The following is a 1,108,412-nucleotide window of genomic DNA, read 5'->3' as shown; positions in this document are numbered from 1 at the left end:
TACTGGGTCCAAGCATGGAGGAGAAGGGCTTGGACCCAGAAATCCAGGGGGCCGCAGCCAGCATAGCTTCGGTAGTCTACTGTGGGAGCTGTAGTCCAAAACATCTGGAGAGAACCAGGTTATGGAAGCCTGGCATAAGCTTTCATGGATTAGAGTCCACAAAAAGGGCACAAACATGGGGGAGGGTACAATTTACTTGGGCCCAGAGATCCAGCAGGGGGACCAGCCCAGGCTGCATCCCCATTACAGTGACAGGTAGGGTGGTGTAGTGGTGAGAGTGTTGGACAGGAGCCAGGAGATCCAGGTTCTAGTCCCCATTTGGCCATGAAGCTCACTGGGTGACTTTGGGCCAGTCACTGACTCTCAGCCTAGCCTACCTCACAGCGTTGTTGTGAGGATAAAATGGAGAGGAGTATTATGTAAGCTGCCTTGGGTTCCTTGCAAGAGGGGAAAAGGCAGAATATAAATGTAATAATAAATATAAATGTAATAATAAAATAAGAATTACAGTATGGAAAAAATAGGCTAAATTGTAGATCATGCTTGAGGGTATTTATGGAAACTTATTTCCTTCTTACCTATATACCTGTTGTCCAGATCTTATGAGATTTGCTGGAGCCAATCAGAAGCCATGTTCGAGCAAAACTCTGAACAGCGAGTTGTTGGCCCAGGCCCTTCTCTAGAAAAGACAGAGACTGGGTTCACACATCATGATAAGCCATGCTGCTTTATAAGCAGTAGCTTATAAACCACCATGGTTTACTGTGTTGTCTGCAAGCAGTTTTCCCCCAACGCGATGGCTTATTAAGCCAATATAAGCCACTCTGATAAGCCATGGTATGCAGTAAGGTTTATTTCAATCATCGTGGCTTATCGTGTCATCTGGCGCTCCACAATGGCTTAAAAAAGTGGTTTAAAGATCGCCTACAAAGTCGATTGGCAAGAGCGGTCAAAACTGCTGCTGTCACTCTGCTCCACCCAGCAGATCTCTGTTTCTGAGATCGGCCTAGTAGCACAGGGAATGAAATACTAGCAAGTGTTTGGTTTCTGGTCACTTTTCCATGGAAGTTACACAGCGGCAGACTTCCTTTATCATGCTACTCGGAAGTTACACAAGCACAGCCTTCCCTAATTGCGCTATCCCGCTACTGCAAAACAGCACAACTGCACAATAGTGCGAAGGAGAAATAAAAAGTGAAGAGGAAATGCAATTGCAGACTAGTGACTGGGGGGAGGGGAGGACAGCTTACTTTTCCTGAAATAGCCAAGTGGCACAATTATCGAGTACAGCATTTGATGGCACCCCATGAGGAGACACCGCACATAAATTTTTGCCCCATTCAGCAAACTGTCACAGAGTTACAGCCGCCACCTCCTTTTGGTTGCAAAGTGGGCTTCACTTATACCTGCTTGAGGATGTGCAGAGTTTGGCTTGTGCCTTGGGTGCATCACTTCAAGAGGAACCTGTGTATGAAACTTCATCCCATTCATAGAAACTTCCAAGGCTTTACAGCTGCCACCACCCCTTTTCAATGCAAAGTGGGCTTTCTTTGTGCCTGCTTGAGGTCACACAGGGTTTCGCTTGTGCCCTGAGTGCATCATTTCAAGAGGAAATACAAGCTCTTAAAATCAAGCCATGCCAAGTTGCCACGAAGCCAGTTTTCCACCAACCTCATAGTAGCAGTAGCGTGGTGGCAGGATAGCATGATAAGGAAGACTGTGCTTGTGTAACACTGCAGTAATGCAATAATGTGACTAGGCAAGGAGGGCAGGCCTTGGAAAACCAGCTGGGAAGCGGGCGGCCAGAGGAGGGGGCAGGAGTACGAAAAGCAGCTAACAACACACCAATAATGACAGGGGTCTGACAGAGACAGGAGATTAAAGAATACGCCCCTAGCATGAGACAGGCCAATCAGAGATGCAGGTGATGTAGCAGCAGTGCAGGATTTGGTTTCCAATGCAAAGGAAACTGGGATACCAGGGGACTGTAGAGGGAAGAGGCCTGTAGAGGGAGGAGGGGTGAGGGCAGGGAAAATAAGCTACACACAGTAGCTTATTTGTCCCATCATGTGGGGAACACAGTAGCTTATAAACTACTGTGAGTAGCTAATAAACCACCATGGCTTAAAGTGATGTGCGAACCTATGCGGAGACTGCAGTTCTTGTGCAGTGAAACCAGGACTTTTTTTTTTCATGATTCTTGAGATTGTATCTCAGTGGAATCCCAGTATGTGTGGGTGGACGGGGGACCCATGTTACAACTTTGTAATGGACCCCCCAAAATGATGCTTGGGCCTTAACTGTGGAAAAGGTAAGCCTACTACCTCAGCTCTGCAAATGCAGAGCCTTAAAACATACAGTCAGGGCCAGAAATACTGGAACAAGGATAACTGTTTTGGCAGTTGGCCTCTGTACACCGCCACATTGAAGATGAAAGGAAACACACCCAGATGGGAGCAAAGTCAGGACTTTCAGCTGTAGTCCAAACTGAGGCCCTAGCAGACACACAGTTAGAAAATGGAGTGCTTTGTAAGCTTTTCTCATGCTAACATGGGTCAGGACAGGAGAAATAATTTCCCAAGTTCTGAGAAATCTTAAAATGGCAGTCATGGTAACACCCCCTCCCCCAATACAGAGAAAGAGAGAGAGATTTGGACCAGACAAGTCAGGCTGTACTTGTACTCTGTATTCAAGATCTGAGGAGCCAGCCCTTTCATTGGTAATTGTGGAAATTCAGCATTTCCAAACTCAGATTGATATAAGTAGCTTTGGCGGCTAGGTGAACTGACCTGGGCCTGGAACACAAGAAGCGCTCTGCTGAATCAGGCCAAAGGCCTGTCTAGTCTACTCCCAGCATTATGTTCCCATGGTAGACGACCAGATGCCGGCAAGCAGGACATGAGTGCAGGGGCACTCTCCCACTCATGTTCCCACAGCAACTGGCGTTCAGAGGCATACTGGCTCTGATACTGGAGGGTAATATATAGTCATCTTGACTAGTAGCTGTTGATAGCTGTATTCTGCTCGGTCTAATCCCCCTTTAGAGCCATCTAGGTTTGGGGGGTGGTTCCTTTTTCCTTAAAGCTGTGTACTGCAGGGTGAACTTATGCCACATTCCACTGAAGCTGCACTTCCTGACTCACACAGCAACGCCTTTGGTTTCTGAGATTTTATTTCCCAAACATACCCCCACAACCATACAGGCTAGAAAGGGCTCTCAGGTTGGTTAAGGATAGGGCACAGATTCCTTACCCATCGCTATTTAGTGCGCAAGGAAGAGCCCCACCCATCTGCATACCTTGTAGCCATGCACATGCCTTGCTGGAGCAACTGTGATTTTCAAGAGCACAAGAGGCCTTTTTGCATATCCAGTTCCCTGCTCCAGACTTAGCTTCAGTTATGGATGGCAAAGTTGATCTGTGAGGTTAATTTAGCAAAAACAACAAAGCGTCCTCAAAAGCTTATGCCATAATAAATTTGTTTGTTCTTATAGTGCCACAAGAGCTTTTGTTGTTTTTGCTGCAACAAGCTAACACAGCCACCACTCTAGGAAATACTTTATTTAGGTTCTTCTTGCCTGGCTGGCCTCTTTTTAGGACTGTTTGAATTATTGGGAACAAGTTGCTGATGAAAGAAAGAATTCTCCTGCCTTGTTGCCATTGTGCCATAAACATCTACCTAGCCCATATTTGGGACTGCACAGCACACATAAAGAAGGAACACTTGCCTATCTGTTCTTCAGACAGGTGCTCTGTGCAATTACACATCCTGTCCAAGGGAACCTGAGTTTGGTTATCATGGTTTATGCTTTCGGTGACAGTGGATGGAAGGTATGAACTCCATCCCCTCATGCCATGCAGATCATGCTATTGCAGAGGTATGAGGCAACAGCAAGCAGCACTCTTAGGCCTTCAGAGCTTTCTAAAAGGTCCTGCCTATGCAGGCACATTTCATGTGGGATCACACAGAATCCACGAAGAATGGCATCTTGCCCAGTGAGCCTTCTCTTCTATTTCCTTCCATGATTATCCATTGCCAATTCTGTGAGCATTTCCAGTTTGGGCCACCAGGCGGCAGACATTTCAAAATCCCGTAGAAACTATATTTTCCTGCACAGAACATCACTTGAAGATCAAAGTTAATGCCCAAGAGCTAGATTTCCTTTTATGCAATTCCTGCTTTTGCATCCCTATGATTTCACTTATTTTAAATAGTCTCTTTATGAATACAGACCTTGTAGTCTACATATCTATTTTATGTATTTGTTTATTTATAATTTTATTAAACTTATTTTATATACTGACCTTCACCTTATGATATCAGAGCGGAATATAAAATGTAATAAAAATCCTAATACAATATGGAATAAAATCAATAAAGCAACATCAACTACAACTACAAGAAGGCAGGAAATAAATAAAATGGACAACTCATTGAAGTGCTATTCTCTCCTGGTTGAAATAATCAGCCTTCTAAGCAGAACTCTTGTTTGCCATGATTCCACAACAAGCCCAGAAAAAGTGCACTGTGCTTAATGTAGCTTCTTAAGAATCTCAGATCAATTTCAGAACACGTTTCTAGCTCTTGTGGTTATGAAGGTGTGCTTGGGAAATGTGTGATGAAATCTCAGAAGCCAAGGGGTTTGCAATGTGAGATTATTTTTCTTTTTTTCTAGAATATTTTCTTAAATTTACAGACAAAAGAGCAAAAAAAAAAGAAAGGAAAGGAAAGAAGACAGAAATACATATGCCAAAATATAGACATTGTAAATATATACTGACAATATAATCTAAATTAATAAAAATACAAAACTAATATCTAATGTATTGTTGTTGTTGTTCAGTCGTGTCCAACTCTTCATGACCCCATGGACCATAGCACGCCAGGCCTTCCTGTCCTGTGCTCTCTCCCAGAGCGTGCTCAATCTAATGTATACTGTATACTATTTTAAGAAAAAGGAAAAAAGAAAAAGAAACTATTTCTGGAAATATATTCTCAAAAAGCAAACAACTAAATGAAACTACACCTTTTTGAGCACTTGTCACTCAAGGGCAGAAAGGTAAAGAGCTATCATTCAGTGGGAGAGCCCCTGCTTTGCATGCAGAAGTTCTTTGTGGTCTCTGTGCATCACACATATGGGCTCTGCACCTGCGCGGAGACTTGTTCGGGAAACTTCCAAGCTGAACAAGTTTTTGGTGGGCACCCCTCCCCCACCGTTCCTGGTATATACAGTCAGGGCCAGAAATATTGGAATAAGGACACTGCTTCATATTGCAGATGGATAATGACCCAAAACATACAGCAAACGCTACCCAAGAGTTTCTGAAGGCAAAGAAGTGGGATGTTCTTCAATGGCCAAGTCAGTCACCTGATCCCAACCCAATAGAGCATGCTTCTCACTTACTGAAGACAAGACTGAAGGCAGAAAGACCCACAAACAAGCAGCAGCTGAAGGCAGCTGCAGTAAAGGCCTGGCAAAGCATCTCGAGGGAGGAAACTCAGCATTTGGTCGTGTCCATGGGTTCCAGACTTCAGGCAGTCATTGACTGCAAAGGATTTTCATCCAGGTATTAAAGGCGATCCTTAAGTTTGAAGTGATGTTGGTTTGTTCCATTACTTATGAGCCACCAACGATGGGGGGGTGTATGCCACTGGCTGTCCTTCCTGAATGGTTAGTGCCCCACTTTTGTCAAACCCCTTGAATTACAGCTGAAAGTCCTGACTTCGCTCCAATCTGGGTGTGTTTCCTTTCAACTTCAATGTGGTGGTGTACAGAGGCCAACTGCCAAAACAGCTATCCTTGTTCCAATATTTCTGGCCCTGACTGTATAGCATGGGTTCCTGCCTTCCCTTCAGTTCCTTTTTGACTGCCTTAGCGTTACTTCATTGGGAACTTCTTCAACATTCTGTCAAGCTTCTTCTATATTTTTCTTGTCTCCTTGCCATTTTCTTCCTTTATCTTTTTCTTCTTTATCTAAACCAGAGAGAGAGAGAGAGAGAGGAGGAGGAGAGTGCTTGGAGAGCATCGTTTGCCTCAGTGGCGACTCATTTTTTCCTCCGGCTTATGGCCCCAAAGCCTCCGTTCAGAAAGTGCACGGCATGTGGCAGCAAGGTGCCTTCTTTGGACGGTCACTCTTTATGCCTAATCTGCTTGGGAGAATCCCATAAAGTTGAATCTTGCCACCACTGCCAATCGCTACTGAAGCAGGCTCGCAAGAATAGAGCAGGTTGGCTAAAGGCGATCCTTTGGCAACGGGCCCTTCAAGCGGTTGATATGCCTGAGGCCCAAACGCCTCAAGAGCAGCTCGCAGTTGCTCCTTCCACAAGTGCAAAAGGAGCAGCTTCTGCAGCTCATTCTTCCCCTCTGTTAACCACAGAGCCAATTCGAGTAGACTCACCTACACTGGGAACAAACCTAACTATTTTGTCGGCTAAAAAACTTCAAAAAAGGCTAAATGCCCTGAAATGGCAGCGGATGCACTGGAGAAAAAGAGGAGAAAGGAACTCTCTAAACAGCAGGAGAAAGAGTGGGACGTCCCGCCCCCCCCTCTACTTGATTCTCCCATCCATGTTGTGATCCCTTTCACACAGGTTGTGACTTTGGATCCAGCCTCCATGGTCTTGGAGGGTGAGTTGTGGGACACGCCAACCCCACCACCCCGCCCACCTCAGACAGCTCCAGAACAGAGATGCAGGTCTCCAACACCACGCCATTACGATACACAATCACCTCGGTATTGGCCGACACTCTGTCCTCGGCAGCTTCCTTGATACTGATCTTCCTCGATACAGATCAATACCGTACGGATCATTGGCAGAGTCAATACAACCATGATCGCTCCTGCTCTCCATCCCGTGATTAGGATCGTTTTTCTATTTCATTGTCTCCTCATCATAGACCGCAACGTGATGCAGACTGGAGACTTAGGAGGGATCGCGACCTTTTCCTGGATCGCTCTTGTTACTTGGGAGCTACTTCTTCTTCATATATTCCATTTCAACCAGAACAATGACCACAGTTCGAAATGCATGAGACTTTCTGTCCCCCTCCGCCGCTACCAAGTCATTCTACGTCTCTAACGCTTCACCAATCCTGCCAAGACCGTCAAGCCCCGCTGCCTCCAATTCCACCTCATGGCGCAACTCATGTGGCACAGCGACCTGCCCCCTCACCGGAATCCGGTGAGGACTATCACGCCGACTCTTCCTCCTATTCCTCGGTCCACCCATCGATCTCATCCCCAGATGACGTCATTGGGACATGAGATAGAACCTTGCCTTCCGAGGATATGGGACACTTTTCTGAGCAAGTGCTTAGAATGGCACAGTCATTGGGCATTGAGGTGCAACAACCTCCACAACAACTCCACAGTGCCATCACGGCAGACATGTCCACCCCGATGGTCATTCCCTTTCTCCCAGCTCTGCTAAGTACAGTGCAACAGACATGGAAAATGCCTTCATCCTTGACCTCCATGTCCAAGAGGCTGGAATTGATGTACAGGGTTCAAGAGACAGATGCTTCTTTCCTCTTTGCACATCCAAAACTGTAGACGGGTGCTCCATCTTCAGCCACCCCTTATGCAAACAATTCTTACAGGGACTTAGAAATTTGTCTCCCACCATGAGAGACCTCATCCCTCAATGGGACTTGTAGCTAGTGCTCAACAGCCTGATGTCTGCGCCCTTTGAACCTCTTGCTGCCGTGGACTTGAGGCTGCTTTCTCGGAAGGTCGCCTTCTTGGTAGCGATTACAACCTCGAGAAGGGTGAGCGAGCTCTCTGCTTTACGAATAGACTTGCCTTACACCATTTTTCACAAGGAAAAGGTCATATTCAGGCCAAACCTAGCTTTCCTCCCTAAAGTGGTGACGGACTTCCATGTGAATCAGACAGCTGTCCTCCCTGCTTTTTTTCCCTCTCCAAGTTCTGATTTGGAGAAGAGACTGCACACTTTAGATGTCCGGAGAGCCCTTTCCTTTTCTAAATCATGGACTGAGTCTTTCTGTAAGTTGCAACGATTGTTCCTGTGCTACGGAGGGCATAAAGGCTCGCCAGTTTCCTCTCAGAGGCTAGCCTCCTGGATAGTACAGACTATTAGTCTGGCGTACCGCCTCCCTGGGAAAGAGTTACCACCTTGAATCCAAGCACTTTCGACAAGGGGAGTGTCGACTTCCATGGCCTTTACAAGAAGTGTGCCTCTGGTGGACTTGTGTAAAGTGGCTACTTGGTCTAAGCCTTCTACTTTCCTAAGGCACTATAGACTAGATGTTTGGGCCTGAGCAGACTGTGCCTTTGGCAGGGCTGTGCTCTCATCGGTACTACCGTGAGACACCGACCCATCTCCGGTAAGTCAGCTTGTTATTCGCCCATATGTGTGATGCACAGAGACCACGAAGAAGAAAGTCAGGTTGCTTACCTGTAACTGTAGTTCTTCGGGTGGTCATCTGTGCATTCACACAACCCTCCCACCATCCCCACTTTGGTGTCAATATGATTATTGGTACTGAGGTGTCTTTTTTTCTTGGCCCCGGACTGATTTGCAGTCTTAAGGAACTGAGGGGAAGGGGGGAACCCATGCTATATATACCAGGGACGGTGGGGGAGGGGTTCCCGCCAAAAACTTGTTCAGCTTGGAAGTTTCCCAAACGAGTCTCCACACAGGCGCAGAGCCCATATGTGTGAATGCACAGATGACCACTCGAAGAACTACAGTTACAGGTAAGCAACTGTCCCTGGCTCAATCAGCATCTCCAGGTAGGGCTGGAAAAAACACCTGCCTGAAACCCTGGAGAGCCATTGCTGCCAGTCAGTGTCAACAACACTGGTCTAGATGGACCAAGGGTCTTGCTCAGCATAAGGCAGCTCCTTATGTTCCTATGAGATGCCCTACATGGTGTCTGAGGGGCCACAGGATGCTGGAAATTTTCCCATCCGAGGCTGTGGACAATGCTACAGCCTCGGAGGGGAAATCCTCCGCCCCTCCTAGCCACTGTGGAAAACTCCGTAGCAGCTGCTTCTCCCGAGGTCTGAGCTCTGATCCACCAGCTCTGAAGGCCTCCGAACCACCATTCCTGCCCTCACCAGTACATGTTAGGTCACTGGGCTCAGAGGCCCATCTGTTTGCTTATTATTACTTATTAATTTGATTTGTACTCCACCTTTCTACCAAGAAAAAGGCACTCAAGGCAGCTTGCAATCATAGGAACTATAAAAAATGGATTAAAATAATAAGACAAAGACATTAAAAAAACACAAGACACAACAATAACAGAATTAAAACAGCACTCAACCCAACAGACCAGCTTACACACCAAAGGCCCGCTTGAATAAAAATGTCTTTGCCTACCAGCGGAAGGACAACAGAGAGGGAGCCAACCTAGCCTCCCTCAGCAGGGAGTCCCACAGCCAGGAACAAGCCACTGAGAAGGCCCTCTTTTGCATTGCCACCAAATGCGCCTCTGAAGGTGGTGGGATGGACAGAACAGCCTCCCTGAAGATCTTAAAACCTAGGCTGGCTCATATGGGAGACAGCAGTCTTTCAGGTAGCCTGGTCTGAAGCCACATAGGAGTTTATAGAGCAAAACCAGCTCTTTGAGTTGTGTTCACAAACAGACCAGTAGCCAGTAAAGCTGTTGCAACAAGGGAGTCACGCGCTTCCTGTAACTGGCCAGATAAACAGTCGGGCCTCAGCATTCTGGACCAGCTGAAGTTTCCAAACAGTTTTCAAAGGCAGCCCCATGTAGGGCATGTTGCAGTGGTCCAAACAGAATGTAACTAAGGTATGTGTGACCATGGCCAGACCAGACATCTCTAGAAACGGGTGCAGTTGGTGCACTAGCCTCAGCTATGTAAACACCCTCCTGGTCACCACCAAAAAACCTGGGCATCCAAGTTCAGGGTCGAGTCAAGGAGTACACCCAAACTGCGAGCCTGAGTCTTTAGGGGGAGTATAACCTAATCTGGCACAGGCTAAATTTGAAGACTGAATTTGACGCCGACTACTGGGATGTGGTGAAATTGGGGAGGGGGTGGAGCTCTGGAGGACCAGGTTCACAAAGAAGTCTTCAAATTCGGATTTCAGCTTGCCCATTTTGGAAGAGATTCTCCGTCCTCCTCCTCCTCCTTAAATGTTCCTCTTTTTGTTTCTCAGAATTCCTCTGGAAGATGTTGGCTGCAATTCTAAACCCACTTACAGAGACGGAAACCTTGTTGAACCCAATGGGGCTTACTTCTGAGTAGAGATGCATAGGATTGCAATGTTCTCCATTTCTAGCCCACCCACCCACCCCAATTATGCCGTATCCCAGCAATCTCCTGCAGAGTTACTTATCCCCACCCCATTTTTCCCCATGTTTGCACTTTTGCCTACTGCTTCCACATCCCCCTTTCTCTCTTTCTCCTTCCCCCTGCTTGCAATGAGAAGGCAAGATCATTACTACAATAAAGTGATAAAGCAGAAGAGTGATTTTACATAACAGAGAAACTACAGAACATCAAAGAAGCACAATCTCACAAAAGCAATCTAGGAAAGCAACACAGAAGTGAAAGAGCGCTTTAGGGTGAATTGCTACAGTTAGCCTTTAACCCTTTCACTGCAGGGGAGCAAGATGTATTTCTTACTTCTGAGTAAACATGCACAGAAGCAGGGGGGAATGTTAAAGATTGAAAGCCGGCTACCTTGAGTGATTGAGTGACCCCACTAATGCGGTAATGTGAGGGGTCACTGCTGCAAATTTAGTCCTGTCGCTATTGCGGTTTTAGACAGAAAATACATTTTAAAAATTGGGTGGGGAGGATTGGACATAGGTTGGGGAGGGTGGGGGTGCTAACACACACACTAGCCAGAGAAAGCAGAAGGGGCAGAACAAGGTGAGAGTGGAAGGGTGGGAACAGGCTTTCTAAATGACGATGTGGATGAGACCCACCCAGTAGCCACCCAAACAATTTGTGGTAAAGTGCTGTGTGACCTGCTGAGAACCCCAGGCTAGCTATGGGATAATTCAGGCTTTCGACCCCCATGTGTCCCCAGACAGAGCAGATTCTATTCCAGTAAAAAATGCAACCAAGTGGAGAGTGAACGAAACCCATCACTGTGGAGATTCCCCCCCAGGCAGTCTCTGACCCATAACCAGGTCTGAAGCCAGATTGAAATGGAATTAGATAATCTGCCCCAGCCAGAAATCCCTGGAGCTGAGAGAAGCCACCACACAGCCTAGCACCTTGCCCGAGAAGGCAATATTGGAGACCAGTCGGAAATGATAAAATACAGTGGAGTTCAGGCAGGGTTTTTTAAAACAAAGGTCTTACCATCTCCTCTTTTAGGCAAGATGGAATCACACTTTGCCTTGAAGAGGCACTCACCACTACCCTTAACTACTTGGCCAGTCCTGTCTGACTGCTGTTATAAGCTGAGAAGAGCAAGGGTGCGGCACATGAGTGGTAGGCCTCACCTCTCCAAGCATCCTATCCGCATCCTCAGGCTGTACAAATTGAAAAGTGTCTATTATAACGAGACAAGCAGGGGCCAATGTTGCATCCAGCAGACCTGTAGTAACTACAGCATCCAAGATGTCATGGATACAGTCGATTTTATCTGCAAAGTGTCATGCAAATTGGTCACAACAGCCAGCCTGTTGAGTGGTCGCCTCTTCTTCTCATGGGCCAGAGTGCAATAGAGCTTTGACCACCTGAACAAGCTCTGTTGGGTGACTATGTGCAGATGCAATGATGACGAAGTACAGTTTCTTCGCCATCCTCATTACCTTGGAGTAGGTGTTCAAATGAGCTCTAGCCTGTGCTCAATCGGACTTGTTCCAGGGTTTCCCCTAATGTAGCTCTAGTTGACATCCCGCTTGTTTCATTGCCTGCAGCACCTGGAAAAGCAAGGAGTTTGTTTGGCTCCACTCCATGGGAAAGGATGCTCAGGAGCAATTCTGTCAACTGCCAGGGCCAGTTCTCCATTCCAGCGGTCAACCTGAGATTTGACAGAATAGCCTGCTGAGGTGACAGGAAAACTCTAGAGAGCTCCAGAAAACCATCTGGATCCATCAGTCTCTTAGAACAGACCATCTTAATTGGCTCCCTGCCCCTGCTCCAAGTCCCAGCAAGTCTGAACCCCACCAAATAGTGACCCATCCATGGCAATGGAGTTATAGAAATCCCTATTCTGTCCCGAACACCCACCTTCATATATGCTCACTCGAAACTGGAAGACTACAGGATGGGGCACCTGGACAGGGGGATAGAATCACAATAGACCGGTGTGACCTCGCCCCCCTGCCCGTCTCGCCTGCTGCAACACGGAGAACCCAAGTGGGCAACTGGGAGAGATTTAGTCCCCAGTCTCATCCTACCAGGTCTCTGTGATACGGGCCAGGGTGGCACGCTCATCCAGGATCAAGTCCTGCTGGCTATCGTTTCCCATTCACTGACCTGCCATTCAGCAGCAGCACCTTCAACCCAGGGGTAATGTCACCAGTTCTACTCAGGCTCTCTGATATGGGAGTCTAGTGAAAAATACAGCACAGGAGGACAGAGAGGCAGAGAAGCCTCTGTTCCTCCTCCTGCAATGCCAGCAAGAGCCGAGTAGGGAATAGGATACTTGGAAGCTTCCAGTCTCTGTGACTTCTGTCATCTGGTCAGCGATCCCATGGGACTGTGCCCTTCTTTACCTTTACCTTTTCTAGCTGGGATTTCTAGTGGTCAGAAAGTGAGGCTGCAGTGTCCTGTGTAACTCCTTGTTTCTCTTCATGAGCAGCAGAAGTACAATAACCTGTTCAAAATGACAGAAACCACTCAAATTTGCTTAATTGGATCAATTCATACTAGTTACAGAATTCAGATTCTTTCTCCTTTTTTTGGTACATATTTGCCATTATTTTATTTTTTTTGTCCAGACAACACATCTCTCTGATTTAAGGTTAATCATTATATACAAATCTTGGAGTGCTACACCCAATCTAGGGTAAGAAATAATGCCTGAGAATTTCAGTGTAAACCCTTCCCCAACCCTGACACCCCCACTGAAGACATCCTCTCCAACACATATTAGAACTGGCCTGTGCTAATGTCATATTGAGGCTATGATTTCAGTACTGCCAGAATAATTTACAAATTGCATATAAGCCTGTGATTTTTAACAATAACAAAATGCCAGTGTCTGAAGCGGAGTTCTACAGATACAGTGTTATGCCTGTAAGCCATACATACTGCACAATAGATCAACCAGTGACCTTTGTTTTTGTTGTTGAAGATCACCATGTTTCCAGAAATCTAGTTGCACTCCCCTCAGAAAAGAGCCTGTTGGACATACGAATGGCCCCTTTTCTGTGCAGTTTTGCTATATCTGTGCTCTTTATTGTTGACTCTCTCTAAACTTTCTGCAGTTCACTCCACGTCTCCAGGGAGTTCTACTTGCCTTCAAGCCAATGGGAGTAGAACATCCCTTCAGACCCCCCTGTACAACACAGGGAGGTTGGGGACTGACCGGGTGGCAACTGCTGCACATGTGGGCCTTGGGGGTGGGGCCAGTCAGAGTGTGCCACCCATGCCTGTCCTTAGTTTTAGTCCTCACATGTTCATTTTATTCCATTCATTTCATTTCACATGTTCCAGAGATCTCATGAAGAGGGCTCATGGCATGCTAGTTTTCTTCATGCAGAGAACATTTTGTAGGGAGTCCCCCATTTCATCCCCAGTCTGCAGTGTAAAATGGTACAGCCTCAGCACAGTTTTACCAGAAGCAGGCCTAACAGGTCACTCTCCATCTACATGACAACGGAAGGGGAATCGCTTCAGGATGTTATCTGCATTTTTTCACAGGATTGGCTTTGGTCCATCAGGGACACATGAAGCAAGAAAAGCAGAGTGTACCATACCTAAAACCCCACTTTTCACAGGTCACATAGCACTTGAAATCAACATACTTCTGGGTTGGGTGGGCAGAGTAGAGCTGAACCTCATCAACCTGGCAGCTGCTGCTCAACCAATGAGAGAGGCCTGTGTCCTGCCCCTGTCCAGACTCCCTGCTGCTACTACATTATTATGAATAGAAAAGTAACTACTTCACAATTCTGAAGTGTTATGCACACTTTGCACTGAAGAAACTAAAATCTCTAGTTATGATTTATCCAGTACAGCACCTGGAGTCTCCCCCTGAGAGCACCCCACCAGCGTAATTTCACCCTATTCCAGCAAGCAGGGAGTTGCAGCTCCCACTCCCTTTTCCCCTTTATGCCCACTTCCCAATGAAGAAACTAAATCCCACTGTAATCCACTAGAGCATTTAGAGGGGCACCCTGAGGGCACCCCACCTGTGCAATTTTGACCCATTTCAGCAAACTGTCAGGGAGTTATAGCTCCCACCCCCCTTTCTCCTTTATGCACACTTTTCAAGCTGAGAAGTAGCACAAGCCTCATAGAAGCTCTGAAGTAACACATGCATCAGAAAAGGATTGTGATTCCCTGATTGCACAGCCCCGATACAGTGAAATTAAACAAGCATCAGAGAAGCTGTGAAGTTACACAAGGATCAGGGAAGCGCATAATCACAACTCTGAATAGGGCTGGGCTGGGAAATGGAGGCTAGTTACTCCCATTGGCGAAAAGGAAGTACGTGATTCTGAAGGCTTGAAAGGGTGCTCTAGCGCTTTGATGAGTTGGAAAGGCAGGCTAGTTACTCTCCCTGGGGACAGTAGTGCCAATGGGGAAAAAGAGTGAATGGAGGGGGAAGGATGGAACCACCCCTTGACCATGTCACAGCCCGGTCGTTCAATGCAGAGGAACAGGGCACATTGCAGCAGAACCTCCTGGAAGCCACTTCAGCTAAAAAAAAACAGAGTAAAAGGACTTTCCTATAATGCAGCTTTTCATGTCGGAAGCTGCTGGTTGGCAGTGGATTGGCAACAATGTCTTGTGTTGCAAAGGATCTCAAACTGTTCTCATTCTGAACTAAATCACTTGTGTAGACAGCCCCACTGTTATTAACAAAGATGGGCTTTAAAAAAATTACGGGGACATCTCCACTGGAAACTTAAACCAGTCTGAAAACATTTTAATGGTTTAATTCTCTCAATTACTCTGGGAAGTGGACAATTGTGAGGCAGCTGAGAATTCTTCCTCCTGGATCCCTAGCCCTTTTTGGGACCACAGGATCTGGAATTCCTTGGTTAGGAGCCACTACAGGCTTGACAGAGTTTCAAATATGTTGTGTAAACATGTTGGTGATCTTTAAATGGTCATTCTAAGCCAGTCCCATCCTCTATGCTGAAAAAGCAGTATCTTTTGACAGAGGATATAGCTAAGTGGCAGAGCAGGCTGAACAACCTGGGTTCATGCCAGGAGCGCCCTGGCAGCCTCTTTCAGCCTCCAGTAGCCAACTCAAGACACAGACGAAAGGATTCTTTTCAAGGCTTTAATCCTTTTACAACTTAATTACTCTTTCAGATGGTAATCACCAGCGACTAAAGCAAGGAACAGCAGAGTGGCCAAAGCTTCAAATAGGCAGTTGATCCCCATTTGAAAGAGAGTCACTGGAAGACCCTGAACTTATGGGCTAGGGAGAGATCCTCCTTCTTTCCTTTGGGTCCATGGGAGGCGGCCGTTGCTTGCGCGCCAAGCGGGCGCTACGCCTCCTTTCCGCGCTCTCCATCACTCGTCGCTCCCTGTGTCTGCGTCGAGCATCTAGCAAGCTCCGTTCCCACACTTTCTCACTGCTAGGATCACTATCTATCTCAGGAATGCCAGCAGGAGGAACCTCTGCCAGCTGCTGTGCCTGTGCGGGATGAGCTGGCTCCTCTCCCACGGATTGCTGATCCTCCTCAGAATCAGAACTGCTCTGAGGTTCTATCGGCTCATTTTCCACCCTGACAGTTCAATCACCATGTCCAGTTGAAGAAGATTGTAGATAAGGCTGGAAAAGATCTTTTACTGAGACTTTTGAGAATTGTTGCCAGTCAGAATTGGCAGTACTGGGTAAGGTTACCAGGCCTCAGGTCTGAGATGACGTTTCAAGGTTTTAGCCTTCCTCTCAAGTTCTGGAGAGTAAGGAATAAAATCTCAGGTTGAGGGGTCAGCATCAAGGGGACAGGCTATGTTCTGCTTAGCTTGAGAGCTAGGGCTGGCTCTACCATTAGGTAGTTGTTAGATATTTAATGTATTATGATTGTATTTTTACTGCCAGGGGGGGGGAGAAGTGTTTGTGGGATTTTCTGCGTGAGGTGCCAAAATAACGTGGCTGGCCTTGAGTACTGTGCACTTTTGACTTGGGTGTTGGGTACTTTTTGCTGCTCGGCCTCAGGCAGCATATGTCTTGGGCTAGCACTGTTGAGAGTTCCTGCTCTTCACTCTGCCCAACTGGGCTCATTCCATGACAGACCAGACATGGTACTCTGCCCCTACCAGGCATAGAATCATAGAAAAGTAGGGTTGGAAGGGGCCTACAAGGCCATCGAGTCCAACCCCCTGCTCAGTGCAGGAATCCAAGTCAGAGCATCCCTGACAGATGGCTGTCCAGCCTCGTCTTGAATGCCTCCAGTGTAGGAGAGCCCACCACCTCCCTAGGTAATTGGTTCCATTGTCGTATTGCTCTCACAGTCAGGAGGTTTTCCCTGATGTTCAGCCGGAATCTGGCTTCCTGTAACTTAAGCCCATTATTCCGTGTCCTGCACGCTGGGATGATCGAGAAGAGATCCTGGCCTTCCTCTCTGTGACAGCCTTTCAAGTACTTGAAGAGCGCTATCATATCTCCCCTCAGTCTTCTCTTCTCAAGGCGAAACATGCCCAATTCCTTCAGTCTCTCTTCATAGGGCTTTGTTTCCAGTCCCCTGATCATCTTTGTTGCCCTCCTCTGAACCCTCTCCAACTTGTCCAGTGCTGAGTAGAGGGGAGCTAGTACTTCCTGGGATTTGGAAGCTATGCTTCTATTAATGCAGCCCAAAAGAGCATTGGCCTTTTTTTGCAGCCACATCACATTGTTGGCTCATATTCAGCTTGTGATCTACAACAATTCCAAGGTCCTTCTCCCTTGTAGTGTTGTTGAGCCACATATTCCCCATCTTGTAACTGTGCATTTGGTTTATTTTTCCTAGGTGCAGAACTTGGCATTTATCCCTATTACATTTCATTCTGTTGTTTTCTGCCTAGTGCTCCATTCTATCAAGATCACTTTGAATTTTGTTTCTGTCTTCCAAAGTATTAGCTATCCTGCCCAATTTTGTGTCATCTGCAAATCTGATCAGCATTCCCTGCACCTCCTCCTCCAAGTCATTAATACAAATGTTGAAGAGCACTGGGCCCAGGACTGAGCCCTGCGGTACCCCACTCATTACCTCTCCCCAGTTTGAGAAGATCCCATTGATAAGCACTGTTTGAGTCCAATTCTGTAGCCAACTGTGGATCCACCGGATCATTGTTTCATCTAGCCCACTTTGAGCTAGTTTGCTCATCAGGATATCATAGGGCACTTTATCAAAAGCTTAGCTGAAGTCGAGGTATATTATGTCTACAGCATTCCCACATAACTAGTTTCCACCGCATTCCACTAAGATTTATCCTTGATGTGCCAGATGGCTCTTCTTATCTCCCAGGCCCTTCCCAATCTCAGGGTTTGTGCCTCAAGAGATTTGGCAACCACAGTACTTGCTAGATAGATCAATGGGCTGACTCTGTATAAGGCAGCTTTGTCGTTTCATATGCATTATAGGTTGGCCAACCTGAGCACCATTTTTTTGGTGGAGAGGCAAGGTACAAATAAAATAAATATATAGTCATTCAACAACCATTCTGATAATTTTACAACATCCTCAGCCATCAGGGTCAAGCAAGGCATAAGTATTAAATATCTGAAACACAGCAAGGAAATATAATCTTTCTTTTTCTCTGCCTCTAGCCAAATTAAAATCTGTTATAACAATATGTGAGTGTTTGCTGCAGAATTTATTAGAGAATACCTCCCCGCCCCCCAATCACCAGAGGCTCTTCTGGCAAATTAAAAATCTTGTAGCAAATTCTTTATTGCCCTCTCTTGGGATAGCAAAATTGCAATTTCCACCCTCTACTAGTATGTACAATGCAAAGCTGCCATCTTGGGGCTCATCCACACAATTTGGTGTGCCTGTGTGTGGTTGGGGACTGGGGTTGAGAGATGCCATACTCCTTGTGTGTGAAGACACAAAGAGCTTTAGAGTGCAATCCTATTCATGTTTAGACAGAAAAAAGTCCTACAACTCCCAGCATTCCTCAACCAGCATGGCATTATGAGAAGGTGGATGTCCAGTCTGGCCCCCTTACTCTCCACCAATCAGGCATAAGTGCCACAGATAGGGCAGGAAGAGACATTTCTCCCCTGCTGTATTTTAGACCACATGTAGTTATTCCTCAAGGACATCCACATTTCTGGCCAACTCGTTTATTTTACATACTGGGTACTATTGTCTTAGACCAGAGGTGGGCAACTTGTGGCTCTCCAGCTGTTTTGGCCTACAACTCCCATCATCCCTCACCATTGGCTATGCTGGCTAGGGCTGATGGAAGCTGTAGGCCAAAACATCTGGGGGGCCACCAGTTGCCCACCTCTGTCTGAGACAATCAAATGTGCCTATATACTAGACATGCCTGCCAAAACCACAAATTCCTTTTCTTTAAAAAAAATGGAGAGTTTGATATGTATTGATAACTTCGCTATAGTTATGAAATATTAAAAATAACCACAAGAAATGCCTTTAAACTGGGCTTTGCAGATTAAGTTTGAATATTTCTGAGAGCCAGCTTTTAAACGTTGGTGAAATCCCCACCCCACTACTGAAATGGTGTCCCTGGAATCAAGGAGGGACTCCCTCCTTGATTCTTAGTTGTTGCAGCCTTCCCCAACCTGGTGCCCTCCAGATGGCTTTGGACTACAAACTGCATCAGCCTCCATGCTGGCTGGGGCTGATGGGAACTGTGGTCCAAAACCTCTGGAGGATGCCAGTTTGTGGGGAGGCTGAGCTATAGGGCAGCTAATAAATCTTATAAAAGATAAATAAAGAATGTGAGATGACAGATCTTGCCCTGGGATTCAACCAGCTCTGAATGCATCAAGTATTTGATACTATGGTATTTATTGAGGGACCACATGTTCCTGGAGGCTGTGTCCTCTAAATAAAGAATAGGAAGGAAATAATGTTTCTACCTAATATACTGAATCAGCATATCTGAATAGCCCTTCCAGCAGCCACCTTGACCACCACTTTTTTACCTGCTCCTCTTTAACTCTCGTTACCTAAGTGAGCACATAGTTGCAAACATGCAAATGTATGTACTTCCACCACCTCAAAAGGCATAGAGCCTCTGCTAAATTTTTCTTCCATTCAATATATTTATATCCAGCCAATGTACTGGAATAAATGCTTCCATGTGTGGTGGAAAGTTTCCAGAGGTTGCTGGAGTTGTTCAGGGCTTGCAAATGCCTACCTCTGTATCTCAAGGCCATTCCACATGCCAGTTTATTTATTTATTTTATTTATTATTAACATTTACATACTGCTTCATTTGCTAAAAATCCATCAGGGCAGCGTACAACAATTTAAGGGAGCAATCCTATGCATGTTTAGACAGAAAATAGTCCTACAACTCCCAGTATGCCCTAGCTAGCCATGCTAAACATGCATAGGATTGCACCCTAAGGGTGCAATCCTATGGCCGCTAGACAGTGGCTAGACAGCCATAGGATTTTCGGGAACCAACCTTGGAGCCAGCGCTCTGAGGTTGGTTCCCAGAAAACTGCCTTCGCTCCCCTGCTGCCTCGTAGGAGGCGCTGTTCATCTCTGGCTCCACACTTGGAAGAGCAGCACAGAGTGGGGGAAATGCGGGCATTCCTGGGGGTGGGGAGGGGCGGGGACAGTGGAAGCGCCATTACAATGCTTCCTATTTGCTCTCTGGCCTCCCCTTCCCCGCCCCGAGCCACTCTGGCTAGACAGCTGAAATGGGCTGTCTAGCCGCAAATGCAGGGTGGCCAGAGCAAGGAGGATAAGATCCCCTCCACACTCCGCCCACCCTGCATTAGATAGCTGGCCGCCTCCTAGTTTGGAGGCAGCCAACTATCCCCATAGGATCGCACCCTAAACAATGCAATTGCCAGTTGGAAGGCTGGCTGGGTTGTGTTTTTGCCAAAGCTCTGAGATGGTTGTTTTAGGCTAGTGGAAGAAGGTTGGAAGCCAAACCCACATCTATGAAAAACTGGATCAAATTCCATTTCCATACAGCTTAGGCCCAATGAGAGACACCTTTCATATTTCGTGCTTGGAAATTTTGAAATAGGCCACAGTGGGGTGCCTTACTCAATTATTTTCCACAGAGAGACTGGAAAAAAAGGCAAATGGGACTCAGCCTTCCTCTCCTTAACTAGGAATGACCTCTGCCATGTCACCTTCAGCCTTTGGCTGGCAACGTTGTCTATTATGCCTCCCTTGACAAAGGATTTTCTTTAATGGTTGCAATTACAGGTTGAGCTAGTAAGAATTGTTCTGACTTGATAAGCCCTTCAAATATTTATACACCATCTATCTGAACAGCGATGGTACCTCATATTCTCCCTTACTGACACAGCAGTAATGTCGTGCAGTTAAAAACTATTCTGTAGGATTAGTCTTTTATTTTCACATTGTAATGATCAGCACCCTTCTGCTCTGGGTTTAGGAAATTCCATTAGAATCCAACTCCCTTTCTTGCCCTGCTCTCATTTTCCCACCTGATCCTCCAGATTTCCCCATGCCTCCTTTTCCATTGTTTCTCCATTTTATCTCCATTGTTTAGTGCCCTCTAATCCAATATTTTGCAGGCCAAAAACCTGTCTGTTCCACAGCGGCTAATCTGCTTACCATAGCCACCCCATGTTGAAGAATGTTGGAGAATTCAAGGCATGAGAAAACCCACAGAAGTCTACTCAGAGATCTCCAGCCAAGAACAACTCTGTTGGAGCTGTATTCACTCATCAGCCTTCCATCTAGCCATAGTATGGCTAGGGGGCAGGACCATGCCTCCTTGCCCCATTCCCAGTGTCACCCCCCGCACCATGCCAACCTCTACCCTCCTGACCAGCAGTGAAGGTCAGAAAGCGATGACAGCTGTATTTGCATAGGCTCCTTCAGGTGATCAGGAACCCCAATCACACAGGGCTCTCTATCAGGTGGAGGAGCTATGGGAGTGCAGCTGTTTCCCTTTTTGGACCTTTGCTGAATGCACAGAGCTCAGGGGTGCAACACGGGGAGCATTGCTAGGAGACAGTTCTTGTGTTCCCTCCAAGCATTAGCCCCAGTGAACAGGGATTGGGTTCCTTCTTGTTCCTGGTCAATCTCTTGGAGAAAGAAGGGGAAGTCCACAACCCCCTGACAAGTGAACAAAGTTAATTCCTTTCTTAGAAGTTTTGTTTAAGGCCCTATATCGAATAACTGCTTTCAGAGACTTAGATAGGGTGACCACACAATTTTTAAAATGAGAAAAACTAAGGACAAACGAGAAAAACATCAATGCAGCATACTACTCGTGTCAAAGGGTGTTTGGTGTGTATTTGTGTGCAGGCTTATTCAAGATTAAATTATAAAAGAACAGAGCATTTTATGAGCATTTGCTGTGGTTACTTTTTTACATACCTCATAATAACTTTAGCAATGCTATCACTAGTGGTCAAAAAACAAATTTGCTTTAATTGTTTATATAAATAGTTTATATAAATAAATCAGTGAGGTGACCAGAAATAATCTGTTCCTGAGGAATCATCTCAGAGTGAAACTTGGAGCGGTTTAGGAGCTAAGCCATAGGAGAGTGAGGTTAGAAGAGACTGAGGGGAATTTGCAAGAGGTGAAATGGAAAAGGAACAAATAATTGGCCTGAGAGGAAAGAGAAAAATCCAGTTAGAGATCTGTGAGAAGAGACAAAGAAGTAGACAGTTTTGTCCTTTCTCTCCACCTTTTTCTGCTTCAACTCTCAGTTTGTCTCTCCTCAGTCTCCTACTACCGCTCCAGTTTTCTCCAGGGACAAAAAGGTTCTTTTATAATATGAGACCACTGGGGACTATGCTTACATGCCAGAGTAGGTGGATTCACAGTTCTGGTATCAAGCATAGGATCATTAATATATAAAGCCTTGCTTTTACGATAGCAGACCTTGGCCTAGTCTTGACATAAGTTGTCAATCTTTAAGACTGAATGTGTAGTTCCATGCAGGTTGCCCCAGATGAAAGTAGCACAGGGCAACCTGAGTTCCCGTTGGGTTGGAATCTTGGCCTGTAAACCTTTATAAGGGTTTGAAAATTGGACATAATGACGCAGAATGCAAAAGACCCAGCAGTTGAGGGGGATTATTTATTTTATTTATTATGTATTTGTGACACTTATAAATCCCTCAGCAGTTCAGAACAAATATTAAAAATCACATTTAAAATACAGTATTTAAAACATTAAAAACACTTCCAATTACAACAAAAGCAATAGAAGGAACAGTGAGATGGAGCGGCATGATTAATTACAGCCCAAAGAAAGACTGGGTGAACAAGTGTGTTTTCAGGAGGCGTTTAATAGATGCCACATTTTCTGCCTCCCAAACTACACGAGGGTGTCGCTACTGAGAAGGCCCGCCATTGGGGTATTGCATGGAGACATTCTGTTAGTTTAGGAATGACCAGCAAGGCCTCCTCTGATCATCTTAAAGGTAAATGCTTCACTGACAAAAGTATAATAAGAAGTGTTGTGTTGAAAACTAATACTGTGTTCCAGCACAACAAACAAATGCCACAGTCAACAACAACTGAGAACCCAGAAGCTAATCATACTGGTAAAGACTCTGCACAGGAGGTACTTTGAAAGGGAACAGATTCTCCCAGTGAGAACACCAATGAAATTGGAATAGAGCAACTTCAGAGAAAGAAACCTTCCTGAAGCACGTCTCTTTCTGCTACAAATGGCAGCACTCCTTGGGCCGTGATGCACTGAGTGATTAAACCATTATTAGACACGCAAGAACTTATGAGAAACAAAGATGCTTACGTGTGCCTGGGGGCGGGGCAAGGTTGACAAAGCAATCTCCAACTGAAAGGAAATGGCAGTGGCTGCTGTATGTTGTGGTGCAGTAAGCTTTTCTAATGATAGCAATTAGGTACAGAGGCTGTGAAGCATTGCTAAATGCATTCAGGAAGTGAACACATCACATTTGGGTGGAAAATTAATGAGCTGCTATTCATGTACAAGGGGAAAGGCATTAGGGGGCTGAATTAAAAGATAAAGCGGTGAGCAGCTTTGGCTGGGTTCTGGTTGTGCTCACATCTTCTTTAATTAGAAGCAGGCAGCCGTATGAAAAATGCAGCAGCACCTTATAAGACTGAACTTTAATAACTGGAGTGTAGCCAAAAAGAAGTCGAATGGGATGTGGTTGCAGGCAGCCAGGCTCCAAATTACAGCTGCTTACCATTTCATAGCCTTCAGATATCATCAAGTTCTGCTTTAGTGTTATGGATATCCTTGCACTGAAGCCAATAATGACTTAAAAAATTAATAAGAATTTTTAAAAAGTATAACGATTTCATCATGAAGGTTCAGCGGGGCATGAATTGCCACTAAATGGAAGAGGAATCAACAGGATGCCAGCCTCGAGTTGGCTTTCTTATGTTTGAAGAGTGGGCCCTGTGGCTGCTGAAGCCTCATCTTCCCCTCTTGAACAGCAGTGGCACTAACCACCCTCCAGCTGGCAGCAGGCCCCAAGCTGAAACTGGAAAGGAAATTGCAATCTGTCAGCTTAGGGCTGGGGTATCCAGTGCGGTGCCATGGGCACCAATGTGCCTGCAGATACCTCTCTTTGTGTCTGCAAGGCTCCCTGCCCCTCCTCATATCTATTTTATTCTTCAAGAATATTTAAAATTCATTTTGTTTTTAACAGGGAGGGTGGCATGCTGCAAACCAAAGTGCTGCCCTCCAGGACCAGGTTTATTTAGGTCTGAAAGAGTGGTTTTGTGTTTTGGAGCTCAGGCCCCACCTCTGCCTTGTACTTAGGTTCTCAGGCAGGTTACTTTCCTTAGCAATTTGACTTCTGGAAAATTAGTGTTTTGTGACTGGTCATGCGTATCACTGCAGCCATGACACTTCCTCAAAATTCCAGATGTGCCCACTGACCCAAAAGGGGTTGGGGACCCCTGTCTTAGGGCTTTCAGAGACCAATAGTGCTGCAATGTGGGATGGAGATCAGCAGAAATCATTGCTCCTTCCCATTTAGTGCTGTGGACTCTTGGTCCAAAGGGGCTGCAGCAGGATTGAGCTAGGAACAAATATGGTGCTTGACAAAGTGCTCAACCCATCTGGCTCTGCTTATTTAATTGCATCACCTATTATTCCTTGACTAGCCTAGTTGGCTATTGAGGCTATTTTCAAAGGTGTCTCTACATTAAGCAAAAAACCCGCATTCTTACCGTAGTTTTCTGCTTTCAGTTTCTTTGAAAGATAAAGATCGGTTCTTCACACTGTCGGGTTTCCTTAAATGCGTAACACTACCTGCCATTTACCCTGGTGGCTGGAGCCTGACAGGATGTATTCAGGTGCCAGCAGCGTCGTGCACCCACAGCCCACCCCCTCTGGTAGCTCCTCCCCCTTCTTGGCATGAACTTTTCCATTTCAAATTCCTGGCCACCTCTTTTCACTTCCGCTGCCCCCAATCTCGATCTCAGCCTCTTTTACATAGAATCCACAGTACTTTTGCAACTTCGGAAGTCTGCTCCCCTGCCCACTACTCCCAAAGCAAGCAATCCCCCTTTTCTCCTGCTCCTATTGAAAATCACTGAAAGGAGGAGCAGGGAGTTGAAAGGGGTTGCGCGTAAAGAATCCGCAGTGCTTTTGCAACGTTGCCATTCTGTTCTCTCCACCTCCCCACAAAGGAAGCAGTTTCCCTTTTCTCATTTGTGTGTACATATGGACTGAGTAGAAAGGGTTAAAACTTTTCTGTGCAGCAACTGCAGAGCAATCACCAGATCCCATTGAAAATTACTGAAAGGAATCTCACCACCCCCATGCGTGCAAGCCAGTGTTGTCCCCGTTAAAGCCAGCACTAACACTTTGTTCTGTTGTGTATACACTGGGGGAGGGGACTGAGTGGAAAGGGGCCATTGCAACACACAGACCCCTGCTGCCCATCTGCTCAGGCACCCCAGAGACGTGGAGCTGAGCATGAGTTGGCTCCGCTTGGCTCCTGTCCCTCACTCAGCACCATGCTGTAGTGATGAAACACCGGGGTAGTCACCTCCAGAATGGTGGAGGAGCAGGAGGTCAAATGAGGCATGGAGCTTGAGCTTGGCTCCATTTTGGTCCTGCCCCTCACTCGCTTTTTGTCTCCCCCCAAATGTTGAACTGGTCAAGGATTTCTTGGTGCCGTCAAGAAACCCCATGGACACTGTGGCCAGGCAGAGCAGAAGCTGTATTAGTGCAATGTTGCTGTGCCGGGAAACAGTGAGGAATGACAAGGAGGAGGAAGGGCACAGGCATGGCGGGGTGATGCTCCAACCCCACCATCATCGCTGCTGTCACCGTTATAACTGTAGCCCCCGCAAATGCCCACACACAGTGCCTAACCTTGCCATCGCACAAATGCATGGGCTAGTGCTGGTGCTTTCATGGTGCGACAAGAGAAGATACTGCATTTTCCACATTGTGAAATAGTATAGGAAGAGCAGGGGGAAACTGCAGAACAGCCACTGGAGGAGAATGACATCATGTAAAGGATCCAGAAAATTCCATGGTTGAGGAATGATGAACGCACAACAAAACACTGGTGTAGAGACACCCCAAGTCTCCTGGGAAGGTCTGTGCAGCACCAGCAGCCTGGATTCTTTCTGGAGTGGGAAGGTACCGTAACTCAATGGTACAGCACAGTTGTGGGGATGGGAGTTCTTCTCCTTCTCCTCCTCCAGTTCTTCCTCCTCCACAAATTCGTCATTACCCATTATCAAGCTAAACGGTGGGAGAACTTGCACTTATGTGACTTCCTCCTTCCCTTTCTGTAACTATTAAACAGCTACCCTGTCCTGTATTTCATCTGGCAATTGTTTTGGAGTTCTGGGAGCAGAAGCAAACTAAACCTACTGCGTGGAATATTCAAGCCTTTTAATGGAGAACTATAATTTGTAAAAATGATAGCTAAATGCAACCTCCATGTTCAGGAGCAGTTCAGGCCTTTGAATACCAGCTGTTAGGGACAAACAAGAGGGGAGGACGTTGTTGCCTTCATGCCCTGACTAGTGAACTTTCCACAAGTAACTAGTTGGCCACTGTTTGAAACAAAATGATGGATTAGAATGTAGCCATTAGATGTGTCATCCAATCCAGTAGGGTTCCTCTTGTGTCATTTATCCTCCTCCACCCAATTTTCTCGGTTACAAAACCCTGCCCTCTCTTGGTCAGGAGGAATACAGAGGTTGTGAGGACCCACAACCTCACTGACAGATATCCAGTATGAATACCAGGCTTATATAACTGAGCCAAGCATTTGGGGCTAGCTTGACTGATTTAACCATTCAGTGCCAGTTTAACAAGCTGCTGCTACCTGGTTCTTTGTACTGTTATTAATTTCCCATAAAGTAATAGCTGGGGAAATAAAACACATGGACAGGATTTGCAGTTGGCCAAAATTCAGGCAACAGCAGGCTAATCATCATAGCACTAACGGACTTCCACGATAGAGTTTGTCTCTGGTGCATTTGTGATGGAGTAGACATTGTCACCAAATTCTTTCCTTTTACAGTCATACCTTTATGAGGATAAAGTTGACACCCAGCCAGTTGATGTTGTGATCTTATGAGCTTTCTGCATACTTTTTCTCTGCTGCGGTCTTTTGCCATATAAGGATTAACATATCTTAGCTCCCTCCCCTCTCTCTGTCTCTCATTCTCTCTCTCTCTCTCTCTCTCTTTTTTTCTTTTAGAAACCTCAGCTTCAAAACAGCCCATATCTGGCCTTGTGTTGACCTGTGGCATTTGAAATAACGGACATCCACATAAACAATGTACTGGGTTTTATGTGCACATTAACAACTTGTTTGAATTTTCTTGGACCTCAAACTTTCAACCTCAGTCCTATTTTTTTATTTTTAAACAGGGAATTCAACAAGCCCCACTCCCTCCCATTTAAACACTTGGTTCTCTAATTTTCTCAGCAAGAACTTTACTAGTCAAGTAGTAGGCAAGATTTACTATGAATCATAGAATCATAGAAGAGTAGGGTTGGAAGGGGCCTATAAGACAGTCGAGTCCAACCCCCTGCTCAATGCAGGAATCCAAGTCAGAGCATCCCTGACAGATGGCTGTACAGCCTTGTCTTGAATGCCTCCTGTGTGGGAGAGCCCACCACCTTCCTAGGTCATTGGTTCCATTGTCGTGTTGCTCTAACAGTCAGGACGTTTTGCAGGGCAAGTAACTGAGATTCTTTGCTGACAGTTCTACCCCAGGTTGCCAGCTCCTGACCTGAAAGGGACACTTGTGCACCATTATCATTTACTGTTGTAAGCCTCCTTGGGAGGTCTTCTGCCCTGAAAGGCAGCCAAGAAATATTTTAAATAAATATATAAATATCAACAGCTATGTGGCAAATGCAGTTTCTCTGAGAAGACAGGCAGAGTTGGATTCACCAAAGGAACCATCCTGCTGAACGCTCAAGCTGGAGTTGGCTTAGTTTTAAAAGGGGGGCTGGGGGCTGGAGTCTACCCAGTCTGCAGATCTACTCATGATTAAGAAGCCAGGTCTGGGATGCATACTTATGTCTGATGCAAGTGTGAACTCCATCCATATCCACAGTGAGCAGCAGAATATTCCAGGATGAAGAAGGACAAAGGAGGGTTAGCTGGTTGTGTAGGAGCATAGATCAGGATTTATAGTTATATTTTATAGTTCTATAAACATATACAATATTTTTAGTTGTGTTGTATAGTTGTATTTTTATATCATGGTTTTAATCTTGCACACTGCATGGATATGTTTTACATGACAGAAGTACAGAAATATTTTTAAAATAAAATAAATAAAAAGAAATGTATATAATTTTGTCGTATCTTCACATCGCATCAGTTCAATTAAAAACATGACATCCATCTCTGAGCTGAAGCTACAGAAACAGCTTGCTAGTAAGAAAGCATAACTTGCTAAATACAGTGGCCAGGGCATGTGCAAAGTAAAAACAACAGTATTTGTCATCCAGCATTTGTTTGTGGAAGGATTCCTCCAGCTCTCCAGTTAAGAGTTGTGAATTTCCAGCCCTGGTGAAAAAGCTTGTTATCTGACTACTCCGTTTCCCTAAACCCAAGAAGAAAGAGTCTGCTAAAGGATGTTTGGATTAGGTTTATGGTTACCTCACTTTTAGGCATCCAAATACTGGTACAGGGCCATGCTTTGTACATTAAGTAATGATTTGTATTCTGCTGTGAGGGAGTTTGGTGTCAGCTGCTCCTGAACCTGGCTGAGTCTGGGAATAGGATTTTCCAGCTTGGAGAAAAATGCATGTGTAATTTGTAATATGCAACCGAAGTTCTGACTCCTGTATTCCAAACCAAGATATATCGGAAAGATGTGAAAGTGTGCATTGTCTTTCTCTGCAATGTAACCCCCCCTGAATAAAGCTGGCCATGTTTTATCTATAATATGGGTCCCCAACCCTTTGGGGTTGGTGGGCATATTTGGAATTCTGAGACAGTGTCATGGGTGTCCTCACAAAATGGCTGCCATGGGGTGCTTGCCCCCTTACAAAGTGGCTGCCACAGGGGGCAGGGCTGGTCACAAACATTCATTTTGCAGAAGCCAAATGGCTAACAGTAAAAGAAAAGTAACTTTTCCAAGAACCTAAGTACAAGGCAGAGGATGAGGTTGAACTCGAAAACACAAAGCTACACTTTTGAACCCAAATAAAGTTGACACTGGAGGGTAGCACTTCTTGCAGCATGCATGTCCCTCAGTTAATTTTTTCACCCACAAAAATCCTAAGCAATAAAATTAAAAAACAGGAGGGGCAGGGACCCTGACAGGTGCCCATGGGCACCATGTTGGAAACTCCAGATATATAGCATAGATTCTATACCGACTGAAGTCAGATGTAGGCCTGTCTGTATCTGCCTCCAGAGGAAGGCATCTCTGCTGTTAGTTGAGTAGCCTAGATCATGTCATAAGAGAAATGTCCCTATCTATTTCTAACAGTTTGTACCTCCTCTTTCCTTCTACCAGAAATGACTGGTGTGCTGTACTCACATCTTCAAGACCAGGGTCCTTTCAAGATCCAAAAAAAGTGCACCCAGGTCATTATCCCTGTTTGTAAATCCCAAATTCTTCTTGAAGGATTTGGTTAATTTAGATTGGAACTAAAAGGAGAAGCTGACATATGAGACATGTTACATAAACAAGATGCACCCTAGGAAGAGACCCCTGACTGCAACTTTTGCTATATTTAAACTTGAGAAAGTGCAACTTAATTTATATATGCAATCCTTCCTTCTTTTCAGGGTGCAGGGGAGAGGGGAGTTCCACTAGATCTATTACAAATGTCATAGCACAGTCAGCCAAGGGTGTCTTTTCGAAATCCCACCATTATGGTATTTTTAGCTGTGCTTACATTAAACAGCTCACCTTGCAGCTTCTTGTGTTGCATATAATTATCACTGCAGTTATTAGGAGTGTGTTGTGGGGAAGAAGCTAGAAACTTCTATTTTGAGAAGGGTTTTAAGCATATGGATACTTCTGAGGGACTCCTTATAACTTCCCTAGCCGTCATGTTTTCTTCTCAGGCAAAGGAGGTCTTTCTTGCTTCCCTGCTACCTGATTTCCTTCTAACTGGAGATGCTAGGAATTGATGTATTCTACTGCTGAACTGGAGCCTCTTCAATCCAGCATTAGCCCTCTGTTCAGTGATCGAGTGTGGAGATTCTTATCCACAGCTAAGGGCCAGACTAGATGTGATATTGTGTGAATGCTACCAAGAACATAAGAAGAGCCATGCTGAATCAGTCCATCTAGTCCAGCATTCTGTTCACACAGTGGCCAACCAGCTCCCTGTGGGAAGCCCACAAGTAGGACACGAGTGTAATGGTTCTCCAGCAACTGCTGTACAGAGGCATGAAATTTTGCAGAGAGTCCAGACAAAATTGTCTGAAGCCCTCCTGTGTTTTCCCGCTGCTGCTTCCAGCTTTTTCCTACCAGAAAAAAATACGTTAAGGAAGAAAAGACAGAAGAGCTGCACAATGGCTTTTGATCTTTAGCACTAGGGGTCCTCCATTGAGAAGCACCCTTTCACGCCTTTTGCCTGAGAAATTCACACTGAAAGCTTGAATTGTAGGATGGCAACCCAAAGTGTTGGCATTGGTGATACTGCTGGTTAATAGAGTTTATTTGTGCCTGCTTAATATCAGTAACTGACATATCAGTGACTTCTAATGTAGTACTTGATGCGGGCATTTAAAAAAAGTTAATAAACCCCCTACCCCGCTGCCCATGCTTTTGGAAGTGAAAAAGAATTCCAAATACATTTCCCAAACAAGGGAACCAAAGTTTTGGAAGACTGAACTACAGGAAATTGGCTAATTAAATAAACCTAAAGTGTTTAGTGAGAATTTTCTAGCACTAAAAACAATTACTTAACGATCTTTCTCTTTTTTCTCTCTCCCTACTTGTAAAAAGAAATTTATATTGATGGCATAAAAATTGCTGATACATTCCCCCTCCCTTCTGATCAAACAAATAGCATTTTCTCTCCAGGGAAAAATGGTTAATCAGGAATAAAAGACTAATGCTGCCCACCTTGTGCTGCAATCACTTCAGATTCAATAAATTAAGTGCTACTTGGACAGATCAATATTTGCACGGGAGCCTCTGCAGAAGAGACTCCATGGAGCGTTTTAATCAGAACACGATCCTCCTTTCAAGAGAGAATTGGTGTACTGAGTGGCAGACCTGTGTTTAGCCGGTGCAGGAGCTCAGCTCCTGGCAGCCTTGGCCTTTTGGGGTGTTGGGAGAGCATGTGGTTGCACACAGATGTGTACGTACCTACTGTAAAGTCGTGCAATTGCCACAGACAGAGTGCCTGCATTTGGCTGAGAAAGCAAACCCAGTTTGTTCTTCTCCCTGAAGTCCTGGAGAAATGTGTCACCGGAATTCTCAAACTGTGACCTTGTGAGTGACAGCGCAAACCCCTGCCCACTTATGCAAAGTGATCTGACTGACAAAGCAAGAGCAAAGACAGGCGTATTATGAAAAGAGAGCTTGCAGCACATCCTTCATCAGGGTGAGCCTGGCTTTACAACTGAAATGCCAGATACGCACATCAGTGAACAGATTACTGGCTCAGATGTCACCCTTACCCTTCTCCCATGTACCAGGTGGACTGCCTGCCTTTAAAAGACAAACAAACCCTGTTTTTGTGTAGTCCATAAATAAAAATAAAATACCTGTTTTATTCATTTATTCATTGCTTTAATAATAAAAGGAAGTGTTATTCAAAAGTGTGAAACTCCTTGAGGGATGGAGGTGGAAGTTCTTGGGTGACTTTGTGGATGCTAGCCAGTTAGTGCTATACAGAGCTAGCTTCTATTGCAAACATGCAGAACTCTGGAAAGAAAAGGGAAATTTGGACTGAACACAGTGAGAACACCTCCAAAGCTGCTTTACTACTCTAAGGAAGCAATCCTATGGCCTGCTAGACACAGTCTAGCAGGCCATAGGATATGCTGTATTCCAGGAACCATCTTCGGAGCGTGGGCTCCGAGGTCGGTTCCTGGAAATTTGAGCTCCCCCCTTGTCCGCACGTCCTTGGAGGCAGTGCAGAGAAGCCCCGTCCTCCGTGCTTGGAAGACAAGTGCGGAGCGCCTGAAAAGGGGTGGGGCTGGGGGAGTTCCGTGGCAGGGAGAGTGGAACTGCGTGTATGACACATCCTATGTGTCATATGGCAGGTTTCTCTTCTGGTCGCCCCCCCCCCCACCGCTAGACAGCCATTTTCGGCTAGCGAGAAAGAGCAAAGCAGAAGAGGTGCAGAGGGAACGATCCCCCCTGTGCTTCTCCTGCCTTGCTTTGGATAGGCAGTTGCCTCCGAGGTCGGAGGCGGCTGCCTATCTACTTAGGATTGTGCCCTAAAAGACATCTGTCTTTAAGCCAACTTTAATTTAGTGGCAAAAGTTCAGCTCTTCGACACTGGGAGATCTTCGCATAAGTGAGGATCACCCTATGTGAACCTTGAAAATAGCTGGCGCTGTCAGCATTGACAATACAGGGGAAGCAAGGAAGAAGGAAGGTCATGGATTCATTCCCTCCCTCCCTCCCACCCACCTCCTCACAGTTACTTGGTGCCAGACATGACTGTGCCAAACACCTGTTCGGTGATATGTGCACAGATCCACTTCTATCAAGCTTGACTCGTCACACAGTTGAAGGCCTTACTGTGCTAGCAAGGGTGCTGGCCTGGCAGAAGTGAAGCCATTGCTCCTGCAAATCTGTGTGAAATATCATGCCATTTGTATAAAAATGGCGTTGGTGATGATGCACTCTGGGTCCATGTCTGGCAACTAAGAGGTGCTGCCCTGATTCTAATTGGATGCTGCGTGACTGAAATTAAGTTGAACTTAAAGGGCCATGAAAGGAACCGTAAGAAAAGAAAATATGTGCTGCATGTGGGAAAGGCCTGAAGGGCCATTCAGGGAACACTTGCCCTGGTTGACTAGGGATTCCAGTAAAGCAATAATTTTCCAGTACATAGTAACCGAAATTCATACAAGGAGTTTTGTTCCATGTCATCAGGTGGACTCCACTTTTCACACTGTCACTGACAAAGTCATTTATGCATGTATCTTCTGTACCATGTAACTAATGTAGTATTTGCCCAACATGTAGCATAAAGTTGGAATGATGTCATTAGTCATTTTCATTTTTCTTCCCTTGGTAAGAGAAGGAGGGCAACATAGTTACACAAAGGACAGAGGGGGTATAAAAGTGAGAAGAGCCAAAGGGGAAGCTACGAGAGAACAATCCAATCCAATCCAATCAGCTCTAGTTCTGTTGATTTAAGGCCAGATGTCCCTCAGCTTCAAAAAGGACCTGTTGGTCAGTGGCTTCCAGGATCGGTCTGCCTAGTCCATCACTGGAGCCTTGCCTCAGTCTGACCAGAGAAGACCTGCCTTTCATTTCTACCTGAGGACTAGTGGATTGGCCATTCCCTTTGTTGAAGGTGTAACTAGGTTGCCATGGAGTCTTTGTTGTTCAGTAATTATTTCCAGCGGTGGTTGGCAGACTTTGGGGCAAATGCTATTGTATTAAGATGGAGTGATTGTACTGAGCAGTATCCTTCCCCATTTGTAGCCTTATGAAGCCCTCATTGCTGGATGTGGGATTTTGCCCTGTGACATACCTATTTGCATGCATGCACTGCAACCAGCAGAAGTCTCCTGCCATACACAGCCACCCTTCCTGGACTGAAGTAACAACCTAGTCCCCCTCAGGAGCTCAATGTGGGTAGCAATACTTTCAAAAAATGCATACAGCTATACCCATAGTAGAAAACCTATTAAAATCCTGGACCAGGTGCAGTTATGCCGCTCACCACCAAAACCAGACCCAGTAAAAAAGATGTGCTGGGAGGCAGCCAAATTTCTTTATTCACACATCTGTCCTGTTCTTCATTTATAAAGCATGGGTTTGACTGGGATAATTTTAACATCAAATGTGGCATGTGGTTGATGGGCAGTTGAGCCCTTCCCCCTCCCATGCCTTACCTTTCCCCATTCCGTCACTACAGGTAGTTTTCTCTCAGCCAGGCCCTAGTAGGGAGGGGGAGAGGTTCAGCTCCCCTCACCTGTGTACCTCTTTGGATGTAAAAATTGCATGCGCACACACACACCCTATTATATGTGAACAGGGCAGACAAGTGGTGGCTGGTGGCTCTTGTGGCTGGTGGGCAAAGGCAGGGCCAAAGGGTATGAGAGGCAGAGCCAAGCAATTGCAAGTGGCAAAGGACTGTGTGGTGTCTCTGACCCATGGCACTCCACCAGAAAACATTCCTTTGACCCCACATTATCCTGCTGTACCAGCAGCAAGTCATTGTACAGCATCCAAAATCCACCTCTTTACATGAGTATCCCCACCACTTTAAGAACACGAGTGCAAGGGGGTGGGGTTCACACAGCCACACAAAAGCACTGATTTATGTTAATCTGGTACTAAAAGGATTAAGTAACATTGCTCACAAAGAATGAAGATGGCTAATTTGAACTGGAATGGTAGAAGGACTTGAGTGAGGGTTTTGGGGAGACCTACAAGAAGGGCCCCTAAAAGACCCCAGACTCATATTTAAGAATCAGTTTTATATTCCAGACTCTTGGCCCCTTGAAGTCAATTCTATGCTGACTGATGTAATTTCACTAACTGAGACTCTAAGATTTTGCAGGACCGTCTTTGAAGAAAGGGGAAAAAATGCAGCTGTCTTTAAAAGCGGCTTCACAGAGCTTATTGAAGGCCATGGTGTGCTGGCAGAGTGTATGTGCGAGATGAACAGAAGAACTGAGCATGCTCAGATGCCTACTGAGAGGAGGAAAAGTACTGTTTTGACATCTCGTGGAGTACACCTGCTGATAAGATAATGTTCTTACTCAACGCTAGTTGGGCGGGGAAAGCTGTAGCCCTGAGTATGAGCAACAACTGGGAGGAGGTGTTCTGGCAGATATGACCAAAAATGGCCAAAGATGACAGTGAGTTCAAAGAAGGTATACTAGGGAGAAATGTGTCAATCAAGATACCATGACCAGATGGCAGACTTTGGGCCAAATTTTGGGACATTTCAAAGTAATCCACTTCAACCTCCCAACCTGGATTGGGGACTGAAAGACCCAGGAAAAGTGTGGGTGCATGGAGGGTAAGCAAGCACAATTTGTGGCATTGCACAACATCATGACCAATCACAGGGCACGTCAGATAAGGCATCAGCCTTAGCTTCCAATTATAAAGAAAATTAAATGTAGAAGAACATCATATACAGAAGTAAAATGTGAAACATACAATGATTACAAAGAAAATACATGTGTACACTATGCAAAATACATTACACTTTAACTCTTGCAAAGGTCTTTTCTTTCTTTTTTTAAACAATGTTAGTAGGCCCACTGTTAGTAGGCCCAAGTAAGCCCAGCAGCAGTTTCAATTGTACTTAGCTGTACTTAATCTTCCACCAATCCAAACTAGTTAAATGCGGTGTTTGAAGCTTTCAGCTATATAGCACTATGGTCTAAACTTTTAGAGAAAAGGAAGGGGGGGGAGGAAGGTATAGCTACCTCTGCAGATCCCAAGTAGAGATCTTTCTGGCTTTTGTGGCTCCAGATGAAAGTTGAAAGAGACCTCTCCTAGAATCCAGAGTGTAGAACTCAGCAAAGTCCAGGTACAGATAATTAATCCAGGTAGAGAGTGAAGACAATATTTTAAACTGAAAAGTGTTGTTCACCAGCGAGCAAAATGAAATAGTGGGCAAAGCTGCTCAGGTGCCAGGTGCCTGGCTCAGAGAAACTGGCTTGGAGAAAGATAGCCGAAAAGAGTCTCAAAGCCAAGAGAAAACATGTTAAAAAAGAGAAAAGAGGATTCTCCTTCTCCCAAAAGAGAGGCAAGAACCAAAAAAGCTCTCTAAACAAATCAAAATCTGCTAACAAAGTTCAGAGTTAAGCAAAAGGCAATCAATCAAAAAAATCAAGCAAGTCAGGTTGGAACAAATGTGGTTCTTGTCTTTTTCACAGGGCGCTGTTGTTTTCTTTAATCCCCTGACAGCCCTCAATTTTCTGCTTTTTGATTGGCTCTTCTCTGTAGTTGCTAACTGGAAAATGTGGTTCTGAATGACATATGCAGGGGTGGGGGGCAGAAACCTGCAGGGACAGCTTCTCATTGTTTTAGGCAGCTGATGTTACTCTAGGCCTGATCTGGGTACATGGGAACACTCTGGACTCATGGAGCTGCTAGCTGCAGGGACTAACAAATGTAACCTTTTCTCATACTGCTCCGTTGTTCCACGGCTTGGCCACAGCTTTGTCAGCATGATTGCCTGCTTCTCCAACTCCAGGCTGCAAAATTTTCTGCCCTCAAGGAAAGACAGGCCTGCTTATGAAGCAAAGTTTCACTCCCATTCCATGCCATAGCTTCCTTCTCAGGCCTCTCTTCCCAGCGCGTGAATCCAGAAAGGGACCTTAGTAACACAAACGATTAAGGGCAAAGAGGGGAGCCAAGGAAGAACCAGGAACAGCTGGGAGTGCAGACCAGTGAACAGAAGCAGTGGGGTCTGGTCATGCTGAGGGAATTTCTTGTCTGTGTACAGACACCCAAAGGACCCAGAAACTTAGCTGCTGCAGCAGCTGCTGCTTTTTCTCTACACGGCAGTTATCACCCCCTCCCCAACCCTCAACATTCCAGGTGCTGGCTTATGGAATCTCATAGGGATCCATTATACTAATTAAAAAAAAAAAATAAGTAAATTGAATTTTTTAACAAAGAAATTCCATTCCACCCATGACAATACAAAGGGAATAGGAAAACATATATGTGTTTCATAAATCGCCCCCAGCCCCTTGGCAAATGATGGGCACAAAAGGTTGCCAACACATGTTTCAGTGCCATAACTGCGTGACCAAGTATTTATTTTATTTTTTCTGTTAACTGCCCTTTCTCCCTCAGTCTTTAACCAATCCTCCTGAAATTTCAGGTTAAGTAAAATAGACATTTCTGTCTGACATGTGTGATTTTCAGGAAGATTGGTGAAACCCTTTTGATTGTATTAAGGTTAGAATAACCCTCCCCCCGATTTTCATTTAACATGGCAGAGTCCTTTTTTGACTGCTCACCTTATCTATTGGAGGCGCTACTGTGCCTCCAGTAATAATAATAATATAATAATAATAATAGCCCCAGAGCACACATAGAAGCATCTAAAATGCTAGTAAGCATAGCAAGCAAGAAAGCAAGTTCTGAGCATCCAAGGATACATCTCAGGCACACCCTAAAACAGCAGCAGAAAGCAGTACACGCAGTATAAAAAAATAAGTGGCAAAAGCTATGGTGGTTCATGAGTTATAGTTGAACTGAACACACAAAAGCTGGGAAATCATTTTTCCAACCATAACGCCAGCCCCCTTTCAAACCACAATACGCCTTGGGCAAAGGGACCAGCACAGATGTCGCAAGTGACAAAGGGCAGGAGCCCAGTGGGATGCACACGTGACTGTTGAACCACAGGGCTCCGGGACCTATCAGTCAACAGCCTGAGTGTTCGGACCTGTGAGATATTATGCATGCCAATTTGGAGTTGCCCACTCATTTCATGTTGATTAAGCATCTCTGGGTGTCTGCTTCTGTGGCCTTCTTTGTACCCGAAAATCAAGCTGCCTATAGTCCTGTAGCAGTGAAGAGATTATCAGCCTGAGTGCTGGCTAGCAGAGAGGAAGTTGGGATAGAGAGAGAAAGCCAGCAACCAGCAGCACAAGGGTTAACAGTTTGCCCCCCCCCCCATCGGGCGGCACCACCACTGCAGGGGTTAACAGTCCCTATAGCCTATACCTCTTGTCCCTCTCCATTTCCCCAGCTCTCCCAATCTTGTGCCATCAGCAGAAGCTGCTAGCAGCATACAGTATTGCAGGGGCAGGACTCATTGCAGTAGCTAAGAGGCTTCGGCTGGATCTACACTTACCGCCTTTTATCGCTTCCAATGAGGTTTCACTGCCCGCCTTTCACACTAAGCAGTACCCGCCTTGAATTGGAACCTGAATTTCCCACTTCCTTGCTCCTGCTTTCAATACCCTAATATCCCAGTATTTCCCTTTAATGTGCTCTGATTTTCTGCCTTCACTGCCGTATCTGGTCATAGCCCCTCCCCCACTTGTCCATATATGGTGGTGTTTGTATTTCCCTCCTGTCCAATCACAGCTCTCGATGGCCCCATGTCTTCTTCCGGCTACTGATTGCATAGCTTCCTCAGCAGCCCCTGTTTCCTCAGCAACAAGCAAAGGGCTGGATGTGTGCGCACTTGTCCGATCTTGGAAGCTAAGCAGGGTCGGCCCCGGTCAGTAGTTGGATGAATGACCGCCTGGGAATCAGGCTTCCTGCATTGAGCAGGGGGATGTTCTATCCCTTCAAATTAGACTAAGTTTTACCCCCTCCTATCCCCTGCTCCGGATGTGTTTTTTTTACATTAAGGCATTATCCTCGCAGAATCGGGGCTTCTCCGCTATGTTTTTTTTCCCTAATTCAGGCATGATCTTTGAAGATTCAAAGCTGTGAAGCTTCACAGCTTCGAATCTTCGAAGATCATGCCTGAATTAGAAAAAAAAACATGCGGGGAAGCCCCGATTCTGCAAGGATAACGCCTTAATTTAAAAAAAACACACATCCTGAGCGGGGGATAAGAGGGGGTAAAACTTAGTCTAATTTGAAGGGATAGAACAACCCCCTGCTCAGTGCAGGAAGCCTGATTCCCAGGCGGTCGCCCATCCAAGTACTGACCGGGGCCGACCCCGCTTAGCATCCAAGATTGTACAAGCGCGCACAGGAAAACAGCAGGAAAACAGCACAGCGCTTGAGTGTGAACCGAGTCGAGCTTGCGCATTCGATGAAGCACTGCAACGGGGAAAATGGGTGAGTGTGAATAATCACGTTTTAATGTGAGAGCATTTAACCCGACGGGACACCAAATTCATTGCGATGGCGGGTGCAATGTAGATCGGCCCTTCAAGAATTGGTTGATACATTGTAGCTGAAAATGCATCACAAGCTAGTTACAAGCCACTACAAATGTATCCTCAGCCACTGATAGCCTATTAACTAGGGATGTCAGAGAATTCCTCGACGAATCTCAGTGACGCCGAATGCCAGTGCATTCGGCCCCCCGAAATCCATCGCGGAACGAAGCTCCTGCCCCCCCACCCCACGAAAGGCGTGCGGGACGAAGTCCCTGCCGCACCCACCCCACGAAAGTCGCGTGAAAAGGAGCACTTACCTGCTCCCGTCCATGCTGCTTTGCGAATGGCAGCCGTCCTGCCTACCATTCGCTTCCTCCTCTTCCTAGCCGTGATAGGCTACATAAATACTTATGTAGCCTATCATGGCTAATGCAGTGACACCATTTGTGTCCCTGCGGAGGCCGTGATAGGCTACGTAAGTATTTACATAGCCTAGCACGGCGGGGGGGGGGGGGAAACCCCAGCGTACACAAATGGCGGTAGCCGCTGCCATTTGTGTATGCTGGGGTTTTTCCCCCTGCCATGATAGGCTACATAAATACTTACGTAGCCTATCACGGCTCAATACAGGGATGCAAATGGTGGTGGCTACGACAGCCACCATTTGCATCCCTGCAGGGCTGCCCAGCGACCGGATGTCTGGCTGCAGGTGGCCGGAGCTGGCCGGTGGCTCCGCAGCTTGGCCGCGGAGCGGAGCTGGCCGGGCAGGATTCTGGCGGGAGGGATGGAGCACCTCCCCCCCTGTTGAGGATTCCGGGGGGAGGGACGGAGTGCATCCCCCCCCCACCGATTACCCGGTGCGGAACCAGGTAGGGGTTTCATACATCCCTACTATTAACATCAACAATGAATTAATACCATGTATAGCTACTGACTGGAGCTGCCTGAAATTAACTCCTGCACTTCTATGGGCAGGTAGAAATGGGGTGGAGGCTATGCGGGGTGGGGCTGTTTGCCCTTGCTGGGCTGCTGCAGCCCAATGGGGGCCAAACTGTTAACTTTTTGTTGTGCTGGGCACTGGCTTTCCTCTCTCTATCCGCTAGGACATCTCAGCTTCCTCTCTGCCAACCAGCATTCCATCTGTTATCCCCTTCACTGTTGACAGTGGCAGAGGGTAGGGGGTGGTAGAACAAATGGCAAGTGGGATATGGGGTGGAGGTTATAGGTGCCAAACTGTTAACCCTTGTACTGCTGGCTTTCCCTCAACTGTTTTCACTGAGGCACAAGGGGGCAACTCTGACTTGGCATGCATAATATCTCACAGGTCCGAGCACTCAGGCTGTTGACCGATAGGTCCCAGAGCCCTGTGGTTCAGCAGTCACATGTACATCCCACTGGGCTCCTGCCCTTTGTCACTTGCGACATCTGTGCTGGTCCCTTTGCCCAAGGCGTATTGTGGTTTGAAAGGGGGCTGGCGTTATGGTTGGAAAAATGATTTCCCAGCTTTTGTGTGTTCAGTTCAACTATAACTCATGAACCACCATAGGTTTTGCCACTGATATCACAGGTTTTGTTAGGAAGGGTGTGGCAACTGTGGAGTTTATCGACAGTGAAATTATAAAACAAGATTTCCTCACATTTAGAGCATGGGAATACCCCCCCCCCCACACACACACACAATAGGTTTGCTCAGTAGAATACCGTAACCACAATAGATTCCCCCTCCTAAGGCAGCAAGCAATTAAAGTCAATGGCTCCAAGACACACAGAGAGTTTGGGTTACATAATCGCAGCATACTAAGTTCACAGAACCAACAGACAGCAGGCTTTTTAAAAAAGTCATCTTAAATTGCAGCACCATAAATGGAAAAGATTTATAATAAGGATAGAATCCACCCACACCCAGAACTATATGCAAACACACACACATAAGCATTTATCAGTTTACAAATCACTCCCCTTACACGCACAGACCAAGCCCAAATACATTTTTACACGATGTGGCAGCACAGACTCAAATGCATCCCTCTTACTCCTATTTATTCTGTCACAACCCCATGGAAACAAAAAATGTGGATCAGCTACTCTTCTGCAAGGGCAGGGAACAGCCCCTTTAATTCCTTCTCCCTGCCTTGGTTGATTGACCCGGACCAAGCTGCTGTGCCATAGGCTACAGGGGGCCCTTTTAAATGCCCCCATCCCCGGGCTGCATGCCACAGCCCAGCACAAACTTCGGAAGCCATCAATGGACTTCCCTCAATACAAACAAATGGGGGTTTGGGGCGGGGAGGGAAACTCATACCTCCCCCAGTCGTTGGCTGATCTTGCTGGATTTCAACCACACTGCTCATTAGCCCAGTCTCTCCCAGCCTGGCAAATTTGGTGGCTTTCCATCCATATTTCACATGACAGGCAGTTGGTCACACCTTTTCACTCTTTTTTCTCAAATTTTCATACTCAATTTTTTTTTCTACTACAGCCTATGCACTAGAAGAATTTCCCATGAACTTATATCTCAGAGGGCAACGCTAACTTCCAACCATGAGGCCCCACATGAGGAGTGTATCCTTTTTCCCCTATAACACCCCATAATAAACTTTGTTATGCACAAAATCTAATCCACTAGAAAACTATGTAGCTATCAAAGTGCAAAATTTGGGGCAGATCGGACAAGGGGGAGCATAACTGTGCCCTCAAAACTGACTTTTTGCCCCTGTGGGAAAAGTGCACAAAATGTTGTTCCCAACCATAACATTCCCGACCAGGCCACCCACAATAAATCCACCTTATAAATGCCTACTCTGAAGCCAAAAAGACTGGATTGCTCAGGATTAAGCACGATCAGAAAATTCTGAGCAACCAAACACACATTTCTTTACATTAGTATCCCCACAGTCACCCCTCTCCAAAACTCCTCAGAAGTAAGCAGCACTGTAAAAAATCCAAAACAAACTTACTGGTCTGTCAAGTACAAAGGGCTAGATTACACAGGAGCAAACATCACTAGCAAGTTCTAAGCATCTGAAACAGCCCAAGGATAGGCACAGATGAATTAAAATGAAATTAATTTTCCACCACCAGCCATTGTTTTAAAATTGTTTTTTTAAATAAGTAATGCAACAGCAGCCATCTGCCAGAAAAAAATCATGTAAAAATCCATCTTTAAAAAAATAGCAACAGAACCACAAGAAAACCCACTCACATATTCAAGCAAGCAAATGGTTTGAAAAAAAGTAAGGCTGCAATCCTATACACACCTACTTGGGAGTAAGACCCATTGCACTCTATGGAACTTACTTCTGAGCAGACGTGCATAGGATTGCACTGTAAGTCAAGCAGCAGCAATAATCAGAGAGAAATAATGCTTTAAATTTTAAAATCCCTATTTAAATAAGTAATAAGAAAGCCACATGGACCTCCCCCCATCCCCCACCCCCACAAAGAAGTGTGGGAAGAGGAGTCCACAGGTACTCAAGGTGGGCTGTGCCCAGCAGCTCTGGTTACAGGAGGCTCCTGCTGCCCCAGGGTATGCTGGGAAGAAGGAGCAGGGAATGAATGATCCTCCATTTTGTTGAAATATTTTAAATGCTTCCACCCCAAAGTATTGGTAATAATAATAATAATAATAATAATAGCAGCAATTCCTCCAGCTGCAGGAAATTGGTTAATTTTTTTAATGCCCCCAGCCCCAAGATATTAGCCATTCCCCAGTACCAGGAAATTATTTGTTTTAAATGCCCCCATCCAACCCAAGCTCCAGAAATGGGCTTTGAGGAATAATTACTTCTAGAAACCAGGACGTGCAGGCAACCTCAATTGAAATGGCACACGTTAAAGCCCAGTTCTTAAATGCGATTAAGAGACCAAGTTGGATTACGAGGTTCGATGAATTGCCTTAGGAAGAAAGTGCTTCACAGCTTCGTTATAAAGATCCTGCTGGTTACAACAGGGGCTGGTTTCTGTCTTTGTGTTTACTGCTCTCTTTCCCCCAACAAACCCATTACTGTCTCGTCAGAAGTAACTCCCATTGTGGTCAATGAGGTCCTCTGGGTTAAAATGGGGGCTGGTTTCCCTCTTTGTGTTCTCCCCCCCTTCCCCAGCACAAGCATATGTGTGTCTACTCAGAAGTAACTCCTGTTGTGCTCAATGAGGCTTGCTCCTGAAATGCAGGTTCATCTGGACTTTCAGGGGAAAGGAGAACGTGGGGGAGAGGGGGGAGCCTCTCTTCACAGTAAAGCTGATTCCTTTTTAAAAATCTGGTACTCCTCCGTTAGCTTCTCCTTCCATTGTCCTGGAAACACGGCCGAGGAAGCAGGAACACTGACAAGGTAATCAGACTGACTCCACACAGACTCCACCCAGCCATCAAGAAAATAATTCAATTATAGCTCAGTGGAAACAGCGTAGACCCCAGGCTACAGTGATGATAAGCCAGTTCTTTAAGCACTGTGGAAACAGGAAAAGGAGAAGATGTGACTGGAGAAACATTGCAACAAAGTTGCAAACAAAGTGAAGCTGATAGCATGGAAACACGCCCCAAGATAAGTGAAAAGGAGGCTGTCTTCCTTTATGTGGGAGGCTGCACCTCCTGCCTCCTGGGAAGAACATCACTACAAGGGGGAGACCAACCTGGTCCTATACACTGGCCAGAGAGGGAGGAGCTGCAGGGAGCTCGCTCTGCCCCTCCCTGCTAGAAAGATAACACAGCTTTCGGTCGACCCCGAAAGGCTTATAACTTGGGTAAACCACTCAGGGGAGCCTCAAGGAAGCAGAGGGACTGAGTTGTAGCTTTTAAAACTTGTTGGTGGGTGGTGGGCTTTGGGGTTGTGTTTGTGACTTTAGGGGTGGGGTGCCCACCTGATAGGCAGAAGTGAGGGAGGCAAGTGTCCACCTGGCGGAGGCAGTGGAGGGACTTCTGTGGGCCAGAACATACCAAGACTGGGCAGTAGATGCTGGCGGAGCACTAGGGGCAGGCCATGCCGGGTAAGGGGAACAGGGGAGAGATGCGTAATATCAGTCCCCTGTTCCAGGCCTGTCCAGAGCCGAAGGATGGCTGGGGGATGCGTGATTCCATCCTCTGGCCTTCATCTGCTGCTCTGTAACGCCAGGTCCATTGCCCATAAAACATCTCTCATCCATGACATGATCCTGGATGAGTGTGCGGAACTGGCATGTGTTACAGAGACCTGGCTAGATGAGGCCTCTGCTCCCACTCCTGCGGCCATTTGCCCAGCTGGATTTTCATATGCACAGTAGCCAAGGGCTGGGGGTGAAGGAGCGGGAGTGGCTGTTGGTCCTCACCAGACTCCCTTTCCAGGAGACCAGGTTGCTGAGTGCACGTACTGGAGGCTGGGCCCGAAGGGCAGTCTGGGGATTCTGCTTGTGTACCGTCCACCCTGCTGCAAGACAGACTCCCTGGCTGAGGTGCTTGAGGTGGTCTCTGATGTGTGTGTTGTTGATGTTGGGGGACTTCAATATACATTTGGAGGCCATCCTCGTGGGGGCACCTCGGGACTTCATGGAGACCATGACTTCCTGGGAGCTGCACCCTATTCCAACTGGGCCCACCCATGTAGCCGGTCCTGCGTTAGACCTTGTGTTTGTTTCCGGAGAGGTGGGGAGTGATCTGGAAACTGGGGGTATATCCACCCCCCCTTGTCATCGCCAGATCACTACCTGGTGGGGTTGGACTTCTTGGTTCCACAACACCTCCGCAGGGGTGGAGGACCCATTAAGATGGTATGGTCCAAGTGCCTTATGGATCCAAATGGATTCCTGACTGCGCTTGGGGATTTTTTGGAGCATGCAAATGGCTGCTTGGTCCAGACCCTGGTGGATGGCTGGAATGCTGCAATCACCGGGGCATTAGACTGTTTGTCTCCAAAATGCCCTCTCCCCCACAACACAGCTCAGACTGCACCATGGTTCACCCCACGGTTGCGAGCTCTGAAGCGGGAGGTGAGATGGCTAGAGCACTGGTGGAGGAAATCTCGCTCTGAAGACAATGGGACACGGGTTAGAGCCGTAGCTTCAGCCTACCACGTGGCGATAGAGCAGCAAAGAAGAATTTTTCTGCTGCCTCTATCACGTCTGCAGAGTGCTGTCCCGGGACGCTGTTCCAAGTGGTCCAGAACCTGGTCAGTCCAGTTGTTCCAGAACCAATGGAGCATTCTAAGGCCTCCTGTGATGAGTTTGCAAAGCACTTTGCGAATAAAATCGATCGAATCAGGAGTGCTATTCCATGCGCTGTGGATACAGTTAGTGAACGAGGGGCGGCCAGTGGCAGACTGGTTGCATGGGATTGGTTCCAGCTTCTTCTTTCTGAGGAACTGGACAAGGTGCTTTCATCTTTAAGGCTGACCCCTGCTTACTCGATCCTTGCCCATCTTGGCTCATTATGAGCAGCAGGGAGAGACTTAGGGAGGGGATCAAGGCGGTGGTGGAGGGAGTGATGCCATCAGCACTCATGGAAGCTGTGATAAGACCACTGTTAAAGGAGCCCTCCTTGGATCCCCAAGACTTGAACAACTTTCACACAGTCTCGAATCTGGTGTTTTGGGGCAACATGATTGAGCGGGTGGTGGCTTTGCACTTGCAGGCACACCTGGAAGAAGCCACTTATCTGGATCCATTTCAATCAGGCTTCAGGCCTGGGGACGGGACAGAAATGGCCTTGGTCACCTTGGTGGATGATATGGGGAGGGCTCTGGATTGGTGTGAATGCTCCTTCCTTGTTCTCCTCCATCTCTCAGCAGCTTTTGATACTGTCGACCATGGTATCCTCCTGGACTGCCTGGAGGGGCTGGGCATAGGGGACACCTTATTACAGTGGTTCCATTCCTTCCTCTCTGGCAGGTACCAGAGCATCAGACCCTTGGCTGCTCACTTGCGGGTGACACAGGGTTCTATTCTCTCCCCAATGTTATTTAACATCTATATGAAGCCACTGGGGGCTATCATCAGGAGGCTTGGGGTGCAATGTCACCAATATGCGGATGACATGCAGCTCTACCTCTCATTTAAATCCTTGCCGAGGTTGGCTGTAGAAACCCTGCCCAAGTGTCTGGAGTCGGTGAGTGCCTGGATGGAAAGGACTAAGCTGAAACTGAACCCCGACAAAACCGAAGTACTTTTTGTGGGAGACAAAGAGAGGGTAGGGGATATTGGCCTGGTGTTTAATGGGGTGTGGCTACCCCTGAAGGACCAGGTCCGCAGTCTGGAGGTCATTTTAGGCTCCCAGCTGTCCATGGAGGCTCAGGTGTCAGCCGTGAGCCGGATAGCACTGTACCAACTCCATCTGATATGGCGGCTGCGCCCCTATCTCCCTAACTATCTGCTCCCATCAGTAGTTCATGCCCTGGTCTCCTCTTGGCTAGACTACTGTAATGCACTCTATGAGGGGTTACCCTTGAAGATGGTTCAGAAGTTGCAGAAAGCAGCTGCAGAAAGATTAAAAGCAGCCATTGGCGAGACCACATCACTCCAGTGCTGAAGGAGTTGCAGTGGTTACCAGTTGTTTTCCAGGCCCATTTCAAGGTGTTGGCATTGACCTTTAAAATCCTATATGGCCCAGTCTATCTTAAGGAGCACCTCCAACACCAGGGATGCCACTCAACAAGACTGGCCTTGGTAGGCCTTCTGTTCGTCCCATCAGCCAGGAGAGTTGGGCTGGTGAGGACTAGGGAGAGGGCCTTTTCTGTGGTGGCTCCCAGTCCGTGGAATTCCCTCCCTAGTGACCTCCGCCATGCCCCCTCTTTGATGAGCTTCTGCTGGGCTTTAAAAATCTGGCTGTTCAGGCAGGCATTTGGGGTGGGTTAGGGTTTTTTAGAGCAGTGTTGTTTTGTTATGTTGTTTGTTCAGTTGATTATGTAGATCTGTTGTATTTCGTGTTGTTTTTAGTATTGTACGCCACCTAGAGTGGCCAGATAGCTGGCCAGATGGGTGGCTTATTTATTATTTATTTATTTATTGCATTTATACCCCGACTTTTTTCCTCTTGCAAGGAACCCAAGGCGGCTTACATTATCCTCCTCCTCTCCATTTCATCCTCACAACAACAACCCTGTGAGGTGGGTTGGGCTGAGAGTCTGTGACTGGCCCAAAGTCACCCGGTGAGCTTCCATGGCCGAGTGGGGACTAGAACCCGGATCTCCCAGCTCCTAGTCCAACACTCTTGCCACTACACCACACTGGCTTCTAAATCTAATTAAATAAATAAAAAGGATCTGACCATCCATAATCAGACTACATCAGAGAAACAGAGCACTGTCTCAGGACTGATCCACACATGCATGTTTATCACCGTATAACTGCAACATTATGGAAGCATTGGTAGTATTATGGTAGCATAATGGCAAGAATAAGTAATGGCAATGTACTACCAATCAAAAGACATTGTGTAGCTATTCTGTCTTTCTGTCCTTAACAGATTATCTGAGATAAGAAAAAGGTCAGAAGAAGCATTAAGAAAACATAGGAGGGTTACAAATGGCAGATGATGTCTGGACCCCTGTAATATTCCATGAATGAGGCAGGGCAATTGCACAATAATAGCCCTTTCTGGAAGCACCCTTTGTCTATGTCATAATTCTTGGGTGTATTATGGATTGAGCATCATTCATAAAAGTTCACACAAGTTCTAATTCAGAAGGTAAAATGAGATTCTGCAGGTCTGTAGTCAGTGTTCAGGCTGACTATGGGCTTCTTCACATGGAGCTTTTATCCTGCTGTTGAGATTGGTTACTCATGGAAGTTTGCAGGTCCTTTAGATGACATCAGCAACCTCCAGGGCAACCCCCACACCACTAAATGACCTTTATTCCATGTTTTGAAAGATCGGAGATAATGAGCTATCAAATTACTGTGCTTGTGTTCTGCTTGAGTTCCCTCCTGGAAAAGGAAAAGTCACAATAAGAGGAGCTAGACCACAGCGCCATCTAGTGGCTGTATAATGAAACATATTGAAGACTCAGATAAGGGGGGAAAGGAGGGGGAAGCAAGTGCATGTAAAGGGAGTCCATCGTGATCCTGCATTTAAAATGGAAGCAGAAAGCCCCGTTTTAAATGTAGGATTATAGGCTGATGCTCTATGCAGTTTTCTAGGCACATGTGCAAAAGTTCTTTTACATGAGCCCCTTACTTTCAATTAAACTCTCACTGACCATTGTGAACTCCATGACCAGGCCACCCAACCAAACATCCTTTTGTTTGCTGAGTAGTTTCTTTATCTGGGTCAGTTTTCCCAGTTGCTTGCAAAGTCTCTCTCTCTCTGTGTGTGTGTGTGTATTTGCTTTCTCCTATTGCGATATAAAAGTGGCTATGTTTTGTTTGGGGAGTCTGAATTTTCGGAGGTTCTCAGCCATGCCTGGTGCAGGAACTATAGTTCCCAAGGCACAATATGGGGAGGTTAATGCATGCAGCATCAGTGTTATGCACAACGCATGCATCAGCTGAGAGAAAACTTTCAGAAACAGATGAGCTTTTTTCAAATGCTTGCTGAGAAAGCTCACAAATCCCAAGGCAATTTTGAACTGAGCTGAGGAGAGTATCATCCATCGCTACTTTTAAATTGTATGACCAGACCTAGGCTGTAGTTTAGTTGATTTGTGTTGGGTTGTCTAAACACAAAATGACTGTGTACAGCTTCCCTTGCATCTGCACTCCCCGCTGCCATAACACCCTGTCCAGATAATAGTTATAGCTGAATGTGTTTGAGTTATAGCTGTTCTGTGCCAAGCTACATTGGGGGATTAAACATTCTGTTGAACATTCCTAACTTTTGTTTTAAGAAAACTGTTCTTTCTTAACACACCATCCTTCATCGTAAGTGAGTGTAGGGCAGATTACTTCAGAGTAAATTCATACAGTATTTGTCAGGCAGAGAAAAGGGTTAAGCAAAGTGCAATAGCAGGGGAAGGCAGGTGCTGAAAGTGAATCTCCATAACTGAAGAGTGCCCCTATTTTCTCCTGCAACAGGAGGATGATTGCTAAATTCTAGTGCATATTCATGAGAGTGTTATTCCAAGTAATGCTGCTTCCCCATCTCCAAATATGTGCACCTTCAAGCCAAAAGATGTTAACTAGTGTAATGCCCGTTATTACTGTTGGGAATAACTAAATTACCCACCACTGTCCTAGTCAAGAGTGTTGGAATACTCAGGCCCGGCCCGAGGCAGGTTGCTGCCTGAAGTGCGTGCCTGCCGCCTCTGTCCTGCCTCTTTTCCTTCTTCTTCTGGCGGCTGTGTCACTGCTGCTCACCTTCCCAACCGATCTGCCTCTCCTGCACACCCACACACCGGCTTATGGTTTTTGGCGCGCATGTGCACGGCCACCTCGCCACCGCTCCTGCCTGACATCTCACGACACTTCCAGCGACCTCTCGCACATGCATTGCAGCTGCTGCAGCAGATGCAAGCAGCTGACAGGCGGGAGCGGTGGTGGGGCGGGTGTGTCTATGCGTGCAAAAAAAGTAAGCCATAGCGAGGCCAGGCAGATCGGTTGGGAGGTGGAAGCAGCTGATGGGAAGCAGTGAGGCGGGCATGCACACGCACGCCAAGAAAGGAAGCCAGCAGGGGAGCGGATGCATCCAGACGGATCAGTTGGGAGGGCAAGTGGCGGTGGCGGCCAGCAGAACCAAGCAGCTGGCAGGACCATGCAGGTGACTGGCAGGACCAAGGAGCGGGCGGCCCTTTGGCAGGGGAGAGTGGTGCAATTCGCTGCTCTTCCCATATTCCGCAGCCTGCTGCACCCGCATCAGGCTGCTTCATGGTAGGGCTGGCCCTAGATGACAACAAATAATATCTTTCATACCAGTCCAACTTTTTGCATGTGGGAACAGGCTTTCCATGTGCATATTCACATTTTTTTTAATAAGCTGCTTTGTGGACTGGCTTGGTCAAAAAGTCCAGATATAAATATCTTAAAGAAAGAAAAAAAATATGTTAACTGACTGGGGGAGCTAGGGTTGTATCCAGTGGTGTCATTCTGCTAGTGCAGGGGTGCAGAACCCATCCCCTTTCGGCTACATGTGGCTCCCAAGCCTTGTTGTGCGGACCCTATAATCCCTCCTCATGGCAGCAGGGAAGCAGCAGTCCCGACTGGGGACACAGGAAAGGGGGTAGGCTTCAACCTCTCTTCCTTCCTCACTGATCGACACAGCCAACAAGCTATCTTGTGCAGGATTGCAGGGATGAGGGAGGGGTTAACGCCTCCCCCACCCCAGTGAGGTTGAGCCTTCCTCGTCCTTGTGTGTGTGCACCCCTTGTCCACCAGATGTGGCCCCTCAAGGTTGAAATGGCTGTGCACCTCTAGCGCAAAACTTCAGCTGCTTGCAGAAACCCAGGGTCGAATCCAGGATTTTGATTCCACTTGTGCAATCCATTGCACAAGCCCTTACACTAGTTATTGCACTAGTTAAATTTAACTAAAGTTAAATTGTTGCTTATAATATCATCAGTATATACATCTTGCTTCTTGTTTCTTCGGTTGCAATGCCACCTTTTTGTATATGCTGAATAAGAAACCTAACCTTTCTGTTAACGGGACCTGTGGAGCTGGCTAAGGAGGAAGCATCTACATATGCACCCTACAGTTTCTCACACAGCTATTTATGAACGGGTGTGCTGCAGCTGAGCTCCACAACCTGGCTCCTTAGAGCACATGTATGGGTTAGGCAGTTCAAGCATGGACATTAAGTGTGAATGATGATGCCTATTTCTACTAAAAAATGCTAGCATCCAGCCTCAAACCTTATCTCAACCATTCTGGCTATTGGCCCAAGACAGAAGAAGAAAGCAACAAATGGCCAGGCCAATATTTTTCAGATCATTTGGCAATCCTGTCTGGCTCCTTAATCAATGTTTTTGCCCCACTCTTCGCTTAGATGGTTTGAAATCCCTGCAGTGCCCCACAATATCAGGAAATAAGTTAAGATGTACTAAAGAGCTTTTTTCCCTATTGTTTTGACAGATTAGGCAAGTGAAAGGACTTTTTTTTATTTAGACAGCAACAATGGAATGCAAATGCCTCCCAGAGGTGAATTTGTATTTCATTAGTGATCATTATGTATGCTTATGAGACCTCTTGAAATAAGTATCTGCACAATTAATTGGGGGAAATGGCTCTTAGAGCAATATATTAAAACTTGATAACCCAGCGCTTTGAAGCAAATTCAGCATTATCTCTGTGGATCATACCAATGTAATGTGATTAAGGTAACATTTGAAGTTTCAGTAATAATTCTGCTTTGAGTTATTTTGCTTTCTTTAGTTATGTATGTGTAAAATGGGGAACAACAAATTTGAAACACTATGGCTGTATGGGAGTATTTTACCGAGCGATGGATAGGTCTACACCACCAAGTGGGCACGTTATTTCATGTGACCTCCCACATTACTGTGGCACATTTACTATATTTTTTGGATTTAGTATATAGCTTCTAACTTAACGAGGAAGATTTGCCTCTGGAGACTTGCAAATGTATTAAAAACAAATTCAGTGCTGTCAATGTCCCTGTGTTCACAGATGAGGCAAAGTTTAATGAAAGGATGTTTTAAATTCCATTTTCCCCCTCAGGGGAAAGGCACAGCCAGGGAGATAATATTAAAAAAAAAATACTTACCATTTTGATCAGGGTGGGCAACATTTGGCCCTCCAGATGTTTTGACCTACCAATCCTAGCCAACATAGCAAATGGTGAGGGATGCTGGGAATTGTGCGCCAAAATATCTGGAAGGCCACAAGTTGGCCACTCCTGGTTTAGACTGTGCTTTTAAAGAGCGTTCAAAGTGCTTCACATACATAATCTTTCAGCAACCCTGTAAGATAAGCCAGTATTATTACCCCCATATTGTAGATGGGAGGGCTGAGAGAATGGTGACTGGCCTAAGGCCACTCACCTGAGTTCGTGGCAAAGGCTACCTTCAAACCAAGGACTTCCTCCTCATTTGTAGCTCAAGGCTTCATCCAATGTCATGGGAGCAGACATCCGCTCATGCAACTCCCTCACTCAAGCCACTTCTTCCTGTTCTCCCGCTTGAACTCTCTGTGTTCCCAATCTGCTCCAGCAAATTCCCAATCCTCAAACTTGGGGGGCTGCAGGGGGGAATTGTGTGGAGGGGGACTGCAGTCGGAGAGAGGGAATCCTAGCAGTGGTGTCCTTCGTGAGGTGGATAGAAATACTTTGACACAACACTTAGGGTGCAATCCTATGCATGTTTAGACACCAAAAAAGGCCTACAACTCCAAGCATGCTCCTGCCAGCCTGGCTGGGGGATTCTGGGCATTGCAGGGCTTTTTTTCTGTCCAAGTATGCATATAGGACTGCTCCCTTAGTCTCTTAGCCTTAAGACTACACCAGCTCTCTGATATTTTATACACTAAAATATTGATTAAAGTTTCCATATTTACAGCCACTGGGGATCCAGATGCTCATCCTAACACACATCCACACTACAATGCTCACCAGATCCGAGTGAAGTGGCTTGGTGTACTTTCTGATACAGATGAGGATGTGCAAAATCCATACTCAGGTTGTTGTGCATACTAGCACAACAGAACTGCATTCAAGACTTGGTGTGCACAACTGCTCCATGGAAAACATTGGCACTTAGACTTTGCTTTTATTTCTATATTTTTTTCACAATCACAACTTATTTAAGCCACAATACCTCTTGAACATTTTGAATTTAAATTCAAAGTATTATAGACTGACTTGACATGTCCTTCCATATTTCCTCAAATTCATTGTTCTTTTATTTCAAGAGATGATGAGTTTTATACAGGAGAACATGGTAAAGTAAGACAGCAATCATAAAAAGGTGTGGAGAAGCTTCCTGGGGTGCAATTAGGGAGATGTCTGATATGCAAAAAGACCCACCAGTGACACAGTTATCGCAGCTCACCGTAGCTTATTTAAGCCACGGTGGGCTGCAGCATGTGCCAGTGGCCATTTTGAATATTCAAGCCACAGTAGGTGGTCATTGTGGCTTATTGTGTCATCCAAACCTAATGAGAGTGGGTTGTTGGCATGGTCGACAAAACACCCACAGCCCTAAAACAGCCCATGGGTTGTGGCTGGTTTGTTAACCATGCCAGCAACCCACCCTTGCTGGGTTCAGATGACATGATAAGCCACAACAACCGCCCGCCATGGCTTGAATATTCAAAATGGCCACTGGCATGTGCCACAGCCCACTGTGGCTTATTTAAGCCATCGTGAGCTGTGGCAATCATGTGAACCGAGTTTTGGTATAAGGAATTTATTTGTTGCAGTTATTTTGTTGCTAAGCAATATTGTAAATAAGGCTGACTTGCCTGTTCTGCTCTCAGTGTCGAGCCACTTTGTTCCGGGCTGCCCCAGCTTTTTATGTGTACCTGTGCAAGTACCTGCTCTATCCTGGCTTCAACTGACTGCAGATCCCACAAGATCCTATGAGACAAGCATGACCTGGAGCACCAGCAACTGAGTCTTTAAGATTAAAGGTCATTATAGAGGGTCATTGCAGGGATGGCATCAGGAAGGCTAAAGCTGAGAACGAGCTGAGGTTAGCGAGGCAATAAAAGCAACAAAAAGGCTTTCTTCAGCTACGTGCATAGTAAAAGAGGAAAGAAATGGTTCAGCTAATAAATAAGGATGGCAAAATGATAACAGATGACAAGGAAAAGGCAGAGGTGCTCAATTCCTACTTTGGCTCAGTCTTCTCCCAAAAGAGGGTCTATGACCGCCCTCCCCCGGCAAAGGCGAAGTACAGGTTGAAGGGGCAGGATTGCAGCTTGAGATCGATAGGCATATGGTCAAGGAACACCTAATTACTTTGAATGAGTTCAAATCTCCAGGGCCAGATGAACTGCACCCTAGTGTAATAAAAGAACTGGCAGAAGAACTCTCAGAACCACTGTCTATTCCCTTTGAGAAATCATGGAGGATGGGTGAAATGCCAGATGACTGGAGGAGGACTAATGTTGTCCCTATCTTCAGAAAGGGTAAAAAGGAGGAACCTGGGAATCACAGACCAGTCAGTCTGACATCAGTCCCTGGGAAAATCCTGGAGCAGATGATCAAGCAATCCATCTGTAAGCACCTTGAAAACAATGCAGTGATTACTTGAAGCCAACATGGATTTGTCAAGAACAAATCCTGCCAGACTAATCTGATCTCATTTTTTGATCAGGTAACCTCCCTTGTGGACTGTGGGAATGCTGTGGATATAATATACCTTGACTTCAGCAAAACATTCGACAAAGTGCCCCATGATATCCTGATGAGCAAACTAGCTCAAAGTGGGCTAGATGAAACAACGATCCGGTGGATCCACAGTTGGCTACAGAATTGGACTCAAAGAGTACTTATCAATGGGATCTTCTCAAACTGGGGAGAGGTATCAAGCAGGGTAGAGCAGGGCTCAGTCCTGGGCCCAGTGCTCTTCAATATTTTTATTAATGACTTGGAGGAAGAGGTGCAGGGAATGGTGATCAAATTTGCAGAAGACACAAAATTGGGCAGGATAGCTAATACCCTGGAAGACAGAAAGAGAATTCAAAGTGATCTTGATAGACTGGAGCGCTGGGCAGAAAACAACAGAATGACATTTAATAGGGATAAATGCCAAGTTCTTCACCTAGGAAAAATAAACCAAATGCACAGTTACAAGATGGGGGATACATGGCTCAACAACACTACAAGCGAGAAGGATCTTGGAACTGTTGTAGATCACAAGCTGAATATGAGCCAACAATGGGATGTGGCTGCAAAAAAGACAAATGCTATTTTGGGCTGCATTCATAGAAGCATAGCTTCCAAATCCCATGAAGTACTAGTTCCCCTCTACTCAGCACTCATTAGGCCTCATCTGGAGTACTGTGTCCAGTTCTGGACACCACATTTTAAGAAGGATGCAGACAAACTGGAGAGGGTTCAGAGGAGGGCAACAAAGATAATCAGGGGACTGGAAACAAAGCCCCATGAAAAGAAACTGAAAGAACTGGGCATGTTTAGCCTTGAGAAGAGAAGACTGAGGGGAGATATGATAGCATTCTTTTCACGTACTTGAAAGGTTGTCACAGAGAGGAAGGCCAGGATCTCTTCTCGATCATCCCAGAGTGCAGGACACGGAATAATGGGCTCAAGTTACAGGAAGCCAGATTCTGGCTGAACATCAGGAAAAACCTCCTGACTGTTAATACGACAATGGAACCAGTTACCTAGGGAGGTGGTGGGCTCTCCCACACTGGAGGCATTCAAGATGAGGCTGGACAGCCATCTGTCAGGGATGCTCTGACTTGGATTTCTGCATTGAGCAGGGGGTCGGACTCAAGGGCCTTGTAGGCCCCTTCCAACCCTACTATTCTATGAATCTATGGACATGAACATCCGATGTGTCGTACAAGCAGTTCCGCCCTCCCCACCCCGGAACACCCCCAGCCATGCCCCTTTTCGGCTGCTCTGCGTTCCTCTTGCGAGCACGGAGGACGGGGCTGTTCTGCGCTGCCTCTGAGGCAACGTGGAAGTTGGGGGAGGTCAGTTCTCCAGGTTCTGACCTCGGAGGTTCTGACCTCGAAGCGTGGGCTTGGAGGTCGGTTCCCGGTAAACAACATATCCTATGGCTGTCTGACCACTGTCTACAGGCCATAGGATTGCTCTCTAAGGTGTTCATAGATTCATAGAATAGTAGGGTTGGAAGGGGCCTACAAGGCTATCGAGTCCAACCCCCTGCTCAATGCAGGAATCCAAGTCAGAGCATCCCTGACAGATGGCTGTCCAGCCTCATCTTGAACGCCTCCAGTGTGGGATAGCCCACTACCTCCCTAGGTAACAGGTTCCATTGTCGTCTTGCTCTAACAGTCAGGAAGTTTTTCCTGATGTTCAGCCGGAATCTGGCTTCCTGTAATGTGAGCCCATTATTCCGTGTCCTGCACTCTGGGATGATCGAGAAGAGACATCCTATGTGTCGTATAGCAGCCTCCTTCCCCACTCTGTGCTCCTGCGGCTACACAGCTGCAATCAGCCGTCTAGCCAAAAATGCAGGGCAGGAGGAGCGCGGAGGGAACGATCTTCTCCATGCTTCTCCTGCCCTGCTTTGGATAGGCAGTCTCCTCCGAGTTCGGAGGTGGCCACTTATCTCGATAGGATTGCACCCTTAGAAACACAAATTGTAGTTCGTGGCAAGTGTGTCACCAATTAGACTTCATGTTTTAGAAATGGAACCATCTATTCTCACACTCTCCCAGTTTCTGCCTTTGCTAGGAGAGTCAAGAGGCCAGGCCAGATAGATAGGTTGTCTGAGAGAGACCATTCCAAATCAACTTGGGCATTGGTTGTTTTTGACTGACTCTGATCCTGCTCTTGGGCTCTTCTTGGCCAGGAGCAGCTGCCTCTGCCTGTGAGTTTAGCTTGAGAGGGGCTGAAGACAAGCAACTGAGGCAGCCTACTCATCAGGCTGCACCAGCCTGGATCTGGGAGCTGGGGTTGGTCTTCTGAAAGAGGCCTCTCCAAATTATCCTTTATTAAAAAATAAATTACATTCAACAGTGCAGCAGTCAAGACTGTCATCATTATCCGTTCTCTCTACAGAATGGGATCTTCTGAAATAAATTACTTTTGATAATCTCATATCCAAATTTGCCGCAAAGATAGGAGAGCTTTTACAGTAACCAGAATCTAATTTGTCATGATGTATAAACATTTTCTTTAACTTTATTGATATTTGTATTAGTTGGTGAAACATAAAAAAGAGTGTGCTGTAGGGATGTACGAAAGTTCCGCCACGGATCTCGGGGAGGCCGAATGCCAGCGCATTTGGCCCCTCGAAATCGGTGGCGGAACGGCCCGCCCCCCGCCCCCCCTGGGACGGGACTTACCTTGGGCAGATCTTCCTGGAGGCGGCGGCAGCTCTGGTGGTGGTTCGGCAGCGGTTCGGCGGCGGTTCGGCGGCGGTAGCCGGTCTTCCGACCGGCCACCGCCACCACCATTTCCAGGTTAAAAAAACAAAAAAACGTGATAGGCTACGTAAAGATTTACGTAGCCTATCACGGCTGACTGCAGGGATGCAAACGGCGGCAGCTATGGCCGCCGCCATTTGCGTCCCTGCTAGCCAGCGACTGGATGTCCGGCTGCTGGCGGAGCCGGCCGGCGGCTGGCGGAGCCGGCCGGCGGCTCCGCAGAATCACTGTGGAGCACAGCCAGCCGGCCAGGATTCCGGGGGGGGGGAGGAACGGAGCGCCTCCCCCCCCGGCGAGGATTCCAGGGGGAGGGACGGAACGCCTCCCCCCCCCATCAGCATAATCCCCGAAAGGTAAGTGATTTTCGTACATCCCTAGACTGTGCTGGGGCTGATGGAACTGGAGTTCAACACACCTGGAAGGCACCCAGCTTGTGGAAGGCAGCCATATGCTGAAAGAGTGCTGTACATTACAAGTAAGTCCAATGCAGGTTTTTGTTTGTCTTTCAGTTTTGGAAACATAAAAACTTAACATACTGCTTCTGATGGCAAATACAGCTGACGTTGAAAAGGATTATACGCATTTCTTGTTTTTACATGTGAGGGGACAAAAAGACATTGACAGCTGGTGCAGTGAGAAGGAAGGAGGGCTCAAATAAGCATCCTGTCCCTGGGTCTTAAAAACAGCCTGGTTAAAATGAAGTGGGGGAGACTCTGCCACCCTGATCATCTTAGAGGAAGGGTGGGATAAAGTATAATAAATAAAAATACATATATTTTAAGATGTACTTCAGAGAGATATTGTTGCAAATATACCATGCTAAATGCTATAGACATTCTATATCTTTGCATGTTTACTGTCTTGGTGCTCTAAAGGCAGAAATGAGATGCTGGTGCAGTACCAACAGCCGCATCGGAAATATATTGTGGAACAACTAATGTGCATATCAGTTTAGTATATTAGAATATAAATATTGTTGAATTAAGGCAAAATGTCTACTCACTGTAGCTATAATTAATTAAGAAGATTTGCATGTTTTCCATTAACCTGGCAGGTGCCAAACTATAGCTGATAGACATTTTGCCTTCATACTGCAATAATGTTTATTCTGAACTGATTTGCTTTAAATAGACTTTATAAGGAGAGCTGATCACAAGGCATTTTGGTTTTTTAAAAAAAATATGCCTCTTGGTTTCAACCCTTTAACAATTATTGCCATTATATTGTTTCATGTTTCCCAATTCCTGGAGCTGTAAGACACAAGATCCGTAGAAAGAGACCACCAAGAATCCTTCAACCTGCAGTGCACTCTCCCCTCCCCCCTTCTGTCTCTTCCAAACAGCAGTACTGTTTCTTTGCACATACAAATATGCACCCTCCTCTGAGGTGTAGGGGTGTGTGTGTGTGTGTGTGTGACACACACACACACGCACAGACTGACTGCACTCTTTCCCAAGATCTGATGTGTACCTCATTCAAACTCATGGAGAGATTCCCATCTATTTTTATTCTTTAGAAACAGTTTAAAAAGGAAAAACTAGGACTCAGGATAGTCACACGATCTTGTGAGATGCACAAAAAAAAGGCTTGGGGGATGTCTGTTCCACAGACAAGCAGATCAATGGGAAATTGACATTCCCCCCTCCTCCAGTAATCATTCCTGTAATGCTTGTCAGTCCCCCCTCCCCCATAATCATTGCAATCAAAATAGAATATTTTGTTCCTCCTTATTTACAAGGAAATGGATAGGAAGTCTAAAGTTATGCTGATTTTCCTACAGCCACCGGTAGCTTAGATACAGCAATCACTTTCATTTAGCAGTTCAATCTTTTCTCCTCACCCTGTGACTTTTTTCATAGAAGGCATCATCATCTAGGCTTGCCTACCTGGCAACAGCTCCCCTTTCTCCTCTTTAAATGTGAAGTTTTAAAAACAAATGTCCCCTGCCTGACTTCTAAATTACAGCTCCAACACAGCCCTTGTTGCTAAGGCAACTTGGTCAATGCTCACGCTTAGAAACATCCACCAAAAACAAACTGATTTCCTGGAATACTGAATTTCTTCACACTTTCCCATACATTGTCAGTTTGGTTGATTAGGGGGAATTACTTATCTGGCCCAAATCCCTGCAGCTCTGTAACAGCCATCTTTTTGCTCTGATCTTCATTGTTATTTGCATAATACCTGAGGAAAGACTTAGAATAGTGAAGCCCTTTATATTTTGCAAATTAACTGTTTATGTAGTTCACTCATCTCATCAGCAGCTCAGAGCAACATAAGAAGTCTTCTAAGGCAGGAGTGGACAGAAGGTAGATCTCCAGGTATTTTGGATTTAAACTCCCAGAAGCCCCTGCTGGCATGGCCAATAGTAGGAATGCTGGGAACTGAAAGCCAAAACATCTGGAGATCTACTTTCTGCCCACCCTTGTTATAAAGTGCATCCTCTGTTCAAGCATGGCACTGGAGATCACTGTAGCCCCACATCAGATGTATTGGGCTCCAGCTCCCATCATGGGCATGCTGGCTGGGAATGATGGGAATTGCAGTCTAAGACATCTGGAGGACACCAGGTTGGGGAATGCTGCCCTCCATCAGGGTTGGGCAACTGGTGGCCCTCCAGATATTTTCACTTACAACTTCCATCAGCCTTAGCCAGCATAGTCAATGGTGAGGGATGATGGGAGTTGGGGGCCAAGAATCTGGAGGGCCACAAGTTGCCCACCCCTGCCCTACATGAACCAAGAATGCAACCTAGGACACACATGCATGACTCATGGTGGACTCCCAGGTTCCACTGCTGGGGAGGGTCCTGTACTGGAGAAAATCCGGAGGTGACCACAGGAGCACCAAGGCTGCTATTTCAGCAACAAGCAAGTGCAAGACTGTGGAGCAGATAGCAATGCCTGGGGCAGGTCATGACCGGGCTTCTGCTGCCACTTTCTCACTCCCCCTGGTCAGTATGCTAGCTATCCCTCTCCTATTCAGTAGAGCTCAGAGGCAGAAGGAGGTAATCCACCAGTGAATTGCTGCTCAACCTGCCACTAGCTGCACGCATTAAAGAGAATATTGCAGTGATCCGTACGCTGCTTTCCAGGGATGCTTGGCTGCCATTGCTGAACTTCTCAGTGACAATCCTCTGATGTGCCCCAGGGAGTCCACAGGGAGCAGTGCAGCACCATATGAAAATCCTTGCAGGAGAGCAATCAGAGGGCTGATTCAGTGGGCACTGTGCATTGTGCGACTCATATTACAGCCCCTGGAAAGCTTTACACATGTTGGCCTTGACCGCCAATTCTCACAGCATGGTGTGAATGTCAGTTGTATATATCTGAATACTCCCCTTCCCTTCCCTCCCAGGGCAAAGTGAGATACCTTACTTTTTGTGGGGGCGGAGGGAGAGATTTGTTCTCATAAGTCCAAATATCGCCACAGTTTTTACTTCTTTATCTCATTTTCCAACAGTTTATTTATTTCGTACCTTCATATTCCACCCCCAACTTTCTTCCCTCCCAGAACTCAAGGCAGTGCACTGCGCATGGGATTCCTGACAGTCTCCCATCAAGGCACTGAGCAGACCCAGGGGTGCATGATGTGCTCCCAGACCCACTCATTGTGCTAGCCAAAGGTATGTAGCGGGGGAACCAAACGCGTTCTGATAACGACTATTTGGATGGGCTGGGTAGAACAAAAGGACTCTTGACATGACACCTAACTGATGCTTGTGCTTCCCTTGGACTCCCATGAACATAGCTGAATGCTAATCACAGATGGCGCTGACATTTTTATTCGCAGAGAGCAATCTGCATTTAAGGAAGATAATACAATGCTCTTGGCAACGGAGAGCTCTCCAGTGTTTCAAGAATATGCTGCTTTTGTGGAGTCCTGTCATGCTGTTCACATTCCTTCCCAGAATAAAGTCTTCAGAATTAGCACATAGTATTTATAAGCCATTCCCAGAGATAGGAGGCCTTTTCCTGTAGCATACAGCTCTACACAATATTTGCTGCCTGGACGTCTTAGGCCTTTCTCTTAGGTTAGAGAATTTGTGGTACAGTTCTCCAAAGTACCGCATCAGGGAGATGTAGGAAGTAGGGGTGGAGTCAGGATGAACTCCTCTCTTATGACTGGTAATGTATGGTGGAAAGGGTTCCAAGCTAGACCCATTTTCACTATTATATTTTGCCATGTACATTTTCTCATCTTTAGAAATGCATCGTTTCATGAAATTAATAAACACAATACACGTCAGATTGGACAATTGGAGTGGATATTAGTCAAGTTAAAATCAAAGTGTCAATTAACTGTTTCCTATCCCTAGGAAGCCCCTTCATGGATCACTGCCTTGTTGTGGCGAAGGGGCTTGCGTAACTCAGTGAAGCCATAAGCTATGCCGTGCAGGACCACCCAAGACGGACAGGTCATGGCAGAGAGTTCTGACAAAATGTGGTCCACTGGAGAAGGAAATGGCAACCCACTCCAGTATTCTTGCCAAGAAAACCCCATGGAACATATCACAAGGCTAAAAGAGATGACGCCGGAAGATGAGCCCCTCAGGTCGGAAGGTGTCCAATATGCTACTGGGGAAGAGCAGAGGGTATTTCCAAGTAGCGCCAGAAAGAGTGAAGTGGCTGGGCCAAAGCCGAAAGGACACTCAGCTGTGGATGTGTCTGGTGGTGAAAAGAAAATCCGATGCTGTAAAGAACAATATTGTTTAGGAACCTGGAATGTCAGATCAATGAATCAAGGTAAGCTGGAGGTGGTCAAACATGAGATGGCAAGATTGAACATCGACATCTTGGGAATCAGCGAACTAAAATGGACAGGCATGGGCGAATTTAATTCAGGTGACCATCATATCTACTATTGTGGGCAAGAATCCCTTAGAAGAAATGGAGTAGCACTCATAGTCAACAAAAGGGTGGGAAAAGCAGTACTGGGGTACAATCTTAAAAATGATAGAATGATCTCAGTACGAATCCAAGGCAAACCATTCAACATCACAGTAATTCAAGTCTATGCCCCAACCACTGAGGCCGAAGAAGCTGAGGTTGATCGGTTCTATGAAGACCTACAACACCTTCTAGAAGTAACACCAAAAAAAGATGTCCTCTTCATCATAGGGGATTGGAATGCTAAAGTAGGAAGTCAAGAAATCACCGGGATAACAGGCAGGCATGGCCTTGGTGTACAAAATGAAGCAGGACAAAAGCTAATAGAGTTTTGCCAAGAGAACATGCTGATCATAGCAAACACTCTTTTCCAACAGCACAAGAGGCGACTCTACACATGGACGTCACCAGATGGTCAATATCGAAATCAGATTGATTATGTCCTTTGAAGCCAAAGATGGAGAAGCTCCATACAGTCAGTAAAAACAAGACCTGGAGCTGACTGTGGCTCAGATCATGAGCTGCTTCTTGCAAAATTTCGGCTTAAATTGAAGAACGTCGGGAAAACCACTAAACCGTTCAGGTATGACCTAAATCATATCCCTGAGGAATATACAGTGGAGGTGGGGAATAGATTTCAGGGATTAGACCTGATAGACAGAGTGCCTGAGGAACTATGGACGGAGGTCCGTAACATTGTTCAGCAGGCAGCAACGAAATCCATCCCAAAGAAAAAGAAATGCAAGAAAGCAAAGTGGCTGTCTGATGAGGCTTTACAAGTAGCTGAGGAAAGAAGGGAAGCGAAAAGCAAGGGAGAAAGGGGAAGATATACCCAACTGAATGCAGAGTTCCAGAGAATAGCAAGGAGAGACAAGAAGGCCTTCTTAAATGAACAATGCAAAGAAATCGAGGAAAACAACAGAATGGGAAAGACTAGAGATCTCTTCAAGAAAATTGGAGATCTCAAGGGAACGTTTTGTGCAAAGACGGGCATGATAAAGGACAAAGAAGGCAGGGACCTAACAGAAGCAGATGAGATTAAGAAGAGGTGGCAAGAATACACAGAAGAACTATACAGGAAAGATCTGAATGTCCCTGATAGCCATGAGAGTGCGGTCACTGAACTTGAGCCGGACATCCTAGAGAGTGAAGTCAAGTGGGCCTTAGGAAGCATTAGTAACAACAAAGCTAGTGGAGATGACAGTATTCCAGCCGAGCTATTTAAAATCCTAAAAGATGATGCTGTTAAAGTGCTGCATTCAATATGCCAACAAATCTGGAACACTCAACAGTGGCCACAAGACTGGAAAAGGTCAGTTGACATTCCAATTCCAAAGAAGGGCAATGCCAAAGAGTGTTCAAACTACCGCACAATTGCGCTCATTTCACATGCCAGCAAGGTGATGCTCAAAATCCTACAAGCTAGGCTTCAGCAGTATGCGAACCAAGAACTACCAGAAGTACAAGCTGGGTTTAGAAGAGGCAGAGGAACTAGAGATCAAATCGCCAACATTCGCTGCATCATGGAGAAAGCAAGAGAATTCCAGAAAAACGTCTATTTCTGCTTCATTGACTACGCTAAAGCCTTTGATTGTGTGGATCACAACAAACTGTGGCAAATTCTGAAAGAGATGGGAGTACCAGACCACCTTACCTGTCTCCTGAGAAACCTGTACGAGGGTCAAGAAGCAACAGTAAGAACCAGACATGGAACAACCGATTGGTTCAAAATTGGGAAAGGAGTACGACAAGGCTGCATATTGTCACCCTGCTTATTTAACTTATATGCAGAGTACATCATGAGAAATGCCGGGTTGGATGAATCAGAGGTCGGAATTAAGATTGCTGGGAGAATTATCAACAACCTCAGATAGGCAGATACCACCCTAATGGCAGAAAGCGAAGAGGATCTCAAGAGCCTCTTGTTGAGGGTGAAAGAGGAGAGTGCAAAAGCTTGTTTGAAACTCAACATTAAAAAAACGAAGATCATGGCATCTGGCCCCATCACTTCCTGGCATATGGAAGGGGAAGAAATGGAAGCAGTGACAGATTTTACTTTCTTGGGCTCCAAGATCACCGCAGACGGTGACTGTAGCCATGAAATTAAAAGACGCTTGCTCCTTGGGAGGAAAGCTATGGCCAACCTAGACAGCATAGTAAGAAGCAGAAACATCACCTTGCCGACAAAGGTCCACATAATCAAAGCTATGGTTTTCCCAGTAGTAATGTATGGCTGTGAGAGCTGGACTATAAGGAAGGCTGAGCGCCGAAGAATTGATGCTTTTGAACTGTGGTGCTGGAGAAGACTCTTATGAGTCCCCTGGACTGCAAGGAGGTCAAATCAGTCCATCCTAAAGGAAATCAACCCTGAGTGCTCATTGGAAGGACAGATAATGAAGCTGAAGCTCCAATATTTTGGCCACCTAATGCGAAGAGAAAACTCCCTGGAAAAGACCCTGATGCTGGGAAAGACTGAAGGCAAAAGGAGAAGGGGACGGCAGAGGATGAGATGGCTAGATAGCATCACGGATGCAATGAATATGAACTTGAGCACGCTCCGGGAGAGAGCGCAGGACAGGAAGGCCTGGCGTGCTATGGTCCATGGGGTCACGAAGAGTCGGACACGACTGAACGACTGAACAACAACAATCCCTAGGAAGACTATATACTTATGTGCACAGCTCTTAAGGCATGCCAAAATGAGTATATTAACAGTTTTCAGTGCATTCATTTTTCTCCATTAAAATCTAAATAATGTAAGTGAACTGTATGTTCTTGAGTTACCATGTCTTGAAATATTTATAAGTATTCCAATAAAAATAATTTCCAAATAAAGCTTTGAATTTGTTGAATACAGCCACATGGAAGTGTACTTTATTCAATTTCTTCCATATTAATTCACTCCACCCAATCAAATATTTCTGTTCAGCTAGTTTTTGCTATTGGAAAAACTTTGCAGGTAGTTATTCAGCAAATAAAATTAATGACATACTTAAAAAAAAGTTTAATAAATGGAAGACAAGTAAACTTGCCAAATCAAATCTCCAGCAGTTTAAGGCAGCAGAAAATTTTCTGATTCAAAATTTTCCAGAAAAAAACACATTACAGGGTATGGCCTTCTGAATGGGCTGCAAACCTACCTTTTTCATGTGACTTTTGGAGGCTATTGGTGGTGGTATTCCCTGAATTACAATGTTTTCTCTGCTGAACGTGCTGCATTTGTTGTTTTGCTGTAGTATTTTTGTATGGATGGGGGACTGTTTTCATTCAGATGGCCATGTTCTCTTCTGGAATCCCACATGCCAGCAGTGGCCAGGGCCAAAGCCATATACACAGTTCTTTTCACACATATCCACCCACACACTCCCATAGCCCTCTCTCTCACTCACATACACCCGTCCCATGCTGCAATTAAGCTTGAAAAAAGCCCTCCCATTGGAATCAGGCTGAAATGTTCTCCCTGTCAATGAGAGTCTGTCATTGCAGAGCAAAGAAACATCAAAGCAAGGTAAAATTCATCAACGGTTTTAATTCTATTGTCAGAGGCTTGAATCAGGATAAAGGGTTTTTACCACACTATATGTGTTAATTGGCTTACCTAGTGCCAGGATGTTTGTGTTATCAGTAGCTACTCCATTGTGAATGACCACTTGCTCTTTCTTCATTGACAGGGTGCCCTTGTTTCCAAGCATATCCACAATTTTGCCAACATACTTCCCATTATCTCTGCCCTGCAAATAGTATGGAATATTCTAGGCTTTCTACACAATTTTGACCTCTGTGTCCACACAAAACAACAATTTGACATAATTCAAAACTCCGAAATGTTGGTCACATGGTTTTGTGGAATACATGGCAGATAGTCAAATTTTCAATTTAGTGGACAAGAAAAGTTATTTTTGTCCTCCTTTTTTACCTTCAAGAAACATATGAACTACCTGATACAACCCAGGGGCAATGTAACTACAACATGTCTTAGGCCACATTCCTATGCATGTTTAGACAGAAAAAAGGCTGGCTGGGGAAAGCTGGGAGTGGTAGGCCTTTTCTCTGTCTAAACATGCGTCGGATTGCACCCTTAGTTTCTAAATTTGGTTCTTCTGCCCTCAGTGGTCCTTCTGAACTGGCCCCCATATTAAAGGTTCTCCTTTGTTTACCCAGCCTACAAACCATCTATCATTTTCTAATAATTGTTTTATGGCTAAAACAAAATTTGATACAACACCCGTGTGTGCAGAATGGAACAAAGAACTGGATGATCAAATGCTTCCACCCAAATGGAAGGCTGTGTTCTCTTCAATTAAAACCTCAGTTTTAGATTTGAAACTATACCTCATACAGCAGAAATTGTTGTATAGGACATATTGGTCCCCTTTATGATTATTTAAAGAAAAATACTCCAGCCTTCATCAACTGCTGGTGGTGCAAGGATACAGAAAGCCCCTTAACACCCATTATGTGGTACTATCTTGTTGCTTCTCAGTTCTGGACAGAAGTTGTCCATATCAGCATGGTTCTGGAAAAAGATCTTCAATTCACAGACAAAATAGCATTGATAGGATACCTGCCAACTGTATGGAGCCTCAGCCCAGGACAGAAGAACAACAGTCATCTGTTGGTCACCAAACACATCATTTATAACACTGGAAAAGTAAACACAAGGCACCAATCCCCCAATGAACGGATGACCCACCCTTGGTTCCCATACCTGAACTAGCTACATATCATAGATTACAGAAAGTAGATGCTTATCAAACTATATGGCAAGGTATACAATGCTTATCAAGCTATACTGGACTCTGTGCTTAGTTGAAGATAAAGATATTTTGTTTATACCTAGGGGAATAAGCAAAACACCACGAACACTGACCCAATCCCCTCCCCTTCCACGTCCTCTACCAGCCTATTTGTTCTACTTTAGTTCGCCCCTTTCTTAAGGCTGTGTTTGTTGTGTTGATATAAATTTAAAACAAAACTCAATAAAATTATTTTTTTTAATGGATGGAGATATTTTTATCCTAAAAAACTGTTTTAAAGTGGTTGTATTTCAAACTATTAGTTGTGTAGTTCATTACAATTATTGGAGAACTATTTTATGGAGAATATGGCAAAGATTTAAATCAAAATCTAGGCCTTTATTTTTAAGGAAATAGTTTGTACATTTTATAAAGTCTATTTACAGTGGAATCCTATGCATATCTACTCTGAAGTCCCAATGAGTTAAATGGGGCTGAATCCCAGGTAAGTGCGTATAGGATTGCAGCCTTAGACTGCAATCCTATATCTGCTTCCCTGGGAGTAAGTTCCATTGAACTCAATGTAGCTTATTTCTGAATAAGCGTTTGTAAGCTTTCACTGCAGATGATGCACAGGGCTCTTTTTTAATGCCACAAAGGCCATCTACGGAGCAACAAACCATGGTACAAACCCCTTACGCTCAATAGATGGTGCCGAACCTCTAAAGGACAAAGAGTCTATTGCACTGTGCTGGAAAGAGCATTACCACAACTTCTTTAACCGTAACTCTATTGTGGCTGATGAGGTTTTCTCTCAAATCCCACAAAAACAAACCAGAGATGAGCTTGCAATATCCCCTAGTTTGGAGGAAGTCAGTAAAGCCATTAACCAAGTGAAAAATAATAAAGCTAATGGACCCGATGGGATCCCTGTTGAAGTCTTTAAAGAAGGTGGGCCTGAAGCTACACAACAGCTTCACAAGCTCATTGAAAAAATCTGGATGAGGGAGGAGATCCCAGGAAACTTCAGGGATGCTATAATTATCACTCTCTTTAAAAAGGGTGATAGAACAGATTGTGGAAACTATCGAGGCATCTCCCTTCTAGCTATGGCAGGCAAAATCCTGGCAAGGATCCTCGCAAACCGCCTTCTACCTATCTCAGAAGACATCCTCCCTGAATCCCAAAATGGCTTCCGCCCTTCCAGGGGGACAGTGGATATGATCTTCACCACACGACAGCTCCAAGAAAAATGCAGGGAGCAAAACCAACCCCTGTACATGGCGTTTATTGATCTGACTAAGGCCTTCAACACTGTAAATCGTACTGCTCTCTGGACCATCCTTCTGAAAACCAGAAGCCCTAATAAATTTGTGAACATCTTGCAGCTCCTCCATGACGACAACTATCTTGGATAACAATGGTTCTCAAAGCGATCCATTCAAAGTGGGATCAGGCGTTAAACAGGGATGCATCATTGCTCCAACCTTATTCGCCATCTTCATCGCTATGATTCTACACCTTGTTGAAGGGAAATTTCCCACTGGTGTAGAAATCATATATCAAGCAGATGGAAAACTTTTAAATCTCAGTAGGCTGAAAGCAAAACGTAAGGTAATTACATCCTCTGTCATAGAATTTCAATATGCTGATGATAACGTAATCTGCGCACATTCAGAGGAAAATCTCCAAACTATCCTAAACATCTTCACAGAAGCATATGAAAAGCTCAGCCTCTCGCTTAACATCAAAAAAACCAAAGTGCTTTACCAGCAAGCACAAACCAATCCCTCTGTAGCACCATCAATCCAGCTTAACGGTGTGATGCTGGAAAATGTCGATCACTTTTCTTATCTTGGCAGCCATCTCTCCACAAAAGCCGACATCGACGCTGAAATTCAGCTTTGACTGTGGCATTCTCCCGAATGAAGCATAGAGTGTTCGAGGATCGGGACATTCGCAGGGAGACCAAAATGCTTGTTTACAAAGCCATTGTACTATCAACCTTACTGTACGCCTGTGAAACATGGACCATCTATAAACGCCACTCCCAACTTCTCAAAAAATTCCACCAACGCTGCCTCCGAAAAATTCTGAAAATTACTTGGGAAGACAGATGGACTAATGTGAGCGTACTGGTAGAAGCAAAGACCACCAGCGTTGAAACAATGATTCTCCATCATCAACTTCGCTGGATCGGCCATGTTGTTCGACTGCCTGCTTATCGTCTTCCAAAGCAGTTACTCTGTTCCCAACTTATGAATGGAAAATGGAATATTAGTGGACAGCAAAAGAGATTTAAAGACATTCTTAAAGCTAATCTAAAAAAATGTAACATAAGCATTGAGAATTGGGAAGCTCTAACTCATGAGCGTTCCAACTGGAGTTCAGCCTATATTAAAGGCGCTATGGACTTTGAAGAAGCACGAGTACACAGCGAAAAGGAGAAACAAGCTCAGCGGAAGGCACGTCAAGCAAACCCTCACCGTGACCACCTTCCACCTGGAAACCTGTGTCCTCACTGTGGGAGGCTGTGTAGATCCAGAATCGGCCTTTACAGCCACCTGCAGACCCACTGCTAGAGATTAATGTGTTGACTGACCTATCTTCTATGAATCTGTCTAATCCTTTTAAAGAGTTATCTATATAGACTCTATCTTTGGAAGACAATCTTACTCGATCATGAGTGATCGCCATGATGATGATGATGAGACCAATTCTCAGTTGTCTGTTTCTGTAAAAATTTGTTGTTCAGTCATTCAGTCGTGTCCGATTCTTCGTGACCCCATGGACCATAGCACACCAGGCCTTCCTGTCCTGCGCTCTCTCCCGGAGTGTGCTCAAGTCCATATTCATTGCATCGGTGATGCTATCTAGCCATCTCATCCTCTGCCATCCCCTTCTCCGTTTGCCTTCAATCTTTCCCAGCATCAGGGTCTTTTCCAGTGACTTTTCTCTTCGCATTAGGTGGCCAAAATATTTCAGCTTCAGCTTCAGTATCTGTCCTTCCAATGACCCACTCAGGGTTGATTTCCTTTAGGATTGACTGATTTGACCTCCTTGCAGTCCAGAGGACTCGTAAGAGTCTTCTCCAGCACCACAGTTCGAAAGCATCGATTCTTCGGTGCTCAGCCTTCCTTATAGTCCAGCTCTCACAGCCATACGTTGCTACTGGGAAAGCCATAACTTTGATTATACGAACCTTTGTCATCAAGGTGATGTCTCTGCTTCTTACTATGCTGTCTAGGTTTGCCATAGCTTTCCTCCCAAGGAGCAAGCGTCATTTAATTTCATGACTACAGTCACCGTCTGCAGTGATCTTGGAGCCCAAGAAAATAAAATCTGTCACTGCTTCCATTTCTTCCCCTTCTATATGCCAGGAAGTGATGGGGCCAGATGCCAAGATCTTAGTTTTTTTAATGTTGAGTTTCAAACCAGCTTTTGCACTCTCCACTTTCACCCTCAACAAGAGGCTCTTTAGATCCTCTTCGCTTTCTGCCACTAGGGTGGTATTGTCTGCGTATCTGAGGTTGTTGATAATTCTCCCAGCAATCTTAATTCCGACCTGTGATTCATCCAACCTGGCGTTTCTCATGATGTACTCTGCATATAAGTTAAATAAGCAGGGTGACAATATAGAATATACAGCCTTGTCATACTCCTTTCCCAATTTTGAACCAATCTGTTGTTCCATGTCTGGTTCTTACTGTTGCTTCTTGACCCTTGTACAGGTTTCTCAGGAGACAGGTAAGGTGGTCTGGTACTCCCATCTCTTTCAGAATTTGCCACAGTTTGTTGTGATCCACACAATCAAAGGCTTTAGCGTAGTCAATGAAGCAGAAATAGACGTTTTCCTGGAATTCTCTTGCTTTCTCCATGATGCAGCGAATGTTGGCGATTGGATCTCTAGTTCCTCTGCCTCTTCGAAACCCAGCTTGTACTTCTGGTAGTTCTCGGTTCACATACTGCTGAAGCCTAGCTTGTAGAATTTTGAGCATCACCTTGCAGGCATGTGAAATGAGCGCAATTGTACAGTAGTTTGAACACTCTTTGGCATTGCCCTTCTTTGGAATTGGAATGTAAACTGACCTTTTCCAGTCTTATGGCCATTGCTGAATGTTCCAAATTTGTTGGCATATTGAGTGCAGCACTTTAACAGCATCATCTTTTAGAATCTCAAATAGCTCAGCTGGAATACTGTCATCTCCGCTAGCTTTGTTGTTAGTAATGCTTCCTAAGGCCCACTTGACTTCACTCTCTAGGATGTCCGGCTCAAGTTCAGTGACCGTATTATCATGGCTATCAGGGACATTAAGATCTATCCTGTATAGTTCTTCTGTGTACTCTTTCCACCTCTTCTTAATCTTATCTGCTTCTGTTAGGTCCCTGCCTTCTTTGTCCTTTATCATGCCCGTCTTTGCACAAAATGTTTCCTTGAGATCTCCGATTTTCTTGAAGCGATCTCTAGTCTTTCCCATTCTATTGTTTTCTTCGATTTCTTTGCATTGTTCATTTAAGAAGGCCTTCTTGTCTCTCCTTGCCATTCTCTGGAAATCTGCATTCAGTTGGGTATATCTTCCCCTTTCTCCCTTGCTTTTCGCTTCCCTTCTTTCCTCAGCTACTTGTAAAGCCTCATCAGACAGCCACTTTGCTTTCTTGCATTTCTTTTCCTTTGGGATGGATTGAGTTGCTGCCTCCTGAACAATGTTACGGACCTCCGTCCATAGTTCCTCAGGCACTCTGTCTATCAGGTCTAATCCCTTAAATCTATTTGTCACCTCCACTGTATATTCCTCAGGGATATGATTTAGGTCACACCTGAATGGTTTAGTGGTTTTCCCTACGTTCTTCAGTTTAAGCCGAAATTTTGCAACAAGCAGCTCATGATCTGAGCCACAGTTAGCTCCAGGTCTTGTTTTTACTGACTGTATAGAGCTTCTCCATCTTTGGCTTCAAAGGACATAATCAATCTGATTTCGATATTGACCATCTGGTGATGTCCATGTGTAGAGTCGCCTCTTGTGCTGTTGGAAAAGAGTGTTTGCTATGATCAGCGTGTTCTCTTGGCAAAACTCTATTAGCCTTTGTACTGCTTCATTTTGTACACCAAGGCCATGCTTGCCTGTTATCCCAGTGATTTCTTGACTTCCTACTTTAGCATTCCAATCCCCTATGATGAAGAGGACATCTTTTTTTGGTGTTAGTTCTAGAAGGTGTTGTAGGTCTTCATAGAACCGATCAACCTCAGCTTCTTCGGCCTCAGTGGTTGGGGCATAGACTTGAATTACTGTGATGTTGAATGGTTTGCCTTGGATTCGTACTGAGATCATTCTATCGCTTTTGAGATTGTACCCCAGTACTGCTTTTCCCACCCTTTTGTTGACTATGAGTGCTACTCCATTTCTTCTAAGGGATTCTTGCCCACAGTAGTAGATATAATGGTCACCTGAATTAAATTTGCCCATGCTTGTCCATTTTAGTTCGCTGATTCCCAAGATGTCGATGTTCAATCTTGCCATCTCATGTTTGACCACCTCCAGTTTACCTTGATACAGTAGAATTCTGGAGTGGAAACATCTTCAGTGCATATTTTTAGCAATCCTACACATGTCTACTCAGAGGTCATTCTCACTGAATTGAATGGGGCTTACTTCTAGGTAATTGGGTATCGGATTGCAGCCATGGTGACATTAAAGTTGCTGATGCTGTAATAATAATAACGTACATTATTGTGCATTAGTGTATGGAATATTGTACAGAAATATGCTTTTCTTTCTCTTTACTTATGGAGCAGCCAAAGTATATAAAAACAGTGAAGCAGAACATGTAATTAGTTGTTCTATCATGTATGATGCTACAGTTTGTCTAATGCTATGTTTATTCATGGTGAGACAGAAGCAGGCAGGACCTGGGAGTGACCAAGGATTGTGATGGGCATCACTTCATGTTGGCCTTCTGGCTCTCTTATGTGGCAGTGATGTCACTGGCCCAGCCTTGCCACAGTGGAAGCAGTGCTTAATTCATTTTTATCCAAAAAATGTATGTTGGGGCTCAAATTTTCTGGAAGCCAATTCACCTAATCCCTGATATATAGGATCTCTCTGTCATTACTCAACAGCAAGGAAAATGCACTCCGCATGTGCTCAGTGACACTTTTATGTAGTCCTACTCTATATGTTCTGGGATTGAGTCCTGGCACTGAAAACAGTGCCAGGACTCAGCCTTGGTGATGGCTCTGGCATGAATTGAGCCCTGGCCGGAGGTCCTGGAGCATGTGTAGAGAGCCCTAGCCAGTCTTAGACATCTCTGTGTACAGGCAGAGTGGCTTGCTGGAATTCATTCCAGATTCCACAATTGCCCCTGGAATTTTGGTGGAGCTAAAGAAATCCACTCCTGGATCTGTCCGAACTTTCTAAAGAATAAGCAAGAGGCTCAACTCATCCCTACATATGAACTGAATACAAATATTCTTTTATTACTAAGTGCATATTTGAGCTGGGTGGATTGGAACAAAACATTAGCTGATGACAGAGCCACATTGTAAAGTCTGCTTGTTCTCTGGTGAAATCTGCCCTTGTCAGCTCATGCCTGTGACTTGCTTGGAAGAAAATGAGCTTATATCTTAGCAGATATGTTCAGCAAACTAACGGACTGGGTATTTTATCAGTTTTTGCCATTGATTGGTCTCCTATGTGATAAATGAAATTGGTAATGGCTCTTAGTAATGGGTAACAAAAAATAAATGGGGCAATAGATTAAATTTATAGGCATGAACAAATGAAGTCAGTGTCATAACAGAAAAAAGCCCATGAGGAAAGAGGCACATCATCAGGGCCAAACTTATTATCAAGTTGACATTTTTTACTTAGGCTTTAAAGAAATGATTTCATGCAGCTACAGGGGGCACAGAATTTTATTGCTGTCCTCAAGCTACTTTTTTTCCACTGCAGGGGGTGAAAATGTATGATCTTGGCAACTCCTAATGCTCACCTTCAAAGCGAGGCAAGCATTATGGCCTCTGGTTCTTCTCTGGGTCATATTTTAATCCAAGTCAGAGAAGAACTCTTTCAATTTACGCATTTACCTTGCAGTGGCAGCTGCTGGACAGCAGTGGCAGGAAAAGAGGCTCCTCTCTCCCCCCGCCCCCGGACACATATCTCAGGGTAGCTGATGGGGAACCCCACATTTACCATGGTCCTTGAAATCTCAGGCACCAGCAATCATTTGAGAGGAAGGAGGAGGGGAAGAGATAGACAGTCCCGCCTAGTGCTGCCAGGTAGGAGGCTCAAGGGAGCATGGCTATTAGAAGAAAAATTAGAACTGGGGGGGGGCTCTAGCTTCCTCCGTTGTCTTTCCTTGAAGCGAGAGCTTTAAGCTACAATATTCTGGGTGGTTTTTTTGTATTTTTGCCCCACCTCTTTTGCTTTGGCCCTGCCCACCACTGGGATGCAGCCCCCGAGAGCTTCTCCAAAACTGAATTCTGCCTTTGGGCTGAGAGAGGTTCCCCACCTAATATAGCACATACATTTGGGAAAACAAATACTGGAGACAGAAATACACATAGAAAATAAGCATAAATGCACACTGGCGAAAGCCTACACTTTGGATTAGTAATTATTAAGGGCTCAGTATTGTGATCCATCCCCATTTCCCACCTGCAACAGAAAAGATAGAGGTCCCAGTGAGAAAACCAGCTGGGAGAGGGGCAGACAAATAGCTATCTAGGAAAGGATTAGACAGCACGGATCCATTCTCCACTCAACCTGAACCCAGTCATGGCTGCTTTGTTTTCCCCAACAGGTGTTTTGTGTGTGTTTAATGCAATCACAGAACTACATGTAACATGTAGTTTTGGAGCCAAATGTCAACAGATTCTGCTTGTGCAGTTCATGATAATGATATATGAAACAAAAGGTCGCAGTCATTCAGTGTCGAAGATCAGGTTTCAAGTGACTTCTGAAAATCCTTTCCCTGTTCATGGAAAGTAGTAAAGGTCTTGTTCAGCTCCATCCACCAACAGCAGTTCTGCAATAACTCACAGGTTTACAAATAATAACTGTGAGCTGAGATAGCTAACAGCAAGCCATATGTTAAGCTTTGAGGAAAGCAGAATTTTTTATTTACTGCTGCCTTGTGGGAATCTATAGCTTTGCAAGTCTGAATTCCTGCCGTTGTGCAGGGCAGAAGACATAATTCATTTATTGGCAAAGTTGCTGAGAATGTGCATTAAAATAACACAGATTCTTAATCTTGCAACTCCAGGCAAGGGAATTAATCCTTATTCTAGGGAGGCAGGAAGAAGCATTAGGATGTCCTGGCACCTTTACAAGTGCGTTACTGTAAAAATGGTTCATCCCTATTGGCTAAACCCAGAAGATCTAACGACACTGAAAGAGATAACAAAGAAAGAGAAAATTAGCCTGTAGCTAACCCTATAATGATTTTGCACAACACTGTCCTCAAAATAGCAGCAGCGATGGAAATAAGCAATGGCTTTATTCACATAAAGTCTCTTCTGTTTACAAGTCAAGGAAGGATTTCTTTATCAGGCCCTGCAGACTTAGCCAGAGGGCTTGGAAACAGGTTGAGGCCAGAGATACTGCTAGAAGTGGGAATCAGCAAGCGTTGTGCTAAATGCATGTTTCTTTCCAATGCAGAATGGCACATGTGTGTGTAGGATGCCAATATTACAATATATCAGAAAAGAATACATAACAAGGTCGTACTGGTTTACTCTGGACTAACTCATCCAAAATAAATGCGCTGGTGTTTCCTTCATTGAAATCCAGCCTTTTAAAGTGACAGTTCCTGTGCTGGTGATATTGGCTGGGTGTCCCAAAGCCAGCCTCCTCAGTGCAATTTAGGTATGGGCGAATCTGCCCATTTTGGTTTCACTCAGTTCCTCACTTTCTCTTTCAGCCCATTACCACATCAGTTTGTGATTTCAATAAGAAAAGAAAGTTGACAGGAAAATTTTTACACCTTTTCTTGCACATTTCTTCAAATATACACATTTATGTACACACTTCTCCTGCTATGCACACTTTGTGCAAGCAACTTTTTCCTAATATAATGCATCTTTTGTATACCTTTCCTCAGTATATACATTTTTGTGCACACTTTCCCTTAATATGCACATTTTGTATGCATTTTTTCAGTTGTGAACTTCATAGCAAAATTCTGTGAAGTGTGAATTTTAGCACACAAATCTGGTCCAGTTTACATATAGGTTTGGGAGGAGTCAGTTGGGGACGTTTATATAAATTTCCAGGTGAATCATGCTTCTCCTCCATTCCTAGAGTATTTACACTACAAAGGACAATAAAGCAAACAATTCCTTTTGAATTTAGCAGTGTGGCAAAAATAAGTATATATCCCAGATGTGGCCTTATTCCTACATAAGATGGGGTCACAGGGACCCAGAGGTGCTATGGGCAAACTACAGGAGATAGCCAGCACCTTCTTAAAACTCTTTTGAGCTTCCAGAGGCATGGAGGTAGCAACTGTTGGAGACAGACCACTAAACAAGATGGTCCCTTGGTTGTCTCCAAGAAGGCAATTCTTATTCTCCATTGTGCCATAGTCTTAAGATGGTAGAATCATGTTGGTTGTAACAAAGTGGGGGACTAAGCTGTTGGTGCTTCAGTAATACTGTATTTTGCTCAGGCAGCTCTGAACTGCTGGCTGCCTCACCTCCATGTTATGCGGATTTGGCTTGAATTGTTTAGAGTCATAGAATCATAGAATCATAGAATCATACAGTAGTAGGGTTGGAAGGGGCCTATAGGACCATCGAGTCCAACCCCCTGCTCAGTGCAGGAATCCAAGTCAAAGCATCCCTGACAAGTGGCTGTCCAGCTTCATCTTGAATGCCTCCAGTGTGGGAGAGCCCACCACCTCCCTAGGTTATTGGTTCCATTGTCGTATTGCTCTAACAGTCAGGAAGTTTTTCCTGATGTTCAGCTGGAATCTGGCTTCCAGTAACTTGAGCCCATTATTCTGTGTCCTGCACTCTGGGATGACCAAGAAGAGACCCTGGCCTTCCTCTCTGTGACAACCTTTCTACTACTTGAAGAGAGCTACCATATCTCCCCTCAGTCTTCTCTTCTCAAGGCTAAACATGCCCAGTTCTTTCAGTCTGTCCTCAGAGCGCTTTGTTTCCAGTCCCCTGATCATCTTCGTTGCCCTCCTCTGAACCCTCTCCAGTTTGTCTGCATCCTTCTTAAAGTGTGGTGCCCAGAACTGGACACAGTACTCAAGATGAGCCCTAACCAGTGCTGAGTAGAGGGGAACTAGTACTTCATGGGATTTGGAAGCTATGCTTCTATTAATGCAGCCCAAAAGAGCATTTGCTTTTTTTTGCAGCCACATCCCATTGTTGGCTCATATTCAGCTTGTGATCTACCACAGTTCCAAGATCCTTCTCTCTTGTAGTATTGTTGACCCAAGTATCGCCCATCTTGTAACTGTGCATTTGGTTTCTTTTTCCTGGGTGCAGAACTTGGCATTTATCCCTATTAAATGTCATTCTGTTGTTTTCTGCCCAGTGCTCCAGCCTATCAAGATTTGAATTATCTTTGAATTCTCTTTCTGTCTTCCAGGGTATTAGCTATCCTGCCCAATTTTGTGTCATCTGCAAATTTGATCAGCATTCCCTGCACCGCCTCATCCACGTCATTAATAAAAATGTTGAAGAGCACTGGGCCCAGGACTGAGCCCTGCGGTACCCCGCCCGTTGCCTCTCCCCAGTTTGAGAAGATCCCATTGATAAGCACTCTTTGAATCCGATCCTGTAGCCAACTCTGGATCCGCCTGATAGCTGTTTCATCTAGCCCACTTTGAGCTAGTTTGCCCATCAGGATATCATGGGGTACTTTGTCGAATGTTTTGCTGAAGTTGAGGTATATGATGTCCACGGCATTCCCACAGTCCACAAGGGAGGTTACCTGATCAAAAATGAGATCAGATTAGTCTGGCAGGATTTGTTCTTGACAAATCCATGTTGGCTTCGAGTAATCACTGCATTGTTTTCAAGATGCTTACAGATGGATTGCTTTATCATCTGCTCCAGAATTTTCCCAGGGATTGATGTCAGACTGACTGGTCTGTGGTTCCCAGGTTCCTCCTTTTTGCCCTTTTTGAAGGTAGTGACATCATTAGCCCTCCTCCAATCATCTGGCACTTCACCCGTCCTCCATGATTTCTCAAAGAGAATAGACAGTGGTTCTGAGAGCTCTTCTGCCAGCTCCTTTATTACTCCAGGATGCAGTTCATCTGGCCCTGGAGATTTGAACTCATTCAAAGTACTTATTTAATAATAAATAAATTTAATAATAATTTAATAATAAATAAATACTTAGGTGTTCCTTGACCATATGCCTATCGATCTCAAGCTGCAATCCTGCCCCTTCATCCTGTACTTTGCCTTTGCCAGGGGGCTCATTGACCCTCTTTCGGGAGAAGACTGAGCCAAAGTAGGAATTGAGCACCTCTGCCTTTTCTTTGTCATCTGTTATCATTTTGCCATCCTTATTTAATAGTTGAACCTCCATTTCTTTCCTCTGTCTTTTACTATGCATGCATGTGAAGAAAGCCTTTTTGTTGCTTTTGCATCCCTTGTTAACCTCAGCTCGTTCTCAACTTTAGCCTTCCTGACGCCATCCCTGCAATTCTGTGCTACCTGCCTGTACTCTTCCTTTGTAGCTTGGCCTCCCTTGCACTTTCTATATGTGCCTTTTTTTGTTTTCAGGTCATCTCTAAGGTTTTTATGAAGCCACATTGGCTTCTTCTGTTGTCTTCCACCTTTTTTTCTTCTTCTTGGTATTGTTTGTAATTGTGCCTTTAGAATTTCCTTTTTTAAAAACTCCCACCCATCTTGGACTCCTTTTCTCATTAGAGTCACTTGCCATGGGACCTTACTGATCATTGTTCTGTGTTTATTAAAATTGGCTTTCCTAAAAGCTAGGGTATGTGTTTGGCTACACTCGGCTTTTGCTTCCTTTAGAACCAAGAACTCAAGTATAACATGGTTGCTTTTCCACAGAGTTCCCGTAACTGCTACTTTATCCACTACGTTATCACTGTTGGTTAGGATGAAGTCAAGGACAGCCAATCCTCTAGTTCTTTCCTCCACTTTCTGTAGGAGGAAGTTATCTGCAACACAACTCAGGAATTTCCTGGAGGGGCCATGTTTTGCAGAATTTGTTTCCCAACAAATATCAGGAAAACTGAAGGCCCCTGTTACTACTACATTGAAACACTGGCAATTTGCTTTTCAAAAGTTTCATCCTCATCTTCTCCTTGATTGGGTGGCTGGTAGTAGTCTCCAACCACCATGTTCCTTTTATTCTTTGCTCCATGTATTTTAACCCAGATGGTCTCAATGGGGCTACCAAGCTCATCCTCCTGTATTTCTGTGCAGAAATATGTATTTTTAACATATAGTGCAACACCAGCTCCCTTTCTGTTCCTTCTGTTCTTTCTGAACAAGTTATATCCTTCAGTTGCTGTATTCCAGTCATGGGAGTCATCCCACTGAGTTTCAGTGATACCTATCAAGTCATAATTTCCCTCCTGTATTAAGAGTTCAAGTTCATTCTGTTTGTTTCCCATACTCTGGGCATTAGTATATAAACAGCGAAGATCATGAGCTTTATAGTCTGGCTTTCTTCCTACATGGTTTTGAAGACTATTATTGGGTGCTATTAGAGCTCTCCGTTGTGATGCATGAGCCTTCATCCATTGTTACCCCCAACTTTGCATCTCCCTCCCCCATAGGATTCAGTTTAAAGCCCTCCTGATGAAGTTCTTCATGCTGTGGCCAAACACGTTCTTCCCAGCCTTTGTGAGGTGCAACCCATCCCTTGCCAACAATCCATCTTCCAGGAAGTACAGCCCATGGTCCCAGAATCCAAATCGCTCGTGTTGGCGCCACCTTCGTAGCCAGTCATTCGTAGCCAGTATTTTTCTTTCCCTTTCTATCCCTCTTCTAACTACTGGAAGGATGGATGAGAAAACTATCCGGGCCCTAAAGTTCTTGAGTTTCCTTCCCAAAGTTTCAAAGTCTGACGTGATTTCTTCGTAGCTCTGCTTGGCAGTATCATTTGTTCCCACATGGATGAGAAGAAAGGGATACCTGTCAGTGGGCTTTATGAATGTGGGCAACCCTTCAGTCACATTTCTAATCCATCCTCCTGGGAGACAGCATACCTGGTGAGTCCATGGGTCTTTGTGACATACTTGGCTTTCAATCCCATGCAGCAAGGAGTCTCCCACAACTACTACTCTTCTCTTCTTGTTGTTGTAAGCCTTGGTTTCATTGCCTCTGCTTGACTAACCTTCAGCCTCTTTCTCGTTCTCATGCAGGGTCCCCTGTAATTCTTCCTCTGCAGGTTGTCCTCCAGTCTCATCCTCAAGTACCTCAAACCAGTTCCATAGTTCCACTACTTCCACTGGTGCAGAGTGACTTCTAGTTCTTGTGCTCCTAAATGTCAAACTTTCACAAGGAGTATGCTCTACTGCATTTTTCCTCCCTCTGCATTTTCCTTTTCTGCCTCAGCTTGCTGTTGCTCTTCTAGCTTCTGTACTTCACTTTGCTGCTGTAGTTCCACCATTCTGTCCAAGAACTCTTCGTGTTCTCTCATTCCCTGGTGGGTCGACACTTGCCGCTCCAGTCCTCTTACTTTTTTTCCCAACAGCGTGATCAACTTGCGCTTGTTGCACATGTAGGCCATGTTGATCTCAGGCAAGAAAACAAACATTGCACAGACATTGCAGGTGACAACCACTGAAGAGTCTTTTCCTTCCATCGCTTCTATTCACTTTATGTTTCTAGCTTTCTGACTGTACTGGGATAGCCTGTGCTTTGTGCTCTATTCACTGGAGGTTAAAAACAGAGTCCCACTGGTATGGAAGTGTGTGTTACAAGAAAAAGAAATTTTAAAAATTGTTAGGCACCTCCCCTGCCAAGCTTCCCTGCCAAATTCCTGTTTGCTCTCCCTGTTTGCTCACTCTGTTCACTCGCTCTCTGGGAGCTTGCTTGCTTGTATAGCCCCTAGACCAGCTGCAGCAGCTTCCTCTGCTTTGCTCAGCTAGGAGGCGGGAAACAGACTGAAACTCTCCACCCACACAGCTGCTGGGAGTCCTCAAGCCACACCCCTTCAATTCAATTGGAACTCTCAGGAGCACATGGTGAGTACACGGTGACTCAGAACGGAAAGTCCCTGGGCTTACTCCAGCCCACTCACCACTTTGCCTTTGTCCATTTGCATCTGGTTGCCTGCTCTTTCCACTGCTTCCTTATTAGAAGCAAATCTTATGCCTGTTCACTCCATATATCTCAAAGATCCATTACCTTGTCATAGGAGCAAGGCGAGCCACTGTTGTTTCTTGGCAGATTTATGGGTTTTAAGTAAGAATTATATTGCCAGATTTAATTTTCTTAAAGTGCTGCCTATGTAGGTGAGTGATTCATACTTGCAGAATTTTTCAGGGAACATTTGTAGGGTTATCTATCTTAGAATGGTCTGAAAATTGAACTAAAATATCATATACTGCCAAGCGACTCATTCCTGACAATATATCCACAGGCATTTTTTAGTTTTGCCTGCTGAAGAAATGGAGCAGAACAGATGACACTGCAGGTGTAGGCTTGCTCTGAGCAATTGGGGCCCTGGTAACATCATTCTATGTTGCCATCACTTGAACTGGGCCCGATAGCTGTTCCTCTAACAGTAGCATGATCATATTTAGCTCCATGCAATGAAAAGCTTCACCGGATCTTTTCTGCATAATTAAAGATGCAGAATCAGGTCCTGTTACAGATGCAGAATATGCCAGGCCAGTTTTTTTCTGATCTATTAGCATCCCTACATTCTTTGTAGTTGTTGCTGTTTTGCATAATTCGGGTTCTGATAGCCAAACAAGGAGGAATGCATGATACTGACATCCCACCTTTGACCACTGAAAATCTCACTCAGCCACTCCGCTGTCTTCTGAGACTTCAGCACTTATTGCCCACCCCATTTTAAAGGTGTACCTTCATAGTCATAAGGACTGAAAACTTGGCGGATGTTCCAGTCCCTCCCCATTTCCTTCTCTCACCCTCTCAGGCTTTTTATTCCACACACAGGATTCCGGCTGCCAGTGACTCCCTCCCCTTTCAGTCCCTCTCTTGTGCACGGAAAGGGTGATATGTGAGTACCATTGCATGCAGAGCATAAACTGGATCATGCCCTAGCTTTCTAAAAAGCAAAAAATATATAGGTTGTAGCAGCCATATCGGGGGTCAGACTAAGTAGCCTCATGCAGTCTCATGCTTCATGTTCTTGCTGAGCTCTTTCTCCCTTGAATATATTGTTGTAAGCTGACGAGACACAGGAATTCCTTATCTTGTCAAAGGTCATACAATTGTATATCTTGTTCTCTGCTGTTCTCTTCTGTTCTCTCCTTATCATGGCTACCCTATAACCCAGTTCTTGTATTATAAACAATAGTGCTAGGAGAAGAAATGTTGAGGACTGCAACCCCACGCGGGAGGGGGAGGAGGAGCCGTTTCATATGTGTCACAATGTCTATAAAACCAATGTGCTGATGTATTTTGGGGCTTCTGGCTCTTTGGAAATGATTCCAGCCTTAAGCCCGCGCGTTAAATAAAGAATCTCTTTTTCCTTCACTCCGTGGTCTCTCTGACTCTGGGTTCTGCAACATAAATGGTGCCGTGACTCGGATGTGGCAGGCTCTGAGCCAGACAGGTGGCAGTTGCCTGCTCTTGATCGCCACACCGGGAAGACGAGCTCGGCGCATGCCTCCCTTTCATGGCACCACCGACCTTTTTGTCGAGTGAATGGGAGAAAGCCTGCACTGGGATCGCCCAAACGGCAGCGAGCAGCAAGAGAACCTTGGGAAGCGGAGGAAGGAACTTGAGCCCTGCCTGTATCGCAGCTGCAATTGAGTTGAAACCCACATTGGAAGCCTTCAGGAGAAAGGCAAGTATATGGGAAAAAGAGGGCCCCGCCTTTAGGGAGAAAGGCCACTGGGCAGAAAAAAAGAGGGCCCCGCCTTATGAAGAAGGACAGTGTTGGTGGTATACGTATACAAAAAGAACCTACTCCTTGCGGGTAGAAGGGGGGCCTGATCAAACCCCCGAGTGGGCGCCAGTACCCAGCACGCCAGTACTCAGTAGGAAGCTGAGGAAGCTGGGGAAGCCGCTTTCTGCTCTGGTAAAAAGTGGGAAAAGTGGGTGGCAGGGACATATGGATGCAGTGGAGAGATTGATGATTGTGTGAGTGGCTACTGCGGTTTCTGACACATACCGTTTACCGTCCGGGTGCCCAGGCCAGTAGCAAAGTGCGTGGTGTGTAAAATCCTCTTGTGTCGGCCAGTGAGACCCCTTACTCACTGACCAATTCCCATTCCCTAATTGTGTCTTTCTTCAATTTAGGAGGGAGGCTATGGGTGGTGGGGGAAGCAAACCTTGCACCCCCTTGAGATGTATGTCAAACAAAGAAGGAAAAGGGTTTTTTTTTTAAAAAAAAAAGATTCAGAATAGAGAGAGAAAACAGCAAAAAGCTCAAGGTCGAGCTGAGAGGAAAAAAAGAACAAGATCTGAGGATGTTAATTAGAAAAATGTTGCAGGACAGTCTGGCTTTTAACAAAGCGTGGGAGCGTGGGAGTGTAAGGCCGAAGAAGTAGCTGTTAGCCTAGCGCGCCGAGAGAGGGGGGGGCAGGAAAATTGCCCACAACGTTCTGAGTTGTGCAACATCATCACCTCGCCTAATTGAGATGAAATCCCTAAGAAATGGAAACTGAAAATGAAGACCCAGAAGATGAAGGCAAAATAGAAAATAAAGGTGAAGAACCAGCCCCCAGAGCACAAGCTAGACCCCTCTTCGAGTGAAAAGTGTGCCATAAGACTGGCCCAAAGAAGAATGAAGCGGAAAGACCATGTTGAAGATCTCTGTCAAGGTAACCGTGTTTAGCTTTGAACTGTGTTAGAATTGCATAGAGCCTGTAGCTACTGACCATCGGCTATATGATTTCTGAAGAGCGTAACCATTAAGCTTTTGCCGTGGGATTCCCTGCAATGAAGAAATCTCACTGATTTGAGTGTCCAGTGTTACACTGCCTAAGTGTGTGTGCTGAAGAGACCGAGAAACCAGACAGCATGTTCCTGGCCAAGCCAAAATCACACTACTACCATGCTCCTGAAAGCTGCAATAAACTGTGTAAGCTGGGAGACCCAACCTGATTGAGAAGAAAAGAAGATATTGGAGCAACTGTCTTAAAAAACAATGAGATCTGTGTAGCTGGCTGGCTGACGCTGTCAGAGATGTTACAACTTTAAATTAAGACTGTTTTCCTGTTTGAGACCCCAGCGAAGAAAGCTGACCCGAGTTATTTGTTGCCCGTGCCAAAGCAAAGAGTTATTTGTTGCCCTGTACCTCATCATGTCCTGTTTTAAGCTTGGGATTTACAAATACAAACAAACTGAGAAGCTTGCCTTTGAAGTCCTGCAAATCACCCCACCGCATGGCTGCCTGAAAAATGCAAGTATAAGGCGATGCCCATCACCCCCCAGCATCCTGAGTTTCGGCACTCAGTGTTTCAGTGCTTTCGTGTACCAGGTTAGAAGAGAAAAAAAAAAAGAGTAAGTTTTTTAAATGTCTGTGAGAGAACCTGACAGAAGTAAAATAAAATTTACAGAGGAGTTGCCCAAGTTAAAGTGTCACGGCTAGAGAGCTGAGCTGCGCCGCTCTGTTTAGACAGAGGCCTTGCTAAAAAGTTAAAGGCTGTCAGAAGGGGTGTAGGGCCACACTTTCCCTTTTTAAACTGATGCAAAAGTGGAGAGCCTTTGCTGGAAACATCGCATCTTCATTGCCCAGAGCATTCTCTGTTTGCCTCCATCATTGTCTGGGCTTTTTAGAGACACTCTGCACATGAACTAAAATTTTAAATTGTCAAAGACTTGCCATGGACAGTGCTGTGAAGCTTTTGATAAACTTGAACTCTCATCGCTGTGGACCGTGTGTCTGTGTTTGTAGTCAGCTCAGTGTACAGCAGGCTGAGTTTGATCTATGACTTTTAGATTTCCTTCTGCCAGAACTCATGCAGCATAGAGTTGCCGATGCAAAAATGGTGACCTAGAACTCTTTGCGTGTGTGGGGATGCCCGTCCCTTGATTTTAATGGGCCCTGAGCTTTCAGCCAGAAGAGCAGTATGATTGCTGGATCTGCTCCATCATGCCTTACCATGCAAAAAGTGTTTTCCATTCATTGTGTTAAATTGCAGAAAAAGTTTGTTGTGTATATTTTATGATTTCTTAGATATCATAAAATATATGTGATATTTGCAGATTAGTGTTAGTTGCAACTCCAAATGATACTAAGTGTGGTTCGCAATGGATGACAAGGAGAGAAAAACAGAAGCAAGTAAAAAAGAAGGAATAGAGAAAGTAGAAGACAGATAGAGAAGGGAGGAAAAAAAGAAGAAAGAAAAGGCAAGAGGCAAAGAAAAAAAAACATTTTTAGAAAAGAAGCGTGGCCATAGTTGCCCCCAGGGTAAATTAAAAGCAGCTGATTGTGCCTGGAGCTTATTACCTGGGGTAAAGTAGCCACAATAATGTAATAGTTCTTTAAAATGAAGAAAATGTAACTAGAAGGAGAAGAAGAGCCTATCCCAAATGTGTGTCATTGGGACTAGTGTAAGGCAGAAAGGTTTAAGTAAGTGAGTTTAACTTGAAAAAGACAAATAAAGAGACAAGGCTGGTGCATGGAGCAGAAAGTTTTATATAAAAAGTTTGAAACGTGATCTGCAATACAGGCAGATCAGCAAAAAAAAAAAAGAAAAAGAAAGAGAAAAAATTTGTCTTCCCATACTAATGAATAAAAGTGTTATCAAGCACTTTGGGAAGCGAAGTTGTTTACAGGAAGCTGTGCCTTAGAACCAAACACTTCTAGCCTATGCTGAAAATGCTTGCTAGTGTTGTGTTGCCTCATGGGTAACATGTATGGTATAAAACCCATTTAGCCCAATAGCTCGTGGTTCAGAGAAGCTGTCTGATCCAACCATTAAGTACGCCTGTGTGCTGTAAGTTACCCATTAAAGTCTCCTTGTAAGTGACCCCCCCCCCCCGCTGGAATCCCAAAACACAAGTGGGGCTAGAGAGCTTCACCCAGTATCAAACCCTGCTGTTAAAAGCCATGAAAGCAGGTATAAAGAAGTCAGTTAATATGACCAAAGTGTCTAAAGTGCTGCAAGGTGCCACCGAGGCCCCAGAGCATACTTGGAGCGTCTTTCAGATGCCTATCGCCAGTACACCCCCCTCGACCCAGAGGCCCAAGAAGACGTAAACGAAAAAAGAAAAAAGAAGAAGACCCGGCAGAGGCAGAAGATTCTTAAAAAAGAACCAGTGTGCCCAGTGTGGACAAGATGGACATTAGTGGCATGAATGCCCAAATAAAATAAATCAAATACACAAAGGAGAAAACCAAAGGGGCCAGAATGGGCGAAGAGGGAGACAGCTTGAGAGGGGCCGTGACATTGACTTCATAATTGACGCTGGAGCAGCATCAAAAGCAAGCAAACGTTAGCCTTAAACAAGAAGTCCAAACACTGAACAAAGTTCTTCAAGCCCAGCGTCGCTTTGTCTTAGAAAATAAGCCCCCAATTCCCATCACAGAAGTTCATCCTTTCCAACCAAGAGTTAAAGTATGAGTTAAAGAGGGAAAAATAACCCTTTGACTCCCAGATGGAGAGGACTGAAAACTGTCATACTTTCCACCCACGCAGCTATGAAAGCAGCTAGAATTAAACCCTGGATACATTGGACACGAGTCAAGAGAGCGAGAGGGGGAGAGTAGACTATGAACAAAAATCCTAAAAATCCTTTGAAAGGATTTCTTTCCTTTTCAAAAATCCTTTAAAAATCATTCTGAAAAAGCAGTAAGAAGACTCAGGCTAGACCTTACTGTGGACACACCGGGAGACTGTCCCCCTGTGTACGGTTAGACCTGCAACTGAAGAATTGAAGAAGGGGACTAGACCCTACTGCAGCTTGCCAGGTGAATAGCTGCCCGGCGTACGGTCAGATCCCAAAGAAGATCAAACACGCGTGTTGTAGTGTTAGTAGTGTTGCATTGTGTTTCCTTAATAAGGTGCAAAAAGGGGGGTCTGCCCCTGGAAAGAAAAGTTTGTCCCAGTGATTTGCTGATAATTACTGGCTTCACCTGGCTAACATCACGAGAGTAAAACATTTTTGTTTGCCAAGAGGTATACCTGCAAACAGGCTTATTAGCTCTTGCCTAATACCTGTCTGTAGACATCCTGAGAAAATTCAAAAAGATACCATGTTAAGAGTTTATGGTGTAAGTTTAACTTATTCCCAAAATGCTAATTGGGGCGTAGTTGCAAAGATCCTACCCCCTACAGAGTTCACTCTACGCACCCCCATCATTGCTGAAACAAATGCTACTTGTGCACGAATGCTTAATTGTCAAAATTTTTTCCAGAAAATATAAAGCTATCCCTGGCCCCCTTCCACTGTAATAAAGTTCAAAACATATCTTTTAATGATGCCCACATACTTTTGCCTCATGGATGGTTTTAGACATGTAGTTCCCGCACTTGGTCATTCATTCCTGCCAACTTGTCTAATAACCACCCATGTGGCCTCAGCCGCCAATTGAACTAGTGCCAATTCTTCCCCTGTGGCCCGAGAAAATCCGTCGACGGCAGCCTCGAGCACTCCAACTAACTAAAAATTGTAATAGTCATGTGCAGTTATATTCTGACTCAGAAAAATTGGCCTTAGCAATGTCACTGGTTGGGGTTCCAGGTTTAGCCTTGGCTGATGGTCTGGAGATCAACTGGTTAGCTTGCAGCTTAGCCAAAAGCATAAATGCCACCTCACGAGCATTGTCATTGTTAAATAAAGAGTTGCGTGATCTAAGAGGTGCAGTTCTAGAAAATAGAGCTGGTATAGATTACCTCTTCCTTCTTCATCATTTAAGTTGTGAGACACACCAAAAGCTCTATTGTTTTAACTTAACTGATAATGGCAATGCTGTAGATGAACAGATCAACAAGCTGCACAATATAGTAGCTAACAAAACAATAAGACAAAACAATTAGCTAAATTAGTTAACCCCTTGGCTTCCAGATCTTAGCTGGCTTGAAGCATTGTTCATCCTAATTCTACCAGTGTTGTTCATAAAAGTTCTGTTATGTCTCTGCGTTCCTTGTCTTATGCGCTGTTTAACCAATCTGTTTTATGTCTCAGCTAGTAAAACTGCTGCCCTCTACGCTCTAGTAGCCCAACAAGAGGCTAAGTAATATGTATGTCACAAAAAGCTTTGTATAGTTATCAGAAATGCTATAATTGTAATGAAATTATGCATTTAAGGGGGGAATGTAGCAGCCATATCGGGGGTCAGACTAAGTAGCCTCATGCAGTCTCATGCTTCATGTTCTTGCTGAGCTCTTTCTCCCTTGAATATATTGTTGTAAGCTGACGAGACACAGGAATTCCTTATCTTGTCAAAGGTCATACAATTGTATATCTTGTTCTCTGCTGTTCTCTTCTGTTCTCTCCTTATCATGGCTACCCTATAACCCAGTTCTTGTATTATAAACAATAGTGCTAGGAGAAGAAATGTTGAGGACTGCAACCCCACGCGGGAGGGGGAGGAGGAGCCATTTCATATGTGTCACAATGTCTATAAAACCAATGTGCTGATGTATTTCGGGGCTTCTGGCTCTTTGGAAATGATTCCAGCCTTAAGCCCGCGTTAAATAAATAATCTCTTTTTCCTTCACTCCGTGGTCTCTCTGACTCTGGGTTCTGCAACAAGGTGAGGTTCTCAGCAAACTGAATTCCTGCTTCCACACGAACCAGCTGGACCTTTGAGTTCTTCTCTGGAGGCCCTGCTCTGGTTTCCCTTTCCTTAGGAGGCTAGGCAGGTGGTGATTGGGGCTAGGGCCATTTGGTGGTGGCCCCCAGCTTTGACATTCCCTCCCCAGAGATATTAAATTAGGGCTCATTAAGATATTTTGTATTCTTCCAGGCATTTTATTTAATTAATTAATTATTGCATTTCTATACTGCCCAATAGCTCAAATATTTTGGCCACCTAATGCGAAGAGAAAACTCATTGGAAAAGACCCTGATGCTGGGAAAGATTGAAGGCAAACGGAGAAGGGGACGGCAGAGGATGAGATGGCTAGATAGCATCACCGATGCAATGAATATGGACTTGAGCACGCTCCGGGAGAGAGTGCAGGACAGGAAGGCCTGGCGTGCTATGGTCCATGGGGTCACGAAGAGTCGGACACGACTGAACGACTGAACAACAAATACTGCCCAATAGCTGAAGCTCTCTGGGTGGTTCACAAAAATGCATGATCTGGGTTTCGGTTTTATTTTTTCTCCCTGTTTTAAGCTGTTTAATGTTAGTTGTTGCTTGTTGGGAGCTGCCTATAAGGCTTTGGAACCACAAGGTAGACATGCCTTAAATAAATATATATAAAAAAACACATACACACACATTCCTACTAGTCTGATTATCCCACAACAGTATTATACTGGAATGACATGGGAAACCCATGAGCCAGCACTGCTCCTGGCAGTGTGCAGACACTGGCACTATCTATGATCATACGCATCATCTGTACTCCAGATCCTGTGGGTCAATTGTGCATCAAAATAAGTACAACTGTACTTCTGGTTGGAGATGGTGCCATGATCAGATCTTCACTGCGTCTCTCCTGAGTTTCAGCTTTAAAAATACCTCTTTGAGACTGTTGTATTATCTGGGTATTTGCTATTAACCTTGCTTGTGCTTTTGTTTTTCGTTTTCTACATTTATATCTGCTTGTTGTGCTTTTGGAGGTGAGAGGGGGCATGGCAACATCAAAAGGAAAGAAAAGCTTGGGAACGCCACCTACGCCACCAGTGGGCCCCCCAGCAAGAGTTTCTGAAGAAGCAACTGAGGGAGGGGAGCTGCTTGTTTGATTTAAAAAATAGTCTTCGCAGTTATCTTTTCAGTCAAAGCAACTTGATTCAGGATTCCATCACTACTCTTCAAGGGTCTGTAGGTTCAATAAATATTTTTCTTCAAAAGATGGAGTCAAAAGTTAATACACTTGAAGACCAGATCACTGCTCATGAAACTGCAATGGGTGCCTCTCAGAATGTATTATCTGCTCGAATTTCTCAATTAGAAGCCCTCACTTGGAGAGCTAATCTGTGCATTCTCAGCCTCAGAGGGTTGGCTACAGATCTCTGTCTTGCTGAGTTTATAGATAAATTTCTGCATGAGTCATTGGCTTTGCCTTCTGATTTTTCACTTGATATTGAGTGTGCTTATCGTGTTCCTGGTTCTACGTGAGGTTCTAGAGTGGGGCCAGTTATCGTTCAGTTTCTACAGGCTTCCACTAAAGAATATCTGCTGCGTACAGTGAGACAGAGAGGAGAGCTTCGGTGGGGGCCAGCCAATGATAAGATTATGCTCTTTCCTGATTATACTAAAGAAATTGCTGGTAGAAGAAGACAATTTACCAAGATGAGAAACCTGGCAAAACAACTTAATTTGCAATACCACATCAAATATCCTGCCAGTTTTTGGAAGGCCAGATGAAGAAGTTTTTAAGTTCTGATGCTGCAGAATCATTTCTTATTGGCATTAAAATTAAAACTATGGATCTGTCTTCAGCTCCCTGAATTTGGACTTCAGCTCCTTGGGGGGGTGGGGGGTTGCTAGTCAGTATTTTCATGTCCTGTTTTGGTTTTGCACTGGCATTTTCTGATATCACGTCTGGGCGACATGCCAGACCTAATTGGATAGCATTCTATTGCTGCTGCTGCTGCTGCTGCTGCTGCTTCCCCTCCTCCTCTTCCTCCTCCCCCCGTTTTCTTTTTCTATTCTCCCTCCTCCTTTTTATCCTTTTAGCATATGTATAACCATGTATATATAATTTGTGTTCCTGAGTGTGTCTATTTACACATTTTGATTAAACATAGGTTATATGTAACTATCACATTAAACTTAGTTTAATAAGTTTATGTATGTATATTTGTGTGTGTGTGTGTGTGTGTGTGTACTCTCCAGATCAAATATTACTTAAAATACCCATTTGTTTTTATTCTTTATTATCATTATTATTTCTTGCTGGTTAAATTTGCTTGTTTATATTTTGTTCTGTGTATATATTCAATATGTGGGAGGGGCCTAGCTGAGTATTGCAGTTGCACATGGGTCCAAATGGAAGGCAAATGTTTTTACCTTTTGTTTTTATTTTTGTCAAGGTTTTTTGTTTTGGTTTATTGGGGGGTGGCGCTTTTGGGGGGTATTAGATAAAAGATGTCGACACAAATTGTATTATTTGATTTTATTTTGGGGTTTAAAATTTTTAATTATTGTTTATATTTTTGAATAATTTTAATTTTTTTCTCAGTTTCTATGCAACAAGAACTATTCTGATGATGTTTGAAATAGTTAGTTCTAAATGTAGACTAAGGATGTATTTGTTATAGCACTTATGTTATACAAATTTAGTTATTTGTTGTATATCTGGAAAGATGTGTTTCAGTGGAGGGGCAAATAATTTGCTTTTGCTTTTTCAGTGCCTAACCGTATCGTGACTTCATGGAATGGCAAGGGGCTGCAAAATGTAAACAAACAGAAAAGAGTTCTTTCTAAGTTAAAGGAGCTTAATGTTGACATGGCTTTTTTTTTTTTTTTTACAAGAAAACCATTTGATGGCTGCAGATGGACAGATGTTGAGAAAGGACTGGGTTGGTGAGGCTTATGTCACAGATACTTCAACACAGTGTAAAGGGGTTGTGATTTTAATTCATAAGCAACTTTTGATTTCAGTCCTACAGGTGATTCTTGATACTGAGGGGTGTTTTTTGATTCTGGTAAGGAAATATATGAGTAAATTAATTGCTATGATCAATGTATATGGGCCAAACATTGATTCTCCGGCTGTGTTTCATGATTGCTTTGCTAAACTAATTGATATTGCTCATGATTATTTGATTGTGGGTGAGGGCTTTAATGACGTCTTAGATCCTTTTTTATATTGGAGCACACCTTCTCCTACGACCCGATCTGCTGTCAGACTGGCACTCCAGGCTTACATGACGGAATATGGTTTAACTGATGCTTGGAGAATTTTACATCCTGCCAACAGAGAGTATACTTCTATTTCACCAGTTCACCATAATTGCTTTGGAGTAGACTATTGTTTGATCTCTACATCTTTAGCATGTCAGATTAAAGGTTGCGAGATTGACACATTGGTAGTGTCAGATCATGCTCCAGTATGTTTGGTGCTGCAATTTCCTGACACCCCGAGGGCCCCCAGTCTTTGGCACTTTACTGTTTCTCTTCTCACTGATGAGAAGTTTAAAACTCCGATGTCAGCTGAACTAACAGAGTATTTCAATGGTACAACGGGTTCGTGTGCCATTGAGTGGGAGGCCAGTAAAACTTTTATAGGGGGCTGAATTATTTCATTCTCTCCGTGCCTCTCCTGCCTTGCTCTTTTTCACTAGACAGCCATTTTCAGCTGCCTAGTGGCGGGGGGGAGGGCAACCAGGAGAGGACGCAGCCATACAACACATAGGGTGTGTCGTACACGCAGCTCCGCTCTCCCTGCCCCAGAATGCCCCCCAGCCCCACCCCTTTTCAGTGGCTCCTCACTCCTCTTGTGAGCGCGGAGGATGGTGCTTCTCCACGCTGCCTTGGAAGCAGCATGGATGAGAGGGGCAGTCGGTTTTCCAGGAACAGACCTTGGAGTGCAGGCTCCGAGGTCGGTTCCTTGAAATGAGCATATCCTATGGCCCGCTAGACAATGTCTAGCAGCCATAGGATTGCTCTCTAAGAAGCTGAAATCTCTTACAACTCAGTTTGCCACTAACCCCACAATTTTATCAAGAGCTACAGAACACTTAGCATGAGTTGAATAATATTCTTTCACAGCATGCGGAATTTGCTCTGACTTGTTTATGACAGAAATATTGGGAAAATGGTGAATATCCTAATAAGATCTTTGCACATCATCTTAAAAAGCATCAACATCAAAATGTCATTTCAGCTGTTAAAGTGAGAGCGGCAAAGTATATACTTCTCCTATAGACATAAATTCACAATTTTTAAAGTTTTATTCTGATCTTTACAGTATCAGTAGCAAGATATCAGAGCAAGATATGGATGCTTTTTTCTCTCTCTCAGATCAATCTTCCATGTTTAGATTCTTCACAACAACAGCTCCTTTTAGCTCCTCTGCGGTTAGAGGAAATTATGAATGTAATAATGAAAATGAACACTGGGAAATTACCTGGTCCGGATGGATTCCCAACTGAGTGGTATAAAACATTCTCCAGTTCTGCCCCAAAGTTGTACTGCCTCTATAACCATATTTCTGACTCGGGCTCCCTTTCTTCATCGTTAATTGATGCTTATATTACCGTGATTCCTAAGCCTGGCAAGGATCATACCTATTGTGCTAACTATCGACCTTTACGATTGATTAATTAATTAATTAATCAAAATATTAACAGCAATTTGGGTCAATAGATTGCAACAAGTTATGGCTGCATTGGTTAGACTGCACCAGGTGAGATTCAGTAAAAATAGACAGGGGTCTGATAATCTTAGATTAGTTGTTGATCTAGTTGCTTTAAACTCTGAAAGAACTGACCAGGCAGCCATCATTTCCTTGGATGCAGAAAAGGCCTTTGACAAAATTCACTGGAAATTTATTTTTACCACATTGACTAATTTTGGTTTTCCTATAGAATTTTTGAAATGGGTTAAAATTTTATACTCAGCTCCAGGAGCAAGAGTAACAACTAATGGTTCTTGTTTGTTTTTTTTTTACTTGGGCGGGGCACTAGGCAAGGTTGTCCACTTTCCCCATTGATATTCAACTTATGTTTGGAACCCCTGGCAGGTGCTATTAAACAAAATAGTAGTATTCATGGATTTGTCCATTTTGGCTTGGAATTTAGAATTAGCCTTTATGCTGATGAATTTTGTTGTTTATCTTGAAACTCCAGTCGTCGGTTTCGGCTTTGATGAAATTGATGCATATTTTAATGGATTGTCTGGCTATTTAACTACTTGGCCAAAGTCGGAAATAATTCCAATTGGAGATAGGTTATACTCTAGTGTATTAGCCAAATGGCAATTTTTATGGTGCCCAGAGTCTATTACTTATTTGGGAATAATTATCCCTAGAGATATATCTCAAATCAGTAGGTTAAATTCAAATAAGTTGATTAATGATATTTCACAAGTTATAGATGGGTATCTTTAAAGTTGAGTTTATGGAGTAAGGTTAATAGACTTAAGATAAATACTATACCTTGAATAATTTATGTTATACATGGGATCCCCTTACTTATATCTTGTAAATATTTCCAAAAATGTAATCTTTGTTTCGTCAATTCTTTTGGGGTTCCTTTCCACCAAGAATATATTTGAAAAGGATGCAACTTCCAATTAAGGAAGGTGGGTTTGGTTTTCTGGATCTTGCTACATACCATAGGGCTTATTTGCTGGCCTGTACTAAATTTTGGTCTTTTCTGCTCAGATTTGATTTTCCACCTTGGTCAGTGTTGGAATCTTCTTGTCTGGAGCCTCTCTCTAAATGGATGGCATTAGGTTCTCAGCATATTAAGGCGGATAGAGCTCCTCCCACAATCTTGGCAGTTAGAGATGTGTGGCATATAATGTCACGCAAATTACATTTTGACCCATTTTCCCATGCCAAATTGACTTTATGGGGAAATCCAGATTTAAGAACTGGAAAGAAAATGTTTTTGTGGCGGACCTGGACAGGTCAAATGATCATTACCCTGGATCAATTATTGGGTGCTGATGATGAGTTTTTGCTATTTTCAACTTTGCGAGATACATTTGATTTGCCTGCTACAGTGGAATGGCAGTATTTGCAACTGAAACATTTATTAGTATCTAGATTTGGTCCTGCTTCTTTTACTGCTATGAAGTCTCCTTTGCTGTTGGAAACACTTATTGAAGCTGACCAGATATATTGACCCATGATTCATGTTTACAAATACTTATTATCAATGAATAAATATGATACATGTGGTCTACAGCAGGAATGGAACAAGGAATTGGAATGTCCTATTTTGTCTGATCAATGGACTGCCGTTTTGGTGTCTGTATCTAACTCTATGGATCTTCAGTTACACCTTATTCAGCAAAAACTTTTGTTTGGGGTCTATTAGATGCCACAACATCTCTAATAAAGGGTTGTCAAACTCAGCTAATTGTTGGAGGTGTAATGCAGTTAACTCTTCTCTTATTCATATGTTTTGGAATGCCCAATAGTGGCCTCCTTTGAGGAGGAAGTTATTATATGGATAAATTTTGTATTGGAAATCTTTTTAATATTTACTAATGTAAATGTTCCCTTAGATTACTTACCTGCTTTTTGAAATGTAACACATGGCAGCATACATGGACCCTACATGCGCTTTTGGTTGCTTAGGCAGCAATCCTATCGAGATAGGCGGCCGCCTCCAAACTCGGAGGTGACCACCTATCCAAAGCAGGGCAGGAGAAGCACGGAGGGGATCGTTCCCTCCATGCGTCTCCTGCCCTGCTTTTTCAGCTAGACAGCCGATTGCAGTTGTCTAGCCACAGGAGCATGGAAAGGGGAAAGAGGCTGCTATGATCTCCCTGCCCCGGAACACCCACAGGCATGCCCCTTTCTGGCCCCTTTGCGCTCCTCTTGTGAGCACGGACAACAGGGCTGTTCCGCGCTGCCTCCGAGGCAGCACAGAAGTGGGGGGAGATCAGTCCCCGGAAAGCAGCATATCCTATGGCCATCTAGCCACTGTCTAGCGGCCACAGGATTGCTCCCTCCAAGACTGATACTATGATGCTGGAAGGATAAAAGCTCACCACCTATAATGCAATGCATTGAAGACTTAACAATGCCAGCAACATTTGAAAGAGTGGCATATAGACGTAACTTGCAAATGGACTTATATTTGGATATCTGGTCTGCTTTTACTGAAGTTCACGTGTAACCTATTCTTTCTCTCTTTTTTCCCCCCTCCCTAGAATGCTGTAAGATTTGAAACTGAGGGTTTTAGAATATGTTGTTATATTTTTATTTTTAGGTTTTGTTAAACTCACAATAAAAACTGATAAAAAAAGAAGGACAACTGACCTGACAGATTTGGTGTGGAGAGAATGGCTCCCTTTAAAAATTTTTGCAAATGGAAATAGCGCAACTTGCCAAGAAGCGCAGCTCAAGGCAACGCTATAATGGGCTGTGTGAATTTCATCTTCTCAAAACATCTGTGCCAAGAAAAGCTAAATTCTACAACCATATAAGTCAGGCACATTGGACATATCTAACATATTTTATCTTAGTTTGCATAATTCTGCATTCCATTCCATTGCATAATATATTTTGATTTGGCTCATCAGGGAGAGGGGCAAGGGTTTTTGCAAGACACTGAAACCCCACCTCAAGCCACTCTCAGAGTCATAATATACCTTTATTGTCCTCTGATGGAACATTCAGAGTTAAGCAACAAATTTAGATCTCAGTTTCCTAGCCACCAGTGCAAATAAGGGAACATGCTAATTTGATAATTTTCATTATTAAAACAGACCTTGTGTAACAAAATTCTTCCTGAGTCTAAACTTAGACAAATATGTTTTCACATTGATACTGGGTAACATAATGGACAATATCCTTAGTGAGATTTTTCCGAAACACACAAGAACGCTGTTCCAATGGTAATTTTGTATAATGGCCTTCAAAGAAAGCAGGGGGCATAACATTAACGCTTAATTCTGTAACAGCATTCCTGTGCGGAGCTAAAGTAATAAGACCCAAATAACTGGCTTTCTGATGATCTAACTTGATACATGGATACAATCTAGAAAATCTAGAAGAATGAATAGCACATCAGTCAGAAAGTCTTTTCCATACATGAAAAGCCTTAACTGAGATTTGTACATTGGCTGGGTCTTATTTGACAATGAAGCTCGCTAGTAAGTGTCTGTATGTACTGTAGTTACTCTCCTTTGAGAATTTAGGGGTGGGGGTAGGGGACATAAACTTTACAGAAAAAAATGGCAGCATGAACATTCTATTATGAAAATGTAGAAGCCAGACTTGTCTTCCAGCCCAAACAGAAAGCCAACCTGCTTCTGCATAGAAATGAGTGGAAGAAGGGACCACAAGCCACATAAAATTGTACTCAGCAGGAAATAGGGTACACAGGTCAAGGCATTTCTTTGCTGCCATAAGGGCTAGAAATGTGCTTTTCAAAATGAAAAGCTCAGATCCTCTGGAAGTCGCATTCTGGGCCCCAGTATCAGTTTCTATACTTTTTCCTGTGCTTCTGCAGAATCATGACATAAATACAGCCCATGGTTCAGGCCAATAAACCAATACAAGAGTTCCTAGCTATTTGACTGAAGGAAGCATTGCAAGAGATTTCAGAAATACACTTCTTGTTATACAAAGGAGAGCAGAACAGTGTAACAGGAGTTTGGGGCTAGGCTGGGGGAAATGGAAGCAACTATCACTGTATACGTTCCTGCACACTTCCTACTATGCATCCAGTGTTCCCTCTGCACCCCAGGAGAGATGTAAAGAACAGCTCCTTGTGTGGGTGAGCTTTTTAAAGATTCTTAAGAAATTTCAGTATGCAAATCGCACTGAAAGTAAAAGAGAGGTTTCTTCCCCTGGTTCATTTCTTTGTACTCCCTGAGTGGTGCTGGAGGAGGCCCAGCTGGGAAAATGGCAGCAAAAACCCATGTTGTAATTTCACCTCTGTGGGTATCGCAGCATTTGACACAGCAGGAGAGTTCAGCAGAGTCTTGAAGGTGATTTGCAGAGTGTTCCAATATTAATTATTGCACATCTATTCGTTGCATATGGTTAGACTCTTGACAGCAGAGACAATTTGCTTTCTGAAGTTCATACACCTAAATAAACCTTTCCTTCTTTTCAGAGTGAAAACAAACATTCATTTATTACGCCAATCAACAATGACAAACAACCATTATTACCTGCTAGCTTTTAGTTCTGCTGCAGTAGACATGTTGGGGAATTGTTTCCTTCTCTCGAATCGCTTTTTAATTCCTTCAAAAGAGAATAAGGATTTGATACCATATACATCCCTCTCAGTGCTATCTTTCGGGGGCTGGTTGAAAAAATCCAGTGCACCAGAGCAGAGTATTCCTCCTCAAGACTGGAGAAAAAGTGGTAGACTGTGCAAATTCTTTAGCAGACCTGATAGAATATTCTAAATTAATTGGAAACCTAGGCCATTAAAGGGAATATATAAAGAGCTACTCAGGAACATTCATGTATCCAGTGGAAATCTTGAACCATTCAGACACTTAAATCAGACAGTGATATAATTCATGTGCTGGAGAAGTAAATGTGAGATTGCCTTCCCTCCCCTAGAGAGCCTACCACTTCTTGAGGCAGTCTGTTCCACTGTCGAACAGCTCTTACCATTAGGATGTTTCTCCCAAGGTTTAGCCAAAATCTGCTTCCCTGCAATGTCTGCCCAGTGGCCCTAGTCCTGCCCTCTGAAGCAACAGAGAACAACTCAGCTCCATCTTCTGTGTAATGCAGGCATTTAACAAGGAGGCCTGTATGTAAGATGGCCTAATTCAAATTATTTCCTGCCCTTCTGCCTGAAAGAGGCATCATGTATACAGGCCACTGGATATGCCTCTGCATCACACGTTCTGTTAGATGTCTGGCCCAAGGCGATTATGCGTGTCTGCTCATCCATCGTGGGAGCTGTATCACTGGATCAATAATCATATGCACCTAGCCTTTCACTTTCTTCCTTAGAACAACATACTGCTGCCTTCTCCCCTTCCATGTCACATCACAAAGCATCCTTGAAAATCTACTCAGTTTCACAAATGGCTGGCTATTTGGATTGGGAAACAACTGTTTAAGAAAAATAGAAGTTCAGACTTATCTTGGTCCCACAGAACTAACTGTCCATCCCTATAGATCTTGGTTAGAGGGCTTGTCCTTGAAACAAACAACCAAGTAGGTGAGAGGTGAACAATCTTGGCAATGGGCTAGTTCACATGTAAAATGAGGGCGTACTAATGGGAAATGACAGGTTTAAATTTCAAGTCTTCAGTATATTCAGCAAAGTCTTTCTGAAAATCTTTTCCCAGGATTTTTTTCTGTAGGTCTTTACAGGAACCCCGTGTTATCCTGTTCTGCATATATATAGCTTCTTCAGATTGAAAAAACGCCTCAAATTCAACAAAAACACCATGGCAATGTTGCTAAATGAAAACTTTTTTTTAATGAGCTAGGCTGCTTTATCTGTTGGCACTGATTGCATTTTGTCTTGTACAGCTTCACCACGCTCAAACCACAGGCTGATAATTTTGCATGCTCTCCTGGCGGTAAGTTGAGTCGGCAGCTAAAGGGTCCACCCTCAAATTGTTCTTGAAGTTACTTTCAGTTTCCTGTTCAGTTCTGTGTTTGTTTGCTCATCAATAAGCTGCCTATGATTTGAGGCCTACAAAAAGTTAATAAACTCTGCCTCCTTCTAAAACAGGCAACGCAACACATGTTTTAGTGCTGCTACATGGATGACCCTGAGCAAGCTAAAGCTCACACAGTCTCCCACCCCTCTCTTCGTTTGAGGAGTTCAGCATTCAGCAGAGTTTAGTTTCCCCTTTGAACAATCCAGGCTTAGCAAGAAACTAACCAGAGTATGTTTTAATTCAGGATCCCTAATGTAATGCTAAGCTGGAATTCTTTAAAAGTGAGACGAAGTCTGCCAAAGTGCTCCTCCCAGCTGTGTACGAAGGGAGGGGAAGCACATGAGTCCAACACTTCTCTAGGGATAGCTCAGGCTCATCCATGTAGCTGTGAACCATGATTTAGAATTATGGATGAACCAGCCCATTGCTAAGAAGTACTTAGGCCACAGGTGGAAGATGTCCAAGGAAGAAATCCATTTTACAGATATTAGTCCTTCATAGAATTTACTGTCCCTTACTGCCTGGGATTATCCATTAATGTGTTTATTTAGAACAGTCATGTATGATATACAAATGAGAGTGTAAAGGGCACACCATGAGTTCCTTCTCTAGATCCTATTTCAGGGTCCATGTTTAGTTGGTCTTTCCCATTAACTTGTTCTGTCAGAAGGAAGTCATAGTCATTCATTCCACACTCAAAATTTGATGAAAGATGTTTTAAAAAACTGTTTTTTTTGTTTTGTTTTGCTTCTTAAACCAAAACCTTTCATTGAGGAGGAAGATGCCAACTTCTGTAGGACTGGTCCTGCCAAGAGACAGAGGCAGCCTTCTCAAGCAGTAAGGACTGGTTAGTTATTTGATTACATTTTTTTTTTTTTTTACCACAGTGAGATGCCATTTAGGTTTGTTCACCAACAAGTCTTGGGATAGCCCTGCATTTCCCTTTATTGTTTTGGAAGGGAAGGTTAACATCTAACAGTCAGTGCACACATACCTGTTCACACATGCACGCGCACACACACACACACGCACACACACATTTGATCCAAAAGAAATAGGTTGAACTTTTTGCCTAGGTCATAAATCAGCTGGACAGAAAACCAGCAGAGCTGATCTACTAGTGAAAGAGTTTGCCAGGGTCGTACTAAACGCCAGGGGTAAAGGAAGCAAATTCCCCCACTTTGCCAGTGCTTTGGAGTGTCATCTCAACCTTAGTACCAGTTAGTACCAGCTCTTGTCCTGTTCATGGAAGTAATAAGTATCACCGGGCTGAGTACCATACTGCTTTCCTTTACCTAGAATGTGACAAGAGCTAGATCTTCAGGTTCAGGGAGTATTTTGGCCTAGCCCTTGTGGGTCTCAGCTCCCTCCCTAATTTTAATCCTTGCTCATTATTGCATTCTGCACCTGCCCTGCTTGGCTTGTACAGAAATATTATGTTTCCCCATTTTTGGTTTCCCCTTACTGGCTCCCTTTGCCTTTTCACATGCAGTTTAAGGTCCTGTTATTTACCTTCGAAATACATGAGACGTAACTCATTGTTAGAGCACAATGCATGAGACCTAACTCATTGTTAGAGCACAATGCAGATGGTCCAAAGTTCAATCACCTGCATTTCCATTTAAAAGGATCAGGTAGCAGGTCAGCGTGGAGGCCTCTCTCTGCCTTAGAGGGTTGCAGCCAGCAAGAGAAAACACTCCTGGGCTAGTAGACCAATGGCCTGGCCTGGTAGAAGGCAACTTCATATCATTCTTCCTTATCTTTCCTCTCTGATCTCTTTATATTCTCCTCCTTAGTCTTTGTGTTCTTTTGGTTCTTTGTTGCTTGTTAAACCACATATTAGAACATAAGACGAGCCATGCTGGATCAGAGCAAGGTCCATCTAGTCCAGCATTCTGTTCACACAGTGGCCAACCAGCTGTCGACCAGGAACCCACAAGCAGGGCATGAGCACAACAGCACCCTCCCACCCATGTTGTTTCCTTGGTTTCATGTCTTCATGCTTTTTTCTCCATATTTATGGATTTCTTTACCTTCTAAAATTGTTCAACTGATTCTCCATCTTTTTTTCTAACCTATCTGTGGAGTCATCTTTTTCATCTAGCCTATGCCTAATCATTTTGAATGATTCATAGAATCATAGAATCATAGGGTTGGAAGGGGCCTACAAGACCATCGAGTCCAACCCCCTGCTCAGTGCAGGAAGCCTGATTCCTAGGCAGTCTCTCATCCAAGCACTAAGCAGGGCTGACCCTGCTTAGCTTCTGAGATCAGAGGAAACTGGGCACATCCAGCCCTTCTTGCCCTTCAGTTTATTTTTTTATTCCCCCTTTCATTTCTAGCACTCTGTTGCCAAAATGAGTTTACAAAAGCTTTGGGCAAGGCCAGATCCGACAAAGTGCCCATCTAGCCCAATATTGTCAACTCTGATTTGCAGCAGCTTTCCAGTGCCAAAGGCAAAGAAAGGTCCCTCATCCCTTGCTACCTGATCCTTTTTTAACTGGAGATGTGGTTAAATGAAATCTGGGGATGAAATCTGTGGCCGAATGCAACAGCACAGCTCTGCTATTGAATGATGCCTCCCTCCACTACAGACCCTAGTTTTTTAGGTGCGCTTATCCTCCTCCTATTAGAGTGGCCACTTACACATAGTCAAAAAAGAGGAAATGCATCATGAAAAAGGAGGACAAAAGAGGAGACTTGCATATGCTAGATGTACAGGGGCAAATCTGGAAATAATGACTATAATGTAAAGGGAAATGTAATACATCTTACTGTAATAGGGAAGAAGAGTGTGAATAGCTGATCTGTGAGCCTCTTTATTCTGCTGTCCAGTTGCTGTTGATAGGCAATTTTAAGGCCCCTCCCTGCACACCCTTCATACATTTTTAATCCTTAAACCGGACTTGGACTGAACAGCTCTTCAAACAGAGGATGCCTTCAAACAGAGGATTGTCCACTGATAGCCCTCCAAATAGAGGAGGACACATGACCACCCTAATTACTGTGATTAGTGATTTAACACATTCTGTCTCGAGGAATATTTATTTTGGATACGCTGTCTCAATATAGGAAAACATATTTTTTTTTTAGGAATCTATAAAATAACTACATGTTTTCAAACCCCACATGATACATTTCAGGAACAAATTAAGTTTTTTATTGCAATTCCATCTTGTGGTTTTAATAGAAAGGATGATACTAAACAACATGTCTAAGTTTTATTCTTGTGGTAATATTGATATTAGTGCTGTTGCTTTGGCCTTTATGGTGGGGGATAATAGAAACAAAGCTATATTACTGTGAAATGCTTGGGGATGACCAAGGCTTTTAAAGTCCTCCCTGCAGGCTTGGATGCTTTCATTGCATATTTTTGGTTTATTTGATGTAGTCCTTTTCTGGCAGGTATTCCTGAGATTTCACTTTTTAAGGCTTTGTGAGCAGTGTCTGGAGAATCAAAATGACTTTGGCTCCTTCCACTGAAAGGAAATCTACGGATGGCAATGACTCTTTTGAAGGCTCTCAGTGTATTACGAGAGATGTTAGAGTCTAAAGGACAGGAAATACAAAACTAAGAAAAAGTTGATCTCCCCAGACTTATGTATGCAACTTTCACAGAATGCTTCACCAGGCAGAACAGAAAGGGTGCAGAATTTGATATATGGCTGGGATCCAACAAGCTACTTCAGTTGAGTATTTTAGGATACACTTATTTTAAATGTTAAATAAATTTGAATGATAAATCCCTAGAAATGAGGCTATTCAGTTTGAACAATGTGTTTTTCGGTTCTGTGAGGAAAGGCAATCTTAAAGATGCACAGGCAAGATACTCAAGTGAGTGGTCGCTGTAGATTCTGCAGTGTAGAACTTCAGACACCCTTGGATGATTGCAATTATCTGGATTAATTTCAATCTGGTTTCCAGCCAGTTTTGGCACCAAAACAGCTGTGATGCTGCTGAAGAAAGGCCTATGCTGAGAGAAGGACAAGGGGAGTGCAATCATACTAATTCTCCTGAACGTCTCCATGGCTTTCAATACCATCAACCTGGAGCAGCTATCTGAAGTGGAGATTGGGGGCACAGTGGTTCCATTCCTACATGGATGGCTGTTTCCACAAGGGAGTGCTGGGGCTCTATTCTGCCTCATGGCAGTTGTGTTATGATGTATCTCAGGGCTCTATCTTGTCTCCCATGCTGTTAAACACCTGCCTGAAATTGCTGAGTGAAGTCATCCAGATATCTGGGGGGAATCTCCACAGCAATGGATTTAGTTCACTCTCCACTTTGTTGCAGTTTTTACCGGAGTTGAATCTGTTCCATCTGGGAACACACGAGGGTTGAAAACCCTGATTATCCCACAGCTAGCCTGAGGCTCTCGGCAGTTTACTGCAAACTGTTTGGGTGGCTACTGGGTGGAGTCTTGTCCATGTCATCATTTAGAGAGCCTGTTCCCACCCTCCCACTCTCACCTTGTTCTGCCACTTCGGCTTTCTCTGGCCAGTGTGTGTTAGCACCCTCCCCCCCCCCTATATCCAACCCTCCCCACCAAATTGTTTTTTTTTAAAAATTCCCTCTAAAACCGCAATAGCAGCAGGACTAAATGTGCAGCAGCAAACCCTCACATTACCACATTCGTGGGGACATTCAATCCCTTCTGAGTAAACATGCACAGAAGGGAGTGGGTGGGAAATGTTAAAGATTGAAAGCAGGCTAAGTAAAGTGTTTGACTATCCCCACTACTGCAGTAATATGAGGGGTTCTTTGATATTCTGTAGTTTCTCAGCTATTATTGCAGTAACATTCTTTCCGGTTTATGAGAGCATTCATAATGTAGTAACAGCTGGGAGCCTGGGCAGAGGCAGGAAATAAACCTCACTCATTGGTCTTCTCACTTTTTTTTTTTTACTCTTTGTCCACCCACCCCATACATACCCCACTTGGAAATAACTCCACTCCCGCCCAGGCGGCTGTGGTTGGTGAAACTGGAGCGCTTAGTTCAGGTTCACGATGGAGTGGCAATGTGCTATTTCGATGTTGCATTTTTTAAAAAGGTAGAGGCTGTGGAGCACAGCACACCTATACTTTTGGGGGGATGGCTGCCAGAGGTTAGTGGTGGGCGAGGCAAAGTACCATGAGGTAACTCAGAACTCCTGAATGGTCAGATGCAAAATGGCAGAAACATCGAGGAAATACAGGGAGGGGAAACACTGGGGTCAATGAGGTCACAGCCAAGTGAAAGACACACCCCTGGGCAGGGCTATCATGCCAAAGTAAATGTGGAGGGTTGGTACACATCGCAACAGAAGTTTAGACAAGCCGAATTAAGGAGAACAATCAGACTAAAAGTAGTCTCAGAAAAACTGTTTTTTCCAAGACAATCTCCAGGAAAGGGCATGAGATGGCCACGATGTCACGTGCCCTGAACAACCTCCAAATGCAGCAAACTCCAGGAAATCGCTCGAGAAGACACCCCCCTGGAGTGTAGTCCCATTTGCAAGCTGAGGACACCCAACTCTATTTGTCCTTTTTATTGAATTCAGATGAAACTATGGCAGTGCTAAACTGTTGTCTGAGATGGATAATGCACTAGATTAGGGCCAATATGCTGAAACTCCATTCTAATAAGATGAAGGTGCTGTTGGTAAGTAATTAGGGAAATTATGCTTGGCCTGTTTTGGATGGGATTACATTCCCCCATGAAGGGCCAAATTCATAATCTAGAGGTGCTATTAGATCCAGCCCAATCTTTGGAGGTCCATGTGGCTTTGGTGGCATGAAGTGCCTTTCACCAGCTATTGCCTCTCCTGGACAGAGGTAACCTGGCCACAGCTCGCCCAGGACTGAGGGAGTGAAACATGGCCATTAAAGGGACCTGATAATGATTCCCTTGATCCAGAGCAGCCTTTCCCAAACTAGTACCCTCCAGATGTGTTGGACTACATCACCCATAATCCCCCCACCAGTATAGCAGGAAGGTACTATTGCACTCATGTCCTACTTATGAGTTTCCCACAGGCAGCCAGATGGCCACTGTGTAAACAGAATGATGGACTAGATAGGCCCTTGGTCTGTTCCAGCAGGGCACTTCTTATCTCCTTAATTCTTTTTCAAACCATATAAGGTAGTAACCACTACAACATCTTGAGGCAGTGACTTCTACAAGTTAATTACATTGCCTTAGAAGAAGTACATACTTCTATCAGTCCTAAACCTACCGCCAATCAGCTTTACAAGGTGACCTTGCATTCTGGTCTTCTGTGAGAGGGAGGAAAATGGCCCTCTGATCATATTAAAACATTTTACGGCCCTTTTGAATTTCAGTCAACTCAGGAAAATAAAGGCAGCCACCTCAGTTGGAAAACAAATGGCCCCTAGGAACTGAATTGTCTTAGGCATATACATTTCAAATCTTTTTGAAAAGTGCACCAGCTGGCTATGGGATATCGCTGCTGGCATACAGCCTTCCTTTTTCTGCTTTTGCCTTCTGTAGGATCTTGAAAAGGCAGTAGCTTTAATTTGACGAGAGATTCACCATTCACAGACAGTTACTGCTAGGTTAGGAGTTGTCTTGGTTATGATTGCAGCAGTTTTGGAAAGACAGGAAGTTTCTGAAACAGATGGCATGGCTCCCAGCATGAGCCTGGCCTAGGCAGCCTAGGGAATTTGGTAATGGGATATGCAACCTGCCTTTTCCCTGTGTCATTAGTTCACAACAAGTCCAGGTATTTATCTTCTGAAAGTCATTAACATCGTAACATTTTGTAAAGTCAATGCAACTGGAAAGATGTTTGGCAGCTATAAAGATGATATGGTGGTCCGTATACAGCAGGGTGGGCAACCTGTGCCAACCAATTTCAAAAGACCTCTGCCTGCAATCGGTTCAGACCTCTAGCTAGAGCCAACTTTCTCTTCCCTGGCAGCCTGCTGTGTGGGAAGGAAAAGGAAAAGAGAAAATGGAGCAGCAGAAAGAGAAAAGGGGTGGCCACTCCCTTTTGGCTTTGGCCCTGCCCACTACTGCCATGCGTCCCCTGACAGATTACCCACGAGGGAATGCAGCCCTCAACAGAAAAAAAAGGTTGCCTAGCTCCCATTGGCATGTAACAGCAGATGTAACATTTTCTGGAGGATCGAGGCAACATGGCCACTGTTGAACATTTTCTGGAAAACCCGGGGGTAACAGCTTGCTCACATCTTCTATCATCTTTTGTGTTTTTTCTGAACTAAAAAACCCCAAATGTTTTAGTCTTCTGCACCACTCCCTTGACGAACTGGTTGCCCATTACCACAATATCCTTTTCCAAATGGGATGACCAGAAGCATACGCAGCGCTCCAAATGCAGCTGCACCATAGATTTGCTGGTCCCCCCTGGAAGCTGCATTTTTCACTCACCAAAATTTCCAAAGAGTTTTCAGGGGCATCCACCCTCAACGGATTTCAGACTTTGAGCGAGGTGAGAGGGGCAAGATTTACAGCAAAAGTCTTGGTTATATTCAAGATTGACATCACCCAAAGCAGCATATTTTAAAAACATTTTAAAATATTACGTTTTGAAATACTAGAGATATTAGTGCTCCTGAGGAACAACAGCATGTGGTCTAAAACACAAAGCCTTTTCAGAAAGGTTGAATTTTGGAGTTTTGTTGATCAGCTGTTGGGGGGCAGGGCCCATATTCAATGGGACTTTTACCTTGATTCACCGCTTCAGTTCCCTCCATGAAAAGAGGAAAAGCAGCAAGAAGAGGAGCGAGACCAATGAAAGATAATGGAAGATTCAGATATGGGGAGAAGGAGGGGGGAAGGGGAGGGGACGAAGAAAGTGGGTGAAAAAGGGAGTCATGATCCTGCATTTAAAACAGAAGCAGAAAGCCCTGTTTCAAATGCAGGATTTTAGGCTGGTGCAGAGATGCCCACTGTCATGGAAGCTGGAGACTTGTGGAACTGTGTTGGCACAATAGGTGAGGATAGTTTTTTTTTTTCTCCTGTTATATCATAGTCCAATTCTTGGGATCAGAGACCTGACAAGCAGAGGTTACATTCTATATGCCCATATGAATGCTTTCTTCTGTATTAATCTGTATTATTGATTGTGAATGTTATACTAGAAAATCCAGATGCTCATCCTATGTTTCAGGCCTGCACATGGGACTCTCCAAGCTGAACACAGCCCAACACCCATGTATCATGAACTGCCACATTCTTAATGGTCCCTTTGTTTTTGCAGTCCCAGGCAGGCAGCAAAATCAGGAGGTCCATCAAAGCTGCTGGTAGGCAGCCAGTCCTGGTGGTGGAGTTTGGCAGTTTGGGAAACTGTAAATCTGACATGCACACGGTCATCAGTCTTGTCTACCATCTATGTGTTACCTTTGGATATGGTGGAGCAGCATGCCTGATCTCATTTTCATACCTAAGAGTCCAGCAGCAAAGAAAGAATCCAGGCACAGGACGCAGAATCCATGACACAGCCTGAAAGGGAGAAAAAGCAAGAGGGAGAAAGAAAGGGGAAGAGAACTACAAAAAATAGCTTCAGGATAGATGTAAGTACTAGGAGGAATAACCTCTGTATTGGCAAAATCTCATTACCTGGGTGATCAGAAAATAGGCTAGTGCCCAGCAAAAAGTGACAAGGTCACTTTACAAGATTTTTAAGATCAAGCATTAGGAGTGGGAGGAAGGCTGTCTTAAGCACTCTGCTCAGCAGCATACAGTCAGCAGAATCAAGTGGTACTCCTCCTCTTCCTGGACTGTACCACAATAGGCTGCAGATCGGGTGTCTGTGAAGTAGCTGGGAAATTGCATGCTTGAATGCTCTTCTGCAGGGAAAGCTCTCTTTGCGTGCAGAGAAAGGGCATGTCAGGAAGAAAGGTTCAATTTAGCTGTCTTCTTGGCATTGTCAGGATTCCCTTGGCCCCCTATTCCTCAAGCACTCACAAACACACAGTGAGTGCTCGGGTGCTTGAGGAAGGAAGGGGCCAAGGGAACCCCTGACAGCTTGCCTGCAGTTTGAAAGGGCGGCTATCTGACTAGGCGAACTTAGGGAAGGAGGTCCCCCCGTTGCCTGCTGCTCCCCAGCGTAGCCTCTCACACATCGCTAAATAGTTCGAATGTCTAAGCTCCACCCCTGATGTTTTCCTCTTAGCTCTGCGTCTCCACTTGGCATCTCTTAGGTCACACACCTCAAGCCCCGCCTCCTCCTCCCCACTGCTTCTCACAGAGCGGGGTAAGGATGAAGCTTAATGCCCAGCCATCTGGGAGTTGGTAACCTGAGAAGCACGCCTATCCATATCTGAACTGGCCTGTGAAAAAACCTCCCCCAGTTCTGGCTGCTCCTCTTCTGAATCTGAGCTGCTACCTATCTCCCTGCGCTCAGAATCAATCCGGACATCCATGCTATTTTTCATTCAGGAACATTGAAACACGCCGTTACCCCATCATTCCATAGACATATGACCTGTAGCCAAGAAAAGGACTGTACCACTTGATTTTGCTCATTGTATAAGTCTGATCTTACCTCATGATATGGCTTGGGACTTTGAATAACCTGGAAAAGCTTTAAGGAACCTTATTGCCTGTACACACAGACTGATCTTGCCCACTGGGTATTGTTTTTACATGAGGAAATCCTTTCCCCTTTCAGACAATAATTTGATTAGTTTGTATAGATTTTCAGCTCCTGGATGCAGTCTTGAGTTTTAATGGTCTCAGAGACTGATTGCTTTACAAGAATGGGAGGCTGACACTATTATTTTTCTGTTTGTTTTTTTTTAATTTTCACTTGAGTTAATATATTTTTGAAAAATAATATGATTGCTACAATTTATCAGCCAGCATCATTCCACATACACATTAAGCCATTAATGATGAACAAATCCTGGTTTAAATTTAAATGTTCAGAATATTTATAAAAGAACTTAATAAGAGTTACACTATATCAGAACAAGTCCAACCTTCTGTTTCCCACAGTGACCAGCCAGATACCTTCATAGACCCTAAAAGCAGGGCTACTGTTTGTCCCCAGCATTTGGTATTCAGAGGTATACATAGGGTGGCCACTTACGCATTGCCAAAAAAAGACAACACAGATTTACATAATTTGCATTTTCTAATTTATATGTATAGATGCAAATTTAGCTATGATAACTACAATTTAAGTAGAAATACAATACATCTTGCCATAGTGTGGAAGAATGTGGCCAGGTACGGATGGATGAGAAATTCATTCAGTCTACATTTTTATACAAACATACCCAGTTAGCATCTCCTGAACCTATATGTGAACTGGAATGCAGTTGTGCAGCAGAATCTGCATTTTAAAGAATTTTTTTATGTGATTTGCAACTCAAAAAATGCTCAGAAAAAATGTGTGTGAAGGAAAACTGCACAGAGAAATGTGTATATTAGGGGAAAGTATGCACAAAAGTGCATTATATTACAGGCAAAATCACTTACAAAAGGAGAGCACATAGGAAAAGTGCATACAAAAATGCATGTATTAAAAGAAGTTCACACAGACATCCTAAGATTTTTTTTAAATACTTTTTATTCTATTTTTTATCTTTATAAATGAAATAAACAGTACCAACAACCTAGTCATTATCTACAGTTTCCAACAATACAGTATTCTTAGGAGGAATAACGAAAAAGGGGGGGAAAAAAACAGAAGAAGGAAAAGGAAGGAGAAAGCAAGAAAGAAAAAGAAAAAATATTAAAAAGTTACTTAAAAGGATTAAATTGAAACTCCATTACACACAAACTTCAAATAACATTCTACTTAAAAGTTATACCTATAACATCGCCAACATTACAATTCAGTACAGCATAAATAATCAACCTTACATTTCAATATCATATCATCAGTCTTATAGCAAAGGAGCAAGCCTACAATTCATTTCCAATAACCATATATTGCCCTTCAGTTAACATATAATAATAAAGCTTAACAATTCAACCAGCCAAAAATATTACTAATCAAAATCTCATAAAAACATGCATAAGATTTTTTGTGTAGACATTTATTTTTCTGAATTCACAAACTTATGAGAATCAGGCCAAAATGGACGAGAAAATGACAAATTGAGCAAAACCAAAATGACACATTCACCCATCCGTATAACCAGGGGACTGTCCTCACAGGGAATATGCTGCAAATTTGGAGCATTTCGAGGTCACTGGCAGCAGATGATGTTGTGGCCAATCCACGGCCACCCCAGAGATTTCCAATGGAAAAGCAGGATTTTCTGAGACTACTTTTGTTGCTTTAATTTGGGTTCTCAGTGCTTCTGGTGCTGAGTGCCCCTATCCTCCACATTTACTTCAGCATGATAGCCCTGCCCAGGGTGTCTTTCACCTGGCCGTCACCTCACTGCACCTTTCCAGCCTTCAGAATCACCCTGCACTCCCATTTCACCAGTCATTAGCTTCCATGATGATGCACATATCTGATTTTACATTACTTTGCTTCTCCATTGTTGTGTTAAATCTCATCTCCAATATTGTGTAAAGTAACTTCTCTGATCTGGCAAGGTCTCAGGAGTCTATCATTGCAAGCAAGGAGAAAGTGCCCAGAGACTGAGAAAGGTGGTGTGCGTATGTGTGGAAGCAATAACTCTGCAGCAGATTGCTGGAATGCAGTGAAAGGGGGGGGAGATACTCTCAGGGGAAGCCTTCAGATGCTGCATTTGAGAACAGGAGATTTTGACTTCTCAAGGCACAAATGTGCACATTGGGGAACAGGTAGGGGTGCACGAAAGTCACTTACCTGGTCTTGCAGCTTGCTTCACGGTGGGGGGGAGGCGCTTTGCTGCTCCCCCCAAAGTTCAGGCCGGGGGGGGGGAGGCTTCCCGCCTCGCCCGGCCGAAATTCAGGCCGGGGAGAAGCGCCCCGTCTCCCTGGCCACAAACTTCAAAAGAAAAAGAAAAACGCCCCTGTGATAGGCTACGTAACGATTAACGTAGCCTATCACGGCTAGATCTGCAAAGTCAGCCGTGATAGGCTACGTTAATCGTCACATAGCCTATCACGGGTGACTTTGAAAAAAAAAAAAAAGCGCGTACGCAAATGGCGGCCCCCATAGGGAGCTGTCATTCGCGTTCCTTATTTGGTCCCTGTAGTCTACGTAAAGATGTACGTAGACTACGGCGAAAATAAGGGCAACGCTATTTGCGTTGTCCTTATTTTCGCTGTAGTCTACGTACATCTTTACGTAGACTACAGGGACCAAATAAGGAACGCGAATGGCGGCTCCCTATGGGGGCCGCCATTAGCCGTACGCGCTTTTTTTTTTTTTTAAGTCACCCGTGATAGGCTACGTGACGATTAACGTAGCCTATCACGGCTGACTTTGCAAATCTAGCCGTGATAGGCTACGTTAATTGTTACGTAGCCTATCACAGGGGCGTTTTTTTTTTTTAACTTTGCTTGTAATGGCGGCGGCGGCGGCAGCCGGTCGAAAGACCGGCTGCCGCCCCCGCCCGTGACGAAGACCTGCCGAACCGCCGCCGGGACCCGCCGCCGGGAGGGACATTTGTGAAAGGTAAGTCCCATCCGGGGGGGGCGGGGGGGCGGAGAATTTCTCCCCGAACAACCTTCGGAGGACCGAATGCGTTGGTGCTCGGCCCCCCGAAGTTTCGGGGAGAAATTCTCCCCCATCCCTAGAACAGGAAGAGAGGAATAACTCTGTGGCAGTTTGCTGGAATGGGGCCAAAATGGGGGAGGGATGTTCTCATAGGGAGCCTATTAGTTGCTGTCCATTCACAATAATGTAGTAGCAGGGGGAAGTAGGGATGTACGAATCCCTTCTCTGCCAGCCGGGGGGGTCCGCAGGGGGGGGGAGGCGATCCATTCCTCCCCCTGGAATCCTCTTCAGCTGGCTCCCCGGCGATTCCGCAGAGCCGCCGGCTGGCTCCGAAGTGCCAGTGATACAGCCACCATGCCGTATCACTGGCTGAAGGGGACTACTGACTGTGGACGCAAATGGTGTCCGTGACGCCATTTGTGGCCATAAAGGTCTTAGTTTAAGGTAAATGCAGCCATTTACGGATGCATTTACCTTAAACTAAGGCTTTTAGGACCGCAAATGGCGTCAGTCAGTCCCGTTCAGCCAGCGATAAGGCATGGCGGCCGTATCGCTGGCAATCTGGATCTGGAGGATCTGGCTGAAGAGGATTCTGTGCGGAGGCGGGGGTTAAGCCTTCTGTTCCACCATGGACTCCGGGGGGCCGGATTCTAGAATCCGGCCTCATTGGAGTCCATGGCGGAATTCTCTGCCATTCCTAGGGGGGAGCCTGGACATGGGCTGGGAAACAAGCCTCTCTCCTTAGGTGAGCAGCCCCTGCCAGTTGGATGACATTCAGTTCTACTTCCCCCACCCCACATGGAAGTATGCGCCTTTCAAGAGCTGTGTGACCCACTGAAAACCAGATTTTAAAGGTACGGTACACTCGGCTTATCTTGCTTCATGTGTCCCTGATGGACCAAAGCCAATGCCATGAAAATCCGGATAGTATTCCAACGCGCTTCTCATTCCATTGTCGTGAAGATCCCCCCCAGGTGAGCTGGATGCCTACTGAGTCTCTATCGAAGTGCTAACTCTTGCTGGGCAACTTCAAGGCCCCTGTTGCTCTCCCTTATGGTTCTTTATCTTTAAATTGACTTGGACTGGATAGCCCTTCAAACAGAGGACAGTTTTCCTCTGTAAAGTAGGACACATCATTACCCCAGGTTTACAACCTTTGAATGTGGAGTTTGCATGGCTAAGTTTAATTTAGGGGAGTTTGGGTGTCCCTTACCAGCATTTATACGTCATCCTGATGCATCCAGCAGGACCACTGACAATACCCCTGTGTTACATTTCACCAGTTGCTAAACACTTGCTCACAGGAAAAATGAACACCTACCAACACGTTACATGCAAACACGTGTAACAAAAGACTGGTGGCTGCTTTTTCTAAGGAAAAGCACCATTGGGAGGGAACTTTGGGGCAGAAAAGCCGCAGGAGTGGAGAAGGGCTGCTTAGCCGTTTTTCCTGGTTACTCCATCTGCTTTCCTCCCAATTGTCTCTGGATGCTTCACACCACCAGGTCTCAAATTATGCTTGCCTCTCTGATGTGGGGTGGGGTAGTGGGAGGTGGCTGTGGAACGGAGAAGCACCTGCTCTCCCCTTCTGCTACTTCTCTGCTCACACTTCCATGCTCTCTAGGAAAAGCAGCCTTGGGCTTTCTGTTACATGTACATACATGCAATGTGTAATCAGGCTGTTGGACTTCTGTTAGACATGTCAGCGTGCAACATGCAGTTAAGTCCTAGGTCTGCAAGATTTGTAAAAGGCTGCCCATTTCCTGGGAGGAGGGATAAGTTAACTTTAGCATTCATGTGTTACTTTGCATTAGCAAGACATTTAGAATTCTGTATAACTGTGAGAGAAATGGCGCATATTGGCTAAGTCGTGGTTTTGTTGTTGTTTTACAGCTCATGAGAATGTTGCAGAATGGGGAATTTTGTGTGCAAGTCTTATTGTGAGATTAGAAAATATTTTTAGGGCTGCCTATAGTGGGCTGGATTTTGGGCTTCTGGCCATAGATTGCAAGGAGACAGAACAGATTCCATGAGTGGGTTCCCCATGGTTTTGAAAGTCCGTAACATCCCTCCCAGGGTAGATGGATTTAAATCAAGGCATTTTAAATAATGATTTAAAACAGCAAGAAAAAAGGTTTATTTAAATCACTGATTTAAATCATGATTCCCTCTGAAACTTTTTCATATATTTCCTAAATAATGGTGCAAATCTGACCACTAAACCCTGTTAATTTACAACTAAATAGAGTATTTTCACACTATTTCATTCTTACAAGCAGACTTTGCATTTCTTTATCTTACTGTTTATATTTTGCGTGCTTTCCTTTTTACCTATAGAAGGAAAGTCTTTAAAATATTCCCATGTAAGGTCTTTCTTATGACCAGCAGCCATGATAGTTTGAGGCTAACAGCATGATCCTATACATGTCTACTCAAAAATAAATTCCATTGAGTTCACTGGGGCTTACTCCCAGGTAAATGGGTATAGGATTGCAGGCTTAGTATGGGAATACGGGAAGATGCACACTGGACAATTTTGTCATTTCTTTTCCTGTCCGGTGTTTCTCCTTTCTGCTTCACTCTGTTTTGGCCCACCCTTGCCCTCACAAAAAATGAAGTAGCAAATAAAAACAACAAGCTCATGACTGATAGGTCAAAGCAAGCTTTGAAAGTTACTGGGTTGAAAAAATCCAGTGTAAACACTTTAAAATCCAATTTTTAAAGCATCCATTTTTAGCCACTCTGCTATATTATCTTTCAGTCTTAACTAACTCCTCTGTCTTGTTTGGCCCAACTCCACCACCACATAAGCACAGAACAACAATCCTATCTAGCCTGTGTCTTTGCACATGTGACTTTAGTCAGAGAAACGGAACACCCGGAACTTTCAAGAGGCAAGTGCTGGTAGTTAGGCTGGACAGAGCCATTTTCATGAGATGAAAAACTGAAATTGTTGCCCATGTTTGATTGGTAGGTAACTTCATTTTTATGAGACTGTAAGTGCAGGTTTAGCATGTTTATGATGAGATTTAACTATGTTATTATTTAAAAATCTGATTTAAATTTTTAAAATTCTGATTTTTAAAAATCATCATTTTTTTATCTGTCCACAGTAGAGGTCTCCACATCTGCTTCTAGTGCTCACTGGGGATTTCCCTCTACTGTCTCTGCCACCACTGCCTGAAGGCAGAAGGGAAGGCCCAGTACATACCAGGTTGGATCCAGGAGCTGCCTTCTACGAGAGGGAGGGCTCTGTTTGTGGAGGGTCCCTCTGCCTGATTTTGGGGGATCCCGCCTGCCCTGCACACTACAGTTCATCCCGTTCAGCAGGGTCTCCTGACTCTTTGGCTAACATTTTCAGAGGGCTGGAGGGGCTGCCATGGGAAGGAGGGGACAGGGAAGTTATAGTGAGTTGACACCAGAAGGAATGGCGAGGAGTCAGCTATTTCACCTGACAGTGTCCTATATGCTGTTCGAATGTATAGAGACTGTGTAGCTTAATGTGGTGAGTAGATTTTAGCAGGCTTTAGCTACCCAAAGTGGGCCTCTCATGTAAGCTAACAGATATCAAGCAAGTACAGCTCCATACGTCAACAACCCTCACAGCTGCAAGGCCTATGCCAAGCTACCTCATCGTTAAGATAAGGGTGCCGTGCCTTGATTCTCACGGAAGAGCTGAGAAACTCCCCCTCCCATGGTGAAACACTGGGGACTTGTTCTCAGGGAAAGAGTGACTGATTTCCCAGCCTGCAATGCTTTGAGCATCTTCAGGAAGGAGGGAGAGAACCACATAAGCTTAGCATAAAGCTAACAAATTTGGTCTCACCCCAAGGGAGAACAGTGTGCTGCCAGCCTGGAGAACTTTTGCTGGTCCTGCGGGCAGCATCTCATATATTGTGGGGACCCAGGTGTATTTACCAGCTGCAGCAAAGGTGCCAGCTTTGTCAACTGGAGAGACATGAGCTTTCTTTGTGTATTTTTTCTGCCTCCATATATCATCTTTTTGTAATCAATAAACTGTTAAACTGATCTTGTGATTTGTTGCACTTTGGCAGATATATGAATCTGGATTAATTGGGACCTAATCAATCAGGATCCCATAAATCAACACAGAAGTCCATTTCCACCAGCACAGTTGATCCAGTGTACATTACATCTGGATTCCATCCATTGTGCAGACATAGGGTACCAGCTACCAATGATACTCTAACAATTCCCAGAGGGAAAACCATGCTAGTCTGTTGCAGCAAAAGCAACAAAGAGTCTTGTGGAAACTTGAAGACTAGCACGTTTATTCTGGCATAAGTTTTGTGGAGTAGAGTCCACTTCATAAAATCCATAAAGTGTTACTTTAACCTGGCGCACACACGCACACACACACACACGCACACACATATACACATACACATATACATGTTTGTGGGGGATTGTAAGTATTTTTTTGAATATATTTGTATTTATTTTATCTTTATTAATGAAATAAACAATACCAAAATTACCAGCAACCTAATCAATACTACATTTTCCCAACAACACAATATTCTGATGAGGACACCACAATAACAAAGAGAGAAGGAAAAAGAAAAAAAAAAAGGAAAAGGGAGGAGAAGAGGAAGTGAAGAAAAAAGATTCTTTCCCCTTCCCTCCCCCTCTCCCTCTCCTTTAAAGAATTAAGTTTAAACTCCAATACCCTGGCTTCCGATGCCATTCTATTTTAAAAACTATATCTATAACCTTAATAATCTTACAGTTTAATAAACAACCTTACATTTCTATATCATATCATCAATCTTATATCAAAGAAACAGGTCTACAATTCATTCCCAGAAGCCTATATTATTAATAATAAAACATATAAAGTGTTATATAATAATAAAACTTAATATAAACCTTCAACAGTCAGTAATATATTTTATACTAGATATATTATCTATTTTGAAATAAAAAATATAAAGAAAAGTAAGAAAAAATGAAAGAGAGTAAACGAATATATGTATAATCATTTATCTTGTGAGCTAGCCTGGATCATGTAGACTAAACACAAACAGTTAACAAAGTTTGTTTAAAGATTCCAGTTCATGGAGTTGTAACAGAATTCTCACACATTTTTACGTTCAGCCATGCCTCCGCCATTTCATGATTTTGAAACTTTTTCATCTGACCTTCAGACACAATACAAAGTGTAGGAGGATATTTTAAGTAATATTGTTAGTTCATTTGTTTTGCCATATTTTTTGCTTTGATAAATTGCCTTCTTTTATTCGCCACCTCTTTGATGTAGTCTGGAAATAACATAACTTTATCTTGTTTCCAGGAAAGGCTTCTACCCTCTCTTGCCAAATGCAGGATATAATTCTTTGTGGAGACTTTTGCAGATTCAACTATGATTGTGTAATCAGTCCCTTTAGCATTTGGCACACGAAATGCCTGCTCAATATCAAGTAAATAATCAGATGGGATAGGGAGTATCTCATGCAAAAGTTTATCCACAAAAATAGGCAATTTTACATCATTAGACAGATTTTTAATCCCAATAATACATACATTGGATCTCCTCGTGAACGCCTCCAGTTAAGAAATTCTATCAGAGGCATTTTTAAAACAAATTTGTGTCATAGTTTCATTTCCTGCCACGTTGGTCTTCTAGCTCATTAATTTTTGTCTCCATTTTTTGCCATGACACATTAATTAAATCTACAGCTCCTTGCAAGGCGGTGATGGAATTTTGGATTAAATTCAACCTTTTGGCCTGCTCTGTAAATTGTGAAGATAAAGTCTTTATCAGAGTAAATAATTCCCCTGTATCTTCTGTTCTCGAAACTTGACACATGGGGTGCGAGGGGAGTTGATGCCAGCTCCTTTCTTCTCCTCAGCGCAGACATGTTTTTCTCAAACAGATCTTATAGGTCCTCAGATGTTCTCAAATATCGTTAACATTTCTTAAATCATCCCTCAGAAGTTGTTGATATTTCTTAAAGCATATATTATTATGGAACATGTCAGCCCCGTTTTCTCCTATGAAATAGGAGTCTCAGTACAGCTTTCTGCGTTGGTAAAGCTCTGGGGAGATAATCCTGGAATCCAGCCCCCCCACTATCTCGTGGGGGATACTCTTCTCCAAGATGTTATTCAGAGTTGCTTTGCCCCCCTTTTAATTCCAGTGGGGAGATGAAAAGGTTTTTTCAACCTTTTAAAAAGCTGTTTGAGAAAGCTCCCATGGAGAACCTGTGGGGAAGCTGCCAGAGCGACATCGGTTCCAACCGGAAGTCGGGGATTGTAAGTATTGAGATTAGAGAGGAAATGAAATGCAGAAAGTTCAGATTATGAGAATCATATAATGTTTAAATGTATGTAAAATCATTATCATGACCATTCACAAAGCAGTGTTGATGATAACACAAACATTGGTAATGCCTCTGGGCAGCCTTGCTAGGACTTCACAAATGACAGGAATCCTGGCAGCTTCTAGCAAGGCTTTGACATAATTCTTGATCCCCTGAAATTCCACACAAATCTTTTCCCCACATTTGGCAATGGCGTGTAGATTGCAAGGAATTTGTGTGCGGGGGGGGGCAGTTTTGGTCATCCTTGGAGAGGATGAATGGAAACGTGCAAAGATATGGATAATAGATCTTTATTTTCAGAAATGCATCTTATGAGAACCATGGAGAATGGCTGATAGCTATGTTAATTGCTGGTCCCACCCTTGAGTATGTAGAAATAGTTTTTTTTTTTTTAGCAACACTGTTTTAGGGATGTCTCTGCACTTATAAGGGCTAGAAACTTTAAAAATGAAAGCTGAGATTTTGCAGATCGTTCAGAATATACAATATTGTATATACTGCAGCATAAAGGTAGTTATGCAGATTTTTACAGTTCCCATATATAAATAATCCATATAAGAGGAAAAGCAATTCCATTTACAGCAGCCTTCCCCAACATCGCCTTGGGGAGATGTTTTGGACTACATCTCCCATCAGCCCCAGTCAGCAGCACCCATAGGTGGGGATGATGGGAGCTGTAGTCTAAATATCTGGAAGGCACCAGGTTGAGGAAAGCTAATTTTACAGCCTCAAGATACTTTGGTTCCCTGAACCAGGTCTAATCACATGCAACTACTTACAGTCCTAGATAGGGTTGTGCAGATCCATCTGACCGTTCAAATGAAGCTGGAATGTGCTTTGCAATGTGGGTGTAGATACGCATCCAGGTGTGCATCCATAGCAACATTAGCCTGCTTTATGCACGTGGATCTTGATGGCTTTTTAGTAAATAAGGCAGGACAAATGTTAATAAATAATAAATAAATAAATCTAGGCTGGATTGGGTATTAGTCTTCAATATCCTTTCCTCTCTTTCCTTTTCAAAGTGCCTCCTCTTTTCGAAGAAAGATGACTCCTCCTATTTTCCCTGCTTGGCAATGCAAGACCCGTGCCATCAGCCCTGTGGCTTCGACCCAGATATCGACTTTATCCCCTTCAAGATATGAGAGCGTCAGAAAATTTATGTACCAGTTTTAGTTTTGGTTTCCAACACACACCATAAATTATAGCAACTGCAGGATAATGTGTGCCTCAAGTTAATGACAAGAGACACCACGCCACTCTGAAAGTTTGGAGCAAAGACACCCTCTTACTTGCTGGTTCTGACATGTTATTGAAGTCACTGACAAGAAGAGCAGTCTCTCTCAAAGAAACCATGTAGAAGCGTTTCCTCGGTATTTTAAGGCTGCAATCCTAAAAACATACTTATTCAGGAGTAAGGCTGGGTGAGCACAGCAGGATTTAGTTTTGAATAAACATGCATAGGATTGCACTGCATGAGAATATGTGAACAAATCTATTTCTTTTACCTTCATTTCTCCTGTAATAAAAGCCAGAAAAAAGGTTTGAGGCAGGGATTGTCTTTTAGGATTGTCTGGAAAAGTTATTCCATGTCAGTAAGGTAAATAAAACAGTGGCTCAACATACAAGATGCAGTATGGGAGCCAGTGTGGCGTAGTGGCAAGTGTGTTGGACTGGGAGCTGGGAGATCCAGGTTCTAGTCCCCACTCGGCCATGGAAGCTCACTGGGTGACTTGGGCCAGTCACAGACTCTCAGTCCAACCTACCTCACAGGGTTGTTGTTGTGAGGATAAAATAGAGAGGAGGAGGATCATGTAAGCCACCTTGGGTTCCTTGCAAGAGGAAAAAAAGGCAGGATATAAATGCAATAAATAAATAAAATAGACAGGAAAGGGAAAGGTGTCACTTTTACAAAGCACAGTTTTTGAGGTTTTGTTTTTTTTTCCTTTGGGGCTTTTGTAAGTTTCTGGCTGCAAGTCATATAGCTGTTATCTGAAAGAGGTGAGTTTGTTTCTTTGTTCCTATAGCATAGGCCAGCCTTTCCCAACCTGTACTGAACTACAATCCACACCATCCCAGGTCAATATGGGCATTGGCAAAGCTGGCTGGGGATTATAGGAGTTGTAGTCCAACACATCTGGAGGGCACCAGGTTCAGGAAGACGGGCCTAGAAGCAACATATGGAGCTGCCCTGCTGGAAAAGCCAATTTCCCTCAAATATTTTGGTATTACTATAGTGAACGTCCAGAAAACACACACACAGAATACAAGACATGCCTGTCTATTATATTCCTTTAGACCCAACTGTAATAGTTTTAGAAAACATGAAGGACTGAGTTGAAGTAATGAATTTTGAATATATGCATGCTAACTCTCAAATACGTATAGTTTCTCACTGGAAGAAGGTATCTCCGCTTACTGTTTTTGACAGGTTTTCAAGAATTTTAGATATATAACAGCAATTACGACACTTACCCCATACGTAAGGATGCAGGAAAGGAAAAAAAACCTCAGGAAACATTTGCAGAGAAATACAATTTATTTTTAGGCTATTGGAATGAATAGCACAAAAAATCCAAATTCTTTTTTTATTCTTTGAGTCTGTGTAATTCTTTTAGAATGTTTATAAAAATCAAGGTGAGCAACAAAATGCCTGCTGTTAGGGTGGATGAAGGCATGTGGAGGGAGGGTCTTTCTCAGGGGTGGGGAACCTCTTTCAGCCCAAGGGCCAAATTCAATTTCAGAGAAGCTCTTGGGGATGGATTCCAGTGGTGGGCAGGGCTGAAGGCAGAAGGGGCAAGGCCAAAATGTCAGCATATTGTAGCTGAAAGCTTTCTGCCAGTAAGCGAGCCTTGGGAGAGGCATCTTTACCTTTCAGAATGGGAAAGAATATGCAAAAGCTGAGAAAAACCCCAACCATCAGTGGTCTGGGGAAACGGAGTGGGGCCAGGGAAGGAGGCATAGCCATCTGGAGAACCCCTGAGGGCTGGATTAGGCCTGTGGGCCTCAGGTTCAACCCCTCTGGTCTATATATACTCCTTCCCCATAGGGCACCTAATAATAACACTTAGCACTTACGTGTTATTTCACAGGGATCAAAGCACTTTTCATCTATTATCTTTTTATCCTTTCAAAAGCCCTGCAAAGTAGGTCAGATGGGAAGGCTGAGCTTGAGAGAGAGTGGCTTGCTAAAGGCCACATAGCCGGGCCACCTCCAGTTGCATCATAAATCTCCCATTCATTAATTAAATCTCCCTTCCCCAACCTGGCACCCTCCCAATGTGTTGGACTACAACTGCCATCATCCCCAGCCAGCATAGTGTGCCTTCGCCCATCAATATCCCTCTCATGATATTAAGGTAAGCCAACAAGTCCTCTCAACAAGTCCAAAAATATATCTCCTCTTTTTCTGTTGTGAGATCTTTGGGCGGAGAGGGGGAAGAGCAAGGCCCTTTCTGTAGTGGTGGGAACACTGGCTCACTTTCCTTATAGATATCTCTTGTGAAAGGTGTGTGTGTGTGTGTGTGTGTGTGTGTGTGTGATCTGTTTAGCATTTCTCTAAGTCCCTTGTCTTCCATGACTGTCCAGCCCTTTAGGAAACATTTGCTGTGGTTATAGAGGTTTTTAACTTCCATTTTTCCTTCCCTTCTCTTACTGCTCACCACCCTCTTCCTCGTCTAAAGCTAGATTGTGATCCTCCATGTGGCAGGGGTTCAGCTTACATTTTAGGTTTGCTTAGGCTTTAAGAGTTCACTCATGAGCTAGAGCAGGAGGGGGGAATTATGAACCCTGACCACGTGGTGTGCCCTGAGTTTGGCTTACCATGGTCTCAGAAGAGACAGGAAGTGCCCCATCTCAGGCATTTGATTTGGTTAATCTTCCCCAGGAAGTGGTAGCAGCAATGAAGGGAGTGGGTGAAAAAGAGCAAGCCTGACAGCTGAACTTGAACCAGTGCTCAGTTTGACGGTGTGCTTATCTGTCAGTTCAGCTGTGAAGACAGACAGGGTATCTGAAGAACGCACTTTTCAGCTTCTTTTTCATATTACATCTGCCTGTGCCTTTTACTCCAGGGCATGAGGCTGTGCTACCGGTACCCTTGACCTCCTCTAAATGGTGGTCCAGTTCAAGAACTTGGACATCATCCACAGGAACTCTCTCGCTCTCTCTGTCACTGTGAAGCAATGCGAGAATTCTCTGGCATTTCAGAGAGGAAACAGTTGCACATATCAAAGTCAATGCTGGTCCCGCAGTTTTGTCATCCACTTTAGTCATATGGTAGGTAACAGCTGTTTCTTGGGTGGGATGGAAAGGATCTGGAGGCAAAACCTTCAGTATCCTGAATTCTCCTTGCGGGGGGGAAATCTTGCTCTGGAGGCAATTAACAGCTCATATGCTCTGAGCAGGGCAAACCAGGAATTTCACAGCAAGGGGAAGCCAAGGAAGTCTTAACAGAGGAAGCTGGCTTGCTGGAGCACTCTCCAGAAGCAAAATGTCAATCACTTGTACTGCAGTTAGAAAATGCATGAAACTGAAACTGCACAGTTGAGCTGCAGGAGGGTATTAAAAGGTGTTTGTGTGCAGAGCCCAGTAATAGTACAAGGCAACTGGGGTGGCCATTTACACATTGCCAAGAAAGAGGACAAAAGAGGACACAGGTTTGCATACAGTTTGCACATGCCACTGTAGATATAGAGATGCAGATTTGGAAATAATTACCATACTTTAAATAAAAATACAATACTTTGTAACACAGTAAGGAAAATTGATGAGGTGACCTGCTGTCCAGGTACTGGTCATACTGCTGTCCAGGTACTGTTGATGGGCAGCTTCAAGGCCACTCCCTTCCCTCCCTTCTTATAGTTTTTATCTTTAAGCCAGTATTGGGCTGGACAACCCTTCAGATAGACCAGCCTTCAAACAGAGGGCTGTCCTCTGTAAAACAGGGAACATGGCCACCCCCAAGGCAATACTGTAATGAAATACAGTGTTGTTTTGTGCATGTGGGAAGCCCCCACCTCACCTAACAGTAAGAAATTGTAAGTAATTCCAGAGGCTGCCACTACAGCCTGTTTCCTTATGAAGGCAGAGTACTAGACCCTTGCAGCATTTTTGTGAAAACTGTCTATTTACAAATGTATAGACTGAGCACCCCCTTCATGGATCACTGCCTTGTTGTGACGAAGGGGCTTGCGTAACTCAGTGAAGCCATAAGCTATGCCGTGCAGGGCCACCCAAGATGGACAGGTCATGGTGGAGAGTTCTGACAAAATGTGGTCCACTGGAGAAGGAAATGGCAACCCACTCCAGTATTCTTGCCAAGAAAACCCCATGGAATGTATCACAAGGCTAAAAGATATGACGCCGGAAGATGAACCCCTCAGGTCGGAAGGTGTCCAATATACTACTGGGGAAGAGCAGAGGGAATTTCCAAGTAGCGCCAGAAAGAGTGAAGCAGCTGGGCCAAAGCCGAAAGGACACTCAGCTGTGGATGTGTCTGGTGGTGAAAAGAAAGTCCGATGCTGTAAAGAACAATATTGTTTAGGAACCTGGAATGTCAGATCAATGAATCAAGGTAAGCTGGAGGTGGTCAAACATGAGATGGCAAGATTGAACATCGACATCTTGGGAATCAGCGAACTCAAATGGACAAGCATGGGCGAATTTAATTCAGGTGACCATTATATCTACTACTGTGGGCAAGAATCCCTTAGAAGAAATGGAGTAGCACTCATAGTCAACAAAGGGGTGGGAAAAACAGTATTGGGGTATAATCTCAAAAACGATAGAATGATCTCAGTACGAATCCAAGGCAAACCATTCAACATCACAGTAATTCAAGTCTATGCCCCAGCCACTGAGGCCGAAGAAGCTGAGGTTGATCGGTTCTATGAAGACCTACAACACCTTCTAGAACTAACACCAAAAAAAGATGACCTCTTCATCATAGGGGATTGGAATGCTAAAGTAGGAAGTCAAGAAATCACCGGGATAACAGGCAAGCATGGCCTTGGTGTACAAAATGAAGCAGGGTAAAGGCTAATAGAGTTTTGCCAAGAGAACATGCTGATCATAGCAAACACTCTTTTCCAACAGCACAAGAGGCGATTCTACACATGGACATCACCAGATGGTCAATACTGAAATCAGATTGATTATGTCCTTTGCTAGATAGATGCATCACTGATGCAATGAATATGAACTTGAGCACACTCTGAGAGAGAGCAGAGGACAGGAAGGCCTGGCATGCTATGGTCCATGGGGTCACGAAGAGTCGGACACGACTTTACGACTGAACAACAACAAGAATGAGCACAGGGGAGCAGGGAGGCATCCAAGCAGGCAGTGAGAGGCAAGCACCTTCAGTTCCACCAAAAGCAAAGAGCAGTACCTTGATACTGACCCTTTTAAGCCCTTTTTATTTATCCAGGCTTTTAAACTGTTGCTGCTGATGTCTTATCTGCTGTTTTAGTGTACTGTTTATTGCTTATTGTTTTTATGTCATTGTAAATGGCCCTGGAATGAAGGGTGGTATATAAATATTTAAAATAACACAATAAATAAATAAATAAATGGCACAACTCCTTCTCTCTGCCAACTTGCAAATCTCTCTCACCTTATCTGGCCACATTTTACCACCCAGCTGCTTCTCCACACTCCACCCCATACAAGCATATGGGGCATTCTAGCCACCAACCCTCAATGCTCTTTGAGGAACGCTCTCCTATGCATCTGAAGCCATTAAGCAAGCATCTTCAGTTAGCTCTAGAGACATCAGCTGACCATGAATGTTCATTAGTAAGCGCTCAGGTTTGAGCAAAAAGATAGCAATTACAACACAAATGCTGTTATGAACTCTGTGTTTCTTGCTTTGTGTTCCATCTCCCCAACTCTGAATAATCTCTGCAAGAACTTCAAGGGTCATAAATTTTACCCCTATCGTCTACACACCAGCAGAGAGATGGCAAGCTTAAACTGACTCGCTTACAAGGGAGCTTGTCCAGCAGAGGCCAAGTGGTAATACCTCTATAGCAGGGGGAGGCAACCGGGTGCTCTCCACATGTTGTGGATTGCATCTCCTATAGCCCCTCACCATTGACCATGCTAGCTGGACTCACGGGAATTGTAGTCAAAAACATCTGGAGGGTACCAGGTTGCCTATCCTTGCTCTATAGCACAGGTTGTAAAAACAAAAGTGTTCTCTTCTATTAACCGTTTCAGTCCCTAGTTGCAGTAACGTATGATTGGTGTTCAGTCATTATCAAAGTTTGAGAAAAGTGGCCTTAGTTGCAGCAATCTAACAACTATGTGTTTCATGGGAAACAATCTTTATTAGAGAGGAAACTTTACAGGTGCATAGGAAAGATGTTTTCTTTAGCCCAGTGCTAAATAAACTCTTCTTCTGACACAGTACAGAATGGTATTTTGCTTGACTACAAAAACATGCCATTGGCTCTGGACCAAGTAAGATTCAGGCCTCCCCCCCACCTCCCTTAACTGTCATCATTGCTCTCTTCCTTCTACTGGGTGTTGCTGCATTCATGCCTGGCCAGGGCTTTTGCTCTTCTAGAAAAGGAAGGGAACACTTTCCAGTTGCCTAGCGACTGCCTACTATTTCTGCATGATTCTAGAAGTTTGCTACGTTGTGTTATTCTATGTTAGGAGTGGGAGGGAAAAGATCTTTCTGTGTGTGGCTGCTCCCCCATTGTGGGATTGCTCAGTGCTGAGTTTTGCCATATTCCAGCCAGGCTGTGGGTTTAAAGGGTGCTTGTATAGGCTTAGCAGGTAGTCGCCTTCAGCTGGAGTCACTCAGAAGTCTCCCAGGCCACTGGCTCCAAATTCCAGACAACAGCTTCAGAGTACAAATTCTAGAGAAGCAGGCTCAAGCTCCCAGGGAAGGCAGATGTTGATCTAACAGAGTCCAGGATTTACCCAAGCCCTTATATCCTCAAGCAAGGCCTGAGGACTGTTCGTCTAGCAACATTACAGGGAATTTAAAGGGATGATGCTTTGACTTGATGCCTCCCAGTTGAAGTGGCACTCTTGAATGGGCTCAAGTTGTGCTCCCTGGCTTGGGAAACCTGAAAGAGGGAACTGGCTTGGCTGGTGGGTGGTCCAGTTCAGAAACCATGGGGTCCAGCATACCGTTTCCTGGTTGTAGAGCTTGGCAACTCATCCTCCTCTTCAGGGAATTCTACTATAGATTCTAGGTCCTGAAGATTTGGGGCCATGAGACCTCTTGGGCAGATGGTCCTAGTTTAGGATTAGAGTCTGATGAAGTGCTATCAGGTCCCAGGGCATAGTCTGAAGGCACATGAGGCAGCCACCTTGCTGAAGCTAAGCAGGTCTGGGTCTGGTTGGTGCTTGGAGGGGAGACCACCTGGGAATTGCATGTAGCTACCTTGAGTTCCATGATGGAAGAAAGGTGGGATATAAATTAAATAAATAATAAAATATTTGCAGCTTTCTAAGCCTATTGAGTAGATTCTCTCAAGTACATATTTTCTTACAGCAGATTTGAAATCTGTTGGTATTTGTTTCTTATTCATTATATGTATTTATCATATTTATTTGTTGTATTTTAATACACCTAATATCAAATGTTCTTTTGTTGTGTTGGGGATAACTGTAATTCATGTAGCCACTAGGTGGTGTATGATGTGTTCTGTACGAAGCGTACATGATGCAGAAATCACAGGGAGTTTCATTAAGAACACCAGTGAAGTATTCTTGGCAAGCTGATTGTCATCCCATTAGCGGAGGGCTGGCTTCTAAGAGAGGCTGAGTTGTCCCTGGGAAGGATGTAACTGGAGAGCTGGAGTGAAAGCTCCACTTGGATTTACCTTTCCTATTTTTAGGTTGTAAGGCTGGAAAGGAAATGGTTGGAGCCAGAAGATGTCTACAACCATTGGGCCAAAGATCGGATCTATCTTCTATCTACAAAAAAAAAAAAAGTAAACAGTGGAGGCTGTCAAATCTATTGCTGCCTTTTGGGTTTTCTATGGTTTTTTTGGCCCAGTTGTTTGTTTAAAAATATTCTCTGCACTCGTGTGTACATGCGCGCACACGTATATCTTGATATAATCTGTCAAATGAGGATGACTGTACACATCTAATGAATTCAGCTCCCGTCTAGCTTATGCCATGATAAATCTGTAAGGCTTTAAGGTGCCACAAGACTGTTGTCTGAGCTCAGAGAATAACTGCTGAGCAACTCTGTGGAATTTCCTAGCACTGACCCACTTATTCAGTTGGGTGCTTGGAAGAAATTGCCCTATTTGCTCATGGTTAATCTTATACAGGGCTTAATTAGAGCTTAAAGCAAGGAAGAGCAAAATAAACATTACTCTTATTCACAGTAGAGGGCATTTCCTCTTGTTTTTGCAAAGTCAGTTGCTGTCACTTAAGCAGATAATCTTGTTATCCACTTGAATGCCTATAGCATGGCAATGTCAATAGGGGTATGTGGTGGCTTCTGGTAATTTTGATGTTTTGGCTGGATCACCTTTTGCCCTCTCTGATTCCACGCCTTTTAGGAATGTGACCTACCTGTATTAATTCATGCCTGTTGAATCTGTGTTATGCTAGTAGCTGCTCTCGCTTATCAGATTCAACTAAAATTGGTTGAAATATTGTTTTCCAGCCATAGCATGCAATCAAATGTAATGACAACAGCAGCAATGACAACAGGAGCAGCAAGAAAGCTGATATCCTACATCTGGGGTAGGCAACCATTTTGGGCCATAGGCACATTTGGCAATTTGAGAGGCTGTCCTTGGGCACCACCACAAAATGGCTGCCATGAGAGGCATGGACAAGTAACCTGCTCAAAGAACTGTGAACAAGGTAGAAGTGGAATCTGAGCCCCAACACACTAAACAACTCCTTTGAACCTACAATTTTCAGCACCAACAGCAATATCACCTGCCGGTAAGAAAATGTTTTGGTTTTTTAAAGCAGGGGGAGTAGTGCACCTTGGTGTGTCCCAAGAACGGGGTCTGGGGATGCACTGATGCCCTCAGGCACCACAGTACCTACCCCTGTTCGGCATAGTCTGTGTATACTTGTCAAGTATGTTCTGCACTGAAGAAGAATATTCTGGCCTGACTCTAAGTACACAATGGAAAATAACCACAAACTGTGTTACCAAACATTGAAATGCAGATCTGAATCTATGACTGACTGATTGACTGAGACCTTTATTAGCTGCTCTTCAGCCCTGGCTCTCAGAGCGTAATAAATCAATGGGGGCTAAACACTTTATTTTCTTTTAAACAAAACAATTATCAGAATGCTGACAAGATCCAGTTATCAGCACTTAAAAGTGTATTTATTTATTTATTACATTTTTGTACTGCCCAATAGCTGAGGCTCTCTGGGCAGTTCACAATTAAGCTGTGGTGGCTCCATGCAGGGCTGACCAAAGATGGCGCCCCCTCCCACTCCATGTATAAAAGCCAACTGGACCGGCAGTCAAATCTTTCTTCAACACTGATCGTGGTACAGCTTCCTCTGCCGCACATAAGGAGCAAGCTAGCTTAGCGGGCACAAGGCAGCACACAGCTCCAATAGCTTGCTGTTATCTCCCAGCATCTGCTTCCTGAGGTGACTGTTTCACTTTGCCTAACATAGGGCCAGCCCAGGCTGCATATGACCCAGAAGACCCAAATGGTAGGGATAACTGCTAAGTGAAAAAACAACAACAAGCCAAACAATGTTCATATCTCATATCCAGCCTAGAACTCCATTCCTGTTCCTTGTCTTCTTTTTGACTTTAATATTTTTTGCAATTCATCCCTCAGCTAATTCACTACCAATTATTAGCAGTATTGGAGTGAACCAGCTTTTAAAATGGGGGCAAGAACCCTTACAGGGAAAGCTCTCCCCGAAAGATGGCTTCACAGTTAACAAGTGATGGATACATGACGCCAAGCTAACAAGTGATTGATGAACAAAGCCAAATCACATAAAAATGATTTGACATGACACCACCTGTTGAGGTAAGCAGCTGAGGGACATGATTTAGTGCACACTTCTTTCTCTCTCCCATTTTCTGTTTATTTAGGCCTGACGCAGAACAAGTAGTTCAAAGATGAGATGCTGCTCTTGGGTATTTTTCCTTTAGACAGATTTACTAGAGTATGTGCTGGAAAGCTTGTTTTCCTGCTAGCTTAAAAACCCTATAGATTAAGATACTGTCAAACAAGAAGAGGAAAAACATCCAAATATATTTAAATCTATACAGAAAAAGCACCACTGGATTTCAACAACTTAAGCTACATTATATTTCTGGCTCTGCTGTAAATATCCTATGCACCTTTGGGGCAAGCTATTTAACTGAAACATGATAGCAAAAAAGGTAACATTGTAAACGTATTTCACAAATATCAGAGTATTTTTAACCTGTAGATCCCCAACATGCAAATCAGCAACTGATCCTTTTCATTTGGAAAGCCAGAAGTTATTGGCTTTGATACATTTGTAGTTACAGACACCCCAGTTAGTAGAAAATTTCAAAAACACAGCATCTATACATCTCTTCCTCAAAATGTGGAAGTATAACCCCAAATGGTTCAGCTACTCCCATACTATTCAGGAAGATGAAAGTTGCTACTATATACATAGCCCCAAACTCCCTAATTACAACAAAAGCCTGAAATTAAGTCTCTCCTTGAAGTGAGTGCCAATGTGTTCCCCAAAATGATTAAAGTACTTCCAAGCTATCTAGAAACTTGACACACATACAGACCCCAAATCACTAGGAAATCCTGAATATGGGACATTTTAACACCAAAGGGCGAACGTTTGGGGCATAACATTTACCTCACAATGAAGGCCAGTACGCCAGTACAAAGTGTACCAAAACCTATGTGAGAAATAAAGTTAGAGTGTGGAAGTGCAAATGCCCCTTCAGACTTGGATTTAAGCGAGGGATCGGTTCCAGTGGCTGCTAGAAACTTATATCTTTTCTTGCACAAGGCAAGCTACGTTTATGAGCACAGTGCACAGATACAGTTTGATGTACAGTTTGGTTATTACATTAATATCCTGCTCTTATTCCATCATGGATCTCAAGGTTGGCTGAGTTCAGTCTGATCCTGGCTTATTATCCTGGTTTGTTAACTGGCATTAAACCAGAGTTCTCCAGTTTGAATGTAGCAGGAAACTGTGGCTTAATGCAAGCCAAGTTCTCCATGCCAAAGCTGCCACACAGTGGGAAAAAGGTATGAGTGAGGGAGGACTGTGGAGCCATGGTGCTCATCCACAGCTTCATAAACCATTATTTTATGAAATATGGATGACCATCCAAACCCAGCCATTGGGTCCGTCACAGTCTCCCATCCAAGCACTGACAGGTGCACAGCTGCTTAGCTTCAACAAGGTTGCTGCATCTTGCAGACAGGGTTGTGTTTTTAGAGCACAGCGGTTTGGGTGCTGACATTCAGAAGATGATGGGCATGGGGAGATATGATGGTGGAAGCTGGACAGCCCATTACAGGGGGAAAAGACTGAGCTATTTTATGGCTGTCCCATCTTCCGGTCCTTCTTCCCATTCTGGGGAGCTTAGCAGTGACGCTCTCTAACCCTTCAGCTTGAAGGTGCTGCTGGTTAATGCCAGCTTGGTTAATAATAAGACCACAGCCATCCAGGACTTGATCCTGGATGAGCAGTCTGATCTGACATGTATTACAGAGACAAAAGTGAATCTTCTGCTTTTTGCTGGGCAGATGGATGGCAATCCAGTGGTAGAGGAGATTAAGATCACTCCACTGTCATGGACGGATCACCATGTGATATAATAGGTATAGACCTATTAAAATGGTCCACCCTTAGAGGCTGGTGGGCCCAGATGGATGCCTGATGGCTCCAGGGAATTTTCCTCTCTGCATGGCTGGTGGTTCCGGTGAGGCCTTGGTTGACCCCTGGAATGGGGAAATGACTCAGATGATTAACACAATTGCTCCTGAGTGTCCTCTCTCCACACATAGAGCTAAAGCAGCTCCTTAATTTTCTCTCTTGTTTTCTGGGGACTTGGGTGGGGAGACAACTAGAGTGACAATGGAAAAGGGTTTGTGATGAATTCAATCAAATACTGGCTAGAGCCCATTTTGGGGATTACTCCATGGCAGTGATGATGGTGAAGAAAGCTTACTTCTTCTGCCACCATTGCATCCACTCCATTGGAACTGCACTGTTGCTTCCCCACTTGGTGCTCTTCACATGTTATGGATTTCAAATCCCATCAGTCCCACATAGCATGCCTCATGGTAAGGAATGCTGGGTGCTATAGTTCAAAACATCTGGAGGGCACCAGAGTGGGGAAGGTTGGGGATGAAAAAACGCTGCCATGTCTCTCCAGAAGGGGAAATAAGAGGAAATAGCTTATCTCGGTGAATATAGTCCTCTCCAAAAGCACAGTAAGTCACACTTCACAGGTGATTTTTATATGTGACCCAGATATTGGCTGCTTCTGGTGAGAGTGGTTTTAGTGATCTCTGAATGTTCTGTGAGCTGCATTAGCATGAAGAAAATTACCTCCAGCTTCTTTTCAGTCTGTTCCTGTGAATCCATTGGGGGATAGTTAGCAGCCCACACTTCCAAATAGTTTGAAGAATTAACGCCCTCTCTCTTGCCTGGTTGTGTATTCTTTGCTGCATATTTCTCAGCCTGGGAGTTGACATATTGTATTTCACTGTGTGTCATAAAATATAAACCCTGTTCCAATGCGGGCCAATTAATTATCACTTCAGAAATTCCAATTCAACTCAAGGGTATAACTGGAATGGTACCTAGGCAGTTTATGGAGACTGAAACAGGACACTCCTTGCCAACAGGTTTACAATCTAAGGTTCAAGACACGAAAGACATTCAAAGTGTAGTTGAAGTGATGAATACCCTTTGGCTGCCCTGAAAACAAATTTCATGGAATGCAGCAAATGGAAAGCTGGACTTAATGTGAAAGTCCATTCTGGTATATAGGCAGGAAAGGATTAACCTATCCTGTGGCTGAAGGCAGGCCAGCAAGTTTGATGTCCCCCCTATATTCAGGACATGACTTCAGCCATACAAAGAAAGAAAGAAAGAAAGAAAGAAAGAAAGAAAGACACCAAACAACTCATAGACTATCCTAGAGTATAACATGCAACAGTTAAGTCATTGCCCAAGGACGGCTAATGAACAAACATCGAAGAAGAGAAAACGTGGTCATAGAGGGATTCCTGAGACATCCCCAGCCATCCAGCACCAGGGGAGAACCATGCAGCACACCATTTTTCCCCAACCTGTCTTCCACCATCCCAAAAAATGCCATTGGGTTTTGACCTATTAAAATGGCCCACCCTTGGAAATATAGAAATAAGCATGACTAAGGATGCCACTTCCAGGTAATTTCTCAAGGAGGATGATCCTCAAAGGTTCAGAAGAAAGACCCATGAGAACTTTCAGGATGAAGGCAAGGTCCCAAGTGCAGAGTCTGTGGACAGGTGGAGGACAGATATGGGATGTGCTAATAAAATGTTTGATGTGAGGGTGAGGTGATGGGTCAAGATTGGTTTGAGATATTTGCCCAAAATATTATTAAGGATAGCAACTTGTCTCTTAAGTGTATTGGGTGCTGAGCCTTTGGCCAGACTATCTTGGAGAAAGGTTAAAGTGTATGGGGAGGGGGTTTAGGCAGCAATACTGCACACAGTCAGACTGTTTAAATCTCATTGAACTTTGCCATGCACAGGATTGTAGCCATAGTGTAAAGATTGCATTGATTAAGTTTTTCCAGATAAGTAAATATTTGATTCCTTTAAAAAATATTCAGATCATAAGATAGTTCAGCTTTGTTTAATTAGTTAATTTTTACTCAAAGAAACATTTTAGTTAATTTAGAAAGGTGTGACGTTGCAAGAGATGATTTGTGAACAGCTTGTGAAATCCTACAGGGATGTGTATTTAACAATGTGTATTGTTAAAAACCAAAACTCACTTTTATGTTAGATGTATAATTTATAGAAAACCAAAGCCACTTTGGCATGTGCAGCCTGATCCAATGCACAGAAATGTCAGAAACATTGCAGTCCTAAGCACAATTATCTTGATGTTCCAATAACATCAACTGTATTTGCGTACGAATAAATATGCGAATGATAGGGGTGTTGGAGTGCTATTGTTAGAGAGGAACTCCAGATGTACTGGCTCTCCGGCACATGTAGTGTGCATTATGGACCTAACTGGCATTACTCTGACATCTTGGCTCAGGAATCCATTTTGTTCCAGACCGGAAGGCATAGCCTGCCAGGAACAATATTAAGGCTCTAGAACCACCACAGATGCAAAGGAGCCACACAGTGTACATGCTTCCTCCTTGACTAAATTAAAGAAGGTTGTTCCCTACGCCCAGGAAAGACATGCAAATGATTGCTACGCCACCACCCAGAGGACTAACCCAGGAGTTACCTTTGAATTGGCCAGTCAAAAGCCTGGACGAGAAAAATGGTCCAGTCCAGAAGTATCCCCACCTCCCAGCCAGGTCAGCCAAGTCAAGTGCTACCTGAGTACCCTTAATGACAAATTGGGTTAGATCTAGACTTAGTCATACTGAGAGTAGATCCACTGAAAACAATGGGACTTAAGCTAGTCATGACACACACCAATGGTTGTGTGTCCCTTTACTTTCTTCTGTGGTTGGCAATTATACGTCTGAGAAAAAGTAAAGCAAAACACTTGGGGACACAATTACAATGAGAGCTGAGCTTGCCTTTCACCCCTGTCACTGGGAAGGTCTCAGCTTACAGGGATCCAAGAGCGGGTGCACTGTGTCTGTGCAGAGAGCATATAAATATGCACTGTGTTGTCCCAGGAGTCTTTGCTTTATACAAGCTTTCCATTCACAACAGCCCCCCGGCCCCATAATGACAGGTATTTTGCCAGTAGATAATAATGTTGATAGAGGAGAAGAATGAAGAATCTGGAGACAAGATAGGATGACTCACAGGTTGTGCCATTTGTTGCTTCTGTGCCCTTTCGTGGTTGTTTTATTGCTGTTTCTGTTTTCCTGTAATATCATGGATCTGAACATCACTAGTTTCATCGTAAAAAGAAGTGGGTTGGATAAGTCCTCTAGTGGGAGATGTTAAAGGAAATAACCTGTATGCCTGGCAGATCACTAAAATGGTTCAGAAGTTGTACACACACACACACACACACACACACAGGTACAGAGTGAGAGTGCGTGCCTCTGTACCACTGCCAATGTCACCAAGACCTTGAATGCATCTGTCAGTCAAATGACCAGAAGACCTGTTAAGCTTCTCTGGAACGTTCTCTAAAAGTTCGCCTTTGTGATTTGGTGCCCCTTCCTTTTTTCTTTTCTTTTTTTTACTATTGCACAGACAAGACTTTATATCCTGATATAGGCCCCAAACTCACATGGTACAACATTAATCATATATTACTGGAGGCACAGTAGCGCCTCCAATAGATAAGGTGAGCAGTCAAAAAAGGACTCTGCCATGTTAAATGAAAATAAGGGGGGTGGGTTATTCTAACCTTAATACAATCAAAAGGGTTTCACCAATCTTCCTGAAAATCACACATGTCAGACAGAAATGTCTATTTTACTTAACCTGAAATTTCAGGAGGATTGGTTAAAGACTGAGGAAGAAAGGGCAGTTAACAGAAAAAATAAAATAAATACTCGGTCACGCATTTATGGCACTGAAACATGTGTTGGCAACCTTTTGTGCCCATCATTTGCCAAGGGGCTGGGGGCTATTTATGAAAAACATATATGTTTTCCTATTCCCTTTGTATTGTCATAGGTGGAATGGAATTTCTTTGTCAAAAAATTCAATTTACTTATTTTTAAAATATTTTTTATTAGTATAATGGATCCCTATGAGATTCCATAAGCCAGCACCTGGAATGTTGAGGGTTGGGGAGGGGGGGATAACTGCCGTGTAGAGAAAAAGCAGCAGCTGCTGCAGCAGCTAACTGAGTTTCTGGGTCTTCTGTGTGTTTGTACGCAGACAAGAAATTCCCTCAGCATGACCAGACCCCGCTGCTTCTGTTCACTGGTCTGCACTCCCAGCCGTTCCTGGGTTCTTCCTTGACTCCCCCTTTGCCCTTAATCGTTTGTGTTACTAAGGTCCCTTTCTGGATTCACGTGCTGGGAAGAGAGGCCTGAGAAGGAAGTTATGGCATGGAATGGGAGTGAAACTTTGCTTCATAACCAGGCCTGTCTTTCCTTGAAGGCAGGAAGTTTTGCTGCCTGGAGTCAGAGAAGCAGGCAATCATGCTGACAAAGCTGTGGCCAAGCCATGGAATAACAGAGCAGTATGAGAAAAGGTTACGTTTGTTACTCCCTACAGCTAGCTGCTCCACGAGTCCAGAGTGTTCCCATGTACCCAGATCAGGCCTAGAGTAACATCAGCTGCCTAAAACAATGAGAAGCTGTCCCTGCAGGTTTCTGCCCCCTACCCCTGCATGTCATTCAGAACCAAATTTTCCAGTTAGCAACTACAGAAAAGAGCCAATCAAAAAGCAGAAAATTGAGGTCAGTCAGGGGATTAAAGAAAGCAACAGCGCCCTGAGAAAAAGACAAGAACCATGTTTGTTCCAACCTGGCTTGCTTGATTTTAACCTTTTGCTTAACTCCAAACTTTGTTAGCAGATTTTGATTTGTTCTGAGAGCTTTTTTTGGTTCTTGCCTCTCTTTTGGGAGAAGGAGAGTCCTCTTTTCTCTTTTTTAACATGTTTTCTCTTGGCTTTGAGACTGTTCTGGGCTATCTTTCCCCAAGCCAGTTTCTCTGAGTCAGGCAGCTGATGCCTGAGCAGCTAGCTTAGTGTAGCTTTTGCCCACTATTTTATTTCACTCATTGGTGAAGCATGGGCTTCACAACACTTTTCAATTTAAAATGCTGTCTTCACTCTCTACCTGGATTAATTTTTCCAACCTGGACTTTGCTGAGTTCTACACTCTGGATTCTAGGAGCGGTCTCTTTCAACTTTCATCTGGAGCCACAAAAGCCAGAAAGATCTCTGCTTGGGATCTGTGGAGGTAGCTATACCTTTCTTCCCCCCCCCCTTCCTTCCTTTTCTCTAAAAGTTTAGACCATACTGCTATATAGCTGAAAGCTTCAAACACCGCATTTAACTAGTTTGGATTGGTGGAAGTTTAAGTGCAGCTAAGTACAACTGAAACAGCTGCTGGGCTTACTTGGGGCTACTAACAGTGTTTTGGGCCTACTAACATTGGGCCTACTGGGCCTACTAATATTGGGTGTTTTTTTAAAAAAAAATAGGCCTTAGCAAGAGTTAAACTGTAGTGCACATATTTGTATAGTGTACACATGTATTTTCTTTGTAATCATTGCATGTTCCACATTTTAGTTCTGTATATGATGTTCTATTTATAGCTTAAAACTTCTCATATGGCATGATTTTATTTAACAACTTAGAAAGGTATTCACTGTTTTCCTGCTTAAGTTTTAAAATATATTTTCAAACATATTTAACTTTTACATAGCTTTTTGGATAGCAGGAATCTGTATTGGGAACAATGCTTTTCAACTTGTTCATAAAGACAGTGTGGTGTAGTGGTTAGAATGTTGGACTGGAACCTGGGAGATCTGGGTTCTAGTCTCCACTTGGCCATGAAGCTCACTGGGTGGCTTTGGGCCACTCACTGACTCTGAGCCTAACCTACCTCACATAGTTGTTGTGAGGATGAAATGGAGGGAGAGGATGCCCATGGAAGCTGCCTTGGGTTACTTGCAAGAGAAAAAAGGTCAGGATATAAATGTAATAACAAATGTAGTAGTAGTAGTAGTAGTAATAAAATTATCTGGAACTAGGACTAAGCAGCAAGGTGGCCAAGTTTGCTAATTACAACAAATTATTTAGGGCAGTGAAAACAAAGAGGGATTGCGAAGAGCTCCAAAAGGATCAGTCCATAGTGGAAAAATGGTAAATGCAGTTCTATGTAAGCAAGTGTAAAGTCATGCACATTGGGGGGGAAATCCCAACTTTACCTGTATGCTCGTGACTGACCAAGATGGAGATCTTCAGCTTATGGTTGACAGTTTGATGACAATGTCAACCCAGTGTGCAGCTGCTATGAAAAAGGGCACATTCCATGTATTCCAAGGCATCATTAGGAAAGAAATCGACTTGACTGTGGGGATGGGAAAATGCTGCAAGGCACGGATGTTTCAACACACTCTTAAAGTCTCCTCCCACCCCCATCCCCGGTCCATGACTTTCTGGTTCAAGTCAGGTTGTATAAGGACAGTAATTTCACATCTTGTCAGAGCAATTTCTGTGGATTCAAACAAAAAAAGTGCAAACTTCCCAGTTACACAGGATTCTTTGTACAACAGAATCAGAGGTATGCCGTATCATGCAGTCAGAAATTTTCATTAATTTTTATCACAGAAGCTTTCACACTGCCAGTCACTTTTTCAAAGCCACTTTTGAGTGGGAATTTTTGACTGAAATTGTACACAAGCCTATTTATTTACTGCATTTTATTCTGCCTTTTAGCTCAAAAGTCTCCCAAGGTGACTTACAAACACAGGAAATAAGACAGCGCCTGTCCACAGGCTTACATTCTAAAAGACATAACACAAATAGAAAGGGGATTGGGAGGGAGGAGGAAACACAGAGCCAAGATGTAGAAGCCATGTGGCACTGCTGTTCTCAGTACACATTGCACGGTACATACAAAAACACAATGCAAAAGGAGGATCATCAAATTAAACATGCTGCAAAGGCTTTGGACAAGTCAAGTTTACAACCCAACAACCCTCATGCATGTTGAACTCAAATAAACAATAAGTGAAGACAATTCCTGCCTGCAGGCTTACAGTCTAAAAAGACATGACACACAAGGAAAAAAGAATAGGGTTTTCTAAAGAATAGAAAACACACACACCCTTGGGGAGACATTTGCTTTTCAAAAACCAAGGAAAGTCAATCATCAAAAAACTGCTGGTTTAAAAGACCACACGATAAGGCTATCTCACATTGGGTCAAACTCCACAAAGCCAGGAAACGGGAAGCTAAGGCTGATGCCTTATTAGATGTGCCCTGTGATCAGTCATGATGTTGTGCAATGCCACAAATTGTGCTTGCTTACAACCTACCCTCCATGCACCCCCACTTTCCTGGGTCATTCAGTCCCAAATCCAGATTAGGAGGATGGAGTACCTGGAACCAGCAAAGATGTTCCACATTGTCCTGGTCCAGTATTGCCTTATGAAGCATCTGAGCCTTACTGTATTGCTAAAGGAATCTGACTGTGAGGTGACTCATACCTTTATTCTGTGAGTCGACCAATGTCTTTACTGGGTGAGTTGATAGTGAGAGATGGGTGTCTCCTTTAATGTAGCTGGGCTGAGAGCGGTACTACTGCTAATAATGGTGTGTGGTACACGTAGCTGTATTTCCTAGCAACTTTATGACTGATGATGTTGCCAGTAACGGTGAGAAATGTCAAAGCACCTTGGGATGGAGGGTAGGGGAAATTGTTTCAAAGATTATTAGGAGGTGCCAAGAAAAAGTGGAACTTGGTAGTGTGGGGGTGGGGAACATAATGATTTTGAGCAGAAATTGGTTGCTACATTTATTAAATTGAAGTATGTTTGTAGAGCAGTGCCTTCTCCCTACTAAAAGGTACTCACAGAGACTTACGTACAATATGAAATTATGCAATTGAAGTCACAAACCTGAACCCATACATCTTTTCTGCGGTGAAGTGATATTGGGAAGATGCTGTCTGAAACCAATAAGTAGTGTGCTGGAAGAGGGTGTTTAAGCCTTCCACTAATCACTTGTTTTAATCTACAACACCATACCACCACATTGTTTTATCTTCACCAAGCATCTCAAGATCCAAAGCAACCATGGATAGGTCCTGCAGTATGCATGCTAGTGGAAATCTCAATACGGTATAGAATGAATATTTTCTTTTCAGACTCCAAACCTATCCTGTTGCAACCAAACAGCTTGTATTATAAAACAACCCTAAAAATCTTGCAGCATGCCTGCTGCTGGAAATCTCAGTGTGGCGTTGAATCATTTTTTTTGTCTCATTCCTGTTGGAGAAATAGAAAAACCACAATAAAAACTTGAATTACAATGTAATACAGATTCACCTTGTAGTGATACACAAAAATAATATAAGGATGGTGAAGGGTGCAAGAAGAGGGCTGCCTCTCACTGTTCAACCCATCCTGCAAGCTACTGTGTAAGCAACAAACATGCATGGGTCACCTCATAGTAGGATTCCTCTAGCAATACAGTAATGCTCAGATGCTTCATAAGGCAATACAGGACCAGGACAACATGGAGCATCTTTGCTGGTCCCAGGCACACCATCCTCCCAATCCAGATTTGGGACTGAAAGACCCAGGAAAAGTGTGGATGCACGGAGAATAAGTTGCACGGGTGTTGCTAGGTTCTTAAAAGATCTGGGGCACAGGCCCATAACACAAATTTGCATCTCTCTCTCTCTCTCTCCAAGTCTAAGCGCACGTCTAATATTTGTGTGTGTGGTGTGTGTGCTTGCGTGTGTGTATAGATTACATACATACATAAGAAGTGTGAACTGATTCCCCCCCCCCTTCAACTCAGACCGCAATTCAGCATTTTGGAAAACATCCCGCTTCTGCTCTGGCCAATTTGTAGTCAGACCACTTCAGCTCAGCACCAAACCTGAGTCAAAGTTTGGAAAAATGAGACTTTATGCTCCCTGTTGACTACCATGGGGAATTAGAAAAAAAAACCTGTAACTTTTTTCTCTTGGTCAGAACTGGATGATAATTTCAGGCATAGTAGCCCCCTAGAAGGGAATTACCCCTGGCCAATGTCAGTAGAATAGGTGCACGGTTTATATTTTGGTTTTCTTTTAAAGGGAACTGCCAATAACATTTTTATTCCTTGGAAGAACTGGATAAAAATTTCAGGATTCATTGCACCATCAGAGGAGATCATGTCTGCCAAATTTCAGAATGATAGCCACAAGGGTTTTTGTGTAAGGGTGGCCTTGACATTTTGAGGTCTCCAAAAGAGGACGTACTTATCTCCCTATGTTCCTTGTGGACCATTGTTCTGAAAATTACAGACAGCCTAGAGGTGTCCCTAAGTAAGAAACCAATAAAGTTTCAGAAGGATAGGTATAGCAGTTCATGTGGAAGGGGAGTTCTCCAATTTGGGGGAGGGAGTGATTTGCTTTCCCTTCCCTTCACCCCTTCCCCAATAGTTGTTGGGTAAATTTGTATGAAAATGCACAGGTCATTAGAGGTATCCCCCAGGCACGAAACCTGCAAAGTTTCTGAAAGATATACATGCATGCATATTTAGAATGACTAGAATTGATTTACATTTCACCAATGTTAGCAACAGGGGGACATGGGTGGAAAGGTGCTATTGCATTCATGTCCTGCTTGTGGGTTTCCTATGGACACCTGGTTGGCCACTGTGTGAACAGAATGATGGACTAGATGGACCTTGGTCTGATGCAGCACAGCTCTTCTTATGTTCTTAAATATAGAGTGCCTCTGAGCATGTGCAGAATGTTTTTCTTTCATCACTGGGCACTTACATTCTACCCCTACCAATTCTATTCCCCTCCATGCAATCATCCCTCCTCATCCTACCATCCTGCAGCAACTCTTCACAAAAACAGATGTCTTGTTTTGAGCAGCTCTCCTCTACCTCCTCCTTGTTATGCACAAGCTCTCGTATCTTCCTCCTCATAACTTTATTTGTGCCAAGACTTCACCAGGATTCAGCCAATGAGTCTGTTTTCAAAACTAGGGCTAAGTTATGGAGGAACTCTGAGCATGTACTAAGTGCCTTTCCCTCACCACTGAAGCTAGAGTTCATGCAAAAAACAACCCACAGATGACAAAACATGCATAGGACTGAGCTGAAAGGGTAGTCAATTCATTAGACGGAATTGGGAAGGCACTGTATTAAGCTTGCAGTACCATGCTCACAACTCAGGACCTATTTCTGAGTAAACATGCAGAACATCAAAGTGCAAACCTCCTTGCCAAAGTAACTTTATGCACACTTTCCTGAGGGTAAGCCTCATTGAACATAATGGGACTTCTCAGTAGGCATACATCGGGTTGTATAAATTAGCAATATTTATCTCTCCTCCACTTTAAAAAACAAACCCAAAACTCCTTTTTTTTTTTTTTAATTAATGCTTTCTGTTCATAGGAAACTGCCTTATACCGAATCAGACCCTGGGTCCATCTAGTGCAGAATTGTTGACAGTGACTGGCAGCAGTGGCTCTCCAGAGTTTCAGGGCGGACTCTTTCCTAGCCCTACCTGGAGATGCTGCGGATTGAGCCTGGGACCTTCTGCATGCCAAGCATGTACGCTACCACTGAGCTACAGCCCTTCCCATTGCTGCATAATGACAACTGACAAACAAACCAGCCCCAGATTTGTTTCTCTGCAACCATGTGAACCTACTTTTCTCAAAGGCTTGAGTGAGGAGAAGGAGGAAGACCAACCCTCTTGTCTGTTTGTATAAAGTCAAATACAGTTCAGAACTTCTCTTGCCCACCGAAGAGAAGTCTCTTTAAGAATTCTGCAAGATATTCTCTGGGTGGAATAAAGAAGAGAAAGAAAGAACAGGATAGGGGAGGGAAGAAGAAAAGAAGAATGGTGACTGGAAATGCGGGGTGGGGTGGGGGTAGAGAGAATTCCCTAAGCCAAGTGGCTCCTTTCAGAGAGGTGGAACTTCAGAGGAATTTTGGAGGCTGTGGAGGGTTTGTAAGGATTGCATGTACTTAAATAAACTTTGTGAGGTGAGGTGGCTGAGGGCTTTTTCTAGCTTTTTTAAAACTGTAGAACCTATTTAAAATCCTAAGCAGTTCCTCTATCATGATGCCACATAGTCCTAACCCTCCCTTTGGAATTATTAAAGTCCTATAGCTATTTATGAGAAATTAAAGTGCAGGGGGAGAAGGAAGTTTGTGGAGGCTGATTGGATCCTTTGCTGTACTGAAGCTAGTAAACTTCTGCAGAAGCCAAAGGTTCCAGTTTGGGGCAGTAAAACCGGATGCTATGTGAAATACCAGTATTTCTTCCCTTCCTTCTCCCTCCTCAAAATGTCATTGCAAGCAAGCTCCCAACAGTGGGCATGTAAGAGCAGAAAAGTAGAGGGAGAGAGGGGTTTTGCACCTCAGAAAAAACCTACCCCAGAGATTAGGGATAGTGACCTCCTAATGGTCACCTTAAACACCTTCTGATTAGGATCTCTAATCCCCTGGGTGACTTGGCAGTTTTTACTTTTTGTTTTAGACTTTGAGAAAAGGAAAATTTACCCACGGATAGTGCAAAAGCCACTGGACCTGTCTGAAATTTGGCAGGTTCAGTCAGCTCCATAGGGCCTGCCAGGTCCCCAAATTCCATGCACTTATGCGGAAGAACAAAAAGAGTATAGCTCTTTGCTTTGACACATTTTCTTGAAAATAGCAAATTGTACCTGTGGCTAGCACAAAAGCCACTGGGTCTAACTGCCTGATATTGAGCGGATGCAATTAGCTCTATGGGGGCTACCAAGTTTCCAAATGTAATGTATTTATCATACAAACTAAAAAAGTTATGGCTATTTCTGAATTCCGATGCAAGGCAATGAGAAAATGTAAAAAAAAAAGGCAATTTGGACAGCTCCAAAGATCCAGGGCCAAGTAGCTTGCCCCTAACAACGCCCCTGGTAAGTTGTAAGCAAGGACAATTTGTGACATTCCACAACTTCATGACTGATTATGGGGCACATCAGATAAGGCCTCAGCCTTAGCTTCCGATTTTCTGGCTTTGTGGAGTTTGGACCAACATGAGATAATCTTATCGTCTGGTCTTTTAAACTGGCAGTTTTTTTTGATGATTTCCAAGTTCTCCAAGTTCACCTAGGAAAAAGAAACCAAATGCACAGTTACAAGATGGGGGATACGTGGCTCAACCACACTACAAGCGAGAAGGACCTTAGAATTGTTGTAGATCACAAGCTGAATATGAGCCAACAATGGGATGTGGCTGCAAAAAAGGTAAATGCTATTTTGGGCTGCATGAATAGAAACATGAATAGAAGCATGGTGGAGTACTAAGGGCAGGCCATGCCAGGTAAGGGGAACAAGGGAGAGATGTGTAGTATCTGTCCCCTGCTCCGGGCCTGTCCAGAGCCAAAGGATGGCTGGGGGAGGTGTGACTCCATCTTCTGGCCTTTGTTTGCTGCTCTGCAATACCAGGTTTGTTACCAAGAAAACCTCCTTCATCCATGACATGATCCTGGATGAGGGTGCAGACCTGGCATGTATTACGGACACCTGGCTGGCCGAGGCTGCTGCTCCAACTCTTGCAGCCATATGTCCAGCTGGATTTTCATATGCACAGCAGCCGAGGGCTGAGGATCGGGGAGGGGGAGTGGCTGCTATCTACTGAGAGTCCTTGGTCTTCACCAGACCCCCTCTCCGGGAGACCAAGGTTGCTGAGTGCATGTACTAGAGGTTGGGCCTGAAGGGCAGTCTGGGGATTCTGCTCGTGTATCATCCACCCTGCTGCACGACTGACTCCCTGGCCGAGGTGCTTGAGGTGGTCTCTGATGTGCGTGTACAGTCCCCTAAATTATTGGTGTTGCGGGACCTCAACGTACATTCAGAGGCCATCCTCACAGGAGCACCTCGGGACTTCATGGAGACCATGGCTTCCTGGGAGCTGCACCATATTCTAACTGGGCCCACCCATGTAGCCGGTCATGCACTAGACCTTGTGTTTGTTTCTGGAGAAGTGGGGAGTGATCTGGAAGTCGGGGGTATATCTACCCCCCCCTTGTCATGGTCAGATCACTATCTGGTGACGTTAGACTTCTTGGTTCCACAACCCCTCCACAGGGGTGGAGGACCCATTAAAATGGTCCACCCCAGGCGTCTTATGGATCTGAATGGATTCCTGCATGTGCTTGGGGATTCTCTGGAGCACGCCAACGGCCACTCGGTCGAGACCCTGGTGGGTGTCTGGAATGCCACAATCACTGGGGCATTAGATCGGGTGGCTCCGAAACGCCCTCTCCCCTGAACAGGGCTCGGACTGCACCATGGTTCAATCCGCAGTTACGAGCTCTGAAACAGGAGGTGAGATGGCTAGAGCGCCGGTGGTAGAAGTCTCGCTCCACAGACAATCAGACACGGGCTAGAGCTGTATCTTCAGCCTATCACGTGGCGGTGAAGGCAGCAAAAAAGGAATATTATGCTGCCTCTATCGCGTCTGCAGAGTGCTGTCCTAGGAGGCTGTTCCAAGTGGTCTGGAGTCTGGTCGGTCCTGTGGCTCCAGAACCACTGGAGCATTCTAAGGCCTCCTTTGAGGCCTTGGCAAGACACTTTGCAGATAAAATTGATCAGATTAGGACTGTTACTCCGTGCGCTGTGGATACAGTTAGTGAGCAAGAGGCGGCCTGTGGCAAACCGGTTTTGTGGGATCGGTTCCTGCTTCTTCCTTCTGATGAAGTGGACAAGGTGCTTTCATCTGTAAGGCCGACCACCTGCTTACTTGATCCTTGCCCATCTTGGCTCATTATGGGCTGCAGAGAGAGACTGGGTGAGGGGATCAGGGAGGTGGTGAATGCCTCCCTTGAGGACGGAGTGATGCCATCAGCCCTCAAGGAGGCAGTGATAAGACCGCTCTTAAAGAAGCCCTCCTTGGATCCCCAAGTTCTGAACAACTTTCGCCCAGTCTCGAATCTGCCACTTTTGTGCAAGGTGATTGAGCGGGTGGTGGCGATGCAGTTGAAGGCACACTTGGAAGAAACTGATTATCTAGACCCATTTCAGTCGGGCTTCAGGCTTGGGCATGGGACAGAAACGGCCTTGGTGGATGATATGAGGAGGGCTCTGGATAGGGGTGAATGCTCCTTCCTTGTTCTCCTCGACCTCTCAACGGCTTTTGATACCATTGACCACGGTATCCTTCTGGACCACCTGGAGGGGTTGGGCATTGGAGACACCGTTAGGGATGTACGAAATGTACTTACCTTTCCGTGGATTGTTTATGGGGGGGAGAGGCGTTCCGTCCCTCCCCCCGGAATCCTCGACGGGGGGGGGAGACGATCCATTCCTCCCCCCCGAAATCCTCGAATGGCCGGCTGTGCACCGCGGCAGCTCCGCGGAGCAGCTGGCCAGGCCCAGGCCAGAGCCGTCCACAGCCGGATTTCTGGCTGTGGAGGGCTCTGGGTAAAACAAAAAACAAAAAAAAAACCTGTGTACACAAATGGCGGCGGCTATGGCTGCCGCCATTTGCGTTCCTTATTTTTGGCCATCTTAGTCTATGTAAATATTTATGTAGACTATTACGGCGAAAATAAATGGGAACGCAAATAGCACCCGCTACGCTATTTGCGTTCACCTTTATTTTCGCCGTAATAGTCTACGTAAATATTTACATAGACTAAGACGGCCAAAAAAAAGGAACGCAAATGGCGGCGGCCGTAGCCGCCGCTATTTGCATTTCGTTTTTTTTTTTTAACCCACCCAGCCTTGATAGGCTACGTAAATCTTTACGTAGCCTATCACGTCTCTGTAAAAAAACAAAAACAAACAAACCTCCAGACTGCAAATGGCGGCGGCGGCAGCCGGTCGCAAGACCAGCTGCCGCTGCCGCCGCCCGGAACATCCGCCGCAGGGAAGTCTTGTCCCGGGGGGATCCGTGGGGGGGCGCAGGGGGGCAGGCCGTTCTGCCACAGATTTCAGGGGGCACTGGCACTGGCATTCGGCCTCACCGAGATCCGTGGCGGAATTCTCTGACATCCCTAGACACCGTATTGCGGTGGTTCCAGTCCTTCCTCTCTGACAAGTACCAGAGGGTAGCACTGGGAGTGGAGGTTTCGGACCTGTGGCCACTCAGTTGTGGGGTGCCACAGGGTTCCACCCTCTCCCCGATGCTATTTAACATCTATGTGAAGCCGCTGGGGGCTATCATCAGGAGGTTTGGGGTGCAGTGTCATCAATATGCGGATGACACGCAGCTCTACCTCTCGTTCAAATATTCACCAAGGTTGGCCGTATAATCCCAGCTCTCCATGGAGGCTCAGGTGTCAGCTGTGAGCCGGACAGCTCTGTATCAACTCCATCTGATACGGTGGCTGCACCCCTTCCTTCCCGACCATCTGCTCCCATCGGTAGTACATGCACTGGTCTCCTCTCGTTTAGACTACTGTAATGCGCTCTACGTGGGGTTACCCTTGAAGACGGTTCAGAAGCTGCAGCTGGTACAGAACGTGGCGGCTCGCCTGATTAAAGGCAGCCGCCGGCAAGATCACATCACTCCAGTGCTGAAGGAGTTGCACTGGTTACCAGTTGTTTTCCAGGCCAAATTCAAGGTGTTGGTTTTGACCTTTAAAACCCTATATGGTTTTATCTTAAGGAGCGCCTCCAGCAACACCAGACAGGCTGCTTAACATGATCAGCCTCGGATGGCCTTCTCTCTGTCCCATCAGCCAGGACAGCTAGACTGGTGGGGACGAGGGAGAGGGCCTTTCCTGTGGTGGCCCCCACTCTGTGGAACTCCCTCCCTAGGGAACTCCACCATGCCCCCTCTTTAATGAGCTTCCACCATGCATTAAAAATGTGGTTGTTCAGGCAGGCATTTGGGGTGGGTTAGGGTATTTTAGAAAATGTTTTATTGTAGAATTTTATTGTTTTAAACTGTTTTATTATATGTTTGTACATTGCCCAGAGTGGCTGGGTGACCAGCCAGATGGGCGATTAATAAATTAAATAAATAAATGTGTCACGTGGGCTTCTTGTCAAGATCAAGACAAGACACCAAGATCTGATCCTGCCCCGTCGGCATAGCTCCTGTGGGGTGCTGCTGAGGAAGGGAGGGCCCTGAACTGAGGCTCCCAACAGTCAGGCTCCGGTGCCTTACCTCTGCTCCTACTACAAGCCTGGTGAACTAAGCACTGGCTTCAGGGATGCCATCTAGGCTGCAGGAGCAGCCTGTCTGAACATCCAGTCACCTGACCCTGAGGATCAACCCTGGCATAACAGGCTTTGTACAGCCCTGGTCTTAGAGTTAGCTCCCCAGCCCAAGCAAATCGTTGCCGAAGTTCCGTGTGACTGTGCTCTCTTGTGTTCTTTTGCTGCCTTGGATCCTGAGCCCTGCTTGGTTTTGACTATGCACTTGCCTCTCTGGAACTTGACCTCTGCCTATTCTGGACCATGCATCTGCTTCTGGCCCACATGGGCTAATATGTAGAGGCTGACCTGTACACTTGGAGGCTGACCATCCCATCCCTTCACTACATAACCCCTTCCATGTCTTGGTGAGATGCTAGTGTGTGACTCCAGAAAGCAATGGAATTAACTGACATTAATAAATATGGATGTATTAATCTGCTCAATAAATGATAATGGCCCCAAATGCAAGAAGCTTTCCCCCAGATTTGCTTCCTATACATGGTGAGGGAGTGAGAGCATATCTTCCTGTCCCACCAAGCATCCGCACATGGGCACAATGTTTGAATAGGCTGTACATTCATAAAAATCCAATGTACGTAGTCTTGAAAAGCATGATCAAGTTCCCCCATGCAACACAGAAACCCACTGCACAATTGGGGTCTATGGGTATCAGAGGTTTGCACATATGCCACCGTGTGAAAATGTTCTTCTTCATACCTGCATGTATTAGGATAGATCCGCTGCAGCTATCTGTTTTCCTAAGCGAATAATAAATAAGGCTTTTGCAAGTGTGGACTGGCCTGTGTGGTAAGAATTCTTTCATTCCCACTACTACTCAACCTCGACAATACAAAACAATCAGATTAAACTATACATTTTAAGACAGATGATTCCCAGAGCACTGAACCCGAATTTGTATAATACCTTTGTACCTAATCTATTGGGCTGCATGGGCAAACACAGAGACCATATATGTAATATATTTGTCCCTGTCACCAAATAGGTAACACATTCTCCTTGCTGTTCAGATAAGGAACTCTCTCATGACTCTCTTTCAGAACATATCCTTAGGGCAGGGGTGGGCTACGTGTGACCCTCCAAATGCTTTGCCCTACAGCTCTCATCAGCCCTAGCCAGCATAGCCAATGGTGAGGGATGATGGGAGTTATAGGCCACTACCTTGCTGTGTGTAGTGGACCTCTACAATGCATTGCCTTGCCTTCCCGACTGAATAACCTCAACAACCCCCTACATATCTGGGGTTGGGCCAGGGGTTCCCAAATAGCGGGGCAGAGGGGAACAGGAACCTACAGCAGGCAATGCTGGAACCTCCTTCCTCCCAGGGGCAAAGATTTGGTGTTCCAGCTCTTCTCACCACAGCAACAGTAGAGAGGCAGAGTACATTTATTTATTTTTATTTATTGTATTTTTATCCCACTCCTCAGCCAAAAAAGGCTCCTGGAGTGGCTTACGATCAATGAACAGAGAAGACAGTCCCTGTCCGCAGGCTTACAATCTAAAAAAGACACGACACACAAGGAAAAGCAATGGTAAGGGAAGAGGGAGAAAAAAGAATTAGACTGTCATCAGGGCTGGTGGGATCGCCCTGTTCCCCCTGCTTATCTCCCAAAGGAGGGGCAGTCCAACTGGAGCAGGCCCTGATCTTCCCTTTGCCTGCTCCCTCGCTCCTTCTTCCAGGGCCTAACATTACCTAGCTGCACACTGATTTTAAAGTTTTTATTATGTTGCAAGCCACCTTGAGCATTTTAATGGAAAGGCGGGACAAAAGTATTTAAAATAAATAATAAACAACACATCAGGGGTGGGAGGCAGGTTTGCCCATTTATTAGATCTATTCATGTAGGCTCTATACCAGCTCAGTCTATGGAGCTGAAAGAGTGGGACCAGTGGGTGCAATCCTGCTCCACTCTCCATGAATTGATTATGACCCCCAGATTTCTTGCCATCTGCACAAGGCATATACTATTTCAATGTTCTGTGCATTTCCACTTCTGACCATAGTGGTAGTGATAATAAAAGTTATTCATTGTTTATAGCATCTATTAATCAGACTTGAGAGTTTCATGCAGCAAACCTTGCAAAAAGTTTTGTAAGAGAATAAAGCTACTGGTGTTCTCAGTCAGTGCCAATGGAGACCCTTGCGCTGAAATATCCCAAGTTATTATTGCTTCCTGTATCTTTCGCCTGCTTTTCAACCATAAATTGATTTCAAAAGCAGCTTACAACAACCCAGATCCAGGATCTTTCTTCCATCCAGGAAAGAAGGGCTTCATCCATGGAACATGCCTCTGTCCAATTTGGGGGGCTCCTCCCTCCACCACGCACCACAGCTCACCCTATTCACCAGGGTTCCCCAATCCTCTGTGTAGCATTTTCAGGGGGCTGGAGGGGATGCTGCGGGCAGAAGGGGCATGGAAGTCCTAAATCTGGATCCAACCCATAATAAATAACAATTTATATGTAATAAATATGCGGCTGGGGAATGGGGGTTCTCAGCTGGGCAGGATCACATCTGTTTTGGCCCTGTGCCCTCACCTTGGCCACTATTTCTCATCTGGTTTGCACCTCATGTTAAGCTGTGGTGGGTTGTCATCATGGGTGGTTGCAGGGTAGCTTAGCATGATGTCTGAACCTGGCGCACCTTTTCCATCATAGGTTGTTTTCTGCAAACAAGCCACCTTGAGAACCCATTGCTTGTAGTAGGGTTGTTTCAGGTGGCTTGTCGTGAACTCCAAACCTGGCAGAGTCGCTTCAGCATGGGTTGTTTAAAACAGCGAGAGAGCCACCTGGCGAGAGTGGCAAAGAGTCATGCCAACTGCTCTTTGCGATCTCACTAACACTATCCCCTCTCTGTCACATCTTCAAATGACACTAGTGAATTTACTCCTCCATTTTGTCACCTCCCTAGACAGTGAAACCTCCCCCCCCTTTGAAGATTTGTACAAATTTAACGTGTTTTTTTCCACCTTCGAGGAGATTTGCTCGTATTTAACTTGGTTTTTTCCACCTTTGGAGAGATTTGCACAAATTTAACTATTAATTTTAACTTTCAGGGAGATTTGTGCAAATCCACTAAAGCACAGTAACTACTCCCTGAAGGTAGCCACTTGGAACTCGTCCCAGGCCAACGACAATTTTCACACAAGCATTTCCCCCTTTTATAAACCCTCTCTAGCCCTACCATCTGACCACACCTGAAGCCTAGCTATAGGATTTGTCTGAAAGCTAGCTGACACATCAGCTGACCACCTGATTTGCAGGATACCCCGGAGGCCAACTACTCACATGACTATGGCACAAGGAAACTGACCGCGACCCAGGGATGCCCCCTGATTTCAGGAAAGTGAAAAAAGTTAGGATTCCTGTTCAGACTTCAGCAGGCCTCTAGATATCTAGTTCAAATGATTAGCTCCTTACTGCAACTAGCTTAAGTGAAATTTGTATGTTTATGTAACATTAAATAAATTTACTTTACCTCTGTGGTGTGGAAGGAACCCTTCTGTTCACAGAAGACAAAATCTGTATCCAAGCCATTGGTGTGTGGTTTTTTTTTAAGGTATCGACTGTAAGCTGCCTTGGTAAAACTTCTGTTTTGAAAGGTGACATATAAATCCTTAAATAAATAACATGTTAAATTAATAACATGTTCAATTTAGAACCAGATGTTAGCATAGATTAATGGGACATCGATGGTTCTTATGTGCTCATTCAGTTTGAAAGTCTTAATGACCAGCCTTCCCCAACCTGGTATGCTCCAGACGTGTTGTATTGGACTACAACTCCTCTCATCCTCAGCCAATATGCCCATTTGCTGGGGGTGATGGCAGTTGTAAACCAGGTCGGGGAAGGATGCTCCATTCTATCAAATCTTGTATCATAAAATTGAGCGATTTCCCACTCAAACCACATTTTTGTGCAAAACTGAAACTAGCTCTTCTTTCTTTTCTTCTTCTTTGGGGTTCTATCCCCTAAGATTTGTATTCCAACTGGCATTCCTGTCTGCTATCTGTCAGTTAAAAACCTCATCTTCTCTTGTAAATTTTTCTCTTCTTGCTCATTTCACCTTAACACCTCACTGAACGATCTCACGTCTTCATACCAATTTTACATAAATGCCCACTAAAGCCTCCAGGTTCTTAATCTGTGTATTAGGATCTTCAAGATAAAGGCAAACTGCAAAAACAGGTAGCATTCTTTAGTCAATTTTTTTGACACATAGAAATTGTGTCACATACCTAAATAACTTAGAGTGGGTGGTAGTATCTTTGACCATCCCAGACAAATTGAAGGGATGGTGTAAAAGCCGGAGCAGAACAGGCCGGAACGGCCCATTTATATTAAAAAAGCATGCCAAAAATAGTGGCATGTGTTAGAAACACTTGAGAATATTTTAGGACTAAAATCCTTGCAATGTTGTATTGTTATTAACCCCATAATGCCCAGAACACATCTGGAACAGAATGGAATGGCCCGGAACAAACACATCGGAACGAGCAAAATCAACCAAACTCACTGGTCACGCATAACTCCATGGGAGGGATGCAACAAGCACAAAGTGTCCACAGAAACCATGTTCCAATACCCATTCTGGACCATAGTCTGTATTGCGCAAAACAGGCCGGACCGGCAACTTCCGAGTGAGGCAAACCAACCAAACTCACCAGCCTCACATCACTGGATGGGACTGCTGTAATAAGCTCCATAACATCCACGGAAAACACATTTCAATACCCGTTCCGTGCCACAGTTCACATTCCCAAACAAATTAACTTTCCACTATCCGACTTACATACACAGGGAAAGATTAAGGTGACATGCTGCAATTGTTTTCAGTGGTAAATTAGGCAAATATGATGTTGGTTGGTTTGTTGTTGTTTATTCACTCAGTCGCTTCTGACTCTTCATGACTTCATGGACCAGCCCATGCCAGAGATTCCTGTCGGCTGTCGCCACCCCCAGCTCCCCCAAGGTCGAGTCCGTCACCTCCAGAATATCATCCATCCACCTTGCCCTTGGTCGGACCCTCTTCCTTTTGCCTTCCACTTTCCCTAGCATCAGCATCTTCTCCAGGGTATCCTGTCTTCCCGTGATGTGGCCAAAGTACTTCAGTTTTGCCTTTAATATCATTCCCTCAAGTGAGCAGTGGACCGGTTTGATCTTCTTGCAGTCCAAGGCACTCTCAGAATTTTCCTCCAACACCACAGTTCAAAAGCATCTATCTTCCTTCGCTCAGCCTTCCTTATGGTCCATCTCTCGCAGCCATCGGTTACTACGGGGAATACCATTGCTTTAACTATGCGGACCTTTGTTGTCAGTGTGATGTCTCTGCTCTTAACTATTTTATCAAGATTTGTCATTGCTCTCCTCCCAAGAAGTAAACGTCTTCTGATTTGTTGGTTGGTAAGCACCAGACAAATGTAATTTGATTATGACTGCATAATTTTGGACTAATCTAAGTTGCTTCCCCTTCATGGATCATTGCCTTGTTGTGGCGAAGGGGCTTGCGTAACTCAGTGAAGCCATAAGCTATGCCGTGCAGGGCCACCCAAGACGGACAGGTCATGGCAGAGAGTTCTGACAAAATGTGGTCCACTGGAGAAGGAAATGGCAACCCACTCCAGTATTCTTGCCAAGAAAACCCCATGGAACGTATCACAAGGCTAAAAGATATGATGCCGGAAGATGAGCCCCTCAGGTCGGAAGAGCTGAGGGAATTTCCAAGTAGCGCCAGAAAGAGTGAAGCGGCTGGGCCAAAGCCGAAAGGACACTCAGCTGTGGATGGGTCTGGTGGTGCAAAGAAAGTCCTTTGCTGTAAAGAACAATATTGTTTAGGAACCTGGAATATAAGATCAATGAATCAAGGTAAGCTGGAGGTGGTCAAACATGAGATGGCAAGATTGAACATCGACATCTTGGGAATCAGCAAACTCAAATGGACAAGCATGGGCGAATTTAATTCAGGTGACCATCATATCTACTACTGTGGGCAAGAAAAGCAGTACTGGGGTACAATCTCAAAAACGATAGAATGATCTCAGCATGAAACCAAGGCAAACCATTCAACATCACAGTAATTTAAGTCTATGCCCCAACCACTGAGGCCGAAGAAGCTGAGGTTGATCGGTTCTATGAAGACCTACAACACCTTCTAGAACTAACACCAACAAAAGATGTCCTCTTCATCATAGGGGATTTGAATGCTAAAGTAGGAAGTCAAGAAATCACCGGGATAACAGGCAAGCATGGCCTTGGTGTACAAAATGAAGCAGGACAAAGGCTAATACAGTTTTGCCAAGAGAACACGCTGATCATAGCAAACACTCTTTTCCAACAGCACAAGAGGCAACTCTACACATGGACATCACCAGATGGTCAATATCAAAATCAGATTGATTATGTACTTTGCAGCCAAAGATGGAGAAGCTCTATACAGTCAGTAAAAACAAGACCTGGAGCTGACTGTGGCTCAGATCATGAGCTTCTTATTGCAAAATTTTGGCTTAAATTGATGAACATAGGGAAAACCACTAAACCATTCAGGTATGACCTAAATCATATCCCTTATGAATATACAGTGGAGGTGAGGAATAGATTTAAGGGATTAGACCTGATAGAGGCAAACCTAGACAGCATAGTGAGAAGCAGAGACATCACCTTGCTGACAAAGATTCGTATAATCAAAGCTAGGGTTTTCCCAGTAGCAACGTATGGCTGTGAGAGCTGGACTATAAGGAAGGCTGAGCGCCGAAGAATCGATGCTTTCGAACTGTGGTGCTGGAGAAGACTCTTACCAGTCCCCTGGACTACAAGGAGGTCAAACCAGTCCATCCTAAAGGAAATCAACCCTGACTGCCCATTGGAAGGACAGATACTGAAGCTGAAGCTCAAATATTTTGGCCACCTAATGCAAAGAGAAAACTCACTGGAAAAGACCCTGATGCTGGGAAAGATTGAAGGCAAAAGGAGAAGGGGACGGCAGAGGATGAGATGGCTAGATAGCATCACCAATGCAATGAATATGGACTTGAGCACACTCTGGGAGAGAGCACAGGACAGGAGGGCCTGGCGTGCTATGGTCCATGGGGTCACGAAGAGTCGGACACGACTTAACGACTGAACAACAACAACAAAGGTTGCTTCTTTTCCCATGTTGGATTATATTATGTGTCTTGTTCATTTGCTTGTAAGAGACACCCCTAGAAACTCAATACCCATTCATTACATTACAGCAGGGGCAATAAGGAGCGGAATCCCGGTGTGCACCAAAAAGGGAGTGGCACAAATAAACTCTTGGACGCTTGCAGGATTGGGACCACACTTCACACACAGCCTCTTCTAGTCAGGAGGCACCTGATGCACCATCAAAACCCTACACCATTACCCCAGAGGAGAGAAAATCCCAGGTGCAATAAATAGGGGATGCCTGTGAGGAGCAGAGCAGGAGCAATCTCAAACGCTCTCACGGAACAACTCTGTAGGTGACCAGAATAGTCCACGGTGACGACCAGATGACACGATAACCCACAGTGGGCTAAGTAACCCCTAATGCAGGCTGTGGGTTAACAGAGTAAGTTATTTCAGCCAAATAAGCCATTGTGGGTTAAAAAATTCCCAACAGATGGCATAATAACCTACAATGGGTTAAGTAAGCCATTGTGACTTCTTTAACTCATTGTGGGTTATCGTGATGTCTGAACACAGTCTTTACCTCATACCTTTGGCAACATATTTATTTAATTTCTACATTTATATCCCACCTATCTTCAAGAGCGCACGGTGAAATATAATGGTCTCCCCCAATTTTGTCCTTGCAACAGCCCTGTGTTGTTGGTTAGGCCAAAGGTCATTATAAGCATCAGGAGCAAGTGGGACTCCCCCATCTTAGTCTGCTATTTTAAGCATAAACCAAGCCACACCACACCTGTGGGCTTCTGTTGGAAATGGTCTCTGCAGATCTTCCCTCTGGATTCTGTAGAAGCTTCATGATTAATTGCCTCAGTTCCATCTAGTAAAATGAACAATGGTGCATTTGGTTAATTTCACTCACTCAGAAGTTGCCATTCTGGGTTATTTCCCGACAACAGCTTGTGGCTCATTTTGCTCACCAATATGGACTATGGCCTGGAACGGCTATTGAAACATGGTTTCTGTGGAAGTTTTGGAGCTTATTATATCAATCCCATCTAGTACTGTGTGAATGGCAGGTTTAGTTGATTTGGCTCGTTCTGGCCTGTTTTGCGTAATACAGACTGTGGCCGAGAACGGCTAATGAAACGTGGTTTCCATGGATGTTTTGGAGCTTATTTCATCAGCCCATCTAGTCCGGTGTGACTGGTGAGTTTGGTTGATTTGGCTCACTTGGAAGTTGCCATTCTGGGCCATTCTGTTCTGGATGTGTTCTGGGCATTATGGGGTTAATGATAATACAATATTGCAAGCGTGTTAGTCTTAAAATATTGTTCTCAAGTGTTTCTAACACATGCACCTATTTTTGGCATGCGTTTTAAACATTAATGGGCCATTCCAGCCCGTTCCGTGAAATTCTACATGCGCTCACATTGGAATAGGCCTCACTGAACTCAGTGATACTTACCTCTAGCTAAACATACATAGGATTGGCCTGCAGATATATATTTGTGTTTCCACTACTGTATATAAGAGCATATTTACACTGTAACATCATATTGGTTTTGAACCATTTTAACTATCATAGTCCCCCTCCTCCCCCCACGTTTGGCCAAATCCTCACCCTGGCAAGGGTGCTAAGAATTCTCCATTGGAGATCCCTAGCTCTGCTCACAAAGCTACAGTTCCCAGGTGTTAAGTTCTCACTTATGTAATATAAATGAAACAGAGTACCCACTTGTAGGCCCAGACAACAAGAAGCTGCTTATTGAGGAACAGGCTAACACTGAACTAAATAGGAAAACGAAAGTAATCACAAGCACAAGCTAAAGGGGTGGAGTCTAAACTCCAACCCATAACAACTGGAGACAGTATTTAACTCTATAGTTTTCAATTACTACACCAGGCATCCCTGTGGGGAAGGACTTATGAAACTGGTTTTGGCCTGTGGGACAGATACACCCTAAATTGTAACCGACACTACCAACCCTGGAAAAGTCTAAAGCAGGGGTCCCCAGTGTGGCACCCATGGGCACCTGCAAAAAGTTTATTTTATTTTTCCCCATTTTTTAAATATACGTACATGGATTTGCATATATCCATAGCAATGAATACATATGAAATGCATACAACTTTCTAGCAATTATACATAAGCTTCAATAAAAGGAGACCAAATATCCGAATAGGTATCCAGTTGAAGGTGGCATCTATATGGCACCTGTTCAAACATTGAAAGTGTTGTATGGTCCTCAATACATTGCATTATAGGAGGTGAGTGTTTATCCTTTCAGTGTTGCAATATCAGTCCTTTAGCTGTCAAAAGGGCACAGGGAATCCATTTGCGCTGACCATTTGTTAATTTCCACGAAGCAGGTAATTTGAAAGAGCATGTATATCAGTGAATATTAAAGACTGTTCCAGTACAAAGTGTATCGGTGTAGTAACCCACTCCCCCAAAGAAGCAACTACTGGACATTGCCAAAAAATGTGTAAAAGAAGCATTAGCTGTATTGCACCACCAGCCATTAGCCAAATTAGACAATCCCTTATTAAAGAGACGTTGTGGTATCCAATAGACATGAAACAACGGTTTTGATAAATTAGACGCAGTCTAAGATTCATAGACGGCAATCCACTGATGAAGCATTTTGTGGTGGCGCCCACAGCAGTTTCTCAAATTCCCAAATGTGCCCATGGGTCCAAAAAGGTTGGGCACCCCTGGTGTAAAGATTAGGTACAAAATCCAGGAGAACAAAGGGGACCTGCGCAAGAGCACTACCATGCTCCTGTGTAGCCCCATTGATTTCAGTGGGGCTCACGCAGGAGAACTTCCCAGTGTTCCCTTGCTATATTTCCCCCTCCATTATGGTGTATTGGGTTCATATTAAAACCTGTGTGGCTTTTATAGACGTTTCCACCTTCCTTTAAAAGAGTCGTTGTTAATATGGGCCACTGCAACTCTTGCTGATTGTCTCTTTCCATTATCAAAGTGGAAAATCTTCAAGAGTTATTTTCCATGGTATCAACTCTATCGGCTGTTTGTAGCTTATTAAAATGCAATCCAATCTCTTGCTGAATGTCACTTAGCTTATGGTTTCAGTGTAACAGAATATAGCTGCTTCCACCATTTCTTAATCTTATGTTGGTATTCAGGCTATACTGGAAAGGTGACCTAATATCAGCCTTGCAAACATTTAGATGTTCCTGTAGCAAAGGAACTGTCACTGAAGCAGCTGTTTTTGCTTGGGTGATGAGAGAATTTCAGTATTCCACAAATGGATTTGACATTTGTATTTGGTGGGCGACCGCATGGTTTTGAAACAAATATAACATATACAGCTATTTGTTTTTTACACACACAACTTATATCACCAAGGCCACTAAATGCCCTCTCAAATGAACATCTTGAGGTCCTTCAAGAACAGTGGTGGAGAATGTGTAGACCTCTAGATGTTGTTGGACTGCAACTCCAATCATCTCTAGCCAGCATGCCCTGATTAACTGAGCAGAGATAGATAGATAGATAGATAGATAGACAGACAGACAGACAGACAGATAGATAGATGAAAGATATATGTGTGTGCGTGCACGCGCGTGTATCTCACTTCGTGGAGAAAGTTGCTCGTACTCGCTCAGAACATGATGCCACAGTTATTGCAGAGTCTGGGGAGGTGTCCAATGCTCTGTCTGCTTGTGTTTCCTGGGGTCAGTTTCAGTTGTTGCAGCCTGATGATGTTGACATCACACTTGAATCAGCCCGTCCCACCACATGTAAGCTTGACCCTTGCCCATCTTGGCTTATACGAACTAGCGGGGGTGGATTGGCTGGGTGGGTCCAGGGTGTGGTAAATGCTTTGCTCTGTCAGGGGGTGGTTCCTGTCACCTTGAAAGAGGCTGTAGTGTGCCATCTCCTGAAGAGGCCCTCCCTGGACCTAGAGGTGTGTGAGAATTATCGCTCCATCGCTAATATCCCCTTTTGGGGCAAGGTGTTTGAGCATGTGGTGGCTGGGCAGCTTCAGACATTCTTGGAGGAAACTCTGGAGCAATTATCGGGACCCATTTCAGTCTGGATTCGGGCCAGGGTACGGCACTAAAACAGCCTTGGTTGCTCTGACTGATGACCTACTCTGGATGAAAGACAAGGAGTGCTACTCTGTTGATCTTCCCGGATCTCTCAGTGGCTTTTGATACCATTGATCAAGGTATCTTACTGGATCAGCTGTGCAGGATGGGAGTTGGGGGCACTGTGCTACAGTGGTTCTGCTCCTACATTTGGGGCCGATTCCAGAGAGTGGTATTAGGGGATTCCTGTTCTACCTCATGGCTACTAAGCTGTGGGGTGCCACAGGGTTCTATTGTATCCCCCATGCTGTTCAACATCTATATGAAGCCATTGGGTGAAGTCATTAGGAGTTTTGGGTTGGGGTGTCACCAGTATGCTGATGATGCTCAGCTCTACTTCTCCTTGTCATTGGAGTCAGCTGGGACAGTGAAGGTGCTGGACCAGTGCCTGGAGGCTGTAATGAGCTGGATGAGGGCCAATAAACTGAAGTTGAATTCTGACAAGATGGAAGCTCTGTGGATTGGTGGTTCCTGAGTCCAGGAATTGAGTAAGCAACCTGTCCTGGATGGGGTTGCACTCCCTCTTAAGGAGCAGGTGCGTAGCTTGGGAGTACTCCTAGATCCATCCCTGTCACTGGAGCTGCAGGTGGACTCTGTGGCCCGGCGTACTTGGGGCCAGGTTCGGCTGATCCGCCAGCTACGGCCTTTTTTGGACAGGGATAACCTAGCCACAGTAGTGCATGCACTGGTAACTTCCCAATTAGACTACTGCAATGCACTTTACATGGGGTGCCCTTGAAGACGACTCGGAAGTTGCAGCTAGTGCAAAATGCAGCAGCTAGACTGTTGACTGGAGCATCACCTAAAGATCACATAACATCGGTCTTAAAGGAATTGCACTGGCTGCCAATACATTTCCAGTTAGAATTCAAGGTGCTAATGATGACATTTAAAGTCCTAAGTGGCTTGGGACCTCGATATTTGAGGGAGCACCTCCCCCTATATATGCCTGCCCAAGGATTGAGATCTGTTGGAGGAGCTCTCCTCTGAGTGCCACCAGTATGAGACGTACACTACGGTGAGGGCTTTTTCTGCTGTGGCACCCTGCTTGTGGAATGCACTCCCCTTGGAGGACCGATTGGCGCAGACACTGGTTTCATTTTGGCGTCAAGTTAAAACATGGCTTTTTACCAAAGGCTTTGAGCACTAATTGAATTCCCTGAGTTTGCACAGTGTTTTAACTGTTTTATTGTTTTAGATTTTAAATTGGTATTAGCTACCTTAATTATTTAATATATTTTTAGCTATTTAAATTATTTGTTATACACCATTTAATTTTTTTTAAATCTGTACGCCGCCCTGAGATCTTAAGGATATAGGGCAGGATACAAATGTTTTAAATAAAGTGTGTGTGTGTGTGTGTGTGTGTATATATGTATATATATATATATATAGCGCAAGACTAATACAAATGTTAGGTGGCAAGTGCCATCTTAAAAGAGGCATCCTCCTCCTCTCCCATGGAAGAGGGGATGCCCTTATAAGATAATGCCTGCTACGACACACACATACATGCACTTCATCTAAAACAAAGGATGCTTTTTGCTTCAAAACTATTTTACTATATGCAAATCCAATTGATTAATTAATTGACTAAGAGAGCAATCCTATGGCCATTAGATAGCATCTAGGGTGCCATATGATACTGTGGATCTCCTCTGTCCCTGTAGACACAGCTATGAGTACGGAGGAAGAGATCCAGGGCCATGACGTGAGGTGCCTGCAACAGGTGGTAGAGAAGGAGGAGTAGCAAATTGTGCCTCTCCCCCCTGCCCCCACCAAGAGGGCCAGCCACCACTTCCCTCCTGCCTCTAGTGGGTGCTCTGAATTGCCCCACCAGCCACTCTCCAACTGTGGCATTTCTACAGTGAAAAACCAACTGGCAGGGCTCTCTGGAGCCGCGGCCTGCCCTCTGTTTCCCTTGTTGTGTGCTTTCACCTTTGCCACTGGGTGGCCAGTAGAAGCAGCTGTGGCGCTCTTGGGAGACCCGGGCGAAATCTCATGGGACCTGGCTGCCTGAGCTCTTGCAAAAGCCTTGCGCTCAGAAGAGTTGCCACGGCGACAGCAAAGGTAAGGGGCTGGGGCACAAAGGGGGAAGGAGGGGCATGATGCAGCAGGGGCAGCAGGGGGAAAGAGCACGATGCAGTGGTGGCATGTGTTCTCTCCCACCTCAGGCAGTGAGAGACCTTGGGCTGGGGTTGAGGAGATCTGACTGTGAATATTCCCTTCCCATTCCCAGATGCTGAGGAAAGCTTCTCTTACAAGGTTGTAAGTGCGACCTCATAAAAGAAGTTGGAGAGGGAGAAAAGGGGACATGCTGGTGGGTGGGGACGGGACAGAAGAGACCGGGATATGCAGTATCCTTTGGCCTCTCCAGGCCCATCCCTGCCCACTGAAAAGTAAGTCAGCAAGACTGGCTTAGAGGCCTGTCTAGCTGCTTTCTGTATTTTAAATGGAGGAACGGAGGTGAAATTGCCTCCTCCACTAGCCCTGCCTGGCTCTCCGCAGCAGGGCATAGGATAGGCTGAAGCATCCAAACACAGAGCCCTCTGTCTATCAGGAGTGCAGCTAATAGGATCGCACCCTAACAATGGAAATACATGCATGTTTTCTCAGCGCTAAGTACCACAGAGGTCAAGGTAGCTTACTCCCAACAAAGTGTGTACGACTGTAAAACTCATACTATTAATTGCATGATTTCTTTTATCAAGTGACAGCTCTCAATATTTGTAATTTATTTTTACATTGGCTCATTGATAGGAGGAGGAATAGAATGAGACCAGGCTCAGAAGAATAATGAACACCCTAGTTAGAAATGGGCTGGTGATGTTTTCAGAGTTCAGTTAGTAGGGGAGCCTCTGACAGTAGAGGAGAACCCAGAGCACAAAGGCAGAATGTCTTTCCATGCATAAAGTCCTAGGCTCAGTCCCCAGCATCTCCAGTTAATGAATCTCAGGAAGCAGACCTGAGAAATTGTCTCTAAGAAGAAAGCAGACAAGCAAGCGTCAGGATTTGTGCTTCAGACTTTGGTGAGCCAAAGTTTGGTCAATCAGGCCAAACAATACGACTGGATTGTTATACAGACCAATGGCTGGACAGTTTTGGCTATTGGGCGGTATAGAAATGTAATAAATAAAGAAATATGTCCACATATAACTTTTCTGCGCTGCAATCATATAAATAGTGGAGGCTGGTGGCTCCATTTTGGTGGGGCTGTGAATCCATTCTGGGTTTCAGTCAGAACCAGCTGGAACTCCAAAGGAGTTATCCAAGGTGCTGAACCCATTTTGGGGGTATGGTTTAGCACTTTGGACAACTCCTTTAGAGTTCTGGCTGGTTCTGATGGAAACCCAGAGTGGCTGCATAGCCCCACCAAAATCGGACCCACAACCTCCATGGCGTATAAATGTCTACTCAAAAGTCTCCTTGAGCTTAATGGGGCTTACTCCTCTAGGATTGCAGCCCTGGTCAGAAATAAAGTCAACACCAGAATACTTCCCTAGAGATCAATAAAGAGTTACAATTAAAATACACCAGACAGAAACATACTATGCTAAATTAAAGTGAACAATTGAGGGACTATAATATACCAGCAAAAGAAGAGCTCAAAGAGGTCAATTTCTCTGATTCCAGTTTAGTCAGAAATCAACTTGAGCATTCAAACAACTTGAGGTGGAACAAATCTTTGGGATAAAATTTGATCTTGCTGCCACCTCCACCCTTCTCCCTCAAAACTGATTTTGGTGCAAGCAGCTGCGAATACTTAAAAAAACACCTAGATGGAGAAATTAATCTCTCCTGTGGAGCATATTATTACATTAAGCCCGTGATATAGCTTTATATAGATAATGAAGCACAGTAAGGTTGAGACTCTATATAATTACACTCTGCCCCTTTGTAGAAGCACTCCCGTGCCATGCTTTATAAGAAACATTTTTATGAATGGTTTGGCAGAGCAGAGAGCTCATGATATATGTTTTCACCTTGCACCCTGCAACCAATATGACTCTTAGATGTAGGGCTGTACTGGAAAAAATCAGAAAGCAGCTCACCAGAAAAGCTTAAAGAAATTGAAACTTGAATATCTTGCTTTTTGCATAGAGCAGGCATAGGCAACCTTCTGGGCCTGTGGGCACATTTGGAAATTTGAGAAACTGTCCTGGGCACAACCATAAAATGGCTGCCATGGGTGGGCATGGCTAGTCACAAAGGACAAGTAACCTGTCCAGAGGCATTCATGGGAAATTAAGGTGGTAGCAGTTAGAGCCTTCTCTTTAAAGCAATCCCAGCTGCCAGTAAGAAAATACAATATTTTTAAAATAAAAATTGGGAGGAATAGGGTGTCTTGGTGGGCACCAAGGAAGGTGTCTAGGGCACATTGGTGCCCATGGGCGCCATGTTGCCTACCCCTGGCTTAGAGTATTGAGGTGATGAATACTTTCCTTCAGTCTTGAATAACACTTAAAAGGAGAATGAGAAATGTCCCCACATCACCCCCGCCCCCAAGCACAGAAGCCTTGAGGTAAAGCAGTGTGGACTGATGAGTGAACATGCTGGAAATTCCATTGCTTTACCCACCCATCCCAACAAACAAACAGAAGGGCACAGAGGACAAGCAGCAGGGGGAAAGCTCTGCACTTCCCAACACACACAGAAAGGGGAGACCAAGCACCATCCCTCTCACCCCCCCAAATGCAGATAGGAGGGTGAGCAAGCAGGCAGGAAATTCCCTCCCTTTCCCTGTGCTCCCCTCTCAGATGGAAAAGACCCCAGCCCACTTGGTCCCATCCCCATACTGCCAGTTTGCATTCAAGGAGAACACTTACCTTTCCCTTCCAATGCAGTCACCCACTGCTCACGTGTATTCCTAGCAAACACAGAATGGAGGTAAGGACACTGGTTTATAACCTATTACTTTGGCCAATCAGAGAAGGGTGTGTGTGTCAAAATGGCAAGTTGAGATTAGGGATGTACGAAAGTTCCGCCACGGATCTTGGGGAGGCCGAATGCCAGCGCATTCGGCCCCCCAAAATCGGTGGCGGAATGGCCCCCCGCCACTCGCCCCCCCCGGGACGGGACTTACCTGGGGCGGATCTTCCTGGCGGCGGTGGCTCCAGCGGTGGCTCCGGCGGCGGCTCCGGCAGCAGTTCAGCGGCGGCAGTGGCTGGTCTTCCGACCAGCTGCTGCTGCCGCCATTTCCAAGTTAAAAAAAAAACAAAAAACAAAAAAAGTGATAGGCTACGTAAAGATTTACGTAGCCTATCATGGCTAAATTTTAAAAAACGCCGTGATAGGCTACGTAAATGTTTACGTAGCCTATCACGGCTGAGTAAAAAAAACAAAAACGCACGTACGCAAATGGCGGCGCCCATGGGCGCCACCATTTGCATTCCTTATTTTGGCACGTCTTAGTCTACGTAAACATTTACGTAGACTATGGTGAAAATAAGGGGAACGCAAATAGCGTAGCGTCTACACGTAAATGTTTAAATGTACAAAATGTTTACGTAGACTAAGATGTGCCAAAATAAGGAACGCAAATGGCGGCGCCCATGGGTGCTGCCATTTGCATACGCGCGTTTTTTGTTTTTGTTTTTACTCAGCCGTGATAGGCTACGTAAACGTGATAGGCTACAGCCGCCACCATTTGCGTCCCTGGTAGCCAGTGGCCAGATGTCCAGCCGCTGGCAGAGCCGGCCGGCGGCTCCGCAGAATCCCTGCGGAGCAGAGCTGGCCGGCCAGGATTCGGGGGGGGGGAGGGACGGAGCGCCTCCCCCCCCGGCCAGAATTTTGGGCGGAGGGACGGAGCGCCTCCCCCCCAGCATCAGCATAATCCGCGAACAGGTAAGTGACTTTCGTACATCCCTAGCTGAGATACATACACTTAAAATTATAGAGAATTCAGGTCTATAGACTTAAAAATATAGAGCAACCATGAAATTAGCAGATATGTCTTGTATACACAGAAATCACCACAAGGGTGCAATTAAAGATAACTCCTTACAAAGATCATTATCTGCAGTGCTAAAATACCAACAATTTCATTGTATTATGTTCATGCGCTCTACAATGTAGTGAATTAGGCAACAATTAATAATATTGCTAAAATGAAATTTGCTCACTTACTGTGTGTGTTTGGAATCTCTGCAGGTTGAAGGTAGATAAACAGTAGTTAGCACCATCTGTATAGCAATGTAGCTTCCTGCTTGACAAAGTGGCATAGGGAAAACGTAGTGGGAGAGTTAAGGTACCAGAAAATACACCAGACTTTGCATGACACTCCCCTAAGCAAATGAGAATGCTTGGTTTGCTCTGGGAGGTCTATCCTTCTCTTGTAATGCAGCTTAATCTGGTTTCTTGCCATGATTCTAGAGTATAAAATACAACCACAAGATGTCTGCATTGATGCTGAGACCTAGGTGCCACTGCAATGGCTGTGAGGACCTGAGGCCTTTTTGACCACCTCACAATCCTACTTCTAGTCACCAGGTCAGGTGCTTTGGCCAGTGTCTGTCCTCCCACTGCCACTTTTAGACTCTCGCCCACAACCCTCTGTGTATTGTGATGCTTCACCACTCTCTTAATTGCTGCCACCAATAACCCCTTTAGAGCTGCTTTTTTTCTTTTTGGTAGCTGTCAAGGTTTGAGTAGTAGATGGGAATGAAAGAATTCTCACCACCCAGGCCAGTCCACACTTGCAAAAGCCTTGTTTATTATTCGGTTAGGAAAACAGATAGCTGCAGTGGATCTATCCTCATATACGCAGGTATGAAGAAGAACACTTTCACATGGTGCTTTGCACTCTTTATACCTGACATTTGTCACACGCTGCTCCTTCCATGGCTCCCCCTCCCATTTTCCTGTGACCTTTAGACAATGCAATGCAACTCTATGAGGATCAACAATATGGTGCTTTCCAGTTGCATAGGAAATAGCTTAACAACAAACTTGCAGTAAGAATTAGCATGGACACAGTTTTTCTAGCACAGCCTTTTACTAAAATACAAAGCTGAGAAATAGGCTCACTCGAGATGGAGGTCCGAACATAAAATAACTGATGTCCTCCACCTTCCATCACAGCAGCACCAGCGGTGTAGTGGTGGTGGGTCGCACTGGAGCTTTGCTCCGGCACTGTTTTTAAAGCCAGCCCCCAGCTGGGTCGCAGTCCGCTAGGGAAGGAGGAGGGAGCGCGGGCGGCTGCCTCTTGGCTGCCTCTGGTCTACTACGCAGAGCCAGCCAGAAAATGGAGCGAGCGAGCAAGAGAGGGAGCCTGTGGGAGCTGTGCAACATCCTCTCATCCCCCACTTCTCCTTCTCTGCTCTTGGCTTCTCCTCCCATCCCTGCTCCATGCCCACTGCACTGCCCTCGTCTCCTTCAACACCGGCCACCCGTTCAGGGCTGCTGCTGGCCACGGCAGCAACAGGAGGGGGCGGGGCGCTGCCACCATTATTTACTCATGGGGCAGGGCAGGTGGCTGGTTTGGGCCAGTTTTTAGGATTTATCACACAATCCTATGCATGTCTCCTCAGAAGTCAGTCCCACTATGTTCAATTGCCAATTGGGCTTTCTCCCAGGTAAGTGTGCGTAGGACTGCAGCCGTAGCTGCCTTTCCAAGATCTCTGTAAATTTAATTTGAAATAAAGACCCATCGGATTGCACTGTTAATTCTTGAACATTAATTTCTACAGTAAGCAGAACTGCCAAATGCAACCTGCTCTGTCAGCTACACTTTTTGGTACAAGGTTGGTATGGATGTGAGCAAACAAACCCTGGTGGAGGGAAGGGAAACAGAACAAAATCAGTTGGGGGAGAGGAGAAAGAAGGTGCATGTGTTTCAATCCAGCTGGGTGTGTGGACGTTTCTGTTGCGGGATGGAAGAGATATAATGAGGGAGCTTAGGAAAGGCTAATCAGTAATGTTGGGGCGCTAAGGGAGTGTCCAAGGGGGCTGTTTAAATGAGATGGGATCTGTCCGTGAGGGCTGAGTTGAGAGGGTGAAGCTTCCATACAGTGTCATATTCTGAAAACCTAAAATGTTTGAGTTTGCATAAGTGAGTGGGTGAGTGAGTGAAAAAGATTAGCACCCCTGCATTTTTTCTCAGACGTCCAGTTGAAATACCCCTGCCTCACTCTCAGCTGCACTGTTTTTGGATCCCGGTTGAAGGCTGCAGCATATCTTACAAGGCTGTGCAATCTTAGAAGGGGCGTGGCTGTGAGGGGGCGTGGCTGTGACTGTCACGAAGGGACCCTGCGCTTCTGGATTTGCTGCTACACTACTGGGTAACACAGGCCAAGCAGCCAGCATGTGGGGGTTATTCCACGAAACTTTTCGTAATAACTAAAAAAGGGAACTGTCTTTTAAAATTGAAAACAAATGTTTATTTGGTACAACAGGACTGGAAATAGGAACTGGGTTGGGATGAGGGAAGGATATCAAGAATGATGATTAAAATAAGTCAACACTATAAACTACACAGTGTAACTTTTGCTTTTAGTTCTGTGTTCAAAAACCTCTCACACCCTCTCTCACACTATCTGACACTCTATCCCACTAGATGTTCTCACTCTTATCTCCCAGTCTCATCTCAGACTTCTCTAGCTGTACCCAATCTACCTTCCTTCCAGGCTGATCTGACTATATAGAAGCAATCACCCCACCTTTTTCTGCACAAGCTCTCATCCAATCACACTGCACCCCATCCTCACTCAGCCACTCCCCCTTTCTTCCACTTGCCAAACTGTCCTTCTTGCCCACACTCTGCCAAACCCCGCCTCACACTCACCTGTCAGTCATTCCAGATACATACCAGCCACCAGCCATATATACAAACCTTTACTGTTTACACGTTGTGCATGTGGAATCGCCACAATGGCCTTCAGAGTAAATACATCGTAATAATTCACCATGGAGAAGCATTAATGTAGGAGAATCCAAAGCTACCTTCAGATATGCATATATCTTTTCTGCGGAGATCACTAACCTCATTTTGATACAGAACTAATAATATTAATTCAGCAGCATCATTACATAGGCATTTCACTGAGTTTCGTAAGCAAAAAAGGGCAGATGTTCTTCCCCCACCCCTGCCTAGGATAAGTAGACGTGCATAGGATTGCACTGACTGGTGACCTTAATGGGATATCAGTAACATTTCACTGTTACTATCTTCCTTTGCTCAAAAATTGCTCCTGAATCGATGATGTCAGTACTGAAAATTCGTAGCCACAATTTCAGAAGAATTTCAGGCTTTAAACCACAACTACTTTGGGTTTTCTGATCATCTCTAACTGCTGTTTCTTTCAGGGCCCCATCTACACGAGCCTTTTACTCTTGGGCGGCTGAGAGTTGAGGTCCCTTGGGACAGATGACACAATCACCACTTCACAGCCATCCATGGTTTTCTCCTGGAAAATGCAGATTTCCAGGAAGTGTTTTGTTGCGATGTTTGTCATTTGCTGCAGGTTTCCCCATGCTTGTGAGCTGTCTATCCCTTCCCCAAACCGACTTTGCATTTTGCAGTGGGTGTGTTATAGGCGTGCATAGTGCTTGCATCCCTCTGTGATGCCCCTTTACTCCCCGCATCCCTTTGCAGCTACGCAGTTACAGAGGTACAGAGAGGCGTTTTCATTTACTTAATCACACTTTCGCACATTTTTGCAGCTTCGTATCTTTGCAATGGTTGCTTTTGGACTCAGTGTCCAAGGGCCGGGGAGGCCTTGGGGGAGGACCACCTTTGCTCTGGCCACTATTTTGGAGTGATGGTGTAGAGGAAAACCAGCGGAAGACTATTGTATATCGAGGAGATAGGGATGGTGTGCCACAGTTGTTCCTTCTATTCCCATGTCTCCTGGAAGACCTTAAAACTTAGGCCTCCTTAAGGCCTTTAGTGTGAAATTCAGTTTTCAGAGTTGGTGCAGGTGGGGATGGCACGAATGTGGGAGGATGACATGAATGATGGTATGGCCTTGGAATGCGGGAGGGTACCATCTGGCTATTGTCCACTCGCTTCACGTAATCTTTTGAGCGGTACAGATATGACATACATCATCAGGTGGCTTAAGCACAACAGGGGAGATTAATTAAGGTGCTGTCCTAAGCTGCACGTAGCACTCAAGAGATTAAGGTATAAAAAAGCCCCGCAGTTTGCTCAGAATGAGCTTCGATGCAGACCTGACTGGGAAGGTGCTGCTGGCCTAGACTGAGGTCTCCTCGTTGTCGTTCTGCTGGGGCTCCCGACAACTGATTGAGGACTGCTTGCTTGGTATTGTATATTCGTCTTTGATATCCTTTTACCTGCTTTAAATAAAATCCTTTGACTTCAACTCACTTGTGTGCTTATTGCTCCTGAATCCAAAAAGAACCCTTGCCTTTGCCAAGACAGATGGGTAGGCACATACCGCTCACACTTGTGAGTGTGAACCATCGTGAGAGTCTCAGGCTGGGGAACTGACAAACAGGTGGCATGGAAATGAAGAAGCACAGAACACCCACTTTTTAACTAACGAGGGATGGAGAGTCACAGCAGAACCCCTAAAATACAAAACAGCCACTGATATGTCACACCCCCATGCTCATGGGACTGCACAGCTGCGCATTAAAGTATAATGGCAAAAAAAAGAGGGTACGGTGGAGTCTGTTAGGGAAGCCTGCAGTAAATAGCGAATGTATCCTAGCAGAAGCTAATTTGAAGCTGAAATGCTGCGTAATTGCAACAGAGTGAAGGGTGAAAGCAGTGCCATGTAGACGGGGCCCACGTCTTCCAATGATTACTCTTTCTCTGTCTGCCTTTCTCTGTTGTACTTTTGTTAGCTAATGGAATTTCCTGGACAATTAAATCTGCATAAGCTTTTGTTTCACTTTCTAAGGCCTTTTCCAATTTCCAATTGCAAATTAGCGCTCTAGACTATGGTAATGCCACTGCAGTATACATACATTTACTTAGGGTGCAATCCTGTGGGGATAGGCAGCTGCCTCCGAACTCTGAAGCGACCACCTTTCCAATGCAGGGCAGGAGAAGCATGGAGGGGATCACCCCCTCCGCGCTTCAGCCGCCCTGCATTTCCAGCTAGACAGCTGATTTTGACATAGGATGTGTCGTATCGGCATTTCCGCCTTCCCCGCCCTGGAACACCCCCCCGGAATGTCCCATTTTTGCTGCTCTGCGCTCCTCTTCTGAGCGCAGAGCATGGGGCCATTCCAAGCTGCCTGCAAGGGGAAGGTCAGTTCCCGGAAACTGACATATCCTATGGCCATCTAGCCGCTGACTAGCGGCCATAGGATTGCTCCCTTAGTGTGAGTTACAACCAAATCCTACATTTGCAGCCTATCTGAATCCTTAGGTTGCAGTTAATTATTGTCTTCATAAATAATGGTTTGTGGTCTATTTCCACAATTACTATGTAGCCTTATAGTTTAAATACAGAATATATATTTGCAATTGCTATGTTAGGGCACCGGTCTTCACTGTGATGACATTTGCTTTAAAATGTTTATGGTCCCACCTGAGGCATATAATTTTTTATGCTGGCTCCTACATTACCTGCCATTTCTGAGCATTTCTTTTTTGTTTTTTTTTAATCTATTTTAATTTTATTTTTATAACATTTCTGAGCATTTCTGACTCTTTGAGCTCTCTGTTTTAAGTTCTGTCCTTTTTTTTTAAATGAGGTTTCTTGAGCAGTACAATTTATGGTAGATATAAGTTATATTTGTTCATATAATAGACCACTTCTAGAAACCACTGGAAACCTTTCTTTGACTGGGATTTGGCATCATCTGGATGGTTCTTCTGTTATCCTTTCTCACTGCTCTGGATGAGATGGTTTCTCCCACAAAAGTCTGTTAAGTAACTCCTCCAAGCATAAGGAGTGTATGAAGCCATAATGATTCATTAAAAAAAATTCCGGAAGATGCAATACAATAACACCTTTATTAGGACCAATGGAAATGTCACAAAGTAGTGAACTATGGGTTGTATCCAATATTAATCCCACATACAGTAGACTCACTGAAATGAATGGGACTTAAGTTAGACTAACATTGAATACCAGCCATTGGATACAACCCAAGGTTTCGACCTTTTCTTGCTTGCTTTCTTTCTTTCTTTCTTTCTTTCTTTCTTTCTTTCTTTCTTAATAGCACAATCCTTTGCATGCTTTATTATGTAAAGCCAGCTCTACACCTTGTGTCATATCATTATGATCCCATCATGGTTACGCTATATCCCTCTTGTGCATTTATACCTCGTAGGACACACAATGTTGCAGTATTTTGGATAATGTGGAATAAAAAGCAGGAAATAACACTATGGTAGCAGTATATAGAATGTATAATGTGCACCAGCAGTTATCAGTGTACTTGAAAACCACTGTAAAGCAGTAGATCTAGCCATCTCATTAAATTCAATGGGCTTCCTTCCCGGTAAGTGGGTATGGAATTTCAACCTAAGGCTTTTTAATATAAACTCTTTCAGTGTGTTTCTTCTCAGGACTGCACATCATTTATATATACACATTAGGCTTTTTCTTACTCATAAAAACATAAATTCACTTAAGATAGGACTTTAGATAAATGTAAACATCAGTAGTAGTAACCCTAACTCTGCCGATTATTTTATTTCTTCAGGCGAAACACAACAAGGTGGGGAGCGGATGGGAGAGAAAAGGCAGGGCATAATGTCTATGGACTTCAGGGCTTCACTATTGTGCCCAGGTTCTTCTTTCCCCAAACCTGTTGTATTTTTGCTTAACATCCAGCCTGAAGAAGAGTTCTGGAGAACTTGAAACCTTGCTCGCTACCTTACGACACTTTAGTAGGTCCTAAAAGAGGTATTAGCCTACTGTAGCTTTTGGGTTTTCTCCAAAGGTGTTTCTCTCTGTTTAATGTACCTGTCACTGTTCCTGGCTGAGGGCCTGGCAAATAGGGGTGATCAATACTGCCCTGGTGGCAGGTTGTGGGTGGGAGGAATGGACTTTGTGCATTTAGTTATTTACTGCATTTGTATTCCACCTTTCCTCCAAGGAGTTCAAGCCCATGTAAATGGTTCCCCTACTTCCATCCTCAGAACAGCCCTGGGGGAGGTTAGGCTGAGGGACAGTTGCTGGCCCAAGGTCACTGAGCTTCAGTGCTGAGTGGGGTGTTGAAACCTCATCATGCTAGTCCTAGCCTGACACTCCAATCACTTCCCCACAGTGGCTCTCATGAGAGCGGAAAGTTCAGGGAAGGAGCTGGAATATTCCAGCGGGGTATTATGACCCTGGTTATGCCATTATGAGATTAATAAATAAATGCCAGACTGAATAAAGAATAAATTGATCATATGTTTCTGCATGAGTTGGATGCAGACTTGGTCATGCTTAGAGTAGACTCATTGAAATCAATGGGATGAGTTACTCATGACTAATTTAAGGCCCAATGATTTCAATAGGTCACCTTTAAGCATGACTAAGTCTGCATCCAACCCAGTGCCTATATTTTATAAGAATTGTGATAGGAGAGTGCATTTTAAAACAAACATTCAGGTTCAGGTGGGCTGGACTGGGTTGTTACTCCCCCCGCCCCCCCCCCCATGCTCAAGCTTTCTTATTCTAAGAAGCATTCTTTGCATATTTGAACTTGACAGCATATAGAATTATCCTTTGCGCAATATTTTTCAAATCCACTATGGTATTTTTCTGTACACAGACTATCCACAAGAGGGAACCCCAAAGACTACTTGTTTCCTTGCCCTTAAAATGGTGCTCAACATGCTTACCAACATGACTACAGATCTGGCAGAATAAAAATGCAAAACTCCTCAAAATTTTGTAAACACATAAAGTAGTACTATGTTTTTTAAAAAGAAGCTTTCCAGATCTTTCCTATCCTAACATTAAATAGGAGAATTAAGGTATGTAGATTTGCAAGAACCTAAGAAACCAACTTATTTGCTCTTACTGCAGAAAATTAAGATTGTAGGCAGAATTGCACAGCATTTGGCAACGTTTGCCTCCTCACTGTGTTGATCAGGATAACAACACACTAAGGGTGCAATCCTATGCATGTTTAGACCGAAAAGTCCTACAATTCGTAGCATGCTATGGCTGGCTGAGAGATGCTGGGAATTGTAGGACATTTTTCTGTCTAAACATGCATAGGATTGCACCTTAAATAGCCTTGCATCTGGGCACATCAATGCTGTTCTGACTGCTACCTTATGAAAAAAAAAAGGAGCAGCCCTAAATAGCAGAGATTTTGAAAGAGGTTGAGGCCATGGCATGAGGAAAGCCAACAAACTCACATTAGGAAACTCCAGACTAATTATAGCAGCCTTCCCCAATCTGGTGCCCTCCAGATGTGTTGGACTACAACTCCCATCATTCCCAGCCAACATATCTGGAGGGCACTAGGTTGGGGAAGGCTGAATTATATAATTTCAGACCCCCGTCCCGACACATTGCACTTAGCACAGGGGTCTGCAGCCACAGGAGCTCCTCCCTTCTTTAGACGGTGGTTTTGGGCCCAGAAGCATAGCTTACCACACAGCCCCACTCCCCCACAGCTAGTCAAACTCTGTAATGAAGGTGTTGCTATTTAAGAGCAAGGGCTTCACAGCTACAGAGCAAACGTGTTGGGACATTGCATATGAAATCCAGAGAGTCATAGGGTTGGATGCAGGATCTGCCTTCTGCGAGAGGAAGGGATCTACTTGTGGAATGTCCTTCCACCTGATTTTGCAGGATCTCCCCTCCCCTTCACCATAGCTCACTCCATTTAGCAAGGGCCATGTCTCCACGACAATGGAAGGAGAAGTGAATGGAGGAGTACCGGATTTTTTAAAAAGGAATCAGCTTTGCTGTGCTTTGGTCCATGCCAGGCTCCATGAGGAGGTTCTCGGCACCAGTAAAAATAGCTTCACAGAACATACTTCCAGGTAGGGGGTGGGGGTTGGAGTGAACATCATCTGACTGGCAGGGGCTGCTCAACCAATAAGAGAGGCTTCCCCCCTCTCCCCTCCCTTTTCCTTTCCCCTGAAGGTCAAGATATACCTGCATTTCAGGAGCAAGCCTCATTGAGCACAATGGGAGTTACTTCTGAGTAGACACTCATATGCTTGTGCTGGGAAAGGAGGGGGGGACACAGGGCTGGGAAACCAGCCCCTTTTCTAACTGCAGGATCTCTATAATGAAGGTGTGAAGTAGCTACTTCCTAAGGCAATAAACCAAGCCACGAGAATTGCAGGTTCGGTAAAGTGCTTTACAGGCTTCAGGGAATCTGTGCTTTAAACTCTGTATTCAATTCAGGGGGATCTCTGTAAATTCTGATGTGGGCATTCAGGGGACAAGCCTCATTGAGCACAATGAGAGTTACTTCTGAGGAGATACTAATGGGTTTGTTGTGGAAAAGAGCAGTAAACACAAAGACAGGAAACCAGCCCCCATTGGAACATGATGCTGCGCAGGATCTCTATAAGGAAGGGTCGAAGTAGTTACTTCCTAAGGCAATAAACCAAACAATGGAGAATCAGAGCCTCAAGATCATGCTTTACTGCACTTAGGGAATTGGGCTTTAAACCCTCAATTGAGAGGCATCTCTGTACATTATGATGTGGGCATTAAGGGGACAAGTCTCATTAAGCACAATGGGAGTTACTTCCGAGTAGACACACACATGCTTATGCTGGGAAAGGGGAAGAGGGGAGAACACAGGGATGGGAAACCAGCCCCTTTTCTAACCTGATGCTGCCCAGGATGTCTATAACAGAGTTGAAGTAATTAGCAATATTTCCATAACATCATGAACCATGAGTTTCCGCAGGCATAGCAGTCTGGATACTGTACCCAAATGCACTTAATTGCCAGAACAGCAATTATTCAGTTACATTCAGAGCTTATTCTAAGTGGAAACTTGGCTATTTCCAGTAGTTTTATAGGTTCCACAGTCCACTTTATTTGAATGTTTCTGCACCTAGTTAACATTACTGTTATAAAAAAACAGCCATGTATCACATTTGTACACCTTTAGATAGGCAGTTTTGAACATAAATCACATTAGGGTATAAAATGATATTTTTGTTATATTAATGCTGAGGCTCATATGAGAATAGTTATATTCTTCAACTGCTGGGGAAAAGGTGTGCAACATTTAGGCAAATCTCCATGGGAATATAAAAGAATTATTGAAAAATAGTTTTACTGTGTTCACTGGTTTATGGAAACTTCATATAGGAAAACTGTTTTACCAGTTACCAACTATATATGCCTCTTGTGCATTTTCATGACAGATTTAATAGGATCTTTCATCTGTAATATCTGAAGCACTCAGATTGTATTTTAATTGGCCAAGAGTAATTACTTGGGTAGGATATAATCCTGCCAAAGTTAAGCACTTCTAAAGCTGCAGTCTTATGCACTCTTTCCTGGGAGTAAGCCCCACTGATCAGTGTGGGATGTACTTCTGAGTGAACAGCATGTGCCATTGATTTTGATGGGAGAGATTTAAGCACATGCTTAACTCTCCCACTGAAATTAAAGAGACATAGGCTGCAGCCCTGAAAGTAAGCCCCATTAGACTCAGAGAGACTTACTTCTGGGTAAAAGTGTATAGGATTGTATGGTTAAAATTTAACTGGATCATGTCAGTAATTTGCTTTACATGTTGATTATTATTAAATGCTTAAAATGTTAACAAGAATTATGAATGTGGAAGTAGCATTTGCCTGGAAATAAAATATCACATGAATTCTGTTGAAATATGTCTGTGGGTTTCCTTTTATCACATTTTGTATATCACTCTTGCTTGAAGGAATTGGGGGCGGGCAGGTTATATATAGGGGGAATTATCCATCACAACAATCCTGTAAGGTAGTCAGAGTCAGCAACAGTAACTAACCTATGAAAACCCACTGAGTTTCATGGGTGAGCAAGGATTTCAGTGGTAGTCTCCTCTGCCTGTCAGATATTCTATCTGCTATAATAAACTGCCTTTCAATGTGTCAGTCAGAACTTGCTAAAATCTCTGTGTTGGATCCAGATTTAGTCATACTTAGAGTAGATCTATTGAAATCAATGGGAGTTAAGTTTGTTCCTCTGTCAGAAAGAGTCCTCATCCGGAAAAAACACACAAAAAGATGGATGAATTCTTGGCAGACTTATGCCAAGCAACATGGCAAAAATTAATCCTTGCTTTCAGCATGGAATTCATTCTTAAGAAAACTGAGCGTTTGAACACAAGATCCTTGGGGGCAAGAAACTGCACTTTTTTTTTTTGCTTGTGTTGTTGGTGTTATAAAAACAGACAACAATAATATGTACCATTGTCCTTGCTCTTTCATTAGAGCAGGGGTCCCCAACGTGGTGCCTGCAGGCACCCGAAAATATTATTTTTTCCCATTTTTAATATACATAAATGGATTTATATGAAATACATACAACTTTCTAGCAATTATACATGGACTGCAACAAACGTGGACCAAACATCCAAATAAGTAACTATTTGAAGGTGATGTCTATATGTCACGCTTTCAAATATTGAAAATGTTGTAAGGTTCTCAATCCATTGCATTATATGAAGTGAATATTTATCTTTCCAGTGTTGTAATATTAGTCTTTTAGGGTGCAGTCCTATGTGTGTTTAGACAGAGAAAAAGCCTACAATTCCCAGTATGTCCCAGCCAGCATGCTGGGAGTTGTAGGCCTTTTCTCTGTCTAAACATACATAGGATTGTGCCCTTAGTGTCAAAAGGATGCAGAGAATCCATTTCCGCTGACCATTTGTTAATTTCCATGAAGCAGGTAATTTAAAAGGTAATTTAATATCACTGGATATTAAAGACTGTTCCAGTACAGATTTTTTCTGTGTAATAACTTCCCTGCAAAAAGAAGCAACTACAGGACATTACCATTTAAACATATCTTTAAAAGAAGCATTGGCTGTGTTACACTGCCAGCAAATAGCTGAATTAGACAATCCCTTATTAAAGAGACATTGTGGTGTCCAGTAGACACAAAGCAAAAGGTTTTGCTGAATTAGACGCAGTCTAAGATCTGTAGATGGGACAGGTAGACGCCAAAGCAGTGATCCACTGATGAGGCATTTTGTGGTGGTGCCCACAGTATTATCTCAAATTCCCAAATGCACCCACGGGTCCAAAAAGGTTGGGGACCCCCGCATTAGAGGTAAAGAAATGTGTGCATGTGTGTGTGTATTGGGAGGGGGCTCTTTTTGCATATCACACAGGGGCAAACCTAGGTCTGCGACCAAGTAATTTAATCCTGGCTCTCTGGTGTGTGTCTGAGATACATGTTTGGGGACACACATTTCTCACAATGAGAGGAAAGGGCCATAGCTCAGTGGCAGAGCACAGTGCTTTGCATGCCAAAGGTCCCAAGTTCAGTACCTGGCATTGCCAGGTAGGGCTGGGGGAAAGACTCTTTGAGACCCTGGAGAGCCACTGTGAGTCAGTGCAGACAATACTGAGCTAAATGGACCAACAGTCCGACTTGGTATAAAACTACTTTCTGGGTTGTTCCTACATTTAAGCATGGGCTTAAAGTATCCACAGACCCACATGACTGCTTCTATGCTCTACCATTGGAATAATCCCCCCAAGACAAGAAGGCAACCCCAATCAAATCTCAAGTGTCTGCAGGGCAAGGTGAGTTAGGGCCAGCTTTTTATCAGATTTCCCATTTATAGAATCATACCCACAAGGGATTTTTGGGCCTGGATCCCTGGGAATATGGGATGTGTGCATATGAGATGTGTAACAGGCCTGATGGTTTCTTTTGAGCAAAACAAGTTTTTATTTTATTAATGAATAGAAATAAATTAACAACGACAACAAAACAGTTATTCTAAGTAACAGTTCATGCCTTTCAGGTGCTTCCAAACAGACAGCTCCTAGAGCTACCAATGAGAAGGCACTGTGGAACTATTTTCTTCCTTAATGGATTTTCTGCGGTTAAAAAAGAACCTGGAAGAACTGGTGGGAAAAGTTGGGGTTGGGTGGGGGTTACAAGTGGAAGATGTCATAGTCTGCACTCCTCACAAAATTATGTGAATGAGGCAGGGTGATGGCGAGATAAAAGCCTTGTCTAGAAGCACCTTGAATCACCTCAAATTATCAGCTCTAAGGCTGTACTCCTCCTGGGTAATACAGTACATCAGCCACACTCTACAATCAGCCTTTCCCAACATGGCACCCTACAGATGTGTTGGCTTGCAATTCCCATCATTCCCAGCCAGCATGGTCATGGGAGTGATAGGAATTGCAGTCCACAGCTGCTCTACAATACCAGACTGGCAAAATTAAATGTTCCAACATTTCCACCAGTAACTATTAGCACTGTAATGTTTCATCTATGAAATTAAAAACCTTTTAATTGCCTATATATATATATATATATATATGTATATGAAAAAACTCAAATTGGCAAGCACCCTCATTAAAAGAGGCATTCTTCCTTCTGTCTCTCCAGGAGAAATTTCTCTAAGATGATGCTGCCTTCTACAAAGGTGCGCATTATTTTAAAACAAAGAAAATATGCTTCTTGCTTCAGAAGGATTGCTTTTACTCCTATTCACGTTTATGCCAATTTAATCAATCAGTTAATTGATAGAACTGATATGATTAATCAATCAACACTTCTGTAATCAGGTTGCAGGCGTAGTAACTTGATATGCTAAAGTAAGAATACAACTTCTGCTTAAAATATAACCTATTCTTCAAAAACAACAAAACTGCTACGAATGCAAACACGTGAAATGAAACAACCCAATATTTTAATTGAGTTGAGAGTCCCTATGCTAATGATTGAGAATCCTGAGGTGGTCATAAGTTAATACTTTTGGACCACCTTTCATTGTCACATTTGCCTTTGTCTTGGTGTAAGCAGAGATGGAAACAGTGGAAACACATTTTCCTCAGTCTCTGTTGGTTTAAGAAGAGATTCTTGTGGACAAGGCACACAAATGTTAGTCCTGACATGTTTCCCATTTCAGGGAAGCACTAACACTCAGCGTTAGTGAGCTAGCTCCATCACTAACGTCTCTGAATAACTCCTGTTCTCTCTTTCCCAGGCCATAGCAATGCTGAGCCTCTCCAGTAGAACTCCTCCTGGGAGAGAACTATTCTGCAAGTAAGGCAACACCAACATGCAAATGTTGTTACTCTGTCACCCTCTAAAGGGAAGTGTTTGGAACTAAAGAAGGGATCATATTTTAGAATGGAACCATCTTCCAGAGAAGCAAGCATCCCTTTTTTCTTTTCTTTTTTTCTCAAGCTGATGGCCCACATCATGAAATCCTGAGCAGTTCCTTTTGACTCAGAGAAGCATTTACCAAAAAGACACGCAACTCTGCCCACTCTTCTCTTGCTAATAAACTCTTAAGATCCTCCTTAATTTAGACAAGATCATGGCATGACTTTCTTCCATATAGCTTCTCAAACCAGTTTGAGGGACAGCTGTTTTAAATACTGCCTCCATCATGTTAATCTTTGAATAACTCCGCTGAAGTCCTGGCATCAAGCTGAGTCACTAGATCAGAAGAATCCAGTCCTTCCTTTGTATTTGGACACCTTCCAAATTTCCCAGCCCCTTAAAATTCTGTCCTAAGCATGGGCTCACCAAGTAGGGCATCTTTAGCAGTGACTGCTGTTGCTTTATCTTTCTTTTAAATTATGTGTTACTTATCTAAGATGGTCCCTGATCTTCTCTAGGCCAACACCCCTTTTGCTATCAGGGTGCTGGGTAACATGTCTTAACAATGCCAGTTACCGCTTGCATTTTCTTTTCCAGAGATTCCTAGATAATCACACAAATGCAAGCATGCCATTCTCTGGAGCTGACACAGTTGCCCCTCTAATTCCATACAGAGATTTCTCATGCACTGGTGTGTGTCATCTTCCCCCCCCCCCGCCCCCCATTATGACCTGAAGAATTCAAACACAACGTGGCAGGGGTTCTCTAACAGCCCACTTGAACCCTTTCAGGCAGGCTGCTTAGTTGCCCTTTGCAGTGGCACCTAGCAACATTCAACTATTCTCTGCCAACCAAAAGTGTAACAAACCAGACCTGATAACTTCTTCAGAGCCAAACAGGGTTTTCTTATATTGATGCAGAGAGAGAATTAACAACAAAAATGGTTACTGTAACAGTTCAGCCACCTCCAGCTTGTCTCCCCAGTGTCCCAGACTGCATCATCTTACAGCTCTACCCTACAGATGTGCATAAATCACTTCCCTATCAACGCAAGAGATCTCAGAAGTTAAAACATTCACACACCTCAGTCCTGAATAATTCAATTTAATTGGCCTTTAGCTGATTCTAATCAAATCTAATAAAACTGACCCAACTGGAGGCGCCTCCACACTAGTTCTTTTCTCTGGTATTGACACCAGTTGCTCAATTCTGAGAATTCAGACGATGTTCATCCCTAATGGTTGTATTCCCATTTTGTTCCATTGTTCCCTTTTCTTTTCAAGTGCTGATTTACTGTGATTTTTTAAAGCTTCCAATTGCAGCAGAATCCTTTCAGGTATGAACTGATTGTAGTACTATTGTCTCAAGTGTGGAAGAGTAGTAGTCAGTACCCTCTTCGGTGACTAGGCCTGTTTGCTCGTAAGCCATGGTGAGTTAATTAACCCCTGGGGATTAGCAACACATGCAGGTGGCTATTTTGCATAGCAAGCTGTGACGAGTTAACAAGCCACCCACAACCCTAAAATAGCCCATGGGTTGTGGGTGGTTTGTTAACCATGCAGACAACCCCCTCCTCCCCAGATTCACAGAACCCAACAAGCCACAGTTGTGGTTTGAATAGGCAAAAATCACCTCGCACTCATCGGCACATGTCACAACCCACCATGGCTCAACTATTAAGTGGCTTATTAATAAGGGGCTGCACTGATCATGCAGACTGGGCCTGTGTGTACTCCCACTTATTGAACTCCAGCAATGCTAGCCTGTCAGCTGCTAAAAAGCAACTGTAAAATTGACAATCTCCCCCACCTCAGCAAGAAATTGAGCTTTTCTCAATTTTACCATGTTTCTCTGGAATCACTACAGAGGTGGGCTTGTCAGTTTTGCCATATGTATCATCACAGGGTTAGCTGGTTATTTATTTAAAGAGCACAAAAGCCTCGAAAAGATTGCCAAGGCTATCCTTCCGCCTCTGCAGCCAGCCTAGAGAAGCCTAATGAAAATGACAAAACTTGTCTGGTTTACCAGTCTTTTGAGACCAGCTGTTGAGGGGTTTGTTGTCAGTTTTGAAGTCCGAATCGCTCCCCCCGTCAATAGCCACAGATGTAGACAAAACACACTCGAGGGTGAGTTAAGAATAGACTTTACTTGAGATATAACAGGCTTAAGTTGGCTGAAGTCAGCATCCCTTGTAGGAGGAAGTAGGAAGTGTTTCCTTTCCCTTTGTAGTGACTTTCTCTTTGCATGGAGACTAGATGATGCACAATTGCATGAGGACTTGATAGTGGTCAGTCACCTCTGAACAGGGCTAGCACTAATGTGATGTCAGCCAAAATACGGGTGGGGGGATAATAGACTATAAAATCATGTCCTCTAGTTAAGTTGCTAAAATGCCTCTAAGTTACAAATGAGGTAGCCAAAATAGGGGGACATAGTTTCACCACCCCCTTCATGGATCACTGCCTTGTTGTGGTGAAGGGGCTTGCGTAACTCAGTGAAGCCATAAGCTATGCCGTGCAGGGCCACCCAAGACAGAGAGATCATGGTGGAGAGTTCTGACAAAATGTGGTCCACTGGAGAAGGAAATGGCAACCCACTCCAGTATTCTTGCCAAGAAAACCCCATGGAACATATCACAAGGCTAAAAGATATGTCGCCAGAAGATGAGCCCCTCAGGTCAGAAGGTGCCCAATATACTACTGGGGAAGAGCAGAGGGAATTTCCAAGTAGCACCAGAAAGAGTGAAGCGGCTGGGCCAAAGCCGAAAGGACACTCAGCTGTGGATGGGTCTGGTGGTGAAAAGAAAATCCGATGCTGTAAAGAACAATATTGTTTAGGAACCTGGAATGTCAGATCAATGAATCAAGGTAAGCTGGAGGTGGTCAAACATGAGATGGCAAGATTGAACATCGACATCTTGGGAATCAGCAAACTAAAATGGACAGGCATGGGCGAATTTAATTCAGGTGACCATTATATCTACTACTGTGGGCAAGAATCCCTTAGAAGAAATGGAGTAGCATTCATAGTCAATAAAAGGGTGGGAAAAGCAGTACTGGGATACAATCTCAAAAACAATAGAATTATCTCAGTATGAATCCAAGGCAAACCATTCAACATCACAGTAATTCAAGTCTATGCCCCAATCACTGAGGCCGAAGAAGCTGAGGTTGATTGGTTCTATGAAGACCAACAACACCTTCTAGAACTAACACCAAAAAAATATGTCCTTTTCATCATAGAGGATTGGAATGCTAAAGTAGGAAGTCAAGAAATCACCGGGATAACAGGCAGGCATGGCCTTGGTGTACAAAATGAAGCAGGACAAAGGCTAATAGAGTTCTGTGAAGAGAACAAGCTGATCATAGCAAACACTCTTTTCCAACAGCACAAGAGGTGACTCTACACATGGATATCACCAGATGGTCAATATCGAACTCAGATTGATTATGTCCTTTGCAGTCAAAGATGGAGAAGCTCTATACAGTCAGTAAAAACAAGTCCTGGAGCTGACTGTGGCTCAGATCATGAGCTTCTTATTGCAAAATTTCAGCTTCAATTGAAGAACGTAGGGAAAACCACTAAACCATTCAGGTATGACCTAAATCATATCCCTGATGAATATACAGTGGAGGTTTGGAATAGATTTAAGGGATTAGACCTGATGGACAGATTGCCTGAGGAACTATGGATGGAAGTCCATAACACTGTTCAGGAGGCAGCAACTAAACCCATCCCAAAGAAAAAGAAATGCAAGAAAGTAAAGTGGCTGATGAGGCTTTACAAGTAACTGAGGAAAGAAGGGAAGCGAAAAGCAAAAGAGAAAGGGGAAGATATATCCAACTGAATGCAGAGTTCCAGAGAATGGCAAGGAGAGACAAGAAGGCCTTCTTAAATGAACAATGCAAAGAAATCGAGGAAAACAATAGAATGGGAAAGACTAGAGATCTCTTCAAGAAAATTGGAGATCTCAAGGGAACATTTTGTGCAAAGACAGGCATGATAAAGGACAAAGAAGGCAGGGACCTAACAGAAGCAGATGAGATTAAGAAGAGGTGGAAAGAATACACAGAAGAACTATACAGGAAAGATCTTAATGTCCCTGATAGTCATGGTAGTGTGGTCACTGAACTTGAGCTGGACATCCTCGAGAGTGAAGTCAAGTGGGCCTTAGGAAGCATTACTAACAACAAAGCTAGCGGAGATGACAGTATTCCAGCTGAGCTATTTAAAATCCTAAAAGGTGATGCTGTTGAAGTGCTGCACTCAATATGCCAACAAATTTGGAACACTCAACAGTGGCCACAAGACTGGAAAAGGTCAGTTTACATTCCAATTCCAAAGAAGGGCAATGCCAAAGAGTGTTCAAACTACTGTACAATTGCGCTCATTTCACATGCCTGCAAGGTGATGCTCAAAATTCTACAAGCTAGGCTTCAGCAGTATGTGAACCGAGAACTACCAGAAGTACAAGCTGGGTTTCGAAGAGGCAGAGGAACTAGAGATCCAATCGCCAACATTCGCTGCATCATGGAGAAAGCAAGAGAATTCCAGGAAAACGTCTATTTCTGCTTCATTGACTACGCTAAAGCCTTTGATTGTGTGGATCACAACAAACTGTGGCAAATTCTGAAAGAGATGGGAGTACCAGACCACCTTACCTATCTCCTGAGAAACCTGTACGAGGGTCAAGAAGTAACAGTAAGAACTGGACATGGAACAACCGATTGGTTCCAAATTGGGAAAGGAGTACGACAAGGCTGCATATTGTCACCCTGCTTATTTAACTTACATGCAGAGTACATCATGAGAAACGCCGGGTTGGATGAATCACAGGTCGGAATTAAGATTGCTGGGAGAATTATCAACAACCTCAGATACGCAGACGATACCACCCTAATGGCAGAAAGTGAAGAGGATCTAAAGAGCCTCTTGTTGAGGGTGAAAGTGGAGAGTGCAAAAGCTGGTTTGAAACTCAACATTAAAAAAACGAAGATCATGGCATCTGGCCCCATCACTTCCTGGCATATAGAAGGGGAAGAAATGGAAGCAGTGACAGATTTTATTTTCTTGGGCTCCAAGATCACCGCAGACGGTGACTGTAGCCATGAAATTAAAAGACGCTTGCTCCTTGGGAGGAAAGCTATGGCAAACCTAGACAGCATAGTAAGAAGCAGAGACATCACCTTGCCGACAAAGGTCCACATAATCAAAGCTATGATTTTCCCAGTAGTAATGTATGGCTGTGAGAGCTGGACTATAAGGAAGGCTGAGCGCCGAAGAACTGATGCTTTCGAACTGTGGTGCTTGAGAAGACTCTTACGAGTCCCCTGGACTGCAAGGAGGTCAAATCAGTCCATCCTAAAGGAAATCAACCCTAAGTGCTCATTGGAAGGACAGATACTGAAGCTGAAGCTCAAATATTTTGGCCACCAAATGCGAAGAGAAAAGTCACTGGAAAAGTCACTGTTGCTGAGAAAGATTGAAGGCAAAAGGAGAAGGGGACAGCAGAGGATGAGATGGCTAGATAGCATCACCGATGCAATGAATATGGACTTGAGCACACTCCGGGAGAGAACGCAGGACAGGAAGGCCTGGCGTGCTATGGTCCATGGGGTCATGAAGAGTCGGACACGACTTAACGACTGAACAACAAGTTTCACCGCTCGGTTATTAACTCACAGTTTATTTATTTGAATTCCTCTCTTATTGATTCTCAGTTCAAATTGGGTGGTCATTAACTGGTGCAAAGAATGGAGAATGCTTCAGAAATCTTATATGGTTTGGCTGGCTTTCTAGTTAGAATTTCAGCTTTACTGGGATTTGGGTGTTTTAAAAATCTTTACACATTTATAACTTCATTTACGAACTCTAAGGCTGTAATTGTACACACTGGGAGTAAGCCTGATGAAAAACAGTAGGACTTACTTCTGAGTAAACAGTCCTCTGCATGTTTACTCAGAAGTGAGACCTACTGTGTTTAATCAGGCTTACTCCCAGGTAGGTTTGTGTAGGATTGTAGCCTTACAGTTTTAAAATGATGTAACCTAGAGCAAGTAACTTGCCGTGCTCCAGATGTTTTAGACTACAGTCCCCATAATCCCTTTCCATTGGCCATGCTGGCTGCAGCTCATGGGCATTATAGTCCAAACCATCTGGAGGGCATGAGGTTGCCTCCCCACAGGAGGGCATAAACATCTAATTAATCATTAATTTGTTTCCGGGAAGTCTTCTCTACCTGCCCTCCTTAGTCCTTTACACTTAAGGGGGTTGGGGGTATGATCACAGTGCTTCTCCCTGCCAGCCACTACAGTCCTGTGGGTGTGTCACACTGTCCAAGTTACAGCTAAATTAATATTTGTCAAAATTTAACATTTGGCAAAAATTCCATTTCAAATGTGTGTCTTGAATTTCGCATTTTAAATTTTGCTTCAAAATGTGGATGTCGGGCATTTTAGACTTGTGGATATTATTTTGATTTTGGCAGCTGTCAATTATTGTCAGACACTTAATGCCAAGGGTATTATCCACCCTCCCTGCACACTTCCATCTGTTCTGTTCTCTGTGAGACTGCCGCTGATCCCCTTTCCCCATCAGCAATCCTCCTGCAAGTAGTGAGCTGCATATGCTTGTGGGACACATGAGGGCTGACTGAATCAAGCCCCAAATACCATTGTGTGTCATCTGTCAAACTTTGTCAGGCATGAATGCTCTAATCAGCCCTCAAGGTCAAACATTAATTCTGAGATTATGATGATTAATGAAACACTTTTCTATTCAAAATATACCAAGGGCTGTACATTTAAAAAGCAATACAAGGCTAATAATAATAATACCGAGAAATTAAATATAACAGGAGAAATGCATCATAAGTCAGTAGCACTAGCAGCAATAATTAAAAATAAATAAAGAAAAGCAGCTAATTAACTTCAAGAAGCACTCCCTCAAATAGCTAAGATTAATTATGTGGTGACAACAATTTGAAGATGTAAGAATGCCTTCCCCAAGCAGAGAGTTCTAAAGACTTGGGGCACCTACCACAAAGGCCCTGCTCCAAAGCCCCATCAATATCACCTCCAAAAAGAATAACAGAATAGTAGGGTTGAAAGGGGCTTATAAGACCATCGAATCCAAACTGCTGCTCAGTGCAGGAATCTAAGTCAAAGCATCCCTGACAGATGGCTGTCCAGCCTCAACTTGAATGCCTCCAGTGTGGGAGAGCCCACTAGCTCCCTAGGTCATTGGTTCCATTGTCGTATTGTCTGACAGAAAGTTTTTCCTGATGTTCAGCTGGAATCTGGCTTCCTGTAACTTGAGCCCGTTATTCCGTGTCCTGCACTCTGGGATGATCGAGAAGAGATCCTGGCCTTCCTTTCTGTGACAACTTTTCAAGTACTTGAAGAGCGCTATCATATCTTCCCTCACTCTTCTCTTCTCAAGGCTAAACATGCCCAGTTCTTTGAGTCTCTCCTCATAGGTCTTTCAGTCTCTCCTCAAGATGAGGCCTAACCAGAGCTGAGTAGAGGGGAACTAGTACTTCACATGATTTGGAAGCTACACTTCTATTAATGCAGCCCAAAATAGCATTTGCCTTTTTTGCAGCCACATCCCATTGTTGGCTCATATTCAGCTTGTGATCTACATAGGGATGGACGAAAGGGACTTACCTGGTCCCACAGCTTGCTTCGTGGTGGGGGGGAGGGGCCTCGGTTCTCCCCCCGAAGTTCAGGCGAGGGGGGGAGGCGTCCCGCCTTGCCTGGCCGAAATTCAGGCCGGGGGGGAGGCGCCCCATCCCTCGCCGCTGAAATTCAGGCCGGGGAGGAGCGCCCCGTCTACCCGGCCGCGGAAAAAAAAGGAAAGTAAAAAAAAAAACACCACACACCCGTGATAGGCTATGTAACAATTTACGTAGCCTATCACGGCTAGATTTCCAAAGTCAGCCGTGATAGGCTACGTAAATCGTCACGTAGCCTATCACGGGTGACTTTGAAAAAAAAAAAAAGCACGTACGCAAATGGCGGCGCCCATGGGGCGCCGCCATTTACGTTCCTTAGTTTGGCACGTCTAGTCTACGTGAAGATTTAAAGATAGTGTTCTATGTAAAGAACGCTATTTGCGTAAACGCTACGCAAATAGCGTTCCCTTATTTTCGCCATAGTCTACGTAAATCTTTACGTAGACTAGATGTGCCAAACTAAGGAACGTAAATGGCGGCGCCCCATGGGCGCCATGGGCGCCATTTGCGTACGTGCGTGTGTTTTTTTATCAAAGTCACCCGTGATAGGCTACGTGACGATTTACGTAGCCTATCACGGCTGACTTTGGAAATCTAGCCGTGATAGGCTACGTAAATCGTTATGTAGCCTATCACGGGTGTGTGGTTTTTTTTTTTTACTTTTTAATTTTGCAATGGCGGCGGCGGCGGCTGGTCTTCTGACCGGCTGCCACCGCTGCCCCCACCGAACCGCTGCCGAACCGCCGCCGGGACCCGCCACCGAGAGGGACATTCGCACGAGGTAAGTCCCAGCCCCGGGGGGGGGGGCGGGGGGCCGGCGGAGAATTTCACCACCAATTTCAGGGGTTCGAATGCATTGGCATTCGGCCTCCCGGAGATTCGTGAAGGAATTCTCCGCCATCCCTAGATCTACAACAATTCCAAGATCCTTCTCGCTTGTAGAGTTGCTGAGCCAAGTATCACCCATCTTGGAACTGTGCATTTGGTTTCTTTTTCCTGGGTGAGGAACTTGGAATTTATCCCTATGAAATTTCATTCTGTTGTTTTCTGCCCAGCACCCCAGTCTATCAAGATCACTTTGAATTTTGTTTCTGTCTTCCAGGGTATTAGCTATCCTGCCCAATTTTGTGTCATCTGCAAATTTGATCAGCATTCCTTGTACCACCTCCTCAAAGTCATTAATAAAAATGTTAAAGAGCAATGGTCCTAACCAGTGCTGAGTAGAGGGGAACTGGTCCCTGCAGGACCCCGCTTGTTACCTCTCCCCAGTTTGAGACGATCCCATTGATAAGCACTCTTTGAGTCCAATTCTGTAGCCAACTCTGGATCCACTTGATAGTTGTTTCATCTAGCCCACTTTGAGCTAGTTTGCTAATCAGGATATCATGGGGCACTTTGTTGAAAGCTTTGCTGAAGTCAAGGTAAATGATGTCCACAGCATTCCACAGTCCACAAGTGAGGTTTCCTGATCAAAAAATGAGATCAGATTCGTCTGGCAGGATTTGTTCTTGACAAATACATGTTGGCTTCGAGTAATCACTGCATTATTTTCAAGGTGCTTACAGATGGATTGCTTTATGATCTGCTCCAGAATGTTCCCAGGGATTGATGTCAGACTGACTGGTCTGTAGTTCCCAGGTTCCTCCTTTTTGCCCTTTTTGAAGATAGGGACAACATTAGGCGTCCTCCGGTCATCTGGCACTTCACCTGTCCTCCATGATTTCTCAACGATAATACACAGCGGTTCTGTCAGCTCTTTTATTACTCTAGGATGCAGTTCATCTGGCCCTGGTGATCTGAACTCATTCAAAGTAATTAGGTGTTCCTTGTTGTTGTTCAGTCGTTCAGTCGTGTCCGACTCTTCGTGACCCCATGGACCATAGCACGCCAGGCCTTCCTGTCCTGCGCTCTCTCCCGGAGTGTGCTCAAGTTCATATTCATTGCATCGGTGATGCTATCTAGCCATCTCATCCTCTGTCGTCCCCTTCTCCTTTTGCCTTCAGTCTTTCCCAGCATCAGGGTCTTTTCCAGAGAGTTTTCTCTTCACGTTAGGTGGCCAAAATATTTGAGCTTCAGCTTTAGTATCTGTCCTTCCAATGAGCACTCAGGGTTGATTTCCTTTAGGATTGACTGATTTGACCTCCTTGCAGTCCAGGGGACTTGTAAGAGTCTTCTCCAGCACCACAGTTCGAAAGCATCAATTCTTCGGCGCTCAGCCTTCCTTATAGTCCAGCTCTCACAGCCATACATTACTACTGGGAAAACCATAGCTTTGATTACGCGGACCTTTGTCGGCAAGGTGATGTCTCTGCTTCTTACTATGCTGTCTAGGTTGGCCATAGCTTTCCTCCCAAGGAGCAAGCATCTTTTAATTTCATGGCTACAGTCACTGTCTGCGGTGATCTTGGAGCCCAAGAAAGTAAAATCTGTCACTGCTTCCATTTCTTCCCCTTCTATATGCCAGGAAGTGATGGGGCCAGATGCCATGATCTTCGTTTTTTGAATGTTGAGTTTCAAACCAGCTTTTGCATTCTCCACTTTCACCCTCAACAAGAGGCTCTTTAGATCCTCTTCGCTTTCTGCCATTAGGGTGGTATCGTCTGCGTATCGGAAGTTGTTGATAATTCTCCCGGCAATCTTAATTCCGACCTGTGATTCATCCAACCTGGCGTTTCTCATGATGTACTCTGCAAATAAGTTAAATAAGCAGGGTGACAATATGCAGCCTTGTCGTACTCCTTTCCCAATTTTGAACCACTCGGTTGTTCCAAATCTGGTTCTTACTGTTGCTTCTTGACCCTCGTACAGGTTTCTCAGGAGACAGGTAAGGTGGTCTGGTACTCCCATCACTTTAAGAATTTGCCAGAGTTTGTTGTGATCCACACAATCAAAGGCTTTAGCGTAGTCAATGAAGCAGAAATAGACGTTTTTCTGGAATTCTCTTGCTTTCTCCATGATCCAGCGAACGTTGGCGATTTGATCTCTAGTTCCTCTGCCTCTTCGAAACCCAGCTTGTACTTCCGGTAGTTCTTGGTTCGCATACTGCTAAAGCCTAGCTTGTAGGTTTTTGAGCATCACCTTGCTGGCATGTGAAATGAGCGCAATTGTGCAGTAGTTTGAACACTCTTTGGTGTTGCCCTTCTTTGGAATTGGAATGTTAACTGACCTTTTCCAGTCTTGCGGCCTCTGTTGAGCGTTTCAGATTTGTTGGCATATTGAATGCAGCACTTTAACAGCATCATCTTTTAGGATTTTACATAGCTCAGCTGGAATACTGTCATCTCCGCTAGCTTTGTTGTTACTAATACTTCCTAAGGCCCACTTGACTTCACTCTCAAGGATGTCCGGCTCAAGTTCAGTGACCACACTATCATGGCTATCAGGGACATTCAGATCTTTCCTGCATAGTTCTTCTGTGTATTCTTTCCACCTCTTCTTAATCTCATCTGCTTCTGTTAGGTCCCTGCCTTCTTTGTCCTTTATCATGCCTGTCTTTGCACAAAACGTTCCCTTGAGATCTCCAATTTTCTTGAAGAGATCTCTAGTCTTTCCCATTCTGTTGTTTTCCTCGATTTCTTTGCATTGTTCATTTAAGAAGGCCTTCTTGTCTCTCCTTGCTATTCTCTGGAACTCTGCATTCAGTTGGATATATCTTCCCCTTTCTCCCTTGCTTTTCGCTTCCCTTCTTTCTTCAGCTACTTGTAAAGCCTCATCAGACAGCCACTTTGCTTTCTTGCATTTCTTTTTCTTTGGGATGGATTTCGTTGCTGCCTCCTGAATAACGTTATGGACTTCCATCCATAGTTCCTCAGGCACTCTGTCTATCAGGTCCAATCCCTGAAATCTATTCCTCACCTCCACTGTATATTCAGAAGGGATATGATTTAGGTCATACCTGAATGGTTTAGTGGTTTTCTCTACGTTCTTCAATTGAAGCTGAAATTTTGCAATAAGAAGCTCATGATCTGAGCCACAGTCAGCTCCAGGACTTGTTTTTACTGACTGTATAGAGCTTCTCCATCTTTGGCTGCAAAGGACATAATCAATCTGAGTTTGATATTGACCATCTGGTGATGTCCATGTGTAGAGTCGTCTCTTGTGCTGTTGGAAAAGAGTGTTTCCTATGATCAGCGTGTTCTCTTGGCAAAACTCTATTAGCTTTTGTCCTGCTTCATTTTGTACACCAAGGCCATGCCTGCCTGTTATCCTGGTGATTTCTTGACTTCCTACTTTAGCATTCCAATCCCCTATGATGAAGAGGACATCTTTTTTTGGTGTTACTTCTAGAAGGTGTTGTTGGTCTTCATAGAACCGATCAACCTCAGCTTCTTCGGCCTCAGTGGTTGGGGCATAGACCTGAATTACCGTGATGTTGAATGGTTTGCCTTGGATTCGTACTGAGATCATTCCATCTTTTTTAAGATTGTACCCCAGTACTGCTTTTCCCACCCTTTTGTTGACTATGAGTGCTACTCCATTTCTTCTAAGGGATTCTTGCCCACAGTAGTAGATATAATGGTCACCTGAATTAAATTCGCCCATGCCTGTCCATTTTAGTTTGCTGATTCCCAAGATGTCGATGTTCAATCTTGCCATCTCATGTTTGACCACCTCCAGCTTACCTTGATTCATTGATCTGACATTCCAGGTTCCTAAACAATATTGTTCTTTACAGCATCGGATTTTCTTTTCACCACCAGACCCATCCACAGCTGAGTGTCCTTTTGGCTTTGGCCCAGCCGCTTCACTCTTTCTGGCGCTACTTGGAAATACCCTCTGCTCTTCCCCAGTAGTATATTGGACACCTTCCGACCTGAGGGTCTCATCTTCCGGCGTCATATCTTTTAGCCTTGTGATACGTTCCATGGGGTTTTCTTGGCAAGAATACTGGAGTGGGTTGCCATTTCCTTCTCCAGTGGACCACATTTTGTCAGAACTCTCTGCCATGACCTGTCCGTCTTGGGTGGCCCTGCACGGCATAGCTTATGGCTTCACTGAGTTATGCAAACCCCTTCGCCACAACAAGGCAGTGATTAATGAAGGGATCAGGTGTTCCTTGACCATATGCCTATCAGTCTCAAGCTGCAATCCTGCCCCTTCATCCTGTACTTTGCCTTTGCCAGCTGGGTCATATACCCTCTTTCCAGAGAAGACTGAGCCACAGTAGGCATTGAGCACTTCTGCCTTTTCTTTGTCATCTGTTATCATTTTGCCATCCTCACTGAATACTTGAATCACCATTTCTTTCCTCTGTCTTTTACTGTGCACGTATGTGAAGAAAGCCTTTTTGTTGCTTTTAGCATCCCTTGCTAACCTCAGCTCGTTCTCAGCTTTAGCCTTCCTGATGCCATCCCTGCAATTCTGTGCTACCTGCCTGTAGTCTTCCTTTGTTGCTTGGCCTTCCTTCTACTTCCTATATGTTTTTTAGTTGTCAGGTCATCTCTAAGCTTTTTGTGAAGCCACATTGGCTTCATTTGTTGTCTTCCACCTTTTTCTTATTCTTGGTATTGTTTGTAATTGTGCCTTTAGAATTTCTTTTTTAAAAAACTCCCACCCATCTTGGACTCCTTTTCTCATTAGAGTTGCTTGCCATGGGACCTTACTTATCATTGTTCTGAGTTTATTAAAAGTGGCTTTCCTAAAATCCAGGGTACGCGTTTGGCTACACTCAGCTTTTGCTTCCTTTAGAACCAAGAACTCAAGTGTAACATGGTCACTTTCCCCCAGAGTTCCTGTAACTGCTACTTTATCCACTAAGTCATCTCTGTTGGCTAGGATCAAGTCAAGGATAGCCAATCCTCTAGTTCCTTCCTCCACTTTCTGTAGGAGGAAATTATCTGCAACACAAGTCAGGAATTTCTTGGAGGGGCCCTGTTTTGCAGAATTTGTCTTCCAACAAATATCGGGGAAATTGAAGTCCCCCATTACATCATGCTTCCTTGAAACACTGGCAATTTGCTTTTTTAAAAGTTTCATCCTCATCTTCTCCTTGATTGGGTTGCTGGTAGTAGACTCCGACCACCATGTTCCTTTTATTCTTTGCTCCATGTATTTTAACCCAGATGCTCTTTACCAAGCTCATCCTTCTGTATTTCTGTGCAGAGACATGTATTTTTAACATATAGTGCAACCCCACTTCCCTTTCTGTTCCTCCTGTTCTTTTTGAACAAGTTATATCCTTCAACTGCTGTATTCCAGTCATGGGAGTCATCCCAAATTTCAGTGACACCTATCAAGTCATAATTTCCCTCCCATATTAAGAGTTCAAGTTTGTTCTGTTTGTTTCCCATACTCTGGGCATTAGTATATAAACACCGAAGACCATGTGCTTTATAGTCTGGCTTTCTTCCCACATGGTTTTGAAGAGTATTATCGGGTGCTGTTAGAGCTGTTCTCTCTGTTGTAGTGCATGAGCCTTCATCCATTGTTACCCCCAACTTTGCGTCTCCCTCCCCCGTAGGATTCAGTTTAAAGCTCTCCTGATGAAATTCTTCATGCTGTGGCCAAACACATTCTTCCCAGCCCTTGTGAGGTGCAACCCATCCCTTGCCAACAGCTCATCTTCCAGGAAGTATAGCCCGTGGTCCCAGAATCCAAATCCCTCATGTCGGTGCCAGCTTTGTAGCCAGTCATTCACCCAGAGTATTTTTCTTTCCCTTTCTATCCCTCTTCTAACTACTGGAAGGATAGATGAGGAAACTATCTGGGCCCTAAAGTTGTTTTCTTCCCAAAGCTTCAAAGTCTGATGTGATTTCTTCATAGCTCTGCTTGGCAGTATCATTTGTTCCCACATGGATGAGAAGAAAAAGATACCTATCAGTGGGCTTTATGAGTGCAGGCAACCCTTCAGTCAAGTCTCTAATCCATCCTCTTGGGAGATAGCATACCTGGTGAGTCCATGGGTCTTTATGACTTGGCTTTATACTTGGGTTTCAATCCCATGCAGCAGGGAGTCTCCCACAACTACTAATCTTCTCTACTTGTTGTTGTAGGCCTTGGTTTCATTGCCTCTGCTTGACTGACCTTCAACCTCTTGCTTGCTTTCCTGGGGACCCAGAGCAAAGCTTCCAACTGCAAAAGATAAACTGGGCTATGTGAGCAAAAATTATCCTTCAAGAATACAGAAAGGGTCCAAGCCATTCAGGCAGCAAAAGTTGTAGGAGTTTTTTTTTATCTAAATATACCTAGGATTTGTGTCCTTTTCCCCATTAATTCCCTAATGGGAATAAGTAACATCTTGAATTGGACCCAGAAGCTAACTGGCAGTTAATGTAGATGAACAAGAAGAGGTATAATGTGTTCCTTGTTGCCTGATGTAGGTCAAAAGCAGACCACAGAGTTCTGTACTATCCGGACTGTCTTCAAGGGCAGCCCCACATCAGATGCACTGCATACTTAAAGGAGAGGTGCAAAGTGTCATATATACTTTAAATGTGATGTGTCAGTGCTAAGTCTTCTGCTTAAATCTTGAAGTGAAATATCGTCAGCTGTCTGATATCAATAGTAAGTACTCAAAGAACATCCAGTGAATATCCAACCTCAAAATTCACAATGGAGAAGAATTTGTCTGTGTGAAACTCATGTTGGCTCAAGTTCATGCATTAAAGTTTGTACATTCATATTCAACTACCTGGCGTCTTCTTGTTTGTGGTCCAGTTGTTGTTGTTGTTGTTGTGGTAGTGTGTGTGTGTGTTTTAAAGATACAGATGAGTTGTTGCTAGGGAGCATCTGGTATGCTGCCGATCCTCCCCTTCCGCTTACAATTATGAGGAATCTAGTTACTCAGTAATACTTTGGGTACTACTATCCACTTTTCTTTCTTAAGAGTGACTGAAATGTCATTTAAGTGGCTAAGAAACTGCTCTAAATCAGGAACACAGATAGGAGGTGCAATCCAATGGGAGGTTGTCATGTGCAGGCCACACTGAAATTAATGGGATTTAAATAGGGCTGGTGCAGGAGGACCTACCCCTGGACTTCATTGCATATCTGCATTGGCAATTAAATATTATTTTTGTTGCTGTCCTTTGCCACAATATTTTGAAAGCAAACATTTAAAGAATCTTAAGTAGCTGGTAGCTTAGATTAAAAAAAAGAAAAAAGGAAAGAGTGACATGCCAAAATGGGATCCACTTGTGTCATAAGTTAAGTAATGGTTATCGTATAGTGGTGCCTTTATGCAAGAGCAATAAACAGATATGAACAGGAGCAGATGTCCATCAGTGCACAGCCAGGCGGTGTGGTGTTTACTGCTGGAGAGAGTGGGAGAGAGGTTGGATATGCATAGAATTCTGTGGGTTGTTGAATGTGGGTACAAATATCTACACACGCACATGCGCTGATTTTGTGCGCTGGGAATTCCATATGAGAAACTCACCAGATCAGTGTGATATTGACATGACGCTTTAATTCCCCCCCCCCCCCTCGTGTAATGTAGGTTTCATTCTCAGGCTGCTTCTGGTGCATTTGGGATTAAGGCTTTTCCTTTCTGTGCCAATGTTAAAACCACGAGAAACACTCACATTAATGGTTTCCTGTTGGGTTGTGCAGCTTTAAAAGAAAAAACAAACAAACAAACCAAAACACCGCCCCGCCCCCCCCCCCCCCTCATATCACAAAGCACCTGTTTCTGCAACTCAACCCTGCCGAGGTCTGGCTGGTTGCTTTCGTCCTTTTCCCCTGAAACCACAGTCTCCTCCCCGGGCCCTCCCCAATCAAATCCTGCTTTCAGAATCAGCTCTGAATAACAACAATAATAACAGCAATCATAGTCCCCAGCCAAATGCTTTATTAATGGCAGCCATTAATCAGCGTGTAATATTTCCCCGTGTTTGTTAATATATCAACCGTGCCGCGGCTCCTCCAAAGGAGGGGGGGGGGAGGGAGAGAACGTGCGTGGCAAACAAAAGAGGAGCGCGGATGCGCGCGAGATCTCTGCTCTTCTTCTTGTCCTGGTGTTTTTGGCCCCCTCTCTCCGGCCCTACCATTAGGTATGCAAGTCACTGAGATCTGCTGAGAAAAAGAGGGGCTGGAAAAACATCGGTATACCGGGACTCAAATCGTATTAGCTAGCCGGGGAGGGGAGAGCGGAGACTGACAGCCAGGCGTCACGCCATTCACCAACCGCCAGGATCGCGCTGGGCTTTGAACCCTCCCTCCTCTGCTGCACGCGCGCGTGTGCGAGTCCCCCGCGCGCACCTCGACCCGCTCGTCTCCGCGCCCGCCTCCCTCCAGTCCTCGAAGGGCTCCGCGTTCAGGAGGGGAGGTGCAGCAGGCAGCGCGGGGCGCCCCAGTTCCCCGCCTCAGTGGAGGGGCGAGGAGGACTTGTTGGAGTGGCAGGTCACACGGGCCGCGCTTTGGCTCCTCCCGCCGTCGCCGCCACCGCTACCTGTAAAGCGCGTGTGCCTCTCGCTCGCCTCCATCCGTTCTAGGCAGGAGCCCCCCGAAGCCGCGCAAGGCCGCTTGGAGAGAGGCTTGACGGCGCCGGCGGAGAGAAGAGGCAGCCCGCTGGCCGAGGAGCCAGTCGCGCGCGGCGGCCTCCAGCGCCAAGGGGGACCCCTCGAGGAGGAGAAGCCGCCGCCGCCGCCACTCCCGTGCGCCCTGCCGCCGCCGCCGCCTGCCCCTCTGGGGCGGCCAGAGCCGGGGAGCCAGCGCGGCTGTCCCCGAGAAGCCTCGGCGCCGAGACGCGCAGCAGCGGCGGCGGGCTGGATGGGCTGCTAAGCGGCGGCGGCAGCGAAGGATGGGAGGCGCGGCGGCGGCGGCGGCGGCAGCAGCAGCTACGACGCAAGCCCAGCTGGGCGAGTGGAGGCGGCTGAATTAGGAGAGGCAGGGCGGGCTGCGCAGGCTCCCTTTTTGGCTTAGCGGGGAGGGCAGAAGAACCTCGAGGATTCGCATTATTAGTATTTATTAATTTGAAATCATCTTCCTCGTCTTCCTGCTCCGCCGCCGCCTCCTCCTTCGTGAGTGACTAATCTGACTCGCCCCAGTTCTTAGCCCGGATCTGCCCGCGCCTGCCCGCTTTCCTGGTGGGCGCCGGCAAGAGTCGGACCCGGGGGCGGCTCGCTGGATTTCGGGGAGGGCGTGGGTGGGATGGGGGGCCGCTGACTTGGCAGCCGGGCGGCGGCGGCGGCGGGTCGCTCCGCGTCCCTTCGGCTTCTTCGGCGCTCGGCAGCATCTTGGAAGGCGGGCGGGCGGGCGGGGAGGGAAGGACGGCGAGAGCGCCCGAGCGGCCGCCTGCCTGGACGTGCGCGGAGGCTCGGCTTGCGCGTCTCCCCCCTCGGAAGAGCAGCCGCAGCCGCCGCGCGATGGCTGGGCATGGGCTTGGTGGAGGGGGCTGGCGGCGGCAGCAGCAGCAGCAGCTCTCCGGAGCCCCGGCGGCGCGCCCTGCCCGGTGTTAGCCATGGCCAATGGCAGCGGCGGCGGAGGAGGCGGCGGCGGCGGCGGCTCCAGCAGCAACTACTACTCGGGAGGCGGCGGCGGCGGCGGCAGCGGCGGCAACATTAGGATGAGCAGCCCCGTCAGCAGCAGCCTGAACACGGATTCGTCCTCGGCGCCGGCCAGGGCGTCCAACGCGCTCATCATCCCCATAACCATGGAGGTGCCCTGCGACAGCGGGCAGCGCATGTGGTGGGCCTTCCTGGCCTCGTCCATGGTCACCTTTTTCGGGGGACTCTTTATTATCCTGCTGTGGAGGACCCTCAAGTACCTGTGGACCGTCTGCTGTCACTGCGGGGGCAAGGAGAAGGTAATGTTCCTCGAATTCCCCACAACTTCTCGCTGGGTCCCTCCTTAGGAGCGCTTCACACATTGTTTGACTGGCACATAAGTAATGATGTATGAATCCTGCAAACATGTGTATCTTAGAGGTACATTCACCAGGGAGCTGTGTTTGGCCTTTTGTTCCCTTTCCTGTACTGGGTGGCAAGCCCAGGTCAGGTTCAAAGCCACAGAATGTGTGGAACGGCCCTTTTCATCCCAATTGTTACTTAGAACCAATAATTCAATGAAACGTACAAAGAAAACGTGCACAAGTGCAGCTGATCCTATGTATGTTTACCCAGAAATAAAGTCTCATGGAGTTCAGAGGTGCCAATCACACAGATACTTAGGAGCAAGTCCATTTCAATGTCACACGCAGCACAATCCTAAGCATGTTTACTCAGAAGCCCCTCTGAGTTCAATGGGACTTGTTAGGAACTGTATTAGGATCACATCCTTAAACATATATAGGACCAGGGTGGGCTACTCTTCTTTCTATCTCTTAATTGGCTCCTTTCAAAGCCACTGTTTCCTTGTTCTCAATTTCTTTCCGTCTTCCACCCCCTTTTGTTTCCTCCCAGTTCTCATCTGTTCCTCCCCTTCTTCCCCCCTCCCTCTGATACTGTTCTTCATATAATGAAAGAAGTCCAGCATTCATAGGGGCTAGACTAATGATGAAGAAGGTCTATTGTTCTTAATACAGTTGGCTGTGGGTCGGCCTCCTGGGCTGGCTGTGCCTCTTAACCATCCTATTCAACAAGACATTCAACAAGAGTTGTGCGTCTGCTGCCTCAGGTTGTCTCAGGCTTCTTTGGTACTAGGATATGAGAGCAGCAGGTTTTGTTTGTTGATGCCCTATATAAGCCTTAAGGAAAGCCTGGTCCTCAAAAGGCAGTGACCTCTGCAAAAATCAGGTTCTCATGAAAGTTGTGGTAGAGCTGTGGTTCATTTGTGGGCATGGATGGGTTGAGGTTCAAAGATTGAGACTTCTGTTGGGAGAAATGTCTGAAGTGAAGAGCAAGGTGGTTAGGGTTAATTTTTACCTTGTTGAGGGAGTGCTTTCCCCAGCACCGCAGGCTGAGAAGGAAATGCAGCTTGGTAATAATAAACTCCCTAAATCAATTTGTTCTCATCGTTCTTGCTGCCAGGTCTCTTTTGAATATTGGTGCGTTCAGCGCTTTGACAGAAATTGTCATCAGTTTTGATATGTCCAAATTCAAATTTGATTTGATTTATCCATAGGCTGTAACAAAGTAACAAATAGATTAGAAATTCATAAACAAAATGGATGAATTCAGCAGCCAAAAAAGAACAAATGGTAAGAGAATCAAAATACACATCTTCTAATTCAACCACATCAGTGCCCAAGCATCTTGGAATTAATAAAACTGAATGCATTTTGGTGAGAAAAAGGGGAAGGTGAGTTCTGCCATTTGCAACAGACTCCATTAGTCATGAAACACTGCGGGTACTTCCAGAGAGAAAGCTCCTAGTGCCTACAGTTAAAAGGCATTGAGCAGCTATTCTGTCTTTTCTTCCTTAATTTTTTTTTTCCTGGTAAGAAAAATAAATGGAAGTGGGGGGAAACACAGGAGGGCTACAAATTGAAGACTATGTCAACTGGACCCCTGTAAAATGCTGTGAATGAGGCAGTGCAATTGTACAATAAAAGCCTTGCTTGGAAGCTCCCTGGGAGGGCATACAAACAGAACATAAAATTTTAAAAATGAGTATCCTTAAAACAATCTGCCCATGTAAATGTGCCTATCGTTCGGGTGCAAAAGTGAGAGGCTGCTTTGCAGTAATTAATTAGTCTCCTTCGACTGATATATAACTCTCTCTTGCTCTGATTCCACTCTGTTTTTCCCCAGACAGCTATTTAAGCAAAATCTTGCTTCCACTTAAGTCAGAATTCACTGTGAGCCGGTCTGAATTGCTCTCTTCCCTTCTCTGTATGCATAAGCCACGTGGAATGGTCATCTGAAGGGCCCCATTGCGAGAGGATTCCATGATCACTGCAGAGGCAAACAAATTTTAGCTTGCCAAAAGTATTGCAGTTGGTGAGACCTGAACACATTGACCCCATTTAGATGCCCATCAGATGACTTCTGAAGAATAGCGAGTAAAATAACTGAGCAATGGGGCGGAGGGCAAATAGGTTCTCTAGACCCACTGACAGACATTCACTGAAGCCAGCAATGATTCAGACATCATTGAATAAAATTTCCTGCTTGCATTCAATTCACCTAAGGCCTTTATCTGGGATTCTAGCTTTCTGAAAATACATCTTAGGCACCATCCATTGAGAAGCTACTCCTGTGTAAGCCCTGTTGAAACAAACAGGAACAAGCATAATTTCATCGGGACTTGCATATTCCGCTGGACTGTGCCCTTTTTCTTCAATGGATCAGAGATTCTGAAGTCTTAAGTTTCACTTACTTTGAATGGAAGTCCCCCATTGATTGCAGTGGAATTTACTTCCATATTAATATGATTAGGTTCTGAGACTTGGGCCACAGTCCACCTGGTGCTGATCTTGGCAACTTCATGCCTTCTTCAAAGAAAGTTAGTCATTCTTGTGTGCCATTGAAATGAATGATCTTAGCTAACATTTCCCATTAATTTCAGTGGAGCTGAAGCGTAGCTAAGGCTGCAATCCTGAACACACTTACTAGGGAGTAAGCCCCATTGAATTCAGTGGGACTTACTTCTGATATGCACAGGATTGCTTTGTACGTGTCTTTGGATTGGGGACTTTGGCTGCAGTCCTGTGCACAGCCAAGCTGCTTAAATCCCATATACTTTGATAAGGTTTAAGCAGCCTCACTGTGTGCAGGATTGTAGCCTTAGCCTCATGATGCACAGACAGAGCCCCCAGAGCTCTCCAGCCTCTGTTTGAGCAAAGCAAGCCACATGCCGTTCTTGCAGTATTCTTGAGTGGTAGTGAGCCAGCCAGCCAGCCAGTGATTGCATTTTGCTGCCCCACCCTGTGTCCCACTCACTAGAAGAACATAACATAAGAAGAGACCTGCTGGATCAGACCAAGGTTCCATCTAGTCCAGCATTCTGTTCACACAGCGGTTGACCAAATGCCTATGGGAAGCCCACATGAATGTAATAATACCCTCCCTCTCATGTTCCTTTCCTAGTTGTAGGTTTCTACTACTGTGAGCGTGAAAGCAAAAAGCTAACAGCTGCATAAAGCTGCATAAAATCAGTAATCTTACAAATATTTCATGTATATCAAATCCAGTTTATTATGGAAAATTATAAAAATAGGCTCTTTGTTCATGCTTCTTATTTTGACTGGATAGGGGAGACCACCACTGAGAAGAGGGGACATGATAACAAAATTGTCTCTTGGGATTTTAATTTTTTGTATATCTCTCTTTGTGCACCAATCTGTTGGCTTTGCTGATTGTTTTCCTAGTGAGTTGGTGGCACCTGCTTGATTATCCCTGAGCCTGTTGACACACGTGTGCACATCACTTAAAGATGTGTGGTTGAATATGTCAGCAGACTCCAGTGCTTTTGGGGGTGATATGAAACTCCTGCCTGTGATGGCTCATTCATCATCAAGTGATGAGCACATCAAGTGTTGAGCACTGTGTGAACCAGTGAGTGTGAGTGGTACTTCATAGCACAGGATGAGTCAGGTCTGAGAACCATCAGCCTTTATTGTCCCACCAAATTCTGGAACAGGTTGGCTTAAACAAAATACAAAATAGATTGAAAGGGGCATGTTGATGGAAGCAAAATGTTGCTCTTGGTTGGGTACCAAGTTCAAGGGAAGTGACAACTCAAGTCTTGCTAAGGACATTGTGGCTTTAATGTTATGCCGGCTTTCCCTCCCCCTACTTTTTGCTTAACATCTAGCCCAGCCTGTGGCTTCCAGATATTTTGGACTTCAACTCCCTTCAAACCTAGGTGGCATAGTCAATAGTAGCCTGATGAAGAGTTCTGGAGAACTCAAAACCATGCTCAATATTTTGTGACATGTTGGTTGATCCTAATAGGTGGATTTTGGATTCTTGATACAGTTGCCACTGAGGCCACCAACCTTTTCCTCCAGCATAAATGCCACTTGACTGCTCAATGAGATTACTCCAAAGTATGTGGTCTGCTGCTTACAGCTGCTGCGTCCCTTCTGATTTTACATATAGTTAGTCAGAAGGTAGACAAATACGCTAAAAATGCCATTGCGTTTTGCAAGCTAGGAAACCGGTACCACAGGGAAGTTTTTTTAATTTGCAAGAATGCTTTTGGCTAAAAAAGTGTTAATGCTTTATATTTGCTAACGTGGCATCTGACAGGCAATTTGGACCCTCCAAAATAGACCAGCAGCTGGAGTTTCTCCCTTCCCCTTTTCACATTTTTTGGATTACGAATGGAAGAATAGATCTTCTTCAGCTATTCCTGGCGCACAGATACACATAAAACACACAAACCTTTTAAATATATATGGTTGCTAGGTTGCTGTTGTGATTTGACATTCAGCTATCGGCTTGCCCTGCTTCCCACAAGTTATGGCATAACCTGGCTGTACAGTGTAGATTCATTGTGCATTTCAGTTTGTAAGCAAAGAGGGGAAAGAAGATGATGATAGAAATTACACTGCAGTGAAACTTTATGGTAAGAATTATGAATGCAACCTTGAGAAAGTTAAGAGGCACACTTAAGTCCCATTGAAATAGGTGGGTGCCCATTGATTTTTAAGCATGCTTAAACTCTGTGGGATGCACCCTGTGCCATCTCCCTCTTTGAAAATTTTGCAAAGGTCACAGTATAGCCAGAGTTTCCTAAAAGGTCCCCTAATCTTCCATTAGATGGATTATCATTTTTTAAAACCAGGTTTTTTTCCTGGAAAGGATGACTGGCATAAGATGTGGGGCAAATGGATGCTCTAAAATCCAGTTTGACTTGCTAAGTAAATAACAGGAACAACCTTTCCCTCCTGAAGAGATTCATTGTGTGTGTGTGTGTGTGTGTGTGTGTGTGTATTGGGGGGGTGCGGAAATGTGAGCTTGTAGAAAGCAAGATGTGTTGTGGCTATAACACTCAGTTCTATTTTTACGATGACAAATGTATATATTTGAGGAGAACTGGTTCCTCAGATGGGAAAGCCAAATAGCTAGATAGGTCTGGAGGAGTTTCCTCTCTGTGCATGTATGTATATGTGTGTGCGCGCCTCTATATATGCATATATTCAGTGTTCTCCTCTGCTGGTAATAAGAAATAAAGTCATGGTGTCGAGAATGTGGCAAAGATCTGCAAAATCTTGCGAGGTGATTAGCAGCGTTGCCTACTTTTTCTTTGACCATAAGATCTTGAGTTACAGAATTAAGCAATTTCTGTATCTTTTGCAGCCTCCTTCAGAGATTACCATTTATAGCACCAACCTTGCATCCCTCGAAGGATGCTGGGCAGTGTTGTAATTGGTCATTTCTATACACAAGGCAGGGCTCCAGTTGTCTGGCTTCCCTGCGTCTGAGGAGTTACCCCTGGATAGACCCTTTGAGGAGTCCTTGATAAAACCTGGGGAGATTTTCACATCTCTGTTTTTTCTCTTTTTTTCACTAGCAATAATATAGAGTGCCTGAATTGTGCTTTACTGTGTTAGGCTAACATTGCAAGAGATATTGCAATGGTGGCACTATTCCTACTAGCCTGTTGCCCTCACTAAGCCCCTGAGTGAGCTAATATCTAGCTTTTCATAAACTAGTTTGAAAAGAAGCCTGCCTATTCCAAACTGAAATCACACATTGAACAATTGAACATGGTTTTTAATATAGCAACATATTACATGTGCTTGATACTTCTTGTCCAGACTGTATGTTGATTAGGTATTGCTATTGCCACTCTCTAGTTAACATTAGTGACATTGGGGGAATCATACCCAAACTGTGTGTGCTTTTGTTTGTGTGGTTTAAATATGCAATTCATGCAATTAAAATGTGCCACTTGGTTGAGTAATTGTCTATGTTTAGGAAATATATAGCCATCAGGCTGTCTTCATCTGGTGGAACCTTATTTGTTTTGTTTTGTTTTAACTCCCACCTTCTCACTGCCCAGCCATGTTGGCTTCAGACCTGCATTATGTGGAGATTGCCCACCTTGATTTCATGGATCTCTCTTTTGAGAGCATTTCTTCATAATGCCCTGAATGCCCCATCTACTCATGCCTGGAAGCCCCAGCTCTTTCCAATGCCATGATGTCATGGTAGAAAAAACACACACCAGGTTTATTCTCAAGAGTAGATGGCACAAAGCAAAGATTATAGTGGATTTATAAACAGTCCTGCAAGGTGTGAAAGGAAATAGAAAGTAGCTGAAACAGAGGAAGAGGTCACTCAGCCCTGGCTGACACCCCTTGCGTTTAATCCCATATGTCTATTTGAAGGCTGGTTTCTGTGTGGTGAAATGATTTTGTGCTGGAGAGCTCTGTGAATGTCTGCCTAGCAGAGGACAGGGCAAACAAGTGGAGGATATTCAGGTAGGTGTGGATTTTTCTAAACATAGTTGCTTTTTGGGTGGGTGTATTTGGGAAGTATATTCAGCACTATAAATGGTTGTCAGTTTTAATTGTCATGGTTTTCCCCCAATGAATCATGGGAGTTTTATCCCGGAGTGACACTAAGAGTTCTCTGTGACAGATCCCAAGGGCCTCACCCTCTTCGCAGAGCTACAGTTGCCACGGCTCTCTGGGAGGAGAGAGTGACTGCTGGGGAAGTGTGGCTATGTAAAGGGTGTCAGTCTTTGGATGCCTAGTGTACCCACTGATCTCAGTGGATTGTGGCCACCACAGATTGCAACAGTGCCCCTATTTCAGTCTGCTGAAGAACTGTAGGAGCAGTAGGCAGAGGACTGGGATAAAAGAGAGGCAGAGTCCCGCCCCAAGTGCAGAAGATGTCAGGGTTAGGGTAAGAGACCCAGCATCAGCACCTGGCAACCTAGGGCTGCCGCCGGCGGGGCAGTACCTCAGCAGGGCTCACCAATGCTAACACCTTTCCCCAGGGCCTCCACCTCTGACAGCTGGGTCTCTGAGCCTCCATTTTAATTTCCCCAGTGCCCTGGAGTGACACTATTTTTGGCGCTCTGGGACATTGTGGAAAATTACAACGGCAGCTCCTAGCACCTGAAGTGCTGCTGCCACTGCCAGGTAAGCCTAGGGGGGGGGGTGTTGCCCAGGGCCCTTTCAGACCTATCTTCCACGACAAGACTGGAAGAAATGGTGTATACATACTTAGATGCGAGGCAGTGCTTCCGTACAGGAGGTGAAACAAACACAGATGTGTCTGTTGTTGGGCTTGACCATTTCAGTGTGCAGTTGTGTATGTGGGAAGAGCTTCTGCCTTGAAATGCAGCCTAGAAATATTTTAAATAACAGTAACAACCACAAGTTATCAAATCACTGAATGCTCCCCCAAATAAAATACCCCCTATCAGTGGAGGCTGGTGGCTCCAATGTCAGAGGGGCAGTGAATTCATTATTTTTCCTCCATGGAGCAACAGCAGCTTGGGGCATATGATTTAGATTGGCCAAATAGCACTTCCGTGCTCATATTAGCTGCCCCCACTTCCTTGTGGCTGCATTTAGTTTAAAATAAAAGTGTGGGTGGGTGGGGGATAGCCAGGAGATTATTTGTGGATCAGGCATAATGTGTAGTTTGGCCCAGGCTGAGGTGGTAAACCTGTCTCTGCATTGTACTATCTCAGACTACAGGTGGGGACTCACATAACTGAATGCTCCTCCCTACAAAAAACCTTTGTGCATAGTAAAAACAAACAAACAAACAAACAAACCCTAGCAAGTCAGGGAGAAGGATTTGAGTCCTCTCTGACATCTAGTTTTCTGTGTGCAGGGATTTTGCCCCCTTCTACAGGAGAAGCAGCATTCAGTCCTGTGACTCCCCACCTGCAGTCTAGAGTGGAACAGCCTAGCTGAAGAGACATCACATGGGATTTTTGCTCATCTGTTTCGCTCCAAGGAAGATGTTGGGTCATAGAACATGGGTTTGCATAAGTCCCTCATGTTCTGGCCCTTTTAACACTGCATGCACATACTTGTTGTATCATTTTTCTGGAGACCAATATTTACCAAATTGAAAGGGGGTGGAAACATCCCATTAAAACACTTTCTAGCTGCAGAGTCAATTTATGCTACTGTAGGCTGGAAATAATAATTTTCATCATTTTACTGATGATGTTTCAGTACCTTCTTCTCCATTGTGTTTGTAGTGGGAGAAGGCAATATTCTTAAGATGCCAAGGCATATGGATGGAATTCTGTGACTGTAAAATCAGTAGAAATGCTGTCTTCGCTTCAGCACAGTCAAGATTTCATGCGATGTGATTATGAACCATTTTCTTTTTTTGGCTAGTGATTTCTCAATTTAAAATATCATCATCATCATCTCTTCTGTTTGTACCCCGCCAAGAAGATAGCACTCAAGGCGGCTAACAGTCATAGGAGCTTTAAACACAGATAGATAGAAGCTTGATTATAAACAATAATAATATATCTACAACACATTAAAAAAACCCACACCAAAAATTAAGTAATAGAAACAGCATCCAACCCAACAGACCAGCTTATATGGTGAAGGGAATGACCTGCTTGAATGGGAAACACTTTTGCCTGCCAACAGAAGGACAACAGAGAGGGAGTCAGCTTAGCCTTCCTTGGCCGGGAGTTCCATAACCAGGGAATAGCCACCAGGAACGCCCTCTCTCGTGTCACCACCAAGCATACCTCTGAAGGTGGTGGTACCAAGAGAAGGGCCTCCCCCAAACTCTTAAAACCTGGGCAGGCTCTTATAGAAGGTGGTCTTTCAGGTAGCCCAGTCCCAAGCCATTAGGACTTTATGGTCATAACCAGCACTTTGAATTGTGCCCAGAAACAGACCAGTAGCCAGCGAAGCTCTTGTAACAAGGGAGTCACATACTCCCTGTAACCGACCCTGGTCAGCAGTCTGGCCACAGCATTCTGGACCAGCTGACATTTCCAAACAGTTTTCAAAGGCAGCCCCATGTAGGGCATTTTACAGTAGTCCAAATGGGATATAACTAAGGGCTCCTTCACATGGAGCTTTTATCCTGCAACTGAGATCGCTCCTTCATGGAAGTTTGCAGGCTCTTTACATGATGCTGTGATCATTCAAGGCATCTCCTGCATTAAGGATGCAATCCTATGGGGATAGGCGGCCGCCTTCGAACTCGGAGGTGACCGCCTATCCAATGCAGGGCAGGAGGAGCATGGAGGGGATCGTTCCCTCCATGCTCCTGCCCTGCATTTGCGGCTAGACCGCTGATTTCGGCTGTAGCTGTGGGAAGGCAGAGTGGGGGAGGAGGCTGCCGGAGCACATATAGGATGTGTTGTACCAGCATTTCCCCGCCCCAGAATGCCCTGTTTTGGCCGCTCTGCACTCCTCTTCTGAGCGTGGGGCTGTTGCGTGCTGCCTACGAGGCAGCGTGGAATGGGGGGAAGGTTGGTTCTCCAGGAACCAACCTCGGAGTGCAGGCTCTGAGATTGGTTCCCCTGGAAAACCACATATCCTACGGCTATCTAGCTGCTGACTAGCAGCCATAGGATTGCTCCCTAAATGCCCATTGTTCTGTTTTTAAATAGAGCTATCAAATTACCCCCTTGTGTTCCGATTCACTTACCTCTGTGAAAAGAGTAAAAGTGGCAAGAAGAGGAGCGAGATCAGTGAGAGATAATGGAAGAATTAGATATGGGGAGAAGGAGGGGGAAGGGGGTGGGGGGAAAGGAAGCACGGGAAAAAGGAAGTTGTTGTGATCCTGCATTTCAAACAGAAGCAGAAAGCCCCATTTTAAATGCAGGATTTTAGGCTGGTGTAGAAATGCTCTAAGGCATGCATGGCCATGGCCAGCTCAGACATCTCTAGGAAAACACATTTATATTCACCAGTACATTAAGGGAGAAATCCTATGTCCACTAGACACTGTCTAGAGGGCCATAGGATATGCTCATTTCCAGGAACTGACCTCGGAGCCTGCGCTCTGAGGTTGGTTCCTGAAAAACTGACATCCCCCCTCGTCCGCACTGCCTCGGAGGCAGTGCGGAGAAGCCCTGTCCTCCCTGCTCGCAAGAGGAGCACGGAGTGACTGCAAAGGGGCAGGGCTGGGGGGCATTCCGGGGCAGGGAGTCGTATGGCATCCAATGTGTCGTATGGCAGTTTCCTCTCCCGGGCGGCCCCCCCACCGCTAGATAGCCAAAAATGGCCGTCTATCAAAAAACAGCAAGGCAGGAGAGGCGCGGAGGGAATTATCCCCCTGTGCCTCTCCTGTCTCGCTTGGGATAGGCGGTCTTCTCTGAGTTCAGAGTTCTAGTTAGGATTGCACCCTTAATTCTGAATACTCCCTTTTATAAGTGAAACTGTGTGGTTTAAGAAGTAGTCTGTTTTATTACTTGCATGAACTATAGAAAAATATGGATTTTGTTCAATATTCTCTTCTTATCTTGGTCCCATTTAACATTAAAATATGGAAAATATATTAGAAAATTAGTTGAATTTTGATTGTATGGGCTATTGCTTATGGCATCTTGGTAACAAGAGCTATCATGTATAAATACAAGGAATAACAACAGGCACAGCAGATGGCACATCATAATTCCTTCTAATAGTGAACCTGGGTAGTCGAGTGCATATCACTTTGGAAATGAAACAGGGCCACCCCAAAACAAGGCAGTGGTTTTTACATATTCAGGGGTTCCCTAAGTATGTACACATACACACACACACACACACACACACACTTTTGTAAATTGAAAGAAAAATAAATTTTACTCAAAACAGCACAACCAGGACCTGTGAGCTATGAGAATGTGTTGGCAGTTGATAATAGAGACGTAAGAAAATTCCAGAAACTCACCCTGTTGTTTCACCTCCATTGTCTGGAGATGGAACTTCCAGGTTTGTACTGCCTGCCAAAGACAGGTAACTTTTGTTGGAGGTGGGTGGAATGTGGCTGCCCGGTCACAGAAAAGCCCTGTTCAGATTTTCCCCTGAACGTGCAAGAGAGCTGAATGTGTGTAGGGATAGAGTGTGCAAGCAATCCCTGTCCCCAACGTCCACACACATGGAAGCTCCTTTCCAGGTCCTTTCACATTCAGCTGTGTTTCTAAGGTTGCAACCCTATGCATGTTTAGACAGAACAAAAGTTCTATAACTCCTGGCATCCCTCCAGCCAGCCATGCTGGCCAGAGCATGCTGGGAACTGTAGGACTATTTTCTGTCTAAACAGATTGCGCCTGTGGGGAGCAATCCTATGGCTGCTAGTCATCGGGTAGATGGCCATAGGATATCTGGTTTTCCCGGAACTGACCTTGGAGCCCACGCTCTGAGGTTGGTTCCCTGAAAACCAACCTCCTCCCACTTCTGTGCTGCCCAGAACAGCCCCACACTCTGCGCTCAGAAGAGGCGCATGGGGTGGCCAAAACGGGGCTTTTCAGGGGACGTTGCAGGGTGGGGAAGGCGGAAATGCTGGTACGACACATCCCATGTGTGCTCCGGCAGCCTCCTCTCCTGCTTGCGTTCCCGCAGCTAGACAGCCAAAATCGGCTGTCTAGCCACAAATGCAGAGCAGGATAAGAGTGGAGGGAATGATCCCCACTGTGCTTCTCCTTCCCCGCATTGGATAGGTGGTCGCCTCTGAGTTAGGAGGCGGCCGCCTATCCCCATAGGATTGCACCCTAAGTGTGTTTGGCTAATAAGGCTGGCTTCCCAGTCACATGGAATTAGATTCTAAGTGCCAGGTGCCTGAGTGTAGATTTAGGCCCTAGGGTAGGGGTAGGCAACCTGGTCCCCTCTAGATACTTTGGACTACAACTCCCATAATTCCCTGCCACTGGCCATGCTGGCTGGGGCTTATGGAAGTAATGGTTCAAAATGTAGAAGCTGCCAGGTTGCCAACCCCTGCCCTAGGGGTGAGACAGGGCAATCTTTTTTCTCCTTCTGTTCCTTCTCATGCCCGCCCATGGCCCCTTCTTTCTGTCTACCAGCAGACATACAATACGTTGATATTGATCTAGCTTCAAACTTTCTTGCCTGCCACTCTCATTTTGTTGCTGCTGACATTAAGGGGGAAAAGAAGCAAACAAGAAAAAGGGGAAAAGGCCAGTTTTACTTAAACAAGGGAGAGAAGTTTATGAAAGGGATATCTGAACATGAGCGCAGTCAATGAACGGTGAATTGATTCAGGGCTGGAATCAGCTCCAGTGCAGCTCCTTGCAGCTTCCCTTCCCCATCACTTGAGGGGCCATTGGGTATTTGCACATTTTCTCTTATGTCACTGGAAGTAAAAATGCTGGTGATTGGCTTTTGTTATAAAAAGAGAGAGAAAGAGAGCTAGGTATGCAGAGAGAGGGCCTAGTATATCCCCAAGGGAGCTTGTTCGGATGGCCAATGGGCCTGTGGTACCCCCCATGTGTATGTAACATAGGACCTCTCTAAGTGCCAGTTTGCATCCTGCACCTTTGCCAAAACCCAGCTCTTAACCACGCTGCAGTTGCTTCTGCGAAAACAGATGTTTTGGGGAGTTGGCGTGACCTGCCTATGATTCAGATTTCAGGCTGAAATACCCAAACCCAGAAACCTATTCCCATCTCAGTTGGGTAAAATGAACTAACCCACTAATTTTAGTGGAAATGTGTAATAAAGCACTACCAGGGTATTTTTAAAACATGTTCTCTATATTTCTCAGGGGCCTTGGCTCAGTGGCAGAGCTGAGAGAGGGTCCCAGGACCAACTCTTGGCATCTCCACTTCAAGGATCGTGGGTGACAGGGCTGGGAAGGGCTCTTGCCATAGATCTTTGGTCGCTGCTGCATAGCAGAACAGACAAGGGTGGGCTAGAATGTACGTATGTCTGCCTCTGTAAGAGACAGCTTCATGTGTAATTATGTAGGGCTCCCCCCCCCCCCGCCCAATATGGCAAGATGTCCCAGTGTGTAAGGTATTTTGCATTAGCTGAAGGGAATTCACAATGCTTTGGAAATTGTTGTTGTTTTTGTTGGGCAGCTGTGCATTTCAGAATGGTTAGCTGAGCTGATTCACACATGCAGGAACATTGCTCCATGTTTCATCTGTTGATGAGCCACAGTGTGAACAGCCTCCACTGGAAACAAAAAAAAGTGTTATGATACCTGATAACTCTTTTCAACTGCAACATCCGTTGCTTGATATTGTTTCCATCCAGTGATGATTATGTGTGTGTGAACTTGCCCTCAAGCATTGACATATTCATCTGCCTTAGTGAGCTCGCCAAGTGTACGTTAGTGTATGGCCACAGCATTTGCTAGCTCACATGTCTTCAGCCAGTGGCTCACGAGGCCTCATAAGATATGTCCCTGGCTCTGCTTTCTGGCTGCCTGCATCGAACTCTGCCCAGACACAATAAAATTGAACTTTTTTGTTTTTACTGGGGTCATCTCTACACCAGCCTAAAATCCTGCATTTAAAATGTGGCTTTCTGCTTCCATTTTAAATGCAGGAGCACAACTGACTCCCTTTACATGTGCTTCCTCCCCCCCTTCCCCCCCTTCTCCCCGTATCTGAGTCTTCCATTATCTTTCATTGATCTCACTCCTCTTCTTGCCCCTTTAACTCTTTTCACGGAGGAAACTGAAGTGGAACACAACGGGGTAATTTGATAGCTCATTATCTGCAGTCTATTTAAAAACGGAACAAATGGCATATTTCTAAAAAAATATTTCTTTGGGAAGTTGTGGGGCTATTTACTTTCTGTTCGTTGCTTGGGCAATTACTCCTGATTAATCCAGTCTTTCTTACTTGTTAGTAGAGATGCATAAGCTGGATTTTTGTACTGAGCTGCTTCTCGCTGGTACTTCTGAGAAGTTTTGGAGAGGGGAGGCTGTAGGGACATCCATGAAAGAGATGGATTTTGGATCCTTTTCTGTGTGGCTCTGAGGATATCATCATTATAATCATATCTGAATGTCTCTTTTTGTAATGAGTTGCTACTGGTTTCCAAAGACTGGTTTTCTGTGTAATTCTTCTGAGATAATGATGATAATCATCATCGTCACTAGTACTGCTACAACATGCAAAGGGCTGGATTTTGGGTGCTCCCCGAACTTGCCATGAGTTCCAAAGACTGCTTTTCTGTGTGGCTCAGAGGATACTACCACCACCACCACTTTGTGTAGCTGTGTGGATTCTCCCCTCCCATTGTTTTGCACTCATGACCTTAAAGTCCCTTGATTCTCTGTGCAATGGGAGTTGTTGGTGGAACAGGAGAATGTGAGTATAAATAATTGCTTTTGTGTGGCTGTGTGGATTCACCCCTCTCCCCATATAAACAAAAAGTGAACGTGTAAAAATGGGTCCCATGTTGCAAGTTGGGAATCAGAGGAGGTCTCAGGTGAAGTCCATGGATCTTAGAAATCGTCACACTTTACAAAAGGTATTTTTAGCAGACCAGTATGTCTACTCTGCACTAAAAAATAAACCAAAATCAAAATTCTGCTCCAAGAGGACTGTAGTTATGCACCAAGAAAAGCTTAGTGGTGCAGTCTGTACAAATTCATGCAGATCTGCAGAACTTGCCATTACTTACTGTAGTTATGTCAGCTATAGAGGAGGGCAAGGACTTACATGGAGCATTATCATCCTGATCTAGCTCAACTACTGTCAATTCTACTGAGCCCCAACCTGGCTTTTGACATTGCTGTCATCTGTTTGCAATTAACTTTGCTACTTTATAAGGACTAGAAACTTGAAAGCTGAAATTTTCAAGTTGCTGAAGTTTGCACCCAATATTGAATTCCATTCTCTTTCTGGAATATATACACAGCCCCATTTCATAAGCCTGATGACTAGATTTTGAAAAACATAAAAAAGTAGACTGAAAGTGTGCATGCTTTCCTAAGCAAATCATTCCAGCAAAAATGACCACACAGCACTTCTTTGGCTAGAATACAGATCTCATTCACAGACAGCAGTTTCTGTTCCCAGTCTGGCTGGTAAGGGTGGGGGAAGAGATCTAATTCATTTTCCTGTGACTGGAGATGCAGCAAGGTAGTGACTGCCTGCAACAGGTGAGTAACAACAGGCAGGTATTCAGATCTGACCCCAGATCTGTGCTGGTTTCATGAAGGGGGAAGGGGCATTAAAAGGTAGGAAGTGGGATAAAGGGGGACGAAAAGAATGGTGGAGCAGTGTAATGGGTTTGTGGTTAACTGGGTAGGAGGTAGGGTATATGTGGGCCTAAACCTTCAGCTAGTTCGTTCATTCATACATACACACACACACACCACACACACACACACACACCTCCCTCCGGATTATTATGCATTTGTGACTTTCAATTGAAAATGAGGCCTGACTTCACTAGGAAAAAAAACATTGCATATGAGATCATGAGGGTTGGTAGGAAATTTCTCACTGTGGTATTAGCTTTTACCATTCAGGACTGTGTGTGAGTGCACTGTCATTCCACAAACATTCCAAAACCTGACAGGATATGGCAATAAATTCATGGAATTCAGCTTCCTTTGACTATCTGCTTTAATTTAAGAGAAAGGGCAAGTTTCTAGTGCTTATGGCTGCGAGATTTTATTTTATTTAAGGTATTTATTTACCACCTTTAATAATATTTATCCCAGGGTGGTTTACTATGTAATTTAAAACAAAACAATGAAACATACAGTAAACCAGTCTTCTCCAACCTGATGCCCTCCAGATGTGTTGGATTACAACTCCCAGTATCCCCCAGCCAGTATAGCACTTTTTAAAACACTGGAGTTTAAGCACTGATGTTGGTGTTTTAGGGCGCAGTTGTTTCGAGATAGGCGGCCACCTCCAAATTTGGAGGTGACTGCCTATCCAAAGCAGGGCAGGAGAAGCACAGAGGGGATCGTTCCCTCCACACTTCTCCTGCCCTGCTTTTTCAGCTAGACAGCCAATTGTGGCTGTCTAGCCGTGGGAACACAGAGCGGGGAAGGAGGCTGCTGTACGGCACATAGGATGTGTTGTACAGTCAGCTACGCTCTCCTTGTCCCGGAACACCCCCCAGCCACACCCCTTTCCGGCTGCTTTGCGCTCCTCTTGTGGAGCCTCCTCTGAGGCAGCGCGGAAATGGGGGAGGTTGGTTCTCCAGAAACCGACCTCGGAGCGCAGGCTCTGAGGCCATTTCCTGGAAAACGGCATATCCTATGGCCGTCTAGCCGCTGTCTTAGCAGCCACAGGATTGCTCCCTTAATTGCTGTTTCACAGTACAATGCCTACTCAGAAGTAAATCCCATTGAATTTAGTGGGACTTGCTCCCAGTTATGAGGGCCTAGGATTGCAGCCTTAATTGTACATTATGTTAATTATATTATTTATTGCTTTCAGTGGTTTAGCTGGCTGGGGGATTCTGGGATCTGTAGTCAAACACATCTGATGGGCACCTGGTTGGGGCAGGCTGCAATAAATCAATTAAAAGTAATAAATATAATTAACATGATGACACAAAGCTGCAATCCTAGACCCTCTTACCTGGGAGTAAGCCCCACTGAACACAGTGGGAGTTACTTCTGAGTAGACATGTGTAGGACTGTGCTGTGAAGTAACAATTAAATCAGAAAGGCAATACTTCAATTCCAGTGCCTTAAAATATAGCATCCTCCCAATACTATTTTAAAGTACAAACCATTAAAATACCCAAGAGAATAAAAATGTCTTCACTGACACCTAGAAGATAGTAAAGTGGGCACCAGGTGGGCCTCTTTGGGGAGAGAGTTTCACAACTGGGGTGCCACAGGTGAGGAAAGGTTTCTCTTGCCACCTGCTTAATCTCTAGTGTTGGTACTCTGAGAAGGGCTTCAGTGGACAATCTTCATGTTCAGGTAGGAGGTCGACATGCTTGTAAGTATGTGTACAAGACCTGCTGAGATCTCAGATGCTTCAGGGGTTGCTGAATGAGGTTGAAGTGGCTGGCAGTGGGGCTTCAGTGCTCTGTGTTGCTCCTTGCCACTTTGTCATCACCAGCAAAACTTGAATATATTATGCAAAATAATAAGTTATGTAGATATGCTTAATTTGTATAACATTAAAAACAGGTTTTAAAAGCACAAAATTTGAATTGCTCCAGTACAGAAGTTTTAACTTTTAAAAAAATATGAACAGAGTACATGCAGTCCTGCCACTATGACTGTAGCTCTGAACAGGTAAACAGCTAGAAGTGCTAGGCTCTACCACCCGTGTTGATCCTGCCAGCTTGTTTGGAGTAGTACCATCAGCAGGAGAATTGGCACAGTCCCTCTGTGGTTTGCAGGGATCAGCTGCAGCAATGCAAATCTTAGCAGGAAACCTGAACAGCATCAGAGCAACAGAGGGGATGGCTGGCTCATGGGACTGATTTAGTAGGAGATAGTAGAAATGTCCAGTTTCTCTGTCTTATATCTGCTTGCTGTCTGGTATCAAATAAATAGAGCATTAGCACCAGTTATTATAAGTACACCAGAAGCAGTAGTATTGGTATTACTATTTTTCTATCTCTATTTGTAAAATTTAATAGCAGTTTACAAAATAAAACAATACAAACAGCACCCAATAAAACAGACACATCTAACCAATAAACAAGCTCAATAAACAGCAACAGAACCAGCACATCAAACAGATCAAAGGCAGGTGATATAAAAAATCAAAGGCCCTCTGAAAAGACTGCAGTGAGGAAGCTAAATTAACCTCTCTTAGGAGAGCATTGGGCTGCCACAGAGTAGGCCCCACTCGTAGTAGAAGACAATCTATCCTCTGTGTGATTCAGAATCTGGAGCAGGACCGCCTCATGGGAAGGTCTCTCCATTATATTCATTTATTAAATTTTTATAATCCTCAATAACTAAAGCTCTCTGGGCATTTCACAAAAATTAAGACCCTAAAATACAAGATCATAACACCTAAAATAAAACAGCTTTAAAAGTTCAAACCAGACCCTTGAATTGCTCTGACAACTTCAAGTTGCGAGGACCAAACGCTAGGGGAAATGGATGGAAATAAAGCACTGAAGTGGAGATCTTCTAATGTTCCAGCTCTGGAAAAACCAAAGCATGCCATACATCCTAGTTAGTTTATGTTACTCTGGCTAAGAAGTGACCTGTAGAACAGGTAGGTTGTACTATTTTCCTGCCTCTTCCCTGCATTTCTTGGGAATGGGCTGAACAGGATGGTTTGGTACACAGAGCTCTCTGCCTCCCAAACCAGCAGGAAGCTTCAGGGACAACTGCTTACAGGGTCTTTTAGGAGAGAGCACAGGCAATTTACAGCACTCTTGTAATTATTTCTAAATGTAAGCATTGGGAATAGAGGGCTAAGAAAGTACCCAGACACAGTACTAGTCTGTAAAACAGCCTCAGTTTTCAAAGCATTGACTTGGAGCTCCCCCACTCCCAAGGCTCTTTCTTCCATCCAGCTCCAAGACTCTCTGATTTCTGTCTCCTACATTAGCTGCATTGCACCTCCAACTGCTCATCCAGCTGCCACCTGAGCATGAGGGGTGTATCCTTAGCTCAGTACCCACAACCACCAGTGCTCTTTGCAGAAATCTTTTCCTTATTTGCCCAAAAGCCACTGAGCAAGCATCTTCAGCCAGCTCTGGAAACATTGGCCATCACTGCTCATTAGCAAGCAAATCAGCAAAACAAAACAAAAAAACATGGCAATCTCTTTACTTGATAAGCCACAATAGCATTTGCATTACACTGTATAGCTACTGCTGGCCAGTCTTTGCTCAGAGATTACACCTATGTCCTTAAATGCTCCAGGAACCAAGAGATTCCTACATTGGTTCTCTGGTCCACTCTTTTCCGGGGCCTGCTGTAGCTACTTTGCCCTACAGTAGTCTAGGCAGAAGGATGTGCAAGATGATTCATGGACAATGCCTGCATCCTGTCTCTAGGTGAGAATCTGGTAGCCAGTACACACACACAAATGAATTTTAATAATTATAGGGGCTGGGAATTAATTCATTGACCACAGATAATGTTTCTCTAACCTGTCATATGAAGTGTTTTTTGTTGTTTTTTTAAAGCTTGAAATAAATATATACGAAAATGGTTGTTGCCTCTCCTCTCTTCCCAGAACTGTTAAAAGTCCTGTCCCATAATAGCTGTTCAGCAGGCAGAAATGTGATAGGTGAAGCATGGTGATGGGGGAAAGCTTCACCTCGTGTTGTCTCTCTGTTGCACAGCTGTCAAAGGCATAAGAAGCTTGTATAAGAAGGAAGCAGCCCAATCTAAGTACATGGCAGGCAGAAATTAAAAAGGTGAGATTTTCTCCATTATTGCAACTCCACGCCAGGAAAAGATGCAACTCTTGAATTTGTGATTGTCTTGGAACTGTTGATGACATAGGTGCTGTTAAAAAAGAGGGGGTGGGGTGGGGAGGACAACCCTAAGTTATACTGCTTTCTGTCAACTAAAAAGACAAAATTAGAATACAGTCTAATAAAGTAAAATCTGAAATGCTGTATACAAGCCACAGGTATGTATGCATATGAGTCTGCAGCTATAAATTCCAATTGTAGTCATCACAAAAGACATAGAGGTTGCTCCAAGTGTCTTCTCCTCTTTTCCTCATAACATCTGGTTTAACACAATGCATGATGTAATGGTGTTGTGGTGTGCTTTGCCCTGCCAACACCTCATATCTTTGAGTGCCAGCAGACAGCAGTAGGGCAGTGCACAATGAAGGGATGTCATGTCATATGTTGTGTTAAACTAGACATTATGGGGATGAGGGAAGGAAAAAATGGGAAGTGACAGGGGCCTCATGTCTCTTATAACATCTTGTTCTGCCCTTACAATGAGAACTAGATACATGAGGGTTTTGTCATTAGAAGAACACGATAGATTTTCATAATAATTATTTTATTTCTCTTCTGGATAGAGTTGCATGCAGTGGCATCTAGATTATATAAAAATCATCTACTGAAAAGTAAGCTGCATTGCACACAGTGGGACTTGCAGCCAGGTAAAAGCCTATAGGATTGCAACCTTAAGGGCACAATCCTATGCCTGTTTAGACAGAAAAAAGTCCTACAACTCCCAGCATTCCCCAGCCAGCCATTCTGTCTAAACAGGCATAGGATTGCACCCTAAGTGGTTAAACTAGGTCTGTAGGTGGCCTAAATGGCTATTTCTCTTTGGAGTTTTTTTTTCCAGCTTAGATGTCCTTCTTCTGTGCTTTAAGGGCCAAGCAAAGTCAGCCACACTCAGTCGCTTGTGACATAATGCTGAGTCATGCTGCGAAAGATGAGATTCTCTTTAGTTGGGATGCAAATTGCTTTATATAAATGTTGGGGTTGGGGGAACAGAGGAGTTTTCACAGGGTATCTAGAAAGTTAGCACTGATTACACTGAAATAGTTAAGCTAAATCCAGGGATATTAAGGATAAGGCATGATATTTGGGTCTTATCCATGTCTAAATAGTAGAGTGTATGTTTTGTATGCAGGAAGCCCTAGATCAACCCCTGGTATCTCCAGTTAAAAGGATCTAAGAGAGCTAGCTCTGCCCAAGAGTCTGGAGACCACAGCGATTCTGTCAACAGAATAGACAATACCAATTCAGTCAGTAGATAGTCCAGCTCAGTAGAAGGCAGTACCTTCTATTCATACATCCATTCACAACTTGATGCCAATGGCCCTCAAGACCAAATCCCAGGCACTGTTGGTTTGTGGGAGCCTTTGTTGAATTAAGAAAAGGCTTGTACATTACATGGAATGCTGACGAGGTTGGCATCATTTCCTGGAAAGTTGCCCTTTGCAACTGCCTGGAAGCATGTTCACTGCCCTCTGTGGATGGAAACTTAGAACCAACTGTTTGGTAGAGGATGGCAAGCCTGGTGATTCTGGATGGGAGTCCAGTGCGCTACAGCGCAGAAGATGATGAGACCTCTGGCTGCAATGCGATTTGGCAATTGTTATACTGCAGTTGCCCTTTTCCTTTGGTCCCTGGTGATTTGGAAGCCTGGGGAAACTGTGTAGAGTGAGACAAAAGATGCACTGGGAGGGGTTAAGGATGGATATGATAACAGACCAAACAGATGGTGGCAGGTATAGCAACTCTGGATTTGACTGAATTGTTGCAGTTGGGTTTCTTCTGAGGCTAGATGACTTTGTCAGGAGAGACTATGGGCATATCTGCTCTACAGACTTGAGCTGATTCAAATCATTCCCTTTTTGCAGGGAGACCCAAGCCAATCTGGGAAAAGACTGGGAATCTTTAACAGAGGATTCTCAGCACCCTTGCCAAACCAGAATGCCCAGGATTCTTTGGGGGAAACCCTGATAGTGAATCAGCTATAAAACTAATATAGTAGTACCTTACAAGAACTCCTCTGACCAAGATGTAGAGACTGAACACTATGTACGTATGTATGTATTTATTTTAATAACATTTAGGTACCACTTAATATAATAAAATCTCGAATCATTCCTTTTTTTCTGTCTAAGCATGCATAGGTTTACTCCCTAAATGTCTGACGCGGCCTTAGGAGTCAGACAACGTGCAATGGGCATAAAGGTTAGAACAGATGGTTTCAGTGAAATATGATGGAATGCTTACAAGAATGGACTGTGGAATGCATCAGCAAGGGAGGCTGTTGATTCCCATAATACCTCCCATTCATATAGTGCATTTCAAGTGTCACTTTGGTGTAGTGGACAGGCTGTTCGATTTGAAACAGGAAGACGGGTTCAGACCCCTGCCCAGCCATGAAGTTCATTGAGTGACCTGACCAGTAACTGAACCGGTTCACACAATTGCAGGGCGGTTAATAAGCCACCGTGGCTTAACCACCCTGCACATGCTGGTCACATGCTGGGGGGGATTAGCACAATTACCCTTGGCAGCACAGCTTCCTGTGTCATGCAAACCTGGCCAGGGTGGCTTGTTGCCGTGGTTAACAAGCCACCCAAACCCATGGGCTTTTGTAGGGTTCTGGGGTAGCTTGTTAACTATGACAACAAGCCACCCTGGCCAGGTTTGCATGACACAGGAAGCTGCACTGCTAAGGGTAATTATGCTAATCCCCCTGGCACATGACCAGCATGTGACCAGTACACAACCGGCACACAGAGCAAGGAAACTAAGCCACCGTGGGTTATTTCCCCTGCTGTGATGGTGCGAACAAGCTCACTGTCTTTCTATTTCAGAGGTGAGGATAAAATGGGAGGGGACCCCCCCCCCACATAGCATTGCAAGGTCATTTGTGGATGGACAGCATACAAATGCAATAACTAAATACATTATGCAAGTAAACCTTACAACGACTTTGCATGGTAGATCAGTTTTTATCCCCGTATTGTAGATGAGGGTCCAAGGGTGAGAGAGTAGTGGATTGCCTAAAGCCACCAGGTGAATTCAATGCTGACATGAGATATGAACCAGAAACTCCCAGCTGACGGTTCACACTCTTAGCCACTATGCTGCATCAATTCCACAGTTTTAAAAATAGACGCATTACCATTAATCTGAACTAATTCTGCTTCTGTGACCTCTCAGCATTCCCTGAAACCCTGCAGTTCCATTACCCACAGCCATGTGACATTTTTTTCTTTTTTAATGAAGAAATATTCCCAGAGCCCTTCGTCTATCTTTTTATTTGTAATGCCCCTCAGCAGTGAGGCATGCCTCCTGTGCATACAAAAGGGGTTAATCTTCTAAAAAGTTAAAATTTTAAATTACACGGAAGAAAGCCAAACAACAAAATAAGCTGGCTTTCAGCTTTCAGAAGGGTTTCGATTTAAACACAGGTCTTGTTGGCTGGGCTATTCTTAGCTTGTTTAAGCAACACATGCTCTTTCTAGCCATCATTTGTGAATGTAGTGCTCTGTTCTTAAAAGGAAAATCTCTTTGAGTATCAACTAGGTTCTCTTATAACCAAGAAAGGAAATCAGCAGGAGGGCTGTCTGTGGGAGACTGGACTTGAATCAATAGCAATTAATCAGAATGAATAATTTGTAAAATGTATCTTTTATTTGGGCTTTGATGCCTAGTGATGCTTCAGGAGGGGGTCGGTGAGAGAGAACAGGTGAGGTGTTGCAAGCCAAAATAAACATTAAATCCGTTTGTTTTCCTTAAATGTCCTTGTGCGACAGATGGCAAACTGATTATGTTTAACACGTCAAGGCAGCATCTATAAAAGTAAACGAGGTTTCTTTAATAGTCCATCTGAAGGCACTTGACATTGCTGCTACTGGTGTTTTCTTAAAGCTTGGGCTTATAAATGAAATAGGGGTCTAGATCAGATGATGCTTTCTCCCTGCTCTTCTCCCTACAAGTGATGGGTGAGCAAGAGCAGGCATTCCCACCTTACCCACTGGACATGCATGAGCATCCTATTTAAGCAGGGCAGGGGTAAGTCCAGATGTTTTGGCCTACAGCTCCCATAACCCCTGACTATTGGCCATGCTGACTTGGGCTGATGGGAGTTGTAGTCTGGAGGTCAATGAGTTTCCTGTCCCTGGAGTAGGGCATATGTGCAAACCTCTGATACCCCTAGGCCCCAATTGTGCTGTGGATTTCTGTGTTGCATGCGGGAACCTGATCATGCTTTTCAAGTTTACGTACATTGGATTTTTATGAATGTAAAGCCTATTCAAACATTGTGCCCATGTGTGGATGCTTGGTGGGACAGGAAGGTATGCTCTCACTCCCTCACCATGTATAGGAAGCAAATCTGGGGGAAAGCTTCTTGCATTTGGGGCCATTATCATTTGTTGAGCAGATTAATACATCCATATTTATTAATGTCAGTTAATTCCATTACTTTCTGGAGTCACACACTAGCATCTCACCAAGACATGGAAGGGGTTATGTAGTGAAAGGATGGGATGGTCAGCCTCCAAGTGTACAGGTCAGCCTCCACGTATTAGCCCATGTGGGCCAGAAGCAGATGCATGGTCCAGAATAGGCAGAGGTCAAGTTCCAAAGAGGCAAGTGCGTAGTCAAAACCAAGCAGGGCTCAGGATCCAAGGCAGCAAAAGAACACAAGAGAGCACAGTCACAAGGAACTTCGGCAACGATTTGCTTGGGCTGGGGAGCTAACTCTAAGACCAGGGCTGTACAAAGCCTGTTATGCCAGGGTTGATCCTCAGGGTCAGGTGACTGGATGTTCAGACAGGCTGCTCCTGCAGCCTAGATGGCATCCCTGAAGCCAGTGCTTAGTTCACCAGGCTTGTAGTAGGAGCAGAGGTAAGGCACCGGAGCCTGACTGTTGGGAGCCTCAGTTCAGGGCCCTCCCTTCCCCAGCAGCACCCCACAGGAGCTATGCCGACAGGGCAGGATCAGATCTTGGTGTCTTGTCTTGATCTTGACAAGAAGCCCACGTGACACAATGCAGTAAGAAAGACCAGTAGTTGCAGCACCATGGAAAGCTCCAAAGAAGCAACTTACTCCAACAAAGCATGGGTTTAGCCCCTGAACAACCCAGTGGTCCGGGTTCGAACAACTTGCTAAGCAACCTATGAAGGAGCTGATCGTGGGTTGCCAAGCAAAAGCAGAAATGGTGGAAATGCATTGTTTAACCCATGGGCTGTCCTGTTATGTGAACCAGGACGGGTCTAAGGTCACCCAGTGAGCTTTGTGGCTGAGTGCAGGATTTGAACCTGGGTCTTCCAAGTCCTAGTCAGACACACTAACCACTAAACCACACTGGGCTCTCATGGCTTATGGAATTCTTTTGTGCAATTGTAAGTTCAGTATTCCATTTGAGTCTAATGAACTTTTTTTAAAATAAATCCACCAGCTCACCATTTTCCCCTCTTTGGAGTTTTCTATGGTTTGTATGTTGAAGTAGCTGTTACAGCGTATGCACATGCCTAAATTGTAACATAATTGTTATCCTTACTGAATTAGGAGCCCTAGGGACTTTCGCTGCTGCTTTTCAGCATTGAAATGCAAGCAAGATAACAGCAAGATGAGAGCAATGTAGGGCAGAGAATTAGCTGGTATGGAACGCAAGAAAGCTGATGTTGAATTTAATGTAATCAGACCTGGATTAGGAAATGACTATCTCAAGTAGTGATGCTTTTCTAGGTCATTCTTGATGTACCTACCTACCAAAACCCTGTCTTGCATCTTCTGATCTGCAAGTGCCTGTTGGCTTTCGATTTAGCCCTTGGATTTCTTTCTCCTCCACCCACCTTTAGCTTCTGACTTGCTGCAAACATGGGAAGATTGCTCTTTAAGCTGAAAATTCCTGTTCTGCAAATCTGTGGAATGAGTTAGAGACAAAAAGATAAAGTTTTCCTTTCTTTAGCATGAATGCCCAGCTTCAGTCGGAAAGGAATGGAAATTATTTTTATCACTGATACTAGCCGGAACTGCAAAAATATTGCAGTATATCCCAATGTCCTAGCAGGAGCGCTCCTGTTCAGAGTTCCTGCCAGCCAGCCTTGCTACCCCTATCCCCACGAATTTTATGTTTTTTGGATTGGGACCATGGCGCTCTGGGAAAGGGGGGTTAAACCTTCCCCCAACCCATTTCCACCCCTAAATTCTTCCACCTCCCACCCACTCTCCAACTGCCTAACTATTGTGTGTCTAGGTGATCAGGAGTGCCCTGTGGGTGCCTCTCCCCGCCCATTTAAAATTTGTAATTATGTATAACACATACACATAAAATATTACAATCAGTGATACAAACCATAAACTAAATCCAAAACCTCACAGCAACAGACATGTTGTTAATGGCCATTTAAAAAAAAATCAGTAACGTTTCTCTAGCTTCTGTTAAAAGTATTGATATTCCCATATCTTTATCTGGTCTCTCTAATACAACTTATTTTTTTCATTCTTCAGTTTACAACATTATATACATATGTTAGTTTTGATCTCTGCAGGCTTGTGAGCTTCTGCCTCCTCCCCCCATGTGGACATTCCCCCCCACACTTTCCATTTCAGTTCTGTGCTTAATATTGTACCTGCACCAGCCTTTTAGGTAACCATCGTTAACCCAAACTACAATTTCTGAACCTACTCCCCATCCATATTAGCTAACTGCGGCTTGACATTAACAGTGCAATCCTATACATGTTTACTCAGGAGCAAGGCCCACTGTGTTCATTGAGGCTTACTCTCAGCCAAGTGTGCATAGGATTGCAGCCTAAATGTGGTTAGCCAAAGCACTGGTGCAGATCTGTGTAAGCCATAGTTGGCTCTGAAACCTAAAGGAAGGGCATAATGCCTGTGCAAGAGGTGAGACAGGATGAGAATGCAAGCTTGGGGGGTGCTCTCAATTGCCTAACCATAGTTAGGCAATTGGGCAGCATAACATATGTACCAGGCCACTGGTATGTGAGATATGTGTACAAGATAGTAGGTTACCCAAGGGTGGAGAAAGTGTGTAGGGAAGCCTGCACATATCTGATCTTGCACATCTAGGCTTTGTGCAAATGGGATGCTGAAACACATGGAGGTTGGGTATACAGCCAGAAGATGCAACCTTGATTTTACCCTCCCTTGAATTAATTTCTGTCTATATAACTGCCTGGTTATTGACCTGGTCCACACATAACGCTAGCCCATGGTTTATGTTAACCCATGGTTTGTTGCTTTACCCAGGCAGATAATTGAACAACTTGTGGTTTATTTTTCTCAGTTCCTGGGTTGTTTGTTTCCTTCTTCCTTTGCCCTATCCCTCCCTGTCTCCCAAATGCCTTTGCAGTTCAGTAGAGCAGCTCAGCATGTAGAGCAGCTTGGTGTTTTTTTTTTTTTACCACTCTTGCATGCCACCTCTGTATCCTGCCAAACAACCCATGAACAATCCACAGTTCTGGGTTCACACATAATGAAAATCCATGGTTTAACGCAGAGTTCACAACCCAACAACAAACCATGGGTTCTCTTTCTGGGTTGTTTGTGGTTAACAAACAATAGTTTGTTAGCATGGCTGGGCTAGCACATCATGACAACCCAGAATTCAACAACCCATGGGTTAAATAAACTATGGGTTAGTGTTCTGTGTGAACCAGGTCAATGTCTAACTGCTTCGAGAATGTAATGAAAGCTGCAGCATAAGGTTTTGTGTAATAGAGCCCATGTTGCCACAACATGCATACAGTGGTAGATATATGACTCAGAACTTATATACCTAATTCACTCAGGTGACTACTTCATGCATCTGATGAAGAAGGCTCCGGCCGTTGAAAGTTTATGCCACAATAAATTGTTGCACCTTTAAGGTGCCACAGGACCCTTGATTATTTTATGGCAGGCAGGGCACCAGTTCTAACTTACTGCACCCTTCTGAAAGAGCGTCATGCTGTTAACCTTACTGCTTATAGGTGCAAGGTGGCATGAGTCACAGACTTGTGAGCCAGTCAAACTGATGTTAGGGTGGTGCTCCTAAATACTGGGCTCCTGTCCTGCCAGTGCACTTTTCCTTGCAGGGCACTTACATGGCACTGGTGGAGAGGCTGGAAGTGTATCTTGGTATTGGCAGCGGGGTGCAGGTTTTCGCCCTTTATTGCACAATGGCAGTCTGCAGAGGTGAGTCAATTGTTTGTCCTTTTAATATTTAATTGTTGGTAGAAATGGGCTTAGGAAATGAACAACATGAAAGGTGTATTAAGTTTTTTATTTTTTTTAAGCAATTCAACCAGTTTAAAATATTTCTAACTGTGGGACTCACTAAAGTGGACTTTTTTTAATCCCCCATCAAACCAGGTTTTTCCCCCAGAGTGCAGTGTCAAAGACAGGTAATCAAAGACAGATGGGGGACATATAACTCACCGTGCAATCCTATCCATGCTTACTTAGAAGTAAGCCCTATTTAATTAGGTGGAACTTCCTTCTTGATGTATATAGGATTGTACCCTAAGATACTAATGCATGTAATAAGCTCAGGGCCAGCCAAACAATAAAGTAGAATGAGACATCTGCCTTGGATAGCAGATTTTGACACCGTTGAAGGGTGGCAAATTGTCAGTTATTTAAAGGTGCAATCCTATGTTGGCTAGGGATGCTGGGAGCTGTAGGACTTTTTTCTGTCTAAACATACATAGGATTGTGCCTTAAGATATTATTACTGCTAGAAGGGTAGCCTTCTCCCAACCCCCACAAAGGCTTCTGTGTTTGTCAACTCTGCCAGGTACATAGAAATTCAGTAGATGACTTTTCTAATCATTCTACCTCCATGGGTGAAAACTTGCATTTCTGCCTGTTTGGCACAGGAATCTGGCCAGGAAAAATGAAAAAGTGGCAACCCTATGGGAAGGGGTGCCATTTACATTTTCTTTCTCAGGTGCCCAAATGTTTTGTGCTGGCCTTGATAAGCAGCATTGATTCAATTGTGTCCATTAGGAACTGGGAAGACTGCAGGAGCTAGAGTAATTCAGAAGCATTCTTTGATATATGGCTCAATAGAGTAATGTGATATACCCAATCTAAGTTGCCTTATTTAAAAAAAACCCCAAGCATATTACCTCTGCATATCACTTAACTAACTGCTTTAACTTTCCCCATCTTAATGGCACAACAATTATTTTTTTAATGATTGATTCTGTTTGCAATGAAATATCGAGGTTGTCAGAGCCTTGAAACTAAAAGCCCTGTAATTTGTGTAGCCAAATGGCAATTAAGTTACACATCCATTTCCTCTCCTTGTTTTTGCTCCTTCTTCTTGCCTAGAAATGCCATTCTCTTGATTTCACAAGGCCCAGCAGCTGAATGGCTTGCAGCTGAGTTGTGCTCAGTGGCCAGGCATTAGCAGGGCAGTCTGCTCGTTGTACTTAAAGGGTGACATTTCCCATGATGCTCTGTGGGATCCCACTAATGGTGTTAAACCCATGTGCACCACTCCAGTTGTGTGTGCATCACAGCACACACAAGCCATGTTCAAGCATTCATTCAGGCAGAAATGAAAACATAGGATATGGAAGGGCCAGGATCTGGCCTGGTGCCCCCACTCCTGCTCCCTGTGCATTCGGGGGTTGCATGTGCACTGAGCCATGCACGGTCCATACTTTGAAAGATGAAGGCTATGGATTGTGCATACAGTAGCCTAAAGTGTAGAGGCTGTGCGCTCCAGACACTTGCATACTTGGAGGCAGGAAGCAAAGCTATCAGGCAAGACACTGGTCCACACTTCCCTGTGTTAATTTCTATCCAAATGAAAACCTGAACGGGGCTATTGAACATTTACTTCCAGTATAAAAGGCAGTTCCTCATGTGCCTCTATTTGCTGATACAGACCTGCTCTCTTTCAGAAATGAATGGGCCCACTTTTGCTGTCGGCGGCGCTCCGTGTGTGCACTGGAACCCCTATGCTTAGAGCAGATTATTGAATCAAGGCACTGGGAGCTGGACATCAAGCATCAGTAACACAAAACATCTTCTCTTTTTGTGAGGTGACAGGAAATAAAAGGTGCTTATCTATCTTGTTCAGCAGCCAGAAAAAGGCTCAAGGTGAATTTCTACTTCTTCCACCCAGAATGTTCTTAGGGCAGAGCCGTCAGTACATTTGCAATGAGTCATACGCAGACCCCAGCACTAACCCATAAGCTGCTTGGTCCTGAATAGAAGGACCCAGCAGCAGCCGTCCAACTGCAGTGCCTGTCTTCTAGCTGTTCCTGTTCTCCTCTCTAGTTAACTGTCCATGCCAGACATAAGAGATTTCTGCTTAGGAAGCTTTGTTATACTGGGTCAGATCGGTCACTTGTCCACCTAGCCCAGTGCCATCTACTCTGAGTGGCAGGAGCTCTCCAGGATCTCAGGCAGAGGTATTTCCCAGCCCTGCCTCATTACATCCCCTTTTAACCAAGAATGCCAGGGATTGATCCTGGCACCTATAGGCAATGCATGTGGGCTGTCACTGAGCTAAGCCCCTTCTCATTGTTCAGCACATATGCAGTCTCTCATGAATATACCTCAATCTTTCAAGCTGATAGAAAGTGAATGGTGGACCCTATATAAAAGCCAGTTCCTAAGAATGTATTTTATTTATTTATTTCATTTCTATACTACCCAGTAGCCGAAGCGGTTCACAAAAATTAAAATGACAAACATAAAAGCTTAAAACCATAATATAACAATACAACCAGAATAAAACTTAGCAGTAATTCAGAGCTTTAAAATACAGATTTAAAACACCAGAGCTAAAAGATTAAGAAGCTAAAATACTGGGAGAATAAAAAGGTCTTCACAAGGTGCCGGAAGAAGAACAACGTAGGTGTCCGGCAAACCTCTCTAGGGAGCTCATTCCACAGCTGGGGGGTCACAGCAGAAAGGGCCCATCTCCTGGTAGCCATCCGCCTCACTTCCTTTGGTGGGGGCTCCCGGAGAAGGACCCCTGAGGATGATCTTAGGGTCTGGGCAGGCACATATAGGAGGAGGCTATCCTTCAGATAACCTGGCCCTAAGCCGTTTAGGGCTTTGAATGTTAATACCAGCATGCTGAAGCGGGCCTGGAAATGGACTGGCAGCCAGTGCAGCTGGAAAATACTGGCGTAATGTGATCTCGTTGGCCAGTCCCCGTTAACAATCTTATCAGAGCATGGATAACTGTAGCTAGGCTATCTCTGTCCAGGTAAGGGTGTAGTTGGTATACCAGCCTAAGCTGATAAAAGGTGCTCCGTGCCACTGAGTTCACCTGTGCCTCAAGAGACAGTTCTGGATCCAAGGGCACCCCCAAACTATGAACCTGATCCTTTACAGGGAGCGCAACCCCCTCCAGAACAGGTTGAACCTCACCTAGCTGGGCAGACAAACCACCCATCTTGTCTGGATTGAGTTTCAGTTTATTGGCCCTCATCCAGTCCATTACCATGCTCAGGCATTGATTCCCAACAGCCTCTGCCTCACCTGAGTTTGATGAAAAAGAGAGCTGGGCATCATCCGAGTATTGATGGCATCTCAGCCCACACCTACAGATAAACTCCCCAGTGGTTTCATGTAGATGTTGAACAGCATGGGGGATAAAATAGAGCCCTGTGGAACCCTTGGCATAATTGCCATGGCACAGAGCAATAATCCCCCAGCACCACCTTCTGGAATTGGCTATCCAAGTAGGAGTGGAAACACTGCAGTGCAATGCCTCTAACTCCCAATCCAGACAACCTTTCCAGAAAAATACCATGGTCGATGGTATCAAAAGCTGCTGAGAGGTCCAGGAGAATCAACAGGGTCACACTCCCCCATCCCTCTCCAGGCAAAGGTCATCCCACAGGGTGACCAAGGCAGCTTCTGTTCCAAAACCAGGCCTGAAGCCTGACTGAAATGGATCAAGATTTCATTCAAGAGTGCCTGGAGTTGGCCTGCAACCACCCGCTCAAGCACCTTGCCCAGGAAGGGGATGTTGGCCACCAGCCTATAGTTGTTAACGTCCTTTGGATCCAGGTTAGGCTTTTTCAGGAGTGGCCTGATTACCGCCTCTTTAAAAGAGACTGACACCACTCCCTCTCTCAAGGGAGAATTTACAACCTCCTGGACCCAGTCAGACATCCCCTCCTTGTTTGATGTAATAAGCCATGAAGGGCAAGGGTCGAGCATACACATGGTCGCTTGAGAGGCTCCTGTAAGAAGAGCCCTCCTGAATCAGACTATCTATTTCAGCAATCATGTAGTTCTCTCTAGGCCAGTGATGGGGAAGGTGTGATCCTCCAAATGTTGTTGGACTGCAACTTCTATCAGCCCCCTAGCCAGCATATCCAAAGTTGAGGGATGATGGCAGTTGCAGTCCAACAACATCTGGAGGACCACATATTTCCCATCCCGGCTCTAGGCCAACCAGATGTCTTGCGTATAGGCAGGGCCTTAAATACCAACAGTGCTATCTTTACATTCTAAGGCCGCCTCTGCTTTCATTCTGGCAAAAACATTGAAGGTCTTTTTGGGTCAGAAATGAAATCTCATCAGCCTATGCTTCTCCAAGTGTGATGCAGATCAGGAGAGCGTGCTCAGGTCCTTCTCTCCCCAACTCTTCTCTTAGCCTGTACTTTTCTGTAGTAGGACTAAGAGATGGCACACTGAACTCGTGCCATTAGTGTATCACAAACAGTTTATAGATTCTTTCCTGTCTGTAGTATTTGCTGTGCAGACTCTATAAAATTATGCCACAGGAAAAATGTGGAAGGAACAAACAAGCTGTACTTCACACTTTGATTGCACAATCAAGAGAAGCCACTGTGGCTTAAATCACCACCTGGTTATGGTTTATTATGTTGTTCGAACCCAGGCAGCATTGATTGTTGGAGGGTTAAACAACCCTCAAATAACCCTACAACAGCTCATGGCTCTGATAGCTTGCTCTGATCATGCAAATCAGGTCTATTGTTCCAGTCCCCCAAGACCTGTAGCTGGGCAGTGCTGGCTCCCAGCTAACTGAGAGCACGTGAACACTGGTGGAGGGAAAAAACAAGATTGCTGTTGTGGAGATTGGAATGCCAAAACCTGGAAAGAGCTGAAAGCATTGTTAAGCAAAACGAACCAAGGTCAAAAGACAAAGAAGATACTAGTATCAGAAGCAGCAGGGAGCAGGCAGTAAACAGGGTCATCAACAGTCCAGGTTGTAAATGAGGAGTTTAGTCCAAAACGAGGAGTCTGGCAGACAAAGACTTTAGCTAGAACAGGTTTTGTTTCTAGTGAGGAAGCAGAGGTACTGAAAGGCTTATCAAGCCTGTACCCACCCAGCTCCCAGCTGCAACCAATCAAGGCCTTTGCTTGCAACCAAGAGCTGCATCTGAGCGGAAGCTGCTGAGTGCGCCTTTTCAAATGATGCCTCTCCCTGGGGTGTGTTGGATGATCTTCCTCCTGTTTTGACTCTGGATCTTCTGGTGAAACATGAGAGGGCCCTGCCTATTCCCCCTGCTTCATCATGGTCAAAACATAATGTTTGTCAGACAAATCTTCTGTCTTTTCTGTGAGGCAAAATGGTTTTGTTGTGTGTGAGGCAAGAAGAGAAAGAAAGAGCGAGATTAAGCATTTGGGGAGAAAGTTAGTATAAGAATCCCTGTTCTCCCGTGATTAAACCACTTGCCATTTTAATAGATAATTGTGCCCTGGTCTCTACATTCAGCACAGTGCGGTGGAAGTATCCTGAGGTAGTAAGAAAGGACTTGTAATTTTAGACTTCAGGTGGGGGATGCAGTCTTTTAATATTTTCTTGTGTAAAAAATAATCTGCATGCAAAAAAAAACACATTGGGGAGAAAGGTTCTTGTTCCATTGCTGTGCTAATTTTCTACTTGCATGGAATAGTTTTTGATGCAAGGGAGTATTTAAAAAAAATATGATCCCCTTCTTACAATCTGAAGTAGTACAGTCATTTGATCCCGTCATACTGTTATCTGTGTAGACCATGGGCCTGTCTTTGTGGGCGATTTGCTGTGGATTGGGACCGTTTGGAGGTCCTTTGTGGCACATGATATTGTGGTTAGTCTGCAGCTACCTTGGAGTTTACCTATGGGGAAGCCATACTTTTATTCTGTTGTTTTTCTTTAATTTGGCTCCCCTGTGGTTCAGCTCCTGTGTGCCCATTCCTCCACTTTAAATTTGGTAAGATCCAGCATTCCTAGGGGTGTGTCTTTCACTGGGCTGTGACCTTGGTAACTAGAGTAACTAGCCTGCCTTTCCAACTTATCAAAGCACTAAGGTGCTCTTCCGTGCCTTCAGAATCACGCTGTACTTCCTTTTCCCCAGTGGGAGTAACTAGCCTCCATTTCCCAGCCTGTCCCCCTTGAGAGCCTTCTTTGATGCTTGTGTAACTTTACTGTTTCTCTGCACGGAGGGAAAGGGCTGGCTGGAGTTGCCTCCCTCTGCTAGTGCTGCAGCTGCTGCTGCCTCTGCTAGCCACCGCCTCTCCTCCCTCTCCTGCATTCTTTAGTTTTCACTGTATTGCCGTATCGATATGGCGAAATACTGGGGCTGCAGGCTTCTGCTCCTGGCAGCCTCCTCTCGCTAGACAGCTAGGACCTCAAAAAGAGTGGCTCTGATTTTCTCAATGGGAAAAAGATGCTACAGATTCTCATTGGGGAGAAAGCAAGCAACAGAGGCTGCAGACTGAGAATGCGTGAAGCAGCTAGATCGCTGTATTTACTCCCTGGAAAAGGAGAAAGGGGGTGGGAGGTCTAACTCCCTGACTGTTGGCTGGAATGGGGTGAAATTGCACTGGTGGGGTGCTCTCATGCAGACCCTTCAGATGCTGTCGGGGATAATAATGTGGAAGCCGGGGGGGGGGGGAGCCTGGACAGGGGTGGGAAACAAGCCTCTCTCATTGGTTGAGTAGCACCTGCCGGGTTGATGACGTTCAGTTCTACTGCCCCCACCCAACCTGGAAGCGTATTGCTGTGTGACCTGTGAAAAGTAGATTTTAAGGTACGGTACACTCGGCTTTTCTTACTTCATGTGTCCCTGACGGACCAAAGACGGTTCAATGAAAATCTGGATATACTCCAACATGCTTCTCACTCTGTTGTCCTGAAGATCTTCCCCATGTCTATCCAACCCCAGTATTTCTGCTTTTTGACTAGATACCTTATTTGGGTAGTTAGGTAGCCAGGTGCTTTCAAAAGTTTCTTTCAGGAAAAAGAGGATTTAAAAATATTTTTCCTGAGAAAAGAAATCATAGTTTATACTGTGACAGGACTGGCTCTGTTTTGCTTGGGGCCTTCATGCTACTCCAGAGTTCCAGACAGAGGGACCATTGAGGAGTAGGGGGTAGGCCTAGGAGAAGGCCTAGGAAAAAAATGGGGCACCCCCCCCACACACACACTCTTCCTTGGAAAAATCCAGGAAAAAATAATTTTTTTCCGAGGACAACAGTATCCCTGGACATTCCCCTCCTGCTCCCAAGGTCAATTTTCTTGTCATGTACTTCTTGCAAAAATCAGCTTATTCTGCCACAGAAATTGAGTTACCTTGGTCCAGAAGACTGTGTTATATTTTAGTGCAGAATGCACATAGCCCTGGCTTTGATAAAGCAAAATATCTGATCTGTCTTATTCTATGATTTTCTCGCTTTGCAATCTTAACTCCTTTGGTTGCTGTGCATCACTGTGAAAACAGTTGCTATTTCTGTTGCTCTGGGTGCTCCCATTTTATGTGACTCCTCCCTGCTTCTCTTTCTTTTAAAGTAAAGTGCTACCATTAGGGAGCATATGGCAGTCATTGGGCTCTCTGAGTTCTTATGAGCAGAGGATATGCCATTTCCTCCCTACCTAGGTTCACATGGTGTTCTAAACTGCATGACTCCAATTAAAAAGCAGTGGGAGCCAGGCAGATAAAAACCCAACTCCATTTTCAGAGGTCAGGAGGCATATGATGGCTGCTGTTTCAGCCAAGATTGCACATACAATTTAAGGGAATGGATTGCTTGTTAAGACTGCAATCCTAAATATTCTGACTTGGAAGTAAGTCCCACTGAAATGGGTGCAGTTTACTTCTGAGTAAATGTGGGTGGGACTGGGCTCTTAAGTGTAACGTTAGTTTTTGGTGCAGCTTAGCACTGGTTCTTCCATTACAGTAGTTTTCAAGCTTTCTGCCTTTTAGGAGCCTTTCCCATATTGACCTGACTGTTGAGGAATCCCTGCATATCTGCCATGGAACCCCAGTATTGGCAGAGAATTCTGCTGTGCCATGTTCTGAGTTACATGCAAGTTCACATTGGCCAGGTCTGTTGGATCTCATTGTTGCTCTGAGTGAATGTGCCCTAGAACACACCCAAAGCGGCTATGCAATGCAGAGGAAGATCAGTGGTGGGCAAACTGTCTTTCAGGGAAATTTGGCCACCACTGTTGAGCTGATCTTTGAAGAACCCCTGATAAGCTTCTAAGGAACCCCATAGTTCTCCAGAACATAGTTTGAGAACTGCTCTTTATATTGTTATATACTAAGCACTATTCTCTAGTCTACTGAGACTCTCCCCAAACATTTTCCTAGAAAGATTCAGCAATAGACTTTCATTATTATTGGAGACTAGGGATTATGGAAATAGATCTGCTTTCCTGAGATTCTCAAACAAGATACTTCTGACACAGTTGGCTAAATCTATGGAAGTGTGTAGCATAACAAAACTGTCAAGTTTTTAAGGTGCCAGAAGTTGTATGAAATTGCCCATGCATATGTATGTTTGCTGCAGCATCCATTCATGTTGTGCTTTTTCAACTTAACTACCAATTTGAAATGGGCTCAACCACCTTAAATTTTAATTCGTACTGCAAGCAGCATGTATGCCCAAGATGATTTCACAAAGATCATGCCATCCAGACAAAAGATAGGTGTGTGTGTTTGTGGGCTGGGGTGAGATGGGGTGTGGGGATCTATTTGTGTGCGTTATCTAGAGGAAGATAATATCTTTTTCACAATGTGTCTGACTTAGGTTGGCAACTTGTGACACTGAATGCTCAAGGCATTCCTATTTGGGAGTCACCTGCTGGCCTTATCCTTGATCTAGGAGTCATTGTGCGTAAGCTCCAGCCTGGCAACCAAAAAAACACTTCTGATGGCTATGGCCATCCATTTGTGAAGCAGTGGTCTATGGGGCTGTCAGAAATAGGGCAAAGATACTGTGCCAGCTATAAATGTCTTCAGATTTGGATCGACATCAGGAACATACTTTGCATCTAAGGTCCATCTCTTATTGGTATAGACTACAAAACATCCTGATGCATTCCGGCATGCAGCCATTATTCTAGGGCCAAATTCTCTCCCTTTGTTCTTTCCCTCATTGTAAGTCTTGTGTTACAGTTAGTTTCCAGTACTGGATTAAGTACTCCAAGCCTAGTAACAGTTGGGGAAAGAGGTTTAAAAATGAAGTAAGGATTTTTTGATTCAATCCCTCCTTCAGACCACACATATAGATAAAAGATACTCAGTGGTACAGAGGAAAATTGAGGAATCTTGTCCTTCCCCCAAATGCAACAGGCATTGAAATATGCCTTGAAAGGGCTAGCATGTTCCACAGCAGTACATACATTGTAACATTTTATTTTTAGCCACATAAGAAGTCTGGAGGCCAGCAAAGGGATTATATGATGTTAGAATCCTGTTTTTTGCCCCAGTAATTCAAAGTTAACCTTTTTATTCTTTTCCCACTGAAGCATACCTGTTGCTGAAACAATAAAATATTGTCCTATGTTCTAAAAAGAGGTACAATAAAGCTCTTTTGGCCAAAAATATTTTGGGAAACGTGTTGAAAATAACCAGTGACATAATTTTTGCTTTCCAGATAAGGGGGCTTATTTGAATGTATGATTAACCTTCTGGGGCTTCGACCCTAGAGAAAGGTAATTGAATTTACATCAGTTATTATTGTGTTGGTGGTATTGTAGAGTTGATTGGAACAGTTAAGTCTCTTCTTAGTTGAACCTAATTTAAAGGCACAAATAGAATCCCATACCCTCCACTCTGTAATACAGTAACCAAATCAGTTGGACTAGCTAAATAGTGAAGTGCTTGCTCATTTTAGTTCCATCTGTTGAATGACGTTGTAATTTAATAAATAAGGAACCAAAAGTCTTATACCAAATTACTATAAATGTGCCAATTGGCACATAGCAATGCTTCAGCTCTACATCAACACACACATTTAAAGTTCTTAATCTTTTACTGTGTGCAGTTTTCTGTGATATAGAGCCGATTTAAGCTCACAATGTGTTGCATGCTTGTTGCGTTCATTTTTAACCATTACATCTTTCTTGGGTTTGTATCCAGTGTTAGTCCTACTTAAAGCCGACACACTGAAATTAATGGGACAGAAGCTGGACTAACTTTGGATATAACCTTGGACCTCCTAAAACATTTATGACAATAGAATGGGGACTTATCCTTTGCCTTAGGGTCAACTCCTTTTTTTACTTGTCTCATGACGTTTTGAAAGCACGTGGTGTAGAGTGATACCAATGGCAGAATTTCCTTTATTGACAAATACTTGTAATTTAACACTAACTGCTCCACTCCCTCCTCCATGAAGTTCAGGCAATACACTTAGTGTACACTAAGCGGAAAGTATTATTGTGTACCCTTTTATACTGTCTTACTTTTTACAAGAAAATGGAAGAAATTTCACAACAAATATAATTACACACATTTCAGAACAAAAACATAACAACTGTTATATACGTTGTCCAGAACATGGCTTCAAAATTCTGTTTAAAGACATCTTTTACATATCTCAGGAAAACACCCTCATCTTGAAGGTTCCTTAAATGACCTTACATCCCTGCCTCTCAACAGAGATGGAAAAGACAGTTGGACTGCCTAAATCCACAGAAGCCAGTAGTTCCCCCAGATGAGTAGACCCATTATTGGGGGGGGGGAGATGGGTACTAACTACTAGCCTCAGGGCTACACATGGTTGCATTAGGGGAGTCAGTTTCCCTAATGTTATGTTTCAAAGGTGGGGCATCTGTATGGCATTGTAATTATTGTTGCCTTGAAAATTATTTTGACAAAGAATGGTGAGATCATTTGGCCCTTTCTGTGTGCCAGTGACTAATGTTCATTGCAGGAAAATTCCACTCCAGAAGAACTGGCTGCCTATAGTGAGCAGCACTGTGAGGAGAAACGTTTTGGTTGAATGCTGCACTTTGAACCTGAGTACACTCCAGTGATGATGGCAGTATTTTGTCCAGCAAACCAGAACTGCATTCAGTGTCATGTATTTAGTCGTGTCAAATTAGGGACCATTCTGATGGACCCCTTTTTACCTTTGACTTTTACTAGCAAATAGAGCTTGCATTCTGCAAGCATAAATGCAAGTGCTTGGCTTTGACCTGGATGTTCCCCCTCCCTATTCACTCAAGTCTAAGTGTGTGAAGAGACAACGGAACCCATACAGCCCAGCATTCCAGTCCATTTGCAGCTTGGCTTGTGACATATTGGAATTCTGGCCTCGGTTTTGAGATAAGCATCATGTCCCCAGTTTTGTTCCTGAGATGTAAAAAAAAATCCAATTTTTAGATTTTTGTAGTAATTGGGTTGTCTTGGGCTATATGTGCATCACATTTTACCTTTCTGGATGGTGTGGAAATACCTTAAATATCTTTAAAAAAAACCCTTTAAAATTTGTGAAACAAAATGTCCCCCATTTTGAGAAAGAGCTGTACAGTTGTCCTGTTTTACCTATTTTTAACATTTGAGGTGTCCTGCACTATATCAGTCCCAAATTTCATGGTTTTAGGTCATGTGGTATACCGTAGCAATTGTGATACCTGTGTACTTGAGTGAGCCAGCCCCAAACACTTATGTGATGCATACTGTAAAGACCAATATTGCATTCATGATGGAGTTTGGATGCTAGAATTGCAGTGTCAGCATCCAGATGTGCGTTCAGATGTCCAGTCACTCTGCGTTACTTTCAGTGGGATTCACATTCAAATGAACATTGCAGTGCACACGCCCATTCACATTCTGCCCCAGCTCGTCATGAGTAACTGTCAACTGGAGCTGCATGGTGGCAAAAGTCCCCCGGTGGGTGATGAAACTGCCAGCATAGCAAGACAGGGAGCATCATCCTATTGCTTGGGCAACAGGGATGTGTTCCCTCTTCACATTCAGAATGCAGGCAATGAGATGTCATAACATAGCCAAATCTGATTGGTTATATGTTGCCCCTTGCTGTCATCATAGTAACTGTGTGATCCTTGGTTGGCTGGGATCACACAGTGAAGAAAAAAGAAGCCTTGAAAATGGGAGTGCAAATGGATGGAGCCCGCACCCTATGAAAGACCACTAAGGTAGGGTTGTTGTTTTTAAAGGGGCTTTTCACACTCTTCTAAAGCTCACTTTTAGTGTAAAAAAATAAAACTTCATGAAAAATCAGTGCAGCACTGTAAAAGATTGTGCTGGTTAGTATGAGATCCTGTCCAGACATTGAGAAGATTTTTGGAGCTTTTATGGGTTGTATAGAGAGGGAACTTCTACCAACTGCAGCATCTCACATCACTATACCACCTTGATGGGAAAAGCTACATGTAGTGAAATTCTGCCCTCTGTGCAAAAGTGCAGGAATTTGCTCTAGGTCTGTGGACCCAGCAACTCTAGTTTGTATGTTTGTTGAAATTAGATATTGTTCAGTTCTTGCACTTGAGGGGTAAACTCAATAAAACTAAAAGTTTTTCGCTCATTCTTGCTGCCTTAAGGGTTCTTTGCTATCATTTCATTGTTCAGGGGTAGGCCACGTCTGGTCCTTCAGATGTTTTGGCCAGCAACTCCCAACAGCCCTAGCCAGCATAGCCAATGATGAGAGATCGTGGTAGTCATAGGCTATAGTTTTTATTCTGTACACTGCCTTAAGGGCGCAATCCTATGGCCGCTAGTCAGCAGCTAGATGGCCATAGAATAGGTTGGTTCCCTGAGAACTGACCTCTAACCCGTCCTGCGCTGCCTCGTAGGCAGTGCTGATTGGCCCCATGCTCCGTGCTCATAAAAGGAGTGCAGAGCAGTGAAAATGGGGCATTTGCGGGGCCAGGCCAGGGCTGGGAGGGCGGAAGTGCCTTTCCAACGCTTCCTATGCACCATCCGGTGTCTGCCCCCTCCCCTGCTCCAACTGCCCATGGCTAGACAGCTGAAATCAGCTGTCTAGCCATGAATGCAGGGTGACTGAAGCGCGGAGGGGACGATCCCCTCTGCACTGCTCCTGCCCTGCATTGGATAGGCAGTCACCTCCGTGTTTGGAAGCGGCCACCTATCCCAATAGGATTGTGCCCTCTGAGGGTTTTAGCCTTAAAAGCAGCCTAAAAATAATTTTAAAAGAATAAAAACAAAACAAAACACATATGGATAGCCACACATTGTCCACCCCTGCTGTAGTTGTTTTGCTGACATCTGTTCAGCTATGTTCCAATTGTAGCAAACCAGCATGAGCCTTTGGTCATTTGAACTTAATTGCTACTCGATAATCACTTGTAGTCGCCTTGGATGAAGGCAGAGGAGGGATTCAAGTGATTATAAAGCAGCAGCATATTGCCCAAATTGCAAAGTCAAGGCTTATCTTTAAAGACAAATAGGACCAATACAAAAGTTGGGAACTCCATGACTATGAATTGCTGTTATCATCATCATCATTATTATCACATTTGTGTTCTATCCTTCCAATCCTCCAGACTGCTCGGGGTTGGCAGCATATCCAGAGGCTATCACGTTTTATCCTCACAACTATCTGTGAGGAAGGAGAGGCTGAGAGTGTGTGGCTGATCCACGTTCACCGAGTGAGCGTCATGCATAAACATGGATTTGAACCCAAGTTCCTCCAATTCCAGTTCAGTATTCAATTCTCTGCACTGCACTGGATCTCCAGTATAAGTTTTGTTTAGTGTGGCCACCTTTTTTTTTCTTGGACAGTGGCTGTCATGCAATAGCACAATAGGCAGGAATCCAGTAGGTGCAGCTGTCTCCATCACTTGGTGGTGAGGAAGGGGAAGCGATACTGATTGAATTTCTGCCTATGGTGCCAGTATTAAAGATACACAACCTCTGTCAAGAAGGAAAAAGCAACCCTTATGCGATGCAAGGAGTCTCTTTGTGGTATATAGTCCCTTAAAGGGGCATGTAGACTTTGATGGCAGATGCATAAGCTTCAGTGCTATAGCTTGAAAACCCATTTTGGGTGATAATTGCAACATATTTAACTTTAACTTATTTTAAAAGGCAAAGGTTGGGGAATGCTTAGTTTAAATACACACACACACACCTGAGCATCCACTGGAATTTTTCCAGGGGTGGCGGCAAAACTGCACAGCAGTTTGTGGTTGTAATTTGTGCACATAGCATGCGCCACTACAACATACCTGTGCTCTTTCTACAACATTGTTGTAGTTCAGAAGTCAAGCTATGCAAATATTGTATTGTTAGCTGATGTAAAAAGTGCCTGATAACAATGTGAAAAGTAAAGTGAGTAGTCCAGGCTCCTCTAGAACCTTAAAACCTGATCAAGCATACTCATTTCTCCTTCCACTGCTAAAGACACTCCCCACAAACTCCACTGCTACTCTCCAGAGTTGCCTTCCCCAACCTGGTGCCCTTCAGATGCTTTGGACTTCAATTCCAATCAGCCCCAGCCAGCATGGCCAGTGGTCCGGAATGCTGGGGTTGCGGTCCAAAGCATTTGGAGGGTACTTGGTTGAGGAAGGCTGTTCTAGAAACTATTCACCAGTGTTTCCAAGATGAAGGACATCATTCTAGGACGAGTCGTGTGAAGTTGTCAATGTTGGGATAAGGGCAGTGATATAAAATAGACAATATAATATTCTTAAGACAGCTGTACTATGTTGTGCATTTGGGTTTCTTTTGCTCTTGTTCCTAGGTGTGTATTTTTTTATTCTTCACTCCAAATAAACTTTTGTTGGGAGTTCACGATGCTTCTTGAATATAACATCCTTCTGCACTGGTGCTGTTCAATTCCCAGGACTTTCTGCTACTCTGTGTAGGCTTCTAAATGTCATAGAATGTGATGCTAAACAACAAAGAGCACACACAAGGAAAGAGAACAGGTGTGTTGTAGTGGTGCACTCTGTGTGCGCAAATTACAACCACAAACTGCTGTGCAGTTTTGCCCCCACCCCAGGAAAAATTCCAATGGATGCCCGTGGCTCTCAGAATGATGTCATGACTGGAATCTGTGTGTGTGGGGGGGGAGTTTCACCCCCTTGCCCCTATGTGCGGATGCCCATGTATCTATTCCTCCAGCTTCAAGCTTATGAAGGGGAGAGGAAGGTTAATAAAGTCTGTCGGCAGATTCAGGCATTTTCTATTTTCTGTTGAAAACAAGTTGCATATTTAGGTATCTCAGGATTAGATGAGGCTTTGGCTTGTAAAGTTGCTTTTTGCTTTTAAAATGAGAGCCATTTGAACTGAAAAGTCAATGTGGCTTCACGGTTTTTGTGTTACTTGTTTATATGAACAGTGAATCCATAGTCTGAAAAAAATGTTGATGCTTTTGCTTTTGGTGTTAATGATGCTTGTGGCTTTGGAAGTCACCCTAGTGATAAACATTTGGTAAAAGAAGGTAGTTAATGCACTGCATCCTTTCAAGTTGGAGGTGAGGTGGTGAGAACCTTATATCAAAGGATGAAATATCCTTTTTTGTCTAAAGTAATTGCTGTGAGAACATTGTATGCTGATGCATTTCAGAATTCATGGAGCAGAGAATGGCAGTACTCCTTCCTTTTTAGTGTACCCAAGGTGAGACTGAAGACTCATTTGGATTAACTAAGTCTGAGTAGCTATCAACAGAGGCAACAAAGCTAGCTAGGCCTGGCAGCCAAATGATGGGCAGGATTAGCACAGCTGCATCTCTACCAGCCAGATTGAAGCTCATTGGGCACCAGCTGGCAAGCAGCAACTCAAGTTTAATCTGACCTAGGCTCACCAGGGAGGAGGCCTATATGTTGCCCTCACTGCCAAGACTCAGCCCAGGCATATTATGTATTTAAGAAAATAGTATTTTATTTTATTATTTATTTATTATTGCATTTATATCCCGCCTTTATTCCTCTTGCAAGGAACCCAAGGCGGCTTACATTATCCTCCTCCTCTCCATTTTATCCTCACAACAACAACCCTGTGAGGTAGGTTGGGCTGAGAGTGTGTGACTGGCCCAAAGTCACCCAGTGAGCTTCCATGGCCGAGTGGGGACTAGAACCCGGAACTCCCAGCTCCCAGTCCAACGCTCTTGCCACTACACCATACTGGCTCTCTTTTGAATTTGAATTTTGAATACTGGTATCTTTTGAATTTTGCAATGACCTTTGGTTTCACCAAATAAATGTACAGGTTGATTGACTTATGCCTTTTGAGCATATACAGAATGCCCTTTCCTTTATACTGAAAAACTACAGTGGCCCCACACATCTGTGATTAAGGGGAAGGCTTTCCCCATTGGGACATTTTTCCTGGGTGCCTGCCCTAGGCAAATCCAGAGTTTTGTCTTTTTAAATCCACTGTCCAAATTTAAAATCACCATTTAAAATCCCCAGTCCCAATTTACCATTTTGCCCATTAGAATGTACTGAATTTGAGTCAGAGCTGGTACATGTAAAGAGAAGGAAGGAGGTAGAGGTGGCATATTTCTTGGGAGTGAGAAGAGAGGGGAGACCCCATTCAGCCGGTTTCGAGGATGCATGTAGACCTGGGGGCAAGGTTGACAGGTTGTACTTAGCTATTCCTGCCTAGTGCAGCCAGTTGCCTACAGCTAGGCCTAAACTCACCTTGTGAAAGAATGAGACACATGTACTTTGATTCTGGATGCATGCCTGAATAATGATTTTCTCTCACATTGAAACTAGAAGTTAAGAAATGAACAATTCCATCTCTTATTTATATATTCATAGAAAAATGTCACATTGGAACAGTGCAGTGCTGAGTGATTATCATAAGCATCATTTGTCATATAACTGTCTTGACTATTAGCAGATGAAAATAACATTGATTTTATCTTCCTTTAATATCTAGCCTTGTGCCAATAATCTTATTTTGTTAATCAGAACCTACCTTCCTTTTCTTTTTTCCCCGCAGTCTTTTAAGGAGTATGCATTCTTTGCTTACCAGCTCTAATTTCAGCAAATTAAGCAAATGAAAGAAAGTCATTTTAAAATAGGGTAGCTACTGATGCACTGCCAGAAAGAAGACGGAAGAGGACACAGATCTGCATAAAACTTGAACATGCTAATGTATTTCTATAGATGTATACTTATAAATAATTACTATAGTTTATATAGAAATCCAAAACGTCTCACCATATTGGGGAAAACTATAACCAGGCAAACTGTGTGCCTTGCTTAGTCTGCTATCTAGGTGATAAGTGTTAATGGCCCTTCCCCCTTCTTATGCTTCTTTATCTTTATAAACCAAATAAGCCATAAAACAGAGGACACCTTCAAATAGAGGACTGTCCTCTTTAAAGTAGGACACATCCCCCCATCTTTGCTAAGGGATCATTTTACAGGAACCATAGGGCCTGGTTTACATATTACAGACGAGCATGTAGAAGCCAGTAGGCTTCTATCTGTATAGGGATTATAAAGTATAAAGATGCTGATGAAGTGGATCTTCCAGATCGCAGGGAGAGTCTTTCTGCCAATGGTAGAGAGAAACATGCATGCTGGTATAATATCTATACCAAATCTAAGACTCCTATAATAAAGGTACGAATGTCATTTTTTCTGTGTATTTTCCTGTACGTCTTTGGAATATTATAGCCAGTCAGGTGGCAAACCCCTTTCTGCCAACGGTAGAGAGAAACATGCATGCTGGTATAATATCTATACCAAATCTAAGACTCCTATAATAAAGGTACCAATGTCATTTTTTCTGTGTATTTTCCTGTACGTCTTTGGAATATTATAGCCAGTCAGGTGGCAAACCCCTTTCCATAGGAACATAGGAAGCTACCTTATACAACTGGTCCATCACCCTAGAACTGTCTTCACGGACAGGCAGTGGATCTCAGATAAGGGTCTTTCCCATGCCCTACCTCAAGATGCCAGAGATTGACCTTTGGACATTTTGCATGCAAAAAACGTGCTCTGCCACTAAACTAGGGTCCTTCCCCTTAATCTACAGTTAGTCCTGTAGAAAACGAGCTCAAATTCATGGGCTTCCTCCTACAGTTTGGTGCCTGAGTAGTACAGTCGGCCAGTGTTCCCTGCTTGCTACATAAACAACCTCGGTGGTCAGTAGAATTCCATCATTATAATGCAGAAGTTTGATGCAGAAGTTTAATTTACCCTAATGGAAAAAACTAGTCACTTGGCAACATGATGAAGTTAAAAATGAGTGGGCATTCACTGGTGAGTCACCAAGGGATCCACCAGCAGACTATATATTGTCATGGAAGCCTTAGAAGACACACGGCTCAGGAAGCTAGACAAGAACTTTATTGTCTCTCTCCAGCAAGAACGGAACAGACACAGGAAACTCCTGATTCCACCTAGATACAACTAAGTCCAGTGCCATCTAGTGAATAAACCATATAATGACTGGGTTAAATCCAACATTATGCTAGTGGACATCCAGTAATTCAGTGGAATTTTCTCCCTGTCTCCTCCCCCCCTTCAGCCCTCCACACCACTCAAAAATCTGCTCTGGAGGGTTTCCCTCCCCCCCCCCAATTGTGTGTGTGTGTGTATAGAATCACTTCCCTCCTAGTTCCACTGATGGAAGCAGTTCTGTCAGGGGAATGACACCGTTGGATATAACCCACTATCCATACAGTATTATCCTGTTTTTACCTTTTTGGAGTAAAGTGACTTGGCTAATAAGAACCAGATCCATGACTGGGATGTATAATGTGCTTTTGGAATTCCTGTTTACATCAAACTATGACTTCTTATGCTGCATTAAGCTGAATCATTCCTTGCCCCTCCCCCCATGCCTTTTCCACCCACAAAGAAAATATATCCTTGTATGTTTTTCTCCTGTGGAGAGAAAAGCAATTGGAGACAATTTTGAGTGAAAAAACAGCCAGAAAAATGGCAAGCTGCCCCTCTGCTCAAGATTTCAATCTCTCATGGCTGTTTTAGCTGCTTTTTTTTTTTTTTTTAAGTCAGGGAAATATACATGTAAAAGCATGTCCTTTCCTGAGTGGTTTAAAACAGCATGTTTGTTTTTTGCCATAAAATCCCTTTGGAGCTTCAGATATTTGGAGCACATTGTGAACTGGAGTAGAAATTTGAGAAATACATACATTAGGGAATTGAGGACCTTCATCTGAAATCATTGTGTGTTATTACAAAATTATCCATGAAAAGGTTCCCAGTCTGTCTTCAAGATTCCTTTAAAGCAGTGTTCCTGAGACTTTCAATATATTTTTCTTGATCATCCTTGCAACTTCAAGGTAGCAGAGTGAATATTGCCTCCTCTGCCCTCTTCTTTACTGAGTCAGGGTAGGCTGGGCTCAGAGATAGCATTGTGTTTTCTGCGCTTTGTGGACCCCCCCATACGTGTCAGCTGCAACATAGGCTACATCAAGGACTCTTATGCCACTTCCTTGAGAAGTTGTCTTTCTATACATATATTGGCAGAAAAGGGGAGATCAGTGCTGGGCAGAGTCTCCCTACTCCAACAGGCATAGTGATGGACCCTCCTCACATGTTGCCTTAATTTTTCAAAGAACAATGAGAGAGGGAACATCAAAAATTCACTGAAGATGTCTTTCATCTAGCCCATTGTGTTTAGAGAAGCGCCTCTTCTTTAGGGACTCTTCTTATATCAGATTTAATTTTATCTCATTAAGCAAAAAAAAGGCTTCTATACTGTCTCCAAGTCAAACTTAGTTTTTCAGGGCAGATTTCAATCTCTCTATACCAGTGTGTTTTGTCATGCCATTTAGAAATCATTGTTACACGGTAGCTTGTAACCTTTGCTGGATGGAGATTTCTGAAATGTTGGCACTGTAAGGCTCTCAGCGTTACTTCCAGACTGGCAGATCCAGTCTGGCAGACTGACATTGCTCTTCTACTGAAAGTTACATGTGGAATTTCAGCTGGCTTTCTGCCATTTGGGGGGTATGGAGTTCTGTGTTTGTGTGTGTACATCCTGCCACTAGTGTGTGTGACATAGCCATGTGGGCTGAGAAGGGTCAGTTCTGAGCACACCATTATTGAAATATATTTTATTATATTTCATTATTGAAATATTTTTAAAATCAGTTCTTTAATTTGGGGTAAAGCGATTCTTAATTTAGGTGCTATTCCTTGATTACTTTTAACAACTTTTTTTTTCAAAGGAAGGCTAAAAAGTGTTTTATTGCTAATAAAGACTGGAAAAAAATCTAAAATTAACATGATATGAAGATAGTCCCAACTATAACGGCAGTGTGGCTTTTAAAATAATGCTTAAATTTGTTAATCTACACTAAAATATTTTTAATCTAAGTGCTATTGCATATTCCCATACCAAAAAAGGGAAGCACCAAAGAATGTTCAAACTATCAAACAGTGGCACTTATTTCACATGCCAGTAAGGTAATGCTGAAGATCTTGCAAGGTAGACTCCAGCAATTCATGGAATGAGAATTGCCAGATGTACAAGCTGGGTTTAGAAAAGGCAGAGGAACTAGAGACCAAATTGCCAATATCCTCTGGATAATGGAGAAAGCCAGGGAGTTTCAGAAAAACATCTATTTCTGTTCTATTGACTATTCTAAAGCCTTTGACTGTGTGGATCATCACAAATTGTGGCAAGTTCTTGGTGGTATGGGTATACCAAGTCATCTTGTCTGCCTCCTGAGGAATCTGTATAATGACCAAGTAGCAACGGTAAGAACAGACCATGGAACAACGGACTGGGTTGTATACTCTCACCCTACCTATTCAACCTGTACACAGAACACATCATGCGACGTGCTGGGCTTGATGAAGCCAAGGCTGGAGTTAAAATCGCTGGAAGAAACATTTAACAGTCTCCGATATGCAGATGATACCACTCTGATGGCTGAAAGCGAGGAGGAGCTGAGGAACCTCATGATGAAGGTGGAAGAAGAAAGTGCAAAAGCTGGGTTGCGGTTAAACCTCAAATAACCAAGATTATGGCAACCAGCTTGATTGATAACTGGCAAATAGAGGGAGAAAACGTGGAGGCAGTGACAGACTTTGTCTTTCTAGGTGCAAAGATTACTGCAGATGCTGACTGCAGCCAGGAAATCAGAAGACGTTTACTTCTTGGGAGGAAGCAATGACAAATCTTGATAAAATAGTTAAGAGCAGAGACATCACACTGACAACAAAGGTCCGCATAGTTAAAGCCATGGTATTCCCCACAGTAACCTATGGCTGCGAGAGCTGGACCGTAAGGAAGGCTGAGTGAAGGAAGATAGATGCTTTTGAACTGTGGTGCTGGAAATTCTGAGAGTGCCTTGGACTGCAAGAAGATCAACCAGTCCATACTCCAGGAAATAAAGCCAGACTGCTCACTTGAGGGAATGATATTAAAGGCAAAACTGAAGTACTTTGGCCACATCATGAGAAGACAGGATACCCTGGAGAAGATGCTGATGCTAGGGAAAGTGGAAGGCAAAAGGAAGAGGGGCTGACCAAGGGCAAGTTGGATGGATGATATTCTGGAGGTGACGGACTCGACCTTGGGGGAGCTGGGGGTGGCGACGGCCGAGGAAGCTCTGGCGTGGGCTGGTCCATGAAGTTACGAAGAGTCGGAAGCGACTGACTGAATCAACAACAACAACAACAACAACATTGCATAAATACCTCAAATTTAAAAATAATATAGGCAAAAGGTATATTAGCACAAGTTAAAAGATTGATTTAAAATGCACTGAAAAATGGTACTTACGGAAAAGCTTATAGTGGAGGTGTGCATATTCTTGCAATCTATAAGCTCTCAATAGACACCTGAGCACCCCAGATTTGAGTAAGTTATTAACCCATGTCATATAGACACATTTGAAAAAGGAATGGGAAAAATTACTAAAGGTTTGGAAGCAAGGAAGCCACTAAAACCAAAAAAAAGGCCAGGTTCACTTATTTTTCTAGCTCCTGTGATTTTAAAATCCATATAATTTCCCCCACCTTTTGAGGGTAAAACATTGAAAAGTTCCAAGAAAATACGACCTGCTCTTATTTGGTATTTTTCATGCTCATTAAAATTACATGTAAGTAGGATTAATTGCATGCAGTCAAATATATAAATTTGGTGTGATTGTTAAGAAATCATTCTGATATGGAGTGTAGTGCTGATTGTTTAGGCATCTTTATAGGAAAGACCTCAAGGAACTGGAAGGCTGCAAAAACCATCTGATTCCGCTTTTGCTTCTCCTTTGCCAGCATATAAAATGGGCCACAGTCAATTCTTCTCCATTTATTTTGTTCTGCCCAATCCTCCCAATCATCTTCACTTAGGTGAGATTAGGGATGGACGAAAGTCCCTTACCTGTCCTCGAAGCTTGCTTCGCGGTGGGGGGGAGGCGCTTCGCTTCTCCCCCCGAAGTTCATGCGAGGGGGGGGAGGTGCCCCGCCTCGCCCGGCCGAAATTCAGGCTGGGTGGGAGGCGCCCCATCCCTCGCCGGCAAAATTCAGGCCGGGTAGAAGCGCCCCGTCTACCCGGCCGTGAAAAAACAAAAACAAAAAAAACCCACCCCCGTGATAGGCTACATAACGATTAACGTAGCCTATCATGGCTGACTTTGGAGATCTAGCCGTGATAGGCTATGTTAATCGTTACGTAGCCTATCACGGTTTGTTTTTTGTTTTTTACTGCACTTGTAATGGCGGCGGCGGCAGCCGGTCGAAAGACTGGCTGCTGCCCCCGCCCCTGACGAAGACCCGACGAACCGCCGCTGGGAGGGACATTTGTGAAAGGTAAGTCCCATCGGGGGGGGGGGGAGAATTTCACCGCCGATTTTGGGGGGCCGAATGCATTGGCACTCGGCCCCCCGAAGTTTCAGGGAGAAATTCTCCCCCATCCCTAGGTGAGATGACTAGGAGGATATTGTGTGTGTGTGTGTGCGTGCGGGGTAGAGCCAGGCATGGAGTCAGGGCCCAGCCTGACAAAAAAGTGGCGGGGTTTCTTCTTCATAGCAATCTTCCTCTGCAATACGCAACAACAAGAGAATATTGGGTGTATTCTGAGATCGTTCACAAAGGGTCCGTTCACCTTGACAGCATGTGCCATGTGAGCTTGGTGAAAGGTTACCAGGTCCCCTAGGAGGTGGAGGCTGGGAATCAAGGGATAGTGATTTGTAGTTTAGGGGCTGGAACAAAAGCTCTGAAACCAAGCAGAAAATAGCCCGTCCTTTTTATTCTGGCCCCTCACTCCTTCCCCTGGAGACCCCGAGAAGGAGGCTAAACCCTTGAAACTTCAACGTTTCAAACCATGAGAGCTGGAAGCCCTAATGTGCCTTAGAACATGCCCCAAGATTCCTTTAATGCACCCTGGGGCTTCCATGGCAAATTGCACTTCTCAACAGATGGGGCGATGTGGAAAGAGTTCTGAAACTGCGGGTGTAGTTTGATACATCACAAGCCCTATTAATACCTTCTCCCCTCATGTGAGAAGAACAGGGTTTTGCTTGCCTTGCCCCCTTCTTAGTGCCCCCATTGCTGGCCCTGCCACCTTCCATGTATTTTGTGTGGGGGGGTCTGAATTGGGGAGTTTGCTCTATACTGGTAGGCTCCCTGCATGATTTAGAATCCTGACTGCGGAGGGCAGAGCCAGCCGCATAGGGGACAGGGGCAGGGCCAGCGAACTGTGAAACTGTGAATGTGTGTTTTTAGAACAGATGTAGCCCATGTGATATTAAAAAAACATAGAGATGACAGCATTAGTAGTCATGAGCCCCCAAACAGCTTTGTAACTGGTACTTCTTAACCCCTTCGTTGGTAGTCTCAGCAAGTAGACCAGATGGTTATATCAGGGCTAGATTGCATCTTCTTGAAGAGGCTGTCTATTCCAGAGCAGTGTGTACAACTGAATATATGAGATTGTTGCACTGACTGGACTTTCCCTGACTAGTTTTAACTTCGGTGTGGACAGTGGTGTTGATTGCCACAGATTCAGGTGTTGCTGAGTGTGTGTATTTTGAGAAAAAAAAAAAAAGTGGCCCTTATAACATTGCAGTCTATAAATTGTGTTCCGTTTCAAAGCTGAAATGGATATTGTAAGAAATGTTTCAAGGCAATTAACTTAATTACCTGGTGAAGACAGACTGTACAGCCAAAATCTGATAGTAAGTAAATACATTTAAAAGTTGTGCTTTGAAAATATAAGCAAGCAGTCTTCCAATAAGCCTGTTCATCATGTTGCTCCTAAGAACAGGATCATCAGCAGCAGCTGGAAAGCCCTCGTTAACTTCGTTTGTTTGTTTGATCTCAGCCTATGCAAATCGAGGGAGGAATTTATGGAGAAAAAAGTTAGGGCCCCTGGTAATCTGTGAAGGGAAGGAGCAGGCAGCAGGGCACCATCACCCTCCCAACCTAAAATGGTTTCAGTGCTCTGCATGAGATACGTCAGGACAGCATTGCTGAGTACTGGTTAACTGTTTTGAAAGTCCCCAGTTTTGGGGACTACAGTCAACTACAGCCTCCCATAGCCCCTAAATAGATCACAAAGGGGTTGGTTGGAATGTGGGGGTGGGGGAGAGTGATGTTCCGTTTCTTCCCTCTGTCATAGCCCTACCTTCTGTTCTCTCCAAATTGCCCCACTTGCTGCTGGGAGAGTCTGAGTGACTGTGCTGATGTGGTATTTTATCTGCTACCTTCCCACTGTGCTTGAATACAAATAGAGGGCGGCTGCTGTACCTCCCCACTATCCCACTCGCTAATCTGTGCAGATTGTGTTATATTCAGGCATAGTGAGTTACCTGTGCTTTTATGTACGATATACAAGAAAAGAGCATGTTAGATTACAAGCAGTAGGCTATAATTGCCTATTATTTATAATGGAGAAAAGTGTCATATATAGTCAGGGCCAGAAATATTGGAACAAGGATAACTGTTTTGGCAGTTGGCCTCTGTTCACCACCACATTGAAGCTGAAAGGAAACACACCCAGATGGGACCAAAGTCAGGACTTTCAGCTGTAATTCAAGGGGTTTGACAAAAGTGGGGCACTAACCAGGAAGTACAGCCAGTGGCATACACACACACCTATTGTTGGTGGCTCATAAGTAATGAAACGAATGGCTGACAAGCAGCTGCATGGACAGGTGTGGCCTGTTTCCTGGGTACCCCATGACCAATCAAGCAGATGAAAGGCCTGGAGGTGGTTCTGAGTGTTACATTTGCATTTGGTAGCTGTTTACTGGAACTCCCAACATGAGGTCCAAAGAGGTGTCCATGCGAGTGAAGGAGGCCGTCATTAGGCTGAGGCAACAAAATAAACCCATCAGAGAGATAGCAAAAACAGTGGGAGTGTCCAACACAACAGTTTGGAACATCCTGAAAAGAAGGAATTAACTGGCAAGCTCAGCAACAGCAAAAGGCCTGTGGAAGACCATGGAAGACAACTAAAGTGGATGACCGGAGACTTCTGCTCACGGTGAAGAGGAACCCTTTCACAACATCTAGCCAGGTCAAGAACGCTCTTGCGGAGGTAGGCAAGTCATTGTCAACATCTACAATCAAGAGTCGGCTTTATGAATGCCGAGGCTTCATAACAAGGCTTCATAACAGAGGCTTCATAACAAGGTGCAAACCACTGGTAACGCTCAAGAACAGAAAGGCCAGATTAGCCTTTGCCAGCAAACACCTAAAAAAGCCTGCCCAGTTCTGGAATAAGATTCTTTGGACTGATGAAACCAAGATTAACTTGTACCAGAATGATGGGAAGAGAAAAGTATGGAGAAGGAAAGGAACAGCTCATGATTCAAAGCATACCACATCGTCTGTCAAACATGGTGGAGGCAGTGTTATGGCATGGGCATGTATGGCTGCCAATGGAACCGGGTCACTGGTGTTTATTGATGACCTGACTGCTGATAAAAGCAGCGGGATGAATTCTGAAGTGTACAGGGCTATACTTTCTGCTCAGATTCATCTGAATGCTGCCAAACTCATAGGACGCTGCTTCATATTGCAGATGGATAATGACCCAAAACATACAGCAAAAGCCACCGGAGAGTTTCTCAAGGCAAAGAAGTGGGATGTTCTTCAATGACCAAGTCACCTGATCTCAACCCAATAGAGCATGCTTTTTACTTACTGAAGACAAGACTGAAGGCAGAAAGACCCACAAACAAGCAGCAGCTGAAGGCAGCTGCAGTAAAGGCCTGGCAAAGCATCTTGAGGGAGGAAACTCAGCATTTGGTCATGTCCATGGGTTCCAGAGTTCAGGCAGTCCTTGACTGCAAAGGATTTTCATCGAAGTATTAAAGGCAATCCTTAAGTTTGAAATGATGTTGGTTTGTTCCATTACTTATGAGCCACCAACAATGGGGTGTGTGTGTGTGTATGCCACTGGCTATCCTTCCTGAATGGTTAGTGCCCCACTTTTGTCAAATCCCTTGAATTACAGCTGAAAGTCCTGACTTCGCTCCCATCTGGGTGTGTTTCCTTTCAACTTCAATGTGGTGGTGTACAGAGGCCAACTGCCAAAACAGTTATCCTTGTTCCAATATTTCTGGCCCTGACTGTATATTCTGTTTGGTCTTAGATACAGAGCAGGTTTTTTCAAAGAGGAATAAGGCTCTACTTTATAACAACAAATTTGTTTGCTTCACATTTTAATACAAGCCAACCTAATTTGCGCTTCATGAACTAATACATGATCTGGAATGCAGTTATTCTTCGGCTTTAACACTGCTCTGAATTTTGTGATGCAGTTTTCCAAATGTGTGTACAAAATGTGTACATTAGGAAAATTGAACACAACAGTGTGTACATTAGGGGAAATACATACAAAAAGCATAGAGTTGGAGAAAATGCTTGCAAAAATATATGTATTGGGGAAAATTGCATACAAAAATGCATATGATTTTTTGTGCACATTAAAATGCATCAGGTCCTATTTTTTGGAGCAAAGAAAACTAATTTGCAAACAGTGCAAACTCCAGGGACTTGAACCCCCACTGCATATGCAACAGAGCAGTTTTGTAACACTCAGCCCCAGACCAGTTGACATTTTTCTGGACTGTCTTCCAAAGCAGCCCCATGTGCAGCACCTTGTTGTAGACTAATCTTCGTGTAACTAAGGTGGGAATGAATGAGGTCATACCTGGTTTTGTATGAATCACATTGAATATGTTGATTTTTAACAGACATGCCAGTATTTTAAAGATATGGCTGTATTTATAATTGTGTTTATATGATAAATTAAGTAATTATACATTTCTGTTCCAGCTGCCCATGAGGAAGTGTATTTGGCATGAAATGCACAAGGTTCTGTGCACTTTTGAGGTTTCCTCGCTTCATTTCCTGCCTCCCCCCACCTATTTTGTACCCTAGAACAGGGGTACATAATCCCTGATCATTGGCCACACTGGTTGGAGTTTATGAGAATTGTACTCCAAATCATCTGGAGGGCACCAGGTTGCCTATCCCTGCCCTAGGGGAAGTGAAAGGTCTTAACGCTGGAATTACCAACCTGCTACTACCTCTTGAAGTATTTCTCTTCCGTTACCTGGTACCCTCAAGAATACCAGGGCAACTATGTTGCTCCTGTATAAACGACCAGCTCCAGGTCATATGGGTATTGACCTCCAGTAAGCCACACTGGATATATAACAATGTTTTATTTTCTTATAAAGTTCCAGTACCAGTTCATGTTCTTTCAAAGCCAAGTAATATAATAAAACCAGCCCATACAAAGATATTGAACTCTCTCAGCTTTTAACTCAGCTTTCAGGTCCCCTCCCGTCTGTTCTTGAAACCCCAATCGTCCTAACTTCCTCTCTCCCCTTCAGTTCAGATCCTGCAGAACCCCATGAACCAGTCCTAGCCCAGGAATAAAGCTCAGTTACCATAACGTTTCACCATCAGTACAGCTAACCCCAGCAATAAATAACATCTGCTGAACTACAATAAAACAAGTTAAACAACAGCTTCTATTTTCTACATGGTATCATCTTCCATTGGCTTTAAAATGTCTTCATTCCGCCTTCTTCATTCCGCTCCGCCTTTGTTGTTTACTCTGTCTCCAAGCTGTTTCTCACTCTCTCACTCTTTCTTTGGATACCCTTGTATTCAAATCCTATCCCTGCCCTAGGGGAAGTGAAAGGTCTTAACCTTACCCTAGATTTCATTCTTCTTCCCACAAGAGTACCCTTTCTCACTTGCTGGCCCCACCATTGGAACTCTTAACCTGCTGCCTCCTTCCATTCATGTGTTAGTTTAAAGGGCTCTTAAAAACTCATATCCACTGTAGCATTCCCATCCTGATCTCCATTCTCTACCTCCCTCCCCTTTCCCTTGACTCTCTAGTCTCTTAGAATAGGGGTGGGCAGAAAGTAGATTCTATATGTCAGAGTGGGTGGCCTCCATTAAGGGAAATCCAAACAAGCATTTTGGAAAGTGTGTGAAGTTTAAGCTATTTACAGATGCTGCTTAATTTGTAAGCCGTACTTTTTCATGTCATTGGGTGGTGTGTGCATGCATGTGGGTGTGTTTTAAAATAATGTTTTATTTCCTCCATTTAACTCTTGTAGTTTAATATAGCACTATTCAGATTGTGGCCTTACTAATTATATCCCTACTATGAGCGGATATAAATAGGTTGACTGGCACTGGAGCAGTTGCCATCCTTGTTCTTTTCTACTCCACTAATTTGGTTCATAGGAAGAATTCACAATGCTACAGTTTTAACTAGGAAAGCTGAATAAATAGGTTTATTATCCCCAGTCTATTTTCAGTTTCCACCTAACAGTTTCCAAGTTTTGGGGGAAGACCTCTTTGTAAGGAGATTCAGGATGGAACTAGATGTGATGCTTGTCATGTTGCCAAAAATGTCACCTGTTCTGAGCTCTCCCCTTAGCACAGGGGTGGAGAACCTTTCTTTTCTGTTCAGGGCCACAATCCCTCTGGGGTAATCTGTCGGGGACCACATACTGGTGGTGGGGCCAGAGAGAAAAGTGGGTGGGACCACCTTTTTTTCTTTTTCTCCTCTTCCCGCCACCCGCTTTTTCTGTCTCCCTCTCCATCCATGGGCTGCCAAGGCAGGGACAGATTGTTCTTGCCAAAGTTCTGAACTGATTGCTTGCAGAGGGCTTTTGAAATAGGCCAAGGGCAGCATGTAATTAGGATAATGTCTACAGGTTGTACAACCCTCCCTTAGCATTGAGTCAGCCTTACCTGCTTCATCTCTCTGCATTCTCCTGCCCCTGCTCCACATCACTGCCTGACTTGTGGGGAAACAGAAGGAACTGACATGGGTCAATCTGGCTAAATGTGACAGGGGTAGTGGTGAGTGGGATTTGACATGGTGCTGCTGTTTTCAGTGGTAGCGCCGTGACAAAAGTCACATGTAGGTATATCCCAATTTGCTACAGAATCCTGCCACCAAAACTTGAATATGTTTCCTTGGGTCAGTGGGGGAGGTAATTTTCTCTCTCTTATGTGCCTTTCAAAAAGATGGACTATGTTCTTCATTGTACCTGTATCTGTCATCACACATCTTCCTGTGGCAGTTTAATTACTCCTTGAAAGTCTTAGTATAACTTTGTGTGATCCTAGTGGCGTGCATATTTTAATGGAAAAAAACAAAGATCTACGCTACCTCATATATCCTAAGATGCAAATTTTGAATTTGCATCAGTCTCTGATTTGTTTGGATCTTCAAGAAGTAAAAGTCAGACAGAACTCAGCTGAAAGTGAAGAAACACATCCCTTGGATAGTTAGAGGCTCTTGATTAGGGATGGCGGAGAATTTCTCCCTGAAACTTCGGGGGGCCGAGTGCCAACGTGTTCGGCCCCCCGAACAAGTTTCGGGGAGAAATCCTTCGCACCCCCCCGCCCCCCGCACCCCCCCCGGGACGGGACTTACCTTCACCGAATGTCCCTCCCGGTGGCTGGTCCGGCTGGCGGTTCGGCAGGTGTTCGAGTGAGGCAGGAGCGGCAGCCGGTCTTTCGACCGGCTGCCGCCGCCGCCATTGCAATCAAAGAAAAAAAAAAAAAAGCCCCCTGATAGGCTACGTGACGATTCACGTAGCCTATCACGGCTAGATTTGCAAAGTCAGCCGTGATAGGCTACGTGAATCATCACGTAGCCTATCACGGGTGACTTTAAAAAAAGAAAAGAAAAAGAGTGTACGGATAATGGCGGCCCCCATAGGGAGCCGCCATTCCCATTCCTTATTTGGTCGCTGTAGTCTACGTAAACATTTACGTAGACTACAGCGACTAAATAAGGAACGCGAATGGCGGCTCCCTATGGGGGCCGCCATTCGCGTACGTGCTTTTTTTTTTTTAAAGTCACCCGTGATAGGCTACGTGGCGATTCACGTAGCCTATCACGGCTGACTTTGCAGATCTAGCCATGATAGGCTACGTGAATCGTCACGTAGCCTATCAGGGGGCGTTTTTTTGTTTTGTTTTTTACTTTCACGTTCGTGGCCGGGTGAGGCGAGGCGCCTCCTCCCCGGCCTGAATTTCGGCCGGGCGAGGCGGGAAGTCTCCCCCCTGGCCTGAACTTTGTGGGGGGAGCAGCGAAGCGCCTCCCCCCCACCGCGAACGGCCTTCGACGACAGGTAAGTGACTTTCGTCCACCCCTACTCTTGATTCTCCTCTGTGTCAGAATGAACATGGCTCTTATGGGTTCACACAGAAATGGTTTCTTCAGAATATGTCTGGGTAGGATTTGAACAGGTTAGGAAATTACAGTGGACACAAGCCCTGTACAATCTCTGTATGATCTCAACAACTCCCATTCTTTTGATTAGGATTTATACAGAAGATATTCCTAGTGAGTTGTGCCCAGTGTTTACATGCAGTCATTAAAACACTCTCTTTTTCTCTTTCCTGGGACAATTTGTATGGCAATGGTGCTGAAATCAGCATGTTCTATGTGCTTGGAGGACAGCTGCTTATCTGCTTGAGCAATGTGGTCCCAAGATGTCTTCCTTTAATTTGCTATTTAATAATACTTGAAACTCTGCAGAGCTTTTCGGAGACTATGGGAATTAAATCATGATAAGACAGAGCTGGAACTGCTTTCAGATAGATTCCTACATTTTCCCCAAACACCAGAAGCATGCATATAAAGAGTTCTTAATCTTCCTAAAAGCATATCTAAAAGCAAAGAGGAGGACACATGTATTTAAGAGACAGTTCTTAAAAACCGATTGATACATACATTTAACTGCTCATACAAGGGCTTTACAAATGTGAACAGTGCAGTGTTGGAGAAGGGGACTCATATCTCCCATGAGCAGTGGGTGCTCTAAAACTGGAAATTGCTATCTGCAGAAGATGATGTGGGTCTTCTCTGGCCATGGAGACCAATGTTGTGAATAATTAGATTCTCAGGCAAGACATCAACGATGGGCCTCCCTAAACTGGAAGAGGCAAAGCATACAAACAAACCAAGAATTCTCTCAAGATGCCCCTGGCCTTTAAGGTGCTCTTGAAAAGTGATCATGATGGCGCTGTTATTGGAGAGAGTGGGAGAGAGACCATTTGCAAATCTTGGGGTCCTGGCAAATGCCCAACCATGCTGCCTTGTGCGTCACAAGTTGGCCTTGTGCATCGGAAGGGTTTTTCTGAATCAGGCTTTTAGATGGAAGTTCGCATGGCTAGAATCCAAAGAACCACTTTGGGTGTGCCTAGTGCAATCGTTGACTTTTTCTTTTTCTTTTTTAAAGTTATATCACAAGCAGCTTTTGAACCTCCCCTTGTGTTTCAAAAGTGACTTGCCATGTGTCATGGGAGGAGGCCCCGCTGTTTGAGAAACAGAAGAGCAAAGTCTCCTTGGACATGTGAGACTAGTTGCACAGTTCTTTGGGTTCCGTATTGTACATTCTGAATATCCCACCATGTTGGCGAAACAGCCTTGTTTAGACAGGGAGATCTTTTTGATTGGGGGCAGCTATTGCCATTTGGTATGCTCATAGAAAACAGTGATTGCCACATTGGCATGTTTAACATTCAGAGTACAACAGAACAGGATGGACCTGACAGTTCATTAAAAGACAAGCAGTTCTGATCTGTCTTGAGTGTGAAAAAGCTGCCTGTGCCACAGAAATGCCAGTTTTTACCATGACGCAAGGTGAAAGGATTGATTTAATCTCAAGGTTTGGGTGCTATTAAGGGTGGCAAAGTGAGAGACTGACCTTGCAATTCACTGGGGAAACTCTCCCATGCAAGCCCTAGAAGTCAAATGAGTGGGAGCTGAGCAAGAGCTCTATTTCTATGGGGCATGCATATAAGAACTTTCCTGGTGGATACAGTCCCATGTTAATGAGGCAGGAAGCTGGGATGTCACTTGTTTTTTCTGCCTCGTCACCAAAATATCTTAGGTGAATGCCAAGTTCATACACAGCTGCCGCAAAATGAGCTGAAAGCAACTGCATGCGCCCAATCTTTGAATAGGCTCCTGAACTATAGACAACTTGGTTCTCTCTTGCCAGTCCTTAATGTGTATAAGGCAAAAGTCTTGCCAATGCTAACATATGGTGCAGAAATTTGAGGATTGTTCAATGGCAACAAAATAGAAAGGGTCCAAAGTGGCTTCCTTCACGTGATCTTAGGGATGTCATCAGCCTGCCCAGCATATGCACTCAGAACTGGACTCGGAATCATGGCAGTTCTAGATCAAATACATCGCAGGCTATTTAATTGGTTCAAATTGGGCATGATGAGTGTAGCCAGCTTCCAAAGAAATGTCTTCAAGAGCAGATGGCTAAAACCTTGGAAACACCATGACTTTATAATTTCACAAAGATGTTACCAAGCTGTGGTTTCAGCTTGAATGCTTGCCTAGCAATATCCCTAGCAATAATTTAAGAAATATAGTCAAATCAAGGATTTTAGACATTACAGCCCAGTTGGCTATAGCTGCCCTGTCAAACTCAAGGGCAATGAAATGGTTAGCCAAAGCCAAATCTCAATTTAATGAAGAGAAATATCTGTTTTTTGATCTGAAAAGGGATCATCATGTAGCTTTTACACATTTACGATTTGAGATGATGGATACAATGATGCTACAGGGAAGATTCAGAGGCATCCCACTGAACGACAAGACTAAGCATATGTGGTAGTTCTGTAAGTGAAGATCTGGCACATTATTTACTTGAATGACATCTACACTCAAGCTGTAGGGAACACTGTTTAGCTTTATTCCTGACCTACATGAGAAATCGGTCAGTGAAGAATCAATTGTTATTTCTTTTACAAGATCTAATTTTTTCTGTCCCAGGGGGTTGCCCTTTTTGCAATCAAGGTGGACAGTATAAGGAAAAAGGAATTGGAAAAATGGTCTTGCTTATAGATGCAAACAAATGTGTGCTTTATGTATTGCTGTTTTAATGTTAACATAATGTTCTAATTTTTAATGCAATGTTTTTAATCCTAATGCAATTTAAAGTCTTTAAACTTTTTTTTAAATGTTTGAAATGGTCAGAAGACTTATTCAAGAAAGATATTCATTTATAACCAGGCCAGATTAGAAAGAGCCAGTGGGCTGTGTGGTGGAAGGGCCTTTCTGAAGATAATAGTATTGTTTCCCTTTCCTTCTTTGCTGTATGGCACAGAATGGCTCACTATTGAAGGTGCACATGCAGGCAGACCAGGAGGCTGCTGGGTGATTCTAACACACATGAAGCCTTCCTGGCAGTACCACACTAAAAGAGGCAAAATCGTCCAAGGCCAGCTAATAGAATCAATCTTAACATCATCCCTGCTCATTAGTACCTGTTACTTTTCAGTACATATTTATTATCCATAAATTGCTAAGGGATTCTGCAGTCTTTAACATGCCTCTCACAGAAAGCAGACAAAAGCAACACAAAGCTTTTAAGCTACATCTAAGGGGTTGTCTTTCTATTGCAATGTCCACAGAGACCAGAAATGTTGTTTTCTGTTTCTTCCCCATTTGGGAAATTGAGCCTCCCATTATTCATTTAACTGAATTAGTTTCTATAAATTAATCAGTGTTAATTGTGTTTGTGTATGCCATTAATTCCTTTAGGGGCCATTACATGATGAACAGTTAAATATATATTTATTTAGAAATCAATGACAGAAATTACAAGTTGCACACAGAGATGGATGCTGATGGCCATAGTGCAGCAGTTTATGTCAAATTAATTGCAGAGAATTACAATAAACCAATGGTTATTTGCATTGAATGGTGGGGAACACACATGTTGCTGGTAAACTGCCATGTTCATGATGCATTTAGATGTTCCAATTCCAATAGTATCCAGAGAAGGCTTTAGAGTCATATCGCATCTCTCAAGAAAGTGGGCCAGGGAGCAGGAAGTTGCCCAAATGCAGTGAAAATAATTTGATAGACTACAAGATGCACGCACTGTGTGCTGTGATATAGAAAAACTCTCTCCCCCAAACATTATTACTTATAAAGGACACGGTCCAGTACAAAGTTCTGCTGCACAGCCCCCATTGAAATAAATGGTCACAGTAAGGTCAAGAAGTTGACAAGCATTTGAGTATGTTGGGAGTCAGGAGCAAATTTACTTCCTACTACTGATCATCTGGATAGGTACTGCCTGCATATTTTTACTGATCAAAGAAAGCTGCTAGAAATTTACTCTATAAAAACAACAAGAAAACAAGCTGGAGAGCTAGTAAAGGAGCTTGAAATACCCTAAGGAGATCACCCCCACCCCCAGAACCTATAGCTGTAACTTTACCAATAAAAGGTGATCCACTAATAGGAATCAATTTTCCTATGTTTTTCTTAATGTGTATTTTAATGACAACATTCCACACTCCCAGTGAGGCACGATAGTTCTAAACTGGGAGTTTGAGATGTTCCCACGCAGAGATCTTTTTATCCTGCTCAAAGGAGCCTCATTGAGTTCTAGAATCGCCCTTTCCTGATATCCCTGTTTCCACATTAAGAGTGTCTCTCCTTCCCAACCCCCATTGAGATAATCAGGAAGGGTTTTGCTATGAATTCCAGCTGTCAGAGATTAAATTTCCACTGACAGAAGTAGCCCCATAGCTGTGGAACAAGAGCTCTGAAGAGGTGTGGCAATGCTCTTGGTTTCTCTAGGTATTCCCTCACTTGCCTACCTTCTTTCACAGGTCTTTGGCAACTGAGGGTGGAGCTAGATTCGCTGTTTGTTCTCCTGTGGCTATTTTGCAGGATTTTAGTGTATCTGGATTTTATTAATGTTTCAAATCATTTTATTTATGTCACTTTGTTTTTGTAAGATGCCTTATATGAAAAGGGAGGTGGCATTACATAGATGAAATAAAATAAGGCTGCATGAGTTGTAGGGCCCTGTGATGGTCCCTGATTTTGGTGCAGACAATTGGGGTAAGCTTAGTCTTGAGTATGGCTTGTGAGGATTAGATACAAATTAAAAAACAATTTCAGACCCTGCTAAGAGGACTCCACAGATGCATCTTTAATTTCATGAGACCAAACACAACAAGAGTAGCCTAATGTGTTTTTTAAGTTTCCTTAGGCATTCCTAATCATCCCAGTATCATCATTTGATAAGTCGCCTTTATCTCCTCCTCATCCTGCTGCATTTGATAACGGAAGCAAAATTCTAAGTATATAACTGAATAATTTGTACTGCTTGCAGCTTTTCAAAGGTGTCAGAGGTTAAAACATGGGAATCTGGATTACAGACTTGATTGCAATGGGTTTTATAGCGGTAGCTGTGGTGACTCCAGTAAAGACAACTCTTAATTTATTTCAGTGTAACTGATACTTGCCTTAGGCACCTTGTATTGGAAAATTCTGCCTTCACTTGCCTGCTTGTATTATTGATGCCCTCTTTTAGAAATACAAAAGAAAGGACCCAAGTTAGCCCTGCTTCTAAAAACAGCTCCTAATAATTTCATTATTGCTGTTACATTAGGCATTAAAAACATAAAGGCCAACTGCATCTTGGGGGTAAGTGCATAAGAAGCACATCGAGCTTATTAGCAGCAGTCACATGCATGTACCTGAAGACTGAACTTGGCTCTCTGCCCAGGATTACAGTAGATCATCGTGTAGCCAGGGCTGTGAGCTAATAGAGCCATTCTTTATTTACCGCAGGCAGACACAATGAGAGTAACGTTTCACTGAAGCTTTGTTACGTAAAGCTTTTTCAACAATGGTGTACAAAGATAACTGTATCGTAGGCTAGAAAGAAATCATGTCAGAGAGATGAAGTCAAGGTCCATTTTATAATGGATTAGCAGCTTTAAAAGGTAGCACCTTTGAAAAGGTGATGAGTAAGAGTATGACAGCACATTTCCAAGAGAATTTAGATTCACCCCCTAGCCTTCATGTCATTGCCCCCTCCTGCCACCCCAACCCAAGCTGGAACTAAAACTAGTAAAACAAAACGAGGTGTATGAATATTTTCATCCATCCAGATTATATTCCTAAATCTGTGTAAAAGGAATCTATGTAAAAGGCATAGTGCATGATCAAGGAAGTACTTTTCAGCTGAGCTAGCACAGGAGAACGCCCTGTTAGATTTGGGCCAGAAAATCTTTATTTTGCTGCTGATTGAGCAATTGACTTAATAAAGCCACCTCCAGTTCTGTATGAGAAATTTAATCTTGTATGATTATATACATTTTGAAGACAATATTGATTCGAGAAAACAATTGTTAAAACAGTTTTTAAAAATCAAGTGTTAAAATCAAAAGTGTATAAGTAGGAAAAAATTTAAAAAGATCCTGCTGCACCATGGCTAGTTAGTGCTTAATGGGAATTCGTTCTGATTGTTTCAGAAATAATTATCTGTAAATAACTTAAGGAGCTGTTCAGATTCTTCTCCTCTCAGCCCTGGGATTGTGCCTGGAGAGGGATCAGGAATGGGATATTCCCAGAATACAGGTTTGGAGTGGTCTTTGGGATCATGTGCTTCCCCTTACTCCTTTTCTGCTCCCACCCTCTTTTTTCACCAGTAAAGAAGTAAACAACTAAATGGGAGATCTCATGGTTATTTCCCTTACCCTTGGAAAGTCAGCTCTTTAAATGGATTTAATTTCCCAGGATTAGGAGAGATCTTCTGATCAAGGAATATCCTATTCAGTTGTTCATCTCCATATGCAGTAGAATGAAGCATGAATAAGGAAACATTGTATAGAGATGGCCTGTTAATAAATTTGGTGTAATCCGATCTCCAAGTCACCTACTGGCTATTTACCGAACATAATCCAATCTCGAAAGAGCAGATGTAAGAGAAAAGCAAACTTTAGTGTCACCATTACCTTCCGGGTACCTCAGTCGTTTCTCATTTTGAGGGATGTCACTCATTCCCTCTTGACAGGCCAAAGAAATTCAAGATCCCATCACTCTTATTGCTGACAATAGTTTGCTTCAGAAATGAAGATGCCTGAAGTTGAGGTAATGGAAAGAGCTGTTTACACCAAGTGGAAGAGTCCCATGAGATTTAACATTACCTGCAGGAAGAAATATATGTCTGATTCTAGATGTATGCCACAGTTTATACAATCTATGTATACGTGGCAGCAATTGGGGATTATTATGTGCTGCATAGAATAGGGTGCGTTTATTCACGAACACACACACACACACAGATTTTTATGTGTTAGCTATGCACATATACCTATATATGTTGTTGCTGTTCAGTTGTTAAGTTGTGTCCGACTCTTTGTGACCCCATGGACCATAGCACGCCAGGCCTTCCTGTCCTCTGCTCTCTCCCGGAGTGTGCTCAAGTTCATATATACCTATATATGCATATATCATACATCTCAAAAGCACAATTCGGACCTGTGGCACAGAATACTCAGAACCATGTATCAGGGGTTCTTCAATGAGAAGATCAGTAATGGCAGATGAACCTCCCTGAGTTTTGGGTCTTGGTTCACATGGAGCAATAGGGAGGGCCTAGACGTGTGGCTGTTAGCCTGCATGAAGTAAGTGTGTGACCTAGAATATTTCCCAGAATCCAGGACCAGTTCCAGGTTTGAGGGGACTCTCAGCAGTGTTCTTTCTGGGGTGGGGGGCTTCCTTTGCCCATGGGCCCAAGCAGGCATACCATTTTAATTTCCCATAACGCCCCAGAGCAAAACTCTGACAGGGGCCATTGTGGAAAACTAAAACGGCAGCTCAGAGCCAGTCAGCCATCTGGCATGGGGGCCCCAGGCAGCACAGCAGTGGGCCCTGCCTGGTTGCTGGGGCCTGAGCAGCTGAGGGTGGTGTATGCTGATGCTGGGCCTGCCAGAAGCCTCTGCAACAGACACTGATACTTGGCAGATGTCCAGGGATTCCTCAGCAGGCAAGCTGATATGGAAAGCTTTCCTTGAAGCTAGAAGGTTTAAACAGCATTGATTTGAAGGATCAAGACAGTTGGCAAACTTTGCTGCTGTTTTTGACTCTTTTTTGAAGGAGATAACCACACCCAAATTCCTGCCAAGATACTTTTTAGCTTCTCAATTACTTGCTGAGGCAATGAGGAGCTGGAGAATGCCAAAGATTTCTTTATTGTTCCAAACCAACTACACATGCACCTCTGTTTATGTATAGTAGCTGTACTGTGTGTGCGCACGTGCACATCCAAGGTGGAGGTATCTTTGAATGGCCCTATTACTTTGAATACATCGCAGTTTGTTGCGCACTTAAGCATATCTAGGATGATGGCACCATCATCTGATAAGAGAACTTCAGCCAATAAATGTGTTTCAAAGTAGAATTAATTGTGGAAACAATTATAAAAACATTTGGTGTGGGGGTGGGCAACTTTGGGCGGTCCGGGTGGCCATTCCCCCCCTGGACCTGCCACGGGCCACACATCTATCATCATGCCTCAAAAAAAGAGTAGAGTTTTGGTTTTCCACCGAATTTGGCAGCAAACCACTACAGGGGGTTAGATGGAACAAATTTAGTTTGAAAACAAGTTAAATTTGTCTATTCTAAGTCTCTGTAGCAGTTTCCCCAAATTGCAGCAGCAAACTGTGACTCCCCCCCCCCCACTTTTCAGGTTAAAAAAAAAGAAGCATGGTGGGGGCAACAGGGAGCATATGCGGCCCACAGGCTGCCTGTTGCCAATCCTGATACAGTGCTTTAATGCATTGCAGAGTGCTTAACATCCTGTATCTTACTCCTATCCATATAACAACCCTATAAGTATATGGGATCAGTATTATTATCCCCAAATTCCCGATGCGGGGCTGAGGAAGAGTAATTTATCTAAGGTCTCTTAAATCCTATGCATGTTTAGACAGAAAAAAATCCTCCAACTCCCAGCATTTCTCCATTCAGCCATGATAGCTGGGGCATGCTGAGAACTGTAGGACTTTGTTCTGTCTAAACCTGCATAGGATTGCATCATGCATTTCAGAGGTAACATTTGAACTATGAGCTCTCTGATTTGTAGCTCAGTCTTTGTAGTTTAGAGTTGGTGTAGTGCAGCCTTCCCCAACCTGGTGTCCTCCAAATGTTTTGGACTTACCCAATGGTCAGGAATACTGGGAGTTGTACAAAATATCTGGAGGGCACCAGGTTGGGGAAGGCAGCACTACACCAACTCTGCACTTTATGGTTCCAGTGTCTCACTGGTAGGATTTCTGATGCATGAACTAAGTGTGCATGAACGAAGAATGCTTATGTTTTTTACTCGAGACCATCTAATGCAGCCTCCCTAACATGGTTCCCTGAAGAACTTTTGGACTGCAACTCCCAGTGTTCCTGACCACTGGTGATGTTGGTTGGGGCTGTTGGGAGTTGAAGTCCAAAATATCTGGAGGACACCAGGCTGTGGAAGGCTGATCTAATGGAATTATGTTCCCTCATAGAATGTTCTTATGTACAAATTACATGCCTGGTCATTTATGCTACCACAGTGAACATTTTAAATTCAAAATAGAATGTGTTTGGGGTTGGCTCCTAGGTCTGTCTATGCTAAATGTTTGAAAAAATACATCAGCTGCGCAGAGCACATTTTTTTTCATCTTGGAGACAAGAGAGAGAGAGAGAGAGATGAATTTGTAAGCTGAGGTTCTTGCCTGTGTGGTGGGTTTGATAGACTTTCAATTCCATTTCTATTCCATCTCTTTCCTATTCAGCTAGCTGTAGAAATCTAGAAAAGGAGACACAAGACCCTGTCAAAATGAACTAGAGCCTCTTCGCCTTGAGTGGCAAGTGATGGGTAGGGACAGGATGGGGAAAGGAAGATCTTGGAGAATGGGGTGCGGGGTGGGGGTGGCAAATCAAATTGCGCTTTGGTTTTGCCAGTTAACTGATAATGAGAATGAAATTAAAGAAACAACAGCTTGGATGGGAAAACAAGAATGAAGTCAAGACTTCCATTTTCAGATGACAAAAAAAAGCCTGAATTAAGGACCACTCGCATAGCCTAGTGAACTTAGACCTTCATATTCCACATCAGTCATGGACTGCTATGTGGCTTTAAGCAGGTTTCTGTCTCTTATCCTCAGATTCCTATCTTCAAAATGGGAATAATACTGGTGTTCACTCATAGTGTCATTATGAAAATTATTATTGTCACAATGATGCTGTGAGATGAAGAGATGCTGTTACTTGCCCTGTTGGGGATGTCCTTTAAATTTGTTTCCAGCCTTGCGGGGACTGCTTATCCTCGAGTAGCTCCTGTGTGGCTGGGAGAACCTTTAAATAACCCAACTGTGTGGGTCTTTCCCATGTAGGTCTACCCCTGGAATCAGGAACACCCTGTCTGGAATGGGGCTGACTCCATGGGAAAGACCCATACAATCAGGCCCTACCCATGCCCATTTACACAATCCAACCCTGCTTTATGTGCAATTCCCACCAATGGAAAAGACGTGGTGTGTTTTACATCAGCGGGAACATTGCCCCCAGTGTAACTTTCCCTACATTCAGGAGGATGCCTGGACTTAGAGTCCCAGTCCCCTCCATGGAGGGAAAGTGGTGCTGGGAGTGCCTGCTCTTGCCTCCTTTTCTCCTGCCTCACGTAAGTGTGGTGGAAGGGCTTTTGGGAGCGGGGAGGGAGAGTCGGATGTAATGGCCGCAGGCGCTTGAAGTGCAGGTCCTGCTCCGTGCCACTCCTAACAGCTTGCCCCATTCATCCTCGGGAGGAAATAAACAGGAACACTCCTTTTATGAGATTCAGTTCCTTATATCTTCCCTGCCAGAGTCCTATATCAACTGAGTGTGCTCCACAGTTCTCCACAATGTGCTGAGGTTTCTCAGTAGATGAGTCACTTTGAAAAGGTAGAAAGTTTGAAAACCCATTCAGTACAATTATTGCCTTTATATAATTGCATAAGCCATATGTTTTCAAGCTACTGTGGATTTGCCCAGCAATGGCAGACATTCATGGCAAGAAATTATACATCAATAATTCCAAACTGACAGTGATTCAATTATCCATATAGATAGTTGCCCCTGCCCAGAGACAAGCTATTTTTCTTCTCTTTTGTTGATTCATTTGGCAACTCCCTCTATATTACTTGCTTAAATAAAAATGCCCTGAACTAATTTGAAATTTAATATAGGTAAAGGCCTGGGATCTTGCCTTGAAGAAATGCAGTGGCTACAGCTAGCTGGCAGCAAGCTTGAAGCTTAGTGCCAGTTTTATGGGTTATTGATTGGCTTTGACATGCAGTGCAGTTCCTGTTCTCAAAGTAGACTGGCAGTCAGACACGCAGCCAGCCTTACACTTTGTTCTTAATTAACGTTGACAACCTCGTGTGTGTGTATGTGTATGCATTGGTGGTGGAGGTATCTTCTTAGGTCATGGAAGTTTGAGATGGCTCTTTGCATCATCTGGCTGAATGAGGTTGGCAGAACATAGTATACAGGAATTGTTTTCTTAGTTCTCTTAAGTTGCAATCCTATGCATGTTTAGACAGAAAAAAGGCTTACAGCTCCAAGCATGCCCCAGCCGGCATAGGCTAGGGCATGCTGGGAATTGTAGGCCTTTTTTTCTGTGTAGACATGCATAGGATTGCATCTTAAGAGGACTAAGAAAACAATTCCTGAATGCTATGTTCTCCTCACCTCATTCAAACAAGTTATTTAAGACAAACTCTGTTCAGGTGTTCCTGATCAGTGTAGGGTAAACATGCTAGGAGCCAGAGTACGCTAGCTCTGCCTCCCTCCTCACACGTTTCTGTTGCCCTCTAAATTTGAAGGGCTGTGTCTTGAAAAGGAGAGTGTCCTCTATCCATGGGGTCTATGCACTTGATCTGGAATGCTAATTTTCCAGGCTTCAGATCTCCTGGAGAATCTCCACAGATAGAGGAAGCTCTCCTTTTCAGAACATCACCCTCCATTTGTAGATGGTGACAAAAATGTAGGAGGGTGGGGGTGGGATTAGTGTGAGTTTACCCTCCCCACATGTTTACCCTATATGGATAAGGAATGTCTGAATAGGGCTAGAACAAAGGTTCTCAGACTTTCTACCTCCAGGACCTGCTTGAGAGAGCTGAAAATGACTGAGGCCCACCAATCACAAAATGGTGACAGATGGAGGTGGAGTTTGGCATAATCAGCTAGGAATTGCTGTTATCATTTTATATTTATATCAAATCCCTCTTTGTAAATTGTTAAATTCTTTGCCATGGCTCTTTCCTTGTAGCAGGGAGTTCCATAAGTCAGTTTTCCTCACGTTAGGTACAGACATTGACTCTGGAGGTATCATTACTCAGCCTCCTCATTTTGGGAAGAATTTGCTGGTCAACAGGCTCTAAGTCTGCATTTCCAACATGGTGCCCATGGACCCCAGTGTGCTCACAGACACCTCTCTTGGTTCCCTGTCTCTCCTAATTTTAGTTTTACTTCTTAAGATTATTGTCAATTATTTTTTTAACTGGGAGAATGGCATGCTGTAAAGCAAAGTATTGCCCTTTATTGGGGATCAAAAAAGTGGTTTTGTATTTTGGAGCTCAGACCCTCACCTCGGCCTTGTACTTAGGTTTTTGGGCTAGTTACTTTTTTAGTAGTCCAACCAGTTTGTCTTCTGGTAAATGAGTGTTTTGTGACTGGCCATGTCCACCATGCCAGCCACTTTATGAATGAGCAAACCTCTCCATGACAGCCATTTTTTGAGAGCGGTGATGACATTCTCTCAAAATTCCAAACATTCCCACTCACACAAAAAGGTTAGGGAACCTTGCTCTTAGTGGAAAAAACTTGATTTTATATTGTTTTTCTCCTCCCTGCACATCTCTAAAATTTTTCTTACCCATCTCCTCTCATTTCTTCTCCCCTTCTCCTTTCATACTTAAGTCGTACCCTATTCCCAACTGCCAGTTTCTTTCATCCCTCCCTCCTACTGCTTTTATATTCACTTCCTCATGTAACAGCTTCCTTTTCTTTTCCCCTTCCTCTTTATTCCCAGTTTTAAAAAAATATTATTATTAATTGGAATTTATTTTCTTTTATAATTTGGTGTAATATACCTTTTCATGGGTAGCTAAGGTCAATAGATCCCGTGCGGCTAAATTGAAATAAACTCAGGTATACCACCCTGATCTCCCTGGAAAAGAGAGAGTGCTTTCAAAAAAAGAGTCATTTAGAACAAATTTTACAGAGGCCTTGTAAAATAATACTTTTATTTGGACCAACCAATACTTTTATTTGGACCAGCCAATAGCCACAAGTTGGGACCAACCAATGGGATCCAGATTTTTGAATTAAGCAGAACTGTTCATCAGGCTAACGGTTCAAAAAGAAATTAGGAAGAGGAGTGAGGAAGAAATTTCTGGGTGAGAGTGTGGAAATAAAGCTTAATATCATACTCTCACCCAGAAATAATTAAGCACTGCCTGGAGCTCCTTTCAGTCCTAAGATGGTAATAAAGGATGCTCTTGCAGACTATTTAGGCTTAAAAAGCACAGTATGTGTGGATTTGCAAAAGAAAAAAAAAGTAATGGGAACCTATTCATAGGCATAGATGATATGCTACTGCAAGTACATGCCTTCTAAGACATTAGCTGAGCTGCTGTGGTGCAAGAGGAGTTGGGAGGGGAATGGAAAGGAAAGGATTGGAGTAGGCTGACCATATTTCCTTGAGACAAAAACGAGATATTGGGATGACAAAAACGGGTTGGGGTTATGTAATATTCCGCTGTAATAAAAAAAATAGCTAACAGCCTGTTGAACCGAAATATGAGCCTGAAAAGTCCGAATCAAACTCAATGTAGGGCAGAAAGAATCTCTATGGGTGGAATGATGGTAGAAATAACAGTAAGACTCACCCTCCTGGCTCCCACACGCTGAATGGGGCTTAGCGACTGCCTCTTGAATTCTCCGCCACTGCAGACAAGCAAGGGGGCGGCGTCTGATCATCGCTAGCTCAAGAAGCCTGGCCCTGACTGGATAAAGTAAATGGAACTTCCTCTTTCGTCACACTAGTAGTTTTACAGCATGCATTGATTAGCATAGAGCCTTCTGATAAACGTGTTCAGTTTTTTACAAAAAATTAAAAACGGGACAAAATTGACATTTATATTAAAATGACGGGACGGTTGGGAAATATGAAAAAAAAAACGGTACTGTCCCGTTAAAAACAGTACGTATGATCAGCCTCCCCTTCATGGATCACTGCCTTGTTGTGGCAAAGGGGCTTGCATAACTCAGTGAAGCCATAAGCTATGCTGTGCAGGGCCACCCAAGACGGACAGGTCATGGCGGAGACTTCTGACAAAATGTGGTCCACTGGAGAAGGAAATGGCAACCCACTCCAGTATTCCTGCCAAGAAAACCCCATGGAATGTATCACAATGCTAAAAGATATGACGCCAGAAGATGAGCCCCTCAGGTCGGAAGGTGTCCAATATACTACAGGGGAAGAGCAGAGGGAATTTCCCAGTAGCGCCAGAAAGAGTGAAGTGGCTGGGCCAAAGCCGAAAGGACACTCAGCTGTGGATGGGTCTGGTGGTGAAAAGAAAATGCGATGCTGTAAAGAACAATATTGTTTAGGAACCTGGAATGAAAGATCAATGAATGAAGGTAAGCTGGAGGTGGTCAAATAGGAGATGGCAAGATTGAACATCGACATCTTGGGAATCAGCGAACTAAAATGGACAAGCGTGGGTGAATTTAATTCAGGTGAATATCTACTACTGTGGGCAAGAATCCCTTAGAAGAAATGGAGTAGCACTCATAGTCAACAAAAGGGTGGGAAAAGCAGTACTGGGGTATAATCTCAAAAACGATAGAATGATCTCAGTACAAATCCAAGGCAAACCATTCAACATCACAGTAATTCAAGTCTATGCCCCAACCACTGAGGCCGAAGAAGCTGAGGTTGATCGGTTCTATGAAGACCTACAACACCTTCTAGAACTAACACCAAAACAGGCAAGCATGGCCTTGGTGTACAAAATGAAGCAGGACAAAGGCTAATAGAGTTTTGCCAAGAGAACACGCTGATCATAGCAAACACTCTTTTCCAACAGCACAAGAGGCGACTCTACACATGGACATCACCAGATGGTCAATATCGAAATCAGAATGATTATGTCCTTTGCAGCCAAAGATGGAGAAGCTCTATACAGTCAGTAAAAACAAGACCTGGAGCTGACTGTGGCTCAGATCATGAGCTTCTTATTGCAAAATTTCAGCTTCAATTGAAGAACGTAGGGAAAACCACTAAACCATTCAGGTATGACCTAAATCATATCCCTTATGAATATACAGTGGAGGTGATGAATAGATTTAAGGGATTAGACCTAATAGACAGAGTGCCTGAGGAACTATGGATGGAGGTCCGTAACATTGTTACGCCAACATTCGCTGGATCATGGAGAAAGCAAGAGAATTCCAGAAAAGCGTCTATTTCTGCTTCATTGACTATGCTAAAGCCTTTGATTGTGTGGATCACAACAAACTGTGGCAAATCCTTAAAGAGATGGGAGTACCAGACCACCTTACCTGTCTCCTGAGAAACCTGTACGAGGGTCAAGAAGCAACAGTAAGAAGCAGACATAGAACAACCATTTGGTTCAAAATTGGGAAAGGAGTACGACAAGGCTGGAATACAGCAATTGAAGGATATAACTTGTTCAAAAAGAACAGGAGGAACAGAAAGGGAGGTGGGGTTGCACTGTATGTGAAAAATACATATCTCTGCACGGAAATACAGGAGGAGGAGCTTGGTAGCCCCATCGAGAGCATCTGGGTTGAAATAAATGGAGCAGAGAATAAAAGGAACCTGGTGGTCGGAGTCTACTACCAGCCACCCAATCAAGGAGAAGACAAGGATGAAACTTTTGAAAAGCAAATAGCCAATGTTTTAAGGAAGCATGATGTAGTAGTAATGGGGGACTTCAATTTCCCCGATATTTGTTGGGAGACAAATTCTGCAAAACATGGCCCCTCCAGGAAATTCCTGACTTGTGTGGCGGATAACTTCCTCCTACAGAAAGTAGAGGAAGGAACTAGAGGATCGGCTATCCTTGACTTGATCCTAACTAACAGAGATGACTTAGTGGATAAAGTAGCAGTTACAGGAACTCTGGGGGAAAGCGACTATGTTGTACTTGAGTTCTTGGTTCTAAGGGAAGCAAAAGCTGAGTGTAGTCAAATGCGTACCCTGGATTTTAGGAAAGCTGATTTTAATAAACTCAGAACAATGATCAGTAAGGTCCCATAGTAAGCAACTCTAATGAGAAAAGGAGTCCAAGATGGGTGGGAGCTTTTAAAAAAGGAAATTCTCAAGGCACAATCACAAACAATTCCAACAAGAAGAAAAGGTGGAAGACAACAGAAGAAGCCAGTGTGGCTTCACAAAAAGCTTAGGGACGACATGAAAACAAAAAAGGACACATATAGGAAGTGGAAAGAAGGCCAAGCAGCAAAGGAAGAGTACAGGCAGGTAGCACAGAATTGCAGGGATGGCGTCAGGAAGGCTAAAGCTGAGAATGAGCTGAGGTTAGCAAGGGATGCTAAAAACAACAAAAAGGCTTTCTTCAGCTACGTGCATAGTAAAATGCAGAGGAAAGAAATGGTGGTTCAGCTATTAAATAAGGATGGCAAAATGATAACAGATGACAAAGAAAAGGCAGAGGTGCTTAATTCTACTTTGGCTTAGTCTTCTCCCAAAAGAGGGTCTATGACCCCCCTGGCAAAGGTGAAGTACAGGCTGAAGGGGCAGGATTGCAGCTTGAGATCGACAGGCATATGGTCAAGGAACACCTCATTACTTTGAATGAGTTCAAATCTCCAGGGCCAGATGAACTGCATCCTAGAGTAATAAAGGAACTGGCAGAAGGACTCTCAGAACTGCTGTCTATTCTCTTTGAGAAATCATGGAGGACGGGGGAAGTGCCAGGTGACTGGAGGAGGGCTAACGTTGTCCCTATCTTCAAAAAGGGTAAAAATTAGGAACCTGGGAACTACAGACCAGTCAGTCTGGCATCAATCCCTGGGAAAATTCTGGAGCAGATGATAAAGGAATCCATCTGGAAGCACCTTGACAACAATGCAGTGATTACTTGAAGCCAACATGGATTTGTCAAAAACAAGTCCTGCCAGACAAACCTGATCTCATTTTTTGATGAAGTAACCTCCCTTGTAGACTGTGGGAATGCTGTAGACATCATATACCTCAACTTCAGCAAAGCTTTCGACAAAGTGCCCCATGATATCCTGATGAGCAAACTAGCTCAAAGTGGGCTAGATGAAACAACGATCCGGTGGATCCACAGTTGGCTACAGAATCAGACTCAAAGAGTGCTTATCAATGGGACCGTCTCAAACTGGGGAGAGGTAACGAGTGGGGTACCGCAGGGCTCAGTCCTGGACCCAGTGCTCTTCAACATTTTTATTAATGACTTGGAGGAGGAGGTGCAGGGAATGCTGATCAGATTTGCAGATGACACAAAATTGGGCGGGATACCTAATACTTTGGCAGACAGAAACAAAATTGAAAGTGATCTGGATAGACTGGAGCGCTGAGCAGAAAACAACAGAATGACATTTCATAGGGGTAAATGCCAAATTCTGCACCTAGGAAAAAGAAACCGAATGCACACTTACAAGATGGGGGATACGTGGCTCAACCACACTACAAGCAAGAAGGATCTTGGAATTGTTGTCGATCACAAGCTGAATATGAGCCAACCATGTGATGTGGCTGCAAAAAGGGCAAATGCTATTTTGGGCTGCATTAAGAGAAGCATAGCTTCCAAATCCCAGGAAGTACTAGTTTCCCTCTACTCAGCACTGGTTAGGCCTCATCTGGAGTACTGTGTCCAGTTCTGGACACCACACTTTAAGAAGGATGCAGACAAACTGGAGAGGGTTCAGAGGAGGGCAACAAAGATGATCAGGAGACTGGAAACAAAGCCCTATGAAGAGAGACTGAAAGAACTGGGCATGTTTAGCCTTGAGAAGAGAAGACTGAGGGGAGATATGATAGCACTCTTCAAGTACTTGAAAGGTTGTCACAGAGAAGAAGGCCAGGATCTCTTCTTGATCATCCTAGAGTGCAGGACACGGAATAATGGGCTCAAGTTACAGGAAGCCAGATTCCGGCTGAACATCAGGAAAAACTACCTGACTGTAAGAGCAATACGACAATGGAACCAATTACCTGGGGAGGTGGTGGGCTCTCCCACACTGGAGGCCTTCAAGACGAGGCTGGACAGCCATTTGTCAGGGATGCTCTGACTTGGATTCCTGCATTGGACAGGGGGTTGGACTCGATGGCCTTGTAGGCCCCTTCCAACCCTACTATTCTATGATTCTATAAGGCTGTATATTGTCGCCCTGCTTATTTAACTTATATGCAGTGTACATCATGAAAAACGCCGGGTTGGATGAATCACAGGCCGGAATTAAGATTGCCGGGAGAATTATCAACAACCTCAGATATGCAGACGATACCACCCTAATGGCAGAAAGCGAAGAGGATCTAAAGAGCCTCTTGTTGAGGGTGAAAGTGGAAAGTACAAAAGCTGGTTTGAAACTCAACATTAAAAAAAACTAAGATCCTGGCATCTGGCCCCATCACTTCCTGACATATAGAAGGGGAAGAAATGGAAGCAGTGACAGATTTTATTTTCATGGGCTCCAAGATCACCGCAGACGGTGACTGTAGCCATGAAATTAAAAGACACTTGCTCCTTGGGAGGAAAGCTATGGCAAACCTAGACAGCATAGTAAGAAGCAGAGACATCACCTTGCCGACAAAGATTCGTATAATCAAAGCTATGGTTTTACTTTTCCCAGTAGCAACGTATGGCTGTGAGAGCTGGACTATAAGGAAGGCCGAGCGCCGAAGAATTGATGCCTTCGAACTGTGGTGCTGGAGAAGACTCTTACGAGTCCCCTGGACTGCAAGGAGGTCAAATCAGTCCATCCTAAAGGAAATCAACCCTGAGTGCTCATTGGAAGGACAGATACTGAAGCTGAAATATTTTGGCCACCTAATGTGAAGGGAAAACTCTCTGGAAAAGACCCTGATGCTGGGAAGGATTGAAGGCAAAAGGAGAAGGGGATGGCAGAGGATGAGATGGCTAGATAGCATCACCGATGCAATGAATATGAACTTGAGCACACTTCGGGAAAGAGCGGAGGACAGGAAGGCCTGGTGTGCTATGGTCCATGGGGTCACGAAGAGTCGGACACGACTTAACAACTGAACAACAACATGGTCAGCCTAGATTGAAGTTGCTGGAAGCTGGATGGGTTGCTTCCTATGTGTAGCCATGACTGGAGGAATATGATCTAAAAAGAAAAGACACTTTCCATAGCAATAACTTTTCATCGCTCTCACAGCAACCTGCCAGCACATGACCTTTGGGTTCTGTAAGTTTGATTGCATAGCAAATATTTACTTTTTACACTGTCAGGCTGGTGCAACTGTTGTATCCATGATACTGGGGCAGTATGGTATGATGCTAGTACTGATTGTCAGAAACCCTGGTAAAAATCCCCACTCAGCTGTGTAGCTGTTGGGTTTCCTTGAACAAGTAGCTATCTGTTAGCCTAAATGATCTGAGGATTACTGTGAGACTAAAATGAAATAACAGAAGAACGATGGAGTGCAAATATGTCACATAATTACAGACAAATCTCCCTTTTTACAAATAGGAGAACAAAAAGAAGTGGCTACAGTTAATTCCAGAAGAAGAACTGGTGGGTGAGGGGTGTGTGTGTGTGTGTGTGTGTGTGTGTGCATGCATGGGGGGGGGGGATTTTTCACCAGTAACATGCATGTACGTTATATAACACAATCTTAAGATTTTCTGCTGAGGTAGGTGTTCCTTTTATCAGTGGTAAATTCAATCTCAAGGGAGAGGGCTCTTTCAACAAAGGCACCCCCACTAATTATAGAATACCTTCCCTAAAGAGGCTCATCTGGCACCTGTGTTGAAATATTTTTGGCACCAGGCAAAAACATCTTCATTTACTCAGGCATTTTAAATTGTTGTCATTTTAACTACGCTTTTAAATAATGTATTTGCTATTGTATTATTGTATTTTATATTGTGATAAACAGTTGGATGACACACTACCCTGAAATCCAAATAGGATGAAGGGTATTATATAGCCAACACATAGCGTTGGTTGTTTTCCCTGCCGCTGCGCATGCGCAGGCTGGTTACACAATGGGGATTACCCTAATTACCCACGCCACATCACAGGTTGCTGTGTCATTTGAACCTGGGGCACAGTGCGGTCATGGTGACTTTTCACCCACCCTACAACCCACAGCTTGCAGTAGTGATTGTAGGGTGGGTGAAGTTAGTACGGTCGTGCTATGCACTGGGTTCAGATGACATGTCAACCCATGACATGGCACAAGGTCACCAAGTAAGTGCTTTTCAGAAGTAATATGTTTCTTTTTCTCTGTCTCCAGATAAATTTAATTCTTAGTGCAAAAGTTGGTTAATTTCTACTACTACCACTTTTGGTTGCATAACACCCATGAATTTGAAGACAATGATTGACATCATTCTACGCATCACTTTGCAACTGATGTTCTTTGGGGTGATGTTGGGCTATATCTTTAGAAATTGGAATTATGAATATTTGGAGTTGTGAATATTTGGTAATGTGGTCTCTTGCATCACCTGAAATGAGTTGTGTAGATTTAGTATTTGTAGTTTTAACTCAAGCAGTAGTGGTGATGTTATTCCATGTTTGCAAGGTAAATTGAATTCCTCAACCATTTCCATCATAGGGTGAACATCAGTGTGAATACACCTCATAGGTAGGCTATCCATTTTTAACATATGCCAGGTTTCTTAGGTTGTCTTCAACAAAGAATAGTATAAACAAATGGGTACTATGGTGTGTGTGTGTGTGTGTGTGTGTGTGTGTGTGTGGTGGTAATGGTGGTGATGGTGGTGGTGGGGACAGGAATCCCCAACCTTATATAATCTGATATAATGTCATGAAGCATAGTTAATTATGAAAGTAACATTTTGTAAATGTTCCAGGAAGTGCTTTCTCAGTTCTGATCCACTAAGTCTGTGATCATTGGCGAGGGGCCTAGTGATAGGCTATAGCCAGCAGTTTGGGATCAGTGGGAACAAAACAACAAACTTAAGCAGAGTCAGTCTAATATATTCATAAAATAGGTTTTTAATTTATTAAATATTTTTAAAATATTTTGATACAGTCACACATCTTCCACATACTTGTCAACATCAGTGCCTCATTCAGTGCATTTGTTGGCTAAAACCCTGGAAGCTTGGAGCAGGTTAAGGGCACAATCCTATACAAGCATAGACAAAAAAACCATCCTTCAGTCTCAGCATGGCTGGCTGGGGAATGTTGGTAGTTGTAGGATTTTTTCTGTCTAAACATGCATAGGATTGCTCCATTAGTGACTTTATTGTAATTGGGTAGAAAGAAATAGAGCCTGCGTATTTTTATTTATTTATCTGCAAGTAAAAGAGCTAGGCTAGGGTGCAATCCTATGCTTGTTTAGACAGAAAAAAGTCCTACAACTTTTTTGCCTGGGAAATGCTGGGAGTTGTCAGCCTTTTTTCTGTCTAAACATGCATAGGATTGCACCCTTACTTTCTTTTAGTGAAAGCTGAACATTCAGGGAAGAAGCCTGGAATATCCCTGATGCAACCTGGCCCATACAAGTGCCCCATGTTATGGCCATGGATTCATTGGGAACTAACTGAGAGCCAGTGTGGTGTAGTGGTGAGAGTGTTGGACTGAGAGCCGGGAGAGCTGGGTTCTAGTCCCCACTAGGCCATGGAAGCTCACTGGGTGACTTGGGCCAGTCGCAGACTCTCAGCCCAGCCTACCTCACAGGGTTGTTGTTGCAAGGATTAAATGGAGAGGAGGAGGATCATGTAAGCCGCCTTGGGTTCCTTGCAAGAGGAAAAAAGGTGGGATATAAATGCAATAAATACATAACATTAAAAAAAAGAATGCTTGCACACTTCCTTTCAGTCACCATATATGCTTCAAAAACAATAAGGAGTCTTGTTGATACCTTGAAGGCTAACAGATTAACACCACAATCCTATAATGTCTACTCAAGAGTAAATCCTGGTAAAGTGGGTATAGGATTACAGCCTTATTGTGACACAACTTTTCGGAAATTGGCATCCACTTCACCAGATGCCTAGAACTGTATTTCCTCGGTTAGCAGGTATATGCAGACATAGGCATAGAGAAAGAAATGAGATCAGTTGTAAAGCTTTACATAAAATTGTTATGTACACTTGTTGTACATTTTAAAAGAGGTGGACATTCTCTAGAAATAGAAGAATTTTAAGCAACTATTAATTTTTGGTTAACTTTGCAACACATGTGTAACTGTATTAGCAGATAACACTGGAAAGTGAAGCACAGGCCGCGATTACTTATGATTCACATTTATGTATTTCTGATAAATACCCTTCGGCTGCAATTCTGTGGACCCTGGGAGTGCACCAGGGGCTGCAGGTCTTTTCCTATCGCCCTCTCCAAAGGCGTGCTGAGAGATCCAGTCTCGGAGAGGAAGGTCTGATCTCGGCTGCCCCCTCCCAACTTCTGCAGCCCTCACCTCTCCAGTGTTAGTGGGGGCGGGGTGGGGGAATGCAAGGGGCGAGCCAGCTGGCATGCTGGGAGTGGCTGTCGCTATGCAGGAGCCAGAGCTCTTCTGGCCCTATGACCAGTTCTCGTCTACTCTACACCAGCCCTGGAGCTGACATAGATGAATCCCTCCCCCCTGCACACATTGGTCTCAATGAGAGGGAATTTTTTTTAATGGCCTGGGGAGGGTGGGGAGGAAAGTGGCATTACTGCTCCTCCCTGTCTTCCACCCCCTTTGAATTCCTCAGAGGCTCTGACATCAGAGTTCTTCACAGGATTACTCTGTAAGCAATGTAGAAGATGAGACATACTCATTTTCTTGTTTAATTTTTCTGTCTTTGAAAGGAGAGACATGGGCTAGGTCTAGCATTCTTGCACGTGGAGGACCAATTGATGTGTTGCTTTTGATCCCCCCCCCCAGTAGACCTTTACAAAGGCCATCCTTCATACCACATATGGTTTGCTGGTAACTGTGGAGTGTGTTAGTCATGCCATCATCGCTGCTGTTTGTCCACACCCAGCAATTTCTTTCCTCATACATTATAGATGTGGCTATCGGTTTTGGCTTTGTATTTGGTGAGGATGGGGTGGGGAGAGCTATTCATTCTGCTTAAGTCAACTGTCTGGCAACCAAGCCCTTGATATTTAGTGCATGTTGCATGTGGGACGGAAGCTGCAGCATTTGAACATGATAAATGGGTGTGCCTGTCCTGTTCACAGAATTATTCGTGCATAGGACCAAGTTGTTCATTGCAGTACTATTCATAGTTTAGCAGTACCTTCTTTTTTCTTGTATGTGGGGCTTGTACTACCATTCATTCATGCTATTATTATTATTATTATTATTACCACTACTACTACTACTATAATAATTATTAAAACCACTCTCTGTTAAATAGATAGCTTTTATGATTATTTTTAAAAAGACAGCAGAATCGCAGAAGCCCAGCCCAAAATATTAATGGTGCTTTGCTAAATTCCTTTCTGGCCAAGGCAATGGTCAGTTGTAGCAGATCTGGACCTGCAGTAGGTGGGGTGGGCTGAGCTCAGATGAGAAGTGGCCAGGAGGCAGAGTGCAAGTGTGGTCTGTAAACACAGATCATCTAATGAGCAGGGAGATGTGCAAAGAGAGGACAGGTAAGATCAGGAAGCAAGGACCGACAGAGTCAAGGTCAGGAACTGCAGAGTCAAGGATAGCTCTCAGGTAGCAGACAACTTACTCTAACAGGTTTGGAGCCAGACCTATCTCCTGTAGCTCCATACCAGCCCTATTGTCTGTGTCAGGGCCCAGCTTCAGTACTGCAGTAGGCCTCGTAGGTTATAGCCAGGATTTGATTAGAAGTAGCCTGGAAGGGCTTGAGCCTATTCAGTTTCTGGAATGTCAGAGTCTGTGTGAGCTTATCTCTGTCAGTGTTCTCAGAGCAGAGCTAGGGGGAGTCACCCAACTCCCTGTTCACCTGCTGGTCTGGCCTTGGCAGGCAGGGAGGCTGGAAGCTGTCCGTGAAAACCTGACAGAGGTGGGGTGGGGTTTGCACTTTGCAGAAGGGTTGCCCAGGTTGAAGCGTCACTGCTGGAGGGCTGAGCAGTGCCTCCCTGCTTGGACAGGGGCCTTGCTGAAAGGCTAAAGGCCCTTGTCTGTCAAGGGATCTGGAGGGGGTGTCCTACAGTTATGCCTTCCCTTTTAAGCTGATTCAAAGGTGAAGAGACTTTGCTAGGAACATCTTGTCTTCATTGCCCAAAGCCTTCTCTGTTTGGATCCATCATCATCTGGGCTTTTGGAGGCACTCTGCACATGGACTGGAACTTTGGATTGTTAAGGACTTGCCATGAAAAGTACTGTGAGGCTTTTCATAGACTTGAACTCCTGCTGCTGTGGATAGTGTGTCTGTGTTTGTAGTCAGCTCAGTGTATGGCAGTCTGGGTTTGATCTACAACTTTTGGACTTCCCTCTGCCAGAACTCATGCAGCGTGGAGTTGCCACTGCGAAAGCGGTGACCTGGAACTCCTTGTGTGTGTGGGTATGCCCTTCCCTTTATCTTGATGGGCCTTGACCATGTAGCCTAGAGTTATCAACAAAAGATTCGAAGTTGGACTCTATGGGTGTGGGTTGTTTAGGCCTTTTAAGAAGTTATCCCCTGATTGCCTGATGGGTTCATTCCAGGAATCATTCCCTTTCCATATCTGGGGTTGGAGCACCATGAAAGGCTTGTCTGGGTAAGGTACCCAGGAATCCAGAGTCCCATCCCTTGTGTTCAGAACCGTGGAGATGGCAACAGAGAAACCATGTTAAGGATCTCAGTCACATTAGTAGTGTTTAGCTTTGGACTGTTCCGGAATTACATAGAGTCTATAGCTACCGACCATCAGCTATATGATTTCTGAAGAGTGTAACCATTAAGCTTTTGCCATGGGACTCCCTGCATAAAGAAATCTCACTGATTTGGGTGTCCAGTGTCAGATTGCCTGAGCGTGTGGACTGGAGGGATTGGGAAACCTGACAGTCTGTCCCACTCAACTTCCTTTCTGAGGAGGGGAGGAAATCTTAAAGCCTGGAGCCTTGGAGTTAATCATTGGCTGGTTGTTTTCTGATGGATCTGTTGGTGTCTTTGGCAAGCTGGGCTTGAGGGATCATGGACCTCTGGATAGGTGGTATGGCAGTTGGTTGGGGAGTTCAGAAGACTTGCATATGGGAACAGCGGCATGATCCTGGTATGGTACCAGATTAGGGGGTCTCTGGTATTGGGAAAAGAGTATAGGGCTCTTCTGCAGAAACTGAGTTGCATTACAGGACCCCCATGAACTCTGACATGCTCTTCTCAAGAGTCAGTGTCCACATCACTGTCTCCCTAGCAATGGAAGAATGTAAACAGTGGGGGTGGTGGGGAGGATCTGTATTGGGACCAGTGCTTTTTAACTTGTTTGTAAACGATCTGGAGTTAAGGGTGAGCAGTGAGGTAGCCAGATTTTCTGATGCCACCAGATTATTTAGGGTGGTTAAAACAAAAAGAGATAGCTAAGAGTTCCAAAAGAATCTCCCTAAATTGGTGGAATGGGCATTAAAATGGCAGATACTGTTCAATGTAAATAGCTGTAAAATGATGGACATTGGGGCAAAAAATCCTAGCCACATATATGCTGATGGGGTATATGAGTTGGTGGAGACTGACCAGGAAAGAGATCTTGGGGTTGTGGTGGACATCTTGATGAAAATGTTGACCTAATGTGCACCTGCTATGGCAAAGGCAAATTCTATGTTGGGGATCATTAGGAAAGAAATAGAAAATAAAACTGACAATATCATAATGCCGTTATAAAAATCCATGGTCTAACCACACTTGGAATACTGTGAACAGTTCTGGTTACTGCACCTCAAAAGGATGTACGGTTGGAAAGTTGTAGAAAAGGTCAGCCAAAATTATCAAGAGGCTGGAGTAACTCCCCTATGAAGAAAAGCTAGAGTATCTAAGGGTTTTTTAGCTTAGAAAAAAGGTGAGTAAGGGGGGACATGATAGGGAAGTATAAAAGTATGCATGGTGTTGAGAATGTGTATAGGGAGAAATTCTGCTCCCCTTCTTACAATACTAGAACCCGGGGTCATCCCATGAAGCTGATTGGTGGGTCATTCAGGACAGATAAAAAGTAGTACTTCTTCACACAGTGCATAGTTAAGCTATTGAATTCACTTCCACCAGATGTAGAGATGAACTCAAACTTGGAAGGCTTTGAAAGGGCATTAGATAAATTCATGGAGAATAAGGTTATCAAGGGCTACTGGTCTTGATGGCTATGTGTTAACCTCCAGTATCAGAGTCAGTATGCCTCTGCATGCCAGTTACTTGGGAACACAAGTGGAAGGGTGATCATTGTGTTTATGTCCTGTCATCTAGTGATCTCATTAAAGTGGTGGTAAGGAGCAGGGTCTTTTCTACAGATGCCCTGGGGCTCTGGAATTAATTCCCAGAAGAGGTGAGGCAAATTGCTTCTTTTATTATAATTCAGAAGTACATGTAAGGCATGTTTATTTAGGCAAGTTTTATTATGTGATTTGTAGCTATAAAGTGACGGTTTTCATTGTTGCTGGTGCTCTTAAACCCCCAGTTATTGTAGCAGGGCATCTTGAGAGAGCAAAAAGACATTTGTTGCTATTTATTTATTTATTATATTTATATAGCACCGTCAATAAACATGGCATTTTAACAGAGAAACACAGCTGCAAAAAAGGGACCAAGAATTTGAAACATCTGCTTCCATTTTGTGTCAAATCCTGCTGAAGATAGCAAAAATGAAGTCATTTGTTGGTAAGGCCGAATGCATGCAAACATTGAGTTGGCAGACCACAAAAGAGCAAAACATACTTCTGTGCCACCAGCTATGGAATGATTACAGTTCCCAGTACAATGGTACTTTTTCTTCCTAGGTCAGGGAATTACAGCTCTAGGTTTGAGGGTACTAATTCTTCCTAACTCAGTGTTGTAAAACCCAAATGAGGTGGAGGGTCAGCTTTCACACTGAGCGCATGCCTGGGGGTATGCATCCACAATCCCCCCCCCCACTTACTTCGATTCCCCCTCAATTTGGTAAACCACAGTTCCGCAAACTCTTGTTCCTGCTGCCTGTCTCCCAGTGTAAGTGTTTCATGTCCTAAAGTATATCCCAGCCAGGGTAAGAGGGAAAGTAGCTTTGAAAAAAGATCCACTGTCAGTTTGCTATCTAATATTTGTCTGCCTCATCCACCTAGAATGCAAGGAAGAGCGACTTGCTGAAAGCTCGTGTTAAACACATAAAGGTAATGGTAAAGGTGTCCCCAACCAGTCGTGTCCAACTCTAGGGTGCGGTGCTCATCCCCGTTTCTAAGCCGAAGAGCCAGCGCTGTCCAAAGACGCTTCCGTGGTCATGTGGCCGGCATGACTGAACACCGAGGTGCACAGAACGCTGTTACCTTTCCCACCGAGGCGGTACCTATTTATCTATTGCAATTTCTTGCTTTCGAACTGCTAGGTTGGCAGAAGCTGGGACTGAAGACGGGAGCTCACTCCGTCACGCAGCACTCGGGTCTCGAACTGCTGACCTGCCAACCTTCCAGTCTGCAGTTCAGCGTCTTAACCACTAAGCCACCGCGGCCCTGTTAAACACATAAGGTGATTTAAATAGCAAGCTAAAGCCATGTTAACAGACAGTCTACTTAGGAGTAAACACACAAGCTTGCCATTTGTGGCTTTTAAGCCCTGGAAATAGCTGAATGGTGTGGAGCGCAGTAGGGGTGCTAAGGACCCCAACAGGCTTGATAAGGTACCGGAGCTTTATGTTTGACTCCCCTGTTGCCCCAGGCCTTTGGGTGATTTCATGACCTGTACTGGCTAGGGAGAACCAGTGCAGTGCAGTGGCTAGACTAAGCAGTTGGCATGTGACTGGGTGACCTGGGCTTGTATTCTGTCCCAGCTTTGAAGCTCACTGAGGGGCCCTGGGACAGTCACCCTCTCTGAGCTGAATATAACCTGACAGGGCTGTTATGAACACAAAAAGGTAGGACTAAGTGCATCAGCCAGAGCTCCTTGGAGAAAGGGGCCAGATAGAAATGTAATAAACAGGGTAAGTGGAAAGCATTTTTTGAGGTTAGCAAAAACAATACCCAAACATCACCACCTTTTGTGTGAACTGATGAAGTGGGGTGGGTATTTTGGCTCTGTAGGCAAGAGTCTCCATCCTGCATATACAGAGCAGATGGCTCTAAAGAAAACACTTCACTGCATTACAGCAGGCATCAGAGAGGAATAATTTCATAGAATCATCCAACAGTAGGGTTGGAAGGGGCCTATAAGACCAGCGGGTCCAACCCCCTGCTCAATTCAGGTATCCAGCATCCCTGACAGATGTCTGTCCAGCCTTGTCTTGAATGCCTCCAGTGTGGGAGAGCCCACCACCTCCCTAGGGAATTGGTTCCATTGTCGTATTGCTCTAACAGTTGGTTTCATTGTCGTATTGCTCTAACAGTCAGGAAGTTTTCCCAGGGGCATGTTTCCACACTATTGGTTTCACTTTGCAAAGTGAAACCAATTGGTTTCATTTGAATTGGTATTGGTTTCACCCCTTCCCCAATAGTTTTTTGGGTAAATTTGTATGAAAATGCATAGGTCATTAGAGGTGTCTCCCAGGCAAGAAATCTGCAAAGTTTCTGAAGGATATACATGCATGCAAATTTAGAATGACTAGAATTTATTTACATTTCACCACTATTAGCAGCAGGGGAACTTGGGTAGGAAGGTGCTATTGCACTCATGTCCTGCTTTTGGGTTTCCCATGGGCATCTGACTGGCCACTGTGTGAACAGAATGCTGGACTAGATGGACCTTGGTCTGATGCAGCATAGCTCTTCCTATGTTCTTAAATACAGAGAGCCTCTGAGCAGATGCAGAATGTTTTTCTTTCACCACTGAGCACTTATGTACATTCTCCCCCTACCAATTCCTGTTGACTACCATGGGAAATTAGAAAAAAAAACTTCACTGAGCTCTTACATTCTCCCCCTACCAATTCTATTCCCCTCCATGCAACCATCCCTCCTCATCTTCCAGCAACTCTTCATAAAAACAGATGTCTTGTTTTGTGCAACTCCTCTCTACCTCCTTCTTATGCACAAGCTCTCATTGTATCTTCCACCACATAACCATTTGTGCCAAGATTTCACTAGGATTCAGCCAATGAGTCTGCTTTCAAAACTACCACTAAGTTATGGAGAAACACTGAGCATGTACTAAGTGCCTTTCCCACACCACTGAAGCTAGAGTTTATGCAAAAAAACAACCAACTCGTGACTTATTTCTGAGTAAACGTTCAGAACATCAAAGTGCAAATGTCCCTGCAAAAGTAACTTGTGCTGGAATCCTATGCACACTTTCCTGAGGGTAAGCCTCATTGAACATAATGGGACTTCTCAGTAGGCACACATCGGGTTGTATAAATTAGCAATATTTATCTCTCCTCCACTTTAAAAAACAAACCCCAAACTCCTATTTTTTTTTTTTAATTAATGCTTTCTGTTCATAGGAAACTGCCTTATGCCAAGTCAGACCCTGGGTCCATCTAGTGCAGAATTGTTGACACTGACTGGCATCAGCGGCTCTCCGGTGTTTCAGGCAGGATTCTTTCCTAGCCATACCTGGAGATGTTGGGGATTGTAATCTGGATTGTGTGCGGTGATCAGTGTGGGGTGGAGGGGTGAAATGTGGAAGGCCCCAGTGGGGCATTGGACTGAGTGGGTTAGATTTCTAGGTCCATCCAGCCCTGCAGATTTTGTGAGTCACTGAAATCAAGCACTGGGTTTAACCTTCCTGTTCCATGTAGTACTGGGAAGGCAATGTCTGTTAAATTAAGGCAGCATTTCTATTTGCCAGTGTGATGCTTCTTCCTGACATTCATTTGAGTGCTAGATTCATTGCAATAACATGTCACCAAGGAAAGCCAAATGGAACTCACCAGCCTACAAATGGTTATTAGGTGCAATTATAGCTGCTGCTTGTAAGCTAAGAATTATATGCATAATTAAGCTTTATGCATCAGGGTCTGTGGAGGAGTCCAGCAAAAGACCTCTTTCTTCGCTTGCCATTTCATTGCGGGTAGAGATGCTCAGGGATTTTCCTCTGCTGTGGTTCCATGATTCACTTTTGGAAGCAAAGTACTATTCAGGGAAAATGGAGTATTATGGACTTTATGTGGGGGGTTTCTCCACAACAGTGGAAGGAGAAGTGAGTGGAGGACTACCTGGATTTTTTCAAGGGATTAGCTTTGGTGTACTTTGGTCTATGCAGGCCTCCACGAGTGAGTGCACTGCACTAGTATAAGTCGCTTCACGGAACATACTTCCAGGTGGGGTGGGGTGGGGTGGGGTGGGGGTTGGAGTGAATGTCATCCGACTGGCAGGGGCTGCTTAACCAGTAAGAGAGGCTTCACCCCCCCCATCTTGGCTCTCCTCCTTTGATAAAATCACTGTCCTTTTCTCTCCCCACCCCACATTACTTACTCCCTTAAGCAGCAATCATTACAACAACAGAGTGTTCTCTCTGCCTTGAACCTGCCAAAGCTTGAACAATCTCCTCCTTTCTCTCCCCACCCCCCATTACTTCCTTCCTTAAAGCAACAAAGAACACGGTGTTCTCCCTGCCGTGTTGCGATCAATCGAAGTTTCGAAGCTTTGACATTAAGGCTCCTAAATGAGTTATTTCGATTCATGGGAACCTCAGTCACTTGAGGACTGCACATTTCAGAAACAAGCCTCATTGACCACAATGGGGGTTACTTCTGAGTAGACACACTTATGTTTGTGCTGGGAAAGGCAGGGTCTAGAAACAAAGGGATGGGAAACCAGCCCCCTTTCTAATCTGATGCTGTGCAGGATCGAATGATCGAAGGTGGAGGTAGTTACTTCCAAATGGCAATAAACCAAACAGTGGAGAATTGCAGCTTTGAGAAAGCACTTTACAGCCTTCAGGGAATTAGTGCTTTAAAATCTGCTATTTCAATTGAGGGGGATCTCTGTAATTGCTGGTGTGTGCATTCAGGGGACAAGCCTCATTGCCCACAATGGGAGTTACTTCTGAGTAGACACTAATTGGTTTGTGCTGGGAAATACAGGGACAGGAAACACCCCTTGACCCGGGTCATGGTGAAAGGCACACCCCTGGGCAGGGCTAGCATACCTGAGGTAAATGCTGGGGTTGGGGCTAGGGATGTACGAAAGTTCCGCCACGGATCTTGGGGAGGCCGAATGCCAGTTCATTCGGCCCCCCGAAATCGGTGGCGGAACAGCCCCCCACCCCCCCGCCAGCCCCCGGGACGGGACTTACCTTGAGTGGATCTTCGTGGCGACGGCAGCTCCGGCGGCGGTTCGGCGGCGGCTGGTCTTCCAACCAGCTGCCGCCGCCGCCATTTCCAAGTTTAAAAAAACAAAAAAACAAAAAAAGTGATAGGCTACGTAAAGATTTACGTAGCCTATCACAGCTAAATTGAAAAAAAAAAACCGTGATAGGCTACGTAAATGTTAACGTAGCCTATCACGGCTGATTAAAAACACACACACATGTGCGCGTATGCAAATGGCGGCGCCCATGGGCGCCGCCATTTGCGTTCCTTATTTTGGCATGTCTTAGTCTACGTAAACATTTATGTAGACTAAGACGGCGAAAATAAGGGGAAAGCAAATAGCACAGCGTCTACGCTATTTGCGTTCCCCTTATTTTCGCCGTCTTAGTCTACATAAATGTTTACGTAGACTAAGACGTGCCAAAATAAAGAACGCAAATGGCAGCGCCCATGGGCGCTGCCATTTGAGTATGAGCGTTTTTGTTTTAAATCAGCCGTGATAGGCTACGTAAACATTTACGTAGCCTATCACAGCTGACGCCGCCATTTGTGTCCCTGCTAGCCAGCGGCCGGATGTCCGGCTGCTGGCGGAGCCGGCCGGCGGCTCTGCAGAATCGCTGTGGAGCAGAGCCAGCCAACCAGGATTCCGGGGGGGAGGCACAGAGTGCCTCCCCCCCCGGCCAGGATTCCGGGGGGAGGGACAGAATGCCTCCCCCCCAACATCAACATAATCCGCAGAAAGGTAAGTCACTTTCGTACATCCCTAGTTGGGGCACACAGCAACTATACCGGGGAGAACCTGACTTAAGGAAAAGAATCGGACTTTAAGCAGTCTCAAGAATTCTGTTTTTTCCGTGATAAGCTCCAGGGTGGCTGCTAGGTGGCCATGACATCCTGTATCCCTAATGACATCCAAATGCAGCCAGCTCAGAGTAAATTGCTCATGGAGACACCCACCTGATTTAATATTTTCCTTTATACAGGGAATGCTGGCAACTAGTTCTTTGAGGGAGGTTAGGGCTCCTTAAGAAAGAACACTCAGCACCCACAATAAAAAAAAATCACAGAACTCTTTTGGGGAAGCCACAACAGTTAAACTGGTATACAAGTTGAAAGTGTAGATCAGCCGAGTGAACAGACTGTTGACACTGAGAAACAACAGTCTACTGCCTCCCCAGGAGACATAGCATGCAGTCCAGAATAGGATTATCAAGTTTACCTTTACAAGTGCAAGTAGGAGTGGTTGCTTCCCCTCTTTTTCTCCCTTTCTGTATTCCATTGCTTACCTTCCACCCCAAGCTGTTGTGGGGGCAAAATGAAAGTCCTGCCTGCTTTAGCAGATGGGGAAGAGGCTCAGCAATAGAGCCCAGGAATGGGAGATGCAACAGCTACAGTCTTTCTTGCTGTACTAGTATAGCAAAAGCAGCCTTGCAATAGTAAGTCCACAAAAGATACTAGCCCACAAAATATTTTCTCCCCTGTCCTGCTTTCCCACACATACCTATGTAAGTAATTTGTGGCAGATTGATGGCTTGCAAGCAAAAGAATCAAATATAAAAATGGTTAGCTGTTTACGAGCCCATGCTAAAGGGGTGAAGGCAGATCCTCTGAGTTTTCAACTATGCAACCTTAGTCCATATCTATTATGTTACCGAGAGTTTCAGTGTGGTTTGCAGCCAGTCATTAGAGATGGGGAACAAGAAGATGAGTACAGCACACAAGGAATTGCAAGGTTAATAATGAATAATAATCCTTTTTTGTATTTTTAAAACACAGGATAGTAAATCTTGTTTCTCAATTTCATTGCAATAACTCGAAACATTTGAACAGGGCTGTGGAGCCTCAAGCCTGGCAGCTGAATCTGGCCCTCCAAAGGTCCCAGTCCAGGCTTCCCCAAGAGGCCATGCCCCCTGGCCCCAGTCCCCAATTTAAGGATTGCGTGGCTTTTGTGCAGTTTTTCCCCATACTAAAAGGCTTAAATTTGTTTATTAATTAAATTTATTAATTAAATTTATTAATCGCCCATCTGGCTGGTCACCCAGCCACTCTGGGCGATGTACAATAATAAAAACAGCTTAAAACAATAAAATTCTACAATAAAAACATATTTCTAAAAATACCCTAACCCACCCTAAATGTTTGCCTGAACAACCACGTTTTTAATGCATGGCGGAAGCTCATTAAAGAGGGGGCATGGTGGAGTTCCCTAGGGAGGGAGTTCGACAGAGTGGGGGCCACCACAGAGAAGGCCCTCTCCCTCGTCCTCACCAGCCTAGCTGTCCTAGCTGATGGGACAGAGAGAAGGCCATCCGAGGCTGATCTTGTTAAGCGGCCTGTCTGGTGTTGCTGGAGGCACTCCTTGAGATAGGCTGGGCCGGAACTATATAGGGTTTTAAAGGTCAAAACCAACACCTTGAATTTGGCCCAGAAAACAACTAGTAACCAGTGCAACTCCTTCAGCACTGGAGTGATGTGATCACACCAGCGGCTGCCTTTAATCAGGCAAGCTGCCGCGTTCTGTACCAGCTGCAGTTTCCGAACCGTCTTCAAGGGTAACCCCACGTAGAGCGCATTACAGTAGTCTAAACGAGAGGAGACCAGGGCATGTACTACCGATGGGAGCAGATGGTCGGGAAGGAAGGGGCGCAGCCGCTGTATCAGATGGAGTTGATACAGCGCTGTCCGGCTCACAGCTGACACCTGAGCCTCCATGGACAGCTGGGAGTCCAAAATGACCCCCAGGCTGCAGACCTGGTCTTTCCAGGGTAGCTGTACCCCACTCAACACCAGGTCAACATCCCCCAGCCTCTCCTCTTGTCTCCCACCAAAAGTACCTCGGTCTTGTCAGGGTTCAGCTTCAGCCTATTCCTCCCCATCCAGCCACTCACCGTCTCCAGACATTTGGACAGGGATTCTATGGCCAACCTTGGTGAAGATTTGAATGAGAGGTAAATGCCTCTTCTGAGACTTAGTTACAAGCAGTAAGAGCTCTGAGGTAAGATTTGCTGGTATTTTTGATATTTTGTCCTCACCCCTTTTGTCTTCAGTCCTACCTACCACTGGAATGGGGCACCCCAAGAGCTTCTCCGAAGTGTCATTGGGCCATCAGTCTGAAAGAGGTTCTGCATTCCTGCATTAAAACAAAGCTTCCAGAGGGGTAATCATGTTATTCTGTTGCATCAAAAACAGCAGTTTAAAGACTAACAGATTTAGCATGACATAACCAGTAGCAACTATGGCTGTGAGAGCTGGACTATAAGGAAGGCTGAGCGCCGAAGAATGGATGCTTTCGAACTGTGGTGCTGGAGAAGACTCTTACGAGTCCCCTGGACTGCAAGGAGGTCAATTCAGTCAATCCTAAAGGAAATCAACCCTGAGTGCTCATTGGAAAGACGGATACTGAAGCTGAAGCTCAAATATTTTGGCCACCTAATGCGAAGAGAAAACTCCCTGGAAAAGACCCTGATGCTGGGAAAGACTGAAGGCAAAAGGAGAAGGGGACGGCAGAGGATGAGATGGCTAGATAGCATCACCGATGCAATGAATATGAACTTGAGCACGCTCCGGGAGAGAGCGCAGGACAGGAAGGCCTGGCATGGCGTGCTCTGCTCCATGGGGTCACGAAGAGTCGGACACGACTGAACTACTGAACCACCACCACCACCTTTTGTGGACAGGGCCAAAGCATGATTTTTTTGGTACTGTTTCGCAATGTAAATTGCAGGCTTGGGGGCTTAGGCCCCGCGATCCAGATTGACACTACAACAGGGAGCAAAAGGTTAAAGACTCCTACCCTATCACACTCAGTGTGGACTGGGTCCACTGCGCTTTTGAGTAAAGAAAAAAGGCATGGCTAGAAGCAGCCTTCCCCAACCTGGTCCTTTCCATGTTTTGGACTACAACTCCCATCTTCCCTGACTATTGGGGATGATGGGAGTTCCAGTCCAAAACATCAGGAGGGCATCAGGTTGGGGAAGGCTGCTTTAGTTTTTCACTTCACCCTCTGTTGGTCCAAGAAAATGGCCTGGGCAAACAATTCACTGATCACAGTGTCGCTTGTTCTGTTCCCTAACAGTGCTACTGATTTGCTCCAGCAAATCTCACGAAATCTGGACAGTTAATATGTAGATATGGGGAAATAAGAATCTATAAGTATCCCCAAGCATTATCTACAACTTGTTGTTGTTCAGTTGTTCAGTCGTGTCCGACTCTTCGTAACCCCATGGACCATAACACGCCAGGCCTTCCTGTCCTGCGCTCTCTCCCGGAGCGTGCTCAAGTTCATATTCATTGCATCAGTGATACTATCTAGCCATCTCATCCTCTGCCGTCCCCTTCTCCTTTTGCCTTCAATCTTTCCCAGCATCAGGGTCTTTTCCGGAGAGTTTTCTCTTTGCATTAGGTGGCCAAAATATTTGAGCTTCAGTATCTGTCCTTCCAAAGACCACTCAGGGTTGATTTCCTTTAGGATGAACTGATTTGACCTCCTTGCAGTCCAGGGGACTCGTAAGAGTCTTCTCCAGCACCACAGTTCGAAAGCATCAATTCTTCGGCGCTCAGCCTTCCTTATGGTCCAGCTCTCACAGCCATACGTTACTACTGGGAAAACCATAGCTTTGATTAGACGAACCTTTGTCGGCAAGGTGATGTCTCTGCTTCTTACTATGCTGTCTAGCTTTGCCATAGCTTTCCTCCCAAGGAGCAAGCGTCTTTTAATTTCATGGCTACAGTCACCGTCTGCGGTGATCTTGGAGCCCAAGAAAATAAAATCTGTCCCTTCTTCCATTTCTTCCCCTTCTATATGCCAGGAAGTGATGGGGCCAGATGCCATGATCTTCGTTTTTTTAATGTTGAGTTTCAAACCAGCTTTTGCACTCTCCACTTTCACCCTCAACAAGAGGCTCTTTAGATCCTCTTCGCTTTCTGCCATTAGGGTGGTATCATCTGCGTATCTGAGGTTGTTGCTAATTCTCCCGGCAATCTTAATTCCGACCTGTGATTCATCCAACCCGGCGTTTCTCATGATGTACTCTGCATATAAGTTAAATAAGCAGGGTGACAGTATGCAGCCTTGTCGTACTCCTTTCCCCATTTTGAACCAATCGGTTGTTCCATGTCTGCTGCTGTCCCAAGAAGGGTTGCTTCTTGACCCTCGTACAGGTTTCTCAGGAGACAGATAAGGTGGTCTGGTACCCCCATCTCTTTCAGAATTTGCCACAGTTTGTTGTGGTCCACACAATCAAAGGCTTTAGCGTAGTCAATGAAGCAGAAATAGATGTTTTTCTGGAATTCTCTTGCTTTCTGCATGATCCAGCGAGTTTTGGCGATTTCATCTCTAGTTTCTCTGCCTCTTCGAAACCCAGCTTGTACTTCTGGTAGTTCTCGGTTCGCATACTGATGAAGCCTAGCTTGTAGGATTTTGAGCATCACCTTGCTGGCATGTGAAATGAGCGCAATTGTACGGTAGTTTGAACACTCTTTGGCGTTGCCCTTCTTTGGAATTGGAATGTAAACTGACCTTTTCTAGACTTGTGGCCACTGTTGAGTGTTCCAAATTTGTTGGCATATTGAGTGCAGCACTTTAACAGCATCATCTTTTAGGATTTTAAATAGCTCAGCTGGAATATTGTCATCTCCGCTAGCGTTGTTGTTAGTAATGCTTCCTAAGGCCCACTTGACTTCACTCTAGGATGTCTGGCTCAAGTTCAGTGACTGCACTATCATGGCTATCAGGGACATTAAGATCTTTCCTGTATAGTTCTTCTGTGTATTCTTGCCACCTCTTCTTAATCTCATCTGCTTCTGTTAGGTCCCTGCCTTCTTTGTCCTTTATCATGCCCATCTTTGCACAAAACATTCCCTTGAGATCTCTGATTTTCTTGAAGAGATCTCTAGTCTTTCCCATTCTGTTGTTATCCTCGATTTCTTTGCATTGTTCATTTAAGAAGGCCTTCTTGTCTCTCCTTGCTATTCTCTGGAACTCTGCATTCAGTTGGGTTTATCTTCCCCTTTCTCCCTTGCTTTTTGCTTCCCTTCTTTCCTCAGCTACTTGTAAAGCCTCATCATACAGCCACTTTGCTTTCTTGCATTTCTTTTTCTTTGGGATGGATTGAGTTGCTGCCTCCTGAACAATGTTACGGACCTCCATCCATAGTTCCTCAGGCACTCTGTCTATCAGGTCTAATCCCTTAAATCTATTCGTCACCTCCACTATATATTCATAAGGGATATGATTTAGGTCATACCTGAATGGTTTAGCGGTTTTCCCTACGTTCTTCAATTTAAGCTGAAATTTTGCAATAAGAAGCTCATGATCTGAGCCACAGTCAGCTCCAGGTCTTGTTTTTACTGACTGTATAGAGCTTCTCCATCTTTGGCTGCAAAGGACATAATCACTCTGATTTCGATATTGACCATCTGGTGATGTCCATGTGTAGAGTCGCCTCTTGTGCTGTTGGAAAAGAGTGTTTGCCATGATCAGCATGTTCTCTTGGCAAAACTCTATTAGCCTTTGTCCTGCTTCATTTTGTACACCAAGGCCATGCTTGCCTGTTATCCCAGTGATTTCTTGACTTCCTACTTTAGCATTCCAATCCCCTATGATGAAAAGGACATTTTTTTTGGTGTTAGTTCTAGAAGGTGTTGTAGGTCTTCATAGAACTGATCAACCTCAGCTTCTTCGGCCTCAGTGGTTGGGGCATAGACTTGAATTACTGTGATGTTGAATGGTTTGCCTTGGATTCGTACTGAGATCATTCTATCGTTTTTGAGATTGTACCCCAGTACTGCTTTTCCCACCCTTTTGTTGACTATGAGTGCTACTCCATTTCTTCTAAAGGATTCTTGCCCACAGTAGTAGATATGATGGTGAATTAAATTCACCCAAGGCCTGTCCATTTGAGTTCGCTGATTCCCAAGATGTCGATGTTCAATCTTGCCATTTCATGTTTGACCACCTCCAGCTTACCTTGATTCATTGACCTTACATTCCAGGTTCCTAAACAATATTGTTCTTTACAGCATTGGATTTTCTTTTCACCACCAGACACATCCACAGCTGAGTGTCCTTTCGGCTTTGGCCCAGCCACTTCACTCTTTCTGGCGCTACTTGGAAATTCCCTCTGCTTTTCCGCAGTAGTATATTGGACACCTTCCGACCTGAGGGGCTCATCTTCCGGCGTCATATCTTTTAGCCTTGTGATACGTTCCATGGGGTTTTCTTGGCAAGAATACTGGAGTGGGTTGCCATTTCCTTCTCCAGTGGACCACATTTTGTCAGAACTCTCCGCCATGACCTGTCCGTCTTGGGTGGCCCTGCACGGCATAGCTTATGGCTTTACTGAGTTACACAAGCCCCTTTGCCACAACAAGGCAGTGATCCATTAAGGGGATCTACAACTTAGCCTCAATTATTTTCCATATTGTAATGGGGTTGCAGCCTGGGCTGGGCCCCCTTGGGTCTCTGGGTCCTAGGTAAATGTTTCCTCCCTCTTATGTTTGTGCCCCATCCATGGACACTCATCCATGAAACTTATGGCAGCCCCACGAACCTGGTGCCCTCCAGATGTGATGGACTACAACTCAATAGACTACAATGAATACAATGGCTATGCTGGCTGAGGATTATGGGGATTGTAGTCCAACACATTTGGAGGGCCCCAGGCTGGTCAAGACTGGCTTATACCATAATAAATGTGTTAGAATTTAGGGTGCTCTTTGTTGTTTTTATTAGAAGAAAAAATAATGTTGTAGTTTGGGATTGTCTGTGTACCATTCTAGGGGTGTCTCTACGTTAAGCAACCCCCCCCCCACAAAAACTCACATCCTTTCCGGAGTTTCCTGCTTTTGGTTTCTTTGTGGGATTAGGAAGGGCTTCTTTACACAGCAGCCATGAGGTTTGAACTGAGGGAGTGCCTTCCTCCCTCCCTCCCTGGCATGCGTGCAAGGGGGGGGGGAGTCTTGTTTTCTTAGCTTAACTTCTGCTGTACTGTTTTCTAACAGCCCCCAGGAAACCTTTGACTTACTTCTGAGTAGACATAAACTGTAAGATTGTGCCGTAAGTCTGCAACCCTTGGCACACTGGTGTGGGAGTAAGCCCCATTGAACTCAGTGGGACTTTCTTCTGAGCAGAGATAAGATCACCCTGTAAACCCGCAGCCCTCAGCACACTTACTTGGGAGTAAACCCCTTTGAACTTAATAGGGTGCTCTGAAAGAACAGAGGATGTTGCTTCTGGGCTTGGTGGGGTGGGGTATCAGATGTGTCTCCCTTCATTGCAGAGGCATTTTACCCTCTTCTCCCTCCAGTTGAGAAATGCAGAGGCAGGAGTCGCAATCAGCAGACAATTCTTGCCCTCATGCCTGTCAAATCTGCTCGGGTCTCCTTCTGTGGAACCCCGCTCCCATCCTCAATGCTTTCATCATCTTGACGGCACCCCCAACAACTGATAACAAATGCCCACAGCAGGCAGACACAGTGGTTTCTTCCGCTATTGGAGAATTTCACAGGGAAGTTATGGCGCTCCTGTTCTGTGGGCTGGAAAAAATACCACTTTTTTTGCATTTGGGGAAAACACGAGATAGGCTGGGGGAAATTGCAGGAGGCACTTTGGACATTAACAGCGTCATGTAAAGAGCCCGCAAACTTCCATCTCAATAGCAGGATAAAAGCTCCATGTGATGAACCCGTAGAAACAGGTGTCTGTTGATTTTTCATGACAAATGCTAATGTATTTGTTGGACTTGCGCCCATGTAAATGTGAGGATTGCTGAGGTATTTTCTTTGTGATACGCACCTGCCTTCTTCCGCTTGAGAATGAGGAGTTGAAGGCCTGAATGCTGTCAGCAGCTCTCAAATTCAGCAAAGGTTAGTAAGCAGGTCAGTAGTGCCAATACGGAACTCTAAACAGGAAGCAAAATGTTAAAATGGAGGTATTCCAAAGGGATTATATGACACACCTGTTGCATACGAATGTACTTTCATGTTGAGAATTAATTTGTCTGCTCTGAAGGCTTTATTATAAACTTCAGGAAAAGCAATTTGGAGTTAGATATGCATAATGGGGAACAAGAAACGTCTCATTTTAAAAAGATTGCTACAATCTAACTACAAGATGGAGGGAGCAGGGCTTTTCCTTTCCTTTTGATGTGGCTCAAAATTGTCCTCCCATCTTCACCATTGCAAGGGGATTGCTCCCAGGATGCTTCCAAATGGATTGGTCCTATGGCACTAAGAAAAAAGATGGAAGTGGTGGAGAAACATGGAAGAGCTACAAGTGAGAGTCCTCGATGAATGGGGCAGAGTGATGGTGTGATAGAAGCCTCATCTGGAAGCACTTCCAGTCAGCTTCCTGAGACTCCAGCAGCTGGTATCCAGAAGGATACACCTTCTGTATATTTTAGAGTTGCCTTCCATAAATTTGCCCAAGGCTGCTTTAAAGCCATCTTAGCCATCATCCCCCACATCTCGTGGCACTGAATTCTACAGAAAAGAGCTGGCCACTTCCAACTAACTCTGTCATTCTGTGGCATTACATTTTAAAAGGTGCTTTTGCCTTCCTTTGTACAGTGAAGCAGTTAAACTGCATCTGATCAATTTGGTATCGTTTAGCCTTGAAACACCTGGGTGTTTCCAAAGAAATGCTCTGGAAATAAATTTTATGTGCTTCAGAATGTTTTTGGAAGGTGCTCACACTGTTCTGCAGAGATCAATCAATGTATATTATTCAAAGAGGTTTGATTTTGAAATGTAATGGCTTCTTAAATTCAACGGAATGCTTCAAGTGGAAAAACGTGTAAAATAATTAAGTGAGAGACAGCTTAGTTGAGCATATTGAGCATCCCAGCACCTTTCTGCCATTCCCAAATGGCAAATCTGGGTGATGTGAGGGAAATAGTGTTCAACAAGCAAGGAGCAGCAGTATTCACTTGCTAACAATATGCAAGTGAAAATGTAGACAGGTGGATTTCCCTTGGCACAGCATTTGAGAGCATATGTGCTTCCACTGAGAAGGCCTTATCATGTGACCTAGCCAATCTCAGGGCTAAACTAAATGTTCGTCCATTTGAATTATTTGCTTGAATGTAAGCATGCGTGGCCACCAGGGGCATCGTTAGAAGCAGGTCCACCTGGGCACAGGCCCTGGATCTTTCGAGCTGTGCCCTGAATAATTTGAGCTGTCCTAATTGCCATTTTTTAACATGTTCCCATTGACTTGCATTGGAAAACAAAAATGGCCATAACCTTTTTAGTTATAGTTTGTATGATAAATACATGAGATTTGGAGGTAGCCTCTGTGGAGCTAATTGAATATGCCAAATTTCAGGCAGTTAGGTCCAGTGGCTTTTCGCTAGCCATGCGTAAAGTTTCCTTTTCTCAAAGTCTAAAACAAAAAGTAAAAACTGTCAAGTCACCCAGGGGATTAGAGATCCTAATCAGCAGGTGTTTAAAGTGACCATTAGGAGTTCATTATCCCTGATGTCTGGTGTGGGCTTTTTTGAGGTGCAAAAAACCTCTCTCCCCCTACTTTTCTTTTCTGCTCTTACATGCTCACTGTTGTGAGCTTGCCTGCAATGAAATTTTGAAGAGGGAGAAGGAAGGGAAGAAAGAGCTTCATGTGAAATACTGATATTTCACACAGCATCTGATTTTACTGCCCCAAACTGGAACCTTTGGCTTCTGCAGAAGTTTACTAGCTTCAGTACAGCAAAGGATCCAGTCAGCCTCCACAAACTTCCTTCTCCCCCTGCACTTTAATTTCTCCTTAATAGATGTAGGACTCAAATAATCCGAAAGGGAGGGTTAGGACTATGTTATGTCATGATCGATAAACTGCTGGGGCTTTTAAATAGGTTCTACAGTTTTAAAATAGCTAGAAAACCCCCTCAGCCACTTCACCTCATAAAGTTAATTTAAGTACATGCAATCCTTACAAACCCTCCACAGCCTCCTAAATTTCTCTGAAGTACCACCTCTCTGAAAGGAGCCACTTGGCTTAGGGAATTCTCCCTGCCCCCCCCCCCCCAGTGCACATTTCTAATCACCATCCTTATTTTCTTCTTCTCTGCCCTATCCTGTTCTTTCTTCCTTTCTCATCTTTATTCCACCCAGAGCATATCTTGCAGAATTCTTAAAGAGACTTCTCTTCGGTGGGCAAGAGAAGTTCTGAACTGTATTTGACTTTATACAAACAGACAAGAGGGTTGGGTTTTCTCCTTCTCTTCACTCAAGCCTTTGAGAAAAGTAGGTTCACATGGTTGCAGAGAAACAAATCTGGGGCTGTTTTGTTTGTCAGTTGCCATTATCCAGCAATAGGAAGGGCCGTAGCTCAGTGGCAGAGCACATGCTTGGCATGCAGAAGGTCCTGGGTTCAATCCCCAGCATCTCCAGGTAGGGCTAGGAAACAATCCTGCCTGAAACTCTAGAGAGCCGCTGCTGCTAGTCAGTGTCAACAATTCTGGGGAAATGGACCCAGGGTCTGACTTAGTATAAGGCAGCTTCCAATGTTCCTATGAACAGAAAGCTTTAATAAAAATAGGAGGTTTTGGTTTGTTTTTTAAGTGGAGGGGAGATAAATATCGCTCATTTATGCAATCCTACGTATGCCTACTCAGAAGCCCCGTTATGTTCAATGAGACTTACTCTCAGGAAAGTGTGCATAGGATTCCAGCACAAGTTACTTTTGCAGGGAGGTTTGCGTCTTGATGTTCTGCATGTTTACTCAGAAATAGGTCCTGAGTTGTGAGCATGGTACTGCAAGCGTAATACAGTGCCTTCCCAATTCCGTCTAATGAATTGACTACCCTTTCACCTCAGTCCTATGCATGTTTTGTCATTTGTGTGTGTGTTTCATTTTCCATGAACTCTAGCTTCAGTGGTGCAGGAAAGGCACTTAGGACATTCTCAGAGTTCCTCCATAACTTAGCCCTAGTTTTGAAAACAGACTCATTGGCTGAATCCTGGTGAAGTCTTGGCACAAATGAAGTTACGGGGAGGAAGATGCAATGAGAGCTTGTGCATAACGAGGAGGAGGTAGAGGAGAGCTGCACAAAACAAGACATCTGTTTTTATGAAGAGTTGCTGGAGGATGGTAGGATGAGGAGGGATGGTTGCGTGGAGGGGAATCGAATTGGTAGGGGGAGAACGTAAGAGCTCAGTGAAGTTTTTTTTCCTAATTTTCCATGGTAGTCAACAGGAAGCATAAAGATTCATTTTTCCAAACATTGACTCAGGTTTGGTGCTGAGCTGAAGTGGTCCAACTACAAATTGGCCAGAGCAGGAGCAGAATGTTTTCCAAAATGCTGAATCAGGGTCTGAGTTGAAGTGGGGCGGAGGGTCAGTGCACATTTCTTATGTGCGTATGTATGCATATACACCCCCCCACACACACACATATATTAAACATGCGCTTAGACGTGTGTGTGTGTGTGTGTGTGTGTGTGTATGCAAATTTGTGTTATGGGCCTGTGCCCCTGATATTTTAAGAACCTAGCAATGCCCCTGGTGGCCGCAATTCGGATCCCGACTGTGGCACGCCGGGGGTGGGTGGGGGAGAATTAAGCTTTCCCCCTCCCATTTTCTTCCTGAATTTCCACCCTCCCTGGGGGTGGGGTAAAAAAAAAAAGAAGAGAAAAGTCCCCATTAGAATCAATTGGGATGTCTGTCCGTCTGTCTGTCCCTGGAGGTTATGTGGAATTTTGGGATGAAAAAGGGAGCAAGGAAGCTTTAATCCCTCCTTCCAAATCACGGTGGTACCAATCTGAGTCAGAGCCATGTACACTTACACTCAAGCCAGTCATGTCTAGCAGAACAGAACATTCAAGTTAGCAGGACTTTTTGTTTGGCAAAACAAAAAAAAAAAGAAAAAAGTGGGAATATGCAAACCACCAAGCATTGGTGTAATATGATTGTATCAGCCAGTCCCCATTAGCACTGTTCCAGGAGGCATTCCTTAACTGACCAGCCATGGCTCTTAATGGCATTGTTTTTTTAAAAAAAGCATAATTTTAATATGGTGTTTTAATCTTTTTATCCTTTTATGTTCACTGTTCTGAAACCTGTTTTAGATACGGAGTGGTGTACAAATATTGTAAATAAATACATCTCACTGTCCTGTTTGTTTTTAAGTCTTGTTTTGTGAACCACCCAGAGAGCTTCAGTTATCCAGCAGTATTGAAATGTAATAAATAAATAAATAAATCCATAGGGATCAATTTTCAGATGGTTCCCATGTTGGTCTCTCATAGCAAAACATACACAGAGTACTGTGGTATCTTAAAGATATATGCTGCAAGAGACTAAGCCTAGCTACCTTTTTGGAATTAGTCCTTATGGAAGAAACCAGATTTATGCTTATGAAGTGAGAATCTATTAGTCTCCTGAAGAAACATGCCCAGGTACAGGTTTTATGGTGCAATACATACATATTAGTCTTCAAGGTGCCACAGAATTCTTTTGTTTTTATTCCGAGAGGGTAAAACCATTTGGGATTTGGATAAATAGTTGTGTGAGAAGCTGCCCTTAGCCATCAACACAGCCAAGTGTGCTGGTGATAAACTGCATGACTAAGTCATTTGAGGCAGGTAGGTGTGATAGCCTAGACAATCTCAGAAAGGGGAGGGCAGAGGGGATTAAAATGTCCATTCCATTCCAGCTGCATAAACAGTCTCCATCACTTAACATGCTTCTTTGTTAAATTGCAGCATTGGCGTGTGCCTGGCATCATGTGAACTTGACTTCTCCTTTCAGAAATCCCTGAATGATAATACATTATCTTAAAATAACTTCTGAGACACATACAGAAGATTTAAAAATGGGGTATATCTGTGTGGTAGAATAGAAGAGATGCAATACCAGTTATTTGAATTTATAGTGTCCAGCTGAAGTAGCAGGCCATAAATAATCTTGAATTCATCTTCTCTTGCAAGACTTACACAGCCATCTTAACAAATAAAATACATCAATTTTATTTGGTACACAAACAAGTCATAAATACTGACTGTCAAAGTGGCTTTAAATTCCATTCCACCTTTTTAATGCCTTGTTTCTTTTATGTTTTACCTTCATAGTCAGCCTGGTGGGCTAGATGAGCTGCACATTTCCTGAGTAGTTATAACAGTCTTGCACTTAAGATAAATGATTAGAAGACAAATGCTTCATCTAACTAATGGGAACATTAGCAAACATTTATTGGAAATGGCATACAATGTGTAGAACAATCCCTTCATAAAGGATGCAGAGTCTGGCAGCGTTTTGAACGACTGCAAGCACATCTGTTGGAAGTGAGCTAGCCCGTCTGCGTGCCTCCCTCCTCGATTCAGTGATTACCTGCCAGAGTGTCCCAAGCTGCCTCTCAATTAGAGCAATGGCTATGGTGCAGGCAGAGAGGTAAAAACAGAGCTGGTGTGAGGAAGCAGGCTGGTTTGTTGATGTTGATCAACAAAGCTGCCTGCATTTTTTGGACTCTCCTTGGGGGTGTGGCTGTGGACCGTCATGATGAGTGCCTCCACTTCAAAGCTTACCATTGCACCACTGCTTAGGTCCATAGACACTGGTTAACACAGTACTTTCTCCATGTGATCACAGGCACATGCAGACCCAGAGGTGAACTGTAGAAAAGAGGCAGTAGAAATCACCAACAATGGGCACGTTGAATAGTTATCATATATTAATTTTGAGCTGATGATTTTGAGTCTCCCCTGCAAACAGTTAACATTTATATTGTCCATCCCTTGTGGCAGGGACCAATCTTCCTTACATTATCTGGTAAAACACCATAGGTACTGAGGCTCTATGAATGAAAGTATACTATTCTGATTTTGCATTTGTACTGCAGAATCACGGGTTTGGAGTTCATTGATTCCCCATTTTCTAAAGACTCTGGTTACTGTAGCAAATATTGCTGGTTAACCCTGTGTACAATACCATACTGATGCTCTATAAAACAGGTTATCCTAAAAAAAATAATTTTAATAATATTTAGCATTATAGAGTGCTCAAAGCAATTTGTGTTTATTATCTCAATCTTACAACAGCCCTGTAAAGGAAGTTAGTATTATCTCAGTTCAGCATATGGGGACCAGAGGATGAGAGAGATCGGATTGCTTTACTGAGGTCATGGCTGAGGCAGGATTTGACCCAGCAACTTTCTTGTTCATGCTCATGTCCCTTAGGCACTCCACCAACTCTCAAGTGCCATTTAACAGAAGAATCAATATTAAACATTCAGTTCACAGAACAGAATCTCATTGTCTTATGTAAAAGGGAATTGTTATGTTTAAAAAACAATATATTTATCATCTATTGCACTGGATACCCATCTCGATTATATTTTTAAAAAATGAATATTACTTTTTCTTTCATTATAAAAAATCCACACAATTCTGCAGGTACAAATTATAGAGCTATAGATCACAATGTATTTGAGAGATATAGGATTTTGTTTAAACTTTAAGATGTCATACTGGAGAATTTAACTATCAGCATTCCCCCTTCTCTTAATGTTTACTTCCCATCTTTGGAGTAAATGTTTTCCAGTGCAGCCACCTCCCCCCAAAAAAGATAATGAGAGCTTTTATGAGAGAACAAAGGAATGATGAAGCATGTATTTATAAAAGCAAATGGTAAGAATGAATAGATAGCAACCAGTGCAACAGATAAGGAATATATTGAGCAATCCAGCCAAATATATTAAAGTTTAAAATAGAGATAATGCAGCCATGATAAAAAAATAAAATGTTTTTAAATAAAATAACATCAACACATGGCTGCTTTGAAGACTGGGGAAAGGCCTCCTGTTCCATTTCCCTGATCTAGATCCCCCCCCCCTTGCTACTAGCTCCATGGGGATAAACATACAGCAGGGGAACCTGTGACCCTTGGACAACATGTGGCCTTTGGCCTAATTTTATGTGGGTGGCAAGGAGGGAGAAAATGGGAGGGAAGGGGCTGGCAAAAAGGAGTGGCAGAAAGAGAGATGTGGTGGCTCACTTTGGACACTGGCCCCTCCCACTGCTGGCATGACCCCCCTAATTACACAAAAGGAAATGCACCCCTCTGTAAGAAAAAGGTTCCCTCTCATTGATATACAGCACACCACTGTTTCTATGCTGAATTGAACCTATTTATCAGAACAGCTCCCAAAGGTTAACTGAAATAGAAAATGTGATGTTTGCTAAGCAGCTCAACCTCCCCACGGTTGGTCAGGCTAAATAATAAATTAGGTATCTTGTAGCATTAAAAGCTTCAACTAGGGCACAGCTGGGGCATATTATCCCAAAGAGAGATGCAACACTAAAGTGTGGGATATTTCCATGTTTTGTAAGTTTTCAAAATCATCCGCCAGCAGAGCTTCTGCAAACAGAGGCAGGAATGAAGGAAGTGATTTTTGCTGCCTCCCCCTGCAGCCCCCATGCCACCTCCTACACCATTCTGGAAGCCCCATTCTGTGAGTGATACTCTGCCCACAGAAAGTTGGAAACAACCCTTTAACTCCCCTTACAATTAAAACAGTTGTGAAAAATATTTTTGCCACACCTTGATCAGGATTGAGTAAAGTGGCTGAGGGCTGCCATTTGGCCATTCTCTGGGAGGGTCTACATACTGGACTAATAAGCAGAAATCTAATATTCAAGCTACAGATATTTTCCTCCTAAATAACTAATTTCTGTCCTGCTTTGACTGTAGCAAACTCTGACTGCAGTGAAGTCAGGAAACCTTCAAGCCTGTAGCTGGTAATCCAGTGGGGTTCAGACTACAATAGAGGTGATCTGACTTCATCTGGATTCAGAACACAGTCAGTCAGTCAAGAGGATCGGGCAACAGCAGAGTGGTTACGATAACAAGCAAGAGGTCGAACACAGTAAATCAGTCAGGTACATTACACAGTTCAGAAGCAGGGTCACAGGCAGTCCCAAAGGCCAGGAAACAGCACATCAATCACAGGACACAGTTCAAGAGGTATGGCAGAAGCAAGATGGACAAACTTGTTCCAACACTAGCTGTGTTTCTAGTGAAGGCCTTTAAGCCCAAAGCCAGCTGGACCCCACCCAGAGCTCAGCTGCAGCAATTAGAGCTCCCTTTCCAGAGCCTACTCTTGGGTCCTTTTCACCTGAGGAGACCTTTTCTGGAGGTGAACGCTCCTTCACACAGGAGCCTTACTAGCCTGTCGCTTGAGGCGACAATGCTCCTGGGGATCAGGGGATAGCTCAGTCCCTGCCTTAGAGATGCAGAGTCCCTTTCTCCTGACAGGGATGGCCCTGCAGCCACCTCCCCCTAGGGCTCAGGCTCTTGTGGGTCTGGTGGCAGTCCCTGGTCTAGGGCGCCCTGGGCTTCTGGGGCCTCTAGCTCTTCCTCTGAGGAGGACTCCTAGCGAGTGCCTGACACTTTCTTTGTTCTAACTTTTGGCTTTTCATAAACTCTTGATCTCAGATATATGTTGTAACATATGAATCAGTAAAGGAAATCTTGTATGAAATGAGAAAGCAAATATTTAGTTTCCCAAGGACTTCTTGGATAAAGAAGGCTTTTCTGTGTGAGTAATTCAGCAAGATCAAGATTTATCTAGAAGGGGAGGATGACTCATTCCTTTTAGGTTTGGGCTTAAGTACTTTTCTTCCTTTCTCTACAGCCTTGTCTTGCCCATCATACTGCACCTAGTGTGGGTTTGCCACCTGTGTCCTTCAAGGACCTAAATGTGCTTGAGTCTAGGGCAGATGTCAAACCTGGTACAAATTTGCCACCCCCAACAGAATTCCTTGTTCCCTCTGAGCTTACCCTCACAGTAAGCTGTCCCCTCACAGTAGCTGGGGGAAAAAGCATTTTCCCAGCAAAAGTATATTGTTCCCTGCTGTAATGCAAGGTATTTGGGGGTGGATTGGGCTTGAATGGACAATTGGCCCATTAGGTTTATAAAAGACCTGCTCCTGGTGGAGATAAAACTGCCAGAACTGTTTTGTTGATATGGCTCAACAAAGCTGCCTGGATTTGTTGTCCCTGGGGCGGGGGCTACGAGGACTGTCATGATGAATGCTTGCACTTCAGAATTTGCCACTGGCAAAAACCAAGGCGCAGAGCATTTTATGCTTGGCCTGAGAGATGTCGCCAATCTCTCTCTCCTTCCCTCTCTTTACTCCCTACGTGTTTTTCAGGCTCTACCCCAAGGCAAAAGAGAGCCACACCTAGGCTCTTCCTCTGACTCTCTAGGTGCCCAGTTTGGATTGGCTCAGAAATGAGTCTGTACCTTGTTTTCTCCATGCAAGGGGGATGGAACAAGAGAGCCCAAGTCTTGTACCAGGTTGAGATGTCTTTCCCCAAATCAGTGAGTGAACAACAGCCAGGCTGGATATGTGAAAAGAATGCCATGGGGAAAGAAACATGCAGAAGTCCAATATGATGGATTTGTTGTGAGGTTGTGCTATTTCGGACTCCAGGGTGAGGGATCTAATGCTTCAAAAATGCTCATAAAATATTCCCCAGTATCCCTACGCATACAAATTTCGCATGTTAAGAAAAAGGATCTTGGCTAGCCTTTCTCCCTACATGCTAATGTTGTATGTGTAAAGAGTTTCTTATGTGGGAGAACATTCAGACATTCAACCCTGCCTGCCATCTAAATGGTACACCTTAGGAACAGATGCATTATTCTGCTTACCCAACTAGAGTCTTGTAGCCCTTAAAAGATTAACAGATTTATTGTGACATAAGCTTTTAAAGAACTAGAACCCACTTCAACAGATGCATCAGATTTGTAGGAACCACAAGGCTCCATTTTGTGATTGCTGCAAGAGACTAACAAGGCTACCCTTCTGGAATTTGTCATCCTACTGTTTGCCTGTTTTAGCTCCAACTGTTTAGCTCCAACAGTGTGGTCCTACCTTGGTGTGCAGTTACCTCCTTGCTGTTCCTGTATAAAATTCAGCCTCACTACCCCATGTGCCCTGTAGGCCCTGTAGTGTAGGGGATGAAGAAGAGTATCTGTCTTGGTGCTCGGTAGAGGATGTAGCATCTGTTCCTGGTGCCCTTTAGAGCATCCTTCCCTGCCCGAGCACCTTCCAGATTTATTTATTTTAAACCTTTATATCCCACCCTATATCATTAGGATCTCAGGGCAGTGTACAGCACCATGCTGACTGGGGGATGCTGAGAGTTGTAGTCCAACACATCTGAAGGGGTACCAGATTGGGGAAAGCTCCACTATAGGGGATAAAGAAGCGCATCTGTTCCTGAATCGTGAGGCGGCTATGTGGGATTGGGGCAATAGGCAATCCTTCTTCTGTGGCATGTTTGGCAGTTTCTTTGGCAGATTTGTTCTGGTACATCCTATCTACAGTAATTCCTAAAATGTATGTTTTACATGAAGAGATTCCATTCTTAATACATTATACTCCACCACCACAATAGGCAGGATTCTCCTTCAGTTTATCTAGTACATCTAGGCACTTGGGCAGCTAAGCTTCTTGGCCGACCATTCCCCCTATCCTACCAAAAGAAGAAATCGTGTTATAATTACTTCACTAATTTGTGGCTGTGGATGCAATAAATGTTTGTGATGGTGCAATATCCCAGAAGGGCGATCCAGCAGATTAAAAGATTTCTCTGCATATAATAGGAACAGGGCCAACATAAGCTTGCCTGAGAATCTTAACCAGTTATTTTATCCCTGTCATCCACCATCCTGCCACGTTGCCACCTGGAGTGCATTCTCTAGCTTATTTCCTATTTAATTGTTTGGAACTGTTACATCTGCTGTATTCTGGACATACTGATATTGGAGGGGGTGGATTCATTGGGTCATGATTTTTATGTGATGGCTGTGGGTATCGTGGCAGCTGAGCCTCCTGAAGTTGCCATCCAATGGAGTGTTTGAATCCTGGGCTATGTTTCCACCAGCAGTTTACTCCAACCTGCCTGTGCCGTGGGATCTCTGTGGCAAGATTCTCAGGCAAGCTTATGTTGGCCCTGTTCCTATTATATGCAGAGAAATCCTTTAATCTGCTGGATCGCCCTTCTGGGATATTACACCATCACAAACATTTATTACATCCACAGCCACAAATCAGTGAAGTAATTATAACACAATTCCATGGCATCATGGCCATTCCGCCCCAGTGTCGCATTTTATCGCTGACAAACCACTTCTTCTGAGACTGCTTATAGTCTGACTTTTCCCGGTTATGGCGGCTCCATTACTGACCTGTTTCCACAATTTCACTGGGTCTTAGCCCTGCCCATGGGGCGTGTAGCCCGGCCTTTGTGGGTGTGTCGCTGTGACCTCAGTGACCCAACCCTTTCCCTCCCTGTTTTCCAGAAGTGTTTTGGATAGGGATGTCAGAGAATTTCGCCACGAATCTCAGGGAGGCCGAATGCCAGCGCATTCGGCCCCCTGAAATTGGTGGTGAAACGGTCTGCCCCCCCGCCCCCCCCCCTGGGGACGGGACTTACCATCGGCGAATCTTCCTGGCGGCAGCGGCTCCGGCGGCGGTTCGGCGGCGGCTGGTCTTCTGACCAGCTGCCGCAGCCGCCATTTCCAAGTTAAAAAAACAAACAAAAAAACGTAAATGTTTATGTAGACTAAGATGTGCCAAAATAAGAAAGGCAAATGGTGGCGCCCATGGGCGCCGCCATTTGCGTACGCGCTTTTTTTTTTTTTTTACTCAGCCATGATAGGCTATGTAAACATTTACGTAGCCTATCACGGTGTTTTTTAAAATTTAGCCGTGATAGGCTACGTAAATCTTTACGTAGCCTATCATGGCTGACTGCAGGGACGCAAACGGCGGCGGCTATGGCTGCCGCCATTTGCGTGCCCGGCCGGCCAGGATTCGGGGGTGGAGGGACAGAGCGCCTCCCCCCCACTGTGAATCAAATTTCGTTAAAGGTAAGTGACTTTCGTACATCCCTAGTTTTGGAGCAGGATGCTGAGGGACCAACTTTTAAAACATCATTGAAAATAAGCACTAGAACACAGACCATGACCCCAGTCAAGGGGTGTTTTCTCCCATTGTGCGGAATGAGGCTTGCCCTCTCAGTGACCACAGAAATGACAGAGAAGTCCCTCAATTGACATTGATTGATTGCATTTATACTCCCGCCTTTTTTCCACTTGCAAGGAACCCAAGGTGGCTTACATTATCCTCCTCCTCCTCCATTTTATCCTCACAACAACAACCCTGTGAGGTGGGTTGGGCTGAGAGTCTGTGACTGACCCAAAGTCACCCAGTGAGTTTCCGTGGCCGAGTGCGGACTAGAACCCGGATCTCCCAGATCCTAGTCCAACACTCTTGCCACTACACCACACTGGCTCTCATGGCACATATCAAACATAGCAGACATGGCACATATCAAAGCCCTCAGTTCTTGAAATGCGACGAAGTGTGATTTCAAGGCCAAGGCCCATTGCCTTAGAACGTAACTCCTTCGCAGCTTCCAAATAGAGATCCTGTGTGTTAAAATGGGGGCTGGTTCCAGTCTTTTTCCCTCAACTAACCCATTAGTGTCCCCTCAGAAGTAACTCCCATTGCTGTGGATGAGGCTGAGATTCCCCCTCAATTGAAATGGCATACATTTAAAGCCCAATTGATTAAATGTGTTTAAGTGACCAAGGGAGGCTCCAATGAGCTATCCTGCAGGGTACAATGGGGGCTGGATTCTGTCTTTGTCTTTACTACTCTCCCACAACAAACCCATTAGTGTCTCCTCAGAAGTAACTCCCATTGTGCTGAATGAGGCTTGCCTTTGAATGCCTACATCAGAACTTAAAGAGATTCCCCATCAATTGAAATGGCACACTTTTAAGCCAAATTCCTTAAATGCGATTGAGGCATCATCCATTGCCTTAGGATGTAACTCCTTCACAGCTTCCAAATAGAGATCCTGTGTGTTAAAATGGGGGCTGGTTTTGCTCTCTTTCCCACAACAAACCCATTACTGTCTTGTCAGAAGTAACTCCCATTGTGGTAAGTGAGGTCCTCTGGGTTAAAATGGGGGCTAGTTTCCCTCTTTGTGTTCTCCCCCCTTTCCCAGCACAAGCATATGTGTGTCTACTCAGAAGTAACTCCCATTGTGCTCACTGAGGCTTGCTCCTGAAATGCAGGTGCATCTGGACTTTCAGGGGAAAGGACAAAGGGGGAGGGGGAGAAGGGGAAAGCCTTTTAAAAATCCTGTACTCCTCCATTAGCTTCTCCTTCAGTTGTCCTGGAAACACGGCTGAGGAGGAGGGAACACTGAAGTTGTTTGAAGGAGAGGGGGAGAAGATCCTGGAGGGAGCAGTCAGGCAGAGATGAAAAGATGCACACATAAGCACCTGTTTTAGGGGCAAGAAAGGAAGTTTAAAGGGGTGCAGTATGCTGCAGTCACAGTGCTTTGATTTTTCGCCACTTCATTAGTGCACAATTGCACTTTAATCCCTGTTTCAGGGGCAACAAGGAAGATTTGGGGGTGGGATGCTCCAGACACAGTGCTTTGATTTTTTGCTCCTTCTCTAAAGCAAAACAAAAGGGCTGGGAAGGCAAGGAGGAGACTGGCCAGAGCAGGAAACCTCAGCCGGGCAGAGGGGGCGAGGGAGGGGGGAATCGGAAACAGGAGGAGGTGGGAAAACAGACGGGGTAAGCAGACCCAACCCACTCCAAAAAGGCTCCACCCAGCCATCGAGAATAATGCGATTAGGGCTCTGTGGAAACAGTGCAGCCCACCAGGGTACAACGATGATAGACTGGGTCCTTTTGGGACATGGAAACACATGCGAGAGAAAATGTGCTTGGGGAAACAATGCAACAAAGTTGGAAAAGAAGTGAAGGCGATAGTGTGGAAACACACCCCTGGTACAATTGCACCATCCCCAATGTTGCATATTCCAAATGGGGTATTTCAGACAAGTGTGGGAAAAGTTATTTAGGTTTTCATGTGCTGGCTCAGTTGTCTTTTTTAAAAGCATATAACAGTCAACATGAAAACAAATTAGAAAACAAAAATTTTAAAGAGAAAAGAAGAAATACACTTTCCTCTGAATAGATGCGGGCCTTGTTTTAAACTTTCATGTGTTATTTTGTTATAACGCATTAAGTGCTGTTCGTGTGAGAATAATGGGAGAAACTGGCAGGTAGAGCAATCCTAAGGCAGTGTGGGGAGTTACACAGCAGGAGATCTGCCGCTTCCCAAGCCTTGATGGGTCTGCTGCAGCCGCTGCAGGAGACGGGGAAGCAACTTTTCCCCAATATTTTAACCAACGGTGGTTCTTTAAAAAAATAAATCTCTCACTGAAAGCAATGGGAGGAATTAATTATACCAGCTTCAGGCTGGTGTGGTTAAGGGGTCAACTGGGGTGTGTGTGTCAGGGGATCAAGGGGGCTTTGGGCGCAGTGGCCCCTAAAACACCCTGTTGGCCAGCTTGTTGCCATCTAGACATCTTGTTGCCAGCTAGACTCTTCTAGACTGTTGAGCTTTCTGCGGATATACTGTGGGCCAATGGCTGTTCCACCCCATCCTAATCCCCTTCAGACAGCCTTTGGCAGGTGGTTAAGATTGTACTGTTAATTGTTTTCAAAGGTTTGTTCATATATGCCCTGGTAGTCTCTCTACAAGGGGCAGTCCCAATTTTCTGGAACTTATGCCTCCCTCTCTTTTTTGATCCCTCTATTGCTTTTCAGGGATATTTTTTTGGGTACACATTTGTTGGTGTGAGTTGCCATAGAGTTGTCATAGAGTTGCCATTCTCGAGATTCCAGCCTTTTTCTTTGGGTGGAGATTAATGCCTGAAGGTGGGCAGGGGAGAGGTGGATGCATCATGCCTATTGTGCTGTGCAGTGCATGGAATGCCGTTTCACACACATTGCAGCAGGGCGGCTTGTTGATCATATATTATGGGACAATTATGCTTTGTGTACCTTTTCACACACACCCCGCCCCAAGCATCCTCGTTGCTTTTAAATCCATGCAAGACTGCCTGTTGCACAGTAAATGAATGCAGCACACAAGAAGTCAGCATTGTCTAATGGGGGTGGGGGATCCTGAGGGAGTGATCCTAGGTGTGAGAATAGAGGTGTGACAAATAGAGAAGTGTGAAATGTTGATGGGTGGGTGATTGTGGGGTTGCTGCTATTGGAGAGACAGAATGTATTGCAGGTTTGGCCGCTCTTGCAGAGGGTATGATTATTGCAGTATGAATACTTGGTGCAGTTCTAAATAGTATCCAGAATATTATGATCCAGCACTGATGACGAAACCCAGGAATAAGCTGGATGATTCTGAATGCCTCCAAAAGCAGCCATGTGTCTGGCAGCAGCAAGGATGTTAACCATACTGAAGGGGCTACTTAACCTAGATAGTAATCCAGACAGCTATTTCTGTTACACCCAGCCTGATGGCGGTAGTTTTCAATGAAGCCCATGCCATTCAGAGAGCCCAGTCTGGTTGGAAGGAAATTTGTCTGTCAATTGATCAGAAATTCAGAATCTGATTGAGGAAAGTGGGGTAAGAGTGTGGGGAGATGATGGTTGGAAAACTGGAAGCACTACAACGATCATTCAGTATAGCCTCTATTACCTGGATCCTTCTAGTATGACCCTCCTTTATTCCAGAAATGTCTTACATCTCTTGGCACACTGAACACTGCGTTACCTACACGAAGACTGAGATCTCAGGATGAAATTTGATGTGTACCTTCTGGACAGAATTGTTTATGAACACCAGCTCAAGCCTTACACCCCCCCTTTCCCCCAAAAAAATAGAAAAGATGGGAAATATATTGTAATGTGACATGTGTCTTGGAAGACTGAGGTGTCAGAATGAAATCTGGTTTTCAGTTAGGGTTGAGCCAAAACAGGCTCCCTCGCACAGAAACTAGAAATAGCATTAAAAGCGACAGCATCAACACAATCCCACAATACAAACAAATACAGCTCCAGTTAAAATACATCTGAGAAAGTATATTAAAAAGCTTGGACAAAGATTTATTGTTCATCGCAGCATGCATGATTCCCCCCCCCCCTTTATCCTCGCAGTAGCTCTATGAGGTAGGTTGGGCTGACCGATGGTGAGTGTCCCAAGGAGTGAGCTTCATGTCCGAGTGGGGATTTGGGATCAGGTCTCTCCAGTTGTCGTCCAACACTTCACTTTGGTCTTCACCAGGTGTTGAAAAAATAATGGGGTTGGCACCAGGCTAGCCTCCAATGGAAGCATTCCATAATCTGGATGCCACTACAGAGAAGGCTCTTTCCCCAGTCACCACCTGCCTTACTTCAGAAGGTGAGGCAACTCAGAGCAGGGCCTCTGAAAGGGATCTTAATGTTTGGGTAGGTTATTTCAGAGGAAGGCAGTCCTTGAGGTACTTGGGTTCTAGGTTGTTTAGGGCTTTAAAGGGAAGAGCTGGCACTTTGTATTATATTTAGGAAGAGACTAGAAGCCTTTGTACTTGTTTCAGAACTGGTGTGATGTGATCTATATGACCAGTAGCACTTAATAATTTAGATTCTGCATTTTGTACTAACTGAAGTTTCTGAATAGTTTTCAAGGGCAACCCCATGTGAAACACATTATAGTAGTTGAAGTGGGATTTTTTCAAAATGGCAGTCATTTGTCATGCTTCACAATAGTTACTGAAGCCACCACATATTTGTATAGTCAGAATTGCCTAAAATCTTTTTCTGCTGTAAGGAAACACACTAAGCTGAAGCACATTAATCTCCCTAAAGTTATGCTAATCCTTATATATAACCTAATGCTGCTCCCTGAACACACATCACATTGCACACATTAATTTATATACATACCCACATTAAGTATTCCCTCCTTTGGTGTTATACTATGAGAGATTAATGTCTTCTCAAGATACAGCGTCTTCATATCAGTGGAATGGAGAATGACATAAAGTGGGCATTAAGGCACCTCTCAAAGGGATCTTATCTTTTTAAAATGCATGCTAGATTTGTTGAGGAGAAATCAGTGTTTGATTTATACATTGGAGTGATGACTACAGCTTTTTCAGATCAATAGGGAAGATTTACTCTCATGGGTCCATAACATAAAGTAAAGTATGTTAGAAGTTTCAAGTTAAAATAAATATTTTCCTTGCCATATTTTGTGCCTCCTACTTCTGTGTATTAATGACAGACCCACCTGTTATGCAAGCACTAGCCACACTGAAACATGGAGGGCACAATCCTGTGGGGATAGTCAGCCGCCTCTCAACTCAGAGGCAGCTGACTATCCAATGGAGGGTGGGCAGAGTGCAGACGGGATCTTCTTCGCTGCGCTCCAGCTGCCCTGCATTTGCGGCCAGACAGCCGATTTCAGCTGTCTAGCCAGGGCGCAGGGAGGGGGATGCCAGGCAGTGCATAGGAAGTGTCATAATGGTGCTTCCTCCCCTTCCCGCCCCCAGGAACGCCCCATTTTTGCCAGCTCCGCACTGCTCTTACAAGTACGGAGCCAGGGACGCACTGCACCGCCTACAAGGTGGCGAGGGAGGTGGCAGGGAGTCACGTTTCTGGGAACCAAGCTCAGAGTGCTGGTTTTGAGCTCAGTACCCAGAAACCAAAAAATCCTATGGCCATCTAGACGCTGCCTAGCGGCCACAGGATTGCACCCTAAGGAATGAAAATATGTACGGAGACTCAAACACACACACACACACACACACACACACACACCCCGAGGGTCCTGTGGATGTTGCATACATTGTATCCCCTATATGTAATCCTCACAACAACCTTGTGATGTGAGTTGAGCAGGGATTTGAATCTGGGTCTTCTTCAATGAGTATCCTGGCTGAGTATGAATTTCAACCACACCAACTCTCAGTTGAGTTACCATGGGGAAACTAGCATTGAATCCTGCAATACAGCAGTGGATTTGACTGTGCTATTTGGTCACATGGAGACACAGCCAGAAGATTGCGAATGCTTGCCCACTAATCCACACCTTGTCATGCTAAAATTGTCATACGGATCAGTGCTACTTTTCATTAGGTTTTTCATTTTAATGTTCAGGTACAGATATTTAAATAAAAGATGCAAACATATACAGCTCCCCTAGTGCAAAGACTGTCATGTGTTGTATCCAGTCTTCCGAATCAAGAGTTATCTGCAGTTAGATGCTTTGAGACGGTTGTAATCTCAGATGTTTTGCACAATAATACCTGTGCATTTTTTCTCTTCCCTCCTCTTTTTCTTGGGTCTGTGTCAGGACCAAGCTGGGGCCATGGGTAACCAGACCCAAATTTAAACCTGGTTTGAAGCTCTGGGTCCCTGAGATTAGTGGCTTGAACTGGAAAGTGGAGCCTGAAACGCAAGAAGCAGAAAGTATCATTCTGTTAACCAGAAAAAGGCAGAAGGTCATACTCTTAGTATTCATCCCAGTTCAGCCAATCCAGAAGATTCCTCTTGCCTGACAATTGCAAAGGGAGATGTTAGAGACCCCTATTTCCTTCAGTGCTTTAATACGGCATTGCAACCCACAGTCCCAGTCACCTTAGTCGGCAAAAGACCTAAGCCTCCAAGTCCTGGGATTTCCCATTCAGATCCTGGAGTCCCTGAAAAACAGCATGGCAGCTGTCAGTATCAAACCTGCCATTAGTTTTAAGGACAGAGCACTTGAGTACAAGGACTGATTTTCTTTCTTGCTTCTTTGAAGGTGGCTTTGGTGGTGGCTTCAGATGCACAGAAACATTTAATTGTGATGTGAGTGTTTTGGATAGACTCCCTGCCCCCCGTGCGCTTCTCTCACTTAACTTTATATTACTTTATATGCATAAGCGGGCTGCCTGAAGTGGGACTGATGTTGTATTTCCTAGCTTGCTCGTGCTCAACCGTTGCTAAGAGATGTTCACACGTATTTGTTGTGAGAGTGGAGTGCATCTCAGTTCCTGTGCAGATTTTTTTATGGCAGTCTTCTGTGAATACATTGGCAATGAGAGGGAATGCAGGGCCAAGGAATCCTTGGATTGTTTTCTCCCTCACCCCACTGTCAGTACAAATGGTAGGAAATCTAATTGTGAGTAGAAGTCTGGTTTTGTTTAATCCAGTCTTGCAAGTAAGTCCATGAAAGTTTTATATCTATAGCTAGGGATGTACGAAAGTCACTTACCTTTTCGCAGCTTGGCTTTGCGGTGGGGGGGAGGCGCTTCGCTTCTCCCCCCGAAGTTCAGATGAGGGGGGGGAGGCTTCCCGCCTCACCCAGCCGAAATTCAGGCCGGGGGGGAGGCTTCCCGCCTCGCCCGGCCGAAATTCAGGCCGGGGAGAAGCGCCCCGTCTCCCCGGCCGCGAAACAAAAAGTAAAAAAAAAAAAAATATCCCGTGATAGGCTACGTGACGATTTACATAGCCTATCACGGCTAGATTTCCAAAGTCAGCCGTGATAGGCTACGTAAATCGTCACGTAGCCTATCACGGGTGACTTCGAAAAAAAACAAAAAAAGCGCGTACGCAAATGGCAGCTCTCATGGCGACCGCCATTTGCGTTCCTTATTTTGGCACGTCTAGTCTTCGTAAAGATTTACGGAGACTATGGCAAAAATAAGGACACGCTATTTGCGTTGCCCTTATTTTCGCCGTAGTTTATGTAAATCTTTACGTAGACTAGACGTGCCAAAATAAGGAGCGCAAATGGCGCATGGGAGCCGCCATTTGCGTATGCGCTTTTTTTTTTTTTCCAAAGTCACCCGTGATAGGCTATGTGACGATTTACATAGCCTATCACGGCTGACTTTGGAAATCTAGCCGTGATAGGCTACGTAAATCGTTACGTAGCCTATGCATGGGTGTGTTGTTGTTTTTTTTACTTTAGTTTTTTTTTTTTTTTGCAATGGCGGCGGCGGCAGCTGGTCGGGAGACTGGCCGCCGCCCCCGCCCGCGACGAACCGCCGCCCAACCGCCGCCGGGACCCGCTGCCAGGAGGGACATTCGCCAAAGGTAAGTCCCGTCCCGGGGGGGCAGGGGGGTGGCGGAGAATTTCACCGCCGATTTCGGGGGGCCGAATGCGTTGGCGCTCGGCCCCCCGAAGATTCGGGGAGAAATTCTCCGCCATCCCTATCTATAGCCCACCTGCTGATATACAGTCATTTGTAATAGTTTCCAGAGGGCTGGTAGAGTTAGTCTGTTGCAGCAAAAACAACAGTATTGCGGCACCTTAAAGAGTAACAAATTCTGATGAAGTGGACTGTAGTCTATGAAAGCTTATGCCATAGCAGATGTGTTGGTTGCGAGTCTGTAAAATGCCACAAGACTCCTTGTTGTTTTTACAGTTCACTGCAACAGATTGACAGCCTGAAAGAAACACAGAATCAATTAACTCCCAAGCCTGGAGTTATTTTCTAAATGTTCCTAGGAGAGTGGTTGTTTCCAAGCCTGATGTAACCCTTCTGAATTAATTGTTTATACAGAGAGGGTGTGTCAAGTGTGGTGATATGTGGTTTGTTTGCCATGAAGACCAGTAGCCTGATTTTCTTTTATACTCACAGGTAATACAGGAAATGTTGAATGTAGTTTGCCCAGGCATTATAGTCTAGTAATAATAACCTGCTCACTGCAACTTTTAGCGTGCTGTTTCTTATGCAAGTCTGATCATCATCTCAAAAAATAATTTCTTTTGTAATTATTTTAAAGTACGTATTTTTCACAGTCTTTACTGGACTGATAAGGCAGATGTGATTAGTATGTTGCCTGAATAATAATAATAATAATTATTATTATTATTATTTATACCCCGCCTTTCCCCCCCCCCCCCCCCCGTACTGGGACACAAGGCAGCTTACAAACATTAAAACATATACAATTAGAACATATGAAAATATACAAAAGTTAAAATATAATTAAACAGCATACAATTAAAATTATATTAAAACATTTATGAAGGGCTCATAGTAACCAAGGATAAAATGAGACAACCCCATATATGCTTCCCAAAGCTTCTTGGAAGAAGGGTAGGATACAAATTTGATGAATAAATAATCTATAAAAGTGAAAAATATTATTAAAGAATGAAAATGTAAGGATATATCAAGGAACATGTGAAAAGCCTCATCTTGCATTCACTCCCAGTCTTCTGTTCTGGGGAGCCTTCTGCCCTCCCCACACAACCTCTCCAGCTTTGCCACAATTTCACCTAAAGAGGAATAACAAAGTGAAACTGGAGGTTTCGGCTTAGGCAAACCAGACATTGAATTTCAAGGGAAGCTACATTATTGAAAAGACTAATAAAATTTCTCAGCAGGGGATCCCACGTATTTCTCAGCTGCCCCCAAGTTTTGCCTAAAGCAAAAATTTGATGCAAGTGTGGAGGTTCTTGCTTTCAGCAAGACGTCTGAGGAATTTTAAGGGAAACAAAAATATTTTCAATAGGAGTAATGACATTTTTCAGGATGGTTCCACACTTCCAAGATATGCCCAAGATTTAGAGCTGGTGAAATGGCCAGTTGAGCATAGTAATATGATTAGATAAGGGAAATGGGGTGGGGCTGGGGAGGCAGCAGAGGGGTTTGCATCAACTTGGGCCATGGAAAGAGGAAGCAGACAGGATAATGGAACTGCTAAGCACCCACCAAGGTGTGAAAAGGCCCTCATAATACATGGTTTTGCAGAGCGAAGGAAAGGGAGAACTGGGTAAAAAACCGGCATATGTAAAAGCATATGTAATATGTATTAATCACTCTACATATCGATAAACCATCATTTCACCCTTTTCTCTCTTACCTTTTCATGTCTAATTGGCTTACTAGTCTTTTGGAGGGTCATACTAAGACAAAAAGATGAGAGGCCAATACACTATGATTGTTTCTGAATATCAGTGAGATACAGAAAAATCACTTTGATTCCCATCTGTTTCAAATAAAATGCAAGCATCCAGTGGATGTTGAGTGCCTGAAAGGGAGTCATGTTGAAAAATGCTTGTTCACCTCTGAACTTGTAACCTTGTCAGTGTGATCACTAGAGCTTATTAAGGTTGCTGGGGGATAGTTAAAAAGTAATATTGTGGATTAAAAATATCATGGGGAGCCCCTGCATCCACTATAATACGTCAGACATTAAAAAACCCTGGGTAAGACATTTTAAAAACTGCTGTAGCAAATAATAGTATGGAAGTGTGCTTATTGGAAAGCTTTGATTTTTGATATTGGGAGAGAAAGCTGAATAAATTGGGGAGAGTAGAGAGAGGGTGAGAATGGGGCCTGTCAGCAATCAGAAATCAAACCTAAGTGTGGTCCAGATGGCAGGTGGCTATTGTATGTGCTGCAAACTCTGCTGACAGATCCCCTTGGTTTGCTTTATCATTTGCAAGGGATTCAGACACCAAGCCTTTTGTCTAAAAGAGGTCTCCAAGTGGACATTGTCAACACCACCAGGTGATAATGTGATCCCTTCCCTGTGTAACTTCTCTACGGCATTTCCTGTCAGACAGTCGAACCACTCTGATTAATGAAAGTGATGGAGCTGCTATTGATTGATGGTGTCCATTACTTGATAAGCGGCAAGGCAGCCACTTATCAAGTAATGTCTACCAAACCCTTTCATGTAGTACTTATGCCTAGAAAATTAAACACTGTAATGTCATCAAATGTCAGTTGCAGCTGTTGGGTCATTGCTTTCTGCTTGGAAACTTTTTGTGGGGAAGCAACATCCTGGGTCAGTTTGCAGTGTCACCACCAACACCACAACTGGTGATATTCAGCCAGCATTGTTTTCCATGTACCCCATATTGCAATGATTTGCTGATATGGCTCTTCATAAAAGCAAGCTGGCAGGTTTAGGTGGCTCAGGTGTTGTATGCACATGTGACCTGAATGGGATTAACATCACAAACATCTTCACATAATGTATTGATCACTTCAGACAACAGGGGCAGGGTTGGAAAGTTTGAATGCTCCCCTATCGAAAATATTCCCTGCAAATGGACAATTTGCCTTGTCAAGGGAAATACTTAATCTTAGTTTTCTCCTTTTAGATTTTGCTTTTAAGGATGCAGGATATATATTAGGGATGTCACAGAATTCTGCCACGGATCTCGGTGAGGCCGAATGCCAGTGCATTTGGCCCCCCGAAATCTGTGGTGGAACGGCCTGCCACCCCCTGCCCCCCCGCGGATCCCCCCCGGGACGAGACTTACCTGGGGCGGATCTTCCGGGCGGCTGCCGCTGCCGCCATTTCCAGGCTTGTGGGGGAAAAAAAAAAGACGTGATAGGCTACTTAAATCTTTACGTAGCCTATCATGGTTGGGGGTGGGTTAAAAAAAAATGTGTACACAAATGGCGGCGGCTATGGCCGCCGCCATTTGCGTTCCTTCTTTTTACCGTCTTAAATCTACGTAAATATTTATGTAGACTATGACGGCGAAAATCAAGGGGAACGCAAATAGCATAGCGGGTGCTATTTGCGTCCCCTTTTGATTTGCCATTTTAGCCTACGTAAAGATTTATGCCGCCATTTGCGTATGCATTTGTTGTTGTTTTTACCCAGAGCCCTCCGCGGCCGGAAAAATAGCCGCCACCATTTGTGTATGCGGTTGTTGTTGTTGTTTTTACCCAGAGCCCTCCGCGGCTGGAAATCTGGCTGCGGACGGCTCTGGCCTGGCCGGGCTGGAGCTGCCGCGGAGCGCAACCGGCCGTTCGAAGATTCCGGGGGGAGGAACAGAGCGCCTCCCCCCCGGCCAGGATTCCGGGGGGAGGGACGGAACGCCTCCCCCCCCACCATCAACATAATCCGCGAAAGGTAAGTCACTTTCGTACATCCCTAATATATATAGAATTCAAGCACACAATCTCCCACCTGCAATAATTTGAAGTGGCAAACCCAATAAATTGGGGCACATGAGGAGCTCTTGTAACATATGTTACCTTCTGTGTGTAATGTGCGGGATGCACACTCCCACTCCACCATCATCTAAATAGTGATTGAGTTTGTAAACATGTATGCAAACAGTATGTAAACAGGGATTGATAGCCAGGAGAGTGTATGAACAAGCCCTGTGAACTATTGAATCTGCAGATAGTTGTGCAAAATGGGGTACAAGGACTACTTGTTGTGACTGACAAACACAAAGGTCAGTGTTGATGCAGAAATGCTGTTGGCTACAGCAGCAGAGTACAAAACCTATATATGTATATCTGTATAAATTATATGTATATCTCAGAAATGAATAGAGTGTGGAAGGATGGGGAAAGACTGAAGAAGAAGCATGTGGTTTTTGGCCACCTCGTTACATGAGTCATGCTACACAATCCATGGTTAATATAAACCAGGTTTCCTCATAACCATGCTATACAATAAACCCACTTCAAACCGTGGTTTCAATCTCCAATTTACAAGTTTTATAATGGCCGAGCTAGAAGTGCATATATAAGACTGGTTCTATAAAAATACTCAAGTCTTCTTTAAACCATGTCCATAACAAAGTCATTGTTCTAACTAAGAAAAAGGGAAAGCTTATGGTGATAACATTAAGAGCTGCATCAAGGATGTCTTGCTGTTTCTGTATAATGATCTTACTGTGAACAGCCAAGATAACAATTCAAGTCTTTTTTATTTCTTCAGCACCGGTTACTACTGGTTGGGATGAAAGCTACTTCAAGCAGCCTATTAGACAGGCTTTGCCATTGTTTTATCCAGACCATATGAGGCCTTTGTGAATAAGCAGGGGATATATACTGATAACTAACTAATACATAAAAAAGCAAAACTCACAGCCTAACTATCATATGCCACAAAGGGTGATTTTGGTTTAATATATTTGATCTTTTAGTAGAGGTTTTTTTTTAATCCTTAAAAAATTAGATCTCAGGAGAACTTAAAAACTAGAACAAAACCACACATATGATGAGGTTCTTTCTGCCACTTTTCTCAATGCTTCCTTATAGAGGGCCTAAAGTTCTTCTAAAATAATAATTCTTTCACAATATATGCACAATATTTATTGAAATAGCATAGATAGGGTGGCAGATGATAAACTGTTATGAAATCCAGAAAGATACTCATTTGAAAACATATCAGTTGTACACAACAAAAATTCCTATGCCTTACATTCCTTCTAAGAGTCTGAGAATCAATGGACAAAAAAAGAAACAAATGAAGGAAAGGAGCATGATTATGCATGCTCATAGGGAGGAATAACAAGTGACCTTTCTATCACTTTAATATCAATTACAAATGGAAGACTTTTCTTAAAACCCTAGAGGAACTAATTTTAGAAGAGAAATTATTTGTTCAGTGATTAGAATCTGGGGAACATGCAGGCAACTGGTAACCACACATTTCTCCAAAACACTAGAACTTAATGGGGTTGTTAGATAATAGACTTCAGGTGAGGTGAGAGTGTGGTTGGATAAAGCAATTTCCTTTTAATATGTTTTTGGTGAGTGAGAATCCCTTGGTACCATCCATAGCAATTATATTATCAAGGACACTTTAACGGACATATTTAAAAACTGGGTGGTGCTGGATTACAAATATTGCTCAATCCCCAGTTTCAGAGCAAGTAGACACTCTGAGGATATTATCTCCCTGGTTTGGCATCCTGGGAAACTTTGGCACGCAATAGACATTTTATGGGATGCAAAGCACACATATTCTAATAGCAGATCCTGGAGAAGCACTTGGCTGTCAAGAGCAGATTGCGCTGGCATAGCTCTAAGGGGGCTATCCCCATGCATGGCAAATCAGCCAGCCTCATTTTATGGTATCATAGATGGTGATATATAGTCAGTAGTTGATGCTACAGAGGAATGGGGAAATTGCCCTGGGGAGGGCATGAAGGGGAGGGAACATGTGCATGTACTTTACATTAGTGCAGGGGTAGGCAAACTTTTTGGGTCCACAGGGACATGTTACTTCTTGAAATGTGTCTGTGGGCACCACTGAAAATTGCTGTCAGGGTGAATAGGTGCACCCTCCTCCTCCTCCTCCTCTCCCCCCTACTATTTCCTTCCTCCTCTCTCCCCCGCATGACCCTCCTTTACTCCCCCCGCCATGCTCACCTTATCTCCCAATCTGTGGTAGAGTGCTGGGAGGGAAGGAAAGGCTACAGGGGCATGCCGCAGCACCAACAGTGGTACAGGGAGAAAGGGCGGTGGCGGCTGTGCAGGGAGCAGGGGAGAAGGAAAGACCCCGGTGGTGGCAGCATCAACAGTAGGGAGGGTGGGAAAGGCAGCACATGTGCAGTGCCAGTAACAGAGTGGGAGGAAGGGAGGAAAGGCCGTGGCAGCTGCATTGGGGCGGGAAGAGAGGATCTGGGTGTGGGTGTGGGTGGAGGAAAGGATGCTGTGGCCGTGGGGGGAAGAAAAGGCAGCGGCGGGAAGGAAGGGTCCCGTGGCCGTACTGGAGGGTATTGAGGGTGCCAGTGTGCCTGCAGGTGCTGCATTGCTAACTCCTGCATCAGTGGGACGTAATGTGCTCAAGCCTATTCTCAGTTGTATTCTGAAAGTGATGAAAAACAATGCATTGGCTCATTTTTGTTTCCTGCCCTATCCTAATGTTAATGGCAGCATGCAAATGCTTAACTAGTTGAATACAGCATGGTAGTTGACGTGAGATACATAATGATCTATGATCTCTTTCACACAAAATGTGCCAGTTTATAGCAATGGGAGGGAGCAATAAAAGTTGATATATTGTCAAATAAAAGTTGATCCATAGGGCTGCGGCTTGCTACTTATGTGCTTCACTCTTGCCCATTGTAGCTTATTGTATCCAGCTGGGTAGGGGTGATTTATTAAGTCTGGAAGACAATTAATGCTTTGTTGAGAGAGGGAGGTGGTCATGAGATCACTACTGAACAAACCATCTGGACCCAGTAGTCCTTGGCAATTATTGGTGGGGAGTGAGACCCTATTAATTCTCCTGGATCTTTCAGTGATCATAGCACATCCTTCTGAACAAACTACCTAGGGTGGAAATTGAAGAAACCACTCTTCGATGATTCCATTCTTACTGGAATGATTGGTTCGAGATGGTGATTCTGAGAGATAGTTGCTCTGCCCTGTGGCATTTTTGCTATGAGGATCCATAAGGTGCAGTCATGAACTGGGTGAAGGCCAATAAACAGAAGATCAATCTAGACAAGACTGAGGTACTGTTGGTAATGAAGTTGACCAGGTAGTGGGGGGTTGGCTTGTTTTGGATGGGGCAGAATTCTCCCTAAAGGATAAGATCAGGGTTACAACTGGAGAAATGGGTGAGTTCTCCAAAGCTGTCCTCAGGTTAAGCTGGATCTGTGTTTTCCCGAGTCAGTCTGAAGGCTTGGGGAAATGCCCCTGTCTGGGCCAGCACTTGACATTCCCAACTCTTTTCCCCACAGCTTCCTAGCCCCCCAAAGACATGTTCCCCTGACCCTTCACTTACCTGGCAAGTGGCATTAGGAGCAGCAACAGCAGATGCATGGGGAGAGGAGAGGAAAGAGGCTGATCCCTTTCTTCCCTCCCTCCCCGTCTGTGCCAGACTGCAAAGCCCAGAAGACAATGGAAGATGCCACTTTCCTGAGGACTGCTGCTCCTCTTGCTGCTACCACTTAATCAATAAGTAAAGGGGAATGCATTTGGTGGCTGGTGGGGAGGGCTTCTGGGGACAGCAAGAGCTGGTGGGGATGAGCCGGAGGGAAGCTGTGAATTTACCAGAGAAGAATTCAGGGGCTTTAAAAGCTCACCTCTTATTTGAGGTGGGCTTTTATGAATCCCCAAATTTAGTATCTGAGCCTGGCTTGGGAGAACAAAGCTAGCATCTTCAACTTCATCTAGCTCTGAAGATGGACATGCAAGTGTCAACAGAAGCTCATAGTGCCTTTAACCTCATAGTGTCTTTAATGAGTATGCCAGCTGTGACCGTTCTTGGAAAAGTCTGATGTTGTGATAGTTATCCATATAGTGGTGACATCCAGGTTAGCTTACTGCCATTGGTCCTGTATTTGGAGCCAGACTTGAGCAGCTGAATAAGTTGTCAACTGGGACATCTAGATATGCTCATATCTTGCCACTTCTTAAATATATTCACCACCAGTTTGTTTCAAGGTGCAATTGAAAGTGCTAGTTCTAACCTTTTAAATCACTAAGGGTGCAATCCTATCTAGATAGGCAGCCACCTCTGAACTTGGAGGCGACCGCCTATCCAATGCAGGGCAGGAGAAGCATGGAGGGGATCATTCGCTCCGCATTTCTCCTGCCCTGCATTTTTGGCTAGACAGCCGATTGTGACTGTCTAGCTGCAGGAGGACGGAGCGGGGGAGGAGGCTGCTGTACAACACAGTGGATGTGTCGTACAGGCATTTCCACCCACCCCGGAACACCCCCAGACACACCCCTTTTCAGCCACTCTGCGCTCCTCTTGTGAGCACAGAGGCAGCGCGGAAGTGGGGGGAGGTCAGTTCTCCAGGAACTCAGAGTGCAGACTTCGAGGTCGGTTCCCAGATAACAAGATATCCTATGGCCACCTAGCCACTGTCTAGCAGCCATAGGATTGCTCCCTAAACAGCTTAAAACCAAGGCCTTTGAAGGACCAGTTGTCCCCGAACAAACCTGGCCTACTGTTAAGGTCAGCATGAGATGCCCTGCTCTGGATGTCCCCACCTTGTGAGTTGAGGTGGGTGTCTATCACAGAGAGGGCCTTCATAGTAGTGGCACCTCCATTATGCTACTATTTCCCCTTATCTCTTGGCCTGAGTGAATTTGATTACCTTCAGGTAAAAATACTGTTGTTTCCCCAGGCTTTTAATAGCTGTTGATAGCTCTTAAATGTTGTTGGTTTTGTGCTTAAATTGGTGTGTGTGTGTGTGTGTGTGTGTGTATGTGAGAGAGAGAGAGAGAGAGAGACTATTTTTTAAATTATGTTTGCAGGTAGGGTAGAATATTTTACTTAATTCATTGCTTTTGGGGTGTTTCTAGAGGTGCCCTTTAAAATCAGGAGAGCTAATTCAGTTAGCTGGCCATCCTGATTCATGACCCAGTTTGAGAATCCATGCTAGGCTTAGAATGCAGGAACAAGGTATAAAATAAATCTGGATATAATTTGTGTGTGACAGTAGCAATCCCAAGTTAGTTATTTCTATCTATATTTCATAAAGGATTTACCTAGTACTCTATCTGCACATTTTTCTTAATGCTTACTTCAATTATATAGTGCTGTGTGCTCCAGCATGTTATTATTTTCCTCCAGTTTACTCAGGGAAGCATATATGAAGATGATCCCATTTTATCCTCATTACAAGCCTGTGAGGTAGGTTAGGCTGAGAGTGGGTGACTGGTAGAAGGTCATACCACATACTGAGTAGTGGGAGATTCAGGACAAATTAAAGGAAGTGCTTCTTCACACAGCACATAGTCAAACTATGGAATTCACTACCATAAAATGTGATGGTCACCACCATGGATGGCCTTAAAAGGGGATTTGTATACATTCATGGAGGATAATGCTGTCAATGGCTACTAGTCATGATGGTTATATATATTACCCCCAGTATCAGAGGCAGTATACTTCTGTATGACAGTTGGTAGGGATCACAAGTGGGCAGGTTCTATTCCATTCACACCCTGTTGTGTGCTTCCCATAGGCACGTGGTAGAAACAGAATAACTAGGCTATTGAATGAATTGAATTGTTTATTATGGTCACAGAGCAATACAAGTTTTTGTACAACAGAAAGATACAACTTAAGAGTGATTAGATAAAAACAATAAATTTTAAAATGGGCCCAACATAATTTCCCCCTAATTTGCATTGAAATAAGGAAGCAACTTGCCCCCTTCTCGGTGATATAGGATGAGTCATCCTTCAAACAGAACATCACCAGCTCTTCAGAAGGTCATCCTGGGAATAACTAGACTAGATAGGCCTTTAGTCTGATCCAGCATGGCTCTGATTATTTTGTTTCATTTATTTAATTTCTATACCACTCTCTGGGCAGTTCACAAAAATAGACACCACAATACAAGATCATAAAAACATGAAATCTCTGATATACAATCTCTAATATACAAGATTTAAAATAATTCCAACAGCTAAAAACAATTACAATAAGACACTGGACCTGATAAAAACAACTGACGTAAATGCCCCATTATATGCCATCAAATGCCTGGGAGTAGAGGACTGTCTTAACCTGGCATCAAAAAGATGACAATGTTGGGACCAGGTGGACTTCAGTGGGGAGTTGTTCAGTCGTTAAGTCGTGTCCGACTCTTCGTGACCCCATGGACCATAGCACGCCAGGCCTTCCTGTCCTGCGCTCTCCTGAAGTGTGCTCAAGTTCATATTCATTGCATCAGTGATGCTATCTAGCCATCTCATCCTCTGCCGTCCCCTTCTCCTTTTGCCTTCAATCCTTCCCAGCATCAGGGTCTTTTCCAGGGAGTTTTCTCTTCGCATTTGAGCTTCAGCTTCACTATCTGTTCTTCCAATGAGCAGTCAGGGTTGATTTCCTTTAGGATGGACTGATTTGACCTCCTTGCAGTCCAGGGGACTTGTCTTCTCCAGCACCACAGTTCGAAGGCATCAATTCTTTGGCGCTCAGCCTTCCTTATGGTCCAGCTCTCACAGCCATATGTTGCTACTGGGAAAACCATAGCTTTGATTATATGAATCTTTGTCGGCAAGGTGATGTCTCTGCTTCTTACTATGCTGTCTAGGTTTGCCATAGCTTTCCTCCCAAGGAACAAGCGTCTTTTAATTTCATGGCTACAGTCACTGTCCGCGGTGATCTTGGAGCCCAAGAAAATAAAACCTGTCACTGCTTCCATTTCTTCCCCTTCTAAATGCCAGGAAGTGATGGGGCCAGATGCCATGATCTTCGTTTTTTTAATGTTGAGTTTTAAACCAGCTTTTGCGCTCTCCACTTTCACCCTCAACAACAGGCTCTTTAGATCCTCTTCGCTTCCTGCCATTAGGGTGGTATCGTCTGTGTATCTGAGGTTGTTGATAATTCTCCTGGCAATCTTAATTCCGACCTGTGATTCATCCAACCCAGCATTTCTCATGATGTACTCTGCATATAAGTTAAATAAGCAGGGCGACAATATACAGCCTTGTCGTACTCCTTTCCCAATTTTGAATCAGTCGGTTGTTCCATGTCCGGTTCTTACTGTTGCTTCTTGACCCTCGTACAGGTTTCTCAGGAGACAGGTAAGGTGGTCTGGTACTCCCATCTCTTTAAGGATTTGCCTAGGGATGGGGGAGAATTTCTCCCCGAAACTTCAGGGGGCCGAGTGCCAACGTATTCGGCCCCCCGAAGTAGTTTCGGGGAGAAATTCTCCGCCCCCCCCCCCCCGGGATGGGACTTACCTTTCCCGAATGTCGCTCCCGGTGGCAGGTCACAGTGGCGGTTCGGCAGGGCTTCGACAGGGGCAGGGGCGGCAGCCGGTCTTTTGACCGGCTGCCGCCGCAGCCATTCCAAGAAAAGTAAAAAAAAAAAACGCCCCCGTCATAGGCTACGTGACGATTAACGTAGCCTATCACGGCTAGATCTGCAAAGTCGGCCGTGATAGGCTACGTAAATCGTCACGTAGCCTATCACGGGTGACTTAAAAAAAAAAAAAGCGCGTACGGCTAATGGCGGCCCCCATAGGGAGCCGCCATTCGCGTTCCTTACTTGGTCGCTGTAGTCTACGTAAAGATTGCGTAGACTACGGCGAAAATAAGGGCAACGCTATTTGCGTTGCCCTTATTTTCGCCGTAGTCTACGTAAAGATTTACGTAGACTACAGCGACCAAATAAGGAACGCGAATGGCAGCTCCCTATGGGGGCCGCCATTTGCGTACGCGCTTTTTTTTTTTTTTTTAAGTCACCCGTGATAGGCTACGTGACGATTTACGTAGCCTGTCACGGCTGTCTTTGCAGATCTAGCCGTGATAGGCTACGTAAATCGTCACGTAGCCTATCACGGGGGCGTTTTTTTTTTTTACTTTTTATTTCGTGGCCGGGCGAGGCGAGGCGCCTCCTCCCCAGCCTGAATTTCGGCCGGGCGAGGCGGGAAGCCTCCCCCCCCAGCCTGAACTTCGGGGGGAGCAGCGAAGCGCCTCCCCCCCACTGCGAAGCAAGCTGCGAGACCAGGTAAGTGACTTTCGTGCACCCCTAGATTTGCCACAGTTTGTTGTGATCCACACAATCAAAGGCTTTAGCTTAGTCAATGAAGCAGAAATAGATGTTTTTCTGGAATTCTCTTGCTTTCTCCATGATCCAGCGAATGTTGGCGATTTGATCTCTAGTTCCTCTGCCTCTTCGAAACCCAGCTTGTACTTCTGGTAGTTCTCGGTTCACATGCTGCTGAAGCCTAACGTGTAGGATTTTGAGCATAACCTTGCTGGCATGTGAAATGAGCGCAATTGTATGGTAGTTTGAATACTCTTTGGCATTGCCCTTCTTTGGGATTAGAATGTAAACTGACCTTTTCCAGTCTTGTGGCCACTGTTGAGTGTTCCAAATTTGTTGGCATATTGAGTGCATTACTTTAACAGCATCATCTTTTAGGATTTTAAATAGCTCAGCTGGAATACTGTCATCTCCACTAGCTTTGTTGTTAATAATGCTTCCTAAGGCCCACTTGACTTCACTCTCTAGGATGCCTGGCTCAAGTTCAGTGACTGCGCTATCATGGCTATCAGGGACATTAAGATCTTTCCTGTATAGTTTTTCTGTGTATTCTTTCCACCTCTTCTTAATCTCATCTGCTTCTGTTAGGTCCCTGCCTTCTTTGTCCTTTATCATGCCCATCTTTGCACAAAACGTTCCCTTGAGATCTCCAATTTTCTTGAAGAGATCTCTAGTCTTTCACATTCTATTGTTTTCCTCGATTTCTTTGCATTGTTCATTTAAGAAGGCCTTCTTGTCTCTCCTTGCTATTCTCTGGAACTCTGCATTCAGTTGGATATATCTTCCCCTTTCTCACTTGCGTTTCACTTCCCTTCTTTCCTCAGCTACTTGTAAAGCCTCATCAGACAGCCACTTTGCTTTCTTGCATTTCTTTTTCTTTGGGATGGATTGAGTAGCTGCCTCCTGAACAATGTTACGGACCTCCGTCCATAGTTCCTCAGGCACTCTGTCTATCAGGTCTAATCCCTGAAATCTATTCCAAACCTCCACTGTATATTCATAAGGGATATGATTTAGGTCACACCCGAATGGTTTAGTGGTTTTCCCTACGTTCTTCAATTTAAGCCGAAATTTTACAAGAAGCAGCTCATGATCTGAGCCACAGTCAGCTCCATGTCTTGTTTTTACTGACTGTATAGAGCTTCTCCATCTTTGGCTGCAAAGGACATAATCAATCTGATTTCGATATTGACCATCTGGTGATGTCCATGTGTAGAGTCGCCTCTTGTGCTGTTGGAAAAGAGTGTTTGCTATGATCAGCGTGTTCTCTTGGCAAAACTCTATTAGCTTTTGTCCTGCTTCATTTTGTACACCAAGGTCATGCTTGCCTGTTATCCCGGTGATTTCTTGACTTCCTACTTTAGCATTCCAATCCCCTATGATGAAGAGGACATCTTTTTTTGGTGTTAGTTCTAGAAGATGTTGTAGGTCTTCATAGAACCGATCAACCTCAGCTTCTTTGGCCTCAGTGGTTGGGGCATAGACTTGAATAACTGTGATGTTGAATGGTTTGCCATTATATCTGCCGTTAGCAGATATAATGGTCACCTGAATTAAATTTGCCCATGCTTGTCCATTTTAGTTCGCTGATTCCCAAGATGTCGATGTTCAATCTTGCCATCTTATGTTTGACTACCACCAGCTTACCTTGATTCATTGATCTTACATTCCAGGTTCCTAAACAATATTGTTCTTTACAGCATCGGATTTTCTTTTCACCACCAGACACATCCACAGCTGAGTGTCCTTTCAGCTTTGGCCCAGCCGCTTCACTCTTTCTGGCGCTACTGGGAAATTCCCTCTGCTCTTCCCCAGTAGTATATTGGACACCTTCCGACCTGAGGGGCTCATCTTCCGGTGTCATATCTTTTAGCCTTGTGATACGTTCCATGGGGTTTTCTTGGCAAGAATACTGGAGTGGGTTGCCATTTCCTTCTCCAGTGGACCACATTTTGTCAGAACTCTCCACCATGACCTGTCCCTCTTGGGTGGCTCTGCATGGCATAGCTTATGGCTTCACTGAGTTATGCAAGCCCCTTCACCATAACAAGGCAGTGAGGGAGAGCATTCCATAATTGGGGAGCCACCACTGAGAAAGCCCCCTCCTTTCTTGCCACCTTTCAAATCTACCTCAGAGGAAGCACTCGGAGGAAGGCCTCTGATGCTGATCATGATGTCAGGATAGGTTCAGTTCAGGAGAGGAACTCCATCAGGTATTGCAGTCCCAAGCCTTCTTAGGCTTTATAGGTTAAAACTAGCACCTTGAATCGGGCATGGAAACATATAGGCAGACAGTGCAAGTATTCTTCTGGTCCCTTTTATTAATCTGGCTCCCTGGCTGCCACATTTTGCACAAGCTGCAGCTTCTGAACAGTCTTCAAGGGCAGCTCCACATAGAGTGCATTGCAGTAATCTAACTAAGAGGTTACCAAAGCACAGACTACCGAAGCCAGGTTATCCTTGTCCAGCTAGGGGCATAGCTGGGCCACCAGCTGAAGCTGGTAGAAGGCACTCAAGTGACAGAGATTTCTCCAGGCAAACGCCTGAGCTACTAAACCTGCTCCTTCAGGGGGAGAGAACCTCATCCAGAACAGGATGAACACCCTCCATCCATTCAGAAGAACCACCCAATAACAGCATTTTCTGGATTGAGCTTCAATTTATTAGCTCTCATATACTCCATTGTCACAAGCAGGCACTGATCTAGCACATCCACAGCCTCACCTGATGAAGATGAAAAGGAAAAGTAGAGTTGTGTGTCATCAGCATACTGATGGCACCACACCCCAAAATTCCAGATGAGTCTGCTCAACAGTTTCATGTAGATGTTAAATAGCATGGGGGACAGAACTGACCCCTGAGCTCCTCATGCTGGAGAGTCCATGGGGCTGAGCAATATTCCGCAAGCACCACCTTCTGGAACCGACCATCTAAGTAGGAGTGGAACCACTGCAATGCAGTGCCCACCACCCACTCCCAGCTCAGACAATCTTTGCCTGACAATCTTTGCCACCCACTCCCAGCTCAGACAATCTCCCAGCTGTCTCAATCTTTGAGACAGCTCAGAATCTTTGCCACTGGCCTAAAGTTGCTAAGATCTTCTGGGTCCAAGGAGGATTTCTTTAGGAGTGTCTCACTTCGCCCTCTTTCAGGTGGTTTGGGACTACTCCCTCTTGCAAGGAGGCATTAATCACCTCCCTGGCTCATCTGGCTATTCCCTCCCTGCCATTTTTTATCAGCCGTGGAACTCATCCTACAAAACTGGATACGACTGTGCTCTGGATAGCTCACCTTATAACACTGGAAACTAAGTCCTGGAAGATGCAAGAGATTTTATTTTTTTTTGGAGAGAGCGCAGGACAGGAAGGCCTGGCGTGCTCTGGTCCGTGGGGTCACGAAGAGTCGGACACGACTGAACGACTCAACAACAACAACAACAGAGCAAACATATCACAGCGGGCCTTTGATGGGTCCACAGTGTCCTCGGGGCCACTGTGGACTCATCATTATGTTCTTATGTGGGCCATGGCTGAGCTGGGATCTGAACTTGGGTCTCCCCAGTCCAAGTCTTGCAGTCTAGCTGCAATACCACTCTTTCTCTCAATTGTCTGAAACAAAATGAAGACACACTAAGTGTTTCCATGCATATCTAGGAAAAGACATGGCTCTGAGGCAAAGCTGATCTGAGCCGTAGTTTGATAAACAGTAAAATAATAATTCATAAAACTCTTTCTGAGAACTGCGTATCCCCTAACTTAGTAGACTATGCTACTAAACATTGTTCTCTAAGGTCCTAAAACTCATTTTTGAACATATCTATTTTCCATGCTGGTACAAGTATTTGGCAAATTAAAGTGTATACACTGACTGAAAGGTATATATGCTATTGCTAGCATTATACAACTGAATAGGAATACGAAGGCTTTGAAGGCACAAATTCAAATTAATGTGTAGGCAGCATGAAGTTCTTAATTGGCACGTGTAAGTACAGGCACTTGTTCATTGTAAGCACAAATTTGTGCGCACACAGTTTTTTGTCTTTTCTCTCCTTTTTTTTTTTGCTGTCTTACAAAGGACCTTCTTGGAAACATTGAGCAAGGTTCAATTACATGTTCCTCCTGACAATTACTTGTGACTTCTGAATAGTGATCCTGGTACTTTGAAGAGGCACTTTGTTTGGATAACCCAACATTTGTAATGGATTTGAGTGTGTTTTTACAAAATGTTATGTATATTCAAATTGAGTTCCATTAATTTTGTAGAGGGGAATAAACTACAGTATGAATCAAGTAAAACAGGAACATTTCCTCCTTTCATTTCCTTTTGAATGAAGAGCATTTCAATTTTACACCTCTAGTTTCACTAGAACCAAAAGCAAAGGGAAGCTGAAGGAGGGAAGAATCTTGCTCTTTTAAGCTGGCATCTGTCATTGTATGCCACAGTCCAATGGCATTTTGCTGTCTGTTAGCTTCCCTAATGAACTCACAAGTTTAAGCAGTGAGAAACCAAGTCGCATTTTAAACTTCTTATTAATTAAATGATGGATTGAATTCAGAGGATAAGACTGAGTTAAACTGTAATTTCCTTAGAGCACAATACTATGCATGCTTAGGCAGAAATAAGTCCTACAACTCCCAACATTCCTCAGCTAGCTATAATTTTAAGGGATCAGATTTGTGGACTGGCTCAAATTTAGTTATGATACCATTATTTCCCTCCCCCCAGAATATCCATCCCTTGGATGCCATGATAATATTGTTAAATGACATTTGTAAGGGACATGAAGGGTATTCCCAAACCTTTTTGGACTTGTGGGCACATTTGGAAATTTGAGAAACTGCTGTGAGCGCCACTACAAAATGGCTCCCACAGAGGATGTGGCTAGTCACATAATGGCTGCTGTGGAGGCCTGGCTAGTCAAAGGACAAGTAATTCACCAAAGAAATTGAGTACAAGAAGAGAAAGGTCCGAACTCTTAAGGCCAATCCACACATTTGACCTCACAGAAGCACAACAAAATACCCATTTAAGGTTGCAATCCTGTGCATGCGTACGTGGCACCCAGTGGAAATTACTTTTGAATAGACTTACATAGGATTGCTCTGCTCATCCTGTTTACACACACATACACCCCCACTTCCCCCAACCTGAAAGTAAAGGGAAATGTCCCCAGTCCCAAAGGGAAAGAAGTTTTCCCTATTTTGACTGCAGGCTCATACACTCCATTTCCTACTGTGTGTGTGAAGAATGAGAGAAGGGGCTGAGAAGGGAGAGAAAAAGAGCAAGGCTAGGGCCTGGGAGGAAGAAGAAATAGCAAGATAAAGGGATGATAGGCAGAGAAAGAGTGAGGCTAGAGACCAGGATGGGGAGAGAAACAGCAAGGTAAAGAGGTAGGGGAAAGTAGTGATGGTAGAGGCTGGGGGTGAGGGGGCAATAACAAGGCAAAGGGGTAGGGAAAGCACGAGGAAAGGGGTTGGGGTGAGAGAAATGGTGAAGCTAGAGGCTGGGAATGGAGAGAGAGAAAGAGAGAGCAAGGGAAAAATGTGTGGCTGGAACATAATTGGGCGCGTCAGAGAGCAACTCTTTCCTTTTCTTCCTGCCTGTCAAAAAACTGATTAGCATCAGGTTCAGGAACAGGAAGGAGAACCTGGTGCCTGGTGCTGTAACATTTTTCAAGTTTTTTGATGCAGATGATGCCTTGAGGATGTGAAAATAGGAGCAAGCTTGATTCTCAGTGGCTCCAGACATCAAAGGAAAGGAAAAGGTTTAGTATCACACCAAAGTATCCCTTAATGACTTCTTTGATTTCTCCTATATAACTAATGGATGCTATTCGCTTTTATGTGGAAGACTGTTGCATTTGGAGACACTGTTTTGGTGAGAGCAAAATCTCCGCATCATAATGTTGGGCTTTTTGCTAGTTTTGAGTATATGAAAGCCAGTTCTCCACTGGAATTGTGCTCAAGCACTTCTGTTATGATTTAATTTGAACATTATGGGAATAGAGAACATGGTGGGGCAATATGTCTTTCTGCTCAGAGACCACAGTGCTGCAACACTTCCCTTTCCTCAGTGGAAATTGATCCCATTTGTGTGCACACAGCCCTGGCAAGTCTGTATCGGATGCCCTGCCATTTCATGAACCTTTTGCTCTTACTTTATGCATACTTCCCTAGTTTTTGTTTATAGAAATGGTACACTGTAGTACATCTGCACTGTGGGGCACATCTACCATGGTGCTTTTTTTAGAGGGATGAACAGTAAAGGAACACCTGTACCCTGCAGCCACGCTGTGTCTCAACCAGTCCATTGCCTGTGGAATGGATATTGCAGCATTGTCTTTGGATGGAGACTGACATATAAAGACTATAATTCAGGTGGGACATGTATTTATCAGTGACTGACTGGTCAAAATGTTAGCTTTAACTCATCCAAAGTGGCAAATGAATTTAATAAATCATTTCCCCAGGTTGTTTAAGAGTACTGCACTATGCTGAATGAATTGCTGACTTGTTAGTACATTACCGTGTAGTGCAGAGGAAGGTGCATTTCTTCAGTGAATCCCCTTAGCTAGCCAAGAAGAAATGGAAGGGCAAAGGGAGAGGGGAAGCTTTAGAAACAACTGCAAAACTTAAGAGAAAAAGCCCTCATGCAGGGTATGGTGATGTCTGGGGAGTGACATAGGAGTATAAAGATAAGTTGGACAGTCTGGAGCGCTTCCAAGGCACTGGGCCAGAGAAGATTGTGGGGCAGATCTAATGAGAAAAAATGTGGCCAGAGATGCATAGATGTCAACAGTTGAGTTTAAAAATATCTGGGAAGCACTTTTGCTTCAGAATGTGTCATTTTTGCTCTCAAAATTCCATCCTCAAAGCATTCCCTGGGAAGAGGTGTATACTTATCAGAGGGCCTCTTAAAACAAGCCTACAAAAGTCATAAACCCACATATATATTTTTACTAGTCCACCTGCCAACACATGTTAGTCATTTGTGGCACATCAGTAGCTAGAAAAAGCAACAGCCCTTCCACTGAATTCTAAAAAGGCTCTGGCTATTTGGATGCTGAACTTAATGTTGTGAATAGGCTTCCCAGCAAATGGCTAGAGATGCTTCTTGTGGAAAACCAAGCATGTTGTATCTTTCATGACTGAAGTCATAAGTCATTTATGTGCTATGAAATATTAATAGCTTGCATAAAAAGAAAATTTAGACCAGATTGCCTTGTCTTTTTAGAATACAGGTATGCCCAATGGGCATAATGCAGCATAAGTTACTTGTGACAAGATTCCTTGAAATCAGTGAGACCTTAGTTGTGACTAAATCCCATTCCGTTGCTTTCAAACGTCATGAATAACTTTTGCTAGATTATGCCCCTTTGGATTGCGCAACCCAATTGACTTGGAAATGGTGTTCAGCATGGTGTGCAACCCATCACTATGTGAACAGTTTTCAAAACAATTTAGCTAGACAGAAAGATATAGGTCAGCACAGCCTTATTTAAGTGACCTGCCAAGCATACTGAAGTGTACTCATCCCTCCCCCTGTTTGCTGTTTTTCTCCTGCAGTCCCACCCAGCTTGCCTCTTTTGGGCCATGGAGTCCCATTTTTGGCTGTTGGCCATAGATCGTGGATTTGTTAATGTCGTGTGCATTGCCCTGGGCACTTTCAGGCAGAAAGTGACAGATAAATCAATTAAAATGTTGGTGTGGGAGGAGTTGCAGCTTGGGGCATCCCATGTTCACTGGGCTTGTAATCTTACAGAATTTTTTTAAAAAGCAAATGAAAGATGTCCTGTGATGTTTATTTTATTTTATTTATTTATTACATTTATATCCCGCCTTTTTTCCTCCAAGGAACTCAAGGTGGCGTACATAATCCTCCTCCTCCATTTTATCCTCACAACAACAACCCTGTGAGGTGGGTTGGGCTGAGAGTCTGCGACTGGCCCAAAGTCACCCAGTGAGCTTCCATGGCCGAGTGGGGACTAGAACCCAGATCTCCCGGCTCCCAGTCCAGCACTCCAGCCACTACACCATGCTGGCTCTCATGTGAAGCCTGTTATCATGAAAGGAGACAAGCAGTTGAATTTTTATGGCTCAGGATTTCATTCAGGGATCCTGATCTATATTGGATGCTTAATAACCTGTCACACTTTCTATAAATCTCTTTGTCTTTCCAATGACCAGTTAACATAATTACACTAATGAGGGAAGAAGTTTAAGTATAGTCACAGTCTTTCATTTTATTAATTGTTCATAGCTAATACAAAGTGCTTTGGTTCATCTTAATTTCAGGCAACCCCCCCCCCTACTGTCACTGCCTGAATAATTTACATAGTAGGGCATTGCACCATCATGGTGTCTCATTCCTTTGGCATGGAGGAGCCTGAGTGATTCCCGTTGCTCTCCAAAACAGACTTCAATATGCCTCCCATTTGGGATCCACAGATTCTAAAACAGAAAGACATTGGCAGAGGATGCATTGCTTCAGGCTGCTGAGTTATTCACTGGTTCATTCCATTCTGCCATTTATTTTTTACGCTGCTTTCCCATGGGGAAAAAGCTTTTATTATTCCTCTTCCCACTTTTGATGGAGTTCTGTTCTTTACCTGCAATCCAGTGCCTAATGGAAACTGGAGAGGCTGACTGAAAGCAGGCAATCAAGTGGTAAAGCGTGTAGAAGGCCCAGGCATCCCCAGTGAAAGGCTCTCAGGAAGCAGGGCTGGGAAATTCTTTCATTCATTCATTCATTCCTATTACTTTGGCCCCCTGAGACTTTGAAGAACTGCTGCCAGTTAGAGTAGTAGAAGGTCCTGGGGTAGATGGATCTGCTTCAGTATAAGGCAGCTTCATCTATTTAAACATATTACAACTGTGTATGCAAAACCTAAAACCTGTGCATATGTCAGAGTAATAGAACAGTATTAATTGGTATTTGTAGGGTGCAGCTCCTAAGGTTCAGGGACAAGAGGGAAGATATTATTTGATGTAAGTATTATGTCCACTGAATGGCACTGAGGCACAGATGAAAAGCAAACTCTGGGAGGCAGCATACCCCAGAGTCTGGTTTCCTATGGACATATGGTGGAACAAGACTTCTAATAAATAAAGAGCTGCTGCTGAAATAGCAGCCCCATGACAAGTTCATCCCATCCAAAATATGTAGTGAAATTTACCCATGGCCTGACGTCATTACACTGCGCCATCACTGGCTGTTGCTATCAAGGGCAAGGAAGAGGCCAGCATTATTATTACAACATAAGAATCAGTTTTAACTATTTGATGGAAGGGGAGGCGGAGAAGTCAACATAGGTCTGCTGTTTTCATGTTTATTGTCATCTTAGTTCCACCTTAGTGATAAGAGGTAGACGTCTCTGTGGTAAGTTACACAGAGTCGAGGTTAAAATTGTTATTTATAAAGATATTATGATCACTTGTGATTATGTTCTGCTTTTTATATCTCATAATACTAGCCAATAGTCATACAATTAGTAAAAATACTCTTCACTATGAACCATATTGATTTTATACTAGTTTAACTTTCATGGCTTCCCCCAAAGGATGCTGGGAATTGTAGTTTGGTGATGGTGCTGAGAATTCTGTCTTAGCGAGCCCTCACCCACCCACCTTCTCACATAACCACATGTCCCAGAAGACAGTGTAATGATAGTTAAACCAGTTTAAATCTATCATGTTGATACACCCTAAATGTGCCTTGACTCAATGACACCCATGGTCAGTAACATTGTGATGGATTGTCACAGTGTAATCTACTTTGGGTTAGGAATTCATGAGTAATGCCATTAATTTGTATCTAGGATAACAAATCGTAGTTGTGGAAAGGTCAAGATTTGAAGCTGCTTATTTGTTGAAATTTACGCTCTGTGCCTTTTCAAGAAATGGCATCAGTTTGGTTTAATAGTGGAGAATGCTGTATTTAAAACAACATTCTCTTGACTGAAAGATGAACATGCATTCTCTCATTATTTCCCAGCGGTGTTCAATGTAGTACTGAGCAGTTTCATGTTCTAGATCTGATCTGATCTAAAAGTATTCTAAATGGAGGAAAATCTGCTCTATTATTAAAAGGAGAGAGATGCCAGCATGGCCTAGTTCTTTCATGGGGAGAATTTGAAAATGGCTAAATGGCTTTGGCAGGAGGTAGGGAGGCCAGATAGAGGGAGTCTTATCACAATGGAGGCTTTTGAAAAATCATCCAAAAGTTTATAGTGGCTTAAATTCTTCAGTTGAAGACAATATAACCATATGGGCAAGAACAATCACCTTCTCTCTCCAGCAGCTCCTACAGCTGTGCCTTGTTTGAACTCCAAATCCCCATGACCCCAGAGTAAAGTTCCCCGTTACTGGGAAAACCCTGAAGTTGATTCAAATGTGCATAGAAGCAATAGAACTAAATAGTCTAACATTCTGTCCCGTTTTACTTACGCTCTGCTAGAGTATTCTCTACAACTGTGAGATAAACTCCACATCTTGAATATTTATTGTTTGAGTAAATATAAATGCTGTGTTTTCAGAGTCTTTGCATATTCAGAGCATCTTAGACAATTGCTGGATTTGCATGGAATAAGCTATGTCTTCCCCTTCATGGATCACTGCCTTGTTGTGGCGAAGGGGCTTGCGTAACTCAGTGAAGCCATAAGCTATGCCGTGCAGGGCCACCCAAGACGGACAGGTCATGGCAGAGAGTTCTGACAAAATGTGGTCCACTGGAGAAGGAAATGGCAACCCACTCCAGTATTCTTGCCAAGAAAACCCCATGGAACGTATCACAAGTCTAAAAGATATGACGCCGGAAGATGAGCCCCTCAGGTCGGAAGGTGTCCAATATGCTACTGGGGAAGAGCAGAGGGTATTTCCAAGTAGCGCCAGAAAGAGTGAAGCGGCTGGGCCAAACCCGAAAGGACACTCAGCTGTGGATGTGTCTGGTGGTGAAAAGAAAATCCGATGCTGTAAAGAACAATATTGTTTAGGAACCTGGAATGTCAGATCAATGAATCAAGGTAAGCTGGAGGTGGTCAAACATGAGATGGCAAGATTGAACATCGACATCTTGGGAATCAGCGAACTCAAATGGACAGGCATGGGCGAATTTAATTCAGGTGACCATCATATCTACTATTGTGGGCAAGAATCCCTTAGAAGAAATGGAGTAGCACTCATAGTCAACAAAAGGGTGGGAAAAGCAGTACTGGGGTACAATCTTAAAAATGATAGAATGATCTCAGTACGAATCCAAGGCAAACCATTCAACATCACAGTAATTCAAGTCTATGCCCCAACCACTGAGGCCGAAGAAGCTGAGGTTGATAGGTTCTATGAAGACCTACAACACCTTCTAGAACTAACACCAAAAAAAGATGTCCTCTTCATCATAGGGGATTGGAATGCTAAAGTAGGAAGTCAAGAAATCACCGGGATAACAGGCAGGCATGGCCTTGGTGTACAAAATGAAGCAGGACAAAAGCTAATAGAGTTTTGCCAAGAGAACACGCTGATCATAGCAAACACTCTTTTCCAACAGCACAAAAGGCGACTCTACACATGGACGTCACCAGATGGTCAATATCGAAATCAGATTGATTATGTCCTTTGCAGCCAAAGATGGAGAAGCTCCATACAGTCAGTAAAAACAAGACCTGGAGCTGACTGTGGCTCAGATCATGAGCTGCTTCTTGCAAAATTTCGGCTTAAATTGAAGAACGTCGGGAAAACCACTAAACCGTTCAGGTATGACCTAAATCATATCCCTGATGAATATACAGTGGAGGTGAGGAATAGATTTCAGGGATTAGACCTGATAGACAGAGTGCCTGAGGAACTATGGACAGAGGTCCGTAACATTGTTCAGGAGGCAGCAACTCAATCCATCCCAAAGAAAAATCAATGCAAGAAAGCCAAGTGGCTGTCTGATGAGGCTTTACAAGTAGCTAAGGAAAGAAGGGAAGCGAAAAGCAAGGGAGAAAGGGGAAGATATACCCAACTGAACGCAGAGTTCCAGAGAATAGCAAGGAGAGACAAGAAGGCCTTCTTAAATGAACAATGCAAAGAAATCGAGGAAAACAACAGAATGGGAAAGACTAGAGATCTCTTCAAGAAAATTGGAGATCTCAAGGGAACGTTTTGTGCAAAGACGGGGATGATAAAGGACAAAGAAGGCAGGGACCTAACAGAAGCAGATGAGATTAAGAAGAGGTGGCAAGAATACACAGAAGAACTATACAGGAAAGATCTGAATGTCCCTGATAGCCATGATAGTGCGCTCACTGAACTTGAGCCGGACATCCTCGAGAGTGAAGTCAAGTGGGCCTTAGGAAGCATTAGTAACAACAAAGCTAGCGGAGATGACAGTATTCCAGCCGAGCTATTTAAAATCCTAAAAGATGATGCTGTTAAAGTGCTGCATTCAATATGCCAACAAATCTGGAACACTCAACAGTGGCCACAAGACTGGAAAAGGTCAGTTTACATTCCAATTCCAAAGAAGGGCAACGCCAAAGAGTGTTCAAACTACCGCACCATTGCGCTCATTTCACATGCCAGCAAGGTGATGCTCAAAATCCTACAAGCTAGGCTTCAGCAGTATGCGAACCGAGAACTACCGGAGGTACAAGCTGGATTTAGAAGAGGCAGAGGAACTAGAGATCAAATCGCCAACATTCGCTGCATCATGGAGAAAGCAAGAGAATTCCAGAAAAACGTCTATTTCTGCTTCATTGACTACGCTAAAGCCTTTGATTGTGTGGATCACAACAAACTGTGGCAAATTCTTAAAGTGATGGGAGTACCAGACCACCTTACCTGTCTCCTGAGAAACCTGTACGAGGGTCAAGAAGCAACAGTAAGAACCAGACATGGAACAACCGAGTGGTTCAAAATTGGGAAAGGAGTACGACAAGGCTGCATATTGTCACCCTGCTTATTTAACTTATATGCAGAGTACATCATGAGAAATGCTGGGTTGGATGAATCAGAGGTCGGAATTAAGATTGCTGGGAGAATTATCAACAACTTCCGATATGCAGACGATACCACCCTAATGGCAGAAAGCGAAGAGGATCTAAAGAGCCTCTTGTTGAGGGTGAAAGAGGAGAGTGCAAAAGCTGGTTTGAAACTCAACATTAAAAAAACTAAGATCATGGCATCTGGCCCCATCAGTTCCTGGCATATAGAAGGGGAAGAAATGGAAGCAGTGACAGATTTTACTTTCTTGGGCTCCAAGATCACCGCAGACGGTGACTGTAGCCATGAAATTAAAAGACGCTTGCTCCTTGGGAGGAAAGCTATGGCCAACCTAGACAGCATAGTAAGAAGCAGAGACATCACCTTGCCGACAAAGGTCCGTCTAATCAAAGCTATGGTTTTCCCAGTAGTAATGTATGGCTGTGAGAGCTGGACTATAAGGAAGGCTGAGCGCCGAAGAATGGATGCTTTCGAACTGTGGTGCTGGAGAAGACTCTTACGAGTCCCCTGGACTGCAAGGAGGTCAAATCAGTCCATCCTAAAGGAAATCAACCCTGAGTGCTCATTGGAAGGACAGATAATGAAGCTGAAGCTCCAATATTTTGGCCACCTAATGCGAAGAGAAAACTCCCTGGAAAAGACCCTGATGCTGGGAAAGACTGAAGGCCAAAGGAGAAGGGGACGGCAGAGGATGAGATGGCTAGATAGCATCACGGATGCAATGAATATGAACTTGAGCACGCTCCGGGAGAGAGCGCAGGACAGGAAGGCCTGGCGTGCTATGGTCCATGGGGTCACGAAGAGTCGGACACGACTGAACGACTGAACAACAAACAAGCTATGTCTTAGTGCACAAAGCCCATTTGCAGCTTGCTTTGCTTCTCCCCGCTAATGCGACTACTAAACAAAGCAGGAATTATTTGTTTAATATGTCATTTGAACTGGGAATGCCAGCTTGTTGCTCCTAAACAAGCCAGGATTTGTAAACCAAGAACAAACCCTGGTTTGAGATCTTTGTTGTTCAAGGGAACAACAAGCCAGGATCCCTAGTTCAGATGATACACTAAGGGCAAAAAGGCCAGCATAGCTGACTGGGGCATGCTGTGAGTTGTAGGCCCTTTTTCTTGTCTAAACATGCATAGGATTGTTCCTTAAATGATGTTTAGTTTTTGTAATTACAGTTACGAGGAGGAGCATGTGGGAGTGAATGGGCTGTGTGTATACTAGTATACAGCTCATTCGTGATAAACCAGGATACTCCAGAATCCTGGCTTATTATTCCATGTGAACAGAGCTGATATCTGAATAAATTTTATTTATTTATTCCTTCTATGAATTGCCCTAAAACTATAACTGTGTGCTATCTAGTTAGTGCTGAAGTGCCTTAACCATTTTGGAGTATAATTATTAATTAATGAGAAGCAATTTGAAGGAATCCACTGTTACTATGGCTTTTCCCCACTGCAGAGATAATGTGTAGTTTCAGATCAGGCTTACAAGTTTCCTAGATATATTTCCAAAAAGACTTAGAATAAGGCTGCTTCAGTCTATCCCTGTTACTGTTAAATTAATTGCCTGCGTATTGCAAAGTTTTCTCATTTGGATATTATCTCTGATGCATTATGGCACATGCTCTTTTTTTTTTCTGAGATCAGAGATGTATGCACTGAGTTAATTCCATAAAGAGCTGTCATAACTGAGTAAAAGAATGTCCGTTAATGATATGCTTCCAAGAGGTCTTCTTGTCTAGTTGTATTAACACGCTAATCAGAATGTTGTGCATTTTGTTTCACGCATGAGCATTTGCATGTGCTTTTGATTTTGATTTTAAAGTTTAAAACTGGTAAATATATTAGAAATAAAACTTCTTTTATAATGTTCTAAGGTGTTTTAGGGCAAAATTAGACATTACTCTCAGATGAGGGTAATATTCCCTCTGTGGTTTTTAATCCTTTTACCACCAGCGATTTTTATACTCAAAATCCCCTCCTTGCCACCAGCTGTTTTTCTCCTTATGGAGGAAAATATACTCTTTTCTATCTCCACCCACCCCTGCTGCTCTTTTCTCTCATTTGCAACCCCTCAAGGCTGCTTTAAAAAAAATCATCGGAATGTTACATGTATCTGCATATAATGTCCAATTTGATTTTTGGAAGCATTAATTACAATGAGAGGGCAAAATTCTAATCTTGACATGTGGAGACAGTAAAGCAACATAGAGTGATCCCAGTTTACTGGTACATGACAAGATCTGGTGAGTGGGTCATTTTAATATACATGAGAGCCAGAATGAAAATTCAAATAATCCATATTAAGCCCTCACATCAGATTTTCATTTGTAACATTTTTCCCCAAGAAAACCCTGCAGCAAGATATTATTTTTTGAAAGACATCCAGAGAGGGATTGTCTTCATTCACTTGCTCATTTTAAAAAGTTTTTTTTTTTAACCAAGTGGATCTGTCCTCCCCCATCCTCCACCCCAATCTCTTTTACCTGAGAGGCTATTAAAGATAAGATTGATGGGGAAGATAAACTTCATACTGAAGGTTCAAACAGTGTGATCGCTAGGACTTTCAGAAACCAGATTGTAACAAGGACTGTCATGTTTTGCTGAATTTGCTCAATAAGTGCAGATAATGGCTGAAAGGGCTTTTCTAATTAACTTGTTAGTGATGCACTGTGAGAAATGTATTGATTGGCCTAATTTACTCACCCTGTGAATTTGAATTTAGGTGTAAGAGTCATTATGAAGTATATTGGATGGATCTTCAAAAACAGAAAGCTTTCAAAGGTCAAATGGTTGCCAGTAGCAAGACATTGGACACCCTGCCATGTTCTGTCATGCCACTCCCATTCACTGTTACCCTGTCAGAGAAAAACAGTTCCCTGGAGAGAGGGAATGGACAGTAAATTACGTTAGATATAATAAATGCTTCTTTAGCTGCTTTCTCGCCAACTGAGTTTTGGGGTACAGTCCATTGCTAAATAAAGCCTCTAGGTTTGAAGGCAGGATGTCTCTAAATGGCAGGTGCTGGGGGAAAACAACAGAGGGGGGTCACCATTGCCTTCATGTCCTGCTTCTGAACTTTCTGGAAGCATCTGACTGTGCACTATTGGAAGCAGGTTGCTGGGCTAGATAGATCTTTAGTCTCATTCAGCAAGGCTCCTTTTATGTTCCTGAGGAAGCCGCTTCTTTACAAAGGAAAGAGGAAACAGCAGTTGACTAACTGCACATTGGTCTACTCTGTTCCATAAGCAAAAACATTCATTTTGCTGTAAATCTTAGAAAGATGCATCACTGCAATCTAGGAAGAAACCTGTATATTATTGTTAGTGTACAGTTCTGTCAATCAGCTTTAATCCATGGGAAATCAGCTGTCAAGGTGAAGCAAAAATGTGACTCTTTTATAAAGCCCTTTCCTATCAAATCATGGCATTGTAACTCCAGAGTATCATTCCACAGCAACAGCAACAATTGCATTTTGGCATGTAATCATAGGTGGGACCAGTTCAGATAGCAATGCTGGGTATCATCAGTAGCTGCTGGGGAAACTGCCAAGAGGAATGCTTATTCAGAGGTTTCCAGCTGCCATTAAAAATAACCAGTACATAGAAAGTCTTCCTAGGGGCATCGCCAAGAGCTTGATTCCTGTGTCTGTTCACTACAGATGGATAACAAGTGTCCCCTTTTCCATTTTCTAATTGGTCTGTGGGTCGGATTTGCCTCATGTTCTGACTACCTTTCAGTTTAATTGCTAAAATTAATTTCAGAACTGGCTGATGTGCAGTTCAGCTGCAGTTTGTAGTTCACGTGTGTGTTTTCTACTAGTTACCAATGCATCCGTGCACCGAAGTGCATTGATTAAATGCTGCACGACGAGAAATGTTGACTATGATTGATCATGTCAAAATTCCTTTTTGTGCATAGTTTTAATGGTGTGAATTACTAACCTGTAAATGGATGAGGTGGAGATGTGAACTGAGAGCTACAGCAAACTGAGCAGTCAGAATCAAGTTGGGAATTTTTTTAAAAAGGAAGGAATGGCAGATTACTAACTCATTGGTGCTGCTCCACAAACCAGATAGGTGATTCAGAATCTTAAAATCCAGGTAGAAATTCAGGTGGGGAGAATTTTTTAAGCTCTCTGTTGTTCAGTTTGTCTCATCACCTAGAATGGCTGCAGGAAATTATAACAGCCAGTATGGTCTATTTGGCCATCAGGCCATCTTCTCATTCTCAGAGAACCTTTTCCACAGCGATCAGTCTGCCAAAGAACCCTGAATATTGACTACTGAAACCATGTGCATTGCAGAAGGTTATGGGTAGCATTCCAGGATGCACTGTCAATTCACTTGGGGTGCTGGCCCAAATGGGCCTCACTGACTTGTTGGCCTCACTGTTGCCCATATACTTAAACAGTGCTCTAGAAGGCATCCAACTCCCTCCTACAGCTATATATTTTGGAAGAAGATTAGTAACAATTAACAAGCTTGTCCATTATTACTGAAGAACTGTTGATGCACGTCTAAAGAACTACAGGTTTCCTATAAACACAGTTTGAAAAGCACTGTTTTTAGGTTATTTAGGCTTGGAAGAGCTTTATCCATGTGTCAAGAGTTTTATTTAGGGGTGGATTATATAAGTTATTTCCTAGAAAGACCCCGGACTTCCTGTGGAACATCGAAACAGTAGAAGAAAAGCTGGATATATTTTTTGATCCTCCTCAAAGTGTTTTGGGAAAAGAGTTAGAATCTTGTGTGACCTTCTTTTGTCCAGTTTTGTAAACTCATTTTGTAAATTGAAAAGTGTGCATTTGAGGGCAACAGGTCCCCTGTGAAGAGTAGGCTTTTGCTCACCCATCACCAGTTTTTCCAGAGGATGCTTTGAAAACCTGCCCCCAGAAAAAAACAGGCTTTGGACAAAAGTCTGCCCCTTGCTGAGGACTTTTGGACTTTCCTGAGGTTCAGGGAAGGGTAATTTTTGATAGACAAGCATTGTTTTTCTGAGCCTCAGATTGGCTTGGAAAGTGACTTGAGTTCTTTTCAACTTTTCTTCTCTAAGGTGAATGGGCGAGAGCCCACCGATCTCTATTTCTCTCTGGTTTAACGTAAGAACATAACAAGAGCTGTGCTGGATTAGACCAAAGTCCAGCATTCTCTTTGCACAGTGGTCAATCAGATACCTGTGAGAAACCCACAGCAGGACACTGATACAATAGCATCCTCCCACTTGTGTCCTCCAGCAGCTGGCACACAGAAGCATACCGTCCTTGATACTGGAGGTAATATATAACCATCATAACTGGTAGCCATTGATAGCCTTATTCTCCGTGAATTTGTCTAATCTTTTAAAGCTGTTCAAATTGTTGGCCATCATAACATCTTGTGTTAATGAATTCCATAAGATGTAGTGATGGCCACCAACTTGGAGTGATGGTTTGAAACCCAGCTTGCTTGTAGGCCCAGGATTCATATACAGCTTCAGTAATATGCCCAAAGGACCCCTAAGGGCATGTAGTTGCTGGACAAGTGTTCTGCAGTTTGTGTTTGTGATGCAGTCTGTGATGGCTTTATATTTAATTAGGAGGAAATTTGTGAGATACCTGCAAAGCGGAAAGATATTTGATCATGCCTCCCTTCAAATATTTATGTAAAAGGAAAGACCTTTTTAATTTTGAAGTTGTGAATCACTGAATCCAAGATCTCAGCAGTTCGCCAATTAAACCTCTCCTGAGTTGCTTTCCTGTCTGCCATTTGGCCTTGTTTATATGGGCAAGGAAGACACACATGCTACCTGGTGAATAAGCTCTCTTATTTTATTTATGATTGTGCAGTCAAGAATAAGCTGTTCTGTGCATTGAAAGTTGTTGCGGGGGAGGGAGTACTAGCAAATGAAATGATTTATTACGATTTGGACACATTAATTATTTTGGAGCTTTGTTGCTGCTAATTCTGATGGCAGTGTATTATGGAGGACAGTGAGATAATCTCTATTTCTGTGATTTTTAAAATTATATTTAAAGTAGTTGCTCCCAGCCTTCCCAGTCCTTGAGACAGCTTCCAACAGAAAATCCCCGTAAACAATAAATTTCAATAAAAGGAATTTAAAAACAATAGTCAATACAATGCAGTCAATGGCAGCAGCAATATAAATGTATGTATATATTTATTTGTCGTATTTTTATCCCATTCCTTACCCAAAAAGGTTCCTGAGTGGCTTACACGCAGTCACTAAAATGAGACATTCCCTGTCCGTAGGCTTACAATGTAAACAAAAAAAATGCAACTCAAACAAGGAAAAAGGGATGGGAAGGGAACAGGGAAAAATCAAGTAGTATTTCAGCAGCGCTGGTGGGACAGCCCCACTTCCCCTCTCATATCCTGCTGTACAGCCTGCTGGAAGGGCTGCTGGACATAAAGCCACAGTGTCCATTCAGCAGCTATAGGCCTTGCAATAGAGGTAGGATTTTCCATTCTCTGCAAAAAGCAGCAAGAACAGAGCAGCTATGTAATGCATTGGGAGGTGATCCACAGACTCTGAGCAATTGCAGTAAAGGTCCTGTGCCTTTTCACAGCCGTGATTAGCTGTACATGATGCAAGCACACAGAACAGGTACCACCCTGCTGAACATATAAAGCAGCTGGATTCATTATGGGAGATGCAGTCTCTGTGGTTTATGTGTCCCAGGCAATGAAGGGCTTCAGAGGTAAGAATCAGCACCTTGAATTGGTCCGGGAGCTAATTGGTAAGCCATGCCTTTGTTTGCCTATTGGTTGGACCCAGACTTAGTCAAACTTAGAGTAGACCCATTGAAATTAGTGGGACAAGTTAGTTGTGAGTAATAAGTCTAATTGATTTTGATGAGTTTACTTGTAAGTATGACTAAGCTTGGATCCAACCCTATGTCTCCACTTTCCAAGACCTACCAAGAAGTGGGCTGTAAAATTCTGGATTAGTTGAAGTGTCCAAGTCATATTCAAGGCTAGGCCCTCATAGAGCATATCACAGTAGATAACCCTAGAGGTTAAAAAAGCATGGGTCAGTGTGGCAAGATCCTTCTTTCAGTGGAGGCTGGTGGCTCCAAAGTCAGTGGGGCACTGAATCCTCTTCAGGTTTCAGGCAGAACTCTAAAGGAGCTATCGAAGGTGTTCACATCTTGGACAACTCCTTTAGAGTTCTGACTGGTTCTGACAGAAAACTAGAGCAGATTCACCACCCCACTGACATTGGAACCCCCTTTTGTCAGAAAGGGACATAGCTAAAATAACAGATAAAGCTGGTAAAAGCTGCCCTTGGCCACTACCAAACATCTGCCTAGTGAGCAGGTGGATTCATCTATCTCTATCTATCTCTACCACTGGTTTTAAAAACTAAAGAGGGCTGATTTATATCAAAGATTCAAATCAAGTTTTCAGCTTTCTAATCCTCATTTTCCCTGAACAAGCTTGCAAACTGATTGGCTGCTTTAATAACAGTTGAAACATAAGAGTCTGCAGCTAAATAAATCCTATGTATTACCCATGAGCATAATCCAAATGTTTTAGGAATTAAGTCAACACACTTGCCCTAGGCAGAATTTATATTTGTTTAGGGGAACCATTGTGAAATGAATTTCTCCATGGCTATCTCTTTACACAAGTGAGGATATAAAGTCAGATCACTTACTTCAAGACTACAGGCCCAGGACTTTCCAGAATCATGGATTGTTAGTAGATGGGCAGAATGGTCTTTCTCTGTGGACATTTGCACAATAATAAATAGAATTCATAACACGTTTATAATGCTTGTCCACAAAAGTGACATTTTTTTGTTCCTGGTCCTTTCTTTTATATGGAAAAGCAAACTTTTAACTCAATTTGACAGCTTCTAAATGTGCATAATTCACACCTTCCCACTTGCTCAGGGAGGGGACTATGTTTTCTGGACAATGGACATGCGTCAGGTATTTCCTCATGCCTGCCAACTGTACCAGGAGCTGCTGCTAGGAAATCCCAGTGCTTTTTTACTCCCTCCCTAGAGCTGAAGTTCCTGCCCCTGTACTGGCACAGAGGGGGCCAATAATTGCTACAAAGGGACTCCTATTCCTTGAAGGAGCACGTTCGTAGCTTGTGGGTTCTCTTGGAGCCATCTCTGTCGCTTGAGGCTCAGATGGCCTCAGTGGCATGGAGTACCTTCTACCAGCTTTGGCTGGTAGCCCAATTACACCCCTATCTGGACAGGGATAACTTGGTTTCAGTAATCTGTGCTCTAGTAATCTCCAAGTAGATTACTGCAATGCCCTCTACGTGGGGCTGCCCTTCAGAAACTCCAGCTTGTGCAACATGCAGCTGCCAGATTAATAACTGGAACCAGAAGGTTTGAGCATATAAGACCAATTTTGGCCTGCTTGCATTGGCTGCCTGTATGTCAAGGTGCTGGGTTTAACCTATAAATCTGGTTTTAACCTATATACATGGCTCGGGACTGCAGTACCTGACAGAACACCTCTCCTGACCTGGACATACCTGGACACTACAATCAACTTCTGGAGCCTCCCTCTGAGTGCCACCTCCAAGGGAGGCCCGGAAGGTGTCAACAAGGGAGAAGGCCTTCTTAGTGGTGGCCTTTTGGAATGAGCTCCCCACTGAGACCTGCCTGGCGCTGACACTGTTATCTTTTCAGTGCCAGGTAAAGACCACCCTCTACTCCCAGGCATTGAATGGTATATGATGGGGCATCTATGTCTGCTGTTTTTGAACAGGTCTGTTAGGGAATGTATTGCTTACTTAAATTGCTTTTAGCTGTTTACATTGTTTTAATTTTTCTGTGTTAAAATTTGAGATGGTTTTTATTATGTTGTATTTTGTAACGCGGATGTACTTTTATGAATTGTTGTAAACCATCCAGACACCTTTGGCTCTGGGGCGGTATAGAGAATGAATGAATGAATGAATGAATAAATAAAAATAGAGCAATGGATACAATCAATATGGTGGCCCAGTTTTTAAAGGCATGCTTACATCCCTCTCACAGCACACTAGTTTGTTTATTTATTAATTAGTTTTACATCCCTCTGTATCCCATGGACTCCAAGTGGGTTACAGCAGTGCCTTGGCACAGTTTCAGAATCATTGATCTAAAGGTTGCAAAATCTGGCTCCTGAACTTTACTGTTTGCTTCCTCAAATGCAGTTTTTCAGCTGAAGTCTCTCAATTAATTGAAAATGCAGCAGTTTTATAACTCTTTTGCTGCAGTACCTGTGAGGCAGACTTTGATGCTTCCCCCCCCCCTTCAGATTATTGATCTTGTAGGCTGACTTGGTACTACTAGGGGAGCTGTGATATTTCCTCATTTCATCATATATACTGTAACATCTCAAACTGCACCTTTCTAATTTGTTTTTCTGAAGCCAAATGTCACTAAAGAATAAAGGCTGAGTGTATGGATAAAGAAAAATGGAGAGGGATGAGTGGAAATGTATGGCTTGACCTAGTTTTTTGTAGACCGAGCAGGACTGAATGGCTGAAGTAAACGTCTTTGTACACTGGAAAATGAAAGAAACACTAACATATGTTGAGATACCATATTTGAAGCTGCCTGTCCATCTTGCCCAGTATTGCCTGGTCCAGCTGGCCACAGATGTCCAGGCTCTTAAGCAGAGGCCTTCTTCCCAAGTACCTGCTGCCTAGGGTTGGCAGAGAATTTCTCCCTGAAACTTCGGGGGGCCGAGTGCCAACGTGTTCGGCCCCCCGAACAAGTTTCGGGGAGAAATTCTCCGCACCCCCCCCCGGGACGGGACTTACATTTGGCGAATGTCCCTCCCGGCGGCGGGTCCGGCCGGCGGTTCGGCGGGTCTTCGTCCGGGGTGGGAGCGGCACCCGGTCTTTCGACCGGCTGCCACCACCGCCATTCCAATAAAAGAAAAAGAAAAAAAACCCCCCATGATAGGCTACGTGACAATTAACGTAGCCTATCACGGCTAGATTTGCAAAGTCAGCCGTGATAGGCTACGTAAATCATCACGTAGCCTATCACGGGTGACTTTAAAAAAAAAAAAGCGCGTACGGATAATGGCGGCCCCCATAGGGAGCCACCATTCCCGTTCCTTATTTGGTCGCTGTAGTCTACGTAAATCTTTACGTAGACTACAGCGACCAAATAAGGAACACGAATGGCGGCTCCCTATGGGGGCCGCCATTTGCGTATGCGCTTTTTTTTTTAAGTCACCCGTGATAGGCTACGTGAGAATTTACGTAGCCTATCACGGCTGACTTTGCAGATCTAGCCGTGATAGGCTACATTAATCGTCACGTAGCCTATCACAGGGGCGTTTTTTTTTTAACTTTTTAGTTCTCGGCCGGGCGAGGCGAGGCGCCTCCTCCCCGGCCTGAATTTTGGCTGGGCGAGGCGGGAAGCCTCCCCCCCGGCCTGAATTTCGCGGGAGGAGCAGCGAAGCGCCTCCCCCCCACTGCGAAAAGCTTCGAGGACAGGTAAGGGACTTTCGTGCACCCCTACTGCTGCCACCTGAGAGCCTTTCTCACTTGGGATGCCAGGGTTCAGTGGAGGCTGGTAGCTTCAATTTTGGTGGGGCAATGAAACCATTCTGTGTTTCAGTCAGAACCAGCCAGCACTCTAAAGGAGCTATCCAAGGTGCTGAACCTTAGCCCCCAAAATTGGACCTTGTACAGGATGAGATATTGTCATTGGAAGTTGAGTCTGCAATCTTATTAAACTGCAAGTGTCCCTTTAAAAACTGACTTTGGAAAGGTATCCTCAGTCCATATAAGACTTGGGGACTTTTATACAATATTTATATTTTGAAAGAAAAGAACTTCTCCAGGTTCATAGGTAACATCTAAGATTCTACCTCATGCCACAATTGAAATCAAGCCATAGCTGTGGTGAAGAATTACGGTAACTCTTCATCTTTCTAAGTCACAAATGATGGAGTAAGGAAAAAGCAGTAAAAAAGCTAGTTCTTACAATACAACTTTAATGCCCTTGCAGGTTTCTAGCAATGCTTTTATCTGGGGACTTCAAAGCAATCCGTCTGAGCTATACATCACTGGGAAAGGCCTGAAACCAGCAGCCCTAAGAAATAACTTATCCCTGTGTTTCAGAAGAAACTTTTAAACATTGAATGTATGCATTTGCCTTATATACTGAATCAGGCTATTCTATTGGTCCATCTAGTCTAGTACTGCAGCCAGGGATCATAGACAGAGGTCTTTTGTCACCTGGCTATATAAGACCCTTTAAGTGGAGATGTCAGAGATTCTGCCAGTGGCCTTCTGCATGCAAATAATGTGTTCTACCACTGAGCTATCGGTGCTTTCTTCATATTCAGTTTACCTGTCTTCAGGTGTCTCTCATGAAACTCTAGTCTCACACTTTTCATAAGCAAGAAGAGAAGCTATATTTGTCCCTTGTCATTCCAGATCGTACTTTCACATCTTTGGTTGTCAAAAGCTTGTTAGAAATCCAAGTATACAATGTCTGCCAGTTCATCCCTGTCTCCAGGCTTGTTGACACTCTCGAAAGTTGTGTCAGTTCTAATTCTTGGGGGGGGGGGTCTTTTAAATTTTTTTATTCAAGACGGTTCATTCTCAATAATAACATCATCCTGAGAGATGAATTTTATGGAAGAATCAAATCCTTCTTTCCTTTGAATCTGGAAGCTGACCTGTAACAAGGATGTAAGCAAGGGCACTGGGCCATATTTGCTCTTTATCTCCAGCATTCTTCCATTGCTGAGCTGAGATGGTTCTCTCCAAGAACAGCTCAACTCCTTTCAACCAGTTTTGAACCCTCTGCTGTAAAGCATTTGTTGTGGTTGTCAGCTTGACAACATTTTGTCACCAGTCCAGTGAAAGCTATGATCACAGATCCAAGTTGTTCACCTGTAATGGTGGGCTGGTGTTGAAGCAAGTTGACAAGCAGCCTTTGCTTCTTTCCTTGCTGATCACCTACATTAGCTGAGCACAAGATTGCATGGGAAGTGAATAATTCAGGATTGAATGGGACAGGAGCATATTCTTCATCTACTCCTAAGCCACTGAAGCATTCCAGACCTAAAGCATAGGAGCCACCACGGCATTGGAAAATTTGTTTGTTTATGTGATGCTCTTCATGCCGTAGACATATACCTCCTAGCACTAGATCCATCTGCTGAGATCTTCAGGGGAGTTTCCACTCTTATGTCCAACCATTGTCTGAGGTTAGGTTGGTGAATACATGGGACAGGGCTTTCTCAGTGGTGGCATCTGGGCTTTGGAGTGCTAATTGTTGTTGAAGCCTCGCTGTTTCTTCCTCAGCAAGCTTGTTCTTCTGTGTTTTAGCACTTCAAGTTTTGATAATGCTTCCTATCAATATAGCCATCACAGAAGTTAGACTGAAAGAGTTGTAATTTCCCGTAGCCACCCTAGATCCTCCTTTTAAAATGGCATTTAAGATCTTTGCTTCTGGTCCTCTGATAAAGAGACTGATTTTAACGATGTTCTATATTTTTGTTAAAAGATCAGCAGTCCCATGTTTAAGATCTCTCAAGTTAATCTCAGCCTGATGACTTGTTAATTTGTAATGTTTACAAATTAAACAATTAAAGCAGGGGTGGGCAACTTGTGGCCCTCCAGCTGTTTTGGCCTACAGCTTCCATCAGCCCTAGCCAACATAGCCAATGGTGAGGGATGATGGGAGTTGTAGGCCAAAACATCTCGAAGACCACAGGTTGCCCACCCCTGCCTTAAAGCATTGTCCAATGTCTCCTTTATTTGACATATCCCCTCAGATGCCTTTCTCCAAAACATTGATTCAGATGTGATGTGAGTATGTCTCTAATTCCTTCCGCAGTTGAGGCCGATATAAAGAATTACTTTACCCTCTCAGCAATCTCCATATCTTTTCAAACCTTTGTTGCCTAAATGTTGTACTGTGTTCCAGGCCAATGTCCTTCTTCTGATGTATTTAAAGAAAAATTTTCAGGGTTGTCCTTATGCCATTAGCAATGTACCACTCACACATTACTTCTTTGCTTGCCTTATCATTTATATGTTATAAAGAATAACTACTTATAAACAGCAAATTGCAAATGCTGTCTTAAAAGAGTAATTCTCTCCTGTCTGAAAGAAGGGGGGAATATGCCTCTTCTAAGATGATGCCTGCTGCAACAGAAACATGTATCATCTAAAACAGCTTTCCCTAATGTGGTGCCCTTGAGATGTATTGGACTGCAGCTTCCATCATCTCCAGCCAGCATGGGCAGTTTTAGCATATTAATATATTTATGAACTAAAACTCATACATGGAGGGAGCAATTCTGTGGCCACTAGTCAGCAGCTAGATGGCCATAGGATATGTGGTTTTCCAGGAACTGACCTCAGAGCCTGCGCTTCAAGGTTGGTTCCCACAGAACCGACCTTCCCCCCCTTCTGCCCTGCCTTGCCAAAATCGGCTTTCTAGCTGCAAATGCAGGGCAGGAGAAGTGCAGAGGGAATGATCCCCCCCCCCCGTGCTTCTCCTGCCCTGCATTGGATAGGCAGTCACATCCGAGTTCGGAGGCGGCTGCCTATCCCCATAGGACTACACCCTTAATTTATTAAAATTTGTTTAATTTGGAGAGAGTCCCATTTTCGTTTCCCATGGAATTTATTTTATTTTGAAATAAAGTTAAAAATACAGACCAAAAAAGGGCACACATAAAAATACAAGAAGATTGTTAAAACTCTTAAAGGGGTAGCCATGTAAGTCTGTTGTTGCAGCACAGCAATAAAGAGTCTTGGGGTAGCTTAAGACTAACACATTTATTATGGAATAAGATTTTGGGGACTATAGTCCACTTCGTTAGATGCAGCTAATGAAGCAGACTGTAGTTCATGAAACCTTACGCCATAATAAATGTATTAGTCTTTAAGATGCCACAAAGATCCTTGTAGTTTTTAAAGAAATGAAGACAGTAGTCACTGATTATAGTCTTTAGTTTATCATGTGGAACAACTAGTATAAAACAGCTATCTAAGGAATTATAAATTATATAGCATAAAGTGTGTGTGTGTGCATGTGTATCGTAGTCAGAAAAAAATATAGTACTTTATTGGAATTTGATCAGAAGCTTGAAGGGCTTTCACATAGGAAATAGACTGAAATCATGATACCATAATAAATTTCTGAAATTAGGATTCCTTGCTTGTTGCACTTGTTGAGTAAGTTTGCACATCATCATAGTCTCCCAAAGTTTATCAACCCACTGCCTGAGTTTTAAGTAACTTCAGAGCTTTTTGGAGGTATTAGGCCTTGCTCTTCCTTTCATTTTCCTGTTTACTAATTCTCAGTTCCCCAGATCTTTTTTTTTAACACATTATTTCTTGTGAAATTAAATGTGTTGGACTTCCATTATTTTTCACTCACATAGATATGTCAAATGGTATTATGGTCATTCTTCCCAAGTTGTTGGGCAACCACTACATCGCTAACCTGATCTTGGCACTGCTGAATATTAAACCAAAGGTTGTCTCCACTCCTGTCCGCTCTGTGGCTATTATAAGACACAGTCATTTATCGTATATAAAAATTTTGTCTGTTTGACATGACCTGAATGCCCCTTTACCCAGTCAATGTGAGAGTAATTGAAGCCATCCATTATCACCACATTTTCTCTTCTGGCTGCCTTCTTGATTTTGTTCTCTGATCTCACCATCAGAGCTTTCATCTAGGGAATAATATTTTATTCCCAGTACTTTATTATTTTTTCAGCCTGGTATTTTGACCACAGTGATTGAATTTGTTCCTCCTAAGTTTTCTGATTTATGGCACTTCATGTCCCCAGTGCGCTCAACCTGTACCACATCTTATGTTATGACTAATTAAACAGTTCTCACTCTAGGACTCTATCCTGCCGCAACAAATGCAAAACAGGGGCTTTCCTTTTAAAGGTCTGGTTCACACATATAGGCACATAACCTGATATGATATCTCATGAATACTGATCATGTGAGTCGCAGCTAAATGTGTGAACTGATCCCCATGAAAAGCTTGCATTTGAAGTGATGTGAGATGATGTGAAAGGTCTATCTAACTTTTGATCTGTGATAGCTCAGTCATGCGTGTTGCAGATCTACAGGGGCTGGTCTAGACATGTAGCAGACAGAGGTGGTAGACTATTTCAGACTGCATGTGAGGGGCAATACATTTTTTTCATTGTTGTATGATTTCTTTATTTGTTTGTGATATTTATATACTGCTAAATATAATAAAATTCCTCAGCAGTTCACATATAAATATTCAAATCACATTTAAAATACAATATTAAAAACACAACATTAAAAAAAATTCCAATTACAATAAAAGCAGTACAAGGAGCAGTAAGATGGACAAGCATGATTAATTTAATTAATCATGCATTATTAATTTAGGCTGCAATCCTATGGCTACTAGTCAGCAGCTAGACAGCCATAGGATAGGTCAGTTCCCTGAGAACCGACCTCCACCCCCTCCCGCGCCGCCTTGTAGGCAGTGAGGAATGCCCCCACACTCTGCAGTCGGAAGAGGAACACGAAGTGGTGAAAATGGGGTGTTCCTGGGGGCGTGCCAGGGTGGGGAGGGTGGAAGTGCCATTCCGACGCTTCCTATGGTTGCCCCCCCCAACTTCCCACAGCTAGACAGCTGAAATCAGCTGACTAGCTGCGAATGTAGGGTGGCTGAAGCGTGGAGGGGACAATCCCCTGCATGCTTCCCCTGCCTTGCATTGGATAGGCAGTTGCCTCTGAGTTTGGAGGTGGCCGCCTAGGATTGCGCCCTTAATAAATTTTGTATTATTTATGCAAAAACAACCACACAGCGGCCATACATACTTATGTAAAAATATGTACAAATCCAAACTTCTTTTATATTAGTATAGATTAGTACTGAAATTCGACAGCAGCAGAGTGAAGTAACAAGGAGAGAGAAAAATCACATAAAAATATAGACAGTTTAAAGTTACAACAGAGAAAATGGACGTATATTATCTTGATAATTATTGGTCTAAAGGTAAAGGTGTCCCCAACCAGTCGTGTCCAACTCTAGGGGGTGGTGCTTATCTCCATTTCTAAGCTGAAGAGCCAGCGCTGTCCGAAGACATTTCCGTGGTCATGTGGCCGGCATGACTGAACACCAAGGTGCACGGAATGCTGTTACCTTTCCCGCCAAAGTGGTACCTATTTATCTACTTGCAATTTCTTGCTTTCGAACTGCTAGGTTGGCAGGAGCTGGGACTGAAGACAGGAGCTCACTCCGTCATGCGGCACTCGGGTCTCGAACAGCTGTCCTGCCGACCTTTCGGTCTGCAGTTCAGCGTCTTAACCACTAAGACACCGTTGCCCCAATCATTGGTCTAATAACTGATAAATAAAATCAGTTTTCTGACAAATGTATATGTCGTAAATCTTTCTCTCATTTTTTTCATCATATGTATATCCATTTTCACACAAATGTATCTACTGTAATTTTTTCTCTCATTTTTTTAAATTATATGTTAATTTGCAGAGCCAGGTGATTGATCAGATTTTACTAATCCATTCAAACATAGATGATGGGTCCTGATTTTTCTATTTAGACACTATTAGGGATGGACAAATATGTAAATTTCAGTTTCTCTCAGTTTCTCATTTTTTCAGTCCTAAACATGAAAATTCATATGCATTTTGTATGCAATTTTGCCTAATATGAACATTTTTGGTAAGCAATTTTCCTGATATATTGCATTTTGGATCATTATTTTCACTAATATATGCATTTTTGTATGCATTATTGATTGGAGAGCTCCATTGCAAAATTTGGAAAAGTGTGAATTTTGAAGGATAACTGAATTTCAGTTTGTGTATTAGTTCGAAATCGTGAAATTAAAATGTGAACCAAACAAATTTATCTCCCTTCCCCAGACTCCATACATGCCCTAGCAGCTATTGGAGGTAACCATTTATACATATTCTGATAGAATCAAACCTTTAATATAATCAAACAGTACTACTTTGGGGCTACACTGTATCTTGTATTCTGTAATATCCTTTTGGAAGAACATCCTTCCAAAGATATATAATCCTCAGACATCCCCACCACCAAATGTGATAAATATCGGGTGCCCCTGCCCCTGCCTGATACCTCCAGCATGAATCATCCTGAAGGTTATAGTCTTTCAGTTGTCTTGGCGATAGATACCATCTGAAGTGTAATTTATATAAACATCCAATTAAATTTCTGATATCTCTTTTATGTTAAAAAATAACCACGAATAGAAAACCAGCACAGCAGGCAAACAATTGAGCTAGAATATTTCTCTCTGATAGGCTAGCTTTCTGTTTGCAGTGAAGCTTTTTTAAATTATTATTTTTACTTGGAGCATTCAGGAGTGGTATCTCCTGCCTGCAGTCTGAAGTCAGTCTAGTACAGGAGTGGCCAACTTGTGGCCCTTCAGATGTTTAGACCTACAATCCCCATCAGCACTAACCAGGATAGCTAATAGTGACGGTAGTTGTATAGATGACGAATAGATGATGGAAGTTGTATGCCAAAACATCTGAAAGGCCACAAGTTGCCCACCCCTCATCTAGCACCTCAACAGTTCACCAGCTCAGCTCCACCTATCCTGCTGCTTGTGTAGATCTATCTATAGTCTGTGTTCATCAAGTGATGAACATGTATGTGTGAAGGAGTTGTTAGAATCTGTATGATGACAGCTGCAGCATGAGACTTGTTAGAATGTCTTTTTCTCTGGCAAGGGATTCATTCCCTGAGTGTTTATAAGAAGCTAACTTGCTAGGTGGAGATTGTCCTTGACCTTTTCACAACATTCAGTTCAGTTCAGATTTCAAGACCTCAGATTTTCCATTTGGGTTCTGACTGACACCATCTTTGAACTAGTGCCCTGACCATGGGGCAAAATGAACACACGCTATTGTCCTCTGTCAGGAATAACTCCAAAGCTACTAAATGTACACTTTGGATTTTTCCTATCCTTTTGTCCATTGGACTTAACACATGAAAGGTCTGTTTAAAAGGGAAGAACTTTAATGTTTGTGCTTTCAGAAATTCTGTTGCATTTCCTCTTAAGAGACTTGAAAGTGGTTAGGATCACAGATGCATGTTCCAAATGTTTGCATGGTTATATGAATAAATAGTTCTGTATTAAATTGCTTCATATGAGCCTTGAATAAATGTGATCACCACCCATGGCTTTTCTATCCAGGTGAAAGAAGCATATCCCTTTGTTCAGCTCCCTCATCCAAGAGGAAAGTTGATATTCTGGGAAGTTAGTAAGCTAGATGGAGATTTCTCCATCTAGATCTTTTTTAATTGGTAAAAATGGCATGTGGAAGAAAATTCAGTTCCCCAGTGATTAGGATCATTACAGAAATTGTTCTATCCTAGAGATACTGAATTCTAGGTTAATAGAAGAATCTCTGAAGACTGAAGGCAAAAGGAGAAGGGGACGGCAGAGGATGAGATGGCTAGATAGCATCACGGATGCAATGAATATGAACTTGAGCACGCTCCGGGAGAGAGCGCAGGACAGGAAGGCCTGGCGTGCTATGGTCCATGGGGTCACGAAGAGTCGGACACGACTGAACGACTGAACAACAACAACAACTGAAATCTTGGAATATATATGATGGAATGTTAGGAAGTCAGATCCCAACTTAATGTCTTTTGTCTCATTTTCATGAGATTTGTATTCAAGAGATTTAGTTAAGAACATAAGAGCAATGTTGGATCAGACCAAAAGCCATTCTTGTCCAGCTTTCTGTTTGCAGAGTGGCCCCATCCACTGTGGAAGCGCTAAGAAGGATGTGAGAAAGCGTAAGGGTAGGCTAGTGAATTGATACTGTGAAGCCCTCAATAGCCATTAACAGCCCCATTAGTTCTACAGACTGAGGACGCAATCCTTTGGCGATAGTCGGCTACCTCCAAACTTGGAGGTGGCCAACTATCCAGTGCAGGGAGGGCAGAGCATGGAGGGGATCTTTTCCTCCGTGCTCCAGCCACCCTGCATTTGTGGCTAGACAGCCAATTTCGGTTGTCTAACTGAGGTGCCTCGGAGCTGTGAGGGAAGGCTGGATGGTGCATAGGAAGCATCGTACTGGTGTGCTTCTGCGGCCCCCTCCCTCCCCCAGGAATGCCCCCTTTTCAGCCATTCCACGCTGCTCTTCAGAGCACAGAGCTGGGGAGGAATTTTGCCTCCTATGTGGCGGGGGAGGGGAGTCGGATTTCTGGGAACCGAGCTCAGAGTGCCAGCTCCAAGCTCGGTTCACATAAACTGAAAAATCCTATGGCTATCTAGATGCTGTCTAGCAGCCATAAGATTGTGTCCTGACTGTTATAAACTGTTACATGACCCTCTGTAGTAAATGTCCTTTGCTTCAGAAGAAAAGGAAAGATTGACCTGTGTTGATAACATTGCAGTAGGGGCAGGCTGCAGATGACTAATGAGTGAAAAGTAGTACTTTGCATATACTCGGAGGCATCCTATTTAAGAAGAACATAAGAACATAAAAGCCATGCTGGATCACACCAAGGGTCCATCTAGTCCAGCATTCTGTTCACACAGTGGCCGACCAGCTGTCAACAGGAAACCCACAAGCAGGACATGAGTATAACAGTACCCTCCCGCCCATGTTCCCCAGAAACTGGTGTACATAGGCTTACTGCCTCTGATACTGGAGGTAGCATAGAGGCATCAGGACTAGTAGCCGTTTTTAGTCTTCTCTTCCAGGAATTTGTCTAATTAAAGTCATCCAAATTGGTGGTCATCACTAATTCTAGTGGTAGTGAATTCCAAAGTCCAGCTATGTGCTGTGTGAAGAAGTACTTCCTTTTATCTGTACGGAATCCCCCCCCCAATCAGCTTCATGGGATGACCCCGGGTTCTAGTATTATGAGAGAGGGAAGAAAATGTCTCCCTATCCACACTCTCCACACCATGCATAATTTTGTACACCTCTAGAATGTCTCCCCTTACCCTTCTTTTTTCCAAGCTAAACAAGCCCAGCTGTTGTAACTTTCTCTAGTAGGGGAGATGCTCCAGCCTCTTGATTATTTTAGTTGCCCTTTTCTGCACTTTTTCCAGTTCTACAATATCTTTTTTTAGGTGCAGCAACCAGAACTGTACGCAGTATTCCAAGTATGGTCACACCAGAGGGCAGAATGATATTGGCAGTTTTATTCTCAGTTCCTTTCCTAATTATGCCTAAAACGGAGTTTGCCTTTTTTTTTACAGCAGCCACACATTGAGTTGACATCTTCACCGAGCTGTCCACCACATCCCCAAGATCTCGTTCTTGGTTGCTCACCACTAGCTCAGATCCCCTCAGGATATACTTGAAGTTGGGATTTTTTTTGCCACAGCGTGCATCACTTTACTGTCATCTTTAAAATGGGATCAGTGCTCTCTAAATAGTATAAATGCTGTATAATACAGACATGCTTGACTTGCTTTGTGGCTGGCCTCACTGCTTTTGTCATCTGGAGCCATCCACCTGCAGATACTTTTAAATTCCTGCACTCTGCTTGTGGCACGTTTGAATCTGGATTGTCTTAGCCCTGTCATTGTTTGCCAGACCAAGCTCCTGAGCTGCCAGACTCTCCCCCCAGGCCCATGACATTCACGGGTGGGAGCATCATTGTTTTCTTCTGTCAAATGTTGGGAGATAGGCAAGCCAAAGACATCGGCCACCCACCATGCACTGTGACCTACCAGGTGCTTTACTGGCCCCTGATTTTACAGTCCTAGCCAGCAACAAAACAGGATGCTTATTGAGGTCTTGGGGGGCTCATTCAACTTGGTGGGACAACAAGCAGGGATAGATGAATCTGTCAAGTTTGATTCTGCTCAGTTTCTTGTTTTTCCTACATTAAGTTTGTTCTGTCCTGTTTCCACATCGTTTGTTTTTTTAATTACATTTCTATACTGCCCAATAGCCAAAGCATCAGTTTGCGTGTTTGGTTTTTGAAGTCCACACAAGGATTTGTATGTATTTTGTGTGCATTTATCGATGGTCTTGTAGGCCCCTTCCAACCCTACTATTCTATGATTCTATAATATATATAATGTACTCACTATACTGCAGTTTTGTGTGCACTTTCCTCTTACGCATTTTGTGCAGATTTCCCATTGTATGCATTTTTGTGTGCATTTTTTAAATTTGTGAACTGCATCACAAACTTTGGGAGAGTGCAAATATTGTATCGCTGCACTCTGGTTTGTGTGTAGGTTTGAGAAGTATGAATTTGGTAAGTTCGCATTAAAATGCAAACCCAACACATTTTTCACCCATCCCTAGTCACAAGAAGAGCAGATCTAATTTTCACCATTACCAAATGTGGGTATATCATCTAAAAGGGTACATAGGAGTTCAGAATATAGATCTGGAGAGTTTAAAACAACGCACTTTTAATTTCACAGTATCTGGTAAATTCTAAATGCTATCAATTTTCTCCCCTCCGACCCAAATGAGTGCCCAGACTCTGCAGAGGTTGATGCAGGTTCAGCCTCTGCAGCAGGCCTGCACAATTTGTAGCTTATCAAACCAAATGCAGCCAGCTCAGTGGGACTTTTATTTTTGTTCCTTACCTAGGATTGCAAAAAGTGGGAAGGAAGGGTCAATCACCCATCAGGCTGCCATGCATGGCTGAGGGATATGTTCACTTGGTAGTTCCACAAGTTGTGCAGAGGCTGGTTTCTCTAGAGGTCGAAACTCTTTGCCAGTGGCACAAACTGAACTGAAACCTTTCATATTGATATCTTCTTTACTAAATAAACCTGTTCTCCAAGGCAGCATTAGGGCAGAGGAGGAAATTGTTTCCAGTCTCCCCTTTGTGTTTGGTTATGAGTGAGTGACAGTTAGCATTTTATTTATCTAGTGTTAGTTTGTTTGGCCTGTAAGGCTCAAACTGCATTTCAGCAGAAGTTTCACATTCTTTTTGTTCATTTGTTTTTATTTAGTCTAAGGATGCCAGAGTAGGAGCAAAGGAAAGGCACAGAGAGAGGCTGTTTAACCCTTTTCTCTCTGGTCCCTTTTCTGCTCACCCTCCTCAAGCTTTTTGGGAGAGCTGTTTTGACCTGAGAGAAGACTGGATGAAAAAACAGTTAAGCACAGTCTCTACATCCATTCTTTCCCCACTAAGGGCCAAAACAGAGGATATACAGTTTGGGACTTTGGCATGAAGGGAGAGGGATTAACCCTTTCCCTCACCATGTAATTTTCCAGATGAAGCTGTTATGTGCTCCAGGAGATAAACTGCTATACGTTAAAATAACAGCTTTCCTTTGGGGGCAAATAACAGCTTAATCTGCCCCCCCCCGCCCGCCATGGTTCTAATCTGAATTGGGAACCCTTACAACTGCTGTTTTTTTTGAGTGGGGGGAAACCTTTATTTTAATCTATTTATTTTAAGCATTTTATGCTACCTTTCCACATAAAGGCCTCTCAGGGTGCCATACAACATTATATAAACCACAAAACTGAAACAATATATCATTATTAAAACTTTTAAAATCACAAAAATGCACAAATGTGATCATGCTTTTAATCAGGGGTGAGCAGCTTTGGGTGGTCCAGGGGCCAGTTTTCACCTCTGGATTCGCCCAGGATCACACTCTTGCTGTGGCACTGTGGCAAAAAAACCAGTGGTTTGCCACTGAAATTTGGTGGTGAACTGCTATGGAGACACAGAAGGGCCACATTTAGCTTGGAAACAAGCTAAATTTGGCACTTTTGAGTCCCTGTAGCAGTTTGCTACTGTTGCAGAATGCTTTCTCCCTTAGAAATAAACAGGATTCAAGCGGATGTCTGTTTATTGTTGCGCAACCCCCACAGGACAGGACAGAACAGCAAGGTGTGGTACAGTCAAAATGGCACTAAACTGGATGTGGAACAATGGGTATACTCATCTTTTATACTCACATGTAAATATGACTTTAAAAGGAGAGGTTTGATTTGTAACAACCTGATTGGTTAAACTCTGCTAAATGCAAGCATGTATAGAAGCTTTTACAGCCAGTGCCCTTTGGCATCTTTACGATTACATTCCCTGATAAAGCAGAAGCAGCAGTATGGGAAAATACTGAAAAGCCTGACTCAGCATAGAAAGTCTGACCCAGGAGGATTCAAGTCACTTGTCACATAGGCACTTGTGTGTGTGTGTGTATGGGAAAATTCCTTTACAATCCCTCCTTTTGTCCCAGCATTTCTTACTGAAAATGCTCAGGACAATCACTAATCTCTACCATTGTATACCAACATTAACTCTTTCAGCTCTTTCTCTCTTTCTTCTTGCCTTTCTAGCTCGTTCAGGATCATCATTCCGGTCTGGGTGGGTGTCAAGGTTCCGTTCATCATGACAGCAGCACTCCATTCCCCATTTGAGGAGTATGACTGCTACCACCAGTATTACAATGACAATAACCATCATTATGAGTCCCTTCAAGAGTACTCTCCTCCACCCACCTATATCTGGAAGCCATCCCCACCAGTCCTAGTCTTCAGTATTAAAGCCATCTGGATTGGTGGCCATGACATGCAATCTTTGGATAGTTTGCTTCTTACCGTTTTCTTCCACCAAGAAACTTCTTCCGTGCCTAAAATGGTGTCATGGACCCCGACTTCCCTTTTTGCTCTGTGTAGCAACCCTAGATTTCTAACATATGTATCTGTAAGGTTCTTTACAGCCTGTAATGCGGGCATCCAGAAACCTACCGAACACACCCCTTTCCAATTTCTTGATAGAGTTTTGTAAGCACGGTTTCCACAAAGGAAATACAGTTCATCTAGAGTGAGGTGAGGGCTCCCAAAACCTTTGGACCAATCTCCATGTCTCTAGAGGATGTTCCTTTTGCCAGGTTGTACAATACTGTTGGCAGTGTTTCTCCCATTGTTCGGTAATCAGACCATGGGGAAACACTGTCTTTCCATCTACTAATATCTCTACAAATCAAATTTACATTTATTGCTGATAATATTCCTTCTTGTTGCAGGGATTGGCCAGCAGAGTTATCGTAAGTGACCTGACAACCCCTACTTGGGTTGGTGAAATAGCCTGTAGTATTTTCAGTTAGTACTTGTCCCGTAGTAGCCCACAGATAGAGGGTCTGATTCATTAATCCAGTTTTTGCAAATGCACAGCTTTCCTTTCCCCGCCAATCATGGGAATCATTGCAAACGTCAGTGAATGTTTCCCCCCATTCCTCCTCCATTTCCATCAGCAAACATACCTGTGGTACTACCTAAGGAAAGGATGTGCAATGACTGAGCATCTGGGATTTGACCGACTTTGTCTGTTCCCTCTTCAGACTTTACACATAGAGGGAACCACCTTTCAGGGTGAATGATTACGGGCCTTCCCCATGAAGGTGTGAACTTGTCCCTTGCTTCTCTCCAGAGTTGGCCACTTCCCTGCAACAAAGTGGTTATTTACATCAGTGACTAGAATATCTGTTTTATTTCTGAACAAGACCCAAGCTGTGGCTGGTATCCCCATACCATGTTAGCACATTGTCTGGGTGATTTTCCCACTGAGGCCGCCATGGGGCTGTTTCTACGTGGTCCAGGTGGCTGAGATACAAGAGAACCAAGACAATGATCTATACAGGTCTCATTGTTCCAAATATTATTTGGCTTGCCTCTTACAGGCACTCTTCAAGATTTCGTTGTCTATATCCTCTCTTTACTTTTGCCTCTTGGCATGTCTGGACTCTTCCCACTCTTGTCACCTCTAATCTAGCACTCCACCAGGCTCTGTGATTTCTTCTGTCGTGAAGCCGTCAGGTATGGCTTCTGAGAGTTCAAGGAACTCGTCCCACTCGTCTTCAGAGGAGCTGCCTTCGTCGGTCTTGGGTTGAGCTGTCTGCTTCTCGCTGTTGTCTGCTTCTGGACCTGGGGTTCTGGTGCCAGGCCAGTGAATCCTCAACTTCAAATCTCCAGCAGACTCAACTGACTTGGAACTCATCTGTTTCTGGGTCAGGGTTTCCGGTCCCTGACCTGCGGTGCTCCTTATTGAGTGCGGTGCTGGGGCAATGTTGTCTTGTGCGACCGACCGGCCTTGGTGCGGGTGCACGTTTACACTGGGAAGCATGTATCTAGCCAGGTAATCCTTCCGGCTTTACTGCCGTATGAGCAGTGAGCAGTACCTGGTGAGGGCCCCTCTACCTGGGCTCTAGGCAATTCCTTCTTTGATGTCTTTTCACAGAGACCCAATCTCCAACTTCCAGGCTGTGACACTGCTCATGACGGGGGTGCAGTGGATGTGCTTCTTCAACCTGTGAATGAAAGTTCTTAACACATTTCATTAATTTCTTACAATAGTCTAAGGTCAGTGAACAAGTGTAGGTAGAGTCCTCATATTTGGGAGGTGAGGACAACAATCTCATTGGGCTTCTGGTGATAATTTCATATGGAGAAAAGTGGTGTTTTCTGTTTGGGGTGGCCCTCGTAGACATCGGGGCTAATGGCAAAATTGTTACCCAGTCAGAGTTCAGTTCAGTACATAACTCTGACATTTTGCTCTTCAGTATCCCATTTGTTCTCTCTACATTTCAGCCAAGAGAAAATGGAATTATCTAGGTGCTACCAAGCAGCCATCTGGGGAGCGCCAAAGAGAGTCAGGGTGTAAAGTACAACCTGCATGACACCACTTGGATTTTTCATGTTTTGGGGCTGAATTTTGGGCTATGCTGAGGTCCCGAAGATCAAACACTAGGGTGGGAAGAGGTTTGGCAGGTAAAACGTTGGGGCAAGATGTTTGTCCAGCAGCCTTTGCGGCCGCATCAACATGGGAATTTGAGCAGGACACAACATCTTGCCCTTTTATGTGAGCCACATTTAATAATAGCAACGGAATATGGCAGGAGAACTGCGTCTTACAAATCTGAAGCATATTTCCCATTTTTAATGGGGGTTCCTGCAGAAGTCATGAACCCTCTCTGTTTCCTTAATTGACCAAAATCATGAACTACTCCAAAAGCATATCGTGAATCAGTGAAAATATTTACAGCTAACCTTTCAGATAATTGACATGCTCTAGTCAGGGCTATGAGTCCTGCTATTTGAGCTGAAGCAACCGTGGTTAGTGGGCTGCTTTCAATGAGCTCAAAAGGTGTCACAACATCGTACCCAGCAACAAGATTACCAGTTTGGTCACGCATACAGGATCCATCAACAAAGGGTTCCCAGTCAGGGTTTTGAAGTGGAATGTCAGATAAGTCGGGACAGGACAAGGTTTCAAGTTAAATAGCTTGCAAGCATTGGTGAGAAATTCCTTCCTCAGACGAGAGTCAGTATAGAGATCAACAGTTTTACTTTAGAGCAATGAGCTCAGCTACTTGAGTGGAAAGGCTAGCTGATTCAAAGCACTCATAACGAGTTGCAACGGCATAGTCAGAAATACATCTGCATATGCTCAGAGATTAAACTATACAGCAACACATAAATAAAAGAAGCAATTCAGTATATACTTCTTGTAGACAAGCTTATCAGTGGAACAAAAGCACATATGCTTAAGCAACTTGCTAAACTGAAACTTCCCAGTTTAGGGTACATCCTGACCCATAAATGATTTGTGGTTATCAGTTCTACATAGGGATGTACGAAATTACTTACCTGTTTCATTTCGTGACATCCGCAGTGGGGGGGAGGCGCTCCGTCCCTCCCCCCAAAATCCTCGCTGGCCAGCTCTGCTCCACGGCAACCTTGCAGAGCCGCCAGCGGGGGCCACCCGTAGCGACATCCGGCCGCTGCTGGGCTGCGCAGGAACGCAAATGGCGGCCACTGTAGCCACCGCCATTTGCGTCCCTTTTTTCCGCCATGATAGGCTACGTAAATGTTTACGTAGCCTATCATGGCGAAAAAAAGGGAACGCAAATGGTGGCGGCTATGGCAGCTGCCATTTGCGTTCCCTTTTTTCCCCGGTGATAGGCTACATAAATATTTACGTAGCCCATCACAGCCTCCACAGGGATGCAAATGGTGTCCCTGCGTTAGCTGTGATAGGCTATGTAGCCTATCAAGGGAAAAATCATGAAGTGAATGGCGGCTGCAGATGCCGCATTCGCAAAGCAGCGCGAATGGCACCAGGTAGGTGCTCCGTTTCACACGCCTTTCATGGGGGGGGGGGCTTTGTTCCGCCATGGATTTTGGGGGGGCCTCACTGAGATCCGTGGCGGAATTCTCCACCATCCCTAGTTCTACACACAAAGCAATTCCTCTTTCACTCCCTGTGCAACTCTCACTTGACCTTCATTAGTTCACTATGCTTTGCAACATTTCTATCACACTCTGGTTTCCACAAGCCTCTACTCCAGCTTTCCCTAACCTGGTGCCCCTTGAGTCTTTCTGTCTGCAACTCCACATGAATCTGTCTACTTGCTTCTCACTGGTGACTTTCAGCAAAAGTTTACACTTACTTTGACCATATAAAAATCCCATTTTTATCATAAACATTTCAGCACATATTCTGTCTCTCCTCAAACATTCAGTTTTACTTGCATTCATTTGCTCAAAAACATCTTCCTTTCTGGTAAACATACAAGTTGAGCCTTAGCTACAATTTTGCCTTCCTCATACTATATGGTATGTGCCAACCTGTAACACCTTTTCACAATAGCACAAAATTCAGTACATGCTCTTGGCGAAGCCTGTGCTTGGGCTTGTTTCTTCTTTTAAGCCTGACAAGACTGAAACAACAAGAGGTTTTCTTCATCTCTAAAATTCGAAAGGACCTTATTTTCTCCATTAAGTTCATTTTCTTTCTTTTGGAGGCCTCCTTTAACCGGTTAAACATGCCAATCACTAGGCATCAGGTGTTCTGCTTCCCCAGGCTCCTCTGAGATGGACAATTTTGTCCTTATCAAAGGTTATTTCAGTTGGAAACTATTTACTGGGATCGTCTCTTGCAAGTTCGCTTCTGATACTGCATGCACATAAAACATGCTGAGGTACCTTTTGGGAGGGACAGAAACAGGGCGCACCTTTGACCTAACAGACCCCATGGGAATTTGAACAGAGAGACATATGATCCTCCAGCTTTTTCTTTCTAGCCTTGGGGCTTTTGAAGGGCAGCAGGCAGAATGCCCGTCTGAGACCGCAGGCTCACCAGGACATACCCAGTTTTGCCACCAGACACAATCGCACAATCATACAGCAGTGGACAATGTAGGTAACACAAGACTAGTCTCTTGTAGTCTGGTAGCGCCAACGCTGGGGCTTGTAACAGTGTGCGTTTTAATTCTTCAAAGGCATACTAATGCCTTTCTTCTCAAGGGAGGGGATGCGATAACGACAAAGTCTAAGACTCACTGCTGACAGTATCTTACTAGGCTTAAAAACCTTCTACAAGGCAACGTTAATAACACGTTCAGGAATGCAGTAAACGTGATATGTAACAGCCCAGAAGTGGGCTATTACTATCTTTTTCTTTGGGAAGAGAAATCTCTTTCTGACCTGGCTGTCTTGCAGATCATGTTTCAAACTTTTTACATAAAACTTTCTTTTCTAGACACCAAGCTTTAACCCTTCACCTGTCTTTTCTGCAAGTCAGGCTGTGAAGTCATTTAGCCCTCTTGCTCTACTTTTAGCTCTCAACAGAAACTGAATTACTTAAACCTTTCTACTTTTCACCAGTCTCAATGACATCTATAAAGGATTGCACATTTGGGATAGGCAATCTTTTGACTTTTAGTCACATCTTTGTACTTTTAGGAGCTCTTCAGCTGGACTCTAAAATCCAGGTACCTATATTCTTGCTTGCACTTCGCCATCTTTTTTAAGCTGCTCTCTAACAGCTAGATTGGCAGGCATCCCTGTTTCTAGATGCTTAGCCTGCACCCCTTCATCTTAAGACACACACTTAGGGATTGAACATTCACTCTTCTCAAACTCTTAATCATTCACACACCACAGCACTGATTTGATTTCCACACATTCTGGAATTTTGTTTTGAACTGTCTATCTCAATATATCTAGCACAATTCTTTGCTTTGCCTGCTTCTGACATGTTATTTCAGCAAAGCTGTCTCAATTTTGCTTTAGAATAGAAGGTGATCAGCCAAAGGGGCTGCTTTGTCTATTTTAAATGGATCAGTGATGTGATATTCCACTGGGCCCAGAGGAATCTCACTAGTGACTTAGGGCACCATCCTATGGGGATAGGTGGCCACCTCCAAACTTGGAGGCGACCACCTATCCATTGCAGGGCAGGAGAAGCATGGAGGGGATTGTTTGTTCCCTCTGTGCTTCTCCTGCCCTGCATTTGTGGCTAGACAGCCAATTTCGGCTGTCTGGCCGTGGGAAGGCACCGTGGAGGAGGAGGCTGCTGGACAACACATAGGATATGTCATACCAGCATTTCCGCCTCCCCCGCCCCAGAACGCCCCGTTTTGGCTACTCCATGCTCTTCTTCTGAGTGTGGACCATGGGGCTGTTCCATGCTGCCTGCAAGGCAACGGGGAAGGCTGGTCCTCTGGGAACCGACCTTGGAGCGTGGGCTCTGAGGTCTTTTCCTGGAAAACTACATATCCTATGGCTGTCTAGCTGCTGACTAGCAGCCATAGGATTGCTCTCCCCATGTGTTAAATTCAGACCCATTGTACTTTTTTTCTTTTTTCTAATTTTTTCAGTTGTACAATGCTTGATTTTTACAAAAACTGCTAGCAGATGATAACATGACTTTTAATATACTAATGATCATTGCATAGGGGCATGTCAGACCTCAAGAAAGGATCCTTTTCTTTTTCCTCTCTCTTCTAGGAGAGGAGGACAATTCTCTGCTTAGTGAAAGATTGGCCATTTGAACTGCAGCTTCTGTATACCAATCAAAAATACATCCCATTGGTTCTGGTGCGTCTTGGATCCTCTGGATTCCAAGGCGCTATGCAAATGGACAATTTTGTCTAAATCAAAAGTTCTTTCTGCAGGGAATTGTTTTGCGGGATCCTCTCTAGTATAATAATGCCATTTATCCAGAAACCTACATGTACCAGGACTGTAATATAGCCAGTTAACACAATGGGAGGAAAAAGCAGACCGCTGTAGGTAAGTCCGCATGGCAGAGACACAACCAGGGCACTTTCACACCACATCTTTTTCCCTTCTGGTCTGGGAACCCTTGGGAGGGTGGCAGGCAAAATTGCCTGGACAAAACCACTGAGAGACTAAGCCGGACTCAGTCACCTCTACCAGCACATTCACACAACAACGGGTGACAGATTTCAGACGAGACACTGGCTTCAAACAGACAGTCCTAACCTCCCACCAGATCAGATACCCGTGAACCCAAACGGTTCAATCGGCGACCCACATAGCGTATACTCACCATCTGCAGTCAGCTCCTGGGGAAATACTGGCAGGGAACAATGGTCCCGTGATGTGCACACTCACCAGGTCCCTGTGGAATCAGCAACAGCCGACAGCTCATCCTGTGGTGTTGTGATCTTGGTGGAACCTCCAATATTGTTGCAGAATGCTTTCTCCCTTAGAAGCAAACAGAATTCAAGTGGATGTCTGTTTATTGTTGAACAACTCCCACAGAACAGAACACCAAGGTGTGGTACAGTCAAAATGGCACTAGACTGGACATGGAACAATGTGCATACTCATCTTTTATACTCACATGTAAATATGACTTAACAAGGAGGAGAGGTTTGATTCATAACAACCTGATTGGTTAAACTCTGCTAAATGCGAGCATGCATAGAAGCTTTTACAGCCAGTGCCCTTTGGCACCTTTACGATAACATTCCCTGATAAAGCAGAAGCAGCAGTATGGGAAAATACTGAAAAGCCTGACTCAGCATAGAAAGTCTGACCCAGGAGAATTCAAGTCACTTGTCACGTAGGCGTGTGTGTGTGTGTGTATGGGAAAATTCCCTAACGCTACCTAATCATAGAATCATAGAATAGTAGGGTTGGAAGGGGCCTACAAGACCATCGAGTCCAACCCCTGAGTCCAACCCCTGAGTCCATCCTCAATGCAGGAATCCAAGTCAGAGCATCCCCGACAGATGGCTGTCCAGCCTCATCTTGAATGCCTCCAGTGTGGGAGAGCCCACTACCTCCCTAGGTCACTGGTTCCATTGTCGTATTGCTCTAACAGTCAGGATGTTTTTCCTAATGTTCAGCCGGAATATGGCTTCCTGGAACTTGAGCCCATTATTCCATGTCCTGCATTCTGGGATGATCGAGAAGAGATCCTGGCCTTCCTCTCTGTGACAACCTTTCAAGTACTTGGAGAGCGCTATCCTATCTTCCCTCAGTCTTCTCAAGGCTAAACATGCCCAGTTCTTTCAGTCTCTCTTCACAGGGCTTTGTTTCCAGTCCCCTGAACATCTTGTCTGCATCCTTCAGCTTGTCTGCATCCTTCTTAAAGTGCGGCGCCCAAAACTGGACACAGTACTCCAGATGAGGCCTAACCAGTGCTGAGTAGAGGGGAACTAGTACTTCCTGGCATTTGGAAGCTATGCTTCTATTAATGCAGCTCAAAATAGCATTTGCCTTTTTTGCAGCCACATCACATTGTTGGCTCATATTCAGCTTGTGTTCTACAACAATTCCAAGATCCTTCTCGCTTGTAGTGTGGTTGAGCCACGTATCCTCCGTCTTGTAGCTGTGCATTTGGTTTCTTTTTCCTAGGTGAAGAACTTGGCATTTATCCCTATTACATTTCATTCTGTTGTTTTCTACCCAGTGCTCCAGTCTATCAAGATCACTTTGAATTTTGTTTCTGTCTTCCAAAGTATTAGCTATCCCGCCCAATTTTGTGTCATCTGCAGATGTGATCAGCATTCCCTGCACCTCCTCCTCCAAGTCATTCATAAAAATGTTGAACAGCACTGGGCCCAGGACTGAACCCTGCAGTACCCCACTCGTTACCTCTCCCACTCGTTATCTCTCCCCAGTTTGAGAAGATTCCATTGGATCTCTTTGAGTCCTATTCTGTAGCCAACTGTGGATCCACCTGATCATTGTTTCATCTAGCCCACTTTGAGCTAGTTTGCTCATCAGGATATCATGGGGCACTTTGTCGAAAGCTTTGCTGAAGTTGAGGTATATTATGTCCACAGCATTCCCACAATCCACAAGGGAGGTTACATGATCAAAAACTGAGATCAGATTCGTCTGGCAGGATTTGTTCTTGTCAAATCCATGTTGGCTTTGAGTAATCACTGCATTGTTTTCAAGGTGCTTCCAGATGGATTGCTTTATAATCTGCTCCAGAATTTTCCAAGGGATTGATGTCAGATTGACTGGTCTGTAGTTCCCAGGTTCCTCCTTTTCACCCTGTTTGAAAATAGGGACAACATTAGCCCTCCTCCAGTCATCTGGTACACCCATCCTCCATGATTTCTGAAAGATAATAGACAGTGGTTCTGAGAGCTCTTCTGCCAGTTCCTTTATTACTCTAGGGTGCAGTTCATCTGGCCCTGGAGATTTGAACTCATTCAAAGTAATTAGATGTTCCTTGACCATATGCCTATCGATCTCAAGCTGCAGTCCTGCCCCTTCAGCCTGTACTTCACCTTTGCCAGGGGGGTCATAGCACTTCTGCCTTTTCCTTGTCATCTGTTATCATTTTGCCATCCTTATTTAATAGCTGAACCACCATTTCTTTCCTCTGTCTTTTACTATGCATGTATCTGAAGAAAGCTTTTTTGTCGCTTTTAGTGCCCCTCGCTAACCTCAGCTCGTTCTCAGCTTTAGCCTTCCTGACGCCATCCCTGGCAAATTTCAGTGGCAAATGGGCAGTTTTTTGCTGCAGCCCTGCTGAATTTCAGCAGTGTAGGGGCAGCAACAGGGGCAGCAGCAGGAGTGACAGAGGTCACACCGAAGGCCATGAAGGGCTACTCGTGGTTGCCTGCCCCTGATTTGAATGTAACATCGAGTTTGACCCTCATATGCAGCCTGCCTGTGGCTGCTTTGGGTTTAAAAATAAGTGCAGAGGAAAGAATCACAGAACTCTGTGTAACCTGTAGTATGATTTTTATATCTGTCTCAATGAGCAACGTAAGGAATGTGTAGACATTAATAAGGGGGGCACTCTGAAGATTGTGTGTGCACACACACTTGGGGTCGTGGTATGATATATATGATATGCGTGTGTTTGTCCTTCTGTAAAATGGATATTTTCTTGTGCTTTGTGGGGGCAAATGTGTGGTTTTACATTTGGGGCTCAGGCTCAACCCCTCTGTCTTGTACTCATTTTGTTCAGCAAGTTCTTTGTCATTTGTGACTAACCAGCCCCCTGTGCATGGCCAGCGACAAAGGTAGGCATGGTCAGGCACCTGCTGAGGTCCTGCACCTTAGTATGGGCCCACTGACGAGAACCCCCTGGATCTGTTCCTCCTCTTCACCATTGCAACCTGCTTGTTCACCTGCCTCTCACTCTGGTTCAGACAAAAGCGGTGGCGAGAAGGAGGAGCAGAGCAAATGCCACTGCCTACTTGTTCACTGCCTGTCTGCCTATCAAGCAAGCAAGTGGTAGCAATAATGAAAGAGGAGGAGCAATAGCGGTTGGTGACAATGGTAGTGAGTAGGTAGACTCACTGAGGGAGGAGGTGCCCTGCCAAGAGCCCTCAAAAACCTTGAGCCAGCACTGTCCCAAGGCAGCCATTTTGTGACTAATCATGACCCCTGATGGTGTCTATGATGGTTTCTCATATTCCAAAATGTGTCCATGGGCCCAAAAAGTGTTGGAAACCGATTGTGCTACCCATTGTTCTGAGGTAAACATCATGTCCTGAAGTCTTAGCGTTCAGTGTATAATTGTCCTCTTTCAGACTTCACTAGTATTGGGCTACCTTTGTACCAATTTCACCTTCCTAAATTATGTAGAACTGTCATAACAATTTTGACATCCCAGTGAGTGAGTGAGTGAGTGGATGAATGAGGCAGTCAGTTAGTGAGGCATATGTATTTTGTACATATGAGTACAAAATTATATGACTTATAAAAAATATGTGTTTGCGTGTACTAGCTATAGATTTCACAGGCAACTACATTTTCACTTCCTTAAAATATGTTGACAAATTTTTGTGTAGGGTTAATCTGTCTTTAAAAATTTTTGATGAATGGTGCTTTCCAATCAGAAGGCCTTTCTATTTATAGATACTTAGCTTAACCTATCACCCTCTCGAGACTCATGTATAATACTGAGGTGCAGGGGCATCGTTAGGGGAGGGCTCACCTGGGCACAGGCCCTGGATCTTTCAAGCTGGGCCTAGGGGTGTGCAGATTTCCCACCATCCGTTCCGGGGGGGAATCCGTGGCAGGGAGGGGAGGCAATCCATTCCTCCCCTCCCCCGGAATCCTCCAGAGCGGCTCTGCTCCACAAGGACTCTGCAGAGCCGCACTGGCTATAGGGACACTTACCTTCTTGGCCAGAGCCGTTCGCCATTTCTTAAAAAAAAAAAGCAAATGGCAATCGGCAGGATGTGCCCATAGACTTATACGCAAAATAGAGCCGTGAATCTTGCATATAAGCGTATGGACACATAGACTTATACGCAAGATTCACGGCTGTATTTTGCATATAACTCTATGGGCACATCCTTTCCATTAAAAAAAAAGGAAAAAGAAATGGCGATCGGCGTGGAGACGGCAAACGGCTCCAGTGGAAGTAGCAGCTGAGTGCCATTCCACCTCCATTCCTCCTGGAGTGGAGGTCTTCCTTTGTGAATGGCTTCTTCATTTTGGCACCTCAGATTTACTGCGTCATTATGTTGAATGGAATGGGGGTGGGGTAGTTGCTGCTATCTTGATACTATCCAGTAAAGGTGAGACAGCTATTGAACTAGGATGATGCTAAACCTTCAAAATTGAATCTCCCTCAATACTTGCAGAAATGGCCACTTAAGGTGTAATCCTGCCTTTACTGAAGTAAATGGAAAAGCTCTTATGGATTGCAGCCTTACTTTGTGAACTTTCAGCTTTGTTGTGCAGAAAAAGTTTCAACAGATTCTATATGTGATCAAGCCATAATCATTTGGAAGTTAGTTCTCACTCATGGACATAAATGTGTTTCATATTATTGAATTTTACCACATTATATAGATAGTGATAGTGATACATCATTTGGTTCATTGGACGTTATACAGGCCTGTACAGCTTGTGACCCACAGGATCAAGTACAGTCCACCATTTATTCATTTATTTGGTTATGTAGGTCTAGCTTTATAGACCACATCTTGTTTTCATTATTTTCTGTGGATTATTGATGCATAAAATATTTCAGATGCTCACCTCCTTTGTTCTCACAACAACAGTGTGAAATAGGTCATGATAAGTTTGGTTTTATGTTTGGGGAGCTGAAGTGGAGAGATGGCAACTTCCCTTGGTTCACCCAGTGACAGAGGATGAGTGCTACTTCAAACTCCGCTCTCTAAGGCAGGGATGGAGAATGCATGGCCCTCCAGATATTGTTGGACTGCAACTCCCATGAGCACTTGCCAGCATAGCCAGTGGTGAGGGATGATGAGAATTGTAGTCCAGCACCATCTGGAGAGCCACACATTCCCCATCCTTTCTCTAATGTGAAAGGCCAGCATTACAATCATAGGGATAATTTAATTTGGTCCATATCTTTAAGTGAACCATCCTATTTCATATTTCCCAGACTAATACGTGGATTGGAATGTAGTTATCCTTTGGACTGTGCATTTCTCTGAATTTTGCAAAGCTGTTCTTTGCTCAAGAACTGTGTGCAAAGAGGTGCACTTTAGGGGGAAATGTACACTATTTAAATGCACATTTTTGGGCAACGTTTAAAAATAAACAGAAAACAGGACAGAATGCATTTATAATTGAACATGTGTGAAACTGACACTGTACAACTGAAATAGATGAAACTCATGCAAAACTGAAATAGATATGACCATCCTTATATAATCACAGCACTATGTAGAATGTTTAAGGACTGTAATATCTGAACTACAGATGGCGGCCAAATTTGTTTGGTTCACGTTTTAATACAAACTGACCTACTTCACACTTCTTGAACTAATATGCAAACTGGAATGCAATTATCGTTTGGTTTTTGCACTTCTCCCAACTTTGTGATGCAGGTCTCCAATTAAAAAATGCATAGAAAAAAGCATACACTAGGGAAAATTGTGTACAAAAAAGGCCTACATTAGGGGAAAGTGCCTGTGAAAAAATGTGTGTAATAGGGGAAATTACATACAAAATTTGTATGCATTTTTGTGTGCATGAAAATGGATATGAATTTTCATACTTACTTTATGAGGAAATGGGACAGAACAAACTTATGCTTCAAAAAATGTGAATGTTATAGAAAGTGAAACGGTCAGTTCGCCTGACGCCTACATTGTACTCTTTTCGGCGCCAGGTGAAGACCTTTTTATTTTCCCAGGCATTTTAGCTTTCTAAATTTTTATCTTTGCTGTTTTAAATCTGTATTTTAAACTCCTGTACTGCTGCTAGGTTTTATTGTGGTTGTATTGTTATATTGTGGTTTTAATGTTCTATATATTTTAAATTGTTTTATTGTGTGTTGTTTGGTTTTAGTTTTTGTGAACCGCCCAGAGAGCTTCGGCTATTGGGCGGTATAGAAATAAATAAATAAATAAATAAATAAATAAAATAAATTTGTCCATCCCTAATCTGAAGCACATTTCCAGGTGGTGTGGTATAGTGGTTAAGAGTGTCAGACTAGGCCCAGGGAAACCCAGGTTCAGATCACCACTTAGCCATGAAACTCATTGGGTGACCTTGGGCTGGTCCCCATCACTTAACCTAACCTGTCTCACAGGGTTGTTTTGAGGGTAGGGAAAGACCATGCAAACCCCTTTGAGGATGGGAGGGATAGATAGATAGATAGATAGATAGATAGATAGATAGATACACACACACACACTAAAGACTGGTTTCCGGATCTTGAATGCTAAGGGTGTTGTAGACATGACACAGGAGATATGTGAACAGGATCTGTGGCGGGTATTTTTTAAAGGCCCTGGGTACCATCAAATTGGATTTGTCTATGGTGCTGGGGAAGGCAGGGCTTAACACTTCCCTCTGCCACACACACTGTTTTCCTAATTGAAATTATCAGCAGGTATTTGGTCTGCTGGAGTTCCAGATGCTTAGTGTTAAGTGAAAGGCCTTCTGTGTATGCTCAGATGCACAGTACTCTTTAATTCTGTGGGGAGAGGGGAAACTGCAGTTGCTCAGTGGTGAAGGAAGGTGCTTTGCATATGATCGCTTTACTGTTATGCAGGACAGATAGAAATTTGGGGGATTATTTAAACTGGGGAATAGACGTGGAGGGCAAGGGATTAAACACTCCTTCCCCAGTGTTGTGGACTTGAGCTGCATGATTGCTTTAATTTTTTAAAAGACAGGAGGTCTTGTGTGTGTATCTTTCTTCTTGTGTCTAGTTATCCCTAAAGGAGCCAGATGCAAAAGGAGAACAAGGCTCCTGTACCTTTAATAAGGTAGTTGTGCAAATAGGGGATTTTAGCAGGGGTGGAGGAAGCTGTGCCTGCTGAAATCCCATCCAACACAACTCTGTAAGCTGTTAGAGCCCTGTATGCTCCTTGACATATAGTCACCCTGTTGAACTCTGCAGTGTACTACATGCTTTCCATTTGCTGAATACTGAAGACATAACCGGTACATTTCTGTAGGAAATGGCTGGATTACAAAATAATTATACTTAGCATTTAATTTTGCTTGTTTCAATCTATTTGTGCCCCATTTTTCTATCTAAAAATACTCAAAAGTGGTTAACAAATTCCATTGACCAAAATAGAAAACTATTAAAATAACCAAAGTCAGTACATTAAAAGAACATGCAAAACAAATATTATCAGCAAATCAAAATGTATGTAACAAGAGATAAATAGAAATAGAAATAAATAAATTGTAACTGCCCTTTGAAAGGCAAGCCAAGATTTAGCTGTGCTAATTTCCTGGCAGATCTTTCCATAATCAATATAGCACTTTACAGGGTTCAAAGCACTTGACATACATTATCTCAGTAATCCCTATCAGAACCCTGTAAGGTAAGCCAGTGCTATTATTACCATATTGTTGGGGTGGTGGTGGTGAGGCTTGCATAAGGTCACCCAGTTAATCCATGGCAAAGGCAAGATTAGAACCAGGAGCTTCCTAGTTCATGGCTTGCCTACAACACTAGCCTGTGTATGTTTACTCAGAAGTAAGTACCACTGTGTTAAATGGGGGTTACTCCCAAGGAAGCATGCATAGGATTGCAGCCTTTGCTGCTATGCAAAACTAAGTTAGTTCTATCAAATCCATGAGAAAAGGTATAGCTTAATTTGAATAGGCCTGTGCAACATATATGCTGATAAAAGAAAGAGGACTTCCTTATTCTTTAGGAGCAAAATGGAATTATAAAAAATGGAATTGTTTTAAGAAATGCAAATCAACACTGGGTATTATTTTTGCATACAGTTAAGAAGCTAGAAACTTCAATCTGTATTCCCACATTAATGGATGTGTCTTTGATAAAAATGGCACTTCTACAGTTGCATGGAAAAGAGACTGGATAATATATTTTCTGTAAGTTTCAGTTGCTTTACTCAAAAGGGAGAAAAGGTGCCTTTGTATTTCAAGGCATAGCAGTGGCCAATTAGCTATTTGTCTGCCTTCTGGCTAATCCTACTTGCTTTTCAGTAAGATTAAGTACATATATGCAGAATGACAGCTAAAAGAGCAACCCTCCTGGAGACAATGTAGGGCTGTGCAACACTCTGCTCCAAAACGATGTCCTGCCTATCTGTCTTCATTTTATTAATATTCTGAATTGAGACTGCTGGTGGCAGGAAGAAGTAATTACCTTTTAAAAAGGAAAAGTATGATCGGTTAAATAAACAAATTTTGGCAGTAGCTGACAAAGAAAAGGCTGCTCAACAGCTGCTACCTCATCCTAAACATTTCAGTGTTGGGGTATGGTTACGTTTCTGTGGTATAGGCCCCTGCTTATCCTCACCCTGGGAGACTGCAGGATTTCATTGCACCAGCCCATAGCCACAGATCTTGCCAGACCACAAGGCCTAATCCACTGAACCACATTTTCTTTAAGGTATAGGCTCCCAGCATAGAAGAGAAAGGAGTCTGACCATCCTGCAACTAAACTATTTAGACACATAAATTATGGTGCCGCACCATGCACCCTCTCCGTTTGGCAAGGTTCGACCAGGATTTGAAAAATGCTGGTTGGAACATTCTGGTATAAGCGTTAGTTTGATGGTGTAACTTCAGGCACAGAATTGCATAGCATTATTTCCATAATCGCCTATTTAGTTACATTCTTGTTCATGAAGGCACAGAATCATCTTAAAGCATAAGATTTGTTCACTCTATAATGTTACAAATTTTTGTTACTATGTGCCTCAACAGGCTTCATCCTGCTGGATTTACTCATGTCAGCATATGGGCAGCTATCTGCACAGAAGTCCTCCCTTCTTCATTCATTCAGATCATTCCACTCTCCCTGAGTTATCCTATTTGCTCATTTATGAACTGATGAAGATTAAATTATCATAGGTTGAAAGATAATATAAAACACAGAGCAGTAGAGAGTCATAAAGTACTGCAAATTAACATTGCCATAGAAGCATCCCACTGCTTATGCTGCTATTCTTGACACAGACTGTAATCTGGATAATATGGGCACATTCGGTGAAGTGAAGGGTTTGGAGAACCTTTATGGGTGCAGATGGTTAGAATTAGGTGACTTCTATATCTCTATCATCAGTAGTAGTAGTTTATATGATCCAAAGCTTGTTTTCCCTGCATATCGTCCATCCATTCCCAGAGGTGCAAATGCATGTGGGACATAACATATGGTCTGATGCATTCCTAACAGTGTTGACAGCATCTTGAAAAAGTGCCATTACAATTGTAGAAATCTTAACTGGGAAGCTGCATCTGCATCTGGGATATGAAAGGTCATATGTCCTCCAGACCTGATTGCACCAAACATGGCAGCAATCAGGTTGTTGGGCTATTGTCACACGGAGGAGGTTTAGACCTTATCAACAGGCTTATACATAAAAGAGTCCTGCCAAGATTCAGCACCCCACTAACCCAGAGATCTACCGAGGTGAAACATGGGACTCCCAACATTGAATAGAGAAGCATGTATTCATAACACTGCTTTGGTAGCCGAAAGGAACATCTTCCAATATTGCATGATGTCTCCTTTGACCACTAGAGCAGATCTATGACTCTAAAGCACCTGTTATTTAGTGAGTGCCCAAAGAATAATTCCAGAATTAAAGTATTAAAATTAAGATTTTGTGAAAAAAAAAATTAATCTTAGTGCTGATATTCTGCCAAACTTTCACAGTTTTAGGGTACCCCCAAAACATTTGAACCAAATTGACATTATGTTCATGGCAACGGCAACAGACAACATTATCAGTTAAGTCCAAGATCATATTACTTAGCAGGACCTAGTCATAGAACCGTGTCAGTTCCTTGGTATTCTGAGGAGCTGAAGGTGATGAAATGACTGTGTCGATGATTAGAGTACAAATGGCAGAAGACTCGAAACGAATATAATCAAACAGAGGTAAGAATCCACTTGTGATCTTATTCTGTGGCAATGATGGCGGCGAAGAAATCCTACTTCTCCGCCACCATTGCATCTGCTCAGTGTCGTCCAGCAGAGCTCTTTCATGTAGCTAAAGGCTTCTTGGGTGTAGGCCTTGGAACACAAGAACCTGAACCCTCAAAGGCCCGCTGTGAACAATTTGCCAGATACTTTGCAGATAAAACTGCTCGTATTTGTGCTGACTTGGATGCCATTGTTTTGATAGAGTCTGATATGGATGGGGCTAGTGCACCATCTAATCATGTTATGGATACCTTTCAGCTTGTGCAACCTGAGGATGTGGACAAATTACTTGGAGGACTGACTAAATCGAGGATGTTTGGGAGCGATCATATTGATAGCCTGGGTTATCTCCTCATTCCAAGCAGTGACCAGGACCTTGGGAGGACTGCTGGCTAAGCCTGCAGGAAAATCCCCAAGAGACCTAAAAAATCCATCCAGATTCATCAGTCTCTGGGGCGGACCATCAAATTTGGTCCCCCACCCCTGCGGAGGTTACAGGTAGGGATGGCGGAGAATTTCTCCCCGAAACTTCAGGGGGCCGAGCGTGTTCGGCCCCCCGAAGAAGTTTCGGGGAGAAATTCTCCACCCCCCGCCCCCGCACCCCCACGGGACGGGACTTACCTTTCCCGAATGTCCCTCCCGGCGGCGGGTCCGGCCGGCGGTTCGTCGGGTCTTCATCAGGGGCGGGAGCGGCAGCCGGTCTTTCGACCGGCTGCCGCCGCCGCCATTCCAATAAAAGAAAAGAAAAAAAAATGCCCCTGTGATAGGCTACGTGACGATTAACGTAGCCTATCATGGCTAGATTTGCAAAGTCAGCCGTGATAGGCTACGTAAATCGTCACGTAGCCTATCACGGGTGACTTAAAAAAAAAAACAACACGTACGGCTAATGGCGGCCCCCATAGGGAGCCGCCATTCACGTTCCTTATTTGGTCGCTGTAGTCTACGTAAAGATTACGTAGACTACAGCGACCAAATAAGGAACGCGAATGGCGGCTCCCTATGGGGGCCGCCATTTGCGTACGCGCTTTTTTTTTTAAAGTCACCCGTGATAGGCTACGTGACGATTAACGTAGCCTATCACGGCTAGATTTGCAAAGTCAGCCATGATAGGCTACGTAAATCGTCACGTAGCCTATCACGGGTGACTTTAAAAAAAAAAAAGCGCGTACGGCTAATGGCGCCCCCCATAGGGAGCCGCCATTCACGTTCCTTATTTGGTCGCTGTAGTCTACGTAAAGATTACGTAGACTACAGCGACCAAATAAGGAACGCGAATGGCGGCTCCCTATGGGGGCCGCCATTTGCGTATGCGCTTTTTTTTTTAAAGTCACCCGTGATAGGCTACGTGATGATTAACGTAGCCTATCACGGCTGACTTTGCAGATCTAGCCGTGATAGGCTACGTTAATCGTCACGTAGCCTATCATGGGGGCGTGTTTTGTTTTGTTTTTAACTTTTTAGTTCGCGGCCGGGCGAGGCGCCTCCTCCCCGGCTTGAATTTCGGCCGGGCGAGGCGGGAAGTGTCCCCCCCGGCCTGAATTTCGGCCGGGCGAGGCGGGAAGCCTCCCCCCCCCGGCCTGAACTTCGCAGGGAGAGCAGCGAAGCGCCTCCCCCCCACCGCGAAAAGCTGCGAGACTAGGTAAGTGACTTTCGTGCACCCCTAGTTACAGGTGTCCTGAAGGTCAAAACTGATCAGATAATGATCTGTCCATGCCAAATGAGCCACTATTGGCTCCCCCACAACAGATCATTTTCTCCCAATCCACCACAGAAAACCAGGTCCAAAGTGTGTCCTGCCATATAAGGATTAAAACCTAGATAGAACTTACTTAAATTGAAAGCCAGTGCTTTCTTCTGAGTATCCACTATATATATACTGAAGGGACAGGCTACTTTCCAGTGTAAATGTTAAAACTTAACCTGAAAGGAACTTGCCTCTTCAGCAAGTTTGATGCAGTGGAAACTTCAAAGAATGGAAAGATGCTAAATGGAATGAAGTAGAGAGAATAGCTCTCTTCAGGTGTTCTTCCTCCCAAGTTGAATGACTGTATGAGAAAAGGAGCACTCCAGCTGCCCCCCCCCATCATCACATCCATTGCCCTGTACATGTGGCTGGCGATGGTCTGAACAGGAGAGCCTCTTGTATCTGTGGAGACTTTCCACATGATTAAGAACTCTGGAAAATGCGTAAAAGTACACACATGGCTTAATTCGCTCTTTTGCAAATACGGCATGTTCTTAGGAAAGCATTACAAAGTTTTGCACATATGACGAGCCTGTCTGATATAGTATTATGGCACTGTTATTTATTCTCTATATTAAGCACAGCAGAGCTGCAATAATAGTAGTGATAAGCAATTAAAGGTCTTCCCATGAAATGCTGCCTGCAAGATTTAATTGATTAATCAATGTGATAAACCAGCCAGAACTTTATTTGTAGCCTGGGATTAAAAGAACTACTTCAGGCATTCCCCTAAGGGATTGGACATGCCCAGTGGTCCCTGCAATGTCAAAACGTGGTTCCTGTTTGAGAAACACAGGCCAAAATCCTCCTTAGGCGCTGGGAACTAGTTAACTCATTGCAGGGTTCATTGGATCCCAGCTATTGATTAAAAACACACACGCGCGCGCGCACACACACACGCACACACACACACATTTAATTAGACAAATCACTAGCTTGCTGGAAGATTTTTGCTGTTTTTGCTTCCAACATAGCTTTACTTGAGCAAAGGAACTTGAAGCAAGGAAAATTCTATGTTAGTCTAAAGTTGTTCGAACCCTGGCAATTAATTAATTAAAAGACTTAAAAGCAATGACAGCCCTGTTCCTAATAAGTTACCAAGAAAAGAAAACATGCACAGGGTAGTTCAACATTTTGGACATTGCCTATCTATCTTTGAAGTCAAAATCTTTTGTGGTCTGTATGATTGTAGGATGCAAATGTGGTATTTTATCCAAGGTCAGCATACAAGGGGCTTTCCTTTCCCATTTTATCTTGTGAGGTTTGCTAGGCTGAAACATAGTACCCACCAGTGATCTTTGTAACTTTGTAGATATTTGAACTCAGATCTTCCTGGTCCAGGACCAACATTCTGTCCACTGCACCACTCTAGAGTGGACCAGATGCACTGGTAGAAGATCCTTTCCTTAGCTTAATGAGAGATTGACAATAAATCAACATTTTGGTGGGGTATATCTGTGTGCATGGATGTACCTGTCAAAAGGACCAAGCAAGTCCTGTGAAAATTGGAATGCGGCATCAAGTAGATTGCAGAGGGCTTAGTATTTATTTGGATTCTTTCTACCAGTCGATTGCACTCTACAATTAGTATATGTAAATAAGGGAAGCCAGGACTGACCTTTAAAATAAAGTGTGTGTGTGTGTGGGTGTGTGTGGTGGAGGTGGAAATGGGGTGATGGTATTGAACACAGCCTGTGAATGAAGAGTAATTTTGGCTAAGTTTAAACATCTAATTATTTAAGAATTTATTTGAAGACCAACGCAGGTTGCTATTGAATAAGGTGATTTTTCTTGGTAGTACTCTAGAAAAGTACTGAATTCATGTCCTTAGAGAAGGATGTCCTGACTTTTACAGGTTTGTTTTAGGTACAGGTAGTCCTATCTCTTCACACGTCTCTTATATCTTTCTGAGGCTTGCCTAGTGAAATAACTTCACAGGGGTGTCAACCTGGAAAGGCCTTTCCCTGTTTATTCACTGGCCTTTCTGCAGATTATTCACATCAAAGATATCATGTAATAGAGTAATTAGGGTACATTTTAACCCAATTTCATAAATATCTCGTGACATCTTATAGCAGAGATTTCCAATGGTCAAAGAACAATGTGTGAAAAATGCAATTCCTTTTGTTATATTTAGACTTGTTGCAAGTCTTAGGGCACAATCCTATGCATGTTTAGACAGAAAAAAGGCCTACAACTTCCAGCATGCCCCAGCCAGAAAAAAGGCCTACAACTCCTAGCATGTTCATGCTGACTGGTGCATGCTGGGAGTTGTAGGCCATTTTTTTGCCTAAACATGCATAGGATTGCACCTTTAGTATTGTTTCATAGGGTGGCCTTGTATTAAATCATAAGGGCAGGACAAACCTGACATATTTTGGTGTCTGAGGAAGGGAATGCGGCACAATTCACTGGACAAACCTCAGTCAAATGAATGGGAATCCTAATGCTCTTGCGCAGCCCCCATCCAATTAATGGGGGCTTTTGCATGGGGAATGTTCCACTGTGCCCCATAAGTTACACTGATCCATCTACTTTTATGCCCTTAATAGCACCCATATTTTGCTGCCTAAGACAGCTGTCTGACTTTGCTTCTTGGTAGGCTGCTTCATGCTTTCCTTTCTACCCAATAATTCCTTTTATTTTCATAATGGTTTTTCTCTCAGCCACCTCATAATTGTCCTTGCTAAATGAGCTGTCCTCTAAGGGGGGCTGATGCTCATGTTACTGATGTGGAGAGAAATTGCTGTGCTTGGACTCCCAACAGAAGCTGCGGGTTTCAGTAGAGCACAATGGAAAATTGTACACTGAGTAATTCACAGTCTTTCTGACTAAAAATCTGTGATGGTTCTGAGTCAGAAAGCTTCCTTTACTGAACAAAAGCTTATAAATCACAGAAGTGAGCCCAAAGTGCAGAACTCACGCTACCTAATTTGGAAAATGTTGCCTTGAAAAAAGTGCCCTTGTTTCATATGTTGCATTAAGGACTTGTGGGGGTCCCTCTGCTAAGTAGGGTTCTGAAGTCCCCCTTGTAACTGTTGCCTAGCCCAGTATTTCTCTTCTGCCAGGCCAGCTTTCACATACAAAAAGTGGATGCAGTGTACTTGGTTACATGTGCCCAACCTCCCTGTCGCAATCCAATCAATGGGATTGTCAATGTTTTTACTCAGCCTATTTCTGTGCCTTTTGGTGCAGGTTGACATGTGGAAATGTAGCAGATGAAGCTTTTCTTGGCATGGAAATTTAAGGTTTGGAAAAAGCTTCATCTATGAACTTTCTGTACATCAATTTGCCGCTATGGGCACAAAACCAGGGCCAGTAGGGGTGTGGTAAACCCACCGCCCAGTCCCTCCCTCTCCATTCTGCTCAGAATGTTGCTTGTCTTCTTGGCTAGGCTATAAATATAATAGATCTTTCTCCAGGTAGGCATATGGCCAGAGAGCAAATTGGAATATTCTCGTTGGTGAGATTCTCATATAATTACGCCTTAGCTGTGACCCCTGTTAGACTGTGGCCCTATTACATAGCAAAATGGCTTATCTAGTCCTTCTTTCAGTGAGCGGAGAGTGAAACTTTGGAACCATCTATAGTCTGCCTCCAGAAAATTGGCACTTAATTTTATTTGGGATTTAATTGAGTTGGCCTATGTACAAACTGTTTCAGGGGAGGAATCTTGAGTTCTGATTCTGCTTTTTATACAGGACACTTTGTGCTGCCTTAATGTTTGTCTTTCAGCATTTCCATCTCAAAACGTGAGGTTAATGATGCTGTACAGTTGTGCTGCATAGTTTAGTCAGTTCCTATTCTCCAGCGCCTTATATGGTTTCTATTTTGTACTGACTGAATCCCTGGTTAATGTTTGCAAACTGCTTTGGACGGAGGATTTGTGATACAACACAGCAAAAGCAAATCTTTGCTAGTTAAAATATCATTTCAAAGACAATGCCTCCATGATCTAAGAATTCAAAATGTCCATCCAATTTAGGAAACAAATATTTAACTATTAAAATCTTCTATCCAATTTATGTCTGTGCTGTAGAGCCTGTTGTATTATAATCTTTTGAGATTATTTCTTCATCTTTCTTATTATATATCTCCAAGTTCATTTTATTCTAAGATGGTTGCATCAGATGTAAAGCCTGGGAAACTATTCAGGCAGAATCCTCAGTCTGAAATTATTTTAGTGTCAATTATTAGCATGGTGGCATACCAGGAATGTTGTCACTTTAGGCCATGGGTGGGCAACTTGCAGCCCTCCAGATGTTTTTGCCGACTACTCCCATCAACCCTAGCCAGCATAGCCAATGGTGAGGGATCATGGGAGCCATAAGCCAAAACATCTGGAAGGCCACAGGTTGCCCACCCATCCTTTAAGCAAAACTGAATTTTGCCCATAGTCAACTTCAGGCAAAGCAGAGCAGATTGTATTTACAAAAGAAATATTGCTTACAGTCCTAATGAAAATGGATTACGGATGGATCAAAGGCATAAAACCCACAGCCCAGTCTAATGCCTAGTACAGTCCACTGAAAACTGTATAGAATATGTGGATTGTCAACTCAGAAGATTGAATGATCTCCATGTAGCTTAACTGTACTAGCCTGTACTTTAAAATGTCACAATATCTTATTGTTACATCCCTGAGTCTAACTGGAGGTGTGGTTTTTTTAAAGATGACATTTTAGCTTCTGCCCAGTTAAAAACAACATAAATATAAAAATTTCTCTGTTCAGGAATGCCAAATTTACCTACTTCTGTGAGACTTTGAGTTCTCCTTCCTTCCCTGTTGAGAAAGAGAAATATGTTTATATTTGGGGATGGGGGGTGACTCATTAGCTAGGTACTGCTTCTAAATAGAGTTGAAGTTGCTGTGCATCTTGTGAACAGGGAAGGATCCTTAGTCACATTTCAAATTTGCATATAGAAATTGGGGTTTCAGAACTAGATTTTCCCCGTATATGGATTATTTTTTTGCTTCTGTACAGTCAGATCCTTAGCTTCCTTGCCACATCTGCCTATGCCAGCCTCCACCTCCACAACTTGGGGTCCTCCAAATGTGTTGGACTATAACTTCCATCATCCCCAGCCAACATGGCCATTGGGAATGATGACCTGATTGCAGTCCAATACATCTGGAGAGCACCAAGGTGGGGAAGATTGTTATATGCAACTGTGGCAAGCAAATAAAGAACTGGCTTGTCCCAGTGTCATGTCTAGTCTGGCCCTTAGTAGACTAGCATGAGAGGAATAGTCTTATTTTGTCTTGCTTGTCTCTCACTTACAGAACTAATATTTAAATTGATGGGCTGGGCAATTATCTGTTTTGTAGTAAAAACCTGTCAGTTACTAATAATGTAGAATTTTAAAGGCCAAACATATAACTTTTCTGCCTTGCAAACATGCATGCCGGACAGGCTTGTGGTGCATATCATTGCTTCTCAGTAATTAATTTCCTCTTTGTTACTGAAAGGCTCCAGCTCTGTAGTCTCATTTTTTAAATTCACAAATAAATGTGCTCTGTGCTGAGTAATTTGCAGTGACTGGAAGATAGTTTGCTTATTTTTCAGGCAAACGTTAATTTCCTCACAACAGATTTGTTATCTTTCTTATTCCCTCCATATTGTTTAGCAAGGTAGCTACATTTCTTTTGGACTTTATGGTCCCAGTTTAGACTGACAAATGGCTGAGTTTTAACACAGACGGGATTTAAATTAATGTATAGGCCTGGTATACTAGAAGCGATATGAAGATTCAGTGGAGGATTTCACCAGTGGAAAGGGTGGGAGAGGCCATTTTTGCTGGTTCCCCCACAAGGGGTTGTGGGGAAAGGCAGAACCAGTAACATTTGTGTATCCCCACCCCCGACCCCGCCTTCAGCTGGCGAGACCATTCTGTAAGTGAAACTCTGCTCAGGGGATGTTCCAACCAGCATAAGCAAAATCAGGATCCTCGCCAGGGATTGCAAGGCATAGCTGGGAACTGGGATGATGTGGGGTGCCTTTGGGATTATCAGCTGTTCAACTGAGCAGTGCACACATGATGGAGATGAAGCTTAGGGCAGGTATGAAACCCTAGACAAATGTTTGATCTTCCTTAGGCGTATCTGTACTATCTACTGAACACACATTTGATAGCCTTGGTAGCCAGACTAAATTCGTGGTTGCCACCAATCCTGCTCCTTCTCTTACTTGGGTGAAGGACAAAGTCTTGCCTTGCCATTGCACCAAGCTTTGACGCTACCTTGAAGCAGTGGGAAGTCTGCTTTTTAAAAACAAGCTCCTGCCTTTGGCCAGGCTCAGGAGAAATATGGGGAGGCTCATCTTTGCATTTAAGCCTTAAGAGATGCTCAGGTGTCCCTACCTCAGAGGAGCTTTGAAATCCAGCATGACTGCAGGGACAAGCTTCCCTTTTCTTCTCATAAGAGAAGGAAGTGGACCAGTGCTGGCTCCAGAGTTTGGGGGGCCTTGGGTACAGCACCCCAGTGGGACCTTCTAACCTGTAAGACGCATACATGCAACCTGAAAATTCCCTTAAGCTGCATCTCATCTTCTTGAATACTCTGTGCAAAGTGAAATTATAGGACTGTTAGGGCAGTGGGTCCTCAACTGGTCTTGGAGCCCTGGCAAACACCCAACCCTGGCAGGGCCTTGTACTTCCAAAGCCCAGCAAGGTCCCTTGTCTTGTCTCTCACTTTTAACTTGCCATAGACCACCTAAGCAAATATATTTGTGGAGCCCTAATTATCTATCTTCTACAAACGTCCTTCAGGATGATTTGGACAGTGAGTAATTATTTTCATTTATTTTGCCAGGTTTGCTAGTCACAATCTGAAAGACTGTGCATCTGCAGTTCACCTACCTAAACCATGTCCTGACATGCAGCACGAATGTGTTCTGCAAACTTGCAACTGTTTCTTTGACTGTATTATTGCAGTAATTAGCATAATAAATAGTGCAAGCATGTGACTTTTTTGTAATACACCTTTTCTAATAATTTTCTCATGATTTCATAATAATGTTTTTGGAGCAGACTTTACAAGAGAAGCCATATGGAAGGAATTTTTGATTTCCTTCTTCTAGATTTACTAACGCTCTCCTACATTAATCTACACTTGCTTATAATCATTATTTTCCCATGAATCAGGTGTAAAAATCTAAATTTCAGATCAAGATCTCCGTTGTGGTGGGACTCTTCAAACTCTTTATATGAGAGAGTTCCTGTTGGGAGTCAAACCTGTAGGCACCTTGGAGGGATATGAGGACTGTCTTTGCCCATGTGCTAGCTTAATGCCTCAATTGCAGATGCAGGATAAACCTTCTGGATTGCAGCTGCTTGTGAGCCATCCACCTCACTGTCTCCTAAAGCTGGGTCTGTCGTGACAGAGTGGAAAAGGGAATGTGTGAACTCTAAGCTGCCCATTTAAGGATAAGTTGCCAATTAGGAGAAGACATACTTTATGAAAATGGAATCATAGCCTTTGGCTTTTGATATGTTGCCCATGCAGTGCATAATCATGCTAGGGCCTTGCTCTGATGGATGCAGAAGAGGAGAGGTGACACTTTCCACTCTGCTAAATCCAGAGTAAGCTGCTAATGTGGAGTCTAATAATTGGATCCCAAAATCTCTAGTTGAAAAGATCTAAGGCAGCAGGGCTGGGAAAGACCTTTGCTTGCAACCTTGGAATCACAATAGTCATTACAGAGCTAGATGGACCAGAGGTAGATGACTCTGCATAAGGCAGCTTTTTGTAATTTATTATCTGGATGTGCAATCTATCAAATGAAAAATAAGAACATCACTTTATGGGCAACTTCATGTTGGGACTGTGACTCAATAGGCTTCCTCTGCTTCCTGAGAAAGTTGTCTGTCACCTTTCTCAAGGATACAAAAATGACTAAAATATCATTATTAATTATGTATCATTATCTGTGGGAGTTTAAGTATTGTCAAGGCAAGTGACAATAGATATCTGAAAGAAGAATTCCTGACATTTTAAGATAAGTTTCACTTTATTTGACAGTGCAGCCATTTTGGTTTAGATTAGGATGGTTAATCCCTTTGTGTTCATGTCATGCTAATGATCAGGATGCCCTTTCTCTCATGGGCCTGTGTGATTCCTCTGTACATTTGTATCTGTGCTCAGGGAAAATACCACCAACTATTTTGGATCAAATATGACTTAGCCAATTTGCACCACTTTTACTTGCACATATTTCTTTGGGCACCCATATAAAATCGTCCTCTCCTTGAATCAGTCTTTCTTCTTCTCATCATTTAATTATCCTCCCAAAGCCTACCTGCTCCCCTTGTATCTTCTCCTGTCCAAAAGTGTCTCTAGCATGAGGCAAGACGAAGTAGCCATTTTAGGTGACCAATTTTGACTCCTGTTAAGGTTGGTGAAGGGGGACATTGCCAGTGCTGACCTATGCAACACAATCCACCAGGAAGTTCTCCAGCATAAACCTCACTGAAATTAATGGTGCCCAAGTTGGTACCCTTTTATACTTTTATACCGAATAAATTATTCTGGAACAACTACCACCATTTGGTTTATTAATTACAACATCCATTAATTAATTTCCATAATTTATATCCTGCCCATCTGCCAAGCGATTTTGGAGAATATAACATCAAATAATATGCAATAATCATCAGACTGCGAATAAAAGAGCTGTTAATAAAACTACATTGCATAAAAGCAACCTCGTTACAGTAAGTATAGCATTTAATAGGGGTAAGAGAAATTTTAAATATATACTGATTAAAAGCTCATGTCAATAAAACAATTCTTTTTTCTAAACAATATGCAGGAAACAGTTGAGGATGAGTATCTCTGGGCAACTAATTCCAGAGTAACTGAGCCACAACTGAGAGAACCCTGTTCCAGGTGCCCTCCAACTTCACTTGTAGGAAGGAGGACCCAAGAAGGCCACCTGTACAATCTAGTCCATAAAGAAATGTGCACAGAAATCATGGGAAGAAATCTACCCTTTCCACTTTCCACAATCATGCGAGTATAAAAGTTGTCAATAGAATTCAAATTGGCTTCCATACTGTATAAGCAGGAAAATGTAGGCATAATTTTTAGGCATAGATTGTAAATACACACAATACAGCTCTAATGTTCTTGGGGAAACTCTTTGTGAAGAGTAAACCATTGTTTTATATAATACATTTCTAGTCTAACTCTCTCTGCTCATAGCCATAGTAACTGTCCCAAAAATACTGATGGTGCCACTTTGATGTTGGCAGTGTCCTGAGTTTGATGTAATGAAATGCTTGTGATGACCTTTTTTTCAAGTGCAACTTCATAATTGAATAGGGGCTTTGGGGGACTATTTTAAGTAATAAGCGTTCTGACCCTCCTAATAAACTGGTTTAGAAAGTAATGTTCTGATTTACAACACAGGGAGAGGAGAGGAGAGGAGAGGAGTATATAACTGGATCCTACTTCATAAGGATTTTATGTGACTTGAGATATTTGGCCCCATAGTAATGTCCTTTTGCTCAATGGAGACAATAAGCATTGAGCCTCGGGAGCATCTCCTGGCACCTTGCAATTGGTGTCATGTGTGAGCGAGAGGTGTGCACTCCCAGCACCCACTAGTCTCCACTGTGCAAAGGACATTGTGACTCAGGCTTTAGAGATAGTCCATCTCATCAGTTCAGATAAATAAATAAATGCCACCACAGATTTAGTTTGACATCAGCCAAATTTAATTCACAGTTAACTTGGGAGAATGGAAAATTGTTGCAGTTGGATGCATTTTCATATCTCAAAGGATTGACAGAGAAGCACACAGTAACAATCTCTGAGGGCCTGTTTAGATGTGCGTGTACATTTTTTATTTCTGATTGTTTGATAGCTGAACAGCTGAATGTATGAACCAACTTTCTGTTGAAAAAGCATAGTGGTGGAGAAGAGGAGACTGATGCTTTACTCAGACATTCGAGTCACCACTTGATACTGCAGCTGTCCAACAATGAACATGCAATTTTTTGTGCACTGCTCAGAGAGCTTTGGCTTTTGGGCGGTATAGAAATGCAATAAAGAAACAAACCAATAAATTCCATGCTAGATTTCATTAGGAAAGGGTTTGAAAATAAAACTCCCAATATGATAATGCCCTTATAGAAGTCTATGGAGCAACCCACACTTAGGGTGCAATCCTATACATGTTTAGACAGAGAAAAGGCCTACAGCCAGGCTGGATGGGGAATGCTGGGAGTTGTAGGCCTTTTCTCTGTCTAAACATGCATAGGATTGTGCTCTTAGAGTACTGTCTACAATTTTGGTTATCACACCTCAAAAACAATATTGTATAGCTGGAGAAAGTGAAGAACAGGGCAAACAAAATGTTCAGGGGACTGGAGCATTGTTTTTGAGGTGTGGGGACCAAAACTGCATACAGTATTCCAAGTGTAGGTTGCACCATAGAATTGGATGAAAGCATTATGATATTGGCAGATTTATTTTCAATTCCTTTCCTAATGATCCCCAATGTAGAATCTGTCTTTTTCATAGTAGCTACATACAGGGTCAATACTTTCATTGAGCTATTCGCCACAACCCCAAGATCCCTTTTCTAGCCAGTCACTGCCAACCCAGATGCCATGAACATATATGTGAAGTTGGTATTGCCAAGTAAATTGCATAGGATCAAGCTACATAAGTGAAAATCCATTTTGGGTGCAAGTTTGCTGCCAAATTTGCAACCAGCACATTACACAACTTATGAATATTTTATAGGCAGAAAACGTTTGGTTGTTTCATCAGATATGTTTTCCACTTGACTCGCTGTTTCCCTTTCGTCACTGAAAAGTAGAATGTTTTCTTCTTCTTCTTCTGGGTATCAATAATTAATCCTTTAAAAGCGGGGGTACAGTATGATATCTGACGTCAATGCAACCTAATGCTCAACACATTCAAAGGGAGGATGGTGGTAACCCAGTTTGTCAGCCAGTAGCCATAACTGTTAGGTGATATTCATTCACTTTTAGCTTTACTGCCTTTTATCTCCATGCTAAGATGCTTTGTAAATTCCTCCTTCCCCTGTCTCCTTGTACTTTCTGTGATGTCTTTGGCCATGAATATTCCATCATCAGACACACGTAGATTTTGTTTTGATCAGGTGAGCTCAGCAGACATCCCACCTGGACCAATCTCATATAGCATCTTCCTCCCCCCCTCCCCCTCCCCCCCCCCTCTTTAGTGACCCTGGGTATGTTCAGTGACAGGTTTATTCCTACATACCTGGTACCCTGAGTGGCATCTTGAAAGCAAATAGTGGTGGTGCTATTCAACCCTGAGACCTTATTTCTTCGCTTTAGTTTAACTGGAGCTTTCAGTTTCAGGATGAAGTCATACCTGTGCCAAAAGATGCAATCGCACTTGGACGCTGAATTATTTAGAGTTCCGTTTAACTGTTTGCATGTGCTCATTGCTCAAGCAAGAGTAAACATAGCCTGTTACCCTGTAGGCAACTGCAGCTGCTATACGAAAAGCAAATGCTCTCTCACCTCAAAGCCTGAGACATTTTGAAAAGGAGGGATGAAGTTTCAAACCAGTTGTGGAGAGGCATTCCTTAGGCTCGAACCTGCCCATTTTTAAAATGTGGGAAAACTGTTTCATAGGCAGTATAGTGTAGAGGCTGAAATGAACTACGAGGGCCCCCGTTCAAATCTTATCTCAGCTATAGATTGACCAGGGTGCCTTAGGTAAACCACCATACTTGCAGCTCTAGCTGCCAACCTGGATAATATAAATATTGGCCTACCTTATAGGATGGTTCTAAGGATTCTTGAAATAATGTATATGAAGTGCTTTGAGATTTTGAAAATATATTATAAATGCTTTATTATTATTATGCAGTAATATAACCAGCCAAAATCAGACACTGTTTAAGCATGTGCTCCAGTATTATGGGAGAAGGAGAAAAAATATCTCTATTCTCTTTCTCCACAGCAGATCTCCTGTTCCCTCTCATTTGAAATGTCATAAGGTCAGTTTATAAATTCTACAAAATCAGGCAATATAGCTCTTCCTTGACTTTATCACTTCAGGCAGCAAGTGGAGAAAGTGGTTGCATGTTTTAATGCTACTGTGCAGATGCTGTACCTAGTACAGAATGCTTTCCACTGGGAGAAGAAGGACATTAATTTCCATGTTAGATGTAACCTATAGAACCCCAAATGGAATCAGTCCTGCATAGTGGCCTCCTTTGTTGGTATCAATTGTTAAAATTGGTGGAGACCTCCACCTTGACTACGCTATCTGTGTGACATGTGTGACATAAACTCTCTTGGCAAACTGCTTCCAACTGTGGAACCACTGTCCTTTGGACATTCCTCAAAGCTCACGAAGTGCTCCTTTTATTTGTATTGTTATTAATAACCACAACAAAACCAGCATTACACCAGCAGTATGCATAGTGCTTTACAGAGAACAAGAGGACTCACAAGCTCAGAGGGCTTATCATTTATACTTTAAAAAGTATTAACACTTTGTCATATAAAGTACATGGCAAAGGAAAATACAACTAACATTAACGTTTCAAAACAAGCCACAATTTCCTTCTTCGCCCACCCTCTACCACCAAATCCCCCTTTTTATTCCCTCCCTATAAACCTATCCATCCTATTCTCTGCCAAAGGGTACATCATATTTGATACAGAGGAGGACAGAACAGAGGAAGGGGATCAGAGGGGAGTCAGAAGTCAACAGGGAAAGGATATGCCATTTTGGAGAAAAGGGAAGGTAGAGATACCATAAATAAATGCACTGGTGATGGTCAGTTAATTAAAATTTTAATTCCTTTGGATCTGGGTTTTTTCTAAGGTTTTATACGTATATATTTCTTGTATACTAGTTTCTGTTATCTTGTAAATGACTTAGAGCCTTGGGGACAAAATGAGAATACAAAACCTGGCAACTAAAGAAAGATACATACCCTGAGCATTTTTCCCTATTAATAGTAACTCTTTGGGTCTGGCACAGCCTCAAAATGGATCTCAAGCCACGAAACTCTTAAGTCTTCTCTCCTGATAAATATGCTGTGTCTCTCCGCCATTTATAAATGTAAGAGAGACAACATCACACCAAGCGGTAGATACACCCTCCCACTTCACTCTATTTATATGTTCCTGTCATCAAGCAATTAAAATAATGAATACTTTACAAAACAACAGGTAAGCAGCCTGCTTGCATAAAGATAGTATTAGCTTAAAATGTACCTGCCGTGCCTCTAAATAAGGCACCAATTAAACCTAGAAACATTCTACGTTTCTTGAAATATTCATTTTTCTGGCTCACGGATGGCTGCAACATTATTTAGTTAATTCTCTGGGGTGATGAGAAGTAACAGCAGGGCAGACCTGCACCACTGATAAGGATAGAATTCAATTTCTCATGAAAGCTTAGGGCACATTCGCAGGCAGGCCACAGGGAAGGAGCCCAGAGTTTCAATTTTATAAGGGTATATTTCCCTTGAGTGTCTTGTATTTTCATCCCTGCTGAGGCTCCTGTGCATCCAGAATGGAACGCTTGCACATTGCAGAGGAGTCTAGGGTACATTCTGGGGCACATACTAATTTTACGTAAGTCTTGTTGGCTGAGAAGGCATATATATTCTCATTAAGGAAACTCTGATAAGTTACCAAGAAATGCTAAGGTTCCCTAGAAGTCTTTTTGAAAACTACTGCTTTAGAGCCATCTACAAATAGCAAGCCTAATGGGAATGTGTTGGGTTCAGAGGAATTGTGTTTGAATAACACAATTATTGGGGAGATCTTTGTGTTTTTTTGCTATATGTTCAGAACATAGGTCAGCCTTCCCCAATCTGGTGCCATCCAGATGTTTTGGACCTCAACTCCCATCAGCCCCAGCCAGCATCCCCAATGGTAAGGAATGCTGGGAGTTGTAATCCAAAACATCTGGAGGGCACCCAGTTGGGGAAGGTAGTTGTTTGAGGCCAAGTACATATTTTGCCTTGCAAGAGGTTGCCTGGTGAGGATGTCTTCCCCTGCCTTGTAGCATCTGGCTGGGATGCAGCTTTAGCTCAGTCATTTGCATTCAGAAGGTCCTAGGTTCAATCCCTGGTATGTCAAGATAGGGCTTGGAAAGACCCTGCCTGAAACCCTGGAGCACTGCTGCCAGGCAACGTAGGCAAGAGTGAGCAAGATAGACTAATCATCTGACTGGTATAAGGCAACATCCTATGTTCCGACCTTCTTCCTGTTCCTACACTCTGCTTCTGGCACCCATGAGTATAGAGTATAGGAGTTTGGGAAGTGAATGCTTTTTAAAGACTAGTATTTTAAGAAATGTGCTCTGCAGCATAATCCTGTGTATGTTTACTTAGATGTAAACACGTGCCATGTAGGACAATCTATATATGCTTATTCATTGAGTTCAATGGGGCTTACTCCCAAGTAAGCAAACGAGCATAGGACTTCAGCCTTTGGGCAGGCTATTGGGCTAGATTAGTGATTCTCAGAATTTTGTTATACTGGGCAAACACTTTTCTGGTGTGCTTGTTTGTGGACCGCCATGTTTTCTTACATTATGGCTCCACATGGAAGGCTTTCTGAAAGGCATTTGAAGTTACAGCTTAATTCCTTCTGCATTCTCATAACAACTGTTCTGAATACACATGATGAAGGGAAGCAAGATGTACTGCTAGGGATAGGTAGGCTTTGCTAGGTTAGTGCATGATCCTCCTGGTGCAGATAACCAACAGAGTGACCGAGTTGTTTTCAGTGCTGAACCTAAATTGGAAGCCAGATTGAAATTATGGATGTGCACCAACCACAATATTCAGTTTGGAGCTTGATTTGGTGATTTGGAAAAGAGCCATATTTGGCTTGGGCACTTTAGACGTTACTTGATTTGACTCAGGAATGAGTCAGAATCTTACTTCGGAAATCCAAAGTGTTCTGCCTCCACATTGTCCATCAGCAAATCAACAAACAGCTATAATTTTTATGGTTTTTATCAGCATTGGATGAAATGTGCAGCCCCTTCTGAGGGGATGAATCATGCAAAATGTCAGACAAATAGGGGCATGGATTTTTGTGCAAGAGCAGCCTTTTCAGTTTGAGGGTTTTCATAAAGGGATTTGGTTTGGGTGCACAGGTATCTGTATGAAAACAATACACACCATAGAGGTGTCCCTGAAGAGACCTGTAAAATTTCAGAAGGACAAGTGCATTGTTTAGGATGTTATGATGAATGAAAAACAGTTTTAGAATTTTGTTTGTTTTGAGCTCAACTGACAGCACCAGAGTCACAGAATCTCTAAGTGCTTCACCTTTGATGGAGTGGATAGATGGATGACACCTTATTCAGCATATATATGGAAGTTTGCACACTACACAGCTTGTGCACACTATAAAATGAAAGGGGAGTCTTTGAAGCGTGGAGTGTTTTTAAAAGGGATTCCCTTATCCCCGCCACCCCAATTTGTGGGTGATTTTCTGTGTTCTTTGTTGTGTTACTGTGTTACACACACTCACACACAGTTCTCTCGCTCACCCTCAGCTACACTCCATGGCTGCCTGGAATTTGTATGTGGTTCCCTAATAGAGGTTTCTGGTAGGAATAACGCCTTTAGCAGGAAGGTGGTACCTTGCCCTTTCTGCATTGGTATCAAGAGAGAAAGCACTGGGGGAACTTGACCCAGGTTGTGGGAACTCAGTGGAACGCCACATGCTGCTTGGGGAGTTAGTGATAGCAGTAGCCACCCACTGAACAGATACCACAGGCATCTCCCAGCTAGTGCTGGATCTCAAGTAAAACCATTCTTGGAAGCCCTGAGCACTGCTGCTGCCTCTGTTGCCACAGACACACTGTCATAAAATGCAGTGAAAGCACAGAAGCCGTCTCCGTTAAGTTCCTTGTACATCCCACCTAGAAGCACTGTGACTAGAAGTAAAACAGAGAGCCCTGGTAAAGACATTCCCTGATTGGAAGCTAGAGTGGTCAGTCACAAAACTACACTCTCCTACTCTCTCTCCCCTTCTTCCCACCCAGGCATTTTCCTTCTATGGAGAGCTTGGGAGGAAATGTGTCATTTGGAGACACACTTGTCTGCATCTTTATGTCTCTCCGAGTCTCCAAATGGCTTACAAATCGAAAGAAAGGTGCAGATGCAGTTTGGAGTGCTTCAGAGGAGCTCTGCTTTGCTTGAGACAGATCCAAAATCTCTTCAAATCTGCCCAATTCAGCTCAGGTGTAGTCAGAATTAAGGCTGTGTACCGCTTTGGTTCCGGATCTGAATTCCAAACTGAAGCAGGGTGATTCAGACCGAATCAGTCCGGATCGCGGATCCAAAGTGGATCCAAATTGATCCGAAGTGGTCCAAAGCAGGTCAGATCAATCTGGATCACTTTGGACCGATACAGACGATTCTGAAGCCCAGGCTGCCTGGGAAATGTAACAATTTGTTTAAGATTAGGGAGGGGGAGAGGAGGAGTTGGGAGGGGAGATCTGAGCCTTGGCATCTCTAGGTGCCAGTAGGGCTGAACGTTTAACCCAGCAGTCTCCAATCGCAGGGGTGGAGGAGGGGTTGTATATAACAGGAGATTCTGCTTTCATTTCCCAGGGTGAGAGAGAGTTGGTAGAATGAGGAGAGTTCTTAATTATGGGGTTGTGCTAGTGCAGGAGCTCCCAGCACCTACCAGCCCTTCTCAATTCCATTTCTTAGTCTTACCTTTCCCTTAAATCCTTCTTCTAGATTCTTTAAATACCCTTACATTTCTTAGTCTTCCTTTTCCCTTAAATTCTCTCTCTCTCTCTCTCTCTCTCTCTCTCTCTCTCTCTCACACACACACACACACACACACACACACTCTGTTCTAGTTATTAGGCTTCAGTTTGTTTCCTGCTTGTTCTTTGGCTCCCCCCCCCCTTCTCAATTACTATTCCTTCCCTTCCATTTTCCGGTTCTTCATCTATATTCTTATAACAAACAAACAAACAAAACCTTTTCTCTTCTGTTAGGCTTCAGTTAGTTAGTGTTAATGTTATTTCCCTTCCCCCACCCTTTAGTTTTTGTAGGTAGCTTTTTCCAATGTATACACAGTCCAATATATACTGTGGGGCAAAGCACTACACACAATACATATATGAAGCCTGCCTGCCCCATGCGCAGTACCCACATGTTGCCCTCCTTGCTGCTGCCCTCCTCCTCCACCAGTCTCTGCCACCCATGCCTGCACACCACGCTGCCCTTGGCGCAGTAAATCAGCTCTGAATAGGTGAACTCTGAACAACTCTGAATCTCCATAGGGGCTGCCAGGTCTCCAAATCTCATGCACTTATTTGGAAGCACTGAACAGTTATAGCTCTTTGCTTTGACATATTTTCTTGAAAAAATAATTTTTTACCTGTGGCTAGCACATAAGTCACTGGACCTAACCGTCTGAAATATGGCATGTTCAGTCACCTCCACTGGGGCTGCCAGGTCTCCAAATTCTGTGTATCATAAAAACTAAAAGAAGTTATGGCCATTTCCATTTTCCAATGCAAGTCAATAGGAAAATGTAAAATCTGAATAATTCAGGTTTCTGAATCTTGCTTTGGATCCAGAGTCTGACACTCTGAAGTGGCCTCCAAAGCTGATGGGGGGGGTGTCCATACACAGCCCTAATCAGAATCCAGTGTATACCCCTAATTGAAATTGATCTAGATTCAAGAGAGGCAAAATAAAACTCCTTAACACAATTTATAATGATAGAATCTGCTGCCACAAGATGTGCTAATGGCTGTTGCCTTGTTGTTCAGTCGTTCAGTCGTGTCCGAGTCTTCGTGACGCCATGGACCATAGCACGCCAGGCCTTCCTGTCCTCCGCTCTCTCCTGGAGTGTGCTCACGTTCATATTCATTGCATCGGTGATGCTAGGCTGTTGCCTTAGATAGCTTCAAAAAAGGGGATTATAAAAATTTTTTGGAATGGAACCTCCAAGCTCAAAGGCAGTGTACCTTTGAATCTGTGTCGATGGGGAGCAAATGGGGGGGTTGTTCCCCTCATGCTCTGCTTCTAGGCTTTCTGCAAGCATATGGCCACCTTCTGTAGAAAACATGATTTTTGGCCATATGGACACTTGGTCTGATCCAGACAGGATAGTCTTATATTTTATATTCGCAACCATTTTTCAAGACAGAAGTTAATCTCTACAGAAGTGCTCTTATTTCAAAAACAGCACTTATCCAAAATCAGTGGGCTAATTTTTGTGAGATGTGTCATTCATGAATGTTGAATGAGAAATGTCTGATTCATCATATCTATAGTTATCAGATAATGAAGACTATACATAATTGAAGAGGGAAAATTACTTTTCTCCTCGCAACAAATGTTGATTCGGGGGCGGCAGAGTTACAGAGTTGTGATCTGAACTGTAATACATTTATACGGTAGGGCTGAAACCTTTCATAGCCATATTGTAGGTGATGGTATAATTCAATTTGTTTTGAGATGGAGCATGAACATGGACAGTCATCCTAAAGTGCAGTGGAAGGCTGTTTGTATACATATTTTCTGCATCCTGAGCCATTGTTTTCAAGGCAGAGTGTGTGTTCAGATTAGCCCCAAATGACTCCTGTCCCCTGTGAAGGGGTGGGGAGAATTTCTGTGACTTTAGGGGCAGCTGTGAAACCTGCAGGACGTTTGAGTGGTAGTTACTATCAGATGAGGTCATCCTGGCAGTGATGGTATGTGATGACATAGCATCATCCCAGGGTCATTGTACAGAAGAAGAAAATTGCTGCCTCCATGGTGTGATCCATGGACTATTTATAAACATTTAATCTCAGAGAAAGAAAATATTTGCAGTCCGGTTTCTGTAAGAGAATGGAAATTTATCAATTTGTTGTTGTTCAGTCATGTCCGACTCTTCGTGACCCCATGGACCATAGCACGCCAGGCCTTCCTGTCCTGCGCTCTCTCCTGGAGTGTGCTCAAGTCCATATTCATTGCAATTTATCAATTAGGCTGAGACAAAAATCTTGCACAGCCTCTAGAGACATGAGTAGCTTTTTGTGGGACAGGGTAAGGACTAGTTGAGATTCTGTAAGATAAGAAAATTAATTGGTTTGGCGTCCAGAGGAAAAATGAGTAAAGAAAGTGTGCAGGATAGGCAATGGGTAGAAAAACAGGAACTTGATGAAGGGGAGAAGGAGGCTTGATGTAAAGGGCAGAGGAGACAAAATACTGAACTCCCTGCTGAGGGAGGCCAGGTTAGCTCCCTCCCTGTTGTCCTTCTACCAGCAGGCAAAGATGTTTTTATTCAGATTTATTGGTCTGTTACTGAAGGGGTTTTTAACTGGTTGATGCTGTTTATTTCTTTTCTTGTTGTGTTTTTAATTTTGTTTTTAATTTATTTGTTATGTCTTAATTAAGATGCTGTTTATCTGGATTTTATTGTTAGTCGCCTTGAGTTCCATTTTTTGGGGGAAGGCGAGAAGGCAGGATAGAAATTAATTAATTAAATAATAAATAAATTGAAACAAGAAAGGGCTAATGAGAAAAGGGGCTCACAGTCACAGCACTTGGAATGGCATGCATGTTAAATTGGCGGGGTGTGTGTGTGTGTGGACAGATTACTAGGGAGGCTGGTCAAGGGACTGGGTGAATAAAGAACATTTGATGGAGTAGGCAGTGGGCTGAAAAGCATGGAACTGAGGAAACTCTGGATGGGGAGTCATGGAATGGAAGAAAAGAAGAGTCAAAGAAGAAGTAGGACTGAGGCAAAAATTCACATAGAACCTCGGGACTGGAGGGGACATGTGCCCTAATGGCAAGAAAGAAGAGGACACACAAGGGAGGTCTGCAGGCTGGTAACCCTTTTTGCCATTTGTGGCTTCTACTGCAGCATTGTATTCCGGCAACCTTAAGGATATAATGAAGAATACAAAAGGAATGGGAGGAACTGGGAGCTGAATTTCACTTTTGATCTGAATTAACCAATCATATCTTTGGCTACAGCATTCCGGTATTTCTCCAAATCTTCTGTGCCATCCATGATTGAAGCACATTGAACTTGGGTGTAGGAACACAGGATTTTTTATTAGCAGTACCCATGAGTGCTGAATGTGAATGTCTGTGGCCAGTAGTGACTCACCCAGCATAGCACTGCTAAAATCCTCTTCTTTGGTTTGTTTCTTCCTCCCTCCCTCTGGCGACTCAGTAAGGGCTGGTGCTTGCAGACAGAGAGGAGTTCCTCAGATTAATCACACAGCTCTCTTTGAAACAGTGGCTCTTTGACATCCCAGCAGCTTGCTGGAAGATTGGCAGCTCTGCATTTCATTTTTGTTTGGTGTTTTAGACTTCACACACCTCCCTGGTGTGAGCTTCTTTGGAAAACTAATTCTAGAAACCATAATTTAAAATGATACATGACTAATATTCACATTCACCGAGTGTTACTTTTAGGCTAATTTTGTCCATGCGTATATTTTGCATTGAGGTTTGCATACAAGACCATACAAATACGTGTCTGTGTTCGTTGCAAACATTCCAGGTGCCAGCTATGTTGCACATGTGAATTGAGAAAGGAACCTGGCATCCATGGTGTTAAAAATACCTACGGGGTCTCTCTAGGAACCTTGGAAAAATATCACTCACCGTATGTGCATTAGGCATAGAACGTGAAAAGAAAAATGTCAGTCTGTTTTGAAAGCTATTCAACCTAGGGAATTTCTTAGCTGGGGATCACCACATGTTGCCCATTAACTCCATCCTTATTTCCCTCAAGCCCCATCCATGGGTTCACCTTTACACTGCACATTATATGTGGAACCTGTGGACAGTCCAAGACATTTTGCTGCCTGAAGCAGAATGGTGCCCACCTGCCCTACTAGGGCCAACACGTTAATACTGGGATGGGGAACCATTTTTGGACCCTGAGAGATCAGGGTCCATATGACAGCAGTGGGTGGGGCTACTGCCAAATACGGGTAGAACCACCCCTGGCATGCCCTACCCCAATTTTCATACATGCACACCATTCACACCCACCCACCATTCACGTACACCCTCTCCCCATACACACACACACACACACACTCACACTCACACACACACACACACACTTCCCAGCCCCTCCCCCCAGTTGGTCCATGCAGATCAGCTGAGAGCGGCATTTTTCCTGCCCCAGTGCTGAGAGAGGAGCCTGCCCCACCTGCTGCAGATCCCTTTCCCCACTATCTGCCCTGGGGCAGGGGTAAGGGGTGGGCCTGGAGAAGTAGCTTGGCAGGCCAGATGGGGAACCCCTGCAGGCTGTATTTGGCTCATGTGCTGGAGGTTCCCCATGCCTGCTTTAAAAAGTTTGCTGCACCATTCAGACACCAATTTCTTCCTTCATCTCCTTACCCTAATTGTGCTGCCTTAAGCAAGTCACTTCACCCTGCTGCATGGCAGGGCCAGCCCTGGTGGAAAGTGCACTGTACCAGTGCACTGCACAACAATTTGCATTGTGCAATGTGGTGACTTGGCTTGGAAGGGTGGGCGTCTTTTCTTTTTTTGGCAAAGTGAATAGAGTTATGGAGAACATAAAGAGTTCCAATTTGAGGGAGCATAAGTGGCTCATTGCAGAATTTCTTGAAACTTGCTGCCTAATGATTGTCATTAACAGGAAGATTCTTCTATGAGTATCCACTAGAAGGTAGGCCGTTTTTCCATTTGGCAGAGGAACATGATTTTCCCACTCACCGTATGTTGTGACAATAAGTGTTGTATTTATCTGGTTCTCTGTTGCTGATAACTGATGCCATTCTAACTGTTTCTCTCTTTCCATTGTATAGGAGGCCCAGAAGATAAATGGCAATGCGGAGACCCAGGCAGATGGGGACTTGAAACCCACAGATGAGAAAGAGGAAGTTGTGGCAGCAGAAGTGGGCTGGATGACCTCTGTTAAAGACTGGGCAGGGGTGATGATTTCAGCCCAGACCTTAACTGGCAGAGTCCTTGTGAGTTTTCCCATGCTTGCTTCAGTTTTTCATCACTTCTTCCTAAGGGTGGATTCAAATGGCTAGCTGATTCCCCTCACCCTTAAAAGTGTGCTAAGCCCCACATAGGCAATAATTTCCCTCTTTGATGGCAACTTGCTACCACATGCAGAAAATGGCTTCAAGGGGACAAGGATAACCAATAAAAGATGGAATCTTCGGAAAACCAGGCTACTGATTGATATTTACAGTCATTGGGTGAGAAAATGCCGTCATATGAATCCACTGTTACTTTGTAGCCCTGAGTATATGTAATTGGGAGTAAGTTCAAATAAAAGAATGGGACGTATCGTCCAGGTAAACACAGTTAGGATCAAAGTGCCATGGTACGTGACTCTGACAAACACTTATGTGATTATCTTCAGAGAACTTGCCCCTTTACACTGGACCCTACTAAACTAATTTCATTATGACGCTTCCTATGTGGTGTACGGCTCCCCCCCCCCACTCTGACCTGCTCCGGCTAGACAGCTGAAATCAGCCGTCTAGTCACCAATGCAGGGTGGCCAGAGTGAGGAGGAGACAATCCCCTCTGTGCTCCCCCCTCTTGCATTGGATAGGCAGTCACCTCCAAGTATGGAGGCGGCCATCTATCTACAGAGGATTGCTCCCTCCGCCTCTGGTTCTCAATGACTTAACACAGCGTATTCCTGAAAGATCTTATCATTCGCTCCACCACTACCACCCCCTGCAAACCAACTGCAGAAATTTCTCCTTTATTGAGTAAAAGATTATGGCTTTTCGTAGGTCACTTGCAGATCAAAATCAGATCAGCTAGAGTGGCAGATGAAGAAATTATAGTACCTTTTCATACTGCAGGCCACAGTTTAAATCAAAATCAATCTTCCACATTCACTATTAAATAACCTTTAGGAAGTGGTTCACTGAACACTTGTGTTGAGGGGGAAGAAAAAGTAGCCATTGATTTTTGGTTTGGCGTGCTCACACAAAGAAAGCAGTTGTATAACTGCTGCCTAGATTTATCTGCTAAACAAAGAAGTGAAAGTTAGCAAAGGTGTGGTGTGAACAATGATCTAGAATAGGGCTTCATGAATGCTTCTTTCTTCTCCTCTAACCCTCCCTTTTCTATTCTTATATGATCAGTCATTTCCTTGGAAGGGGCTCCAATGAGAGTGCCCATAGCTCAATAATAGAGCGTAGAGCTTTGCATGCGCAAGACCCAGGTTCAGTCCCTGGCAGTTCCCTTTTACTGGAGGAGGGCTGGGAGTCCCTGGCCTGAGATGTTGTAGACCGGCTGCCAGTCGCAGTACTTGTACTTGGCAGCACGAACCAGTGGTCTGACCCATGTAAGACAGTGCCATATGTTCATACGACTCATGGCAGAAGAGCAGGTGCTGATAAGCTGAATATTATCAGGATCTTTCATTGTGTTGTAAGTTTCTGTACTCTGCTGCACAATCCTGGGGGCCACACATGAGCCATGGAAGTCCATAGCATGATGGCCAAACCACACAGTAAGGGCTTCTTAATGTCATGAGCTGAGCAGGGACTAGCCCCCAAGGCATCCCCTTTTCAGTTCTAACATGTGGTCTTTCCCTGTCACATATACTGGAAATGTATGATGGTGGCACACTCTTCTTTCCCCAGGGGACTGCTTTTGTGGAATATTTAAATTAAATTAATTTAATTAAATAATTTAAATTATTTTAAATTTAAATAATTAAAATAATTAATAATTAAACCATGCTCATAAACATGGTTACAAATGTGATTATATAATAATGAATTGTCCCAATGGACTAAGACCGTCTATCATTTGTTGTTGTTGTTCAGTCGTTCAGTCGTGTCCGAGTCTTCGTGACCCCATGGACCAGAGCACGCCAGGCCTTCCTGTCCTGCGCTCTCTCCTGGAGCGTGCTCAAGCTTCTGTCATTAGGCAATGTATAAACACAAGCAGTGATAAAAGAGACTGCTACTAGCACTACTAAGAGATGGAATTGTAAACATAAGATAGGAGCCAAATGTGAGGTGACAAAAATGGGGAGCTAGAAAACATTAAAACAACCTTGATAGATTGATTTGTTCTACCGGCCGCTAACTCCTGACACAGTTGCCATTTTGACTTAACTTCGTATTTCTAAGGCACTGAAGAGTTAAACATCCTTAATGAATAAGAAGCTAATCTCTATCCCAGCAAGCATGCTGTAACTCCTCACAGATTTATATGACTATTTCATGATATCATAGCTTCTACTCCAAAAATTGACCCCATTCACAGATAGGATCTTCTTTAGGAATGCTTATGAATGTTCTCCCCATCTGAATTTCCCCCTGGATTTTGAGTGTCCAAATTACCCAGTTTTGTTTATGGAAATGTTCTAATGCATTACTGATCCACCATTCTTCAGTTTTGATTTCCAGATTTAGTTCCAACTGCTGCCCATGCACAATTCAGCATAATGTTCACTTTACATATTTTTTTCCTTACAGGTTACTAGAGCATATGAACACATGTGCACATTCATTAAAACACTGTGCAAAAAGGAATCTTGATGTGATTGCAGTTTTTGTGTGTGCCGTGTTTTAATCAATGCAGTTTTGTGCTTGTATGTGTCAATAACCTGTAAGGAGAAAAAAAGATACAAACCAAAAACTGGCAAACTGCAGATGTACCAATTCAAAAAGTGTTTCCAAGTTAAGCCAGAAGGCCGGCAGAGTAGGGCATTGGGCAAAAGCAACTATGGAACAAAATGAGAGATATCCGTTCATCCCTGATCTCTTTCATTTTCACATTATAACAATTAGAAAATTCGTTAGCAAGTAAGCGTGTGAAAATTATATAAGATATGACATTCTTTGCCTGGGCAGCTGTCAAAACCAGGAACAGTTTGTGAAAGCTAAATTAATCCTGAGCATTTCCCAAATAAAGCTGTTGAAAGAAAACAACATTCAAGATGCTTTTATAATTTGATGGCTAGAACAGATACATTTTCATATTTTGTGCATATATTTTATACAGTATAACTTCATGAATTATTGGCATTGACTTATATTTTGTGGCCTGTGTGATGGATTTGCAACACCCTATGTTTAAAGCAAATTATTAAACTTTGCTTTACTGAAACTGCAGAAGAAGAAAAACTTTAAAATGTATTACGTAGGATTGTTGCTGTATTCTGCTCTATTGACTGATTAGGAGGTCTGTTTGGGTGGATGGCACTGAGGGGCCGGGGGGAGGATACCGAGGGCGCAGTCCTATCAAGATAGGTGGCCACCTCTGAACTTGGAGGCGACTGACTATCCAAAGCAAGGCAGGAGAGGCACGGGGGGATTGTTCCCTCTGTGCCTTTCCTGCCCTGCTATTTTCCGCTAGACAGCCATTTTCTGAGGGGCCGGCCAGGAGAGGAGGCTGCTGTACAACGCATTGGATGTGTTGTACACACAGCTCCACTCTCCCCACCCTGGAACGCCCCCAGCTCCGCCCTTTTCCGGCCCCTCCGCGCTCCTCTTCCTTTTTTTTTGTTGAAAATACTTTTTATTCTATTTTTATCTTTTTAAATGAAATAAACAGTACCAACAAGCTAATCAATAACTACAGTTTCTCAACAATATAATATTCTTAGGAGGACACAGCAATAACAAAAAGGAGAAAAAGAAAGAAAGAAAGAAAGAAAGAAAGAGAAAATCCATTACACACCAAGTTCAAATCCCATTCTACTTAAGAATTATACCTATAACATTGGCAATATTAATCAATCTTATAACAAGGAAGCAGGCCTACAGTTCATTTTCAGTAACCATATATTGCCCTTCAGTTAACATATAAATTATAAAGCTTAACAATTTAACCAGCCAAAAATCTTATTAACCATTTTCATAATAATGGTAATAATAGTAATAAAAAGAGAGAAATAATAATAACAAATCACTAATATAATATTATATAATAAAAACAACCTTACAGCAATCACTAATGTACTTTGTACTAGGTATATAAATGAGTTTGCACATTTCTATATGCCCTCAAACAGTAGATTTAAGTACAATGTATCATATCCATTTTAGAGAGAAGGGATTTAAAAAAAGAGGAGAAAAAAATAAGAAATAAGAGAAAAAAGATGGATCTATATATGAGCAATTATCTCTGACCTAGCTTAAATCTTACAGACTAAACATGGCCAGTTAACAAAACATGTTTGTAAATTCCAGTTCATGGGGCTGAGACAGAAATCTCATGCATTTTTCCGTTTAGCCACGCCTCCGCCATTTTGTGATTTAGAAACTTCTTCATCTGACCTTCAGAAATAATACAAAATGTAGCAGGATATTTTAAATTATATTTTAAGTTCATTTGTTTTGCCAGATTTTTCGCCTTGATAAATTGCCTTCTTTTATCAGCAACTTCTTTGGTGTAATGCAGAAATAACGTAACTTTATCTTGTTTCCAAAAAAGATTTCCGCCCCCTCTTGCCAAACTCAGGATATAATTTTTTGTTGAGATTCTTGCAAATTGGACTATAATTGTATAACCAAGTGCGGAGGACGGGGCTTCTCCGCGCTGTCTTGGAGGCAGCGTGGACTTGCGGGGTGGTTGGTTTTCCGGGAACCAACCTCAGCTCTGAGGTTGGTTCCCGGAAAACAGCATTTCCTATGGCCCGCTAGACAGTGTCTAGTGGCCATAGGATTGTTCCCTCAGGGAATTTGATATCCTGCCTTCTGATCCACCTAAGCTAGGCCACAGAAAGTTACACCTATCAGGCATCCTCCTGCACACAAAGTATTCAAGTTGCTTTGTACACCAGTGGAACGTCCAAGGAGCAACTTGAATACTCATTGTGGTCTGATCACAGTGTCACTGTCTGTCACTTTCACTATCATTGGCACTATCACTGGAATAGGACAATTGAATATAAACATTTCCCCAATGCAGCAGGAACAGCAGCAGAGACAGTAACAGAAAGAAGGGTGTGGGCGGTGGAAGAATGCAGATTGCCCCCTAGAACAGGGATCCCCAACCTTTTTGGACCCTTAACTACATTTGGGAATTTGAGAAACTGCTGTGGGCACCACCACAAAATGACTCCCATGAAAGATATGGCTAATCACATAATGGCTGCTGTCGGTGCCTGGCTGGTAAAAAGAGAGGTGTGTGTGTGAGAGAGAGAAAGAAAGAGAGAGAGAGAGAGAGAGAGACAAGAGGCTAGGAGCAGGGAGAAATACTGAGGTAAAGGGGTGAGAAATAGCAAGGCTAGAGGCTGGGAAGGGAGAGAGAAACAGCAAGATCAAGGAGTGAGTGGAAGAGAAAGAGCAAGGCTAGGGGCTAGGAGGGGAGAGAAAGAAGAAGGCTAGGGCAGGGAAGGGAGAGAAATAGTGAGGTAAGGGGTTGGGTGGAGAGAAATAGCAAAGCTAGAGGCATGGGAGTGGAGAGATGGAGAGCAAAGGGGAAAGGTCTGTGTGGATGGAAGAAGGTTGGGTGGGGTCAGGAAGGAACTCTTTCTTTCTCTTGCTGCTCACTGAACAGGGGATTGTTCAGGAACAGGAAGGAGACTCTGGCACCCTAACATCTTTCAAGTTTTAAAAATTAAAAATAAATGTTTGAAGAGGGTAGGGAGAGCTTCGCGCGCACTGTTGGAGGTCTCCGCAACTGCCATGATGCCTATGAGCACCGCCTTGGGAACCACTGCCTTAGAAGGTCTCTTGGTATGAGAAGTACCACCTTGAGTCACCTGGACAGACCCTCCTGGAGAATTCCTGTGGCAGGCTTTTCACATCCTTAAGGGCACAGCTCACTTTTCCAATCCTGCCTACATGGAACTCATACATGGAACCATAGCCATGTGTGAGTCAAGCTCTGACTGTTGAGAATTCTTAAGGCTGCCCTGGAGTCAGGCAGAGAAGCTGGAAGGTATGGTAGAGCTAATAGTGCAACTAGCATGGCAGCTTTACTCCATCTATGCTTATCTAATCTCCTCTTCACTGGCTAATTTTCCTCAGGGGTTGGGAAGAGGAGGACGGACAATTAGTTGCCTAGGTGAGATATGATCAGCAGACAGGGAAAGGCAACAAATGGCTCTATGATCTTCATCGGTTTCTCTGCCTGGCCCTGGGAGAGACTTCAGAATTCTTAACAGCCAGAGCCTGACTTCCATGTGATATGTGTAACATGTTGCCAGGACCTGAAAAGTGAATTTAACCCTGCAGAGCCTCCCATTTTTCCCATGCTGGCTGTGATGAGTAGCCAAACTCTTAACTGAGCCTAGTAATGAAACTGCTATTGTTTGCAGTGCATCAGTTTTGCAACCCTTTTTCTACTTGGGGACAAAGCTGTGTAACACATCATAATTTTTCCACTATAGAGAATACATCAGCAGTTTAAGAATTATTATGTAGTAAACACAAAACTACAGCTGTGCACCTGACTCCCTTAGAAAATCCAAGCCTGCGGTTACTCATTTTGTCAACCTGCCGAAATATGCGCATGTTTTGAAGTGTATAGATATCCCTCCTGCCCAAGCAAGCAAGCAGACTAGTTCCGCTCCCTGTCCTGAGCCAAGGTGTTGCATCACTCACAAAACAAATCTTAGACAGATCTATTAAAAAATAATATCAAGTAAAATTCACCCAGGAGTTAATCCCCCTGCTGTTTGTTAGAGCCCGGCCCCTCAAATAAAGTTGCTAGGAATTTAAGGGGCATGCGCAAAAGTTGTCAATGAGCTTTGCCTAAAGGAACATTTGGGGGCACGTCTGAAGGCACTTGGAGGTTGCTACTTGGGCAAGTCAGAAAATTTTGAAGGAAATGAACAAATGAAAGGATTTCCTAATGCACATCCCTAGGAAGTATTCTGACAACACTGGACATGCACTATGCCTATTTTGTCTCAGGATTTGACCTGAAGTTTCAGGGCTTGACTATCCTTCTCAGGGTCTCCATGGGAAGAAATTAAATCTGAGGGTCAGAAGCCACTAACTACTGGGGTCCATTTTAGTTTTTTGAGCACAGAGTCCAGGCAGGCCTGGATAGGATTCCTAATTTGCCATCATACTACTCCCTGTCTCTTACCAAGATCTTCACTCCTGCAAGATAGGCTCTGTTATTGCAATGGGGTACGGTTATTTTCCACAAGGCCTGCCACCCAGCCTTCTCTTCCCTTCTAAAGTTTAAGCCATATGTTTTTTCCCCCAGCACATTTCCCCAGTTTCTCTTTTTCTCTCTTTCTGTGGGATCGGGAGAGAAGGATTGAAAGATATATTTATTTTGGAAACATGGGAAAGAGGGCAATATTTCTGCACTGAATATCAGTTAGTAAGAGAACCAAGAGGGTTTAAAAACAATTACCGTCTGGCTGCACCATCTTCTCCAATAGGCATCACCACCCTTGAGCTCACAGACTTCACCCCTCATGTTTAGGATCTGAGCCTCAGGATATCTGGCTTCCTGAACTGTAGTGCTTTTTCATGGTCTCCAGATATCATTTGTGCTATCTCTGGCATGGGCCTTTAGGAGAACAAGTAGGTTTGGGTGGGTTCTTGCTATAATTGCTGATGTACGAACCCCCACTCAACCCCCTTGAAAAGGCAGGTCATTTTGTAAATTTCCCTCTGGCAACCCTCCCCGCCAAATCCTTACCTTTGTGAAGGTGGAGAGGAAATTGGTGGCAAAGAGGGCTTGAGCAATTCAAGCTCAAGATAGAACTGGGCAGACCTATCTAGCGAGCTCACCATACCACTGGTTTTCCCTCCCCAATTGCAAAGGTAAGGTGTTCATTTTACTTGCAATGGTGAGAAGACTATTGGCAGAAGTGAGGGGGGAATCCCCATTTCAGGCTGGAGCTAGACTCAAATACATCTCATCCTGACTGAAAATGAAGCACCCCCTTTCGAATGGAGTGAGTTTGTATTTCAGCTCCCCACCCCCACAGCTCAAAAGTTTTCAGCATCAATAGGCACAATTGCAAACTCATCAGCAATGCTAGGCTTACTTTTTAATCTTTGCATTAATATACATGCACATTGTAATTCCTGGGATGGTATCTTTTTTTTTTTATCATGTAGAAGGACTGACATTATATATTGCATAGAGGTGGGTAGAGGTTTACTATAACACAGAGCAACCTCTGTGCTGTAGCAACCCACTGAACTAGTGATTTCAGCTAACACTTACTTTAGAAGTTTTTATCCCATCCACAACTGTAATGCTTGAAGCAATTCAGGACTCATTCCTTTCCTGCTTCCCCATATCTATTCCTGTTCCTCTCACGCTCAAAGCTCTACCCTTGAATCCAGGAAAGTATTCAGGAGGGCATAGTCCCTGGTGGGCATACTAGTATTAAGTCTCCGAGAACTGGTATAATAATTTGCTGTGGAGCTCCTATTTACAAGGTAAAATAACCCAGGGGGGGGGGGGAAATTGAGATTAGATATCCTTAACAGTAGTGGTGTATATTAGAAAAATGAAAATGATGAACAGTTATTTTGTGCGTGTTAAAACTTGTAGTGTGTTGCCATGGGGATTAGGTGCAATCACTTCCTAGGAGGTGTTTGCATGTGTTAATCTGCTTGCAAACACTTCCTCTTTCTTTTCATTTAATTCGTAGGCTGAGCACCTTTGCTGGCCCTTGGGGCTGTTAGTGATGTATAAGGGTAATGTCCTTTTCTCTCTTTGTGTAAATCTCTGGTAGTTCTCAATATGAAAGATGGTTCATTACTGAATTGAAGATGTGTGCTCGAGTTTGCTTTAATCTCCAGTGACTACAGTGTGGGCTATTTCCTAGGTTTCCATAGGGACAGGAACAATGCTTCCCGTTGGGGTTCATCAGCCACAGAATGATGATGCGAGGAAGTACACAGTGTTGAGTTGGTCTCATTGGTTTCTATGGTAACTGCAGCTTCCTTTAATCTACCCTCTCTCTCTATATGTGTTTTTCCTTCTTCTTTTGCTTCTGCACTGATATTATTGCCAAACCTATAGTGCATTTGTGGAAATTCCTTTATTGTTTGTATGCAGTTTATGCAAGCATAATTCTGGGGATGATGCATCAGAAATGTATTTTTGGCACATTTCCTCTTGTGTGTGTGGGGGGGTACCTTGTTCCTTCATTTTTGATATCAAAACTAAAGTGCTGTTCGACCTTTAGTGTTGCCGTCTGTCCCACATTTTAATGGGACCATCAGAAATTTTATGTGCCAGGATTTGAACATCTCCAAACTGTGTCATGAATTTTTTTTAATGCCCGACAACGTTAAAAAAGAGAAACCATGTAAGTAAATAAAACAGAACAATTCATAAAATGATTTGCTGTTGTCATTTCATGGTGTTATGTTGTGAAATGGAGATATGAAACTAGAAAGATGCAATGACAGACTGTTCTGTCAATCCCCTCTATTACCTGTACATGTGTACATCTGCATGATGTCATTTCTGGATATCATTACTGATGATTTATGCCAGAGGTGAGCAACTTGGTGGTCTTCCAGATGCTGTTGGACTGCAACTCCCATCAGCCCTAGTCAGCATAGTCAAGGGTGAGGGATGACAAGAGTTGCAGTCCAAAAACACATTCCCCACAATTTAGGACCCAAACCATGGTTTGAGCTCCTAGAAGCTCTACAGGCAAATTCTGTTTAGTTGCCCACCCCTGATTTATATAAATGCTCTTACCAGGGTCCCTTCATTTTGGCTGGCCTTGGTAGTGAGGGGAAATTTGTTCTTGTCACTAATCCTGACCCTTCCTTGAAGGATAGTGGGGCAGATTCCTGTCTGTGACATCCTAATGGCTTTGGAGGTGCTTCAAGTTCTTGAGAAGCCCAACAAGATTATGAGGGAAAGCCCCCATTCTCCTCCATGAAGAAGATCAGAAAGACTATAACAGAACTGCTATCATGGTTCTGGTTCCAGATATGGGAGGTGGGGCTCTTGCTAGAATAGTGGTGAGTGTATTTGTGGACTCTTCTCTCTCACAGAGTCATTTTTTAAATAATGATCTGGTCCTTACATTCAGTGAGTAGGTTACCTGCCCCAACACGTTGCTGTAAAAAAAAAATGGGAAGGACTATATTTCTTTTTGCCTTTCCCCAATTACAAAATTATCTTGGTAGTATAATTTAACATTTAAGACTGTTTTATAGGAACACACTAAAAAAATTATTCACATGATGCATAATTGACTTATGGGATTCACTTCCATCATGGCAAATAGCTGCCTTAGATGGTTTTAAAAGTGGATTAGTCACATTCCTGGAGGATAGGTCTACCAACAGTGATTAGCTATGACAGCTGACTGGCACCTCTAGATTTAGAGGCAGTTTAACTCTGAATATCAGATTCTGAGGGCAAAGAGTGAGGGAAGGCTCTTGTCATCATGCCTTGCTTGTAGGTTTCCAGGAAGAATCTGGCTGGCCACTGTTGGGAACAGGATGCTGGGCCAGATGAAAACTTGATCTAATCCAGCTAGGCCATTTTTATGTTCTTACATTTTGCCAGAAAACCGGAGCATGCAATATACTAACCTCACTACTCCCAGCATTCCTGACCATTGATCATGCTGGCCAGGATTGATGGGAATTGAAGTTCCAAACATCTGGGGGGCACCAGCTTGGGGAAGGCTGCAGTATGCGATAATCTTTAATTGATTTCAGTGTCATGTCCTTTCCAAAAATGTATTTTAAAGCAGGGCCACAGTGTGTAGGATCCAGCATTAATCTCACCTTACCCTCACTATTGGATAAGTGTTGTCATGTGGAAGAAGGTTAGCTGTGCTTGCAATAACTGTACTTCGCTAAATCAAGGAAGTAAATCATGGTTGCAATAAGGCCAAGTTATATCTCAAACAAGCGAAGAGAAAACTCCCTGGAAAAGACCCTGATGCTGGGAAAGACGGAAGGCAAAAGGAGAAGGGGACGGCAGAGGATGAGATGGCTAGATAGCATCACGGATGCAATGAATATGAACTTGAGCACGCTCCGGGAGAGAGCGCAGGACAGGAAGGCCTGGCGTGCTGTGGTCCATGGGGTCACGAAGAGTCGGACACGACTAAACGACTGAACAACAACAACAATATCTCAAACAAATAAGAATGCTACCTAAGAAAGCAGCAGCAGCAGGAATAGTTGAAAGTGGGATGAGGGCAGAAGCAAAAGCTTTTAACGCAATTTTAAAAGGAGAAAACAAAATACAACACCTTTCTCTAGCAAGTCTGCAACCAGTGCAATATCTATAGCAAATGACTCCCTCTAGAGTCCAAAAGAAAACCATTCATTAAAAATGATTTTGTTTCAAAGGCAGTTTTTGTTGCTGATGAAGTGTGAAGCCTTACATTCCAAGGTGATCTGATTTCTCCTTTGAAGACTATGGCTGTGTCACAGATATGATCATATACTACACGCGCACACACATGTCTGTAGGCCTTCATGTCCTGCCTGGCGGCTTCCCAGAAAGCATCTGGTTGGCCAGTGGTGGAAGCAGGATTCTGGGCCTAGTAGACCAGCCTTCTCCAACCTGCTGCTCTCCAGGTGCGTTGGATGGCAACTCCTGTAATTCCCAGCCAGCATGGCCAAAGGGCGCTGTAGTCCAACATATCTGGAACGTTTAGGAAGGCTGAGGTAGACCCTGCTGATTCAGCAGGGCTATTCTTAGGTCAGCCACCTTTTGACTTGCAGCCATCCACTGTCACAGTCCCACCAATACCAGACGTAGAGCAGAAAATAAATAACCACAGGAATGTCCATGTAGGTACAACGTCCTAATTATAGAACAGTTTGACAATGAATGAGCTGCCCAGGCAGGCTGTGAAATCCCCTTTCTTGAAGATGCTGAATAGGGATGTGCAAAAGGAAAAGGAAAAGCCTTGGAATCTGCCTTGCTGGTTTGGATCACAGGATGCTTCAACTTGGGGGCTCTGGTTGACATCACGCTTTGCCTCACCTCATTTTCTGAAGCCGTAGATGTCATTCCTATCAACAAAAAACATCAACAAATACCTATAACGTCTTTACCTTTTGGCAAAGCATAATGAAATTAGTAGTCATAGTAGTCGTTTCCACAGGAATGAAGCCCCCTGGCCCACCATTTCAGACAGACAGGGGCAGAGATTTTTGTGCTAAGCACCATTCACATGTGAGATTATTTTTAAAAGGCGTGTCCCCACTTTCTATATTTTCATGGGCAATTTGTATAAACAGGATAAAAAAAGGTAGAGGTGCCTGTGACTAGGGGGGTATCCACCAGTGATTTACTCCAAGCTGGCTGTGTGTTGAGGTCGTTAGGGATATGTGACGTCATGCACATCCAGCAGCCACCCCGGAGCTTATCACGGAAAAACCAGATTTCCTGAGATTGCTTAACGTCTGATTATTTTCCTCAAGTCGGGTTCTCCCCAGTATAGTTGCTGTATGCCCCAACCCCCGCATTTAGCTCAGGTGTGCTAGCCCTGCCCAGGAGTGTGCCTTTCACCATGACCCCAGTCACGCGGTGTTCCCTGTGTGTTTCCCGTCCCTGCACGAACCAGTTAGTGTCGACTCCGAAGTAACTCCCATTGTGCTCAATGAGGCTTGTCCCCTGAATGCCCACATCAGAATTTACAGAGATCTCCTCAATTGAAATGGCACAGTTTAAAGCACATTCCCTAAATGCTCTAAAGTGCAATCTCGAGGCTCCAATTCTCCGTTGTTTAGTTTATTGCCTTAGGAAGTAACTACTTCACAGCTTTGTTATAGAGATCCTGCACAGTTTTGGTTTGGTTAGAAAGGGAGCTGGTTTCCATCCCTGTGTTCTCCCCCACCCCTTTCCCAGCACAAGCATATGTGTGTCTACTCAGAAGTGACTCCCATTGTGCTCAATGAGGCTTACTCCTGAAATGCAGGTGCATCTGGACCTTCAGGGGAAAGGACAAAGGGGGGGGGAAGCCTCTCTTATTGGTTGAGCAGCCCCTGCCAGTCAGATAACATTCACTCCAACCCCCAACCCCTACCTGGAAATATGTGATGCGAGTTGGAATGATGCGATGCACACCCATGTGGAACCCTGCCCGAACCAAGAACAGTTGTAAACAGAAGAGGTTCCCAACTATAGTTGGCAGACATGATAAACTATTTTGACAATATTGTTGCTTGCAAAAATTTGAAAAGTTTTGATATGTAAGTATGTAGAAATGTTTGCTACAAAGTTTGGGTCTCTTTATTATGGTTCCCAGGTTTCAGGGACCTCAGTTCCCCCGATGTGGGAAGAGGCTGGGAAATAAAGGTGGGGGGCTGACAGATTGGGGAAGGGGAGCTTAGTGGGGTAAGCATGGAGCTTAGTAGCACTTGCTGGGACACAGAGCACCAGACCTTGCCTGGTGAGTCACAAGTAGAGCCTGATAGACATGCGAGTGGAGCTAATCGAAAAGCTGCTCAAGCCAAGCTGAAAATAACCTGTCCCCATGGCACTGCTCCCTCACTCTATGTTCTTCTGGAGGGCCCCTGAGGAGGCAAAACCCTGATGTGTCAGTTCAGACACTGAGACTTGGCAACCCTATTATTTATTATTATTTTATATATATTTATTCATTGCCATGATATTTGCAGACATGATTTATGCAATCCAAAAAAGCCTCAAGGTTATATTTGTAGCTGAAATTAGGCCTTCAGCATTCCCACAGAAACCTGCAGGTTGCACAAATGTTGTCTTATTGTGAACATATGCATAGCCTGTGAGTGGTGTTTTGCTTCTCATGGTATAAATAACTGGAGGAAAAACTGGTTCTGGCCAGCAGGGGTGGGGAATACCCCTCTCCTGATAGTTATGATAAAATATTAAAATATAGTTAATTGTTTTGTTGTTGTTTTACAAATTCAGACATTTTCATTTGAATTAGGTTTACAGTGGAAGGCTTTGCTAGCGATTCTTATTTTCACCCTGGCAGTAATAATTAGGCTCTGTATGAAGTGGATGGAACTGTTGATTCCCATTGTACAAATAATCATGTTTGCGGAACCTCACAGATAGCTCCCCTCTAGGCACTGTGGCCTCCTAATGGAGAGAAAGCAGAGCTCTGACCTGGCAGTTAGCAACACTTTGTTTAATTGTTACATACTGTATTTACTCCACTGAGCAACAGTGTGCCTGCATTTTCTAACATAAAAGTGGTATTGTAGGAGAATGAGCAATCTCAGGTGTGGTTCTCATGGTCATTCTGTTAATGCTTCTGTACCATTAGTTGTAGTGGGAGATGTGAGTTCAAGTATTTAACAGCTTGAAGCGGGGAGTTCTTGGCTTTTCGTAACTGTAAGTTCATTATGGAGCAGATCAGGGATGAACAGTTTAAGCCCATGCAAATTGTATTTATCTCCCTGTATGGGCCTTGTCAGGGTCTAGTTCTGGGCAATAAAGCTGGACTGATCCCAAGTAACATGGTTAAAATCTGTAGAGAGCCTAGAGTTCGTTTGTTTTTGAATATATACCCCGCTTTACAGCTTAAACCTTCAAAGTGCTTAGAGTTCCAACAGGATCCAAAGGATGTATTTATGGGGATCATTGTAGTCTTGGGGCCAGAAGTGTTATTTTCTAGGACAAATTAATCCCCCTTGTATGTAGTCAATCTACACCACTGGTAAGCACTCTGGCACCCTCCAGAGGTTTTGGACTGTAATGTCCATTATCTCTAACCATTGGCCACACTACCCCTGATCTACATAATAAACTCCTAGTACCTTTCAGCTCCATAGGAAGAACCAAAGAGGGGTGTAACATTAAGATAATGGCATTTGTGCACATTCTTCCCCAGTTACTCTTGCCTTTGGCTTCTTTCCCTTCTATTATCCTCCCTTCTGTCAAAGGGCCCTATTAAAGTGTTTCATGGGCTAGACCTGGCCTTGCATCCCTGAATTAAGCAAGGCAGACCTAGGAGGAATTCTGCCTTGCTTAATTAACTAGAGAGTTCATCAAAGATAACATCTCCAGGAGGTAGCACAGACCAAGTTGGCTGGGAAAGCAGCAGACTGCAGGGCAAGGTAAGATTTGCAAATCGGAGAGCCAGCTGCCAATCGCCAGACAAGTGTTCAGCACAGTGCTTAATTCTGAAAAGTAGAGGAGTTGGCATTCAAAAGTGTTGGAAAGCATTCCGTCTATTCCAGAAAACCTTACCCCAAATCCCAGGTGTATGTCTGGTGGCTGTGGATATTCAGTGGGGTGGTGGAAACCACACAATACATGTTTTTAGAGGCTGTCTCATCTTCTATTATTACATCAGGTATTCTGTAGTCCTCTGCAGCCTGCCAGTGGAGGCAGGTTCTTAAGATGACCTGAATAAGCAAAACATATTCTGAGAGGTCTGCAATCCTCCCCTGCAGACGATCCAGTAAACTGCTAGAGCCTTTCTGAATTCTGCAGCTTGCCAAAAGCTTGGAGTTGATGCAAGTAAGAGCCACATCTAAAGGACCTTCCCATAGCAATGAAGATCCTGAGCAGAGCCTGGATCCTGAGAGTCTGGGCACACTGCCGTTTGTCCAGGTCTTGTTTTTCCTTTGACAGTTCCTTGTAGTGCTGAGCCAAATGTTCTACAGATAACCTTTGCCTTGAAAGGGAGGCGGGGGGGGGGAGGGCTTCACAGATGCCTCCTTTGCTTATTTCCACCCCTTTCTTTGCTGCCTGTTCATGGTGCTGGTGGAAGCTGTCTCCTCAGTATGATTTGGCTCTGGATGCCATCATGTAGTCAGATCAGCTGTGTGGCTATTGTCATGAAGTTAAAGTTCAGCGAGGGCTTTGCTTCCTGGCTTTTGGGGTAGGGGAGGAAAAATTGGTGCTGAGCAGCAGCAGGGAGTGCAATTTCTGCCAATGGCAAGTTAGGCAAACACTTTGTCACTGTTTGCAGGGGCCCCTGAAAATTTACTGAAAGGGCCCTCTATTCACAGCCTGCATTATGGTTCAATTCTAGTTTCTTGTGCTGCACCAGAGGTTCTTCCAAGAATTAGGAGCAGCTTATCAAGTAGACAAGGGGCTTAGAAGCCCTGTGTGGCTGTTTGGATCCTGGTCATGAAAACTTGTTGACTGGCTCATAACACTCCAAAAATCCGCATGGCATGCTATGGAATAGAGTTGCTACCTTTTCCTTTTTCTTTTTCCCCAGGCCTTTAACGTCAGCCTGACATACACCCAAATTTGTAGTTGATGCTTTTCTTATCACTTTATTTCTGTGCTAGCAAAAGCATCTTCTGCTGTGTTTTGGTGTGTCCAGCTGCCGTTAAAGCCACAGAAGGAGGGCCAGTAACAACAACAACAACAACAAAGTGGCAACGTTACTATAAAATGTTTAGTAGCATTTCTTTCCAGGCAGAGGTGAATGAGATGTAGTCCGGATTTTTCAGGATTAAAATAAAGGCAGGAATAAAATTAGAATCAACCAAATAATGCAAAATATAATGTAGTAATAAAAAATAGAACAGAGAAGATTGAAAGAATGTGGAACACCAATGATCAAAAACACTGTATGCGAAATGTAAGTTGTAATAAGAGTAGTACATGAATGACAGCAGGCACGATGGGGTGGTGTTCAGCTATAAATCATTTAGGAAATATAAGGCACGCTTCAGGCTCCACACAGGATGTGAGAGGAGTAGATGTGATCTACAGCATGTACAAACACTCAGAAGCAAGGACACCTGTTCACTCCAGAGTAAGAAAACAAAACGGCTTCCTAGGCCCGTGTTTGTTCAAGAGACTAAAACTGATGAAACTTTTCTTGTGTTTGTTAAGAAGTCATGCAGCCATGGGAGGGTTGATGTTAACGTAATCTCTTGAGTTAAAAGGTATTATGTGGAGAGTTTTCTGTATTGTGTTTAAATGGTAATCGCTGTTTTGTTGAGTGGCCTTAGATGGAGGAATTTTAACATTTTCACATAAAGAGGTTTTATGAAATTTTAAGACATAGGAACAGGGTGTTATCTGCAACACAGCATTTCTAGTGTAAATGTTTGGCTTAATTTATAGCTCCTGACGAAAGAAGGAAACCTTCCGAAACGCGTTGAGCATAATAAATATTGTTTTTGTGAGCACAGCACCAGAGCTCGTCTTCCCCCTTTTTCCACCTCTGTGTGTAATTGCCCGTCTAAAGTTATTTCTGGAGTGTCTGTGACAGATGCGAGTGCTTCAGAAAGCAGAATAATTCAGCCTAATGAATAAGTCTGTAATCAGCACACTACATATAATATGGCATTATGCTTACAGAACAGCTAATTCCATTCCCACTTCAGCTATGCATGAGGTGAGATAACGGATGAAAGTGACTGATAGATAGTGGAGGTGGTAATATATTCAGGCATGACCTAGGATTTTCCATTACTATTGGTGCTTCCACACGAGGTATTACTGTGGAATAGCCACACTTTGTTCACGCACCTTTTTACAGGGCATGTACATGATATCATCACTAAAATATTGTCTTCCCTATGTCTTCCCCATGTTCCCTTTTTCAGGCTGCAGAAAATATGACTTTTTTTAAAAAAGAAGGGAATAGTAGCATGATCTCCACAGGTGTGGTAGATCATTGTTCATGCCACTCTTCCATCTTTTTAAAAGAGGCATGGTTTTGACTTATTGGACAGGTGAACCTATTACCATGCATCTATGCCTCAGCACATCTTCATTTTTACCTGCGCAGTTGGGACCATTTAAGCCACGTATTTTAATCAGTCTTTAACTCTGTCTCTTTCTCGCTTATATGTTTAAACAATATTTGCACAATGGCATTTTAAGAAGCATTTTAGTGCAAATATTAAAATTGATTTAAATATTATATTAAATATTAAAATTGATTTAAATATTAAAATTGATTTAAAAACAACCTGGCCTTTTGGTAAGCATCATTTTATCAATGTGTTTATTTTATTCTTCTGCTATTTAACATCAAGATAATTTTGTTGTTCTGAAATTTTAAAAGTGCTTTAGCACAATTTTTTAAAAAAAGATTACAAAATTATTTTTAAAACGGAGTGCTCAGGTGAATTGTCCCTTCCCTATCCACATGGCTAAGTGATGCCCACTAGTGTAGATGGTACATAGCAGGATGTATACACAGTAAAAGGCATTATACCCCCAAAGTGTGGAAAGTCAGTTGCAATTCCAGATGTAGCTTACAGCAGAAGAGCAATGATTGGGTAGTGCTAGGAACAGCCAGCCTGGAAGCAGTCTAGGCAAGTGAAACAATGTATGAAGAGTCATTGGGAGGGAACCACATGTAAACATCACGCCACACAGAAAAGCTGTTGCATGTACAGAGAGGCACATGCATAGGAGTCCAGAAATATAACCTTTATTTACTATCTAGCCCCTATTTCTCCTTGCTACAGCACTGCCCACCCTGAGTCCTCCAGTATGAGTAGAGGCAGCAATTTCTCTCATTTGTGCTGTGCTATGGAAAAGAGAATAAACAACAGGAGGCTCTCTTGCCAATTTTTCCCTTCTCCAAACTGCTGTACAAGTGAGAGGAAATTCCACCTTTCCCTCCAAACCCTCCAGCAAACACGAGGGGCTTGAAAGAGAGACAGAGAACCAATCTACATGGAAATGGGTTTTGAGGCGGTTCTATTTAAATATGAATTTTCATGAAATCGGGTTAGCTCCAGGGCAAACGGTAGCCAGTAATGTGTATACATTAAAAAAAATTGTTTGCATGGGGCAAATGAGTAGAACTAAACATCATCAGACGGGTAGGTGTGGGAAAGCTAGGAGGCTTGCTCCCCCCATCCCCAGTGAAGCTTTTAAAATCAGTAAGGCTCTGCATACCTTTGCACTTCCATACATAACAACCTCGTTATGCTCCCCTCCCCAGTCCTGCCAGAGAATATTTAAAGGACAGGAAGCGACTGAGCGCAGGTTCGAAACAGCATCCTTTCAAAGCAATTTCCCACTCCTGTGCTTAGGACATTTAAAATATTTATTTAATATTTAAAATATTTAAAAGGGCAGGTTGATTGGGCACAGGGTTGAAACAGTGTCCAACAGATGGGCTGACTCCCATCCCCAAGGCAATGAGTTACTTCTGGGTAAACATAAGCCCCTGCCCCATGCAACTCCTCCCTTCCACAAATCAGTGCCTCTTCCACCAGCCTGTGCTGAAGCCAGCTGAGGTCACATGGACTCTCAAACCACACTGAAGCTGCTGTGACTGGAAAACCCACCACAAATAGTTTTTTTTTTTTTAAGGAATTTAGGGCAAGAAATGCCTCATTAGCTACAGGGAGGGGCATGCATCATCTGACATGGTTGACTTGGGGATGCAGCAAAAGCTGAGCTCCAGAGTCTTGTCTTACTCGCATGTAGGTTTGGATAAGAAACAGCAGAAGAGACTGCTTTTTATCCAAATCTCTGTTTCTTCCATATTAGACTCCCTCCATTATAGATCACAATAGCAACAATTCATTTCCTGACATGCTTCAGCATTAACAGACTTCTAAAATATGAGAATTTTGTTAAACTGTAATCTGGAGAGAATGGAATGGTCAAAGTAAGGATCAATCAAGAATAGGGATGGACGGATTCACCTGAGTCCACGGTGGGTGGGTGCTTGAGGAGCTGGCACTTCTGCTCACCCGCCTGAGCTGGGCCATGTGAACTCCAGGAGGGCTTGCGAGAGGTCCAGGAACACTCCACAGTCACCCATCCCCCATGCGAGATGCCATTTTAACGCAAGATGAAGGCTCTAGTTTTTCGTATATCTAATATTTCACACAGTGGTGGCTGTAAAGGGCCATTTTCACAACCTTAGAGGCCCTATACAGCAACATGAATGTACTTTGCATTTCACAGAGTAAAAAACAAAAAGGGTTCCCTGCCTCAAGGAGCTTACACTTGACATTTTGCCAGGGTGGGGAAACAAAACTGAGGGAAAGAAGGGAGAACTGAAAAAAAAATATGACAGGATGGAGAAAGGGGAGAAACAGGAGAGGGGAGGGTAACAAGACATAACCATGGGTAAATGCAGCTACACTTATTTAGATGTTGTTTCAATTGAGCAATGGGATAAAGCTTCCTTGTTGTTATCTGGGCTGATAACACAGGTCACTGAGCTGACCCTGAATGTATTCATTGGTAGGGGTGGCAGTAAAGGCACTGGGCTCAGTTTTCTCTGTTGGGCTCTCACCCTGGATAAATGTCCCATTTTCTCATTGAACTGGTCATCCTTGTATGCATATATGAAGCCACGTGAATTACGGAAACAGTTTAGTCTTTGAATTTTCTGAAAGACTGGGGGCTGTTTTGTTAATACAGGGTTTCCGCCACAAGTCATTCTGGTGTCTTGTATAATTGTGTGGAACTGTTAACATTTTGTCTGACATTGACACCAATTACGAAGTTGTTCTGTGAGTAAGCCTATAAAAAGCTCCCTTTTTTTAATAAGGAAAAAAAAGCTTCTTTTTCCTGGTCACCTTTAAATGTTCTATGTATCCTTCAGTTTGCAAAGATAATATAATTTTGGCCTTCTAAATGTAGGTTGGCTTGCTCCCATTTGCCTTTCAAGGCGATGTTTTAAAAGTTCATGCTATAAATTGTGCGCTCAAGGGAAGAAGTGATTCTCTCCCCATGAAACTCGACTGAGTCACGAATCCCATCAAGAGTTCTGAACATCTCTTTCTCTGTCTTTATTTTCCTTGGTCTTTGTTTTTGATAAACAAATTTTTTCCTCAAAAATACATGAGGAAAAGCCTCTCCTGATTCAGGTTAGATTTTTTTTAAAAGTCAGTATCTAAGGGCACAATCCTATGGCATCAACCCTGGGCACACAAAAGCCTCCAAACTCCAATGCAGAGAGCCTACTGCTCTGCATTTAAGCTAGATGATTTCACCTGTCTAGCGGAGGCTTCAGGGAGGGGGAGGGAAAGAGGCTGGGGACGGCAGGAGATAGCTCATATTCCCATGTCCCCAATCTCCTCCCCTCCCTGCCCCCGGGAACACACCCTTCCCCTCCTATGAACTCGCATTCATGAGCCCATAAGGGCAGTCAGCAATGGTTCTCTCTGTGCTGGCTGTGAGGAGGCAGAGGAGGGGGTGGGGAGGGCAGTTTCCTGGCTCCGAGCCCTGTGTGATCCAGGAAATCAAACAATCCTATGTCCCCCAGGTGCTGTCTAGGAGACATAGGATTGCTCCCCAAAGAACTAAGTAGTTGGCCTTAGGATGGCCACCATCCCTCAGCCTTAGCCTTGATCTTCAGTATAACTGACTTACTGTACAAGTTTGCAAGGATGCCTGGGACAATTACGCGAAGCTCTCACATTTCTTTGGACTACATCTCAAGGCTAAAAGTTATACCCATGTCGAGATGATTTACAACGTTGTACAATAATTAAGAGTGAAATCCTATGCATATTTAGAAAGGAAAAAGCCCTACAACTCCCAGCATGGAGTTGTGGGACTTTTTTCTGTCTAAATATGCATAGGATTGCAGCCTAATTACATTCTTTTTAACTTATGCAATCAACTCCAGTGATTGTCCTCTGCCATGGGACTCGTGTGTGTGTGTGTGTGTGTGTGTGTGTTTGCGTTTGGGGATGAGGGATTTGTTCTTGGCACTACGGTGACACGCCCCTTTTGAATCCCCTAATAGTTTGCCTTATTTAAATCTTCTTGCTAAATACGTTTCCTTTAAAAAGTAGCTCGCATGATTTCCAGAAAACGTTCAGGTCCCAGGATTAGGTGGACAGCACAAGGGATGGAACTTAGCTCCGAGGGGCAGTCACTGAAGATCTCTCTCAGCCTGCCACTGCCTTTTCTTGCCAGATAGATATGGAAGACCCTATCAAGAGGCTGCTCTGGAACCTCTGAAAGGGGAATACCAGAGTCATCCCAGTCTGTGCTGAACGGGATCATTCCATCCCACTTTGATTACGTGCATTCTGAAGTCTTTTGTAGATCAAGCGCTCAGTATGCCAAATAAAGTGAAAAAACAGCAATACTTCGTAGCACAGACCCGTACTTATATGTGTGCTTTAATCTTGTCCAGTATGAATGGATCTTCAGAGAAAGAGGCTGGGAATACATTTTGAGACACTCCTTCTTCAGTAAACTTAATTGCAGAGCTTTTCTTCAGCAAGGGTAATATTAACCACACTTGGGGTGTGTTTCCACACTATCGGCTTCACGTCTGCAACTTTGTTGTGATGTTTCCCCAATCGCATCTTCTCCATTTTCAGTTTCCATAGGGCTTAGAGTGCTGGCTTATCACTGCTGTAGCCTGGGGCTCTGTGCTGTTTCCACTGAGCTCTAATTGAATTATTTTCTTGATGGCTGTGTGTAGTCTGAGTGGAGTCTGGGTTGAGTCTCATTACCTCGTCCGTGTTCCCGTTTCCTTGGCCGTGTTTCCAGGACAATGGAAGGAGAAGCTAATGGAGGAGTATGGGATTTTAAAAAAGGAATCAGCTTTGCTGTGAAGAGAGGCTTTCCCCCTCTTCCCCCCTTTCTCCTTTCCCCTGAAAGTCCAGTTGCACCTGCATTTCAGGAGCAAGCCTCATTGAGCACAATGGAAGTTACTTCTGAGTAGACACACATATGCATGTGCTGGGAAAGAGGGAGGGGAGAACAAAAGAGGGAACCTAGCCCCCATTTTAACCCAGAGGACCTCATTGAACACAATGGGAGTTACTTCTGAAGAGACAGTAATGGGTTTGTTGTGGGAAAGACAGTGAAACCAGCCCCCATTTTAACGCACAGGATCTCTGTATGGAAGCTGTGAATGAGTTACATCCTAAGGCAATGGACCAAAGCCTCGAGATCGCAGAAACTGCGCTTAATCGCTTTTAAGGAACTGAGGGCTTTGATATGTGCTGTGTCAATTGAGGGGCTTCTCTGTCATTTCTGTGGTCATTGAGAGGACAAGCCTCATTCAGCACAGTGGGAGAAAACACCCCTTGACTAGGGTCATGGTCTGTGTTCTAGTGCTTATTTTCAATGATGTTTTAAAAGTTGGTCCCTCAGTATCCTGCTCCAAAACACTTCTGGAAAACAGGGAGGGGAAGGGTTGGGTCACTGAGGTCAGAGCGACACACCCACAAAGACTAGGCTACACGCACCATGGGCAGGACTATGATACCGGACCCAGTGCGGTCGTGGAAACAGGTCAGTAATTGAGCGGGGTAAGCTGGAAAAGTCGGACTATAAGCAGTCTCAGAAGAAGTGTTTTTTCAGCAATAAAATGCAGGCTGGTACTGAATGGCCACGACATCATGGAGACCTCGCCACGCAGCCAGGTTGGAGTAAATCGCTGGTGGGAACACAGCCCCAGTCTCTATTCAGCGCGTTTGTTCAAAAGTGCTTCTCCTACCTTGTTTCAGAAATGACAACATTCCAATAAGATGGGCCAGCCTTATTAGCCCCATATTGCAGAGGGGCTGTGGCATCCTGATTCACAGCTTAGTTCAGGGGTAGACAATTTGCTATCCTCCAGATATTTTGGACAACAGTTGCCAGAATCCCTGACCATAGCCATGCTGGCTGGGGCTGATGGGAGCTGTAGTCCAAAACATCACCAGGTTGCATACCCCTAGCTTAGTTATTAAATCTCAAGAGCTTTCACATGGTCTTACTTAATATAGATATTTAGAAGACCATATGCTAGATCCTTGGGAAATGTTTGCAATCTCTTCTCACCAGGACAAGAGATTTATGAGGCTCAAAAAAGCTTGTCTCATCCACTGACAGAAATTAAGGATACTACCTGGCTGGATGCAAAAGGGGAAATTCCCTTTTCTGAACAACTGTTAAAGAGACAGTGCCAACTTTGTATCTGGACACCCCAAATGTATCTAACCCACCTTTTGTCTCAATCAATTTCAAGGGGGCGGCAGCAGTAATCATAATAAGAAGTTAAGTATATTGAAGGAAATGATAATTTAACTGAGAAATTACTAGGATTCTCAATTGATTAAATAATAATCTGCCTTTCAAGTGATTAATTAAGTTCATTTAAATAAACCTGTTTAAGGCTCCAGGGGCCTCAAATCAGCAACTCTGGCAGCAGGACTAGGCAACTTTCTCCTTGAAAACACCATGGCAGCTTACTGGCCAGCTCTCTGTATGCTGTAGTACCACTACTCCAAATGGCCAAAGGGAATATAGTAGGCAGTTACAACTGCAGGGATTGGGTTACACATGCCAGTAGGCTTCCTCCTTCTCCTTTATAGGTACTAACTCTCGCCTGACCTGTTAGTTTGGGGAACATATTGCTCAGGCACTGACTGAACTGTTCTTGGATTGGCCATTCCTGCTTGTGCCCTCTTGACCACCTACGTGTCTCCAGCCCACAAGTCCCAGTAATATTCATATTACCAAAATGAGAAGCTGTTGCTCCTTGTTAAAGGGGAAATCACATGTTCTTTTTCACTCTGTATTACAGTAACACACCAGAAGCAAAATAGCCCAAATTAATAAGGACATCTTTTAACGCACAGCCTCTCCTATTAAAATTTCCTTTCTACAGTTAACCAGTGAAAGCTTTAGTTGACAGATCTACTTATTTAAACCTATTAAAGTTTGCTGCCCTAATAAAAAAGTAATAGTTTGATTAAACTGGAACATTTGGGGGTTGGGGTGAGCAGATGTCACGTATCCATATTTTTCCTTTGAAATACAATGAAATGATTTTCAACATGCCTTTGAAATAAGTCTGTTTCTTTCCCTGAAAGTTGGAGAAAGATATCTAAGGCTCTGGAAACACTGGATTCCATGTTTTGTTTTCCAGTTTTCTAAAGAGCAGAATGATCAGGCAGAAAAGAAAAGAAAAGCTTTTGCCTTCCTTGTATGAATAACTTTTTCCTACACATTTCCTTCATTCTGTGAGTAGTTGTGCTCAAAATACAATTGCAGCTTCTGTGAAATATCCTTATTGATATCAAGCTGAACTGAATTGCTTTTGGGTGCATGAAGGGCAATGGCTTGAACTGTTTGGAAAGGATATAAAAAATGTCACAATCTTGTTGCTTAATGTACTTTCCTGCAGAGGAAATGAGTCTTTTAAAAATAGTTTCAGAAAAAGAAAAGGGAGCATAACGTCTTGTTGAGAGTATTATAAAATCTTAAGCTGCATTCAGTGAATACAGCTGTAGCAGTTTTTCATGAGCGGGGATGGGGATTACTTACTTAATGTACTTTTCACATGTTTTAAGAACAAGGGAGTATATAACACATCTAGGGCCAAACTAGGTATGATGTTAAACTAGGCATTTTCTCTCTTCTTTGTTTGTTTTCTTTTTTTCGTAATAGCAACCTTGCTTGGGGTGGGTGGGGAGAATCCAGATTCACTGACCAGTTGCACACATCACACAAAGCCACCATTTATGGGCTCTGAGACATGAGCCAGCCATTGTTTTGAATATGTAGGGGTGCATTGCAGCTTCTCACGTTGTGCAAACCTGGGTGTCATGGGTTATTTGAGGGTTAAACAACCAACAGATAACCCTAGAACAACCCATGCATGGGTGTATATGTAAAAGGTGCATAGGGGAACAGAAAGGTGCAGCATACCCCAAGAAATATGCACATGCTCCAAGTCTGGAATTAATTTCAATTGTCCTCGCTTAACAGGAATTCAGGAGCAGTGGAATGTAGGGTTCAAGGAATCTATGGAGCAGTAAAGGAATGAATGGGAAATCCACTCATCCCTAATTACAAGCTTGCATCACAGACTAAGGTTTCATTTGTTCATGGTGCAAGATTTTGTCAGGCTTTTCACCTAGCCAATTCAAAGCTGGCTTAGTTGATCCTTTTACTTCCTAGCCAGAGTCTCCCCCACCCCCAACTTATCTAGACTGTAAGGCTATGAGCAGTGTTTGCATTCATTTAAATTAATATGTGAAAATTAGTGGTGCCTGGGCCATTTTCACTGGCTCTTGACCTGTATGAAGCACTACTGACTTCAGACTGGGAACTCTGATCACAGAGCTTGAGTACCCTCCTCCCTGTACCACCATGGCAGTTTGTTAGTCTGATTTCTGCTGCACTGTCACTCTACCACCAGAGTTGGCTGGAGGGTGGTCTCCATCTTCCAGTCCACCAGAGATCAGGTGACAGAAGGGTGATAATATAGTTGCACCCAGTCTTGCTCTAAAAAGCTGCTGATCCTGGTGTGGCTCCTCAGGCTGAACAACCCATTCCTCTAATGGTCTCTGCTTGACTGTCTCCAGGCCACCAGCCCTGACAATTGACCCCATATCAGATTGTCCTGAGAGTTCTGGTTGTCATGGCAAATTATCATATAATTCAAGTGAATGCTTTTTTTATTGGAGCACAACATTGATAGAATATGATAGCAAGCCTTGAGGTTTTGCAGAACATCTTTTCAGGTTGGTGGGCATGATTTATTTCTCAGCTTTACTACATTTAGGGTGTAAACCTCTGTATGTTTAGGCAGGAAACAGTTCTACAACTTCCAGCATTCCCCAGCCAGCATAGCTGGCTGGGGAATTCTGGGAGTTGTAGGGCGTTTTCTGTCTAAAAATGTATAGGATTATCTCCTTACTGTATTAGCTGTTGTTCATTCCATCTACAGTAAGGAAAAAATAAGGTGTTTCCCCTCCTGAAATGAACATGCAGTTTATTAAGCTAGTATTTAGATACCTTGAATAATATTGCTAATAGTAAAATCCTGCTCTAACCTTTAGATCATCTGTGAAAGGTATACGTGGTTGAGACAATAGGGTAGAACATGCTCCAGAGCCATGACCTTTCTGCTGCTCTGTTTCTCTTTGTGCTTTGAAGATCTTCATAAGTTTCCATTTTCATGCTGTGCTCACAGACTGGACAGCTTGGAGAGGCATTAGAACTGCATGTAAATAACGTAGCTATGCGGTGGGGATTTTAAACACTTCCCATAATAACCTTCAAGGAGAGAGAGTGCAAGGTTATTTTGAAGCTGCTCTGAGCAACCATCTCTGAATTAAATAGTTAGCACAACTGCACAAAAATCCAATTACATAACACGCAGGAGTGCTATACACTGATTCTGAATTCACTGAGTATGTAGAACAACAGTGATTGGGGGATATCTCACACTGATTACAGAGCAGTCACCTTCCTGTCTGTCTCCGGAGCTTTCCTTGTGCAGAGGAGAAAGTGGGGTGGTGAGGGGTAGCAGAGTAGTTACACCTCCAGAGTTATGCTGACATTCTGACATTTGTGAGAATTACTGTGGCTTCTTACAGAATTATCTAATTAGTGGGTTAAACATCACTGCACTATCTGGGTGTCCTTTGCAGACCTCCACATTCTCTTATCTTACAGCCACCCTATGGGAGGCTGCTTGAAAGGCTGCTTTCCTGCTGCTGATGAGGGAAGCTGCTTTTCAGTATGCATTTTAACTTTTGTTTTGATAAGTGGGTTCCTCATCACCATGCGGTGGGAAATTAAAAACAAAACAAAACAGGCTCTTCAAACACTTTGTTTTCTTTGTGGTCTTGGAGACTACCTGAAAGTGCGTAAGACCAGTGGTGGTCCTAAGATCCAGATTACTGATTTAAACAATGTAAGATCCCCTGAGTAACATAGTATTTGCTACTGTCATGAAAAACTAGCAGGAGTACCAGACACGAAACAGTAAATACTGCTAAATCTGATCTAACGTAAAAATTTTGGGTTTTATACCTAAGATGATTTTGTACACCTAAAATATAATGTGTGAATCATACAAGTACACAGGCATCGACGAGCCAGGATTGGCTGTAGCTTTCTGTCAGCTGTACACTTGCTCACAAGCCTAGGTTTTCTGCTACATAATGTGTGGAAAGGCCTCCAATGTGGGTGAGGCTGCTAGGGTGCTAAAACTTAAGAAAGGCACAATGGGGGATTTACTGCTTGGGACAAACAGATTAGAAACACGGTCTAAAATTGTAGGAGAATTACAGATAAAATCTAGTAATCAGTAGTGTAGTGGCAAATTCAGAAGTACAGGGTCTCTTCATGATAGTCACAGCCATGCCCCCTCACAGCCATGCCCCCTTGTAAGATTATAAGGTACAAATGAGCTTTCAGTCACTTACTTTGTTTGGAGTATCTGGTCACCCTAATTCAGAATTATTAAAAGGTCCATTTGAAAAGAAAACATACATACAAAAAGTCATGTCCAGGAACTTACTAGAAAATATTATTTTGTTAGTTCTTTTTAATTCAAGAAACATGTAATATTAATAATAATATAATCCCAGTATATTTATTATTAATTATTATTATGAAGAGCCATTGCAACCAGGTGTGAAGCAATGCCCCATTAAAATAAATGGAACTTAGTCTGAGGTGACCCACAACTCCTTTTAGGCTGCAATGCTATGCACATTTATTTGGGAGTAAATCCCATTGAACATCATGGTACTTAATTCTGAATAGACAAGTAGAATTGCCCTGCAAGGCTACAAGCATAACTACACTTGCTAGGGGAGTAAACTGAAGTCCAAATCAGCCCCCCCCCCCCCGTCAGTAGCCACGGATGTAGACAAAACACACTCGAGTGGTGGGTTAGGAACAGATATAATGAACTTACATCTCAAGGTAAGCTGGTTGAGGTCAGCATCACTTGCAGGAGGAAGAAGGAAGAAGATAGAAAAGTAGAGGGAGGAGATAAGGAAAAGGCAGAGATCCCCTCCCATCAGGTACATACTAAGCCTTCAAGTTCAAGTTAAGTGACTCATAGCCCTAGTCCCTCCAATATAAACTCCATTGAACTCAGTGGGACTTACTTCTGAGTAAACAAGCCTAGGATCCTACTGTCAACAAGAAGGGTTGGATCCAACCCCAGACCCCCTCCTGCACCTTGAAGAACAAACTTGATGTGCAAACAAACAGCAGGTGAAAACTTTTCACTACATGGTAATAAAACATGATCCCCTGCTAATGTCTGCACCTCAAGCCCACTAGAATCCCTCTCCCACACACAGCAAACCCCACGCATGAGCACGAGCGACAGACAATGGCTGCAGCACCCACCCACCCCCCGCTCTTGCTGTGGCCAGCAGCAGCACTGAATGAGTGGCCGGTGCTGCAGGACAACGAGGGCAGCGGAGGAGAAGAGAATTGCGAGGCGTGGTGGCTGCTCAGGGGGTGGAAGGCGAAGAAGCCGAGGGCTGAGGAGGAATATAGGGGGCGCCTCCTGCATGCCTCTTTTCTCCCTCCTCCCCTGCTGAGGAGGGGAGCAGCTTGTCAGGAGTGATTCTGAGTGTATGGAGATAGTTAGCAGTTCAGATTCTGAAGGAGAACAACCAGAACCGGGGGAGGCATCTTCCCGAGTGAGTTCAGATATGGATAGGCATGCTTCTCAGGATGCTAGCACCCAGATGGCTGGGCCTGAAGCACCCCCCCCTCCGTGAGAATCCAGGAGGAGGAGGAGAGCGCGGGGCGTGACCTGAGGGATGCTAGACTGCGGCACAGAGCGAAGCGGGAAAAGTTAGAGGTGGAGCGCAGATGGTCGACTCAGCTGGCGATGTGTGAGGGTCGACATAGGGGAGCATCACTGGAAGGGAGGGGTTTCCCTCCCTAAGTTATTCTAGCCAGCAAGTCCCTGTTCAAACTGCTGGCAACATCGTAGCTCCCATTTGGATTCCCTGCTGCTATTCCTTTGTAGCCTGAGAGTTTTCCAGGGATTTGCATCTGTAATGAATCTGTTGATAGTGAATTAAAGGCGTGAGACTGAAGCCTCTCTTCTTGTGTGTGTGCCTGTGGAAGGTGGGGGCCAAGGGAACATGACACAGCTGACCTTGGGGCTGCAGAGCTCCCTCAGGCTCCCTCTCCTGCCCCCTTTATCTGGCCAGCTCTGCGTGGTAGGCAGAAGGCACTCCCTTCCTCTGCTCCTTCCTCCGCCGCATCCCCCTTCCCCCCACAGCAGCAGAAGACTGGGACCCGACTGGGAGCCAGCTTCAATAGAAGTGCAGAAGTGAAGCCCCAGTGCAACCCGCCAGCACTACACCTATGCTAGCAATAGTTATATGATGAACCTTTGGAGTTAAACCCAGATTGCTGCACTTTCTTGTTGCAGTTTCTTGAATGTCACTCCCGTACTTCCAGTAAATATTATAATCTACAAGTTGTTACTTGTTCACATTTGAAAATATAGCCACATATAAGAAGGGGCTTTAAAAATGTGTACAAAATTTTGGTAGGTTTTTACAGGATCTTTATATTTGCTAAACTGCTTTCTTAGGGCGCAATTTCCTACAACTGCCAGCATTCCCCAGCTAGCATGACTGGCTGGGGAATGCTGGCAGTTGTAGGATTTCTCTCTCTCAACATATATAGGATTGTGCTGTTAATGTCTTTGACAAAACCTAGAAGCAAGAACAGCCTCATGTGTCAGAGGACTGTGAATGTGTTATGAAAACACACACAATGGCTTAATCATTTGTCCTGGAAGCAAATAGGGATTCCTTAGAAGAGTTCTGTGACACTTAAACCATCTGGTTAGTAAATGCCTTCAATTAACATTGTCTTGCTATAGAGGGAACCTTTTGTCTTTCATTCCTTGTTACACAGAAGCATTCTTGTTCTGAAGATTTTATTGCAGCAGGAGCAGGACTGCTTAATTTGTATCTTGCCACTTGACCCCATTTAGGCTGCCAGTGCCTTGGTGCTTTTCAGAGATGCTCGCTGTATATTGTCTTCATACCTGGAAAATATAATTGTGGTCCTGGATTATGAAGCTACTGTTGCCAGGTGTAAAAAGCCCACTGTTTCACTGCTATTGTTTTTTAGTTCTACAGAACATATATTAAAGCGATTGGTTCAGATATAGAGAAGCGCAAATTAAGCTTAAACTGCAGATGATAGAAATGACCAAAAAAAAGCCCCTTAGATCGGTGGCTCTTAAAGAGTGAAGCACCATGTCCCTCCATGATCCAGATTGCTTCTTGATTTAGTCAGAATGCCCATGCATTCCCTCTCAGGGCACAGCAAGGTTATAAGAAGCATGAGACTGCCACCCCAAATGGCAGGCCTACGTTTTGTTCCAGCCTTTCTCATTGTAATGTAATGTGCTTTATATCCTTATGCTGGGTATTTCCCAGTATAACTGGCATGGACTGGGACGTGCTCAGCATAATATATGGAGGTCACCAGGCAGGTTGTGCTACACGTTATGGGGTGAGGTTGCCAGTTTGGGGTAGCAACTCCGTTTCTTATTAATTTGTATTTCTATCCTCTGTGTACTGCAGAAAACTGTGTGCCACGTGTGCCAACCCTTGTGTTGGAACCTGAAGGGCAAAAGGTTACATAGAGTTCTGGGGTGATTACAGCAGGCTGCACTTTGGTTCAGACTATGAGCTATATTTGAAAAATTGTTTAAATGTAATGCTTTGGGCTGCAGTTTATCAGGAGTAATTGCAAATGTGCACCTCTTTCTGGGGTATCGAGCAGCACCATCCCATATGCCTCCACCCCGAGGCCTTAAGAAGAAGCTCTGCTCTGGGGGCCACTGCCGTTACCTCTGACAATGTAGTCAGGCAGTTGTTGGTGAAGAACATGGCCTTCTGGGTGCTGCCACCATACTCTGTGGTCCAATTCAGCTGTGATAGCCAAACTACGATTTGGCACTGGGCATGCCCCATGGGTTCATACATTCCATCCTTGTGACAATTCCTGCCTTCCCCTGCCCCTTCTGCAACATGTCCCTGACCAACAGACATGCCTAAGCTTGCCCAGATGTGTCCCAGTCACTGTAGGCACCAAAATCTGTATAAATCCCAGCCACTGTAAGCACCCAAATTACTATACTTCTGAAGTCTGCTTCCCCCCACCCCCATGACTCAGCCATATGTTAACTAAGGTACAAGCAAGAATCACAGGGAGGATGCACAGTTGCCTCAGGCTTGAATTTCCTTCTCTGGAAGTTGTCCACCCCCAATGAAATACCCCAGACTGTGAAATCTTCCTTTCTCTTCAAGCATCTCACTAAGTCTCAAGTCTGGGCTCTTCCACCCAGCAGAGTCCAAGACCCCCCCCCCCCCGCAAGCTGCTTTGGTTAATTATCTTTAGGATGCCAGTTCTTGATAATTCAGCTTTAGTTAGCAAATTCTGTGTTTCACTTTATTTTAAAAAGCATCATTTTTGAAATACTCTCTGCTTATTTCTTAAATACATATACTCAATTTTTGCATAGCCTATGGTGGGTCTTACTCATGTGCTGGACCACTTGGCATACATACCAACTAGTTTTCATGGAGATTAAGGGAATCTCTGAAAAAGAGATTTATCCTTCTCCATACGTACATGCTTGGATGACTCGTGTTCAGGCTAAGGGCTATTCATCATGGGGGTAGTGGCAACCTCCGAAATATACAACAAAGGATGTCTTGCATCCTGTTCTACCCTGCAGGGTTTGAAGTGCAGACTCCAGTTTGTCAAACTCCTCCACTTCCTGGTTTTAGTTAAACATACTTTGCCATTATATTTAATCACCAAACTATGGTTAGTGCCTTGCCTCCAAACCGAAATTTGAAAGCAAACCATAATTTTAACTAAAAATGCAATTAAAAGTCAGAAAGTTTAGTAAAAAGGTTTTAAAATGTCTGTGTAAATAAACAATTGTTTGCCTGTTGCCTAAAATGCAGCAAAGTTGGCACAAGATGTAGCTTTCTGGGGAAGGCATTCCATAGCTGGGAAGCCACTACCCCTCAAAATCCTTTCTCTTATCACAAGTAGCCTTGCCTCCGATGGAGGTGGTATTTGGAGAAGGGTATCGGCTGATGACATTACCGTGTGGGCAGCTTGGGGTGAGAGGAGGCACTCCCTCAAGTACTTGCTTCCCAAGCTACTTTGGGCTCTAAAGGTGAGCACCTGCACTTTGAATCAGGCTTAAAAGTGAATAGGCAACCAGATACGTTCTTTTAAGCCGGGAGAGATGTGATACAGGGAAGCAATGCCAGTCAAACCTGTGGCCATTGCATCCTTCACTTATTGAAGCTTCTGAATTTTTTTTCAGAGGCAGCCTTATGTTGCAATAATCCAAATGGGATGTTACGAAAACATCGATAACAGTGGCCAGACTGTATCTGCCAAGGAGGCGCTCCTAGTGAAAGCACTCTGCTACAGAGGTCACGGGGGTCTCTAAAGACATGGTTGGATCAAAGAGCACTCCCATACTGCAGAAACTGTTCCTTCAGGGGAGAGTGCCACTCTGTCCAGAACTGGCTGAATATCATCTCCCTGAATTAGAAAGGCATCTACTCACAGGATCTCTTGTCTCATCAAGATTAAGCCTCAGTTTATTGGCCCTCATCAAGCCCATTTCCAAATCCAGACTCAGCACTCAGTCCAGCACTTCCACGGCCTCAGCTGGCTCAGATACCAAACAAAGAGAGGTAGAGTTTTAACTCAAAAGTGTCACACCAACAAAAATATACCTTGTTCTTTGAAACTTTTATTTTGTGAGACTAACAAGGCAGCAACTGCTTATACCAAACTGCTTATATGGAAAAATTAGTAAGTGGCACTTCCTAACACTTAACTGCTGTAACAAGGAAAGATTCAACTGCTGGCTGATGTTAAAGTCACAGGAGAGAGACAATAAAGAGTTGGCATCTGGTGTTTAGGACTGTATGTATACTGAAGTTCTGTGGAAGCACTGAAAAACAACAGAAATACCAGATGGGTTGCAGAAAAGGAGGTTTCTATACCTTAAAGTTGTGAAAATGCTCTAAAGAGTGTGGGCAATGACTAGTAAAGGAATTACTGAATAATTTTGCAGGGGTGAGAGGGTTGTCCACTGTAGCTCCTTTCTTCTTCTTTCTGAATAGCAGAAGCAGAACAAACCATGCACAGTAAGAAAAATTATGCAAATTTGCATAATATATGAAGGTCACAGAACCCACCATTTCTTGTAGCAGCAACTGGTCTCCGTTGGCACAGTTGCAAAATGTTGACTGTTTTTCTTTTAGCACAGGTCTACTATTGAATAAGTTCCCCATATTGAGAAGGGACCTTGTAAATAAAACGCCAGAGTTAATTCGTACAAATATTATATAATTATGAATGACAATGTTATGGCTAATATGTCCTCTCTGTTATTCTCTTTTTTCTTCTTTTTTTGATAAGCAAGTGCTTAATAAGTTTGTCAGCTTTAAATACGTCAGAGGAGCCCTAAAAACCAGCCAAGCTGTCATTCTTTTCTTGCTCCTGACTTCTTGACAAGTCTAATGTGATCTCAAAGGGAAGCCTGACAGGCCCAGTCAGAATATCTGAAGAAGGCAGTTAGAAGAAACTCTGTTTAGGTGGAAAGCAGAAAACACCCCTAAGGAATTTTACTCATCCTACCAAAACCCTCTTGATTTTTCAGATATTTCACCTGAGGAACTTCCAGATTTGTTTCAGATTTTCCTATAGACAAAATCTGATGACAATTGGATGGACGTCGTAATCTGCCAGGTTCAATTTCTGATGCAAACATTGTTGTCCCACTGGTGTGGACAATTATGCCAACCTTCCTTATCCAGTTCAGTCTGACTTATTTTCCAATTGAGAAAAAGGAGGGGGCTGGATGTGCAAACTCTTGCACAAGCCAGGTAGAGATTGGGAAAACCTAAGGCTGAACACACATCTGCGTGTGGGTGTCCGTGAGGATTGCTATTCTCTTAATCCAATGCACATTCTACACATAGTTGGACATTCCCATCCACAACAAATGCGGCTAGTCAAACAGATGTGTTGCTGACTGCTGTAATGTGGATCAGTTTGTGCAACTGCTTTTTCAGGGATGGGGGGAATTTCAAGAACCCCCCATGCACATAATTTTTAAAGAGAAGCAAGAATATCTGAGATACTCCACAGACATTCCATGGGTACCTGAGATCATGTGGAAGCAAAGTAACAACAAGAACAAGGGCTGTGGACGTAAACACACAGGTTTCGCACATTGATAGATGACAGCCTAGAGCCTGGCATTATGTGGGACTGTCCCCTCCTCTGAGGACACTCTGCTAGCCTTGTGAAAACGTTTTTGGCTCCCTTTGAAATACTTCAGATGCTCTGCTTGCAAAGGAGATTCCAGAATTGGCTTTAAATTCACTTTAGGTGAAATTTTGGTGGCAACCCTACTGTTTAGCAAAAGAGCAGGATATTAATTGGTGCCCATCTTTTCAATTGTAAGAGCAACTCTAGCCCTATTCAGGAGTTCAAAGAAGACTTACCTGTAGATGCGAGCAGGGAGTGGGGCTGAGCCTTGTAGCTCTACCCCTGATGTTGCTGTATATGACTAGGCCTCCCTTCTGCAGACATTTGCCCTATATGGGCAAAAGACTGGGGATGGGGGTGGGGTGGGGTGTAATGGGGGTGACCCTTCTCTCCGCTTGTGTGTAGAAGTAAGACACTTTCTGAATGCCTGACTAGGTCTTCTGTAGATCAAGGTCCCAGTCAGTATTGAATCAGAATTGATGCAAAAGTGAAATATCTGCCCAGATCCTGGACTATGGTTATTAACGTGTCTTAGTTTCTATTGCCCAGAGGCTGAACAGTATAATGTCCTATATTCAACAGTCTTTGATTTTCTCAACCCAACTATATTTGACTCAAATAAGGGTACCACCTTAATGATACGATTTGTGTGCCAGTTTTGGAAAGCACCACCATCAAAAAAGGCATTATCAGTGACTGCCCCTACCAATCGTGGGACTTCCTGCCCCTTCCAATCAGCCAAAGTCAGATCATTTTTGAAAACATAGCACAGGGTGGGAGGTCACCTATATATTAGCTCCACAAGAACTAATAGGGTTGTGCTCCCCCATCCAGTTCCTGGTGTAGGTCACTCATCAAGGTAAGCAAAGCAGTTTTAGGCCCATATCCCAGCCAGAAACATGGTTGAGATGGCTCCAGATAATCATTACCATCCAGATGCATCTGGAGTTGCAATGCCATCACTTTCTCGATCTCCTTAACCAAGAATGGCACATTTGACTGGCCTATAGTTAGACAAATCTCCTGAGTCAAGGGAAGGGTTTTTAGTACAAGTCTTATTATTGCCTCTTTTAAGTCAGAGGCAACATGGCCCTCTTGTAAAGAGGCATCAATCACTTCCCTTAGCCACAGCATCAGTCCCACATTGACTGATTTAATCAGCCAAGAAGGGCAAGTGGAGACCCAAGCCGTTTACAATACTCTGCCCACATCCTTGAGATCTACAAGCTCAAAAGAATCCAACACAACTGGACAAATGGTTGCTGAGGTTCTATCACTATGACCTGGCCTAATATTGGAGACTCGTGTTAAGGAAAAATCCAAGGGTGGGATCTTCACGACAATGGAATGAGGAGCACGTTGGAGTATTATCCGGATTTTCATGGAATCGGCTTTGGTCCATCAGGGACACATGAAGCAAGAAAAGCTGAGAGAACCATACCTTTAAAATCTACTTTTCACAGGTCACACAACAACACACTTCCAGGTTGGGTAGGGGGAGTAGAACTGAACGTCATCAACCCGGCAGGTGGTGCTCAACCAATGAGAGAGGCTTGTTTCCCACCGCTGTCCAGGCTCCCCCCCCCCCGGGCTTCCACATTATTATCCCCGACAGCATCTGAAGGGTCTGCATGAGAGCACCCCACCAGTGCAATTTCACCCCATTCCAGCCAACAGTCAGGGAGTTAGACCTCCCACCCCCTTTCTCCTTTTCCAGGGAGTAAATACAGTGATCTAGCTGCTTCACGCATTCTCAGTCTGCAGCCTCTGTTGCTTTGTTTCTCCCCAATGAGAATCTGTAGCATCTTTTTCCCATTGAGAAAATCAGAGCCACTCTTTTTGAGGTCCTAGCTGTCTAGCGAGAGGAGGCTGCCAGGAGCAGAAGCCTGCAGCCCCAGTATTTCGCCTTATCGATATGGCAATACAGTGAAAACTAAAGAATGCAGGAGAGGGAGGAGAGGCGGTGGCTAGCAGAGGCAGCAGCAGCTGCAGCACTAGCAGAGGGAGGCAACTCCAGCCAGCCCTTTCCCTCTGTGCAGAGAAGCAGCAAAGTTACACAAGCATCAAAGAAGGCTCTCAAGGGGGACGGGCTGGGAAATGGAGGCTAGTTACTCCCACTGGTGAAAAGGAAGTACAGCGTGATTCTGAAGGCAAAGAAGAGCGCTCTAGTGCTTTGATGAGTTGGAAAGGCAGGCTAGTTACATAGGTTACCAAGGTCATGGCCCAGTGAAAGACACACCCCCAGTGTTAGAAAAAGTTCTTGCTTCTGGTCAAATGAGAGGCCAGGCAGGCGACAGTGGAGCCAACACAGTTTTATTGATCGTTTTGCAAAATGGGTACAGAGCAGTCTGGACCCAGGGTGTGGCGCGGCCAACCTTTTTATACCCACCCATAATGGCTCAGTACTTTTCCATCAGCTCTCTACGCATACTCTCGGCTTAAGCTGACTCATTGGTCACGTGGCATGCCTACGTATCCGAGTCGCTAGCGACTTATGGCATCCTTTTTATCTAACACCAGGAACACCCGATCATACCAAATTTAAAACGGAAGGATGGGCACATAGGAGCTGAACCACAGGGGAGCCAAACTAAAGGAAAACAACAGAGTAAATTACAGCTTCCCCATAGGTAAAGTCCAAGGTGGCTGCAGACTGGCCACAATGTCATGTGCCGCAAAGGACCTCCAAACTGTCTCAATCAGCAGCAAATCACCCACGAAGACAGGCCCCAAGTGACTTTATCTGCAAAAACAGAGCAAATAGTTCACAGTGCTCTGGTTCCTCCTTTCCAGCTTCCTGGCAAAGGAGGCCTTGCACAGTATGGAAAAGCATAGCTGTTATTTTCTGTGGAGATATAGTGGTGACAGAGAAGTAAGCGTTCTTTGCTGCCCTCTTTCTTTAAATGGTCTTTCACCTGTGTTTGGTCAGATTCATCCTAAATCTTTTCCCTATGGTGCTCTAGCCAATCAAATGATAGTTTTATGTATTGGTTGTCTCTGTATTTCATATGGATATTATATATGGGAAACCCATATGGGTGAAAATGTCTTCAACCACAGTTTAAATAGTCTCTTTGGTCTGAAGCCCTTTCATCACTTGCTTGATTTCTGCAGTGCTTGTTTAGACATATTGTGCTTAGCAGGCTGATTTCGTGCAAGCCCCTTTACCTTAAAATATTTTGGAAGGAGCTGCTGTTACTCCTAAGAGTCTTCTAGTATGTAAAAGTGGGTGCCATTTGTGGCTGTAAAGCTGGTAGATTAGCCTAAATGGAGCTGTAAATGGCTGCATTTAGGGTAATCTACCAGCTTTACGGCCACAAATGGTGCCCACCAAGCCATTTGCGTCTGGAGCCTGACAGCGATACGGCACGGCAATGGCTGCTGGCCATATCGACATTTGCCAGGGACGCGGCCAGCTCCGCAGGATCAAGGCAGTGACGGATCCGACCCGGAAGGATTCCGCGTGGAGGTGGAGGTGAGTGCTCCGTTCCGCCACAGGCCCCAATGGGGCCGGATTCTTGGAATCTGGCCTCATTGGGGTCCGTGGCGGATTTCTCCCCCATCCCTAAGGACAATACCGTATTCTGTCACTCGGTGATGCTGCTTGAGTCTTTTGCCTATAAGGGCTGATGGTGTGCCTGAAACGATAAAACTAAACAATACATAAACTCCACTCGTATATTTCAGTGCAGAGACTGAATCGTTGCTTCTGCTTAGCGACTTCATACCTTTTTTCTTTTTGTATGTACCTGGAGTTTAAATGTTAATAGAAAAATGTTTTGTCTTCCAAAAAAACATATTTTCAAATTCCTATATTTGACATTACCTGCTGACCAACACGTGCGCAAAATACAAAATTTCCATGTAGTCATGGAGCATCAAGTATGAAAAATCTGTTTCATAGAAAAGTTAGTTTTAAGTATATAAAGATGGTGTCATTTGGTTCATATTCTTTTGTAGTTGAAGAATATCCATGGTGCCATGTTCTCATGTGTGACACATAGCTGAGATTATATAATCAAGATGGTTGCCATAATAAAAAGAACAAACTTCATTAACTCAGTATCTATTCAACCAATATTAATGTGTAAGATTTTGTTGGAAAGGTATCTACGTAAGCGACAAAACAGATCCTTATGATTTGTAGTGGTAATCTTTTGTGTTGTTTTCTAGAGAAAAAAATGGAAAATTTGTTGAATATCTTTTTTTGGAGGCATTGTGAATAGTGCAAGAAAAATGTTTTCATTTAGTTACTGCTTTCATTTTAGTTATTAAATGTTCACTTATTTACTCGTTTTTTATAATTACATTAATTTTGGTAGTGATTTGGAACAAGTTCATTCATTTTTGTAACTTCCATTTTTGTTTGCCACTGATTTGTATGGGAGACTCTGCCTGTAATCTGGAACGTGCAGATAATTTATGGGAAGAGCTGGGTTGCTACTTCACTTTGCATCATGTTTTGGAAGCATTCAACAACACTAAGAGGGCTTGGTTGCTGCTCCTGAATGCCTAAAGCCCGTGTGACGTGAGACTGACCCCTCCCATGAATTCTTAGTGAATTTCAGAAAATTCTGGAGAGGGGAGTCTGTTCAACCTGGCATAAAGCCAAAAACCCCTTTCCCCAAGTTCTTTACAACGCATGAAGAACTTGTGGGTGTGTCTATGCTTGGGCTTGCAGGGGCAGCTGGCCACCAGAGAGAGATTTATTGCTGGCTGCCTGAATACCTGTTTACCACTTCACCACAATGTTCACCACATTGCAAATGTGATCATGGTGGCTGTGAAACCACCCTGTCCTTCATTAATCTCAGGTGCATATATAGAGGTTGTGTGGTTGTGCGATAATGTGGTTGCCTAGGACAGGGCTTTGTGGTCTTTCAAAACATCACGCTGCTCCCCCTGTGCTAGAAGAATCAGATAAGGTCACCCAGTACACTTCCTTCCTTGCGGCACCTCCTTCCTTTCAACACCCTTGAATTATGTTTCACTGTTTTCTGTGGAAACTGGGGGGTGGGGGGCGGCATTGGAAGTTGTGAGCTTTCCAATTTGTGTTTACCTTGAGAATAACACCTATTTCTAAGGTAAACAGTCTTCTTGGTTGCTCTGACTTTTAGATCCCCCTCAGCCTCCATAATACACACACATAATGTGAGGATTAGATCCTTTAAGAACGATGCTGGAAATCAGTTTGGCAGGTCAAGTCAAAGACACTGTCTCAGCTAACTCTAAATGCTGATTGCCCTCTGCACGCCTGAGAGATACGAATAGACAAAATGAACACAACACAGTGCTATTTCTGGCTCTCTCTGAACTCATAATTATCCTACAGGGTTACCATTGATATTTTGATTAGATTCCATTGCAGCCCAATATATAATGAGAAAAAGTATTGAGCAGATATTATCAGTGAGTAAAAGAACAGCAGTGGGAAACTGTATTCTCAATAATCCACAGAGAATAAAGCACTCCAAAGCGGCAAAATACATCAGTTTAGCTCACTTTGCAAGAAAATGCTTGATGCTAATAGAGCACATGGATTCAAATTGTGGTCTCTTATTTATCTCTCGTTGAGCCTGATATAAGCCTTGCAGGATTGCATCTTACATTAATTGTAAAGTTATTGGGGGTGGGGGATGTGTAGTACTTCATTATGTATTTAGGTATACAATTCATCATTGCCCTCCTACTAATCTCCTTTTTAATTTCTAACAAATTTCTCGCTTGCTGATCTGGTATAGTGGCTAGAATGATGGAGTTCAAATCCTAACTGTCACTGTCTCTCAGCCTAACTTAGCCAGGGGGGAAAGGTCCTATATATGGCATCCTGACCTCCTTAAAAGAAGGGTGGAATACAAATACATGCAAATACTGTAAAAAGAATAAAATGGGACAAAGGTTAAAAACTTCAACCTTATTTCAAAGGACAGAGAGCAAGGTCATCAAAATATCTTGGAAGGTTTCTAAACAGTGCTTGAGCTCCAGATGAAGACAGATTCACTATATCAGGGGAATTCTGTGAATGCTTTTCATTGATGCAGAATTCCTCATCACAAACATTAAGCATGTTATAAATAAATTCAAAATAATTTGTCATCTCTTGTACTGATGCAAATAGGAAAATATATTGAGAATTGCAAGCCAGTATGTCAACTCCTGCGAGCATCTGCTTTGTGTGCACAAGGCCCCACGTTTGATTCCTGGCACCTCCAGTTTAAAAAGAAGGATGAGGAACCAGGTGATGGGAGAGAACATTTTTGCCTGGGACCCTGGAGAGCCACTGCCAGCCATTGTAGGTAATACTGGGCAGAGTAGACAAATAGTCTGACCTGGTATAAGGCCGCTCCTTATGCTGGGCAGTCTGTTTTCAGAAGTTCCAAGATGTAGGCTCTGCTGAAATTAAGTCCTGGATGCAAAACTTACCATACCATCTTACCTGCCCTTTGGACAGTCCCACCTCTGTCTGTGTTTGCCTTCTAGTCTGTCTCTTTCTCAAATGTACATGGACCTACGTTTTGTTTTGTTCTGTGAGAGGAGATGGCTGTTCTTGCATGCCAGCCACATGTCTGAATAGCCATTAATCAATTTCTTCAGTTGGTTGCTGAAAGATGATTGCCCAGCCTATGGTTTCATTTTTCAGGCAATCCCTGGAGATGACATTTCATGCTGATTGCAAGTGATAGTATATGCACAGGCAGAGACAGAGATGCCTGGGCTAAGAGGAAAAAGAGCTGCTGGAAAGAGACAAGGAAAAAGAGATGCTGCAATGCCTTGTTTTTGAAAACTAAGAAGCCTAACTGTGAAATACTAAGGTGTTACACACTTTTCATGTTTTAATCAACATTTAGTTGCAAGAGATGTAGATAGAATGGAACATTAGTGAAATATTGATCTCTGTGTGCAAGATAATTGGAATGCTTTTGTTCCTAGGACAGACAAACATGACTAGTTTTGCATGACCGCACCTAAAAAATTGCTCAAAACTGTACAAGCCCCACTGAGCTTTTTCGCTAAGTCTTTTATGTCAGAAAGAACAAGTATCTGTGATCTCAAAATCTGGGTTTCTTTAGTTCACAGTAAACAGCAATGATATTTTTTCTTCTTCCCATTTTACCCCCAGACTATCTATGGCTTGCACTATGGGAGGAAATAATTCATTATTGGAGGGAGGGAGGGAGGGAGGGAGGGAGGGAGGGAGGGAGGGAGGGAGATAGATAGATAGATAGATAGATAGATAGATAGATAGATAGATAGATGAAAACAAAGGTGATGAACTATGTTCGGTGAATTTGTGGGTAGAATGTGTGCTGTGAGGCTGTGCCTCTAGCCATGCCCCTACTGAAGTGTTGCTCTCCCTGGCTCTGCCCCCTTTGTCCACATGTTAGGAGGAGTTCAGGACCTGGGGAAGCCCTACTTGTGTAGATTATGACTTTTTCCCTTTTGCATGAGCCCATGGCTAAGACAGACTGAGAAATAGTGACAGTGAAAGGATTTGAACCCACCTCTCTCCAGTCTGTCCATCTATCACTCTAGCTGCTACACCACATCCATGGCTAGAAATTAAAAAAAGGAAATTAGTAGGAGGCCAATATTGTAAGTAGTCAGGGAATGGCATAAGAAAACAATAAAAAACCTACAAAACAATATAAATGGTTTTGGAATGCATAAGAATGGTATTGAAATGTCATAAATTGAAAAGCAATCAAAGCAATTTTAATACTAATTTTAGGCCTACATCCCCCTGCAACTCATGTTGTAAGTTTCCTGGCACTTTTAAACTATTCCACCATGATAGACAAAATCCACACCTACCAACCCAGTGCAGTGGGTTACTGATCCTTCCATCTTCATCAGAGCAGGAACAAGACAGAGAGAGAGAGAGAGAGAGAGCAAGCAAGGGAGAGGGAAAAGGGAGGAGGAATGGAGAGTTAAACAACAGAGGGAAGTGGAATGAGGTGAATTGTGTAGTCCTTTTTATATTGATCAGAGATGGTATCATATCATATTTCAAGATGTCAGTTTGATAATGAAGTATGTGGGCGGACATGTAGATGCAGCAAAATTTCCAAGCAGCTTGCACAGAACTGAATCTTTCCACAGTTGTCATTCATTTTAGTAACATGGCTGCTGTAGAGTTTGCAGAATCTAGTGGTTCTTTGGGCCTAACCAGGAACAGACTAACACCCTGGACTGTGGAAAGTGGGGTATCATGGACCAGGACCCTGAATACTTGGCCTCAGAAGAAGAGGCTCCAGACTTAATGGTTCCGGGAAAGGAGTTGGTCATGGAAAGGCATCATGAGGCTTCAACCACTCCAGGACACAGCTCCACAGAAAGATTCTGGGGGTTTGCTCCGCTGCATCCAGGGAAGGCTGCATTGTTGTCTTCATTGTTGGCCATGATGAGACTGGTATGCCCCAACCACTCCCACTTTGTCACAGCTAGAGGCTGCTAAAACAGACCAGGCCTCTAAGAGACAAAGCCTCAGTCAGTGTAGAGGTGGAGCCAACAAGCCTAACAGAAGCCAAACTCTTATTTAAGGCTCAGTTTTGATCTGCTCCATGTTGGAGCAACATATAGACAACCCTGTCTGGCTTCCAGCCCCAGCACCACTGGGAGTTTTCTGTGGCACTGATCTATTCTCGTCTGGCTTCCTTGTGAAACCTAATCTACTCAGACTCCTGCTAAAGATGTGACCCCTAGTACAGCCTTGCAATCCAAGCCTATAGCAGCGCCCAGTGATATGAAGCTGTCACACAACTGAGACAACACAGGGCATTGACAGGGCCCACAGCCTGAAACAATACAGTGATATAGCATGTTGCAGAGTTGAGTGTCACACTGTGAGGGACATTAGTACAGGGTTCATTATCCTTCCTTTTGGGAGATAAGTGAGATTTTGTTTAGGGTTGCTATCCCAATGAGTAACGTGGTCAGGGATCCAAGGTCAGGAGACAGATGCAAGCAGCATAGTTAAAGCAGGCAAAATCTCAGGTTCCTGATGTGGTGGCTACTGAGCAGAGCACATTGCTGGCCAGAGACAAGCAGTATTGGCTGTGTAGTCAAAGGTTGGGAAAAGGTAAGAGTTCTAGAGCCAGAGTATGTGTCAAGGGCTCCTTGGAGGGCTCTCTCAGTCTAATCCAGTAGCCAAGTCCAGACGCAGACAAAGGGATTCTTTTCAAAGCTTTATTTTTCTTTTATAACTTAACAACTCTACAGGTAGCAACTAGATCTGAGCAGCAGCATCCCTATGCCCTAAGTTGGAACAGTTGGTCCCCATTTGAAAGGCAATTACTGGCAGACCCCTGAATATAAGGACTAGGGAGAATCCCTCCCCTTTTCCCTTGGATCCTCTGGGCGCAACCGTTCTTTGAGCGCCAACCAGGCGCTACGCATCCTTTTCGCGCTCTCCATTTGGCGCCGCTCTCTGCGTCTGCGCCGCGCATCCAACTAGTCTGCTATTGGTGCTGGGTCACTCCCTGGACTGCTTTCTAATCTAGGAATGTTGGTGGGAGGAATCTCTGTCAGCTGCGGGCCCAGGGAAAAAGGGGCGCGCTCCTCTCCCAGAAGCGACTGCTCTTCCTCCGAATCAGAACTACTCTGGGATTCTATGGGCTCAGTGTCCACCCTGACAGTATGTAGGAGGCACATGGTTTGGCAGGATCTTCTCACTAGGAGACAAATTGCTCAAACTGAAGAGCAGACTCTGGAGCCAAGGTGTTATAGGGCTTCGTCACATGGAGCTTTTATCCTGCTATTGAGATTGCTCACTCACGGAAGTTTGCAGGCCCTTTACATGATGTTGTGAACTCCAGGGCATCTCCTGTGCTAAATGACCCTTATTCCATTTTTAAATAGATCAGAGATAATGAGGTATCAAATTACCCCACTTGTGTTCTGCTTGAGTTCCCTCCGTGAAAAAGGAAAAGCTGCAAGAGGAGGAGCTAGATCAAGGGAACAGGTGGAAGGAGGGGGAAAGGGGAGGGGGGAAAGGAAGGACGTGTAAAAGGAGTCCATTGTGATCCTGCATTTAAAATGGGAGCAGAATTTCAATGTTTTCAATGCAGGATTTTAGACTGGTGTAGAGATGCTCATAGAGCCAGGCAGAGCTGCATTAGCTCCTTTGACTGGACTGGATGCTGAATCAGCTGGTAGGTCTTCTGATGTTGCCTAAGTGGTCCCTCTGGGTGGCACAACTTGGCCTTCACCTCCTTCAGCAGACATGCTGTCTTGCTGATACAGGAGGTTAAAGTGCTGGAGCCTGGCTGATGGGAGCCACAGTTTAAGACTCCAGGCTCCTTGCAGGAAACTTGTCCCATGCTTCTGAGTTAGTGTTGACATGCTGAACTTGGAATGGAGGCATGTCCTTGTACAGATCCTTCCACTGTGGAAATGGAAGAGACCAAAAGAAGCAAAATAAATATAATTAATTACATTGAGAAGGAATATATGGAAATTACAACTGCACTATTCAGCATAAATATAATAGATGTTTTTATTCCACATGTTCACATTATTATTATTATTATTATTATTATTATTATTAAATTTTGTATCTATGTATTTTGCTTTACTTTCTCATGACACAGACACATCAGAAATTTGCCATTGAGTAAGATGGAACACTGTGATCACATGGATGATGGTTTTGATATGGTTTATATTTCTGATACTCTGATAGGTTATAAACCGAGAAAACAGATTATGGTATTTGTGTGAAAAGCTGAATGTTCACAATATTATTATAGTTAAAGACTATATATTTAATGTCAGGGAAGTTCTAACTAATGAGGGAACTGACTAGTTTGTATGGAATCAAAAACACTCATCTTAGAGGAAAGTAACAGTCCTTCTGAGTAGAGAAGGTCGTTGTTCTATTAACGGAACTAATAGGGTGTTCGAAATGAATGGGTCTTATATTCAGTTTGATGAAAGGTGAGGGTGCCAGGTGAAGCAGTGGAGATTGAAAAGAGGTTTAATCTGTGTATCAAGAACCTTTGTCATGGCAAACACTGTGAATAGATTAATTCATATATGAGCTACAATGAGGAATAATTGCTTTGAAACTTTGGTCCTGTCAGTATTACCTCTTGATTTAAGAATCAAGCTCCTTTTCACACAATTGCTCCAAAACCAAATTCTGTTTTTAAATTAGACACACCAAACTGGAGACTCAGTTTTATGATCAGGAGTGTAATGATTGCCACAGACGTAGTGGCAAGCAACCTTATTGTTCTTGAAATCTATTCATTGAGTAGAACTGTAAATGTGGGGAACAGTTTGAATGCTCTTGAAAAGTTCGTTCATATATTCAGTGAATGCACGTATAGATTTCGAGAGGGTTACGGTTGCTTGCCACTAGGGAGGTATCTACCCAGGGCTTTTACTCGGGTTCTACTCCACCCCAAGTCAGTCGTGTCAGATGGTGCATGTAGCCAGCACAGCATTTCTTGCCCTAAATCTGGTTCCCCCCCCCCCAACTCATTTTGTGACAGTTTTTTCCGTCACAGCAGCTTTGGTGCAATGCGGCTGTCCATGTGACCTCAGCTGGCTTTGGTGTGGGCTGGTGGTAGGGGTGCTTATTGGCGGAAGGGGAAGTTGCATGGGGCGGGGCATGGGGAGAGCAGAGGGCTAAATGTCAGTTGCGCTTTGCCACAGAAGCAGAGGGGTTGGGAGGAGCACAGGGGTCAGGAGAATTCCTTTGCCAGCCCTTTTTCTTAAATCTGCTCTGTTGCGAATGCGGGTTCAATTGCTGCCTCTCCCTTTAAAGATTCATTGAGCTCTCAGCCCTGCTGTTGTGAAACCATGTCGTTGCAAACCTGGGTTCAGTCACTGCCTCTCCCTTTAAATATTCATTCAGTGAGTGCTGGGTAATCATGCTTACTTGGAAGTAGGGATGGGTGAACTGAGCATCCAAATGTACTGCTGCTCCCGCTCCCAGTCATTCACTGCCAGGACCAGAACAGCACTTGCTTTATTATTAGTAGTACCAAGGATCCGGTGCTTTGTAAACATCTCTCTCTCCCTCTTTCTTCCTTCCTACCCCCAGCCCCCAGACAGGCAGCTGTGGGTCTGCTATTATTAGTAGTAGTATGGCTGCTGCTTAGTCATTCACAATATCACTTTTCCGTCAGGGAGGAGGGGAGGGGGAGCAAGCCCACACTCATTGGCTGCCCGTTCATTTCTACTTGTAGGACTCTGCACACCCTACCCTGAGCTAGTGCCGCTTCAGTTCCTGTTTGGTCTGCAAAAGCAGAGGAATACAGTGCTTTACTGGGTTGCATGTGCCATAAAAGAAGCTGATTCGTTTCTGTGAAAATGTGGATTTTGCCCAATTTGCTTCACAAAGAGCTTTTCTACACAAGCGATTTATTGCATGCTCATGTTGGTCACTCACGGAAATTAGTGGGTCCTTTGCATGACGTTGTCAACCTCCAAGACATCTCCCACACTTTCCCCATTTATTCTACTTTCAAAAAGATCAGAGATAACGTGAAAAGGAATGTTACTCCAATCTATCAGCTGTATGAAATACGCACTATAATGTGCTGTAATGACAATGCCATCTAGTGGCTGAAAATTGAAACACACAGAAACGTATAGAACGTGCCGAGGAAGGACTTTGCTCAATTCAAAACATGCGTCCGCCATGTAAAGGAGCCTATTGTAACCCTGCAAAGAAACTGAAAACAAGAAGCCCCAGTAAGGATATGGGGTTTTTGCTTAATGTAGAGAAGCTCAAAGAGCATTTCTACACGAGCAATTTATTGCATGCTTGTGATTGGCCACTCATGGAAGTTTGCGGGTCCTTTACATGATGTCATCAACCTCCAGGATGTCTCCCATGCTTTCCCCCCTTTATCCTGCTTTCAGAAAGATCAGAGATAAAGCGACAAGGGATGTTAATCTGTTCTATTGGCTGTGTATAATGAGTAATGACAGCAAAGTGCTATTATCACAGTGCCATCTAGTGGCTGTAAAATGAAACATATAGAAATGGATAGAACTTGCCAAGGCAGGACTTTCCTCGATTCAAGCCACATGTCAGCCCGTGTAAAGGAGCCAGTCGTAACCCTGCAAAGAACCCAGAAGCAGAAGCCCCGTAACGCTGCAGGATAAAAAGCCCTGTGTGGAGAAGCCCAAAGGCGTTTCCATTTAGATTGGCCCTAGGTCTGCAGCTATATAACCTTTTTCCACTGTAAAGGAGCTTGCACAGAAGAGCCACTGTGGTATGGTGAACAGCGCTGGACTTGCATGAGGGAGACCTACAAATTTCCACTCAACCATTGGGTTCCCTGAGTAGTCTTGAATCAATCACTCTTTCTTAGTCTATCCTACTTGTCTAGTCCGTCCTCCTCTAGTGAGGAGAAACTAGAATAACCTCAGTTCTGAGGTCTTTGCAGGATGGGTAGGCTATAGATCATGCGTGGAAACTGCTAAGCAGCACTGTTCGGTGTACTGTCTTCCATCCCTTGTCACATTTTTTTTTACATGATTCACTTGCCAGACTTCAGAGTGGGGTCCAGGTTGTTTTTTTTTTTTTAACCTAAAGCAGTGTTTGAGGCAAACCTGAGCCCTCTTCACATATTACTCGCATGAAGGCGTAAAGTGTGTTCAAAGGAGCAGTGGGGCCACATCTTTAGCCACATTTGTGTGCATGTTTGAGGCAGAGAAGGCTTTGTGTGAGATCTCTACATGTACAGGTTTCCCAAGGTTGTGAGTTTTCAGTAAGATTTCTATGTAATTTCATGTACACCCAGTGATCAAATTGTTATGACGTTGGTGTGGATCACTCAAATAATATATGAGGAAACTGAGGCTCATAAATAGTGACTTGACCAGCATCACTCAGTGAGACAGTGGCTGAACAATGATTTCAACCCAGAGAGCCCTATGGGGCCCATGTGGGTGTGTGAGTAAGAAAAAGAAGATCTGTTGGTGTGCACGTGGAGTGTGTGAGCGAGAATGCATGTGTATGAATCTGTGGAGTGTGATGCAGAAGGAGCAGAGAAATGTTCTACTGTTGCTGCCCGACTGCTCCCGGCTGCAAATTCTGTGCAGGCCCTAGCTTCTCTCATTAAATCTGGAGATGAGATGTGGAAGTAGTGCCTGTTTGCTTTCAGAGTTCTGTTGAGTGAGGACTTGGTTAGACTAGCCTCCCTTGAAAGTAATAGAGTGAAGACGCATATGCTGTAGAAATGCTTTGCAGTCTATGCTTGTGATGTCTGAATTGTTCATCAAACGCAGGATCCTCAGGTTTTATTGGCATCACTTAATCGGCACCTTGATCCTTGCAGCAGATGGCAGTACCACTGATGCTGCCGCTCATGTGGCAAGGTGGCGGGGAGAGGGCTTTCGCTTTATATGGACCTAGTTTTCATATTTAGTTTTATCACATTTACACAAACAAGAATAGCCCACCCCAAGTTTAGTGTACTCTGTTTCAAAGCTACTGTAACATTCATCAGCTGCATCCATCTTGTTTGAAACATGCACACTGAAATCCCACTGTTGCATTTGCAGGATGCACATTTCAGGAGCCACCTTCATCTTTTGACAATCAGTTGTGAATAGATGGTGGCAAAAGACACATTCATATTTGAATACCAAAGTTGTCTTCGTCCTAGGAGAACTGCAAAATACAGCTTGTTTAAGCCTTGTGCATAATCTCTTTCTGGATAACCCATACATTAGATATTGGAATGGCAGCATTTTAGGGATGTCAGAATAAAACTTGGAGTTATCTTAACATCTGCAAAGCTTGTTGGAAAGGTGACTAGTCTGTTTATCATATGTGACAAGGCAGTTGGTTACAAATATGGTCCTCGAAGGCTTGTTTGACATCTCAGGAATATTGTGGTGGTGGTGGTGTTCTGAGGTGTGTGTGTGTTTTAAAGAAGATAATCTTCTTAAAGTATCTGGCATTCTCTTTGCATACTCCTTTCTGTATCATTTTCTGCACAGATTAATAATAAGGCAATATATAAATGGTAATTTTTCACATAAACTCTTTAACTTTTGGTTGAGGTAGTTATGTGTATCTGCTTACAGCACATGCATGGTGATAACTTGATTACTGAAACATCAAGTGAGGAGTTATTTGCATGCGGGAATGGGCCTTCACATGAAAATAACTCATAGATATAGAGCGCAGTTTTATATGCAGTGCTTTTCAGTGGAGACAGTTCACATTCTCAACTGCCAGTCAAGTGTAGAGAAGTCAAATCTAAAGGCAGCTATGAACCATCCCATAGTCTCCACAGGATTGTCACTGTGATTTATTCTCTACTCAAAAGGACTTCCTACTCAGACTGATATTTGCAAAGTAAACAATTGTCCCACTTTTTGGTCTGATCTTCAGTCATGGTCCATAGTTTCGGGTTGATGTGATTATTCACTTTACCCAACCTTACTTCTAGGAGATGATCATTGCAATTGCCATACTGGTTGCATATGAGAACTGTTCCCTCACTTCTTACATAGGATGAGGTTATAACTCGGAGGCAATACACTTTCTGGACATAGTCCAGCGCCAGGTAGTTGTAACGGATTCCTAATAAAATCAAAGAGACTTACATTTGTCTTGATGAAGTCCCATTCCATTGTTTTAAAATGGGACTGACTTATACTGAATTTCTTTTGCCAGATTCTGCCTACTGTGTCTATCTACAGTTAAAGGATATGAATGTCAGGGTGGAGACATAGAGCCCCAGAGCAGTTCTGATTCTGAGGAAGAACAGCAATCCGTGGGAGAGGAGCTCGCTCATCTCTCACAGGCACAGCAGCTGGCAGAGATTCCTCCTGCCAGCATTCCTGGGATAGATAGTGACCCTGGCAGTGAGAGAGTGCTGGAGGGGGGCGTGCTGGATGCTTGATGCCGACACAGGGAGCGACGACAGATGGAGGGTGCGGAAAGGAGGCGTAGCGCTCGTTTGGCATGCAAACAACGGTCGCGTGCTGAGGACCCAAGGGAAAGAGGGAGGATCTCTCCCTAGCCCATAAGTTCAGGGTCTTCCCATGGATCTCCTTCAAACGGGGACCAACTGCCTTACCTGGAGCTTAGGCTACTCTGCTATCTTTCCCCAGAGCTGTTCCTTGCTTAGTCGCTAGTGATTAGTATCTGAAAGAGTCATAAAGGAATAAAGCCTTGGAAAGAATCCTCATTGTCTGTGTCCTGAGTTGGTTATTGGAGGGGACTGCAAGAGGCAGCTAGGGCGCTCCTGACAATGAATAGCAGCCCTGGGAAAGGTCTCTGTTCAGAAACAACAAAGAAGTGGGTTTCAGACTGTTCTGGATCATTATGATCACAGTGGCCTTGATCAGTTGGGAAAAGTCCATGTGTGCATTCAGGGCTTTCTCAGCAGCAGCTTCCAGTTGGCTTGATCATGTGATCTGACAAATAGCCAAATCTGGAGTGAGTCTTCTGATAGCTGCCACTGGAGAAGACTCTAGGGGAAGTCCAGTCTTCAGTAAGAGAAGCCAATAGTGATGGGATGCCTATACAGACAGGTACATTAGTATTTTTTTCATTCTGCGTGATAATTACATTTGAGTTCACTGTTGCAATCATTTCTATGACTTCTGCTGTGCCTTGCGTTTATTTCCATGTTGTAGTTATTCTGAGTATAATTACTTTCCATTTGCACCAGCCACTGTGGTTCATACTCTGAATGGCTACCCCACATTTCAGTGAATTCTGAAAATGGAGAAGGTTGTGGTTGACTTTGCTGAGTTTCCTCGGAATGCCAAGTTTCATTACAACCAATTAATCCATTATTTCAGACCAAGAAGGCCAAAGCACTTATTCTGAATAAGCAACCTGTCCATACATTAATACTTGGCATGCATGACTACATTAGATTAAATAACAGCAATAATAAAACTACCAACTGGGGAACTACAAACTCTAAAGAGTTGAAGGTGTTTCTGTTGGTAGTTGCAAGGATATAGTGAACTCAACTATCTTACAGCAAGTTGTAGAGCTGAAAAAAGTGCAAAAAAAGGAGACCAAAGCGATCAAGGGGCTGTAGCATCTCTCCTATGAGGGAAGGTTACAACAGCTGGGATTGTTTAGCTTGGAAAAAAATGAGGGTAAGGGGAGACATGATAGAGGTGTACAAAATTATGCATGGTATGGAGAATGTGGATATGGAGACATTTCTCTCCCTCTCTCAAAATACTAGAACCTGGGGTCATCCCATGAAGCTGATTGGCTGGAGGTTCAGGACAGATAAAAGGAAGTACTTCTTCACACAGCGCATAGTTAAACTATGGAATTTGCTACCACAGGAAGTAGTGATGGCCACCAATTTGGCTGGCTTTAAAAAGGGGTTGGACAAATTCCTGGAGGAGAAGTCTATCAATGGCTACTAGTCTTGATAGCTACATGCTACCTCCAGTACCAGAGGCAGTATGCCTATGTACACCAGTTGATGGGGAACATGGATGGGAGGGTGGTGTTGCACTTGTGTCCTGCTTGTGGTTCGCTGCTCGACAGCTGGTTGGCCGCTGTGTGAACAGAATGCTGGACTAAATGGACACTTGATCTGATCCAGCATGGCTCTTATGTTCTTGTACCCTGTTGGAGACCTGATTTCAAAAAGCAGTAACGTTGGCATAGTTTGGGAGGTGAGCTTATGACTGGAGGTAGATTGTGCCCTCTCTCTACCTGAAAGACCTTATTCAGAAGAACAGGGGAATGAAAGAGATGCCCTCCTATTCAGAAATCTCACCATATCTGGCCACCCCAAACAAGCCTTTCTAGCTTGGATCCCTCCCAAGTGGATTTGTGGAAAGTCCACAACCTTGATTTGTGAAAGAGCCATGTCTTTCACAAAGCCAGTGAAAAGGGAAAAAGGAACCAACTAAATATAATTGAAGGTTTTCCCCAGATAGTATTGTGAAGGTCTACAGAGCCATAATTGGCATAAATACTTGTGGCAAAACATGGAATCTCTTGTCAGTTTTAAGCTGTGGCTTTCCTCTTCCCTAGCCCCATGTGGTTAGTTTCCCTTGTGAGGTGGCAACTGTTGTCTTGTGCTCCTTGAGCAGAAGATGCTATAGATATATGTGTTAAGGGGACTTGATATCCAAATAGAAGAAAATCGCTCAACTCTAGGCAAGAAAGAGCAACTCAGCAACAGCTTCATTTTTTTCTTGAGAAAAAAATGTCTGTCTGATCAAGAGACGAGGTCTACAGAGAAAACTAAAATAGAATTAAATGAGACCATCCAATAACACTGACTTTTTGATCAAATCATGCCTGAAAAATGGGAAATTATGTTCTTGAAGCAAGGCTGGAGGCCACTAACTTGACTTTTTGAGTGTTATCAGATGACATACTCTAGTCTAGAGCCTTGAGGATTTCTTCTACTTATATAGCAACCTTAAGCAGGACAGGAATATATCAGTGTTCTGTCTCTATATAAACAAATAAATGTTATAAATACTAGTGTGTTGTTTCCTGTCACCATGGCTGGTTCTTGAAACAAACATTGGTAGGATGTGTCAAATTGCCCTTTGGCACATTATACAGTTGTGCTGAATGGATCAGTGTAAGATAAAGATAGCTGAATTTCATTAAAGGCAGCTTTTTCATATGTAATCACAGATTGTATTCAAATTTAATAAGCCAGGAATCCTGACTTAATGACCACAATATAAACCACAATGCCAGTTTTGAGCCAATACCAATTTGCTCTTCTTTTTGTTCAGGCTGGTAAGTGAACCAGGAATGGGTTAGCATCGCATGACACTTGGACCCGGGTTTATGGTTATGTGCACCCAAACAAGCCAGTCTCATAAATCCTCTTTAAACCAGGGTTTGTTGTTGATTTGTTGTCTTGTTTTAGTGCATTTAGCCATAATCGCAGGTTTGGCTGTCACACAAAGCTATCTATCCCTTTCTTGATTTGTTTACCCACTTGCATGAAAGGAGGAATGAACAGGCTGTGTGCAGCAGCAAGCAGTTCATTCACATCATGGTTAGCTTACCATAATGTGCGAATACTCCCATTGACTTGGGCTGCTGTGGCATTATGTTTCTTGGATTTATCTTATCAAATACCAGAATATTAAATCTGATAGGAAAGACATTCATTGTAGAAGTTCTACAGGTCTTGTAGAATCTCAAGATGTTCAAGTATATTCCAGTGAAACAGCCTTACCCAAACTGGTGCCATCCAGATGTGTTGGACTACAACTGCCATCATCCCCAATCAGTATGGCCAGTTATCATGAATGATTGGAATTGTAGTTCAAGACATCAGGGGGGAGCAGGTTGGGGAAGGCTGCACTAGAGGGAGTTTACCCAGCATCCCATTTTCCTTTTCCCGTTGTTGGGAGATTATCTTTGCTGAGAAAGACATGAGGGGAGTGCGATCCTGTTGGTTCTTCAGTGGCTTTCAGTAGCATCATCCATGGTATCCTTCAGGACTGGTATCTTGGTTGGGAACTGGGAGCACTGTTTTACAATGGTTCCATTCCTGCTTTTTCCAGAAGGTGATCCTGGGGGATTATTGCCCTGTTCTGTGGCAATTATGTTACGCAGTTGCCTCAGGTCTCAGTTTTAGCCCCCATGCTATTCAACATCTACCTGAAATTTGCTGGGGGAGGTTATCCAGGCATTTGGCTGAGATATCATCAATATGCAGATGACACCCAGCATTACCTCTCCTTTTCCTCCAACCCAAGTGAGACAGTGGATGCCCCAAACTGCGGCCTGAACAAGGTAGTGGACTGCATGAGGGCTAATAAACTGAGCTGTCAAGTTCCTTGGTCCTCTCCGTTCGCAATCACACACTCCAAGGCACAGGCTTCCTTCAGGCTCGCTACTTTATTAGTTAGCTACCAGGTTCCTTACAAATGCAAATCCTCAGAGACTCTCAGGCTACAAAGGAAAACAGCTACTCCACACAATTGCAAATATCAAGGAGCCAAGTGGGAATCAGAGACATTACTGGCAGTATGAACAAGAACTTGCCGGCCAGAATAACTTAGGGGGGGATGCCACTCCTTTACAGTTGTGCCCTCCTACGTAGGCTATCACGCATAGCCAACTGGGTGGAACGTCTGAGCTCCACCTCTAACTTTTCCCGCTTTGCTCTGCACCAGACTCTAGCATCCTTCAGGTCACACCCTGCACTCTCCTCCTCCTCCAAGATCTGGGTTCTCATGGGGGAGGAAAGAGGGGGGCTTCAGATCGAGCCATCTGTGAGCCCAGTTCCTGAGAAGAACACCTATCCATATCTGAGCTCACTAGGGAGGAAACCTCCCCCAGTTCTGGCTGTTCCCATTCTGAGGCTGAGCTGCTAACTATTTCCACATGCTCAGAATCATTCTTGACATGAACCTCATTCCAGACAAAATGGAGGTACTGTTAATGGTTGGACCTGTTCTGGAGCAGGTTGCTCTCACCCTGAAAGATCAGGTGTGCAGCTTGGGGATGCTCCTGGATTCATCTTTGTCACTTGAGGCCCAGGTGGCCTCAGTGACTAAGAGCACCTTGTATCAACTTAGCTTGATATACCAGTTGCAATCCTGTCTGGATAGAATTAGCTTGGCAATAGTTATCCTCCTGGTTGGATTACTGCAACGTGTTGTATGTGGGGCTGCCTTTGAAGACCACTTGGAAACTTCAGTTAGTTCAAAATAGAGCTGCTAGGATACTAATGGGGACTGGTTGATATGATGAGGTGAAGCCGATGCTTTGTCAGCTGCATTGGCTTCCAGTCAAACCCAATTCAAATTGTTGATGTTGACCTTTAAAGCCCTATACAGTTTGAGACAAGAGTATCTAAAGGAGCATCTCATCTTGTATGTACCTGCTTGGACCATTAGGCCATCTTTGGCAGCCCTTCTCTAAGTGCCCCCACTGAGAAAGCTAGAGAGGTGGCTGCAATACAGAAGCCCTCCTTAGTTATGGCACCCCATCTATGGAATGCTCTCCCCAAGGAGGTTTGCCTGGCAGCTACATTGTTACCTTTTTGATACCAGGCAAAGACGTTTCTTTTCTCTCAAGCATTTTAGAGTTTAGTTGTTTGGATTTTATGGCTGTTTTTATATATTTTATTTCTGGGATATTCATTGTTTTGTTTTGTATTGTATTGTATTCTTTTCACTGATTCATACTCTGATTAAATATATAATAACTAGTATTTTTTCCATTGACAACTGAAGATGATATTATGGAAAATCTATAGTATGCCATCTCACTAATTAATCACAAAGCATAATTCTGTTCAGTGCTTCTGTATATTACAAAATGGATGTACAGTACAGAAATGTGGATTTTTCCCCATCTCTTTATTGCCAAGCCAATGAAAATGCATAATTTGATTCTATGTGGTATGCTGAAAAAAATTCAAATTAGAGCTATTAGGTGAAGTTCCTTCTACAACCTGCCAAAATATTATTTTATTCAGTTTTACTCCTGAACCCATGTTCATTCTTATTGTGCAGGCCAATCATGATAGATTATCATGTCAGAAGAACCCATTAGTTTGTTATTGCTTCATTGTTCCAAAAGTTCAGAGTATTCCTTCTGGAATTGCACACAGTGCCAACATTTATTTTAAAGTTTCAAATTAATTTCAATATCACTCTTTGATTTACTTCTTGCAATAACTTCCAAAGGCTAGCTTGCGTCCCTTCAAGCCCTTGTGAGAGTAATTGAGTCTGAGAGTAATTTCAAATTGAGAGTAATTTAGAGGTGGCTGGTCCAACAGCAACAGCTTGTGGGGAAGCTGGCAGCAATGCCAGGTGGATGGGAAGATGGCAACTTTGACGGGGCGGCAAGCAGGCGGGGTTGTGCGTCCCCAATCTGCCACCTTTCCTGAGCCTCCCTCTCAGACAAAGGTTTCACCATGGCTCATAGGAGAGCTGGCCCTGGTTTTTGTGTGACTGAATTGTTTTCTTTAGGCGCCGATTAATCTCCACCTTACACAATATCTTTCTTCTGTCAGAACTAAAAAGTGGTGAAATTATAGTTGCAATTCCTCTGAATTCTATATATTATCTGTCAAATGCTTTAAAACTGGTTGAGCATAGAAATGACAGCTCTGTGAATATGTAGTAGAATTATATATTATTAAAACAGCATTCTAAATTTTAATCTTGGCCGCAGTCTTTTTAATAGCCTCAACTTTCACTGCAAATTGTGGATAGTGCTCACAGAGATTCAATTTAAATAGTGTCAGGCAAGACTGATTTCCAGTACTGCTTGCAAGCCTTCTTCACCCTCCTCCCAAATACAGAGATAAGTTTTTATTTCAATAACTTGCATTTTAAAATGATTTTACTGGTGGAGACAGAGACAAATGTCTTTCCCGGTTCTCGTTTGTCAGTGGGGTTTCCCCCCGCTTACAAACAGGTGAAAGCTCTATTGATGATTCTTACTGGATTAGATTCTAAAAGTACTGTGTCAGTGGCTGCCTCTTCCGGCAGTTTCACACGTGAAGCATAAAGTGGTTCTTGCTTCAATTGATTTGTAAGGTGAATGTAAAACTTATACTGGCCAGAATGCCCATTGATTTCCCAATGCCGCTGTTCAACATTTAAGATTATCAAAAGTTCACATAAATATTGTGAGAGGCTCAGAGGAATTTTTGCACAAGTGGGTTTAAAAGAAGCTCTAGCTTCATTCCCGTTGCAATGCAAATGTAAAAACTGCATTCGATAGAATTTTCATTCACTTTACAAATGCCTCTCTGCTGCTTTCTCTTCCGCATCAGCAATAATCACAAGTTCTCATAAACAATGTGAGAGAGGCTCAAAGGCAATTTAAGCTTCACACATGAAAATGTTCTCAAATGTATGTATTCCATCCAGACTTGCTCTTTCGAAATCATGCTCAGCATAGACAATTAAGACATCTGAATTGACAAAAATGAGCTGTCTAATCACCTTTGAACTTAATGTCTTGAGCAATATCAAGCGGTTGATTGTTATGCACAGTAATCACACTGGATTGCTTTACTGGGCAGACAGGTACTATTTCCAAATATTTATTTCTTGCCTGTCGACAATGAGTGTCCTGAGTCCCTTAGGATGTAAAGCCAGGTAGGGAACATAAGGTCTGTGGAAAACATCTGGCTAACTGGCTTCCCAAAGCTTTTCTTGGCTATGCTGCCACCGTGTGGCAACTCACCCGTAGGAGGAGCTTCCAGGGGAACATGAGGGAGTCCTGCTGGATCAGAACAAAGGCATACCTATTCCAGCATTCTGTTGGCCTGTGGGAAGGCCAAAACTAGGGCTGAGCACAATAGCATCCTCCCACTTGTGTTCCCCAGCAAGGATTTTCAGAGGCATGCTGCGTCTGATACTGGCGGTAATATATAGACATCATGACCAGTAGCCATTGAAAACTTTGGATGCCTGGATATGATCCTTAGGTTGCATCCAGAACCAGGGATTGGCATGGGCAGGCAGCTGCCAAAGGCCCAGAGAATCAAAAGGGCCTAGCCCTGCCCCTGCCCAGGTCAGGCTGTTAGTGCTGCTATGGCAGCGCCTCCTCCTCCTAGGCCAGCCAGCAATGCTGGCAAAAGGAAACAGTGCAGCTGGCTGGGCAAGCCTGTAGGGCCCACGCCACTCCATTTCAAAGCAAAACTCCACCCTTACGTCTTGAGTAGCAGCGATCTGAACCAATCAGAGGGCACAAAGGGGCCAATGAGGGCACAGGAGTGGTGAAGGGGAGGAAAGGAGAGAGGGCCATCAGCAGCACTCAGGGTGTGTGTGTGTGTGTGTGTCTTGGGTGGTGTGTAAGTGGGGCCATTGGCAACACTATGGTGAGGACTCACTGGAGGCTGGTGCTGGCCCTGGCTACATGTATAATACCTGCCTCTGACTTAAGCAGCACAGAGATGTCAATGGGAAACTAAGAGGACAGAGAAAGGAGTAGGAGAAGCAGACAATACTAAAAGTGGAGACACTTTGGCCTATCTCTCTCTGAGGTGCTAACCTATGCATAATCTGTACCATTTCAGACTGCAGGGTTTTTTTGTATTGTGTGTGGGGGAGAGGGAGAGATGGGAACTCGATTGATTGCTGCTCCATAGAACAAAAACCTTGTGTGTAGAAATCTAGCATGTCAGGGAGAAGCCCTATTTTCCATGTGGAAAATGTGGAGGAGCATTCAATTGTGTTTGCACCCACCCTCAATATGAAGTGGTACAACTCAGACAGAGGATTCCTACCTTAGAGACAACTAGGCCTTGGTAAAGGTAGCAAGAAGGGGGAAAGTTCAGAGAAAATATAGTTTCAGAGATTACTGCTGAAATGGTTTGTTGGGATTAGATGCATAAATTTATGTCAGTTTAGCACTGCCCCACAGTAAAGTCCCACTGCTGACATGTTCTGCAAAATTTGGGCAAGACATCTGAAGTAGTGGAAGCAGAAGAAGCAAAACAAGCAAACAGAATAACAAAATACTTCTAGAAAAAGACAGATTGCCTATGTTATGTGGTGAAACTCAGGGCAAACCCTATCTATCCAGGAGAGGACTGGTACGCTGACAAACGCTGAAAGCTTTTACAAGGAAAACAGTGACATCTTTCAGAATGTAGCAAACACCTCGCCCCTCAGCTCCCCAAGTTTGGCTTGCTTCCTTCTGTTTTCTGAGCCTAATAATGATAAAGCATTTCTCAAATACATTTCAGTGTAAAATGTGATTTTACCATTTTTGCTTAAGATGCGCCATGCTGGATCAGACAAAGGGTCCGTCTAGTCCAGCATTCCATTCACACAGTGGCCAACCAGTTGTTGACCAGGAACCCACAAGCAAGGCATGAGTGCAACAGCACCCTCCCACCCATGTCCCCCAGCAACTGGTGCACATAGAATTGGTGGCCATCACTACTTCCTGTGGTAGTGAATTCCATAGTTTAACTATGCGCTGTGTGAAGAAGTACTTCCTTTTATCTGTCCTGAACCTCCAACTAATCAGCTTCATGGGATGATCCTGGGGTCTAGTATTTTGAGAAAGGGAGAAAAATGTCTCCCTATCCACTTTCTCCACACCATGCATAATTTTTTACACCTCTATCATGTCTCCCCTCAGCCTACTTTTTTTCAAGCTAAACAATCCCACCTGTTGTAACCTTCTCTATTAGGGGAGTTGCTCCAGCCCTTTGATCATTTTAGTTGCCCTTTTCTACTCGTTTTCTAGCTCTACAATATCTTTTTTTAGGTGTGGTGACCAGAACTGCACACAGTATTCCATGTGTTGTCGCACCATAGATTTGTATAGGGGCAGTATGATATTGGCAGTTTTATTCTCAATTCCTTTTCTAATTATGCTTAACATGGAGTTTGCTTTTTTTATAGCGGCCGCACAGAACTGTCCACCACAACCCCAAGATCTCTTTCCTGGTTAGTCATCACTAGCTCAGATCACATCAGGCTATACTTGAAGTTGGGATTTTTTTGTCCCAACATGCATCACTTTACACTTGCTTTCGTTGAACCGCATTTGCGATTTAGATGCCCATTCTCCCAGTTTGAATCCTTTGTTTAACCACCCTAAATAATTTGGTGTCATCTGCAGACTTGGCCACTTTGCTGCTCACTCCGAATTCCAGATGATTTATGAACAGGTTGAAAAGCATTGGTCTTAATACAGATCCCTGTGGGACCCCACTATTTACTTCCTCCATTGGGAGAATTTACCATTTATCCCTACTCTCAGCTTTCTGTCCTTTAACCAGGTACTGATCCATAAGAGGACCTCTCCTCTTATTCCATGGCTTCTAAGTTTGCCCAGGAGTCTTTGGTGAGGGACTTTGTCAAAAGCCTTTTGGATGTCCAAGTAAACAATGTCTACTAGATCACCCCTATCTACATATGTATTGACACTCTCAAAGAACTCTAAAAGGTTAGTGAGACAGGACTTACCTTTGCAGAAGCCATGTTGATTCTTTTTCAGCAGGGCTTGTCCTCCTATATGCTTACTAATTTTATCTTTAATAATGCCTTCGAACAATTTACCCAGAACAGATGTTAAGCTAACCGGCCTGTAATTGCCTGGATCCTCCCTGGATCCCTTTTTGAAAATTGGTATTACATTGGCCATCTTATAGTCCTCTGGTATAGAGGCTGATCTTAGGGACATGTTGCATATTTTGGTTAGAAGATCAGCAATTTCATATTTGAGTTCTTTGAGAACTCTAGGATGGGTACCATTGGGCCTGGTGAGCTATTTGCTTTCAATTTATCAATAAGGTTGAGAACTTGATATTTTGTCACCCCTGTTTGCCTCAGTTCCTCAGACTCCCTTCCTGAAATCATGAGTTCAGGCACAGGTGTCTGTCCTGTATCTTCTGCAGTGAAGACAGATGAAAAGAATTCATCCAGTTTCTCTGCAGTCTCCTTGTCCTCCTTCAGTACTCCTTTACTTCATCTGTTTCAGGCAGCTGACCTAAGCCTGGTGCCCTCTAGAAGTGTTAGACTGCAACACACATCATCCCCAGCAAAGCTGGCCCCCAACCATGGTGGCTGGGATGATGGGAGTTGTAGTCTAACACATCTGGAGGGCATTGGGTGGAGAAGATTGCCTTAGTAGTATTATTGCAACTACACACTGTTTTGCTGTGGTTAGATTTCATGGTGTTCCAGTAAGCTGTAACTACTTCCGGTGGTTTGGCAGTATTGTGTACTCATATCCATGCTAGCCATGCATGCACCTCCCAAATGATGTAACCACATAATATTGCTGACTTACATGGGTTTTGCACATTACTGGACTGGTGTAGAAGCTGACCATAGTGAAGAGATATAGTTATACCACTAAGGGAATGGCACTTAGTCTCATTGCTTCCATTGGTGATTAAGTTAGTTGAGGACGAGTTCTATTCCATGCCTTTCAAAGGGATATTGTCATGTAACGAACTTGCTTGGATGGTGCCCAAAGGCTTCAGCGTGGCTCCATCTGCATGAATGTGCAATTTGATTAAGGTGCCATCTGGTTAATGTGCCATTTAGCCCAGCTACTAGATATGGGAATCCAGGCCAAGGGGAAAGGACTGCAAAAGCAGCCTGGCTCTGCCAACATCCACATTGCTAATATTTATCATCAGTGACACTTCTTCATCCCTTGGTTACCCTCTGTGTAGCTCAGTCTCAGCCACATTCGTTCTTCCTCTCCCTTTCACATGTGCGCGGGCACAATCCCTCTCTCTCCTTTGAATAAAGTTTCCAGTAAATACAGCCCTTTCCATTGCAAGCTTTAAAATATAAACACAATAGTTAGAGAAAGCAGGGCAGGACTGTCAGACAGTGTTTTTCCAAGCAGAGCGTTTCTAAGCAATACATCAGTTATTACATAATCATTGAAGGGAATTCTAAGGATCTGACCCCAAGGGAGTATTTTGAAAAGTCACAAACTGCTGCAGTCTACTGTGGTGGTAATCATATTTACTCTTTAGGAGTCAAAGAGGAAATACATACAGACTTTAATTTGGATTTTGTACTGATTTCAGTTGTCTACATGAGTTACTTCTTCCCTTTAGTGTTATGGTTTCATTTTCTAAGAAAGGTGATGTCCCAACTATTTTATCTGTCCCACTATAGAGATGTGAAGGCCCAGAAAAAAATTTTTTTTTTTCTCCAAGGACTGTTTTTGTTCCCCCCAGCCCCAAAATTGGAAAAATTGAAAAGCTTTGGATTATGATTTTTTCTTTAGAATTTATTCAATTTAAGACTTTTTAATATATATATATATATATAGTTACCCAGCCTTTTCTCCCCCCCCCACTAAAAAAAGATTTCTAAAAACTATGTAATAATGACACTTTTATAGCAAGACTGGAGATGTGAAATAATGAAGCCATGGGGGGAAATATGTTTTAATCCTCTCTCTGTAAGATTCTCAACATATTTCTTTCATTCCTTATTAAAATTATTGACCTAAAGTATATTTTATTGATAGACATTTATGCTCAATTTTCCAACATGTGAGTACAGTCACCAGTTGTGTATTCTTGACAGCTTGGGTTTTGTTCTACAGAGTCCTGTTTCTGATGCTATAGCAGTCATTTAATGTAGATCTAATCTATTCAGACAATTACAGTTTTAGTAACTGAGTTTACTTTTAAAAGTTTTAAAATATAATGATAATTTTATGAGCAAACTAAGTCATACATAACTTTAGGAGCAGAAAGGCTGCTTTATGTTCCTAAAGCAGCCCTCCCCAACCTGGTGCCCTCCGGATGTTTTAGACTACAGTGCCCAGCATTCCTGACCATTAGCCATGCTGCCTGGGACTGATGGGAGCTGAAGTCCAAAATATCTGGAGGGCATCAAGTTGGGGAAGGCTGTCTTAAAGCAACAAAGTGACTTTAGATCTGTAAAGTATGCTAAAAAAAATTGGTATTGCTTATTTTTCATTTTTTCCAAAATATCCAATTTTCCGGGGGGGGGGGTCCCCATGGCCTCAAAAATGTCTGTACTCCCACTATGTGGTAGAAAATCCTTTATTCAGCCTTCCCCAGCCAGGTGCCCTCCAGATGTTTTAGACTACAACTCTCAAAATTCCTGACCATTGGCCATGCTGGCTGAGGCTAATGGGGGTTAAATTCCAAAACATCTGGTGAGTACCAAGTTAGGAAAGGCTGGTTTATATGTTCAAGAATGCATGAAACAGTTTTTGCTCACCTCTATCTTGCCCCTGCCCCACTGAATTTTCTATTTATCAGAAAACAATGACAGATGTGAACTAGGACATCTTCTGGTTCAAATCTTCTGTCATGAACTCACTGCTTTAATTTTCCCTGCAGAAATCTGATCTGGCAGCACCTGATTAGGCCTTATTATCTGCTATCATGCTTTAATTTGTTCTTTCTAAGGAGATGTTTTAGTCCTACTCAAACCAATTTATTATTCAGTGGGAATAAAACTGTCTGGCCTAGTTCTTGGCTACTGCCCTGAGGTACAGCCTGGAAGGTCTGGCCTTACATTGACATGGTTCGGATGACACAACAGCCCACCGTGGGTTAATTAACCCTTGGGGCACTATAGCCCATGCTGTCCATGATATGGGAGCCCTCGCCAAGGGTTTCCATGGCTTGTGTCATCTGAACCCAGGCAATGGGGGTTATTTGAGGGTTAAGCAATCCTCACATAATTCCCACCACCCAGGTTCACAGGATTAGCTGCAGCTAAGCGGTGAACCCTGGTTTGTTTTGATCAGCTGAACTGGGTTGGGGTGTTGAGGCCAGAACACTGACTGCACCTGTAGGTTAACTGAATAACTGAGTTTTAGTCAATTAGATTACAATCCTGTACCTATTTACCTTGGAGTAAGCCCCATTTAACTTGATGGATGTAATGGAATTCACTTCTGCTGTGTTAATCATTGAAGTAACTGATCAAATTTGCATGTGAGTTAAACAATAGTTCTGAGGCAAAAAACAGGATACTTTCTTTGTTGCCCATATTCATCATCTTAGAAGAGCCATTCCTCTGTGTGAACAAGGGAGAAATTCTTCTAAAATGGTGGCTGCCAGCCACAGTTTTTTGAGAAGTATTTGTATTAAAAAATCCTGCAAGGCTGTTGTTCTTTTTCTTTTTTTTAACCTTCTGCTTGATTAGTTGGGGTACCTGGTGCCCTCCAGATGTGTTGGACTACAACTACCATTGGCCATACTTGCTGGTGCTGATGGGAGTTGTAGTCCAACCCTTCTTTCTCCTCTCCCGCTCAACTGATTTTTTGTTCTGTTTCCCTTCCCTCCACCAGGGTTTGTTTGCCCAGACATATGCCAACCTTGTACCAAAAAGTGTAGCTGACAGGAGGTTGCATTTGGCAGTTCTGCTTACTGTAGAAATTAATGTTCAAGAATTAACAGTGCAATCCAATGGGTGTTTATTTCGAATTAAATTTACAGAGATCTTGGGAAGGCAGCTAAGGCTGCAGTCCTATGCACACTTACCTGGGAGAAAGCCCAATTGGCAATTGAACACAGTGGGACTGACTTCTGAGTAGACATGCATAGGATTGTGTGATAAATCCTAAAAACTGGCCCAAACCAGCCACCTGCCCTGCCCCATGAGTAAATAATGGTGGCAGCGCCCCGCCCCCTCCCCGAACGGGTGGCCGGTGTTGCAGGAGTTGAGGGCAGCACCAGGAGTGCAGGAACGGCACAGGGACGGGTAGACAAGCCAAGAGCTGAGGAGGAGAATGGGGGGCCAGAGGAGGCTGCAAAGCTCCCTCAAGCTCCCTTTCTCACTCGCTCCTTTTGTCTGGCCAGCTCTGCATAGTAGACCAGAGGCAGCCAACAGGCAGCCGCCTGCACTTCCTCTGCTCCCTCCTCCTTCCCTAGCAGACTGCGACCCGGCTGGGGGCTGGCTTCAAAAAAAGTGCTGGAGTAAAGTCCCAACACGACCAGCCACCACTACACTGCTGCTCCACACACACAAAAGAAACCATTAAAAATGACCATTCCAAGCTCTGCAAGATGAATTTATTCAGGGGAGGAGAAAAGGCACTTTTAATACCCATTGAAATCCTGACTGTCAAGCCTTTCTCCTGTGTGGCTGAGAAGGGAGACTGCCCCATCCACCCTGGGAGGAAAAAAGCCCATCAATCTGGTGAGCAAAAGGGAGAAGAAGCAGTCAGTGAAGTCAATGGGAGGGGGAGGTTCCAAGTAAATGCATTGAAGGGGATGGGGGACCTTAAGACTGCTACTCTAAGTAGACTTACAGTGCGCTCCTATGCATGCCTACTCAGAAGCAAGCCATACAGATTTCAATGGTACTTACTTCCAGGAAAGGAAAGCCTTACAGCCAATGAGTTTACTCAGAAGCAAGCAATACTGTGCTCAGGGGGATCTTGGAGAAGCATTTACAGTTCAAGCGCCCATAGTGGAATGGGAGAGAGGCAGAAACTGTCACTGGAAGCGTGGTGACCTGCCCTCACCCTGCCATCGATTTGTTGTCATGACAGTGTTATTCACCATTGCCCAGCAACACCCCCTAGCTCACGCTCACACAAAGTGGGACAAAGCACCAAAGGGGAAATACACAGGGGCGAAATGGCGATTTCAGTCACAAGCACGGAAAATGCCAGGTTTTCCCTGTTCTCAGATAATATGGAAAGAGGGAGGGGAAGTTGTAAGATAGCAACAGGAAAGGAACAGCATCATTTAAAGCTCCCATGAAAACCAGTGATTAAAGAAGACTGATCCTGCTAAAAAACCAAGGTGTGAAGAGAGCCTACATGTAACTGAAATATTTATCTGTTACACCTGCCTGCATTTCCCTCCCTTTCCTCCTTCTCCCCTGTGTTGAATATTTGATTATAAGCCTCTTGGGACATGGACCTGTCCTCTAGTACTTTGTAAATAATACCTGTGGTGTTCCATGCCCTAGCTCAAGCCCCAGTAACGAGTAGAAAAGATCTTGGGTTGAGAAAAAACAGTTCCTGGTCTGGATTCAGCTACCCATGTCCTGTATATTTGGCAAATCTTGATAGGTCTGAAATAGATGAAAACTGCAAACTTGGTTTGCGTTGCAACTGGAAGCCTGTTCGTTGTTCTGAGGCCCTTCCACCCCATGGTTCTGTGCCCTTAGTGTTTCACACGACTCTTTTGCTTATAAACAGCTCAGCCTGTGGTCTGTTGTTGCCTGGCTCCCTGCAATTTGATTCTACATCTGCCAGCCAAACATCAGCATTTGATTGTGGGTAGAGGAAGTTGGAGGATGTGAGCAATGGAGCAGTAAATTGTCTGCTGCTGTTCTGTGCAGTTTAATAAGCACCTAGAACAGACATTGCTGTATGGAATCAACATCTGTTGTAAGCCATGTCTGCTTTTAGAGAGTGCAGGATGGCAACTGTTGTGCACTTGCAGGGAAATGAATTCTCAAAAAAAGTTGGGGGTGGGGGGAATAACAGCTTTATTGGCTTTCCAGTGTCTCAAATAGTACAGCTGCATCATGTGTGAATTTGGTACAAATACTGGGAAAGACTGAAGGCAAAAGGAGAAGGGGACGGCAGAGGATGAGATGGCTAGATAGCATCACTGATGCAATGAATATGGACTTGAGCATGCTCCGGGAGAGAGCGCAGGACAGGAAGGCCTGGCATGCTATGGTCCATGGGGTCACGAAGAGTTGGACATGACTGAACGACTGAACAACAACAAAACCACTGGATGAAGATCTCTTTCCATATGTAGCAATAAGGGCAATATGCTGAACATATGCTAGTGCTCTCCTCTTTCATTCTATAACAGTCCTGCTGTTGACACGTTTCACCTGGTTAGGAAATTACTATACAAAAGAACTCACTGAAATGGATCATGCCTTTGGTCCATCTAATCCAGCCTCTCTCCAGCAGTAACTGATGTCTAGTAGTTGGGGCAATGCTTTCCAGGATTTTTTGCTGCTTTCCAAAAGATAGTTATAGGGCTGTTGTGCTAGCAGCTAGGGTGTTCTGAGAGTTCATGACTAGTGCTGGGTTTTTCAGTTTCTCATCTAAACCAGGCCTGCGCTACTTATAATTCACCAAACTAAATGCATTCTCAAGCCTTATTTGGCCACTTATAAACCTGTTTGGATGACTTGGAATGAGAAAAGAACAAGGCTGTCAAGCACTTGGCCAGCCACATAATACATAGCTGGTGGGCAGCATGTAGTTTTGTGGGTTACAAGTAGTGCAAGTCTGGTCTAAAGTGTGGGGAAAAGCCCTGCACTATAATTCACACTCTGTTGTGCTAAATAAAAAATTGATATCAGCTGCCAACTACTTTCTCAAGAGTTATCTTGGTGTGCAAATTAATCACTAATATAGAACTTCTGTGTTTATTTTAATAATGAATTAGTCTGTTTTGAGTCTGCTGAGCCATCCGGCTTTGTTAGGCAGCTCAATAACCTCTTTTAGAGAATGCACATTCCATTTGTCAAACAAGAGCAGAGATAGATTTGTTTGAGTGTTCATTGACTACTTCACTTAATCTCTAATTGATCTCTGTATCAACTAATTAAAAACACATTGTTGTTGGAACATGATTGGCCCATCCTCTTAAATAAACCATATTCCTATAGTCCAAGTAGGCAATTGTCTTGGATCTTCCCCTTTTCCCTCCCAAAGCTGGTGCCAAGGAATAAACCTTGCACAAAATTTCAGCCTGGCTGCTAAATGTAGAGTAATACCATTGGCTGTAAGCAGGGCATTTTTAAGGAATTGTTACTGGGTGTCCATTTTTTTCATTCAGAAGGCTTGCACATGAAAGCCTCTCTATCACGCACAAGCCCTGACTTTTGGATTGAGGCAAAAGTGGTTCAAACTAAAACAACAACAACAACAGGGAGTGAATACAGCTTTGCAAATGCATTTACCCAAGTTACTAGCCTAGCAAAATTCTTACTATTGGTGCCCACCCACCAGTAAATACATGAATTAAAAAGCGTAATAATTTCTAAACTGCTCATTTCAGACCTTAGAAAAATTGGTTCAAAACACAACGGTTATAGTATTACAAATATATATATTTGGGGATTATTTTTATTTTGCAGTAATGTAAAGAAGCTTTAAAAAAAACCTCATTGGCAACAATAAAAACTAAACACTGAATCCTCTAACCCCAGAATTTTAAGATCACAAAAGAATTGTTCTGGGATTAGACAGGCCTGAAAAGAAAATGTGTTATTTCATTTTTATATTTTGTAAAAGAGCAAAGCTTTACCTTTCTGCAAAGAAGCTCCCCCCCGCTCCAGCCCCGAACATCTATTTAGAAGAGCAAGCCTTTGCAGTTGAAGCTGGACATCCACACACAGACTATATATCATTTTTCTCAGAACAGTAATGGGCTTAATTCGTGCCAGATTCAGTTCTGGAGCAACGCGATTTCAATACCAAACTGCGTCACTAATAATAAAATCCCCCTAGACCCTCATAAGCATATTTGGAGGGCACCCCCCCACACACACACCTCAGTAAATAGCAATAGACCTATACATTAGATCAAATTAAGCAGCAGGGGCTCCAGAGCAGATGGTATGGTCTTCAAGCAGCTTTCAGCTTTTGAGCCCTAACACTTTTCTTAGGCATGAAGGCCTGGCCTCTGAGCACATACAGAATTCCCTTCCTATATTATAGAAAGTAATCCTAACCAAAAAGGAAAAAGCAACAATGCAGGGGGTGGGGTGGAATACTTTTTTTCTGGCCCACTTTCACAGATCAGATAGTCACTCATTAGTCAAACAAACAATGCTTTACAACTTGGGAGGGTGAGCATCCAAGGGACATCTGACCGAGAGAACTACTGCCTGCTGTAAGAGAGCTATAGGCCTCCTCTGCTGCTGCTGCTCAACCAGCAAGTTAAGTCTCCTGTCCCCTGAATGGCCCCCTAGTGGCTGAAATATTGCCCTAGTAGCTCTGTTGTGCTGTACAAAGGGGGATGTTTGCCTCTAGTCTGCCCCGGTGGATGAAAGGGCATGGACTCTTCACTTCTGGCTCCTCTGGCTCCCTCTCTGGGACAAACATCCCCTTTCTCCCAAGAATACACTAGGCTTGTAAGGTTACAAGTGCATTCTGCGTGGTGTAGTGGCAAGAGTGTTGGACTAGGAGCTGGGAGATCCGGGTTCTAGTCCCCACTCGGCCATGGAAGCTCACTGGGTGACTTTGGGCCAGTCACAGATTCTCAGCCCAACCCACCTCACAGGGTTGTTGTTGTGAGGATAAAATGGAGAGGAGGAGGATAATGTAAGCCGCCTTGGGTTCCTTGCAAGAGGAAAAAAGGCGGGAGTATAAATGCAATAAATAATAAATAAATAAATATTGGCAATATGAAACATTAAAATCTGAGTGAGTTGGACAAGAGGAAGAAGGAAGAAAACAAAACAAAAATGGCAGAAAGAAGCTCAACAAACAATTCAGCAGGAAAAAACACCTTATTCACCTGTACTGCTGCCGCCTCTGCAGCACCTAAGCCAAAATAAGACCCCAAATCTGCAGTACCACCTCATATTTCTCCAGAAAACCATCAGTGCTACATTTTCTTAGGATCTACAGCCACAGGCTAAACATCGTCTGCAGCAGTTCAATGTAAGGAGTTGATCTGTTCAGAATCTACAGAAATCAATCCCAAATCTCAGTCGACTGTCTCTGCAGTGCACACGCTAACCCTGTCACCCACACTGAAAATGAGGAAAAGAGTCATAGCCCATAACCACGACAAAGTTAGATCATTTCAGTAATCTTGCTCTCAAACTCATGCACATCATCATGTTGGTATAAAGGTCATAAAATGGATCTAGACCTGCTATTGAAGAAATACTGTTTTCTAAATAAGTCAGTTGAAGTTGATGGAAAGCGTGGAATGCCTTGCATCTGCTGCATTACCTGTAAAACATGTGAAACAGAAGTTGCTACATTTTCTAAAAATGGGATTGTTCCACTGGCCAATGGGATCCAGGTTGAAAGCAAGCAGAAACTTGATCACCTTGAATCCAAAGCTGCTTCAGAAGCAAGTGCAGCTGCACGAGTGTGGAAACAACAGTAAACAAGCATCCTTGGGTGAAAAGTCTGAAGCAGTATAGAGCAGATGTAGTAAATCACCTGAGTGCCCTATGTATTGATGTGTATAATGATTTGCTGTTGGAAACACCTACTGCTCATTCATGGCCAGCACATTCATTGGCAACTTTGCAAGCACAGTCAGTACAAGCACAGCTGGCTGCCAACGAGAGGGATGTTCAGCTTGATAATTTTCAGTCCCATGGTTCAGCTTTACATGGTTCAGAGATGCAGTTGTATATAGTGAGATGCTAAAGGTAATTGGTGAACTAGAAATTAAGAAAGTTGCACAGCACCTGACAAGAGCTAACAGAATGACCATAAAACATTTGTTGTTGCTAGGTGCATCCTGCAAGATAGCCCAGCTGAGATTCATTGTGCCTTCATCGGAATGATTCATCCTGAAAAAACAGGAGCAGAAGGCTTGCTAGAAGCTGTGGTAAAGCGTACTGGTGTCTCCTTTGAAATACTAGTGGGAATTACAGCAGATGGTGAAGCTGCTAATATAGCTCAAAAGGTTGGACTGTGGAAACTTCTTGAAGATCATGTTGGTCATGGATTACTGACAGTATGGTGCTATTGTCATCGATCAGAACTAGCAATGGAACCAGCCCTTGAAACAGTGCCTGAACTGAAAATACCCTAAGTAAGCTTACTGGCCTAGCCACATACTTTCGAACAGCTCCTTCCAAATTAAAACTCCTACACTGACTTTTCCCTGAATGTCATACATTTCCTCCATACTTCGAAGTACATTTTGCAGAGCATGTAAGAAATCTCATTGTTGCTGTTTTATACAACCTTCCAGGATGCAGAAGTGCCTGGGAACAGCTGTCTGACTCTAAAAAGCAAAAGGAAAAATATTCTGCTACTGGACTGCTGATGATACGGACCTCAAAGTCACAGCAAATTATGTTAATAGGACTGATGGCAGACAAGACCATCAAGTCCAACCCCCTGCTCCATGCTGGGAATCAGGCTGTTTTGCATTGAGCAGGGGGTTGGACTCGGTCTTGTAGGCCCCTTCCAACCCTATGATTCTATAACACTTGCATTACAAGAACTGCAAAAAGCATTGCAGAGGACCAACTTGATATACTACCCAATATAGTGACCGCAAGAGTTGATGCCCTTCAAAACCTTAACATCATTAGTACCTGTGCCAGGTGGTGAGGAACAGAAGTTAATTTCCTCAAAAAGCAGTAATGAGACAGACACATCTGCAAATGAAGAAGAGGAAGAGCAGTGGTGTAGTAGGAAGCATAGTGCACTGCATCAGTATGTTACAACTGGAATATGGTTGTGGTCTGCTGTTAGAGTAGAGGTGGTGTCATTATTCATCAACTTTGTCAGCATTAGACTACAAGTAGATACTCTCTCAAAGATGTCTTCCCTTTCAACAGCATTGACCCCTAAAGAAATGATTGATGCAGGCTGTCCACTGGTTGAGTCCATTTTTGGTAAGGAGGCTGTGGCAGAATTTTTCTCAAGTGTTTGTGATAACTGCCCAGTAATTCAGGAAATACCAGAAACAGATAGTCCGGACTGTGGCACAAAATATTCTAATAAATTGCAGAAGTTTGTTGTTTGTACTTCAAGTTTCCTACAAAAATTGTTTGCTTCTATTTTGATACTGTCTCCCCGCTCTGTGACAACAGAGAGAGTAGTTTCTCATTACAATCAAATGAAGTCTCCTGACTGTATGTCCTTGGTAGAAGAATCTATGAATGGAAGACTGTTTCACTGAATGGCATAGGGACTGCTGCTTATGATCCATGTCCTGCTGTAGCAGAATTCTTACCAAAAAAAGAATGAAGATACAGAGAACCAGACATCACAGTGTGCAGGGAGAGAGATTTTGTTTTCAGAAAGACTGGTGGTTTGTAAGAACCCTAAGAATTATTGTGTTATCTGCCCCTACATTTTACTGTTTCTATATTCAGTTTCACTAGAATTTCATACCTGTAGTCAGTGGCTTCCAATCTGAATTTGTGTTCTTGATTCATTGATTAAATTTTGTGTCCATTTGTGCCAACCGAGTGTCCAAAAGCTAGGACTGGGTATCCATTTGGACACACAGCTATTACGTAAAAAATGCCTTGGCTGTAAGTTAAATTCATCCTGGTCTTCAAAAGAAGACTAGAGGTTTGATGCTATGGCCAATGCAAAGTGAAAATGTAACATTAGATCCCAGACGTCTCTCCATTGTATCTTCCCCTCAGCGGTTGAGGGCATGGGCATCCACAGGAAGAGGCATGGGGGGGGGGGGCAGTTGCACATCCTGGAAGAGCTATGATGCCCAGATTCCCAGCTTTCATAAAAAAACACACACACAACCAAATCTCTAGCCCTTATAGAACTTGAGGTATGAGGCAAAATGCACAACCACTATTCTACCCATTAGTTTGTAAGCAAAAATAGCCTGCTCCCACCTTTCAGGATTTTAGCCAGTGAATAAAGTAATAGCAATGTTTGACACCCCCACTGTCTGAGGTAGGAACTTCCTGGTTCATTTTAAAGCCTGGGATGGGGGCAGTATTCCCTAGTGGGAAGGGACTGGTGCCTCAAAAACCCAATTCAGAAATCCAGGATTTCAGTGCAGCTCAGATTGAACAGTTGTAGGAACAAAGGCAGGAATTCATAATCTTTCTAACTCAGTTCTTATTAATAATTTTTTTCTGAGTTTGTAAACATTTTAAAAATGACCCTGACAATGCATGCGGATAAAGTTTATCATTATTTACATTACAGGAGTCAGGGCTGTGGCTGAGAGTGTGTGGGTTATGCTGGCACAGCAAAGTAGCCCAGTGTTGTTATTCCCATTTTACTGGTGTGTGTGTGTGTGTGTGTGTGTTAGAGTAGTGTATGACAACTCTGCAGTGTAGTCCAGTGTTGTTATACAGTCTCCTTGTGTACTGCTGTTTTAGGGAAATGGGAGGGGGCTATGAAGTTGATTGTAGCCGTAGTGCGATTTATTACGGTCTAGAGGGGGTTGCTTGGATCCATGTATGTGTGTATATATCTTTCAGGGAACATGCAAAATTTAATTCTTGCAGGAGGCCTGAGTGGGACCTCTCCCTCTCTCTTTTAGTGCAGGCCTTGTTGGAGCTGAGACAGTGTGCCTTGGAGCTCCTCTGAAGTTAGTGTTTTCTCCTGTATTGTACTAACAAAGAACCCTGCTGTGAAGGTACCTAAATCTCTACAAAGCAGAGCCTGGAGAGGACTGCAAGCTGAGCAATCACCCCCAATTCCTCCCAAATTGTTAACCAGGGTGGATAAATATTAATCCTTTTTTAAAAAAAATCAAAATATCAGATTTTTAAAGCTTTAATTGATTTTTTTTAAAATTACAATTAGAATGCTAAGTTTCTCTGTCACTTAAAAATAACATAGCTACAATTAAATCTCATGATAAATATGCTAGTACACTTACAGTCTCATAAAACTGAAGTTGCCTACCAAAGATGTGCAAAGCTACAGGCTAGGTAGGATTGTTGTTGTGTGCTTATATGGTGGTGGAGTTGGACCAAGCGAGGCAAAGTTAAAACAGAAAGACAATATAGCAGGGTCGATAAAAACTGATACTTTAAAGAATGTTTAAAAATAGACTTTTTAACATTTAAACTGTTTTTTTCTGCCCAGTAATTATCAAACCTTGCTTTGACCTACCAGCCATGGTCATTCATTTTTGTGTGCTACTTTTTTGTGAGGGCAAGGCTGGGCCAAGAGACACTATGAAGCAGACTGGAAAGAAAAAGAGAAGACAGAGCAACACTGGAAAGAAAAAGAGAAGCCAGAATTGTCTAGTGTACATCTTCCTGTATTCCCATACTAAGGCTGCAATCCTATATTCACTTACCTGGGAATAAGCCAGTATGAGTTATATGAAATAACTCATTTTATTTCTTCCTAGATATGTATAGGATTGTGCTCTTATCCTCAACCTGTCATAGTTGCTGGTCATAAGAAAGACCTTGTATGAGAATATTTTAAATACATTCCCTCTGTAGGTAAACACGGGAAAGCATGCACAATATATACAGTGAAATAAAGAGATGCACATCCTCCTTGTAAGAATGAAGCAGTGTAAAATTTACTCTTTAATATTCTATTTAGTTGTAAATAACATGATTTATTGGTCAGATTTGCACCGTTGTTCAGGAAATATATGAAAATGTTTCAATGGGAAAACTGATTTAAATCATTGATTTAAATCTACCTGTTTTCTTGCTGATTTAAATAATTTAAAACCTTGTTTTAAATCAATCCACCCTGATTAATTATGCCCTTCATGCAAAAGAAGCCAGGGAAAGAATTGAGGGTTTCAGTTTTAGGTAGAAAGCTATCTGGACACCCGATCTACCTATTGAGAAACAACAGAGAGGTAGATCTGGTATACAAATTTCTAAGAGGTTACGTCTACTTATCTCGGTAGACCTGCTGCCCATGCTTTCTCACTGCTCGGTCACTAGATCTCCCAGACATGGCAGACCTGTTCTTTGATGCTATCAGGCCTTTTCTTTTTTTAACATGCAACAATACACAAAATCCGTATTTGGGCAATATCTTCAGTAGGACCAACCAAGTTTCTACAAAATTGTGAAAACTTCCGAGTTCTCCAGAACAGGAGTGGGCAGAAGGTAGATCTGAATCTGCTGGTAGATCTTTGGAGTAGATCAGTTTGCAGTAGATCAGCAAGGTTTTCTGACAACCAGTTGTTTAGCAATTATACCACCACACTGAATTCTCATGTGAAGTTGTCAATGTTATGATACGGACAGTGATGACATAAAATATCCTATATGATGTTCTGTGTTTGTGCATCTACTTTTTTCCTCTTGTTCTTAGGTTTTTTTATATCCCTCACTCCAAAGAAAGTTTAATTGGAGTTCATAATGTTTCTTGTGTGAAACTTGACTAGAATACTCTTCTACATAAGTGCTGTCAATTTCCCAGGATTTTCTGCCACTCTGTGGAGTCTTCTAAATGTCATGGAATATGACTCTAAGAAAAAATCCTGTGCAGACACACAAGGAAAATGCACAGCTGTGTTGTAGCAGCATGTGCTACATATGTGAATTGCAATCATACACTACTATGCAGCTTCCCCGCCCCCCCGAAAAATTCCTGTGGATGCCCATAGTTGAGGGTCTCGCGTTCTTCCCACCCCACCACAGAAGTCACTTGCCCTTATCTTACTTTGCACAGACCCCCAGGGAAAACAATGCTATCATAGTTTATGATATAGTTTGAGCAGGGACCCCAGGAAGGACTGAGGCAGCCTGAGTCACTCAGTCTCTTGCTGTTCCAGTCTTCCAGGAAGCCCTACACAAAGTAAGATTTTGTGTTGCCACTCTCCACTCGTTTGAGATGCATATAGATTCATTGTTACCTGAAACATTGAAGCAGTGTGCATTGCTATAATCCTTCGTGGTAATCCTGCTCAAAGTGCAGATGCTCCTGCGAGGGGCCTTCTATGATGCAGAGGCTGGAGTTTACACCTGATAGCTGGGAAGCATCTTAACAGAGACTGGCTCTGGCTCCAACTTTTCCAGAGACCCATGTTGTTTGCCAAATATGGCTGATCTCTGCTGCTGGCCATGTAGGGTCCCACTGCTTGTTATCTAGAGATTCACAGGGAGCTCGTAGCTCATGGATTGGATCAAGCCCACACAATGTGTGATCCACCAAGCCACATGCAACCCAACATCCATGTATAGTGGCCCACCAGTGGCTCAATAATTTTTGTTACCTGCTTGGCACTCTAAAAACCTGGGATATCAAACACCTGGCAGGTAATAGTATTTATCTGGTGGCCCAGTGTTTGGCTTGGTGGTTCACAAATTTTGCAGGAGTGGATTAGACTAAGTTGAACTCTCTTGAACTCTCTCTCTCAGTTTGAACAGTGATTCATTTCATCCTCTGGTTGTGTCTGTCTATATATGCCTCCTTGCTTGGAGCTATATTGATAGATGCCAGCTGAGGACCTGACCCAACGTTCTTGCCCTAAAACATCTATACATATATAATCACACTCCGTTATGTAAAGATGAAAATGTTCAAAATATTTAACCACCTGCTTACTTGCCTAGTAAGGGGTCATTGATGTGTTCCTTCTTACTAATCATTTGAATAAAAAGAGTTGCTTTGTACTTTGGCTTCATTCTGGATTCCTACTAGTAATGAAATACTATAATGGCCACTTGATTTCTTATCTTAATAGATATGATTAAGATGCTCTACTCAGTAGTGAAGTGTCTATGAATTTTCTTGTATATAAAAGTGAAAGAAAACCCATTCCTTCCATCTCCCCCTCAAGAATGTATGTATTTTGAGTGGCAGAAGTTAGGTAGTCAAAATAAGTAATAGGATTTGGGCTGTGGGAACATTTAGGGCACAATTCTATGTGTGTTTAGACAGAAAAAGTCCTAAAATTCCCAGTATTTCCCAGTCAGCACGGCTGGATGGGAAATGTTGGGAGTCGTAGGACTTTTTTCTGTCTCAACATGCATAGGACTGCATCCTTAATAAGGCAGAGGTAAATAATTTTGGGGTTTGACACAGCTCATCCCAGTTACAGAAAGCTACGTCTTTAGAATTAGTGGTCGAACCATTTTCCAGATATTTACTCTGTTGGGTTTTGAGAGGCAACTGATCACAGCTCCCACTTTTAAAGGGTTTTGTGATTTGTTTAACTGGATATGTGATTTTAATTGAGAATCACAATATGTTATGTACATCAGAGATTTAAAAAAGAATTCTCTGATGAACAAACTTCAAAAGCCGCATAGAATATAGCATAATATGTTTGTTGTTTACTGCACTGAGCCCTTGAAATGCAGGGGGCTCGAAATCAAACAAACAAATACATCTTCCTAATTGGAAAAAGAAGTGTATTGTTTGCTACCTGGTGTATCTTACTTTGTGCCTGATTTTGTACAAGAACATAATAAATGTACATGCTGAGCTAGACCATGTCCATGTATTGTCTGCTTTGGCAGGAAGCAGCTGTCCAGGGTTTCAGGCAGAAGCCTTTCCCAGCCCTGCTGCTGCTTCAGATCCTTAAACCTGGAGATGCCAAGACCTGAGCCTTGTACTTTATGTATGTATTGTACTTTATGTATTCATGTATTCACTGAGCTACAATGATCTCACCACAAAGAAGATGAGGACAATACTGCGAAAGTATTATTAAAATACACTCTTCGTTCTTTTTCATTTTTTCACCCATGCAAAGGAGTAATGGCAGTTCTCTCTAAATACACATTTGCTTGACTGTAACATTAATATGTGATACAGTTTTTGAAGAAAGCTGTTATTTAGCGCAAGGGTGGAGAATGTCAGGCCCTCCAGATGGTGATGGACTGCAACTCCCATCAACCCTATTTATTTATGAGTATTTAGAAACCTACATCTAAAGATTTTGAAGTGGTCTATACAAATCAGATTGTGAAGGTTTGAGGCCTTTAGAGGCAAAGGGGAAAAAGATCAGGCGTAGAGGCTTGGAGTTTTCTGTTGGGAGGGTGTAACCCTGAGAGGAGTAGTTTCATTTCTCTGGTTAAGTGTCAGTTTCATTTCTCCATGTAAGTTTCATTTCTTCAGGTTGGAAGTAGTACTTTTGGTTTTGAGGGAGGAGGGTATATAAAGAGTGGGAAAGAGCCAGTAAGCATCAGAAAAATCAGGCTGCAGCCCGAGCAAGAGCAGGAGAGACAGCCAGAGCATGAAGTGAGAGCAGAGTCTGAAGAGTGAGCAGGAAGAAGCAGCCTAGAAAAGTCTAAGGACAGCTAGGGTAAAGGAACTTGCGTTTTGTAACTTTTATTTTCTTTTAAAACCTATAACTCTATTGTGTAAATACCTTTAGTTATAATTTGTTTGCTTTAAATCTACTAGTAAACTGTTGTGGTTAAACCCTGTGTCTGGAGTGTCAGTCACTCCACGTCTACAGCCTAAATTCCAAGTTACCAGGAAGGAGAAGTTTAAAAGAAGGAAGGTGGGACTCTTAGAGAAGCAAGAGATCCTTAAGGGATTGCTCAGGGAGTCCAGGTCATAAGGGGAACCTTGACACAGAAAAACATAAAAATAAAGAAGGTGGTAGGCTACATTACACAGGGAAGGCTGGCATAAACAGATGTCTAATCTCAGGGGGAAGATTATTCTACATAGTTAGGGGCCTCAACGCTAAATGCCATTCTCTGAAAGACTGTGGAGTAGACCTTAGAAGAATCATGTGGCACCCCCAGAAGGGCCCCACTAGATGATCTCCAGGATCAAATGGGTCTATAGGGGAGGAGATCTCTAGGATAACCAGGTCCCAAGTTGTTTAGGGATTTATGTACGAACAGCAGAACCTTAAATCTGGCCCTAGCGAGCATAACCAATGGTGAGAGAGGATGGGAGTTGCAGTCCAACAACCTTGGGAGGGCCACCCATCCCCCATCCCTGATTTAGAGGATATTTTTAAGGGGAAGGTCTGGGATGGTCAGAATGATTCAGCAATAGAGTAATGGATTTGAAGAAGATAGATCCATGTTAAAAATGTCTGCTCACCCATGAAACTCACAGACTGGTTTTAGGTGGGTTACCATCTCTAACCTACCTTATTCACCGAGTGGCCAAAAAACAAAAATTGTCCATTTTTTGGTCCATGAAATGAGTGCAGGTCAAATTTTCAAAGCAAACACAGAAAGGATGAAGGCAGCGGTGGCGGTGGTGGTGGGGGATTTATTTTACTCTTCAAGGTATTATGGACCTAAATAAAGGCCTCCAAGGCAAAAGTTCATCAAAGCAGCCAAGAGCTGACAAGTCATTGGTTAGAGGGCACACTCAGGGCAGCAGTGCTAAAGCTTCTGCATTTTAAATGTGCGGTTATTTATTGTAGTTTGGTAAGGTTGTCAGCATTCTGTCATAGTGATTCCCGACCCACTGACAGATCTTGCCGTTTTCTGAGGAGAGGGAATGGCAAACACGTTAAAGTCTGTAGTGTGGGTGTGACTACTTCAATGTTGAGTTTCATCTCAAACCATATCGCTCCTTAATGTTGTCCCCTATTGATTTATTGTAGTTTGCCCTCAGTGGTATTTAGGATTAAGTCTGTAACTGTGGGCCTAAAATTGGTAAATGGAGCAGTGTTCTAGAAGGAGAATTCTGGCTGTGTAATTGAAAGCTGCATGAATGATGCAGGGGTGTGTGTGTGTGATGGCTTTGTTAGTGTATTATCAGTTTAATAACTGTATTCAAATTGCTTGTGTCTGAAGTTTCCCCTTGAAACACTCCTGCACGGTTCCCAGGATATTCTTGCTCAGCAAGAGAATGGAGTGAAACTCAGGCTGTGTTTGTTTCCTAGGTATTAGGGTTTGAGACCAACAGCTAAAACTGGGAGCTGGAAGAAAACAAGCAAACAAGCAGTTAAAGTACCCGCCTACTTTTGCATTTCTGTAAAGCAAAAGTGGAAGGAGGGCAGCACCAGAAATGGCCAAAAAGAGAAGCAAACATCAAGGAGAAGGAGAATATATTGATATTGTTAATTGCCCAATCCCTTTCAGCAGGTGTCTACCGAGTTTGGGGCGGGGGAGGGGCAACAATTATGCATTACCTCTCTTATAGGAAAATTTCTCTAACAGCAATCATGCGAAAGGATATTTGTTTTCAAAATTGTCAATAACATGGATTTTGAAGTCTTTTTATTTTTTTTATTTTTGGTCATATTGTCATCTCTTGGGCTTAGGTAGTTGGGCTTACAGAATTACTAGCCAAGAAAATATTTTTTTTTGTGATAAATGTACGGTTGATTGTCAGCATCTTTTCCAACTTTGTATTAGTGCTCTGGTGTTTCAGAAATTCTGTTCAGAAGTTTATACCTGTACTGCTAAAAAAAAATGATGATGGTGGTATAAGTCTTACCATTCAGTAATTTAATTTCTTTGCAGAATATACATCAGCCCTGCAAATAAGTCCACAAAAGTTAGTAGCTTACAAAATAGTTTTACCAGCCCACCTTCCCCCTCTTCCCCTTCAAATATCTACGCTAGTGATTTATGGTGCATCACAAAGAAGAAGCCACTGTTTTCCAATGTATAAAAGGTTCCATGTCTGGTCACTTACAGTAGATGCAATTTTTGCTCGCCACAGCAATCCAGCTGAGCAGCTATTTACAAGCCTGGTAGATATTGTATGTCTCATGCCTCCTTTTGAGTCTAGTCTGAAGACAGCAAGGAAAGTTTTGAACAAATACTTTAAGCTGACATCTAGGCATGGAAGGATTCTTAGGGCCATTTTATAAACAACAAATCAATCCTAGGAGTTACCTCATATACTTGTTAGCGCTTAGGAAGGGATGTACCAACAACTACTCCAGTACAAATGCTGAAGACTGGACTGTAGGGTACCTAACTGTGCCAAGGGCACAGGAATTAATTTAAATTTTTAAAGGTCATGGTGAGCAAATATGCATTGAGAAGCCAAGGATCACAATGAGTAATATATTTCTCAAAGTTGAATGTTGTCCTTTAAAGAACTGGAAAGCACCATTATATGCAAAACTCAGTCTCATTTTGGTTAACAACTCCAGTTTTTTAACATAACTTCAAATTGGAATATACATTCATTTTTATTTTATTTTTTTAAAATTATGTTGTGAGACACTTTCAGTTTCATAGAAGCTTCTTCAGCTCCAATTGCTTTATTTCTCTTTGGGCATAAACAATACTTGAATGTGTGATGGTTTTCTCTCTTAGTTGAGTCAGGATTCCCCCCGCTCTCCCAGTTGTTTACACTGAAGAGTAAAGTTAAATAGCTGGTAGGAGACAAACACTGCATTAGCATTTTGTTGAAAATTATATAAATAACGATTTAAACATTTAATGCAACAAATTACATTTAACAACACCTTGTTTTTTATGCAGATGTATTTTGCCAGGATATTTAACTTGCTATGTAATTAGAGTGAGAGCGTGAGCTTGTTCGGAGGACACAGCAGCCCTTCATGAGTTAATTAACCTTCAAGGAGCTGTGGTGCATGCTGGCTGTGATTATGAATATGCAACTCCTGATTAGGGATGTACGGACTGCGTAAAATCCTCTCTGTCTGTGTTTCGCGGATTGTCAGGTGCCTTTTGTTCTGTCGTCTGCTCACAGATGGATGCGAATTTTTTTTCATCATGCAGAAAAATATGCAAATAGTTTTGTAAATATTTATGTAAGTATTTACATCATTTGCCTTAGTATGTAACATTTAGCATATTGTCCCCCATTCCATTCAATGTTTCCTTGGTAGAAACTTGTGTATTTTCCTACGAATTTATATGTGTAAATTTTGGGAAAGTAAAAAAAAAAATCATCTGAAAGTCCAAGGACTCTGCACGGCATGAAGGGGTCACTCCACAGTGGATTCCGCAGGTCGGATTCTTAGAAATCGCAGCTCATTTTAGTTGGTCTCGAATTACTCCAGCATCCCTACTCCTGAGTGGGGGTTGTTGGGGATTATCATGTCATGTGAACCCCACCGGCAGGGGTTATTTGAGGGCTAAACAACCCTCACATAATGCTACTATTCCAGATTCCAGATTCAGGCATAATGCTTCAACAGACTATTGGTTATTCAAAGGTTGTTTAGGCCTCAATTAACTCCTGCCGGCTGGGTTTGCACAATGCAACAGCCGAACAGGGGTTGCATATTCATAATGGCATCTGGCATGTGCTGCAGCTCCTCGAGTGTTAATTGACCCACGATGGGCTGCCAATGTCATCTGAACCAGGTCAGTGTCAAGCATTGCTTTTGTTTTTTCAGTCTGGAGAATTTAATTTGGTGATGATAATGGTACAGAAATGGCCAATTCCCTCTCTTCCACAATGCAGTATGAACTTAACCACTAGTAACTAATGTTCTCATCATGTACTTACAAAGAAATGTGGAGGGCAGCAGGGTGTGGAAGACAGAGAGAAGAGACCTTTTTTTTTCTGGGCTAGACATCTCAAGGGTATTGTTCAGTCGTTCAGTCGTGTATTACCCTGGTACAAATGATCTGTTCAAGAAATCTTTAAGTTACCTATGACAACAGTTTATCAGTGGGTTGCTGGTCAGTTGCTGGTGCTGGTCAGTTTTTGTTGACTATCTAGTCATGCTGGAATTTTTCTAATGAATGCTGGATTAGGTGGGCCTCGATCTTATAAGGCTCTTTTTAATCAAGAGTGCATTCTCAGGATTGCTCAGAACAGATTTGTTATGCCTTTATTGTCATTCTAAGTATGCACTCTTGCTTTCTACATTTAAAACATGTTGGTAGACTCTAGGGATTCCAGTGCTTGTTTTTTAGTAGGCCATGTAGGATTGCCATGCCAACAGTAGGCTGCACCTGATCTGTGGAGCATGTTTGGAGTGCTTCTGGGTCTCCAAATGAACCATTTCAATTTGAATTTAGCTACAGGATGAAAATGTCAACTTAAGAGCTCTATTCAAGTTTGGCATCAACATTTCTTACAATGAACTCACTTTATTTTAATTCTGAAGCAGCTACTGCTAAGCTAGGAAACAATGTCAGGTGTCGAAGCTTCACTCAGGTTTCTTCTTGACGCATGTCTTGTTGAACAGAGATACCCTGGGATTCTCCCACTTGCCAGCATTTGGATATTCTGAAAGGGTTCATATTGGAAAGGTTTTACCCATTAAACTAGGGCCAATCCTTTCATTACGCTGGCAAAGTGCTTGCCGTGGAGAACCGGAAACCACACAGAGCCTTAACCTTTTGGGAAACTAAAAAGCAAATAAGCAAAACATGTCCCTACCTAAGGAGCATATAATCAAATGTTGACAGAGATAGATACAAGATAGAGACAAGAGTTATGGGGAAAATACACACAAATGCTGTAACTAAACACGTAACAGGTTTAGTTTCAGTGGGGGATGATATCTAGGGAATTGATTCAAAGGCTTCACAGGAGAGGTGGGTTTTGAGTAGGGATTTGAAGGAAGAGGGAGAGGCAGCATCACTGTGGTTTGGGAGGAAAACTGAGGTGTAGAAGGCAGCAGTGGAAAAGAGGCAGGTGGTCTAAGGACAAGAGTCTTTTGGACAGCGGAGGGTGCTGGAACTGAGGGCAGAGAGATAAGTGGGAGAAGGTCACAGAGTTTTAGAGGTAAGGGCACATGTAGTTTGTGTTCTCAGGAGCAACCATGACAGCATTAATAATTTACAAATGTGTCCCCTAGTTATACCCATCCTGAAATTAGATTTCCACCCCCTTCATTCTCACCAGCTCTGATCCATAGGCTAGAATCTCTTGAAACCATACTGGAAGTTCAAATATTTCTCTCTCTCTCTCTCTCCCTCTCTCATTCTGTGTGTGTGTGTGTGCGCGTGTGCACACGCGCATGTGTTTAAAAAATCAGTTCAGTACCAATGTTTATAGATTTAGAAATGTGGTCTTTCTAAGTCCATACACATTTGCCATGCACAATCCTGCACTGTAGTCCCTGATACCTTGTTTCTTAATTAAGAGATGAAAATATGTCTTAGATGAATAATGTCATACTGCCTAGGAACTTAATCCAACAAGGAGGAAGAGCCCAAGAAAAGGAAAGTTTCCTATTGAAAAAATGAAAGAGGTTGACAGAGTTCACTTTGCAGGACATTCCTGGCTTCTTGGTTTGACAGCTGTATCCCCAGGCTCCCAGTGAGACAGCAAAAAAATCCCAATATAGTAACCCTTGTCAATTTAAATCCTGCACCAGGATGTTTTTTATTCCTCCTCAGCATCCGGACACAGCAGCTGACACCATGCATTTGGCTGTATAGATCTGATGTTCTATGCCTTGCAAATACAGGGCATTTAATGAGAAGCTGGATATTCAACACTCATGAATAAATCTGAGCTCTTTTTCCTCTTTCCTGGACTTGTACACATGGTGAATGAGCATTTGATTATAATGAGAGCAGTATTTTTTTTCAGGGGCTCACTTTAACTAAATCAACATGGGTGCTTACAAATGAATGGCTAGTACATAGTGGCAACATGGAGCTTTCTGTCAGGGCTTGAGGTCTGGTGGCAAAGCAAGCACTGAGTGGGCAACTAAGCTATTTAGGGTGCAATCCTATGCATGTTAGACAGAAACAAGGCCTATAACTGGGGCATGCTGGAAGTTGTAGGCCTTTTTTCTGTCTAAACATGCATAGGATTGCACCATTAATTAATTAATCTTGCATGGGCAGCCTGAGATCAGCAGACTGATCTTTTCTCTTTCAACAGGTTGCTGAGACTGTGGAGCCAGGCCAGAATCAGCTAGGGATGGGTGAGGACTGATTTCATTTGGTTCATTTTTTGAACCAAATTTCCCTCATAAATGGGATGGAAAGAACTTCAGATTTTAAAAAAATGAATGTGGGAGAAACTAAAGCTTATAGTTTTGCCTATCCAGGCCCAACACTTTGAATGCTTAGCTCCTAGAAGTCTGGATTTCAATCATGTCTGTAGTGCCAAGTTAGGGTTACCACCTCTTTTTCTGACAGGCTCCTCATCTTTGGCCGCTATATGGCAGACAGGTACATCGTGGTCCTCTCCATGCTGGGAATAGCTGTACCTATAGGTTTTGGCTCATGTAGATGGGTGAAAATTTCGTTTTGGATTGTTTTTGTAAGAATTTATCAAAATTCACAAATTTCTTCCTCAACGAGATAGAAATAAGTTGGGATCTTAAAAATCTGAGTGTGGGAGAAAGCTAAAGTGGCAGATTCATCCATCCCTAGGATCAGCAGAATCAGCAGGACCAAGTGGAACCCTGCTGGCCCTTAGGTTTCACCTGGTCCTTGCTGAGCTGGTCGCTATATCTGTGGCTGAAGTGCAGTAGACAGTAGGGAAGCCATTCCCTCTTCTGATCAACTATCATAGTGACACAGAGAGTCAGATGTCTGTTCCACTGCTAGAGTCCATGGTGCAAGATTCCTGATGCGTTTGGCCACAGCATGAAGAACTTCATCAGGAGGGCTTTAAACTGAATCCTACGGGGAGGGAGACGTAAAGTTGGGGTTAACAGTGGACGAAGGCTCATGCACCGCAACGGAGAGAACAGCTTTAATGGCGCCCAATAATAATCTTCAAAAAATGTGGGAAGAAGGTCAGACTATAAAGCACGTGGTCCTCAGTGTCTATATACTAATGCCCAGAGTATGGGAAACAAACAGAATGCACTTGAACTCTTAATACAGGAGGGAAATGACGACTTGATAGATGTAACTGAAACTTGGTGGGATGGTTCCCATGACTGGAATACAGCAATTGAAGGATATAACTTGTTCAAGAAGAACAGGAGGAACAGAAAGGGAGGTGGAGTTGCACTATATGTTAAAAATACATATCTCTGCACAGAATTACAGGAGGATGAGCTTGGTAGCTCCATCGAGAGCATCTGGGTTAAAATAAATGGAGCAAAGAATAAAAGGAACGTGGTGGTCGGAGTCTACTACCAGCCATCAAATTAAGGAGAAGACGAAGATGAAACTTTTGAAAAGCAAATTGCCAGTGTTTCAAGGAAGCATAATGTAGTAGTAATGGGGGACTTCAATTTCCCCAATATTTGTTGGGAGACAAATTCTGGAAAACGTGGCCCCTCCAAGAAATTTCTGACTTGTGTTGCTGATAACTTTCTCCTACAGAAAGTGGCGGAAGGAACTAGAGGATCAGCTGTCCTTGACTTGATCCTAACCAACAGAGATGACTTAGTGGATAAAGTAGCACTTACGGGAACTCTGTGGGAAAGTGACCATGCTATACTTGAGTTCTTGGTTCTAAAGGAAGCAAAAGCCGAGTGTAGCCAAACGCATACCCTGGATTTTAGGAAAGCCCATTTTAATAAACTCAGAACAATGATCAGTAAGGTCCCATGGCAAGCGACTCTAATGAGAAAAGGAGTCCAAGATGGGTGGGAGTTTTTAAGAAAGGAAATTCTAAAGGCACAATTACAAACCATTCCAACAAGAAAAAAAGGTGGAAGACAACAGAAGAGGCCAACGAGGCTTCACAAAAAGCTCAGAGAGGACCTGAAAACGAAAAAGGACACATATAGAAAGTGGAAGGAAGGCCAAGCAACAAAGGAAGAGTACAGGCAGGTAGCACAGAATTGCAGGGATGGCATCAGGAAGGCTAAAGCTGAGAACGAGCTGAGGTTAGCAAGGGATGCTAAAAGCATCAAAAAGGCTTTCTTCACATACATGCATAGTAAAAGACAGAGGAAAGAAATGGATGTTCAACTATTAAATAAGGATGGCAAAATGATAACAGATGACAAAGAAGCAGAGGTGCTCAATTCCTACTTTGGCTCAGTCTTCTCCCGAAAGAGGGTCTGTGACCCCCCCCCCCCCCAGCAAAGGCGAAGTACAGGATGAAGGCGCAGGATTGCAGCAGCTTGAGATCAATAGGCATATGGTCAAGGAACACCTAATTACTTTGAATGAGTTCAAATCTCCAGGGCCAGATGAACTGCACCCTAGAGTAATAAAGGAACTGGCAGAAGAACTCTCAGAACCACTGTCCGCTCTCTTTGAGAAATCATGTCACAGAGAGGAAGGCCAGGATCTCTTCTCAATCATCCCAGAGTGCAGAACAAGGAATAATGGGCTCAAGTTACAGGAAGGCAGATTCTAGCTGAACATCAGGAAAAACTTCCTGACTGTTAGAGCAATATGACAATGGAACCAATGACCTAGGGAGGTGGTGGGCTCTCCCACACTGGAGGCATTCAAGACGAGGCTGGACAGCCATCTGTCAGGGATGCTTTGACTTGGATTCCTACATTGAGCAGGGAGTTGGACTCAGTGGTCTTATAGGCCCCTTCCAACCCTACTGTTCTATGATTCTGTGCCTTATACAAACCTTTATTCCGCAATAGAATATGACGGAGTAATGGTAGTAGTGCAACAGCTGAAGGTGTGTGCTTTTTCCTATTACTGGAGAATTTCACATGGTGACATTTATATTTTCCATTTATGTAGTCATTCCTTTAATCTTGAATTGCGGTCAGGTCTAGCCTTTAGTTTATGGGTTAGGGAGAAGGTTTCTCAGGTTCTGTTTTGTTTTTCTTGAAGGTTTCCAGCCTTCATGGGTCCAAAATCCTGAGGGTGAGGAGATCAGACTTCTTATCTCCCACTTGTGGGAGATCTTCTCCTTCAGAAAACCATGAGTTCAAATGCAGCTAATGGCTACAGGGAAAGCTAAAAGAGGAAGAGGGGGTGGGACCAGAATACATGTAGTTGTAGGTTTTTAATTTCACCCATTTTATTTGTAATTCATAACGAATATCCATCCCAGCAAATAGAGATAGGGCTTTTCTTTTCTAACAACAAAACAGTCTTCCCTTTGGCAAATTAGGGGGAAAAGTTAGGTCCAACTATACTGTAATTGATCCCCATGGGAAATGTATCATTAAGCTGTATTCCTGCTCAAAACATTTCATCTACTGCTAAATGTTTAATTCTAGGAGAAAGCAGTAGACCGCATGAAAACACACTAGAAACTCTTAGATGCTTTTAAATCACAGTTAATGGCAACATCTTAAAAACAGTTTACACTTTAAAACATGAGAAAGCAGCCAGTGGGTACTGGAGATCTGAATAAATCAGGAGCAATTAAAATGGAGTTTGAGGAAGCCTGTGGAGTACTCTTCACTTCAGGCACCATGAAAGCTCAGCTTTGATCCTTCGTGCCCATCACCATGTTCTGAAAAGTAAAAAAGCAAAGCTAAGCTAAAATAGACTAGACTAGGATGCAAGGCAGGAAGTGTGACACCATGAGGAAAAGAAACACGGTCCAGGGAGGAGCTGCCATAATTAGAGCTAAGAAGGCCTGGCCTCCTTAAAACACTGGCTCATTTCAGACATCATGGTAAATCAAGGTGTATGCTGGGGATGGGGAATGTATGGCCTTCCAGATGTTGTTACACTACAACTTTCACCAGCCCTAGCCAGCATAGCCAGTGGTGAAGGATGATGGGAGTTGCAGTCCAATAGGATCTGGAGGGCCACACTTTCCCCATCCCAGGTTTCTGCTCACCACAGTTTAGAACAAAAGCCATGGTTTGAGGTCCCAGAAGTTCCACAGGCAAAGCCTGATTTAGAGCTGCTTTCAGTTTTTTTCTCTCAGCACTTAGATTTATAAGTTCATTCCCCCCTCTTTGGTGCAGCAGGGTCTGGAGGCTGAGCAATAAATATAATTATGATTTGTCAGTTCAGGCATCATACCAAACCATAATAAGCACAAACCAAGGACACAAACCCTCTTTAAGCTGTGGCTTCTAATTCTGGTTTATTGGCAGATTGCAAGTCATGGTTTGTCAATTCAGACATTACACAAGGCTATAGTACAAATCATGGTTTGTAAACCCATTTTAAACCATGCTGTCTGACTTTTGCCACACAGTCACAAACCATGGTTTGTCAATTCAGACAACACTATAAGCAGACAGCAGTATGCTTCCCTAACTATAGTTTGGCACGATGTCTGAATTGAGCCATGGTTTTGTTACTGTGATGACAGTGTTTAATCATCATACCTTTATGTATGCTTTAGCAGGGCCATCATAAAAATGGGGACCTTCTGTTAATTGTTCAAATAAATACCCCAATATTCCTACTGCATAACAGAACAAAATCCTCCAGCTTGCCATAAACTTCAGACTGACAGATTTTTCTCAGACTGGTAAAGGTACTACCGGGGGGCGGGGGGGGGGGAGGCATGCCATTACTGGTATATTTAGTTTCTTGTTTGCAAGAAATTACTTTCAAAAATAAATACACTTTTTGAAAGTGAAGGTGAAGGCCCACCAAATTGGGATGCTAATCTTGCATTCAAAATCAATTTACAGCATGCTGTCCAGCAAACAGTGCTGCTACGCAATCTCTAGTCAGTTTAATGGGTTTATGCCAGGCACCAGTGTTTAATGGAGTGTGCCCATAGACTGCAGTGTCAAAGTCAAAGCTAAAGAGTGTTGTCCTTACTTGGCCCGAGGAATGCCAAGCAGGTGCATTCTAAGTGGGTAGGCTGTTACTATGTGGTTTGAAAAATGATTGAAAATGCTTTATTGCCAGTAACAGGGTTTTGCAGTGAAGTGGATTTTGATGTCTTACAAATTTAATGTGACACTTATCCCCCCCGCCCCAGTGCAGTATTTTCCGTCTAGGTAGATAGTGATTTCTGGAATATTAGCTGAAGTTTATCTGTAGTTATAAGATTGCTATTGCTTAACCTGGAAAATGATGGATAGATGATCTGTGCTCTTGTTGCTATTCATTCAGTTGCAAGGCTGAAGGTTCTCCCTACTACTGATCTTCCCAGTTACATCTTCCACTGCCTGCCTCAGCTCTGCCACTGCCTAATTTCATTTGTAGGCTCCAAACAAAGAGAAGAAAGCAATTAGTTGCTTGCAGCCTCAGGTGCTGCTGCCCAAGTGCTTACAGCTGAAGAAGTTAGAGCCCAGAAGAAGTCAGGAACTGTGCCTGTTGAGTGCCAATGCTAGTCAGTGTGAAAATGCATCCATCCTAGCCAGTCCCAGTCAGGGGAAAGAAGTGCTGAGTCTTGAAAATGAGTGACGAGACAGTAGGGATGGCGGAGAATTTCTCCCCGAAACTTCGGGGGGCCGAGCGCCAACGTGTTCAGCCCCCCGAACAAGTTTCGAGGAGAAATCCTCTGCACCCCCCCGGGACGGGACTTACCTTCGTCGAATGTCCCTCCCGGCGGCAGGTCTGGCCGGCGGTTCGGCGGCTGTTTGTGTGGGGCGGGAGCGGCAGCCAGTCTTTCGACCGGCTGCCGCCGCCACCGCCATTCCAAGAAAAGAAAAAAAAAACAAATGCCCCCGTGATAGGCTACGTGACGATTAACGTAGCCTATCACGGCTAGATTTGCAAAGTCAGCCGTGATAGGCTATGTAAATCGTCACGTAGCCTATCACGGGTGACTTAAAAAAAAAAAAAAAGCGCGTACAGATAATGGCAGTCCCCATAGGAAGCCGCCATTCCCGTTCCTTATTTGGTCGCTGTAGTCTACGTAAAGATTTACGTAGACTACGGCGAAAAGAAGGGCAACGCATAGCATCTAATGTTGGTGCATAGGCACTTAGAATAGTTGCCTGCTGGTTTTTGGCGAGTTTTATTTGGAGGGTTGAGAGTCGTTCATTAATGCCAGTAGGAACTTCTGACAAGTGCTTCATAAGATCATTTTTAATAGCAAAGCCTACTCCATGTTCGTCGTTCTTGTTCAGGCAGTCCTTTCCAGAAGAAGGTGTAACCTCCTTTTTCTTACTTCAGTTGTCCCTCTCCTGCTCTTCGAGTTTCTTGGAGTGCTGCTATGTCAATGTTAAAATGTCTCAGCTCCCTTGCAATGATGGCAGTCCTGCATTCAGGGCATTCACTATCTGTATTGTCCAGCAGTGTCCGTATATTCCATGTTCCAAAGTTCATTTGTCTTTTGCAACCACTAAATGGTGACCCCACTGGACACGGTAATCCAGTCAGGGAGAAGATGAGGCAGACTATGTTTAGGGCACCTTTGCTAGCCCCCTCCCCATATGGGGTGAGCAGAGTGGATCCTGAATAGGACTGCTCAGTCGTGGATACAGCTGCCGAACTACTCAACTGCCTTGGTTCTTGAGTCAGGATGACTGAATCTGTATCCCCCACCCATGTGCTGGTCCATGACTAGGGGCTTCCGGATTTCACAGTCCTGCCCCTGTTGCCATTCGCTGATTGTCATGGGACTTTTGGTTGGCTAGGTTTAGATTGGAAGACGCCTGTGCATGAATTTGTTTTATGTGTGGAGATCAGTGCACAATGATCAACACACAGTCTTCACAGAAAAGGCTCTAATCCAATGGCATGAATATGATGACAGTTGGTGGTCCTTTATCTGCTGCAGCCTTCATCCATCTTCTCAGCCGTTGTAACATACATCTTGTTAACTTCCACCTGTTCTGCCATTGAGGACTTTCTTGGATCGTTCTTTGTCTGGTTCCTCCCCCTTGACCTTGCCGCCATGGGTAACCCTGCTGGGGGTACATAACTCCTGATGGCTTCACTCACAGGGTTCATTGGAACACACAAGCCCACTCACCACAGCAAGGTGATGATCCAGCAGAGTAGGATCATCAACATAAGGGTTATAAAAGGCAAAGGTTTGATATGATTGCCCAGAGAGATCCTGGGGGAATGAGAAGCCTACTAAACATTATTATCTAAGCTCTGCAAACCATGCTTGCCAGGTAGGTATCTATAAGATCTTAATGATGACTGCTTTGTTGGTTGAGAGGAATAGAACTTTAATTTTACTAAAGAATATGTTAGCTAAGATCTCCCAAGTTTCGCTTGGATTAACCTGACAATAAGTTGATTTCTTCCAGAAAAAAATGAAGAACTTGGATCATTTTTATGATCTAATGTGAGGCTTGGAAAAATGACCCTCCTCAGCCTGCAACACCTGCTGAGGAAGATATAAAGAGGCTGCAGGGACAACAATTGGGGGGGACCCACTCCCTACATAGGACCCTCAGACTAAGATTTTCAGTGGTGAGTGGGCTTTCCTCCTTGGATTTTGCCCTTAAAGTGCTGCCAAAGCAGGTGGTCCAATCTCAGAGACCCCTGGAGGGAGTTTTTGAGGCTGGGGTGGACTTGCTGCTTGGCAGTCAGAGAGTTGATAGAGCTGTCTTCATGCCTGATCTTCTGCCAAAGCCACCAGAATCCCTGGCAAAGACTCTGCTCGGTCAGAAAGGAGCTTTCCCTGACAAAGTAAAGCATTTGTCAGCCAAGGAAGTCAGGAGTTAGAAACCTTTAAAGTTTGCCTCTCCTTTGAAATGGGCTTTTCCCAGCTTATGTTGGTCTTCCAAGTCCAGCTCAGGAGAATTTTACCAGCATGAGTGAGAATCTCAACCCACTGCTTCAGAAGGCAGGCTGAGGTGCTTATCCAACAAAAAACCAATGTTCCACACAGTGTCTCTTCAGACATCACATGGAATGCTCTGGGGCAGTAAGTTCCTCTTTAACAAGAAGTTCCTCTTCTGTTCTAGAAGTGGAGCACTGACCAGCAATTCTTTCTACTATAGAGGAAACTTGAAAAGCTATTCCCAGAACATATCCAGGAAGGAGGTGTGTGTGTGTGTGTGTGTGAGAGAGAGAGAGAGAGGGGGGGGGGAATCATATTCTAAACAAACGGTGATAGAATCCCAAACAAGTTGTGACAGAAGGGGCATGTTATTTCTCCCCTTTTCTTTTTTAACTTGATGAGGCTATACATTTTATTGGATAAGCTGCAGGAGTGAGGCCATTTCCCCATCAGAATCATTCTCAGCTGCTTTCCTACCACTGGGGAAAATGTTAGGGGTCCAGTATCCAGCCCCATTGTTATGTTGAATTATCTAGGCTTATAATGACAACATTTCAGATCCCCTGAAATAAAGCCCTTCGGTGCTCCAAGATAAAGCAGTGTGACATTTGATCTTCTTAAGCCTTTTGCTCTGAACCAAGTGTGCAAGGCAGTATCCAAGAATTTAGCTGTCCTGTCCCTTCCTTACAATTAATGTTTCCTTTCCTTTCCTTGCTCATATTTGTATACAAGAATGGCACACTTTTGATGCTGTCTTGGTTTCTGATATGTGATTTTTGTAGAGAATGAAAAGCAAAATAGTAATGATTGACATTACTGGTAGCAATGAGTAGCATTTTGTGTTTATTAAATTGTAAGCTATCTTACTCTGCCTTCAATATCCCAAAGAGACCTTTTTGAGGTTTTGAAAATAATATGCACATTTATTTAAATTAAGTTGATTAATCATTAATCTTTTAACCAAAGACAACTGAAATCTATTTAATTGGTTGACAGCCGTATTAGTAGTATAGGAGGGTCTGAGTAAAATGCACTGAATTGGGTTCCAAAATGAAGATAAACCTTATTGGAAGTGACAAGACCTGGGCTCCATCTATATGGAAACAGAATGAGAATCGCTTTCCAGTTATATTTGGATTTTCATGAAATCGCTTTGGTCCATCAGGGGCACATGAAGCAAGAAAAGTGGAGTATACACCACCTAAAAACCTGCTTTCATGGGTCACACAGCACTTGAAACCTGCATACTTTGGGGTTGGGCCATGAAATTAAAAGACGCTTGCTCCTTGGGAGGAAAGCTATGGCCAACCTAGACAGCATAGTAAGAAGCAGAGACATCACCTTGCTGACAAAGGTCCGTCTAATCAAAGCTATGGTTTTCCCAGTAGTAATGTATGGCTGTGAGAGCTGGACTATGAGGAAGGCTGAGCGCCGAAGAATTGATGCTTTCGAACTCTGGTGCTGGAGAAGACTCTTACGAGTCCCCTGGACTGCAAGGAGGTCAAATCAGTCCATCCTAAAGGAAATCAACCCTGAGTGCTCATTGGAAGGACAGATAATGAAGCCGAAGCTCCAATATTTTGGCCACCTAATGCGAAGAGAAAACTCCCTGGAAAAGACCCTGATGCTGGGAAAGACTGAAGGCAAAAGGAGAAGGGGACGGCAGAGGATGAGATGGCTAGATAGCATCACGGATGCAATGAATATGAACTTGAGCACGCTCCGGGAGAGAGCGCAGGACAGGAAGGCCTGGCGTGCTATGGTCCATGGGGTCACGAAGAGTCGGACACGACTGAACGACTGAACAACAACAACAACAAGGCTTAGTAGAACTGAATGTCATCAACCCCATAGGCGCTGCTCAGCAAATGAGAGAGACTTGTTCCCTGCCCCTGTCCACCCTCCCCTGCTCAGGGAAGTTTACTGGAAATGCTGAATTAAGCCCCTGTAGTTTGCCTCCACACCTTTCTCCCTCATCCACCATTTGGATATTGTGAAAGATTAAAAGATACTGTGCTATTGTGAATGGTAAAAACAGGCTACATAATCTGAATGGGTGAAGCAGCTACTGCGCTATAGTGAAAGCTTGAAATGGTGCTACTGCACTGTTCTGAATGGGAAATATAGGCTACATACTGTGAATAGGGAAAGCAGCTACTGCGCTGTTCTGAATGCCTGAAACCACGCTACTGCAGTTTTCTGAATGGGAAATACAGGCTGCGGACTGTGAATGGGGAAAGCAGCTACTGCATTATTGTGAATGCCTGAAACAATACTGTTTCAATACTTGGATACTGTGAATGGGAAAAAGAGGTTAGTTATTGTGAATGGGAAAGCAGCCCTACTATGAATGGGGAAAAAGAGGGAGGGGGGGAAGCCCCACCCCTTGACCACATCATTGCCAGGTCACAGAGGGATGCCCAGGATTTGATGCAAGGAGCTGTGTGGGAGCCATGTTTAAGGGAAAAAAGATGCACTAAAAGGACTTTCAGAAAACGCGCCTTTTCCAGAGGGAAGCTGTGGGGTTGTTGTGGATTGGCGACAGCATCATCTGTGGATTGGCGACAGCATCATCTGTTGTTACAACCCTAATGTGCTGTCACTCTGGACCAAATTGGCCGTGTAGACTGGGCCCTGCAATCATTCCCATCCACCTTCCTAAGAGCTGAAGAGGAGTGATGTAAATATGGCTTTAGTAGAAGGAGGCTCCTGAATCTGCTGAGCTTTGTATTTTAGATCAAATGTGTTGTACTAGCACTGTTTATCTTGTTCAGATTCTTTCTTAAGTGAAGGTGGCATTTGCATAGATGGAGGTCATTGCTGGGTATAAAAGTGATTACTTGTCTGCTCTAATCCACAGGCAGGTAATGCTTTTAACTCTGGCCCTTTAAAGGGCTTTCCTGCTCTCGAGATATCTAGGTCACGATCTATTTATAAATGCTGCCACAAAGACATTGGGGATTTCCAGCTGAAAAGGGTACTTGTGACAAGCCGGGCTCTTTGTTTATTTGCCATGCCATGAATTTGATTTTGAGGGAACACTGCTGATGACATTTCTTTTAAAACCTTTGCCTTTTAAAGGAATAATTCCTTAGAGTTCCTTGTTTTGGTTTTCTAAAACTAAATAGGAGAGACAGGATAAAATCTAAGCTCTAAAACACACACAATGTGTAATATAGCTCCCCACGCCCAAGTACTGCTTTGCAGGGCCATAATAACAGCAGGCCCTTTGCTCATTTACTTTATTACTAGGGAAAGGCCCATGGAATTTCCTGGGGTGGTGATTCCTGGGGAGGGGGAGCTCTAGTCCTTTCTTGCCCTCCCACTCATCATCATGCTGAGGTAGGGGGAAGATTCAAGAGGGAGCCCCCAGCCCAGCTTACAGTTGTCAGCATGCTTCTTCGATATGATTGTGGTTTGCAGCATGACAGCTCTGAGCCAGACAATCGGCTATTATATATACAAACTGTCTTTTTCTGCAGTAGTTCAACATGATACAGGACCTTGTGTAAAAGTGTGCCAACAAACATATGCTTGTTCATCTGGGGCTCATCATCCTTATTCCAGTGCAATCTCGGCCCTTATAATCTTCCAGAAGGAGCTGCCATGGAAAGGAGGCATTATGATCACAACTGCCAGGTTGTGGAAGCAGAACCTTTAAATAAACCAGAAAAGAAGGCAGTAGTGAGGGTAACAGCATAAAAGGTTCATTGTTGGATGTGCCACTTTTGTTGTGTTGTTGTTTAGAGTTTTGTGTTGTAGGAGTGACATTTAAAAACTAATTAAGTACCTCCCCCCCCCCCGCCCCAGCATTCAGAATGCTCTTTTAGCCATATGTGGCCATGTTTTTTTAATCAAGTCAGCAGAATGTTCCTATAATTAAGCTAGCTTGATTGGTACAACATTGGTAGAGGTTTTGATGTGTAGGTAATAACCTGGTTTCCTTCCAATCAAATATGCAGATGGAAACATAGGAAGCCTACACTATCTGTATGATAAGGAATCTAGCCAATTCATGGTTTGTTCTAAAATAAAATAATTTGTGTAATATTTGCTGCTGCAGGCTTTGTAAACAATGCTAAAGGAGTCATGAAGTATGGAACTAACAAACTTTATTTACCAGTGTGTAACCTTTTTCTTTTTTCTTTTTTCCGACTAATCTCAAAATCAAAGTAATATAATTATGGAACAAAAAGAACCTTGGCCTTAATCTGTTCCAAACCTCTATCTTGAGTAAAGATCCCCTGCATGTTAGTTTCCCAACGGCGCGCGGGATTGCTGTGCCAGAAGTCGAACAAACAAGGAGTCATATATCCTAATGGTGAACTCAGTTCTCTGAGTGCCAGTCCTTATGTAGCCAAAACAGCACCACCCATGCACAAGAGGGAAGTATCCATAGGCTTGGGGGAGCCCAAAGATTTGCAGAACTACAAAAAAATGTCTTTAGGGAAAAAACATTATGGGTGGAAAAATTCCAAAATAGTCCAGCGTGGACTGGGCATGCTCAGTAGGCAGGGAATGCTGGCTGGCTGTTGAGGGGGAAATGGAAACTCACCGGTGGGGGCGGGGGGAGGGATAGAATGGAGTATCCTGGAAGAAGGCATGGGTGGTTGGCTATAACCCTGAGGAGGAGTACTGCACACTGCAACATTTTGCTGCAGGTCTCATATGTAATGTAATAAAACAAATCCAGATAGCTCAAGCAGTTTAGTTGAGACATGCAATGTATAGAACGATGAAAACACTTCAGAATTGCTGGCCACTCTGCCCACAGAGCAACTTCTTACTTGATACTGAATATGGAGAACAGTTAGACTGACTCTGTTGAAAGACATATTTGATGGGATATAGAACCATCGTCTATGGATTTAGATTTGTGATAGCCCATTTAAATATCATATAATGTTACAGTCACACTGAACATGCATGTGTGAGCCTGCTCTTATTTTACTGGGAGCAGTCAGGGATGGAGCCATGGGGGAGTGGCACCATGTAAGAGTTGGATCTAATCCTGTTGGATCTTAGCCTGAACCTTAAGTAAACGTAACCTGCCAAGCCTTTGCGTGGCAGAGGGTGGCAGTCTTTGAGGCGGCAGAAGTTGGGGAAACAGTGCTTCTTGAGAACTTGTGGAGGAGGCTTCTTTGTACCGCTGTGGGCTAAAGTGGATGTGTCACAATAGTCATAAAATATGGTGGAGAAATTCCACAATCCAAGCCACAATTCAGTGGCCCAGTCATTCAGCTTGTTAACATTGTTCTTAATGTTATTAAGAGTTATTAATGGCAACTCTGCCTGTTTTTGAACCACATGAACAAATATAGTGCCTCCTTCTCCCATTTGCTAGTGTCATAATTCTTTCGTCCAAGTTTAGTAAGGATGCTGCCATGTAACAGAAGTATGTGGAGAGCTAAGCCAACTGAAGGTGGATGTGTATCTGTTATACAGGTAGAGGGAATGACTGTAAGAATCAGCAGGCTTCAAACACAACTGTTCTTTATTTATCACACACAGAAGTGAAGAATTTAGCAGAAGCTCCACTCGCTGTTGCTACTCCCAACTCTACAGGAGCTGCCAAGGTTGAAAACAGTAACTAAGCCACAGTCCCCCCCCCCCCACGATACATAACATTCTTTCCCCCTTAGCTATCACAGTCTTCCAACCAATGTGGAGGTACCCTTTCACGGCACAACCTCTTCACTTGACTAGTAGGTGTAGATTGCTCAGACGACTTTCCTTCAGTAACTGCTGTAGGTAAGGAAGGAGTATTGCTCCCATCACTTAGTGGTTCTGGCACATCAACCAGTGGTGAGAGAAACACACCAGTTCCAGATAGATCTTCAGCAGCTACCTTTGCTGATGACAGCCCTCTCTGGCCATGAACACCTTCTCAGCTGGCCAAAATGGTGATGCCACACTGATCCATCTGCACACTGGACCTTGTATGACACAGGTCCTGTGACCTCTAGTGAGAGAGGAGAGTAGGAAGTTAGAAGGTAGCATCCAGAGCTTGCTTCCGTTTGCTTTGTAAATCTTCAGCTAAATCTGGGTGGAGACACTCAAAGCAAGTTTTTAGATGCTGCCCCATAAGATGCTGCAGGACTGACTCCTGCTGTTGCACGAGGAGTAACATGTTGAGCGATGAGAAACCTGGCAAGGCGTGTTGGCCAGTCTCCTCCCGCAATGCGCTTCAGGGCATCTTTTGTTGTCTGCATCATCATTCAGCATGGCCATTTGCTCAGGGATGATGAGGTGCAATGGTGACAGCCCGAATAAGGTTCTTGTCCACAAGTGATTTAAATTCAGCAGATGTAAAAGCAGTCCCATTGTCTGAGACTATAGTATCAGGCAACCCATGGACTGCAGATAAGTGGCTCAGTGCTGTGATTGTTGCAGTGGCTGTTTGTGATGGTACTAAGACTGCTTCAAGCCACTTCAAGTAAGAATCTACCACAACCAAGAGGTTTTTTCCTTGAAATGGTCCTGCAAAATCAATATAGATTATTGACCAAGGCTTCTTGGTCACTTCCCATAGAAAGATAAGTGTCCTTGGTGGATTGTACCTTGTGGCTTGACAAGTACTGCACTCATTTACAGTTTTTTTCAATATCTGAGTCAATAGGCCACCAGACATAGCTCTTGGCCAGTGCTTTCATGCAAATGATCCCTGGATGAGCTGCATGCAGCGTGGTCATGATGGTTTGATGACTCTTATCTGGAATAACAACATGGTTTCCCCACAGCAGACATTCCTTACGGGCAGACATCTCAATGTGCTGGTGTTTGAATGGCTTAAATTCCACTGGCAGTTCTTCGTCTGGCCATCCACTCCATACCCAGTTTAAAACACAAGCCAGTACAGGATCTTGAGCAGTCAGCCTAGCAATTTGGTCAGCCTGAAGAGGTGGGTCAGGAAGGGCTTCTAGCATCAAGACTTCCAGTGGAGGAGGTACAACAAAATCTGGAATTTGAAGTGGTATCTGACCCAGTCCATCAGCATTAGCTATTGCCTTTCCTGGTCTGTAGAGAATGGAGCACGCCATGCTCCATAAGCAGAATGCTCCAACGCTGCATGCAGGGTGATCGTATGCGGAGAGTAGGCTTACCAGGAGAGAAGATTCCTAGAAGAGGCCTGTGGTACGTGTGTATTTCAAAAGCATGGCCATAGAGATAGTTGTGGAACTTTTTGACTCCTGCAATAACAGCAAAGGCTTCACTGTCAATTTGTGCAAAGTTCCTTTCAGTAGATGACATAGTCCTTGAATTATAAGCAGGTGGTGCCTCTGCACCATCTGGAAATTTGTGGCTTAGCACAGCACCAACCCTGTAAGAAGAAGCATCAGTAGTAAGGATTAGTGGGGGGTTTTCCCATCATAATGTACAAGCACAGAATTTAAACTCAACAAATGTTTGACATTCTGGAAAGCATTCTCATGCTGGCTGGTCCATTTCTGTGGAACTCCTTTTCCCAGCAAGCAATGCAGTGACTCAGCAATAGTAGCCTTTTGTGGAAGAAGCACATGGTAGAAACTGAGAAATCCCAAGAAGGCTTGAAGTTCCTGCTTTGTGTTTGGAGCAGGTGCATTATGAAGTGCATGTATTTTTTCGTCAGTGGGGTGAATGCCAGAAGCATCAATACGATAGCCCAAAAATGTTACGCTGGAGGTTCCAATTTCACATTTCTCCTTTTCTACATGAATGCTGGATCTGTCAAAATGATGTAGGACTTTTTGAACTCGTTCAGCAAGTTCTTCCTCTGTTGATCCCATAAGCAGGACAATGTCAAAGTATGGTACAACACCTGGAATTCCAGAAAGTAGAGTTTCCATTAATTGTTGGAACAGTCCAGAGGCCACAGAAATTCCGAATTGCAGACACTTTACTTGGAATGCTCCTTGATGAGTGATTATTGTTTGGGCATCTGCTGTAGAATCATCGATGACCAACTGTTGATATGCTTGGGCCAGATCAAGTTTTGCAAAAACCTTCCCTCCACCAAGAACAGCAAGAAGTTGATTGACAGCAGGCACTGGGTATGGATGCAGCTTAAGTGCCTTATTCACAGTGCACTTGTAATCCCCACACAGTCTCACCTTCCCATTAGGCTTTAATACTGGCACAATGGGCGTAGCCCACTGGGTTTGTGTAACTGGTTCTAGCACACTTTGCTTGATGAGATGCTCAAGCTCGTCAATTTTTTCATGCAATGCAAAAGGCACATTTCTGGCTTTCCTGCAAATTGGTGCAATAGATGGATCCAGATGGAGTGACACTGGCTTCCCTTTGTAACCTCCCAGTTCTTCAGAAAGTACCCTTGGAAATTTATTAACAATTGCCACGAGCCGACCTGTAGTAAGGGTGTGAATTCCTTGAACGCTAATCCCTATTGATGAGAACTAGTTTCTCCCCAAGAGGTTTTTCCTCTGCCCCTCCACAATTATAAGTGGAAGTTTCCCTTAGAAGGAGCCATACTGTATATCTACAGTGCAGCATCCAGCGATATCAACCTTCTTTGCATTGTAATCATGCAGAATGCATGATGGACTTGACGACTTTGGGGCAAGGGTCCCAGAAAATATGTGCTTAAAGGTGTCTCTGTTAATTATGGATACCAGACCCCAAATCCACTTCTATTTTGCACTTCTGGCCATTGACTAATACTGTTGCATGCAACACAGAATCATGAGGTTCCTTGCCACAGACCTTCTGAATGTGATATAGCTGTTGAGTTTCATCACCCTGTGGATAATCAACCTTATGAGACGCTAGGTGGAGTGACTCTTTGTTATAGTTCCTTGGCTTTGTGCTGACAGATTTAGAATGGCAGACTTGCTCAAGATGACCCTTCTTGTAAAACCTGCGCTCAACATCCTTGAATCTGCACAGAGAGCACTGATGTGGTCCTCCACAGCCTGAGCAGGAATAGGTAAGCCAGAGCCTATCTGCAGATTTTATGAAGGATGCATTTCTTGTGTTCTGTTGACCTTGCTGCCCAGAATTCTCAGCCTGCTTGCTCCGGATGGCATTTACATCATCTCTCTTGAGTTCTGTGACATATAGTGATGCAGTCTGACTGCCTTTTCTTGAGCCATTGCAAATGTTAAGTTTGGCTCGGACAGGAGGTGTCATTGTAGTGCTTCATCATAAACCCCACAGACAAGATGATCCCTCAACATATCCTCTAGAAAATCCCCAAAGTTGCAGTGTTGAGAAAGATGACACAGTTCTGCATATAAGTGGGAATGCCCTCTCCAGGTTGCTGCATTTGTTTGTGACATTTAAATCTCTGCACAATAACTGCAGGATTTGGTTAGAAATGTATTTTCAGTAATCCTAAAAGTTCATCAAATGTCTGAGTTTTGGGTGAGGCAGGAGCACTGAGGGATCTTATTATGGCAAATGTCTGTGGCCCACAAACAGTTAAGAGCACAGCTTTCTTTTGTTCAGTATTATCTACCTTATTTGCTTCAAGACAGAATGAAAGCCATTCTGCGTAAGAATCCCAGGAAGCAGGTTGACTAACATCAAACTCTTCGATATGTCCCAAAGCAACCATTTTGATTTTAATTCTCTTTAAAAAACAGAAGCACAGGAGTTGCTCAGGTTCTTAAGTGGGTCTAGCTGACTCCTTACCAGTTAGCTGTGTAAATGGATTCACAGTCCTTGCTGCCTGTATAGCTCTCGGCATCCCACCTTCGTCGCCACAAAACGTTGTATAGGTAGGAGGAATGACTGTAAGAATCAGCAGGCTCTGTTTATCACACACAGGGGTGCAGAACTTAGCAGAAGCTCCACCCAACGCTACAGGAGCTGCCAAGGTTCAAAACAATGAATAACCAAGTCACAGTACCACCACCACCTCCCATACATAACCAGTCTCTATTTAAACTGGCAGGGGATGCCTGGTTTCACATCTGCCTTGGAGTCATTTTAGCTTCCTAATAAAATCAGCTAATAAACCATTTTGGCAATAAAGGCTTTTGAGACCAACTGTACAAAATAAGCTTTGGTGGAATATTCAAAGTATTAGGCGGGCATCTTTTATGAGTCAGCCTATTTTTTTCTCTACAGCAAAAGTTCATAGTCCTGTTTTAAAAAATGGACAGTTCTATGGTTATTCCTGAAGGAATACATTGTTTATAGTAGAACGTTTAGTTAGAGAATAAATTAACTGTGGTTTGTTTCAAGAATTGGCTGCCACATACTGGAATACCAATATTTGTCTGCCTAAATCCTTGCTGCTTCTGTTTTCTTTTCCACTCTGACAGGAAATACTGAACATTAATCCAGTTTGCTTTATAATTTGACAGTCTTTCATCTTCAAATAAACTAATTTAGTCCCCTCCCCCCGGATTATTTGGTTCATTAAATCATTGTAATTACTGTGAAACAGGCTTTTGTTCTCATTCTCATCTACCAATACTATTATTACTTAACTTTCTGTAACTGTGGCAGATGCCAATCCTGTCACATTGTGATTGAGAACAGATTTTTAATGTTACAGATCACTCAGTCGATGGAAACTAACAGAATTACTTCTATTGGTGTTTGTAGAGTTTGGAAGAAAGCCTTTAGAATGTAGACAAATCTGTGGCAGCTGGTAACTGTGTTCAGCTAAAGGAGAACATCACCTGCAGTGACAGTTACACACCTTGAAGTTTAAACCCGAAGATACCTAATATCACAAGTCACACTTCATCAGACTTGTAGAATAACCTACACTAGAACAGAAGACCTGTGGGCTGAGAGCCATATGTAAACCTCAGCCTAGCTTCATATGGACCTCGGCCTAGTTGCAAACCCCACCCATTTTGGCTCCAGCCTCATGTACTTCTTGCCATGCTCCGCCCTCTTTGGCTCTGACCCTGTGCACTGCTGAAGTGTGGACTTTGGCAGTGCCTGCCCACCCCTTGCTAAAGTTTTTGGTACAGTACAGCTTTTTGCTTCTCCCCCAAAGTCTTGTCAGTTGGCTCATAGAATTCAATGGGAGCTATTCAAAATTGAGCCAGTATCAAAATTGTTGCTGTATGTCAGGGATCCCCAACCTTTTTGGACTCATGGGCGCATTGGGGAATTTGAAAAACTATTGTGGGCACCACCACAAAATGGCTGCCATGGAGGATGTGGCTTATCACATTATGACTGCCGTCAGGGCCTGGCTGGTCAAAAGGGGTGTGTGTGTGTGTGTTGTGGGGGGAGAAATAGCAAGACTGGAGGCTGGGAATGGAGCGAAATAGTAAGATCAAGGGAGTAAAAGAGCAAGCTAGGGGCAAGGAAGGGAGAGAAAGAAGACTAGGGACAAGAAAGGGCGAGGAAAGGGTTTGGGTGGAGAGAAATAGCAAGGCTAGAGGCTTGGGAGTGGAGAGACAGAGCAAAGGGAAAAGGTCTGTGTGGATGGAAGAAGGTTGGGTGGGGTCAGGAGGAACTCTTTCTCTTGCCTACTGAACAGGTGATCGGCAGTAGGTTCAGGAACAGGAAGGAGAACCTGGCACTCTAAATTTCTCCAAGTTTTTTCAAATTAAAAATAATTTTTTGAAGGGGGCAGGGAGTGGAGGGTTTGTGGGTGCTGTCTCTCCTTGGCAGTTAATTATCCAAGCTCCCAGTGTTGTTGGGCAGCACCACTGGAATGGATGTTCCCTAATTGCAGCAATGGGCCCTTCACAGGGCTGAAGCTCTATCTGGGTAAGACAGCTCAAGCAAAAGAGGAAAACTCGGGTCCTGGAAATGTGTGTTTGCTCCCAGAGGGAGGAATAATGCTAGGAGCTGATCATGAGGGATGGGCAAATCCCTGGAGGAGCTTAGAGCAATGCAGCAGAGTGTCTGAGTGTGTTGGGTTCTGAGACAATATCTTCTCAAAGGAGGACTGAAGGGCAGTAGTAGGGTACAGGCAAGGAGCACAAAGGAGATGCCAACTCTGGCTGTACTCAGGATGGCATTATACAGAGGATTCAGTAGTTTGGCTCCTAGAATGAATAGTTGTCTTCCCTTAGACTCCAGGCTGCTTGACCTGGATTTGAACTGGCTGTTTAAGCATAACAAAAACAGAATTCCATGGGAAAAAAACAGGTAAGAGGTTTTCAGAACAAAACAGACCATGAGGGATATGTGCTGGTGCTTTCCATCTGGAAGTGAGGACACTTCAGGATTGGACCTTATTTCCTGCCAAGCCTTTAGACTGGCCAGTTTGTAGGTTATTTCATGGGTTAGTTGACTGGGGTGTTGCCATGGAGGTCAAGAAGACATTTGCATTTATCCAGAATTCCTATTGTGTTTCTGCTTGTATGAGGGCAACTCCTATGGACTGAGTTGCAGTTGAGGACATGCAGGCCATGAGCTTTAATTGCAATGAAGGCAGGTAGCTAGCATACTATGATCAGGATCCTTTTGATCCTAGCTGCCACGAGACTCTTGCCCATGCAGACTTTTTGAGAACAAAAGACATATTAGACTTATTAGATGAGGTGCTAGGGAAGGGATGGGGAATCTTCAGTCCTACCCAGCAGGGTCCCTTTCTTGGTGGTTAGCAAGGGAACACACTTATCTCCAATAAGCTGCTAATCAGGAAGAAGAGCTTTCCCCTCTGTGGGAGAGGGGTCGGGGCCATGATAGGAAAGTGTTGAGTGTTTCAGTCCTGAGACTTGTCCTGCTTACTTCTGAGCAGTCATGTGGAGGATTGAATGTCTGAGTAGACATGATGCTCATGCTTACTTCTGAGTAGACATTTTTCCTACTATACATTCATAACAATAGAATTGATGTGTGTGGATTTTTCAGCCTCACCCAGTTTTGCCTGTGACCCTGTCCACCACTGGAATGCACCCCCAAGAGTTTCTCCAAACTGGAATCCAGCCCTCCAGCTAAAAAACGTTTCCCACCCCTGTGCTCGGGTGATGCCAGGAAAATATATGTGTAAAAACCATCAAGGCTGAGCTTCTCAGTAACACTGTTCTTTCTGCAGTGTTAGGTGTGCAATGGCTGTTGTCATTTGATGGAGCAGCAATCAAAAGATTAGCATGTATGCCTAAATGAGTCCTGAGAAAATATTTCTGGTGTATACACAGTTTTTTAAAAAATAGTTTTTGCATTTTTGTTTGTTCCTACCCCTCTTTTCAGGGCAAGCCCTCACAATGGAATTAATAACATGTCATAAAAACTGCATCAGGTACAATTTATATGGGATCCAGCAATAAAATAAATAAAATCTTTGGTGAAATTAAAAAAAGTATTTAGGGCCCATTAAAGGTTGCAAAAGAGGGGGCAAAGCAAAGTTCTCCAGGAAGGGGATTCTACAAGTGTGGGGCTACCAGTGAAAAGGCCTTGTTCTGGGAACCCAGATCAACCAACCAAAACTCAGTTTTGTAGAGTGTGTAGAGCTCATAAATTAACCAGGATATACTGTGTATACAAGCCTCTGGATCATGCCCTCTGTATGCATGGCAATAAATCAGTCACTATATTGAAAGCTTTATGTTCAAGGGAAGTTTGACTGCACCACCTTGCAGTAACATGCAATTGTCTTGATGCCGTGCATTATTCATCAGCTGCCTCACTGTGCTTTAATAGTCCACTGCACCTTGGGACAAGAAGTACAACTAGCTAATGTGTTCCCTGGTGTGTTACCTTTCTGACACAACACTCCAAGCAAACCCTCACTGTTTCTTTTTTCCTTCTCTCTCTACACACCTCACCCAGATTATTTCCTTTCTCTGTTTTGGAACAACGAACCCAACATTTCAGAAAGCAAATTATAATGAGTCCCTGTGCAAAATGGAAACTCACACAGGAAGGAGAAGTTGTAATTTTATTTTATTTTTTGCTAGTTGATAAGCTTGCCTGCCCTTTGGGAGGAAGATTCTTCTGGGTGGCTAATGAAGTTGGTTATATAAGCAGATACATTTTGAAACATTCTAGCATCTGTAACAGAGAGTAGCAGCAAGAGAGGGCTTTCTTTTTTCTTTATGACATCTGATGTCAATCAGGCTTGGAAACTAAAATGTCAGTGTCAGACTCAGAGCTGCAGAATGCAATCTTTATAAGGGCTTATGAACCCCATTATATTTCATTATTTGCTGTGCTAAAAAGGTAAAAATGCTTACCTAGAGGCAGCTAAATGGCTACTTTTAAGCATTAGATGCAGGCAATTAACTAGAAGTGAATGCACAGAGAAGAGAAGAGAACTTGCTTTGCTGGATCAGACCAGAGTCCATCTAGTCCAGGTGCTTCCAGCAGCAGCCAACCTAGTCACCTCTGGAAGTCCACAAAACAGGCATCAGTGGGATAGTCTTCTTCTGTCCCTAGCATCTGGTGTTCAGAGGAATACTGCCTCTGCTTCAGTATGTAGAGATTCCAGTTAGTTATCACAGCTAATAGTTTTTGATAGCTCTGTCTAGTGGTTGGGGAACTCAAGCCCCTCCAGATGTTGGACTACAGCTCCCATCATCCCTGACCATTGGCCAGGGTGTTGCTAGGTTCTTAAAAAATCCAGGGCACAGGTCCATAACACAAATTTGCATACACACACATACATATAAGTCTAAGCACACCTCTAAAATAAATACATGTGTGTGTGTGTGTGTGTGTGTGTGTGTGGTGTGCATGTAGTTTGCTTGTGTGTGTGTACAGATTACATACATACATAAGTGTGCACTGACACCCCACCCCACTTCAACTCAGACCTCGATTCACCATTTTGGAAAACATCCCGCTTCTGCTCGGGCCAATTTGTAGTCGGTCCATTTCAGCTCAGCACCATACCTGAGTCAAGGTTTGGAAAAATGCATCTTTATGGTTCCTGTCGGCTACCATGGGAAATTAGAAAAAAACCTGTAACTTTTTTTTCTTGGTCAGAACTGGATGATAATTTCAGGCATAGTAGCCCTCTAGAAGGGGATTACACCTGCCCAATGTCAGAAAAATAGGTGCAGGGTTCATATTTTGATTTTCTTTTAAAGGGAACTGCCAATAACATTTTAATTCCTTGGAAGAATTGGATAAAAATTTCAGGATTCATTGTCCCATTAGAAGAGATCAGGTCTGCCAAATTTCAGAATGATAGCCACAAAGGTTTTTGTGCAGGGGTGGCCTTGACATTTTGAGGTCTCCAAAATAGGACATACTTATCCCCCTATTTTCCTTGTGGACCATTGCTCTGAAAATTACATGTTGCTAAGTAAGAAACCGGCAAAGTTTCAGAAGGATAGGTGCAGCAGTTCATGTGGAAGGGGAGTTCTCTAATTTGGGGGAGGGAGGGATTTGCTTCCCCCCCCCCAATAGTTTTGGATAAGTTTGTATGAAAATACTCAGGTCATTAGAGGTGTCCCCCAGGCAAGAAACCTGCAAAATTCCTGAAGGATATACATGCATGCATTTAGAATGACTAGAATTGATTTACATTTCACCAGTGTTAGCAGCACGGGAGCATGGGTGGGAAGGTGCTATAGCACTCATGTTCTGCTTGTGAGTTTTCCCATGTGCATCTGGTTGGCCACTGTGTGAACAGAATGCTGGACTAGATGAACCTTGGTCTGATGTAGCATGGCTCTTCTTATGTTGTTAAATAGAGAGTCCCTCTGAGCGTATGCAGAATGCTTTTCTTTCACCACTGACCATTTACATTCTCCCGCTACCAATTCTATTCCCCTCCATGCAACCATCCCTCCTCATCCTACCATCCTCCAGCAACTCTTCATAAAAACAGATGTCTTGTTTTGTGCAGCTCTCCTTTACCTCCTCCTTGTTATGCACAAGCTCTCATTGTATTTTCCTCCCCATAACTTCATTTGTGCTAAGACTTCATCAGGATCCAGCCAATGAATCTGTTTTCAAAACTAGGGCTAAGTTATGGAAAAACTCTGAGCATGTACTAGGTGCCTTTCCCTCACCACTGAAGCTAGAGTTCATGCAAAACACACACACACACACACACACACACACAACGAAGTATGCATAGGACTGAGCTGAAAGGGCAGTCAATTCATTAGATGGAATTGGGTAGGCACTGTATTAAGCCTGTAATACCATGCTCACAACTCAGGACTTATTTCTGAGTAAACCAGCAGAAAATCAGGGTGCAAACCTCCTTGCAAAAGTAACTTGTGTTGGAATCCTATGCACACTTTCCTGAGGGGAAGCCTCATTAAACTTAACGGGGCTTCTGAGTAGGCATACATAGGCTTGTATAAATGAGCAGTATTTATCTTCCCTCCACTTAAAAAACAACCCCCAAACTCCTATTTTTATTAAAGCTTTCTGTTCATAGGAACATAGGAAGCTGCCTTATACCAAGTCAGATCCTGGGTCCATCTAGCCCGACACTGACTGACTGCTAGGGATGTACGAAAATCACTTACCTTTTCGCGGATTCTGTTCATGGGGGGGGGAGTCATCCCGTCCCTCCCCCCGGAATCCTCAACGGGGGGGAGGCGATCCAGTCCCCCCCCCCCCGGAATCCTCGACAGCCAGCTGTGCTCCACGGCGGCTCTGTGGAGCAGCTGGCCAGGCCCAGTCCAGGGCTGTCCGCAGCCAGATTTCCAGCTGCGGAGGGCTCTGGGTAAAAAAAAAAAAAAGGAATGCGTACGCAAATGGTGGTGGCTACAGCCGCTGCCATTTGCATTCCTTATTTTTTGCCGTCTTAGTCTATGTCAATATTTACATCTGGGGGGGGGGGGGACCAGACTGCAAATGGCGGCGGCGGCAGCCGGTCGGAAGCCGGTGGTGCCGCCACCACCGAAGCCGCCGCCAGAGCCGCCACCATCCGGAACATTCGCCCCAGGTAAGTCTCGTCCCGGGGGGGATCCGTGGGGGGTGGGGTGGCAGGCCGTTCCACGATGGATTTCGGGAGGCCGAATGCACTGGCATTCGGCCTCACTGAGATCCGTTGCGGAATTCTCTGACATCCCTACTGTCAGCAGTGGCTTTCCAGGGTTTTAGGCAGGATCCTTTCCTAGCCCTACCTGGAGATGCTGGGGATTGAGCCTGGGACCTTCTGCAGGCCAAGCATGTCCTCTTCCACTGAGCTACAGCCTTTCCTATTGCTGGATAATGGGAACTGACAAACAAAACAGCCCCAGATGTGTTTCTTTGCAACCATGTGAACCCACTTTTCTCAAAGACTTAAGTGAGAAGGAGAAAACCCAACCCTCTTGTCTGTTTGTATAAAGTCAAATACAGTTCAGAACTTCACTTGCCCACCGAAGAGAATTCTCTTTAAGAATTCCCCAAGATATGCTCTGGGTGGAATAAAGAAGAGAAAGAAAGAAAACAGGATAGGGGAGGGAAGAAGAAAAGAAGAATGGTGATTGGAAATGTGCGGGCGGGGGGTTAGAGACAATTCCCTAAGCCAAGTGGCTTCTTTCAGAGAGGTAGTACTTCAGAGGAATTTCGGAGTCTGTGGAGGGTTTGTAAGGATTGCACGTACTTAAATTAACTTTATAAAGTGAGGTGGCTGAGGGCTTTTTCTAGCTTTTTTAAAACTGTAGAACCTATTTAAAACCATAAGCAGTTCCTTGATCATGATGCCACATAGTCCTAGCCCTCCTTCTGGAATAATTTGAGTCCTATATCTATTTAGGAGAAATTAAAGTAGAGGGGGAGAAAGAAGTCTGTGGAGTCTGACTGGATCTTTTGCTGTACTGAAGCTAGTAAACTTCTGCAGAAGCCAAAGGTTCCAGTTTGGGGCAGTAAAATCAGATGCTGTGTGAAATACCAGTATTTCACATGGAGCTCTTTCTTCCCTTTCTTCTCCCTCTTCAGAATGTCATTGCAAGCAAGCTTCCAACAGTGGGCATGTAAGAGCAGAAAAGAAAAGCAGAGGGAGAGAGGGTTTTTGCACCTCAAAAAACAAAACAAAAACCTACACCAGAGATTAGGGACAGTGACCCTGAATGCTCACCTTAAACACCTTCTGATTAGGATCTCTAATGTCACATCTTCAGGGTGGCTGGCTTATGCCAGGTGCCATACAAGTCATCCAACTTGCGGAAAGCGCTTTCAGTCCAAATGCAAAAACGTTCAACATGGCCACCAGGAGCAAGTCTCAAAAAGGTTCAACTTGTTGACATTGAGAAGAGTAATTCCTGGGGAAATTCCTTTGTAGCCAGAGAGTCTTCGAGGATTTGCATCTGTAATAAACCTGTGAATAATGAATTAAAGGCGTGAGACTGAAGCCTCTCTATTTGTGTGTGTGAGAGTGCTTAGGGATAGAGGGGACCAAGGGATTTGTGACATCTAATCCCGTGTGGCTTAACAGTTTTTTACATTTTGTTTTAGTCTTTCAGAAAAGGAAACTTTATGCATGGCTAGCAGAAAAGCCCCTGGACCTAACTGTCTGAAATTTGCAAGGTTCAGTCAGCTCCATAGGGACTGCCAGGTCTCCAAATTCCATGAACTTAAGTGGAAGCACAAAAAAATTACACAGATTTTCTTGAAAAAAGTAATTTTTACCTATGGCTAGCACAAAAGCCACCAGATCTAACTGTCTGAAATTTGTCATGTTCAATCAGCTCCATGGGGGCTGCCAGATCCCCAAATTCCATGCACTTGTGTGGAAGGGCAAAAAAATTACACAGATTTTCTTGAAAATAGCAAATTTTACCTTTGACTAGCACCAAAGCCACCAGAAGCTGGAATGAGCAAGGGAGCGTCCTGGCACTTGCCCACCCATCTGCTCCTGCTCAGTTAACCATGGCACCTGAATGAAGATTTGTGGGTTGTTGGAGGAGGAACAACCCTGATTTGTAACCCATGGTTTGTTCTTGGATTACAAATCTAGGTTGTTCCTCCCCCACAACAACCCACAATTTTGCATTTGGATATTATGTACAACAACTTAGCGGGCAGGTGGCCAGGAGCCAACACACTTGCTCCTGCTCATTCACGGCTACCCAGGGTTTGTTTAAACGTGCAAACCAGGTCTGTCTGTTATAGCAGTGACTTCGAGGTAAATTTCATTTTAATTATTTTTGCTAGCTCTGCATTGACTGCCAATCAGCTTCATTTGTTGAACGCTGTTTTCCAGTATTATGTGAGAAGAAAAAAGGTCTGTCAGTCCTCACACAGTCATGTCCCATGTAGCCCTTTTTTCTTTCTTCCCTGAATTAAAAAGCCCCAAATCTTTAGTCTTTCTTTGTAGGGAAGGTACTCTAACTCGATCATTTTGGTTGACCTTATATCTATTTTTTCCTCCTTAATTATATCTATTTTGAAATGGACAAATATTCCAAATGTAGCTACACCATTGTTTTGTATTTAGACATGAGAAACTGCTTGTTCTTAGTTTTGAGCCTGGAAGGCAGTATGATACAGCTGTAATTGTTGAAAGGCATTCCCCGCACCCTGGTCCCATGATGGTCTGTGCTTGGCATCTACAGGGTTTTGTAGTTCCTTCCAAAAACCTATTTGAACAGAGATCTTACTGAGATGGAAAGAATGAATTGCCCTACCGTACTGCCTTCAGATACCCCGCCCCCCCGCCCAGCAAACTGTACATAGAGGCATCTGAACCACACCCCTACCTGAACTGGGATATCAACTCCAAGTACAGTTAAGAAACCTGTTGAGAAGCTTTTGAAGCATACATTTGTAGGTCTTAGGTTATTTCCTACGTTTTGCTGTCTAGTACACAGCATAAGTTCAACAAAGATTTTAAGGCTGTTTGATTTGGGGGAACAGCAAGCCTGAATAAGGGACCATGGCAATAGCCTTTTTGATGGATGAGAGAGTGGGGAATTGTGGGTGGTGATGAAGAAGTAATAGATTGGGGATAGGAAAAGGACTGGGACCTTCCATCCCCACATGTCAAATTTGACTTCTGGGGGGGGAAATAAATTTGCTGAGTATGTCGTCTCAGGGTCAAAAGCCACTCCCTTCCCCCGACAGTGGGTGGAGCAGCCTCTGTCAACAGGGACGCTATGGACCATTTTGCAGAACATGACAGCTCATCATGCATTAATTTACGTGAGAGGAGATGTGGTGTATGCCAGCTGCCATTATGAATATGCAAGACCCACCTAGGGGTTCTTGTGGCTTGTCATGTTGTCCAAACCGGGCATGGTCCCTAAAAGAGACCATGGGTTATATAAGGGTTATTGAACTCCCACCGCCCAGGTTCAGACAACATGACAAACCATGGCAAACCCCAGCCATGGGCTGTTGTGTTGTCCGAACCAGGTCTATGTGTGTGGCATGTGTCTCTCTGCACAAAGCACACATAAAAAAACATCATATCTCATGGGCCCTGCACTCACATCCCCCCGAATGGGATGAGGATCATTTTACTAGTAAACGTCACAAATAGGCAGGCATTATGGGAGGTGCCAATGCCAGTGCAGATGGTATGGCCTTCTGTGCAGTGATTTCTTCTTTACGTGGCTCTTGGAGTGGTTTGGGTTGCCAGAAGCATTATAACCTGTCTCCCTGTGAAAGTTATAGAACTGCTTTGGCCATCCTTGCTGCAGCCAATCAAACAGGCAGCACAGCATACCTGCAGGACAGTTGATGAGGTTTCATTAATGAAAATATGAAGAAGCAGATTGAAATTGTTGGTTGCATGCCTAAAAAAATATAAGGGACAGGATCGTTCCAAAGTTTAGGACTTTTAAGTCCTATTGTTGCCAGTGGAGACGTTTAAGCACATGCTTTCTCTTGCTGAAATCACTGGGACTTATGCAAGAGTGTAGCTGTGCAATCCTGTACATATCTACTCAGATATAAGTCCCACTGGGTTCAGTGGGGCTTACTCGCAGGTAAATGGGTATAGGATTGCTGCCTAAAATGACTTAAAAGTACTTAACTTTTGCTACATCATTCTCAAAGGTGTTAGCTCTTTGGGGGGCATTATTTTGGCAAAAAATGGTTTTTTCCTTTTTGATACTGCAAAATATAAGTAACAGCATAACAAGAAGATATTATTAAATGCTGATTCTGATAAGAAGCTCTCCCTCCCTCTCAAAAAATCCATCTGTCATTTCCTTATAAAATTGCATTTATGTAAAACACATGGGGGAGGGAATTCAAAGGCAACAGCTGTCTAGCTAATGGGATTCCCACAATTTCTCTGAGGTATGAAAGACATAATAAGTGTCTCATGACAAAACTTTGGGCTTTCTTTTTTGTTGTTGTTGCACAGGAAGTGAGGTTGGGGCTAACGAGCTTGTTCTGCTTTGTTTTTTGACCTGGAATGCAGATTGCACTTGTCTCCCTGGCAGCTCTACAAGCCCATTTGCGTTGATGAAAAAGAATCCTGTCTAATGTGCTTCCCTCAGCAGGCTGACAGTGCTTATGTTTTATTTGGCAATAAATTAATATCACTCATTGCCAACCCCCCCCCCCGATAAATAAATAGACAAACTTGACAGCTCTGGACAAAGAAAATGGCACTTTCTTGCCTGCAGTTTTTATTTAAATGTACTTGGGCCAGTGCTGCATTAACCCTTGCTCTATGCTGAGTGGTAGGGCTCCAACCCAACTGGAACACTTCCTGTGGTTGTCAAGGAGGTTCCCTATATGGCCAATGAACTGACTTAAAAATTCTCCAGAGTGCCTAGAGTAGTGGCCATTCCCATGATAAGGGAGCCTTGGATATGTTAGCTTAAACAAAAATCAGCGTTATCAGGCCTATATGCACACTATGGTCAGGAGTGACCAGGGGTTTAACTGGGAACTTTTGGACTTGTAGTGAGGTGGTAATGTGCCCTATTTTACAGAGGATGGTCCCTCTATTTGAAGGGCTGTCGGATTGCCCGCTCTTGAAGATGCTCTCTATTTGAAGGGCTGTCCAGTCCAGTTTTTTTAAAAACCCAACTTATTAAGAGGGTTGAGCAGAAGTTGTAAATTTGCCCATCAACCTAGATAGCAGATTGAGTGGGAAAACAAGCTACGATCTTCCCCATGGTGGTATGTATTTCTGTTTAAATGACAGTAATTATTTCTAAATTGGATTCTACACTCGTATAGTAGCATATGCAAATGTTATATAAATCACTGTCCTCTTTCATCCTCTTTTTTGGTGCTGTGTTTTTCATTTTTTGGCGATGCTACATCCTAGTTTGCATGCAGTTGGGCCAACTTGACGGACCACTGAACTGCACTCTCCCACATACGTTTAGGCAGCTTGGTATCCTCATACCTGGACTGACCTCAACCAGCTAGGCTAGTTATTGGATCCTCCTGGACAGGAAGGACTTGTCAGTGTGGGGCCATGGACAGCAGTTTGTGTTGAGCTGGGAATGAAGCCTGTAGTCAGAAGTGAAGAGTAAGTCAGAACCAAAGGGCAAACCAGGAGGCAGAATCAGTGAGCAAGCCAGAAATCAAGACTGAAGAGCTAGTCAGGATTGAACAACAAGCCAGGAGGCAGGATTGAGGAGCAATCCAGAAGTAAGAACGGAAAGACAACCAAAGGATACAGGAACATGCCAAAACTCAAGAAGACTGTGTTGCGCAAGCAAGGCTCAGCTGGAAGAGGAAGCCCACTTCTTCTCCAGGAGTATCCAGTGGCCAGCCTGGGTGAGCAGAGTCAGTCCAGGGCCTGAAATGACTTCACTGAGAATGTGCCACCCACAATTCAATGGCTCACCTCACTGGCCAGCTGCACACAAATCCCTAACCAGATAGTAAATATTGTTGAATGTGATTATGTGACTGAGGTGTGGCTGTTGTATAGCAACTAAAAGTCAGTCTATTGTGAGATCAAACATTCTATGTAAGATTCAGAAGTGTTTTAAACAGGAAAGTGTTACATGCATAAAGCAGTGGAGATGACCCTTCAGCAGTGTGTAATTTTGTGTGTACATGAGGGAGGACTTAGACAGTGATCTTTGGTGTGAAAATAGGAGTGCCCATATTTGAATAAATGAAGTGTTGTGGAGTATGAATTAGCTACACGAAGAAAGCCATGATCAAAGGCCAGAAAGCAGGTGGAGACCTAAGATTCCATTTAGAGTGGCCTCTTCTGGACTGCCTAAAAAGGAGAAATACATCACCACAAAAGAGGACATACATCTGCAAAAACTTTGAATGACATTTGCATATATTAATATCTCTATCTATCTATCTATCTATCTCAATGCAAGTTTAGAAATAATTATTATGATGTGAATCGAAATACAGTAAATCTCACCATAGCATGGAAGACTGTGACCAGGTGATGTGTGGGCCTGCCTGTTCAGTCTGCTGTCCAGGTGTTAACTGTTGATGGGCAACAGTTCTTATGGTTCTTTATCTTTAAACTAGAATTGGACAAGGCGGTCCTTTGAATAGAGCACACTTACTCAGAGCAGCTTACCTAATAAGAGCTAAAGCAACAATAAGCACATAAAAACAGCATGAAACAGTAGCAGGAAATAAAAAGAGGAGCCAGATTAAAACATGACATTGAAACAACAACAGCAACTAAAAGGCCTGGACAAATAAAAAGCTCTTCACTTGGAACAAGGGATGTTAGAGAATTCCGCCAGACTCCAGTGAGGCTGGAGTCCGTGGTGGAATAGAGCAATCCCCCTTGCCACCCTGCAAAACTTCCCCGGGACGGATCTTACTTGGTGTCGGCCGTCCGGTCCACCCGCTGCCCCTGGTCTGCGGCCGTGAATGGCTGCCCCGGTCTGCAGCCACCATTTCCTTCCCTACTATAGCTGTGATAGGCTACGTATGTTTTTATGTAGCCTATCATGGCAAAGAGCAGGGATGCAAATAGAGTCCGCTATGCCATTTGCGTCCCTGCTCTCCCTGCGTTAGCCATGATAGGTTACGTATATATTTACGTAGCCTATCATGAAAAGCGCAGGGATGCAAATGGCATAGCGGCCACCATTTGAGTCCCTGCTCTTTGCCGTGATAGGCTACGTAAATATTTACGTAGCCTATCATGACTAACGCAGGGACGCAAATGGCAGCCACTACGGCAGCCGCCATTTGCGTCCGCAGCCCGGCAGCGGAGGGAGGGCTGGCTGCGCGCGGCCCTGGCCAGCGGCTCCGTGGACTCACCACGGAGCGGAGCCGGCCGGGGAGGATTCTGGGGGGGGGACGGATCGCCTCCCCCCCACCGCGGACAGCCCCACCCGGAACAAGGTAAGGGATTCGTACATCCCTACTTGGAACCAAAAGGACATGAGACTTGGCACCAGGCAATCATCTCCAGAGAGAGAATTCCTGGGTAGCACCCATAGTTAAGTATGATTATATGAAAATAAGTTCCATTGATTTCAATGGGAATAACATACTTGGAAGTATGCTACTACTCTCTTACCCAGAGGTCAGCCCTATCGAAATCAGTGGAACCTCATCTGTATGCACATGGTTAGGACCATTTTGATGTTAACAGGTATGATATGTGGAATTTTTAATTTTCCTTTAAATCCCATCATTTTTGTAAATACTTCAATGATTGTGCCTGCTCAGTTCAGCTTTAATGCTGCTTTAGTGCTTATTCAGTATTCTGATCTTATCATCTCGAATCCAAGTGTTATGCTCCAAGGTGAGCTATGTGTTGCCCAAAGATTTTGGGGCATATGTGTATATATTATATGTGACACTAGGAAACATAATCAATTTCTTACCAGGTTTGGCTTAGTCCTTATTCTGTTTCCATCAACAGAATTAGGAAAAGGATTTCTCATGGGGGCTTCAACCTCCTAGGAAGCTGCCTTATACAAGTCGCACCATCGATCCAACTTGCACAGTATTTTCTACACTGATTGGCAGTGGCTCTCTAGCAGGGGCATTGTGAGATACTTAAAAGACTTGGGCTACAGGCCCATAGGACAAAACATTTGTATAAAGTTTGCATATACTATATGCAACTTTAAAAATAATTTATAGAATTTATATTTTTATCACGGGCAGCATCCAATGCAACACTACCACTAATGTAAATTGTGTTGTGCTAGTGTAAATTAACTCAAGAGTTTCTTGCAGCCCTACCCAGAGATGCCAGGGATTGAGCTGGGGCCTTTTGAATGCAGAACTTACGTTCCACCACTGAGCTACAACCCTGCTTTTAACACAGGTTTTACTCTGCTGTGAAGAGTATAGTACCCCAAAACTACAAGACACTTTTTGGAGTTGATTTCCTAAAATTTCCACCAACTTCGTTGTAAATCTGATTGTATTTCTTTTGTTCCTAATGTGAATATTATAGGGTGTTTTTTTTTAGGAGAAGTTAAAATAACTCCTAATTTTCTGCCAGCCATATATTTTACTGGAAATACTAAATTCTAGTAGAGCTACATTTATGGGGGCAAATGTCAGGGTACCACACAAGGCACTGGACACCTGACAGTGGGATCTGAACATCTCAGAGCTTTTGCTTTTCTTTTGGAGGCTCTGCCATAGAATTAAAGATAAAATTGACTGAATTATTTACTCATTTTTGACACCTTCATACTCAGTGTATTGGCTGTGACCCAGAGCTCTGCGTGAGTATGGATTTCCCCCGTTTGACAGCTTTGAACTGGACAAAAGCTCACGCAGTGCTTTTCCCCTGCCCTAGGCAACAGTGGGAGAGCCTAGCTTGTGCGCATGGGGCTGAACACAACCATTTGCTGGGGAATCAGTTCACTGGTGTCAGTGGAACTTGCTTATTGTATTTATAACCTGCCTTTCTACCAAAAGGATCAGTAAAAGTGTAATCTTCATGTCAGCTAGTGTAGCATAGTATCTAAGAGAATGAGTTGAGTTCAAAGCCTGCCTCTGTTGTGAACTTGCTGGCCAAGCTATGATCTGTCATCCTCAACTCCCCCCTCCTCACAAACTACAATATGAAAGATATAATGCCTTGCATAAGTATACACACGCACCCTTTTACTTTTCCACATTTTGTTGTGTTGCAACCTTGGAATTAAAATGGATTTAATTAGAAGTTCTTATCACTGATCTACATGAAATAGTCCATAATGTCAAAGTGGGGGGAAATCTACATATTTTACAAAATGATTTACAAGTAAAAAACTGAAAAGTCTGGATTGCATAAGTATTCAACCCCTTTGCTGTGACACCCCTAAATAAGCTCTGGTGCAACTGCCTTCAGAAGTCACATAATTAGTTCAATGGAGTCCACCTGTGTGCAGTTCCAGTGTTGCATGATCTCAGATTAAATACACCTGTTTCTGGAAGTCCCCAGAGTTTGCAGGAGAGCATATCTAAACAAACAGCATCATGAAGACCAAGGAGCTATCAAAACAAGTCCAGGATAAAGTTCTAGCGAAGCACCAAGCAGGGTTGGGTTATAAAAAAAATATCCCAAACTATGAACATCCCCTGGAGCACTGTTAAATCCACTGTTAAATCCCTGGAGCACTGTTAAATCCATGATTACAAAATGGAAAGAATATGGCACAACCGCAATTCTGCCTAGAGAAGGCCATCCACCAAAACTCAGTGACTGGGTAAGGAGGGCATTAGTCAGAGAAGCAACCAAGAGGCCAGTGCTAACTCTGAAGAAGCTGGAGAGATCCACAGTTGAGATGAGAGAAACTGTCCATGGGACAACTATCACCTGGATGCTCCACAAAGCTAGGCTTTATGGAAGAGTGGTGAGAAGAACGACATTGCTGGAAAAAAAAATCAAATCCCATTTTGATTTTGCCAAAAGGCATGTGGGAGACACAGCAAACATGGAAAAGGTTCTCTGGTCTGATTGAACTTTTTGGCTTTTCCGCAAAACACTGTGTGGCACAAAGCCAACAGTGCTTATCACCCTGAGAATATCATGCCCACAGTGAAGCATCACATTGTGGGGATGCATTTCATTGGCAGGGACTGGGAAACTTGTCAGGATTGAAAGCAAGATGGATGGAGACAAATACAGGGCAATTCTAGAGGAACACCAGTTTCAGTCTGCAAGGGACCTAGGACTGGGGCAGAAGTTCACCTTCCAGCAGGACAATGACCCCAAACACACAGCCAAAGTTACATTGGAGTGGTTTAAAAACATCATGAACCAGAATGTCTGTGGCAAGACTTGAAAACTGCTGTTCACCAACAGTCCCCATCCAACCTGAAAGAGCTTGAGCAATTTTGCCAGGAAGAACGGGCAAAAATTGCAGGATCCAGATGTGCAAAGATGGTAGAGACTTACCCCCAAAGATTCATTGCTGTTATTGCTGCCAAAAGTGCTTCTACCAAGTATTGACTCAGGGGGGTGAATAGTTATGCAACCAACAAATGCCAGTTTGTTCTTATTTAATTAACATTTGTGCCACAATAACAATTTTGCACCTTCAAAGTCCCCTTCATGGATCACTGCCTTGTTGTGGCGAAGGGGCTTGCGTAACTCAGTGAAGCCATAAGCTATGCCGTGCAGGGCCACCCAAGACGGACAGGTCATGGCAGAGAGTTCTGACAAAATGTGGTCCACTGGAGAAGGAAATGGCAACCCACTCCAGTATTCTTGCCAAGAAAACCCCATGGAACGTATCACAAGGCTAAAAGATATGACGCCAGAAGATGAGCCCCTAAGGTCGGAAGGTGTCCAATATGCTACTGGGGAAGAGCAGAGGGTATTTCCAAGTAGCGCCAGAAAGAGTGAAGCGGCTGGGCCAAACCCGAAAGGACACTCAGCTGTGGATGTGTCTGGCGGTGAAAAGAAAATCCGATGCTGTAAAGAACAATATTGTTTAGGAACCTGGAATGTCAGCTCAATGAATCAAGGTAAGCTGGAGGTGGTCAAACATGAGATGGCAAGATTGAACATCGACATCTTGGGAATCAGCGAACTAAAATGGACAGGCATGGGCGAATTTAATTCAGGTGACCATCATATCTACTATTGTGGGCAAGAATCCCTTAGAAGAAATGGAGTAGCACTCATAGTCAACAAAAGGGTGGGAAAAGCAGTACTGGGGTACAATCTTAAAAATGATAGAATGATCTCAGTACGAATCCAAGGCAAACCATTCAACATCACAGTAATTCAAGTCTATGCCCCAACCACTGAGGCCGAAGAAGCTGAGGTTGATCGGTTCTATGAAGACCTACAACATCTTCTAGAACTAACACCAAAAAAAGATGTCCTCTTCATCATAGGGGATTGGAATGCTAAAGTAGGAAGTCAAGAAATCACCGGGATAACAGGCAGGCATGGCCTTGGTGTACAAAATGAAGCAGGACAAAAGCTAATAGAGTTTTGCCAAGAGAACATGCTGATCATAGCAAACACTCTTTTCCAACAGCACAAGAGGCGACTCTACACATGGACGTCACCAGATGGTCAATATCGAAATCAGATTGATTATGTCCTTTGCAGCCAAAGATGGAGAAGCTCCATACAGTCACTAAAAACAAGACCTGGAGCTGACTGTGGCTCAGATCATGAGCTGCTTCTTGCAAAATTTCAGCTTAAATTGAAGAACGTCGGGAAAACCACTAAACCGTTCAGGTATGACCTAAATCATATCCCTGATGAATATACAGTGGAGGTGAGGAATAGATTTCAGGGATTAGACCTGATAGACAGAGTGCCTGAGGAACTATGGACGGAGGTCCGTAACATTGTTCAGGAGGCAGCAACGAAATCCGTCCCAAAGAAAAAGAAATGCAAGAAAGCCAAGTGGCTGTCTGATGAGGCTTTACAAGTAGCTCACGAAAGAAGGGAAGCAAAAAGCAAGGGAGAAAGGGGAAGATATACCCAACTGAATGCAGAGTTCCAGAGAATAGCAAGGAGAGACAAGAAGGCCTTCTTAAATGAACAATGTAAAGAAATCGAGGAAAACAACAGAATGGGAAAGACTAGAGATCTCTTCAAGAAAATTGGAGATCTCAAGGGAACGTTTTGTGCAAAGACGGGCATGATAAAGGACAAAGAAGGCAGGGACCTAACAGAAGCAGATGAGATTAAGAAGAGGTGGCAAGAATACACAGAAGAACTATACAGGAAAGATCTGAATGTCCCTGATAGCCATGATAGTGCAGTCACTGAACTTGAGCCGGACATCCTAGAGAGTGAAGTCAAGTGGGCCTTAGGAAGCATTACTAACAACAAAGCTAGCGGAGATGACAGTATTCCAGCTGAGCTATTTAAAATCCTAAAAGATGATGCTGTTAAAGTGCTGCATTCAATATGCCAACAAATCTGGAACACTCAACAGTGGCCACAAGACTGGAAAAGGTCAGTTTACATTCCAATTCCAAAGAAGGGCAATGCCAAAGAGTGTTCAAACTACCGCACAATTGCGCTCATTTCACATGCCAGCAAGGTTATGCTCAAAATCCTACAAGCTAGGCTTCATCAGTATGCGAACCGAGAACTACCGGAAGTACAAGCTGGGTTTCGAAGAGGCAGAGGAACTAGAGATCAAATCGCCAACATTCGCTGCATCATGGAGAATGCAAGAGAATTCAAGAAAAACGTCTATCTCTGCTTCATTGACTACGCTAAAGCCTTTGATTGTGTGGATCACAACAAACTGTGGCAAATTCTTAAAGTGATGGGAGTACCAGACCACCTTACCTGTCTCCTGAGAAACCTGTACGAGGGTCAAGAAGCAACAGTAAGAACCAGACATGGAACAACCGAGTGGTTCAAAATTGGGAAAGGAGTACGACAAGGCTGCATATTGTCACCCTGCTTATTTAACTTATATGCAGAGTACATCATGAGAAATGCCGGGTTGGATGAATCAGAGGTCGGAATTAAGATTGCCGGGAGAATTATCAACAACCTCCGATATGCAGACGATACCACCCTAATGGCAGAAAGCGAAGAGGATCTAAAGAGCCTCTTGTTGAGGGTGAAAGAGGAGAGTGCAAAAGCTGGTTTGAAACTCAACATTAAAAAAACTAAGATCATGGCATCTGGCCCTATCACTTCCTGGCATATAGAAGGGGAAGAAATGGAAGCAGTGACAGATTTTACTTTCTTGGGCTCCAAGATCACCGCAGATGGTGACTGTAGCCATGAAATTAAAAGACGCTTGCTCCTTGGGAGGAAAGCTATGGCCAACCTAGACAGCATAGTAAGAAGCAGAGACATCACCTTGCCGACAAAGGTCCGTCTAATCAAAGCTATGGTTTTCCCAGTAGTAACGTATGGCTGTGAGAGCTGGACTATAAGGAAGGCTGAGCGCCGAAGAATTGATGCTTTCGAACTCTGGTGCTGGAGAAGACTCTTACGAGTGCCCTGGACTGCAAGGAGGTCAAATCAGTCCATCCTAAAGGAAATCAACCCTGAGTGCTCATTGGAAGGACAGATAATGAAGCTGAAGCTCCAATATTTTGGCCACCTAATGCGAAGAGAAAACTCCCTGGAAAAGACCCTGATGCTGGGAAAGACTGAAGGCAAAAGGAGAAGGGGACGGCAGAGGATGAGATGGCTAGATAGCATCACGGATGCAATGAATATGAACTTGAGCACGCTCCGGGAGAGAGCGCAGGACAGGAAGGCCTGGCGTGCTATGGTCCATGGGGTCACGAAGAGTCGGACACGACTGAACGACTGAACAACAACAACAACCTTCAAAGTGTTAAGTATGTTGTGTAAATCAAATAGTAAAAATGCCAATTAAATCCATTTTAATTCCAGGTTGTAACACAACAAAATGTGGAAAATTCAAAGGGGGGTGAACACTTATGCAAGGCACTGTAATAATACTGTCTTATCGTTATGGGGTTGTTTTAAAACAGACGTGATGAGTTGTTGTTGTTGTCATGGTTGTCATAGTATGCTTTATTACTTTCAATTGGATTTCATTTGGTTCTCTGTTGGGTAAATGCTAAAGATGTGAAGGCCCTGGAAGAAACCCAGAAAAAATGGGGTGAAATTGATTCAAAACAGAACAAAACATTTCACGCACACCCCGAGAACATTTTTTGTCCTTGGAGCAGAAAAAGGGTGTGTGTTTTTCCAAATTTGTCTGCCCCTCCCCATTTTCCGCACTAGATCTTCACATCTCTAGTAAATGTTCAAAGTGTTCAAATGACTTGTCCACCAAGTTATTGCCAAGCAATAGCAGATAGTACTCATTTTTATCTGGCACAACCAGTTGTCCAGGACATGCTATGAAAGTGATAGCCCAAGTGTGCCATAGGTCTTGTCCACAGGTTTCCAAGTGGAGACCATTACTTTGATCCTAGTTTTTCTTGTTTAATATCAGTTTTGCCATTCTTTTTTTTTTGTTAGCTGACATAAATAAGAAATGTTGCCATTACCCAAGATGACTTATCTATGTTTCTGAGCAAAAATTTATTTGGATCTTCTTTTTTAGCTGATGCCTACATTACATAATTACAAGAGCTGATGTTTTCTAAACTCCAGATTACATTTACAAACTGGGATGTATATGCCATATTTGATCTATATTTTCTACATGAATGTTACACATCGACTCTACTGACGATGCAGTCCAAGAAGGAGGATTTTCCCCCAACTGTCCCTTTGCTATTAATTCTTCATCTTCCAGGAATTCAGACTTAGGGGTACCCCGCACATTACAGTTTTTTATTCAGGAAGAAAATAACCTGCCTTTGGTGTTATTTAGGAGAACTGCTCACATATAAGAAATTATATAAAATACTTGTGAGTGAGGGCCTGATCTTTTCCTAGTTATCACTTAAATATGTATTTTGTGGGCAAAATACACATATGGGGAGCATTCAGAAATTATGCTGTGTACAAGCATTTTGTGCTTCAGAAAAGTGGTCCAGCAGAAGTCAGATATTTTCACGTTTCCTGTCATGAAAATAATATTGATGGTGATATGCACAAACTGGTAGTGTGTTAAGAATTCACATCCCATTTAAAGCAATGGAAAGTATCTGCGTTTGGATATGCGTTCCAAGTTATTTTATCTGTGTCACTCCATGGACTTTGTATAGATATTTGAAACCATGAGATGAATAAGTGAAAAACATCACGGAAATAAAGGGACAGGTTTTCTTCACTGCTAGTGGCAACCCTAATATTTTCATTTTAATTTGCAGAACTCTACATTTGCAGTTGATACACACACCCCATTGTTTACAGTGGAAGGCATGTCATGCCTCAACCACAGACCCCCTTTTTTAAAGTCAGAACTATAACTTGCATTATAATATTTTTATTTTATTGATTGATTATTATAAATAATGTGTAAATAAGGTTGACAAGGTTAAGGACTGTTCTTTGTAGGTACTGAAAAGTTTCTCATGAACTCCACTGTGTTCAAAAAAAAGTTTGTGAGCAGGTCCTGAAAAGTTTCTCATGAACTCCACTGTGACCTGCTCCATCATGGATTCCACTGCCACAATTGCTAACTATGGTTCTGAAACCTAGCCACTGCTTTCTGGTTCAGCACCCTCCTTCTTGTCTGTGGTCTTGACCATGTGCCTGCTTCAGCTTGGCTCCAACTCACACCTTTGCCTTCGCCTCCCCACCGTAGCTGAGTTATCTTAGTGGTAGCCTGAAACAACTGCCAGACTTTATGGTCTAGCCAAGAGAGCCAGGCTGAAAGCTCTGACCCAGGAATGCTGTATCTTACCAGCTTAAAGGGCCAGTGTCTTTTTATGCTGTTTTTGGCTTCTTCTAAGGGGTGAGGATTAGAATGTTGGCGACTTTGGTGGGGTTTGCTCCTGAGAGTCTTCCTACTCTTTGGAGGAGTCTGAGGTCCACACTTTGGCAGTGTTATCTTCCAGAGTTCAGGGGACAACAAGATTTAGGGCAGGGGGCCCTGCTCAGAAAGGACAAAGGAGCGGGTCTCTGCGTCAGAGCTGCTGCTGCTGCTCAAGGATTCCGTTTCTGAAGGCTCTTGGTCCAGTGGCATGACACATTGCAGTCTAATCTGCTACACATTAATAAGCATTTCTGTGATGTTCAGACTTCTATGCTTGGTTAAACAGTCACATTACACGTTAACATTTGAATCACATTGATTAGGCAAGGTTGGTAGTTATACAGTTATTAGGGTTGCCAGCTTGCAGCCTAGAGATTTTGCTCTCCCCTTTTAGAATTCCAGATTAAATAACCACGATTCCTTCCCTGATGCTTTTGTCCACCTCTTCGTCCACTTGCTGTGTTGGGGTACTTGATATCCTGTGTGCTGTACTACAACATGTTGAAGATGAATGGCCTGGGGAAGGAAGAGGAAGGAAATACTGCAGCTGCTTCATATCTTTTTTGGTAGTTGTAAAGCTACAATAGAAACTGTGTTGCATTATGTTAACCCTGTAGTTTCTGAGAAATCATTTTAAGGGCATAATTGTCAGTATAAATATAGGAAACGTTTTGTGTTGCATTTGTAAACTGCAAAATCTGAGTAGAGTAACAGATCTACTTTGTAACAAATAAATAGAATATCCTTTGAACAGAGCAGTTCCGATGGGGATGAGCAAATGTTGTAATCTCATTGAGCTCAACAGCCTTGGAAGTCTTGCAACCAAGGAATGAGGACTTGATTTAGTTTAGGTAATGATTTAGTTTAGGTGTGCCTTACCATTCCTAGGTTCTCATAGTCATCACTTCATGAGTACAAGATTGAATGATTTGTCTATGTGAGGGCTTCTCCACATGAGCCTTTTATCCTGCGATTGAGATTGGTTACTCACAGAAGTTTGTGGGTCCTTTACATGACATCATCAACCTCCAACGCCTCTCCCATGCAGATAATTTCTGTGACTTTATCTGAAATGGAGATAATGAGGTAATAAAAAGAAGCGGTTTGAATTTGCCTGTGTAAAGAGGAAGTAGCACTATAGCAACAACACCATCTAGTGGCTGTATAATGTAACTTTTAGAACTTACAGATCCTCCTGGGGGGGGGGTGGAACCAGGAAGTGTGTGTGAAGGAGCCCATCTTAATCCCGCAAAGAATCCAGAAATAGAAGCCCCGGTAAAGTTGCAGGATACAAAACCTGGAGAAGCCCTGATTTGCCCATCACAGATGTAATACCACAGATGGAACTTCCAACTGCAACGCTTTTCAGTGCAGTGGGCTCACTTATGCTGAAAGCTTTCGGGCAAGGCCTTCTTTAAAAAAACTAATTGCTGTATAGTGCCTAGTTGAGGTAGCTGCATAATAATCAATATTATTATCTTACTGTAATGCCAGTTGTCAAGTGCAAAGTGTCCCCAAACCAAATGAAGTACCTGGTATGTGAATTGGCCCTAGGGCCTTACTTTTGCAAGCAAAGGGAGGGTCATCTTGACATCTTATCTTGGTTACATTTTTGTTTCCAGACTACAAAAAGTGATAACTAAGCAGAATAATGATTTTGCAAAGGATTTATTTTCTGCTGGGGAAAAAGCACAATACTGAAATGCAGCAAATACTAGCTACTAACTCTGGGAAATCAAAGGGTGTTTATGAATTCTGCTGACCTGGAGAAAGAGCCCTGCCCTGAGGAGGAGTACAAATTGGCTGGAGGGACAGCAGAGCTGAAGTAACTGCCAGATATTCTGAGCATGCTGCTTAGTTTCTGTCATCCCAGCAACAAAGGAGAGTTAAAGATAAGCTGGCTCAGCAGTTGTGCTATGGACAAGTAAGCATCCGGATTTCTCTGCTAGCCTTCTTCATGCTAGTAATGAATTTACTCATACAAAAAGCTGGTGGTTTCCAGCAGCACATCTGGCTCATCATCTCTGCCCATTTATTGCTGTTACTTTTTGTTTTTAATGGAAATGAAACTGCACAGAGATGTGTGAAAAAGGCCTGATATATTTTAATAGTTTTACTGAAACTCTTTTGGCTTTCCCCAGAATTCTTCAGATGATTTAACAGAAGAATAACCCTCACATTTGCTTCCAATTTTGCTTGCTTACTTGCTTTATGTATTTAATTGATTGATTGATTGATTAATTAATTAATTTCTATACTGCCCAATAGCTGAAGCTTTAGGCAAAACCCATTGACAAACTAGGGATAGACAGCTTCCCTCTCCCCCCAACCCAACACCTTTTAAGAAATTTCACTATTTTATCAGTCTTCAAATCTTCCCTTGACATTTCTCATCTAGAATTTTCTTCAGATTTTGCTTTAGGCACAATCTTGGTGGCAGCCGTAGGTAAATATACTCACACACACATCCATATATACAAATGTAGCTCTGTTTAACTCGTTTGGGCAGCCATATGTCTCAAATTTTGTTGCAGTCAGCCTACCAATGTCAAGAAGCAAATAGTTTGTGCCTCCCCGATATAACTACAACTGAACAAATACTCTGTACCTCCACAGACTGGGCATATATACACATTTGAATTGGTTTGCTACTTTCTCTTCTAAAGGATACCTGGGAAGTGTAAATTTGTGAGGGGGGCTCATCAGCTCACCAAACTGCAGTTCCCAGATTCATTGGGAAAAACTACGTCTGATAAAGTGATGCAAAATTGATAACATTTCTTATCTGAAAGACCGTATTCTCCCCTATGAGCCTACTCGTGCCCTGAGATCTTTAGGGGAAACCCTTCTTGCCATCCCACCACCATCACAGGCACGCCTGGTGGGAATGCGGGAGAGGGCCTTCTCGGTGGCTGCCCCAAGGCCCTGGAACTCCCTTCCCAGGGAGGTGAGAGTGGCACCCTCCTTGATATGCTTTCATAGGCATGTAAAAACTTTTTTGTTCCAGCAGGCCTTTTGGGATAACTGGTCTGGACCTGTGAAACTATGATGGATGGATACTATTTTTCTTGTTGTCTTTTAACGTTTTGATATTTTTACAATTTTAATATTGATGATTTAATTATATTTTTAACTTTTGTACACTTGTACTTATATTTCTATTTATAGGTTTTAATTGTACAAGTTTTAATGTTGTAAAACCTCCTTGAGTCCCAGTACTGGGAAAAAGGCAGGATATAAATAAATACAACAACAACATTTATGGTTCAGATAGGGCAACTCTCATCATGGGGAGCAGGAAGATGAATGGAAAAATTGTGGGAATAAATCAGAGCCATACAGATCTGTGCTTTGCTTTAATTTCACTAGCTGAGAGATTCCAATTAGGCAAAGCCATGCAACCTTTTCAAAACCCCAAATAATTTGCAGAAAAAAAATAAGAATGGCTTCAGTCATCCTAGCATGTAGGAAGATACCTATATTAACACTGATTTAGATATGCGGGTGAGCACTGTGGAAAAGTTTGTACGCCTGGCCCAATCGGACAGCAGTTTTGGCCTGTTGAAAGAGTACAGTTACCTCTGACTTGTAGTTGGGGTGAGATCTGGGAGTGATGTGTTCAAATGTTCTGTAAAGGACTAACGAAAGTATAAGAACCAGTGAAGACATGGACAATTTTATAGCAGCCTTCTGCAAACCGATGCCCTCCAGATGTGCTGGACTACAAAGACTATGCTGGATGGGGGTAATGGGAGTTGCAGTCCAACACATGGAGGTCACCAGGGTGGGAAGGCTTCTTTACAACATTAGGGAGTACCATCTAGCCTGCTCTGGAGACCTCTGTGGCTAATCTCCTGCAGTTCCCAACTTTGGCCAGAGTTGGGTGTGGTGCACAGGCTGAATCCATAAATGCCATCCATCCAGTCACTAGCTCAAGGCCCACTGCAGGCCTGAGTCTTGAGAGGTGCTCACACATTAGTGAAAGGATATTCAGGGAGCCAATGACAACAAAGGGAACAACAAAAGCACACAAACAGAAGGATACTTGACTAACCTAACTCACTCCATTGGCTCTTCCTAAAGGGAAAAAAGCCTTCTCATCAACTCAGAGAAGCATTTTTATAGTAAGGGAAGCCCTTTGAACATAAACCCTAAAGAATATACATTTACTACACCCTGGTTAAATTGGCTGTGAATAATTACAGTGTACTAGTGATCACATAACTGAAATAGCAAACACTGAATTGCTGCATTGCTAAATTACTCAAGGAACAATGGGCTAATTAAAAATAGGAAATCTGCTGGTAAGGCAGTTAAATAAAATGTGTCTGAAGGTCAAATTTAGAAGGTCTTTTCTCTAAGCAGCTTTCTTTTTTCAGTGTTGTATTCATTATATAAAAAAAAACCCCTTTGCCTAATAGAATAATAAAGCCATATGTTCTGTAAGGCCTGTTAACAGATTTGGCAAACTGGAAATGGATTGTGCAGGCATTGTGCACCCACCCTACCCTTAGAGGAGGGGAGGGCAAACTTTTTTCCTATGAAGGACTGTTCACAGGAAAATTCAGTTGGGGGCATGCAGTGTGGGTGGACCCAGAGCCAAATGTAGGTGGAGCCAAAGCCAAAAATGGGTGGTGTTCTCAGCACTGAAGAATTGCATAGTTGTGTGTGTGTATTTGTGTGTATCTGTGCCACACCATCCTTCCCCTCTTTGTGTGTGCCACCCCATCTCAGTGCCACTATGCATAACATTTGGCCAAGGGCTGCATGAGGCCCATAAGCTACAGGTTTCCCACCCCAGCCCTAGAGGTCAAAGCATAGTTGTCTCCGCCATAGGTGGTCCAGACTGAATGCTTCCTGATTTTTGACAGTAAGTTGGGAGTAGGATCTCCTGATTGACCTTGAGACTACATATGGGAGGGATGTTCTGTAAGCTTTCCTCCTGCTGAAGGCCATAGTAATGTGAACTATTTGATGGGATGAGAAGAATGGGTATTGTTCTGGCAAGCTAACCTCCTGCGAGTTACACTGATCTCAGTGGGAGAACGTTATGCACATCCTTTATTCTCCTGTTGCTGTCATTGGGTCTGAAAAGTGGTGACATTTAGCTGAATTCTCCCTATTCTCAATGGCTCCCACAGTGCTGACCATATAATATAACAATTGGGTCACTATAGTGAAAGCTTCATATTCAGTGTTGTAGATAAGTACCCCAAACAGGGAGATTAGCAGGAGCATGGGGACAAGCCTCACCTCTAACTTACATGTGTTCATTCTACTGTCTATGCATGTAGGCTCTGTATGTGTGACTGTGGGCCATGGGAAAAGTACAGTCCCCAACCGCATGTGCCTACCTACATGCCAAGGGGCCATACAGACTGTTGAGTGAACACTCATAAGTTGGAGGGCGAGTCTTGCCACTGTGCTTCTCCTCTCCACTATGTTGAGTCATTCTCTTGCATCATCATGTGAACAGGCTCTTTGTGTAAGCTAGCGCAGCCTTCCCCAACCTGGCACCCTTCAGATGTGTTGGACTACAACTCCCCAACCAGCTGGTGGAGTCCAACCCATTTGGAGGGCGTCAGATTGGGGAAGGCTGGCCTAGAGGTTCTTTCATTGGGGAACATAGCAGCATTTCATCAGTCAAGCTCAGGCTTGCACAGTTCCTTTCCCCTCACAGTTCCAGAGTTTCCCTGAGTTTGTCCACGCTTCCTTAGATCCTCAAACATCGCTCTACAGAGTGTTTGCTTAGTAGTTGTCTGAGCTGTGATTTATGGCTAAGTATTGGACAAAAAGTAGGCTTAAACTAAAAGCACATTCTGTATGTTGCTTTATTTTCTGAGCTGTAAAAGTTCTGAGGGAAATGACATTTAATTCATAATACATGTGAGTATGACAAGCTAGGTAAATCTGTATTTTAAATGAGGCAGTTATGGAGTTCTGCACTAATGCTAGCATGTGGGAAAGTGGGAAAATCCAGGCAAATAAAGAGGCACATTTTGCATATCCTTATGCAATTATGATCTCGAATTTTGTCTGCTTCTCAGTATTTCTGTTCATGTCTGTATCGGGGAAATCAAAATTTTGGAAGGTCTGTATTGGCCCCAGGAACGTAGCCAAGTCATTTATAGTGTTAGAGGGGCCTAGAGATCCATAATGCTTGCTTAAGTTCATTATTGGTGCAATCCCCATGCTAGTAGGCCTCTGAGCATGTTGAGTTGAGTCAGAAGGCTGATATCAAGAAGTGTGTGGGAAGCAAAGTTTGTTTATCTTAGGTAGCTGTGCTGAGAACCAAACACTTCTAGTCTATGCTGGGAATGAACGCTAGCGGTGCTTGCTGCTGTTATGCTGCCTTATTGCTAACATGTATTGTATAAAACCCATTGTACCCCATGGCTCGTGGTTCAGAGAAGCTGTCTGATCCAACCACTGGGTACGCCTGTGTGCTGGAAGTTACTCAATAAAGTTACTCCTTGTAAGGAAACCTGGATCTGATTTATCCCTATCTTAGCACCTCTAAATTGAGAGGTCGACGCCCACTGCAGGGGCAACACAAGGTCATGCTTGCACATCTTTTGTTCTGGTCATTTTCTCTCTCTTATATCTTCTTGTTTCTTAGTCCTTCCACCCAAATTGTTTTCTTTAATTGATAGTTGCAGAGGGCCATCTTTCCTTCCTAGTGATTTTGCTCTTTGAAGTCTTAAAATGTGTCTCTTTGATGGTTAGAACTAAATCTAAATATGCTTAATCACTCAGTATTACAAAGGAACCCAACACAGCTATACTCAGCAATCAGCTTTCCTGCAGTTAAATTTCTCCAGTTTTCATTCCTATAAAATGTGCCCTTCACATATCACTTAGCTAACAAATGATAATAATTGGAGGGGTGGGGGGAGAGAACAGCTGTTAGAGAGCTGGGAGAAGTGTAACTGAGAGCAGAAAGATGCTAATCAGCTTTTGTAGGGTCTTTACAAAGAAGCAAAGACATGAATTCTCTTTGAAAATGTAACAGTAGCTGCCAGTATATATATATAATGATGGTAGCCAGTATATTTCACATGTGTTCCCCCCTCCCCCAGGCATTTCCATCTTTAAATTGAATGTTCACTTCAGGTTAAACTTTGTGATCACTTTTGACAAAGAATGATTTTATAGCAACCAGCACATTTACAGCCTGGTCCTCTCCATGTACTTGCAAACAAGGCCTACTGAACTCATGGACTTATTCCCCAGTAACTATGCATAAGATTATCCGTAGGGTAGTCATGTACACCTAGTCAAAAAAATAAAAATAAAAAAGGAAAGGAAAGGAAAAGTATCACCAAAAGAGGACACTGATATGCATAAAATTTGCATGTGCTGATTTATACATATAGATGCACAGTTAGACATAATTGCTACAATTTAAATAGAAATACAATACATTTCACAATAGCAGGGACGATTGTGACCATATGGCTATTGCACCTCTGCTCAACCTACTGCTTAGGTGCTAACTGTGCATGAGCAACTTCAAGGCTCCTGCTCTCCCTTCTTATGTCTCTGTATCTTTAAAGTGGACTTGATAAAGTGGGACATATGGCCACCCTAAACACACACAGGACTAAATTGAGTGTTGCATGAGCAGACTTCCACTCAGAGCAATGGGACATTCCCATCCTCTCCTCCCTCTGCAGCCCCTTACGTACCTCCCAAACTACTCTATGTGGTTCCCCAGCCTTCCAGAGCAGATTTGGGGGACTCCCAAGGGGAGGGAGGGGAAATCTGTTCTGTCAGCGGTTTCCTTTCTGCAGACAGAACAACATAATTGGATCCAAGCCACAGAGTCAAGTTTGAACCTGAATTCTCAAGCTAAGGCTAAACAGTGCTATTTATAACTTGTTTCTTGAACATATTAATTCTAGAAGTTATTTTGCTTGTTTAGGTGACTGCAGTAGCACTAAAGTGGCTACCTAAGTTGATAGATGATATTTGTATAAGAATGACTGATTCAAACTTTTCTCTCTTCCTAGTCTTGATTATTAGCTGCTTTTTTTTTTTTCAAAAGGTCTTCCTGCTTTATTTGTCTCTATATTGCCTTGGATTGCCTGAAAATTTCTTGTGGGGTGGGCCACATTTTCTCTATAACAGAAACAATATCTATATTATGCCAGTATATTTCCATTAACTGTTAGTTCAGTTTAACAAAAGTTTACTACTCCAGGACTGTAATAGCCACTCATCTACAGTTCCCAGTTTCCTTGGTGGGAGGGAATTGCTGTTACAGCAGTTTAGATCTATAGTGTAGAACTGTAATTCTGTGAGGGAGGCTAGAAAAGTCTAAGAGAAAAGTTTTAGATTATCACCAAACTACAAATCCCAGGATCCTCTGGAAGAAGTGATGTCAATTACTCTGGTGTACCTGATATACATTTTGTAGTCAACTTGGAAGATGGATACAACAAGTATTTCCAGCTTAAATTTGATTGGTAATTCAACATCTAGCAGAAACATACTTGTAGCAGGAGCAAACTATTCCAGAAAGGTTTCTTTTGTTACTAATTACATTAAAAACTGCATTGGCAAAGCTGACTGTATGTCTGTTGGTCTTCTTGCCAGGCATTCTCACAACAAATCTAGTTAAATTCAAATGCACAATCACATTAACAGATGGGGCTCTTTCTTGTGGATTTTACACTTACTAGAAAGCTTCAAAAATTAGTAAAGCGAACAGAGGACTCACTCTCATTTGCCATTTCTTCTACATAATAGCTGTGTCCATGGGAAGAGATAGGGCAAGAACATATGATCCTTGCATATTTCACTGGATGTAGGGCCCAGTGAGTGCACCTACAACCACGTAAGTGTGCATAGGTTTGCAGATGTGTGGTGGAATCCTATGCATGTCAGCTTAGAAGTAAATCCCATGTTGTTAAATGGGACTTACTCCCAGGTAAGTGTGCATAGGATTATACCCTTAGAACACCAATTAAGTATCAGTATCTATATATAGATACTAATACAGATTTGAAATAGAACTTCACAATGTACAGTACTGTGCAAAAGTCTTAGGCCACCACCAGCTTTGTTGTTTTTGTTGTTGTTCAGTCGTTCAGTTGTGTCCGACTCTTCGTGACCCCATGGACCATACCACGCCAGGCCTTCCTGTCCTCCGCTCTCTCCCGGAGTGTGCTCTAGTTCATATTCATTGCATCAGTGATGCTATCTAGCCATCTCATCCTCTGCCGTCCCCTTCTCCTTTTGCCTTCAATCTTTCCCAGCATCAGGATCTTTTCCAGTGACTTTTCTCTTCGCACTAGGTGGCCGAAATATTTGAGCTTCAGCTTCATTATCTGTCCTTCCAATGAGCACTCAGGGTTGATTTCCTTTAGGATTGACTGATTTGACCTCCTTGCAGTCCAGGGGACTCGTAAGAGTCTTCTCCAGCAACACAGTTTGAAAGCATCAATTCTTCGGCGCTCAGCCTTCCTTATAGTCCAGCTCTCACAGCCATACGTTACTACTGGGAAAACCATAGCTTTGATTAGACGGACCTTTGTCGGCAAGGTGATGTCTCTGCTTCTTACTATGCTGTCTAGGTTTGCCATAGCTTTCCTCCCAAGGAGCAAGCGTCTTTTAATTTCATGGCTACAGTCACCATCTGCGGTGATCTTGGAGCCCAAGAAAATAAGATCTGTCCCTGCTTCCATTTCGTCCCCTTCTATATGCCAGGAAGTGATGGGGCCAGATGCCATGATCTTAGTTTTTTTAATGTTGAGTTTCAAACCAGCTTTTGCACTCTCCACTTTCACCCTCAACAAGAGGCTCTTTAGATCCTCTTCGCTTTCTGCCATTAGGGTGGTATCATCTGCGTATCTGAGGTTGTTGATAATTCTCCCGGCAATCTTAATTCCGACCTGTGATTCATCCAACCCGGCGTTTCTCATGATGTACTCTGCAAATAAGTTAAATAAGCAGGGTGACAATATGCAGCCTTGTCGTACTCCTTTCCAAATTTGGAACCAATCGGTTGTTCCATGTCTGGTTCTTACTGTTGCTTCTTGACCCTCGTACAGGTTTCTCAGGAGACAGGTAAGGTGGTCTGGTACTCCCTTCTCTTTCAGAATTTGCCACAGTTTGTTGTGATCCACACAATCAAAGCCTTTAGCATAGTCAATGAAGCAGAAATAGACACTGTTCTGGAATTCTCTTGCTTTCTCCATGATCCAGAGAAAGTTGGCAATTTGATCTCTAGTTCCTCTGCCTCTTCGAAACCCAGTTTGTACTTCCGATAGTTCTTGGTTCACATACTGCTGAAGCCTAGCTTGTAGGATTTTGAGCATAACCTTGCTGGCATGTGAAATGAGCGCAATTGTACGGTAGTTTGAACACTCTTTGGCATTGCCCTTCTTTGGAATTGGAATGTAAACTGACCTTTTCCAGTCTTGTGGCCACTGTTGAGTGTTCCAAATTTGTTGGCATATTGAGTGCAGCACTTTAACAGCATCATCTTTTAGGATTTTAAATAGCTCAGCTGGAATACTGTCATCTCCGCTAGCTTTGTTGTTAGTAATGCTTCCTAAGGCCCACTTGACTTCACTCTCTAGGATGTCCGGCTCAAGTTCAGTGACCGCACTATCATGGCTATCAGGGACATTAAGATCTTTCCTTTATAGTTCTTCTGTGTATTCTTTCCACCTCTTCTTAATCTCATCTGCTTCTGTTAGGTCCCTGCCTTCTTTGTCCTTTATCATGCCCATCTTTGCACAAAATATTCCCTTGAGATCTCCGATTTTCTTGAAAAGATCTCTAGTCTTTCCCATTCTATTGTTTTCCTCGATTTCTTTGCATTGTTCATTTAAGAAGGCCTTCTTGTCTCTCCTTGCTTTTCTCTGGAATTCTGCATTCATTTGGATATATCTTCCCCTTTCTCCTTTGCTTTTTGTTTCCCTTCTTTCCTCAGCTACTTGTAAAGCCTCATCAGACAGCCACTTGGCTTTCTTGCATTTCTTTTTCTTTGGGGTGAATTGAGTTGCTGCCTCCTGAACAATGTTACGGACCTCCGTTCATAGTTCCTGAGGCACTCTGTCTATCAGGTCTAATCCCTTAAATCTATTCCTCACCTCCATTGTATATTCATAAGGGATATGATTTAGGTGATACCCGAATGGTTTAGTGGTTTTCCCGATGTTCTTCAATTTAAGCTGAAATTTTGCAAGAAGCAGCTCATGATCTGAGCCACAGTCAGCTCCAGGTCTTGTTTTTACTGACTGTATAGAGCTTCTCCATCTTTGGCTGCAAAGTACATAATCAATCTGATTTCGATACTGACCATCTGGTGATGTCCATGTGTAGAGTCGCCTCTTGTGCTGTTGGAAAAGAGTGTTTGCTATGATCAGCTTGTTCTCTTCACAGAACTCTATTAGCCTTTGTCCTGCTTCATTTTGTACACCAAGGCCATGCCTGCCTGTTATCCCGGTGATTTCTTGACTTCCTACTTTAGCATTCCAATCCCCTATGATGAAGAGGACATCTTTTTTTGGTGTTAGTTCTAGAAGGTGTTGTAGGTCTTCATAGAACCGATCAACCTCAGCTTCTTCGGGCTCTGTGGTTGGGACATAGACCTGAATTACTGTGATGCTGAATGGTTTGCCTTGGATTCGTACTGAGATCATTCTGTCGTTTTTGAGATTGTACCCCAGTACTGCTTTTCCCACCCTTTTGTTGACTATGAGTGCTACTCCATTTCTTCTAAGGGATTCTTGCCCACAGTAGTAGATATAATGGTCACCTGAATTAAATTTGCCCATGCTTGTCCATTTGAGTTCGCTGATTCCCAAGAAGTCGATGTTCAATCTTGCCATCTCCTGTTTGACCACCTCCAGCTTACCTTGATTCATTGACCTTACATTCCAGGTTCCTAAACAATATTGTTCTTTACAGCATTGGATTTTCTTTTCAACACCAGACACATCCACAGCTGAGTGTCCTTTCGGCTTTGGCCCAGCCGCTTCAGTCTTTCTGGCTCTACTTGGGAATTCCCTCTGCTCTTCCCCAGTAGTATACTGGACACCTTCTGACCTGAGGGGCTCATCTTCCGGCGTCATATCTTTTAGCCTTGTGATAGGTTCCATGGGGTTTTCTTGGCAAGAGTACTGGAGTGGGTTGCCATTTCCTTCTCCAGTGGACCACATTTTGCCAGAACTCTCCGCCATGACTTGTCCGTCTTGGGTGGCCCTGCACAGCATAGCTTATGGATTCACTGAGTTACGCAAGCCCCTTCGCCTCAACAAGGCAGTGGTCCATGAAGGGGTTTCTGTTTTAGGAAAGTTTTAATAACCATCCATAATTATTTTTCGGTCTGTTTGTATTAAGGCACAAACAGAAAATACAGGGAATATGTACAGGCAACAGTCAGTATTTAGTGTGACCTCCCTTGGCTCTAAGCACATCTTGAACTTTTTTGGGGAGACTGTCCTGAAGTTTTCTGAAGTAATCTTCTCGCATATTATACCAGGCTTCTTTCAGCACTTCCCAGAGTTCTTCTTTAGATGTAGGTTGTCTTTTATTTCTTTCTCTGTCCAGGTGATCCCATACTGTCTCTATAATATTCAGGTCTGGACTCTGTGGAGGCCAGTCCATGACTGTGTTTTATCAGCTGTTTTCCTCACTAAATATGATTTCACTGTATTAGCAGTGTGCTTGGAATCGTTATCATGCTGAAAAATGAAACCATTCCCAATCAGGCGCTTTCCAGAAGGAATGGCATGATGAATTAAAAACCTGTCTGTACTTTTCAGCATTCATGATCCCATCAATACGGACAAGATCGCCAATACCACTAGCAGAAATGCAGCCCCAAACCAGGACAGACCCTCCATCATGTTTTACTGAAGGCCGCAAGCGCTCATTCTTCCATCTCTCTCCAACTCTTCTTCTCACATAATGTTGACGATTGGGCCTCAAAATTTCAAACTTGGATTCATCACTCCATAATACTATTTTCCACTGATCCTCATTCCAATCTCCGTGAGCTTTAGCATATCTTAGCCTTTTCACCCTGTTCCCCTTCCACAAAAGTGGTTTCTTGGCTGCTACCCTTCCACGAAGACCATTCCTGGCCAGGCGCCTGCTGTTACTCTAGTGTAAGGGGAGGTCAACCTAAATACTTGCCACTTAAGCCTATGGAAGCTGTTTTTTCTAATTTTTTTTCTATTGTTGAATACTGCATACAAATTTCCTATATTTTCTGGTTGTATTCTAATGAAGAGACTGAGAAATAATTATATATGGTCATTATACCATTGCTAAAACAACAAATCTAATGGTGGCCTAAGACTTTTGCACAGTACTGTATATTGTGTTTTCTTTTTGCAAATTCTATGTCCAGGCTTTTCTTTACACATTAACACATCAGTTACACATGTCAGTATTCTAGCTCGTGATCGGCGACTTGCTTTGTACTAAGAATGACACTGAAATCGTATTATCCTATATTTCTGTTCATTTTATTACCTTATAGTGTTGTCAATGTATGGTGCTTTGCTGAGTAAAATAAGCAAAAGTCAGGATCAGAGCCAGCTCCAGGTTTGAGGGGGGCCTGGGCAAAGAGCCCCCTGGTGGGGCCCCTCTTATTTTGACAGGCCCCCTCAGGCTTACTTTTCAGTGGCAGAGACAGCAGCATTCCAAAGGGAGCTAGGAGCTGCCATTTCAATTTCCCACAGTGCCCTGGAGCATCTGATGTAGTGTCACTCTGTGATATTGTGGGAAATAAAATGGAGACTCCAACCTGCCCAATGTGGCACCACCTGGGGCTGGCGTCAAGTGCTGCTACGCTTGGGCAGCTGCAGTAGGATGCCAGGCCCTGATGGCTCGGCCTGAGAAGTTTGCTATGTAACTTTAGTGTAGGGATGGACGAAAGTCCCTTACCTGGTCCCGCAGCTTTTTTCGGGTGGGGGGAGGCGCTCCATTTCTCCCCCCGAAATTCTTGGCGGGTGGGGAGGCGCCCCGCCCCGCTCCTCCCCGCCGAAATTCTGGCCAGGGGGGAGGCGCCCCATCCCTCCCCGCCGGAATTCTGGCCGGGGGGGGAGCGCCCCGTCTCCCCGGCCGCGAAAGAAAAAAGTAAAGTAAAAAAAAAAAACGTGATAGGCTACTAGGGATGTACGAAAGTCACTTACCTTTTCGCAGCTTGGCTTCATGGTGGGGGGGAGGCGCTTCGCTTTCCCCCCCAAAGTTCAGGCGAAGGGGGGGAGGCTTCCCACCTCGCCCGGCCGAAATTCAGGCCGGGGAGAAGCGCCCCGTCTCCCCAGCCGCGAAACAAAAAGTAAAAAAAGAAAAAAGACCCTGTGATAGGCTACGTGACGATTTACGTAGCCTATCACAGCTGACTTTGGAAATCTAGCCGTGATAGACTATGTAAATCGTTATATAGCCTATCACGGGTGTGGTTCTTTTTTTTTTACTTTAGTTTTTTTTTTGTAATGGCGGCGGCAGCCGGTCGGGAGACCGGCCACCGCCCCCGCCCGTGCCGAACTGCCGCCGGACCCGCCGCCAGGAGGGACATTCGCCAAAGGTAAGTCCCGTCCTGGGGGAGGTGGCAGAGAATTTCACAGCCGATTTCGGGGGGCCGAGTGCGTTGGTGCTCGGCCCCCCGAAGATTCGGGGAGAAATTCTCCGCCATCCCTATAGGCTACGTAAAGATTTACGTAGCCTATCACGGCTTGATTTTCAAAGTCAGCCGTGATAGGCTACGTAAATCTTTACGTAGCCTATCACGGCTGACTTTGAAAAAAAAAAAAAAGTGCGTACGCAAATGGCGGCGCCCATGGGTGCCGCCATTTGCGTTCCTTATTTGGGCACGGGTAGTCTATGTAAAGATTATAAATAAGGCGAAAATAAGGGCAACGCAAATAGCGTTGCCCTTATTTTCGCCGTAGTCTACATAAATCTTTACGTAGACTACCCGTGCCCAAATAACGCAAATGGCGGCGCCCATGGGCGCCACCATTTGCGTACGCGCTTTTTTTTTTTTCCAAAGTCAGCCGTGATAGGCTATGTAAAGATTTACGTAGCCTCTCACGGCTGACTTTGAAAATCTAGCCGTGATAGGCTACGTAAATCTTTACGTAGCCTATCATGTGTGTGTGTGTGTTTTTTTACTTTACTTGGAAATGGCGGCGGCAGCAGCTGGTCGGAAGACCGGCCACTGCCGAACCGCCACCGAACCACCGCCGAACCGCCGCCGGGACCCGCCGCTGCCAGGGACATTCGCACGAGGTAAGTCCCATCCGGGGGGGGGGCGGGGGGGTGTCGGAGAATTTCCCCACCAATTTCGGGGGGCCGAATGCGTTGGCATTCGGCCTCCCGGAGATTCGTGGAGAAATTCTCCAACATCCCTACTTTAGTGCGTAGAAAAGGGATGGGGAGGAAATCATAGAATCATACTATAGTAGGGTTGGAAGGGGCCTATAAGACCATCGAGTACAACCCCCTGCTCGGTGTAGGAGAGATAGAAGTAACAGCACAGCAGAGAATAAATAAGGCAAAGAGAACAAAATATTATGAATAACAGCATATACAGTTGCATATTGGGAAATGTTCAGCTGCAGATTAAGTCTAAAGAGTGAAGGCATAGGCATCATTAAAGATTTTCCACTGAAAAATTGGAGCTTCTATTGCATCTTGAAGGAAGAAAGAGAAGCACTTTCACAGAGGTGTTCTGAGAGGGGAATGAGTAGAGGAGGTGCTGAGGAGGTACAGTGGGTGGAGGGAAGGTCAGACACGAGGCCTATAAGGAAAGCCAATGTATGGTTTTGTGGAGGGTGTTGCATGGTCTGAGTAACAGAAGAGGTAAATGATTTTGGAAGTAGAATTCTGGAGAGAGGTGAGAGGACTGAAGTATAATTGCTGTTACAGGAAATGGAAGAATGAGTTAGGGGGAGGAAGTCTGCTTTTATTCGGTTGTTGGTTCTGCAGTTGCATATTTTTGGGGCTTGGTGCATAATAAATTTCAGCACTGCCATTGCTTCGTGGAGTGATGAAAACAAAATAATCTGCTGTTTAAAGGTGGACTTCTTACTCGCATGACTGGCAGAACTCTTCGCTCCATCTCAAAAACTATTGGCCAGTTTGGGTGATTTAGCTTGGTCAGGTTTTATCAGTGATAGCATTTTTACCCCATTTTACACACCCTATACTGTTGTCGTGATGGAGCGTGAGCATTGCTGCCATGTCATTTAGAGAATGACTCTTTGGAGCCCTTAGTCCATAAAGTCCTTATTAGCTGTAACAAAAAGGTAGCATCTCTCTCTAGCCAATTTGCACCCTGGGTAGTTTTATTAAAGTAAGTGGAGTGTATATTGCAGCAAATGTCACTAAGTTAGTATGGTTAATTGGTTTAGTTCATGTCAGTTCCTATAACTGAGAAGTAAAGGCTATTTCTGAATGGGAAAAATCATCAAAGGGATCACTAAAGTTACTTTTTGCAGAACATCCACTAAGACTGCAGTCTAAATCTCACTGAACTCAGACGGTCTTGCTTTTGAATACATAGGATCAGGCTGATTTACATGTGCTCAGTCAGAACTGCTCATATCGTTACATAGAAGCCACTGAAATAGGGCCAGGTAGCGTGGTTATTCAGATGACTTTGTATGAAATTTAAACCCAATCTTTCTTGAGATTAGAGAATTCTTTGCTGAGTTTATAATTACATTGTCACATTGGAATCCCACTGTTCAGGTCAGATCTCCCAATACTGGGAGCAGTAGCACTATGTGCACGTACGTAAGTTTTCTTCCTTGCCGATCAAAATCGGGAAACAAATACCTGTATTGTGATATTGTTATCTGTATTGTGTCTCTTTTCCCCCCATTAGGGGCTAATTTGCACTTCTGAAGTGGGGAGATCAATTTAGAAAATGGCATGGGGAAAAGGTTTTCAATTTCCCCTGCAACAGTACTGCTGCCTTGATCCAAATCTGGGGCTGCTTTTAATTTTAATTTTTAAGTCAGGAGATCTGATTATGGACCTCTCTATATCATGCTTGTTTCCCCCCAAATAGGCATTTGAACCCAGGTCCTTTTGCTCAAGTCCAACACTCTGTCCTGTACTCTGTACTGACTCTCAAACAGGTAATTAAAAATTTACTTGCCTGTACATATACATCCCAGTTTTACTGATGTTCAGAGCTGGACATACCAACCCATGGCTGTGATAGCTTTAACTTTGGGAAACCCACAGAGGTAGACAGTGTGTTAGGTGCTGGAATAAGGACAGCCATAGCCAATAAGTCCAGGTAATCAATCTCTTCCAGTAAAATATTCCAAGTGAATATCCATTTCTATAACTGTTTAAAGATACAAAAGTTATTCAGTCCTACCTCATTCAACCTTACTACGACCCTTTGAGGGTGTTTCCTTATTTTGCACATGGGAAACTGAGACTGAGACATAATAACGTCCTGAAGGCCACCCTCTGAATCTTGGTCTGAGCTGCCATGGGATCCCAGGTCTTCCTGGTCCATATGCAAGCCCCAATTTAAATGACAGCTTTGCACTGGGGTAGGCAACTTGATGCCCTCCAGGTGTTTTTGATTACAACTCCCATAATCCTTGACCATGCACCTCACACACTTTCCATGGCTGCGTGTTCCCACACTACTATAGGTAGTTTACAAAACCTCCACTAATGTGGTCTGGCCAGCTTCTGTAGCCCTGAACCATAGAAGCCATCTTGTTCATGTTGGCGGATGTTTTATATGTGACCTTAGTGATGTAGGAACAGCCATGTGAGTAGCACTAAGGTCCAGGTGGGCAACATGCAACCTATGAGCTGCATGCACCTCCCCTGGTCTTTTGTGCAGCCCCAGCTGCCTCCACCACCACCACCACCACCACATTTGCCGCTGTGATGGTGACAGCAAAAAAAGTGTCGGTTTTGTCACTGCTGCTGGGATGCTGGCATCATGCTGCTGAATTTTGGGGTCAGTGGTGGGAGACAGTGGTGTGGCCTCCTGGAGGTTCTGGGGGGCAATGTCATCCCTTGACCCCCAAAGATTGCCCACCCATGTATTAAGGTATCAGTTAAATCGGGCCAGCACTCTACCTACTGAGGCACACTATGACTGGCCAAAGAGGGCACTATTTCAACCAGATGGATTGTTTATTCTTCTGTTTTATTTAACTATTTCTTTTGGATGGAATGACTGTATCAAATTCTGCAAGAACGGTCTGCCCTATCAAAATGATTAATAAAACATTATTCAAATGGTGTCATAAAATTAAAATGAAAAGGCACTAATAAGGATTCACACCTGAATATGAAGACAACTGAATCTGTTGGTGATTTGGATTTTATAAGTGTCATTGTAAATAATTTCAACCCAGCTGACATGCACAGTGCAGATAAGTTGCACACCAAAGAATTAACATTTTTCTTTCGTTAGACAAAAACAAAATAGTGCAAGGCTTTGTTAGCTTTTCTGTGCCTCCACAGAGCTTCAGCGCACCATATATAACAACTGTTATCCCCACTTCAGGAAGTGTTATTACACAGCTGAATGATGGTTTGAAGAACAGAGACTCTGTCTTTTTTGTTTTTTCATCTCTTTCTGGATTTACCTGCTAATTATTTCCAGTTTGGCCTTGCAGTAAGACTGCCCTATGATAAAATATTGAGAAATTATGCAGTCCACAATCCCTAAACACATGTATCTGTGAAGTAAGTTCCACAAAAATCAAGTATTCCAAGGATTCTAATGGCAATTTTGTGAAGTTTTAGGCTGATATCCACTCCTGGAGATTGTGAAAGCTATAGAGACTTTGCAGGTTGAGACCCATGAGGGTCTGGGGGGATGGGAGGAGAGAAAGAAAGCGCACACGTGGGGATAAAAAGCCTGTGTGTGGAGCAGTGGTTTTCTCAGCCTACTTCATTGTATTCCTGGGATTCATCACCAGCATGAGATAACCTGAGACAGGCATTTCATTGGCCCAAGAAGACCAAAACAGAGTTTAACACTATATAAAATCCTCCTCACTCCCCACAACATGCATTCAGAAGGATTATCCATAAATATGTCACTCACACTTCTTAAACACCTTTGTCAATTTAACTAATACTAATTTCCTCTTATGTCCCAACTTTGTTATCCCTGCCCAACTGCATAGCAGACTTTATAGATAGTTCCAGATCCCATCCCACAACCCTCTGGGGCTGCTGATCCCACCTTCTGAAGCCTTGGAACGACTGGATGTCAGCAACAACTCTGAGCAGGGCAGGGCCCCACTGAGCTAAAGGCTAGACTCTGGTCAGGGCATCCGCAGAAGATTGGTCTGAGCGTAGCCAGGGAGAAGCAAACCTCTCCTCTTGCTACTTTGGGCCTAGAGCAGTTTAGACTGCTATTGCCAGGGAAGCTGGCTTTTTTGTGTGGCAAATTCTAGGTTCTTCCAAAACTGGAATCGATCCTAAGCACTTTTCTTACACATACTGTTTCCCTGAACTATTTTTTTTTAATTCCTTTTTTGTAAGGGGAAGCAAAATGGAAAAATCACTTATCATGGAATGCAAAGGAAACATTACTGAAAGGGCCCTGAGTGGGGCTGTTCATTTCCTCCCTGCCAGATGATAGGTACAGGGGTCACCAGTCCTCAAGAAACCAATACTGCTCTGTCATATCTCCTATTTGCACTGGGTTTCCCCCTCAAGCCCAAGTCTGAGATTCTTTAACATTTGGCGGGGGGGGGGGGGGGGCATTTTCTTTGTTCAGTCAGTTAAGCAAAATAGAAAATGCACATCTGACTGAGTAACTTTCCTAAGTGGTTGATTTGGCTAAACAATTATCTAAATCCAAATAATGTATTTAGTCAATGGAGTGGAAACTTTTGTTTTATATAGGATTCTTCTAATTTTTTGGAATCTCACTACTGGAAGCACTATCTTAGGGTATCCTGGGTTAAAGGGGTTTGTCAAAATGAGGGTTCTTGCAAAGATTCATAACATGCTTGCAGTTTTAATAATCCTAAACAGTATTTCCTTTTAGATTGGATTTCCATTATTTCTTTCTGTACATACAATATTGATTTTCATCAGTTGTGAGAGGTTCTCAGCTTCAGCAAGCTAGGAGGAAACAAATGGCAGAGAAGTACACAGCTGTCAGATTTTGTTCAGATGCCGGTGAGATATACAAGCTATAAGGAGCTGCCTTAAAACATGCTTTGTTAAGTCTAGTACTAGCTACTTTGATTGGCAGCCTTGCTTCAAGGTTTCAGTCAGGGATCTTACCCAGCCCTGCTTCTTCCTGAGATATTTTATCTGTAGTAGCAGGTTACTGAAGCTGGGACCTTTGGCATCTAAAGCTTTTACTTTCCCACCGAGCTTTGAGCCCTTTCCAAAGAGCAGGTTTTGGGAAGAGAGGGATGTGCAATTGGCTTGTGATCTTGGCGATCCTGAATTATAATTCCTCTATGCTATTTGTACAGCTGGAAATTTTAAAGGAGCAGGCAAGATCAGTGTTGGCTCCAGGTTTTGCAGTGCCTTTGGTCAAGACACCCTCAGTGAGTCTAGCTTCTCATCCCTATTGTCAACTGCTACTCCACTTCCTCTTTCTCATCATTGCCTGCCAAGCAAAAAAGTGGTAGCAGAGAGCCGGGGAGCAAGCAGGCCATGGCATCTACTGCTCCTTCTCCCCACCACCACTGTTGTCTGGGCCAGAGTGACAGACAGGTGAACAGGCAGGTTGCAGTGGTGAAGAGGAGGAGCAACGCCAGGTGGTTCTAGTCAGTTGGCTCCTGCCCAACCATGCCTCGACCATGCCTACCTCTGATGCCAGCCTTGGGCAGATAACAGCCTCCCTACCTTCCACAAAAGGCAATAACTGGCAATCTTTGGCAAAATTGTTATCCATAAGAATATAAAAGGAGCCACACTGGATCAGACCAAGGGTCCATTCTGTTCATACGGTGGTCAATCAGCTGCCCATGGGAAACCCACTGTCAAGGGCTCCTTGGAGGCCTCTCTCAGTCTAATTTAGTAGCTAAGTCCAGACACAGACAAAGGGATTCCTTTCAAAGCTTTATTCTTCTTTTACAACTTAACAACTCTACAGGTAGCAACTAGATCTGAGCAGCAGAGTACCTATGCCCTAAGTTGAAACAGTTGGTCCCCGTTTGAAAGGGAATTACTGGCAGACCCCTGAACTTAAGGACTAGGGAGAGTCCCTCCCCTTTTTCTTTGGATCCTCTGGGCGCAGCCTTTGTTTGCGCGCCAACCGGGCACTACGCTTCCTTTCTGTGCCCTCCATCTGGTGCTGCTCTCTGCGTCTGCGTCACGCAACCACCAAGTCTGCTATCTGTGCTCAGTCACTCTCTGGACTGCTTTCTAATCTAGGAATGCTGGTGGGAGGAATCTCCGTCAGCTGTGGGCCCTGGGAAAGAAGAGTGCGCTCCTCTCCCAGGAGCGACTGCTCTTCCTCAGAATCAGAACTACTCTGGGATTCTATGGGCTCTGTGTCCACCCTGACACCCACAAGCAGGACATGAGTGCAACAGCATCCTCCCGTCCATGTTCCCCAATACCTGTTGTACATAAGGCATACTGCCTCCGATACCAGGAGTAGCATATAGCCGTCAGGACTACTAGCCATTGATAGCCTTCTCCTCCATGAATTTGTCTAACCCCCTGTGAAAGCCATCCAAATTGGTGGCCATCACTACTTCCCGTGGTAGTGAATTCCATAGTTTAACTATGCGCTGTGTGAAGAAGTACTTCCTTTTATTTGTCCTGAATCCCCATCCAATCAGCTTCATAGGATGACCCTAGGTTCTAGTATTATGAGAGAGGGAGAAAAATGTCTCCCTATCCACTTTCTCTACACCTTGCATAATTTTGTACACTTGTTCCTCATAGGGAAGTTGCTGCAGCCCCTTGATCATTTTAGTTACCCTTTTTTGCACTTTTTCCAACTCTACAATACCATTTTTAAGGTGTGGTGACCAGAACTATACACAGTATTCCAAGTGTGGTTGCACCATAGATATGTATGAAGGCAGTATGAGATTGGCAGTTTTATTCTTAATTCCTTTTCTAATTATGCCTAAAATGGAATTTCCCTTTTTCACAGTATGCTGGGTTGACATTTTCATCGAGCTGTCCATTGCAACTCCAAGATCTCTTTCTTGGTTGGTCACTGCTAGCTCAGATCCCATCAGCTTATACTTGGGATTTTTTGTTCCAATATGCATCACTTTACACTTGTTTACATTGAACCTCATTTGTCATTTTGATGCCCATTCTCCCAGTTTGGAGAGTTCCTTTTGGAGCTCTTCGCAATCCTTTTTTGTTTTAACCAGCCTAAATAACTTGGTGTCATTGGTAAACTTGGCCACTTCACTGCTCACTCCTAATTCCAGATCATTTATGAATAAATTGAAAAGCATTGGTCCTAATACAGATCCCTGTGGGACCCTACTGTTTACATCCCTCCATTGGGAGAATTTTCCATTTATTCCTACTCTCTGCTTTCTACTGATACTGATTTATATCACATTCAATCTAGATATAGGCATGTGAAACTGGCTGGCAGACATAGGCTTCCTCTTCGTCATGGCAGCCTCTCCAGCCCCCTGAAAATTCTACACAGAAGGTTGGGGGGACCCTGCTGAATGGGGGGACCTGTGGTGCAGGCGGGAGGGGAGATCCCAAAAAATTGGTTGGAGATACCTTCCATGAATGGATCCCTTCTGTCCATGGAAGGCAGATCCTGGATTCAACCTATACTTGTTTTTGAATCAACCAATTGTGCTTATGCAAACCAAATACTACGTGTTACAACATTAGTATCTGGACACGTGTATTTTCAGAGGGGTTATTTTGATTCTAATATTATGTATTCCCCCCTGCCATCATTTACAACTGTAATCATAACTCTGTTATTGCCAAGCTGTGTCTTAATAACTGCTACTCGTTTCCCCATTATCATCATATTCTATGCTATTCTACTCCATTCATCTATAGATGGTCTTTTATCCCACTTCTACTTTTGTCTAATAATATCTTAGGGTGCAATTCTATACATACTTAGCTGGGCATAATTCCAGTGGGGCTTACTTCTGAGTAGCCATATTAGGATTGTGCTGTTAGTTATAATTATTGTGCATCCTGTATGAGATTACCAGTCAATAATCTATGTGGCCTTTTAACTCAATTGTGCAAATAATTTAGCAGCTCTGCCTGCGGTGTATTAACTAATGCAAAATATATTTAATGTTTTGTAAAATATATTTCCTTATGTAGTTTTATAACAGCAGCAGATATTTATAAAATCAGCATTCGTAGCAACAACTTTTTCTAGAAGTAGGAGCAAATGAAGTACAGTGTGTTGTCATACATATTTGGTACAAAAGTATCAAACCCACGGCTGATCATGCATCTGTTTCACCTGTAGTAAAATCTGTCACCAGTAGCAAATATGTCTACAGCACTGTACCATGATAACATGATTGAAATCATTTTTTATAAAACCTTCTCTGTGCAATTGCCTTTTATGCTGTAGTAATGCAAAAAACCAGAACCTTCTACCTCCCCACTCAGTGGCAACCAGCCACTCCAGGAAGGACCATACTGCATTAGAAACAGTATACTCCTGTCCATTTGTGTTCAGGGTGAAACATATCCTGCATGCTTCAGATCTTTACTGTATTAGATGAAGTTTAAGAGAAAAACCCTACAGATTTGTGATGGGTCACTGAGAAGATTACCTGGCTACAAAGTTGTTTTGTTGTTTGCTATTGGCCACACTAGGCTCTGCCCATAACCTGCCAGATTCTGCTGTGCTCTGTCAGTGATCCAGTAGGTAACAAAATTGCATATTACTGGCAATAGCTGGGTATCCAAGAATCTACCACAGCAATATTTTAAAGTTCTCTTGTCAACAAAAAAAGTTTTCACAAGCCCAAAGCTGAGCAGTGGGGTGCTTTGGCAAGCCTTTTCATAGAGTATATTCCACAGTTGTGATTGCATACTGAAAGAGCAATCTGATTTCCTGAAAGTCTAATTTCCTGACAGGATGCAGCTTGGAGAAGAGGCTCTGCTGAAGATCTCAGGGCCTATGGACATTTGTATGGGAAATAACTATATGATATGAATTGGGTCAAACAAGGTGAGGCATTCTGCCTCAGGTGACAGATTTGGGATACCATTAAAATGTAGCAAATTGTCAATTATCTTATTATTATATTATCAACATTGGACACCATCTGGATTTTCTGACTCAAGCACCATAATGCATTTGGCTATCTCTGGGTGTATATATTTCCAACAGGATCTTTAGTTTTCTCAAACCTTGCAAGCACAATTCTTGTTTTGGGTAAAGCAGAAGGCAATTAAAATGGAACTGTAACATTTCATGTACTATTTCCCCATTCCTTTTTGTTGGTTTGTTTGCTTGTTTGAATAATAAATGCTTCAATTGTGCCATGTAAAGTGATTGCCTTTTTTTCTTCACTTTTGCAGGTTGTTTTAGTCTTCGCTCTTAGTATTGGTGCTCTTGTAATATACTTCATAGATTCGTCAAAGTGAGTATTCTAATATACTTCCTGTTCCTTCCCACCCCCCAAAGCAATTATGAGACTTTAAATTGCTCCATTCATCTACTTCAGCTGAAAGCTTTGTACTTATCACCTGCATACAATAAGAAAAGGGGGGAGGGGATTAAAATACTGCAGCCTTTCAGACTTACTTGAAAGATAATTGGGAAATTTACTTTGTTTTTTGGGATAGTACTTCTATTTTCATGTTTTGAAGTGGGAGCAGATTAATTGCAGTTTTCAGAGTATGAACAGTATAGACAGATTCTGTTCTTGCCGTCAGTATGTTAAGTATTAGTTCATATAAAAAAACAGCACTACAATGGCATAATACAGGAAAGCTGATCCATGAAAATTCAGATCTGTAAGAATCATAATATATGCCTAAATAGTGAGGACCCAATTAGACTTTATAGGTAATGCATGGCTACCCCTGAATAAAGCCAAAATGCATCTAGTCCCTCCCCCTTTTAGAGCCTCATGTGGCGCAGAGTAGTAGGTGGCAGTATTGCAACCGAAACTCTCCCCACGACCTGAGTTCGATCCCAGCAGAAGCCGGGTCCCAGGTAGCTGGCTCAGGTCGACTTAGCCTTCCATCCTTCCAAGGTCGGTAAAATGAGTACCCAGCTTGCTGGAGGAAAGGTAGTCACGACTGGGGAAGGCAATGGCAAACCACCCCACTATAGTCTGCCATGAAAACGCCAGCGTAAGCAGTGTCCCTCTAGGGGTCAGTAATGACTCGGTGCTTGCACAGGAGGAACCTTTCCTTTCCCTCCCCCTTTTCTTGTGTAGTATCTAGTAGAACTTCCATCATGTTGTGATGCCACGACGTTCCATATTTCCCCACCATTAGCAGCTAAGGATGTGGAATGGGAGCAGAGAACACAGAATGTTAGGACATCACAACACGAGTTCAGCTGGACATTTCTGGGAGGGAAGCAGCCATTTGCAGTGGCAGCTGCACACTGCTGGCATTATGAGAACCAAACTAGATACTATATGCATTATTAGGCCATACTAGATATCCTAATACAAAGGTGGGCAGCTTGTGGCCCTCCAGATGTTTGGACTACTACTTCCATCAGCCCCAGCCAGGATAGCCAGTGGTTAGGGATGATGGAAGTTGCAGTCCAAAAACTGAGGGTCACAAGTTGCCCACTCCTGCCCTAATATCTAGTTTGGCCCTGATAATGCCAGCAGTGTTTTAAAAAATTCAGTCGATAAATTCTTCCATGGTGTCATTCAGTCTATTGGAGAATTTAGGGTCCTACAAATAATCTAGAATTTTATGTTGTGGTTAACAATGGCTGTTGATGGATGGTAGGCTAATACAGTTTTATGTACATATGGTCAAAAGATGCCACAGTTTCATCATAATGTATTTCTGTAGTTCAGTAATATAAATAAGGATCATCATGTTTTGTTGCAGTTATATGATTATAATGTATCTTTAGTCTAGTTAATAAACACATCTATAGTTCCATCTACACAATGATCAAAATAGCTATGGTTTTTATATAAGAAAGGACCATCACTTTAGCAGCCCAGATGATTCCATGTAGTAAATATTGCTTGTTCGGCTTGTTTCAGACATTGGGTGGATTGTATCTATAACGTAAAGCAGTTTCAAGTTCTGTTCATTTCAATGGAGAGATTTAAACAGGTGGTTATGAGACGAGTAAACTATTCCCACTCCATTCAACTAGTTTGTTTCTCTTACTTGAACAGGTGTGTGTGACTCACCTGACCAAGAGAGAAAACTGCAGCTATATGGATAGACCCCACTTAGCAACAGATTTATACATTCCAGCTGAGTGTTCTGGGCTTCAAGAATTAATATATGGGTTGTGGTCCCTGAAGTGCCCTCAAGCCAAATTACACAAAGTGGTACTACAAAATATATATTATTGCTTAAACAATGTTAGAGAATAAGAAAACGTTGCAATGATAAAACAAGCAAGACTCATCATTACTACAAACAATACAACTGGATGATTAGAAGCATATTAGAAGCTTGTTGTTGTTGTTCAGTCGTTCAGTCGTGTCCGACTCTTCGTGATCCCATGGACCATAGCACGCCAGGCCTTCCTGTCCTGCGCTTTCTCCCGGAGTGTGCTCAAGTTCATATTCATTGCATCGGTGATACTATCTAGCCATCTCATCCTCTGCCGTCCCCTTCTCCTATTGCCTTCAGTCTTTCCCAGCATCAGGGTCTTTTCCAGAGAGTTTTCTCTTCGCATTAGGTGGCCAGAATATCTGAGCTTCAGCTTCATTATCTGTCCTTCCAATGAGCAGTCAGGGTTGATTTCCTTTAGGATTGACTGATTTGACCTCCTTGCACTCCAGGGGACTCGTAAGAGTCTTCTCCAGCACCACAGTTCGAAAGCATCAATGCTTCGGCGCTCAGCCTTCCTTATAGTCCAGCTGTCACAACCGTACATTACTACTGGGAAAACCATAGCTTTGATTAGATGGACCTTTGTCGGCAAGGTGATGTCTCTGCTTCTTACTATGCTGTCTAGGTTTGCCATAGCTTTCCTCCCAAGGAGCAAGCGTCTTTTAATTTCATGGCTACAGTCACCATCTGTGGTGATCTTGGAGCCCAAGAAAGTAAAATCTGTCCCTGCTTCCATTTCTTCCCCTTCTATATGCCAGGAAGTGATGGGGCCAGATGCCATGATCTTAGTTTTTTTAATGTTGAGTTTCAAACCAGCTTTTGCACTTTCCTCTTTCACCCTCAACTTGAGGCTCTTTAGATCCTCTTCGCTTTCTGCCATTAGGGTGGTATCGTCTGCATATCTGAGGTTGTTGATAATTCTCCCAGCAATCTTAATTCCGACCTGTGATTCATCCAACCTGGCGTTTCTCATGATGTACTCTGCATATATGTTAAATAAGCAGGGTGACAATATGCAGCCTTGTCGTACTCCTTTCCCAATTTTGAACCACTCGGTTGTTCCATGTCTGGTTCTTACTGTTGCTTCTTGACCCTTGTACAGGTTTCTCAGGAGACAGGTAAGGTGGTCTGGTATTCCCATCACTTTAAGAATTTGCCACAGTTTGTTGTGATCCACACCGTAGTCAATGAAGCAGAAATAGACGTTTTTCTGGAATTCTCTTGCTTTCTCCATGATCCAGCGAAAGTTGGCGATTTGTTCTCTAGTTCCTCTGCCTCTTCGAAACCCTGCTTGTACCCCGCTTGTACTTCTGGTAGAACTATACAGGAAAGATCTTAATGTCCCTGATAGCCATGATAGTGCGGTCACTGAACTTGAGCCGGACATCCTAGAGAGTGAAGTCAAGTGGGCCTTAGGAAGCATTACTCACAACAAAGCTAGCGGAGATGACAGTATTCCAGCTGAGCTATTTAAGATCCTAAAAGATGATGCTGTTAAAGTGCTGCATTCAATATGCCAACAAATTTGGAACACTCAATAATGGCCGCAAGTCTGGAAAAGGTCAGTTTACATTCCAATTCCAAAGAAGGGCAATGCCAAAGAGTGTTCAAACTACCGTACAATTGCACTCATTTCACATGCAAGCAAGGTGATGCTCAAAATATTAGAAGCTAGCATTTTCCTATTAACATTAAATTTCTATTCCTCTCAACCAGCAAAACAATCATTATAGAGCTCTTATATTTATGTAACTGGCAAACATGGCTGGCAGAGCTTAAGTAACGATGTGTGATAGGCTTCATGTTTTCCAAAGAACTCTGCTCAACCAGGTCAAAATCCTATCTTTTGTAACATCCCACCTAACATTATCTTCATTTCCTTATCTTAACATACAGTGCGTAGGTGACTCAAGCAGCAGCTTCAGACCTAGTCACAGCTCCTGCACGTAGCTCTGGCATCTAACCCAAAGAGGGCATCTTCCTAACACAGCCAGGCTCACAGCTAACTTTAGAGGCAGCCTTGTGAAGGTCCCTTTTCTCCTTAATCAAGAAGCTTTTTGCTTCTAATGATTAACCAGCCCAAGCTTCTTTGCCCCAGTTCCAAAACACATGTACTGATCACTCTATACTTAACAGTTATCACACAGAGATTATAATGAATAACACTAATAGAAAATACTATGATTTTTTAAAATCATCAATAGATGATAGTTTGTTTGTTTGTTTATTTATTGCATTTATATCCCGCCTTTTTTTCCTCTAGCAAGGAACCCAAGGTGGCTTACATTCTCCTCCTCCTCCTCTCCATTTTATCCTCACAACAACAACCCTGTGAGGTAGGTTGGGCTGAGAGTCTGTGACTGGCCCAAAGTCACCCAGTGAGCTTCCATGACTGAGCGGGGACTAGAATCCATATCTCCCGGCTCCCAGTCCAGTACTCTCACCACTACACCACGCTGGCTCTCAGTTTGTGACAGTTAGCTCTCCCACTGAAATCAAAGGGACTTATAAATGTTTGAGTTTGGCTTGCTCATTCTGGGTGGAATCAAGTGCAAAGGTAGTGGCACCACTGCAGCATCATGCCTTGTAGTCTTGCACCAGTGTATCGAAACAGAGCCAGTGTGGTATAGTGGTGAGAGCGTTGGACTGGGAGCCGGGAGATCCGGGTTCTAGTCCCCGCTTGGCCATGGAAGCTCACTGGGTGACTTTGGGCCAGTCACAGACTCTCAGTCCAACCTACCTCACAGGGTTGTTGTTGTGAGGAGAGGAGGATAATGTAAGCTGCTTTGGGGTTCCTTGCAAGAGGAAAAAAGGCAGGATATAAATGCAATAAATAATAAATAAATAAACGTCTGGTATCTGGTGCTAGGATTGCACCAAATCTAATTTGATACTGGCTTTGAAAGTAGCATATTCAGTGCAATTGAACAAATTACCAGAAAAATACTCATCTCGCTGAAAATGTATGGGGCTTTGATGCTTGCTGATCAGTGCCCTTGTATCACCTTTGTTGCTGCTATTTCTTTGTACCTTTTCATTTTCTTTCTTTGCCCTCAATGAGCTCTGGAAAGAAAAGTAGGAAGGTACCAGTTGCTGGGAAAGGGAAGGGGACATCTGTGTACACAAGGAAAACATTTTTTTTAAACCATGTTTTTTACAACAGAGATCTTCCTCTGGGCTATTTGCAGGCAGTTGCAATTTACGTTAGAACAGTGTGCAGATGCCAGGTTGAAATTGGTTATTCAAGAGTGCTCTAAGGAAGAATTCAGTTAGAAAGAACTCTGTTCTTGTGCACTTGGAAATCCCTTTCTTTACTCCCTCTCTTTGTGTTCAGCCTCATTTGTCCTCACTGTGATTTTATCCTATTGCCTGTGGCAATCCACTTGATTATGTCTGAGTATCTGGCCGTTATGTCATCCAGATTTATAGTGACATAATTAACAAAATCATAGGAGTCACCACAACCAATAGGATGAAACAGCAGTGTGGACAAATGAAGCCAAGGACAGTGAGGAAAGAGAAAGAGAATTGCACCAAGGGAAAACAATATCAAAACAATGTAAACATGTCTACTACATGTGCAGAAAACAAAGAGGAGGCACACGTTAATGTTCACAAAAATGAACATGAAGCTAAGTAAATAATTTCGGCACAGCTCTGTATGGCACTACTGTAGAATACAAGGCCAACTGTTGGTGCAGCTGTGTCATGAAAGATCTTGCTTTAGGGAAAGAGAAGGGTTGTGATGGAGGTGCTATGTACAATCCTATCCACATTGGCAAGACAAGGAATCTCCCTTCCACCATTGTAATGCTAACCATACAAAATGCAGGTTTACCCAGAAACAAGCATTCCAGGTATGAAGGCCAAAGAATACCAAATACCCCTTACTGATTATGGGCAGATGTAGAAGTGCCACACAATGATGAGAAATATTAAAGATTCCATCCCACTGATGCATATGGGAAGGGGCAAGGAGGGAGAGGGAGGGAGAGCAATAACAAGGTGGAAACCTGTTGAATGCAGGACCTGCACAGGAAGTGGTGGTATTTAGTAGATAATTGTTTTTAGCTGTTTTAAATTTTGTATGTTTTCATTTTGTTTAGGACACCTTGAGTCTTTGTTGAGAAAGGAGTCTAAGAAACCCATAAATAAATGAATAAATAAAGATAGATCATTGGATACTAATTTGTACCTTGAGGTAGTCACCATTTAAAGTTCAAGGTCTTGAGCTTCCTTGGAATTTAGTTTACCAGTAATTCAATAAGTTGCTAGTGATGCCACCAAATATCATAAAACGAACCCTTGATCCCAGCACCTCTTGGAAGAGTTTCATGGATTTACACCTTTGTTATGAGTGGTTGACATGTTCTACCCACCTGAAACCTAGAAGAATACAAGCAACACTCTTGCAGTTGGATATTGAAGGGCAAGTTCAATAGTGGTGGTGGGCAAGCTGTCTTTCAGAGAAACTAGTCCACTGTTACTGATACAAGCTTCCAAGGAACTTCAGGGTTTCCCAGAACACAGTTTGAAAACTACTGATATAAACCCATGAGGCAAACAAAGTCCTCCAGCCATTTTTGGTGGTCTTGTAAGAGCTTAGTAAACCTCTTGTTTCTGCTCCCTCTTTGGGATTGATAAAATGGGAGATGATACCATGCATAGCCAGTTGGCTGTTCACCTTGGTGGATCACATGTACAGGCCTGGTTTAGACAATATTTTGCAAAGGGTGTGATGCTCCTGTGTGGGCAGCATGCCTGACTCAATTTTAAACAAACCACTTGTGTAAATTATTTGGATTCAGTTCTTGTTTTGATTCTGGCCAAATCCAATGTTAATTGCATTAAAACCAGCAACTTCCCCCGATGTTCCTTTGTAATAAAGCTGAGCCATTACTAATAGCTGAACTATTTGAGGAGCATTGGGAGTCCTAGTCAGTGGGCTTCCAGAAACCATTTGATTAACGCAGGAGTGGGCAACTAAAATTGGGTGAGGGCCAGATGACCCCCACTTAGCCTTCAGCAGAATGAATGACATCAAAAAGGGTGTAGCCATGGCCCTAACATCAGGGGACATAGTCATGCCCCCTGATGTCAAAGGGGGCATGGCCACAGCCATGACATCATTTGGTTCCCCACAGGCACATCAAGAGGATGATCCTCCCAGTGTGTCCACTGGGAACCAGCTTTGTTGCACATGGGCCTTCTCCCAATGGATTTCTTGGGTGATGTCTTGGACCATTAATGGACAGTTCTCACAGTAGAGGGATGTAATTAGTGGTGGCCCCCAAGGATCTGTACTGGAACCAGTGCTTTTTAAATTATTCATAAATGATCTGGAGTTATCATGGAGCGGTGAGGTGACACACATTTGCTGATGACACCAAATTATTTAGGGTGATTATAACAAAAAGAGATTCTTTTGGCGCTTGTAACTATATCTCCAAATTAGGGGAAAGGGCATTAAAATGGCAAATGCGGTTCAGTTTAAGCAAACTGATGCACAGTGGGGCAGAAATTCTAACTTCATATATATGCTGAGGGGGTCTGAGCTAGTGATGACTGGCCAGGAAAATGATCTTAGGGTTGTGGGGAATAGCTAATTTAATTGAAACTGACAATTCAGTGTGCATCTTCTGTGAAAAAGGCAAATTTCATGTTGGAGATCATGGAGTTTAAGGCCATTAATGGATAGTAGTCATGATGGTTATATATTCTCTCTGGCATCAGAAGTAGTATGCCTCTGAACACCAGTTGCTGTAGAGCATAACTTCTCAGCTTACTTTTCACGTTCTGAAAATAGAACAATGAATGAAAGCTCATTCTATGAAAAAATGCCATCCTGAAGAATTTCAAATTGCTATTAGTACACCTCTCCTTTCTTTGGGGTAAATTGCCGTTGCTTGTCTATTGGTTACACAGAAATGCTGCACTCAGCTCTCTAGAGCAAGATATTCTGATTCAGTTTCTCACATTAACGGCTGAACAGAGGTCTCTTAAGCCCATGTACAATCAAATGAACTGAAATATTATCCTGTTAAAATTTCTAGTCACGTCTTATGTTCAGCAGACTTCATGGCAAAGTTGGTCTACATTTGGGATGACTGAAAAACAGGGAATGAAAAAAAAACGAGAGGGGAAGGAAGGAATATTTCCACACTGATAGAAAAAGCCAGTAGGAAGGAGCACTCTCTGACGGACCATGAAAACATTAATGGCCAATAAAATTTTGTGTGAAAGAAAGATGTGATAATAATTAATAAATATATTACAAATGCAAAGTCAGGTTCAATAAACATTAGCAAAAGCAGAAATATATAATCATACTTGGTACAAAAATCTCATCTGCTTGATATGAAGAGTATCACTAAATGTTGCAAAGGATCCACATGTAGCAGTTCAGTTGTCTAACTACTGCAAAGGTTGTTGTCACCGGGAGGCAGTCCAGCTAGCCCATTCCCTAAGATTGTGATCATGAACATGGAAAACAATTGGTAGTGGGATCTTGGGTATATTCCTGTTGGTCTCTGTGACCGATACCTAGTACTGTGAACCGCCCAGAGAGCTTCGGCTATTGGGCGGTATAGAAATGAAATAAATAAATAAATAAATAAATAAATAAATAAATACTGAAATAATATAAAATGCCTCTGGCTGGACATTATACAGCTAGTCAAGTCAAGAGGTATTTGAGACATTTTAAAATCCCAACAAAGCTGGTGACCAATTTTCAAAGTATCACGATTGCAGCAATCGTTCGTAGACTTACTTCTCCTATTGAAAACGGTTTTCAGCAGAAAAAACAGAAATCTTACCACAAAATAACTATCAGTCGTGGGCACAGAACGGTGCCCTAAAACAAGGGAGTTGAACCTCAGGCCTGCAGACCAAATCTGGACCACCTGCACTCCCAATCCAGCCTTCTGGGGTTCACCAGATGTCCACATCCCCTTCCCCCCAACCACCAATTGATTTCTAGTTTCCTGGCTTTTGCACAGGTTTTTTTTTTCTCATTCTAAAAAAGTTGAAATGCTTCCCCTAAGGCTTTAAGCTAAAATATACTGGCATTTTTGGCACCATCCCTTTTGCTTTCAGCCACACCCAGCACTGAAATGTGGCCCCCAAGAGCTTCTCCAAAATTGAATTAGGCCCTTGAGCTGGAAGAGGTTCAACACCCCTACCCTAAAAGGTATATCCACAATGGAGCAAGCTTATTACTTTGCATTCGTTGGCACCACCGCAAAATGGAAGTAAACCTACTGCTATCCTAGCTTAGTTGCTGTTCGTTCATTGGGGAGAGCAATCCTATGGCCACTAGACAGTGTCTAGAGGGCCATAGGATTTCTCGGTTCCTGGGAACCGAGGTTGGAGCCAGTGCTCCAACTGCAGTCGCTAGGAAGTGCGCTCCCCTCCCCCTCCCCTGTTGCCTCATAGGCGCCCGTTTCTCGCCGGTCTCTGCGCTTGGAAATGAAGTGTGGGGCGGGCGGATAAGGGGTGTTCCCAGGGGTGGGGAGGGGACTGCAGAAGCCACTTATGCTGCACAGCCTCCCCCCGCCCCGGACGCTCCCCAGCCAGCCACCAAAACCAGCCATCTAGTCACACAAGCAGGGCGGGTAGAGCGCAGAGGAGATAATCCCCTCCATGCCCCTTCCACCCTGCATAAGGGAGTTGGCTGCTTCTGAGTTCAGAGGTGGCCGACTATCCCGATAGGACTGTGACCTAAAGAGATGCCCAAATGAGCTGCAGTGAAACCTGACCTTTTCCATGACTATACCTGTGTCTGATACAGTAACAACATAGGGTTCGACACACCAGTAAGTTCTCTTCCTGAAATTCTATTGAAATGAACAGAAACTGCCCAAGAGCCCTTGATTGGCCCCATCCTGAATTTCAGAAAGGGCTGTATTAATGTTAATTTGTAACCTCAGTCAATGAGAATAAGCTTCCTGCATTACAAAGTGTGCATTTTAAATACTGAATGGCCAGTGCTGGCTTGTGTTACTGGGAAAAGGGAATGGCTATAGCTTAAACCTGCTATGATGCAAAGGACATTGATAAAATTGCTCACATCTGTTTCAACATAGATGACACCATTATCTCCCCCAGAGGTGTCCAATGCCTCTTGTCCAATTTGTGTGGAATTCAGTTTCAGTTATTGTCACCTGATGAAATGGACACCACTTGCCTGTTCAATCCTTGATTTGTGGTTGGTAAAAGCTAGTCAGGAGGGCCATCTATGCTGATGATCATAAAGAAAATCCTGGGTCAGGGAGAGATGCCAGCTTCCTTGAAGCAGGCTGTGATATGCCCTATTATTAAAAAGCAATCACTCGGTCTATCTGACCTTAATAATGCTGGACTTATTTCAAAACTCTCATATTTGGGTAATGTGATCAAGTGGGCCATGGCAAGCCAAGCAGGCCCAGGGTTCAAGACCCATATCAATTGGGGTTTAGGCCATGGCCTGTAACAGAGACTGCTTTGATAGCCCTGATGGGCAATCTTTGTCTATTGATCTGCAGTGGGAGTGAGACCCTCTTCGGGCTTTGAGCATTCTCATTGGCTTTGACACAAGGTAGGCCATCAACTCCTCCTGGCCTAGCTCAAGTGACTGGTGGGTGGAGGCACCACCCTTTAATGGTTCTACTTCTACTTGGCTGACGGGTGCGAGATGGGGATACTCCATTCCTCAAATTAGTGCCTGAATGTTGTTATGATTCGATGAGAACCGAAAAGTTGAAGCTGAACCTTGACAAGATAGAGGTCCAGTAAACAATAGCAAATGTTTAAGCCAGCCGAGACCCCTCCTCTTGGATCTTGCTTATATTCTTCTTGTGTTGAATCCTGCTTGGATTATTGCAGTTCACTTTATATGGGGCTGCCTCTCAAGAGGGTTCAGAAGCTTCGGTTGGCGTAGAATGTGGCTGCTAATTTCTGACTGGAGTGTGAAAACAAGCTACTATCTCTCTTCTGTTGCCATGATTGCATTGGCTGCCTAGTGGCTTCCAAGCCTGATACATTGTGTGGGTATTGTGTTGTTTATTTTATTGCTATTTATTTTTAATTTGCTTTGTTTTTATCCTGAAAACTGCCCTGAGAACTTTTTAATAGGGAGCCTAAAACTATTGTAAATAGAATGCATAAACAAACAAACAAACAAACAAACCAAGTGGCAGAACAACAAGAGCAGGTTAAAAGGCAAGTGGCAGGTAGCATATGGGGCAAGGATCAGGGAGCAAGTAGCAAAGTCAGGGCAGCCAGAAACAAGGTCCACAGGACCATCGGCAGTTTATAGGCAGCAGACAAGTCCTTCATATATATCTGTGGCCAGCCTGATAACTGCAGAAGCCCTTCCCTTGGTGTGAAGGTCTGGAGGCCTCAAACTGATTCTTGACTTTTCACCCAAGAGGTCTGGACTAAAAATTGCAGGTTCAAAGTCACAGATGTGTCCTCTTACTCCTCAGGGAAGTCCATGGGGTGTTTCCCCCTTGAGACTCTGTCTGACAGATTTAGGAGTGGTGAGACCTTTGGGACAAGTGATTCTGGGTCATGACAGGACATAGGATGGTGAAATATAGGCATGCATTTGAAAAATATGGATCTAGGTGGGCAGGGTGAAGCAATCACATGTTTTCTTTGCTGTGCACAAAGATATACGTTCACTTCATATGACAGAGTGAGCACAGCTTTGGGTTTATCAGAGCAAAAATGTGTTTTATTCTCTCTTATTATGTTTCTGTTTCCTGAATGGCACATGAACTAAACATTATTTTGGACACTGAAGTTATTTTAAAAGAGAGAGAGAAACACACAATTAGCATGTGTAGGCATCTGTTCACTTTGGGACAATATTTTCTGATGGGATATTAAAAAGTACAGATTAACCACAGATTAGCATAGTTATTTTGGTCATCTTCTGTCATTGTAATAAATACTGCATGTAGACTTTGCTTTAAAAGATGTGGCCCCAGTTTTAATTAACCCCTCCTCACCACCCACACCCCTGCTTTAACCAAGGAAAAAGACATAGTTCACATCTATAGTGGTGAGAAAAAGTTTGTGAACCCCTTAGGATTGTCACATATTTCCAACCTAAAATTTTATTAGATTTTAATCTAACCCTATAATCCTAGATGTAGAACAATAATTAACCTGATTAAACGAATGACACAGAAATATTATGCTTTTTGAACATTTATTTATCCACAACTGATTCAACATTCAATATCCATGTGTGAAAAAAGTATGTGAACCTTTAGAAGATTCAGTACCTGGTGGCACCCCTTGAGCAGCAATGACTTCAAGTAAGCATTTCCTGTAATGTTGGTCTGTCTCTCACATCACATTTGAGGAATTTTGGCCCATTCCACCTTACAGAACTGCTTCAACTCAGTGACATTTGAAAGCTTCCTTGCATGAACAGCTCACTTCAGATCCTGCAACATTTCATTGGGATTTAGGTCCAGACTTTGACTAGGCCATTCTAAAACATAGAATTTCTTCTTCCACTGCCATTCTTTTGTAGATCCGCTTGCATGCTTAGGATCATTGTCTTGTTGCGTGACCCATTTTCAGTTCAACTTCCGCTTACAGACAGATGGCCTGACATTCTCCTCTAGACCCTTCTGATACACTGCAGAACTCATGGTTGTTCTTTGTGGTCTCTGTGCATCACACATATGGGCTTTGCACATGCGCGGAGCCTCGATTTGGGACACTTCTATAGCTGAGGAATTTTGGTGGGAACCCCTCCTCCTCCATCCCACTGCGCACACTCCACTGCTCAATCCCTCAGTTCTTCATCGACCGCCATTGTGGTAGCACTCGATAGAGGGACTTCTTCATCTCTGGACTGCACTGAGGAGAATTTCTCATTTTTTTCTTGCTTTCTCTTCATTCTTCTAGTATTTCTGTTTTTAACAATTTGTTCATATTTGGTTTTTTTATCTTGGTTTTCTGCGATCATTTTGATCGTGTGGCGCCTTCACATGTATGGCTGTTAAGGTCCCTTTTTGGAAGTGCATTCGTTGTAGGGGTAAACTGCCACCCACTGATGGTCACTTCTTGTGCCTTCTCTGTTTGGGTGAAGGCGATATCATGGAGGCTTGTCACCTGCATGTTGTTTAGTAAGCAGGTGAGGAAAAACCATGCTGACAGACTCAAGGCGACTCTTTGGGAGAAGGCTTTGAAGGCGGCAGATGCCCCCCCCCCCCCAGTTTATGGCGTTTGGGTTGGATCAGCCAACAAGTAAGGCTAAAGACACAGATAAGCCTCCTCAGAAGGAGGTTTTGGAGAAGTCAGTGGTTTCACCTTCCCAGTCAGCTCTGGCTCTAACCATAGGTCATTCTGATCCTCCAACCCCTGGGCGCCCTTTGGCAATCTGTCTTGCAAAGAAATAATCAAAAAAGGCAGGGTTTCCCCATTCTTCTGCGGCTCAGAAGAAAAAGAAAAGGAGGGAGGAGTAGAAAAATCTTGCCTCTCTGGTTAAAATGCCTGTTCGTTTGTCGACTCCCCCTCCAATGCCAGACTCGCCAAATCCAATGGTTTCTGCACCTTCGGTATTGACATCAGTACCGGTGCCAATAGCATCTATTTTGGAGGGGGAGATAAGAGACTCGATACCGAGTTGGGATCAAAGGGATGTCGGGATGGCTCCAATGCAAGCACATCACTGTGAATTGTCCCTGCAATCAGTCTGCTCTGCCTACTCTTGTAGGGGCAAGGGGGCACCTGATTTTTGGCAAACGTATTATTGGGAGAGGTCTCGCTCTCGCCATTCTGACTGGGAGCAAGGATCAGACTGGTCCTTTCCCCTGAGTAGGGATGTCAGAGAATTCCACCACGGATCTCGGTGAGGCCGAATGCCAGTGAATTCAGCCCCCCGAAATCCGTGGTGGAACGGCCTGCCACCCCCCCACCTCCTGCGGATCCCCCCGGGACGAGACTTACCTGGGGCGGATGTTCTGGACAGTGGCGGCTCCAGTAGCGGCTGCGGCGGCAGTGGCAGCTGGTCTTCTGACCGGCTGCTGCCGCCGCCATTTGCAGTCTGTGTGTGTGCTTTTTTTTTTACAGAGACGTGATAGGCTACGTAAAGACTTATATAGCCTATCACGTCTGGGTTAAAAAAAACACGCATACGCAAATGGCGGCGGCTACGGCTGCTGCCATTGGCGTTCCTTATTTTTTGCCGTCTTAATCTATGTCAATATTTATGTAGACTAAGACAGTGAAAATAAAGGTGAATGCAAATAGCGTAGTGGGCGCTATTTGCGTTCCTTTTTGATTCGCCGTTTTACCCTACGTAAATATTTACGTAGGCTAAAACAGCGAATCAAAAAGGGACACAAATAATGCCCGCTACGCTATTTGCGTTCCCCTTTCTTTTCTTCGTCTTGGTCTACGTAAATATTGACGTAGACTAAGATGGCGAAAAATAAGGAACGCCAATGGCGGCGGCTGTAGCCACCACCATTTGTGTATGCTGGGTTTTTTCCCCCCCTGCCGTGATAGGCTACGTAAATACTTATGTAGCCTATCATGGCTAAATACAGGGACACAAATGGCGGCGGCTACAGCAGCAGCCATTTGCGTCCCTGCAGGCTGCCCAGCAGCAGGATGTCCAGCTGAGGGCGGCCGGAGCCGGCCGGCGGCTCTGCGGCTTGGCCGCGGAGCGGAGCCAGCCGGGCAGGATTCTGGGGGGGAGGACGGAGCGCTTCCCCCCCCCAGTGGAAACAGAATGGAACGGAAGGTAAGTGTTCCATCCATCCCTACCCCTGAGACATTTCCATGATTGGGATGACTGGAATTATTATCAACCTCATCCCTATCCTTATGGACATTATGCCTATCCAGGAGCTCAATGACACCACCAAGAATTCTCTCCATCAGCTTCTCTATCTCGACCACCAGTTACGGAGAGTTTTATATCTCTTCCTCCTCCACCAGTTGTGGGTGTGTCACCTTCTGTATTGCCAGTGCCTGCTCCACAGCTTTCTCCACCTCCTTTTCAACCGTTGGTCCCAAAGACTTCTGAGATGCAGAAAGTTGATGAGAGCAGAGTATCTTCTCCACTTCCTCAGGCTGAGTCTCCTAAGCATGATGACCGAGATGTTCAGCAGGGCTCTTCTTGCTCCCCAAGGGGAGGGCAACCAATCCGAATCTGCTTCACTTTTGTCACCTGATGACACAGTAGGCTCTCAGGACCCATTCTCACTTTTGGAAGATATGGGACATTTTTCTGAACAGGTTTCTAGAATGGCCCAGTCACTTGACCTTGAGACTCAAGAACTTGTGGAGAGAGTTAAAGATCCAGTGTTTGACGTTCTCCAGATTGACTCAAGCACTCCAGTGGCCATCCCATTTATTCCAACCTTACTGGAGACAATACAACTTTCCTGGAAGGCACCTTCTTCCATGACCCCGACCTCTCAAAGACTGGAGACCATGTATAGGGTCCAGGAGAAAGATGCAAGATTTTTGTTCACCCATTCTCCGACCAACTTATTGTGGAATCGTCGCAGGGCAGGTCTCAGTGGGTTCATTCTTCTCTAGTAGACGAGGGGGAGGAGACTGGATTTGATGGGCAGGCGTATCTGTTCCTTTGCGTCCCTTGAATTATGGGTCACAAGTTATCAAGCAACTGTGCCTCGTTACCAGCTCTTTTTGTGGGAGTAGGGATGTACGAAAGTCACTTACCTTTTCGAAGGGTGACATTCGCGGTGGGGGGGAGGCGCTCCATCCCTGCCCCCGAAATTCTGGCCGGGGGGGAGGCGCTCCGTCCCTCCCCCCTGAAATTCTGGCCGGGAGGGAGGTGCTCCGTCCCTCCCCCCTGAAATTCTGGCCGGGAGGGAGGCGCTCCGTTCCTCCCCCCCCCCGAATCCTGGCTGGCCAGCTCTGCAAATGGCGGCGGCCGTAGCCGCTGCCATTTGCATCCCTGCAGTCAGCCGTGATAGGCTACGTAAATGTTTACGTAGCCTATCACGGCTGATTTAAAAGAAAAAAAAAACCACGCGTATGCAAATGGCGGCGCCCATGGGCGCCGCCATTTGCGTTCTTTATTTTGGCACGTCAGTCTACGTAAACATTTACGTAGACTAAGACGGCGAAAATAAGGGGAACGCAAATAGCGTAGCGTCTACTCTATTTGCGTTCCCCTTATTTTCGCTGTCTTAGTCTATGTAAATGTTTCCGTAGACTGATGTGCCAAAATAAGGAACGCAAATGGCGGCGCCCATGGGTGCCGCCATTTGCGTACGCGCAGGTTTTTTTTCTTTTAAATCAGCCGTGATAGGCTACGTAAACATTTACGTAGCCTATCGTGGTGTTTTTTAAAAATCTAGCCGTGATAGGCTATGTAAATCTTTATGTAGCCTATCACTTTTTTTTTTTAGTGTAAATGGCAGCGGTGGCAGCTGGTCAGAAGACCGGCCGCCGCCGCCCCGCTGCTGGAGCTGCCGCCGCCAGGAAGATTCAGCCAAGGTAAGTCCTGTCCGGGGGGGGGCAGGGGGGCAGACCGTTCTGCCACCGATTTCGGGGGGCCAAATGCACTGGCATTCGGCCTCCCCGAGATTCGTGGCGAAATTCTCTGACATCCCTATGTGGGAGAAGGTTGGCTCACTGTGTGACTACCTTACAGATGATCAGCGTTAGCTGGTGCACGTGTTTCAATCTGAGGCGACTAAAGTAGTGAGGCAACAGATTAACACTGCTTGGCCCCAAGCCAACTGTGATGCCAAAGCAATGGTGGGGGCTATTGTGCTCCCACGACATGCTTGCTTAAGATCAGCTGGAGTTACACAGGAGGCACACTCCTGAACTGAGGACCTTCCATTCGACAGTGAGGGCTTATTTAATTCCAAGACCAAGGAGGCCATGGAAACTGTACAGAAGGCGAAGACCATGGCACGGAAAATGGGATGATCGCAGGCTCAACCAGTTTTTAGACAGTGCTGCTGGTACTGTCAGTCAACTTTTCACCAGTCTTGACCTCAGCTGGATTGGCTGGTGTGCCAGCAACCAGTCCCTCAACAGAAACATCAATTTGCTTCGACATCATGCTTCCAGTCATCTCGTAGGAGAACAGACTATGCAAAGAAACAATGTCTTTGTCCTCTTCTGCCGCCTCTTCTCTTAGACCACTCTCTTCTCTTTGGCTCCCATCTCACAGCCTTTTTTCCAGCATGGCAGCGAATAAGAATGGACTCCTGGGTCCTCGCTATTATTTGGTGAGGTTACAGAATCGAGTTCAACACTCTCTCTCCCTTTTCGGGTATTGCAACCATGACTTTATCTCTAGATCTCTAGAAGTGCTTCTAGAGGAGGTAGACAAGCTTCTTTTGAAGGATGCAATCAAACTGGTCCCTTCATTGGAGATGCATGAGGGTTTCTATTCCAGGTATTTTATGGTGCCCAAAAAGGATGGTAGGCTTTGCCCAGTTTTGGATCTCAGGGATCAATGTGTTCATCTCACCCAGAAAGTTCAGAATGGTTACTTTGACTTCAATCCTACACTTGTTGCAGAGAGGAGATTGGTTTGTGACCATCAATCTGAAAGATGTATATTTTCTTACTGCAATAGAGGAGTTCAGCCAGTGTTTTCTCCAATTTGCAGTTCAAGATGCTGCCTTTCGAGCTTGCTACAGCCCCAAGAGTCTTTATGAAGTGCATGGCTGTGGTGTGTGCCCATCTCAGACTTTGAGGGGTACAAATTTATTCTTACATCGATGATTGGCTTCTAGTTGCTTAGTCGAAGCACCACTTGCAGACTGCCATTCTATGTATGATGGATCTGTTGGAAGACCTAGGTTTATTCTTGAACATAGAGAAGTTGGTTTTAGTGCCATCTCAAGTTATTCAGTTCATTGGAGCCTCCATAGATTCTGTAGATGGATCGGGCACAAGTGCTGGTGCAGCTAGAGACGGATGTTCTAGCTCTCCATACTGTAAGGGCTTACACAGTGCAGAAGCTACTTGGGCTGATGGCGACTACAACAGCTGTGGTTCCGTATGCCCATCTCTGCATGAGAACGATGCAGAATTGGTTCATCAGGTCATTTGACCTTCAACAAGATGCACGGAGAGTCAGGCTACAACTCCCTTCTATTGTCAGGGTTTTGCTTCGCTGGTGGACGGTGTTATCCAACTTTTTACAGGGAATGCCTTTCCAGCTTCTCACTCCGACATTGACAGTCACGATGGACGCTTCTCTGTGGGGTTGGGGTGCTCACTATGGGCACCTCAAGGGGCAGGGACTATGGTCAGAGACAGAGGCAAGCAATCACATCAGTGGTCTGGAGCTTCTCGCTGTTGACAAGGCTTTGAAGGCCTTCAAGATGGTCCTTTGTGGTTGTTGAATCCAAATCGCTTCTGACAACGTGACATTGGTGTTCCACCTCAACAAACAAGGAGGGACTCATTGTGTACCATTGATTCCTGTCACGATACAGATCTTCGAATGGTGCATTGCCCAGGGGATCGACTTTTCTGCAATTCACATGGTGGGTGAAGACAACAGCTTGGCCAACCATCTCAGTTGCTCCTTTCCAGTCTCCCACGAATGGGAGCTCAAACCAAGCATGCGTAACTGCCTGTTCCATCAGTGGGGTCATCCCTCCTTGGACTTGTTTGCGTTGGAGGAGTACGCGATGTTGGAGTTTCTGCAGCCAAGCAGACAGAGGTACATGGTTTCTTGGGGACCCGTTTGCCAGAGACTGGAGTGGATGGTTCCTCTACATGTTTCCGCCATTTTCCCTTCTTATCCGAGTGGTAGCAAAGGTGGAGAAGGATGGGGCGGAGGGCATCCTGGTTGCACTGTGGTGGCCAAGGCAGCCTTGGTTTGCTAAACTCCTGCGTTGGTGCAGAGGGGACTGTCTTCGGCTCCCATCAACACCAGCCCTGTTGTCAATGGACAGAGGCAGAGTGAGACATCTGGACCTACTTACCTTGTGGCTCACAGCATGGAGGATCTGGCCTTAGGTCGAGTGAACTTCCCTTCAGTCTGTTCTTGAGGCAGCTAGGAAACCTGCCACCAGAAAATCTATGCAAATAAGTGGACACGTTTTATGCTTTTTGCTAGGGACAATAATTTTGACCCTGTCTGCTGTACCATACAGGACATTCCGAAATTTTTATTGTCACTCCATGAGCAAGGACTTAAGTGTTCTTCTCTTCAGGTTTACATAGCAGCCATTTCAGCCTTCCATCTTGTTGCTGATGGTTCTTCTATCCTTTTTCTTCTGTTTTCTCACATCCTCTGATTCATCAGTCTTTGAGGGGAGTTAAAAATCTTGCTCCTCCTGTAAAACTTCTGGTGCCAGCATGGAGCATGTCTGTAGTACTGCATGCGCTTATCAAAAAGCCATTTGAGCTTCTTGCGACAGCAGATCTTTCTCTCCCTATAAGTGGTATTTCTAGTGGCCATTACCTCGGCCCAATGTTCAGGGGAGTTATATGCCCTTTGCATGGATGCTCCATACTTACACTTCCATAGGGACAAAGTAGTACTTCGTCCTGATATTGCTTTCCTGCCTAAATGTGTTTCAAGTTTCATTTGGGTCAGGATATACTGTAGTTCTTCCTGCTTTTTTCACCTCACCTTCAACTGCAGTTGAGAAGATGCTGTACACCTTAGATGTTTGTAAGGCTTGTGCACTTTATAAAGCTAGAACAGAGTAGTTTCTTCGATCCCAGTGTTTGTTCATCTGCTGTGGGGGATCTAGGAAAGGACTCCCTGTCTTGTCCCAGCACCTGGCGTCTTGGGTGGTGCAGACCATTAAACTATCTTATTAACTGGAATGCTTGGACTTCTCTGCTCTGGTGACAGTGCACACAACTAGAGCAGTGACAACATCAGTGGCATTTGAAAGAGGGTTGTCGATACCAGATGTCTGTCAGGCTGCAACCTGGTCAACCCCTTCCACCCTCGTCAAGCATTATCATCTTGACATACAAGCCAGGAGAGACTGCTCACTTGGCTGGATGATGCTGTCAGAGGTTTGTAGATGAGGACACTGACTCGCCTCCTGGTATGTAAGCTTATTTTTCACTCATATGTGTGCACAGAGACCATGAAGAAGAAAGTCAGGTTGCTTACCTCTAACTGGAGTTCTTTGAGTGGTCATCTGAGCATTCATACAACCCACCCACCATCCCCACTTCAGTGTCAATGCCATGTTTGGTGTTGGTACTAGGGTTCCTTGGTCTTTAAGGGGGCCACAATTAGCATTCTCCTTGGAACTGAGGGATTGAGTGGGAACCTGCTGGAGCATGCTCAGTGGGATGGTGGGGGAGGGGTTCCCGCAAAATTCCTCAGCTATAGATGTTTTCCAAATCGAGGCTCCACTCAGGCACAGAGCCCATATGTGTGAATGCACACATGACCACTTGAAGAACTCCAGTTACAGGTAAGCAACCTGACTTTGTGTCAATGATGGCAAGCTGCCCAGGTCCTGAGGCAGCAAAGCAGGCCCAAACTATCATATTCCTACTACCATGCTTGACGGTTGAGATGAGGTTCTTCTGTTCAAACTCAGTGTTTGTTTTTTGCCAAACGTAACATTTCTCATTGAGGCCAAGAAGTTCTAAATTGTTTCAGAAGTCTTGGGGATCATCTATGTGATCTTCAGCAAACTTCAGATGGGCAGCAGTGTTCTTTTTAGAGAGCAGTGGTTTCCTCCTGGCTATCCTCCCATGAACACCATTCTTGTTCAGTCTTTTTCTCATTGTTGAGTCATGAACACTCACATTAGCCAAGGTAAGAATGGGCTGCAGATCCTTGGATGTTACTCTGGGGTTCTTTTTTACTCCCTGGATGATGTGCCAGTTTGTTCGTGGAGAAATTTTGGTAGGATGACTGCTCCTGGCTAGAGTGACCATGGTCTTAAACTTTCTCCATTTGTAAACTATCTGTCTGACAGTGGATTGCTGAAGCCTCAAATTCTTCAAAATGGTTTTGCAACCCTTTCTAGACAGATGAGCAGCAGTAATTGCTTTTCTGAGGTCCTCGGACATGTATTTTGATCGTGGCAAAACATGTTTCCATACAAACGTATGGTGAAGACCAAACTTACAATGTTCCTGATCCTTTTATAGTGCCTCCCAAACTCACCCCTGAAGATCTATCTAATTACTTAAACACCTGATTCTAATTATTCCCTTCAATTGAGCTGATGCAACCAGAGGTCCACTTATATACCCTGACTCTTTAGTAGTCATTGCTTGCCTAAGTTATACATCTTTTTATTTCACAAGACACAGTATTAGTTAATATAAGCCCTACTGGATATTTAGAAAAGGACTAGTTTTGATTCACGGAAGCTATCATGATACAACTATGCGATTTCCATAAATATCATTAGGGTTCACAAACTTTTTCTCACCACTGTAGTTTGGGCCTCAGTAGCCAGCTGATTGGTTGATTAGAAGAATCTGCTTTACTATAAATCACTTCATATGTTCATATGGCTTTAAAAGTATTAACAACTCCCTGATGTCATTGGTGTCGTTGTCCCCACCGTCCGCCCCCAAGTGCTGGGAAATGTTATTGCTTATTTGCACATGTTAATTTGGCCAGGTAGAAGTCTCCTCTCCCCAACTGTAAAAGGGTTCCTCTGAATTATTTCTAATGTGCTGAGGTGTGTCAACAAATGAAAGATTTTTGGGTCAGTTCATTGCCTAGATTTTAACTTGATTAGTTGGTCAAAAGAATAGTTAAACTTAGACATGTTTACCTTTTGCAACTTCTCAGTGAAGGTTCCTTTTTCAGGCTCTCAACTGCATGTTGTTATTATGCTGAAGAAGGGGAACCCTGTATCCCAGAGCTTCCCCATTTTCTTTATTGAGAAGCAGTTGCTAAGGCAATAGCTGCTCTTATGAAGCACATGGTCTTCGATGTCTATATACTAATAATGCCCAGAGTATGGGAAACAAACAGAACGAACTTGAACTCTTAATACAAGAGGGAAATTATGACTTGCTAGGTATAACTGAGACTTGGTGGGATGACTCTCATGACTGGAATATAGCAATTGAACTTGTTCAAAAAGAACAGGAGGAACAGAAAGGGAGGTGGGGTAGCACTGTAAGTTGAAAATACATATCTCTGCACAGAAATACAGGAGGATGAACTTGGTAGCCCCATCGAGAGCATCTGGATCAAAATAAATGGAGTAAAAAATAAAAGGAACCTGGTGGTCGGAGTCTACTACTGGCCACCCAATCAAGGAGAAGACAAGGACGAAACTTTTGAAAAGCAAATAGCCAATGTTTCAAGGAAGCATGATGTGGTAGTAATGGGGGACTTCAATTTCCCCAATATTTGTTGGGAGACAAATTCTGCAAAACATGGCCCCTCCAGGAAATTCCTGACTTGTGTGGCGGATAACTTCCTCCTACAGAAAGTAGAGGAAGGAACTAGAGGATCGGCTATCCTTGACTTGATCCTAACCAACAGAGATGACTTAGTGGATAAAGTAGCATTTACTGGAACTCTGGGGGAAAGCGACCATGTTGTACTTGAGTTCTTGGTTCTAAGGGAAGCAAAAGCTGAGTGTAGTCAAACGCGTACCCTGGATTTTAGGAAAGCTGATTTTAATAAACTCAGAACAATGATCAGAAAGGTCCCATGGCAAGCAATTCTAATGAGAAAAGGATTCTAAGATGGGTGGGAGCTTTTAAAAAACGAAATTCTCAAGGCACAATTACAAACAATTCCAACGAGAAGAAAAGGTGGAAGCCAACAGAAGACGCCAACGTGGCTTCACAAAAAGCTTAGAGATGACCTGAAAACAAAAAAGGACACATCTAGGAAGTGGAAAGAAGGCCAAGTAACAAAGGAAGAGTACAGGCAGATAGCACAGAATTGCAGGGAAGGCTAAAGCTGAGAACGAGCTGAGGTTAGCGAGGGATGCTAAAAGCAACAAAAAGGCTTTCTTCAGCTACGTGCATAGTAAAAGGCAGAGGAAAGAAATGGTGGTTCAGCTATTAAATAAGGATAGCAAAATGATAACAGATAACAAAGAAAAGGCAGAGGTTCCTACTTTGGCTCAGTCTTCTCCCAAAAGAGGGTCTATGACCCCCCTGGCAAAGGCGAAGTATAGGCTGAAGGGGCAGGATTGCAGCTTGAGATTGATAGGCATATGGTCAAGGAACACCTAATTACTTTGAGTGAGTTCAGATCTCCAGGGCCAGATGCATCCTAGAGTAATAAAGGAACTGGCAGAAGAGCTCTCAGAACCGCTGCCTATTCTCTTTGAGAAATCAAGGAGGATGGGTGACGTGCCAGATGACTGAAGGAGGGCTAATGTTGTCCCTATCTTCAAAAAGGGCAAAAAGGAGGAACCTGGGAATTACAGACCAGTCAGTCTGACATCAATCCCTGGCGAAATTCTGGAGCAGATGATCAAGCAATCCATTTGTAAGCACCTTGAAAACAATGCAGTGATTACTCGAAGCCAACATGGATTTGTCAACAACAAATTCTGCCAGACGAATCTGATCTCATTTTTTGATCAAGTAACCTCCCTTGTGGACCATGGGAATGCTGTAAACATAATATACCTCAACTTCAGCAAGGCTTTCGACAAAGTGCCTCATGATATCCTGATGAGCAAACTAGCTTAAAGTGGGCTAGATGAAACAATGATCTGGTGGATCCACAGTTGGCTACAGAATCGGACTCAAAGAGTGCTTATCAATGGGACCTTCTCAAACTGGGGAGAGGTAATGAGTGGGGTACCGCAGGGCTCAGTCCTGGGCCCAGTGCTCTTCAACATTTTTATGAATGACTTGGAGGAGGAGGTGCAGGGCATGCTGATCAAATTTGCAGCTGACACAAAATTGGGCGGGATAGCTAATACATTGGAAGACAGAAACAAAATTCAAAGTGATCTTGATAGACTGGAGCACTAGGCAGAAAACAACATACTGACATTTAATAGGGAGAAATGCCAAGTTCTGCCCCTAGGAAAAAGAAACCAAATGCACAGTTACAAGATGGGGGATACGTGGCTCAACAACACTACAAGCGAGAAGGACCTTGGAATTGTTGTCCATCACAAGCTGAATATGAGCCAACAATGTGATGTGGCTGCAAAAAAGGCCAAAGCTCTTTTGGGCTGCATTAATAGAAGCATAGCTTCCAAATCCCGGGAAGTACTAGTTCCCCTCTACTCAGCACTGGTTAGGCCTCACCTGGAGTACTATGTCCAGTTCTGGGCACCACACTTTAAGAAGGATGCAGACAAACTGGAGAGGGTTCAGAGGAGGGCAACAAAGATGATCAGGGAACTGGAAACAAAGCCCTATGAAGAGAGACTGAAAGAACTGGGCATGTTTAGCCTTGAGAAGAGAAGACTGAGGGGAGATCAGATAGCTCTCTTCAAGTACTTGAAAGTAGGGATGTCAGAGAATCCCGCAACGGATCTTGGTGAGGCCGAATGCCAGTGCATTCGGCCCCCTGAAAACTGTTGTGGAACAAAGCCCCTGACCCCCAACCCACGAAAGGTGTGCGGGACGAAGTGCCCGCTGCCCCCACCCCATGAAAGGCGCGTGAAACGGAGCACTGACCTGCTCCCGTCTGCGCTGCTGTGCGAATGGCGGCCGTCCTGCGGCCGCCATTTGCTTACACGCGTTGTGTGTGTGTGTGTTTTTTAAGTCAGCCATGATAGGCTATGTAAACATTTACGTAGCCTATCACGGCTGACTGCAGGGACGCAAATGGCGGCGGCTACAGCCGCTGCCATTTGCGTCCCTGCTAGCCAGCGGCTGGGTGTCCGGCTGCTGGCGGAGCCGGCCGGCGGCTCCGCAGAATCGCTGCGGAGGACAGCCGGCCAGCCAGGATTCCGGGGAGAGGAGGAACGGAGCGCCCCCCCCGGTGAGGATTCCGGCGGGAGGGACGGAATGCCTCCCCCCCAACCATAAACATAATTCGCGAAAGGTAAGTACCTTTTGTACATCCCTAATCTCTTCCCATATGACCCCACATTCCAACTCAGGTTCAATCAGCAGGCTTTACTTCTTTGTGACAGTTTAGGATGCTAATGGCCAGAGGTCAGATTGTAATTTCACAAAAGTGGCGCTTCCTTAGAGGGCCAAGGCAACTATCTCTTCTGTGACTTTTTGGAAGGGTTGTGAGCTGCACCTGTCCCACCAGGCATTTGGTTGAGTGCATTGTTTTCTGCTGCTGTTGCTTTAATCTTATGATGGTTGGGTTTAAATGATATTTTTCTTTTTGTGCTGTAAATTTATTTGAACCTTTGGAAAACATTATGAGGTTTCTCCAGTGGAATCTACCTCTTTTTGTGGTGCTTCTCTCCACCAGAAGCCAGGCCAAACAATTTGTGCTTGGAGATGCTGACATCCTATCCCCTCTCCAAATAGCGCCTTTTGATTTCATTTCTCTGATGGGCAGGGGAGGGAGTGGGATTGAGTGACTGACAGGCCAACCTTCTAATTTTAAAACCTTCATGTTTTACCGGAGGCTCAAATCACTGTGCTTTGGGGGAGGGCAAGAATGAGACTTAGGGGCTGCGGTGGCTTAGTGGTTAAGACGCTGAACTGCAGACCGGAAGGTCGGCAGAACAGCAGTTTGAGACCCGAATGCCGCGTGACAGAGTGAGCGCCCGTCTTCAGTCCCAGCTCCTGCCAACCTAGCAGTTCGAAAGCAAGAAATTGCAAGTAGATAAATAGGTACCGCTTCGGCGGGAAAGGTAACAGCGTTCCGTGCACCTCGGTGTTCAGTCATGCCGGCCACATGACCACGGAAGCGTCTTCGGACAGCACTGGCTCTTCGGCTTAGAAATGGAGATGAGCACCACACCCTAGAGTTGGACACGACTGGTTGGGGACACATTTACCTTTTACCTTTTTAAGAATGAGACTGTGAGCTGGCCATCCTTCCAATGCTACCAGGTGTCAGTATGAAAAAAGCCTTAAACTGAGTTTCAATTAATATAACTCCCTAGCCCCTACACCTGTCCTTCTGAAACTTCACAGCTTTCTTGCCTGGGGAAAACTCTATGATGTGTGCCACGTTCATAAAAATTGTCCAAGGAACTGGGACGGTGTGGGAAGGGGAACCGAATCACTTCCCCTTCAAAAAGATTGAAGAGCCCTTTCCACATGAACCACTGCACCTGTCCTTCTGAATCTTGCAGGCTTCTTACTTAGGGACATCTCTAAGCTGTCTGTCATTTTCAGAACAATGGTCCACAAGAACCTAGGGGGATAAGTGGATCCTCTTTTGGATACCCTCAAAATATCGAGGCTGCTCTTGCTGTGCCTATTCATCTTAAACTTGGCAGGCTTGATCCCATCACAAGGGGCAACTATCCTTGCAAGTTTCATTCATTCTGCCTAGCAATAAAAAAAAAGTTATTGCCAATTTCCTTTAAAAAACGATTCAAAATGTAAAGGCATGTGACACAAAACGTCCGGCACCTATATTTATGACATTTGGCAGGCATAATTCCCTCCTAAGGGGCTACTATGCCAGCAAATATCGCCTAGTTCTGACAAAGAAACAAAATGTTATAGCTATTTTTTGGTTTCCCACAACAGTCCATGGTAGGCAAGAAGCCTTGGATTTCCTAATCCCTGCTCAGGTTCAGTACCTGAGTTGATGCAGGCAATCTCTGAATCAGTCTGAGCAGAGTCAGGACATCTTCCAAAATGCAGAATCAGAGTCTGAGTTGAACTGGGGGCTCGGTGCACACCTCTAGTTAAAACCTGCTTCAGCAGACAAAGCAGCTTAACAGGCAAAAGCCTGCCTGAATAAAACTGCCTTTGTCTGCTGGTGGGAGGATCCTAAAGATGGAGCCAACCTCGCCTCACTTGGCAGGATGTTCCAGAGCCACCAAAAACGTTTTGCATTGATTCCCACCAAATTGGTAGTGGGGCAAAGAGAAAAGTCTCTCTTAAAGATCTTAAAACTTGGGCAGGCTCATAAGAGAGAATGCAGTCTTTCTAATAGGAATCTATTTGGTCTTCCAACATGGAGCCATTCCGATCAGGGGTGCCATTCCAGGCTGATGTGTGTGGCCTGTCCAGGCTTTATGGATGGTAGTGCCTTCCTGTTCTGTAATGCAGTTTTCCTATCCAGTCCCCACTTTTGCCATGCCAAGTATAATTTTTGACAATTTGAAAGATTCTGGAGCCAACATACCAATAGCCACTGCAGAGCCTATACCACCCTTTTGGATTTTGGCAGCCATATTGCTAATTTTTCTTGCACCAGTGAAATTAGCGGCTCCAAAGCTGTATAAACCTACACAGTAAAAACAAATATTAGATGGTCAGTTGCATTCTCCTAAGATGCAGGGCTGCAAAGGGGGCTGGATGGTTATGGCCACTGAGAAACTTCAGAAGTGTGAAAGAGGATACCCTTCACCACAAGGAAAACATGAAGTACTATGCCAGCAAAATCGAAAAGATAGCAGTACGGACCTATCTAATACTGCCCTTTTTTTTGCACGCCAGTGTTCCCTCAGTTTCTGGGAGGGACAGTTTAGTGGAAGTGTCATTTATTTCACTGGGAATAAATCAGCTTTTCTCTCTTCAACTTTTGAAGTGCTACCCTATCAAGGTGGAAAGAATGAGCTATCTACCTAAGCAGCGAGTAAAACCTAAGCAGTTCTTTCAGAATATAATCATACAGAAGTGTAACATACTCTGTAACGTTTCATTTTATTAGGAAAAGAACATCTTAAAAGAAATGGCTTTTGCCTAAGATCTTTCTCCCTCTCGCATGTTTTGAAAGGTCCTTTTTATCAGTGGTTGCCCCAAGGAGCCTTAAAAAAATTAATTCAGATATAATTATCCTTTCTTTTTAGTGCCTGTCATTGAATCCTACTCTTTTCAGTGTCCTCTCTTTCTTTTGTTTGCATTCGTATTGTGCTGCTCAGGTCAAAGTCAGGTTAGCTAGAGTTCAGAATCTGATCCTTTACAGTGTAGTGGATTGGAAGTACTGTATGTCTTTAACCCAGAGGATATATGCTTCAGTAGATTTTTGTAGGTTATTCTAAAAAGTTATAGCCCCAAACCTGAAGTTACTTGTAGGAATATAGTCTGCTATTGCTACATATTGATAACACTAGATTCAGATTCATGTATGTCCAGTGGACCCAGCCACTAAGAATCAATCCAATTTCCCATTTTTTGTCATTTATATTTTTGTTGTGAACTTACAAAGTTTTCTATTACATTGTTATATTAAACCAACATGCAACATTTGGTTTCAACTGATTCATACTACACAAATCAATGAAAGATACCCAGTGTTTTGAAATAAGTATTTTATTATTGTCTGTTTACCACTATATAATTAATTAATTTTGACATAAAGGCATATCTCCACACTTTATTCTTTAATAGAGACTTTTGCCTGTTTCCAATAAATAACCATAAATCATTCTTGCCACTGTCACCATGTATATTAGTTTTCTGACTTTAGGAAGTATAGGAGTTTTATATATGTCCGAATGTATAACAAAAGACCTATCTGCACATTATATTGTAGGATTTCTTTCTCATTACAATGTTTACCTTTTTCTAGGAGCTTTTAAAAAACAAAACAAAACTAGTGGGCATTTCCACCATAGGGGAGACACTTCTGTTGGAAGTACAGAGATTTGGAGGAACTGTTGGTCACTTTCTGGTTTCCATGAGGCCTCCAACAGTAGAAAGTAGTCATTTGTTTGCTTGTTTATTTACAGATTCATAACCTGACTTTTCAAAAAGAAAATGTTCTCAAGGCAGCTTATAGATAATTGTCATAGAACAGTAAAATGAACAATAAGATCAAAGCAGTAAAAAAGCAATAAAACAGCACAGGTTAAAATGAATAAGCATGTCAGCATACACAGAATTCAATCATATAAAGCCTTCCAGAATAAAAAGAAAAGGTGTTCAAGGCATGCTTAAAAGTGTGCAGTGAGGGGGCTTGACAGATTTCATCGAGGAAGGAATTACACAGTCTTGGTGCTGCTGCATAAAAGGCCCTGTCTTTCATATTCCCCAAATGGGTCTGCTTTAAAGGGAGAGCAGAGCCTGAAACAATGACCTTCAAGCCTGGGTAGGTTCATAGGGGTGAAGGTGGGAATCAAGTTTTAGACCATTTATGACTTTAAAAGTCAATCCCAATCACTGCCCCGCCTGAGCCTTATTCATGCACTTGGAATTCAGAATATGGGAATTTGGAATATGAACTTCCCCAGTTCAGAACTTCCAGGCTAATTATATACTAAGTCCAGACCTAAGACCATAAGAAGAGCCTTGCTGGATCAGACCAACGCCCTATTTAGTCCAGCTATCCTATCTCCTACCATGGCCAGCCAGATGCCTATGGCAAGCCCACAGCACAGCATGACAATAGCCCTCTCCCACTGTTGTTCCCTAGCGACTGGTTTGCTGCCTCTGATCCTGGAGTTATTACTTTGCCATTATGACTAGTAGCTACTGATAGCTTTATCCTCCAAAAAAGGGAATTTGTCTAATCCCTTTTAAAGCCATTTAAATTGGTGGCCATCACCACATCTTCTGGTAGCTTAATTCCATAGCTACCTTGGTGGTAAATGTCCTTGGCGGTACCGGGCAGCAGTAGTAGGAGGAGCTGCTGTTTCTGCCTTCATGAGGCTCTGAAACAGCAATGTTGGCATCAAGTACCCTGAGAAAATATAGTATCTAGGTCCATAATAAGGGCTGAGGAATCTTGGAAATTACATTTTCCAGCAATCCTTGTACCCGTGAGCATGCTCAGCATTGACCTAGGCACCAGGATCCATGGGAAATGTAGTTTCTCTGGGCTCCTGGATTCTTACTGCTTCATAAGGCCTCAGTATCAGCCCTTCTAATCACTATTACCAGGTAGGTTCTAGGGCGAAAAGAAGGGTGTAGTGGTGGTGGTGGGCACTCAAGGGGGCTGGGATTGAGGAGGAATCCAGCCCTTGACATGTTCCTCAGTAGTAGGAGTTGTGGGGAAGTAGGTCTTATTGTGTTCCCAGTTATGCCATTGGGAGACTGATGCGACTTTGAGCTCAGAAAGAGCCTGCGGTTAAAATGAACAAATTTGGGCCAAATCTGACTCAAGAGCATTTTACCTTGTTTCAGGTGAGCTCACTGAGAATCAAGTTTGGGGAAGCCTGCCCATTACTTAGAGAGGAGGGGTTGGCAAGCTGCCTTTGTCCTCCTGCTCTTCCTCTTTCCTGACACTCCCTTCATTTCAGGGCAGAGCTGCAGGGAATTCCTCCTCATCCCCCCCCCCAGCTTTACCCACTGACTCTGAAACTACATCTATTTCCCGTTTTTCTGCGTCTGTTTCGGGTTTACTTATTGACAAGTAGTTAGGTGTAGCCCCTCAGGGAAACATATAGGTGTTCCCATTGCCTGTGCAACAAGACTGTCTTCTGTGGTCCACTTCTGTGCATGCATGACTGTGGCATAAATTCCTGCCTTCCACAAGCCAGCCAGCTTCTGCCCTTCTTCCATCAAGTCCACTGCATTATTGTCTACAAAGGCAGCACTTCTACTTTTTCCTCATAGGAATTAATGTTAACTATAGGGGAAAGTAAAGGGATGTACCTTTGAGGTGGGAGCTAAACCAGATTCCTGGCCCAGGTGATCCCACTCATTAAAAAATCAAGTCTGTTCCTATTTGTGTATTGTCAAACTGGATTCTGTTTCTCAGTCACAAAGTATGACCGAATGTTGAGAGTGTCAAATGGAATGTTGGGAAATGGCTTCTAGATCGGTACAACTGAGACTGGCCACATAATGTTGTAGTGTGCAGTGCTCCTGTTCAGGTTTCCAGTCACTCCATCTCACTAGTGCCCTAACTGTATGTTTCCTCCCCCTCTACAGTTAGTCAGCACTCTGTGCCCACTGAGTATGCCCAGTCCTCACTGGGCTGTTTGGGGGTTTCACCCTCCCTTAGGGTTATATATGATATGCCATTTTGTTTGGTTTTCAGTATTCTGGGGAATGCACATTCATTAGCAATAAACACCCTGTTTTGAGCTTACCATAGGTCTATCAAGTCAGATGCTCTTTGCAACCCCCACCTCCTCAGGAGTTTCTTATTTCGAATTTGAGCTTGCGTCTTGATTCTGAAGTATCTAAGAGTACCTTTGCGAGCCCTCCTCTTTCATTTCCCTTGTGGCCTGATTAGTTATGCCCACTGAATTAATGGTATTCGTCTTTACCAACAGACAAGACCATATAAAATCTCTGCAAATGCGAATTGTAGAATAAGCTGAGCTGGTTTTGGAAGGCTGGGGTAGCATTTTCAAAGGAAACTTCCTATGACAAACTATTTGTCAAAACAGGAGGATTTGCAGGGATCACTGCTTTTCAATGCGATATAGCAAAAAATAATCACATCCCTATTATCAGCTTTCATCAAATATGACCTTGCTTATTTTTCCCCTGACAGCTTGACAAATGCTTTTGGGAGACCCCAGTAGTTAATGAATCATTCATAGTTAAAAATACACTTCCCCATGGCAAGGACACCCATTCCATTTTTGATGCATATGTCACACTGACAGAGTCATAGGGCCAAGTATGCCACATTACGTTAGCTGGGAAGGGGGCAGTGAGGGGAGCCTCTTTGTTCAAGGATCGAGGCAGTTCTGTAACAAAGAGCTGCTTTGGAATTGTGGCAGAAACTATATAAATATTAGGGATGTACGAAAGTGACTTACCTTTTCGCGGATTCTGTTCATGGTGGGGAGGGAGGCGTTCCGTCCCTCCCCCCAGAATCCTCGACGGGGGGGAGGCGATCCGGTCCTCCCCCCCGGAATCCTCGACAGCCAGCTATGCTCTGCGGCGGCTCTGCGGAGCAGCTGGCCAGGCCAGGGCCGTCCGCAGCCGGATTTCCGGTTGCGGTGGCTGCTGGGTAAAAAAAAAAAAGGTGTATGCAAATGGAGGTGGCTACGGCCGCCACCATTTGCGTTCCCCTTTATTTTCGCCATCTTAGTCTACGTAAATATTTACGTAGACTAAGATGACTATTACGGCGAAAATAAAGGGGAACGCAAATGCGCAGTGGGCGCTATTTGCATCCCTTTTTGATTCCTCGTAATAGTCTACGTAAATATTTATGTAGACTAAGATGGCGAAAAATAAGGAATGCAAATGGCGGCGCCATAGCCGCCACCATTTGTATACACCGTTGTTTTTGTTTTTTTAACCGGGATGTGATAGGCTACGTAAGTCTTTACGTAGCCTATAACGTCTCTGTAAAAAAAAAAACCAAACTACCAGACTGCAAATGGCGGCGGCGGCAGCCGGTCAGAAGACCAGCTGCCGAAGCCACCGCCGAAGCCACCACCGCCCGGAACTTCCGCCCCAGGTAAGTCTCGTCCTGGGGGGGATCTGCAGGGGGGCGGGTCGTTCTGCCACAGATTTTGGGGGGCCGAATGCACTGGCATTCGGCCTCACCGAGATCCATCGCGGAATTCTCTGACATCCCTAATAAATATATATGCCAGCAACTAAAGCTGGAAACAGATAGTGAGCGTGATACAGCCAAATTTAGGCTATAATCCTATATACTCTTACCTGGGAGTAAGCCCCATTTAACTCAGTGGGGCTTACTTTTCAGCAGACATGCATCGGATTGCAATGTTAAGCACTTAAGGGTGCAATCCTATGCATGTTTAGATAGAAATGTCCCACAACTCCCAGCATTCCCCGGCCAGCATGGCTAACTGGGGTATGTTGGGAGTTGTAGCACTTGTCTCAGTCTAAACATGCACAGGATTTCACCCTTCAAATACTATTTAATGCAACAGCACAAAGTTAAGCACATGCATTGAACCTCATTGAGGCTCACTATTAGACTATTACATTATATGGACTGTGACTGTCATTGTATTCTCAATTACTGTGCATGTCATTTATAAAACTTTTTTTAAATTAGAGTTATCATTTCCCACCATGTACTAATATTTATTTTGCCCCATTGTCACCTCTCCTCAGATAGGAAACAAAAACCTGCTAACCTTTTTACCAGAGGTAAAAGTGGGATGAGGCTTCTTCATACCATGAGCAATGCTCCCTCCTTCAGTCCTTCTTCAGCTCTCAGAGAAAAATGATCATCCATCCCAGCTTAAACAGGGTTAATAACAATGGAGGCAATGGAACAATAGGAGGTGAAGCAAAAACATCTGAGACTTTGGCATATGACTTTTAATTTAGAAATCTTCAACCCATTAAAGAGTAATATTGCAGCATTAAATTTGACCATATGGTAAGAGAGAGGTGTTCTTCTAGCCAAGCCTTCTCCCTTAAATTATAGTTTTTCAGTGCATAGGGGAATGGGAGGTTGTTCCCCTGTTGAAAATTTCAAAGATGCATCTTGCCTCCCCCCCACCCTTCAGTTGAAGTGGGAGAATCAGTTACAGTGGACTATTTGAGTTGATCAGGCTTGAGTTGTGGCTTCTAAATGCAAAGTGGGTCATTCTTCAAATGCTATTGAGAAGACCTGCCCCCTACTACCTAGCAAACTAACTTATCTTAAAGGTGATCTTAAAGACACTGATCTCCAAGAAGCTCGTGGAAAAGGTGACTACCCAACAATCAGGACTGAAATGTTGGGAGAATATATATACCTCCTATCTCCCATAGAATTGATTAGGTTCCACTTCTCTTAGGGCATAATTTAAGGTGCTAGTAATTATTTTTAAATCCCTAAATGTCCTTGAGCCAGCATACCTTGGCCTTCTCCCATATGAACCCCACCCACACCCATATTTTCATTACAAGTGGAGATGCTCACCTACCCATAAGATCAAAGCTATGAGGGTACAGAGCTCCTCAGGTAGTCTTCCAGAGCTTATCTCTTTTTATTTTTAGGAGTAGGTGAAAATGGAGTTGTTTAGGAGGGCTTTTAAAATATATCTTATTTTATTTACAGATAATTTATCTAATGAGAACTTGATTGATAGGCGATGAATTGAGATTGTTGTTGGGTTGTTTCATTTTGGTAATTATTACTGTTGGTTTGGTTTTATGGCCTGAAGTAGTGGTGAGTTGAAGTGTGTGTGTGTGTGTGTAGGGGGAGGATAAAAATATTCATCAAAATGGAAAGGAAACCCATTTTTGCAATTCCCCTCACTCTAATTATTTTTCTGATTTACTTATACAGTGTTTTTTTGGCCCCCAAGGCCCACAAAGTAGTGATACAATAAGTGGAGGTTACACCATTTATTAATGATAGCTTGACTATTGAAACTGTAGCCCAGGAAACACAGAAACTTCCATTCTATCAAACTAATCATTTATGTTTGCACGACATGGAAATGACAAGAAAAAATACAGAATATAATAAATACCTTCTTGTGATCGTTTTTGTTTTCAGCTGCTGCTTGTTAACTGGTAGTTCTTGTGATTTTTAGAAACTGCAAGAAAGGAAATGGTCACATATTAAATATGTCAGGCAGCCTGATTGTGAACTTTGTGTGACACCTACACCAAGAATGCACAAGGCAGCACAAGCTGCTCTTGAATCCTGATTATTAGGTAACAGTCATTAACAAATTGCTACAAGTGTTACACAAGCTTCCTTAGTGATCTCTGTTGATAAAAGGGGGTGAATTACTAGAGCTCTGTGCTGCATTAATCCCCTCCTTAGCAACTATGAGTTTAGTCCCTGAACGAAAAGCCGTCTTGAAGGCAGGGGATTGGTTATCAGCTTTAATAAAGTGATTCCAGCTCCACAGGTGCAGGGAGATCCTGACTTAGAAAAAGGGAGGATTAATGGTATTTGAAAATTCTGAATTGAGGAAAAGAGCCAAGCATTGGTACCAAACGAGCAAACATAAATATGTACCCTATATTCTTTACACTGCACTTTAGTGTGCATTTAGAACAAGCTGTTGACACAGTATGCTGATAGGTTTGTTTATGATATCCATAAAATGACAGAACCTTGTACAAACTATTCTGAGAGATACTCCTGAGCCTGAATTCCTAAATTACGGCAAATTCCATGTCTTTTAAGTAAAAGGGGGCGGGGCGAGATTGGGAAACAATAATTATGTTCTGCTAGGAGCAGTAGGCTGTTCCTGGAACCCTGGGGCTATCTTATAAGAATACTGTAGTGTAAGGCTTATTACTAAAATCTACTGGACTGATTTTGCTCATTTTTTAAAAAAAAACTGAAGCTTGAGCAGTGCACTGCAGAAGATTTTGAAACTTCGAAAAAGTGCAATGCTTGAACTTTGGGCAGCTTGGGAAGGGAGAGGGAATGAGGCAAAGGGGAGATTAATGCATATGCCCCACACTGTGTATGCACTGTAACGTGACACAGTGTGTGTGTGTGTGTGTGTGTGTGTGTGTGCACGTGTAATAATGCTTCCTCCTGAGAGGTCTTAGAGTGCCGGGCCAATGAAAGGATAGGCACAGAATGTTGGGAAAGGGGCTGAAGAAAAGTCAGCTGGATATATAGGAGGAGGAAGAGAAGCTGAAGAGAAAGAGCTGAAAGGACACCAGAGGGAGAAAAAAAATGCATCATGTGTTTGACCTCATGGTAAATAATCTTTTTAAACGTAACATTTTTTTTTGTTTTCACCTGTTGTCAGTTTATTTGTAGTACACTTATTTTAAAAGTGTAAAGACTTCTAGCCCCTGTGGTGACATGGGATTTGCACTAGTAAGACAAGATAGCTCCAGCTCCCTGGCCCCCAAACACAAGATTCTTGGTCCTAGGAGAAAGGCAATGGTCACATACCAGGTGGGGCAAGACCCTACAAGCAGAGGACAGGACATTGAATGGTCAATCATAGTGGCAGAGCAGACAAAAGAAACAGGTGCAGAACAAGACTGGCCAAGTTCACACAGCAAGATCAGCAGCATGCTGGCAAAGGTTCCAAGTTGTAGGGCAGTAGGTACTGGGGTCAGTAGCAAGGTCAGCAGTGCCAAAACTAGCTCCAGAAGCAGAAATTTTGCTTATACAAAGGCAAGATTGCCCATGAACAGGACGTGACTATGAAAACTCCACTCCCTGACCTGAAGATACAGAGGAATTAAAGGGGCAGTCCTCTGTTTTTTGGTTGTGCACTGCGGCACCATTTGATGGCCCCAAGATGTTGTCTTCTCATTCCAGGATCCCTAAGGGAGCTGATAGGATTAAGCTGATTGATGGTCTGATGTGACAAGGTTCTTGGACTCCCTGCCTCTAGGATCTCAAGTCCCAGGTTTGGCAGCTGACAATCTTTCCTTCTCCTCTAAGAGGTCTTCAGGGGGTGCCTTCTCAGCATCTGTCAGATAGATTTGGGTGCTGGGGACTTACAGGTTGGCTTCCTCCTGATCAAGATTATTCTTGGAGGAATCCAGGAGCAGGGTCCTGAGGGCAACCAACCAATTTTTCTTTATGGTCTCTGCCTAGTCTCACATATGGGTTCTGCACTGTGCAAGGCTCCATTCAACAGGCTTCAGTGGAGAAACTAGAGTTTGAGCAAGAGCCTGCCCCTACCCTTCAATCACATGCTCAAGCAGCAGGACTCCTGCCTTACTGCTTAGTTCTCTTTCAACTGACACAGCACATTGGTAGCTCCAGGGAACTTTCACTCTAGGTTAAGGAAAAAAACTCATAAAGAACTAGTTTGATTTTTTTTTTACTACGTTTTTCTTTGTTTATTTGGTCTTCCTACCTTCTCAGGTCTTCCTACCTTCTCAGTTTTTCTACACCGTCTTATTTCGGTTTAAATTTATTATTGGCACTTTGGACATTTTTTGTGGCAGCCCTCTTGGGCCTCTGGAAAGGCTGCCCATTCCCCAGAAGTGCTCTTCTTGTGGCAGCAAGTTATTGCCTTCAGACGGTCACAATTATCCTGCTTGTGAGGGTATGGGGATAGAGCTCCAGGGAATTCGTTAGCGGCAATACCAAAGGTCAGTAGGCAGCCCAAGTCCAAACACACACAGTTCCAGAGAAGAAATAGGTTATCAGGGAAATACAGAGCAGGCGCTGGGGCACAGACATTGTCCTGCACTGAAGACTTCTAAGCCTGAGCCTTCAGAGCCCCACCCCATCAGTGCCACCTGAGGAATCGTCTACTCATGAGCAGTGCCTTGCTCATGTATACCTTTCCTCGTGAGGAGTCCTTATTCCTCAGGCAGGCACTTCTGCATCTGGCAGCCGATTGAGCCTGAACCTTAAGATACCTCTGCTCCTTGGGGCTAGGTTGCCACTTGGCATCTGCCTCTGAGTCCAAGAGGTGGCTAACCTGGGGAAGTGTTGATGACTGTCTCTCCTGAGGGCCCAGGATCCCCCTGATCTGCCTCAAGGTCCCTCGGCACAGATAGCTCCTCTGCGATATTTAGTTTGGGGGTTGTGGGGGGCAAGTCATCCTCCAAAAAGGAATCCTTCAGAGGGGCATGGCAATGATCTCTGTCTCCATTTCTTGGGGAGAGAGTCACCTGGTCCAAGTCTTGTAAGCATTGTCTTGCCTACCAGACAAGCTGGATGGAACAGGGTAGGGGTAGGCAACCTTTTGGGGCTTGCAGACACATTTGACATTTTGGAACAGTGTCCTGGGCACCACCATAAAGTGCTGTGGGATGTAAATGTTGGGAGTACACCCTTCTCTGGATTTTCACTTTTCTTGCCACCCCCCTCATGATGTTTATCTGCAGGGCACCCTTGATTTTCACTCACCTTTGATCTCACTCCTTGACTTTAATAAATGTAGGGAAATGCATAGTCATCGCAGGCGCATTTGGAATCTTGGCAGGCTCCGTGTTTCTGACTTCTGGAATAGGGTGTCATGGCTTCATACATGGCTTCTTCCCCCTGTGGGAGAAACAGCTCCAAGCATCAGACTCCAGTAAATTTTCTCAGAGTTGCCTATCAACATACTACTTCACCACAGCTCCGTCAAACAGCATCCTAATAGAGCAACAGGTCATCCCACCTTTGAGCTTAGCCAATTCTTCAACTTCTGGGGGGAATGTGCACTGGCTCCTTGGAGGCTGCCAGGTCTCTGACAGCACTTTTGGTGATGGGACCATCTCACTCTGTTTTGGACTCAGTACCAACAGATATACCCAGCACCCTAGTTGTGCCCCAACTCCTGGCCCCAAGCTGGTGGTAAAGCTTTCAGCTGAACTGGCATCAAAATGTCATGATCAGGTTCTTCCAAGAGCTCTAAGGAGAAAAAAGAAGAAAAATGATAAGTCTCCAGTGTCGCCTTTGGTTTCTAAACAAACCATAAAGCACCACCAGCTCACTTATATCAACCAACAGATTGGGTCTGAACTTGTCTAAGAAGCCCCTGGTGTAAAAGCAACTTGCATATCAGAAGGTGCTGGGACAAACACTCCTTTTCCTGCCAGTAACAGTCCTAGAAAAATTCACTATCACTTCTCCGCAGATCCCAGCATTATCTTTGATTTGATTGGTCCAATTCAACCAACCCATGAGCAGACAGCCTGCATCAGAGGAGGAAATTATTGACCAGAGGACTCAGATACACTTCACTTGGATCATGATCCTCCTAACTCTTGGTGTCATACTCTGAGTCACACCTGAAGCTATTACATATGCTAGAAGAGAATATGTAATAGAATGAACCACCATTCTAACTCATGCATAAAGATAAAGCAGTCCTCAAACCAGACATTTTGTTCCTCCCAAAGGTGATATCCTCCTTCCACCTTAGTCAAGACTTTAATCTCCCCATTTTCTCCCCTAATCCATAAATGCCCTTAGAGTATACCTTGGACTAACATCAGAAGCTGGTGGCAAATCAGTCAGAACCAGCCAGAACTCTAAAGGAGCTATCTAAGGTGCTCATTTTGGGGATAGGGTTCACCACCTTGGTTAGCTTTTTCAGAGTTCTGACTGGTTTTGACTGAAACCCAGAGTGGATTCACAGCCTCACGGACATTGGAGACAGCAGCCTCCACTGCCTTGGGCATTCCTGGGCACTAACTTTCTACCTGGGCCAGGACTGGGAACTTCAGGCACAGCACAATTCTCTGCTATGGGGGTCACAAAAAGGGATGGGCAGCCTCCACTCAATGGTCCTTGCACTGGGTCTCCTCAGCTGTCCACCTGTGCTACCAGTAGGCAAAACTCCTAGTTTCAGAGACAGTGTGGGCTTATTCCACCTTACCCATTGCAGCATCTAAAGCCTTCCTTCGGGGAATGGCCGTGGCAGACTTCTGCCAAGCAGCGTTGTAGTGCCAGCCCATAACCACTCATCCACCACTGTCGGCTAGATATCTGGACTAGGGTCAGTGCTTCCTTTGGAATGGCTATGCTCAGCTATCTGGTTTCTCAGCACTGCCCTGCCTCCGATAAGTAAGCTTGCTACACTCCCCATATGTGGGACTTGCACAGAGACCATGAAGGAGGACAAGATGCTTCTCTGTAACTGTAGTTCTTCAACTGGCCATCTGTGCAGTTCATACAGCCCACCCTCCTACCCCACTGCAGGTGCTCTTATGCCTGTGCTTCCCCTCTGCTTCTGTTTTTATAACTGCTGTGTCATTCAAAAATTAAATGGAGTGTGCAATCGGAGGGTGGGGCAGGGCTCCCACCAAAACTCCAGCCTAGCTATAGGAGTTATCTGAATGGAGCTCTGTGCAGGAGCAGAACCCATATATGCAACTGCACAGGTGACCACTCAAAGAACTACAGTTGCAGGTAAGCAACCTGCCTTTCTTCCCTCTTGTCCATTAGGTGCCAATAGCTGAGTTCAGTGCTAGCCCAAGGCATTTGGCTGTCTGAAGAACAGCCCAAATCACACTCCCTTCTATTGGGGCCAGTATTTTAGTCACTTGTTGGCATTTCCTCTTCTGTACAACTACTAATGTTACAAAAGCTCTGTTCCCTTTAGATCTTGTCCTCCTGCTGAAGGAGTGCTTGATGGCTTACAGGGGTGGTCTGCTTCTCTCTCTCTCTCTAAGCCTCACTTGCCAACTCAGAGACAGGATTCGAGGTTAGAAGTTCATAGATTTAATGAGACATTCACTGACTGAAGCATTATAGGTTTCAGAAATTTATGTTTCTAATTCTCCTTAATGGTTTCACTGCTGTGGCTTTAATTTAGATATGTCTAGTGAGACTCCCAGACATACCATAACAAGGGAAGGGGACAATCAGAGAACAAAATAGTAAGGCAAAATAGTCCTCAGATTCTCAGTTAGAAACCAAAGGATCCTGTCTCACATGTATAGATTTTTCTTTTTCTGAATGCATTTATTTGACTGTACCCAGGCAATTCAGCTTCTGCACAAAGAAAAGATGCATAGCACAGAATTACAAATGAGGCATATTTTTCCTGCTTAATTCATTCTGCAATATTTACTATTTGGTGTACATTATTAGGGCTTGTTTAGTCAAATGGAGGACAAAGAACTGGCCTCCAGGCTGCCAGGTGGCCATCCCTGCTTTGAGCAATTGACCACCCACCCTTTGGCAACATACAGCAGGGTTGTGACATTAGGGTAAAAAAATGTAAAAACGGTGAATCAAGTAAAAACTGTCGAACCACACCGGATTAGAGATCCTAATCAGAAGGTGTTTAAGGTGACCGTTAGGAGGTCACTATCCCTAATCTCGGGTGTAGGTTTGTTCTGAGGTGCAAAACCCCTCTCTCCCCCTACTTTTCTGCTCTTACTGCCCACTGCTGGGAGCTTGCCTGAAATGAAATTCTGAAGAGGGAGAAGGAAGGGAAGAAAGAGCTCCATGTGAAATACTGGTATTTCACACAGCATCTGATTTTACTGCCCCAAACTGGAACCTTTGGCTTCTGCAGATGTTTAGTAGCTTCAGTACAGCAATGGGTCCAATCAGCCTCCACAAACTTCTTTCTCCCTCTTCACTTTAATTTCTCCTAAATAGCTGTAGGACTCAAATTATTCAAAAGGAGGGTTAGGACTATGTGGCATCATGATCGAGGAACTGCTTGCGGTTTTATATAGGTTCTACAGTTTTTAAAAAAAAAAGCTAGAAAAAGCCCTCCGCCACCTCACCTCATAAAGTTCATTTAAGTACATGCAATCCTTACAAACCCTCCACAGCCTCCTAAATCCTCCCTGAAAGAAGCCACTTGGCTTAGGAAATTCTCTCTGCCCCCCCCCCGCATTTCCAGTCACCATTCTTCTTTTCGTCTTCCCTCCCCAATCCTGTTCTTTCTCTTCTTTATTCCACCCAGAGTATATGTTGAGAAATTCTTAAAGAGAATTCTCTTTGGCGGCAAGAGAAGTTCTGAACTGTATTTGACTTTATACCAACAGACAAGAGGGTTGGTTTTTCTCCTCCTCACTCAAGTCTTTGAGAAGAGTGGGTTCACATGGTTGCAGAGAAACAAATCTGGGGCTGTTTTGTTTGTCAGTTGCCATTATCCAGCAGTAGGAAGGGCTGTAGCTCAGTGGTTGAGCACATGCTTGGTATGCAGAAGGTCCCGGGTTCAATCCCCAGCATCTCCAGGTAGGGCTAGGAAAGAGTCCTGCCTGAAACTCTGGAGAGCCGCTGCTGCCAGTCAGTGTCAACAATACTGCGCTAGATGGACCCAGGGTCTGACTCGATATAGGGCAGCTTCCTATATTCCTATGAACAGAAAGCTTTAATAAAAATAGAAGTTGGGGGTTTGTTTTTTAAGTGGAGGGGAGATAAATATTGCAAATTTATGCAATTCTATGTATTCCTACTTAGAAGTCCCATTATGTTTAATGAGGCTTCCCCTCAGGAAAGTGTGCATAGGATTCCAGTACAAGTTACTTTTTGAGGGGGGGGGGTTGCACCTTGATTAGGGATGTACGAAAATCACTTACCTTTTCGAAGGGTGACATTCGCGGCGAGGGGGAGGCGCTCCGTCCCTCCCCCCGAAATTCTCCTCAGCCGGCTCCACTCCGCAGCGACTCTGCGAAGCCGCTGGCCGGGACCGCCTGCAGCCGGACATCTGGCCACTGGGCAGCCTGCACAGGGACGCAAATGGTGGCCGCCGTAGCCACCACCATTTGCGTCCCTGAGGATAAGTTCAACTAGCCCCAGATGTGATGACGCAGCTAGCTCAAAGCCGAAAGGAAGGCTAGCAGCCGATGGTGCTGGTGGTGAACGACGAATCCGATGTTCTAAAGATCAACACACCATAGGAACCTGGAATGTAAGATCTATGAGCCAGGGCAAATTGTATATGGTTATTGGGGAGATGTCAAGATTAAATATAGACATTTTGGGTGTCAGTGAACTGAAATGGACTGGAATGGGCCACTTCACATCAAATGACCACCAGACAAGAGGACCACAGAAGAAATGGAGTAGCCTTCATAATTAATAATAAAGTGGCTAAAGCAGTGCTTGGATACAATCCAAAAAATGACAGAATGATCTCAATTCGAATTCAGGGTAAGCCCTTTAACAACACAGTGATCCAAATATACGCCCCAACCACAGATGCTGAAGAAGCAGAAGTAGATCAGTTCTGTGAGGATCTGCAGCACCTACTGGATAAGTACGCCAAACAAAGATGTTATTTTCATTACAGGAGACTGGAATGCAGGTGGGTAGTCAAACGACACCTGGAATTACAAGCAAGCATGGTCTGGGAGAACAAAATGAAGCAGGACATAGGCTGATAGAATTTTGCCAAGACAACTCACTGTGCATAACAAACACTCTCTTCCAACAACCAAAGAGATGACTTTATACATGGACTTCACCAGACGGTCGACACCGAAATCAGATTGACTACATCCTTTGTAGCCAAAGGTGGCGGACATCTATGCAGTCGGTAAAAATAAGACCTGGAGCTGATTGTAGTTCAGATAGGGGTGCACGAAAGTCACTTACCTGGTCTCGCAACTTTTCGCGGTGGGGGGGAGATGCTTCGCTGCTCTCCCCCTGAAGTTCAGGCCAGGGGGGGAGGCTTCCCGCCTCGCCCGGCCGAAATTCAGGCCGGGGGGGAGGCTTCCCGCCTCGCCCGGCCGAAATTCAGGCCGGGGAGGAGGCGCCTCGCCTTGCCCGGCCGCAAAATTAAAAGTTAAAAAAAAAAATGACCCCGTGATAGGCTACGTGACGATTAACATAGCCTATCACAGCTAGATCTGCAAAGTCAGCCGTGATAGGCTACGTAAATCGTCACGTAGCCTATCACGGGTGACTTAAAAAAAAAAAAAGCGCGTACGCAAATGGCGGCCCCCATAGGGAGCCGCCATTCGCGTTCCTTATTTGGTCGCTGTAGTCTACGTAAATCTTTACGTAATCTAATTTCTCTAATCTAATTCCTCCACGAATCTCCGACACCCCCCCCGCCCCCCCCGGGGATGGGACTTACCTCATGCGAATGTCCCGGCGGCAGGTCCCGGTGGCGTTTCGGCGGGGGCAGCGGCTGGTCTTCCGACCGGCTGCCGCCGCCGCCATTTCCCCGTAAAGTAAAAAAAAAACAAAACGTGATAGGCTACGTAACGATTTACGTAGCCTATCATGGCTAGATTTTCAAAGTCAGCCGTGATAGGCTACGTAAATCTTTACGTAGCCTATCACGGCTGACTTTGAAAAAAAAAAAAAGCATACGCAAATGGCAGCGCCCATGGGCATCGCCATTTGTGTTCCTTATTTGGGCACGGGTAGTCTACGTAAAGATTTACATAGACTACGGCGAAAATAAGGGCAATGCAAATAGCCACATAGTCAGCATAGCCACATAGTCAGCATAGCCACATAGTCAGCAAAAAACACATAGTCAGCATAAATGGATTTTTCGCGCATTTTTGGTTGTTAAAAGACATACTACGATATTGGAAGGATAAATGCTCACCACCTATAACGCAATGGACTGAAGACTTAACACTAGCAACATTTGAATGAGTGGTATATAGGCATAACTTGCAGATGGACTTATATGTGGATATTTGGTTTGCTTTTACTGAAGTTTATGTGTAACCTTCCTCCTCACTTTTTTCTTTTTCCCCTTCAAATATTGTAATGTTAGAAACGGGGGATTTTTGAACATGTTGTTATATTTTTATTTCATTCTTTTTTTCTTAGGTTTTGTAATGTTTTCAGCATGTTTTGTTTTGTAAAAATTCACAAAAGATTACTTAAAAAAAAGAAGACCCATGCTGCATCATACCAAGGTTCATCTGGTCCAGCATTCTGTTCACACAGTGGCCAACCAGATGCCCATAGGAAACCCACAAGCAGGACATGAGTGCAATAGCACCATTCCACCCATGTTCCCCTGCTGCTAACATAGGTGAAATGTAAATAAATTCTAGTCATTCTAAATTTGTATTTTTGTAAATTTGTAAATATACAGGCAAATTTGTAAATTTGCCTGTATATCCTTCAGAAAGTTTGCAGGTTTCTTGCCTGGGGGACACCTCTAATGACCTGTGCATTTTCATACAAATTTACCCAAAAACTATTGTGGAAGGGGTGAAGGGAAGGGAAAGCAAATCACTCCCTCCTCCAAACTGGAGAACTCTCCTTCCACATGAACTGCTACACCTATCCTTCTGAAACTTTGCTGGTTTCTTACTTAGGGTCAGCTCTAGGTTGTCAGTAATTTTCAAAACAATGGTCCACAAGGAAAGTAGGGAGATAAGTATGTCCTCTTTTGGAGACCTCAAAATGTCAAGGCCACCCTTGCACAAAAACCCTTGTGGCTATCATTCTGAAATTTGGCAGACATAATCTCCTCTGATGGGGCAATGAATCCTGAAATGTTTATCCAATTCTCCCAAGTAATAAAAATGTTATTGGCAGTTCCCTTTAAAAGAAAATCAAATATAAACCTTGCACCTATTTTAGAGGTGCGCTTAGACTCAGATATATATTATATATATATATATGCAAATTTGTGTTATGGGCCTGGCCTCGGATCTTTTAAGAACCTAGCAACACCCCTGGTTTACAGTTAGGATCTAAAAAGGCTCTGTGTCATCTGCTTACGGGGGGATGCTTCCAGTAAGGAAAGGTGAGTCCAAATACCCGGATCAGGAGAGCAGGTGGAGAGTTATGAGCCAAGCATGGAGTTCCTACCCTTGTGTAACTTGAGAGTATTTGCAGAGGAGGATCAGTGAGCAGGAGGGGGAGGAGCGTAACCCTTTTCCAGCTCACTGAATCTCCCCTGCAACCTCTTCCCTTGTCCATTGTCCCCTCCCCACCAGTTTTGAGACTGGAAATAAGCCCAGCTGGCAAGAGAATGGACCACTGACCTGCTGATTCTTCCCTGCAGATGCCCAGTGTGCCCCATTACCGTTAAGAGGCAAATGCATGTGATTTGACCATCTAGCAACACAATTGGGCCAACAAAAAGTGAGGTTGAGTGAGGCATTTGTGATCTGTGCTACCTATCTTTCAATATAGGATAACTTTTAGTAGGGAACTTCAGACTACCTTTAATCTAACATGGGGACAGATGGCAATGACCCCGGGTGAAGAGCTATAAAAATACAATGTGTGCATGAGCCTTTAGGTGCACCATATGTTAGAACTGCTTTTCAATAGCATAGTGAAAGCTGTTAGTTTTAACACGGTTCTTGTGTGTTCAGCAGGGAAACTGAATGTGGTTACTACTATATACAGGCTATGTTTTCTTGTATAATTCAATAATATATTTATAAGCAAATGATAGCATTTTGAATAAATTTGTGGAGCTGGACATCGACCACACTGGAAGTTATTAAAATAATGTTAAATTATGTAATGTTTTCAGTATGGAATGATCACACATGTTTTCAAGATGGTAGATGAAAAGCTTGCTCAGGGGCTTATTGAGAACAACAGGCCAGGTAGAGTGGCAGTGTTGCACCTTCTGTTCCCTTGCGTCTGTGGCTGAACAGAGTACAGCATGCTCATTTATTTAATACCGTCGTTTGGGGAAGTGAAAATCAGGGACACATCCCTTTGGATAGTAGTAGTCAGTTATTTTTGCACAACTACTTCTGCTAAGGAGCAGTCTATCTGTGTAGTATGAAAGCCCCACAACAATTCTTAAATCATCCCAGTGCCTGTAGGGAGGAGCACGGTAGAATGTGGAGCCCACTCTGGACATTGAAATAGCGTGTGACACAGCACTGCTTCCATTTGAATCAGGGCACCTTCAACATGTGTAGGTTTGGCTGGACAATGCCCATTGTTTTGCTATGTAAATATCCTTGTTACAGTATATTCTACAACTAAATAATGTTTTATGTAACTCTTGGCATGTTTATATAGCTCTCTGTTACTTGTCACCAGACCATATGGGAAACATGAACTAATGAATATAAACAGTTTATTTGAAGAAAACCTGTTTAAATACTATTGCTAAACTGCAGGTCATCTATTTCCAGGATGTGAATGGGAATGCATCTCTGCCCCAGTTAACACTGTTTAAATCTTTAATGAGAAAATAAGTTTGCATATGCCTTTTTCTAGCCTGATGTGTTAACGCTAAAGGCCACATTGCAGGGAGTGCTGTGTTCGTTACAGTGTGGTACCAAGTTGTGCAAAGGTGCTATTTTTATTTATTTATTTATTTATTATTAAATTTATTAATCGCCCATCTGGCTGGTCACCCAGCCACTCTGGGTGATGTACAACATACAATAAAAACAGTTTAAAACAATAAAATTCTACAATAAAAACATTTTCTAAAATACCCTAACCCACCCCAAATGCCTGCCTGAACAACAATGTTTTTAATGCACGACGGAAGCTCATTAAAGAGGGGGCATGACGGAGTTCCCTAGGGAGGGAGTTCCACAGAGTGGGGGCCACCACAGAAAAGGCCCTCTCCCTTGTCCCCACCAGCCTAGCTGTCCTGGCTGATGGGACAGAGAGAAGGCCATCCGAGGCTGATCTTGTTAAGCGGCCTGTCTGGTGCTGCTGGAGGCACTCCTTGAGATAGGCTTGGCCGGAACCATATAGGATTTTAAAGGTCAAAACCAACACCTTGAATTTGGCCTGGAAAACAACTGGTAACCAGTGCAACTCCTTCAGCACTGGAGGGTTGTGATCTCGCCGGCGGCTGCCTTTAATCAGGCGAGCCGCCGCATTCTGTACCAGCTGCAGTTTCCAAACCGTCTTCAAGGGTAACCCCACGTAGAGCTCATTACAGTAGTCTAAATGAGAGGAGACCAGGGCATGTACTACCGATGGGAGCAGATGGTCGGGAAGGAAGGGGCGCAGCCGCCGTATCAGATGGAGTTGATACAGCGCTGTCCGGCTCACAGCTGACACCTGAGCCTCCATGGACAGCTGGGAGTCCAAAATGACCCCCAGGCTGCGGACCTGGTCTTTCCAGGGTAGCCGTACCCCATTCAACACCAGGTCAACATCCCCCAGCCTCCTCTTGTCTCCCACCAAAAGTACCTCGGTCTTGTCAGGGTTCAGCTTCAGCCTATTCCTCCCCATCCAGCCACTCACCGTCTCCAGACATTTGGACAGGGATTCTACAGCCAACCTTGGTGAAGATTTAAACAAGAGGTAGAGCTGCGTGTCATCCACATATTGATGACACTGCACCCCAAACCTCCTGATGATAGCCCCCAGCGGCTTCACATAGATGTTAAATAGCATCGGGGAGGGGATGGAACCCTGTGGCACCCCACAAGTAAGTGGCCACGGGTCCGAAACCTCCTCTCCCAATGCTACCCTCTGGTACCTGCCGGAGAGGAAGGACCGGAACCACCGCAGTACGGTGTCCCCAATGCCCCACCCCTCCAGGCGGTCCAGGAGGATACCGTGGTCAACGGTATCGAAAGCCGCTGAGAGGTTGAGGAGAATAAGGAAGGAGCATTCACCCCTATCCAGAGCCCTCCTCATATCCTCATATTTTGCATTGTACAGTACAAGTGAGGCAGATCCTGATGACCTTCCTGTGTTTTCTATTCAGGCATTCAGGTGTGTCATTAAAATCTGGGCAAGAAAGCTTGAATAGTACCTTTAGGAGTGAGTCTCCAGTTACTTCTATTTAAAATTTATTTCCTCTTCTAACTTGATGCGTCCCCTGGTTTGGAGAGTCATATGAATGCCTACTTAATTAGATGCCTATCTTAATTTCTTGATAAAATACGCCTCTCTCAACAGAGGGGAAAGAGGTAATAACTCCTCACCTAAACATTAGAAATGTAGAATAAAGCAATAATATCATGAGTATCTGACTTCGCCTTTTAACTTTATGTGTATGCTGATGAGATACATAATGAGAAAATTTCTGTCACGTTCACATTTAGATATTGAGGATGCTGTCATTTTGCGGGGTTCTTTTCATAATTTATGATCTCATATTTCTGGCTTTTCTATCATCTTTATTGTGGATCATTTTAAGTTGAACTGGATTCTGCTGATCACATGGGAAAAGTTTCAGCCTGATCCTTACTTTCTTCTGTGTAATGGCTCCAATATATAAGCTCTACCAGCCCACACCACCCACCCAATGTAATGATGGGCATTTCAGTAGTATATCGAAAAAAAAGAAAGAATGAAACTTCGCAATTGAACAAGTACAGGCCTGATCATTTTCATTTCAAGATTAAGGGAGGAGCTACACATTATATACAACACAGATAGTACTGCTGCTGAAAACAGCATCCCCACGTTGAGTTCTTCCCATCTCATCTGTAACGTGTAATTAGTTACCTCATATTGTATATTTCCCTGCATCCAATCCACATCTGGTGGAGGCAAAGAAAAGCACACTGTGATGATATCACAATATTAGGTAAAGAATCCTACACAATACAAGGGAGCAGCAGAAAAGTTGACACAGGCATGCTCTTTTTGCAGGCAGCCCTGTGTGTAGCATAATGTGTAGCCCTAAAAGCTTGCTTAAACAAGAGTGTTTTAGCTTGTCAATAAAAGGAAGGTAAGATGTCTATTAAGAAAAAGAAAGAATTCGCGATTGTGAGAATTAGGGATGCTGCAGTAATCCAGCAGATTTAGTTTCTTATGCAAATATTGTACTTCTGGGTGCAGACAATTCTGAATCCATTTTCTATCTGAATCTATCCTATTTACTTGTCATTGGAGGAAAATACCATAGATTAGTGCAAATTCTTAAGTGTGCTGGGCTTGGACTTAAGATTGATGGGATGCATCTAATGTGCATCCCATTAAGAAATGGACAGCATCCACATTTGGAATGAATTAACATCTGCATGTGCATCTGATTTATGCCTGCAGTTTCTAAATGGAAGGACAATGTGCAAAGATTCTGTGGATATCCAAGACCATAGGACAGAAAACTCCATGGAAATTAAGGGACAGGTTTCACACATCCTTAGTGGGGGGTGACTATCATGTTTGTGTATCACATTTATCTGTGACTCTTCCGAAGACAAGTAGTCTGTAGCTGTACAAACAGACTACACCCTGGTTAAAAAGGGAAATACCAAGTAAATTGATAGGAGGGAAGAGCACACTTCCACAGGGGGAACTAATAATATTCAGTGCTTGGGTAAGTATTCCTCCACTTCCTGCTTGTTTGGCAAAGAAAAACAGACTTCCTTGTCAAGCTGTGGCTGTTTTGCAGCTTTCAGATATATTGCATGGTGTGAACTTAGTTCAGTCAGTGGGATTTTATTAGCCATGCTTTACAGTTTATTTGACTAAAAGGACAATAAATCTGTTGGTAGAACCCACAGGTCCAGTTACACTACTGATGTAAAAAAAATATTGAGCTTATTATTCACTTCCTAATGAACGTGCAGTGGTCCAATTTAATTATAATGGGCTTTTTGCATCTGCAGTAATGGGAGGGCAGTGCGTGCGTGCGTGTGTGTGTGTGGCAGTAGGAGGAGAAGAAACATTACTGGAGGAAATCTGATCTTCACTTTTAGAATAAACTATTTGGTTTTTCCTCATTTCCCATAGTTAAGATGCAGGTTTGGACATGACAGTTATGAATGCATTCATCAGTGATATAGGAGCTGGCCTGTGAGACAGAGACAGAGCCATGGGCTCCTGTGCTCAAGTCTGGGCTGGGAGGGTGTGTTCTTGACTGTGTAGGCTTGGAATTGATACGGAGAGCTTGAGGTGTAGCTGGGAGCTGGCAAAGTGGGGAAACTGGGTTCCAGCAAGGAGAAGGCACTGCCCGGTTGACTAGGCCAAATGGCAGGCTCTTTGCATTTAGTTACAGTCCTGGCTAATCTTGAGGCTTCATACTGATGGTTAACTGCAGGAGCCCAATGTGGCACAGATTCCTTCTGTGGCCCTCATGCTGCAGTTGTTCAGCTTTGCTCAGACAATGAGATTCCCACTTCAGAACCTGAAGCCACAAATATATATTTTTGCAGCCTGCAACATGATGAATACTTAAGTTTTCTAAAGTAGTATGTCTCCTACCACCACCTATTTTCTTAAACATTCAACAACAGTCCCTGATCATACCTTACAGGCAGAAAATGTTTTCTCCCTGTCCCTTAAAAGTCCTTGAAACCATGTAGCCAAGTCACACCCAGGAGACGTTATTTGAGATCTTGTGGCACATAGGTAGTACTTAAGTGGTTTCCATTTTACAGAGGTTGCTTGCTGTTGAATTTCAGGAAGTTAGCTATCTGGCCCAATGATTAAAAGTCCCTTTGTGACATCAGCTGAGATGGTGGCCTTCAATTATTTAATATACTTTTACTCCTATGTGGGGTCTCAAGCTACTAGGTGCTGACTAGGTTGACAGCTGCATTGGTTTAATAATGTAACTGTTATGAACCCTCAGGCCATTCTCTTGTCTGACATCACAGGAACTACTGAGCCAGTGGCAGCCAGAGGGGCTGGACTGCTTATAAACTTTGCAAGTCTTTAAAAAGGAAATTCCCAAGGCACAACTACAAACAATTCCAACAAGGAAAAAAGGTGGAAGACAACAGAAGAAGCCAATGTGGCTTCACAAAAAGCTTAGAGATGACCTGAAAACAAAAAAGGACACATCTAGGAAGTGAAAGCAAGGCCAAGCAACAAAGGAAGAGTACAGGCAGATAGCACAGAATTGCAGGGATGGCGTCAGGAAGGCTAAAGCTGAGAACGAGCTGAGGTTAGCAAGGGAGGCTAAAAGCAACAAAAAAGCTTTCTTCAGCAATGTGCATAGTAAAAGACAGGAAAGAAATGGTGGTTCAAATAAGGATAGCAAAATGATAACAGATGACAAGGAAAAGGAGAAGTGCTGAATTCCTACTTTAGCTCAGTCTTCTCCCAAAAGAGGGTCTATGACCCCCCCCCCCCCCATGGCAAAGGTGAAGTACAGGCTGAAGGAGCAGGATTGCAGCTTGAGATCGATAAGCATATGGTCAAGGAACACACAATTACTTTGAATGAGTTCAAATCTCCAGTGCCAGATGAACTGCACCCTAAAGGAACTGGCAGAAGAACTCTTAGAACCACTGTCTATTATCTTTGAGAAATCATGGAGGACGAGTGAAGTGCCAGATGACTGGAGAAGGGCTAATGTTGTCCCTATCTTCAAAAAGGGTAAAAAAATCTGGAAATTACAGACCCGTCAGTCTGACATCAATCCCTGGGAAAATTCTGGAGCAGATGAACAAGCAATCCATCTGTAAGCACCTTGAAAACAATGCAGTGATTACTCGAAGCCAACATGGATTTGTCAAGAACAAATTCTGCCAAACGAATCTGATCTCATTTTTTGATCAAGTAACCTCCCTTGTGGACTGTGGGAATGCTGTAGACATCGTATACCTCGACTTCAGCAAAGCTAAGTGCCCCATGATATCTTGATGAGCAAACTAGCTCAAAGTGGGCTAGATGAAACAATGATCAGGTGCATCCACAGTTGGCTACAGAATTGGACTCAAAGAGTGCTTATCAATGGGATCTTCTCAAACTGGGGAGAGGTAATGAGCGGGGTACCACAGGGCTCAGTCCTGGGCCCAGTGCTCTTCAACATTTGTATTAATGACTTTGAGGAGTTGCAGGGAGTGCTGATCAAATTTGCAGATGACACAAAATTGGGTGGGATAGCTAATACTTTGAAAGACAGAAAAAAAATTCAAAGTGATCTTGATAGACTGGAGCGTTGGGCAGAAAACAACAGAATGACATTTAATAGGGATAAATGCCAAGTTCTGCACCTAGGAAAAAGAAACCAAATGCACAGTTACAAGATGGGGAATACTTGGCTCAACAACACTACAAGCAACAAGGATCTTGGAATTGTTGTCGATCACAAGCTGAATATGAGCCAACAATGTGATGTGGCTGCAAAAAAGGCCAATGCTCTTTTGGGCTGCATTAACAGAAGCATAGCTTCCAAATCCCGGGATGTACTAGTTCCTCTCTACTCAGCACTGGTTAGGCCTCATCTGGAGTACTGTGTCCAGTTCTGGGCACTGCACTTTAAGAAGGATGCAAACAAGTTGGAGAGGGTTCAGAGGGGGGCAACAAAGATGATCAGGGGACTGGAAACAAAGCCCTATGAAGAGAGATTGAAAGAACTGAGCATGTTTAGCCTTGAGAAGAGAAGACTGAGGGTAGACATGATAGCGCTCTTCAAGTACTTGAAAGGGTGTCACAGAGAGGAAGGCCACGATCTCATCTTGATTATTCCAGAGTGCAGGACACGGAATAATGGGCTCAAGTTACAGGAAGCCAGATTTCAGCTGAACATCAGGAGAAACGTCCTGACTGTTAGAGCAATACGACAATGGAACCAATGACCTAGGGAGGTGGTGGGCTCTCCCACACTGGAGGCATTCAAGATGAAGCTGGACAGCCATCTTCAGGGATGCTCTGACTTGGATTCCTGCACTGAGCAAGGGGTTGGACTCTATGGTCTTGTAGGCTCCTTCCAACCATACTATTCTATGATTCTGTGGTCACTGTAACATCACAGCAGGTTATCTCTGGGGAAGCTCTCAAACTGCAAGCATGTAGGGGAGAGTCAATGTGTATTGCCCCTGCAGTAGGCTTCAAACTCTTAATTTAGAGGTGCCAAGATAGTGATAAATCAGATCCAGGTTTACTTACAGGGAGATACTTTTTTGAGTACAATCGTCACACAGGCATACCCAATGATTGGATCAGACAGCTTCTCTGAACACAGAGCCATGGGGTAAAATGGGTTTTATACTATACATGTTAGCAGTGAGGCAGCATGACAACAGCAAGTATTAATTAGCATTCATCTATAACTTTCCCATCATAGACTAGCAGTGCTTGTTTCCCAGCACAGACACCTGTAGCTTTAAGGCAAAACAAGCTTCACTTCCCAGTAGGGATGTACAAAAGTCACTTACCTGGTCTCGCAGCTTGCTTCGCGGTGGGGGGGAGGCGCTTCGCTGCTCCCCCCGAAGTTCAGGCCGGGGGGGGAGGCTTCCCACCTCGCCCGGCCGAAATTCAGGCCGGGGAGAAGTGCCCCGTCTCCCCGGCCGCGAACTTCAAAAGAAAAGTTTTTTTAAAAAAAAGCCCCTGTGATAGGCTACGTAACGATTTACGTAGCCTTTCACGGCTAGATCTGCAAAGTCAGCCGTGATAGGCTACGTTAATCGCCACGTAGCCTATCACGGGTGACTTTGAAAAAAAAAAAAAGCCCCTGTGATAGGCTACGTGACGATTAACGTAGCCTATCACGGCTGACTTTGCAAATCTAGCCGTGATAGGCTACGTTAATCGTTACGTACTTTTCTTGTAATGGCGGGGGCAGCAGCCAGTCGAAAGACCGGCTGCTGCCCCCGCCCCTGCCCCTGCCGAAGACCTGCCGAACTGCTGCCGGGACCTGCCGCCGGGAGGGACATTCGTGAAAGATAAGTCCCATCCCGGGGGGGGGGCGGGCGGGCAGAGAATTTCTCCCCAAACAACCTTCAGAGGACAGAATGCGTTGGCACTCGCCCCCCGAAGTTTCAGGGAGAAATTCTCCCCCATCCCTACCCCAGGTGCATCCTGATAAGAGCCTCTAGCTCATTTGTATGGAATGTGCCTGAGGCTGCACTATCGGCCTTTGACTCATCCTGGTAAATCAAGAGGCTGTTATGGAAAACAGCAGCCTTCTGAACCAAAGTCAGAGAGAATTATGGGGCATCTAACCCCCTCTAAAACTACTAATAGCCTTGGTTCAGACCTGGGGCCTTACACAATGACCTTCAGGGACCATCATACAGACAGGCCTTTAGCTAATCTGAAAGAACTGAAAAATGTACATTCTCTTTCTTTTATATTTATATATGTAAAATCTTAATTTTAAATCTGATTCTTTATAACACCCCCAGTAACTCTGGTAATACATAGTTTCCTCATATATATCAGAATTCCCAATAAATGTATTGACGTTCTCACATTACTTTAGCATATCTTTCTATTAACCTCACATCTTAAACACACACCACAATAATAGTGTTATTCACTTCCAAAAGTCATCCTCATTGATGTACTATTTTAAAAAGTGGCCTTTATGAGTACTCTTCTGTTTCCACCTATGGAATATGAAAATATTTTCATGATCTAATAGTTAATCTGAGAATTTATTTTTACTTCTAATCCAAGAAGAAACTATTACTGTCAGTCCTCATCCATATTATATTTGGGGCTGTCAGTAAGGATAATTTCTTCATTCAGGTTTACCATGTCTGAGGCCCAAACGAGATGCTATGAAGAAGCAGTGGGTTTCCCCCTCATTATGCTAATGACGGGATTGGGGGGGCATTTGCAGGGGAGAATTAGGGGACAAAATGGAGGCTACTTGATCCTTTCCCCACCATGTGATTCTGCCCTGTCCCTCTCCCCCAGCAGTTTTTAATTTCCCTTCTCCCCAGCTGGCTTCCAAAACCAGAAGTGAGCCTGGCTGAGGACCTGGCCTGACAGGGGTATGACTTTTCCCCTGTGTAAGAGATACTTCTATTTGCTGGGACTACCAGCCTGCTGTCACCACATGAAGAATTTTTCCTCAAGTACACTAGGGTAAACTCAATAGTTTCAGAGAACAATGACATAGGAACTGAATTCATTTGGCAACACTGGATAATCAACAGCGCTTTTAATACTTTATATAACAGTAACCATTTTGCACAAAGTCAACTGCTCCAAGTAATCAAAACAGAGAGACAAAATTGTGTCCTCTGTTGCAAATAACTTCCTTATGTTATCTTTTCCTTAAACTACAAAACAAACCTGTCCCCCCCCCCCATATTACTGAAGTTCCATAATCTCCCTAGCAAATATGTTTTAATTCCTTCATTTTCCCAATAAGAAACATATCACTTTTTCTATTTCCAGGGTTCAGCCATGAGTGCTGATGCTTATGTAATCATAAGGGCACCATCTGCACACAAGATGAAGGGTATCAGCAGGCCTGTGAATGCCCCAAGGTTTGCAGAAGTACATTTTTAAATTAGAAAACAAATCCTAAAGCAGGGGAAAAACTCAAAACAATCCAATGAGGACTGAACATGCTTAGTGGTGATAGAACACTGATGACTGTTGGGAGCAGGGGGGAATGGAAAACCAGGACAGAGGGAGAATAATGGAATGGAATATGACGAAGGAAGGCTGGGAGACTCACTGGAACAGTGAACAGGAGCACTCTGCACTGCAGCATTTTGTTGTAGGTCCCACTTGTAACTTCTCATACATTCTATCTTACATTATACTTTATCTTACAGACTTATACTTTTTATTCCCTACACAGTTCAGATATCTTGACTTGTTTTATAGCCCAAGAATCCCCCTTTTTTGACACACAAAATATTTTCAGGGAAACACAATCCAGAAAACAGCAGAAATAGTTCCAACAGAGCAAAGTTGGATGTGGATTTCTTGAACAGTAGTCCCCATGCTGCACTGCAAGTCGTGTTAGAAATTTTTTAACTTTTGAAACACAGGAGGAAAGGCACTTTAAGTAACTCTCTAGATTGTGGCCCATCAGCCCAATTATTAGTTTAATTTTAAACATGAACAACAGTCATTTTTGGGAGACAGAGAAAAAAAAACACCATGAAGTCTTAGGTCTGGAGGGAACATGAAGGCCAGCTAGTCTAAGTCTTTCCTTAAGGTAGGATTCTTCCACATTAACACACATCTACATTGTACATTTGCCATTTAACATGGTTCCAGGCGACTTCCATCCTGAAATACCTTGAATGGCAAGACACGATTTTATGTTTGGTTTGATTTTCTTTCTCATGGATTTATGATAACAATTCAGGAGCCCCCAATTAAATTCAGGATATGTAACTGCTGTTGCACATATACAGCCTCATTTCTGGAAATAAAAACTGTGGATCTTAATTGTATGCAAAGTTGCTTTGCACCCCACCCAGTAATTAATTGGTGTCCCAGGAGTTGTTAATACAGGTGCAGCCTTGGACCAGGCAGGCTTAGTGAGGCTTTTCTGATTTAGCAGCACATGGAGCTAGGCTTTCCTGTTGTGCCCCACTTCCGCTGCTGCTGCTGTTTAGCGTTAGCTGAGGCTTGCTCTGCAAGAGCTGCAGCCAAGGGCGCCTATGGAGGAAAGCTCTTCCTTGTCTGGAAGTGTCACTATTCTGAGCCAAACTGGATGTTGATGTTTGTTCATGTGCGTGTCCCATTCACACATACAGTGGGGTTGTGTATGTGTCGAATATCCAAAGGGATGCTTGGGTGAGGAAAACTGAACACTCCGTAGGCTTATCTCCCTGTGGTCCATCACCCACCACTTCTGATATGAGAGCCAGGCTGTGGGGAAAAGAGTCCAGGGAGACCACCCCATCCTGTTACCCCAACATCCCTTTTGATGTGAAAAGTAGGATCACATTTATGCTTTATATGTGAGTGGGGAAGACATGTGAACAAGTGATGTGACTGCCACCAGTATGTCTAATTTGGCCCAGAGACATTTAGAATGCTGGAAAACCTTCCACTCTCCTCCACCATAATCCTCACTCATGTTTCATTTATGGCTGCAAACCAATGAGCGGGGCATGTTGGTTAGTAAAAACTGGAGCAGGAAAAGACTTCAAGCTGTGATGCTTCATTCTTTTATCAGCTTAAGTGAGAAACTGCACTTGGTTAAAACTTTCACCTTGTTAGAAAGGGATGACTTCCATTAGTGAAAACTGTGATTTATTGTTTCTTCCATCACGATGTCCCAAGCCCTTGGTGCTGTGCTCAAGTCTTTGTGTAAGATGAATGACCCCCAGTCGTCACATTGTGGATTTCCTCCCATCAGGTGTCACCTTTTCCCCTGATAAAGCAATAGAAATGGAATTATTTGAGACAGGCTGCCTTTGTAAATGATTTTTATACTAAGAAACTGCTTTTCAGTCTCAGTCTCAACAGATCTGATCTGACAGGTAGCTTTCGCTGGCTAAGGTGTTCTCATCACTGTTACATATTGAAGGCAGTGAGAAGTCTTTGCAAAATAGCTCATGAGCAGAACTGCTGAAGTTGTTATTCACCTGGATCATGACAGGACTTGCAATTGGGTTTCATCAATGGACCTCTTTTCTGTTTCATGAAAAGCAAGGATGTGTGAACTCATCTGAGAAATTTCAGTAGACTTCTTGAAATTCCTTACATTTCATCTGAGGTGAAACTAGGGATGTCAGAGAATTCCGCCACGGATCTCAGTAAGGCTGAACACCAGTGCATTCGGCCCCCTGAAATCCGTGGCAGAACAAAGCCCTCTGCCCCACCACCCCGCGAAAGGTGCACGAAATGGAGCACTTACCTGGTGCCGTTCGTGCTGCTTTGCGAATGGCGGCCGCGTCTGCGTCCACCATTCACTTCCCTATTTAGGCTGTGATAGGCTACGTAAATACTTACGTAGCCTATCACGGCTAACGCAGGGATGCCGTTTGCATCCCTGAGGAGGCCTTGATAGGCTACGTAAATATTTACGTAGCCTATCATGGCAAAAAAAGGGAATGCAAATGGCGGCCGCCGTCATTTGCGTTCCTGTTTTTTTGCCATGATAGGCTACGTAAATATTTACGTAGCCTATCACAGCCAAAAACATGAATGCAAATGGCGGCCGCCATAGCTGCCACCATTTGCATCCGCAGGCTCCACACGCCTGCGAATGCACCCGGCTGGCGGCTCTGCGGAGTTGCCGTGGAGCGGAGCTGGCCAGGTTACGATTTCGGGGGGAGGTGCGGAGCATCTCCCCCCACCACCGTGAATCACCCCTGCGAAAAGGTAAGTGACTTTAGTACATCCCTAGGTGAAACTACCAAATTCTCTTTGAGTTTCACTTTAGGCATAGCTGGCCACAATGAAGGGATGCATGGACACCCCCCCCCCCGGCATGTTGCTAGTCTTATGAAGAATACCCCCCCTTCGATTCTTTCACCTCTCATACTTGTTCCAACTTCACTTTAGCCAAAGTTTCAGTGGCAGCTATAACCAGGGGGGTGTCTCCACAGTTGATCTGCTACGAGCTGGATGCATTTCAAGGTTGTTTGGGGTGCATGATGTCGTAGCCATCCTGCAGCTACCCTGGAGCTTTTTGCAGATTTCCGTGAAAACCGGATTTCCTGAGACTGCTTTAAGTCTGATTCTTTTCCTTAAGTTGGGTTCTCCACGGTATAGTTGTGTGTGCCCCAACCCCCACATTTACCTCAGGTATGCTAGCCCTGCCCAGGGGTGTGCCTTTCACTGTGACCCCAGTCAAGGGGTATTTCCTGTCCCTGTGTTTCCCAGCACAAACCAATTAGTGTCTACTCAGAAGTAACTCCCATTGTGGTCAATGAGGCTTGTCCCCTGAATGCGCACTTCAGAATATACAGAGATCCCCCCCCCTCAAACAAAATAGCACATTTTAAAGCACTAATTCCCTAAAGGCTGTAAAGCACTACCTCGAAGCTGCAATTCTCCGTTTGGTTTATTGCCGTTTAGAAGTAACTACTTCACACCTTCGACCCTGCACTGCATCGGGTTAGAAAGGGGACTGGTTTCCCATCCCTGTGTTTCCAGTCCCTGTCTTTCCTAGCATAACAAATGTGTGTCTACTCAGAAGTAACTGCCATTGTGGTCAATGAGGCTTGTTCCCGAAATGTGCACTCCAGAAATTACTGAGATTCCCATGCATTGAAATAACGTATTTAGGAGCCCTAATGTTGAAGCTGCATGTCTTTGATGTTTGCTTCCTTGCTTTTTGGAAGTAATTAATTTGCAGCTTCAATCCTTCGTAGCATCGGGAGCTTCAGCCGAAAGGAGAAACGGGATTAGAAAGGGGGCTGGTTGGAGCCACAGAGCTTCAAGTATTCAGAGGGTTAACTCTCCTAAAGGCTGTGAAGCGCTATGTTGAAGCTGCTCTCTCAGCTGTAAAGGAGTAACTAATGAGAAACTTTGAGGCTTCGATCGTTCACAGTTTGTCAGCTGTAAGGAAGGGCAGAGGAAGCCTCTCGCATTGTAGGTGGCAGCGGGGCGGGGAGCTTCTTGCATTGGTTGATCAGTCCCTGCCAGTCTGATGACGTTCATTCCAATCCCTCCACCCCATCTGGAAGTTTATTCCTGTGAAGGGATTTAGAATGGTGCAGTGCACTCCTTCGAGGAGCCCTGCGTAAACCAAAGCCAGCTCCTTGAAATATTCAGGTAAGCCACCATTGGCTTCTCCTTCCATTCTCATGGAGACACCCCCTGGAAGCTACATCAAGGGAAATTTCTAATAAGAGGTTTCCCTGCATGGGACAAACAAGAAAGCAGGCACCTCTTCTTCCCAAATTATGCTCTATCTTTTTGTAATGTTTTCCCTTACCCAACAGTGATAATTGTGTAGTGGAAAAAACCCTCTGAGAAGCAGGGTGTGCTCTTTCACAGAGATATTTAAGAGCAAAGCAAGCTTCTTCACAGCTTGAAAGGAGGGAGGGGAGACACAGAACAAGAAACTTCCATGGGCAGTTGTCTACTACAAGCAAATGTTTCCCACATTGTTTTAGAAAATGTTAGCTCATTATTTTGAATGATAGATATTGGTTCACACACACAATTCAGTATCAAAAGCTCCAAAGAAATGCCATATCTGATGAACTACACAGAAGTCTTTAGTGTATTTTGATCCTACTGAAGCTGGAATGTGTATTGATCTTGCAGCATCTCACCATAGCAGACCCTGCTAAGCCATTTAGGGACACAATCCTATTGGGGTAGGTGGCCGCCTCTGAACTCAGAGGCGACCGCCTATCCAATGCAGGGCAGGAGAGGCGTGGAAGGGATCGTCCCCTCCACGCTTCAGCCACTCTGCATTTATGGCTAGACAGCCGATTTCGGCTGTCTAGCCATGGGACCTCAAGAGTGCAGGAAGCAGCAGCTGGACAACACATAAGATGTGTTGAGCCGGCATTTCCAACTTCCCCACCCTGACACACCCCCGGGAATGCCCCATTTTTACCGCTCCGCACTCTTCTTCTGACTGCGAAGCACGAGGCCATTCTGTGCTTCCTACGAGGCAGGAGGGGTTGGAGGTCTGTTCTCAGGGAACTGACCTATCCTATTGCTGTCTAGACACTGACTAGCAGCCATAGGATTCCTCCCTTAATAACTGTCATCTTTTAATATGTAGATTTCCACTGCATACATATCATTAACATACACTGCATGGGCTGATATGATTTATAGATTACAAAAGCTGTTAGGTTAAAAAAAATCAGCTAGTAGGTTTAGGGTGCAGTGCTTTCTGTGATTTTTTTCAGCATACAGAGTACTTTGCCATTTTTATATTATTTGGCCTGATATCAACCCTGACAACTAGTTACCCTGTGAGATTCCTGGTTAGGTTTTTGAAACTAGGTCTCCATCAGGACATGACCCCACAGTAGATCCTGAACCAGAATCACTAGAGATACCAGGAGGGAGTTGGTCTGTGTGCCACTATGGACCTTTGGTCAGAGGAGGAAGTTGCAAGGAGATCAGCCAGGCCTGAAAGAGCTACTCAAACACTCAATTGGCCAAGGTAAGGCTTGGCCCTTATGAAAGCTTCCAGACCATGCATCCTTCTTTGGTTTGAGTGGACTGGTTCTCTGCTGCCCCCTGCCACAGAGTGCTATCACACTGCCTTTCCTAGTGCCTTGCCTTTTCTGCCTTTTCCAGTGCCACGTCATTGCATCCAGCTTTGCCTCGCTCCTTAGACCTCACTAACCCACATAATCCCCGCGGACTCTACAGGAGTCATGCCTCACAGTCTCATATACCCAGACCTACCCATTCTTCTTCAAATGGGTCTTGGATTGTAGCCAAAGGGGGTGTCTCGCTATGATCAATAACTTAGTCTAATAGCTGTGTCCTCCAGAAGAACCCTGGGCATTGTAATTGTGTGGAGACTTGGGACCTTTCAGAGAAAATTTGCAGCACTCACCTTGGGGAAGCCCTGTCAGGTATACAAGGGTGTAGTGAAACAATTTTCATTGGGTGGGCAGAGACAAAAATTGGGGGGGAGCAAAAGGGTTAGGGCACTTGTCACTAGGTTTCTGGAGAAAAACATTTTCAGACGTAAAGACAAAAATAACCCCCAATTTCATGCATTTTAATTAGGAACTTGTGAAGTTTACAAAAAAGCAAATAATTTAAAATACATTTTTTCCACATGCAAAATAGTAGTGTAAACTAAATAATGATGTCTAGGAAGTAAATGTATATTGTGCAAGTCATCCTGCCATAATGATCTGAACTGTTAATAAAGTCTAATGCACCATGATTTCTCTGCAAACTTGTGGAGGAACTATTCACTTGGAATTCCTTCAAATATGTTACTTTTAAAAGCCAAAATTATGAAGTTTGCTTTTCTCTGATGAAGCATTGAATGCCTCTATGGTGTCAGCACATGTGTCAAAGTCAAGAATGAATTTTCACAGCCAGCTGTGGTTGCACCAAAGGTGAGTCCTGCGGCATACAAAGTGTACATGCGTGGAAAGCTTCCTTGTACAGGTGCAATGTTTTAATAAGCTTGTGAAGTGTTGGGGTTTTGCAGGATTCTGCCATATCCTTGTACTTCCTCAGTAGATATGTTTGAAGTTCCTCGATTTCTGGAGTGTATCTGGAAAGTTCACACAGTGGTGTAAGCTTGCTTGGGTCAAGAAAGTTATCTGTGTCTAGTTCCACTTCAGTCAGGGTTCAGGCCAGGTTTTGGCACAGAAACAGCCTCGGTCGCCCCGTATGATGACCTATGTCGGGAGAGTGTGACCTTGTTGATTCTCTTTGATCTCTTGGCAGCTCAGTACCATTGACCATGGTATCCTTCTGGGGCGATTCTCTGAGCTGAGAGTGGGAGGCACTGCATTGCAGTGGTTTTGCCCCTACTTGGATGGTCAGCTCCAGAAGGTGGTGCTTGGGGAGTATTGCTGAGCCCCGTAGATTCTCCAGTATGGGGTTCCACAGAGGTCAGTTTTGTCCCCCATGCTATTTAACATCTATATGAAGATGTTGAGTGCAGTCATCCAGAGTTTTGGAGCGTGTTGTCATCAGTATGCTGATGATGCACAGCTCTGTTTCTCCTGTTCGTCTTCTTCAGGTGAGGCTGTGGATGTGCTAAATGACCTGGGTGAGGGCTAATAAACTGAAACTCAATCCAGACAAGACTGAGATGCTGTTGGTGGGTGGTTCTTCTGACCGGATGGAGGGTGCTCAACCTGTTCTGGATGGGGTTGCACTCCCCCTGAAGGAGCAGGTTCATAGCTTGGGGGGGCTCTTTGAACCATCTTTGTCGCTTGAGGCTCAGGTGGCCTCAGTGGCACAGAGTGCCTTCTACCAACTTTGGTTGGTGTCCCAGGTACGCCCCTATCTGGACAGGGATAACCTGGCTTCAGTTGTCTATGCTCTGTTAATCTCCAAGTTAGATTACTGCAATGCACTCTACATGGGGCTGCCTTTGAAGATGGTTCAGAAGCTGCAGCTCGTGCAAAATGTGGTGGCCAGATTGATAACAGGGACCAGAAAGTCCAAACATATAAGACTGACTCTGGCTCACTTGCACTGGCTGCCGGAATGTGTCCGAGTCCAATTCAAGGTGCTGGTTTTAACTTTAAAAGCCTTACATGGCTTGGGACCACAATACCTGAAGGAGCACCTCTCCCAACATGCACCTACTCATATACTATGCTTGTCATCTAAGGTCCTTCTCCGACTGCCTACTCTGAGGGAAACTTAGAAGACAGCAACAAGGGAGAGGGCCTTCTCGGTGGTGGCCCCCCAATTTTGGAATGATCTCCCTGATGAAGCCTGCCTGGCGCCAACATTGCTATCTTTTTGGTGCCAGGTTTCTCTTTCTCTTCTCCTAGGCATTTGGCAGCATAATCGATCCTGGATATGGTTGTTTGCTTGAGATTGCTTGTTTGAAGTCATTTTAGATACGTATATGTTCTCGTGCATGTATTGTCTATTTATGGGTTTTTTATGTAAATGGCTTTTAATCTCTGTATACTGTATTTTTAAAAATGTTTTTAATCTTTCTAAACTGCCCAGAGAGTTTTGGCTATTGGGTGGTATAGAAATGTAAATAATAATAATAATAATAATAATAATAATAATAATAATAATATTCTTTAGAGCTTGTATGACAGCTGAAATGTGCATATTACTTTCACAAAACTGAGCTGCCGTTTCACTGTTCACTGTATCCATTGCACTGAAATATATTCTCTTAAAAGTCTCATCATCTGTGGAGTGGTTCTCGCTCACAGCCTGGACAACGCTGCCTTTGTGCATCAGCATATTTTGTAGATGACAGCTAGATTTACAAACCCGCTTTGGCACTGGTCTTATTTCATTTGCATGATCTGATTGGTCTCCTTCATCTATAGTCTTCAGTCTTGCTTCTTCAAGAATGTTTTGAAAACTGCCATCATTTTGCAGTGTTGTAATTTCGTCTGAAATTGCTGCTGTGACATCAAGGGCTTGGGAAATATCCACTGAAAATGACTGCGGAATAGCATTTGCTGGCTGAATCAATTTTAACAGTTTAACCATTTTAATTAAATTAAATTTTTAGTTTTAAAAAGCAAAAGCCCACAGGATCATTCCATATAATCCTGTATTCTGTTGCCACCAGTGTAAATACAACACATGCAGCAATCTGCCTCTACGGAAAGACTCGGTAAGGTGGAATTTGTGAGCAATGCACATTCTAGCTGTTTTCCGCTAGGCCTCAACTGCCCCACAACTGTGAGTTCAGTTCTCCTGAGGCAGCTGCTTCCCAGAACTAACTACCTTGGTCTCCTTTGCCATGCCAGGAAAGTAGTTAAGAAGTTTCACTTTAAACAATAACTTAATACCCATAAACATCACTTTTCATAAGGAAATGCTTCACAGCATGTCACCTGGAACTATACGTCCCTCTGAACTACAGGTGCTAGAATCAACTGTACAAGCACACCATCTCTGTTCTACAGAAAGGCCCTGGCCAGCGAGCTAATACTGCTTCTGAGGGCTCAACCAGCAAATTTCACACATCCTATTTTGGTAGTACAAAAGTTCACATGAGAAGTTAAATAATGTGAATTATAATGATCATTTGCACAGTTGGGTGGAGGTCTAAAACTTGCAACTAAGGCTCTAGCCGCATTTTACTCTTCAAAACCATTTTGAAATGGAACCAGCTTGAAAGGATATATTTTTCAACTTTTCTAACTAACTAGGGAAGAACCCCCCCCCCCCCCCACACACACACAGTATTCCAGCTCCCCATTGCCTGGTCTAAGTTAGTCAGGTTCTCATTAGGCTGCCTTGGCACTGGAGAACCAGCTCACTCACCTCTCTGCTTCTTCTCAGGTCTTGCCCTGGTCTAGGCTAGGCTGCTGCTGCACAGCATAGGCCCAAAAGCCTAGGCTCACCCACGAGATGCACTAATAACACCCACCTCCTACAGAGGCTGGCTGAGCACTACAGGGGAGGGGGAGATGCTCTGTAGTGCATAACAACACTGTCCTTCCCACCTTTCCTTCCTCCAGTTGCAAACTCCCATCCATCAAGATTTGTGATCACTTCACACCTGTTCATCTGAATGGGCCAAATTAATTTCAATCTCATCTCTTCATTTTCTGCTGTCTTTCGGTAGTAATGTTCCAATTTGTTTTTCTGCCCCAACTTTGGGTGCATGGATTAATCTTATTTCTCTGAACATACATATTCCTACTTCATTTTACAGTAACTTACATATAATTCTCATTGTACTGTGTTGTAACTAAAGGCCATCTGATACTGATAGACACCAATATTTGCTGTGTTTGCATTCCCTTGGTAACTTTGCCCTGCCACCTCTCTTTGGATCCCTAAACTGTAAAAACTCAACTGAAATTTTAAGTTACTGCAATGCTGGAAATTTGGGGACTGAAGGAAAATTTCATGGGGGCGGGTGCAGAATTATCATGGGGGGGGCAATGCCACTGCAGGTATACTGTTTAAAGGGCTGCATATGTTTGAAACAGCTAGTTTCTAAACAGTTTCTAAAGAGTGTCAGTGCATAGAAACTAACTGCGTGATGTGTTTCCTTTTTGGATAAATTGGTCTTACTCTGGAGCAACTGCTATATACCCCATTCTTTATGCTGCAGGTTGTGGTTACACTTGTAGTACATTCTCATTTGCTTCTAGCAATTGGTTAGAAATAAGCTTATGGCCCCCTACAAAGTTTACTGTGTGCACATAAGTCTCAAAAATTTAATCCCTAGGCCAGGAGCTGGGGATTTACTGACTGATAGCACCCATTCCTAGCCACTATACTAACTGTAAAATCAAAATCTAAGTTTTAATATTGTAGAAATAGAAACACACATCCAATTATTCCTAATGATTGTTTTAAGTCCCAGTATGTTTTAGTGGAGATGCCTCACCTTGCTTTTAAATGAGCCATTTGCACTGAATCTCAATTTACTTCAGTAACAGAATGGGAAAAAGTACTCCCAAATGTATACAGGTCAGAAAACCTAGTGTCATGGCAACAGGACAGGTTGTGCAGCCATAGCTTCCTGAGGCTTAGCTTCTGATAAAAATGGAAGTGTCATTCCATGCTGCATTTTGCACACTGTCCTTAAGGCTGCTTACTCCCACTCACGCCAGCTGCCAGATCTTCTTTTCTCCCTTCCCACCCCATCTGATGTCAGTGCTTACATGCAATGCTGAGAGAACTGAGAATGGCCTGATGCAGAGGGGATCTCTGTGGCTTCTTCCCATAATACATAAGGAGACCTTAGTGCCACTGGTTTTGGGGGTCACACTGACATACATTTCATTGGATGTAAGGGGAGAGGTGAGGCCAGCTCAAACTGACATGAAGAGTTGCTGGGGGAAAAGTGATTTAGCAAATCTCTCTTATAAACAATTGCAAGTTCTTCTTTAAATTCTGTAGTGTGGGGATAGGCAGCTGAAGGCCGTGGGGCCAAATCTAGATTGCAAAGGCTTCCAAACTCCTTTTAGCATGACTCCTGATGCAAAGCCTCCCCTGCATACATATGCATCTCAGTGCTTTCTTCCAAGCTGAAATATGGGTAAAGCACCTCTGCTCCACGTGAGGCTCTGGAAGGACATACGGTCTTCTGTACATACCTGGGCTCCTCACTCCCATGTGCAAGACACAACTAACTGAGCAGTTGAGGTGTCCAAAGGAAGATCTTTGCCAGAGCCTCTGCTGCTGTTCACACTTGGAGACTGGGAGTTAAAGAGCCCTTTGTCTCTGCCTCAGCTTCTGTGGTTCAGTGAGCAGAAGGAATGTTGCTGTCTCCTGCTAAAAGTTGCCAAAGAGGGCTCTACAGTTAAGGTGAAGGGGTGTGCAATGCACACAGATGGGCCTGTTTCTTTAGCCACAAAGGGTGGAAATATGCAACTGATTTGTCCCCAAACAGTGTTTTTCCCTCAATAATCCCAATGATGGACTAAATTCTAAGTAAACATATTTGAGATCAGACCATATGCAGGCTCACTCCATTTTTTTCTTTTTCCTTTGCTTTATTTTCTTCAAAGTTTTATAGACAAAGAAAATAACTGCAGAAATGAAAAGCTATGCAGAATAATACTGCTGTTAGCAAAAGCAGCAGAAGATAAACAACCCATTCTCCAGAGATTCTGCCACTTCCTTAAGTACTGGTGGGCATTGTTACAGATGTTTTCCTCTTCATTTTTTAAAATGGCTACTACCTTTTAAGTGTTCTGTCCCTTTGGAACAAATCACATGTCACAATCTAGCATTGTTCACAGGTCAAAAGATATTGGAAGTGGGGGGAACACATGAAAAACTGTAATAGTATTGAGGGTATTGGAAGACAAACATAAATTGCATGTATTGTAGCACACAGTGGGTATTGTGGAATAGGTTGGTGGTAGTAATGGGAAGAATCTGGGCGGTGGATAGTGGATTTCTGAAGTCTGTTCTCCAGATCCATCTCACATTGGACCGAAGCCCCTCTAGAATCTGAGCCAATTAGAAATGGAACCCATTTGAATGCAGCGGGTTTAATCCTTTCCCCCATTGTAACAAGGGGGGCTTACTGAGGCCGATCCTCAGTGGGCCCTTGGCAGGGCCTCCTTCAGGTTCTGGATTATGCTGGGTTCAGCACTTCCAGGGTCTCAGAGAAGGTCTACTGCAGCACCCTACTGAGAGCCATCTTCACCATTCCCATTGTGTTAAGTTATGGAAAAGGATGTGTGTGTGTATGTGTGTATGTGTGTGTGTGTCGGGAGCGGGGGCAGGGAGGTCTAAGCAGGGTACTGTGATATGGGACCCCAGGCTCACTGGTAAGTGCAAGGGCCTAACTTACCCCAGACCCAATCCAAAGTTTAGATGATTTCCAGAGCAGAAATCAAGCAGCTCCATCAATCACTAGTTGGTAGCAATAACCTTCCTCGCTCAATACATTCCATAAATGAAGTATTGCCACTTTTATACTTTTTGATGGCTCTGGGATAGGAACAGAGGAATCTCAGTTTTCTTTGGCTTCTATAGGCAGCCAAGATCTGGATCAAAGTAGGCATTATATGTGTATAACATTACTGAGGGACTGTTTTTATACAGGAAAAGCTGCTTCTGGAGGGGTAATTGAGATAGGAGAAGTGATGGAGAAAAGGTGCTTCACCTTTCCTCATCTAACTTTTCCCTGCTTCGGATCACTGCCTAAGTGACCAGTCCCCCCACAGAGATCTAAATATGAGCAAACAACACAATTAAATTCATTGACGTCCCCAAGACCATAACCCCCGCTCCCCCCAGATTTACAATAGTTGGGCCTGAAGGTTTGTTCCCAGTATTCACTGTATTTAGATTGGTACCAATCCTTCTAGACCCATCTTACTCTCTCAGCTCTTCTTTGTGCCTAAAATAGGTTGGTATGCCTTAATACCAAAATTATCAGTGGGTATTATAATTTATTTAAGGCCTTAATTATACTTTAAACTGTATCAATAGATATTTCTTTCCCTCCTCTCAGCATATTGCATTATGAAACTTGTCAGGTCCACTGATCACCCAGATTGGCTATTAGAACACTTGCCTATAAGAAGAGCTGACCTTGGTTTTGTGCCTTCTCTTACAAACTCTCTTTGTCCCTCCCCTGCCCTCCCCTGCAGCTTGTTTGTTGCATGAATGATATGTTCTGTTATTACACAAGTGCACAGATATTCAGAGAAATCATTTCCTGGTTGCACTAGGCAGGAGACAGATAAGGAACACGCACCCATCCTGAACGATAGCCCATGGTATGTAACCCCATGCATATGAAAGGAACAGATTATTGCAAGTCAACATAAGAGCAATATGCCCCAAAATTGCATAAAATATAACAGGAATATTGTGCAATGCAAATAGCTAAGCTGGAGTGAATGGAGTTCTGTTAATTTACACCTTTCTGACTTGCTGTATAAACTCTTAATTCCTTGGTTTCTTTCATGGTAGAATGTTTAGCAGAACTGGCATAAATAAGAGTCCTTTGAGCCATACCTTAATGCCTGTGAATCATTGCTGAACATAGTTACCATTCCAATCTGTTCCATTATTTGTGTATAAATTCCATGCATAGAAATAGCACCACGCCACAATGCTAATAATGTTAACAATAATACACTGGATCAGCAATATGGGAAGAATTTTCATCTTTGCCAAAAAGCTGGTGTTTTGCCCTTTTCAAAGTGTGCAGCATGATTCGATTTTCTCTGCTTTGGTGAAGCAAATGTAAATCTTAGACTCATGTGTAATATAAACAAAATTCATCCTATGCTGTGGTTTGTGGATATTTAATTTTTATGGGGTACTGTTAATTATCCCCAGGTGATACACGTTTCCTTCTTCTGATTCGCACCCTGCATGCTACATCCTAATCTTCCCTGCTAGAGCAGGGGTGGGCAATTTCAGGTCCTCCAGATGTTTTGGCCCACCCTTCCCATCATCCCTTGCCATTGGTTATGCTGGCTAGGACTGTTGGGAATTGTAGTCCAAAACATCCAGAGGGCCACAAGTTGCCCATCTCTGTGCAGGAGTGTTGCTAGGTTCTCCTTTAAGAGAGAGGGAAAAGATGCTTTTCTTCAACATCTTGCTTGATGTGGGTTTCACTTTCAGCTTAAGTATAAGTTGGAGTCATTATGATTGCTGCAGATGTTCTGCTCTGGTCATGATCATCACTAAGATTAGCTGGGGTCCTTAAAACTTTTGAAACAATACCCCACATGGGTACTCTTCCATACAGGGACATCAAGAGTAGGCATGGTTGGATACCTTCCGAGGGGTCACACCTCAGCAGAGGCCCACTAACAAGAACCCCCTGGATTTGCTCCTCCTTTTCACCATTGCAGCCTGCTTGTTCGCCTGCCTCTTGCTCTGATCCAGGCAATGGTGGTGGTGAGCAGGAGGAGCAGGAGATGCCTCTATGCAGCAGGAGAGGCGTGACTTGAAAAACTCTAGGGCACGTTGCAAAGCAAAGAGGAAAAAGTTAGGGGCAGGGCTCAGACGCTCAGCCAGGATAGCCACTCTTGGAAGCCAATGTAGGAGGGAGCCCCGCTAAGGGAGGGACATAACTGCAAAGCAAGTCTGGCCATGAGGTTCATGTCCAAACTGTTGGCAACTTCGCTACCCTCCAGTTCATCTCTAATTAGGGATCACAGATTAGTTGTTTAGGGGCCTGAGGCAGTCTGAGAGTTTCCTGGAATCTGCATTTGTAAAGAGGCTAGTTTCTAGCAAAATTAAGTAATATTAGCTTGAAGCTTTCTCGTGGTGCTGATTGCGAAGGGGGAAGGATGTCCATTTCTGATAATAGCTTGGCCATGGTGGTACAGACATTGGTAACCCCAAGACTAGATTACTGCAATGCGTTCCATGTGCTGCCCTTAAGGCTGCTGCAGAAGCTGGAGCTAGTGCAGAATGGAGCAGCTCAGCTGTTGTCAGGAGCTGCCCCTTTTCAACATGCAACTCCTTTGCTGAGGGAACTGCACTGGCTGCCTATTTGCTACCATGCCAGGTTTAAGGTATCAGTACTAGTGTACAAATCCCTAAACAACTTGAGATCAGGGTACCTGAGAGAACACCTTCTTCTTTACCATCCTGCTTGGTAAAGTGAGGTCATCAGAGGGCATGTCCCTGCTGGTTCCACATGGACCCATGGCCTGGCTGGAATCCACCAGGAAAAGAGCCTTCTGTGTGGTGGCCCCCTTCCTGAGGAACTACCTGCATTTGGAGGTCAGGCAGGCACCAACATTGTGTTGCTTTCGTCATCTCCTGAAAACATTGTAATTTTGAGAGGTCATCTTTGAGTGACCAGCCATGGTTTATTAAATTCAGAATCTGTTTCTTTTAAAATGTTTGAATTGTTTTAACATGGTGTTTTATTCTTTTATCTATGTAGTTCACCACTCCAAAATCTTTTGATGTGGAGTGCTATATAAATATTGTAAATAAATAAGCAAGCAAGCTAGCTAGCTAGCTAGCTCGCTCACCAAATGATGTGAATATGACTTTCATAGCTGAACAAAATTTTGTACCCTTGGTCCAAATCCAATGCTTTATCCACTGCATACCACACTGACTTTCCTTACAGAACATAAAAAGAGTCCTGCTGCGTCAGATTGTCTAGGTCAGCATCCTGTTTGACCACCATTTCTAACAGTGGTCCAACTGAATGTTTCTGGGAAGCCCACAAACAGTTGCTCCCCCACAGCTGGTATTGCGAGGTATACTTCCTTTAAACACGGTGGTTCCATTTAGCTATTATGTCTAATAGCTGTTGATACGTCTGTCTTCTACAAATTTGTTTACTCCCCTTTTAAAGCAATCTAAGCCAGTAATATCACCACATCGTGTGGCAGTGGATTCCATAAATTACTTACACGTTGTGAAGAAGTACTTTCTTTTGTCTGTCCTGTATCTACTGCCCATAAATTTAATTGGATGACTGTGTGTTACAAATAGGGGGGAAGTTATCTCTATAAACTTTTTCTACACCATGCATAATTTGTAGTCCTCTCCATTGCTTCCCCATAGTCGTTTCTTTTCTAAACTAAAATAAACCTGAAGTGCTTTAAACTTTCCTCACTGGTAGGTAAGGTGCTCTAAAACCCTGATAATTTTGGTTGCCCTTTCTGCATCTATTCCAGTTCTATAAAATGTTTTTGGGATGGGTCAATCAGAATTACACACAATAATCCAAATGTGCTGCATCATCAATTTATATGAGGGCATTATGATCTGTCCATTTTATTTTCAGTCCCTTTCCTAGTGATCACTGGTGTGGCATTCATCTTCTTCACTGCTCTTGCACACTGAGTTAACATTTTCATTGAGCCATCTACAACACTCTCTTATCTGGTTAGTCACCATCAATTCAGGTCCGTCAGTGGATAGCTGGGATTATTTACCCAAACATCTAGAGATTTCGATCAGAATTCAGATAGGTAGCACCATACAGAGTAGGTTACTATTTAATCCTGACAAAAAATTCTGTTTTACGGGCAGAAATTAACAGGTGCAATGTTTCCTCAGGAAGATACGGTGATGGAAAAACAAGTACCTGCTTAATTTCTGATTATCTTTCAGAGCAGAACTAGATGAAACAATAAACATGGGCCTCCTGTCCCAAAAGGCAGCTTCGTGCGTGTTGGGGTCATGCTTTCCTCTTTGCAGTATGTTGTGTACCTTACCCATGTCCATATTTTTCCCAGCCACGTGAAAGCCTCTTCCACTGAACATAATATTATGCTGAGCACTTCCCCACTCTGAGAGCATTCGGCAACAATGTAGAATGAGAGTGGGGAAACACAGGCTGATGACCCTAGGAGATAGATATTTGACCACATATTAGGGAGAGGTGACCTCTTCAGTTCGGAGCTATGGTCATGGTGGCAGCTCCAGTTTTATTGTAAAGTTAAGTTCCACACTCTGTTAACTGTGTGATTTTTGGCAATCTTAAAGTCCTTTTGATACAACTTTAACGAAGGAGGGAATGGGCAGATATGAAGACTCTCTCTCTCTCTCTCTCTCTCTCACACACACACACACACACACACACGTTTGAATCATGAGTATATGCTGTGCTTCCTCATCCTAGTTTTGTATCTTCATTTGTCCCACACCCCAAGTCATTCTGTTCTGTTCCGTTCTGTTCCGTTCCGTTCCATTCTTCCCTCTAATACAGAGCTTAGGGCTGGTCTGTTCCTATTAGTTTGTAAACAAAACAAGGCCATCCAAAACTAAGCTAGTGGTTTCTATATACTCTGAATATTCCCCAGGCACATAGAAGTGTGTGTGTGTGTGTGTGTGTGTGTATTTAGTATATATTACCAATGGTATATATTACCATTTCAAGTTTTAAAAATTGAAATTCAATAAAAACACATAAAAAACAGGAAATGACGCATAAAGGATCAATGCTTAGTAACTATGGATTTTTATCAGTTGAAGAAAGAAACCAAAGGAAAGTGAGGGAGGAGGAATTGGGCTGGTTAAGCCCATGCAGTTTATAGTATAATGGAGGGTTAGGGTTAAGGGGAGGCTTCAGAAAGGAGGAAAGGAAAAAGGAAACATTTCCCACTCTCTAGAAACATACAACCCCTTCCACTATAGAGCAGGAAAATGCTCAAGTTTGGGGCCTGTGGCTAGCCCTGAGCCTGAACCCTTTCGTGCTATATAGCATGGAAGAAGGTTTCAGGAAGGTGGAAAAAGAAAAAAAAGGCCCATTTGATCATGAGTCAACAGTGTGACGTGGCTGCAGAGAGAGGGGGGGGGCTAATGCTATTTTAGACTGCATCAATAGTTTCCAAATTATGAGAAGTAGCAGTTCTGCTTTATTTGCACTAGTCCAACTTCATCTGGAGTTCTGTGTCCATTTCTTCTCACTGCACTTTAAAAAGGAATAAAGTGGTATGCATTTATAGGAAGGCAACAAAGATGGCCAGGGGTATGGAAAACAAATTCTACAAGGGAAGCTCGAAGAAACTCTGTATATTTAGCCTGCATAAGAGAAGACTGAGAGGGGACATGAGCACCTGTTAGTGCCTGAGGATACACTGCAACATTTTGATGCAAGTCCCCATTCAAGATTCTTCCCTGGAGTTGGACCATGGGATTCAGGACAGTAAAGTAATTGTTGTCATAGTTGTTTTTGGGCTTGGCCGTGAAATATTTTGGGAGGAGTACAGTGTGGTTAGAATGGAAATATGACACATTTGACAGCAGATCTGGTCAGCAATTTTGCTCTCAGCCTTGCGAAAAACCTCCCCCACAGAACATAAAATTGGTACTGTGTGTGCAATTTTAACACACACTACCAGGATATTTAAAGAAAATTACAGACTTGACTTGGCAAAATACATTCAAACTCATAAACATTATACCTGCCTTGTAACCGTGGCGAAACCACTATGGACAACAATACAAGAGTAATTTTGTCAGTTTATTTAGCCCAGTTTGTTTTTATCCCCCCCCCCAAAAAAAAACAGTTACATTAAAGAATAAGTGAAGAGGTAGGAGCTGAATTGCCAGATACAACAGTACATAGACTGTTTCTTTTAATAAGGGTGCTTTTAATCTGTTTTACTTCGTTATTCTCTACTAGCAAATGAAGCCTGCATTCTGCACGCGTAGATATACATGTTCCTTTCTGCAAGTGGAAATGCCCCCTCCCTGGAATCAGAGTTTGCAGAGGAACTGGGACTCCTCTGTCCCAACATTCAGCTCCACGTGCAGCTTGGTTTGCTCTGGGCTGGAATGCTAGCCAGGTAAACCTCATGCCACTGGTCCTGGCAGGCGTTAAACATCCCCTTTGCGGGCCTTTCTGCTATGATCAGGCTGGGCTGTCTTGGCAACCTGGAAGTGCCTTAACCATTTCAGGGAGTGCCTGAATGGGTGAAACTTCAGATTTCTCCTTTTTAGACTTTTCTAGTAATCTTGGGCTATTTATGTGCCAAGTTAATCTTTCTCAATATTCTGGAATTGCTTTGACTTTTCAGGGGTGTACTTTGAATCCCATGTTTTAAAGGACAACTGTAACAGTATTCCATTTTCAATTTTTTTCCAGTAATCAAGGTGTCTTGTACTAATTGTTTACTGAATTTCAGAGCCCTAGCTCATTCAAAAGTACCCTAGCATTTTGCATACTCATATAAGTGAGTGGATGAGGCTCAAGCATCTTGTGTGTGTTTGTATATATATATTAGGTATGTTGGAGAAATCTGCAGTGGATTCAAGTGAATTCAGATTTTTCTGAATCTGACCTGCGGATTCCGCAATAGACTGGCTTTTGCCGAGTCACATAGACCTGCGAACCTGGGGGGGGGGGGGTTGCATTAATTCACATGTGCACATTAGCACAAATGCATTAATGTGCATTAACTAAGGTGGATTAGTGCATTTGTGAAAGAGTACATTAGTGCTAATGCAAATTAGTTGTAGAATGAAATTCTGGTAAAAAAAATCCAAATCCGTCAATGAGCAGATGACAGAACAATTCCAGGAAACGCAGATGGAATGGATTTAACAGAATCTGTACATCCCTAATGTGTGTGTGTGTATCTATATATAAATCTATATACAGTGAAAATATTGGCAGAAGGCATCAGTAATTAACCAATGTGTGCTTATGACTGTCTTTTGGGGAGTTCTTCATCTTCGCTTATACACTTTTATGTGTGGGATCCATATTCATTTACAAAAAAGATTTTTTGGACATAATTGATGACTCAGTAGGGGAAATATCTGAAATGTAGAGCCTAATCCTACATTACTGAAGAAATGGTAATCTTGCTGTTTATTGCAACGTTTGGCTTATGGAATTCAACAGGTTCTATCTTGTCCCCATGTTGTTTAACATCTGTAGAGGAGGTCTTCTGAGGATTTGTAGTTGGGTGTCATTAGTATGCAGATGATGCCTTTTCTCTCCTTCTAATGCCAAGGAAGTCTTGGAGGTCCTGAACCATTGTCTGGGTGCAATGATGGATTGCATATAGGGTAATAGGATGAGGTTTAATCCAGACAAGACACAAATACTTTTGGTTAATAGGAAAGCTGGTCCAGGCTTGGAGTTATGGCTTGTCCTCCATGGGGACGCACTCTTCTTCAAGGTTCAAGTTCACAGTATGGGAATGCTTCTGGACCCAACCTTGTTCCTGGAGGCCAAGTTGGTGGTGTGGCCAGGAATGCCTTTGCTGAATTTCGGCTTGTGCACCAGCTGCACACTTCTCTAGATTCTGCAGATCTGGCCACAGTCACTCATGCCCTGGTCACATGCAGATTGGACTACTACAATACACTCTATGTGGGTTTACCCTTGAAGAGTGTTCACAAACTTCAGTTGGTGCAAAATGCAAGTGGTTTCTGGGTTTTATTTCTCAGGACATAAAACTTCTCAGAACCAGTTTCTTTATGTAATCCATCCAAATAACTTTTCTTATTGGGGGTATTAAATATATAATAAATAATAAAATAAATAAAATTTCATTTACATTGACTTCAGATTCATTTTCAGGAGCAATTCAAATTTTAGCTTAAGAAGCTAAAAGCCCTTAAGGCTTGGGACCAGATCACCTGCAGGACCACCTCCTTCTACATGAACTTTTTCACTTCGTGTTCAACATCTGAGCCCATGCTCTATGTTCTGCCACCTTTGGAGGTGGGTTTGATGAGGACATGAGAGCAGGGCTTTTCAGCAGCAGTACCCAGATTGTGGAACTACCCTCTGAAAGTGGTTCAGTTAGCCCACCTCTCTCTCGAGTTTTAGGAAGGCAGCAAAGACTTTTATATTCTGCTGTACACCTTTCCTCTAGTTCAGGGATGGGAAACGTGTGGCCTTCCAGATGTTGTTGGACTGCAACTCCCATCATCCCTCTCCATTGGCTATGCTGGGTGGGGCTGATGGGAGTTGCAGTCCAACAACTTCTGGGGGGCCACACTTTCCTCACTTCTGCTCCATTTTACTCTCCTGTTATGGTAATACTTATTTTAAACTGACCCAGTTATTTTATGCCCCCCTTACTGCTTTAATGATTTAATTAATGCATTGTGTTTGTTTTACCTTTAAAAAATTGTATTCTAGCATTTTTGATCTGGAAGCTGCCTTAGGGCCCCTTTTGGGTGTAGATATTTTCTAAAAAGCAAAACAAACAATGGGAGAGCAGGATCCAGCCTTTGCATCTGCTGAAAACTGGAATTATCCTAAATATACATAACTATGCACACATTCTTTGGAATAAGCCCCATTTAACTCAGTTTACTTCCTAGCAAACACACACAGGATTAGACTGTAAGGTTTCAATTGTAAATATATTTACTAAAGAGTAAGTCTTACATTACTCAGTGGAATTTAATTATGAGCAAGCATGCTTAGAATTGTCACGCACAAATGCAGCCCAGTTGCAGTCCTATGTATGCATGCTTACTTGGAAGTATGTCCCATTAAAATGAATGGGCATTACTCCTAAACACATACTTCTTAGAATCAAGATATTCTTTTCAAATCAGTGTATAAAAGTATTTTGAGACATTATTTCAGTTTGGTTTTTAAAAAAGAACCTGGGGATCATCTCTAATATCTTTCATGTAAATCAATAGTCCATCCAGTAATTTACTTCTGAAGGACAATAGTGCTTAGAAAAATATTAGCTGATTATGGCTGTTAGTGCTCAGAATGTGGATTGAACTGTGTGTGAGTAATATTAATGAGCTTTTGCAGTGCACAAATCAGTGGTCGGTTTATCAACATGCTAATCTATTCTCAAACTCTGAAAGATCCAGGTGAACATAAAATATTGCCATCTTGTGGCCTTGTGTGTTAAATAAATTACCCCCGCCCCCCAGTTGACAGTATTGTCTCAGGACTATGCCAAATGTTCACTGGTTTGGTTTTTCAAAGCAAATGATCTGACCATATGCCCTTCTTTGTCATGAACAGGATTTGTATCAATTTTAATTTGACTATTAGGTTGCAATCTTATATACACACAACTGGGGGTAACTCCATAGCACATACCTCTGAGTAGACATGCATAGGGTTGTACTGTTATTCCACCAATACTTCATTTAGCCAGTGATTATTTGTTGTGAAATAAATCTGTCAGCATGACAGAACTCTATCCATTATTTTAGATGAAGAAGGTTTATCCTGTCTAGACATACTGCCTATGAACAATATTGCTCAAAATTGACATTTGAGACACGGAATGTTTGTTTCAGTGTCAACATTCTGCAAAGCAATCTTCAGTGTTGTTGTTTGCTTTGGACGGTGAGAACATGACATGATGTCAGCAATATCAAAACCTTAAAAGCCCAATTATATCATAATATAGCTCTTGGAAGGAAAAACAAGAAAGTCAGCTTTCATTCTCAAGGAGAAAATATCAGATAAGGAAGTATTTGTGTTTTCCAAAATGATGCCTTGTGATGAAGAAGTGGTTGTAGAAGAGACAATGACCCAGGAATTTCAGAACTGGAGGAAGAGTTTGGGAACACAGAAGACAAAAGATTGGAGGCCCTCTCCCTGGACCATCTTAGAAAGCAGCCACTAGGGACCTTCTGTGGCAGAGACCTACACAAATGTGGAGTGAGAGGAGCTACGCTCTGCTTCTATTCCAAGAATGTCTCCCTGCCAGTACTCTTGGCTAATGATTTGTCCTAAGGAATTTCCTCCTTTGAGCTCCTGGCATTCTGCCTTCAAGGAGACATTATTGGGGGCAGGTGATGGAACAAGCATGGTCCCTGGAGGTAACTTTCCCTCATAATTTGTGGAGGTTTCTGCAGGAGAAGGTTCCCAGTCCCAGAAGTGGCAGTAGGTACATCAGATGATCTACCATTGTTGTTGGAGGAGCACACAGCTTAGAAACGAGGCACTTGCACTTTAACTAGGAGTTGATCTCCATGGAAGCAGAGCCAAAAACACACAGTTCCTTGCCTCTGTATTTAACTGTAGGCTTGTGACCAATGTTAGAACAGCATTCTAGGTTGCTTTCTTTCTGGCTTGGGCCTTGCCTGTTAGCATTAGCTTTGACTCCAGTTCCCAGTGTGTTCTGTCCAGGGTCCTGATACTGCATGTGCTCTCTTCGCATACTTGACTTGCACAGTGCTCACTGTTGCTACCTGCCTGCTTGCTGACTGCCGAACCCACCCAGTGATGGGTGGATTTCCACAAATCTTGTTTCTTCTATTGCTTCAGTGACGGTCGAGAGACAATAATCTGCTGCACAAAGCCTTTTTCCTCACACATTTTCACTGCCTGAATTGTGCAGTCTATTCACCATTATTCTAGGAATGCTTTGTTCATTTTTGCATTGAAATGTCATGCTCATGATGTGTGATGCAGAGTTTCATGCCAGAAATAGGAGATGCTTCCTTATAATAGCAACAGGTGTAGCATTTGTAACTCTGCAAGCCACATGTGTGGTTCTGTACAACCACTGAAGGACTTCTCCTAAATGCAAGTTTCTTATGAGTATCCAGAAATGATATTCAGTGAAGGGTAGGGTAGGTAGTAATGCATATACTACCTACCCTATAATGCATATATGGGCCAGACAGAATTGGTAGGGATGGGCAAATTCCCCAAAGCTTTGTTCAGATTTAAGTGGAAGCAAACCAAGTTACTTCAGGGAAAAATAAGAAAACTGTCAAGCACTCAACATATTTTCGAAGTCATTCCAACTTGAATCCAAAGTTGCTGCTATTTGGCACAGATGTGTTTTTGCACCACATAATGGGATTTGTAGTATGGGGAAACAAAAGCTGAAAGAGGTGCCATTTTGTGCATATGTATCTTTGCAGTGCATCTTGGGAACTGTAGTATCTGAGATGCTAAATCTTGGATTTTAAGCTCTCTTTTAAGCTACATTCTGAAACTCTATATCAGATTGGGATGTCTGGAGAACATTAAACTTGACTGGTGGTTAGTTCACTAGACTTTTTCCCCCTTACAATGGTTGAGATTTGAAGTTCCTCTGGCAACACACAGTCAAGAATTGACAATTCAGGCCAGGCCAAGCCAAGCAGCATGTGCTCCTGAGCAGGATGATACATATTTTGCATGTGCACGATTGGAATACATGCATAAATGCAGAAAGTCGGAGAATACATTGTGTGGGGCCAAAGCTCATAATGGCCCAGTTTGGTCCTGTCAGGTGAGCTTTTCGCAGGCAAGAGCCCTGCTGGATCAGACCATAAAGTTAATTTCCGAGTATGGTTCGGGAAAATTTTCACACCATCCCATCTAATTTAGGCATATTTTCTGCATACATCCTTTTAACAAACCATACGTGTAAAGTATAAGTTGTAAAGACAAGAATGTATAATAGTTGCCTAAAGTCCTATTCACTACTGCAGTCCAGCCTTCTTCACATAGGTGGTTTAATCCATCAAGCACACATGAAGGCATTTTGAAGAATTTTCATTCTTGGTGAGCTACACTGACAATGTATATGCCTGAGATGTTTCCTAAAGAGAAAGAATAGTTTGTTAATCATAAAACACATTACAGACCTCCTGCAGTTCAGTGTAGATAACAACTAATGTAACATTTTTATTGCACATCTCACCAAAGATTCCATTGCAGAAACTAGTAACGGAAGTATCTTTTATTAGTCATTTATTTTGTAATTTTTTATCACTAAGTCATTTATTACTATATTGTAGTGCAGAACAAAATTAAACTACAGTTATCAAATTAATAGGGTCCATCTTCCTTAATCACCCTTAAGTTTTCTAGGATTTTTATTATCTGATTTAAACAGCTAGAGTTGTATCACTCATATAATGTGAGGTAAGCCTCTCTCATAACATCTGGAATAGATTATTTCGTACAGCTTGTGAACTTTCTAAACAGTTCTGGCTTAAATATTTTCAGCAGTGGGGGAGGAGAGTCATGCTGTAAAGATTAACTCCCTGCTGTTTCCCACCTCCTAGCTGAGCAGAGCAGAGGAAGGGGCTTCAGCTGGTCTAGGGACTATAGAAGCAAGCAAGCTCCCAGAGAGTGAGCGATCAGAGCGAGTGAACAGGGAGAGCAAACAGGAGTTGGCCAGGGGAGTTCAGCAGGGAGGTCAAGGGGGAGGCCCCCAAAAATTTTTTAAAACATTTTTTTCCATTAAAAAAAAAACTATTTGTCTTGTAACACACACTTCCATACCAGTGGGACTCTGTTTTTAACCTCCAGTGAGTAAGGGCCAGACACAGGCTACTCTAGAACAATCAGAAAGCTAGACACAAGAAGGAAAAGAGACTACGGAAGGACAAGACTCTCCAGTGGTGGTGACCTGCAAGGTCTGTGCCATGTTTGTTTTCTCGCCTGAGAACAACATGGCCTACACCTGCAACAAGTGCGAGTTGATCACACTGCTTGAAGAAAAAGTAAAAGTAATGGAGTGGCGAGTGTTGACCCTCCAGGGAATAAGAGAATACGAAGAGTTCTTGGAGAGAACGGTGGAACTACAGCAGCAAAGTAAAGTACAGGAGCTAGAAGAGCAACAACAAGCTGAGGCAGAAGAAGAAACTGCTGAGGTGATGAAAAATGAAATAGAGGATACTCCTTGGAAAAGGGTGACAGGAGCAGAAGAACTAGAAGCCACTCTGCACTAGTGGAGGCAGTGAAACTAGGGAACTGTTTCCAGGTACTTGAGGATGAGCCTGGAGGACAGCCTGCAGAGGAAGAATTACAAGGGAACCTGCATGAGAGTGAGCAAGAGGCTGAAGGTCAGTCAAACAGAGGTGATGAAACCAAGGCCTACAACAACAAGAAGAGAAGAGTAGTAGCAGTGGGAGATTCCTTTCTGTGGGGGATTGAAACCCAAGTATGTCACGAAGACCCATGGACTTGCCAGGTATGCTGTCTCCCGGGAGGATGGATTGGAGACGTGACTGAAGGGTAGGGATGTACGAAAGCCACTTACCTGGTCTCGCAGCTTGCTTCGCGGTGGGGGGGAGGCGCTTCGCTTCTCCCCCCGAAGTTCAGGCCAGGGGGGGAGGCTTCCCGCCTCACCTGGCCAAAATTCAGGCCGGGGGGGAGGCTTTCCGCCTCGCCCGGCCGAAATTCAGGCCGGGGAGAAGCGCCCCGTCTCCCCAGCCGCGAACTTCAAAAGAAAAGTAAACAAAAAACAAAAACGCCCTGTGATAGGCTACGTAACGATTTACGTAGCCTATCACGGCTAGATCTGCAAAGTCAGCCGAGATAGGCTACGTTAATCGTTACGTAGCCTATCACAGGGGCGTTTGTTTTTTTTTACTTTTATTGTAATGGCGGCGGTGGCAGCCGGTCGAAAGACCAGCTGCCGCCCCCGCCCCTGACGAAGATCTGCTGAACCGCCGTCGGGACCCGCCACCGGGAGCGACATTTGTGAAAGGTAAGTCCCATCCCGGGGGGGGGGGGCGGGGGGGCGGAGAATTTCTCCCCAAACAACCTTCGGAGGACTGAATGCGTTGGCACAAGGCTCCCCGAAGTTTCGGGGAGAAATTCTCCCCCATCCCTACTGAAGGGTTGCCTGCACTCATAAAGCCCACTGATAGGTATCCCTTTCTTCTCATCCATGTGGGAACAAATGATACTACCAAGCGGAGCTACGAAGAAATCACGTCAGACTTTGAAGCTTTGGGAAGGAAACTCAAGAACTTTGGGCCCAGATAGTTTTCTCATCCATCCTTCCAGTAGTTAGAAGAGGGATAGAAAGGGAAAGAAAAATACTCCAGGTGAATGACTGGCTACGAAGGTAGTGCCCACAAGAGAGATTTGGATTCTGGGACCACGAGATACTTCCTAGAAGATGGACTGTTGGCAAGGGACAGGTTGCACCTCACAAAGGCTGGGAAGAATGTGTTTGGCCACAGCATGAAGAACTTTATCAGGAGGGCTTTAAACTGAATCCTACATGAAAGAGAGATGGAAAATTGGGGGGAACAATGCATTAAGGCTCATGCACTGCAACGGAGAGAACAGCTCTAATAGCACCCAATAATACTCTTCACAAACATGTAGGAAGAAAGCCAGACCATGAAGCACATGGTCTTCCATGTCTATATACTAATGCCCAGAGTATGGGAAACAAACAGAACAAACTTGAACTCTTAATACAGGAGGGAAATTATGACTTGACAAGTGTAACTGAGACTTGGTGGGATGACTCTCGTGACTGGAATACAGCAATTGAAGGATATAACTTGTTCAAAAAGAACAGGAGGAACAGAAAGGGAGGTGGGGTTGCACTATATGTTAAAAATACATATCTCTGCACAGAAATACAGGAGGATGAGCTTGGTAGCCCCATCAAGAGCATCTGGATTAAAATACATGGAGCAAAGAATAAAAGGAACATGGTGGTCAGAGTCTACTACTGGCCACCCAATCAAGGAGAAGACGAGGATGAAACTTTTGAAAAGCAAATTGTCAATGTTTCAAAGAAGCATGATGTGGTAGTAATTGTTGTTTATTCGGTCAGTCACTTCCGACTCTTCGTGACTTCATGGACCAGCCCACGCCAGAGCTTCCTGTCAGCCGTCGCCACCCCCAGCTCCCCCAAGGTCGAGTCTGTCACCTCCAGAATATCATCCATCCATCTTGCCCTTGGTTGGCCCCTCTTCCTTTTGCCTTCCACTTCCCCTAGCATCAGCATCTTCTCCAGGGTATCCTGTCTTCTCATGATGTGGCCAAAGTACTTCAGTTTTGCCTATAATATCATTCCCTCAAGTGAGCAGTCTGGCTTTCTTTCCTGGAGTATGGACTGGTTGGATCTTCTTGCAGTCCAAGGCACTCTCAGAATTTTCCTCCAGCACCACAGTTCAAAAGCATCTATCTTCCTTTGCTCAGCCTTCCTTATGGTCCAGCTCTTGCAGCTATAGGTTACTACGGGGAATACCATTGCTTTAACTATGCAGACCTTTGTTGTCAGTGTGATGTCTCTGCTCTTAACTATTTTATCAAGATTTGTCAATGCTGTCCTCCCAAGAAGTAAACGTCTTATGATTTCCTGGCTGCAGTCAGCATCTGCAGTAATCTTTGCACCTAGAAAGACAAAGTCTGTCACTGCCTCCACGTTTTCTCCCTCTATTTGCCAATTATCAATCAAGCTGGTTGCCATAATCTTGGTTTTTTTGAGGTTTAACTGCAACCCAGCTTTTGCACTTTCTTCTTCCACCTTCATCATGAGGTACCTCAGCTTCTCCTCGCTTTCAGCCATCAAAGTGGTATCATCTGCATATCTGAGATTGTTAATGTTTCTTCCAGCGATTTTAACTCCAGCCTTGGCTTCATCAAGCCCAGCACATCGCATGATGTGTTCTGCATATAGGTTGAATAGGTAGGGGGAGAGTATACAACCCTGCCATACTCCTTTCCCAGTCTTAAACCAGTCCATTGTTCCGTGGTCTGTTCTTACTGTTGCTACTTGGTCGTTATACAGATACCTCAGGAGGCAGACAAGATGATTTGGTATCCCCATCCCACCAAGAACTTGCCACTATTTGTTATGATCCATACAGTCAAAGGCTTTAGAATAGTCAATAAAACAGAAATAGATGTTTTTCTGAAACTCCCTGGCTTTCTCCATTATCCAGGGGATATTGGCAATTTGGTCTCTAGTTCCTCTGCCTTTTCTAAACCCAGCTTGTACATCTGGCAATTCTCGTTCCATGAATTGCTGGAGTCTACCTTGCAAGATCTTGAGCATTACCTTACTGACATGTGAAATAAGTGCCACTGTTCGATAGTTTGAACATTCTTTGGTGCTTCCCTTTTTTGGTATGGGGATATAGGTTGATTTTTTCCAATCTGTTGCCCATTCTTGTGTTTTCCAAATTTGCTGGCATATGGCATGCATCACCTTGACAGCATCATCTTGCAAGATTTTAAACAGTTCAGCTGGGATACCGTCATCTCCTGCTGCCTTGTTATTAGCAATGCTTCTTAAGGCCCATTCAACCTCACTCTTCAGGATGTCTGGCTCTAGCTCACTGACCACACCGTCAAATCTATCCCCGATATTATTATCCTTCCTATACAGATCTTCCGTATATTCTTGCCACCTTTTCTCAATCTCTTCTGCTTCTGTTAGGTCCTTGCCATCTTTGTTTTTGATCATACCCATTTTTGCCTGGAATTTACCTCCGATGTTTCTAATTTTCTGGAAGAGGTCTCTTGTCCTTCCTATTCTATTATCTTCTTCCGCTTCCGCGCATTGCTTGTTTAAAAAAAAAACTTATCTCTTCTGGCTAACCTCTGGAATTTTGCATTTAATTGGGCATATCTCCCCCTATCACTGTTGCCTTTTCTTTCCTTCTTTCTTGGGCTGCTTTCAGTGTCTCAGCAGACAGCCATCTTGCCTTCGTGCTAGTAGTAGTAGTGGTAGTAATGGGGGTCTTCAATTTCCTCGATATTTGTTGGGAGACAAATCCTGCAAAACATTTTGCTAGGAATGTACAAAAGTCTTACCTGGCTCCGCACCGGGCAATCCGCGGTGGGGGGGAGGCGCTCTCTCCCTCCCCCCGGAATCTTCCCTGGCCGTCTCCGCTCTGGAGCGGCTCCACGGAGCTGCTGGCCGGGGCCGGCCACAGCTGGAGTTCCGGCTGCAGCCAGGCTACTGCGGCCGCAAATGGTGGCCATCGTAGCGGCCACCATTTGCGTCCTTGCAGTTAGCTGTGATAGGCTACATAAGTATTTACATAGCCTATCACGGTAAAGGCAGCCACGTAAATGACATAGCGGCCGCCATTTGCGTGGCTGCCTTTACCATGATAGGCTGTGTAAATACTTACATAGCCTATCACGGCTGACTGCAAGGACACAAATGGTGGCTGCTACGATGGCCGCCATTTGCGGCCGCAGCAGCCCGGCAGCAGCCAGCCGGGAGACCAGCCAGAGCCTCTGCCACCGCTGAAGCCACCACCAGCGCCACATCCGCTGCCAGGTAATCTCCGTCCCGGGGGGATTCCATGGGGTGGGGTGGCCGTTCCGCCACGGATTCCGGAACTCACTGGAGTTCGTTGCGGAATTCTCCGACATCCCTACATTTTGCAGAACTCCAGGAAATTCCTGACTTGTGTGGTGGATAACTTCCTCCTAGAGAAAGTAGAGGCAGGAACCAAAGGATTGGCTATCCTCAACTTGATCCTAACCAACAGAGATGACTTAGTGGATAAAGTAGCAGTTAAAGGAACTCTGGGGGAAAGCGACCATGTTATACTTGGGTTCTTGGTTCTAAAGGAAGCAAAAGCTGAGTGTAGCCAAATGCGTACCCTGGATTTTAAGAAAGTTGATTTTAATAAACTCAGAACAATGATAAGTAAGGCCACATGGCAAGTGACTCTAATGAGAAAAAGAGTCCAAGATGGGTGGGAGTTTTTAAAAAAGAAAATTCTCTTCTCTTTTTTTTAAAAATATATTTTTATTTATTTTCTCTTTATAAATGAAATAAACAATACCAAAAATACCGACAATCTGATCAATACTACAATTTCCCAGCAATACAATATTCTGATGAGGACACCACAATAACAAAAAGAAAAGGGAAAAGGAAAAAAAAGGAAAAGAGAGGAAGAAAGGAAGTAAAGAAAAAGAAAAGAAGATTCTTTCCCCCTCCCTCCCCCTCTCCCTCCCCTTTAAAGAATTACGTTTAAACTCCAATACCCCCGGCCTCCGATGCCATTCTATTTTAAAAACTATATCTATAACCTTAACAATCTTACAGTTTAATAAACTACCTTACATTTCAATATCATATCATTAATCTTATATCAAAGAAACACGTCTACAGTTCATTCCCAGTAGCCTATATTAATATTATTATTTTAATAATAATTAAAAGAAATATAGTGTTATATAATAATAACATTTAAAATAAAAATTCAACAATCAGTAATATATTTTGTATATAAATGCATGTGCACAATTACCCTCAAACAATAAATTTAAATGCAGCATACCATATCTATTTTGAAATAAAAAATATAAAGAAAAGCAAGAACAAAAGAAAGATGAAAGAGAATAAACGAATATATGTATAATCATTTATCTTCTGACCTAGCCTGGATCATGTAGACTAAACACAAGCAGTTAACAAAGCTTGTTTAAATATTCCAGTTCATGGAGCTGTGACAGAAATCTCACGTATTTTTACATTCAGCTATGCCTCCGCCATTTCATGTTTTAGAAACTTCTTCATCTGACCTTCTGACACAATACAAAGTGTAGCAGGATATTTTAAATAAAATTGTAAGTTCATTTGTCTTGCCATATTTTTTACTTTGATAAATTGCCTTCTTTTATTTGCCACCTCTTTGATGTAATCTGGAAAAAAAAAAGGAAATTCTCAAGGCACAATTACAAACAATTCCAACAAGAAAAAAAAGGTGAAAGACAACAGAAGAAGCCAATGTGGCTTCACAAAACACTTAGAGATGACGTGAAAACAAAAAAGGACACATATAGGAAGTGGAAAGAAGGCCAAGCAACAAAGGAAGAGTACAAGCAGGTAGCCCAGAATTGCAGGGATGGCAGCAGGAAGGCTAAAGCTGAGAACGAGCTGAGGTTAGCAAGGGATGCTAAAAACAACAAAAAGGCTTTCTTCAGCTACATGCATAGTAAAAGGCAGAGGAAAGAAATGGTAGTTCAGCTATTAAATGAGGATAGCAAAATGATAACAGATGACAAAGAAAAGGAGAAGTGTGCAACTCCTACTTTGGCTCAGTCTTCTTCCAAAAGAGGGTCTATGACCCCCTGGCAAAAGCGTAGTACAGGCTGAAGGGGCAGGATTGCAGCTTGAGATCGATAAGCATATGGTCAAGGAACACCTAATTACTTTGAATGAGTTCAAATCTCCAGGGCCAGATGAACTGCACCCTAGAGTCATAAAGGAACTGGCAGAAGAGCTCTCAGAACCACTGTCTATTCTCTTTGAGAAATCATGGAGGACAGGGGAAGTGCCAGATGACTGGAGAAGGGTTAATGTTGTCCCTATCTTCAAAAAGGGTAAAAAGGAGGAACCTGGGAACTACAGACCAGTCAGTCTGACATCAATCCCTGGGAACATTCTGGAGCAGATGATAAAGCAATCCATCTGTAAGCACCTTGAAAACAATGCAGTGATTACTCGAAGCCAACATGGATTTGACAAGAACAAATCCTGCCAGATGAACCTGATCTCATTTTTTGATCAAGTAACCTCCCTTGTGGACTGTGGGAATGCTGTGGACATAATATACCTCGACTTCAGCAAAGCTTTCGACAAAGTGCCCCATGATATCCTAACTAGCTCAAAGTGGGCTAAATGAAACAACGATTCAGTGGGTCCTCAGTTGGCTACAGAATCGGACTCAAAGAGTGCGTCTCAATGGGATCTTCTCAAACTGGGTTGAGGTAACGAGCAGGGCTCAGTCCTGGGCCCAGTGCTCTTCAACATTTTTATGAATGACTTGGAGGAGGAGGAGCAAGGAATGCTGATCAGTTTTGCAGATGACACAAAATTGGGCAGGATAGCTAATACTTTGGAAGACAGAAACAAAATTCAAAGTGATCTGGATAGACTGGAGCGCTGGGCAGAAAACAACAGAATGAAATTTAATAGGGATAAATGCCAAATTCTGCACCTAGGAAAAAGAAACCAAATGTACAGTTACAAGATGGGGGATACATGGCTCAACAACACTACAAGCGAGAAGGATCTTGGAATTGTTGTAGATCACAAGCTGAACAAGAGCCAACAATGTGATGTGGCTGCAAAAAAGGCAAATGCTATTTTGGGCTGCATTAATAGAAGCATACCTTCCAAATCCCAGGAAGTACTAGTTCCCCTCTACTCAGCACTGGTTAGGCCTCATCTGGAGTACTGTGTCCAGTTCTGGGCACCGCACTTTAAGAAGGATGCAGACAAGCTGGAGAGGGTTCAGAGGAGGGTTCAGAGGAAGGCAACAAAGATGATCAGGGGACTGGAAACAAAGCTCTATGAAGAGAGACTGAAAGAACTGGGCATGTTTAGCCTTGAGAAGAGAAGACTGAGGGGAGATAGGATAGTGCTGTTCAAGTACTTGAGGTTATCACAGATAGGAAGGCCAGCATCTCTTCTCGATCATCCCAGAGTGCAGGACACGGAATAATGGGCTCAAGTTACAGGAAGCCAGATTCCGGCTGAACATCAGGAAAAACTCCCTGACTGTTAGAGCAATATGACAATGGAACCAATGACCTAGGGAGGTGGTGGGCTCTCCCACACTGGAGGTGTTCAAGACGAGGCTGGACAGCCATCTGTCAGGGATACTCTGACTTGGATTCCTGCATTGAGCAGGGGGTTGGACTCAATGGCCTTGTAGGCCCCTTCCAACCCTACTATTCTATGATCCCTCTGATTACCTGAGGCTTGTTTGGCATAGTCAAATCTCCATGAAGGTGATTTAGAGTTTGTCTCCTTCGAAAAGGAATCCTACTAACCTAGGATAATGATGGGTATCCTCTCTTCATGTACCCTATTTATTTCTAATTACCTGATAACAAGGGTATTGTATATATGGTCACTTACTATGAGATGACAAAAATTTCAGCCAAGTGTCATGTTTAGGGCATCTCTAATTCAATTTATGACTGACTCTGATTAACCTTGTGATCATGAATTAACTGAAAAGGAAGGTGCTGGCTTGTGGAAGGGGCAGAAAGGAGATTGAAAGTGGTGGTCTATTCATCATTTCCCTGCCCCTCCACACCACTTAGTGTTGTTTTGCCCGTCTTGAAGTCCAGTGTCCCACTATAGCATGTTTTACACCTTTCTTGCTTCCCTGCCCTCTTCCATAGGGATCAAGCTAAGGTTCAAACATGAAACGTAGTGTGGTGTCAAGCATGAAACATAGCATGGTGTCAGACATCTCAAACTCTAATGTATGATATATTTTGTATTTTTCTCCCCTCTTTGAAAATAGGTGTGGGTTGAGCTTGTATTTGGACTTCTAATATAGAATTGTGTCCTGATTCTGTATACTAAATTTAATTCCAATATCACATTGTTCAACAGAGTTGGATTACAACCAAACTTATAAACAAACAGAAAGCCAAACAGGTGAGTGAAACCAAAGGCTTCACTTCACTCAACCAGTAAATCTAACTGATTTTTAGACCAGAGGATTACATAAACTGCTGTCTGCCAAGCCTTGGTCAGATCATAAGAATAAACAGCTCCCATTTCTATGACTTCCATATAGAAAATAGTTGTCTGTTTTAATGCTGACCTCTCAAAAAGCAATGTGAAAATCTTACATATAGACATACATACACACAAACTTTTCCCAGTGTACAGATGAGAAAGAATTAAAAGGTTAATGGCTTGATCAAGGCGACATTGTGAAATGAGGATTAAAATTCATGCTTGCCCTTAGCTATTATGAGACCAAACTGTTCCAGATGCATTTCTTGGTTCCAATTCTTTAAAATTTTAATTAAAAATAAAAGAAAAAACACTTCCTTTTGTCTGGAGTCCAGAAGGCTGAGAAAACAAAAGTAATAATCTATTTTTGATTGAGTACATTATTACTGGATTCATTCAACATAATTCATCATTACCTGCCACTTACTTAAATAGCAACAGAACAGATGTGAAAAATGCAAGGACAATTTTTATATCCTTTATGTGCAGCATGTACTGTGATAGATTATTCACAACCCACTGAGAACTGCTTCAACAGTCTTTTGCAGCTTGTCAAATGTACTGACATTCTATTCTTACAAGCAAAATAGGCTTAATTTTTTTTTTAAGTGATGCTCCGAGGCTTCTATTGCAGACTCTGTATAGTCCCATTAGTGAAGGCAGTGAAATCCCAAAAGGGGAAAATCAGGCTTTGGATTTTAGGTCTCCCCCTGCCACCCCTGCACCTGAAATATTTCCAATCAGCCCTTGACTGTTTGGAAGCTGGTCTATGTTCAACATGAACCCAGATCATCAGGCTGAGGATCCCTAGCATTCCTTCTTTTTGTTACTTTCTGGAAATAGGTCAAGGGAGTTTCACTGGCCCTCAGCGCTCCAATGCATGCATAAGTATCTCAATAAGTAATGCCTCCGATGTCCGTTGGATGAATTGCCTTGATGGCACGGAAAGCTCATGATCATGAGCTTTCAAGCTGCTCAGGGAGTAAATTCATATCAGAATGATCTGACCACAGTAATTTATGCCTTATTGCACATTCTTATACACGTCTACTCAGAAGCATGTATCACTGAGTTTAATGGGACTTATTCCCAGGTAAGTGTATACAGGATTGCAGCCTCACCCATAGCGTGTAGTACATCCTGTATAGAGCTGCCTTTAAAAAGTGATTGGAAACTACAACTGGTACAGAATGCAGTTGGCAGGTAATTAACTGGAGTTGGTTACCTGGAGCATATTATGCCAATTTTACAGGAGTTATAGACACTCAACTCAGTTATATTGACACCCATCTGGTTCCTGTTGTTGATTTTTAAATCCTTAAGGGCGCAATCCTAACTAGATAGGTAGCTGCCTCTGATCTCGGAGGCAACCGCCTATCCAAAGCAAGGCAGGAGAGGCACGGGGGGATCGTTCTCTCTGCACTTCTCCTGCCTTGCTATTTTTCGCTAGACAGCTGTTTTTGGCTGTCTAGCGGCGGGGGGCCCAACTGGGAGAGGAAGCTGTGGTACGATACATAGGATGTGTTGTACAGGCAGCTCCACTCTCCCTGCCCCGGAACGCCCCCAGCCCTGCCCCTTTCAGTTGCTCCACTCTCCTCTTGTGAGCACGGAGGATGGGGCTTCTCAATGCTGCCTCCAAGGCAGCATGGACAAGAGGGGTGGTCGGTTTTCTGGGAGCTGACCTCAGAGTGTGGGCTCCGAGGTCGGTTCCCGGAAATGAGCATATCCTATGGCCCGCTAGACACTGTCTACACAGTGACAGCTGCACTGTTTAGACAGAAAAAGGTTCTACAACTGTGCTGGCTATGGGATGCTAGGAGTAGTAGGACTTTTTTTGTCTAAACATGTATAGGATTGCACCCTAAATTGTCTTATAATAATTTGAGCCGCAAGGGCATTCTTAAAGCCCCTCCTTTATGTACCCTCTGTATCTGGCTACATAGGGCAGAGGCTTTTCAGTAGAGATGGGAAAATTGTGGAAATCACTTCCTAGTGATGCATACCTCACTTCCTCCATGTTGATTTTCAGGCAGTTGGTCAAGCATATTGTTCTAATTAGCTCTGGGGTGGGGCTGTGACGACTGCCTTCATTTCTTTTGTATTTATTTGCTGATATGAATGTTGTTGGTTTGCTACACTTATTATTTTGGTTTTTTTATTGTTATTGTTGTTATTGTTTTTTGTATTTGTATTGAATTTTAGTAATTTTTGTTACATGACAGATTTTTGAATGGAAAGGTACCGTATAAATACTTCAGTAAATAAACAATAATGTTTATAGTCCAGCTTCTGTGGACTATACTATACTGACCACAATTGTCAGTTTGGTTGTAAAGTTTTCAGACAGAGAAACAGGAATCCAAGGAAAGAGTAAATAAAGAAGGAGCAGATTTGAGGGAAAGAGCCAATGAGAGAAGGGCCGAATAGGTTGGATCCATACTTAATCATACTTAGAGTAGACCCATTGAAATCAATGAGAAAACACAACTAACTTAAGTTCCATTGTTTTTGGTAGGTCTACTCTAAGTATGACTAAATCGGGATCCAACTGAACATCACTATCTGTACTAGTCCTGGCAAAGTACTATAATTTAATATGAAGATGATGCCAACTTTGTTGTGAAACTTTAGAAAAAGTCATTGTTAAGACAATTACTTGTATCTGAGAAGACAAAGCAAAACGTGACATGGTGTATGATTGATTGCTTGTGCTTGCATAGTCTATTGATCATTGAAATGAGTTAATATCTTCATTTCTAAAAAAATTGACTTGTCAGTTTTTCATCTTAGCTTTTTTTGTTGCTTCTCTTCCCCAAGATATTAATTTGCACATTGTTCAATACAGCTGTCATAATGCAAAAGAGAAAGTGGTGGTAGAGCGTTGAGGGGGGAGTGAACTAGACCTTCTGATATCTACAGAATGTAATTCATTAAGGAAATTATTTTAACTACTGGGAAGATTTCCAGGCTACTTACCAACCCAGACTAATTCTGTTACAGAAAACATGCAGTGTAAAGTGATGCACATTGGGACAAAAAATCCCAACTTCAAATATAACCTGATGGGATCTGAGCTAGCAGTGACCATCTAAGAAAGAGATCTTGGGGTTGTGGTGGACAGCTCGATGAAAATGTCAACCCAGTATGCAGCTGCTGTAAAATAGATAAACTCCATGTTAAGCATAATTAGAAAAGGAATTGAGACTGCCAATATCATTCTGCCTCTATACAAATCTATGGTGCGACCACACTTGGAATACTGTGTACAGTTCTGGTCGCCACACCTAAGAAAAGATATTGTAGAGCTGGAAAAAGAGCAGAAGAGGGCAACTAAAATGATCAAGGGGCTGGAGCATCTCCTCTATGAAAGAAGGTTACAACAGCTGGGATTGTTTAGCTTGGAAAAAAGGAGGGTGAGGGGAGACATGATAGAGGTCTACAAAAGTATGCATTGTGTGGAGAATGTAGATAGGGAGACATTTTTCTTCCTCTCTGAAAATGCTAGAACCCAGGGTCATCCTATGAAGCTGATTGGTGGGAATCATAGAATAGTAGGGTTGGAAGGGGCCTCTAAGACCATTGAGCCCAACCCATGTCCTGAATCTCCTGCTGTGGAGATTTGGGACAGATAAAAGGAATTCACACAGTGCATAGTTAAACTATGGAATTAACTACCACAGGATGTAGTGATGGCCACCAATTTGGATGGCTTTACAAGGAGGTTGGACAAATTCCTGGAGGAAAAGGCTATCAATGGCTACTAGTCTTGACAGCTATGTGCTGCCTCCACATAGCCAGAGGCGGTGAGCCTATGTATGCCAGTTGCCGGGGAACATGGGTGGGAGGGTGCTATTGCACTCATGTCCTGCTTGTGGGTTCCTGATTGACAGCTGGTTGGCCACTGTGTGAACAGAATACTGGACTAGATGGACCCTTGGTCTGATCTAGCATGGCTCTTAACATTCTTATGCCATCTAAATTTCCTAGGATATTAAAACATTTGATATTAGTCTTGCAGACTTATGCTTTTCTATGAGACATAACATATTTTAGTGGCAAAGTGTTAAGGACTTGCATACTATTTTTGAAAATCAAAACGTAATATTATAGTTTGACTCTTCCAGTTCAGAACCTTTCAAACCATGATTTTTAACACTTGAACTGCTGACTAATTTGAAGAGGAGGACATTTTGGAGACTGAAATAATAGAATGAGAAGAGGATAAACTTCACATGCAACATAAACAGTATAGAGGAACTGCAGACCGTGAAATTGTGTAAAACCTAGAGACCAGTTCATGCATTCACTCAAGATTGTCAGTGTCATTCTGTGGTGGAGGGAGCAGATGTGAGCACTCTTGCCTGCTTGTGTAAGGCATTCTTTAAGCTGGGCATTCCACACATGGGCCCCTATGTATAGATGTCTGATTCTTGTCCCTCATTAAAGGCCCCTCATATCTGCTAAGAATTCACTAGGTGACCCAGGTCTGCACCACGACCCGCAATATGAGGATTAAAAGTCCAATTTACTTTACAGAATGTACTTTGTAGAGTGTACTTTGATCGCTCTAAACTGCTATACAATCCACTGCTATACAAGTGGTCATTACTAATTACCATTTACCTAGTCATTTTAATGGGGCTTGTGCATTACCCATAATAATTATTAATATTAATTACTAATAACTATTAATAACTAAAATAATAAAAATAATTAGTAAGTATTAATGATGATTAATAATTAAATTGATAAGTAACCACCACAATAATAATAATAATAAAGTGTCAATTATGTCAATTATGTACATGGTACATTTACAAAGTATGGAAGGACAGTTATCTCTCTCAAGGAGCTTACAATCGAAAAATAGACGCAAGAAAAACAACAGAAGAAGAGGGGGAGGGAAATGGAGATAGGATAAACAGGGGAAGAATATGTGATTATATGGAGTTCTGGACTTATGTCAGCTTACTGCAGACCTCCTGATGTGTTAATAAAATACTAAAGCCCCCCCCCTCCTTTAATAAATGAGTGGAAATTCTTTAATGTCATCATCAACAAAGATGGTATCTTTCAATTGACTTGTGTGCCCTGACTCCTGAGGCCATAATTTCCAACAGACTGTGTGTGTGTGTGTGTGTGTGTGTGTGTATCTTGTAGAAAACCATGGCTGTGGGTGAATCTGCAATAATTTATAACCTTCAATTTGTTACTGATGGTCTGAGAGATAAATGCTTCCAATTTCAAAGCCTCAGGGAAATGTGCAAGTCTGCCAGAAGACACTGCATGAATAACAGAAAATTGCCCAATGCATATGTATTTCATCTAAACAAGTAGCAAAATAGAAAGATATTTATAATGCCTCTCCATTGAGGTGACAGCCCTTTTTCATGATATGGCGGTCGTATGAAGGCTGCTTGAAACCATCTTCATAGTATCTGCTTCATGTGGTAAAATGTTCCTATGTCCAGGCTTGATACAAGGGATGTTGTACATGAATGTCTTTGTCCTGCCACACGTTGGTATCAGTAATTTTTGGTGGAAATGCATGTGGTGGGGGCGGACTGAATGGAGCAGCTGCCATACATAGGCCCTTTAACTGCTCCTCAGTGGAATGGCTGTATCCTGAGAAGCAGCTATTAATTTGCATAAATCCACATGTGTTGGGTTAGAGGTAGTTTGCTGTCCTCAAACCCCTTGTTCTGGGGTAGCTCCTCTGAAGTGCTTTGGACTAACCCAGAAGTAGCAGATTTGTGGACCACTGCTTATTGAACTTACTGTAGTGCCTTTATGATTGTGCACATATATAACATGCGTCAAGGGAGTGTTAAGTAAAGGTTTCCCAGTTTAAATTTTCTATTGTTGGGTTGTCCCCACTCAAAAAGACTATCGCAGAGTTGGAGAAGGCACAGAAAAGAACAACTAAAGTGGCGAAAGGGTTGGCATATCTTCCTTATACCGAAGGCTAAAGAGGTTGGGGCTTTTTAGTTTAGACATGTGAAAACACACCTAGAAGATCAGGAATGCAGATTATCTAATAAAGCTGAATGGCAATGGGTAGGGGCTATGGCTTAGTGGTAGAGCACCCGCCTTGTATGCAGAAGGTCCCAAGGTCAATCCCTGGCTTCTCCAGGTAGGACAGGAAAAATTCCTGCCTGAAACCTTGGATAGCCACTGCTGCCAGCCAGCGTCGACTATACTGGGCTAGATGGACCAATGGTGTGACTCATGTAAGGCAACATCCTCTGTTCTTCTGCAGGAGGGTACTGGCAAGAAAAAGTACTTCTTCACACAATGCAGAATTAAGTTATGGAACTCATTATCACAGGATTTGTGGATGCCCTTTAGCTTTAAAAACCATGGAAGACCAGTCAATCAACTCTGAACAGTTATTAGCTAATCATAGTTATAATTGAATTGCCACATCCAGTTGCAGTTTAACTCTGAATACCAGATGCTGCTAGGGACAAATAACAAGTGAATGGCCATTTCCTTCATGCCCTGCTTGTGAGCTTCTCAGAAGCAGAATGTTGGAGTAGAAGATGGAGCTCTAGTCTGATCTTGCAAGCCACTTATCAGGTTCTCACATTCATCTAGAAGTAGACCTTCCAACAGTTAATATAGCAAGGTCACATCCTTTCTTGATTTAACCTCTGTTGGAATTCTGTGGGAGTCCCCTTCTACAGTGACAGCAGTAAACCCCTAAGGGTGCAGTCCTACGCATGTTTACACAGAAAAAAGGCCTACAACTCCCAGCATGCCCCAGCCAGCCATGCATAGGTTTGCGCCTTAATTGTTGCACCTTATTGTTATAACTCAGCTCTTGGATCTCAGAGGCCCAGAATCCTTCCCAGCAGCAAGACACATAGACTCAGAGTAGTGAGAGAAGGGATCAATGTATGTCAGTTTCAGTTCCTCCTGCATCTGAATTTATACAATCTCAAATTCTTTCTCTCTCAAAGATGAAACATTTTATGAATTTTGGTAAATTCTAATAAAAAACAAATCAAAATGAAATTCTCACCCAACTACACCAGCTAAATTGAGTAGGTACAGCTATTCCCAGCATGGAGAGGACCACGATGTGCCTGCCTACTACATAGCTGATAAAGAGGAGGAGCCTACCAGAAAAAAACGAGGAGGCAGCCCCAGTTAAGCACTAGCATGTCTGAATACATAGGGATCCAAACCTAGACATTTAAGAGCTAAATACCCAAAGCCCTGGGCTGGCTGGATGAATATGCCACTTTTGATTTCTCCCACATTTGAATTTTTTAAAGCTTTTAAATTATTTTTGTACTGAATATGGAGAACTTTGCAAATTTTAGTAAATTCTTATCAAAATCAGACTGAAATGAAATTCTCACCCATCCCTAAGAGAGAGCAGCATAAAAGGTTAACTGTGCTCCTGTAACACCACCTTGCAGGTGAGGCCATATTCACAGAGGAGAAACAGAGGATCCCAGTTTTCCAGGGATTCAGAGTTCTCTAAGGATCGGCAGAAGTCTGTAGAACTGGCCACTCACCTGACCAATCAGCATAGAGGAATAATACCCTTCATATATCATCCAAGACCTTATTTCATATTTTGTTTTCTTTGTTGGCATAAGTATGGGGTGTTGTTTTCTACTCAGCTTTCACTCTGAACTGGAGCTTTCTGATGAGGCTAGAACCTAGCAAGGAACAAATATTCCACAGTAAGAACATTTAGGTTAAAGCTGGTTTTTACACAGTTTTAGATGCTACCACCTTTTGTTGTTCTTTCTATTATTATTATTATTATTATTATTTCCTATATTATTTTTGGATATTTTGTTTTAAAATAGTTGTAACCTGCTCTGGGTGTAAACAGTTTTCACTGGAAGTCACCTGTTGCCTGACATATTTAACTCATGTTTCTGGCCTAACATAAACGTCAGCATAGCATTCACAAAACTGAATACGTGGCCATCCCAACATCATCTGAACTGCACATGTTTCATCTTGAATTCTGATATATATTTTGTTTGTGACATTTTCTAATCAGATTGCACATTAATATACTGCAAATATTAGAATGCCAGAATGGTGTAGTACAGGGCAAGCCAGAAAGTAGAAATTCCCTTTGCTGAGTTTTTTTAAATGGATTTACCTGATTTGTATCTCCAGGAGCCAAATTCAGACCCAAATGCAATTTGCAGTTGGAAATCCATACATTTCCGAATTTGTGATGTGGTCTGCAAAACAAAAAAAATGTGTCCATTACCATGCACACATTTGAAAAATGCTCAAAGAAAACTGCATGTTTCTAAAATGCACAGAAACATGTTTTAGTCAATACATGTTTTTTGCATGTATACAAAAATGGTCACAAAAAAACTACTTTTGAAAAATGCACACAGAACTCTGACGGAACAAGCTTGGCAGTGAAAAAAAAGAACATTGGTGGGATTGAGCTTGGCAGTTCCACGCTTCTCTATCCTTCAGAAGAATAAAGTGTGGCAAAATAAATAAAACAGAAACTGTCAGGTTTTCCTATAAGCTTCTGCCCCGCGAAGTTCAGGCCGGGGGGGAGGCTTCCCGCCTCGCCCGGCCGAAATTCAGGCCGGGGGGGAGGCTTCCCGCCTCGCCCGGCCGAAATTCAGGCCGGGGAGGAGGCGCCTCGCCTCGCCCGCGAACTAAAAAGTAAAACAAAAAACAAAAAACACGCCCCTGTGATAGGCTACGTGACGATTAATGTAGCCTATCACGGCTAGATCTGCAAAGTCAGCCGTGATAGGCTACGTAAATCGTCACGTAGCCTATCACGGGTGACTTAAAAAAAAAAAAGTGCGTACGCAAATGGCGGCCCCCATAGGGAGCCGCCATTCGCATTCCTTATTTGTTTGCTTTAGTCTACGTAAATCTTTATGTAGACTACGGCGAAAATAAGGGCAACGCAAATAGCATTGCCCCTATTTTCGCCGTAGTCTACGTAATCTTTACGTAGACTACAGTGACCAAATAAGGAACGGGAATGGCGGCTCCCTATGGGGGCCGCCATTATCCGTACGCGCTTTTTTTTTTTTTTTAAGTCACCTGTGATAGGCTACGTGACGATTTACGTAGCCTATCACGGCTGACTTTGCAAATCTAGCTGTGATAGGCTACGTTAATCGTCACGTAGCCTATCACGGGGGCGTTGTTTTTTTTTTCTTTTATTGGAAAGCCGGCGGCAGCAGCTGGTCGAAAGACCGGCTGCCGCTCCCGCCCCGGACGAAGACCCGACGAACCGACGACCAGACCCGCCGCCGGGAGGGACATTCGCCAAAGGTAAGTCCTGTCCCGGGGGGGGTGTGGGGGGTGGAGAATTTCTCCCCGAAACTTGTTTGGGGGGCCGAACACGTTGGTGCTCGGCCCCCCGAAGTTTCTGGGAGAAATTCTCCGCCAACCCTAACTTGAAGTCACTTGTGAACATGTTCATTTTAAAAAACACACAACTAAGTAATCCTCCAACAGCACTTTAGTATAATGGATACATAAGAACCATGTAATTAGTTCTGTGCATTCAAGGTGACTTGTTTCTCTTCTTGAAAACAGTAATCCCTCATGCCACAAGGCAAATCTGTTTTAAATGGAGGGGAATTTTGCAAAACAGTTAGTGGTATGGCATTGGGTGCACAGGGGTCTGCTCTTCAAAGGAAAAAAAGTGAAAAATTCCAATGGGCATGTTCAAGTCCTTGCTTGCATGCATATGTACACATACCTAGAGTAGCTCTTTGGATTCTGGCCTGGCCTTCTCCTTTACCTTTAACAGAGGTTTGATTGGCAGTAAACCAGCAGGTGAACCTTTTTGGAGTGGTGATAAGCATAATCACTTGCTCATTGCTGCAGATCAGATTGCTGTTAAAGGGACAGCTACAGGGGACAGCCCAAAAGTTAGCAACCTAGATTCCAGTTGTGTGTTTTATTATGCTGTGTTCCGGTACAATCTGTGGGGCTTGAATATGCTACAGCTTTGATGGATTGTGCCCGCTGGCTTACCATTAGTATAAGAGAACTACAATGTGCATTCAACAATTATTATGACAAATTGATGTTTTGTACTTTTGAGTGAAGATTTCTCATTTAGCATCATGGCAAAGCTTTATTTTCCCTGTCAGCCTGGTGCATTTTAACCAGGGAGAGAAGTTATTAATAAGCTAGACGTTTGTGTTAGTATCATTTATCAGTATATGTAACAGGAAAGGAAATCCATTTCTCCTCACCCCATTCATTTAAATCTCTGTTAATGGCTTATCAGACTTGAATCTCTGTTAATGACTTTGTTAATAAAAGGGATCATTTTTTTGTTGTTAGATCACCTAAGCTTATCTGTCTGGCATCCATATTTCAGAAAATATTTGTCACCCAAGGATTATCAGTAAGTACAATTAATTGCAGCTCCTGCTCCTCCCTTAGATGGTCTTACAGTGCAATCCTATGCAAAATAGACCTTGTTTTTTTATCATGCAATTATATATATGCTCATCCGTACAACTTCCACAATATGATACATAGGGAAGTTTGATTGTGATCTGAGTTTATGTTTGAAATGTTTTCCTGTAGATGAAGGGTGCATTTCAAAGGTAAGACAGACATTGCATTTTAAGTGTGGTATAAGTGGTTTGATCATTCATTCCGGAAAAAAGGAGGGTAAGGGAAGACACAATAGAGGTGTACAAAATTATGAACGGTATGGAGAATGTGGATAGGGAGACATTTTTCTCCCTCTCTCAAAATACTAGTACCCGGGGGTTATCCTATGAAACTGATTGGTGAGAGATTCAGGACAGATAAAAGGAAGTACTTCACACAGCACATAGTTAATCTATGGAATTCGCTACCACAGGATGTAGTGATGGCCACCAATTTGGATGGCTTGAAAGGGGGTTAGATAAATACCTGGAGGAGAAGGCTATCAATAGCTACCAGTTCGGATGGCTACGTGCTACTTCCAGTACCAGAAACAGTAAGCTTATGTACACTAGTTGCTTGGGAACATGGGCAGAAGGGTGCTGTTGCACTTGTGTCCTACTTGTGGGTTCCAGTAGATGGACCCTTGTTCTGATCCTGCATGGCTCTTGTTATGTTCTTATGAATAGGTTTTCAATTTCTCCTATGTGTTTTCAGGGCAGTGAATACGTGCTCAAACCCCTTTCAAAAAAGTAAAGACTTGCTTCTTCCTTGTTTTTTTTCTCCCCTGCCTCCATGTATCAGATTTGCAGTCTGCCCCATTTCATGGCCATAAAAAAAGAGTAGCAATTTAGAATAAGCATCTAGGAAATACTCCAACTTTGCATTTTACAAATTTTTAGAGAAAGGAAATTCTAGATCAACTACTGAGAGCATTTCTACACCAGTGATTTATTGCATGCTCGTGATTGGCCAGCCACAGAAGTTTGCGGGTCCTTTACACAAAGTTGTCAACCTTCCGGTTTCACCCCTTTATCCCCCTTTCAAAAGGATCAGCGATAAAGGGACATTAATATGATATATCGGCAGCACCATCTACTGGCTGCATAATGAAACATATAGAATTTACCGAGAGAGGAAGTCTTTGATTCAAAGCACATGTCCGCGTCTGTAAAAGAGCTGATTTATCCCGCAAAGAATCCGGAAGCAGAAGCCCCGGTAAATTGCAGAATAAAAAGCCTGGTGTGGTGAACTCATGAGAACACCACCCTTTATGCATTTTACAGGTCTAGGCTGTGGCACTGCCCCATTAAAATCAATTAGACCTTTGATACTGATTTGCAGAGGAACAGGATTACACACATCACTTATTGCAAAGATAGCAAATGTAATGCTAACTCCATCGAGACAGAAAAAGGTTAGAGTGACTTTGGTACAGGTGGTACAGAATCTGAATTTTTGGCAAAAATTGAAAGCTGCCTGTCAGGGTGGAAACTGAGCCCATAGAGCCCCAGAGCAGTTCTGATTCTGAGGAAGAACAGCAATCCGTGAGAGAGGAGCTTGCTCCTCTCTCACAAGCACAGCAGCTGGCAGAGGTTCCTCCTGCCAGAATTCCTGGGAGAGATAGTGACCCTGGCAGTGAGAGAGCGCTGGAGGGGGGCTTGCTGAACGCTCGGCACAGATGCAGGGAGCGGCAACAGATGGAGGGCGCCGAAAGGAGGCACTCCGCTCATTTGGCGCTAAAACAGCGGTCGCGTCCCGAGGAACCAAGGGTAAGAGGGAGGATCTCTCCATAGCCCATAAGTTCAGAGTCTTCCCGCGGTTCTCCTTCAAACGGCGACCAAATGCCTTACCTGGAGCTTAGGCTATCTATTCCCAGTCCTGTTCCTTGCTTACTCGCTAGTTATTAGTATCTGAAAGAGTCATAAAGAGTCATAAACTATGGAATTCCTGTGGTAGCGAATTCCATAGTTTAACTTTGTGCCATGTGAAGAAGCACTTCTGTTTAACTGTCCTGAATCTCCCACCACTCAGCTTCATGGGATGACCCTGGGTTCTATCATGTCTCCCCTCACCCTCCTTTTTTCCAAGCTAAACAATCCCAGCAGTTGTAACCTTCTGTCATAGAGGAGATGGTCCAACCCCTTGATTATTTTAGTTGCCCTTTTCTACACTTTTTCCAGATCTACAATATCCTTTTTTAGGTGTGGTGACCAGAACTGTACACAGTATTCTAAGTGTGGGCACACCACAGATTTGTATAAAGGCAGTATGATATTGTTAGTTTTATTTTCAATTCCTTTTCTAATTGTGCCTAACATGGAGTTTGCCTTTTTTTTGCAGCAGCAGCAGCAGCTGCACACTGGGTTAACATTTTCATTGAGCTGTCCATCACAACCCCATGATCTCTTTCTTGGTCAGTCACTGCTAGCTCAGATCCCATCAGGTTATACTTGAGGTTGGGATTCTTTGCCCCAACGTGCATCACTTTACACTTGCTTACATTGAATTGCATTTGCCATTAGATGCCCGTTCTCCCAGTTTGGAGAGATCCTTTTGGAGCTCTTCACAATCTTTTTTGTTTTAACCACCCTTAATAATTTGGTGTCATCGGCAAACTTGGCCCCTTCAGTGCTCTCTCCTAATTCCAGATCATTTATGAACAGATTGGAAAGCATTGGTCCCAATACAAATCCTTGTGGGACCCCACTATTTACTTTCCTCCATTAGGAGAATTTACCATTTATTCCTACTCTCTGCTTTCTGTTCTTTAACCAGTTACTGATCCGTAAATTTTATATTTCCATATCTAAAATCTAAATAAAGAATTCCATGGTCGCTGGCATTGACAGTTTCCCAATAGCATGCTTATACAATTTGTACATCAACCAGAAACTTTTGCAATAATAATAATTTAATAAGAACTTGATATTCATCAAAACAATAGTAATTTTATTTTTGTTTCACATGAACCTCCATGAGCACCAACTTGTAAGTGACTTCTATATGAGTATTGTTATTAATATTATTTTCTTTGGATCCAATTCAGAAGCTTAAAGATCCAAAAATTTCTGTAGATTTTTGTATTGTGTAAGTCCTCACTGCTTCTCAGAATGAAGGTAATTATACTTAAATTTTATTTTTATATTTCCTTAATGAAACTGTAGACCATGGAAAGTTCTCCTGCACAAGTACAACTGAAATTAATTGTACCTGCATGGATACGACCTATTGAAATGAATAGGACCTTGCATCTGTTCTATTAATTTCAGTGAGGTTTGCACAGGGCAGCTCCCTGCTAAATGGAGCTCCATGACAAGGCAAGAAATTCCTGCGTCTAGTCCAAGGTTTGTGCAGTGTATGTGTTTATGCACGCCAGGCTGAGCTTACCCAACAGGAGGCCAGGCTGCAAGTATGTCTGTAAACAGGATCTCATTGAGCAGTAAGATGTTCTATGAGAGGGCTGCCACCAAAGCAAGATTGGGACACAGGGACAGATAGCTTCAGGGTCAGAGGCAGGATTTGCAGAACCAAGTACAGCTGCCAGGTAATGGATAACTTGCTCCAACATATTCCAAAGCCAGACTGAGCCCTTATAGTTCCATATCAGCCCCATTGTCTGTCCCAGGCTCTGCATGCTTTCTGAGGAGAAATGGACAAATTAAAGAGTACCCTAACCTAGAGTCTTACACTGCATTGTGATTTGTAGTTTTGTGGTGGACCACTGACATCTCTGGTGAAACAGGATAGGACATCGCTTGGGTATACAGCATGGCCATTCCTGGTGAGTTAAGGCTCAGGGGCATTTGGCAGCCTTCACATGCAGTCTTGGCTACTGGATCATTGTTTAGTATTGGTCAAATGGGTGTCCTCAATATTGGAGTAAGTACGCAGTTCCTCTGCAAATGTGAGTGAATAACCATAGGACCCTCAAGCTCTCTGGCACCCCCTCCTTTCTGTTGCTTCCAGGTCACTGCTTGAGGACAAATTCATAACATCCTATGTGATAGAATAAACCTTTCTCCAATAGCAAGCCAACAAAGTTATTTGTTTTTTTTAATGTGCATGAACCCCCCCCCCCATAAACAAAACCTGTTTACTTTCTCAGCTTGATCACAGAATTGGAAAGCAGAGAATCCTAGGACTGTCCCCCCATGTATAAAATAGTATTGTAAGCAATGTGTTGTTACAAATATAATACATACACATAGTTTATTTTATATATATGACACTCATATTATGTATATACTGAATGCACTTCACTTATTTGGCTTGCACATCTTAGAAGTTCGCCAGCATGACTTCTAAGTTACTTTGCCCCATAGCTCCTTGCACTAGCTTCAACCAAATTTGCTAGTTTTGTCAGCAGAGCTTACCATTTTCTTGAACCAAATAGGGATCACCTGGCTAACTATGTATGCATATATAGGACTGCTTTATGTATCTGTTCATGTTTGAAACAGGGGGAGAGACTTGATACATAAAATTATAGAAGTTGTTTTCTGGTTACATGGAAATACTTTAAGGGCGCAATCCTATCGGGATAGGCGGTTGCTTCCAAACTCGGGAGAAGTTCGTCCCCTCCGTGCTTCAGCTTCCTGCATTCGCAGCTAGATGGCCAATTTCGGCTGTCTAGCCGCGGGAAGTCGGAGCTGGGCGGGCGGATGCTGGACGACGCATAGGAAGCATCGGAACAGCACTTCCGCCCTCCCCGCCCAGGAATGCCCCATTTTTGCCGCTCCGCCTTTTCTGAGCGTGGAGTGGGGGCTGTTCCGTGCTGCCTATGAGGCAGCATGGGAGGGGGCGGAGGTCGGTTCTCAGGGAACCGACCTCAGAGCACGGGCTCCGAGGCCAGTTCTCAAGGAACCAACCTATCCTCTGGCCATCTAGCCGCTGACTAGAGGCCACAGGATTGCACCCTAAAAGACTAAGTAGAACCCCAAGTTCTCATTGCAGACCCTCTGTGTTATAGGGGAAGTATTTCAGGCGATAGGATCCCATTGCACTGGCTTTGTCTAAAAATTTAGCTGGTTTTTGAACTGCTTTCCTACTGGGCAAATGCAACTCGTAGACAGTTGTCTAGGAATTGCTGAATTATGAGCTAAAAGGCTGAGAGAGAGTGACTTGTCCAAAAACATCTAATGAACCTAAGAGCTAAGTGGGGATTTGAGCCAGATTTCCCTAACATGCTACCCCTGGCCTACACAGCTTCTGACACATACAGGCATACCCAAGCCAAATATAGCCAACCAGCCAAGGACTGTGGCATCCCAGGCTCAGAACCACCCCTTGTTTCTGAAGTCCTAGGCAGGCAGCATAAAGCAGGAAGTTGATTGCATCCCTAGTTAGCCTCCAGATGTGACTAGTGCATTGCTTAGTAGGTCACATGTTGTGCAAGTGTGTTGCAAGACTACCCACTTCTCAGCATTTAGCTCTGCTCCTGTCAACATGTGGGCAGGGCATTGTGAACAAAGAAGAAAAGGGGAGTTTCTGCTGGAAAGTGAGAATAACAAAAACAAAGTGGGAAGAGGCTGACAGTGTGCGTGTGTGTGTGGGGGGGGTGTTTCCACCAGCAACTTACTCCAAGTCAGCTGTGTGTTGAGGTCGTTAGGGATACATGACATCATGGCCCTCCAGCAGCCACCCTGGAGCTTATCAGGGAAAAACCAGATTTCCTGAGACTGCTTGAAGTCCGATTCTTTTCCTTAAGTCAGGTTCTCCCCGGTATAGTCGTTGTATGCCCCAACCCCTGCATTTAGCTTGGCTGTGCTAGCCCTGCCCAGGGGTGTGCCTTTCACCATGACCCCAGTCAAGGGGTGTTTCCTCTCATTGTGCTGAATGAGGCTTGCCCTCTGAATGTCCTCAGAAATAACACAGAAGCCCCACAATTGTCACGGCACGTTTTAATGCCCAATTCCTTAAGTGTGATAAGCGTGATCTCGAGGCTTCGATTAATTGCCTTAGGAAGAAAGTACTTCACAGCTTCGTTATAGATATCCTGCGGGTTACAATGGGGCCTGGTTTCTGTCTTTGGGTTTACTGCTCTCTTTCCCACAACAAACCCATTACTGTCTCCTCAGAAGTAACTCCCATTGTGGTCATGGAGGTCTTGTGGGTTAAAACTGAGGCTAGTATCTGTCTTTGTGTTCTCCCCCCACTTTCCCAGCACAAGCATATGTGTGTCCACTCGGAAGTAACTCCCATTGTGCTCAGTGAGGCTTGTTCCTGAAATGCAGGTGCATCTGGACTTTCAAGGGAAAGGAGAAAGGGGGGAGAGGGGGGAAGTCCCTCTTATTTGTTGAGCAGCCCCTGCCGGTCAGATGCCGTTCACTCCACCCGCCCACCTCCCCACCAGGAAGTATGTTCAGTGAAGCGATTTTTACTGCTCCAGAGAATCTGCTCATGGAACCCTGCTCGCAACAAACCCGATTCCTTTAAAAAAATCCGGTACTCCTCCATTCGTTTCTCCTCCTGTTGTTGTGGAAACATGCCCCCCCCCCTCTCTCACACACACACACAGGAATGCCACAAGCCTATTTAAACAAACGTTAAGTGAAGGGAATGTATTGTTCAGTTGTTCATGTAGGGATTTCTTCTTTTAGTTAAGGAAAAAAATATTCTGTTCACACAGCCTCAAGACAAGTTTAAGGATCTCTATTACTCAAGATGTGTTGTCTTTGGCTTTTATTCTCATGCCCTTGTAGAAAAACAAGAAACTGTTCAAGGGATTTCCACAAACATTTTGAAAGCAGTTGTGAAAAATCCAGGAGATTTCACACATACAGGAATATAGAAGGTTCAGAATTCAGTTCTACGTTGGACATAGGAAAATTTTGACTGAGATATGTAAATGTGAAAACGAAGCATGTGAAATGAGGTTATTTTTAAGGCAGTTGTTCAGTCATGTGGGTTTAACAGTCCTGTTTAGTACCAGAAACCTTCTACAGAAAGTGCTGCTTTCATGATGTCTGGCTAGGCAGCACAGGGCCATGACTGTCCGTACCAGGAACCAAATACGTGGTCCATGTTTTCCAGCTAGGGTCCCTATAATTGGAGACCTGATGCCTGCAATACAACAGTCAGGCGGTCCTTCTCTGTTGACAAGAAAGGCCAGAAGGCCTGGCTGCCATGCCTGGCCAATCCAGAGGCTTCAGTCTGCTTGCCAGGCATAGGGGGCAATGTTGACATTCCTGTTCCCACCTGTCCATGAAGAAGATTCTGGAACCTGTGCACATAACACTCCTGAGTAGCACACTAGTTTAGTGCCTAGCCTGAGACTATGAGGTTCTTCCTGGTGCAACCCCCAGATTCTCGACCATGTTAATCCTGTGTGACTCTAGAGGGGTTCCTTTGCATTGCTCCTGTCTCTGACATTGGGAGTGGGAAATTAATACCATATTTCCTTGAAGTTCCATAGGTATTTCAAGAATCTAGGAGCAAAATTGTTCTTCCCGTCTTTGTCTTGCTGAGGAGCATGCACCAGCAAACTTTTCTATATGATGTTTTCTACACAGGGGCACTTCCATATCATAACAATGCACCATGAGAAGTGATTCCTCCTATGAATAACATTGGATTCTAGATGACTTTATCACTGAAATCTTCTTTGTCATCACATTTAATGCTATTAGTCCATTTCACCTCAGGAGAACTTCTCTAGGTGGTGGGTGCGGGTTGTGCTCTTACATAATTGGATGATGAATTACACTTTTGTTTTTACAAAAGGAGCTTGCTTTGAGGTAAGTTGGGAAGGACTGGATGACACTGCTGTTATTTATTCAGATAAATGACTTGTGATTTGGGCTTGCCCTTACCCAAGTGCCCAGTTTAAACTGAAGTATAAATTCCTGCTGAGACATGGACACTGAAATAATCTCTTCCTGTGAACAGGTTCTAATGTATACAGTGTGACCATCTTTTATAGACTCCACCCATTTATAACATTATTTATAATAGGAAAACACGATTCAATACCTCAGTGTGCCCAACTTCCATTATCTTCAGCCTCGTGTGGTATTTTTGTTGCTGGGCTGTTCCTATTCAGTTGGTGGAATCAAGTGTTTGAATATTTTACTTATATAATAAAAACTCACTCAAAACTAGTATTCAGAGGGAAAGCTAGTATTGTAGCCTAGCCTACTCCTTGTGATGCTAGTTTTCTGTAATCAAGGACGTGTTTGTTTGCTTGTTTTTTAAAAATATGGCTGATCATTCAAACGCCCCCTCCCTTCAGTGTGAATGGTACAGCCTTGCAAAAGTTGCACAGCACAATTGTTTGGATAATGAGTTTCTATACTAAGTTGTGGGATACTGTAGTGGTACAGATGAGATGGTCAAGCAGGTAATAGCATCAGTGGCTTGTTGGAGTTGGTGTTGATTCTTCCAGCATTCATTTGTTAAGGAGCAAGGGAGCACTGAGCACCCTCTAGTTTACCTTTCATTTGATTCAATCCATCATGCAATGATGCCTGTGGATATTACATGCTTTCAAATTTGGTAGGTCCTGCATTGGAAAACCACCTTGAAATGTTCATTTGTTTTAACAGTTGGAATATTCCCCAGTTACTGAGTAAGGTCTCCATTTTGACAATGGGTGTATGTTCTTACTTAATCTATGCCTTGTTTGTTTTTTCCTGGATTTTGAAAATGTTCTAAAAATTAAGGCCTGCTTTTGTGCTATATACAGTATATTATTGCATTGGTATAAACTTTACAGTCTGTGTCTTCATTGCTGAAATAACCCCCCTCTTTCATATCAACTCTTACCTAGGAGCCGCTCTGCAGACTCATTGATGTAGGTTTTTCCCCCAGTGCATGGCAGCTAAGACCAAACTGTTGGTTTCACTGCATGATGCAACCTCACATTTTTGGGGTCTCCTGGGACCAATGTAAATTCTGTTCTCATAGTGCTTGGTGCATGCTAATGTGCTTATTCTAACAGCCAGTACACTGAATGCGGTTTAAGCATTAAGTGCATGAACCAGAATTATGATCATGGATCTGTGATACCTTGAGTACATGACAGCAATGATGTCTAATGTCTTGCTCAGACTAAAGAGGCAATTTATACCAAGGTTTCGAAGTTAGAACCTTCTCTGGTTCCACTCTTGCTTGATACCTTCTTATACCATTGGCTACATAGTCAATGAATAAGGGCATACCACTATCCAAGAATGGGGAGCGGGGAGTGATAGAGATAACAGCCCTGACCACACTATGGGCTCCGTCACAGTGAGCTTTTATCCTACGATTGAGCTTGCTCGCGGGCTGTTTACATGACGCAATGATATTTCAGTCGTCTCCGTCACTAAATGTCCTTTGTTCCATTTTTCAATATATCGCAGATAATGAGCTATCAAATTACCCTGTTGTATTCTGCTTCAGTTTCCTCCATGAAAAGAGTAAAAGCGGCAAAAAGAGGAGTGAGATCAATGAAAGATAATGGAAGACTCAGATATGGGGAGAAGGAAGGGGAAGGGGTTGGGGGAAAAGGAAGCACATGAAAAAGGGAGTCGTGATCCTGCATTTAAAACGGAAGCAGAAAACCCCATTTGAAATGCAGGATTTTAAGCTGGTGTAGAGATGCCCTATAACAACCCTATACCTGCACTCAAGGTTTTATTCCTTTATCCCCTATCCTAAATCCAGATTTCATTTGTCTAGTTAGAGTTCTTTCCCGCACATCTCTGTTGCACTGAAAGCACAACGTAAGATGGACAAAGGGAACAACACATGTAAGTTCTTTGGGGTCAAGGCCTGTCTTTTTTCTCTGTTTTCTCTTACATTACTTTGTAAAGGCATTCTGTACGTCGATGGCACTGTATAAATAGTATTAATACTAACCATCTGTAACATGACCAATGTCAGATGGGATATTTCTGCCAGGTGCCAAGCCTGCTGTAGGCACCATGTATTCAGCTGCTGGAACTGGAAGGAGTGGTTGCATGGAGTTTGGAGGGCAGTGATACAGAAGAGAGAGAGTGGGGGAAAGCAGCATCAGTCCTTGGATGAAGTAAAAGGAGGGAGAGATAATATCGGCCCTGAAGTAATAGAGAAAGGGCTGAAGAGTATGCATGATCATGTCCCTTGAGAAAAATGTTGAGTCCCAGGGAAGATGACATCCATGGCTCATTATTTCTCCTTCCCACCCAGTCATTGGCTTGTCTGAATTGTAGTTCGTTCGTTCGTTCGTTCGTTTTCTTTCTTTCTTTCTTTCTTTCTTTCTTTCTCTTTCTCTCTCTCTCTCTCTCTCTCTCTCTTCCCCGTCCTCCATCCTAGAGTTGCGAGTCTTTTACTGGCCCTGCTCCCATACTTTTAGCAGCAGCCTGACATATAGAATATAGCAGTACAGATTTCCCCACTACTTATCTAGATGCTAAGGAAAGCTTCACCTGCGACATATATGTGTATCAGAGGGCAGTTAAAAAAAGAGGGGAGTAATGCCCGTAAAACATTAGCAGCTGTACCCTGTTATTTAGTGTGTTAATCAAGGGAGAAGGCAACTATATTTCTTGTCTGCTTATTCCAGGTTGTCAACCCCTTTAAGATTGGCCTCGAAGATTTCCTTTGCCTTCCTACAGGCCTTGTCCAGATGCTCAAATATTTCAGGATGGCCAGTATATTGATGTCGTATGGGACATGCATAGGCAGCTACTGGCAATGGCTGGCTTGAAAGATTAAGTTGTACAGTCTTTTTAGTTTGCCTGTTATAAATATTGGGACATTCCTAACAGTTTATTCAGAAGTAAGTCTGACTCATTTCAGTGGCTATTTCCAAGTAAGTGCATTTAGGACTGTAGCCTTAATCAGTGTAACAGTGTATGGAGTTTGAAATTAAGTATTAACCACATAATCTTATACATCTTTACGTAGAAGGCCCACTATAGTCAGTGAGGCTTTCTGCTGAGTCACTGTGTTAGGATTGTAGCCTTCATCTCCCAATCAATCTGAAGAGCAGTACATTAATTTTCTGTTTTGAAAAGCATTTGTGAAAATACATTTTAAAAATCAGGAGAAGATGTCAAATTTAGGAGCACTTTAGCAAAATGGTTCTTGATTGACTACTGTCACTGGTTACTTTCAGCACATTTTTAACCTCCATTTGATACTAGAGATTGGTCACAGAGCTTTTGTCTGCATTCCCTGTTGCAATGTAATAATCTGCCTGTTTTCATTTCAAGATTGATTGCTATTCTGTAGAAATCCATGACAAATTGAGGGGTGGGGGGAAGCAGAGGAGAGTGCATATTTTTAACTCCTGAAAAGAGCTTTGAATGATGCCAGTATTTTATTGCTATCTTGAGCATGAAAATGAAAATTATGTAGATGAATAAGACCGCAAAGGTACAAAGGAAAACATCTTAGTCATTTTTGTCTTTTACAGAGGTTAGCAGAAATATTTGTTCATTTATTTACACATTTATACACCTCATTCTCTGCCACCAAGGCAGTGTATAATCAACTGTAAAACAATCTAAAGACCATAAAATATAAACAACAACCACTCAATAAAAGAAACACAAAAAGGCAAAGGGAAAAAGAAAAAAGCAAGCAGAGAAAAAGTCAAGTAAAATGTAATCAGAGCAGCAGCATCTAATAGAAAAGTCAATCAGCCAGCTGGAAATACCTTTTGGAACAGCCTGATTCTGACCTGATGGTGGAATGCCAACAATGAAAAGGCTAATGTGCTTAGGTAGACCATTCCAAAGCATGGGTGCCACCATGGCGAATACATAGTCCTGTCCTCACATGGTCCAAACATGGGGCAGGGAGTAAAGCCCCCTCCCATCTGCCACAGCAGATCTCAGGGAATGGGGAGGTATGTCTATCTCCCAGCAGTTGGAAATAGATGTTGAAAAGTATGAGGACAAGTTGTAACTTGGCATTACACCACAAGACAAGTCCCTTGGAGGAGAACAAGAGTCACACAGTACTGCTCTCTGGTATTGACCTGTCAGGGAGGAGTAGAACCACCGTGAAGCTGCATTTAAACTGGAAGCTAAAAGATGGCAATGACTGTCAGCACACTCCTAGAAAAATAGTAATTTCTTTCTTTACCTTCTTTTCTGCCCTGAATGACATTTTGAAAGTTGAGTCTCATGTTTTTATTTTACTTTATTTTAAACTTTTAGGTGGCCCTCGACAGTGGAGATCTCACTACAGTTACATTTCTGTGCAGACAGACTTGGCTACATTAACATAGATTGCCAAGCCAGGATTTGTGAGAACAAGCTGCGTGCTAGTGCACGCAACCTGTTCGCTCCCACTTGTTTGTTTAATGTATTTTGACTCTTTTGTCCACTCATGAGTGCTCAAAGCAATTCACAATACAACTATAAAGAGATAAAATACAAAAAGCTAAAACAGGGCAGATGAAATACAGACATTATAATAAAACAGGAAATCCCTCTTAAATCAAGGATCAAGCACCATTCATCACTGAACGCTCAACAAAAGAATATCATTTTTACTAGCCACCTCTCTTCACAACCTTGCTTGTCTAATCAGGTTCCTCAACCAGAATGTTGCTACATAAAGCACCCTGTCTTAAGTCTCCACCAACTTCACCTCTCTAGGTGGTGGAACATGTAACTGTGCCTCAGAAGATGAAACAATGCTTCAGGCAGGTTCATATGGGAGGAGGCAGTCTTCAGATTCTCCTGCTAGCACAATTAGCTAAACAAACCAAAATGGCCTGTTTAGTGTGTCTGAATCTGACACTGAATCTGATATCCTCGCTTGTTGCTCCCGAAAAAGCCAGGATTCATAAGGCAAGAAAAAGCTCTGGTTTATGAACTTGGCTTGAAAAGGGAGTAGGATGACATGATCCCTAACATGATTAGGGTGTTTTAGAAAATGTTTTTATTGTAGAATTTTATTGTTTTAAACTGTTTTATTGTACGCTATACATCGCCCAGAGTGGCTGGGTGACCAGCCAGATGGGCGAGTAATAAATTTAATAATTAATTTAATTAATTAATTAATAATTAAATTACTTAATCCCAGGTTTGGACAACACACTACACAAACCATCTCTGATTTGTGCAACTGCCTGTGCTAGCAGGAGGGACCGCAGGGAGGAAGCGGGCACCAGCATACAGCTCGTTCATGGTATGCCAGAATCCTGGCTTAGTGTTCCATGTGAATGCAGCTAAAGTGTCTCTCCCCCACCCCCACCCCCCGTATTAAAAATGTGTGCTGAGTAAAAAACAACAACTGCCAAAGTAATGGGAACTAACAGGTGGAGTAGGGATGTACAGTATTTCTTAATTTGCTGGTGACCCATGGAACAGCACTTGAGCAATTAGCAAACATGACTGCTTCTGCTTTCCCACCTATGATGCCTTTGTGTCAGGAGTGCCCTAGCTGCCTCTTAAAGTCCCATCCAACAGCCAACTCAGGACACAGATGATGAACATTCTTTCCAAGGCTTTATTCCTTTATGACTCTTAGAGATACTAATCACTAGCGACTAAGCAAGGCATTGCACTGGGGATAGATAGCAGAGTAGCCTAAGCTCCAGGTGAGGCAGTTGGTCCCCGTTTGAAGGAGAACCGCGGGAAGACTCTGAACTTATGGGCTATGGAAAGATCCTCCCTCTTACCCTTGGTTCCTCAGGACGCGACCGTTGTTTTAGCGCCAAATGAGCAGAGTGCCTCCTTTCAGTGCCCTCCATCTGTCGCCGCTCTCTGCGTCTGCACCGAGCGTCCAGCAAGGCCCCTTCCAGCACTGTCTCACTGCTAGGGTTACTATCTCTCTCAGGAATGCTGGTAGGAGGAATCTCTGCCAGCTGCTGTGCTTGTGAGAGACGAGTAGGGATGGCGGAGAATTCCACCACGGATTTCAGTGAGGCCGAATTCACTGGCATTTGGCCCCCTGAAACCTGTGGCGGAACGGCCTCCCACCCCCCACCACCCTGCGGAATGCCCCTGGAACAAAACTTACCTGTGGTGGCAGCAGCGGCTGGTCTACAGCTTGTCCACCGTAGCGGCCATCATTTGCGTCCTGCCAGGCTGCCGTGATAGGCTACATAAGTATTTACGTAGGCTATCATGGCAAAGAGCAGGGACGCAAACGGCGTAGCAGCCACCGTTTGCGTGCCTGCTCTTTGCCGTGATAGGCTACGCAAATACTTATTTAGCCTATCATGGCAGCCTGGCAGGATGCAAATGGTGGCTGCTACGGTGGCTGCCATTTGTGTCCACAGCAGCATGGCCGCAGCCTGGCCGCGGCCGGAACTGCAGCTGCGGACAGCCCTGGCTGGCAGCTCCGCGGAGCCGGCCAGGGAGGATTCCGGGGGGAGGGACAGAGCGCCTCCCCCCCCACTGCGAATCACACCTGCGAAAAGGTAAGTGACTTTCGTACATCCCTAGAGATGAGCGAGCTCCTCTCCCACGGATTGTTCTTCTTCCTCAGAATCAGAACTGCTCTGGGGATCTATGGGCTCAGTTTCCACCCTGACACATTGGTTAACTTAGGCTGGATCTACACTTACCGCCTTTTTTCGCTTCCAAGGAAATTTCACCACCCGCCTTTCACACTACGCAGTAGCTGCCTCGAATTGGAACCAGAATTTCCCACTTCTGTGCTCCGGCTTTCAATACCGTAATATCCCGGTATTTCCCATTAATGTGCTCTGATTTTCCGCCTTCGTTACCATATCCAGTCGTAGTCCCTTCCCCCGCCTGTCCATATACGGCGCTGTTTGTATTTCCCTCCTGTCCAATCACAGCTCTCGATGGCCCCATGTCTTCTTCCGGCTACTGATCACATAGCTTCCTCAGCAGCCCCTGTTTCCTCAGCAACAAGCAAAGGGCTGGATGTGCGCATGCTTGTCTGATCTCAGAAGCTAAGCGGGGTCGACCCTGGTCAGTAGTTGCATGGGTGACTGCCTGGGAATCAGGCTTCCTGCACTGAGCAGGGGGTTGTTCTATCCCTTCAAATGAGATTAAGTTTTACCCCCTCCTATCCCCCACTCTGGATGTTTTTTTTTTTAAATTCAGGTGTTATCCTCGCAGAATCGGGGCTTCTCCACGATGGTTTTTTTTCTAATTCAGGCATGATCTTCAAAGATTCGAACTTTGAGTCTTCGAAGATCATGCCCTGAATTAGAAAAAAAAACCATCGCGGAGAAGCCCCGATTCTGCGAGGATAACGCCTGAATTTTAAAAAACACACATCCTGAGCGGGGGATAGGAGGGGGTAAAACTTAGTCTCATTTGAAGGGATAGAACAACCCCCTGCTCAATGCAGAGAGCCTGATTCCCAGGCGGTCGCCCATCCAACTACTGACCGGGGCCAACCCCACTTAGCATCTGAGATCAGACAAGGGCGAGCAGGAAAACAGTGGGAAAACAGCACAGCACTTGAGTGTGAACCGAGCTCATGCATTCAATGAAGCACTGCAATGGGGAAAATGGGTGAGTGTGAATAATCGTGTTTTAATGCAAGAGTGTTTAACCCGACGGAACACTGAATTCATTGCGATGGCGGGCGCACTGTAGATCGGCCCTTAAAAAACATTTAAAGAATATTGTCTAGTGGATTATCTGTCCATCATCTTTCCTCTCACCCATATCTCTTCTCCTGTCATTGTTTCTTGGCTAATCATAGTCATTTCGGTGCTTTAGGCAAAATTTTAAGAGGTTACAGACACACATACACACACATCTGACCCTTGACTGGCATAAAAATGCCTCTTTCTCTCCTGCATCTTCAGTTCCTTTATTTCTTCAGTTCACTTCCCTTTGTTTATTTATTTTTATTTATTATTACTTTTATATCCCACCTTTTTCCTCTTGCAATGAACCCAAGGTTGCTTACAAGGTCCTCCTCCTCTCCATTTTATCCTCACAACAACCCTGTGAGGTAGGTTAGGCTGAGAGTCAGTGACTGGCCCAAAGTCAGCTTCCTATGTTCCTCAGTCTCCCACAAGCAGAACTATTTACTAAGCAGGGATGCACATTCTAGTGGTCCCAATGAATATGGTCAGCATAAGAGTAGCTTTGTCTTGGGCCAGTCTATTTTCTCCCTTCCAGAATAATGTTCACTTTAATGACTGTTGAAAAATCCCTGTGTGGTTCAGATTAGTTGAGGCATTGTTCTAGATTACACTCTTAGTTCACCTGGAGTAGTGGCCAAGATTGCTTGTGATCTGAAAGCATGGCCTGGAATGTACCCACTACCCTCCTGCATCTGTGTGTTGAAGGAGACGGGTAGTGGTGGACAGACTCAGTTATATGCCATTAGTGTTCTTTTCCCTGAAGAGCCCCTGCTACTCCTTCAAAACCCTCTCTTGCTTTCTAGTCAGCAGCTTGGTGGGCAGATCCAGCCGATGACCTTTAGAGTATATTACCAGTAACTCAGCATATATAGTCTGGCAGTGGATAGAGAGACAGGAGAGGCAAAGGGTAACAAGAGATGAATCTGAGCAAATGTAGTTACAAATCTTTAGACTGCATAAAATCTTGTGGATGGGTCACATTCCAGGATCTGCACTAAATTCAAACCTAAACTTTTGGTTAGGTTACTATCTACTATCCTTGAAGAATAAGAGGGTTGACAAATGTAGGTTAATTGCCTTTAGGATTGCACTATTAAGGGTGCAATCCTATGGATGCTAGTCAGCAGCTAGATGGCCATAGGATAGGTCAGTTCCTGGGAACCGACCTCAGAACCCGCGCTCTGAGTTCGGTACCCTGAGAACCAACCTCCTCCCCATCCTGTGCTGCCTGAAAGGCAGCGTGGATCAGCTCTGCGCCCAGAAGAGCAGAACAGAGCAGCAAAAACGAGGTGTTCCTGGGGACGAGCCAGAGTGGGGAAGGCAGAAATGCCTTTCTGACACTTCCTATGCATCGTCCGGTGGCGTCCCCCCGCCCCCCGCTCTGGCTTCCCGAGGCTAGACAGATGAAATCAGCTGTCTAGCTGTGAATGCAGGGAGGCTGAAGCGCGGAGGGGAAGCTCCCCTCTGCGCTGCTCCTGCCCTGCATTGGATAGGTGGTCGCCTCCAAGTTCGGAGGCAGCTGCCTGTCCCAATAGGATTGACTCTTAAGTGTCCTACACTCTTTATCAACCAGAGTAAAAATGTGATAGCAGATACAGCAGAACAGCTACATTTACATGCAAGGCTGTGAACAGTGCAGGGTCTGTGAAACACTGTCCTGCTCTCAAGAATGACATACTGTTCTGAACACACAGATGAGATGGAACCCCATATTCAGTTACCTGTTTTGTTATAGCCTGAATCCTTATGGCCTGGTAAGAATAATACACTGACAAGAAGAGAAAATATAAATGATTATTAATCTAGTTTGACAGACTCACCTTTTCGCACTCAATCTATAACAGGTCACCAAGACTTGCAAGTCACTTATCTTTACAGAATTCATTATATGCTCTGCAATATAATGCTGCCAACACAGGCTGGGGTCCAAAGACCCAGGTAACTTGTTCTGTGTGCCCAAGTGGGAAGCTGAGTTTCTTGAAAAGCAGCTCCACATAGAAATTTTAGATGATTTTCTATGGTATGGGGTAGGGTGGGGTTCAAGTCTGCTATTCAAAGAAAAAAGTCAAGCTTTTTATTGGGCATGCCCACACCCATAGCCATGTCTAAAGTAGCTCATTCGATTACCCACACAGATCAGTTTCCTTTGCCCTTAATAGTGTTGTGATTGATTTTTCATGGTGCTTCAGTGATAGAAAGAGCTGAACTTCTCCCTACTGTGCAGCTATTAACGGCGTGGGAATATTCTAGAACTTCAGGCAATCCTACTATCCAGTGAATAGTCATATTAATGTTGCATAGTAATGGTTAATTTACTAAACCAAGTTTCTCCTGGACACCCTATCCCCTTTTCTCTTTTACAAGCAATGCATAGAGATGGAGGTTCAGATATGATACTAGTAGTAACCTCACTGTTATCTGGAGTGATTCTATAAATATCATTGGATGCAAGATGGTTAAGAATCTTCTGTGTTATTTATTCTCTTGCCTTGTTTGAGACAGCGATAGATTTAAACATTTATACTGAATACAAAAATAAGATGCTAAACAGAAACACACATACCTTGCATTTTAATGGCAACAAAATGAATAAATATCCATGGAAGCCACTTTAAGAGTTCACAATTAGTTAGAAAATTTCCAGTGAAATAAATGGTACGTGCTTTCAAATTGTATTTAGAATGGAGGTCAAATGGACTTCAGTGATAATTGTGATTTAAACTCAATCCCACCAGAGGTCCCTGTGAAAATGTTTGAAAATGCCACCTCAATAAAAAAGACAAGAAATTAAGACGGTTCTCCCAAAAGATTATTACAGTTTGTTGACATGAATTAAGAAAGGGTGACACCCACTTTTGTTTGAAGTTTTACAAACAGAAATATGCTAGGTTATTTGTCACATTTCTAATCTTAAACTGAAGAGCCAATTTAATTCCTTTCATTTTAATATGTTTTGAAGTGTAAGAACTAATTTATCTATTCAGAATAAAGTAAAAGCCATAGAAATATAAAGCCAAAGAAATGAATTTATTTTCATTCTGACTGTCATAATATGGAGCATGATCCAGTTAAAAAAAGCAAATTTCAGTTCCACTTCTCAGAGGTGGTAGGGGAGCATTTGCCCACCTTTCCTACACTGAAATCAATAGTGCAAATCTGTGCTTAACTGTGATTGGATTGTTACCTAGCTAATTTTTAAAGAATTTTTTTCCACACAGGATTTGTGTGTGTGTGTGTGCGTGCACACGCACGCTTTAGCTTAATCATAGCATTGCCAATGAGAAACTTTGACTGTACATAGTTCATACAAACGGGCATAAAACATATTCTCAATTGTTAAATATGTTAACTGAAAGAAATATCCACTGTAACATATGTTACCCCAATGGTAAATAAAACTTCAACATAAATTTAACTGGCCAAAATGGACAGAATTCTAGAAATCAAAATGTTTTTATATTATAGATGTTTGTACTGTAGCTCATGAATTTTCTGAGCAATTTGAAATCTTGAATACTCTGTTGTTTCAATCTCTCAGAATCTGATGAGCAAGGTAATAGCCCTGTTGTCCCCAAAGGCTTTTTGGTAGATGTCTCTGGAGGAGGTGGGAAAGTGGGCAGTATTTTACAAGGAGAAATTATTGGCTCCAACGCCCAAATAGAAGTAATGCCTCTGTATCTCTGCATCAGAAAATAATGTTTACTGTTTGCTCAATCTGCAAGTCATATTTAAATAAATAAAAGCCTTAATAAAAGCACATACCTGTGAATTGTGTAAGGCAAGACAAGCACTGCATTCTTGAGGCTAATTTGTAATTGTGTTGATTAGTGCATTTGTTTTTCTAGTCTGCTTATACTGAATCTGTGCTTGGTGGATTATGACCAGAGGGGAATTGTGTAAGCAGAGATATTAATAATGACTATACTGAGGAGATAAGCAAGGTTTTGAAGAGAATCACCTTCTTGGTGATTGCCCTCTCCCCAGTTGTGGGACTTCCTCCTGCTATAGACGTGACAAAATCCAGGCCTGAGCATTGGACAAGTTGTTTCTTTTGGTGAGCCTTTGAGGACCTAACTCGACATTACATGGCAGACGCATCTTAACTGCAGACAGCAGCAAGTTTGCATGGAGATATATCAGAAGGAGGGGCGGTTTGACTCCTTTCCTTCTGGATTTTCATCTCAAAATCATTCCCTTGAGCTGATTTTTCCACCTGCAGGGGGAAAGATACAGGTACCCATATCAAGCTAAAGGTTATGTTGGAGAAATTTCAGTGAATTTGATGAAATCATATTTTATTTTCCTGGGGTGGGTTTTGCTATGTTGCTTTGTCCCAAGATAGAATAGGTTATATATCTATTGAAATAAAGAGAACTATTCTTCGTTTTAATTGTGGGATTATTATTTTTTTACATATTCTTCAGCCAGCAGCTATAATGGTGGTTTCTTTCCACTGGCCAGCTGGATGGGTGGCATAGTTTAGGTGACATCATAACTTCATCATTAAATCAAACAGGGAAGTGTGAGAAATCTGCTCCATCAAATTCTCTTTTTTTGCAGATTTCTCCAATCTGCATCAGATGGAAATAAATGCAGACCAAACATACTTTGTGTTTGGAAATCTGTTCCTTTCAGGACTTGCAATGCATTCCATGGAACAGAAAAATATGTCCAATGGAATGTGCACAATTGAGAAGTGTGCAAAGAAAAATGTGTACATTTCAAAAATGCATACACAAACACTTTAGTGGATGTGTAACAAAAAATCACATTTAGAAAATGACAAAAACCCATATGGATTTCTCTCCATTAAAAAAAGTCTGCATGGAACTGGCACAGAATGGATTTGGACATGGGAAATGGAGTAAGTCTGCAGAAACAGATCTATAAAATCCACCCATCCCTCTTACGAATGACTCCATAAGAAACAGATCTAGTTCCCAAGAGTGTCTTTTTCTGCCCCAGTAGAGTTGGAACAGAGATAGAACTGCTCGGTTCTTCAGCAGCTAATGCTGAGTTCTAATCCTTTGTGCTATATCAGAAGGAGAGATAAGGAAAGAAGGAAGTGTTCTCTGGAGTTCAGACATAAGACCTTCTTGAACCCAAAGGTGCCCCAGCCATGAGGAGAAGGGAAGTGACAGATTTTGGGCATCATTGAATGGGTGTTTTAAATTTGCATATTTGGCTGCCTTTGGGGTCTCCATTAAGAACCTGAAAGTTGGGACAGAAATGCTTTTCTAAATTAAGCATGGTAAAATGAGACACCAATAGATCTGGCCTATGGGAGATGATTTACTGACAAAGTTCTCCTGCTACAGCCCTATTGAAATGAACAGGAGTTGTGCAAGAGTATGATTAGTTTCAATGGGGCTTGCAAAGGAAGACTTCCCAGTAGATTGTGCCCCTTGAGTGCCATATGGATTTTCTGCCTTGGGTACCAAAATGTATTAAGTAAGACCCGGTTACATCTGAGGTGCATTTCAAACTGTGATGTTAACTGATATTTCAGGGCATGTATATTTACATTTCAGGGTTTCAGGCAGCTGTGTGGGCAAAAACATTTGTGACTTCATAGGTAATTAATCCTTCCCCTTGATTATGTATTAATTTGCTATCAATATATTGGTTTTAATGGCTTCACTTTGCTTTACCTTAATGTTTATCAATGCCACCTTCTGCAGTCACTACAGCTTGTGTTTCATTTAAACCGTAACGACAACCTGCCCAGTCAACATTTCTGATTGTTAATTCGAATGCTATAGAACCTCACCAATGCAATGTTAATTACTTCCCAGCAACTCTGAAGGATGGGAGGAACAAATTACAGACAAGCAACCTATGGGCCTTCTGTCTGTACAATTAGATGATATGAGGCCACTTGTCTGGGACATTGGGGTAAAGGAATGATTTATTTTGACTTTGTTCATACTTGTAAACCATGAAGCTGGAGGGAAGGAGGGAAAATGGAGAGAGGTGTGTAGGAAGACAGGTGCCTACTGGCCAGAAGTTTTTTTGTTTTGTTTTTATGATGTCTAGATAGGATGAAGTCCAGGATTTTCAAAGTAACATTTCAGAAATGCTGCCTGTTCTATGTGCAAAGGCTAGCTAAATAGGCAGAGCCTGTCTCAATGTGCGAGTGAAATGGTGGTGTCAGGAGGAAGGATTTGGATTGATTGGGCACTGAGAAATGTAGCCTACAGTAATTCACAATTATAACATTCATAAAATACTGCAGGCTGATCAAAGATTTCAGAAATCAAACCTGTGGCAATGGGTGGGGTTGCAAAAAGTATTGAGTGGTTTTAGTGGGGTAAGGTACTTACTATGGTGGCAAGTGGTAGCAGCTTCCTCTCCCCACCCCTACTGGAAAAAAATAGTGTTGATGATGACTCTCAGCAGCCACTAGCCAGAGAGTACCATTTTTCTTCTCCCCAAAATGTCCCTGGAATGACACCTTGCAGGGGTGAGTGAGTGGCAGCCATCAGGTGATGGCATTGAAAACAGCTCTGCTGCTGCTGCCACTAACAGCATTTAAAGATATATATATATATAGTTAAAAAACAGAAAAAAATGTTTGCCCTCCTCCAAAGACCTAACAATATAATCATTAAAAACCTATCTACAGTAAAAGATGTAATGGGAAACTAGCGTTGGCTAGTGCAACCCAGGAAACTTGCCCAAACAACCATTTCTGGTATGGGACAGATCAGCAGAGCTCCCTTCCGCCAGCTCTGCTGACTTGGCCCATTCTGGAAGTGGTAGTTTCATCTACTTTTTGGTTGCAGTGAACACTGCCCATGGAGAAGAGCTATCATTACTAAGAGCAATTGATAGGAATATGTGGAACTTCCAAATTCACCAGTCATATATCACTGAATACCGGTTGCTGGGGGCAAATCACTAGGAAGACTGCTGTTTTGATGCCCTGCTTCCAAGTTTTCCAGAGGTATCTGCCTAGCCATTGTTAGAAACAGGATGCTAAACTACATGGGATCCTTGATATGATGATGTTCTTTTTAAAAAAAATCTTAAGAAAAACAAGTTTGTTTTCAAGAGTTATAAATACAATTTATTGCTACATCTTCCTTCGAGTTGTACAGTCAGGCAGTAGATATTTGGAAACTTTTTTGAAAGAGCCTAACAACTGAAGACAAGATTGCTTGGTACAACCACATATATCTTGGCCCTTGTGCTGCTGGTGACTAGACTAGCCTGCATGTCTGCACATAGGGATGCTGGAGGAATTCAAACTTGTGAATTCTGATATGAACTAACCTTATCCAGACTTCCTGGACTAATGTGTGGATCGAAAAATAGCCATCATTCAGATTTTGGACTTCTTCAAATTTTGCAATGTAATTCTCAGCTCAAAAACATATCAAAATGTATATTTTGGGATAAAATACATTTAGAAATGTGTATTTTGTAAGAAAAAATGTTCAAAAATCCAACTGGTATTCCCAGGAAGATAATCTTGTACACTTTGTACCGCTTAGGATTTTGTTTTAATATAAGCAATTCATAAATATCTTTAAATAAATATTTATGTATTTAAATTCATTTTTGTGAGTAATTAAAAAAATGCAGATTAATGCAGAAATAGGGTAAAACAGACTTATGGATGAACACACAAATGTCAAATGCACAAGGTGGGCGATACTTGGCTCAACAATACTACAAGCGAGAAGGATCTTGGAATTGTTGTCGATCACAAGCTGAATATGAGCCAACAATGTGATGTGGCTGCAAAAAAGGCAAATGCTCTTTTGGGCTGCATTCATAGAAGCATAGCTTCCAAATCCCGTGAAGTACTAGTTCCCCTCTACTCAGCACTAGTTAGGCCTCATCTGGAGTACTGTGTCCAGTTCTGGGTACCGCAATTTAGGTATGATACAGACAAGCTGGAGAGGGTTCAGAGGAGGGCAACAAAGATGATCAGGGGACTGGAAACAAAGCCCTATGAAGAGAGACTGAAAGAACTGGGCATGTTTAGCCTTGAGAAGAGAAGACTGAGGGGAGATATGATAGCGCTCTTCAAGTACTTGAAAGGCCACGATCTCTTCTTGATAATCCCAGAGTGCAGGGCACGGAATAATGGGCTCAAGTTACAGGAAGCCAGATTCCGGCTGAACATCAGGAGAAACGTCCTGACTGTTAGAGCAATACGACAATGGAACCAATTCCCTGGGGAGGCAGTGGGCTCTCCCACACTGGAGGCGTTCAAGACGAGGCTGGACAGCCATCTCTCAGGGATGCTCTGACTTGGATTCCTGCACTGAGCAGGGGGTTGGACTTGATGGCCTTGTAGGCCCCTTCCAACCCTTCTATTCTATGATTCTATGACCAGAAATGGACCAATATGTCCATCTTGAACAGTGGAATATAAAATTTGGCCATCCCTAACCTATACAATCTCTGTTTGTATCTAAGCGATTACATTTGGTATGTGATATTGCATTTACACAGGTTGTCTGTTTGTAAGGGCAATGATACATATGGTAACCTGACAAAGGTGAATTTGCACAATGCATTTGTGTGATAGGAAACCTATGGTAGACTTATTACCCCCCCACACCCATTGTCAAGTAATTGTATCAAGTGAAAAACAAGTATGATGCTCCGTGACAAGCAGTTTCACTCTATGTACCTGCCATATGATAGCTACAACCATCACTTAATAATCTGGGAACCTCACTATTGTTACTTCCACTGCAAGTCGTCATTCAGAGGATGGGACTATACAACCATGATTTTATGTGGTTACTGACTGCGATCAGTATAGAAGCCTTTGCAGCCCAGGGACTGGTTGATTGGTTCAGATCAGTATGTGAAATTCAGCTCATACCCAACTTACTCTTGGATTATTACCGTGTCAGGAACCCTTCTCCTTACTAGTTTTTGTATGTGAAGGAGATATATATACACACGCGCGTGCATGCGCACACATGCACCAGGTCTCACACTCAACAGGGGCCCACTGACAAGAGGCCCCTGGAGTTGCTCCTCCTCTTCACCACTGCAACCTGCTTGCTCACCTGCCTCTCTCACCCTGGCCCAAACAATGGTGGTGGTGAGAAGGAGGAGCAGAGCAAATGCCACTGCCTGCTTGCTCACTATCTCTCTGCCTGTGAAGCAGGTGATAGCAATGATGAGAAAGGGGTTGAGAAGAAATGGTAGCTGATGACAATGGCAGCGAGAAGGCCTACTCACTAAAGGAGGGGGCCCATTGAGGGTGTCTTGTCCAAGGATCCTCAAAATACCTGGAGCTGGCACTTGAATGCAGGATCATTCAAAATATGTGATTGCCCACACCAGAAATAATACAGTCCAGCAATAACTGTACCACTTAAGTCTCCTGATTGTATGTTTCTGCTCTAAGGGCTGCTTCATACACTACAGAGACTCTTGGAAAGCAGATGCATGAATGACTTCTACTTCTGCTTTCCCCATTTCTGCTATGATATCAATGTGGGGACTTTTCACCCCTTGTCAGATCCATTACTTCTACATAACCTAGAGGATCTGACCACATGAGATGCACAAATCCCATTTTGCATACTCCAGCAGAAGTTGAAGGAAACAGCAAGCAGAAGCCAGAATCACTTTCCTGATTTCCATGCTTTTCAATACTGTATAAAGCAGCCTTTATTTTACGTTGCTTTACTATCAGTAACACAAATGTACTATTTGTTCCCTCACTTTTTCTTGTTGTAATTCAGCATTCTCTGATAAGAGCAGTGTGTTAAATATTTGGAAACAAAATTTGCAAATAGTGTGTTGAGTATCTTTCTTTCAAGATCCTTTGAATCAAGTTTTGTGCAGTATGGCTTCTTCGAACCCTCCTTCATTATTCTTCAGGGAAATGTTTGCAACTATCCAGTGCCTGAGGATAAGAAAGGGCATGCTCTTGTCGGACTTGTTTGAGCTGTGATGTTAACAAGTAAATAGAAACCTGGCTGCATGTGTAATGCCCTCATAGTCCAGCTAATTTCCTTTGGTGCCTTCAATTAATTACTGACATTCAGAATGCATCGAGCCTTGCTTGTTCAGCAATTTAGCCTTGTGTTTGCAGAAGTGCAGCTATACTAACTGGTATGATACTCAGTGATTTATTTGTACCACTAAAGTCATGAAATTTCTTGTTGTCTCAACTGCATTTTCCTGTTGTTATCTCAACTGCATATTTCCCCTGCTCCTGGTATTAAGCCTGAGGAAGCATCATTCCTGACCTCTGAATGGCTATGATGACTGGATGATGATTTGCTACAGATATCAGGACATGCTGCTTAACCTGGGGGCTGTAATCTGCAGTCTTCCCAGCCATCTCACAGGAATATCACAAATAAATCACAACATATTTTTTTCCAAATTAGTTATGAGCTGGTATATTGAACTATACCACAGTACCAGTTTGTATAGAGGATGCTACTGAATTGGACATGGCCCACTTCTTTAAACAGAACTAGAATTTGCAATGGCTGCCTGAGAGAGAGAATGAGAGAGAGAGAGAGAGAAGAAATTTTATTTAATTAAATTGTATTTAGTCTGCATGTGAAAATTAACCCTTAGAGTCCTGCTTCTAGTTCTATCATTTTTGTTCCACATTAATTATAACAGCGGATTATACTCTTCTTTCTACTGAAGTTACGGTGCTGTACTTACAAAATAGCAAGCAAAACTTTCCTAAGTAGCTATTGTGGAAATATCTATAAGCAACCATTTTATGTTATTAACTAAAAGGGGGAGTATGGAATACGATAAGGTGACATTAATTTGGCATTTGTTTTAGAAAGATGTCCTGATGTTATTTATTTCTAAGTTGTTGTTTTATTCAAAATACACAATGGTAGATATAGTAGAGTTGCCAACTGAGCAGAAAAATAATAACCTGACATGCTGTTGTACCTTTAACAACAGCTTGATCTGCAGGAATTTGCAGGTGAAGCTTTTCACAGCATGGAGATTAGCATTGCCACCTGTTGTCTGCAGATCAAGCTGCAGTTAAAAGGCATAGGAATAGGGGCTACTAAAATGTTGGCAGTCCTAATTAGATTGTTGAACTGTTACATCTTTCAATACTCTGTAGAAAGAAGCCAGTTCTTTAAGGGTTAATGTGGGATTAAGGAATTCTAAGAGATTTTTCTGCTTGTTCTTCCTTAAAAGTGCCTGCATGTTTCTGTTTCAGCTGTTAACAGGTGAACAGTAAGAATAGCTGACAATATAAAATGTTCCTTTTTTAATAAAAAGAGGAAGATAAGAAAAATAAATGCCTGCTTGCTGTTGAGAGACTGAGAGGGCCAGAAACAAGATCATAATTATTGAATTAAGTTCATTGAATTATAACAATGGGCAGCACTTTATGTTTGCCATATTTCTTGTATGCAGACTCTGTTCTCTCTAACTTATGCTATCTTTTCTTTTCTCAAATAGCCCAATAGAATCTTGCCAGAATTTCTACAAAGATTTCACGTTACAGATAGACATGGCTTTCAACGTGTTCTTCCTACTCTACTTTGGCTTGCGTGTAAGTACCTGCTGCTATATGCCCTGGTTTGTGGGGTGGGTGAGGTGCTGCAGTGTCTTTCCCAGAAGCACTTTTAGGAATGTAGTAACAAACAATTCTGAATGTACAAAGGTCTGTTGAAGCCATTCCAATTGCCAGTCAGTTTTGAGCAAATTGCTGTTTGTTCGTTCATTCATTCATTCATTTTGGCTAGCCAAGATTGTCAAAGCAACTTGCCATGTTCATAAAGATTGTTTTTATTAGTGGTTTCTCCTGAAGAAGAAAAGTTTACTTGAACAGTGTCGAGAACAGGAAGTCCTTCAATAACCCATTGTATACCAGCCTTGTGCTTAAACCAGCCTTTCCCAAACTGGTGCTGTCCAGAGGTGTCAGACCACAGCTCCCATCACCCTCAGACAGAAATTGCCATGCTGGCTGGGGATGGTGGGGGTTGTAGTTCAACACAACTGGAGAGTGACTTAAGTACCCTTCTGGTAGCCACAGTTGACAAGGATTTGCATGCAGGCAAGTGAAAAAGCTGACAGAGAAGGGACACAGTGCTCTGTCCCCCCTCTGTGCCCAGCATAGAAAACAAGGCGATTGCCAGAGGAGAGAAGCCGTTTCCTCTGTGTACTGTATAGGCTGCTAGGGGCGGGGTGGGGAGTAGAGTTCCCTGTTTCTTCTCTGCTAGTCCAGCACCCAACAGGTGGTTGACCCCCTGTTAGTTTAGAAGCAAAACATGAACATCCCAAAATAAAATAGTGGTTTCTTCATACTTAGGTTATTCCCTAGGTATGCAGAAGTACATACATTTGTAAATCAGAACAATTTTTTTTTTTAGCCCCTACGGCCTGACAAGCACATGTGAGCTTTGACCTTTTACACAATGTTGATATTAAATTAGACTATAAAGATAAGAAATATAGTAATTCACCCCGTTGTCTGGAAATGGAACTTCCTGGTTCCTTTAGAACCCTCTTTTCATAGGGCAGAAGTGAGAGGCCTCCGTAGAAAACAGTAGAGAAAAACAGGATTTTGGTGTAGCTGTGTGACTGGGCAGAGAAGGAACAAAGAAAGTAGCAATAAAGATAGTTCGTGCTCTTTCTAACTTGTGATTTGTTTCATGTGAAAAATATGATTTCATATTTGCAATTGTTTTGTTTTTAAACATTTAAGAAACACGATGTAGCTGCATGCAAGTCAGTGGAGCACATGGCTTTTCTATGCAATTGGACACACACACACACACACACACACACACACACCGCGTACTACTCACACACACCACCTCACTCACTCACTAATACTGTGCTTGTAACTATTCTAATATTTGAAAAAAACCTGCACTTTAAGACAGTAGAACTACTCGCACTCATATCCACTCACTTCTCCCCTCACTGACACACACCTACTTAGTCACAGCTTTAACATTATCCTTTCCTCCACCCCCACCACCCCCACCCCCAAAAAAGGGGGGAAAGGAAAACATGATCCAGCAACAGACTCTGTGCTTCCTGCCATAGAAGCCTTGTTCCTAGAGTGTTCCCAGAGCATTCTAGGAAGCAGGCAGGGACCTTTGAGAACTGCTTCCTGAAAGCTCTAGGAAGGAGGCTTCTGTGGCAGGAACTATAGAGCCCATTCCTAGAGCATTTTCCGGGGGGGGGGGCATCAGCCGATGCTGGGAGTCTGCCAGACAAGGCTTGCGGGGGCTGCCTCCAGCCTGTCCATTTTGCATTCCTGGGCAAAAGTAACCAGAATTCGGGCAGCCGAATCTATCAGTTTATGGTTGAAGGAGTTGAAACATGGAATGTTAGAGTGTCAGCCAGGGTTGGGGATACGCTGCAACGTTTTGCTGTGGGGCTTCCACTTGTGTCTTCCTGTGTATGCTTTGTAACCACCTCATATTTTCCCCCATCCGTACAGATAACTGCATGACATCAGTCAACTCATCTGAAACCTCAGGTGCCATTATGCAGTGGCTTCGGCCCCCAAAATCCCACCACCTGATTCTGTCACTTTTGTGCAGCTGCTGTGTCCCCCAGGCCCTAGCCAGACTAGTCAGTGGAGTTTCCCAGACAGGTCTACCTGCTTCTCCTTCCTTTGCCTGTATGGTCCCAGATGCCTGAAAGAACACTGATTTAATTTACTAGCTGCATATTTATACTACAAACCTATGTCTGTTTATACCCATTTCAACAGCCATGGGTTCTCCCAAGGAATCCTGGGAAATACAATGGAGGGAGTTGGCGGTCTGAGAGTTCTGTGATAGAGATCCCTGGCGCCCCACCCCTTCACAGAACTACAGTTCACAGGGAATTCTTATTAGGCTATGTTAAATCTGTAGTATAAATATCTCCTAGAAGCTTTTCAGTCTCTCCTCTTCTCATACCAGCTCCTACAAATACTAACCCTGTTTGTGAACTGTCCTCAGGGAAGGTGCTTAATGGTCCCCTTGCCTTCCTTTATAAATATTACAGTAGATGTGAATCTGTATCATGGTATGAACTGTACAGCATTGGGCTCAGACCACTTTAATCAGGGGCCAAGAAATTATGCATCAGTTATTTCTCAGGCAGGAAAACAAAGTCTTCAGTTGTAGCTCTCATAATAGAAGAATGATAACACTCTCCCCAGGAATAGTATCCTCACTGTTTTCATTCCCCACCCCCTTTCTGTTTTACCAGTTCATAGCGGCCAATGACAAGTTATGGTTTTGGCTGGAAGTAAACTCAGTGGTAGATTTCTTCACAGTCCCTCCAGTGTTCGTTTCAGTGTACTTAAACAGAAGTTGGCTGGGTAAGTAAATGACATTTCTTATTTTAACTGTGGGTGTAAGAAGAAGAAGAAAAGAAATGATGAAGCCAGTGACTTAAACCGGGCACACATAAAGTGGGAGTTGCAGTTATCTGGGGCTACAGCAAAAAGATGGGTGACTGTGTCCACTGGCAAGTTTTTTTTTCTTGAAAGATTTGTTGTTACCCTAATGAAGGGGTGGGCAACTTAGGGCTCTCCAGCTGTTGTTTGCTGGAGAGCCCTAAGAGCCCTATGGAGAGCTGTTGCAACTCCCATCAGCATAACCAGCATAGCCAATGGTGAGGGATGAAAGGAGTTGCAGTCCAACAACATCTGGAGGGCCACAAGTTGCCCACCCCAGTCCGAACTTCAATTGCTAGATGCATGGCATTAGTGACTGCACTGCAATGGACTCAAACTGTGGTGGAAGTAGAGTGAGAGTTGTAGTGTCTTTTGCAGGCAGCCCCTGGTGACTCTACCATAAATCTCTTGCTGTTTGTAGGGAGACCTCTTCCTTCCATTTTGCAAGTTTTTCCAAAGCCAAGAAAAATAGCTTAGCTTATTTGGGGCAAAACTATAAATTATGCACAAATTCACCTAACACAGCCCCAAATGGTCACTTTTGTAAAGGAAAGCAGCACGGAGATGAAGAGGGGGGCTATACTTAACTCTTTGACCCACTACAGGGTTGGTGGAGCAATTTGGAATGGAAAAATGGTTGGCAAGCTAAGTGTTAAATACCCCTCCCATCACTGTTCCTCCCCTCATATGATGTCCCCCTCCCAAAGCTTCATGAAAAACAGTGGTTGTCAGGTTTTTATTATAACCATTTAGATGCAGTTTGGCTCTTTAAACACAATGTAGAAAAACATGCTGTGACATCCCCTTGAATTATATTGTGCATATATCTGCTCACACTCACACTTCCTGGCTTGTTTAGATTACAAGTCGAAGACCTTATCCTGATCTCTATGTGTTTAACAAGGAGTGGGTTATTATCTGAATAGGCCCAGAGTTGTTTACTCATCCAAAACAAATGGGAACTGGGGAAAGGATCTTGGCCCAAGTTTTTTTTCTATTTTTCCAAGTGCATTTGCTAACTGCTTGTTTCTCACCACTACTTGTAAGCGCCTTCTCCATTTTCTCCCCAATATGTTCCTCAGTATGTATGTAGTCATTGTGTCTTGAATGGATGCATCCATACCGCTTCTGGATTCACAGGCCATTGCTGTTACTTGCTGCAATTTTTGTGCCCAAGATTTGTGCAGAAGGGCAGCCTGTGTAAAGGTTGACCTAGACTGGCTGCACTGTTAGTTTTGAAATCCATGGAGTATCCTGATGATTCCCTATTCAGGAAATGGCCAGGCCCATTAGCTCCATAGGTGGAACATTATAGTGTAAGCACATCGATTGATTAAGGTTTCTGCCAAGGGGGGTGTGTGTGTTTACATTTTATATAATTAGTACCGTTTTATAACAACTGATTTCATGGATCGTTTCATTATTCTGCAGCTTTTCCATAGATGAAATTTTATGCCTCATACTTAATTGCTGATAGACTTGCCTTTTCAAAAGAACGCTGGTCCCATTCTTTTGCTTTAACAGAAACCTGGCATATTTTGAAGTTTACTAGGTGAAGTCTTCCTCCCCCACTTTAACTCTGCTTCATATATTAAATTTCTGTGTGTCCAGTTGCTATTAAAGGGACAAGAGCACGGTCAGGAAAAAATTGCAACTCTACTCACTGGCAAAACACATTTATATATTTGAGTAGCTAAAACAGTTGTTATATTTTTAAACATAGTTGAGCAGTGACAGTGAAATATGATAATAATTACAAGCTTCATAATTTTAATTTTGAAACTTGCTAGCCTGAGGATTCAGCTAATTTTGTTCTGTTGATTTGTAGTCACAGATGTTAAGAATGTCACAATAGTCTTCCATCTTAAAAAAAATGTAGTTTAAATAATTATGTGCTTCTGCCATCTAGTGGTCGACATGAGGCATGACTTCCCTTCTGAAACCAAGCTGGCTTATTCATGCCCAAGGTGTCTTTATTAAGTTGTGCAAAGTAGTTCCATTGACATTTAGCATAGCTGATGGTGTGAGGCAAAATGAATAGCACTACCACTTCATATTGCCAGCCAGTTGCAATACCATTTTGGAAAAGAAAACCTTCAGTGTACAAGGTTCATCATAGGTTGATACCAGGCCTGAAAAATTTGTGACCTGCCAAGTTGAGCTCCACTGACCAGTGATATTTGTCAGCTTGCCAGGTGTTTGATAAACCTGTTTCTTGCTGCCTGCCTGGGACTGCAAAAACAGTTATTAAGTACCTGGGCTGGCTGGCCACAAAACAAAGCTGGTGGGCTGTTTCTGGGCTGGTGAAAAAGTTGCAAGGAAATGCATCTCCGAGAAAGAAGATAGTGATTTGCATAGCATTTGTATATGCTAATACCTATGTGTAGATGCAAATTTAGAAATAATTACTATCATTTAAATAGAAAATACTAGACCACGACCTGTGTGCTGCTCAGTCTGCTACCCAGGTCGAGGGCGCACTTTCAAGATCCCTGCTCGACCTTCTTAATATGGTTCTATACCTGTAAACTGGACTTGGACTGGACAGCCCTTCAAATAAGTATTCATTTATTTCCAAGATTTATAAGTTGCCTTTTAGAGAAAATGCTCCCAAGGCGGCATATACAATTTAAACCCACATTACACAATAAAACAATGATAAAAACAACAATAGAACAACAATAAAATAAAAACCATCAGTTTAAACAAGATGTTGTTGTTGTTGTTCAGTTGTTCAGTCGTGTCCGACTCTTCGTGACCCCATGGACCATAGCACGCCAGGCCTTCCTGTCCTCCGCTCTCTCCCGGAGCGTGCTTAAGTTCATATTCATTGCGTCGGTGATGCTATCTAGCCATCTCATCCTCTGCCGTCCCCTTCTCCTTTTGCCTTCAGTCTTTCCCAGCATCAGGGTCTTTTCCAGAGAGTTTTCTCTTCGCATTAGGTGGCCAAAATATTTGAGCTTCAGCTTGAGTATCTGTCCTTCCAATGAGCACTCAGGGTTGATTTCCTTTAGGATTGACTGATTTGACCTCCTTGCAGTCCAGGGGACTCGTAAGAGTCTTCTCCAGCACCACAGTTCGAAGGCATCAATTCTTCAGTGCTCAGCCTTCCTTATAGTCCAGCTCTCACAGCCATACATTACTACCGGGAAAACCATAGCTTTGATTAGATGGACCTTTGTCGGCAAGGTGATGTCTCTGCTTCTTACTATGCTGTCTAGGTTTGCCATAGCTTTCCTCCCAAGGAGCAAGCGTCTTTTAATTTCATGGCTACAGTCACCGTCTGCGGTGATCTTGGAGCCCAAGAAAGTAAAATCTGCCACAGCTTCCATTTCTTCCCCTTCTATATGCCAGGAAGTGATGGGGCCAGATGCCAGGATCTTAGTTTTTTTAATGTTGAGTTTCAAACCAGCTTTTGCTGCTTTCACCCTCAACAAGAGGCTCTTGAGATCCTCTTCGCTTTCTGCCATTAGGGTGGTATTGTCTGCATATCTGAGGTTGTTGATAATTCTCCCGGCAATCTTAATTCCAACCTGTGATTCATCCAACCCAGCGTTTCTCATGATGTACTCTGCATATAAGTTAAATAAGCAGGATGACAATATACAGCCTTGTCGTATTCCTTTCCCAATTTTGAACCACTCGGTTGTTCCATGTCTGGTTCTTACTGTTGCTTCTTGACCCTCGTACAGGTTTCTCAGGAGACAGGTAAGGTGGTCTGGTACTCCCATCTCTTTAAGGGTTTGCCACAGTTTGTTGTGCTCCACACAATCAAAGGCTTTAGCATAGTCAATGAAGCAGAAATAGACATTTTTCTGGAATTCTCTTGCTTTCTCCATGATCCATCGAACGTTGGCGATTTGATCTCTAGTTCCTCTGCCTCTTCGAAACCCAGCTTGTACTTCCGGTAGTTCTCGGTTCACATATTGCTGAAGCCTAGCTTGTAGGACTTTGAGCATAACCTTGCTGGCATGTGAAATGAGCGCAATTGTACGGGAGTTTGAACACTCTTTGGCATTGCCCTTCTTTTGAATTGGAATGTAAACTGACCTTTTCCAGTCTTGTGGCCACTGTTGAGTGTTCCAAATTTGTTGGCATATTGACCTCAGCACTTTAACAGCATCATCTTTTAGGATTTTAAATAGCTCAGCTGGAATACTGTCATCTCCGCTAGCTTTGTTGTTAATAATGCTTCCTAAGGCCCACTTGATTTCACTCTCTAGGATGCCCGGCTCAAGTTCAGTGACCGCACTATCATGGCTATCAGGGACATTAAGATCTTTCCTGTATAGTTCTTCTGTGTATTCTTTCCACCTCTCCTTAATCTCATCTGCTTCTGTTAGGTCCCTGCCTTCTTTGTCCTTTATCATGCCTATCTTTGCACAAAACGTTCCCTTGAGATCTCCGATTTTCTTGAAGAGATCTCTAGTCTTTCCCATTCTATTGTTTTCCTCCATTTCTTTGCATTGTTCATTTAAGAAGGCTTTCTCGTCTTTCCTTGCCATTCTCTGGAACTCTGCATTCAGTTGGATATATGTTCCCCTTTCTCCCTTGCTTTTCGCTTCCCTTCTTTCCTCAGCTACTTGTAAAGCCTCATCAGACAGCCACTTGGCTTTCTTGCATTTCTTTTTCTTTGGGATGGATTTCGTTGCTGCCTGCTGAACAATGTTACGGACCTCCGTCCATAGTTCCTCAGGCACTCTGTCTATCAGGTCTAATCCCTTAAATCTATTCCTCACCTCCACTGTATATTCATCAGGGATATGATTGAGGTCATACCTGAACGGTTTAGTGGTTTTCCCTATGTTCTTCAATTTCAGCCGAAATTTTGCAAGAAGCAGCTCATGATCTGAGCCACAGTCAGCTCCAGGTCTTGTTTTTAGTGACTGTATAGAGCTTCTCCATCTTTGGCTGCAAAGGACATTTCGATATTGACCATCTGGTGATGTCCATGTGTAGAGTCGCCTCTGGTGCTGTTGGAAAAGAGTGTTTGCTATGATCAGTGTGTTCTCTTGGCAAAACTCTATTAGCCTTTGTCCTGCTTCATTTTGTACACCAAGGCCATGCCTGCCTGTTATCCCGGTGATTTCTTGACTTCCTACTTTAGCATTCCAATCCCCTATGATGAAGAGGACATCTTTTTTTGGTGTTAGTTCTAGAAGTTGTTGTAGGTCTTCATAGAACCGATCAACCTCAGCTTCTTTGGCCTCAGTGGTTGGGGCATAGACTTGAATTACTGTGATGTTGAATGGTTTGCCTTGGATTCGTACTGAGATCATTCTATCATTTTTAAGATTGTACCCCAGTACTGCTTTTCCCACCCTTTTGTTGACTATGAGTGCTACTCCATTTCTTCTAAGGGATTCTTGCCCACAGTAGTAGATATGGTCACCTGAATTAAATTCGCCCATGCCTGTCCATTTTAGTTCGCTGATTCCCAAGATGTCAATGTTCAGTCTTGCCATCTCATGTTTGACCACCTCCAGCTTACCTTGATTCATTGATCTTACATTCCAGGTTCCTAGACAATATTGTTCTTTACAGCATCGGATTTTCTTTTCACCACCAGACACATCCACAGCTGAGTGTCCTTTCGGCTTTGTCCCAGCCACTTCACTCTTTCTGGTGCTACTTGGAAATACCCTCTGCTCTTCCCCAGTAGTATATTGGACAGCTTCCGACCTGAGGGGCTCATCTTCCGGCGTCATATCTTTTAGCCTTGTGATATGTTCCATGGGGTTTTCTTGGATACCACCATACAAAGTCCTGACTCAATTATAGGCCAGTGTACGTAAACAAATAAATCTTTTGGGCTTAGCTGGTGGCCTTCAGTGATGGGACCTGATAGCCATCAATTAGAACAGAGTTCTACAAGCAGGGGCCTGTTACTGAGAAGGCCCTGTCCCTCATTCCCACCAGCCTTATGTTTTGACAGGTGGGCACACAAGCAGGGACTCCAATGTTGATCTCAGAGCATGGGCAGGTTGGAATAGGTGAAGGCACTCAAGCAGCTGCATTTTGTATCAGTTGAAGTTTGTGAACCATCTTTAAAGGCAGCCCCATGCAGAATGCATTGTAGTAATCCAGCCTGGATGTCACTAGAGCATGGATGACTGAAGCAAGGTCTGTTCTCTCCAGATTGGGCCACAGTTGGTGTACTAACCTAAGCTGTTAAAAAGCACTCCCAGTAGTCCTCACTGCCACCTGAGCTTCCCCAGATAGTGCCAAGTCCAGGAGAACTCCCAAGCTGCACACTTGGGCCTTTAGAAGGACCAGCTTCAAGCCTCCATCCAGAGTAGCCCGTTTCCAGACCCCCAGTACCTTCGTTTCAGCTTGTTTGCCTTCAAGCTGCTGTGAATGTTTTTCAAAGCTGGAATGCAGTTTATACTATTTTTTCTTATGTTATATTTTCTTACATTTTCAACCTCTTAAACTAGAAGGAATTTTGCCCAAACTAAGGTACATACCAGCTTATAGCCTACTGTAAAATCAAGTGAAGTATGAGTTCGAAATAGATAATGCATGATTCAGTTAGGAGTCTAGAACAGACAGTCTCTGATTTAATTAGGTTGTTTATATACAAGACACTTGCTGGGCCCAACTGACTGGGGTATTGAAATTGTTGAGACACTTCCTAATGAGTTAGAGCCGGTAAACATGTAGTCTAAGACATCCTGCTTAGTAGAAAAATGTGAAATTGAGTCATAGTTATATCTCTACTTCAAAACAGCGTATTCAGAATGTACCCCCAAATGGTTAAAATACTTCTTTAGCATCCAGAAAGCTGATATTTGGTACATATGCAGCCCTAGATACAGTGGGCCAGTTCTGACATCATATTTCTGATTGGAAATGTACTGTGTGCCTGCGTGCTCCTTTCTTCTCTATCCTCTTCTTTCCTCCTCTTGGGCACCTAGCATAATTGAACGCTTCCTGGTTTAGTTGTGACCCCAGAATTGGGACCTGTGGTTTGAGTGCTCCTTTCAAACCAGAATTGCAAACCACAGCTTGATCCTGGTTTGTAGGAAGCACTCAAACCACAGCTTCCTATGCTGTGTTGGACATGGACTATAGCATCTAAATCAACCCACTGATTATTAGAAGGGTCTGAAAATGCGAGCATTTTGGTTTTAAACACCTAACAGACAACAACATTGAAAAATCAAATATTCTGTTGTCTTTTTAGACTTGGATGTGTGGGACGGGGCCCTTCCATTACAGCCAGAAGTACAGAACTATGCATTCAGAATACAGCCTCCCTTTTCTAATGTGTATATAAAAAAAAAGTTAGGCCTCACAGCCGCTGATGGAGTGTCGGAATTGTTTGGGTAGGTCGTGATGAACTTTGGTATGTTCTGCAAGATACCATGGGGCACCTGTACACCTGTCCCTCAAAATCAGTTCAGGTTTGTTTCTTTAGCCATAGACCAAGGCAAAAATATGCAAGAAAAGCAACCACTACATAAGGTTGTTGTTGTTGTTCAGTCGTTCAGTCGTGTCCGACTCTTCGTGACCCCATGGACCATAGCACGCCAGGCCTTCCTGTCCTGCGCTCTCTCCCGGAGCGTGCTCAAGTTCATATTCATTGCATCCGTGATGCTATCTAGCCATCTCATCCTCTGCCGTCCCCTTCTCCTTTTGCCTTCAGTCTTTCCCAGCATCAGGGTCTTTTCCAGGGAGTTTTCTCTTCGCATTAGGTGGCCAAAATATTGGAGCTTCAGCTTCATTATCTGTCCTTCCAATGAGCACTCAGGGTTGATTTCCTTTAGGATGGACTGATTTGACCTCCTTGCAGTCCAGGGGACTCGTAAGAGTCTTCTCCAGCACCACAGTTCGAAAGCATCAATTCTTCGGCGCTCAGCCTTCCTTATAGTCCAGCTCTCACAGCCATACATTACTACATAAGGTACATAAGTATTACTTCTGATACTACAAATGCTACTAAACATACTCAGGGATAAGCTAAATGACACTCAGGCGTATTAATGTTAATAAAAATTGATATATTTTAACCAGAAAGCAGGAACTGATTTTTCTGCATATAGACAGAGGTTTCTTGTGGATTTAATAGACCAGTATCATTTATTTTTACACACAGTGCAACTTTCCTTTGAGAACAGAAACTCCTAAAGAAAGCTTTTGGGTGCTAGGATGGAAACTTCAGAGACCTTCAGTTTTAAAAAAGAGTATCAGCTTGCGGTGTAGCTGGTTCTCCTTTCCCAGTTGTGTGGTGCTGCAAGCCAGAGTATGATGGACTGTCTGAATTCTACACATTGGTGACGTAAGTTTTACTGTGGTACATCCAACTAGAGCATATCCATACCTCTGATTAAAATCCAAGTTCCCTGTTCTCCTCTGGCCTTTCCTCTGTATTTTTTTGAGTACACGCATGTCCCCCCTTTCTTACGCCTATGCCCTTGAAGGACCAGCTGGTGACAGACCTGTGCAACTCTCTGGTTACCTGTGGAATTATCAAGTGTGCCCTCTCATGTTAAGGCTTTAAAGGGAGTTGCATCAGGCCGCTGACTCTAATAGGAAGGACTTGTGAGTTTTTGTAAACATGAGTGTATCATAAAAGAAGTACAGGCCTCACACGCAGCGATGCTGTGGGAATCAGCTGGAAGGACAATAAAACATGTGTAAAATTATTCCTGTAGGCAAAGTAGCCATTGCCCCACCTTGCTGAAACTCTTTACTTAGTTAGGAAATAAACATGACAAACATTCAAAGTGACCCTCCAACTGGGTTCATCTGTCAGCAATGAGCCATAGGCAGCAGGAACACCTGCCAGACCAGGGGACCCTGAAAGGTACTGTCTGACAGCAAGTGATTCACTGGATGGTGGTAAAGCTGAAATATAAATCCAAAGGGAATGGTATGTGCAGAGGCGATAGACAAGTTGGGGAAACAAATGAGCTGGAGGCTGACCAATACCTCCTCTCTCCTCAATGGTTTTGTTGAACTGACACTCAGTTGCCTTCAAATAAGGATGTGCGTACAAGCCGAGCTCATCAAAGCTCTCCAAATTCTGCCTTGAAGCTCATTCTGTCTCATGTTTGTATCAGACAGAGAGCTTTTTTTTCTTTCTTTTCACATGAAATGTTTTGCATATTTTCCCAAACCTGTGCATAAACTGGCTTGCATCTTTGAAATGTACACATTCTTCTCCCATTAAATGTCTGTGCACATTTTTCAGAAGTATGCATTTTTATGCACATTTTTCAAGTGTATGCATGCTGTCAAACACATTTTTAACTCTTTTTTTTCCAATTATAAATTAATATTTGCATATGTGAAGAGTCCCCCAAATATGCCGAAACCACTTCCTTCATTTGTGATAGCCCAAAGCAGAATATACGGAGAGTCAAACTGAACAGAAGGGTATTAAGCCAAAATGAAAAGCATAAAAGGAATGAATTTCAGTGCTGCATTTCTAGCAGTTCTTATGGGGTATTATAGTGGAGTATATATTACATAGCTCTAATCAGAACAGACAGCGCAAGCAGAGTCGTATACGTGAAGTGGGATTGACACCCACTTATTTCAGTGCAGCATTGTTTTGGCCTGGATCTAGAAAGCACTTGCAAATGTGCACTGCATGTTTGCATGCACAGCAGGGCATTTTTGAACTGCAAACACCTCTCCATCCCCCATTCCTGGTGTTTCATCATAGTTCTTTCTGAACTTGGGGGATACTTAATAGCCTCTTGCACTATGTTGTAGAGGGAGGCATAGCCAGAAATAGAATTCAGCAACTTCTCTGGTTGAGCATTTGTGTGGAAAATGGAACATCAGAACAGGTTTCTGCAGTTGTAGTTTCAAAGTAGTTTAATCTTGAAAGTTTCTGTAAAAACCTCAGTATATCTTCTGTCCTTTCTAGCTTGCTTTGGTGTTTGGTGCATGCAGAAATAGTCTGTTAGAAAGAAGAACAATTTAGGGCGCAATCCTATCCAGATAGGTGTCTGCCTCCAAATTCAGAGACTGCCTATCCAATGCAGGGCAGGAGAAGCACGGAGGGGATTGTGCCCTCCGCACTTCTCCTGCCCTGCATTTGCTGTCTAGCCGCGGGAGGGCAGAGCGGGGGAGGAGGCTGCTGTGTGACACATTGGATGTGTCGTACAAGCATTTCTGCCTGCCCCGGAACACCCCCAGCCATGCCCCTTTGCTGCTCCGTGCTCCTCTTGTGAGCGCGGAGGGCAGGGCTGTTCCGCATTGCCTCGGAGGCAGCGCGGAAGTGTGGGGAGGTCAGTTCTCCTGGAACCGACCTCAGTGCATGGGCTTTGAGGTCGGTTCCTGGAAAACCAGATATCCTATGGCTGTCTAGCCGCTGTCTAGCGGCCATAGGATTGCTCCCTCCATGTTCTTTCTGAGTGCCGTTTCATAACTTTCCCCCAAGAGAGCATTAGTGGGAATAAATGCAAAGCAAGATTAGAGAGCAGTTAGGTAAATTCTTTTAAAAATATTATGCAATGCTATAATCTATGAAAGTACAGATCACAGATATACGTTGTCACCAAACAGCTGGACAACCTACATGAATCTTTTGGGTGATTTCACGGGAGGGGGGGAGCGAGAGCCAATGACATGTACTCTTGAAGACATCATGTATGATGCGGACCTCAGAACAGGGCACAAAGAGAGGAAAAGTCATTGAGAGGAAAAGGGACAATTCTGATAGAAACAAGTAAGAAGCATTTGCCATAAAAATGCACTGTGTTATCAGAGAGACATAATTTTTGTCATCAGTATTGTCTATACCATAATACCGAACAGGATTTCTGTGTAGTTGCCATTTTAAGGACAGAAAGCTGTAAATGAGGGTTCAAGTGAAAGTGTAGATTTGCTGAAAAATTGTAATCTGGCCAATTTGCAAAGGGAAAAGAAACAACAGCTTGTAGAAAGGACAAAAACTGAGGGGGAAAGAGGCTGTCTGTTTCCACTCTTCAGGTCATTTCATGTTATTGTCTGAGTTGCTGTGAATTGAGCAGGACTGACTTTCTGATGTGCCCTCTACGACCTCAGGGTTATTTGAACCACATTCCCACCAACATTTTATGGGTGAAAACAGCAACACTTCTGTGCATGAGTAAGTGGGGCCAGAGGTGGAGTCGGGCATCCCAGCAGCACAATCTGCTGGAGAATGTTGGGGCCAACCCTATTGAGGGTCAAAATGTGCCATATGTAGGAAGCAGAAGTGGAATGTGCATGCAAGGAGGTGGCTGTAGGTGGCAAAAATTAGTGAGGGACATTACACACTACGTGGCAAGAAAATAAACATAATCTATGCAGAAATGGCATTTATTTTATTAACTTAAATTATTTCTATCTCACCTTTCTGCATTATCTCTAAAGCATCCAAGGTGGCATACAACATAAAACCAAAAAAATACAAATCATAACCATGATCTGGTGTGTATTACTGAGACCTGGGTGGGTGAGTGGGTGGGGTTGACCTGACTCAGCTCTGCCTACCTGGGTACTCTGTGCAGAACCAGCATAGGTTGGAGGGCTTGGGGGGGGGGGGCACTGTGGTTCATAGAACCTCCATCTCTGTCACCAGGAAACCACTGCACCTTGGAGCAGGCTATAGAGTCCTGGTGTTGGGCCATAGAGACAGATTGGGGATGCTGCTAGTGTACTGCCCACCCTGCTACCAGCAGCCTCCCTGACAGAGCTGGCAGAGGTGGTCTCAAGTGTGGTGTTGGAGGAACCCAGGATGGTAGTTTTGGATGACTCCCACTTCCATGCTAAGGCTGACTCTGGAGCTCCAGCTCAGGATGTCGTGGTCTCCATGGGGCTGCCTCAGTTTGTCATCAGCCCAACACATGAAGCAGGGCACACCCTTGATTTGTTTTTTGCTCCAAGCTGTGAGATGAATAATCTGAAAATTGGAAGGGGGGGGGCAATCCAAATAACCCCATTGTCATGGTCAGATCATTCCCTGGTGATATTTGAACTCACAGCATTACTTCCCTCCGCCAGGGGTGGGGGACCCATTCAGATGGTCACCCCAGGAGACTGATGGAATCCAATGGATTTCTGAATGCTCTTGGGGATTTCCCAGTGGAGAGAGCTAATGATCCAGCTGAGGCCCTAGCCTCACTGTGGAACAGTGAGATGCAGAGGGCCATCAACTTGATTGCACCTGAACGCCCTCTCCGGCACTGTGGAGCCCATTCTGCTCCCTGGTATACTAGGGAGCTGTGGTCAATGAAACAGGCTGGACGTCGGCTAGAGTGCAAATGGCACAAGTCTTGAAGCAAAGATGACTGAGCATGCTCTAGAACATGTAATCATGCCTATTGTGTGGTGGTGTGGTCAGCAAAGAAGGCTTCCTTTGCTGCCTCCATTGTGTCCTCAAGTAGCCATCCAGCAGAGCTCTTTTGGGTGGTTTGAGGACTGTTAACATTCTCCCCAGAGAATGGGGCCCTGGTCGCCTCAAGGACCTGCTGTGACCTTTTTGCATTGTACTTTGAGGACCAAATTGCCTGTTTCTGTGGCAAACTTGATGCTGTTGTTAGCGCAGTTCCGGTTGAAGTGTCTGACACCATCATCTGCCTGAATCTGTGGGATCAGTTTCAGTTGTTGTGGCCTGATGATGTGGACAAGGTGCTTGCAGCAATGTGACTGACCACATGCCATCTCAATCCTTGCCCCTCCTGGATAATAAAAGCTAGCTGAGGGGGTATGACTTGGTGGGTCCAGGGTGTAGTGAATGCTTCTCTTCAGGAAGGGGTGGTCCCTGCTGTCCTTAACAAGGCAGTAGTCTGACCTCTCCTGAAGAAGCCCACTCTGGACCCAGTGATATTAGACAACTACCGCCCAGTTGCAAATACCCCTTTCTTAGGGAAGGTTCTGGAGTGGCGGAACAACTGCAGGCACTTTTAGAGGATACTGATTATCTAGACTCATTCCAATGTGGATTTCGTCCTGGTCATGGGACTGAATCAGACTTGGTTGCCCTGATGGATGACCTTTATTGAGAGAGGGACAGGGGGAGTGCAACCTGTTAATTCTGCTTGATCTCTCATCGGCTTTTGATGCTATTGACCAGGCATATTGACTTCATGAGATGGGTATCGGATACACTGTCTTACAATGGTTTCAGTCCTATCTGCAGGTCCGATTTCAGGGAGTATCATTGAGTGACCATTCCTTGGTCCCTTGGCAATTGAGCTATGGGGTTCCACAGGATACCATCTTGTCCCTAATGTTATTTAACATCTATATGAAGCCGCTGGGAGCAGTCATGAGGGTATTTGGAGCCAAGTGCTGATGACATACAGCTCTGTCTACCTGTAACATCTTAATCAGGAGAGGCTGTGCAAGTACTGGACCAGTGCCTGGATGAGGGCCAATGAACTGAAATGGAATCCTGACAAGACAGAAGCCCTGTGGGTGAGTGGTTCCCGGGTCCAGGAGATAGGCTCATTGCCTGTTCTGGATGTTGTTGCACTCCATCCAAAACATCAGGTCCGTAATTTAGGGGTACTCATAGATCCATCACTGCTGCTGGAGGCCCAAGTGGCCATGGCAGTTCAGAATGCCTTTTACCAGCTTCAGCTGGTTTGCAAACTACAGCCTGTCCTGGGCAGGGATAGCTTGACCACAGTGGTACAGGTGCTAGTAACCTCAAGACTGGATTGCTGCAATGTGCTCTATGTGGGGCTGCCCTTAAGGCTGCTCTGGAAGCTGGAGCTAGTGCAGAACACTGCAGCTCAGCTGCTGTTGGGAGCTGCTGCTTTTCAGCATGCAATTCCTTTGCTGAGGGAACTGCGCTGACTGCCTATTCGCTACCGGGCCAGGTTTAAGGTTCTAGTATTGGTGTACAAAGTCCTAAACAACTTGAGACCAGGAGACCTGAGAGAGCGCCTTTCCTCTTACCAACCTGCCTGGCCGCTGAGGTCATTGGAGGGCTTGCTGCTGGTGTTTACACATGGACCTATGGCCCAATTGGAGTCCACCAGGAGAAGAGCCTTCAGCATGGTGGCCCCCTTTCTTTGGAATTCCCTGCCCCTGGAGGTCAGGCAGGCACCAACACTGTGTTGTTTCCGGCGCCTCCTGAAAGTACTCTTCCAGGAGGCATTCCTTAATTGACTAACGGTTTTTATTGGCATTGTGTTTTTAAACAAGTGTAATTTTAATGTGTTGTTTTAATCTTTTTATGCTCTTACGATTTATCCTTTGTGTTCACTGCTCTGAAATCTGTTCTAGATATGGAGAGGTATATAAATATTGTAAATAAATAAATGTTAATTAGCTTGCTGATGTCAGGATGTCTGTGTTACCATCAACACTGCTTTGTAAATGATCACTGTAATAATTTTACATACATTTAAACTTCAACGTAATTGACACAGTCTATACTTTTTGCATTTCGTTTTTCTCTGACCTCACTGATTACAATTTCTCTCAAAAAAGCATAATTTTAATATGGTGTTTTAATCTTTTTATTCTTTTACTGTTTTATCTTTTGTGTTCACTGCTCCAAAATCTGCCTTAGAGATGGAGCAGTATACAAACAAACAAAATAATGATACTACTTCAATGACGTTGGTCCCATTTTACAGCTGAGGAACATTGATACACAGCAAATGACTAGCCCGAGATCAGTAAGTGAATTCATTGCCAGAATAATTAAGCAGAAATCACAGTTAAGCAACAACGAAGAGAGTGCCTTTGAAAATGTGCAGAATACTTTCACCTCACCACTGAGCAAAAGCTGCCTCCGCCTACACTTAAGAGCTAAGAAACAAGATTTATAGAGTGAAGGCATATTTCTCGCATATGTTAAGTGTCAGCACCTCTCCTTAGTAGTTCAGTGCTGAATCCACTTCTGTTGCTGGAAAACTACAAACTACAATGAAAGAACATACAATGCTGTTACCCTCTACACAGTAATCTACTTCTTCCAGCAGCAGTTCACAAAAACCATTTCTTCTTTTTCGCCAAAAATCTACCCCACCCTTCTGTTATATATGTGTCAATTCTCTCACAGGTAATTAGCATCAAAATCTCATCGGGATAGCTCAGGAGGCTTTTTCAATACTCTGAGGATGTGCAAAGTGCTTTTCCTTCACCAATGTTCAAAGGAATCTCAAAAATAGACAGCAGCCTGAAATTGCTGCTAGAATTAGAATTTATCCAGAAGATTGGTTCTATTTGGTTTCTCCTCCCACTACAGGGATCAATTAACATTTGAAAGCTAGAGTGTTATCACCAGTGCTGTTGTGAATGCTTACTTAGCTTATTTTAAGCTATACATAGAATTGTACTGATAAAGTGGTCTCATCCACGAAAACGTCTGCCACAATTCATTTTGTTAGTCTTTACAGTTCCATAAGATCTATTGTTGTTTTTGCTGCAACAGACTAATATGGCTTCTCAGGAAGTAAGAATTAATGGGATGTCAAGGCTACAAAGCTATATATACTAATTTGTCTGGCAATTTATGTATGATATCTATGCTGGACTTCAGCTTTAGCTGCTATTAGCATGTGTATGGTGCAAAGGGGAAAAAAAGGGGGTGGGGAGAGATGTGATCAGATTAAGACTGCAAACTTGTACACACTTAACCTAGGAGTAAGTCCCAGTGAGCTCAATGGGGCTTATTTCTGAGTAGACATGTATAGAATTGCACTGTAAATTGGTGTTATGATCAAATTATGCCACGGCTATGCCAGGTGCACTGGCTCCCTGTCTGTTTCCAAGCCCAGTTCAAGGTGCTGTTTTTGACTTTTAAAGGAGATGGATACTGTCTTTGTATGTGCCCACCCCTGTGTTAAGATCTTCAGTAGAGAGCCTTCTGCAGGTGTCCCCAGTGCCGGAAGTGAGGAGGCTGGATGTTAGGGAGAGAGCCTCCCCAGCATGGAATGCTCTCCCCAGAGGCCTACCTGGCACCTACTTTGTTGTTGTTTCGTTACCAAACAAAGACCTTTCTATTTTCCCAGGCCTTTTAGACAGAATGTTAGTCCTGCTGATTGTTTTTATCTGTCTTTTAAGCTTGTGCTGCCATTTTCTTCTTATATTTGTTATATTCTGATTTGTAATATTTGTATTTTAATTGTTTTTGCATTTTCTTTCATGTGAACTGCCCTGGGAATTTTTATTGCAAGCCAGCATAAAAATAGTTATACTAAATAAATAAGTAGTTTGACAATCAGGATGTTTTGAAGGGTGGAATTTTCTAAGAGAAGCCTCTGAAAATTCATGATAGTGTTGGCTGAAATTGAACAGTTGGAGGGTAAAGAGTCCCACTGTGTTATCCAACATCATTAGAGGAAAAACAGAACTTAATTTGGGGGTTGTTGCTAATTCAGAGTGAAGAAACCAAGTGTAGAATAAACTTTTCTACTCATTTTCATATGGTAATATGAAACTCCAAATTTGTATGTAGGTATGTGGTTAGCTCATTGGTCTGGTCTGAAAGATACTGTTTTAGGTGTTGAATTCAAATACAAAGTATGTAAATTGCAGAAACATAAATGTTCAGTCAAAAGTAGCCTCCAGGCTCCAAGAAATAAGCCTCCCAAAGAATTCCACATAATATAGAGACAAATCTGGCTCTAGCTTCGTGAAATACGAAAGCTGTATATATTCTATGTCCATTGAATGCTGATGAGCTTGACAGTGGGAGGAAGAACTATGACATTGTTGTCAGTGGTACAACCTTTCCAGTTTCCAGCATAGTTCCACCTACCCAGGGAGCCCATTGGTTTCCTCTTCTGGATCAGGCCTGGGTCTTTTCTGTGCAAAAGCCAAATTTTGTCTTGATCAAAATCTGGGCGTCTAGATGCATAGGCATCTTCAAACTACTTGTAGTCTTCAGAATTCATATTTCCCAGACTCTTTGTTGGCCTACCTTCCCCATCATGCCTGATTCTTCTGGAGTTTTGAGTTCTAGTCCCCATCTTCTGGGACTCTTGCCTGGGACTCTTTATACCCTGCACGTGCATGTGTGAAAGCAGCCTGCTGTCTGGCTTAAGATCATGCCAATGTCTGTGACATCAGAACAACAAAGTTTGTGATATCAAAGGAGCCCAAAGAACTGTGTCACCTGGTGCTCTCTGATATCACAGAGGGCTTTGCAGGCCTCAAAGTAAGGAGCTGCCACACAAAACACATTTCTCTTACTGTGATACTGGAACAAAGTAACTAATAGCATTGAGAAGCAGGGTGAGCAGAGATATCAGACGTCCAGGAGGAGTTAATCAGATAGTGTAATTAACTCCTCCTGGATCTCTGCACTGAGGCAGACAGCCTTAGCAATAGTGTAGTTCCAAATGTTCAAGATCATGAGATTTGATTTTTTCAGTGTGAAAGTTGCGGGTGGGTGGGCGGGTGGGGGTTGTTGTTGCAAAACATTTATGAAAACACCAATCTTCCATTCTTTTGCATGATTCCTTGATTTTGCCATTGTTTCCCTAATCTGTTCCTGCTTGGGACAGGTAGACAGAGAATGCATCCTCATTGCTCAGGCAACTGGACCAATCCTCCCTGCCATACTGCACTGGCAATGTCATTACCAGCATTCCACAGAAAGGCTTTCCCCCTGATTCAGTTCTAGTCACATGTAGTTAAGCATGGCTAGTTGGGACAGAATGTGGGTGGACGTATGCAGTCAGATACACCTCTGAATGTGTATCACACTGAAATTGATGCAGTGCTGATAGACAATATCTGCATTTTCAAAAACAAAACAAAAAACCCAATCTCTCTCTCTCTCTCTCTCTCTCTCTCTCTCTCTCTCTCACTGACTTTTTCAGCAGCCAATTTCTTTCATTAAAGACTCCCTACATTGATTATAACCAGGTCCCAGGTCCTCCCATCACTCTCTCTCTCTCTCTCTCTCTCTCTCACACACACACACACACACACACACACACTTACTTTTCATTGTCATCTGTAGGCACATGTTAAGCGCTGAGGCCTACCCCTAGGGCCAAACTAGATGTGATGTGGTAGCCATATATTTATTCAAAAATATTTTAGGCCACCTGTAAGGGTAGAAGGGTAAAACATTTGTATACTCCCTTTCATCAGTGATTTCAAAGCAGTTTACAAAAATAAAAACAAGTTAAACAGCAATAAATACATACAAGACAAACAGCAGCTGGGGAAGAGCTTTTTTGTTTGTTTTTTAACACTAATAGGCATGTACAGGTGAGAAGCTAAATCCTCACTTCTTACCCCATCTTACCTTGCTGTGGTTTGTTGCTTGAAACATTTTTCTCCCAGCCCATTTCTGATACTGCCCGTGACCTGAACTGGGTAGATCAAATTCTTGAAGCAACTAGGTGCATAGCAGTATGGTAGAGGAAAGAGGAGGGGTCAGGTCCCCTCACCCACACTTCCCTTTTTATGAAAAGATAGACACGCACACACACTCCACTTTAATTATGAATAGGGTAGACACATGGATAAATACATCAGGCTGCTCCCATCATGTCTAGTTTGGTCCTTAAATGATTTTGACATAGAGTAGTTAATTTTGCAGGCATTAATCTAAAATGATTGAGAATGACAGCTAGTGAACCTTTGAGTCGTCTTGTATGATGGTACTGAGGAAACAGGAGCTGAATAACTGGCACCATTTCCACCTCTTGTTGATTCTTTCCTGCAAACAATTAATTTTGACTGCTGCATACTGTCATCTCTTGCTAATTGTGGGGACGGGTCTCTGGATATATTTCATTACTTTTATACTGCAGGAGTGGGCAGCCTCACAGATCCATGGAGATCTATGGGTCAAGGTACACTCTTTGTTTATTTATTTCTGTCCTGTTTAATTTTTCTATATAGTCCTTATATAGACTTATATACCTGCCTCCAGACTCAAGTCAGATATTATCCAGGGTGGGGGTTTCTATGAAACATGATTAGAAACAGGGCTGAAGGGGTTTTCCAGAAGGAAAGCACTTGGGTGGGAGATGCTTGGCTTTGGGAGCACATTAATGTTGTCCTGTGCCACTCGTTCCAAGTCAATCAGTTGCTGCTGGTGAATGGTTGTATTTGGAGATGAGCGGGGGGATTTCTTATTTTCCATGCTGTTTTTTTATATCTGTTAGGTCAGGTATGGGGAACTTTGGGGCCTCCAAGGTTCCTCCCTGCCCAAGCCCTGCCCCCTCTCCACCAGAAACCCATAGGCTACTTCTTTGTTCCATGTGCTCCAATCAGCCCTATCTATTGGGAACATTTCTAGTTTTCTGGTACATGAGATCACTGTCTCTGTTTTCTCCCTATTTTGCCTTTTGGAGAGATTTTTGGGATGCTTTTTAAAAAAATGATATTTTATTTTTTCCAACCAGAACAAAAACACCCCAAACAATATAATATAACAAAAATTAAGGCTAAGACCTTAAAATCAAAAGGAACAGGGTTAAAACCTTCAATTATATTTTAAAAACTATTAAAAGCCAAGCACAATAAGAATGTTTTCACTGCCTGTCTAAACACCATCAGGGGTGGAGCTAGTCTGCCCTCCTTTGGGAGGGAATTCCATAACGAAGTGCTCTCACAGAAAGGCCCTGTCTCACATTCTCATTGACGGAGCCTCTTTTAGTGATAACTGGGCCTCTGAAGATGGTCAGTAAGAGACATGATACGCTAGAAGATAAGCTTCTGAGTGGGGAGCGGAATTTACATTCATGTGGACTGCAGCACTACTAGGTTGTAGTGCACATGAATGTAAATCCATGTGCAAGAACACTAAGGCACAATGCATTGTAAAGCCTGCCATTTTATAAGATGCACCGGCAGGTTGATTCTAAACTTTTTATCAATCCTTACAGGACAATGTATGTTTTACTACTATATCTTTCTCTGTGCAGATGGCCAAACGTGCGTATAATCAAAGCAAAGAGTGTGTGTTTATGCTCACTGGCCCAACTCCTGACCTCTACTCATTAATTGCCTCTGATGTGCAGTCTACTCATAAAGACTCTGGGTTCGGTTTTGCAGATCCAACTATGTACCATTGGGCCAATTTGCTGACCTCAACTAAATTTTGATCTTTTCCACTCAGATCAGATTTTCCACCTTGGTCAGTGTTGGAATCTTCTTGTCTGGAACCTCTCTTTAAATGGATGGCATTATCAAGGTAGACAGAGCTCCTCCCACAGTTTTGGCAGTTAGAGAAGTTTGGTGTATAATGTCATGTCAATCCATTTTCCCATGCTAAACTGACTTTATGGGGAAATCCAGATGTAAGAATTGGTAAGAAAATGTTTTTATGGAGGACCTGGACAGATAAAATGATCTTTACCCTGGATCAATTAGTGGGGGTCGATGATGAGTTTTTGTTATTTTTGAACTTTGCAAGATCAGTTTGATTTGTCTGCTACAGCAGAATGGCAGTACTTACAATTGAAACATTTGTTGGTATCTAGATTCGGTCCTGCTGCTTTTACTGCTTCGGAGTCTCCTTCACTTTTGGAAATACTTATTGAAGCTGATCAGATATATCGACCTACGATTCATGTTTACAAATACTTATTATCAATGAATAAATATGATACAAGTGGATTACAGCAGGAATGGAACAGGGAATTGGAACGTCCTATTTTGCTTAATCAATGGACTGCTGCCTTGGCGTCTGTATTGGACATTTCAGTGGAGCTTTGGTTACGCCTTATTCAGCAAAAACATTTGTTTCGGCTTTATTGGATGCCACAATGTCTTTTTAGTAAGGGCTTGTCAAATTCAGCTAATTGTTGGAGGTGTAATGCAGTCAACTCTTATTCATATGTTTTAGAAATGCCCAATGGTTGCCTCCTTTTGGGAGGAAGTTATTATACAGATAAATTTTGTATTAGAAAGCTCTTTAATATTTACTGATGTAAATGTTCTTTTAAATTACTTACCTGCTTCTTGGAATGTAACACATGGTCAGCGTAAATAGATTTTTTGTGTCATTTTGGTTGCTAAAAGACTGATGATATTGGAAGGATAAAAGCTCACTGCCTGTAATGCAATGGACTGAAGACTTAACAACATTTGCAACATGTGAAAGAGTGGTATGTAGGCGTAACTTGCAGATGGACTTATATGTGGATATTTGGTCTGCTTTTCCTCAAGTTTATGTGTAACCTATTTTTTTCCTTTTTTTCTTTCTCGAATATTGTAATATTTGAAACAGGATTTTAGAGTATGTTTTATTTTTTCTATTTTTTCTTTTTGCTTTGTTCTTTTTTGCAGTTTTGTTATGTTTTGGGGTAGTTTTGTTTTGTTAAAATTTACAGTAAAAAAATAAATAAAAAATAAAGACTCTGTGTAGATGAGCCAGTCAATACTTTCGGATGGGAGACAGGGACAGTGCAGAATTTCTGTCTGTCCATCCCCTGTCTTATGCTTTGATTAACCCCACATTTGGTTGTCTTCACCAGTATTTTCTGCTTTTGGTTTAGAATTGGTAAGGAGCAGTCTGTTGTAGAGTAAGCAAATATAGCATGCAGCAGACAGAAAAATAGCATTCAGGAATGTATAATACTGAGGCAGTGATTCAGGGTGTAAGAACAGCTTTGTTACAGGTATTGCAGACTGTCCTTATTTTTATCCATGAAATGATATGAGGGTATACTAGTCCAGTCTGCTCTTTGCCTTAGAAGTACATGCAGCCCCAGTGTAATCTGGGCTGGCAGCACAGTGTTTGAAGAGAGAGTTGTGTGCCACACAGATGCCTGTTGCCCCCTAAGCTAGCCTGCTGCCTTAAGTGCAGTGGAAGATGCCATCCCATCGTCAGTGCTGAAGAAAGATCCAACTGCCAGTCCAGTTGGCTTTTGTACATGGAAGGGGAATGAGTGACACATTTATTTCAGTTTGGTTTTGACTAGAATTTATCCAGTTTGCACCTCCTGGAACTGACCACAGATTCGAACACAATCTGTGGTCTGAAGTTGGTGCATTTCCAAGCTTGCGATGCAATTCGTGCAACAATAAAAATACATTAAGATGCACATGAACAAGTGCTTACATCTGAAAAATGCACACAGACGTGCTTTAGTTAGTGAGAGAAAATGCATATATTTAAAAAATGTGCATAATTGGTATGCACATTTGGAAAAAAGCTCACAGTCTGATACAGACATGAGTTGAAATGAGCTTTGAGGTGGAAATTGGAGAGCTTTGCCATGCTTGAGTTTTGCTGAGTCATACATCTCTAACATGGGAAGAGGTGCCATCTCATTCTTTGTTTCACACTGCAAACTAACTTGGGCCAGCTCTGCATATAATACAGGTGGAAGAGGTGGAATGTGAGTGTTTCATGAGAAAAGGAGAGAGAATGTATTTTTAAAGCATGTGGTCTCTCAGTTATACATCTGTGGAAAGGCAGACTGGAAGTTACTTTGGACACACTGTTACGTTAATGTTAAGTCAGTAAATGTAGAACAACAAGGTATTTGAGCTGTCACTGCAGAGTTGGGAGTGTGGATGATGAGGAGCAATAAATGCATGCTCAGACAGGACTGGATTAAAAACTGGCCACAACTTTATTTGGTTACATCATCAACTTTATTTGGTTACTGGGGGGGTGGGGGGAGATAGGTCTCAGATCCTTGTCATTAGCAACCTGGCCCCTGGCTTCTGGCCAATCACACCATATCAGCCCGCCTGCTGAGGAGATGCAATGGGAGAGCAGGAATACTTGGGGTCCTCCCAAGCATACACCGATGCAAGACCCCTTCTTATACTTGGGTGTGTGGCAGGCATGCCAGACCCCTGCCAGGCTGGACCTTAGAGCCATACCCCCAAGATCCCTTATGGCAGGGTCGGGCAACATGTGGCCTGTTCACCGCATGTGGTCCCCGGGCCTTTTTGAAGCTGCCCCTCTGCTGCCACACTGCCAAAATATGATGGTCTGGCAGCAGGGCGGGGGGAAGCTCCCTTTGAGAGAAAAATTGGTGTTTTGCTGCTGAATTTTGGTGTTGCGCCTGCAGCAGCAAGAAGGTGCCTTTTAAAGCAAGTGGGAGCAGGGGTGTGGCCCCCACTGGGGTCTGGGAACCAATGTGACCCCCTGTCACCAGGAAGTTGCTCACCCCTGCCTTATGTGGATCCCCTTGTGGGAAGGGGGGAACGCATTCCCTGCATACCCCTACTATTCAAACTAGCCCAGTGCCTTCCAACGCCCTGCAAGGTGTGACATAAGATGAGCATTCACACACCTCTTAAGAATTGCACCCAAAAGATGCTAAACCCTTGATATTAGGAAGGTGAAAACCCTGCACTGCAGTGCCAATCATGCCCACAGGTAAAATTCCTTGCTAGTCCAGGCAGCTGGCAGCTAACAACTGTCCATAGCAATGGGAAACATACTATTACAAAGGTGGGGATAGTTGGGGATATCAGCAACAGGAATACCCCAATAAGGTCACAGGCCTCAATTTATGACCCAGAGGTAGGCCTGAAGGATAAGGTTCCCCTTCAGTTCTGCCCCCCAAACCTAGCCTCAGTAATACCTGTCCCTGCTTTCTTATCTTCCCCTGCTCTCTCTTCAGCTATTTCGCCATGACAGTAACCAGCTGACTCCCACCTCACTTCAACTTTTCTTCTGCATCCTGTGTCCTTTACTAGCTATCTGAATATCGATAGTGTGTCCTTCAGGGCACAAAATGATGCCACCACTTTTACAGTCTCAAAAGTCCTTTAACAGGAGATTTATAGCATGGAGATCATATAATTCACAGATATGGCAGGAGCATTTTCTCAGTTGGAGATAAAGATAGGCTTGCAGGGGTGTGGGGTAATGAATGTTCTTACAGGGCTGAACATTCTCGAAGTGCCAACCCAGTTCGTTGAAAGAAAAAGATGAGCAAATTCACATAACAATTGGGCATATAGCTAGTGACTTTTCTTTTGGGCCCAGATAGAACTGTGCTTTTGGTGAATTAGGGCACAATCCTATCGGGATAGGTGGTCGCCTCCAAACTTGGAGGCGACCGCCTATCCAATGCAGGGCAGGAGCAGTGTGGAGGGGATCATCCCCTCTGCGCTTCAGCCACCCTGCCTTCACAGCTAGACAACTGATTTCGGCTGTCTAGCCATGGGAAGTTAGAGCAGGGGGTGGGCGGATGCCGGACAATGCATAGGAAGCATCGGAATGGCACTTCTGCCCATCCTGGCCCGCCCCTAAGAACGCCCCATTTTCGCCACTCTGTGCTCCTCTTAGGAGTGTGGAGCACGGGGCCAATCCGCTCTGCCTACAAGGCAGTGCGAGAGGGGGCAGAGGTCACTTAGATCAGTTCCTGGGAACTGACCTATCCTATGGCCATCTAGCCGCTGACTAGTGGCCATAGGATTACGCCCTTAGTCATTTTATATAAGCTGGAGAAATTGCTAGTTCACTATGAGCACACTTCTACCCAAAAAAGATTTATTTGGAGCCCTGTCAAAGCAAACCTTTAAAAATAATGGTTAAACAATGATAAGTGTTCCTTTCCAAGGAATGTCTTAGAAAAACATGACAGATTTACTTGATCTGAAGAGAGTTCAGAATGTGCTGCTACAAATCTTTCTAAAACTGAGTTAAGTGTTGCTATGCCAATAAATAATTCAGACAATAATTTAGGGCAAGTCCTGTGCAAGTTTAGATAGAAAAAAGCCATACAACTCCCAGTGTTCCCCAGCATGGCTGGCTGGGGAATGCTGGGAATCGTAGGAACTCTTCTGTCTAAACTTGCATAAAAAGTAAAGGTAAAGGTGTCCCCAACCAGTCGTGTCCGACTGTAGGGTGCGGTGCTCATCCCCGTTTCTAAACCGAAGAGCCAGCGCTGTCCGAAGACGCTTCCGTGGTCATGTGGCCGGCATGACTGAACACCGAGGTGCACGGAACGCTGTTACCTTTCCCGCCGAGGCGGTACCTATTTATCTACTTGCAATTTATTGCATTCGAACTGCTAGGTTGGCAGAAGCTGGGACTGAAGACGGGAGCTCACTCCGTCACGCAGCACTCGGGTCTCGAACTGCTGACCTGCCGACCTTCCAGTCTGCAGTTCAGCGTCTTGATTGTGCTATTAGCTGATTTTTTAATTTTTTTTTTAACAGATCTCACCTACCTCAGTTTTACATAAAAGGTAGAAACCACTGGTTAAGTCCTGTTTTATTCTAATGAATAGCCTCTAGCCAATGTTTAGAGGCAGGCTTTCTTCAGCAATATTCAAATAAGAGATCCACTGCAAGGTGTTGTGAAAGTGTGGTAAGCCAAGACATACTCTGCATTCTGAAATTCGGTATCCTGTGCATACTTAACTTGGGATAAGTCCCATTGAACTCAGTGAGAATTAACTTCAGAGTAAATAAGATTGGGAAGATTTAAGATGTGGAAAAGAAACAGTAATCCCTTAGACAAATAGTAGTCTACCTTTTCAGACCCAGCACCTGCCTTTAACTCCAACCCATAATATGGGATCCATTTTAATTTGTTTGTATAATACCTTTGTCTATCTTTGTCTGTTCTTCCAGTCTTTCTGTGCTTAAAAAAATCCTAAGCAACACCAAAAGGAAATGGCAGTAATGCCACTAGTGTGGCCCACCATAGGCTGGGATATGACCTACTTGTCTCTCTTGGCCCTCTAATTGAAGAGCCACCTCTTTGGCCATCTAAATGAGTCCTTTGCAGAGGTAGGAGTGAAGCCCAGTTCAAGGTATAAATCTAACACCTCATCCTCCAGACCACATTGCTCCAGTTGGCATTCTGATTGACATCTGCCATGTGGTATTCCTGTTTGCTTCTCATTTCAAATTATATATCCATCTTCTTGGTACCCACGACTAGTGCTCTGTGAGATATAGGAGATGCCATCGATGATCTTCATCAGAACAGTGCCTTGCAGCGTAAGTCAGGCTTTACAGCTAACCTTTGTCCTCCCTTACCTTTCTCCCTGTCATTCTGTCCTGTCCATTGGCTAAAGCCTTTCTGAAGGGTATAGTCCTGGTTTAGGGTGATCTGTTCCTGGCGATGGCCAGATAAAATTGAAAAGTCATGCTGGCTTAGATCTTTCTGTGAAGCAAAGGGTTTTCCAGCAAGTTGTAATGAGTGAGTATATTTTTTAAAAGAGCCAATGCACTATTGCAAGGTTAACTCACTGAGAAGGAACATTTTCCAAGTGCCAACCTTCTTCAGGCAAGTGAGACAGGACAGAAGAACCACCAGAAAATGAATAGGGGAATTTTATATTTCCTTTATGTCTATTGGGGCTGAGCAGATTTCCCCAGTTCAGTTTTGCTGTTCCATTCGACCTTGCCATCCTTCCGATTTAACACAGATAATTTCTAAAATTAATTCCCTAACTAGTGCATATGTCATTTGACACAGCTTTCATTTACTTACATTTGTTTTTATCGTTCTTTCCCTATACCTTACTGATACACAGAAGCAGTCCTTGATCAAATTCATTACATACAACCACACAATTGACAGAGCACAGAAGTGCATTAAGGGTACAATCCTATGCATGTTTAGAAAGAAAAAAAGCCCTGTAACTCCCAGCATGCTGGCTGGGGAATGCTGGGAGTTGTAGGGCTTTTGTCTGTCTAGACATGCATAAGTTTGTGCTCGTAAGTTTCATTTCTGTGCTGTCTTTTATCAGTTCATACAAGTGCTAGACTCTACCCCGCATCTGTCAGTCTCATTTGTAGTCAGAGGGGTGGTCATTTTTTTTCCCAACTTTGCCCTCATGGGTTAACTGCTCTGCTTCTGTGGAGAGGAGATCCCATGAGGGAAAGCATTTTTGTTTGATGGTTTGTTTCTTTTTTTATATATGTATAATGCCTCCAAATTTGGGAGGGGTAGGCAAAAACACTCTTTCCTGGCTTCCCTGTATTTCTGAATTTGTGGAATGCACTGGATGACAGTGGGCCCTGCATTCATTCCAGAAATGCCTCTCTCCCCACCAGAAGCTGTGAGGCTAGTCCAGATTTCTGTGTGGATGGCTTCTCCTACATCCCTAGCAGTGTAGGTTAGGTTACACCACAGTGTGTGTGTGTGTGTGTGTGTGTATGGGGGGGGGGGGGGTTCAGCTTTCAAGGCAAGAATTTGCTGGTGTTGATTTTCCTGCCTGTTTTTGAAAGGTGGAATTTGGAAATAAGATTTTTTACATTCCCGGAGTCCTTGAGCCCTTCTCTTACATATTCTACAGGTCTTCATGGTTTAATGTGAGTTAGGACATGTCTGGGCTCAGCACCAGAACCTATTTACAATGTTAGGCAGAGTCAATTGATTTAAATCAGTGATTTAAAACATTAAGAAAAAAAATTAATAGAGCAGTACTAGGGGAGGAGAGTCTGGTGAAGCTACTACCACTTCCTAAGCCCTGCCAGCATGCTGCGGTCAAGGCAGGGAGGCTCAGCTTTTCAATACATTCATTTATTTATTTGCTGTTCTTTTGCTTTCTTTTTCCCCATCACTTGGTGGTCAGTGGTAGAAGATTAACTATGCCAGCTCCATGATTCCATTTGGGGGCATATTGGGGAACAATGAAGCTTAGGATCCTGTGGATACTCTGCCTCCAAAATGCCCCCCCCTCAGTTGAGCATTGCTGGTGGGGTCTACACCCACAGAGTGTTCTGTGGGTGTATCAGGGGGCCTCTGGCAGTATAAGTGCCATCACATCTGTGCTGGCAGAGTGGCACTTATGCCACTTCCAACAGCCCCTTAGCCAGCCTTTGGCCAACTTTACAGTCAGACCCTAAATCATTGATTTAAATACATTGATTTAAATACTGTTACATAATCTAGGACCCTTGGTCATACAGCCCACATGTTTGTGTGCTTATTAGAATTAGAAATAAATAGAATTATTTCTATTTTGAGATACAGAGAAAGCCAGAGAGAAATCCAATAATCTAATAATTTGCCTCCCTCATTGGATTTCTCTTTGCCTTTCTCTGTATACCTACAAGGACACTAAGCAAGATCACTTATTTTTTATTTAAGACTAAGTGCCCAGAATGTTCCAGAAGCAATAGCTGGTAGTGACTGGGCAGATCAGTGTTTCACAAGGAAGTGGAAAGTCAATGTCCATGCTATTTGGTTAGAATAATAAATATACATAATATAAGAACTGAACATATTGTGGAGCTCAGGTAACTAGAGGACATAAAGTAGAACAAAGAAGACTACCCAGTTGGATTTAGTTATGATTCTGTTGAGCTACAGGACAGAATCTCCTAGAATTTTGTCCCTGTTATGACCTCCTAATTCTGGGTCCAGTAAGAGCTTGGGTTAATATAGACAGTGCCTGATCTATTGTATCTTATTTATACTGTTCAATCTTAAAACTCAGATAATTTCCCCAGTGGTTTTTTTTCTTTTACACAGAATAGCAGCCTTTAACAGAAATTGTTTGTGAGAGGGTGGCAGATGTGAGTTTAAGGTACTCTTAGTGTGGTCTTTAACATATTTTTTGTATTAAACTTAATTATTTGTTGTTGTTCAGTCATTAAGCTGTGTCCGACTCTTCGTGACCCCATGGACCATAGCACGCCAGGCCTTCCTGTCCTCCGCTCTCTCCTGGAGTGTGCTGAAGTTCATTTTCATTGCATCGGTGATGCTATCTAGCCATCTCATCCTCTGCCGTCCCCTTCTCCTTTTGCCATCAATCTTTCCCAGCATCAGGGTCTTTTCCAGTGAGTTTTCTCTTCGCATTAGGTGGCCAAGATATTTGAGCTTCTGCTTCAGTATCTGTCCTTCCAATGAGCACTCAGGGTTGATTTCCTTTAGGATGGACTGATTTGACCTCCTTGCAGTCCAGGGGACTCGTAAGAGTCTTCTCCAGCACCACAGTTCGAATGCATCGATTCTTCGGCGCTCAGCCTTATAGTCCAGCTCTCACAGCCATACGTTGCTACTGGGAAAACCATAGCTTTGATTATACGAACCATTGTCAGCAAGGTGATGTCTCTGCTTCTTACTATGCTGTCTAGGTTTGCCATAGCTTTCCTCCCAAGGAGCAAGCGTCTTTTAATTTCATGGCCACAGTCACTGTCTGCAGTGATCTTGGAGCCCAAGAAAATAAAATCTGTCACTGCTTCCATTTCTTCCCCTTCCATATGCCAGGAAGTGATGGGGCCAGATGCCATGATCTTAGTGGTTTTAATGTTGAGTTTCAAACCAGCTTTTGCTGCTTTCACCCTCAACAAGAGGCTCTTGAGATCCTCTTCGCTTTCTGCCATTAGGGTGGTATTGTCTGCGTATCTGAGGTTGTTGATAATTCTCCCGGCAATCTTAATTCCGACCTGTGATTCATCCAACCCAGCGTTTCTCATGATGTACTCTGCATATAAGTTAAATAAGCAGGATGACAATATACAGCCTTGTCATATTCCTTTCCCAATTTTGAACCACTCGGTTGTTCCATGTCCGGTTCTTACTGTTGCTTCTTGACCCTCGTACAGGTTTCTCAGGAGACAGGTAAGGTGGTCTGGTACTCCCATCTCTTTAAGGGTTTGCCACAGTTTGTTGTGCTCCACACAATCAAAGGCTTTAGCGTAGTCAATGAAGCAGAAATAGACATTTTTCTGGAATTCTCTTGCTTTCTCCATGATCCATCGAACGTTGGCGATTTGATCTCTAGTTCCTCTGCCTCTTCGAAACCCAGCTTGTGCTTCTGGTAGTTCTCGGTTCACATACTGCTGAAGCCTAGCTTGTAGGACTTTGAGCATAACCTTGCTGGCATGTGAAATGAGCGCAATTGTACGGGAGTTTGAACACTCTTTGGCATTGCCCTTCTTTTGAATTGGAATGTAAACTGACCGTTTCCAGTCTTGTGGCCACTGTTGAGTGTTCCAAATTTGTTGGCATATTGACTGCAGCACTTTAACAGCATCATCTTTTAGGATTTTAAATAGCTCAGCTGGAATACTGTCATCTCCGCTAGCTTTGTTGTTAATAATGCTTCCTAAGGCCCACTTGATTTCACTCTCTAGGATGCCCGGCTCAAGTTCAGTGACCGCACTGTCATGGCTATCAGGGACATTCAGATCTTTCCTGTATAGTTCTTCTGTGTATTCTTTCCACCTCTCCTTAATCTCATCTGCTTCTGTTAGGTCCCTGCCTTCTTTGTCCTTTATCATGCCCATCTTTGCACAAAACGTTCCCTTGAGATCTCCGATTTTCTTGAAGAGATCTCTAGTCTTTCCCATTCTATTGTTTTCCTCCATTTCTTTGCATTGTTCATTTAAGAAGGCTTTCTCGTCTTTCCTTGCCATTCTCTGGAACTCTGCATTCAGTTGGATATATGTTCCCCTTTCTCCCTTGCTTTTCGCTTCCCTTCTTTCCTCAGCTACTTGTAAAGCCTCATCATACAGCCACTTGGCTTTCTTGCATTTCTTTTTCTTTGGGATGGATTTCGTTGCTGCCTCCTGAACAATGTTACGGACCTCCGTCCATAGTTCCTCAGGCACTGTGTCTATCAGGTCTAATCCCTTAAATCTATTCCTCACCTCCCTGTATATTCATAAGGGATATGATTTAGGTCATACCCGAATGGTTTAGTGGTTTTCCCTACGTTCTTCAATTTAAGCCGAAATTTTGCAAGAGGAAGCTCATGATCTGAGCCACAGTCAGCTCCAGGTCTTGTTTTTACTGACTGTATAGAGCTTCTGACTGCAAAGTACATAATCAATCTGATTTCGATAGTGACCATCTGGTGATGTCCATATGTAGAGTCGCCTCTTGTGCTGTTAGAAAAGAGTGTTTGCTATGATCAGTGTGTTCTCTTGGCAAAACTCTATTAGCCTTTGTCCTGCTTCATTTTGTACACCAAGGCCATGCTTGCCTGTTATCCCGGTGATTTCTTGACTTCCTACTTTAGCATTCCAATCCCCTATGATGAAGAGGACATCTTTTTTTGGTGTTAGTTCTAGAAGTTGTTGTAGGTCTTCATAGAACCGATCAACCTCAGCTTCTTCGGCCTCAGTGGTTGGGGCATAGACTTGAATTACTGTGATGTTGAATGGTTTGCCTCGGTTTCGTACTGAGATCATTCTATCGTTTTTGAGATTGTACCCCAGTACTGCTCCCCCCCTTCGGTTGACTATGAGTGCTACTCCATTTCTTCTAAGGGATTCTTTCCCACAGTAGTAGATATGATGGTCACTTGAATTAAATTCACCCATGCTTGTCCATTTTAGTTCGCTGATTCCCAAGATGTTGATGTTAAATCTTGCCATCTCATGTTTGACCACCTCCAGCTTACCTTGATTCATTGATCTGACATTCCAGGTTCCTAAACAATATTGTTGTTTACAGCATCGGACTTTCTTTTCACCACCAGACACATCCACAGCTGAGTGTCCTTTCGACTTTGGCCCAGCCACTTCACTCTTTTTGGCGCTACTTGGAAATTCCCTCTGCTCTTCCCCAGTAGTATTTTGGACACCTTCCGACCTGAGGGGCTCATTTTGATCAAATTCATTATGTACAACCACACAACTGACAGAGCGCAGAAGTGCATAAGGGTACAATCCTATGCATGTTTAGACAGAAAAAAAGCCATATAACTCCCAGCATGCTGGCTGGGGAATGCTGGGAGTTGTAGGGCTTTTGTATGTCTAAACATGCATAAGTTTGTGCATGTTTAGATGCACAAACTTTTGCATCTAAGATGACTCATCAGACTTATGCATCTAAGATGATTCATCTTCCGGCGTCATATCTTTTAGTCTTGTGATACGTTCCATGGGGTTTTCTTGGCAAGAATACTGGAGTGGGTTGCCATTTCCTTCTCCAGTGGACCACATTTTGTCAGAACTCTCCGCCATGACCTGTCCATCTTGGGTGGCCCTGCATGGCATAGCTTATGGCTTCAATGAGTTACGCAAGCCCCTTCGCCACAACAAGGCAGTGATTCATGAAGGGGAAACTTAATTATAAACCAATATTTTTTAAAGAACATAGTTTTCTACAAAACAATTATTTTTTCTCTACCCTGATGCCAGGATAATATCTTGAAACATACAGTATTTGAACATATGCAGAATGTCTTATTCCCCAGCTGTTGTTTTACTCATCATCATGGCGATCATTCGTGACCGAGTAAGATTGTCTTCCAAGAGTAGAGTCTTAACAGTGGGTCTGCAAGTGGCTGTAAAGGCCAATTCTGCATCTTCACAGCCTCCCACAGTGAGGACATAGGTTTCCAGGTGGAAGGCGGTCACAGTGAGGGTTTGCTTGATGTGCCTTCCGTTGAGTTCGTTTCTCCATTTCTCCCTGTACTCGTGCTTCTTCAAAGTCCGTAGCGCCTTTAATATAGGGTGACCTCCAGTTGGAATGCTCATGGGTTAGAGCTTCTCAGTTCTCAATGCTTATGTTACATTTTCTTAGATTAGCTTTGAGAACATCTTTAAATTTTTTTTGCTGTCCACCAATATTCCATTTTCCATTCATAAGCTGAAAATAAAGTAGCTGCTTTGGGAGACGATGATTAGGCATTTGAACAACATGGCCAGTCCAGCTAAGTTGCTGTTGGAGAATCATTGTTTCAACGCTGGTGATCTTTGCTTCTTGCAGTTCGCTGACATTAGTCCATCTGTCTTCCCAAGTAATTTGCAGAATTTTTCAGAGGCAGCGTTAATGGAATCTTTTGAGAAGTTGGAAGTGGCGTTTATAGATGGTCCATGTTTCACAGGCGTACAGCAAGGTCGGTAGTACAATGGCTTTGTAGTTGTTTTACTACAGCCAGGAGGCACTCGTTTCAAATTAGAAAGACGGGTTTCCAGATCAGATGTAGTAACTCTTGTAGAAATTTTAAACCACATTGTGGGTCCTTGTCATTCTCCCTCTCTCTTTTGTCCCTTCCTGAGTTTCCAGTCTTCATCTTCATTTATCAGTGGCAGAATCCAATGCTGCCCTTGTGCGCACAGCCAGCCCTGCCAATTCCAGACTGCAAGCAGCCCCTACAGTTTGTGGAACGGCAATTTAGCACTTCCGGAGGCAAGCTGAAATGAGCGGAAATGCTCATTTCTGGGGCAGGTCAGCGGAGCTTGCATAAGGGAGCTCCGCTGACCTTCCCCCTTCCGGAAACGAGAGTATTAGCTCATTTGGGGGCTTGCCTTTGGAAGCGCTAAATCGTTCTGCAAGTGGTAGGGGTCACTTGCAGACTGGAATTGGCCATGTGCAGACCAGAATCAGCAGCCAGCTCTGCGAGTGGATGGACAGCATTGGATTCTTCCCCAAGCTAGGAAGTTAAGCTTCACTGACATATTTTTAAAAGAAACTTCTTTTTTTTAAGAAAAATTCAGGAAACTTGGATTTTACTGAGTTACATACATAGAATAAAAATCCAAAATCCACTGTTGGGCAATACCAAAAGTCCACAAAATCGTGCAAGCTTTTGAGTTCTCCAGAACCCTTCATCTGGCCAAGTGGTACAAATAACAGGATGGGGGAAGAAACAAAGTCCAAAAATTTGGCCAAATGTTATTATGGCCATGGGGTCTGCAATTTAGATACATCCACTCTCAAAATGAAGATTTGCTGTCTGAATGTATTAGTCAGTGGTAGGTGTTGCAGATAACAGCGTGCACCTAGCAATTTATTTTGGGAAGTAGGAGAAATGGCTGATCTCCATTTCTGAAAATGCAAGGGCCGGTTGTAACTCTGATCTGCCCCTTTCCTTGGGTGAAACATACAGGTTCCTGAGGTGACATAGAGCAGGAGTGCAGAGAAACATGACAATCCCTATTTCAAGGATTCCGTCAAAGATGGAAATTTATTTTAGATTGTGCATTAAGTAAAAAGGCCAGTTGAGGCCAAATTGTATTACCTAGTGGCTGGAGGAGATGGAACCCTCAGTGCAACGTCCCTCTTCATGTGGTAAAAAATTTTCTTCCTTTGGTGTGGCCTTTTTCAGGGCTGCCCTTGCCTCCCTCCCTCCAGAGCAGTTTGTGCAATTCATTTCCCCTCCTTATTGCTTGCTATATGATCCCCGTGTCTGGTATTCAAGAGAGTCTGCCTCTGAAAAAGGAGGTTTTACTTAGCTAGGATGGCAAATAGCCACTGATAGATATCTCTTACCTTTGCAGAGGGAAACAGATGTACTGCATAAACAATCACCTGAATTAGACCAGCTTTGGGGGGCTGGAATGACAGTTTTTATGTGAAAGCAGAGCTTAAGACCCCTTCATGGATCACTGCCTTGTTGTGGCGAAGGGGCTTGCGTAACTCAGTGAAGCCATAAGCTATGCCGTGCAGGGCCACCCAAGACGGACAGGTCATGGCAGAGAGTTCTGACAAAATGTGGTCCACTGGAGAAGGAAATGGCAACCCACTCCAGTATTCTTGCCAAGAAAACCCCATGGAACGTATCACAAGGCTAAAAGAGATGACGCCGGAAGATGAGCCCCTCAGGTCGGAAGGTGTCCAATATGCTACTGGGGAAGAGCAGAGGGTATTTCCAAGTAGCGCCAGAAAGAGTGAAGCGGCTGGGCCAAACCCGAAAGGACACTCAGCTGTGGATGTGTCTGGCGGTGAAAAGAAAATCCGATGCTGTAAAGAACAATATTGTTTAGGAACCTGGAATGTCAGATCAATGAATCAAGGTAAGCTGGAGGTGGTCAAACATGAGATGGCAAGATTGAACATCGACATCTTGGGAATCAGCGAACTCAAATGGACAGGCATGGGCGAATTTAATTCAGGTGACCATCATATCTACTATTGTGGGCAAGAATCCCTTAGAAGAAATGGAGTAGCACTCATAGTCAACAAAAGGGTGGGAAAAGCAGTACTGGGGTACAATCTTAAAAATGATAGAATGATCTCAGTACGAATCCAAGGCAAACCATTCAACATCACAGTAATTCAAGTCTATGCCCCAACCACTGAGGCCGAAGAAGCTGAGGTTGATCGGTTCTATGAAGATCTACAACACCTTCTAGAACTAACACCAAAAAAAGATGTCCTCTTCATCATAGGGGATTGGAATGCTAAAGTAGGAAGTCAAGAAATCACCGGGATAACAGGCAGGCATGGCCTTGGTGTACAAAATGAAGCAGGACAAAAGCTAATAGAGTTTTGCCAAGAGAACACGCTGATCATAGCAAACACTCTTTTCCAACAGCACAAGAGGCGACTCTACACATGGACGTCACCAGATGGTCAATATCGAAATCAGATTGATTATGTCCTTTGCAGCCAAAGATGGAGAAGCTCCATACAGTCAGTAAAAACAAGACCTGGAGCTGACTGTGGCTCAGATCATGAGCTGCTTCTTGCAAAATTTCGGCTTAAATTGAAGAACGTCGGGAAAACCACTAAACCGTTCAGGTATGACCTCAATCATATCCCTGATGAATATACAGTGGAGGTGAGGAATAGATTTCAGGGATTAGACCTGATAGACAGAGTGCCTGAGGAACTATGGACGGAGGTCCGTAACATTGTTCAGGAGGCAGCAACGAAATCCGTCCCAAAGAAAAAGAAATGCAAGAAAGCCAAGTGGCTGTCTGATGAGGCTTTACAAGTAGCTCACGAAAGAAGGGAAGCGAAAAGCAAGGGAGAAAGGGGAAGATATACCCAACTGAATGCAGAGTTCCAGAGAATAGCAAGGAGAGACAAGAAGGCCTTCTTAAATGAACAATGCAAAGAAATTGAGGAAAACAACAGAATGGGAAAGACTAGAGATCTCTTCAAGAAAATTGGAGATGTCAAGGGAACGTTTTGTGCAAAGACGGGCATGATAAAGGACAAAGAAGGCAGGGACCTAACAGAAGCAGATGAGATTAAGAAGAGGTGGCAAGAATACACAGAAGAACTATACAGGAAAGATCTGAATGTCCCTGATAGCCATGATAGTGCGGTCACTGAACTTGAGCCGGACATCCTCGAGAGTGAAGTGGGCCTTAGGAAGCATTAGTAACAACAAAGCTAGCGGAGATGACAGTATTCCAGCTGAGCTATTTAAAATCCTAAAAGATGATGCTGTTAAAGTGCTGCATTCAATATGCCAACAAATCTGGAACACTCAACAGTGGCCACAAGACTGGAAAAGGTCAGTTTACATTCCAATTCCAAAGAAGGGCAACGCCAAAGAGTGTTCAAACTACCGCACAATTGCGCTCATTTCACATGCCAGCAAGGTGATGCTCAAAATCCTACAAGCTAGGCTTCAGCAGTATGCGAACCGAGAACTACCGGAAGTACAAGCTGGGTTTCGAAGAGGCAGAGGAACTAGAGATCAAATCGCCAACATTCGCTGCATCATGGAGAAAGCAAGAGAATTCCAGAAAAACGTCTATTTCTGCTTCATTGACTATGCTAAAGCCTTTGATTGTGTGGATCACAACAAACTGTGGCAAATTCTTAAAGTGATGGGAGTACCAGACCACCTTACCTGTCTCCTGAGAAACCTGTACGAGGGTCAAGAAGCAACAGTAAGAACCAGACATGGAACAACCGATTGGTTCAAAATTGGGAAAGGAGTACGACAAGGCTGCATATTGTCACCCTGCTTATTTAACTTATATGCAGAGTACATCATGAGAAATGCCGGGTTGGATGAATCAGAGGTCGGAATTAAGATTGCTGGGAGAATTATCAACAACCTCCGATATGCAGACGATACCACCCTAATGGCAGAAAGCGAAGAGGATCTCAAGAGCCTCTTGTTGAGGGTGAAAGAGGAGAGTGCAAAAGCTGGTTTGAAACTCAACATTAAAAAAACTAAGATCATGTCATCTGGCCCTATCACTTCCTGGCATATAGAAGGGGAAGAAATGGAAGCAGTGACAGATTTTACTTTCTTGGGCTCCAAGATCACCACAGATGGTGACTGTAGCCATGAAATTAAAAGACGCTTGCTCCTTGGGAGGAAAGCTATGGCCAACCTAGACAGCATAGTAAGAAGCAGAGACATCACCTTGCCGACAAAGGTCCGTCTAATCAAAGCTATGGTTTTCCCAGTAGTAATGTATGGCTGTGAGAGCTGGACTATAAGGAAGGCTGAGCGCCGAAGAATTGATGCTTTCGAACTGTGGTGCTGGAGAAGACTCTTACGAGTCCCCTGGACTGCAAGGAGGTCAAATCAGTCCATCCTAAAGGAAATCAACCCTGACTGCTCATTGGAAGGACAGATACTGAAGCTGAAGCTCCAATATTTTGGCCACCTAATGCGAAGAGAAAACTCCCTGGAAAAGACCCTGATGCTGGGAAAGACTGAAGGCAAAAGGAGAAGGGGACGGCAGAGGATGAGATGGCTAGATAGCATCACGGATGCAATGAATATGAACTTGAGCACGCTCCGGGAGAGAGCGCAGGACAGGAAGGCCTGGCGTGCTATGGTCCATGGGGTCACGAAGAGTCGGACACGACTGAACGACTGAACAACAACAGAGCTTAAGAACGAACGCTGCATTTGAATTCATAATGGTTGTATAAGTCACAGCATCTGACAGCTGAGCTCTTTCTTCATGAAAGAGTAGGGGCCATTTAAAAATATTTTAATGATCATTTTCTTAACCTGAGCACACTAGGAGAGGCCTTCGCTGGAAGAAATACATTTGGGAATGTTGACTATCACAACCTACTGAATACTGCTTGTATGTAGCTACGGCTTGTTAAAGCTTAAAATATTTGATACTACAGTTGTCATTAACAGAGGATTAGAAAGTGCCCCCTCCCAATTCATAAGGACTAAATCCCTTAAGAGTTGGCTGATTATGTGACCTCTCTGCAGTACACAAGCTTTTATCTAACGCAGGACATGTAATGCTGCCAAAGGAACCATTTCCGTGACAACCAGATACATTTTGTGGCATTGTGGGTCTGTGGATCAATGCATCTCCTTTCTGTAGGAATGATAATCTGTTCTGTTTTCTCCAGCTGGGGAGGAAGTAGGTTGGAGGGGGTACAAAAGGAGCTTATATGGCAATATCCGGATAGGAGATGCCTTTTAAGCCTTGGTACGGCACAGATCAGAAGAGCATCTGTACAGCCAGTCCTTCCGTCTCTGCAATTTGGTCCCCATTTTGATGGTATTCTCTGTTTTTTAGAGAGTAGAAGTGATTATGGAATAGACATTTTAGATTTTTCTTCTTCTTCTGGTCACTTGTGTTTTTCTCCCCCACCCACCCCATGTCATTTCAAAATATTTTTCATATGATCTTAAATGCATGATCTGTCATTTTCCCAGTCCCTTCACAAGTTAGAAATTCCGAGCAAGAGAGACAGATTCTCAGCAGCCTCTCTCATTTTATGCAGATTCTGTTTTGGAGCTGGGAAATGCCTTACACTCAGGCAAACTTTGTCTAGACTTTGGGGGAACGCTTTTGTCAAAATTTGTTCCTTTTAAACTGTGAGGCTCTATTGTGATGATTCCCAGCAAGATTTTGGTTTATCACAACCCCACAGGGGGCACTCGTACAGAGACATATAAAACTACTCAGCGTCATAAGAAGTCTCATGGAGATTTATTCAAAAATGGGTACAGAGTCAAATCTGGGCATAGTATCCCTGAAAAGGAAGAGCAACGTACTTTTCGCCAGACCTTGGTGTCTTGTTACAGGGTTGGCTCCTACTGGGGTAAGGAACATCCAAAGAGTTCTTTGCTTCCTTGTCCTGTGTCATTTCATCTGTGGTTGAATGCATGGTGCTAAAGTTGTTGTTTTCCAAACTAGTTTTTTTTTAATAGTTGCAATTGCAGTGCTTTCGTATATATAGCTAGAGAAGTTTCCTTAAGCAAAGTTCTTTTTTTAGTAATGCTTCCCTAGATAGTTCTTATGTTTTTTGTAAAATAGAAGATAAGGTTTTATTGGGAGATTGGTTTTAATGGCAGAAGGAAAGGGGGCTTGATTAATATGTTTTAACAAGTGTAGGCCCACAAGAAAAAGACAATTCATTTGTTATACTGTTACATCCCTGTTCTTTGGTTTTTGGTTTACCATGAATTAAATACAGCATTCTTTTGATTTTAAATATTGTTTTTTTCACTTTAATGTTCTTTTGGGTCACTTTGTAAAACTTAAAACACAACATGACTGCATTTGCAAAATATTTTCATCCTTTTTCTTTGGTTGTATTACCTTTTTTTCCCCTGTTTGTTCCTTACGCTTTTGTTGTTATCGCATGTTTTAAAGCCCTCTTTTACACTTGTGTAAATGTTACATTAGCTACCTTTGGGGTCCTTGATGGACAGAAAGGCAAAGTAGATATACTTTTAATTAACTTATCGACTAAAAACTATTTAAAGCCTTTTAAATATTAACATCAGTGATCGTTGTTCTTCTTTTAAGACATCCAACAGACATTTGCAGATATTGTTCAGTTCTTCTAATACCTCCACTTGTCTTTTTATTAGTTCAGGCAATGCAGCCTTAAATCTAGGTGAGGAATTTTCAGTTTTGGTTCCCTACCCTGTCATCTCATTCTTTGCCTTCATCCACGCCCTCAAAATGATCAGCTTGCGTGGCATCCTTTTTTTTCCTTTAAAAAAAAATATAATACTGTCATTAATATATATTTCTTAATTTTTTTGTGATTCCTACCAGAAATATTTTTGAACACTCTTTTTGGAATACTCAATCAATCAATCAAAGTATTCTGATGTGCTTCTTCTGAACTGCCTCCCGTCCAGTTTGATCTATATTATACAATGGATATGATTACATCCCATTTTCATTTTATACACATGTCTGTATAGCCGACTTATTTAGATTGTTGTATTCTCTCTGGTCTTCTCTTTCTTTTGTGTTTTGTTTTTGAACCTTTTTGCTTTCCTTTTCCATCATTCCAAGCAAGTTTAGTTTTGTTCTTATAGATAGATAGATAGATGATATTTGATTTTAATATCTTCTTCTAAAGGGAGGACTGAGACTAAACCTTTTACTTTCTATTTAATAAAACTTCTGAGTTTTTTCAAATATCTCTAAAAATTGTTGCTAAATATCATTTGTCAACTTTTTGAATTCGCTTAATTTTCTGATAGTCCTGTTCTTTCAGATTTCCCCCAATAAATGGAATATGTCTACTAATTTTCCCAAGTATTGTGGAATGCAAACACTTTCATGCCCATAGAACGATAGATCTCTGATCTGTAACAGTTAGGGTAGCAATCCTAAGCATGCTTATTTGAGACCAAGTCCCATTGGATATTGGGATTCACTTCTAAGTCAACATGGAATCAGGCTACATGGCTGTTTTTAGATGAAACAATTAATTCCACATCTGAACCCAATCTGTGTTTGTTCTTTGGCTTATCAAACATTCTTGTTACCTCTCTCGTGCACCCTCCCTCCCTCCCTCATTCTCTCCTTCTTTCAACATTTTACTATTTCTCCCTCCTTCCTGTTTTTATCCATCCCACACTCTGGGTGCTTCCAGATGGATAGCTGTCAGCACTGTCAGTCAAAAGTCATTGTGCAGTTATTCCAACTTTTCCTCCTTAACAGATGTTTTGCGGAAAGAAAGAAGATAGAATAAGCAGTGGGAAAACACTGGAGGGTCACAAGTGGAAGATGATGTCAACACCTCACCCTCTAAAATTCTATGAATAGGGCAGGGGATAAATGTCTGGTCTGAAAGCACTGTGTCTCTCCTGTGTGTTTCTTGCTATTGTTTTTTCCCCATGTGAGCTGGAAGTCCAGAAATATGGTATGCTATATATGCTGTTCCTTTTCCTGCCATAGTGGACCCATTATACCCCTCTTTTTAACTTGTATGTCTGAGGGTCAAACCACATGTTAAAGAGGTAGCTAGCAGTTATGTCTCCCCTCCCCCCCCTTTTTTTACTCAAAACTAAGCATAGGCGACCAGATTGGGAGCCTAATGTGGGGCCAGGGGGCTTTAATCATGCCCCCCCCCACTGCAGCTCTGATCTGGATTGGTCTGTCACACCTGTAATTTTCATTGCCCCAAAGTGATCCATGTAAACATGTGGATCACTTTCAGGCAATGTAAATTACAAGTGAAGGGCGGCACCCCCCGTCTGGATCAAAAATGCAGTGGAGGGAATGGGTGAAAAAGCCCTGCCCTCTCTCCTCTTGCCAGGGTCCCAATACAGATCAGGTCCCCTACACTTACTTTTGCATAAAACAGAAAAAAGCTACATCTTTAACATGTAATTTTGCCATGAGTCCTTTTTTCTGTGCAGTGGGCTTGTTTCTAACTGCTTGGAACCATGCAACAAAGCTATGCATGGTTACTTGAGAATAAGTGTCAATGAACTCATCGACACTTACTTCCAAATAAATATGTATATTGTTTCCACATTTCTCCCAACACACTTTTATTACTTATCTTTCCAAGGTCTGTAGAGTTTGTAGTAGAGGAGCCTTGTTGTACACTGAATTGATGCTCTTTTTTATTCACAGAACTGTTCTTAACTTTTTATATTGTACCATACACGATTCTTAAATCAGCTTTTTTTTTCTTCATAGTTCATTGGTGTCTTTTCTTGGTCTTCCACTTCCTGGGGACCAGACATTTGCCTTGGTTCAAAAGGAGAGGCTGGAATAGTTTTTGACTGCAGGATTGGACCCCCATCTGGCAGGCAGAAACCTTGGTGTATTTCCCCTCCGCTCTTAAGTGGGAAGTGGGGGCTCTAGTAAAAGCTTGCCGGGGTGTGTGTGTTCCAGAGCTGTGTGGTATGGGGGGGGCATGAGCCTGTGTTCTCAGGTTCCTCATTCCTCTCAAAGGACCTGTACAGGTGAATGTAATAAGTTAAGATTCAAAATAAATTTTCTCACTGCGCTTCCCAGCATTCAGAGATATCTTACCATTAGTCTCAGATTGGATAGAATGAAGATACTCTTTTCTGCTTTGGAGATAAGTAACAATGTTTAAAAATAATGGAATTATTTAATTCTTAATATTCAATGCTAGTTAATAAGTATTGGCCTTTTGTAGAGTGCTTTAGCTTGCTTAAGCTGCTTCTGACATGCTGCGTTTGTAATCAGGGAAATGTGAGAAGGAAAAGGGTTAACCCCCCTACCCTGTTGCACACACCTGCTTTATTTAATAATGTGGGACAACAGATCATGGATCTCCTGCCATGTTGTTCCATTGCACCTTCTGCTTGGAGTTCTTGATTTTTTTTTAAAGCCCTTTAAAACATTGAGCCACAAAACAGTTTCATCTCTGGGAATTTTCTCTTTCATATTTTGATTATTCTATCCAGGAATTGCCTTGCTTTGAGATTTAAAGATTTAGGCTGCGTTGCCTCCTGTTGTGTTGACTAATCCTGTCAGAAACATGAATCTAGCAGAATGGATTGTACTGTAACAGGCTACAATCATCACATTTGTTGTCTCCTTCTTTATCTTCTTCATTATCTTCTTCAGGATATTTCAGACTGTCCATGACCTAAGTTATGGTGCTGGCTTTTCACAAAGTTCAAGAAAAAGAAAAAAAAAAGAAAAGAAATTGTTTTTTGATACCTCAAGCACTAACCATATTTGGCTGCACCTCAAATGCTTTGGCATCCATTCACAGAGGCATTTCCCAATGTACATGCCAAACCTTCCCTTTCTATATAAGAGAATAAGTATGAAACAGGCAAGTTCAAGCTGTGTACAAATGTAACATTAAAACACGTCTCTACAGGGTTCCCCCTTCCCCCATGGGTTTTCTCCCACCTTTGCTGTGTAAAGGAAAGGCATACGCACCAGCAATTACAATACTGATTTGGTCGTAAATGTTGACCCTCCCTGATTCCTGGGTGGGCTGTGTGCTCTGCAGTTCATGATATCTGAAAGGGATAGTGAATTGGAGGCAACTAGGGATGGATGAATCTGTCCATTTTGGTTTCTCTCAACTTTACAGTTTTCCATTCTTAACTTTGTTTTGTCTCATTTCCAAATCAGACTGGGTTATTAAAAAAGACATTTGCATGAAAATTGACACGCTTTTTTTGTGCATTTTCCTAATGCACACATTTTTGTATGCAGTTTTGCCTAATGAACACATTGTTGCAAGCAATTTCCCCTAATATAATGCATTTTTCAACACTAATGAATATATGCAGTAGGTATGCATGTTTCCGTAATATACAAATTTTTTGATTCAAGAACTCCATTGCAAAATTCAGAGAAGTGTGACTTTGAAAGGATAACTGAATTTCTGGTGCATATAAGTTTGGAATTGTGAAAAGAGGTATATTCACATTAAAATGTGAATTGAACAGATTTCTCCTGCATCCCTCGGGCCAGCCACTTCAGTTCTGTCCAAATCCATATTTAGAATGTTGTAAATAGTTTCAATTGCTCTATCTAAAAGAGGAAGTTATAGAGCAAGAAGATATACATGAAAGAGCAGCTAAGGACACAATCATATCCATGTTTAGATGGGAAAAAAATCCTACAGTTCCCAGGATGCTGGCTCGGGAATGCTGGGAGTTATCAGGCCTTTTTCTGTCTGATGTTTTCCATTTTTATTGTTTCTATCTAGTATGTTAAAAATGGTAAATTCTATATTACTTTTATTACAATAAAATTTACCTTCTTTTCATAAGGCATATTCATTTAGATGGCAGTAATTGGAACTGGTATAAACAAGCACAACAGCAATAAAGTGTATTTAAAAAAAATCAAACAGCCAATTTGAATGTTCTGAGCACATTCAGTTTTTAATCAAGCCAATTTTCGTGTAAGATTATTTCTTACCAGAATCCCTTTCATCCATACAATTAAAAGAGACATTCATTGCAGTGAAATAAATTATTCAGTGTTAAAAAAAGAAGTTAAGCAACCCTACTGAGAACATCCAGCAAACCATGAGCATGCCTAGTGTAATTCTTTAGATCCCACCCATTATTTCCTAGATGCATTTAAGTGTTATCTAAAAAAAGGTTGCAGTATGTTCCTTTTCCCTAATGGGAGTACTCTGTTCAGGGCTCCAGACAGCCTTGAACACAAGGCTTTTAGTGTAGTGCTGTTCAGGCCTCTTATTGGGGGATGTTTGAGGATGGCGGTGGGGGTGGGGGGTGGTACCTTCTTTTCTTATCTCCATACCCTCCTTCCTAAAGCCTTCCGATGCTGTGATATGTAGTGCTAGAGGGCAAATATGGCAGGTTGACAGGTGGGAACCTGAACATTTCTTTGCTATATAGTGGGAGGGATGTCTTGAAACAACCCTGTATAGTGAAGGGATGGAAGGTTTTTTACCTCATGGCACTCATCCCCCAACCCTAATCCTCCCCCTCTCCAGGATACTTAATATAAACTATTAGAGTCTTGAGCAGGCCAGTTCCTTCTTCCCCCACCCTGCTCTGCCACCTTTGCAACAGACACCTCAATATTCCATATGTTCTGGAAGTTCACAGGTCCATGTATTGAGTACCTAGTGAATCCCCAAGTATGTAGGAACTAATACTTTATTTTTGTATTCGGCCTGTTTTGTTTCCAAACACATACTGAACTTTTACTACAATGAATTATGATAATATTAAAATAATAATAATAATAATGTGTTATGAGTTTACCCAAAAGGTACATTGAGTACATAACTATGTAGTGTTCTGTATATACTGCACAAAGACAAATTTGTCCTCTAAAATTTCCTTCTTTTATAAGCTGTATGTTTATAATACCCTATGTACCTTTACTCCCATGAGAGAGATTTGCAGCAGAATTGTTTCCTATCACCATAAGTCTCCCTTAATAATTTAAGCCTTTAATCTTTTACAGTATTTCTCTGTCTATAGGGCTGCTATCCATGCAATCTGAATTCAATAACAACAACAACAACATTAAAAGAAATGTAATTTCTTAGACAAATAGCATTGGTGTTAAAAAATGGTATTATACCTGAACCTTTACTGAATTAGCCCACAGTTTATTAGTAACCCATCAGAATTTAAAGAGTTTGTTGTGTTAATGCAGAGCATTTCAATAAAATATTTTACGTCATATAGAATTATCATCTTAATCACACATATGTACTGTCTGGTTCTCTTTAAAATCAGGTTATCTGATCTCTTGCACACAATCACTCATTTTTCAGGAAGCTTTGAGAAGGAGTTGTGAGCTTTTAGGAATATATCTCAGAAGTATAGCTCTCCTGTCCGTGCATTTTATAATTAACGTAATATATTAAAACTAAGTGTTTGAATGGTGCATAGTTACTTCTCTGGAAAGAAATTATATTTCTCTGAAAAGAACTGGCTAAGGTTTGGGGATGATCAATATGGAGCAACATTTCAAAGGTATTTGTTATTCACCACGTTAATCACTTTTGATTTCACAGCTGACTTTGGAAGTTATATAGGGATAAAAATCGAATTCCCTCCTCTCTTTTGAATTACAGGTTTAAGATTTTTACGAGCTCTTAGGCTGATACAGTTCTCGGAAATTTTGCAGTTTCTGAATATCCTTAAAACAAGGTAAGGCATTAATGCATGTTTTTGACCTTTTTGCATAGTAGCTAATTTCACAGTTTCTTGGGATATTGAAAGGACAAGATTTAGACTTCTGTTTGATTACGTCCGATTTGCAAACGTGAGCAAAGGTTCTACTTGAATTTCCTCTGCTGCTGTTGCTATTCAGGAAATGACTAATTAATGACCTTATCCAGTACAGCACTTCTGGGAATCAACCTCAGCTTTAGAAATTGTCTTTTTCCCACCTGATAGAAAATCTAGGGATTTGCAGTGCAGTCCTATTCATGTTTTCTCAGAAGGGGCTTACTCTCAGTTAAGTGTGCATAGGACCACATTCTTAATAAATGTGACAGTTAATTGCACTTGGAGAGCTCCTATGTGCTCAGCTCTGTGTATACCATTATTTATCACACAGCTTGACTACTAGTTCTCCCTTGCTAAACTCAGCCCATGTGTCCTGTTGATGGTAATCATTGATTGGTTAATTGCTTGATACACTTTTGAAATTGAAAAGCAAATAACAGCAAGTATAGGTTGAAAACTATGTGACATCACCCATATTTCCACATTTACAAGGCACATTTTGTTCATTCCGTAAACCAATAATGCAGTATAACTCCAAAGTCCTAAAGGTTTGCTCAGTGTGTGTTTGTTGCAATTGTTTAAAAATCTTTGCCACTGAATTCTTTCAAATAAGCTTTGACAAACATGTTTTACTTTGCATTCTTCAGTAGACAGTTTCTCAGAGCTCTGACTGAAATATATACCTTAGAGTGCAATCCTGTGGCTGCTAGACAGCAGCTAGATGGCCATAGGTTTGTTCGGTTTCTGGAAACTGACGTCAGAACCTGAGCTCCAAGGTCGGTTCCTGGAGAACCGCCTCCCCGCTCCCTCTCCTGCCGCCTCATAGGCAGCATGGATCATCCTCAGGCTCTGGGCTTATAAGAGCAGCACAGAGCAGGGCAAAAGGGGGCGTTCCCAGGGGCAGGGTGTGCAGACGTGCCAGTATGGCGCTTCCTATGTGTCGTCTGGCCTCCCATCCCACACTTTGACGTCCTGCGACTAGACAGCCGAAATCGGCCATCCAGCTTCTAATGCAAGGCAGATGGAATGCAGAGGAGAGGAATCCCCTCTGCGCGCCGCTCATCCCACTGTGCATTGTATAGGCAGTCACCTCTGAGTCCAGAGGTGGCTGCCTATTCCAATAGGATTGCGCCCTCAGTTTCTCCTATGTTTGTCTTAACCTCCCTTACCGTAGGTAAGGTTGCCAGGTTACAATCTGAAGATTGTTGTTATACCTTTAAATTCCTTGTGGGAGAGTCAGAAGCCACCCATTTCCTCTTGTCTTTTAATCTCCCCCTCCAATGCCTACCTGCAGCACACCTAGAGTCCTGCTTGGGGAGGGGGGAGACAAAAGGACCATGATCAGGGACAGCAGGTAGGAGGAGCTATGATTGTTAAGTTTACCAGTTCATCAGAAATTTAAAATTATAGTAACAATTTTCAGATTGCAACCTATGGTAAAAAATTGTGAATTATATGAGTTATGCACATAGTTGAACATTTGTTTTCTAACACTGATCTAATTGGATTTATTAGGCACAAACGCCATTCAGAAGCCTCCAACGTGTTGCTGGATAAACAAAGAGCTTATCTGAAAGATTGTCACTTATTTCCTCATTCAAAGTAGAGCTGTAGAAAGGGATATGTGATAATGGTGCCTAGCAGACAAGAGCAAGGAGAAGGCCAGGACATTTTAATAGATCCTTCCTTTTGTTTTATAGATCATCTTCTCAAGAATGAGTGCTAAAAACTGGTGTGGAACTCAACTACCGCCAAAATGTTGGTGGAATAAGCTCCATCAACTCTGAACCTTACCTTGATAGTTCTGGCAGCCCCCTTATCAAAACACACAGAGTTTTCATTGAATCTGCTTCATGTCAATCCGGAATGTTCTCACTGTTTTCTTTCTACAGCAATGAGCTTTCCATGTAGCCTTGTAATATATGTATTCCTACAATATTTTAGAATACAGGTCACATGAAAAATATGTGCACCTATTTAGTGGTCTGCAAAACAGCCACAAGTCCAAACAGACTGAGAGACCACAAGAATTATTCATTTCAATGGGAAGCATGTGTCTCTAATGTATGCCTGTTGGTTTCTTTCTTCTTCTTCTTTTTAAATAGTAAGGGGACACAAAGTTTAGGATGTAGCCATTTGAATAGCCCTGCTACCCCTGGTTTTGACAGCAGTATGATCTGATGTGTAGAGGTTGTTGGAACTTACACATACATCTGCCAGTGGCAAACCAGCATTGTAGAGATGGGGCAGGGAAATGCAGAGCATAATGACATCCATACACAAGGAAAAGTGTGCTATACATTATGGAGGGGGAAAGGGAACTGTACATGGGGCTGCCGTTTTCAGCATCAGCTATGTGTTTCTTATCCTGAGTAGTTCCGCTCATAAGGAACTACTGCAAGGTGGCACATTCAAAACTTGGTGACATTAAAGTGTGTGATCCCCACCACCGCATTTCGATACTCTTAAAGTGAGTGAATGATTGAGTGTTAAATAACCATGGACTTCCTTTCACAGAGAAAGACAGTGCACATAATGGAAAGCATAACAGGGGTGGGGGAAAGCTTCTTTCTCCTCTTCCTGCATTTCACTTTAGATAACTGCCTACATGTTGCTGTTTTGTAGCATGTTAAGTCAAAGTGAGGGAGAAGCTGATGAAGCTTGATGAAGGGCTTGGACCGTTGGGACAAATGTTTCTCATTCATGCAATCTGTGCAAGAGCCATTCATAATGCTATGATGTTCAGAAAATCAGCTATAATATTCTGCACATTGAAAGAGCATATTAATAACTGGTAGATGGACTTTATGTAATTATCTGAACATTGGAAGAAATGTTTAATATTTCTTTAGCAGATCCTTCAGAGATAAAAGAGCCTCAATATAACTATTCATGGTCAGATAATTGATGTACATATGGGAAGCCTGCTTCAGTGCCCATATGTCCCCTAACTGGAACTGGGCAAGGAACTGTTGACAACATCCTAATAATGCACCAGTTGCTAGAAAAAATGTATTACTTAGTTGAAGTTAATACAGGTACCTTTGAAATAATATATATACACATATGGAATTATATATATTTACACAGATGTTCTTCAGGGGCAGTCATTTCCTTCATATCTTAACTTACGAAGCTGAATCAAGTGAACCAACTTAAACTGATTATTTCCCCCTCTCCGCTGATTTAAATGAGGTTTCAGTAAAATTTCAGGGGCTTAGACTGGGCTCAGTCAGAACTGGGTATTGCACAGATGTCTCAAAGAGCAGGAAAATGTTGATGACTAATCCATCTATATTTAGAACCCTGGCTGAAAAGACAAAGGCATCTCATATATGGACAGGAAACAGTTCTGCATAAACATGCAAGACATCAATTATAGCAAAAAGAGCCATTGAAATGTTTTCTGAATGCCAGTCAACTATTGCCCATTCAAAAGCTCTTTCCATGAATCAGAAATACTTCTGCAATGGGGAAGTGCACGAATGTCTGAAACACAGGGTTGGTTCACAAATTAATGTTCATAATTTTAGTAACTGCAATATCAAGTAGTGATTTTTGCATGTGTGAATCAGGCATTCCAGAACTTTCATATTGCTTTACATCACAGAGACCATGGTTTTCAATGGAGTCTGTGATTTACATAGGTGCTTAAACTGGCCCCAGTAATATTGAGCTCAAGGTTATTGAGCTCAAACATACAGAAAGGATTATTGTCCAAAGTGTATGTGTATGATAGTAGAGCAGAGGTAACTAAACAAAAGTGGGAAAGAGAATTTAACATAACAGTCTTGAAGGAGCAATGGAATTATTTCTGTTCAAAAATTTCTAGGAGTGTACTAAATGTGACTTCTAGAGAAAACCTATAAAATAATGTATATGTGGTATTCTACACCAGCCAGGATCTGTAGGATATTCCCAGGGATAACAAAAGGGTGTTGGAGATGTAATTGTAGAGGAACCTTTGCCCATATATGATGGCATTGTAATCCTGTTAAAGAATATTGGAAGAAGATAATAAACAGCATCAGATAATTTTACAGGCTATGAGTTGCAATTAACCCCAACAGCTATAATCTTGGGTGATTAAAGTTCAGATCCCTAGGGATCCAGTGCTGATGGTGAGTTATATGTTAATAGCTGTAAGAATCCTCCTAGCAAAGCTTGGTGATCAACAGCCACACTGTCTCTGGTACAATGGAAAAGGAAGTTTTGGACTGCTATGATGATGAATAAAATAAGTTATAAGTTGCTATGGGAGGGATGAATGCACTCCATTTAGACTGTCTAAAAAAGTTGGATACCATTTTTCAATTATTAGAATAGGTTCCAGCCAGGTGATTTAGCAACTATAGATATACTCTACAGGTGTTAAGTTGAAGTAGTGTAATTGTCTTGAATTATTGTATTGGAAAACAAAATAAAAATTTTATATAATGTAAAAAAAACCACACACACAAGGCTATATAGGGCTAAATCCAATGTTACATAAGTGGACTTCTGCTCTCACAATAGACATTTCTTTTCCCCCCACAGACCCTCACACATCCCCTAAATCTGCTCCAGAGGGTTCCCCAATCCAGGGGGCTACAGGGGGGAGCAGAAATTCATTCCACAAGTGGTGAAGGACACCATTGGATACAACCCATAATAGGGAGTGCTCATAGCATCCAATTTAAACTAAATATGCTGTGTCTTTGTTTAGAGTAGGGATGGACAACTGCTAGCCAGAAGGCCACATCCTCCCCACCCCTAAGCCATTTTATCTGGCCCCAGATTTTAATCAAAGTTTGGTAGAAGGTTTCCTGCAGTTTCTCTTGCAAGGATAACATAGAAAAGTTTTCAAGCTGTTAAAGATGGAGATTATCCGATGTTTTATCTCTCTTTGGATTTTGTATGTATGATGATGTTTGTTCCAGAACTGTGAAGACCTCATAGCACTAAATTTATTTTGGAACCTGGCCACTCTGTGGCAAAATGCAGTTCCAGCCCCTCTGGACCACAGTCTGGAAGAAAACACATACAGAGAGCGCAAGGGGGGGTCATGCCGCAGTAAAGCTTAAAGGACTAACAGCGATGCCAGCTTTTATGAACTGAAGCCTGCTTTATGCACCTGATGAAGTGTTAGCCTTAGTTGGCAGATGCATACACACCCAGATGTGGGGTCAGGGCGGGGTGGGGGGTGGCAAGGCATTCAGTTGGAACCAATGTAGATTTTCTCAGACATTTGAGCTATTTCCTGTTTGGGGCACATGGTTTGTTCAGTCACTGGGGCATCAGCCCTGTGAAATGGTGGATCTGTTTTTACAAACATGATTCTTCAACACAGAGAAGTAAGCTAGCAGTTCTAGGGTCAAGTGATCTCCAAGAGAGGAGAGTGAGGCTTGTATTGGAGTCAGATCTTGAAAGGGCTAGACAACGCTGAACTAAAAGGAAGCTCTGAGAATGTCTTGTTTGTTTCTCCCCCACCTTGCTTTATTTTAAACCAGTAATTCCATCAAGTTGGTGAATCTGTGCTCAATATTTATTAGCACATGGCTGACAGCGGCTGGATTTATACATTTGGTAAGTATACTTTGAAAACGCTTATTTGGGGGTGTTCAGAGATCAGCTACTGCTGATGCCATTTACCTGAACCTTGGCTTTTCCAGGCTAATGCAATGACACAGCTATAGAATGAGGTCTTTTAAAAAGCATCATGGAGCCGTTTGACCATTTCTGTGGCACCAAGGGCATGCTACTGGTTGTCCAGCACAATGTAAAGGAGAGCCATGTTTCTCCAGGCATGTGGTGGCCAGATGCCAAGGAGCCACAGCCACCTGCAGATTCTGAATGCATCTCCACTGCATTCCTCCAAATATTTTCAGGAATATTTGGCCTCTGTATCTTTTCCCTCTCAGGGATAAAAGCTGCTTCAAGGGGCAATTGAGCAAACAGCATGAAAGGATAGAGTTGAGCAGTCCCTCACACCCTGCAGGTCCTGAACTTGAAGCCTCCCACAGTCCAAGCTACTTTTTAGTTTGGTGCTAACATAACCGTTAGGTAATTCTGGAATTACTGAGGTCTTTTACTCAGTTTGTCAATAACAATACATAACCACTAGGTGGCAGTATTTCCTTAGTAACATCAGGTAAAATTTTTTCATCTCCAAAGCCAAATGTGATGTCTACTACCTTACAGCAAGCAGCTTATACATTACTAATATTTAAGAGAAAAATTCTTCAAAGCGTACTTTAATTATTATATATAAAATAGTGTTTTCATTTCCTCTGCAAATCAGTGTTCAGCGTATAAATATTTTAGGCCATTGCACAAACCATTTGAGGCAAAGTACTTGAACAAATTTCATCCATCTGTAGGGAGAAATAATCTTAAATCCCAATACTGTTTTGAGTTGTTCTTGTGGGATATATGGCTGAAACTAACATATGCTGAATCCCTTTCCAGCATGACTGAAGTTCCTGAGATTGATTCACATGACCATTTCAGTGTGGTGAAGTGTGGCCTTCAGTGGTGATGACTGAATCTTAGTGTATTTCCACATCCTCTAAGACCTCTCCCCATGCTCTCTGCCTCCAAAGCCCCAGAAAATCAGCCACTGCTGCTGTGGCTGGTCAGAGCAGTTGTAAGAGCTCCTGGTCAAGAGATGCAAGTTGTTGCCACCCTGTTCTTGGTCAGGAATTCATGTGATGGCTCTGATCAGTTGTAAGCAAAGCCATTGCTGGTTGTTTTTATTAGACAGACCGTGGCCTGTGGAGTCTCTGGAGCAGGTGTGCTGGGGCTTGCCTGGGAGTGACTGCCTGCACTGGTGCTAGAGGGGGCCACATCAGAGTAAGACAGGTGAATTGTGGGCCAAACTAATTACGACATGGGAGCTCTGCAATTGGATCTCCCAGCACCCTTTTCTCCTGTTAAAAGCCTCCCAAACCTGTTATTAGCCATGAATGGTAAAAAGGACAGGTACAAATATGGGAACCGGTTTGTCTTCCTTCCCGTGGCTAATAGCAGGATGAGGGTGGTGGTGGATATCTATAAGGAGAAATGGCACGTAGGGAAAAGTTTTTACCCCCTCTCCCTCCTCCAGTGTTGTAACCCCAATCTAAATCACACACATATACTCTTCCACAGGTGCTTCTTTAACCAAAGGAAAATACATTCTTTGAGAATGATCCATACATGGCTGAGGGACACAATGTGATTTATATAATTTTTGGAGACATAGCTGTGTTACTCTGCTCCAGCAAAAACAAGAGAGAATCTAGTCACAGCTTAAAAAGACTAACAAATATTATGGCATAAGCTTCTTTGGACTAGAATCTACTTCTAGTCCACAAAAATCCATAAATTTTAGTCCATTAAATGCATGAAGTGTTGTCCTCAGATGGCAGGTACCATGGTTGTAGAGAGAAAAATGTCATTTATATTGTTTTCATAGTTTCCAAGACAATTATACTTTTATCTTGTCTTCCTCTTATCCACCCAAGCACCCTGTGAGGTAGGTTAGGCTTAGTAATGGTGACTAGCCCAGTGTCCTTATAAGCTTTGTGGCTCAGTAGGGATTTGAGCCTGCAACTCCCCAGTCTTAAGTCCAACATTCTAAACTCTACATCTTTTCTTTAAGAGTATAACAATCCTGCCAGAAGTTACTATTATTCCCTAGCTACAGTGAAAAGAATTTGCCCACGCCCAGCCATTGAATTAATGTCTGAGCAAGGATTTGAACTTGTGTCTTCCAAGGCTATGCTATTCACCTCCATACACTTAATATAAATGACTATTATCCTTCTGCTTTGCAGGATCTGAAGCATTTATCCATTGTTATTCTTTCTTTGTAGGTGGAGAACTCAGGGGATCCATGGGAAAACTTCCAAAATAACCAAGCGCTCACATATTGGGAATGTGTTTATTTACTAATGGTTACTATGTCCACTGTTGGTTATGGAGATGTTTATGCAAAAACAACCCTTGGTCGCCTTTTCATGGTCTTCTTCATCCTCGGGGGATTGGTAAAATTCTTGTTATTTTCTGCTGGATTTTTTTCTTGAGTGTAGCAACCTTAATTGTAGCAAATTAATGAGTAACTTAAAATATTTAAAAATACTTATATAAAATTTGAATTTGGAGAGCTGTTAAAATATGAATACAATGGCATACTTAAGAAAGTAATGCATGCAGATACAGAAAGTGCTGTAGGAATTTACAGCATTAATTTTCAATTAGCATTTACTGGCAGTGTATTAATTTGGTGATTATGATAGTGATAATTTAAAGTTAACTGTGGTTTCAAAAACCCTCCCTACCCTTCTGTGTTCCTTCCCAATATTCCAACAAACACTGTGGCTTAGGAACACCTTTAAAGAGCAGCTTGCCCGTTCCAGACGATGGCAAAACCATGTTCTCTTTCATATCAACACCTGGCAACCATGCAAGGTAACATGGTGCTAACACATGCAGTCATTACAAATCTCTAAACAGGTCAGCAAGTTATGTATCTGCTGTGGTTGAAGAGCTGAGTAAGTACATTGAACATAAGATATACACGTATTGCCTCTAATCAAATTGCCTTTCTATTTTTCTGTCAATATCAAAGACACTATGGCAACTATTACAATTGTTTTTTTCTTAAACATCAGCAACCCTAGTGCTAAGATTTTCATTCTACAAGGTAAGTAACTTATGAAATTCAACCGTGTGTGTGTGTGTATACACACACACACACACACACAGAGTCACAGAAGTAATTTAAGTATTCTCACATATTTTTGTGTATCTTGTAAACATCTGTTCTTAGGGATGTTCTGTCTGCTAGGTGCATTATAAATACAGTATGTATACTTGCATTTGTTTCTAAAAGAGGTGCATATTTGTGTACCAAAAATGAGGCCAAGTTCACTGGCAGCAGCTCTTAGAAGTATCCAGCCACAAGTAAAATGTTTGTTGGACAAAACATGGCAGATTACATTTTTCCCTCCTCATCACCTTTTTTCTTTTACATCCTTACATGTCCTTATCAACTTTTTAAAAAGGTGAACTTTTAAAAATATATATTATTTTAGTTACACCATGTTCATTCTCATGTGTGTGAAGGAAAGTCTTGTTTTCTTTGATAATGGGGGGGACACCCTCATCTATCTTTTATAGTAATATTATATGGTTTTCATTTACTTTGTCTTTACCCGGGTGTTTTGGCGGTGTATAATCTTTGGATATTTCCGCTCACCCCCTTTTAGAAAGTGTTAACCATGGCAGTGCTTTATCAATTGGATGCCACTTTGACCTCATTTTGTTCTTGGTTTTTTTGTTTTGTTTTGTGTGCCTTTCTCCCTCTTTTGACCATTTTCTTTAGTTGATCAGGTGTACATCTCTTTCAAGACCAACTTTTATGTCAAACTTTCTTGTTTGGATTTTATAGAAACTTTTTTTTTACCTTTTTGAGAAAAAAACCTTTATAGATCTAAGTCTTTTGCATTTTCAGATCTTAAAGATGATATATCTTCTTAAAATATTCATCATCCCCCTTTCTTTGGCCTCTCTTTTTAGTCTTTTCTTCTGTCTCCTATCTTCTTCCTTAGGCCATGTTTGCCAGCTACGTCCCTGAAATCATAGAGTTAATAGGAAACCGCAAGAAATATGGTGGTTCCTATAGTGCGGTTAGTGGAAGAAAGTAAGTATTCCAAGAGGCTCTGCTGCCTCTGGTGCAGTAGAACACTCTCTGCATGCCATTTTCTTTTTTTGCTTTTGTTTCATGCATGTAGGCAATGTTTGCGCGCTACGTGCCAGAAATTGCTGCTCTCATCCTTAATCGGAAGAAATACGGCGGGACTTATAACTCAACCCGAGGCAGAAAGTAAGTCTTTTTTAAAAAGAAAGAAAAAAGACCAGGTGTGGTTGTGTGACATTAAAGGGCCCGCCGTGGTGGTGACATCTGACTCATGGACACACCCTGATGCACTCTGTGTATGAGTGTGTGCCTTGTTGACATCAAATGTCGTCCCCTCCCCAACTTGTCACACTGCGTATTAGAGACCTGGGCCGTGCTAAAGTACAAGCCACAGTGGGTTTTCCTGTTCTACAAGGGAACTGCCAACAATGTCATGACTCAGTTTGCACTATCTGGAAGACAACCCTGCTATTATCAGTTTGCAGTCAGCTTATGGCACTGGATTATTTATTGTGTCAAAGTTCTTCCTATCATTGAAGGTCTAGTTCTCTTCTCTGCTTGCTTTTACCAACACTGATCTTATGGCCCAGACCTACCCTGAAAGCCCCTTCCATGTGAGCACCTTGGCCATTTGCAGCAGCCGTCACTGGGCCACGGCTGTTCGTGAGAACTTCCGCTTCTACAGAAGAGCTGCATGCACGGCTGTCAGGATTTGCTGTCAGGATTCCAGTGTCATGAATTCAGTGGCCCGAAAAGAAGTTGTCACATACAAATCAAGATATCTGTATGTAAAGCTTCCACATACAGGCACCGGTTCTTACAAATGACACTGCCACAGGATCTCTGCCTGGCTCTGAGCTTGCAGTGGCCCCTGCACATACCCCCATGGCACTTACATGGGCAGTACCGTGAGTGTGAACCAGTCCTATGGTAGCATCACTGGGGATGCAGGTCAGTCCGAGGCATTCCACCACTCGGCTTCCTTTCTTCCTGAGCATGCATCTCCTTAGTGATATTGCCACATATCCAGATATGACTGTGACACTGATACTGACATAATCCATGTTAAAAGTACTGTCAAATGCAGACCTTCACTGATTTGCTTTTCTCTTGAGAATTCATACTTCTTATTTTAACTACGGTTTTATATGAACCTTATTGACATCATCTGGATTTACTGAATATTTGTCAAGAGGTAGGCCCATTATTTTTAAACTAAGCTACACCCTGCTTCCCGCCCCAAACAGAATTTATGCTAACTAGAAATAGTGAAAAACGCACATAGAATGTCAGCACTACCATCCTTTTTTAGGTTGGTAGCAACAGCTAACCTATACTGATATGGGCTGTACTAGTTTTCAGAAATTAATTGCACTAAATTTCCATTATTAGTTACTTTGACTATACTATTTCCAAGACCAGGTTACCTGACACAAAATTGCATAGTACACCAGCTAAGGAATTGCCTCAGGAAGTTTGTAGAGGTTCTGACCCCATTCCCAGTTGTCCCCCTTTGTAACTTCACTCAGTCTTGTCTCCTTTTGTGTTCAGTTCAGTAGGTGTACTAGCATTCCACAGAAAAAAGATGGGAAGAGCGTGACAGCTAACCCCAAATTCCATTTGCTGGTCAATATTAATATGTTAAATTACCATTTGCCATTTCATAACCATAGAAAAGTGGATGTTCTAGCCACCTCTTTTTATTCAGCTCTGTTGCCTCTTGCCTCACACCATGAGACACTTTTTCAGTTTTGTGTTTTTTTAAACCATCAGCACCATGTCACCTTTTGATATGACGTGATTGTGATGGCATTAGATCCATTTGTCTTTGCCTCCACAACTGACAAGTTCCAAAAGACCTATTATCTTATCCTAGCTAATTCCAAACTAGTATTTCTTTCCATTGGGGTTCCAGGATTTTTAAATGCACTTCTTCAGATACCTAACATTTCATTTAAATATTACTACTGTTATTCTTTCCTCTTGCTGCTGAAACCAAAGTGATGAAACCCAAACCATTTAAAAATGGTCAGATCCTAATGCCATAGAGGGAGTTCTCACAAAAATTAATCCTCTTAATCATTCTTTTTAAAAAACAAACACTGGATTTGAAGGTTTGGTGCAGTTTCAGACAGTTCTTGAGCACCGAAGCTCATGCTCTGCTGCTCTAGACCTGAATTCCAGTTTTGGAATTGAAAATGTCCTCGACAGCATTTAAAGCTAATAGTCACAATCCTGCAGGTCGAATGCATCTAAGAGCCAATCTACACGTTGTGCAGAATGTGGTGGTAGAGAGCGAGATAACAACATCCAACTTTAGACTGCTGATCAGAGAGTGCATTTTTAAATGCTCCCTCACATTAAAACAAAAAACAAAAACCTCCCTGCCGGGGGCGGGATGGGGACGGGGGACATTTTCTATTACTACATCGGTTTTTTTACTACATTACTACGTACATGTTGGGAACTATTGTACATGGGGGATAGTAAAAGAATGACATCCCTTACTTTAAATCTAAAATAGCACTGTCTAGAATTATATCACCTTATTCTGCATAATGTGAAGAATTATGCCAAGTCCCACTGAACACAATGGAAGGAGGCTTTCATTAGTTACGTCTAACTCCAAAGGATTTCAACAGGACTTAATCGCAATGAATTTTTGCTAGAATATGCCTTTCAGTATTATTTCACATCTGGTTTTTACAGGTCTGAGTACTAGATTAATTGAAGTGCTTCCATGCTTTATTTAGTTTCCCTCAATATTCAGGAGGACAGTTCCAAGTCTTCAGAGGAGGCCCAGTCATGCAGCACAGTCCTATGCATGTCTACTTAGATGTAAGCCCCATTGAGTTCAGTGGGGCTTACTGTCAGGAAAATATGCATAGGATTGCAGCCTAAGTTGTCTAAACATTGAATAAATTACTTTGATGTAATGGGATTATACAGCTATGCCATCCATAGACTTTTTGCCCCAATAAATAACATTTTCAAGAAGCTAGTCTATAAGATAAAATGTTTTGTCACTGGTACCCAGCATTGCTCTATTGTCTTAGGCCTGATTTTCAAATTTCTACATCCTGGTGACTTCAACAGCTAGCAAACAGGCTTCCCTGCTAGGTTTGGGGCTTGCTTACTTTTATTTTATCTCTGGGGGCTTTTGCTTTCTTTTTAAAATACGCTCTTTGTTTGTCTCTGTCCATCTGTCTCTATTTGCCTGTATATCTTGTTGACTGAAGCTGAACTCTGTCATCAGTGCACAGACGGTTCGATTTAACTTTATGCATTGTTTCCTGGTTCAAAAAGCTAATTTCTAAGTACTTTGGAGAGGGACTTTGCTCACGTACATCTTTCATCAGAGCACATAAGCTTGGGAACGGCACAGTAAAAAGCCATTAGCAATCCTATGTTTGATATTGGTTTTGCAGTCAGCAGAACAAGATTGATGAAATGTTATGTTTGGCCAAAAATTTGAGTTTTCCTTTGGAATTCAGCATTGAGAGAATGGGCTGTCAGAATCAATAAGTTTTCCATTGCTTGGGATAGGAGGCATGTGGTAATAATTAGCAATATATGGTTTTTAGCTGAGCAACTCGGCACAGATTCTGGCAGCAAACATAATGAGAAGCTACAGTTCTGAGATTTCTAATGTCAAAAAGTTTCCAGATAAAATTAAATGCATTTGAAAAAAGTGCAGCCGCTCAACTTTGTTGAAAGATGTTATTCAGAATCTTAAAATAGCATATGTATTTCCTTCTCCCAGGAAGAAACATACATTAAGCTCCTTTGTTTATACATATTATTTAAATAATGGGTTGTTTAAAATTATCATTCAGAGTAGGGAGCTCAAAACAAAGGCTAATATGCCAGGAGGCCTTTGGTCTGAAAACAGTATAGTTTTGAACCATAAGGATGTGTAAGACTGTGCACACTTAGCAGAGAATCTTCCGTGGTCTTTTCTTCTGAATAGACCATTCATAGGATCATGCTGTTTATTGGCATAAAGCTTTGGAGCAAGTCTGCACAACTTGTTAGTAAGGTGGTCAAGTGCAAAAGAGGACTGAGATCCTGCACCTTTAATCATTATGCAGAAGAAGAAATTTCAGCATGAAGTAGCTAGCATGACTAGCTACACCTGCTGAAATTATCTTTTCTATGCAACAATTAAAGTTCCAGGAGCCCTGTCCACATTTGCATCAGACCATCAAGCCAAATGCAGCTGACAAGCCTTGCCTTCTGAACTGCCACATGTTTGACAATCTCCCTATTTTTTTTCAGTCTGAGGCAAGCAATAAAACTGGAGATTTATTGAACTGTCTGAGAGGGAGACATTTGGTCAACTGGGTATTGATATCGGAATGTTCTCTGTGTATTGAGAGAAAGCCTGTCCTTACTGCTATTCCTAGGGGGACTGGCCATTTGTGAATCTCTGTCCCAGGTGAGAGGTTCTCAAAAGACAATGGGCCAGTTTGCATGATCAGATACAGTGAGTCACCATGGGTTGTTTAAATTGGTAGCACTTACTGGGTGCCATTAGCCTAATTACCCACCTGGGTGCGGCTTGTTGTGTTGTCAGAACCCAGGTGGCATGGCTTGTTTGAGGGAGCAACAACCCTCAAATAACCCAACAATAGGTCATGTGTTATTTGAGGGTAGTTCCCCCCCTCAAACAAGCCATGCTGCCTGGGTTTGGCTGATGCTACAAGCCATGCCCAGATGGGTAATTAGGCTAATGGTGCCTGGCATGGGCCACCGATTTAAACAAGCCACAGTGGCTTGTTTTGATTGTGTGAACCAGGTCAATCTATTACCTTTCTATTCCTCTCAGCTTTCTGATTGTACTTCTCATACCATGGTGGTATAGCTGTTTAGAGGAGGAGATGGACAGGTTTGACTCACCTGATCACAGATAACTGGAACATTATTAGAGAATATACCAATTGAGTATGAATAGTGGAGGCACATGAAGAGGCTATTCCAGACTTATGGAGCTTCCTCTCCTTGGACATTGCCAAAAGCTAGGTAACTTCTTGGAGCATTTGGGCTGAATTGTGTTTATTTTGATAGGGGGTTATTTTAGTTTATTCTTCTCTATATTTTATATCCTTATACCTTTATCAGTCTTGTGTTTCCTGCTGTAAATGTTCATGATAGGACACAATACAATTTTATTATTCATTTGTAAAACTTGTAGGTTGCTTCTGTATTAAAATAAAATATCTGAGGCAAAGTGCAGTTGGGAATACAGTACATTTGCTCATAAATGGCATTGCTTGAATACCAGAGGTAGATTTGGCAAGCTTTTGCGTTGCAGCTCCTGATAAAGGTATCTGGAATTTGCGGCCCTTTCCACCAGTATTTTCACTGACCTGTGAAGAGAGGTGCGAGACAATTCAAGTTCTTTGTTTATGCAGATTCTTTCAGGCTCTAAATGCATTACAGATTGTATAGGAATCATGAATCCCACCACATCCCTAGCTTGAAGCCTAGGATGCCAGTTTGAGTGGAGCCACCACAACTGCAAATGCTTATCATAGTAGCAAAAAGATCTCAGGTACCAGGCAAAGAGAATTGCCAACTACCTCATGGATTGTCTTACATAGTGGACTGTGTGTGGTTTGGGAGACCACAAACTTGCAGGCCAGAGAGAGAGAGGGGGAGAGAAGTTGGGTTTGGTATTAAGCAACCCAGACTGAAAGGCCCAGCTGTGAAGCTTAGCAGATGATGTTGGGGACAAATTACTATCTTTCAACTTGGCTTACTTCACAGTGTTGTTACGACAATAAAGTAGAATAAATCCAAGCACCTGCCCCCCCCCCCCCCCCGGTATCATGAATGAAATAATAGTCCCAATCACTGTAAAATAGCTCCAAAAATATCGAGGTGACCTCTGTGGCTGTTCATCTGAGCGAACATGCACCAGTAGTTTTGAAACCAGGAATCATACCTAGGCAGAATGTAACTGCCTTTAGGAACATTTACCCAAAGAGTAGCAGCCAAAAGGAGGAAAAACACACTTGTTAGAAGATTTAAGTTAAAGTCTGCACAATAACCCAGGCCACCAACCATAGGAAGAGAAAGCCACATAAGATGATAATGTAAACTCACCCTGAGGCTTGTTCTCTGTCTCTGAAGTGTAAATAAGAACAGCACATCTTAGAGGAGGAATAAGGGATACAAAGCACTTCTGCACTCTAAGGGCACTTCAAGTCACTGGTTTCACTAGTGCTACATGGCAACAGTGCCTCTCATTTCAGTTCTTGTTTGAGTAAGGATTTGAGTATTATGACTATCTTTTCCCTTGTCAGTACAATACAAGTGAGCTTTCTCTTGAAAAATGGAGCATGTTTTGCACCACTTTGTACCCTCCATCAATTGATTCTTCCAACAATACTTATCCTGATATGGAAGATAAACCTTTGACGACACAACAGTTAAGAAGCTACACAAGAACTTTATTGTCTGTCCCCAACAAGAACAGAACAGCAATAGGAAACTTCTGATTCCAACCAGATCCAGCCAAGTCCAGTGCCACCTAGTGACTAAACTGTGTAATGATACTATCCACACATATCCCTTGCATGACCACCCTTGCAAGCGTAGCAGAAGGAAGAATCCAATGCCAAAGCACATGCATGAGATCAGGTATGTATCTCTGAGCCAGTTCAGTGTCATTTCATCACCACACCACTGTGAATGGTGAGTTATTGTAGCTAGTCTGTCAAAAGAAGACATACTAAGAGCCCTTTCCCCTGAAGAACACAGCATTGGTTAAAACACATTGGCGATCTTCTCATCATAAAATTAATTCTTTCAAGCGTTAGCTTGCAGACTGTCTCCTCCTTTGCTCATTTGTTGTTGTTGTTGTTTTGCTGGTGTCCCACTCCTAATTGTAACTTACATCAGGCATAATTAAAGTAGCACTAGGACAATACAAGGAGTGGTTATAACTACAGATCATGTGTGTTTTTAGTGAAAATCAACCAGTAAATAAAAGTGACAAAATGGATTGTCTGGAAGTGCTCTGAAAGCACTATATATTATTAACATTTATCCTGAGATGTCCAAGTTCAGGCATATGTCTAAAAGCCTGTTATTTTAAGCAAGCCTCAGTTCTGCTCTATGTAAAACTTTAAAGACCTCTTGTTTTTCTTCTTTCATAATCTGCTCTGCTTCTTGGAGATTTCTTCAGATTTCTTTAATTTATAAGCCATGATAAGTTACCAAATCATCAACATATCATGAACAACAATCTGTTAGAGATTCCTTCCAGAAGGAAACATAGGACTTGATAGCTGCATTTCCCAGACATAAAAAAGAACCATAGAGAGACAGACTGAGTAAACAGACGGACAAACAGATAATTTAAGTTGACAGGACACCTTGGATTGATTAGACATCATGATTTGATTCCAAAATGTAGAATGGCTTAATTTTTCTTTTCTTTTACCTCTTTGGCAAATTGTCTCTAGATTTCTCATAGCTGAGAGGCAGAACTCCCACAAAAGATATGTAATATCAGTCCCTAATACAATGACTTCATCGAATAGGAAAATCAGTACATTTTTCATTGGGATGAGAATGTGTCCTGCTACTACTGTCCTGTTCTGTGATCTTTTTAAAATTTTCTAACAATTCCTCTGATGCTTCTAAACTCGAAATGAAGTTCCACTTGGAGATGCTGGTGTATTGTAGTGGTTACAGCATGAGCTGTGAGCTGAAAGCCATTAGCTATGAACTCGCTGTGTAGCTTTAAATAAGCCACTTTCTCAGCCTAACATGGGGACAGTAAAACTGGCCTACTCTACAGGGTTGTTGGAAGCACTTCAAGGATAATGTGTGAAAAAAGCTTGGAGCACTTGGAGAAGTGCTGTATAAATACTGCTGTTATTATTACGTTCAGCTGTTACGTATGCATTAGTTGCTTTTCTGTAAAACTGCACTCAGAGCAATGTACGAAAAGTAGAATTAATATAAAAACTAAATGACTAAAACAGAATACCAACGAAACCAAGACTTTAAACGGCAGCAGCATAAGCAAAATTAAATAAATAACAGCTTGGTCATGGTCACAGCACAAGGGAATGCCTTCAGATAAAAATGCTTTCACCTGTTGGTAGAAGGTATCTTCAGAGAGGTTGTCAGCTGGACATTTTGGGGCAAAGAGTTGCAGCGTGGACAGGCTACCACAGGGGGGGAAGCCTTTTCCATGCTATACCTCCTTTTTCTTTATTGAAACTATGGACACAGACCTGGGAGAAACATCTTATACTGGAAATCTCCCCAAGGACAACACACACACACACACACACACACACAGACACACGTACAGTTAACATCCCAGAGTGTTCAGTTGAGTAATCTTGGGTAGTTTCTAAACACAAAAATAGTAAAACTGATAGCATGCTGAGCTGCAGTTTGGCCACCCTGGTATAGTTCCTGTAAATGTGCAGCCAGTAACATGGAGGTACAACTTAACAAAAGGAACTAATGTTCAGGGGAACAAATTCTCTAGGGATTTGACCTCATGAGGAGGAGGGACATTTATAAAAGTAATTGATAAAAATTAGTAACCATAGAAAAGTTACTGCAGTTTTGTACCATGTAGCAATCCTCTCCCACTCTTAAAATAATTTGCTGTCAGCCATACTCTGCATAAAAGAAAGAAGAACCATTCTGGTGTAATATGTATATTGCTATTTTTATATGATGGAAAGCTAAATTCAGATTGCTGTTTAGCTACGAAGCTCACTGGGTTGCCATGGGTAAATAAATTGATCTGTTAGTCTAACCACTCAGTAGTTGTAAGAGTAAAATGGGATAGTCCTGTGTCTACAATCTTGAACTGCTAGAGAAGAAGTTGGATATAAATATATGAGACATACTTAAAGTGTACTTTGGCTCCCCTTTCTTCTCCACTAGCTTATAGTACTTGATAATGCAGCAGAATAATAACAGCCACTTACACCACCTCCTGGTGGTGGTTTAACAGCTCAGTGTAGTCTATTTTCCTCTGAGCATTTCGAGAGAAAGTTTAGAAAAGATGGGAAAGCTATGGTTTCCTCCACTCCATGGTTTCAACTAAAACGCTCCAGCAGTCAGCAAACATTAAGGTACTTTGCACAGTTATTCCTCAGTTGTGAGCAGGTGAAAATGTTGCTCTACTCAACTCTGGATAAAAAGAATTTTGGTTTATTATTTCATTTCTACACCAATAGCCGAAGCTCTCTGGGCGGTTCACAAAAAAGGAAGTCAATCCTTTTAATGGAAGTCTGTGAAATTAATTAATGAATTAATTAAGTACCAGTATTCCTGTGTCACTGGTAGGATTATAAAACTAAAGCAGCAATCGAATATGATATGTTAGGAAGGAAGGCTCCTGGCTTGAAGGGGAAAGAGGTTGGACAGATTAAGCCCCCAGCATTTTTTCTTTTATCCCTGTACAAGTTTCAGTAATGTGTAGATAACTTCATCAAAATGTCATGCTGTGATCTTCCACTCTGCTTTCTTTTATAATTACAAGTCTTGCCAATGTGAATTCTCCCTTTCTTTTATAGTCTTCTCTACCCCACTACAACACAGAATAGCAGGTCTTCTGTCAGAGATCCAGGGCCAATATAATGGACCTGTTGCATTGATTTCACCCATCACACAAAATATTTCACACACTCAGCTATCCGATATTCACAGAAATATACTAAGAGGTGAATTCACACACCTGTTTTCTCATACTGTTAGGGGCCTTCCCCCCCCCCCCGTTACTTTACCATGAGATACATTGGAACTGGGCTTTCAGAATGTTCTAGCATCTGTTGAGATAAAGAGGTTCAGTAAGCGCAAAGGCACCATTTCATATTTTCATATGTGTGCGAGTGCATATGTACCTGAAGGGAGGAAGATTCTCAGCAAGGTTGAAAGGCCTGCTCTTAGACATTACATTGCAAGAACATGGTATATTTTAAGAGCACCTGTAATGGTTACCCTTTATATTTCGTAACTAAAGAAGTACTATCAGCAGAGCTCAGTCACAGTTCTTAAAGCAAAACGAAATGTGTCTTTGGCATGTATACCTAGTTTACTGGCCCATTTAATTATTTATAAGAATAGTCCTTTGGTGGCTCTGATCCCGTAGAGTGCACACAGACAGCTTGGCCAAAGTAACCGGAATCAAGACCCCCTCCTTCCTCTCTCAAGTGGCTGAATGGTGGAATTCTGGATTATAATTTTTTAAAAGGGCTAAGCATTACACATATAGCCTTGGTTGATGGATCAGAGTGGGGGAATCATGCACACAGCACCCATTTGCATGCACAATTCCCCAGCCATGTAGGGATTTGCATGTATGCAGAACCCTTATCTAGAATGGGTTGTTCATGTACAGCTAGTGAGTTAGCCGGAGTTATGGGTCTCTAGAGAAGTAAATGAGATACAAAACACAGCGGAAGGAAACACTGCCCTGCTTGTCTTAAAATTGCCCCCAAATAAATCCCTTGCATTGGGCTTTTTGTTGTTGTTTTTAAAAACACATTTCATGTATGTATTAGCTTACAACTTGGGCTGGTGAGGCAAGAGGCAGGAAAAGATTCCTCCTAAATGCCCTGGGCCCATTTATGTTCATTAGGGATGAGTGAGAAATTAGTTTCAATTAGGGATGTTGGAGAATTCCACCACGGACCTCAATGAGGTTGGATTCCAAGAATCCGGCCCCTTTGGGGCCCGTGGCGGAACGCAGCACTCACCTCCACCTTCCCCCCGCAGACCCCCCCGGACCGGAAAGGTAGGGGATCCGTACACCCCTAGTTTCAATTCATCTTTGAACAGAATTTATCCATTTCTCACCTCCAGCCCCATACTCACAATACAATAGGGATGTGAGTCAAACAAGCTTTGAGATGGAAACCAGAGAACCTTGATGAGCTTGGGTTTTGCTGAATTGCCCATTCTTCATGTTTATCACATGGCAGCTTTTATTGCCATGCAAGAAGACTACGGCTGTCCACTGATAGAATAATTTTAATTGATTAACCTGGTACTTTTAAATAACTTTGAACGTTACTGAAACTTCAGTAGACTTCTCTTTTTGAGAAATTGAAGAACGTGTAAGTAACTTACAATTTCATAAATGAAAGATGTTGCTCATTGCTAGAAGGAAATGCCATGTGTAATATTTCTTATTCCTTCCCCTATTAACTAACTCACCAGAACAAAAATGCTGTTAAAAAAAAATGCCTTAGTTCTCAATCCAGATGATTAAAATTGACCCTCTACTAATTAATCAATGAATGATTTAGTTCATTAATGTACAGTTAAACTGATTAACTCCTGCAGCCCTAGCAAAGAGTACTCATCAGTGGTGGGAAGCTTAATTATAACTTCAGACCTAAACTGCAAATTGGTCCTCAGGTTACCAAGCAAATTATGCTAAGATAACTTTTAACTTGTGGAATGTCTGAAATTATTATTTAAGGCTATTTGAACTGAAAAAAATACTGTGAAATGGGGAGGATGAACACAAATGTTGATTGCCTAATAATAGCAGGGTGTCTCCTTTGTGTCCTAACTGTTGCTTCTAGAAGCACAAGGAATACTGGGATTGTCAAAGGATTAGAGCAGTAGACAGAAGTCTGGTTGGTGCTGAATTGCTGGTGCTAGAAGTGTGGTTTCCTCCTCTGGTGTTCTGTAAATCTGCTGGCTATCACTCCCTCCTAACTGCATGTTTGCAGCTGTTAACATTTTCCTTTCTGGGTTACAGTCTGAGTTCTTAATAGCTAAAGATCTGGGTTCTGTGTCCGCACCATTATAGTCTGTTATAACAAAAGCAAGAATTCTCACAGTACAGACAATCTTATTATGCCTGAGAGGAAATGCAAGAGTATTTATCCTGGACAGTGTTTGAGTTACATTGTTAAGATTTATCGATATTGCCTTGGTTGCAGTGGCAACTCTAGAAAACTAGTTTGAGGGAACAAAGGGTGGCAATGGAATTAATCCATGCTATATAGGATCTTCTGATTGAAAGCTGTGGGAGCAAATGGAGTAATGGAAAATATTTGGGGGGAGCCTCTACTATCCCTCGCTATCCCTTGGAGTCATCCCTGCTTGGTTAGTGCAAAAACACATGACATAGAATTGCCACCAGTATTTTGCCTAAAGTGAAATTTAAAATGAATTTTAGGACTTTTCTCAGGCAAAATATCTGAAGAATTTTGAAGGAACTCAGTAAGAACTTTGATAAGATTGGGTAGGGGAAGGGAAGGGAAGGGAAGGGAAGGGAAGGGAAGGGAAGGGAAGGGAAGGGAAGGGAATGACTTCTCAGATGTGGTCTTACCTAGAGCAAAATTTTGAAGTGAATCTACAGGTTCTTACTCAAGCAAAACAACTGGGAAATTTTAGGGAAGAAAAAGAAAGACACCTTGCAATTACACTAATGAAATTTCTCAGCAATATTGATTTCACTGTATGATAGCAGATGTTGTTGCACTACTTGCTTCCCACTTCATTAAGGCTGTTTTTATGAGTCTTGGTAAGTGGTTCCCACATTGCTTGAATGATGAAGATCCTTGGTGAAGTAACTTTCCCAGAACTCTCCAGATCCCATAAAGGGTACTTGGTGATTCCCTCATACTCTTGGGGACAGAACAAAAAGTTTCTAGTTATCTGCAGTCTGTGAACTTCCCCCGTCATAATGTTTAGTATATCATGGTAGGTGGAGTTCAAATTAATAGAGACACTGGGAATTATTTCACCGTGCTGACCTTCTAAGAGTTCCATACCTCTCTCCGTATAGATTACATTTTTTTCCAACAACATCAAGCCTGCACAAATTTTGATCCACCAAAAAGTATGCAGCCCACCAGTCACGTACTGTGGCCCATCTAGTGCTTGTCAGCTTCCCCTCTTGCCCTGGTTTTGCAGTTTCTGACAGGTGGTCAGGGCAGCTAATTTATGAAGCCCTTAATGGCTTGAGCACATTGCTGGTGGGTCATGATTTTCTTAGTGGGTCATATATTGTGTAGAATGGTTTAATTCATACATTATTTTCTTCCACTCAGTCCAAACTCTACAGTGGATTTTTGTATCCTAAATGTATTCCACAGTCCACCAGGGACATGCCCAGAAGCATGTAGCACAGCAGCACAGCCCTGGGGTGTCCTCGGAGCATGCTAAGCCTCTTGGCTCATGCCCTGAGGCTTCCAGTGAATCATGACATTGGCCTCTTGCCCAACTGGCAACCTTTGGGCATGCAGAGTGAGGTCTAGCACAGCCTGAGGTCATCCTTAGATCATCCTAGGCATTGTTTGGCATACTATTTCCAGGACAGACCCAGGACCCACCATTCCACTGCAGCTGGAACCTGAGCTTGTACCTCAGATTACAGTTGGGGTGGAATCCACACTTATCCCCAGTAATGTGTAGTGCAATTCACCACATGGATTAGCCTCAGCACACGGCAGCATTTTCATACCACTGTCAGCTTTTGCCATTTTCTCATATCTCAGTTTTGACATGGAGCATTCACTCACATATAGAAACAATCCATACATGTACAACCATACAAAGTTGTTAAAGGCTGACAATGAAGTACCAATACCTAAGCAACTTTTTTAATATAATAATAGCATTTTATATAGCTTTCTAAATGTTCTAAACACTTTACATGCGTTGTCTCAGTCATTCTTACAACAACCCTGTAGAAGTAGGTCAGTTGAGGGGGATGAGGCTGAGAAAGAGTAGGCTTGCCTAAGGCTACCCTTGTGAGTACATGGCACAGGTGAGAGTTAAACTGAGGGTATCCTTGTATTTAAACTGGGGATATCTTCACTGTATTAATGGCTTTGCTAAGCCACCTCCTAGTTTTGCAGCTTTTGCAAACACCAAGCAGGGAGATGGTTGAGCTAAAATCTGAAACTTGTAGTTAAAAATCCTTTCAGGATCTGACCCTCAGAAGCTGACTGAGGTTCATAACAAAGTATAGTGCCAGAACTTGTATAGGCTCAAGGTGCTGGGCTGGAAGGGAAATTTGAGACCAAAATCTCAAATCTGGAATAAAAGCAATAGCAGGAGCAGAGCTCAGATTCAGTTTTAGAGTGTATGATTATGACCAAGTAAGAGATTAAGAGTAGACACATGAGGAGGACTCTTTGAGGGCCACAGTGTTCTCCACTGCAGATGGCTTGCAGGTAAGCTAGTTCACCTCACTAGTGGGCCACTGCTGTTATGCTGAGTGTGGTGCATCGCATGTCATGCAGGTCTTGGATGGGTAGATACTATTTGGTAATCCTGAATATCCCCATGGAACAAGCTTGCACAACTTGTGACCTCCTAAATTGAAAGTTGCCTACCAACCATGTGTCGTAGCCCACAAGGGTTCAGTAAACTGTCTGGTTATCAGCCCTGGACTGCAAACCTGGACATTGTTAAACCACCATACATGGCTGGTGGACTGTATTCAGGTTGGTAAGTAATAAATTACACAGGCCTGCTGTAAAAGAATAGGATTAACCATGTCTGGAAGAAGTTGTAAAAAGGAGTTGGGCAATCACCCTTCTTTAGCACGAGATCCCAACTCAAAAACATTAGCAACGTCTAGCTCCAGGTGTTTGAGTGCTAGACCTAGGCTTAAATGAATCCCTGTATATAAAAACCCAGTGTTACCTCCTTTGGCCCCCTCTGAGGCAGGTAAACCATTTACAGAATTATATCTTCAGTACTGGTCTCTGCTATGTTTTCTTTTGTGCATTACCTTCTGTGACTTTTAACATGAGATGTGGGTTATTTTTCTCCCAATTAAGCAGTGCTCTGACCTAACTTTGGGAAATCAGAAGTGCCTGGTTAATGTTGCTTTTAAGATCTTCCTTGAACCAGGCCTGGACCCCCACCCCCACCCAACTGATTACAATCTAAACCAAAAATGATTAATGTGCTTAATTTGCATGATGAATCATAGACAGGTCTTATTTACATAAAAGAGTGTCCCTTTATAGTTTTAATAGGGAAAACAGTTATTAGGACTATTGTTCCACACACGTTTTTTTATGATAATGATATATGTGTGACTTTGGATTTGCCTGTGCTACATTATACCTTGAGTTTTCTTCAAGCTTGCCAGCTAGTAGAGTGCAGACAGACAGAGAAGGAGAATACCAGAGAGGGGGAACGGAGATGGTGGGCGGCCAGTAGATGAATGCATGATTAGAAAGCTAAGAAGGAAGGCAGGAAAAAAAGAGACGCAGACATATGTATTTGATATAAATATTATAGTTATACAAAGACATCTAGATCAATATATGTCACATTTCATTTACTTGCTTGACAAAATGAACACAATGTAGTCAGTGGATGTTGAACAGAATTTGCAATCTACTGTCTGTGATTTACTGTGATGGTATGGCAAGGGTGACTTTTTAAGAGGTTCTTTATATTTGTTCCAATAGAATGGATGCAATTTTCTTTGAAAATAAACAGCCAAGAGAGCTTTGCATTTTATATTGTTTGCCTTTGAATGTACAGAAAAGAAAGGTCCCACCTCAAGGATTATACTGAGGTTGCCATTGTTTTGATTTGGAATGTAGTTTACATGGGGCTAACTGGTCTTCCTTGTACTTCCCTGAGGGCCCCCTTAGCCTTGTCATACATCTTGTTAGGGATGGAAATGATTTGGTAATTGTTTTTGGCAAAAATACTTCTATTGGAAAAAAAAATCCCCATCGTATTTTGTTCACATGAACTCATGCTTACGTAGGCTAAACCAGTAATTCCCAAAGTAGGCACTGGGTTACACTAGCGTGCAATGAAAGAAATATGAGCAGCATGCCACAAGAAATAATTTTAAAAATGAAAGGCTCCTGTGAGCCTTTCTCTCTAGGTGGATAAAAAATATCCACCTAGCGAAGAGGTGGCCCACCCACTCCATATCTGCATGATGCATTGACCTGGTCTTCCATCATACCAGTATGCTGGGGATATGTAATTCTGCCTCATCTCTGCATCAAGTGTGATTGGAGTGTTCATTTGCTCTCCATAAAGAGAATTTATGAAGCAGAATTATCTGCCAGTCACTGCTCTGGCATAGCCTCCTTGAAATCAGGAGGCATGTCTGGAAAAGTAAATCAAGCAAAACACAAAGGGTGGACTCCTCTGAGGACTGGCTGGGGAGATCCAGGTTCAAATCCCCACTCAGCCATGAAGCTGATTGGGTGACCTTGGGCCACACACTCTTTGAGACTAAACTACCTCACTAGGTTGTTGTGAGGATGAAAAGGGTGGGGAGAACAATGCATGCTGCCTTGAGCTCTGTGGGGGAAAGGCAGAATTTAAATATAATAAATAAATACTCTTATTTTATTTATTTATTTATTTATTTCATTTCTATACTGCCCAATAGCCGAAGCTCTCTGGGCGGTTCACAAAAATTAAAACCAAACCACACACAATAAAACAATTTAAAATATATAGAACATTAAAACCACAATATAACAATACAACCACAATAAAACGTAGCAGCAGTGCAGGAGTTCAAAATACAGATTTAAAACAAAGACAAAAATTTAGAAAGCTAAAATGCTAAAATGCCTGGGAAAATACAAAGGTCTTCACCTGGCGCCGAAAGGAATACAATGTAGGCGCCAGGCGAACCTCACTAGGGAGCTCATTCCAGAGCCGGGGTGCCACAACAGAAAAAGCCCTCCTCCTAGTAGCCACCCACCTTACTTCCTTTGGCAGGGGCTCACGGAGAAGGGCCGCTGATGATGATCTTAAGGTCCGGGCAGGCACATATGGGAGGAGGCGATCCTTCAGGTAACCTGGCCCCAAGCCATTAAGGGCTTTGAATGTTAACACCAGCACTTTGAATCGGGCCCGGAAATGGACTGGCAGCCAGTGCAGCTGGAAAAGTACTGGCGTGATATGAGCTCGCAGGCCAGTCCCTGTTAACAATCTTGCTGCCCTATTTTGGACCAGCTGAAGTTCCTGGACCGTTTTCAAAGGCAGCCCCACGTATAACGCATTGCAGTAATCCAGACGAGATGTTATCAGAGCATGGATAACTGTAGCTAGGCTATCTCTGTCCAGATAAGGGCGTAGTTGGTATACCAGCCTAAGCTGATAAAAAGTGCTCCGTGCCACTGAGTTCACCTGTGCCTCAAGTGACAGTTCTGGATCCAAGAGCACCCCCAAACTACGAACCTGACCCTTTAGGGGGAGTGCAACCCCCTCCAGAACAGGTTGAATATCACCTAGCCGGGCAGACGAACCACCCACTAACAGTACCTCCGTCTTGTCTGGATTGAGTTTCAGTTTATTGGCCCTCATCCAGTCCATTACCGTGCCCAGGCCGTGATTCAGAACAGCCACTGCCTCACCTGGTTTTGATGAGAAAGAGAGGTAGAGCTGGGTGTCATCTGCATATTGATGGCACCTCAGCCCACACCTCTGGATAACCTCCCCCAGCGGTTTCATGTAGATGTTAAACAGCATGGGGGATAAAATAGAGCCCTGTGGAACCCATGGCACAATTGCTATGGCACAGAGCAATAATCCCCCAGCACCACCTTCTGGAATCGGCCATCCAAGTAGGAGCAGAACCACTGTAGTGCAGTGCCTCCAACTCCTAACCCAGACAACCTGTCCAGAAGGATACCATGGTTGATGGTATCGAAAGCCGCTGACAGGTCCAGGAGAATCAACAGGGTCGTACTCCCCCTGTCCCTCTCCCGGCAGAGGTCATCCCACAGGGCGACCAAGGCAGTTTCTGTTCCAAAACCAGGCCTGAAGCCTGACTGAAATGGATCTAGATAATCCGTTTCATTCAAGAGTGCCTGGAGCTGTCCTACAACCACCTGCTCAAGCACCTTGCCCAGGAAGGGGACGTTGGCCACTGGCTTATAATTGTTAACATCCTCTGGGTCCAGGTTAGGCTTTTTCAGGAGTGGTCTAATTACTGCCTCTTTTAAAGCAGCAGGCACCACTCCCTCTCTCAAGGAGGAATTTACAACCACCTGGACCCAGCCGGACATCCCTTCCTTGTTTGATTTAATAAGCCATGAAGGGCAAGGGTCAAGCACACAAGTGGTCGATCGGACTTGGCCAAGCACCTTGTCCGCATCCTCAGGCCTCAGTAACTGAAACTCATCCAATAAAACTGGACCAGACGTTGCTCTGAACGCCTCTACCAATGGAACTGCATTAATGGTGGTGTCCAATTCATGACGAATCTGAGCGACTTTATCCTCAAAGTGCCGTGCAAACTCGTCACAGCGTGCTACCGAGGGTTCCACCGTCTCCCTGGCCCAGAATGTAACAGGCCGCGAACCACTCGGAAAAGCTCCGCCGGACGACACTGAGAAGATGCAATGCTGGTGGAAAAGAACTGTCTCTTTGCCACCCTCACCGCCACAGAGTAGGCTCGATAGTGGGCTCTTACCTGTGTTCGGTCAGACTTAGAACGAGTTTTCCTCCACCTGCGTTCTAGCCGTCTCTCCTCTTGCTTCATTGCCCTCAGCTCAGGTGTATACCAAGGAGTTGGCCGGGCTCTGCTCAGAGGGAGAGGGCGCTTGGGCGCGATCGTGTCAACCGCCCGAGTCATCTCTGCATTCCACAGAGCGACCTGGGCTTCGACAGGAGCACCAGCCATACCAGCAGGAAAATCCCCCAGAGCCCTCTGGAATCCGTCGGAATCCATTAATCTCCGGGGGTGGACCATTTTAATAGGTCCCCCACCCTTGCAGAGGGGAAAGGCCGCCAGAAGTCTAAACCTCAGCAGGAAGTGATCTGACCATGACAAAGGGACAGATGTTAAGTCCTCCACTTTCAGATCACCATCCTCCTGCCCAGTCGAGAAAACCAGATCAAGCGTGTGTCCTTTTATATGCGTTGGGCCGATGACATGTTGGGACAGCCCCATGGTTGTCATGGCGGCCATGAAGTCCTGAGCCGCCCCGGATACAGCAGCCTCAGCATGGAAGTTGAGATCCCCCAGGACCATCATCCTGGGGGTCCTCAACACCAAGTCCGAGACCACCTCCGTCAGCTCAGGCAGGGAGTCTGATGGGCAGCGGGGTGGGCGGTACACCAACAGAATCCATAATCTGTCCCGGGTACCCAACACAAGGTACAAACACTCAAGATCTGCACTCGAATGAGCAGGAAGCCTGGAGAGGGAGATTGAATTCCTATAGACCACGGCAACCCCCCCTCCCCGACCCTCAAGTCGGTGTTGGTGCTGCACCAAGTACCCAGGAGGGCACAACTGGGAGAGAGTGACCCCTCCCAGTTCCCCCACCCAGGTCTCAGTAATACATGCCAGGTCAGCCCCCCCATCCACAATCAAATCATGGATGAGGGAGATTTTATTTTGGGCCGACCTGGCATTCAGCAACAGCACCACCAGACCCGAGGGCAGACTGGTAAGGCTGCCAGGAACCATCAGGTTGGGGGAAGAACCAGAAGAGGGGACAGCTGAAAGGTGTCTAGCCCCTCTTCTCGTCAGCTGGCCTGTTAATCCCCCAACGCCATACCTCCCCCTGCCCGTGACCACAGTTATGGTGGCACCTCCCCGACCCCCTGAGTTGCCCAATAGTCCTCCCAGGCACATATTAAAATGTTAGGATATAAAATGTACAACAGTTTAAAAGAAGATAAAAGATAAAAGAGATAAAAGAGAACAGCAGCTAAGAAGGAGCAGATAGTCCACGTTTGCCCCTTTCCCCTTGTCTTTAAAGCTGCTGCCCTCTGCTGCTGCTATTTGCTGCTGGTATTGTGGCTGCTGGTGTCTCTGGAGAGGCAGGTGGGTGAGTCTTCAGGTCCTACGCGACTCCAAGTGCGACGCTAAGTGCGCACTTAGCGTTGCACTTGGCGCGACGCCGAGGCGCTGCCTCTGGCAGCCCCGCCTTAAGTACCTGTGGGCGGGGGCAGAAGCAGGCTCAGGCTCAGGATCCACCTGGTGCAGCTGCTGGCTGGTCCTCCCTCCCCAGGCTCCTTCCTGAGCAGCCTCTGGCAGCCCTGCCTTAAGTACCTGTGGGCGGGGGCAGAAGCAGGCTCAGGCTCAGGATCACCCGGTGCAGCTGCTGGCTGGTCCTCCTTCCCCAGGCTCTTACATATTCTAAAGCAAACTTTTGGGTTCAATATCAAAGTGTGCCTCTCATTTTAGCTCAGAACAATGTATGGCTCAGCTTTCAGAAGCTTGGGAAATGTTCATGTGCTTAAATATGAAACCCAGTGGTGGTGGGTCTGTAGTGTTAACAGTTTTTATTTAATTTGGAGCCTGGGAAGCATACATGGTCAGTAGACTGCATTTAGCTTGGTGGATCACATGTACAGGCCTGATGTAGAAGCAACAATGACACCACTCCTGCAACATAAGAAGTGGCCCAAAAAGAGTGCAAGTAAGGAAAGAGCTTAAAGGAGTAACCAAGCAATTTCCTGCCCCTAGCTACACTGCTGGTCCTGGGCTAGGAGTAACTGTAGATATTCCATTATGGGCTAAACTCTAACTAAATAATTGCCAGTTTCCCGTGCACCACAAACTGAAGTAGGGGAAGTGGCTATAGATGAATCTGACAGATCTCATTTCTATGCTGGGCTTGGGATCTGACGGTATGGTATTCTAGAAAAGCAGTAGAGTTGGCAGCTTTGCCTTACTTAGCTGTAATTACCAGTGGGAAAGTGGAAGCCCTGCAGTATTTAGTGGTCAGTTCTAGAGGTGATCAGCCCTTTGACTAAAATTGCAGTAGAGATGTAATGAGAATTTGGAACAAGGTTGAAAAATAAAATAATTATCTGGAGGGCTCTCAGTTACCCCTCCCACCGCTACCACTCCACATATAATAAAAACACACAAAACCCAAGAAAGAAGAATATATAAAAATCATTAAAAATTGCAGCAAGACAGTTGAGAATTAAGAAAACTCATTATTCAGTGTTAAGGAGATTCCATGAGATGTAGTGTTAAAGTCCAGTATGAAACGTTGATTTTGGCTCCATAATTGCACATGACTGATAATTTAACAAATATATTTAGGCTGTGATCATATTCATTTTTTCCTGGGAATAAGTTCCAGGTAACTCAGTATGGCTTACTTCTGAGGAGACATGTGTTGGATTGCACTCTTCGTTTATTTTGCTCAAGCAGCCCCTTGTGTCTGTCTAGGGGGCTTCTTTCAAACACTGCAAAATAGTAGATTCAAATGTTACATTTATTTTTAGTATTATTAATTAATTAATTAATTAATTAATTTCATTTCTATACCGCCCAATAGCCGAAGCTCTCTGGGCGGTTCACAAAAACTAAAACCAAACAACACACAATAAAACAATTTAAAATATATAGAACATTAAAACCACAATATAACAATACAACCACAATAAAACCTAGCAGCAGTACAGGAGTTTAAAATACAGATTTAAAACAGCAAAGATAAAAATTTAGAAAGCTAAAATGCCTGGGAAAATAAAAAGGTCTTCACCTGGCGCCGAAAGGAGTACAATGTAGGCGCCAGGCGAACCTCACTAGGGAGCTCATTCCAGAGCCGGGGTGCCACAACAGAAAAAGCCCTCCTCCTAGTAGCCACCCGCCTTACTTCCTTCGGCAGGGGCTCACGGAGATGGGCCGCTGTTGATGATCTTAAGGTCCGGGCAGGCACATATGGGAGGAGGCGATCCTTCAGGTAACCTGGCCCCAAGCCGTTAAGGGCTTTGAATGTTAACACCAGCACTTTGAATCGGGCCCGGAAATGGACTGGCAGCCAGTGCAGCTGGAAAAGTACTGGCGTAATATGAGCTCGCAGGCCAGTCCCTGTTAACAATCTTGCAGCCCTATTTTGGACCAGCTGAAGTTTCCGGACCGTTTTCAAAGGCAGCCCCACGTATAACGCATTGCAGTAATCCAGACGAGAAGTTATCAGAGCATGGATAACTGTAGCCAGGCTATCTCTGTCCAGATAAAGGCGTAGTTGGTATACCAGCCTAAGCTGATAAAAAGTGCTCCGTGCCACTGAGTTCACCTGTGCTTCAAGTGACAGTTCTGGATCCAAGAGCACCCCCAAACTACGAACCTGATCCTTTAGGGGGAGTGCAACCCCCTCCAGAACAGGTTGAATATCACCTAGCCGGGCAGACGAACCACCCACTAACAGTACCTCCGTCTTGTCTGGATTGAGTTTCAGTTTATTAGCCCTCATCCAGTCCATTACCGTGCCCAGGCACTGGTTCAGAACAGCCACTGCCTGAATGACAATTTATATCTGATCTAATTTAATGACATAATTTAAATTGAATGACAATTTATATCTAATTTAATTTAATGACATAATTTAAATTGAATGACAATTTATATCTAATTTAATGACAATTTATATCTGATCTCTCTACCCAAGCTGTAATCAAAGTAGCTCATAATTTAAACATAAAACAACAAAATTATAAATAAAACCAACACTAAATAATTCACAGTATAAAATTTAATACAGTCTTGGGGTCCTGCTAGAACAGGACGTTGTATAGATTAAAAATTGAAGATTAGGAATCCCTCAGATATTTTTTTATTGAAATGAGGGGATATACACCAAAATCCTTTTAAAAAATCCTTCACTGGACATGGAAGATTACATTCACACCTAGAATATTATCTTATTTTTAAACATGCTTCTATGGAAGCACATCATCCAAGGTACGTTCCAAATCAATGCTGACAATATTATTATTGATTTCAAGCATTTTTGTTAGTTATGGGTAACCCACCCATGTCAGATTGGCTTGGAAACAATCCAAACCATTTCCCCCGAAGTCTGAAAATTAATTTCTAAGCCAAAATGGATGTAGCCTGGTGTACTCCCCATAACCCCTTTCCAGCGGCCTTCCCGGTCCCCTGGTCCCCCAAACCCCTCCCTGCTTCCCTTTAAACCATAATTACCGGCTAGGACAGTGGCAGCAGTGCTCCAGCTGCACTGAGAGAGAAAGAGGAGCTTCTCCCTCCCTTTTGCTAGCATCTGGTGGCTTTTCGGAAATGTCATTTTCTCAAGGGCTATGAGCCCCTGAATCTGAAATATGGGCCCAAGCCTGGCAAGCTTTGCCAGCATCTCTAATTTTCTGTTGGCTTATATGATGTTTTTTCCTTTCTTTTTTTCATTTTAAGAAGCTGAAGTAAGAAACGCTTAGACATGAATTTTGGCAGAAGACAGGGGAATCTGTAAATCCAGATCTGATGATTGGAACAATATGGGTTTTCCAGGGTTTCTAAAATGGTGTACCTAATAACATTCTTTAGGCATGCAGACAATGTGGTTTTGATCTTATCTGTAGCATAAGTTTCACTTATCCTAACAGGAGGAAAGTAATTCTTTTCAATCCAAGATGACAATCTAGAACCAGCTGATTTTGTCTTACAATTCTACTGAGCAGCTAAAGCTTAAGAAAAAAAAGTGAAGATATTACACACTAACCCTACTTTGGTGGTAAAATCAGCCATAGAGGACAGGATCTGTCTGTCCTCAAGTTCAGATGTTGCAAAATTCTCTCTTGTATTATTACTTCTTTACTTTATGACAATTATAAAAACAATATTGCAGTAAAATCTAGATAAAAAGATAAGGTAAAACAGTGGAAAAAGGAAAACAAATCAAACAATAAAATTCAAGCAGTAAAAACCAGCAGAATAAGGAAAAGAGTGTCAGAAATATTAAAACTTAGGTAACATGCTGAGAAAAGCCTGGGTGAATTTTTTTTTTAAAAGGTCTTCACCTGACTTGAAAAGAACATCAGATTTATTAGTACTGGATAAGCCTTTCTAGGGAGGGCCTTCTACGTGTGGGGAGCTACAACTCCCTTACCAGTTACCACCTGCCTAACTTCAGAAGGTGGGGGAATCTGGAGAAGGGCTTCTGTGATGGTTTTGGGCAGGCTTGTGTAGAAGAAGGTGGTACTCTAGATACCTGAGTCCCAAACTGTTTAGGGTTTTAAAGACAAGCACCAGTGCTTCAAAATGAACTGGGAGCTAGTAGGGATGGATGAATATGTCAGTTTCAGGTTTTCCTGTGTTAAACGTTTTCATATCTGAAGTTCTTTCTCTCCTGAATTTGAAGAACTTTGCAAATTTTGGTAAATTCATATAAAAAACGAACTGAAACAAAATTCTCACAAAACAAATTCTCACAAACAAAAAGCCACCAGCAGGGACAGAGAGAGCATCATGCCGCAGCAGTGGAGGTGGTTCTGCATGGGGGTAGAGGGGTGCTGTGATGTCTTCTTCTCCCTTCAAGGACCCAGGAGGGAGAAGGAGACATTTGCGCACAGTGGGTTCGCTGTGGCAGGGACAGAGAGAGCGTTGTGCTGCAACGACGACAGTGGTGCGGGGGGGGGGCACAGTGCCACTGCAGCAGCATAGTAGCAGAAGGGTGGGTGGGGTGCGTTCCCATCACTCCACTGCCATGCCACCAAGTTCCCAGATTTCGGGGGTGGACCTCTGGCTTGTCTCGCAAGGGCAAGCTGAGCTGGGGGCAGTGCTGAAATCCAACAGGCCCTAAACAGGCCGGATTCTTGCATGGCAGACATCCCTAGTCAGCATGCAAGCAGTAGTCAGTTTACTGGCATCACACCTTGTGCAAACCTTATCCTAGCTATTCTTTATAAACAGTTTCTTGCTGCATAGAACAGCTTGTATCAAAAAGCAGCTCTGGGCTTTTCTAAAGTCTTCCTCACCACTCAACTCCCGAAGTGGCCTAGGTAAACAGGCTTAAGCAGCAATCCTATTCAGCAGTCACCAAAGTTGTCTGGTGGAGCTTCCCTGAGTGGTGCAGGGACTTTTGGATCATCCCCCTCAACATTATAACGTTGTAAGTTTGGAAGCTTATTTGTAAATCACTCACTTCTGTTCCAAACTCAAATACATGAAATGGTATATATATTTAATGTTTTATTTTAAAAAATAACAGCCTGGGGGATCAGGATTGGGACTATTATGTGTGGTGACGTGAGCTAACTCTTTCCCTCTGTGTGACAGTCCCACTGAAAATCAGCCTCCCATCTGCCATCCCACCCGTGAAGATGCCATTGGCTCCAATGGTGGCTTCCCTCTCCGGGCAAATACAAGACAATGTGAAACGCATGCATACATTTAACGTGTTGTCTAGACTAGTTTGACTCTTTGACACAGTACCAGTACAAGATGTGTTCAGAGAATGGACTCATTGCTATGGCTTGGATAACTTTCACTTGTTGTAACCAGAGAACATGGATAGGGTAATCGGAGCTGTTCCATCCATGAACTGCTTGCTTGACCCTTGTCTATCATGACTGATTACATCTAGCTGAAAAGGGATGGCTCCTTGGGTCTTCGGGGTGATTGTGAGAGCACTCCTGAAGAAAACTTCATTGGACCTGGACAATCTTAAGAATTATTATCCAGTGATCAATACGCCATTTTTGGCCAAGGTGCTCAAGAGGGTTGTGGTAGGTTTGCTGCAGGCATTCCTATTTCAATTTCCTCATCTCTAGACCCATTTCAATCCAGCTTCCAGGCTGGCTTTGGTTCCTGGACCACTCAGAAGTTTTCAGTAACTTCAGGCATTGGTATCTTTCTGGGCTTCTTGGCCATGATTGAAAATGGGGGAACCATGCTCTGTGGCTTGGTTCCTATCTGGCTGGCCGGAGCTGATACTGTGCTGCCTGGTTCCTTGGCATTTTTGCTATGGAGTCCTGCAGGGTTCCATCCCCATGCTATTCAACATCTACATGAAAATGGTGGGAGACATTGTCTGGGTATTTGGGGTAAAGTGTTATCAGTATGCTGATGACACACAGCTCTATCTCTCCTTTCTATTGACTCTATGTACTACTATGGAGGTCCTGAACAAATAATTGATAATGGGATGGACAAGAACTATTAAACTCAGTCCAGATAAGACAGAAGTATTGGTTTTTTATGAATTTATTTAGTGAATCAGTATGATTAAGAGGCAGGAAATAAATATTTTAAATAAATAATCTGTTTTTGTGAAGGAAATGCTTAATATTTGAAGGGTTCAACATCGGCTTGATTACTACATGGTCTACAGTTTACTGATTAAATGCTGAACACTGAATTGGAAATAAATGCAGTGCTTGAGAGGTCATTGGGAAGTCAACAAGTAAAGGTAGAGTATGTGATGCCTGACATTGAGTGAGAAGGACATCATGGATTGTGCAAAGGAAACCAGTTTTGGACTGAAGCATATGATACAGACGGATGGCAGTGGATTGTGGGAGAAGTAAAACAAGCCAAGGATAGGATGATAACAGAAGCCATCCACCACGGACAACAGGTTGTGTTGATTATAGACAAGAAAAGGTAGAATACTGATATTGGAGATGGGACGACAGCTGGAGAATGGAGGCAGGCACGGAAACAAGTTTCTGCTTAATAGCAAGATTTGCCTGCTGTGTATACCTCTGAATTGTGCCAAGTGGCATGTGGAGACCAATAGATGCTTGCTGTGAAAAGTGCAGTCATCTCTTCATTTCCTTTCAGCAGTAAAGCAGCACATGGCAAAAGGGTAGTCTGCATGACGATGGCATAGCCATGTGGAGAGATTATTGTAGATTTGGTTGCATGCATAGAAGCTCTGTTAAGAGAAAATTGTGATGCTTGTTGTGCAAGAGAGAGTTTGGGGAAAAAAAGCAGAAACTCCCCCCTCCCTCTCTCTGTTTATGTGATTGTATGACAGAGAGGACAGAGGAGGGGGAGAAGATGGAGTAGAAGTAGTTGCAGCCAACTGGCCAGGTTTTGAGTTTCATGTTCCCACAGGTATTTAGTTAAGGTTGTGTGGATTTTGTTTTGTGGTGTGGCCACTGAAGGAAGAATTCTGTCAGAGAATCGCATGGGAATAAGCCTGAGAGAGAAGAGAGGGACTGTTGGATGATATAAACTGAACATTTGTTTCATGAGTTTTCTTCTGCCATCTCTGTGCATGCCTTTCATATTCAACATTGGATGATAGACCAATTACCCTCTGCTGATGAGTAAGTTTTAACTGAGGCCATGTTTTTAGCTGGGCAATGGATGGATGAAGGGCTAAAAACCGTGACTGTGCCCATTGACTCACTCCTGAAATGAGCAAAGAACAGCCACTTTAATACTCTCCTCATGGTGAACACAGAGTCCTCCCGACATGTACTTTAGCTGCTCAGCTTGAAACACAGGCAAATGGCTCTTTAAGCCTCGCCACCTCCCAGTGTCAGCAGCGGTATAGGCTCTGTCATAGTGCACCCCGTATGCACCTCAGCAACTCATCCTGTTGTCCTGTGTCTTGGATAATGCTTTCCACATGGTGATTGTAACAACTTTGTAAGCTGTTCATTTGTACTGGGAGTTAGCCACCATTAACTATGTTGCAGACACTGCTTGCACTATGGAGACATTTAAATGGTGCCTGTATCAGAAAATCTAGCCACTTGGACCCAGCGTTTGTGTTAGCACCAGGCCAAAAAATGAATAAATGATAATGAAAGGAGGCCCCAGAGGCCTGATGTCAACAGACCCCAAATCTCCAATTTTTGCCCGTGTTTTCTATGCTGGATCTGTGTGTCCTATCCTGATTATGGGGAGGGGGGCTGTCACAGAGCACAGTGGGGTTCTCAGGCTGCAGATGCAGTTGTATGGAATTGTCAAGGCAGTCAGTCCAGGGAGCAGGTTGGGTAAAGCCGGGGGACCTTGGATAGCTACAAGGCTAACAACTTGCTCCAACAATGGTTAGAACCAATCTGAGCTATTATAGATGTGCACAAGCCTTGGAATTATTAAGGCAGGTCATCAGCTCTATGTATATTTAGGGCCTTTGCCTATTTTTCATCTGTACAGTAAATCATCTGGATATTCGTTTTCACCTTGTGTTGGATGACTGTACATGGTACGTGGTCTATGTACTATAATGTGCCTTACCTAAAGCCAAATACCAGGCAGTTGAAGAGAGGCCACAGTGCTAGAGCACCTACTCTGCATGCAGAAGTGCATAGGCTCAATCCCTGACATATCCAGCTAAAAGTGAGAAAGATGGTGAGAAAGACCTCTCCTGGAGACCCTGGAGAACCCCTGGCTGGATTGACAAATAGTCTGACCTGGTATAAGGTAGCACCCTATGTTAATGTGCTTTCAGCTAGTCCTTTGATATGGTTCTTATGTAATATAGTTTCATTACCCAGTTTGGAATTTTCTTGAGATATGTAATGATGCATTTTCATTAATGTGATCTGGCAGGGCAATTGCAATTTTTAAAATACTCAAAATATTAAAAATATTCTTAAAACAGATATAATCTTATGTGCTGCACCTCTTAATTCCCAGGATGAACATGGTAACAACTTTAATGATGTTGTTTCAGGGGCTATTGTGAAAAACCTGTATGGAAAGAGTTAGATATGATCATACTGGGATGTATCCAGAGCCACACCTATTCATAGCTGGGGAGGAACAAACTCCCCCAGCATCGGTGGTGGAGGAGGGACCCCACTGGAGAGTAAGGGATTTTCCCCAGAAGGAAAGCAGAAGTGGCCTTGGACTAAGGTGGCAGTACAGCACCCCTTTCCTCCACTTGACATCCACTGCTCTGCAAAGGAGACATTGGTTCAACTCATCCTGTGCCACTTTGCTCACTAATTCTGGCATCTCCCTTTGCCTCTTATATACCATTTGTTGTTTCTCCCCTACTTCTTCCTACTTCAGCCAAATTTCTGCCACATCTCCATCTCCTGGCATTTCTTTAAGGTCCTAAGACCCTACTTGTTTCTCTCTGTGCCCTTTAGCATATCCCCTGTAGTCAGTAGACCACACACATTCTGAGTTAATAATAAAAACCCTGGATATAAACATATAGATTGAATCATTACAATGATTTTAAAAAAGATCTACTTACTTAACATGCTCTTTCTGGCCCATTGAAGAAAGCAATGTTATAGAAGATGTGCTGTATTTATATAATGGTGCAATTTCATAGCCACTAATGATACCACTGCAAATATAACTACATTGGATGGTGATTTTAATAATGTCTTTGTGCTTGTTATTGATTTATCCATTGTTCTGCACCATTATCCTTCCACCAACAAGACCCCCACGATTATTTTTCACATTCTTAGTCAAGCACCAAATTATGAAACAAGGGCAGACACTCATAACGTCCTCAATGGTAAATTACATGGATGGTGATTGCTTGCTCCTTGTCTGTCATTGCTTGCAGCCAATGATTTCCCCCCACACACATTTATTGGAATGTGTTCAAAACAATTACAAAATAGGAGTGACCTGGATGGTCTAAATGTTACCTCTGAAAGTGCTTTGCTTATTATCTACCACCTGCTGTCATCTCAGATGCCAGCTAAAGAATGCAGCATTGCACAGCAAAGGCTCAGTGACCCTCTATGAGATCAGAATACTAAACAGCTTGGTGCCGTTGTCTTTACACAATGAACTTCAGCCTTCTGTTTCTGCCACCATGGGTGAATACAGATGACCATTTAGGAAGTGGTAGCTTTCCACATTATGAACCTTATAACTTTGTAAGATGTTCACTTGCACTGTTCTGCCAAGTCATGTGGTGAATTTCTCCATACTTTGCACTTGAAAAGAAATCTGGAGAAGTGTGGGAGTAGCAACATTCCCCACACCAAGTGTCAGGATGGTGGCCTACCAATTGGTTATATGTGCACTGTAGTAGGATACCAGTAAGTGATCATCTCTGGCCAACCCATTTTTCACCAAAGGATATCAGGAATGGCAAGCAAGTATGGGAAATAAATGGCAGGAATGGCACTGAAGTATAATACTGCATTTGCAGCCAACTGTTATATACTTATGAGCAATGAAACTGTAGACTCATAGAGTTGGAAGCCATCTCAAACATCATGTAGTCCAGTCCCTGCCGATGCAGGAAATTCAGTATCACAGCACCCTCATAGGTGGCCATCCAGCCTCTACTTAAAAATGTCTGAGACCACCAGTTTCTGAGGCAGCGTGTCAAACAGCTTGTACCATCCGAAAGGGATCCTAATGTTTAGTCTAAATGCTTTTTCTTGTAATTTGAACCCATTGGTTCAGGTCCTACCCTCTGACTGAACCGAAAACCAATTTGCTCCATCATCTATTTGACACTCCTTCAAGTATTTGAATGGCCATCATATCACCTCTTAATCATCTCTTCTCCAAGGTAAACATACCCACCTTCTTCAGCCGTTTCCTCATTAGACTATTATGGAGGACCTTGTCAAAAGCCTTACAGAAATCAAGACTTGAGGGGGTGGTCACACAACATGCTAACCCACTGCATTCAGACAACATGATAACCCACCCTGTGGAAAACGTGCTGCATTCAGATAACATGCTAACCCATGGTTCAACAAACAACCCACAGTTCAAAACAAGCCATACTCAGCAACTGAGTGTAGGTTCGCGTGTTGTGTGAACTACCTCGCTATGTCCACAGCATTCCCCTGACCTAACAGTCTAGTAATTCTATCAAAAAAGGATATAACATTAGTCTGGCATGACTTATTCTTGAAAAACCTATGCTTGCTCTTTGTGATCTCTGCATTTTTCTCCTAAATGCCCACAGACTGACCGTTTAATTGTCTGTCCAGAACGTTGCCAGCTATTGACATCAAACGGACTGGTGGGTAGTTGCCTGGATCCTCTCCCCCACCCCTTTTGAAGATAGGGACAACATTTACTTGCTTCTAGTCTCACAGCACATCTCTTGTTCTACAAAAATTTCCAAAAACTATGGACAGAGGCTCTTGAGATTGCATCTGCAAGTTCCTTTAGTACCCTAGGGTGCAATTTGGCCTTGAAGGCTCAAATTCATTTATGTATTTTCTGGATGAGTCATTTATTGTGTGCTCATGATTCCTCAATCATGGCAGTTTGTGGGTGCTTTATGTGATGTTGTCATCCTCCAAGGCCTCTGCCATTCTTTGCAACCATTATAGCATTTTTTTTTCTAATGAGGAAAGTCTGGTATTTCTGTGAACAGCGGCATGAAACCCAGATGTATTTGTGCATTTCTGCTATACCGCAGTACCACATAGTGTTTGTGTAGTGGAACATATAGAAAGGCAGAGAAACAAAAGCTCCGGGGGGGAAAAAGTCATCGAGCTTAATCCCACAAAGAATCCTGAAGCAGAAACCTCAGTAAAGTGGAGGGTTAAAATGCTCATGTAGAAAAGCCCTTAGAATGGCTAAATGCTGGACTACCTCTTCACCTATCTTTGGCTACAACTCCTTCCCTTCATCATTTGACCTATTTTTGGCTTGTCATGTACACTTTCCTCTTTTCCTCTTGGTCAGAACATAGCAAAACAAAGCAAAATCCCATAAGCCCCTTTTTGTTATTCTAAATAAGTTTTTATTAGTGCTGTGCCAAAAATTTCTCCCACATTTTTTTCAACCATTCTCATTTAATTTGATAGAAAAGAAATCGCTTTCGAAAAGAAATTCAAAGGAGGAGAAATTTTGGAGAAATTCTCATGGGTTGAGTTTGGGGTTCTTGTGCTTACCTTATGAGGTGGCTGAGGAGTGTGCATGAGTGTCCTGTCATTGTACAGTCATCTCTGTGGCAGCCTGTAGCTGCTTCTCAGCTTCAGTTAAAGCTGAAGACATCGTGAGTCTATTCCTCCCATGGGGCTTGTTCAGTTCAGAAAGGGCAGGTGACCTGGGAAGTTGTAGAGTAATGGAAAGATGTGTGATACAGACACACACAGCACCCTCAGCCACCTCACAATGATTAGGTAAACTCAAAAATACTACTAAAAGAAGTTAAAAATTCTGCCTCAAAAAAGTGGAAGCCTCAACACAGTTGATGCTGTTGCCACCTACAGAAGCAGTGCAGTAAATCAAAAACCCTTAGGAAAAAAGAAAGGACTTGTGCTACAACCCCTGCCAATAGTGAGCCCTATTGTGAGAAACTGTTGGAGAATTTCTCCTCCCGTAGGATTAATTTGGTGAAATTGTCCCCCCAGTTTCTCTGCCCACAAATAGGATGGAGAATTTTGAGAGGCCATTTGTGCACAGCTCTAGTTTTTATCCTCCTGACACTCTCTCTACAAGCCTTGGCTAGTCTTTTGTACTCACCCTTGGTGGTTCCCCCGGCCCCTTTCATTTGCTATGCATGTCTCTCTTAAATCTGAACTCATCAGCAAGCTACTTATCTAGCTACCCCAGTTTCTTTAGATGCCTCCAGTTTTTCTTGCTCACTGGAATGGTTTGCAGTTGTGCCGTCAATATCTTGCTTTTAAGAAACTCCTGCCCATCTTGAACTCCCTTCTCCTCAAGTATTTCTACCCATGAGACTGCATTTTTTTAAAGTTGTTGAAATCAGCTTTTGTAAGGTCCAGGGTGCATGTCTGACAATGCTCGGCTTTCCTTTCCCTCGTGAATTCCAAGGTCACTTACACCCAAAGTCTCCACTACTTTCCACTCATGAACCAGTTCTTCCCTGTTGGTGAGGATCAGGACACAGTTAGCTAATTCCTGTGTATCTTCTTCTACCTGCTGCAAGATGAAATCGTCAGCAAGGCAAGTCAGGTCAGCAAAGAATTAGACCTTTCATTCTTAGCAGAGTTTGACTTCCAACCGGGTAATTAAAGGGTAGTTGAAGTCTCCCATTACTATGTCTCTCCTCTTTGAAAATGTGGTAACCCCATCTAGGAAGACCTCATCCAAGTCTTCTGCCTACCGATATGTGAACCCATCCCTGTCTCGGTTCTCCAGATGCCCGCCCAGCCCCTGGTCCCACTTGCCTTTCCCCAGACCACACTCAAGCCCCTCCCGTGCTCAGTGAGCAGCCCACACTCACTCTGGCGGCCTCGTTGAGCTCCGCAGTCACCATTTTTTGAAAAAATAAAATGGTGATCACAAAGTGTGCAAATTTGTGTATGCACAAAAATGTCCATTTTATGAATGCGCATATGATATATATAATACTTGCATATGCAAAATGCTTATTTTGCGAATGTGCATATTTGTGTATGTGAAAATGCGCATATTTGCACATGCATGAAATGCAATTTTTTCACAAAACGCACATTTTCGTGCATACGCAACTATGCACATTTTTACGATCACCATTTTATTTTTCAAAAAATGGCAACTGCAGAGCTCAACAAGGCCACCAAGGTGAGTGCGGGCTGTTCACTGAGCATGGACAGGGGGCGAGTGGGGGCAAGGTCTCAGCGAACGGGGCTCGGATGCAGGCACGGGTGGCTCCACCAGATTCTCGGATAGAATTGGGTGCCCACACCATCCCTACTTCTGCCTGTCTTGGTGGTTTGTAGCAGACTGCCACAGTGATATTACTATTGTTTCCCTCTCCTTTTCTTTGTATCCAAACATTCTCAGCTGACCTTCCATGCTTAGATTCATGGATTTAATCTCATGTGTATTCATCTCTTACATATAATGTCACCAGTCCTCCCTTCTTATTTGGTCTGCTACTTTTGACTAAATTATCCCCTGCAATTCCTATGAGCCTCAACCTACCAGGTTTCAGTTATGCCTACTCAATCATATTTGCTTTCCTGTATTAAGATTTCAAGTTTATTTCCCATACTCTGTGCATTGGTATAGAGAGGCATCTTAAACCATGGGTTGTATACAATAATCACTCTGTTACTGTTTTTTTTCTTGTGTATTAGTGGGTACTTGTACCATTCATGCTTCTGTCCCCAGTACTTGTTGTAATTCTGTCTTCTGGGATTTCATCAGCATCCTCTGCAGGTTTTAGTTTAAAGCCTTCCTAATGTGAGACTCCTTCCATCTCTCACTACAAGTCCTTCAATATGGAAGTATAGACCACAGTTCAAGTATCCAAATCTTTCCTGATGACACAATCAGCATAGCCAATTATTCATGTTCAGTATTCCCTGCCTTCCTAGGACACAACCTTTAACAGGAAAGAGTGATGAAAACACTACCTGTGTCCTTCATCTTCCTATCTAGGGCCTCATAGTCACTTGTAATACATTAAAAGCTGTGTCTAGTAGTAACATTTGTTCCCAGATAGATTAGTGGGAAGGGATAATGGTCAAAGGGCTTGATGAGTCTTGGGAAGCTTTCTGTCACATCTTGGATATGCGCACCAGTGAGACAACACTCCTCCCAGGGTGACTTGTCAGGATGGCACACTGCTGCCTCTGTCCCTCTCAGCAGAGAGTCACCATGTCTCCTCCTTGGGGCAGCAGCAGGATTCCTTCCATCCACAGAGGCCTTTGTGTCCTCCTATGTGCTTTGTGGAGCCTGGGGCAGTTGTTCTTGTTCCAGTGTCCTGAATCATTGCCCATGGGGAGGCCCTGGAATCGATTGCACAGCTGCAAAGACAGACACATAATGCTTCCTGCTTATCCACTCCTTTGTGAGACATTCATCTGTATGTCTGCCTCCTGCATCTAGTTTTGTTCCTCTTTCTTAGAAAGTGCCCCTTCCTGTGGTCCTTCCAGAAGCACTTCCTGGAACTCTTCAGCTTCCCTGATAAGCCGAAGCATAGATAGGCACATCAGAAGCCCTTGTACCTTCTCTTCTAATAGGGATATCAGCTTGCACTTGCTGCAGGTGTAGTTCTGTACATCCTCAGGCAAGAAAACACAGCACAGACCTTGAAAGTCACCACAGCAGCTGTGTTGTAACAGAAAACCTGAGCCCTCAGTTGGTTATTCCCATCCATTTTTAAAGACTAGTTTATGCATGAAAGAGTTAGCAAAAACAGTACAATTGTCAACATTCTATAGAAATCATAAGCTATTCTATCACTTGGAAATACAGTTCACTGAAGTCAGTTGGGGTTACCAGCCCCCTGTGATCTGCAGTAGACTTGCTTGGAAAGAACTTCAAGTGAAATCAAAGACACTTACTTCTCAGTAAATGTAATTAGGATTGAGATATCACTGGAGGCTGTGTCACAGAACATTAAATGAAATGCTGCCATATACCCTGCTGTCAGATCTGATCCTTTGGTTGCTCATTTGCAATGGTATGTTAAGGCTGCAACTCTAATAATAGTTTCTAGGAAATTAGTCCCATAGTGGGACTCACCCCTGTGTAAGCATGTTGAAGGACTGAGCTGTAAATTATGTAGTTAATGCTTCCACTGCATTTTGGAGCCACTTTTTATTTTACTTGTTTCCATTAAATACACCTATAAAAAACAAAACAAAAAAGAAACTTCAAGCCCTTAGTTAGTCATTCCAGTCCAGTCCAGCATACTGAGAGCTCGACTCACTGCCTTCTTTTGGCACAAATATTTGGGTCTAACTAACATGTAAATATAGTGTATTACTGTATTGTATTAGGTTTTTAATAATTTATTATATACATTGTGTGAGGAGGCATCAGGGGTCACTGTACAGTCCCCTAGGTATTCCTGGTTGCCTAGCAGCAGTAGCCAGCCACAGTTAGGGCTTGTTGAATGGAAGAAAAGGGAATGCAGGCAGGGGCTCTTTAAATGGGTCCAGGACTCTGAGGGAGGAGGAAGAGGTGGGCAGAAGCACAGGATAGAAGCCTGGAGGCTAGAAGCTCAGGGGAAGGGGAAAGGAGTTAGAGTAAAGAGGTTCAGGAAGAGTAGTTGAAAGGAGCAACTAGCAGTAGCACAGACTGGAAGATAAAGAAGGGGCAAGGGGAGAAGAGCAGCTGGGCTTCCTTGAAGGCCAGGGACCTAAAGCAGAGGAGGGTCTGCTAGCAAACCTAAAAGAGACTTACCTGTGCAGTCAGCAGCAGTCAGACACCTACAAGAATTGGTGGATGAGAAAAGACTTTGCTTAATTCCCCAGCAAGCTCAGGAACAGCTCATCCTAATTCTGCAACTACTCATCAACCTCAAGTAGCAGTATGAAAGCAGTCCCTCAGATTCTACAGCTATTGCTCTAGGGTTATGCACTCCAACCCACAGCTACCTGCACTGTAGACCTTCAGCCTGCTCCAGCAGATACTTAACCAGTATTGCCCTGAGAGCCTCCATCCCAGTCCTACAGCTACTTACCTCATGCTGGGACCTTGTATCCAGGATCCTGCACATACTTACTGTTATTGATTGAGAGACTCTGTGCCTTATCCTGGAACTACTTACAACAGGTACCAAGAGGAGATCCTGATCCTGCAGCTACTGATTTGACTGATCCTGTGCTGTAACAAGAATTAATAAAATCTACAATTGCTGCATTTATGTGGTCCCCGTAGTCATTTGGGATGGAAAGAGGACAGAGGGACATGTTCCCCTTGGCAGAGGGGGCACACTTTGTGACACATTGTTATAAACAATCCTGGAATGTGATGTGAAGGGTAGTATACAAATGTTTTAAGTAAGTAAAATAAATTGTAAAACACAATCTTTTCAAGGAGAGTTGTAATCTCATTATATGATAAAAGGCTACAGCATAATTAACAATGTAAATACTTTATCTGAATGTAGAAAAGGGGAAGGTATCGCCCTAAAAGGGGCATATTAATAGATTTGCATGTCTGTGAAGCACAGTGGCTAAAGGTGTGATATGCAATCTGGAAGGTCTCCAGAGCATACCTCTGCCATTTACTCAGCAAATGGCCTGAGGCAAACAGCTATGCCCTCAGCTCTTGAGCTGGATTATGGGAATACTTACACTGGCCTGCCTTGTTGTGAAGTTTTGAAGGGGAGAATGGGAGTGGTAATTCTGACCCACACATTTTGGACTCTGTCCTACCCTGGCCATCCCCTCATTTAGGCCCTCAGTCTTTTCAGTACTATGCGGCAGATTGACAAAGGGAGCTCCTTTGTCACTGTGCAGCAGGGGAAGGCAGCAAACTGCATGTCTGGAGAGATCACTGTCTCCCTCCATAGGCAGTACACTGCCTTTCCGGGGATGGGGGGGGGGAGTGCATGTGAGAATGGGGCATGCATGTGGAAATGGTGTGTGTGTGAGTGTGAGAGAGACAGACAGACAAGGGTAAACAGTATGTGGATGTGTGTGCCTATCTTGGCAAGGCTGCTGGGGGCCATGTGACAGCAGTTGGGGGTGGCCCAGTGCACTTTGGGCTCTAGCCTTGCCAACTGCTGGCATGTGGCTCCTGATGTACTTGTCTGGAGTCAGTGCAGCTGTCTAGCTAAAACATGTTCCCTATATATCGTTATGAGTATTCATTTGATTCTAAATCACACAAGACACATTGCAAGTTACATAGTAAAATTATGTGTGTGAATTTATGGGAAACAACAGTCAAATAGCAAAAGGAAGAATGTTTTAAGCAACAAGGTTGAACAGTGTTTTCTGCTGGTAAGTATCCTGACATATTAACTTGAGGATATGGTGAAAGAGTCCTCACTTCTTTAACTAACTAAAGAAAGACTAGTTTTAGGAAAATAGGTCTGTTTCATGTTGTCTCATGTTTCATGCACCCCAAATATACCTTTTAATCAGTGCATGATTTCAGGAAATATTTTGGTTCCTTTACAAAACTTCTGCAGGGAGAATAATTTAGAATAATTTCTCTTTAGATTAATATCCTTAACTAAAGTAAGCTTTCACTATAACAGACAATAAATGTGGTATGTTTGGCTGAAACCTCCCACCCGCTCTAAGTCTTTCAGCAAGCAAGACAACTGGTTTTAAGTCAGGCTTAGTCCAGCAAGGTCAGAAGATCACAGACCTTTGATATTAAATATAACATGACTATATGGCAACAGGATATAAATACGGATCCATACTCCTACACATCCTGCTTCATAAGCCTTTATGGTGCTAGTTTGAACAAAACAATCTCAGCTTGCTAAACTATGGTTTAGCAAGCCAGGAGTAATTGTCAGGCCCGCCCTCCCATAATCTCTTCACAGGTTGGCTTTGGCACTTCAATCCTGGTTTGTTTAAACCGTAGTTTCTTCTTGATTTAAGACCATGGTTAGTATACTGAAATTTCAGATGTAATGGAGAAACTCTAGTTTAAACAGACCAGAATCGAAGCTGGCATGCGAAAGCCAGAGGCAATGGACAGCCCGAGGGCCCAAGTCTCATTATTATATGCATAATAATTTGGCCATTTGCTTGTAATAGTTCTTTGCTAAATTAAATGGCAGGAGTAGTTTGGTCTCTCAGGATTTTGTGGTGTTATTCTTTCTCTTTTTCAGGGTTGAACTGGAGACACATTAGTAGATTAGTACTTCTTTTTTTACATGTTTCTTTTTTCTGCAAGAAAATAGATTCTCCTGTTTTCGTGAGCTTGCTTGTGTTCCTTCTTGGTTGTTTTTTCAGCAAATTTAACTGTGCCCCTTTTTTTCTGTCCCAGGCACATTGTTGTCTGTGGCCACATAACATTGGAAAGTGTGTCCAACTTCTTGAAGGACTTCCTGCACAAGGACAGGGATGATGTGAACGTAGAAATCGTCTTTCTGCATAAGTAAGTAAACAATCAGACCATGATGCTATTTTTTTTTAGAGAGAGAAACAAAGGGCAGATGAGCCAAGGTATGTGTATGTTCTGCACGTGGACTGAGAAACATTGGCAACAGAAACCTTGGGAAAATACCACATGCAAGATCAGTAACAGTTTCCTTTTAATATGCTGTTGTGCCAGACCACTTCATTGGCTATGGGATAGTTTAGATAGTAGCCGGGGGGGGGGGGGGGGGCTGCTTTTGAACAAGAAATTCTACAAATAATTCAAGTGAGCACACAGAATGTACAAATGCCCTTCTTTGACTCACTGCCAATCTTAAAGGCACCTTGAAAAAAACATTGTTTTGAGAACATGGCAGGGATGCACTATGGGACTGAGGCTTCAATCCCAAGCCTACTTAAAGAACAGTCCAGCCTTGCTTCTGTGCCTCCATGTTTGGTGGTCTGCATTTGGCTTTTTACATGCTGGTCTCAGTATTTTCTAAAGCACACCCAGTGCCTTGCTCTGTGGTTTGCAGTCTCTGTTCTGAGGAATCCTGGGGTTCCTTGTAGGCTTAGTGGTTCCTTAATGTGAAGATCATTGACTCTGAGCAGGGTTTCTTGAAGCAAGCTTACCCACAACTACCAGCTTCCCCTTGCTGTGCATGCCACAGGATGTGTTCTTGGTTGCATTCAATCCTGGGACATAAATTCTATGTCACAACGAACATGCTTTTTAGAAAGCATGCTTGAACTTGGCATTTTTATTTTGATGAAAAAGTGGATACAGGGACCTCACTCTGAACATGCTCCCAACCTGGATCCAGGCTGCATGCCATTTTCTGCTGAAAATCTTCTCCTGTCTGCTATTTGCCCTGAAAGTACTGTTTGCTGCAGATGACACCTTTGGGACAAATAAGTGCAGGGCAGAGGGGGGATGATAGGCAGGACACTAGCAAGGACCTCTGATCCAGCTTGGGAGCTCATTCTAGATCAAGGCCCTGCAGCTGCTTTTTCTTCCAAAATAAAAGTGACCCATTTAAGCACAGATTTAAATAAATGTGTTACCATAAAGTGGAGTTTTGCCCTCCATTCATGCAGGGCAAGGCTGAGGCCCAGCTGTCATGGCAAGCACCCCCAGGAACATGCTGTGTAGAAGATGCCCAAAATTTTCTGCAACAAGCCTGAGTTTCAGTGGTTGCAATTGTGCAGGAGCTCCTCAGCAGACAATTGAAGGTGGGAAGGATTGTGGGAAGGCAAGAAGTTTGAAAGGCACTGCCATAAGTAATACAGTTTTTTCGTGCTACTTTAGGATTGGCTATAGGCGTTTTATTGCTAATTAAAGGGAAAATCATCCAAATAATTTAACAAAACTGATTACGGATCCAAATTTTCTTTATAGCCTGTCATCCTGTAACTCCCAGGACTTGGAACTAAAAGGCTTCACTCTGTACACTTTCAGATATTCGGGTCAGGATCACGCCCTAAGTCATAATCAATTCTGGCCATTAACAAGGAGATAACCATGACAAGCGTTATATATTCTGTCTGTGTATGCTGGAGAAATGTCAAAATCCAACTTGCGGGGGGAGGGGACTGGCTGAAATTAGTGATCCTGCTGAAGTTGGTCATTCACTAATTCAGAATATGAATTTGCCCATGTAGTAATGCTTGGATGTGTTATGGATCAAACATACATATCCCTGATAAGTTATTCTGTAGGTCAGAATTAAAATAAGAATTTGCACCTGCACAGAATGTGTTTCTAGCATAAGTGTACTTTTTCCCCACATCCTGAAAACTAATCACAGTTCAGGCATGCTAAACAAACAGCCCTAAGGACTGATTTTTTTTTTTTAAGGCTCCAGGAAACTTTGAGGAAGCCCAGGGAGTTTCTCAAGCCTTGGACACAAGAAGCTGTGTAATCCCTGTGCTTGTCTGGCCAAGTGCAAGGCAGCTTTGCAACTCAAGTAACCTAATAAAATGTCAGCAGTGAGGTTAAGAAGTTCAGTTCTATTACCTGTGGCCTGAATCAAGTTTATGGTTTTTTATCCCATTACGTGTGTTAATTAGCTTATCAATACCAGGATGTTTGTGTTATCATTAACTCTGCCTTGTGAATGTTGACTGTAATTATTTTACATACATTTAAGCTTTAACATAATTATCATAGTCTGTATTTTTTCATTTTATTTCCCTCTGACCTCATTGCTTACATTTTTTTCTACACTGCCAACTTGGGATAACACTTCATGCATCTGATGAAGTGGACTCTAGTCCATGAAAATCCTCATGTTATAATTGTTAGTCTTTAAAATGCCACCAGACTCTTTGTTGTTTACAAGCTTGGTGTTTTCTGTAATGGCTCATTCACACATGCAAGCCATCACAATGTTGCAGATATTGAGTGATGAACGTTATTGTGTGAACTAGCCCCAAATAAGGACTTAATCTTTCTCACTTCTAGGATTTCACAGCTCACAATCTCACCCTATACCACAGAACAGAAACAAGGAAACAAAAAGAAACATAAGCAATTATACTTTTGGTTATGAATACATGCATGCTTTGTTTTAAATAATTGGGCCTCAGCTTCTCCAGACAAGCATTAATTCCCTGGAAATGCCCTTGCCAACAATCATGAATGCTTTAGTCGCTGTTTGTCATGAGCATGCCATTACAGTAAAATCCAACATAAGAACTGGCATGTTTTACAGAGCAGGCAGTTAAAAAAAGAAGCTGTTTTCAAGGCAGAGATACAGTTTTGACTTATCTGTATCAGTTGAGTGCTGTAAGCACAACTCTGAAATGACTTACATTAATGCCCTTATCATCAAGCTATGTGGCTTCTTATCCTGCCAGTCAGAAATGATTAAATAAGTTATAAATGTGTGAGAATTGTGGGATAAAGCACAATGCATATGATAGAGTCTTGTGTTGTTGTTGTTTTAAGTCCTATTGTGTTTATTAAAGCGAGAAACAATTATAGGAAAGATCATCTGCAAAACTCCTAGTATTTAGGGGTTGTTCCTGTCTAGCTAATTACCAGTGACTATGTTTCCAAAGGACACTGGAATAGCAAAATGGAAGTGATAGCTGGAGGGGATTAGAATTCCCAACTTTTGTATAAAACAATCCTGGCATCTTGAACTGTGGCCTCGGGATGTGTAGAATCCCTCCCACTGTGAAACAAAGTTGTGTTTTTATGAAGGATCTACATGAAAAGTATGTAGTGCCTTTCTAGATTATTTGAATCAGCCTTTGAATGAAATCAGAGTGGGTCCTCTTCTTAAAGATACTGTCTTTAACGCTTCTTATACAAAGGAGGGAAGTGAAACCATTGTTTTATCTTTCTGATCTGGCAACTGGCTAGGAAGATAAAATTTTGGTTGGACCAGTAAAAATCTGGATTGCTAACAACCTTGAAGGAGATAGAAAGAGAAAAATTAGAACTGAAAAAATAAATGGTTCCTACAAATAGGTTCCATAACTATTTGTAAACTTTTTTTAAAAAAGAAAAAATAACAGCTGATGTTCATAAACTGTCTTTATTCTGTTTGTTTTGTCTTTTTCTCAATTTAGTATCTCCCCTAACCTTGAGTTGGAAGCTCTTTTTAAACGACACTTCACTCAGGTGGAATTTTTTCAGGGTTCAGTTCTCAATCCGCATGACCTGGCTAGAGTAAAGGTAATGGCTCCCTTCCATTTTCTACCCCACTATTTGGAGTCTACATTTAACTAAGGATATAACTACACTACACATTTAAACTGGTATTAATAGTCATTTTATTTCCCCAGTGAAAACTGGAAAGTGTAGTTCTATGAGGAAGGCTACAGATATCCAATGGAAAACATTCAGTGTCCTCACCAAACTACAATTCCCATGTTGCTTTGGGGGAAGCCATGACAGTTAAACTAGTATAAAACTGATATTGGTTTCTAGTATAGATACAAGCCTGACCAATCCACTGGTCACTCCAGCCTCAGAGTGGGCCAAAAGAAGCTCTTTTTTTTTTTTTACTGATTATCAGCAGAACCAACATGCTAATATTCTGGACTATAAAAAGCTCCCTCTATGTATCACATCAGGGATAAAGCTATGCAAGCATTTGCTATTTTTACTATGTCCTGTAAGTACTTTTTTTTACAGAGGAGAATATTAAAATATACCCCATCCCCACTCTTTGAAGTGATACAGTCCAGAATTCTGCTACTTCAGTCTACAGAATGACTTGGTCTCCTATGTGCGAGCCAGTATGGTGCAACGGGCAGAGTGGTGGATTTGGAGGACAAGGCAGACCTCCTTGGTGATCCAGGAAACTCACTGCATGGCACCACACGCGCGCGTGCACGCACACGCACACACACACCCTTAGTTCAGGGATGACAATGTTCCATGAAAGCTAATAAGGTGAGAAAAAGTTCTCTTAAAAAAACAGGTGCTCTTTATGTTTGTTTTCTCCTTTGGTGTCCAGATAGAGTCAGCAGATGCGTGCCTAATCCTTGCCAACAAATACTGCGCTGACCCAGATGCTGAAGATGCCTCTAACATTATGAGGTAATTTAGAAGAGGGTATTTGTATTTAATTTTGATTTATGAAGTAGAGAAATATCATTGTAAGGGTTCCACTGAACAGTAGTAGAGACATAATGACCATTTAGCCACACATTTTACTGCATATCTTGATAAGTGACCTCTGATGCAGCATACCAGGACAGGAAGGCCTGGCGTGCTATGGTCCATGGGGTCACGAAGAGTCGGACACGACTGAACGACTGAACAACAACAACAACAACAACAATGCAGCATACAAAGAGCTTCAGTAGCTAGCAACAGGAAACAGCCCTATTACCACACATGGCAAAGTGTTTGGCCGTGCACATGAGGCTCATTGGATCCCAGGCTAGGTTTCCTTTTATGTTTCTAATCCTCTTTGAGCCTTTAAAATATGATGGGTTATAGGTGGTGATGATAATATCATTAATATCTTCCTCTTCCTTGCTCTGCTTTTCAGGAAGAATGAAATGCTTCCTAAGAAGAGAAATGGGAATCAGGCAAAACAGGAAGTGCTCGGATTTGGGACCCAATATGATAGAGAGAAGTTGTTGAGGCTTTTTCTTACTCGCTCATTTAGGGGTTATATTCCCCAGGGACAAATGTTCCTATCTTTGAGGATGAATGCTCCCAAATATAGCAGTTGTGTTAGGATCAGACCGCTAGACTCTTCCCCCACCCCTACACTTAACTGGTGTGGTTGCAGTCACCTTTGTGGTTGTGGCCATGCCAGTGAGGGTCAGTGTAAAGCTTCCACCCATGTGGTTCCTTTAAAAGACTGCTAGGTATTCCACACAAACAGCACCTAGCTTCTTGGCAGGTGCATCAGATGTAGTTTGAAAAGCACTGTTACAGGAGCCATGTGAAGAGGAGCCTTTACACCAGCCTTCCCCAACCTGGTTCCCTCCAGATGTTTTGGCCTCCAATTCCTATCAGCCCCAGTCAGCATGGCCAGTGGGCAAGGATTATGGGAATTACTAGTTCAGAACATGTGGAGGAACCCAAGTTGAGGAAGGCTGCTTCACACAGATCCCAGTTAGCACAGGAGCAACCACAGGGGCTGTGTCAACCGTAATGAGGGAGGCAACTAAAGCAGGGCCCCATCTACATGAGCCTTTTACTCCAGGGTGGCTGCGAGTCGAGGTACTTCAGGTCAGACCCAATTTGCAGCCATCCGTGGGTTTCTCTCGGAAAATGCGGATTTCCAAGGAGGCGTTTTGCTATGATGTTTTTGGTTTGCTGCAGGTTTCCCACAGTTGCGAGCTGTCTGTCCCTTCCCCAAACCGACTTCGCATTTTGCGGTGGGTGTGTTGTAGGCGTGCATAGTACTTGCATCCCCCTGTGATGCCCCTTTACTCCCCCTGTCCCTTCGCAGTTGCGCAGTTACAGAGACACAGAGAGGCGTTTTAATTTATTTAATCACACTTTTGCACATTTTTGCAGCTTCGTATCTTCGCAATGGTTGCTTTTGGACTCAGTGCCCAAGGGCTGGGGAGTCTTGGGGGAGGACCAACTTCGCTCTGGCCACAATTTCAGAGTGATGGGTAGGCATGTACCGCTCACGCCTTGTTGCTAACCATCGCAAGAGACTCAGGCTGGGGAACTGACAAACGGCATGGAAATGAAGGAGCACAGAACACCCACTTTTTACCTAACGAGGGACAGAAAGACACAACAGAACCCCTAAAATACAAAACAGCCATTGGAGTGTCTTACCCCCATGCTCATGGGCCTGCACAGCTGAGCACTGAAATATAATGGCAAAAAAAGGGCATGGCAGAGTCTGTTAGGGAAGCCTGCAGTAAATCGCTAGTGTATCACTGCAGAAGCTAATTTGAAGCTGAAATGCTGTGCAGTTGCAATGGAGTAAAGGGTGAAAACGGTACCATGTAGATGGGGCCCAGGTCTTCTGTTCAAAGGCAGTTAGTCCCTATCTTGTCTCTGAACTACTGGATTTAAGCCTTACCCAGCATTCTTGGTGATCAAAAGATCCAGTTCCCAATCTGGGTGGTTTTACTTTTTTGTTTTAAAAAAGAAGAATGTTATGGCTCATCTCAATGGCAGAAAGGTAGCAAAGAAATTGCAAATGTAAGGTTATAATAAGACAGGTTTTCCTATTACTTGCATTGTGCTCATAGATCTAATTTAATGGGACCAATTTGCCCTTTTAAAAAACTAAAATGTCAGCTAACACAGTGAATTGGCTCGTATTCTGAACAGTTTTATTGGGCTGTCAAATATGTGCATCTCACAAAATGAAGGCAGAGCTAGGAGAAGCCATTTAAATTAAAGGAACACTGCATGGCAGAGGGGAGGGGGGAAATGCCCATTATATCCACTCTTCTGTAATTGTATTGAGCGCCATTTTGAGGGGAAGTTCTTAAGCGAGTAGTACAATAAGTAAGCACAGCTGCTGCACAGCCTCTGTTCATTAATGTGGGGCTTGCAAAGGGCCCTTGCATGAACCCAATGGAAAAACATAGCAGGGGTGTTTTGTTCACTATGGCAGTGATTCTTGGGTGCTTCCAGACACAGGATCCATAGTGATCCCAATCAAAAGACAATGTGCAGCTATTCTGCTTTTCCTTATTTGTGGGATTTTCCACGGTATGAAAAAGGATGGAAGAAGCAAGGGGAAACACAAGAGGGCTATGAGCAGAAGATGTAAATGTCTAGATCACTTGTAAAGTTCCATTCATGAGGCAGGATGATGGTGCCGTAAAAGCCTCGTTGGGAAGCACCCTTGGGCTTGAGCCAAGAATCTCATGGCCTGAAGCTGGATTTTTGCCTAATGAGCTACCCTGGGACTGTTTGCTCAGGAGCCAGAGCCCCATTTAGGCACAAGGGGCAAGTTCAGTCCCTGAAACTGACAGGCAGAATGAAGCCTTTGGAGGGACTGGACCAGCCTCGTGTACATTTAATAGGGATAAGTGCCAAGTTCTGCACCTAGGAAAAAGAAATCAAATGCACAGTTACAAGAAAACAATGCAGTGATTACTCGAAGCCAACATGGATTTGTCAAGAACAAATCCTGCTAGACGAATCTGATCTCATTTTTTGATCAAGTAACCTCCCTTGTGGACCATGGGAATGCTGTAGACATAATATACCTCGACTTCAGCAAAACTTTCGACAAAGTGCCCCATGATATCCTGATGAGCAAACTAGCTTCAAGTGGGCTAGATGAAACAACGATCTGGTGGATCCACAGTTTGGTACAGAATCGGACTCAAAGAGTGCTTATCAATGGGACCTTCTCAAACTGGGGAGAGGTAACGAGTGAGGTACCGCAAGGCTCAGTCCTGGGCCCAGTGCTCTTCAACATTTTTATTAAAGACTTGGAGGAGGAGGTGCAGAGAATGCTGATCAGATTTGCAGATGACACAAAATTGGGCAGGATAGCTAATACTTTGGAAGACAGAAACAAAATTCAAAGTGATCTGGATAGACTGGAGCACTGGGCAGAAAACAACAGAATGACATTTAATAGGGATAAATGCCAAGTTCTGCATCTAGGAAAAAGAAACCAAATGCACAGTTACAAGATGGGGGATACGTGGCTCAACAACACGACAAGAGAGAAGGATCTTGGAATTGTTGTCGATCAGAAGCTGAATATGAGCCAACAATGTGATGTGGCTGCAAAAACGGCAAATGCTATTTTGGGCTGCATTAATAGAAGCGTAGCTTCCAAATCCCAGGAAGTACTAGTTCCCCACTACTTAGCACTGGTTAGGCCTCATCTGGAGTACTGTGTCCACTTCTGGGTACCGCAATTTAGGAAGGATACAGACAAACTGGAGATGGTTCAGAGGAGGGCAACGAAGATGATCAGGGGACTGGAAACAAAGCCCTCTGAAGAGAGATTGAAAGAACTGGGCATGTTTAGCCTTGAGAAGAGAAGACTGAGGGGAGATAGGATAGCACTCTTCAAGTACTTGAAAGGCTGTCACAGAGAGGAAGGCCAAGATCTCAGGACACGGAATAATGGGCTGAAGTTACTGGAAGCCAGATTCCGGCTGAACATTAGGAGAAACCTCCTGACTGTTAGAGCAATACGACAATGGAACCACTTACCTAGGGAGGTGGTGGGCTCTCCCACACTGGAGGCATTCAAGACGAGGCTGGACAGCCATCTGTCAGGGATGCTTTAACTTAAATTCCTTCATTGAGCAGGGGGTTGGACTCAATGGTCTTATAGGCCCCTTCCAACTGTACTATTCTATGATTCTACATACTAGATGCCTGGCCTTCTTCCCTTGCCTGGTCAATGAAAAGTATATTCTGCCTACAGTACTTCAGGCTCAAATCTCATGGACTTTGGATTTGGGTGTGTTCACATACAGCCCTGGTGTGGTATGATTGATAACTTCACTACTTGTCTGTCCCTTACCCCTAGCCAGTGTGGGTAGATAAGCCCCAAGGCAGAGACTTTGGCCAAAGAACATCCAGCAGTACTTTCCTGTTTCTAGTTGGGCTGTTTTGCAGATTTGACCAATTGTAGCAGTCCCAGCTAGGGAATAGGTCATCAAAAACCCAGAGGCACCAGCAGGAGCCATTTGAAAGTGTTCCTCTTAGTCACAGTAATATTGCCAGAAAGGGCAACAGGGCCATGTGGGCTCTGGAGCCTGGGTATGGCTGGGTTTGGGGAGTTGGGGAGAGTTCTGGAAACCGGAGTACATCAATACAGCAACCTCTGTTGCTATGTGCTAGAACAAAGTTGTGGAATATGCCCCCAAATTGCTTTATTCATTTTCCAAAGCCACATTTTAATCTGCTGGAAGACCTCTTGCTTTGATTTTAAATTATATACATAGGTTAAAGGGAAATCCAGATATAGATTGGTGAACTTTTAAATAGATTCCATGTGCTTATTTTGTTTAAATGGAGGGAGCAGGGAAACCATTATTGGGTGAACACAATTCTGTTCTGTTTTTGCAGAACAAATGAGATTGATTCAATAAAATTGAATGCTTAATTAAATGGTTCAGTTAAAAAAGTTTTAAAAGGCAGGTTAGAGTGGTGTTTCACCAAAGGCAGAGAGGTTCTTTCTTGGATTCAGAGCAATGACTACACAAGGGAGTAAGAGTCAAAAAGCTTTATTAACTATAGCAGGCAGAGTATTACAGTTAAGCATATGATGTTACAAAGCAAGCTGAGCAAAATATTTTACTCCCCTGTTCTGCTGTTGGGCGCCCAGACAACAACAGTGGAGAGACTCTAGTCGGCCGACACGCAGCACCTCCGTGGTCCTGGTCTGCACTGAAGCTCAAATTGAGTGATGCTCTGGAGGGACTTATATGCCCCAAATCCACAATGTCTGCGTGCTGTCTTTCACAGCTCCCTAATCACACCTGTTGTGATGGTCTCATGATGTCTGGGCATGTTTTCATCTTACCCAAAAGATAAGCTAAATAAACAGCCAAAGAGATCCTCCCTGCCTTCCAAGGCCATACCACCCTAACTTGTTTGAAGAACAAGGAATCAGGCCAAGAAGCTAGAAGCTCTTAAAGAGGCCTAAAAGACCTGGTTTTTAATGTCGCACAGGAGTTTCAGGCATAAAAGAAGCAGTTGTAGCATGTCACAGTATCTCCTCGATATACAAAGGTCTTCCAGGGAATTTCATCTACACTCCACCCCTTGACATGCACAACTCCTCGTTCATGCCGTATCACTTTTCCCTATCTCGCTTTGCCAGATAATGGTTTGAAATTTACATACAGCTGCTTAACCTTAACATATAAGATACATATGGGTGGAAGCAATACAGTAATAGCAATAAAAAGATTATGACAGAGTGCCATGCCAATTTCAAAATGCTATTCATGGTTGGACTTCAATCATACAGTTGCCTCAGGTACTCGGCAGCCATTGTCGTTGTGCCGAGATTGATTGCTCACATAAAGATAAAGTGGCTACAGTTCTTCCATCGGTTGCAATTCATATGGCGTTGAATCAAAGCCCTTGGTGAAATCATTGGCTGGCAGAACACAGCAGGCACCCATACTAGCCTCAGATACTAGCATCCATATATTTTTAAAATTCCGGATTCTATATACATAAAAGACAAAAGGTAGTGTTAACAAGATGGACAATACAATGTAGATACTGTATGCATAACATCATAAAGATATCTTGGACCAAAGAAATACCAAAGGTTCTAGTAGGGTGTCACATGGAAGATTTTCTTGGTCTGTTTCACCACTGGCTGGCAACGGTACAGAAGATGCCACCCACAATCCTTTCCATCCAGGTGTATGCTCTAACTGGAGAGAGACCAAGAAAGATATTCTGAACCTGGCCCCTGCACCGATGCCACTATTCCCTTATGGCACTTCCATCTTGTGATCATTAGTGGGGTTTCATGCTGGCATCCAATCCAAGTCCAAAATTGCCTTTCCTGCTTTCTTGTCATATGAGTGCATAGTCTAACAAAATGCAGCCAACTGGGTTTTTTTTTCAGTTTCCTGGCAGTGTACCCCAGCTTAATAGCACCATTGTTTCTCCAACGAGAATCATGCAGTTTTCATTATTCCTGGTACCTTAATTTAGCAACATCAAGACAAATAGGGGAAAAGGCATTAGTTAGCAAAACCCAATAGGTGGCTCCTGGTCCTTTACTAAGGATTTTTCCTGTCTGATCAGGCTGATTTGGGTAAAGAACCCATACTAAATTCCTATCAGTGCATCCAAACCCTTTATCCCCCCAGCCTGTTGGTAGGCCAGGGCCTGCCACTTCCTGAATAGGGATGTCGGAGAATTTCTCCACGAATCTCCAGGAGGCCGAATGCCAACGCATTCGGCCCCCCGAAATTGGTGGGGAAATTCTCCGCCACCCCCCCCCGGGATGGGACTTACTTCTGTCGAATGTCCCTCTCGGCGGCGGGTCCTGGCGGCGGGGGCGGCGGCGGCGGCGGCCGGTCTTCCAACCGGCCGCCGCCGCCACCATTTCCCAGTAAAGTAAAAAAGAAAACCGTGATAGGCTACGTAACGATTTACGTAGCCTATCACGGCTAGATTTTCAAAATCAGCCATAATAGGTAGGGGTGCACGAAAGCCACTTACCTGGTCTCGCAGCTTGCTTCGCGGTGGAGGGGAGGCGCTTCGCTGCTCCCCCCGAAGTTCAGGCCGGGGGGGGAGGCTTCCCGCCTCACCCGGCCGAAATTCAGGCCGGCGAGGAGGCGCCTCACCTCGCCCGGCTGCGAAATAAAAAGTTAAAAAAAAAAAACGCATCTGTGATAGGCTACGTGACGATTTACGTAGCCTATCACGGCTAGATCTGCAAAGTCAGCCGTGATAGGCTACGTTAATCGTCACGTAACCTATCACGGGTGCGTTTGTTTTTTTTTACTTTTATTGGAATGGCGGCGGCGGCAGCCGGTCAAAAGACCGGCTGCCGCCTCTGCCCCTGTCGAAGACCTGACGAACCGCCGCCGGGAGGGACATTCGGGAAAGGTAAGTCCCATCCCGGGGGGGGGGGTGCGGGGTGCGGGGGGGGTGCGGAGAATTTCTCCCCGAAACTACTTCGGGGGGCCGAATACGTTGGCACTCGGCCCCCCAAAGTTACGGGGAGAAATTCTCCCCCATCCCTAGTGATAGGCTACGTAAATCTTTACGTAGCCTATCATGGCTGACTTTGAAAATCTAGCCGTGATAGGCTACGTAAATCGTTACGTAGCCTATCACGTTTTTTTTTTTTCAATTTACTTTTTTATTTCAGGCCGGGGAGACGGGGCACTCCCCCCCGGCCAGAATTTCGGCGGGGAGGGGTGGGGCGCCTCCCCCCCGGCCTGAATTTCGGCCGGGAGGGGCGGGGCGCCTCCCCCCCCGCCAAGAATTTTGGGGGGAGAAACGGAGCACCTCCCCCCCACCACCGAAAACAGCTGCGGGACCAGGTAAGGGACTTTCGTCCATCCTTACCTGAATAGCATGTATGCTAATCCTTTCACAAATTGGCTGTGCTATATGCTGACCAGTTTGAAGGATATCTTCTGTATCAGCATTGTGCAGTAGCACCTTTACTTCACCTTGAAAATCAACATCCACCACCCCTCCTAACACCTGTATTCCTTTAAGGGCCAGACCAGATAATGGTGCAATCCACCCATATGTTTCATGACACAGTGTGATCCCTATGCCAAGGGGTGCAGTGACCCGCCCTCCAGCAGGTATCACCACCTTCTCTGGCATGGTGAGATCAGCTCCTGCACAGAAGGCAGTACTCTCTATGGCTGGATCTTCCATACCTTAAGGTGCTCCACTGGTGTAGGTGCTACCAGCTCCAACATTTGTTGCAAGTAGGGGTGTACGAAACCCCACTTACCTGCGTCGGTGGGGGGTCCACCAGGGCGGGGAGGCGATCCGTTCCTCCCCCCCTGGAATCCTCCCTGGCTGGCTCCACTCCACAGCAAGTCCGCGGAGCCGCTGGCCGGGGCCACCCGCCGCAGCCTGACTTCTGGCCGGGCTGCGGCCGCAAATGGCGTCCCACGTAGGGGACTCCATTTGCATCCCTGCTTTGCCCTGATAGGCTACATAAGGATTTACATAGCCTATCATGGCAAAAAGGGAGGCATGCAAATGGCGTAGCGGACGCCATTTGCATCCTTCCCTTTGGCTGTGATAGGCTACGTAAATCTTTACGTAGCCTATCACAGCCAAAGGGAGGCACGCCAATGGCGTCCGCTACGCAGGACACCATTCACGGCCGCAGCCTGGACAGCAGCGGCCGGATCTGGACCTTCTGGAGGCAGGTAGGATCCAGTCCACGCAGACTTCGCGGGGTGGCGGGTGGGATTGCTCCGTTCTGCCACGGACTTCTGGGGGCCAGATTCCAAAGATTCCGGCCTCACCTGAATGCATTTTAGCACTGCATTAGGAGTAAAGGTAGAGGTGTCCCCAGCCAGTCGTGTCCGACTCTAGGGTGCGGTGCTCATCCCCGTTTTTGAAGATCCAGCGCTGTCCGAAGACGCTTCCGTGGTCATGTGGCCGGCATGACTGAACACCGAGGTGCACGGAACGCTGTTACCTTTCCCGCTGAAGCGGTACCTATTTATCTACTTGCAATTTCTTGCTTTCGAACTGCTAGCTTGGCAGGAGCTGGGACTGAAGATGGGAGCTCACTCCATCACGCGGCACTCAGGTCTCGAACTGCTGTCCTGCTGACTCTCCGGTCTGCAGTTCAGCGTCTTAACCACTAAGTCACCACGGTCCTTTGTATTAGGAGTAGGACCCCCAAACTCAGCCATCTCAGAATCCTGTGACACTGGTGGAGTCAACCCTTTCAATATTTGAGCCACGGGTGCCCAAGCACTTGTGCATGGCCACCCGGGGATGCAGCCCTAGCCAATATCTTGCTCAGTGGACTTCTTTCCCCACAAGGGCATTGCTGAATCCTGTTCATGAAACTAATTGTTTTGCCAAAAGCGGAGAGGTTCTTTTTTGGATTCAGAGCAATGACTACACAAGGGAGTAAGAGTCAAAAAGCTTTATTAACTATAGCAGGCAGTGTATTACAGTTAAGCATATGATGTTACAAAGCAAACTGAGCAAAATATCTTACTCTTCATTCTGCTGTCGGGAGCCCCAGATAACAACAGCGGAGAGGCTCCAGTTGGCTGATGCACAGCACTTCCATGGTCCCGGTCTGCACTGAAGCCCAAACTGAGTGATGCTCTGGAGGGACTTATATACTTGAAGTTCCCTGTGTCTACGTGCTGTTTTTCACAGCTCCCTCAATCAATCACACCTGTTGATGGTCAAAACTTTCAGTCTCATGATGGTTATGCATTTTTTTATTCTACCCAAGAGGTAAGCGCTAAGGCAGGTGGACCATGGCCAAAGAGATCTTCCCGCATTCCAAGGTCGTACCAGCCTGATCATACTCTGGAGAACCAGGAGTCAGGCCAAGAGGCAAGAAGGCTGTTAAAGAGGCCTAAGAGGCTTGATTTTTAAGGTCTCACAGGAGTTTCAGGCATAAAAGAAGCAGCTGAAGCATGTTACACTATCCCCTCCATATACAAAAGTCTTCCATGGCATTTCCACTGCAAGTGGGATAAATATCTTTCCAAATGACATTTTGCTTGCCAGATCAAGCCATACAACCAATTTTGTCAAGTTCCTGCTTGACTGTGGAATATAGCAACAATACATTTCCCTCTACCCCAAGTAGCTGTCTGGAAATCTTCATTTGTAGTACTGTTATTGTAAGGTTCGTTTCTTCCAGGGAAGCTTTGGGGATATATTATGTGGGGGCAGGGAGAAGAGGCAAAAGGAACCTTCTTCACTGCACCCCTTGGGTGCTGAATGGCATTGTGAAACACTCTTGTTTTGCCATAAGTCTGGGATCTTGTTATCTGCATTGTCACAAAGACATCATTTCAAGGATAGGTCACAATGGCCCATTTTGACAGGGGCTGGGGTTTTAAAAAAATTCCTAAAAATTCAGGATGGTGTTGAGTACTTTTGCTTTCGGTTCAAGATGATACACCATCATCTTGATTCTTAGCCAGAATCAAAGGTTTTTGCCTCTCTTTCAACCTGCAATACAAGTAATCATGTAAAGAATAGCAGGATTATTATGGCTGGTGCATATGTGTTCATAGTTCTGTAGAGGAACAGTGACCTATGAATGACCCAGGATTGTCTGCAAGGCAATGTGGGTGATACCTCTTGGAATTATTTAACAGTGTAAACAAATCCAAAAAGAGCTATAAGGGGCACAGTTGTTCCAATTCAGAGATGTTTGGGTACAATGTTTGGGTTGGCACATATTAGCAAGTTTTATATAGAATGGCAGAGTAGATTTTTAACCCCTTGATCTATAGAGCCTTCCAAGTGGGAAATATTGGGCATGATCCAGCCCAGTGTTAACACTTATAAGTAAGCTGCACAGTGTGTTTACCCATTTTGATCAGATCCTGGTTTCATGTAGTTTGTATGGAAACTATGGGCAGTATCCTATACCGCCCCCATATCAATGGAACCCACTCGTAGTGCAACAGGGAGCTAGTGGTTCTTCACGCAACTGGAATTGAGGAGAAACCCTTGTTTCTGGAATGGGGCAGGTCAGCAGAGTTCACAGAAGGGACCTTCTCTGACCTTTCCTGATCTGGAAATGAGCGTTTCTGCTCGTTTTCAGGGTTCCTTTATGAAACGCTAACTCCCCTTTGCACTACTGGTTGGTATTCTTTGCCCAACAGAATGAGTGGGAACACAGTGGCAGGATAACATACTGCCCAATAGTTCCCTAGTTTGGGTGTCATAGGAACTCTGTTAAAGAAACCAGGATGGCTTCACTGAAACCAGGCATGTGTGGGGTTTATTGGACTGAGATTATAACATCTGAACTAGGCCATAGCATCAAATTAGTGAAATTGCTGTTGAATGAAAATGACAAATGTTGGTTTCTTGTCTTTCTTTTTAGAGTAATTTCCATAAAGAATTATCATCCCAAAATAAGAATAATCACCCAGATGCTGCAGTATCACAACAAGGTAATAAAAAGCTTCAGGGACACTCATCTGCAAGCTTTCTGTTGTAACACTTCTCTCTTAATTTGTCTTAATTTACACTGATGCACAGGACTGTATGAATAAGGTTAACATCTAATACAATTATTTTCTAACCGTAACCTTATAGGGATAGTTACAGGTAATAAGCATTTCCTGCACATATTACTAGGGATGTATGAAAATCACTTACCTTTCGGGGATTATGCTGATGGTGGGGGGGAGGCGCTCTGTCCCTCCCCCCGGAATCCTGGATGGGGGGGGAGGCGCTCCGTTCCTCCTCCCCTGGAATCCTGGCCGGCCGGCTATGCTCTGCAGCGATTCTGCGGAGCCTCCGGACATCCGGCTGCTGGCTAGCAGGGATGCAAACGGAGGCAGCCATAGCCGCCGCCGTTTGCATCCTTGCAGTCAGCCGTGATAGGCTACGTAAACATTTACGTAGCCTATCATGGTGTTTTTTTAAAACCTAGCCGTGATAGGCTACGTAAATCTTTATGTAGCCTATCACGTTTCTTTTTTTTAACTGGAAATGGCAGCAGTGGCAGCCAGTCAGAAGACCGGCTGCAGCCGCCGCCGGAGCTGCCACCCAGGAAGATCCGCCCAAGGTAAGTCCCGTCCCGGGGGGGGGGGGGGGCAGACTGTTCCACCACCGATTTCGGGGGGCCGAATGCGCTGGCATTCAGCCTCCCCGAGATCCGTGGTGGAAATTTCATACATTCCTACATATTACCACCATCTACACTTGATTAGTGGTAAAATTTTCCTTACCATGTCCTGTGCTGGCCAGAGCCGAAGCCCATGGGGTTCCGAACCAGGCAGCAAGAGGCAGGGCACCCAGGAGAGCTCCTAGTGAGCAACGCACTCTAGCAAAGTCTGAGGCCATACTGAAGCCTTTTATGCTACAGTCCCAGGCTCCACCCTTTCCTTCAGAATGGAAGCCTTAAAGGGACAGGCCCCTGGCGTGCAGCCTAGCGCTCCTCTGTCTCTCCAAGGGTTCGTTCCTGACATGCTGCTGTGGCTGGTTCACTGGCTCCCTGGAATGTGGGGCTCTCGCAGATGAGGGTGCTGGTCTGGTGCTGAGGCTAGGCTCTGGGGTCTCTGGAGGCTCTGGGGTCTCTGGCAGTTCTGCAGCAGTGCTCAAACCCAGAGCCTCCCCTGTTGGTGCCACTGGATCCTTGGCTTCAGAGTCCATGTCACTGCTGGACTCCTGGGTCATGATAACCATTTGTCACATTGGTACAGATTGCAGAGCTACGCCAGGGTGAGAGAGTTCACCCCAAGGTAGTTTGGTCATCTGTATGGGCTCTCTGGCCAGAGGCTTTAGCCTCCAGTTGTTTTGGCCTACAACTCCCATCAGCCCTAGCCAGCAGAGTCAATGCTGAGGGAGCATGGGAGTTTTAGCCTGAAACATCTGGAGGGCCACAAGTTGTCTGCCCCTGGTCTGAGCAGTTACGACTTCAATCTTATACCAGATAACCAGGTTGATCTCTCTTTTCCCAGGGTAGCTTGGTTGTCTGTCTTAACCCTCACATGTAGTGTGGAGAGTTTTACCACACATCAGATGTGAATATGTGGTAAAATCCTAACCACCTTTTGCTGTGATGAACCATAAAGCTGCATTTCTACTTTTGATTTTTCAAATGGAATGCAGTTGTTCCCGTCTTCTGCAAATAGGATTTCGTATTAACATACTAGTTGCTCCCAGTATATACAGTGCATACAGTTCACACACATTTTCCAGCAACCAGGTTGCCCCAGTTGACTACAGGGTGTGGCCCATCTAGGCTTCAATGGCTGATAACAAATCACAATCATCTGACATTCTATCAGAGACAAGTGGTGGACATACACTTCTATAGGGAAAAGGTGATGAGTTGTTCCTCTCTTAATGTGAGAAATTAGTGTTCGCACTATTGTTCAGCCACCTCTTGGTGCAGATTTACATGTAATTCAATATGGTAAATGTGTTCACCACAACATAAATGTGTTTCCTTGCTTAGTACACACCCAAAGCTTGGCAAAGAGCTTGTCTTGCATTTATTGGTGGAGCAGCTATGTGCTTGTGATCCCCTTCATGGATCACTGCCTTGTTGTGGCGAAGGGGCTTGCGTAACTCAGTGAAGCCATAAGCTATGCCGTGCAGGGCCACCCAAGACGGACAGGTCATGGCAGAGAGTTCTGACAAAATGTGGTCCACTGGAGAAGGAAATGGCAACCCACTCCAGTATTCTTGCCAAGAAAACCCCATGGAACGTATCACAAGGCTAAAAGAGATGACGCCGGAAGATGAGCCCCTCAGGTCAGAAGGTGTCCAGTATACTACTGGGGAAGAGCAGAGGGTATTTCCAAGTAGCGCCAGAAAGAGTGAAGTGGTTGGGCCAAAGCCAAAAGGACACTCAGCTGTGGATGTGTCTGGTGGTGAAAAGAAAATCCGATGCTGTAAAGAACAATATTGTTTGGGAACCTGGAATGTCAGATCAGTGAATCAAGGTAAGCTGGAGGTGGTCAAACATGAGATGGCAAGATTTAACATCGACATCTTGGGAATCAGCGAACTCAAATGGACAGTCATGGGCGAATTTAATTCAGGTGACCATCATATCTACTACTGTGGGCAAGAATCCCTTAGAAGAAATGGAGTAGCACTCATAGTCAACAAAAGGGTGGGAAAAGCAGTACTGGGGTACAATCTTAAAAACGATAGAATGATCTCAGTACGAAACCGAGGCAAACCATTTAACATCACAGTAATTCAAGTCTATGCCCCAACCACTGAGGCCGAAGAAGCTGAGGTTGATCGGTTCTATGAAGACCTACAACACCTTCTAGAACTAACACCAAAAAAAGATGTCCTCTTCATCATAGGGGATTGGAATGCTAAAGTAGGAAGTCAAGAAATCACCGGGATAACAGGCAGGCATGGCCTTGGTGTACAAAATGAAGCAGGACAAAAGCTAATAGAGTTTTGCCAAGAGAACACGCTGATCATAGCAAACACTCTTTTCCAACAGCACAAGAGACGACTCTACACATGGACATCACCAGATGGTCAATATCGAAATCGGATTGATTATGTCCTTTGCAGCCAAAGATGGAGAAGCTCTATACAGTCAGTTAAAACAAGACCTGGAGCTGACTGTGGCTCAGATCATGAGCTTCTTATTGCAAAATTTCGGCTTAAATTGAAGAACGTAGGGAAAACCACTAAACCATTCAGGTATGACCTAAATCATATCCCTTCTGAATATACAGTGGAGGTGAGGAATAGATTTAAGGGATTAGACCTGATAGACAGAGTGCCTCAGGAACTATGGACGGAGGTCCGTACCGTAACATTGTTCAGGAGGCAGCAACGAAATCCATCCCAAAGAAAAAGAAATGCAAGAAAGCCAAGTGGCTGTCTGATGAGGCTTTACAAGTAGCTGAGGAAAGAAGGGAAGCGAAAAGCAAGGGAGAAAGGGGAAGATATATCCAACTGAATGCAGAGTTCCAGAGAATAGCAAGGAGAGACAAGAAGGCCTTCTTAAATGAACAATGCAAAGAAATCGAGGAAAACAACAGAATGGGAAAGAATAGAGATCTCTTCAAGAAAATTGGAGATCTCAAGGGAACGTTTTGTGCAAAGACGGGCATGATAAAGGACAAAGAAGGCAGGGACCTAACAGAAGCAGATGAGATTAAGAAGAGGTGGCAAGAATACACAGAAGAACTATACAGGAAAGATCTGAATGTCCCTGATAGCCATGAGAGTACAGTCACTGAACTTGAGCCAGACATCCTTGAGAGTGAAGTCAAGTGGGCCTTAGGAAGCATTATTAACAACAAAGCTAGCGGAGATGACAGTATTCCAGCTGAGCTATTTAAAATCCTAAAAGATGATGCTGTTAAAGTGCTGCAGTCAATATGCCAACAAATTTGGAACACTCAACAATGGCCGCAAGACTGGAAAAGGTCAGTTTACATTCCAATTCCAAAGAAGGGCAACGCCGAAGAGTGTTCAAACTACCGCACCATTGCGCTCATTTCACATGCCAGCAAGGTGATGCTCAAAATCCTACAAGCTAGGCTTCAGCAGTATGTGAACCGAGAACTACCGGCAGTACAAGCTGGGTTTCGAAGAGGCAGAGGAACTAGAGATCAAATCTCCAACTTTCGCTGGATCATGGAGAAAGCAAGAGAATTCCAGAAAAACGTCTATTTCTGCTTCATTGACTACGCTAAAGCCTTTGATTGTGTGGATCACAACAAACTGTGGCAAATTCTTAAAGAGATGGGAATACCAGACCACCTTACCTGTCTCCTGAGAAACCTGTACGAGGGTCAAGAAGCACCAGTAAGAACCAGACATGGAACAACCGATTGGTTCAAAACTGGGAAAGGCGTACGACAAGGCTGCATATTGTCGCCTTGCTTATTTAACTTATATGCAGAGTACATCATGAGAAACGCCGGGTTGGATGAATCACAGGTCGGAATTAAGATTGCTGGGAGAATTATCAACAACCTCCAATATGCAGACAATACCACCCTAATGGCAGAAAGCGAAGAGGATCTCAAGAGCCTCTTGTTGAGGGTGAAAGAGGAGAGTGCAAAAGCTGGTTTGAAACTCAACATTAAAAAAACTAAGATCATGGCATCTGGCCCCATCACTTCCTGGCATATAGAAGGGGAAGAAATGGAAGCAGTGACAGATTTTACTTTCTTGGGCTCCAAGATCACCGCAGACGGTGACTGTAGCCATGAAATTAAAAGACGCTTGCTCCTTGGGAGGAAAGCTATGGCCAACCTAGACAGCATAGTAAGAAGCAGAGACATCACCTTGCCGACAAAGGTCCGTCTAATCAGAGCTATGGTTTTCCCAGTAGTAATGTATGGCTGTGAGAGCTGGACTATAAGGAAGGCTGAGCGCCGAAGAATTGATGCTTTCGGACTGTGGTGCTGGAGAAGACTGTTACGAGTCCCCTGGACTGCAAGGAGGTCAAATCAGTCCATCCTAAAGGAAATTAACCCTGAGTGCTCATTGGAAGGACAGATACTGAAGCTGAAGCTCAAATATTTTGGCCACCTAATGCGAAGAGAAAACTCTCTGGAAAAGACCCTGATGCTGGGAAAGACTGAAGGCAAAAGGAGAAGGGGACGGCAGAGGATGAGATGGCTAGATAGTATCACCGATGCAATGAATATGAACTTGAGCACACTCCGGGAGAGAGCGCAGGACAGGAAGGCCTGGCGTGCTATGGTCCATGGGGTCACGAAGAGTCGGACACGACTGAACGACTGAACAACAACAACAAGCTATGTGCTTGAACATGCGCTTCAGACATTCACAAGAACTTTCATGTTCACAAATGCACGTTGCAAAGATATATCCACCAAAAGCTGACTTCATGGTGAGAAAGCCATCACCTCAGTTTTCCTTGACAGTGCTAGTGAAGGTCTCCCAAATTCCTTGGTGGTACCAGGCTCAGATAGAAACTTGGGGATTTGTAAAAGCTTGCCTCAGAGGAGAGGTAAGATTTTTAAAGCCCACAAATTCTTCTCCAGCTCAGAACAAAATTGAAGTTGGAGAAGAATTCCCCACCCCACTCATCTCTGCCACCTCTTGCCATCCCCAGAAGCCCTCGCTGCAAACTCCCCTACTCCCCAAACATCTCCCTGTGATGTGCCGGGATGCAGCGTACTGGGGCACCAAGCCCATTGGATCATGGCAGAGGTAGTTCTCCTAAGGGCTACTGCCATTGCAGAGTGGAAATGTGATATAGAAAAGTGGGACTTCTGTGTACACATGCTTAAAATTGTACTGTGAATCTTTGATTTTTAAGCGATAACACACATAAGTGGAAACTGATTTAATTTCACTAAGTGTAAAATGATCTCAATGGAAAAATCACAGCCCCACTTTACTTACATCTGATTGGATTGGGTTTTACAGCTCCCATTCATCTGGTTTATTTCTTTTTCTTTGAAACGTAGCATTGTACATCATCTAGAAATACCTATCTTATTATGTATTTATTAAATTATTTCATTTTATAGGTAAATTAAATAAACAAAAAAATAAACCAAACTAACCTGGGGAACTTTGGGAGGTTGAGGGGGGGCATTTTCGCCCCACTAGTGGCACACACCCGTAGGTGCCAAAAATGGGGATGGGAAGATAAAAAATAAAACAAAATGGTGTTCGGAGCTGCTACGGAGTGCTCAAAGGGTCAACATTAGCTTGTTGGCTAATTTCAGCAGCTCTGGACACCATTTTGTTTGAATTATTTTTAAAATATTGGGGAAGGGGCTCCCTCCGAATTTCAGAGCAGTGGCAGGGGCCACACGGGGGGGGCTGGGGGGGTTGCATGTGGCCTACAGACCACATGTTGCCCATCCCTCCTCTAGACCAGTGGCCTGTTATCATGTAGTTCCTAGGTGGGCAGCAAGCAGCCCTCCAAATGTTTTGACCTATATCTACCATTAGCCCTACCCAGCATAGCCAATGGTGAGGGATGAAGGGGGTTGTACTCCAAAACATCTGGAGGGCCACAAGTTGCCCACCCATGATGTACGCTATCCTGGTGCTATTGTTTTCCTTTGGAATTGGCTGATGCAGGAATTGTTAGATGGAAGGGTTCCTTTCTGAAGATCAGGATTTAACCATTTGGGTTAGGTGTGTAATTTAGAAAGGGTCAAGGCTTAACAGGACAGCTCCAAGAGTAGGTTAATTATCCACAAGTGTCTCTCTTTGAGGTGTTGCTCCCTAAACTGAACTTGTTTAAAATCCTCTAAGCTCAGAATGGGGTCAGTTTAGTCATTTAGTGTGTACACAATCTTCACCTGCTAGAGGAAAGCCATGCCCTTCCCATTCATCAGTCACATTCTATAATATGTGAGACAGGCACCTTTTTTAGGGGAAAGGATCTTGCAAATTGACTCTCTGTCCATAAGAGCCTCGGTGTGGAGTACATGTCATCTTACATGAAGGTTTGCGGGGCAGGATGGTGGCTTCCTTATGCCACAAGAGTGGAACAGTCTATTTCCACAACTGTGATCATTCATGCATCCACTCTGTGGCTTTGCTGTGGCTGGCTTCCAATGTTGCACTTGTAAAATGCAGATGTTCTGATCATGGGTTAGCCTGGATTGCATCAGTATGTCAGACCTAGTGTGCTCCTTTATTGGAGCTGCTGTTGCATTGGAAGTGCCCAATGATTCAAGCCACCGACTAATGTTGTGTGTGAGCCAGCCATGGGACAGCCATTTTGCAGTGGCCACCAGGGAGGTAATGTATGAATTGTACCATCATCAGCTCAGTGTGGAGAGCAGAATGTCCATGCTCTTTGTATTGCAAGAGGCTTCAGGATGAGAATGGCAAGACGTCTTTCCTGTTCGTGTGTGTGCGTGCGCAAGCATACTGGTAGCCTGTTCATGTTGGGCAGAAGGGCAGAGACACACCTGAGTCCCAGAATCTAGTTTGGTTTATAGCTTCTATAACTTTTAAATTGACACTAGATTTTCAGGTGGACATTCCATGGAAAGCTATATATATAAAATGTCCACTTGTGCTTTCTTTTCACAAGGAGCAGCAGATTAATTTGAGGGGGAAAGTTTCATTTTAATTGATTCCTGTCCTGTTCATGCCCTGCTTATGGGCTTCCTGGAAGAATATGGCTAGCCACTGTTGGAAACAGGATGCTGGAGCAGATGGATCCTTGGTGTGGCCCACCTGGATTCTTCCTATGTAAGAGAGGATGTGGGAGGCAGGAAGGATTCTTGGTGTTTCTCTCAGGAGGAGGGCTCAGTTACGTGTATATATTGTTGGCTATCCTTTCCTTCCATCAACAGTTTCCTTGCTAACAAGTTTCTAAGGAAACTGAGGTGAGACAAATAAGTCCTAAGGAGATTCAGTTTGGCAACTCAGAATTATGTATTCCCTGCCCACTCCCCCACATCTATTGCAGCAGGAAGGAGAGCTAGCAGGAGGTGTGGGACAATTGTGTTGGCTTGTCTGTGTCCACTGACTGTGTACAGATTAGCTAAACTGTGTTGTGGGCATAATTAGATGAAAAGTGCTGTTTGGTGCAGGTTGTAGCATTTGTATTATGGGAGGAACAATTTAAAAGTGGTGTACTTCCTCAACCTAGAAGGAGAAAAGTCAGAGACTGGAGGAAGCTGTATAAAACCTGCATTTTGGTTTATAAGAGACAGACTCTGATCCTTTTGGAGGAGGCTTCTTAATCAACCCAGCTATCAGAAAAGAGAGGGTGGGAGTTAAAGGGGCTGAAGTGTTATCTTTCTGGGACCCAACTTTTCTCTTGGGGCCAGCTAGGTGTATTAACCAGCCAGAATTTCATACTTCTGGCCAGTTCCTAGAAAAAAAATTGTGTTGCATGTTTTCAGTTCTATTACCCTCTTTTCAATAAAATGCGTTTCTTAAAAGAAAAAAGATTACATCCTTTCAAGTGGGCAGAAGACTCTTAGGCCAACATTTTAAATAGTAGTTGGTTCACTTCACAGAGGAAAGGCAGTCTGCACATGCTCTGAGACTCAGTTGGAGGTTGCGGGGGCGGTAAATGAAAAACTGGCAACCCTACTGCAGTTTCCTCCCCCACTCCCCACCCCATGTTAGCAAAATGCAGATGCAAGTGTTTGGGGGAAAGTTTTCTTACCTGTGTTTTTCCCTTGCAGGCCCATCTGCTAAATATCCCAAGCTGGAATTGGAAAGAAGGAGATGATGCAATATGCCTTGCAGAGCTCAAGCTGGGCTTCATCGCCCAGAGCTGCCTGGCACCAGGCCTATCGACAATGCTGGCCAACCTCTTTTCCATGAGGTCATTTATAAAGGTAATGTCTCATCTTATTAGAGAACATTAGCATGGGATTCAATTTGTCATGGGGCTGAGTAGAGTGCATGCCCTAAACTCAAAACAGAGAGAGATACATCAACTCTGATAGTTAAAACATGAAACAACATATTCCAAAGGAAAATAAAACCCATAGCCTATTACAAATTGGGCAGTGGGCCAAGATCCTTCAAAATTATGTTTTTGTTTTTATTTGGCACATCCATGGCCATTAGAGATTGTTCAAAGTGCAATCTTTTTTATTCTTTATTTCTTTCAGATAAACCACATGTTTATCAATGTAGAAAGCCTCTGCACTGAAAATATGATCTCTATCCAATCCATATGGCAACAAAGTGCCGAGAGAAAAAGACATAGTAGTTTTTTTCTTTCTTGGCTCCCCCCCCCCCCAATCAAGTGGCCAGTGGATCCCTCACTGCGAGAATAAATGCAGAACATGTGTTTTACCAAAGCCCAAGCCTCCAACAACAATTCATTTATTTATTTCTCTTCAATCAGCGAGGCCCTCAAGGTTTACAGGGAAATAATAATAAATAATAAAGCTCAGTAATTCTCAAACATTTGGGGGCAACTGTAGCAGTTTGCTAGACCAAATTCTCACTTGTTCCCTTAGTGTTAATTTGCTCTCATTTAGTTTTTGGCCAGTCTCTCCAGACGGGAAATTTGGGCTGATTCTTTTGGACAAATGGAATGCAAGGAAATGGACCACAGTCATAGGAGAAAGGCGGATGGAAGACTTCAGTAAATGTTTTGTACAGCAAACATGGAACAGTTGTCCTTACTTTATACACCAGTCATGTGTAGGAACATAATAAATATCTGTTCCCAAGACAAAGAAGCAGCATATCCAGTTCTGCAAACAAGAATGCTATTAAATGGAAGACATTTTCCCTGGTTTTGCCCTAGAATTGCTTTAAATTGTATGAGGAAAGGAAGGGATGCAATCCCAGAAGACCCTCAATGTGTTGTGCACATTTATCCCCTGCTGAAGAGCGTTTTATCGCTCCTCTGCCATCTTCTTTTCTTTTAAACATTTTTTTTTCTTTTAACACTTTTTAAGACCTCTGCCCCCCTGTTGGAATTGTAAGCTCCCCTCCCCTCCAAAACAGTTTTATGGGCTGAATCATGACCCCTGAATGGCCACCCCAATTCACCATCTGCAAGTGGGGTGGCAAATTGGGGGTGGCCATTTTGGCCAATGCCATGCACCTCTTGAAAGAAAGGCAGGAACTATCTCCTGAAATAAAGGGATAGGTTTTGCATACTCCTGCTCATGCAGCACAAGGCTGCAGGGTTTTCTACTGACATTAGAACTTGGTGTCACCCAATTAAGTTTACTGGCAGGCGGTTCAGGAGAGACAAAAGAAAGTACTTCTTCACACGATGCATAATTAATTTACAGAAATTGTTGTGGTGGTGTTAAATAGATCTACTAACAGACCATCTAAATGGAACATCCACATTCAGAGGCAGGCTTCTCTGAATTCCATGTGCCGGCAGCAAAAGCAAGGGAGGTCTGTTGCCTTCATGCCCCGTTTGGGGGTTTCCTGGAAGTAACTGGCTTGCGCAGATACGTTTGTAGACAAGATGGTGAACTAGATAGACTCTTGGTCTGATCCAGCAGGGTTCTTCTCAGTGGAGGCTAGTGGCTGCAATGTCAGTGGGGTGGTGAATCCGCTCCGGGTTTCAGGCAGAACCAGTCGGAACTTTAACGGAGCGAGCCAAGGTGTGGCTCACTCCATTAAAGTTCTGACTGGTTCTGCCTGAAACCCGGAGCAGATTCACCACCCCACTGACATCACAGCCACCAGTCTCCATAGTTCTTCTTCGGTTCTTACATGATGTTCTTATTATGTGTGTGATCTTCTCCTTCCCCCACCCTCGCCCCACATTTCATTTGCATTGATTTTCTCCTGAATCTTCTATGGTCAGGGTTCTGCACAGGTAATTGTATTTGTCTTGTTACATTACCCTTGAAAATAAGCCCACAAAATGTACTAGCCCACATTTTTGTTAGCTTGCTTCTCTTCATCAGTCTGTGCTAGTTAATTATGGCATCTGGAAAATCTGAAAGACCAAAATAACCAGTTTACAATAAGTTTTCTGTTTGGACACCTGAAGATGGGCCACACACCACAGGCAAGTAGGTGAGTGGCTGCTTGCAGGTTTGTGTTGTATGGCTTAATGAACTACTTTTTAAAATCTCCTGGGAGAACTGTAGCATTGTGGATAGGGCTGCACCAAATATTTTGGAGTGAATATTTTTGGACCCCCAAGGTAATGGAGGAGTGTCAAAATCTTTTCCACAGCTTACTTTTCTGCTCTAAATTGCTGCTGTTTGCTGTCCGAATTATCTGCAGCTTTGGTGCCATTACAAACAAACACTGCCTCCTCCTGCCTACTAACACTGATGTAGTCACACTCATGCAGAGATCGGATTTGGCTGTGTGACAATATAACTGATAGCAACTATAGTTAATTATGTGTGAAGGCATCCCACAGAGGTTGGGAGGTGCAGGAACTAGAATGCGTCCCAGAAAGACAACTTGAGTCCAGCTGGAATTACCAACCAGTCAAAATGTCATCTCCTGACCAGATGCCAGAAAAGGAGAATTAAAACTTTGTTGGTTCAGTGACATCATCACAAAGCCAAATCTAATTGGCTATAAGATGACAGTAGCAGAAGAAAGCCATTTTGAACAAAGCTGAAATCGTAGCCAATTGTGGCTGCAAAAAGGTTCAGGCTCAGGAGAGAGAAATGCAGGTGTACTGAGGGAGTACTCAGGTGCATACCTGCTGTGTGAACACTTTCACCTCTTCTGCCCTCTTCCTTCTCAAATGCATGAAAAGGGTTGGGTGTTTTGCACAGGGGAGACATTTTTAATGCAATGAACACCCCTCCATTTAACTTGTGAGGTTTGTGATCATGCAAGAGAGGAGAAAATGTCTCAAACGATATGGAATAAATCTTCCCATCCCAATTTCATCACTCTGTTCTCAGGCTGCCCAGTCTCTTTTCAGCAGTCTGCAGGTGTTTGTACAAACAGGGGCAAAATGTGGGGCATAGCTACTACTGATTGTGATTGCATTCCCAACGTCTGCATGGGTGCCATTTTTTAAACCCACAAAACTCTAAAATGCGGGGAGGAAGCATTGCCTTCAGATATTGTGGCTCAAGTCAAATCAGAGTGAACACAGTGCTTTCAGGACTTACTCTGGCATCTTAGATGTTTTTTAATAAGTCCTGTGGGTAAAAACAACAACAACAATGGCACCCAGCTGCAGCTGGGGATGTGATCACAGTCACCAACAGGACCACAAAAACAGGCAGTGAAAAATTTAGTGTTGAGAAGCCTGCATGCCTTGCCTCTTCATCCTCTCCAGTGCCCCCCACCCACCACCTGCCATAGTTCTGTGGGGACAAGGGAAAAGAGCAGTCTTCTAAATTTCTCACTTGCTTCCAGTTTATATAGAAAATACTTCAGGCAAATAATATTAGTGAAAATATACATGTTAGAAAATTGCCAGAAAAATCTTAGCAGAAGTACTGTCATTTTTGGAAGATAAATTGAAGTGGAGGGTTTTCTCCCCTTATTCTCCCCAGCTTGATTACAAAGCAGTATAATACATCATAAATAGTAGATCAATCAAGGACAAATGTACATGATCAGTGGTGACATTGCACACATTTAACTGATTATAACTTAACTTTGCAGCCAAATTATTTGTGTAACCTCTCTGCCCAACATTAGCAGTAAAACAAACTTAGAAAACTCAAAATGTTATGTTGCAGTTGAACATTTTTCTTTTGCTTTCATAATGACATTCTTCATATGGAAACTCTTATTTTGTATCAAACCCGACTAAAGGAAAATAAATTCAAGATAACCAAAGTACATAAGATTCTATTGTGCATGATCAAAGCAATTTCGGAAAATACTTAAAAGCATTAAAAAAGTAATAAGGCATTTAATCGCATAAGAAGAAAAATCTTTGAAGCAGAAGTCCAAGGAGTCCATTATATTTACTTGTTGCATTTAATATCATCATAGTTACACTACAGGTAAAATAGTAACGTGTATATAGACACTCAGAACTAGGTAGAATTACTGATGCCACCAAATTCCCTAATCAGCCAGCTCGTTGGTCAAAAGTTGTCCATTCATAATGCTCACCTCTGTAGCGAGCCTGGATCAATGGATTGCAAATGCACTATTACCTTCGGAATTCACTCATATGTTCACCCATCACTAGATAGAATTGTTGCTCTATGCAGGAACTGCCTGTATTGATTAGCATGATAGATTAAATGGCAGGTGACAGTGGCTGAAATCCTGCAACTGGGAATTACATGTGTACCACCTCTGCATAGCCAGTGCCCCTCTGAGTCCCCAAGTAACCATGGAACAAGAGCAGGCAGGAAGAGGGTGTGTGTTACCTATTTGTGTGTTCATCTGTGGGACCCTGTAACTCCTCCCCTGCCTTTTCTAGCTCCATGCTTCATAGCAACTGTGCAGGCAGGCGGGGACAGTGTCAGGGGTCAGCATCATTGGGCAACTACCAGGGCCTGTTCCTCAGCAGGGGGCCCATTGCCAACCTCTGAGGTCCCCTGTCCTTTCTGGTGCTGCTCCACCTTGCTTCCTGTTCACCTGCCCATTCTGAGTGAGAAAGCAATGCCAGGAGTGAGAAGGAAGAGGAGCAGTCTCCACATGCCACAACCCTGGGCAGCCAGGTGGATGTTGCTAAAATAAAGAGGGCAAGCACATGGGCAGTGGTGACCATTGCAAGAAGGAGATGGACTGATACAGAGAGAAGACCCACTGAGGGCATTTTGCACTGGAGGCTGGCTCCTGAAATTGGAAGCCCCAGTACGAGCCCACAAGAATTTGCAGCCAAATCAAGCAGCTGCACTCACAAGGAGTAGCAGCAGCCAAACCATTGGATTGCAAATTTTACCCCAGAAATACCTGCTCTGTCTGTACATAAATTTATTGCAAGTGCCTTCTTCTCTTCCCTTCAAAGGAAATTTACCATCAGAACTTCTTACTGCTTAGAAAAGGGCCTGGGGCCCCAAAACACTGGACTTTCCTCTGTGTCTCAAAGGGGCCAGCCAAAAACATTTAATGTCCACAAGCCAGAGTTCTGCCTTTTTTGTCCTTCTCCATCCTTTCCCTCTGATTCTCCTTCTCTTACTTTTTTGCCCTGGGTTGTCTTCTTACTGTTTTTCTAAGGTCCTGGGTCTCTTTTATACCACCAGCCTATCTTATACCACCCCCTCCCTCCACATTACATGTAAGAATGGGTTCTTGGGCCTTCTTTTCCACAAAGTTTAATGTTTTTATTGGTCTCCTGGTTTTCAGTGCCATATTTTTCTGGTTGAATCTTTTAGATTTGCTCCTTGAAGCTTGTTGTGAATAGTGGGAAGGGGAGATCATAATCATTCTTTGAATGTCAAGTTGCATGAATGTGCTTACATAAATACATGAATGTGCTTACTTAATCCCCCTGGACTCCCTGTCAAAAATAAATAACAAAATAAAACACGCAATTCACAGATTTCCAGGCCAATTTCCCCATCCACCTTTCAGACTAAGATTCTTTGGATCATGCATTGGGGGTGGCGTGGGAGTAAGAAAGAGTTTTATTTCTCTACCAAAAACTGAACTGGCCCAACTTTTCTTCAGAGGATAGTCAGTCAATAAAAGTGAACAAGCTCTGAATTGCACTGGCATTGCTAGATGTAAGTCAGATCACTGCAAATGTGAAGCCATGCCAGATAGACAGTGTGTTAAGAAACAGAGGTCCGATGATATGAGTGGTGGAGAGATCACTTTGAAGAAAGGAGGAGTGAAGAAGAAGATAAACTGGGGCAAAGCCTCATTTGGGGTGCAAGAACAGGAAGAGGTTGTGCACTATTTGCAGGGAGGAACAGGGCATGCATACAAGGGAGGTTTGAAGGGCTGAGGACTGTGGAGCAGGATGGAAGAGGGGCATGGGATTGTTAAGTCCAGAATCTAGACCAGTTTTTCCCAAACAGGGGTCCCCAGGTGTTATTTATTTATTTATTTATTTATCTATCTATTTAACCAATTTATAGACCACTTAAGTATATCTAAAAAGACATCTCAAAGTGGTTTACAACAGAAAAATTTAAAATACAAAGCATCCACAGTTAAAACATTTATATACAGAAACTACAAAACATCTCAGTTAAAAACATTTAAAATCAGAGGATAAAATCCTCAATTAAAATATTTAAAATAAGGGAACTAACAAACACCAAACTGGGTAACTCAATCAGTCAGGGAAGGCCTGGATGAGAAGACAGATCTATTTGGGGCTTAAAACATGCCACAGTTGGTGCCTCCTGCATCCCAAGGAGCAGGGCATTCCACAAAGTAGGTACCACCATGGAGAAGCCCTGTTCCCAGGTTGCTTCCAGATGGCAATCTTCAAGTTGTGGTACCACCAATCAGGCTGCCTCTGATTATTTTAGTGATTAAAGAGATCTGTATTAGGAAAGGCAATCCACCAGTTATTCTTGTGCAAAATTGTTCAGATATTTATACGCCAGGAACAAAAACTTGAACTAGACTTGGTAATTAATAGGCAGCCAACGAAGAATCCAGGAGCACCCACAAAACTACATACCTGTTCTTTCTGAGGGAGTGCAACCTCATCTAGAAGAGGGAAGCTCCCCAATTCCCATACCCAGGAACCACCTGCCCATAGACTTTGTGTCTTATTCAGATTCAGTCTCACTTTGTTGACCTTTATGCAACCCATCATTGCAACCAGACACTGGTTCAGAACTTGCACAGGCCCTCCTGATTCCAATGTCACAGAAAAATAGATCTGGGTGTCATCAACAACATCCCAGATTTTCTAACGACTGCCCCCAGTGGCTTCATATAGATGCTAAAGAGCTGTGGCACCCCCTCCCCCACATAATTGCCAGGGTGCTAAAGCACACTCACCCAATGTTACTTTTTGGAACTGTCCCCACAAATAGGAGCAGAACCACTAGCGCCTCCAACTCATGAAGACAATTCAGAAGAAGACCATATTCAGTGGTATCAAAAGTTCAAGTAAGAACAGAGTTGCACTCCTTGTGTCTCTGTCCCGTGGAAGGTCATCCTCTATCAGAGTGACCAAAGCCGATTCCAACCCAAAATCAGGCCTGAACCCAGACTGAAATGGGTTGAGGTAAACTGTGCTCTCCGAGAAGCTCTGCAACTGCATAGCCACCACCCTCAGGACTGGCCCTCCCATGAAGCAGGGTAAATCCTCCACCTCAGGTGGCAGAGTGGGAGGAGCAGTACTCGCCCCCCCCCCCCGAGGTTTCCCGGCTCCTGTGTCACTGGAGCAAGGCAGTGTCACTGGAGCAAGGCACTGGAGCAAGGCAAGTCCTGCCAGCCCTGCTCACCTGCTGCAGCAGGTGAGCAGATGGCGGGGCTCTCTGGAGCACCCACCTGCCCTTGGTTTGCTCTCAGGGTAAGCCAGAGGGCAGGAAGGCTGCGGCTCTTCAGTGAGTCACCCTGTCTGAAAAGCCTAGCTGTGGGGGGGGCCCTTCTTCAGAGCCAGGCATTGCCTGGCTGGAGAGATGTCCAAGGAGATTGTCCCTCCTCCAAAGCAGCTACCTGGTCCTCTGTTTAGCCAGAGCTAACAGAGGACAGGAAGCCGCTCTGAAGGAGAAGTGTCCCAGGAGAACGTGTGCAGCACAAGCAATCTTCTTGGCCACTTCTCCAGTCATTGCCTGGCTCTGATGAAGGACCTCCTCAGAGCCAGGCATTTCACACTCTGCGGCTTTCTGAAGGACTGTGCTGGCTCCTTTCGCTGGCTAACTCAGCTCTTCAGAGAGAGAGAGAGAGAGAGAGGGTGAGTATGCAAGCCAGTGTTGCGGAGGCTGGGGGTGTGAGGCAGCGGCTCTTCTCCTGCCTCAGGCAGCGTGAGAGCTTGCACCACTGCTGACCACCCTCTCAAGCACTTTGCCCCCAAAGGGGTTATTAGTGACCGGGCAGTAGTTGGTATAAACCTCCAAGGAGAGCTTTTTCAGGAGTGGACACAGCACTGCCTACTTCAAGGCGGTAGACACCACTCCATTGTGCAGATGTATTCACTATTCCCTGGATCCACCAGACGACCCCCCCGCCTTCCCCTCCAGGCTAGCTCAAATAAGCTAGGATGGATAGGGCTTGAGTTTGCGTATTGTAGGCTGTGCAGCTAGAAGCATCTTGCCCACATTCTCACAACTCAAAAACTGGGACTGATTCCATATAACTAGATGTTGCTGAGCAGAATTGTTGGACTACAACTCCTGTTATCCTTGACTATTGCCCATGCTGGCTGTTGATGACAGGAGTTGTAGTCCAACATTTGGGGAGCCAAAGTTGGGGAAAGCTGGTCTAAGCCCTGTCAGGGCTGCTGTTCTTTTAAGAATTGAATTGAGCCAATTGTTGTCCTGACCTGACAAGCCCAATGGGGCAATAAAGGGTAAGAAACAGCAAGAAAGTTGACTTGAATTCACCAACCAATTGACTTGCTCACCAGTCAATTTACTTGAACTCAGCAGCCAATTCTTTGGCTGCAGGCTTCTAGTCACAATGTCTTTAGGGCTGACTTGTTAAGCACAGAATGCAAAATCCAATGGTCATATGAAAAGTAACCATGAAGCTTAACTGAGCTCAAAAATGTTTTAATCAAATCATATGTGACTTCTAAAAAGTACCTGGAGTAACATGAGAAGCAGCTGTTCTTTTTATGAGGATATTATCCTGTCATTGAAAACAGTATTCCAGCCCGCATTACTCCAGCCCTGTGACAGCTGATTTTCTGTACCTTAGATCACCTATCTCTGTACAATATGGACTAATAAAGTTGAATCAGCAGCATGGATTTCATTTTGGAGCAAAGGTTTTAGCTGTAAAATCCTTTGTTTGCTTTGCTGAAGAAATTCAGTCAGGAACTGGGTATATATCTCTCTTTATTAAGTACAGGAGAGTCGAAGAAGATAGATGTGCTAGTTTCTTTCAGATATCATGGGCTGGAGAACTAGGCTTTATCGCCACTTCATTTTTGTTTTTGTGGATGTGCTAGCAGTTTTAGGGGTTGAGACTTGATATATTCCTCAAAGCTTCCATATACTTTGGGAGATAAATCTCTTCTGCTTGTGAAATGACAAAAGCTACAAAAGCACATCAGAGTAAGATTCAGCTTTGAAAAACAAACTTTTGAGAGTATAGGGACATTTTTCTTAGGGGTGTACTTCAGATTTGGCCAAATCCCCAATCCTGAACCGAATTTGGGGAATATCCAAAATGGAGCTCCTCCAAAATGGACTGAATCTGAATCTTCACCCTCCCAAACCTTCACTATTCGGATTTGGAGGGACACTGAGACTCAGACAGCATGGCCAGGTTCGCACCATCGGTGGAGGAAACAACACAGTATGGGTTGCTTCCCCTGACCTTGTGCATACTGTTCACATGACAAGTATTTACCTAATTACCTGTTGCCGTGTTGTCGAAGCGCAGCACAGAGGGGGTGGATTCTAGCCCACCCCACAATCCCTACAAGCCATGGGTTGTGGAGTGGGTTAGAAGCTATCCTCAACACAGCAACCCACAATGCGGCGCAAGTAATTCGGTAAATGCTGGTCACGTGAGCGGCATGTGTCGGGGTGGGGAAAGCAATCCATACTGCATTGTTTCTCCCTGCAATTGTGTGAACCCAGCCAAAGTTTGCGAAAATTTATACATTTCTCCCCAAGCTCTCTATACAAGGAGTGGCAGGGGCGAGGGGGAGGAATATAGCTTTGTGACTGACAACTAATCACAGTGTATGGTTCTTTCATGCTTTTCCAGTCTCAGTGCTTTAGGGCAGAGATGTTGAAGTAATATACTGCAGGACTGTTTCAGTGTTCAGTACTAGTGCTAGTTCTCTGTCCTAGTAGCAGGAACGTTAAAAGAGTTTTTATTGAGTCTTGGGGCCTGGGAAGGAGTAGCATTGGGTGCTTGCCTAGAAAATGGTGGATGTTCATGTCCTTCTGCCTCTGCCACTGTCCTTCTACAGCCATCATCTGCTCCTGTCATATTTCACTTTCTGTGACTTTGAGCAGAAAACTTAAAAGCCAGAGGAAGCAATCTTATGGGGATAGTCGGCCGCCTCCAAACTTGGAGGGGACCACCTATCCAATGCACAGTGGGAGGAACTTGGAGGGGATCGTGTTCTCCGTGCTCCAGCCACCCTGCATTCGTGGCTAGATGGCCAATTTTGGCTGTCTAGCCACGGGACATGGGAGCATGGGGTAGGGCGGGGTGGCTGGATGACACATAGGAAGTGTCGTACTGGCATTTCCGCACTCCCCGCCTTGCCCCTGGGAACGCCCCCACACTGCTCTTATGAGCACAGAGCATGGGGACAATCTGTGCTGCCTATGAGGTGGTGGGGGAGGGGGTGGGGTGGCAATTCTCTGGTAACTGACCTTGGGGTGCAGGCTCCGAGGTCAGTTGCCAAGAACCAACCAATCCTATGGCCATCTAGCCGCTGTCTAGCAGCCATAGGAATGCATCCTTAAACTGTTTTTATTCATCATAAATCCCTAGCCTCTGCATCCATCCTTCTGAAATTTTGCAGGTAGGTTTCCTACCTAGGGATTCATCTGTGCCATTTTCATACAAATTAACCCCCCCCCCCAAAAAAAAACCCCACAGAGGGGAGGGGATACCTGTCACTCCCCCCTTCATATTAGAAGACTTACACAAAAACTTTTGCAAATATTCTTGACATTTTGCAGGGTTTTTAAAGCTAGGGCTACCTCTATGCTGTATGCCTTTTCCCTAACAATTGCCCACAAAGAACATAAGGGGATAAGCACATCCTTTTTTGGAAACCCCCAAACTACAAAGGCTCTCTTGCACAAAAACTCCTGAATCTATGAATCTGAAACTTGGTAAACTTAATCCCCTCAAAACAGACAACTATGCTTACAATTTTCATCCAGTTCTGCCAAGAAATAGTTACTGACAATTTGCTTTAAAAAATAAAGAAATAAAACCCCTTGCACTTATTTGTCTGAAATTCGACGAGTTTCACCCCCTCACAAGAGGCTAGTACACTTGTGAATTGCATCCAATTCTGTTGATCAGTTAAAAAGATCTAGTCAGTTGTTGATTTCCAATGATAGTCAGTGGGAGGCAGGACATTTTGGATTTCCAAACCGAGATTCAGATTCAGCTTTGAGTTGAATCAGGCAGCTTCTGAATCAGTCCGAGGCAAATTGGATTGTTTTCTGAATTGCCAAATTGGGGTCTGAACCAAATCTTATGGTCGGTGCACACTTGCAGTTTTTATGTTTCTGTTGGTGGTTTCAGTTCTGAAAGTGAATTACAGTTCTATAGAATTTTCTGTAATGTTACCCTGTCCCATTCTTGGCAGGACAAATCCTTTGCTGGAGTCCTGGGAGCACCCACAGCAGCCACCACTTCCCCAAAGACAAGTTCTTAGGCTTTGGGGAATGGGGAGGCAGTGGTGGCAAAGGCAGCCCACAAGCCTGAGGTGAGCAGGACAATGCTCACTTTGGTCCTGCCCACAAGCATTCGAGTCTGAATGGTTGCAACATTCCTAAGAAGGAGTTCTCCAAATCATACATCTCCTCTCTGAAATCAATAGAGCCCAGCCCATATGTTATCCTCGTAGAATGGGTTGCTGTGGTTGCATTCCACGCTACTGTGGCAACTTATGCAATGATGAAATAATGTAGTAATGCCACTGGCATTATTTCTCATGTGATCCATTCCTCCCCCATGATTTCTACTTAGCATGGGTGCACTTGCTATTTCTTTTAGGAAAGGCGGGAAGGTGGCTTGAGGTCTTGCTCCAGCTGCAAAGGCATCTGTTGTCTTGTAATCTACAGCAAATCATATGTTCAAGGGTATCAAGATGTGAGGTCAATGGCAAGGCCTGTATTGCTTTAGTGATCTCACCGCAGTAAATAGGTACATCAGTGACTAGGCACACCAAGTGGGTGTGTGGACCTGATCATTACCTTATTGGGCATCTACTGGGAACCCTGTGTAGGCTGTTTTAAGATGCCTAAAGGAAGGGTGGGATATTCGTGATAATCTTAGCAGCAGCAGCAGCAATAATAATGAAAACAACAAGCACCCATCTCACTGCTGAATGCTTAATTAAATATTTAGGAGTAGGGATTTAACACAGAAAAATAATTGTTTGTCTATCATTGACGTGAATATTCCTCAAGAAGTACTAAAAAGATTGGGCTGTGTTCCAAAGAGAACCGTGAAACTAGTTTTGTGAGCCCATGAGGCTTTAAAGCCCTATTCTATAGTCCCATTGATGTCACTGAGATTTCTCAAGTCTTGGACTACATAAGATTGCAGACTGATATATATGCCATCATGTTATATATGTTGTCATGAGGCAGCAGTGCCCTTCCACCATTAACGTAGTCCAAACCAGGCTGTCTTCATCCAAGGGGGTGCAATGGACACAAATCAGCTCATTATAAGAATTAATTGTCCCTGTGTAGGTGTTGATGTACATTTTTCATTTTGCATTGCTAATTCATTACCAGTTTGGAGGGGTTGCGTACACTGATTTAACTTTTTTGACTGGATCTCATTTTCATTTGTGCTCTGCATAGTAAAGTAGCATAGCTGTTACTTGCATTACTGGCCTTCTGGCCTTCTTTATAATCACACACACACACACACACTTGTCGGTTTTCTATAGATCATGGGGAGAATCAGCTTTTCAGAAGAAAAATGAATCAAGTATTCTACAGGGCTAATGCAGCCCTTTGTGTGAGCCTAAGCCATGCTTTGGATCCTACCCATGGTTAACACAAAAACACAGCAAGGTTTGTCCATGTGTAAGGCAGGGATGGGCATCTTGTGGCCTTCCATATGTTTTGGCCTACAACTTCCATAACTCGTAGCCAACATGGCCAATGGTGAGGGATAATGGGAGATGTAGGCCAAAATATGTTGAGGGCCAGAAGTTGCCCTCCCCAAATTTAAGATAAAACAAAATGGTGGTTTTATTTGGAACATCTCATACTTTTAGCTAGGGCTGAGCTGAAAGTTCTCGTATGAATGTTTGGTTAAAACGTTAATGGGAGGAGAAAAGGGAGGATGAGTTTAGAGTGAATGAAATTGGCTGAGACATTTGTGGGGGGCTACCAGTGAGTGGTAGATGGCAGTGGCAGCATTCTCTTTTTTTCTTTTCTTCCCTTTTGCTGCTGCTGCTGCTTAGCTTAGCAGCATTCCACCAGTGTGGGCCATCCCCGCCCCCCATGCCATGGAATGATGCTACTTCTGGGCCATTTGGGGGGAAACCACTTAGAGGACTCCACGCTCATTGGAGAGTACATTTGTCCTCTATCCCACTCTGAAAAATCACTAATATCTCCCCTAACCATTTTGCCACACATGAATGTGTTGTAGAAATGCACAGGGGGGATTTCAGCTTGGTTCTACTTTTTAGCACAAAGGAAGTATGTCTTTCTCAAAATGAAATCTTATTTGATTCTTTGAGGCCCACTGTTTTGAGGAAGTTAGTCTTGGACTACTTCCTCTTTTCAGTTGTTCTGTTTCTTTGACACTGGAAAAATAAATAAGTTACTTGGCAACCCAGCAGCAGTACTACGACTTGTTTGGATGGTTATCTCTCTAGCATTCTTAATGGACGGGGTTTGAGATCTTATTTTCCTAGACTTTCAAGGAGTGAAAATGAGGAAGGGTTTGTCAGTCCCTTCCTTAATTAGTACTGAATTGCAGAGATTACAATGAAGTTAAAAGGGGGTAGAGAGGCACACACACCAGAATCTAGCTGTAAATATGAGTAGGGAAAATCCATTTTTGCAGGTAAGTGTTCCAAACATGTGATATTGGCAAGATGAACATAAATGTGAAAATAAATGGGAGGGAATTGCTATGGGAAGGCAAAATAGATCTAAATATCATGGGCTCCTGAGGATGAATGTGAGGGGCACAGAACCAGAGAATGGCATGAATCTTAAGGCCTTCTGCAGAGTGCTGAAAATGCTTGGCACCACTGGCCATGCCAAAACATGGAACTCTTTGATGGGAAAGAAAAGCTTTCTGCAGCAAACTGTGTTCACCTGACAAGTGGTTAGGGTAAATGACCTGAAAGATATATGATTCTGTAGTGAGAAGCCTTGTGTTTTGTGCAAACGCCAACTTTCATTGACACTTTTCTGAAACAGCTGTCCTTGGACAGGACAGGCAGAGACAAGTCATTGTCTTGGGATGTTTTCAATTGATTACTGAATGGCCACAAAATTAATCTGTGCACCCTTTCCCTGAGTCACTACAGTTCAGTATTTTAATTTTTTTTTGCTTGAGTACTGCTGGAGATAGGCATTCATATATCATTGTCAGCAATGTAGATATCACATACATATATACAAATCTTTCTTTTTTTTAAAGCCTAATATGCTGCAGAGCGTTGTCCTTAAATATATACATATACAATCACACACCGCCTACTAGGGTTAGCCCAGTAGAGTAATTCAAGGGAGGGGGAGAGCAGATGGCCCTGTTTCTTAGGGAATTGGAACTGATGGACTTTTGATTTTTTATAAGTGGAAGCCCAATGTATGTTTATTCAGAAATAAGTGCTTCTGACTTTAATAGAACTTTCTCTCAAGTTGGTGTACATAGTATTGCAGTTTTTCTGTAGGATATACCTCTTAAACTTCTTTTCTCACTAAACATTGCCTTTGATCCAAAAATACACTTTTCTCCAAATGTTGTATATATAACCTACACCCCCCTCCCCCCCACGCCTGGAATGGTGCTTATAGAGACAACATCCCCATGAAAACTTAGCAGGCATTATTAACTGGTAAACCAGTTATCTGTATACCAAGTTTAATTACCTAAACATTGATTTGTTTTTAATCACTTCCATTTATTTTTGTAGAAAGTGGTTGCAAACTCTGAAATTGTTTCTTGTTTTTCTTCTTTCTAGATTGAGGAGGATACATGGCAGAAATACTACCTGGAAGGAGTTGCTAATGAAATGTATACAGAGTATCTTTCTAGTGCCTTTGCTGGTCTGTCATTCCCTGCTGTTTGTGAGTAAGTAGTTATACAGTGATTGACATATAAGCTTTCTTCCTCCTCTCAAATAACAACAGAAGTGCTTGTTTCAAATCCCAATATGATTGTTAGTGGAGATCCAGAAAACGTAAGTGTTGAAGCAGCAGCCTTATAGAACGTTTCCTCAAATGCAAAGATTTTCCATGTGATTAGAATCAGAATGTAAAGTATGTCTACAACAGATTACTAGTAACCCATTTCTTGTAGTTATTTACTGCAAGTGTTCATTCTTTGGTCACACCATATGTGGAGGATCACCCTTCACTATGGCAGTCCCACTGCTACTAACATCCAAAATGTGGAAGACACCCCACGTAGGTTTCCCACCATGCACTTCCTCTGCCAGCATAAATCTACACTTCATTGTTTAATATCCCTCTTTTACCTAAGGTAGCTGGTCATTAGATATGAGACAAACATTAACATGAAGTAGAGCAAGAAAGCTAATGAACGTATGGTTACTGGAACTGTAAAACAAGGTTTTTATGTTGTTACTGTTACCACCAATCAGAGCTACAGTTCCTGACCCTAACCAAACCTAAGCTAATTCCCCTATCAGGCTCCGCTCCAGTTAAATCACAGGCCTGATACTGAGGGCTGGAAATGTAGTTCTTCTTCTGGGAAGGTGTGACTTATACCAGGGACCTTTAATGCAGTTTGCCAGACACCCCTTGAAGTCTTCAATCTGGTCCAGCGGCTGCTCTGACTAAGCACCTCCACCATCAGTTGAGACTGAGATACATTTAGGACTCTGACATTTTCCAGCCTGGAATTACATGTATTTTTGCACCTATCATAGATCCAAAGAATCATCAGCAAAATGAAACAGCCACTAAGGCTGTTCTGCAAACTCTAGCACAAGGAAAAGATCTCCGGTGGGGGGGGGGGGGCGAGCTAGTTAGTTGCAGCAAAAACAACAAAGAGTTTTGTGACACCTTAAAGGCTAATAATTTATTCTGACAATCTTTCATGGGCATTGCTCATCAGATGCATCAAGTAGAATTTGAGGTTAACAAGTTCATGCATCTGATGAAGTGGACATTGTCTATGAAAGCTTAGGCCAAAATAGATTTGTTAGTCTTTAAGGTGCCACAAGACTCTTTGTTATTATTTTTTTAGGAAAAGAGTCTGTGCAATAGTATTATAAGTAATTTTTAGTATATCTATGCTTGTGCAATGTCTTGTGCAAGCAGAATAGCATATTTGGCTGTAGTTTCACTTTTCTTATGCAACTATGTGTAAATGGTTCTTCTTTGAATGGAAATTATATGGACCTTTGTTTTTCAGGCAAACATTAGCTGTGGTTAGCTTTAGTCTGGGTCTGTTGCCAGATTAGTAGGCTGAGTTATATACATAGTAGTATACACATAGTAAAGATAAAGGGTTATGAAGGCAGAAAACTATAAATTTGAGTTATAACAATTATTTCAATACTCTTACTGCATGCACGACAATTTATTACTATGTATCACTCACAAGGCATTCAATAAAATTGACAAATAACCTCTGTCATCCCCATCATATAACAACTCCAATGAAAAATTCCAGGCTTGTCCAAAACAATAACAGAGCAATTCTATGGTCCCTAGACAGCATCGGGGTGGGGGACTAGAAAAACCCCTTGGAGGTCTTATTTGTTTATTTATTGATATTGATATCTCACCCTTCCTCACAAGTTGCCCAGGACAGCTCATATAAAAACAACAACACACAAACACTGTTAAAATCATTCTAAAATTTCAAATACACAATAAAATACAATAAAACCATCACTACAATAACAGAAAACAGATAAAACACTTGCCTATACTCCAGAAGTTTCTACAAATAATGTTCATAGCCAGAGCTCTTTCCTCGGAGGGGTTTTTCCAAAGTTTTTCCAAAGTTCCAAAAGTTTCCCCTTCCTGGCTCCTTCCAGCTGGGGTGGCTTCCTCTGCAAGGTTGTAACTCCTAGATCAGGAGAAATGGGAATATCAAGGGCATTATGGTGGGTGGGAAGGGAGTGGCTGAGGATCCAATGGATCCTAAGCCCTCCAGCCCCCAACCACACCTCTGGCACAGAGGGAAGTTAGGTGAGCTCTGAGGCCTGTTTAACAGAAATTCCCTTTTTTGAGGACAAAGGGGCAAAAAAATGCCCCTTCTTCCCGCCCTGCCAGCAAGAGCCCAGCAGGACTTAAGTTGGGACAGAGCCATTGAAATGGGAGGGCTTCATCTATAGGGCTCCTCGCCCTTAGGATTTCTCTTTAAATCAGCTTAACATGATTAGAAGTGAACTTCATAAGACGTCCCAAATGCATTTCAATCCATGCCTTCCTCAGTGGCTGTTCTAAAAATCAATCTATAATCTCTTCATTCACCATAAGATATATATTATCAAGATTTACAATAAAATACACATAATCAAGGAATTATAGTTTGACTTTCAAAACAGTTGCTGAGGAAGACCTTAGTCAAAATGCATTTGGTACATTTAATTACATTCAGTTTGAGAAGTTTTAAAACTTTAATAAAAAAAAGAAACAGTACAAAACCAAAAAAGGAACATCACAATATTAAGCTGATTTTCTTTATTGGATACATCTGGAATTTGCAGATGTTAAATGTAAGATATAACAGATTTTTTCAAGGTACCCGGCTCAGGTCTTTCATCCCAGCAGGACAGCAGATTTGGTAGACAAATGCTATCATTACGTGATGCTCAGATCCAGGGGGACAAGAATTGTGTATGACGTGTCATAATCAGAAAGTGTCATAGTCAGGTTACCATAGAGGCAGATAGGACATCAGGCTACATGTATGCGTTGAGATTGGGAGCAGAGAGACATATGGTCAAGAGCTAAATAAGAGTGCTCTGGATCAATCTGAAAGGTACTGCCAGATCTAGACTGCTGGGAAGGGAAAACCCTGCAGGGCTGAAGTACAGAGCTGAAACTGTATTGGATTTAGGGCTGGAATCCAAGCAAACAAGGAGTTGAAAACTATTGGTAATGGTATGTCTTTATTGGACTTACTGGCCAGGTGAAAAGCGCTTTTGTAGCTTGGGCAGATTCCTGTTTCCTTTCACCCTCTTGACAAGAAATTGAGTAATCAGGAGCAGTCAGGATTTGCTCAGCCTGCATAGACTAGAGCAGTATTTCAAAGTTCCACAAAGGTTCTAAGCTTGAGTAGTTGGACTGAAGCATGATAGTTGGGATAAGTGCTCCATATCCTTAGTGCAGAGCTTTCCAAACTGTGTGTCGCGACACATTAGTGTGTCGCTGGCAGTGTGTAGGCGTGTCGTGCGAAATTCAGAAAGTTCTGCGGAAGGGCACCATGGAGCTCCTTTACTCGCGTTTGCTTCCCTTGGCCCCTCCCCCGGAACTTCCTAAAGCAGCTAATGTTAAAGCAGCTTAGCTGCTAAGGCTTAGCAGCTAAGGCTTAGGTGCTTTAACATTAGCTGCTTTAGGATCATGTGGCGTCTTGACGTAGGGCGCACGTGATTGGCGGTGTTGGAGCGGTACGGCAAGGAGTGTGGTAATGCTGGCTGCATGAGGAATGTGGAGAATTCGAAGTTAGCGGAGCAATTAGTTGAGCAATTTGCAATCAGCTCGGGCGAGAGGCTTCCCCGCATGACGCATCCTCAGTGCGGCTGCAAGGCAGCGGGGGAGAACAACGGCCCGCTGGACGCCCCCAGAGCAGGGAGGGCTGCTCCGGGCAGGCGAGGAGCTTCGAGCCTGCGCTCCCTGGAAAGGTAGAGGCGCGGGGCGAAGAGAGGTGCTGCTTTGGGAGCAGAGCTTGGCCGACGCCAGCACGGAGAAGTGGCAGCAGCCACCAGCCCTGCGTGGTTTCGGGTGTGCCCTTCGCAGACTTCTGCACCACGCTGCCACGCAGCCAGGCCAAAGTAACACGCAGGTGGAAACGCCGCCTGGGACTGGGACAGCACTGAGTGGGCTGTCCACCATCTTGGCCAGTCGGAACAGAGCTCAGTGGAGGCCAGAAGCCTCAGAATCAGCGTGCTCCCAATCAGCAGCCCTGCTGCTGGCTGAAGGGAGGCCACCCTCCCAAACCCAATGTGGCAAACAGCAAGCCACCCACCACGTGGCACTTATGATTTGATTTCTGCCATTTATTTTCAACAATGGCAAAATTAAAGACACTGAAACGTGGAAGCTTAAAGATGCTTGATGACGAAATGCGAGTGTCTTTATCTAATATTCCACCAAATATTGAAAAGCTGTGTTCATCCCATCAACCTCATACATCCCATTAAAATGGTAAGTAGTTATTGGTGTTATTCAACTTTTTAAAATTCTTGCACATATTTACATACTGTTACTCATGAATGACAACAATGTATGTTATTATGTTACAAATCATACATTAAAAAAATATAAATGAGAGGTTATCATGAGATATGTTGTATCACCATACATTTCATTATTACAATTTATGTATGTGTCTGTATAACAGATTAGTTTAACCTCCAGTTTGCTAGTAAAACTGAATTACCATGTCATGAAATGATGCATGTCTAAAAAGTGTGTCACCAACATGAAAAGTTTGGAAAGTTCTGCCTTAGTGTTTGACTCCTGGCTTTTTATTATTTAAACAGATTGGTAATAAGGAACTTTTAGAAAAGAGAAAGGGCAGTACCTTATGTGCTCCTGCTTCTTCTATTGGGACCCACCGACAGTTGTGGTGCAGGAAGCTGGAACTTCCGAAAGCAACCCCAGAAACAAGCAACGTGCTAGTTTCTTGAATGGGACAAAGCAGTGGAGCTCCCTTTTATGAGCTCCACTGACGTGCCCTGTTCCAGAAATGAGTATTTGGCTCATTTCCATTTGCTTAAGGATCTCCTAGCTTCCTGTTGCACTAATGATTGGTCCTGCTAGCATGTGGGCTGTGTTAGATACTGCCCAATGTGCCAAAGAGCATCAGCTGTATCACACTACAAGTCTCTATTCCATTTAGCCGTAAATCATTTGCATGTCTGCATAAGAATGGAATAACATATGGGACATTTTGGATAACACATGTTTATTTTCATATATAACCATCTCCACGCCCCAAATTAATAAGACGACCCTAATATCCATTTCTGAGTAGCAGGAACAATCTGATTTGAAGGTATCGATAGAATGGCAATCTTCTTCTATTATTAAATATTTTGGCCCAAGATATAACATTATCTTATACATATCACTATAACAACCCAATTTATATATTTTCTATACCTCTGAATTCCCATCCCGTAGTCAGATGTATTTCTGCAATTATGAGAACTAGAAACGCACCCTCTAAAAATAAATGGAAGCTGGAAGAATTGGGAACTCTTTGAGTAGCACGTTGCTCAGCCTTGCTTACTTTATTTCCACATAACATTCTGCCTTTCAAAGGCCTGATCCTTGCATCTTTATAAGGATGCAGGAAGATCTAGCAAATATAAATTCAGAAGCTATGGGTTGAATCCAGCCATGCCAGTGAATAAAATTTGCAGATTAAGTGCTCACCATTAGAAGGGTATGAAGTAGTTTTCAAATGTTTGCGATTGGCTTATTAACAGTCTTAGCATTCCCTATGGCTTCATATGAATCTTAGCAGAAAATGTCATCCGCTAAGCATAAAATCTCAAATGATTCTTGCAACATTTTGCATTGTAGCTAATCGTACCCCATTGGGCATGGTCCCTGTGAAGCAAACCCCCTGGGAGCTGAAGCTCTAAGCATTTTTCATTGTTAAGACAGCTGTGTTTCCATATGGTTCTTGAAAACATGTTCTGGTATGGCTGTGTGCAGTGCACAACTATCATTTGTATCACATACTGTGGTAGAATAATCAATAAAGATGGGGCCCTTAATGAGTTTTAGGAGCCCCTCCCCAACATTGGCATATTCCTGAAGTATTTGATTATCTGGAAGCTTAATTATCTGTTTCCTGGTTTAAATTAAAGAGACACTGTAACTAAAATGTATCCAACATTTTAATTAGAATGTGATTACGTACCTCAGATTAATTAGAGCTCAGAGGCAATTAGAGTGTGGTGTTTACATCACCAAGCTTAGAGCATGAATATGTTCAATACGGTGAGGAATTTATATTCCTTTTCATGATGGCACAGAAGACTTCAAAATGTGCTTGTGTTCGGTCGTCGAAAAGGAAGATGAATTTGTTCTGCCATTCCAATAATCAGCTCTGGTGGTACACATATAATCAGCTGTTTTAAAAAAATATACAGAGTTGGAGCCTTTTAAAACAGCAAGTAGCCTGTCATGCTTTAAAACACGTTATAGTGACTACTGCTGTTGATTACCTCCAAATGTTGCCTAAAGGGAATACAAAACCTTTGAGGAATGTCGAGGGAAGAATTCTGAAAATACTTGTTAGTATTTTGTTAAATTATCTCACAGCACAATAAAACAACAACAACACCAAGATCAGAGGCCATGTGTAAGTTGCTATTCAGAAAATTCTGAAAATACTAACAAAATTATCTCACAGCACAATAAAATAAAATAAAAAAGATCAGAGGCCACATGTAAGTTGCTATTCAGAATTACTCAAAATGAGCACAAAGAAGTGAGCAATTTGAGCTGACAGAACTGATGAAAGCATTTCCCCTCTCTATAAAAACCTTCAGGGGAAGGGGTGCATAAATGCACGCATGCATGCCAGATGCATCATTTAATTTGGAAACAGCGCACATCTAGGATTTGGCACTGAAAAAGAACAGTTCTTCAGATCGGTTCTCTCAAACCCCCATACTTATACTTCCCATTGGAAATGGGACAGTGGATGGGAGGTGAATAGCGACTTGCCTCTCAAACAAGATTCCAAGACTGAAGGTGCTTTTGTGTTGTATAACAACTGAAGCTTTGGGGGAAAAGCAAATGGAGCTGCGGGTGGGGTATTGATGTCTTTGGGTTGTTGTTTATTCGTTCAGTCGCTTCCGACTCTTTGTGACTTCATGGACCAGCCCACGCCAGAGCTTCCTGTCGGCCGTCGCCACCCCCAGCTCCCCCAAGGTCGAGTCCGTCACCTCCAGAATATCATCCATCCATCTCGCTCTTGGTCGGCCCCTCTTCCTTTTGCCTTCCACTTTCCCTAGCATCAGCATCTTCTCCAGGGTATCCTGTCTTCTCATGATGTGGCCAAAGTACTTCAGTTTTGCCTTTAATATCATTCCCTCAAGTGAGCAGTCTGGCTTTATTTCCTGGAGTATGGACTGGTTGGATCTTCTTGCAGTCCAAGGCACTCTCAGAATTTTCCTCCAGCACCACAGTTCAAAAGCATCTATCTACCTTCGCTCAGCCTTCCTTATGGTCCAGCTCTCGCAGCCATAGATTACCGCGGGGAATACCATTGCTTGAACTATGTGGACCTTTGTTGTCAGTGTGATGTCTCTGCTCTTAACTATTTTATCAGGATTTGTCATTGCTCTCCTCCCAAGAAGTAAACGTCTTCTGATTTCCTGGCTGCAGGTAAAATAATTTAAAAAGTGCCTACTCTCTTCAAAGCTGTCTTGGGTTGAGGATATCACATTCTACACTTTAGTACTTTAGTGCGCAATCCTATGCATGTTTAGACAGAAAAAAGTCCTAGAACTCTTGTACCTCCCACTGTAGGACTTCTTTTCTATCTAAACATGCATAGGATTGTGCCTTAAAAGGTTCAGTAGTTTCTTTTCTCCAAGTCTGTTCCCTCCTGCCCACTTCAAGCAGTAATTAATCACTTTGAAAACATAAAAGTTAATTATGTTTCATTGGGATAACAAAAGAAGATCTAGCTGTGAAAACATGGCATCTCTATCTTCTCAGAACTGAGAGAGCTGTTAAAGTCCTAATTTGACACTGGATTGTGAGCACAGCCCAACAAAGGGATGTATAATACTTATACTGAGTATATAAGGAGCTAGAATAATAATTCTCATTCTCCATTAAAGTAATGCATGCCACTTCACCCTACATGCATGCATAGTTTTAACAGCCCACCACACAGGTTGGTGTTCATTATAAAGGCATTTATTATATTTTTGCCCCCCTGCAGGAGTTAAATTTTAAGATGGCCAAGTGAGAAGTATGGAGACAATCTCTTTACAAAATGTGCCGAATATTGAATGGGTTGATGCAAAGTTAACCCTATGAGTCTTATATAGTAGACCTTACATTATCGTTTCCCAGTAGTCTTGCATAACAAGGCATTGGGAAGCAGAGTTAATACATATTGAAAATTCTGTCTGGCTAACCTGTTTCATCTAACGCTGAGGGAAAGCAGTTGAAGAGGTAAGTAACTAGATAATATGGGAGTTACTTTTAGGGAGAGGTAAATATGTTTGCCTGATAAATACTCTTTCTTGACTTCCCTGTTCTAGGTGGAGATACTCACTAGTTTAAGAATGGGAGGCAAAGTGTTGTATTGCAAGAATCCCAAGACACCAGAGACAGCTACTTAAATGTTCTTTTGTCTAGGCCTTCACTAGGCCTTTTCTCAAAACTGAAACTCGAGCAAACAGTCTCCCTCTCCAATCCTCCTGACTCCTCCCTTTCACTTCCTCTTCCTCCTCACTTCTTCCCATGCCTCTACTACAACTCCCAACATGCCATTCACCTAGCACAATACCACATATCCCCCTTAATTAAAAACAGAACCTTTTCCCCAAACAACCAACTAATACGTAAAAGACTAGCACATCTCTGTAAACAATGTAAGACAAGTTATCCTCAAATCAACCACCTTGTTAATTGCGGCTGATGTAAGAAAATTACAGAACATAGTCTTTAGCCCATGCAGGCTCTTGCCTGGTGCGCTGAGAATGTTGATCAGGCAAGGGTCCTGGTTGGCTATTCTGTGCAAGGGGTAATACATTGGAGTCATGAGTGCCAAGTAGGTGACCAGTAGTGTCGATAACAGGATCATACTGAGTAGGAGCCAAGTGGCTGGCATCCCATATCTGGCGATTTGTAGCAGAGTCAGAATGAGCAGGAGCCAGGTACCGGGCATTCCATATCTGGCCATCAGACAGTTTATAGGTGTATTGTCCTATCCTGTCAAGTACCTTGAGGGGTAAAGTGAATTTTGGTTCGCCTTTCCGGATGATTCCCCATTTCTTCACCCATACAAATAAACCACATTGTATTCCTGGTTCCTTGGCTCCATAATGGTGATCTGTATGCCTCTTATACTTTTGTTGTTTCTTTTGTACTGTTTGCCTCACATCTGACTGTAGAGACATTTCTGACTTAAGCGTTTGTAGTCCAGCAACACTAAGCTTTGTGTGCATCTCCTTCCCATGTAATATTCAGACGATGACTTCTGTGTTGTGGCATGTCTTGGCTCTATAAACTTGTAAAAACTCTGTAATGAAGGGTTTTCCATGCCTTACCTTCCAAGTCAGCTGTTTGTAGACCTTCTTTCAAACTTCTATTAAAACGCTCTATCTCTCCATTCACCTGTGGATAATAAACTGATGGGTGTTTGATATTCCTTTCTGACAGGAAAGTTTCAAACTCTACCAAAGTAAATTGGGTGCCATTATCTGAGATCAATTCCTTGGGATCTCCTTCTCTACTGAAAACTGAAGTGAGGAGCTTGATAACAGTAGCAGAAGTAGCCTTTGGAGTAAAAGCCACTCCGGGCCATTTACTAAAGCAGTCCATAAGGGCAATGGCATAACGACAGTCAGCAGGCCCCTCATCAAACGGCCCCACGGTGTCAATGGCCAGCTTCTCCCAGGCTGAATCAGGCAGTGGGACAGGCTGCAGTGGAGGCACACGTGTGGTTCCTGTCTTTGTCATGAAGCTGGCAAGTCACACAAGATTTGATAGTAGCCTCAACTTGCATATCCATTCCAGGCCACCAGTATAAATCATGCAGTTGTTGTTTGGTTCGTACAATCCCTTGATGTATATCATGGGTCAACCGTATCAGTTTTGCTTGTACTTCTGGTGGAACAATGAGATGATGAGTACCCTGGATCACTAAACCATCATATAAGGACAATTCCTCACGAATCTTAAAGAAGGGTGAACCAGGTGAGGCAGTGGCTGTTCTGAATCAGTGCCTGGGCACGGTAATGGACTGGATGAGGGCTAATAAACTGAAACTCAATCCAGACAAGACGGAGGTACTGTTAGTGGGTGGTTCGTCTGCCCGGCTAGGTGATATTCAACCTGTTCTGGAGGGGGTTGCACTCCCGCTAAAGGATCAGGTTCGTAGTTTGGGGGTGCTCTTGGATCCAGAAGTGTCACTTGAGTAGGGATGGCGGAGAATTTCTCCCTGAAACTTCGGGGGGCCGAGCGCCAACATTTACGTAGACTACGGCGAAAATAAGGGCAACGCAAATAGCGTTGCCCTTATTTTTGCCGTAGTCTATGTAAACATTTACGTAGACTACAGCGACTAAATAAGGAATGCGAATGGCTGCTCCCTATGGGGGCCTCCATTAGCGTACGCGCTTTTTTTTTTTTTTAAAGTCACCCGTGATAGGCTACGTGACGATTGACGTAGCCTATCACGGCTGACTTTGCAGATCTAGCCGTGATAGGCTACGTGAATCGTCACGTAGCCTATCAGGGGGCGTTTTGTTTTTTTTTTAAACTTTCGCGTTCGCGGCCGGGCAAGGCGGGAAGCCTCCTCCCCGGCCTGAATTTCGGCCGGGCCGAGGCGGGAAGCCTCCCCCCCCAGCCTGAATTTTGGCCGGGGCGAGGCGGGAAGCCTCCCCCCCGGCCTGAACTTCGCGGGGGGAGCAGCGAAGTGCCTCCCCCCCACCACGAACGTCCTTCGACGACAGGTAAGGGACTTTCGTCCACCCCTACACTTGAGGCACAGGTGAACTCAGTGGCACGGAGCACTTTTTATCAACTTAGGCTGGTATACCAACTACGCCCTTATCTGGACAGAGATAGCCTAGCTACAGTTATCCATGCTCTGATAACTTCTCATCTGGATTACTGCAATGCGTTATACGTGGGGCTGCCTTTGTAAACGGTCTGGAAACTTCAGCTGGTCCAAAATAGGGCAGCAAGATTGTTAACAGGGACTGGCCTGCGAGCTCATATTACGCCAGTACTTTTCCAGCTGCACTGGCTGCCAGTCCATTTCCGGGCCCGATTCAAAGTGCTGGTGTTAACATTCAAAGCCCTAAACGGCTTGGGGCCAGGTTACCTGAAGGATCACCTCCTCCCATATGTGCCTGCCCGGACCTTAAGATCATCATCAGCGGCCCTTCTCCGTGAGCCCCTGCCAAAGGAAGTGAGGCGGGTGGCTACTAGGAGGAGGGCTTTTTCTGTTGTGGCACCCCGGCTCTGGAATGAGCTCCCTAGTGAGGTTCGCCTGGCGCCTACATTGTATTCCTTTCGGCGCCAGGTGAAGACCTTTGTATTTTCCCAGGCATTTTAGCATTTTAGCTTTCTAAATTTTTATCTTTGCTGTTTTAAATCTGTATTTTGAACTCCTGCACTGCTGCTAGGTTTTATTGTGGTTGTATTGTTATATTGTGGTTTTAATGTTCTATATATTTTAAATTGTTTTATTGTGTGTGGTTTGGTTTTAATTTTTGTGAACCGCCCAGAGAGCTTCGGCTATTGGGCAGTATAGAAATGAAATAAATAAAAATAAATAAATAAATAAATAAATAAATGGCAATAGGGAGTGATCCACATTACACACGTTGTGTGGCCGTTTCACTATGAGGTAATCCTGTAGTTTGCGTTGTCCTGGACTGCTGGACAGGACAAGCAAGCAGCTCTAAACTGCTCCTTGGAAATAGCTGTCAGAGCAGATGTGATGGAAGTAATCACCTCCGTGTCCTCATCTTGTTCAGTTTCTGAGGATGGCAAAGGTAGCCAGGATAAACAGTCTGCAGTAACATTCTCAGTGCCAGGTCTGTACTCCATCTTGTATGTAAAAGCCAACAGTTTAACAGACCATCTGGTAATCCTCATTCCTGCCCTCCCCAAACCTTTAGTTGTAAGCAAGGTTGTCAGTGGACTGTGATCAGTACACAGTGTGAATGCATGACCCCACAAATAGGTCCTCCATTTCTCTGTAGTCCATACACATGCCAGTGCCTCCTTTTCAACTGTAGAGTAAGATCTTTCTGACCTTTGTAAAGTTCTGAATGCAAAAGCAACTGTCTTTTCACTCTTGTCTCCATGAACTTGGGTAAGTACAGCCCCAAGACCATAGTCAGAGGCTTCTGTAGTCACAATGGTAGGTAGTGCTGGGTAAAATAAGGACAATGCTGGGCTATGTACAATCAGTGATTTCACTGTCTCAAAGCTGGTTTGTGCAGCTGATGTCCACATCCAGGGTGTAGATCCACGAACCAACGGATGTAGGGGTTCTACTACAGATTCATAATCTGGCACAAATTTTGCATACCAAGATGTAAGGCCTAAGAAGGAGTGCAGTGTTTGGACATCTTTAGGTGGTAGAGCATCTGTAACTGCCTTGACATGGTCGGGATCAGGTTTCTATCCATTTTGTGATATAATATGCCCAAGGAAGGTAACTCCTTCTGTCTGAACACACATTTGGAAAGGTTCAACTTTAGTCCTGCATCTGTTATGCATTGCAAGACAGTTTGCAGAAGTTTTTCATGTTGTGCTGGGGTCTGTCCAAATACGATGATGTCATCCAGATAGCACTGAACTCCTGGCGGATTCGTAAGAATCGGAGACATCATCTTTTGAAAGGCACTGGAGGCTGATGTGAAACCATATGGGACACGTTTAAAACGAAACAAGCCATCATGGGTGATGAATGCAGTGAGGTCTCTCCTGTACTCATGTAATAAGACTTGATGATAAGCACTTGGTAGGTCAAAGGTAGAAAATCATGTGGCTCCCCGTCGTTCAGTAAATATTTCTTCCGTGTGAGGGAGCAGGTGGCTGTCAACTACCACAGCCTTGTTTGGCTCCCTCAAGTCCACACAAGGATGGATATTTCCTGTCTTCTTTGTAATCACAACAATTGGGGAAATCCAGTTAGAAGAATCAATAGTCTCAATGATGTCATTCTGCACTAATTTTTTAAATTCCTGTGATACAGCATCTCTCACAGCAAATGGTAACCAGCGTAGTTTCTGTTGTCCTGGCCTCACGTTGTGTCTAATTTTAACTTTGTGAATGAAGCCCTTTGCCCAGCCTAATTCTCCTTCTGTGTTGTGAGCTATTACAGTTGCAAGTGAAGTATGAGCTGTAGTATTGTCGGGTGGTATTGAGGTGATAGTCCCATTAAGTACTTGCATGCACAGTGCAACAAAAAGATCTCTGCCTGGGATGGGAGTTCCCTCTGGTACGATGTAGAACTCAGCTGCCACACATTTTGTCTCAAATGCTACTTTTGCTGGTAGACAACCAAGAACTGAAATTGGATTCCTTAAGTAACTTATGAGACGCAATTTAGGTACTGTAAGTAGTGAGCTACTGAAGTACTGTATATAAATAGACTTGGGCAGTGTGGAGACTGCAGAGCCTCTATCTAACATCAACTCAATGTCCTGGGACTTCCTTACTGTACTGTACACACTGTAACAACGCATGTCATTCTATCCACTGTAGTAGCTTCAGCAATTCCTCTTCCAGACTTAAAGCAGTAACTTCTGGTACAGCATCTTCACTTATAGATTGTTGAGACTGGGCACTCCGGCATACCCTAGCAAAATGTCCTTTCCTTTTGCACTGTCTGCACTGAGCCTCCCTTGCAGGGCAGTTAGCATAATTTGCTGTATGTTATGTTGATCCACAATGATAGCATACTGTCTGTGCACATTTTGAGGGCTCTGGGCACTTATTTGTACCATCTTTAAACTTGTCCATAGACCTCAAGATTTATTTTTATTGTTTTGAAAGGCTGAACAGCCTGTACTGGTTCTATCTTGCCTTGATCCATTAGCTTTGCCTCTGTCTGGCTGGCTGGCAATTGTCATGGCTTTCTGCAAGGTAAGGTAAGATAAGTTTCTAGCAAGAGGCGTTCCCTGATGCGGAGCATCACTGTCTTCTCTACCAACTGATCCTGAATCATTTCCTCTGCCGTATCTCCAAAATACAAGTAACAGCCATTTCCCTCAAAGCAGCAATATATTGATCTGTAGTTTCTCCTTGTTTCTGTCCTCGCTGGTGAAATTGATAGTGTTCCACCACAATATTAACTTTAGGCACAAAAAAGTTTCTTAAAGCAGCCAAAGTTGTCTCATATTTATCAAATTATAGAAGATTCTCTGAGCTTCTGCTCCCAAGCAATGGATGAGTAATGCACGCTTCCTTGCATCCGGAAGTTCCTTATCATTAATAGCCAGCACACAGGTCTCAAACATTCTAGTCCAAGAAGTAAATGGCATCACTGCTCACCCGGGGTTTGGAGGAAAGGTGGTGGTGGCGTCAAAGGTAGAAGAGCTACCCCACCTTTGTTGCCAAGTTGTTGTATTGCAAGAATCCCAAGACACCAGAGATGGCTACTTAAATGCTTCTTTATTCTAGGCCTTTTCTCAAAATGGAAACTCAAGCAAACAGGCTCCCTCTCCAATCCTCCTGACTCCTCCTTTTCACTTCCTCTTCTTCCCCACTTCTTCCCATGCCTCTACTACAACTCCCAACATGCAATTCACCTACCACAATACCACACAAAGTTATTTCTGTCATGCCCCAACTGGAGGAGTCCTCCTCAGAGGAGGAGCTAGAGGCAGAAGCTCAGGGTACCCCAGACCAGGGACTGCCATCAGACCCACAGGAGCCTGAGCCCTCAGGGGGGGTCTCTTGGCCGGCTGCTGCAGGTCTGATTTGCGTCCTTCCAGGCTGCCGTGATAGGCTACATAAGTATTCATGTAGCCTATCACGGCAAAGAGCAGGGGCGCAAACGGCGTAGCTGCCGTTTGCGCCCCTGCTGTTTGCCGTGATAGGCTATGTAAATACTTACGTAGCCTATCATGGCAGCCTGGAAGGGTGCAAATGGCGGCCGCTATGACGGCCACCATTTGCGGCCACAGCAGCCCAGCCGCAGCCGGAACTCCGGCTGCGGCTGGCCCTGGCCGGTGGCTCTGTGGACCTGCCACGGAGCGGAGCTGGCCAGGGGGGATTCCTGGGGGAGGGACGGAGTGCCTCCCCTTCACCGCGGATGCCCCAGCGCGGAACCAGGTAGGTGTTTCGTACATCCCTATTTGTGCATGAAGCTAAACCAGACTAGCCTACATTTACTGATCTGTACTGTATTAAATCTTATTGCTAGTTTTCTTTCCTGTACAGAGACAATTTGCATGACTAAAAATTAGCCCTGGTCATGCAAAATATTCATGGCCTGGAAAGAAATCTAGTTGTGCAATGGAGCAATTACATTACTATAAGGAAACAGACATTCATCCAGTTGAACATCAAGTCTGGAGTACCCAAATGGATTCACCTCAATTGAATCACAATGCATGTGGCCTTGTAAATCAGAAACCTAAATAATCAAAATCACTGAGGCTCAAGGATGGTTCTGTGAAGAAGAGCTGATAAGCAAAAGAGTCTCGGTACAGACAAAGCTTTTATCTGTATTCTTCTACCTTGTAAGTGGCCCTCAGAGTGACCTCTCTGAGGCTGCAATCCTATACCCACTTACCTGGGAGTAAGCCCCACTGAACTCAGTGGGACTTACCTCTGTGTAGACACATAGGATTGGGCTGTAACTTCATGGGGTGTCACCCACCTTTATCAAATGGGTCAAAGAAGCAACTCAAACTCTGAAATGTCCTGCTCTAGATCGAGTCTTGGCTGTTTGCAAGCATGTAAAAGGAGCGAGGTAACAGAGCAGTCAGGCTGGCAAGCAATTGGTCAAGCACACAGGTTTCAGTCCAAGGAGGTTTAAGCTAAGGCAAGAGTGGTCAAAATCCAGGCAGAGATCAGAACACAGGCAGTCAGGCAGGCAACGAATTCAGGAGAATTCCGCCACGGATTTCAGTGAGGCCGAATGCACATGGGTTGTTGTGTTGTGTGAACCGGGTCACATAATCCTTACATTATACCAGCCTTGAGGTTGCCACGGCTGTCTGCGTTCACAGCTGAAAAACCAGTTTATGCTTATAAAAGGCCCTTTAGGCCAAAGACACTACCTGCAAATCCAGGAGCAGTGCTGGGTCCAACAGCATACCCAGACTGCACACTTAATCTTTTGGAGGGGGTGTGATTTCCAGATCAGGAGAATTGCCAATTCGCAGATCAGTTGTATTCCCAACATTAACTTCTGCATCACATCTGGGTTGAGCTTTAATGTATTCACCCATAACCAGTCTATATCACCGTTCAAAACTTCCATTGCTTCATCTAACACGGCTGAGGAGCAGAGTGTCTTCAGCATATGATGACACTTGACCCCAAATCTCCAGACAATGTTCATGTAGATCAGGGGCAGGCAACCAATGCCCCCTGGAAACCTTTCCTTGGTCCTCCCAAGGTGCCCTACCCCTCCCACTTAAAAAAAATGAACTAATTTTCTTACTGGCAACTATGATTGATAGGAAAAAGGGTTTTGTTGGTGCTGAAAACTGTGGGTTCAAAGTAGTTGTTGGGGCTTAGACCCCACCTCTGCCTTGTACTCAGTCTTTTGGGCAGATTACTTGTCCTTTGCCACGCCTCTCATGGCAGCCATTTTGTGGTGGTGCTCAGACCCCGATGCAGATGTTAAAAAGAAACTCAAAAAGAGGTGTGTAACACTATCATTGGAGCACTCAACAGTGGCCACAAGACAGGAAAAGGTCAGTTTACATTCCAATTCCAAAGAAGGGCAACGCCTAAGAGTATTCGAACTACCGTACAATTGCGCTCATTTCACATGCCAGCAAGGTGATGCTCAAAATCCTACAAGCTAGGCTTCAGCAGTATGCGAACCGAGAACTACCGGAAGTACAAGCTGGGTTTCGAAGAGGCAGAGGAACTAGAGATGAAATCGCCAACTTTCGCCGGATCATGGAGAAAGCAAGAGAATTCCAGAAAAACGTCTATTTCTGCTTCATTGACTACGCTAAAGCCTTTGATTGTGTGGATCACAACAAACTCTGGCAAATTCTTAAAGAAGTGGGAGTACCAGACCACCTTACCTGTCTCCTGAGAAACCTGTACGAGGGACAAGAAGCAACAGTAAGAACCGGACATGGAACAACCGATTGGTTCCAAATTGGGAAAGGAGTACGACAAGGCTGCATATTGTCGCCTTGCTTATTTAACTTATATGCAGAGTACATCATGAGAAACGCCGGGTTGGATGAATCAGAGGTCGGAATTAAGATTGCCGGGAGAATTATCAACAACCTCAGATACGCAGATGATACCACCCTAATGGCAGAAAGCGAAGAGGATCTCAAGAGCCTCTTGTTGAGGGTGAAAGAGGAGAGTGCAAAAGCTGGTTTGAAGCTCAACATTAAAAAAAATGAAGATCATGGCATCTGGCCCCATCACTTCCTGGCATATAGAAGGGGAAGAAATGGAAGCAGTGAGAAATTTTATTTTCTTGGGCTCCAAGATCACCGCAGACAGTGACTGTAGCCATGAAATTAAAGACGCTTGCTCCTTGGGAGGAAAGCTATGGCACACCTAGACAGCATAGTAAGAAGCAGAGACATCACCTTGCCGACAAAGGTCCGCCTAATCAAAGCTATGGTTTTCCCAGTAGTAATGTATGGCTGTGAGAGCTGGACTATAAGGAAGGCTGAGCGCCGAAGAATTGATGCGTTCGAACTGTGGTGCTGGAGAAGACCCTTACGAGTCCCCTGGACTGCAAGGAGGTCAAATCAGTCCATCCTAAAGGAATTCAACCCTGAGTGCTCCTTGGAAGGACAGATACTGAAGCGGAAGCTCAAATATTTTGGCCACCTAATGCGAAGAGAAAACTCTCTGGAAAAGACCCTGATGCTGGGAAAGACTGAAGGCAAAAGGAGAAGGGGACGGCAGAGGATGAGATGGCTAGATAGCATCACTGATGCAATGAATATGGACTTGAGCACGCTCCGGGAGAGAGCGCAGGACAGGAAGGCCTGGCGTACTATGGTCCATGGGGTCACGAAGAGTCGGACACGACTGAACGACTGAACAACAACAACAACAACAGTACCACAAGAAATATCTTTCTTTCCTGCAACTGGGAAAGATTGTTTTGTTTTCCTTATTAAAAGTGAGAGTGGGGCAAGCATTCCTTGATGAAAACTTTAGTAGGGCCACTTTGGGCCAGAAAAAGTTGTCATAGGGCCCAGATTTTTTAGCTCATGTGCCACCAATTCATAATCCCCGTTCTCATCTATAGTCTGGAGTCACTTGTTCCAGTGCCCCCTCCGCTGGAGTCTGAAAGGGTTTGATACCTTTATAGACAGGGTTCTGCCCTCAGTTCTAACAACCAGGTGAACAAACAAGGCATGTTTACTTAATTGAGCTAATATCCATGTATTATACATTTAATCTTTTGTAGGGAGAAAACTACAAATACTACATTTTCTTAAACTGTGGCTTTATTTCATCACTGGAATTTTCCATGTGTCCAGTTAATGAGGGTTTTTATGGAACTGACTGTGGGAACTTCTGTTTTCTTTGCTACCTCATGCTGGAGTGTATATTTAATGCCACTGTGAAGGCAAGAATGGTTTGGTTTTATATATCCTTGCCTTTTGATGATTACATCCTAACCATAGCCTTTGTTGTGCACTGTGGGTTGAATGCAGAATGCTGACCAAGCCTTTCCTTTATACATTAATGCTCCCAAAATACAACAAGCCAAGTTTGTATCTGTAGGTTCCATGAGACAATACTTCTCTGGATGTTTTAGTGAACTAAAATGTAGCAGGTTTCACATCTAATTTATGCAAGTGATGAGTGCAGCTCCTCAGAAATACTGAAGTTAATTAGAAGAAGAATTTATTTCCCTCTAGGTAGGTAGACAGTTGGTCCTAGCTTCTTTAGAGCCTTTGTTCATGAACATCTGTGTTCAAACTGCTGCCGTTAATAAATGGTGTTGGTAGTTAAAAAGAAAAGAGGGAAATAGATTAAGGCTCCCTATACTATTTCCATTTTTTGTGATTGTTAACATAGAACTCATATGCAGGAAAGTAATCCTGGTGTTTATTAAAGCAGTACTGTTAGGGGTTAAGGTTACCTAACCTTTCTCTAAGACCCTAAGCTACAAATGTATATAGATTTTATAGTGGTTCATCTGCTCTAGCTTATCCAAAGAATCCAGGCAATTGTAATTGGGCAGTGTGCTAAGAATTCTCTTTGAGAGACCCTTTCCCCCATACTACCCATTCCAAGGGTCCCTGGGAAAAAGGAATAACTCTTAAACCAGTTTAAGCCTGTTGCCCCTGGACTCAGGAATTAAGACACATGAGGCATGGCTGGGTTAAAAAAGGCCAGAGATTTGAGCTGCTAAGGTGCAGTGAATGCCCTGGTTCCCGAACCAGCCCTGTCTCCAAGGTAGGTACCTGTAGTCCAGGAGTGCTGAACCTCTTTCAGCCTGAGGGCCATGATCAATTCCAGAGAAGCTCTTGGGGGCTCCATTCCAGTAAAAGGTGGGGCTGAAGGCAAAATAGGAGTGGCCAAAGTAAAAACAGGCAGGCTAAAATGCCAGCATATTTTAGTTTACAGCTCTTACTGCCAGCAACTAAGCCTAAGGAGAAGCTTTTCAACCTTTTAGAATAGGGAAAATGTGCAAACGCTGGGAAACCAAATCAGGTCAGGGGAATGGGAGTGGGTACAGGAAGGGGGTACAGCCATTTGGGGGAACCCCAGAGGACCATACTGGGACTCCAGGCAGGACACCCCTGCTATACTGCTATAAAGTGAGCCAGTTGAGACCCTGCTGTGTCCTGTAGGCTCTCATGCTTGGGAGACCCCACCCTAGCTCTGAGTCTTGAGCAGTCATATATACTGCTTTTGACCAGTCACAGCTCATGCACCCATCACTCCATCTCTCCCCAAACGAATGGGTGTGGTGACTCCCAAGAAGGTTCTTGCTCCAGTTGCCCTCAGGCCAATATTGTTTATTTATTTTATTTATTGCACTTATATCCCGCCATTTTTCCTCCAAGGAACTCAAGGTGGCATACATAATCCTCCTCCTCCTCTATTTTATCCTCACGACAACAACCCTGTGAGGTAGCTTGGGCTGAGAGTCTGTGACTGGCCCAAAGTCACCTAGTGGGCTTCCATGGCCAAGTGGGGACTAGTACCCGGATCTCCCAACTCCCAGTCCAGCACTCTAATCACTACAACAAACTGGCTGTGAGTGATAGTTTAAGAAGCTGCCTAGTCCCAACCCTTCATCATGTTGTCCTGACTTTCTTTTCTAACCCCACACTGGGGCCACTTTGGGGGACTTAAAATTTATCATGTTCAACAAGATTTGAACAAAAAAACCCAGAATTGCTTAAAATTAGACCTTCTATGAGCAGTCTCATAGGCTGTCCCAGCTTGATAGAGGGAAAACCACCAACTTTTACCATTGGCCATTCAGTCAAGGGAGATGGGGGGGGATTGCTATTTAGCCCTGGGGCAACTGGCCAATCCCATGCTTCTGTAGTCTTGGAATGGCATGATTACAGGAGACTGGCAGTGGGAGGACGGTCAGTTGCTCTAAGGATAGCCTCAGGCCTTCTTCAGAACTGGCCATGCTGCATGAAGGAGTTTACCCATAGTCACAATGTGAGCCCTTTATCTCACCTTACATGCTCCATGCTCCAAAGGTCTGGGGCAAAACAGAGGAGATGCGAGCGGGATAATGTGGCTGTACCTTTACAAGAGGATTTTATAATTCTTGGGAACAATCCTCCTGTGGGAATTGTTCGGTGTAGAAGTGTATTGAGAAACAGAAATTGTCCAATGCAGACGTGTATTGGCAAAACAGAAATAAAAACAGTTCTCTGGTTGTTAAAATTTCTGTTGTAAAATTGGCTACACAGAAGATTTGAAGCTAGTAGAATTGTAACAATATAATGCAGAGAAGAATAGGATTCTTGCTAATGCACCGATACACGGGTCAATTCTCATGTTATTTTGTTTTCGGATATATAATCTTTTAGCAGTCACTCTCTTCTTGTTAGCATATGATTTTAAGAATTAGTTTTTTTACATCTTAATTTTCGATAAAACAGAGATATGTTAACAATACCTATAATGAAAAAAAAATCACAGTTGAGAATTACAATGATAACAACAATAACAAAAACAGGACTACAATGCAAAATCGAAAGCAAGATTGGTAAATCCTTGAGTTTAAGATTGGCGATTTATTCATAATTTAGATTATCACTCATATTGAAGAGCTTGTAGTTTTAAACAGTGTAACTGCCCCACCCCACAATCTTATTAAACCATTCTGCCTTTCTTGGTTTTCTTTTTGATGTCCAGTGCATACAGCTTGTTAGCATGAGTAATACAACAGGCTCCCTGATAGACCTGTGAAGACAACACCAGAATCTGCAATTCACGGTGCTGTTAGGGAGCTAGTCATGTGTATTACTCCTTCATATAAAACGTGTTCATATGTATTTATTTATGGGAGTGACATACGGCACATGTATTATGACAGAATAACACAACATGGAAATTAGCTCTTGAGTTTACAATTACAACCATTTTTTTTACAGAAAAAGAACATTTTTCATACCAAAGTATGCAGCCTATACTAATAATTCTCAAGTATTTCAATGTCTTTGCCAGCTACATGTGAAAGTTGTATGAGGTCACAAAAGTGGAGAATAGAAGGGAAAATGTTATGTATCTCAGGCTACATCCAGATGTAAGAGTCTTGACTGATGAGCCTGGTATGCATCCAGCCTTACCCCTTTTTGGACAGATGTGCAAACTTCCAAACAGAATTTTGCTCAGGAGCATCTGATTCTTCCCATTTCTAGTTAAAGATGGCTGTACAGAGTCCTGATTTACTGTCCCTTGTGACAATCACAAAAAAACCCTGCCTCCCTGGCCAGATGTGCAGAGTGATGATTGGCTGGCCATGCCAGCAATAATTAAGCCATGCCCTTCTTGCTCATAGTAATCTTTCAAGTAAGAAAAATGGCTGGCTTAAAAAAAGGAAAAGAAAGGCCAACAATAAATGTTTAACTATAGAAAGATGCTGCGTACGTGAAAAAATATGTTTAAAAATACCAAACGCCTGCTTGAAATATGGGGAGGTGGGCTATATATCCACCCTAGAATTAAAGCCAGGTATGAATGTCAAAGATTAGCAAATGCTGGGTAAACAGAGCTCATCCTACAGAAGGAAAACCCAGACACCCATTCCTGGAGGGTGGTTTGCCTCTACTCTATGCAGCCTAAGCCTGCAGTCCTATATGCACGTACTTGGGAGTAAATCTCACTGAACTCAGTAGGACTTATTTCTGAGTTGAGATGTATAGGATTGTACTGTAAGTAATTTTTGAAGAAGCTTTCTTTGACACTTCTCAGTTTTACAGTAGAATTGATGTCATCACCTTTTTTCCAACTGAATTATGTCTTGACTGTATTTTTTAATGAAAAAGTGTTCATTTTTAACCATGATGCATTGACCCTTTTCTTTTTTCTTTTGGCAGACTGGTCTTCGCAAAGCTAAAGCTCTTAATGATAGCCATAGAATACAAGTCGGAAAAACGGGAAAGCAGGTATGTGATTTCCTCCAAAAACATTTTCATAATGCACCTTTGATAATTTGGCCTGCTTAGATTTCTTTCTTTTTTTTCTGAACGGGTGTTAATACCAATGAGAGCATTTTACACCCCCCTCATTGTGGCATCACTCCACCAGCTCACATAACTCAACCAAATGGCTGCATCATCCCTCCTCTGAACCAGATTGTCATAACGTTGGTTAAAAGGAACCATATTCTAATTTCTACAGTTTTTAAGGTGTGGAGGTTTTTTGGATTTTGGTCCTCCACTCCCCCTATGCACCTTGATAAGGAATCCAAACCCCAAATTAAAATTACAACCAGGCTGGTGGGTGGAAGATAACCACAACCTCTGTATAGCTCAATGCCATATAACTACCATAAGTACTTCCAAATGACAGATTTACATCTATACATAGGAATGTTGCACCTTGAATCATGTGCAAAGCTTGGCTTGAAGCACCATATGCATTGCTAGTGCTACATAATGCTAATACTGTTTTTCTACTGGTCCAAATAAATGGACAGATGAATATTAAACTACAATGTAGTTCTGCACCCAACTACAGTGGGTTCTGCACTGGCCCATGATGAGGCTGCTCCAAGTCCTGTTTTGCTCTGTGACCACAAGCTAGAGAATTCCCCACAAAAGGAAAAGAAAAACAGTGCCTAGTTCCAAAAACCAAAGTATGAAAGAAAAGTTAGAGTGTAAAATGTGTAGGAATTATTTATAATAAATTCACATTTAGATACTGTAAGTGATGATAGTACACATATTTATTTATCAGTCCTCATTAGCTATACAATCCTTTTTTATTTGTTTCAGCATTCCCAGCTGCTCTAATGAATTTACAGAACTCCCTGTGTTGTTTTAAAGAAATGTAACCGTTAAGTAAATACAAGCCACTGAGGAAGACCACACAGGCAAAACACTTTTTCACATCAGAGAATTTTATGGCTAATGAGGATTGATTTTATTTATAATTGTTGTCAATTAATGTTTTGTAATTATTGAATGTGAACAAATCTTAATCTATAGGTTTTATACCACAATCTAGAGAAGCCATTGCATGCACAAAAATAGCTTAACATGTGGAAAAGTATATGTGCAATGTTCCACACACATTAATATTTACAGTAAATCAGTGTGGTGTGATCCACCATTCCATCTATCAGAGAGAAGGCATTGTCATGAGGCATGTGGCTTCTGGAACTCTGTGCTCCTTTCAGCAAAAGAGGCAAGTGCCACAGGCAGGAGAAAGACAGCTGGGCAAATGCAGGGGAAGGAGACTGAGTCTCTTGGCCTGCTCAGGAGGGCACAAGAGCTCCTTTAAAAGGAGCAATGAGCAAGGAAATACAAATAGCCATTGGTAGTGCAATGTAATTTACATTAGCACTAGTGCCGAATTGGGTACTTCCCATGTGAAGTAACTCCTGACCTTTTTATTTTCGCTGTGCAGCTGCTGCATTCCAAGCACCTTGACTGGAGCAGAGGTATAAGGGGAGGGGAAAATGTTTAACCCTTTCCCCAAATCCCATTTTCCCAATTAAAATTGCTTCTGCCAAGCTGGTTTACCACTTGTAGGGGGAGGGAGAAAGATACTAGGTCCCTGCACCATTTCCTCTGTGGGTGGAAAACCAGATTGTTGGAGATTTTATCAGGAAAACATTGTTGGGGGAAAAGGGCAAACCTTCCCCCCACACAACTGCACCACTAAATTTGCACATGCACACTCAGTTACATCTCAGTAAAAAGCTTCACTTGTCTGTTGTGCCAGCCATGCTTACAAGTCCAGCATGCTGTAAATCCAACAACAAGTCCACGCCCTTAGTCCAACACTCTTACCTATTTAGGGAGAACAGTATTTCCCATTTCCATTCCTTTATTGTTTCATTAATTTGCTCTGTCCTGCATTTAGAATTCTGGTTAAATTAGGCAAATTTCTAAAATTAATTCTGGAATCAGAGCATGCACAGTTTGCTGCAGCTTTCATTCCTTCATTTCATTTACATCTCCCCTCCCACCCTATGTTACCAATGCACATTTGTGCATTGATAAAACACTGCAAAAAAATAACCACAACCCATCAGTCTTGATACAACCATACCTCCATTCATATCAACCTTGCTTTTTGTGATGTTTTATCAATATTGCAAAAGATTATTTACTTTGAATACTTATCAGTGAAGAGAATTTGTTATAAACGTTACATGTAGCTCTGTGGCAAATACTGTATAATTTCAATACTCACTTTGAAATTAACTAATTTGACAGAGCTAAACAGAATATTGAGGGGGGAGGGGAGCAACCATGCCAAACATTTGTGTTTTAATATTGTTTGGTGTCCTTTTGTCCCCTTGGTTTGGCACCATTTTCTCCATCTTCATCTTTGCAGTCCTCTGCCTCATTTGCCCATACTGCCTTTTAATCTGATAGTCTGTGGTGAGTCAAGGCTCAGCAGAGAACATCAGGGGTTTGTGAAAGTGTGGCTCAGAGGAGAGGCCAGCTTTTAAGAACCCCAAATTCTTCTCCCACTCAGGTTGAAATCCAAGCAGGAAAAGAATTTCTGGTTTCACTAGCTGAGGCATGCTGTGCATAGCTTGAGCAAAGGCAGGCTGGGCTTGTATCTCGGGGTGGGGGCATCCAAAGCCAACATCACTTCAGCTAGGGCCAATTTTAAGAGGTGTAGGGGTGAATTTGGAATGGGTGCCAAAAGCCACTGTCCATAGATTATGTGCACCCCCCCCCCCATTTGTTTGTTTCCAATCTCCATAAAAACTAATGGAGTTGTTTTTCCAGTGAGGGAGGGAAAGACAAGCTACAGAGAGAAAATTGGGGTGGGGGTTGGAGAATAAAAGCTACCCCCCCACAGGTCATCCATAGAGGTGTTGCTTGTGTCCTATCTCTGATTTGGTCCCTCCAGCATCTTTTCTCCACCCACATAGTGGGTTGAGGACTGGAAAAAGGCTTCCAAGATTGGCTGAGCCCTTGGATTAGATTGGTAAAACTGCCCAAGTTTTTTTCTAGGAGAATTAAGGTAGTTTTCGAGATAATCTGAGGGGAAGTTCACCCAGCCCAAGTGGTGACCCATACTATTTTGTGTACAAAAGTCCATGATATCATCATGTCATAGCATTGTAATGGAATTGAGAGAATCATGTGGCTTGCCACAGCCAATAGCATTAAACAGCTGTATGAGCAAATGAGGATGAGGGCAACACAGAAGAAAGAAAATAGAAGCAGAAGAATAGTACTGAAACTGTGAAAATATATTGAAAGTTGATGTGAATGGGAGGTACTTTTCAACATTCATAAAAGCAAAGATGAACACAGATGAGAAAAGGTGTGTTGGTACAGCCTTAATTAGACCTGAATAAGACACCTTGCCATATGAAATTAGCTTTTCCCGCAAAGAGCTTTTACAGCTTGAGATGCATTTGTTTATTTGATTTGTACCCTGCCTTTCTACCAAAAATGGCACTCAAGGCAGCTTACAATTGCTAGTAAAACTTGATAAAAACAGTAATAAACAAATACTTAAAACACAATTAAGACTATTAAAAACACAGCAGCAACAGAGTAAAAACAGCATCTAGCTCAACAGACCCTCTTACACACCAAAGACCCATTAAAGCGATCTTTGCCTGCTAGCAGGAGGACAACAGAGAGGGAGCAAATCTAGCTTCCCTCAGCAGGGAGCTCCACAGCCAGGGAGAAACCATCAAGATGGCCCTCTTTGGCATTGCTACCAAATGTATTGGACTCCCTCCTACTTCACCTGTGTACAAACCTTTCCTAGCCATCAGGTGGGTCTTAAAGGCGGCCCTGTTCTTAAACAATTACCTCAGTGAACAACTACCTCAGCTAGGCCAGTCATTCATTCATAAGGAAGTATTCCAAATCTGTCACACTTCCCAGACATTTTGAAGAGGATAGTCCCCCTTACTGAATTATTGATCTTCTACGTGGGACCCTTCCACTTTCCTCCTCAGTGACAAAGGTAGCTTATGAAAACAGAGATTCAGCACTCTTTCTTATGCCAGGGTTTGGAACAAAGCCATACACGTTTGGTCCTACATATCTCCTGTAACACTCTGCTGACAAGTGATATGTAAAAAGGGTGTATGTGATCCCAGATGTTTGTTTTATGTTGTCAAATACTAATGTCTATTTCTTTCAAAGGTGTTCCATTTTCAAAAAGTCACAAGCTTGAAAGTGTTTTCAGTTTCATTCAAGGGCACACCCAAAATAAATGTTGCCATTGAGCAGCTTCATGATGCAGTAGCAAATGTAAAGCCAATACTTGATTTTGATTAATGTTGCTTATTATGAGAATGGACAATACAAAGCAATACCTTAAGAGCAATTGCTTACATAAGATTCGTTTGCACTTCTGTCCAAGAATTCCTGCTCTGATTCTTTGCAGTAATTTATTTTATTGCCATTTACTAATATGCATTAGAAATGTAGGTTCCCCCATTCTCCCTTCAGTAGTACACTGGACAATTTATCTTCCTTTTAAGTTAATGGGAGTGATTTTATGAACTTCAAAGGGAACTGGAATAAATCTTTCATCATAAAGTGACATTTAAAATATATCACTTGAAACTGCAGACTAGAGCATCCTCTTAGAAATTTAAGGCTTGGATTCAAAAAGCTATGATAGGACGTAGTATGCCCAGTGAGATTCTTTTTTCTTGCTTTTGCAGGGGTTGCTGGAATTCAAACAGAGGTGCTCACATAGGTGAGCGCCCCTGTTCAAATTCTGATGAGCAGAGCTGAGACAGGCTCTGCCTCCTTTTCCCTCTGTCCCAAGGGCCCCAAAACATACCTTTATACCAGCAGGAGGTGCCTGAGGTGGAGGCAGGTGCTCCCACCCCATGGTGAAGCTTCTTCTCCCATTCTAGAAAATGTCAGCAATAACTTCTAGTCTGATTCTGTGAACCATCAACCCCAAATTCCAGTGGGTATTACCTTGGCAGACACTGAGTTATCCAAACAAAACATGAAATGTATCTGAGCCCTGAACTGAAAAGTGATAGACCAAGTGGGGTGGGCAAACTGGTGATGATAGGAAATATATGAAATTGTCTGATAATATTTATCTGTGCAGGCTAAAAACAAAGCATATGTTAAAAAAAAACAATGGAGGGAAATACAATACTGTTGTGCTGTAATATCCAACAATACCAGGAGTAAGTATTACCAAGCAAAACCAAATGCGTTTCGACTAAACATCTTTGTCAGTGGTCTAGTACATAAAAATGGTCTAATATATAAAAGGGATATAAGAAGATAACAAGGCATTTATATATACACACACATTTTACAGCCCAGGTTCCTCACTTTTTTGTACTAATTTGTTTTCAGGACTACTGCAGTTCCTTGCCTTCCCCAGAACTAGATAACTGTAGTGGAGCTCAAGGCCCCTTTTCAGTTTTCTATTATTCGGATGTACACATGCCCTGGCATGTGCATATACCAGTTCAAGGTTGGCAAGGTCCATGAATTGGTGAGTTTTTAACACATGATATATTTCTGTGTCTTAATATATATTTAGGAAGCAGCTTCTAAAAATTAAACTTTTTAAAAATGAAATTGTTTTTATATTCACAGGTGGAGACACTGCAGTGTCATATATTTTTTATAGTTGTGAGGAACTTGGACTGTAAAATGTGTGTGCCTATATAAGCCCTGTTATCTTCTTATATACTTTTTATACTAGACCATTTTTATGTACTAGACCACTGACAAAGACTTAAGTCAAAACACATTTGGTTTTGCTTGGTACTGGTTACTCCTGGTACTGCTGGATATTACAGCACAACAGTATTGTATTTCTCTCCATATGCTGTGTTTTTAGCCTGCATAGATAAAATAATATCAGACATTTTTGTATGTTTTCTATCATCACCAGTTTGCCCACCCCACCTCACCATACACTGAGTTGTGCCAACAAGTATCAGCTGAGTCACTGGTTTGCTGCTGTTAACAGTCTGACTATGCTATTCAGAAATAGCCACATTAGTCACAGCTATGTTAGGTGTGTTAACAGTGGTTTGTCATTATTACTTTCAGTGACAGTAATAATGGTTGAACCATCACCCATGGTATATGTTTTGATTTCTTTTCCCTGTCTCACAGTGGTCTCTGGTCAAACAGGTATTGAGGTTTCTGAAACAGGGTAGTGAAAATAAATGTGTGTTCTGTGAACAATGATGGTGCTGGCATACCACCTCCAAGTCTCTCACAAGCTTTTGTCTGGACACAGGCTTGGAAATATATCCTGCTGAAATCAATGGAACTTGATTACAAGAACACGTGTTGAGGGAAAAGTTAGAATTTCATTGAAAAGGAGCTTCTAGATGCTTTCCCCCAGTGTGTACTGTGGCATTTTGCAATTTGGGTCAGCTGGACCCACCTTCCTGAGCTTGTCAAAGGGATGCATTCAGTTTGATTCTTGATGTCCTTTATCCTCAAGGAAGACATCATTTTTAGCCAAGAGCAGAACTGAAGCATCCCATCCAAGAGCACTCCAGAAGGAAAGTGAATAAAATAACTTGCTATTCCATCAACAGGATGCAAAGTCACCTACAAAGGCCACATCCTTTTTCCTCAAATACAAGTTTTACTGTGAAGCTCTTTCTCTCTTTTTTGCCAGAGAAAGTAAAAATGGAAAGACAACCAATATTCTTCTCTCATGTACCCTGTGTTTATTCCTCCGTTAAACTTTCTCCCTGTCTCTCCATTTTATTTGTCCTCATTCTCAGCAGAAAAACCTTTTTTAAAAAAATGTTGCAGCCTTTGGAGGACTTGAAATAAAAGGTTTTTTTGCCTTTGTTTTAGTGTCAGTTGATTTCTTATCAAAGTGTTTGATTTGCAATTTTTTTCTTGTCGTTTGCAGAAGCCGAAAGCGGTATGCCCTCTTCGTTACCTTTCCTTCCAACCTCAACCCTACCTTCACTCCTTCTAACTTCAGGACTAATCCTTTGCCAAGAATACAGGAAGATAACATCTTTGTCTATCTTTCTCTTGATATATATATCTATATATAAATATAGATATATAGATATAGATATATGAACCCCCCACAGTTTCAAAGAGGAGAGAGAACTCTATAGCAACCGTTGGTTTCTTTGTTGTTTTTTGTGACTTACGCACTAACTTCTTTGCAGGGATACACACATACACACACACACACACACACACACACAAATAAAATTTGGATACAAGGCTTTTGTCTTAAGATACCATAGGTGCATAAGATTATTACAATAGGAGAACTGTCTCTCCTGTCCAGTACTCTTTTTTCCCTGTTTTGATGTACTTTCCTTATGTTGCAACAGTGTCTGCTCCCCGTCTATTAACCTTTGTGCCTCATTGTCTTTGTATTCACACCTTCGCTGAGATATAGAGTCCTCCTTCAGCATATATGTTATACACAGTAGTTCATGTCCTTTAATTTTACTTTCCATTAAAAGAGTATGAATGCCTTGATTTTCTTTTCTTTTAAGTTTCAAATATAATAATGAAGCAGATTAATTGAAATACAGTACCACACAGAAGCTACTGTATTGTTTTATCAATGCACACTGTGTAGCTCTTTGCACTACACATTCATATTCATTCCAACATAGGAGGCCATTGACTGGAACCTTTGAATGAGTTGGCTTCTTTCCCTCACCTTGTGCTGGCATGTTTTGCATATTATTTTAATGTGCTGATATTCAGTGCCCCATCTCGCGCTTACACACCATCCTGCTGTTGTGGATTTGAAATTAGTAAGGCATGAATTACCAAATCCTTTTTATTTCTCTATTATTTTTACTAGTGTGAACTGTTTGGGGTGCCCACTGGGACCTTTTCATTCTTGACATATTTTCATTTCCCCTTGAGCTGTGTACCCCAACCTTAGTTTCTCTCCCACATGCGCTTCTGGTTCTGTCTTACCATTCTGTGTAGTGTGTAACATTCTTTCTTTTTAGTTCTTATATCCTGTGGATTTGGAGTAGATATGTGAAAAAGAGAGGTGGCTTCCTGTCAGTTTGGCATTATTCATATGATCCAACTGCAGAGAAGTTACTGCAACACTTGGCATCTTCAAGGATCTGCAGTTGTTGCACCTCTTGTTTGGCTTCTTGTTTACAGTAATTTTAACCTTGTGGTAATGGCATGCTTAGCAGTGTGAGAAATGTGTGTGGTTTAAAAAAAGCACCGACTTGCTCCCAGAATAAAATGGCACATTATGTTGCAATTCCAATTCATGACCATGAGCAAAAGACAATTTGGATGCTTGAGAATATGTTGTATTCGGTACCATCTAAGTTAAAACAAGTTTTGACATGGAAAAGGAATAGATAATGCAATCCGTTTGCAGTTGACATTATTACCAAGGGTCCTGGGAGCAACTCTTGTGATTGTCTGCTTTGGTGATAATGTAGCTTCAGTATTCTATAGCTTTATGGAGCTGCCTCGTCTGCATTCTCTTCAGTGACTATAGTGGATTTTTTCTGTGTATGTAAAGATGTGGAATCTGTATTAACATTAGTCAGAGAAGCCCAGAAGAAATAAGTCAGAGAAGCCAGAAGAATAATTGCTCTAATGACCAAAGTTCATTTTAAGGAGCTATTTGCCACATCGCAAGAGGCGTTATAATGGATCACCGGGCACAGCCCATGGACCAACAAATCTTTATAAAGAAAATCTATGATAATCAGGACTATCCCATGTCTATTATATTAAATACAGCTATTGCAGTATGATGGTGAAGAATATATTTTGTTGTGATCTTAGTTGCATGGGGAATGGTACAGCACATCTACTATATCGTGGAAGTTACTTGTAGGGGGGTTTTTTGGTCACTCATCCCATCAAAAGTTCAATATTTGTCCTATATACGAGCTCATAACATATGCACATAGGTATTATGTGTGTCTTGGTGTTCATCATATCCCTAGACATGCAACACATGCATTTGGGCTAACACAATGGCATAGTAATGCTAATTTTTTAAAAATGATACTTAGGTTCCTGCTTTTCCTTTAAAAACTCAGAGTAGCTTATATGAGGCTCCTGTCCAGGCAGTGATCAGGTATACATGTCCTTAGCTTCTGTGCTATTAAAGACCAGATAGATATTGGTGATTTTAAGTTTTGTAGAAAGCTGAACCTACAATGTCATAGTTGGATGGTTGACATACAGTTTGAACAGATGTGTCCATATTTACAGTTTGCCTAAATTTGGATATATCTTTTGACATAGTAGTACTGAAGACTGAAAACTGTAGTATCTAGTCTATGGTACACTTAGTCTGAAATCCTATACTCTCTTATCTGGGAATAAATTCAATTGAACTAAGAGAAGCTTGCTTCTAAGTTGACATACATAGGATTGCACTGTAATGCTGCAGTCCTATACATGTTCTAGGAAATAAGTCTCATTGGACTAAATGGGAGTTACTCCTGAGTAAAAATTCATAGCATTGCTTTTAGACCCATTTTGTTCTTGCAGATATAGATGGGTTTCTGCCCCCTATTTCAGTTATCCTGTGGTGAGAGCCTTATGTAGAATTCAACACAGGTTCAGCTTTCTGATCACCATGTATTCAGTTTGCCATTAACCATGGATCCAAGCATATATTTCCAATCCCTTTTCCAAGTGGATTTCAACACGGTGATTGAAAATACCACCTCAGGTTGGGAGAAAAAATGACATGGAAACCTGCCCATGGTTTAGTTAAATTTAACCCTGAATTCTCCCCTAATATTATTCCTTTCTTCCCAAGTAGAAAAAAAGGTGGTCACCACTATTCCATTTAGAAACAAAAAGCAGGCAACAGAACTGAAATGTGGATTGCATTGTAAATTAAATTATAATTTAATTGAAAAATAGCAGGTTACAGGAATAGATTATGGAACAGGCTAACCTGCACAATAAAGCATAGGTTTATCTAAGAATTCCTTCACACAATGCATTTTATAGCTGAACATATTTTATAGCTGCCCACATCTCCTCCCTGCTATTACCCCCCATATGAACAGGCTGATCACCTGCACAGGGATACTGTGTGGAGCGGCCATAATAAATAGGAGTGGTTCACAGGCAAAATGCCCTGGAGCTCATAGACTCGATCATCTTAGCCCCACTGAAGTAAATTTATTTTTAAAATTTCTAAACCGCCCTTCATCCACAGGATCCCAGGGCAGTGTAAACAACATAAAAACACACAAAACATCCAATATAAAAGCCATACAATTACACACTACAAATCAAATCAAACAACAACTTTTTACTTACAATATGTTCTATCTACAAAAGCATTTATATCTTGCTTTTCTGTCTTTAAAAAAGACTTCCAAGGCTGCCAAAAGTATTACAACAAACCAAAATATGTTAAGATGAGATGTTAAAACAACAGGACGACAGATAAAATCAGCCAGGATACAAGGATTTCATTATCCTACAGACCTCATGCTGAATGCTCTATGGAAGAGCCACATCTTAACAATCTAATGAAAAACCAGTGCTGATGGAGACAAAAAGGGCTCTTTCAGGAAGACATTCTGCAACTGCTGCAGTAAAAACAATAAAGCATCTTGTGGTACCTTCAGGACTAACAAATGTTATCATGTCATAAGCTTTTGTGGACTAGAGCACACTTCATCAGATGCTGAAAAGGCCCTCTCCAGCTTGCCATATCTCAGATGGTGAGGAGATGCAGGGAAGAGCCTCTGATGCTGACCTAAGTGTTGAACACATGAGTGGACAGCACATAAAATATCTGGTAACAAACCATTTAGAGCCTTAAATATTAATGCCAGCAATTGGGCTCAGAAAAAAAATTGGTAACCACTGTAGATGATATAGCACCAAAGTCGCATGCTCTGGATGCTTTGCCTTGATCAAAAAACTGGTGACTACATTCTGGACCAGATGACATTTCAGAGCACTTTTCAAAATAGAGGACGTTATAGTAGTCCAACCTGGATGTTACTACTAGAACATGAATGAGTGTGGCCAGGTCTGCCTTAGCAGGACTCATTTCTCCAAGAATCCTCAGGCTTTGCAACTGAAAAGAATCCATACAAACATAATACTAAGATGACTCAAGTAAATTTGTGGGTTATAGCAAGAGTCCTTCGAGGGCTTTATTATCCACCTGACATTATCTGATTCGATATGTTAGTTTTGGCACATGACCTGTCGGTGTATGGTGATAATATCGGAGATTGATAGCCTTCTTGTTTCAATCCCAGATGTTACCATTCTGCATGTGGTTTTGCTTTCATGGTGGTAATACTAAGTGTCAGCGCGCCTTATAAGTGACTTTAGGGCCCTTTTGAATTCAACATGGCCACCTCACGTTTTCCAGTTTTTATTAGTAGTAGTAGTAGTAATGATATAATCTTTTATGAATGCTTAGTCAAATGTAGTTGAAATTATGTTAAGCTGTGGTATACCAGAGCATAGCCTAGTGGAGCAGAGAGGAGCATGCCTAGATATTCCAGCTCCTTTCCCTCAATTTCCCACTTTCATTTTTAAAACAGTCTCTAACCCTTTTATTTATGAGGCTAGAAGGGAGAACATGGAGGCAATATTCTACCCAAGAGATGTGCAAACTGAACCCCCTTCCCCCCCCCCAAATGTGCTAGTCATTAATGTTCTTTTTTGCCTCCTTTGAAATTCCTTAGGTGTTTCCCCTGAGCAGGAACCTCCAAAATTTGCCCTGAAGTTTCATTTTTGGCGAAGTGGCAGCTCTAGTTCTGAGTGCTACTATCTTTGCCCACTGAAAACTGAGGGTTCCCTCCCACCCACCCCCTCCAAATTCCTAATAGGATATCCAGTGCTGGTGAGAAGCAGATGATTCCCCTAGCAAAGCTTAAATAACAACCTGAATTCAGGTTTTCTGCATGGTTCCAGGCAGGGATATGGAAAACCCATCTGAGAAATTTTGCTAGTCTTATACAAACGTCTTTGCTTCTGAAAAATATTTTGCCTAAGGAGGAACCTCCAAGTTTGAAATTTGCTTCAGTTGAAATTCAGGCCACTCTGATACTCCTCAGTAAGAAGTAACCCTCTTTGTACATTCCGGGGTTCTGGCCAATTAATGCAAAGCTACTGATATGAGTGACAAGTAACTGAAGCAATGTTGTCATACTTCATTATTCTCTATTGCATGTATTGATCTATGAAGGAGAAGGGGGAAGATTTCTTTACCCTTGCCAATTACAGCAGTCATTTTGCTCCTGCTGGATATGGCAGTGCAGATGCTACATACTTCAGGTGTTACAATACATCTGAAACCAGTCTCTGCTTTACCAGTATTGTTTCTAGACACACTATTTGCTATGAAATCTCTTGCATGTATTTCAAATGAATAATTTAGCAGTAGATTTGAAAAAGAAGGCTAGGCTTTTCTTACTCTGAAAGGATAATGCCAGGAAGCTGTACCATGTGTAACCTGCACTATTTGTGCCATGTGTTCATACGTATGTGCTTTAACTGTTTCATCCCTGAAAAACATGTTTTCTGCAAAGTCCAAATCAATTCAGTCACTGGCACTCTTTCTTTGTTCCCTACAAGTATTGTATGGATGTTAACTCTCCTCTGACTTAACAAAGATGAAGCAACAGAATAACATTTTTCTTAGAAACTATATTAAACAACTTTGAAAATTCTGAGATTTTGCCACAAAAGGAAGTAGGGTCCAACATAGTTTAGATGAACCATTATTGTACTGGACAATCAAAGTTGATAGGATAGCATCTGTTAAGTTTCACAAAATTCCCTAAAAGAGGGGGGCAAGTTATTGGAGAAAAGGGGCTACTCCAGACACACAAAAGTACTATCTTGATAAATAGCAAGCAATATCTGAACTATTGGCTCCTGTTGGGAGTTAAGGGAGGGTGTTCATGAAATGCCTACGCACATCAGAGATTAGCATGCAACACCAGGGTAAGGGTGCAATGCTATGCATGTTTAGACAAAAGAAAGTACAACAACTCCCAGTATCCCTCCAGCCAGCCTTGGTGGCTGGGGCCTGCTGGGAATTGTAGGGCTTTTTTCTGTTTAAACATGCATAGCATTGCACCCTAAGTCACCCAATCTTTATAATTACTAACATGCTAACACCCTCCTCGCTGATACTCATCCTACATATGCTAGCATAATAAGCCAGCAAGGTATTTCATATAAGAAATACAGATAATCTTTTATCAAGCAGTAACTTCTCATGGTATGTGTGTATTCAACAGAGTTGGTTGTGTGTATCCTCCGGCCGTGGTATAGAACTTTATTCCTTCTCCAGATGTCTAATTAAGTGTTGAACTTTAGATAAAATTCAAAATTTGCTAGATGAGACATATAACTGGTTTGCCAAATGTTTATATTCCCACACATCATGATAAGTTAGCCACTTAGCAAAAGGCTGTATGTATTCACCCTACATCCCCCAAGCCTTGTGTAGTTGCAACACTGGGTCCAATGCTCCTGGGCTAGTACTGTTAAACTTTGTGTTGATGACTGTCTGAAGTCCCAGATAGTAAATGTGGATTGCTATACATCATATTCGCAGAGTTCAGCTCATACAATGGGATTAGTTATAATTCCCCTCCTTCAAATATAGCTGATTTCATTTTCCTGGAAGGATGAGTAACTTATTTTTATCTATTGGCAACATGTTGAAAAGGGGCTGTGGGATGGAGGAATTATTAACCATTATACTCATTTTATGTTTTCCTTAGTAATAGTAACCGGTTGTCTTGTACCATTCCCCTTGAGTATAAATGTGTACTGTATTGTAAATAATGTGATATATTGAGATAGGGAGCCCATTAATAATATCCTATTTCAACAGAAATTGACATGAAGGGGTAAAATTCCTGAGAAGGGAGCCTTTTCTAAGCAACTCTTTTCCTTGGGAATCACCGCCCTTTACATCAATCATGGTGATATTGCCAGACTTTAATGCAGAGCAAAAAAAAATCAAAGCATTTCTGAGCAGCATTGCAGATGTGATTTTCTACTTTAAGTTGTGCAGCCCATAACATACGGATTGGGAGTTAGTGCTAGATATTTGCCATAGTTTCTGCTTTAATTTTTAAATATATCTAATATTCTTTATATTGAAGCTCTGGTCAGATTTGGCATATTGAATAAAATTGACTTCTAGCTTTTTTGATTTTCCAAACTAATGGGCCCCCTATAACAGAACAAAGATAAATAATTTGTTTCACAACTGAAAAGCAGCATGACCTCATAGCATTTCTTGGTTTTTGTTTGTTGTTTTGTTTCATTTCACTGGACAGTATATTAATCAATCCTGGAAACCACGTGAAGATTCAAGAGGGTACTTTAGGATTCTTCATTGCAAGTGATGCCAAAGAAGTAAAAAGGTAATGCTTTGTCACATTTTATTTTGTACTGTAGAAATGCCTTATTTTCTATAATAATAATAATAATAATAATAATAATGTGCATGTTGCAAGCTAAAGTGGTCAAAGATTATTAAAATAACTTTATTAACCATTTTCCAAGGTAAAATTTAGAATCTGGCCCCACAGAATCTAGCTCCATTTGCTTAAGTTGGGACACACACTTTTCACCAACCCTCCCTACCTACTGCAGCCTTCCATGCCATTTCCCATTCTGTTCCAGAGGGTCTCTCAACCCAAAGAAGCAGCTGGGGGGCGAGGGGGACACCTAAGTACTCGAGCAGAAGTGCTTTCCCATAAGATAAAGCCACCATTTGGTACAATCCTTTGAGTGGTGAGAAATGGGACAAAGCCTCAGGAGTGCACATAACACATAAAGGAGGCCTTGCTGGATCAGACCAAAGGCCCATCTTGGCCAGTTTGATGTTTCCAGCAGTAGCCAGCCAGATGCCTCTAAGAAGCCAACAAGCGAGACATGAAGTCAGCAGCCTCCTTTTCCTGTGTATGTCCCCAACATGTAGTGTGCAGCAGTATAGTGTCTGAACATGGGGTTTAGATTTACCAATCAAAGCTAGTAACCCTTGATCAAGTTACGCACATTAATTTGCCTAACGCATATACAAAGCTGTCTACACTAGTGGCTGAATGTTGTAGTAGTAAATTCCATACATTCATTCTATACTGTGTGACATGGTAGTACCTCCTTTTGTCTGTGCCGAACTTTACCTTCCTATTATAAAAGAGGGAGAAAGATCTCTATATACTCTCTCCATGCCATCTATAATTTTATATGCTTCTATCCTGTGCCCCCCTTGGCCAGCGCATACCATAGTAATCTTCTTTCTAAACTAAAGGGTCCTGCATGCTTTCAGCTCCTTTTAGGGGTGACGCTCCAACCCCCTGATCACGTTACCTGTACTTTTCTATACTGTTGCCAGACTTAATTATATCCTTTTAGAGACTGGGTGATCAGAAATGTACACACATCCCAAATGTAACTACTTCATCAATTTATAGAAAGACATTATGATACTGAGCACTTTATTTTCCATTTGAGTTCTTAATTTCCAATATCAAATTTCCCTTTTTCATTGCCACTGACATTTTTGCCAGTGAAATGCCATTGACATTTTTGGTGAGTTGTACATCACAACTCCAAGATTACTTTCCATGCTAGTCATAGCCCATTCAAACCCCATCAGTGTATAGATGAAATCGGGATTGGGGGGCAACTTTTTGCATCGCTTTGCACTTACTTACGTTGAATCTTATTTCTACATGTCTGGCATCATGAGTCTACATCTGAGCCCAGGAATCATTTGCCCACGCATGTCACTCAGCCTTCTGGGGAGGGAAGGATTGAATCAGGCCTTAGTATCCATTGGATATCGCTTGCAAGCCAAATGGCTCCTGCACGTTTCCCCAATTCTTCTTTGATACTCATTTATAAACATTCAGCATTGTTACAGGAAATTCTAATTTAGTCTATTAAATAATGCATACTTTTGTACGCACAATCTCCATGGTTCACACATGACATTATTAGTGTGGTATTTGGCAGTCGCACTTCTGCAATAGCCGCGACCCCTCAGGTAAATATCTGAATAGGACTTCAGATTTTAGGCAAAAAGATTTTGGACTTGCTTGGCTATATAAAGAGCTAATTTTTGATACTCTGGACAAGTAGGCACTAGAAGAAATTTCACATTGACAACACACCATTGTTTTCTCTGCAAATTCTTTGCCCATGGACACGCTATTTTGGTCCTTCCACTCTCGGTTAGGTCCAAAACAGGCATTACTTTAAACCCATATCTAGCAGCTATGTCTTTCTTCATTTTTACTCTAGAAGAGGCACAGGGGGTCTAATCAAGAACTTCCCCCCCATTCCCCCCTCCCACATTAGGGACCTGATATGCATCACGTATTTTTTTAAAAAGATATAGCCGCTAGATACAGATTTAAAGTAATGTCTGTTTTGACCCTTAGATACTGCATGTGTGATCCATGAGAACTGTGAATTTACCACAACAATATCACCAATCTTAAGTCTACTTTTGTAGCTACCTCTAGTTCATTTCAATAGGGCTGCCTCTGGCCAATCTTCTTGATGGATGTCTTTGACTGCCATAAAGATCCAGTCTTGGGTACAGGGCTAGAGTGTTGATCTAGCACCCAGGAGACCCACGTTCAAATCCTGACTCAGACATAAAGCTCACTGGCTGGCCTTGGGCCAATCACCCTCTCACAGCCTAACCTACCTTACAGGTTTGTGGTGGGGATAAAATTGGGGGTGTGAGTAGAACCATGTATAATGTCTTCACCTCCTGGGAGGAAAGGCAGGATAGAAATGTAATAAAGAAAGAAGAAGAGAGATAAGGTAGCAAAGGCTTGGGCTGGGCTGGGGGGGATGAAGAACCTTATACAAATCCACAAATGGCCTGGGTCTTAATAAACAACAATAAAGAATACAAATGCAAGACAACATTAATTCTTGCAAACATTTACTGATTTGAGAATCTGACTTCAAGGTACTGTAGTTTCACCCATAACTATTATTATCATTATTTCTAATTTTTCACCCTCCTTTAAGCCCAAGAGGGCCCTCAAAGCAGCTTACGCTCATTAGCATAAAAGAATTTAAAGAATTTAAAACAGCATTTAAAACACCACCAACACTGCATCACATCATTCACTTATGATGTTCAACGATATCAGATAACATGGGTCACATCAGCCCCTGCCTGAAAGGCTTTTCAGAAGAATATCTTTTGTCAGTCTTCTGAAGGACAGATGTGAGCAGGCCTGGTGGGTCATTCTGGGGAGGGAATTCCAAAAAGAGGGTGCTGCTACCACAAAGGCCCTGGTCCTTGTTGTCATATGCTTAACCTCAGAAGTCAAAGGCACCCAGAACACCATCTCTGCACATGATCTAAGCATATTGGGGGGGGGGGGAGTCATTAAAATGCATGTATATGGAAGAAAACAATTTAGCTCAAGACCAAGGTGTCATAATAACATTATTTATACGTGTTGTTAACAGATAATAATGGCTTGGATCAAAAAATCCTGCTGTGCAAGCAGGAGGTCTCCAGTCCTCCCCATCCTCCTTCATTTCTCTAATCCCCATGGCCTCTGAAAAGCTGGTCTCATGGGTCTGCTCACCCCCTAGAGCCAGCATATGAGGAAAGGGGGAAATGGGTCACACCCCACCCATGCAAACAGAAGTACCTTTCACTCACGTAGAGAGATCTTTTCAAGCCAGTATTCAGGAGAATTCAAGCCAGTATTTGTATGGACCCAGAGGTGTCTAGGCACTGTAACTGCAAGAATAATTGCTATTGTCCTGCATTTGTTTCATGACAGTATCGGAATTCCTCCAAAACATTAAGCTATGTGAAACTATGTGAAGTGGAACAAATAGCCTTATATATCTTCCACTGTCTGTTTAAAAAAAAAATCAGAGGGCTTTGAGCCAGCAATTCTCCTGCCAAGAATAGTGTTTTCATCTCTTGTGTGTTTGGATAATACGGTCACTTTGGATGCTACTTTCCAAGATGAAAGCTGGATGATCTGATCCACCATGTCATATTTATTAACCGTTCCCCCAATTATTTTCAAGTTAAATTTATTAAAAGAAGCACGAACTTGAATCACCCAGCCTTGTGTTTGAAATTAATTGTCTTGTAGCAAACATTTCCTTCTTTAAATGTCTAAACCTTTCAAAAGATTAAAGGAAATTAGTGCTGGCATGTTTCATTAATTTGGCACTTGTAGTGAGGAGGAAATGTGGGACTAATTTCATTTGTATGGATTAAGAAATGTGTCAGTTTTTCCATTCTCCCTCCCTCTCTAGGGCATTTTTTTACTGCAAGGCCTGTCACGATGACATCACAGATCCCAAAAGGATAAAAAAATGTGGATGCAAACGACGTAAGTAATATTCCCTCCCCTCTCCCCGCTTCCTGCCCTCCTACTCTACAGGAACTGTTAACCCTTAAGGAATTTTTCTAAATATATTTCTTTGTTTTGCACAGTGGTGGAGGTAGGCTAGGAAATCTGTACATACCAACACAGTTAATAATGGTCTCTGGTAATCCCAATGCACACATATTATTAAAATTAAAATTCACACCATTTGCTCATGTTTACATCACCATTAGAACTTCTTTGGGCCCCAAGTTAACAAAGTTTAGGAAATTATCACATTATGTTTAGGTGTCAAAATTATTATGTATATGTGCTTAATAGGCTAAATCCAACGTTGTGTGAGTAGACTTCCACTCATGCAATGAGTGTCTCCCTTCCCCTCTTTCCCCTTGCAGCCCCCCACATGCCCCACAGATCTGCTCAAGAGGGTCCCACATTCCTCAGGAGCAGATTTATGGCACATGTCAAGGGAAGGGGGAATTTGATCTGCCACAGTGTCCGTTCCACTGATAGAGGGACATTGTTGGATTCAATTCAATGTTTTCCCCTCCTCCGTCCCCCCTCCACCGCCAAATCTTAAATTAGTTCTGGAAATCCACTTATTTGCCTTTGTCTGCTATGCCAAAAACAAAATGTGGGCTCCATTTCATAATTTAAAAGTAGCTTTCAGTCCTTAATCATGATAAAATAAAGTTCTGAGATATTGAGGTGACACCCAGGCTTAGTCCCATTCCTTCTCTTCTACAGATGAACACTTTACAGATACATTTTGGTTCCACTGTTTTACTATAGCAGAAATGTCCTTCAAACATGTATGTAAATGGTATGAAAACCACAAGTTCTGGACATTAAGCACTGCTCAGAGGGAGCTGTGCAGGAAGCTTCAAAGAGTTGTTTGTCTTCATTAAAAAAGAAGCTCCGGGTAAATGTACAGTCCCTGAGCACACAGGCTGCAGCTCAGAGAAGCTTCCAAGCCTTGGGAGGCAAAGAAGATGTGCTGTCTCTGACCTGGTCCACAAGAACAGCTTTGGGAAGTTCGCTGCTTCAGCTGAGCAAACACTCAGTGGTCAATGCAACTCAGTCGAAGTTTATTTGCCTCTCCCAGCCCCTATGACTGGGTCCCCATCTTATGCTGGTTACTGGCCAAAATGACACTGACTGAACTGGGTTATCAGAAGGATCTAATGTGGACAATAGCCAGTTGAGGGCTGATTCTCATAGTCATTCTCAGTGCGACTCGAGGTTGTCATATGCAAGCATGCACAGAGGATTTCACACTCTCTTTCAGAACGCTGTCAGGAGCCCCCATGAAGTGCTGCTCTTAGTGATGTGTTAGAAGTCAATGTATGCCAAGTTCTGTGCATACCGTATAGCTTACATTCTGCCACTTCCACATGTGGCAGTGGTGGCCTGAACTCAGCATAAGCAACATCTGCCATGCTGAAAAGAATTATGAGAGTCGGCCCTGTGTTTTGAGTGAGGCTTGCTGATCAAATCTTGGACTCCTCTGGCAATTGAGGTCCATTTTTAATTTACTGAAAGAAAGAAAAAAATGATCTCCCCTTGTGTCAAATGTGCAAGGGCACTCTTAGGGTGACTTCCTGTGATAATTTTTTTATAGAGAAATTTTACTTTAAGGCAAAAAAATCCCTATAATTTGTCCACAGTTACTTGCTTACAAATACACATGCACATACACACATATACCCATCCATAATGAAATACACACTGCTGATTAAACCAATTCCCATTTAAGCAGGCTTCAAGGTGTTCTGTTAAATTTGGGATTTTATCATATAAAGGAATTAGTATTAGGACAAGTGAATATAATAACCAGAATCAAGTGCTAATACTCTTCCTGAACTAATCAACTTTGGTTTACATTTGAGAGCTGAGGGTTGCATGTTTGAATGCTCCTCCACACTAACAAAATTTCATACATATAGGAAACTAACATTTCAGCCTATCCTTCTCCTTTTCGTACTATTTTCCAGGCACAGGTAGAGGGGATTATTTGGGGTGGTAGTGGGGAGAATGCAAACATGCAGCCCCTCCCACAGCTGCAAGCTGACTTTGTATAATCCAGGGGAAGCTTTACCATTTGATTTTGCTGATAATATAATCTGTTCCTGAAAATGAATATCACAGGCAAGGTATTTGTGTTACTGGCTATTCAGAAATATTATAAGTTCTGTATATATATACACAGTGCAGAAGGACAACAGTGAGTGAGCATTTGGGATGTCAAAAAGAGGAAATTAAAGAACTAGAAATTAATCCTCTGAAACGCCTTCAAGCAAAAGGTAAATCTAAAACCACTGAAGAGCTTTTGGAGGACTAAACTGACAGCCCTCTGTGTATTAGAGATAGTCTAGTGATTGCAAGCATCAATAGTTCCAGTGAGTGAAAAAGTGTTAGACAGGGGTGAAATAAAATGAAGGAGGGCAAAAAAAGGAAGTTGTCAGAAGCATTGTGTTAAGCATGGAATGTTGGGAGGGTCAAAGGGTGGAAAGGGATTGATAGCAGAATGTTAAAAAATTCTTTGAATATTTTCTCTATCTCCCTTTTTTATGAGAGCCTATGCGCACACACAGGCCAGAATTACTCTTTATGCATCCAAGTTGGCTATTGCAATGGAAATGTAGGCCTGGAATCCAGGGGGGTGGGGGAGTTGCAGGGGGAAACCAGCGCATTCCTTCTCCCACTTGCTGCATCTGCCCTGCAAATTTCCCCTGCCAGAAACCACTTTGCGGCAGGAAAGTGGCAGCCAAGCTTTGGAAAGGCACCCTGGCCATATACTGTATAATTCCAGCCACAAGCCTGGTATGCAGTTGGCACCCCAAAGCATATGTGATAAGTGATTCCCCATTAGTGAGCAACCTGTGCCTAATTATGCATGCTTAAATCCCATTGATTGCAATGGATGCAACTCAAAGCCCAGATGTCACTGGGCTGTTACCTGTAATTTGATTAAGGTACTGCCAATGAAGCATAACATTTTAGACTTTTTAGAGTCACTTGCGATTTTTGTGTGAGTCCAGCAGTGATGCATGATTATCACTCAGACAGCAGCAGCTCTAGCATGAAGTTAACCAAGATCCCTCAAGGTAGACCATATGTAAGACACCAAAATAATGAAATTATTTCAACATTACTTTTTTTGCTACCCTTAAATCAAATGAAAAAACAACCCAAATATGAACAGAACTTGCATGCATACACTCCAAGAAACTGCCTAATGCTCTCTCAGAGTTCTAAAGCATTGTCTTCAGGGTACCCTTTCCACATTGATGGGTCTTTCTGAGGATGTCCTTGCACACTATAAAGCAACCTTCCATAGCTGGGTACCCTCCAGATGTTTTGCACTACAACTCCTATTTACCCCAGCCAACACCAACATGGCCAATTGTCAAGAATGCTGGGAGTTGTAGTACAAAACATCTGGAAGATACCAGATTGGGGGAGGCTGCTGGAGAGGATGTGGGGAAGAATTCCAGGGGCACACTCATTTCATATAATGGAATATGGACCCAGTGTAAGTGCTGCTCTACTTAAATGGAGAGTGTCCCTTACCTAGAATACAGCAAGAATTTCCCTGTGGCTGTGAATCACAGGGGAAGTTCAGTATTGGTGAGCAAATTGGTGATTTCCTGATTGAAAGTCCCTTAGCAACTGTCCAAGAGAAATCCCAGTGTTTCCTGAAAGCCACTGATCTAGCTCAGTCTTGCTGATAACAGCTTTCTAATCCAGCCCTCTAAAAGCTAGGTGTGGCATTCCTGCCCAGAGTTCCACCTTTTCCCCAGCCTCCACCTCTGAAACTGAGAAACAAACCCCTCAGGAAATGCCTGCTTCCACTTTGGGACAGCTGTAGCTACTATCCCACAAGCTTCAGGCCTTTGACCTTCTCTGGGTTCTAGAGAAACTCAATATGCTCAATTGGTTCTCTCAACCCAGTACAGGAGAAGTAACCAGGAAATAGATATAATAAAGATAGCGTAAAATCAAACAACACATGGGAATTTGGATCTTTAAAAACAAAGATTTATTTAAAACATTAAAAGTTGTTATTATTCATTAATACTCGGTCCTAACTTCCCTACCTACTTTGCCCCTTCTAAAATCCTGTACACAAACCTCACTAACTAGATGTTGCTTCCATGATCTCCGAGGTCCTAACTGACTAACTAACTGTCAGCTCATCCTTTATATGACTTCAGGCCTCTCCCATCTTTCACTTACTCTATGGCATACTATTAACCCTATCTTACCTGGGTTAAATTTAACAATATAAACACAATCAATATAATAGGCATATGTTACACTAGGCAGCAGTGTTTTCAGACTTGCTACCCCAAATCCCCCTAAATCAGTGATGCTAGGACTGAACCTGGGCACCATCTGTTCTGTCTTTGAGCTGTCTTCTCTAAATTGGCAGGCACCACAGGAAGCAAGTACAGGGACTCCCGGCGCTTTGGTTTTCTTAGCAGGCACTGAACAGAACCCAGCTGGAGCCCTCCTTCTGCCACCCAACTAGCCAGGAGGATCAGTGATGCTAGGACTGAACCTGGGCACCATCTATTCTGCCTCTGAGTTGTCTTCTCTAAATTGGTAGGGGCACTGAGAATGCAAGCAGCATCTGCTAAAAGCTAAATGAATGCTGCACATGAGGAGAGTCAGAAAGGAAAAGATCTGATTCATTTCAGTGGGGTTTAAGGAATCTAATAGTGCATAGGGTTGCAGGCTACATGCAAAGGGAAGCATGTCAACCTGGGACAGGAAGAAGCATGTCTACCTCTCTTTACCACCCCACTTTTTTGTGTTTGGCAGAATTTGAGTAATCTGCTATAAAATGCCAAACAAGTAAATTAATACTGACAAGAGACTCCGTAAAGCTGCTAAATTTGGTCTTCTGCTACATTCCCTACTCAGTTTGTCAGCTTCATTTATGCCGGAACAAGAATGACCCTTCTCTCTCCCCCCACCCCACTTTTGCTTTATTTCATTTTCATTTCATTTTTATATTTCTATATTGCCCCATAGCCAAAGCTCTCTGGGCGGTTCACAAAAATTTTAAACTATTAAAATATATTACATAAATATAAAAACCATTAACGTAAGGACATAAAACAGATATCACACACAACAACATATATCTAAAACCATCATCCAGATGCAATCCAGGACCCGATCAACAAAAATTGTTATATGCTGCCAAATGCCTGAGGGAAGAGGGCAGTTTTAACCTGGTGCCAAAAAGATGACAATATTGGCACCAGATGGGCCTTGTTGGGAAGATCATTCCATAAATGGGGGGCCACCACCAAGAAGGCCCTCTCCCTTGTTGCCACCCTCCGAGCCTCCCTTGGAGGAGGCACCCAGAGGAGGGCCTTGGATGCAGAGCATAGTGTATGGGTTGGCTCATGCCAGGAGAGGCACTTTATGAGGTACTGTGGTCCTAAGCCATGTAAAGCTTTATAGGTCAAAACCAGCACCTTGAATTGGGCTCGGAAACATACAGGCAGCCAGTGCAAGCAGGCCAGAATTGGTGTTATATGGTCGGACTATCTTGTCCGTGTTATCAGTCTGGCCGCCCCATTTTGCACAAACTGCAGCTTCTGACCCATCTTCAAAGGCAGCCCCATGTAGAGTGCATTGCAGTAATCTAACTTGGAGGTTACCGGAGCATAGACAACTGAAGTCAGGTTGTCCCTGTCCAGATAGGGGCATAGCTGGGCCACCAAAGTTGGTAGAAGGCACTCTGTGCCACTGAGGCTGTTGAGCCTCAAGTGACAAAGGTGGCTCCAGGAGGACCCTCAACTACAAACCTGCTCCTTCAGGGGGAGTGCAACCCCAACCAGGACCTGCTTGTGCTAATGAACACCTCAATAAATATTAGAAACGCTGAATAGAAATTATATATAAGATGAAACCAAGGCATGAGAATAAACCTGTGTGCATAGGTGAATGAAAAGTGAAAGAATATCTTCTTTACATGGAAATCTTAATTACTGTGACCTTAATTACATGCAGCTTCCTGGGATAGTTGAAAGCCATGTTCTTTAATAATGCATCTGAGGTTTCACGTCCCTTCAGATGCTGTCTGAAGATTAGCTTCAGTATTGTCAGGGTCTAAAAGTGAGCCTGACCTACATAGCTATTTGTCCAAACCTGTTAGGCCTAGTATTAATAATTCAGCATAGAGCTCTGCAGCTCCACAAAGCCAGAGATAATTAAAATAACTGTGCTTTCCTTTGACAGATCTGTCCTCACCCCCCTTCCATCCCTCCTCTACAAATTCCTTGAATAATCTGTAGATTTTCATGTTACATTGTCCAAAAAGAAATTCTGGTGTGAAAATTCTGTCAAAATCCGATGCTCCAGATGATTGTGGTAGCCTTGTGATTTATTAAGCTTTAAATTGTATTCTTATTCTAATTTAATTGCAGCTTTCCAGCAAAGAACCAGTATTAATAAGTGTGTATATACTGCAGTTAAATAAATATATTTTTATTAGGGCTGCAACATTTATTCTAACTGATTAATCTATCTGAGGTCTTTTGAACGATTTAAACAGGTGCCCCAGATCAATACTGTATTCATTTGTAATGCAAGCAGTTATCAAAAATGTGGGTAGCAGGCACTCTTTGTAAGACATAGCCCCCCTTCTCTCACACACAGGAGGGAACGCCTCTTCTAAGATGGTGCCTGCTGTGAAATGTGCACGCATCACCCAAACCAGCCTTCCCCAACCTGGTGGTCTCCAGATGTGTTGGAGTGCAACCGTCATTGGAAATGATGGAAATTGCAGTCCAACACATCTGGAGGGCTCCAGGTTAGCTCCAGGTTTTGGAAGGCTGATCTAAACACAACAGAAGTATTTTTTTCCCCTTGCAAAGCTATTGCTTTATTCATATGTAAATGTATGCTCATTGACTATATTAATTAACAGATTCATCAATAAACATGTACATTATTTAGTGACTAAGATTTATGTAATTGGATGACAGCCCTAAAGTTTATATTTGTCACAGCCTCCCTGGGATGAAAGTTCAACACTGGATGGTGTAAACGTACTCTTTTCTTTTTTTCCTCTGTTGTATTAACCAGTCCCCCCCACCCCGGCCACCATGTTTCCTCCTTCCAAAAGGGAGTTGTTGAACCCACGAGGTACAGATCATGTGTACACTGATATGTTTGAAGGAAATTGCATTAACCTTTGATAATTGACAATGTTTTGATTTATTTTTCCTCTTGCTGCCTTGGAACACGGCCCCTACTATATTTTAACTACACACTGATAGTGATCTATTGTGAGTAAAAACGGGTTCACCGTAGCCCAGAGTGCAATCCAACCTGTCTTTCTTCCAGTGGAGAGTATTCATTTGTTCAGTATTCTGATTCTTTTATGTTGCATGTAGCAGTGGCGTCTCATACCCACACCTTTCTCATTCTTTCTGCCCACATGGGTGAGGGCGACATTGAAGAAAATACAGCAGTCTTTCAACTTGTTTTTCCCTGGCCTCTCCTCTCTTTTTCCCATTCTCTGCCCCCCATTGTATTTTTTCCTAGTTGAAAATCAAGCATTTCTTTCATATAAAAAATCTCAAACTTTTCTAATTTCTTATATTCTATTCGGCTGAAGGAATTTACCATCTCTATTTGTGACCCTGCTGCTTTAAGCAGAATTAATTGCTGGATATGTGCTTGAAATGTGATCCTTAGGGCATATCTACATCACAAACTAGTTTAATCGTCATGCCATCTCTCCAGGGAGCCCTGGGAACTGCAGCCCTAAGCAGGGCTAGGGGATCTCTAACAGAAAATCCTCCAACTTGCAGTTCCCAGAATTCTTTTTTAGGGTTTTGGGGAAAGCCATGCCTGATATAAAACCAGTATAAATTTGTATTGCTGATATGCCCTTAGTTTCTTCTGTTGTTCAGCTCCAGTTCTCAACCAAACGTGCACAGAGCATTCAGTACAAAATATCCAGACAGTGAACAACTTGGGCCATCATCTTCTGATGTTCAACCTCAATAAATAAAAACCCAAGTTTAAGCCCCAGTGATATATTGATCCTATAGTAACACTTGTACCATGAACCACTTGGAAAGTCAGAACTAGAAATAAGTGATTCTAAAGAATGAATTATTTTCCTTAGTCCATAGATACTTCCTTTGCTGTAAAAGTGATGCTCACATGATGTGTGTGGCCCAAATACATTTTCACTGGCATCAATGCCTGCTTTTTTCTTTCTTATCACATAGACTGAGCTGTTCTTTATATGTTTCCCAAGCCATGGGGAGAATGCTGAAATTATCCATTCACATGGGCAGGTTCTGATCATACAACTCTTCCCCATGGAATCATTACTCTGCTCCCAGCAGGGCACCAATTCCATGGCTAGGAACCTCACTCTAAGGCAGCGGTCCCCAACCTTTTTGGCACCAGGGACTGGTTTTGTGGAAGACAATTTTTCCACGGACCAGGGTGGGGTGGTTTTGCTGGCGGACTTCCGGCCGCTGGGACACAAATGGCGTCCGCGTAGCGGACACCATTTGCATCCCTGTTCTTTGCAGTAATAGGCTACGTAAAGATTTACGTAACCTATTACTTGAAGAACAGGGACGCAAATGGCGTCAGCTATGCGGACGCCAATTGCCTCCCAGTGGCTGGAGCCAGCCAGCAGCTCTGCGGACTCGCTGCAGAGCAGAGCCGGCCGGGGCTGGCAAGGATTCTGGGGGGGAGGGATGGATTGCTTCCCCCCCTGCAGACCCCTGCGGACCCAAGGTAAGGGGGTTTCGCACACCCCTACGGCCCAGTTCCTAACAGGCCATGGACCAGTACCAGTCCGCAGCCTGGGGATTGGGGACCCCTTCTCTAAGGCACTGCCCTTGTGGCTGGGTCATTTCAATGTTCCTCTGGCTGCAGGGGAGCCACTCATGGACAAATAGCTCTCGTACAAATAGCTCTCAATTGTGACAGTGTGTAAAGTGCACCACAGTATGAACTTTATGTGCATAATTATGTGCTTTCAAATGTTACAAAAGTGACCCAGATCAGTCCAGAATGGAACACAGTACTCATAATGAGTAGCCCTAAGTTGTGGTGAGGTGTGCACGTTTGTGATAGAATTTTTGCTGAGTGGATTTCGTCTTCTCCCTCCTGCCCATTTACTATCTTGCAATTTTTTTAACAAAATATCTTAAACAATGAGCACCAGGACTGTGCCAATTCTAAGAAGTACATTTCCCACAATGTACGAAAACATGGCTTAGGGTTTTTCATTAGCCCCAGTTTGTAAACAATCATATGTTTAAGGAAGAGTTGCAGCTGATCCTGGATCGCTGATTAATGAACCCATATGGAATAGATTTTGAAAAACATGTCTTTGTCTCATTCACACAGTTAGGGGTGCACGAAAGCCACTTACCTGGTCTCGCAGCTTGCTTCACGGTGGGGGGGAGGCACTTCGCTGCTCCCCCCGAAGTTCAGGCCGGGGGGGGAGGCTTCCCGCCTCGCCCGGCCAAAATTCAGGCCGGGGAGGAGGCGCCTCGCCCGGCCGTGAAATAAAAAGTTAAAAAAAAACACGCCCCCGTGATAGGCTACGTGACGATTAACGTAGCCTATCACGGCTAGATCTGCAAAGTCAGCCGTGATAGGCTACGTTAATAGTCACGTAGCCTATCACGGGGGCGTGTTTTTTTTTTTTTAACTTGTATTGGAATGGCGGCGGCGGCAGCCGGTCGAAAGACCGGCTGCCGCCTCTGCCCCTGTCGAAGATCTGACGAACCGCCGCCGGGACCCGCCGCCGGGAGGGACATTCGGGAAAGGTAAGTCCCGTCCCGGGGGGGGGTGCGGGGGGCGGGGGGGTGCGGAGAATTTCTCCCCGAAACTACTTCGGGGGGCCGAACACGTTGGCACTCGGCCCCCCGAAGTTTCGGGGAGAAATTCTCCCCCATCCCTACACACAATATATTTTTTTAGGTGTACACCTAAAAATATGATTTGAGAATCATCCTTCAGCATTGCTATTCCTACACCTGGAATGTAAAGTTCAGTGTATCTTCTATTACAAAAGAAGTTTAGTTTAAAACATTCTTCGATCGGAAAGACAATAACTTAGGTCCAAAGTACAAATTACTTTAAATCCATCTCTGTGTATATGTGTTTAATATATCAGCCACAGCAGGGGGAGAGGGGAGGTTGACCCTTTCCCCTGGTACTGCAGTCCTGATGAAAAACACCACCAAACACTATAAGCTGTTGTTTGTCCCTGGAGGGGAATTGCTCTCGGCACAAATAGCAATTTCGATCCTGTGGCAAATAGCAACTAAGGTGTATGCTTTTCTTCAGGTCTGTAGTGCAAGGGCAAAACGGTAAACCCCTCTCCACCTACACCATGATCCGAATCCAGATCAGGGCCCCTCCTGGGGCTTCCATTTAAAAACACACACACGGAAATGCAAAGATGCACATAATGTAACATTTAGGTTGGCAATGTAACATTTACCTTAGAGTCTAAAGCATCTGCACTGGATGCTTCCAGGCTAGATCAGAATGTCTTGTTAATCCCTGCAAACTTGAGGGAAAAGTTAAGTAGCAGCCACCACGGCTTTAAGAACTGACAAAGCCATCTGCCACTTTCTTGCAAAGTTGTAGGACTAACTATAAATCTGATGGGTGTAATCTGAGTTCTAGAACTTTTTGTCCGTACTGAGTGTGTGAGAGAAAAATAAGTGGCACCTCTTAGTTCAAGAGTTGCATGATGGATGACCAACCCAAACAGCGGGTTTATTCTAATGGCTTTCCTGAAATAAACAACCCTGCCCAACCCCTGTGTGGCCCATTGCAGGAGGCTTGATAAGCCTCCTGGGGTTTAAAATTCCACTTTAAGTAGGGCAAGGGAGCTGTTGTTTAGGAAGATGAAAATGTGTGTGCACAAGTCCCATTGATGGGGCTCCATGCATGGTGTGGCCTGTCCTCCCAGTTGAGCTACATCTGTGGCATTTCTTGAAATGACATAATCACGTGTAGTCAATTTGTGTATTCCTGTACTGTATAATAGTATTTTGTGGTAGTAATTATTATGATACCCATTGTGGGGCAAGGAGGAGCACATAATCTCATGGTGACTGTGGGCTTCTTCAGATGGAGCTTTTATCCTGTTATTGAGATTGGTTACTCATGGAATTTTGTGGCTCCTTTAGATGATGTCGTCAACCTCCAGGGAGTCTCCCCCACTAAAGGACCTTTATTCCATTTTTTGAAAGATTGGAGATAACAAGCTATCAAATTACAGCATTTGAGTTCTGCTTGAGTTCATTTGTGAAAAAGGAAGTCATAATAAGAGAAGCTAGACCACAGTGCCATCTAGTGGCTATATAATGAAACATATGGAAGACTCAGATGAGGGGGGGAAAGGAGGGGGAAATGGCTGGGAGGAAGTGCATGTAAAGGGAGATGGTGGTGATTCTGCATTTAAAACAGAAGCAGAAAGCCCCATTTTAAATGCGGGATTTTAGGTTGGTGTAGAGATGCTCTGTATTCATGGCTTGGCAACCATGAACAACTCAGGGATAATGCTGTTCAGCCAGCTTCTCCAAGGTGACCAATGATGGCTGGGTAGAGGTGTGATTATTGTCTTGCACAGACTGCACAAAGGATTAGCTAGTATAGTATTGGCTAGTCTCCCTCCCACCCCCGCCAAAGATTGAATAATCAGTCAGTGATTGGGCAATTTGCAGACCAAATTTCAGTAAAGCCAAATATTGTTCTGGATAATTAAATTTTGTTTCCCAAGTCAGTGGAGAAGTCAAGTTTAAGGAGTTAAAATTCGATGACCTCTGTCAAGTCATGTGGTTACAAAACCTCCCCCGCAATTGTTAATGTAACTTTAAAGAAATCTTGGATTATTTATCATTTAGTCCACAACGATAGATGCAGCCATGTGTTCATTTTCATTTTACAGCTTAGCAATACATTTTCTTTCTCCTTGGAAGAAGAAAGTATCTTCATGCTTGCTTTCTTTTCCATGAAGCATTTGCCAAACATTCGCTCTCTGGACTTCAGTATAAACATTAAGGGAGCAATCCTGTGCATGTTTAGACAGAAAAAAGGCCTATAACTCTCAGCATTCCCCAGCCAGCACAGCTGCATAGGGTTGCGCACTAAGTTAATCAAGTACTAAGCTTCTACCATCCAGATATTTTTCTAGCATCATATAGAAGCAGTGAGCAAACAGGTGTACTTTCTGCATCCTTTTAGAACTCTCTTCCACTCTTAAAGACATGAGGAGATACATATTTTATTTGAAGTGCTGGGGAAAAATATAACCAGGGAAACTAATGTATTAAATGATGAAATGGATGGCTCCTTATTTGCACAGTCACTTTTCCATCAACTTTTTCGTTGTAAACCCTATACAGCTGCAATGCTTTATATATCCATATCTACCTGGGAGTAAGCCCCATTGAATTTGGTGGAGCTTACTTCCAAGGAGATATGTATAGGATTGCACTGCATGAGTCAGATTTTATTTGTTCTGACTTGCACATCCCCCCTCTTACTGTGATTCTCAGCTAGCGCTATGAATGCTATTGAAGGAAAGTACAATTTTGGACCCAGCTTTCCTTTAGTGGCTATGCACACAGTTAATGATGCAATCCAGAACAGCTCTGTGGTACAAAACTAAATGCAGAACTAGCTCCTTCCTCCCTTCTTTTCCCCCCATTACCCACCCTCACGTCCTCCCTTCTGGAGCACATTCTGGACTTGCGTTTTGTCCCAGAGGAAGTGAGGGAGATGGGGATGGGAGTGGGATGGAAGAAACGACAACTATGTTTTCTTTCACTGCTGCAAAGATGTTAAGAAGTCAGAGATGGTTTCCAGGTTGTGGTGCAGCATCCCTAATCAGGCCTAAATCTTGTGACAGGGTTGTGGCCATTGTATTGTATCACTTCATTCTTGTACAGAGAGGTAACTGTTGTGTCTAGATCATTGAAAGTCCACTTCTAAAAACAGCTGGGTTAAGTTATAAAGCACCAGGGACTACCATAGCCTACTTCTAAAGTAATATGGAGAAATATAGCAACCCTCACTTGGTAAAAATGAGTCTGAAACTAGCAAAATTAGGTGCATCAAAAACACAACGCTTGTGTTGATTTTAAAGGATGATTTTTACTATAGTTTGTTGCTTCTTTTTGAATTGCAACAAGGGTCACAATTCAGCAAAATAGACATGTGCTTTCATAAATAAATTGGTAACACACGAGCAAATATTGATTCTGTAATTGCATTACTTGATCATTTGGGGCTGGGCTTTTTTTTAAATTATGGTGCACAAAGACCCAGTTCTGACACCTTATCCAGGCAGTTATCCATTGCGCTGCACACCTAAAGTAATATGCAGTGTGAGCCATGGCATGTACTGGCTTCACATGGACAGGCTCCCATATGGAGCACTTGTTTTACATCTTGCTTTGGGTGCACAGCAAAGAGGAGTGCCTGATTCACCACCATGAGAATGGATTGATGTCCAGGTATGTTTCTGAACTAGGCAAAAGTGCACACCCAACTGAATTTGTATAAATAAAAGCAGTCTGTGGAGGCCCAATATGTTAAATAAGACCTATTCATTTTTACATAGCACTTTTCTGATAGCAAATGCATGTGGAGTGGGCACAGGATTCTCATCAGTATTTAGATCTATAGTCTAAAATATAAGCTTGGTACAGATATTTGTTTCTAAGGAAATATTCTACTATCCCTCAACGTAGAGTGAAGGAAGGGGAAGGAATATAAAAACTTAATCATGTTATTAAAGACCATTAATCAAAACTTATGATACATCACGGAAGCTACTGCACAGTAGAATGTTCACATGGTTTTTTGTAATCCTTGGACAGTTAAGCAATCTTAACTGCGGAACCCTGGAAACTGGCAAATGATGGGAAACAACTAGTACATTCCCTTAACTGGAATTATTTAAAAGTCAGAACTTTTCAAAAATGGCAAAAGGAGCATGAAGGCTGTGGTCAGCAGCCTTAGGAATTCCATGGCATACTGTGAAATAAGGGAGGGGGGGGACCCTCCTCCTGTTGAGTACAGAGAAAATCAATTGTCACAACCAGTTCTAAGACACACTGCTGTATTTTTTTTTAAAGGCTGAAACTGTGCCGTGGGGAACCCTTCGGTATTCCTTAGGCCAGTGATCTTAACCAGCGTCGCCACAGGGCAAATTAAATCAATCTAGCAGTTCCTATAACACCGCAGTTCCTTTGTGACCATAATTTCTTTGTGAAGTTTCCCTTTGTTGTCATTTACCTCTTGCTGTGGATCATAAGAGAAATTGAATTGAAATGACACTGTATCCATTTCAGTTCTTAATGGTGGTCCAGTTCCATCATCATCATCATCATTATTCACCCCAATTGACTGACATTGAGCCCAGGTTTTCTTTAGCCAGCCGCTGTTTGGCAGATATCCACTAGATGTCCTCATAGATCTATTTTTTGTTACCATTTTGAATTGATACCAGCGAGGCAGAGGAATGGTGGCATTAGAGAGACAATGGGAGCAAAAAAAGGGGTAATCAGCAGAGTAGAAGGAGGCTTTATTCCTGTTTGCTTTACTCATAAAATTAACAATATTGTTTAGTGCCCAGATGACTTCTTCTGTGATTGAGAATGGTTGGCTTTTGTAGAAATTTTAGAGGTGATGTGAGTACCATGGCATCAGGTATAATAGAGTCTCCTGTCTTTCTGCTGATTGCCACATTTAATTAACATTTGTGGTGGTTTAATGGGAAACAGTATGTGTCTGGCTGCACAGTCTTTAATCATTCCATCATGTATTTAATCTGCTCAGCAACCATTATTTCTAATACTCCATCTTGTTATATGTGCGGGTACATTTAAAAATATTTATTTTCCTCTTCTATTTGGTATGAATGCAAAATGATTGTGTAACAGGACTGAAGAGTAATAAGTATGTTGCCTTACAAACTGTGTTTCTCTGATATGTGATTGCTCATGTAATGATTGATTAAAACCTGCATAGCAAGTCCTTTTGATAAGTTTGTTATCAGATTCGAGACTTCCCTGCATGTTAACAAAGTGAATTACAAAATGATGCATGGTCTCCAGAATTACTGATATTAATAATTAAAAACAGTCCCTGAAATGCATTGGGTCTTAAAATGTGCCTTGCACCAGTTCTATTACTGAAGAGAAGAATACAAATTCTTGTTGAAGAAAATGTTTCTTAAATGTTTTCCTCTCCTGTCTCTCCCCCCGCACTCCCTGGTGTCTTATTCTGTGATTGCCTTTTGACAAAATACAACCTAGATAGAAATGAAAACCAGGGACTGTTACTCACCAATATCAAAACACTGTAGAACTGGCAGTTACTTGGGTTTTGCTACAGCATTTGATTAGCAGAAGGTTCTTCAAAACTGCTTATATTATTCATTGAAAAGCTTTCATTTTTCTCTCACCAAATCAGAGTCCATTTCAAACCAAAAGTATTAATTTTTCCTTACACAAGAAGCCAAAGAGCAAACTTTTTTTTTAAAAAAAAGTAGAAACATTTTGACAAAATGTTTGTGATCTGTTTTCTCCATAAACCTTAAATGGGCTGAGGAGAAAAAGAGAGTGGGGGGACTGGTGGACAAATTGTTATCCTGAATAATGTTTAGTAGCCTAAACAGCTACCTATCAAAAGCTGTAGTGGAACCCTGGCTTTATTCTAAAAATCAAGCTCTGGAGAATGATGTATAGTGTGCTGACCAAGCCTGATGTTGCGTGTTGACATATCTGAACAGCTGCAAGATAATTCAGAGAGAATGCTAAGAGCGCATGCCACAAGAAATACAAGCAAAGTTTTAGAGGAACAGAGTCACTGCTGAAGAGATCACTCATCCATTTCCTTCGACGCCTGTTTTCCCACAACTATGACGTTCCCCTTGCTTGTCAAATATACTACGTATGGCAAGTCATAGAGGCCTTAGAACAGGGCTTGACCAATTTTGGGAGCTTTATATCCTCCTTTCTTGTGTCCCCCCCCCCCAAGTCAATGGAAAATGTTTTAAATTAACATGGAATTGTGACTGTTTCTCTGTAAGGCTACAAGCCAATATTTATTTGTTTGTTTGTTTATTTATTTATTTATTTATTTTACCTTTTGGCCACATCTGCTCTAAAGGTTTGTGTTTTTGGCTGCCAGCAATCTGTTTCAATGTCACTAAAATTAAATTAGTTCATGCTAAGCCATTACCGATAAATATGGTCCAGTGTAGCATGGGGAACAATTATAACATGTCCTTTGGTTTCACCTTCATGTGTTATTTATGAATGAAATCATTTTAGAAGAATTGAACAAATTAGGCCTTTACAAAGACAGCATATTGGAAATGCATACACTTGAAACCATTTCAAGTTGAAGAACTGTCAATTTACATTGAAAAGGGGGGAATCAATGGCCTTATGGCATTTGATGGCTTTTGAAATTGATTTCTTATGGTAGTTGCAATACTGAAATCCATTGATATGTACTGAAGAGAAAATACAGTGATTGGTTCATCATGTTCCAATGGATCCATATTTGGTGCACTCTGGTTAACTGCCTTCATGTTGAACATACTTGCTGTTAGTAGCAGCATCTCTTACATGGACAGAATTTGGTATTCTATATCAAATCCGTTTTATTTCCTCAAAGGCAATATTTTATTTCCCTCATTAAATGGGGTTATAATCTTCTCAGATTTTGAGCAGAATCCAGCAGGGGCACTTACCCACCCACTGGTTCTCTTACACCCCGCTAACTGCATTGTGCAAGCGGCCCCCACCACTTGCTTAACGGCGATTTAGTACTTCCAGGGCAACCTGGAACGAGTGGAAAATGTATGGAAGGAGGCAGGTCAGCGGAACTTGTATAAGGGAGCTCTGCTGACCTGCCTCCTTTCAGAAGCGAGCTCTTCCGCTCATTTGGGGGCTTCATTTAGGAAGCGCCTGATCTCCCTTGCATAAGCAGTAGGTCCGCTTGTGCAATGGAATTCGCAGGGCCACTGCTTGTGGAAGGGAATCGGCAGGTTGGAAAAGAATCGGTGGGGGCATAAGTGCCCTGTTGGATTCCGCCCAGTTTAATTCATAGAAAAATTTGTCAAGGCAAAATGTAGCTAAAGAAGCAACTGAACCTAAATGATTTCATTTATTGGCACTATTCCCACCTCCACATTTTTTTTTCTTTAATGGTTATAGTGCCAAAAAGAAAAAGTCTTTACAATTTTCTACCTTTCCTTGGTTCTTCCAACTTTTCCTAGAGCCAAAAAATTAGAATTGTAACAGTTTGTCCCAGATCATCCCTAGATTGAACATAAAGGACAATTATCCTTTCCCCTACATTTGATGTACAGCCAAAGTGTTATTAGTAATCAGAATGATCTTTTTTTCTGGGTCAAGACTGTCATAAACTAAGGCCTGTATCTTAAATCCCTTAAATGACCTTCCAGCTGCATTGTTATATCTAACTTTTCCATTAACCTGCTACTCTTCCTCTCCTCCCATCCAACCCATGGTTATAGCCAAGATGTCCATCTACAAGAGAATCAAACTGGCATGTTGTTTTGATTGCGGACACTCTGAGCGTGACTGCTCTTGCATGTCAGGCAGTGTGCATAGTAACATGGATACCCTTGAGAGAGCCTTCCCACTTTCTTCTGTCTCTGTTAATGATTGCTCCACCAGTTTACGTGCCTGTAAGTTTTAACACCAGCACACGCTGTTCCATGTCTGTAGTGTCTGTGGTATCATCCCTGTCTTGTGTTGTACATTGTGGATATGTTGTTTTGATTTTTCGGTTTTGATAAAAAAAAACTAAGTTGGGTTGGCACTCCCCTCCCCCATTATAACTACTTTAATTTATACAGTTCTGTATCTATCTATTCTGCAGTGTACTTCATTTTTAAAAATATGTCTATCAATATTTTGTTTAATCATTGCTCTCCTTTCCCCTTGTGAGTTTTTCAGAGAGAAAACAAATACATCTTGGCATTAGTGGAGTTTCATGACATTTTGTTTCTAATTAATATGCACGGTACAATGGTTGTTAAATGCTTTAACAAATGGCTGTGGTGGGGAAACTATGTTCCTAGACCAATGGACAACAGGCAGATTTAGAACAGTTTGAATGGTACATAGCGCACGACTTGTTTAGCCTTGAGGCCTACTTTTGTAGGTCTACAGATGATCCACCTTTTATCTCAACCAAGTAACAACTGTTATTATTTAGCATTGCCAATATCAGTCTGTGGTTGGTTGCATGCAGTAAACATTGTCTGCATTGTGTAATTTTCTCTTAAAAGATACAAGTGCACTAGTTCTGTCTCTTGCCCTGTTGATCAACAAGTAAGAGGCCACCTAGCTACTTTAACTAGTTATATGTTTTGTACTGGTTGCCCATGTCTGCATTAGAGGGTAGTGCTAGGGTGGCTAGCAAGCTATTATTTCACTGGTGCAACTAGTAAAATTTGACTGTGAGAGGTAACAGTTTCTAGAATCTGAAAAGTTAGTAGTCAACTTCAGAAGTAACAAACCAAAGAACTGTCAGACTCCATGCATGGCTCACTAACTTCTACCATGTTACTACCATGAATTATTAAGTTCTGCCTTAAGCACCTGAGCAAACATTAAAGCAGGGATGGGGAACTGCTAGGCTCTTGGACAGATCTAATCTATAGAGCCTTCTCGTCCAGCTTGTTGGGTCTACTAGGCCCTTCCCCTTCTGGCCAGCCATACCCCTGCTGTGTCTGCAATTGCTTCTTCTGCCACTCATGCTAGATCTGATGTTTTGGTACTCGACTTGCCTCTTCCTCCTCGGCCATAGTTTTCCTTTCTGCCATTTGCACTGCTCTACTTACCTCCTTCTTTGCCTTGCTGTGGCTTTCTTTTGTCCCTCACTTCCTGGAGGACAGGATTTTTGCAAACCTTTTGAGCCTACCTGCGCCTGCTCAGTCTGATCTCCTTTCCTCAGCATTCCACTGCTGAGGAGGCAGAGAAGGCTACAGTGAGTACTTGTAGGGGCCATGGGGGATGATGGAAGAAAAGAGTGTGGGGTGACTCTGGCACCGCCCACAGCCAGAATATGCCCCTGGCATATTACCACTGAGGGAATGTGATCCCTTGCATTAAGGACAGAAACTGAAGCAGGCCAAACAAGTTCTTCCTTCTCTCATATAGCATTATACTAGTTCTCTGCCACATTTCAGATTCCTAATGGCTTTGTTTGACAGCTGCCCAAGAGGCAGTACTGTAACTCAGGACAGATATTTAGTCCAAATATTGAAAACGTACCCCCTGCTCAACAGAGATGGCTGCTGACCTTGGCATCAGTAGGTTGGATCCAGGCTAAGGATGCAGTCCTATCTGGATACATGTGGGAGTAAGCGTCATTGAACAATGTGGGACATACTTCTGAAAAACATGTGAGAACAGCATGGGCTGTAGCCTGCACCATGAGAAGGAGGAGAGACAAACAAACTAGCTCACTTAACCCCTCCTGTGGTCCTCACCACTGTTGTCAAGTGTACATCTTTTATTTCCTGGTTGCCTGCACAAAGCAGCCCTTTAGGTTCTGTAACCTACATACTGTCCCAGCCAACTCACTGAAGGAAGGCAACTAGGTTGGGGTGAAAACCAAGGCATCAGACAACGTTACACTAGCAATAAATTTGGAGATTTCTTAAGGTTTTGAATAGCATTTTATTTATTTTATTTATTTCATTTATTTCATTTCTATACCGCCCAATAACCGAAGCTCTCTGGGCAGTTCACAAAAATTAAAACCAAACAGCACACAATAAAACAATATAGAATATATAAAACATTAAAACCACAGTATAACAATACAACCAGAATAAAACCTAGCAGCAATGCAGGGATTTAAAATACAGATTTAAAACAGCAAAGCTAAAAGTCTAGAAAGCTAAATTGCTAAAATGCCCGGGAAAATAAAAAGGTCTTCACCTGGCGCCGGAAAGAATACAGTGTGGGTGCCAGGCGAACCTCACTTGGGAGCTCATTCCACAGCCGGGGTGCCACAGCAGAAAAAGCTCTCCTTCCAGTAGCCACCCACCTCACTTCCTTTGGCAAGGGATCATGGAGAAGGGCCGCTGAGGATGATCTTAAGGTCCGGGCAGGCACATATGGGAGGAGGCGATCCTTCAGATAACCTGGCCCCAAGCCGTTTAGGGCTTTGAATGTTAATACCAGCACTTTGAATCAGGCCCGGAAATGGACTGGCAGCTAGTGCAGCTGGAAAAGTACTGGCATAATATGAGCTCGCTGGCCAGTCTCTGTTAACAATCTTGCTGCCCTATTTTGGACCAGATGAAGTTTCCGGACCATTTTCAAAGGCAGTCTCACGTATAACGCATTGCAGTAATCCAGACGAGAAGTTATCAGAGCACAGATAACTGTAGCTAGGCTATCTCTGTCCAGATAAGGGCATAGTTGGTATACCAGCCTAAGCTGATAGGAAGTGCTCTGTGCCACTGAGTTCACCTGTGCCTCAAGTGACAGTTCTGGATCCAAGAGCACCCCCAAACTATGAACGTGATCCTGTAGGGGGAGTGCAACCCCCTCCAGAACAGGTTGAATACCACCTAGCTGGGCAGATGAACCACCCACTAACAGTACCTCCATCTTGTCTGGATTGAGTTTCGGTTTATTGGCCCTCATCCAGACCATTACTGCACCCAGGCCCTGATTCAGAACAGCCACTGCCTCACCTGGGTTTGATGAGAAAGAGTGGTAGAGCTGGGTGTCATCCGCATATTGATGGCACCTCAGCCTACACCTCCGGGTAACCTCCTCCAGCAATTTCATTTAACAATGTAGATGTTAAACAGCATGGGGGATAAAATAGAGCCTGTGGAACCCCATGGCATAATTGCCATGGCATAGAGCAATAATCCCCCAGCACCACCTTCTGGACTCGGCCATCCAAGTAGGAGCGGAACCACTGCAGTGCAGTGCCTCCATCTCCCAACCCAGACAACCTATCCAGAAGGATACCATGGTTGATGGTATCAAAAGCCGCTGAGAAGTCCAGGAGAATCAACAGGGTCGTACTCCCCCTGTCCCTCTCCCAGCAGAGGTCATCCCACAGGGTGACCAAGGCAGTTTCCATTCCAGAACCAGGCCTGAAGCCCGATTGAAATGGATCTAGATAATCCATTTCATTCAAGAGTGCCTGGAGCTGTCCTGCAACCACCCGCTCAAGCACCTTGCCCAGGAGGGGGATGTTGGCCACTGGCCTATAATTGTTAACATCCTCTGGGTCCAGGTTAGGCTTTTTCAGGAGTGGTCTGATTACTGCCTCTTTTAAAGCAGCCAGCACCACTTCCTCTCTCAAGGAGGAATTTACAACCTCCTGGACTCAGCTGGACATCTCCTCCTTGTTTGATTTAATAAGCCATGAAGGGCAAGGTTCAAGCACACAAGTGGTCAATGGGACTTGGCCAAACACCTTGTCTTCATTCTCAGACCTCAATAACTGAAACTCATCCAATAAAACTGAACGCCTCTACCAATGGAATTGCATTAATCGTGGTGTGCAATTCATGACAAATCTGAGCGACTTTATCTTCAAAGTGCTGTGCAAACTCGTCACAGCGTGCAACCGAGGGTTCCACAGTATCTCTCCCTGGCCCAGAATGTAACAGGCCACGAACCACTTGGAAAAGCTCCGCTGGACGACACTGAGAAGATGCAATGCTGGTGGAAAAGAACTGTCGCTTTGTCACCCTCACCACCACAGAGTAGCCTCGATAGTGAGCTCTTACCTGTGTTCAGTCAGACTCAGCACGAGTTTTCCTCCACCTGCGTTCTAGCCATCTCCCTTCTTGCTTCTTTGCCCTCAGCTCAGGTGTATACCAAGGAGTTGGCCGGGCTCTGCTCAGAGGGAGAGGGTGCTTGGGTGCGATCATGTCAACTGCCTGAGTCATCTCTGCATTCCATAGAGTGACCTGGGCTTTGACAGGAGCACCAGCCATGCCAGCAGGAAAATCCCCTGGAGCCCTCTGGAATCCATCGGAATCCATTAGCCTCTGGGGGTGGACCATTTTAATAGGTCCCCCACCCTTGCAGAGGGGGAAGGCTGCCAGGAGTCTAAACCTCAACAGGAAGTGATCTGACCATGACAAAGGGACAGATGTTAAGTCCTCCACTTTCAGATCACCATCCTCCTGCCCAGTCATGAAAACCAGATCAATCGTGTGTCCTTTTATATGTGTTGGGCTGATGACATGTTGGGATAGCTCCATGGTTGTCATGGCAGCCATGAAGTCCTGAGCCACCCTGGATTCAGTGACCTGGAAGTTGAGATCCCCCAGGACCATCATCCCAGGGGTCCTCAACACCAAGGCCAAGACCACATCCGTCAGCTCAGGCAGAGAGTCTGATGGGCAACGGGGTGGGCAGTACACCAACAGAATCCTTAATCTGTCCCAGGTACCCAAAACAAGGTACAAGCACTCAAGATCTGCACTTGAATGAGCAGGAAGCCTGGAGAGAGGAATTGAATTCCTGTAGAGCACAGCAACACCCCCCCCCCGACCCTCGAGTCGGTGTTGGTGCTGCACTGAGTACCAAGGAGGGCACAGCTGGGAGACAGTAACCCCTCCCAGTTCCCCCACCCAGGTCTCAGTAGTACCAGGTCAGCCCCCCTCCCCCCATTCCACAATCAAATCATGGATGAGGGAGATTTTATTTTGGACCAACCTGGCATTCAGCAGCAGCACCAGGCCCAAGGGCAGATTGGTAAGGCTGGCAGGAACCATCAGGTTGGGGGAGGAACCAGAAGAGGGGACAGCTGTAAGGTGCCTAGCCCCTCTTCTCCTCAGCTGGCCTGTTAATCCCCCAACGCCATACCTCCACCTGCCCATGACCACAGTTATGGTGGCACCTCCCCGACCCCCTGAATTGCTCAATGGTCCTCCCAGGCACATATTAAAATGTTAAGATATAAAATATAAAACAGTATAAAAGAATATAAAGGAGAGCAGAAGCAAAGAAGGAGCAGATAACATCTGTGTTTGCCCCTTTCTTCCAGGTCTTTAAAGCTGCTGCCCCCTGCTGCTGCTATGTGCTGCTAGTATATTTGGCTGCTGGTGTCTCTGGAGAGGCGGCGGGTGGGTCTTCATGTGCTCCTCCTTGCATCTCCAAGTGCGACGCTAAGTGTACCTCTGGCAGCCCCGCCTTAAGTAACTGTTTGGCAGGGGCAGAAACAGGCTCAGGGTCCACCTGGTGCAGCTTGTCCACCTTCCCACAAGCTCCTTTAACAATTAGTGTGATGATATTTCCCTATAAACAGATTTTAAAACAGTTTTACCAGTTAACCATAAGAACAATTAGGATATGAAAAAATAACATGGGTATATGTATCCATCCAAACCTAGTCTAGACTGTTCCCCTTACTTGATAAGATCTAGCAATAAAGCAATTTCAGCTCATTCTGGTCCATTGGCAGCATACCTTCCGGTCTTCCTGCTTTCAGTTCAGCTTTTATCTCTTACTCCCTTATTTGTCTCTTATTTTTGTACAACACTTTCTTCTTTCTCCAACAGCACATCCTGCCTGCTTGGCAGCTCCATCTATTCCCCCTCTTTAGCTCCACTCCAATTAGAAGGGCAATAAAGTTTCCCTAAATTTCTGCTTCCCATAGTATCTAGGTTTCTTTTCCCACTTTAGTTTCAGTTTCAGTTTCCTGGGCTGATCTTTTGAATCTTCTCTGACCTTTTGAACCATTTGGCAAGAACAGCCTTTAAACAGAAAGCCACCATTTTATAGCCAAGAATAAAATGCAAAATGGATGAACAGCTTCATTCTTTCACATATGCATAGAATCGCGCTGTAAGTTAGTTGAAGTTAGGCACTACTGAAATATATGGGACAAGTTAGTCATAATCTATGCTGCATTCATTTAAGTGAGAACTAGGTTCCAACTAAATTAGTCTGGATCCAACCCCTTGTCTCTGTGTGTATGTACCTGTAGAGTGTCTTTGTGGGACTGTCTGACTCTAGGAAGAGAACAGAATGGCAATCTAATGGTGAAGGGTCTAGGACTGGTATTTAATTAAAAAAATGTATGTCCCACTTTTAATTTTTTGAATGAAGTGGCAATGAACAATAGCATATTTAACATGTAACAATGTCTAAAAATCATACGGGCAGCACCCACGATATAAGTAATAAAAGACTTGTTAAAGCAGGAAATAAATTTCTTCATGCAAAAGTTCTTAGTAGATATAATCAAACCCCCTGTTCACTGAAAGCTAGTGCCTGGACCTGTTAATAAAGACGGGGCCAGGTGGAATTCTTTGGGAAGAATATTACAGAAGTGGGTGCCACCACTGAAATAGCCCTTTCCCCAATCTCCACCCACCACCTGTCTATGGTTTGGCAGAGATGCTGTACCTAGTACGCCTTGTATTCATTGTACTTAACTGTTTTTACTGAAATGTGACTACCGCAACATTAGGGTCTTCATTAAAACAGATAGTTCACTAAATACATTAATTGCTCATAATTCTCCACCCATTGCAGCATCTGCCAAGCAAAGACAGATGATAACAGGAAAAGTTGGTGCAACTTTCCATTTTTACTGCTGGCTGTGGAAGAACGGAAGGAACATTTAGGTTTGGATTGCATTACCTATTCAGCCAAAAACAAGCATTGCTCCCCCTCTGCCAGAGCACTGCTTTTGAAAAACGCATTAGCCTCATGCTGAATTCAGATACAAAAAGTGATATTGATGGCTTGGAAGGTCTTTAGTGTCAGCTGCTTCCTTCTTGCCTTACATCTGTCATCATGCCATCCCACAAAAACACGATTTCATTCTTGTCTGTGTGAGATCACTCACCTTTGATGATTAATAAGAAACAATTCAAACATCAGTATGAATCCATGCCCTTGATAAACCAAGGCTAGCTCATTAATGCTGGTGGTGGCCCCAACTGTAATATCTGCATCTCCATAGTCACACACACCCTTGAAATCCCATTGGCAGGGCTTCAATAGAAATCACTGTTTTCCTTCCAGTGAGAAGAGGTCAGATAATGCCCATCTTGACAAGAGCTGGTTAGCTCAAAGAACAGTGGTGAGAGTTGGTTTTTCATTAAATATGAGCATATGTGAAATGTAGAGTGCTTGACAATTAGGCAAAAGTAAGGCCCTGGAATCAAAGTGAGGTCAGACTGGTGGATCAGATTACCTCTCTTACATCCTTCAGTTGTTCTGAAAATCATTTTGAATTAGTGTCAGCAGAACTTTATCGATTTTGCCCGTTGTCTTTCATGCTAGGATTGTATTGTTTCCCAAGACACTCATTAAAGGTCATTATACTATTACAGGGCTAGCTTTGGTCACAGCCTCCCCACCCCAATCCCCTGCCCTGCTGAGTCACTGTGTTTCTAAGATTGCTTATGGTGCTTTTCATTTCTCTCTCTTTAGACTTTTTTCATTTTAACAGGAAAGCAAAACCATCATGTAATAACAACAACAGCAGCAGCAGCGGCACAGGAAAAACTGCTGAAAGAAGTGAACTCTTGTTTTTAAGTCATGATTACTACCACATTATTTTGTTTACAATCCTGTGGGAAATTCTCCTGTGCACCCCCATTGTAATGAATGGGAACTACATAAGAGCACTACCTGAACTCTTCTTCAGCTCCTGTCCATTTTAATGGGCCTGTCAAAGGAGAACAACTTGCTTTGAATACATCTATTTTACATGTTTGTTTAAAATTTAAACTGACAGCAGTTACTTGCCTACCCTCTTGTAGGCATGGGGTTTACGTGATCTTTGAACAGAGAACAAAGAAATAGCTTAATAGTTCCACCCTTAAAGATAGCCTAGAAATAGTTGTAGATAGATAGATAGATAGATAGATAGATAGATAGATAGATAGATAGATAGATGATATAGCAAGTTCACTTTGTGACACGCTGCACCGTTCACATGTTGTTACTCTTTTCTCAGGAAAAATAACAGGATTCAAAGAACTACTTTAGCTAGAATTTTTAGGTGTGCCTGATGGGATTCTTTTCCTGTCCCTCCCCTTCGAACAGAAGGTCCTCATGCCAGATCACAAACTGCTTTTGAAAATCTGTTCAGCTGCAAAAGATATTTTCCATGTAGCATGGGAGGCTGCTGTTTGAGAAATACAAGTCCAAAGCTCCCTTAAATGAACAGAATTAGGTGCACTATTATTTGGATTCAGAAAATTATGGTTATATAGGGAGAATTAAAGCAGCTTTGGAAAAAAAAACTAGGGAGCAGCCCCTCTATTCTGCTTGCCCAGGGTAGGCAGCCTTTTTGGTCCATGGGCACATCTGGCAATTTGAGAAACTGTCCTGAGCACCATCACAAAATGTCTGCCATGGGAGGCATGACAAAGGACAAGTAACCTGCCCAAAAGCAGAGGTGGGGTCTGAGCCCCAACACACTCAGCATTTTTTTGGAACCCACAGGTTTCAGCACCAACAGAAACCTATTTCATAGCAATCCCAGCTGCCTGTAAGAAAATGTGTCAATTAAAAAAAAGTGAGAGGGGTAGGGCACTATGGTGGGCACCAAGAAAGGTGTCCAGTGCCCATGGACACCATGTTACCTACCCCTGGTGTTCCCCATCCACCACACACACACACGCATGCACACATGCTGCTGCTGGTGGTGCTTCTCCCTGTAATACATACAGCCATACTCAGAAAAATCAATGTAATATTCATGTAATGTTAGAACATCCCTAATGCCCTCCTTACCTAGTCTTTCAGAGCAGGGGCACATATAATGATGAGGCAGCTGAAAATAATGTCAGTGTGACAATTTATATCCAGTGATGTCATACTACATATGGTTACATATGATATCATCCTTGTGGCTGGCACAGGGAGTTTTCATGTCAGCATCAGTTCCCTCCTGGGATTCTTAGTGATGGGCATATGTCATCACAGAGGCCATTGCTAGTGGGTTCCACATGAGGTATGTCAACACATCTTCTGGTTATAGGAGCGGGTGAGAGACAGTGACATCCTATGCTGTTGCAACTGCCCAAAGCAACCAGTTCTGCCACCATTGGAGAAAGGATATTGGGCTAGTATGGATGACCTTTTTCAAATAGCTATTGGGGAAATGGGATAAATTGGATAGAAAAATGGTTTTGTCAAGAGTAGAGAGGCACATCGTTGTTTTGGTAGAATGATATAGCTTATGAATCCCTACCTTGTGGGATTGTTGAATGATTTCTGAGATGATGTAAGTAAGCTTATTTGAACACTGAAATGCACTATATGAAAGCTATGAACCTTTCACTTTTGAGCATAGGATGGATGAGTTGGCTAGAAAAACTATTTTCCAGAACAGTTTCCTCTACTGCACATGTTTTTATATGCCCAGAGCAGAGAGAAATATGAAAGAAGCAAGGACCTCAGCATGGTGCTTTGAAAAGTTGGGAATGAAGAAACACTAGCACAGTTCTGACAGTAAATAAATACACAGTAGACATCGTAGTTGAAGAGGCTGATGGGGAAATGTTGTGGAGAAGAAAACTGAGATGATTTCAAACTGTTCAGGAAAATCTTATTAGAGGTTATGCAAGAGATTGCAATCAGACAGCTGTGTTTTCCTAACCCAAATTTTATGAAATAACCCAACCCCAACTGGTCTCTGTTGGAGAACATTAGCGTTATTTTGGCCAGCATTCTCTTAATGAGACTAATATAAAAAGACAAATCAAGGGCAGAGTGACACAATAAAATCATATTAATTCAAACCTACAAAGATGACAAATTGTATAGTTCAGGTGTCACACATATCTGACCATTGTAAAGAAAGCCAGTGCCTTGTCCAACGAGGGGGTCTTATGGCCGCACCCTCAGACTTGCTGCATTAGAATAAAGCAGCTTAGAGAGAAGCATGCCAACTGTTGTTTGAGGTGGCACAACACAGGTATTGCAAGCAGGTTAAACAGTATAGTAAACAGGTAAGCAATGCAAAGACCTGGCATCTTTCAAAAACAATGATTCCTTCTTCCACTATAACGTTTTCCCTATTCTGTTAGCCCTCCGTGGTTGCATCTGCCTTGTAGCACTATGTATGTTTACCTGAAAGTGAATCCTGCGGAGTTCAGTGGACTTAGTCTGAAGTTAATATGCATTGGACACCTAGTCTTCAGGATTTTGTGTGTCTCTTCCAAGGTACTGGAAATCTACCTCTTCCTTCTGGTTTCACAAGCACGGGCAGGGGAGAAGCAATCAGAAAGCTGAGAAGGAGGCAGGTAACAGACTGTATTTGAAAAACCTGTGACATGTATATGGGAGATTGCTCCCTGATTTCTCAATCCTCTTAGGAACAATAATAATGAACACAATTCCAATGAATTAAAGGCTATCTCAGTGGAGAAATAAGGGCAACAGCCAGGAGACTAGCCCTTTATTTCTTTCCCCTATTTGCATGTTTGATGATAATTCTGAGCCCTAAATGAGAAACTGAGATAGTTCTTAAGCATAACGGATATCTTGCTTGTAATTCTATAATTTACAATTCTTATAAGCCCTGTGTGTTAAAAAAGGGGACTTTCAGTATCTTTTACTTTAATGTTGTATAAAAAAGGAGACATCTGGTATAAGGAAGGAAGGTGTGTGTATAACCCTTGTAATAGTCCAGTGGTTTTGACTGGGGTAGACGCACCAAAGGGATTTTGCTTTTGTTTGAGACCCACATGTTGCTTTATTAGTTAACCCCCTGACCTGAATGTCATCCCTCCTCAAATACTTGTACTATTACGATCCCATTACAAACTGCTGGCAGCATTGTGGGCCACCTACAAGGCTCCAGAAACCCACTGGTTGATGTGTATCCACCATTTAGGAATTACTTCCGTCGCTATAACCTAAACATCATGCTGTAGAATAAGGAACAAAAAGCCCTGACTTCAGAATAGATTACTGCCAATTCTTTATTGTAAGTCAGTGGTGCAGTCACCTAACTCAGTTCTGCAGTATGAAAAACCTGTTGTTGTTGTTGATTTGTTCTTGTCAGAAAAGTAGGTGAAGTATCATGAGCAACAGAGAAGTCCTTGCCCTGAAGAATTTACTTTCTGACAAATGGTAGTGCCTGTAGTCATAATAAGAATTTTCCTTGTGATGGCTGTGGTTGTTGTAGCAGCAGTAGCAGTGTGTTTTGGGAAAGAAAATTTATATTGTATTTATTTATTTATATTAAAATCAATCATTTGTCTTTCTAAAAATAAATTCAAGGTAGCTCACAAAATATGTTTCAGAAACATAGAATCATAGAATAGTAGGGTTGGAAGGGGCCCACAAGGCCATCATCGAGTCCAACCCCCTGCTCAATGCAGGAATCCAAGTCAGAGCATCCCTGACAGATGGCTGCCCAGCCTCGTCTTGAATGCCTCCAGTGTGGGAGAGCCCACCACCTCCCTAGGTCATTGGTTCCATTCTCATATTGCTCTAACAGTCAGGAAGTTTTTCCTGATGTTCAGCCAGAATCTGGCTTCCTGTAACTTGAGCCCATTATTCCGTGTCCTGCACTCTGGGATGATCAAGAAGTGATCCTGGCCTTCCTCTCTGTGACAACTTTTCATCATCAGGATTCAAAATTAGTTAGCTATTTTAAACAGCCACAGTTGATCTACTTGGGAAGAGTAACCATACGTATATTCTCTTGCCACAGTGAGTTTTCATCTAATTTATTTCTGAATTCTGTTAGTTAAAAATTTGTTATGATGTGTAGTTTCCAGACCGTTTTATCTTTAATTATTGTGTGTGTGTTTCAGAGGATGATTTGGGCATGTGTTCTTTTGAGGATAATATAGATTTGAAGGAGAGATGGAGAAATGCAAGAAGTGGGAGGGGGGAGTCCCCCAGCCAAATCCAGCTGCTCCTTGTTGTGTAATAGAAGAGCAACACAAGAGAGTATGACAGATTATCACAAATTACTAGAATGTATCAGCAATGAAATATGTAAGTTTCCTTGTGGAGCAAGGTGATGCTCACTCTTAAGTTTGGCATGGAGGAATTTGCGTGATTTGTGATGTCTGCAAATCTAAGATTATTTTGTACAAGATGCAGCACTCTTACATTTGGTAGCAAATATTTCTGAAGAGTTGGAAGAGGCAGAGAGAAGTCTTTTTGAGAAATCCCTTCGGGCCTTTACTTTGGGTAGTGTTTCTTACCAGGGTCACAGGAAAGTGACTAGTGAGTGGATTGCCTTGATGGGGACAGGCTAGGGAAAAAAAGCTGTCTCCAGCCTGTGGAATGGGTTTCCGAGAGGCCCTTATGCAAGGTGACATGGAAATTATGTTTGCATTTTTATTTCCTGAGTGTGGCTGGTTGTCATGAAACTCAGCCTGACAGTTTCTTACCACCAGGCAGCAGATTCTCCCTGTTACCTCTTCGGTGTAGGACAGATGCTAGCCAGTAAGTTCTCTGTCTCTCCTTCTCCTGAGCTATCTCAAGCGACAGATGCCAGGACTAACTTGGTTTCCTCTTGAATGTTTTTGTCATAGCCCTGCCTTGAGCCCAAATTCTGACCTTTACTTATATGAAATAAAGTATTTATGAACAAGCAGAGCCTTGATCCAGAGCAGGCTTAGAGCAAATGTCAAGCCAGACTTCTGCCTCTTTCTTCCACCTGCATAAGGGAACCTAGATTAGACCTTAGAGTAGAGCGTTAGGCTGCCTTAGGCTTTACAGGTCTGGAGAGATATCACTTATTAACAAAGAGTTATTAAATTTTTATCCATTTTTACAACACAATATAAATGCTTCCTGTTCATCTACATTGTGTTCATTATCATTTAAAACGTTAATTAAGTCAAAGTTACATTTAATTTAGTCTTAAATGTGCCTTTGGGAGGAAGCTTTTAGAAACAGCTGCAGGATTGAGAAATGTACATCAAATGTTCTGGGAAGCGCCTCACACCAGTTTCAGGATAGATTCCCCCCACTCCCTTCTCCCCCAATGCTAAATTGAATAATGTTTGCTGTCTGAAACTAATTTGTAGTGACATGAATGGTACTGACTTCAAATTAGCAGACCAATAACTCCAAGGTTATTAACCGCCCAGGTATCCATGAGAATGAAGGGCGGTTTATAGATTATTTTAATAAATAAGGTATATTAACTCTTTGAAGAATGCTAAAATAATAATATACACAAAAAGAGCTCAAATGTTCATTTGAATTTGGCAATTATTTGAAACTGATGTGGTCAAATACTAAAATGGCACCAATGAGCCACATTGCATTTACAGAAGACCTTCCAGGCTGCATTCAGTCATTCACTATTTTCCTGGTGTGCCATCCTGGCCTTTACAGGTACATTGTCCTAAGGTGCTCATAGCACTAGATTTCTAGATGGGGGCTCAGTGCATGAGGGGGCTGCATGGTCACCAGTGTTTTAGCAATATGGATGACTCATTCAATGCTCACGGAACCACAGTACCCATCAGGAACTGGATTTATGGATCAGTCTTGGGAAGCTTTACATTAAAAGGAGTGTTTTCATAGAAACACTTCTCTGAGTGTTCTTTCCCTTGTCTAAATGCTTTATTCCACATTGTCTTAAGTGGGGGAAATGGCAGAATACATTTTCCAGATGTTTTCGTTCTGAAAGAAAGTCTTCTTCTTTGGTTATTGCTGAGAAAACCCAGTTTAAGGAAAAGAGACTACCAATCCTATGTAATTTTCAACAACTTTAAATCTCAAGTTTTAACAGGGCGCAGATACAGGGAAAAGGGGGCAGTCCTGGGGGCAGGGGGGGAGGAGACAGTGGAAGCCGTGTTAGGCAGCTTCCTATGCACCGCGTGGCCTCCTTCCCTCTCCCTCCCCCTCCCCGAAGCCACGGCTAGATAGACAAAATTGGCTGTCTAGCCCAAAATGCAGGGTAGCTGGAGCACGGAGACGAGGCTCGCCTCTGTGCCATGGGGGCCCCGCACTGGATACTCGGCAACCTCCGATGTCAGAGGCTGCTGACTATCTCAATAGGGCTGCGCCTGAAGACAGCTTGAGTGACACCCACCAGCTTTGATGGCTTTTAAAAGAGATTTATAAAGGGTAGTTCTGTCTATAGCTGTTAGCAGTGATAGCTGAATAGAATTTAGGGTGGACAAATCTGTCAGTATCACTTTCTCCCAATCTGAATTTTTTTAATCTCAAGTTCTTTCCATCCCGAATATGAAGAAATTTCTGAATTATGGTAAATTCTTATAAACACCCAACTGAAGTACAATTCTCACCCATCTGTAATAGAATTATATATGTTTAGAGGTCTAAATACTAGGTGCCGGTGGCGCACAGAGGGACAGGGCTGTTGCTTACATGATCTGCTTGTGGGTTTCCTGAAGGCATCTGGCTGGTCACTGTTGGGAACAGAACATTGGACTACATGATCCTTTGTTCCTGTTCAGCACTGCTAATAAGGCTTGTTTTCTATTTTTAAAATTCACACCATGTATCAGTTCCTAAATATTCATGTGACACCAAGGGATACTTTCAGGTTAGGAACAGCATACAAGCTTGACTTTAAGTAGGGTGGGGATGGGTGGGAGTCAATCTGCTGCACGGTGATACTGGTAGCATTAACTAAGTCTCTCCAGCAGTCATCCCAAACCCTTTGTCTGGCAATGGGGCAAAGGCTTCTTTCCTATGGATCTTCTGCATTTCTCTGCACAGGCTCTGAATTTTGACTGATTCTTTTAGAAATTTTTGCTTCCACTGTTGTTCAGAGAACTCTCTTTTTGAAATGGGCCAATAAAAAGCATCAGAAGTTTTGTAGAGCTACGCTTGAGGAAATGCCTAAGAACCCTTTCAGGCTTTTAGTCAGCCCCAAAGCTTAGGTCTCATACATCCCTCCAGAGAATGTCCATAGCCATAACATCTTGTCCAGGAGGAATTCAGAAGTCTCTTAGTATATTACACAGTAGCGTTTTATCTGTCTTCAATATATGAGACAGTTGCTTTTTCTGTCATTGCTCTCTTATGCCTCCAACTCAAAGACCAAATAAATTAGCTGAAGCTAAATGGGTAGAATTCTAAAAGAATTTAGAATTCTGTTGTCAATATAATTTCGTAGTAGGATTTCATTATCATCCCATAATCAGTTTCTTCTAAGGGACAAACTACAGGAGATGTGGGAGATCCGTGATTTCCCCCCAGCATTTAATAACAGCAGGGTGGGGGGCGGGGAGGGATGCTTAATCCACAGTCTGTTCTTGTGATCAAAATGTAGCCACAAAATGGCCCATAGGACAATCATTAAGTACCCTCTTCCCCAGCCTTCTGCTGCAATCAGATTCTCTCTCTCTCTCTCTCCCCCCACTTGTGCATACACACACATGCACAGGCTCAGAGAATAGTAATTTGCCCAAGATCACCTAGTGAGTTCATGGCAAAGGCAACATTTGAACCAGGAAGTTCTTTATTTGCAGCTTGGTCTCTTACTTTCTACATTACAGTAATTCTACTTCATAGGTGGGGAACCCCAGGGGCTGCTTTCCCTTTGGTGAAAGCTATTGGGGCAACAAGCCAGCAGTGGGCGGGGCTGGAGCCAAAAGAGAATGGAGCCAGTGCCACCCCTTACTCTCTTATACATACCCAAAGACCCATTCATTCATACATATATTCATTCACACCCCACCCATTCCCTCTCTTCCCCAATCTATATCTCTTCCCCCGCCTTCCCGCCTTCTTTCTTCTTACCTTCCCAGCCGCCTCCATTCTTCCACCCTGCAACATCCATCACACATCAATAAGGTTTTGAAAAGAAGCTCTCATTGCCATCAATGGAAGCTTTTTTTAAAAAAAGACTAATTCCTGCAGGGGGACAGGAGAAGAAGGCTTGGGCCGGATGGGGAGGCCATGTGGATCACCAGTTCCCCACCCTTGATCTACTTGATGAAATCAAGCAAATAGCCAGTAGAAACACAAATCAAATTGTTCACATGGCAGCCACAAAGACGATAGGACTGCAGTACCTGTAATAGTTGTTTAGAAAAAAGAATTTGGGGAGGTGCTGCTTTTCTCATGCCTCCATGATAAGTTCTGCCTGCCAATATTCTCTGTCCTACACAGCTCTTCAAAGTAAAGGAGCTCTGACCTCCTTTGGATCGGGTTGCACAACATGCATATGTTTGAACCACAACAGACATTTGATTTCATATATGTCAAAGTTTAGGCAAAACTTCTGCTAATGTTGTTTCATCATTCTTCCTCCTAACAATAGGTTCCCCACTGCTCCTTTCTTTCCCTTTTTACATATCCCTGCTTATTAAACAGTTGTGATCTGTGGTCTGTTATCCTGGTACCACAAACCAACATAAGAACTTATGTCAATGTAACTGGTTGAATTGGTCTGTTAAGCTGCATAGAAACCCCTGTTGCCTGAAGTAATGTAGCCATGCTACCTGTTATAAACACCATAGAAGTAGGCAGAAACTGGGTGGAGTAGAGCAAGAAAAGACTCACCTAACCCACCATTTTAGCTGGCCTCGAGGCATCTGTTTGATAGCGTAGATGTATTCATCCCTTGTAACCTATTGTCATAGCGTTGAGGCTGACATGCAGCATAGCTGGAGAGACCTGCCCCTTTGGATGTCACGGGGGCTATTTTAAATGCAAGTCATCTTATGTATTGTTGCAGCTGTGCATAACTTCAGGAGCAGCGGCAGTTAGAAGATATACAAAATTTACAAAATGAAGCATACGCAAAAACTGAAATAACATAGATTACCCCAAATGTGATTACATAAAATACTATATCTCAGAAAATAGCACAAGCTTCTACATCCTTCAGGATAAATCATAGTTCATTAACAAGCCTTTCAAACTAGTCAAATGCAACAAAATCTAATACTGCCTTGTAGCTTCTACTGTTGTAACATTCAGTGCACGGCCATAATAACCAGACTTTGTAATTTAACTCTTTTTAAGAATGAAGTTTTGATTATTGTTCTGATACAGGGGTTTTTAAGGTGGGGAAATCATTTCCATAACTTTTAAAGCACATCATCACATTTCACAGATATATGTGAAATGACACTCCCCTTCCTTCATGTCACAATCATAAGTAGTCTGCCTCTACCCTCTGGAGCCATTTGAGTGTTATCGGTGTAATATTTTTGTTAGCGATCAAATCAGTGGAAACATATAGCAGCCATTTGTTATTTTGCAGAGGCGTCTTGATCCTATTTTGTTTTTATATGAAAAAATGACCTGAGCTGCATGCATCCATCCTTTAGAGTACTTTTTCTGTTAGAGATCAAATCGCCGTTGTAAGTATCACTGTCATTAGTTATCGCTGCTAGATTTCTTAGCTTACAGTTTATTTTCCACTCATGGAATTGCCAGTCTGGGCTCCCACATAACAATCAATTGTAGCCAAAGTACTATATACTTTGGTGGATGTTTTAGTATATATTCTTTATGGAAGAGCACTCTCTGTCTCTGTCTCTTTTACAAATATAATCAGATTTAACTATCACACATCCATTGCTCCATTTTATTGTGTTATTTTGCCTTTTCTCTCTTGCTGTCATTTACCAAAAATGATAGGCCACACTTGTTCTTCTACTACATATTGCTGAAATATGCTTCAGCTTTGTCTTCCTCTATTGCCACTTTTTAACTTTTATTTTACAGATTTAATCTTTTATATTCATAACTGGGATTATTTGTTGCATTAGTACACTCACTAAGTGACAAATCTATTTTTGGTAAAAACTGTGCAACACTGAAGCCTATAGGTGCCTAGGGTTGGATCCAGATTTAGGTGCCTGCAACTGGGCTGGCAGGAGTGAGGTCTTGGGAACTAGCTTCTGTATATAATGGGTTGGATCTAGATTTAGGCATGTGCAACTGGGCTGGTGGAAACAGACTTCCCTCCACTCCATGACAGCCCCTCCAGCCCCTGAAAGTGCTACACAGAGGAGAGCAAAGTGGAAGTTGCATCTGAACAATTTTGAGGGATCCACTCTTTCGCCTAAACCACAGTCTACCCCATTTAGCAGTGTCCCCCAACCCTCTGTGTAGCACTTTTGGAGTGTTGGAGGGGCTAATGTGGGGAGCAGGGGATGGGGAGGTCTGCTTCTGCCAGCTCAGTTGCACACACCTAAATCTGGATCCAACCCATTAGGTACAGAAGCTGGATCCCAAGGGCCAAAATAAACATTACTTTAGATTCATTTCTAGCAGCAAAGTCTTTTTTCTGCATTTTTACTCTAGACTAGGCAAAATGGCCCCCAATTTGGATCAGGACACTAGCGTGGGAGGCTTTTGAGCCCCACTGCCTACTCTAGAGTAGGGATGTACAGACTGTGTAAAATCCACTCCGTCTGTGTTTTTCGGATTGTCAGGCGCCTTTTGTTTCATCGTCCCCTCACAGATGGATACAAAAAAAAAAGTTATGCGGAAAAATATGCAAATAATTACGTAACAGGTTTCATAACTATTTACATTAGTACATAACATTTAGCATATTGTCCCTCATTCCATTCAACTTTTCCTCAGAAACGTGTGTATTTTCCTACGAATAAATATACGTATATTTCAGGAAAATAAATTAAAAAACATCTGAAAGTCCATGGACTCCGCACGGCCTGGGGGGGTCACTCTGCAGCGGATTCCGCAGGTCAGATTCTTAGAAATCCAAGCTCATTTTAGTCCATCTTGAATTTCTCCAGCATCCATACTCTAGAGTAAACAAGGAAAAAAGGCATAGTTAGATACAGATTTAAAGTCATATTTGTTTTGCCGCCACATTTCCACCACACTGTAGTGTTATTCTAAGAAATGGAATCCAGGATAAATGGCTAAAAGGCATAAAGAGGTGAAGGGGTGAGGCTATTCAGAGTGTAGGTGGCTGCGTTCTCAGTGGTTCCCATTGAATTCCATGAAACAAAGCAAAAGCCTGCATTCTGGGGCACAGTTGAATGTGGACACAATCCACCTCCCATCCACCCACCAACCAAGGCCCTGAGTTGACCTGGGGAAACATGCAGGTTTAATTTCCCATCCTAGGTATGTCTCAGAATGCAGCCCTTTCTCACATATAAACAAATGATGGCCGTTCATTCGTATAAAAAAAAAAAAGTAAGGCTGTGTTCTTGATAAAAACGTCGTTCAGTACCAGCCCAACCCCACTGTTATTAACTCAGTTTTGGAGACGCAGTATGTGTACAAAATGCAGGTGGTCCCTTACAACATCCCCACCCCTGCCCTACTTCATAAACACGAACAATAAATGTTTGTATTTGTATGTTTTGGTGTTTCATTGGTGACTTAAAGTATTTATATATTAGAATTAGGTTTCTGAGAAATTAAGATTTTCTTGTTTTTGTGTGTGTAAGACATAAATGAGGTAATGGAGTATTAGTAAACCATGGCTTGTTTATTAGAAAACTGTCAATGAGATTCTTATTGGTAACAGTGGCCTAGAAATATGGCAACCTGTTTAAGGGTACATTTCATGAAAGATGGTGAGAGGAAAAAATATAAAATTGGAGAAGTAGATTCAGGTTCATTACAACCAGCAGATGGTGCTGCCACCTTAGAAATCAGATAACTGTAGACTCCCATAACTTGTTTCATTGAAAGCACTTTAAAAAATGTTAGACACATGTTGATCATCTTTTGTATAAATGTACATATAAGCATATACGTATTTCTGTTATGTTATATATGTATTAAATTCTGTGGCTGAGCCAAAGCAGAATGTTTTTCACTGAAACTGTTTTCAGTGCCACTCCATCTGTGAATTTTTCATGGCAGGGTTGCGGATGAATTCATTGGTTCAGAGTGAGGGCTAGAAGCATTGCTCTCTCTCTGAATTGCCTCCACAATGTCATTGCGTAGCTGAACCAGTCACTTTAATTATATGATCTCTGATTGGCTGGGATCACATGGGTAAGCAAAGGGCTGGGGGAAGAATGGAGCCGAAGCAGAGGGGAAACAGCTGTAACAAGCAACAAAAAAGTTACACTTATGGGGCTTTGCAGTAGCATTTGGGGGCCACTGAGTTTGTTCTTTTCACCCTAAAAATGTTTGTGGGTGAAAATGTTACATTAATATAAAATATTCCATTAATATAAAAATCTACCATGCACCAAACAGCTCATTAGGCTGTTCTGGTATGAAACAAACCTGTATGCTTTCAGTAATGTCACACCTGGTCTGGAATATATGTATAAACCAGGGATGGTGAACCTCTGGCCTGCGAGAGGCCCCCATCTGGCTTGCCAACTTCTCTCCCTACCCCAGCTCCTATCCCCCCTCTTTTATCTCACACCAGCTGCTGATAAGAGATAAGAGATTTTCCCTGCTGAAAATCCCCTACCTCTGATCACTGATCATTTCCTAAACTTCCCACTCACATGTTGCATTTAGGCCAGAGGCAGGCAAACTTTTGGGGTCATGGGTGCATTTGACGATTTAAGAAACTGTTCTGGGCACCACCACAAAATGGTTGCCATGAGATGTCTGGCAAAAGAGAAATAACCTGCCTAAAAGACTTGAGTCCAAGGCAAGGCAGAGGTGGGGTCTGATCCCCAGCACACTAGACCACAGCTTCAACCCCACAGTTTTTCTCATCAACAGGAACCTATTTCACTGTTCACAACAATCCCAGCTGCCGGTATGAAAATGTGTTAATTTTTTTAAAAAGTGGGATGGATAGGGCACCATGGTGGGTACCAGGAAAGGTATCCAGGGGGTGCATTGGTGCCCGTGAGCACCATGTTGCCTAATTGCAGCATGGGGCATTTTTGAGGGGGTTGCTCCTGGGAAGGGAAGGGCTAAGCCTCCCCTCCCAAAGCTGTGACCCCACTCGAAAAATATCACCCTTCCACCTAGTTGCATTGTGAGGGGACACTGCTAGAGAGGGAAGTGATATTCCCCACCCCAGTGCTGCAACCTCCCTCAGTGCTTCCCCGCCCCTGCTGCAGTCAGGCTTAAGCTGCCATCCAGTGGAGGTCTTTAAAAGCCTCATTGCAGCATGGGGGGGTGTGTGAGTGAATGCAATCTGGGCAATCAGATCAGGGGTCACATGCTAGTACTGGTGTGGCCCTGTCCACAGCAAATTGAGCCTTCAGCCTGAAAAAGATTCCCCACCCCTGTATAAACCATGGGTGTGAAGGGTGTGCGTGTACCCTAACTCCTGGCATTGTAGGCAGGGACAAAAGGTTGCTCAGATTGAACACCAACCCAATATGGTAGGCTGCCACCACCCCTTATGTCCAACTCAGCTTGAGCCAGGGAACTCTGAGACCTTACAGGACACCCCTAAGGCATATGAAACAAGGGCCGAAGCCAGCGCCCTATGTTTCAAAGCCCTAGGCCCAAAACCTTAAACAGTAGCAATAACCAAGAGGAAAGCTCTGGACTTAGCACCAAGGCCAATTGGAATAAAGCATGCACATTCAAATATGAGAGGAGATAAGTTTATTTACGAAAAGGGAAAGGGAATAACATCCAAAAGAACCAGAGCAACATTTGGAAACAATAGTTCTAGGGCATACCAACAAAACGTGACTAAACCTGCCTCGACGTACTAGTGCACAGGTTTTCAGTAGAACAGGACCTCAAAAAGTGATCCTTCCAAAACAAACACTGAACAGGGCAAAACGAAAGCAAACAAAGACCCAGGCTTCTCCCCCCCCTTTTTTTTTTTACCCCAAAGCCTTCATCAAATATGAGGTGATCCCTGTTAGCCGATCACAATCTGTCCAGGCTTTCTGGGGGCAGAAAATTCCTGCCAACACTCAACTGAACTGAAGTCTCTGTGGACTTCTGCCTGGCAGATCACCATTCCGTGCAGGACCAGCTACCCCGCCCCCCGAGCCAGCTGCTGCTGACTACCTCCACCTGTCCCTTCTTGGAAGGAATATATAAGCTGGCTGGCTGAGGTGGCCTGGGAGAGCGCATGCGGTGTTTTTAGGGGTGGGTAGCTTGTTTGATAGGTGGAAGCAAGGGGGCATGTGTCCACCTGATGGAGGCAGTGGGAGGAGCGCTGGTGGAGTGCTAGGGACAGGCCATGCCAGTTATGGGGAACGAGGGAGAGATGTGTAATATCTGTTCCCTGTTCTGGGCCTGTCCAGAGCCAAAGGATGGCTGGGGGAGGTGTGACTCCACCTTCTAGCCCTTGTTTGCTGCTCTGCAATGCCAGGTCTGTTACCCAGAAAACATCTGTCATCCATGACATGATCTGGGATGAAGGTGCAGACCTGGCATGTATTACAGAGACCTTTGCTGGCTGAGGCAGCTGCCCCAACTCTTGTGGCCATGTGCCCAACCGGATTTCCATATGCACAGCAACTGAGGGCTGGGAATCGGGGAGGAGGAGTGGCTGTGGCTGTTATCTACTGGGAGTCCTTGGTCTTCACCAGACCCCCTCTCTGGGATGCCAAGGTTGCTGAGTGCATGTACTGGAGGCTGGGCCCAAAGGGCAGTCTGGGGATTCTGCTCATGTACTGCCCTCCCTGCTGCATGACTGACTCCCTGGCTGAGGTGCTTGAGGTGGTCTCTGATGTGCGTGTGCCATCCCCTAACTTATTGGTGTTGGGGGACTTCAATGTACATTCAGAGGCTGTCCTCATGGGGGCACCTTGGGACTTCATGGAGACTGTGGCATTTCTGGGAGCTGTACCCTATTCCAACTGCCCCCCCCCCCCAGGTCATGCATTAGATCTTGTGTTTGTTTCTGGAGAAGCGGGGAATGATCTGGAAGTCGGGGGTATATCCACCGCCTCCCCCTTGTCATGGTCAGATCACTATCTGGTGACATTGGACTTCTCGGTTCCACAACCCCTCTGCAGGGGTGGAGGACCCATTAAAATGGTCTGCCCCAGGCATCTTATGGATCCGAATGGATTCCTGAACGCGCTTGGGGATTCTTTGGAGCACGCAAATGGCCACTCAATCGAGACCCTGGTGGGTGGGTGGAATGCTGCAATCACTGGGGCAGTAGATCAGGTGGCTCGGAAACGTCCTCTCCCCCTGAACAGGGCTTGAACTGCACCATGGTTTAATCCGCGGTTACGAGCTCTGAAACAGGAGGTGAGACAGCTAGAGTGCCGGTGGTGGTAGTCTCGCTCTGAAGACGATCGGACACAGGCTAGAGCTGTATTTTCAGCCTATCACGTGGCGATGAAGGCAGCAAAAAAGGAAATGCTGCCTCTATTGTGTCCAGAGAGAGCTGTCCCAGGAGGCTGTTCCACATCACTCCGGTGCTGAAGGAGTTGCACTGGCTACCAGTTGTTTTCCAGGCCAAATTCAAGGTGTTCGTTTTGACCTTTAAAACCCTATACAGTTCTAGCCCAGCCTATCTCAAGGAGCGCCTCCAGCAACGCCGGACAGGCCACTCAAGATCAGCCTCAGAAGGCCTTCTGTCTGTCCCATCAGCCAGGACAGCTAAGCTGGTGAGGACAAGGGAGACTGCCTTTTCTCTGGTGGCCCCCAACTCTTTGGAACTCCCTCCCTAGGGAACTCCGCCATGCCCCCTCTTTAGTGAGCTTCCGCCACGCATTGAAAACTTGGTTATTCAGGCAGGCATTTGGGGTGGGTTAGGGTATTTTTAGATAATGTTTTAATGTATGATTTTACTGTTTTAAATTGCATTGTTGTACATCGACCAGAGTGGCCAGGTGACCGGCCAGATGGGGGATTAAGAAATTTAAATAAATAAATAAATACAATGAATGCATTTAGCCCAATTAGGCAGGGCTCTGCTTTGACCTTGAAAGCAGGGTTGGCATGAGATAATGCACCCAGATGGCCTAACTGATACGTGCAGGCTCAGTCTTACAGAATGAAACTGTACAGGCTGCTAAAAAACAGAATAAAAATGGTTTTCTTGACAGTGGGTATTCCGTGCTGCAGATGCATCCTACTGTAATTGTCATTCCTCTTCAAGGAACTCTGGGTATTATAAGTCTGTGAGGGAGTGCTAATGATCTCTAATAGAGAATATCTTGATCTTCACTACAGTTCCGAGGATTGTTGGGGTGGGGAGAAGAATCACATGTTAGATTGGTATAAAATTGAGATACATTTTTAGTGTATGCATGCCCTTCAGTTAATATGTCTTTATAAAGCAAAACTTATCATAATGAAAACATGTATATGATGACATAAATTGTATGAAGCTGAAAATGAAAATTCGCCTTGGCTAAAGTGAGAAAGCTAGTAGCATAGTGTGGTATGAGTTGAATTAGATAAAATGAGATGAAATCTCCAGGCTTTCTACTTAGAGATTTGTGAGAATTGTTTTGAGACATAACCAATCATGTGCCCTTCACAAAGCATCACGCAGTGTAATGTTAGCCTCTTGAAATGGAACTGCTCCATGTGGCAAGCTGTTCATATGCAGTGGCTTGCCTAGAGTTGCTACTGAAATATCAAACATTTAGGGATTAATCCTCTGGCAAAACATTGAGGAATATGGAAGAAAGGCAAAAAATTTCCAACAAGAGAAAATTTCAGTAGCAGGGTTAGGTGGATTGTAAACCTCAACCTTGCAGTTTTTACCATATCCTCACAAAATCTACACTGCTGTTTGCTTTGCACTGTGGAAATAACCCAAGCCTTCCAGTTTAATCTACAAAGCATCAAAAACCACTCACTAGGTTAAGATTATTGCTAGGCCGGTGCGCTGATACAGGTTGATATTATCCTCTGGGGCAGACTTTAGCCTCCATTGCCAGAATCCATTTTGTGCATAGGGGGTGGCAGAGAGGATTTTGGTAGGTAACCTATCTAATTTGCTTGTGTAAATCAGCCCTTAGATTGACAAGCTGTAGAATTTAGTTCATTTTGTTCGCCTCCTCTGTGTTCTGTATATTTGATCTTGTAGTATTGTTACTCCAAGCCAGCAGTACAATCTTGCGTTATTTGTTTTTAGATTTTACTCCTCACCCCATCCCATAATCCTGTGTTTTGAAAATAAAGAAACATAACACATTAGTAATGTGACATGGGGTGGATTAAACTAATTTTGACCCTATCTGCTTAATTTTAGTCTCCAGATGCCATTATATATGGAGAATTACATTGCATATAGAAAGTGCTGAGGCAGACATCAATGTTACTTTACAAGAAGCTGCTTCAAACAAAGTTCTTTAACAACACTTTTCAGAAGATGCTCAGACTTTGAAGCATGTTTGTGGGAAGGAATTCCCAGAGCCACAGAGAAGACATCATGAATGCTGGTTCTTATGGCACACAGATGACATATAGTTAAGAAATTGCTCTTAAACATCATAAAAGGATACTGTGAATAGGGCTAAATGAATGTTAGTGGAAGTGAACAAGCATTTCAAAAGCCTACCTCTTCCACTTGGAAGAGGTACTTGGCATTAATGGCCATTTCACACATTATCCAATAAACTCGGGTTTTCAACAGTGTATTCTTGGCAGCCACAGTCAGTTCCCTGATGAGTGTAGCTGTCTGATACACAAGTTTGCAAATACATGTTCACTGTATTCATTCTTTACAGTTTTAGGTGTGTAAGGTTTAGGTGTACACCTAAAAAATGTAACATATAAAATGTCCCTTATCTTTTTCTAAATAATAATGCTATTTAAAACTACACTAAATAAAAAAATAATTATAGGGAATGATGATGTACTAGCAGTGGGTACAATCTAGCTAGAAAGAAATCAGTGGGAACTTTGTCATTCGCTTCAGTAGGATATGGATTGTGCCCAGTAGCACCAATACTATGATATAATTGAATTCACAGCTTTTGATAACGATGAATCCTTCAGCCTGGTTTTCCCACCAGAATGTTCCAAGCATTATTCTACCACTTGTTTGAAAGGAAAGCTCAGTGGAGTAGAAGAAGGGTTATTGCTTAAAGCATTGGTCTTCAACTGGTGTATTGAGACCCATAAGAGGATCACACCCGAGTCTAAGGTGGAACACACCAGTAGCGCCCTCATCATTTTCTTGTCATTTGTTGTTGTTTAGGAAGTAAAAGAGAGAGGGAGAGAAAGACATGGGGAAATAAAGAGAGAGATAGCATGGAGGAGAGAATAAGGAAATAGAGAAGAAAGAGAAATTCAGGCATATATACCAAAAATCAACTAAAGGCAAAAGTATGTCCCATGTTTCAGGTAGGGATTAAAAGTGGTTCCTGGTCTTAAAGGGTTGAAAGCTTCTGGCTGGAAATATACAGCTAAATTCTTCTGAGCCTGTAATCTCAATGCCTACTAGTAGCTTCTCGACACAAGCTACTTGTAGTCTCTGATAGCAGAAAAGAAAGTTTGAGCTGGAATCCAGATTTATAGCTAATGCTATAGAGAAATATCCATGTGTGCATTGCCAGACCCTTTCCCTCTATACTAAATAACTTCAGTTTCCTGACAGATGCATTGTACACAACAAACAGGAGGCGTCTAAATCCAGGCGAACAGAACAATCACCAAGGGCCCTGTTCTCAGTTTTTTTGCAGCATGGTGCTTGTATATATCTTAGGTTATGCTCTCCGGCACATACTTACTGAGGCTGGGTGAGCATTAATAGTTAACTACACCACAGTCACAAGTATGGGCAGAGTTTTGGTGACTCTTTTTAAAATATGGGCCGCCTATACACTCTGCTTTTTTACCATGTTGGGAGCTTCACTGACCTTAACAGTGACTGATCGTTGTACAGTCTATTTGGCCACAAATGGGCAACCTCCATTAGCATCTTAGCAGATAGCAACAGCGGGAAGATTGCAAGTACAGCTTGACAGAACTACATAATCGCAGCCCATTCCTACTAATGCTTCTGACACTGCTGCTCCTTGCCTCTGCATCTCTTGCAGCTGGTGTCAAAACCTTCTCTCAGGCAACAGGACAGAGGGTAAGAAGATGTCTGTCTTAGCAATATATTCAAAGGAGGACCCCCTGTATATCTGAGTGTACAAATCTAAACCTATAGGTGCAAATAATCTTAACACTCCAGTTTAACCCAAGACTATGGACTTGAAGATTACTATAAGAAGAAGACTTTGAGAAAAGCCATGGTGCATTCACTTTAAAATCTGCAATATTATTTTTAGATTGAGAAAGGATTATATGGGGAGTTTTTTCCCTGACTTTAAGTAGATGGAGAGAGAGAGAGAGAGAGAGAACTGTTGCTAGTCTTATTGAAATGCTTTTGGCTTCCTTGGAAAGTCCAGCTACTTTGCTTGAGAGGGAATCTTCAAATTTGCATTGCAGTTTGATTTCTGCAAAAACTGGTTATAGCCTAAGGGTGTATGGAATGCTGTAAGAAAAGTTGCTAGCCTTATTGAAACTCCTCTTGCTTTTGTGAAATTCTAGTGGCCATGCTATTTGGGAATGATGGGTGTGGAGGGCAGCAGGTTAAGGAAGGCTGCCTCAGATGCTTTGGCTGAAGAGGCAAACCCCCAAAATTCACTTCACACTTCACATTAATCAAATTTGGTTGCAACTCAAGGGTATTCCCATATAATTCATGTTAGGGATGTACAGTTTTTGTTAAATCCCTCCATCTGTGTTTTGCAGATTGTCAGATGTAGGGATGTTGGAGGAATCCAGTTGGTGGTGAAGCTTGATGACTTTTTGTCAGCTCGGCCCTCCAGACTCAGTTCTGTCTTCCACCAGCTGGCCCAGCTCAACACACAAGTCGGGCCAGATGGCAAAATTTCCGTACTTTTTGTGTGTAAAAGAACATTTCTACAAATTTCAGCTGTAATTTGTGCAAATTTTCATAGTCTGTGTGAATTGCAACCATAATTTGCACAAATTATGCAAATTTGTGGAATTTGCCACTGAAATTTGCACTTATGTGAAATTTGCCCAAATTGTGCAAAATTTGCTCAATTTGCACAAATCTCTGCTCAAATTATGGCCTAGACAAAAAGAATGCATTGAAAGTCCCCAGAACTTGCGGAATCTATGTGGCTCGGCTCACAAAAGCAAGCCAAGTCAGGCATACCACGGAAGTCTAATGAGCCCCGAAAGGACCAGATTTCCTGGCAACAGACATCCTTAGTCAGATGTCTTTCATTCTGTCATCCACTCATTGACAGAACTGGAATTTTTTTTAGAGATGTACAAGAATTTTGTTCTACTTCCACAAGTGTGCATTAGCACAAGTGTGCATTAGCACAAATCCCTGCAAAATGTAAAAAACCAGTCCACAAGTCTGCACGATTGGGAAAAAGCTGGTCCACTGTAGAAGCCACAGGTCAGATTCATACAAACTGGAACTCATCTGAATCCACCGCAGATTTCTCCAGCATCCCTAATACATACAGGAAAGGAAATTGTCCTGGCAATAAGAACATAAGAAGAGCCATGCTGGATCAGACCAAGAGTCCATCCAGTCCAGCATTCTGCCCCCACAGTAGCCAACCAGCTATCAACCAGGAACCCACAAGGAGGACATGAGCGCAACAGCACACGCCCACCCATGCTCCCCAGCAACTGGTGTACATAGGCTTACCACCTCTAGTACTGGATGTAGCACACAGCCATCAAGACTAGTAGCGATTAGGGATGTTAGAGAATTCTGCCACGGACCCCAGGGGGGCCGAATTCCAGTGAATTCGGGCCCCCGGAATCCATGGCAGAACGGAGCAACCCACCACCCCACCCCACGAAAGCCCCGCGAAACGGAGCCTACCTGGCTACCATAGGGACGCAAATGGCGTCCCCTACTCAGGACACCATTTGCGTCCGCAGTAGCCTGGCAGCGGCTGGAGGCCCTGCTGCGGGTTGGCCCAGCCAGCGGCTCCGCGGCCTGGCCATGGAGCGGAGCCGGCCAGGCAGGATTCCGGGGGGGAGGAACGCCTCCCCCCTGTCAAGGATTTCAGGGGGAGGGGCGGAGTGTCTCCCCCCCACCGCGGATGTCCGTGGACGAAACCAGGTGTTTCGTACATCCCTAGTAGCCATTGATAGCCTTTTTCTCCAGGAATTTGTCTAACCCCCGTTTAAAGCCAGCCTAACTGTTGGCCATCACTACATGTTGTGGTAGCGAATTCCATAGTTTAACTATGTGCTGTGTGAAGAAGTACTTCCTTTTATCTGTCCTAATTCTCCCACCAATTAGCTTCATAGGATGACCCGGGTTCTAGTAGTTTGAGAGAGGGAGAAAATTGTCTCCCTATCCACATTCTGCACACCATGCATAATGTTGTACACCTCTATCATGTCTCCCCTTAGCCGCCTTTTTTCCAAGCTAAAGAATCCCAGCTGTTGTAACCTTCTCTCATAGGGGAGATGCTCCAGCTCCTTGATCATTTTCGTTGCCCTTTTCTGCACTTTTTCCAGCTCTACAGTACCTTTTTTTAGGTGTGGTGACCAGAACTGTACAGAGTATTCCAAGTGTGGTTGCACCATAAATTTGTATAAGGGCAGTATGATATTGACGGTTTATTCTCAATTCCTTTTCTAACTATGTCTAACATGGAGTTTGCCTTTTTTACAGTGGCTGCACACTGAGGTGACATTTTCATCGAGCTGTCCACCATAACCCCAAGATCTCTTTCTAGATGGGTCACCGCTAGCTCAGATCCCATCAAGTTATACTTGAAGTTTGGATTTTTTGCCCCAACGTTCATCACTTTACACTTGCTTACATTGAATCACATTAGCCATTTTGATGCCCATTCTCCCAGTTTGGAGAGATCCTTTTGGAGCTCTTCACGAGCCCTTTTTGTTTTAACCATCCTAAATAATTTGGTGTCATTGGCAAACTTGGCCACTTCACTGCTCACTCCTAATTCCAGATCATTTATGAACAGGATCAAAAGCATTGGTCCTAATACAGTTCCCTGTGGGACCCCACTATTTACTTCCCTCCAATGGGAGAATTTACCATCTGTTCTTACTCTCTGCTTTCTGTTCTTTGTTCTTACCACAAATATTAAAGCTAGAAAATTGGGTGTGATTATCAATAATCCACTGGGGGGAGGGGGGCAGAATAAAGGCAAGGTTTGATATTATTATCCATGGTTGCTGCTGAGCTTTTTCAAGTCTGACAAAATAATTGTTTCAGCTTGGCTCAATAGCCAAAACTCTCAGTGTTTCAGACAATAGAGCTTAAAACTATAACATGTAAGAACATAAGAAGACATACATGACATCTTTTTTTCTGAAGTTAGTTAAAATTGGTACTGAATAAAGCCAAAGTAAAACCAACAGCAGTATAAAGATCTAAAAGGTATAAACACCATTTTAAAAAACTGACAAACTAAAAAGCCTTGGAAAAATCTTTACCTGGTGCTACAGAGTCCACAACGTAGGCACCAGGCAAGCCTCCCTGAAGAGGGCATTCAGTTTTGGGGAGCAAGGAGCTTGATTTAGTCCCTCTACTCCTGACTGATCAGGACAATTGTCAATAGGCCCAGCTGTTGTGCCTGACCATAGTTGAATCAGGGCCTTTATATTCAATTGGTTGTACAGCTTGAACATTGTTTATTTCTACAAATGTACTGAAAGATCACCATCTGTCTAAAAATCACCAGAACCATATTTGATGGAATAGTGTAATTGTTGTAGTTTTTTTTTTAATTAGATATTTCTTTCTAACAAGCTTCTTTCTACAGGCAGGATTGAGTTTTTCCCAGTTTTCTTTAGAGGTATACATTGAGCTGACCATTCCCTAAAATCTGGGAAGTTCTGATCTGAAGATCACAACTTGTAGCCATCTTCAAAATAACCTTCTTTCTACTCTAATAGCTAATAGTTGTTGGGGTGGGAGAAATTTGTTTCCAAATAATTAAATCATACCTTCTTGTACGACAGCAGCATGGACATGTATGGATTGTCAAACTGACGGAGAAAAATGTCCACTAATGTCTTTGAAAGCTTTCATTGGACAGTTTGCCAATAGCACTTTAATAACTTGAATAAACTGACAATGATCCATAAAGTGGGAAATGTAGAGAGGCCTGAAAAGCCAAGATGAAGGAATCAGATGACAAAAATCCCAAAATATGCATGGTTCAATATAGGCATAAATATGCCTGAATGGAAATTGTATTTGATTCCAACTTATCACAAATTAGCACTTAATGTTTAGTGTGAGCACATGTCAGGCAGAAAGCAACACTGCATTACTGAGCATTCATTTTTGTAGCAGTACCTTTAGGTGCAAAATATTTTAGGCCAGTCGAACTGTGAGGCAAACAAATGACATTTGTCCAGGGTGCTAACTCCTATGAAGTTGGTGCTCTGTCACAGCTACCATTTCGTATTTCCCATCATGCCCCAGAGTGCCTGTAGTAGCATCACTCCAGAGCGCCTAGAGCAAGCACCAGTGAGCTCCTTATGCAGTGCTCTATGTAGATTCTGGAACCTGTTGCCTAGGTGTTAATACAACATCTTCTGTATTGATTCCTGAAGATCCTGCCAGGAGGTCTAGCATCTGAGTGATGGTCTGAGATTATAGCAGAAACTATACATGTGCTTTTGGGGGAAGTAAGGGGACAGGGTTGTGAGGCATATGACAATTTATATGCATAACTTCCAATAATTTTTAAAATTACGTTAGAAATAACTGAAAGCTGAAAGTAATATACAGAAATTAACTTTACTGAGCAACAGGACTTTCATTAGTTCAAAACAGAAATTAGTTCATAACAGAGAGAAGTAACCAGCTGCAAGGCCCACCCTAGTATTAAAAGGAAAAACCTGTCTTCTGTGTTCCCCCCCTCATCCCCCTCATGGGCATGCAGATGGAGTAAGGGTAGGCCAGTGCTATGGTATGATGGTAGGCCAGCACAACTTGTGACCCACCAATCTCACTGCAGCTTTTTATGGACCTCTTCATAGACCTCTTCTGTGTTTTACGTTTTTCAAGTACAGAGAGGTTGTCAAGCAGAACATACTGCTGGGGTGTATGTTCAGAATAGTGAGTCACAAGGTGTGCAGGGCTGTACTTGGAATAGAGTTTGGAATAGTACTGGCTTTGGAAAAAGCAGTTTGAGAATGCACAAACTGATGCTTGCCAACAAGTTTCAACTTCCTTCATACTGGTCAGAATGTACACAGTGCCTGTATTCAGACAGTGCTGTATGAGTGAACCTCATACTCATGTACTCCCCTCTTCTCTGCTGCAACCCTGAGGAGGACATCAGAAAGATTTGCTTCCATTTTTATCTTAACCACAGTTTGTCATTATGTCCAAATGGGGACAAACTGCAGTTAGTTTTAACTAGGGTTTATCCAAAAAAAGCCTATTTCAAACAATAGTTTACGATCCTGGCTTGGCTCAGATAAAACTAACCACAGTTTGTCCCAAACAACAAACTGCAGTTAGTTGAAAACAGAAGCAAATACTTCCAATCTCCTCCTCACAGCCAAGCCAGAGGAGGAGAAGAGGGAAGGGGAAGTACACGAGCCCGAAGCTCGTTCACATGGTGCCAAACAATAATTTATTGCTATGTCAGCTGAGAACAGCCACTATCTGTTCCCATCTGTGCAGGCAAAATGAAATGCTCCTCGCTGAATTTGAAACATACAAAAGGACAATGTACCATAAGCTGATAACAGACGTGCTACTGCAATGTGAGGTGCTTGTTGGTGGTGGTTTGTGCCCTCATATAAAAATGTATAGGAATGTCCACTTTCCTACACACAGGTTCGGAACATTTGTCTTCAAAAATTTATCTCCTGGTTTTGCAATTCAGATCTGCATCGTTGTTGTACATCCCATGCATATTATTATCTGCATTGGGCCTAACTGAACATTACAGTCTCCATTTAGAAGCATTCACATCTCTTTGGGTAATAGAATGCATATCTGGATCCTTGTTGCACAACTGGTCTGCATCATCTTGTCCATCAGCTTGCATTTTCTTTCGCAGATCTGATACTAATATTTTCAAACCTTAAGTCTGTTTGGGACAGTTATCTGAAACAGCAAGTACTCCCAGTTTTTCTCACTGGAAAAAGAGATCCACAAATATTTACATCATCCCTAAACAGGTCTGCAATCCTTCCCTTTCACTGAGACTTATTGTTTTAAAGAATGAATGCTTTACACTGTTACCTTGTAGTTCTAATCAATTATTTCACTACATGCTCTGCTAGGGCAAAGAAGAGAAAATAAAGTATTAATGCTGATGCATGAATAATTAACTGGAATAGTTTTTTAAGGAGCTCTTATGTGTTTTTCTCTCTCGCTAGACAAAAATGCAGATGTTTGATTTAACTCTATTTGAGTGTATGATAAACTCCAACCCAAACTGACTGAGTGTATTTTTCTTGTAACTACCTTTGATAAGAAATGTATTACAAACTCATCAGTTCAACTTCCTGTTAACAAAGAGACAGCGGCCGTCTGGATTATTCTAGATCCGCCATACCACATATCCTCAAAGTAAGGCTGTGTGAGTTTGACAAGGGGCAGATGAATCCAGGAATTATTGTGCAGGGGTTTAACTCTATGTGGCAGCTGACGGTAGAAATAATCATCTATACATCGCTCTGAGCTAGCTGGGGAAAGGTTGAAGCTGTATATTTTCAACATATCTAGTCTAATGGTTAATCTGTTGTCTTGTACAGAGGGTGCTGGGTAGAATCGCAGCAATAGTTGACAGTTTGGAGGAAATGTGGGTATTTTCAGTTGCCTGATTCACAGTCATAAGTAGGTAAGTCTAAAGATGCATCATCATTGAAAAATGGGAAGTCACGCATTTTTTACTGACGGATGTATCAAAGAGTGCTTTGGTCACCAGAAGGTTGATCACCTACTGATTATTTGCATTTGATGATGTGCAGCTCATGATGACCTTGCCAGGAACAGCACTTTATGTAAAGCTGCCACAATACTGAAAAATGGTGCTTGGTTTTGTTGGTAATAAGCCGACTGGTTACTAAGGATGATGTGGCAAATTTGGAAAACACAACCATAGTATTTTGCAGTCACAATTTATAATGCTTAAGGAGATCTGAGCATGACAAAAATATGAATGTGAGGTTTCCATCATTAATACAGATCAATACTACATTACCATCTGAAGACATGGTGATTATTGGATGTTGAACAATTCCAAAATATAGTGGCATTGGCAGTGGGAGAGTTTCTTTTTAAAAAGTCATTTTATTTTAAATGCATTCTTGGCACTGCTTCCAGGCAAATCACATAGGAGGTCATTTCAGCCATTTGTTTTAAAATGCTGCACTGGTATTCTGCCTTGTTATATTTAAATTAAAGCTACATAAAGCCCCTTTAAAAAGTTATGGCAAGTACACATTCAAAGGGAATATAGCAGAGACTGCTATGGGCATTGAAATACCCAATTATCCAAATTGGTTGCTTTAAAAAGAATACTTCAGGACTTGATTATCTTTAAAATTATCTTGGATATAGCAAATAAATATCAAGGAAAAAACATGGGTGAAAATCTGATCTTATTTTTACAAAACTGAAACTTTAAACATGACATTCTATGCCAGGGTGCCCCTGGAAAGAAAGCCCTGCTGGGTTCATGTGTCTCTCATAAAAATAATGTTCCTCAGTATACATAGGTTCAGTTCCCTAGGCTGGCACTAGATGTTTTTGTAGATGTGGGGCTTTTGCCTAAAACAGCAGTCCTGGATGTTGTTCTCCCCATTCTTCTTGGTGCTGTCTAGTGATCTCATCATGCTATGTGTTTCCTCGCCGAGTGGCAGCCAGTAAAATGGAGTGGGGGTGGAGGAATTCACAGGGTGATGATGACACATCATGCACCTTGTATCACTAGGCATTACTGAGAGAGAAGTAGAAGATACACGGTACTGCTGTTTTCAGCACTCGCCACTTGTCTGCCATAATCTCTAGTTCACTTCTGGCCATTGTCAGAAATGTTGGGTGGTTGTCCAGTCACCTGTAAGACAGTGTGAAACAACAAAAGCCTAAATAGAAGTAACTTAATATATTGTTAAAATAATGTTAATAACATCCATCTTAACTGTCTTAGGTTTTAAATACCAAAGTGCCAAGTGTTTGTCTTTTATCCCCACACCATTGAACAAATTGGCCAGGACATGCTACAAAATATTGCAGCATATCCTCGCTTCCTAAGCGGGCTCGCCAGGGCTCCAGCCACCCTGGAATAGGAGCTCCTCCAGCCTCTCAGGGTGGGTGGGCACGTGGGTGGGGAGTTTCAGAAGGGTAAAATGAGGCCTAAGGTTTAGGCTTTCCTGTGCCATGTTATATAGCACTAGCAGCTGCCAACCCTGAACTGGGGTGGGGTTGGGGGTTGGAATTTGAAACATCCCTGTATAGAGCAGGGAGGGGAGCAATTTAAGCTTATGGCAAGCAACCCTTCCAACGCAATCTGCCTCTCCAGGATACTCAACTATAAACCGTTAGAGGCTTAACTAGACTAATTCCCCCCCCCCTTCATTTTATCCCCCACCCCAATCTGTTCTCAGTGACAGTCTTAAATTACAGACTCACACAGTCTGCCTGATTTCTGGTATCTTTAGACCCCCCTTTTCCCCTCTCCTGGGGTGGAAAGGAGAGGTGCCCACTGAAAACAAAAGAAACATCCAGGATTTAAGTGAAGCTGTGATTAGGCAGCAATATGTGTCTCTCCGCACACCCCAATAAACAGCTGCAAAGTGTTCTTGCCTTTGGCATTCTTTCTGAAGCTGTCTCCCTCTCTGTTCCTGATAACATATATTCAGAGGTATACTACCCCTGAACATGGAGGTGCTATATAGCCATCAGGTATAATAGCTATTGATACACTTTTGAATTTCCTTTTTAAAACCATCTAGGCTAATGGTTTTTACCATAAGCCCTACTTGTGGGCTTCCCAATGACATCCAGTTTGCCACTGTAGCAAAAGGAATATTGAATCAAATTGACCTGTGGTCTGATCCAGTAGAGCTCTTCTTATATTCTTTTGTCCTTACTGAGGACAAATGAGCAGAGCCATATCCACTGGAGGCATGCTCATTCTGCCCCTGCCTGTTGCTGATGCAGGACCTTGACTTTGCAGTCCTTTTCTTGCTTCCACAGCCCCATCAGTACCTCTTCCTCTCTTCACAACAGATTTGCTTGTCCATTTGGGAGTTAGCCTTCATTTCTCTCCCTGTCCATCAATTTAGTCTCTGGCTCTGCTTTACTTTACTCTGTTGGGAGGGTACAAAACCCCTCTGCTGCATAACATGAGAGGAAGCATCATTTTCATTTTCACAGAAGTTTAGGCCTTGCACCAGTTGTGAGTGACTCAGCACCACGACATCTTTATTCCCATGGTAGCTCCTCGAGTGATGCCTGTGGGGATGCCTATGAGAAACCAAGATGCCATCCATGTTACTTGCTCATATGGGCGCTCATGGCTGAAATCTGTGATATTGCCATTTGTAAGATCGTGTGCAAGAAAGTCTCTTGGATGGGCTTTCGATGAACATTTCACATATAGACATTGGTAGGAATTACTCCTGGAGCCAGGTTCTAGATGCAAAATGTTTTGCTGAAGACTTCATTTTATCGCCTGCTTTGGGCACAGGATTAAGCCCTTCATCTGGAATTTGTTAAAAAGCAAACCAGAATAACTCTTTCAAGCTTTAATATATCTGGTGTAGATTGCAAGTGATAAGCTTTCTGTGATAGAGACATGTTTCCTGTTTCTAGAAAGCAACTGGTTCACATCTGGGTTCTGTGTATACTTCCCAGTTAGTAATTTACATATGAATAAAGATGTGTTGGGTTTTTTTTTTTAAAAAGGTATTCCATGTCTATTTAATTGACTGAAGAACTCTGTATACTTTCTGAAATATATAAGATTGTATCCTCATCAATACATTGATACTGATGATCACAGTATTGTGGTTTTAAGCTTTTATATTTATATTTATATTATGCTGTGCTTTGTGGTTTAATTTTTGTGAACCGCCCAGAGAGCTTTGGCTATTGGGCAGCATAGAAACAGAAGAGGGATGGTGTGGGTGCCCGATTCAGTCCAGGAATCTGGCGGACCCGCTCCTGCCTGCACCCCCGAGCCCCACTCACTGAGCCCCTGCCCCTGCTCGGAGAATTGCCTGCACTGACCCTGGCAGTCTTGTTGAGCTTCACGGTCGCCATTTTTGGAGAAATAAAAAGGCGATCACAACAATGCTCATTTTGCAGATGCGCATATTTGCATATGCAAAAATGCACATTTTGCAGATGTGCATATTTGTGTGTGTGTGAAAATGCACATTTTCTGAAAGAATGCACATTTTTGCACGCACACTAATGTGTGCCTTCACAAAAATGTGCATTTCTCACATGAGAATATGCGCATTCACAAAAATGCACATTTTCGTGCACACAAAAACATGTGCATTCTTGAGGTCACCATTTCATTATTTTTTAAAATGGTGACCGTGGAGCTCAATGAGGCCACTGGGATGAGTGTGGGCTGCTCGCCAAGCCTGGGAGGGGCTCGAGTGCAGTCCGGGGACTGGCGCATGGGGCTAGGGACCAGGTGGGCATCTGGAGAACCCAAATGGGGATGAGTTCGCACTTCCCTAAAATGGAATACATGCATACATATATACATTTCACTTCTCTTAACCAATATAATAATATAAGCCAGAATTTAAAAGTCTGCTTTAATTGCTGTATAGTTTATTCACATACTTTCCCAATGATGGAGTTCAACATGAAAACATTAAAAAAGGATAAACAGTCTACCATGACTTTATTTTAGGGACAAGTGTGTGTGTGTGTGTGTGTGTGTGTGTGTGTGTGTAACAGAGCAATCCTAAGCACATTTTGTATTACAGAGAAATCCTATGCTTGTTTACTGGAAATAAGTTCCACAGAGTTCAGTGGATACAGTGGGGTTTATTTCTGAATAAGTATGCCTAGGATTACACTATATATTTCTCTTCTATAAAAACTATATTCAAAGCAATGTACAGGATTATAAAGAACAATAAGTCCAAATAAAACAGCTAAAGTTTAAAATTACAATCTGGTAGTACTGTTGTTCAGGTGTTCCTTTTCCTTCAAAAGGAAAAATGTCTCTCAATATTAAACTATATTCACATTTTGGCTGCCATCCTCATATCACATACTCTGGTGTAATCCAAAGATAATAATATTTTTAAGTGACTTGATGATCACAACTGCAGAGTCTACAATTCACTTAACTCAGAATATCCAGATTTAATGCCATTTAGTCCTGGGATCTCCAACACAGGACCCATGGGGCCCAATGTGCCTGCTGGATTCCCTACCCCTCCTGATTTTTATTTTTATTTTTTTAGATTAAAAAAAAAATCATGTTGCAAAGTGAAGTGCTTCCTTCCAGCACCATCTTTATTTCCAAGAACACCTGTAGACCCCATGTGGGCCCTAGCAGCATTCTTTGAAAATATAAATGGTGGGTGGGCGTAGCCACCTAGAAAAAAAGGAAAAAGTAAGCTGGGGAATGGTAGGGAACATCCTGGGAGAGCTAGAAAGGGTGGCAGGAAGCATTCTGGGGGATGGCTAGAGGGAATGGGTGTGAGGGGTGTTTTGCTTGTGCGTATGTCTGTGTTAAGGGGCCGCGGTGGCTTAGTGGTTAAGACACTGAACGGCAGACCAGAAGGTCGGCAGGACAGCAGTTCGAGACCTGAGTGCTGCGTGACGGAGTAGGTTCCCATCTTCAGTGCCAGCTTCTGCCAACCTAGCAGTTGGAAAGCAAGAAATTGCAAGTAGATAAATAGGTACTGCTTCGGTGGGAAAGGTAACAGTGTTCCGTGCACCTCGGTGTTCAGTCATGCCGGCCACATGACCACGGAAGCATCTTCGGACAGCGCTGGCTCTTCGGCTTAGAAATGGAGATGAGCACCACCCCCTAGAGTCGGACACGACGACTGGTTGGGGACACCTTTACCTTTTACTTTACCTTTATGTCTGTGTTAGCTCGTTTGTTTTGGTGTGGGTGTGTGGTATGGGTGGTTGTTTTGCCCATATGTGTGTTTGTGTTTCTTTAAGTACCGCTAAGTAGCCTTCTATGAAACAGGCATTTTGTTGTGCATTGTGGGGGCAAATATGTAATTTGGCATTTGGGGCTCAGACCTCAGCTTAGTTCTTGGGCAAGTTGTTTTTCTTTTAGCCTCACCAGTTTGCCTTCTGGGAAATGGGTATATTGACACTGGCCACACCCACCATGGAAGCCATTTTGTGAATGGGGAAGCCCCCCATGGCAGCCATTTTGTGCCCAGATCCCAAACATGCCCACCAACTCAAAAAGGTTGGGGACCCCTGATTTAGTCCATTTTAATATAGAAATATTTATGTATTTATTTTATTACATTTCTATACCTCCCAACAGCTGAAGCTGTCTGGGTGGTTCACATCAATTAAAACCATAAAATACAACACAATAAAATACAAGATAAAAGTTTAAAATTACAGCATGAAATAAAAATAATTACTAAATAAAACTTAGCAGCAGTGCAAGTATTTAAGATACAGTAACAGATTTAAACAACAGAAACTGAAAACTAAAATGCCCGGGAAAATAAGAAGGTCTTCACTTGGCGCCAAAAAGAGCACAACAACTGCACCAGGTGAGTCTCTCTGGAAAGCTCATTCCACAACTGGGGTGCCACAACAGAAAGGCCCTCTTCTTCTTTTAAATGGGCTAAAATGGCTTCCATGGATTATGAAGTGCCTGAAAAGGTTGCAAATAGATCTACCTAGCTTTCCCTGCACAGCTGAAAAGACCAAAACAAAAATGTTTATATAAAACTATATTTCCCTTTTGCTTTTGGTGGACTGAGAAAATCCATCTCTTCTGCCATGAATAAATCTTCAGATTTTGTCAACATGTGGGAAATAAGGATTGCTTTGGACAAAATTCCTCTTGGTGGGAATTATTGCTTACAGATGATGATTGTGAAATGAGCCTTTTGTATTCATTTTTACATACGTATATTTTTACAAGATATTAAGATGACTGCACATGGAGGCCAGGACTTGCGTTCTTAACTTACACGCACACACACGTGCATACACACATGCACACAGATGTGCACACAGGCCTCATTCACCTCAAAAAAGCCATTGCTGAATATTGGGGGACCTTCCAGGGTGGCATCCAACAAAGCATGAGGGTCTGCAGCTGGGATGTAAACATAAAATTATCCTTCAGCTATGGAAAGAGTTACATCTTTAAATGCACCAGGGCGGGGGGGGGGGCACATTTTGATGGCATGGTGAAGATTTCCAAAACTACATGAACCTTCACATAACAGCTTCATACAGTTTGGAGCCCATGTGAATTGTAGTTTTGGAGGCAACTACCATGAGCCCTAGGTTGGCACTTAAAGCTGATGCATTGATGTAGTTTGGACAGTCTTTTAATGCACAAAGCATTAATTTACACTTTTTCCTTATTATTTAGAAGTAAAGAATGAAGCTAAATCAAGTTACTCAAACCGCTCAGTTCAGTTCAAGAGTGCAAGTACCCATGCAGTGGGTGGCATCACGTCCACTGACGGAATCCCGGAGCCAGTCCTGCTTGTTAATAACCGTAAAGGAACCCTCCTTCTACCCAACAGTCCCCCACTGCTGCAGCTTAACTTGTTGGGCTCTGTTGAGCAAGGAAAAACTTCCTACTGTAGATTGCAAAGGGCACTCAGCCTACCTGCCAAATGCCACCATTACCAGAACAAAAAGCCGAGGTTAAACCAAGAGCTCTGTAGGTAGCCCCGTAGCTGGATGCATCAGGCAACAGAGATTATTTTGTGCATGGGTTGTGCAATCTGAGCATTTTCAATGTGAAAATGACCTTACTAATGCTCTGCTAAGTCATTGCAGATGTGGGTTTTTCCAGATGTAGTGATTAATACTTTAATCGAGATAGCTACAACTAATGGTTTCTGGTTGGTTTTGTGTTTCATGTTTGGCTGGCTTTGAAATCTTTACCTTTTTCACCAATAGGCTTGGCAAGTATACAAGTTTGCATTAATGTTTGATTAATTTTCTTAGCCGTTACAACTTATTTTGGGGTACGTGAAAACTTGGCTTTTGTAAAACAAAAACAAACAACCCCCCCCCCCCCGTTAACTGTGTTGTTGGTGACATAGATGAGACAACAGAGGTGACAGATTTATTTTTGTAGGCGTATTAAAATATTTTAAATGGCGAAAGACCTTGACCGCTGCTTCTTTGAAGACATTTTCTTGATTGTGCTTAAAGGAAGAATCGAGGATAAAAGCCAAGAAAGATGTTGTTTCAGATGTTCGCCTTCACACAAAGGGCCATTAAAATTACCGGCACATCTTAAATCAATTCATGGAACATTGTCTGGAGGTTATGTCATTGAAATAATGAATCTTTTTATATAATTTGGGAATAAGCAAAGATTCTAAAACATCCTTGTGACTTTTAAACTAAACTGCAGTCTAAACCAGAGTATCTGAACTCCTCATTAGCCATTGTCTGATGCTTTTCCAACACTGAGTCTTCCTTGGAGAGAAAACTGTTTGATACTCTGCCTATTAGGCAAAAGTGAGCTCTGGGTTGTTGCAAGGATTGTGTATTATGTGTTACAATTAAGGATATCCAGAAAACCAAGGAAGGTCTTAGATTTTTGAGAGTACTGACACAGGATGGAGTTCAGATCCTACGATATTCTGTGTCAAATTCCTGAACATCCCTGTGTTTCAGACATGATAAAGGAAGTCAGTTAATTCTATACATTCATTGATATCAGCATAATTCTTTTCCAGCACTGTAAAGAAAAGGCAAGAATAATAAAAAGGAACATGTCTTTATTAAAAGGCACTTCAGTAAATATGCAGTATTAAAAGTTAAACTGTCAAATATTTCCACCCAAAGTCCAGTTGGCTGCCACAAGAACCAGAAAATCCAAATTTATACAATTTTCTTGCTCTACATTTTAAAAAGTAAAATGGGGCATACACCACCCACTGAAGAACTAGTAGTAGTAGTAGTAGTAGTAGTCCTGTCTATATATTTTTGACATCTCCTCTCCATGCCTCATGATTACATTATATCAATCACACACAGTGAGTAAAGCAGCTGTTATTAGTATTAGTATTTGAAAAGTTATTATTATTTGGCTGCTAAACATGTACAAAGAATAAAATAGAGCCTTACAGAATGCCTTACAATCTCATTAACACAAAGGAAGACTGAACAAGGGAGGGAAAAGGAAAACAAGAGATTTGGGCTATTCTCAACTTAAACTTTATCCGATGCAATGACCAGTGAAGGAATTATTTCTGGGAATGGTTGGCTGAGGGATGTATGGATTTGTTAAATCCATTCTGTCTGTGTTTCCTGGATTGCCAGGCTCTTTCATTCTGTTGTCCTCTCATTGATGGAATTGGATTTTTTTAACCAGAATTTTGTTCTATGTATGCTAATTCTCATCAGCTCTAATGCACATTTGTGCACACATGCAAATGCGCCAATTTCCACAAATCTCCCCCAAAGTGGCCAAAAAAGCAAAAAAATGCACAAATCCCCACAAAATCTGCATTTTTACAGTGTAGCCTATGGGGCAAAGTGAACATTATTGGTTGGTGTTTATTCAGTTTTCATATTTTTGTACAATTAAATTTGCATACAATTCTGGGAAGTAAAAGAACAGTCCGCAGAATCTGCGCAACTCAGAAACACAGCCAGTCTGCTGTGGAATCTGTGGGTCAGAGTCATAGAAATCCGAACTCATTTGAAACTGTTGTGGTTTTCTCTGACATCCCTAGTTACAGCCAGCAAATGGAGAGTCCCTCACAGTGCACATTCTTTCTCTATCATTTCTACACAAATCGTTTATTGTGCACTCATTGTTCCCTACTCACGTTGTTTACTGATTATTTAGACAATGTCATGACCGTCCACTTTCGCTTCTGTTTTTAAGAGCACTTTTCCAGGACTTTTTAGAGTGGGAAAAATGGAGTATTATTTCTGAAAGTGGAAAAAATGTATTGTCCTACGTGTGTAATTGTATTATTCTGCTATAGCTAGAGATGGCGGAGAATTCCGCCATGGATTTCAGTGAGGCCGAATGCACTGGCATTCGGCCCCCCAAAACCCATGGCGGAACGGCCTCCCACCCCCCGCCACCTCACAGAATAGCCCCGGAACGAAACTTACCTGGGGCTCTGGCAGCGGCGGCGGCTGGTCTTTCGACCGGCTGCTGCGGCCGCCATTTGCGTCCTGCGAGGCTGCCGTGATAGGCTACGTAAGTATTTACGTAGCCTATCACGGCAAAGAGCAGGGATGCAAACGGCGGCCGCTACGCTGTTTGCGCCGCTGCTCTTTCCGTGATAGGCTGTGTAAATACCTATGTAGCCTATCATGGAAAGAGCAGCAGCGCAAACGGCATAGCGGATGGCCCTGGCCAGTGGCTCCGTGGAGCTGCCGTGGAGTGGAGCCGGCCAGGGAGGATTCCGGGGGGAGGGACAGAGCCCTTTCCCCCCACAACGCGAATCACATCTGCGAAAACCTTCGTACATCCCTAGCTATAGCACAGCACTTCCTAGTGGTTATGTAGCTGAAAAGCAGGAAAGGAAAAGCTCTTTGTGTAGAGTTCAGATCTCAATTCTGTGATAAAACCAAAAGTAGATACAGCAGATTAGCAGCATCATTTAGAAAAACTCTAGTGTATGGTGCAGTATGGTCTATTTCCTGCTGTTGTGCAGTAAAAGTCAATATACTGACCAACTGGCCTCCCTTCCTCCCTCTCTGTCTCTTTCTCTCTTTCTCCAATCTCTCTCTCTGTATCTCATGGCTGTCAGGTGGAATGACAACTGATGGAGATAATAGAGCTAACCCACGTGGTCGTACCTCTCCCTCACACATTCACGGAATGTGTGAGGTGGTTTTGTGAACAGGGCTTTTGTGTGGCATAATGACACAGATACAAGTGTTGAAGCCTCCGTTAGGGAACTCTGAGGAATATTCTTCAAAAGAGGGGTTTCCTGTCAAGTTAATGGAAGTGACGCATTCTGTCCTCAAATAAGTTTAATGCAAACTTCTGGGAGGTGGAAAATATGAAGGATAATAATGACTGAATGAGGAATTATATCTTGCCTCTTCACTACTAACATGTGAATTGTTATGGCAAAATGTTTGGAATAAGCTATTGAAAATTGTTCCCATTTGTACATACACACGATTCAGGTATTTCAGCTATGAATAGTGTTTGTTTTAAACTTGGTAAGGAAGAAACCTATTTTCAAGTGACCCACGAAGAATAAACTCCTTCTGCATAAATTCTGTTTTAAAAATTTGTTTTGAATGTGACTAGGGTGATTCCTCATCATTTACAATGAGAACAAGCTTCTTCCTTCTTGCATAAAAATACATTTTATCAAAGCAAAGGAGCTTTTTGATGCATAAACTATTAGGAACACTAGCTTGCAACCAGATAGGGCTAATTGGACCATTATTTCTGACATCTGCCCTGAAAGATGGTCTAGAAATACTTTACATTTAAAAATAAATAAATAAAAAATAAAAATATTGGGCCTCACTTGCCTAGACTTTGATCTCTATGGTTAGGAGGGTATGGTCATGCTCTTGAATGTTTTGTGTTAGGGTTGAATCAAGTGTTCACCATCAAACACTGTTGAGGCAAAATGGGTGCTTTCAGGGGCACATAATGCCTGTTCTCCAACAGCCCTTTTTCTTAGTACTGTTTGTAGCAATTCACAATTCTTGTTTGTTTGCTTCCTTACTGGATATATTCTATTTACTGCACACATGCTTCTTGAGTCTATCATTAATTGTGGGGTTGGACAGACAGACAGACAGACAGACAGACAGATGTAGGTTAGAAACAGCATCAAAAGAGGGTTAAAGCTAGATGCCCTGTCCCCAAAATAGTCATGCCTCAATCCAAAATAATTTAGATTGACAGTAATTGCAGCTAACTTTTGCTTGATTGGGTCTAGAGAGTGTTGTTTAATTCATTCTGAGCTAAATCTAGGCAAATCTTTCTTTCTTTTAATAATTTTTACTCTGCTTTTTGGCCATAATTCCCAAAGTGGCTTACAACATTCATCTCTTTTTTTGTTCATTAATGTAGGTGCTACGCCTCTTGCTACTTTTATTTTCTTTTAACATGAAGATAACTTCTACCTAAGGCACAGCCACTTTGATTGCATTTAGCCTGATTTTCTGTTAATAATAGGGAGGAAATCAGCCTGTTTTATTTGAATGCAGTGTTAATTTGCCAGTCCAGACATTGACAGAGAGCAGCTTTTTATAACAGGCAGAGCACTGATCTGCTAATAGTCACAAATGATACAGCGACATTAATGATGGTAGCAAAATAGTGACTCATAGCTTGTTAGAAAACCTGCTGTAATTATGCTTAAAGTAAAGACCCTGTGCTGTAGAGTTTAGCCAAAGGCAGTACTGATTATGACAATCTCAAGGTGTGAGCTTTTTGTTTTTGCTATTAAGATGATAGTCTTCTACTCAAAGTGTACTTCATCCCCGTTACAAGAGTCTCTCCCACAATTCCCATCCTTCGTTATACAGGAAATTCTCCTGTCATTTGTTTTCATTCCACTTGCTCCTGTGATAACATTCCCTTTGGTGAAGCGATGAGTTCTGAGTTGTGCTGGAGATTTATGCACAACGGTGTAGTTTTTTATTTATTGCAACACTGAATATCAAGGCATTGAACATCTTACATTTCTTCATGAAGACTCTGTGTTCTGACATTTAAGGCGTAAGAACCGATGGGTATCAGGCTTATTAGCAAAGTGCAGGCTGGCAGTTTTCAGTGTTCGGATTCCGAATATACTTAATCTTTTGGTGTATGCAGCAGGACACTAATTTCTGTTTTCCAAAAGCACAGCTTAACTAAAAAAAGATCTTTTAAGAAAGTGTGAAACCATGTCCAGAACTTCTTCAGTCAATATCTTGCTTTCCTCCTCCTCCTCTTCCTCCTCCTCCTCCTTGTCTTTCAAATTGATCTCTTTTGACTAACACCAATTTGGTCTTTACTGAACCTAAATAAGATAGCAGTGAAGTATCAGTGCGTGAATGGAATTGCGTGTGTGTTCTTGGCTATTTTACCTGTACTTCATGTGGCAATTTGAGCTGTTCATAACCTCACAAGTTGCCTGTATTTCCAGTTGAAGACGAGCAGCCGACAACGCTATCGCCCAAAAAAAAGCAGCGGAATGGAGGCATGAGAAATTCACCCAACTCCTCACCCAAGCTGATGAGGTAAGACCCTAAGCAACTCATATCTTTATCTCCTCTTCCAACCTACCCTCCTCCCCCAATAAAAAATAAATAAAAGGGGGGGCATGGGGGGTGGGGGAAAGTAGAAGATTGTTAGATGGTTTCTGAAAGGTTGAAGTATTTATTCTGTCAGGTTGTCAGCAGTTAATGATAGAGCTGGGAAAAAAATCTGTCATGAAAAACAGTTTGAAAAGCTGTTTGAAAAATACATAGGCTTTAAAGTCTCAGCTGTCACCCTGTCCTGTCCATGTGTAGTTCTTAAACAGCAGTGGCACTAATGATAGCACTAACCAATCAGAAGAACTCATGTGGTTAGTTTGCCTTGGGCAATTCGCTTTTTGTCAGAATCCCTCAGAGTACTGTTTTCTGTACTTAAGGCCATATGTGAGATGTATCATCACAATCAAAAATGAACCTGAATATTACCTTCCTTTTATCCTGTCGATTGAAATCAAATTTCCCCTAATTGATTTTGAATGTGTGTTTTTTAAGGCCTAATAATCTATATATTTGCCAAAGCAAAGTTCAGAACTAATGCAATTGTACTGAGGCGAAAAGCAATATTAATTATGAAATATGGGGATATATTTTTAAAGGGCTCTAGATAGTATGAAGGCAGATGATGAAAATAGATTCTGGTTGTTAGTGATTTTTTCCCATATATTGTCAGATGTGCAGTTTTTGTTTCCAATAGAGCAACCCTATAATAATTTCCGGGGCTGCGGTGGCTTAGTGGTTAAGACGCTGAACTGCAGACTGGAAGGTCGGCAGGTCAGCAGTTCGAGACCCGAGTGCTGCGTGACGGAGTGAGCTCCCGTCTTCAGTCCCAGCTCCTGCCAACCTAGCAGTTCAAAAGCAAGAAATTGCAAGTAGATAAATAGGTACCGCCTCGGCGGGAAAGGTGACAGCATTCCGTGCACCTCGGTGTTCAGTCATGCCGGCCACATGACCACGGAAGCGTCTTCGGACAGCGCTGGCTCTTCGGCTTAGAAACGGGGATGAGCACCGCACCCTAGAGTCGGACACGACTGGTTGGGGACACCTTTACATTTTTTATAATAATTTCCATAGGACAATTCCTAAGCAAAGGTTTTCTGGGGCTCCTACTGCAAGCAAGATCTTATGCTTTATACTGAAATTATATAGGAGTACAGATGAGCTGTGAAACCTTTCACTCATCACATCAAAACTCTTAATTCCTCAGATATTTTTCCTAAAGACAAACTCCATATTTGCTTGAATTTTGCTTTATTGTTTAGGCAGATCCAGTGACAATGGAGAGATGTCTGGGAAACCCACCACCAATAGATTTTGGTGGCTTTATTGAAATTCTTTTGACGTCCCTCAGAATTTTGCCCTAAGGAGGAAGCTCCAAATTCACTTTGAATTTCAGTTGGGCCAAATTCTGGTGGGAAATGAATGGTTTGCCTTTAGGATAAATATCCTAAAATGACAAGTATAAGGAGGGTTTCACAGCACATTAGTACTCCTATATAATAGGACATCCCACCGAAGCTGTAAAATATGCTGCCTTAGCGATCACTTGATGAGAATCCCCTGACAATAAGCTGATTTTACAGTCCCATCTGAAGAATTACTGTGCCATTACACATATGCTTGGGATGCGGAGTACCAACAGCTGCACCACCACAACAGTGTTATACTGTCATTGTGATGATGCTCTGGCAGTGCCATAGGCACTGGGTGGAAAAAATATGGGGTCAGGGAATCTAGCCCTTTTCCTCTATGTATAACTATGTAAATAGCTAACTCTGAATCCGAATCAAGGCTAATTTAGATCGAGATCCTCACATGTAAATCAGCAGGGGGCAGGAGGGTGTATTTTTAAAATATATAATTACAATATCAGCTTAGCTGTTGTCTCATTCCAGTGGCATTGATTACTATTCCTGAATAAATCCATATGGTATCCCCACCCCGTCACAGACACACATACAATTTCCAGTTGCTTGAATCAGAGTTTCAAGTGCTGCTTAGAGAAATATCAATTTCTTGTTACTGCTCGTGCAATCTAAGGCACATTTTAGGGTATCATCAAGTCTCCAGTCCATTTGCATTGGAATTTAGACCTACAGAAACGAAAAGCAAGACTGAGTCACAAAGAGGAAATGTTGTGATCTTTTTGGCCCCTGTTGACCATCTATTATTGTTAAATGTGTTGTTCAAAAAAGTTCCCTGAGTTCCTGCTAGCTAATCCTTGCCTATGCAGATTTATATGCATGTTAGGTGAGGGCGGGGGAGAAGAACGAAATGAGCACACAACCAACTTCCTCATTTATATGATGCTTGTTGTCATTCCACCGTCATTTCCAATCCACTTATCTTCACATCATCTTATTTCCATCAATTTTATCGTCTTGAAATTTGAAAGGGGGGGGGGAATGGGAGTCTCCCCATCCTTCTATCATCTGCTAAATGTAGGGGTATAAAAGTGAAATGAAAGAAGAGTGAAAAAGAGACCGTGAGAGGGAAGGGAGCACAGCAACATTTGGAGCGAAGTGCACTGTCCCTGTTTGCTATGTAGAGTATGCCTCATTTCTTTGATCTTGAGTCATAATAATTCTAGGGAGTTATACTGTTTTCATATGCTTCAAAGCTGTGTCAAAATTTTGCTGCTTTAGGGTACTTCTTTATTCTACTGGCTCTTGGGTACTGAGATGACAGGTCCTCGGCACTAGGTGCAGGCTTTTTCAAGTCATAGCCTTCAGCGAAACATCAAATTACCAAATACAGGCTAACACACTTCTACACAAATGCCTTTCCTGTAGATATATTATACCGTATATATTAAATACTTTAGTGTTACATGGTACATTTTATGTGCAATAGAAAGTGATGGTTTGAGGTAGCCTTAGGGGGACTTCTTCCCCCCTTCCACAAGCCAAAAAAGCTAGCGTATACCATATCAAGTATGGTTTTTACAGGACTTTCTGCCCGAAGGCCTTTGTAAATAAGTAATGATCAACAGATTGGCTGTGGGTTTTTGAAAAGCATGCCTGTGTCAGTTTGCATGATGGGGGAAGGATTTTCAAAGTGGAGCCTGCTTTCATTGCCTGCTGAAGAGGGACTAAGGGAGATTACTCATCCCAACTTTGAGCTGTCTGCTCAGTAACACATCAGAATTGCTAAACATAGGTCGGGCAATGAGTGGGGAGCTTGCCAAAACCAGACTTGTTTTGTTTCCTCCTTGGTCTGTCTGCTGGACTCAAGCCACCCATACTTGGTGGCTGACCCCAAGCCTTCCTCTGCTCCCTGCATTCTGTACCTTGACCCACACCAGTATTGTTTGGGACTGCATGCGTATGAAGCTCAGTCTAGCCCAAGAGAAGATAAAATCATTCAGGATACAAAGTACAAAAAAATAAATACAATAAAAACATTTTCAGCTTTCCAAGTGTAATTTTGTGAGAACCAGCAACATATTTTTTTAATCTAAAAGGTTTATAAAGAAATATAATCGCACCAGCTGTGTTCCTCTGTCCAGTTAATTGAGTTTTTTCAGAAAAGCCCACTGAGAAATTTCTCTAGTCTTATTGAAACTCCCTTTGAAAATTCTCATATTTGGGGCCTATACGGGAATTTCCAAATTTGGCTTGAACTTAACTTTAGGCCGGCAACTTCAGGGTGGGCAAAGCCTCCTTTAGAAATGTTTTATCAAAGTTTTCTTGGCATCAGAAAACTGCCATAGTCACCTCAGATTTTGCTATTGGGGGCAACTCTGTGAGTGGGTAAACTGGGTTCAGTAGAGGCCTGTCCTTCCCATGAATACAATGACTGAACTGGAGAATTAACACTATTACTGTGGTACAGAACATACATATCTTTTAAACATTAATTTTAACATAGAAGGAACACATTCAATGAATTGCTAAAGGCAGATATCATTTTGCTCAGGGGCTGGCAGCATATCCTCCAGGCCACCATATGTATCCCTCAAGTCATGCTTCTGGAGCCGGTGTAGTTTCCATGGCATCCCAAAAATGCAAACCATTCTACTTTCAAAAACATTTCCGGTCTAGGTTTTTAATTCTTTTGATTGATGGGATAAATCTCATAATGTGATGGTAAATATACTACACAATTTGAAAGAATTTTTAAAGTCTACTTATCAAGATTTTTCGGGAATTAATCTGTCACACTAAAGAGAAAAATTTCATAAGGAGATATTGTACGATGGTGACTTCCACCAATTGTAGGTTGGACACTGCCGGTTGTATGAAAATGGTCTGCTCATTCTACAAGTTAGTTAAAAGATTCATGGGGCACCCCATGGCAAGGTGTGGAAAAGTCCCCAGCACCACCTTCTTGTGGTGGCCTCAGCACTGTCCATGGAGCTTCAGCACTGTCCATGGAGGTGCAGGTAGCATTAGTTACCAGGAATGCTTTTTACCAGTTTATTTTATTTATTTATTTATTTATTTATTTATTTATTTATTTATTACATTTGTATACCCCCCCCCAATAGCCAAAGCTCCCTGGGTGGTTTACAAAGATTAAAAACATGTTAAAATACAATATACAGATTTTAAAAGCCAATTCCATAAAAACAGACAATATACACAAGAACATATATCTAAAAGAACTTCAAACAAGCAATCTCAAAGCAAACAACCATAACCATAAGCCATTCCAGGATCAATTAAAACTTATCATATACTGCCAAAAGCCTGGGAGAAGAGAAAGGTCTTAACCTGGCACCGAAAATAATGTTGGTGCCAGGCGGGCCTCACTGGGGAGAACATTCCATAATTTGGGGGGCCACCAGCGAGAAGGCCCTCTCCCTTGTCTCCATCTTCTGAGCTTCCCTCGGAGTAGGCAGCCGGAGGAAGGCCTTAGATGTTGAGTGTATTGTATGGGTAGGTTTGTGTCAGGAGAGGCACTCCATCAGATATTGTGGTCCCAAGCCATGTAAGGCCTTATAGGGTAAAACCAGCATCTTGAATCAGGCTCAGAAACATACAGGCAGCCAGTACAAGCGGGCCAGAGTTGGTCTTATACGTTTGGACCTTCTAGTCCCCATTATCTATCTGGCCGCCGCATGTTGCACGAGCTGCAGCTTCTGAACTTTCTTCAAAGGCATCCCCACATAGAGTGCATTGAAGTAATTTAATTTGGAGATACCAGAACATAAACAACTGAAGCCAGGTTATCCCTGTCCAGATAGGGGTGTAGCTGGGCCACCAAATAAAGGTAGTAGAAGGCACTCCGTGCCACTGAGGCCACCTGAGCCTCAAGTGACAAAGATGGCTCAAGAAGAACCCACAAGCTATGAACCTGCTCCTTCAGGGGGAGTGCAGCCCCATCCAGAACAGGTTGACCACCCTCCATCCAGTCAGAAGAACCACCCACCAACAGCATCTCCGTCTTGTCTGGATTGAGTTTCAGTTTATTAGCCCTCATCCAGTCCATTGTCACAACCAGGCACTGATTTAGCCCATCCACAGCCTCAGCTGACAAAGATGAATAGGATAAATAGAGCTGCGTGTCATCAGCATACTGATGACAACGTACTCCAAAACTCCAGATGACTGCACTTAACAGTTTCATATAGATGTTAAATAGCATGGGGAACAAAACTGACCCCTGTGGAACCTCATACTGGAGAATCCACGGGGCTGAGCAATATTCCCCAAGCACCACGTTCTGGAGCCAACCTTCCAAGTAGGAGCGAAACCACTGCAATGCAGGGCCTTCCACTCCCAGCTCAGACAATTGTCCCAGAAGGATACCATGGTCAATGGTATCGAAAGCCGCTGAGAGATCAAGGAGAATCAACAAGGTCACACTCCCCCTGTCTCTCTCCCAACATAGGTCATCATACAGGGCAACCAAGGCTGTTTCCATGCCAAAACTCGGCCTGAACCCCAACTGAAATGGATACAGATAATCAGTCTCATCCAAGAGTGTTTGGAGCTGGTTAGCAACCACCCACTCAAGAACCTTGCCCAGGAAAGGAACTTTTGTCACCAACCTAAAATTACTAAGATTTTCTGGGTCCAGGGAGGATTTCTTCAGGAGTGGTCTCACTAACGCCTCTTTGAGGCTGCCCGGGACCATTCCGTCTTGCAAGGAGGCATTAATCACCTCCCTGGCCCAGCCAGCTGTTCCTTCCCTGCCAATTTTTTAGGGATGGGGGAGAATTTCTCCCCGAAACTTCGGGGGGCCAAGTGCCAACGTATTTGGCCCCGCGAAGTAGTTTCGGGGAGAAATTCTCCGCCCCCCCACCCGGGATGGGACTTACCTTTCCCAAATGTCCCTCCCGGCGGCAGGTCCCGGCGGCGGTTCGGCAGGTCTTCGACAGGGGCAGAGGCGGCAGCCGCCGCCATTCCAATAAAAGTAAAAAAAAAAACACGCCCCCATGATAGGCTATGTGACGATTAACGTAGCCTTTCACGGCTAGATCTGCAAAGTCAGCTGTGATAGGCTACGTTAATCGTCACGTAGCCTATCACGGGTGACTTAAAAAAAAAAAAAAACATGCGTACGGCTAATGGAGGCCCCCATAGGGAGCCGCCATTCGCGTTCCTTATTTGGTAGCTGTAGTCTACGTAAATCTTTACGTAGACTACGGCGAAAATAAGGGCAACGCAAATAGTGTAGTCAAAAATTGCGTAGTCTACGTAATCTTTACGCGCTTTTTTTTTTTAAAGTCACCCGTGATAGGCTACGTGATGATTAACGTAGCCTATCACAGCTGACTTTGCAGATCTAGCCGTGAAAGGCTACATTAATCGTCACGTAGCCTATCACGGGGGTGTTCTTTTTTTTTTTTAACTTTTTATTTCGTGGCCGGGCGAGGCGCCTCCTCCCCGGCCTGAATTTCAGCCGGGCAAGGCGGGAAGCCTCCCCCCCGGCCTGAATTTCGGCCGGGCGAGGCGGGAAGCCTCCCCCCCCTGGCCTGAACTTCGGGGGGAGCAGCGAAGCGCCTCCCCCCCACCGCGAAGCAAGCTGTGAGACCAGGTAAGTGGCTTTCGTGCACCCCTACAATTTTTATAAGCCAAGAGGGGCAAGGATCCAGTACGGAAGTGGTTGCACAAACCTGTCCAAGCACCTTGTCAGCATCCTCGAGCTGTACCAACTGAAACTCATCCGGAACAGGACAAGGCTGTGCTCTGGATACCTCACCAGATTCACCAGCTATAACACTGTAGTCTACGTAGGGATGGCGGAGAATTTCTTCCCGAAACTTCGGGGGGCCGAGCGCCAACGTGTTCGGCCCCCCGAACAAGTTTTGGGGAGAAATTCTCCGCACCCCCCCGCCCCCGCACACCCCCCCGGGACGGGACTTACCTTTGCCAAATGTCCCTCCCGGCGGCGGGTCTGGCCGGCGGTTCGGCGGGTGTTCGTCCGGGGCGGGAGCAGCAGCCAGTCTTTCGACCGGCTGCCGCCGCCGCCATTGCAATAAAAGAAAAAGAAAAAAAAACGCCCCCGTGATAGGCTACGTGACGATTAACGTAGCCTATCACGGCTGACTTTGCAGATCTAGCCGTGAAAGGCTACGTTAATCGTCACGTAGCCTATCACGGGGGCGTTCTTTTTTTTTTTAACTTTTTATTTCGTGGCCGGGCGAGGCGCCTCCTCCCCGGCCTGAATTTCGGCCGGGCGAGGCAGGAAGCCTCCCCCCCGGCCTGAATTTCGGCCGGGTGAGGCGGGAAGCCTCCCCCCCCGGCCTGAACTTCGCAGGGGGAGCAACGAAGCGCCTCCCCCCCACCGCAAACAAGCTTCGAGGACAGGTAAGTGACTTTCGTCTACCCCTAAGTCTACGTCCCGGCAGATGCAAGCGATGTTATCCTGGAAGTGCCTAGCAAGTGCATTACAGAGGGCCCCAGAGGGATCTACAGTGTCCTTAGGGCCGGCATGTAATAGCCCCTGGATGACGCTGAACAGCTCTACTGGGCGGCAGACAGAAGATTCAATAGAGGCAGCAAGATAATGTTTTTTTGCCGCCCTCACTGCCCCTGAATATACTTTACTATAGGCATATACCAGCATTCGACTGCATCCACTAGGAGTTCTTTTCCATCTGTACTCAGACTCTCTCCTATTTTGTTTCATTGCTCTCAGCTCCAGGGTATACCATGGAGCAGTTTGAGCTTTCCTCAGGAGAGGACGCTCAGGAGCAATCATGTCAACTGCCCAGGTCATTTCTGCATTCCACAGATCAACCAGGGTTTCGACAGGAGAGCCCGCCATATCAGCTGGAAACCTCCCCAGAGTCCTCTGGAAACCATCTGGATGCATTAACCTGAAAAGCTGAGCAGCTGAAAAGGGGCATTCCTGGGGCATTCTAGGGCGGGGAGGGCGGAAATGCCTGTACGACACATCCAATGTGTCGTACAACAGCCTCCTCCTCCACTCAGCCCTCCTCTGGCTAGACAGCCGCAATTGGCTGTCTAGCCGAAAATAAAGGGCAGGAGAAGCGCGGAGGGAATGATCCCCTCCATGCTTCTCCTGCCCTGCATTGGATAGGCGGTTGCCTCCAGGTTCGGAGGCAGCCGCCTATCTGAATAGGATTGTGCCCCAAATGTTACATGCCATTTCTGACATCAATTAATGTATGTATTGGAGAAAGAAATGCATTGATTCATAGGGTATTTTATTGTTGTTGCAACATACAGTGATATTTAATGTGACTAGGATTTTTTATTCCTATTGCATGTGATAAAAAATAGGGTTGGGCAGTTCTCATCCATGTTCTAGTTTTTCCACCACCAGGCTCATTCCAACCTGGTTCATACATATCAATTCGTACACATTGCTGTGCGCATTTTTAAAACATATGCATTTTTGTATGCTTGCACCCATTGTCTAAAATGTTTTGTGTGCATTTGAGAAATGCACACAATTTTCTTTGCACATGTTTCAAATGTGCACATGTTAACAAAAGTGTTTTTTCCACGGAATGCATCACAAGCTCAGAAATGTTTGGCTTTTCAGTTGCAAATTGCATTCAGGTCCGCCTGCAGTTCTGGGAGGTACAAAATGGGTGAATCTATTAATAAACCTCAACTGAATTGATTTCTCACCCGTCCCTAATCAAAAAGCAGTTGCCCTCAATCCAAGGTGACAACTTAAGCAAAATTGTGGGATCCAGATCCAGACAAGCGATGTGTGTAAACAAGTACTGACAATGCTGAAGAGCACAATCCAACAGAAACTTCTCATCCATAAAGCCTATTAAAATGAATGGGAGGTTTATTACAGTGTGTTTGCCCTGTTCATTTCAGTGAGATTTTCACAGGAAAAAAATTCTGATGGGTTGTGTATCTAGTCCTCAGTGCTTCAATAGCAGCAGTTGCATGAGTCCAGTGCACAGAGTAGGAAGAAATGTCAGACACGCTGAGACAAAGCCTCTTAATGTGGAAGTAAATAGCATGTGACAGGGCCCAGGGGCCTGAAATGAAAACAAATAGTTTGTCCCTGTCCACTCCAAACTGATAATATACTTGACATTGGCCTCTAGACAAACAGCACTCTCAGGAAAGGGTCACTATCATTAGTGTCCCTGATCACACACCAAAATCACAGAGGCCCTGGGTCTGCTGAATTTCCAGTTGGTTGCCAAGGACACTTTCACAACCATGAGGATTTTCCCTGATTTTAAACCCCACCCTACACCTGCCTTCACACCCTGCCAACCAAAACTGGACATCCTAAAGGTGCTCAGCGATTGATTGCCAAGGTTCTGCAAAGTGGCAGGGGAAAAGACAATGCTTCAGCAAGGTTTGTGGAAACATAATGAGACTTGCTTACAAATAAGTACAGAAATGCAGTCACGAAGTGTCTATTTAAATTATGTTTGGGGCGGATGGCTTTCCTCCTGCCCCACAAAGACATGCTGAATTCAGTTTTGTTCAGTTTTAATTGAAGTTCTGAATTTGATATCAAATTACACATACCCTTTCTCTTTAATACACTTATGGGATGGGGAGGATGTATATTCAAATAAATAAGTATAATTTACTATTTTATTTAATTCAATTTATAGCCCATGCCACCCGAAGGGCTCCAGGCAGGTAAAAATATGCTAACAGTTCTTCCAAATCCCTCCCTGTCCATAAAGAATTTGGATAAAAGCCTGTTCCACCACTTCTAGAAGACACATGGGTTTGTGTTTTGGCACATTCCAGGGAAAGAGAAATCCAGAGTGGAGAGGCACCCATCGAAAATCCTGCATGATGCAGAAAACAAATTCATTGCTACATGATGATATTGCCCTGATCACAGCAAGCCCAGTTAACCTCCTTCATATACATTTTAATGCTATAATCATGATCCCAGTTACTTAAAAGGAGTTTATATTTAAGACATGTAAAAAATGAAGAGAAACTCTCATAGACTTCTTAAGGAGGGGGGATGAGTGTGCTAGCTACACCCCCTCCAGCATCTTGTCGCCATCTACAATGAAGGATGACCCTGTGCATTGTGGAGGCATTCCAAGCAATTTAAAACCCTGATTTCCAAAGTTCGAAATCACACGGAGACCCTCCACAGATACAGGAGGCTCTTTACTGCTCACAGTCACCCTCAACTTGTAGAAAATGATGATGAAGGGAAATGAAGTTCGCACGCTCATCCCCATTCCCACTCTTCACTTGTAGAGACTAAATGATTTGAAATGTGTGAATTTGGCTTTAGCATCAAGCTCAAAGACTCTCATGTCTACAGAGCAAATCGGGCTGCATGCAAATTCAACATCCAGTTTTAAATTTCCATGAGCACAATGAGCTTTTTTAAATACCCAAATAAAAATCTGAGCTACATTTTTCTTTACATGCAGAGCACACACTGAAACTCCAGAATCTTCAAAGATAGATAATCCAGATAAATGGCCAGGCACTTCCCCTTGTATGGGTTTCTCCCTCATGGCTTGCATCATTTCATGCTGGATGGGGGCTTAGCAGCAGTGGATGAAGGTTATGCAGGATCAGGATGACCTAATACACTTCTGCTAACTAGAACTGTTATAGTAGAGACAGGGCTGTCCTGAGACATTTTGCTGCCTGGGGCAGAGTGGCAAATGATGCCACTAACCCAATGAAGGTGCATAGTACCTATAGCCAGCCAAATTATTGGCACATGAGGCAGAAAATCCCACAAGTGCCTCTCCCCGTCACTGGCAGTAAAAATAAAATAATAAATAACTAATGATTTCCTGTCCATTCATGACACCCAAAATCCGCTACCTGAGCTGTCCGCTTCACTCTGCGTAACGGTAGGGCCAGCACTGGAGGCTTCAATGGTTACAACAAGAGATGAGCATATCCAGCCCCTTCCCCTTTGACTTTGATAGATCACAAAGTTTGGGGGCAATTTTCCACAGGATAGGTCGACATCATGACAACATAGATCATCCTTGGGTTCTAGGTGAGGCATTGCTGACATTTTGGCCTCATTTGGATGTAACACTAAATTGTGGTTTAGCATTACACAAATGAGCCTTGGGCTCGTGTGCTGCCCTTTCATCAGGCACAGCAGCAAGGAGATCAGAAGCTTTCACTTCTGTTTTTAACTAGTTTAGCACCATGTCTGAATGTGGACAAACTGTGGTTAGTCTTAACTGTGGGTTACTGAAAAAAGACAGCTTCAAACCATGTTTTATGAATCTGGCTTGTTTCAATAAACCACCATTAAAATAATCCACAGTTTAGGGATCAGCTGTAGCAATAAACTGTGTTTAATTGAAAACAAAAGCAAAGCTGAGCATGCATAGGAGTGCAGCTTTGGCAGGATTAGGCCGTGTCTCTTACTAACTAGTTGCCAACAGAACATGCAAACACACATTGTTATAATTCTTGTCATTTATATAGCACTTTAAAAATGCAAAATACTTTGACGTTATTACTTTGCAGGTCTTCCAAACAATTCCTTTCAAATGAGAATATTTATTTTAAAGATTGGAGGTCAATGCTGAGAGATAGTGGGGTGGTTCAGAAGTAACATGAAACAATTAGACTCCAACCTCAGATTTGTGGTCGAGACATACATGTCAATCGTGGTTTGTGTGGCTACCCTCTCCCCCCATCTTCCCTAAAAAGCCTCAAATACTGTCCCATTAGTAGCTTTCAAGGGAAGACCAACATCCCAAGCCATGGTTTGTCGGTTTGGATGTAATGCTGGATGATTTCCCCCCAAGCTTAACACATGCTGAATCATTCTGTAAATACACCTTCAATTTATAGATAATATTCATTTTATGGTCAGGCAGAAAGTCAAGTAATTGATCGGATGGAAGTCATTTTCATTGAATGGTGGTTCTCAGTCAATTCTGTGGATTTGGGTGGGGGGCTAGACATTTTTTCCCACACTGCCAAATAACCTATATCCTGAACACAGCAGCTGATAGAGGATAAAGGGAAGAGGCTAAAGGCTAAGTACACCTAGGTATGTACAAAAAGTCACTTACCTTTCGCAGATTATGTTGATGGTGGGGGTCCTCCTTGTATAGGGAACTGATCTAATTTGCACTTCCCCAACTAATATGTGAAACAGAATGCAGCTATCCTTTGGTTTTCTCACTTCTCCGAATTTTGTGATGCAGTTCTTGGATCATAAAATGTGTAAAAATACATATATTAGGGGAAATCTGAAACTGACACGGGGGAAAATGAACAGATTTGTCCATCCCTGGGTTTGAAACATGAATAGAAAACAAATTAAGAGGTCCTGTTATGCAGTGGATAACTGTTGACCTAGGGCTAGGGTATCTGAATATTTGCCCTGCATGTTAAAGTCTGTGGGGACATAAATAACCAACCCCTTGTTTGGTAGGCAGTACAAGGTTGATATTGGTAGCTGAACTATGAGTTAGGAATGTAAGAGCAGTTTCATTCCTTAGCGCCATGTACTTTTTACCTGACAAAACTGCTTTCACATGTGCTTTGAAACCTTGGAAATTGCATTGCTGATTAAACTTGTGAAAGTAAAGGTCAGCCGGAAAGTGTCATTAGTGCAACACACGCACACACACACACAGGCTACACATTCTCATTACAATGTAATGCCATTGGTATAGACTAGAGAGGGTCAGAGGGAATGGCTAATATTAGCTGACAAATGTTGCGTGTATTAGTCACAAAACATTTGCTGAGTTCCATCAGAGCAGTGTGACAACCTTTGCAGCCATTCCCAGGGAGCCGCTGCAGTAGTCAGCAGAGTTTGCCTGTGACAAGCCGTCAGTCTTGGCTTGGTGGAGCTTTGGAGTGCCAGTCAAAGCATTGGGGGAAGATTGAAGTGACAGAGACCCACTGAGCAAATAGTGAAAAATGCAGCACATTATGAAATATTCAGCTGGGGTGTAAAAGCTCTAAATGCTTTTTGAATTATTGGCACCTGCATTCGCTGCCTACATCTAACGCTAACAGCATGTTAATTGCCACAATTTGTTAGGCCATTTGTAAGAGAAAATGTGAAAGGCGTGAGACGTTACCCACTGCATCTAGACATGGTACATTTGCAAGGTGCTTGTCCCGAGCCCCCCACTTCCCCCGCATTTGAAAAACCCCAAACCAGCCATATGACTACATTCAGTGCATGAAAACCAGAAACGGAACATTTGGAGAGTCAAGGTGCCCCTACCTCCCCACCATGGACACAAATTACTCTCTTGGAGGGCAACTTTAATATTTCTCAGCAAAAACTGATACATGGGCCTGGTTCATAAACTTGCCAGGGCTGTGGAACCTCTACATAGAAGAGAAACTCATACTACCCCTACTGTGTACGTCAAGTTACGTCCAACAGGAGGACTCTGTGCATAGGTCAGATTAGAACAATTACCCTCTTTTTTTAGGAAGAAACATATTAATTGGCCCTACACACATACAACACGACTGTGGATCCCTCACATCTGATGTTCCCTTCCCGAATGGCCTATCCATTGCACACAGGTGTTTGTAACTTAGGGCCAATCTACATTGCAACCGCCATCGCAACGAATTCGGTGTCCTGTTGGGTTAAACGCTCTTGCATTAAAACGTGATTATCCACACTCAGCCATTTAGGGATGTCAGAGAATTTCGCCACGAATCTCGGGGAGGCCGAATGCCAGCGCATTCGGCCCCCCAAAATCGGTGGCGAAACGGTCTGCCCCCCCCGCCCCCCCACTGGGACGGGACTTACCTTTGGCGAATCTTCCTGGTGGCAGCGGCAGCTCCAGCGGCGGTTTGGCGGTGGTTCGGTGGCAGCGGCTGTGGCGGCCGGTCTTCCGACCGGCTGCCGCCGCCGCCGTTTCCAGTAAAAAAAAACACCAAAACATGATAGGCTACGTAAAGATTAACGTAGCCTATCACAGCTAGATTTTTAAAAAACACCATGATAGGCTACGTAAATGTTTACGTAGCCTATCACGGCTGATTTAAAAGAAAGGAAAAAATTGCGCGTACGCAAATGGCGGCGCCCATGGGCGCCGCCATTTGCATTCCTTATTTTGGCACGTCTTAGTCTACGTAAACATTTATGTAGACTAAGACGGCAAAAATAAGGGGAACGCAAATAGCGTAGACGCTATGCTATTTGTGTTCCCCTTATTTTTGCCGTCTTAATCTACATAAACGTTTACGTAGACTAAGACGTGCCAAAATAAGGAACGCAAATGGCGGCGCCCATGGGCGCCACCATTTGCGTACGCGCGGGGTTTTTTTTCTTTTAAATCAGCCGTGATAGGCTATGTAAACATTTACGTAGCCTATCATGGCTAACTGCAGGGACACAAACGGCAGCGGCTCTAGCTGCCACCATTTGCGGAGCCGGCCGGCCAGGATTCGTGGGGGGAGGGACGGAGCGCCTCCCCCCCAGCCAGAATTTTGGGGGGGAGGGATGGAGCGCCCCCCCAGCCAGAATTTCGGGGGGGAGGGACGGAGCGCCTCCCCCCCACCGCGAATGTCACCCTTCGAAAAGGTAAGTGACTTTCATACATCCCTACAGCCATTTTCCCCCTTGCGGTGCTTCATCGAATGAGCGAGCTCAGTTCACACTCGAGCGCTGTGCTGTTTTCCTGCTCTTAAACACGGCGGCTTTCATTGGAGGATCAGAAACTCTTCCTGTTTCTGCTGATTCCACGCCCACTGCACGACAGTGGTGCGGGAGAGGCTTGTCGTTTTCCGCATGTTTTCCTGGCTTTGGGGGAAATCACCAGCTTGTCCCTTGCTGCCACCACTGTAGCAGGTTGGGGTGGAGGGAAGAAGGAGGCACCTATCCTCCACCCCCACCTGCTGGAGGCCAGGGCAAGTGGCTGGGGGGGGTGCCAACGCTCTTTTCCCTGCGTCAGCCCTTGACAGCAGGCGCAAGGAACAGGGGCAGTGGCGGCGGCACCCAGCGCTCGTGGGGGGGGGGCTTCTGGCATCTTCGAAGATTCAAAGCTTCACATTGGCCCGGTCAGTAGTTGGATAGGTGACTGCCTGGGAATCAGGCTTCCTGCATTGAGCAGGGGGTTGTTCTATCCCTTCAAATGAGACTAAGTTTTAACCCCTTCTATCCCCTGCTTTGGCTTTTTTTTTTTTTTAAATTAAGGTGTTATCTTCGAAGAATCGTGGCTTCTCCGCAGTTTCTTTTTTTTCTAATTCAGGCATGATCTTTGAAGATTTGAAAATTCAAAATTTTCAATTCTTCGAAGATCATGCCTGAATTAGAAAAAAAAAATTGCAGAGAAGCCACGATTCTTCGAAGATAACACCTTAATTAAAAAAAAAAAAAAAAAGCCAAAGCAGGGGATAGAAGGGGTTAAAACTTAGTCTCATTTGAAGGGATAGAACAACCCCCTGCTCAATGCAGGAAGCCTGATTCCCAGGTGGTCGCCCATCCAAGTACTGATCGGGGCCGACTCTGCTTAGCTTCCGAGATCAGACAAGCGCGCACACATCCAGCCCTTTGCTTGTTGCTGAGGAAACATTGAGTGCTGAAGAAGCGATCCGATCAGTAGCCAGAAGATGACATGGGGCCATCGAGAACTGTGATTGGACAGGAGGGAAATACAAACACCACCATATATGGACAGGCAGGGGAGGGGACTACGACCAGATATGGTAGCGAAGGCAGAAAACCAGAGCACATTAAGGGGAAATACTGGGATATCAGGGTATTGAAAGTGGGAGCACAGAAGCGGGAAATTCCGGTTCCAGTTCAAGGCGGGTACTGCGTAGTGTGAAAGACGGGCGGTGAAACCTCATTGGAAGCGTAAAAACCCATAAGTGTAGATCAGCCCATAAGCCCAGAGCAGCTTCAGAATGGGGTTTTGGAGCAGAGAAGCAATGGGCTGGGAGTGCTTTATCCTTTCCCCACCTGCCACTTCTCCCCATTCCTGGCTATTAATATACTGGGCCCACATTGACACATCTAATCTGGTTGTCATATTAGAGTTTTGCCATATTAGAGTTATGGCCTAATGGGTATAACATTGGGTATAATTCAAATATGTCCTCAGCCATTTTCTCTTGGCTTTAGCTGTCCATCAGTGAAATGGGAGATGTGAGGAACAATAAGAACTGAAAGTATACTTTGTGTTCTGACTGTACTATTGGTATAGTGATTATGATTATCAGTAATCATGATTTAAATAGTGACAGCGTAGGAGTGTTCTTTAGAAGAGAGCCAGAAATTAGGCAGTACAACATTGTACTTGCTACCTTGCCTGCAAAAATATTGTATTTATTTATATTCTGACATTCCAGCCCCAGCCCCCACAATGGAATTCAAGGCAGCATGCACAGGATTCCTGGCGAGTGCCTAGTCTTCCATCCAGGCACAAACTAGACCCAGACCTGCTTAGCTTCAGCAAGGTGGCTATGTCATGTCCCTTCCAATTGTACCCTACAACCGGATATGTGACAGTTAACGTGTGCATACAAAGCCTTGGACTCTTTTAGATCTGGTGGAGCTTCAGTACAGAAGAAAGGCAGCAGGAGCATATAACTTTAAGTTGGGGATGGCCACAGAATTTCACTAATTGGGAAAATCCCTAGGTAGAGGATAGGAACAACCCAAGGGCTGGAACAACCCAAATCCACTCACAGTAATCAGACTCTATAATAAAGTTAGTGTCTGTTGTCTAACAAAAAGAGTTTCACAGATACAGAGCACACACAGTTGGATTGTATGAAAGTACTGAGTAAGGAGCTTGAGAAATGAAGCCAGAAGCAGATTGGCAGTGGTTTGTAATGCTCATGAGATAGTAATAAAGTAAAGTTTATAAGAAATGAAGTTTATAATACAGACGCAAGAGGTATGCAGTGGATTAGATCATGGATGAGAGGGCCTAGTAGCAGTGGATGAAGGCTGTGCAGAATTAGGATATCCTAATAGCCTCTACTAATTCCCTAGCTAGTTCTAGTACAGACCGTAATGCAAAAGATGAGCAAAACCAGCAACATGTTCTCCCTTGCCTTCCATGGGGTGATCCATCATCCCAAATACTGGGGCACATTTCCATGGGATATCCTTTGGTTCCAGACTGGGCACTGCTAATACATTTTATGCAACTGTCTCACTGAGTTGTGTGAGCCTTGCACTCAAGTAGGCCTGTATAGAATTGCAGCCTTAGCAAGATTAGGCCACAACTCTTAATCACTAGCTGCCAACAAAATTTACAAAGCATACTGTCAGCTGTTTGCATAATACTTTGGCTCCCTTTTCCTTGCAAATGAAATAGTGATCAAAAACATTTCATGCACCCTGATTAAAATATAGTAGGACCTCTGGAGGGCCAATTGGCCATTCTTGTTTTAAGTAACAGAACCCCCAGAATACAGAAGGCTAAAACTGTGAAGAAAGTGAATGGAGTTAAATGGCAGTATTAAAAAATGAGCAAATCATTTTTTGTTCTCCTGACTTTTTCCTCCATTGTCAGGTCAGTCAGAAGAAGTTCCAAAGTTGAAAACGCCAATTGAATGTGTTTTGAGTATTATAAATGGCTGCAAGGGGCGCAGTGCTCTTTAAAATATAATGTTGACTATCACAGCAGGTCTGCTGGAAAAGGGATTTGTGGTTTTGCTTTAGGCTGTTGTCTTCCAGGCATGCTTTTTGGGTTTGCAGCTGTAGCATGGCATTTAGTGTTGCTCTTGAGTTTAATTGATGATAAGTGGCATTATATGCTCCACAAACCCCTGAAAAGATGTACTTTCCTCTATGCTTTAACCCAGGCGCACATAATCTTTGCCATGAGAACAGAGAAGCTATTTATATGGTTAGAGATATAGATGTGAGAAAAGTAGCTTGGTAGCTTTTCTGAAGCCCGCACAATTGGTTTCTATTTATTCCCTTGCACAAAAGCGTGGATATTGCTGTGTATTGAAGACCTACAGCCTCTGGCCATCAAGGTTAAAATAATTATCTTAATTTCAAACAAGTGGTGTTTTCCCCTTTTTGTGAAAGATTTCCAGGAACTCTCACTTTGCACCTTTGCAGCAATGCAAGATTCCTCAAGCTACACTCAAGTTGATGGGGACAGCTAGAACACGTTCGTTGTACTGGGTCAGAATCCTGTGCAGGCATGCTGGAGAGGTGGAGAAGGGGAAAAGGCCCCTCCCCAAATGGGAGGTTTCAAATTTTCCAGCTGCAGAAACACTCTTCACATCAATATGTTCTGCTAAGAAACTCTGAACCACCTGCCACACAACCTGTGCGCATTGTAGAGCATTCTGTAGCATGTTCTAGGGAATAGACTCAGTTTGCGTGGGGCACTGGCCAGGCCTGTTGGGCCTCATCATTGTTGCCTCACATGAGCTGAGAGGGCACACTCACCCAACACTCCCCTGTGGCTGTGCATTGCATGAAGAAATTGGTAAAGGCTGGGCAATGTAGGTTGTGGTTTTCCACTATTCCTTATCTTATTAAAGAACCCTTATTTATTTTCTTGCTTTATTAAAATATTTATAAACTGCCTTTCATCTTTATGAATACCAGGGAGGGTGTACAAGGTCATGGTCAATTGGCCATACAAAGTAAAACAAACAATACTGACCAACTCAGTCACACAAAATAAGACAAATACTAAAACAATAAACTTCGCCACCATCGATGAAGAGTAACAAAACTAGAACAGGCTATCAGGCATGCCTAAATTAAAGTACCTGGCATCAAAATTGCAGCATCAGTGCCAGTTTTACCTTTATGAAGATGTATTACACAGTTGTGGCACAGCTACAGAAGAGACTCACTCCTTTGTAGGCACCCCTGATAAGCTTTCAAGGAACTTCAAGATTCTGGAACAGTTTGAAAATTAGTGTGCTGGTGCATCAACTCCAGGGAAGTGAATTAACTTGTAAATATAGAATTAGAAACGTGTAAATATAGAATTAGTAGACACCCCCTGTCTTGGGCTTGGGGAAGGGAGCGGTAGAAGACTAGAAATCTGTACTGTGTCACTAAAGTTGGAAGCTCAAGACGACATGATCAATGCAGCATGCTGGAGTGGGGGTTGTGGAAGGCAGAGCCTGATTTTACAACCTTTTTGGCTCCTGGTTCACCTTTAATATATAAGGTTGGAAAGTATATTATTATTATTACTACTACTACTACGCAGTATGCTTGCTGCAGACACTACAGCTGTCATAGAAAATGGGCATTGTTCTTTTAGTATTAAAGCATGTGTTCCGAACATGGGCATTTGTTAGTCAGTTTGCAGTAAAATGACACACTGCTGAATCGTTAAAGGGCTTCAGATTGGGAAAGCAACATATGACTGGGCAAATTGCTAAAATATTTAAAGTGCATCCTGTTAAAGCTTTTGCTTCGAAGAGCGTCACTTCAGAAGTTGTATATACTAAAAGCAAGCTATTGGCTTTCTATCCTCATACTAGTCAGTCAGCATGGGGCTCCTTTCTACTTCATTGCAGATGCTAAGAGACTCCTGTGATGCTTATTTGGCAGGAGGAGCGGGGGGGGGGAGCATTTGTGTATATTAAGGTGATGGAAAGACTAATTTAACTAAAAAATGTTGTTGTTGTTGAAAGGTTATTGTGAAACTATTTCTCTCCCCTGCCCCAACATCTCAGTTCCCCACATTTAAAGCTAATCTCATATTTTCATTAACTTCTTGAAAACAGGTGTACAAAGCTTATTACATGCACTGCTCCTTGTTATAATGTCCACTGATACTAACCTTGACATATTTTCTTTCTCAGACATGACCCCTTATTAATACCTGGCAATGAACAAGTTGACAACATGGATTGCAATGTGAAAAAATATGACTCCACAGGAATGTTTCATTGGTGTCCACCGAAGGAGATTGACAAGGTTATTTTGGTGGGTATCTGAAAGGAAGCAACACCTCCTGAATCATGTCATACAATCAGATTGAACTATGCTGAATTTCTTAGTGCTTTCTTTTGTTTATTATCTACAACCAATTCAGTAATTAATTGAATCCTAGGATGAGAACTCTACAAACTGTAGGCCGTATGTTACTTCCCTAGCCCATTTTCATGACTTGGTAGCTCCACAGATTTTGGGGTGTGCAGCTCATGGAGGTTTTCTTTTCTGTCTGTATATTCTACAGCAGTGACTCCTACTTTCTGTCAAGATCTACCTCTTATGGTGCCTGATGTAATTATTTACCACAGAGTAGGGAGAGCGTACCTTCAGGTCAAGTAGCTTCATGGCTTAGGGGCAAAGAGCAGAGAGCTGTAAGTGGCTGTAGAGAATGAAATAACTATATCCATACTGAGTGACCCAGGAGTTACATGCTGACCATGTGATAATTAGAGACTATTCAAGGAAGACATTAGGTTTCTTGATTAAATACATACAAACAAGTCATTTTTATATGGAACAGCCATAGGATCAAGAGAGCCTGTAGGTATGTACTTTGCAGCAGACACTTTACAATTATGCCAACAACATGATTCAGTAGCTTTCATAATGTTAAGGCCCAATTCAAAATAAGTATTTTAAATATGCTTTATGAGTTATCTGATCAATACAGTTGATCAGATCAATAGTGCAGCCTTGGTTACCAGAACAAAAACTATTATGCTATACTCAGAAATATCTATCTATGACCTTTGAGCTATTCCTCTGATATGTGCCCACTGATTATTAAAGGAAGTGTCCATATGTATAGCACTTAAGTTCTCATTTCAATCCAGTCAAATGGCAAAGTTTAAGAACTTCACTAGATTCAAAACATGACCATATAGGTAAAGTTTAGATGTACGCGCTGCTCTAGAACCAGGTGACAACACAGAACAAAATGTTTATATATTATATCTTACAACAACCAGCATGTTCATCCATTTTTGCTAAGTGGTACCCTTGATTTCACACATTTTCAAGGCAAATCTAGACATTACAAGAAAAAAGGGGCTGCTGATGAAAGCAGCATTTTCATATTGAGCTCTACCCTCCTGCTCTGTATCATGTAGTAACACCTTACGTCACAATGCTTCTCTGCTTCTGTTCCCACATTGTTGGCTGGTGAATTGGGATAAGTGTTACTACACATTAACACGGGGTGCCATTTTTGGCAGCAGTCCTGTGTCTCCTGAAACATCAAGTTCTGTCCTCAGACAAGCAAGCTGAAATGTGAAGCTATTTCTCTATGTATCAGACTCCTTATTTGGTGTTCTCTCCATCTTCCTTTTATTCCTTGTGGGGGTAGCCATCAAACTGATTCAACTAATTAAATATAATTAGAAGGCCTCTCCTAGTTTGTTATATTTAGTGAAAGTTTGTGCCATTTATGTTCATGCACTTGCATCAAAGAGTAGCAACTCCACATCTCACAGACAAAAGTGATGATATGTGAAATGAACTCCCTGGTGGCTCTTCACTTTGTTGTAGTTGATGCAGCTTTTTTCAGCGTTTGCTTTCTCAAGATTTCCCTGCACCACTGAATGGTCCAACCAATAATAACAACAGCTCTGGTTTACTCTGAAGATTGTGAGACAAAACCTTGTTCCTCAGGCTCCTCTGGGAGTTGGTATAATAACCATGAGATTGTCTGGAATGGCAATATTGGCATTTAAGCAATCGATAAACCAGTCAATTCCACTGAATAAATTGTTATGCATTTATTTCAAAACTGTTTAAAATGATATGCATTCCACAGTGTTCATTAGACCACCAAGTCAACTTTCCCATACGTTAAATAACTGAGGGTGACAGATGTCAGCTAGATTATTTTAAATATATTTCAAATGGATATGACACTAATGACCTTAATGTTCCACTTCAAAAAGTTTGCCTGTTAAAAAAAATGACATTGCACTGCCCTCCTTGTCTGGTTGTGACTTAACGTTCATTCACTTTATTTGCATGGGGAAAGGGCATATGTGTGAGGCCCTTTCATAGCAACCAAATTACAGTGTGTGCTCAGTTAGCCATAGTCAACGTTGTTTAGACCTTCTGTGAGCAAAATGCCAGTTTAGGACAGAGTTGGACAACTTTGAAACGATAGCTGTGCATACCACAGGTTGTCCCCAGCTGTAAATACACCCATTTAATTCCACAGTCTGCTCATGTCTGTTTCCTGCAATTGGATCTCCTTAGGTGTATTATTTTTTTCCTTTTAGTGTTAGAAGTGATGTTATACCAGGTGGACTTCTCATGAGTCAAACCAGTAGTTCATCTGGCAGCAAATCTTGCCAGGCTCTCGAGGGGGCAAGATCCTAATAGAGATACACATGTCCAGGGGAATAGCCAGATGTGCACCGGGGTTTTATTCTTTGTTTTTGTTGCAAACATCCTTTGTAAAAGACAGGTCACTTGTGACCAAGGAAACCCTGGGTGTGCGCACACTTCTGTCCTATGCATACCTATCACTTGTTGGGATCCTGGCCAGTATTGTTCCTAGGTTATTATTGTTTTATACAGCACTGTCAGTCTACATGGTGCCTTACAGAATTTACTTGAGAAAAAAATCAGGTCCCTGTCCTCAAAAACCTTGCAATCTAGAACAGACTCCAGGGAAGACAGCACAGGAAGGGGAAATAGAAACAAAGGTGATAAATGCAGTAACAGGCCTTTGGCATGTAAGTTGGTCTGTTGCTGAAGGGGTTTTTAATTGGTTGGATGCTGTTTATTTCTTTTAATGTTGTGTTTTTAAGGATCTGTTTTTATGTTATGTTTTAACTAAGGTTTTTTTTTAATTTGAATTTTATTGTCATTGTCTGCCATTTTTGGCAGAAAGATGGGCTATAAATGCAACCAATCAATCCGTAATAAAATTTGGTTACAGTTGGGAATGAGGATTGTGGGGTTAAGCCTTGGTCTCATGAAAGAGGTTTTGAGGACAGATTAGAGGAGTTCTGCACACAGGGGGCAGGAAGGGAGAAAGGGCAGATTTGGACAAGAGACCTTCCTGTGGGTAAGAGTGGTAGAGATGGTGGAGCAGAGTTACTTAATATTTGTCAAATGGTCATAGTGTGTGTGTGTGCGCACGCGTGTGTGCGTGTGTGTGTTGGGGGTAAGATTAACCTAGATATGCAGAAGCTACTACTACAGAGATTTCAAGGATTGTCCAGTAATTGAAATTATTATCTATACCATTTTGCTGATTATGATTGAGACTGCAATAATTAACTTAGCTTTGCTCTGCATGTCTGCCAGCAATGCAAATATGTGGATGCAGGGAATCATACATAGAAATGTGGGTATGTGCACTGTGCATGCGCATACACACACACACACACACACCCCAGCTCATTGCTCACTATACAGACAGAAGATTTGGGCCAAGCCGTCTATTTGCTGCCCCTATTCCATACCTCCTATGCCACTTGTGCAAGAAACAGGATAACAGAGATCAATGTGGTATGTTAGTACAGCAGCAATGGTCCATCAATTTCCATAGAATATCGGACTGCCAGCAATAAATCATGCATTAAACCCAAAGTAATTCCTCTGAATTCTTAAGATTTATATTCAGGTTTTCCTTCTCTGTCAAGGGATCACTCCTATGAGTGATTCCCATGTCTGGCTATCCTGGAAAGCTGTATATTGCATGGCATCCCTACCCTGCCCCCAGGGTATTCTGATGAATTGTGTTAGCATGACACTAAGTATGTAATACCTAGATCAGTTTCCAAGACCAGCCCTCGGTTTCCAAGACCAGGCTGATATCTCATATGCCAACAGTGTAGGATACTACTTGACCAGGAAACATTTTGTTCCCCTTTGCACCACACTGTTTTTCCTAAAGTGCTGAGTATCCTGCTAATAGTCTATATTGCTAAAATATAAATACAATAATAATTACTCATGCTGTCATGTGTCCCTGTGCACAGATTTAATTCAGGGTTTACATGGCATTATTTTTTTTTTAAAAACTCTTTCTTCTCTGTATGGCCCTCATCCCTGAATTTGTTTTGCTTTTCCAGACTCGAAGTGAAGCAGCCATGACAGTGTTAAGTGGCCATGTGGTCGTTTGCATATTTGGAGATGTGACATCAGCGCTGATTGGACTAAGAAATTTTGTAATGCCTTTAAGAGCCAGTAACTTCCACTACCACGAGCTCAAGCACATTGTGTTTGTGGGCTCTCTTGAATACCTGAGGAGGGAATGGGAGACAATGAATAACTTCCCCAAAGTCTCTATCTTGCCTGTAAGTGCAAAGCCACAGTTATTTTCTTTCTTTCTTTCTTTCTTTCTTTCTTTCTTTCTTTCTTTCTCTCTCTCTCTCTCTCTCTCTCTCTCTCTCTCTCTCTTCCTTTCTTCCAACTGAACAGAACCATTCTGGCTTTGATCTTGAGCTTCCTTGTTTGACTCTTGTCTGGTTAATAGGCCTCAGGACTTGGCCTTTTCCCTGTTTGTTGTATCTATGAAAACTAAACCCTGGGAGACCTTATTAGAAGAAATTTGCCGACGTGCTCAGTCCCTCGTCAAGGATGAATTTCAGCTGCTATCAAATATGTTAGCTATGTTATCTATTGAACACTTGCTTGAGTGCCCTGCATGCAGCCAATTTTGATGTTATGATTTTTTTCTGACAGCATGACAGTCATTACTTATGGCATTATTTATGCCTATGAAACCATAGAAAACATTTTGTATTATTTGTCTATCTACCTCATCTATCTGCATCCATAAAGACCTTCAAAATGCTGGCCCGCTGGCTTTGCTTTATTTAACAGCCTGACAGTGGCATTTCATCTTTTTAAAGGGGCATACGGTCAGATGATATGAATTTCTTTGTAACACAATGAGTCCAGAATTGAATGGGCCCCAGTTCTTCACTACTTGGTGTCACCATTTATGCCTCACTGCTGACTGCACTGCAAATTTCTATTAGGTTGCTGTTTACACCCAGTGACCAAGGTGCAATCCAGCAAGAAAATTGCAATGATTTCCACATCAAATGCTTTGCATTAATATACTTTTTTTCCCTTTCTTTTTCCTCCTAAAAGCATCAAGGCTTTAAACCTAGCCTGGACTGTGAAATAATATCTGTCCAGGCTGCTTCATATTACCTTTTAAACTTGCAGCCCTATCATGAGTCGCTCACCCCCTTATCACAAAACACAAGAAAATTAACAAGAACTGTCCATTCATCTCTCCATGATGTTCAGTCTCACCAAGGTATTGGGCAAGCCCCGTGTACCTACCTGTGTTACATTCCATATGACTCAGCATCATATTTAAAAGGCTCTAATGTTGGGCATTGACCCACACCATACAACATTTACACACCAGCTATGACTTCAAAAGAAGTCATGCAAGGATGCAAATCCTATACATGTAGGGATTGGCACACATGCTGATTTAAACATTGTGCCTTGCTGAACAGACACCCCCCCACGCGCTAATCTGTGGGCATGCTCCAAGTGGCAGCCATAATATTTGAAAAGCCTTTATGTACTGGCACATATTCTTTGCAGTGGCCCATATGCATGCATTTACCATTTTATGGATCTGGGTCTTTTTTAAAGTGAACCTTGTCACACATTTTGGTGACTTTCACATAGGGGCCGTCATGTTTAAATCTTTCCTTAATTCCAAGTAAACTTCCGTTGCACCCCACCCCATAAGAGCATTACAACATGTTGTTACATTGTCTGAAGAGTAATTTTGCTCCTGGAGAATGCACTCAGGTTTCCCTTTAAAAGGTCTTAATCACACAGCTTTAAATATCAGTTTGTTTAAGCACAATGGGGGGGGGGGGAATGACTAGAAAGAGATTAACCTTTTCTGTGTATTGCTTCAGGTAGTATGTGTTTGTTTCGTGTGGTGTGGTGTGTGTGTGTGTGTTTTATTTAGGGTTACATTTGGGCACAAAAAGCATCCCTGCTTAAATTTTGCCCAAGACCTACATGGCCCAATATTACAAGTGGCAGATATTTAAATACACCCCTTACTACGCCCAGAAAGCCAGAACCTACCACATAAAAGTGACTGAAATCAAGAGGATTCCGAGTTGCAGACAAGATGCAGAGTGCTGGCATCGTTCCTGTTCCTTGTTTGTTAGTAATAGCTTGACTGAGTATTGAGACTTAACGCTAAAATGCTGCCATCAGCACCAACTACCCTTTAGATTAGCACATTTCTCCTATTCCCTGGCACATAGTTAGACCAGCTTAATGTCAGAGCATAAAAAGGATACTTGCTAAATAATTTCCCAAAGCTCCTTCTCAGTATTTAATTTGTTTTTTCCATCCCCCCACCCTTCCCCCCCCCCTCTGCCGAAGGGTACACCATTAAGTCGAGCTGATTTAAGGGCTGTCAACATCAACCTCTGCGACATGTGCGTAATCCTGTCAGCCAATCAGAATAATATTGATGATACTTCGCTGCAGGACAAGGAATGCATCTTGGCGTCACTCAACATCAAGTCTATGCAGTTTGATGACAGCATTGGGGTCTTGCAGGCTAATTCCCAAGGTAAGAACTGCCCTATAATACTTCTCTGTAGTGCCTACAGGGGACAGGACCTGGCAGGAAGAATATCCCTCACTCTGTAATTCAAAGGGACCTTACATCAGCTTGCTTGACAGTTAAACCTGCTGATTGGTATGATGGGTTTTTAAGGGACGGTCGCAACACTGCATTGCACTGCATGCACACACAAAGGCAACTTCTGGTGATCCTAGCAAGAGAACAACAATTGACCGAGTGGAGAATTTTATTTGTTTTCACTCTCAGATGAGTGTCTGCTAAATCTGTTGAATTCTGCAGCCTGCAAGTTAGTAGCAATGAAGTCACATTGTTACACATCACATAGCCAGAGGTGGCTTGTGCTCATGCCGGATGCAGAGTGGGATAGTTGCAAATGCTGCCTGACAAGGGTGTTTGCTTTGTCTGCAAGTTAGCAGCCAAGTGCCACACAGCACAATAATAGCGCATGTAATAATATTAATGCCTTTTAAAGGCAAGAAAAGAATGAAGAATGGAATGAATTTGTAAAGGGGGCTTGTATAAAATCTGCACAAAAATTCCCACCGTTTCTTTAAAATTCCCTGTGATTTCTAGATCACAAAGCATGAAGGATTAATACACTGCTTGTTTCTCTCCTCACATTATTTTTTCTTTTTCACCAATGCTATCCCAAGGACGTAGAGTGGTTCAAAATACATAGAAAAGCAAAACAAATGCTCTATAAAACAATCTGCAAACAGAACTAGGAGTTTGCTGAGTACCTCCCATCAGATCTAAATACTGCATTATGGAAAACCAAATGAATAAGAATTATGCAGGATAAATACAGAAACTCTGCATTTTGTGGCAAAGAATGTTTTATTTGTTTGTTTGGTTTTCCTTTCCTTGTTGTCCACTCTATGTTGAAGGCTCAGAGTGACAAGCACCCTTTCCATGGAATGAAATGATAATCCAAAATCACCATCCTTTGCTAGCACCCCAAAAGCCAATCCAAAAAAATACTTTTAAGGCTTGGCCTGAAATGGAATAGAGCGGGAGGGGAAATGGAAGAAGATATTGAAGTTTCTATGGTCAGTAGGAATGAAAGACCAACAATAGCAACAGCAGCAGTAGTCGGCGGGGGGTGGGGGGGAGTTATATTGCATGATTCTGTTTAAAACAATCAAAGCAATTTATGGAAAGGGAGAAAGAGCTGTGCACAGTACCGAAAGCCATTTTCTTATTGCTGCAATCCCTCTGCATTCTAACTCAGAACATAATTGTGTGGAAGGAGCACCTCATGTTAAGCCTTTGTGTGTACAGCCCCCTCGTGTGGGTTTGGGCAGCTTATGACACACACACACATCTTTTTTCCAGAATTTGCCATGGTGTGTTTAAAACCCACCAAGACTGCAGAGGGATAGGCACACAGAAACGGCTTATTTTGTGGTGTACTTCTTGCCCATTAAGTTCTGTTTTAAGCAGCCATCCGTGTGAGTCACTGCAGTTATGAACAGGGCCTCAGAAGCAATACAAACATTGAGGTGATCCTGAAGCACAGTCCTTGCATGACAGTAATGCCTCAGAAGGCATGTGGAGTAACAGTTGTTTGAGCCTTCACCTGCAACAATATTGCCATCCACACGGGATGCTCTTACGCTTCAGGAGGCTGTATAAACTTTTAATAAAGCGGCAGATTTTGATGTGGGGAAACCTATTCACGTTGGTGACCCTGTTTGTATCCTAACATGGTACAGGGGTCTGGCATGTGCACACTGGATGTTTGAACTGACTCGGAACACTGACCACATCCTTTCAAGTTGCACTGTACAGCCATGAAGCCAACTTGGCTTTTGTCTTTGCAAGATACAAAACCTGAGATAGCTAGACTGCCAAATTCGTGAAAATCCAGTGTATTACTTAGAGGTGATTCGTATGATCTAAATAGGTATTGAATTGCCCATGTAACTGCTGTGCAAGTAATCATAGAATCATAGAATAGTAGGGCTGGAAGGGGCCTACAAGGCCATCGAGTCCAACCCCCTGCTCAGTGCAGGAATCCAAGTCAGGGCATCCCTGACAGATGGCTGTCCAGCCTCGTCTTGAATGCCTCCAGTGTGGGAGAGCCCACCACCTCCCTAGGGAATTGGTTCCATTGTCGTATTGCTCTAACAGTCAGGAAGTTTTTCCGGATGTTCAGCCAGAATCTGGCTTCCTGTAACTTGAGCCCATTATTCCGTGTCCTGCATTCTGGGATGATCGAGAAGAGATCCTGGCCTTCCTCTCTGTGACAGCCTTTTAAGTACTTGAAGAGCACTATCGTATCTCCCCTCAGTCTTCTCTTCTCAAGGCTAAACATGCCCGGTTCTTTCAGTCTCTCCTCATAGGGCCTTGTTTCCAGTCCCCTGATCATCTTGGTTGCCCTCCTCTGAACCCTCTCCAGTTTGTCTGCATCCTTCTTAAAATGTAGTGCCCAGAACTGGACACAGTACTCCAGATGAGGCCTAACCAGTGCTGAGTAGAGGGGAACTATTGTTTGTTTATTTATTTATTTAGCGCATTTTTACCCCACTCTTCAGCCAAAAATGGCTACCAGGGTGGCTTACAAATGCTAATATTAAAGCAGTCTCTTCCCTCAGGCTTTCAATCTAAAAGACACAACACAAAAGGAAAGGGGGTTTGGAGGGAGGAGGGGAAAGAAAGCAAATACATCGCTGGCCAATGTACTGGGCTAGGTTGGTTCCCCCTTGTGATGATGCTCTTCCTGGGAGGCAGGAGGTGCAGCCTCCCAGCAGCCCTCGGGTCTCTGGCTGATGGATGAGGCTGGAGTCTGCAGACCCAGATTACTGTCAGTTGGAGCCGCGTGTTCTTCCTAGCCGGGAGGGGTGGAGAGAGCTCCCTGCAGCTCTTCCCTCTCTGGCTAATGTATAGGACCAGGTTGGTTTCCCCCTTGTCATGGTGTTCTTCCTGGGAGGCACATCACTTGATTTGGGAGCTATGCTTCATTAATGCAGCCCAAAATAGCATTTGCCTTTTTTGCAGCCACATCACATTGTTGGCTCATATTCAGCGTGTGATCTACAACAATTCCAAGGTCCTTCGTGCTTGTAGTATTGTTGAACCAAGGATCCCCTATCTTGTAACTCTTCATTTGGTTTCTTTGTCCTAGGTGCAGAAGTTGGCATTTCTCTCTATTAAATTTCCCCACACCTCCTCATCCAAACCATTAACAAAAATGTTGAAGAGCACTGGGCCCAGGACTGAGCCCTGTGGTACCCCACTCGTTACCTCTCCCCAGTTTGAGAAGATCCCATTGATAAGCACTCTTTGAGTCATCTCTCATAAGCATAGTAAAGGGGGATAGTACTCACAAAAGACACAGTGACAATTTCCATGAACAGCAGTTATGTATCATACCCTCCTAATAGAATTTACCATTGCATTTTCCATTAATACTCTTATCCCCTTTTACAACGCTCAGGCAAGTAAACTGTTTTATACAAACTGGAGTCAATTCTTCTTTAAAAAAAAATTATCGTGAATTTAAAGAAAACAAACTGAAAACATAACAAAACCAAAGAAAAAAATATAGAACAAAATAAAAACAAAAATACAACATGTTCAAAAATCTTCATTTTCTAACATTACAATATTCGAGGTGGGGGAAGTGGGGGAAGGTTACACATAAACTTCAGTAAAAGCAGACCAAATATCCACATATAAGTCCATCTGCAAATTACACCTATATACCACTCTTTCAAATGTTGCTAGTGTTGTTAAGTCTTCAGTCCATTGCGTTATAGGCGGTGAGCTTTTATCCTTCCAATATTGTAATATCGGTCTTTTAGCAACCAAAAAGGTGTGAAAAATCCATTTACGCTGACCATGTGTTACATTCCAAGAAGCAGGTAAGTATTTTAAAAGACCATTTACATCAGTAAATATGAAAGAGCTTTCCAATACAAAATTTTTCTGTATAATAACTTTCTCCCTAAAGGAGGCAACCATTGGGCATTTCCAAAACATATGAATAAGAGAAGCATTGACTGCATTACACTTCCAACAATTAGCCAAATTAGACAAACCTTTATTAAAAAGACATTGTGGCATCCAAAAGACCCGAAACAAAAGTTTTTGCTGAGTAAGGCATAACCAAAGATCCACTGAAATGTCCGATACAGATGCCAAGACGGCAGTCCACTGATTAAACAAAATAGGATGTTCCAATTCCATGTTCCATTCCTGCTGTATACCACTTGTATCATATTTATTCATTGATAATAAATATTTGTAAACATGGATTGTGGGTCGATATATCTGATAAGCTTCAATAAGTATTTCCAGTAATGGAGACTCCGAAGCAGTAAAAGCAGCAGGACCGAATCTAGAAACCAACAAATGTTTCAATTGCAAGTACTGCCATTCTGTAGCAGGCAAATCAAATTGATCTCGCAAAGTTGAAAATAACAAGAACTCATCATCAACCCCCACTAACTGGTCCAGGGTAAAGATCATTTTATCTGTCCAGGTCCACCATAAAAACATTTTCTTGCCAATTCTTAAATTTGGATTTCCACATAAAGTCGGTTTAGCATGGGAAAATGGATCAAACTGTAATTGATGTGACATTATACGCCAAACATCTCTAACTGCCAAAAATTTTGGGAGGAGCTCTGTCTACCTTAATATGCCGAGAACCTAATGCTGTTCATTTAAAGAGAGGCTCCAGACAAGAAAAGTCCAACAGTGACCAAGATGGAAAATCAAATCTGAGTTGAAAAGACCAAAATTTAGTAGAGGTCAGCAAATAGCCCTGATGGTACATAGCTAGATCTGGAAAACTGAATCTGCCTTCATTAACTGGAAGTTAATTCTTAAAGATATTCTTAGTGGAGAGGAACCCCAAAAGAATTTACGCAACAAAGCATTACTTTTTTGGAAACATTTGCCAGGTATAAGTATAGGGATCCCACATTTGTTGTTGTTCAGTCGTTCAGTCGTGTCCGACTCTTCGTGACCCCATGGACCATAGCACGCCAGGCCTTCCTGTCCTGCGCTCTCTCCCGGAGCGTGCTCAAGTGCATATTCATTGCATCGGTGATGCTATCTAGCCATCTCATCCTCTGCCGTCCCCTTCTCCTTTTGCCTTCAGTCTTTCCCAGCATCAGGGTCTTTTCCAGGGAGTTTTCTCTTCGCAGGGGATCCCACATATAACATAAATAATTTGAGGTATGGTATTCATCTTAAGTGTATTCACCTTATCCCATAAACTCAAATTTAAAGATGCCCATCTATCTATATCTCATGAAATATCGTTAATCAACTTGTTTAAATTTAACCTAATCATTTGAGATATATTTCTAGGAATAATTATTCCCAAGTAAGTAATGAACTCTGGGCACCATCAAAATTGCCAGTTGGCTAATACACTAGAGTATACCCTATCTCCAATCGTAGCGGCCACCATTTGCATCCTGCTAGGCTGCCATGATAGGCATCATAAGTATTTACATAGCCTAGCACAGCAAAGAGCAGGGACACAAACGGCAGCCACTACGCCGTTTGTGCCGCTACTCTTTCCGTGATAGGCTACGTAAGTATTTATGTAGCCCATCACAGTAAAGGCAGCCATGCAAATAGCGGCCACTATGCCATTTGCATGGCTGCCTTTGCCGTGATAGGCTACGTAAATACTTAGGACGCCTATCACAGCAGCCTGGCAGGATGCAAATGGCAGCCACTACAGCGGCCGCCATTTGCGTCTGCAGCAGCCTGGCCGCGGCCAGAACTCCAGCTGCGGATGGCCCTGGCTGGTGGCTCCGCGGAGCCGCCGCGGAGCAGAGCCAGTCAGGGAGGATTCCGGGGGGAGGGACGGAGTGCCTCCCCCCCACTGCGAATCACACCTGCGAAAAGGTAAGTGACTTTCGTACATCCCTACTTAAACCTGGCCCGGTAGTGATTGGGCAGCCAGTGCAGTTCTCTCAGCAAAGGAGTTGCATGCTGAAGAGGGGCAGCTCCTGACAAGAGCCGATCTACTGCACTCTGCACTAGCTCTAGCTTCCAGAGCAGCCTTAAGGGCAGCTCCACATAGAGGATACATATGTATATGTACATGGATTTGCCTATGTCTATATCAATGAATGCATATGAAATCCATACAACTTTGTAGCAATTATACATAGGCTTCAACAAAAGTGGACCAAATATCCAAATAAGTAGTCATTTGAAGGTGGCGTCTACACGCCACCCATTCAGATATTGAAAGTGTTGTAAAGTGTTGTAAGGTCCTCTTATAATTGCATTATAATTGCATTATAAGAGGTGAGCGTTTATCCTTCCCATGTTGTAATTTCAGTCTTTTAGCAGTCAAAAGGGCACAGTGAATCCATTTGCTCTGAGCATTTGTTAATTTCCATGAAGCAGGTAAATAATTTGAAAGAGCGTGTACGTCAGTGAATATCAAAGACTATTCCAGTACAAAATTTATCTGTGTAAATAACCTTCTCCCAAAAAGAAGCATCTACCGGACATTGCTAAAACATATGTTTAAAAGAAGCATTCGCTGTATTCCACCACCAGCAATTAGCTGAATTAAACAATCGCTTATTAAAGAGATGTTGCGGTGTCCAATAGGCATGAAACAAACTTTTTTTGCTGAATAAGATGCAGCCTAAGATCCATAGATGCAACAGATAGATGCCAAAGCAGCGAACACTGATTAGGGATTTTGTGGTGGTGCCCACAGCAGTTTCTCAAATTCCTGGTTTATCTGGTGTTTCTTAGCATGTGGCCACATATACTTGGGGTCAGTGAGGTCTGCATATTAACTCTCCCAGCTACTGATCGATTACACTTAAGCCACTTAAACAAGCCATGCTCTGCTATCGAAAAGTAGCATTTCAGCGTAGGTTGGAGTAAACAGAGCCTGGTCAACAACATAAGCTTCAGTCTGGGGTTGGGAGGTATACAAGCAATAAGCCACATAGCTCCGAGTGAGAATGGTGCTGAGAGAGTACAAAAATCCAAAGTACTCGGTAAGAAAGCACATCTTCATGGAGGTTTGTGCCACTTACGTGTGCACCACTTCTGATCTCATTATTGTGCTTTCACAACAGAACAGTAGATTTTCTTGAAGGATCTTAAATACCATGGTTCACATTGTCAGAAGCAATTAGATCAAAGGGATGGCATAAACTTTGCTGGAAATTCTATTCAGAATGACAGTTTTGTCCATGAGCTGCAGTTTTAGTGTACAATCCAGCAGAAAGCTCTCCTGCGCAAACCCCTATTGAATATTCATGTCAATCGGGGCTTGTGCAGAAGAGCCCCCCCCCCCCTCCCGGCTGATTCTGTCCTTAATATACAGGAGGGACAATGGCTGCAACACACACACACATAGGATGTGATCGTGTTTCTGCTGATCAGCAAAGAGTTCCTCCACTTTGCTGCTCCTTAGTGGCGACTAAGTGCTTTTATTTACAGAGCAGACTGTCACTTTCCTTTTGCTTGGAGGTTTGTGCATTATTTATCCTGGGAAAACATTTCAATTCGCATCATTTGGTACAAACTCTGACCCATCACTAGGCATTGCTTTCAGCTTTGAAATGTATGGCAGCTGGATTTGCACCAAAAGCCCTGGTTGTGAGGTCTTGTGTGCACTCTAACTTTCTTTCTTGGCAGTTGCCACCTTTTTTTCTGGCTCTGCTTCTGTACCTTTAACTACAGCTTGACACTTAGAACTGATCTGAGGCAGGGACTGGAAAACCTTCAAAGGCACAGAAGCAAATCAAGAATAAAAGTGACAACTCTAGAACCACATGAACCTGAGGGCATCTCTAGGTGTACACTGTGCACACTTTCTTCCTTTGTCTGCAAGTTTGGGAAAATGATGAAAACTGTGTTCTGCACAACTCTAAACACTGGCCTTTGTTCTCTTAAATTCTCTACATATCTTGACACCTGTGCTGCTTAATCTAAATTATGTGAGACTGAGGATGAAGTGTCATTACCAAATAAGAAGCTTTGCCCTTCTAAGGGCATTGACTTCCGAGCCCTAAAACTGATTCTGTAATTTGTGTGCCTGATGTTGACAGTCCTGATATAAAGTGTGAATATGACATACACATCTCTGAAAAAAGGTGTACCATAAGTGTACACTCAGCAGAGTACATTGAGTCAGCTGCAGCTGACTGTTGAGTGTATAGTTGGTGGCTAGCCTGGCAAATTACATACCACTGTGGCTGAATCTACACATGCAGTAGCAGTTATACTGTTATCATACCGTTATCATAACTACTGGTGCCCACTGGTGTCATGTGTACCAATAGTTATGATAATGGTATGATAACGGTATAACTGCTATGTGTAGATTCAGCCTGAGTAATGTGTGAAATGGTCAGATCTCAGTGGCACAGAAGCCTCACATGCTTCTGCTCTGGATATTAGAAGTGCATGGCCAGGAAGAACTGTTGACTGGCATAATCCTGTAGGACAAAAGAAGGAAGAGGAAAGGTAGACACAGTAACCTCACTCAACTAGCCCTCTCCAAGGAAAGAAAACCTGAGAGAGAAAAATAACAAAATATTGTATTAAATGGCATCAGCATTTGAAGTGCAGTTATCTACGGGACTGCATTGAAACCATTTACCTCATTTCATCTTTGTTTTCTGGAGTGTTGAAAAGCTCTTCTCATTTTCAGTTATTTTTGACATTTGTCACAAACACATTAAGGGCACAATCCTATGGAAATAGTTGGCCGCCTCCGAACTCGGAGGCGACCAACTATCCAATGCAGAGTGGGTGGAGCACGGATGATACTTTGGAGCGGGAGGGGGAGGCTGGACAGCACATAGGAAGCATCATAACGGCGCTTCCGTTGTCCCCTCTCTGCCCCCAGGAATGCCTCCTTTTCAACTGCTCCATGTTGCTCTTCTGAACGCGGAGGGGGAGGGAGTTGGTTTTCTGGGAACTGACCTCGGAGCACTGGCTCTGAGTTCGGTTCCCAGAAAACAAAAAATCCTATGGCTGTCTAGCCACTGTCTAGCACCCATAGGATTGCACCCTAACATAGTTTTGATGCTATTCTAAATGCAATTCGCTTCTCCTTTGCCCTTTCATTCTCAGACTCGTTTTCCCACATTGTGATTTAATAGGATTTTCTGTGGCAATCCACATTTTTTAAATCAATGATATCACAGTATCTGATGTGAGGACATCACAGAGATTTGTAAATGAAATCAGGTGGGTCACCAATTTAGGGATGTACGAAAGTGACTTACCTTTCACGGATTATGTTGATGGGGGGGGAGGCGTTCCATCCCTCCCCCCGGAATCCTGGCCGGGGGGGAGGCGCTCCGTTCCTCCCCCAGGAATCCTTGAACGACTGGCTGTGCTCCGCGGCAGCTCCGCGGAGCAGCCGGCCAGGCCTGGCCCAGCCAGGCCAGAGTCGTCCGCAGCCGGATTTCCGGCCGCGGAGGGCTCTGGGTTAAAAAAAACCAAAACCACGTACACAAATGGCTGCAGCTACGGCCGCTGCCATTTGTGTTCCTTCTTTTTAGCCGTCTTAAACTACGTAAATATTTACGTAGACCATGACGGCGAAAAGAAAGGGGAACGCAAATAGCGTAGTGGGCACTATTTGCGTCCCCTTTTCATTCACCGTTTTAGCCTACGTAAATCTTTACGTAGGCTAAAAGGGCGAATCAAAAGGGGATGCAAATAGCACCCACTATGCTATTTGTGTTCCCCTTTCTTTTCGTCGTCATGGTCTACGTAAATATTTACATAGATTAAGACGGTAAAAAGAAGGAATGCAAATGGTGGCGGCCGTAGCTGCCGCCATTTGCGTACGCAGTTGTTGTTGTTTTAAACCCAACCATGATAGGCTATGTAAAGATTTACATAGCCTATCACGTCTTTTTTTTCTTCTTTTTTTTTAAATCTAGCCGTGATAGGCTACGTAAATCTTTATGTAGCCTATCACGTCTTTTTTTTCCTTTTTTTTTTAACCTAGCCATGATAGGCTACGTAAATCTTTACGTAGCCTATCACATCTTTTTTTTTTTCACAAGCCTGGAAATGGCGGCGGTGGCAGCCGGTCGGAAGACCGGCCGCCGCCGAAGCCACTGCCAGAGCCGCCGCTGCCCAGAAGATCCGCCCCAGGTAAGTCTCGTCCTGGGGGGGATCCGTGGGGGGGCGGGGGGGGCAGGCCGTTCTGCCACAGATTTTGGGGGGCCGAATGCACTGGCATTCAGCCTCACCGAGATCCGTGGCGGAATTCTCTGACATCCCTAGTCACCATAGCCAATCAAATTTAATCAGCAATGTGAGCAAAGGAAGCTAAGATTGTGAGGGCAGAGGAGAAGGAAAATGGTGCCTGGAATATGCAGCAACTGAAGGAGGGAACAAAATGATGCCAAACACCATTGAAAGAATGCTGATATAAGGGTGGCAAGAATTTTGGAGTAATTTGTTTGGCTGCATTGCATATGCTACTTTCAAAAGAAGTATAAAAATACAGAACATTTGTCCAAATTCTATTTGTCATTGAAGATTTTCTGTGGATTTGAAACATTTTATGGATTCTTCAAGATGAAGCTTTTATCATGAAATCAGCGTGCCTCATTCAGAGGATTTTATGGGGGACTAGACAATATTGTCTTCCATTTGTTTTCCCACCACTTCTTCCATCTATTTTATGTTCACAAAGTTCTGTAAAGGAGGAAAAGATGGAATAGCCTTGCAATGCCATTTGATTGGTAGTGGTAGGAGCCCTCCATCTAGAAGCACTCTATGATTCTGAAAGCATTGCATAGACTGAACTGGGGTACTGCGACTTTACTTATTGTTTATTAAATGTATATCCCACCTATCTGCTAAAAACACTGCTCAAGGTGGTTAACAACAATACAATATAGAAATATAATAAACATAAATATAAAAACAAATACATTAAAAACACATCAATTAAAAAAGAAAGAAGAGTCACCAGATACAAATCTACTTCAACAAACCAGTTAGCTTAAAAGTCAAAAGTCTGTCTGAATAAAAAACTCATTGCCTGCTGGCAGAAGGACAACAGAAATGGAGTTAGCCTGGCCTCCATTGGTAGGGAGTTCCAGAGCCTGGGAGCAGTTGCCGAGAAGGCCCTCTCTCACGTTCCTGCCAAACATGCCTGAGATCGTGGCAGCACAGAGAGAAGAGCCTTCGCTTGGGGATCTTAAAACCCAGGCAGGCTCAGATGAGAGAATGCAGTCTTTCAAACAGCCTGGTCCCAAGTCATGTAGGGCTTTATTGGTCATGACTAGCATTTTGAATTGTGCCTAGTAGAAAGGGACTGCTAGCCAGTGAAGCTATTATAACCAGCCCTGGTCAATAATCCGGGTGAAGCATTCTGAACCATTCTGAAGTTTCCAACCACTTTTCAAAAGCAGCCCTTACATAGCATGTGTTACAGTAGTATGAACAGGAGGTATCTAAGGCATGTGTTACTGTGACCAGATCTGACATCTCCAGAAATGGACAGAGTTGGCAAATTAGCTATAGCTGTGCAAACACGCTCCTGGCCATTGTCCAAACCTGGGCATCCAGATTCAGGGTTGAATCCAGCAGTACCCAAACTACAAACCTGAGTCTTCAAAGGTAGTGTTACCCCATCCAATGCCAGTTGAATCCCTATTCCCTGATTTGCCTTTTGATCAAAATTCTTTTGCCTTCCCTAGAAATTCCACAGATACTTCACTCAAGAATGTCAGAGAAATTAACTTCAGATTTTGCTTTAAGCAACATTCCAGTAGAAACTGCTGTCCTACTCCTATGAGCTCAGCACCCACTCACCCTGCTCCCCTTCCTATGGTTACCTGCAGAATGGGGGGGGGGTCACTTGGCTAAAAGTGGGCAGCGGTGAGTGGATGTACTTGTGCCCCCTGTCAGTGCATCCTGACAAGTACAAGTTGTTTAATATGGACTATTCTGTACATTACACTCTTGTCTGATACTGAGGGAATCTGTCCCAAACACATTTGTCAGTTCATCTCTCTGCTAAACCAGCACAAAACTAAACTGGGTTGCCATCAAGTGTTTCGACAGCTGTTTGTAATCCTCACAGTGTATTCTGAGGCAGTAAATCATTGTTGGAGCCATATAGTCATTTCAAAAACAATTTTTAAAACCCTGGGCTTTAACATGCATTTCAAATGAGCATTAGGGAACACCTTTGAAACTGACAAGATCAAATAAGCAAACTTAAAATGTGCTGTCCCATCTCATATTTAAAATGTGTGCCCTACAAAAGAGGGATTCCATTCTTCCTCCTAGGAAAAAGACTATAAAATGGCTTTCATTTTTAAAAGTTGCTAATGAATTAATTAATAGTTAATGTACAACATTTGACAGAATATCAAAGTATCTACAAATTGGGACAGATTGCAAAGCATTTCCTTGTTGAATTTAAAGGCATGGCACAGTATTGGGAACTGTGAGGTTTGCCTGTAGCTTTTGTTATTTGTCCAGCATAGTTAATTGTCTGCTGTAACCATGATGTTGTTAAATAGATTGGACCGCACTATAGAAAACATGAACTAGAACCAGCCCAACAGGGCTAGGACCATTTGAAGAAACAAGGGAGTCTGCTCAGGGTAGGGATGAGTGAGAACTCCAAAAGAAATCTCAGTATTGTTGAAACTGTGTTCTACTCCCTTGAAATTCTTCAGATGTTTTGCTTGAGAAGGATCTTAAAATTTCACTTCAGATGTCACAGTAGGCAAAAATCCCATAGCAAACTGGATTTCTACAGGCACCCCCCTCTTCTGATAAATTTTGCTAGTCTAATAGGAATTGTTTTGGCTTACCTTGAACTTTCCCTTCTGTTTTACTTGAAGAAGAACCTTCAGAATGTCGTTCAAATTTCACTTTATTCACAGGTAAGCCACCAAAACACTAATCTAAACTGCAGACCAAGGGCAGTATCCAAGCCTGCCCACCTGGGACCCACTGCTAGCACAATGGGGAGCTAGTGGTTCTACAAGCAACCTGAAACAAACAGAAATGCTCATTTCCAGAACAGGGAGGGCAGTGAAGCTTACAGAAGGAAGCTGCACTGACCTGTCCCAATCCAGAAAAAAAGTTTCTGCTTGTTTTCCGAGTTGCTTTTTGAACCACCAGCTATCAGTTACACAAGTCTCATTGGTGCAATGGAACTAGTGGGAGCATACAGCAGTATTGGATACTGCCCAAACTGTTTTAAATTTTCCAACACATGACCACTGCCAGTGTAGGAAATGCTGAATGCAGTCAGTGGTGAGGTACTGAATCAATCAAATGACTGTCAGTTACTCCAAGCTCTGCTGCACACAAAATCAGCGGTCATATGGCCACCTGAATGCATGGTACTGGCTACTGCACACAGCAGTGACCAACTCAGAAGGAGTGTGTGGCTCATTCTAAATGAATGCCATGTGTTGTTATGTAATAGTTCAATTTGAGGTCTCTGGTGTCAGTAGATTCTCTTGTGATTTCTCTTAGCCCCACACTCTCCAACTCTATTTTGCCATTTGAGCCTGTTGCTTTCTCCTCAATGTCCATGGCTACTTCCTTTTAGATTAAGTATGTGTAGAACCGCCTCTGATAATATTTATTCATATTTACTATTGGGTTCTTCACAGTTTGTTTTAATTCCACTTTTTATCATTGCTATCATATGAACCAGTACCCCATCCAATACATTAAACCAGTGCAGAGTTTATCTGTACTATTACTTGCTTCTGTTAACATCACTCCAAATATACTGTTTGCTTTTGCTCTTGGCTTCTGCATTTCCTACAATATTTGGGCCTAATACTTTCTTAAGCCAAGAGAAAACTGTACATCGGTAGTGCCCACCCATTCCCTCCCCCCCTTTTGTATTTCTGCAATTTATTTTCTTTCTGGTGTTTAATACCTTTCATTTGTCTTTGTTGAAATCCATTTTTTCCTCTTTACAACCTAGTATTCCATTTCATCAAGGCCATTTTCAATTGTAATCCTGCAGTCCCTGGTATCTGAATTTCTTCCCAGTTTTGTATTATTTTGTGAAACTAATGGTCATTCTGTTCACTTGCTATTGCAGGAGACATTCCTGTGGAGCATCCCTTTGTACATTTTCTCAGCTTGATACTGATTCATTAGTGACTCCTTATCAGATGTAGCTTTTCAACTGGCTCTGTAACCACCCCTTTGGTTTACTGGAATGTTGCCTATTTCCCAAAATTTCTCAAAGATTATTGCACTCAAGTCAAAGCTATACATGACCAACAGTTGCATATATGTTTCCCCAATATTTCTTGTAATCAAAAGCAGGTGTGAGAGGCTGGAATCTTGAGTGGAGGACCAGTGAGGGGAAAGGTTCTGCTTAACCCTTTTTCTGGCAGTTTTTCTGCTCACAATTGCCCATAAGCTGTTTCCACCCACAGAGGAAAAGAATACTCCAGATGCAACCATGTGGGAGCCTCTTTTCCATGATGAGAACCTACAGCGTTTGGACTTGTGTGTTGATAATGCAAGTACTTGGGTTCTTTCCACAGAATCGGCATCTTTGGGGTGCCATTTGCTAAGTAACCTGACATCTCTCTTCACATAGAAACATAGGAAGCTGGCTCATACTGAGCCAGACCAATGGTCCTACTGGTCCAGTACTGTCAACATTTATTGGCAGTGGCCCTCCAGAGTTTCAGGCAGGATTCATTTCCAGCCCAACCTGGAGATACTGGGATTGAATCTTGGCCCTTCTGCATGCAAAGTATGTGCTCTACCACTGAGCTACAGGCCCTCTCTGTGAGCTCTGCTCTAAGGTTCCTTAGAGAAATCTTAGAGGTATAGGTCTGATTCAGTCATGCATGTACATTAGTTGACTACAGTACACTTGATCACCAGCAGCTGGATGTGTGAATTGTTGAAAAGAACTGAGTTTGAGGTGACATGCACATTCCATCTTTATTGTCAATATATGTGATGGACCATTCAGAAGTCACCACAATAGTGCTTGATGGTCATCACTTGATGAACATGCATGTATAAACCAGTCCTCAGCATGATGAACAACTTCTAGGAGAAGGGACTAACAGTGTATGATAATTTGCTTGTTATCAGATGCTATGGCCCTGGTGGTGGTAGATCCATTCACCTGGGTGTTGCTGCCACAAATACATTTTGTTTGTATTCATTGGTTAAATTTTGTATGTGTGTTTGCTTTTAGAGCCTCGTGTGGTGCAGAGTGGTAGGTGGCAGTATTGCAACCGAAACTCTCCCCACGACCTGAGTTCGATCCCAGCGGAAGCCGGGTCCCAGGTAGCCGGCTCAGGTCGACTCAGCCTTGCATCCTTCGGAGGTTGGTAAAATGAGTACCCAGCTTGCTGGGGGAAAGGTAGTCACGACTGGGGAAGGCAATGGCAAACCACCCCGCTATAGTCTGCCATGAAAAGGCCAGTGAAAGCGATGTCCCTATAGGAGTCAGCAATGACTCAGTGCTTGCACAAGAGGAACCTTTCCTTTTTCCTTTGCTTTTACCCAAGCCTGCTAATTCTTGCTAAAAAGGACCAAATATAAAATATCTTTCCCATTACAATGGAAATTTCATGGTAGCTCCCTTCCCAAACTCATAAAGACAATTATACTTAACTATTTGTAGATTTATACACACTGTGGTATATTTCCCCTTGGGCAGTAATTTTGGATATCCAGTCCAATAATTTTATTTTATAGTCTAATGGTTTAAACTGTTATTTTGAATCCTATATAATAGGAACAATGTATTTCATTAAAAAAGCTTCCTAAACAATAAAAAAATCTATATTATGTCTTTGAGCAGTTCTTGTGCGATGCAGAAAGTAAAAGGGATTGCATAGTAACTTTTTTTTTCTCCCAAAGGCATTACAAGACATATCACACTGTAACAGTTCAGATGCAGTTCAGTACCACAACCAGAGAACAGTTTTCTGAATGACTTCAACTTATGAGAGTTTTCCCTGGAAACTGTATTTCAAATACATAAGTAATCTTGTTGCAAGCTCCATTTACAATTCTTGTAATAGGCCCTGCGACAAGGAAGTGTAAAGGGAAATAAATAGAGGAAAATAGATGACTTGGGGAAAATGAGTTTTGGGCTAAGCATTCCTATGGTCCCCCTATGCCAGTAACCTCTAACTCCAGCAATGTAGTGATGGCATAATGTAGCTGTGATCCTATGGACTCCTAGCAGCAAAGTCAATAGAAAATTGATGCCACTTTAAATAGATAACAGAGCAATACTGACAGACCCTCTCCACAGCATCCATGGCAACACCATGCCACCCATCAAACATGGTGTTGCACAAACACAAGTGAGGTGACCTCTGTCCTGAGAATTTCCAGTTTAAATTGGACTGTACACAAGGCAAGGCTTTGTAAGTAGTAGCAAAATGCGGGAGGGTTAACTACAGCCGAACTTGCAGGAAAGCTGTGGTGGCACAAGAAAGCCTTTGCTGAGAGTGTGGGTTTCAAAAGAGCAGAAGATAGTTTGATAGAGTGGGGAACTGATCCCAGCATGGAAGTAGGCACCAGTGTAGATTTAATGCTAGCTCTGAAATTGGGACTCAGCCACACACTCCCTTCCAGTAGCCCCTCCTCTCGCTGGAACAAATTCCACCTTTCCCATTTAATCATGAACAAGTAGTTAGTTGGCAGTGATATTAATCAGTTTCTCTTGACCCACTCTCTGATGGTGGCATGAAATTAATTTTAGATCCTGGGTTAAGGGAAACTCAGATGTCTGGGGGGAGGGCATGTGTGTTCTTGAGGCTGGCTTCCAATTTGTTAACCACAGTTAACAGGGGGGCAGCATTATATCTGCACTGGCCCACGTGTAGAGGGGAGAAGGGAAGCAAGGGACCTGAAAGCAGATGGGCTTGTATGAAAATAGCTGGAGTTTAGTTGGAGACACCTTTCACATCTGTGATCACAGCCTTGCTGATCCTAATTAGAGGCAAGTCAGCTCTGGCCAAATAAACAAACAAAAAAGCTGAAAATGGAAAGAGGAGGGAAATAATGTACTACTAAGCATATGGTGTTGCATGTTAACTACAAACATATTAATAATCCCAGAAATATAAATTGTGTCTCCTTTGTATTATTATTTGTTGTTTTGCATCTTAAAAAGAAAATCTTTTAATATGCAGATGCATATATTTTTTAATTTCTGAGACTGAGAAATAAAACTTACACACGCACACACATACACACACACACAGACAACCTCTCTTTATGAGCATTAATTATACACCAGGCAAGGAAGCAATTGCCTCTGTGTTATGAAATATTAAATCAAAATGCTTCCTGTTTCCCAGATGTCCCAGAGATAAATACAGCAGTATTTTGAAGCCCCTCTTGGAGCTGTTTTGCCTGCAAATTTATAGTTTTGTCTCCATTTTCCGAAAACCCTGTTTTATGTGAAGTATAGCACTCTAGGTAGTTTTTAAGGAGCAAACTCCTCTGGAGTGCCCTGCGCAGGCAACAACTCTCATGCAGATGGCACACGAGGGAACTGAAGTCGAAAGCCTCCTTTAAGATGACAAATGGGTTGAAAGTGTTATTGTCTTTGATTGCACACCTTACATCATCTGTATGTCGGAATAAGAGGGCCATGCTTTATCTTTAGCCGTTTCATAAATATTTAAGCCCTTATAGTTGCCTAAAGATATTAAAGCATATTTTTACAGGATTTGGAATATAAATATTATATGTAGTACCAAAGATACCAAAGTGGTTTAATGAATTCATAATTTTCTGTTCACTTTTTTATTGGAATGTGGTTTATGTTCCAAAAGATCCATTTAAAGAACAGGACACTGCTTGGTTCTGAGACAACATATTAACTGATGGTAAATGTTATTGGAGCTGTTTTAAAATGATGGTAAGAAACTTATATTAAAAGGAGGAGCGGGAATTTCAAGAAGCAGTCTCTCAATCTCCTTGTTTTAACAAATGCAAATAAATCATATTGAGGCTTTGAATCTCTTAATCTAATACTAATAAGTACCTTTTCTTGGAAGTAAGTCTATTGAAACCCATGGAATTTACTACCAGTGTATTAAGTTGTGGCTTTGTGCACTTGCTGAATTGCTGTTTGTTTCAGTGGGACCATGTGCCTATAATGTGCCTTTGTCGAGACAGCAATTTTTGGACTCCATTCATCAAAATTATTTTTATGAAACTAAAATGGCCATGTATTTCCAATTACCTATGTCATTCATTTTCCCTAAGCTTTCACACAGTATCCTCTTTTCAGGCATCTAACAGCACAATCCTCTGAATGTCTACTCAAAAGTAAGTCCCATTCAGTTCAATGGGATTTACTCTGAGTTAAGTGTGCATAGGATTGTAGCCTAAGTTATTTTCAGTTTTCATAAAATGTAAAGAGTTTTCTCTTTAATATTTCACAAAGTTTCACTGGTTCCCAATGGGAGCCTATTCTGGGTAATGCTTGCTAATTATCAACAACAAAACTAGACATACAAAGCTAGTAAATTACCTGACCCTTTACATTTTAATGAGACAACAAGGGTTTTGCAAAGTGATGTTGTTTCAGTGGTTAATGGTGTCAGCAATGTTGTAATTGTAGGTTGAGGCACATTAGCTGAACAGTCCCTGAGTAGGAAGGGGTTCTCTCGACAGGCCCTTTAGAGAATAGAACTGGGTATTATCATTAAGCCAGTATCGTTTCCATGCCACTAATCACTAACTTTATTATCTTGTGTATCCATTGTCTTTCTTTAATTGCTCTTTAAATTAAAATTAAAAATAGTTCCAATGCCCATAGCAGCTGTGATAGTATCTTGATTATGAAGATAGCGTTGACAAAATGGAACATATCGATAATATATTACAAGATTATGGGTGAGGTTTAAAGTTATGGCTGATAGCAGGCATCTCCCGAGCATCATTCCAGGATATTTCCTTGGTTTGGCACATATTGTTTGTTTAATAAATGGTTATTTATGTGCATTTAGGCAGTTATTTTAGGAAAGGGCATGCATTTCAAAATAATTTTTACAGTATTTTCTGTTTAGCTCAGAAACATGGAGTTCAGCATTGTTAACTTAATTTCACTCCCAAAATACAATTGGAAGAATGAAGAAATGTGTGTGTCCATATTACTATTTTAGGGCATTATTGATCAAAGCATGCTGCTACATAACAACCATTCATCTGGCTTTCCTTTAATACACAAATCAGATTTTGGCAGATTGTCTTGGTCTATTTTATTTTACAATTATTTTACAATAAGCATGGATCTAGCCCTTTAAGAGCAATAGCTGTTACACAGACTTAGTTGAAGATGCTTATTCAATCATTTTTGATGGCCAGAAGGTATTGCTTTACTGAGCATGGAGGGCTTGTGGATACCCACCTAGGACACTTCTCTCATCTTTGGGTGGGGTCTGGAGAACGGTAGGAGCTTTTGAATTGTGGTGTGGCCAGTAAAGGAAACACAAGGCTTAGCTTTGCTTGTTAAGAGAAACGTGTGTGTGTGTGTGTGTGTGTGTGTGTGCGCGCGCGCGCGTGCGCACTTGCATGTTGAAATTCTACTATTGCAATTCTTCTGGCTTCCCTTGAAAATTTCTCCTGAGGAGGACCCTTCAAATTCACTTCAAATTTTGCTTTAGGAGAAAATAAAATCTAATGATGACTACCTAAGGATCTAGAGACACCCCCCCCCACACACACACACACGGGAAATTTCACTAATCTAAGCTAAACTCATTTAGCTTCTTTTGAAATTCCTTAGATGGTCTCCTTAGCTTTGACTTTCACTTTAGGTGGAATTTCAGTACAACTTTAATTGGCTGATTCTAGCTCCCTTGATTTTTTTTTCATGGTTCATTCCATTTGATTCACTTGAAGACAACTCTGTTGTTTGTACCTTTTACATATGGCTCTTAGGCTATCTCCTGAGCTTCTAGGATGCCTCAACTTACTCTGGAACTAAGGATGGGTGAATCTGTCAAGCTCAATTTCAGGCAGTTCGTCAGATTTCCACAGTCAAAGTCATTCTGTACCATTTCTGCATCTATTTGCTAACTGGTTTTTTAAAATCCAGACAAAAATTCATACATGTTTTTGTGCTCATTTCTTCAGATATGTGCTTTTTGTATGTAATTTCCAAAGTGCATGTATTTAAATCTATGCATTCTTATGTGCACTTTTACAATGTATGCATTTCCTCCCATAGGTGAAAGTGATTTTGTGCATACTTTATCTTCATTTTGTATGCACTTTTTCTCACACATTTTAATGTGCAGTTATGTGGGTATTATTATTTTGCCAAACTTGAGCTCAGTGTTCAGGAAAGTGCAGATTTCAGAGTACATCTGTGTTCTTGTTCATACTTTGGTTCAAGGAGTGCAAATTTGGTATGTTTACATCAAAACATTGACTGAACAAAATTCTCACCCATCACTATCCAGAACTGAGGTTAGTTGTTCCCCCAAATTTCCCAGTATCAAATAAGGGTTGGTCTTAGTGAGAAGTTATGCTTATTTATAATGGCTATAATATATCATTCAAAGAATTTACAGTGTGATTTAGGTGTGACTGTGATGGATGCATAGTTGAGTTGGTCATTATATATTTACATATGCCATATGCATTTGCTGCATTTTTACGGTTATCAACAGAGCACAAGTGGCAGTTATTAGAGAAGGAGAAGACAGAGTGAAATTGATCCAGAAAATGCCCAGCATATGTTTTTCAAATAAGTTATTTTTAAAGAATGTTTGGACATTATACTAGGAGTGCTATCACTATGATCAACACATCCTTTTTAGCATAATTGTGCTTCATGCCCATCTATAGCCCTTTGATCTTTCAAAACTGTTTTTGTTTTATGGAGATGCATTTAATGTTGATTATTAAGGAGTTTTATTAGCAGAAAAAGCATCACTTGCACATTTCAGTATGGTGAGTAGAGTGTCTCCAAAGCTGGGCTCAAAAGGTGACCTTTCTGCTTTCCCAGAGAAAGTCTGCTATGGAATACTGGGTAGAATATGGTAAAGCTGTCGTGTTTCTGGAGTGAGACTGTTTGTCTTTCTAGCCCAGCATTGTCTACTCTGAATGACACTGGCAGCCAACTCTCAAGCAGAGATCTTTCCCAGCCCTTTAACTGAATCTCCTTGAACTGGGGATGTTAGGGATTGAGGATGGCTCAGACATACAGAGCATCATGTGTTTTGCTTTGTGAGCTTCCTTCTCCAACAGTCAGCCTTCTGAAATTGGTTGGGAGGAGCTGCTGTATAAGAACATAAGAAGAACCATGCTGGATCAGATCAAGGGCCCATCTTGTCTAGCCTTCTGTTCACACAGTGGCCAACCAGCTGCCCATAGGAAATCCACAAGCAGGACATGAGTGCAACAGCTCACGTATTTTTTGTCTCCTCCCCAAACCCAGTCCTTATATAATTTCTTCTTCCTGAAATATATCTGCAATTCTTGTGTAGTTTTAGAAATTACTTTTGGTGGACTCACAATATAAATTTTAGAAACACAATGCTGCCTAAGTACTCGATGAGCTGGAAGATGTGCACTCATGATATAGGAGAGGAAAAAGGAGGGAATGTTACAACATTCCTCATGCAAACATTCTTGACTTTCTCCAACAAAGAGGGGAAACTGGGGAGAGATACTGAACCAGAATTCTACTGATGTTTGACTGAGTGCCTGGAAACTATTTCTAAATTTTACAAAACGTTCCATCAAAAAAAGTCCTGTCACTTTTGCATGTGTTTGCTCATAAGTCTGTTCCATCCCATTTCCACATTAATCTACATTTTTAAAACTGTGCACAAAAGTTTGTATATTTAAATACATATTTTAAATGTATTTTCTCTCAAAATATGCATTTCTAAATGGATTTTGAAACTCTGTTGAGTTGAGAACTGTGTTGAAGCACTGAGAAGTGTGACAATCCAGTCGAATAGCAATGCTCTAATCCACACATTCGCCTGGAACTTTGGATCCATTCAGCTCATATTGGAATTCACAAGAATCAAATTCCTCAAGCATCCCTACCAAGCCTCCCCAGTGAATATGGTATTTTTGCAGTACCATAGATAAGGGGCAAGGGGCCCTCACTTTCAGAGCACACTGCTCTCACAAGTTGATCTGCAGTATTTAATGTTGCTACTGAATTCCACCTAAAGTAAAATTTTGAATTAAGTCTGGCAAAACAACTGGGGGGGGGGGGGTGATAGGACCAGCAAAATTTCTCATGGTGGCGAGATATACATCTTTCCCTCAATTCTCAGAAAATGCTAATGCCAGTTGTTCATCTAAATTGTTGTGGATGCCATCGGCCTATCACCAGCACTGGAATTCTGTGGCTGGTAAAGAAATTAGGGCTATGTATGTGTTCTCCCCTCATCACATGTAGACCTAAAGTAGGGATGAGGAGACAAGGGTGCACACACAAGCCCCACCCCCAAATGTTCTAGCATTCTGTTAGTGCAAAGATCTGAGGAGGGATTTGTAAGCGCATTTGGTTGAACACACTTACAAAACTCCTGTGATCAGAAACCCTGATTTCAGGAGCCCTCTTTAGACCTTCCTGCTCAATGTGCAAAGGTCTCAATAGCAGCTGGGCACATGGGGACATTGGGGTCAGGGCCTACATGCACAACCATGTCCCCCTCCCCACTTTAGCCCTACCCATGTGCAGACCAACTCTCTATGCAGTAGACAAAGTTGATTTGGGACCAGCACACCTGGTCCTGGGACCAGCACACCTGCCAAATTGTACCTAAAGTAAAATGTTGAGGTGTCTCAGGGATTTTGTGTTTGGGAGAAATATCTGAGGAATTTCAAGGAAAGCAAGAAGATTTTCTGTAACATCAGTGAAAATTCTCAGGGATGTTTCTCACACCATCAGTGGTATTGAATACCTTCCTCATATATTGTACTAAGAGAGACCCAGCTATGGATTGGGGAAGAGGAAATGGGGTTACATTGAACGCTATTCTGTTTTTTCCCCGCTATGTGCTACTATGCCCACAGGAAGCGTGAATGTAGAGGTTTGTTTGGGATTTTTTTCTTGTAGTTTAATCCTGAATGTATCCAACGCTAGGCCTCTGAAACTTGCTGTGGATCGTTTCTCCTGCCTCACTCCCAATTATGTGTCTTTGCCTCCTCCTCTGGAGCCTGAAATGGCACCTTGGCCCAGGGGATTGTGCCCCTGCTCATTAAATTGTCTGCAAAAATGAAGCCTTCCTGGGAGATATACTGGTAGCCTTTCTCATCTTAACAGCATAACTGAAAAAGGACTGTTAATGACAGGCCTATAGTGATAATGTACGTATGGGAAAGAGAGGCTTCAGCTGTCTGATGCTTGTGGAACAATGTAATTCTTGCACAAAGTATTTGATGATTAGCCATCATATATAGCATAAAACTCTTGTTCAATAATAACAGTCATTATTATCCATCAAGCTGTATCTATTATCTGGTTACATAAATCCATGCTCCCTATAATAAGTTCGTGAAAAAGGTATTTATTTTAATGGAAGGCAGTGGCATAATAGGTATTTCAGAGAGGGGCAGTGTAGCATAATGTTTCTTAAGTGTTTTGTATCTTACTATAAAGAAGACCTGGAAATAGTCTCACTTCTATGCAATATCCTTGCAGACTGTACAGATTTTATTTGCTCTTTTAATTTCAATTATGAGGGATTTTTTTATTTATTTAGGGCCCCAACCCTCACCCCCAAAGCACCCAATCAATATGTTTAGCTCCATTGTGGATGCAGTGAAGGTCAAGAATATAACTTGAAGCTACTTGTATTGACCGAAATAAAAATGGGTATGCTGAACATGAGGTTCAGCCTCAGCACATCTCCCTCCCAACATTTAAAAGCTGTGAGAGTTCTCTGTCTTTCTCACATGCAGACCCTGCCTCACCATCCTTTCCCTTAGGGCTGAGCCAAGGTCTGTTTATCCCCATAAAATCAAAAGCAAAGCATCTATCATATTCTGGTTATTTTTAATCTCTTTCTCATTCTCACTCTTGAGACAGCTATACATGTTATCTCGGTATTTTCTTCTTCTTCCTTCATCTTTGTCTTCTGGGTAGCTACAAAGCCTCTCTTGCTCTTCATTCTAATATTTTGCACAGAGATACAACAGGCATGACATTAAATGCATGAATGAATTTAGTATGCCTGGTTTTTTCCCCTTTAATAATAGCAGCTGCAGTAGAGTTGTTGTGGGGAGAAAGGCAGGTTCAGGACCATTGTCAATCCCCCGCCCCCCGGCACTGCTTTCCCACCACAATTCACTCCACCACCCCGAAGTTGCTATTAGCTTCGGGACTCCCAAGGCTAATCGAGCATGGCGGGGGCAGTTTCAAAGCTCTGAAATCCATTTTCTATTTCTTATAAGATGCCTGCATTTTCCTTATAGCTGCACTGCCAGTGAGCAAGGGATAGTGAAGGGCTTATGGGCAAACCAAACCCATCCACCCCCCTTCATTGCCACTTAACAGAACCACACTTCTCTTTCTGTCTTCCTAAATGCTCAGCAGTGGCTGCTTAATGGCATTCAGAGCGGGGTTGCCATATTTCAGTTACCCAAATGTGACCAAGCCTTAATTTACATACTGCACAAATGCCTTGGTAATTATGAACATTTTATTTTGATTGTGTGTGAGTCTTTAAACAATGTAAAATGCGGCAAACCTGCATGCAAGTCAATGAGATACAAGGCTTCTGCTTGCAACTGAGAGCTAAATTTGGGCAGGAAGGCTCTGAGGGGGTAATTGAACTATATTGACTATTACTATGACCTGTCCTGAGGTGTGTTTTGTTTGCGTACGGGAGATGCGGGGCAGGGTTGGCTCGAAATCCCAACCACCTATAGACAGAATGTGACCAGATAGGGCAGAGTGGTAGCATGTTAATACCACCTTCCACAGCTTTAAGCAATATTTAATAACAGCCATGAGTATAAAACTATACATAAATGCTTGGACTTTGTGCTTTTGGGGGATTGGTCATGCTAACTTGGGGTTGATGGGAGTAGGGAGAACCAGGGATGGGAGAACTTACTGGAATTCTCCAAACTTCACTTCAAAGCTCAGTTTACTCTTTCCTGTTCTTTTTTGTGACTTGTCTTTTCAGATCACTTGAATGGGAAAAGTGCACATTTCGAATGGGAAAAGTGCATTTTTTGAAAGTTTGCACTTCCCCCCTTCCATCAACTAAAGCACGGGAAATGTGAATTTTTTAAAGTGTGCCCCTTAACCCCATTGACTAAAGCATGAAAATGCAAAATTTTAAAGTGTGTATTTTTTAAAGTGTGCATTTCTTACTGAGTGCATTTTTAAAAGGCAATTGTGAACATTTTTGGAGAACATGCACTCCCGTTCATATTTGGGATTGCAAACGGGGCATTTTTGAGTGATTTGCAAACTGAAATGCAACAGAAACAGCCATGGTTGCTTTGGTAGATGATTTACTCTGGGGAATGGATTGGGGGACTCTGTCCCTGTTGGTTCTCCTGAATCTCTCAGTGGCTTTTAATACCATTGACCATGGTATCCTTTTGGATCATTAATCTGGGTTGGGCATAGGAGGCATGGTGTCAGGTGGTTCCAGTACTTAGTGGAGGATCACTGGTCTCAGAAGGTGGTGTGTGGAGACTTCTGCTCCTCCCCATGGCTATTGCCCTGTGTTGTGCTGCAGGGTTCCATCTTGTTTCCTATGCTTTTCAACATCTACATGAAACCCCTGGGGGAAGTCATTTGGAGGTTTGGGCTGAAATGTCACCAATATGCAGGTGACTCTCGGTTGTATCTCTTGTTTCCATCTAATGATCTTAAGGAGGCTGTTGAACTCCTGAACTGGTGTCTGGAGGCAGTTTTGAGATGGATGGGGGCAAACAAGCTGAGATTTAATCCAGAAAAGATGGAAGTGCTGTGGGTAGAGAAACTGACTATCTGCATAGAGGATTACATCTGGTTCTCGATGGGGTTGCACTCCCCCTGAAGAACCAAGTATGCAGTTTGGGTGTGTACCTGGACTTGGTGCTAACTGGGGAAGCTCAGGTGGTGGCAATGGCCAGGAGTACTTTTTACCAGTTTAGGCTGGAACACCAATTGCAACTCTGCCTGAAGAGGGAGGATCTTGCCTCACTTATTCATGCTCTGGTGACATCTAGACTGGACTACTGTAATGTGCTGTATTTGGGATTGCCTTTGAAGATGGTTCAGATTCAGAAGCTTCAGCTGGTGCCAAATAAGGCTGCCCAGAAATTGGTGGGGACTGGGCAGTTGGCTCATATGACACCAATCCTGTGCCAGCTGCACTGGGTACCAGTGTGTTTCCGAGCCCAATTTAAAGTGCTGGTATTAACTTTAAAGACTTAAATGGTTTGAGCCCAAGCTACTTGAAGGACCACCTTCTCCCATACCAGCCTGCCCACACTCTGAGGTCATCAGCAAAAGCCCTTCTCACTTGTCTGCTGCCAAGGGTGGTTAGGCTGGTGAGTACAAGGGAGAGGGCCTTCTCTGTTGTGGCTCGACGCCTCCGGAATCAACTTCCACTGGGGGTTCATCAAGCCCCTTCTTTCAGAGCTTCTTCAGGAAAGTTCTGAAAAACCACCTGTTTTCACTGGCCTTCTCTTATGTCTGAGCCATTGCTTTTTGTTGGTAAATTTTGTTTTTATTGATTTTAATTGGTAATCTTTGTTTTTATGGATTTTATTGAAACATGTTTTTATGGATTTTTAAAATTGTATCCACTTTGTATGTTTTTGTCTCGTACACCACCTTGAAAGGGTTCTACCGTTAAAGGCGGCCTAGAAATAATTTGAGAGAGAGAGAGAGAGAGAGATGTGAAGTCCATAAAAATGCACTTGAAGCACATTTTCAGGCTCCGTTTGCCTTACTCTGTACACCTGACATTTTCATACTAGTTAAGAAGTAATTGTACTCAGAGACCTGGAATTTTCGTTATCTTCATCTGCTAAAGAAATTGTTGGACTACATATTGCAAAAGAAAAAAAAGACTGCTGTGGTTATTACAGCTGCTGCTCAGGGGAGCTATTCAGATGCCTCATTTATTGGAGCTTAATAGATTAAAAGTCCAAATTGAGTCCCATGAAATAAGCCTAATCAAATTCTAATCTGCATAATTTCCCCATAAGCGGCAATGGGAAATTTTTTATAATTTATGTTTCAGCAGTTGCCAATCATGTGTTAAACAGCATTGTTACATTTACTTAACAAAATGTTTTTGTTCTTTGTTTGAACTGGTGTTTTTTATCTTTATTTTGCTTTTCTCTGCCCTCCTTTTCATTTAACAAGAAACAAGGTGCATACAGAATGTGCTTCCCTAAGTTGTGTTCATAGATTCCCTTCCTTAACAGTGAGTTTTCCATTTTACAGTTTATTGACAGCCTCTCTGAGCAAACATCATGACACAGTTTAATCTATTTGTATAGCTTAGTGCAGGCCACCCTTTCTTGACACCAAGACTGATCTCCGGGCATGGTCTGAAGGCACATAATGTAGCAAACTTGCTGAAGCTAAGCATATCTGGATCTGCCCATTGTTTGCATGTGAGACCACTGGGGAACACCTGAGTTACATGATCGCAGAAAGGCAGGATACAAATGTGCTAAATAAATAAGAGTGGAATAATATACCTGCTTACCTGGGAGTCAGCCCAGTTTAACTCAACAGAACTTGGGGAAGAGCCATAGCTCAGTGGCAGAGCACCTGCTTTGCAGGCAGAAGGTCCCTGGTTCAATCCTCAGTGTCTCCAGGTAGGGCTGGAAATATTCCTGCCTGAAACCCTGGAGAGCGGCCGCCAGTCAGTGTCAACAATACTGGCCTAGTATGGACTGACTGATATTGATTGACTGATATGGTCTGACTCAGTATAACACAGCTTCCTATGTCCTTATGACTTATTTCTGAGTAGAGGATTGCAATGTAAATCTAACAATGACTTATACCAAGAAGCAGAGTTAGTTGGGATCAGGGGCGTTGCTAGATTCTTAAAAGATCCGGGGCACAGGCCCATAACACAAATTTGCATATATATCTATCTATATATCTCAGAGTCTACATGCACCATATATATATATATATATATATATGTATGTATGTATGTGTGTGTGTGTGTATATATATATATATATATATATATATGCACGCACGCACGTATACATATACACCTATATATATATGCACGCACGCATGTGCACTGGCCACTGTGTGAACAGAATGCTGGACTAGATGGACCTTGGTCTGATGCAGCACAGCTCTTCTTATGTTCTTAAATATAGAGTGCCTCTGAGCATGTGCAGAATGCTTTTCTTTCAACACTGAGCACTTACATTCTCGCCCTACCAATCCTATTCCCCTCCATGCAACCATCCCTCCTCATCCTACCACCCTCCAGCAACTCTTCATAAAACCAGGTGTGTTGTTTTGTGCAACTCTCCTCTACCTCCTCCTTGTTATGCACAAGCTCTCATTGCAGCTTCCTCCCCGTAACTTCATTTGTGCCAAGACTTCACCAGGATTCAGCCAATGAGTCTGTTTTCAAAACTAGGGCTAAGTTATGGAGAAACTCTGAGCATGTACTAAGTGCCTTTCCCTTCACCACTGAAGCTAGAGTTCATGCAAAAAACAACCCACAGATGACAAAACATGCATAGGACTGAGCTGAAAGGGTAGTCAATTCTTGTTCAGAATTTCTCTTGCCCACCAAAGAGAATTCTCTTTAAGGATTCCCCAAGGTATGCTCTGGGTGGAAGAGAACAAAAGAAAGAACAGGATAGGGGAGGGAAGAAGAAAAGAAGACTAGTGATTGGAAATGCATGGGGGGGGGGTGAGAATTCCCTAAGCCAAGTGGCTCCTTTCTGAGAGGTAGTACTTCACAGGAATTTAGGAGGCCATGGAGGGTTTGTAAGGATTGCATGTACTTAAATTAACTTTATGAGGTGAGATAGCTAAGGGCTTTTTCTAGCTTTTTAAAACTGTAGAACCTATTTAAAAGCCCCAGCAGTTTCTAGATCATGACACCACATAGTCCTAACCCTCCCTTTGGGATTATTCAACTCCTAAAGCTATTAAGAGAAATTAAAGTGGAGGGGGAGAAAGAAGTTTGTGGAGGCTGACTGGATCCTTTGCTGTACTGGAGCTACTAAACTTCTGCAGAAACCAAAGCTTCCAGTTTGGGGCAGTAATATCAGATGCTGTGGCTCTCTAGTCCCCTGTGTCGAACAGTTTTTACTTTTTGTTTTAGTCTTAGAGAAACGGAAAATTTACCCATGGATAGCACAAAAAGCCACTGGACTTAACTGTCAGGTTCAGTCAGCTTCATAGGGGCTGCCAAATCCCCAAATTCCATGCACGTATGTGGAAGCACAAAAAAATATAGCTCTTTGCTTTGACACATTTTCTTGAAAATAGCAAAGTTTACCTGTGACTAGCACAAAAGCCACTGGCTTTATCATGTATTTATCATACAAACTAAAAAAGTTATGGCCGTTTCTGTTTTCCAATGCAAGTCAATGGGAAAACGTTAAAAAAAATGGCAATAAGGACAGCTCAAAAGATCTGGGGCACAGCTCAAAAAAGATCTGGGGCCCGTGCTCAGGTCAGCCCTCTTCTAACAATGCCCTTGGTTGGGATAACATCTGTAACTCCCTGGGCAGAATCCAACGAGGCGTTTATGCCTCTATTGATTCTCTTGTGCCCCACTGATTCTGTTGCACAAATGGTGGGTCCTGCCAATTCCACTGAGCGAGCAGGACCCACTACTTCCACAACAGTGATTGAGCACTTCCCGGAGGAAGCCCTGAAACAAGCAGAAACATTTGTTTCTTGATTGGGCAGGCTGGCGGAGCTCCTTTATGTGAGCTCTGCCAACCTGCCCCATTCCAGAAATGAGAATTTTCACTCATTTCCAGTTGCCCCAGAAGCACTCAATCTTCCTTCAGCAAATGGTGGGTCCTGCTTGTGGACAGGAATGGGGTGTGTGTGCAAGAGAATTGGAGGAGGCAAAAGCACAATGTTGGATTCCACCCGCTGTATCTAAATGTTGCATACTCAACCATTATTTGAAATTGAAAACCAAACTCTCACCACACCAAAAAGGTATACAAAAACTCTACACTGATTTAAGTAGAATCACAGAGGCCATTGGCACAAAATGGTCACTAGCTTAGTTTTCATTACTCACAGAATCATAGAATAGTAGGGTTGGAAGGGGACCATAAGACCATCAAGTCCAACCCCCTGCTCAATGCAGGAATCCAAGTCAGAGCATCCCTGACAGATGGCTGTCCAGCCTCGTCTTGAATGCCTCCAGGGTGGGAGAGCCCTCCACCTCCCTAGGTCATTGGTTCCATTGTCATATTGCTCTAACAGTCAGGAAGTTTTTCCAGATGTTCAGCCGGAATCTGGCTTCCTATAACTTGAGCCCATTATTCTGTGTCCTGCACTCTGGGATGATCGAAAAAAGCTCCTGGCCTTCTTCTCTGTGACAACCTTTCAAGTACTTGAACAGCGCTATCCTATCTCCCCTCAGTTTTCTCTTCTCAAGGCTAAACGTGCCCAGTTCTTTCTGTCTCTCCTCATAGGGCTTTGTTTCTGGTCCCCTGATCACCTTCGTTGTCCTCCTCTGAATCTTTTCCAGTTTGTTTGCATCCTTCTTAAAGTGTGGTGCCCAGAACTGGACACAGTACTCCAGATGAGGCCTCACCAGTGCTGACTCTGCTGAGTAGAAGGGAACTAGTACTTCCCGGGATTTGGAAGCTATACTTCCATTAATGCAGCCCAAAAGAGCATAGGTCTTTTTTGCAGCCACATCATATTGTTGACTCATATTCAGTTTGTGATCTACAACAATTCCAAGGTCCTTCGTGCTTGTAGTATTGTTGAGCCGAGTATCCCCCATCTTATAGCTGTGCATTTGGTTTCTTTTTCCTAGGTGCAGAACTTGGCATTTCTCCCTATTAAATTTCATTCTGTTGTTTTCAGCCCAGCTCCAGCCTATCAAGATCACTTTGAATTCTGTTTCTGTCTTCCGGGATATTAGCTCTCCCACCCAATTTTGTGTCACCTGCAAATGTGATCAACATTCCCTGCACCTCCTCCTCCCAAGTCATTAACAAAAATGTTGAAGAGCACTGGGCCCAGGACTGAGCCCTGCGGTACCCCGCTCGTTACCTCTCCCCACTTTGAGAAGATCCCAGTGATAAGCACTTCTTTGAGCCCAATTCTGTAGCCAACTATGGATCTACCTGATAGCTGTTTCATCTAGCCCACGTTTAGCTAGGTCGCTAATCAGGATATGGGGCACTTTGTCGAAAGCTTTGCTGAAGTTGAGGTATATGATGTCCACAGCATTCCCACAGTCCACAAGGGAGATTACCTGATCAAAAAATGAGATCAGATTCATCTGGCAGGATTTGTTCTTGACAAATCCATGTTGTATTTCATGTCGAAGGTGTACAAAATCCAGTCTATGAAGGCCTTTCTCTTGACCCATTCAGTCCTATGAGTTAGTTTTTAGATGTCAAATGCAGTCTGCAGTTTGTGTTTCATAACCCTGTTCCATTTAACCAGGGATCCTATCAGTAGTGAAAATATTTATTTTTTAGGAATATGTGCAACTCCCCTGAGACAATTTCCTAATCTTGTTTAAACTTTTCTAGTTTCCCTTACATTTCTAAAAGGAAGGCTGTGAAGGAATGAAAATGTTCTGCCATTTTGTGTTTTGTTCTTGGTTGTAAAATGATTGTTTTCCGTTTAGAGGTTGTTATTGCCAGGAGGTTCAAAAGGCCAGAGAAGGGTCAGCCCAGGAAACTGAAAGATGGCATGGGGGAAGAAACCTAGTTATTATGGGAAGCAGAACACTGGAAAAACTCTACTGCCCTTCTGATTGGTTAAGGGGTTGGGAGGGGGAGTTATAATGGTGTATATACATGGAGCTGGTAAGAAGGCATGTCAGGGATAGCATCAAGTGGAGGCCTAGTCAGGCATCTGCCGAGGACCCCCAGCAAGCGCCCACTGACAAGAGCTGCTTGAGCTTGTTCATCCTCTTTGCCATTGGAACCTGCTTCACCAGTCTTCCACTTTGATCCAGACAACAGTGGTGGTGAGAAGGTGGAGCGATATATGCCACTGTCGACTTGCTCGCTGGCTCTCTGCCTGCCAAGCAAGCAAGCAAGTGGTTGCAATGATGAGAAAGAGGAGGAGGAGCAACAGCAACTGGTGACAATGGTGGTGAGAAGGTAGGGGGGCATTGAGGTGGTCCTGCCCAAGGGCCCTCAAAGACCTGGAGCCAGCGCTGAGTTAGGTTGTAATGCTGGAGAAAGAAGAAAGATAGAAATCAGAACACTAGGATGGAGAGCGTTGCAGAGGAACAAGACTTCAGATGCAAAAGAGGCTGCGCTGAAAGCAAGATGGCTGGAAGCTGCACTACCAATGGGCTAGGATGAGCTGAAATTGCTTAATTGTTAGGTTTTATCTAAAGTAGGGAAACAGTCTAGACTAGGTTTAGATGCATGTATTTTCCCATGTTATTTTCATATTCTAATCACTCTTATGGTTAACTGTTAAACTTGTTTTAAAATCTGGGTCGTCCCCCCCCCCCCCAATGAATACCATCTCAATAAAGTTAAAGCACATATTTTCTAAACTTTTAGTGAAGTATAAATTTGCTGTTGATTTAACCTTGATTTGATGCCTCGATTTTCACCCCACACCTAATTGCCTCACCACACTACTTATTTATTTATTTATTTATTACATTTATATCCCGCCTTTTTTCCTCTTTAAAGAGCCCAAGGCATCCTTAAATCCTCCTCGGCTCCATTCTGTCCTCACAACAACAACCCTGTGAGGTGGGTTGGGCTGAGAGTCTGCGACTGGCCCAAAGTCACCCAGTGAGCTTCCATAGCCAAGTGGGGACTAGAACCCGGATCTCCCAGCTCCCAGTCCAACACTCTCGCCACTGCACCACACTGGCTCTCACTCTCTACTTAGCAGAGTGAGTTGGCTAGACTGAGTTATGTTACAGAGGTTAAAGGGCTGCTTTAGTGGAGACAGCCAGGAAGACAGAGAGGACCACAGGAGAGGTTATGTTAGCTGGTTTGTTCACCTTCCCTTGATCTTACGGTGCAGGTTACAGCTCCTGCTGTCACAACACAAAGGCACAATTCAGTGTGCTGTTGAGGGAGCTCTGATAGGACCGCCCACTTTTTAAAAAGTTTAATAGCAGTCATGGGGCCACCCTGAATCTAATCAGGATCACAATCTTGTGGCAGTGAATCCACTCAGGAGATGGGGGGGGGGGTATCTTTTCTCCCTGCACTGTTTTCCCTGTGAAAATACCTTGCAGAGCTGCTCTTTCTCCTGTGAAAAAATATACAGGTGCCATATAGTACCTCGTATTGTTTTCCTCACAGGACAAATAGAAGGGAGGGGGGGATTTTCATCAGGAAAACAGAGTGGAGAGGGGAGAATTGAACCCCTGCTCCTCAAGCACTGAGCTCTCATTAGATTTGCAACAGGTTTTACACTTTTGAAATGAAGCAATGTTATTAAACTTTTTAAATCTGGCCATCAGAATTGTCATCATGTAACATCTAAAACAGCTCTGAGATAACACATGTTGTGGGACAGGTATTTGAAAATTAGGGAAAGGCTGGGTCAGATCTTGAACATGTGTGATACATATAGTGAGATATAGGAAACGTTAAGAATAATATATTTGCCTATACTGTTTTTTAATTTTCTATAGAAATGTATCTGTATTTTCTGATTCCCCTTATGTTTCAGCAGGCTTTAGTCTGAAAGTGTCCAGTGACTAGTCTGGTATTCTTCTTAATGTGCTTTATACCTTAGGTGTACATTTCAGGGTGGCACTTTAAAAAAAACAATGGCTAAAATATAGTTCTTAGCTTAGCTGTCTGGTTAAATTTAGTTTGGGAAGCAGTAATTTCCACACTGGCTAAATACAAGAGTCACTTTGGTCTCTCCTCAGAAATGCAGTTGTCTACTGTGCAGAGTTAAAGACTTAAGGAGTACTCTGCCATAGAGTTCATTGCACGTTGGTGATGGGTCAAGCAATTCCCTCTATGTAGTCTATGAAATCAACTGAGAAAATTTTGTTTTTCTACTTGCTTGATGATAGGTGTACATTGTACAAAGTAGGACTGAGCCCTTCCTAAAGCTGTGTGCCAGCAAAGATGAAGGTGAGCAACAAGAGGGTCCTAGGTCAAGGGGGTCCCTTGAGGCAATTTTCCTTTCAAGCATATATGCCCTTTCAACGTAACAGAAACGAGGCTGTGAAACATAATTGTTTTTAATCAATAGATTAATCAACTTGGACAGGGGTAGGCAACTTGTGGCTCTCCAGCTGTTTTGGCCTACAACTCCCATCAGCCCTAGCCAGCATAGCCAATGGTGAGGGATGATGGGAGTTGTAGGCCAAAACGTCTAGAGGGCACCCACCCCTGAACTACAGCTTTAGTGGGGGGCAGTTATAATGGAGTTAAGAGTTAAGGATACAACTTTATTTCTAAGCTGTTTTAGTTTAGTGTGTTGCTGTGATTGGGATTGAATTGTTCTTTATTATTAATGGTTTGGATCCAAAGAGTCTTTGCATGATTGGAAGGCACTTCTGCTTGTGCCAGGGGAGTTACTGGTATAGTCCCCTGCTCCTCTTCATGCTCTGTTTCACAGTTCCTGAGTCTCAGGAGTGGCTTTTTAGGAGATGCAAGGGGAAGCTGCTGAATGGGGCAGGAAAGCCCACAGTACAAGCCGAACAGCGCCCGGTTCATGATATCCAACCCAGTCTCTTCTCCAGAGCCTCACGGAGGGCATTCCTTCACCTCGGGACAGCCCCTCCCCCTGGAGCTTGTAGGCAGAGCCGGAAGTTGCTTCTTCAGGGGAGGAGCCGCCCTACCATCCCAGACTGGCTCTGCCTTCTGAGCTAAATGGTCGAGCTGAGCTGGAGCTCTTACAAGCCCAGCTCAAGTTGCTTTTCTTAAGAGTTTTGCCCTTTCTCATTTGTTTGTTTCTTTTCCTCTCTTGTTCCTCCCCCCACACGCACATCCGAGCAGGGGCCGCGGGGGTGGTGGTTGCTCACGACATGCGGGGCAGCAATTTCTGCTAGGAGAGGGCTGCTGTCAAGGGCTCCTTGGAGGCCTCTCTCAGTCTAATCCAGTAGCCAAGTCCAGACACAGACAAAGGGATTCTTTTCAAAGCTTTATTCCTCTTTTACAACTTAACAACTCTACCGTTAGCAACTAGATATGAGCAGCAGAGTACCTATGCCCTAAGTTGGAACAGTTGGTCCCCGTTTGAAAGGGAATCACTGGCAGACCCCTGAACTTAAGGGCTAGGGAGAGTCCCTCCCCTTTTCCCTTGGATCCTCTGGGCGCAGCCGTTGTTTGTGCGCCAACCAGGCACTACGCCTCCTTTCCACACCCTCCATTTGGCGCCGCTCTCTGCGTCGGTGTCGCACGTCCATCAAGTCTGCTTCCCACGCTCTGTCACTCCCAGGACTCCTATCTAAGCTAGGAATGCCGGTGGGAGGAATCTCCGTCAGCTGTTGGCCCTGGGAAAGAGGAGCGCGCTCCCCTCCCAGGAGCGACTGCTCTTCCTCAGAATCAGAACTACTCTGGGATTCTATGGGCTCAGTGTCCACCCTGACAGCTGCTTTCTCAGACCACACAGCATCCTCTCCAACTATCTCTCTGGCTCTGGTGTAGCAGTGGAGTCCAGGAGGGACAGGAGGCATCGGTGGCCAGCAGATCAGGCCACGCCACCTCTGAAAAAGCTGCAGAGGCCTTTCTCCTCCCCTGCCAGGCCCCGTGTACCAGCTGAGGCCTAAGGCAGTGCTTTTTCCGGTGTCAGCCAGCCAGCAGCACTTCACAGCTCTTCCACCTTCTTTTCTCACACAAAGTAGGTGGAAGGTGTGCAGGTCTTTCTCTTTCGCTGAAAACCGTGGGAACGAGAGAAACAGCCCACAGCAGCTCAGAGGCCTTTGATGGCCTAGAGGAGGGGCCTACCAAAGACTCCAGCAGCTTGGCGACAAACAGGGATGCGTGCCAAACGTAAGGAGGGGTGAGTGCTGTTCCTGTTCCTCGTGTGCCTGACCTTTCTGGGGAAGGTGCCTTAGCACAGTTTACCTCCTGGGTCCAGGGCCTTGTAACACAGAAGATTAGCTAGGCCTTGCCAAGCCATGGTGGGGGCAGCAATGCTTCACAGGGGCATTCCCATTCCTCTTCTCACTCTACCCACAAAAAGAAAAAGGGTAAGAAGGGCAAAAAGGACAAACCCAGGGGCCGGTCCAAGTACAAGTGCAGTAAGGACCATAGAAGTAGAGATGGTTCCTCATCTCGATCCTTTTGCTCCTCAGAAGGGGCTCCTTCCTCAGCTTCTCCTAGGCACTCTGCAAGTCCCCTCCTTTCACTCTTCTCCTCTATTTCAGGAAGTGACAGGGGTAAAGGAAAAAAGAGGAAGCAGGCAGTCAGGCGCCCTTGTTCAAAGTCAAAGAGATCCTTGCTGCAGATTGACTTGCCCTCTGAGGCTGTTGTTGTTTATTCGGTCAGTCGCTTCCAACTCTTCGTGACTTCATGGACCAGCCCACGCCAGAGCTTCCTGTCAGCTGTCGCCACCCCCAGCTCCCCCAAGGTTGAGTCCGTCACCTCCAGAATACCTCTGAGGCTAGTGAGACGGAAACTGGTAAACTTTCAGAAGAGGAGGAGGTGGAGTCCCAGGCCTGCCAAGGCCAACTTTTTCAGCCTGATCTTTTCCCCATTTTACTAGCGAAGGTTTCCCACAAACTTCAGCTAACAGGAGAAGCCTACAAACCTGATGAGGCAGCTAAAGATCAAGCCCAAGATGGGGACAAGGCTGCCTTTCCCCAAGAACCAGCTGCCCCAGTCTCTGTTCCTTTTCCCAGCTCTTTCTGTAAAGTCTGGAACTCAGAGTGGGCCAGTCCTGCCAAGACAAAACCTATTTCCAGGCTGGTTAACCAACTTTATACCCTGCCAAGTAAGATTATGGAAGTTCTAAAAGTTCCCGTGGCTGCCCTCTCTTCCTCTGCTGTTATTCCGGCGGATGGAGAAACTGGCCCTAGAGATCAGTGTGATAAGAGGGTGGATGCAGCTTTACATAAGAACTTGGAAGCATCAGCGGCAGCCTTCAGAGCTTCTGCCACCAATTCATTCTTTTCGAGACCATCTTCAGGTAGGCAGAAGACTTAGCAGTCAACTCCAAAACCAATAAAAAATAGTTTTAGGAAAATTGCTCATACAGCATCGCAGTTGGTGGACTCAGCCCTTGATGCACTGCAACTCAATGCCATGGCTATGGCTGCCAAGACCCTCACCAGGAGAAGCATCTGGCTGCCCAGCTGGGATGTCGATCCAGTCTCTCAGTCCCACCTGGTGAATTCCATCTTCAAAGGCACCAAGCTGTTTGGTGGTCCCTTGGAGAAAGTGTTGGTTGAGACCAAGGACAAAAAGAAAGCCCTCCCTACTGCAAAGAAGGAAGACAGATGGAGCAAACAGTCTTTTTCTTTCGGAACAAGTTTTCCCCCAGAGGCCGCCCAATGGGGGTGGGATCAAAATCCAGATGGAGGCGCTTTACTGGAAAGTCCACTAAAAGGAACTCTGCTGGATCCTCAGCCCATTTATCAAGCAAAGGCCTGAAGAAACACCAGTCAGCCTGACATCGGAGGAGCCCTGAGTGGCTTCTGGATCGGGGGACACCTGCTTCGCTTTGCTCAGGCATGGAGACGTACCACAAATGGACCTTTGGGTGAGGGAGACAGTGACCAAGGGCTATGTCCTTGAGCTGGTTTCACCACCCAGGGACAAGTTTGTGGCAGGTCCCCAATCTCAGGATCCTTAAAACATCAGAATTTCCTGAAGGCTATAGATCATCTCCTGTCAATCAGGGCCATAGAACCTGTTCCAGACAAGGATATCCACTGTGGGGTTTACTCCACCTTTTTCTTGGTGCCCAAGAAAAATCAGGACACCAGGGCCATTTTGGATCTCAAATGGCTGAATAAGTGGATGATCAAGAAACGTTTCAAGATGGAAACCCTCAAGTCCATTGTGGAGGCGATCTCAGAAGCAGAGTTCCTAGCATCAGTCAACCTTTCGGAAGCATACCGTCATGTGCCGATCAGGCAAGCCCATTGAAATTTTTTAAGGTTTTGTTACAACAACAGACACTACCAGTATCGGGCCCTCCCGTTCACATTGACCTCAGCACCCAGTGTGTTTACAAAGATACTCATGGCTCTGGTGGCACATCTTCGTACGAAAGGAATATGTCCGCATCTATACCTGGATTATATTCTCAGGTCGCCCTCAGAAAGCAAGAGTCAGCAGGACATTCAGACATCCCTAAAATGTCTACAGGAACATGGGTTTGTGGTCAATCTGGAGACGAGTCACCTTACTCCTACCCAACAGTTGATCAACTTGGGGGTGATACTGAATACGGTAGCTCTCAACATTTCACTCACAGAGGAAAGATGTCACAAGATCCAGCAGCTTGTCTCCCTAGTGCTGGAGTCAAGGATGACAGATGTGATGCTACTGGCACAGCTTCTGGGCATGCTAGTGTCATGCCAAGAACTAGTTTCCCTAGGCTCGTCTACACAGGAGACCTCTTCAGACCCTCCTCCTTCCTCTTCAGGAGCATATAGTCACCCAAACATACATCAAGGTGAAGATCACTCAAGAGGTAACTTTGCTGGTGGCTGGAACCAATGAGACTCAAATGGGGCCAATCCATGGTACTCCCAGTGAGGAAGACCATCACAACTGATGCCAGCCTCTTTGGTTGGGGGGCCCATCTGGACTGGATCACAAGGTTGCACAGGGACCTGGTCAGAAACACATCTAAAGCCTATACAGGCAGAACATCTAGCAGGGGTATCAAATGTGACAGCAGATTGGCTCAGTCACACATCCCTACAGGAGTCACAGTGGCAGTTGAACCCTCAGGTGTTTTTTCAGGTGACATACCAGTTCGGGAGCCCACTGGTGGATCTGTTTGCTACCAGGGAGAATGCTCAACTACCACGCTTCCTCTCCAGGTTTCACTGTCCCTCAGCAGAAAGGAAAAATGCATTGGAAAGTCTATGGCCAGGCAGTCTCCTATATGCTTTCCCACCCTTTCCACTCCTACCCAAGGTGATCCAGAAAATCAGGCAATCTTCAGCGGAAGTTATTCTCATTGCATCTCACTGGCCAAGAAGACCTTGGTTCCCAGAACTTGTCAACCTATCTCAACAGAATCCATGGATGCTGCCTGTTCAAAGGGATCTACTGCTGCAGGGGCCGATAGTGCACCCTCTTCGAACCGACAGCCTGGAGGCTGAGAGGTAGTGGTTAGAACAATTGGGGTACTCACCAGAGGTTTTGCAGACACTCCTCTCATCCAGATGGGCATCTACAAACAAGGTTTACAACACAACTTGGAGAACCTTCCTCAGTAGATGTAGGGCTAATGGTCAGATGCCTTCTTCAGAAGCGGTCACAGAGATCTTAGAGTTTCTTCAGGCAGGCCTTAATAAAGGTTTGAGTACTAACACTCTTAAGCTCCAAGTGGCAGCTCTGAATAGCGTGCTGGGATGTGATAGCAAGGGGTCTCTTTCATCACATCCCCATATTAAGAGGTTTCTTAAAGGGGTGTCTCAGATAATCCTCCGGCAGTGCACCATTTTCCCACATTGAATCTGAGTTGGGTGCTCACAGCACTTATGGGGAAGCCTTTTGAACCCATGGCATCTTTGAAACTTCTCACTCTCAAGACAGTGTTTTTAGTTGTAGTTACCTCAGCCCACAGGGTTTCTGAATTGGGGGCCTTGTTGGCGGATCCACAGTTATTCATTCTCCATGAGGATAAGGTGGTGTTGAGAACTGACCCTTCTTTCCTCCTGAAGGTTAATTCATTGTTTCACAGGACTCAAGAGATTTCTCTCCCATCTTTCTGTCCCAAGCCGGTTCACTCTCAGGAAAAGAACTGGCATAGACTGGATGTAAGGCAGGCAAGACATTTTTATTTGGACAGGACAGCTTATCAGAGTCTCTCTTCATCTCCTTCCAGCCTAAGATTTTGGGACAGAAGGTGTCAAAGGCCACAATCTCAAGTTAGTTGAAGGAAGCCATCAGGGTAGCTTACCAGGCATTAGATGAACAACCCCAGGAGGAATAACGGCCCACTCCTTAAGGGGAGGGGGGGGGCTTCTGTAGCGTTTAAAGGGGATTTTCCCATAATTGACATCTGTAAAGTGGCCACTTGGGCATCTGTACATACATTTACCAAGCATTATAAAATTGATGCTGCTGCCTCTGCAGATGCAGCCTTTGGTCATAAGGTGCTGCAGAAGGTTCTGGTGGCTTAGGGCATTAGTCTCTGTTGTCCCACCCTGAGGATTTATTTACTGCTCTGCTAAGTCCTGAGGTTCAGGAATGCCCTCCATGAGGCTCTGGAGAAAACAGAAATTTGTTTCTTCCTGTGAATTTCTGTTTTCAAAGCCTCATGGAGGGCATTCCACCCACCCAATATAGCGTAGTTTTTTGCAGGAGGAGGCTGTTATGGCTTCTGCCGCCACCGCACATGTGTGGGAGGTAGACAGGGATTCCTGGGTTCATTGCTTCCTGTCCCGATTATTGTCTGTGACAACTTAGGTCTGGTAGTTAACCAGGTATTGTTCCTTTTAATATCTGTTGTCACGCCGATTCCAGGCGTAGTTCTATTTTTTGTCTATTTGCAGCGTGGGGTTGAAGGATTGCTTGCTCTGCCAGTCTGGTCTGGGATGGTAGGGCGGCTCCCCCCACTGAAGAGGCAACTTCTGGCTCTGCCTACAAGCTCCAGAGAGAGGCACCATCCCGAGGTTCAGGAATGCCCTCCGTGAGGCTCTGGAGAAGAGATATTCATGGTAAGAAAGAAATTTCTGTTTTTAATACTATTTCCTAGATGGTTTCTACTTCAGTCAGGGGTGGATGAGGACAGAGATATTGGGGGTGGGGCTGAAGTGCACGGCCCCATAGCCTGTACATATGTTGGAATTCTCTATTCAGGCATTACTGTGTCTCCTCATTAATATAGGGTTACTTTGTTCATCAAAGGAAAACTAAACAATAGCAGTCACCCCTCTTCAGTTTAATGGGTGCTAATCTTTAAGCTTGGATGAGTGGAAACATAAGAAGGAAAATGAAAATGTGTCTTTGAGTAATGTGTATCATTTCTGAATGAAGGCAGGCTCTGTGCAATGGGAGAGGAGCTTTACACACACCCTGAACAGCTCTTACATCTCATGACTTTGCCTGTTTCTGGTGCTGTAATGAAATACTGTTTTCCTAATACCCTGTGACCTGAATTTCTTCCTGCTTTATGGGTGCTATTCCTTGACGTACAAATCCATATTTTCTCAAGTCAGCATTTGATGATGGATGTCAAAATACAGGCCATGTATTATGCATATATAGCATTACCGATTTAAGGTGTTTACTTGTCAAGCTGAAGAAAGTCAGAAACTTTACATTCACTGAATTCGCACAGCTGTCACTTGCAGTTTTTCATAATTTCAAATGAAAGTTGTGATAAAACAGTTTAGGTTTCCTTCACTTTTTTCTGAAGGAAGAAAATAGACAGCATCTAAAATTCATGCTATGGGCTGGAAAGAGGATGTTCCTGAAGGCTGGAATACAGACTGGTTTGCCTGGTTCTCTTTGCCCTGCCACCTTTCCAAGATAATGGAAATAATAATAATAATAATAATAATAATAAGAAGAAGAAGAAGAAGAAGAAGAAGAAGAAGAGCATTTATGTGTCCTTTAGAGTGTTGAAAGTGCTTCACATTCAGTGATCTGGATCCTAATTTTCCTTCCATGAATGAGAGTTCACATTAACGTACCAGAGATCACAGTTGTAAAATCTACTCCTGTAGGGTAGCGGACCCTTGGGAATGGGGCTACAGACAGAAAGGGGAGTTGATGGGAGATCCCCCCCCCCCCGCCTCACCATCACCACCACTGCTGCATGAATGGAAGAGCAACCTAGATCTTCTTGTGATCCTTATCACAAGATGGGTAAGGCAGGTCAGCCTTATTATCCCCATATTGTAGATGGGAGGGCTGAGAGAGTGTGGCTCACCCATGGAAGAATGTTCATGGCAGAGGGACTTCATGGCAGATTCAAAATGGAGGCTTCCTGATTTGTAGCTCAGTCTCTTAGCCATTATGCAAAAAGAAATGTTTTTTTAAATACTGTGTACAAGCTCCACATTATGAAGAAAGAAATATCAGGATAACTTAGAAAAAACAGTACTGACAAAATGTACAAAACAATAGAAAAAATACACAAATATATGCATATACTGGCTACATATTTGTAAATCTATGGCTCCGTCTGCTTTTGCTATCCAGAAGAATGATAGCACACTGGAACATTGTGCTAGTATCTGCCAACAGTATATTATGTTCCAGTTACTGCTGTGTGGAACCTAAGGGTCTACCTGATAGAGACCATGACTTCCAGCAGTGCCTGTCTGAAAATGAAAAAAAAATGGTGGTGGCTCTTTACAAGGCCCTGAAGGGACTATCTGGAGGAAATGCTGCTTAAATATAGCATAATGACTGCTACACGTTCTTGCCTCAAGAAGTGCCTAGCTCTTCCATCCATAGCCCAATCCCCATTATGTACCTATAAATACTCTGAGGCACATGTGGACAGTACATGGGCCACATGTGACCCATGAAGGCCTTCAGTGAGGTCTGCAGTGGGTGTTCAAGCCCCCCACCAAATCCTCCCCCCGCACCACCAAATTTTGCATCCTCCACAGAGCTTTTCCTTCCCTGTTAGGCTGGAAGAAAGAGAAACCTCTTCTTCCTGACCCAACTGGAAGGAAAGCTTAATGGAAGGTAAGGGTATGAATCTGAAAAACAGTGAAATTGGGGAAGGAAAATGTGTTTATGGGGGAAAGTGTGGGAATGGAGGTGTGTGTGTGTGTGTGTGTGTGTGTGTAAGAGAGGGAATGGGAAGGAGAGAGAAGAGAGGGGGTGTTTGAGGCTGTGTTGCTACACCTCCCTGAGATGATGTATATGCCTGAGTGTGTGGATGAGAGAGTGAGAGAGAGAATATAGAAGAACAAAAGGTTACCCACCCCTGCTCTAAGGGAATTTCCCAGTTCTTTGTCAGACTGGTTCAGAGAACTGAAAATCAGACCTTCTTCCTGCAACTATTAATTCAAATGAGTATGTGCAATTGAAAAGTTCCCTTCCACTGAGCTTTCCCTGATTGGCTTTTAAAAATACACCTCTTATCATCCATTGTACCTGTAAGATGATGAGGAGCTGATGTCACAAGGGTTGTGTAGCCACCCTTTCCCCAACCCTGAAAGGCTTTCCATATTAAACGGGACTCCCAGGAGATTCAGTGACAACATTAATTGGAAGCTTTCTTTTGGATAGTGTATGTGTTTGGGGTATATTCCTGTTTCTTTATTCTCATAGGGCCAAAAAAATATATTACTTTAAATCTGTATCTTGCAGCTACATCTCCCCCCCCCCCATTTTTATTCTAGAGTAGGCAGAGCGGCCCTGATCCAGACCTTCTCTACTTTTCTATATGCTTAAACTCTGGTGAACTAATGATAAACAGTTATTTTGATTTTGTAGGAGACATGTACAAATTTCTACAGAGCTGAAAGAAAAGTATTAACTAGTAATTATTAACTGCCCTCTAGGACTGGGAAGAGCTGATGACTGATTATTACTTTTTCATTGTTTTTTTTTAAAAAATGTGTAACAGGGAATCCTGCAATGGCACAAGGCTGGGAGACTGGCAAGCAAACACTGCTTGGCCTGGGTTTCCCACAGTGGCCAAGGCAACTGTCCCTTGCTGCTGCTCTTCCTGGTGCTTCTTCTTCAGCAGCCAAAGTGAAGAGGAGGCTTCCCTCAACTCCAGTGCCATCAATCTGTGTGCTCCCCCTAAACCTTGGAAATGGACCTTTTCATACGGATGGACCCATGTGGATTTGAACTATCTGTGTGGCCTAGCAAGCCTGAGAACCAGACACAGAGAAAGATTAACTATTTTGCTTGCAGAGGCCACTATATCACCTCTGAAAACAGTAGTGCGACATCTACTCAGTAATTTATAACTGACAGCTACACATACCAGGTCATAAAACAGTGCAGCCAACTTGCCCATTCTTGGAATTGGCAGGAAGAGACACCCCCCCCCCCCAAAAAAAAGGTCATACAATTCATCCCAATATGAATTGGGAGCGATTGGCACTATTGCACACTTGTCATCCTTCAGTACAATGGTAAAATAATCTCATCACATACACACAATCTAAGGAATTTGGACAGATTGTATGGATCCATTTTTCTTTGCCTTTAATTTGCTCATAGCACTGCTGGTTTTTAAACTAGTTCCCATAACCATTTAAGAAGCTGGACAACTTCAGCCCCATATTTCTATTTTGCCTTGAGTGCTCAGTTTCTGAGTGGAAAGGTGACTCATAAATGTTTTAAATAAATACATTTGTATACAGTTGTACAGGTCCAGCTTTTATTTGAGGAGAAAATTCAGCCATTTAACTTGTTTGTTTTTTTCACTTCAGGCATTTGCTGTGTATGCAATTTGAAATTATAAAGCTGCTGACAGTCTGTCTCACAGAAATGCCATACATGTTTCAAACAAACAGTGGAGAGTGGATCAAGGGGGGTGAGGCTAAAAGCTGTCTTGCTTCGATGAGTAGGAAAAGCCTACACGTTTATATTGTAGCCATATTCTACTTAAGATCATAAAGGACTAATTAGTTCTACCTTGGAATGGCTCTGAATCACTGCATAACATAGCCATCTACATGACGCCTGATTTTCTCCTGTTCACAAAGACTTTCTGCTTCCAGACCTTGTAAGTAGGATGTAGATAGGACACCAGGCCACACATTATGGGCAACAGTGCAGCACAAAAGGCTGAGAGTTTCACCTTTGGGTCAGGGGCTGGTATATATCAGCAGCAACACTACTGGGGGGGGGTCTATAATAACAGTAAGCATTAGGCCCCCCTTCATGCATTAATGGCATGAAGGGGCAACACATGATGACCAGGGAGGAGGGCCACTGGCCAAACCCCTGGGCATCCACATGTTGGCACAGACATCTGCAGGGAAGAAGCTTACATGTGCACAGCACATACCAGGCCACCCATCTATCACAAAATGCAAGTCTCTGAGTTTTCCTCCCCCTTAATTATTTGCTGAGGAAATAATTTCATTGAACGTCATCCTTCAAATACTTTTTTCCAGGGCAGCTTATACAAAAGTAATGTCAATAAAACAATCAGAATGATAAAATTCAATACAGTACAACATAAGAACAATATTAAAAATAGCATAAGACCTGCATAAAACCCATCCCTTCAGGGTTAAAGGTTCTGTAAAAGGCATGAAAAGAAAAGTTTTTTGGCACTGAAGAGATAAAAGCATGGGTGTCAGCCAGGAGGAGAGCCTTTCTGGGGAAAGCATTCCACAGAAGGAGCCCCACTACTGAGAAGGCACTCTCTAGTTCAGTTGGCAGGGGCACATGGAGAAAGGCCTCATTCGTTCATTCCAAACAATTATATCCCAGCCTATAACAAAACTGTCAGGGTAGGTTACAAGCCAAAATAAAAACAAGTATATATAAATGATAAAACAGATCAAGAATAACCTGTGCAAATGCAGCATAAAATCACACAGCAAATTAAAATTAATTTAAAATCCATCACAGAATAACACAGATTAAAGGTGCAATCCAATGGATGTTTAGACAGAAAAAAGTCCAACAACTCCCAGCATTCCCCAGCCAGCCATGCTGGCTGGGGAATGCTGGGAGTTGTTGGACTTTTTGCTGTCTAAACATGCATAGGATTGCAACCTAAAAGGACTAGGAAAAAAGGCTTTTGCTTGGCACTGAAATGACTTCCAGGTGGGTATTAGGCAAACCTCTCTGGGGAGACCATTTTGTAATTGGAGTGCCACCAATGAAAAGGCTCTGTCTCCAGTAGCCACTTGCCACATTTCACTTGGGAGGGACACCTGGAGAAGGGTCTATGGAGAAGTTGTTACGATCTGGGCAGGCACATGTGGATACAGGTGATTCTTCAGTTACCCTGCTCCCAAGGCAAAAAGGATTTTAAAGGCCTTAGTACAGTGTTTTCTATACAAAGATGACTCAGAAAGACTACTACCAATGTCATATGCCCATTTATGGAATAACGACTAAATCTATACTTCTCATATGATGCAATTTTTGAAAGAAAACTTTTATTAAGAGTAATGATAAGTGTAATGCAATCTCAGTGTAGATCTTATTTGAAACAACCACAAGTTATGTAAAATAATTAACTATAAAGATCGTGAATATTTATTGTTAACAAACAAAATGAACACAGAGATAGACAGACAGATGTAAGCATAAGAAGATCCATGCAGGATCAGACCAAAGGCCTATCTAGTCCAGTATTATGTTCCCACAGTGGCCAACCAGATGGCTGTGGGAAACCCACAAAAACAGCATTTTTAATTGGGCTCAGAAATAGACCAGAACAATTTAGCAGTTATGTTTTGAACTAAATATAGTTTCCAGACTGTGTCCAAAGGCAGCCCCACATACAAATGTATGGCTGTAGTCTAACCTGAAGCTTGCTACAGCATGGATAATTGTCAAGGCTATCACTGTCTAGAATGGCAGTTGGTGCACCAGCCAAAGCTGGTGGAAGGCACCCTGTGGCATGGAGGGCACTTGGGTCTCTAGAGACAAAGCTTGATCAAAGAGGTCCTTCAAGAGGAGGATTGAGAGCAGCCCAACAGGGCAGAAGAACCACCCACCAACAGCACCTCATTCTTGTCTCGATCACTCTTCAGTTCAATTAAGTGCTGGAAGTTCACATAAAGATGAATCCTGTGAGTTAATTCTCATGGTCTAGTACAGAAGCTTTCTTTGGATGTAGTGGATGAGAAACATATGCCCCTCCAGATGTTGGTGGAATGCAGCTCCCATCAGCCCTAGGCAGCATAGCTGGTGGTGAGGGATGATGTGAGTTGCAATCCACCAACATCTGGTAGGGCACTCATTCCCCATTATTGATGTTTGCTCTTGAAGGTAGGCTGTAGTGTAAAGTCCATTAGAAGTTTTCCTGGCTGCTTTTTAGAGTGCATGTGTTGTATATCTGCCACTTAAAGAATTGTTAAGCACATCATTTCCATTCCTGTTTGGCTGGTTCGGTTTCTGATACATGACATAGATAGTCAGGAAGATTTTTTTTACAGTCTGTGTGTGCCAAATAATTCTCAGGGCCAAACTGGATGAGACATGATTCATGCAGTTAGCATCTGTGTGAACAGTGTTGTTGTTGTTCTTGTTGTTTTAAAGTAAAAGCAGGTATGGGGGACCTGATCCAGATTGAGGGACTTTCAGCCTTTGCCCCTACTACAATCCTGATCTAGATCCCCACCGCACCCCTGCACCTGGAAAACTTCCATTGCCGTGAATGGGAGATTTTCTTCTTATGCAAATAGCAGGTGTACAGTGGAAACCAGATCAGGACTGCAGTGAGGGCCAAAGGGTTAAAGGCCCCTAGCCCAACAAACACCAGGGTCCTGATCTGGATCAGACACACACCTGCCTGCGGGCCTGCTATTTACTTTTTTAAAGCCATTCATGCAATTACTGATAGTAGCAGTGTCTCATCTAATTTAGCCCTCAATTAAAAAAATCAATGAAGTATGTTTGAACTATGTGCATTTTCCCTTTAAGTAACAACTCCCCCACCCCTTTCTGGTTTCTATCCAAGTCTTTTTTGCTTTGTAACTTAAAAGTCCTAGTGTAAAATTAAAGTTTTTGTGTGATGTTTTCTCCACAGGATTTTCACCACCAGGAATGGATAGGTCATCACCAGACAACAGCCCAGTGCATGGCCTCCTACGTCAACCCTCCATTACAACAGGAATTGATATCCCTATTATAACAGAGTTGGGTAAGAGAAATGCTCTCTAATGTTCATTTCCATACCTATTTTCTTTTCCTTTTTGCCAGCCGAGGGAAATAAAACTATTTCATAACAACCTTCATTTAACTTGCTGGTGTGTGAAGGAAAAATATAATGATTAAACAGGCTCCCTCTTTAAAGCATTAACATAATTTTACTTCTTCCCTTGCTTGGTGACAATATACAACACATCAGAATTTGGTCCACAAGACAAAGGAGTGTTGCCCGAGGGGGAGGGGGGAAATCAGTGTGTAGAGTGGAGCACACTGACCGCTACATTAACACAAAGTTGTGCATTGCAGTATTCAGCTGGCATTAGAGGATGGGTGGACAACCTGTGACACAGATACCACAGGTCCACAGACAGTGGGGTTTGTGGCGTGCCTGGAGAAAAGGAGGAAGTCCCGCGGGTTTCTTTCTCCCCTCTTTTCCTAGGCGGGGCGCTATGGTTACAGTGGAAATGCAACCAATGGCCTTGCTGCCCACATTAACTGGCAGTAAAGATTTACTTGTCAATCCCTTCCCTCTTCTTATGCTAACAGATTAATGACAATTTGTGCCATGATAGTGTAGGGACTGGAGTGTCATCATGGAGAATGCAGTGACTGTTTGCTTGTTTCCATTTCTGCTGTGGCATCAGACAGTGACTGCTCTCCAGCTATGTGAAGTGTGAAAGCCATTCTGTCTCTCATGGTAAAGACAAGCTTGATTTGTAGTCCTTTTGTCCTTTTACTTTCTTTCCATTTAGTTTTAGACCTGACCTGTCTTACTCCCTTACTATATTCTCTTTCTGTGCCTTCTTCCCCCCGACCCCCAATCTCCTCCTAAACACTTTACTTATTAGCTAAGCCTGGCAAACTTCTGCCTTTGGTTTCAATCAGTCAGGAAAAAAACAGTGGAACTCACATTCTAATGATAACTGAACTGGGTAAGAAGTGCCTTTTTCCTTCACATCAACTGTCTTTTGTTTTATAGTTGTTTCTACTGTCATTGGCTTTCTCTTTTATTTATCTGGCTGTATCAGAGGGAGCTACCCTCATAGCACTGCTTTGAATGTGTTTTATTTGTGATTCTAGTTGAAATCGACTGTCTTGTTCTGGCTTTTCTTAATGATTTTTTTTCCACACACAGCATCAGTAAATCTTTGATCACACTCATCTGACCTGCCGGCTGTTTCCATAGTATCTTCACACCAATTCATTTTTCTTTGGTCTAGACCTCCCCGCGTCCCTTGCTTTGCTTTCTCTTCTTTTTTAAAAATTCTAGCCACCTGTCAATTTGACTGACATGTCTTAACAGCTCTCAAAGGAGTCAGAGAAGAAATAAAAAGTATGGGGAGAAAGAAATACCAGTATCACACCTTCCCTTAAGCTGTTTGTTGTTGGTTTGTTTGTTTTGTGGCCAAGTTTTCACTTAGAAGCTTAGGGTTCTGAAGTCCCGAAACCAGCTAAGCTTCTAAGCAGGATTCTTCAGCAAAGTGAGATTTTGATTAGCACGTCCTGTGATGACGCTCTGAACTCTTAAACCAATCCCACCCCCACCCCCTCCTAGCTGAGAGACCTTTCATACAAATCCCAGCAGGAGAACATAGGCCATGAAGATAAAGCTACTGAGGTTTGAGGCCGAGGCTTACCCTTTCAACATTCATATGAGATTTTGCTGTGACTCTGAAATTGTCACCGTATAACAGGTGAGAAAGCTTTTGTGTCAGGTATTAGCCTTATGTGAGTTATTAGTCTTACAAGCCTGCCTGTGGTAAGTGGAATATACAGTGTTATTGAAGATTTGTGCCTTGGTTTAATTTACCATTTGAGAAAAGGCCCTGTCTTTCCCAGAGGTACATTTCTGAAGTGGCATGCCTTCTTTCAAGCAGCTGGTTCCAAAAAAAAGAGAAAATAAATGAAAGACTATTAAACAAAACAGCTTTATTGTTAAAGGAGCTATTGAAAGGAATCTGTTTTTATATTCATTGACTTATAAGACTAGTATATAGAACTAGTTGCAGCAAAAGAGAACGACAGAGTTGGAGAGTCTAAGTTTAATCTCAGCTCTAGACCGTTCATACTGTCAAACAGGCTGGGGGTTTTTTCTTTCCACAATACCTCTTGGCTATCCCCAGTATGAAACATTGTAGAGAAATTAGGCTGCATGTGGGTATAGCCAGCAGTACTACCTGTGATCATGGCAGGAGAAAAAAGTGTTGTCAGGATCCCTCAAACTGCTGCCAGCCACCACTTGCGATGCCTGTGTGTAGCATGATTCACACCAACATTTTTCCACCAGGAAGAAGGCAACTGGGGTCAGAAGGAGAAACACACAATCAGTTTGCATGTGTAAACAGGCCCCATGTCATACTCAATGGCATTTCAGAGCTCCTCTCAATAAAATGGGGGGTCATAAATTCCTCTTCATAGATGCCTTTTTGAGAAAACTATAAGCTTTGACCCTATGAAAGAAAATCATAATCAGGATCCAAAGAACTCTGAAACCGAGAGCACATTAGCTTTTCTGCATAGTTCTGGCCTTGAGTGCAAGTTGGGTTTTTTTACAAGTAACCTTCATGGAGCCTCTGATCTGGATCAGGGCCCTAGCATGGGCCCATACCTGCAATTTACATTGCCAAAAAAGGGTATTTTGCAACAAATACATCCCTTTTTGGCAATGCAAATTTCAGGCTCTAGGATCCTGATCTGAACTGGGGGCTTCACACTAACATTTTGTCAAACTAAACCAACCCCCCCACCACCAAAAATGCAGCCCTCCACTTGAGGCAGGAACTATGCAGAAAAGGAAGTGTGTAGTTTGGCCCTAAGTTCCCCAAGTCCAAGGAGGCTTATCCTTAAATAGAGACCCCCCCCCCCTTCTTCACTTCCAGGGAGACATGGCAAATGCTTTTGAAACTGGTGAGAGTTTGCAAATATTGCCAATATGGGACTGTGGTCTTCTGTTTAAAGACGACATGTAAAACATGACTTTTATCATGTAGTTCAGTGTTGCATTGTTGTTGTTTTCTTTAACCAACAGCCTGCATGAGAGAGGGCAAGCCAGATTGGGACCATGGCCCCTGCTGCAAGCCCAGTTGGAATCCCCCTTGTGCCTGCAACGGAAGGACTGGGAGCTGATGAAAGGGATGAAGGGGAATGTTTCGGTCCTGATCTGGCTCCCCTGTGACAATTATTGGTTAAACAAAAAAAATGCTGTGCAACGCCAAACTACATGAAAAAGTCTAGTTTGTCTAGGTTCTCCCTAAAGTCATTGAGGAGGAAACAAGACTACGCCTCTTGGTCCATGCATTGAGCATGGCCTACTTGCATACACCTGTATGAGTCTACGTGTTCCACATGATTTTGAATCCCGCTACATCAGTGTTAGCAACAGCTTGGAGCACATACAAACATAGAGCTTTAAGCACAAAAGGCACCCCTTTCAGATGTCATGCTGGAGGTCAGAAGTAATGACAGGGGCAAGACCAGCAGGCGTGGTGTCAATCCCCCTTCCATGCATTTTGTGTACATGTGGAGGCAAACACAAGTATCGTGTACATTTGCCTGGGCTGTACCACTCCAGTCTGCAGGTGGAAGCTAACATGGTGGATTGCTCCTCTGCAAAAAGTGATTCCTATACATAGAAAAGTAGTGTACCAGTGAGAAGGCTAGACTAGAACACATCTCCCTACCATAGCTTTCTATATGGAGGGATTTTATTCTATGAAGAAACAGGCAATTATGTTTGTTCTCATCAGCAAACTGTAGTCATAAAGCTGACCCAGAAATTCACCACTTCAGACTAGGCCTGAAGGCTGCCAGAATTTTCCCAGTATAAACAGGTGCTCAAATAAGTTATGTGGAGCACATCAATGTATTTATGTGTTGTAACCTTTATTTGTAAATGAATATCAACTATATGGTATGCTGTAGACCAGAAACCCACCCAAACAGGAACTTACTGCTATTAGGGCCAGATAATATGGTTCAGACAATATCTCCAGTTCTTTAATTACCTTTCTTGCCAACTTAATTTCATTGCTCCTATTTTTTATAGCAGCCATTTAATTTCAGGTCAGATTCCTCAAATGTGCCACACCAGAACAATTACAGGAAGACAGGCCTTTACTTGTCTTCGAGCTTAAAGGGTATTTTGTGGGATCTCTACTGCACAAGACAGTCCCTACTGTGGTTAGGGTACATACTCCAAATGGTGCCAAGGAATGCCCCACCTGAGAAGGTCAATTTTGGTACTTCACGGTATTCATATTTCATAAAGATCAACTGCTTTCCCCCCCAAATGCATTATTTTGCATCCATGTTAATGTCATTCTCAATAGCATTTAAGCATTCAAGACATGCTTACATTTCTGGGCACACAAACTTTTTTTCTTCTTCACACGTATCCTGTGAATGTAATCTGCTGGTGCTTGGAAACAACCTTCTTTAAAATTGTTATCTTTTTAGTGAATGATTCAAATGTTCAGTTTCTGGACCAAGATGATGATGATGACCCTGACACAGAACTGTATCTCACACAGCCTTTTGCATGTGGAACTGCATTCGCGGTCAGCGTGCTGGATTCCCTCATGAGCGCGGTGAGCACCCAGTGTATCCTGTTTCCTGATTGCAGAGAAAGCGGAACCTGCGGTTTCAGTCACAGCTGCACATTTGTCTTATGACCAGCTTGGGAGGAGACCCTCCCTCTTACCCTTCCCATGTTCGTATATCTCACTCTGCATATCTGTCTGCATGTCCTTTCCCTCCCATGTCCTCCCGGTCATCATTCTGAGCATGTGACTCATAAATCCCTTCACAGGCTTTCCCTTCACTCCCAGATCTGGCACCAGCTTCTTATCCTTACCTTCAACGCCCTCCACGGCCTTGCCTCTCCTTATCGCTCTGCATTTATATCCAGACACATATCCTGTAACCTTCGCTCATCCACCTGCACCACCCTCAGCCATCCAATGGTATTCTGCACCCTGAAACAACTTTAGTTTTCCCTTATGCCTATAACTGCCTCCTAGACACCTCCATGCGACCACCTCCCTTATTCCCTTTAAGTCTCTCCTCAGAACTCACCTTTTCCAGGAAGCCTTTGGATCACCCTCCTCGTCCCTATACCTTATTTTAACTAAGCCTCATGTTGGCCTCTTTTCTCCATGGAGGTGTGACTGGCACCAACATTGCACTTATTTTGGCGCTATCTTTAAACATTGGCTAAGGTGAATATGGGAAGAGATAAAGAGGCAGAGCTGGCAGCGGAGCATTGCTAGAGTCTGAAGGAAAAGAGGGCGTGTGGCAGAAGCAAGCAGCCTAAGAAAGCGGATGTGGAGGGATGTGGCTACAGACAGCCAACACAAGGAATACTGCTGGGGAATGAAGGAGTTCTCCAATGAGATAGTTTCTCTTACATATGAGAATTTATCTCTTCCTTGAAGAAGCATCTTCATTAAGATTTTGCAGCATGCAGATTTATTTAAATTGAGCCAATCAGTCAAAAGCAAGGCAATTAATCTATTAAAAAAAATGTTGGTTGACAACCACAATGAAACTATAAGTCTTACACTATAGTTCCCTGCGGTTGAGAAATATTATCAGGCAATAAACCACTCTCTGATTTACTTTATGATAATATCAAAGAATATCTTACGAATCTGTGTGCTAGATTCATAGTATAATACATTAGAAAGTATTACTCTTTTTTGCCCTGTTTAGGGTTTAATTCCTATGATGTCATGGGCTTTAAGACAGATTTCAATTCAGGATTGTCAACATTTGGAGATCCATTATTTTTAAAGTAACACTATACCAAGAAAAATGTATTCATATATATCATGATTTGCCTTAAATACTGATGGAAAGAATACTCCAAAACTTAAAAGGCACTGGAATTTCTCTTTAAGTTACTCTATGCAAACTGCAAATATTTTAAATGTGGCAGCTATGACACCAAAAATGACAAAATGCCAGTAGAAAGTATTAAAGAGTTCTAGTAATTTTCAGTTAAATTTTCTGTAAAAGACCAATTAGTTTAAGGAGCGTGACAGCTTTAATAGTGAACCATAAGGTCTTGTGATTGTTCCGTTTTTTAAAATAGTAGGGGAGGAACCCAGAAAAAAGCCCCCAAATGTTTGCAGTCCAAAAGAGCTTGTGATAAAATGCAGAAGATGGGGCTAGGTGGCACTGCAAGCTTAAATATAGAGATCAGAAATAGCTGTCCTAAGCCATGGTTGTGCATTTCCTTTGTCCTTCATTCAGTGGACATGTTCATACTGGAATGGTTGCAGCACTCATAGGACTCTCTAGTTGGCACTTGCAGTTGCAAATTAAAGGCTCTTTACTAGTAGTTGTGTGTCTTCCCTTAAAAAGAATAGTACTAAATTTTATCGCCCTTCTACATTAATCTGGAGTGTTTTCTTACAGTGATTGGCAGATTCAGGTTTGCGGCCTTTCCCCTTAGATTGATCAGAAAATAGTTTTCAAATTAATTTTAGCATGTGGCTCTACTATTGCATTCACAGGTCAAAGACTTTAGCCAATAGTAAAATGTTTGGTAAAAAGTTCCAAATGTTTGGTTCTGGGGCAGCTGCAAGATTTTACATTTCAGGACATCTTCTCAATCTTTTGTTTGTGTGTGTAATATAAGAACAAAATATTAGTTCCCATCCTCTCAAAGTAAATTGAATTGAGATAGTAAGCAAGATGGCAGCTACATGCAAAGGAGGGCAAGGTTACAGACTGTTATGTTTAATGGTAGCATAGAAGATATTTCAGCAACTATAGCTTTTCTTACCCTGGTTTAATAAGTTGCTTTTGCCCAAATCTCTTCTACCTACTATGAAAGGTACAGGAGTCCTGCCCACCATGAGAAACATAACGAGTATAACTCTGGGGATGAAACATACTCAATCTAGCTCTATAAACAGCATCTTTTTAGCACTGTATGAAGTCACTGTAATACCTACTCTAATCCCTTCCTGTTGAAACTCAAACCAGCAATAAACTTGTTAACCAGAAGCAGAGCCTTTGCTGTCCATAGTGTGGCCAGAGTCAAAGAGGGATAGGGCTCCTGCACCTTTAACGGTTGGATAGAGGAGACAGGAGAGTGTGATTGGGAGGGATACATGTGCCAAAATTCCCTCTTATACCCAGCCATTAAAGGTAGATAAGCCCTACCCCCCATTGCATTTGGTTTCCCTAACAACCAGCACGTATCAATACTCTTTAGTCTTTCTAGAATCATATTTTTGAATGTTCCCCTATGATAAAATACCACCAACCCCCCTTCAACTAGAACCAGCACACAGGAAATTCTCCTTGGTATCCTAGTTTTTACTTGCAGGGCACTTATTATGTAGGGAAGCATTCAAAAATGCCATTCCCCTCCTGTGGTATGAATAGTATACCCATACTACCACCTCAAGATTCTATCCACTCATTCTCCTGCAGGGTTAAGGAAAGCAAATGGTGGCAGTACCACTTAAGTCAGGGTGTGGCACATTTGTGCATCCGGATCCCTCAGTTGGAGACTAATGGTTTAGATAATGGTGCTGGCTGGGAGTTTTGTGAGTTGCAGTCCAACACATCTGGGAGAGCACAAGGTTGAGGAAAGCTAATGTAAGGCTTTTAATACAAGCCAATAAAAATGTCTACTGAGGCATACTGATCACTACAGCATCACACCAATGCAAACCTTGATAGGATGCCAGCAGCATGCAATGCTTCAAATATTTTGGATCAAGTTGCCAGTCACTGACAGGTCTTGCCTAATGCTGCTTTTTCCAAAGACAGTGGATTAGATTTGCCAACAAAATGTTGTCTACATGCAAAATTTCACCTGCTAAACAAATTTGGGGGTTTCTTGCCATCAGATAAATTTGAGGAAAGGCAAAAGTGTTTCCAGTATGAGCAAAAGTTTGCAGGAAAGGAGGCTTCTCCACATCCCTGAGTAGTCATCCAGTTTTGCCTGGAGCAAAATGTGAAGCCAATTTTTTCGAGTGTGTGTGCGTGTGGACACATCATTCAGTACAGTGGACATCACTAGGATTAGAGATGATGAAATTTTTTTAATTATTGCACTCAGTCAGTCATAAACTGTGGATACTTAATGGAGCATCTTTCAACCAGGCCACTGTACTTTTAAATGAACTTCCTTCTGCTGGCATCCAATTAATATTTAAAATGCCCATTGTTTGCCTGACAGACCAGTGCAGTTACCGATGCTGGCAAAATGTCACTGTAGAGTAAGTCTTCCCTAATAAACCACACTTAACCTATACCCTAGAGTTTTTTAAAAGGACCAGCAGGACTCTAAACTCATCATACATTTATCTGGAATGAACTCAAAATGTTTAATTGATACATGCTTGTGTCTGAACACTGTCAAGTCTTGTAATAAGATGTTTAGTACAATACATTGGGAAGACTGCTCGAGTCCAGCCACAGTAATAAGTAATGACATCCGAAGCACAGAGGCGGCTCCCCAATGGATTGGTGACAAGTATAAAAAGGCAATCTAGCCTGTGTAAGCTTTAAATGTGGTCTGGGTTTTACAATTACATGTCCTAAAGGCTGTTATTAGACATGAAGGCAGTGAGAAGGAAGGCAGTCATTGCTTCACCACTAACACCAATTATAGGAAACATGAATGATTTACATTTTTTATTCTTTAATAAAAATCAGCCCTGTGTTGGGGTTTGAAAAAAAAAAAAGATGGGGGAGAAAGATCGAATAGAAGCCTAATGGGACAGAAGAAAATAGAGTAATTGGGGTCTGCTGTCTTTTCACTTCCAATGGGAAATTATTTGAAGAGACAGCCAACAACTTTAAACAGCAGAAACCCAGAAAAGTTGTAATTTGGATGTCTTCAGTTGTGACTTTAATGGTGTTTGCTTAAAGAGCGTTCTTTTATCTCTGCAGACATACTTCAATGACAATATTCTCACACTGATACGTACGCTGGTAACAGGAGGAGCCACACCAGAGCTGGAATCTCTGATTGCTGAGGAAAACGCTCTGAGGGGAGGCTACAGCACACCCCAGACACTTGCGAACAGGGACAGGTGTCGGGTGTCTCAGCTGGCATTGCTAGATGGGCCTTTTGCAGACCTTGGGGTAAGACCATGACAGGAAAAGGAAGCTCAGGAAGCCATTATGTAACTGCTTTTGCCTCCTCCTTGATACAGAAGATGTATAACTCTCAAGGCAACAGTGATTAGGGATGGGTGAGAAATTTGTTCTGACAAGCTTTTTATGTTAATTTAGCAAATCTGCACTTCCTAAGCCAATAGACAAGTCGCAACAGGTATTCAAAGCACAAAATCGGATGCGCTTTTCTGAGCTTGGCGTTATTGAAAAGTGTGCACAATATGCATAAGTGTGCCCAAAACTGCAGTACATCAATGAAAACGACTCAGAAATGTGTACATTAGAAAAATGAGCATAAAATTTGCATACATATGCAAAAAGGCACCCAGAAAAAGCATGAATTTCCATGTGGCCTTTAAAAAAACCTTGCAAATGTATGCAGAAACAGAATGGAATGAGATTAATCCCCCCAAATCCAACAATTGCTGTGAGACTGAGATGGTCAGATCCAGCCTGCCCTAAGAGATTGTTAGATTCATCACCTTTGTTTTGTGAATCTCCTACCCAAGTTTATAGAATTAATATGACCATTTGGGGCCCACTTGCCTTAACTACCCTAGGGATTGACAACTGGTGGTGGCCGAGGAACTTAATCCGTTCCCCAAAGATTACACAGCAGAACCACAAGGCCCCACCCAAACCTGTTATGCACCTCAGCAATTTTCATCTACATAAGCTGGCAACCAGGCAAAGGTCTCTTTAACACCATCCCCCTCCCACCGTTAACAGCAACAAAGGTTTTGAAAGCAGCGTTCTTCACTTATGCACCTCAGTCACAGACTTCTGAGTATGATTCAAGACATGAGAAGGTGAGTGAGTAGTTGAGAGGCATAAAAGGAGAACTCTGTAAAAACTTCTATTGATGTCCACACTGGGGAGGAGGGTGTTAACAGACTCTTTTCAGGGTGTATGCAGGTTTCATTGGATGAAGCCGAAGCTCCTGTCCCTTCAGCCCTTGCAAAATTATACGACCCCTGATAAAAATTAGTTGCTAACCAAAACTCTATTCTGACTGAGAAGCGGCAGAAAACCAGGTAGAAGGTTTCTGCAAGGAAGCCCTCCCGGCCCCGTTGTCATTTTCTTTTTGCCGCCTTGTCGATACGTGGCTTTCGAGGGAGGCCACCATCTCCTGCCCATCCGCTCTGAGCAGGCGGGTCAGCAGGGCCCCTTCTGCTGCTGCTGCTGCTTGATTATTGCTGCTCTTACGCTTTTGATGGGTGGGTGGGTTGTTACCTATTACTGCTGTTTTAATTGTGATAATATTATTTATGTTTTATGGTTTTCTTGTAAACCTCTTTGGAGGATTAAAAAAAAATAAAAGCAGGGTAAAGGTTTTTTAAATAAACAGGTGAATAATTATATGAAACCAGCCACCTGAGCGCTGGGCCTAGGAGAGGTGGTGCAACTGGATGTGGAGACTTGACTCAGTGGCCTTCCATACTAAAACAACAACACCCCAGCTTCTGCGTAGAGAACCATGTCAGGGAGAAGGATTCTAGCCTAACTTGACATAACAGTCATTCATATATATATTCATAGTCATTCTCATATATATATATATATATATATATATATGTATGTATGTATGTATGTATGTGTGTGTGTGTGAGAGAGAGAATGACTGTTATGTCAAGTTAGGCTAGAATCCTTCTCCCTGACATGGTTCTCTACGCAGAAGCTGGGGTGTTGTTGTTTTAGTATGGAAGGCCACTGAGTCAAGTCTCCACATCCAGTTGCACCACCTATATATATATGACTGTTACGTCAAGTTAGGCTAGAATCCTTCTCCCTAACATGGTTCTCTATGCAGAAGCTGTGGTGTTGTTGTTTTAGTATGGAAGGCCACTGAGTATGTATGTGTGTGTGTGTGTGTGTGTGTGTATATATATATATATATACACACACACACACACACACACACCCCAACGAACATCCAGTCATATGACACACCCCACCCCGCATCTACAGTCTGAAATGTTACAATCCCAAACAGGTTTACCACCTCATCTCTGTGAGAATTAGGCTTTGGACTCATGTCCATCTGCCATAAGAAGGCTATACATCTAAATAAATACTGCCTTACATAATCTCAAATACAATGCTTTTCATTGGTGCCAGTTCACACATTCAGCTGTCAGTCATCAAATGTAGAAAAGAAACTGAGTGACATATATACGTCTGAAGAATCAAATAAAAAAAGCTGAAACAGAAAATTCATCGTATGTGCATACATTAAATCCACACGATCCTCCTTCCCCTTTGGTCACCTGTTTTGTAGAGGGAATGCACGTATATACTTCCTGAATCATGTGTAACATCCTATGTGTGTTAGGAAGCACATGCTCAATCCTGATGCCCCTTCATGCATATAGGATTCCGAGTTCATAAGTGTGTGACCCACTTCGCAGTTCCTTCAATATGTGAATCCACTATCACTGATCATTTTCATCACCACAGGCAATTACCAAATACTAGAAAGCAATCAGGGAAGCAGCAAGCCTATCACAAGTTCACTATTACTTTTATTCATGATGGTGAGGCTGAGAGTTTGATTCATTGTGTACATGAACAAGTTGCTGTCTCCCCCATACTGAATACCAATTGAGTCCCATAATCAAAACAAATGCTTGGCTTGAGGACAAAAGAGAAGCTTGATGGGTGGCAACTTCAGTTGTAGACAAACATGTTTTTTCTGCCTCTTCTCTAATTTCCTTTTTTTTCCCCCAGGGGCAAAGTGGGGGGATTCTTGCCTACTAAGTGTTATTCTCCCCAGTGAAATCCAAGCTATCTTGGTGAAAATTGACAACATAGTTAAATAAACTGAGCCATATGACACAGTAATTTCCAAGACTGGAGCAAAAAAGAAAAAGTCACACCTTCTTAATCATTCAGTAGTTCAGACTGCATTGCTCTTAATTTATGGAATAGCTGTTCCCTGGCCCCAAAGCTTACATGTTCAATTAAAATAAGAGTCAGTCACTGTTCCCAGTTCATGTTGTTGTTGTTTTGCAGTACAATCACTGGGATTGCACACATTCCCATGCACACATTTATTAGCTGGTTTCAAGATTAAACATTTGAATTTGACAGCTCCTTGACTAATTGATTCTCACTTGTGACAAGTAAACAACAGATTGCCTCACACCTTGTCCCCTTGGCATAGAACTACTGACTTAAAATATCTCCCTCCCCTTCAGTCTCATTGTGGTAACTGAGGAGGAAACCCCCCCACCCTCTTAATTTAATTTTATTTTTTGTCTCCTAGGATGGTGGTTGTTACGGAGATCTGTTTTGTAAAGCTTTGAAAACATACAATATGCTTTGCTTTGGAATATACCGATTGAGAGATTTCAATCAAAGCACGCCTAGCCAATGCACCAAGCGGTATGTGCAAAACTATAGTCTTTTGACCAGTCATTATTTTAAGTGTTTTTAACCACCCTTATAGAAGTCGCCATAGACTGCTGTGCAGCAAGCAAGTCCTGCCTCTCTTGGCAACAGATACTGACCCACATGGTGAAACTATCCATGGTTTGTTAGCCATGGGTTTTCAGCAGTGAGAACAAACCATGGGTAATAACTTTGGGTTGTTTCTCCCTCAACAACCCAAAGCTTTTTGTTTGGATGTCATGGAGAACAACCAATGGAACATCCCTGGGTTATGTAGTGCACTGGAAATGGATAAGCAGTCAGGAGCCAGCTTGCTCACTCCCACTCACTCCCAAACAACCCACAGTTAAACAAACCATGAGCTACTTCATCATGCAAAACGGGTCATCCTCTTCTTAGCACGGAAGTAAATAGAAAACATACTAGAAATGATACCCTTTCTGTCATGACAAACAAGTGCTCGCCATGCAAATGCAAGCTTTCACATTTCCCAGAACTTTTCCTTGGGTTGCATGTTGAAGAAAAAGAAAAGTAGACGTTGGTGAGCAAGGACACAATGTTAAGGATTGTTTCACCTTATCTCTGAGTTTTGCTTTGCTTTTGCCTTAAGAGGGCAATGGTAGAAGTATTTGTACATATGCAGCCCGATCCTATACATGTTTCCTTAGAAGTAAGTTTCACTGAGTTCAGTGGACTTATTCCTAAGTGTACAGAGGATTGCACACAACTTTCAGGAAACACTTATACATAGTCTAGTTGTATATAAAAGAACTCCAGTCATGTTAAGAGTGAAAAATCTGTGGACAAGTGCAAGTAATGCATAACATCACACCCTATACTTTTCTCCCCATCACCTGCCCTTGATCCTGCCCCCACATCAAAACTGAGGAAGCATTCTGAATAACCTGAAAGCACAAAAGTTGTTCTTTTAGTGGCTTGGGTGGATTTTTGTAATGGATCGGCAGAACCATCTGACTTTGATCTACATATAAATAAGCAAAAGGCTGTCATCAGATGATCACAGAGCGCCAAAACTCACCACCACTGAGTAACCATGATCAGCCATTGCAATTTTTAGGCTATTTAGAAAGTATATTCCCCTCAAGCCTCCCCCCCCCCACACACACACCCCACCACCACCAAACCACAAACAGTTCCCATCAAAGCTGCAAAGGTGACAGGGATATCTGAATTACCTTTTCTCATATGAACTGCCTGTGTGCTGAGATGGTCATCAAAGGCCCAGCTCTGGCTGCTTCCATGATCAGAAATGAGATATATCATGGTGACCAGAGACAGACCTTTTCTTTGGTGGTGCGCAGGCTTTGGAATTTCCTCCCTAAAGATGTCCATTTGCTTCTCTCCTTTCTCCTTTAGCAGCAGCAGGTAAAACCTATTTTATTTGGTTGGGCTTTTGGAAAGGGAGGGGGTTATTGTCTGTTGCTGTTAAATACATAACTTGGTTATATCTGATATTCTCAGTGTTTAAATATTGTATTTCTATTGTTTTAACTTATTCTGTTAATAAGAACAGAATTAATAAGTCTGCCTTTGTGTGCAGTTGGGTCAGAGGATGTGATACAAATAATTTAAATAAATGAACAAACACCACCAGTTAGTAACCACCAACAGGATCACCCATTTCTGTTTTGCTTTTAACATTTTGTTGCCCCCAAAGCAAGCACAGGAGTTTGTCTCCAAAAGCCTCTGCAGTTCTCAGGTTAGCAAATGAGATAAGACAAGAGGTTGAAAGAGAATGGAGAAGAAGTCAGGGGATTGTAGGGGCGGGAAACGCAAATTAGGGAGAAGGAAAGACTGCAGGTAAGACAAACAAAGGGAAAGGGTTAAGATGTGAACAACAACAACAACAACAACAACAGAATACAAATAGAAGTCTGATCTTTGCTGATCAAAAGATCCCCAACCTGCAGGACATGCTCTCTTCCTCCTAACCCATGTGGCAGAGCAACACCAGTAACCCAGCATAGGGATCCATCTTTTCTTACTTCAAAGCTATCCTGTCAGCTGATTGATGTAGAAAACCTGTTCGCTGCAGCTATGGCTTGCAATGCCAGTATGGAATTTTTAGGAGAAGTAATAGGTTTTGCAAAGTCTCAAAACATTCCGTCAGGGGGACAAAGGTACAAAGATGGGGAAAGTGGAAATAGAAATTTTATTTTCCTAGTTCCCCGCCTATTAAGGAACCAATGTCAATTGGGCCACCACATTTTTGCAGCCTTGGTTGTGATGTATCGGTAATTGTATGGGAGTTTTTTATGGCAACTCAAATACATCTCATTTGAAAGATAACCTATATTTAGTGGTTACAGGGGACAATACTAAAGATTATCAGTTATAGCAATCAAGGCAGCCCAATCCATAGCCCTACCAGCTGAATTCATAATGGTTTTATCCCACTGTGATCAGAGAAACAAACATCCTAAGAGACTAGAACATGCGATTTGACATCTGAAATGTATGAATTACTTTTGAGAAACACTGCAACCTACTTCATGTGACAAAAAGCAGCCATGAAGTTGCTTGAAATCTTATTTGCGTGGCAGCTGTGCCACGGGGATCTGGTCATCTCACCATGTGATGGCAAATTTTTACAGAAATCTTTTGTGACAGTGCGGAAAGCAAAAGTGCATGGCAAAAGCCCAATCAGTGCAAGGAGCAACTACATATACAGATTTAAGCCACGTCAGTGTTGCTCACCATATCAACCGAAATGGGCCTCAGCAGCTGTTTTCTGTCACTCAGGCTAATACAAGCATCCTGCTACTAAATGTGTTCACTAGGAAGGAAGACCCATTATGTTAGCAGCTAGAGATGTGCAGAAGCCTCCTGAGAAATTTTATTAAGCTTATTGACACGCTTTGAGCATTTCTTGAAATTTACGAGAAGTTTTGTCTTTGAATTTGCTTCTGATATTTAATTATGGCAAAACCTAGAGATTTTCAGAAACCACCAGAAAAAATGTTGCTGGTTTTACTGAAACTCTTTTCCCTTGAAATTCTTCAGGTGTTTCATCTGTGGTAGATTTCAAGGGCAGAACCCTGATTATTGGCCCACTGATGTCATCATTGTAAGCCTTTACAGTGGTACTGTGGGATTAACTCATGGGGAAACTGCTCTGACAATACTGCTGTTGTAACCATTAACAGGCACTGACTGCAAAGTACAGCTTACAAGCTCATTCCAGTCCTTTTACATGAATTGAGTGAGCTGAAAATATGTTAGTGTACAGCCTGGTACCTGGGAACCTTGTAGAAGGGGAGTAAGACCACTGTTCTTTTTCTTTTTCAGTTTTGTTATAGCCAACCCACCTTATGAGTTTGAGCTTGTGCCGACAGACTGGATCTTCTGTTTGATGCAGTACGACCATAATGCTGGCCAGTCCCGGGCTAGTCTCTCCCATTCTTCCCATTCTTCATATACGTCTAGCAAGAAAAGCTCATCGGTTCATTCTATCCCAGCAACTGCAAACCGACAGAACCGCACTAAGACGAGGGACTCCCGGGAAAAGCAGAAGTACGTGCAGGAAGACAGACTTTGATATGTGTACCCACTCCCACCGTGTGTGAAGCTGTATCCACCACCCATACCCTCCCAGTTGGTGTGTCCAATAATAGCTTTCCCTGTTCTCCCCAGCCTCCCCCCATGGAGTTCCCATTTTTATACACATATTTTGCATATGTATAACAGTGTGCATGTGATTGTCATTTTTATTTCAATACCATAAAACCCTTAAGCACAACAGCAACAAAGCACACGGACCAAACATTGTTTATGACACAGAGCAGGTGAAAAAGAGTTAACAACAGATGTGGATAACTCCGTATCATAACTGCTCTGTGTATCAGTTTAGAGCAAGTGTAGCGTTAAAATTCACTTGTGATGTCAGTTACAGAAAGGAAGTAATTTAATGTGGTGTCGAAAAAAGGGTACTTACATAAGAAATAAATTCACACACATGAATTTAGGGGTTCGGGTTCCACCAATGGGTTAGTTTTCTAAGAATCAGTACTTCTAAGAGCAAGTACTATGGGACGGCTTGAAACGGCATGTGCCTCGCACCATTTTGTATAGTTGTACTATGCCTGCTTTTATACCACAGACATATCAGGGACTCTCTTGCACACAGGTCTTTAAAAAATCCCTAGTAGAGTGAGTGCCTTCTTCCCTTTAATATAAAAATACTAAAAATGGCCAGACATGTAGTTCTTCAACTCTAATGATTTAACCTTTTTTAAGGTTCTAATTGCATATTAAATTCTGTCTATACTGCCACATGAATAACTATATTTTCTCTCACTTTTGACATTTGGGATGAAAAGCCACATGTATCATAAATATTGAATGCAACTCATTAGATTCTTCCTTCATAAGACGTTTACATCTATTAAAAGGTGAACTAGTCATCTTATGTACAGAATAAATGGGTAAAATCCTTCCCCACATGGTGAAGGATCATACTCATAATATTCAGAAAAGAGCAAGTAGTTTTCCTTGTGTAAGCATCAAGCCTCAGGGACCTCTTTCTTCCCACTCAGATAGTTTAATTGTGTACTATTAATACTTCCAGAAATAACTTGCATATATATGTTCAAGAAAATCTAGGGTCATTTTAGCTAGTACATTCAGCAACAGTATACATGGCAGTACAGCTGCTTTGCATAATACCTGCTGAACTTAAAGGCAATGTATCAGTCTTGAGAGGATTTAAACAACCCACAGAACAGATTGCATGGCATTAGTGTGCATTCCTAACTTCTCCAAAGGGGTTGCCAGATTCCACTGCCTTAGAACAATTGTCAGTGTTTCCCAAACTGTTGATACTTGGGGCACAGTTTGTTTGTTTCTAGATTAAAATTGGAGGCATGCTTCACGCTCTCACTCAAAATGATAGATCGACATTTTCCACCAGCTCCTAGAACAACAGGCATACTTATAACTGTTCGGTAGCTCTGTTAACAAGGGTTCCCCTTTGATGCCAGAGATGATACCATAGCTTTCTTGGCCCTGGTGATGCAACATGGATTCCTCCATGCTTGCCAGCTGTAGTATAGGGCTGTGTCAGGGAACTGTGACATGCTCTTTCTCCACCCCAACTCTTGGGATGATGTCACTACCCATTTATTGGCACGGGGGGAACAATGCTGCACTTGGGCTCCCTGCTCCAACAGGCATAGATTGGTGGGTGCAACCAACATGGTGCCTTCGTTGTCCAAGGCAGGCTTTAGTCACACTCACAACATACTGGTCTGCTAAACAAAACAGTTTGGGAATCACTGTACTAAAGGCATAGACTTGAAAATCTCTGAACTGACATCTTGCAACCTTCTGCACAGCTCAGTAACTTATATCTAGCCCCGAAACTCATTTACTTGTTAGTAAATCCTGTTAATTAGTTTCAAGTAAATGTGGTTAGTAACATAGTTCAGCAAGATGCTGGCCAAGCTGACAACATTGCAGATAATTAAATGTGGTTCATAGAAATGGAATCAGGTTTGAATGCCCACAGAAGATGACAGGTTTCTAAACTATCAGGATCACACCTTGGATTCCTGCACAACCTTCTCCATCTGTTGCAGAAGGCTAGTTTCTTGCAACTTCACCATTCCTTGCTCCCTCCATCCCCTACCCTATCCTTTCCCTTTATATAAATAGCTAGCTGGTTGCCTAGCATGTGCTCTTCATTTTAGAAAGTATATTTGGGATGGGGGGAGTTGCTAGATAGAAGTTTCCCACCTCACTCCCCCTTCAAGAAGCATGATGATTATAGAAGCTTTCTGTGTGAATTGAAAATAAAGCCAAGCACTTTTACTGACAACCTCTGGTTTGGTACAATGCGGGCTACGCTCAAGGCATCTTCTGCTTACTGATAATGATGATTGGAAGTTCCCCATCATATGTACTGAAGGGTGACTGTAAGTTGGTATCATTGGAAAATATTTCAGATTAATGTTGCCCCCCTCCCCACACCTGTCCTCAGCCCCAACGCCAAAGCAATACTGCTATCCTCCTTTTCTAGTGCTTGATCGTGAACACAAATTTATACACTTTTGCAAAAGAAGGTCCTGATGTTTGCCATCAGGCATTTTCTAACACACACCAAGGATGTGCCAGTTAAAGTGCTCAACAGGACGCGTGACAGTTTAAAAGCCTTGTAAAACTTACATAGCTTACTTCTCTTTCTAAAGTGCGACAAGGATGAATAGAATGGGCCAAGGTATGACAATTGATGGTTCTGCATGAGCTAGAAAACTGCTGTGGGGTTTTCCTTCTATAACTTTGTCCTTGTGAAAACTTGTGACACATTAAAAACCACGTTACCAAACCTGATTCAGTTACTCTGTTTGTTTTTAATTTTAATTTTGGGTTTGTTGTATTTTTATTATTTTTGCTTTCTTTCTAAACCTAGAGTAAGCTGGCTGTTGCTGCTGCTGTTGCTCAACTCTCATTTGTTATTTCTTTTGTTTTTAAAACTTTTCATGTGCTTGCATTTCCAACTGCACGTCACGTGTCCTTCTACTGAACATCTAGGTACTCAGTGAAATTATTTTCTTGTGGTGCCATCTTGTCTTGTCCACTTTATCCTACTACTGTCACCCAATATATGTTCACTACCATCCATCTTCCTCTTTCTAATGGTGATACTGTCTTGATATTATGCTACTAATTTATTTAAACTCACATGAGGGGAGGAATACCACATGCTACTTTGCCACCAGACCTGCTTTTCTGTTTATGCTACATCCTGTTTCCTGTGATGAAGGAAAGGTTGTTCTTAGGAAAGCAGTTGCCATATTCATTTGATAGCAAATAATGTATCTAAGGAAAATGCATAATTTTATGTTCAAAATGAAGACAATCATTGATCATTTGTTGGCATTAGAAAATGGCCAGAAAATGTCCTACATGAAGCAAAATTCCCAATGAAGGCCTTGCCGCAATTGGGCCTCCAAGGGCTCAGTGCAGCAAATACTGTTGCTGTAGGACCTTTCCTTTCAATAGACCTGGCACAGAACGTGATACATGCACTCAAAAATGGCATACAGCCCACAGTTCTTGCTGGATTGTGCCATATACCATCACCCTCTTTTACACTGCTTTCAGTATCTTAGGGTGCAATCCTATGTATATTTATACAGAGAAAAGGCCTACAACTCCCAGCATGCTCCAGCTGGAGCATGCTGGGAGTTTTAGGCCTTTTCTCTGTATAAACATGCATAGGATTGTGCCCTAAGTATATTTTTTTAGTAGAGGTGGTGTGCATGGGCTTATTTATTTACTTATTTGGAGATCCTTGTCTTTGCATAAAGATCCAAGTGTTTATAACATGTTTAAACGTTTCAGGCTCTGTAACATAAAACAACTGTGAACATCATATGGCGGGGGTGGGACACACACACATATAACATACTTATCCTCTCATATACAACCTATCTCCCATTTGAAATGCTATTACAGTCATATATACCTTCAGTTAATTTGGATTGCAATTCTAGGTGCTCTGTCTTAATTGGCTTGCTGGACACAGTCTGTAAAGGTCAAAGGATAAGGATCTTCAATTATACTTAGCATTTATATAGCACTTTCTCTGCAATATATAGAACAACCCTGTACGGTAGGTCATCATTATTATTCCTCTGTAGCAGAAAGTGAGCTAAGGCCAACACAATTGTTTACTGTATTGATTAGATTGGCAGCTTAGGAACAAGGAGATGTGGGTTCAAATCCTCACTCAGCCATGATGCTCATGGAGTGACCTTGGGCCAGTCACTGTCTCTCAGTGTAACCTACTTCACCGGTAGCGTAGGCTTCCTTCATGGGTCCAAGTTCACACTCTTTAACTATGTTGGTCTCCCTCTGCATTCAGACCGAGCCAAACAGGAAAGGACTCAGAACCAGCACTGCCCTCCCCCACCCCCATTGGTTTAGCACAGGCCCTGATATCCTCCACATGTACATATAATCTTTCTATAGATCCTGGGATGGAGTGGGGGAGTCAAAAAGGGGAAAAACCCAACACACATTCAGGCTTCCCTCCTTGGACTCCAGAGTGAGCATTTTCACAGGCCTCCAGCAGCTGCAGCTGCAATATCAGCATCATTTTTAAAGGTATTTTCCTCTCAAGGAACAAGTGAGTCAGGAAGCATTGCCCTCACTCTGAATTACCTTCATTTGCCCTCAGTGGCAGTGTCAAATAACCAAATCTGTCTGGCTAAATAGTGACTCTTGCTTCTAGGGGATAAAAACACTGGTTTTAAAAAATTAATGGCACTGCAGCAGCAGCCAGTCAATACTGTGAAGATGATCCAATCCAGTGAAAAAAAGAGATAAACATTAAGGGGACTTTGGAAGAACATTTATTTCCTGGTAAAAATGTTCTGCTGTGAATCATAGAACAGTAGGGTTGGAAGGGGCCTACAAGGCCATCGAGTCCAACCCCCTGCTCAGTGCAGGAATCCAAGTCGGAGCATCCCTGACAGATGGCTGTCCAGCCTCGTCTTGAACGCCTCCAGTGTGGGAGAGCCCACTAATGTTCAGCCCTAGGCCTAACTTCCAGTGCTGGACCTTTCACAAAACACTGAGCTCTGTTCACACAACCGGGCATCTACAAGTGGTGGCCTGAGCTGGAGATGTGCATTCCCGAATCCTGATCCGCATTGAAAGTTGCATCCTGCAATGTTCAGTGAGGCCCAAATGAGCAGAGTAAACTGTGCAACGTGGATGCAGATGCACATCCAGATCTGCATTGCCTGCCTGCTCATGCTCTCCCTTGCTGGATTGGGGTATTTATGTTGAGATCAGAATTGGGCAATGTGTTCCCAGCTGAAAGCAAAATTCTTAATGAGCCATAGGGGTACAGCTGGTTTGCATATTTTAGTAACATGAATGTAACATCTTTTGCACATAATTTTTAACAGCATAAATGATAGCTAAACTGCAGCTGGTAGACACATCCCCAGACTATATATTATTTCCACAATGTAATGGCATAAAATGCTAAGGGGGGTGGCATAAAATATCACTGAACTGTCTAGAACTATGAGGGCTACAGACATACTTGGTTTTAAAAATGAAAGCTGGGGATCCTCAGAATCTTATTTAGCCCTTCTGGGCCTGTGTTGCCCACCTCTGAACTCAGAGGCTTTAGTCCATAAATTGGCTTTAGTCCACCAGAAACGTATCAGAATTCTTTTCACATTTTCAAGTGTCAATTGACATGCCAACAAATATTATATGTAATAAATTATATTCTGTTTGGAAATATTGCCTACAAAAAACGGGTTGTGAATGTGGATTCTGAATTGGTTCAGGTAGCCCCATAAATACAGAGAGAGAGAGACAGAGAATTCTGACCTTAGGAAGACTTTTCCAAGCTCAGGACCAAACTAGCTGTGATGGTGGCAGCCACATTTTATTAGATCATGTGTCTCTCCTCATATCAAGTAGGAGGTTGGAGGTGCAACTAACACTGAGATGGGTGTACAGTTGAGAGGAGCTGAATAGTAACCAATGGTAGGAAAACCCTTGAGGGGGAGTAAAAAATACCCTTGAGTATTTTTTTTTAAATTCATGTATAATATTTTTACTCTGCCCTTAAGCCAAAAAGGCTCTCACGGCAGCTTACAAAGATAAGAAATAAGACAGCCCACAGGGTATGTAGGATGGCATGAATCTGTTTTGAGACCCAAACCAAAAGGTTAATTTTGTAGCACAAATCTAAAATGCAGAGTCTTCCAAAAAAAAAACCCCAAACTTACTTTCTTCACTTTATTTTGTAACTTAACCCCAAGGTTCATAAAGGGGCTACCAAGAATAGTCAATCTTGAGCAGCTTTGAACACCATTTCTTTGTTGGAAAGATGGGGTATAACTCATACAAACAAACAAACAGCTTAAAAATAGGTTTATGGCTTCTGCTAAACACTAGGAAATTATTTTATTATAGGTAGCACTTGAATTACAATACCACTGAATGTAAAATCAAGTGTAGTAAGAATTCAGGGCATAATGCACCTTAAAAGTCTACTTTGCAAGCCCCCAAATGAGTAGTTATTGTTCAGTCGTTAAGTCATGTCCGACTCTTCGTGACCCCATGGACCATACCACGCCAGGCCTTCCTGTCCTCCGCTCTCTCCCGGAGTGTGCTCAAATTCATATTCATTGCATCGGTGATGCTATCTAGCCATATCCTCTGCCGTCCCCTTCTCCTTTTGCCTTCAATCTTTCCCAGCATCAGGGTCTTTTCCAGAGAGTTTTCTCTCCGCATTTGGTGACCAAAATATTTGAGCTTCAGCTTCAGTATCTGTCCTTCCAGTGAGCAGTCAGGGTTGATTTCCTTTAGGATTGACTGATCTGACCTCCTTGCAGTCCAAGGGACTCCAGCACCACAGTTGGAAGGCATCAATTCTTCGGCGCTCGGCCTTCCTTATAGTCCAGCTCTCACAGCCATACGTTGCTACTGGGAAAAGTAAAACCATAGCTTTGATTATACGAATCTTTGTCAGCAAGGTGATGTCTCTGCTTCTTACTATGCTGTCTAGGTTTGCCATAGCTTTCCTCCCATGGAGCAAGCATCTTTTAATTTCATGGCTACAGTCACCGTCTGCAGTTATCCTGGAGCCCAAGAAAATAAAATCTGTCACTGCTTCCATTTCTTCCCCTTCTATATGCCAGGAAATGATGGGGCCAGATGCCATGATCTTAGTTTTTTTAATATTGAGTTTCAAACCAGCTTTTGCACTCTCCACTTTCACCCTCCACAAGAGGCTCTTTAGATCCTCTTTGCTTTCTGCCATTAGGGTGGTATCGTCTGCGTATCTGAGGTTGTTGATAATTCTCCCGACAATCTTAATTCTGACCTGTGATTCATCCAATCCGGCATTTCTCATGATGTACTCTGCATATAAATTAAATAAGCAGGGCGACAATATACAGCTTTGTCGTACTCCTTTCCCAATTTGGAACCAATCGGTTGTTCCATGTCCGGTTCTTACTGTTGCTTCTTGACCCTCGTACAGGTTTCTCAGGAGACAGGTAAGGTGGTCTGGTACTCCCATCTGTTTAAGGATTTGCCACAGTTTGTTGTGATCCACACAATCAAAGGCTTTAGCATAGTCAATGAAGCAGAAATAGACGCTTTTCTGGAATTCTCTTGCTTTCTCCATGATCCAGCGAATGTTGGCAATTTGATCCCTAGTTCCTTTACCTCTTCGAAACCCAGCTTGTACTTCCGGTAGTTCTCGGTTCACATACTGCTGAAGCCTAGCTTGTAGGATTTTGAGCGTAACCTTGCTGGCATGTGAAATGAGCGCAATTGTACGGTAGTTTGAACACTCTTTGGCATTGCCCTTCTTTGGAATTAGAATGTAAACTGACCTTTTCCAGTCTTGTGGCCACTGTTGAATGTTCCAAATTTGTTGGCATATTGAGTGCAGCACTTTAACAGCATCATCTTTTAGGATTTTAAATAGCTCAGCTGGAATACTGTCATCTCTGCTAGCTTTGTTGTTAGTAATGCTTCCTAAGGCCCACTTGACTTCACTCTCTAGGATGTCCGGCTCAAGTTCAGTGACTGCACTATCATGGCTATCAGGGACATTAAGATCTTTCCTGTATAGTTCTTCTGTGTACTCTTTCCACCTCTTCTTAATCTCATCTACTACAGGTAAATGGTAGTATTCTTGAGCTACTCTCTGAATGCAGTTTATACAAGAGAACCTCCCAGTGGATTTGCATATCTTAAAGAATTATTACCTTATTTTGCTGCTCCTGATCCTAAAAAGCATGCACAATAATGGAAACCCATTGCCTTGCTAGTAGTTGGTACCAACATGAAAATATGAATCACTGCCCTTTTGCTAATTGTTGCAAATATTTTGGAAATTTAGTAGTGATACCACCAGATTTTGCCCTAAGCGAAAACATCAGGAATTTCAAAGGAAGCGAAAAGAATCTTGCCAAGATCAACAAAGTGTCTCTGGAAGGTTTTGCACATCCCTAAAATTCAGGCAATGGAAATGACCATTTGTCCATTTCAGGACAGCTCATGTTATTCCCACAAGGTTTATATCAATAGAACAGCCTGATCTAACAGGAGGAAACGCTTGCCTAAATACATATTTCTGCAGGCTGAAAATCCCAATCCAGGATCTGATTGTCTGTTTATAGGAAGAGAGTGGGGAGCAGATTGAGATGACCAACACAATTGTCCCAGCTTCTGCCTCAGGCATTTCAGCACAGGGGAATGTGCATACAGCATTTATTGGCATGTATATTTCCTCCTGTTGGATTAAGAAGCAACATAGTTTCCTTCTCCAGACCCTCCCAGACTTCAAATATCTTGCCCCAAGTGCTCCCTCATGTAAAGCAAAGTTTGCAAAGCATCACGTCTGACAAATATTAATGAAAAAAGATAAGAGATAGAAAGTATACATACTTAATTTCTCTAAAAATAATTTAAATACAAAGCATTTTAAAAACAGTTATTTTGAAATGGTTTGTGTGATCCTGCAAGGCTTTTAAAACAAGCGAACTATCACATTTTAACACCTCCCTGAAAGGTTAGTTTAACTACAGATCATACAAAATTGGTTTCCACAAATGCATAGTGGTTCATGTGTCACACTTGAACTAAATGGTTTTTAAATGGAGTTAAAATTATTTTGATGCATACGCATTTCCTAGAATTGTTTTTCCCTACAACCTTTCTGAAATCAGTCCATCAGAAGCCTTTCCCTTAGAGCCTCATTAACAATTCAGACGTTCTGATGACTTTAAAAGATCTATGGCTATATATGTGTAAAACCCAGCTTGACAAAAAAGATAAATGAATATAGAAAGAAGCTGTTGGAGTCTGGCAAGCTGTAGATCATCTTAGAACAGATTGTAACTTTATCATTTTGTCAGGAAGAATAATTTAAGGCACTTAATCAGTTCGCTTCGCTGTGCAGGATTTAACATTATGAATTCCTATCGGCCAATCTGTTCAAATCAGAGCAAACTTAATTAGAGAGTGAAGAACCTGGTTCAGAATCAAACTAGCTTCCTTAGGGAGGGAAGCATCACCCTTTTGAACATGTATATTTGAAAGAGAAATAAAAATCTATTCACTTTGCCTTTCTTTGATTTGCAGGATACTTGCAGTTTAAAATTAGTTATGTAAAAAGTTTCCACAAACAACATAAAATGGTACATAACAAGCTGCTGGGGGAATAAAACCTCTATGTATCAGCTAATTCTTAATACACCAGTTTAAGTTGGACACCTAACAAAAATAATACATGCACTGGAAGCAGGGCCTTATTTCAAAGTAATGTCAGTATACAGCCACAGCAAGGTTTAGGAAAGATTCCTTTGGGCATCGTGTACATAAATCACTACACTGCTGTGGATGCCACCACATCAACTTATTCAGACACAATTCCCTGTATAAAACCTCCAAAGGAATCCCAGCAGAGTTCTTCTATACGCAAGTGGTTGGGAAATGGTTGGACATGTTGGGAAATGCATATGGGACAAATTCTATGTTTCACTGCATTGGCAAGGGCCATTGTGGCAACTTTAGGCCCATATAGGAGGGAAGGTCCTAGGTCCTTCCCCTCCTCCAAATGGGCACTTTTTCACAGCTTTGAGCCTGCAGGGATTCCTTCTCAGCCATGCTGGCCATGCCTATAAACTGTTACGCCAATCTTGCCTGTCCATTTCCCTGCTTCCAGGGTTGAACAAATCAGTCTATTTCTGGTCTGTGTCACCTTTGCACATGTTCACCCATCAGTCTGTTTGATCCCATTCCTGCAGTAATCTATGTATTGTTTTTTTTAATCTACACAAAAACTTGCACTTAGAGATGCATTCTCAAAAATGTACATTTTAAAAATACATTTTGATCATTTTATTGAGATGAGAATGCATTAGAACATTCGGGAAGTGCAAAATCCAGTGGTTAAATAAGTCCCAATCTGCATATTCGTCCAGAAAATGCAGGTCAATTCAATTTGTATTGAATTGTACAAAGATCAAATTCTTTAAGCATTCCTATTTTGAACTTTCACGAGATAAGTAAGCCCATGATGCCTAACTGGGGCTGTTCCCCAGTTGTGTTTCACAACTGCAGTCTAGGACAGGGAATATGTAGGAACAGACAGCAACTATTCTGCCATCAGCACCAGGAAATATAATAGCCCCATTCCAGGGGGAATTAGTGAAAACTAAATGCAAATTCAACTCTAGCTGAAATGGCACATTTTCCCGTTTTGCCATTCAGATTCTGAATTTCACAGTTCACATTTGAAATATAAATTCATATTGATATGATTTTGGCAGGCATCAAATACACATCTCATGAATGATCATCTGTCATATGTTAAGTTCTACTGCATGTTATCTACCAATTGCTGTCAAATACTGCATGTCAGCTATCAGTTATGTCAACTCTCAAATGACATTGCATGTTAATTTTCTAATCCTATCTAATAATAAATACTATCACAGGTCAGTTCTAATACTGCCAAGTATAGAATATTAGATTTCAGAAATGAAATTTCAGTTACTGAAACCAAGTATCACCACATATGAAAAACAGATAACCAAATATTTGACACTGAAATTCACAGTGGAGATTATTCCAGCAAATTTATCAGTAAATTCATTTCAGTTCTAATCTAAACCATGTGGACGTGCTTTCCTCAAAGTCGATCATGAGTCACTTCACTGATCACATTAGAGAGCAGCACTTCCCACACTCCATGTTAAAGGGTCTAATCACCTTCCATAAATAAGTCAGTCAGCTTCCAGTTCATTTTAACCCTTTGCCTTCAGACTTGCAAACTTTCCATCCTTTCTTCTAAGCAGTGTGTTTTCAGGTTTATAAAGACTACAGCACTTCACTGCTAGCCATTATTCAAAGTCACTTTCTATGGATTGCTTTTTAAAAAAAACCTATATGCACTTTTCTCAACTGCTTTTGGCATGGCACTAATTAAACTTCCCATTTTCCTCCTCCCTTGTTCTGTCTCTCTACCCATTTTGCTCTTTAGCAGAAAAGAAATGGTTTACAGATGAGCCGGAAAATGCCTATCCCAGAAATATTCAAATCAAGCCCATGAGCACACACGTGGCCAATCAGATCAATCAGTATAAATCTACAAGCAGCTTGATACCGCCAATCAGAGAAGTTGAAGACGAATGTTGACTCACAAGAGGCCAGAACATTTTTTTTAAAAGAGAGGAAATAAACCTGACAGACTTCGTGAATGGTGATGTGACATTTATTCCTTTTTCATGCGGAACCACTGGTGGAAAAAGTTAAAAAAGGACAAGCGTTTGCCAGAAAGCAAAGTAGACATCTTTCTTGTCTGCCTTTAATATTTGCTTCCATGTATTTTGGAAATTATTTCATTTATAAAAGAACATAATCAAAACAGTCATGTATAGCCTCTAGTGTTTTAAATTATTTTTATTTATTAGAAAGAAAATATATTTTTCCTTTATTTCATTGTCAAGTATTTTTCCCTTAACAAAACAGCTGCAAATGTGGCCAGACTCCAGCAAATTTTATATATATATATATATATATATACACACACACACACACACACACACACACACACACACTAACTATATATATATATATATATATATATATATATATATATTCTCCTGCTCCTTTCTGTGTCTTTTTGGAGAATGATGGCCACAACTCAAAGCAAAAATGTAAGTAAGAGAGACAAATAATGTATTTTAAAAAAAAAGGTCCACTTGTATTTTAGTAAATCAAAGACGAAGAAACAAAGAAGAGTTTACTAGAATGTTTCTTTCCTGGAAGACGTGTATTTTGTTTAGCATTGACACCAGCTCTTAATAAACTGAAGCATATTTATTTTGGAAAAGTGGAAACATCATATTTTTGTAAAATTAACATTATTCTGAAATTACCCATTTGTTTACCACCATAGTTACTACAGATGTTCATACAGAGCATCTTCCTCACAGGTAAATATAGTGTCCAATATAACATAAATGGGTAACAGTCAGTGGCAATAAGGTAGTGAACATTAGCATAAAACAAAAATGCGGCACATAGGTAAGATACTAGTCATGTACCTCCCAGAAAGTTGTAGACGTGAGGCTGCCTTCCTTCTATGCTTCATGCAGACGATTATCAGCACATCTCAGTGTAAAAGGGTCACTCTAGACCTGTACAAAGCAAACTTGATAAGTACTCAGATCATGGTATTTTACACCATGATCTGTGTTTAGCTGAAAAAAGGCAAGAGAGCCTTGATATTGCACCCTGAAAGGTGACCCAACTAATTTCCATATCACAACTTGCCATTGCCCTCTTGTGCTGGTAAAGGCTGAATACAGTCTCTCAGTCATAATACATGCAGATATTAGATGAGCTCTAACTATGATGCAAACACTGTGGTTCAGGTACCGCTCATGCTATGCTACAGTCACCTGATTTTCGTGTTTCTTTTTTATGTGTTAGAAATCAACATTTAATTTCCAAGCTTTGAGGACTCTGCCTATAAAGGTTACACCAAAATAAGCATAAACATAGTAACAAAGAATAATGAATGTATTTAATATAACATAGAAAAGGCCTTTATAAAAGGCCTACAGCTCAGTCAGAGTTTTTTTTTTCACAAAATGGCCGACAAGCTTTCTAGCCATCAGACAAAATTGTGACGTTTCATGTCTGTGCTGCAGTATATAGCCACCCCAGCATTTGAGGCTCTAAATAATTTAGCAACTCTCTCCAGGTTTAAATTACCAACTGCTGATCTAGATAAAACTGGGGCAGATAATCTCCTAAAGAGAAGGGGGACAATATGGCTGAGGCAAAAGATGATACTGGGCCCCACTACACAAGCTAATTTTAGGCTTTGTAATTGTGCAAAGTTGTAAAAATGCAGAGATTAAACATTCTGTTATATTGTTATCATTAGAGTAATATCAGTGAATCAAACAAGCACTGAGCGGATAAAGGTGTCCACTATATAACCCAATATTTTAAGCTAAAACTATCTCAGCTTTAATGTTTGTCTACTGGCTGCGGTACAAATATATTCATACTTACACCTAATACGCTTAATTCCGGAGTGACTTCTTGGACTGTGACTTCTTTGTCATTATGTTTTGTAGAATTAGCTATTCAAAAGAGAGAGAAAAATAAGAACTGTGAATATAATGTATGGAAAATTGGATTGTTTATCAAAAGTACTTATTTCACCACTTTCCTAAAAATGAACAAATGAGCAATAGTTTTATTTACCCATATCACAATATCCAAAACCAAGGTGGGCTCTAGCTTTCAGAAATGTTACCACTGTAAATCTATGGACAGGCTGCAATTTGTCTTCTGGATTTTGCATTAGGTCATTTAAATCTATCCCTTCAAAGGACACAATCCACCAAGGATGTCTGTGATGGCCCCACTGCAACTTATGTAGGTTGTGCCCGTGTCTGTACTCCTTTTTCATTCATGAACTGCAAGACACAAAAGTACAATATGCTTCAATGTCAAGAGAATTAATTCAATTGCACTCAAATATATTGGATTTTTAGGCTATTTTCTCTGATAGCATAGGAAAGCATAGGAAATTAGTACAATCAGATTAAGAACCATGATGTTAAAAAATGGTTCACCATTCTGTTTCTTAGAAAGGCCACATTATATAAAGCAGAAGCTTTAGTAATAGTGAAGTCAGGATATGGCACTTAAATAGTAGATAATGACACTTGCAACTCAGCAATGTGAGTGTGTACATCTTTACTCTGCTAAGTACTAGGCAAAATATTGGTCCAGGTATATAAATACAACTAACACGTACATCTTGTGTTAAGAAGATTGCAGATTGGAATTATAGTGGAAGCTTTCTTGATATTTCCTTCTTGTGCTTGCTAGTGGCTTTGAAGAAATGAATATGGTTAGGACAGGGCTGTGAATATGCTCCAATTCTGTGTATAGGGGAAAAATGCAAAATATGGTATTGGGTACAGAATTCAATTTTCTCAGCATATCAGTTCTCTATCTATCTATCTATCTATCTATCGCAAGATTCTAGCCCTTATTGCTGTGGAACTATGTCTGAAGGTCTTTGAGTCTGCTGAAATTGTGCCAAAGAAGTAGGCTGAAACAGATTTGCAGAGACTGGGGAAGAGGCGCCAGTGCCCGGCACTGTTCTGTGCCCTTCCCCATAACTAGCAAAACCAGAATAAATTATTCAGTGGCCAATACTACAGAATCAAGCATGCAAAATAAGAGACATTTCAAAACACTGGCTTAGTTTGCATAACTTATACAGATTACAGAATTCAGCTTTTCTTGGTGCAGATGTTGGATTGCCTGAGCGCAGAATTGAAATACTTTTATCATGGAGCACACACAGCCCTGGGGAAGAGGCAGGTTGGACTTACAACCAGTAGCAATCCGCATGGTCACAACTGCCATTTTTTCAGTTCCATGGTCATAGGAATTGCTCTCTGCCATGACTGTCGTGTTCACACATTACATTATCCCCATGAATATGTATCCTGGAACAGTTGAGAATCTGCATATGAGAAGGACAATTTCATGTGTGAACTGGTCAGTTCCTTGAGTTATATTTTATTTACTTACTACATTTATACCCTGCCTTTCCTCCATGATCGAACTCAAGGCAGCAGGCAGGAGGGTCCCAGGCAGTCTCCCATCTAGGCATTAATAAGATCCAAACCTGCTTAGCTTCAGCAAGACTACTCCATCAAGTGCCTTCATACCATGTCCCTATTTCTGAAAAATTATTAGGACAAGGTGATTTCTGTGTGATTACTGTGTAATTACAATTCTGTGTAATTACCAATAAAGACAGTGGATAAATTTAACAATGTTACATGAGATGTGTCTGGCTAAGGACATAGTCAGTATTAGTCACAAGTCTGCAATATCCACCAAAAGGTGATTTTTCTGCAGTTACTTCATGGAAGGGATTTATATCACACCCCACCATGTGAATTGATTCCTCATGCTTTGGGCTGTCCATAGTCAGCAAGCCTTTGGCTTTTTACCCACGCCTGGCAGGTGATGCAGCTAAAAGCAGTTTGAGCCCCTTCATAAGCATGGGTTCTCCAGGGATTTAGTGAACTGAATGTGTGCATAACATTGCAATAAATTTGATGAGAGACAGCTGAGGAAAAGAGAAGTCCACAGAACTATGAATTTAAATCAGCTGAAATGCCACACATTTAGAGCCTGCTTTTTGAAGAATTAGAAGAAAAGTGTCAAATGCTTAACATCAGAATCCCCCTGATATGGAAGCATGAATTAAAGGGAGTCCACCTTCCAGACTACAATGAAGTGAATGGAATGATAGAAAATGGCATGCATGCCTAGAAAACATTAAACACCCTCCTTAAAATTACTTATTCAAAATCCAATAGGGGAACAAATTGCATGGCTGGAATAAGACATATTGTAATGTTAGTCAGTTGACCACCAAATAATATGACTGCAGTCAAATATATTCCAAAGTCAAGTACAGACTTATGGAAGTGAGAGCCTGCCTTTATTTATTACATCATGGTGCTGCCTGATAATATAAGAGCGTAAGAAAAGTCATGCTGGATTAGAGCACGGATCCAACTAGGATCCACAATGGGCTATCTGGGAAGCCCACAAGTAGGGTGTTAAGGCAACAGTCCTTCCCAGTTGCTTCCTCCCCAGCAACTGGTCCTCAGAGGTCTCTGGTCTGTGAACCTGGAGGTTCCATGGAACTACCATGGCTAATAGCCATTGACTGAACCAGACTTCCCCAACCAGGTGCCCTCCAGACATGTTGGACTGCAACTCCCATCATCTCCACCCAATGTAGCCCAGCACTGCCTGGGGTGATGGCAGTCCAACATATCTAGAAAGCACCCAGTTGTGGAAGGCTGAATTAACTGACCCTCAATTAATTTTTCTAATCCCCCTTTAAAGCCCACAAGGACAGCAGTCATTCTCACAGCTGGTGGCAGCAAAAAGTACGTGTTACGTGAGAATTACTTTATTTTGCCTGTCCTGAATCTATTACCAAGCAAGTTCATTGGATGACTCTGAGGGCTAGTATCACAAGGAAGGAAAATTCCTATCTACTTCCTCTATATCATGTATAATTTTATAAACCTCTGCAATGTCCTGGTCCCTGTCCCCCTTCAATGTTTTTCTTCTTCTAAGCTACAACAGCCACCAACATGTTGGGCTTTTTTTGTAAGGAAGGTGCTACAACTCCTTGAACATTTTGGTTGCCCTATTCTGCACCTTTTCCAGCAATACAAAAAAAAGGAGTATTAGGAACAAAACTCCTTTAATCCCCAGAGCTGCAGGACTCTCTCTCCCCCCCCACCCCCACATTCTCTTCCATATAACTCTCTGCCATCATGGCCTCCTGCTGGCCAACAACAACATGAATGGAAGGAAGCAAACACACGCACAAAGAGTCACCTAGGTAACAGCTACTCTGATGTCAGGTCTCACTACGACATTTCCTGTGGGGAGGAAGCACTTCACTTGATTTGCCATGATCCTCTGTAAGGTTTCTGGGTGTAACTCCCTGGACTCTTCTAGAAGACAGTAGCATTTATCAATTCTGTTCTTTGTTACTACTTTAATCAATTCATGCTTTAAAATTACTTCATTACAGACAATATTTGACTGTTCAAATGCCAATCCTAGGTATCTTAAACTAATATTGCATTAGTCTCACCTTTAAAAAAGTTCAGGCGGCTGGACAGGTAGTTGAAACATGACCCACTGTAGTGCCAACATATTGTCTTAACAAAAGCCCTGTGCAGACATCTGAAACATGTACAAATGAATGCCCAGAGGGAGAAGGAGGGGGAGGGAGCTGAGATTGTGCCACCTGCCCTTACCTGTGATTTCAACACATGCATATATCTTCAAGTGTGCAGGCTCTGATTGCATGATCTGTATCCTGCAAAAACAGAGGGCAGAACAGATCATATTGGCAGAGCGTATATGCTTCAGCTGCTGCACAGAGAGGATCTCACACAAACAGAGGTCCTGTCGACATAATCTCCGTTTCTTATCCCCACATCTTCATCTGTATACACTCGGTGAACAGGCCGAGGAGACAGACCCTGGACCTGCGCCTGGACTGGTCTGGCCCTAGCAGTGCCACTGTACACATTGGGCTAAAGAGCTAAAGCCAAGATGGTGGACAGGCTAGTGGCTTAGGAAAGGATAAAACCAAGTCTAAAGATTTTCTGTGCTTTGAGTGATTATGAAATATCACATATTCTAAAATATCACACTTGAATCTGAACATAGGTGAGTGGCCTCCAGTCAGCCAAAGCTCCAGTTCTGGTGGCAGAAACTGAAGCTTCTACAACTGAAAGTTAGGACATATGAGAATCTTGGATTCAGTTTTGACCCAGATTTGTCCTGTTTGCAGCCCTGAACTCAAAATATAAGTGCATTTGTTCAGGAAAAGTTTCATGGTTCCCAAACTTGCATTTGAATTCATAAAATGTGATTTATTTATTTCTAAAGTGCACTTTGAAAAATGCTCATTTTGGAAATGCTCATTTTTATGCTTAGTCAATGGGGAAAAGTGTGTACTTGGACATGCACTTTAAAAATGTACACCCCAAAATGCACACTTTAAAAATGCTTTTCCTGCTCAAACAACAACAAAAGCTTGCAATTGGACACACACAAAAATGGGATGAACAGAGTGTTGAGGTGAGGCTTGGAAAAACTCAACAAAATCGAGCTTTGCTGATTCTCCCATTCCTAACTGAAAGTAGGGCAAAACATTTCCCCCCTTGTCTGTAAATTCAGAATTTTGTCTAGAACATGAGTTGCATAGCAGAATTCAAGATTCAAGCTCTTAATAGTCTCCAACTAGCACACATCATTTTAAAAATGATTAAACAAATGCATAGGAGATAAGCCTATCAATGGTTGCCAACCCATGATAGCTAAAATGGAACCTCCTTATTCAAAGACAGTATGCTTCTAATTAGAAGGTGCTGAAAATAAAAAAAGAGCAACATGGGATGGCTATCTTCATTATGACCTGCTTGTAAGTTTCCTAAATGTTCATGCTTTCAGGAACTATGCTGATTAAATGCGTGAAGAGGGGGAGCACACTAGTCCCACCCCCTCCATTGTAATTTCTGACACCCTCTGCACATGGAGGGTGACTTTCTGAAAGGAGGGGTCTCCAGTATCCATGGAGGCTCTCCATAGGATCGAAATCATGTGGAAAGCCTCCACAGATGCAGATGGCCTCTATATGAACATGGCGATGGAAATAGTGGAGGCAACATGACTAGCATGCTCCCTTCCTCACATGCTTCATTAACACAGGCCCAAAAACCTGAACAGGGCTAGAATGTTGGATTAAGTGGATGACAAACAGATTCTTATGCTCTTAAGTGCACATTGTGTAATTAGCTCGGGGGGGGGGAGGTTTTTTTGTTGCACTGTGGCACTCACAGTTGTGATTTTGAATTAAAATTGAATTTTTTCTTCATATATTTCAGCTCTAGCACTAAGCACTTCTGTCAATGAGAGTCACTGGGAAAGAAACTTGTATGAGGGTATATCAAACTCCATCTAGGGATATCAACGTGTTAGCTATACTAGATCTAGAGGACATGGCCGTAGTGATGAGGATCAAAGTAGCCAGAACAACTTGTCTTGCAGAACTAGTAGGAGCAACCACAAATAAGGGGGAAGTCATGTAATTTCTTCCCAGGTCCCTGCCTGTTTTGCCAAATCTAGACATGTTACTTATGCCTTTTTTAAATTCAAGAATCAGCTAAGGATGAAAAGTAAAGAATGCAGCAGCATGCAAGGGTGAAAGTTATTCCCTCAAGCATACCATTTAGCAGTGATGCAGAAGGCAATTACAGAAAGCTTTCACTATATCTTTAAGGAAATTCTCTAAACAGTATTAGCTGCTAACTATTAATCTGGTGTGGATGCCCTCAAGAGGCAAACAAAATGGATAAACTTGAAGGCTTTATTTGCAGAAACACATGCTTAAATACTTTGCAATAATAAGCTGCATAAATTGCCACGACAAGAGCAATAACTTACCAGTGGGTTAACGATCCGTGTTTTCACAACTCAGCATTCATGACACTTTCCATAGCTAGGTCAGCTACATTCTCCTTATGAATACCTTACAATGTAAGGCTTACATGGTCTTCAGAAATAAGAACACCACACACCGTAGCATCAGTTTAAGGGCTCCATTTTGTGGCATGCAGCGGCCAGGGTCACCAGCTGCCCTATATTTTAAAGGATCACCCCCATTCCAGAATATCACAGTTCCCAAGAATATAACATAGCTGTACATCCACATGAGAAAAAGAAAATACCCATTTGGTCAACAATGCAGCTCTGCCTGTGGCAGCCCACTTCCATGCACGTATCTCCTTTGCTGGGCTAAGGCAACAGGGTTTCCCTTACTTCCATGTCACATGGATATGGATTCCACAATCATCCACCCTTATTTCAGATACTAGAGGTCCAAAGTGTCCCCATGTTTCCTTGAAATTTGATCTGGCAACTCATACATGCAAATGACACTAGCACTAACCAGTGAAGCACTCGCCTGCTTAGTTGCATTTACTTTGGCAGATTTCCTCACTTGTTCACTGAGAGATACCCACACTGAAGTGCCTCCCAAGAGCAGGCATAAGTATCACATCCTGGCAGCAATGCGCTTGCTATGCACTGATCACCCAAGTATGCTTCCAGTGGATTTCTGAGGCAAGCAAATGTGTATATGGTTTTGTGACAGCTATTGTTGCATGTCCCATTTCCCCCAGATTCATTTCCATTCCCAATTAATTTCTGATCTAGAGGCTTTCTAATGAGAAAAGAAAAATGCATGTACAAATCTAATTAAAATTTAAGGAGAAATACTAGATTGGCATCTTAATACAATTTAAGAAGAAAGACTAGATTTGGGGGGGGGGGAGTGAAAGCATTAGATAAAATCCTTCAGATGTTCCAAAGGTGAGGTTTAGTAGACTTTGGTTATGTTTTAAATGAAATTTTATTCTTTAACTTTGCTTTTGGGATAGTACCCGAGGCACACAAATGTCTAGAAACTACAAATTTTAAGCTGCCTGCCATGAAAACTAGCAACTAAGAGATTTAGAAACTTTGTGAACCATCAAAGGAAGCCTACCTACTTTCCCTACAACCACCAACAGTGAAGCAAATATGGGACTATAAGTTACAGAGACATCTGTTTTAGCCAGCTGTTTCTCCCAAAGGTACAATAGAAAATGCCTGTGGCATTAAAGTTCATCAAGAAAAAGGAGTGTGGTTTCATAATTTTTGGTTTCTTTTGTGTGAGTAAGGTTTGGAGGGACAGAAAGAAAGAGAGAGCAAATGCTGGTGCTCAGAAATGATCTACCTGACTTTGTCATATGTAATATCCAGTGATAAATATATTGTCTTGTAAAAAGGGTTTGTACATAACTTGTACATGGTTTCATTTTGTATTTTTCTCAGATTAAAAATTTATGTATTTGTGTTCTAAAAACCAAGGCGCTATATCTGTGTGGCTTTTCTTTTCTTTCCCTGTAATGAGGTCTTGTGCAAAAGAGCATTGATTCCAGTGTTGCAGTTTAGGTTGTGGGCCATATGTATGCAGAAACTTGCTTCCAGACACAAATCCCTAGCATCCCTAGGGCCTCACTAGATGGGGAATTATGTGTGCAAATGGGTATTGCACATGTGATCCCCAGCACAATCTATCAATGGGGGCCGGGTGCATATAACCATGTAAAATAAGCCATAATTGTGCCAATCACCTCTTTGGAAGCAGGCAGCTAAGTGCAACCGCAGCTTATTTTACAGAGCTATGGGAATGCAGCCCTGCCTGCTCTGCACAAGTGTAACATTGCCCACAGCCCTAACCCATTGTGGTTTAACTGGACGATTAATGACATCTCAGTCAACTGCAATTCTCTCATAATAATATTTGTACTTTGAGAGTTCAAAGTACTTCACATATATTATTACAATAACCCTTTCAACAACCTTGTATGCTTGGCCAGTAGTACTGTCATTTCCATGTCACTGGGGGAAGACCCTTTTTCTCGCCCCTCCAAAAGGGAAATGAATTAGGACAAGAGGCCCTGGGTTCTAACTTGCTGCAGTACCTTCACCGGAGATCCCCAAAACTGTGAGGAGTATCATCTGATGCAAAGGGATTCATTCTAGGATGCCTACTGACCACCCCTATTTCCCTCCAAGCCTCTTCAGACACAACTTTATAAAGAATAAGTATTTAGCTTAAAAGGGGAAAAGAAGAGGGAGGGAGGTTAGGGAGATTTTATATCTATATCTACCTATATCTCCAATGGAAAGCAGGGCTTCACCTTCCCCACCAAAGTGCTTTAAAATCAGTTGGCGGGGGAGGGGTGCTTCTTATGTGACTTCGCCTGGCTAAAATGGCAACAGAGCAAGTCTTCCCTCTGTCTTCCAAGCTAAACTAACCTCTGCTCAGTTTGCAGCTTCTTCCAAATGCAGAAGAGCCCAAACCATCCAACCCTCAAAATTTGCCACAAAACACATGGCCTGGTCTTAGTGTCTGCTCCCTGATTGGCCTTCCCGCACGTCTCTGTCAAATTGGGTTCCTGTGTCTCCTGAGCAGTAGTGCAGTGGCAAATTCAGAAATGCAGGGCCCCTTCATGATAATCACAGACACAGCCCCTCACAGCCCTTCTAAAAGTATGCAACCTTGTAAGATTATACAATACAGATGAGCTTTCAGTCACTTTGTTTGGAGTAACTGGTCACCCTAATTCAGAATTATTTAAAAGTCCATTTGAAAAGAAAACACGTGCACACACGCACACAGTCATGTCCAGCAACTTGCTAGAAAATAATTATTTGGTTAATCATAGAAGGATCAGGTTGGAAGGGGCCTACAAGACCATCGAGTCCAACCCCCTGCTCAATGCAGGAATCCAAGTCTAAACATCCCTGACAGATGGCTGTCCAGCCTTGTCTTGAACGCCTCCAGTGCGGCCTAAAAAGGTTAGTCCTTTTCAATTCAACTCAAGACAACAACGACAACAACAACAACAGCAGCAGCAACAGCATATTTATTATTAATTATTATTACAAAGAGCCATTGCAACCAGGTGGGAAGCAATGCCCCATTGAAATAAATGGAACTTGGTCCACGGTGACCCGCACCTAATTTAAGGCTGCAATCCTATACACACTTTTACTGGAGATATAACAAACTTACATCTCAAGGTAAGCTGGCTGAGGTCAGCATCACTTGCAGGAGGAAGAAGGAAGAAGATAGGAAAGACAAGTAGAGGGAGGAGACAAGGAAAAGGCAGAAGGACCTCTCAGAGATCCCCTCCCAACTTACTCATATTAAGCCTTCAAGTTCAGGTTAAGTGACTCCTGGCCCTAGTCCCTCCAACATAAACTCCACTGAACACATTGGGACTTACTTCTGAGTAAACAAACCTAGGATCCTACTGTCAACCAGAGGGGTTGGATCCAACCCCAGGCCCCCTCCTGCGCCTTGAAGGACAAACTTGATGTGCAAACAAACAGTACATGAAAACTTTTCACTGCATGGTGCTAAAACATGATCCCCTGCTAACATCTGCACCTCAAGCCCACTAGAATCCCTCTCCCACGCATAGCATGCAAACCCCATGCATGAGCACGAGCGACAGACAATGGCACCAGCAGTGCCCCCACCCTGCTCCTGCTGTGGCCAGCAGCAGCAGCCGTGAATGCGTGGCCAGTGCTACAGGATGATAAGGGCAGCGCCGGACATACAGGCACAGAGTAGGGGCAGGCAGCAGGGTGGGAAAAGGGTCAGGAAGCTGGCTGGGGATGGTCGAATTGCGAGGCATGGCAGCTATTCAGGGGGTGGAAGGCCGAGAAGCTGAGAGCTGAGGAGAATAGGAGGCGCCAAGAGGAGGCTACAGAGCTCCCTCTCTCTCCCCCGTTGTCTGGCTGGCTCTGCATGGGAGGCAAGAGGCAGCTGCCAGTCGCCTGCACTCCCTTCCTCTGCTCCCTCCTCCTCCAGCCGCATCTGCCCTGCAGCAGCAGCAGTCTGTGACCCGGCTGGAAGCCAGCACCAATAACAGTGCAGGAGCAAAGCCCTGGTGCGACCCCAGAGCACTGCGCCGCTGCTCCTGAGGCTCATACAAGATTCAGGGGGAGGCAGGGCTGGCCCAAGACATTTTGCTGCCTGAGGCAAAGGACAAGATGATATCCCTTCCCATTCCATGTACAAAAGCCAACTGGAGTGGCAGTTGAATCTGTCTTCAACACTAGCAATGGGACAGCATCCTCCACTGCACCTGAAGGCAGCAGGCCAACTTAGGGGGCACAGAGCTCTCTCCTCCAACTTCTTGCTGCTGCCTCCTGGCATCTGCCACCTGAAGTGACTGCCTCACTCTGCCTAATGGTAGGGCCAGCCCTGGGGGGAGGAGCCTAACAGCGTAGGGACAGAGCCTCCTGGTGCCTGATTGCTGCAGCGGATGGTGCTTAGTGGGTGTGAGGTTAGCCCACCTGTTCTTGGGAACTCTGGGGTAAAACTGATGGACATGAGCATGGAGCAAATAACAAAAGCTTTTGAGCCAAACAAAAAACTGCCTATGCCCTTGATTTGGTCATCTCATCCTGAAATTTTATTTACTACTCCTTCCCCTGCAGACCCTGAAAAAGAAGCTAAAATCCTGAAACTGCAGGCCAAACTCTGAGACTCCTTCTCTGCTCCATTGCCTTGTCTCTCACACTACACTGTGTGTGTATGGGGGGGGGGGGTTGAACCATGTACACTGCCTTGAGCTCCTTGGAGGAAAGGCAGGATATAAATGTAATTATAAAAACAAACAAACCTGTGATTCATGTCTCTAGGAATTAAAGTTTAATCTTTGCAGCAGCGGATAAGTGTCCAAACTGCAATAGATTTTTGCAACAAAGAACCCACTTAAATTTGCTTAGTGTTCATCTACACACATGCACACACACACTTGCACTGAGGATGGGTTCCTACAAGGATATAGTCCTTTATTACTTAAAAGTATGGATCAGCAATGGGAGACCCCAGGACCAAACCTACCTACTCTCATTGCCAAATCCAGAAGCAAGGAAGGAAAGGCAAAGAGCCCTGGACTCCTATGTTCCTTCAAAGCAGCTCTCCCACAGATCAAAGTTCTGGAGCAGCTTTCCACCACCCTGGTGCCCTCCAGAAGTTTTGGATTTCAACTTCCATTGGCTCCCATCCAGCATGGTCAATGGTCAGGAAGCCTGGGAGTCATAGTCCAAATCATCGGAGGGTACCAGGCTGGGGCAGGCTGTTCTATAGTCTTCTAATTCTGCCTTGTGCCTGGCTTTTGCTTGGGGCAGAATCCTTCTCTTTCAACTTCACATAGTCATGAGAACTTCCTAGAATCATGTTTATCAATGTCCACTCGAAAGCCAGGCAAGGGGCATTTTGGCCTGGGAATCTGCAGGGTTTGTGGCATAAATTCCCCTTTATATTTCTAGTTCTTGCAGTGATATGGAAGTTTGCAGAATCCTAGATAAAAGAGCACTGTTTGTCCGCGCTAATTTGAATTCCCTTTTTGTGCTCCAACAGCAGCCTCTCCTTTGAAGACTGAATACGTAGAAATGTTATTTACCATCTCATGAAAATAGAGCATTATTCATTTCTTCAATTCAAAAGAGTTATATCTGAGGTCCAATGCTGGTCATAGGCATGCAGAAAGAATTTAACATTCGACCAGAGAACCAATAGAGATCCCAGAAGGCATATTTGAAAGCTGAACAATCGTGTTCCATCTGTTGAACATGGCTGACACAAAGCACAGCCAATCTGTGTGATCTCAGACATGAGCTTCCTGAGCTGAGTTCTCATGGGGACTTACCAAACAAAACTACCAAAGAACCAGATGAAATGATAACACAAAACATGTGCTTCCCCGCCCCCTCCTGGAATGCCTTGGTCACGACGATATATCACTGCATGAAAGTTCTTACAGTGGCCAAATATTGATCAAATGTGATCCCAGACTAAAATAATAAAAATAATGTAAGTAATAAATAACATGAAATTCTGAATGGCAGATGAATACAATCCATTACATGGAAATCACACAGTACCAGAAGCCTGCAATCAAAGATTTGGCTGGTAAATAATAATAAAAAAACATTTATGTTGCTCTTTCAAGTCTTAAGAGTAATAAGTAATTATCTCACTAATCCATCTTCTTCTTAAGGTGCCTTCTCCTATCGGAGGTTAGCTATCATTACAGCTATTTTGTTTTTGACGCCACTGCTCTGAATAGTTGCGTAGAAGTACACCTGAACCATTCCCTCAGATTCTTTAACCATGATGTTCATGTTCTTCCTATTGATCTTTTCCCTTCCATTTCCCCTTGTATAATGAGTTGGAGTATGGGATATTTTTCGCCTCAGATAGTATGACAAAGGTATTGTAACTTTCTTCTTTTGAAGGTCTTTACCAATTCTGTTTGTGTGTTTACTCTGTATAGTACGTTCTCATGTGTTACTCAGTCAGTCCACTAATCCTTAAAAAAAAACCTATATGGTAGGCCATCATCATCATCATCTCTATACTGCAAATGAGGGGCTGGGGCTGAGAGAATAACAGCTTTCCTAGGGCCATCTAGTAGATTTGTAGGTGAGGTGAGATCTGAGCCATTAACTTCCTGCCTCACAGCTTATGTGAGCTCACAGCTTATGTGACCCAGGGATCCCCAACCTTTTTTGGCCTGTGGGCACATTTGGAGTCCTGATAAAGTGCGATGGGCACCAGCAACAAAATGGCTGCCATGGCGAGGGCATGGGCACTCACAAAATGGCCACCATGGGGGCATGGCTGCTCATAAAATGGCTGCAGTGTGAGGGCGGGGGCAGGTCAGAAAGGATTCAGGGGGCAAGCAATCAGGAAAAGGCTCTGGCTTCCTCCCTCCCCATAAATGGACTCCACTGCCGTGCACCGCAAAAAACAAACAAATGGGGCTGGGTGGGGCAGCCAGCGAGCCCAGAAACCTAGCATGCACAATGAACAAAAATAGCACAGGTGTATGACTGAGCACACGGCAAAATCCTTAATTTTGCATGTGCTCTGCATGTGCACCAAACAACATCCAGAGTGCCACAACAAGCACAAGGCAGGCAGCCATGGGGGAGAATGAGAAATGCCCCCGCATCACCACCACCCCAAACACAAAAGCCTGTAGGTAAAGTAACATGGGCAGATGAGTGAATAGGCTGGAAATTCCATTGCTTTACCCACCCACCCCTAACAAACAAACAGAAGGGTATAGAAGACAAGCACCACACCTCCCAACACAAAAAAATAAAGTGTTGGCGACAAAGCACCCCCCCCCCATGTAGGTAGTAGGGAGAGCAAGCAGACAGGAAATGCCCTACCTTTGTCTGTGCTCCCCTCTCAGATGGAAACCCCCCAGTTCACTCGGTCCCATCCCCGTACTGCCAGTTTGCATTCAAGGGGAACACTTACCTTTCTCTTCCAACAAATCCATCCACCACTCATGCCCACTCCTCCTAGCTAGGGGTGTACGAAACCCTGCTTACCTGGCTCCGCTGAGTTCCGCAGGTGGATGGAGGCGATCCATTCCTCCCCCCGGAATCCTCGACGGGGGGGAGGCGATCCATTCCTCCCCCCTGGAATCCTGCCTGGCTGGCTCCGCTCCATGGCCAGGCTGCAGAGCCGCCGGCCAGGCCAACCTACAGCGGGGTCTCCAGCCACTGCCGGGCTGCTGCGGACGCAAATGGCGTCCTGCGTAGGGGATGCCATTTGCGTCCCTACGCAAGTCCATGATAGGCTATGTAAATATTTACGTAGCCTATCACGGGTAAAGCAGGGACACAAATGGCGTAGGGGACGCCATTTGCATCCCTGCTTTAGCCGTGATAGGCTACGTAAATATATATGTAGGCTATCACGGGCCGGCATAGGGACACAAATGGCGGCCGCTATGACGGCTGCCATTTGCGTCTGCAGCAGCCCGGCAGCGGACGGAGCTGCCGCCACAGCCGCAGCCAGGTAGGCTCCGTTTCATGTGCGTTTCGTGGGGTGGGTGGGCTTTGCTCCGCCACGGATTCTGGGAGGCCGAATGTGCTGGCATTCGGCCTCACTGGGATCCGTGGCGGAATTCTCCGCCATCCCTACTCCTAGCAGGCACAGAATGGGAGTAAGAACACCAGTTTGTAACCTATTACTTTGACCAATCAGAGACCAAGGGGGTATGTCAAAATGGCAAGTTGAGGTACATAGACTTAATGATTATAGAGAATCCAGGCCCACAGATTTAAAAATATAGATCAACCAGGAAGTTAGTAGACATGGCTTGTATACATAGAAATCACCACAAGGGCACAATTAGAGGCCTCAAGGCCAGACCTGTACCCTTGGAAGCCCTGTTGGGGACCCCTGCTCTAAGTCATTTCCTTACACCAGCAGAGTCCATATGCGAAAGGTAGCATCTTCCCCTATATGGTTCACCATGTTCGAGTTGACTGGTCTTATCAGCACCAACCAATCCTCCTCCTCCTCCACACTCTCCCAAAGGTGGTTAACAGAGATAAGATTTACAATTGTAACCCCACAATCACCCTGTGGTTAGGCTGAGAGATGCGACTCACACAAGATCACCCAGGAAGCTTCAAGAACTTTGGTCTAAGTCCAACATTCTATACCACTCTGTCTCTCTTGCCAACAGTCTACTTTATCTCTAGGCCCTATATGATCTGTGCATCCAGTGGCATTTTCTTAGTCTTTGGGTCCTCCAAAGGGCTGGAAGGGCTGGGTAAAACAGATGCCATGCCCAACTCCTGACTGCCCTAATTTTGCCCTTCTTTCTGCTCCCTAAGTCTTCCTTGAACATTGCCTACTTGTTTCAAATCCTTTCTCTGCAAACACAAGGGCTCAAAATGGAATTTCACTATTTATTTTAAAGTATCAAAAGTAGAATGCAGACACACACACACACACCCCACACACCAATTTTGATACACAGCAATAACATGCATATCACTGATAAACTGATCTCACCAATAACCAGATTATTGTTATGTGCAGGACGCTTCTTCCATCTGCTAGTTGCACTCAGAAAGTCACGCCCAGGTCAACTGTCAGAGAAATGCTGCATTCTGCATGAACTTGCAGCTGCACAGAATACAGACTGCCCTTTATAATTTATTATGTACGCCTTTGGACAGATTAATGCAAAGACACACTGGAGCAGCTGGAGCAGGCTCCACATCCTAATGGACTTTCTGTGCCAATTTTGTTAATATAGACAGAAGGAGAAGCAGATATGAAAATATCAGCCCACAGAGGCTCAAACATCAACTTCAACAGGTGATACCTGCAGCAACAGGGTTCTGAGCCAGCCTTTAATAACAAATGAGAGACTGTTACTTCACGTGTGCTGAGTGCATTTTCTTCTCCCGTCAGTAACCTAGGGATGTTAGAGAATTCCGCCACGGACTCCAGTGACGCCAGATAATCCGGCCCCCTGGAATCTGTGACGGAACGGAGCAATCCCCGCTGCCACCCCACGAAACCTCCCTGGGACGGACCCTACCTTGTGTTGGCTGTCCGCTGCCCTCGTCTGTGGGTGCGAATGGCGGCCTCTGTCTGCGGCTGCCATTTCCCTTGCTACATTAGCCGTGATAGGCTACGTAAGTATTTACGTACAGTCAGGGCCAGAAATATTGGAACAAGGATAACTGTTTTGGCAGTTGGCCTCCATACACCACCACATTGAAGTTGAAAGGAAACACACCCAGATGGGAGTGAAGTCAGGACTTTCAGCTATAATTCAAGGGGTTTGACAAAAGTGGGGCACTAGCCATTCAGGAAGGACAGCCAGTGGCATACACACACACCCATGGTTGGTGGCTCATAAGTAATGGAACGAATGGCTGACAAGCAGCTGCATGGCCAGGTGTGGCCTGTTTATTGGGTACCCCATGACCAATCAAGCAGATAAAAGGCCTGGAGATGGTTCTGAGTGTTACATGTGCATTTGGTAGCTGTTCACTGGAACCCCCAACATGAGGTCCAAAGAGGTGTCCATGCGAGTGAAGGAGGCCATCATTAGGCTGAGGAAATAAAACAAACCCATCAGAGAGATAGCAAAAACAGTGGGAGGGGCCAACACAACAGTTTGGAACATCCCAAAAAAGAAGGAATTAACTGGCAAGCTCAGCAACAGCAAAAGGCCAGGAAGACCACGGAAGACAACTAAAGTGGATGACCGCAGAATTCTGCTCATGGTGAAGAGGAATCCTTTCACAACATCTAGCCAGGTCAAGAACGCTCTTGAGGAGGTAGGCATGTCATTGTCAACATCTACAGTCAAGGGATGGCTTTATGAATGTAAATACAGAGGCTTCACAACTAGGAATGGGGGAGAATTTCTCCCCAAAACTTCAGGGGGCCGAGCGCCAACGCATTCGGTCCTCCGAAGGTTGTTCGGAGAGAAATTCTCCGCCCCCCCGCCCCCCCCCCCGGGATGGGACTTACCTTTCACGAATGTCCCTCCCGGTGGCGGGTCCCGGCGGCGGTTCGGCAGGTCTTTGTCAGGGGCGGGGGAGCAGCTGGTCTTTCGACCGGCTGCCGCTGCCGCCATTACAAGAAAAGTAAAAAACAAAACAAAACGCCCCTGTGATAGGCTACGTAACAATTAACGTAGCCTATCACGGCTAGATTTGCAAAGTCAGCCGTGATAGGCTACGTTAATCGTCACGTAGCCTATCACGGGTGACTTAAAAAAAAAAAAAAAGTGCGTACGGCTAATGGCGGCTCCCATAGGGAGCCGCCATTCACGTTCCTTATTTGGTCCCTGTAGTCTACGTAAAGATTTACGTAGACTACGGCGAAAATAAGGGCAATGCAAATAGCGTTGCCCTTATTTTCGCCGTAGTCTACGTAAATCTTTACATAGACTACAGGGATCAAATAAGGAACGGGAATGGCGGCTCCCTATGGGGGCCGCCATTTGCGTACGCGCTTTTTTTTTTTCCAAAGTCACCCGTGATAGGCTACGTGATGATTAACGTAGCCTATCACGGCTGACTTTGCAGATCTAGCCGTGATAGGCTACGTAAATCGTTACGTAGCCTATCACGGGGCTTTTAAAAAAACTTTTCTTTTGAAGTTCGCGGCCGGGGAGACGGGGCGCTTCTCCCTGGCCTGAATTTCGGCCGGGCGAGGCGGGAAGCCTCCCCCCCGGCCTGAATTTTGGCCGGGCGAGGTGGAAAGCCTCCCCCCCCTGGCCTGAACTTCGGGGGGAGAAGCGAAGCGCCTCCCCCCCACCGCGAAGCAAGCTGTGAGACCAGGTAAGTGACTTTCGTACATCCCTATTCACAACAAGGTGCAAATCACTACTAATTCTCAAGAACAGACAGGCCAGATTAGCCTTTGCCAGCAAACACCTAAAGCCTGCCCAGTTCTGGAATAAGATTCTTTGGACTGAGGAAACCAAGATGAGAACCTCCCTCATCCATGACATGATCCTGGATGAGGGTGCAGACCTGGCATGTATTACGGAGACCTGGCTGGCCGAGGCTGCTGCTCCAACCCTTGTAGCCATGTGTCCAGCTGGATTTTCGTATGCACAGCAGCCGAGGGCTGGGGATCGGGGAGGGGGAGTGGCTGTTATCTACCGAGAGTCCTTGGTCTTCACCAGACCCCCTCTCCGGGAGACCAAGGTTGCTGAGTGCATGTACTGGAGGTTGGGCCCGAAGGGCAGTCTGGGGATTCTGCTCGTGTACCGTCCACCCCGCTGCATGACTGACTCCCTGGCCGAGGTGCTTGAGGTGGTCTCTGATGTGCGTGTACAGTCCCCTAACTTACTGGTGTTTGGGGACTTCAACGTACATTCGGAGGCCATCCTCACAGGAGCACCTCGGGACTTCATGAAGACCATGGCCTCCTGGGATCTGCACCATATTCTAACTTGGCCCACCCATGTAGCCGGTCATGCACTAGACCTTGTGTTTGTTTCTGGAGAAGTGGGGAGTGATCTGGAAGTTGGGGGTATATCCACCACCCCCTTGTCATGGTCAGATCACTATCTGGTGACGTTGGACTTCTCGGTTCCACAACCCCTCCGCAGGGTGGAGGACCCATTAAAATGGTCCGCCCCAGGCGTCTTATGGATCCAAATGGATTCCTGAACGCGCTTGGGGATTCTCTGGGGCATGCCAACAGCCACTCGGTCGAGACCCTGGTGGGTGGCTGGAATGCCGCAATCACTGGGGCATTAGATCGGGTGGCTCCAAAACGCCCTCTCCCCCTGAACAGGGCTCGGACTGCACCATGGTTCAATCCGCAGTTACGAGCTCTGAAACAGGAGGTGAGACGGCTAGAGCGCCGGTGGCGGAAGTCTCGCTCCAAAGACGATCAGACACGGGCTAGAGCTGTATCTTCAGCCTATCACGTGGCGGTGAAGGCAGCAAAAAAGGAATATTATGCTGCCTCCATCGCGTCTGCAGAGTGCTGCCCCAGGAGGCTGTTCCAAGTGGTCCGGAGCCTGGTCGGTCCTGTGGCTCCGGAACCACTGGAGCATTCTAAGGCCTCCTGTGAGGCTTTGGCAAGGCACTTTGCAGATAAAATTGATCAGATTAGGTGTGTTACTCTTCACACTGTGGATACAGTTAGTGAGCAAGAGGCGGCCTGTGGCAAACCAGTTTTGTGGGATCGGTTCCAGCTTCTTCCTCCTGATGAAGTGGACAAGGTGCTTTAATCTGTAAGGCCGACCACCTGCTTACTTGATCCTTGCCCATCTTGGCTCATTATGAGCTGCAGAGTGAGACTGGGTGAGGGGATCAAGGCGGTGGTGAACGCCTCCCTTGAGGAGGGAGTGATGCCATCAGCCCTCAAGGAGGCAGTGATAAGACCGCTCTTAAAGAAGCCCTCCTTGGATCCTCAAGTTCTGAACAACTTTCGCCCAGTCTCGAATCTGCCATTTTGGGGCAAGGTGATTGAGCGGGTGGTGGCGGTGCAGTTGAAGGCACACTTGGAAGAAACTGATTATCTAGACCCATTTCAGTCGGGCTTCAGGCCTGGGCATGGGACAGAAACGGCCTTGGTCACCTTGGTGGATGATATGAGGAGGGCTCTGGATAGGGGTGAATGCTCCTTCCTTGTTCTCCTCGACCTCTCAGCGGCTTTTGATACCGTTGACCACGGTATCCTCCTGGACCGCTTGGAGGGGTTGGGCATTGGAGACACTGTATTGCGGTGGTTCCGGTCCTTCCTCTCCGGCAGGTACCAGAGGGTAGCACTGGGAGAGGAGGTTTCGGACCCGTGGCCACTTACTTGTGGGGTGCCACAGCATTCCATCCTCTCCCCGATGCTATTTAACATCTATGTGAAGCCACTGGGGGCTATCATCAGGAGGTTTGGGGTGCAGTGACATCAATATGCGGATGACACGCAACTCTACCTCTCATTCAAATCTTCACCAAGGTTGGCCATAGAATCCCTGTCCAAATGTCTGGAGACGGTGAGTGGCTGGATGGGGAGGAATAAGCTGAAGCTGAACCCTGACAAGACCGAGGTACTTTTGGTGGGAGACAAGAGGAGGCTGGGGGATGTTGACCTGGTGTTGAATGGGGTACGGCTACCCTTGAAAGACCAGGTCCGCAGCCTGGGGGTCATTTTGGACTCCCAGCTGTCCATGGAGGCTCAGGTGTCAGCTGTGAGCCGGACAGCGCTGTATCAACTCCATCTGATACGGCGGCTGCGCCCCTTCCTTCCCGACCATCTGCTCCCATCGGTAGTATATGCCCTGGTCTCCTCTCGTTTAGACTACTGTAATGCGCTCTATGTGGGGTTACCCTTGAAGACGGTTCGGAAGCTGCAGCTGGTACAGAATGCAGCAGCTCGCCTGATTAAAGGCAGCTGCCGGCGAGATCACATCACTCCAGTGCTGAAGGAGTTGCACTGGTTACCAGTAGTTTTCCGGGCCAAATTCAAGGTGTTGGTTTTGACCTTTAAAACCCTATATGGTTCCGGCCCAGCCTATCTTAAGGAGCGCCTCCAGCAACACCAAACAGGCCGCTTAACAAGATCAGCCTCGGATGGCCTTCTCTCTGTCCCATCAGCCAGGACAGCTAGACTGGTGGGGACGAGGGAGAGGGCCTTTTCTGTGGTGGCCCCCACTCTGTGGAACTCCCTCCCTAGGGAACTCCGTCATGCCCCCTCTTTAATGAGCTTCCGTCGTGCATTAAAAACGTGGTTGTTCAGGCAGGCATTTGGGGTGGGTTAGGGTATTTAAAAAAAAATGTTTATGGTAAAATTTTATTGTTTTAAATTGTTTTATGGTGGGTTGTACATCGCCCAGAGTGGCTGGGTGACCAGTCAGATGGGCGATTAATAAAGTTAATAAATAAATAAATAAATAAATAAAAGATTAACTTGTACCAGAATTATGGGAAGAGAAAAGTATGGAGAAGGAAAGGAACAGGTCATGATCCAAAGCATACCACATCATCTGTCAAACATGGTGGAGGCAGTGCTATGGCATGGGCATGTATGACCGCCAATGGAACCGGGTCACTGGTGTTTATTGATGACCTGACTGCTGATAAAAGCAGCAGGATGAATTCTGAAGTGCATAAGGCTATACTTTCTGCTCAGATTCAGCCGAATGCTGCCAAACTGATAGGACACTGCTTCATATTGCAGATGGATAATGACCCAAAACATACAGTAAAAGCTACCCAAGAGTTTCTGAAGGCAAAAAAGTGACATGTTCTTCAATGGCCAAGTCAGTCACCTGATCTCAACCCAATAGAGCATGCTTTTCACTTACTGAAGACAAGACTGAAGGCAGAATGACCCACAAATAAGCAGCAGCTGAAGGCAGCTGCAGTAAATGCCTGGCAAAGCATCTCGAGGGAGGAAACTCAGCATTTGGTCATGTCCATGGGTTCCAGACTTCAGGCAGCTGTTGACTGCAAAGGATTTTCACCCAGGTATTAAAGGCGATCCTTAAGTTTGAAATGATGTTGGTTCGTTCCATTACTTATGAGCCACCAACGATGGGGGTGTGAGTATGCCACTGGCTGTACTTCCTGAATGGTCAGTGCCCCACTTTTGTCAAACCCCTTGAATTACAGCTGAAAGTCCTGACTTCGCTCCCATCTGGGTGTGTTTCCTTTCAACTTCAATGTGGTGGTATACAGAGGCCAACTGCCAAAACAGTTATCCTTATTCCGATATTTCTGGCCCTGAGTGTAGCCTATCACGGCAAAGAGCAGGGACACAAATGGCAGCCGCTACGCCATTTGCATCCTTGCTGTTTTCGTGATAGGCTACGTATATATTTATGTAGCCTATCACAGGCTGGTGGCTCTGCGGACTTGCTGCGGAGCGGAGCTGGCCGGGCAGGATTCTGGGAGGAGGGACGGATCACCTCCCCCCCACCGTGGATGCCCCTGAACAGAGCCAGGTAAGGGATTCGTACATACCTAGAGTAATCACAAACAGTAGTCAAGGGGCTTAGGATCTGAGGGCTCCTTCCTTCACACTGAGCTTTTATCCTGTGATTGAGATTGCTCCTTCATGGAAGTTTGCGGGCTGTTTACATGACGCTGTGATCATGATCAAGGCGTCTCCTGCACTAAATGCCCTTTGTTCCATTTTTTAAATAGATCACAGATAATGAGCTATTAAATTACCCCATTGTATTTCCTCCGTGAAAAGAGTAAAAACAGCAAGAAGAGGAGTGAGATCAATGAAAGAGGCATTTCTACACCAGCCTAAAATCCTGCACTTAAAATGGGGCTTTCTGCTTCCGTTTTAAATGCAGGATCACAGCTGCCTCCCTTTACACATGCTTCCTTTCCCCCACTCCTTCTCTCCATATCTGAATCTTCCATTATCTTTCATTGGTCTCGCTCCTCTTGTCGCTGCCTCTACTCTTTTCATGGAGGAAAGTGAAGTGGAACACGACGGGGTAATTTGATAGCTCATTATCTGCGATCTATTTAAAAACAGAACAAAGGGCATTTAGCGCAGGAGGGTCACGGCGTCATGTAAAGAGCCTGCAAACTTCCGTGAAGGAGCAATCTCAATCGCAGGATAAAAGCTCCATGTGAAGGAGCCCTGAACCAGGAATCTCTTCAGCTCAGGCACAGCTGTTCACGCTAAGGCCACACAAAGCCCTCTCCAGACACATTAGGGAGTAGGAGTATGCATATTGGCCACTTTGATTGGCAGACTGCCTGAAGCCTTTAGATTGGTCAGGTTTGATATAAGTGCTAGAAGCCTGGCCGCCTGCCCTGGTGTAAGGGATGTGTGAGGAATCCACCCCATCAAGTTTTTCTGAAGGAATTCCTTTGCACTCGGAAATCCGTACATTTCCACACTTGTGATGCATTCCACAAAACAGGAACATGTGCATATTTGAAAAATGTGCAAGCAAAAATGCATGCATTTCAAAAATGTATACAAACACACTTTAGTCAACTGGTGGATGCATAAAAAATGCATACAGTTTGAAAAATGTGCACAAGGAAGAACATATAAAAAAAATCAACTATCCCTACAGATTTTTTTCTGTAAAAAACATCCTCACAGAACCAGTTCTGAAAGGAGTGGAGATGAAGGAAGAACAACTCTGTGGAAACAGACTTCAGATCTGCCCAGCCATTCCTAGGTCATAGCAAGTGACCTCAGGATTCCTACAATGGAGGAATCTTGCACCTCTAGATTTAAGAACAGCTGCCCATGCCCATGCCTCCAGCTTGCCCTTCAGGTATCTGAGGTTATACACTGTATACATGAGTAGTTAATGTGCTTAGTACTACAGTGAAGTTTTACCTCATCACAGTGTGGATAGCAGAATAAGTATTGCATGACAACGTTTCCATGTGTGCAACAACTCTGACTTGAGAGGTACAGCATGGGGCAGAATACTGGGAACCTCCTGTCCCTTCTAAAGACTGATCGAAACCACCAGTCTTAATTTTAAAATATTGGATGATAATTAGACAAACCAGTAAGAAGAATGGCTCACAATTTATTTATTTATTATTGCATTTATATCCCGCCTTTTTTCCTCTTGCAAGGAACCCAAGGCGGCTTACATTATCCTCCTCCTCTCCATTTTATCCTCACAACAACAACCCTGTGAGGTAGGTTGGGCTGAGAGTGTGTGACTGGCCCAAAGTCACCCAGTGAGCTTCCATGGCCAAGTAGGGACTAGAACCCGGATCTCCCAGCTCCCAGCCCAACACTCTTGCCACTACACCACACTGGCTCACAAGCCAACTTGTTGTTTATATACAATGATTGGAAAATATTCTACTAAGTAATATTTTACTAAGAGAAAAGGGATACAAAGGTCTCTATACTTTTCTAGTATCTCCATCCCATAAGTAGAGTTTAGAGAAAAGAATATTACTATTTATGCTCATGAACTACTTTGAATTCCCAAGATAAGAACAGTTGAGCCAACGGAGTTCAATCTGGAAAAAGGATGGGTCACTTTTTTTTCCTGTTTAGGAAAGGAATCTGATGGCTAGCACTGTGCCTTTCTCTTTTCTTTGTAACTTTTTCCTGTGCTTGCCAGTTATACACCAGGGGTAGGCAGCTTGTGGCCCTCCAGATGTTGTTGGACTGTAACTCCCATCAGCCCTAACCAGCATAGTCAATGGTGAGGGATATGTACCCATAGCCACTCTCGGACACTACCTTCTTATGCTTCTTATTCAGAGCTCATTTCCACAACTAGTTGGGGCTTGTAGCTTCAAAGAGCATGCTCCACCCACAGTGTGTGAAGTAATGGATGTTGTAGAGCAGCCTGCCCCAACTTGGTGTCCTCCAGATGTGTTAGACTACAATTCCCATCATCCCCAGCCAGCAGTCAAACAAATCCAGAGGGCACCAGGTTCAAGAATGCTGTTAGAGGGACAGGTGAGTCGGGCTGTGCTGGCATGGTCCATGTTGGCTGAGACACCCACACCATCATTTCTTTGTTTGCCTCTGTAAACTTCTAAAATGAACGGCTAAGTCTGAACTAAAATTAAACAAGATGGGTTTTACTATATGTAAATATGCCTGGTTAAGCAAACAAACAAACAAGTGAAACTATATATAACAACACCTATAAATGCTTGCAAGAAAAGGAAAGGCAGATGGCCAAATGCTGAAAAGTAAACCTGACTGGTCATCCAGAGAGAAAGGAAACCCTACCTTAAACACTTCTTAGAAAAGCAGTGCAGAATAGCACAAGGAAGAACTGGTGCAGAACCAACTCCCTGGCCAAAACTAATGAGCTTCTATCAGCCTGTTAAAACAACAACAACAACAACAACAACAAAAATAATATCAACAGATCTACCACATTTCTGTCATGAAGTGAGGTAGGGTTTTCCTCCCCCTCCCTATCTTTTTTTCTCTTTTTTTGCAACAAGCCAGATGACTTATCAGATGTGTCACTTGGTGAAATAATTGCCAGCAATAATGGTTGCAATAGCAGCATACTCTGAGCACAATTTATCCATGTCTGTTCTATCTTTCAACTTCAAAGCTTCGGCTGCCTCACAGATCACATCAAAATGACACCCCTATCGTTAATGACAGTGGTCTAATGCAATACAGAGAAGTCAAATCACTCCTCTAGATAGGCGAGAAATGCTCATATGAAAAACTAAGCATGTGCAGGGTCCTGACACTCATATTCAGATCGGTATTTGAAACAGTAAAGGAAGCTTGGTTTGACATTCAGATTTATCCAGATTTGGAAACAGCCTCCTCTTAGGAGCACACAGAGCAAGAGAGACGGGAAGCAGATGAGAGGACAGCATGGAGCTTTAATTAATGTAAGGCTAAGTCATGGAAACGAAGAAAGGCCAGAGTCCACTGGATACATCAATGTTTAGCTTGTGCCAAAAAGCTGAGAAGTCTCACAAAGATCCACAGGAGCATTTGAGCAACACCTAAATGCCGAAGTTTTCCAAAGCTGATGTGTAATCCTTGGATCGTCCAAGTTCTTGTCAGCTATTCAAGAAAGCATTGGTGTATGAAGATCTCTGCCTATCACGTTTTGTGCTGTGTGTGTGTATTCGTAGCTTTTTGTACCAAGTTGCTACAATGAACCTCTACAAACACTTACAGGCTTACTGTATCTGTTTGGTTGACACAATGCAATCTGTCAGGTGGGAAGTGGACCTTGCCAATTTGCTAGGGTGTACTGAAAGCTGAAATTACTACAATAAGCAGAAGGAAAACTTGGAGTGAGATCGAAATAGAGACAACTTTATTGAGGAACATGACACATTTGGCATTGCTGAGAGAAGTCATTACGCAAGGAAACACTAAATGATCACGCCATTGTTTTGTTGCCCCAGAGGAGGCTGGCGTAGATCATCCTCCTTGGGCAGGTGGCGCTTGTCTAGTAAACAGAAAAGGTGTGAGCCAGTGACCTTGTGCTTAGGGCCAACAGCAGCCCATGTTGGTTATTCCCCTCACTCACATCTAAAGGTCTGGTTCTCAGTGAGGGATTAACTAGAGCTAGGCAAAATGCCTCTCCATCCCCCACTTCACAGCCTCATTTGCTTTCCGGTGATTAGGGGTGGACCCACAAGGGGGTGGGTGAAACATACAAGGGGGATTTTGTAAAAAAAAAAAAAAAAAAAAGGTGGTTCCAACTTTTATGGCAGCTGCCCTTTTCCCCTCACAAAAGACATTCAGAAAAGGGTATTCTGGGAAATCTAAAATGGTGACCAGCAGCTTAACTGGCCTTTCAAGACCTCCAATAAGTTTTATCCCCTCTAAAAATTGCACCTCAAGCCTTAAAAATATGAAGGAAGGGAGGAAGTTTCAACCCCTCTTCTGTCACCCCCTGCCCCCAATGCAGACCTTTTGAATGCATTGGCCTTTTGAACAGTCAGCCCAGCCCCATTACCTGTGTCTGGGCTGTACACTTCCAACCACAGGAGGGGACTCACACAATTAAATGCTCCTCCTTAAAAACAGAAAAGAAAAAAAGTATGCACATAGAAAACCTGGAAGGACTAGGCAACAACCCTTATCCCTGATAACCAGTTTTCTGTGGTTGGATCCAGATTTACGCTGGATCAGCTGCATGATGGAAGTGGATTTCCCCACGCCCTCCTTCCCTCAGCAGCCCCTGCTACACAGAGAGTCAGGAGACCCTGCTGAATGGGCGTAAGCTTTGGTGTGTGTGTGTGTGGGGGAGACTCCCCCAAATCAGGCAGAGGGACCTTCAATGAATGGAGCCCTTCCTCTCGCAGAAGGCAGATTCTGGATCCAACCCGATGTAATGGAAGGCAGTCACAGCTAGAGAGGGGGTTAACCTTTCCCTCTCCAATACGACCTCTCCAAATATGCCTCAAGCTACAATTAGGCTTGCAAAAAGTCTTCCATTTGCTTCAATGGAAAGCGTTTTCACACCCAATTGCTGTCGGGAAGGGGAGGCAAGGAGGGGAGGCTGCAGGCCAGATAAGAAGGCACTTGGGCGGGCCAGTGGTCATACAAGAGGACAGGTACTTGCCTGAGGAGCTTACAATTTAAAATTTGGCACAGGGGAAACAACAGAGGAAGGAGAGGGAAGTGGAGGCAGGGGTAAACAGGGAAGCAATATGTGGTCGTTTCAGATGCATGTGTTTGAGCTTAGTTAGGCAGAGTTACAGTAGGGCATGGGAACAATAGTTGTTAGATGATGATGATGACGATGATGACAATGACGATGGTTGGACAAAACCTGTTTCTTTATTTCTGCAGAGTTTCCTACTGCTCTATGCTGCTGTCTTGGATGTCCATGGAAACTCAGTGGAGCGTCTCAGATATCCTTGCTTTTACTAACTATGAGCATAAATCAGATGTGCAGCTGAATGTGGATGCTGTCTATTGCTCTCAATAGCATACAGATCCAAATGTGGAGTGTACATATGTGCGCACATCCCCATTCCTAACCCCCCAGCTCATTTGCACAACAGTTGCCAACAGTTTTTTTCCTGACTGTAAGTAATTTGGATCAAATTAAGCAGTTCGTACCAGCAGAGCTGTCTCTGAAACTAAGTCCAGATCCTCACTTACCTTGGGAGATCCCCTGTTTGCACTGCCATGCAGGCGCTGGAGTGGGAAAGGAACGAGCTGGACAATCGATCCATACCATGCAGCATCCAAACAATCTGGAAGGGTATGTGGCTGCATGGTCAGTGGGCTTCCCAGCAGCCCACCAGCAATGCTGGCTGGGTTCTGGGGGCACAGCACTGCGAAGTGGACCTGAGAGGGGAAGCTCCCTCTCTAGTCAACTCCCAGGCATAGAAGAGGCACTGCCACATGGCTCCTCTCAGTGCCGGCCTGGACCTCCCTGATCCACCTCCCTAATTTCAAATACTGCTATAGACTGCAGTTAGTCACCTGTTGACAGGGTTCTGAAGGAATTTTACTGGGGGGGGGGACAATTGGCCAGTGGCCCACAGGGTTTTTGCCTTGCTCATAACAATATAGTGACAGGAAGCATTATTTGGCAGATGGTTTGCTGTCAAAAACTATTTTATGTGAGGTGGGGCAGACAGTTCACTGGAGCCATTTCTAGGGGTAAGCAGGGAGGGTAGCCTGTACTCCATGAGGCATCCTGGGGGTGAGGCTGCAGGGCTGCAGCTTGGCTTGGGGGCTGGTATGCTGGGCACCCATATGCAGGGTTCCTGCTTTCCTTCAGTTACCAGTACATGTGCTTGGGGGGGGGGGAGGAAATCAGGCAACAGGCAGGCTGCCTTATAACTGGACACAGCCGTAAGTTGTGGGCATTTATGACCCAGCCTTGACTATGTGTGATTGTCTCCTTGCTGTCCTATTCTGCCACCCAATAAGCACTACAGATGCAAACCTGCTGGACTACTGCAACTATCTTTATTAATAATTATAATTACTGAGCATTATTAATGATTAATACAAGTTTCCCTATCCCTCTCATAAAAGATCCTTTGTTTTAACATGAGGAAGCAAAATAAGAAAAAGAAGACATAGGCATTATATCAAGACTGGGGGTTGGTAACCCTACATCACAACTTTCTCTATTCTCCAATCCCAAACTTCAAACTGCTTCTGTCTACAGAAGGAAACAAAGTTAGGGCGCAATCCTATTCAGATAGGCGTCCACCTCCAAACTCGCCTATCCAATGCAGGGCAGGAGAAACACAGAAGGGATTGTTGCCTCTGCACTTCTCCTGCCCTGCATTTTCGGCTAGACAGCCGATTGTGGCTGTCTAGCCGCAGGAGGGCAGAGCAGGAGAGGAGGCTGCTGTAGGACACATTGGATGTGTCGTACAGGCATTTCCGCCCTCCCCGCCCCGGAACACCCCCAGAACGCCCCTTTTCGGCCGCTCCGCACTCTTCTTATGAGTGTGGAGGATGGGGCTGTTCCACGCTGCCTCAGAGGCAGTGCGGAAGTGGGGGGAGGTCAGTTCTCCGGGAACCGACCTCGCAGCGCGGGCTCCAAGATTATTTCCCAGAAAACCAGATATCCTATGGCCGTCTAGCCGCTGTCTAGTGGCCATAGGATTGCTCCCTTAACTACATTATAAAGGATTAAAATGAGTAGGAAAATAAAAAGCACAAAATGTTGATATATTATACTTAGAGCTGTTATCAATTTGGAACATCTAAGGTGAATTTTGGGATTTATTCTCAGGCAAAACTTTATAAAATTCCAAGTGGAATGGGATATCTACCTGTGACATATCCATATCTGGTAAATATTGATAGTCAAATCAATAGTCAAGTGGCATCTTTTCTCCCAAGTGCTGGCTGTCCTTGCTGGGATTTCAGAACTGATAAAAACAACTCCCCATTCATGGGCAAAGTTGATAACATCTGGGTCTAAAGTTGCCACCAACTTTCACTTGAAGTGAAATCTCAAGTCAGATTTGCTATTTCCTACTAGGAACAAATATTTAGTGAGAAATATTTAGTTTTGGTAGGACTAGTAAAATTCCTCAGAGAGGTTTTGCACATTCCTAGGTTTACCTCATAAAGCTTTGTGTCAGCAAGCTCCCCCCCCCCCCGCCCAGTTCTCTTGCTTTTTTAAAGTGATTTTTTCCAGTAAAATTATGAAGTTCTCTTCTTAAATCTGTGTCCAAATTCTCCTGGGGTGCTGAACTATTAAATAACCTAGATATTCCAAAAATAAGAGCCCCTGGATGAGTCTGTCCCTGTAATTCCATATGAGCCATATGGGAACGCATCACTGAAACCACATTAGTCTTGATTTAAGGTCTTTTGACACATTATTACAGCACTTCACACCTGCCATCCTGTCAATCAGATCAGGAAACGGGCGGGGGGAAAGAACCAATTTTGATGTCAATCATGAAATCCTGAGGGAAGTGTAACCTGTTAGGAAGTATTACCCTTTGCCCACTACGATGCTCTAATGTTGAATTTAAGGGACATATGCCAGAAATAATTAAAGACCATTCTTTGGTATCGTCATATATAAATGAAGGCATTTAGCACCAGCACATTTATATTGTCTGGGCTGAGGATGGCAGCTGAGCAGCTTGTTCACATAATCCTACTTTTTCTGCTACAACTAGTGGAATGTGCTTGCCCAGTGCTATGTGTCAGGAATTTTCTCATGGTCATTCTCAGGACTATCCTGGCAGCTCACTGAAGATCAAGGAGCATTAGTTTTGTAATATAAAGAAGAGGTTTTGCCACCCTTGAAGAACTTGATGATACACACACAAACCTGGCGTACACCCTTCATAGTGTTTCCCCCTGGAATTACAGGTTACCATACCCTGCATTGAATTTCCTGTATTTTGACAGTAAATTCTACTGTATCAGCCCAGCAGAACTTGTGACACTCCAGTCAAAAATGCATTTCACTAGCTGCATACTGTAGCCTGCTAAGTGTTTGCAATCCCCCACCCCCAACCACATTTGTGCAGTCACAGGCAGCAAAAACAGGAAGAGATTTTAGCCAGTATATATAACTAGGATATTTCAACTTGTTTTAATTTAAAGTTATATTCCTTAGGCCCACAGTGGCCAAAGCAAAATACTTAAAATATGGTTAGTGCTTTTTAATTTTTTAAAAGAAGATATCACCCCATCTGAAGGTGTATGAGTGGCTTCAGTTCAGCATTGCTTATTTGGAGAACTGGGATGGGACTGAGAAAATTCTGCATGGCTGTCATTTAATGAAGGAACAATGAAATATCCACACCCAGCTGCTGCTCTGTATTCCAGTTGCCAGCAGTGAAAAGTCTTTGATTATATTATTACTAGTAGGAGGACACAAAACGGTGGGAATGTATATTGATATGTGGGTGTAGTTGTGGCTGCATGCCTTCCCAACTGGCTTTGTTTTTGCCTTCCAGGTTGCATGATTGCAGGGGTAAAAATGGTCATCATGGCTTCTCTCCCTGCTCCTGTGAGTGCCACCCACACGCCCATTTATATAATTACCCATGCTGCGGTGTGGGTTGGCGTATCATCAGAACATGGTGCGTGGCATGGCGGGGGTGGTTTCATACCCACCCTACAACCCACTATGTTCAGTAGGGTAATTATATACATAATGGGCACTCACAGCACACCGGGGTGGGGGGGGAGAAACCTCAATGGCCTCTTTTACCCTTGCATTCATGCGAACCCAGTCTCTGTTAGCTACCTTGCCTCCTTAGGACCAAGCCTTCTTTCTCTTTTCCCTTCTTCTTTCTTGCATGCAAAAATCTGGTCAAGCCTGGGGGCAGGACGGTTGAAGAAAATAGTGCAAAGGTTAGCAAGACTGGGCTGGAATATAAGATGCAACAAGAACTGCACCATTTCACCAGCCTCCCAATCATCTTTTTACACACAGGGCTGCTAGGAGGTTGGGGCTGATTGTCATGTTCATAATTCCAGCACAGACCTATTGGATATACTGGCAGTAATACTCCTTCCCTTAAGGTGTGTGAGTTACTAGGCTCATACATAGCATGTGGGAAAACAGGGCCTTTGTGACACCGGCAGCCATTACACCAATCTCAAACCTTATCTCAGACCTCTTGCTAGACAGTCAAATAGATCTGTGCTGAACACAGAGATTGGTGCAATGGCTGCTGATGTAACAAAGGGAAAAAAAATTGGGGACAGGCCATTCCTTGTCCATGCTGAACAGATTCACACTTGATTTTACTTAACTATTTCAGTGAAAACTCAGAGATGGGAGAAAGAAACTGCATTCATATTAATTCTTTTAAAGAAAGTAATTTGGTTCCAGAATGATTTCTAAGTAAAGCAAGCATGATCAAATATGGAGTTGGACCAGACATGGTGCAATCCTATACACATCTACCTGGGAGCAAGTCCCATTAAAGATAATTTGACTTATTTCTGAGTATACATGCCTAGGATTGTGCTGTTAGTGATGCTTGGGAGAGACCCACTGGACTCAATGAGAAGTTAGCCATAGCTAACTTGTCCCATTGATTTCAGCGGGTCTACACCAGGGGTGGGCAACCTCCAGGGGCTGGGGGGGAACATTGCTTCCCCAGGGCCACATCCCTGTCCCCCACCCACGAATTTACCACCAAAATTCAGTGATGTGGTGACGGGGGAAAGGCTGCAGAATAGGCCTTTAAAAAAAGGCCTTAAAAAGAGAATTATGCAGCAGTTTGTCACTGAAATTTAGGCACAGCACCGGCAGCAAAAGGGGGCTATTTTGCTTTAAAATTGCCTCATTTTGCTGTCACACTACCAAATTTTGGTGGCAAACCACCACTGCATCCTTTTCAAAGGAACCTATTTTGCCACTCACTCCCCACCCCTGGCACTAGCACTGGCACAACCAAATTTGAAGCAGCAAAAAAGGCCAGGGGAAGGGGGCATGGGGGCCATGTGTGGCCCATCCCTGGTCTGCTCTAAGCATCACTGAGTCTGGATCCCCTAAATCTGGACTGGTTATTGCCATGTGATATTGCCCATTGGTATGGCTTGCATGCATCCATGTTAAAAACAAATGGTTTTAAAGAGGGAAATATTATTAAGCCAAATCAGCTTGCCTCTCCTTTACATCTTTCCCCTACAATTACTGCAATTACTATGGACACCACCTAGGATGAACAAGTTGAATGTGACCATATCAAAGATGGCAACCAGCAGGGTTAAGTGGAGGCTATGGTTCTCAGGTGAAGCTTCTCACTGATGAAGTCAGGTTCTAGAGAGAAAGCCAGAAGCAAGAGCCACTTAAATATAACTGGCTTCACACATCCCTAGCAATAACATTTATCTCAATGTGATGAAAAGCCCATCTCCATGTCAGGACTGTTACAGAGGAGCTCTAAATGTGCTGGCTCTTGGATATATTGTACTCTGAGAATTTGATTGACATTAACCTGACACTTTGGCTCAAGAATCCATTTTGTTCTGGAAGGCATAGCCTGAGAGCTTCCAGGAATGCTGTTAAAGTTCTGGAACCACAGTAGACATACAGGAACCACTGAATATTCTTGCTTCCTCCTTGATTAAATTAAAGAAGGTTGCCCCTTGTGTCTGGGGGAAATATGCAAATGCTTGCCTGATCGCCATGTTACCACCCAACTGGTACCTTTAAACTGGCCAGTCAAAAGCCCTGGTGGGAAAAATGGTCCAATCTTGAAATGCCCCTTCCTCCAAGACAAGACAACCAAAGCAGGCACTATCTGAGTATCCGTAATGAGATATTTTGTTTTTATTATTGTGCTAAGCTACTCTATATATCCAGCTGGATGAAAAATTAACAAAGAAGCAAGGAATCTCCTAGTTGCCAGAACCAAACTATTGTTCCCTTTGTTTTGACCCATCCTGGGTCCAGCCTCTAAACCATCAAACTCTTAATGCCCTTTGTTTCAAATCCTTTAGCTGCCCTGGAGTTCAGACAGTCAATGTTCACTCTTTCTGCTTGGTGATCCCTTGCGTTGGTGTGTCTCAGCTCTGGGAATAATCCAGGGTCTTACTAATTTTAAATATTTTCCCTTGTGATTCTTTCCAAGGACAATTTTCTAGTCTACTCTGATGCCTACCCCCATTTCCAGGGTGAAAGTCCCTGCTTTCTTGCTTCATTTGCCCCAAATAGATCTGTTTGCTTTGTATATCCAGAGAGAAAGCTTTACCTCCTGGTAAAGTATCCCATTGAGTCCAAAGCACAACCTGCCAGCTCTATGCAAGCATTCCAGTGCCTAGCAGGGAATTGTGGTCTATGACTTGGTTCTGAGTCCAAAGGGTGGAATTGGTCCCCAGGGAGCATAGAGCACTGGGAAGTGGATACCCAAAATAGTTGAGCTGAATGCCAAATTTCTCAGTCTAATTGGAAACTCTTAAGGAGAAGCCTATGGGCAAGACTCTCCATCGAAATCTGTTTTTAACCAAAATTGTGGGGGGTGCAAGGTTCCTAATAACAGCTTAGCCTCCATTTGGTTTTCCTATCATCACCTATCCAAAACACCTTTCTTTTAGAAGTCTGTGGACAACATGGTGCAGCCCATTATGAACAAGGTGAGAGTGGTGCAAGGCTAATGCCCCATTTTTAAATTTGGAACTAAGGGTGCAATCCTACGCATGTAGGACTTTCTTCTGTCTAAACATGCATAGGATTGCGCAGTAAATCTGAGGAACCCAAGGGTAGTCTGTGTCTATAGCATTTTTCTAATTGTTGGCAACTAGTCAGGAAATGAAGTTTTTTGAGTTCCCCTTCCTCTGAAGTCAAGTAATTATAGTTCTCCTGTTCTATTTCCTTTCCTTTCCTCCTAAATCTATCCATTTCTGCTCCCACAACCCACCATTTTCACCAGCACCCAACCTTCTTTGGCCATATAGCCCTCCAATCCTCTGCTCTGCCATTTCTAGAGTGCCCTTCCCCTAGGGATGTCTGACACAGAGAAATCCAGCCCTCTTGGGGCTCAATGGATTTCTCCTAACCCCCAGCTCGGCTTGGGTTAGCAAGCTGAGCCACAGGCTTCCTCCTGGAACTTGTGGACTGCCAGCCGTGCTGGGGTTGCTGCACGCAAGTATCCCCTTCTCCCTCCTGGCCCCTGCACAGCAGGGACTCCTTTGCGCCCGGCGGTGGCGGCAGGCAGTGGGTGGTGGTGGCAGGTGGCGAGGACTCCTGCCACCACTACCACTGCCATGCACAAACCCCTCACGGTCTCCTTGCCGGTGTCGGCAAGGACAGCGTGAAGGGTTTGCACACAGTGGCGGTGGCAGGGATTCCTGCCACTGCCACCCACCACCGCATGCGAACCCCTCATGCTCACCTTGCCAGTGTCAGCACTGGTACAGTGGTGCCAGCAGTGGAAGTCCACGAGTTGGCCCAACTTGCACAGGTCAAGCTGGACAAGCAAGTCAGAGTCTGGGGGGCCAAGCCACCAAAAGCTTGGCAGACTTGACCCCCAGATGGATTCCTCTGCCATCCCTACTTTTCCCTCCTTACTTCGGTAAACATGTTTCCCCAGTTTTCACCTTTACCTATCTTCTAAATTAGGCCTTTTAGAACTGGAATACCAACCTATGTGCAAGAAAATCAAGTCAACTTTCTCATCTGTAATGAAAGTATGCATGTGTGTGTTTGAAGAACAAACATCTATAAAAAATAAAGCTCATGTTTTTGGATTTTAAACAAGTATTTGAGTTAATTTCCCCATTTTAGAAGTCACGATTCCCCATTTTAGTAAAAGCAGAGTGCATAAGTCCACTGTGTGCACATTACGCCTCTAGTTAATGATGCCCCTCCCCCCTTGGTTGTTACACGTGTATACAAGGACATTTAATGTCCATGTGAATGACAACAGACAGCAGCAGGACAGATCAGGAGCATTAAGAAACTCCTTAAGACATTATCAAAACTCTTTTGGCTTTATTTGAAATTCCTCAGATGTTTCCCCTGAGGAGGAACCCCCAAATTCACTTCATGTTTCACTTCAGTCAAAATTTCAGTGGCAGCTATACAGTTAGAGGAGTGCAAAATCAGGTTCTTGTTGTGCAGACAAAATGAAATATATCCTGTCACAGTCTAGAGCAGATGGCCCAATGCACTGTGACATTTAATCAACTGTTTGACTGGGGCCTCACCTCCTGCATCTCTTGCTGAAGAGAACATGATTCTCTGCACATCACTTTTCCAGTGCACAGTCTTTCATAGCCAGGTTATAAGCCTTTTAAAAAGAAAGAGAGAAGACCCCAGTAACAAGGGTCAGCAACAGTCATAAATTTTATGGAAGGTTTGCTGGAAAACCACATTAAATAGCAACATCTGTGCACATCAGTTCTGCTGGGCTTCTGCAGCCAAAATGATTTGTGATATGCTTGCACTTCAGAGGCATCGTTGCAAAGCAGTGTCATTTGCCTCAATATCAGGATGCTTCTTCAAATGCTTCAAAATATACCAGGGCTTTCCTGTGATAAAGTGTGCATTAGGGACATATCTGGATCTGATATGAGCCAGAGAAAGTTAAGGATTGGAGTTACCTTTAAAGCTAAACAGTAGTGCCATGAACCTCTGGTAAAAGAGATCTGGGATGGCTGACACCATAAGGATGCTTCTGAAATGCTTCCTATCCAAATTTCTCACCAGATATTGGATTTTGAGACTGCAATCCTATATGCATTTATCTGGAAGTAAGCCCCATTGAACTCAGTGGGCCTAACAATTAAGTAGACATGCATAGGATTGTGCTGTGAATTATCTGATCATTTCCAAAGTGAAACTGGTGCATTAGGAATCCTCAGCTGTTCAATTTTTGTGTGCACTTTCCCCTAACGTATGCATTTTTGTACATATTTTTTAATGGAGAACTTCAATACAAAATTCAGAAAAGCATGGATTTCAAAGAATAACAGTTCAAATATTTGTTTGAATGTGCAAAACTGGGTAATATGCAAACCAAACAAATTTCTCCCCCATCCTTATCCCTGGTGTATATATGATAGGGCATTCAAACATACAAGTAATCACTTGATGTTGCATCGATCAAGTGTTGAACTTGCAGATGTGCACCAACCCTCAGTGATGAAAATCCTCTCCTCCTTTTCTGCTACTTCTCTGTCTAAGGCTATGAGCTCAACAATTGTTTCCCGTGTCTTTCTCATTTAGCATGTCCAGGTATGCTGTTCGTCACATCCCAGTGCCAAAACACAATTATAACGTGCCTGCAATCATAGCATGAGGCAAGGAATAGGAGATTATGTGCATACAGATTATTCAGCCTTGAAGTGCCATGAATGCCTATGCATGGTTCATTCATTAAAAAAAAAAAGTAGCATTTGTGAGAACGCTTACAAAACATTTGCATTTATGCAATTTAAGGAGAGGCACAAATATAAGAAAGAACATCCATGCTATCAACAGTGGCTGTGTTTTAAAGAACAAAATATGGCCAGCAATAGCATGGGGCATTTCTTGTTCACACAAAATAAAATACAGTCCTGCGGTTTTTCCATTTGGGGTGCTTGATGTATGGCTGGACCCTGCCCCATCATTCTAGCATGATTCAAACAAACATTAGAGAGTATTTTTCTACTTAAATTCCTCACTGCAACAGAAGTAAATATCTTACTTTTATAAAACACCATTTCTTAAAGATAAAATAGAATTCTACAACACTCCCTCAGATAGAATTGCCATAAGTCAGATACCCTTGTTCAAATAATGAACTATGAACATCATCCATCTTGTGCCTTCAAGTAGTAGTGAACTGGCTTTTATTAAGGTGCTCCTTTAGGAGGCTGTGTGACTGATAACAATGAATGGCTTTTTTGCACCACATCATGGTTGCTACTATATGTCCTTGGCTCAAATGGAAAGGCAATTAAGAAGAAAACTATTGAGCAAGGAAAGACCAATGACAGGATTCTTGTTTTTTAAAGACTACGCATGATTATAAAGCTACAATGAAAGTGACACACTTAAGTGACTGATTGAAACTTTTTGTAACTACAACACTTTTGTTATTTGCATTCCTTTCTCTTCAGTTGAAAGGCATCTTTAATGTAAAGGCATTGATTTTCCACCCTCACCTCCAGATTAGAACAAGAAGAAGTGTTCATCAGCAGCAAAGCTACTAGCCTGGTTCTTAGGAAAACCAGCATCAGTTCCATCCTCTACAACAGGCTCTCTGTAATATTTTGGGAAAGTCAGTTGCAGCCCCACCCTAAGCCCATTTACACTAACGTAAGTCCCACTGATTTCAGTGCAACTTACTTCCTTGTGAGTGTGCATAAGATTGCAGTCATGCAGCCTGATCCTATGCATGTTTATTAGAAGAGCTAAATGGAGCTTACTTTCAGGAAAGAGTGCAGAGAACTACAATCTTAGTTTCCTACACCTCAGTAATACAAATGTATAAAAGGAAATTACAGTGATGTCTGCATGTATCAGAAACACTAAGGGCCGATCTACACTTATAGGTTTTTTCACTTCCAATGACGTTTCACCGCCTGTCTTTCACACTACACAGTACCCGCCTTGAATTGGAACCAGAATTTCCTGCTTCCGTGCTCCCGCTTTCAATACCCTGATATCCTGGTATTTCCCCTTAATGTGCTCTGATTTTCTGCCTTCGCTGCCATATCCGGTCATAGTCCCCTCCCCTGCCTGTCCATATACAGCAGTGTTTGTATTTCCCCTCCTGTAGGGATGTCGGAGAATTTCTCCACGAATCTCCGGGAGGCCGAATGCCAACGCATTCGGTCCCCTGAAATTGGTGGAGAAACGGTCCGCCCCCCCGCCCCGCCCCCAGGATGGGACTTAGCTTCGGCGAATGTCCCTGGCGGCGGCGGCTCCTGGCGGCGGTTCGGCGGCAGCAGCGGCTGGTCTTCCGACCAGCTGCCGCCGCCGCCATTTCCAAGTAAAACAACAACAACAACAACAAACGTGATAGGCTACGTAAAGATTTACATAGCCTATCATGGCTACATTTTCAAAAAACACCGTGATAGGCTACGAAAATCTTTACGTAGCCTATCACGGCTGACTTTCGGGGGGGGAAAAGCGCGTATGCAAATGGCGGCGCCCATGGGCGCCGCCATTTGCGTACACGCTTTTTCCCCCTCCCAAGTCAGCCGTGATAGGCTACGTAAAGATTTACGTAGCCTATCACGGCTGACTGCAGGCCAGGGACACAAACGGCGGTGGCTATGGCCGCCGCCATTTGCGTCCCGGCAGGAGAAGAACTTTCGCGGCCGGAGAGGCGGGGCGCTTCCCCACGGCCAGAATTTCAGTGGGGAGGGATGGGGCGCCTCCCCCCCGGCCAGAATTTCGGCGGGGAGGGACAGGGCACCTCCCCCCCACCGCGAAGCAAGCTTCGGGATCAGGTAAGTGACTTTCGTCCATCCCTAGGTCTTGACAGCCCCATGTCGTCTTCCGGCTACTGATCGCATAGCTTCCTCAGCACTCAGTGTTTCCTCAGCAACAAGCAAAGGGCTGGATGTGCGGGTGCTTGTCTGATCTTGGAAGCTAAGCGGGGTCGGCCCCAGTCAGTAGTTGGATGGGCGACCACCTGGGAATCAGGCTTCCTGCATTGAGCAGGGGGTTGTTCTATCCCTTCAAATGAGACTAGGTTTTACCCCCTTCTATCCCCCGCTTCGGCTTAAAAAAAAAATATTAAGGTGTTATCTTTGAAGAATCGTGGCTTCTCCGCGATTTTTTAAAATCTAATTTAGGCATGATATTTGAAGATTCGAAGATGTGAAGCATCTGCATGCTGATAGCCATAGTTATACACTACCTAAGGCAGGGTTGGGGAACTTCCAGCCTGTTGACCTAATGAGTGCATTTTGGAGGTTTCCGATCCAAAAAAAGGGAGGTCCCTGTTTCTTCTACATACATGTTAGACACTGGAAATCTCAGAGCAACTGAATCATGCTCAAACAGGCCTGACTGGGGAGGGTCCAGATAAGTTAGCCTAGCCAACCACCCTACTTTTTTTCCCCCCATTTCTTTTCCATTTCTTTTTTCATTTTTTTCACTTCTTAAAATTTCTTTTTCTTGTAACACACACTTCCATACCAGTGGGCTGGTGTTTTTAACCTCCAGTGAGTAGAGGACCAGGCACAGGCTACTCTAGAACAATCAGAAAGCTAGACACAAAAAGGGAATAGAGGCTATGGAAGGAAAAGACTGTCCAGTGGTGGTGACCTGCAACGTTTGTGCCATGTTTGTTTTCTTGCTTGAGAACAACATGGACTACACATGCAACAAGTGCAAATTTTATCACACTGCTAGAAGAAAAAGTAAGAGGACTGGAGCAGCGAGTGTCAACCCTCCAGGGAATAAGAGAACACGAAGAGTTCTTGGACAGAATGATGGAACTACAGCAGCAAAGCGAAGAACAGAAGCTAGAAGAGCAACAGCAAGCTGAGGAAGAAGAGGAAAATGCTGCGGTGAGGAAAAATGAAGTAGAGCATACTCCTTGGAAAAGGGTGACAGTTAGGAGCAGAAGAACTAGAAGCCACTCTGCACCAGTGGAGGCAGTGGAGCTATGGAAACATTTCCAGGTACTTGAGGATAAGACTGGAGGACAGCTTGCAGAGGAATAATTATAGAGGAACCTCCATGAGAGCGAGCAAGAAGCTGAAGGTCAGTCAAGCAGAGGTGATGAAACCAAGGCCTACAACAACAAGAAGAGTAGTAGTAGTGGGAGACTCCCTGCTGCGTGGGATCGAAACCTAAGTATATCGTGAAGACCCATGGACTCGCCAGGTATCCTGTCCTCCCAGGAGGGTGGATTAGAGATGTGACTGAAGGGTTGCCTGCACTCACAAAGCCCACTGACAGGTATCCCTTTCTTCTCATCCATGTGGGAACAAATGATACCACCAAGCGGAGCTACGAAGAAATCACATCAGACTTTGAAGCTTTGGGAAGGAAAACTCAAGAACTTTAGGGCCCAGATACTTTTCTCATCCATCCTTCCAGTAATTAGAAGAGGGACAGAAAGGGAAAGAAAAATACTCCAGGTGAATGACTGGCTACAAAGGTGCTGCTGGAGGGAGAGATTTGGGTTCTGAGACCACAGGCTATACTTCCTGGAAGATGGACTGCTGGCAAGGGATGGGTTGCACCTCACAAGGGCTGGGAAGAATGTGTTTGGCCACAGTATGAAGAACTTCATCAGGAGGGCTTTAAACTGAATCCTACAGGGGAGGGAGATGTAAAGTTGGGGGTAACAATGGATGAATGCTCATGCACCACAACAGAGAGACCAGCTCTAATAGTGCCCAATAACAGTCTTCAGAAACATGTAGGAAGAAAGCCAGACTACAAAGCACATGGTCTTCAGTGTCTATACACTAATGCCCAGAGTATGGGAAAAAAACAGAACAAACTTGAACTCCTAATATAGGAGGGAAATTATGACTTGATAGGTATAACTGAAACTTGGTGGGATGACTCCATGGCTGGAATACAGCAATTGAAGGATATAACTTGTTCAAAAAGAACAGGAGGAACAGAAAGGGAGGTGGAGTCGCACTGTATGTGAAAAATACATATCTCTGCACAGAAATCCAGGAGGATGAGCTTGGTAGCCCCATCAAGAGCATCTGGGTTAAAATAAATGGAGGAAAGAATAAAAGGAACATGGTGGTCAGAGTCTACTACCAGCCACCCAATCAAGGAGAAGACGAGGATGAAACTTTTGAAAAGCAAATAGCCAATGTTTCAAGGAAGCATGATGTAGTAGGAATAGAGGCCTTCAATTTCCCCAATATTTGTTGGGAGACAAATTCTGCAAAACTTGGGCCCTCCTAGAGATTCCTGACTTGTGTTGCTGATAATTTCCTCCTACAGAAAGTAGAGGAAGGAACTAGAGGATCATCTATCCTTGACTTGGTCCTAACCAACAGAGATGACTTAGTGGATAAAGTAGCAGTTACGGGAACTCTGGGGGAAAGTGACCATGTTATACCTGAGTTCTTGGTTCTAAAGGAAGCAAAAGCTGAGTGTAGCCAAACGCGTACCCTGGATTTTAGGAAAGCTGATTTTCATAAACTCAGAACAATGATCAGTAAGGTCCCATGGCAAGTGACTCTAACGAGAAAAAGAGTCCGAGATGGGTGGGAGTTTTTTAAAAAAGGAAATTCTAAAGGCACAATTACAAACAATTCCAACAAGAGAAAAAGGTGGAAGACAACAGAAGAAGCCAATGTAGCTTCACAAAAAGTTTAGAGATGACCTGAAAACAAAGAAAGGACACATATAGGAAGTGGAAGGAAGGCCAAGCTACAAAGGAAGAGTACAGGCAGGTAACACAGAATTGCAGGGATGGTGTCAGGAAGGCGAAAGCTGAGAATGAGCTAAGGTTAGTGCGGGATGCTAAAAGCAACATAAAGCCTTTCTTCAGGTACATGCATAGTAAAAGACAGAGGAAAGAAATGGTGGTTCAGCTCTTAAATAAGGATGGCAAAATGATAACAGATGACAAGGAAAAGGCTGAAGTGCTCAATTCCTACTTTGGCTCAGTCTTCTCCCGAAAGAGGGTCTATGAGCCCCCTTGCAAAGGCAAAGTACATGCTGAAGGGGCAGGATTGCAGTTTGAGTTTGATTGGCATAGGGTCAAGGAACACCTAATTACTTTGAATGAGTTCAAATCTCCAGGGCCAGATGAACTGCATCCTAGAGTAATAAAGGAACTGGCAGAAGAGCTCTCAGATTCACTGTCTTTGAGAAATCATGGAGGACAGGTGAAGTGCCAGATGACTGGAGGAGGGCTAATGTTGTCCCTAGCTTCAAAAAGAGTAAAAAGGAGGAACATGGGAACTACAGACGAGTCAGTCTGACATCAGTCCCTGGGAAAATCCTGGAGCAGATGATAAAGCAATCCATAAGCACCTTGAAAACAATGCAGTGATGACTCAAGGCCAACATGGATTTGTCAAGAACAAATCCTGCCAGATGTATCTGATCTCATTTTTTTGATCAGGTAACCTCCTTTGTGGACCGTGGGAATGCTGTGGACATAATATACCTCAACTTCAGCAAAGCTTTCGACAAAGTGCCCCATGATATCCTGATGAGCAAACTAGATGAAGCAACCATCAGGTGGATCCACAGTTGGCTAAAGGATCGGACTCAAAGAGTGCTTATCAATGGGATCTTCTCCAACTGGGGAGAGGTAACGAGCGGGGTACTGCAGGGCTCAGTCCCTCTTCAACATTTTTATTAATGACTTCCATAAGGAGGTGCAGGGAATGCTTATCACATTTTGCAGATGACACAAAACTGAGCGGGACAGCTAATACCTTGGAAGACAGAAACAGAATTCAAAGTGATCTTGATAGGCTGGAGTGCTGGGCAGAAAACAACAGAATGACATTTAATAGGGATAAATGCCATTTGCAAGAAACCAAATGCATAGCTATGAGATGGGGAATACTTGGCTCAACAATACTACAAGCAAGAAGGATCTTGGAATTGTTGTAGATCACAACCTGAATATGAGTCAACAATGTGATGTGGCTGCAAAAAAGGCAAATGCTATTTTGGGCTGCATTATTGGAAGCATAGCTTCCAAATCCCAGGAAGTACTAGTTCCCCTCTACTCAGCAGTGGTTAGGCATCATCTTGAGTACTGTGTCCAGTTCTGGGCACCACACTTTAAGAAGGATGCAGACAAGCTGGAGAGGGTTCAGAGGAGGACAACGAAGATAATCAGGGGACTGGAAACAAAGCCCTATGAGGAGAGACTGAAAGAACTGGGCATGTTTAGCCTTGAGAAGAGAAGACTAAGGGGAGATCGGATAGCACTCTTCAAGTACTTGAAAAGTTGTCACAGAGAGGAAGGCCAGGTCGGGATCTCTTCTCAATCATCCCAGAGTGCAGGACATGGCATAATGGGCTCAAGTTACAGGAAGCCAGATTCTGGCTGAACATCAGGAAAAACTTCCTGACTGTTAGAGCAATACGACAATAGAACCAATTACCTAGGGAGGTAGTGGGCTCTCCCACACTGGAGGCATTCAAGATGAGGCTGGACAGCCATCTGTCAGGGATGCTTTGACTTAGATTCCTGCTTTGAGCAGGGGGTTGGACTCGACGGTCTTATAGGCCCTTTCCACCCCTACTATTATATGATTCTATGATACCCCAAATCCAGTGGTCAGGAGTCAGCAAGGCTCAAGCCCCAGCAAACACACAGTCCCTTTCCTCCCCCTGTCCCACCCAGAGTGAATTATCACCACTTGTTTTTTCACAATGCCTAAGTGGTAGCCATGGGTATACATTCATGCAATAGGGAACAGCAACCACGAGTTGTGGAGAGCAGGACAGGCACATTCTATGTAAAAAGCATTTTCTAATAACTATACTGATATCAATGGGTCCCTATCCTGTAGCATGTTTAGCATAATGCTTAGTGCAGTCCTGAAGGTGAATCAGTCAAGTTCTTGTGCAGCTAATAAAATCATACCTGTGTACATGAGGGATTGTTTGGCCCTAGATTACATAACTGATTGATTACTACATATCCAATATGTGATAATAATTTAAAAGCTTTTAAGGACATGTGACAGCTCCCACCCACACTCAAAAAGAAAAGAAATCTCTCTACAGCACCTTTTTTTGGTATTAAATGGGTAGCATAAGCATAAAACGTTTCTTATGTGCCGTTACTAACAAAAGGACAACTTTGTAATGAGCTTAATTATTTAAGGAGATAACACATTGATAAAGTGATTTTATTAAGCTTAAACTGTTACATGTCAGAAGGCAAAATGCAACCCAGAGTTTTCAGAGCAATCCTAGTGCCTGCAGAATTCATAAACCAAGTAAACCTTCTGACATAACTATAAAATGTGGCATAAACCCTAGGAAAAAATAGCCATCTTGAAAAGGGTAACAGCACTTTTATGAGAATTTCAACTGCACCATGGCAACATCAACCCGTCAAAGCAAATGAAGGGCAGTAAAACTAAAATTAAAAATGATGAAGGGGACCCCAGCTTGCTAACAGCTTTCCAAGCTGTAAAGCTTTCAAATGTTATCTCTTCATTGGTTTGTTCAATCACACATGTCTTTGCTACCAAGCGTTATCATATTATGTATCTTTCCCATCACTGCAGGCTGCTGAATTTGATCGACTTATGCATGAAAAATATCTTGGGTTTTTTTTTCCCCAACAAGCTCATCTTGCTAAATTTCTTTTCCTGTCCTTATTGGTTCATTTTTATTGGTGCCTGTATTGACACCTGCGGGCTACAAGAATAGCAGTGACAGACTGGTAATCAGGCCTGGTTCTAGGATTTATGAGGCCTCGGGCAACAAAGTCACTGGTGAGCCTCCTACGCATTCACTAATTCCATCCTGGCCTCTTCTGGTCTCATTATCATCACCTAGGGCAGGCCTGGCCAGGTTCAGTCTTAACAAGTCAAAGATAGCCTGCCAGCCTTCTGCAGTGGCCCATCAGAGGCTCAATAAATCTCTGAAGGGTGGTTTGGTTTTGGTTTGTTTGTGTCTGCCTCGGATCACAAGAAGTGAACAACTGGCGTGGCTAGCATGGTGGGTTTTGGTTTGGGAGGACACAAGTTGTGCAGACCTGACAGAGGACAAGCTAGTGTCAGGCCCCAGCAGCTGCAAAAGCAAATGGTGTGATCCAGGGATGGTAGAATCAAGTCTGAAAGCAGCAACTGAAAGTCCAGAGGGCCAGAGGCAAGCAAGGCAATGTGGTGGAAGAAGAGCCAGTGGATAGGTTCTGGAGCAGGCAGGCCAAGTGAGTTAATCTGTGTGGCTACAAGTTATTCATATCACATAAGATCCAAATTAGAACAGGGCTTCCTGTCTTTCATTGGTTTCATGCTAACTTTCATTTTGTTCTTTCAGGCCCCTCAACCACAGGCTCATATAACACATGCACAACAGGGTAGAGTTGTATGAGAAATTCATTTCAGTTCATTTTTTTATCAGGATTTATCCAATTTACATCTTTTGGACCTAACACGGACACAGGTACAATCAGCAGTTGGATCTGTACATTTCTGAGCTTGCAGTGTATTTGGAGACCAAAAAAAAAGTGTCTGACAATGTGCATACATTTAAAAAATGCACATGAAAAAATGCATACTTCTGAAAAATGTGCACAAATATGCTTTAATCAATGGAAGAAGAATGCATACATTTCAAAGGTGCACACAATGGATGTGTCCATTTAGAAAAATACTCATGAAAATAACACAGATTTTCATGAAAAAAGGGGGGGGGGAGAAAGAGCTTGCAATCTGATACAGACTGGAGCCAGAATGAAGTTTGAGATGGAATTTGGAGAACTTTGGTAAGCTCAGGTTTTGCTGATTCACACATCCATACAACAGGAATACACACATTATCTGGGTTTGGATGATGGGGGTAAAAGAAGCCATCGTGGCTTCTCCCCCCACCCTGTGTGTGTCATGCGCACAACTGTAATTTGTGTAATTACCTGCGCTGCAGCCCAACTTGCCATGTCATCCAAACCTGCGGTGTGGTGTGGCAGGAGTGGTTTTGTACCCACCCTACAACCCACGACTTGCAGTACGGGTTCTAGAGTGCGTATGAAGCCATCCCTGCTGCACCACATGCTAGGTTTGGACGACATGGCAACCTGCACTGCAGCAGGGGTAATTATGCAAATATGGTCAAGGGGAGAAGCCATGATGGCTTCTTTTACCCCTGTGATCATCCAAACACTCCCCTTGACTGAAGTTTGTAATTCTTTCCCCATCCTTTTTTAAAAAAACCAAATCAGCTAGGGGCAGACTGCATCTGAGTGGAAGAAGCGTGCGTGCGTGCGTGCGTGTGTGTGTGTATGTGTATGCGCGCATGATACTGTTTAACCTTTTCCCTTCCCTCTGTTTTAGCTCAAAATCACCACCACCAAGCTGCTTGACCCATGAGAGAGAAGATGCAGACAACAAATCCAATGTTAGTCCTACTTAGAGTAGTCTCATTGAAATTAATAGGACTTGAGTTAGTCTTCTACCTTTTAGGGCTAAGAGTAACTAATCAATAGATATGCAGAAGCTGGGCAGTCATTAGGGCCTCTGCGCATTTCAGAGATCCTACTTGGCCCACTGAATTAGGGATGTGTGAATCAGCAAAACAAAGGCCCCTCATCCCACAGGCCTAAACCCCAACTGAAATGGATCTAGAAAATCAGTTTAATCCAAGAGTTTCTGGACCTGATTGACCACTAGACACTTGAGCACCTTGCCCAGGAAAGGGATATTAGCTAGTGGCCTATAATTATTCAGACCATCCAGGCCCAAGAATGGTGTTTTGTTTTAGTTTTTTCCAGAAACTGTCTCATTGCTGCCTCCTTTAAGGAGGCAGGAACCACTCCCTCCCATAATTTATGGCCTCTCACACCCAGCTAGTCATCCCTCCCTACACCAATTCTTGCACCAATTATACTAAGCTCAAGTTCAGCCTTTGGTATGTATGCTGCTCATTATATACTAAATGTCTAAGGTATATAATGTCTAAGGACATGAACTGGCAAGCTAATACACAATCACATCCCAATATACTTTGCGAAACCACATGCCCAACCATTCACCATTCCGTGATTCAATCCTCAGGGCTTTATATTAACACCAGTTCCTTTCAGCATCTCTATTTCACTGTTTCCAGATTTTGTTGGAGCATGTTATCTGTGCTCTCACTGTGTCACAGATAATAACTAGGTTGGTTTGTCCTTTATGTCAATATATGGCAAGGCAGTCTCCATGCTGTCCAGATGCATGAATAAGCGCCAGAGTCTGGTGTCCAGAAACTGGCTTTAATTTCCCTAGCACTGAAGTGTGGCTGCTAGATATTAGACACCATTGCCAATGCCTAGGACTAGCTAATCTATGAAAGACATATTCACTGTAAGTTAGGATGGGAATTTTAGGGTTCTGGGGCAAGATGAGACTGGACACACAGACAGGCTTTGAAATATTTTCCCAATCAAGCAAAAATACTTACTCTAATAGCCAAAAATGTTGCTGTTTTAGAAAATATGGCTAGGGAAATATCTATTTTATGGCAATGTGAAACAAAACAGTAGAAAGAAAGAAAGAAAGAAAGAAAGACATCTCACAGAAAAATAATCAAATATTATCATTTTCATTACATCCAGCATGCATGTAAACTCTATAGAAAATGCCTCTAATAAGGAGGAACACTGATAATAACTCTCAGCTAGCTTGAACGTGGAAATGCATCAGTGCATGTTTTATATGAGCGAATTACCTATCACAAGTCAAACACCACCAACCAACAGAGAACACATATTTCATAAATAATACTTTTCAACTGAGGCCACTCACCTATGCAGCTGCAAGTAACCATGGGAAGATAATGTTGGACTTGGACCTCTAACAACAAAGGGCTGACTTGGAACTAGTCTTTCTGGAGATAAGTCGGGAGGACAGAGTTAAGGGTGGGGCTGGCAGGAGGGACTTGGACAGAACTGGGGCTGGAGCTTTGGGGGCTCACACATTTTGTGGGTCCCAGACATCAATGCCGTTTTGAAGCTCTTATTATCTGTGAACAACAGATACTGTCTATGCCAAGCTAGCGTGAAAGAGCTCTGCCAGAACTTACTGATGTACTGCTAAGATTGGCATGTGTCCAATGTAACATCCCAGAAAAACACTATGCACAACCTTGAGAAGTTTGTCGTACTGCTGTACGACCAAACAAGCACCTCCACTGATGTGGACAAGGCCAGGAAGAAGCTGTATGCAAAAAGGAACTCTGTGGAAAGCATCCCACCCAAGTGAGCTGTTCTGAAGCAGCATATAAAGAGGGCAGTCTACCAGAGTGGTCATGTCTGGAGCCAGACACTGCTTCCAATGGCCTGCCCATTCTTTCTTAACAAGCTGAGGCTGGATTCAGATTGATTAAATGGCCTCCTCCGGACACTCCCTGAAGTTTCCTAGAAGCCGCTTCCTTGTGGCTGTGCAAAGGACTGTCAGTAGCCCTGATAACCTTCCATGCACTTCTCTGTGCTCTTGTGAGGGAGAAAGCTCCACCAATTAAGTTTGATAATTGGAAACAATTCGGGCTGGGGTGAAGTATTCGGCCTATAGATTTCCACTGAATTCAGGGGGAGGCTGGAGGGTGAAGAATAATAAAAAAGATTTCCAGGGAGTAAAATCTATTAAATTTTGGCGAGGGGGTACTATTATTTTTAAGATGCAGTGTCAGTGTTTCTATGTTTTTCTTTAACAGTAGCAAAAGCTTTGCTGCTGCTTCAAGTGGTGGCAGAACTGCAATGAGCAGCCCAGCATTTTTCTTAATGCGCCACAGAATTGCCCAGTGGGAATGACGCTACATCATGACATAACATAATTTCTAGGGTCACTGTTGAGGAAAAAAGATGGCTGCCCATTGGCCAATGGAAGCAGTCATGTTTTTTCGGTAACAATGCCCAACTAACACCCCTGGGAATAACATTATGTCATGACATAGCGTCCCTATTGGGCGATTCTGTGGCAAATCAGGAAGACTGCTGAGCTGCTCACTGACAGCTTTTGTTGCTGTTAAAGATCTTAAGACGCGGAGGATAAAAAGGAGGCTTCTGCTCAGTATCAACTATGTTCATAGCAGTTTCCAGGTTTAAAGCTGCAACCCTATACCCACTTTCTTGGGAGTAATCCCCGCTGAACTCAGTCAGACTTACTTCAGAATAAACATGCATAGGAACATGTTCTGAAAAAGCAGGGCAGACATGTTCAAACTACATTTCAGTAAAAGAAAAATAATTTTAAACTTAAATATTGGTACACCACAAGAAAATCTAGCAAAATTAGCCATCACATTTGTAGCTCTCTACTCTACAGTATGAGCTGTGCGGTGGAATAAAAAGAGTTAGAACATCCAGAATTCAATTCTAGCCTGTTTTTCGTAAGTTGTCATTACTGAGCAACATCTGAAAGAAAACAGAAATCCTAACTGCAGAAAAAGAGCAGTAGTGTACACACGTGCGCACACACACACACAATTCTGTGTGTGTGTGTGTGTGTATGTGTGTGTGTGTATGGTGGGAGGGGGGAGAAACTGCTGTGATATCACAATGTAAGTTGACATCTCAAGATTTTGTCAAGGACCATCTGACAGCAGAAGCAAACCTGGAGTATTTATTCCAACACTAGCAGTTGGTGGGGGACTTGTAGATATTTTTGGTTGGGAATGTAGCAGCTTGAACTGGGATAATGGGATGCTGTTGAAATTTTTCAGGATATGTAGACTCTGTGTGTGAAGAATTAGGCTCCATGATAGTCCTAAGGTCTTCTAAGAAGACAGCATGAATTTCAGTCTGTGAGTCCTTTATATCCTTACATTCCAGAATGTGTTTCTTGGCATGATAATACTCAGCATTTGTATAGGGCCATTCAAGCACTCCCAGAGATCCTTACAGAATCCCTGTAAAACAGGCCAAGTTTTATTATCCCCCTTTTGGAGCAGGTGGAGAAGGGCAGAAACTGGGAGAACAGTGGAACCTAATAAGTTTGTGGCTGGCTGACATAATACTTGAACTGGGGCTTCTCCCTCTTAGTTTCTTTCCAGAGGGAAGGCTCCTAGTGGTACCGCTGCAACTATTCCGTCTTCTTTTTCTTTATGGGTTTTCTGCAGTAAGAAAAAAGATGGGAGATGCAGCAGTGGGAGAACACAGCAAGGTTATGAGTCAAAGATGGCGATGTCTGGACACACACGCACCCATCTTAAATTGCATGAATGAAGTGGGGCAGTGATGCCATAACAGCCTCATCTGGAAGCACCCTTAGCCTCTGTACACCAGCCTGCACAGGTCCAACTGTAGTTATCTCTTGCTCTAGCTCTGGGTCACTGCCTTTTCTTTTGGAAGGATTCATGTGCTTTTAAAAGCTGCATGGCTGACAAAAATCAATGCCTGGGCTAGCCCCCTATTATAAGTTGTTGGCAGGCATCCAACTTTAGCAGGAAGAGGTGCCCTACTCTCAGCTGCATCAGGCAGACACAGAGAAAGTGGTGGGGGAACTGACCTCAAGTTAGGGGACTCGATGGAACTCTACATACCTGAATGCTTTGGGGAGTTGGTGTCAGGTACCCACTGAGCAAGCAGAAGCAATACACCAGGCAAGCATCTCCCAGTTACTAGTGCTTCCCAATCCATTTTTGGAACCCCCAAACACTACTGGTGCCTCAGATAGAAAATGCATGGAAAATACAGGAACAGCCACTGATAAACTACTTCTACAGCCCTCCCAAAAGAACTGTGACTGTACTGTGCTAAACTTATTTCCTGGATGGAAGCTAGAGCTGTCAGTCATAAAATGACACTCTCCACCCACCCTCCCCGGCATTTTCCTTACACGGAGAGCTTGGGAGAAAATGCATCTGTGAAAACTCACACACTGTCTCTTTTGTAGTGAGGACTAATACAAATCATTCCGTTTCTCTGCAATCCCCATTAGCTGTTATTTGCTAATTCAGCAGCTTCCCTGGCTGGTTTCCTGCTTCTGATGTATTTAAACACTTTTAATTATTATTTATCTTGATATTTTTAGCAATATGTACCTCAAATTCCTTATTCACTTTCCATTTTTAAATTTAGCAATTTATTGAAGAGTGTATTATGAATCCTGCTGCCCGCCCCCCGCTCCCCACAAACCAGCACAGATCCCTCCCTTGCAACCTTGTAGTCAATTTACATTTGTTTCCCCAGAACTTCTGTACCTTTTTGTTCTCCTTGTTTAAGCAAGACTTTCATTTTTATGAGAAACAAAACAAAAAAATAAAGTATTCTTGGCTTTTATAGATTTCTTAACTCTGCTCATTAACCATATTGGCACACTCTTGTTACTTTGCTAACATGTGAAGCGTTCAAGTGAAGGAGGAAGGAGTATGTGAGACTGAGGGCCAATCTACACTTACTGTTTTTTACGCTTCCAACGAGGTTTCGCCGCCCGTCTTTCACATTATGCAGTCCCCGCCTCATATTGGAACCACAATTTCCCGCTTCCCTGCTACCGCTTTCAGTACTCTGATATTCTGGTATTTCCCATTCATGTGCTCTGCTCTTTCGTGGTCGTCACCATATAAAGTTGTAGTCCCCTCCCACGCCTGCCCATATACGGTGGTGTTTGTATTTCCCTCCTATCTAATCACAGCTCTCAACGCCCCCATGCGGTCTTCCGGCTACTGATTGCGTAGCTTCCTCAGCACTCAAAGTTTCTTCATCAACCAGCAAAGGGCTGGATGTGTGTGCACTTGTCTGATCTCAGAAGCTCAGCAAGGTCAGCCCTGGTTGGTACTTGGATGGGCGACTGCCTGGGAATCAGGCTTCCTGCATTGAACAGGGGGTTGTTCTCTCCCTTCAAATGACACTAAGTTTTACCTCCTTCTATCCCCAGCTTTGACTTTTTTAAAAAAATTAAGGCATTATCTTCAAATCTTTGAAGAATCGTAGCTTCTCCAGCCTGATTTCTCTGCACACTTGCCCGGGCAAGCCCAGGCAAACGTAATTTTTTTCATGGTCCCCACCACGCTTGCAGCACGGAAAGAAACACACACACACATCCAGGCAGACAGTCATCACTACTCACAGACTAACATCAATAAAAATGTCCTTGGACAATTTTAGCGTCATCTCATGAGCAGCGGACAAACACAGGGCAGGCTTCAAAGCTTCTAAGAGGCTAGCAGCCCCCCTCAAACCTGAGCGCTGGGTGCCACTGCCGCTGCCCCTCTTCCTCACGCCAGCTGTCAAGGGCTGGTGCAGGGAAAAGAGCATTGGGAGACACCCCCCAGCCTCTCGCTCTGGCCTCCAGCAGGTGTGGGGGGAGAAGAGGCTAGGTGCCTCCTTCTTCCCTCCACCCCCACCTGCTACAGTGGGGGTGGTGAGGGACAAGCTGGTCGTTTCCCCTAAGGCCAGGAGAACTTACAGAGAACGACCAGCCTCTCCTGCGCCACTGCCGCTGTAGCAATGATGGGGGAGGATGAGAGGCACTGCCTTCTTCCTAGGGATGTCAGAGAATTCCACCACGGATCTCAGTGAGGCCGAATGCCAGTGCATTTGGCCCCCTGAAATCCGTGGTGGAACGAAGCCCCCACCCCCCCCCCATGAAAGGCACGCGAAACGGGGCACTTACCTGCTGCTGTCCGTGCTGACTTGTGAATGGCGGCTGCACTGCGGCCACCATTCGCTTCCTAATCATAGCTGTGATAGGCTACGTAAATAATTACGTAGCCTATCACGGCTAATGCAGGGATGCCATTTGCGTCCCTGCGGAGGTCATGGTAGGCTATGTAAGTATTTACGTAGCCTATCATGGCAAGCTAAAAAAAACCCAGCAGCGTACACAAATGGCAGCGGCTACGGCGGCTGCCATTTGCGTTCCCTTTTTTTCCGCTGTTTTAGCCTACAGAAATATTTACATAAGGTATTACGGTGAAAAAAAGGGGAACGCAAATAGCGTAGTGGGCGCTATTTGCGTTCCTTATTTCCCCGCCGTAATAGCTTACGTGAATATTTACATAGGTTAAAATGGCAGGGAAAAAAGGAACGTAAATGGCACCCACTATGCTATTTGCGTTCCCCTTTTTTTCCGCCGTAATAGCTTACGTAAATATTTACGTAGGCTAAAACAGCGGAAAAAAGGGAACACAAATGGCGGCCGCCGTAGCCGCTGCCATTTGCATACGCTGTTTGTTTGTTTTTTGCCTGCAGGCTGCCCAGCAGCCAGATGTCTGGCTGTGGGCGGCCCCGGCCAGCGGCTCCACGGAATGTCCGTGGAGCGGAGCCGGCTGGGTTAGGATTTCAGGGGGAGGTGCGGAGCACCTCCCCCACACCACGAATCACCCCGTCGAAAAGGTAAGTGACTTTCGTACATCACTACTTCTTCCCCTTTTCTTGCTGAGAGAACTGGTGTCCGGGGGGGGGGGGCGGAGTAGCAACTTCTCACTGGGCTTTGAGCCCCAACAGGATGCTTGCGCCATTCCTACACACACACAGGGATAGAGGAAGAGAGGGACGGTGGTTGGGGGATTGGCTAAAACAGGAAGAGTTGCCGCTCCTCCAATGAAAGCCGCCTTGCTGGAAAGCTGGAAAACAGCGCAGCGCCGGAGTGTGAACCATGCTTGCGCATTCAACAAAGTACTGGAACGGGGAAATGGGGTGAGTGTGGATAATCACGTTTTAATGAGATTGCGTTTAACCTGAGAGTATGCCGACTTCATTGCGATGGTGGTGCAATGTAGATCGGCCCTGAGGCAAGGTCCCAATGGCTAAACTATGGTTTGCCTCTGATGTCTGAACTGAGCCACTATGTCCAAGCACTCTTTCTCATAAGTGTGCAAAGAACTGCAGGTGGAGAAAGAGGGAACTGGGCTCTGTAGTTAACACTCCAACCAAAAATAATAAAAAAAGAAAATCCAGAGTTAAGCCACATCTTCTCTCTCTGATTCACTTAAGAGTTTTATTAACTGGACTGAACCATTCAGCTCTGGTATCATCTTAGTGGTGACAAGGAAAGGATGAGGGGAATTTAAGATATCAAACAACCTAAAACAAAGAGGAACCTCCATTGTACCTCTGAAAAATAACTTTGCAAAACAATTCAAGTTGCTAGTGCTGAGTTCTTCTGACAACAGTTTGAAATTGCTATGTAGTCTTTGAAAGTGCATATCTCATGCCTTGTTTCTCCCCCTCACCAATATTTGTGGGATAGGGGTATTACCTATGAGCTGCCCCTGAATTTGTCAGCTCCTGTTCCCTGTGGGGAGAGGGAGCTTTAATTACTGGTGCCCTCTTTTCTTTTTTTTTAATAGAAAATAGCACAATTAAATTGAAAGATCCTTCCTTGTAGGATACAGTAAGTGACTAATTAAGGGGCAACTAATTAGCAATGCCCTGGCTGCTGAACAGAAAGTAAGGAGCCAGAAGGAGGATGTTTCTACTTAAAGGCACAGTAGCCCTGAAAATAGCATTTTGCCACTCTATACTGAACTGCAAGTGCTCCAATTGAATTTTAATATGGTGGGGGTGGGGTGCCAGAAATGGTGTGAAAAAGATGAAAACATAAGTCAAAATACTGGCATGCAATGGGTTGGCTATATCATCAGCTGAATTCTCCATAAAAAGTGAGTGAATGAAGAATGGCAATTCCAGACTTAATGGCTAGTGTGGAAGCAACCTTCATGCTCCCGATGAAGCTTGCCTACAAATGAATCATGCCACAATACATTTGTTAGTCTCCAAGATGATTCAAACTCTATTGTTTTTGCATCTCTCCCTTGCCCACATGCTCAGTATGGTAGGAAAGAGAATTTTTAGGCACATGGACTCCCTCCCAGTCTTATAAATCCTTCCCTATCCTATTCAGACCTCTGTCTTTATTTACTTGCAAACTGAGTGTGATGGTGAAAGTCACTGAGACAGGAAATACAAAGCAGTTGGTGTCACTTTTCAGCATTGAGCCTCCACAGTTTTAACCTAGAACGTATGAGTTGCAGCAAAAGGTGTTCCAAGGATCAGTTGGCAGGGCAAGTATAGGCTAAAAATCCTATATTTCCCACCACACTTCTAATGTTTCTGAAGAATGGGCTGACTACAGTGGTAAAGCAGTACCAAGAGATGAGACATGACTAGGACTGGCAGTTTCCTGCCTCAGCCTCTGGGTGCTGAGGAAGAGCATGTACTGGATGGTTTCCTTTTTTTTTCAGTCCTTGAGCAGTAGCCATTTTAAATTATGTTATCCTGATAGGTGACGCAGACATTCTTATTTTATTATGTAACAGTCATCTTTGATTAATTAAGCCACTTTACAAATTTACCAAAAAGCACGAGAATTGCAGTGTAAGGCACACGGGCTTAATGTCCATGCCACGTAAGCATAAACAGGTTCTGTGCCATGTAAACATAAACAGGTCTTGCATGTTTTCTCAAGTTAAATCTTGATCATTGCGTTAATACTATAGGAGGTACATTGTAAGAGAAACTGTGGTTGCATTCATGTACATAAAATATATCTGAACAGGTTCAAAATGGCTGAGCTTGTTAAAAGCCATTGTTTAAAATCAGCGTTTGCATGAGAGAATGATCTCATATTGATTAACCCAAACTGGAACGGAACTTCAAACAGAAATGGCTCAGGTCATTCATCAGACTTTGCCCCTCCCTCAGCTGTCATCCAGAAGCCATTCTATCATTCAGGCTGTATAAGGGAGGGAGGGAGGGAGGGAGAAAGCAGGGCCACTCCATCCACTCAGCTATTTTTGGCTCCTCTCCTTGAACTGTTTGCCTCCAGCTGCTTGGGATAAGAAGACCAATGGTGTCTGACTATATTACAACTGCCATTATAAGAACCGTATAACTTTAAGAATTCGTGCCTGCATTTTCTTGTTTTCCTTTTCCACCCCCATCCCCTTTTCCTTTTGTGTTGTCTTTTTAGATTGTAAGCCAGTTGGGCATGGGCTGTCCTGTTTTATTGATCTGTAATCCACTCTGGGAATCTTTCCAGCTGAAGAGCTTTAAATAAGGAAATAATAAACTCTGTCATTATAATGGACCCTATTCATATCAACATGAGTCTTCCAATGGTTTTTAATGGATTATGACCAATTATTTTTCATCCAGTTATTTGAGCTGATTGACAGTGTTTTTCAAACTGTGCAGGAAAACCTGTGCTTTCTCAAGGTTTTCAGGGGCTCCTCAATTAGAATACTAATAATGGAGGACAAGCTTTCTTGAAAGGCAACTTACACAATCCTTTTAATATTTCCCAGCAAGGCACAGTGGCAGGGGAGTGTTTGACATAGTCTAGGTCAAGTCCTTGGGCCCAACAGTCTGACAAGTGCTGTGCATGAGTGAGTGCGCACCCTAGAACATCTTAGAATGGTCTGCACTGCACTAGGTAATCTGTGCCACATGCGGAGGGGTTTTTCAGTAAATGCATTGATGTGGTAAGAGTTCTATAAAGATAGAACATCCAGAAACCATTGAGTTAGGGGTTGAGTGTGGGTTTTTTTAAAGCTGTTTTTTTAAAGCTGTTTGTAAGATACAACATCAGCCACCAATAGCCAATCAACCTTTCTCCATAAGCACAGCTTGACCATACAGTGAGGACAGCATCCAACTGTATGATCTAATTTAGCACACCCAGATTGGCACCAAGATAACAGCAATATGCATCTCCCCCAACCCCCCAGTCCTGCTTCACCTCATTGGAAGAGAATAAGACTCCTCAGATGCTCTGTGTGACTAGTTACTATGACTAAATATAACACACCATTTCCAAACAGTATTCTCACACTTTTTGGGCATTTCTGCACCAGCCTAAAATCCTGCATTTAAAAAGGGCCTTTCCACTTCAGCTTTAAATGCAGGATCACTACTGATTCCCTTTACATGTGCTTCCTTCTCTGTAAATGGTGGTTCCCATGGCCTTATGTTTCCATGAAGAGGCATTACACACGCTCCAGGTTCAGCGATACTTGCTCCTGGGTTCCTGCCCCTTTCCCTCCCCTTGCACATTTCTGGTGGAAGGGGACTGACACGCAGACAGCCCCCCACCGATCTCCCCAGGCCCCGCCTCCTTCTTCCACACTTTTGGCCAGTCCCTGCTGCTTTCGACAAACACAGCAGCAGTCGCAGCAGCCCTCTGCTACCATGCTCTGCCGCTCTGTTTTGAACATGGTGAGGAGCCAAAATGGCACAGGTGCAGGAAGGCTGAACACCCATCAGACCTTCATCACCACCTTCGACATCATGACCATGCCCACAACAACCACCCACAGCTGCCAACACTCAGCACTTCATTCATGCTAGGGGAGAAATACACTGGGAGATGACATGACACTCCATTTGAGCATATCTGGAAAAATGCCCCATTTTTTCCATTTGAGGAAAACATGGGATGGGTGGGAGGAAATAGTGGAATAATGACTGGACAATGACAATGTCATGTAATAGACCCGCACAATTCAGTAAGTGAGCAACCATAAATGTGCAATAAACTTGAGATGTAGAGATCCCCTTTGTGTTGACATAAATGAAATGCTCAGACAGACCAATTTTAAAAAAGAAACAGGGACTAGAATATATTTTTTTCATTTCCCCTTTATGCAGGGTAGTTTCAAATGTCTTAAAGGAGAAGTTGGAAGACCAAACCATATATCTGCACATCTCACCTGAGGCAGCTTCTCCAACTACTGCTAGTTGGAAAAGCCACTCACCGCAAGCCCAAAATTTAGTCATTCATCATGTCAGTGAATGAGGAGAACTCTGACTTTCAGAATTGATCTGAACACCCTAGGGGCACAAGGGCAGGACACAAAGCTTCTGAGTTCCTGTTAACATTGCCTTTTAGTAATAAAGGCTATCTGTCCCATCTCTTTGTTAAAATTCTGAACATGTTTTCTTTCTCACACACATACCAAAACCCCTTTTATATTGTGATATCTGGAAACTGCCTCCTTCCCCAAGGAAAGTTTAAAAACAAAACAAAACAGGATATGGCAAAATATACAGTTACAGTTGACTCTTAAGAGGAGGAAAAATAAGCTGTGTAAACTTGCCCATAATTTTTGAATAAATGTTTGTTGCGTTCCTAATTGGCAGAGTGCTCTAGACAGACAGGTTAAATTGATGGCTTGTTAGTGAGGACTGGCCCCTTTGTGAGTTGTTTTCAGAATGACTGATTTACAATAAAGTGGCTCCTGGTGGGAGCATGCAGGTGGAACTGATTCAGATCGATTCCACAGAAGCTGACTAATCAGCTGTTTAAACTGGCAGAGTGCTCAATGACGGAAACAGTCAACCCATCATTTTCTATCTGAGATTACAAATTAGCTTGTTCTATTTATCCTGTTTCCCATCAATGTGGATGCAGGCAGCTGAAGGAAAAAGTGGGATTCTAGAATAATGGGATAAAAAGGACCCTCTCTTGATGCACATCTACTGTGTGATGCTGACAATAGATACATGATGAGGGAGCAGGGAGAACTGTTTTATACATGTATGAAACTTCATTAGTGGTGCAATCCCATGTACATTTACTCAGAAGTAAGTCCTACTGTGTTCAAGGGGCCATATTCTCAAGTAAGACTGTATAGGATTTTAGCCTAAGCCACTCTTCTGAAACTGTAATCTTAAACACAGTAGGTACACACACTGAGCTCAGTAGGACTTACTAAACCAGTAGGTAGGTTTAGGATTATGCTGCATATTGACTAATTGTAAGGGATGTCAGCATTGTGTGACTGATTCAGACAAGATAAAGCAACAACTACAGAAGCCAGAAATAGCCATAGTGGCAGCTGGTGTCCACTGGAGTTGCTGCAGCAGAGGGGTGGGTCATTAGAGGCAGAGCAGTGTTTTGTATCCCCAGCAATCAAGAACCCATGTAGGGAAAGGGGGAACTGAGGCACACGCACTTTAAAATTATGAATGTGAAGTAGGGGGAATTCACCAGCCACAAACACACTCCTTTGGATACACATTCTCCTGTTCCACCAACTCCCATTGCACAGACAATCAAGTAACTTTAAGATCCTGTGTGCAAAACAGTGGGAGAGTATCCATACAGCCGAAGAAGAAGATATTCTCAAAGCCACACAAAAATCTACCATTGGAAGGCAGCAGCGAGTTCTGAAAACATCCACAATCCATTCATTTAGTTTGTTGTGGTTGTTGTAATAATAATAGTAACAGAATATATATTCTTTCAGAATTGCTCCTCTGTTGGTTGGGTTGCCAGGTTGCAACTTGGAGAACATGTGTTTCTCTTTAAATGTGCAGATAAAGCAGAGATGAAGTAGCTGTAGCTGATCCTGACCATTATACCATAATTCCTTGTTCCAGCCTTCTCCCACTTTTGCAGTAGCAAGCTGGATCCCAAGTTTACAGGGCAAGTGTGGATGAAAAGTCCAGGGAGGGACAGTGGAAGGTTGTAATCTGGCAACCCTATGTGGTAGGCTTCTATTTGCAAAGAATAAAAACGTATTCTGTGCTTCTGCCAGTGGTTTGGCTGGTTTTTAAAAACTGAAGCTCTGAGACAAGAGGCAGTGTGGTGTAAAGAGCAGGTGACCTTTTGACCAAGTAACTCAAGTCTAATTAATAGGAAGAATTGTACCCTCCCATCACTCAAATTTCAATCTCACTAATAAAATAATGTTCAGAATGGGGAGGCATAACATGTTCAAGAGAAGGGTCAAGGAGTTATGCAAGATACTGAAGCCCCACTAGATATTTATATTAACCATCCCACTGAATTGACCAGCAGGCAACAACCACACACTTTCAGGCATGCCTTCACAACCTTAAAGGCTAGAAACTTGCTATTTATTTTAAAGAAAAGTTAATATTCTATGAACATTTAATTTCATGTTCAGTTCTGTGCTTTTTCTATGGTCTCATGGAATCATGACAAACATACAATGCTGGGTGTAGGTAATGATATATGTAGGAGTTCTTAAGGCCAGGCTGAAAGAGAACTATAAAAGACTGGTCTGCTTGTGTACTTAGCTTCAGCTATGAAGGATTTTTGAGAGCTTTCTTATAATATTTTAGGAATAAAAGTAAGAATCTTTTCCCTTGAAAAAAAAGGGTATTTTGAAACACATTGAAGACAAATGGACAATCTATACAGCTGTTTCTTTCTGTGGTAAAGTATAAATGGTAGCCGATAACATTAATATTGCACTTAATTGTTTCTGGGAAAATCTGGAGAAGGTTAACCTCAATGGCCATTACAGTTTCAGCTATATTGAGTGTCCGCATTTCAAAATATTAGCTGCTACAAATACAAGCTTAAGCTTCCTTTAGTGTCCTCAAATCCTGACCTGCAGGGCTCAGATTCTGTATCAAGTTGATATAATTCAGTGTCCCTGGCAGTGTGATTCTAGCCTTCCTTTAACAATCTGCCAAAGCCAACTGAATTATGTGTTGGTATAGAGATGTGGGCTGCTCACTGCAAATTGAGCCGATAGCTGGAGAAGTCATTTCGCTTCACACCCTCACGTTGATGGGCAGTCTCTGGAGGTGAGATAAGCAACCTGGTTCGGATTCAGAACAAGATGTGTTTCTTCAAGATAAGATGGGTGATTTAAAAGAAGCAAAGGCTCAGGCAAGCAGGGTGTGAGGGTTGGAAGCCATTCATCACGCAGAATGCAGGCTTGCACATACACAGTTTTCTGTGACTGCCTGAGATGCATTGGAAAATGTTATAACAAATGCAGAGGTCACATCTTTGACAGGTGCCATTTCTGTGCAGTTGGCACTGGAAAGTGTTTCTTGGACATAGCTGCCGGCTTGGACAGAGAGTTGGACATAAGCACTAGGTCAAGTTCACCTCTGCTGTGGCCTCATTGCATGACCTTCCTAAGCTTCAATTTCTCCTCATTAAACTGGAATTAATAGTGATCTACCTCGCAGAGTGGTTATGTAGGTAAATGCTTTAGAAGTTACCCCCCCCCCCTTGTTATTCATTGGTTGGGAAAGTACAGTAGGGCTTTTAATCTTCTCTTGATCCTGTAGCTGGGGTCTACAAGCCCCATTATATAGAAATGGGACAGTTGGTGGAGGACCCTTTCCCCTCTACTGACTTGCTCTCGCTCTGTGTGTGTGTGTGTGTGTATAATACACTGTTATGAACTTTAACTGGATATCCACATTTATTGCCATACATTATATGTATTTTCCTCCTAAAATGTAGGGATGTACAAAACTCACTTACCTTTTCATGGAATCTTTCGCGGTGGGGGGGGAGGCACTCTATCCCTCCCCCCGGAATCCTCGATGGGCGGGGAGGCGATCCGGTCCTCTCCCCCGGAATCCTTGGATTTCCGGCCACCGACAGGCTGCTGCGGACTTAATGGGCACCATTTGCGGCCGTAAAGCTGGTAGATTAGCCTAAATGCAGCCAATTACAGCTGCATTTAGGCTAAGCTACCAGCTTTACAGCTGCGAATAGCGCCCACTATGCCATTTGCGTCCGGAGCCTGACTTACAGCGATATGGCACGGCAATGGCTGCTGGCCATATCGACATTCGCCAGCGAAGTGGAGCTGGCGGCTGGCTCCACAGGATCAAAGTGGAGCGGAGCCGGCCTGGATGGATTCCGGGGGGGAGGAAAGGATCGCCTTCCCCCCCCTGCAGCCCCCCCCCCCCGGAACAGGGTAAGCATTCCGCCCATCCCTAGTCATTACACAGCCTGAAACATTCAGTTAGCACTAAAGACTGGGTGTGGTTCCACTTGAAGCAGGACACAGCTAATAAAACTTTCCTATGCTAACTACAATGTTTATGGTTTCAGTTTTCAATGTTCATTTTATTTCCCACCTACTTTCCTAACTGGCAAAAAGTAAGATATACTTAGGCACCTCATGGTGCAGCAGCTTGCAGCTCCATCTGTAACACTGGGTATATTTGTAATTATTATTTGAATTGAACTGTCTAGAGAGCCTTTTAATGGCAGTGTTTCCTTGACATAAAAGTAGAACATAGAAGCAGTTGCACCATAACTATATGCTAGGTGTTCATGGTATCTCTGTTCTGTTAATATTTCTGGCCTGTGAAGCTATGTTTGCACAAGGGAAGTCAAGTTAATGTGTTATATGGATGTCAGGCTTATCTGTCATCAATATTTTGAAAGCTCTTTTGAAGAATTAATCACATAAAACAACTCAGGCAATTTGATCTCTGCCCATCTAAGATGGAAAGCATTTGAGTGACTACTATGAAAATATTTTAACAGGATAAAAAGGTCATGATAAAGTCACTACAATTCATTTGCTCTGTTCATGGGAGAAGCAAGCAGAGCAGAGAACAAAGTTTAGGTGAAAAGCAGGATGGGAAGGGAGGAAATTGGCCACCTAAGCTTATTGTCCCTCCTCCTGGCACTCTGTCTCTCTCCTTCCTCTGCCAAGCTCTTGGTGAGAAGGAGGAGCAAGAATAAGGTGGGCTGACCAATCATCTTCCTCCCTTGATCCCCACCTTTATCTTGTCTCTCACACAGCACTGGTACAAAGTCTCCCACCAACTGAGGTGGGAGACCGTGCCACTGCCACTACACTGCCACTACACGCCCCACCCACTTACCATCACATGGTCTCCCTAGAGAGCAATGTTGGCCAGAGAAAGTGGCCCGCATGGCTCTTCAAAGAGCCAGCCAGACCGACATGCCTGGCTCTAAGGGGCTCCTTCCCCCATAATGCCTGGCTCTGAGAAAGGACCCCCTCAGATACAGGGATTTGGGTCTAGCCAGCTCTCTGAAGAGCGATGCCAGCTGCTTCTTCCAACTGAACACAGCTCTCCAGAGAGCCTGACAGCCCACCCTTTGGCTTGCACTGAGAGGATTCTCAGCATGAACCTGAGGGTGGGTGAGGGAGAGCAGCTGCCCATCCAATCTCCCCTCAAAGCAAAACAGAGGATGCTCCAGAGAGCCCCACTGGCACTTGCCACAGAAAGAAAGCAGGACCGGTGGGGCTCTTCAGAGCAGCTAATAGTGTTGCTGAGCAGGTGGCTGCTCACTGTCACACCGTGGGAGACTGGCAGGAAGGACTCTCTGGTGCACTTGCTATAGTGCCACTGGCCCCACTCTCCCACTGCAGCAAATGCCATGGTGGGAGAGCTTCTGGGAAGGAAATCCGGAGCTGCAGAGCACCAGCTGGAAGAGGCAGGGGCAGGCCCTGGCAGGGGCAGTGGGAGCACACAATTCACCACTCCTCACATCTGCTGCCTGAGGCAGGGGATTCACCCCGCCTTATAGAAGAGATGGCCCTGCTTTCACATCTTGTTATGTCACCAAAGGATGGATTAAAGCCTATTTATAGAGAAAAATATAAGAAATCATTACATCAGAGGTATGCAGATGCCTAGACAAAGACTTCCTATTTTCTGCTTGATTAAAGATAAACTAGATATATAGTTGAATTTACAGCGTTTAGAAATCATCTTTAATTTCAATGTCCAGAGCCCTCTTTTTAGAATCTGCTGTTCCTATCCCTACACAAAGGCTAGCCTTTCTGGAAACCTTTATAGCCCATTCCAGATCAGCACAAGTTAATAGCCTAGGTCACAAGGCCAGCCCAAGACACATTGCTGCCTGAGGTGAAGGACAAGCAATGTACAGAATCTAGGGATGGCGGAGAATTCCGCCACAGATTCCAGTGAGGCCGGATTCTTTGGAATCTGGCCCCCCAGAGTCTGTGGCAGAATGGAGCAATCCCCCCCTGCCACCCCGCAAAGTCTGTGTGGACCGGATCCTATACGCCTCTGGCAGGTCCGGATCCGGCCGCTGCTCGCCACTGTCCAGGCTGCGGCCGCGAATGGCATCCTGCGTAGCGGACACCATTGGCATTCCTCCCTTTGGCCATGATAGGCTACGTAAAGATTTACATAGCCTATCACAGCCAAAGGGAAGGATGCAAATGGCATCCGCTACGCCATTTGCGTGCCTCCCTTTTTGCCGTGATAGGCTACGTAAATCCTTACGTAGCCTATCACAGCAAAGCAGGGAGGCAAATGGCGTCCCCTACATGGGACATGATTTGCGGCCGCAGCCCAGCTGCGGCCAAAAGTCAGGCTGCGGCAGGTGGCCCCGCCCAGTGGCTCTGTGGACAAGCCGCGGAGCAGAGCTGGTCGGAGAGGATTCCAGGGGGGAGGAACGGATCGCCGCCCCCCTGCGGACCCCCCGCAGACACAGGTAAGTGGGGTTTTGTACACCCCTAACAGAATCCAACCAGAGTGGAGCAGCTGAAACTTACTTCAACAGCACTGGTGACATGACAGCATCCTTCACACCTGAGGGCAACAAACTAGCTTATGGGGCACAGGGCAAGTTAGGTCAGGGTCCTCAGGAGGAAATGGTAGGTGATCTGCTGCCACTGGCTAGCATCCACTGCCTGAGGTGGCCATCTCACTCTGCCTAAAGGTAGCACTTACACTGGGTGGGGGGAACCCTCTGACTTCTAGTGACAGTGGTTGACTACATGGGGCCACAGCACACACAGCCAAAAGTTGCTGGTTCTAGCTCTAATGTCTCCTGACATGTACCAACTGATCATTAATCAGATTTGGTACTACAGACATTAATGCCATGCAGAGCCAGCACTGCAGTGATATAAGCAATACCCAGAGACATTTTTCAATCTTAGAATAGTGTACATCCCAAACAGACTGTGAAGAACTCTAAAATGATTTCTCTAAGTGGAGTAAATAGGCAACAAAATGGCAAATGAAATTCACTGTAAGTGTAAAGTGATGCAAACTGGTGGAAAAGCCTAAGTTCAACTATAATCTGACAGCATGCATGTGGGGAATCATGAGGTAAACGTTTTACAGAGGATTATGTGAATGTGTAAATAGAAGTGTTTTCTGTGAGATTAGGTCATGTGGTATACAAATTATTAAGGATCTGAGGTAAAATGTTTGAAATTTTGCCTCTAGCCTATGGTAAAGAAAACACTGTATGTGTGGCTTATACCTGGCAGCCTGCCAAGAGACAGAGGAACTGGATACACTTGGAGGTAGCTATGGCCTAGAGGGATTTTACAGTCATGTCATTTTGGGAGTACAAATCCATTGTTTTTATACTGGCAGTGGCATCAAAAAGAGGGTCAAATGTCAGGCACTGAGAGGTGCATGAGGGAACATTCAAACTCCATTCATTAACTCTTAAGAATAGGCCAATGGGCTATCAGTTTGTCAGAAAGTAACATGTGATTGAATGGAATGTTCTGGTTGGAGGGAATAAAAGGACAGATACATCCCTATCAGATTTAGTTGGAGTTGAGAGAGCTGGGGTCCAGAAAAGAGTAGTGAAGAAGACCCAAAGAAGAAGTCGAAAGAAGATCATAAATCTATCCACATGTTCTTTTTCCAACAGAAATAAAAGAAATCATAGTTGAAAGGTCAGAGTATCAGCAAGCAGTGACTGTTGAAACAAAGGCAGAAGAAGATAAACACTGCTTCCTATCAGTTTGGCAGCATTCGGCTGAATCTGAGCAGAAAGTATAGCCCTATACACTTCAGAATTCATCCTGCTGCTTTTATCAGCAGGCAGGTCATCAATAAACACCAGTGACCCAGTTTCATTGGCAGCCATGCATGCCCATGCCATAACACTGCCTCCACCATGTTTGACAGATGATGTGGTATGCTTTGGATCATGAGCTGTTCCTTTCCTTCTCCATACTTTTCTCTTCCCATCATTCTGGTACAAGTTAATCTTGGTTTCCTCAGTCCAAAGAATCTTATTCCAGAACTGGGCAGGCTTTTTAAGGTGTTTGCTGGCAAAGGCTAATCTGGCCTTTCTGCTCTTGAGCGTTACCAGTGGTTTGCACCTTGTTGTGAAGCCTCTGTATTTACATTCATAAAGCCGACTCTTGACTGTAGATGTTGACAATGACATGCCTACCTCCTCAAGAGAGTTCTTGACCTGGCTAGATGTTGTGAAAGGGTTCCTCTTCACCATGAGCAGAATTCTGCGGTCATCCACTTTAGTTGTCTTCCATGGTCTTCCAGGCCTTTTGCTGTTGCTGAGCTTGCCAGTTAATTCCTTCTTTTTCAGGATGTTCCAAACTGTTGTGTTGGCCATTCCCACTGTTTTTGCTATCTCTCTGATGGGTTTATTTTGTTGCCTCAGCCTAATGATGGCCTCCTTCACTCACATGGACACCTCTTTGGACCTCATGTTAGGAGTTCCAGTGAACAGCTACCAAATGCAAATGTAACTAGGGATGTCAGAGAATTCCACGACGGATCTCGGTGAGGCTGAATGCCAGTGCATTCGGCCCCCCAAAATCCGTCGCGGAACGAAGCCCCCCCACTCCACGAAAGGTGCATGAAACGGAGCACTTACCTGCTCCTGACCGCGCTGCATTGCGAATGGGGGCAATCCTGGCCGCCATTCACTTCCTCCTCTTCCTAGCTGTGATAGGCTACATAAATACTTACGTAGCCTATCACGGCTAACGCAGGGACGCCATTTGCATCCCTGCGGAGGCCGTGATAGGCTACGTAAGTATTTACGTAGCCTATCATGGCGGGGGGTGGGGAAAACCCCAGTGTACGCAAATGGTGGCAGCTACCATTTCAGTTCCTCCCCCCTGCTGTGATATGCTACGTAAGCATTTACATAGCCTATCACAGCAGGGGGAAAAAACCCCAGCGTATGCAAATGGCGGTGGCTACCTCCATTTGCGTACACTGGGGTTTTTCCCCCTGCCATGATAGGCTATGTAAATATTTACATAGCCTATCACGGCTCAATACATGGACGCAAATGGCGGCAGCTACGACAGACGCCATTTGCGTCCCTGCAGGGCTGCCCAGCAGCCGGATGTCCGGCTGCGGGTGGTCGGAGCCGGCTGGCGGTTCCGTGGCTTGGCTGCGTAGCGGAGCCAGCCAGGCAGGATTCCGGGGGGAGGGATGGAGCGCCTCCCCCCCACCGCAGATGCCCCTGCACGGAGCCAGGTAAGGGATTCGTACATCCCTAAATGTAACACTCAGAACCACCTCCAGGCCTTTTCTCTGCTTGATTGGTCATGGGGTACCCAGGAAACAGGCCATACCTGGCCATGCAGCTGCTTGTCAGCCATTCGTTCCATTACTTATGAGCTACCAATGATGGGTGTGTGTGTATGGCACTGGCTGTCCTTCCTGAATGGTTAGTGCCCCACTTTTGTCAGACCCCTTGAATTACAGCTGAAAGTCCTGACTTCGCTCCCATCTGGGTGTGTTTCCTTTCAACTTCAATGTGGTGGTGTATGGAGGCCAACTGCCAAAACAGTTATCCTTGTTCCAATATTTCTGTAGGGGTGCACGAAAGTCCCTTACCTGTCCTTGAAGCTTTTCGTGGTGGGGGGGAGGCGCTTCGCTGCTCCCCCCGCGAAGTTCAGGTCGGGGGGTGCTCCCCCCGCGAAGTTCAGGTCGGGGGGGGAGGCTTCCCGCCTTGCCCGGCCGAAATTTAGGCCAGGGGGGAGGCGCCTCGCCCAGCCGCGAACTAAAAAGTAAAAAAAAAAAAACGCCCCCGTGATAGGCTACGTGACGATTAACGTAGCCTATCACGGCTAGATCTGCAAAGTCAGCCGTGATAGGCTACATAAATTGTCACGTAGCCTATCACGGGTGACTTTAAAAAAAAAAAAGTGCGTACGCAAATGGCAGCCCCCATAGGGAGCTGCCATTCGCGTTCCTTATTTGGTCGCTGTAGTCTACGTAAATCTTTACGTAGACTACGGCGAAAATAAGGGCAACGCAAATAGCATTTAAATCTTTACGTAGACTACAGCGACCAAATAAGGAACGGGAATGGCGTCTCCCTATGGGGGCTGCCATTATCCGTACGCGCTTTTTTTTTTTTAAAGTCACCCGTGATAGGCTACGTGACGATTTACGTAGCCTATCACGGCTGACTTTGCAAATCTAGCCGTGATAGGCTACATTAATCGTCACGTAGCCTATCACGGGGGCGTTTTTTTTTCTTTTATTGGAATGGCGGCGGCGGCAGCCGGTCTAAAGACCGGCTGCCGCTCCCGCCCCGGACGAAGACCCGACGAACCGCCGGCCGGACCCGCCGCCGGGAGGGACATTCGCCAAAGGTAAGTCCCATCCCGGGGGGGGGGGTGCGGGGGGCAGAGAATTTCTCCCCGAAACTTGTTCGGGGGGCCGAACACGTTGGCGCTCGGCCCCCCGAAGTTTCGGGGAGAAATTCTCCGCCAACCCTATATTTCTGGCCCTGACTGTAGTTCTGGTTGTACCATCTCCCATAAAGAAGGGAGCTGACTGAATTTGGTTGGTTGTAGGTTCAGGATTTGCAAAGGAGGACTGCTTCACAAAATTAAAACTAACTTACAGACCGAATTCACTACCACAATGTGTTGTGCCAGCAGGTCATATAGCTTTTAAAAGCGGTGAGACAAATTCAAGAAGGAAAGGTCTATCAATGTCTATAAGCTAACTGGGACTTCCATGTTTCAAAAGTAGAATACCTCTTAATATCAGATACTTGGGACAAAAAACAGGATGGCTATCATCACCTTTATGTCTACCTTGGGATCTTATGCAGGCATCTGGCCAGCCACTGTTGATGTAGACTGAATGCTACTTCTCGGTTTTTATATTAAGAGGTATTCTGCTGGTTCTCTGTTGCTCATTGACAGCACAGTCCTACACACGTCTACTCAGAAATATATCCCTTTTTAATCCAGTGAGGATTCCCAGTTAAGTGAGTATAGGATTGCAGTCATCACATTTTTCTTTATGCTTTTGTGTCTTCATGCTTTTTCTATAATTGCTCTTTATTTGTGAAATGCATTGATTCTCTAGTTTTAAAAGGTCTCATTGGGTTCAGCTAGCCATTGACTAAGTTGTTATGGTTTTGATTTTGGCATTCCCTTTCTTTTCCTCTAGTTTTAGATTGTTTTGTATTTGTTTGCTATGTTAGATTGTAAGCATAGTTGGACAAAGCTTGTTTTCTTATGTGCTTTGTACAGCACTTATTTTCTGGATCCTCATTAACACCATCACACAAGATGAATCTTAGTGGTAGCAGGGCTGTTAGGAGCAGAATGAGTTTCTCTCCCCCGCCCCCCTACACGCACACGCTTTTTCCTCTAAAAGGAGACCTAAGTGCACATATTTTAGGATATAGAGATCCATTGGGGCAGCAGCATATTTAATATGTGCATCGTCTTCAGTGTTCCATCAAGCTATGATCTGACCATGGGCCAGTATTTCTAAAGAAATAACACATGATTTTTTATTACAACTGTAAAATTTCAAAAATCATTATTACACTCAATTGTTACTCTACAAGCTCTTTGAGACAAGCACTCTCTTCTCTGTCATGTAACCCATGAGATAATGTTATTTAACAGTCACTATCAAACATATTTAGGGAGTTTGTAAATATGCATGTGTTACGGTAAAATATGGATGTGTTTTCATTGTTAAATGTGACCCAGGTAAGGTAGGGTTAATAGAGATAGTGAGTGAGTGAAAGGTGGGAGGGGCTTGTATGTGTGTGAGGATTCTGAGGTTATAAATGGAATGAACTGACAGGAGTCGGATAGAGTTCAGGAATCGAAGAAGCAGTATCTAGGTAGTGGGTTTTGTGTGTGGGATTTTTAGGAGGGTAGAGTAGGCAGGGAAGTTAGAAACAAACATTGATTAATAATAACGTATACATGTTCATGTTTTAAATAATTATTTGTTTTAAAAAATCCAAATTTCCATGTGTTGTTTGATTTTACGCTACCATTATTATATCTGTTTCTTGGTTACTTCTCCTGTAGTGCGTTTAGAGAACCAATTGAGCATATTGAGTTTCTCTAGAACCCAGAGAGGGTAAAAGGCCTGAAGTCTGTGGGACAGTGGGTACAGTTCTCCCAAAATGAAAGCAGGCATTTCCTGAGGGGTTTGTTTCTCAGTTTCAGAGGTGGAGGCTGGAGAGAAGAACCCAGGCAGGAATGTCACAGTTACTTCTGGCAATTTTCAGGTAATTAAGGTGTATGCCTTAACTGGGTTGATTAAAGATCAATGCTCTTTCCATTGATATTTCATTAATTACAATAAATGTCTCATTCTCACTATGCAAAGCAGCCAGACTCCGGCACTTCAGAATTCTGAAGGGTCCCTCTTGAGGAAAGCTGGAGGGGTTTGCCTTGAAATCAAATGGGGGGAAGGAGTTGCCACAGGGCAATCCCATTCTCTTATCCCTACTTATCTTGCTCTGTTAATCTAGGGATGTCAGAGAATTCCACCACAGACTCCAGTGAGGCCGGATTCTAAAGAAGGATCCCCCAGAATCCGTGGCGGAACGGCCTCCCCCCCCCACGGAATCCCCCCAGGATGGAGCTTACCTGGCGGCGGATGCAGCTCCCGTGGCGGCGGCGGCTCCTTCGGCTTTTTCGTGATAGGCTACGTAATTACTTACATAGCCTATCATGGCTGGCAGCCACGCAAATGGCGGCTGGCGTAGCAGCCACCATTTGTGGCTGCAGGAGCCTGGCAGCGGAGTCACCACGGAGCGGAGCCGGCCAGGAAGGATTCCGGGAGGGGGGGCGGAGCGCCTCCCCCCCACCGCAGATGGCCCCAGCAGAACCAGGTAAGTGTTTTGTACACCCCTATGCTAATCTCCCCTAGAAGCTGGCAAGGAAGTCATAGAATCATAGAATAGTAGGGTTGGAAGGGGCCTACAAGGCCATCGAGTCCAACCCCCTGCTCATTGCAGGAATCCAAGTCAGAAGTACTATTACTGTCTTGAACGAGGGGGGCAGAGAATAACAGAAGGACGAGAGCCCGGTGGTGGGCCAGTGACTTCTCCTTTCCTCTCTGTATAATGACAAATCCCTCCAAGTTTCCTCTCCTCTTGGGAGGGAGGCTTCAGAATCGCAAACAGTGTCAGTTAGACTGCTTTTCACATGGTGAATATAACATGTAGCCAGGCTCTCCTGAATTGGTGGAACCTAGAATTATACTACCACCCTCCAGTTCTGTGTAATATGTGGAACATGTCTAAGAAGACCCACTTAACTCAGTAGGGCCTATTTCTAAGTAAATATAGGATCAGGCTATACGAGCTGGTCATTGTTCTTTTTAATAGCAAACTCAGATGGTTGAGTGTGTATCAGTTTGGAAGCAAAACAGGGCAACCCAAAAATGAAGTAGTTGTTTCTACTACAAACTCAGGTGTCTCCCTAGGTACACAGAGGTATATTTACTTCTCTGTCTCCATCTCTATTCAAACTGCACTTCTAGCTCCAAATTATTTCCTCCTTTTGCTTCTAAGGGTGTCACCTCCTGAAGGCTGAATTCCAGCCCATCAGGAAAAGCATTCTCTGGTCATTAAGGACCATTAAGATTCTTTTCATAGTCCCTGGTTATTCATTCACAACTGTCAAGAAACAACAGTATTTTTAGGAATGGTTGAAAATTTAATTTGGTTCATTTGTTAATAACAACTTACCAAAATTCACATATATCTTCATATATGTGATATATTTGTTATATCATATAGCAAAAACTTGATATGAAAAATTCAAACGTTGGGAGTATGCAAAACTGACAGATTGTCCATCCAGGCAGAGAGCTTTAGGTGCTCAACTCTTAGAAGTCTGGATTTGAATCCCTATGTATTCAACCACATATGTGGCGCTGAATCAGGGCTGCCACTTGTGTGTGTGTGTGTATGACAGGTTCTTCATCTTTTATGTGGCAGGCAAGTACAACGTGGTCCTCTTCATGGAATTTGGCCTGTGTAGTTTGGCGAAAAGTGTATTTGGTTCATTTTTGATAAGAACTTACAAAAATTTGCAAATTTCTGCATAAATAGGATAGAAAAAATTGAGATTTTAAAAACATTAAAAAGTGTGAAAAAAATGAATCTGACAGATTTGTCAATCCCTAAGTATTTTGGAAGAGCTTCCACCATCGGAGTGCTCCCCCACTGCCATTCTATTTGTTTGACATTCAGAGATTCTTCCTCTTGCACCTTCCACTCATGTAAAGAAATACATGCAGTTAGTTTCACATTTTTAAGTTAAACATTATTTAATGGGCAGGGGAGCGGGTGGAATCACATTTAAGGTGAAGATTGTTAAGCAGGAGTAGTTTGAATTCACAGTTGAATTCCAACTATGTTAAGTGTTTACAGGTTGCCTGTTTGTCTGTCAAAAAATAGTGCCACTGACTACTGGGTAGCTAGCTGTTGGCATCAAATACCACTTGTGATAAATAAAGCAGCAGTCACATTTAATTGGGCCACAATACATTATTCATGAAGTATTATTTCATGATGATTTTGGCATTCATTAAGGGAGAAGAAGAAGGGCAGTAAACTTCCTTGGTCGAAGGCAACTGAGTTTGCAAAGTAAGGCTCAACCCACTGCTAAAAGTAAGCAATTATGAGTTGTACTAGTAAAAGCAGAGGAATTACAGAGAAACCATGGGGAGGGAAATAAATTATTATTCGGTAGTTAAAGAAATAAACACATTGGAACAGGACAGCAGCATCTGTTGCTAAAAAAAATAACCCCTTTGTGGACAAAATACAAGGTAAAGGAAATATCTAAGGACCACTTTTAGCATTCTATGGAAGCAAATCTCAACATGATCCATGGGGCCAGATTACATGCTGGAAGCTCAGATGCACTATTGAGTATACAGGGAACTGCAGGCAATCATTGCTCCTTGACAAGGGTAATTGTATGATACACATGTTTTTCAATACCTTAGAATCATAGAATAGTAGGGTTGGAAGGGGCCTACAAGGCCATCAAGTCCAACCCCCTGATCAATGCAGGAATCCAGGTCAGAGCATCCCTGACAGATGGCTGTCCAGCCTCGTCTTGAATGCCTCTAGTGTGGGAGAGCCCACCACCTCCCTAGGTCATTGGTTCCATTGTTGTATTGCTCTAACGGTCAGGAAGTTTTTCCTGATGTTCAGCTAGATTCTGTCTTCTTGTAACTTGAGCCCATTATTCTGTGTCCTGCACTCTGGGATGATGGAGAAGAGATCCTGGCCTTCCTCTCTGTGACAACCTTTCAAGTACTTGAAGAGCGCTATCCTATCTCCCCTCAATACAACAATGGAACCAATGACCTAGGGAGGTGGTGGGCTCCCCCACACTGGAGGCATTCAAGATGAGTCTGGACAGCCATTTGTCAGGGATGCTCTGATTCCTGCACTGAGCAGGGGGTTGGACTCGATGGCCTTGTAGCCCCTTCCAACCCTACTATTCTATAATTCTATTATTTCTATCAAAATCCCCTCTTCTCCAAAAAGTGAGCCTCCTTGAAAGACACTGGGGCTAGGATGCCCTTAGAAAAGTAATCTGCGATCCAGTGCTGTAAGCACCTGATCAGAACCTTGGTGACTACTGCCTGTTTCAGCTGGCTCAGGACAACAAGTATCACTCTGGGTAAGGCTATTAATAGTAGTGGTTGCAGACATAGTAAGCCCCATTTTTTTATGGGGAGCTGGGGAGCAGGCTGCCGGACAACTATGCAGGAACAGCAGTCCTGAGACAACGGTGCCTGGTTTGGGCAGAAAGTCCCAAGCAGAGCAGACATCCCTTTCCTGGCTCTCCCCTGGGCACCTGATTAGACTGGTCTTATAGAATCATAACATCATAGAATAGTAGGGTTGGAAGGGGCCTACAAGGCCATCAAGTCCAACCCCCTGCTCAATGCAGGAATCCAGGTCAGAGCATCCCTGACAGATGGCTGTCTAGCCTCGTCTTGAATGCCTCCAGTGTGGGAGAGCCCACCACCTCCCTAGGTCATTGGTTCCATTGTTGTATTGCTCTAATGGTCAGAAAGTTTTTCCTGATGTTCAGCTGGCTTCTGGCTTCTTGTAACTTGAGCCCATTATTCCGTGTCCTGCACTCTGGGATGATGGAGAAGAGATCCTGGCCTTCCTCTCTGTGACAACCTTTCAAGTACTTGAAGAGCGCTATCCTATCTCCCCTCAGTCTTCTCTTCTCAAGGCTAAACATGCCCAGTTCTTTCAGTCTCTCTTCATAGGGCTTTGTTTCCAGTCCCCTGATCATCTTTGTTGCCCTGCTCTGAACCCTCTCCAGCTTGTCTACATCCTTCTTAAAGTGTGGTGCCCAGAACTGGACACAGTACTCCAGATGAGGCCTAACCAGTGCTGAGTAGAGCGGAACTAGTACTTCCCGGGGTTTGGAAGCTATGCTTCCAATAATGCAGCCCAAAATAGCATTTACCTTTTTTGCAGCCACATCCCATTGTTGGCTCATATTCAGGTTGTGATCTACAACAGTTCCAAGATCCTTCTCACTTGTAGTGTTGTTGAGCCAGGTATCCCCCATCTTGTAACTGTGCATTTGGTTTCTTTTTTTTTAGATGCAGGTGTGAATGCAACCTTCTTGTTGCATTCACACATATTTTTAGGTGTGCACCTAAATATTTTAAAACATCTGTTAAAAAAGAAGAAGCTAAAACTGCCAAGTACAGAGTGGCCTAGGAAACCAAAGGCAATCCAGCTCCTTGTCAAGTGTACTTGTATGATACACATATTTACAAATATGTGCTTTTCTCCTCATTCACACTTTACATTTCAGGTGTACACTTAAGGTATTTTAGGTGTACAGCTACAGAAATGTAATGTGTGAACCAGCTGTCATACTAAATATCCCTGGATTCACTTGTTTCTTTTAGCAATAACAAAACTCTAGAGCTTTTGTGAAATAAGTCATGAAACCATAGTCCTGCAAGTCAAAGAATTCTTCCTCTTTCATTTGATCCCTTCTTCCTGCACTTTAATGTCTATACATTTAATCCAAGGATGAAAAAAGAGGACCTGAGGCCTTATCGCACCATTTGAGGTCCCCAATGTGGCCCATCACAGCTGTAGCACACTTCACACACATTACTGAACTTTCTTCACAGGTCCAAATAGGAGGAAAAGGATTGATTTGCCAGAGGCTGCTACTGTCACAGGCTTCTGAGGGTTCTTTTTGTGTGTGGTAAAAATTGGAGGGCTGGACCCTGGGGGATCTGATGGATGGTGCATTTGAACCTTTATCCTAACATGAGGTCTAAACCTTGAGGGCCCTAAGGAATACTTCAGGCATTTGAAGAAGGAATAAACCATATTTATTGAAGATGGAGTAAACCATATTAATCAAGGAGCCCATCCACCCAGTATCCTCATCCCCCACATGATTTTACTGGTCTACCCTTATATTAGTAGATCTTCTCTTTGTCCCAGCAATTTTGAACTCTCCTTACCAATGCTCTACACCAGGGGGTGGGCAGATGGTAGATTTACTGAGGTTTTGGATTTCAACTCCTGGTATTCTTGCCCATTGCCCATGCTGACAGGTGCTTATGGGAGCTGAAGTCCAAACCATCTGGAGATCTATCTTCTGCCTGCCCCTGCTCGACACATTAGCTGAGCTTATTCCTGTTCCTTAGCTTTTCATTTTATTTTATCATGGTGTAACAGCCAACTCCAGCAAAGATCTCTCCAGCAAAGGAGATTGTTATCTTGTCGTGGTGCTGGAGCTTGAGCACCTCAATGATGCCATGAGCTAAACCGTGAAGGCACACCCAAGACGGGAAGGTCATGGCAGAGAGGTCAGACTAAATACCATCCCTGGGGAAGGAAATGGCAACCCACCTAGGGTTGGCGGAGAATTTCTCCCCGAAACTTCGGGGGGCCGAGCGCCAACGTGTTCGGCCCCCCGAACAAGTTTCGGGGAGAAATCCTCCGCACCCCCCCGCCCCCCGCACCCCCCGCGGGACGGGACTTACCTTCGCCAAATGTCCCTCCCGGCGGCGGGTCCGGCCGGCGGTTCGGCGGGTGTTCGAGCGGGGCAGGAGCGGCAGCCGGTCTTTCGACCGGCTGCCGCCGCCACCATTGCAATGAAAGAAAAAAAAAAACGCCCCCTGATAGGCTACGTGACGATTCACATAGCCTATCATGGCTAGATTTGCAAAGTCAGCCGTGATAGGCTTCGTCAATCGTCACGTAGCCTATCACGGGTGACTTAAAAAAAAAAAAAGTGTGTATGGATAATGGCGGCCCCCATAGGGAGCTTCCATTCCCGTTCCTTATTTGGTCGCTGTAGTCTACGTAAAGATTTACGTAGACTACGGCGAAAATAAGGGCAACGCTATTTGCGTTGCCCTTATTTTCGCCGTAGTCTACGTAAACATTTACATAGACTACAGCGACTAAATAAGGAATGCGAATGGCGGCTCCCTATGGGGGCCGCCATTAGCGTACGGGCGTTTTGTTTTTTTTTTTAAAATCACCCGTGATAGGCTACGTGACGATTGACGTAGCCTATCATGGCTGACTTTGCAGATCTAGCCGTGATAGGCTACGTGAATCGTCACGTAGCCTATCAGGGGGCGTTTTTGTTTTTTTTTTAAACTTTCGCGTTCACGGCCGGGCGAGGCGGGAAGCCTCCTCCCCGGCCTGAATTTCGGCCGGGCGAGGCGGGAAGCCTCCCCCCCGGCCTGAATTTCGGCCGGGCCGAGGCGGGAAGCCTCCCCCCCCGACCTGAACTTCGCAGGGGGACCAGCGAAGAGCCTCCCCCCCACCGCGAACGTCCTTCGAGGACAGGTAAGTGACTTTCGTCCACCCCTAAACCCACCCCAATATTCTTGCCATGAAAACCAAATGGATCAGTACAACCAGATATATGTTGGTATACCATCGGAAGATGGGACTCCCAGGCCGGAAGATGGTCAAAATGCTACTGGGGAGGAACAGAGGATAAGTTCAACTAGCCCCAGATGTGATGACGCAGCTATCTCAAAGCCGAAAGGACAGCTAGCAGCCGATGGTGCTGGTGGTGAACGACGAATCCAATGTTCTAAAGATCAACACACCATAGGAACCTGGAATGTAAGATCTATGAGCCAGGGCAAATTGGATGTGGTTACTGGGGAGATGTCAAGATTAAATATAGACATTTTGGGTGTCAGTGAACTGAAATGGACTGGAATGGGCCACTTCACATCAAATGACCACCAGATCTACTACTGTGGACAAGAGGACCACAGAAGAAATGGAGTAGCCTTCATAATTAATAATAAAGTGGCTAAAGCAGTGCTTGGATACAATCCAAAAAATGACAGAATGATCTCAATTCGAATTCAGGGTAAGCCATTTAACATCACAGTGATCCAAATATACGCCCCAACCACAGATGCTGAAGAAGCAGAAGTAGATCAGTTCTATGAGGATCTGCAGCACCTACTGGATGGTATGCCAAACAAAGCTGTTATTTTCATTACAGGAGACTGGAATGCTAAGGTGGGTAGTCAAATGACACCTGGAATTACAGGCAAGCATGGTCTGGGGGAACAAAATGAAGCGAGACATAGGCTGATAGAATTTTGCCAAGACAACTCACTGTGCATAACAAACACTCTCTTCCAACAACCTAAGAGATGACTTTATACATGGACTCCACCAGATGGTCGACACCGAAATCAGATTGACTACATCCTTTGTAGCCAAAGGTGGCAGACATCTATGCAGTTGGTAAAAACAAGACCTGGAGCTGACTGTAGTTCAGATCACGAACTTCTTATTGCACAATTTAGAATCAGACTAAAGAGAATAGGGAAGACCCACAGATCAGTTAGATATGAGCTCACTAATATTCCTCATGAATATGCAGTGGAGGTGAAGAATAGATTTAAGGGACTAGATTTAGTAGATAGGGTCCCGGAAGAACTATGGGCAGAAGTTCGCAACATTGTTCAGGAGGCAGCAACAAAAAAGTCCCAAAGAAAAAGAAAACCAAGAAGGCAAGATGGCTGTCTTCCGAGATACTGGAAGCAGCCCGAGAAAGAAGGAAAGCAAAAGGCAACAGTGATAGGGGGAGATATGCCCAATTAAATGCAAAATTCCAGAGGTTAGCCAGAAGAGATAAGGAATTATTTTTAAACAAGCAATGCGCGGAAGCGGAAGAAGATAATAGAATAGGAAGGACAAGAGACCTCTTCCAGAAAATTAGAAACATTGGAGGTAAATTCCAGGCAAAAATGGGTATGATCAAAAACAAAGATGGCAAGGACCTAACAGAAGCAGAAGAGATCAAGAAAAGGTGGCAAGAATATACGGAAGATCTGTATAGGAAGGATAATACTATCGGGGATAGATTTGACGGTGTGGTCAGTGAGCTAGAGCCAGACATCCTGAAGAGTGAGGTTGAGTGGGCCTTAAGAAGCATTGCTAATAACAAGGCAGCAGGAGACAACAGCATCCCAGCTGAACTGTTTAAAATCTTGCAAGATGATGCTGTCAAGGTGATGCATGCCAACAAATTTGGAAAACACAAGAATGGCCACCAGATTGGAAAAAATCTACTTATATCCCCATACCAAAAAAGGGAAGCACCAAAGAATGTTCAAACTATCGAACAGTGGCACTTATTTCACATGCCAGTAAGGTAATGCTCAAGATCTTGCAAGGTAGACTCCAGCAATTCATGGAACGAGAATTTCCAGATGTACAAGCTGGGTTTAGAAAAGGCAGAGGAACTAGAGACCAAATTGCCAATATCCGTTGGATAATGGAGAAAGCCAGGGAGTTTCAGAAAAACATCTATTTCTGTTTTACTGACTATTCTAAAGCCTTTGACTGTGTGGATCATAACAAATTGTGGCAAGTTCTTGGTGGTATGGGGATACCAAGTCATCTTGTCTGCCTCCTGAGGAATCTGTATAACGACCAAGTAGCAACGGTAAGAACAGACCACGGAACAATGGACTGGTTTAAGATTGGGAAAGGAGTATGGCAGGGTTGTATACTCTCACCCTACCTATTCAACCTGTACGAAGAACACATCATGTGATGTGCTGGGCTTGATGAAGCCAAGGCTGGAGTTAAAATCGCTGGAAAAAATAGTAACAATTACAATCTCAGGTATGCAGATGATACCACTTTGATGTCTGAAAGCAAGGAGGAACTGAGGAACCTTATGAAGAAGGTGAAAGAACAAAATGCAAAAGCTGGTTTGCAGTTAAACCTCAAAAAAACCAAGATTATGGCAACCAGCTTGATTGATAACTGGCAAACAGAGGGAGAAAACGTGGATGCAGTGACAGACTTTGTCTTTCTAGGTGTAAAGATTACTGGAGACGCTGACTGCAGCCAGGAAATCAGAAGACGTTTACTTCTTGGGAGGAGAGCAATGACAAATCTTGACAAAATAGTGAAGAGCAGAGACATCACGCTGACAACAAAGGTCCACATAGTTAAAGCAATGGTATTCCCCGTAGTAACCTATGGCTACGAGAGCTGGACCATAAGGAAGGTTGAGCGAAGGAAGATAGATGCTTTTGAACTGTGGTGCTGGAGGAAAATTCTGAGAGTGCCTTGGACTGCAAGAAGATCAACCAGTCCATACTCCAGGAAAGAAAGCCAGACTGCTCACTTGAGGGAATGATATTAAAGGCAAAACTGAAGTACTTTGGCCCCATAATGAGAAGACAGGAGATCCTGGAGAAGATGCTGATGCTAGGAGAAGTGGAAGGCAAAAGGAAGAGGGGCCGGCCAAGGGCAAGATGGATGGATGATATTCTGGAGGTGACGGACTCGACCTTGGGGGAGCTGGGGGTGGCGATGGCTGACAGGAAGCTCTGGTGTGGGCTGGTCCATGAAGTCACGAAGAGTCGGAAGCGACTGACTGAATAAACAACAACAACAGCCAACTAGGACTCACCAGGGCAAGTCATCCTTCTTTTGCTGAAACACCCAGGCAGAGAGGCAGCAGACAGCTAGGTGTGAGTATAAAGTTAAAAGGGAGCACTACCTGGGGATGGCTCAAGCTGATAAGGGTAGCACAGTACAGCTGTGGGGGAGTGAAGCCTCAGTGGCAACAGCTGGGCCTCACTGAGATGCTGCTATAAAGCTCTGGGAAGGAGGAAGAAGAGGAAGGTGGTGGGAAGAGCAAAAGGAGGAAAAACAAGCAGGTGAGGGTTGCTTGCAAGAGGGCAGACAGGCATTTTCTGCCAAGGCAGGTATTGGAGGAGAGCTTCACCTACAACTACCACCCACAGCTTCTGCTGCTGGGAGACCTGGAAATTACCAGTTGGCATCCACAGGAAGACCTCAGGCATATCCAAGCCAAGGCTTAGCATCCTGCTTAGAGGCACCTGAAGAGCTACACCCACAGCTTGGTCAGGAGAGCTACTTCCCTAGGAGTAGACAACCACTAGTGAAGAAAAACTGTGAAGGGGTGCCACCTGGTAGGCCAATACTTCAGAATGGGAGAGGTAGGCAATTTTGTAATTTAAAGCCATGCTTGCCAGAGGCTTCTTGGGGAGAGGACTAGAAGGAGAAGCTGCATTAGCTGGGCCACGTTAAGGTGTGTGCTTGTCATGCCCCACCCACCTATAGAGCTAGAGCTCCTTTCTTAGCTGGAAGATCAAGGCTAGTAAGGGAAGTTGAAGAGTCTATCAGACTTGGATATGCAAATGGGGTGACTATCTGGTCTTGGTTCGACACTGTAATTGTGCTCTTAGTATGCAACTTGTATTGCTTTTATCCCCTCTCTTAGGAAAGGGTATTCTTTTTAACTTCAACTTTTTAAAACCTGTTTTTAAGTTTTTTGTTGCTTTTCTTTTTATCCTCCTTTTCTTTTAACGCATATTGGAGTGAATTCAGAGTGATCAGGTTACATGGTACTAACCAGGGCCCAGAAAGGCCAAAAGAGAATTAAAGACCCCTTCCCTGCATCTGCACAGAGGTTAGTTTTGGTATACTGTCTCCTGGTAGAATCTGAGGGAATATCTATTGAAGATAACCCAATTAAGGACCAATTTTCCCCTGCCATGGTAGACACATTGAATCATATTTACTTGGTGAGACTTGAAGATAATAGGGATTTCCAGTTGGAGGAGTTTGTAGATACATGAGGTCAGGATATGGTGGGCAATTGGTCCCCTGACCCAAACAAATTGTGTGGAAATTCTTACTTCTTGTCCCCTGAACTTGGTGTATTCCAGGATATTTTTGGTTCTGAACAGCAGGATAACCTACTGGATGGATAAGTACATAGAAAAGGAAAATCAGGTAGTCCTTGCTGAAATCTACAAATTCCTTAGGGACCAATGTTTCCTTAAGCTGAAGTTAATAAGAATTTTTTTTTTTTTTTAGGGTTTGGACATATTAAAGAAGGAGCTCTCTGGTCTTAAGGCCAGCATGCAAATCATAGTGGGCCTAAACTGAGACTGGGATATTGACAACAGCTCTCGTTCCTGCTCCAGTACCACTCAATCAAGAAACTAATAACATTCCTGATTTGAGAGAGCTGCAGGCTGACACTTCTGTCATTGATAAACAGCATCTGAGGGACCATGTGAGTAACTCTTTGCTGGACTGGGAAAGACAGGACATGCCATGACCAGATATGGTAGAAGTGGAAGAAACTCAGGAAAACATTACTGAAATTTCCCACCTTACTTTTTCTGGCCCTGATCTAATTATATTAGGCGAGTGGTAAAAGGACTCAGTAATGGAAACTGGTTTGCCAGATAACATCATGGGGCAGAATGGAATAGAAGGTGAGCATGGGGAATTGGGGGAGAAGCTGAAACAGGTTGACACTGAATCAGATTTTATTAGGGCATCCCAGACAAAGGATTCCCTGGGTAAGTCTGACTTCTGTATCTCCATATACAATTGGCCATTGAAACAGATGGATGGCTCAAGGAAAAAGGGTATAGAGGTGCTATCAGAGTTACTATCTATAGTTGGGACATTATGGAAGGGCAAAGGGAGGCTGACTTGCTCACGTTTGTACCCCTTGGGGTATAGAAAAACAAGAGGTATAATTGAATTGATCTTCACCTGTTTGGAGCATTGCCAAGGTCTTGGGAATTTACTCTCCCTTTTAAAGAGTAACAATGTGTCCTTTAAGTGGGGTAAGCACACAATAGCACAGAGACCTAAATTCACCTATTCATACCAAGAAGTGGTTCAACAAAAGGTCATTAGTCACTCCCCAATTGGCACAATAGGATCCATTCTCTCAGTGAGACTCTGCATAAGTGGAGGAACTCTGAGGAAGCTATGCCTCTGTATGTGACTTATCCAAATAACATTCCCATCCCATGGCATAGATGAAGGAGTGGTTCTGGGTGTTGGGGAGGCCCACCTCCCTCACTTAGCACTCATAATACTATCATTTCTCCTAGCAATTATGCTCGAGGCACTCAAGCCAACTATAACTGGGACAGAAATACATATGAGCTAAACAGGAGTTCAAACAATTTTTCAGACTTAAGAGATGCTGGGCACTGTTTTAGGAAAAACATGCAGAAATCCTGATTTCTTTCACTTTATGACATTCTTTGTTTCCAAGAAACTTGGTTATTGGAAACCTCAACCCTTTTGCTGCAGGGGTTCAGTTCCTTTCTGCTTCCTGTAACAAAACTCCATCACAAAAGAAGAGCCAGGGGAGGTCTGGCTATGCTTGTCTCAGTGAAGCTTGATGTTGAGGCTGAGGTAATTTATCAGTCTAAAAGTAATTTTATTGTATCAGTATTGGCAAAAGGTAAGTGGAGGCGTGAACTGGACACATTAATTTGCCTTAATGTATATTTTCCACCCAATAAATTCTCACTGAACTCAAAGGTTCTATGGGAAGAATTGGCAGAGGTACTGAACCTCTGCGAAGCACAGTAT

General features: G+C 43.5%; 1 protein-coding gene and 1 long non-coding RNA gene across 4 annotated transcripts; one reads left to right on the top strand and one right to left on the bottom strand.

The window, feature by feature from the left end:
• The first annotated feature begins 194,985 nt into the window (after positions 1 to 194,985).
• On the top strand, positions 194,986 to 1,024,653 carry KCNMA1 (potassium calcium-activated channel subfamily M alpha 1). 3 transcript variants are annotated; one of them, XM_084845225.1, is made up of 30 exons: positions 196,029 to 196,567; positions 404,103 to 404,267; positions 553,498 to 553,559; positions 680,207 to 680,300; positions 682,964 to 683,075; positions 728,383 to 728,458; positions 734,029 to 734,104; positions 736,375 to 736,545; positions 738,112 to 738,203; positions 776,458 to 776,568; positions 780,129 to 780,234; positions 781,022 to 781,104; positions 792,524 to 792,593; positions 801,282 to 801,437; positions 816,473 to 816,582; positions 839,126 to 839,194; positions 853,507 to 853,593; positions 857,489 to 857,565; positions 875,141 to 875,314; positions 921,681 to 921,774; positions 941,931 to 942,054; positions 946,128 to 946,352; positions 948,433 to 948,625; positions 996,567 to 996,680; positions 1,001,144 to 1,001,274; positions 1,005,602 to 1,005,796; positions 1,009,095 to 1,009,213; positions 1,012,529 to 1,012,753; positions 1,015,426 to 1,015,454; positions 1,024,272 to 1,024,653. In XM_084845225.1, exons 1-30 carry the CDS (start codon positions 196,223 to 196,225, stop codon positions 1,024,424 to 1,024,426), a joined length of 3,840 nt encoding a protein of 1,279 aa, XP_084701351.1. In that variant the 5' UTR covers positions 196,029 to 196,222; the 3' UTR covers positions 1,024,427 to 1,024,653. The 3 variants fall into 3 exon arrangements, with proteins under 3 accessions (XP_084701349.1, XP_084701351.1, XP_084701350.1); XM_084845223.1 differs by lacking the exons at positions 875,141 to 875,314; positions 1,024,272 to 1,024,653 and having other exon boundaries at positions 194,986 to 196,567; positions 1,012,529 to 1,015,566; XM_084845224.1 differs by lacking the exons at positions 738,112 to 738,203; positions 875,141 to 875,314; positions 1,024,272 to 1,024,653 and adding an exon at positions 738,295 to 738,386 and having other exon boundaries at positions 1,012,529 to 1,015,566.
• Positions 1,024,654 to 1,025,051: 398 nt separating this feature from the next.
• LOC146350570 (uncharacterized) lies at positions 1,025,052 to 1,041,414 on the bottom strand. Its single transcript, XR_014789318.1, has 4 exons — positions 1,041,336 to 1,041,414; positions 1,026,512 to 1,026,726; positions 1,026,317 to 1,026,387; positions 1,025,052 to 1,025,430 (listed from the first exon to the last, which is right to left on the bottom strand). It is a non-coding gene; the product is annotated as an uncharacterized LOC146350570 (long non-coding RNA).
• Between the last annotated feature and the right edge of the window lie 66,998 nt (positions 1,041,415 to 1,108,412).

This window comes from Heloderma suspectum, chromosome 3 (genome assembly GCF_057233095.1).
Source record: "Heloderma suspectum isolate Gila_16-S chromosome 3, 16-S_ref, whole genome shotgun sequence".
Classification (NCBI taxonomy): domain Eukaryota; kingdom Metazoa; phylum Chordata; class Lepidosauria; order Squamata; family Helodermatidae; genus Heloderma; species Heloderma suspectum.
This window is presented reverse-complemented; position numbering and strand designations above follow the sequence as displayed.

What these genes read in the sequence shown, in the direction of transcription:
- KCNMA1 (XM_084845225.1), top strand. Translation starts at nt 196,223, where the DNA reads ATGGCCAATGGCAGCGGCGGCGGAGGAGGCGGCGGCGGCGGCGGCTCC. An exon ending in CCAAAGTCTCTATCTTGCCT is followed by an intron (nt 946,353 to 948,432) that starts GTAAGTGCAAAG and finishes CCTCTGCCGAAG; the next exon opens with GGTACACCATTAAGTCGAGC. An exon ending in GATGAATAGAATGGGCCAAG is followed by an intron (nt 1,015,455 to 1,024,271) that starts GTATGACAATTG and finishes TTTGCTCTTTAG; the next exon opens with CAGAAAAGAAATGGTTTACA.